This window comes from Zalophus californianus, chromosome 3 (genome assembly GCF_009762305.2).
Source record: "Zalophus californianus isolate mZalCal1 chromosome 3, mZalCal1.pri.v2, whole genome shotgun sequence".
Lineage (NCBI taxonomy): Eukaryota > Metazoa > Chordata > Mammalia > Carnivora > Otariidae > Zalophus > Zalophus californianus.
The window spans coordinates 126399871-127213086 of NC_045597.1; the positions used below are offsets into that span (position 1 = coordinate 126399871).

The following is an 813216-nucleotide window of genomic DNA, read 5'->3' on the forward strand; positions in this document are numbered from 1 at the left end:
CACTGCCTTTACTGTATTATAATGAAATGACCTGTTGTCTTTCTGTCTCTCTTACCCTGCTTTGACGGTGGCAGACATGTTTTATTATTATTTGTATTTCCAGAAACTACAGCAGGGTTGGGTCTGGAGTGAACTCAGCAACGTACCAAAACCATGACCACAGAAACAACTGCTTCTTCCAGCCACTCGACATACCACCCAGAAGGCAGCGAGGAGAAGAGGAAAGAGTGAAGGTTTGAAAGTCAGACAAGCCTGGGTCTGTCATCCAATTATTATATGCCCGTGGGTCTTTTTTTAACCTACTTCACAGAGTTGTGGAGATTTAATGAGATAATAAATGAGTAATTTCAGCTACTCCCAGAAGCTTTACATGTTGATGATTTCTGCACATTTCTCTTTAGCTGGGATCTCTCTGCTGGATCCTGAGCTCTTGGGATGTCCCAGCCCGGCTCACTCGGAAGCCTATCAGAGGCAATGTGGCCAACAGTAAGCTGATCATTCATGATTGCTGGCACCGCCCGTACTCACTCCCCGAGGGCCCCCCAAACACCAAGTTTGCTCCTTCTCCCTCAGGCCTCACCTCCGCGAGAGGTATCACCTGCTACATTGCCCAAGCCAGAAACCCAGGTGTCTACTCATTCCTGACCTTACACAGCAGCTTCTTTAATATCTCTGCTATTTGTCCACACCCCTCTAAGCTCAAGACCCTTGCGTTAGTTCAGGCCTTCCTCTCTTTCCATCGTAGTCGCTGCAGCAGCCTCCTCTGACGGGCTTCTCCTCTTGTGTTTTCACTCCAGTGCAGCCTCCATCACTTTCCTGTTTACAGTTAATGGCTTCTCTTGCTGACGGATAAAGCCGGAGTTCCTTTTCATGATCTGATCTCTGCTTAACCTTCCTTCTTACCACTTCTCCCAACCTCCCCCACCTACGCTAAGTTAGGTGCACTTCTAAGCATTGCTGCTCTCTCCTTTGCTTCCAAATCTTCAAACACGGTGCTTCCTCTGCCCGGTACTGCATTCCCCGTTTTTTTGTTTTGTTTTGTTTTGTTTTGTTTTGTTTTTTCTATCGGGCTAAATCCTACTCAGCCTTCTGGACGGGGGTGCAAGCTCCTCTGAAAAGCTCTGTCCACCACCCCTCCGAGTGAGGTGCTTTGCCTCTCTGTGCTCCTAGAGAGCCTCATGCCTCCCTTCTTTTAACTAAATGCTCTCACTCTGTAATGTAATTATTGTTAATCTTAAAAAAACAAAAACAAAAAACCTGTTGGTTACTTTACCAGCAAAAAATTGGTTTATTTGGGAAAAGCAGAGAATTGCCATTGTACCCAAGCTAGCTATGGCAAAACCATAGGCAAGTCTTCAGAACAAAGGAGAAAAGCACTCTTTTATAGAGGAAAGGGGGGTGTCGCGAGGGGGCTTTTATAAACAAAAAAATCTATTGGAGTAAACTGGGAGTTCGAAGTATAGTGGCCCTTCATTGGCTGAGTTGCACAGTCTCTCATTGGTTGGGCTATTGAGGGGCTGGCCGGAGACTCTCTTCCCGCTGCTGGGATAGTAAAGTGGTATCCGCGTTAAGTGCAAGGTGCTCTAATGTAATAATAGCCATGGACCCCATGTTATGTACTAGAGATTCTTCTAAGTTCTTTACTTGCGTTAGCTCACCTAGTCTTCCCAGCCACCCGATGCAGTAGGTACTGTTATCACCTCTGCTTTACAGATGACACACAGAGAGGCAGACATTCCTCCCAGTATCACACAGCCAGCATTTGGACCCGAGAGGTCCGACTCCAGTTAATCTAATTATCTACTATGCATTTTTATATACAGTAGGCTCCAAGGATTTTGTCTATGTTGTTCACTGATGTACTCTCAGGGCCTAGAATAAATTCTGGCATGTAATAGCTGCTCATAATGTGTTTACAGACTCACTGAATGAATAAATGCTAATTCATTTGTGTCCCTCCCTTCTGAAGGACCAAGGACTGGGTTTTATTCTGTTTATTTCCAGCAGCTGGCCTGGTACCTGGCACATAATAAAATTGTCAAGCTTGTCTTTCTGCGTAGGTTCATTGCCACTCTGAGTTCTAAGAGGCTCTTTTGCCCCTGTGCTTTTTTGAGACCCTGGATCCACCCTACCACTCCATAACACACTTTGCTGCATGTCAGTTTTCAGTGTGTATAAAAAAATCTGGTCAGCTGCCGCTTGACAGCTGGAAAAACAGAGCTGCGCTGGAGCCAAACGATTTTGTGCCTCAGATAAGTAGGGAGGAGAGCCTCCTGCCTCATGCGGGTATGTGGGCAGAGGACTGAATCATCGAGTTCTTTGAGTTCCTTGGAAAAAGATAACTCAAAGGAATATTACACAACATGGAGAAATGAGGAGACTAAGCAGAAACATGGAAATGACTAAAATGGTGGAAAATACAATCCTCGAGGCTAAAAATAGTTGTGAGAGGAAAAAGCGCTGGGTCAATATTCCAGTGCCCCGAAGGTCCGTGCATGAACAGGTTCCAGTTTGAAGGATGTTGAACAGATGTTCGCAGGAAGAAGGGAATATACGTGCAAAATCTTAAGCAGCCCTTTGAGGAGCTGAGACAGAGGGGAGGGGACAACTTTTCTAGGGGAAAGATAGCCTGGGCTTCAGCAAACCCTTATAAAAGGATAACCTCAAGTGGCACGTGACCCAGGAAGAGGGCAAGGGGGTCCAGGGTAGTAGGTATATTCGGCAATTTTCTTTTCCTTAGATTTAAAGTCTCAACAGATTTTTTTAAATGCATTGCAGAATTTCTCTAGAAACTTTGAAAACTTTGGGTAGGGTGGGGGCGGGGGCAGGTCAGAATGTTGTGGTCATGCAAACAAACATTCTTTGTTCCAATCTCTGGGTTATGTGGTAGCTAACACTGAACAGACACACACGTTGGTACAGTAGAGAGTGTGGGCGGGCTGCACACTCAGGTTCTGCCTCATTGGTCTTTTTGGAGCAGCACTTTACAAGCGGTATTTAAAGATTAAAGAGGTATGGGAAATAAGTAAAACATTTCCAAAGAGCACATGGTAGTCTTCCCAAATGGGAGTGGAGTTGTCATTAGAATTATTTTTCATGGGACACCTGGGTGGCTCAGTCGGTTAAGCGTCTGTCTTCGGCTCAGGTCATGATCCCAGGGTCCTGGTAAAGAGCCCCGCATGGGGCTCCTTGCTCAGCAGGGAGCCTGCCGCTCCCCCTGCTTGTGCTCTCTCTCTCTGACAAATAAATAAATCTTTAAAAAAAATTATTTTCGGGCACCTGGGTGGCTCAGTTGGTTAAGCCACTGCCTTCGGCTCAGGTCATGATCCTGGAGTCCCGGGATCGAGTCCCGCATCGGGCTCCCTGCTCAGCAGGGAGTTTGCTTCTCCCTCTGACCCTCCCCCCACTCATGTGCTTTCTCTCTCTCATTCTTTCTCTCAAATAAATAAATAAAATCTTTAAAAAAATTATTTTCACTAGCATTATTTTAATTTTCCCTCTAGGATTTCTGCGGTATTGCCCCACCATGACAAAGTTTAAGGTAGATCCCAAAGCCAGAGGAGCTGATGATTAAAAAGAAAGAAGGGACTGGATTGGTTTCCCAGCCGGAGTCACTGGCTAGGAGGGACTGTGAGGAGTCTCGTATTCAGCAGTTGGTCCCGCAGGCAGTGCTCGGGCTCTTGGAAGGGAGGTGCTACATAAGTGTGTTGTAGTGACGAACGCCCTGCGGCAGGAGGACGGGGGTGTACAGAGATGTAATTTCGAAGTCTTTCTTGTAGGTTCATCTTTTCTGCCCAAGAATGCACACACCTTATGGGCAGGGACCAGATCTTCTCATTCCTATTTATAACCTTTCTTTCTCTTTCTCAGGGTTTTCAGGAACTACGAATGCACACATGGACAAAACCCATGCGAAAATTCAAGATACTTATATGGCTAAACATGTGCAGAATGTTAGACAAATACAATTCATAAAAGGATAAGGGCAAGAGTTTCTTTCTACCCAACGATTTTGTGCAACTCCGGATATGCTAGGTCTAGTGGTAAACTGTGACAGCCCTGGGCCCTGCAGAGACCTCCACCTGACAGCCGTAAGCTCCTTCTTGGATCTCAAAGGCTCAAGAATGTACAGTGTCTGCATCTGTGCCCCCAGAGTCCTGCTGTCTTCTCTAGGCCAGACAGCTGCTTTGAAGGAGGAGTGACCAAGGCATTCTCACTTTTGAGGGGAGTGAAATAAAACCGCCCGGGCAAACCAGGTTTTCCAATTAAAGTCCATGGATCTTCCTGTTTTCCCAAGAAGAGCCTCTGTTTTTTCCTATACTCTATTGAAAGCATTGCTGGTAGACAATTTTCAGTAACTATCCTCCCTATTGTTTTGAAAGGTGATGCTTAGTAAGTAGGTCGTTTATGTTTAGCAATTTCCCTTCTCAGTTTTATTCAAGCAGAATTTACTAAAAACCAAACTACTCTTTTATTATTTTAGTGGAAATCATGAACTTAATTCAAACATATGTAGGATCCGTTTTCTGAACCTCTTTTCTACCCAGTCATCCCTGTAGGAAGTTAATGCTTACGTTTGGGTGAAGTACTTTTAACTAGTGGTTAATGGAATATATGCCATATAGATGTTATTTCTCTTAGGCATTCACTTAATGATTGGGCGACCTTTGCTAATCCTTCCTGATGCTGCAAAGGGATAAGAATACAAGTATGTAAGGTTAGATTCGAGCCATGTGGTATTGCTGATCCTTGACTATTTGTGATGTACAGTACAACCCAATATGTCAGGTTTATCCATAAAGCAGTATGTCCTATACTGTGTCAAATATAAAATTGATATTGGAATGGTAACATTGTGTTAATTAGGAAAAACTTAAGAAGGTAAGTTCAAATATTGTTTCAAATACAGCAGCAAAATAGAAACATAATACCATGTTCCATGCTATAATAAACCAGTACTTGATGAGAGAAGACACTATTTTATTTTGTACCCTCTAACTAAACATCAGTCTAATAATTTATAAAAAATAGATGAACTTACTCTCAACCTTAATGTCAGTAACATTTTATGAAATGACTCTTTACTGCATTCTTTGAGTCAGAGGTGAATTGTGTTGAAGAGATGTAGGAAATCTTCCTTTATCTCACTGAAGACTATGTATTTCAATAAGAAATGCTTTACATTTTTTATTTTTATTTATTTATTTTTTTCATATATATATATATATATTTTAAGATTTTATTTATTTATCAGAGAGAGAGAGACAGAGGTAGGCAGAGGGAGAAGCAGGCTCTTTGGTCACCAAGGAGCCCAATGTGGGACTCGATCCAAGGATCCTGGGATCACGACCTGAGCCGAAGGCAGATGCTTAACTGACTGAGCCACCCAGGTATCCCAAAATGCTTTACATTTTTTAACTACTCTGTATGAATAAATAGTGCTAACACAAAATTAATAAAAACTGATCAGTAAAAATTTTAATTCACTGTTATAATGAGAATTCCAACAAACATATGAAACATTTTGGCATTGAAAAAATTCTGACTTACGTACAAACGTACCCTCCCTCCTTTATATTTTTGTCCCGGTATACAGTAATAATTCACAACTCTAAATTACGCAGAAAAGCTAATGCTCTTTTTCAGTTTGTGTGCATCTAATGGACAGTCAATAAAGAAGCTAATGAGCATCTGATAGCATGGTGCAGCGTAAACCTAAGGAGGAAACTAACAGGCTCATTAATCATGGAGCAAATCTTTTTCTGTGGAAAGCAAGGAAATGCAAAATGAAAGAACGACTGCCTCTTGACTAGAGGGAAAGCATTCCTTCTCTCCTATCAGTTCCAGAAAATTAGGTGAGGACCTCTAATCCCATTAGAGATACATACCTTCAAATACTTGAGTACTTTATTACCAGAGATTTTCCCTCTGGATGCTGCAGTTTAAGATTTTTATTTTTTAATTAATTAATTAATTAATTAATTTTTTTTTTAAAGAGAGTGGGGATTCTTTTTTTTTTTTAAGATTTTTTATTTATTTATTTGAGAGAGAGAGAATGAGAGAGAGAGAAAGCACATGAGGGGGGGGAGGGTCAGAGGGAGAAGCAGACTCCCTGCTGAGCAGGGAGCCCGATGCGGGACTCGATCCAGGGACTCCAGGATCATGACCTGAGCCGAAGGCAGTCGCTTAACCAACTGAGCCACCCAGGCGCCCTGCAGTTTAAGATTTTTAAAGGAAGAGTTATACCTTAGAACTCCTGAGAAGTCCCTACTTTTTTAAATTAATTTATTTCTTATTCAAGTATAATTATAGACAGTGTTATATCAGTTTCAGGTGTGCAATATAATGATTCAACAATTCCATGCATTTCTCAGTGCTCGTCAGGATAAGTGTACTCCTAATCTCCTTAACGTATTATCCCCTACCCACCTCCCCTCTGGCAACCACCAGTTTGTTCTCTACATTTAAGAGACTGTTTTTTTTTTGTCTCTTTTTCCCCCTTTGTTCATTTGTCTTGTTTCGTAAATTCCACATATGGGTGAAATCATGTGGTGTTTGTTCTTTGACTGACTTATTTCACTTAGCATTATATCTTCTAGCTCCAATCATGTTGTTGCAAACGGCAAGATCTCATTATTTTTTTATGACTACATAATATTTCATAGAAGTCTCTGTTTTCTTCCACGGGGTGCATTCAATTATAGTCATTTCCCATGGAGTTCTGTGTGATGGGATTTGACCTGTATTAATTGTTTTAGTGCTTTCTCTCAGTATCCTTAAGAAACTGAATAAACCTTTGTGGACAGTCCACAGTGTGCTCTTCCTACCTCATATCAGTCTCCACACTCAGCCTTCCCACTTCCTGGTCTCCAGAACCACGTGGGAGTGCAGGCCCCCACCACTTCTAGCAGCCTTCCAACCCTTAGTGCCCTCCATCTTCCTTGCCCTCCTCACCCCCACCCCTTGGTTGGGTCTCTATACTCTGCTCAGAGAGACTATCCTCAAATGCAAGGTGGTCTTATTGTTTCCAATCCTTTGACCATTATCTCTAAATTCCTCTGTAACCCCTCCTCCCCTCCCCGCCATCCCTGCCCCTTCTCGGTGTAACCCTGTTCTTCATTCCAGGCCCTTGCTCATTCAGCACCCTCTTCTAGGACCTCTCTTCCCAGCAGCAGCCCTGGTTTCCTGCACCCAAAGAAACCCTGCTTGCTTGTGAAGTCTGTGCTTGGAGGCTGCTTCCTCCAAGTCACATTCCTAGATCCTGAAAATCTAAATTCTCTGAGCACCTCTACCTTCCTCTCCCCGTGGCTCTGATCACACTAGATGACCATAGTCTCTTTGATTTCTGAAGCCCTCTGTGGTTTGTAAGCTCCTCGAGGACAGGGCCTCTTGTTTCTCTTGTTCAGCATTGTATTCTCAGGGCCTAGCACTGAGCCTGGCTCAGGGTAGACCCTGAACATATGCTTGTTGAATGAATGAATACAGACAGACAGGCAGACAGACAGGCGGACATATGCACAATGGCACTTTGGGCAGAGCTCCTATCTTTGAAGAGCTTATAGTCTGCTTTACTTTCTGTACATTGGCAGACTATGTGGGATAATAAGAAAAAAAAAAAACAGACCTTTTAATTAGATCTGGATTTATATCTTTCAATTTCCCAACCCTGTGAATTAGGGTGATTTATCCAACCGTCCTGAGATTTAACATATGAATCAGTATAGGGATAAAAGATGTCTACCTGGTCGGGTTCTTGTAATTTTTAAAATAAGATCCATTAAACATGCTCTAACAAGCATGTGGTAACATTGGCCTCCTTCCTTTACTGACATGCAACTCTGTTTCCACGTAACACAAATCTCTGCTCACCTTTCTGGTGGACTCAAGGAGCTCTCCCCACACATAGGTGATCACAAGCTCACACAATTTTAAAAAATCATATTGGGAAGACATTAAAAGAGTTTATTCACTTATTAAAAATAATAGTTACAGGGCGCCTGGGTGGCTCAGTTGGTTAAGTGACTGCCTTTGGCTCAGGTCATGATCCTGGAGTCCGGGGATGGAGCCCCGCATCAGGCTCCCTGCTCAGCGGGGAGTCTGCTTCTCCCTCTCCCGCTCCCCCTTCTTGTGCTCTCTCTTTCTCACCCTCTCTCTCAAATAAACAAATAAAATCTCTAAAAAAAATAGTCACAAATATAATACATTAAAAACAGATGCATGTATCAAGAATTTATAACTATTTAAAGCATTGTATATCAAATATCCTATCTTATTGTATAGGATAAGTAAATTTTTTTTTAAAGATTTTATTTATTTATTTGTCAGAGAGAGAGAGAGAGAGAGCTCACAAGCAGGGGGAGTGGCAGTCAGAGGGAGAAGGAGAAGCAGGCTCCCTGCTGAGCAGGGAGCCCCATGACAGAATTGATCCCAGGACCCTGGGATCATGACCTGAGCCAAAGGCAGATGCTTAACCATCTGAGCCACCCAGGCTTCCCTAGGATAAGTAAATTTAAAATTAGATTTCAATGGGCAGAACTCTGTTTTATGGTGTGAGGTTCAAATTTAAGGCCACTGTTAAATTTCATTGTGCATTACTGTAAGTATTAATTGTAACGGAGTAAACTTAAAATTTTAAATTTCGAATGTAAATTTTAAAACACTGGAATTATATGTTTATACCTCGTAATAATAATATAAACTCAAGATCAAAATTTTTCTCTAAATAATAATAGTAATTACTCATTTTTCTTGACTCTGTAGTGAGTTAAAAGATAGGCAGAAAAGAGATCCAAGAACTCCTTCATTACTATTATTTTTTCAGTGAAAGCATAAATCCTAAACTAGGACACAACGAAGTGAGCTGAGATAGCCTGATTTCCACAAAATTTGCAACGCAAGGGCTAGTTTTACATGTGTTCTTCACCGGCTGGATTGTGGCTGATCATGGCCAAGTGTTTTGATGCTGTTGGTTTGGCTCTTAAATGAAACTGGATCCTGACAACAAAGTTCAAGAATTATTGTCGGCTTCTCTGCATAACTTAGAAGCATCTCCAAAGGCATATGTACTATTGCCCTGGCAGACATATATACACGAGTACGGTGTAACACCTCCATCCTCCATGCTTGGCAAGTTTATGTGAATGTTCATTTTTATAGCCGCTAACTTATTAGCTGTGGATTACGTTGTCACTTTGTGTGTTACACTTCCAAGCATAAGAAGTGTGAGTGAGTTCTAAGACATGTGAAATGAAGGATCAGCTCGCAAAAGCTGGTCTTGAAGGCATCAGAGAGTAGGGATAAAGACTTCATCATGCGCTTCATACAGCCTGCCAATTCTTTGATTGACAGCTCTCTGTATGGCAAGTCTTGAGGGATTGGGTATTTAAATCTTAATTACAAAAAAGTGTTACAGAATACTAAAAACCATTCAAGGAAACTGGAAGGCTTATAATGTAGAATTCCTCTATTAATCTCTTATACAGAATAAAATTTGATTGACAGGATCCATACAAATAGTGTAAAGAAATTTAGGAAATCAGTACAAAACTGAAGGGAATATTTTAAACGATGTGCCATAAATGTGTCCTCTTTTATAAATTAAATTGCTCTACAATCGTATACACACAAATAAAACAGATTAAAATGAGCTTTATTATAAGATATAATCCTAACTGGCTTGAAGAGCTAAAATCTCAGTAACAAGATTCAAATAAACGAAAATACAATACAAATAGCTGCTTTGCTTAGGGAAAAAAAAAAAACCCAATAACACAAGAACTCCATTACAGAAAAAAAGGGGGAGGGTGTGTCCCAAAAGACAGAAATAAAACAACTGTAGAGAAAGAATTTAAAAATAAAAATTGAAAAACATTCAAGAGCACCAGTTATGCTCTTGCTGTTCTCATCTATGGCATTCCCTTACCAATTCATTAATTCAATAAATACTTACTAAGAGACTCTTCTGTCCACACCCTTTTCCAAGTGCAGAGGCTATGGAGTTAATGATGGCAGGGTCAGAGTCCAGCGGGAAGGCGCTCCCGAAAACAGTTGATTGCAATGGGATGTCTGTCATTCACATATAAATGAAGAGCTTGGATAACTTTTGTTCCCCTCTTACCCCATAGCCACCCTCCTTCTTTCTCCACCTTGCTTTTCCCTGGGGAAGCTGATCTGTACAGACTACTGGTCAGTGGGTTTCTTTGCCCTTTGGCTTCTGGTTGGGTTCAGCCAGCAGGACCCTGGCAGCAGATCAGAGGAAGGGGTGAACATGAGGTCAGGTATTAAATCTCCTGCTCCTTCCACAGTGGGCTGCCTGCATCTGTTGACCCAAAGTCACAGCTTCTTTCAGGTAATGTTTTGAAATTTCAGATTACCCATTTGAATGTGCCACCTGTTTTCCACCAGGCCTGGGAACAGAAACATTGTGGGAACACAGTGGAAGGAATCCTATGAATCCATAAAGACTTCACAGAGGAAGTGGCAGTTGAACTGAGTCTTTAAGGAAGGGTAGGAGTTTCTGAGGAGATGGGGGAGAGGTTCAGGGTGGCTGGAACACAGGGCAAGTGGATGAAGGGAAGGAAGATTTGAGGTGGATTTTGAAGGGCCTTGTGTTTTCTTACGGAGGGGTTTGGACTTAATCCAAAGGCAACAGGCAAAAGGGTATTTTGGTGGGTTTTTAAGCAGAAGGTAGCTGATAACAATATAAAACAGTGTTTCTCAAATCTGATTATTACATGCATCCTTATAACGGAAATGATTTTTGAGGACTTATTCAGAGTTGACCTAAATTACTTTTATTATAGTACGTATCCTATATATCAGCTTCAACTAGTTATATATCAATTTCTTCTGCTGATAGTTTTTTTAAACAACCGGAGAACCAAAATTAATTTATATAATAAATAAAAACAAAACCATAGGAGTTCAAAATACACATTAACATTAATTTTATGTGAAGGATTATGTTTTGCTGACATAAATTCACGAAAAGAATGAATTTCATTAATCATGAAAGAGTTCCATAGGCCTATAATACCTCGTGCTGTCAGATGAATCCATTCTTCACTTCTTTTTGCTGCTCAAAGGGCTGTGCATCTTTCATCTACACAACATGCTGTGAGGTTATTTGACCTTCATTTAATATGTTAAGTCTCCCTCACAACTTAACTGCTTAAACAGCCCCTTTATTATGCTTTCTGGATTTTGTGAGTCAGGAATTCAGACTGAGCCCAGTGGGGAATGGCTTGTCTTCTCTGCGTGAGAGCTGGGGCTCAGCTGGGAAGACTCAAGGGCTGGAGGTAACTCAACATCTTCACTCTGGTAGTGGATGCTGGGTGGCCAACTGGAGCTTCAACATATGTCTTTGCAGGCAGTGTCAGCTTTCTCACAGCTTCGGACCCTCAGGGTAGTCCGGCTGCTGCCATGGCAGCCCAGGGCTCCCGAGTGTCCCGGCTCACACGGTAGAACTTGCTTCACATTTTCTGACCTAGCTTCAGAAGTCACACAAGGTCATTTCCACCGTATTCTATTGGTTACAGTGAGCCACAAGTCCACTCTGATTCAGGGGGAGGGGACATGGACCCCATGTCTTGAGGTCTTGATGAGAAGAATGTCAAAGAGGGTTTTTTTTTTAGCTACTTTTTAAAACTGCCGCGGGCTAGAGTAATTGATCTTATTAAACACAAACGCAGACAATGAACACTAAAAAAAAGCACCTTTTTTTGTTTGTTTGTTTATATGGTGGTCATCTGGGTGATCTAGAATATGCTTATTAATAGAATAATAATTGAGATTTTTTTTTCCCCCCTCAGGCTCTAAAATTGGCAATTAGATTCCAAATCTGAGAACGAATGGGATCGTAAGGATCTCCCATTTTAGAGGTTTCCTGTTAGGTGTTTGGGACTAGGTACACCATTTGGGACTTAGGAAATGGCAAAAAGACCTTGCTTTCTCCTTTCCCATGGAAGGCAGAGTGCCATAAGGTCCCCAGGAAAAAACATATAAAATGTGTTACTCTGCCGCCATATTGCACATTATGAATGGCCAAGGTGGCTCTTTGCCATCTGGGCATGTACTTATCTATTTCCCCAGCCAGTTGCAAACTTCCTATCCTAGACAAAGAGCGAATATGGAACACTACTAGTGGAGCACTCCAAAAACTCTCCATCCACTTATTCGCTGTCTGTTGTGGTGACCCATTTCCACACAGACTTACCAGCTTCCCATAGGTGCAACCCGAGAGCACCTTCCTGGCAACTCTTCAGTGTGCCTCTGACTTACTGCCCCAGGGCTTCTCAGCTGCCATGGCTTTGGGTTCCTGCAAGAATCAGCTTGGTACCTCCACATGCACAACCTGGAGGTGTGGGAAACGAATGCCTATGGAGCAGTCTTTGACCAAGGGGGTGGGAACTGATGGATCAAGCTTGCCATGTTCATCACCTGGCATCATTCTGAATGCATTTGAAAAGGGTCCCCAGAAGGTCCCATGGGATTGAAATTCAGTCGCCCATAATGGTGGCTCTTTTGTACGCCCATCTTTTTATTGATTTTCCCTCATTTTTTGCTTCACTCTTCCAGTCCTTAACCTGGATTCACTCTCCAAATAAACTATCCACAGGCAAGTCTTTGTTTCAGGCTCTGCTTTCAGAGACCCACACTATGACAGGGTCCATGGAGCTGCTGAATAAATTCATATTGCAGGTGTCCAAGGAACACTGCCCCAACCCAAGGCCAGTATTGAGGGGGAAGGAGGGATGTCAGAGAAATCAGGCTATGTCTCCTGTGAGCTAAAGGCCCCAATCTCTGTCTTTACCTATGTTGGTCATCTGGCCATTCCCGGCTGATGTACTCTTTAGTGGCATAGAAACTAGGCAAGGGTGACTGCTCTTTGAAGCCATGTACGTGTTCTCTAACTTAGAGTTTCATCACCATCTAAAATACTCGTGTGTGCTAGCCAGCTTCCAAAGTAGACCCTAAGGACTCTTGCCTTCTCAAATTCATGCCCCACATAGTCCCCTCCCATCTTGGATAGGGCTCACCTGTGTAACCAGTAGGATATTATAGAAATGTTGGAGTGTGATATTTGAGGCTAGATCGTGAAAGCCATCCACTTTGTTCTTTCTTGGATCACTTGCTCTGGGGGGAAACCAGTTACCGTGTCATGAGGGCATTGAAGAAACTCTATGGAGATGGCCCCATGGTGAGAAAATGAGGCCTTCTGCCAGTAGCCAGCAGCAACTTTGAACTGCATTAGTTTCCTATTGCTACTATAACAAGTTATTACAAATGTAGTGGCTTAAAACAATACAGATTTATTATCTTACAGTTACAGAGGTCATAAATCCAAAATCAGTCTCTCTTGACTAAAGTCAAGGTGTTGGCAGGGCTGGCTCCTTCCCGAGGTGCAAAGGGGAAAATCTGTTTCCTTTGGCTTCTCAAGACCACCCACATTCCCTGGCTCATGAGTCCTTTGTTGCATCACTCCAACCTCTTGCTTCTGTCTTCACATCTTCTATTATTTTCTACTACTTATCCTTTTTTTTTTTTTTTGATCATCTCTATGCCCGACATGGGCTCGAACTCACAAACTCACAACCCTGAGATCAAGAACCGTATGCTCTACTGACTGAGTCAACCAGCTGCCCCTCTACTATTCATCCTAATACTTTTACCTCTGTCATATATGGACTCTGTGATTATACTGGGGCCGTGTGGATAATCCAGCATATCTCCCCATTTTAAGATTCTTAACTAAAGCATATCTGCAAAGTCCTTTTCTGCCATGTAAAGTAATATATTCACAAGTCCTGGGTATTAGGACATGGACATCTTTTGGGGGGCTATTTTCCAACCTACCATAACAGCTATATCAGTGAGCCACCTTGGAAGCAGTTCTTCCATCTCCAGTCAAGTCTTCAGATGATTGTAGCCTCTACTCACAACTTGACTACAACCTCATTGAAGACCTGAGGCAGATATGCCCACCCAAGCCATTCCTAAATTCTTGATCTGCAAACATGTGAGATTATACATTTTTATTATTGTTCTAAGCTACCAAATTTCGGGGTAATTTTTTACCAAGCAATAGATAATTAACATAAAATGAAAAAGTTCAATAGTATTAGAAATCCATTCACATTTGCATAGGAAATATTAATAGATTTGTTAAAGGAAAAATGCCTTTTAGATTTTATATAATTTCAGCTGTTGGAAATATTTTATTAGTTGCTAATAAATGATTTTAAATTTCTTATCATCTACTTCAGTGAGGGAAGTTTTTGTTTATGTCAAATTCCAAAAATGTGAAGAGAAAATCATTTAAAAATCTTATTCAGGACTGAAGAGGAATGAGGAAGAATAGAGGGTAATGCTAATTCTTGGTGGGGTGATGAAGATGTTCTAAAATTAGACTGTGGTTATGGTTGCATAATTCATACATATACAGTCTAGAGCAGTACACATTCTGGAAAGAGACATTATCCTTATTATAATGGACAGTAATAAACCTGCCCTTTTCTCTGAACAAACACTTGGAGGGAGACAATGTCTTTAGCTTTCCAAAGTTGTTCACAACACAAACATCTTTGAAAAGGTAGTGATCAAAAGTCGTTGTTGCCTGTGCTGGCCAGGCATGCAGAGACATGAGAGGCTTATGGAGAATTGTCTCCCAACAGTGGAGGGGGGAGCTCTAAAGGTCTCTGAGACGTTTACACGGGGGGGGGGGGGCGTCAATAAAGCCAAAACATTTATAGTTATATTAAGACATTATTTGCCTTTTCCATTCTTATTCTTTCATGAATATACCAGTGGAGATTTCTAGAGGCTACATGAAATGAGATGATGTCATCACTCTAGGAGCTAATAGAATGTATGCTTCTATATTTATGTGTTTTACACATTCTTTCACTTTAATTTCTGAAGCAGTCATTGCAATAGACATAACCCATAAAAAAAGCTCTTTGGGGTCCTCCATATTTTTTAAGAGGGTAAAAGTGTCCTAAGATAAAAAGTTTGAGGACTGCTGCCCCCAGAAAATCATCAGGGAGTGCTGTTTATATGAGATGTTAGTCCTTCCCTCTCTCCAGTGGGAAGGACACTCCAAGAGAACTGCTTCCAGACATTGTGAATGCTCTAAGAATGGAAGATGGATATGTCTTTCCTGAGCTGTATGCCTGCTTAGGCAGTTGCTTACTCAGACTGCTACTATCCTAGTTTGAGCAGAAAGAGCAGAGCTTTGGAGAGAGATGATGAGGAAGAGTGAGTATCCAGGCTTTGCAAATGTTGGCACTCGTACCCTTTAGTGTGGCAAGGGTGCATGATTTTCCTCTGACCGACTTGAACCCCATGCAGCATTAGGCTTCAGCCATTTTGTCAGTCCCCTGCCCAAAAGGACTGGGATGAAGAAGTTCTAGCAGCAAGAGGCTTTGGAGTAGATTACTGGGGAGAGAAGAAAGCTGTGGACATTCTGGTAAATACCAGTAAATGTTTAACAACTGGCTTTTCATAAGAAAAACCTAGAACAGATTTGTAGTTTTCACCAATTTGTGTGAATGCTCCCACCAGAGCTGATTTCAAGCTACCAATGGATTAATAAGCAGCTCACAAAATTTCAGAAAATTTAACGATTAGCCAATGTGAGTTGGCTTGAGAATCTAACTGAATAAAGAGATTGGAATACATTGAGCTGGATCAGAGTTCCTATACCCAGGACTAAATGGTGAGATGAGCCCTCCCTCAAGAACACAGTGTGCCCAGAAGTGAACATACACTGTGCCCCCCAAAAAGGCAATAACTGGACTGCTGCCATGTTGAGGGAGTGGATAATTAATATAGTCAAGTGAAAACCACAACGGCACCCTTTAAGTAGGACCCAATCATATCTTTTCATAACCCAATTCTCCCACCCACCTACTCTCACCCAAGAGGTGGAGATACTCAAAGAAAGGTGAGGACCCCCCACCTCTTGTGCCCTACAGGTTTCAGGCCACGGGTCAAGCGGCATGAGCTGGGGGCAAGGGGAGTAAGGAACTTTATGAGAATGAAGTCTTAACTGGATAGAAATAGACTGGACTGGAAGTAATTTGAAAGTAACTGAAAAGGAGGGTTCATCCTAGCACAAATGTGGCAATTGGAGATCAAAATAAAAATGTCAAGTTTGAACTCCCACCCATTTCAGGCTGATAAGTCAGTTATGCTCATATTAAGTTGAAATATATTGAAATAAAAACAAAAAAATTAATCTTTTGGACAACTCACAGAAAAACTATGAATGGACTGAAATGGGGAGTGGGTTAGGAAACTACAAAATATCTAGAATTCGAAGTTGAAGAGCTGGTCTAAGGAGGTAGGAAATGGGAAACTGGGAGGAGATTGGGGCCAGCTGTAAGAGGCAAAGTTACCTGACCGAGGGATCAGTTTTATATGGTGGGCAAGAAACAAACGTTGTCAAGATTGACTCCTGTTTTCCAACTTGGAAGGCTAAATAGAGTTTTGTATTTGGGGAACTAAGACTGTTTAGAATTGGCATGAATTTAGAAGACATTGTTTTCCATACACGGTGAAGTTGGAAGAGTCCTACCTGAATAGTCAGCTAAGATAAAGATGATGCGTATGGCTTGGGGTAGTAACAGTTCTTAAGATTCATGCTCATAACATTGTTTTGCTTGTTTTAGAGCTTTACATAAATGGTATTCTGTTTGGTCTTCTGGGACTTAATTATTCTACTCATTATGTTTCTAAGATTTATCCATGCTCAGTTGTGTATGACTGTAGTTGATTGATTTCCACTGAGGAGTGTTCTATTGGGTGAATATATCAGAGTTCATTTATCTGTTCTTTGATGGGTATTTGTGTTGTTTTCAGTTTTGTGTTAAAATGATGCGTACTACTACGGACATTCTCCTAGTGCACATATCGAGAATATGACAAGGAAGACAACGGGGTATCTAAAATGTTTTAAATTCTTATGTTGTGGTAAACAACATGGGTATTTATTTATTCTATTAGTGTGACTTGTAATTTACAAATATATATATTCTTTTGTATGCATGATATATTACACTTTAAAAGAATAAAATAGTGCTACCAAGAAAATAAATGGAAAGGGAGAATAGGGGATGTCGGTTTAGAGAGGAAAGCCCTGCACTCTTAGATGGGGGGCAGAGAAAGCTCAATGAGAAGGTGACATTTGGGCAAGACCTGAGGGAGGTGAGGGAGTGGCCATGAGGAAGTTGGGGGAGAGAGTAAAAAATATAGATGTCATGTAAACAAGTGAAAAAGAAGACTTGAACAGCTAGTAAAAGGAATCTGCTGGGAGAGGTGAGGGGCATAGTATCAGTTATAACAGCTGTTCCCATTCTTCCTTCTGAGTCTCCTCCCTCTGTTTGTCCAGTTGGAACAGCTGTTGCCCTCGGGATTTATGGCCCCTAGAAGCAGATCTCTTCCGTCAGCTTCACCAGTGTGAGGAAAAATCCCCTTTCCTCTTAGCTTTTGGGAAACAGGCGTACACACACAAACATACATAGGACTTTCCCAGAATGTTTGTACATAGAAATGGATCCATTTACAAGACATATTTGATTTGTTCTAAAGACAACAAAATACAGCCCTAATTGACCTTGGCATCACTTCTGTACTGTGAGTCAAACCTATCTGGCAAAGTGGATTTGAAAGTTCCTCCTTTGAATCTTTGGGTAATCCCCTGTGCTAATTTCTGTTCCTCCTCATTTTCTCTCAGGCTTCACCCTCCTTCTGAAGTAGGTTTGGGGCAGATAAAATGCTGGGCCTTCTGCTTAGGTGCACAGGTACTTGGTGAGTTTACAAATACCTTTCTGGGGAAGGGATTCTTGTCCACAAAATACATCGGAAATATATCTCCACATTTCCCCACATTTCCTCACATCATCTGCCCTGTGGTAAAGAGATTTTTTTCCACTCAGTTCCTAATAAGCCTTAGAGGAAATGAGATTTTAAAATAAACTTTAAAGATGGTTACTAAAACCATATTGGCTCAAAAAAAAATCTGAAGGATAAGTAATTTTCCTTAAAAAAGGACTATAACCAGTATAGTTTTCCTTGTAGATGTTTAAACGTTCCCCATTGTTCTCTCAAAGCTGCTAACTATGCTACTATTGATCACAAGATATGGGAAAACTCACACAGCTTCAAGTCATCACAAGTCGTTGTACCCATGTATTTGTTGGTGGTGGAAAAATACTTTTGCAAAAAAGCACCTGCTATGAAAAATACAATCAGAGTATGATGCAAATTTCTCAGGCCACACCAGCCTTGAAGAGGATGAGCAAACTGTGTTCCACCCAGTGGATTTCTGGGACACCAAAGTTCCTGTCACATAGTTCCCGGGCTGATTGCTAACCTTGCCGTGGAATCTGGGGAACTCGGGGTTTCCTTGGCAGCCATGGCAGCCACTGTTGGTGTCCTGGTACAGCTCTGGCCTGCCTGTTAGCTTTCTCTGTGATGGTTGCTCCCCTGCTTGGACCTTGACAAGGTAACTGTTATCTCCTTTTTTTTTTTAACGCGGCTGAGCTACAAGTAACCTGTTTCTGGCGGCTTGTTAAAAGCCTTCTGCCTTAGAATTCCAGTGACCACCCCCCCCCCCCACCGCCACTAATTTCAAAGTTTTTTTTTTCTCTTACAAAGCAGAGGGGTTCGAACAGGGAAGAGGGGAAGGAGGGAAGTGTCCGGGAAAATTCTCCTAGCGCGTTTGGCCATCTGTGGAGTCAGAAGCTGGGGCTTGGTAACAGAGTGAGAGTCCACTGGTGGGCAGAAAAGCCACTGCCCCGCTGAGGCCTGCAGCGGCGGGGCCCCAGGGGCACTGGGCACCAGTCAAGAACAGGGCTGTGTGTTGAATTGCACTACAATGGCCAGACGTCAGGCCCTTTGAGAAACATCAATTCGGGCCTAGGATAATAGGTTGCCGGGTTCCAGTATGTTGAAGAAATTCCCACCAGGGGAGAGGGAGGATGCAGTTGGGAGTGGAGAGTTGCCTGCCACTCCCTCAGCTCTTTAGATTGTGCTGAAATGCCGGGGAGTACTAAGCAAACGCTGCCTGGAGTTCCCTGGCTTTCCATTCACTGATTTTGTGCATCAGTCACTTTAGTCTAAATTCTATGACAGGAATAAATAAACACAGTGGTATTTCTTGGTCAGATAAAATGTCCACTAGATAGGTGGCTCAACTCTTCATAGTTTTTCAATGACCCAGCTTCCACCCCGGCAGGCAGGTCTCGTGGCAAGGAAAAGAAGGCAGAAAAATCACCCTGAAAGACTGTATCTGGAATCGACACTGGACCTCTATTCACATTTCATTGGCCCAAGCAAGTCAACATTGCCAAGCCCGCTGTCAAAGATGTGACGGGGTCTAATCCTACCATGGTGTGGGACAGGCAATATTTGAGAACAGTAATACAGTTTGCCATATTATGTGAACTTGAGCAAGGCATTTGGCCTCTCTAAGCCTCAGCTGTCTCCTATGTATGGAGGACGACAACAGTATTTACCCTTCGGGGTTGTTCAGGAGGCAAAATGAAGTGATGCATTTAAATGCCATGTAAGTGTGAGAGCTAAAATAATTAAAATGCTGCCCAAGAATTGCCCTTTCTCAAACATTATACCTCAAAGAGCTGTATAATTTTTCTCTTTTCAATTTTTTTATTCAATATAAGAAAAATAGGCATTTTCTATGAAGCTGTTTGCACATGTGAAAAATTATCTTTTCTTTTTTTTTTTTTTATAAAAGATTTTATTTATTTGACAGAGAGAGACACAGCGAGAGAGGGAACACAAGCAGAGGGAGTGGGAGAGGGAGAAGCAGGCTTCCTGCGGAGCAGGGTGCCCGATGCGGGGCTCGATCCCAGGACCCTGAGATCATGACCTGAGCCAAAGGCAGACGCTTAACGACTGAGCCACCCAGGCGCCCCCAAAAAATTATCTTTTCAACATTGGATTTTTCTCTAATTATTTCACTTCCCCAAAAGTTGAGTGATACAGTAAGAGTTATTGATGTGTGACTTTCCCCACAACTCCCTATCCCCTTCCTCATAAGAAAGATTAGGCTATGATTGCTTATTTTCTTCCCCTCCACTTCCAAAGAGGCCCTGCCATTGCCACCAGTCATGTGGGATGTGGGGTGCAGGATTTGGGAATGAGGGCAGGTAGCTGGAGCCTCAGAGTCAGGGGGATGAATGAACAGATGGAATGATAAGAGCCCAGTCACTGGGGAGGTGAGATGTTCTTCTCTTGGGAAGGGAGAGAAAAGCCTGTTGGGACTGGGATCCTGGAGACTGCAAGTAGGGAGCAGTTGTTCTAGGGCATTTTAGAAAAGGAGAGTTTAGAGATATGAAATCTAAGGGATTTGGCTTTAAGCCAGTTAAGATTACAGTTAGCTGCAAGCAACAGAAAATTCTCTGAAGCTGACCTAGGACAGAAGATTGTTTCTCTTCCTCAATCATTTAAAAAAGTTCAAATGTAGGTAATTCGTCACCGTCATGGAGGTTCCATGAACATCAAGGACTCAGGGTCTTTCTCTCTTCTCGTTCCATTGTCTTTAGCATGCTCTCCCATGGTGCAATACAGGAGATTCAGTTCTGGTCACATCATCTGTATTATTGCCAGCCTAAAGGAGGAAGGAAGAGACAAGCCCTGCTGACACCCTTTGAGGAGATTTCTCAGGAGTTGCATTCAACGCTTGCACTTAAACTCATTGCCCAGAACTTAGTCATGTGGCAGCACCTGGGAGATGTTTTTATTTTATTCGAGGTGCCCAGCCAAATCACAGGATCTACTTCTAAGGAAGAAAAGGAAAATGGACATTGGGGCAGATGACTAGCAAACAACCCACTGAGGGGTAAGAAAATTTTAGGGTGGTGTTATAAATTATGTACTTCAGTATTTTTAAGTCCTTGAGAAATGAAGAACTTAAGTTATTTTTAAATAAAACCTTGGTTTCTGCTCTATATTTCATTGCCTGTGACATAGATTTGAGGCTGAGCCACAGGAGCTATGGCTTAGTGCTCAACCAGCCACTATATCACCACTAAGTTCTCATTCTGCTTCTGACTCGTGGGCTCCTCCCTGTGAAATGTCTTCCTGTTCCTCTCCATATAACTATATAACCTTCCTGTGAGCTAGGAAAGGACTTTCTTCCCACCGTCATTCCAATTTATTGGATTCCCCAAATGGATGGCCTTGGCGGATGGCCTCATACACTGTGGAGACATACATATATATTTAATTATATTTATTCTTCCACTTTTTAAAAAAATTCTTACTCTCTTTTTTGGAAACTTGGAAACTAGGTCAAAGGGCATCACACAAGTATCATGGTCAAAGGCACTTCTCTCTTAAGAACCTCAGTGTTCGAGGACAGAACCCAGGGACCTCAGACTCTTTCCTATGTCAAGATGTGGTTTCTGCTCTTAGGAGATTTAAGAAATGCTCTGTTGCCTGACTCATCTTCTATAAAGTTGTTAATGTTGAAGTTCTGTGAACCTCATCCCAGCCACCCTGAAGTCTTTGCTTCACTTTTATCAAGTATCATATTAAGATTCATTGTTAATTTGCCAACTTCTTTTGGTTATCTTGGGAAGCCCAGGTTCCAGAAATAAGCATAAAGACTAGTTGCTCAGTTTCCTTTCTCTTCAGGATGTTAGTTATAAATATACTATATTATAACTTAGTTTTTGTTTTAGAAGCAATAGATGTTCATTGTGGAAATTTAGAAAAGTATGAAGAAAGAAAAAACAAACACTTATATCCTAATCATCTTAAACATGTTCATGGGAGGGGCCCCTGGATGGCTCAGTGGGTCAAGCATCTGCCTTTGGCTCTGGTCATGAGCCGTGGTGCTGGGATGGAACCCGAAGTCAGGCTCCCTGCTCAGTGGGGAGTCTGCTTCTCCCTCTCCCTCTGCCCCTTCCCCTGCTCACTCACACACATGCATTATCTCTCTCTATATATAAATAAAAATCTTTAAAATAAATAAATAAATAAATAAATAAATAAATAAAATTACGTGATAAACTTCAAAATTAAAAAAATTTTTTTTGAAAGATTTAATTTATTTATTTGACAGAGAGACACACAATGAGAGAGGGAACACAAGCGGGGGGGGGGGGGAGTGGGAGAAGGAGAAGCAGGCTTCCCGAGGAGCAGGGAGCCCGATGCGGGGCTCGATCCCAGCACCCTGGGATCATGACCTGAGTCGAAGGCAGACGCTTAATGACTGAGCCACCCAGGTGCCCCCAAATTAAAAATCTTAAAAACAACCATGTTCATGGGATTCTTTCTAGTCTTGTCTCCGTGAGTTTATATGTGTATGTGTATACATGTGTGTTTTAAGCAAAATTAAGAATAGTCTACAAATATACACTGTTTATATGTTCTGCTTTCCATGTGAGCAATATCCACAAATATTCTTTGAAAGCATGATTTGTTAATTGCTATATAGTACTTAGTTCTATACACCATTAAAAATCCATTTCAGTAGGGGTTGTTTTTTGTTGTTTCATTTTTAAAGATTAAATGACTTTGACAACCACGTGGCAAAGCCAAAACTAATATTCACGGCTTAAAACTCTTAGTTCAGTGTTTATTTAGTTACTATTAGCTTCTTGGGGTTAGGGGCCATGCTTGTTTATCTTGGCTAGTTGCTAAACAGGGGCCCCCACCAAATCACACCTCCCTGCATTCGTGCCTTGGGTAATTTTTACCCACAGTGAATCTAGGCTTTTCTTGTGCAGCCAATAAAATTTAGTGGCAATGAAGCTGATAACTTCTGAAGCTAGGCCATGAGAGGCCTGGCAATGTCTGCCTTGGTCTCTTTGTGCTCTGGAGGAATTCATAAGTGTGACTGCTGTGGGCTGCCTGGCTCTAAGGAAGAGTAATTTGGCTTTGTGCATGGACTACATGGGGAGAGAGACAGAGGGAGCATGAGATTGACAGAGAGGGAGGGAGGGAGGGCCAGCAAGTTCCAGTTGTTCCAGCCATCCCAGTTGTGAAAAAAGCTAACTTGGCTGTCCTGACCAGTCAAGCCTTCAAACGACTCCAGCCCCAACCACCATCTGATTGTAACTACATGAGCGACCCTGAGTGAGAATGGCTCAGCTGGGCCCAGTCAACCCACTGAACTACGAGATGACATAATGAATTACAGTGTTATTTTTTTTACTTTTTATTTTTCTTTACATAACATAAAATTTATTATTTTGACCATTTGTAAGTATACAGTTTGCTGACATTAAGAACATTCACATTATTATGCAGTTGTTACCACTACCTGATTGTAGTGTTAAGGCATTAAGCTTTGGGATGGTTTGTTATACAGTGATAGATACTCAAAGCACTGTTATATTAACTCCTATATCTTCAGCACCTAGCAAGAGCTGACATGCATAGTATTGTAGATGATTGGAAAACATTTGTTAAACAAGTATATACACCTACAAGATTACTCTCACACACACACGTACGTGTGTAATTGTGGAATTTCCTTATAATTACAGTGCTAAAAAAAGAGTTACTTTTAACTTTGTTATTTTGCGTTTTTTTCAGTCTCATTTCTCACTGGACTAGGTCAGTGAAGACCGACTTGGTGTTTGTAAAACAGAGTAAAGCCCAACATCATAAATGGCTGATTGGAAAATTTCCTTTCAAAATCGTTTATTTGGTTTGGGAACCTTGCTTTATTATTATTATTATTTAATTTTATTTTATTATGTTATGTTAATCACCATACGTTACATCATTAGTTTTTGGTGTAGTGTTCCATGATTCATTGTTTGCGTATAACACCCAGTGCTGCATGCAGAACGTGCCCTCCTTTATACCCATCACCAGGCTAACCCATCCCCCCACCCCCTCCCCTCTAGAACCCTCAGTTTGTTTCTCAGAGTCCATAGTCTTTCATTGGGAACCTTGCTTTTTAATAAGTACAATTTGGTTTTGCTCTGAAACTCCAAAACTAAAAAAAAACAATTGAGCCTCCACAAGGCTGTGGAAGAGGTGTTGCGTCATTGCTCGTGTTTCCCTCACACCACAGGGAGGACAGGGGGGAGGTGATGGGGGAGGTGTCGCGGAGCCAGTGCGACAGTGGCAGGCCTCAGGTGTGGACGTTGCATATGGGGAAAAGTATAATTTTACATGGTTTCTGGGACTCGAAATGAGAAGAACTAGAATTGTTTTCAAACACTCTTTGCCTCACCCTCTTCCGGCAAAAGATGGGTCTTAGGAGAGCCAAGAAAATAAGGGTGCTGGGGGCTCAATGTAGAAAGAGGAGGAACAGGGCACTCTCATGCAGTTCATCCTTCCTGCAAGGAAGGGAGAATTACAGCTGTTCCATGAGAAGGAGAGACCTGTTTCCTCTGTTCCTCTTTTCCGCCACTCCGTTGCTCCCTCCGTCACCAAAGTACGAAGTACAAAGTACACTTCATGTGAAGTTTGGCAGGATAAGAAAGCACATTAGCCTTCCCACAAGTTGTAGAAAGAACTGGGATGTTGGTTGAGGGGCAGACGTGTGTTCCTGCTGTGGCCTGAGCCAGGTGCCGGGGTGGGGACAATTCTATAGGCGTGGCAATCAAGGTTTGGGTCCTTCAGAATCTCTGCTAGGATAGGAAAAAGTTAACGTGAAGAGGCCAGCACAGAGTGAACCGTTAGCCCAGCTGCTCTGACTGCAGCATGCAGGAGCCTCGGCACCAACGTCGTCAAGCCGCACAGTGTCCGGGGGGTGACGTGCAAAGGTGAAGTATCAGCCCCGCTAAGGAGCATTCTGTGCAACTGAAAATCAAACCCCTTAAAGCAGAAAGCCCTGAGCTGGGCCCTGTCACGTGGTAGAGGGCATCCCTTTTGCCCTCAACCCGCGCTGTCTTGCCCCAAACACGTTGAACTGCGGCAAGCAGAAACAAACCTCAGAACTCCTACAAAGTATTCCAGGAGTGCAAGTTTCATCCTGAGGGAAAATTGTAGTAGAGATTACCAGCACACATTTGAGACTTCCACAAAAGTGATATGAAACACGCACAAAAAGGTGGGACTACTGAGGTTGTTGCCAAGTTTCTTAAACTCACAAAGGGGCGTGGTTTTCTCAAGGTCATTACTGAGTTCCGGCTGCTTGCTGTGCACAATTGAAGAGGCTCCTTCCCACTTTGAATTTTTTTTCTGGCTAACTTAATTCTGATTTCAACTTTCAACATTGTGCTGCTCGGATTACCCACTTTAAACAGTCAACCTCCTGGCTCTCTTCTCTGTTCTCCTGGGAACTGTGGGTGCTGGCTGACTTGCCGAGGTACACGCTACTTGGTCTCACCCTGGAGCAGAAATATTTTGCCTTGTGCAACTTCAGAAAGCTCCTTTGATAACTTGATTTTGATTTCTTGCCTAAATGTTGAACGATCCAGCTTATCACTTCTAGTTTGTCTTTTAAATGAATTTGTTTTTTATCACACCCACTAAATTCATCCAAAGAAGGTCCAATGTCTTCTTAAGCAAGAAAAGAGTATGAGCAACAGGAAGGCTGAGAATTATGGTATGATGCAATGTTTAACATTTGTCCTCTCTGTTCTGGGGTCTGTGCCTTCACCCTACCAGGTCTGAAGATTCAGCTGTAAGACCACCACTGAGGTCTTGTTGCATGAATGAGCCAGATATGTCAGACTAATTCTGACTGCTCAAACTCAGCAGGCTCATTGGTGAAACAGTGGACCAGCTGAAATTATTTACAGTGAATGAGGTGCTAGGTCAAAGCACAGAACAGTTCTTGCTAACTGGGATATTTAGTCATCCACAGAATATCTGTTGATATTAAGCCAAGTACTAGTGTTCCTTCAAGCACAGTGTGAGAAGTGCTGAGTTAGACAGTGTGCATTAAGACAGTTTCATTAGATCATCTCTACTTTAGGATACTACTAAGTATTACTTCCTCCGGGGAGTCCTGCCTCACTCCCAAAAGTTTACCTCTGTCGCACCACATACTCCATAATGCGATGTCTGAGTCACAGGTCTCTGTTCCCTACTGGGCTGGGTAGTCTTCAAATGTATTAACCACAAATTTGGCTTTGGAGAGTAAATGAACCAACAAATGAGAAGACGAATGACGGACAGTAGCGTCAGATGTGTAGTATTGGAAGAGCCCCGCATGCCGCGAGGAACTGTATACTCCCCAGATGTGCCCTGTGTCACGGAGATGGTCGTGCCCACCTTGCACGGTTGTTGACGAGAGAAAAAAACGAGATCAACTCTATTTTATTTAACAAGCTTATCATTGAGTGTCTACTTGGAGTTAAATACTGTGAAAACATTCCAAAGTGCTTAAAAAATGATATTGTTTCCATTTATTTCAGAACAGAATTTGGTTGGCCGATTGCTCTCACTGTACATACACCGCTAGGCAGGGAAGCTTTCCATTGTTCTCTAACATCCTGTTTTGGATTTTCAGCTAGGAATTCACATTTCCTCCTCGTTTACTGCTATTACAACTTTGTAGTACTATAGCAATATGAATGGTCCCGGAGGAAACCTGAACTGCCTATTTTGATAACCTTTCTTTATGATCTGGCTTGGTTTAATTTGGATGTAATTCAGGAAAAAGAAAAGAAAACAGAAAAAAAAAAACCACTTCACAAATTTGTTTCTTAATAATTAAATGTGATCCCTTAAGGATACAATGCCATTTTATTTTAATTTTTTCTTTAATTTTTGTTATGCTTGGTGAGTTCCAAATAGTCAGAATGCAGTTTGGGTATGGAAAACAAGTTTGATAAATATCTGAATTTAAGTCTGTTTGGTAACTGATAACTAACCAAAAATAAATGTAAGAAATATTTTCAAGATTTGAGAATATTTCGATCTTTAAATTTTTTTCAAATTTTTATTTTAGAAAAAGAGCAAGCAAGCCCTTGAGCATGTGTGTGCACATGGGCAGAGGGGGAGGGAGAGGAAGAGGGAGAGAGAATCTGAAGCAGACTCCATGCTGAGCACGGAGCCCGATATGGGGCTCAGGACCTCAAGATCACAACCTGAGCCGAAACCAAGAGTCGGATGCTCAACTGACTGAGCCACCCAGGTGCCCCAAGAGAATATTTAGATTTTTAAAAAGTGTGTATTATGTAAGTTAATTGTTTACATGGTTTTGAAATGGTACATGCATTCATATATGACTGAAAGGAAGAGTTAGAAAAAAAAAGCATCTTTGCTTAGGAACAGCTAAATTTGGGAACTAACAAGAGTAGAGCAGATAGATAATTTAGTAAGTTGTTGTGTGGAATAAATTTACTATAGTAAAAACCCCATTTACTTTGAGAACATTCCTATATTTTTCAAAATAACTCATAACATCATTTTGTATAATGGATGAGTTGCTTTCAGTGGTCATGGTTTCATAATTTGTAAAACCTAAAAAATGTCTAACCTTCTAGTTAGAGTTTTTGTTTTTGTATTTCTTTTCTAGAATGCTCTGGCATATTAAATTGCTTTGGGTTGAGTGTTTTAAATTCCAAGAGATAATGGCTCCCAAAGGCACTCAAATCAGCAGGCAGAAAGACAGAGCCATCGGCCTCTTGTAGCTATTTCAGGCAAATGGATTGTATGTGATTACAGACTCGATTGTTGTTCTTAACTAATGAAAAGGTCGAGTTTCAAAACTTTGAGGTTTGGGTCTCAGACCCTCATTTTCATAGAAATCCTGATGTAAATGATGCAGAAGTTCTTCCTTTTTTTTTTTTTAAGATTTTATTTATTTATTTGACAGAGAGAGACACAGTGAGAGAGGGAACACAAGCAGGGGGAGTGGGAGAGGGAGAAGCAGACTTCCCAGGGAAGCCCGATGCGGGGCTCGATCCCAGGACCCTGGGATCATGACCTGAGCCGAAGGCAGACACTTCATGACTGAGCCACCCAGGCGCCCCATGATGCAGAAGTTCTGAGGCCCCTCCATCAGATAAATTTAATGTGCAAAGTTGCTGGAAGAGTAATCCTAAATCTGAACTCGGAGTGGGGGAGGGTCTGTCTGATTGGTGAGTGTCCCGAGAGGGTTGCCCATGGTATCAGAGCTACATGATCTCGAAGGTCCTGAGGCGGAAGCCCTGGAGGGAGCCATAGAATCTACTGTGGAGGATGGTTCAGGTTTGACTCTGGCCAGGATACCAAAGGCAGGGGCTGCTTCAGGTAGCACCCGGTGCAGAGGGGGCGCAGATTTGAGCTTCTGTTGTTACGGTGCTATATCAGTTGCTGCCCAGAACATTGGAACTTTTTCAGCCAACACTGGGGAGGACTCTGGTGTCTGAAGGTACAGTGTAGATCAGGTATGACTGTACTTTTCATAAGTTGTGTCTGTAACCCATGCTGTTGTAGTTAAGAGGGCTGTGTAACAAATAACTCCAAAATATAATGGCATAAAGCAACCTTTTATTATGTACATGGACTGTTTGAACAGGGCACAATGATAGCAGCTTATTTCTACAAGGTCTGGGGCCTCATCCAGAAGACTGGAAAGCTTGAGTGCTGGAGTGATCTGAATCCTTGCTCACTCACACGTCTGCTGGTTGATTTGGCTCTTGGCTGGGGGTCTTCCTAGGGCTGTCAACTGGAAGAGTTACATGTGGCTCCTCCATGTAGCCTGGGCTTCCTCTCAATATGGTGGCTGGCATTCAAGGGTAAGCATCTTCAACAGGGTTGGCTTCCTGGGCTTGCGATCTCTGCTGTCACACTAAGCTCCCCCACACTCAAAAGGACCCCACGCTTGGTTTATTGCTCATCACTATCATCTTGAAATTTTAAATTTTGGAATAAAAAGTTGCTCACTTTCATTTTGTACTGGGTCTCACAAATTATATAGCTAATCCTGCTTGAGAGAGAGAACAGAGTAGTGGGGGGCAAGGGGCAGAGAAGGAAAGAGAAAACTAGCTATTAGCTATATTACCCTTTTGGATCTAATCTAGGAAGTCAGACTTTCACTACATTGTATTTGTTAGAAGCAAGTCACTGGAGTGTCCCATATTTGGACAGGAAAGAATAAGTTCCACTGCTTGATGGAAGGATGTCAAGGTTCTGGGAGAGTACGTGGGAATATAAACATTGCTATGGCAATTTTTGGAAAATACAATCTGCTACAAATGCTCTGCATGTATTTCTGTAGGTGCCACCTACTGGGTAGAGGTGGTTTGTGTGTGTGTGTGTGTGTGTGTGTGTGTGTGTTTATAGCCTTGTGCAAAAAAGTGTTAAAATTAAAGTTAGAGATTGAGACACCAAGATATACTTGATCTGATATTATATAGCCAGTTCACAATATGCAACATTTACACTCCATGACACAAATCCCCTCAACCCACTTTCAAGTTCCCAGAGTTGATACGAAGAATTTTATAGTGATACCTTTGGAAAAAGAAGTTGCTGCATCCTAGGGAATGGTGTGGGTATTACCTCCTTTGCTCCAACTTTAGTAAGAGGAGACCTCTGTGGGTTCATTTGGAATGTTTTAAACTATGTTTCTTGCAGTTGGGATTCTCAGAGGATTCGTGCCCAACTTACACCTTAGAAAGCCAAATAGGGGAAGGGGCTTCCAGTTTTGAAATGAATAAATCTTAGGAATAAAAGGCACAGCCTAGGGAATATAGTCAATGGTATTGTAATAGCATTATATGGAGACAGATGGTAGCTACATTTGGGGTGAGCACAGCATAAAGTACAGACTTGTTGAATCACTACGTTGTACACCTCTAACTAATGTAACACTGTGCGTCAACTACAATAAAAAAGAAAGATAAAGGGGCACCTGGGTGGCTCAGTCGTTAAGCGTCTGCCTTCAGCTTGGGTCATGATCCCGGGGTCCTGGGATCGAGCCCTGCATCGGGCTTCCTGCTTTGCAGGAGGCCAGCTTCTCCCTCTCCCACTCCCCCTGCTTGTGTTTTCCCTCTTGCTGTGTCTCTCTCTGTCAAATAAATAAATAAAATCTTAAAAAAGCAAGCAAGCAAGCAAGCAAGCAAGCAAGCAAGCCTAACAGGCCAATGGCAACATAAGCCCTATCTTTATTTTTTAATCTAATTTTATTAAAATTTATTACTTATTACTGTTATTTTATTTCAAGTAAGTTTTATTTTATTATTTTATTAAAATTATTCTTTTTTTTTAAGGTGACTTAATTAACAATGTCTTTATTATTCCACCTCATAGAGTAGACAAGGTAGGTGGCTCCAGGCCGGGGTTATTTATGGGCTCACAATTCACATCATAGGGGTTATAGGCAAACTTGACCACACCCATGAGGAACATGTATCTTTCCAAGGAGAAGCCCAAACTGGACAACCCCTGAGGTCCGTTGGGTGTCACCAAATCCTCTCAGAGATGATGGGAAGGAATCTATTCTAATGGGACCAAGGTACACTTGATTTTCTCCATGAAAGGGGAAGGGAGGTGCAGGGAGCTTCTTCCCCTGTGCTTTGGAGATGATTGCTGCAAATACTTGGATTCAGTCAGGATGTAGAGTTTATAGCTCCAGATTCCAAAGGAGCAAAGGAATATTCTCTGTGGACTAGGCCTGAGGCTCACTTGGGTGAGTCAATGTGCATTTATCATTGGCTTTGTCTAATAGTGTCCTAGAGGGGTGAAGGACCAGAAGCCAGAAGTTGGAGTTGATAACAGATTAAATAAGGGTGATAGAAGCATGAGTAGGGTGATCCACTCTTCTGGTTTACCCAGGAAGGAGGGGTTTCCCAGGACATGGGACTTCTAACGCTAAAGCAGGGATACACCCTGACAAACTGAGATGGTTGGTCACCCAAAACTTGACAACCGATAAGAGGATGCATCTGTCCAGGACAAGGGAACTGCAGGGGAGGGGTCCAGGACAGACCCTGCAGGATACTTCCAGCAATGTTCATAAAAGAAAGACTCATTTGTAAACATTTAAAACATTTAAGCAAAACCAGTTCATGAAGGACATTGCCTATCCACAATTTCTCTTTCTTGTCCTACCTCCACCCTGGAAACTGGCTAGTAAGCTGCAGGGAGAACGTCGGGAAGGAAGAGGAAATGTGGAAGGTGAAGAAATCACGCATGAATAACCATCCACAGAGAAGCAGCCCAAGCAAGGGGGCAGGAGGTTTAGTGTTACATCAGATCCGGTTTCGGATTATATAAGATATTCTAATTAGCGGATTTAAGTATTTTTGCTACTAAAGTGACTGTAGGATACCTTTGTCCTGATGTAGATATCTGAGAGTGTCTACAAAAGTCATGGGATATGCCCGAGTGTTCATCCAAGGGCAAGGGAAGTTTAACTACACAGAACCCATGTGTAGTGGTTGTGGAGCATAAAAACAGGTGCTGTGATTTCATCGTGGGTCACACTTGTTCAATACACTGTTACACTTGAAATTTCAAAACTCCTGCTCTAAGAAGTGACAAATTGCATGCCAGAAAAATAATTTGTCAGTTTTCTCTTATTCCACTTTTTAAGGATTATGCATTTTCCATGAACTGTTGAAAATCCTTTGGATGATGATCTAGTTAAATACAGGGACAAATTCCACCCTTTCTACCCCTTGCTCGGCCCTTAGTAACACCCAATGGCCATCCCACTAGATGCCAAATATTTGCTTCTCCTTAGGCCAGATGCCAAAGGATTCCAGGAAATAAACATGAGATCCACAGAAAACTGGGTTTATTTATTCTCTGGGATGGTTGTCAGAAATGACTCAGCTTTGTACACCTCCACCACACTCTCCTTAGGTAAACACACCTGCTCCTTTTACCTGTGCTCAGCTCAGTTTGTCGGCTTGCACTTGAATTCTGGCACATGAGAAGTGCCCGCTCCTGCTGGCTTGTCAGTATTGCTACTCATTCCCATCCCATCCCTACACCCACCCGTATCTGGCACCCAGTCTTAAGATCTGATGTTGATTCCCAGGTCTTTCTGGACCCCACAATTGGAAGATTGTGACTCTCTTGCCCAGAATTTCTGTGTTTAGGGCACTGGTTGCTGGTGCCTTGGCACCATTTCTCGGTTTTCTTGGATCTGAATTCTAGTCTCAACTCTGTTAATAACTCTCAGTATAATTTTACACAATTGTTTTAACCTGTAGGAAACCTCAGCTTAACCTCAGTTCCTTCATCCCTACAATTGGGGTAAAAAGTAGTTGTACTGCTTGGAGATAACAATAGCCATGAAAGAAACAATGTAGAGAAACAATAGCCATGAAAGCACTTTGTATGAGTTAGGTAGTAAAAGCATGAACAGTATTATTATCAGTACAATCTGGTTACCAGGCTAGAGTTGGGGTTTCCAGTATTATTACCTTATCTCTACCCTTACCTCTCATTACTGCATCCCTTGGCCATTTGCTTGGATCTCTGATGACCTGATGTCCTGAATGCCCATATCTACCTGCCCCCCTGGACCATCCTTCTAGGGTCAGATGTGGAGGAGCTCTTCTGATCGCATTTGTTTTCTTAGTTGCATCATGCAAGGGTCAGTTACTCTTCCTCCTTCAAACCCAGGTGAGGCTCCTGAGCTTTCTCTATTTGACTATTCTCTCTAACCCAATCTCCTAATGACTACAGAGGCTTGTACAATTCAGTTCAAACAACACTCCCTTCTGCCCTTACAGCAGTCCTATGGAGGGAAACCAGATGAGCAAAGTGTTCTGGAAGCCAGGTGAAAAAGTGTTGTAAAAAGGAAGGATTGTACAAGTCTGTCAAATGCTAATACTCAAGAGAGATGAGGCCTGAGAATTGATTATTGGATTTGGCAATGTGTAAGTTACCAATGAGGTTGATAAACAAATTTGGAGAAGTAACGGTAGTAAGGGTTTGATTAGAGTAGGTTCAACAGAGAACAGGAGGAGCTAAATTGAAACGGCAAGTATAGGCGGCTCTTTCAAGGAGTTGGTTGTTGTTAAGGGAAGGACAAGAATGGGAAATAGCTGAAGAGAGATATAGGATGAAGAGTTTTAATCAATGAATACAGAAATGAAAGCATGGTGGTAGGCTGATGGGCTAGACCCAGTAGAGAGGAATAAATTGGACAGGAGGGAGAGGGAAAATTTCTGGAGCAATGGCTTGAGTAGGTTTGAGGTGATGAGATCTAGTGCACCGTTGGAGGAGTTGGTCTTTAGGAATATGGATGACTCAACCTTAGCGCAAGAAGGGAAGCAGAGCATGAGCACACGTGCAGGTGGGCGGGTAGATATGGACGGGCTCTTCTGATCACATTTTCTTAGTTGCATAGGAGTCAGAGTGATCATCTGAGAATGAGGATGGAGGAGGTGTTGGATTTTGAAGAGAAAGAAAGTAAGACACCGTCACTTAGAAGAGTAAATGATCTAGGGAAATACAATGTAATTGCTGGACAGGGTTAATCACCCACATAATGTTGGCGATCATGAATCTACATTGATGTCATCAGTGGATTTTTTTCTAGATATGTTCATCTGTGTGGGTGTAGGCACAGAGTAGGCAGAATGTTGAATTTAACCAGGGTTGGGTTTTATCCAAGGAAGTTTGATGAAGCAAGAGCAAAGCAAAGAAGTTGGGGACAAATTTAAAGGAGTGATTATAATAAGTGACCAAGGAATTTAAGCTGGATAATGGGGGAAGTGTGTGAGGATATCAGGAGAACCAGTGAAAATATAAGATCAGTGTATTGGAGGTGTTTGTGGGATTTGGGGTTGTTGGAATTGGGGTTTAGGAAGTGAGCTGGAAAGAAAGGTAGTTATTGGCCAGAAGGTAGACTGTATAATGCGTAAACAAGTGGTGGGGCTAGTGGTAAGGCAGAGTTAGATGACTTCAACAAATCCAAATCCTGGATTTGTTGGCATACTGGTGTGGCTTACAGTGTTCTCCCAGTTGTTTCATGGAGGCAAGTGGATAATGAGGGACCATTGTTTTATGCTAGCGTTCTTATTCTTGTTATCATTATTTTTCAGTTTCAGTTGAGTACATGAGTATTAAAATAGAGTTAGGAAAGAGTGTGGAGTAATGATAGTTTATGATAATTAGTCATGATAATAGTTTAAGCCAGCTATGTAATTAATCTCATGGTGTGGCTTGGGGGCCCCTGGGGTTCCGCAAGACCTTTTTTCAGGTCACAACTATTTGCATAATAAAAATAAGATGCCATTTTCCCATTTTTGATTTTTGTCTTGTGAACATACAGTGGCTTTTCACAGAGGCTACGTGACATATGATAGCACAACAGATTGAGTGAAGAAGCAGACATGAAAATCCAGCCGTCTTCTATTAAGCTAGAAATTAAGGAAATTTCAAAAAGATGTAAGACAATGCCAAGTTTTTGCTGTTTCTTTTTTCTGTTTTGGAAAATATAAGTTTTTTTCCATAAAAATTGTTATTTATGTTGACTTGTAATGGGTTTGTTTGTTTTTAAATCCACCCATTTATTAAATTTACTGAGTGTCTACTATAATAGATGCTGAAGATTTGGAGATAATTTATACAGTTCATGGATGATGGTGAAAACAGACACAGAAATAAGTAAGATACAAGTTACAATGGTATGATAATATTTTCTGTCTGGGGTAGAGCTACATTTCCCACTTTCTGTTCCTTTTTCCCAGAATGCTCCTCACCTCCATTCCCTATCTTCTCAGAGCTGGTTCCTTCTCTTTTGAGGTCTTCAGCTGAAATACTTCCTCCTCAGGAAGGCTTTTTCTCACTATATCAGACAAATTATCTGAAGTTTTCTGTAGCCAGCCCCTTCCATATACGCATCTGAAGACACTGACCAATAGAATATGGCAAATGTGATGGGATATATGTGATTAGTAATTCTCTTACAGAAGAATGTAGTGCTCCATTTGCTGGAGTTGTTTGCTGTCTCTTTTCCTGGCTCTGAGGAGGTTAAGTAGCCATGTTGGGGAACCCTATGTGGCAAGGAACTACAGGTGGCCTCAAGGAACTGAGGGTGACTTCCAACCCATAGCCAGCAAGAAACCAAATCCCTCAGTCCTACCACTACAAGAAACAGTTCTGCCAACAGCTCGAGTGAGATTGGAAGCACATCCTTCCCCAGAAGAACCTCAAATAAGGCTGAAGTCTCAGACAAAATCTTTCTTTTTCAGCTTTATTGAGCATAATTGACAAAACGGTAAGTCTACAACATGACGATTTGATATCCATATCCATTGTGAAAGGACACCCCCATGAAGTTAATTAACATATATAACTGCACATACGACTTTTGTGTGTGAGAATATTTAAGTTCTCTTCTCCTAGCAAATTTCAGTTATACAATCCATGGTTATCAGCTATAGTCACCATATTATTTATACATTAGATCCTCGGACCTTATTCATCTTATAACTGGAACTCTATTTACCAATCTCTCCCAATTTTGCCCACTCTCCAGCCCCTGGCAACCACTTCTTTACTCCATTTCTAAGAATTTGACCTTTTTTCTTCTTTTTTAATTCCACATAAAAGTGACGGTATGCAGTATTTGTCTTTCTGTGTCTGGCTTATTTCACTTCGCATGATGTCCTCCAGGGTCATCCACATTGCAAATGACAGTAATTTCTTCTTTAAAAGGTTGAATAATATATATATATTATTCAACCTTATAATATATATATTATTCAACCTTTTAAAATATTATTATATGTTATTACATATATGTATATATATGTATGCGCCATAATTTCTTGATTCACTCATCCCTTGATGGACACTTAGATTGTGTCCATAACTTACTTTGCTATTGTGACCAAAGCTTGAATGAGCATGGGACTACAGATATCTCTTTGAGGTATGGTTTTGTTTACTTTGGATAAATAACCAGAAGTGGAATTTGTGGATCATTAAGTGGAAATTCCACTTAAAATTTTTAGGGGAACCTCCGTGGTATTTTCCATGGCAGTTTACGTATCAACGAACAACGTAAAGGGGTTCTTTTTCCTCCACATCCTTGCCAACATTTGTGATCTCTTGTCTGTTTAATAATAGCCTTCCTAACAGGTGTGAGGTGATATCTCATTGTGATTTTGATTTGCATTTCCCTGATGATTAGTGATATTTAGCATCTCTTCATGTACCTGTTGTCCATTTGTACTTCTTCTTTGGAAAAATGTCTATTCAGTTCCTTTGCCCAGTTTTTAACCGGGTTGTTGGTTTTTTTGCTATAGGTTGTATGAGTTAATATAGTTCAGATATTAACCCCTTATTGGATATGTGGTTTGCAAATATTTTTTCCCATTCCATAGACTTTTTTTTTTTTCATTTTGTTGATGGTTTCTCCTACTGATCAGAAGCCTTTTAGTTTGATATAGCCCCACTTTATTTTTGCTTAAGTTACCTTTGCTTGTGGTATCAAATCCAAAAAATCATTGCCAAGACCGAAGTCAAGGAGCATTTTGAGTTTTCTTCTAGGAGTTTCACTGTTACAGGTCCTACATTCAAGTTTTTAATCCATTTTGAGTTGATTTTGGTGTATAGTGCAAGATAAGGGTCCACTTTCACTCTTGGCATGTGACAGTACAATTCTCCCAACACCATTTATTAAAGAGACTATTCTTTCTCCATTTTATATTCTTGACTCCTTTTTCAAAAATTAATTGGCCATATATGCATGGGTTTATTTCTGGGCTCCCTCTTCTCTTCCACTGACCTATGTATCTATTGCTATGTCAATATCATACTGTTTTGATTACAATAGCTTTGTAATACACTTTGAGGTCAGGAAGCATGATGCCTCCAGCTGTGTTCTTTCTCAAGATGGTTTTAGCTACTCAGTGTCTTTTGTGGTTCTGTATGAATTGTAGGATTGCTTTTTAAAAATGTCTGTGGAAAATACCATTGTCATTTTATAGGTATTGCATTAAGTCTGTAGATTGCTTTGGATAGTATAGACATTTTCACAGTATCAATTCTTCCAATCTATAAGCACAAAATATCTTTCCATTTGTTTGTGTTTTCTTCAATGTCTTTTATCATTGTCTTATAGCTTCAGTGTATAGATCTTTTACCTCCTTGATTACATTTATTCCTAAGTATCCTATTCCTTTTGATGCTCTTATAAATGGGATTGTGATCTTAATTTCACTTTCTGATAGTTTGTTGTTAGTGTATAGAAATGTGACAAATTTTCATATATTGATTTCTGTATCTTACAATCTTACTGAATTTCTTTACTAGTTCTAACAGTTTTTTTTTTTTTTTTTGGTGGAGTCTTTAGGATTTTCTATATATAATATCATGTCATCTGCAAATAGAGACAATTTTACTTCTTCCTATCCAATTTGGATGACTTTTATTTCTTTTTCTTGCATAATTGCTCTGGCTAGGACTTCCAGTACTATGTTGAATAAAAGTGAGAGTGGGCATCCTCTGGAGAAGAACACAGTCAGTCCTTAGATGTATGTTAAATTAGAAGACTGATCCACAGCTTTCAAAGTTTACAGATGGACCCATTTAGGGAAGACTGGGAGATGGGCAGTTTTCCTTGCTCCCTCTGTGCTGAGCCCTATGGAGATAGCTGCAGTGAATGCTTGCACTCCTCTTAAGAACTGTTACTTTGTTTGCTGTAGTCTTGAAAGTCTCATGGATGCAAACCTCATTGGCTTTCAGAGCTAGGTGTGTAGAGGCCCATCTCTCAAGTGGGAGTCTTAAAAGTTGGAGCACTCAATGTGGGGTCCAAACCCTTCACTCCTCAGGGAAAAGCTAAGAGTTGCCCTACCTTCCTGATTGTATGCATTGTACCCAGGGTGTATCTCAGACATTTCTACCTGTTCCAGTGTAGGGATTTTCTTGTTCACCTGATGTGTCAGAGTTGCTCAGCTACTTTCTGGATTTCCTTCAGGTGTAATTTCCTTGTAGGTAGCTGTACATTCTTTGTGTCCATGGCAGGAAGGGAGTTCAGAAATCCATTTTGGTCAGCTCCTCCTTGTCCTTTTATTTTAAATGAATTAAATAGATATTTAGAAATGTCTGTTTTAATTTTAAATATTAAGACCAATATTTTAAATACTCGTAAATATTAATGAGTATCACTAAACATTAATAAGTAATATTACTAAATATTAATAAGTATGACCTAAATTAACAAAGGTCTTTGGGGTAGTCAATAAATTTTAAGAGGATAAAAGGCCCCGGAGACCAAAAAGTTTGAGACCCACTGATTTTTATTACTTACCGGAAGATGAAGACTTGGTCTCAGGAAAAATTTGAGAGGGTTGACATGTACAAAAGAAGTGAAGATGGAGAGTCTGAACACAATAAGTTTTCTGGCGACTGTGACTTACAACTTGAGATAGGTCACAGCATCTTTCTGAAGCAATAGCAGGGTACATATGTAGAAAAAGTATCAGAAAGGTACTTTTTGAGCTATGGGAGACTTTTTGATTTTGAATATTACAGAAGTACTTATTTAATAAGTAATTTTTCTAAAAAATTGAGCAATAACTATATGCATAGGTATACCTATATAGAAGACAATGGTTTATCTTTGCAATCTCCATGAAGCTTGTTTGTTTTAAAGGTTTAGAAGTTTGTTTTGTTTTTCTGATTATGAAAGCAATACATGTTCACTGTAGAAAATATAGAAAATTCTAAAAATTGTTAAAACATGAATTAGTGGCAATGCTGCTCCCAGTGAGAATGAATTAGCGTTTGCCTCTTTCCTTCTGTCTCTATTTTTAAACAAAACTGTTATCACGTTGTGTATATATTTACATATACTATATCTACTTGACCTTTTATTATGAGCATTTTCTCATTTGACAACCATTCAAAATCATTATATGTTATGGAGCAGTATTCTGCTATATTGTCATTCGGCTATAGTTGGACATGAGAAGTTCTCCCAATTTTCCTTCTTTTATGAGGAATATTTGACTGTCCCATGCTATGTACTTATTTATTCTCTATATGTGCACACACACGCTCATACAAATGCCAAGAATTCTGCACATGTTCTCGTCCACATCACTGGTTCAAATGCATCCATCCTACTGAAGGAAATGAATATTGCAAAGATGTAACTTTCCCCCAAATTAACTGGTAAATTTATTCCTAAATTTATTGACAATTTCAATGAAAGTGCCAGTGGGTATTTTTAAGATGATAAAATGACCCTAGATTTCATGTGGATAAATAAATTAAGGGGTAAGAAAGATTTTGAAATTGAAGACACAGTTGAGGAGAAATGATGGTGATAGAAGATATTAAAGTGTATCGTAAAACTAAAATAATTAAAACAGCATGGTTTTGTCATAAGGATTGACAGATAAAATGATAAAATTGCCTGGAAACACAGTGTAGCATATATAGAAATTTAGTATATGATTAAAGGTAGTACCACAAACAAGTAGTGACACTGATGACTATTCAATAAATGGTGCAAAAATACCATTAACTCTTTGGAAAACAATAACAAAAAAGCAAATCCCGCGTCTGTAAAAGCGAGTTTGAGATTAAAATAGAAGGAAAGATGTATGGTGCCATCTAGTGGTCAAACAGGTAACTGCATACATATTGCTTAACGTAGCATCTGCTGGCCGGAATTTAAAACGGATGGAGACTCGAGGGAGGTAAATTATTCATTAATTAAAAGGTTTATACCTCACACTTCACAAATTTAAGGAAGATTTTATTAATACTGATAAGATGATTTTATTGTTTCAGAGACTATTATAAACGGTAGCCTATATAATGATCCCAAATTAACATGTAGAAAATTACGGTTGCAGACATTCACATAAACAAGCGTGCCAACCTGTCATACTTTTTTTAGTAACACGATGAAACAAAAGAACAATTTGAGTAAAAGCACGCTGGTTGGAAATTCATATAGGAGAGTAGAACTTGCCAGTAGTTATAGTTTTGAATAAGAACACATTCCCAGAAACCTGTTCTCTGGATTGTGGAGTCTAATGGAGGTCCAGAGCTTGCCCTGGCCACGTGGCTGGTGTGCCTGCGTCGATCTCGGGCTTCATGGCAGCTTCAGCTCTCCTCATTGAGCCCAGGTATAAGCTCCACACATACAACCATCTCCACAGTGGCTCTACCTCCAGGCTTTCCATCAGTTCAAGTTGCAACAAGGACACACCGGCAAACCTGCAAAGCAGCCCTTCCATTTCTGGGAAGGGTCCCTCCTTCCCCGGCCCAGTTGCTGCTCCAAGGCTACCCTGTTGTTATGTACCTCTGCTCCCTGGCATGTCTCTTCAGTCAAGAAATGAGCTCCTAGACTGAAGCAGGACCTGGACATCCCTTCCCCTGGCATTTTGGATTTCGGAATGATAGAACTGGACCAGGTCTGTTTCTGAGTTGTCAGGACTGAGAGCTTAACATTCAGAAGCCTATGGTGACCACGAATGTAACCAGAGAAACAGAAAGAGCGAGGAAGGGGTAAAGCACAAAGGAGTAGCGATGGAAGATAAATGAGGCAACACGATGTTCCTGTGCCTGGCTCAGTAGCTGCCAACACATATCGTGGCCCTTCATTCAGCTTGGACGTTCAGGTCTTACTCTGATTCCTTATATTCTTAATATCCTCCTGATAAACTCCCCCTCTTGCTGAAACAAATGCAAATGTTTTTCTTTCCCTTGCATTCAAGTTTGTACTACTATATCTTTGGAAAGGACAAACCCGATCTCTATCTTTCAGTGGCTTCTCATGATCCTCACACCAAGTCCAAATTCTTCAGCAAGCCTATGAGGCCTCTTGTGATCTCTCAATCCTCATTTCTAACTGTCCCGTGGTCTCTTCTCCCTCCCACCCACCTTACACCCTTCTCTGCCTGCCCCTGCACGCTCCCTCCATTCTCACAGACTGTCACTTCCCATACCATGCATTCCACCAGCCTCTCAACCAGGTTGTTCCCTCTCCACGAATTACTCTTTCTACCACCCTCCTTCCCCTGCGGTGTCCATTCATCCTTGAGACCCGAGCTTGGGCATCACTTCCTCCAGAAATCCTCTTGGGTCCCCTGTAGCTGGGTTGGTTGCTCCTCCAAGTTAGCACCGTGTCCCTCGCTTTGCTGCAGTTTTTACGGCTCTGCATCAAAATGCCCTGTTTATTTGTTGGTCTCCCCCTGTTGACTCTGAGCTCCACGAGGGAAGGGTAGAGTCTGACTCAAGGTTGCATCCCAGTGCTTTGTACATAATCGCGAATGCAGTCAGCACTCAAATATTTGTTCAGTGAACAAATGAATGTACACGGAGAACTGTATCTGTCATCTAAGTGAGAAGCTCGAAGGCCCAAGTGAGCTGTGAATCTTCTCAAAGCAAAATGCCCAATTGGCCTCATTTCTGCTTTGACTAGGGTCTGGAAATTTCTAATGACATTTTTGAGACGTACTCCCTGGGATTTCAAAACCAGACAAATATTTCTAACGCGTGCAACTTTCTCCTATGCTAAATTGAAGCTAAATGCACATGAATCGGGATAAGGATTATCTGTATTTTGTGGACATGGGTGGTCCAGACACCCACGAGGAGATAAATAAATGTTTGAGGTGGGTCCTTCAATGATTTTTACAACCGATGCCAATTTGGCAAGCTTGACCGGGCTCTACCAGTGTGAGGAACCATGATTTTGGTATGATGTTGGGGAATTTGTGGCTTCCATCTGCTGGTTATCTCACAAAATGTGGAGCTGAGAAAAATCACATACTGATTAAATCATAGAATCCCACACTTGGAAGGGACTTCATGAGATGATCTGGGCCCGCCTCCTGAAGGTCAATGCATAAATCATCTTGTGCAGATGGCTGTTTATACTATTTTTAAAGCTCTTTAAGGATGGAGATTACACAGCTTCCCTTGGTAGTCTGATCTTCATGGTCAAGAACTTCCTTTTTTAAAAACCCAGCTTCTCACTGCAGTTTGGCCCATTTCCTCTTTTATAGCTCTCTGTGACTATGGAAAGGACAAGATCAACCTTTCCCGCTAATTATCTCTGGCCCCCATTCCACATCCTTGCAATTCATTATTAAGACTTATGCTATTCCCCTCCCCCACCCCACGCGACACTGTTGCAATTCCTTTATTTCTCAGAAGACTCTTTGTCTTTTCCCCCTCTACAATATTTTTTGTAATTTAAAATGTTTCTCTTTGGAGTCTATTCCACAGCTCACTACATAACACTGGTGACAGCATTTCTGCTCAAGTCCTAATCAGCCGTCAATAAACAGCAACATTTTCTTCTTATCTTACCCAGGTAGCATATTTATTGTTTAAATTAGAGCATTTCATTTTTGTTTCTGGCGTAGATGATGTCCCACAATCAATCTCAAGACTTTTACCGTAAAACTGATATTTTCTCCCTGTTATACCCGTGTGATATGTCTTGGGTTTTGCGTCGGACTAGGTGATGGTGCCTCAGAAACATCCATATCCAGATCCCCAGAGCGTGTGAAGATGTTGCCTTACGTGGAAAAGGGGGGCTTTGTAGATGTGGTTAAGTTCAAGACTTTGAGATGGGCAGATTGTCCTGGGCTAGTCAGGTGGACCCAGTGTTATCGCCAATGTACTTGGAGGGAGATGGGAGGAGAGGGTGAGAGAGAAGCTGGGAGCTGAGACTGGAGAGGCACGCTGGGAAGACAGGGGAAGAGGCCACAAGCCGAGGAATGCAGGCAGCCTCCAAGGAGTCGGAAAATGCAAGAGGACGAATTCTCTCCTAGAGCCCTGGAGAGAGGGTGGCCCTGCCGACACGTTTCATTTCAGCCCATTGAAACTCATTTTGGGTTTCTGACCTGCAGAACGGCAAGGTAATACATTTGTGTTGTTTTAAGCAACTAAGTTGGTGGTGATTTGTCACAGTAGCAATAAGGATCTACTAGAGCCTTATTCATGAAAGCATCTGTGTTCATCTTGAACTTCACGGCTTTTTTTTTTTTTAAAGATTTTATTTATTTATTTGAGAGAGAGAGAATGAGAGATAGAGAACACGAGAGGGAAGAGAGTCAGAGGGAGAAGCAGACTCCCCGCTGAGCAGGGAGCCCGATGTGGGACTCGATCCCGGGACTCCAGGATCATGACCTGAGCCGAAGGCAGTCAGTCGCTTAACCAACTGAGCCACCCAGGCGCCCCGAACATCATGGTTCTATTGAACAGACCGTTTTTGGATTTATAACGATGATCAAGTATTCTGTTCCCATCATCAAAGCCACAACAATACTAGTGTGTATTTACTAAGACTATTGGCGACATTAACTCCTCACCATTGGTTTTAAAATAATTCATGTAATAGAGGATTCCACTTATCGAAAGTGTTCTATGTGCCAGGTACTGCTCCATGAGCCTGGAAGGTGCTCTCTCGCTTACATACCACAACAAAACCATGAGGTAGGGATCATTATCCCTATTTCACTGGGGTTTGGAGAGGCAAACAGTATGGCTGGTCTCTGATAGAGCTGACCTGTCAGCCCCACTCCGCCCGATCTCAGAGACCATCTTCATTCTTCTCTACCACACTGATCCGCCGCTGCTTATGCTCTGTTTCTCTAGCTGGGGTATGGTGTGGTTAAGAATCAGAAGCACCATGAATTTTCAAGGAAGATGTGTTACTCTAAATGTTAAGTTTCTTGGGGGAAAAAAGGAAGCTAGTTTCCTAGAAATACGGCGTATTTGCTCCAGATGTCAGATGGAAATGATTTCAAACATCAAAAATGAAATTATAATTATTGGAAAAGTGAGAGGGATCACTCAAAAACATTGGGGAAAAAGCAGGAACTCTCTCTGTCTTGGCAGGACCTGTAATTTCCCAGGGGGGAGGGGAATATCATTTCTAAAGAGCAAAACTTCAGAATTGCTTTCCAGCAACATTCTGGTTTAAGCTCAGATTCTGCCTTCTGAAGTTTCTGAAACCTTGTTCCTCAGCCATTTTTGTGACCTTGTAACTTGACACGCCTGGTCAGGATGGAGGCCGTCAGTCTTGTCAATCTCGAGGTTTCTTCCTCCTCTAGTTCCCTCCGGGGGACAGAGACGAGAGTGGCAAATCCATCTCAAGGACAGCCTTTCCCCACGCTGCTTTGCATGTGGTCTGCCAAGGCTGGGAGGAGATACCGATTTGTCCTCAAGTCATCTCTTCTTTACAAAGCGACCGACAAATATTCAATCAACTGACAACCACCTCTGGCTCCTAAGAATCAGCTCTCTCCTTTCCCCTTTTTTCCCCACCTGACCAATTAGTAAATCTTCTTAATTTTATCTAAAACATTATGCAAATGTAGAATCAATCCCGTTCCTCTTCCAATCACCCTGCTCCTATGTCCTTCTTCTGCAGAAGCCTTCCAACCCCTCCTATTCATTTTCATTTGGGCAGAACTTGAGAGATCACAGTGGTCTATGCTTGTTAGCTGTATCCCTCATTTTCCTGTCTCTTCTTAATGCACTATAATTTGATCTGCTCCATCCTTCCTTTGCGGGACAAGTTTTAGTGGGTTCTTCTGGAGTAGGGGTGGGTGGAGAAGCCAACTGGATATCTTTCCTATGTCCTAAACCAAATACTATTTTCCCTCCAGCCCTTAAAACCTGCTCCTTATCCAATATTTACTCTTCAGTGGATGATACCATCTAGATGCCAAACCAGAACTCTAGAATGCAAGCTCCATGCCACCTTCTAGCCATGCTACTTCCATCATATGTGGCTTACCTCTTGCTTTCTGTTCACCTTCAGTTTTTCAATTCAAATCTTCAACATTTTTCAACCAAACGTTCTTCCAAACTACAACTTCCCTCCTATCTTTAAAGTTGTTTTATGAGATTAGCAGTTCATTCTAGGTAAAAGGAGAAAAGAGAGGAGAATGCTCAGCTGAAGGGGACATAGATATCCGTGTCCAAAGCAGAAGACATCCAAGCAATAAGATGGCCAAAGGGAGAATTAAAGAGAGTGTTAAGAGAAACTAGAACTAAAAAGAAGAAAGGGACTAAAATGTGAGAGTCACAGTGACTGCTCTAAAACACATGTGGAAGCATCTTCCTAAACACTTTCCATCTCTCAGAACATTCTGGTATAATTCAGCAGGAGTGGATGAACACAGTGAAAGTTGCTGACGTGACAAGGGGAGCTGAGTTGGTAGAAATGTAACCAGAATCACCAGCCATGGCTACAAAATAATGTATTATTATTATTATCACCATTTTTGTCTCCATGGGTATTTTACTGGGAATTTAGAACACACCAGCTTTTCCTTCTCATTCTCTTTTCTTATGATCACTTCATTTGTAATTTATTACGAATAAGTTTAAGACATTTAAGAAATAAAAACGATATAAAGAACAATTAAATAACACCCATTAACTCACCACCTATCTTAAAACAGAAAATTCCAAACACCATAGAAATTGAAATCCTCGTCCAGTGCCCTCTTCTCCTCATCTTGACTCCCAGCCAGAGGTAAGCCACTATTCTGAAGTCGAGGTTCTTTCATTCCCATGTATATTTAATTTTAATGACAAAATTACAACAGCTCTCACTCACCTAACATCGTGTCTCAGTTGCACTGCCCAACTGCTGAAGACAGAAACTTAGCAGTAACGCTCAACTCATCACGTTTCCTCATCCTATGGAATGGTGGTGTGCTGTGCGTTCACATACTGGGGAGAGGCTACAGTGCACATTTCTTCCCAAATCTGTGTTCAATGTGAGACTGGTCAGGGGGGAATGCTCACACCATGAACGTTGGCAATAACTACAAATTGAGTGTCTTCCCTCACTCCCCAACCCAGTCCTCTAGGGAATGGGTCCTCAAACACTTACCGAGATGCTACTGCTCATCTCCCACATTCAATTACTTCTATTAGTTCTCCCTTTAGACGATTTTTCAGATCTGCCAGTGGATCCCAGATCCATTGCTACCTCCCTAGCCAAATCTCTTTTATGTTTCTTCTTCTTTTTATTACAAGAATTTTCAAACACAAGAAAAGTAGAAAGAATGGCATAAGAAACCTGTCACACAACCTCAAGAATTATCAATATTTTGCCAGTGTTGTTGCATCTATCCCCCTCCCTGTTTTTGGTCGTTTGTTTTCAGTGAGGAAAGGCTAGAGTAAATCCCATTATCATTCACTCATAAATTCTCAATATGCATATCTAAAGATGCATATATATATATATATAATCTAGATATACATACATTATCATGCCATTATCACTTCCCCCCACTTAACAACTATTCCTTAATATTATTTAACACCCAAAAATATTTTCAAATTTTCCCAATTTTATCAGAATGTATTTCTATTATTTGAATCAAGATCCAAATGAGAACCACAACTGCATTTGATTGCTATGTCTTGGGGGACACATGTCTTTATTAGGTAGGTCTTGTTAGAATTCTGTAACAGATCCGTTCCTTTCTTTTTTTTTGTAAAACAATTATCTGATAGAGACGCCGAATAATTTGTCCTATAGAATGTTTCACATTTTGCATTTAATGCGCAGCTTCCCCCATATTTCTTAGTAACTGGTATTTAGATTAAGAGATTTCATAGATTCAGGCTCAGTTTTTCGTTAAGACTAATTCAGGGTGGTTCTTTCTACTACATCAGGTGTTGTCAGCCTGATCCGTGCACTACACAGTTCTTCGTCATATTTTCAGTTAATGGTTTTAGTATCTTTTGATGATGATTGTTGTCTGGATCTGCTATTTTATTAAAGACTGCAAAATGGTTAAATTTCCAATTCTGTAATTTCTTTTTTATTTTTTAACTAGAATTCTATAAAAAATATTTCATCAACTATTTAGTTACTCTGAAGAATGACCTGTGCAGGAAAAGTATAACAAATCCCTGCTTCTTTCCTTACATTTATCATTTTTTTTTGAGTAATGGTGATGTCCTAGCAATCTTCACTGATAATAAATATTTCAAAAATCTTTTACATAGAAAAAACATTAAACCTACAAAACAGTTGAAACAATAGCAGTATGATCACTCATACACTCTTCCCTTTCTAGGTACACTGATTGGTAACATTTTGTCACGTTCTTCCTTCAGCCTTTGAGCATTTCCTTATTTTCAGGCACAAGCTCGTCTTGCACATTACATCCCTCAGGGGAACCAAGCATTTCTCCAAGGAGCTCTTGAATTTTTGGTGGGAAATGGTATTTGAAATCCTCTGTGTGTGTGTGTGTGTTGTGGCTTTGTTAAATTAACATTTGTTAAGTAAAACCCTGCGGTGTGGAATGGGGACCCAAGGTTCAAGAAAAGACCCCCACAAGAGAAAGTGAAATAGAGAAGTTTATCACTCACAGGTCCCGGAGGAGGGGTACACACATGCCTTGGGGGGACCACATAGGAAGTCAAGGCAGGGTGCAGGCAGACAGAGAGCATGAGGACCTGGGACACAAACCTTTGTTAGGGTTTGAGGGTGGAGTGCTTCAGGGTTGTTGAATGATCAATTCAAACCAAAAGAGCAGGGTTTTGGTAAGCCCCATGGGGGTCTTATTTCGATGGTGCACAAGGGAAAGCCCTGGGCAGTGGGGAGAATGTTTATCAAGAGAACTTTTAGAGTACACATAGCAGGGATTTATATTTACTTGTAACTCTGCAGCTGCTATCTGGCCTGCACTCCAGGGAGGGTCTAGTGTATTATGTAGTTTGGCCAAACTCTCAGCAAATATATACATACATGTACACTTATATCTCATTCATGCACACACATATACTCATGCACACACACACACACACACACACACACTAATACCTCCAAGTCCTCCTAGTACTTGTTCACCTTTCTGATTCCATATTTGTTTCTCCTTTCTCATGCCTGAAGAACTGGATTCCTAACAGTTTCAGAATTATTACACTAATAATACTAGTAAAGACAAGCCTATCTTTTTTTTTCTAAAGATTTTATTTATTTATTTGAGAGAGAGAGAATGAGAGATAGAGAGCACGAGAGGGAAGAGGGTCAGAGGGAGAAGCAGACTCCCCGCTGAGCAGGGACCCCCCCCCCCCCCGATGTGGGACTCGATCCCGAGACTCCAGGATCATGACCTCAGCCGAAGGCAGTCGCTTAACCAACTGAGCCATCCAGGCACCCAAGACAAGCCTATCTTAATGAACTAAAATTCTTTCTTTTTTAAAATGGCTATATTGTTCCCTACTTCATGGCTGTATCTTGATTCATTCACCCAGTATCCAATAGATGGGTATTCAGATTGTTTCTAAGTTTTTTTTTTACAATGAACAATCAATATCCACAAGGAATAACCTTATTCATATGTAAGTTTTAAAACTTTCGAGTGTGTATCTTTCTAGAGCCAGGGCTGTTTGAGTCAAAGGACAAATGTGTAAGTAGTTTTGGTATACTCTCAAGTTTTCCTTCATAAGGGGTAATAACATTTGCAATAACATTGCAATCTCATCTGCAGTGTTTTGAAGACTCTGTACCCACATCCTTGCCAACAGAATGCATTGTCAAGCTTTTGAAATAGAAATAATATCTCAGTATAGTTTCATTTTGTTTTATTCATATAGATTTTGCATATTTAAATTTATTTATTAAGGCATAATTTATATACAGTGAACTGCACAGATCTACAAATGTATACACCCATGTAACCTCCATCTCATTCAAGAAACGGGACATTTCCATCACTCCAGAAAGCTGTCTTGTGCCCATTTCTACTCAAATTCCCCACCCTCTGCTCCAGAGGCAACCACTAAGCTCATCTACTACCACTGCTTAGTTTGTACTGTTCTTAAAGGTCATATAAATAGGATCATGTAGTACATTCTATTTTGTATCTGGCTTCTTTTGTGCAACATGTTATTTGTGAGATTTACCTGTGTTGCTGCATGTATTAATAAGTTGTCCTTTTATTGCTGTGTAATATTTCATTGTATGAGTACCCCAGTTTTTCTGTCCATTCTTCTGTTGATGGATATTTGGGTTGTTCCTAAATTTTTGATTATTATAAAAGTCACTAAAAACATCCTTGTTCAAATAATACTCATTCATACACATACTTTTATTTTTTTAATGGCTATGTAGTTTTCCATTTTGTCAATGTAATTTGATTCATTCAACCAGTGTCCTATGGATAGATATATGGGTGTTTAGGTTGTTTATAATAATCTGTTCCTTTTAGTTAATATATATGAAGTAGGTGCATGTTTAACTTTATAACAAATTGCTAGTTTTCCTAAGTGGTTGTCCCATGTTATACTACCACCAGAAATGTATGAGAATTCTAGCTGAGAATTCTACATCTCTGCCACCATTTAGCCTCCTGGCTTTTACAAATTTGATATAAATGTATAATGCATTAATTCCATTTTATTGAATTTCTATATAAGGAGTGGGTGTTAATTTTTGTCCAAAGCCTATGTAGGATATGTGAAGATATTTTTTTTCTTCTTAGATCTCTTAATATGCTGTATTATATTAATCAATTTCCTAATATTGAACCACCCTTGGCAATTTTGGGATAAATTACCTTTGGTCACAGTGTATTAATATTTTTAATATGCTGTTGAATTCTATGTGTTGATATATTTTTAGGATTTTAAAATCAATATTCATAAGTGAAATTAGTCCATGACTTTTTTTTTCTATCTTTAGCAAGTCTAGGTTTCAATGTTATACTCACTGTATAGATAAAACTAGGACATTCTCCTCCTTTTTTCCCCCAACATCATAATTCCCCATAATTTAGGAAGCATTGTGATTACCCACTCTTTGAAAATTTGATAGAAGTTCCATGTGAAACCATCTGGACCTGATGCCTTTTTATGAGGTAGTTCTTTGACACTTTTCTTCATTTCTTTTATGGAAATTGGTTCATTTCAGTTTTTCTTTTTATCTCTACTAGTGTCAATTTTTAAAATTATATTTTCTTTAAAATTTTATCCATCTCTTCTAGATTTTCAAATATATTTGTTCAGCATTTTTAATAGTCTCATATTTTTTTTAATTTTATCTGTCTCAATGGTTGTTTCCTAATTCATTTTATTTTGCATATTGTTGTTTTATTTCTTGTTTAGGGTGGCTTGTGGTTTTCTATTTTGTTATTTCTTTTCATGAAATCATAATTTTGATTTAATAATCCTACTGTTTTCTATTTTATTTTCTGTATAATTTCTTACTGTTTTAAACTTTATTATTTCCTTCTGAGAGTTTAAAAAACTGTTAATGTGTTTTGATTCTTATCAAATGTGTTTGCTACATTTACCGAGACCAGCATGTGAATTTTTTCTATTTATTTCTGTTAATGTTGTGAATTATGGTGATTTTGATTTTGCAGATAACAAAGCACCCTGGAATTCCTAGAATATACTTTGTTTCTCTGCACTGAATATTCCTTTTATATATTGCCAGTTTTTTTTTAATATTGCTAGATTTGATCATTGATGTTTTGTACAGGATTTTTCACCTATGTTCACGAATCAGATTAGTCTGTTATTTTCCTTTACTGCAAAATCTTTGTTAGATCTTTGTTTCAAGGTTATCCTTGTCTCATAAAATGAGCTAGGAAATATTACTTATTTTTTCCTTATTTTGGTGAGTTTATGTAATGTTGATATTTTTTCTTCCTTAAATATTTAGAAGAATTCACTTGTTAAGCCATTTGGGCCTGGACTTATTTTCTGGAAAAAAAATTTTTTTTTCTGGGAAAGTTTTTAAATAATAGAATAGATCCAATTTCCAAAATGGAGAACTATTAAGATTTTCCAAATAGTTGTGTCTGTTTTAGTTACATTTTTAGAAGAAATTTGTCCATTTCATCTAATTGTCAAATTTATCAGGCATGTAATTTTACATAATATATTCTTATTACCCTTTTTTGGTCTGTAATATCTTTAGAGATGTCCCCTTTTATTATAGGTAATTTTCCCTCCTTTTCTTCTTGCTTAGTCTTGCTTGTGATTTATCAGTTTTAGTAATCTAGTCAAAGAATTTGTTGGCTTTGTTAATTTTTATTGCCAACTTTATTTATAATTATTTTCTCCCATCTTTTGAATTTTCCTTTATTTTACTTTTTGAGTTTTGGTGTCCTTTTTGAGGTAAAAACTTAGGCTATTGATTTTCAAACTTTGTTCTTTCCTAACAAATCCATTTAAGGCTGTATTTTAACCTTAAACACTGCTTTAGTTGTCTCTTCAGTCTTTATTTTTTGTGTATTCATTATCATAGAGTTCAAAAGTCTTTTTTAATTTCCCTTATGATTACTTCTTTGACCCATGTGTTATTTAGAAGTTATTGCCTAGTTTCAGGCAGTTATGAATTTCTAAGGTATCTTTTGTTTTTGATTTCTATCTTAATTCTACAGTGGTTAGAATCTTCGAAATTTACTAAAGACTTGATCAACATAAAGTTAATTTAGTAAATATTCTATGTGCACTTAGAAAGAATATTCATTCTATTGTTACAAAGTATGATGTTCTATAAATGTTAAAATTATTTTGTGATTTTTCAACTATTGTTCTGTCAACTATTGGCCAAGTTGTTTATATCTTTCACTATGACTGAAATTTTATCTACTTTTAATTCTGTCATTTTAGATCTCATCTATTTTTTAATAGGTGCTTTTTGTTGCATAAAAATTTAGAATTTATATATATTGTATATACATATATATACAATATATAAATGTATATATATACATTTATATACATATATACAATATATAAATGTATATATATACACACATATATATACACAATATATAAATGTGTGTATATATATACACACACACACCCCCAATGGGATATTGATTACCTTATCATATTTAAATGCTCCTCTTTATCTCTAATAATGCTGGTTTCTTTAAAGTCTACTTCCTGTTATTAATATAGCCACACAAGCTTTCTTATGTAAGCATTTGCATGTTGTAAGCTTTTATAGTCTTTTTATTTTAGCTTCTTATGTCTTTATTTATAGAATAGTAATGGTTGGATTTTTTTTATCCAATTGGATAACATAGGCTTCAATATGAATATTTAATTCATTTGCATTTAGTATAAAACTAGTATAATTGGGCTTATATCTGCCATCTTGCTGTGGTTCTATTGCAGTTGGTCCTCATTATTTGCTGATGCCATATTTGCAAATTCACCTACTGACTGAAATTTATTTGTAACCCCAAAATCAATACAGCAATTTCATGGTTATTTATGGACATGCACAGAGTGGTGAAAAATTTGAGTAGCTCTATGCACACATTCCTGAGACCAAAAAAGGCGATATTCTGCCTTTTTGTTTCAGCTCTCATACTGTAAATATGTCTTTTTTGTGGTCTGTTTAGTATCATGTTCTTCACATTTTTTGTACTCTTTTTGGTGACTTCTCTGTTTAAAATGGTCCCCAGTGTAGTCCCAAAGTGTTGCCTAGTGTTCCTAGGTGCAAAAAGTAGCTAAATTTCCGGATTCATGAGATAATGAATGACTTACTAAAAAAAAAAAAAAAAAAAAAAAAAGCGTAGGGGATAGCACTGTTGCGGGACTGAAAACTAAAGAGCTGCATGGTCAAGTTACCCAGGGTCAAGAAAACGTTAAACCTTTCTCAGTTACTGCCAGCTGGCTCCCATGTTTCGGAAGGAGATCTGGTACAGAAAATGGTAAACTTGTAAGTAAACAAGGCAGGTTATAATCAGGGGATTGTAGAAAAATTTTTAAAATACCTGCTAAGTGTTATTAAGGAAAAGAACTATATGGAAGAGGAGCTTTTCAATGCTTATGAGAGAGAGTTGTTTTACAAGGGCATTGGCAAACAAACCTATATAAGGCAAGTGGTGTTTTGGTTGACCAAAATGGAGTCTTGTGGGAACTTAATTCTTTATTTCCCCTAGGAGTTCAGTATCCGTTAATTCAGTGTTCATGGTGATTTTATGTAACATAACCACTATGAATTAACAAGAATTGATGTATTTCTCTTGTTTTTTTTTTTCCTTTCTGAAGGTTATTGATTTTGTATGTTTATTTTATCTTCTAATATACTAAATTACCTTATTGTTTGTAGTTTTATTTCCATTTATTCTTTTGAGTTATTCAGATATAGTTTCAAACATATCATCTTTAAGTAGATATAGTTTTATTATATCCTTTTTTTTGATACATACTTTCTCTTACTTAATTACCTTAACTTTTAAAATTTCTTAGTACCTCCAAGACAATGTTAAACAGTAGCCAAAATAATGGGTAGCTTTTCCTTGTTTCTGAATCTAATGGGAATTTCTCCAATATTTAGCATTAAGTAAACTGCATACTTTTGGGCTAGTATATGTTTTGTCATATTTAAAAAATATCCATCAATTTCTATCTTATCATGGATGAGGATTCAATATTGTTATGTGTGCCTTTCTGGCATCTATGGAGATGATATTATGGTTTCTCATGCTTATTAATATGATGAATTATATTAAGGGGCTTTCTAATATTGAACTGCTTTATAGCCAAAGCATAATTTCCATTGGTCATTATGCACACACACACACAAGCACACGCATGCACATATTTATTGTGTTAAAATACACATAAGTTTAAATTTACCATCTTAACCATTTAGAAGTGTACATACAATGCAGTTAATAAAGATGTTCACGTTGTTTTGCAATCATCACCATCATCCATACCCATAACTCTTTTGAAAAACTGAAATTCTATACTTATTAAACAAGAACTTCCCATTCTCCCCTTCGTCTAGTCCCTGGCAACCACCATTACCATTTTTGTCTTTATGATTTTAACTACTCCAAATACATCAAGCAGAATCATATAGTATTTGTCTTTTTGTGATTGACTTATTTCACTCAACATAATGTCAAGTTTCATCCATGTTGTAGCATACTGCAGAATTTCCTTCATTTTTAAGGCTGAATCATTTTTTTTAGGATTTATTTATTTATGTGAGAGAGAGAGAGAGAGCACACATGAGCAGGGCGTGGGGGGAGGAGCAGAAGAAGAGGGAGAAGTAGACTCCACGCTGAGCAGGGAGCCCGATGAGGGGCTCCATCCCAAGACCCTGAGATCATGACCTGAGCGGAAGGCAGACACTTAACTGACTGAGCCACCCAGGTGCCCCAAGGCTGAATCACTCTCTATTGTATGTATATGACACATTTTGCTTATCCATTCATCAGTCAATAAGCACATGGTTGGTTTCCATGTTTTAGCTATTGTGAATAATGCTGTTATGAATATGCATGAACAAATATCTCTTTGAGATCATGCTTTCAATGGTTGGGGTATGTACACAGAAGTAGAATTGCTGGGTTTTATGATAACTCTATTTTTAACTTTTTTAGGAACTGCCATACTATTTTCCATAGGAGCTATACCATTTTACAATCCCAACAACAGTGCACAAGGGTTCTGATTTCTCCACATTATATTATTTTTAATGAACAGTTGGATTCTTTTTATTACCCATTTTTTTATTATTATGTTATATTAATCACCATACATTACATCATTAGTTTTTGATGTAGTGTTCCATGATTCATGGTTTGCATAACACCCAGTGCTCCAAGCAGAATGTGCCCTCTTTAATACCCATCACCAGGCTAACCCATTCCCCCACCCCCACCCCTCTAGAACCCTCAGTTTGTTTCTCAGAGTCCATAGTCTCTCATGGTTCATCTCCCCCCCCCGATTCCCCCCCTTCATTCTTCCCTGCTATCTTCTTCTTCTTCTTTTTTTTTTTTAACATATAATGTATTATTTGTTTCAGAGGTACAGGTCTGTGTTTCAATAGTCTTGCACAATTCACAGTGCTCACCGTAGCACATACCCTCCCCAATGTCTATCACCCAGCCACCCCATCCCTCCCACCCCCCACCACTCCAGCAACCCTCAGTTTGTTTCCTGAGATTAAGAATTCCTCATATCAGTGAGGTCATATGATACATGTCTTTCTCTGATTGATTTATTTTGCTCAGCATAATACCCTCCAGTTCCATCCACATCGTTGCAAATGGCAAGATTTCATTTCTTTTGATGGCTGCATAATATTCCATTGTGTGTGTGTGTGTGTGTATGTATGTATGTGTATATATATATATATATATATATATATATATATATATATATATATATATATACCACATCTTCTTTATCCATTCATCTGTTGATGGACATCTTGGCTCTTTCCATAATTTGGCTATTGTGGACATTGCTGCTATAAACATTGGGGTGCATGTACCCCTTCAGATCCCTAAATTTGTATCTTTGGGGTAAATCAGTAGTGCAATTGCTGGGTCATATGGCAGCTCTATTTTCAACTTTTTGAGGACCCTCTATACTGTTTTCCAGAGTGGCTGCACCAACTTGCATTCCCACCAACAGTGTAGGAGGGTCCCCGTTTCTCCACATCCCCGCCAACATCTGTAGTTTCCTGACTTGTTAATTTTAGCCATTCTGACTGGTGTGAGGTGGTATCTCATTGAGGTTTTGATTCGGATTTCCCTGATGCCAAGGAATGTTGAGCACTTTTTCATGTGTCTGTTGGCCATTTGGATGTCTTCTTTGGAAAAATGTCTGTTCGTGTCTTCTGCCCATTTCTTGATTGGATCATTTGTTCTTTGGGTGTTGAGTTTAATAAGTTCTTTATAGATTTTGGATACTAGCCCTTTATCTAATATGTCATTTGCAAATATCTTCTCCCATTCTGTCGGTTGTCTTTTGGTTTTGTTGACTGTTTCCTTTGCTGTGCAAAAGCTTTTTATCTTGATGAAGTCCCAATAGTTCATTTTTGCCCTTGCTTCCCTTGCCTTTGGTGATGTCTCTAGGAAGAAGTTGCTGTGGCTGAGGTTGAAGAGGTTGCTGCCTGTGTTCTCCTTCAGGATGTTGATGGACTCCTGTCTCACATTTAGGTGTTTCAACCATTTGGAGTCTATTTTTGTGTATGCTGTAAGGAAATGGTCCAGTTTCATTCTTCTGTATGTGGCTGTCCAATTTTCCCAACACCATTTGTTGAAGACTGTCTTTTTTCCATTGGACCTTCCTTCCTGCTTTGTTGAAGATTAGTTGACCATCGAGCTGAGGATCCATTTCTGGGCTCTCTATTCTGTTCCATTGATCTATGTGTCTGTTTTAGTGCCAGTACCATACTGTCTTGATGATTACAGCTTTGTAATAGAGCTTGAAGTCCAGAATTGAGATGCCACCAGCTTTGCTTTTCTTTTTCAACATTCCTCTGGCTATTCGGGGTCTTTTCTGGTTCCATACAAATTTTAGGACTATTTGCTCCATTTCTTTGAAAAAAGTGGATGGTATTTTGATAGGGATTGCATTGAGTGTGTAGATTGCTCTAGGTAGCATAGACATCTTCACAATATTTGTTCTTCCAATCCATGAGCATGGAACGTTTTTCCATTTCTTTGTGTCTTCCTCAATTTCTTTCATGAGTATTTTATAGTTTTCTGAGTACAGATTCTTTGCCTCTTTGGTTAGATTTATTCCTAGGTATCTTATGGTTTTGGGTGCAATTGTAAATGGGATCGACTCCTTAATTTCTCTTTCTTCTGTCTTGTTGGTGTATAAGAATACCACTGATTTCTGTGCATTAATTTTATATCCTGCCACTTTATGGAATTCCTGTATGAGTTCTAGCAGTTTTGGGGTGGAGTCTTTTGGGTTTTCCACCTAAAGTATTATATCATCTGCAAAGAGAGAGTTTGACTTCTTCTTTGTCGATTTGGATGCCTTTGTTTCTTTTTGTTGTCTGATTGCTGTGGCTAGGACTTCTAGTACTATGTTGAATAGCAGTGGTGATAGTGGACATTCCTGCCATGTCCCTGAACTTATGGGGAAAGCTCTCAGTTTTTCCCCATTGAGAATGATATTCACTGTGGGTTTTTCATAGATGGCTTTTATGATATTGAGGTATGTACCCTCTATCCCTATATTCTGAAGAGTTTTGATCAAGAATGGATGCTGTACTTTGTCAAATGCTTTTTCTATTGAGAGAATCATATGGTTCTTGTTCTTTCTTTTATTAATGTATTGTATTGCATTGATTGATTTGCGGATATTGAACCAATCTTGCAGCCCAAGGATAAATCCCACTTGGTTGTGGTGAATAATCCTTTTAATATACTGTTGGATCCTATTGGCTAGGATTTGGGTGAGAATTTTTGCATCCATGTTCATCAGGGATATTGGTCTGTAATTCTCCTTTTTGATGGGGTCTTTGTCTGGTTTGGGGATCAAGGTAATGGTGGCCTCATAAAACGAGTTTGGAAGTTTTCCTTCCATTTCTATTTTTTGGAACAGTTTCAGAAGAATAGGTATTAATTCTTCTTGAAATGTTTGGTAGAATTCCCCTGGGAAGCCCTCTGGCCCTGGGCTTTTGTTTGTTGGGAGAGTTTTGATGACTGCTTCAATTTCCTTAGTGGTTATAGGTCTGTTCAGGTTTTCTATTTCTTCCTGGTTCAGTTTTTGTAGTTTTTACATCTCTAGGAATGCATCTATTTCTTCCAGATTATCTAATGTGCTGGCATATAGTTGCTCATAATATGTTCTTATAATTGTTTGTATTTCTTTGGTGTTGGTTGTGATCTCTCCTCTTTCATTTATGATTTTTTTTTATTTGGGTCATTTCTCTTTTCTTTTTAATAAGTCTGACCAGGGGTTTATCAATCTTGTTAATTCTTTTGAAGAACCAACTCCTAGTTTCGTTGATCTGTTCTACTGTTCTTTTGGTGTCTATTTCATTGATTTCTGCTCTGAGCTTTATTATTTCTCTTCTCCTGCTGGGTTTAGGCTTTATTTGTTGTTCTCTCTCTGGCTTTTTTAGGTGTAGGGTTAGGTTGTGTATTTGAGAACTTTCTTGTTTCTTAAGAAAGGCTTGTATTGCTATATACTTTCCTCTTAGGGCTGCCTTTGCTGTATCCCAAAGATTTTGAACAGTTGTGTTTTCATTTTCATTTGTTGCCATGAATTTTTTTAATTCTTCTTTAATTTCCTGGTTGACCCATTCATTCTTTAGTAGGATGCTCTTTAGTCTACGTGTATTTGAGTTCTTTCCAACTTTCCTCTTGTGATTGAGTTCTAGTTTCAAAGCGTTGTGGTCTGAAAATATGCAGGGAATGATTCCAATCTTTTGATACCAGTTGAGACCTGATTTGTGACCCAGGATGTGATCTATTCTGGAGAATGTTCCATGGGCACTAGAAAAGAATGTGTATTCTGTTGCTTTGGGATGGAATGTTCTGAATATATCTGTGAAGTCCATTTGGTCCAGTGTGTCATTTAAAGTCTTTATTTCCTTGTTGATCTTTTGCTTAGATGATCTGTCCATTTCAGTGACGGGGGTGGTAAAGTCCCCCACTATTATTGTATTGTTGTCGATCTGTTTCTTTGCTTTTGTTATTAATTGCTTTATATAATTGGCTGCTCCCATGTTAGGGGCATAGATATTTACAATTGTTAGATCTTCTGGTTGGATAGACCCTTTAAGCAGGATATAGTGTCCTTCCTCATCTCTTATCACAGTCTTTGGTTTAAAATCTAATTTGTCTGATATAAGGATTGCCACCCCAGCTTTCTTTTGGTGTCCATTAGCATGGTAAATGGTTTTCCACCCCCTCACTTTCAATCTGGGGGTGTCTTTGGGTTTAAAATGAGTCTCTTGCAGACAGCGTATCGATGGGTCTTGTTTTTTTTTATCCAATCTGATAGCCTGTGTCTTTTGATTGGGGCATTTAGCCCATTTACATTCAGGGTAACTATTGAAAAATATGAATTTAGTGCCATTGTATTGCCTGTAAGGTGACTCTTACTGTATATTGTCTGTGTTCCTTTCTGGTCTATGTTGCTTTTAGGTTCTCTCTTTGCTTAGAGGACACCTTTCAATATTTCTTGTAGGGCTTGTTTCTGTTTGCAAATTCCTTTAGTTTTTGTTTGTCCTGGAAGCTTTTTATCTCTCCTTCTATTTTCAATGACAGCCTAGCTGGATATAGTATTCTTGGCTGCATATTTTTCTCGTTTAGTGCTCTGAAGATATCATGCCAGTCCTTTCTGGTCTGCCAGGTCTCTCTGGATAGGTCTGTTGCCAATCTAATGTTTCTACCATTGTAGGTTACAGATCTCTTCTCCTGAGCTGCTTTCAGGATTTTCTCTTTGTCTCTGAGACTCCTAAGTTTTACTATTAGATGTCAGGGTGTTGACTTATTTTTATTGATTTTGAGAGGGGTTCTCTGTGCCTCCTGGATTTTGATGCCTGTTTCCTTCCCCAGATTAGGGAAGTTCTCTGCTATAATTTGTTCCAATATACCTTCTGCCCCTCTCTCTCTTTCTTCTTCTTCTGGGATCCCAATTATTCTAACATCGTTTCATCTTATGGTATCATTTATCTCTTGAATTCTGCCCTCGTGGTCCAGTAGTTGTTTATCTGTCTTTTTCTCAGCTTCTTTATTTTCCATCATTTGGTCTTCTATATCACTAATTCTCTCTTCTGCCTCATTTGTCCTAGCAGTTAGAGCCTCCATTTTTAATTGCACCTCATTAATAGCCTTTTTGATTTCGACTTGGCTAGATTTTAGTTCTTTTATTTCTCCAGAAAGGGTTTCTCTAATATCTTCCATGCTTTTTTCAAGCCCAGCTAGTATCTTTAAAATCATCATTCTGAACTCTAGTTCTGACATCTTACTAATGTCCATATTGATTAGGTCCCTGGCAGTCGGTACTGCCTCTTGTTCTTTTTTTTGAGGTGATTTTTTTCTGTCTTGTGATTTTGTCCAGAGGAGAATAGATGAATGAGAGAACAAAATGCTAATAGGGTAACAACATCCCCAGAAAAATATACACTAAATCAGAAGAGACCTGAAACCAGGGGAAAAGAAAGGGACAGAAAGAAAAAAAAAAAAAAAGAAAGAAAAAGAAAAATATAAAAACAAACAAACAAACACAGAATATGATCAAATATGATCAGGCTGGTGCATAGATCAGTGCCACACACTAGATTTTGGGCGTATTTTGGTCTGTTAGAAGAAAGTGCCTCCCAAAATTTTAAAGAAAGAAAAACTTACATATGTACAAAAATAAGGGTTGATACGATGAAGGGATGGAATATGACTGTAAAGATGAAAATTATAAAAGGTTTCCTAAAAGGAATTGATAAGATAAGAAGTTGGTCAAAAAAAAAAAAGAAGAGGATTTAAAAAAAAAAAGGGAGAGAATGTGATCAGGCAGGAGACTAGAACAAAGGCATACACTAGAGATTTAGGGTATATATATATATTTTTTATTATTTTTAAAGATTTTTTTAAATTTATTTATTCATGAGAGACAGAGAGAGAGAGAGAGGCAGAGGGAGAGCAGGGAGCCCGATGCGGGACTCGATCCCAGGACTCTGGGATCATGACCTGAGCCGAAGGCAGATGCTCAACCATCTGAGCCATCCAGGCACCCAGATTTAGGGTATATTTTGATATGTTAGAAGAAACTGTATCTTAAAATTTTAAAGAGAGAACAACTTATATATATATATACTCCAAAAATAAGGGTAAGTACTATGAAGGGATAGAATATGACTCTAAAAATGAAAAATAAATTTTTTTTTTAAAAAGGGATTGATAAGATGTTGGTTGAAAAAAGGAAAAAGAAAAATTCAAAAGAATAAAAAAGAAAAAGAAAGTTAAAAAAATTAACTTTGAAAGACTAAAGAATCATGGTAAAAAAGCCATGAATTCTATGTGCAGTATTCCCCTAGCGCTGGAGTTCTGCCGTTCTCATTGATCGATAAACTTGGTCTTGGCTGGCTGTTCTTGCTGATCTTCTCGGGGAGGGGCCTGTTGCCTGGTTCTCAGATGTCTTTGCTGGAGGCCGAGTTGCCCCGTCCTTGCCGGGCCGGGCTAAGTAATCTGCTCGGGTTTGCTCTTGGGAGCTTTTGTTCCCTGCAAGCTTTCCGTACAGCTTTGGAGGACAAGAGTGAAAATGGCAGCCTCCCAATCTCTGCCCTGGAGGAGCCAAGAACTCGGTGCCCTGCTTCTCAGTGCGCCCCCAGAGAAAAGCAGTCAATCACTCCCGTCTCCGCAGTCTCAGGCCGCACTCCGTGCTCACCCGGCCTGTGACCGAGCGTTTCTATCTCTGGCACCCGACCCCGTGTGGAGTCTCCAAACCCAGCAGATCCCTGTGGTGTGCTCCCCGCCGCTCCTTTCGGGGGAGAAAGGGGAGTCTCCCCAGATCTGCCACTTGTTGGGTCCCTGCTGAAAGAGCAGTTGGCCCGACTGTGCCGCGGATCACGGTTTATGGCAACCCCGAGCTGAGAGCCCATGCCTCAGCTCCCTCTCTGCAGCTGGCTTCCCTGCTCTGATACCTGGGAGCTCTGCTGCACTCAGGCACCCCCGGTCTTTCTGTGACCCTGAGGATCCTGAGACCACACTGTCCCACGAGGGTTCCACCCCCCGCTTAGCCACTGGAGTGACGTCCCTCAGTGGAGCCGACTTCTAAAAGTTCCGATTTTGTGCTCCGCGGCTCTATCACTTGCCAGTAGCAGCCGACGGAGGCCCCTTTGCCAGCTGTCTAGTATCACCTCGGATTCACTTCTCCGCACGTCCTACCTTCCAGAAAGTGGTTGCTTTTCTGTTCAGAGAGTTGCTGCTATTCTTTTCTTCGATCTCTTATTGAGTTCATAGGTGTTCAGAATGGTTTGATCCCTATCTAGTTGAATTCCTGGGACCAGACAAAATTTAGGTCTCTTCCTCCTCTGCCATCTTGCTCCTCCCCCCCCAGTTGGATTCTTTTTTTAAGATAATTTGAATCTAGGTTTATAAGTGAAATCCATCTGTAGAATTCTGTGCAATTTGTTTTCATTTTTTATTTTTTAAAAAAAATTTTTTTAAAGATTTATTTGTTTATTTATTTGAGAGAGAGAATGAGATAGAGAGAGAGAACATGAGAGGGGGGAGGGTCAGAGGGAGAAGGAGACTCCCTGCTGAACAGGGAGCCCGATGCAGGACTTGATCCCGGGACTCCAGGATCATGACCTGAGCCGAAGCCAGTTGCTCAACCAACTGAGCCACTCAGGCACCCTAAAAAAAATTTTTAAAGTTATTTATTTATCTTAGAAAGAAAAGAGGGGGAAGGGCAAAAGGACAGAGTCTTAAGCAGACTCCACACTGAATGCAGAGCCTGACACTGCGCTTGACCTCACAACCCTGAGATCATGACCTGAGCCAAAATCAAGAGTCTGACACTTAACCAACTGCACTACCCAGGTGCCCATTGTTTTCATATTTTAATGTCATACTCATTCACTTCAGAAAAAGAATTTACAAGCTTTTTGTGTTTTCAGCATTCTGGGATAGCTTAAATATAATTGATTATTTGATGCTTCAAGGTTAAATAGAAATCCATTGCAAAATCATCTGGTTTTTTTGTGGGGACATCATGCTTTTTGTAGGGACATCTTTAAAAATTTCCTCTATTCTTTAGTGGAAAATGATCTCTCCAGAGTGTCCATCTATATTGGGAACAATTTTGGTAAACTGTATTTTCCTATAATTTTATTTTTAAAATCCATTTTTAAATACATTGACATAGAGTTGTTCAAATTAGTCTCAATTTTTAATTTTTTTTACTTTGATAATTATTTACTGTTATCATTTCTTCTTATGGTATTTATGTTTTCTCTTTTAAAAAATAGGCTTTTCAGTTATTTGTCAATTTTGGTGATTTTTCTTCCAAAGAACCAGTATTTTTATTTCATCATAAGTTCTATTATTTATTTTCTATCTCATTATTTTGCTTTTTTCTTTATTAATTTCTTTCCTTTTTTTCTGTTTACTTTGTGTCTTTTTCTAGCTTTTTGAGTTGCATGTTTAATCTGTCTTCAGTGCATTTTTTTTGGTAATTGATTACAAATATTTAATAGTAAGAATTTCCCTTGCAGCTGTGCTTTAATAATGTTCTTTCAATTCTGATGTGTAACACTGTCACTGTTGTTATTTTCTATAAACTCTGACAATTTTGTATTGTAATTTTTCAATCACCCAAGAATTGCTTAACATTATGTATTTTAATGTCCAGGTGTAAAAAAAGCTTTTAAAAACAATTTTTAAAATTTGTTTCTAGTTGTGTTGCATTGTGGTCAGAGTACAATAATTGTACAAATATTGATGTTTGCCTACTCTGTGGTCAATTTTTGTGAATTTTCCGTTCCATTTTGGAAAACATGTATCCTCTTTCATAGAATTCAAAATTCAATTTAGATTATTGATTATGTTGTTTAGGTCTTTTGTATCCTAATTTTTTTACCTCACTGCCTCTAGCTTGGGTTAAGAGAGGAGGGTTAAGATTTCCCATTATTAGTGTATTTCTGATTATTTCTTCTTTACTCTCATGTAGTTTCTGCTTTGTGAAAGTGGTTGATGTGCCATTGGGTGCATAAATATTAATGTATGGATCTTCATTATGATTCATAACATTTAGGATTTTAAAGTGTTCTTCTTTTCTTTACTTAATATTTTTTGCTTGAGATTTACCTTCTGATCACAAAAGCACAACTTTGCTTTCTTTTATATCTGCTTGGTTCATTCAATCTGAATCCTTGACTCCTTGATTCCCATTATTTAATTTTAGTTTTATAATTAAAGATATAGAATACTTATATGAGTTTTATCTGAATATTCTCCGATAATTTCTTTGTTGGGTATTTTCCTTTTATCACATTGAATTCAGAGGGAGTCCAGGGTTTTGTAAACCTGCTTGGACTTCAGTTAGGCCAACAAAACCCCAAACCAAAAGGTGACACTCACTAAAATAAGGCTTGGGCATCTAACCCTGACTGTGGTAATATGCCTTCTGATTTTAATTCCCTACATAATATTCATTTTTTCCCTTTTCCTAATAAATATAACCCTGATTTTGTATGCTGCTGAAAGATAACATATCCCAGCCTCCCTTCTAGCCAGGATGTGGTCATGGGACACATATCTGGCCAGCAAGACATGATCGAAAAGCTGGGGATTTCTGAGATGTTTCACATTTTCAAAACTGTGCATTCTATTCTTTTTTTTTTTTAAAGATTTTATTTATTTGACAGAGAGACAGAGAGAGAGGGAACACAAGCAGGGGGAGTGGGAGAGGGAGAAGCAGGCTTCCCGCGGAGCAGGGAGCCCGATGCGGGGCTCGATCCCAGGACCCTGGGATCATGACCTGAGCCGAAGGCAGACGCTTAATGACTGAGGCACCCAGGCGCCCCTCCTATATGTCTTATTCTTGTTTTCTTCCTCTTCCTCCTCTTTCGCTTCCTACTCTTTTTTCCTCTTCATCCTCAGCTTCCCTGAAAAATGAACAGGAAACTGGGAGGTGGAACAGTCATCGTTCAATCTTAGGGTGACCATGGGAGGAAAGCCATTTGTTAATGATGGCATAGCAGGAGGATACAGACTATGTGCTATTATTGATATGCTTACTTTTGGACTCCCTGCCTCTGGACTTCTTGTTTTGTAAAAAATATAAACACCTATGTAGCTAACTCTCTGTGACTGGGTTTGTATTACACACAGTTAAACATATACATAACTAATAAATTGAACTTCATTTCTACACTCACATGGCTTCTTCCTTAGCTTTATTTCCCACTGTCATCCCTAAGTTTGCTTCTTGAACTTAAGGGAAAATTAATTTTCTTTGCTTTTGACTTTTGGCATTCCTTTGGGCTTGACTCTCATTCTCTGTCTTATCTTCCCCCTTTCCGTTCATCTCAGCCACATGACAATTTTCTTAGCTGACTACTTCTCTTTCTTTGTGCGAGGACATCCCATGGTTCTGGAGGCTGCTGCTTACCTGGAACATACAGAGATGGTCTCGAGCTTTTGACTCTGATATAATGAGAATACAGTTTCTAAGCCAAATTTCAGTTCCAAATGGAGCCTTTTAAGTCATTCATGGGTACATTGGTTCTGGACTGGTAAAGGCAACAATTTGCATACAAGAAAACATGGTAGACAATCCCCCCCCCATCAGGTCCGCAGGCACTTTCAGTGCCCCAAGTGCTAAATCCACACCTCCCTCAACTCTGCCTGGTTCCTGGTATGTGCTCCCTAGTGCAGTGTGTGGGAGAGCCAGCTCTGGTAAATGGAGTGCACTCAGAAAATGAGACCAGGGTCTGTGAGCAAGGGAGAAATCACAAACTTGAGCTGTAGCGCCACCTTTTGGAAAACAAAAGCTAGGTTTCCAGTAACCAGCCTGGTGAATCTTAAGAACCAAAGGCACAAAAGCTTAAGAATTCTTCCACAAGAGGAACTAAGAAGTGTGGAGGGGGTGTGCCCATAGAAGGTCAGAGAAGCCCCTCATATAATAGGACCAATGAACAATATATCCCACCTGAAGGCAACTAGTAAAAATTTGAGAGTGTGTCTACTACCTCGAATGTGAAAGCAACAATGCAAAACTCTAAAAGCGTGAAGAATCGAGGACACATATCATCACCAAAAGATAATAATCCTCCAGTTGTTGAGAACCCAAAGACACAGAATTTTGCAATCTAAATGATAAATTATTCTGAATTGCTGTTTTGAGGTAACTCAGTGAGCTACAAGAAAACATGAAAAGACAATTCAACAAAAATCAGGAAAGCAATATATGAACAAAATGAGAAATTTAGCAAAGACATAGAAATCATAAAAAGGACGAAACAGAAATTCTAGAGCTGAAGAATTCAGAGAATGAAATGAAAAATGCAATAGAAAGCATGTACAGAAAAGTAGCTACTACAATTTGTTAAAATATAAAAAAAGTAAATTGTGACATCAAAGATATAAAAGGGGAGGAGTAAAAGGGTAGAACTTTTGTGTGCAATTGAAGTTAGGTTGCTATCAAGTTAAAATAGACTGTTTTATCTATGAGATGTTTTTATATGAGCCTTATGGCAACCACAAAGCAAAAACCTAGAGTAGATTCACAAAAGATAAAGAAAGGGGAATCAGAGCAGAAAAAGAGGACAAGCCTTGCCTAATCCAGAATGGCTACTCTGATCTTTGTTGTTAATGAAAATGGTGATCCAGGTACCTGTGTAGCTCCCAAGGATGGGCTGGAATCTGGACTTCAGTCAGAGCCTTAGATGGGAGATTCAGGTTTCAATGCCACATGTTGGCAAAACGTAATCATAGTAGGATACATAATACCCAAATTTCAACAATGGGCAAATTATCCAGACATATAATCAACTAGGAAGGGACTCCTGGGTGGCTCAGGCGGTGAAGTGTCTGCCTTCGGCTCAGGTCATGATCCCAGGGTCCTGGGATAGAGTCCCACATCAGGCTCCCTGCTGAGCAGGGAGCCTGCTCCTCCCTCTCCCTCTGCTTGTGCTCTCTCTGTCAAATAAATAAAATCTTTAAAAAAAAATCAACTAGGAAATGTTGAACTTGAACCATACATTAGACTAAATTGACCTAAGACGTTTCTAGAACATTCTATCCAACAGCAGCAGAATACACATTCTTCTCAAGTGCATATGGAACATTTTCCAGAATAGGTCATATAATAGGCCACAAAACGAATTTCAGCAAATTTAAGAAGACCAAAACCATATAGACTATAAACTATCCTTTCTAGCATGAAACTAGAAATCAATAACAAGAGGAGAGCTGAAAAATTTACAAGCATGTGAAAACTAAACCACACATTCCTGAACAACCAATAGATCAAAGAAGAAATTGAAAAGGAAATTAAAAAATATCATGAAACAAATGAAAATGGAAACACAGCACCCCAAAATGCATGGGATGCTGCAACTGCAAATGCAGTTCTTAGAGGGAAGGATAAAGTGACAAATGTATATATTGAGAAAATCGAAAGATCTCAAATAAACAACCTAACTTTACATCTCAAGATCTACAAAAACAAGAAAAGGGCACCTGGATGGCTCAGTCATTAAGCATCTGCCTTCGGCTCAGGTCATGATCCCAGGGTCCTGGGATCGAGCCCCAGGGGCTCCCTGCTCCGCGGGAAGCCTGCTTCTCCCTCTCCCACTGCCCCCGCTTGTGTTCCCTCTCTCGCTGTGTCTCTCTCTGTCAAATAAATCTTAAAAAAATCTTAAAAAAAAAAACAAGAAAAAAGTAAGCCCAAAGTTGACAGCAGTAAGGAATAACAAAGATCAGAGTGGAAATAAATGAAATAGAGACCAGAAAAACAATAGAAAGATCAACAAAACTAAGAGCTGTTTTGTTTTCTTTTTTAAGATAAACAAAACTAAGAGCATGTGACTCCTCAGAAGGAAGCAGCTGATACTTAGCTCCAAGAAGAGAGTTGTCTTGCAGCTTTAATATTGCCTGATGATCTATTTTTTTTAAAGATAAGCCAGAAGTCAATATATTTATATAAAATACATCAATTTTTCAATGTTGGCCCAAAATGTCAAAGCACTGTGCAGCCATTCAAATCATGAAGCCATGTCTGAGCACTAGGTTTGGCTCATGGGCTATGAGCTTAGGAAGAAGAGGTGTTTGGAAGGAGTGGGGTCACGAAGAGGCGAGAAAACAGACGATGGTAAAGAAGCTTGAAAATTTTATTTATCCACCTTTGATATATTGAAAGCGGAGCACTTTTATGACAAACGTTTTAAGAGGAATGTCTCTTTCCAGTTTTACCACTGTGACTACTAGTCCTCCCTTATCCTACCATTACAATGCAGATATATTGTGATTGAAATAATTTATATGTACAAATTATACCACAGAAAAATAATTTCATTGTTGATGTAAGCAGGTTAGGGTAATTCATCCAAAATAAGAAAATGAGAGAATTCTGCATTTTCATATTTTAAAGTTGGTATTTTAGCAATATTTTGACAATGGTTTATTCCATGTACAATCTTTGGCTACACAACATTAAAAGAAAATTTATTTATTGGCATGCAAAGCAATATGGTTTCAGAATGCATCTCTTAAATTTACAGAACTTAAAATTTCAAATATCCCACGTGGCTGGCAGGTGATGTGAAGATGATCTTGAAGAGTGACATACTTACTTCCTAGAAATTAAAAAAAATGGCAGTGATTTAGCATAGCTCTAATATTGAGATGATATAGTTAATTTATCCAGGAAATATTTCAGTGATATACTTTGATAAAACTTGTTTGTCCATCTTTTCATCTTATAAATCCCTTAGTCTTTTGAACTCTTCAAATATCTGCATTCAGAGATGACTTATCCTAAAGTCCCCTTATCAAAAATATAAAGTTTATGAATAATTATAAAAAGCATTTATACCTTATCAAGATAAGTGGCTAAGGTTTGGTCTTTAGATTTTTACTATGATGCTTATTACATTCAGTATCTAATACCGTGCTTGCTGGTATTTTACTTTGTGCTACAATGTCAACATATATAGATAGCAATTTTTAATGTGACATTGATATGCGAATGACTTAACATCTCCTTGTTTTATTCATATCTGTGTTCCTGATGCCTTGTCCCTTGTTGACACACAGGAAATGTTTTTGGAATAAATGGGTGAATGGAGAAGACTGTAATGGTCAAAAATGAATATAGTGATGTTTTCTTAAACGATTCCTAATTTTGATTATATACCAAGAGACTAAATAAAGACCCTCTCCCCCACATAGGGAACAACCCGTGGCCTGTCTGATAATATTTATGGAAGTTTTGATGGTTTTCAGAATTAACTAAAATACAGTCACCTCTCGGTAATTTTGGTCTGAAGCAGCCAGTTTATAAAGTCCCGGGTGGCAAGATTATCAAGAACTGTGTTCATCTCATCAGAAAAAGAGCCGTCGGCGTGTCGGCGGCGTAATTCTTCAACAATGGCGACTTCTTCCGGGAACCTGAGAAAAAAGGGGTCAAATGAGTACTTGGTTAAATGTTTTAAGTCCTTATTGATTGCCTATCCCTGGTAACTCGCGTGAGGATCACCGAGAAAATAGTTGTTTTTTTTTTAAGATTTTATTTATTTGACAGACAGAGACACAGCGAGAGAGAGAGAACACAAGCTTGGAGAGTGAGAGAGGGAGAAGCAGGCTTCCCGCTGAGCGGGGAGCCCGATATTGGGCTCGAACCCAAGACCCTGGGATCATGACCTGAGCTGAAAGCACACGCTTAACGACTGAGCCACCCAGGCTCCCCGAGGAAATAGTTTCTATTTTCCAGGATCCTACTAGGAAAAAGCCTCACAGAAACCTGCGTGTGGGAAAGGGAATGATTTAGGTCGGACAGAGCAGAGCTGAGCTCTGAAACCAAACCTGTGTAGCTTCACACCCTTTTCAATATTCCAGGCTACTTCGAATGGCAGCACAGATGTTATTACTGAGACTTAGTTTGTCTATAATTCAGAAAAATGTATTATGTCTCGTAAAACTAGTGATTATTTGAACAGCCCTGCAAAGTGCAGTATGAAGGGATTAAAACTTAGTCTATGTAACATTTTCTTTTTGAATGGTTTAGTATAGCAGAATTTTTGGCATTATGTTAAAACACTATAAAATATCCTCAAGTGTAAGCGACTATTTTACCATTAGTTTTATCAGTTTGATCATTCTTGTTTTAAAAGTCAGCGACAATACTAGTTTCCTTTTGTCTTAAGATCTCTTTAAGTCTCAGTTAGTTTGTTTTAAATCTCACTAAAAAAAAAACCAAACCAGAGTCGAACATGAATTCCCTGCCTCTCATATTTCAAGTGTCAATCAAAATGATCAGGAGAAAATGAGATGGTTCAGGAATCTGTTTGGTTGTGGTAAGTTCCAAGAGAGTCCCAAACGGCTTTAGCTTCATTTTCAACTTTGACGATTTAGTGGTTGTCTATATGACAGCCCTATTAAAAAATGGGCATATCGTTAACTCTATGGGTGTTTTCACCTACCCATACTTTGAGTGGCATTTCATTACACATCTTAAGTTTTGTTCCCTTTTGTCTTCATCACGTTTTTACCTGAATCCTGACACACACGTATATGTGATCCTACAGGTAAATATTTACAGTCAGACTTTCAGTTTTCAGTACTATGTCTTCTTTTTCCTTATCTCTAGTTTTCCCAAGACAGTTCCAGTTTAAGCTTGTCGTCCTCGTACAGTTATCAAAAGCATTCTCTTTGTTATCAAGAGTGTCCTGGGTTGACAAATGAATACCCTAATTATAACACAACTATACTAGAGGATGATTATTAATTATAAATATTATTAATACTTGCTATCAAAAATAAAACAAGACTAGACTTTTGTAGACTGTCTCCCACCAATTCGAGTTATTTCCTCACTTTGTGAGACTATACTAATTGCTTCTGTAATCCAGATCCATATATAGATAACTGTAGTCTAAGTTTTCAGCATCATGCAAAAAAAAAAAAATGTTAAATAAGAATGTACAGACTTACTCTCGCCTTCCCCGGCCTTTCACCAGCCAAGCAATGAATTCCTTGGCAGCTTGGCCTTCCAAATAAGAACTTACATCACTGGTAAAGGTCCCTTCAGCATGTCTCTCAAATTCATCATGACGTTTGGCAATGTTATTCCTGAAAGAAATGTGAAAGTTAAGTTGAAGATCTGTCTCTTTAGCAATATGGTTCTCACCTTTAAGCAGTGCAGCTTTGGGTTCGGGATCCTATGTAGAAGGGGCTTAGGGAGATCTGGGAGATGAGGGTGGCCCGGGGATCATTCTGAAGCTACATGAATTACCTGGATCCAAGGTTGACGGGACAGGGCTAATAACAATTGAGGTGGGCCAGAGCCCCTCCACTCTACCCAGCACACCAATTTTCGCCTCCCGGGCTTGTCTGTGCCATTGATTATTAAAGCTGCATTTCCTTCGGTCTCAATACATGTGGGTTCTGCACTGTGCTGTGCTACTTGCAAGCGAGGCAGCTGTTTGTTGTTAGTCCATACGGGGTCAGAGTTAATGGAAATGGTTCAGGGGAAAGCAGAGGACTATTTCAAAATATTGTCAAAAGGACCACATGATAAGGATTAAAGGAAATGGGTGATGGGCCAGCCATGAAGAAAGCTGAGAAGAGGACTCCATTTCACCCTCAAGGGTGTGCAGAGAGCTTTGTGTAGGGGGTGACCAGCTGCCCTCAGTTTCCCCTACATATATTGCCCCAGAAGGTTGATCTTGAACACACAACAGAAAACCGCCTGAGAAAAAAATTGTTAGTTTATCCCGTTAGTTTATCACGTTGTGGCATTCCCTTTCTAGAAATGAGGACAGTTGTTTTCATTTTCTTAAGTTCGTGATTGCCCACATTTTACCAATGGTCTCATCCGTAGTCCTTGACAGGGACTGCTCCCAGTGTCTGCTCTGGCCGTGACCGCCATCTTTCCTGCAGCTCTAACTTCCACTTGAAGAACGTGAGGTCAACCACCCTGTCGTCGCTCCTGTTTCTCCTGCTGGCTCTGTTCAATCTCTTGCTCTCACCTCCTCTCTCCCTTCTCTATTCTCTCCAGACAAATCTATGCCCTTTTCCTGATTTTTAGATTCCTTTAGCTACTTCGTATGCATAACTCCCTTCCCCTTGTGGGCCACCCTCCAAAGAAATTGTGAAATTCCACCATCTCTGTGAAACCCTTGCGGATGATTTCCTCCAGTAGCCTAGATGTAGCAAAAAACCCAACACTGTCAAAGAAAATCCAACATTAAAATGTATGCCTTACGATAGGCTTGTGTTCTTATTTGCCTTCTTCTCTCTTTATGCTGTGCAGCTAGGCTGTGATTTTAAATGTGTATCTTGGATTGTATTCTACAAGAAAAAGACTGCATCTGTTTCCAGTCCTTACCATGGATTAACTTGGCTAGAGGATACTTTGAATGTGATCACAGTCGTGAGTTTGAACCCTACAAGGGAATGTTGAATTTGCTCTATCTTTTGGTCAGAAATTAGATTCCTAAGCTTGCAGGTCCACAGAGGTCAACTTCCGATTTTAAAGGGAAATGGGCCAAGACACAGTTGGGAATATCATTTAAAGTCCATGTCCCATTGGAGGGTGGGTAAGAGGACTGGAGGGGTGGGGGGACATTCAGAGGAATAGTATCAAGGATAGCATCACCAACCTTGAAAATCAGCAAAGTTGGAAGAGTTTATGGGCATGATTTGATGAGCATGATAAAAAAAAAAGGCCGGGGGAAATTTAAGACATATTTATGTAGTACATTTGTGTGCAACTTTTGGACCTGGTTCAGAACCTTACTTGTTCCTCTTGGTGCTCATCAACCACTGCACGAAATCCTGAGCACGCCTAGAGTCCAGATACTTGCTGTAGTCACTGGTGAACGTGCCCTGAGAATGGCGCTTGTCTTCATTCATCTGATCTGGATCATTGAGTGGGTCTGTCTGGGGAGCTGGGAATGATCTGTGAAGAACAGTAATTGGAGCAAGTAAATCTCTCCTCAAGAGTAGAATCACTTGAACAGCATCTTCTCTACAAAATACAGCACTATATGAAGCTGGAAGGCAGGTGCCTTGAGTATTTCAGTGGGTAGTTCAGAGACACCTTTAGCTTGCCATGGGAATTCCACAGTTTTATTGGAATTGAATACACTCTGATTCTGAATTCTAGTAGTAGATTTTTCAACTGGCTTCTTTTTTCTGAAATGGGATTAAAGAAATCTTTTTTTTTCACTAGTGCATCTACTCATGATTATGCTAATAATGACAGAAGAGATCAATGGCTTCAATATTTTAAAAGAGTAAAACTCTCCACCTCATTTGTTGGGCAGCAGCAGATTTATGTCCCTAATTGTGTTTGTGCATATATTAATATAAAGAAGTAGCTCAGTTACCTGGTTATATGGTAGCTAATGGTGGAAGAAAGAAAAACACTCAAAGACAAGAATAAGGGCACTTGGTAATTTGAAACTGTATAGTGGATCATATGCATGCCAGTAATCAACAGTTGGTTGGCATGGCAAATATGGGGAAATACTCAATGTGATTAATATTCAGAAATAGAAATCAGATACTATTTTCACCTGTCCAATTAGCAATGATTAAATACTGGGGAGGATAGTGTGAGAGAAGTATTTCTATACTGCTGATGGGAGTGTGTATGTGTGTGACTTTTCTGGAAAGCAAGTTGGCAAGATAATATAAAAAATTTAGACTCATTCAAAACCTTTGACATAGTAATTTTACTACTAGAAATCTATCCCTAGAAAATAGTAAGAAACATAGGGGGAAATGTTATTTGTAGCATTCTTTGCGGGAAAATTTGAAGAATTCTTAAGTGTTCAATAAAGGAGGAATAGCTAAATAAATATTATACATTTGTGAGATGAAATAGTATGCAGCCATTAAAGGGTCATACATTTAATAGGTATTTTTAATGATATAAGAAAGAACTAACAATATAATGAAAGAGAAAAAACATAGCATCTGGGATATATTTATATAAGTGCACATAAAATACAGGAAAGTAATACACCCAATTTTAGAATTATGAATAGTTTTCTCTGAATAGTGAATCTTGAGTACTTGAAAAAATTTTGCATGGTTTTAAAATATTTTCTATCATGAACACATATGACTTTCCCAATTAGCAAGTAACCGTTACTTTTTAAAAGGAGTAAAAGAGACACAAAATTGGTATGAATAATTAAAAAAAATCTACTCTACAATGTGTAATGAATAGATAGATAGGATCAGCGGAAGATTTCAAAGAGCCGTAATTTCCTGTGTGACGGATTTTCAACATTGCCCACCCCTTTTGTTATGAGATAGCACATACTCTGATCCATACTGCAGAAAAGCCTTATCACAATGATACCTTGAACATTTGGAAAAACGTGCAGAGTATTTTACTGAGACCTAGTCACTATCATGGTTTTTACAGACTCTATTCTAACATTAATGTTATGTTAGTTCAAGTCTAGGGATTGCATACCTGGATTTCTCCTCTGTGTCTTGAAGGGAGCGTTGCCAGCTACCTTGTACCAGCATTACAAACAATCCGGCCACAAAGTAAATGCTTTTCATTTTTGCTGCCTGTGGGAACACAGAGTCAGGGTCCAGGGTTGGGGTCAGGGGGGAGGCCAGCAACCATATTTAAACCTGTCAGATTAAATTAGTTCGATTTTGACTAAGTAAATATTACAGATAGAATAAGCTAGTCATCGATTTTACTCTGACAATTTTTCCAGCTGAATTTCAAATAGTAGAGTATATCTTTCCCCAGATTTTGTTCAGTGACAAAAAGGATACAAAAGATTTGTTCCACCCAATTAAAAAAAAAAAAAGATATGTACCACCAGCTAAGCTTTTTTATTAGTGTAGGACACTTGTGTTAATGATAGAAGGCTCATTTCCAGACTTGAAATTAAAAATGTCCATGATAAACATTTAAAATATCTACTCTAGATGATATGCTACATATGGTTAGCCTGAATGGTACCTTCCATAATGCCACCCCCTTCACTATCAGTCTGGCTTTCAATTAATAGTCCTCCTCTTCCAAGCATTTACATTATACTGCATTTCAACCATCTTAAAGCAGCCTCAGGCTACAACTTGGCATACCAGCTGTCGGTTCAGATGTATTATTCATTTATATTTTAAATAGTGTAACTTGGTCTAGACTTTGTAATTATAAAGCGGCCAACAGATTTGAGGTATTTTAGGGTGCTTTGACCTGTTCTAAATTAAAGGGAAAAATCATTTTAAAGACAAGCAATTTGCAACAAGAACTAATGCTTCTGGCAACTTGAACAATCACAACCAAGAAACTAAAGAGATCACTGTCATAAAGAAAATTAACGCTCGCTTCTGAAGTCTTGGAAGTCCCCAGGTTGTTTTATAGTTGGACTTAGTCCAGGACATGTCATTCACTGCTACTGACACCCTAGGCCTGGGTGTATGATACACCTGATTGCTTGTCTTCATAGCTCAAGCAGATGCCCTGTGAAGCCATTGGATGCCAAGGACATGATGATGAAGCGTGGATGGGGTGGGGATCAATATGAGTGCGGGGCGGCCACATGGCCCACGGGGCAAGCTCCTCTACGCACTGCGTGGAAACTTCGCACCCGGTGTTTGTCATGGACTTCTCTCTGCTACTTTCAAGACCAACCGTGTTTACTTTGAGAAGTGGGGATTTCAATCCAAGTTTGATTATGCTTATCCATAAATAATTTGAACGAGTATTTTTAGCACATGGCATTTGTTTGAAATAAGGATTTTACGAACATTATCATTTTAAACTATCAATCTTTTCTTTTACATCCTCGCCATATTTACTATCTGTCTTTGGCCCTGAAACATGGAGACGGTAGTACCTGCAGTGGAATTTTTTTTTCTTTTTTTGAAACATTGTCTTTGTGGATTCAGTGGTCAATTCGACAAAGCAACACAGTAGGAATTACATATTCGCCCTTCTTCGTTCATCAGTATTAAGTTACTAATTTGGCATTTTGCTCCGTTTCAGCTTATCTAGTTGTCATATTTGCAGATAGTGTCTTCTGATTATAACTCTCAGCTGTAAATTCAGGCTTTGGGGAATTTAAAAAATTAAAACAAGCATTTTTTTTAGGGTTACCTTACTTTTAAAAAGTCATTTTAGTCCTAAATAATTCCTTCTATGCGAAGTTCCAAAAGATTTGACAATATTTTCTAGTATGTTCTACAGAGTCAGATTTAGAACAGGTGGGATCCTGCCACTGTGGGAACTAACTGAAAGAGAAACAACTGTACGGAAGTGAATATTTGAAGTCCTCTACAGGCAATAAAATGAGTTCTACTGCAAAAGGAACTGATTTTTTAAAAATTTCTTTTATTCATTTAGTGGAAGCCTATGGAATTGTGAAAAAATTAAGAATAAGATTAATTGTTTGAAATCCACTACTGAGAAAGCAAATATTTATGTTATTTTAGGTTAAGCTCCTACTCAGTAAGAGAAGAATTTTAGTCCCCCCCACTTTTGGTAGTCTAAGGAGAGAATCTGCAGTTTTTTAAGAACCACACATTTCTACACAAATTTAAAGGAAAATATCATAACAATAGTATTCTTTGTGTAGGAAGTCTTTTAGGAAGATAAACCTTAGACCTCGGCAAGGTGACATTATATTACATCCCAAAATATATTGGTGTTGTAAGCCAAATAAGTACTTCTCAAACTGGTTGGCTCATTTCCTCTCCTAGGTCCTTCATATATGAGGCAGAAACACAGCACTTTATCATTTTTCCATTGAGGATCTTTGTAAAATTGTTCTTTGTCCTTAAGAACTTAAATAGGTACTTTAGAACATCCGTATTTTTCTAAAGAGATTTACTAAAATTTCACTTCAGAATGTGTACATTTTAGATATATTATTTATTATTATTGGTCTTTAATGCATAGTAAGGAGTTATTAATCTGTGGGTTTTACTCAGTTCCATCCAAAGGCTTCCTAATCATTGACTATATTTTTCTCTGCACCAGATATGCTATGTCTCGTTTACAAAGAGCTGATTTCATGGACTTCGATTTTTTTTTTGATAGACTTAGAAATTCGAATATTTGAAAGATGATGTTGATTCTGCTCTTTTAGAAAACCATAAGTTTTCATTGGTAAGGAGCAATTGCTGTTATAGCTTCTCTAATGGACACAATTCTGCTGAATTTAAAAGGCGCCTTCTGTTCAAAGTAGTATACACATTTATCAAACCCAAGGAAAATATTTATTTTTCAAAATGTTACCACTTAAAAATTCAGTTCTCATAACAGTTAAATCTTATAACAAGGGCATTGATTCGAATCTTTGTTTTTCTTTCTATTTTATATCTTTGCATTGAATTATTTATCCAATTCATTTTTCAGCATCACTCTGTTGAAATAAATATATGTAAATGCATTTTTTATCACTTTTTCATTTCCATTCTGCCGCTTGAATTATTAGCAATAAGGTATAAGATGAAAGAACAGGACTTCATTCATCATACTTTGCTCCCTTAAAAATACCTAACTGTACCCCAAACAGGATTTACAGTCTTGCAATCCCTCACTAGGGATCTTACCTTCTGACACCGTGACAGGAACAGAGCAGGTGGAGAGAGAGCAAGCCCGCTTTTCGGACCGCTGGACGTGCTTTGTCCTGAGCTCTGTACTTCTACAGCAGAGCGCACCGCATTTATATACTCTCAGCGCTGTTCAGACTCACAGATATTATGCTGACAATATAAATTTCTCATCTGTAAATAATGAGTTTTTGTTACAAACGATTTCACTCGCCCACTCACTTTGCTCATCCGCATTCTATGCTTATATTGGGTGGGGCCTCTGAGACCAGGAAACTTTTTATTTACTCTCCTGCTTTTTTTTGTTGTTGTTGGGAATGGAAAGGGCAGTTTGGAAATTCACCCTTCACTCTCAGTCAGGCATGAAAATCACTTAAGTACTCTAAAGTGAATTCTGATGCCGAAGACAAAAAAACCTTGAAATTACATAGTTTATGGCTAACCCCACTTTGAGCAGGGCCTCATTTGAGGGTCTTACAAATCCTTCCTTTTGCTGTCTAGTTATGATGCCTTTATCTGAATGCAATAATTAGTTCATGCTATCACCTACCCAAATAATAAATCATTCACTCAACACACACTTAATAAGAATCTTCTCATCCCCACCCTATGTAATTAATTTGTATTATTTTGGAGGGGAATTTTAAAAAATATCAATTAAGACCTAATGTGTCCTGTTGTGGTAAATTGGATTCAGGCAGAAAGGATAAAGTAAAATGAGGATTAAACATCCAAGATAGGTGATGATAATAAGACAGGGACTAGTATTTCTTTTTTCTTCTAATGGATATATAAAGACTAACTGTGTTGATAAGAGACCCAGACACTAATTCACAAAAGAACGAATTTGAGGAAAACTCTTGACATGAGATGCATACTGTCACATTTCCTGAGTTTTGCGATCTGCCACTTAGGACTTTGATGATCTATAGGATTTAGCAGATATGAGTCTGGCCATTTTAGAGAAAGAGAAAAATGCAAAATGACCTGGACACACAGTATGAGAACAGTGTCAGTGTAATTAGATTTTGGTCTGTCTGCTATCAACAAACTGGGTGACCATGGTCAAGTCACACACTCTCCTCGTGCCTCAGCCTCCTCACCTGCAAGACGAGAGGATTGGTTACATGACTCTTGTAAGATGAAACTGTGATTCCATATGACAAAATCATTGAAATATCTCCTAGCTAGATCCCAGTATTTGAATACCATCAACTGCATGACAAAGCTGATGACTTGTATGGAAGTAAATCATGGAAGCAACCGGAGAAACATTCCCAGTGAACTTAAACTCTTCAATTGTGGATTGGACCCACTGTTGGATGTAGAGCCAGTTAAAGGCCATGGAGATCAGTTCTGTGTGCAATTGGGAGACCCCAGGAAGAGGGTTTGTGCTGGTGGTTACTGATGGCGATTCAAAGTGTGGTCCAAAAACCGACATCACCCGGGAGCTTGCTAGGAATGCAGACTCTCGGGCCCAAGTCCAGACCTACCCAATAAGAATCTGCACTTTACCAAGATCCCCAGGCAATTCATATGCATATTTAAGTCTGAAAAGTATGGTTGCATAAAATCTATGCCTCGTTTTCTTCATCTTCTCCCCAATGCTTGCTGGTATTTTCACCTGAGGATTTCTTCTTAGCACTGCCAGCAGGGGGGGAGAAAGAGCAGAGAAAGGTGGCCTTCCTCAGGACAGTATGAATTAACACAAATACAGTAATGGCTTGAAAGTGTGGATAAGTTTACTGTTGAATTGTTCTTCCCTCTTACCTCAATCTTCATGAGTATACTGACTATATTTGTATTAATTGTTTGACATTCAGTTCTATATTTTCTCTTTGCCTATTTGAATAGATGTCTCTTCACCCCTCTGTGTCTGTCTTCTTTTCAGATGTTACCTGTTTGTGGAGCAGTCCTAAGGGGGGGCTCGGTGGACGATGTATATAAAGCCCTTAACACAGCACCTGGCTTTGCTCTCCCCTAATATCTTACTACAAAACTTGTTTCCCTCCACTGCACTTGCTTTCTATTATTTCAGAAGGGACTATTCCAAGTTCTTTGAGGAAATTTCCTCTAGCTTTATCTCCAGCCCACCAACACTGATTCTTGGCAGTCCCCAACACCATTAATAATAAGCATTCTGAAAACGCAGAAGCATTCCAAACCTCATTGTACAGAGCACCGTTCTTGTACGTAGCAGGGGCAGAGCAGGCTCCTGTTATCAGAAATTAAGTCAAACATCAGTGCAGTTGTGGACTTGTGGATCTTCTTCCAAAGACTGTCCCAACACCAGCCTCCACTTGGCCTTCAATTCCCATCATTGTAGATATTTGGTCATTCAGCTGTGAGGCAGAGGAAGTGGGGTCCTTGTATTTAAATGACTAGTGTCAAATAGTTTGTTTGGAAGAAGGGAAATTCTGGGATATGTCATCTAGAGTTCTCCCATCAGACTGTGGGAGGTACCTGGTGGCTGCCAGAGAGCATTGCCACATAATAGCTATGATACATCTTCCTGAAAGATGAATTTGACTTGATATAAATAATATAAAACATAATTATTATATGGAGTAGTACAAAAATGTGCATCAAGTTTTAACGTAAAATAAGGTATTTATTCAAAGATTTCTTGCTTTCTTTATGATGCTTAGGACCAGGGATAACTTTTATGGGCTTAAAATCTATGCTGTTACATGAGGCCACATGTTTAGAAGGGCCCTGTGCTTGGCTTAATACTCTACTCTGATCATCTTGAAATTCTTAGTAACTTTTTTTTCTTAAAGATTTTATTTATTTATTTGACAGAAAGAGACACAGCGAGAGAGGGAACACAAGCAGGGAGAGTCCGAGAGGGAGAAGCAGTCTTCCCGCCGAGCAGGGAGCCCGATGCGGGGCTCCATTCCAGGACCCTGGGACCATGACCCGAGCCGAAGGCAGACACTAAACAACTGAGCCACCCAGGCGCCCCAGAAATTCTTTTTTTTTTTTTTAAAGATTTATTTATTTATTTATTTATTTGAGAGAGAGAATGAGATAGAGAGAGAGCATGAGAGGGGAGAGGGTCAGAGGGAGAAGCAGACTCCCTGCTGAGCAGGGAGCCCGATGTGGGACTCGATCCCAGGACTCCAGGATCATGACCTGAGCCGAAGGCAGTCGCTTAACCAACTGAGCCACCCAGGCGCCCCGCCCCAGAAATTCTTAACAACTTTTGAACAAGGGCTCTGCATTTTTGTTTTGCATTTGACCCCACAAATTATGTAGTGGGTTCTTAGGACTTCACTGATAAAATCATGGAGTATAGGATATTTGCATGTTTATTTTTCTCAGCTGCTCAGAATAGTTGGGTTGAAATGTTTGAGAATGGCAAAGATCACTACACTCTGGTAGCAAGACTATGGACAAAGTGACCTCTCTTGCATTGCTGATGGGAGCACAACATGTTACAGCATGTTCAGGGGCACAATTTGACAATATTGCAAAATTACAAATACCTATAATGCTTGGCCCCATAAGGCTAAAGCACCATTCTGAAAGTTTGTCCCAATTTTATTACTACATATATATGTAATGATGGAGGTACAAGGCTCTTCATTGCAGCATTGTGTATAATAGTAACAAGTTGGAGCTAATCCAAGGAACCACCAATAGAGCAGGGTTTAGAAAAAAACAACGAAGAAGCTTTTCATTCACCAATATAGAAAGACTCTAAGATATGTTGTTAGGTGAAAATAGGGAGGTGATTATGGATATATATATAGTAGGCCACTTTTGTGTTAGGAGAGAGAATGGGACAAATATATGTTTATTTAATCATCACTACATTTAAAATAATTGGAAGAATGCACAAGAAACTAATGAAAGCTCCTACCTGCCAGAGGCAGTATGGAACAGTGAGGTAGAGAGAAACAGGGTGCCAAGAATACTTCTCAATATATACTTGTTATCCTTTGGGGTTTTTTGTCCACTTGATTTAATTATCTATTCAAAATAACAAAGAAATATGATATAAAAAGAAGTGACAGCATAACCACTTTGGGAAGAGGTTAAACTTTAAAGCTAAATGAACAACTACCCTTTGACCTAGTAATTTTACCCAAGAGAAATGAAAACATTTATCTACAAAAAGACTCATACAAAAATGTTCACAGAAGCTTTTGAGCTATCGCTAAAACTGGAAACAACTTAACAGTCAGAAAGTAAAATAGTAGGGAGCCTGGGTGGCTCAGTCGTTAAGCGACTCTGTCTTTGGCTCAGGTCATGATCCCAGGGTCCCGGGATGGAGCCCTGTGTCGGGCTCCCTGCTCAGTGGGGAGTCTGCTTCTCCCTCTCCCACTCCCCCTACTTGTGTTCCTGCTCTCACTGTCTCTCTCTGTCAAATAAATAAATAAAATCTAAAAAGAAAAAGAAAGTAAAATAGTAGACAAATTGTGGTTTGGAATTTATACAGTAGAATACTACTAACCTACGATAACAAAAAAAAGAATGAAAAACGGGTACTGGCAGCAGTGTGGATGAATTTCACAGATATTGTGCTGAGTGAAAGAAGCTGGACACACAAAAACACTGTATGAACCCATTTTTAGAAGTTAAAGAACAGGCAAAACTAAGGTTAAAAAATCAGATTTATATAAATTTGATTTATATAAATTTTAGCTAAAAGAAAAAAATTATATAATTTATAAAGAGGAGTGCCTGGGTGGTGTCGTCGGTTAAGTGTCTGACTCTTGGTTTCAGCTCAGGTCATGATCTCAGGGTCCTAGGCCTGAGCCTTGCATCGGGCTCCCTGCTCAGTGTGGAGGGTGCCTGAGATTCGCTCTCCCCCTCTCTGTCTGCCCCTCCTGCTAAAATAAATAAATAAATAAAATAAATAAATAGGCAAGCAAGTAAATAAATAAATAAATAAATAAAAGAAAATCTTTTAAAAAAATAAAAAGAGCTGTTGGTAGAAGTATAAATCATACTAGCATGGCTGAATATTGATAATTGTTGAGTTGGCTGTTGAGTAAACAGGGTTTATTATGTGATTCTGCTTATACTATATAAGTATGAAACTTTCCAAAACAATAAGTCAGATGAAAACTGTAATAAAGTAAGTTGTGGGGTGGGGCATTAGCACCAATTTATCAGTTACTTTGAAAGCTAAAGAGTTTGACCCTTTACCCTGTAGGACAACATCACATGAAATATCCACATTATAGTCGTTCCAGAAGAAGAAGAAGAGAGAAAGGGTTAGAAAAATTATTTGAAGAAATAATAGCTGAAAATTTCCCTAAACTGGGGAAGGAAACAGACATCCAGTTCCAGAAAGTGCAGAGAGTTCTAAAGAAGATGAACCCAAAGAGAGGTACACCAATAAACGTTATAATGAAACTGTCAAAGTTAAGGAGAGAGATTGAATATTAAAAGCAGTAAGAAAAAAACAAGTTGCTATATACAAGGGAACCCCTGTAAGACGATCAGCTGATATTTCAGCAAAAATTCTGTAGGCCAGAGGGAGTGGCATGATATATTCAAAGTGCTAAAAAGAAATGTTCCATGTGCACTAGAAAAGAATATATATTCTGCTGCTTTTGGATGGAATGTTCTGTATATATATATATTAAGTCCATCTGGTCTAATATGTCTTTTAAGGCCAATGTTTCCTTATTGCTTCTCTGGATGATCTATCCATTGATATAAGTGGGGTATAAAGGCCCCTACTATTATTGCAGAGCTGTCCATTTCACCTTTAAGGCCTGTTGATATTTGCTTTATAGATTTAGGTGCTCCTATATTGGGTGAATAAATATTTACAAATGTATATCCTCTTGTTGGATTGACCCCTTTATCATTATGTAATGCCCTTCTTTGTCTTCAATCATAGTCTTTACTTTAAAATCTATTTTGTCTAATACAAATATAGCTACACCAGTTTTCTTTTTGCTCCCTTTTGCATGGAATACCTTTTTTCAACCCTTCACTTTCAGTCTGTGTGTGTTGTTAGATCTGAAGTGAGTCTTTTGTAGGTAACACATAGATGGGTCTTGTTTGTTTGTTTTGTCCACTCAGCCACTCTATGCCTTTTAATTGGAAAATTTAGTCCATTTACAATTACTGACAGGAATGTATTTATTATCATTTTGTTGATTGTTTTCTGGCTGTTTTTGTAGTTCCTCTCTGTTCCTTTCTTCTTGCCTTGTTTTCTTCTCTTGTGGTTTGGTGATTTTCTTTAGTGTTATGTTTGGATTGCTTTCTCATTGTCATTTGTGTATCTGCTATAGATTTTTGGTTTGTATGTATGTATAGATTTTTATTTTGTTTCTTAACTAACTATTATACTTATAATTTTACTATTTTCTGTCTTTTAACTTTCATATTAGATTTATAAGTGGTTAATCCACTAACTTTATTAAGTATTTGCATTTGCCAGTGAGATCTTTACCTTTATATGTAGTTACTAGTTTGTGCTTTTTCTTTTCAGCTTAAAGAAGTCCCTTTACCATTTCTTGTACGGTCATTTTAGTGATGATAAACTCTTTTATTTTTTTGCAAGATAAATAATATATTAGGTCAGAAAACAAGTCTCAATGAACTTAACAATATTGAAATTATATCAAACATCTTTTCAGACCACAATGGTATAAAACTAAAAATCAATTAAAGGAAGAAAACTGGAAAAATCACAAATATGTGGAGATTAAACAACATGGTACTGAACAACCAATGGTTCAACAAAGAAATCGAAGGAGAAATTAAAAAGTACCTGGAGACAGATAAAAATGGAAATACAACAGTCCAAAATCTGTGGAATACAGCAAAAACAGTTTTAAGAGGGAAGTTTAAATATAAGCCTACTTCAACAAACAAGAAAAATCTCAAATAAACAATCTAGCTCTACACCTCAAAGAATTGGAAAAAAAAAGAATAAACAAAGCACAAAGTTAGCAGAAGGAAGGAAATAATAAAGATTAGAGAAGAAATAGGGGCGCCGGGGTGGCTCAGATGGTTAAGCGTCTGCCTTTGGCTCAGGTCATGATCTCAGGGTCCTGGGATCGAGCCCCGCATCGGGTTCCCTGCTAGGCGGGGAGCCTGCTTCTCTCTCTGCCTCTGCCTCTCTCTGACTCTCATGAATAAATAAATAAAACATTAAAAAAAAGATTGGAGAAGAAATAAATGAAATAGAGACTAAAAAGACAATTAAAAAGATCAATAAAACTAAGAGCTGGTCTTTGAAAAGATAAACAGAGTTGACCAAACTTTAACTAGATTCACCAAGGGAAAAAAATAAGAGGGCTCAAAAAAATAAAATCAGAAATGAAAGAGGAGAAGATGTAAGATACTAAAACAAAAATGAAGACACAAATAAATGGAAAGATATTCTATGCTCATGGACTGGTAGAATTAACATTATTAAAATGTTCATAGTATCCAAAGCAATCTACAGGTTCAATGAAATCCCTATCAAAATTCCGATGGCATTCCAATGGCATTTTTCATAGACCTAGAAGAAATAATTTTAAAATTTGTGTGGAACTGTAAATAATTCTGAATCGCCAAAGAAATCTTGAGAAAGAACAAAGCTGGTGATATCACGCTCCCTAATTTCAAACTATACTATAAGACTATAGTAATCAAACAGTATGGTATTGGCATAAAAAATGATAACAAAGATCAATGAAACAGAATAGAGTCCAGAAATAAAATCACGCATATGCAGTCAATTAATCTATGACAAAGGAGGCAAAAATATACAAATGATGAAAATACAGTCTCTTCAAGAAATGGTGTTGAAAACTCAACAGCCACATGCAAAGAATAAAACTGGACCACTATCTTACACCATACACGAAAATTAACTCAAAATGAACTTAAAACTTGAATGTAAGACCTGAAACCATGAAAATCCTAGAAGAAAACACAAGTGGTAAGCCCCAATATCTTGGCAATGTTTTTTTGGATCTGACTCCAAAGGCAAGGGCAACAAAAGCAAAAATAAACAAATAGGACTACATGGGACTACATCAAACTAAAAAGCTTCTGCACGCTGAAGGAAACCATCAACAAAACAAAAAGGCAACTACTAAATGGGAGAAGATATTTGCAAATCATATATCTGATGGGGGTTATTCAAAATATACAAACAACTCACACAACTGAACGAGTGAACAACTCTATTTAAAAAATGGGCAGAGGATCTGAATAGACATTTTTCCAAAGAAGACATACAGATGTTCAATAGGTACATGGAAACATGTTTAACATCACTAATCACCAGGGAGATGCAAATCAAAACTATAATGAGCTATCACCTCACATCTATCAGACTAGCTATTATCAAAAAGGCAAGAAACAACAAGTGTTGGAGAGGATGTGGAGAAAAGGGAGCCCTTGTACACTGTTGCTGGGAGTGTAAATTAGTGCAGCCACTATGGAAAACAGTATGGAGATTCCTCAAGAAATTAAAAATAGAACCACCATATGATACAGCTATTCCAGTTCTGAGTATTTATTCAAAGAGTATGAACACTAATTTGAAAACATATATGCACCCCTATGCTGACTATTAGTTACAATAACCAAGGTATGGAAACAATCTAAGTGTCCATTGATAAATGAATGGATTCCACACACAGTGGAATACACACACACACACACACACACACACACACACACACTCACACACACAATGGAATACTACTCAGCTATAAAAAGAGAAGAAAATCTTGCCATATGCCACAACATGGATGGACTTTCCGGGTATTATACTAAGTGAAACAAGTCAGGTGGAGAGAGCAAATACCATATGATTTCACTTATAAGTGAAATCCGAAAAACAAAACAAATGAGCAAAGAAAATAAAAACAAATTCACAGATACAGAGATTATATTGGTGATTTTCAGAGGGGGAGGGGCTTGGGTTGGGGCAGGCAGAGGAGTGAAGGGGCTCAGTTGTAAGGTAATAGATGGTAACTAGACTTGTGATCACTGTGTAGTGTATACAAATACTGAATTACACTGTCGTATGCTTGAAACTTATATAATGTTATCTATCAATTTAACCTTAAGAAAAAAAAGAGTTTAACCCCTTAGTTCCTAAGTATGAGCTAGGTAAAATAAATGTGGTTTGGAGACAGATGGTAGCAACAAAACCTGGAGGTAAAATGGTAGCACAGGGCAAGACCTGGATAACAAACACCTGCAGGGAAGGCAGGGCAAGGGAGCCACCATTCACAGGTAAGGGAATGATGATTACAGCTCCCTCCTCCTGTATCTTCTCCCAGGCCTGTCCTGAGGGTATGTATGCCTCTGCTGTGTCATATAAGACTCAGGAGTGACGGGTAAAATTGCCTTGAGTTTGAGGTTCCTTTTTGCTTCTCAGCATATGCCATGTTCTTCCTAGATGAGAACAATCTTTTCCACAACAATGGTCTTCTGAAAATAGGTGTGAGCCTTCAAAAATAAATAGATAGATAGATAGATAGATAGATAAATAAATAAAAAAAGTATACTACATGAGAGAAAAGTTCACATTGAGTTTTTTTTTTTAGCTTTGTAAAGAAAAATGTGGTCATTTGACCATAGCCTTTGAAAACATAAACATTGAGTACATGGAATGTGATAATCAAATGTCTTTACCTGTTTATGAGTGACTTGATGGGCTCGGGCATCCAGGGGCCATAAAGGAAGAACTTCCAGGGGATGTTCTGAGTTTGCCAGAGGATGTGAGAAGTATCCTTCCTGAGGAACAGTGAAGAAACAGTTTGTGACCCATCCATCTGGAAGGACTCAGAGGAAGCCTGCTGGGTCAGGGAATATTCAGTAATAAGATCATCGGACAGTCTTCCTGCCCTGAGGCTCGGAGACCCTGTAGAGAGCCCCTGCTCACAAGTCTGAGCAGAGGACTGTGTCGCATCATGGCTTTGCATACATTGATTTTATCTTTTGCTAGATCCCTGGTATAATGAGATGTTTAAAATTGTTCTAAGTTTCAGTTGTTATTTTTATTCATAAAGGGAACAAGAAAGAGAAAGAAAACAAAATCACATTTGTACAAAATAATCTTATCTCATAATTTATAAGCAGAATATATATTTATATGTATAAATACATATATATCATTGAATACATGTGTTATGCTTCTATTTTTCGCATATTGTAGCTATAAAAAACAAACCATATGTCATTACATTTATCCAACCTCTTGCTCATCTGGAAAGACTTTTTTCTTCAAGCTTCTAAGAGTCTTTAATGTGAACCAATTAAAACACTGCAATTTTTCAAAGGCTTCTGTAAAAGAAAGTAAGTTCAACGATTAGAAAATTAAAATTTGAAATCTGTATCCTAAAAAAATGCATAGAATGCAAAATGGAGTTATAAACACTTTTTTCTAGCCATTATGCCTTATAAGCAGACTTGCCCCCTGCCTGAAACTTGCTCAGTGCTGCCAATTCACATTTTATCTGATATATTGTAAAGATATGCCCTGTTTTTTGGTGATATTAAAATAATAAAATCAAAGTGGAGGACAATTTACAAAGCCCTCTAGGCTATTATCCTATTTTAAAATGAAGTTTTATTTACTTTATTACAATTTGTTGTTTAGCTATTTTATTCTTCAAAAAAGAATTAATATCTATGATTTCTTTTTATAAGAAATTACCAAAAATAATTTGTTTCTGTGCCTAGAAACGGTTCTATGACCCAGAAGTCTTCAGTACTGTGTTCTAATCCTGACTCTTTCTTGGTGAAAAAGAAATCATTTCTTTGTTGGCACATTATCAGAGGAAGTAAAGACTGATTTTTTACTTTTACTTTAATAAAAATCTTTTTCTCTTCATAGAGCCTACCAGAGTATTGATAGTGGATGCTTTCTAATGCTACAGAAAGATGGATTCTCCCCATCTCATAGATCTGGTCCACGATCACTAGTATCCTTCTCCTTAATACTGATCTGTTAAACTCTGGAAGTCAAAGACCCTGGCTCTTACACCTTTTTTGGGCATCTTTCCTCTCAACACTAGGACAATGCATAGCAAAAAAGGGGATTCAATGCTATCTCAAAATTTGGTTTGATTTCTTAAGCACATTAAAAACATCTAATGTTTTTTCTGGGCACTTGTCCTATATAAATGTATCATTTAGGACAGTTGATGTTTATGAAAACAATCAAGTATAAATTAATTTCAGGGCTACATTTGACTGAACACCTGAAAGTGTGACAGCCATTCCTTCCAGTGGTTACTATGTAGCACCAACCGCCTTATTAGGAAATAACTTTTTTTTTCATTTTCCACTTGGAATTCATATAGCGTCTTAGTTGTAGGCAATCAGTTTAGAAAATAACAATAATATGAATGAAATAGAAAAATTTCTATTGTTTAAAGTCAGTATTTTAGACTTCAGAAGTGTGGGGCAAGTCCCTTAATATAACAGAAATAGTTGCCATGTACTGAATGCCTACTATGGGCAAAGCTCTCTGAATATATTATTGTCTAATCTTTACAAGACACAGTAAGTTAAATTTGTTTGACTCTGTTTTACAAATAATGAGATGGGGGCTTAGAATAGGCAACTAAGTTGCTTAAAGCCACATCTGGATCTGACTCCAGACCACACTGCCTTTCTAGAGAAAGACTGAAAAGAAGTGGTAGGGAGTCCAGGCAAAATCTTGTAACCTCAGCAGAATCTGCCTTAACTGCTGTCTGAAACCATTCACAACTACCAGATGGCTAAAATAGCACGACGTCTGAAGATTAAACAATTGGCAATTCCAGGTATTTTATAGTTTAGCTTTTAAAGTGTATGATTCAGTAGTTTTTAGTGCATTCACAATGTTGTATAACTATCATCACTGTCTACTTCTAGAACTTTTTCATCACCCCCAAAAGAAACCCTGTGCCCATTAGCAGTTGCTCCCCATTGTCCCTTTCCCAAATCTTAATGACCACTAATCTATTTTCTATTTATATATTTGCATACACTGTACATTTCATATAAATGAAATCACTCAATATGTGGCCTTTTGCATCTGACTTCTTTTACTGTACTTCAAGATTAATCAACGTTGGGGCGCCTGGGTGGCTCAGTCAGTGAAGCGTCTGCCTTCAGCTTGGGTCATGATCTCAGTGTCCTGGGATCAAGCCCCACATAGGACTCCTTGCTCCGTGGGGAGTCTGCTTCTCCTTCTTCCTCTGCCTCTGTGCTCACTCACACTGTCTCTCTCTCTAAAGAAAAATTAAAAGAAAAGATTAATCAGTGTTGTAGCATGTGTCAGTATTTCATTTCTTTATACGACTGAATAACATTCCATTAAATATCTATACGACATTTTGTTTAACTGTTTGTCAATTGATGGACATTTGAGTTGTTTCCACTTTTAGCTATTATGAATAATGCTGCTGTAAACATTCAAGTACACAATTTTTGTCTGGACTATGTTTTTAATTCTCTTAGGTGAAGCAGAATTCTAGAAGAATTCTAAAGAAGAATTGTAGAAATAAAATTTCTAGGTTATATGATGACTCCATGTTTAATATTTTGAGGGCCTTCCAAATTGCTTTCCAAAAAAGCTGTGGACATTCCACTTTTTTTTAAGAATCAGATCCATAGTTTAGGATATGTCACACAATAGAATTGCACCCTTTCAAGTGCTGCAGATTTCACTTTCTGATGAAGAAGCTGGGAGTATGAAAAGAGCATGGGATTCAGAGCAAGGCATAGGAGTGGGAGGGCAGATCTTGGTAAGGAGAAGAGCCCATTCTTACTGTTTTCCTGAAAATTGATGAGGCAGGAAGGGAGGGACCAAGAAGGTGGCAGCCTGAGGTTAGGTATTTGAAAATGTTTCTTTGGAAGCGCCGCTGTGCCTAGAGCAGTTGAGCAAGAAGTTGGAAGAACAGAATTTAAAAGTCAGACAAGGGAATTTCTGTTATTTGAGAGGTCTAAATGTTTTGATAGCTCATGAGGTGTAAGGTATGGGTTTGTAATGACTGAGGGGGGTAGTGAATCTTACGGGTTTCCTCTCTTCTGTGTCCAGAGGTGTGGTGGTGTGAATGGCAACAGTTTAAAATAGATTTAACAAATTTTAATTTTTGTTTAATTGAGAATGAAAATATTCCTTGCATTAGCAATGGGGATGGACCAAAATAAATATTCATAAAACACCCTAGAGCCTAGTTTCCTGGAATATCCCCTTCTATCAAAAGCTTGAGTCTGCTGATTCTAGAAATGATACCATAATTATAAATTACTTATACTGAAAATTATTACAAATGAAGTTTTTCCAAACAGATTTTTAAAAAAATTATTGAGAGGAAATTCACATAACAAAATCAAATCTTTTATCGTGAATGATTTAGTGGCATTTAGCATATTCACAATGTTGTTCAACCAACCACCTCCATCTAGCACCAAAACTTTTCCATCACTCCAAAATAAAACTCTCTATTATTAAGCAGTTTCTCCTTATTTCCTCCTCTATCCTCTGGCAACCACCAGTCTGCATTTTATCTTTGTGGATTTACCCATTCTGGCTATTTCATATAAATAAAATCATACAATAACCTATTGTGTCTGGCTTCTGTCCCTTAGCATGTTTTTGTGGTTCATTCATGTTTGTAGCATGTATCACTACTTCATTCCTTTTATAACTAAATAGTATTCTATTGTTTATAGCTACCACAATTTGTTCATACATTCACCCACTGATGGACATTTGAGCTGTTTCCCCCTTTGACTGCTGTGAATAGTGCTGCTGTGAATGTGTTTGTACATATATTTGTTTGAGAACCTGTTTTCAGTTCTTTTGGGTATATACCTAAGAGTGGAATTGCTGGGTTGTATGGTAGTTCTATGTTTAACGTTTTGAAGAGCTGCTAAGCTGTTTTCCACAGCAACTGAACCACCAGCAAAGTGCATCCTTGCCAGTGCTTCTTTTCTTTTCTTTCTTTCTTTTTTTTAATAGTCATCTTTGTTGGTGTGACATGGTACTTCATTGTGGTTTTGATTTGTATTTCCCTAATGACTATGGATATTGAACATCTTTTCATGTGCTTGTTGGCCATTTGTGTGTATTTTTTGGAGAAATGTCTATTCAAGTCCTTTGCCCATTTTTAGATTGTTATTGAATTTTAAGAGTTCTTTATATAGTCTAGATACTGGACCTTACAAATTGTTATATATGTATATATTATATTTATATTCAGAGCATATATGTATATATGTATATATTATGTTTATATATACATATATATGCATATGTATATGTAAACATGTATAGAATACATATAAAACATATATAGGCATATAATATATAAAATTCTTTTTCAAAAAACAGTAAAATTCTGATGAAAAAATTTAAACATTTTAATAAATTACACATCTTTTTTTTTAAAGATTTTATTTATTTATTTGACAGAGACAGTGAGAGCAGGAACACAAGCAGGGGGAGTGGGAGAGGGAGAAGCAGGCTTCCCGCTGAGCAGGGAGCCCGATGTGGGACTCGATCCCAGGACCCTGGGATCATGACCCGAGCCGAAGGCAGATGCTTAACGACTGAGCCACCCAGGCGCCCAATAAATTACACATCTTAACAATTGCATTCATGGTTTCCATGACCTATTTTCTGGGAAATATGGCACATGGGTGATGTGAATATTGAGTAGCTATTTATAAGTTTTTCTACAAATTTTTAACACTTTGCTAAGGATAAATTCTTAATATTCATGAGGAGGGAATACCATGCAAAAGAGTCTAAGTCTACATCAAAGAACTGATAGGAGGGTTTCCTATAACTGGTTTCACTGGGCATGGCTTTTTCTCTAGAGATTATGTAAACAATATATTATGGCTCCTGATACTGTATCTTGAAAAAGTAAATAATAAAAGTACTCCAGATATGCTGACAGTGCTTTGGCAACCTGGCGGCACACAGGATTTTTTTTTTTAAAGCATACATTGATAGCTACCAACTCAAAACGGGAGAGATACAAAATACTTATTTTACATGGACTCTTTTAAATTTTACTTTTTGCTTTTCTAAAAATCTAAGCTGGAGGAATAAAGCCTTAGGTTTACACTTTCATTGTTCTTTATTTCTGGAGCCTCTGCTTTGGCAGCCTCAGTACTGTTGGTAAGACACAACTGATGCCAACTTGGAGACCATTCTTGTGTGATATTTTAGAAGCTTCCCCATCATCCTGCCCCCTTCTGTAGCTCCATGGCCATGGTGTGGGAGTTGGTAGGAGAACAGGTGTGGGAAGACACAGAGCAGGGGTAACATTAGAGAAAAGTCATCTAGAGTGGAGACGAGGTGATGGGAAGATTGGAAAGCTAACATCATTCTGAGTCCAGACACGAATTAGATTTACATATTGGATGGCTTGCCTGTACATACACAAAATTTTACTAGGGCCAGAAACAAGATGCAAACCCTGTAGAAGTCACTAAAATATAGAGGGAGGCACAGAACTCCATTTTCAAAGGCACCCTGCAAATATTTACTTAAGCAAGCACTTAATGGCTACTTCATTAACTGCACTTAAATTCTAATAATGACCGGTAAAAGCCGGCTACCAGGGTTGTGTTTATTTATACTCTATATTGAACATTTGATTAATGATGGCAATATTACAAAAGAGAAGGCATTCCACCTCCTCCTTCTGGAATGGCACTGCCTGTATTATATGGAGGTGTGGAAGTGGTAGGAAGACTATGGTTGAATCCACAGAACTTTAGGTAAGTTCCCTCATTCTCCGAAACAGAAATGCACATACTTTAATTTCTAATTTACAGGGTTTGGAGATTTAAATGGAATAATGCGTATGGAGTACTTGGTATATAATTGAAATCCAAAAAAAAGGCAATTAAATTATGACTTAAAATAGAAATTGATATCCATAGGCCAAATCTGGCACACAGATAAGTTTTCTTTACTCATAAATTAGTTGTTAAGGGTTCAAAATTGAGAGGGAGTTTCCATTTAAATATCCTTTTTTTCTGGTTTCTCTTGACAAGAATCAAGCTGGGAAGTAATAGGCCTGTATTTCCACATGGCAACAGTTTGAACCAGTGGTTGTTAGGCCTTCAGATGTACTCACCAGCTCGCCAGAGTCCCACCCTTAGGTTCCCAGAGACCTTGCTAACACCCTCCTTGGTTTGCTTCATTCGTTCTGATGGACTGGTTGGCCTCAGCGGGTGCGTGAGACTGGGGACTCTACTCCAAGGCATCCATTACATTTGTCCAGTACAAGATTCTCAACTATCAATTTAATTCATATAAAATCAGTCTCATCAAAAAAGATGTTGGATAGTGATGGTGATGACAATTCCTTTGAGAATGCTCTCATACCAGCATCAAGCAAGGTACCATGGTGGATCCCTGGTCTCACTTTCACCATCTGAGTCAGGGAGAATGCTTCAGCCACAGTGTTTCTAGGGGATCTAAGATTGTTATTCTACCCCATCTCTAAAAATAGTGCCCAAGAGACCTGTGAGAGAGAACTCTATATTAAGAGGAAACAAATCCTCAGCGTAACCACTATAATCCCAGAAGATGATGAGATACAGAGGAGAAAAGAGTGAATTAAAACGTGGGATTAACTCCTATTATCTGACCTATGGATCTCAGTTTTTGGAAGATGATTTAGGGCTTAGGAATTACTTTGCCTTATTGCCTACTGGGACACAGAGGAATTCTTAGGGCTTGCAAAGCCATGAACCTAGCCCAGTAAGTGCAGCACACAGAGGGAGTAATGGAATCTCAGGAAGATAAAGAGCTTGCCAAAATCACAAGAATTAGAATTCAATTTCCTTGATTCTGTTTGTCAATCTTGCAGATACATAAGGCTACACTTTGTTGTAACAGTGAGATCCTAGAAAGTTCAGTTCATCCATGTTGAGTTGTCCACTAGAAAATATGATCTAAAGTGTTCAACTTTTGGAAGATATATTTCACTGGCTTATTTTTGATGACTGCAAGTTGATATTCTTGATTTAAAAGAATCATCCAACTTCCAGGGTTTGAACTTATGACCTATCTAACCAGGAGATAGAAACAGTATAAAGCATGGGCATCCTTGTTTTATTATGTGAGAGAAACTATTAGTACTTGAAACATATTTAAGATAAGAAATATTTTATTTATTGATTGATTTTAAAGATTTTATTTATTTGACAGAGAGAGACAACAGTGAGAGAGGGAACACAAGCAGGGGGAGTGGGAGAGGGAGAAGGAGACTTCCCGTGGAGGAGGGAGCCCAACATGGGGCTCGATCCCAGGACCCCAGGTTCATGACCTGAGCCAAAGGCAGATGCTTAATGACTGAGCCACCCAGGTGCCCCAGGATAAGACATATTTTAAAAACTACTGTTTTTTTTTTTTTAAATAAAAGCTGCTAGAGTAATTAATAGCATTCCAGAGAATTGTTTGACTTTTTCTGGCTGAACATTTTGTGCCAAATTTCCTCAGTCTGCAGTGTCCTGGTGATTGATCTCAGAGCAGTGATATCAGGGGTAAGGCAGTGCAGTGGACTCTGTTGCATTTCGTGACCCAAATTATTTTTGTTTCATAGACCAGCCTCTTTTAGATCTCTGGCTTAAGGTTCATGTCTTTCCTAACCCCATTCTCCTGACTGTGGGCGGCTTGGTGCTCAGGGATTTTTCTTTCTCTTTACTTTGAGGGGGAGACAGCAAGTTCCTATCACATGCTAAGTTCCAGAAAGGAAATGATCTGTTTCCATTCCATTCCATTCCACACATAAGAGAGCCAGTTTCATGGGCCCTTTTATCCACAGAACATGGGAACACATTCAGCAAATATTTACCAAGCTCTTCCTACCTTATTCCAGGGCTATCTAGGCCCTGGGTGCAAAGAGATAAAAAGACAGACAGAGTCACTACTCAAAGGGAGCTTATATTCAAACGGGAGAAATACATACCAGATGAACACATCCATAAATAAAATAATTTCTGTTGCTTATAAGTGCTATCGAGAAAGCAAATTTAGATAATGTAGTTGGAAGTCTCTGGTTATGGTAGAAACAACATTAGATCCAGTGATGAGAGTTCTTTCTAAGGTGGTGACACCTGAGCTGAGACCAGGATGACAAGCACACAGCCAAGTGAAAATATGAGAAAACCACATTCCAGGCCCTGAAACAGAAATGATATTGGCCCTTACAACAAAACAAAACAAAACAAAACAAAACAAAACAAAACAAAACAAAACAAACAAAACAGAAAGGAGACTCACGGGGCTGGCGTTTGGGGGACAATGGGAGCGTGGTGGAGACAGGACCAGGGAGGAAGGCCTGTGTGGTGCTTTGGAGGCTGTGCATGAAGCTGGGTGAGCAAACCCTTCATGTCCTTCAACTGCATGTTTCCCAAGCTGTATGTCTTCCCCAACAGTGTTTCCATCACTGCTGGCAAATATTTGACTCCTCAGACAGGTATTGAGATATGGGGTTGAACGACTCATTCAAGAGAAAGTACCAAGGTCAATGAGCTTCCTTGGACATTCAGGATTTCTATATTAGTTATTCCTAACAAGCCACATTGTTTCAGAGAACATAGAGATTCCTTTACAAGTGACTAATGATTCTCACATTTATACTAAATTCACTGATATGGAAAAGAAACTACTGGCTTCTGATTTAGACTATTAATTTCTTTATTTTTTAATTTTAATTCCAGTATAGTTAATATACAGTGTTAGTTTCAGGTGTATAATATAGTGATTCAACAATTCTATACATTTCTTGGTGCTTATCAGGATAAGTGTACTCTTAATCCCCATCACCTATTTGACCCATCCCCCTACCACCCCCTACTGGTAACCATCAGTGTGTTCTCTATAGTTAAGAGTCTGTTTTTTGGTTCATCTTTTTTTCCTTTATTCCTTTGTTTTGTTTCTTAAATTCCACATATGAGTGAAATCATATGGTATTTGTCTTTCTCCGACTGACTTACTTCACTTAGGATTATCCCCTTTAGATCCATCCATGTTGTTGCAAATGGCAAAATTTCATTCTTCTTTTATGGATGAGTAATATTCCATTACACATACCACATCTTCTTTATCCATTTATCTATCAGTGAATACTTGGGCTGCTTCTATAATTTGGCTATTATCAATAATGCTGCAATAAACATCAGACTATTAATTCCTTGAAAATGAATAAAAATGCCAAAAAGGGGTTTACCTTATGTATCTAGCAAACTCTTAACAAAATGCTTATTATATGTCAGACACTGTTAGCTCTATGAATAGCAACTAATTTAGAACTCCAAACAACCCTATGGGATAGGGCCTATTATTATTATCCTCAGCTTCGTATATAAGGAAGCTCAAGCAGGAAGAACTTATAATGGCTGAGCAACATTACACAGCTAATATGTTCCTGAGTTGGGATTCAAACCAAGGAGTGTACATTTGGATCTGTGCCCTTACCTATCAAAGCCCACTATCTCCCAAAATGAGTAACAATGAACATATTATATTTAAAAGAATTGACCTATGAACTATCTTGTCTTTTATTCGATAGGAAGGAATTTGTAATATTGCAAAATATTACTTCAGTCTTCAGACAGTAGCATTGTTTCTTTTGTTTATACAACATGCTTGTATATATTAAAGCATCATTACTTTTTATCATTTCTCAAAGCCAGAAATTCAGCTTAGTGCTGGTGTGATATAAACACATTTTATGACATCTTTAATATTTCTATTATGTCCATGAATATTGGAAAGGATGTCTCAATAACAAACAATATGTGTGAATGGATGGTAGTTCTTAACATATGAATGATTTTTCTACCATCTTAAATGTTTCATTAAGACATATATCTCGGGGGTGCCTGGGTGGCTCAGTTGGTTGGGTGACTGCCTTCGGCTCAGGTCATGATCCTGGAGTCCCGGGATCGAGTCCCGCATCGGGCTCCCTGCTCGGCAGGGAGTCTGCTTCTCCCTCTGACCCTCTTCCCTCTCGTGCTCTCTATCTCTCATTCTCTCTCTCTCAAATAAATAAATAAAATCTTTAAAAAAAAAAGACATATATCTCAAAACTTCAGCCCCTGGAACAGTGAGAAAAATTCCTGCCCCCAATAATTAATGGCTAGCAAAGATGCTCCTGTTTTTGCTTGCCAATGGACAGTACTTAAGAAAGAAGGGAGATGAGTTGTCAAACCATGGCGTCATGCCCTTTGGTTCATTTTTGCTCTCTCTTATTCACAGGATATAGATTCTGTATAGCCACAGTGTGAACGATCTAATGCTGTACCAACAAATATTTGTTAAAACACATTCTGTCAAAGTGATTTTTTTAAATAAGTAGAGTAAGTAATGGAATATTAATTAGAGGCCAAGAGAGTGAAATTATACTGTGCTAGCCTGCCAAAGATATTACCTGTGTGTCAAAAAGAAGAGTTTATGACCGGCATGTTAGTATTACATGCCACTATTCTGAGCAGGTGGTCATTAGAGATTTTGCTAGAAGCCAGATCGTTTTCCCCATGAATAGCCTGGTAAGGTCCAAGCACTTATGTTTCCCTGAGTTAGAAATCATTCCACTTCAAATTGCCAAGGTACCTGTCCATAATGCCAAGGGAGTTGTTTTAGCAGTTCTCTCACAAGCTGAGAATGATTCACCAAGTTCAGAATTTTTAAATCTGTTTTATTGGATAAACTCAAAATATCTGCTTTATTGGATAAATTTAAAATATCTGTTAGGTGTCTTCTTTCTTCTTTACAAACAGCATAATTGAAAACATTGTTTTGGTAAAATCTTCTCAGAAGACCACATAATCACCATTTAAATTAGTCCTAATTCATTTTACATTTGCTTATTTTACTGTTAACTTTCCCAGAACTGTAATTTTTTTTTTTTACAATTAGAACATCTGAATTTTAATTACATTACCATCAAGAAGCTCATTAAAGTCACTTAATTGGCAACATTTCCAAAAAAACCTTAGCTGGGTTTAATATATTTTAAAGAGTTACTGTCAAAGTATAATTTCACCATTACAAACAGCTTGGCAACAACATTTGCATAAAGATCTGTCAGTTTCTGAAAAATGCTCAAATGTTGGGAAAATCAGATTCGTTAAGTCGCCTTTACTGAAACAGTCTAGAAATGGAGAAATTGTACATACATTCATCTTTGTAAGACTCTTGTCTCCCGCAGGACCCAGAGTACTGCCAGGCGCAGTATAGGTATTCAGAAAATGTTTCTTGAAGGAAATAATTCATACATTTTAGGCTTTGGGGCAGACTTAAATTTTTTTTTTAAAGCCTCAATACAAGTTCCTTCATTTATGTTAAATTTCACAAAATACCCATTTTCTTACTACTTCTTTCTCATTCACGTTAGGATATAGGAGATGGTCACTTAGAATTTTGAAACCACTTAAAATAGCTCCAAGTTTAGCATTACAGGACTAACATTGGAGATTATTTTGAGATGATAACATTTTTCACGGTTTCCCTCTTACCCATATTAGAATCCCACCCCTATATAACTGGTGTCATTTGAATTTGCATTGTAGTTACATTCATTTTTCACCTATGCAAGACTTCAAGTTTTGCCTGTAGACATGTATTTTGTTTAATATACATGCATTTTGGGGAGGTGGAAGGTCACCTCTAGTACCTAAAACAGTGGCTTACATTTGTCCAATGGACAAATGAAAATCTCAAGTTTGTGATAAATGAAGCATGATTAATTAGGGTGCTGGGACACCCTCCTCCCCAAATCTCATATGCAAGAATAAAATGCAGTTAAAGGATAGTTATTGTTACAATATGCTTCCTACAAATAGAAAAGGTCAGATGTTTTTAGTCATCCCTTTTGGTTTGGCATTTTTCTATTAAATATTTCCCTTTTGTAATTTATGTATCTTTTATCCTCCACGCCAAAAGAAGAATCTAGTAAAGCGATACAAAATGCAAACATTAAAAAAAAAAAAACCAAAACTGCCTCTCAAGTTGCTGCCTTGCTCTTCACTGTATCCTTAAAGTCTTGCACAGTGTCTGCTATACAGACAGACTCAACAAATACTTGTTGAATGAACGAATAAATACATAAACACATGCTGAATGTCTGACGAGCACCTGGATGACTCTGCCTCAGGAGGTCAGGGGAGGCTTTAGCAACAGTAATGTAGAAAAATGAATCTTCCACAAACACAGATGCATTCACTCATTTATCAATCGCTGAGCTTCTACCATATGCCATGTTCCAAGATATGGTCTGTGAAGATTGTTAGGACAGAGCCATCCAGGAGCACTGTCTGTGATGATGGGAATGTTCTACATCTAACATCGACAATATTATTTTGTAGACCGTGGAGAAGACTGGAGGTTTTCACCTGGAATAAGGGAACATTTCGATTTGTCTTTTAGAAGTCGCCTCTGCAGCAGTGGGAACCAGAGGCGTGAGGCTGGAGACCTCTTATTGCATGTTGATATTAAACAACAGCTTTGCAGAATTCCACAAAGGCAGAAAAGACGTTGAAGGAACAAGGTTTTCTTATTATTTGCACTTGCCCTGCTGTACCCCTTGATAGAGGATTAAGAAAGAACTGTTGCTCATTCTCTCCCCAGCTGGAGAGAGTGGATGAGAATATTATGAGGACATCTTCTGGACTTGCTTCTGAGGCTGCTCCAGGCAAAACAAAATGGGAAAGGAATAGCTTCTCTCTGCCCCGCAGGACATCGGCAGTTGCATAGATGTGGGGAGGAGGTGCTATGGCCAGCCCTGAATCTGTGTGGGTGCTGCCCAAACTTCCTGACAGAGCACCCCTTCTTGACAGGTGCGGTGGGGCCATGTGGCGTGAGTGGGAGGCATGAGTTCAGAAAGCGGTAGTGGAGAGAGCATTGGACAGAGAAATGTCTGACAATTCTAGAGGAGGCTGTGGTCTCTGATCTTAGAGGCCCCTTCCTGCTATAACACTGCATGCCTGGATGGGTTCTTCTGGCTGTAGAGCATGAGAGAAGGCACGAGGGTCTTCTAGCTGCAACTAGGAAGGATCAGGCTAGGGATGGGAAGAAATCGTCCAGAGCCACCTGGGGCCAGGAAACACATCAATGAAAAGTCCCCTAGGGAGAGGCTTCATGGATACTTCCAACATTCATTTAAGAAATATCTTCTGGTGACGTGGGTCTTTTTAATTCTGTGGCAGTTACAGAGATGGAAGCTGCCCATAAGTTTCTAATTGATGGGGACCCTTACTGTCAGAGTGTCACCTTCGGGGTTGCAAGCATTATGGCTTTTTTTTTTCTTTTTCAAAATGAGCTCAGTGATGTCAAACTCAAACCCCAGAAAAATCTCATAGATACAACATTTTTCCTTTCTAGCTGTGGATGTCCTTTTTATTTGATTGTTTTGCTTGCTTAGTTTGGTGTGGCTTAGCAAGCTGAAGGCAGTTACCATTGCTAATTCTTTTTTTTTTTTTTTAAGATTTTATTTATTTGAGAGAGAGAGAGAGAGACAGAGAGCACGAGAGGGAAGAGGGTCAGAGGGAGAAGCAGACTCCCCGCTGAGCAGGGAGCCCGATGTGGGACTCGATCCCGGGACTCCAGGATCATGACCTGAGCCGAAGGCAGTCGCTTAACCAACTGAGCCACCCAGGCGCCCACCATTGCTAATTCTTGAAAGAGATACAAAATAGGAATGTTTCTAAATTTGAAGCATTTATTAAAAGGAGCCTGAATTCAAAATTCTGATTTTATCCTTGTTGAATGTTTTTGGCTACATTGAAGAAATATGGGAGAAATTTCATAAACATTTCTTGGAGGCCCAGCATAGAGTGCAAACATCAGGACGCCTCTACGAAATGCATCTCGAACTTGATTTTTGAACAATGCTTTTGCGTACTCTGAGCTATTCATTCCAGCATTTGGAATCCTAATTACAAAAATTCGAACTCTTCTAGATTCTTCTCCTCCATCCCCACCTAACGTGACTCATGTGCTTGCCTAGCACAAGTGTTTATTTTCTGTGATAAAACCGGAAGTTGAAATAAATGCACACAGACAAAATAACAGCACTTTAACTTCTGATTTTATTATTTTCCTCAAATGAACAGGTAATAAAACACTGTCTGTGTCCAAAGCAAAAGGCACGGTTTCCTTTTCTTTCAGAGAGTGACAGAAAATGTAAACAATATTTGGGTTGAACTTCTGAGTCAATCTTCCGCCAGCCTTTAGAACATCATTCATTTGTTTGTTTGTACCGGCATTTAACAGCATAAAGAGTAAAACAAGCAAATGGTCTGAGGCATTTATACGAAGTGTTCCCACTGTGATACAAGCTTGGGTCTGCGTCCTTTTTAGTCGGACAAAGAAAAACACTGCTTTAGGAAGTGGGTCATGTGGGTGTACAGGTGCTTCGTGGACAGGCCGGATATGCCATGGTTCTGGTCCGAGTACCACTGCAAAGCAGAGAGCAGACGCCAGAGTCACTCTCACAGCCGCACAAGGCACCCAGCTTAGACTTTGTAATGCTCGCAGGTCCCGACAATTTTGCTAATATTATGATTGAAATTCTACTTCAGAGCACTTAATAAGATAGCTCACATGCAGACATTTAGAACAGGAAGACAAAAAAGGCCTTTTATTAACCTGGACTATTCTTTCCCATTCTTTAAGCTTACATTTTATTTTATTATTTTATTTTTATTTATTTATATTTTTTAAGCTTATATTTTAGATCTTGGTGGCTGAGCTTTCACAATGGCTAGCATCCTGGCGGGGGGGTGTCAGGAGGCAGGTATGTGCTCCAGAGCTGGTGTGCTGGGTCTATTACTTTGCTCCTCTGGAGCTTGGTTTCCTCATTTGAAAAAATGAGGAGGTTGGATTTGATTTTCTCTAAGGCTCCTGCTAGCTCAAAAATTCTATGAGGCTTGTAGCCTCTGAAATCCAATTCCTCTCTGCTGCAGAAAATCCACAACACATATAACTGTAAACACCTTTCATAGGAGTTAAACATAGTATCATTAAAGTCACCCAGGAAGATGACATTATACATTTAAACTCCATTCTTGGAGAAATGCTGGCGAGATTCTTGTTTTCACTGAATAAAGGTGGATAGTGGTCATGCTGGAATGCTATACACTTGGAAGGTGAATTTACGTTGGGGGGGGGTCACGATAAAAAAAGATCAGAAAAATCTCCCATCCCCTTTTGCAAATTATTTTAAAAAGCCCAATTTCCAAAAATGGGGGTTTCCTTTTCGAGGTTCTCATTCAGGAAAAGCAAGTGAGGGAAAACTTCTGTTCCCTGAGGAGGGGAAACTGCTGTCAGGGGTTGTCTCTCTTGTCGTGGTTTTCACCTTCCTTTTCTTTCTGTTGTCACTTCCGAGTCCTTGTGCCACCCACCTGGACTCTCCGGCTAGCTCATTCATTCATTCGCTTGGGGAACACTCCAGCTTCTGTGCTGGGCCAGGCTTGTGTCAGGCATTGAGAACACACGGATGAAAGGGTTCTCTAACTCTGAGTGGGGCCGCCTGACTTCAGGGAGCCTCTGTGGCCGCTGATAACATTCCCCAATCGCTCCTTACTGAATACACGGGAGCTTTTAGCTGCTTTGGGACTCTCAGCTTTTGTGGGGACGCTAAGCATGCAGCTACATTATATAAGCAGGATCACAGAACTATTGGATGTTCGAGCTAGAAGATCATCAGTCTCATGAATGCCTTTATTTCAGATAGAACTCAACCAGGATCCCCAGAGGTGACATGGCTCGCCTCGTGTCCTTCAGGGAGTTCATGAAAGATCCAAGACCTACTTGCTAATGTTCTGCCTACTCTACCCTACAGCCTGTTTGCCAGGTTTTTGTAAAAAAAAAATAATAATAATAAAAAAATAATAATGAAAAAACCAGATTCCTCCTTTGAGCTTACAGGTCTAAGGCCGTGAACAGGAGTAAAACGAAATTATGTACCATTGCCTGGAAATCCACTTGTGCATTAACCAGAGCTTTAGCAATCTGTGCTGAGTTTTGAAAGTGCACATTATCTGCAACAAAGAGAGAGAGTTAAAGTGCTGCTAAATACCAGAAAGCATCGAGTGACAATGTACTGCCTGCAAATGAACACCGACAATTATCTAGTCATGCGGTTGACATTGTCAGCAGTGAGTCATTGCACTCATTTGTGGAAATGTCCCTGACTCTTAGGTACTGACCCTGAGCACAGGCATAGGAGGATGCTTAATGTTTCTTAAACAAAGTGATGTTGGCTCAGTATTTTTATGTGTAAGAGTCTTGCTTAAACCTCACCATCTGCTGTTCCGTGGATGAGAAGATAGTCTACATTTCTGAAATATTCTGCTCTTGCCATCACAGTTGAATTCTGGAAAAGAGGAAAAATTAACATTTTAGTTGCTGCAAGTTCTAATAGAAAACTAGCTAAATCATTGTGCGATGGACTTAGCACCAATACTGAAATTATGTATTGCTTTGGTTGATAAATATTTAAGAGTCAGAGCAACACATTTTCATCATCATTTGCATTACTTCCATCTGATTCTTCGTTTGAAAAACGGGAAGTTTATGTGTCATATGTTACATATGAGTGAGACCTTAGGCATAAATGATGCCCGCTCAAGCTGTGTAGGGGTTGGGGGTGGGCAAGAGGATGGGGAAAAGGGAGGTGAGGGAAGGGAGGATGGGGAAAGAAAGAAGAGAATCCTAAGAGAGTAAATGTCTTCCTAGTGAGGTGTTTTGCAGCTAACAAAAGATCAGCGTATTTACTTGGGGAGCCAGCAAAAGTATAAACTCTGAATGACTGCTTCAAAATTATTTAGCACGTTTGCAAGAAGTCAATGACCTAAATGAAACAGAAAACGCTTACTTTATAGTGCTTGAGGTTATCGTTCTTTGTTGGGAGGCCCATGAAGCGCTCTGTGTAGATAGATGCTATAAAATATATGAGAATATGTTGTTTACATGTGATATGGGTCATTCCATTAACCAACAAGACTCCCCAGTTTGAGAACTGCTTGTCCCCTTCCCCCGTGGAGCTGCTGAGGAACGTTCCTGCTTGCCTTTACTGTAATGCTCCACCCAAGTCATTTGCTCTGCGATTTGCCTCAACAGGGCTAGAGAAGCAAAGGAGGAGACAGGCACAGCTAACATTAGAAAGGACTGATCTTAAGCTTTTTCTCTTCCACCCTTTGGTGGGGGAAATGTTTAGCTAGGGAAGACCTTATGGAATGACTTCATTGTATTTAAAAAAAAATCACAAATGCAGCCACCTCTTGTACTTTTATTGGTGTCTTAATTAATCTGGGATGGAACTATGTGCCCCTGATCCTCGTCTCCCAACACACACACACACACACACACACACACACACACACACAGACACACACACACATTTTTTTTCTGAATAAAGATTGCCTGAGAGTTATAGTTGTCTCATTTCTACCCTAACACAGGGACGAGGATCTGATGAAGGCTAATTTTTGTGCAATTATTAGAGTTAATTCCAAATAATCATCCTGCATTAATGTGAATCATAAAAATAGTCACCCACGGGAGGTGTACTTCTTAACAAATTTTTCTGTGGCTCTGGTTTCTGGAGCAATGGACCTGGCGGCTGCAAACTGTGACTTGGAGGTGAATAGCTTGGCGCCGCCCGACTTTGTGTAAGATGTATTTACAGGCCACCCGTGTGCCTGCAAAAACACAGTCTCGGCTCTGGTTTTAAAGATTTGGTGTATCAGGAGGCACCAGGTTTCGGGGAAAGGATCACACACATTGGGTTTTGGAAGAGTCCTCCCTCACTCTTAAGATTTCTTTGATTGTTGCAACATGATTACAATGCATCATATAAACCACCTCGCTTCTAGATTATGCTTTCCCCAGTGAAGCTGGGGTGAATTTTACTGTATAATTTGTTTTCCTAGCAACCTCAAATATAGAGTAATTATGTGTTAAATGTTTTCGCAGCCACAGTTATGAAATGTTTCCATACCGTAATATTCCCAGCTGGAGACAGGAGCCACTGCTATCCCACATTTGAAAAGACCGGTTCCTGAAGCAAGGGCCAGGGATGAAACATAGCCTCCGTAGGACTGTGGAGACATCATTACAAGTCAGTCCCAGATTTGCTTTCAGAAAGTCTCCAACATCGTTTTACAGCAACTCTGCTCACCATAAGTACTGATGGGAGCTGGGGATATGCATGGGGCAGATTAAATGTCTATCTTGCACCCTTGGCAGCAAGCTCCACCTGACACAGCATCATTTCACCCCCAGTAAACTAAAAATACTTGGTGTGCTGATTGGAGCATGGTAGGGGCAGTTGAAGAGATATTTATAATTGCAACTTTTCTGCCCAAATTTTTTTTCCTCTCTATTTTTCCAATGAGGACCTTGCCAGAGCAAAACCAGGATTTTACTTGAGGACCTTGCCAGAGCAAAACCAGGATTTTAATTGAAAGAAATGCACAAAGAAAGGAGATTATTTCCCAAATGTAAAAGCGGGATACTTCCCACAGTCTGCAAAAGTCCAGTAAGACAATACTCACATCTGTGTATTTACTTATTGGTTTTCATAATAGAACAACAAGGGTAAGACATAAGAACCTTTTGGATAGTTGAGGACATGGCCAGAGTTTGTGTATAATGTAGTGTTACATATTCTGTTCTGAGGATTTCTGGCATAGCAGCTCAAAGGAGGAAAAGCCACTGGTGTCTTTAAAAGTCTTACATAGCCTCCCACAAATTGAATGGAAAAACAAAGAAATACAAAAGGAGTCAGGAGTAGGGTTAGCTCTCATCAATTTTCTTCCCCAAGGAATCAGGGAGATGATTCAGAAATGTGACCCTGATAACAGGAGCTGTCTGCCCATGTCACTTGGAAATTTGAACCTTGTCCTAAAAGTGAAGAAATGAACACAATAAGGTGGCATCTCCCCTTGGAAGTGAAATTTGGGCTGTGGAAACATGCTTGAGAGAGAGGCTTCTCCTGGGAATGTGGACTAAACAGTGCTCTGGGTCCTGAACCCCCAAAATGTGTGTGCTAGATCAGGAAGTGATTCTCAGTACATATTCTCGCCCCAACACAGGAACGTTCCCCACAAGTCACCAGAGGACAGTGGGACTTTCCAAGTAGGAATGTGCCTTGTATTTAGGACCTTATTACTACAAACCTCTGGGAGCCATTTTCCCTTAGGTCAGCAGAGATCATATCACCCTTTGCCACAGAGAAGTCAGTCTTCAGAGAGGGTGAAAGAGTGAGAGGGAGAGTCCACAGAGTGAGAGACAGATAGGCAGACAGAAGACAGACATGCTAATGAGGGCATATCAGTGGGAGGGGTCTATTCTTAACCCATGAAATACATGGAATGGGGGGATAAGCTAAACAATCTTGCTGAATTCATGAGGTAAAGGAAGAATTTTTTAACTAGTGTACAGTTGTATGTTTCCGGTTCTGGGGAATTTTATTGAGGACCCTTGGTGACAAAACACAGAATAGAAGAAGCAGCTCCAATTATATCATGCCCTCCTTTTATTATACTTAGAGAAGACCTAACACATGTTCTAATAGGGGAAAATATATTTTAAAAACGGAAGGAACAGTGGGTTTGAAAATCATTTTGGTAAGTGAAAATTTTCACTTATAAAAATGATTTGCTTTGATTCGTAGGTTAGCAACGACTATTACTGAAATGGAAGTCCTCTCCTTCTTTCTTTTAGGTTCAACTGAGAGGAAAGTAAGCCTGAGTTGGAAATATTATTGTTTGTGGTTGTATTGGAAAAGGGTGTTCCCTACCAGTAACAATGGTGGGTCCCGCTGAAATAGCATGAAGTGAGATTTGAAATGGAAAGCACTTACACATAGTAAAAAGGGTTTTCAGCACTTCTGTTCGAAATCTTACAAATTATTAACCTGTATCTACTCAGTGATTAGAGAGTAGTGCTATACCTAAATACAATTTCCATGTTTCCAGGATGAATACGAATTGTCTCTAGGAATTTGTAAGGGCAAAACTAGTGTAGCAACAGCACAACAAAAGTAGGTGTTCTTTAAATTCTCAGGCGGCTTAGAAAAGCGATTCCTATTGTAGAAATGAAGAGGAAATAAAATAAACCCGCGTTGACTTTTTTCTGCTCTCCCATGGGTGGGGCTCCAAGGCAGAGTGGGTGGCTGTCGCAAGAAAGGAACCCACGGAGCAGATTGGCCATGAGAATTCTAGAATTTTGTCCTTTGCACTTAGATGCCTTGCCATTTTGTTGAAATGAAAGATATCTTTAAAAACATTCTTAGAAGGGCACAGAATTTTGAGGGGTTTATAGAATGCTCTTATGTGAGCCATTATGCACACTGGAACATTTACCTACAGGCAATAATAATGAATAGCTAACGTTTGTACGGCCAAGGCTCTTGCAACCTTCTTGGAGGACCCACATGCTCTGTTTCCCTTCTCCCTCCTCAGATGTTCCCCTGCTTGTCGGCTCTCCTGAGGTTCTCTGGACTCTCCAGGCATGATCTAGCCCCAGGACTTTCACAAATGCTGCCGCCTTCCGCCTAGAACCCTCTTTCCCCGGGATAGGACCATGGCTCGCTTCCTCCCCATTTCAAGTCTTAACCCGGAGAGAGTCGCACCTGTCCTTCTCATCTACGATGCACCAACCCTACATCATGCTCCTTTCTTGTTGTGTTTTGTTTTTCACCAGAGCACTCGTCATCGTTTAAAATCCTGTTCATTGTACTTATTTGTCCTGCTTATTGTCTTCCTTCCCAACTGTTCCCAACTCCATAAAGGTAAACATTTTCATCTGCCTGGTTAATGAATGTATTCCCAGCACTGACAACATGGCGTAGAACACAGAGGGATATAGAATCAATATTTTTCGGGGCGCCTGGGTGGCTCAGTCGTTAAGCGTCTGCCTTCGGCTCAGGTCATGGTCCCAGGGTCCTGGGCGAGCCCCGCATCGGGCTCCCTGCTCCGCGGGAAGCCTGCTTCTCCCTCTCCCACCCCCCCTGCTTGTGTTCCCTCTCTGGCTGTCTCTTTCTCTGTCAAATGAATAAATAAAATCTTACCAAAAAACAATCAATATTTGTCAAATATATCACTTTCCTGTTAACTCAGCTCATCCTCACGGGGCCCCGGTGAGGAAATCACGGCTGCCTTTCACGATGAGGAAGCCGTGGTTGGAGGGAACTTAGAGGGCTCTGGGAGTCAGGAAGCAGCAGAGCTGGGACTCAAAGCCAGGACACTTGCCTCTACAACCCATGACTTTCCTCTCTGTCCTTGCACTGGGGCAAACCTCTTCGGGGAACTTTAAGTTTGGAGTCTAATGTAGTCTCATTAGAGGTGCATTTGTCCTACTTTTACATCGTTGATCGCACATAGCAATTCAAATTGCTTATAATTAGTCACTGGAAGAGAAAGGAACTAAGATTAAATCATGAACTAATGCTTATTCAACACCACCTGGCTAGGCCTATATTAACAAAGCAAGGCCCACGAATGAGGTTGTTATTCTAATAATTTAGGCAAAACCCCTGCTGCTCTTCAATTGTCAGAATAATTACTCCAATTTTTCTTCACATCAACCAGGGTTTTGCAACCTCAGCATGGTTGACATTTTGGGCTGGGTAATTCTTTTTTGTGGGGACCTGTCCTGTGCATTGTGGGATATTTAACAGCATCTCTGGCCTCGACTCACTAGCTGCCAGTAGCACTCCCCCAGTTGTGACAACCACAAATGACTCCAGACATTGCAAAATGTCCCCTGAGGTGCAAGATGGCCTGGTGAAGAACCGGGTATAGCAGACACATCCTAGGCATGGTCCTGGGGGATTAGTGGATATCTAATAAACAGCCAAGAACAGAGCTCCCGGATTTTGGTTTGTGTGAGCCAGAAATATAAAAGGGTAAGATAAAAATGCTTCCTTTCCCCTTCTTAATCAGGATTATAGAGGCAAACATAAGATTTGCAGCTTATTTGCCAACTGACTACCAAAAATGTATGGGGTCAGCTTTAGCATATGTCTCAGACTGCTAACCTGCCTAACGCTTCGTGGAAACAAATACTTTCTTCCTTGATATGAGACACAATAATGGCTAAGTAACGCTCACGGTCATTCTCAATATCTTCCTCTTCCAGTTTTCCACAGGTCCCTGTTTATTATACTAGAAAACAACACTTGAAGCTCTGACCTCTTCCCACCTCCTACTTCACTGTCTGAATTCAGGCCCTTGGTATTTGTGGCCAATATTACTGCTCCCTAGATCCTTGGCCCACTCCCTCCCCCACCTCAGACCATCCTTTGCCCTGTGGCCAAGAGTATCTTTCTAAGACACCAATTCTATTCCCTATTGACTTCAAGAGCATGTTTCAGAAAAGGATCCATGGAATCAAATACCTTTTGGTAATACTATATTAATCAGAATTTAACAGGATTCTTTACTGTTCTTTCACCAAGCCGTTATACACTGTTATGTAGAATTCACGATTTACCGAATTATTAAACCCAGCGGACCTTTTCCTGAAAAAGTCCTTAGTATTAATAAGATACATTTGGGGGAACACTGACTTATAGGATTAAATTTAGTTTAAATAACATCATTGGTGTATGGTATGGCCAAGTATTATGCTAAACATTTGAGAAAAATAATTTAAAAAAATGCAAAGTCCATTCCCTCAATGAGCTTACATTCTCATGGGAGAAATCAATAGATAGATAAAATAACACATGATAATTCCTAGAATTGCAGTATAAAGAACTACTGGAGAACAAAGAAAGTCATATCTGAGTTGGGTTTTAAAGAGTAAGTAGGAGTTTTCCATTTTGGAAGAAGAGGAGCAGAATGGGAGAAGATGGACACATTTCAGGTTGCAGGGAAAAGTCAAATTATTCATAAAGCGTGGGGGAAAAGTGGAAAGAGATGAGGCCAAGAAAGCAGGTTACAGCCAGATTGTCAAGGGCTTTGCATGCAAGGAAATAAGTTTGGGCACCAGGTCAAGGTCAATATGTGGCCTTAGAAAATATATAAGCATATAAGCAGAAAAGCATCATGGGAGGAATTGTGTTTTGGAATAGCAACTTCATTAGCAACATTGCAGCTTGTGAGGTCAAACCAGGAAGGCTAGTTAAGAGGCAACTGTAATAGTTAAACCGGTACCACCCAATGGTCCATGGACCAAAAGAATCAGCATTACCTGGGATCTTGTCAGAAATGCAAATCCTTGGGGCTCACCCTGGACTACTGAATCAGAATCTCTAGTGGTAGGGCCCTGGAAACTGTTTCAACAAGTTCTCCAGGTGATGCTTATGTAAGCTAAATTTTGAGAAGGTCTGATCTAAATTACATATGAAGAAACTTGAACTAAGGCACTGGCAGTGGGGATGATGAGAACAGATTTAGATGTTTGAAGGTAGAATTGACAGAACTTACTAACCAATGGCATGTTGGAGTCAGGGAACAAGAGAAGTTGAAAATAGCTCTGAATTTACTAACTTGGGTGACTGGGTGTGTGGTGAGGCCCTTTAATAAAGATGAGGACTTGTTTTAAGTAGACTATAACAAGTTTAGCTTGTGTAGGTTAGGCTTAAGTCTCCAGTCAGACATCTGGGATAGATGGTCAGTGAGCATTTGGAACATGGAGCTCAGAAGAGAGATGGGGGCTAGTGACAGGGATCTGAGAGTCAGCACCATCTTTGAAATTACATGGGTTTTCCCAAGGAAGTGAAAAACAATGAGAGCCATGGCCAGACCCTGAAAAACACTGACATTTAAAGAATGAATGGAAAATTTTAAAAATAAATAAATACAAAAATAAAGAATAAATGGAGTGTAATGATCATGGAGACATAGAAAAATAAGAGAAATGTGTCGCAGATCCACAGATAGAGCCTATTTTCCTGTATGCGGTCTAAAAGGCCTCCTGTTAAGCTGGCTGACTCCCTACCCAAATTCCTTTCCTTCACCTTCCTCGCTACATGCCTTATGCGTCTGAAGTTTCCAGCATCCAGACCAACCACACCCTACTCATTGTTACCTCAGGACCCTGTCAAGGCTGTCTTCATTCACTGGAATGCACCATTATTGACCTATCTTCACTACCTCATTTCTGAATCTCCCCTTAGCTCTCAAAGCCAGGATTAACTATTCTGCTCCCTGGTGTTTTCCACCACAAATTGTATCTGTCTTAACACTTGGAACATTGCTGAGCAATTGCTTTTTTGCTGTTTTATCTAATAGAGGGCCAGAGCTATAACTTATTCATCTTTTCATCTTCCAAAGAACCTAATATAAGACCTAGTTGAGATTCAATAAAAATTTACTACATTGGTGTAAGAATGCATGAGTCAGTGATCAGATGGATGGATTAAATAAATCATAAAGAATTGATGAAAAAAAAAGACCAGTATAGTATTAAGGTCTTTTCCCTTCGGGATCTTCTGGGTCCTGCTGATTTAGGGGCTGGTCAAATGTTGCATCCATTGGCAGTTCACTTATTCCTTCTTCTGCGCATGCTCTCAGGATTTACCTCACAATCACTGCCTTGTTGGAAAGTAAGCAATAAAGGGGACCTAATATACTCCGTCTCCTAGAAGCATTTGCATAGACATGGTGAGAATCTCTCATTGAAGAATTTCAGACTGATACGGATGTATTTTGGGGTGCTGAGTGGGTTCTTTAAATCATCCCACATAAATGATTCTCTACCAAACTAATATCAGGATGTTCTAGAAATGAAATTAAAAGTTCCACTTTATGGTTATTTCAAAGCCTGCAATAAAAGCAAAGTAAAACTGTAAGAGAAATGTTAATAATTATATGTAAGTGTTCAGCATGAAATCTGAATCTTTCAAAAATTTACTTTAGGAAATTTCATAAAAATGGATGGTAGAAGAGATCTTATCTGAAATATTTCACTATAAAAATATTTCATTTATTTCCACCCATTTGAATTCCATTCTGTTTAGATATTTAACATTTGATAGTTTTAAGAAGGACCAAATGGCTTGAAGTAACAACTTTCCACAAATTCGTAACAGCTCTTCATCTGGTCACTGAGCTGAGAGCTGAGCCGGAGCCTGCAGACTCCCTTCAATATTGGGTTTCATTCCCTCCATCTTGTGCAGGCCGCTCTCAGAGAAAACAGCCAAGAAAAACAACCCAAGCACAAACGGCTGCAAATTGACTTGCAAATGTACAAATTCAGACCAAAAAGTGAAACAGGAAATCTTCTTTGAAGGGTAATTATCATAATTTATAATGGGCAAATCTAAACTCTTTCCAATATTTCTCTAAACTTTCCAGTGACTTCATTGCCCATGATTGGGAAGTTTTGCCACTTCCTTTTTATGTGTATTTTGAAAAACTGCATAACTCCTCAAATACGGGCAATTATCTCCATGACCTATAACTCAGAAACTAAATTATACTTCTTTCCCATTGGCACAAATTAATATTAGTCCTGGTTAAATAATTTGTTTACAAAAAAAAAGAAAAAAAAAGGAATCAAAACAGCCAAGATATGCCTGGGATAGGTTAGGTACTAGGGAATTTATATTTTGAAAGTTCCTGTGATTTCAAACGTTAGCTTAGCTTTTCATAAAAATGAAATGATGAAATAGAAAAGATATATATTAACTCTAAAATAACAAAAGAAATTACACCTCTCATGAATATAGTTCAGTGCAGTATACTATAACACACAAAAAAAATAAGTAAAAATGTGTCAATTATGAGTTAGTTTGCTATATGAGGAAGAAACTAAATGATTGGAAAAAAGGAACACTTAAAGCCACCACTTTGAAGCCTAGATTATCTAAACTGACTGTTTCCATTGACAGATTAAACGATGTTGCAACATTAACATTTCATGAGAAACCTTATAAGCACACACTTTAGAAAATTATGATTGCTGAACTGAATAACAGGCATAAAACATATAAAACAACTCACCCAGCCCCATATGGCTATTCTTTTTTCATCAATGAAACCCATTTCTATGAATTTTCTAAAGTAAAAGAAACAAATTTTTAGAATTTTAAGTGTGTACACATGACATTTACTTCATTACACAAGCATATTTAATCCAAAGATTTAATAGAAATGCTCCATTTTCTTTGTTTAAACACATGCATAATAACACTGCACTTACAAATAATTAAAAGAATATTATCGTGTTTTCTGCAAAGGATAAAATGTATCCTTTAGACTCTACTGTACATCTGTTGAGTAGTACTTCTAGGGCTGCGGGTCTAGCATCCTGATTGTGTGAGTGAGTTACTTGGGACTCAGAGAGGTCAAGGCCCAGGCTTACAGTAACACAGGAAGTCATAGCACCACAGCTAGGACCAAATTTCCAAATCCCCAGATTTGAGGAAAAAAAGATTTTTGTTGTTGCTGCTTTAAATTTTATCAATCTTTTTAAATGCTTAGATCTTAATGATAATCAGCACCTCATTTTGGCATCCATGGAATAATATCCATCCCTCTCCCATTTCATACTTAGGTATCCTCAATTTATCATGGTATGGATAATTATGCGTGTCTTTTAGGATATGGACATGATTAATTTGAGTTCCATCATAGAAGGGCCTCCCTTTGAAAACTATTTTGAAAATAAATATCTTCTTAGGAGCAAGGGACCATGCTGAAGGGCAACCTTTAAAAAGTCATGGGAAGCCCTCAGAAATGCAACTTTGCAAAGCTGGTACGAGATAGGAATGTTTTAGGCTAATTTATCCCATGCCTCCTTGAGGGTTGGTGTTCTAGAGCAATTGTGATTTATTTTGGGAATGGTTTGATTCCCAAAACTCAGGGAATTCTAAGAAAAACAGAAGCGGTGGAAGAAAAAAAAAAATAAGGGGGATGAGCCATTGCAGAGACCGGGATGCGACAGTAGCAGGAAGGAGGCGAGGAGAACAAAGTAACACACAGGGAGCCAGAAAAATACGATTTTTTTGTTCCCTTTAGTTATGTTAATGCCCCTTCTCACTCTTCTCTGGAAGTAAAATGGAATGGTTTTATTAGTTGAATAATGGAGTTTCTTATAGGGATTTCACAGCAACCATTTTGCTCGTTGCATTGATTCAACATGCACGTTTCCAATGCACAGAGGAGTTGGGCAAATGCCCGGGACCAACAGATGGGAAGAAGCCCCGTCAGTCACAGCTTACCCTACACCGATTCTGAGGGACACTGAGGAGTCTACGGGGAAGAAATGCAGCAGCAAATGGAAAGTTGCTACCTGTGTGGATGCTATTCATGGTAAAACAGAGAAAATGTGCAGCAAACTGTGGCATTTCAGCAATTCTTCCATTAACTTCAAAAGCCAAATAAAAGAGAAAAAGGTTCACTTTCTTTGTTAGAAAAAAAAATCTTTCCACTACCGCTGGAAGACAGTTCTGAGCCATAAAATCAATTTCGATTTTATGATCTCCCAGAAGCTAGCAATCATATTGCCTTGCATCTGGGGTAAAAGCAAATAGCAGGTGATACATGGGAGCAGGAAATTCTTAACAGCTCCCTTCCTCGCTTTATTCTGGAAGGATGACATTTACAAGAAATGATAGTGCAATAGTTAACATGGAAATGAAACATTAACACTTAATGTGGCAGGACTAGGTTAAAGGTTAGCTAGATAATCTGAGCACTTCCAGGCCAAAAAGGCGCCATAAAATTTACCTCCAAATTCTGAAACGCTCTCAGAAGGGTTATCAGAAACACTGTTGATAATGTGGTTAAATAAAGAAAAATGTTAGTAACAAATGAAAAAGCATTTTGGAGGCTGGACTGAACTTTACAACTTCTCTCGCATAAAAACGGCCCTGGACCAAAGGTCAATTTGGAATCCTAGGGATCAATTAGTATTCTATTTTGGAATTGTTCTTATTGATACCATCTATAACAGTATGATACGATATTTTCTCACCACCAACCTTCTAGTTATTGTGGGAAATGTGGGAATGTCAAAAAATGCCAAATATACCCCAAATGAGTAGAACTGACCCTATAACTAACGAAGTTTTATGGGTCCCACTTATGTACCATTTGCAGGGAAGCCTGATGAAAACAGTTCCCAGTTTCACTTACGCTTTGACCTCACAAGCATCTCCTTTGAAGCATTCTCTTTTGTGTAGTCAAAGTTGTGAGGTTGTCTGGCTGCTTCTTCTTCTTCTTCTTCTTCTTCTTCTTCTTCTTCTTCTTCTTCTTCTTCTTCTTTTAACCCTGCTTTGCTTTGTTTAAATCTATTTATTGATCCTGAGTAGTATTTACTGCTATTTCCAAATATGCACACATGATTTCCTTTTGGTATGTAAAAAATTTAGCCAAATTGCATTTTATATGAGATTGAAGGGGACACATTTTATTCTTTTGTGGGAAGGTAATTTGAGGGCGACCATAAAGGGATTACAATCCCAATTCCCATGTCAGACATTCAGTGTCTGATTCCTAAAACATTTCTTGGCAGACATGTGGTTGAATTATTCCCAGGATAATCATTATAAATCTATCCTTTTTAGCTTTTGTTTTCTCAAAGCATTGGGTTCCAAGGCGTCCCTTTCACTTTTGCAGAATGATGCTTTCAAGCAAAGCAAGGCCAGCCCCCAGTGCATCTCCACTGTTGTGTATATGCTTTGCATGGGCCACACAGCCACCCTTGGTTCACTAGGCTGTTTACTAAAAGTTCCATCTAACAGCAATGTCATCCCTTCAGACTGCGGGGTGGGCAGTGGGGGTGTTAACCCTTTTACAAGGATTGTAAGTGCACTGGAAGTAGAAATTGTAAGTTGCACAATTTCATACAGAGTGGATTGCAGTGGCATATATTAATATTTGATCTGTTGTTGTTCAATGGCTGAGCAAATGAGTGAACATATGCCTGCTCTATAGCAGGAAGACTTTCTTCAGATTCCATCCTAAAAATGGCTCAGAGAAGGTAAAGGTAGCCAACTACTGCCTCTGGTCTATCTTCAATTTTAAATGCCAAAGACATTTATATTATTGTGAAAATTGGTACAATTTGTGGCTTCATGTCCTATATATTGAACATCAGAAATAACAATTTTCGTTAAGGCCTCTCCATGGGTTTCAGGTTTAAATTTTCATTCCATCCAAGAAACACGATAAGAAGCTATCTGTTCTGTTTCTTGAGGTATTCTTAAATTCAAATGCTGCAATTTGGGCTGTAAATAAGTGCACTCAAAGTTATGATGATGTATTGTGCTGTCATCAGTAGATTGCGATGTGATGATGATGATAAGTTTGTTTTTCAACCAGTGCCAAAACAAACCACTTTTTAGCTCTACCAACTTTGGAAAAATCCGGTTGAATGACAAATGAGGTGTAATCCACATCTGGCTTTTCTTTTTTTTTTTTTAAATTTTATTTATTTATTTGACAGAGAGACACAGCGAGAGCAGGAACACAAGCAGGGGGAGTGGGAGAGGGAGAAGCAGGCTTCCCGCTGAGCAGGGAGCCCGATGTGGGACTCGATCCCAGGACCCTGGGATCATGACCTGAGCCGAAGGCAGACGCTTAACGACTGAGCCACCCAGGCACCCTCCACATCTGGCTTTTAATGTAGTCCCATGGTTGCATGCCCTTGGTGTTTATTGCATGGTTTAAGTACAAATAGTTGTGACCCACAGTACCAAAAAAAAAAAAAAAAAATTCCTTAAAGAATTAGGTCCAGGGGTGCCTGGGTGGCTTAGTCATTAAGCATCTGCCTTTGGCTCAGGTCATGATCCCAGGGTCCTGGGATCAAGCCCCGCATCAGGCTCCCTGCTCAGCGGGAAGCCTGCTTCTCCCTCTCCCTCTCCCCCTGCTTGTGTTTCCTCTCTTGCTGTGTCTCTCTCTGTCAAATAAACAAATAAAATCTTAAAAAAAAAAAAGAATTAGGTCTATAACACTGACAGCAGTGTTCATATTTCCATCAAGGCACACCATAGTCTTTCTGTGAGAAACTGATCTCTTGGTAGATTTTTCTTTGGGTTATCTCTTCTATGCCTCTCTCTCCATCAGGCAGAAGATTCTCCTAAAGAGGTTAATAGCAGAGAGGCCAAAAATCTGGATCAGCAAGAAAGATGGAGCCTCCTAGAAATTAGGCATGAATAATGGCCGCAGATTGTGCAGTGTTATTTAATAATCTACTTATTTATTTGTCAGATTTTACTCAAATAGACTGGTTTTAATTGAATATTGTATGTAAGTGTGTGTATATTACTGTTCACAGAATGGAAGGAAGATTTGAAAACATATGGGTTATGATTACTTTCCCATTTTTAAAAATAATTACTTGTGAGTCTAAACTCTTTTGCTGTTATTAGAGACAAAAATACAGAAAAGTATTGTCTGGGCCTAGCTCCTAGCTGTCAAATTCAATCTTCATTGTGTGTATTATATTGAAATCAGTAACTATTAATGACATTAAGATGATCAAAGGAATTTACTAATGAATTTTCTAAATTGCTCTTTGCTGTGAAACAGTGTTTGAATGTAGGCCGTTACACACACATATACATCCATGACTAAGTGTGCAACTGGCCTGTGTTAGCTTTTACATTTATAAACTACTGTTCTCTAACTTCACATATGCACAACATAACAACAGAAACCCAACAACTGTAGAGAAATATCCAGAAGAATCCTGCAGAGTACTTGCAAATAAACAACGATTTTGGTGACTATATTCTTTTTGTTTCAGAAAAGATGGTGGAGACACAAATTATGGTTGAGAATGTAGTTGGGAAGAACTCAGATTATGAGTCTGTCTTCCCTATGAATGTTTTCATTATATAATTTGTATTACATAAAATGAATTTTTTTGTCAAATGAAAACAGGAAAACACTTTTATACTAACACAGCCAAAGTTCACATTTAGCTTAATTACAAAAGAATGCCTAGTATCTATAAGGACAGAGTGTTGATGAAATCTTGAGGCATTTCTAAATTTATGAGCTAGAATCCACAACGCTTGAGCAAATTCAGATGTTTGATTGCCTATAGACCATCCCTAGAGTTATACAATTTTTTGTGTGTGAACCATGGGAATAAATGAAAGGGTATCAGAATGACTGAAATATTGAAAGAGAGTTATTTGTCATTTATCACTATAAATCATGTTTCTACACATTTATTAGCTCTTTTCCATCGGTAATTCTTTTCTCATATTGGGCCAAAATATCTCTTTAAGATTAATGGTAACTTTAAATGAAGTGAGGAAAATAGACAAAAAGAATGAAATCATTAAAGATGGAGAAACCCAGCAATGATTGCATGACTTTTGTTGCACACCAATTTCTGTTTGAATGAGAAGAGCTCACCTGACAGCTGTGATCTGGTCCTCAACTTCATAAACACCCAGCTTTCGATATACTGCATACAGGAGTCTGTCACCTTGGAAGGCTGTTCCTCGGCCATCCACCAAGGCAATGACTATCCCCTCCTTACTTGCAAGATAAGAAATCCAACTAATAGCGAATACAGACCTTACGCTCTGACTGCAAGGACCACCATACCTAAAGGAAAAAAAAAAACAAAACACAACAGAAAGAATCTTGGATTCCTTGGTAAAACTCAACTTCACATCATGGCTAAGAATTGCCTTTAGTATTTCCCAGTACATTTGCATGATAAAATTTCAATAACAGTGGCATTAGAACTGGCTCAAAATCAAGAGAGGACCAGGCTTTTCCCAGAGGTTTGCTACAAGGAAGTTGTTTTGGGACACAGCCTCTCCTATTCCCCAAAACGGATACATCTAGGGTTGGCATTTCAAGGAATATGTGTGGGTTTTTCGTCATTTCTGCCACCTGCCACTTGCTAAAAGCAGGCATAAGATATACTAAAAAAAATGCATGGTGTTTTAAGCAAATTGTGTGTAGGTCAGCACTGATTTTGGGTGTGATTCCACTAAATGTATTCCATTCCCTTATTTCATTTCTAACTCACTTACATAAGACATTAAGATGATTTACAATATTTTTTGGCTGCAATTTCTCTATCTCAAAGGTATTCTGACACATTCGGCAATTTGCCATACAAAGGAAATTCAAGACAGCGAATGCAAGCCAGTCCATCTAAAACCCCCAAACTTCCTCAATCTATTTTAAATAGCCATATTTTATTTACTCTGATTAGTTGAGGAATATATAAAAACAGCATCAATAGGAACTGTTACCAAGGAGAATGGTTCATTCTATCTCATAAATGTGTATTTAATTCAACATATTTTCAGTAAATAGTTTTTACACCAAAGAAAATATTACATACACTTGAATTAGCAAGGGATACTTCTTTGATCTGTCAAATTGAGGAGGAAGAATCATCTTGTACCATAAAGCTTGGGGGGGAAAAAAAAAGAAAAATCTTCATTCCACTATATTTATAGCATTATTTATTTTCTTTAATAACAAGATAACATAAAATTAATTCATAACTAGTAAACTAAAAAATCAAGAATATATTTTAAGTTGATTTTTATTACATATTTTTGCCAAATTTATAAATTACTGGCAATCTTGAGTTATTGTTTTTCTAGAAGCACACATTCTAAAATTAAAATTAGATAAACTCTTTTTAAAAAAATATCAGTGTTGAAATGGAGCTACAGCAAAGTATAAGATCACCTCTATTTACAAACATTGAAGATCTTTTGTGAAACTCTATTGTTACAGTAAGATTGTGTTACTTAAGACCTTTAATATTATAGGGTTTGGACTATATTTACCCTATACTTTTTTTTTAAAAAGGAAGATAAGTGTTCAGCTTCATATTTGTAAATGAGAAGTTTTTAAAAGATCTTACTAATGTCATCCACTTCAAGTTTCTTAATTTCCTCTTTAGGCAGCTGGATATTTTTCAAGGCATTTTCCAATTCTTTGTTTTCTTCCAGGATTTTAATTTCTTTAAAAAAACAAAATGTTCATTTTCAATTAATAACATTCCATAAGAAAATTCCTTTCTTAAAATTCTTTTGGATTTAGTATAGATGAAACTGAAACTGTATAAGGAACTGTATAAGAAATTCTATATTGACAAGCATATTTTTAACCCAGCCTTTAAAGCAGGTATGAGTTTATGAGGACATTAATCATTGCCTCCTGAATTGTTCTTTATGACATCAAAACACATTTTGAGCAGAATCACAGAGGCAAAAATGTTTATTCACCATATTTTCCCATCTCCAACTTTTCTAACATGAAGCTATGACCTGAGTAGGTGACTATTTTTTATCATCTACTAAGAAAAAAAAAGTAGTGGAAGTAAAATCTATATTGCTGAAACCTCAAATTAAAATAGGGGTGCCTGGGTGGTTCAGTCAGTTAAGCATCCCACTCTTGATTTTGGCTCAGGTCATGACCTCAGGGCAGGCTCAGCAGGCAGTCTACGTGGATTCCCTCTCTCTCCCTCCTTCTGCCCCCCCACCCCGCCCCTGCTCATGCGTGCACGATCTCTTTTTCTCTTTCAAATAAGTAAATAAATCTTTAAAAAACAATTAGTTATGTAGTCACGAAATTTGTTTTTTTAAATTTTCAATGTGTAAAGTCAAATACTTTTTCTGTGACATACTTTTTCTGTGATATATATATGTATATATATAAGATATATATAACATTTTATAATATATGTTAATATAGGATATATATATATATATTTTAGAGAGAGGGAAGGAGAGAGAAGGGGGGAGGGGTAGAAGCAGAGGGAGAGAGAGAATCTTAAGCAGACTCTATGTCCGGTGTGGAGCCAGACACAGGGCTCCATCTCACAACCCTGAAATCATGACCTGAGCCAAAAGCAAGTCAGACACTGAACTGACTGAGCCACCCAGGCACCCCAACATATATTTCTTTTTAAATCTTTTCCTGCCGTACTTAATTAATATAGGATATTCTTCCTTTTTTTGGTAATTGAATTATTGCACATCATATCCCTTCAGATCATTTTTGTCAAGGTAGTTATACATCTTAGTAAAATAACAATATATGCACGCTCTGATCTCTTTCTGTTTTTCACTTTAAAGGATCTCCAAAAAACCTGCTGCTTATATTTGAGCTTAATTATGTTCACACTTTAATCTTTGAAACTGAACAATCCATTGATCTCCTGATGCTGTAGTTTGGTGGTATATGCAAATGGGTTTCTAGCAATTGAGGGTTTTTTTTTTTTTTGCAAGTTTTATTTTGAACTAGAATTGATACTAGTTATCTTCTAGAGAAAAGTTATAGACTTTCATGTAACATGTAGAGTTTGTCGATTTATTTTTCTTAAAAGAAGGTCTGGATGACTTCTGAGATATGGCAGTTTTTACAAAAGACATCCTGTGATCTTCTTGTTTTTGTGCCTTTTTTAAAAGTGGTCCTTGAAGATAGGGAACTGGAGAAATACTTGTAACTACAGTAAGTTTGCCAAACCATTTCCCTTGTAACTCTCAGTTTTCATATACTCATGGCATTTTGTTCCAACATGTTATATTTAATCTTAGAACAAGTATAGATGTTTTGGTATGAGTTGTATAAGATACATAATAAATTTCATTTTAACTTTGGATAATCCATCAGGAAAGAGATACTTGTGGCATCTTAAAAGTTAAAACAAAACAAAACAAAAAAACCCCAAAAAACAAAACAAAAAAACCCCCACCAAATATACAATTCTGAGTACAATGGAGTCAGCTCTTCATTCTCCTTGTGTGGGTTCTGTGTGTGGAGCTAGTACGGATGAAGGGAATCCTGTGTGGAGCAAGTACACAGAGTGACTGCATTATAATTGCTTATTTATTTATTTTCATATTTTACTTATTATTATATTTATTATTTACTTATTTACTTTTATCATTTTACCACAGGTACCAGAAGTCGGAGACTATACACAAGTGTTGCTAGGTTGGTTAGACTTTGATTCCTCCATTCTTTCCTAGCTATTGAATTTTCCTGATTCATGGCTTACTGAAATGCCAAAGTTAATTTATAAGCTTATTAATGCTCTATAGTCCAGAGAAGCATTAGTAAATTAACTTGGTATTTTTCCCACCCCTTGGAGCAAAATGGGATTTCTTAGGACTGTCGGCAGTGGCGGTGCCGACTGGGCTTCTCTATGTAGCTTTGCATTAAAAGCATATAACTTGGAAGGAGTGCTACCACCCAGAGCACCTTTCATCTTTATCACTCATCATTCTATACTCAGTACCTAGCATACTTAGTACCTAGTACACGATATATATGTAGTATATGCTTTCCATTTATTTGTGGACTCTTCATTATGATGAAATAAAAAAAGAATGATGGATCATGTAAGAATTTTTTTGTTTTAATTATATGAACTACTATATGTTACTCACTAATTATATTATGTGAAGAATCTGTGGAAAAGCTGATAAATGAGGTCATTCGATCAGTTGGGTAATTGTAATGAGCACCTGTTGTGCCTGAAGCAACTAAGCGTCTGTTGGGATGTCTATGTTAAGTGCCTACCCTTCTGGGTTTCTAAAGCACCTGGTTCAGGTCCTATGTTATTTTCAAATGACCTTACCCTACTCTGCGGATAAAATGAAGCCATTGCACTGTTTTCTGCAATGTCTACACACTTTCATACAGTTGCATTAGTAATTTCTCCGTTCTTGCTCAGCACAATGCCAGCGATGAATTTCCACCTGCCCCTGGGCTCCATTTTTTCCCAACTTTTTTGGAGACCTCCCTCCTTTATGTCTTTGACCCCTTCTGGTCTCCTGATTTCTTCCATCAGCATTTAGCCATGCTCAAATGTTTATTATCTTTCAAAAGCAAAATTAAACCTCTATCAACTGCTTCCAGCCATCATCCCACCTCTTTCCTCCACTCCTCAGGCAGACCTATTGAAAATATTCTTTTTACTTACGTCCAATCAAGCCTAAACTTGCTTCCATCTGGCTCCCACCTCCACTGTTTCTCTGAAACTGGTCTGGCCAAGCCAATGGTAATCTCCCTCTTGCTAAATTCATTGATTTAGAGCAGGTCTCACTTCACTCTCTGTAGCACTTGCCACAGATGAGTCCTTCCTCTTTCCTGAGACCCTCTCCTCCCTGAATTCTATGACACCATACTCTCAAGGTTACCCTCCTTCTGTCCCCCTCTCTGTCTCCTTCATAGGTTCATTTTTCTTTGCCCATTTCTCATGTTGGTATTCTGCACAGTTTTATTCCTACTCTGTGTTCCTATCCACTTCCACGGTCTTAGTAACCATGGGTTTCATAAATTAATGAATTTGGGAGTTCTTGCTCCTCATCTTCAATCCAATGTCCAGATCCAAAACTTTGTCACTTCGGATGGCTCCCTTGGATATCCCATTGGCACCTCAAGCTCAACATCAAAAACAAAATTCATCATTTCAAACATTCTTTTGGCTGTGAATCCCTCCTTCAGTAAAAAGCATCAGTATCAATCCACTTGACCAAGCCGGACATCCAAGCAGCATTAATCCCTCCTTTGTATTTGTGAGTTTCCAGTTTGACGTATCTCTCATTAGGAGACATTTCCTAACCCCCAACCCCCAGGTACAGCACCCTGCTTATGTGCTTTCCTGCTCTATTTCCCCCATCCTAATCGTGTCCTCACTGTATTACCACTCACATGTCTGCATTCCCCGTTGATCTATAATCTCCTTGAGGACTTGGACCATATATCTAACCCCGTATCTGTTAATTTTAAGAATCTAGTATCTAGCACAGTGTCTGGCTTAATGTGATAGGTGCTTAATAAGTATCTGTTGAATAAAGATTTCTGGCACCAAATGCAAAGGAAAACGGGTGGAAAAAAACCCCTTACAAATAGAAGACCCAGCATCTGCTCTAAAAAGCAGCTTCTCTGGAAATTTATTAAAGATTCAGATTCTGTAGCCCAATCTCAGATCCACTGAACTGGAATTTCTGGGGAGGACCTGAGCATCTGTATTTATAATAAATATCTCTGGAGAGTTTCATCACGAGGCGAGTTTGCAGAACTGTGTTCTAAAAAAATCGCATTCTATTCGAGGGTTAGAAAACATATAAATACATATGAGAAATGAGAGTGACATGAGCACTGCACCTATTTTGTAAGTATTGGGTGAAGTAAAAACATTTTTGTATGCGGTACCGAAATTGGTATCTGGCAGGGATAAGAGAAGGGTAATAAGAAAGTGGAAATTCATGCTCTGAAAAAAGGGAGGCTGACCTTTAGCAGTCATGATAAAATGGGAATCATACATTTATGGGAATTTCCATTAAAATAAAATCTTTCAGATTTGAATGTAGTATTGCTTTAAAATGTCTCTTACTCAAGGTTGAGATGAGCCATACTGAGAAATACAATCTTTTATTCTTTAAAGGTATTTCATTATTAGACATGAGGTAAAACAAACAAACAAACAAACAAAAAAACAACTTCAAAATGGCACTAAGTTCACAGTCCCTGTATTACAATGCCTGTCCTGCCCAAAGCTTCCGAATTGACTATTTTTTCTCATTACCTTATTTTCACCTATTTTACTTGAGCCATTGAGCTGGCAGTCAAACTAATCCTGGAGCAGTCTCCTGACTTGTCACCAAAGCTGTCTGGGGAGGATCACAGGCACGAGTCCTGAAGTCCCTCATTGTCCCTCATCTCCATCAACTTCAACCCTATAACGTTGTTCAGTAGTAAATCAAAAGACAACGGGGGAACTGCAGGAAGAGTATGGGGGCAATCACACACTCGGATCACTCTGCCGAGAGCAAAGACGGTCATCTTTGATCTGTGAGCTATTTTCAACCAATATCACAGATATGGGATGGAGGAGGACTGTCTTGATAATAGTTGAAAATGGGAAAAGACTCTAAATTTCAGGGATTTCATTTGTAGCAACAGTGTGATGTAGCTGTTAGAACAAAAAAGCCAGCGTGATAGTCAGACACCCTCTGCTTTGAACTGGACTTAGATCTGTATTTTGTCTCTACTTTGGAATGCTGCATCAAAGCAGGAATTCTTATTTGGGAGGGAGGTTGTACTAAATATCCCTAGTTTCCTTCCAATGCTAAGCTTCTGTGTTTTTTATAAGGCTGACTGGGGAAGACAGCATGAATTCCTGTGACATAACTCATCTGTGTTATGCCAGGTTCTTACTGCAAATAATTATTAAATTTCAGAGGATCAGGTTTGACTCAAAGAATATCCAAGTCTATGTGACAATAAGCTCTATGACCACAGGATTCCATCACAGTTCCCCTTGTTGGTGTGGGGAAACTGTCTTGCTGCCTCTAGTATAATGTCACCCAGAGTTCAGGATTTCTTTAGACAACAGCATGCAAGTGAGCATACCTTGATCAGTGTGGCCGTCATGAAGGGTAGAAATGGGGAGGCCTGGGCCTGTGCACAGGATGAAAACAAAAACATGCTTAAGCTTTAAAATAACACTGAGTTCCCAATAAGAAAATGGTCATATTTGTGATGAGTGTCAAGCTCAAGTACATCTTAATTCTACAGCTGTTTTTTTTTCCCCCATGGAGAAGCAAATACCACATTTTAAGTTATATTTAAACAACACATGAGATCAGAACACAATCAAAGAACAGCTGTGAGAGAAGAGTTGCCTGAGCACTTTTCCAGGAGTGATCCCGAATAGTCCAGATCTCATTACACGAATGGCCCCCAGGATCTGCCACGATACATGGCCCTCTGAGAAGACATCATGTTGTATGGGTTAGCGTTAGCTGTGTCTTTATTATCCAATAACCTTCACCGGCACCCAGATGATACTTTCAGTCTGGCTTCTTGGTCCAATGTTCAGTGTATTTTGGTGGGTGGAACCCAGCATCTTTCCCCCCACCCCATGTAATTAATAGAGGCAGAAATAAATTTGTATAGAATCTTGTTACCTGTATGCTGTGGCAGGTGACATGCCCTGGGAAACAGACCCAGAAGTTTTGTGGGCCAGAGATTTTTCTGGGGGTAGTATGAGGATGCTCACTTCCGGAAGAGGAAGGATGAGGTGGTAAGGGAAGGTGGGCTTTAGTGCAGTCAAAACACAAACCTCAGCCGACCCCACAGGGAGCTCTGGATGGCTTGCAGAATGGCCTCCATGTACCAACAGGGCTGGCTTTTATACCCCAGATTGGAGCAGTCATCGGATGTGGCAGGGGATGAGAGTGATTCCCAGGGTGGGAGCTTAGCTGTGAGCTGTTGGCGGCCACCAGCACTCTCAGCAGCTAGCGAAATGAGGGATTCGGCCTGGAAGTGGGGGGTTCTGGGTGACACACCAGTGTCCACTACATATTACAGCATGGAACTCAGGTGCTCTGTGCAGAAACTGGCCATTTTAGCAAGATCTGTACATAATTACACACTAATTATCTCCAACTTACTTGAACCACAGGATAAAATAATACCTGGAAATATATATTTTTAAAATTTTTAATTTTTTTTTAAGTAGGCTCCACACCCAGTGTGGAGCCCAACATGGGGCTTGAACTCACAACCCTGAGATCAAGACCTGAGCTGAGATCAAGAGTGGGACGCTTAACTGCCTGAGCCACCCAGGCGCCCCTGGAAATATGCTTTTAAAGGATAAACTTGCTCTGACAGTCAGTCGATGGGTTAAAAGAAACAACATGGAGGCTGGGAGTAGAGGTTCATTTGCACTCCTGATGCTTCTTTCTTCTTTGTGGAATATCATTAGAGTAGCACCCTAGATCCCAAGCAAGCTGAAGCAGGGGTAACCTTTTTGATGAGTTCTCAGAAGACCTGGATAGATAGAAGTACCTCCTTCTTCTGCTTTGTTCCTGGCATCTTTCTGCCTGTTCTTGAATGGATCCTCATGCTCTAAGTGGGACAATGCTGGGGCCTGCAGGGGCCGCCAGGGGCGTTCTAGTCGTACCCATATTCCTGTAATTGTAATTCTGAGTAACCTTTACAGGTGATAAAGCTAATATTTTAATTTCCTCCCTGACCCTCAGGTGAACTCGAGAGTAAGGAGAAGGGATACTATTTATTAGCCTGTCTCAAAAAATAATTCTCCATTGTGTGGAGTTTCAAAGTCTTATAGAATTTCATTTTCAAAGATTTTCATTTTGACCAGCTTTTCCTCAAAGTTATTAGAAAGGACGAACACATATTATATTTGTGGTCAGAGTGTAAGGAACTGAAACATGAATCTGAATTTCTTGATTTCCGTCAACCAGCATCCACCCCATGGAATTTTCATGGGTATGCAGCTCCAGGAGTGACAACTAGCATATCTGTTTTAGCCAAATTCTGAGACAGACTAATGACTGGCCACCCTGGGTATAAATGGCCTGAGCCTGTGGTCACAGAGGCATCAAAACACCAATTGTCTGGAGTCCCTCCTTTGCATTACTTCCGTTCCGTCAGCATCAGGAAGATAATTTTTACCTATTTGATCCTATTATCTGGGATTTACTCACCATCTCTTGGAGAGTTTGAAGTTACATAATGAGGCTTTACTCTTAGTCCTAAAGGGAAAGATTTCAAGGTTTTTCTTATGATGGCTCAGTGACTCATTTTACTGGAGCTTCAAAAACACCAGACGATGTGATGCTTCCCACACAGTATATTTTTTGCTAAATGGGAAATTACCATACTGCCGAGCAAGAGTGAGTGTGGAAAAGTCAGGCGATTCAAGTTCTAGAAAGGACTCTTCCACCAACTTTTGAGGAGAGCTTAGTCTTCGCTTCCTTATCTTTTCAGTGGGCACTCAGACTCAAGCAAATATAAGAAGACAAAGTGATATAAAAAGTGGCAGCGTGCTTTGAAAAAGGGTTGAAGCATCGTACAAATGCATAATGTGTATAAACATAAATGAATGTATGCAAGTGTAGGGTCACTGAGGTCTCTATGGGTAAATATGTCAGCATAAGAACAGGTTTTTTGTTAGGCTTTGCAAAAGGCAATAGTGCTTTGATCTTCTTTAGCACCGATGTTCATTCAACAATTATGCCTTATGTGTAATTATTGTGCAGTAGCCATTTTTCTTGGCCTTATGAATGTAAAGATGAAAAGAAAGCAGCCTCTGCCTTTAGGAGAGAAAGACAAACAGATGACTCAGTATAGTTAGTTCAATGATACTATATGCCTGGCATGTAAGCTTTCAATATATGTTGCATAAATATATAGCTTGGGTTGAAGAATGTTGCATATAATTTGAGAAGGACATTTAATATATATCTTTAAGTGACATAACCACAATCAGCACGTACAGTCATGAACAACAGGGATGTCACTGACTCAACACACTGTGTTAAAGTAATTGTATCAAACTGACATCTTGTGCCATCTTAAAGGGAGCATTCGGGTTAAAATGTTTATCCCCCTCTGCAGTCAGTTGAGCCTGGGCTCGGGTTCTGGGGCCAGGTGATTGGGGTGAGGAAAGCGGCATGACAGGGCAGCCTTCCTTCTGGGAAGTAAAGGACCTGGGGTCTTCTGCAACTGGTCAGGGATCTCCATCAGCCAAAGATTCCATTTGTTCTCTGAGCTGCTTTCCTCTGGGAGTTGATACTAGAAACAGTAGAGTGGCATGTATTTTGTAATAACATTCTCTGTTTGCTGTTCCTCACCAGGGAGACTCAGGGATTAATTATGGGAGTGGGATAGAGAATGGAAAAGTAGATATTTCTCAAGTCCGTTTTCCAAATCTCCACGATGCTTACCAAGACCCCAATATATTTCACTGATCTACTGACTCGTAACCAATCTGTTTCAGGGCTTGTCGTATGTTCAAGATATAGATAAGATGTTATGCACGAAATAAAATTATTTGGATAGAAATTATTAACTAAATGTACACACGGCCTAAAAAACCAGGAAGTATTTGGTGTATTTTATTCCCTATGACTTTTTACTATTTGAATGAATTACTTATGTTTCCCAAATTTAGAAAGAACATATGAGGTGACAAAAGTTTACTTTCCATCCTCACTGAAACTATCATTGAAAGAAATATTGGCCTCCGAGGGAAGGAGTTCAGGTTTCTAGGACATTATTCTTTCCCCTGGCCGTCAGAGTTTGACATTTCTCCAGGCAAATGGGGCCAAAGTCCAGCAACCGTTTTAACAGAGAATGCTTCTTTCTGTGACCCTGCTCGCGTCTTGCTGTGATAGCGAGTAGATGGTGTTTGCCTATAACGTTAACTTCACGCTGCTGCGGCACACAGTCGGTAAGAGCTTGGGATTTACCGTCAACACATCCCTGCTCCCATCCTGGCTCTGCTGCTTACCAGCAGTGTGGATCCTCTGCGAGTCATTCTATTTCCTCAACTGCAAAATACTGAGATAAAAATGCTCTCCTATCTTCCTTTCACTTTTTTCCCCGTAAGCGTTAGATAAGATAACATAGGTAAGATCCTCATATATAACAAGTGTTCGATGACCTGTAGTTTAGGATTGATCAGGGGAAGATGGTGATGACGACAACATTGGCAGTGTGGTGGTGGAGCTCGGGGTCCGTTACCTACCATAGCAGACAAGCGCATAGTACTTGGCGTAGTCACTGAAACTTGCTGTGTAATATTGGCACCTTTCTTTCCTTAGATGGCAAGTAATGCACTTTTTGCTTGGAGGATAGCTTCCAATGCTAATTCTAGAGGAAAATGAAAATAAAACTAAGCTGAAATTTTGAGATTGTATTTATCAAAATGTACTACTCCATGTAAAATGACTAATTTACATATTGACATCAAACCCACTCTATTTTTCTCTTGCCAATATCATTTAAAGTGAAGGGGAATTACAGTATTTTGATGTAGCCTGATTTTTCAATCATCTTTGCCTAAAGAGGCACAAGCCTTGAGAGAGAAGCCCTTCAGTTCCTCTGAGGTGGGAGAAATATCTAACACCTTGAATGGGAGTGAGGTAACCACTTCCCATAGCCATTCATCCCTTACATCTTACAGAGTGCTTGGCAATGCATAGTTCTTCATCTTCCCATCTCTCTTATTGTACTCCCATGCAAAACAGGCAAGGAAAATCTGGCAGGCTCACCAAGAAAGGGGTCGCTGTTCTTATCATATATCTGGAAGGGGAAATCAGTCATAAGCAAAGTGGAAATAAAAAAAAAAAACATAGTTTTTAAGTGCCTCCTGTGCCTTTCATTCCTTTCTGAAGGAAGGTTAGGGTCAGAGAAGCTCTTCCTGGGAATGCTTGCCCCCCCACCACACTCCTACACAAGCCAACCTGTACCTACCATGTTGGACCCACCCTCTCCCCAGCAGAGCCTTCTGCATGGCTCCTGAATGGGGTGATTGGCTTTAATATACAGACTCCCAGGCCTGACCCCAAACCCTCAGAATCGATTCTCATTTGGGGCAGACTAGATGGTATGATGCCAGGGTAGGGTCAGGGTCAGAGTCTGTTTTGGCTGGTAAAATAATCTGCTGCCGCAGTGCTCCTTCTGCTGCTGCCCCTGACCTGGCCCAGGGCATGGTAGATGGGAACCAGAGAGATCGTTAGCACTACAGAGGGATTCTCTCTAATAGATAAGAATTCACGATCCAGGAGGGAGCAGAGGAATGCAGCAGAGGGAAAATTCCTTATTTCCCTGGTTATAGTTCACATTTTGGTGTAATCTTGCAAATGTTAGGTAGGCAGTTAACAGTAAGGGGGCTAAGTCAGCATGCCCAGGTACAAAATCCTAGCTCTAACAATATCACCTGCCTCCCGAAGTTGTGGGGACTAAATGAAATTACATATGTAAAGTAGATAAAAATGTGCCTGACATATAGCAGACTACCAGCTGATGGTAACTATGACTTTTACTTCTATATCCAGAGAGGGCTGTTGAGGGCACCATTCCAATCACCAAGGGTACAACTGGACCAACTTAAACACTAATTTAGGAACAGAGATGAATGCCTTCCAATAGTAATAGGCTTATGCCAAAGTGAACCATATTAAAAGAAATCACATGATATGGCAATAACCACAATGCCTGGTACACAGTAGGGACTTAATAAGTGGCTGCTACATGGATGAATGTCTGCAATTACCTCTAAATTTAGTTGAAGTATTTAGTATCATGTTTATATCAGCATTAGAATTTCTTGACTTTTTTCCTGAAAACATTTTGAGTTAGCTAATATTTGGGGGGTGTATATATTTTTTAAAGATTCATTTATTTGAGAGAGAGAGAGAAAGTACGTGTGCATGCATGAGCAGGAGGAGGGGCAGAGAGAGAGGGAGAGGGAGAATCTCAAGCAGACTCCCTGCCGAGCATGAAGCCCGAGGCAGGGCTCCATCTCACAACCTGAGTCAAAACCAAGAATTGGATGCTTAACCAACTGAGCCACCCAGGCACCCCAGGGAAGTGTATATTTTTATACTGATGTGGTGTACAGCATTCTCTCAATGTTTTACCTTGATTCATATATAATTTTTGTTACATTTCAGGCTTTAAAAAATATTCTATATATCCACAGGCCTCTGATAGATTTTCATTCATATATTACCATATAAAAATATTAGAATATATTGACATAAATTACCTATAGATATTTCTTCTTCCAGGGTAGCCTTCAAATTCATTGCTAGAATAAAACCTGAAAATATATCCAGAAGTTATTAAATAAGTATTGATAACTAAATGGTGACAGAATTGTTAGTACTAATACTAATAGAATAAACAATATAGTCCAATGTTCATCTAATGAAACTATATTAATTGCACTTAGATAGATAAGTCATTGCTGTTTATAACACTGAATTTTATGTACTTACTCTGACTTTCAAATCATAGGAGAAAGATTAAATTATGCTGAATATTCCTTTTTTTATTATAGGTATATTGATTCATTAGTTATGAGTTACACAAAAGGTAGGATATTGATTATTATCACCCTCTTCCTGACAGTTTACTGGTTCCTCTATGCTATATTAATTTTGTCCATGATTCCAAAGACATTTTGAATTTGTTTTACAGAAGCTCTGACATAGATGAATTTGTTATAAATCCAGAAATGCATCTGCACTATGACACCACACAAAGGGCCATGTTAATTTACCGAGATGCAAAAAAGTCACAAGAGAACATACTTGTTACTTAAGTATCTGGGTCCCAGTTCTAACCTGTCTTAATATAGCTATGAAGTGGGAAATCCAATTTAGTGGCATGATTTTCACTCCTCTGTGAGTTCATCTGAATATCACGAAGTAACTGTCTTTTTTTTTTTTTTTTCCTTTTTGGAAGAGCATAACGGAGTGTAGAAAGTCGGGTTCGGTTACCCATTTTTAATTGTTAGGACTGTTCAGTGGCCCGGGTGGTTTTATGTCTTCACTGTCATAAACACCTCCTTATCCGCAAGTAGAAAGAAAAGGTAAGAGAATGCAAATCACTCCTAGGATTGACTGTGTCTTCTAAACCAGCAGCCTTCCACGTGCCTTGACTAACTTCACGTGACTCCGACCGAGGGGACGGTCACTTGCACTTGTCTTCCTCACATCATCTCAAACTACAAGTGAATAAACTACTCCGTATCTTTTCCAAGTGGCCCCCCGCAGGTTTCCTGTTCTGTCAGAGGCTTCACGGTTGCCTTCATCTAACCCTGGCAACCGAGTCCACTTTGCCTTTCTTTTCCCTTTTCCTTCAGGACCACGAAATCAGCAGTCTTGTTCTGACTCTATCTGTCCTTACGGTCATGTACCCTTCCTCTCATTCATTTAACAAATATTTACTGACTTCCAGCGCTGCATCAGGCACTATGCCAAGCGTTAAGGACGCAAGAAAAAGGAGGCGTAGCTTCTCCGTCCAAGAGTACGTATTTCATTGGCACTGTTATAGTTCAGGTCCTCATCATTGCAGGCTTCGATTAAGACCATCGCTGGGCCTTCCTACCTTTGGGTTTCCCCTACCTCTGTTTCTACTTCACAGTATGTGGTAGGAAGTAATTGCTCAAAAAATGACAGCTGTTACGGATAATGATCTTAAATTCACATAACATTGAATTACCACAAAAAAAAATGTCTGTATCTATGGGCTGCCCTTCATGGACTTCTGAAGCTTGCTCCTTTCTTCAAGTGCTGAAGTGTAAAATTTGTGTTTAGAAGTAGTTGTTATTTTTAAAATTTTATACTTTTAATTTATTATCTACCAGGTATCAGAAGAGACAGGACCACTTACTAAATATTCTTTCCTGAAAGAAATCATGTTAACTAGCTGTTAAAGAATGTGCAATCTTAATGAAACCAGAGCTATCTGCACTAACCTCTAGCGTAAGTAACCAAAAATGCTCTTAACGAAGAGGTGGTACAGTATCATTTGTGTGTCCATCAGTGCTAATTAAAACCTGAATGGTGCATCATGCTTCATGCAATACTTACAGTGAATCCTGTGTTACTCTGAATATATTTATGGCCTCCCACTTGCCACTTGTAATTTGAATAGCATTTTCCTATAAAAAGACAAACATTATGTTGTGTGAAGCTGAGCGTTATTTGAGCAACCTCAAGTGAATGATCTTTGAGGAGATAAATCTTGGAAGGAACATACCACAGTGTCTTTGATATAGTGAATATGTTTATAGCCATCCTTGTCGCTAAATATTTTGTAGTATGAAATGGCATCATAGCTGAAAACTGGTGTTGAAACAAAGAACTGAAAGAAATGAACAGAGGTTATGTTCAAAAGACAAACCAAACTAAAACTAGATTTTTTTTTTTAAAAAGCAGTGGATAGTTATGATTATAGGAACCAGAACGCCTTGCCTCGCCTGCCTTCCATCACTCACATCTGAAATCCCATTCTTTCAGATAGACAGCTTTTCTAGGGATTCCAACAGGCATTTGCACATTCCAACTGCTGCTTAATTGCTACTACATAGCACTGTGTTTGTAATGTTTAATTCCATTGAACGTCTATGCTTGGAGATAGTGTGGTTTGAAAGAGAGTTAAAAGAATCACAAGTGAGTGTTGATATTTAGCCAAGCCAAACTTCAAAATGTGGTATTTGACCAAAATGTGACTCATGAAGGCTGATAGTTCTTCTGATTTTTGATTTGTCTGGTGCCAAGCACCTAATGCCAATGATTCAATGAAGACATTTTAAAGATGAAAATATCATGGCCTGCTAGCCACCATTTTTAACATTGGAAAGAAGCTTCTAGAACTTCTAGACTTGAGAGAAAAATGTTTTCCTGGACAAGCTAGTAGGAGGTTTACTCCTTGAGCTCAGGGAGTGAAACAGGCCTCGTTGCCTGTCTCTGGCCTCTTCCCAGGGCCCACACTGGCCACTTGCTGGGAACTGTTGAATGACCCAAGGAGTCTCTGACACTCAGCTTTCCCGTGCCCTGGAACAGAGCAAGTTACACCTCTATATCTGGAATGGTATAGATAACTAAAATTCTGCAAATATCCTCACACAATTTTTAGCTAGTAGTTTCTCCATTAAAAAAAAAATAGCCATTAACTGAACATAATAATAAAAAGACCCCATTCATTTCAATTGAAAAAAAAAAGACAAAAAAATAGCCTTGTCTTATATTTGTTGGCTTTGTTGTCATTGGGTTGTAAAAGAAAGGCAAAGTGGTAAAATAGCTACTGGAAGAAAGAGCTGCTCTGCATCATGCCCAGTAGAGATTCCCACAAATAATCCCAAACCAGCTGTCTCTGGCCAGAGAAACAAGTTGTCCAACTCCTTCAGACCTGATCAAGGGGACAACAGCCAAACTACCAGTATCTTTTAGTTGCTATAGGCCTTTTTAGTGATAGCTCCGTGTGTGATCTGATAATTGATGCTTTTTGATAAAAATTTATGGTTATGATTACGTGATATTAAAATGTAACTTATTTGGGTATGGTGTCTGTAGTGGTCTGAATAGCATTCTCCAAAATTCATTTGAACCCAGACCTCCGATGGTAACTATGATGGACTGGGATTGTTTCTATCTCCCCCCAAATTCATATTTTGAAACCCTAACCCCCACTAAGATGGTATTAAGAGGTGGGACCTTTGGCAGGTGATTAGGATGAGATGAGGTCACAGGGGTAGAGCCCCATGAATGGGATTAATGCCCTTATAAGAATCACCAGAGAGCTTGCTTCCCTTGCTCTGTTCTCTACCATGTGTGGATCCAAGAATTTGGTGGTCTGCAACCCAGAAGAGAGCTCTCACCAGAACCCAACCAGGCTGGCACCCTGATCTAAGACTTTCCAGCCTCAAGAAGTGTGAGAAATCAACTTCTGTTGTCTCTAAGGCACTTAGGCTATGGCACTTTGTTTTAGCAGCCCAAAGGGAGGAAGATAATGACCCTATTTGCAGATATAATCAAGGTAAGAATTGAGATGTGATCATATTGGATCAGGGTGGGCCCTGAATCCAATCTGGCTGGTGGGTCCTCAACAGAAGAGAGGATACCACTAGACCCAAGGGACATGGGGAAGAAGACATCGTGATGGTGGAAGCAGAGATTGGAGAGATGCAACTGCGAGCCAAGGAAGTCCAAGGACTGCCAAGAGCCCCTAGTAGCTGGAAGAGGTGAGAAAGAATTCTCTGGAGGCTTCAGAGGGAGCAGGACCCTGCTGACATCTTGACTTTGGACTTACAGCCTCCAGGATGGTGACAGAGTGAATTTCAGTTGTTTCAAGCCACCGAGTTTGTGGTAGTTTGTTGCAGTGGTCTCAGGAAACTAATACGTCCTAAGTCTTATCACTCTGGCACAGAATGGATGTCTTTCACCAAATGAAAAACGGAGTAAAGAGAATCTATCTCCTTACACGATCCCTTTGTTAGTTTCATTAATCATAAGACCAGCCTCGGCGGGATTTGGGGTATTGAGACTAATGCCTCTAAATGAAGTTGAAAGTGAACTGAGTGAAAAAGAGGCCCAGGGAAAAGAAATTCTGGCTTGTAATTTTGTGGATGGAATTTCATTAGTATAGGTCATCATAACAAACCATTCTTTCATTTTAGAAGGAAGCTTTGCCTACTTAGGCCAATGATAATACACCTACTTACTAGTAGCCACTTTGCAATGCCTCCCTCTCACTCCTCAGGGTGAAAGACAAAAAACAGCGCTACGTTGTCTTCACTGCTAAAATGGAACCAGGGTCACAAAATATTTTAAGATGCCAGAGTAAAAACATATTCTCCTCAAAACTCGGGTTAGTAAGGAACTGTAAAAAAGGTTTTGTTCTAGATGAAGACTTAAAATTTCATTTTCATTGAAAAAAAAATAAGAGGGCAGGGTGTTATGTTTTAAGATATCAGAATCAGGCGAACAGGAAGAATATCTCTGCTAAGCGAAGACTGTTATCTTCTCCCTTTTATTGCACACGGTGAAGACAGCTGCTTTAGATGAACAGGTAACTTGGGTGAGCTAAAGAGAGTGTGAAATATTTCCGCCTTCATTTTCCCAGAGCTGGGTCCATCATGCATCCTGAGTTAAGTGCTTCTGGCGGCAAGTCACGCCTGGACCCTAGATAAGCACCCATAACTAGGTGGTCCTCAGTTTTAACAAGGCCTTTTCACAGCCCCTTTATCGTGCTTAGATTTTCTGATAAATTACTCACCTCTATGTGCAAAGCCATTTCAAATATTATACTTGGAAGGTAAGATTATTCACCACCTGATAATTTCTTACCATGGTTGGGAAATAACCCTGAGGTCCTACTTAGCAAAGGCTGATGCCTGAAAGGAGTCCGCATTTGGTGAAAAGCACAGACTTCAAGCATTGGGTAGAAAACTCATTTTTCTGGCAACCAAAGTCAGCCAGCTTTATTTGTGAAACAAGGAAATAAAGGCTCACTTAAAAGTTAAAAAAAATTACAAACCCAAAACAACCCTTATTTTTTTGAACAAAGGGATTTTGCCAACGGCTAAGGGAGGTGTAGTGTATTGCTTACTTATTTTTAAAATAATTTAAATGTGGCTTTGCACTCTAAGATGTATGCTTTTAGTTAGTGCTTGTTCTCCAAATTTTACTAACTCAATACTAGATCCTTTGATTAAAGGCTTCTCTTTTTTGGTCTGTTCTCTACAGGGTGAGAAGAAATTTGTTTGAAGTGAACTCGTGGTTGTTATTTTTCTGATCAAATACCAAAGGAGATGTTAGGTTATTTCCCCCAAATTAAGACACTGAATATCTCGTGCTGGAGGACAGAAAATGATAGGTAAAGCTCTATGTGCCAGTGCCATGCCTGCAGCTAACAAGTGCATTGCTTTACACAAGTCATTCAGTCTCATTCCTCTGATTCACAGGTGGTTTCCAAGTGTTTTTCAGTTTAAATTTCCTTTATAAACTCTAAAGGAACAACTTCTCTAAAATTGCTCTCTGATTTTATACTGATATGACTTTCTCTAAAACCTAGATAAATATTACTTGAACAAATGTCTGAAAGACATACATATTTCTAGGTTATTTCTGGGTAGTTTTATTAAGCCATTGGTTTGATTATAGGTCAAAGGAAGCTATTCAGAATATTATGACATAGGAGTTATGAGCTTATAAAGTTATGGCCTGACTTTCAAAAGACATGTCAAAACTTATAAAATCTAATGAATGACCTCTTCAAAGCAGCTGCCTTGGGAGAATGTGAACTTACTCTTGAAAGCTATCACTGCAAAGATTTTTTGATGATACCTCTTCCGGTATTTAGAAAATTTACTGACTATTGGGTACATTTTAAGAGATCGAGATGAGTACATGAAAAAATAATTTTTCCCAATAGAATTCCAAAGCTATAGACATTAAAATGACGTAGCACAAAATCATATGTTGAAGATAAATAACGCATTGTTCACTAGATTTATTTTGGCATGATTTTTTTAAAAATAATTTTTGATTTCATGTAGGGATCTCATCTTCCCTCAAAGGATATGCATGTGGGCGCCTGGGTGGCTCAGTTGGTTAAGCGACTGCCTTCGGCTCAGGTCATGATCCTGGAGTCCCGGGATCGAGTCCCGCATCGGGCTCCCTGCTCAGCAGGGAGTCTGCTTCTCCCTCTGACCCTCTCCCCTCTCATGTGCTCTCTCTCTCTCATTCTTTCTCTCAAATAAATAAAATCTTTAAAAAAAAAAAAAGATATGCATGTGCTTCCACTGAGGGTATTTAAAACAATGTTCTATGGCTTTAGAAGGCAATTAAATTAATTAATTGATCCATTCATCCAGCTCATGTTTGTTGAGGTTACAAGGCTGGTGCTATACAGATTGTAAAAATTGATAAGGTACAAATGACTCTAAGATGCTTATAAATAAGAGATTTCAAAAGATGCATTTTAAAATATTTCGGTGTATTTTGAATGCTGGTAGCATTTTCAGAATAAAAGTGTGTGGATTCCTAAAATCATGTCTTTGAGAAGACTGTTGGTATCATTGTTTATCTATCTGTAAAATCATATCATTCACATCATTCTGTAGTAACTCCCACTATGTTATCATAATGGAGAATACAACCAAAGGAAGTCTTCAAGTATTCTTCTTTGCCTTCATTCTTTACTGGAAATTTTATAATGGGAGTGAACTCACAGATTAACTTCCCCTTTCCTCAAGTTTTCAAATAATGATCTAGGAATTACCTTTTTGGAAGATGAGCTTAGGATTGACCAACATTTCAAAAATTTAGAAAATCCTGTCCTTTCACCAAATACTCCTGATTTTTCTTGCGTTATTTAGTACAGTGGCAAAGAGTGAACTCAAATAGGACTTGGCCATTTTTTTTTCTCAATTACACAACCTATCTTTGTTACCTTGCTATTTTAGAATGTAACTTACACTTAATGTATATAATTAATAAAGTAATAACTATTCTCAAGTTAATGAATAAAACTGAAATATCTTTAACTGAAAGAGTAAATATATGTAAGCTAACATCGCTAAATCCAGAAACGTGTACAAAAAAGAGTTTTTAATATCTGATGATTTTTACTTTGTCATTTACCTTCTTTCTACCCATCTAAACTTTGAATTTTTATGAGTTATCATCTTACAGTTGACTCTGAATTCTTTATTGTCCTTGTATCATGGGTTAGTGTGTTAAACCAGGTACTAAAGAGTTTCCTTTTTCTTTGCATGTGCCACTCAGAGAAACTGTGTGTGTGTGTGTGTGTGTGTGTGTGTGTGTGTGTGTGTTTAAATCCAAATACTAGTTGAATTCAATACGCTTGTAATAAGTGGCAGCATCCACACTACATTCACTTATTCTCTGTCCTATTGTGTATTCTTCATGGGACATTAGACACAACTGATAATTTTGTAAAACATGATCTTTTTACACTAAAAATTCTCACAAATTACTGTATAAACCTATCCCAAAAATTCTACATATAAGTGATCAAAAACCATAACAAAACACACATTTTCCTATTTGATACCACTTAAAGACTGGAAAAATATATAACTCATTTATTCATTTCAGTCTATATAAAATTTATTAAGAGGTAGGTTGTCTTTAAATGACTAAGAATACCAGTGTATTTGGTTCTTCTGGCTTCAAATGGCTAATAATTATTATTTTAAGCTGATCAGGAATTGTGATCCCTTTTGAAAAATAATCTTTATTTTATTTGCTTAATAAGAATGTTAACTATGAATATCAGAAACTCGATTAAAAAGCTAAGGTTGGGACATGAGGAATATGATTTGTTCTCAACAGAATTTTAAATATATAGACATTAAAATTGTCTGGCACAAGTTTGCTGAAAGGATCACTACCTTTGTGTGTGGTATTTTTTTTTTTTTTACCTTGTTATTTTTTCTATGAAACAAGTAGTGTCAGTTTGGATACATTTAAAATAGGTCCTTTGATAGCTGAGAATCTGTGAAGTGACATTAAAATAGAAGGAAAAGATAGCAAAATCATACTCCACCAGCCCATCCAGTTCTGCTTTCTTCTATATGCTCCTGGGTCTAAAAGAAAGAAAGATCACACCAAGCATACTATTAGGAGAACAGTTTTTTCTAGATATGACCTGGGCATTTGAACCAGTTAAGCTATCTACTCAAACTGTACTATTGTAATTGAGTAACTTCACACTTGAGTTTAAAGTGACCATACGCACAATCTTATACACCAGCCCTATGGCATACACATGAGTAATCTAAGAACTGGCTCTTACTGCAAACATTTAAGAATCTTGGTTTAATTTTCCATGAGGCGGTGCCTGGAATTATCACATCTACAGAAGCCTAGCACAACCCCTAAGCACTTGGTGTCATGTAGTTTAAAAAGGCATTTCACAGTGGACTTTAGGTTAATTTTTTTCTTTTCTTCATCTTATTAAGTAGGTAGGAATCTTAAAATGTGCACTGGATCTTATTTTGGTGCCTATTTTTGCATAAGGCAACCAATCACTTATTGAACAAAATTTAGTAAGGCTGAAAGGATGAATAAGCTTTCCTAGACAAACAATTAGAGAAAGAACATTTTAGGTGAAATGAACAACACAGAGACCAGGCCAGCTTAGTAGACTACAGGTGTGGTTCAATATGGCTGAGGGGAGGGTGACTGACTATTGAAAAGAGTTGAAGATGAGGAAAGATGCAAGGGTATCAGAAAGATCCTGGAGAAACTCGAATGCCACCCTCGGAAGTTTGGACTCCCCCTCTGGGTAAATCCTTTGAAGGATTTCAGAATCACAATTTGGAAAATATAATTGCAAACATGATGCAGAGAATGGATTAGAAGTGAGTAAGATAGAAGGAAGCAGAGAGATCAACTGGAAGGCTATTGTAATGTTTGGGAAAAAAAGTGATAAAAGCCTACATCTAGGTATTGATATTAAGGGCAGACCAGAGAAGATGTAGCCAGAGATAACTTAAAAGTTCAAATCCTCAGAATAAATTTGAGGGGCAAATGGTAACCGAAACCTCTGGTATAGATGAAAATCACCTAAAGAGTAAGTTGAGAGTTGTGGCAAAGACTATAAGATTATCAGCAATCTTTTGCTGATGTCTTTTTGCTTGGACTATAGTCAGGCTCCATTTCCCAAGCTTCCTTCCCGATTAGGATGTGGTCATGTGATAAGTTCTAACCAATGATGTGTGAGCAGAAGTGACTCATTCCACTTCTAGGCCTAACCTATAAAAAAAAAAACCTCTTGAGCATGATCCTCCATTCCCTTTTCCATCCCCCAGCTGGATGTTGGTGGTCAGGTTTGAATGACTTTGGACTAGCATTGGAAGTCACTAGATAAGACAGCAGAAATGCCATCAACCTAAGCACCCCATCTCCCACCCCTCACCATTCCCCACTCACCTGGACTCATTAGTAGGTAGTTACATGAATGTGCAAAACATTTCTATTGTCTTAACCCACTGAATTACTGGAAGGGTTTTATTGTTGTTATAGCAGTTAGCCTATCTTGCAAATACATTAATTTGGAGAATGATAAGATTTCTAGAGAACAGAAAAAGAAGAGCTGGAAACAAAAAGAACAGTCAGTGAAGAAGAAAGAGAACCATGAGTGAGGGTACTGTCATAAAAAGCAAGGTAATAATAAATCTTAGGCACAGCTTTGTTACTCAACGCTTTGTTGTTCTTAAATCTGAAAATGTGTTCCATGTACTTATCAAATTATTTTGAAACTGGGGTTGTTTTGAAATCCCAAGTTTAATTAAACCTGGTATTTTAAATTTAATAATGGTTTTGGGCCATTAAACTAAAGCTTATATTCCAAGAAATTCCACATCTCCTTGAATAAGCATCTTATATATTCTGTCAGTTTGGATTAAAGTTGTCCCTGATTTTGATAAATTAGAATTTCAGATTTCAAAGCAATTGCTGTTTTTAAATTCCTTTTTTTTGAGAACTAAAAATTGTGTTTAAATGACCGATCTTATAGTTTTAAACTAATAAAATTAAAGCAATAATTCCTCATACCTAGATTCAATAAAAACAGTCAAGATATATTCCTCCAAAGCTGATTTATCACATGAATGGTTTCTAATTAACTGCCACAATCAAGTTTATTCTTTTCTCCCCTCCCATGCTACTGCATTAAAGCCAAAATCTTTCTGTTTTGTATATCAAAATATAAATAAGATAAAAATAAGCTTCTAGCATATTCCATCAAAATTAGTCAAGCTTCTTAGAGAGTAGTGATTTAAGAAATATTTTTAGCCTGAGTAATGTTGACTATTATAGTCCTGATATATTTCCAAATAGATTCATATGACTCTTTTCTTGCAAAACATAGTGTCCTAATTTTGAGATGGAATTTAGTGATTTACTTTGATTGCTCTGTGTTTTTTTTTTTACTTTATAAAATAGGTTTATTCTATATTTGGTTTAATGAAACATGTCTTCATAATTAGAAGTCTTATGAAATGTATCCATCAAATTTCCTATTTAAAGAAAACATTTTGTATTTCTTAGTCTCTAATATGAGTACTTCTGAACAGGCTCATTTTAAAGCTTTTAGATTGCTAAAGTACTTGTCTAACTCATTAATTAAACAGATTATGTTTGGATTTGAACAATAGAAACAATTAAAACTCAACAATAAATCTGTGCCTAATTTTCAAGTTTTTTTCTCCCTAAAATTAACACAGTATAGGGTACTCTCAAGGTAACAAGAGAGCAGGATAATTTGATCTGATATTTCATGTCATATTCTTGATTATCTACTGTTAATTTTAAAATGGGAATATTTGGCTTTCTTTTGATAATATCCGTTTCCTTTGAAATTTTTATTTTTCAATTTTGACACTGAATAGAATATAGCACTGTTTACATTTTCTCGGTTTTTTTTTAATAAAACACATTTATTTCCATGATAGAACCATCTTATCTTTTCATCCTCCTTATTTTGGTTTTTTTGACTGCCATCCGTAGCATCTCAAAAGGATAGATTTCCATCCTAACTCAAAACCAGATGCCTTATTTTTCCAATGTTACATTGTTTCAGTTAGTCTTTTTCTCTACGCAGTACCGGTGCTGAAGTCATTCAAGAAAACAAGGGTATCTTACTTATTTAATAAAAATAAAGAACTGTGAAGAAAGAGGGTTTTTTTTTGCAAAGCAATCAAGAGTTGAATGTGGTAATTCTGGCCTTATAATACAAAATGTTAGCTACAGGTAAATCTCCCCTCATGTACTTTCATCTTCAGGCATATACCTCTGTGGTTTTAATATAACCTACCTTTGGACAATCCCATGTCTGCCAGCCTTCCCTAAAATCACATATAGACAGAACTGAAACGTTCTGGATTCTTTTTAGCCACTGCAAACATATTCGTTCATCAGTAACCCATGTGAGCCAACTGAAATAATAATCACTGCAAATAAAGCAAAACAGAGTCACAACCATAAACCAGTATCACATCAAATAATTTAAGTTCTGTTTTCTAAAGGATGTATTTTATTATTATGAGATATTTATTCCATAGATAAGGAAGGTAAACTTTCCCTTCCCTACAGAGAAAGAAGGCTTAAATGTACCTGCTGAATTTTATTTTATTATTTATTTATTTATTTATTTATTTATTTATTTATTTATTTATTTTTAAGAGAGAGAGAGTGCAAGTGAGCCCGGGGCAGGGGAAGAGTTAGAGGGAGAAGAAGGGAGAGAATCTTAAGCAGGCTCCACGCCCAGTGCAGAGCTCGATGTGGGGCTCCATATCAAGACCCCGAGATCATGACCTGAGCCAAAATCGAGTCAGATGTATAACTGACTGAACCACCGAGGCACCCCATACTTGCTGACTTTTAACAAATATCTGTAAGAGAACTCATTCATCTAATTGGATTATTTTATGCTTGAGTTTTCTCCTCATTTTGGATTTGTACATCTTAAGAAACATTTTAAGACATGAGGCCAAAGCTATTGGTCAATCTAGAGGGAAAAAGCATTAAACTGGTGATTTTTCACAGGTAAACTCAAGTTTTCAATTTTTAACTAGCTGAGAGAGAGCCAAGTGTGCTAAATGCCCATCTTTCTCTCCAGGCAGGTTTGTGTTGGAAGCCGAGTTTTAACGGTGACCATGATTAGGGGTTGAAATTCAGGCTTACTATAATAATCAGAGATGATGTATACTAAGTAACTCAAATGATGCTTGGCACGTAGTTGGTGTCAATGAATGGCAGCAATTATTACTTGGCTCTGAGGATGAAGCTGCAGAGAGAGAACATCGATGTAAATAAACCACAGAATTTTGGACATTGATGTAAAAGCAATCCCAAAACTGGAAGGGTCTCTGGCTCAGATTCTGGTTTTACCTCCTACTAGTTGTCCTATTTAAGGCTACTTACTTAACATATCTGTGCCTCCGTTTCTATATAAAATGGGAATAATAATATTACCAAATTTAAAGCTTGCTACAAAATTTGTTGAGAGTGCTTAAGGTTCTTGAGAATTCTGTCTGCTCCATGGTAAGTGCCGAGAAAAGGTTAGCTCTTACTCTTAAACTGTTAGTATTTTACAGATGCCCCAACAAGCCTCTTGACTCCTCCTACAGTACCCTTTCTATCATTCCATTTGCCTCCTCAGGAGAATGACACTTCAAAAGAAAAAAATAAAAGATGTATTTAGTCAAGTTTTCATCCACTAGATTGGGGTTGGGGGAGTAATGGATCATCCAAAAAAAAATAAAGCCATTTTAAATTATCCACGAGTGGATTCACCTTGGCAGGGCCCAGCAGAGGCCTCTGCTGTGGTTCTTTTCCCTGGTAGTGATCAATTGCTTGGCCCTGGCTGACTTCCCTTTATGGGGCAGCAGGAGAGAAGCCAAGCAGTGGCCTGCTGGGTTTGGGAAGTGGTAAGGAGGCCCACTACGCAGGGCGTAGGGGACCTCTTAGCTTTATCTGCTTCAACCAGAATACCACAGAGGGCTGATGGAGGGCTGGAGGCTTGCTATTATCAGGGCTAATCAGCCAGTATCTACATAGGGCACCATGCTGGAGAAGTGAGACTGCTTCATGTCCCTGTTTACCTATAGTTAACCCCAAACAGAAATTGGACAACCAGATAACTGTGGATAGACTTCATCCTAGTAAAAAAAAAAAAAAATGCTAATATTTGGAGAGGGTTGGCTTATCTTCTCTTGTTTGTCATACATATGTGATCGAGCATGATGTATAAACCCTGGGTTGGAGAGAAAGTAGACCAGAGTTGAGAGAAACCATGCGGAGAACACATAGGAATTTTATTATTTGCCTACTGACCCCAGGTTTACCTTCACACACCTGAGGGAATTATCACTCAGACCGATCACTATGATCATCTTTATATGTACAAAAGAGGCTACTATTTTAAAAATCGATTTTTTAAGAAATGTATTTGTGATTTTTTAATTTGGTTATGTATTTGGGTTTGCATGTCAATTTTATTTATTTATTTTTGCTTAGAGTATACACATCATAAATTCACTAGAAAGGAAGTGTAAATCCCAATTAAGAAATTTCAGTGTTAGGGGCGCCTGGGTGGCTCAGTCTGTTAAATGTCTGCCTTCGACTCAGGTCATGATCCCAGGGTCTTGGGATTGAGCACCATGTGGGGCCCTCTGCTCAGCAGGGAGCCTGCTTCTCCCTCCTCCTCTGCAGCTCCCCCTGCTTGTGCTCTCTCTCCTCTCTCTCTGTGTCAAATAAATAATTAAAATCTTTGAAAAAAAGGAGAGAAATTTCAGTGTTAAAATTCAGTGGAAGGTAGGAAGCAGCTGAGCTTACTATACCTTGATGCTATCATTGCTGGTACTGGTACTTCTCTGGGACCTACATGCTCAGGAGAAGTGGTATCGATAATAAATAACCGAACAACCGGATTCTTAGCTCCAGCCTGTCAAAAAATTGGAGATATATAAGCTCATAAAATTCTAATGATCATCAACACATTAAAGACACTTTAGGAATTCAGGCATATTTTTATAAGGTAATGATATTAAGTATATTACTATTGAAAACATTCTAATTATAACATGACCAGGAATCTCATTTCAATTTTACTTGCAGAGCAATTACAAGTATTGTGTCAACCAGAGTGAAAAACACATATTTTAAGTGATTAATGAGGGAGCTTTGATTCATAGGGAAAAAAATATTTTGGATATGAAAATGCAGTTCTATAATTGATATTCTCTTTTCTGACTTTCAAAATGGGTATTTCCTATTATTATTATTATGATGATAAGTATAAGAATCATTTCTCCATGTGCTAGAGGGAGTGTAGAGGGGAGGAGAGTGTAAAGAATAAATAATGAAAGAGACTTTTTGCTTTGTACCCTATAATTTGGTCTAGGACAATCATCACTCAATCTCCTAGTTGGTTACATTACTACTGCTATCATCCCCCCCCCAAATTAGGGAAATGTCACCTCCAAATAAAGTGCCCATGGAATTTGCACTTTTCTTGTTTTGTACTTTCTGTGCTATTATACACCCTAAATTTACATGACAGTGTAGTTCACACCCAGACAGCTTCTTAGAGTTCCTGTTATTTTAACACAGAAAAAGAGAGTCTTATAATTGTTAAACAATTTCAGTCCACAAAGTTTAAGTTCACAGCCTTAAATGACTCCATGCTGTTTGGATTTATCTAAAGACCTGTCCAGGCCCTCCTCTGACCTGTTTCCCTATGAGGTTTAGCTGGGACTTTTGGCTTCTTTCTAGTTGTCTCACCTCTCGGTCTGATGTCAGATGTTTCAGCAACTTCGGTCTTCAAGAAAACATGGAAATTTGGGTCCCAACTTCTCAGCCAGTATCAGTTAGTCCTCAGTTATGGGTTCCTCCTCTCTTCTTGCTCCCTTACACCCTCCCAAAGACCCAAGTTCTTTCACATCTTGGGGCCCAAGTACCACACCTCTTGCTTCCAAATATCTCCAGCTTTCAGACTTTATACCCAGCCATTGAAGGGTCTCCTCCCTAAACATGCTTCTCCTATCCACTGCCTTTTCTCATATGACTTCTAACATAAATTTTAGACTCTCTGCTATTTCTATTTCTCTTACCACAACCACTTGGACTTGCATCGAAAGCCACTTGTGTGTATGCACATCTGTCCATCTTTGTCACATATAGGGACCCCCTGGATCTATCCATAACAGTGCTCTCTTTGGAAAGTAAACAGTGTAGTGAATAAAGAACAAAGAACCATTTTCTAAAATCATTTCCACTCCTTGTGAGAGAGGAGGATTTATGATTTGCTCCATTTTCAGATTTTTATCTAAATCAGATCGGGATCTGGTGCTTCTCCACTGTGATCTTGCTATTCTCCCACTACAGACACGGAAGCCCTCTCTTCAGACATGGGACTGAATGAAAAGTGTGTACACTGAGAATTCTAGAATGGTTATACAAGAAACTTTGGGCTCACTCCATGTCTAATTTCCTCAAGGAAGAAACTAGGCTTACAAACTTAACCTACCTTGTATGTCCGGAAAAGATCATAACTCATGCCTGCTTCTACCTGACGGGAACATCAAGTTCAACATTTGTATTTTCCATTCTAGTTTGCATTTACATGAGAATTCAAGAGGGAATTGCAAAACAGAACTTTACCCTGAATTTGGAGCATGAAATATGAAAAATTAAAATTAAGTTAAGCTTGTTTTTCCTCCATAATCTAGACCATATGTTTTTCAAAGATTCTGCGATGGATTTTGCAAAGACTACTTCATCCAGCACAACCAGATGTCCAAAGCAACAGATGTCCACATAAATAATAGAGCACAGTACAATGTTTGCCTTACAATGCACAAGGATAAGAAGCTCTCCAAACTTGTTGATCCCACCTCTATTCATGGTATTGGTTGCTCATTTTGACACAGGAGAAACGGAAGCATCTGCTAAAAGTACTCAACATACCTTTGGGTATGGAATATTTATTGTTCTAGGATATTGTTCATCACCATAATAGGAATATGCAATAACTGGTATCTCTGTATCATTAAATTCTGCATATGCCAAAAATTTTCCATTAGGAGACCACCAGAGAGCATATTTTGTAGCAAGCATTTCCTCTGAAAGATAAATACAAGCATATTAATTACAATTATACTTACTTTTAAGATCATTGTAAATGCTTCAAAATACGTTGTATGGCCATTTATTGACTGAAATAATTTATTTAATGTGGATGTGACATGCCAAAATTTGGTTGTTCAAAAAGACAATCTGAGTTTAAAGAAATAGTTTAACCTTATACCTCATATCAAACATCAACCAGTCTTCTTAGGAATTGATATTAAATCAGAAATGTAATTATTTAAGTAAATTAATTAAACATTTCAACAATAAATAATTTTTCCCTTTGGGGCAGCTTCTGGTTTTTATAGTCATCTAAAGTAGCCCAAACAAGGGGAACTGTAATTATACTATAGAGTGAAATGTTGGAAGTTGATTTTTTCTTAGGAATATTAAAAAAAAAAACAGTTCAGTTATATTATTTTTTAATAAAGGCAAAGACTACAAGACCTTTTAACGTCCAGGTGAGTCCTGGATCCTACATGACCTAGAAAGAGGACGCAATTCACGAAAGCATCAAAAACTAGGAATATTTCCCTGCAAAATTATGTAGACTGCTGTTTCGTTTTGGAAGAAGGCTTATTTCTCAAGAAAAAAGAAACCTGAGGAAATGTACTAACATAGCATCTAAGGACCATATACTACTTGAAATATAAATTATTACTACCACTTTATAATGCTTGTGAAAATAAACTCTCCCAGGCCGATTACTAGATTTTGCTCTTTCAGAACAGGCACACCCTGTTCCTAATCTGATAACAGCTTTCAGAAATGCCACCATTCATCTCAGTAACATACCACTCATCTCCATTTTACTAAATATATGCAATTATTTTCAATTAAAAGCCTAAAACAGCAACAGTAGAAAAAGAATACAGCTTACCTTCATACACCCAGTCTGGGATTCCATTGAATATTTTATTTTCTTTTCCATTATATGTTATTTGAAAAGGTGGGTCTTCTGGTCTTTGTTTCAAATAGACATTGTTTTGATAGACATATGCCTAGACGTGGTGGTAAGTTAATGAGGAGAATTCCATAAGGAATACAATGAAGTCTGTAAATTTGTATTAACTATTTACCTAATACCTGCAAAATGAGTGGTAATCCAGATGCAAAAAAGACTCACAACTAAAGTATCGTTTTAATAGGTCAAAAAACCAACCAACTCACATTAACATCAATTAGGATTTTTAAAGTCTGTATCAAATAAAGCATAAAGTCTACTATTGTATTTGTTGTTTTATTACCCAAATAAATAATTGTGTATATTAACAGAAAGTCAAATAAATCTTTGAATATTAATAGCTAGCCAGATCTAATCTTTATTTAGAGTCCTTAAATAAGAGCTTGGACAAAATTTCATGTTGTCTGAAGCTAGTCTGGGAAACTTGTGAAAACCATATTTTTCCTCAGCTTTCTGGCACAAAGCATTCTGGCTGAGTATGAGGATAAAGTTTTTGACTGCGATATTTAAAGAAGTCTATCCATGAGCTTGAGATTTTGCGGAATTCTCAGATGAGTTTCAATTTATCAAAACTCTTCCCGTTTTTAACCACTAAAATAGTCATGAATTTTTTTTTTCCTTTCAGGCAGGGAAATTTAACAAAGGCCAAAATCAAATGGCTCCTCTTTTATTTAAATGATTAAACACTTCTATAATTTAAACACTTACTAATTTACTCCCAACAGGCGACCAGCATAAATACTGAATTGGACGAGGAAGCTCATTTCTTCTTATAAACTCTCTAGAAGGAAAAAAAAGAAAGAAAAAATAATAATAAACCTTGCTGTTCAATGAAAAAAAATCTTTGTAAACAGAAAAAAGTAAACAACAACAATGAAGAATCATCCTCTGCTTCTTCAAACCTAACAGAAAGAATGCGGTAACAATGGCACTAGACACATTGAGTAGTAGTTAGGGTTCTTTACTAGTTACTTAAGTCACTTAACTTCTCCGCGTCTCAGTTTTCTGACCTTTATAGTGAGGTGAATTAAAGATTTATTAAAGATTTTCAGGCTGTGAAAGTGGGACCATCTCTAAAAATTATCTAATGGAATCCCCTCGTTTTGTAAAAAAGAAACGTGAGGTTAAAGAGATACGACTTTTTAAAATCACATTGCTGGTTCTTGGCAGACCCCTAACCAAACCCAAGTCTCTTAGCCCTCAGGACTGTAAGATTTATACACATCAGGCTGAGATGGTCGATGAAGTGCCTTCCAGCTCTCAAATGCTATAATTGTGCTGAAGTTTAATATGTACTCTTCCACATTCTCATTTACAACCCCCATCTCTGTGAATGCATATGCATTTCAAATTTTTGAAAATAAGATGCCATTTGACAATCTCCCCAGGGATCTGACTTGAAATCAGAAAAGGAAAGGAACATCTGATCTCAAGCTAAACTGAAAAACAGATCATACACTGGGCAGTATGCCTTAAGCTTGCAAAGTTCTCCACCCATGGGGAAATTTCAAATATCTTATTGGGCCAAAATCTCACTTTGATGCCTAGAGTCACCCTGCAAATACTCAATTGACTAACTTGCACTGTGGAGCCTTTGTGGTTCTACAGCAAGAATGTGTTCAGATTTTTATAAGTGCTAAAGAGTCATAGGATGCCATGCTTAAGTTTTGACTATGATCTTCTTAAAGATTGCATCAGTGGTTTTTGTTAAGAATGCTTTTGTAGAGACACAAAACCAGAACTGCCTCCAGTGTATAAATTGGTGAGCCTGAAGAAAGACCCTTTGGCCTTCCCCTTCTGAAAACTAACTTCAGCCTGGATCTAACATATGCCTGACATTTCTACTTTTCTCATTCTTTTAAAGTTTGGACATCTGTGAAGTCTTGTAACCCACATTACTTTGATGTGACTTCTTTGGTCATGCAGCCTGAGGCCCAGCAAACCATGAGGGAACATGGGCAGGTCTGTTTTGACTGGGGAAAGAGTAATGCCCCTGGAAAAGAGAGACTATTGGAGCTGCAATGAGAATCTCGCCTGCCAGAGGGCAGTTTATGAGCAGCAGGCTCCGGGAAGGGCCAGAATATATTAAAAGACAAGAGGGCACAGGCAAAGGAATGATCCAGAAACAAACACATTCTTCACCTGGTTACAGTTCTCTGTCAAGCCAGCGTTCATGCTACCTTTGACATTGTAACACTGTCTTAGGTTTCGATATGCTGTGGAATCGTCTATGCAAGCATGCAGACAGCGCCAAGCTGAAAATCTCAGCACACAGTCTCTTCATGACTGGCAAGTCACTGCAGCTGCCATTTTCTGTTTTCTAAATAACTAACACTATGAGAGAAAGTGGAGGAGGCTGCTTACAAAGGCTGTCATCTCCTCAGTACTCTTTCCCATGCTTGAAACCAGAAGCCTCTTTACTTGCTCTGTGGTAGATTTTTATAGACTCTTCAGAGGCACATAGAAAACTTGGAATTAGTGGTATGTGGTCTTGCCTTGAATCTCAACATATTTGTCATCACTCACTTCCTAAATTATGCTATATTTACCTGACCAACAAAAAAAAAACAATCTGGAAAATTAGATAGTTGTGCAGAAAAGAAAGAAAGAAGGGAAAGAAAGAAAGGAAGGAAGAAAGAAAGAAAGAAAGTAAGCAGTGGTATGACTAAATTCACTGCACAAAAGCTAGATATTTAAAATGATTCTGGTACATAAACTTATACAAGTCATAATTAAAATATTAGTATTGTCATCTTCTTTTGGAATGCTGTTTAATTTGTTGAACCTCAACATAGATAGAACGCGGAGAATTTCAAAATGACTAAGAAAAATAAGGAAATGTTTAAAGCCTAAGAAATTGCGCTGAAAGAGTAAGGTTTTTATTTCACTAGTTTCAAGTTTTCTTGAGAGTAGGGTTAGTGCCTTGAGTTCATGTGTACCTCTCCCATATATGCTTTTCACATAGTAGGTGTTCAATAAATACTTTTTGAATTTGGTGATGATATGGATATAGACAAGAGAAAAACTCAGAGTACATTAGATGAGTTCAGATTCTACTTTATGTAGCAGTTCCTATTTTTTAATTTGACAGTTTAAGATCAGAGTTATTCTTTTCTGAACATTTAAAATAAGTAGATTTTTTTTTGAATTTTTGTGCTCTTGCTGGACAAAAGAGGAAATAGACCATAAAATTTTTCAATACCTCTTCAAGCCATATAATTATTTTTCCCTTTTACATAACAGCAATAGGATATGACATTAAGATGAGTAACTAAACCAATTCATTGTCCATACTTAGAGAGATTTTTCTAAAGTGTAAATCTGATCATGTCATTTCCAATTTAAAACCTTTCGGTGACTCCCTATTGTCATCAGAATGACATTTAAACTCTTCTTAATGGCTTCCTCATTATTATTTGGCCCCTGCTTCCTGGCCCTAGCTCCTTCCCAACCCTACACCACCTCTCACTAGTCAGCATGCCCTTCTCCAATTTTAACTCAACTGACCTACTTTGAGTTTCTGGAACACTCCATGTTCTCCCTTCCCGTTGGGCCTTTACATGTTATTCCTTCTGCCAGGAATTCTTTCACTAGGTCATTTGCCTACCTACTCACTCTTTTTTTTTTTAATTGCAAATATTTTGAACAGTTAAACATTACAAATAAATAAAGAAAATAATATAACAGATGACAATTTATCTATAACCTAAATTTAAGAAATATTTACATTTTGCAATTTTAAAAACAATTAATTTTAAAATAATTAATGGAGTGTGTGTTCAGGTACAACTAATATTGCATCTCCTTCCCTTCTGCTTCCTTCCAATGAGGTAGCTACTCTCCTGAAAGTAGCATTCCCATGTCTGTGTTTGTACTTTTAGTGCATATGTTTACTTTCACAAATGGTATGTTTATAATTTGGTGTTCTAAAGTAGGGAAAATAAAACTGCATTGTGTGTAAAAACACAAAATATTAGTCAAATAAAAAGAGGTAAATATTCCATAACAGGATTTCCTTAAATTTCTTAAGTTTATGGGTACACATACACTGTAAAGAAGTAAGAAACTAGGATCAGTAACGAGATAATGTAGTCTTAACTTCAAATCAGAATTTGGATTGAGAAACTATAATAGACGTAAGTAGTATGAATAAATAGACATGAAATCATGACATCTTACCCATTATTGAGGTTGTAGATGTGATATGTTGCCGTGTAGGAGTATCTCCAAAGCTGTCAGAAAGAAGGGAGACGGAAACAAATTACAATTCTTAAAAAGCTTATGCTAATAATGTATAATCACAAATCATTCAACTCAAGATTCGGAATTATAAAGGGACAATTTTCACAAGGCACTAGGAAGGATATGTTTCAATTCCAAAAGAGTCTTCATTTAAAGAGTTTTACTGTGGACTTTTGTGCTGTTTGTCTAAGTTCCAGAACTAATCTCAGCAGTGATTCAACCCTCACTCCATAAAAAGCATATCCGAAGACATTTCTTAATATAAAAAGCTTTTCTTTGACACACTCTCTCCTAAGAATTTTCCCTTTATGCTTTACCTTGATTGAAGTGAAACCACTATGATCTCTGTGGCTGTAAGGATTACCCTACACCTGTGTTCATTACAATGATACCCTCTAAAATTAGGTAAAGAATTTCATTCAACACAGAGTTTTGTTACAAAATGTTTGCCTTGTTCAAATATGATACTTTTTGAAAATAATAGAAATTGAAAAATAAATAGAAACTATGTAGTTTATAATTCCTCCTGAAAAAAAAAACACAACTGCTCTTTTTCTCATTAAGTATATTTGTTCGGTGGTTAGTGAATTATACAAGTATTATTTTGGATTTTGTTTCTTAAAAGAGTTTTCAAACTCTTGGCAAAGAAACTCCAACTGGCTGAAACATGTCTTCCTAAAGATTGCTAGTGACCAGGACCTGGTCCATTGGAAAATAATCAGCAGACAGAACAGCTGGGGAGAGGAAAGATTAACTATTCATTCTGTATATTAAGAGAGTTTTACATGTCACATAGCATATGAAAAATGACAGTTAAAACGTTGTCTATCTAAAAGTAATTACTAGAAGTTTAATTTGATAATAAATTCTTTTGCCTTCTTGCAAAAAAATAATTATCTTCAAGTTGTATAAGTAGAAAAAATAAGATAATTAACTTCCCTCTACAACTTCAATCAGGAACGGGAAATTAAGTAAGGGTAAATGGTTACGGTTTGGTGGGATATTCCCACTCCAGGCTTCTGAACACATAGATTTAAACCCTGGTCTACCACTGCCTGTATATTATCTTACTTGAACAAGTAAGTAAAATAAGCTACACCTTGATTTTCCCATTTTCAATAATAATAAACTTTCACAAGGTTAAAATGTGTGAGAATTAACTAATGGCTTATGAAGTCAAATAGCTTTAGAAATACAAGTATAGTTCTCCCATTTCCGATAAATATCAGTGTCTCAAAATGCAGCCCCCCCCCCCAAAGGAAAGTAGTCTCTACTACTGGGTGATAACCAGCCAAGTACACCAAATTCTGAATTATTTGTGTATGTTTCAGTTATGTTTTGGGGGCTCATCGAGAACCCACATTAACTTCTTGAATATTTAGATATAAAGATGTACTCTTGCTTCCTCTTACTTTTATAAGCCAAACTGTGGATTAGTAAGAGATATAGACAGATATACCCAGATTAAATAGTCTATACCTTTGAATAATCACTTTCTAGATATGCAAATTGCCGATCAGGTGATAAGCCATAATTTGAAGCATTCACACTTTTCTGAAATTACAAAGAAGTTGATTAGAATACAGAAAAAAAATACCCAGAGCCATGTAAATGTGCAGTTCTAAAAGGGTATCATATAACTGATATACTCCTACATACATATGCTTTCGATGCAATTTTTAAAAATGTTTACATGGTACTTACTGTATACAAAGAAATTTATTAAACACTATGGGAGGAAGATGTGAGAAATAGGACATACTCTGTGATTTCTAGAAGCGTAACATGTTAAACTTGAAAATAAGTAATGTATTGCAAGTTAGAAAGTTCTATTAAAGAGATATAAATACAGCATTGCAAAAGCATTAAGAAAAGAAGTGTTTAAATCCAAATGAGAGGATCATTGATTGCACAGAGGAGGAGAGTATCATCTGAGCTTGATTTAAAACATTAGCCGGCTTTTGAGGGTGGAGAAAGCAGGAGGATTGAGAGCCTGGGAGATAGAACAGCATGCACCTGCATTTCATAGCTCTTGTTTATTGAGCGTGTATTCTGTGTTAGGCGCCGTCCTACCACATTCAAATGTTACATCACTTACCTCTTACGGTAACTCAGAGAGGGATTATTCTTCCTACTCTTTAGAGAGAGAAAATGAGGCACACTATGGCTGGCGTAGTGAGGAAACTTATGTAACTTTCCATAACTAGGGAGTTGACAGAACCCGGAGCCTCAGTTTGCCTCTTGTAAGGACTGAGTTCTTGACTCTTGTTTCTTGCTACACTTTTTCCACAGAGAAAGAAAGATGCTAGGCGATTGAGAGGAGGCAAGGGCAGTTGTCTAATGTGACTAGAAGAGAGAATTTGAGAATTTAGTGGGAGATGGAGCCAAGAAGGCAGATCAGGTCCAGATCAAGTGCTGAGTGTTTGGACTCTGGTCCTTGATCAGTGAAGAGATGGCAAAGTTTTGAGGAAGAAGATGTTGCTGGATACGTACCATGGTGGCATTACTCAAAATGGTATATGATTCTCCTGTTTCAATATTGTAATATACTATATCATTATCTGTAGACTGATGAAGATATTCTTGTCCTTTAAACAAGAAGGAAAACAAACTTGAAATGATCTCCCTTAATACAAAATACATTTATAAGAAAGAGAAACCTCTCTTATTTCACAGAATTACTTTGTTTTTCTTCCTTGTCCAGGACATTGCTTTGACAGATTTAAAATAATAAGTTTGACAATGGAAGGGAGGAAAGGATGCCCTTTTCCACTCTCCACAAAAATGCCAAATTTACTAGTAGCTGCCCTATTATGACCAGTTCAGGGTGCTTGGGAATAAAATTTTCTCTGTATTACAAAGAAGATAAACTAGTTTAAAATGGTATGTTTGATTTGCAATTAAAAAAAATACATTACCTTTAGGCTGTGTTTGATTTAGTTTAAAACCCATTTGATGTGCATTTTATTTTTTAAAGAGAAAAATTAAAATATTCAGATTTGTTTAGTTGTACTCAGATATAAACTATAATGTCATAAACAACTTAGTTGACCTTACTATTTGTTTGATTAGACTTATTTGACAGCATTCTATTTTGGAAACTTATATGAAAATATCAATTTTGTGGCCCAGGAAAGACATTTTATCAGGGTGGGATTTGTCCATTTCTCAGATTATCCAGATTGACAATGGAATTTCTCTTTTGGTAAAATTCTTATGACCTCTCTTAAATAGGTGCATATCTCCCATTCTGAAGAACCATACAACGCGCTCAGATTATTCTAGCAATGTACTCTCAACTTTTACTTTCTTGCTGAAACTCCAACGGGCATCATGACTATTGGGTAAATGCAGTCCAAATGGTTCTGTCAAAGGTGATTTGGTGGCCATTTGACTTGTCTAAATAATTCTCTTTCTTTCCATTTCAATGGATATGGCTTCGGTTACCATAGAGATGTGTTGGCACTAAAAATAAAAACACATATTTTTTTTTTTAAAACCCCAAAAGGTAAAGAAATAGTTCACTTACCTGAAATCCAGTTCGGGAAAAATGTTTTATAGGTAAACGTCCCATTTAAAATATCCTTCAGTGTGAGTGTTTTTGTTGTACTTCCTTCAGAGTCATGAACTTTGGGAGAAATGGAAACATTATTACAAAAAAGATGATTAATAACTTAAATAAATTCTGAGCCTGTCTCTCATCTGTTCTGTCTCATGTCATGAAAAAGACCTGTCCAGGCACCTGGGTGGCTCAGTGGGTTGAGCTACCGACCCTTGGTTTCAGCTCAGGTCATGTTCTCAGGGTTGTGAGATTGAGCTCCAGGTGGGACTCTACGCTGAGTGTGAAGCCTGAGTAAGATTCTGTCTGTCCCTCTCTCTCTGCCCCTCCCCCTTGCATGTGCGTGCTCTTTCTCTCTCTTTCTCAAAACAACAAAGAAAAGAAAAGACTTGCCATTGCTAAACACTTGTTTAATGTCTGTCTTAAGATCTGTGTTATCTCCTTAATAGACAGGCTAATGAAGGCCTAGAGAGGCAGTTTGCTTGCCTGGAAGAACTATGATGGTGTCCAAGGAGCAGCCAGGATGCTATTCAGGCAATGCAGAGTTGTCAGAGAGATGAGATGATGATCCAACAACTCTAGACCTTGCAAAGCTGGCATTGCAGACTAGCCTAAAAACCTAGTCTTTTAAGCAGTTCATTGCATTTTGTCATAGATGCTTGGCTTGGATTACTACTGGTTTATCAATGACATATTTTAGCATCCCCTTTGGTCAGAAGCGATCAGCCCAAATCTTTACCTTCAGACATCTCAAGAGAGGAGACATTAATGAACCTAGATAATTTCCTATCCTGACTGGGATTTTTATAAAGAGAAAGTGGGCCAGAGAAACCCCCCACAAAAGCTCTATCATCTATGCAGATGATCTTAAAAATTCCAGAAGTAGAGGTTTGCCATATAAAGCCTCACCTAAGGTAGCTCACAAACCACAAGCAAATTTCACCTATATTTGAATCTTCCAAAACAATTGTGTTTTTCAAACATGACTCTATTCTCAGAACACATTCATTATAGAGCTCCTAAACAGTCAGATACGCCAGATGGATAGTATGGCAACCAACTTCCAATCCTCCTTCACATCCATATTGCCATTCTCCATCCCTCCCACCCTACCCCTTCTCCAGGCCATCACTTACAGAACCAAAACTTAAAAAAATGTCCTATACCTTGAATAGCATTTGTGAATCTGGTATTTGCCCATGCAAAAATAAAACTGTTGAAGATGAGAGCTATAACTTTATCCTCCTGCTAAACTCTCTCATAGCTTTCCATAACTCTTGGGACAAAGACCAAAAATGTTCGTCCGACCTGTAGGCCCTTAGCTGGTCTGGAATGGCCCTCCTGGCTCTTCTTGCCTCTCTCTCATTACTTTTTAGATTCCAAACATACAGGGTTTTCTGTTATTCAGATGCTCATTTCTTTCTCCAGGGCCTCTCCTCCTTTCTCCATCTTCTCCCCTCTCATTCCTTCTATTCACGCTCTAATGCTTAATATAAAAGACACTCCTCTGGGAAACCCCTTCTGGCCCCCTGGTTTAGATCTGGTTCCTTTATTATACATTACCACAGACCATATTCTTTTTTTAAAAAGAATTTGTCTTGATTTGTAATCTTGTATGTATTTGAGTGATTATTTTATTAATATTTCTCCATCTTCCACTGTATTCTCAAAATAGTCACCGTAAGGCCAGGGACCGTGTCTAGTTTTGCTCACCATCACATCCCTAGTATCTAGAACATAATAGGCATTTAATTACTGCTTGTTGAATGAATGAATACATGAAATGAAGAATGGAGGATGGATGAATGGAGGGTGGTTGGGTGAGATCTATGCCCTCTTTTTTACAGGATCATTCTGCTGCTAATATCCTGCAGGGCTTTAGTAAGTCAATCCTGTCATCACAGCTTGTTCACCTGTGCTATTATAAAGGACTGGACTAGAAAATGGTGATAATACTTCCAGTCCTACCACACTGGCTTTTGAAATTTGAGACTCAACATGCTCTATAAGCTTGTAATTACATAAATGTACAGCCGTGTGATAAGAGTTAATTGACCAACTGGATAATAGCATCTTCAGCTATTTTAACTGATTCATACTGAAGTAATATATGCTCCAGATGCTTGATTAAGACCCTGAATTATTTTCTTCATTTACTAAAAATTATTCTGGTGGCTATAAGAATGCAGTTGGCTGGTGAACCCTTTTGCAACTATAGACTAAATAATAACACTAAGTTATTCTGTTTTTTAAGATATTCATCTTCTCACATTTTCTTTGAATTCTAAGTAAGGTTGTACATGCCATACAGTTATTCATAATAAAAGTTCTTCTATTTAATTAAATGGTCTTTTGTAAAATATTTACCACTGATTTTATAATTGCTATTCAATGAATAAAAGACCATTTTACTACAATAACATTAGAATACTTGTGAAATATTTTAATTAAATTTTACTTAACTCTTCTAAAAGTAAATTGCAATCTGTTTCTAATATAGTTAAGGGGAAATTCTAACACTATTTGCAGTGGAAATTACTTTCCTTTGAGACACATTTATGTCTACACAATCCTGAACATACAGATGAAAAAAATTTTCGATTTAGTGAATACCAAAAAATACCTTCTTAGATAATTTCTTTTTAGAAAACTTTTTTTTATATTAATTCAATAAATAAATATAACCTTGGTGGTTTATTTATTTGCTTTTATTTATTTACTTTTTTGTCTAGCATAAGTTATGCTTTGATTATGGCTAATGAGTTACATAATAGATTTTCCTCTTTAAATATCCTTGCATATAATTTTCCTTACTTGCAATTATGCTTAATTGAGAAATTCATAGTAGTTAATCTTCATTTCTATAGAAGGTTAAATTAAGTGAGCTAATTGAAATGAAACATCAAGCTCTATGCTTGGCACATGGTAATCAGTGAATAAATGTTAGCTTTTGTTATTTTCATAACTTATCAGTATTCTTTCCATATTTTTTCCTTTTTAAAAAATCTGAGTATAGTTGACATACAATGTTATATTAGTTTCAGGTGTACAGCATAGTGATTCAACAAGTGTATACATTCATTATGCTATGTTCACCGTGAGCATAGTTACCATCTGTCCCCATACATCGCTATTACAATATCACTACGTTCCTTATGCTGTGCCTTTTATTCCTGTGACTTATTCATTCTATAACTGGAAGCTTGTATCTCATACTCTCTTTCAGCCATTTTGCCCAACCTCCTACCAAATAAATATTCTTGATCAATGTTTCCCAAACTAATTTGACCACTGGAACTGTTTTTGTTTTTAAATATCTACTCAAATCACAGCAAGGGGGGGCGCCTGGGTGGCTCAGTCGGTTAAGCGCCTGCCTTCGGCTCAGGTCATAGTCCTAGGGCACTGGGATCGAGGCCCGCATCAGTCTCCCTGCTCGGTGGGGAGCCTGCTTCTCCCTCTCCCTCTGCCTGCTGCCCCCTGTGTGTGGGTGCTCTCTCTGTCAAATAAATAAATAAAATCTTTTTAAAAAACAATAAAATAAAATCACAGTAAGGGAAATGCTGTTTCAGATTAGACTATTAGTATATATAATTAATGTTCACTTTCATTTTACTATCATGAAATTCATCAGTTGTGTTTGAACATTTTGGTCATCTTAGAGCTCCATAACTGATCATAAATAGACTTAGTACTAATATCACATATATGGATAAATGAAATTTATAAAAAACAAGAGTTTCAAATTATTTTTAGAATACCTACTCATTTTCTTTTTCATATCATTAAAAATCATGCTAATTCTTGTCAGATTTCTCAAAAAGATTTTAGCGATTTGTTATTTACTCTGTTAGAACTTCTAATTCAGATTATCCAGGAAAGTTACATTAAAGTGTATTTACTATTACTTCCTAGTTAGTCATTTATTTTAAATGGGTGCATAGTAGCTATAAATGCCAATAATCTATGTATAGAACTTAGCATATGTCCTATTATGACTCAAAATATCTGAAAAGCAATTTTAAACATGTATTTATTATACTACTAATTACTATAATGGTAATAAGCCCCACCAGCACCCAAGAAGAGATGAGTGGATGTACAGAAAACATATCCAGAGGAGCCAGCTATATTAATGTGGAAATAAGTAAGGTTCATGGCATAGATTTAGGGTAGGCAATTGCTCTTAACCTCACATGTGGTATAGCCAAGGCTCGGAGGGTGTGATTATACCAGAGCCAGGCTGGGATCAGAGTAATACCAAATCAAATTGGACGAATTTAAATTAGGCATTCTTTTCTTTCTCCTGAAAATGACCAAATGTTCATCAATGCAATGGAGTAATGCATCTGTTCTGAGAAGCTACATTAGGTCACATATTATGAGTTATGAAACATGAAGTTTACTCAGAAATTCCAATCCAAGCTTTGGTTCTTTGACATCTAGAAAGACCATAAACATAATTATGTTTCACTACACTATCAGTGTTAACCCCTATATCAGCTACCAGCAGAAATGACCTTCCACTGGGCTCTATGAAAATGCCATTGGCTTATTACTATCTCAATACTTACCTGAAGTTATTTCTTTTAAAGATTTTATTTATTTATTTGAGAGAGAGAGAGCATGAGGGGGGGAGAGTCAGAGGGAGAAGCAGACTCCCTGCCAAACAGGGAGCCCGATGCGGAACTCGATCCCAGGACTCCAGGATCATGACCTGAGCCTAAGGCAGTAAATTAACCAACTGAGCCACCCAGGCGCCCACCTGAAATTGTTGTACATGAACCGTTTTCATCTCTATATTTATGCAAGTTGTATAAGGCATAGGTCTTTACCAATGACAGTAGTCTGTATTTGGTTTTTCTCACTCTTGTATGCCCAGTAGACAGGATAGTACTTGGCATAGAGTGGGAGCATGATAAATATTTGTTGAATGAAGAAATAAATCAACTGAACAGATTTTATGTTAACTTACTTTCATTAATTCTCCCACAAAAATGTGCCTGCGCTTACTCTTTACCTTCTTGTCCATGTTGTGAATTTCATATATACACTCTTCTACCTGGACAAGTCTTCATTTACAGAATGTATAAAAAATTTAGTCCTTGGAGTCACTTGGAGTGTTTTTTGAAAAACAGATTCCAAGTCTTTATCCCAAACCTATTGGTTTGGAATCTCTAGGCCTTGAGGCCCTGGTAGCTTTTATTTTTACCAAGCCCTCCAGTAGATGATTCTGCAATTTAGTGATTTCATTGAATCTACTTGTTTCAGTGAACTCCTGTGCCTATCAGTGAAATCTCTCCTTGCCTATAAACTCCTGGTACGTGGGTGGGGCTGGCCTGCATACCAATCCATAGATACCCTACAACCAAGTGTCGATCCTGGCTTTCAAAGAATGTTAATGGTCTTCCTTAACATTTATGCCCCTATTCAGTCTTTTTGCTCATTGTTTTGAGGCTATGTCCAAATGGACTCTTCTTTAGGTATGTTCCCTCTGCTGATCCTTAAAGAATGAAGGAAAGGTAAAGAGACTGATTCTGCCCCAGATTAGATTAAAGAAAGATTGCAGGGAAAGCATGGAGGTCATTGTTTTCTAATGGTTTGAGTGTGTGTGTATGTGTGTAAATCAGTATAAAGTGCCACTCCATGACATCAATCACACTATACAAGTTCCAGTCACTTGAAAAATATTCCACTAATAGTTATGGAATGAATAAACAGATTTTCATGCTTTTTTCCAAATAATGTTTTAATTTTAATTTTGAAATATAATCTTCTGATTATTTTGGATGTTTAGTTTTGACATCCATAATTTTAAAACTTTAAATAATTGAGCAGAAGCACAAATGAGTTCTGAAAGCATATCTCCTATACGTAACTGACACTCACTTGATTAACACTGAATTCCTGACAGTGCCCTTAAATTCAATTTGGCCTATCTTTGGCACAAGTTACTCATACACTGCCTAAACACTCTAATTAACTGTACTTTAATTATTTGCATTTTCAACTTACTAAAGCAAAGCTGAAAATTATTTCAATTACAAATCCAAGAAATTACAATTCACAAAAATGATTCATAAGTAGTGATTCACTATTTTCGTAATTCTTTCTTAAAACTTTGTGTATTCATTATTAGGATTCTGTTTCTATTTCTGCCATTTAATTTTCCAGTCCTGAAAAATTGAGAATAAGTGTGAGAGTGGAGACATCTGATGTTAGCTCTAATATTCATCATAAACTAAATGAGAAAATACGGTTTATTAAGTGGGCACACAAATAGGTGGCAGGTCATTTTATTCTAAATCTCGAACTTGATTTGGAAGCGATGTTTATGAGCCACCTCAAGGAAAGTGACCAGAGCTTCCAGGCACACACACCCGTGTTCCTGTGGGCTCTGCAGACTGTCTGGGAGGAGGCATCACCTCCAGACATCACTTCATGTGGAGTGAGAGCCGCAAGGGCAAGTGTAGAAAATACTAGTGTGTGAGATGTACTATTTACAAACTAATATTATATTTCAGCAAAGGCTGACAACTCTGAAAAAAAAATAGACCTGAGGCAGCTTTAGACCAGTAATAATTTACTAAGTTCTTATAAGTAACAAGCACGTTACACGCATTGGTCCCGTTAAATACTCACAGCAACTCTTGGACATAAGTCCTATTATTAACACCATTTTACCGATTAGGAAGTGGAAATCAGAGAAGTAAAGTAGGTTGCCTAATACATAGCAGAGATAGAGTTTAAATCCACTCCATCTGATCTGAGAGGCTGGCGTTTTATTATTATACTGTGATTTAAAGTGAAAGCACACGTCAAAGCAACAACAACAGAACAAAACAAACACAGAAATAAGGCCAAGAACCAAGCAACACACAAGAGGTTAGAATAATTACACCTCAAAATGTAGGTTGAGAGAAAATGAGGCAATTTGAGCTTCGTCAAAGCGAAGAGGTCACTGAAGAATGTAGTAGCTCCCAGTTTCTGAAAGCAATTTTCCATGGTTCCCTCTACAAATAACACTGTACAACATAAGTCAAAGGAATTGTCAGGGTTTTTTTAAGTTCATTTGTGTATTATATGATTGTCGTGCTATGTTATTTTAATTAGGGCATTTTTTCATGATCTCTAAAGCTTTGAAGATCAGAAGATATGATCAACAAAATGTATAAGAACAGGAACAGTAGATGCCATTTGGGTGACCCTGAAGGGGAAAGCAAACCTTGTCTTACATTTTTTTAAATTTTATTATGTTATGTTAATCACCATACATTACATCATTAGTTTTTGATGTAGTGTTCCATGATTCATTGTTTGTGTATGACACCGAGTGCTCCATGCAGAACGTGCCCTCTTTAATACCCATCACCAGGCTTGTCTATTTTTGAAGGCTCACTCCTTCTCCTTTGCCAGCTCAGCTTCCTCTAGTCTCTACTTTCGATTTTGTTGTGGCTCATATTGGTGTTCCTTGGGGTCTGAGGAAGAACCACTTTCCTCAGCCATTTCATTCTCCCAGGATTTCTATTCCACATCCTTGGGCTGACTCACCTCCACTATCACTGCCACATCTGACCCCCAATGGATTTCTTCTCTGGATTCCACACCTGTCTATTAAACCTCCTCCTTAACATCTCTGCTTGCACATCTCTCGGGCATTTCAAAAATCAATATGTTGAAAGCTAAGAATAAAGGAATTCCACCCTGTCCCTCCAGACTTCTCTAAATTAATAGCAGTATCATCCATCGAGTTCCTCAACTCAAATACTTGGGAGATATCCTTGACGCCCCTCTTTCCTTCCTGCCTTTGTCCAACACCCCAGCCTGACAACTCAGTCTCCAAAATCTCTCTCTACTCTGTCTGCTTTTCTCCATTTCTATTGCACCCCCAAGGCCAAGCCATTTCTCAATAGATAGACTATAATGGATGCCAAATTGTTCTGCCTACAACTTCATTCCTGATATTTCATTCAGGCTTTGATTTACATTTTCCTAATGTCTAATGATGTTAAATATCTCTTCATGTGCTTATTGGTCATTTGTATACCTTTTTTTGGGAGGGGGAGATGTTTATCCTTTGTCCATTTTTAAATTGGGTTATTTGCCTTTTTATTATTGATTTTTAAGAGTTCTTCATATATTCTGGATACAAGTTCCTTATCAGATATATGATTTGCAAACATTTTTTCCCACTTTGTGGGTAGTCTTTGCACTTTCTTGATGGTATCCTTTGTAACCCCAAAGCATTAAATTTCAATGAAGTTCAATGTACATACTTTTTCTTTTGTTGCTTGTGCTTTTGATCATATCTAAGAAACCATTGACTAATCCAAGAACATGAAGATTCATTCCTATGTCTTGTTTTAAGACTTTTATAGATTTAGGGGCACTTGGGTGGCTCAGTAGGTTAAGTGTCTGCCTTTGTCATCATCAAATCATGATCCCGGAGTTCCAGGATCAAGCCCCACATTGGGTTCCCTGCTCAGCAGGGAGTCTGCTTCTCCCTTTGCCCCCCACCCCACTCATGCTCTCTCTTTCTCTCTCTCTCTCTCAAATAAATAAATAAAATCTTTAAAAAACACTTTTATAGGTTTAGCTCTTATATTTAAGTCTCTGATCCATTTTGAGTTAATTTTTATGTATTGTGTGAAGAAGGAAGTCCAGCCTGGTTTTTGTTGTTGTTGTTGTTGTTTTTGCATCTTGATATCCAGTTGTCTCCATACCATTTGTTGAAAAAACTTTCCCCATTAAATTGTTACGGCACCCTTACAAAAAAAAAATCAATGAAATATATATATATATATATATATATGACTTAGTTTTGGACTCTAAATTATATTCCATTGATCTGTATGTGTATCCTTATGCAGGCACCACACTATTTTGATTATATAAGTTTTGTAGTAAGTTTTGAAATAAGCAAGTGTGATTCCTCCAACTTTGTTCTTTTTCAAGATAGCTATTCTGGGTCCTTTTCATTTCCATATGAATTTTAGGTTCACCTTGTCAATTTCTGCAAGTTATTTAGGATTTGGATAAGAATTACATTTAAGAATTATACTGTTGAATCACAGATCTGTACTTCTGAAACAAATAACGCAACATATTTTAAGAAAAAAGAAAAAGAAGATAACAGGAGAGGAAGAAAAGGGGAGTATGTCAGAGGGGGAGACGAACCATGAGAGATGATGGACTCTGAAAAACAAACTGAGGGTTCTAGAGGGGAGGGGGGTAGGTGGATGGGTTAGCCTGGTGATGGGTATTGAGGAGGGCACGTTCTGCATGGAGCACTGGGTGTTATGAACAAACAATGAATCATGGAACACTGCATCAAAAACTAATGATGTAATATATGGTGATTAACATAACAATAAAAAAATAAAAAAAAAAAGAATTATACTTAAGCCGTAGATAAACTTAGGGAGTATTGCCATCTTAAAAATATTTAGTTTTCTGATTATTAAGTTCATATAGGATGTCTTACGATTATTTAGATCTTTTTGTATCATTTATCACTAATGTATAGAAATGCAATTGATTTTTATATATTGATCTTGTGTCTTGCAACTTTTCTAAAGTTATTAGTTTGAATAGTTTTGGTGAATTCCTTGAGATTTTCTATAAACCAGATTATGTCATCTGCAAATAGAAATAGATTTACTTCTTCCTTTCCAATCTGAATACTTTTTATTTCTTCTCCTTACCTAATTGCTCTGGTACAACCACCAAAAAATATTGAACAGAAGTGGCTGAGAGCAGAAATGCTGTGTTGTTCTCAATTAGGGGGAAAGCACTGAATCTTTTATCACTGTGATGTTAGCTGCGAGTTTTTTGTAGATGTCCTTTATCAAATAGAGGAAATTCCTCCTATTTTTAGTCTGCTGAGTGTTTTCACAATGAAAGGGCGCTAGATTTCATTAAATCCTTTTTCTGTGTCTATTAAGATAATCATGTGGTTTTTGTCCTATTAATGCAGTTTATTATAGTAATTGATTTTTGGCTGTTAAACCAATCTTGTATTCTTTGGATAAATTCCACGTGGTAATGGTATACAATCCTTTAGATGTTGTTGAATTTGGTTTGCTAGTATTTTGTTGAGGATTTTTTCATTTATATTCATAAGATTTATTGGTCTGTAATTTTTTTCTTGTGACATCTTTGTAGCATAATACCCTCTAGCTCCATCCACTTTGTTACAAATAGCAAGATTTCATTCTTTTTGATGGCTGAGTAATATTCCATTGTGTATCTATCCTGTTCCTTTAAAGAGTTCTATCACATCAGTTTTTCTACCAAGTATAAAATCATAATCTTTATGAAAAAATTTAATTTAGATACTAAGCAATCATATTCTTCTTATGACTAATAGAAATAAAGATTAATAACAGCTGTAAGTTATTCTGTTTTTACTACATAGTTTTTGTTATTTTGCAAGGATACTGAAATGAAAAATAAGTTCTTTCCTCTACATATAAATAGGGAATAAATTTTAAACAAAAGACTGATTAGTATTTAATTATCTTACGGAAAGATCATTTCAATTTGTGCCTACTGTGTTAACTATTACAATATATTTTAAATCTCATTTTGACTGTCTCTGGTTCTTAAAAACTTTTATCCTGGATTACACATCCCTGATTTGAGCTTTAGAACTTTTTTTTTCAAGGTGTGTCTATGGCTAGATGTTCTTGTGTGAGTTGTAACACAATTCGCTTTGGAAATCAGAGACAGGTAAACTCCTCTGCATTATGGGACTCATCCAAAGACGGGGATTATTTTCTATATTATTTAGAATTTGGCAAAACTTGGAGAAAGCTTGCCAAGATTCATCTTCTGTGGTTTTAAAATCCAAGTGCAAATTACAGAAATATAATCTGCAAAGTTGATTTGTTTACACTCAACTCAAAAGCTCCTTTATGTCCATGAACTTTCTGAACCTTTTCTTCAACCCTTCAGACTTCCCCAGATTTCCTCCAAAAGCACAGTGAAAAAATAAGCTTAAAACTCTTAAGATGTTTGAGGGAGTCTGTTTCACAGTTCTGAATGTTGATACTGGGAAAATTTCAAGCCTTAAAAACATATTCACTTCTCCTTTGAGGATGATTTTGTCTCACATGTATCTTATTTAACTGAGGTTATAGTAGTAATAATAATCATAACAACAACAGTAGATTTCTGCCTAACATGCAGACATTCTAAATTCTATTTCTTCTTGCAAAATACTGATTTCTGTCCTATCTAAATTGTCTATGATTTCAGATAGCTCCTGAAAAGGATTGTATAGAGCATTACCTAGCTAAGTAAGCAATCACTATACATTTTTTATATGTGTGTATAATTGTAAATACATATGTATATACATATTTTCCTGTGTTAACTTGTTTATGTAACTCGACCTCACAGCTATCATTCTCTTTTGGGCTCCTTGAATTCACTCTCCTGCCTCAGGGACTTTGTGCCTGCATTTTCCTCTGCATTGAGGATTTATCCCTGCCTTAAGGATTGTGTCCTTCCTGTCCTTAAGGTCTCAGCTCAAATATCACCTCAGAGAAGCCTCATGGACGAACTTCATTACAGACTGAATTGTGTCCCCCAAATTCGAAGACTGAAGCTCTAACCATCAGTGTGACTGTGTTTGGAGACAGTGCCCTTAAGGAGGCACATAATTAAGATTATATAAAATTTAATAGTGGAGCCCTAATCCAGTATAACTGGTGTCCTTATAAGAAGAGGAAGAGACACCAGGAGTATGTGTGCATTAGAGAAAAGGCCATGTGAGGACACAGAGAGAAGGCAGCCATCTACACGCAGAGGAGGGAAGCCTCCGAAGAAACCAAACCTGTCTGCACCCTGATCCTGGACTTCATCCTCCAGAACTGGGAGAAAATAAATGTCAGCTGTCGAAGCCACCCAGTCTGTGGTATTCTGTTCTGGCAGCCCTAGAGGTCTAACACAACCCTCACTCTAGTTGTTCTATGTAACACTTTAAGGAATTTGAAATATCTTACATATTTGTTTACTTGCTTATTACCAGACTGCTCTTTCCTAAGGGTGGAGCCCTTGTCATTCATGCCCTAGACCAGTGGCAATTTTTTGGAAGGTGCTTAACAAATAATTGTTGGACAAATAATCGACATGTCTAGGAGCCACAGTGGACTGGACATTGTGGATATTGGATAACTGTGGGCTGTTCATCTCAGGCTTTTCATATTCAGTAGATTGTTATTTTTAATCCGGGAGGAACCATATACTTCTTCTAGTCCAAGGGTTAAAAATCAAAGTGTTTCAGGGCGCCTGCATGGCTCAGTTGTTAAGCGTCTGCCTTCGGCTCAGGTCATGATCCCAGGGTCCTGGGATCGAGTCCCACATTGGGCTCTCTGCTCAATGGGGAGCCTGCTTCTCCCTCTGCCTCTGCCCCTCCCTCCTGCTTGTGCTCTCTCTTTGTACCTCAAATAAATAAATAAAATCTTTAAAAAAAATCCAACTTTTTCTAGAAACCAAGTCGATACTGTAAATGAATGTGGTAGCTTGAGCACAATAAAATACAAAGTTGTAGGGTCTGTGGCAGACTGGAGAATGCATTGCCCCACTAAAGGTAACACGTACTTCTCAACTAGCCATTACCATGAGCCCAATGCTGCCAGACCTAATATTTAAAGAGGAGTCAAGAATCTAAGATTTTTATGTGAAATCTGCCGATTTTTAAAAACTAGCAACTATACAAATTTGTATAAAATACTGCAAACCCAAAACAACAGTAAAAGGCAAAACGTTTAAAGGTAGACAAAGGATTTCAGGGAGCTCTGAGGCTGGACTTACAGTGGTTCTCCTTTCACTGGGAGGTACTAGAGGCACTGCCCAGGAGAACTTCTGATTTCTCCCCGCCCCCGCATTCCCCCCTCTTCTTTTTTCTTTCCTTCAACTTTATCCTCTACCCCCATCTCCAACTTCCTTTATCTTCTCACTTTTGTCTCTCTTGCTTTTGCGTCAGAGCTGCTAGTGTCCTGTATGAGTGCCTTGCATGCAAAAGTTTCTGAAAAATATTTGTTTTTGAGCCAAGGAGGTGGGGGTTAGGAACAGGAATGATACCCAGGCGTAAAGACTCCCTACTCTCAGAATTGAGAACATTGTTGAAATTGGAATACATTACACAGTAGGGCCTACTTGCCATCTTTGTGTTATGTGTATATTAGGATGAAGACCACAATAAAATTCTAGCTGTCATTATTTCAGCAGCTACTTATGTTAAATTGTAGAAAAATAATAGCTAATATCAATGGAACATCTGCTTATCCTCATGTCGGGAGCTCTACACTCAATAGAAGTCAACGGGAGGGCCGTTCACACCTACCTGTCCCTTCACACACAAATTTCACAAACTCAGGTCCAGGAATTCAGAGACTGTAAATTGTGAGGCAAGGCCATATAGAATTCACTTATGAAATTCTGGAACGTTTATCGCTTTCCAATTCCAATTTTTTGTATGTTTGTGTTTATCTCATGAAATCTCTTGAGATAAGATCTGTGCATTTGTCTTTGGGGTTGGCAAAAATGAGGGGAAGGTGTGGAGGTTAGTTTCTGTTCTTGGCCTGGTTGCATCTTCACAGGGGAAGTGGAGTGATGCTTCGGAAGAAAAGAGGAAGTGAATAGAGGCAGGAGAATAGAAAGGGCAACCATGGAACGGCGGTAGACTGAGGCAAAAGGGGATGGCCTGGGACTAAGGAATAGAAACCCACATGTGTTTCCCATTTGGTGCAAATAAAAATGGGAAATCTTGGAAGTTTCCAAAAAAGTTGTCCCTTATGTTTATTATTATGTGGGTGATCTAAATGGATCTTTTTCATTTCACCACTACATTTTCCTATTTGTTCCCAAAATCCTGCCTAATTCCTCCCCAGCTCTTTTAAGAACTGAGGCTGGCGTTTCTGGGACCTTCTCCCTGTGTGGAAAAGCCCATTTCTCCCCTTCTTTCACTGGGACCTGGTGGGGATGGACCAGCAGAAATCCCCTCTGGTGGTGATGACCATGCCTCCATGAAGGGGGGGGGGTTACCTTGCCTTTCGCAAGGAAACCTAGACCACTGCACCTTTGTTTCCCCGGCAACTGGCACAATGATGGGCAGGTCATTGGTGGGATTTACTTTGATAATAAATAAATAAGTGAACCCAGGTTTCTTAAGCGGGTCTTTAAGTTTCTCAAAGGAAGACTGTTTATACGCTGGCGCAGAGATCCTGGGCTAAGAATATGAGGGCACCTAAGGCCAATGTGAGGTAATGGGATTTCTGAGGAAGTGTGAGAAGGCTAACTGGAAGCTAACTTGGCATTGAATTTTCTGTTCCTCCTTCCCTTCTCCTGCCTTAGTACCTTAGATGCTACTCTCACCAGGCACTGGGCGGAGGTGAGAGGGAAGCTCCAGACCTGGGGTGATTAAGGAGTGGGGTGAGAAGACAGGAGGGGAGGACAGAAGGATGCACTGAGCATCAGGGGCCTGTACACAGACATGTGGGAAGGAGGGCTTTGACCCTGGTCCTGCTCAGGAAATGGGGCAATGAATAGTCCCATGTACAAGTTATTCGAGTGGCATTCTGAGAAGTTCTTCAGCCAATTTAGAATAGACAGAGAATATTATAAATAGAAAAGATACAGTTCTCAGCTTTTTTATGATTTTTCTGTTGCTCAGAGTAATAAAATTTCATCTAAAGTTTAGTTTGATTATTTGACTCTTTCAGGAAATTACTTTGCCCTGAGAATAATCCTGTTGGTTGAAACAGAAAACTATGTTATAAATGACAGGGATTTTATACCATATGTAGTTTATAACATATATTTATGTGTATAAGATACATGTCTAAACTTGGGAAGAAGGTAAGGATTGAGATTGTGCATAATGACACAAATTTCTATGTGTCGTATACTTATATACTTTTTATAAATGTATAACTATAGTATGTTGCTCATGAAAATTAATGGCTTAAATTCCAAAGTGCCATTGCAATCCAATCTTGCCTATGGACATGGGGTAAGCTCACAATAATTTCCATACACTTCTGTTCTCAGAACATTAATTTTTGAGGGAGCAAAATGTGAATTTCAAGTATTGGTGATTTTCTTTCCAAAGAAGGAGTTAATTTTGAATGGATTAGCATCCAATAGGCCAATTGGACTTAATCTGCCATCTGACAGTTACTCATATGCGGCAAATATGGCCCAAAACCACTGAGGTGAGACACTGGCCTGAAGACAATTTTAACCTGAAAAACCATGAAAAATATGGATGCGCACACACATCTCAGCATCCTAAGAGTAATCAAATGCCATCAGATAGCAGAAATAAGGACTAAAGATTAACACTGAAGATATAAGAACACTGTTTTCCTCCTCCATTTTGTAATTCTGTGAAAATCCCACTAGCATGTTGAATTTTTCAAAATATTTTTCTATATTTCATTTTTTAGAACAACAGATCATTTTTTAGCTAAAGCCTTACCATTGGTCTTCCTTTACTGTTAGTTAATCTGTAACCAAAAATATTTCCCATCTTAGCTACCATAAGCTTTTTTTTTTTAACATTTATTAGTACAAACTTTCCCCCTTCCCCTAGACCCCAAGACACAAGATGTGTTCTTGTTGTAACTTTTTCCTGTTTTAGAATTTGAGCTTCTCTTCATCAACCATTTCCTAAGAACCTATTCCCCTAATATCACTGGGTTATTTGCAGACAGAGTCTTAATTTAAATTCAAACTAGCCCCAGTATCAGTTCATAGTATCTTCCATCTGACAGCAAACTGAAATCAATGTTAATCTTCTAAAAGGATCGATTTATCACTTAATGCTTTCTTGGTAATAGTCTTCTAATCTGATTTTTCAGTGCTACTGCATCTAGAGCAACAATTTCACCTTTTCTGTAGCTATTCCTGGGATCTCTATTTGCTGCTGCCTCCCTACATTTTTGGAAAGTCTCATAATACAAAACTCCATGGGTTCTGTTTTGACTTTTCCATTCTTACTTATCTTTACAATAATGAAAAGAAATGTTAGTTAAAAATATTTTCTCTAAAGGCCTGTCCAGACTTGTAATTTAACAGATATTGGGGGTGGGGGTGGGGGTGATACGGAATAATGCTTCGGTTTTTCTATTGCTGAAGTAATCCTTGGAATCTTCCTACTCGTGCCTTAAATTCTTCAGTATTTCTGGTTGCTCAACAACATATCTGTGAGCTTAGAAATAACAGACTTACTTTGGGAAATAAGCACTTAGGAAATGTTCAATCACTTGTGACCATGCATTAGTGCACTTTCCAAGCTATCGTGGGCAGATAGAGCAAATCAGAGAAAATTCTTACCTCTTGAAGGACGTAAGACAATGCACATCACCAATAAAGCAAGCACAGCAGAAGTGGCAACTCCAAATACAATTTTTAACCATGTCTACATAAGATAAAGAAAATTGACATATACACAGTTTCTGCTAAATAGTAGAAATGGCAAGATTTTGTTTACACCTAAATCCTATTTCTCCCTCCCCACAAAGCCTTTGATTGTTTTCCACTGATCTGGCTATAATTGCTGGAATTCTCCCAGCTCTCCAAGGACAAATGTTTCTGCAATATATTTAGAACAATCTCCCAATCCCAACCCACTCCAGGAAGTACATACTTATGTACAAATCCTCACCTTCTAAACAATAGAAAACTGTGATCGAACTCAACTCAGCCAGTCCTCCTTCTTTAGCAACACCTGAGGCTGCATATACTAACCTTCATTTTTCCAGATGTTTTTGAAAGTTAGCTAATTCTGACTTCAGAACGTAGGTCACCAGATCTGTGAAAACCGTTGAAAGAAGCAAGTCTGTCTTCAGAGTTGGAAACTGAAGCTGGGACAAGGTTTTTTTCTTTCCACGGACTTTTGAATACCGGGCCAAATTTCAAAAGATTTCTGTAAAATTAGAAACAGATTTTGGGGGCGTTCTTGGCCTTGAAATGAACTGTGAGTGGCTCAAGGGAGGTTTTATAGCCTTCTCATCCTTGTAAATTCTACACCAACACCAACATCTGCTTACGTTGACAGAGGTTTTAGTTTTTTTTTTTTTTTTTTTTTTTAAACAAGGTTGGGTTTATGTTTCATTTTCTTCTAGAAATCACTTACGGATCACTTTGGCAAGTGATCACATTTTCTGTAACCATTTTATTTGCAACCAGAAGAAGAATTTAAAATAGTACAACCTCCAGGTACACACAATATACATATATCTATTTTTTTAGCAGAGAAAGAAAATTAAAGCCATATAAGATTTTGTGAGACATACACCACATAACTGCACATTTTTATTCCTCTGGGAAATTATGAGGTACTTGCGGACAGAAATGTTTTTCTTTCAGCACAATTTCTTTGTCCATATAGCACCATATGCACTTTCAGTAAATACAGAAGTTTAAAAATTCAACTGTCTAAACCCACGGCTGCTTTACTTTAAAGAAATAAAATGCCATCTGGTGAAATTTAGTATGGGTTAGGTGTGTATGCACAGGCCAGAAAGATGGAAAGATCAGTAAGAATAATTTACCAACAGACCTTTGGAAGAATGGAAATGGCTTTGCAAAAGTGATATTTTTGCTTCCATCTCAGAATATATTCTGAGAGAGAAGACCATTCAGTAATTATAAAGCCTCTAAAACAAATAAAAAAGCATTTGAAAACAGAGTTAAGTCTTAAGTACAATTTCATTTTGGCTAAATCCATATAATTGCAAAGCAATTGGTCAACCTGACAGATCAGAAAAAAAGGTTGACTGAATTTTTTAAAAATACATACACACAACAGTTTCTTGGAGTATTCTGGCTGGTTCAGTGCAAGACACTTGGATAGATTCTGTGGTTCCACATAAACACAATTGCTAACCTACTGTCTTTAGTTTTTCCACTAATGATTTTCTTTTCTGGAAATTTATGGTGTTCTCACAATGACTAAAACTTCATGGTGACATTTCCTGGGTTGTTCATGAAAGGTAATGAGGAAACAATACTGAAATTTGTTGCTGTTTGCTTTAATCAACTGGTCTGGCTACCATAGGAGGCTTTCTCCAGCAAACAGCAGGACAGTGGCTTGCGAACTTCCTTTCAGACATTCTCCAGACATCCCTCCCTGAATTCCAGTCTTATGAAAATTCTGTTGAGGAAAATGAGTCATTAAGCACTTACTGGCAGACAGATGTAGCCACCCGGATTCTAGATGAGCCTCCCTCTTTGGCAGTTGATGGGACCAGCTCTTTACAAACTGAAGCAATGATTAAGAGTAATATCCAGGTTATGCTCTATACTTGCAGACATATCTATTGATTGTGAGATCCTCAAATCCGAGATAGAAGCCACCAGCTAGGTTTCAAATGAACAGCTCCCGTGTGTGTCCTCTCAGATTGATTGCCTCCTTTGGAAAATTCACAGAGCATGTTCTCAGAAGTTCTGTCCCAGCCTGCCAAAGCCCCAGAGTCCACAAGTACTTTTTAGTGTGTTATTTCCAAGACTTCACATTCTGAAGAGTGACTGTAATAAATGATGAGGGTGTAATTAAAATGGATACTATTCGCTTTAGCAATTAAAAATGCACTGACATGTGTCTGGTCTGAGTACCATTTAGGATTGCAGCCAAGTGTGGGCGTCCACAAGAGACTCATTTGATAGGTTCTATAGAGAAATTGGGGTGCTTTAAGAGGAACAAATTTAAGTTGAAACTGTTAGTGAGTGGGGGGAATTTTGAGGCTGAAATATGTTTACTTAGTTTTGTTTATTTTTTTCCTTGGAAAGTTGGTGATTCAAATTCAACTTCTGGAAAATTCTTACTGGTTTAAACTGTTTTTAGAAAAATGAGACTAGCTACAGAAGTAAAGATGTCAAGAGTTTTTCCATGTGATTCCATGGGTTAGGGACATGTTGCTTTAACAGAGCTTCACATGTCCATCCCTCTGAGATACTGTGTAAGTGTTCTAGCTTTCATCCAAACAGAGACTCCCACAAAAATTTGGATGGTTTTAATATTACAACATCTTTACTGGCTTTTTCTTCTTTCAGAGTGAATACAAAAATGCTTATGCTAACATTTTTTTAAAACATTGAGGAAACTGACTACCATTCTTATTTTATACAGTGAATCAACATCCAATCAGCTTCTCTGTCAGGAAAACACATATGAATAAGCCTCAGCCTGTGTCCTCAGGGAGCTTACTTTCTAGTACAAGCAGGACAGGGAAGTTCTTATATGTTTCTTTTCTCTTTCTGGAAGGCTGGTTGAGAATGAGCCTCAGGCTGAGTTCACCCTTAGTAGGAAAAAGACTCGTGATTGGCTGTTGACTTCAGCATGGACCCAGGAGGAGAGTCATGAAATCCACATACCATGTTTGTAAGCCATAGAGTAGGTCTAGTTTTGGTCAGGACTGGGACTTTTTTCAGAAAGTGACTCTGGATCTATTCAAATGCAACAAAAATGGAAAGTATGACTTCTGCTTGTAAAAAACTAAGAGCAAGAATTAGGATAGTAGAGGTTCAACTGAGCTTTTCCCAAAGATGGGCCTTCTAAGGCTTAATTTGGAATATGACTACATTCTGGTAAGCCCACTGGGAAAGTTAACTATAACATAAATCTTTAGCTTACTAAGACAGATTTCTAGAACTATTTAGCAATAGCCATTGTGTGTCTGCCAAAAATGAGTTTGATTTAGATGTTTTCCTAGAAAACACATCCAGTGATATACTCATAGAGAGTGAATGGGGTAAGACCATGCTGAAGGCATAAATAGGGATTCTGTCTTTTTATTTGGAGGTAGGAGAATAAAAAAAGAGATACATTTATGAACCAAAATCTAAGATTAAGATTATTTAAGGACAAGTGATAAGTAAGGGGTATGAGGGCAGGAGTGGAGCCTACGAAAACCTTGATTTTTTTTTTAAAGATTTTATTTATTTATTTGACAGAGAGAGACACAGCGAGAGAGGGAACATGAGCAGGGGGAGTGGGAGAGGGAGAAGCAGGCTTCCCGCGAAGCAGGGAGCCCGATGTGGGGCTCATGTGGGGCTTGATCCCAGGATGCTGGGATCATGACCTGAGCCGAAAGCAGACGTTTAACAGCTGAGCCACCCAGGCGCCCCCAGAAACCTTGATTTTTATAAAATAAGAATTTGCACTTAAGAAGTCCATGCATGCCCATCTGATTCCTTAGATTCAATAAATATTTCCAGTTCAGTGGTATATACAAAGAGCTTTAATACACTATTTCATTTAACTCATAACCAAAACTCATTTTACTGATTAGGAAATGGAGCCCCCAAAAATTAGATAACTCACCCAAGATTCCAACAGAACCCAAAGTTATCATATTACATTGCTTCTTTGTAATACCTCCTGAAGCTGATTCAATAGTAATAAATATTTTTAATTTAATTGACATCTCACTGATTTTCTATTCAGATATATTTTAAAGGTATGATGGTAGAGTCATTATCATTAAAATATGCACAATCCTCCCATCTTCAGAGAACATAGTTATACATGTCTTAAAAGACCACAGTCTCACTCTACAAGGATAGTGTCCAAAATATTAATTCGGTTAGAGTTCTGTTACAATGGGGGTCTAGTAATCAGAACAGTAATCATACATTGCCTGGGGTTAAAATGTCTTCCTCCAAGGACTTATTTAAATTAAGGAATTAAGCAGAATCCCATCATCAAAGAGATTTTGAGATCAAGCTGAAGGATTCCTGAGATCTTCAAAGCTCATAATAACTATCACATAACTATAGATCTGAAAGAAGTGGCATAACAGCATCAACGAGAATTGACAGAGTTTAAATCACTTTTTGAATCTGGTCTTTCCTAAAACCACAATTATGTCAGGGAGAATATGAGGCAACATGCCTCCGAGTTTGTAATTGGTACCTACTACCTTAATAGATGTTATAATTAGATGTCAGTGGTTCTAAATATAATAATTAGGGCAAGTTCTCCTTGGATGTGCAGAGAGTTAACAATCAAAGTTAGATTAGAAAAAAAAATTAGAGAAATAACCCATTTCTTTGGGTGCCTTGATGTACCTAAAATATGTAACTACCAAATCTCCTTAGAAATGCTTAATCAAGAAAGACTGATTAAATGGTATAAATTGAATGTGTAAGCATTTTACGTATTTTATTATAACTTATTAAAGTGCACTGATATTTCATTAATGTTTTTAAATTAGAGAATATTATTACTACTGACTAATGTTTATTGAATACTTTTATTGAGCCTGAGTCTTTTCTAAGCACTTTATATATAACTGTCTCATCTCATCCTCAGAACATTAGTACTATCATTATCGTCATTTTAAAGATGAGGACATGGATGCACAGAAAATTTAAATAACTTCTTCAAAGTCACACAGCTTATGACTCGTGATCATAAGCCATGTGGGTGGTAGAGATGGGACATGAACCCAGAAGGTCTTATTCTATAAGACAATTTGATTCGTTCATGTTTAAGATTCTGACAGGAGAGCATACATAGGTACAGTGATGGGATATGTAATTGAGGCTGAATCTAGGAGGAGGAGGTGAAACAAAGGGAAGAAATTAAATGGGCTAACAAGCTGCATATCTTGACAAGGCGAAAAGCAGGTTTTGTAGTAGTATCTGAGTGATAGAGTGGGAATTAAAAAAAAGTTGTTACCAGAAAGCAGCATGTTTCAATTTAAGATTTGAGTCCAAGGTGCTGACAAGGCCCAGTATCCTTGTGCAGATACAGAGGTGGGTGGCTGAGGTAGATGAAAGGAGTGAAAGTAACTAGAGATGCAGTTGGCAGAAGAGTGAGAGGCTCTGGTGCCATTTGGGATGTCTATCTGGCACTTAATTCACCTCAAATTATGGTAATACTTGGGGAGGGGGGAAGAAACACCCTGAGTCACATTCTAAACATTTTATAAAAAAGTTGAAGAAATTTCCAGTTCAAGATGGTAGACTGAACATATACATCAATTTCTTTGCCTTCTGAAACTCCGTTAAACTGATTATAAAGGCAGGAAAGGATAAGACATGCAACAAAGGAGGAAATGGAGAGTGTCATCAGTGGATGAAGCAGAAAAGAAATAGTGACACTCTGGGACACACCTAGAAAGGAACTTCCGTGGAACAGTTCCAGCACTTACCACTGAGGGTAGGAGAGAGAAAAGAGGTTGTAATGAAGGGTACTAACTAGTTGGACATCCATACATAGACTCTTCACCTTTGGATGCAGAACAATTCTGCAGCTGAACATTTATTCCAGGCAAAAACACAGGAGATTTCATTTTAAGCCACATTAAACTCTTACGGGAGGGTACTAGGGGGCTATCTCAGAGTCAGTGCAACAGAATAAATCCAGTTCTCCAGCTTATTGGCTTCCTGACCTCTTTTCCTTAAACAAAACCCATCAGCCAACAAGCCCTGTCTGCAGAGTAGGGTCTCTCCATTCTTACATCATTCTTACATCTGCTATAAAAACCAAGAAGCAGTAGACAAGAATAATATCTTTTTTTTAAAAAAGAAGAATCAAAACCCTAAAACATGAAAAAAAAGTAAAGACACTAAGAAGAGTAAATAGGGGAAAAAAGTCAAGGAAAATAGAAAAAGTGACCACGGAGATAATTCTGAGAACAAAAAACAACCTTTAAAAAAGCTTGAATTCAGCACTTGCACTTCTGGCTACATATCCAAAGGAAATGAACACAGGATATCAAAGAGATATCTGCACCCCCGTGTTCATTGCAGCATTATTCACAATAGCCAAGATATGGAAACAACCTAAGTGTTCATCCATGGACTGATGGTTAAGGAATTGTGGCATATATGTACAGTGGAATATTATTCATCAATAAGAAAGAAGGAATCCTGCCATTTGCAAAAACATGGACCTGGAAGGCATTATGCTAAGTGAAATAAGCTAGACAGATAAAGACAAATACTTCATATTATCACTTATATGTGAAACTAAAAGAAAAAAAAAGGGGGAAAAAGTCAAACTCCTAGAAACAGAGTAGAAAAGTGGTTGCTGGGGGAGATAGGGAGAGTTTGGTAAAGAATACAAACTTTCAGCTATAAGCTAAATAAGGTCTGAGGATCTATGTAAATCATAGTGACTATAGGTGATCACACTGTGTTGTATAATTGAAATTTGCTAAGAACAGAACTTAAATGTTCTCTCACCCACACAAAAAGATAAATGTGTGAGGTGATGGATGTATTAATTAACTAGATTGGAGGAATCCTTCCACAATGTATACGTATATCAAGTTACCATGATGTACACTTTAATATTCTCACAATTTTACTTGTCAATTATACCTCAATAAAGCTGAAATGAAAAACAAAAAATTTAAAAAGCTTGAATTGGCATCCTTAGTGAGATTCAACTGGATGCCAGTTTATGGAAAAGTAACATTCAAACAAACTCTAACATAATAAAAATATGATTGCCGCATTAGAAAAAAAATCATTATAGGTTTTGGGAAATAAAATGGAGGAAATCTCTCTGAACAGAAATACAAGATGAATAATATGATGTAGAAGATAAGAGACATAGAACATAAACCCAGCCAGTTCAATATGCAATTAGTAGGAGTTTGAGGAAGAAAATCAAAGAAGGCAGAGGAATAGGGGTTATACAGAATAAATACAAGAGAATTTCCCAAAGCTGAAGAAGAAAACATGTCTTTAGGGCCCACAAAAAGCCCAGCACAAACCATGAGAAAAGACTCATACCTAGACACATAACTGTGAAATTTCAGAATATTAATTTCAAAGAGAAAATTCTGAATTCTTCCAGAGAGAAAAACAAGTCGTCTACAAAAGAAGCAAGAATTAAACTGACAACAAACTTAACATCTCCCAACTAGATGCTGCAAAATGACAGAGCCTTGTTTTCAGAGTCCTGAGAGAAAATGTTCATCAAGTTGGAATCTACTTCAGCAAGAAACCAGTCGAACATGAGCATAAAATAAATATATTTTCAAATGAGTGGGAACTCAGAAAGTTTCCACCCCAAATATCCTTTCTTCGGAAGAAGCTTGAGGGTGTATTTCAGCAAAATGAGGGAGTGAAGTACTACAGTCACCATTCAGAGGAGAACAAAGCTGAACCAAGAAATGGTGAATCACGTCATTGGAAACTAGACGCTAACAGTGTGTGAGTGCCTGTCTCTTGCCATTTCTTGAAGTCAGATCTATTCTTTTGAGTAACTATTTTTTTTCTAAGTTGGAGTTGTTTTTCATGCCACTTATAAACAAGAGTCCCGATAGTCACATAACAGATGGAGGCGGTTGATGGAATGTGAAAGTAGAATCTTAAAAACATTCTCTAGTGATCAACATAAAAAGTACTATTGGACCCATAGAGGATGAAACATAATCCGACCAAACTATTTAGGTCAAAAGCAATACCTATATATTCACAATAATTTGAGTGTTTATTGGTTTTAAATTTTTATAATTCACTATGGACAAATCACAAAAGCTTTTTATGTAGTCAGAAATTATCAGTCAAAATTATTTATTATGTGTATATGAATAGAATTGGATTTACATAGAATAGAAGTTGGAAAGTGGAGCAGGGTGAAGAAACACAGAGAGAAGGGCAGGGAAACTTCTGCCCTCATCTTGCAAAGCAAGAGAGATCTCATCTCGGATGAGCAGAGTAAGAATTGTAGTACACATAGCACGTTTTGCCCTGTCACCTCCACATACTATTGAGGACACATTGTAGGAGAAGAATATTTACAGTAGTAGAAATATAGAGCCATATGATTTTTCATATAATTTCAGAAGTTTAAGAAATACATCTGCAAATTCGTATGATGGATATTAGTAGGTCTTCTCCACTAAGTAGTCTGATATAGTAGGTGACATCTATGCTCAGTATCTTCCCCCCCTTTTTTGGAACATTTGTTCTATGGCACAATAGAAAAAATGGCTAAAGGGCAAAAATAAAGTTTATCCAGGCCCATCTACAAATTATAAAAATATAAAACAAATATTATTAGAAATTAATAAAGTAGGGGCGGCTGGGGAGCTCAGCCGGTTAAGACTCTGACTCGTGATTTTGGCTTGGGTCATGATTTTGGGGTCCTAGGATTGAGCCACCTTCAGGCTCCATGCTCAGTGCAGAAGTCTGCTTGTCCCTCTCCCTCTGCTCCTCCTCCTCCTCTCTCTCTCTCTCTCACATAAGTAAGTAAAATCTTAAAAAAAAAAGAAATTTATAAAGTAATGTTAAGAGTTGCTAGACATCAAAGAAATGCAAAATAAAATACAAAAATGTGATATTTTTCATTTCTTGGATTGGCAAGGATTTAAAAATGGCAGCAGGCCCTTTCCCAATCAGCTGATAATAGAGGGAAGTACTATAAACTTTCTGGAGTGCAGTTGAGGAGTAAATATCAAAAATATGCATCCCCTTCGGGATAGTGATTCTACCTCTGGTAATGTACTTTAAGGAGGACGTTAGATAAGTGTACAAAGTTGCAAATACAAGACTATTGTTGAAACTCAGTTTATAATATTGAGAAAGTGAAAACATCTAAAAGCCCGTCCAGAGGGCATTAGACAAAGCCATATGGAACATATCAAAATGAATGATGTAGGTCTACATTTACTGACATGGAAAGCATCCACAATCTATTGTTTAGTTGTATAATCTCATTTTCATGAAGGAGAGGCAGGAAAAGTTTATGTAGATATATACATAATAGAAACTCTGGAAATACGTTCTTCAGAGCATTGGGTTCCCAGGTGGGGTTTGGTGAGCATAGTCTTTCCTGGAAGCAGAAAAGAAAAGGAGATCATTGTCTCTAACATATTTACAAACAGTAATAAAAGCCACTAAAGTCAGTCTGCTTTTTTATTACCACTGTGTCCAGTAATTCTAAACAACTTTAGTGATGATGTACTCCTTCATCCTGAAGCAGACCACTGCACTCCCAGTATGCCCCACACTTGGTATGCCATTCCATCACGAGATCATGACCTGAGCTGAAATCAAGAGTAGGAGGCTTAACCCACTGAGTGCCCAGGCACCCCAAGAAGCAGATTTTAAAATAGTAAAGGAACTGGGAGAGGATATGGAACTTTGGGTAGCACATCTCATGTCACATCATTCAGGAACCTACCTACTGTTATCATGAGTAAGACCAGGTCTCTTAGGTTTTCAAGAGATAAATCCTATGTTATCACAAAAAAATCACTGGCCTTGACCTGAGAGCTATATAGTCTTAAACTTACACATCATTTTTGTTTATGTGTCTAGTAGATGGTATCAGAAAAGATGATAGCAGTGATTTATGGATGAGAAAATAGGAACGACATTACCACCATGGACTGAAGTTCTCAGTCAACTGTTATCTTCTCAATGTGAGTGAATCACTCATTCAAAATTGACCCCTCTCAATGTCAAGGATTTTTTTAGTTAACCTGTCTTTTTTTTCCCATAGATTTTATTACTTCCCAACATCCTATAATCTGGACATATGTATGTATTATTTCTACTGTTTATTCCTCTTTCACTCACATACAGCTCCATTTTGGTTTGTTTCAGTAATTTATCATAAGGGTATAGGAGCAATGCTCTGGATAAAGCTTAATAATATTGCTCTCTGAATGAATGAATGAATGATACAGATGATATGGAACTCACCTGCTGCTCACAGTGGGTCCAAGCTAGATAATGCTCAAGGAGAACACCTCCAGGTGTGACCAATAAAGGGTCAAGCTCATTATTGTTAAACAATCAGATATTAACCATTGTTATTTAACAATGGTCATTTAATCCTTGTGCTACTGCTTAAGTGTGCCTTTCAGTTTTGTTCATTATAACATGGAGAATTAATAATAGGAGACTTTGCTGCAGCAATTCAGTCATTTTTTCCTGAGAACTGAGGAAAGATTACTGGCTTTTTATGAGAAGTGTCTGTTTTATGGATTAGTAAAGTAGAAATTAGTACAATTCCATGTCCACTTCTTTTTGACATTCTAATTGGTGAAATTTCAAAGAACATGTAATCTAATCAACATCGCGTTCCACTCTGATAATTTTTCCAGTAACGTGTAGTTTAAAACACACACACACACACACACACACACACACACACACACACGCATGCATGCCATAATTGTGGACCTATTTTTTGACAAGTGATCTGCCATGCTCTCGGTGAATGGCTTGGCATCACAAAATTTGAATGGCAAAGCTACGCTGATGTAGGCAAGGAGTTGTATGGGTTCCTGTGGGCTCTGTCTGGACCATCAGATGCCTCCTCATCCAGGTTCACACTGATGAACCTTCACAGAGAAGGGAGCTGTAATGAAGGATGAAGGAAGTTGAGGGCAAGAGAAAAGAAGAGCAGATGAGGGTGGATTCGGTAGGACTACAGGAGCTACTCAGGCATTAATTTATTGTCCCACAACGTGATGCCACAAAAACTGGCTACGGTGAAGCATGAGCTCAAACCCACAATTTCTCTCTTGAATACCGAAGGCTAAAGAAAGTTTTTCTGTGATACTGAGGTATGCTCTTTTATTCTTTAGTAACCTCATTCCTACTATCACAGGAAAAAGGAAAAACATCCCTTTCGCCCATCTCCTAATGGAAGGCAAAAGAAAAGACCCTTTGCTGAATGCAAGAGGGGTCATGCTTGAGTGCAAGTCAGCTTGCTCTAGTTTTGCTTTTAATCAACTAAGAGAAATAGCCGATGTGTATTATTACATGCTCTAAGGTATATTTTCAGGGCCTGAAATATTACTTATGCCAGAATCTCCTTATCACTGTGATCCCCACAATTTGTCCTTCACTAAATGTGAGGTCCCTCCTTTGAAAAATCCCTAGTCACTGACCTCTCGGTGCTGTGTATTGAGTATCACCATAATGTCAAAACTAATATTTCATTGAAGCACAGAAACTTCCATGGCTTCAGTATTTCTAACATAGTTATATCTTAGTTATAGACACAATAAAAATACTCGAGAAAAAACATATTTTCTAGGATACTTTAGGAAAATACCCATCTGCTCTACAATTCTTTTCTACCACCCCTCTGAATTTTACCAAGACCAAACAGGCAGCAAGCTTTTTGAAGCAAGGAAACATTGCCTACCTTGTGTGAGATTTTATCCAATCTTCTAACTTGAATGTACAGGCTAGAAAAGTTTTCTGGAACACAAAGCACTTTAATCATTATATTGCTACAGCCTATGTAACAATTAAATAGTAGAATACTTCATATATTAAACCAGCCACAAAAAACTTCAGTAAGAGACCAAATGAGATGGAGAATCAGCATCTCCTAACTCTCAATTCACATCTAAGAACTGACTACCTTACCTTATTTATGGGACTTATGATGTAAGGGAAATAATGGGAATGACAACTTCCTTCCCATCAGCCATCCTGTGCAGAATGAATTGTCATTAATCTGAATGAATGTGTGTGTGTGTGTATGTGTGTGTGTGTGTGTGTGTGTGTGTGTGTGTGTATGTGAGAAAGACAGAGGTATGAAGTCATTGAAAAAGGCTAAAGCAGAAATAGTAAAAGCCAACATCCCCCAGGAGAATAATTTAGGTATTTGAGAGTCAAAGACCTTAATGTGGCAGACAAACCCAAGTTTTAAGATGAGGGAGAATCTAGATTTCTCTCTTCAACAGGATTGATTTTTCCTTCTCAACCCAATGAGGATTAATCCCATTTTTGACCATACCTTTGATTCAGTTGTCACTTTGACCTCTGTGTGAGATGTGATATAGGAAAAGAAAAATAAATGAGAGTGAACAGACTTGAAAGAGAGGGAGGGTCAGAGAGAGCTCTGGCCTTGTTCACTTGTGGGGCAATAGAGTTATAATACACAGAAATGAACCAAACTCTTGCTTTTCCCTCTTCTCCCTTCAAACACTGCCTATAATTTTGCTTTTGCAGAAGAGAGACTACTACTTTATATTCTGTCTTAATGGAAACAGGTTCTGAGGTGGAGAGATGCAAGCAGGGTTTAGTTTGTGGATAGGGTTGGAGGTAGAGAGAGGTTGCTCTCAGGAGACAACACCTGTAGGGAGGGGAAGAAGGCAAGATGGAGCAAAGGGAGACACTGACCGGTGGAACTATTGCAAAGGTAGGCCAGTCTACCCTACAGGGGCCTCAGCAGTTGGGATGGCCCCCCAGAGTTGTCACAAATGGAGTAAAGGGGGACAGGCTTGTGTCTCTTCATCAGTCTGTGATTTGGCTTTAGGCCACTGCCAAGAGGACATAATCCTTGAGAAGGCAGCTCCCCATAGCTTAAGGTAATACCCAGGGAGGGAGGCAGCCATATTCCCAAGCCCAGGGGCATGAGTGCCCTGACCCTGAAGAGGGGATCTGGGCAGAGAACCATGGTGTTTATTATGTATTCTCACAAGTAATTGTTTTCATCAGATAGAAAGGTAGGCATGACTGCAGAGATAAGATGTCAGAGAATTAAGAGAAAATAAGAGAATTCAAAGTTAAGTAGTAACTTGCAAAAACAAATTGGAACTTAATGTTTAAACTGCATTTTCTCTATATCTGTCTTAAAAAGTAATTCAGAATTGCTCTATTCACTACAGTGGCTACTAGCCACATGTGTCTATTGAGCACTTGAAAATGTGGCAAGTCCAAATTGAGATGTGCTAAAAATATAAGACACACACCAAATTTTGGAGGCTTGATAAGAGAAAGATATGAAACATCTTATCAACAATTTTTATATTAGTAACACATCAATGTAATATTTTAGCTATATTGGGTTAAGATATGTTATTAAAATTAATCTCACGCTGTTTCCTTTAACGTTTTTAATGTAACCATTGACAAACATCAAATTAGTGTTGTGTCTCACCTATATTTCATTGCACAGAGCTGGTCTAGACTAATCTTAAAGTCTGACAAAGGGGTCATTATCTCACGCCACAGCCTAAGACAAAGCATTATTGGAAAGGGCCACAGAATGAGGAGTGCAGAAACCTCCACATTCTCAGAAACTCACTTCCTTGGCCTTTCTAGAATGGTCATCCCAAAGCACCTTATTTAGTTCTTGAGAGGCCAAGATAGCACCTGGGTTGTATAACCAGTTTGCGCCCATTGGTGGAGTGAGAATGGATGCAGGAAGTAACCATCCTTCTTGAGAACCAAAGCCTCTGGGAAGTAAAAAAAAAAAAAATGCTTGCTTTACTCACAGATTGGGAGATTCTGACTCATTTTAAACCCTTTCCTCAGGACAAGGGAATTGTACCCACCACAGCTCAGCGATCAGTGTGGGTGGATTAGAAATCAACTGGAGCCCGGGAGCCAGTTCTTGGGTGCAGTAGAATTGTTCCTCTGTATGCCGGGAATATGACCCACATGTGGCACTAGGTGACGACCAAGCAGAGGCATGAGTCAGAATGAAAGCAAAAAGAAGGTAATGTAAAGAAATTACTTGTAATTTGTTTCTATCACCAACTGTGCTGTACTTTTGTATTTATTCTGTTTATTGCCATCAATTCCATACCAGCCACAATTTCCCCAGCTCGTGATTTTATTTCAACATCATCCAGAATCACTCATTGCTTCCACTCTCACTGCCAATAACCAAGTCCAGATGTTCATCACCACAGACTCACTGGCTCCAACTTCCTCCCAGTTTTTCTCTCTTCAATATGATTTAGTCCACTAACCCTTTGTAGATCGTCTTTTCTACAACGTGTTGCTCTACTGCTCAAAAAACTAGAACGGCTTCATATTGGTTACCCAGTCAAGCCCAGATTCGGTTTGGCATTCCAACAGACATGCAAAGCATGTTCATTTTCCTTCTTCCTTCTTCCTTCTTACCTTCACTTACAATACACCTCCTTCTCTTCTTCCCTTTGAAATTACTATGAAATATGAACATCTACTATACCCCCAGCATTATTCAAATTCCTTACTCACTCTAATTCAGAAGCTTTTCTCTGTTGATCCCTGACTTTTCTGAATTCTATCATACCTATAATTTGCATACCACACAATTACTGCATGCTCATATTTTTTTTCTGATTATTTTGTGCGTATCATCGTTGAACTTTCAACCAATTGGTTAGTTCCCCAAGGTCAGAGATTACACCTTATACTTCAAATGGGAAAAAGAAATTAATATTTACTGAATATTTTCTTTGTGTCAGTCGCTGTAAAATGTGTTCAACATTTATTACCTGGAATTCTCTGTAGTCACCTTTCCTTGTGTGTGTGCTTTCCCTTCATTGTTTCTGTGTTGCTCTGCCAGACTGCCTGCCCTGATGCCAAATACTCGAACTGAAGTACGGAAGGTAACAGATTTACTGGTGCTTTGGGACAATGATGGTGGAATTTCCGCTGGTAATTTCTACTTGGACTGTAGCCTCCTGCCTTGCTCCTGGGATTCCCTCTCACATTAACAGTTTCTCCCTTCCTCTCTAGCTCCTTCTAACTGATCCTGTTTTATGCAAAAAAAACAGTTCAGGTATTTCTTTGGTTAATCTGCCAATGGAGCTATAAGGAGGTCCCATTTTCAAAAATAAGCACACACATTAGGGGGCTTCTAAAACAAAGATCGTTCTCTTTCTCTGAGAGGTATTATGAGAGTGTTAAGTCATTAAAAAATCTATCATACAGACATTTTCTCATTTAATCCTCTCAACAATCCATTACATGGTCTTTCATGTAAGATAGGAATTTGTGGTTCAGCTATTGGCATTATAAAACTGATTGTTTGGATTTAGGAAATGAAAGTTTCTAGTTACAAAATATATTGTCTTGTTTCTAAGTTATTTGATTAGAGAATCGGTCAGATGCATTTGAGTCATTTCCTGTATGAAATACAATGTTTATACATAAGAGTAGCTTGATATTTGAAAATTGTAACTTCTTGCAGACGAACTCTCATATTTCTTTAGATATGATTGCATGAGCGAGTCCAGTCTGGTGGGAGAAACCACAGAGTAATTTGAACAGGTAAAATTTAATATAAACAATTATTAACTACAATGGGTTTAGAGTAACAGAAGATTAACTAATAAGTAAAAAGAACTCTAAAGAATACAGAAATAGGGGTGCCTGTGTGTCTTAGTTGGTTAAGCAGCTGCCTTCAGCTCAGGTCATGATCCTGGGGTTCTGGGATGGGGTCCTCCATTGGGCTCTTTGCTTAGCGGGGAGCCTATTTCTCCCTCTCCCTCTGCCTGCCACTCCCCGCTGCCTGTGGTTGTGGGCTCTTTCTCTCTGTCCAATAAATAAATCAAATCTTAAAAAAAAAAAAGAATACAGAAATAACAGAGCTATGAAACAGCCACTTCCCTTGTGCCTGAGATAGACAACCCAAGGCTGAGATTCAGATGTTATTGGAAAGAGCAGCCATAGGTTATTGAAAGCAAAGAATTTGCCAGGGTACCACAGGAACTTGCTGGAAGTCTGTCTTCTGCAGCTTGCTGGAAATGTGCCCTCTGGGTCCCAGGGAAAGCTGTTCATGGGAGTGTTCATGGAGACACTGTACACATAACTGAAGAGATGCAGCGACTGGCCACTGAGTCCTGCTGGCTGCCACGCAAGCCCCTGGTGCTGGAGAAAGCCACGTGTGCCACAGGAACTGGATGCTGGAGAAGCCACCTACACTTGCCCAAGCTCGCCACGCACTCGCACGAGAACCAGGAAGCAAACCCCTTTCTTTCCGCATTATTTCTCCAGCACCCTCTCCAGGCAAAGTTTCATGTCAATGCCAGCTGGCAAAGCAAAAATACTCGAAGGGCCCAGATGCATGTTTAGGGACCATATAAAAAAGTTGAATTTGGAGATGACAGATAATAAATTGATAACAAAAAAATTACATTCACAAAAAATCCCCCACTTTCCAATGTATACTTCTAAGATGGAAAACACCCTTTGTGGTTCAGGCATCTATAAAGCCTAGGATAAATGGACAGAGAGAGGAAAAGAAATGAGCAAGTAAAATCATGTTGATTTACATTATAAAAGGAAGAGTTTGAGAGGAAGAGTGGGGGAGATAAAAAAAGAATACAGGAAGATTTCAGGAAGATAATTTTGAGGAGTTTTGAAGAGATATTGATATTGGGTTTCTTCCAAATACAACCCTGTGCTGAGAGGTCACAGACAGGACCAGCTTTATTTGGGGAACCGTAACATTTTAAAGCTTTTCGAGTCCGTCAGACTTTTAAACATTCTGATTTTTTTTCTTTAACATATCAAAGAATAAATACAACAAAACTTAGTCTAATACCCTGCACATAAGTATTTACTAAATCATCGGTGTTATATTTATTGTTTCTAAACCAACAAGTCCTGATACTGCATGATAATCCTCTTACTTAGTTTCTGATTAGTCATTTTCCATTCATCAAAGCATGTTAAAAATCCTGACTGCTTTCCTTAAGTCCCCATGTCCATCCTGAAATCTAAAGCCCAACTTGGTGGGTAATCTAGTGGTTGATGCCAATAGAAAAACCTCACCAGCCTCCTACTTTTGTGCCTTTCCACTAAACTGTATCTTTTATTCATATTTATTTTTCCTGCTTCAACAGCAGCAGAAGTATCTATCCTTCTATCCAATCTTCATCCTTTCCTTTGCTCTTGATTTCATGCCCTTTCTTCTTCCTATGCCTTTTGTGGCAACAGTTATGCCCTCCTTTCTCCCTTTGAGTCTTGAATCTCTCCCTGTTTCTTGGCTCTTGCTCCTTAGCCTGTCAACAGGCTTAAAACTTTGGACTCCCTTTCAAAATTTTCTCATCTTTTTCTCTCTTTTTCACAATACCCATTTAAAGATCACCTATGCTTATTGCATCCATTTTCTCACCTACCAAAAGTTACTCTTTGTTGAAGACTCTCTGCCAGGCTTGCTTGGGAGACACTTTCCTTAGGCTAATCATGTAATGTAGTCAAATCGAGCCCTCATTATAAAGCATATTTTAAACCTTTTTTAAAAAGTACCCTGATCACTGAATATTGTGAGCAAAGACGGACATGGTACCGACTATCCATCCTTCCATCTGTCCCCGACCAAACAATGATTGTCTAAGCATTCTTTTCCTCAGATGGTTACAAGGTAGTGACCTTCCCTGGGCCAGAGAATGACTTGCTGGGCCAGTTGCTGAGGTGAATGTTGGAACGATAAGATTGAGTCTCAAGACATCTTTTGACCAGGATGGATGTGACCAGAGCATAGGCATCCCACACTCTTTCTCCCACCTCTGGTTCCATCTGGAGAAGTCTTGACCTTTTCTCATGACGATTACATCAGAAGCTGGCATCCTTTTCCACTCGTTTATTTCCATCTCAAACCCTTATAGTGCAGCTGAACCTAGTTTAACTATTTTATAATTATTTGGGTAAATAAAGCTTAGTAATGGTGTGTTTATCTGTGAGATATTTCAAACTTACTATATATTTTAAGCAAAAATACTTTATTCTAAACAGAGTTAAAATGACTTTTCCTTTTCTAACCATATTTGATGGTAAAATTTTCTTTTACGGATTATCAGGTGTTCTCCTTTTTCTTATCTCTAGGTACTATCCATCCTCAACGCCCCCACCCCCAAGATGGGAAAACTCTCAAAAGGACTTTGAAAAATCTCCTGGACATGCCACAATCCAAGGCAATCTTCTGTCTCTCATCCCTGTTGGAAGTAATTCTCTCCTTCCTTTCTCTTACAGCATTGGTCATTGTATCCCCTACTGGTATTTATGAACATGGCTAATCTCTGTATAAGTGAATCCTAAAAGCAAAATCTTTATGTTACTCATTATTGAATAAAAGATCCTCACTATTAGGTAAAAAGTCTTGTGGGCAAGAGCCTTATTTTAATTATTAGCGCCTAAAATACAGTACCTTATAAATAGTAGGACTTAAAAATATTTATGAATTGAAAAGAAATAATTGGTCATTTATTAGATGTGTGAATATCCCTGTTAAATTTGTTTTTCCTTCTTCATTTTTGTTTCTTTATGTATGTGTTATAGTGTTACTGTCTTTTTAATCTCTTTGCTTCTATTTCATTTGGCTTCTATTTATTCCCTTTTTACCTTCATTTTATCTTCTTTTTCCTCTCCTGCATGGAACACAGCATTCTATATGGAATGACATGTTTTGGTTTGTTTCTTGCAGTTATTTGAGTTTTGCATTTTATCCCAAAATAAATGAGTGATAAAAATAAAACACCGAACTCAGTTGTCCACTAAAAAATTCAGGGCCTTAGCTGATCTTTCTTCTCCACGAGGTTAGTAGCTTTCAATAGAAAAAACCATATAGTCTAATTAAACGCAAGAAACATCACTCTTAGAGAAAGATTTGGGATATGCTTGTCAAATGAGATAAATCCCTTGAAAGATGCAATTTTGAGTTCAACAGGTTATCACAATTATTAGCATAAATTGTGTAAAGTACAGTCATGAAATTATAAACCTGGGTAAAATGCTAAGAAAAAATAAATTCGGCAGTGGAAACATTGGTGTGGTATTGAATTGTTATTAATCTCAGGTGGGCAACCCTGTCCAAGATAACATAACACTGTATCAGTCGTTTTGGTCATTTTAGTACTATACAAATCCTTTCAGCTTGATGAATTATCATTTTATGGCCTGTTAAGGATTCAAAATTAAGGAACTAACCATCTAACAGTCCACTCATCCTATGTGTTTATACAATAAAATACAAGCATATTCATAAGAGACAGCAGAAGACAGGGTTTGAAGGAAATATTTAAGTTGAAAAAATGCTCATCTTTGGTTCAGTATTATTTTATATACACAACTGAACTAAACATTTAAATTTCTTTTGTGTCAACATCATGCCCATTTATGAAATTAGTATGTAAAAAAATAATATCCTTCATCAAATATATTCAACTTAAATAGTGGTCCAAACGTATTGTAACAACTGCATGGTTAAAGACTACTTCCTATAAAGTCTGTTTCTCTTCCCATGGTCCCATTTAGGATCTGGCCTTTAATTTGGATTTAAAAATTATGAACAAATAGGGCTCACAGCCAATTTCATCTTCAAATGAGATACTTATGGGATGACTAATTTCATGTAAAGAGGAACTTGGTAATACTCTGTGTGGAAAATATCTAAAAATTACAAAAAACATCTGCAATGCTTTCCATCTGTATTTCCTATTTTATAACCTATGACCTGAGTTAAAGGTTTAAGGATTTAGAAACAAATAAAATCACCACTTGTGTGGGACAAAAATTACTGTTGACATGCTACAGCCCAATCTCACTCTCATTCTTTTTCATTGCTGACCCAATTCAGTACAACAACACTGTCACATTATTCTTGAAGGTAAAGACAGAATCTAATTAAAACTACATAATTGACCTAGTTAAGTCCTATAACCACTCAACAAATAAGTGTTGATCTTCTTATTTACACTGATACCTATTTTTTTCCTCCACCTATAGATCTGGACATTATATCTTCCTTCTGGTGACACTAAATAGCCTATTCAGAGCAATCATGATTCATTCCAGCCATCACTTCTTGGGATAAGCCCTCTAGGCTAAATGTTGGGTGTAGGGGCTCCAATCCTGTATGTATCCTACTTATCATCAAACATAGGTCTAAAGCTGACTATTTTTATGCTATGCTTACAGCTATTCTATTACAATTGCTGTTGCTTTTCTGGGCACTCTTGCTACTAGGTTCTAAACATTAATTCCTACTAAAGTGCCAAATGCCAGGTATGTTCCATGCAATATCCAAATTCTCATGGCAGTCCCTCAAGGCTGGTTTTAATTCCCTATAGTCTCAGAGAGATTAAGTGACTTGCCCGAGGATCCAAATCCAATTATGTCTCAGTCCAGGCTCTCTCCATAAAAACAAAGATGTAAAATTGTATATCTAGTGTGACACATGAAGGAGAAATTCACAAACTGGAGGAGAATGAAAAAGCTTATGTGATATCAAATTAACTTCATAACTTTTTGAAGGAAATAAAATAATTTTCTTGCCTTTTTCTCTATTGCTATGACTAATGTAATCGTTTATCAGGTTTTGGAAATAAGCACTTTGTTATGCTCAGGGTGAGTGAAGTTACTCCCCTTGCATGTTCTCTCCATTCTAGTTCTGAAAATGTGAACTGTGCTAGATTCTGGGAAGTGCCACATGGGTTTCGTCTTTGAGGAACATAAAGGATGTCTGCTGGAGAGATGGCAAAGAAGGGCTTCCAACCATGTGCAAAGACACGCTGTTGAGAAAGGATCAGGGTGCCCAGAAGACTGTGGCAACATCATTTGGCAGGAAATGTCAATAATACAGAAATACTGTATGATATACAAAATAAATACTAATAAGCACTTTACTCTGGGGTTGAATATTGCTACTTTTTTCTCACTCTTTATTGTTCTTTCCCATCAGCACATAAGTGTGGTCAAATGTCTCACATTTGAAAAGCAACAATGACAGGAAACTTCAGATCCTCTTTGGGTTCATATTCAACTGAAATGAAAACACCACCAGAAGCCTTCTTTTCCCTAAGGCCTAACACCCTGATATATTAATTTGTAGACAGAAAAATATTCACCTCTCTTACAGTGTTTTATGTTTTCAACATCTGCTTGTGACATGACCACACGGTCCTTTGGAAAACCACTTCTTACTCATTTAGGTGCTGCCTCAATGCTTTACAGGCAAGATGTTTGTATAAACTGTAAATTATTGTATTTTAATTTCATATGGCCTGAAATGATATCAAACTTTTGGTATAAAACCTTTACAGTCTTCTATCCACAAGGTTGGCCAATGATCTACTGGCTTGGAAATGCCTCTTGTTCTAAAATTTCCTGACACTTCCAGGTTTTTCAAACCTGCCTTGAAACGCATGACTCCAGCCGATGTACCTGTCCTGTGAGACTCCTGCAATGCCCTTTAGCAGATATGAGCTACCTTCAAACGTGTAATGTGCTTGCCAGGTATTTAGTTCACAGCTGATATTACCACAAGTCATTAGACAAGGTCTCCAAATGAAAGCAGCCAGGGAGCCAGAAGCATAGACTAGGGCGATGCCAGAGTTGTAAGGAATCTTTGACACCACTTAATCCTGTTGCTCATTTTCCAGGAGAGGAAACACAGGACCTGTGTAAGATGAGGTTGCCCAAAGTGCCCCAGCCAACTTAAGGTTTTGTGGGGACGAAAACTAGACCTTCCAACTCCAGGCTGATGTCTATAGGTCATGAGCATATTCTGTAAATCATCCCCGAATATTCAAAGTATTAAACTGTTCAGTAACATTTGATCAAAATGCTGCAATTATTACTTGCACCATAGTTTGAGTTTTCAGGTATCATCACATGTTAAGTTTTATACTATTTGAAACACGTATTTTAAAAACTTTGAGGTAGAAGTAACACTTCTTTATTGAAAAAGAAATTACTGGAAAACACAGATGAAAAAACCTGATATTTGTTGACACCTCAAAAGCAGTCTACATATGTTACAGTAGTACATTTAGCTATTTTATGCATTTGGTTTCCTGCATAGTTTCCAAAATGTTCTAGAAGACAGCAATACTTTAAATGGAGTCAGCTGGAGTTTTTAAAAGTATTTTAAGAAAACCACAATCTTCTTTTGTCCTCCTGCATTCCCAAGAGTTCTGATTGGTTGATATTCATCTTTGCTTGGTTCTTATCAACAAAAGCTAATGTTAGACTGAATGTTAATGAATCCATCAAAACCACAGAAGAATTTTCTTTTCACTCCCTCCAACATTTTGTTTCTCCTTAGTCGTAGGAGGTAACACTTTCCATGCAGCAGACCATCCGAATAAGTGTGGGTTAAAATGGTCAGTTGTGGCTCTGTGTCAGTCATGTGGGTCTTCTTGCTAAAAGCGGCTACTTGTCTACTGGGAGAATGTCCTGAAGGCTGGGCCCTGTGTCTGTCTCCAGATGGTCATACTTAGTTTGGAAACACTGAAAATATCACAGTCACAGAGAGGTTACCCTTCTACCTGGGGTTAGGGACAAAAGGAGGTAGACATTTTCTCTTTATTCTCTAATAACATCCAGCATCTACTCCCTGCTAAATCCTGGGTGAGCCCAAAACATCTCCACTGACACAGGTAATCTTCCTTGAGCATAGTGTTATGTTCGTGGAGGGAAAGCTGAAAAATAAGCCTTGAGTTACCTGATGCTGCTTCATAATACCTCACCTTTGATGGTGCTTCATATTTTTCAAAGTGGTTTCATATGTACACATATATCATCACTTACTCACAAAAGCTGAACAAGTGGTGGGAGAGGCAGAATTCTAAGATGGCCTCCAAGATTTCTGCCTGCTGGTGTATATGCCCTCAAAATCCCCTCACTTTGAGTGTGGGCAGAAACTATAAATATAATGAGATAGTCACTCCTGTGATTCCAGTTAAGATTTTCTTAGCACACAAAAGAGAGATTGTCCTGCTGGCTTTGAAGAAGCAAGGAGCTGTGAGCGGGCCACATGGTGAGGGCAGCCCTCGTTGCTCAGAGTGATCCCCAGTGGACAGCTAGCAAGAAAACCGGAATCTTCATCTTCAGCTATAAGGAGATGACAGTCAACAGCCTAAGAGAGTTTGGAAGTCATTCTTGGCCCAGTGCATCCAGATGAAAACATCACCTGCTCCACAACTTGATTTCAGCCTTCTGAGACCCTGTGCAGAGGCCCCTGTCCAGGCCTCTGACCCACAGAACATGTGTAATAATAAAGGGCTGTTGTTTTAAGCCACTAAGTTTGTGGTAATTTGTTGTGTAGCAATAGAAAACTAATGAAAGCCAAGGCAAATAATAATACAACCATTTCACCAATAAGGACACTGGTTCAAAAAGATGAACTGATTTGGTTAATTTTATTTTGAAGATTGGTGACAGGACTGATAGCGATACCTTGGATCCTCATTTATACTCCAGCATTCTTTCCACATACCGTAATGCTCCACACTAATTATTATTGGTGAGTATTCTTTACCCCTGCCCACCAACAAGATAGATTCTTGAAAGCATATTATATTATCTTCCTCCATGCAGCTCAACAGAAAGTAAAGCAATGATTTTATTAATCCTCACATCAGTTCTGGAGTATAGTAAAAATATTAATCAGTATCATATTAAATGTTAAGTTGATAATATTTTTAAAGGTTCTCAAATCAAATGTCAATCCTCATCACTACACAAACAATATTGTGAATAGTCAAGATCAGGAAATGTAATAGGTAATTCTACCCACTTTTTGTATTGTTTCTTTGGCGTATTATTTTTGAAAACCACTACAAAATTCTTTATTTTGAGACAAGGCAAATCTAAGCCTTTGTGCACCATCATCGTCCCCCAAGCCTGAAAAACAAAAGAGAGTGAGAGGAAAAATTAAATGCACATTCAATTAAGAATTCCTTTGGCCAAAGTAAAAATAAGCACAGCAATTTACTCACTTGGCCACATTTTTTGCAGATAATCTCGCCATTTGTTTGATAGTCTGCAAATTTCTTTCGTAGTGCTTTGTTTTCTCTCACAATGTAGAGTTCCCTAAAATTATCAAGAAGTAAAAAAAAAAATCTCTGAGAATTTGCAATGGACAGATATGCGGCCTGTGGGTATATGCTGTTGGATCTGAAGCTCATCCGCAGGCATACCCATCCCAAATCTTATTCCTTCTCTCCTTTCGCCCCTGCAGATCATCAGGCAGATGCCCCTTTTCCACACACACCTCTCAAGGGTCATATTGCCTTTGATGGCTTCTTCTAAGTCTGCCTATTATTTTAATGAGACTTAAGTTGTCCAAAATTCTGAGAACACATATGAGTATACACCAAACTAATGTGCCTTGGATCAAAATGGCTTTGGGTCTTACCCTTCTCCCTCCCTGCCGCAGTGCAATATTTGAAAAAAAAAAAAAATGACATTTGAAATGGGGATATAATGTGGGGGCTAAAGGAGGGGAAGTTCTGAAAAATAATGAGTCTCATTTGTACTATTTTGGAAGAACATTCACAATACAAGCAACTTCACCTCCTATAAAGAAACTTAAAATTGAGTCTTCCTGGACTTACTTGAACACTGGTGTCATGTTGACGTGGTGCATCTTCTCGATAACGTGGATATCTTCTCCAGAGCAGGCTAGCACACTGCAGTTTTTGCAGAGGAAATTTATTAATGATGGGTTTTCCTTGTAGTACTTTGCCATACTTCTCTTGATTTTCATTTTCTTTTCCATTATACTTTGCATCTGTAATTCCAAAATCTGCATTGAGAAAAAAACAATGTTTCTTTTTTTTCTACAGTTTGACTGAAGTAATTCTCCTGGAATTCAGAGATCTTAGATAGTTATGAAAATGTACACTTGGCCATAGTCTAGAAATATATATAATGAGGTGATCACCCCAAAGAATTTAGCATATAATCCTTCCTTAAAAATTAAGGAAAATTAAACCTTGTGATAAGACAATGTGGAACCCTCTGGTGTTCTGAAAACAACCTATTTCATTTTAGACAAGTTCTATTGTGAGAAAGTCCTTAGCAATATTCCACAAAAAACTCACTTCTAAACTCTCTACCTCACCATTAGTTTTAATTCTGTCTCATAAAACAAGTCTAAACCTTCTTTACATGGAATATCTTTGAAGAACAAACAGTGCTATTACATTACCAATCGTCTTCTCTTACCTGTGATAAGCTCCCCAGTTTCTTTAAGTTCTTCTCACACATCATTTCTAGACCTTTCGCTATCTTAGTCAATCTCCTCTTTATACATTTGTGGCAGAAACTACTGGCTTCCCACCCAGTTTCCATTCTTACTGGGAACAGAACTGTAATCGCATCCTGGGTGGGAATATGCTGGCTAAATGACTACATTTCCAAGCCAGTGGTCAATGAAACATAAGAATAGAATTTCCAGAAAGACTCCTTAAGTATCAGATAGCTGCCATATGCACTTTTTGCCTTTTCCATTTTCTTCCTTCTTCCTGCCTGAAATGAGCATGTGACAGTAGAATTTCAAAAAACTATCTTTGATCTGGATAATGAAAACCAAATATTAGAAGGGCAAAGAAGAGAGACAGAGAAGAGTCTTGGCTTCCTCACAACACCATGGAGCTATCATATGGGTCTAAATTGCCCACATTTTTTATGAGAGAATAAGTCCTTAAACCCCTGTATTCCAGGCCCTGTGGTTAGTGTCATAATTTATTTCATAACAAAAACAATGTAGAGGCACAAAACTTGAGATAGGCACTGGCCAGTTCTCACAGCTATACCAATTCACAGTAGGAAAATCTGGTTCTTAAGTAATTTACCTCCAAACCGAACCTCTCTCAGATGGCAAATTTATATTAAATTGTGGAGGAAGTCATTGTTTTCCTGAAGGCTAAGGGGAAGTTTTAGTAAACGTAAACTATCAGTGCTGATGAACAAAGCTGAATGGTCCAACTTTGACTCTCATCTCTGTTTTGGGCTTTGATTCAAGATAGCCATATTTAGTACAAAAAAGAAAATTAAACCTTGTGAGCAACCCATGGGCCATATAATAATTTAATCGGACAAGTACAAAGACTGTCCTGTAAATGATAACAATCAGGTTGTTCTTGCAAGATATTTATAATTCAGTGAGCTGATAAAAGATGATTTGGCATAGGACCACGTACATGGCGGGCAATCAAGGAACACCTGAAGGTTTGACAGGAAAAATAAAAATAAATCTAAGGTTAGTGTATGGGTATGTATCCAGGACACCAGGAACTAAAGGATTAGTTCCAAAATAGTAAAGAATATGAAACAGTTAGGGGGGCAAAAAAGTAAAACAAAGCATAAGAAATATAAGGGAGGCACAGCTGCAGTCAGTCAAAGTCTAAATAAAATGTAATGATGTGGGAAAAGTTGTTGAGTCATTGTTAGGGAAAATGCTTCAAATCTTCACATTGTTTCTAGAAGTTTGATTTAGAGGCTTTCAGTTAGGTACAAATCCTGTATAAAACATGGAAAACAGACCTCACCTTCCATGTCAGTGCTCACCATTTATTAGTGGCTGCCTGAAAATTGTGTTGAAAAGGATTCTTAACTCAGAAGAAGGGAATGCTGGGACCTAGTAGCGATGTCTGCTTTAGAGATGTCTGCCAAGGGAGCCAAACAGAATAGTAGTGGAATGTGCCCCTGCATCATTGCCATCCCTGCTCTGAGTTTGTCAGCCTGGAGTAGCTTTAGGAAGGCAGGTCTCTTAGCCAAAGGAAACCTAAAAAGGTAGTTGGTTCTGGGGCCCCCAAGAGAGACTGTATCTTACTGTAAGCATAATCTGGAAAATTTCGACTCATAAATTCTGGAGATGGCCTAGAGTTTACCCAAAACACCCGGTCTTGAAACATCAATCTTTGAAAATATCCACTGGATTAACTTTCCAGTGACATTATTTGGCCACAGATGTTTGATTTGACATTACCCAATGTTTGGTTTGCCTTACATTTAAAGGGGTTTTAAAATATAAGTTTGTGTAGAAACCTGGCCAGGAAACCTTGGAGTTGGTTATAGCAATGCACACCAATTTAAAAGCATCCCTTTCGTGAAACTCTATTTAGGGTAGAGCCAATTCCAATGTTAAGAAACTAACATTCACACCCATATGCAAGGGTGTGAATTTTCTTCTAAATGGATTGTTTGCTATTATAGTAGTTACAGTCTTTAATTCAGTGGTATGGGGGATTTCCTGAAATATTGTAGAAATGCATTCTTCCTTCACTGCATTCCTCTTGTAGCTCAAATGACTCTACGCTAGTAAATTGAGATGAAGCCGATGACATATTATGTATCTAGCCTCAATGTCGCTCCTTCTAAGAGACCTTCCCCAAATACCCAATCTATAGAGTATTCATCTAATGACTTGTTTTGTATTGTCTTATTCTAATTCTGTAGCATTTATCCTTGTGGAATGCATTTCTTGCTTCATTTCTGTTTCTTGTTTCTCCTCCTCAAATCTCATTATGTATACTCTAGAATATAAGCCTCATGAAGCAGGGATCTGTCTGTGTTATTTGCTACCATGTTCTCTCTTTCTAGAACATTGCCTGGTACACAGTAGGCACTTCATAAAGATTTCTGGAATGAAAAACTTGTGCCTGTACAAACAGATTGAACCAAACCAAAATTACCAGGTTGCCTTGAATGGGTGAGATGTACTAGTCTTTCTGATCAAGGGCAGACTAAATTTATATCATCAGAGTTTATGGTTGGTTTCACTGGAACAGCAGTCTGACAATTTCTGCCCATCATAGATCTTGATTCTTTGTGTATGAATCTGGACTAAGTACAGCGCATTCCAACTGGAACTTAAAATTCAGCACAATTTCTGTCTTGAGACTTAGCCCCTTAGCTATCAATGGCAACCACATGCAGCCACTTTAAAATGAAAAATAAATTCAGAGAGGGCCAGAAACAATACCTTACGAGCATACTCCTCTGGGTTCATATTTTGAACATGGTCTATAGCTTTATACATCATTTTCTCTCGGAAATCATTAACTATCTCACGTTCAATAACTCCTGAGTTACTGTGGGCAACCAGGACATAGGTGCTCTCATCAGCTCTGGCTCGACCACGGGCCTGAGAACATAAAGAAATCAAGTAAAGGAAGGGTTATGCCTTTCTGTGAACTCTCTCATTTTTGGCCTGGAGTAGTATTCATTGCTCCATGTCCCAGCCTTCAAGTAATTTCTCTATTCTCTGTAAAGTTAGTTATTATCCATTTTTTGTAAGTCGGTTATTTGAAATTCAAAATGCACTTTAATGAACAATGTTTGAGAGCAATGATGGTTAGGTTACCACCCCAACCCTCAAGACCCTCAATTACACAAGACCATCCTGTAAACCCTTTTTGTTCCCAGGAACCTGCCCTCAACCCTGGGAACCAGCATCACTGACTTGGACTGGGGAGGCACTCCTCCAGCCTGGTAGGAGGGATGGATGGTAAGAAGGAACATCTCTGACCTTGACACCAGGCTGGTGAGAAGGCAGTTCTGCTCCTGGTAGCAACATTGGATTTTGAGCACATTTCCCCATGAAAACATGCTCAACACGGTGATAAATTTCTATAGTCCCCTTTAGAAATTGATATTTAGGTACATTTTGAGTAACAGAAAAAATGTTGTGACCTGGCCCAGGAACCTAACTACCAACTGTAATATGATCTGTGTAAAAATGCACTCGGTGTTATAAATTGCTAACAGACTAACTCTTGAAATACAATTACTTCTTAATTTGGTGGTTATCTGGTTATCTTGGTCTTCCATGACTTCCATGCAAGGATGCAATTTAATGTATTTAAAAAAGAGATTTAGTTAATATTATAGGAAGAATATTATTTATATTAACCAGCACAACTCCCATACATACTCAATGAAAGGTAACAATTACATCATTAAGATAGTGTGGGTAAGAGATAAAGTGGAATTAAATGGAAATTAGGACATTTCGTTTTTGTTTTGCACGTATAACTCTGCCTCCCCCAACATATTATTATGAAAAATTCCAAACACACAGAAAAATCTCGAGAATAGGGAGGAAAATGCAGAAATAGTAGAGCTCCCTAAGGTGTGGGCATATTACTTTGTCATACATTTTAGGGGCACTGCACTTCAAATTCCTGGCCCAGGTAGGAGCTCACAGACATCCTAGGGATGAGGAGGCCTCTTTTGACTCTTACAGATGGGCCACTGTCCTGTTTCTAAAGAGTTTGTGGACACAGAAATAACAACCAAAGAAGAGTTGTTTAGAAATGCAACAGTTATCTGTTGTCATATGAATTAAGCGACACCATAAAAGGCAGTAGTATGCAGCTCTTCAAGATTTCTTTTTCTTTTAACTGAGGTATAATTGACATATAACATTGTATTAGTTTCAGGTGTGCAATACAATAATTTGATATTTGTATATGGTGCGAAATGATTTCTCTTTTAGAAGGAGAATAGATATATTTTTAAAACTATTTGTGCTGTTTTGCTAAAAGAAAACAAACTGATACCACAAAATCAAAAATTAACATATTAGAGGTATTAAATGTACCTGGACCATGGCTATTTCGTTAGTGACGAGACCATAACGAATAACGATATTACATTCTTTAATATCCAGACCTTCTTCTGCCACTGTGGTAGCGATAAGCAGATTTATTTTTCCTGTGCGGAATTTACTAATGACTTCTTTTTGTTCATTCTGTAGAAACAGTTTAATAAATTAAATTTTGTAAAGCTAAACACATTAAAATCTTCTAATTAGCAGAAGAAATAATAAATTGCAACTGGTCAGTGCAAATCAAAGGATTAGATCATACACGGATTCACTGCCATCTGTTTTTGGCATTGAACAAAGACATGATAGTGAGACAACATTTGATTTCCAATCTGGGATTACCACCAATAGCAAAAATATTGCCATCATCCAGTCTGGAAGTGGGAAGACCATTATTTATGCCAAGGAAATAAACTGATGGGTGACTTGGGAGGGAGGAAGAAGGAGACGCTTTCAGTGGAGAAGAGGATAAGGCAGTGAGAGACTAGAATGGGCTTTGTTTTTCACTGCATTAACTTTAGAATATTTAATATTCAGAAAGTAACAAAGATCCAGTGACACTTTTAAAGATCATTGAATTTTGAGTCACAGAGAAAATAACGCACTCTATGCCACGTCTGGTCACTGTAAGAGTCACTCAAGCAGGAAACCTACGGAATATGTCTGGAAGGACATGTGAGAAACGGAAAACGCTGGGTGCCTCCAGGGAGGGAGCAAGAAGACTGGAGAGCCGTACCCTGAACCTTATTAATTCAGAAAGAGGCAAATATATTATGTGTTCAAAGAGAAGTTTAATAAAAATGAAATGATAAATTATTAAAAACGTAATTTTTAAAACTATAATTAAATGAAAAAACTTTGAAACTTAATATAAGTAAAGAAGTTAAAGAAGCACTCTGGCCCTTGCATAGGAGGAGTGGGTATGCATAAACCTAGCCTGAGAGGGTCAGGGCGGTTTTGTTCTCAGACTCATCCAAGCTGTTGGTCCAGTCGGCCTCTGGTGCACATTTATGCTATCTTTTACCCCCAAACATTAAACAAAAACATTAAACATTAGACAAAAATAAACACGTCAGACCAACAGTGTGTTCTCCCACCCTCTTCTTTTTCTTCTTAGAGGCAGTGTGTGTCTTTTTTTGATTCCTAAAGGCTGGAGAATTGTGCAGAAAAGCCTCTCTCCAGTCTTCTCTGATAATTTCTCCCTCTCACACTCATGTCCACTAATAAAAGCTTACATGTCTTTGGATTTTAGCAGAAGATGTCTGTGCTATTCAAAAGAGTAACTTAAGGGATGCCTGGGTGGCTCAGTCAGTTATGCGTCTGCCTTCAGCTCAGGTCATGATCCCAGGATCCAAGCTCCCTGCTCAGTGGGGAGCCTGCTTCTCCCTCTCCCTCTGCCCCTCCTCCCACTCGTACGTGCTTGCTTCTTCTCTCTCTCAAATAAATAAAATCTTTTTAAAAAAGTAACTTTAATAATGAGAATTTCAGACAGAGTTAGACCCTCAAATCACATCAAATAAATGCTGACTCCCTCTCCCAGTGAGTAAGTCCAACTCTGCTCATAAGGGGAGGGTGTGTGGCGTAAGGAAGGGGTATGTTCTATATTTTGGCATGTAGCCCCCAAATCTGAAACGGCTAAGGAGCAAAAAGTAGCTTGACAACATACTTTCCTTTTGTACGTCACCTCTTTTCAAAAAAGGAGCTGAGGCCACATATAACCAAAGTCAAAATACTAAAGTTAATATAACAGAAACTTAAAAACAGGAGTGGAAGAATACAGATGTACTATTTGTAAGGATTAACATAAAGGCAGTGAGACTGAACTTTAATTTTGCCTGTGAGCTTCCTGAAAGCTAGGGCAAAAAGGAAACAAATTAAGTAAACTAGCTCTCATCACAAAGGAGGAAGTAAGCTCCTTACCCAAGGAAAACAATGCTTTCTTTTTCAGGCATAAATTTTAAAGGCAACTTTAACTGCGTACAGGCGTTAGCATATTGAGCATTATAGTGTAAAATTTCAAGAACTATTATTTTCAGCAAACATTAAAACAGATTTAATTTGCTCCATTGCACTGAATTCTGATGACCATGACAGAATTGAAGTGTCCCCTTGTCCAGCAAGACTCAAGGTCAATATGACTTCAGAAGAACAATTTTATTCGAACAAGCCATGCTTGTAATGTCTACAAGTGCCTTTTCTCTCTCCCATGGGTTTTACTGTGCACACGATAAGTAGTATAATGAAATGAAAACAAAACAAAACAAATCTTAAAAATGAAAAGAAAATCGCTCATAGTCCCAAATCTTTAACACATGAAATGTCTTCATTTTTCCAAGTTGCCTTACAGATCTCATCCTATGCAAACATATTCTACATTTTTTCTAATTGTAGTGTACATATTTTTGTGGGGTTTTGATTTTTCCACTTGATATTATGTTGTAACCATTTTTCCATTTTGTTACTAAGTTTAAATGTCAATCATTTTTGCAAAGGAAACTCAATTTTGAAAGTTCCTCCAAGTATATGAAAAAAGTGACTCCCAACAATGCTTAGCTTATCAGACACCACAGATTAGATTGCTACTCAACTCACATTTTATTTTAAGAACAAGCATTCCACAAAATTATTTGTGGGGTGGCAATAGAATTGATGGAAAAAAAACTACAACTAATTTGGGAACAGTAATAACAGGATAAGGAAAGAAATTTAGAAGGATGTTTTCACCTGTGTCATGGGCTTGAACTCACTGCTGTGTCCAGCTCCAATCAGATGATGGGCTTTGACTCCTACTTCTGCAAATTTTTTATTTTCAGTAATCCACTGGGAAAGGGCATATGCACTCTGTCTTGTTTTTGTGAAAATTATTCCTCGGGCCGATTCCTCAGTCCTTGTATATTGTTCCATTATGGTGTTTCTTAATTTGGTCAGCTTTTCATTTTCATGTTTTGGGTTTGCAGCCAGCTTTTTCAACAGTCTCCTGTTTTCTTTAAGAAAGAATTAGTTTGAATTATAAAACATGTGAATAAATTACACTGGGAGATTTTATGTAATGAGATACCAAGATGTAGTTGAACTACAGTTGATCTTGTGCTATCTAATGATCAGGCTAGCTTAATAAATAAATGTATTGCAATCTTGTTGACAATAAAACCAGATGACCAAATGACTGATTGTGATTATACAATTCATGGCTAATCTGAGCCCATCAATTGGAAAGAGCCCCAATATGAGTGGGATTTCTTCTTTCAAAATGAAAGATGATTTTAAGAGGGACTTTTGGAAGCAGCAGGCTCATGCCAAGAGGCAAATGCATGAGAGTACACAATCAACATAACATTGATTCTTACCAAAAAATAAATCCATGAGAAATCTATCTGTCTTATCCAGGCTCAAAGGTTTCTTTTCATCATCTTCATCTTCATCACCATCACCATCACCATCCTCACCACTCTCATCACTATCATCTTCTTGGACCGCATACTTCTTCTCTTTCTCATCATTATAGAAAGCTTCAAGGTGATTATATGCATCAATTGTTCGAATTGTATCATTAATTTGTAGGGCCTCATTGTACTTCCTCAAATGCTCTGCACAAACACGTTCTTTGCGATTTCCTTCTCGTGCAGCTATGAAAGAATATGTTATATACAGTGAAATCATGGTAGAACACACCCCTTAAAATTGTGCTGTGGACTTGAATATGTCTATATTAGTGACTCCAAAATCGGCTTCACGTTGTTTTTGAGATGGGCAAGGTAAGGATCAAAATGTGCCTTGAGCTCTAAAAGTTTTCCAAACCCTAGACCGGCTACCTGAGCTCTGGATCAGCAAGAACACAGACCTGATTCATGCCGACTCAGAGGAATGGCAGGAAAAACATTTCAGTTGAGTTTGCATTTGGAGACAGAAACATAATATTTATCTTAATATGTTAAACATACAATGAGTGAAAGACTCTGGAAATAAAGAGTAAAATGGATGGATTGGTGCTTCTTTCCTTAGATAAGGGATTAGAACATGTTCATCCTTATACTACTTCGAACACAGAAATTCCATTTGATGGAATTTCTATTTGCTTTCAGTTTGGTTGAGAATATATGACATATCATCTGAAATCTTGGCATAAACATGGAATAAACTAAATGTTGGGTCAAAACCCAAATTACCTTTTTTTTCCATTTGAGTGGTCCATTGTTCATAGGGTTGAGTTCCAAAATCTGACATTGGACTCCTTTGGCAAAAACTTTGAATCTTGTTCATTATTTCTAAAAGTTTATCTTTAAATGGATCCTAAAAATAAATTATACACTTATTCTTACATGCTTATCTTGTTAAAGAAATCACATTATCTTTGTTAAAAATAACTTCCATGTTATAATAAATTTGATTCAGAATCTTTGTCTGGACAAAGTAACAAGTTAATCTCTGACCACCTCTTTGTACATTTATTTTTTATCAGTAATCCACCCTTAAGCCACATACACACCAACACCATGTACTGCTGTTGGAATTTCCATTTTAAAAGCTTTACAAAAATAAAATTAATGGATAATATGCACCTTGAATGCTAATTGTAATTTAAAAATATATGTATTGGGGCACCTGGGTTGGCTCAGTCGTTAAGCTTCTGCCTTCGGCTCAGGTCATGATTCCAGGGTCCTGGGATCGAGCCCCGCATTGGGCTCCCTGCTCAGCGGGAAGCCTGCTTCTCCCTCTCCCATTACCCCCCTGCTTGTGTTCCTGCTCTCACTGTCTCTCTCTCTGTCAAATGAATAAACAAAATCTTAAAAAAAAATTAAAAAAAAATAAAAATATATATGTATTAAAGCAATGCCCCCATTATTTAGAAAGCCTGCAATGTAATTTAAGAAACATTCCCTTTTGAAGAACTGGTTTCAGTATTATTTCTACCAAAATAAAAAGTTAAAAGTTAGACTTGTAATGAGCACGAGGTGATGTATGGAAGTGTTGAATCACTATATTGTACACCTGTATATAATATAACACTGTATGTTAAAAAAAAAAACACCACCACACTGTATGTTAACTAACTGGAACTTAAAAAAAAAAGTTAAGTGGAACTTAAAAAAAAAAGTTAAAAAAAAAAACACCACCACACTGTATGTTAACTAACTGGAACTTAAAAAAAAAAACAAACAAACCCAGACACATAAGAGTGCATACTATATGATTTCATTTATATAAAGGCCAAAGTCAGTTAAAACCCATCTTTGGTATTAGAAGTCAGGATAGTAGTTATCCTTGGGGGATGGGTGACTGGAAGGAGGAATAGGGGTTTTTGGGGTGCTGAAAATGTTCTGTCTCTTAATCTGGATTTTGATTATACAGGTGTGTTCATTTTATAACAGTTTAGCAATCTATACACCTATGAAGTTGCACTTTTCTGCATGTCTGTTATACTTCAATAAAAAGTATATCAAAATTAAGTAAGTTAAAATGTAAGATGGCAACTTCTTTTAAAAATATATCCTGAGGATTTTGTTGGGTTTTTAAAAATGATTATGAGTAGAAATATGCAATTAAATTTATTAAGTGTAACTGAATAAGTAACAAGAAGTGAATGAAAATAAAGTATATTCAAATGTTCTGGTTCAGCTGTAATAGATAGTAGTCATCTTCAGAATTTCCAAAAAATTGAGCTATGGAGATTGGTCAGTAACATTAGGTTAGCACCTACTACATTTCAAATACAATATTGCCAATTATAAATATTTCATGTTATTTAATCCTAATATTCTATGAGGTAGATTTTCAATGATTATAATTATTATCAAGTACATAGAGCTAAAATTTATCATGCTTTTTATATTTTACAAAAGAAAGTATTGACATAATACACTGGTCATAATGTCCAAATAAACACAGTTGGTTTTTATAATCAGTGAAAATATTCATTGCAAAAGCATCATTAAAGTAAGTATTTTACTTCTCTACCATGTCAGTGTTCTCTTAAGAAAGTAAATATGCAAATTAAGTAGGATTCCCATTATCCTTACCAACTGTAATCTGGTAGCAACAAAATGGTTCCACAAAATGTCAGAAAACCAGTGTTGAAATTCACCAAGAAAGTAAAAAGAATAAAATGAACTACAGTAATCCCTCTAGTTTAGCTATACAACCCTTTCTACCCTCACCTCCATGCTCACATGTAGTCAAGCTACTCTTCATATAAACTGGAAAACTAAAAGAAGGCTGGAAGAGAGAATTCGCAGCAGTGCTTTGTTGTCTAACAATTAAAAAAGAATAAAACTGTAACTTATTTTGCTAAAAATTTAAAATAATATTCTTCAGATGGTTGGTATAAAATAATCTTTGCATCTTTCAGTTGGGTATGGTATTATAATGAATTGTTGAACACTACATCAAAAATTAATGATGTACTACATGCTGGATAAATGAACATAATAAAAAAAATAACAAAAAGAAATCTAATAAATATAAAACTTTAAGCACATACTTCTCTGGTGTCATCTGCAATTGCAAACTTTTTGCATGGCTCTTTTATTTGGTCTTTGAGTTGATCAATATTTTCTTTCACAGTTTTAATGGTACATGCATCGAGATTGGCACATATCTGGAAAAGAGATTTTTTCAATATTCAAATATTTACTTTTCCTTTTCAACTGATTCAATGTAGATTTATTTTTCATATAACAAATAAGGACCATGACTAACTAAATATAGCATTTTAGTACTGCTCTACTGTGGATCTGATTAACCAATACATTTATCTCTATGGACTAAAAAGAAGCTTTTAAATCTTGTTGGTGGATAATTCCAGAAAAAGAAGTGTATTTATTTTCATTCCTTAAATTCCATTTGCCAGCTGGAAAAACTGACGTGGAAACAGTGTAGCAAATTACAGAGATCGGCAGAGAATGGTTATGAGATAACCGTATCACATAAGACATTTTAAAAGTCATCTTGACATCCCTGGATTAGATTACCACCCTCTTCTACACATAACGAGGACAATGTAAAGCTAGGAGCAGCCAAAGCCTGGATGTGCCTGGATCTAGACTGGTGTTAGTCCTTAATCCCATAACAAATTATATCTTGGAACAAATAATTGTGCCTCTGTCTGTTCTACATGATTTTTACTAAATTCAACTTAAAGTAAGGGACTTAAAATATAAATGCAATTGCCTTAGTGCCAACATACTTCTTGGGTTACTCTGAATTCACTTAACACTTGAAATCAACAATAGTACTTTATGTGGTGCTACCATTTAGGGTCAGCTGACAAGTAGTACAACCTCAACTAAAGATTCTCATATCTCCATTTTCTCATTTAATTTGAATGACCCAGAATCTGAGAATCACACAGAACAAAAAAGGCACAGAAGAAAATATGCATTTTTGAAACTCATGGAGTATTATGAAAATTAGAAATTGTCATAGTTTGTGCATATTTCTGTATCAAATGGATCATCAGTTTTAACAACAAGAGTAGATATTTAAAATAAGGTATTTCACTTGTCCCAATTTTTCATTGATTCTATCTGTACTCCATAATTTTTGTGATATTTTTCTGTACCATAGTAATTTATTAGGGCATGCTACTGTTTTGTAGAAGATTGAATATGTTTAACTAAAACATACTGATTTCACTTAACCTATATCATAGAATACCTTCTTTTAGGCCCTCCATGGCACTTGGACCTAATCTTACTCAAAAAGCCCAAGAAGCTCTGGCATTTGCTTTTAGGGTTTTTGGTTGTTGTCCTTGTTGTTGTTGCTGCTATTGTTGTTTTACATAAAGTTAATGGCTTACTTTTAAAATGTGTTCCTTGGCTTCAGCTTGCCTTTTGGCTCCTCCAACACCTGGTGAAGCTGTTAGTCCTAGTATCTGAGGTAGAGGAATTACTGGTTTGCACTCTTTCTTGAGTTTATTGTTTTTCAACTTCTGTTTCAAGTAACGCCTCATGATGTTATTATAGACTGCTTCTTTGTTGGTGTGATGGCATTCATCAATGACGATGAGGGAAAAGTCTTAAAAGAAAATCCAAGTGGTTCATTTGTCCATACCAGCAAGGTAGAGTGAAAAAAAGTACCTTAAAGGTAGTAAACTGAGCTGTGACAGGGATATCTTTTCTTGAGCAGAATCCTGGCACAGACCTTTCACTTTTTAAGAGGGCAATGGGACTACGTTAGTCATCTGTACATCCAGAGGTCTAGGTATATTAATTATGAAACTATTATTGTTAGTTATTATCCCTACTTAAGAGATTAATTTCAGAAAGTTTATAAAGGTAAAAGTGTTATGGGATGGAATTCAATCCCTGCCTTACTCCCCCAAATTAATCAGGATTACATTTTTATTCTTTAATAAAACAATTTAATTTTAAGTTGATGAGGGTTTATTTTTATGTCAAATGAGAACCATACCATTTAAACAGAAATCATTTTGCCTTGTTTTAACACTGCATTTAATTATTACAATTATTATAATGATTATTTATACTTCTTTCCCTTTCTCTCACTTTCTCTTCCCTTCCCCCACAAAAGAGAAAGGATTAAATTTCATTCTATGGAAAAGATGGCATATCTAACAGTAGCCATTAGCATATGAAAATATCTTGTTGGTACCTAGAAATAAAAAGTAAATGGAAAGTCCAGTGAGTGCTTGATTTAATACCATATTCTTATGTAAATAAAGTAATCTAATTAAAAATGTATCATAATTTTTGTGTTTCCCCAAGAAAGTAGAAGAGTTTTAATGAAAACTTAAGCAATGAAAGACAATCTAAATCAGAGATAATCTTTTTATTTTTATTTTATTTAAGTAGGCTCCACACACAGAGTGAAGTCCAACACGGGGCTTGAACTCACGACCCTGAGACCAAGACCTGAGCTGAGATCAAGAGTCAGACACTTAACTGACTGAGCCACCCAAGTGCCCCTAAATCAGAGATAATCTTTTTAAATCAGCATTTTAAAAATTATTTAACTAATACAGCCTCTGTGCTATCATCAATATCACTGATTCTTCTTTTTCCCAAAATAAACACTTCAACCAACCTGAAAGCTGGACACCATCATCTCCTTTTTCTGAATTTAAAAGGGAGTTTTCAAGGATTTGAGCTGTACTGATGATAACATCATAGGTTTTGACAACTTCTGGAAATGATATTTTTAATTGGGTATCTCCACTTAATCCAATTGTATGATACCATTTCTTCAAAAATGGTTCAAACTCTTTGCGGAAGAGCTGTTCAACTAGTGGCACCTTGAAAAATGACAAAATTAAAAAGAGAGAGAGAGCATGGTCAAAGAAAAAGGAGTATTGATCAAAGGCCTACTATGTGGTAAGCATTATCAGAGGTGTTTACATTATCAGTTAATTAAGCATAACAACCTATCCATCATTACATTCATTAATTTGTCAATAAGCATTTACTGAATGCCTGTTAGGTGTAGACATTGTATCTGAGACATAAACATGTTTAAGATATGGGTGACAACTTTGAGGAACTCAGTCTAGCTGAGCACATAAACTAAGACTAAGCAACAAAAAACCACAAATTAGTAAAACACAGTGTAATAATTCTCCCATAGAAATACATACAAAGTGACAGCAAAAAGGCAGAAGTAACTGAGTACTCAAAAGAAGGGTTGAAAAAGAATTTTAATCTAGTAAATCATGAGTCAATGACAGGATAAATTAAAACCAAGGCTGGATAAGAAATAAATTCTGAATTCACAGATCAGGGCCAGACTATAAAGGGCTGTGAATAACATGCAGAATATTTTAAATTTAGTATAATAGTTATAGGACCCTTATAAATTGTTGATTTATTCCTGCTGTTTGTTTTGGGATGGGGCCAGAGGCAACATGCCTAAAAAACTGAAAGGAGCAGAGAACCAAAAGTGAGGAAGTAAGACACTGCCTAGGACAGCAGATGTGAGATGAAGGGGTAGACCACTAAAATAGCTTTGGTGGCTGAGAAAGAACAAAAGAGCAAACAGATTGGCAAAATAAGTGGAAATCTTTCAGAGGTGACTGGCATTTGCAAAGGGAGTAGTTGGCATTGAGGTTCCTCGATGTAATTGGCAAGTCACAGTATCTTTGCATTCACTAGCAAGTCAAAATGCAGGTCTTCTGAAGACCCTGACCTGTAAGACCATCACCCTGGAGGTGGAACCCAGTGATACCATGGAGAATGTGAAGGCCAAGACCCAGGATAAAGAAGGCATCCCCCGTGGCCAGCAGAGGCTCATCTTTGCAGGCAAGCAGCTGGAAGATGGCCACATTCTTTCTGACTACAACATCCAGAAAGTGTCAACCCTGTACTTGGTCCTCTGTCTGAAGGATGGTTATTAATTCTTCAGTGTTACATTTATACTCCCCAGTGATGGCATTACTCTGCATTATGGCCATTTGTCCCAATTTAAGTTTAAAAATTAAATTACCTTATTTCTCTTAGCATAAAAAAAAATTAAATTACCACTTTCAGTAATAGCTGAACCTGTTGAAAATTTTAATAAAGATTTTGTTGCACGGTAGCAAAAAGAAAGTCCTTTCAGCTGGCTCTCTGTATGTCACAGTACCTGCTGAAGGTGGTTGGGTTGACCCCTCAATGCTACACATTACCATTTAGAATACCTTCTAGATTAGGGAAAGGAATGACCAGGCCATCTTGAATGTTATATCCTCAGAGAATTTTTCCCACAGGAGCCTAGAGATGTACAGTGTGGCAAACAGAGAGTTGGCAGGAAGAGTTTCAAGGGCCAGCATCAAAGAGTAAGCATTATACTCCTCATAATATAATTACCAGATAATGTGATCAATGGTTATCTTTCCACTGGTCTGCAGAACATGTGTTATTCATCTTTTTACTTGAGGTGGGCCCCACTTATGTGTAAAATGAGGGCTGGCTGACACCCCTGGCTGAAAACAGTGTACAAAGAATAATGCTTTGTATCATTGTTCAGTATAAATAATGAAGTTATCTAAGAGTGAATGTGGAAAAGGAAGGGGTAAAGTGGAATCTATGAATTTCAAGGAAACAGTGCGGACCTAAAATCAATAACCAAGTTTGGTAAGTGGGAGAAAATAATACAAGGTGAGAAAAAAAAAGAAGAGAAACTTTCCATTCGTGTTCTTGTTTTTTGTTTTGTTTGTTTTTTGTCAAAGTAAAGTCTCTGGCCCGTCTGCCACACAATCACTTGAGAGATTTGGAAAATGCAGACTCCTGGGCCCCACGAAAGAGTCACTGAGCCTAGGGACCATCTTTGGGGACACAATTCTATGTGCATAACCTGCACTTATATGAAACCTCTCATGTGACAGTAAGTCTTTAGAATGTGAGAACCGCAGCTCTTCTCTCTCTTTCACAAAGTCATTTCTGACATATTTTTCTAAAACTATTCCTTTCATTCTACTTACACGAGACAGAGGAAATAATCTGAGGAAGAAGTAAGAAAGACTCTGAAGAAGAGAATGAAAATTAAGCTTAGTGGGAGGAGACAGCAAGATCCAGGGGAGAGAAAGTCAGCCCTGAAAACCAGTCCAGCCACTTACTTATTATGTGACCTTGGACAAGTTACTGAATCATTTCAGTCATTTCAATTTCTACATCAATAAAATGAAGATAATGTTAACCTACGGTAGCACTGTTGTGAAAATTAAATGAAAGAGAGGCTGTCATTTTTTTGGTCCTCAGAAAACTTCCCTGATATTTTGCTAATCCTTTTATTCCAGCAGTATAGTGAAAAAAGAAGGCCAGTTAGCTTCAGAAGATAAGGGTTCAAGTTTCAGCTCTGCTGCTTATTGGCAGGATGAGCCCTGACAGACCAATTAAAGCCTCAGAGCCCCAGTTTTCTGATGGGTAAAATGAGGATAATTATGGTTACCTCATAAAGTGCCTGTGTGGATTTAATGAGATACAATAAAAATAATTAATACTGTATCATAAAGTGCAATACAATTATTAATTATCATATTATTAATAAACACCTCTCATTTCTTAGAGTGTAGATTCCTGAGAACAGGATCTGCCTTCGATTTGCCTTTAAATCCCCTCATGCTGCTGAATGATTTAAGAATCTCTATGCCACAGAGTGACATAGCAATCTGGGGTTCTGCCCATAAAGGATGAGTCAAGACCTTCCAAAGAAGCAGTATCTTCTGGTCTATAGAACAAAAATAAGTTTTCACAGGAGGTAGCAAGTGTTGGAAATCCTGATACTCACTCTGGGTGGTGTTGACTTCCTACTGAAGGACACAGAGAAAGCCAGATGCAAGTCTGACATGGCTAATTGGGAGGTGTGTGGTCCTCTTGGAGCCTTTTCCTGAGATGTGACAGAGTGCCTGCCAAGACTAATCAAACCCAACTGCTACCCACTTCTGCTGAATCATATGGGGCTGCATTATAGCATCTGAAGGAACCTGGGATTTATCTCTCGTGATGTTGAAGCCCTAGATAGGAAATAGAAAGTCTGGGAACACAGGTGGTGTTTTCATTTCTCCCTGCATTTGAAGGCGATAACTTTGGAAAGCATGGAGGCAGGGAGATGAAAGTAAACGATGTTAGAGGGGACAGGATTTCTCTCTTCGAGATCAAGGGTTACAATACTATCTGTTAGGCTAAATACAGAACTAAGGTTATGTGACATAAAGGGCCTCAAATGAAGAGAACTGAAGCTCAAGTTACTTTAAAATTGAAAGAAATGGGATGATAAAGTAAACAGTTATGACATATATGGAAGAATTAGTGGAGAGACTTCTAGTAATTCCTAGGGAAAAACAATAGAGAAGCAGATGATGAATTAGACTTATGTCCTTAAGTGTCTACACAACGGTGCAGGGAATACGAATAATTAGTGAGGATAATTTAACATGTAAACATGGTTGCAAATGTGGATTTGTAAGAATTACCCAGATCCAATGAGATGAAAGATTTGTGATGAGCATACAGCACTGAAAGAAGTCATTATAAGAACAAGTTGCATTAGATGCGTACAAAAACCTGAGACCTGCAATGATCAATCAACGTGCATAAGATGAAGAAATGAATGTCTGCATTTGGAAATTAACTGCACAAAGACAACTTAAAAGAATTTTAGTTTAGCAGATTTTCAGACCAAAAAAAAAAAAAAAAACTGAGGCTTTTAGTTTATGGCAAACTCCAGGTGAGTCTGTGGGCGCCAGCACCAGTGAAAAAGGCAAACCTGGTCATGGGCTTAGAGTCACATCTCATCTTTCTTCCAGTCTGCACCAATAAGACTGTATCTATAGTATTTTGCCCAACTCTGGATGCTGTATTTGAAAAAGGTCCTAAATAAATGTCTCAAAAACTATGGGCACTCAAGATGATGAAAAATCTGGAAACCATGTTACATGAAAAATAGCTGAAGGAACTGGGAATATTTATACCAGGGAACAAAAAGAAAAATGACTTAGGAGCCACATTGCTGCCTTCTCTATGTGAAGGGCAGTCGTGAGGCAGGAGAATTAATTCTTACTCTGTATAATCACACTGGAAAGAACTCTAGCTGAGTGTGGATTCCTGAGAAACAGATTTCGGTAGGGCTTTCCATCAGTGCCAGTCATTCAAAGAATGGATCAAGCTATCTTATTAAAAGCAGGACTTCCTGGATATCCCAGCCTATTCTACTCAGCAGAGGAAAGAGATGAGATGAGAGCTGGATGAGAGCTGGATCTTGAAGTCCTCTTTCAGCTCTAAGAGTTTATGACCCTGGGGCCTGATAAAAGAAGGGAAGGAAATAGATGAATTAAAAATATCTCCTAGGTGTTGAGGCTTCATGCTTTGGAGGAGGGGGTGTAACTAACAAAGAGACAGTTAGGGAGGGAAGGAGAGCCTTTAAGGAGGGAGATGAAGGCTCAGTTTGAGGGAACTGCAGAATATTCAAATGGTCTCAAGAACTCCAGCTGAAGTATCTTCAAATCCGGTTAACTTTGTTCTTTTCTGTAAACCTGGCACTTAAGACCCTGTTCACTGGTTAAGGGGTTCCATTTAATTAGTTATGGAGGTGAGGAAGAGGGAGTGGGAGAAAGAACTAAAACTTACTGAGTCATTCCCAGGCTTGAGATAGGTTATTTAATTTAAATTTCAGAGCAACTATATAGGGTAGTATTATTTTGTTCATTTTACAGATGAGGGAACTAAAGCAAGAAGTTAGGACTTTGTCCAAGGTCAAACTACTGCTGGGTAGAAGGTGTATTCAAAGCTAGACTCCTTTGATTCCAAAAGATAATGTTCTTTATAAAGAGAATACTTGAAAGGCTATTCACAAATAAATTCTAATGTATCACTATCGTCACAAGAGAAAAAAAAACTGTTTTAATAGTAGGCATTCAAGTATAAAGAAGAGGTTTTTTGACTCAGCAGATACATACAAAATGCATTTGGAACTACACGATAGAAATTACTCAGATCATAGATTCTGAGTATGTTTCTTTGCTACCAAAAGGCAGGTTGCAACTAAAACCTTTGGCATAATAGAAATCCAAGAATGTAGAAAAGCTGTATAGTCTATTACTATATTTTTGGTAAAGGAAATGATGAAACTCTAGTTATTGTAAGTAATAGAAAAGACTATGACCATGGAAATGTATACTCAATTTTACTCCACAAAAGTAAAGATTAATCTGCCCAATGTACACATTTATAAATTAACAAACTCATTTATCTGAATAAAGCTCAAATAACTAGATTTTGTTTTACAATGAAGAGAAGACTTAAACCTGTTTATGAAGATTGTTCTTTAAATACCCCAAACTGTAAATTATTAGAGGAAAACCTCAGTTGCATTTCAAGTAACATCTATCTATAATTCTTGAAAGTTAGTTAACTATTTTCCTTTTTTAAAAAAGTATTTTATTTATTTATTTGTCAGAGAGAGAGAGCACAAGCAGGGGGAGACGGCAGACAGAGGGAGAAGCAGGCTCCCCGCTGAGCAGGGAGCCCAATGCGGGGCTCTATCCCAGGACCCTGGGATCAAGACCTGAGCCGAAGGCAGACACTTAACCTACTGAGCCACCCAGGCGTCCCTCTATTTTCCTTTTTAACTTGATTTAGATCAGCCAAATAGTCACTTAATTTTTTCTTTGTCTTCAAACAAATGATATATATTCTGGTAAGGAGGGCTTGCCACCTTTGACTAAGGGTCAACAGTTAAAGAGACTCCAAAAGACAATATCTGATACTAGATTCTAGTAATATTTTGAGGTCACTCATGTCCACGGACATGATAACTTAAGCTAGTGCCAGTTAACCTTAAAGAATATCTGGGTAAATGTATTATTCTTTACATATAAGTAACAGCTTTTTGATTTATGCTTTGGTGTTATGAAAAAAATTCATTTTAAAAGCTAATAACTTGAATATTACATACATCTGTAAGAGCAAAGATTTAAAATAAAATAAATTACTTGTTTTGACATTCCTCTTAATTACATGAAGTCTGCGTGATCCATTGTTACATATGTCATTTTACAAATGCGTCAGAAAAATAAAATGAAAATAAACACTGTGGTATTATGTGCTATTTGAATACCTTATTGACAAGGACTATAACTTTTCCAGGTTCAGATGCTTTTTTCTTTTTGTCCAAGTGATCCTTGGCAATGTAAACAGCCACTCTGGTTTTCCCACTTCCTGTAGGGAGGCATATAATGATATTTTTCCCCTCCAAGGCTGGTTGGGCGACTTCCATTTGGTAAGGCCTGACATGCAGTTCTGGCTCAGGAGATGCTCTTTCTGCCACATTCTCTTCATCTGAAGGAAATTTAAAGGTAGAAAAATAAGGGAACGGGCAATAAAATAACTAAGGCTAGTGAGTCTAAAACCCAGCACAGGCTTCTTGTGATTTAAATTGCTTTTCATGTGTGGTCCAAGCCAATCCATTTTTCTATTTTCTGTACCATATGGGTGTCAGCTCTCTGTTGGCATCTCCAGGGTCGACCCAGGCACCCCATTCTGGAAGTAGCCTGGGGGCAGAGGTACAGAGGGAGTGAATTAACAGGATGAAGGACAGGAGGGGAGGCAGCATGGGAGAGTCTTTTCACAGAGTGGGCAAAGCCAGGGGAAACTGCAAGAAGGGTTGCTGTACAGGATTGGCAGGAATGAGTCTTAATCCATCAGGCTTTCCAGTTCTTTGTTGAGCCCTTCCGCCCTACTTGTTTCTCTATAGTCCTGCCACCTACGGATCAAGAGGAACTGGGAAAGACTGAGTCATTGTTCTGTATCACCACTCCCCTTTACTTTTTATTGCAAAGAAGATATTATAGCTAATGGTACTTTCCCTCATTTGAAAAACTTTATCTGACAACCAAATACCCAAAAGCCTGCCTATCTATCTATCTACCTACCTATCTCAAATATCTAAAATGGCAAAACAAAACAAAACAAAAATCCTATTTTTGCCATGTGAGGTAGGTAGATTAAACGAAGCCATATTTAGGGAGAAGGGGAAAAACTCCTCCCATATCAATAACTGATATGTTGTCATTAAAAGATAAAAAATGATTTTGTTGATTTAAACTGACTTGTGACTAATTTTGGCATTTAGTTTTAAATTGTGATCTTTATCACTTCCTTATATGTATTCTCCATGTATTCATATTTTCCTGAAACTCAGAGTGTGATATATTAAAAATATTTCCAATTAACATAGATTTCTAAAGTTAAAATTCTCATAAATACTAACATGTATTAACTTTTTGAACATTAGAATAAAATTGTTACAACACATCTTGGTTTAAACATACTTTGTTTAAAAGTGATCATATTTATCTATATTGGCCAGGGGAAAACGATCTAAAAATGCATAATCTATCATGTGGAATGCAGTAAAATAAATATTATATCAATTTAAAAGCCCATCTTTTGCTTTCTGTAATCATAAGAAAAAATGAAATGACAGCACTTAGTACTTCATTACACATGAAGTGTTCCTTCTCTTATCAATGATTGCAATAAAACTAAACTAACAAAATCCCATTAACTTCACAAAAGTTGCTGATGGTTCCATTTCAACAATTGGATGATTCTATTTAAATGGGTTTTAGCTTGTTGTGATAGGTACTATCTGCACAGGTAGGAAAATTCACACCAAATATCACTTAGTAAGAGTCATCTACTAACCTGGCAGGAAATTTGCCTTCTGTATAGATGAATAAACAAAGAAGCAATGCATTTAAGTTATCTTTGGATCATCTGCTGATTCATTTAATATGATTTTCAGGAAAAACCCATTTAAGATCACCAGCATTTAAAGAAATACATTTACAAGTTTGCTCTACATGCTTGCTTTGAACTCTACAGCAATCATAATCATTCATCGTCTATTATATTTATGTAAGGTTCAAATTTATTTAAGAATATCTTTACTTCTCTGCTAAGTGGCTTTTATAGATGATCAAAACCCTAATATTCCACCTATATTCCCAGCATCGATTACCTAAATTTCCAAAAGAGCAAGAATATTTGCAAAGGAAGATGTACTTTAAATTGTGTTTAATACCAAGATCCAGGAATTTACTTTTGCTAAATTGATATTTAATCTAGGAAATTCCTTAAAAAAGATTAGCAAATTCCCTTTAATTTCACTCTTGGTATATTTTTGCATGGATTTAAAAAAATAATAAAATTCTGCTTCCCTCGCAATAGTTGCAGGTACCTCTTTAAATAATCAGTTTCCCTTTTTGTTTTTCATGCTTACTACTATATCCTTGGGTAACACAAAATAAAAAGGGAAACTTAGAGCAATTTTCTGTCTCTTCCCCAAGTAATCTAAGACGAAGTCAAATGAGTAAAACATCGATACCACTTATGCATGTTAGATATTTATTGTACTAATACATGTAAGATGAGTTAAGATGTTAAAAGGGCATTCATGTTCAAAATTTGATTCTGGAGCCAAACTCATGTTGTTTCTCTGCTACTTAACTCATCATGTACCACTAGTTCATTCTGCAGCAAATATTTACGGGGTGCCTATTACATGCCATGCAGTCCCAGGAATATAGTCCTTGTGTCCAAGGACTTCAGAGTCTAAAGTACTATAATGCTGCCACTGAAAATGTCTGGCTATTAGATAGATAGCTCAATTCGCATCTGTACTTTTGAGTCAAGTCCGGGAAACTTGATAGGTAGCCCCAAGTTTGAAAGGGAAGCACAGAGTGAACATGGAAAAAAAAAATGAGAGTTGGATTCATTGTGAGAACAGCATCCAAAGAAGAGCTGGGTGAGTGCTAAATATTCAGCCTGATTCTTGCCTTATCACATCCTCTGACATAGGGATGGAAGAATTTATCCACATAAGCAACGAGAAGAGAATTTTCTCTTCTCTGTCACCAGAAGGAGAGAACTGAGCTGGTGTCAATGAGCTAGGAGCCAATTTCCTTTATAAAAGAAATGTTTGGGTTTTTGTTTGTTTGTTTTTTTGTTTCTTTTTGGCTTGCTTTGAAAAAGCAAAATCAATTAAATGCAATAATGAATGTGGTATTTAAAATATGCACAAGCTTTGAATAACATTGTGCCCTTCCTCCACAAGAAATATTGATTGAAGACCTGGAAATTATACTATACCATATAAGTGGTCAAAAAATAAAATCAATAGGACTTAAATAATAACATTTTATTGGAACTACACCATGTGGCACATTTCATTCTCACATTGATTTTGACAGCTGAGTTATTCTTGGAGAGAAAAGGTCTGTCACTGCATGTGTTTGAAATCGACAAAGTATTCCTTTACCTATAGTATGTAACTACGGAAAAATACGCCATTCCAGCCGGACAAATATTAATAGGTACTACCTCAAAATAGTAAGGAAACACTTTCTACATATCAGGCCAATGTGTATTGCCAAATATATTGCCACTTTGTGAGATAGAGTATATCTCTCTAAAAATGAGAGACAGAAAAACAAAAAAGCCTTCCATAGCATAATGAGAATTTTTAAACTTTAAGAGCATCATTAATATGTTTTACTATGATGTAACACTTCTACAGAGGAACAGTGTTATGGTAGTGGGTCACATCCATGATCCTTATGTCCCACTATGTAATTGTTGAAGGTGGACAAAGGACATATGGGATAGAGTCCCTTTGATGTCAACTTCAAAAGTTAAAATACTATCCCAAACATTGTAATGCTTTTCAGAAATTCAATATATGTTTACCAATTTGCAATTTATCTAATCCTTTTTTCTGCATTGATTTCTACTTCAGTCTATATCATGCACCTGAGGGAAAAGAATTTCATAATTTTATAAATTTAGAATTTTACTACCCACTATGCAAAGTAATTCTTTGTTTCTAAGCACTGACCCCATCTAGAACATCAGTGGGTGTCCTCTGAAAATGTGTTTGTCTTCAAATGTATTTGCCTTTGAAAATGTATTTGCTTTTTAAAAGTAGGTTGCGTTCAGATTTATCACGTCTTTCATGCCACATTGAGGACTGAAAATCAGCAAATAGTTACATTTGCTAACAGTGCTAAATAGACAAAATGCCCAGCACATAGAGGATACCCATTTAATATTTATTGAATGAATGAATATTGTTGAAAAGCCCTTACTTAGACAAACAAAAATTAGGATGAGGTCCAGAAGCTTAAAACAACCATAAAGACTTTAAATTTAGCTAGAGCATATTTTGAGTTCTAACATCAAAAACATTTAATAGAAATTTTAATTATTAAATCTAACAACTGTATAACAAGTATGGAAAAATCAAATACAACCCACAGAAATAAGCACAGGGCAATAACTTAATAAACACTGAGTGCAGTAAACAGAAAATGAATTAACCCTTTAAAATCCTGGAAAGCTTTTAGGGCAGATCACCTCTTTTATGTAAATGATTTTGTCCCTTAAGGACTCTTCTAGCTAAATTTCTGTAATTCTTCTGACAATGCAGGGGAATCTGACGTACACAATATTTTCCAAGTGTTTTCTACAACTCGATCAGAGAACAAATGAATAATAAAGTAATTTGTGTTTCTTAATTTGCCAGTTTCCTACTGATTCTTAGCTGGCCACATTGCAAAGCATTTTTTGTTTGCTTATAATTTGTTAATTCTAATTATGAAATAGTTCAAACGCACAGACAAATATGGAAAGGTCTACAACAGATACCCAAGGATCTATCACCTCTTCTTAGAAAATGTTAACATTTTAGTTCAGTAGTAATCATTGGAATTGCACATTCAAACAACAGGAAGAAGCAATAGGAAATTGACCAGACTGACAGAATTTAGGCAATCTGAGAACAGGAAGTATTGCTGAAGTGTGGGACTGGGAAGAGGCGCTCTCATTTATTGTTGGTGTGATATCCAACTAATAGAGTAATTTGGGAAACACCTAATAAAGTCCTCATTTAGTGACAAAAATATTTTTTGGAAACTCTACTTCTATGCAAGGGCTATTTAGACAAATTGAAACTCTTTTAACTTCATGTGTAATTTTTAATTTTTCATTTTAAAAGGACTCCTGTTAACTGGGTGATGGGCATTAAGGAGGGCATGTGATGTAATGAGCACTGGGTGTTCTATGCAACTGATGAATCACTAAACTCTACCTCTGAAACTAATAATATGTTCTATGTTAATTAATTGAATTTAATTAAAATAAAACTTAAAAATAAAAAGTAAAAGGACTCTTCTTACCTGCAGTTAATCTAGAGTCACAATCTTCTTACTGACCATGTTAATTTTTTTCATTTAAAATGTATTTTGATTAAAAAAAAAAAGTAGGGTACGGGAACACACGTACCAAACTGCATACATGACTTAAATGCAGTCGACTTAACTGAAACAGAGGGCATAAAGAAAACAGATGACCTGACTCTATGGATTGTGACATATGTATATTCTTATCTACACCAAAAAAGATAAGGACTGGACCAAAAATGAGAGAGCTTGAGTCTAAGACTTTTATAAGTTATACTTTTAAAGAAAGTGAATGGCAAAGTTCCAAAATGACTTCAACTGTAGAAAAGAATTGCTTTAATTGCATAAATCCATTAGGGAGGGTACGAACAGCCCCCATGCTTTCCACTATATGGCGTCTTATTTCACAGTTTTTAAGGTTTACACAACAGTTAGGCAGTACCTGAATCACTTCCCATGGTGCCTGAATCACTGCCCATGTTGCTGTTATGTCCAAGACTTTCATCTAAGCAGCTGACACTTCCTTCTGCCAAACTTGTGTCTGATTCTGCAAAGGAAAACATTTTAAAATATTTTTAAAATATTTCTGAGAATAAACGTATTTTAACTGCACACCTCTACAGCACACAGTACATACAGTTCAATGCAAGTGGAAAAGGCACACCCAGATGATTATGAAGAAAAGGTAAGAGTTTCTGGCAAAAGCAACATTTAAAAACCCCACTATGGATGAGCAGCTGCTGGGTAGTGAATCAAACGCATATACCTACTTTACCGCATGTCCGATATGAGAGTAAATACAAACTTGTAAACACTTATCACTTTTGTTGTCCCCCCACATGGAAATTTTGCCCAAGAAAAGAAAATCTACGCTTGATAATGGCATTGAAACACAAAGTATTATATAGTAACCACTGGGTTATTTTAACATAATCTGGTAGGGAATTAATAAAGTATAAAAAATTAATAAAGTACATGGTTCTGTTAATCAGTTATGAAAATAACAGTTCAGTGATAAACATAACTTTAAAAATCTCAAAAAGAATTTGCTCAAAAAGAATCTCATTAAAGCCTAGCATTGCAGTTGTACTGGAAGCTTATGTGAGGTTGGAAATAAATGTTTTCCTTTGCTACAATTAAACTAAGCTTCCATCAAAAAGTTACAGTTAGGATGAACGTCAAGAGCATTCCCTTAATTTGTTAATCCTGATGTCTGGTTTTCAGTACTCAGTATCAGTTCCTTTTGAAAATCTTTTTTTTTCCCCCTCTAGGGAAGACTTCCCTCTTTACAGTTTATTGCCAAGGACTTATGCAATCTTACCCACAAGGATCAGAACTATTGCTAAACTGGTAAAAGTAAATAAAAGATAGCAACAAACGTCGGCTCTGGAATCAGGACTTAAGAAATTTGCTGTTGAGGTTCTTCTGAGCCTGGCTTGCCATTAGTTAAAGTGGGGCTGTTACAATTCGCCTCCCAGAATTTGATAACCATCAAGTAATCTTAGGTACAATTAGGTCTTAGCACTGTAGCTCAATTGCTCATGATTGGAAAATGAAATAAAAATCAAGGAGTTGGGGTATTATTAGGGCACGAGTTCCATTAAATAATGTTTTTAGAATTAATAACATTTCATATTTATACTTGTTACATAATTATCACTTCATGCTAAAGCTCCCAAACGCACTAAATAAATTGCATTAAAGTAGCCTTTAGCTACTTAAAACTAGTCTGAGTGTCACACATTCAGGGCTAGAAATAGAAATGGTTGAAAAACACACAAAGTATATTTTCAATAAAACTTCTCTGGAGAGAGACAGCGTACAACTCCTCAAAACTACAAGTATCTTCTTTTTCCTTAACCGGTTATTATTATTATTTTTTTAGTTGGTTCATTGAGGTATAATTTATCTTTTTATATATCTTTATAATCACTATTTTTAGGTTGTTCTTTTAGGTAGGTTTAGTTTGATGAGCCTGACAAATGTATACAGTTTGGCAACCAACATCACAAGCAAGATTTTTCTATCACCTCAGAAGTCCCCTCAGGCTCCTTTGCTGTCATTTCTCTCCTGCTGCCCCCTAGTAGTCCCTGATTTAGTTTCTGTCCCTACAGTCTGGCCTTCTCCAGAACATCTCATAACTGGATTCACACAGTATGTAACCTCTGTTTGACTTCTTCAACTTAGCATAAGACATTTGAGATGCATCCACATTGTTTATATCAGCAACTTGCTCCTTTTTATTGCTGACTAGTACTCCCTGAGCATCTGAGACATCTGTGACATCTCCCTTCCAACTTGAATAAACTTAGTCAGCGGGAAATATAATGGCATTACAGCCGATGCCAATCAAATATGTAAGACATCTTTCTTAAAAGTTAAAAGAAAGCTGATAAGAAATTTGTAGAAAAATTCTCAATGGACACACACACACTGTTTAAGTATATTAGCACAAAATAAATATACTAATGTGAAAATACTGTGCCTACCAGTTGTCGTAGATTAGCTCTCAAACTCAGATTTGAGGAATCCCTTATGATCACAAGGGAAAACCTGTATATCTCACTGAGAGATTTTAAATATGGCACTTTGCAATTCCCAGAGGTATGCCTTGTTAGAAGCTTAGAGGCGAGTGTGGGGTAGAACTGTCAAGCAGAAGAGTGTTTTGGGCAGATGTACTGATGAAAAGAGAATATGATTTATAAGGAAAAGGCAAGGTGTAAAATGAGATGGGGAAAATGTCATTGCAAGGATAATTCTAGATCTAGAAATATAGACTAAGATTTCCGAAGCAAAAAAGTAAATTTTGACATGCTTTTCATTTGTTGTTTTAAATATGGTATTAGAACTAAAGGTAATACCAAAAATACTAAAAAATACTAACAAGTATTATCTAAACTCTAACCCTGATTCTTTACGTTTCCCACTAAGTGTAATACAAATGGAAATTATACTTGATTTTCATTTCATTTTCTAATCGCTAGCAGTTAAACAACAATCTTAAAAGTACTTTGTATATATGTAAAGTCAAGGTTTTCCCCAAGCTTTGCTTTAACATATGTAAGTTTGGGGGAGTTGTTTAGTGCAATGTGCATGATTAATTTATAAATATTAAAGAAAGTTGCTACCAAAAATTGGGTATTATTAAGTGTATTACATGGATTATTTTGATCTTACAAACAAATTTGCAATGTGTCAGGAAGACACTGAGCTCGGTGCCTTCACAGATGTAAATTACACTTTAAACCTCAACATCCTATGTGGTAGATCCATTATCATCTTAGTTTTACAGATGACACGGTGGGGCCCAGAGAAGTTAAATGATCTATCCTGATCACACAGCTAGAATGGGGCCGAGCAAGAAGTCACCATTTTCTGAATCCAAGCCTGGTATTCCAGTGTTTTTTGATGATTTGTGCGAAGATTTATAAACAAGCAAACAATCCTATAGCCAAGTGTTAAGTGAAATGAAAGTTGGTTATTGTTGTTGTTGTTTTCAAGCATATGGACATTTTCATTGTAATGTCAAATTTTCTATCAATCTTGAAACGGTTTATCTTCCCAAGGGGGTGGGGGGGGAGTAGAGAGATTGTCTTATTCTGCTAACATTTCTGATTTCATCAATAGACTTTCGTTTACTTTGTATTTAAATATCCACACAAATTTTGAAATTTACTTTTCTGCACGCAGATAAAAGGAGGAACACTTCCATCCTTGTTAAACAAAATTAATTGGAATAATTCTGCTAGAGATAATTATGAAAATGAAAGTGAATATATAGAGGTCTATTTCTTTGTCATTTTGAGGATATATAAAATCTCCACTTTCTCAACACAAAAATAATTTTGTTTCCTAGGCAGCGAATTCTTATGCATTTGATATAATTTTTTTATTTCATAGAAAGAGAAATACTAAAAGAAATAACTTTAATAATAAAAGAAAATATATTGAATCTCCCATAACATTAAGAATGTCTTCCCCAGAGATTTTCTTCCTGCATTCACTTAAAGAAGTCATGTTTTAAAAATCACACAAACACACACACACATAAAGTCAGATCAAGTGATTAGGAGACGCCAAAATTAAACCAGGCTATTGAGTTTATAAGCCAAGAATTCCTGCCACTGATTTATATAGGATTATTTTGTTTTGTTCTTTGCACTTTTCACAGTATGTCAATCTGGACTTATGTCCTGATGAAGAAAGTCATGTCTATGATTTTAAAATAGATCAGATAAAATAGAGTAGTCACTTGGAGGCAGGGTGTTGCCATGAAAAGAACATTGTGCTATGGAGTCAAGCAGATCGGTCTCCAGATCTGAGCTCAGCCACTGCTAACAAATGACTTAACCTTTTTTTTCTTAAAATTTTTTTTAATATAGATAGCAGTTTCTACTTTCTCATTTATCTTGAGAATGATTCCGTTAGATAAAGGAAATGAATCATGAAGAGAAACAAATCTTAAATTCTCATGAAGTTGCTACTTAAATGGTCTTTGAATATTGGAGTTATATTATATAATAAGTTTAGTTAACTTTTATATAGGTGTCATTTCCTCTAGGGAAAATATCAAAGCTGGCTACAAAACAGATTAGAAAATGCTGGTAATTTCTAACTGTTAAAAAAAAAAAGCAGTTATTTATATCAAACTCTTTTGGAATGAAAGAAAATGATACTCATCCAATTAAAAGATAGGATTTTCTGTAATAATTTTGTAAACAGCACCAAAAAAGAACAGCTCTGTGTACAATGATAGTAAGTGTCTAAGACCAGTCCATAAGCCACGGGAAAAAATGCCTCATTTTGCAATCACAACTGAATATTTTACTAATAAGGCAGAAATATTAACTGGAATCTGAGAAATTTCACATTTAACATCTTCTAGACTTTAAATACTTTAGAATATTTTTAAACCATTTAGAAACCAAAAATATTGAAGTTAAAAAAATTCAAATGAAAAAAACCTCTTGGTTGAAGGCCTTTTTAGATCTATTTCAATGTAAAGTATGCCCTCTGCTGGAAGATGCTATTGTAACAATTAGTTGGTAAGTACATCGTTTATTCAACCTAAGGGCTAAGCTTCCTTAAGTAAAATACAAATTGGTTCTTACTTCTATCCCTGCCAGGTAATGTCCCCCCTATTTTCAACCTAGATGTATTTCCCACTCCACAGAATATTTCTCCTTTTTCACCCCTTGCCTCAGGCTGTCATACATTCTCTTTGCTGAAAAGTGGTTTTGCTTTAGAGCAGAAAGCAGTGCAAGGGGCCAGGGCTTCTACACACATTGAGAAAGAAGGGCACCTGCAGATCTCATTCACATGAGAGGTAGTGCTTACAAGGTCTGCAAATAGTCTAATTTCACTTGTCACCGTACTTTCATGTTTATTCTATTTCTGACCTTGTGATGCATTTTAGCTTCACCTATTTAGCTATTACCCTTTGCCTGGCTTCGTAATCCCCGCAGCCTGGAATGCGGGAGACTACCCTAAAGATCCGAGCACAGGTACACTTATGGGCACTCCCACAAAGATTGCACGGGTTTCCTAAGCATGCTTGCTTTCGTACCACTAATAACACCCTTTCTCTCTCTCTCTCTTTCTTTCTTTTTTTTCCTTCTTTCTTTTTTAGGGTCCTTTTTTGATAGCTCTTATTGATACTTAAAAATGAACAACAGTTGGGTATTGTCCATATGGAAAAAGCAGGCTTTTTGTGATGAGTACATTTGGGACTAAGACGCATCTTTATCACCCTCTTTCTTTTTCTTTTCCCTTCCTCCTCTAATGTCTCATTGAGATATAGTAGCCAAGCTCTTCAAGACCACCAATAAAGTTATTTTGGACTCTTCTCCCTCTGTGGGTTCCTTTGAATCTTTCTGTGCTTTTCTGTGGGCTCCTATAATTGGATCAGACACATTGCTAAGACCTCTTGTCTTTTTTTTTTTCTAAAATGCAAAGTATCCTAACACTCAAACACTCCTTTTCTTTTGAAATAACTTATCCTTAATCTTTTTTGAGAGGAAATAGATGACTTTTATTTTCAGCTCTATGTATATGGATTTGTGCGTGTGCGCGCACACACACACACACGCTCACATTTTGGTCTGTCAGATTCTGCTCTCCGTGCCAGGGAACATGTGTTCCCGCAGAATGGAGAGAAGCCACCTCCACCCACCTTGCATATTCTCTCCTGGATCCAAGCTTCTAGGAAATGAGTTCCCCAAAGAGAAAAAACTCTCCTAGAGCCACAGGCCCACATGGCTATCCATGGAGCTCCTTGCTCCTGTTTATAGAATTTATACTGCTGAAATGTTTCAGTCAGAATTAAATTTGAATTGTGTGTAAGTAATAGTGTTGGCTTAAATTGTATCATGTATACCCTTTAGCCTTTGGACTTGGATCTCCATCTATAAAGATAGTTATTAGAATACAGGGTTGTGGGGATAATAACCATACTCACTAGAGTGACCCAGTCAGTAACAGAGACCAAAAGTCTTAGAGTAAATCAGCTATGAGTGAAAAGCCAGATGACCGCATGGGAAGTGAGTCTTGGCGCTAGCAAGGTTTAGTGACGGCAAGATAGAAGACCAACTGGAAACTTCTTTGGCTGGTAAGCACCCCTCAGGAAGAGCTATTCAAGTTAGGCAGGCTTAAGCAAGCCTGAGGAGAGTATGGGAAGAGACACATTTAAGGGCGTCCTGGTAAATACTCAACGGTTGGCTCTTTGAGGTAAAAACAAACAAAAAAAACCCCCATGATTTCAAAGTGTCTACTAATTTCCATGGTGTAAATATTCCTGCCAGGGCTGATTTCAAGCTACCAGCGTGATGTCACAGAGTGGAGCTGGGAAGAAATGGGTGCGTCTGGCTCTGGCAAGCTAGTGGCAGCCAGCTCCAGCTCCCCAGGGTACACAGTCCTCCAATGAAGGACTCTCCTACGAACATCATCTGAAATGATCTGGTGCACATTGTGCTAGTATTTCATAATTGTTAAGAGTATTTTTTTCCTTAGAGAAATCATTTGTAAAAACCATAGAGAAGCCCATTAACTCATCGATCTGAGAAGTCTTCTCTCCTACCACTGACCCCCAAAAATGCTCCCCTCTAATCAAACTGTTCCCCTGCATTTTTGTATCATTTTGCTGTGTTTACTACAGTTGGATTTTGATGTGTTTATTACAGTTGGATTCATCTTGTATAGACTTTATTTTTCAGAGCAGTTTCAGGTTCACAGCAAAATTGAGTGTAAGTACAGAGACTTTCCTTAAAAGCCCTGCTCCCACACATGCAGAGCCCCCCTTATGGACACCCCCCACCCTAAATATATTTTGAATCTTCCTACACCTACACCCTTGCTCATAGTGCCCATGCAGTCTGAAATGCTGCTTACCACCTCTGTGTGTGCACAGATCCAACACAGGACCGGATGAACGGATGTCTCCGATTCCTCCTTAAGGAGGCTCTTTCTAGGTCTTCCTTCCTCCCAAGTCTTCCCTCCTTATCCTGTAACATGGTCTCCTTCACTCTGGATAGATAACTGTTTTTCTCTGGGGGCCTGGAACTTGTTTTCTGGAACTGGGTTATAAACTCCTTGAGGGTGAGGGCAATACTCCAGTACTTGGTTCTCTCAATAATAAGACCTGACCAACTCACTCTCTGGCTTCTAGTCCTCATTCACATGCCAAAATAGAGAAGGTAAGGCTTAAGCATCAAATTAAAATTAAAATTGTTGCCTTTGTTAAAATGGTGCTAAAAAAAAAAAAAGCACTTGAGGTTTGTAGCCATAAAAGGATGTCATGAAAATAAATCCAGCACGTCTTAGCTGCACACCGGGGAGATTCTTTCTGTCGAAATACCTATGTCCTCCAACCCGAGAGATGAACAATAACCCTCAAGGAACTATTAAGCAATTGGAAGTCATATAACTAACCTACATAGCTCCAGGGAGGTTTCAAATAAAATACAAACCTATATTAACTGTTAGCCGACACTGACATCAGCAGGGACAGCAGCTTATCTCTCTCTCTCTCATCGGTTCTCTCTCTCTTTCTCTTTTTCAGCTCAAATTAATATCTGCCTTTTGGATTGACTCAGTAGTATTTTTGATTCCCAATAATTAATGTAACTAAATTTAGCAAAATATAGAAGTGAAGGATGGTTACCTGAAGTCAAACCAATCTTGTAATAGTGTGGGTAATTCTGACACAATCTTATATGCTGCTATATCAATTATCTTTTCCACTAAGGTCTCAAGTACTATATGGTAATTTTTTTTCTAGAGATTCTAAAAATCTCTAAATTTCTAGAGGCTGGTGCTATAAAACATTATTCTGGTCCTCATGTGCAAGGATAAATTTTGTGGCATTTTTACAGAAATTAGTATAGACCAAATCTAAGATTGGACTTTGGTCTATAAAAAGGCAAAACAAAACAACAACAAAAAAAGTGCTATAACAGATTGGGCCAGGGAGAAGGAGGCTGTTTTATAAAGGTCAATTTTTAAACCCCTCCTACAGAACATGATCTATGCAAAATATATCCACAATATATTCCAAAGCATAATGTCACCGGATAAACCTAAGGAGTGGAACATATGGGGGAATATGAAAAAGAAGGTATTAAAGTCTGAAAACAAGCAGGTTGGTAAGCTCATTAGCTGGGGTGGAATTTTAAAATCTTCACGTGAACGAATATATAAATCAAAATATACACATGCGTTCACAGTCATGCGCACTGTATATTCACATATGGCACACTCTACAGTTACATTATAATCTTCCACACTGGAACAGTGAATTCCATTCTCTTTATAATGTAAAAGCGCCCTCTGCTGGCCAACCTCAGGTACTTGCACTTTCTCGTTTCATAATAGGAAGATCCAACATAGAACGATAAAAGAAGTCTGGGAGATTTTATGGGAAACTCTTCATCAAAGTAAGTTCACTGCAAATAAAAATTTTATTTTGTTTTGATTCTCATTTGCTTTGCTTTCATTTTATTCTAAGGCATTAATTCCTAAAATAGTGTAATGTAAAAGTTGGTGTAAAATAACTACTTGTTTTTGAGAAAGCAATAATAGATTATTAAATTAAAAATGACTGTACAATCAATTCTACTGTAAGCATACAGAGTTAAAATGATCCAGATAACCTCGTATTTCCTAAAATTATTTTCAACAGAAGAAAATGAATGTGGCTTTTTTGGTCCCTCTGATGTTTTCTAGGGAGGTGTGGTCTAGAGAAACAGCACAGATTTCCAATATTTTCTTGTTCTAAGAGATGACCAGTGACTTTAGAAAGGAGAACTATAACATCCAGCATTAAAATTCTACTAACTGTCTGAGAACTATTCAAACATCCTTCAGAAATTATTGTGTTAATTTAGAAGAAGGCAAGTCTTAAAAATTGGTGTATCTTCATTATTAACCACTTTTTAATGGGAAGTAGTTGGAAGGAGGAAGGAAGAACAAATATCAGTCCCCCCGTTGGAGGCATGACAAAAGCACTCTCCAGAGCCGCCTCCTAGGGAATCCTGATATATCACCCCAAGAGTGAAGGAGAAATGGGTTTAAAATTGCTTTCAGGGCAGGCGACTGTTACTAGTGGTAGTGTATCTTATCCACCATGTGTGTTAAGGAGTCAAAGGGGCTAAAAAACAATATATAAGGAATCTTTGCATTGAAACTATAAATAATTACCACTTGTATGCACCAAGACTATTATGCACTGAAAAAAATATTTTAGAAACTGGTTCAGAAATAAAAATTAGAGGAGTCAATTTAAAATTAGAAATAATTCGAGTTACATTTTTTTCCTTCTGCATATGAAAATTCATATTTATAGAATGTGTGCAGCTTAAGCAATAAGTTTCTTTCAATGCTACTTTGGTTGCATTGACTATATTTGAGCTGTATATGAAATCTTAACCCTATATATTAGAATTCAAAATAAGGATTATACATTATCAATACCGGTAAGATATGCAAAACAAAATTATGCAAATGATAGTAGAGACTATGGGATACTTGCCCCTTTATTTTGACTGTTAATTCTATGAAAGAATGCCTGTGGGGGCAAAATCCTTCTACGGTAACTTCTGCAATAAAAACTTCAATCAAAAGGACAGCAGTAACTTTCTTAGGCTAATGGTACTTTACAAGTTATTTATATCTGTAATTCTTAGTTCCAGAGAGCAGTAAGGAAATAGACAAACACTTGGAATGACCCATAGCATCTATCAGCAGTGGTGTCTAAGACCTAAAGCAAAGGAACTACATTTTCATAAATAAGTTACCTTTTGTTATTGCTCTGAAAAGGGCCAGAATGGATTGGTCTGTCTGGCTCTCAAGTCCACAGGGAATCATGAGTCCAGACATCATGAGGATCCTACAGACCAGAAGGTCATTCAAGTCTGTGAATTGGGTGGGGTCCTTATCACTGTACAGTGTACTATACTTCCAAATGTTCTCAGACTAGTATATATATTTTAATTGGCTGTCCTTGCATTTACTGTATGAATGTTACCAGCACTTACGGTGACTATGCAGTGACTACTGGTTGACTGACATGCCCATCAGTTGAAAGCTCCACGGGAGCAAGAAGCCACCTCCGTATGTTCCCCCACTGTCTTGGCAGTACTGAACACTGAACAGTACATGTCTGGCATGTAGTAGTTAAACAAATATTTGTTAAATGAAAGAATTGAAAGGAACAGAGGGCAAATGGGAGAGAGGGAACACAAGGGGGAAAAAAACCCTTTCTGTCCTCTAAGCCATTATTAAGATCTAGATTTTTTTTTCACAACATGCAACTTTAAGTTTTACATTAACTCATAGAAAGAACATTTTTAAAGTTTTGCCTTTAATTTTGTTCACTTTAAGACTCAGAATCCTCCATAGAGACATAAGCTATAGGCTGATGAGATGCATTGCTGGCAACATTTGATGAAAAACCCTCATTCAAGATATAGGATCATCTTCCAGCCTCAGTCCTGTCTTCAGTTCTTTCTAGTGTGGATTTAGAAAACAGCCAGTAACCCCACAGAGATGTCAGGTGTCCTACCAAGGAAATTTATTAAAATGTGACAAATCCACATTCAGATAGTGATTTTGGCATTCCTATGAGATCATGATTTCTGAAAGAAAGCGTAGCTGCTCAAATGAAAAAAAATCCTCTGGAATTCAAGTTTTTGCTATTCTATATATTAAACCTCACTCCTTAAAGTGTGGTCCAGGACCAGCAATACAGCATCACCTGGGAGCCCGTGAGAAAGGCAGAATCTCAGCCTCTACACAGGACCTACTGAATCAGAATGCATTTCAGTAAGACCCACTCCTCTCGATGATTCATATACACAGTAAAGCAGCAGAAGCACTGCATAAAACAAACAAACAAACAAACAAAAAATGAGGCACAAGCCTGAATAACTGGCAAACTATAAAACATATTGGGACTATTTATAACAAAGGATTGCTATCCTATATATTTAGATACTTCACATAAATCAGCAGGAAGAATATAAACACCCTAATAGAAAAATAGATAGGGAATTAGTAACAACAACAAACAGAATAAACTTATAAAAGGGTTTTCCACCAGAAATCAAAAAAATAAAATTCAAATAGCAAAATACCAAACTGGCAAGGCTTGAAAATAATGATATTTTGTAGAAATACCTGTTCTTGTGGAAGAGACTTTAGGGCAATAGGCACTCTCTTATACTACTAAAGGACACCTAAATTGGTACAAGTTTCTGGAGTGAAATTTGACATTAAGTATCAAATGTCTTAAGATTGTAAACATCATTGGATCCAGAAGTTCCAATTATGTAATATGTTTTTGAGAATTAAACTGAAACATAGATATGAAGAGAGTTCTTCACAATGTAGAAATTTTTAAACATCCTAAATATTTAACGATTGATTTATTAATTATAAAGCATCCAATGGATGGAACTATTATTAAGTCATTAAAAATCATGCTATAGAAGACTATCTAACAAACACAGGAGATATGCCATTGTGTATAAACATCCACTTATGTAAAAAGAGCAGAAGGATAGATACCCAAATGTTAAGAGTAATACATCTACATTGTGGGAGGATGGGTGACTTTTTCTTTGTATGTTTTCACATTTTCCAAATTTCCTTCAATGCAGCTACACTACTTTTCTGAGTAGAAAATGGTAAACTTTGGAAGCGCCTGGCTGGCTCAGTCAGTGGAGCATGTGACTCTTGATCTCAGGGTTGTGAGTTTGAGGCCCACATTGGAGGTAGAGATGACTTTAAAAAAAAAAGGGGAGAGAAGAAAGTAGTAAACTTTGCAGTGGTGTGATGGAGTCAGCTTCTATCGGCTCACAAAAGCCAATTGTTAGATTTTCAGGAATTTGTGAGCAGGTTAAACACATCCATTTTAAAAATTAAATCATATTGATCTATAGTTAGATAAATTATATGAAAGCATAGGTAATGAATACTCAAACTCATCACTTCCTAATCGTGTTTCTGGATTTTGCTATTATCTCTGTCATTGAGGCTGTTAATGCCCACTGTATCTGCATAGCAGAAATGCTAACACAATGGTGACCTAGTGCTTCTCTCTTTCCAACTCAGGGACATCAGGTTGGAGGTTTGACATCAGCTTCAGTGGGAGCATTTGCATCCTGAAGGTTGGCAAATGCTACAGCTCAGTACCTCCTTTCTTTCCCCTGTAGAGTTACTTCTTAAACATTTACCAGCACAGCACAGATTTTTAAAAAATTGTTTCTTTTAAATGACTATTTCTTGCGAAAATAGAATGTGGCCCTTTGGTGGGGAGAGAAGAAGAGAGGATTTTCCTATCCAGTAAATTAGGGAGGGGAATGTGATTAAATTAGTTTGATCCTTCCAGGAATGTTTTGTATCAAAAAAGGTGGTCATGGTGGTAAATAGTTTGCTCACCACTTAGTTACTGCAAATCAAGCCAACCCCAGTTTAACACCTGTCATCCTCTTTGCTACAGACTTGCTTCTGGTCTCTACAACCCAGCTGAACCTCCCTGAGACATGCCAGTCTATAAAATAAAGAAAAGATAACGAATGGCCTTTTTAATCCTCGGAGCTTGGGATGAATCAAACTAATTCATATATTTGAAGGTACTTTGAAAACTATGAAATATAAGGTATGCTTATAATACTTATCACATCACAAAGACCATGGGTATCTTCTTATAAAGTAAAATTAGAACCAAATGTGTTCCTATTCATAACATATTAGTATTGCATTAGTTTTGAAAAACATTTTTAGCCACAAAGAATTCTTTTAATTTAAACGTTTCTAGAAATATGAATTTTAATAAGAATGCTCACAAAACCCCAAGGCCCAAATTTTCTCCCTGTGTTTCACAGATCCCGACGTCACCAATGCACCAACTGATTTTTCGGGAAGTGGCAATTAGCAAAATATGGAAACTATGTGCAGGTTCCAAATACCTGAAACAGCAGAAGAATCTACCAAAGACGATTCCAGCGAATCACTCTCCTTGTCCCAGCCCTCTCTCTCTGGACTTGGCTGACCTGTGGCTAAAAGAACTGCCTCTTGAATGTCAGGGCCACCTTCTTGGGATAAGTTCTCAGTCTCTGTGAATAAAGCATTAGAAGGTAAGCAGTAGTGCAGTGCAAACTTGTGTAGAGTCTGAATCACTGCAGTTGCTATTCTGAAAATGAAACAGGAGTTCCTAATGGACATTTACCGGAATATATTGAAGTATTTTGAAATCCTAAACAGAATGTAAATCGTTCATGCAAGTTTTTACACAATATCAATAGATAGTATTATTATTTTGAAAACCAAATGGAAGTTCCCAGTAGAAATCTGCCTCAATATACTTTTGTACTTTCACATTTTGAAATGCTAGGAACATAGTTTTTGTTATGATACAGTATTTCTATTTTTTAATATGGACACAGTGAGTAATTCTTTTGTAATGATTACATTTTATCTAAAAAGACGTTATCTAAGTATCATGGTAATCACTTTAGTCTGATGATTTCCTATCTGACCATTACTGGTAGGAAGTAAGGCACTAATTTAGTGACACAAAGTTATATTTAAGGCTGAATTATGAAAATGCAAATTTGGTGGTGGTTTTTCTTTAGCTTGCGCTCTTGCCATTTTGTTCCCTCGCTGTGCGTTCTACATGAGATGTACATATGCTTTAATGTCAGCCTAAATTCATGTATTTTGAATATCTGGAGATTTTTTAGGAATTCCATAAAATATTCTGCATCCTTCCCTTCCCCTTCCGTCCATTTCTCCCATCAGCCTTTCTTCCTTCAACCAAGTATTGAATGTTTTCTTAAGGGACTATGTGGGTTACAAAGAAAAATAAGAGTTTCTGTCCTCCTGAAGCTTTCATCTATCAGAGAAGACTGATTCCCTAAATAAAGTTTCTTAAAGTATCATTGTGGATTAACCCATCCTAAAGAATAAAGGAAAAGTATGTCCTGCATATGGAGAATTTCCCAAAGAAAATTGTGACTTTGGACTCTGTTATTGGGCAAAATGACTTGACAACGTTTGCAGGTACACATTAAGTATGTTTGGGGTTTGTAATCAGAATGGTCCATGATTTTGCGCTTACCATATAAGTGCTATGGAAATGTTGAATCACTTAATTCTCCAAAGAGCCCTAGGTAATAGGTAATATTATTTTCCCCAGTTCACAGAGGAGTAAACTGAGGCACAGAGAGGGCAAGTGCCTGCTCAAAGCTACACATCCAGGGAAGTAAAAGAGCCAGGATTCAATAAGCATCAGGATCCAGAGCCTAGGCTCCTCTATCAGTCAGCTCAGGCCACAGTAACAAAATACCATAGATGGAATAACTCAAGCAAGAGAATTTGATTTTCTCATAGTGCTGGAGATCGGAAGTTCCCGATCAATGTGCCAGCAGGATTGGTGTCTGGTAAGAGCTCTCTTCGAGGGTACAGAAGGCCACCTTCTCATTGTGTCCTCACATGGTGAAGAGAGAGACAGAGACCTCTTCCTCTTCTTATAAAGCCACAGTCCTATCAGATTAGGGCTCACCCTTCCGACCTCATTTCACCTTAATTATCTCCTTGGAGGCCCTATCCCCCAGAAACGGTCACAGTAGATATTAGGGCTTCAACATATGAATTTTGGGTAAACACAACTTAGTCCATAGTAACTCCTAATCACAAGAATAATCATAGCTAACTTTATTCTGGTCATTAAAACCCACCAGAAAAATTCTTAGATTCTCATAAAAAGAGGTATAGTTCAGCCAACAAAATTTAAATCCCAATCCCTCTGGTTAGATTTTCTGAAGAAATGAAAAAATAAGCCCTGCTTTTTGGAATGAGTGGGTCAGGAGCAACCTGCCTGCAGGTAGGGGTGGTGGGGAGTCTACAGATGTTGCCCCAGCCAGGGATTGGAGTTTTTCTTCCAATCCTCAAAGGAAGCTCAGAGATCCCTTTCCACTCTGCTCCTTGCCATCAGAGAAGCCCTCGTATCTGAGTCAATGCCCATGATCACTCCCTTTGGTAGAATGAGGGAGAAGCCCCAACCATGAGAGGACCCTGCTACGGGACAAGAGAGGGGTTTGGACAATTGGTGCCCCTGTTTTTCTTTCCACAAGGCCTTTCCCCCTTTTATAAAGTGCCTGGCCTTGGCCAGCCAGGCTATGTGTGTGGGCTAGGGAAAATGTGGATAAACTAGTCCCTAAGCCATTCAAAAACATAAAGACCTAATAAATTTATGGCATACAGTAAAGAAAGTGAAGAGGAAAGCATGAAAGTACTAGATGTATGTGATGAGTGTGTTACAATGTAGGTATTACCTGGGATTTACTATGCTTACACTACCTACATTGCTCTTGCTCAAAGAATTACAATTTTTAGAATTACATTAAACTTCTAGAGGCAACTGCGTGGCTCAGTCGGCTAAGTGTCCGACTCTTGACCTTGGCTCAGGTCTTGATCTCAGGGTGCTGAGTCGGAGCCCTGCATTGGACTCCTTGCTGGGTATGGAGCCTGCTAAAACAAACAAACAAACAAACAAACAAACAAACAAACAAAACTTCTAGCAAAGCATCTGGTGAAGAAGAATTTAAAAATATTTTAGAAAGAGGGGTGCCTGGGTGGCTCAGTGGGTTGAGCAACTCTTGGTTTCCACTCAGGTCATGATCATGATCTCCGGGTCCTGGGATCCAGCTGCATGGGGCTCTGTGCTCAGCACGGAGTCTGCTTTCCCTCTTCTTCCCCATGCTCCTCACCCCCAATTGCTCTCTCTTTCTCTCTCAAACAAATGAATAAAAATCCTTCAAATATATATACATATAGTAGAAGGAAATATGGCCATACATGTTGTATATGTCAGGAGAATCTAGAAGACACTTTGGAGCAGATCTTCTAGACTCCATCCTAAACAAGTGTGCCACTGTACACAACTATAAAATGGATAGGTACCCTCGAATTTGAGGGATGGATATGACAAGGTCTTGTGACCTGAAAGGTCACCTTTCTAAGATTTCTTATTACACTGAAACCAAAATTTCCCAGGGAACAACAACAACAACAACAAAATCTAGACTGCAGCCATTTTCTCTTTGAAATTTGAGCCCTTGAATGTTTGTCATGGATGGAAATGGTTCCATGAGGTCCTGAAAGGGAACTCGTCATGGGATGTGTGTGTGTGTGTGTGTGTGTGTGTGTGTGTGTGTGTGTGTGTGTGTGTGTCTGTCTGTTTCTGTATATGCATATATATACACAGATATGTGTGTGTGTGTGTGTGTATTTCTAACTACTGGGCAAAATTAACCTATTTCATAAATAACAGAATAAAAAATAATGTGCTATGTATTTTAATAACTTAGTAACTTTTTATTTTGCAAAAGCAACTTAGAAAAGTGTTTACTGGGTATCTTCTTCCATTAGAAAGTGGTATGTGGCAATAGGGACTTTGTGTGTCTCATTTAGTCCATATTTGCAGCATTTGCAACAGTGTGTGTGGCACTCATCACACGTTGTTTGTTGAATGAATGATGGGATGGCTGGATGAATAGAAGTGGAGTAAGCTTGAAGTGACTGTAATGTATTTAAATCATGTTATTACCAATTAACTTTCAATTTGTCTTACATATGAGATTTTGGAAACCACAAGATACACACCCTGAAAAGAAAAATAAGATGGCAGTTTATATTAGATTTACAAATAATACATGTGAAAAGGCTCTAAAATGTTACTTTTATTATTATAATTGAAGGAACAACAACAACAAAAATCTCACAGGAAGTAATATTGAGATATGTTGGTAATTACAGACCTTTTATCAAATGTTTAATAAATTCCTTAAAAATTGATATAGATGGCCAGAAAACTAGCAGCACAGGTGTAATAACCACTAAAATATTTTCTTCCTATTTATTGGTTATCTAATCAATGTATAAATTATTTTGATAAAAATTTTAGATAATCATCTTGTCTTCAGTGTAAGATGAGTAGTGGAAGGAATATTAGATTAGGGGTCAGCTGCCAATATAGCTGAAAGCTGCCAATAAATAAAGCTGCCAATAGTCCAGTTTGCTGAGTTTTATGATCTTTGGTAAGTTAATCTTTTCCCATGCAACAGTTTCCTCATTTGTAAAGGGGAAAAAAAATAGATGATTTCTCAAATTGCTTCCAATTTTGAAATTTTGATTCTCGATATCTTAGTGTTTGGCATTGTGTCTACAGGCTTCATTAAACTTTCAATCACTAGGGAAAATGTACAAACTCTTTTTTAGTAGAATTAGATATACCTGCATTGCTTTCAAAGCAAGGGGTGCCTGTTAGCTCTTGGATAAGGGCGTGGTTTTCCGTTTGATGCAGAACAATCAGAAATGCAGAAAACCAGTTTTCTTTCTGCACAATCCTTTTCAGTAGCTCTCTTACACCTGATTCATTTCCATAGCTTTCTGCAGCAGAAATCTGTTTTAAGAGAAAAGCAGAATTAAAGAGATCACACATCTTCTGAACAATTTTAAACAGGAACTAGCCTTTTTAAAAAATGAGCAATTAAGCATAGTAAGTATTAGTAAAGGCTTATGTCCAACCACCAAAGAAAAGAACAATGTCACTTACAGTAATTCTGGATTGTAGCGGGGACAAATCTCTGAGCCAAGCCCCCTTTTAAATATGAACCATTTTTTAAAGCCACTATGATGTTCAAAACTTACACTTAGGGAATAAAGGTTCTACCTTGGCCATTCTGAATAAGGGGGACAAAAGAAAACGTCTTTCATTTCTAGTTCTGTTAGGTTTATTTGCATCAATTTCTTTCCGTATATCTAGGATTTGCTATTTCTTTTCAAACCATGGAGTCTATAAATAGGAAGCCAATTGTTTCTTACCTGACTCCTCTTTCTTGACTATCACTACTATTAAGTAATTACTATCAAGAGATTTATATTCTTGTTTACTTAGTATTTGCAATATGTATTAATGACTATAATATTTTCCTAAGTTTGTGTTATTTAATATTATGAGACTAATTTACTTAATTTCTACATATATTCCTTAAAGTATGGGGCGGAATTATTTCTGTATCTATTCATTACAACTTTTAGTCTTCCTTTGACTTCTCTTTTAGATTAAACTAACAAATCATTTTAAATGTGGATCATTTGTGTAATCATTATCACAGTGCATTTCCCAGTTCTTAATACAGCACCAAACATTGGGAGAAAAGACCAATACAAGCCACATTTAGACCAGAAAGAAATAAGACAGGGTATCATCAGCCTGCTGTGCCTTTGGGATAGGCTTCATCCCTCTGGGCTTTGACTTCTGCATGTGCAAAATGAGGCAACTGAAAGGAAATTTCAGGGCTTTTCCACTCTACCTGCACATTAGGCACACCTGCGGAGATTTAAAAACACTCATGTCTGGGATCTACCCCCAAGGATTCTGACTTATTTTGTCTGTGTTGGGAAGCCAGAATATTTTTAAGGATCTCAGGATTCCAATCAGCAGTTTAGTTCAGAAATATTGACTTACCTCCTCTCAAAGGCCCTTCTGAACATTCGTCCACTTCCTACATGTATAATCTGGGTTGATTAGCTAGATTAATTGTTTCCTATTAAATTTGTGCATTTTCTAGTCCTATAAATATATCCTATAACTTTTTAGTGTCAGGTATTTGTTTGCATTTTTGGAACAGTGTCTGACACAAATTTAGTGTTAGTCATTATCGTGGATGACTGAAGAAAGCATCTATCTTTATAAACACTGCACCAGTGGACACTACTTAGTACAGAAGTATGCAGCATGATTTCTACCCAGTGGGTATGTTTGTCTTACTAGATAATACTTAATAATGTTATTATAAAGGCTTTGCACCTATTAACCCAGAAACCCTGAAGAAGGAACTAATATTAACCCACTTCGCAGACCAGAAATCCAAGGCACACAGAATTCCAGTTACCTTCCTGAAGCCACAAAGCTCGTAAATGGCAAAGGGAGAATTTCATCCCAGGCAATTGACTTCAGAGGCCAAATACTGCCTTCCTGAGCTATAATTATAGCTACCAATTGTCTACAATTTTAAGCACATTTTCTGACAAGAAGTGGATAAGATGACTACTGGACTTAATAAAATTTAGGTGATTTCAGTCTATCTCCCTCACAGCATTTTCTAAGCAGATTCTTGCTCATTTCTTACCTTTTGTTCAACTTCATTAATCTCCTAATGGAAACTTTTTGTCTTCTCCGGTGTTTGTAGTATCTTTATTATTATCTGCTAACTTAAACCCTAGTTGCTAAAGATGTTTAGTAAGACTGGTTTGAGCACCTTCTTTTAACTCAACCATTTCTATTTTTAATTACCTTACTCTTTAATCACCTTTAAATCCATCTGACAGAAGTAATCAGAAAGCATTTCTCTAAAAAGAATAAGTGATACACTGTAATGAATATTCTCACTAAAAACCTAATTATATTATAGGCATTAAACTTCCGTCCACTCTTAATCAGTTAAGTTGATTTTAACTGTAAAATTACATTTGTCAAGCTTGCTTTGTCCTTACTGTGTTCAGGCATTTGAAGATCATTATGTCATTATTTCCTATGAGTATTTTTATTATTTGAACAGTGGAACTACATAGAACACCACTGCAATTTTAGCAGCTTCATCAAGATTCTGAATTTTTAATAAGTCTTCTGAATTTGAGTGTTAGAAAGTACCTTTGAAACAGCCATATATATGTAGCTATATTATATGTATATATATATACATTTTTTAACTTAATCTGTTCTCCTAAAACATACTAGAGACATTAGATCCCGTTATTAAACTTGATTATGGAAATTCTTGAGAGATGAGTATTTAGACTTGAGATTTCAACAGGACATATAATGATTCTCACTCATGTTCCTCCCTCACTGAATATTTTCTCTAAATATGCAGTTTAAAATAGTTATGAGACATTGTTAACTAATTTATGGAATACAAAATAAATATGAATTTGTGGGTAATACAATTACATGCTTTCACATTCTAAATTCTTTGATCTATGTTTTTCTTTCCAACAGAAATCAGTAGAGAAAGCAATGATATTTCCATTAAGCACTGGTTTGCCAACAAAATTGCTTGATAAAAATGTTTTCATTCCTTCATAAAAACCTTAGATAACTATTTAAATATAATGGTGATTTTTTTTTTTTAACACAGCAGAGCTCAGCTCTCATCCCAGTTAACTCAGGAAGCGAAACTCCTGTTAAAAAGAAAGAATTTTTAAAAACTAGTTCCTCATAGGAAGAGAAGAAAAAATAAAACAAGATGAAATCGGAGAGGGGGACAAACCATAAGAGACTCTTAATCATAGGAAATAAACTGAGGGTTGCTGGAGGAGAGGGGGTGAGGGGATGGGGTAACTGGGTGATGGGCATTAGGGAGGGCACATGATGTAATGAGCACTGGGTGTTACATAAGACTGATGAATTGCTGACCTCTACCTTTGAAACCAATAATATATGTTAATTAATTGACTTTAAATTAAAAAAATAAATTTTTTAGAGAGAGAGGAAAAAAAACTAGTTCCCCATAAAAAGTTAATGTGTTTCTAAATGAATATGTATCAACACACTGACATAACTGATTTCTTACTAGTACTTTTTCTTGCTAATAAAATTCTTATACCTACTAACTTACCTGACAATACAATGAGCTGGGGGAGACTGACTCAGCTTCTCAGCTTCATGTAAGGACAACTGGACTTGGTTTCTAGCTGGACCGAACAAACTATCTCTGGTTCTCCTATGTAAATGAAAGGTATATGGGGTCTTCTTGGACTCTGGATGTTTAATGCTTTGAAGTGGCCAGGACTGAAACAAGAACCTCTCTTCAGCTGTTCAGACTGATATTAAGTAACTATGGAAATGTTTATATGGTCATCTCTTTTCCAGAGTTCATGGCTGTCTTAAGTCAATGGATGCGCCAAGAGGTCACTAAGCGTCCTAAAATATAAGCAGGTCAGTCCAGGGGCAGCCCCTTTCTATTAGGGATCATTATATTATAATGATCTATAACATGATTCTTCTATTTATCGTTCACTCTTCAGGATTTATAATAGTGCCTTGCATACACTAGACATTAACTATTTATTAGAAGAATGAATCGACACTACAACATAAGCTCCATGAAAGCACAGACAGTATTGGCATTATTATCCAGTCTTTTCACCACTGGCATGATGTCTGCCACAAGATGTCACTCCATAAATTTAAACCAAATGAATGAATAGTCAATCCATTAAAGACGTTTTTTTGGGTACTTACTGGACACAAAACTAAATCTAGGATAATTTCTGGAGGCTCTGATGTATGAAGGGCAGGGGTTCCAGGGATGGACATAAGAATAATAAACTAAAATGACAGACCAAGTAGAAAATGTCTACTAGAAAACAGGAAAGGGGCACCTGGGTGGCTCAGTCGTTAAGTGTCTGCCTTCAGGTCATGATCCCAGGGTCCCGGGATCGAGCCCCGCATCGGGCTCCCTGCTCGGCGGGAAGCCTGCTTCTCCCTCTCCCACTCCCCCTGCTTGTGTTCCCTCTCTCGCTGTCTCTCTCTCTGTCAAAATAAATAAATAAAATCTTTTAAAAAAAAGAAAACAGGAAAATAATTAAAATAAAAAAATCTTTGAAGCCCTAACTTCTTATTCAAATATTACTTTAGGCTGTCAAAAAAGCAGATTTGGAGATCTTATGTCCATCATCCATCCATTTCCAAATGCCTGGAAGGGCAATCCATGACATCATGCATTCTTATCCTTTATCCCAGACAACTTTTGGAAGTAAATTCAATCAGGCAGTTAATACTTTTTAAGTACCAGTTCTATACCTAGTCCTGGCTAGGTTTCTAAAGATGAAAGACATAGTTTTTCCTTGGAATCACAGTTTAATCCAGGGGCTTTAAGAAGATCTCAGTTTCAATGTGGTTGATTAACCTAAATTTCTGAAACTTTAAATTCACAAGGAAAGGTAACCAAATGAGTGATGATAAAATTCATCATCATCATCATATCAAAACAGCTCTTTACTATTATTATTCATTAGAAAGCTTTTTCATAAACATGATTTCTCATTTGTATTCACTAAAGTACCATGAGTGAGAGGAGACATTATGTCCATTTTCATGGGTAAATTTAGGATCAAGGAACTTAAATAACTTGACCCAAAGTAACGCATAGAGTAAGAAACAAACACAGATCTCAAATCCAGGTTTTCCCATTCCAAATTCTCATGTTTTCCCCCAGTACGATTTGCTACTTTGAGATAAATATTCATCAATGACCCCCATATCAATATAGATTCTTCTATACCTAGTGCTTCTTTCCAATAGCTTATTTTTCCATTGTCTGATGACACATGTAAAATGACGTGTAGACATGATTCCAGAATCTCACAGAGACACTATTCCTCCTCAGAAAGCTTCAAATGCATAGCTCCTCCATCTTTCAGAGGCTCTTTTGAAATATGAATTTGAGGGAGAGTTTCGGTTGCTTTGGCTTTAACTGCTACCCAGTACATAAATGCCCCTTTACTCTACATCTTCTTTGTGTCAAATCCCTTGCATTACTGCTAGCTGCCTCCAAGCTTGCCAGAATCAAGAACTTGGATAAATTCTAGCTGGCGGAAATTCAATCCAGGCAAGACAAAAGTGATGCTGATAGGCAGAAGTATTTAGAGTAAATAAGGAGAAGTGCTGTTTCGTTGGCAATCGGGACATCATACCCACCAAACATAAACAGCTTTGTGGTGTTACTGGACTCTGTTGCTTCTGGACTTCCTAACAGCTACTGTGGCTGGAAATGCCATCTTCCATCTCCAGCTGGCTTGAAGGCTGCATACTGTCTTCCAAATTAAGATTCTGCCACAGTGATGTACACATTTGTCATATCCAGCTGGACTACTATAATGCGTTCTAGCTGGTTCTCAATACACAAAACTACATAAACGTTACAGACAACAGTGTAAAGTAATTTACTTGTTGGGAAAACCAGCCATCAAAATTAGATGCATGCTTGGGTCTTTGGACAGCCCTATGGCTGTCAAGTCTACAAAGGTCTATTAACTTTACTCACTAAAGACCAAGTTACATCATAGGCTAATGTGAGGCCAGTGTCCAGAACTTTGTAATGAAGATACAAACAACTGGTGAATCCAAAACAAAGGAAGAAAGGAAGAAAGAAAGAAAAGGAAGAAAAAGAAAATGTCAGAATCATAGCATGTTAGACAAAGCCTTGGACTTTTACTCATGGGTTTGTTTATTTGCCTACACGCCTTTCAAAATAAGATTCTTATTTACTTACAAACTTGAATAAGTCATGTTCAAATAGGTCAGCGTTTCTATACTTCACAGTATATCCTTGTTCAATAAAAAACAATGAACTGTACCTCTGAAACAAATAATGCAATATATGTTAAGAAAAAAAAAAGAAGAAGATAGCAGGAGGGGAAAAAATGAAGGGGGGTAAATCGGAGGGGGAGATGAACCATGAGAGACGATGGACTCGTTCTTGAGGGGAGGCGATTGGGAGAATGGGTTAGTCTGTGATGGGTATTAAGGAGGGCACGTTCTGCATGGAGCACTGGGTGTTATGCACAAACAATGAATCATGGAACACTACATCAAAAACTAATGATGTAATGTATGGTGATTAACATAACAATAAAAAATTTTAAAAAACAATGAACAATGAAACATTACATTAAGTGTAAAATGCCTTGTAAAATTCACCCTGTCAAAATGCCACCTAAAAAATCCACTACTCCTTTGCTAATATGAAAAACTACAGTTGGCAACATACTTTTTTTCAATGAATTATCTGCAACTTTTAATTCCCAGAGAATGTCATAACTTTGATTAAAGAAAAAAAAGTGTGTGTGTAATGTAATTTCTGCATTTGGACCAAGATCAAATGGTATAACGTATAATATAGGCCAGAGATTGGCAGTTTTTTCTGTGAAGTCCAGATAATAAATACTGTTAGCTCTGTGGGTTGTATGGTCTCTGTTCAACTGCTCTTAAAGTGCGAAAGCAGTTATATCATGTAAATGAATGAGCATGACTCTGTTCCAATAAAACTTTTATGAGCACTGAAAATTTAAAAATCTAAAAACCATTCTTAGTGTTTGGGCCTGCAAAAACCAGTAATAGGCTGGACTTAGCCCATGGGTCATGGTTTGCTGATACTCGTTCTATCAAACTATATAAAGTAAGGCATAAAATTACACACCACCAGGACCTAAATCCAGGACACCTGGGGCAAGTTACATAACCTACCTCAGTTTTCCCATCTGTAAAACAACGTTAATAACCTTAAAAATCTTAATGCATTATTGGGAGCATGAACTCTGATCATAAGTTTTGCAAATGATACTAAGTATCTATAGTAAGTGCTCAATAAATGTTATCTATTAGTACACATTACTATTTTGGAGGTAACACCTCTTTTGGCTTATTTTAGTGAAAGGATTAGAAAAAGAGCTTTTGTTATATTCCAGTTCTCAAAATTATGTTGTTAAGTGCCTAACTATTCTCTTCTCAAGAAAGGAGAGAACCAAATTTACCCAGAGATGTCAAAGAACATTTGGAGTGGGACAAAGGAAGGAGCAACCCCGAGTTACAAAATCTGTCTCCGTCTGAACTGACACCTACCCGATTTCTGTCTTCGTTTGTCAAGAGTTCCTTCTCCACACACTTATCCAAGATATCTCTAACCAGAAGTTTGTCCACCAGGGTGGGCTGGAGGAGGTTCATTAGTTGGAGACACTCATCATGAACGTTCTCAGAGGATGGAGAGGGCAAGTCGGTGAGCTCTGGGTTCAGGTAGCGGGCGGCTAAAACGCTGCCTGCTCTCTGAAGAGCCACCAGAAATTGTCTGGTCCAGCCAGGGGGCCAGCCTCCCTTCTCCAAAGTGCTCAGAAGTTGATCAGCTGCCTGCATGTTCCCAGCGTTGATGGCCGTCCTCTGAATCTGCTCCTTCACCTCATCGGGCAGAAAGTTCAGGTAGTCCAGTACGGGCTCCACCTGGATGTACGTTTTCAGTCTGGCCCTGAAACACGAGATGAGATAGCAGAAACTCTTGTCTGCAGAGTAGCCATTCGACATCTTTCGTTCGTGCTCAGCAAAGGGAGAGGATTCTCCCTAACAGACCGACAGCTTGCTGTTCTCTGCTCAACAGGTGAGCTGTGTGTCCCGCGGTCGGCTTGGAAGCCCGCAGGGTCCGCAACGCTGTGCCCGACAGAGCGCGTGGTCCGCAGGACCCCCAGGGCGGCGCCTGGGGGCTCAGTGGGTCGCACCTGGGCAGGGGGCGGGTGGTCAGGTGGCGGGGCGCGCCGGCCCGGGGACGAGGCGGCGAGAAGCTGCGGGCGGCGGGCGGACGGGCAGGCGCGACCCCTCCGACTCGGCTGCGCTCGCCCTCGCCGGAGACCAAGACGCCGCCTCTGCCGACTCCGGTGGGAGATCTGAGCCCCGCTTTCCGCAAGGCAGTTCTTGTAGTTTGCCGGACTTGGGTTTCTGTTTCGATTCTTTCCGTCTCCCTCAGGCCTTTCCAGACGTAATCCGCCGGGGCGGGGAGTGTACGTTTCCCAGAGCAGGAGACACCCTTCGGTCGGCTCTGGCAGGGACCGTCTTTCCGTGGCAGGCACTGTGGGAAACGGAAAAGGAAAGCGAATTCGGAAAGCAGCGATCCAACAATACTCCTCCTGCAGGTATTTTGACTTTTTTTTTTTTTTTTTTTTTTTGCGGGATTCTGCCTCACAAATCAGACTTCTTTCCCACAGCCGTCTTGCATTACCTCCGTCAGCGAAAATGTGGAGGGCTTGAAAGCGCGTGACTCGGGACTTCCCGGTCCAGAAGTGAAGAGAAACTGCCACAGACCCTGACGCCAGTAGGAAGGAGTTACCCTTAGCTGGTGACTACAGGTAGGTTCTGCCCCACCGCCAGCCCCCTGTCCGGAGATATGACGGTAAGACTGCAGGGGGCACCTGTAGAAAATAAAGCCAAGAAGACATCTTTCCAGAGAGGTGTGAACTCGGAGCCCCAGGATGAATGACCTTTGCACCCTCTCTAGAATAAACCTGACTTCCTGTAGGTTCCCCCAAACCAGCTTTTTCTTCTGAGAATTTGTGGGTATGAAAAAGAGTGAATAATGATAAACGGTTTATTTGACTGCCTGATGCGTAAATTGTAGTATTTATTTGGCTTTGACCAGGGTCTGGCGACAGACGCAGAGGGACTTTAACCACCAGCTCAGCTTAAGAGGAAGCCAAGAATGAAGGTTTTTCTATCTCCCAGCCTGTAAGTTCCCCATATTCTTTAATATACAACTTTCCTTTAATAAAACAAAACAAAATCCCCAACAACTTATTTTTGATATAGCTGCCATTCTTTTCTTGGATTCAATACAGAAAGTTTTGGCTGAAGCAGTGAGGAACTTAATTAGCAACTAATGTACCAACTTGTAGTAAACATCAACATTTGTCTATGTCATGAGGGAAAAAAAGACACCCACACTGAAAAATGGCAGCTTCCATTCAGTACAGAAGCCACATAAAAGTGAGTCCTTCAGGTTGCTACTCACATTCTGCAGCCAGGGGGAACTGTGGGTGGTAGAGTGTATGCTTCACCCTGAGAACCTCATGGTCTAGAATTATATGGAGGATGGAGGGGTCAGTTAAGCCATTAAAAAGATACATTTAGGAAAAGTAATCTCGTAGCAAAGTGCGTTCGGTGAAGTTTAGATAGGACAGGAACGCCTGGTGCTGCTTTGGACTGGATAAGAGAAATACAGAGTCCTTGTTTTTATCAGAGGCATACAAAATATTCAGTTGAGCTCTTTACAGCATCTCGTCTTATTTTATGCTCTAATTATATTGTGTAGCTAAGTTTTTTTCTTTCCTGTAGGATTGTAAGCTGCTTGAAGAGAGGGCATATTTACACACTAACCAGTCCTAACCAGTAGGTCCTTGCTGATTACCCCCAATGGGAATTTGTTTTGCTTTGACCTTAGCAGTTGGTCTAACATCAAACACATAGTGAAAGTTACTGAAGTGAAATAAAACTTTGGCCCTGCAGGTAGACCTGCTTCATATTATTCTTTTCCGTTTCTTCATAAAATACTACTATGTATTTACTTAACTTTGGGATTTGACCTTGTACCTAAAAAAAAAAAAAAGAGAGCGATTAAGGGGAACCTGGGTGGCTCAGTCAGTTACGTGTCCGACTCTTGATTTCAGCTAAGGTCATGATTTCATGGGTTGTGAGATCAAGCCTCACGTCCAGCTCTGTGCTCAGCAGGGAGTCGGCTTGAGATCCTCTCTCCTCTCCCTCTGCCCATCCCCCCACTCACGCATGCTCTCTCTCTCTCTCAAAATAAATCTTAAAAAAAGAGATTAAATTAGATGTTTCTGCAAAAGTATTCAAATTATCAATTTTACTTATTGGGTCTATGAAGATACCTTTTAGGACTATTCCAAGAAATTCCCTCCGCCCCTGCCCTTCAGGTGCTGGCAAGTTTCATTCAGTACATTAAAACAAAACCAACCAACCAACCAAAAATCATTCTGTCCCCTGATACCCATTCTTCTGTCCTTGACCTTCAAACACTGGAGGATACAAAGGAATTGATGGCTAAATATGGGGAAATAATGTCATCATCTTAACACCATAGAATTGCTGTTTGGATGACAGAGGGTCAAAAGTAGAAGCTTACATGTTTGGTGTTCAGATTATGTCATTCATTCATGCAATCATTTAAAAATATTTATTAAGTAGCTGTGATATGATCAGTGCTGCTCTTGTATAGTTAATAAAACTGAACAAAACTTCTATTTTTATGGAGTTTACATTCTAATGGGAGTGGTAAGACAGATACCAAATAATAACTAGAAAATAGGCAATGTTCCAGTGGAGAACAAATGCTATGAGAACTATGGTAAGATCCATTCCTAAGTATTTTGTTGTGTTTGATAATCCCATCATAAATGGGATTGTTATATTTCCTTTTCAGATAATTTGTTAGTGTATAGAAGTGGTACTGATTTTTGTATATTGATTTCGTATCCTACAACTTAACTGAATTAGCTGATTAGATCTAACAGGTTTTTGATGGAGTCCTTAGGATTTTCTCTGTATGAAATCATGTCATCTACAAATAGAGACATTTTTACTTCTTTTTGTCCAATTCGGATACCTTTTATTTCTTTTTCTTGCCTGATTGCTCTCGCCAGAACCTCCAGTTGAATGTTGAATATGAGTGGTGAAAGTGGGCACTCTTCTCTTGTTCCTGATGTAAGACCTAGATAATAATGTACATTATAGTTTCGCCAGCTGATTTTCCATAGAGACACCCTCTCTAATTCTCACCATTAGCATTCCATAATATCTATCAATAATAATTCATATTTACTCTCCAGTAAGGGTCACTTTGCTGGATGAGGATTGAATGATGAAGACTGAGCGTGAGTGAGAACACCAGAAGGAAAGTAGAAAGGAACTTCTTTTTTAGGACTCTTCCATAATCTTGATATGACCCCTTCTGGAAGAAAGAGATTGAGGGCGGGGGGCGGGGCGGGGGAAGCCAAGCCACAGTCTCTCAAAGTGTGTCTTTTTTATCTATAATTTTGCATTGTGATTTAGTTTATTTTCTGCTTTTTGTTTGAATAGATGTTTTACTCTGTCAAGCTTCCTCTGATAACTTTCATTTTCATTCTCCTTTTTGTTTTCTAAATGTTAAGTTTCTATTTCCTTTCTCCTTTGAGGTATGAAATCTTGTCAATCTATGTCTTTTCCTTTTCTCTAGATCTGCCTTTTCTTTTTAAACCCAAAAGAAACATTTCAGTCCCCATCAATTTTAAAAAAGTCACCTGTAGCATTTTGTTCTCTAGATAGTAATTCAGGAAGATATGAGATAACAAATTCCTGCTGTTATCCAACCTTTCATCTGAGTTTTCTACAGTTGAGAAGTAATAAAAACCATAGCTGCCACTTCTTTGACAAACTAGAACTACAATGTAATGGCAGTATGCTTTTCTTCTCAATTAAATTACAATAAATCTAGTTCAATGAGGAAATCCTTCTAAAATTGTTTTTCTATTCCTTCATTTGTTACCAGCTTGTATCAAGAAAGAGGCTACTCTGTTTCATTTAAAGCTAGGTGTCCTTAACCTAGCAGTATAGTGCTCTGATTAAGCATGGCGACCCTGTGCCAGGATGTCAGGACTCACATCTCAGCACTGCCTCTTAGTTGCTGTCTGGTCTTAGGAAATCACCTAAAATTTCTCACTTATGAAACGAGAATGATACCAGTACCAGACCATAAGGTTGTTCAGAGGCTAGACTGTAAAGCACTTAGCACCAACCCTGGCATTTTAGGTGTCCAAGAAGTGACTACAAGCAATGAGTAAGAGATGGCGTTACCTCTCAAAGAATGCACAATTTATAGTGGAAATAAATTAGTTATGTATATAAACCTATATAATAAGTAGCCAGGTAACTGAGTTTTTAGATAGGATCGCTTTTTTCAAGAAACAGAAGCTGATAGACTGATTGAGCAGAAAAGTTTATTGAAAGGTACTATCATAGCTTTATATTTCAAAAACATAAGTCCAAAACAGAAAAAGAAATTTTAGCTAAGTTTATTAGATCCTAATACTCATTTCTTAATTATTTCCACCATTTCAGTTATAAAATTCTGGTTTTAAGCATGTACATGTAGAAGTGTTTCTATATAACAAACAATGCTGGGAAAAAAATCAGGAATCAGTGAAAATTTTTCCAAACATCTACTTTTCCAAATGCTTCCTCTATAGCTTCATACTTTCAAAAACAGTCACTTGGGCATGTTTTTGTTAAAACCTCAAAGGCAGAGATTGGCTATGTTTCTTTTACTTTATTTTAAAATTAATGTTTAAGAGCAAACTACAGCCAAATGTAATTAGAATGCCATTGTTTTTTCCTTGAAATTATGGTTGACAGTTAGCTGGTAAACACTTGGGGTTAGATGTCTAAGCTTGTGTTCATTCTGATTGAAGGGTTACTGTTCTAATCACTTAATACTCACCCTTATACAATTAATTAAATATTTTTATTTCACCTGCTCATATTATAACTGACAGTGTTTTGAAGTAGAATGAGTTACTGAAATCAAGCATTAAGATTAATTGAATCAATCTTTTTGATTTGCTAAATGACAAAGGGTTAAACTAAGATTTTTTAAAAGTAATAAAGCATTATCAATTACAAAATATCTTTTATTATTAATGCACTGGGTTATATCAATTACACTGAACAATCTTATTTCATCTTCATCTGATGCCTTATTATTTAATTTTTGTTTGTATTTTATGATACATTATTATAGTAGTATGTGTAAAGATTTTCAAAGTACATATACTTTTATTAGGGTTCATGTTCAAATATTTTTACTGATAAGGAATCAGGAACAAAGTACTTAGAGACCCCAGCTCTAGAGAGCCACCCAAGGGCTAGAGGTTGTGATGAATTTGAGGAGCAGGAGTAATAAGAATAGAAGAGGAAGACGTATAGGGGAAGGGAGAGTGAACTCTGGGCAAAGATGGGGAATTCAGCATTTAGACCTTGAAAGTAGAACATTTCAAGTTACTAGCATTGCTTTGTGACAACTGTTAGTATACTAAGTTAACACATGGAAACTGAATATATTTCATATCCTATTGCCAGATATGCAATAGGATATAAAATATATTCTTGAATTGAATTTTTTAATTTTTTAATTTTTTAAAGATTTTATTTATTTATTTGAGAGAGCACAAGCAGGCAAGGGGCAGAGAGAGAGGGAGAAGCAGACTTCCCACTGAGCAAAGAGCCTAATGCGGGACTCGATCCCAGGACCCTGAGATCATGACCTGAGCTGAAGGCAGATGCTTAACTGACTGAGCCACCCAGGCACCCCTTGAATTGAATATTTTAATAAAAGTAAAGTCCTATTTAAGAAACAGTTCGTGTTCACCATAGAAAATTTGGGGGGGGGGGGTGGAAATAACACAAATACTGAAGAAGATTATATTAATTACTTGTAAACCTATCACCCAGAGATAGGCATTATTAATATTTTAAGTGTATTTCCTACCAATATTTTATGGTGTAAATATGGGTATACGCATGTGCGCATTCAATATCCCTTCAACAGAGAGTGAACTGAGATGGTCTCAACTGTGAGGAAGAGATCGCCAAGGAAGAGATCTCCATCGGAGATCATGTTGACATGCCATGGGGAGAAAGAGCCTGTGGAAGATTTCCCTACAGCAGGGATGGCAAGGATATTTGGGCAGCAATGCCTAATATTGAATAACAGGTTCATTTTCTTTTTCTTTTTAAAGACTTTATTTATTTATTTGACAGAGACACAGCGAGAGCAGGAACGCAAGCTGGGGGAGTGGGAGAGGGAGAAGCAGGCTTCCTGCTGAGCAGGGAGCCCGATGCGGGGTTCCATCCCAGGACGCTGGGATCATGACCTGAGCCGAAGGCAGACGCTTAACGACTGAGCCACCCAGGCGCCCAAGAAGTTCATTCCTGTGTTGCACTTGATGTATTGACCCTTCTTGGTCCCAGGTCGTTCTTAAAAGTGCACCACATATAACAGCTTTGTGTGGTGGTGCTTTGGTTAATAAAGGAGAGCTGGTGGCCCCACGTGGTGGAGCGGAGCTGCATAGAAAGTGTCGCTGTTGGAAGTGAGACAGGGAATGTGGTTCGAGAATTCCATCCAAGGGTGACAATGAGAGCATAAGCCCTCTAGGAATCCTCAGACATCTTAGGAATAGCACCAGACTTAACAATGCAGGATGGGCAGGGTCATCTCAGTAGGCATGCTTTCAGCCGCAAGATAAAGAATGCCTGACTAAATGTGGCTCAGCCAGAGGCATTGCTTTTTCTCCCATAACAAGAAGAGTCAGTGTGTTCATTGTGTCAGAACTCTAGGATGTGTCCTGTAATTTTCTTGGCTTTTCTCTCATGGTTGCAAAATGGCTACAATAGCAACAACCATTATTTCTACCTACAGCTTCAGTTAAAACATGTTGTGGAGGTGGGTTTCTCCCATTTGCTTCCTCTGAACAGTGAAGGAAGAAAAGATTCCGGGAGTCCCCCAGCAGAATTTCTCATCTATCTCATTGGCCAGAACTGGGTTGTGTCCTCCTCCCCTAAAATAAAGTGATATCTACTCAAACATTAAACAATTATGACATTTAATGGTAAAGGAGCTTAAACCATTGTTTGTCATAGGAGCTTAAAGCATTTTATTTGAATATGAAAATACAAAGATGACCCAAGGAGGTCTGGAAAAAGATGTTTTCAGGCTGCTCACCGTAAGAGAGCACACACATTGCCCTTGGTAAGCGCCGCCAGTGGGAAGTTCCAAAGCTGACAGCTACAAAAATTGTTCTCAAGCCCAGCTAGCTGTGTATTAGAACCACATGGAAAGATGTATATAATTGTCCATTGCATCCAAATCCATTGCATCCAAATCTCCACGATTGGAACTTAGGATCAGTTATTAGGATCAGTTATTTTCCCTTTCAGTTCCACTTGTGATTCCACTCTCCGGCCAGAGGTGAGAACGAGGGGTTAGGGCCAGCTGAGAGTGCAGCCCAGGTTCATTATTCATGGTAGTTATGTACTATAAAGTTGTACTGAATTAGTGAACCCTGCTCCCGGAGACATAAGGAACGAGATCACGCTCTGGTCACAACATTTCTAAAACTAATCAATATGTAACCTTGTTTTTTGTGTGTTTTTCTGTTTAAAGACACCTAAATTAATATATATTGTTGATTCATTAACATTGAACTCAGAGTTAACAGCACTATAAACTCATACCTGAGTGAAGCTTATCTAACACACATTTTCTCTGTGAGACACATCACGATTTTCCTGTGCTTAGAAACACCACATAACACTTCAGGACTATGCTCGGAGGCATTTTAAACAGTGAAATCACTGACAAAAAGCCCCAAAATGCAAAAAATTGGCACTAAATATACCACAAAAAGGACACTTGTTTACAGTTTGAGAGCTGAGACAAGAAGGCAGAGCTTCACTTTGTTTGACCTCAGCTGGGAACATGCCCATTGGGCAGCTCAAATTTTTCACTGCTCTGCACAGATCCACCAATGACCAAGAAAGCATCAAAAGTAATGATTTGGGGGTTATAAATTTTAGTGAGTAGGTAAATAGTTTCCTGGTCTAACCAGGAGAATATGAAAAACTCATTTTTTTTGTGTTTTGTATACGTATTCCTAAATCATTCATATTCAGTTTAGCTAAAGCCATGATATAAATGAACATATATTTTCAGTAATTTATTATGAGAGATGTTGTAGTTTGTAACACAGCTACCAAATCCATTGACCTGGACATTGTCAGATATTTGCTTAGAACAAATGGAACCTATTATGCATCACAGAAAATGTATTCCTTCATGGCAGTAGTACTATGAACATTTCAGGATGTCAATCTCCAGCAGATATTTGGAAAAAAAGGATCATATATAAATTCAACTAAAAAGGTCATCTTGGGCACCTGGGTGGCACAGTCGGTTAAGCATGTGCCTTCAGCTCAGGTCATGATCCCAGGGTCCCGGGATGGAGTCCCACATCAGGTTCCCTGCTCAGTGGGGAGCCTGCTTCTCCCTCTCCTCCCCACTCATGCTTGCTCTCTCTCTCTCTCACACTATCTCTCTCAAATAAATAAATAAAATCTTCTTAAAAATAAAAAAATTAAAAAAATAAAAAGGTCATCTAATGTCTGTAAACTTGAGAAAGGTAACAAGGGCAGAAAATCTGAATCTGAGTGACTTTAGAAGAATTTTTGCTTATCTTATATCTAACTGTTACCTAGACTTTTGGTAGTTCTCCAACCTGTTGGTTCAGCAAAGAGAATGAGGGACAGATGTAGGAATCCCTATATCATTTGAAAAACTATCTTCCTTGTGATAAGCAACTAGAATTTCTTATACTTTGTTAGGCAGTTAGTTAGACATGAGCAAGGAGGAATAAAGTAGGGGCTGGCCACCCCTGGGAGCCACCCCCAAGGGTTAACAGTGACACCTTCAGAGCAACCTCTAAGGCCTAACAGAACAGAAAAGGCTTAGCCACAGAGCTGACTCAAAAGCCACAAGGGGACGTCTGAGAGCCATGGACACAAGGGTCGCAACTTGCCCTTAAGTACCTCTTCAAGATCACAGCAAAACTCATTACAAGTCCATAAATATGCAATATGTAAATAAATACAGTTATAACCGAATGCATCATGGGTAGGTGCATGCGCAGAGGCCAAAATGTTAAATAACCACCAGCTGTCAAACAAAAATGTCAATCAAAGCTAAATTTACATGTACGCAAAGCAGGCTTAAAAGGATGCAGCCAGAGCTTCTGGGGCCATTGCCACCCTTACTCTGGCAGTGGCCTACTCACTCTTGAATCAAGTGTACTATACTTATCAGTAGATAAGTATAAGGTGTAAGCTCTGTCTCCCCGTTCTGGTCTCAGGTCTTCAGTTCTTCGGTGCGTCTGGGACAAGAAGAGAGCAAGCAGGTAACACTTTTTCCCAGCATGAAGAGGGAAATTAGGAAGATTATCAGGAAATCCAAGTTTCACACGCAATAAAGCTCCATTGGGTAGCCACTTTTATTGCAAGTCTGTCATACCTTTGGTGACCAATATTCAAACTGTAGTTCAAGGAAATTTAATATGACATAGTGATACCTTAGAGGGGGCTGGAGAGAGGCTCAGTGGGCGAGGCTCCGGGCCCCACCCCTACCAAAGAGAGCAGATCAACTTTTCTAAGTTTTATACTTTGGGACTGAGGTGGGAGGTGCACTTGGAGGAGAAAAGCACACTGGTGGTGGCAGGGAGTCTGGTGGTGATGCCTGGAAACAGTACATGAAGATCTGCTTGTACCATCAAGTGGTCCTTACCACAGTAGGGACTTTCCTCTGGCCCAAGGAATCAAGTTTCAGTAGAAGTGTTTTAAGATTTTATTTATTTATTTATTTGAGAGAGTAAGAGAGAGTGAACATGGAGGGAAGAGCAGAGGGAGAGGGACAAGTAGACTGCACGCTGAGCCCGGAGCCCAGTACAGGGCTCCATCTCAGAACCCTGAGGTCATGACCTGAACCAAAACCAAGAGTCGGACATTTAACTGACTGAGCCACCCAGGCACCCAGGAAAAGTATTTTAAATTGACATTACCTCAAGTCTTTCTGGTATCCCTGAGGCAATTTCTTCTGAGGAAGACTAGGAAAATTAACTTTTGCCCTGAATAAATGCATCATTTTGGATATGACAGTGGCTAATCTCTTATCACCCCAGGGCCCTGACTAAATTAAAAAAAAAAATAAATAAAACTGTCATGACAAAAAAATCCATATTTTTTCATATATTTGGAAAAGCATTTGAAAATCTCTGTGCTGAAATATCAGATCATGATGTATAAAGAATTCTTTAAAAATAACAAATATTTTACCAGAGCCTTCTTAAACTGTTTCCCAACAAGCAAAAAATACGAATGCAGGCTGGGCAGCTGCCTTTACCCTAACAATTTTTTGTAGGACCAAATATTAGCAGAGTTAGGCAAGTTCTGGAAACAGTATACCATATTGTTGATGGAGGGAAAGGGACTTCTGTACTCGTTGTAAATGAAAGAATGCTTGCGCAAAGTCAGTAAATGAATAAATGATTTACTCGGGCTGCAAATTATACCACCTTTTAAAAAAGTAAAATGATACTAAAATTTATAATTATATATATAATTTGTAATTATAGTTAAGTTTATTTTTAAAAATATTTTAAAAATCCTTTTGTAAAGTATTTCTTGATTCCTGCTAAAATAATTTAATCTTTTCTCCTCTAAATTCCTAATTAGAATGTGCATTTGCCTGCCTGTAACACATACCTGTGTTGAGGGTACACAGCCTAAGGGGAGCTTACACAGCCCTTCCCAACCTTTAGGACTGATACAAAATTTTAGAACTTATTTAGTGCAGTTGGCTTTCAATGTGTTGATTCGTTCTCCCTCAAATGCAGTAAAAGCTTCAAAAGGGACATATTGTACTATGTGAGAATTGTTTTTTTAAATATAGAGTGGTCCAAATTATTTTATTACTACCAATGATCTACTTAAAAAATATTTTCAAGATGAAGGATTTATTATTTTAGTAGATGGATAAAGGTAAATAAGGCTACAAGCATGGATTGTGAATAATATTTGATTTAATACTTTTTAGAAATGTTTTGTTTCTCAGGAATAGACTGGTTATGTGCACATAAATGTGCCGTATGTTGATTTGGAATTAAGAGTAATATTAACATTTACTATTTGTTGAATACCATGATGAATTGTAGAGAAAACCTGAGCTTCTTCACAAAATGAATTCCAAAAGCTGACCCAGGTTCTCTGGGAACAGTCAAGAACTGTCTGTGGCTCATCATGTTCCCTGGAACTTTGATGACAAAGTGACTCCTGTGAGGAGCCAGCACGCACAAAGCAGCACAGGCTGAGCCCTAGACGTTCAGCCCTATGTCGCCCTTCTCAGGAAGGTACTCAGAAAGGGGAAGCCCTCCCTTGCTCCTTCCTCAGGCTGTTGTGAGCTACCTGCCTATCATTGTGTTGCCTCTGCCGCCCTCTTGTGGGGGTTTTACTATCAAATAGTAAGTAACTGTCAGAACTGATTTGGCTGGTGTCAAGTAAGTACAATTGCAACTATGAACAATGTAGATTTTTGACAGATAACAGAAAAGATAGGTAATCTGTATTTCCCATGGGAAGATAAAACCATAGCTATAATTTAGTAAAAACTTAAAGTATTATATTTTACAAAAGCCGAGAAAAACATCAAGGGCTCATTGACCTTCTAGTAGGGACTATCCCCATTTAACAAAGGAGAAACCAAGATTCATAGAACTATTACATTGCCCAATGTCACACAGCCAGCAGATGAGCTTGGAGTCAATTATAAATCTCCAAAATACTTATTGCACAGTTCCTTCAAGAGTTAGCATAGACAATAATGGCTAGAACCAACTATTTTAACATGTTCATTTTCTTATTTTTCCAGTATGGTGAGGCCAACATATCAGAGATGATTGCCATTGATAAAGTAGTTTATTACAATTTCTAAGAGGAGGGGGCATACCACACCCTGCGGGATCCCATAGATAAACACCAGAAGGCAGCAGGAACAAGGGGAAAGCATGGGCAGAGCCTTTATTGTGGTTTCTATGGGAAAGGCAAGGCAAGGTAGGATAAGCAGAGTTAGAATGGACTAGTTTGAATAATTTTAGAGGGCTCTAGGGCATAGAGGTTATCCCCAGCTGCCTGTACCTGGCCCTGGGGAGATTAGTGTGGAGGAACACTGTCTTTTGGGGTGTAAGAGCCAGAGAGGAGGTAGTTCACAGCAGGAGCTGTGGATTGCCTAGTTTACATATGAAAGGTGAGTCATTTGTTATCTCCGAGAATTGGCTAGTCCTGGGAGGGCCAGTTTCTCTGTAGTCAGAGACGCCCTAGATGACAGAGCATCAGGAAGAGAGAAAATAAGAAACTAAAGTAAATACACCAATTAACACATTCTCTTGAACTCAGAATGTGTGTGTGAATGAATGAAATCAGTAGTAATAAAGATAAATCATCCTAACTCTGACATTGATATTAATTTATTATCTATATGATGTGATCAGCTGATAGTTTTATATATATAAATGTTACCAAATATCAATCAAGAAGAAATGTCAAAATTGATCTAAATATCAGCTGGGTTTTTTTTTTTTTCATTATTGGAAACTATAACACAGTCAGAAGCTTGAAGATAAATGTTTTCCTGAAAGGTTGGGATCATAATTACTTTTTTCAAATTTATACTGGAAAATATCTATTTTAGGCACATGCTTTTCCAGCAGAAATGAGTTTTGTTTCCTTCTAAACAGCTTTTATTTTGTATGCATATTTATTTAAGAAAATGTGCAGAAAGATATTTGTATCAGAATTTGAGTTTAAAGAACCATTTTCTTACCCATCTACCTAGATATTTGCTCTCTGTGTCCCCATTCAGCCCTTTTGGTAACTTCTTTTCATTTAATTATGCTTTCTGATATCACTAACTACCATTTTCAACAATTTATGAGCAAACCATTGTGTAAAGCTTCTGTTGCTAGGTTACATTCTCCTTTACCGGAATCGTGGTGGCTGAAGAAAAACCTAGGTTCCTGTTCTCTCTCTCTCTGCCCCCCACCGTCACCCCCAACACTTCTATATAGCCTATTTGTTTAATCAACTCTTTGGATTTAATTTGCCATTCAATATAATTATTCTATAAATATTTATTGTATGCAGTTTACCTGGATTTTTGTCGTACCTTTAAAAATTAAATGGGTTGAGTCTCTAATTGAAAAGTTGCTGGGGCACCTGGATGGCTCAGTCGGTTAAGCGTCTGCCTTCAGCTCCGGTCATGATCTCAGGGTCCTGGGATGGAGCCCCCGCGTTGGGCTCCCTGCTCAGGGGGGGAGCCTGCTTCTCCCTCTCCTTCTGCCTGCCGCTCCCCCTGCTTGTGCTAGCGCGCACTCTCGCTCTCAAATAAATAAAATCTTTAAAAAAAGAAAAAGAAAAAAGAGTTGTTAAGTTTTGGCAGGATTGTAAGTGTAAATTGTGGGATTTCTTTTTCTTCAATGTATGTGATATTTCCCACTTGCTCCTAAAGATCCATGCTCTCTTCCCCTCTCCTTTCCACTGTGGCCTGGGACGTATCCATGAACGTTCTTTCCCTCTGGCTTCAGACTGAGATCAGCCAGTGGAAGCACTGACAGGAGATCAGAGGCAGGGAAAAGAGTGAGGTTAGAGTATTTGTTCCCTCAGCTCCCTTCTGTGCAGTTCATCATCGTGTATCCCTCTACTAAAGGTCATGTGTCAGATGACCTTCTCCATACGGTTACTGTCTGTAGGTTTCAACACTGTTTCTTTGCCTTGCCCTCTCATCCTAAGGGCAGTAATGGATCCTCCTTGTAGCTTGCACTGAAATGCTATATCACGCTTTATTGCTGCCTGTTAACTACGTTAACACCTTTGTAAATGGTGACTTTTATTAGAGTTCCTCAATTACTATGTTTGAGTGTGCCATCTGCTGTTTTCTGATGGATATGGCAGCAACTGAGTTTTTTGGATAAAGGTTGGAGAGCAAAGCAAGTGTCTGAGGTAGGTTAAATAGAGCAGATCTTGGAGGGGCATTAACTGGGCTCCTTACATTCACCCAGTTTGTGCCTGGCACCAACACCGATCATGGGTCCTCACTGATATTAGTATATATTATAATTCCAATCATCAGGGAACGTACAGGGAGAGTACCAAACTTTTTTCTTTTTATTCAGTTCAGTTTTTAATTTAGGATAGCCCAAGCAATAATAATGTGCTATACAGCTTAATTCTTGCTTTGAGCAACTTCAAAATCTCTAAGCATGGGACTTCATTATTCATTCACTCATTCAAAACTATGTGAACACTGTAGGTTGTCATTTTTCAAACATGAATTAATCAGGTCATGTTTTGTTTTAAAAATATTTTGCAACTGTTTTGATGTGTGTCTACCTCCACAATACAACTTATTATTATCTTAGTTTCCTCTTAAAATATAATTGGGGCTACTAATGTCATAAGATTTGGGGGAAGCTCAAATATGATAATGTGCAAAATAACTCTGAAAAGCATCATGTGCTATATAAATAAATAGATTTTAATTTTTAAAATTTCTATTACCAGGTCTTATTCCTACCAATAGTTTTATACATTGATGAGGGATAGGGGCAATCTTATCTTCATACATATGCAAAACACCTAAGGATTAGTGTAGAAATGGGATGATCTCAGCTTTTAGCCAGTCCATAATCTGTTTAAGCACTGGGCCACTTTTATTTTTATATTTTTTTAAAGTAGGTTTTTAAGCAGAGTCCATGTGTTCCATTCTGCACTTCATTTATCTATTATTTTTTAGAGACGGAGGTGGAGGGAGGGGCAGAGAGAGAGAGAGAGAGAATCTTAAGCAGGTTCTATGCCCAGCATTGAGCACGACCACGGGCTTGATCTTGCAACCCTGGGATCATGACCTGAGCCGAAATCAAGAGTCAATGGTTTAACCAACTGAGCCACCCAGGCACCCCCACTTTTATGTTTTTGATTAAAGTATTTTTGGTTGTAACAGGACCACCGTAGCTTAATTCACGTTGTATGTGAGCAAGTTACTAATGAAAGGGATAGCTAAAGTAAGTATTCAATCAACATTACTTCATTTTTATCTTTCTAGAAAGTTAGTTTTGTGAGTGTATGATCCCATGTTATTAATGTGGAGTCCAATTGATATTCACAAGGATGAAACCTGGATTTAACATTGCCTGAATAACAAATTATTTTATGGGGGCTATTAATCACTGTTGCAGTTTTTACTGAGCATTTGTTGTGGACACATGGTGTGGTCAACATTATATGTATGTATAGAATTTCTGAAGAAGTTTGCGTTGAATCCAAATTGCTTAATAGGACTTAATGATCCAAGTGAGGAAGCATATATTCAGAAACTACCATTCTTCACCTCTCTGAAGAGCCCTGTTGACAATTTTTGTATATGCATTATTTTTTTTTTTTTAAGGTTTTATTTATTTATTCATGAGAGACGGAGAGAGAGAGGGAGAGAGACAGAGAAGCAGAGGGAGAAGCAGGCTCCCAAGGAGCAGGAAGCCCGATGTGGGACTCGATCCCAGGACCCTGGGACCATGACCTGAGCCGAAGGCAGATGCTTAACCATCTGAGCCACCCAGGCGCCCGCATTATTGTTTTTTAAATTGCTTTTGAGTTTGTGCTTCTGCCGAGAGAGTACTTAATATCACCAGAATTAGAAACAAAACAAAAAAAAAACTGTGTTGTTGAAAGCTTAGCTGAATAAGGTCAGTTTGTCAAGTGGCTGGTCTCAGTGATAAATGGCAAATAATATTTACTTCTGTCTTATTTGTGAAGTTTATTACTTTTCTGTGTCCTCACTAGTAGGCATTAACCAACCCTTAGGCAGTTGTAACAGTTTTAGACTTATAATAAAATTATTAATGGATAGCTTCATTTTATACTATCAAGTTTTTATGCCTTATACTAATAACACATATAGAGCCTTCATTATTCCATAAAACACATTATTCCATAAAGACACAATAATTTCTGGAAAAAGTATGATAATTATTGCATGTATATCAGTCAAAACCATGGCATGAAATCTATCTGAATACATTTTAGCATAAAATAGATAAATTCTAGAGCAGATCCAAGGTGACGACACAACAGTGGATGTGATAACTGTCTTCTCTTCTTCACCTTTCAGATTTTGTGTGCTATAGATTGAACTGTGTCCCCCTAAAATGTGTTTGTTGAAGCGCTACCCCCCAGTGTGATGGTATTTGGAGATAGGAGACATTGGATGGTAATTAGGTTTAGGTGAGGTTAGGAAGGTGTGACCCTCATTATGGCATTAATGTCCTTATAAGAAGAGACAACAGAGAACTTGCTTCCTCTGTCTCTCCACCATGTACTCAGAAGACACAGCAAGAATGAGGAGTCATCCTAGGGATACAGCCTTGAGCCATCAAAATGTGCTAGTGTTTGTTCAATTCTTTACAGGCCAGGATTAAGGCCTAGTCAAGAAGAGGGCTCAGAAGAACCTGGCTAGAGTTTGGTCAAGGAGAAAGTATTTGTCACCATGTCATTGAAGGGCAAATCTAAAATATCAGTAAATCTTGAGGGCTATCTCTTAAAAACAGAAAATAATTTCACTATTCTCACCATCTCAACTGTTATACCCTGGTGAACACGACCGTCTCTAAATTACCAACAGATTGCTATCAGGTCTCCTTGCTTCTATGCTAACCCCCTTCAGTCTATTGTCAACACAGATGAAAGAGTGATCTTTTACAAATTAAGTTATATTATGTACGACTAAAGTTCCAAACCCTCAGTGGCTTCTAATCTCACCCAGAGTATAAAGTCTTTACGATGGCCAATAAAGGCCTAGGGTGATCTGCCCCAATGCCCCTGCTTTGTAACCACTCTTGGATTTTCCCTCTGGTTCAATCCATGCCAGACTTACCAGCCTTCTTGCTGTTCTCTTAACAGGTCAGGAGGCTTCTGCCTTCAAATTCTGCCTGGAACATTCTTTCTACATGTCTAACCTACTCATGCCGAGTCTTTGCTTAAACCTCACTTTCTTTTTTTTTTTTTGAGCAGCATAACGCTCCCCTTCTTATTGAGGCTACTTGAGCATCTCATTTCATACTGCAACCTTGCTCTGTCACCATTCCAGGCTTGCAGGGTTCTTGGCTCGTGGAGTCAAAGAATGAAGCTCGTGGACACCAAAGGGTGAAGTGATAGTTTATTAAGTGAAGGTGAGAACAGAAAGAAAGCTCTCTAGGGTGAGAGGAGTCCCCCCGTGGTCACCAAATGATGTAGTTTTGGAATGTTGGTGAGGTCCAGAGCTGACGGCCAAGAAAGAATTCTTGAGACGTCTTTGGTACAAAAAGGTGGTTTTATGAAAGCATGGGGACAGGACCCGTGGGCAGGAAGAGCTGCACTGGGGTCATGAGGAGCGGCCCATGATATACTTTCAAGTTGGGAGGGGGTTAGGGATAGCGTAAATCTCTAAGGAACTTTGGAAACAAGGTTTCTAGGACCTTGAGGCGGCTACCTGTTGTTGGGAAAAAGTCATTTATTACTGTCTAACAAAATCTTAGTCATGAGACCCTTCAGATGTATATCAGTGGGTCATATGATTGGGGATGGCTGCCAACATGTATCTTGGAAGGTAGGGATAAAGGGAGTTTCCAAAGGAATTTTTATATGTTAAAGTAGACTTACAGGGTCCTGGGGGTTGGGGTAAGATTGCCTTTTGCCCTTAGCAAAGTGTCAACATCCAGGCAGTTGAGTCCCTAGAGGAATGTCACTCTGCTTGTTTCAAGGACTTGTCAATGGGCTGTAAATAGTAAGGAAATTTAATAATTTTTCTTCTGCCCTTATGTCCCATATCATCATCTTACTCCCCCACCCTTGCTTTCATTTTCCTTTCATTCTGTAGCATTTTTCATCTCCTAACATACCATCTACTTTATTTATTGTCTTTGCGTATTGTTGTTTGTTCTCCCTGCTAGAATGTGAGTGTCCAGAAGAGCAAAAACATTCCCACAACCTTGGTGTATTTTTTTCCCCCATCTGAACTAGTGCTACATTATAGATGTTCAATAAATTGTCTTTTAATAAATGAATCAGGCTAAGTTTCTTAATGATATAAAATAAGCTCCATGGGGCGCCTGGGTGGCTCAGTGGGTTAAGCATCTGCCTTTGGCTCAGGTCATGATCCCAGGGTCCTGGGATGGAGCCCCACATCGGGCTCCCGGCTCAAAGGGGAGTCTGCTTCTTCTTCTCCCTCTGCTGCTCCCCCTGCTCATGCTCTCTCTCAAGTAAATAAAATCTTATAAAAAATTTTAAAAAATAAAATGAGCTCCATTAATGTTGTTTTTCTTTTTCTTTTCTTAAAGATTGTATCTGTTTATTTGACAGAGAGAGAGAGAGAGAGCACAAGCAGGAGGAGTGGCAGAGGGAGAGGAAAAAAACAGGTGCCCCGCTAAGCAAAGAGCCTGATGTGGGGCTTGATCCCAGGACCCCAGGATCATGACCGGAGCCAAAGGCAGATGCTTAACCAACTGAGCCACCTAGGCACCCCAATGTTGTTTTTCATTAGCTGGTATGTCTTGTTTTAGAATTTAGCATATAAATAATTTCTTTGAGTTAAGTACCCTCTGGCTCTGGAACTGAAGTTTGCTGAGGAGCAGTAAAATTTTACTGACTCCCGTGTCCTTGTCTCCTCCATCCCTCACTCACCCCCAACCCACCTTCTATATAGAGGAAAAGCAAATGGGGTAGCAACAGATAGGAAAGGAAAACATAAATAATTCAGTGTTTATAGTGTACTAGAAAATGTACTGGTTAATTGAATATCTAAATTTATGATAAGACCAAAGGTCACCAAAATATGGAAGAAATACCATAGGTAGACATAATCATGAAAGCTTAACATGCACTAGAAAACATGTCTGTGTAAGAAAAGTAATGTGATTGGCTAATTTTAGTCAAAACAATGCATTTTCTTGTCTATTTGTCTAGTTCTTGGTGTGCCATTTTTTTGCTCTTTAAACAATTTCCTCCTATAGTGTAAATCATTTTTACTATGTTTTGAAATGCTGTGGTTGGGAATGGGCAGGGAGGGGAAAATGCATTGTTAAAGAGACTCATTCCACAGCCAAGCTGCCTGGGTTCTAATCTCAGCTTTGCTACTAACTGCACAACTGGGGATAAGTGATACACAATTCTTCACCTTACTTTTCACATGTATGAAATGGTGATACTAAGAGCATATACCCGATGAGGTTGTTTTGAGGAATGGCCCCTCATAGCACACAGTGCCTTGTTACACAGCGTTCACTCTATAAGTAGCTATTTTTATAGAATAGTGGAGTGTTTTCTGAAACAAAAGTGCATAATTTCAAATTGGTTTTTTATAAAATGCTTTATAAATTTTCATAAAATGATACTGGTCATATAATACTAACAAATTTTCATTACTATTACTTAAAAAAAAGCTCTGGGCTCAAGTAAATTTTTAAATTCCTATATTAGAAAATTTATAATTTGAAATACAAGGTTTAGAGAAAGATGCTGCAGATGGTGGTGTTAAAAGACCTCTTTGTATCTCATGGTACATTGTACACAGTACTGTACAAGAGGTAAAGCAATTCTACCTTTACCTTTCTGAGTTCTTGGCTGAGACCCTTGTAATAAAAAATAGATTAACAAGAGACTAAACCCAGACGTTTATTGACGTATATCCTCATGTATACATGGGAGATATCCAGGGATAAATGAATAACTCTCAGAGGTGCTTCTAACTTAGATACCATCTTCAGCTAAAGAGAAAAGGAAGAAAGGGGAGGGGAGGCTAGTTGTGGGGAGGTACCAGGAAAAGCAGTGTAAACAAGTGTAAGATTTTTTTTTTTTTTTAAGACTTTATTTATTTATTTGACAGAGAAAGACACAGCGAGAGAGGGAACACAAGCAGGGGGAGTGGGAGAGGGAGAAGCAGGTTTCCTGAGGAGCAGGGAGCCCCTTTGCAGGGCTCCATCCCAGGACTCTGGGATCAAGACCTGAGCGGAAGGCAGACGCTTAACGACTGAGCCACCCAGGTGCCCCTAAACAAGAGTAAGATTTGTTATGCAGATTTAAGTCTGTATCTTCTCCATTTTTGAGGGTCTAAAGTTGTCTCAGAGGAATAATCTTGGTCCTTCCTGGTAGGGAGGGAGAAGGACACTTTTGTAAATTTATGTCCTGCTTTTAGACAAATACAGGGAGAACAGAGAGATTTTTCTTTTATCTGCTTCTTCTCAATTGCCTTCAATTCAAAATAATCCTTATGCCAAAGTGGCATATTTTGGAATGGCATCTTCTGCTGCCTTTCACTAGGAATTTCCCTAGGAAGTTCTTTCTCTAAGAAGGAGATACACTGCCAAGAACTGTGAGGGATCTGATATTTTATTCCACTTGTAAGCTAACAGGTAGCCTGCCACAGTTTCATAGAAGTTGACAGATGCATAAGATTCCTCTGTCAGAGACAAAGGGTTTTGTTACTCATAGCACCACAGGCAGCGTGACATTCAGGCTCTCATAGATTCTTCTTGCTCCCAGGTGTCCCCAGGTTGAACTGGAGCTTCAAGGCAGGTGCTGCACAAGCAGCCAGGGTTTGGATCAGAATGGAGAAGTCCAAATTTAGGACTGTCATGCTAACAAACCAACCCAAACTTTGCCTTGGAGGGACAGATTATCTTTGTTATCCTGCAACAAATTTCTCTGCCCTTGAGGGAAATACTATCCCTATCTTTGAAACTATGTGTGTAGAAATGCAAGAGAATCATGGAGACTTGATCCCCAACATACATAAATGCAATACAAATGTAAGACTATTATTATGAAAAAAAAGGAACAAAAATTCTGACCAGAGATTTAGACTAACACTGTAAATATAAAACACTCAATGCTTTCTGAGCATTTCTCAATTAGAATAAAACCTTGTAACAATTTGTTTTGCTTTGTAGTGCATTATCACTTGACGCTTTAACAGTCATATGTCTTTCCTCTTATCAAGTAGGTTTTATCGTTTCCCTCTATTTATTCCAATAATCTAACCTTATTGCCTAAATTATTTCTTATTGTGTTAGAGGAACTAACACACACTTTCTCAAGAGCGGCCTGTACGTTAGCAATCTTCCTTTCTCTCTGCCTCTTCCTGATAAAATTAAGTTTCACAAGGTACATGTTCCTTCTCTATAGTGTAGCTGGGCAATTATTACTCAGCTTTGCAAGGTGGTTTTCCTCTGCTAATAGACAGCTAACGCTTTTTCTCCCCACATCCTTATTTTTAAGAAACATTTTAGCGGTTGTCATATTCTTCAGAGATAATATCATTCTGCTCTTTTTCTTTGTTTTTAAGCTAAAGCTACATCTGCCCTGTTGTTTGGTGTATGTATATGTGCATCCTGTCCTTTTAAAGCCAGAGCTACAAAATTCATCTGAGTTGCAGAGAAAAGCAGAACTGTCAATCGTTATTATTTAAAAAATTAAAGTAACTTTAACTTTTCACCAAGTGATAAAAACCAAGCTGTTCCCATCAGTGGATATAATTAGGAGGCACATCCTAAGAGTGAGTCATTGGTAGAGTTGTCAGAAAATATACAGGCTATCCTGTATGTTAATGTATAAACAGTGAATAATTTTTTTACAGTAAGCGTATGTCTCGTATGGTATTTGGGACATACGTACATTTAAAAAAATCATTGTTTATTTGAAAATGGAATTTACCTGGACATCCTGTATTTTTATTTGCTAACTCTGGCAACTCTATTCGCCATTTATCCACCAAACTACAAATAACCTTTTGGTAAAGTTTCGCATCAAGTGGGTTTTAGCTCAGAAACACTCCCCTTGGGGCAGAGATAAAGGCTTCAAAGTTTTGGTGTTGTGACATCAACACTACGCAAAAATAAATGCGAGTAATTGAAAGTTTTGCAATTCACAGATGTAGATTTGGAAGTCCAGCTCAAAAGAATGGAGGAATAGACTAAAAGAAGTCATGGACTGACGGGTTTGGGGATTCTCGGAAGAGAGCAAACTTCAGCCTGGAGAGCCTAGCCAAAAAAAAGTGAAAGTTCTCGGAGCAAAGCCTTCTGCAGTTTAGTGAGGAGAGAGCGCGAGACCTGAGCGAGCCAATAGGAACCGAACAAAAGGGGGCTGGGTGCGTGAAGCCAATCAGAGATGAGATGGGTGGGACTAGACTCCGGGAAGGAGCCCGCCTGGGCCCCCCGAAGGGCGGAGCTCAACCAATCGGAACCGAGCAGGGCGGGGTTGGACTCCGGGAAGGGGCGGTCTCAGGGAAGTAAACCACACTGCAAGCGCGTCTTTAAGCCTCACCTGCGTCTGCGTCTGCCCTGCACCTGCAGCTTCGGCTTTCCCCAGTAGGGCTGACGCTGAGTAGAAGGGTGACGGGGGACGCCTGCTCGGGTCGTCATGGCCTACCCGGGACACGGAGGAGCAGTGAGTCCGGGCAGTTTCTCCGCCGCCTCCGCCCCCGCGGGCGGTGCCCGCGTGCGGGGTCCGCCCCCTCCCTCCGCTTGGTTTGACCAGGCTCCGGTACTCCGCGGGGCTGAGGCACCGCGCGGTGTCGGAACCTGGGGCCCGGGTTGAGCAGGGAAACACAGGTTTTCCTCGTCCCTGGGGGCGCCTTTAGGCGAGTCCTTGTGAGGCAAGGATGGTGCTGTGATTTTGGAAATTTTCTTCCTGGATTGGAGGAACAAAAGCGCCCTTTTCTTGTTCCAGTAATATTTTGTGGTCGACCCCCACCTTCCTCGGTTTTGCTAGCGTCCTCTTTCTGAATTTTTGGCCACTTCTTGTTTTCTGTCCTTTAAGTTGCTTATGGATAAATTAAGATATGCCAAATGTCTCTTAATTTTTACTGTTCTACCAAGGGCAATCTGTTCTAGACTTTTTTGGGAGGTGGGAAAGATTAGGTTACTCTTTCTTACATAACTGTTTATCCTTAGTCTCCTTTGAGAGTTGGAAGTTTGTAATTTGTGGTTATATACTTTAATTACTGAGGTTGCCTTTTTGGGTCTCTTTTGATGGTCTTTTCTTTTAAAAGAAGCAACTTTAAAAAAAAATCCCATCTTTTTTGGTTTGTTTTTAATCCATTATGTTGTTTTAACATTTACTGTTTACTTGTACTTCATTGCTTCATAATCTAGTTGTGTATTTCCTGGAGTTTGAAGTGCATTTTTTGGAGCTCCAACACTTCCTCCATACGTTTGCCCTATACATCCAGCCGCACACAGCTCTGATACTACTGGTAGTATCCGACCTTTTGACTCCTTGTTCCCCCCTCCCCCCCAATTTAGAATTCTTTTTTTTTTTTCTTTTTGCCTTCTGGCAGAAATCGTCCTTCAAGGATGCAGGTCAAGATTTTTGTTCAATATGGAATAACAAACAATCTTGATACTACTTTCTCTTCCAGACTCATAAAAATGCTCAGTAAAATGCCTTTCTAAGGTATTAAAAATGTATACCAAGTTCCAAAGTGAAAATAGTAGAGAGAAGCCATAGCCATAGTAGGAAACAAACATCAGAATACCTGCATTTGAACCATGGTCTCCTTCTTACTAGTTATTTGACCTTAGCCAATTTAGGAAACCTCGTGAAGTTTTAGGTTCTCAATGACAAAAAGGCCATAGTAGTTTCATACCTCATAAAGTTTTTGGAAAATCAAAGCGCATAATGGAAAGTACTTAGTACCTGGGCTATAAAAAACTCTCAGTAAATATTAGCTGTGTATTATTTTTGTTGGTATTCTTATTGTTTTTCTTACTAGTTTTGAAGACTTGTTGGAATTAATCACTTGATCAGTTTATTGGTGTCTTGCTTTTTTAAAAATAAATATTTTCTGATGGAGAGGATGTTTGCATTCTATACAGTTTCCCATGACTAGTTCACAGTTTCATTGTATTTACCATGTATTCTAAGTATGTATCTGAAGTATACTACTTCTTAGTTTGACTGTAGGTGAAATTTTTTTGCTTTTTGTTTATTTTGGTGATGGTGGTGGTAAACACTTAAAAAGTGTGTTTTATGTTCATCTGTTAGATTAAGTTCTCAGAGGCTAGAAAGTTCTTTTTTCTGTTACACTTCTTTTAATGTTGGATAACGTGTTAACTGAATTATGTCCTAATGCAGGACATCTAGCATTTTGTAGCTAGCAGCATTTGTGAAAGTGAATTCGGTTGCTTTTAGTAATTCTTTTTATTCTTGCTTTTCAGTGGACTCCTCATAAATATTTTCCTTTAAGCCAATTTTGGTGGATAACAGGTAATACTTGTATTAGTAACTTTATCCTTTTTCACTCTTACAGTTTGGAAATTTTTGTGGTCAGATGCCAGGAATGCAGATGCAAATGGGACAGCCAGTGCCAGGAACAGGGCCAAACCTGCTGCGTGGTGGATACCCAGCATATTCTGATAGTTATTCCTCAGCGGGAGACCCCATGTGGACATACTTCACTGCTATTGCTGGACAGGTGAGATGTTAAATATATGGCACAAACATCAGTTTTTGAAAGGATTGCTGTTTAAAAGAAATGTCAACTCTGCTGCCTTTGGCTCAGGTCATGATCCCAGGGTCCTGGGATGGAGCCGCACATCGGGCTCCCTGCTTGGCGGGAAGCCTGCTTCTCCCTCTCTCACACCCCCTGCTTGTGTTCCCTCTCTCGCTGTCTCTCTCTCTGTCAATTAAATAAATAAATAAAATCTTCAAAAAAAAAAAAATAAAAGAAATGTCAACTCTATTACTTAGTGTGTCATTTTAAATGTATATGAAATTTATATTTTAAACTTATCTAGACTAATTTTTCTCTTGAGATCAGAGTTGAGGGTAGTCATCATTATTTTATTTTTTTTAATTTTTAAAAAGATTTATTTACTTATTTTAAAAGATTTTATTTATTTATTTGAGAGAGAGAGAATGCATGAGCAGGGCAAGGGGCGGAGGGAAAAGCAGACTCCCCACTGAGCAGGGAGCCCAACACGGGGCTCTTGATCCTAGGACCCCGAGATCATGACCTGAACTGAAGGCAGACACTTAATCGACTGAGCCACCCAGGCGCCCCAATTATTTCATTTTTAGAAGTCTGTTAGTGTGATGCCTGACACATTGTTCATTTCACTAAGACTGGTAACTGTGGTGCATGACGACTGAGTCAAAGAGGATGGGGGAAAAGAGATCTACGTGATCTACATGTTAGTCTCCTTGAAGAAGCTGGGACAGAGTATCAAAAAGGAGATTTTTAAATTGTGAATGGTTCTGGGAGAGACTTGATGTAAACCAGTCAGGAAAGGGTAAAGAAAACAGATCAGAATGGAGGTTCAAATATCAGACTAGTGAGAAGAGACAGATTCACACTTGAGTCTTAGTCACAGTCTGTATCTCTTTACTTTTAGACTCACCAAGAAAAACTTACGGCATAGTGAGAATTTCACAGAACTTTGATAGCAATTTTCATTTATTATTCACTCATCTGAGTGTTCACTAGATCCCATATGCTTGGCTAGAAATAGAGGATATACACAGAATTATAATATATGGTGGATACTTTATTTTGGTGTCCCCAATTCCATTCACAACCCTTTTTTCCCTTCTGTGGTAGGAGTTGGAAAAACCCTAATACCATCCTGGACACCTTTGAATCTTGTAAAGGTAGCCGTGTGCCACAGGACTGGCCATTGCAATGTAGGTGTAATTTCTTTAGGATGCTTTCCTTTCCTAAATGAGAAAAACCTTCCTGGCAACTGGTGTTGGCCCTTTTTGCTCCTTAATTCTTCCTGTCTGGAAAGGGAACTTGAGGTATGGAAGTGCAGCAGCGATCTTGGTACCTTGAGTCAACAACTTGAGATAAAGGACTTTGGATGGGATACATAGAAAAATGTAAAGAGAGTGATGGCATTGTGAAGTTGCCATACAGTACTGTTCTGCCTACCCTCAGACTTAAAACAATAAACCCTTATTGGTTTAAATCTCTTTGATAGTATTTTCTATTTTTTGCAGCTAAATGCAGGGCTAACTGTTACATGATACCGTTCTTATCTGCAAAGAACTCAAGTAGTGTGATGCTGGGAATAAATCTGTTTTCTATACTGACTATATAATCTATTTTACAAAATTACAACTTAAAACATAGGAACTGGGCATATATATTTAGAGACTTTTATTTGACTTCTGAACTCTTTCAGTCTTACAGTTGTGAACAATAATTTGCATGTTTGTACTACTTGATACTTGCCTTAAATTTTTCATAGTTTTGTGCTTTTGAAGATTTATTTATTTTAGGTGGGGAGGGGGCAGAGGGGGAAGGAGAGAGAGAGAGAATCTCAAGCAGTCTTCGCGTTAAGTGCAGAACCTGATGGGGGTGGGGGCGCTTGATCTAATGACCCTGAGATCATGACATCAGCTGAAACCAACAGTGGCATGCTTAACCGATTGCCCCACCCAGGCACCCCTAGTTTTGTGCTTTTGAATAGCAAAACTCCATGAGGACATGGCCCTTGTCATTTTCTCCCTTATCAAGTAAGCACTAGGAATATATTAATCATTCAGTAAATGTATTAGATGGTAAGTGAAGGGGGGGAAATCGGAGGGGGAGATGAACCATGAGAAACTATGGACCCTGAGAAACAAACTGAGGGTTCTAGAGGGGAGGGGGGTGGGGGGATGGGTTAGCCTGGTGATAGGTATTAAAGAGGGCACCTACTGAATGGAGCACTGGGTGTTATATGCAAACAATGAATCATGAAGCACTACATCAAAAACTAATGATGTATGGTGATTAACATAACATAATAAAATAAAAAAATGTAAAATGAAAAAATGGATGCATAAACTGTCTCATCTTCAATGTTTAGTCTAAATATTTAAGCAATTCTTTTGTATGTTGAATTTTGCCTAGCTTTAAGGAATCAGGTGAGTTTACTGAACTCACCTCTGCATCTGTATTTTTTTTTAGGTCTCATAATTAATGATGTTCTATGAGAAATGTCCAGTTAAAGGTTTCTACAGTGTTCCTTTTTATTGGACAACATTTTTTGAACAGTAATGATTCAATCATCAGTTGATTAGGGGAAATTCTGGTTTGTACCTTTGCAAATACACATACACACGCACGCACACACACACACACATACACACACATGCATGTCAATAATACCAACAAGTTTAACTTGAGTGTGCATACTGCTTCTGCTTTTTCACACAGTAGCTCTCTGAGGTAGGCAGGATGGATGTACCCTTTTATTATAAATGAATAAGTGGAGATTAAGGTTTAATAACTGAACAAAGAGAACTTGAACTTGGGTATCATTTCAAAATCTTGCTGTCTATTAGTTAACCTAACCAATGGCAACTAATTTTTTGTTAGTTATCTAACTAATAACTAAAGCTCTTATTCAATTAGAAAATGTAGTTTTCTACCACTAATGCTCATTTTTTGGTTAGGGTTTATAGAGTTGGTCATTATCATTAGCTCAAACTGCAGTAAGGAGATCCAAAAAGATCACTTGCATTTTCTGCATATAATTTAGGAAGACATTACTTGTTAGTCAGTTAAGGTAACATGTTTTCATAAAATGTATGAAATATGAGTATGAGGTAGTATAGTATACTAAGAGAGTGCTTTCTGGTGGTAATAACTGTAGAAAAGCTGTTCAGGTTGTTTTTCGGACCTGCAGAATACTGAAAAAGCTCATGTAAAATAGAATTTCACTCATTAATTAGATTTTAGATTTTTTAAATTTAATGGACACTTGAATGCGAGGTTGTAATATTTTCAGCCTTTTGAAATAGTAAATGGACCTGGCCACAAACTGTCAGAAATGGCTATAGTTGAACGAAGAACCAGTGGTAATTGTCTTCATTCCACCAGACAACCAACCTGCTTTGTATTATGTACTGTGCTAGGGCTTGGGGATGCAAAGATGAGTGAAACTCAGATCCTGACTTAGAAGAGTTCTGCCTAGTAAGGGAGACAGACACACAGGGAATGATAATGGTACCAGGAAAGAAGTGCTAAAGGTAAACAGACGAAGATTATGGCGACACTGAGAGAGCATTCTCTGATCTTTATGCTTGTTTTCTTTGCCTAGAACAACACTGTCCAAAATAAACATAACAAGAGCCACAAACATAAGCCGCATATGTAGTTTTGAAGCCTCTGTTAGTACATTTTAAAAAGTAAAAACAAAAATGAAATTAATAATATATTTTATTTAACCCAATATATCAGCAATACTAATATAGCAATATGTAATCAATATAAAACTTATTAATAGGGTGTTGTACATTTTTGTTGTTACTAAGTCTTGGAAATCTGGTGTGTATTTTACACTTACAGAACATCTCAGATCAGACTAGCCATGTTTCAGTGCACAGTGGAATATATGGCTAGTGGCCACTGTATTGGACAACTCAGGCCTAGAACACTCTTCCCTTAGATATCTGCATAGCTTGCTCCTTTACTTCCTTCAGATCTTCCTCGAAATTCACTTTATGAATGAATAAGTCAGTTCACCCTATAAGGAAATTCACCTATCCGTGATTCAGTTACAGGTGAATTCACTTTATCAGCCTCAGTGAGGCTTTCCTTAACTGTCTGTACAAAGTAGCATTGGTCATTCTTCCTTATCTAGTGGTTTTGTGATTGTCCCCATCTTGATTGTGTCCAGAATCTGCATGACAGTTCATGAAATACACCACCTACCTGGCAGTGGTATTGCAGATCCCATCAGCAAACAGGGGGGTAGCTTAGCTTAGCATTTTAGTCCTGCTTTCCTAAGCCTTCTACTTCTCAGAAGTGGTATCATCAGGCAACAGTCTGTAGTATATTTTGTTTTGTTTTGCCCCTTGTCCTGAGTAGAATGTCCCATCTCACTTCCTGCTTTCAGGCAGTGAGCCACTCACATTCCCCATGCCTTGTGAAGTCCTCAGAAGCATGCCCCCTGCCCGACTTCACATCTGCCCTCACTCTACTTCCTAGTTTTTCTTCTGTGTGATGTACCCAAACCCAATTTAAGTTTGGAATTTCGTATGTGTAAATTAGCTTCATATAGTTTGAAAAACAGAAACTGTTCAAATAAAGCAATGAGCCTCACATATATTTAGTTAGAGAAATAAAAGTCTTTTTCTCTCACAGTTATTTTCCTTCTCCATTGCCAGGTCCTCTAACTTGCTGTTGTATTGCTAAGTGGCTTAAGGTCCAGCTAGGGTAAGGCAAATGAGAGACTCACCTTTAAATTGAAGGGGGCTTAAAAAATTTAATAATTGTGATAAATAATGTTTTAACCCCATATTAAAAAATTAATGCAAAAAATCTATGATGAATAAATATCCAATTTTTTAAAAAGATTTATTCATTTTTGAGAGACAGGGAGAGTGAGAAAGTGGGGGAGGGACAGAGGGAAAGGGAGAGACTCTCAAGCAGACTCCTAGCTGAGTGTGGAACCGCCCTTGGGGCTCAATCCCAGGATCCCGAGATTATGATCAAAGGGGGAAACAAGAGTCCCATGCTCAATGGACTGAGCCACCCAGGCACCCCTGCATTGGGACCTTTTGATGAATGTAATGGAAAATGTCCTGAGTTTTATAGCATTTAATTCTGAACTTTGGTAAAATAATAATCTTGGTTTTTCATAGGAAGATTACACATTCAGTTCTGAAGTACAAGACACAGACAGACTGCATTCTACCTTGTAGCAGTGCAAAGCAGTGTGGGGAAGGAAGCATGGACCTTGCAGATAAATAAGCATGTAGAAATTTGATGCATGGAGTTTAAAGCTTTTTTTTTATTTTGTGGGAGAGAAAACAGTGAGATGTGTTTCTTCGTTTCACTCATTCAAAAGGGTTAACAAAGACTAAAATACTATTTATATTCCTTAACTCAAATTTATAATGACTTTTTCTGGGTCTTTTGAACCTACTACTTTTCAACTTTGCTTCCTCTATAATCTTTGTTCTTTCTCTACAAAAGAATTTCCATACTCTTCAGGGTCCCTTCTTTGTCTTTGAATATTCAGAATCCAGAGAAAGGTCCTCTATGTGCTAAGTGGACTTTTCTGTGAAATGTTGCAAAAGAAGCTCCTGTTTGAACAGAAATTATCATCGGACCACATAGGATTGATTTGCTTCATTTTAATTGTATTGGTCAAGGGTTTTAGTAAATTCAAATTGCTCTTTTATAGAAAGTTTTAATTTTGAGCCTGTTTGCACAATGTGTTATTTATTTTTATAAATGAGGAAAAAAACTGATGAAGCTTAGTAATTCTCACTAATTTTATTCTCAGGTTTAGTATCATTTTCCCGCTTAAGAAATGTTAAAGAAAGGGACACCTGGGTGGTTCAGTCAGTTAAGCATCTGCCTTCAGCTCAGGGCGTGATTCCCAGAGTCCTGGGATTGAGTCCTGCATTGGGCTCCTTCCTCGGCAGGGAGCCTGCTTCTCCCTCTGCCTGCTGCTCTCCCTGCTTGTGCTCTCTGTCTCTTTCTCTCTCTCTCTCTCTCTGACAAATCCTTGCTCTGTGAGGAGCCTGCTTCTCCCTCTCCTCCCCACTTGTGCTCTCTGTCACTATCTCTGTCTCTTTCTCAAATAAATAAAATCTAAAAAAAAAAATCTTAAAAAAAGTTGAAAGAGGCAATTTATAACCATGTTATATTTAGTGTAGTGAAGATAGGAGACCTTTTTAAATTAAAAATGAGAGAAAAGTCATTTCCTTCTTTTGCTTCTGTTTTACTAATTTGTAAAAGAATGTTTTTCAAAATTTACTCTGCAGTAACTGACAGTGACTTGGCGTCTGTGCCATCATTTCAGTGAGATACACCATTGACAGTGGCAGCTGAGGACTTCATTGATAGTTTTGTTTGTCTTGTTTTGTTTACTGATGATTTCTTAGATCATGTTAGAAGTATGTGCATAGTTTTTCAAAGTCTTGAAATATAATAATGGTTTGATATAATAGGAAGGTAGATAATTGTTTAAGTAAAAATTCCTTGTAAAGTCTTTGTCATTGGAGGAAAGTTGCTAACCTACCTTTAATTCTAAACATATGGCTAATTTTTTTAAAGTATAATTTTCTTAGTCTAGAATTTATTGAAGTTTTGTAATCAAATCCCGGAACTACGCATGGCAGAGAAAGGAACACTTAGATACTCTGTAGGCACATGGATGATCCAATGGAAAGAATGCTTCTTAGTTTTTTAATTCCTGAGAGAACCACTGGAATTTTTGTTATAAGGAATTCCTTGTTAAAGATTCATTAGAATATGAGTATTTATAATACTTCTTGGAAGTTGGTTGTAAAAATTTTCTTTATTTCCTGGGTCTCTTACAAAAATGAACTCATACAAAGTTCCTGTTTTAAATTTGCTTCCCTGATCCTATATCAGAGCTGTTGTTTTGCATTTGTGACAGTGTTTATGATGCTTCCAAGTAAATTACTCTGTATATTTTTGTAGAAAATAGGATGAGGTACTGAAACATAATGAGAATATTCAACCTGTTTCACTTCCATTGCGATTTCTTGTTTGTGTTAAAAATTTTTTATTTCCCATAATAAGTTCAAACAAGAATGTTGGGGAAATAATCAGAAGAATAGCAACAAGATGCAGGATGACTAAAATTTTGCTGGGGGGAGTAGGGAGAAGTTATTCTCTCCTTCCAGTTACAGCTTCATATCCCATGAGAAGGGCATTAGGGGAACATTTTTGAGATTTTTCTGAACGTATTTTGGTCTTTTTTCCATTTTAGGTAGAGGTACAATGATTCTCACAGGATAATATTTTGACCTGTTGTATGTCAGAATGATTATGCTGTTTCTAAGAAGTAGAAAAAATAAATTATACTTGAAGTGCTTAAATATTAATAGAATATAAGTTGATTATGAAAAAATTATTTATTTTGTATGCTGTTTTGTAATATGCCTTTGCTGTCAGTAATTACTTCTATAATTTTGTAGTTGATTATGGAGTAATGTTTTAAAGAATGCATATTTATTGATTGGCCTAAAACAGCCAATTAGCATATTAATATGATTTGATATAATTGTGCATTAAATCTGATTATAATTATTTTTTGACAGGATGGTGAAGTGGATGCTGAGGAACTTCAGAAATGTTTGACACAGTCTGGAATTAATGGAACTTATTCTCGTGAGATCATTCCCCCCCAATATTTAAAAATCTTTCTATCACAGTTGTATGTGCACATAATTTAAAGAGTCAAATAGTTCTGCAAAGCTTATTGTGAAAATAACTGTTCCTTGTGCATAATTATCTCCCTGATATTAACCACTCTTAGAGGAAATCTCATTCAGCTTTTGCAGCTTCTTTCGAAATTTGCCTCCAGATCTCAAAATAGTGTGCTTTTATCACTATGGATTTTCAGTTTTAATGATTAACAGTTGATATCCAGCTATGGAAGATGAGAATTAACTCTCTTGGAACTTGAAACTCACTCTTGTGCCAGTACTCCACACTGGAATGCTTCCCAATCTTCCTCCATCCATTATAGCTGTATAGTAATTTTCGTTAGGTCAGTAATCAGTATTTGCCTTATTGTTATATTCTAAATGTTCTTCTTCTGTCTTGTGATAATGTATGATTAATTTCCCTTTTTATATACTGTTTTGCTTTTTCTGAAATTAATCATCATTCTGGAGCTTTTTATTGTGGTCTACTTTCTATGCATAGCTGCAAACCTATCATTCCTTCACCATCATTCTGGAACTGACTTTCTATGCCCTTTTGAGTTGGATCTCCCTTTTATTTAGTCTCTAGTCATTTTAAAAAATACAATAAAATATAACAGTAATTAGCTTCTCAGTAAGAGAGTGCATGGGAGGAAAGTCTTTTTAGACTTTATCTGAAAATGCTTTCATTCTGTCCACAGAATTAAGTGACCAGGTATGGAACTCTGCATTACAGATCATTTTCATTTAGAATTTTAAAGACATTCCTCCGTTGTTTCTAGCATCCACTGTTACTTTATCTGCCAGTATGTCAGTTTTTTCACTGCGGAAGCTTGTGAGATCTCTTCATGCCGGGTTTGGAATTTTACAATGATGTGCCTGGTTGTGTTGTGTGGGAACTCAGCGGGCATTCCCAGACTGGGAATTCATTTGCTTTAGTTCTGAGACATTTTCTTTAGTGATGTTTTCTCAATTTTTTCCTTTGGAATGTCTGTCATTTAGACTGGGTCACTTTTCTTAATATTTTTTTCTCCTGTCTGTTTTTTTTCTGTGGGGAGATTTCCTCAGCTTTATTTTCTGAATCTTTTATTGAGTTTTTCTTTTTTTTAATATATCTGCTATCATGTTCTTAAAATGCAAGAGCTTCTCTTCTTTTTTCATGTATGTGATATCTTCCCTATCTCTCTGAAACTGTATTTTTGTATTTGTTGTTAATGCATTTTTCAGAGTTTTTTCTTCTTTCACAAACTGTGCTTCCTCCAAATTTTTTTCCAGTTTGTTTTGTTGTCTTTCATGTTAGATGGCTTTTCTCAGGTGTCTGATGATCCTTGGTTGCACATATTGAACTAAAATGCAGGTCATGGTTTGGTATTGACTGTAGACTTCCATGTCTGGTGGTTTGGCGGGGCAGTTTGTTATGCAACAGTATGTTTAGGGATTTCCTTTTGGGCTGGTTGTCTGGTAGGAAAGGAGGAGGGAAGACTCAGCAGGGTTCTCAGTCTTTGGTAAACTGTCACTTAAATGCCTTATTTTTACCAGATAGGCTGGGGTTAGGGTTCCGGTATGTGCCTGGTATCCTGCAGTTCCCAGACCTCTCCAGAGAATAAAACCCCAGATTTCTGGTGGGGTGAGCATTGACATGGCAGCCATCTACCAATTTGAGGCAAGGAGGGTTGGGGGCTCTTAATACTCTTTAAAAAGATATTCAGTTGGTCCTCCTGGTTTTATCTCTATCTTAACACTTGCTTTCTGAAAATACTGCCAATTCTTTTTTTTTTAATCTTTTTTTTAAGATTTTATTTATTTATTCATGAGAGACAGAGAGAGAGAGAGAGAGAGAGAGGCAGAGGGAGAAGCAGTCTCCCCAAAGGTAGACGCTTAACCGTCTGAGCCACCCAGGCGCCCCAATACTGCCAATTCTTAAATGTTTGGGGTCTTCTCTAGGATAAGTAGGCTGGTTCTCCGCTTTTCTTATCATGTGTTTGGGAAGCCAGTTTCTCAGATCTAGGGTTAAGATTAGGTTGAGAGTTGGGGTCAGGGTTAGGGTTAGGTAGGGTATGTGCCTGGTGTTCTACTGTTCAGAGACCTCTTCAGATGGTTAGGGTTAGGGTTAGTGTTAGGGTGAGGGTTTGGGTTCGAGGTTTGGTGTTAGGGGATTGGGTTTAGGGGTTTGGGTATGTCTCTAATATCCTGCAGTTCAGAGACCTCTCCAGAGTATAAATTCCCAGGTTTTGCTGAGGTTAGAATAAATTTTGCAGACATCTATGGATCTAAGGCAAAGAGGGGATTTGGTGCTCTAAATGCTCCCTAAATAGATATTCAGCTGGTCTATTTTTATCTCTACCTCCATACCCATTTTCAGAAATACTACCAATTCTTAAATGTTTGGGATCTTCTCACGGAGAAGTAGGCTGCTTCTCTGCTTTTTTATTGTGTATTCAAAAGCCACTGTCTCAGATCTAGGGTTAGAGTTAGGGTAGGAGTCAGGATTAGTGTTAGTGTTAGGTTTAGGGGTTGTAAATTACTGGTTGGTGGTTAAGATTAGGGTTAGGATTAGGGTTAGTGTTAGGTTATGTGTCTGGTGTCCTGCAGTTCAGAGACCTCTCCAGAGAGTTAGTGTTAGGGTTAATGTTAGGGTGAATGTTAGTATCAGGGTTAAAGGTTAGGGGGGACTGGTTATTGGTTAGTGGTTAGGGCTTTGGATATATGCCTAGTATCCTGAAATTCGAAGAATTCTCCAGACAGTAAATCCCTAGATTTTTGCTGGCGTGAGACTAGACATGGCATCCATCTATGGAGCTGAGGCAAGGAGGGAATTTGGGGCTCTAAATCCTCTTTAAATGGATATTCAGTTGGTCCTTCTATTTTTCTCCCTACCTGCACACCCATTTTCACATATAATACCAATTCTTACATGTTTGGTGTCTTCTCCTGGATAATCAGGCTCCTTTTCAGCTTTTCTTATTGGGTGTTCATCAAGCCACTATCTCAGATCTAGGTTAATTAACTTCCATCCATTCTACTACTTTTCCAAGTTACATAATTCTTTTCTTCTGTTTTCTGTCTCCTCTTTTTTTTTCTAATGGTTTATGACTTTAGAAAATTTAGTTTTTTGCCCATTCTAATGGGGTATTGGGGGAAATGAAAAATCTGTTAACTTTCCTGAAAATTCTTCTCTATTCTTTGTCAAAAATATTTAATCTTATATACATGTATACTCAGTCCTATTTTGTCATTGAAGATATGCTTATTTGAAGACTCAGTGTTTGCCATTTGTTATCATATGTTCAGATTTTCCCATGTAATGGATGTGTGCCACCTTAACTTGAAAGCAAAACATATCATTTGCTTGACAAAATGATGGAATGCCATCCAGAGACCCCTCATGGTAACTTTGCCACCCTCCTTCTTCCCACTTGAGTAGTATTTCTATGAAGGAGCACTGGGCTCCAATCCTGACTCTTCCACTTATTAGCTCTATGAAGTTGGGAAACTTTATTATACTGGGCTTCTGTTTCTTCATTTGTAAAATTGGGACTTATAGTACTTTTGTATGTTTATGTGAAATCACCAAATCATACTACTTGGCTTATAGTGAATGCTCATTGAGTGTCTGTTGAATTGTCAGTCTGAAAATATTGTAACCACCTATTCTAACTTTGACACTGTATTAAAGAAAATCAGCTATTTTAACTTGTAGAATGTTTTATAATTTTTTTAATAGGTTTAAAATTTAGCTGAAATGTTTTTTATTTATAAAAATTTAAAATATGTTATCAAATAGCAAAATTAGATAATTTTAAGCATTTTTATTTATTTATTCATTCATTTTTAGGAGCTACTAACAAGAACTTTGTAAGCTTTAGTAATTGTGCTGACATAGTATCTCTTTTATCAGGACTGATACAATTGGTCTTGAGGTAAATCAGCTTACCAATTCGATGCAATTGTGATGAGGATTAGAAAAATTAAATTCTACCTAGTGAGTCTTCAGTTACAGTTCTATAGATATGAAAGTGTTAATATTTCCTATAAGCTAAGATTTTAATATAGTTTATATATTTTTTCTTCCTGCCTTTTCTCTCCCCCAAGGGAAAATAGCTGCTTCAGATCAGAAGCTCATATTTTTCTTACTTGATTGATTGTAGTAAACTAGCAAATGATTTCCCTATATCTAGGTTCATCCTACTTTACTCTAGTCTGTTCAGTGTAAGTGAATGTTTCTGGACTGGAAATTTTAGAACTCCCCCTCTGCTCCTTAAAATTCTTCAGTGACTTCCACTGGTCTAAAATTTAGGGTGGCATTCAAGACTTTTATGATCTGGCCCTCATCTGCCTTTCAGATGTCATCATAGGCCAGTCCTTCACCCCAAGCTTTAATCAAATCTCTAACTCCTTCAAGTTTTGTGATCTCAGTATATGTCAGACTTCTACTTAAAACCTACTTATCATTTGTGTTAGGAAAACTGAAGCTCTCCTTTCCCCTGTGACAGTAATTTTTTTTTTAAGATTTATTTATTTGTTTTGAGAGAGTGAGAATGAGAGAGAGAGAGAGTACATGAGAGAGGGGAGGGTTAGAGGGAGAAGCAGGCTCCTCGCTGAGCAGGGAGCCTGATGCGGGACTCGATCCCGGGACTCCAGGATCATGACCTGAACCGAAGGCAGTCGCTTAACCAACTGAGCCACCCAGGCGCCCTGTGACAGTAATTTTTAGTTATCCCCAAATCCCCTGACTAGATGTGAGTAGCTTGAAGTAGTAGTGATTTTTATTTTTATTTTTTATTTTTTTCACTATGGATGCCTAACATTTAAAGTTTGTTGATAAGGGGTGATTGTGTATTTTTGGCAATTTCTAAACATTTTGTTTTATGAAATAGAAATTGTCATAATTTTACATAGATAAAATTGGGCAAACTCCAATTCAAATAATAAATATGTTTTATAGCCTTCAGTTTGGAAACCTGCAGAATTATGATCGCCATGTTGGATGTATCCTTGAATAAAAATAGAAAATACTAGAATATGGAATAATTGCTTTCTGAATATAACCAAGCAATTGTTGGCTATAAATGGCCCCATAGTAAATTGGAGACTTTAAAAATACTTTGTAAGATCCTGTTTGAATTCCATTTTTATGCAGGAATCTATTCATATGCTAAATCTGGCTAAATTGCAGAAGCATACTAACAATTTTTTAGTCAGTGATTTACAGTTTTGAGTCAAGTAAATTCTCTTTGGTATCAAACTTATTTTTATTAATAAAACTATCAGAGAGATTACACAGGAAAAATGGGATTTAATGAATTCAAAGAACTTTGGGCAGCTCTCAATGCCTGGAAGCAAAACTTCATAACTATTGATCAAGACCAAAGTGGCACAGTGGAACATCATGAATTGAATCAAGCCATTGCTGCTATGGGTAAGAATATTAAAATTCTTTAGAATCTATCCAGATCGTCTTTGTTCTTTGATGAGATGAATCTCAATTGTTAAAATTTGTTAAGGAATATATTATTTCACCAGTTGTTGCCCAATTTAATTTCAAGATTGTAGATAAATTCTGACTGAAGACCTTTAACAAAATTATTTTATCTATGATTTTTCCAACAAATGATCTTTTATACATTCTGGTTGAGAAAATAATTTCTGAATTTCCTCTTGAGTATATTAAAATGTATTCCCCTAATTGTTGGTACTCACGATTTATATTATATCTTTTGTAACTTGGTATGATCTCTAATATTTATTTAGTTAGTTATTTATCTATTTTTACCAAATATTTTGAAATATAATTAATATGCATTATTATATTAGTTTCAGATGTACAACACTTCTATACATATCCATATCAGGTGTTCAGCCATTCTATATATTACTCAGTGTCCACCACAAATATATTCACCATCTGTCATCATACAGTGTATATTATGATCTTATTGGCTGTATTCCCTATGCTGTATTTTTCATCCCTGTGAGTTAATTTTTTTTAATTTTAATTTTTTAAAAAGATTATTTATTTGAGAGAGAGACAGAGAGCACGAGCAGGGTGGGGAGCAGCAGAGGGAGAGGGAGAAGCAGGCTCCCCGCCGAGCACAGAGCCCGAGATGGGACTTGATCCCAGGACCCTGGGATCATGACCCAAGCTGAAGGCAGATGCTTAACCAACTGAGCCACCCAGGTGCCCTGACTTAATTATTTTTTTTCTTTTTTTTTATTATGTTAATCACCATACATTGACTTAATTACTTTTTAACTGGAAGTTTATACTTCTTAATCTCCCCTCTGGCAACCATCAGTTTGTTCTCTGTATTTAAGAGTCTTTTTTTTGTTTGTCCCTTTTTTCTTTGTTTTGTTTCTTAAATTCCGTATATGAGTGAAATCATATGTCTTTCTCTGACTTATTTCACTTAGCATAATACCTTATATGGGTGCATCCATGTTGTTGCAAATGACAAAATCTCATTTTTTTCATGGCTGAGTAATACTTCATTGTATATATATACACCACATCTTTTTTAGCCATTTATCTGTTGATGGACACTTTGGTTGCTTCCATAATTTGGCTATTGTAAATAGTGCTGTAGTAAACAAAGGACTCCATATATCTTTTTGAATTAGTGTCTTCTTTTCTTTGGGTAAATATCCAGTAATGGAATTACTGGATCATAGGGTAATTCTATTTTTAATTTTTTGAGGAACCTCTCTACTGTTTCCACAGTGTCTGCACCCAGTTTACATTCCTGCCAACACTGCAGGAAGTTTTCTTTTTCTCCACATCCTCACCAATAATTGTTAGTCCTTGTCTTTTTGATTCTAGCCATTCTAACAGATGTAAGGGGGTTTCTCATTGTGGTTTTGATTTGAATTTCCCTGATGGTGAGTGATGTTGAGCATATTTTTGTGTGTCTTTTGGCCATCTGTTTGTCTTCTTTGGAAATATGTCTATTTGGGTCCTCTGCCCATATTTAATTGGAATATTTGGAGTTTTTGGTGTTGAAGATGTTAACTAGATTTATTGTAGTAATCATTTTGCAATATATACAACTATGGAATCATTATACATCTGAAACTAATTTTATATACCAATTATACCTCAATGAAAAATTAAAAAGAAAAAAAGGAAATACAGAATTTGATAGCAAAGATCACTAATAATCTTTGCTTTGATATTCTTTAAAGAACTACAAAATTACAAAAATGAAATATTGAAGAATTAAAATCTACAAAATACTCTAGATATTATTTAAAAATCAAAATATATTTTAAAAACACAAAAAGATCATTATTTGTTTTCTTAGCTTTGACTTTATTACAAAGCTAGAATTGTGATATTTATGTACCACTTAACCACCTTATTACTTTATTAGTAATAAAGCCTTTGATAAATTTCAATGTAAATATATTTTGTTTCTAGCATACAGTTTTATGGAATGAATTTTGGAAATTTATTTTATGATTATTTTTAAAGAAAATGCAATGTTGTGGTGTTCTTATGGTGTTTGGTTTTAGAAGTTTTAAAGTATAAATTCCTTTTTCTAGGTTATAGGTTGAGTCCTCAAACATTAACTGCTATTGTTAAACGGTACAGCAAGAATGGCCGAATCTTCTTTGATGATTATGTTGCTTGCTGTGTGAAGCTTCGAGCATTGACAGGTATTGATCATTTAAAAAAGGGTGCAGTATTATGTAGCTATGTATCCGAATAGTATCTCTCATTTTCTTCAACAAGCTTGTAATATTATGTATTTTTCACCTTTATTCACTGTTAAATCTAATCACTTTTAAGGCTTTAAAAATTTAGTAATATGAATAGTGAAAAATTGTTATAGCTCAGTTTTGGAAAGTTTTCTTCATGTCTCAGTTGCCCAAGTTATGAAATCACTTGATTTAATAGAGAATGAAGAGAGAGGGAAGAAGGCAGTGAAGTAGGAGAACCATACACTTGTCTCTTCCCACGAACACAGCTAGATAACTATCAAATCATCCTAAATACCCCAAAAACTGACCTGGAGATTGACAGAACAAACTCCACAACTAAAGGGAGAGAAGAGCCTCCATTGAAGAAGGTAGGAAGAGCAGAGATGTAGATTAGGGAAGAAATGGATCACGGGTGCTGCAGAGAGGAGGAAGCTGTGGTCATGGAGAAGGGCAAGAGAGAAAGGAACACCCAGGAATGCAAAGAACATTTCCCCAAAGCCACTGGCTTGGAAAATGGGAGGGGCTGAGTTTTGTGAATTCTTGCAATCACTGGGGCTTAAAACCTGGACTTTTAAAGGTTAGGGTGCTTGAGTAGGATAGAGCCCAGAGGACACTGCGCTTCTCCTGGAGAGAAGGCAGGCAAACAGCCAGGGGGCAGATAGCATGGAAATAATGATCTGAGGAATGCTTGGAGCACACGGGAGAGTATTCGCTCTTCTTAGAGCATGTCTCTGAGAGGCAGCCTTCAGGGAGACACCTCTCCAGGAACAAAGGAGCTGGCTGATGTCATTTCCCTCTCCTGCCCCTTAGCATAAACACAGAGCCCCCTGCCAGAAGCAGTGCAACACTGACATTGGCTGTCTAACTTATTTATACCAAACCTTACACCCCGGCACTCTGGCGGGACTGCCTTTCTCAGTCAAGCTTGCCTTAGTCCCAGTGTGGTGGGCTCTTGCCCCAGAAGACCAGCACAAGCCCCTGCCCACACCGTGTCTCCCAGTCAGAGAATTCTGCAGGGCCTCAGTTCTGGTGCAAGTGGTGTTAGGTCTGATTTCAGAAGCAGACCAGAGCACACCTAGTTAAAACTGGCCACAGTCTGGCCAAGGACCAAACACTGCCCACAGCAGATAAGTGGAGCCTCTGCAAACACCTAGCCTGAAGGACAGAGCAGCCAAAAGACAAGAGCAGAGCACATGCAGCACACACCAGAGACACTCCCTGAAGTGCCAGGCCCTGGGCACTACGTGATGACCTCTTCTTCATAAAGCAGTTACTTTCAGGAACAAGTGACATAACTGGCTTTTTGAACACATAGAAGAAAGCAGAGACTTACACAAAATGCCGAGATGGAAGAATTTATCTGCAATGAAAGAACAAGATAAGGCCACAGCCAGAGATCCCAGCAAAACAGATATAGGTAACATGCCTGATGGAGAATTTAAAGCAACAATCGTAAGGATACTCACTGGGCTTGAGAAAAGAATAGAAGACATCAGTGAGACCCTTACCACAGAGGTAAAAAAGCTAAGAAAGAATCAGAGATGAAGAATGCAGTAAATGAGATTGGAAACAGGCTTGATGCAATGAGCAGCAGGCTGGAAGAAGGAATGAATTGGTGACCTAGAAGACAAAATAATGAAGCTCAACAAAAGAGAGAAAGAAAAATTATGGAATATGAGAATAGACTTAGGGAACTCAGTGATTCCATCAAATAATAACATTTGTAATAGAGGCGTTCCAGAAGAAGAAGAGAGACAAAAGGGGGCAGAAAATTTATTTGGGGAAAAAAAAAAAAAAGCTGAAAACTTCCCTAACCTGGGGAAGGAAACAAACATCCAGATCCAGGAGGCACAAAGAACTCCCTTCAAAATCAACAAGAGCAGGCCACACCAAGACATACTGTAATTAAATTTGCAAAATATAAGTGATAGAGGAAAAAAATCTTAAAAAAAAAATGCCCTTAACTTAGAAGAGAAGACCCAAAGATTAGCTGGAGATTTATCAGCAGAAACTTGGCAGGCCAGAAGAGAGTGGCATGATTTATTCAAGGTGCTGAATGGGAAAAATCTGTAGCCAAGAATATTCTATCTAGCAAGGCTATCATTCAGAATAGAAGGAGTTTCCCAGACAAAAAAAAACTAAAGGAGTCTGTGACCACTAAACCAGCCCTGCAAGAATATTAAAGGGGACTCTTTGAGTGCAATGGAGAGACCAAAAGTGACAAAGACAAGAAAGGATCAGAGAAAATCTCCAGAAACAATGACAAAACAAGTAATAAAATGGTACTAAATACATATCTATCAGTAATTATTTTGAATGTAAATGGACTAAATGCTCCAATCAAAAGATATAGGGTGTCAGAATGGATAAAAAAATAAGACCCATCTATATGCTGCTTACAAGAGACTCATTTTAGACCTAAAGACAGCTGCAGATTGAAATTGAGGGGATGGAGAAATATTTATCACACAAATGGATGTCAAAAGAAAGGCAGAGTAGCAATACTTTCTATCAGGCAAACTAGACTTTAAAGCAAAGACTGTAACAAGAGATGAAGAAGGGCACTATATCATAATAAAAGGGACAATTCAATAAGAAGATCTATCAGTTGTAAATATTTATGTACCCAAATGAGAGTACCCAAATATATAAAACAATAACAAACATAAAGGAACTAATTGGTAATAATACAATAATAGCAGGGGACTTTCATGCCCCACTTACATCAATGGACAGCTCATCTAAGCAAAATAAACAAGGAAACAATTTCTTTGAATGACACACTGGACCAGATGACTTAATATATATTCAAAACATTCCATCCTAAAACAGCATTAATACACATTCTTTTCACTTGCCTATGGAACATTCTTCAGAATAGATCACATATTAGGTCACAAATCAGGCCTCAACAAATACCAAAAGATTGAAATCTTACCATACATCTTTTCTGACCACGACACTATGAAACTAGAAGTCAACCACAAGACAAAATTTGGAAAGACCATAAATACATGGAAGTTAAACAACATCGTACTAAACAATGAATGGGTCAACCAGGAAATAAAATAAGAAATGAAAAAATACAGGGACACAAATGAAAATGTAAACACAATGGTCCAAAACTTTGGGATGCAGCAATGTGATCCTAAACAGGAAGTAAATACCAGCCTACCTCAAGAAGCAAGAAAAATCTCAAATAAACAACCTAATCTTATACCTAAAGGAGCTAGAAGGAAAAAACAAAAAGACAACAAAAGGAACCTAAAGCCAGGAGAAGGAAGGAAATAATAAAGATTAGAGCAGAAATAAATGATATATAGAAACTAAAACATCAAATAACAGATCAATGAAGTCAGGAGCTCGTTCTTTGAAAACATTAATAAAATTGATAAGCCTCTAGCCAGACTTAAAAAGAACAGAGAAGGGACCCAAATAAATCACAAATGAGAGAGGAGAAATTTCGACCAACACCACAAAAATACAATTAGAAGATTATGAAAAATTATATGTCAACAAATTAGACAACCTGGAAGAAATGGACAAATTCCTAGACACATATAAGCTACTAAACTGAAACAGGAAGAAATAGAACACTTGAATAGACTGATAACCAGCAAAGAAATTGAATCTGTAATCAAAAAAGGCCCAATATAGCATAAGTCTAGGGTCAGATGGTTCCTAGGCAAATTCCACCAAATTTATTTATGTTGTTTTTTTTAAAGATCTTATTTATTAGAGAGAGAGCACACATGAGATGGGGGAGGGTCAGAGGGGGAAGCAGGGATCCCAATGTGGGACTCTATCCCGGGACTCCAGGGTCATGACCTGAGCCGAAGGCAGTCACTTAACCAACTGAACCACCCAGGCACCCCAGAATTCCACCAAGTTTAAAGAAGTGTTAAAACCTTTTCTTCTCAAACTATTCCAAAAAATAGAAAAGGAAGAAAAACTTTTAAACTTATTTTATGAGGCCAGCAGTACCCTAATACCAAAACCAGATAAAGACTTCTCAAAAAAGAGAACTACAGGTGATATCTCTGATGAACATGGACACAAAAATTCTCCATAAAATATTAGCAAACCGAATCCAATAGCACATTAAAAGAATCATTCACTATGATCAAGTGGGATTTATTCCTGGATTGCAGGGGTAGTTCATTATTTGCAAATCAATCATCATGATACACCACATTAATAAAAGAAAGGATAAGAACCATGTGATCATTTCAATAGATGTAGAAAAAGCATTTGACAAAGGACAATATCCATTTATGATTAAAAAAAACGCTCAACAAAGGAGTTTTAGAGGGAACATACCTCAACATGATAAAGGTCATATATGAATAAGACCCACAGCTAATACCATCCTCAATGAGGAAAAACTGAGAGCTTTTCCTCTATGGTCAGGAACAAGACAGGGATGTCTACTCTCACCACTCTTATTTAACATAGTACTGGAAGTTCTAGCAAGCAGACGACAAAAAGTAATAAAAGGCAACCAGATCAGCAAGGAAGAAGTCAAACTTTCACTATTTGCAGATGACATGATACTTTATATAGAAAACCTGAAAGACCACCAAAAAATTGCTAGAACTGATACACAAATTCAGTGAAGTCATAGGATACAAAAACCAATGTACAGAAATCTGTTGCATTTCTACATACCAATAATGAAGCAGCAGAAAGAGAAATTAAGGAATCAATCCCATTTACAATTGCAGCAAAAACATTCCATGTTCATGGATTGAGAGAACAGATATTGTTAAAATGTCTATACTACCCGAAGCAGTCTGCACATTAAATGCAATCAGTATCAAAATATCAGGAATATTTTTCACAGAGTTAGAACAATCCTAAAATTTGTATGGAACCACAAAAGACTTTGAATAGCCAAAGCAACCTTGAAAAAGCAGAGCAAAGCTGGAGGGATCACAATTCCAGACTTCATGTTATATTACAAAGCTGTAGTAATCAAAACAGTATAGTGCTGGCACAAAAACAGACACATAGATCAGTGGAACAGAATAGAAAACCCAAAAGTGAACCCACAACTATGTGGTCAGTTAATCTTCTGACAAAGCAGGAAAGAATATCCAATGGGAAAAAACAAATGGTGTTGGGAAAACTGGACAGCAACATGCAAAAGAATGAAACTGGACCACTTTTTTACACCATACACAAAATAAATTCAAAATGGATTAAAGACCTAAATGTGAGACATGAAACCATAAAAATCCTAGAGAAGAAGGCAGTAACCTCTTTGACCTCAGCCGTAGCAACTTTTTTCTGGATAGGTCTTCTGAGGCAAGGGAAACAAAAGCAAAAATAAACTGTTGGGACTTCATCAAAATAAAATGCTTCTGCACAGTGATGTAAACAATCAACAAAACTAAAAGGCAGCCTACAGGATGGGAGAAGATATTTGCAAATGACATATTTGATAAAGAGTTCCTATCCAAAATACATAAAGAACTTATAAAATTCAACACCCAAAAAACAAATAATCCAATTAAAAAGTGAGCAGAAGACATGAATAGACATTTTTGCAAAGAAGACGTCCAGATGGCTAACAGACACATGAAAAGATGCTCCACAGCACTGATTATCAGGGAAATACAGATCAAAACTACAATGTGAGAAGCACCTCACACCTGTCAGAATGGCTTAAAAACAACACAAGAAACAAAAGGTGTTGGTGAGGATGTGGAGAAAGGGGAACCTTCTTGCCCTGTTGGTGGGAATGCAAACTGGTACAGCCACTGTAGAAAACAGTATGAAAGTTCCTCAAAAAGTTAAAAATAGAACTACTTTGCCATCCTGCAATTGGACTACTAGGTATTTAGCCAGATACCAAAATACTAACTCAAAGGGATACATACACCCCATGTTTATAACAGCATTATCTATAATAGCCAAATTATGGAAACAGCCCAAGGATCTATCAGTTGACAAATGGATGAAGAAGATGTGAGATATATATATATATATATATATATATATATATATATATATATATATATATCCCCAATGGAATATTACTCAGCCATAAAAAAAGGATGAAATCTTGCCATTTGCAAATACATGGATGGAGCTAGAGAGTATTAAGCTAGTGAAATAAGTCAGAGAAAGACAAATGCCATATGATTTCACTCATGTGAAATTTAAGAAACAAAACAAATGTGCAAAGGGAAAAAGTGAGGGAGAGAACGAGGCAAACCAAGAAACAGACTTTTAACTATAGAGAACAAACTGATGGTTACCAGAGGGGAGGTAGGTGGGGGGAATGGGGGAAATAGGTGGTGGGGGGGATTAAGAAACGCACTTGTTGTGATGAGCACTGGGTGATGTATGGAATTGTTAAATCATGATATTGTACCCCCAAAACTAATATTGCACTATATGTTAACTAATTTAAATAAAAACTTAAACTTCTGAGTATGAAATTAGTCATTTTTTTAGTACTTAGGGACACCAAGTATTTGAAACTATATATTTAAATTTTTAATATTTTTTGTTTGTTTAAAGATTTCTTTAGGAGAAGAGACCACTTGCAACAAGGGGTTGTGAATTTTGTATATGACGATGTGAGTATTCTGATATTTACACTGTGTTCTAGATGTGTTCAGTTGTCAAAAAATTTAAGTGATCTCTGGTATCAGTACTGGGATTAATATGTTTTATAGACCATATTCTTTTTCTGTTTTTTTCAGCTAAATGCAAATATGATTTGGTATTTGTACAAATACCAACTTGACTTTATATTAAACATAAAGATACTTCTAAATTTCATGACATGTTTTTGGCAGTTTATCTTTCAAGTCATTTTTTTTTAAAGATTTTATTTATTTATTTGTCAGAGAGAGAACACAAGCAGGGGGAATGGTGGGCAGAGGGAGAAGCAGGCTCCCCGCTGAGCAGGGAGCCCTCTGCGGGACTCAATCCCAGGAACGTGGGATCATGACCTGAGCTGAAGGCAGACTCCTAACTACTGAGCCACCCAGGCATCCCATCTTTCAAATCATTTTTAAGGGCAAAACTACCACTATTTTTATAAAGAGTAGTTTACTCTTGGTGATATTAAGAGAGGAAATTTTCATATATGACAGATTAGGACACTGTTCATTTCTCATTTCAAATGGTTGCAATTAGCATCATCCCATTTTTTTAATTGAATCTATAGGAAAATTATATTTCACATGTACATCAATGTTTCGGGGTTTTTGTTTTGTTTTTGTTATATGGAAGTTAGAGGGTTAGCATTTCCCTACTGGTACATCCCGGTTTACATTACAAGCCTTGGAAACATTTAAAACTTCCCCTTTTGTGAAAATGCTTTTATGGAGTATAATTAATCAAAAACAAAAACATTTTATTGTTACCAGCTGATAATTTTGCTTATGTATTAGTTTTTGCAGGGTACTATGGCAATTTGAATGTCTAGAATTTGAAAGCTGAAGAAACACTGTGAATTTTTTTACCTGGAAGAAATGAACTGGACTACTTTGAATTTGAAGCTTTGGGGACTTTTCTGTGTTTCTCCCTGTTAAACCTGTTCCCTTTCTATGTGTTTTTACTTTATTGCATAGTTCAAAGCAATAAAAGAAGTGCTTTTGTATTTGGAATATTAATTGCTTTTAGAAAAGTTATCACTTAACAGGTATCTGTATGGTATCATAAAATATTGGTATATGATGAATTGATATAAATACCTTTTAACATTAATTTTTAACATTGTTAACCCAGAAGAATGTACTTACAAGAGAATATATAAGAATCCAAATAATGAAAGTCTAGATAAAGCTAATGTATACTTACCAGAAGGTTACAAGTTATACTTTGAAATTTTGTTTGTAGTCATTGGTTGTGAAGGGGAGCTAGAGGGAGAAGCCTGGATTTTGTGCCATATTTGTAGGAGAGTTTATTCCTTGATCACATAATTCAAGAACATAAACTCACTGGTCTTTGTCTATGAAGAGAGAAAGTTCCTAAAATCTATGTGACATCACCTTAGGTGCACCATAAATTAACCTATAGAAATGAGGCTACAGGAGGCATTTTTTTCCCCTTTGTTTTTGTCAGTGAATATTTTTTTTCAATATGCTTTTTTGTCTTCTGTGGAAAAAAAGTTCTTAATAAACACACCCTTTGTGACTGTACTTTTTTTCATTAGTGACAACATAGCCTAAAATGGCATCTTCCTTTTAAATCTAGACTTTCTGGAAGTGATACATATTTTTAATGAAATGTCAACATTTCAGTGTATTCTGTGAAGCTAAATTGTTTTATATATATAATGCCAGCTGTTTACAAAATTAAAAAATCAAGTAATCTACCACTTTGCTTAAATGTTCAGAAATTTTAAGTTTGACTTTCTCAACATTAGCTGCGGGTTTACCACTGGCATTGGTAAACTGGTAAGTCGTTGAGCGCAGGTGTGTAATGTGGGGGGTACTGACCACAGTAGGCACCATGGCCTGTTTCTGTGGCATTACTGTGGAAAGTTGCAAAGTCGTCATCAAATCCTTAGCATTTAAGATCCCTGGTGTGAGCTGTTGTAATTAATCCAGCCGCTTTCCTGGCAAACGTTCTGTGTTTCTTAGTGAAGATTTAAAAAAACATGTATTTTTCTTATACTTTAACTAAAGGTCTTCCAGCTTAAAATGTGAGTACAAGTTGACATGATTTCAGTATGACTGGTGACCAAATTAATTATGCTTTTTATAAAATTCTGTGTTTCTTAAAGGGTGGAGGGTGAATGGCAGTATCTTGAAAGAAAACTTTTTATAAGCTAAGAGAATTTTAAATCAACTTTTACTTTTAACAGTCCTGGAAAGGAAGTATTGGATAGTCATTTTGACATTATAATTTTATATAATTAGCTGTCATTTGGTCAGCAGTGTAAAATGTGTGATGAAATAATCCATATACTCTTGTCCTCTGGTTGTTTTTTTCCATGAACATATATTTGATAATGTGAGAGGATGTTAACTGAGCCATTAAAAAAAAATACAGGATTCTAATTAGAAGTCTTGTTGGGAAAAACTAAGGTAAACACACTCATATCATTCATGTTGAATAAGGGTGCTAATATGACTCAGCAGCCTGGGATCCTAACAGCCAGTTTACAGGTAATCTAGTCACTGTACTGTTCTGAGGTCTGTTCTAGTTTTTCTTTACTTGGAGGCTACTGGTTGAGGCAAAACTTTAAAAATGACGTATGGTATTCTTCATACAAAGTTCTGCCAGGTGACACTTTGTATTGGAACTCTTCATGTGATTCTCTAGCTCACCCTCTTCCAAAGGCGTTCTTAGGAATTTTGGTCGTGGGAGATCTGTGAAGGGGTTTCGATGAGCAAATGTATTGGGGAAATTTTCACCCTTTTCAGGGAGCTTGAGAAGCCTAAGGTACATAAAATCCTGTTTACTTTTATTTGATCCAGTTTTCCCAAACTTTTTTGACCACAGAACCCCTTTCTCTAGCAAAGCTGATTTTCCATGCCAATCCAACTTACTTGTCAGACAGTTCTTTGGCACTTTCCATTAAACAGATAATCTTACCAGACGTTAGCCATTGAGAATATTTTACTTGGATTTTTATACTGAAATGCAATTCACTTTTTGATAATAATTGATCAAGATAATTGATGTAAGCAGACATCCATTACTAACATAAAAATTAAATAGTGGATGATGAACAATGACTGGAATATGAACAGAATGTGGTAGTTTGTACTGTTAACTCACACCCAGTTTTCTTGTAATGATGTAAATTATTGAATAATGTACACTCTTAACATCTAAGTGCTTTTATTTATACAGTAAACATGTTTCCATGTCATTTTGAGAATTTTTTAATAAACATTCAAATAGCTTGCTGTAAAGTTTTGTATCATACAAAATCTGTTACATATATGAGATGCTTCAGTTCAAATAACAGTGCAGTAATTCACCTCTACCTATTAACACTGCCAAATGATTAAATGTCAGGTATTGCACTTCTATTTTGAGTGGCAGTTTGCACATTTTAAATTACATCAAGGGGAAATCAATACTATATGAATCTTAATTTGGTCCACTTTAAGTGTAATTTCAAGGACTGTGCTCATGTGATCTATTTAAGCATGCATTCAGAAACAAAAAATAATTTAAAAATGTCAAATGATATGTTTATTTCCAGAAAAGGTATTCACCCTGGAAGGAAGTAAAATTTATTAATGTAGTTTAAAGTCTGTGCAATTTAAAAAATGAGAAAAAAATCAGTTTGTGATTATTTAAGTAAAATATACAGATCAAGTTCACTTGTACTGTTATGGCATTACTAAACTGGACAAACTAAATACTATTGTCAGAAATGTGCTTCTCTTTTGTCCTTTTATGTTTGACAGATTCATAGATGATAGTTTTCTCTATTAGTCGCAGTTTTCTGGGAACTTAGTAGGAGTACATTTGTGGAAGTCTGGTAATTATATTTAGTGAGTAAAGATCCAAGATTTCTTTCAGGTTATCTTTTTTTTTTTCTCTTAAACTTTAAAATGCAACCATGGGTGTTTTATTACTTTGAAACTTGTGTTTAAAAACCACATTTTTTTTGGTCTTATAGCACTTTGAAATAAATGTACAATGCTAAGCTGTCATCTAAGAGTATGTCTAGACTTTATAATAAAATCAGATGATACAAAGAGAAAAACCAAATATTGAGAACTTCTGTTATAGTGATGAATGCAGAGAGGATTTTAAACGAATACCGTTTAGGTAATTTGTAGTCTAGAATAAGGTTATAACATCATATATGTCCATATATTAAGTTAAACTTTTTCCTGTAATTTAGAATACTGAGCACAAAACTACTTTCCAGCAAGACACTAGGATACTTATGAAAAATTTCTGTCTGACTCACTATCAACTCATTATTTGGATGCTGGGAAATCTGTGCTTTTAATTGTTTCTTGCCATGTCTTTTTCTGCTTGTTTTAAAAAACGTATTTTACTGGCATATGAAGGAAAGAGACTTATATTACTTAACATTCCTTTTATCCAGGTAGCTTGGTAATATACAGCTTTGTGTATTATTTTGCGAGCATTCAGAACTCAAGTGTGCTTCTGTGTATGTGAATATATAGCAAGTAGACATTGGCAGCACTCCTACATTACTATGATGTGCCATACAGTTGGGGGGGGGAGGAGGATCCTTCCCTATGAGCTACTTGTATTTCCAGGTGTACCCCTTCCACAACATCAGAGATGCTGGCCATCTGGAAAGCTTACAGGCAATGAGAATTGGGCTCTGTCATCCTTCAATAGCTATATTCAGAGACAAATAGGCCAGGAGTTAGTACCTTCTTCTGATACATTGTATGTGTGTGTGTGTGTGGGGGGGGGGTGTCCCAGCCTTTTCCCTTAAGCATGACAATATAAATATATACATGCAGTTATTGGCATTTTTGCTGGCTGTATTTAATCACATTTTATCTTGCTGTGATCACTGAAATTTCAAAGGTAACCTGAACAGGTATGAATGTTCCAGAAACACTAAATAAAGATCCATATTCTTTTGAAAATGATAGGCCATTTTAAAAAAAATTAGGATTAGCCAAACTTTTGGATGCATATGTAATTTCCCAGAGCTATCTAAATACGTCACCCCCAAATTTATCTTATGGCAAGAGATTTTAAGTTTTTAAATAATTAGCTTATTTGTACTTTGATTCTCATTTTCTAATCAGCCTCACTTAAAGATACCAGTACATTGCTTTCTGATTATCTATATTTGATTGGGTTTTTCATTTATTATATAGGGAAATGTTCTCTTGGCTTTTTAAACCTTAAGAAATGGATGGTGAGGAATCTAAGCCACTAAATGGACCAAATAGTCTTTAGCTTAGAAAATGCCATATTGTGACCAACAAATTTTATTGAAAAGATACCCTGAAGATAGTTGGATTTTTTTTTCTTAAATAATAGATAATGATTCTGGGGGGGAAATTAAGTGCATATGAAACTTAGGCAAATGAAAATAATGTAATCTGGATATTTCCATTCTTGATGAAAAAAAAAATGAACCATGAACACATGATACAGAATTCATGTCCCATGTAATTTGAAGCCCGCTTAATTATCAGAAACCATAAGTAATGAAACAATAAATGTTTCAGTAAATTACCATTATGTTCTTGCTAGCCAATAATAAGTGAAGTGTTTTTATGTTTCTTTAATTTTAGATTTAATGCTTTTTACCACTCAGTCCAGTTTACTGGTGTCCCAGTGGAACTCAGTAAAACTGTAGCAGCACTGTTACAATTATGTGATTTCATGAAATACATCAGCACCACCATGCCTGTATCTAGCACTATGCCTAGTAAAATGTTGGAAATAGTTGGCTTCTCTAATAAAAGTATTCTAACTAGCTAATGAGATTTACTTTCTTTTTCCCCAAAATAATTTCTTTTACAAATTCTTGAATTTTCATGTATAAATAGATCAGAAATTATATGCTTCATTCTTAAATTATGTATATATACTATATTTTCAATACAACTTGTACACTTTTAGCTACCAAAAATTTGCAACCATTTTTACATGAAATTTACATTTTTCTTATTTACAGTTATTTGTAGAAGGTTATTGCAAAACTAGTTGTGCAAGTAGATTACACTGTCAATACCACATACCAATCTTTGAAGAAAATATTTGCTAAAAAATAAATATTTCTGCACAGAGTATTTCAAAAGCATCATGATTTCATGCTACATTATGTGCATAAAGACTAGGAAAAAGTATGTGTTTTGTTTAGATTGTTTTTTTACGTTTAAAGCATTCCAAGTTACTTACTACTTAACCAATGTGAGTGAGCTTCTTTGTATCGGATGACCGACATTTTCAAGTGATTACACACATTATTTTTTGAAATGTACTATTTAACTGGCAAACATTCTGATGTACATTTTCCTATCAAAATCATAGAATGCAAATTTTAGCTAAAAAGAGGTAATGTGTCTTTTGTTAAAGTCTGTAGGTGCCTAGGAGATGAGAACTAGGGATTCCTCAGTATTTTTATTATTTTTTTTTAATATTTGGGAAAAAGTGTAGCATATAATTTCAACGCTGTAATTATAGAGGCATTTTGAAGACACTATGGAGGAGGTAATTATAAGATTACTGATCCTTGAATTTTACTCCTAAATAAGGATGATGGAATGGTGTGGAATTTTCTTACATGTATTCAAAATACTTAATACATACTTAATATATGTATATAATGTATATAGTGACAGTACAAAAAAAGATATGGTTTAAATACTAACAGGTTCGATTATTTTCAATTTAAAAGCAATACACACAAGGGAAGTACCAAAAATAAAGGTTAAACATATAGTGCTTTAAAACCATAAGTGTACCAAATTATGTTGTATCTTTTAAATTAACTAATGGAAGTCACAAACGTCATGACTACAATTTAGGAATTCAACTTAGTTTTGACATTAGCTCTTCAAGAGTAACCATGTTAATTTTGCCACTTCTCATAAAAAAAGTATTTTATTGAGAGCATTTCTATAATACTTGCTACTCTCATTTAAAAGTTTGATTATGACTGGTAGAACAATGAAATTGGTCAATTGATTGTATGGTTCTGTGTTCTTAACATTGCATTCCTATCAATGTTTTGTCCGTCTATTCATAATAATAATGTATTAGTTTTAGATGACTTCTTGTTAGTCGTCTCTCTCAACCTCCACTTAATAGTTTATATAAATAAGCTTTGTGATACTTTCTTTTCATGTCATCAATTATTAATAATTCATGTCTTCCTGTGAATTTTCTTTTCTGTATTGCATATTCCTAGAGCAAAGTGTATTTGTACCACAGAACATGTAATGAATTATCCTAAGCTCAGTCACTGATCAACCACAACAAGGAATATTTTATAAAGTATTTTAAAACATCTTCTTAGTTTTTAAAATGTTCACTTCCTTGTAAGTTAAGTGGAAGCCAGAGAATATCGCTTTGAACGAGAACACTTAGGAAGTGAGGAGGGAGGTGAAGCCATTGCCTACGTAGAAGACAACTGCAATGCAAATACATAATGCTATGGGTGTTGGACAAATCCTGGGATGCTACGACAGGACGCTTCCCTCGCACTGGGGATCTACTCTGACTACAGGGATCTTTGAGAGCCCTGTGAGAATCACGGTAGACGTTTTTGTTACAGAGTGGAAATGCTGTCAGTGTTGGGTAGGGGAAAGAACCATGGAAGGTTTTCAGAAGACCTAGGTCGTGCTATAGTGTTTCCACCGGAATGACACTGTATTGTGATGATGCACAAGGCACCTAAGGAGCTTACCAGTTACATGGTGCTTTATGGCTTATGAAGCCCTTCCACATATATACTTCAGAGGCTCCTCAAGACCCCTCAGGATATTTAAGACGGTGCCTCTACAGTTTGGGCTCCTGGGGCTCACTGAGGGTTTGTCTTGAAAGTAAGTGCAGCAGGTAGGATTTTAATTCAGGTTTACCACACCAAGTCTTTGCCTTTTCTACCACTGAACACTGGACTGTGTCTGTTTAACATATCTGTGCATGATGGAGTGGGCCTAGATGCCTGCAAAGAACCACAACTATAAATTCTATTTTCTGAAAAAATAGTGTTATTTCAAAAGCGTATTTCAAAAATGCATTTTCAAATATCCATGTGGGAACTATATTGTGGATCTAAAGAGGGGCTTCCCTGGAGAGCCGGTCTTTACAGCCCATGTTCTACTTGTACCCCATTCAACAGATCACCTTACATACCTGTCATTTAACATTGACTTGGGGTAGATAGGTTTGTAACAATGACATTCATACTCTCACTTTTATTATTATAAATAAGTATTACTTTAAAGCTATAAACCTAATAGTGCAAAACACAATTAGAGAAAACAATAGCTACACTTGCCGTTTCTGAATCAAAAACTTCAGTCTTGGTAACGGCTCTTTAGCTGGAGACATAGCACATTATGTAGAAGCTAAATTGTGGAAAATTGTTTTCCTGATTGTTTTTGATATGTTCTTAGGTGAAAAAAAATCTAGAGTTTTGGGGGCACCTACTATGTGCCAGGCACTTTACTCTACGTTATCTCATTTCTTAAGCTTCTTTGAGGCAGGTACCATTATCTCATTTTTACAAATTCAGGAAAGGACTCAGGGATGTTAATTAAATTGGTCAGGGTCACACAGCTATTAATGAAAGAACTCATCCTGAGGCCCATCTACCTTGATGATTCTCAAAGTTTTAACCATTGAGCCTCTGACATTTCTGCCTAACTAACCACATCTTTATATTGTTCAGGTTCTTGTTAAGCTGATATCCTGTAAGAGGGGACTTTCTTAATCCTGTCCAATTCTCCGAGACTTAGATTATAATATCAAGTGATTTTTTTATGTCAAGGAATTCAAAGGAAGACAGTTTGTGTTATGCTAGAATTTAAACAAGCGGGATGCTGGTACACTATTCCCCATCTTCCCATTCCTTCATGCTCAGTTTTTATAAAGACATATAGAAGCTTTATGTGGAAGGCTGAATTTTACGCATGTCATACCAGTGTTTATAAAGACATATAGAAGCTTTATGTGGAAGGCTGAATTTTACGCATGTCATACCAGTGTTGCAGCTGAAGCATTCACTAACCCAACAGATCTAAATGCCTCACCTGCCAAATCCTCACTCCCTACAAATCATGTACGGTCTCTGGTAAATTCATTCTGAATTTCCCTGAAGCTGAGGCTGGCAATCCTTATGAAATTTGTTGCGGCTGCAAAAATGTGCCTAAATATGGACATAAAATCCCTAAATAGTCCTCTGAATCAAAGTTAGCCATTTCTTCCCCCTGCTAGGCACCCATAAATGTTTGCTGAATGAAGAAAGGACAGCATCATTTAGTCCCGAAATTTGTATCTGCATTAACACCAAATGGTTTGAGAAGCTAGTTGAACTTGTTCGGTTTTTTATTGAATGGACTGGTCATTTTGCCATATGTACTTGTTTTATTTTTTTCAAACACTTAGCAGGGATATGAATTTGCTCATGACTACAGATTGCCTCCCACACATGTAATCATTTAAAAATATATAGGGAGCAACTTAAGGTCACTTTAATCATATTTTAAATAGTGCAATAGCTTTGTAAATTTAAATGAATTGCTTGTATTTGAAACTAATAGTGTCAAAGGTAAGGGTAAGTCAATAGATTACATTTCTATCCTGGAGGGATAGAAATTAATCCATTTAATAATGTGCACGGATATATTATTTCTTTAAAAATACATGTGAGTATAAGAATCATTAAAGAATGAAGAACTTGCAGAAATTTCAAAATTTTGTTCAGAAGGAAAGGGTATAATGGATCAGTCCCTAATAAGTTTAAAATTGTACTCAAATGAATTGAGAAATAAAACGACTAAAAATTAATCAGATTCTTAACTTGCAATTTTTTTCCGTATCCTGATTTTTATGAGAGGCATATGCTCCTCCCTCCAAAAAAATCTAACAGTTAAGGATATTAAAATATATTCCATTGTATGTTCTGATATTCTGGGGTCCATATATATTCGGCCCAATCCATAAATTATACATTTTCATTTAATCTTTGATTAGGAAATGTGTTTGACTAACTGAACGAAACTGAAATGTTACTGCTGGTGTGTTCATTTCCTTTACAGGCAGGTAAAAACACATTGTTTTTCCACAGCTGGGATAAGAAAACCATGGAACAACATATACTTAATGGAAGCTAGTTTTGCCATGCACATCCACTAAGTTGCACATTTTTTAAAAAGAACTCTGTGCGTCCACTCTTTTGATCCAGTTCAGGATTGCCCTAAAATATGAATCAGAGGAAAGCTCTGGATATCAGCTTGTGTCAGTCATGCTTAAGACTCCCTCCTCCCTCAAAAAAAAGAAAGAAAAATGAGAAAAAACTTGTTTCTAAATGTTCAAGGAAATGTGCCAGTGAGAAATATTTTAGGTAGTTTGTAAATGAAGTTAGAGACAGAATTTTAAATAGAAAGGCCTTTTTGTCCTCATTAAAGCTGGCCTATATTCATGTATTTGGAGATGGCTCCCTACACGATCAGAGATTTAGAACTTTTTTAGAACTTTTTTTTTTCCGGTGTGGTGAAATGATTGTAATTAACTATAAACATCTCAATACAGAAGGGTATCTATCTGTTCTCAAAATGACTAAGTTCCCTTTCTCCTCCTGGAACTTCCATGAGTTGAGGATCACCTGATTTGCATCCATGAACAATGTTATTCCTTGGTTTCTTACTTGCTTGGAAGGCATTTTCATAACAAAATACTGGGGTAGTAAAAGTAGTAAGTAGGAGTCTCCATGCAAGAGAAATTGGAGTTTCCTAACATGCACATGATTTAAAAAATAATAATAATAAGATGCCTTGAGATGCTGGCAGTTTTAACATTTGGAACAAAAGAGTTCATATGTATATTTACATCCTAATTGCTCAGTTTTACCTTACAAGCTTCAATTTAGGAAAATATACAGTACTTTTGCATATAATGGTACCTTATGAGCCCCTGAGTCAAGTAGAGAGGATTTAAATACAAAAAAAAGGAAAACAGCCATTAAAAGCACTTACATTGTATGTGGAGTAAATAGTACAAAATGATTATTTCCCCGGAAGACCAGGATCAGAAACATGCCTATGAAGACCCAAGATTCCTACAGTGCTTAGGGATGAATCTGTCAAAGAAGGATGCCTAATTGGATGAAGGTAAGTTTTTCTTTGCCGTGGGTGAAGCTCTAAAGAGAGATCACTGTCTTGTTTTAAAAGTGAAGTCAAGTTGTCTTCGGAAGCTGTGTTCAGATGCACCCCACTTGAGAGGGATTCTTTGGATTTAAGTTTAGATTTTTCAAGGTCTAGAAATTCAGGACACTGAGAGAAAGATAAGAAAACATTTTTTTTATAATTTGGACAGATTTCTAAAATTATACTCATGAAAACTAAATACATTTTATTTCCCCATTAATCTACATTTGATTAGTGATATTAACGAAACTTTCCTTCCCAAAGATGGGTCAAGGCATTGGGGGATGGGCATCAATTTGTCCTAAACAACCATTCTAAGAACTTTAATTTTACTCTGAAGCCAGATCAGAGTCTTCTTAAAAAATAAACACACACACACACACACACACACACACACATACACACACACACATTATTTAACATTGAGTTTTCCAGATGAGTTTTAATTCAAAAATAAATTAATTTTAATTAGAGACAACTGGAATCAGAAACATGAGTCATTTGGTGAGTAAACAGTGTAAAGAGGACAGAAAAAAAAAAAAACCCTGAAGAACTATCACTCATCCTTGGTCAGAAACTATTACCTAAATCCACTGAAAACAAAGTACATGGTTTTGCAAGATCTGAGACACTGGAAATTAGTTAGGGATAAATTAAATTTCTACTTTCATATTTCAGAAAGATTTCAGTGTCTTCCTTCTGCACATTTCCCCGTTATTAATGTTTCATTTCCCAGAACATTTTGCACTAAATTTCCAAACTTCTAAAAAAGTTTACAAGATTGCTCAGGAAATCCTTGCTCTTGGGTCCACTTTTCTTAGGTCCAATTTGGCTACTGGGCTTAAGTAAATAAGAATAATTTCCTAAGTGGAATTCCAAGGGAGTTAGACTTTTCATATTAACATAATTCAAAAGGCCTTAGAAGTCTTCAGAGGCAAGATGAAGGACACCTTAATATTCCTCCTCTTACCATGATGGAGATGAGAAAAGTTTAGAGATCTCTGGTGATGGGTGGGGCACAAATGAGATTACTAGTCTTTTGGCTCTGGAAACTCAGGTCTTTGGACAGCTGATGTTTCTCCTCCACTCCCCCCCCCACCCCCCGCCTTCCAGAGACCCTGCCCAAGAGTGCCTCTTGTCACCAGAGCAAATGACAGACCTTTCTCTGAAGCGCTTTTTGGACCCTGGGCTATCAGTTTTCAAAGCTCTACCATATATAAACTTAAGCAGATTGATTCTTGAAAAGAATGTTTTCTTACAAAAAAAATTGCTAATGTTTTAAAATCATTCTTCTAGGTCCACTGTTCTCGAACTTGAACATAAGAATCAGTGTGTAGCTGGTTTAAATGCAGATTACAGGGGCTATTCCCAGCAATTTTAATTGAGCAGAAACAGATGGGGATGAGAAACTTCATTTCCATAGCACCGCAGACGATTCTGACTCAGATGGTCCCCAGAAACACCCCTAGAGAGATACTCTTTGTTGTACACTATCTACACTCACTTGTGAGGAAGGACTGAAACTTCGGTCTGTCTTGATGGATGCTGCGGGATGGGTGGTTCTCATCAGGCGGATGATGGGCCTCTGATACTCGGCTCCAGCAGTTACCATACTGTAGGCTGGGGGGACCACAGTGGTTTGTTTCTGCAGCAACTGTAGGATGGTCTGGATGTCAGCAGTCATTTGGGATTCAAGTCTGCACGACAGACACAAATGGGGGAAGACAATCCTAAAATAGTCCAGGATTGCAAAGCATTTGAGAAAATTTCAGCACCACCAACCAACAGAATTGTGGCCCTGCTTTAAACAAGAAGGACAGGAGAGGGAGCACAGAGATTCTCTCCTGGCTGATGCTTACTTTCTATGTCCCACTAATGGTTCTGATACACACCATTGCTTTCCTCCTCGTTTCATAAGATGTTCGCAGAAAAGCAGCTAAATCGAAATAGGCTACATTTTTACTAATTTTTATTGATTTCAAATGTAAAGCACATTGAGACTCTATTTTTAATCAGTAATTTGCTTTTCCTTGTGAGCATTTTATTTACTCTTTAAAAATGGATTTGGTAGCACATTTCTTTCATGGCTGCAGCAGTCAAGTAATTTCTTATGTGTTTAAAATTTACGTTACCTTTATTTTACCCTGCCTCTCTCCTATTCACAGTATTGCCTGTTATTCCTTTAGTGCTGTTAGATGCTTTATCATTAAGTGCTCTTGGATGCTAAATGCCTTTTCCATTCCTTTCTCATGTATAATTCCGGGTCTTTGGTATTTAAGAAATAGACCAAATGTACAAGTTCACTTGCTTCTCTGACCCATCTGGCTTGCAAAATGCCAGTCTGATGATTTTTTCCCCCCCAATCTCACAAAGAGCCAACTGGCCTGTCAATTTCATTCTCATTTTAAATTAAAATTCAAAGGAAAATAGCAAGATACAATAGGACTGACTCCCCCCCCCCACTTATTTTTGCATGTGTTAACAGCATTTTCAAAAAGGGAATTTTGTGGGCATAAGAACAGAAAATTAGTACCATATGCTTCTTTAGAAAACCTTAACTCTTCACTTATTTGTGCTATTTTGTTTCTGAATGAAAGATGTAAAGGGAAGGTAAATCTTACCAAAAATGTTAAAATCACAGACCTTAGAATCTGCATTTTTAACAAGATCCCCAGGTGATTCTGATGCACATTAAAGTTTGAGAAGCTCTGTTTTAGGACCAAGTGTTAATGATTTCCCTAAATATGTATAGCTGTAGGCATAATATATAAATATATAAGAACCCTTCTTATGTAAACCTTTACCCATACATATAGTTTAGCTGGTCATTAAAGCCAAAAAACAGCAACAGTGAAATTGACTCAAGATAGAACATTTACTAGCTGTTTTTTTTTTTAAGATTTTATTTATTTGAGAGAGAGAGATAGTGAGAGAGAGCTTGAGTGGGGTTGGAGAGGGAGAAGCCGGCTCCCCGCGGAGCAGGGATCTCAACATGGGACTCGATCCCAGAGCCCTGGGATCATGACCTGAGCCGAAGGCAGACGCTTAACAACTGAGCCACCCAGGCGCCCCTGTTTTTTTTTTTTTTTTTAATTTGACATAGAGCGAGAGTGACAGAGAGGATGAGAGAGAGAGCAGGGTGAGGAGCAGAGGGAGAAGCAGACTTCCCATTGAGCAGGGAGCCCGATGTGGGGCTCGATCCCGGCACTCCGGGATCATGACCTGAGCTGAAGGCAGATGCTTAACTGAGCCACCCAGGTGCCCCTGTTTTTATTGCATTGTGTACTTAATATGAGTTTTTGAATGAGAGAAATGGAGTTGTGATTCATGGTTCTACATTTGAACAGAATGCGGAAACTAAATAGGACAGACGGATATCTAGGAAATGTCCCGGGATTCTCACTCCAGAAAGTCCAAGTTTGAATTGAGTTGTCTTCTTCAAACTTGTTCTCTACGCTTTTGCCTTCTGAAGTGAAGTGGAGGAAAGATGTTTGTTGGAGATATCAATGCTGTAAACATGTAATATAATGGATTTTCAATCCAAAAGACGCTAAGCTGAGTTAGGACATAAAATGTTTGTGATAAAACTGGAGATAAACAGAAGTAAGCCAAAGTGAGAAGTATGTCAAGGCACATACAGATGCTGGGACGATGTCAAAAGAGATGTCAAGAGAGATTAAATAGTACTTTTGAGAGGAAAAGTTTCATATAATAATAAAACTAATCTAATCAAATAGCAATGATAAGTATTATTACGAATGGGCAATTGCAAATCATATAGTCCTAGATATGTGTGCCCTTAAGAGTTTACACTTACAGTCCTCGGACCTATGGAAAACTTATGTTTTCAGTAATCTTTGACTTATCCTGGCAGCAATGATTGGTACCCCTGACAAGGCAACAAAGGGATCCTAAAATCTTAATTTTAGTCTGGAAGAAAGGACTAAAGGAAGTACATGTAAAGTAGGAGGAACACCAATAACAGAAGTAAACTTCATTGCCCGTCAGACTTGACCCAGTTGCTAGGACAGCAGCCTCCATTTTGAGCGTATATCGTTTCCATATATCATATCTTAGTCCTTAAACACCGTTGCAGGTGTGGATGAGTCAAAGATAGAAACTGAGGCTAGAGAAGCTTAAATGACTTGACCCAGTCATCCTGTACATAGCTAAGTAGCAGAGTTATGACTTTAATCTAGGCTACCTGTGAGTATTTTGCTAAAGAATGTCATTCACCCATTCACCCACTCACTTTTATAGCTCCTCAACAAATTGAACACATGCTATGCCCTGACAGTCAAGAAATGGGGAGTTACTTTCTCTAAGTCACAGGAATCAAAGAACTCAAGTTCAGAGATCACACATATCAATTCTTATGTGTGTAGAGTATACAGTTTTATTTTTTTAATTTTAATATTTTTTAGAGAATTTATTTATTTATTTAACAGAGAGAGAGAGAGAGCACAAGCAGGGGGAGTGGCAGGCAGAGGGATGGGGAGAAGCAGGCCCCCCAGGACTTGATCCCAGGACCCCGGGATCCTGACCTGAGCCGAACACAGCCACTTAACTGACTGAGCCACCCGGGCGCCCCAGTATACAGTTTTATATATGTTGTGGCTAAAGGATCAGTGTGACTTGGCATAAGCAGCAGGGAGAGTAAAACAGCAAATGTATCAATTAAGCAACTAACTAGGTTCCTCTGACCAATAGTAAGTATTACAATGGCAAGTTCTTATCCTTGAATTAGGGATTACTGACTCTAAGTAAATGATGGCTGTTTTAATGTTCTCAGGTATGTTTCAATTTGAGAAGACCTGCATTTAAAATTTGGGAATGGGCCTTAGCACCAGGAGATTTTAAATTCAATTAAAATCCATGAAAAGATAAAATACAAAATAAATCTTTAGTTCATGCAATATTTTCCTACTTTTGTTTGACATTAACAAATTTATTTTAATTTACAAATCTGTCGATTTTCTAATTCTATTTGTCTGTTTTAATTCCTAATTAACTTTTCATGGCAATGCATATGTGTGTGTATGCACACTTCGATGTGCTTACTGTATTGTTTGACACTGTTCATTTCTGGCAGAAACATTTAAGAAAACAATAAGAACAATAAGCAGCATGGATAAAGCACATAAGAAACATTAAGCAAATAGTAAGTAAACTAGCAGCTTATGTGGTATAGGCAAAACTCCTGGGATGTGTTAAGTATAGATAATGAGTAAGCAAGTAGCTTGCTAGACATGGACAGAATTCCTAAGATGTCTTCTATACAGACAGCATGCTAGTAACCTGTAAGACATGCCAAAGGTAGAATAGAAATGGGATGTAACAAACCAGAGTGTGGCCTCTACAGATAGAGACAGAAAGAACAAATTATTCTCATGTCATCTCTGGACAGAAAACTGCCCCCTCCCCCAGTTTGGCCATCCAGTGGTGACACACAGCAGAGGCTCATTCTGGCTCTACCTATTTTTTACCTACCAAAAAGCAAATAAAACCTATGGCTGTTCAGCAGAGTAAATGGAGAACCACAGCTGTGACCAGGTGTACCCAGCCTTACATCTCTGTGGAAAAGCAAGTGTGTGCCATTGGGATAGACAGATTTTTTGTCTGTGGACTCCTCTGTGCAAACCTCAACTCTGTCTGGTCCTAGTAACCACACCTCAGGGGAGGATGACGCACCATATACCAACGTTGCATCAATCGGGATTCAGCTGTAGCGGGCTTCTTTTATACTATGCTTGCATTTATTAGAAATGTGTTAATTACCTCTCCTCGCTCTCCTCATCTCTCATCGTATGTTTTACATTGATTTAGTAAACTGTGTGATTTGAGCATTTTAGTTTAATTGGTTAAGTTTTCTGTCTGTGACCACTGCCTTGCCTGCTGGTGTACCCGGAGGCTACCTTTGAATCCAGGTCAGTTCCCACATGGAGCACAACTCACGCAGCTATGTCACACTCATTCGTGGATTTTTTTCCCTGAGTCTTATCGACCAGTTTAATTTTAAGAAATCCACACAGATTTGGGTTAAGGAATTCCATCCTCTCTAAAATAAAAATTTATTCCTCATCTCCAAAGGGTATAGATCAAAGATGGAGGGCAAATGGAGAAGACCTGGGCTTCAACTCTGTGGTATTTCTAATTCAATCACATTTTTGAGAAGCTGACTGAATAAATGTTTAAATAATTTTGTCTATATTTAAAAAAATGCCATAACACGTAACTAAGTTACCAGAAACAACCAAAAAGTGTAAAAGCAGGATTTAAAGAGGGTGTTAGTAAACAAGCTAAATATGAATTATTTTGAGGAAAAAGGAGTTTTCTTCAGCAGCTGGTGTGGGTGATATACTAATTTTATGACAAGTAAGGCAAAAATAGGATTTATGTTGCCAGAAGCATGAAGTTTCTAAATAAATGCTCCTTGCAACACAGATTAATAATTCTGTCAATTTTTAGTCTTATTTTAAATGAGTAAGCATATGTAAAAAAATACGAGATTATGGTAGTAGGAATTTGCAAGTTGCAAGGGGAAAACCTAGACCCAACCAAGGGCCTGGGTGATGCTCTCCCCTTGCCTTGCCATTGCTTATACCTGTTAAGTTGTTCTTGAAGCAAATCTAATCTTTGCTCCACTTCCCCGTAAGTGAGGTCACTTTCGGTTTCAGAGATCCCCCAGGCAGCTCGCTGGAGTGCTGAGGGACTAGACTCATCAGCCTGAGTCTGTGCATTTTCTTGTTCCCAGCTTCTTGCGTCAGCGATATCTGTGGGAAATAGCAAGATGGACGTCAACTTCTTTGGGTGCCCCTTCACATCAATACATGGAGACATCTACAAGATAAGCAGGAAAGGATCTCAGAGTATAACCCCACAGACAGAGAGCCAGGGTGATTCAAGGACCTGTCCAGAGGCCTCCACCAATAGGTAGCTGAGCCCTACCTTCCTCACCCTGCCTGCCACCTCCACTGTCCATTTCCACATGAAAAAGACATAGAGATCGTCGTGAGTTTCGAATACGATTTTGTCTCTGATTAGAGAGCAGTGATTTTGCGCTTTTGTATTTGGGAAGGAATACAAGAAGCATATTTTGCTCCTATAGGCATACCTCATGTTATTGCTCCTGCCTTTGTTGCACCTCACAGATAGCGGTTTTTATACGACCAGTGTTCTGACCCTTGAGCTAGGGAGCCTTCTCCTGATACCGGTTTTTACAGATCAAAAGTTTGTGGCAGTCCAGTGATGAGCAAGTCTATGCGCATCATGTTTCCAACAGCATTTGCTCACTTCACGTGTCTGTGTCACATTTTGGTAATTCTTGCAATATTTCAAACTTCTTCATTATTATATTTGTTACGGTGATCTATGATGAGTGACAACTCCCTGAAAGCTCAGATAATGGTCGGCATGTTTTAGCAATACAGTATTTTTAAATGAAGGTATTGTACATTGCTTTTAAAGACATAATGCTATGGCACATTTAATAGACTACAGTACAATGTCAACACAGAAACAAATTTGACTCATTTTATTGTGATATTAACTTTTTTTGCAGTAGTCTGGAACTGACCCTGCAATACCTCTGAGGCAAGGCTATACAGCTTCGCCTTGGATTGAAGATTTTGGGGGCTCTTCTCCCAGGATAATTAGCATCATTTGTGATTCAGAGTGGGCCCAAGGAGAGAGCCATGGAAAAGTTCAGATCTTCAGGGGCTTCTCTTAGGGCCAACCCAACTCAAAGTAGAGCCATCAAAGATGGCCAGGGTGTTAAAAGTCCTGTAGGCCCATGACACTATTCCGTGTTTTTATCTTTCCTTGTAGCTCCTTCTGCACTATCTTTTAATATATTCGCATCAATTTCCAATAAGCTTTCTTGTGGCTCTTTTACTTAGAATATTTTTATGTCTCTATACTTTAAACATTCTGCTTATCTGTTCAAGTCCACTTTTCAAAGGCTCTGAGTGTCTGTTATGTGCTAGACACTCTGCTGAATGTGGAGGAATTAAAGGCAAAGAAGACCCAGGCCCTACACCTGAAGAATCTGGTAACAAGGTTCTGATCGTTTTTCATACTCCTGACGAATCTCCTTTTAATTTATGGCTTCTCTTACAATCCATATTTGCAAGTTATCAATGTCAGAGGGCAAATATAGTACCTTATATTTTCCTCTCATTTTTGCCATACACCTCGATGGCTTTTGCTCTGCTTTCTTATCCTCCACATTTTACATATTCACATAAGAGCTTAAAATGATTAAAGGTTTGGAAAATAAAACTCTAGAAAAAAAACTAATGGAGTTGGGAGTTTATTTCAGAGATAAAGAAGTGGTATCTTCTCCTCACTGGGAGGGCTGGTAGGAGGAAAAGAGTATCTAAAACTGGTCTTCATTTTCACATGGAAATAGATTTGAATTACAGAAAGTGATTTGGGTTTGATAGAAAAGTTTTTTTTACTTTTTTCTTTTCCTTTCCTTTTCTTTTTCTTTTTCTTTTTTTTTGGACGCTAGCTATGATTAAACACTGACAAAAGTTATGTAAAGTTAAGGAATTTATATCCTCAGCTATTTAAAAAAATTGGGTAGAAAGTAACCGATTTGGGAAGATTAAGTATGATTCTAGAAATAGGGAGCAGCATTTGCAGGCTTTTTGCAGTCCGTTCCCTTCCTGCAGTTTCTCCAAAAGTACAGTCAGAGAGCTCAAAAGCATCCCCTTTCTTCAAGGAGCAGAGAAAATCTCTGTATTTGTCCTTCTATCATTATCTCTTTACCATTGAATACATGGAAATTTCTCTAAGGTGCCTACAATTGCCCCTTCAGTTGGGTGAAGCAGTACCAAAGGAATTAGCATCTCCAAATATGGAAGGTCAGGGTTCCTTGTTCTGCTGAAATGGCTAACAGATCTCATAGGGCTCGTTATGAATTCCAGAATGATTCTTTGTGATTAAGGCTTCCTTAGCCTGTGGGATCCTGGTGTTTTGTTTTGTTTTTTAAAAGGACAGAGTATAATTGCTTTTGATTTTACCAAGCAAAACAAAATGAAAATGAACATAGAAAAATGATATTGCTGAAGGTTTCAGTAATATATCAGCAGATTTTCACTGAAAAGTATGATTTACTATTCATAGACTTGTAACGCTATTTAAAATGAAAAACAATAATATAATGTCTTAGTATTCAATTTTGGAGCAGCAATGCCAAACATTTAGAATACACATACAATGGTTTGGTGATGCCAGTGCTAGTCCGTGTCTAGCCACCTGCTAGCCGGGTACTGTAGGAACCTTTAGAAAAGATAGAACTGATAAGATGGAAGTTACATATTATGCTCAGAAGTTTTGTGCCAAAAAAGGTTACAGAATTTCTGCCTATGCTTAACAGCTCTCCCATTCGCAAATCATATATTATAAATTAATTTTTAAATAACAATGGTGAATCACATGCAATAAACTTTGTAGGATTATATTTTTCTTTTTACCGCTCAAGAAAAAAGCTGATTATCTTCTCAGCAGAAAAGAATAAAATGTAAACTATTAGACAGAAGCTTCCTAGATTATAATTTACCTTTTTTTTATTAAAGTCTGGATATGCATGATTGGCTTGTTTTAACAGCAATATAGAAGAAAAAATTTCAAAGGGGGAAATCCTGGTTGGTGGTCTTAATCAAAATGAACATCCTTGTAGACATTTTCTAAATATAGCTCAGAAGGAATCTGTACTCGGTTGCCTTGGAAAATGTTGCTATAGTTGCAAGACACATTTCTGGAAATGGATGAGCAGAAAGTAAACTTTCACTTTGCTCTGGGTATACATTTTTTCTAGAGTTAACTTTTGACCTCAAACTAAGTCGGATCAGAATCCACTTAATTTGTTCTTTTTTTTTTTTTTCTTTTCAGTTTTGCCAAAAGGGTGCTCTTCTGTTGGATTCAGCATGACAAGTGCAGGACTGTGAGTAAAGGAAATTTCCTATTGACAAAAACTAAAATTTGTGGGGATTTAGTAGTTCACACTACAGTGGCTGGAGCTGCACCCTACACAGTACTCAATTTCTTGGACATCCCATAATACTTCACCTTAAAAAATCAGTAAGGGATAAAATTTGCAGTGAATGAAGTTTTAGAATTCTCCATTAGTTGGTCAGATTAATTAACCAGGTTAACCATGTGTCACACTGGTCAATGCTATATGATATCAATTATTTTATTCAACTGACATGAATCTTTAGCTATGCATTTTCATTCAAGGTAAGGATTTATTATTTGAATAGGGACTCACTTGTACATTTTTTGAAAATTAAAAATTTGTAGATACTAAAATTATTTGTTAGAATACTTTTTTTATCCTGCACATAGGCTAGCTAATTAAAAATAATTGGAAGAAGCGGCCAAGAAAAATACAAGATGAAGGGCACGAGAACTCACTGTCAGCAAGTCATTATAAAGTCAAATAAAGTCCCAAAAATACATCTTTAATGACTTGTCACTGGAGACTCTAAAACTCAAGAAGAAAACAACAAAAATTACTTTTTGAAAAACCAGGTCCACATTCTGCTGACTTTGGGAGAAGTAGAGATGGTTCAGTGAGCTCTTCTGAACTTCTGACTTCGATGATACAACCTTTTCCTATTTTTAGTACTTCCCAGAATCCGATTTCATAAATAACTAAAATGAGACATTTGGTAATCACATCTAATATTCCATTCTTCCATTGTGATAAATGAGGTACTATTTTCATTCACTTCATCAAGATTTTAAATTGTCCAGAGAACATTTGCATATATTCTTAACTTACTTCAACATGGGGTCATGGCAAAAGCTGATTTGATATGATAGGGAAAGTAACTCTGGAAAAATGTGAAGCCCAACCATCCTAGATTCAATAAAACTACTGTTGTCAGATATAGTCACTTCAAATAATGGTGATGATGATAGGTAATATTTATTTACTCTGTGCCATAATTTTGCTATCCTGCCAGGCCAAGACCGTTTTCCCTTTATTTCTGTTATATTCTTTTGATTTTTTTGGCTATGCATTCTTTTTTTTTTTTTTTAAGATTTTTATTTATATATTTAACAGAGATAGAGAGAGAGCACAAGTAGGCAGAGCGGCAGGCAGAGGGAGAGGGAGAAGCAGGCTCTCCACCGAGCAGGGACCCTGACACGGGGCTCAATCCCAGGACTCTGGGATCATGACCTGAGCCGAAGGCAGCCGCTTAACCGACTGAGCCACCCAGGCGCCCCGGCTATGCATTCTTTACCTCTACATTTTTATATATCCATTTGTATATGTGTATTTTATATATACAATCAATGATTAAAAGTTTACAAAATAAAATCTATGAGAAACTACTAAACTGAGTTAGGGATTTTATTTCAGAGAAAGTAATTTATGCATGTTATCTTGTTCAATAATTACAATCATTTAGTTGGTTAGAACATATTATTCTATTTGAAAGACGAGCAAGCTGAGCCTTAGTGGGGTTTGTCAAGTTACTTATTCAAAGACATAAAGGGAGCAAGTGAGCCAAGCAAAGAAATAAATGGAGCTGGGGTTGGAACCCAAGCAGTCTGACCCACACCTGTTCTTGCCCCCACCTACTGGTTAGATTTAACGAGATCTGTAGGTCTGTTATGCTAAGTTAATTGTTCCTCCACGTGATAGTTCTTAACTTTTCCTATTTCCCATCCATTAGACCAAATTTGCATACATTAATCAAACACGATCATCCATCTCATGCATCTTTTCTACAATAAAACCCATATATTTGGATATTCCTTCTCATAGAGATGTTAAACAAGTGTGTTTAAATGAGTTGGATAAAGAGCATAATTTATTTAGGGACATTTCTCCCCATTTGTTCATAATTCCCAGTTAACTGAAATTCTTTTCGGTGTTGATTATAGCGTCACTGCATTGGCCTTTCATGCTAGAAAATGACTGGGTTGGGGGTGACAAGTGAGTACAGAGGGTACATATAAGAAGCAACAGGTTAGCTCTCTTAAAATACGCATTGATCCCTGCTCCCTGTCGGAATCACTACAGTAGGCCTTCCCACAGTGTTCTATGTGGCGTTATGCTAAATCTCACTACCACAAAAACCTCTTATGCTATCAATGTTTAGGAATAATTAACACTATTCCAGATTTGCACAAATGCTTTGTAGATGATCTGAGATCTGAACTCTGCAAATATTTTAGGAAGTTGTAAAAAGATTAAATTAACATGTGTGAATACGGTTCTTCATTTGTGAAAAGTCGCCATTTTACAATTAGCACCAAAGGGAGACCATCTGATTCCTGAGAAACTTGATTACCTTTGCCAGAGTGACTTCTCTTATCTATGTGAATTCTTCCTGAGGTGGGCACTGTTCCTTCAAAATTGAGTCCAGCTGCTTTCCCCATTCCTGCAGGAGAATCTACTATTCCTGAGAAGAGAGGCTTTTGTTCATCATCAATGGAGGAGATGAAAGATGAAGATCTGCTTTTTTTCTCTTCAAAGTGCTTCTTGGAACTCTGATAGTGTCTTATGGTATCTACAGAGTCTTCAGGACCATTTGTACTGTTCCCTTTGTCAAAATCTATCAAAAAAATTATTTTATAGGAGATAATCAAATGTGAGACTCTATGCATATTATACTACCTGACTATATATAAACTACATTTTTAATAGTTGTGTTCTTTAAATAACTGTAACATAGAGTTTTCTTTAGGAGAGCCTGGGTGGCTCAGTTGGTTGAAAGTCTGACTCTTGGTTTTGGCTCAGGTCATGATCTCAGGGTCCTGGGATGGAGCCCCACAGTAGGGATTCTCTTCCTCTCCCTCTGCCCCTGCCCCCCCAAATAAATAAATAAAATCTGTAAAAAAATAATTTTATTTAAAACCACCAGGAAAGTTGTTCATGCTCTTTTTCCCATTGAGAATGTAGCTACTTATGGAGAATTTTTTTTCTTAATTCAAAGGACATTAGATTATCTTAATGAAATACATTGTTGTGTTGTTTACATCTCAGGAAAAAAAAACAACCTGTAACTTATAACCTTATTTATACATGCTCAACAGTCATCTGTATTCTTAAAATCTCTGGTACACTATCTCTTTAAGGAAATGAGAAAAGGGGGAAAAATGTGTCCCAATTCTAAAATATCACGACCATGCCGTCTGTTTGTTTTTAGCCTCATGCCCTCTTGTGTGACAGGCATTCACGTGTTGTGAAGGTCAAAACCAGAAGCCTCCTTGTAGTAAAGGCTGACGGGATGAATTTCAACCTTAGTTCAGTGTATGTCATGGCCTTGACATTCCAGGCGTTTTGGTAGCGTAGCATACTGCAAAGAATATAAAGCTTAAATACAGTAATTAAGGTGGGTTTTCCTAATTACATTAAAGCCAGTAGTGCATATTGGCTGTTTTATACTGAAATGTCAGGATAATTTTAGCCCTTAAAGTTGTGTTAGAACATATTTCAGCAGGAAAAACTCCAAAAGACAAATCCCAGAACTTATTTCCATTAGCGTCCTGGGGAGACAGTATAATTCTCCATCTGGTTACTGCTAATAGCTAACCAACACAACTCCAGAAGGTGTGGTATTTTCTAGAGAAATGGTTGAGATAGTATCCCCATCTACTCTATGCCTGGTTGTGCTTAGTCTATTATTTATAGAAGGCCAAATGAACTGACTTAGGCCACTCCAGAGAAACTTCCAATTATTTTTTAAAATACTTATTTAAAAAATATGTATCATAATTTAAAATATGAGAAGCCAGAAAACAGCCCAAGGCAAAAATGAATAGAGTTTAAAAATCAACTTTATGGGGCGCCTGGGTGTCTCAGTGGGTTAAGGGTCCAACTCTTGATTTTGGCTCAAGTCATGGTCTCAGGGCTGTGAGATCAAGCCCCGCATGGGGCTCCGAGTTCAGTGGGGTTTGCTTCAGATTCTCTCTCTCTCCCCCGCCCCTCCCTCTGCTTGTGCCTGTGCATCCATGCACGTGCTCTCTCTCTCTCAAATAAATAAATAAACCTTTTTAAAAAAAATCAAGCTTATATGAAATTGTTATTAAGGAGTTCGTTTATGTCCTGTCAATTGAAGTTAAATGTAGCAAAAACCAATTGCTTAATTTATTTTCTTTAAGATTCACACTTGCTCAGTGATTTTATCATTGCTGAGAAGATCACAGACTTTTCCAGTTTGTTCGTTCTTTCATTCGTTCGTTCGTTCCTTTTCTTTTTTTGAGAGAGAGAGCATGCACCCGAGGCTGGGCTGGATCACATGACCCTGGGAGATCATGACCTGAGCCGAAACCAAGAGTCAGATGGTTGCTTAACCACCAGAGCCACCCAGGCGCCCCTACCAGTTTCAAGCACTGTGGACACCATTGGTTGCTCAGTCACTAACATTTCCCCACTGCTAATCCAACTGGCTATGAATTTTCAAATCAGCATTTCCTTTTCTCTCCAGTGTCCCTGGCACAGCCCTCCTTAAACTTCTAGAGTTCATTAGTATCATCTCATCCTCCATTTTCTTTGGTTTTAACTTCTTCCCTCTTGAAAATTTGGTCCACATTCCCCATTTTCAAACATATTTCATTCCTCAAAAAATAGTTGTTTCCAATTTTATGCTAGTAAATGTAAAAAAAAAAAAAAAAAAAGCTTCACTTTTCTAACTTGTCCTCACACCCACTTAGAGAATTGCATCAGTTTGCTGCAGTTTGGGCACCAGTGGGATTTGAGTCAGCATAGGCTTCTCACCTTCCTGAGAATGCCTTCCTTTTAACCATTTACATGGAGTCTTTTCCAGTATATTCAAATGTAAACTGAATTAATCATTACTTCTTATGCCTCCAATCTAAGTACGGAGATTACTAACATGAGTCTTTGTAATGAATGCACATCACAAATTACACAACCATTTTGTCTTTTTGGCTTGAGAGGTCTTAGGAGTTCTCTGTAGAGTTTTCAATCCTCACACATAGTAAAATGCTCTGTCCTACCTACTGCCTGGGCCTCGGTCTTTGTTTACTAAGCGTGACTTGATTTTGGATGCCAAGGGACAAATTCATCAGTTAAGAGATATTTTTAAGTTGAATTATCATAACTTGCTGATTTCAACTCAGGACAAATATTCACAAAATGTGGTGAATGAGGGATTATGATTTCATCCTATTGTAAAATGGAACAAATTACTTTATATACATGGTCTCTCAATCTTAGAATAAACACTCCAGGTGAAAGCAGAATCACGAGAGAAGAAGAAAGTTTGATTTCCTTGAACTTTTCCAATTTGTAAGTAGAATTACTCCACATTTACTTCTGTGTTCATTGCCACTGGAGGATGAGCCCACTGCTTCGTGGGACCTAGGCCACATGGACACTTTCTTTAATGCAGCCTCCTTGCAGCCACATTTTTTATTACTTATTAGGTAAATCAAAGCTTCATATTCTATCACAGAAAATGAAAATTGAAATGACCATCGATTTGTGGATTAAAAAGGTAAACTGCTCAGGGTTAGGCTGGAGGTTGGCTGAGGGGATACACGAAATTAGGCTAAAATACATTATAATTAGCCTCCAGGTACCTCTAGATTTTGATGGCCTGTTCCATTTCTGCCTTTTTCTAATTAAACTGAATTATTTGATAGATATTAAATAGTATGAGGTACTGTTTTTTCTTGATATGAATTTTTTTCTTAATGTTATTCTTCTATGTAGAAATAGTATTCTGTGGGTAGTAAGGTCAGGGAGTTTTACATTTTCCCCTCTGCTGGAGGTGAGATTAATTACTCCTCTTACCATCATTTTAGAATGATAACATTCTTCTTTTTCAAACAATCTGGGAGTAAATGCTTGCTCACTCCACCTTTTATGGAGCCTTTATTTCAGATTAATTACCATTTTTATTTATCAGACCCAGCAGATAGACCCAAATTTTGGTGGAAAAGAGGCACTGAATGTGCCCTGACCTGTCAGCATTTGAGTTTTGGATTTCCTACTGGTAACAGTGCTGAAATAAGCTGAGCATTTTTAAAAAAGTTATTTCATTAAAAATTGAGGTCTAAAATAAATTTCTTCAATTGATTTCAAATACCTTAGTTCCTCTCTAGCTTCAAGGAATGTTGAAAGGGGACTAGTGTCATTTTTCTATACAAATGCAAGATAAAAACATTTAAGCTGTCTTAAAAATTAAAATAAAGCAAATTACATTTATGTATCGCTAAAGTGGATATTAAAAGATAAGTATTATTTGTTATTGGAGAAGATGTTCCTAAGAGATGCCAAAGTATAATACCAATATGTTTAAGCCTTAAATTAATAGAATTAAACCACTTTTATTCTATAAAAGTAAGTTTAACAATGTATATATTTATTCCTTACTTCAATAGCCTTCATACTACTATGCTACTTTGATATTGCGTTTTCTGTCCATAGAAAGAGTTGTGTAGAATATTCCAAATATTTGGTCAAAAAACCCTATTGGTTAGAAAATACGTGTGTGTGTGTGTGTGTGTGTGTGTGTGCGTATCTCATGTGTTATTATACATGCTATTATACTAATATATTATGTGTATTATAAACTATACCCAATATAACATCTTAATTATTATTATCACCCAATGAATCATATTGGCATACTCTGAACTAAGCACAGTCCAACTTTGAAGATTATTTAAAGAGAGACAACTTTTTTAGCATGTTTCAAATGAGTATACCTCATTTACTTCTGTTCGGGCCCACCATCTTAACAAGTCCTTAACAAAGGCCACTAAATAGGTCACTGAAGCATCATTTTTGTTCTTCACTTCCTGAAACAATGACTTTACTTCCATCTCAGGAACTGTAAGACCTCTTTCTACAATGACCTTAGTTCAGTTGGGGAGTTCTGGGGCACCTCCAGTAAAGAATTTGAAGAAGGAAAGAGAACTACTTGAAGATTAAAAAGAAAAAAGCAAACAAACAACAAGATGTCCTCAAATTCACAGCTAAACTAACAACTTTCTCTTGTTGAGAAGTAGGTTTATTTCATCAGGAGAAATGAGAAGCTCACGAGGACAAGCCACGTTCATCAACAAATTAATTTTAAGCGATAAGTGATCCAAAATATTAACTTTTATTTTGTTCAAGTCAACTTGCCAGAGATTCTATATACCTTTTCTTTTGAAATATATCTTTTTGGATGTAAGCTTAACAACGTGTAGCTGGCATGATTGGAAGGGGTGGGGGGTGGTAAGGATTGAAGCCTAAAGAGTTCTGGTGCCTTGAGTAGGTAGTGCATGGCAGTGCAGGACTCAGCCTTTGTCTGTCTCCAAAGCCAGTCATGTGTTCTTTCTGGTTCTTGATGCCTCTGTAAAGTGATTCATAGTCATCAGCACTCTTGGTTGTCTGCCTTCAAGGTATTGTTTCACATGAACATTAAACTAACTAAAATAATCAATGCACTGCATGAGCAGCTTTTTGTTTATGTACCCCCATAGCATTTAACATCAATAATTTTCTGAAAGTTCTCTGTTCTTTATACTTAAGTGTGTGTTTTTCTCCTATACATCGATTCTACATCAAGATATGCATAGAGTGAGTGTTCTGCCTTTAGAACATTAAATTGGGGCGATGGGGACTAGATTGTTTTCAGCAAATTTCTATACTTGCTGTAGCACCATGGAGTCCTGAAGACTAGAACAGGTTCTCAAGTTCTGGATGACTGGAGTTAATTGCGTTTTCACATTGCCCAAATCATGCTTACTCACTGACACACCAGGAAACTTCAAAGAGCTGCAGGCAGGCAAATACCTATACTTTATATAAGATAAGACTCATAGACTAAGTCTGTGATTAAAGGAAAAGTTTCCAGACTCAATAGAAATGTCTAGTTGCATGAGCACATTGTGACATGCTCTTAGGGCCTTATCAGGAGATAAAAACATTAGATTATTTAGCTTGAGAATGAGGAAACTAAACAAGATTGAAAGGAGATTTACCTAAAATCCAGCAAACAACTGCTGTCTAAGAAACATGATTTATGTTGAATTTGGTAAAATAGGTTTTTCACTCAAAATAATTAAAAGCATTATTTTCATGAAAAAAAAAAAATCTTCGGGAGCAAGATGGCAGAGGAGTAGGAGACCAGGATTTCGTCTGGTCTCAGGCATTCAGCCGAATAGGGATCAAACCATTCTAAACACCTATGAACTCAACAGGAGATCGAAGAAGAGAGTAGCAACAACTCTCTGAACAGAGAAGCGACCACTTACTGGAAGGTAGGACGTGTGCAGAAGTGAATCCGAGGTGATAGTCGGGAGGATAGACGGCGGGGGAGGGGGCCTCTGCTGCTTCAGGCAAGTGATAGAGCCACGGAGCACAAAATCGGAACTTTTAGAAGCCGGCTCCGCTGAGGGACGTCGCTCCAGTGGCTAAGTGGGCAGTGGAACGCTTGTGGGACAGTGTGGTTTCAGGACCCTCGGGGTCACAGAAAGACCGGGGGTGCCTGAGTGCGGCAGAGCTCCCAGGTATCGGAGCGGGGAAGCCGGCTGCAGAGACGGAGCCGAGGCGTGGGCTCTCAGCTCGGGGTTGCCATTAACTGTGATCCGCGGCCCAGTCGGGCCACTGCTCCTCCAGCAGGGACCCAACAAGCGGCAGAGCCGGGGAGACTCCCCTTCCTCCCCTGGGAGGAGCGGCGCCAAGGGCACCGCAGGGATCTGCTGGGTTTGGAGACCCCACATGGGGTCGGGTGCCAGAGATAGAAACGCTTGGTCACAGGCTGGGTGAGCATGGAGTGTGGCCAGAGACTGGGGAGACGGGAGTGACTGCTTTTCTCTGGGGGCGCACTGAGGAGCGGGGCCCGGGTTCTCGGCTCCTCCGGGTGGAGATTGGGAGGCCACCCTTTTCACCCTGGTCCTCCAAAGCTGTACCGAGAGCTTGCAGGGAACAAAAGCTCCTGAGAGCAAACCCGAGCAGCTTGCTTAGCCTGGACCGACAAGGGCGGGGCAATTCCGCCTCCAGCAAAGACATTTGGGAACCATGGCGACAGGCCCCTCCCCCCGAAAGATCAGCACGAACAGCCAGCAAGCCAAGATCACGTTTACCGATCAAGGAGAACAGGAGAACTCCAGCGCTAGGGGAAAACTGCACATAGAATTCATGGCTTTTTTACCATGATTCATTAGTTTTTCAAAGTTATTTTTTTAACTGTGTTTTTTTTTAAATTTTTCTTTTTCCCTTTTTCAACCAACATCTTATCAATCCCTTTTTTAAAAAAACATTTTTTATTTTTCATTTTTAGAGTCATATTTTATCCCTTCATAGTAGTTACCTTTATTTTTGGCATATATATGTATATAAGTTGTTCTCTCTTTAAAATTTTGAGATACAGTTTCTTCTAACAGATCAAAATATACCCTAAATCACTAGTGTATGGCTTTGTTCTAGTCTCCTGCCTGATCACATTCTCTCCCTTTTTTTCCTTTTTAAAAAAAATCTTTCTTTTTTCAAACAACTTCTTATCTTATCAATTCCTTTTATAAAATCTTTTATAATTTTCATCTTTACAGTCATCTTCCAACCCTTCATTGTATCAACCCTTATTTTGTATATATATGAGTCTTTCTTCCTTTAAAATTTTAGGAAGCACTTTTTTCTAACAGACCAAAACACGCCCAAAATCTAGTGTGTGGCACTGATCTATGCACTAGCCTGATCATATTTGATCATATTATTTTTTTTTGTATTGTTCTGTTTTTGTTTTTATCTTTTACTTTTCTTTTTTTTTCTTTCCCTTTCTTTTCCCCTGGTTTCAGGTCTTTTCTGATTTGTATAGAGTATATTTGCTGGGGACGTTGTTAATCTGTTAGCATTTTGGTCTCTCATTCATCTCTTCTCCTCTGGACAAAATGACAAGACGAAAAAAATCACCTCAGCAAAAAGAACAAGAGGTAGTACCGTCTGCCAGGACCTACTCAATACGGACATTAGTACGATGTTGGACCTAGAGTTCAGAATCATGACTTTAAAGATACTAGCTGGGCTTGAAAAAAGCGTGGAAGTTATTAGAGAAACCCTTTCTGGAGAAATAAAAGAACTAAAATCTAACCAAGTCAAAATCAAAAAGGCTATTAATGAGGTGCAATCAAAAATGGGGGCACTAACTGCTAGGATAAATGAGGCAGAAGAGAGAATCAGCGATATAGAAGACCAAATGATGGAAAATAAAGAGGCTGAGAAAAAGAGAGAGAAACAACTACAGGATCACGAGGGCAGAATTCGAGAGATAAGCGATACGATAAGACAAAACAACATTAGAATAATTGGGATCCCAGAAGAAAAAGAAAGAGAGAGAGGGGCAGAAGGTATATTGGAGCAAACAATAGCAGAGAACTTCCCTAATGTGAGGAAGGAAACAGGCATCAAAATCCAGGAGGCACAGAGAACCCCTCTCAAAAATCAATAAAAATAGGTCAACACCCCGACATCTAATAGTAAAACTTACGAGTCTCAGAGACAAAGAGAAAATCCTGAAAGCAGCTCGGGAGAAGAGATATGTAACCCACAATGGTAGAAATATTAGATTGGCAACAGACCTATCCACAGAGACCTGGCAGGCCAGAAAGGACTGGCATGATATCTTCAGAGCACTAAACGAGAAAAATATGCAGCCAAGAATACTACATCCAGCTAGGCTGTCATTGAAAATAGAAGGAGAGATAAAAAGCTTCCAGGACAAACAAAAACTAAAGGAATTTGCAAACATGAAACCAGTCCTACAAGAAATATTGAAAGGGGTCCTCTAAGCAAAGAGAGAGCCTAAAAGCAGCATAGATCAGAAAGGAACACAGACAATATACAGTAACAGTCACCTTACAGGCAATACAATGGCACTAAATTCATACCTTTCAATAGTTACCCTGAATGTAAATGGGCTAAATGCCCCGATGAAAAGACACAGGCTATCAGATTGGATTAAAAAACAAGACCCATCAATATGCTGTCTGCAAGAGACTCATTTAGACCCAAAGACACCCCCAGATTGAAAGGGAGGGGGTGGAAAACCATTTACCATGCTAATGGACACCAAAAGAAAGCTGGGGTGGCAATCCTTATATCAGACAAATTAGATTTTAAAACAAAGACTGTAATAAGAGATGAAGAAGGACACTATATCCTACTTAAAGGGTCTATCCAGCAAGAAGATCTAACAATTGTAAATATCTATGCCCCTAACATGGGAACAGCCAATTATATAAGGCAATTAATAACAAAAACGAAGAAACACATTGACAACAATACAATAATAGTGGGGGACTTTAACACCCCCCCTCACTGAAATGGACAGATCATCTAAGCAAAAGATCAACAAGGAAATAAAGACTTTAAATGACACACTGGACCAAATGGACTTCACAGACATATTCAGAACATTCCATCCCAAACCAACAGAATACACATTCTTCTCTAGTGCCCATGGAACATTCTCCAGAAGAGATCACATCCTAGGTCACAAATCAGGTCTCAACTGGTACCAAAAGATTGGGATCATTCCCTGCATATTTTCAGACCACAATGTTTTGAAACTAGAACTCAATCACAAGAGGAAAGTTGGAAAGAACTCAAATACATGGAGCCTAAAGAGCATCCTACTAAAGAATGAATGAGTCAACCAGGAAATTAAAGAAGAATTAAAAAAATTCATGGAAACCAATGAAAATGAAAACACAACTGTTCAAAATCTTTGGGATACAGCAAAGGCAGTCCTGAGAGGAAAGTATATAGCAATACAAGCCTTTCTCAAGAAACAAGAAAGGTCACAAATACACAACCTAACCCTACACCTAAAGGAGCTGGAGAGAGAATAGCAAATAAAGCCTAAACCCAGCAGGAGAAGAGAAATAATAAAGATCAGAGCAGAAATCAATGAAATAGAAACCAAAAGAACAGTAGAACAAATCAACGAAACTAGGAGCTGGTTCTTTGAAAGAATTAACAAGATTGATAAACCCCTGGCCAGACTTATCAAAAAGAAAAGAAAAATGACCCAAATCAACAAAATCATGAATGAAAGAGGAGAGATCACAACCAACACCAAAGAAATACAAACAACTATAAGAACATATTATGAGCAACTCTATGCCAGCAAATTAGATAACCTGGAAGAAATGGGGACATTCCTAGAGATGTATCAACTACCAAAATTGAACCAGGAAGAAATAGAAAACCTGAACAGACCTATAACCACTAAGAAAATTGAAGCAGTCATCAAACATCTCCCAACAAACAAAAGCCCATGGCCAGATGGCTTCCCAGGGGAATTCTATCAGACATTTAAAGAAGTATTAATACCTATTCTCCTGAAACTGTTCCAAAAAATAGAAGTGGAAGGAAAAGTTCCAAACTCATTTTATGAGGCCAGCATTACCTTGATCCCAAAACCAGACAAAGACCCCATCAAAGAGGAGAATTACAGACCAATATCCTTGATGAACATGGATGCAAAAATTCTCACCAAAATACTAGCCAATAAGATCCAACAGTACATTAAAAGGATTATTCACCACTACCCAGTGGGATTTATTCCTGGGCTGCAAGGTTGGTTCAACATCCACAAATCAATCAACATGATACAATACATTAACAAAAGAAAGAACAAGAATCATATGATCCTCTCAAAAGATGCAGAAAAAGCATTTGACAAAGTACAGCATCCTTTCTTGATCAAAACTCTTCAGAGTATAGGGATAGAGGGTACATATGTCAATATCATAAAAGCCATCTATGAAAAACCTACAGCGAATATCATTCTCAATGGGGAAAAGAAGAGAGCTTTTCCCCTAAGGTCAGGAATGCGGCAGGGATGTCCACTATCACCACTGCTATTCAACATAGTATTAGAAGTCCTAGCCACAGCAATCAGACAACAAAAAGAAATCAAAGGCATCCAAATAGGCAAGGAGGAAGTCAAACTCTCACTTTTTGCAGATGGTATGATACTGTATGTGGAAAACCCAAAAGACTCCACCCCAAAGCTGCTAGAACTCATACAGGAATTCAGTAAAGTAGCAGGATATAAAATCAATGCACAGAAATCAGTGGCATTCCTATACACCAACAAGACAGAAGAGAGACAAATCAAGGAGTCAATGCCATTTACAATTGCACCCAAAACCATAAGATATCTAGGAATAAATTTAACCAAAGAGGCAAAGGATCTGTACTCAGAAAACTATGAAATACTCATGAAAGAAATTGAAGAAGACACAAAGAAATGGAAAAACATTCCATGCTCATGGATTGGAAGAACAAACATTGTGAAGATGTCAATGCTACCTAGAGCAATCTACACATTCAATGCAATCCCCATCAAAATACCATCCACTTTTTTCAAAGAAATGGAACAAATAATCCTAAAATTTGTATGGAACCAGAAGAGACCCCGAATAGCCAGAGGAATCTTGAAAAAGAAAAGCAAAGCCGGTGGCATCACAATTCCGGACTTCCAGCTCTATTACAAAGCTGTCATCAGCAAGACAGTATGGTACTGGCAGAAAAACAGACATATAGATCAATGGAACAGAATAGAGAGCCCAGAAATGGACCCTCAACTCTATGGTCAACTAATCTTTGACAAAGCAGGAAAGAATGTCCAATGGAAAAAAGACAGTCTCTTCAACAAATTGTGTTGGGAAAATTGGACAGCCACACGCAGAAGAATGAAACTGGACCATTTCCTTACACCACACACAAAAATAGACTCCAAATGGTTGAAAGACCTAAACGTGAGACAGGAGTCCATCAAAATCCTAAAGGAGAACACAGGTAGCAACCTCTTCGACCTCAGCTGCAGCAACTTCTTCCTAGAAACATCGCCAAAGGCAAGGGAAGCAAGGGCAAAAATGAACTATTGGGATTTCATCAAGATAAAAAGCTTTTGCACAGCAAAAGAAACAGTCCACAAAACCAAAAGACAACCGACAGAATGGGAGAAGATATTTGCAAATGACATATCAGATAAAGGGCTAGTATCCAAAATCTATAAAGAACTTATCAAACTCAACACCCAAAGAACAAATAATCCAATCAAGAAATGGGCAGAAGACATGAACAGACATTTTTCCAAAGAAGACATACAAATGGCCAACAGACACATGAAAAAGTGCTCAACAGCGCTAGGCATCAGGGAAATCCAAATCAAAACCTCAGTGAGATACCACCTCACACTAGTCAGAATGGCTAAAATTAACAAGTCAGGAAAGGACAGATGTTGGCAAGGATGCGGAGAAAGGGGAACACTCCTACACTGTTGGTGGGAATGCAAGCTTGTGCAGCCACTCTGGAAAACAGTATGGAGGTTCCTCAAACAGTTGAAAATAGAGCTAGCCTATGATCCAGCAATTGCACTACTGGGTATTTACCCCAAAGATACAAATGTAGGGATCTGAAGGGGTACGTGTACCCCAATGTTTATAGCAGCAGTGTCCACAATAGCCAAACTGTGGAAAGAGCCAAGATGTCCATTGCCAGATGAATGGATAAAGAAGCAGTGGTATATATACAAAATGGAATATTATGCAGCCATAAAACGGAATGACATCTTGCCATTTGCAACGACATGGATGGAACTGGAGGGTGTTATGGTGAGTGAAATAAGTCAATCAGAGAAAGGCATGTATCATATGACCTCACTGATATGAGGAATTCTTAATCTCAGGAAACAAACTAAGTGTTGCTGGAGTGGTGGGGGGTGGGAGGGATGGGGTGGCTGGGTCATAGACATTGGGTAGGGTATGTGCTATGGTGAGTGCTGTGAATTGTGCAAGAGTGTTGAATCACAGATCTGTACTTCTGAAACAAATAATGCAACATATGTTGAGAAAAAAGAAAAAGAAGAAGATAGCGGAGGGGAAGAATGAAGGGGAGTAAGTCGGAGGGGGAGACGAACCATGAGAGACGATGGACTCTGAAAAACAAACTGAGGGTTCTAGAGGGGAGGGGATGGGAGAATGGGTTAGCCTGGTGATGGGTATTAAAGAGGGCACATTCTGCGTAGAGCACTGGGTGTTATGCACAAACAATGAATCATGGAACACTACATCAAAAACTAATGATGTAATATATGGTGATTAACATAACAATAAAAAATTAAAAAGAAATCTTCAAGTGTACCGGGAACATTATTGTATAGACCACACTTTCAAGTTGTTCTTCATATCCAGCCAGAAAAAAATAAGAGATTAACTTCAGGATAAAGGATTTTGATTAAGCCTACCGAAGAACAGCTTGAGAGTAATGGTTCTGATTTTAGAAAAAGTTACCAAGAGAATAATGAAAGATGACACAGAAATAAATTATCACACTATTTGAGTGGTTTATTGTTCTGCAATCAGCCAGAGGACTCAACAATTAGCCCAATTCAACAAATATGTAGCAACCATTCTTTGTTAAAGGAATCTGCAGTTTGATAGAGAAAAAGGACAATAAACATTAACCACTGTGCAGGGCAGATTTTGACAGTATCACCAAAGGAAAGTGACATGGAATTCATAAAAGAAAGAAAATCTACATATTTGGGGAAATCAAGAAAAGAGTTCATATTGAGGAGCATCTCTCTACTTCCTAGATAAGATGCTTCCCAATTCATGAATTGCTTCCAAAGCCAATTTCTTCTTTAAAAAAGAGTTTATGTTGAATATATCCCTGGAGAGTAACCATGACAAGAAAAAGGTAATTTTGGTTGATGAAAAAGTGGTGTGGTGTGGTTGCCTGTGCCTGTGTTTGACTATAAGGAGGTAAATTCTGATTAAAGGAATGATATAAGCAAAGAGACAGAAATGATTTACATGGAATAGAGGGCAGTTTAGTTTACTTGAAGTGTAGAGTAAGCTGAAGCTAGTAGATGAGCTGCCCTCGGGAGAGAATTCAGAGAGAAAGGGGCCAAGGAGAGAATTTGGATGAAGAAGGCAAAAGGAGGAAGAGAATCAAAAGGAAGACGCTCAAATTCTATTTCATTAATTCATTCACTTTTTCAACAAATATTTGCTGAATACTTGCTATGAGACAAGCACTGAAGTTACAGATGACTAAATATTTCCCATCTCCATGGAGTTGAGGGTCTAGGGGCAAACAACATTGATTAAATAATGATGCAAATAGACAGAGAAGTACAACTGGAATTAGTGCTGCAAAACAGAGGAGCTGCTAAGAGAAGGACAGGTTAGGGTTGTTGAGGGAAGGGGAAATTAGAAATTCTAATAACTAATAACTGGTTTAGAAGATAATGATCCTGTAATTCTCTTCAGGGAATTACTGAGCACTAAAGGAAAATCGGAAGAGTGCAGTATCACAGATGCCAAGAGAAGAGTATTCAAGAAAACAAGGGGGCTTGTTCTGCTGAGAGCCAAATTTTAGACTAGAACGCTTGCTTGTTGGATCAGCCTGGGGCAAGAATGGAGACTTCTTCAGGAAAACCTTCTCTCATCTGCCCAAGCATAATTGAATGTACCTTCATCTGGGTTTCCATTGAGGTATGAGGTTATTCTAGTACACATCCACTATTTTTACTCAACATTACAAAGGGTGTGCCATCTCCCTTCCTAGGGAAGCGTGGGGCTGTTTTACACAATTAGTTTTTCAGAAATTGAGTAGTTCGTTAAAAATGTGAAATGTTAAACATTCATTGAATACATGAGTAAAACATAAAGAGTAGTTAGAGGGGCAGAAAAACCCAGAAAGGACAAGGAGTGGCAAGTCCATCAGAGAGTGTGAGGATGAAGAGGTCTAACAAATACTACCTTTATCCACATCATACACGTGAGAAGATGAAGCACTCAGGGTGCAACAAAGGTCCTCCCTCCAGAACACTCTGTTCAGGACTCCGAGTGTAGTATTCGACTGCTATTAATTGGCCTCCTTTTTTCCCCCTCTTTTTCTTTTTTTAACCAACCTACTCTATATCTCTATCTGTGATGTCTCTGTAGATCTCAGATGGCTTTGCTGAATGACATCTTTGAGAGCTATCAAACAGTAACCCTGTCATTAGCTCCTGAAAAAAGCAAAAGATTTGCCTTTCTAAAATCTGAATGAAACTCACCCTTGAAATCAGTGGTAAATGAGTATTTAGTAAGAAGAGCTAATAACCACATGCTGTACATTTAAACTTTAGAAATAAAATGAATTACCTTTGTCTCCCTCACTATCAAATGAGAATTTCCTTCTTCGTAGTTTACAGTTGTCTCCTTCAGAGTCATTCACGGACTGTGATCGTAGTAAGAGATCAGCCTTTGTTAATGGACATGAAGATAAAATGGAAGATTATTCGATTTGAACATAAGGTACTGTCAGTAAATTCTTTACAATTTCACATCATTTCAACCACTTGAGACTTAATTATTAGATTGCAGGCAAACAGCTACAATACTTGGCTTCCTGGTTGTCTCTAAATTATAAAATGGACTGATAGAATAATTCTAGTAGTTTCACCATCTGATGAGGAAATCATAGTTGTAGAAGTTATTTGTCAGAAGTATTTGGGAATAATGTTGTCAACATTTAGAGACAACATATTCTTTTGTGTGGAATGTATTTTCTGTAACTTGGTAAAGTTAAAATAAAAATAATAATTAAAAAATTGCAGAATCTGTATTACTGCAGAGAAAAAAGTAAAAGTTAATTATAACTAGCTGTGCTGTTTAAATACATGGTAATGGTTGCAAAGTTAAACTTCACAACAATAAATATAAGGTTAAATTCAATGAACACTATGCTTTAGACATTTTATTATTTTGAGCTATTGTTGTATTCCCAGTTCCTCTTTCCTCCCCCTCTGGAAAATATGATCATTCTGTAATAAAAATGGAAGCTCCGAAATAAAACCAGTGGAAGCTCCTGTTTTATTTGGTCACTGTCCAAACTTTTTATGTAAAGAAGTTATCTTGTTGTTTTTCAAGGCAAAATCGGAATGAGGTTGGTGACATGAAAATGAGATTTTAATAAGGTATTGAATGCATAAAAAACATATGCTTTTGATAACTTGAACCTCTTATCATCTAGATATTTTTCAACTTCTCAGTATTTTGAAGAGAAGCAATTATCTGAGCTCATCCTTCAGGTTATTAAATGGTACCCTGGTGACCGCACAAGTTTGTCCTCTTTCAGTCTGTCACAGTAGCTTGGAATGACTGTAACTCTGGGAGAATTAAATCTACTACCTTTTACCTAACTATTGACTTGAGGATTTTTTTTCTCCCAGAGAGCATATTAGTTAGCATTAAAAAAGAAAACTTGTAAGTGTCAAAAGCCCAACATTTGGTTTCTGGCAAAAAGCTATTTAGAATCAGAGCTGGGATAATGGGGTTTGGGGAGAAAAGGGGGAGGAATAAACTAACAGGAAAATTGTAGGCTGCAATTCTGTATTCTTAGAATAGTGATAAGTCATAAAGACACATTTTTATAGTAGAAGAGAGTGAGGGATGCAAGGGCTACACTAATTTTGACTCAGGTTGAAGCCTGATTAATTTATACTTCTGTGATTTGGAAATTGTGTGAAATGCAGACCTAAGCTTGAATGAGTTTAATTTTTTTCATTATTATTGAAAAGACCTTGCTAACCAGTGTGTGGTGTAAATAATAGCGGGGAGAATATTTTAACCCTTGTGTAAAATAAGCTCTTCTAGTTGACTTTCAACAGCCTAGGATCACCCATTTCTTACAAAGAACTGGTACATTCAGTATAACCCAAGGCTATTTTAAATCCAGGGTGTCACCTAAGAGTTCCTGAAAGGTCAAATTTAATTGACCTCCTTAAAAGTTATTCAGTATATTTGGAAGTAATTAGACTGAATTCCTTCCCTCTGACTTAGCAGTTCCAACATGAAGTTGGCTTTTCCTTCCAAATATTCAGAATTGGTAAAGTTTTGCTCTATTTGGCTTGATCGTTCAGAAGTATTTTGGCGATCCAAGAATAAAATAAAATGTCATAAGTACAAAAATAAGCAAACCATTAACATATACCTTTGCACTCTCATGTCTTAGGTTAAAAGTCAACTCTAGGTTTGTGAGAAAGTGATCGGAAAACTCGGGATACATATCCAACACTTCTAACAAGTCTTCTCTCTGGATCTTATGCAAGTCACAGTATGTGAGAGCTCTCACATCTGCATTAGACTTTCCAGGTTTAGCATAAAGATGAACCATTTCTCCAAATATATCGTTTTTTCCTAAAAAAAAGAAAGAGGTAAAAGGAGTCTGAACTTAATGTTTTCTTTCTAAAAGTACAAGGGGACCACTGACCAATCCTTGGACTGGATTCCAAAGACTTCAAATGGAAGATCCCATGACCAACAGACACTTGGGCAGCAAAATTCCAGTACCTTCTACCGACTGCTTCAGTCATGTTTGTTTGCTGAGTGGAATTTTACCTCTTAACATACTGGTCCTGGTATAATTCCTATTATTTCCTTGTTTTGATTCTTTGGCTAAGTCTCTAGAAATGCAGCAAACATGACTTTAGTCTGCTCTGCCCTATATGGCTAGCAAAGGGCCTTGCCATATAGTGGGTGTGGTCTAATTTTGTCAATCCAGGAATATGAAAAAGGTGGCAGTGAGTCAGATTCACAAACTTTCTATCTCAGGATGGTCTCGGGGAGGGGGTGGGTGATGCCAAGCCCAGGGGTATAGTGGAACGCTTTCAACACTAAGAGGACTAGCGGTATAATTTGAACATACCTTACTTCCTTTAGTAACCACTTTTGGATTTGCCCTTGATGAATTTTCCAATTGTTTAATAAATCTAGTTTTATTTATAGTCTTGCCTTTTTACCAAATGGCCTTTATTCTAAAAGCGTGTCCTTGCTTTCTTGCCAAACCTGGGATTATTTCAGTATCTGGCTTCTGAGGGGTCCTCCTCATCCCCTCTGCCTAGCCACAGGCCACCTGCCTTTCCAGGCTTTGTTCACTAATGAGGATGATGACAGCAACAAAAAGTGCTTATTGAGATTTAAGTAGGTGCCAGGCGCTGTGTCAAATGCTTAGGTGAATTATCTCATTTAATCCCTAAAATAACCTCATAAAGAAATTACTACTTATTATCTAAATATTTTGACTATTAAAGAGGTAAACTGATTAGGTCAAGGTCACCTACTTAGTTGGGTGAAGGGAGGGAGAGAGTAGCCAGGATTAAATCCCTTGCATTCTGACTCCAGTCAACATCTTTTCACACTTGGTAGGTTTAATCTCCTCCCAGTGTTTTATCTGAATGTCATGGCCACTTAGATTTTTCTGTCTCTGAATGTCAAGGCACCTAAAAATTTCAGAATACGTGCTTAATAATAACTGATAGATTATTGATCATATAACTTTTAAAGATCGTCAACGGTTGTTGTAAAATGGTACTTTCTTACATATATCATGAAGCTTCTTTTCAGATTTAGAAAACAACTTTCTGGATCTGTTAGTTTTTGATAGACAAGTTTATATATACCTGACTATGGAAACTATCAAAGACTTTTAAACAATAAAATTCCAATTGGTCAAAAATATCTGTAATGTTCTTATTTTAAATGTGAATTTAATGGGGAGAAATCAGAGATCATATCTCTATGACAGAAATTGATATGGGAGAGAATACATTAACTTTGTTTTAAATAAATACCTCGCTTCAAACATGGAATGAATAATCATAATTTGTGAGGATTTTAGGTGCAGATTTACATAGAAATGGGGACAGAAAAAAAGAATCTTGAAATTCTTCATAGTTTTAATACTTCGGCATAGATATTATCAAAGAAAAGCTCTCAACTAAATTCAGCATGAGCTTTGCATTTTAATTAGTTTACATCACTGTAAATGAGCAAAAACTAAGCCAGCCAGTGTGTACTGCTTAACTACACTCTAAAATTACTTTTTTATAAGGCGAGAGGGCTTGTTACCTCCCTGTAGAAGCTGGGGCAGGCTGATTCTAAGATCAGGAATGCAATGAAGCATGCTTCTTCCCTGGCAACATACAGAGCAAACTGTTGAGGCCAAACTTGGTGAAAGTCCAAGTTTATTATGTAGCTGCTACCTGATTTATGTTTTTATTCTTTGCCTGATTGTTGAATCGTAAACCAAATTGTGCATCTTGTCAATTTCGGGTTTAAAGAAAACTGTCACTATAACAAAATTATCAAGATATATAGGAATTACTCAAACTTCTTCATCCTGTGCTAGGCCATACTCTGGTTTTACACAGCAGCAAAGAAAACAGACAACATCCTTGTCCTTTTTTGGATGTTAACATCAAGAATCTAGTGGAAGGAAATCATTGAGTTACATGCTCATTATTTAAATGGTCCTGGGTTTAATCCACAGGAAAACAAAGAAGTGCCTATGTTCACAAATATTGGGGGTGGGTGTTCCCATGGGGATGCTGAGGCTTAAATCTCCTGGTGAGGTGTTGGGGAGAAAAACTGATCTTTCTCTCTGCTTCTTTCCTCTCTCCCACTGTTCTAATATTCTGAAGAAATCCTACAAGTTCACACTGACTAAATTTGGTTTTGAACAGACAGATTGGACAGATGGACTTTCTTTTGCACCCAAACCAGTTTAATTTACTAGTAATTTTAATCTCCTCACCACCTTTATCTCTATAAGTTCATAGCTTTTTATATGACTTAGGTAAGGACTCATATAATTCCATTTGATAGGACACAGCAGGTAAAAGTGCAGAGCGAATAGATGAAATTTATCAACACATAAACACAGTTCACGACGGGGCACTGGCGCATGCTTGCAAGTATCTTACAATGTATACATTTTATTTAAGGTGTTAAGGGATCCAGCATGAATCCAAGGTTCTCCAACACGAAAAGCAAAATGCTGACTGTTTTCATATATTTGGCTTCAAACGCTTAAGTAGCTGCCAAGAACTAAAGAGAGTCATGGAAGTGTTTACACATCAGAGAAAAAGTGAGACAGTCATGAAAACATACTTTCTGCAAGGTCAATTTGATTTGGATTGAATTCTAAATAAAGCTTTAAAATGACCTCTCAATACCTCTGAAATAAATAATACATTATATGTTAGAAAAAAAAGAAGAAGATAGCAGGAAGGGAAGAATGAAGGGGGGAAATCGGAGGGGGAGACGAACCATGAGAGATTATGGACTCTGAGAAACAAACAGGGTTCCAGAGGGGAGGGGGGTGGGGGGATGGGTTAGCCTGGTGATGGGTATCAAAGAGGACACATTCTGCATGGAGCACTGGGTGTTACACGCAAACAATGAATCATGGAACACTACATCAAAAACTAATGATGTAATGTATGGTGATTAATATAACATGATAAAAAAATAAAATAAAATGACCTATCAGTCTTGTACTCACAAATAAATGGATCGGTCCTGTTTTCTATTGTTTTAAACTACGTATCGCACCAGCTAATACCTGAATTTGTCACCATCCGGTTCTGAAACACTCACCCAGAATAGCTACCACAATGTCATCTTTGAGGATTTCAATGGAGCCTCTGGATAAGAAATAAAGTGCAGTGAGGACATCCCCACAGTGAACCAGGGTGTCTCCTGGAGGTGCATGGGTCGTCTTGAACTTCATTGCCAAAGCTCTAAGGCAACCTTTACTTGCCCCCCGAAAGGCTTTGCAGTTTTGCAGCAAAGTCTGGTTGAGATGTAGACAAATGTCAGCTTGTAAACATTCTGGGAAACCCTTTAGGACCTGAGGAAAAAAATAAAGAGTTTCATACTACCAGTGCACAGGGTACCTCCACCTGAGAAATAAAGTATATTTCTTGCTCACAGAACTGCGAGTGTAGTCATTGTCACACGAGTTCTTACAATGCTTCTGCCTCGCCTACCTCAATGAATACTTGGTTTGCGAAACATGTCAGAATTTTAACTCAAATACTTGTTCTCTGAATTAACTGCAGGCATTCAGACTCAACACAAATGCTGTCTCATTAAAATGTGATGCCTATGTTTCACACTCCTTTTCATTCCCTGCATTATGTGAGGTAGCATCATACTGTGCACATATAGAATGCAAATGTGACAATTAGTAAGACATAACTAATGAAAGGTGGTACATCTAGAAAGACAACCTTCTGAAGGAATCTCAAGTCCATTTGGAGTGCTGTCTCTGGTATACTTCTTCATTGGAATTAGTAAAAAGAATGATCATGAAATAGCCATGGTATTTGTAAATGTCATAGACCAGAGGGTGCTCTTCGCTAACAGTACGTGGAATATTTATGTTTCATATGCACACTATTAATACTAAATATTTTGATAAGCACTGAAAATAGAGAAAGAGAAGGAGAACAGCAAACATAATTTAAAAGTATAGCTATGTTTTCAGAAATGGAAATTGTGCCAAAGTTTACAATGCAAACATAAAGTTTCTAATAGCATTACTGTTTTGACAACCTATTCAGCAACTGATTTAAATCTGATAGAAGAGATTAAATAATAGCTTGTGACAAGTGCCACTCAATTTAAACTGAATACAATTCTATATTATTTTATAAAATTCCCAGTATATAATGGGCCAGACACTCAATTCCTGCTTCTCTGTGTGTGTCTTAGTTTTTTTGGGTGTCATATGTAGATTTTAATTCTCATGTTGACTTTCCTCTGTCAGTAAAAATAAATCCATTTAAATGCACTTTGAAGTAGAGGGGAGGGGCATTACACAGTGCTTAATAATGTAATTTTAGGATTTCCTAAATTTTGGGTCAACCTTGCTGTTGCTATTCAATATAGCTAAAAGCCATCATGAATTTTTTGTCCAGATAATTGAAATGTAGATGGTTCATGGAGGAACTTCAAATTAGACCACATTTGAGTTAACTTACACTTATGTTTATTTGAAATGTTAAGGCAGCCAGGGCGTACTGCTTCTGTAGGACCCCTGTGTGATGCAGCCAGTCAGATGGGTGTGGTATCATACAAATGGATCAATGAAAGACCGAAAACATGACAGCCACCCCCTCCAAGCTTGTTTCCTCCCTTGCGGAGTCACCCACAGAAATGGGTCAAGGGCGTTTTAGAAGAAAACCCACAGAATATGGGTTCTGGTCATGAATTTGCCACAGGTTGACACTTGCGCAAGTCACTTCATCTATCTGTGTTTCTTTGCCAGAGAATGAGAGTTTTTTTGATTTTAAAATTTGTTGTAAGTTACCAGTAAATAGTGTGCCAATTTTTAGACACCACTTACCCAGCTCCACACAGCTGTAGGAACTCAGACATCTATCCTGAAGTTTCTATATTACCTGGCTCAGACCCAAAAGAAATGAGCCTCCCTCTTCTGAAACTTCTGTCCTTAATTCTATCTTTCAGACTGTCTATGTGACTGGACTCCTACCAGATTTCCTGCTTGGACTGAAGGCCTTGCCAAAAGGATAACTTGCCTAGTCTTTGCCCATTTTTGCTTTTGAGGGCTAGGGGCTCTGTCAGTCCTAAACACCTCAGCTCCTCCCATAGAGCCAGCCCTCTGGTAGGTCACTGACCCTTTCTACTGGTCTAAACTATCACATGGGATTCTTTGGCAAGTGATGCTAGGCTGGAGTTAAGCAAGGTTTGCACACTGTTTTCTGAAATGGGGCCACTTTATTTGGGGGTGCTATAGTAGGAAAAAACCCAGTTTACCGGTCTTCCTGCATATGATTTACTTTTCCTCCCTGAAGCCCACTGTTGTGGTCTCAGTATAATTCTCAGATGTCCCCATACAGATAAAAATGTAAAGAGCATCACACCGAATAACAAGTTAGACATGTCTATTTTTTTCTTAAGATTTGGCTACAAAAGTATACAAAAAGGCATTTTATATTTCACATAAATGGGGAAATTGCACTTTACCTATAATAATTAGAATGAGATTATTGAGCTTGTAGCTGCTATTTCTGGCATTTTCCTGAAGTTCCTCTGTTATACTTTCTGAGTATAGCCTGCTTATAAAAGGAAAAATCGTGCATGTGTGTGTGTGCATGCATGTGCGCAAGGGTGTGTATGCATGTTTTGAATTGGAAGGTACAGATGAGATAGAGGTAGGGGTTACTCATTTTTCTGAGTATGTTAGATGAGCTATGGAATCAGATAGGCATGAACTGAAGTTCTAGTTCTGACACTAACTGGTTGTGACTTTGGTTAATTCAATTAAATTTTCTTGAGATTCAGTTTCTTCAATTGTAAAAATAATTAATAATATCTACTTCACAGGGTTGTGCCCACAATTAAATGTGATAATGTATGTAAATTATCCCATTCACTGTAGCTGTTCCATAGTTTACTTCTTTTTCTTTTCTTTTCTTTTCTTTGTCATACATATTTATTGTTCCTGAAGAACTAGTAAGTTCTCTTCAGCTAGAAATTGAGAGATACAACACCCATTGTATTCTCCTTGATCTTTTTGGTGAATAGAAAATTCACCACCAACTTTTGTGTTCCATTGCCTCCACAGAGTTTAAGATAAATTTAGTTTCCTGTTTCTGACTTGTGTTAAATGTTTTGGCTTACTTGCACTTAGGTTTTCACTGTGAGTTGTCTTAAATTCTTTTTGAAATAGGCAGTTACTAAATCAATATAAACATGTTCTTGGAATGCCAATATTCTTAGAATCGTTCACAAAACCATAAAGGGTACTTGGGAAAGTTTTTCAACGTTATTCTCTTCTCAAATGTCCTTAGGTGTCATTTCCCAGCATTTATCCTATCAGATGTGACACCCATTGGAAAGAATGGCCTCAAGTTGGAGATACCACAGAGTTTCATGGAGAAGTCTTTGCTGGCCCAGGGAGAAGGTACACACATGTTGGCTTGAAGGACTTATCTGGATTAAAGACTTATCCTGTGATGTTAGCCCTTCACTAACTTTCTTAATTTTCTTAAGTTAGTTACATAGATCACTCAAGTAAAAGTCAATAGAAGTTAACATTTAGTAATTGAATCTCTTACTAGCCCAGAAGTTTAAACGTCCTACGTAAATTAGCAGCTTTGGAATCTGGGGTATGCCTAAGTAAAGGTACTTTAAAAGCAGAGTTAAAAGAGAGGGATTATAGAGAAATAGACTAGAAGAACACGGAAAAGAATGAGGAGAATGGGGTAGGTTTAAGTAGTATTCATCCAAGACACCCATTTCTGTTGGTCTCAGCTGTGTTGCCTTCCTTACTTCCTACTCATTGTACTTTTTTTCATCAGGTTTGGTTCCTCTGCTAAACTACCTGACATGGAACTTCCTCATTTAACAGTCAAACATTAGCTTTTTACCAGGCCTGGGAGATCTGGTTGTGAAAAGTAAGTGTGTCAAGTACACAGGTACAAACCAAGACACATCTGGTTTATTGACTGTTGTAATTATTTCCACTACTCTCTACACAACCTTCTTGTCTGTCAAGTTTTGAAGCTCTGAGGGTACACAGCACCTTTCACTGTGTGTCTGAAGTCATTATTTATTGGGTTGATTTGAGTTCAAAGAGCCAGGAGCATCACCCAGAATCAGGGTCATGGCCTGCAGCTTGGAAAAGTAGCTCTCATTCTTTTAGCAAATACATAGTGAGTATCTACTCTATACCAAGCACTATACTTGGCATGGAAGCATAACAATGAAAAAAATATGTTCTGAACATATACCTGGCCCTTAAGCCTTTCTCTAAATGCCCGGATTAAAAAAAATATATATTTAATCAGGTAAAATAAATATAAATATATATATTTAATCAGAATTTTCCACATCTAGTTTTGCCTGGATATTTATAGTACACATTTGGACACTTATAATCCTAATGGTTGTTCAAATGGACCCTCAATATACAGTTAATTAAAGGTGAATGAAAAGCTCATTTTAACTTTTCTAATATTTGCAGTTATGGGGGATTTTTAAAACTTCCTGATGTTCCACAAAATTTTTTCAAGGCTGGTAAAAATCTCATGTCTTTATTATGGTATAAGGTCACTTGAATATTTTATAAATGTAAGGTTAATTTTCCTTTACTTGACTCTATGTGAATAAAACTCTTTGGGACCCTCAACTTATGTAAGGCAAATGAGATATTTAGTCTTTTAAGTGAGTTTGAAATGCTTTCTGTGATTGCTAAAAGCAATCAACCCCATAGCTTAGTACCAAAGGACCCAAAGTTTAAGGACATTCAAACAAGAATAACCTAACAAGTACACAAGATAGCATTATTAAAATCAAAATTTCTTGAAGAAATCATACACAGGGAGAGAAAAGTTGAAATAATTAACTATCCCATAGTAAGCACCTATCAAACATGATCAGATACTAATTCAGAAGTATTTAACTTTATACTAAACTTCCCTCAAATGGGTATCTATTGGCACACACGTAGAGGAATAAATACTACAGTATTGTTAATATTTGCAATTATGCAGAGTGTGAATCCAAATTTTCTTCATACTGAGCAAGGAATACAAAATTTAAAAAAGAATGGAGGTTGAGGTTAATGCAAGCCTGCAATTTCTGATTTGATATGAGTGTGCTCATCAAAATGACACTTGTCTCATTTACTTTTTAATAAGTAGATCCTTAAATTAAACTTACATACTTATGCCAATAAAACAGTTATGGTACCTATTTTATGTATTGGGGTTTCAGTGAAAGTCCATGACAGATTACAATTAGAGAAATGTGTCCTGAGCTTCAGTCAGGGGAGTCTGAGAAGAATTTTAATGAATATTAATTAAGATTATTATTATTTTTGTTTTTTGTATGAAACTATTATATCATCCTTCAAGGTGGGGCCTAATTTTTATTGGATTTTGCTCTGGAATTTGTTCTTTTATAATCAAATTTCAATACAATTTTGTCTTCCAACAGTAACTATGTGTCCTGTGGGTAGGGCAGATGATTTATAGTCTTAAAACCATGACTCTCGTCCCTGCCCAGCAGTTTAAAGTTTCCTTTTATTCTATGAGTCTTCATGCTCCTGGCCCCACCCCATGTGATTAAAGAAAGGCAAAAGTTGCAAGAGAGAAATTTATTTCCTCATTCAATTTTTACCTGGATGCTGATAGATAAGGATTTTCAAATAAAGTTAAATATTCACAATATATTGACAATAAACTCCATTATTCCTTCCTCACATTTAAGACACATGCCTCAATGCTTGCTGTCTCTTAGCCTGGATTGCAAAATGCTCTTTTATGGCAGGTACACTTTCTAGCTTCTGTTGGAAGAGCATCAAGAATGGAATTTTACCACAACTCTCTCCACACACCATCTATGGTTTTGGAAATGCTCTATTTGCTTTAGAAAGAATCAAAATGTATTTTCTTATAGATGCCCCCTATCCAGATAATATTGGAAAGTTGATTTATGTTGTAATGAATGGCTTTTGATTTGTTTTGCTTAGTGTAGCTGCAGAGGGGTACATTCCTAAAGGCAGGCTGAAAAGGGCACCATAAGAAGACAATCTGAGTGTGTTAAATGATTCCCCTAAACAGCAAATTAATCATATGAACAAGTTTGGTAACTATGATAACTGACATTAGGAAATTTTCTGAGGAAATTCTCTGGTTCATTAAATACACTTAGATCTTGAAACATTAGGATTAATCAAAACATAAATTAACACTCCCTATGAAACACTAAACCCCAAGTGTGATTATCAAATAGATGATGCAAGTAATATATTAAATTTTAAGTCTCTGCCCTAAGGTACAGCCTTAATATTTTATAGCATTTTCTGATTTTGATAGAATCAGTGTTTGCCATGTGGGCATTCAGCATTTGGTAAATCTTTGCCACTTATAAGATACCAAACCTTGCTTTTTGTTGTTTCTAGAAGCTAATGTATTCCCTAATTTTGAGGTCATCCCAGATCATATTATTGCTATGCTTATGATTTATCGTTAAGGAATAGGAGGCACACATTTTTCATGTTTCCTTGTGGGTTACATGCTTCATACTTCATGTTTAACCACTAATCATGATAGGTGGGTTCTTTTAGCAGTTTTAAACATTCAAGTATACATAGCCCTAGTCTGAAGCTCAAACTGCTTTGTTATCTGCTTTCTTATTTTACCTCCACATGGCTAATGAGAATAAGGAATTATTTTATTGTATAGGAAGGACATTGTATCTGCCCAGAGTGAAGTATTATGCAATCCAGATGAAGGGCTTGGATGAGCCTTGAGAAAGGATGAGCCTTGGGAAAATCAACTAATTTTCTATGCATAACTTTTCAACATTTATCACATGGTTACATCATTTAGAAGAAAATCATGAATAGAACAGAAACTCGCCACACACAGACATGGCAAACAATGTCATAAATCCTGAACAGAATTTGGTGCAAGTAAAGATTCCCTGAAAAATGAAACAGTCTTTCCTCCTGATTCTTCTCCTTGCCACTCTGGCAGCTCTCACCACTAGTTCACAGCATGATATGTGAGATGTTTCTTTGCTTTCAGAAGGACACTCAAACTTTAAAGTGACCCCAATTAAGTCAGGGCCAAGGATGAGTTGGAGTGTGGGTAATGATGAGTAGGCAGAGAGGATTTACTGCTTTTACATACATGTCCTTGTTACCCAGACTCTGGAGTTCTGCTAATTCAGCAAGAGCCTGACTTAAAAAGCTGCATTTAGGATTTATAGTATAAGGTCCCAAGGGGAAACCATGGAACCTACTGGGGTTTCTAAAGGTAATAGGAGGAATCTGGATACTGACAAACAATTTCAGGACCTTCCCTTCAACCCAATTACTTGAGAGAGGGAGTGAGGGAAGACATTAACAGAGTATAATTATAGTGGGGTCTATTGGATGCTTTGCAAATACTTCTTCCCAAATGGATTGATTGTAAATGACCTGAACTTGCTCACAAAGAAAGGAAAAGGGGGTGCAATCTTCCAGGTAATGAAAAGAATGATTTAAGTACCACTTTGTACTTGATACGCATTCTTGAACTTAAATCTAGTTTTAGGTTTCAGAAACATCTCTCAGGTGATAATATTTTAGAAATAAATATTTTGATTGACTTGTCAACTTTATATAAGGAACAGAGAGTGGTGATTATCCCATTTTTATATGTGAAAGCTGAAACATAAATGCATGAGGGATTTTATTTGTGGAAGAACTAAGACTTCAAACTTAGTCTAGGATTCTATCAACTATTGTGACTTGCCACAGCTGTCCATTAGATTGGATTTCTAAAGTTGCTCCCAATATGTTCCCCATTCATTTAATTGATTGGTTTTATCAATAACTAACAAAGAATAGAAATGTAGCATAAATGTCCTTTTCACTTTGTACCAGTTAGGGTACAAATGTTCCTCAGAAAGGTTGGGGCCAGACAGCAATTCCAATTGTTTTCTAGAGAAAGTGATTACTGTATCAGCAATTATACAATTTTTTACAAAATAGGAGAAGCTCTCAAAATAGTAGAAGTTCTCTTCCTCCTAACAGATTCCTCTTCTGTAAAATGTATTGGTTCTTGCTACCCCAGCACTCTGAATGTTCCAGATATTGTCCCTGCACATTTCTACTTCCACCAATTGAATTTTAAACCAGCTGTGTATGTTCTGAAACCTATTTATGCTGGCTGCACTTGTTAGTGGAATTATATAATTTAATCATATTTTACATAAAAGAGTAAAATATGTGTAAAAAAAAAAGAGAGCAGGTTTCCCCCATCCCCATGACAATACAGCTAAATGCTTTGGAAGATCTTTATAAAAGATGAGTCATTTAAAAAATTGCAACTACAGATTGCTTCTACATTAAGTGTAGATGCTTAAACATTTATAAAAGTAGAAATGTTATATAGTCCATTAACCCTGACTTTAATCAAAAAAATTAGAAAAATATTAAAAAGTGACCAGAAAATCAGAAGTTCATGGAAACTAAGAACCGCGCTCTATGATAACATTTGGATCAAAGAAGAACTAATGTAAAAAGCAATAAAATGAGAATGTGTCATATCAAAACCCATGAAACCACAGAAAAGCTTGCACTGAAAGGAGAATGTATGGTTTTAACACCTTCATTATTACAGAAGAAAGATTCAAACAATGAAAGACTTTAATACAATGTTAAAAATAATAAGACAACCCACAGAAATAAAAAAAGGGGGAATTAATGAAGGCAGATTCTGGAAATAAAAAGAATAGTAGTAAGTCTAAATAATTCATGCAAGTCTAGTTCCTTGAACAAAATCCAGTGGAATTTATAAATCTTTCAAAAGCCTGCTAAAGGAAAGGAGAGAGAACAAAAACACATAAGTTTAGGAATGAGAAGGCAGATGTACCTACTGATACAGAAAATACTAAGTGAGTTAGAAGAGAATCCTACATGCAATTTTACTACTTTGAAAGCCTAGATGAAATGGATGAATTTTTCACAAAACATACATTACCAATATTGACCAAGGAAAAAATAGAATACATAATTACCACAGTAGAGTTGGAATGGTGATTAAAGACTTACTATGAAAAACTCCAGGACCATATGGTTTTACAGATGATTTCTTTCTAACAGTTTAAGAGTATATAATGTATACCAATATCATTAAAAAATAGATGCAAAATTCTAAATAATTTACTAACCAACAAAATCAACAAAGAATCAGAAACTCTATGACCAAGTAGGATTGATTTCAGAAATGCAAAGACATTTTAAAAGTATTAGTCTTAATTGTGAAGTTACTTTTATTGAAGTCAGCTATTACTATTCAAAATTGTTTTGGAGGATCTAGTAAACTAGAAATCATAATATTTGAAAAGAGAGACTGAATCTATTTCTTTTTGATGCCATTGATACAAATGCATATCTAGAACATCCAAGAGTAAATCCTCAAGGAAATCCCTCCAAACCCCAGACTAAACCAAATTATATTAAACTAAGGAAAAAACCTAACAAAACAAGATGGGGAATTTGTTAAGGTGGCTGTAAAGAAGATAGTTTCACTCCTTATTATCTATAAGCTGGTAAAAATGGAAATGTGTAATGTGTTTCATTTGTTCAACTGACTATGCTGTATAAAATTTAAAAATAAATGTAATATTAAATATAAGAATTTCTAAGAAGAAAATTATGACATTTTATTGAAGGAGATTATATTTTTAAAGATCTAAACCAGTGGTTCTCAATCTTGGCTACATATTAGAATAGACTTATAAAAACACTGATGCTTAAACTTCACTCTAAGCAATTCTGATTTAATTGTTGTACAGAGGATCTGAAATTTGTTTAATGCATTTCAGATGATTTTAATGTGCAGCATGGGTGAGCACTTAATATTTGAATTTCAAAGTTATGTAAAAATTAATGTAAAATTCATAGGAAGGAAAGGGATTACAACAGGCTTACAACCATCTATTCTCTTTCCTGAGGAACACCTGGAAAGAAAGGTGACCAGCCAATGACAAAACAGTAGTGACCTGCTCCTGGCAAATACACTAAGGGTGTGGGGTACTTATCTATGGAGTGTTTTTAGCAGGATGTATGTAATCTAAATTACTTATGGTAAACAAACCTTTCACCAATAGATTATAGGACATGACTTCTTGGAAAATGTCATGTAGGCTATGTAACTTCCAGACTATAAAGTGTAGAAGTTTAATGACCAGAAGAGTTTCATTTTGCTTAAGTGTTATGCCATTATATACACTGTTTAAGGACCTCCTATGTTACACTGAGCCAGAACACATACTAATATGATAAGGAAGGATCTCCATGTTTTGCTTATGCCCCACAATTATATACATTCTTGAAATTGTTGGTAAATCTTTATGTTGGTTACAATTTCTGACTCTCGTTAGCCAGAGCTGACAATCTGATCTTTGGGTTATCTCAAAAGCCAACATGGAGTTTGTTGTAATTGAATAAAAATAGTCATATATCTTATCTGGAAGAATAAGTAATCTCAAGTAGCTAGGGAAATAAGAAAGACAAGATTAGTTAGGGTTGACCTACTTTGTCAGATATTAAAGCATGGTATAAAGTCACTAAGTATAAATCATTATTCTGTTGCCATAGGAATGAACTAATAGAGACCATTTGACAGTAAAGGTATGTACACCAATTATATCTGACAATTTAATGTATAAATAAGGTGGTATTTCAGATCAATAGAAAAAGAACAACCTATTTATATTCTACCATTACTACCTTCTATTCATGTAAAGAAAATAATTTACAAGACTAAATTTCAAACAGAACACAGAATTTTCTTTCTAATTACACAACAGAATTTATAAGAAAATCCAGGAAACTACTTGTATAATCCATAGGTTTAGCAGGACCTTTGAAAATCAGGACAAGATCTCTGAACTATATAAGAAAAGTTGACTAACTGGACCATACTAAAACAAAACAAAACAAAACAAAACAAAACAAAACATAACTTTTAAATCCAAAAGATATTTTTAACAAAACCAACACATTGACAAGATATTGGAAACAAACTGCAATATAGATGACAAATAAAACGTTAGTATCTGTAATTCATGAAGATTTCTTATAAAATAAGAAAAAGGCAACCAAAAACTATGCAAAAAGCTACTATATATAGGTAATTTATAGAGGAAACATCCTGATTAACCATACCTGCTTTATTATAATGCTCTGACCTCACTGCTTGGTGTCTGCTATTCAATATTAAGCACTGGTCATAGATAGAGCAGACAAAATTAGAGTTAGATTCTGGGCTAAAGCCCCCATCTTAGAAAACACGACTAATGCCCCAATTTCTGGGCATCCGCACATAGTGATTCACAGTTAGAACAAGTGAGGGCTAGAAATGGAACTCCATGATTCAAATACAATAATTATACTTATGTGGAGTGAGTCTTTGACTTATCTCCCCACTCTGGTAGATGTTTCTAGCTACTGGTATCTTTCAGTTCTGTGTGTGTTATAGAGCATACTGATCTGAGACAATTATCAGTGGAGTGGAAAAAAATGAACTAACATAGCTCCAGAGCATTAAAACATACCATCTGGGTTACTGGGCCCTGAATAAGGAAGATTCTTATCATTCCTAAATTGAGTGTAGACTTCTATGGGGGGTGGCCCACCTGCCCAACAGGAGCCCAAGATGCAAACAAAAAAAGAAGGTTTTTGTTTTGTTTTGTTTTTTGTTTTAGAAATATCTGCTACAAAAGAGGGAATGATTATTTATTTTTTCCATTCACACTCATCCCCATGGGTAGCAAAATGTTTAAACAAAGAAAAACACTTAAGATATATGTAAATACCCTGAATAATGTGGCCTTAAGCCTGTAAGAGCAATTGGCATGGATGAACTTACTTTTGCTTATTTTTCACCCTTAAAAAGTGATTTCAAAACCTCTGACATATTGGGTGGAATATTGACATATCTATTTCGATATAAATATCCAGGCCCCTATAATATCTCAGGTAATTCTTCCATTAAAGAAAATATTGGATTTTTATTTAGGGAGAAACTGTGAATGGCTTGATTTCATTTGGTTTGATAAATGCTGAATTACTCTAATATCTGAATTAAAAGGGACTTAAAGTCATATTTACAAAGAGTATTTTAAAACTGAGTTTTGATGACTCTCTGTATTTTTATTATTGGTTAAACCTGTGTGGAATATTAAGTGCTCTTAAAATAGAATTGAGTTTGAATTACTCCCGCGTTTCTACAACGCCAAAGAAAGTACTTGAAAACACATCACATTCTCCAGCATGAGAAAATGCCCTCTAGAGTCCTGTTTGAATAGTACCATTATTTTAAAGAGTTAAAAAATAATTTGAGACACCATTTCCACTATCCTGTTACTGGAAGAGGAACATTATTAATGAATGGAGAAACTGTAGTATGTTCATTGCCTCATTACACATTTTTCATGTGTAAAGCCTGAGGCCATGCTGTCATTTCTCTTGGCTCAGGACCCACGAGAGATAAAATCCTACTGTTAAGAACTCCCTTCACACAGACACAGCATGGTGCCAGCTGTAAATAAGTCCTTCTTGATAATGGTTGGAGACCAGGATGAAGTCACCATAATCATTTGTGAAACATGACTGAGCACATATCATTTGTGACCCGAAAATACCAGATGCCTGTCTTAAGCTTGATATTGTTCATGTCAGGGGGGCTCCAGATGGCATTTATTGTTCTCTGTGGTATTTTTGAGACTTTAGAGTGAATGGGTTGGTGAAAAATAGGAAGGACATGTGCCTTGTCCTTTCTTAAGCACCTGTTGTTCAGGTACTGTCTACAGTGGGCAAGTATATGTGCTAGCAGATTTCTTGCTAGTGCAAAATTTTATTACCTACATAATTTCTGTAGAACCAGGCAGTTCCTGTTAACTAATCAACATGTCTATGAAAATATCTTTTAAAGTACATTGTAGACGACTATTTTAATTCAACTCCTAAAGGTAAACAGGTATTTCTTTGCAGAAAACCAAAAGATGTCACCAGTCCTACGGATCATTATCATTTAAATGCAGGTTTTTACCAGTCTCCATGCCCTATTTTGAAATGTGTGAATTTATTTTCTAGGCTGTGTAGAGAAGCAGCATGTCTTTCAAAGTTTGGCAGTATTTTCAATGCATTTTGCACATTGACTGCTGATTTTGAACCTATGCTTTTTTGTTAAAATATTACTGGTCAAACAAAAAATAATACAAATTATACAGGCTCACCCATGTAAAAATTTTGTTGTGCTATTGATATCTTTCAATGTAACTGATTTTATTTTCTGAAGAATTCTTAGAAACAGAATCCTTGACACTAGAGGACCAAATATGTGGGCACCATATTTTTAATCATTTTATTAAGCTTTATGACTAACGAATCAAAGGTTTTTCATTGACTCTATTTATCAACCTGACTATATAAAGGATCATTAGGAAAAGTTAAGGAGGGATAAAAACAATATGGTGCAGACAAGCCACGCTATTTTGCATAGTTTGCTTTACATTTCCAATGAGGTTTAATGTCACAATGATTGTTTTTATATGAGTTGCTGACTGAAAGAACTCATCATTGCCTTTCACTATGGTGTATCAAAACAGTCTGTGAGTGGAGGAGATTTGAATATAAAGGTCTGGCATAGATGAAGTCATTTCGGTAAGTGTAGAGACTGGGTACAACAAAATTTTCATTGGCATAGAGTTAGATTGAGAATGCAGATATAATCAATGTTAGTAGTTAGTATTTAAGTAGATAGTAGCTAGTAGTAAGTAGTAGTAGTAGTAGGTAGGTAGTAGCTAGTAGTTAAGGTCAGTAGAGTTAGCAAAGGGTACTCTGATGGGTAGCAGAGGAGCTGTAAAAGAGACTTGGAAGGAAAGGAAATCAGATTTTCACTAAGATGCTTCTTAGACATCACATCAACTCCAAAGCGTAAGAATTTCTATTAAACAATATGCCATTATTTATTAATTTCATTTCCATTTTGATTGGCTTTGTTTGTTGGGGGCATTATAAATGAATGCTTTGTCACTGAGAATCCCACCGTGGTTCTAAGCATTTTTAGCCTATGAGGTTGACTTTTGATTGAAATCTATAAAAATTCTCCCCCTCTTTAACTCTTCTCTTATTTTATACCTCCTCCCTTTTGAGGACTTAATCTACTTTCTGCTTAACTAAGAAGACTGGACCATGTAGTGCTAGTCCATTGAGTTTTCTCCTTTACTCCTCAAAGCCAGTGACTTTACCCTTTCTCTTTTCATTCTTGCCTGTCTTTAAGGAAAACTTGTCTATCTACCCTGCTGAAACATTCATCCCTCTTCCTACGTTCTTATTCCAATTCCTTTCTATGTCTGCTTTTCAAAATTTTCTCCACTAATGCCTCAGGATAAAAAAAAAATGTCAGTTTTCCTTTTCTTCCTAAAATAAATTAAACAAAGTTGTTTCTGGACTACCTGCCTTAATTCTTCCTTGTGCTTCCCCACATATGATCCTCTATTCCTGTTCTAGTTTTTACAGGAAATGATCCCCTTCTGTTCTCTGCCATCAACAATTCATCATCAAAGAAAACTAGATGCCCGCTCAGAAAGCAAAAGAAGAGGCAGCAGATAGGTTAGAGTCTCCATCCTCAAGCGGATAAACTCCCATAATAATTGTTCTATACATTTAGCATATTTGAGTTCTGGTGCTTGAAACACATCTGACAATGACAAGTGTAATGAAATTGCAGAGAGGTTAAGTGACTTGTCCAAGATTAGTGGCAAATTGAAGAGCTAATGTTTAGGTCTTCTGAATTCCTATTCCTAATTTGTTTCATATTATTAGGCATTATTGGTGGGACATTTTTAAGGTAAGAAATAAAATTCTTCACTAGTGTTCATGAAATTTTTTCTTCCATGTCAATATATTTTTAAATTCTGAAGTAGTTTCTGTCATAAATGATTTATCTCTCTCCATCTGAAACGATGTATAGAGCATAGTTATTGGGATTCTTTATTCAAGCCAGGCTCTTGTATGTGATATGAAGAAACTTGCCTCTACACTGACATGGAAGATGATTTTCAGTTCTTGCCCATGTTGTAACTAAAATCAATGTTGGAAAATGTCAGAAAGTTTCAGACTGGGTCAGAAGACAGCTTTGATTGGAGGAAATTTCTTGAGATACCTTCAGTCTTAATCTGAGAAAGTATCTCCTCTTCCCCTAACTAGTCAAATTTGGAGGAGAAGAAGGGAACAATTTACCAGAATTGACCTATAGATATTTTTTAGACAATTTTCGCTATTCTTAAGCCTGACATCAGACACAAAAGAACACTTTCCTTTCTCTAACTTCATTCTCCTGACCCTTTTCCTTTTGTATTCTGAACCATTTCATTCCATTGAAAGGGAGCCCATAAATGTCCCCTGAATGTTTTTGGTTCTGGACCATTCTGGCAATGGCTATTTCAAAAAAAGCAAAAGACCCAGGAAATAAGAAATATGATTGCACATTTTAGGTAGATTCTTTTCTATGTTTTGAGATCTATCAAGGAATCAAATGTTTGGGGTTATGAAAAATAATTTTGAGTCAATTAATACAGTGTGATTGGAAAACTTGTACCCAATTTTGATATGGTTGAAAGTAAAAGAAAAATGACCTGAAATGTTTCATGAGAAATTATATTTAAGGTTATACTTAAACAAAATAATATGAAATGCTGATGTAAAATACAACAGTTTGATGTACTTTTATGTATCACAACAAATAAATTTAAATCACCTTAAATTATTACTAAATTATTATTTAGTTAACAATAAATTAAAAAGACACAGGGATTATAACAATGTGGTTTGGGAGATAAAAAAATCCACTTTGATTTCTTCTTCTTTTTTTTTTTTTAAATCTCTCAATAGTCTAAGAGTACAGTTGCTTTTCTCTTTGTTTCATACATTGTGCTTAATAAACAAGCATCTTCCATTTGCTGAGTTTTCAGTTATCTTGCACTTTGATTTTTTACTCACTTTGTAGTCACAAGATGAGAAATGTAGACACTGTGTACAAACAAGAAGTTCGTGCAAAGTCAAGCTCTCAAAACCACATGCAAGACTCAGTGGCACATGGTTTAGAGCTCACACACTCCAGGATCATGTAATACAGGCATGCAGATGGGAGGAAAGAAAAGCACCTACATCATGAAAATAGAGGATGATGAAAGAGAATGACATTTTCTTTATGACAATTATCTAATGCAAACCGTATACCCATAACCTTTACCAGATTGGAGGAAGGAGCAGATAAGTGCCTTTTTGTGGGGAGGGGGAGACTGTATATAAATATTACTAGAGGTCAAGTTGTTGTTAAAGTTAAGGATTTCTGTTCTGTACTTGGCCTCTTCCAGTTTATCTTCCCCAGTTCCTTGCTTTGTATTTCCTCTGCTACATCATGCAATAAAGATCAGAACTAACATTGGAAATCACTTAACAAGCTCTAAACCTGACAGATAACAAGGGTGTTCTCCACAATTTACACGAGAATTAAATTGGATATAAATACCTCCTGTTCTTACCGGTGGGTGTTGTGATTCCATGTATTAAGGTGTGAAGCAGACAGGAAAGAGATAAATCTTTCATAAGTACATTGTAAATAGGCAAGTGGTATATAAACCATATTCATAGGTAATAGAGTCAAACAATGAAAGGTAAATAGTTGTCAAAAAATAGACTTTATCACAAAAATGGTCACAAAACTAGTTATATGGAGAGGGGATGTACAATAAATAATTGTTGATTAATGTTATTGAAATAATCTGGCAGTATGGAACAACAAAATTGAGTGACACGTGTTTTGATTAAAAATTCTTGACACTGCTTCAGCCAACCCAGCATTAGAGAATCCCCAATAGTTTCTGAATGCTGATATCTTTATTCAACAATAATACAGATGGAAATACATATAATGATTCATTTGTAGGTGCTTTCTTATGAGATTAAAGTGTTATCTTAGTGATAGCAATTTATCAAATGAATTTTCACAATAACTTTGGGATAATTAGAAATAACACATGGAATTCAGTTATGCTTTTATATGAAATGTGCTTTCCAAATTAAAATTTTTATAATGGCATGTCCTTACTTCTCAGTCCAATAAATCACACACAGCTTTGATAAACATCCTTATATGGCTTTCAAATTGGGCAATATTTGCAATGCTTTCTGTCCTTTGACTTCTAATTTTGAACCTTTGCTTTTTTATTAAAATATTATGGGTCAAATATAAAAATGTCAATCTAAATTGCATTGGCTCACTTATGCAAAAATTGTATTATGCTGTTCATGTCATTAAATGTGAGTAGTTTTATGTTCTGAAGAATGCTTAGAAACAGGGCCTTTGCCTGGTGGAGGAGTTGATAGATGGGAGAGCATCATATTTTTAATCTTTCTTAACAGGTCTGTGATATGCCACAGAATTTGGATGTGTCACATAATTTATCTTTAAGAATCAGTCTCTATAGCCAAACAGGTGAAAAGAATATGTGCAATTCACCTAATAATAAAAAGTGCTCTTTAGATCATGGTCATGTTATTAATTAGGTTGATTTTTAAAGAATTGATAGAGGTGGGAAGAATTATTAAAAGTGATTGTTGATGTTGAATTTGCTTAAAAGTTAAGAAGAATTCCACATATCCCCTTTGAAAGGAAAGATGCATTAAACCAGGTACAGTAAAAGGGCACATAGTTAATTGTTGTAAATATAGAAAAATTTGTCCTTAACAGAAACATGAAACTTCCTATGATAGAATGTTTACAGCATGCTTAAGCTCCCTAACCTCTCCTACAAATCTTCAGTGTCCTATTTTTCTATATTTTTTTTTTAAAGGAATGTTAACTTTGGATTTCTGTTTGGGGATATCATAGTGGTTGTTGTTGTTTACTTGTCAAATCTTAATGCACATGGGTCCAACTATTTTTTGGGGTGTTGGCAGCTAGGACATGTGGTGAAAGCCCAAATCCCATGTTAGCAATATTCTCTCTAATTGGAAGTGGGAATTTACTACACACAGTTATATCAGTTTGCATCATGTTATAATGCCTTTGCCACACAATATAACTAGATATAGCATCATGCAATGCCATGAATTGAGAATGAGAGACTATCTCCAGGGGAGAAAATAAACATCTGAGAGGAAAACAAAAGCAAGGGGTTCAAAGCTGGTGAGACTGGTTTTCCCATTGGACTGTAGCTATAATGCCTGAGGTACTTCCATTGTGGAAAACAGGAATACATACCATGTTCATGTCAATGCCATTGGTGTATGTCCATGCGTGCTGGAAATATTCCTCAAGCCGTTGCCTCAGAGGGTTGGGAATTTGGTGAAAGCGGATGAACTCTTTTACTCGAAGCATCTGCATGTGGTACCTGGCAGTTCCCGAGTATAGTCTTTGGATAATTGCAGATACATTCCCAAAAATGCTTGCATACATTAGTGCTGGATTGGATAAAAAACAAAGTTATGGGGGAAGATTGCACTTTGGCTTTATTACATCTTGTGAGAACCTCAAGTATGTAGATGTTTTTATTATCTCAATCCAGTTGTAAGGATTTACCACTGGCCCACAGGGAAAAAAAATAAGCCAATATTGCTGTAAATTTTATAGTTTTGATGACAAATCCGGAGAAGAAAAGTCTCCTAATTCACCATGGATTCTAAATTAAAATATAAACTCAGATTGTTTACACTGTCAGCCTATGATCTGGAGTATCGATTAGAGATAAAAATGCCTCTAGAATAAACGTTTTCTTTGTAATATAATAAGGATGTATGTCATAGGGTTACCACAGATATGTTTTCTGGAACTGGAGTTAAAAGGGCAATTTTTAAATTTTTAAATTGTGACATCTCTGCCTCTCAGCCTCAAACTTAGCCTATTAATATAAAAATCTGTTATAAATCTTAAGATTATTTTGAATACTTTGGTTTTGCTAAAGAATGATAGATTGTTCTAAGGAACTCATAATTTCCTTATTTATTTGTATACAATTTTTTAATCTATTAGAATTCATTTTTACAGTATTTCTACAGTATTTCTAGATGAAAAATAGATACCCCTGACTTAGAATATGAGGATAGAATTTTATTTTTTGTAGAAAAAAACAGGATACACATTTTTCTTTCATCTGTGAGAAGAAAGAAACTGCTCTAATAATCCTTGCTATACATTTCCGTACTTAGGTTGCGTACCCTTTTAAGTGGTTCCTGGCTTAATCTTTATGACTTAACGTAAGTTTTTTGAGTATCTTCTCTTTCCTTTTATATTTGTATTCAGTTTCTAGTAATTCTAAAAAAGTGCTATATTCTGTACAGAAAGTCAAATCATGATACATGGTCTGTATTTTGATCTTTGGGCATGTGTCAAAACCGTAGAGAGAAGGTAGCGAATGTTTAAGACACTGGAACTGCTCTATCCCGAGCAGGTGGTAAAAAATGAACAGTTTAAAGTGTTTGATTCAACTGAATTCAACCAACAAATCCAGCTCCCCCCACTTTACAAACTGTTACTTCTATAAACCACTTAATCATTTTTGAAGTAGATTTTGGCCAGATTCAGGTTCAGCATTTTAAAACAACTTATCTCCTTGGTCATTTGCTTTCTTTTCCATCTTATCTTTGTCTCTTGGTTAGTATGGTCCTTGTTTACCATATATATTCCAAGTAAGAGAATGTCACAGAGAAAGGAGTGGTCCCTTGTTTTTCTCTATTTAGGGGGATGAGAGTTGGGGAGATCTCTAGTGAGCCTGAATTGGGATGTGTGCAAGACAATAATTCTCAGTAAGATAGATAAGCTGTTTTGGTTGGATCTTCCACAGAAAAAAGACTTGAGCCTAATCTGAGTAAATGAATAGTTGATTAAGAAGAGAGTTAGCAATACTTGCCTGAAACCGATTCTTGTGATTCAAGGAAATTCACATGAAAAATGTATTTTACTCTTCCTAATTGTAGGGTTGGAAATATTTATGCATGCTGTTATATCTCCAAAGTATCTATCATTTTTTCAGGAAGTAGTTTAGTTAGTACAGATTAAGTTCACTTGATTTAATCAGAGGGCACATAATCAATGCCAGTTATTTTACCTAAACCACATAATTACTTGGAGGAGAGTAATTATTTATTTTGTTTCATTTCCATATTGTGGTTTTATCTCCATACTGCCATAAAAATGAAACAAAACATTAGTTTGGATCATAAACAGGCATTTCCACTTGTTGACAAGATAGCAAAGTCTAGATTATAAGCATATAGTTGAATACATGAATAACATGTATTTCTCTTAGGTAATTCTATGTGATAGTTTTTTAAATTATAATGAATGCATGAATTATTTTTTCTAATTTTTTAGGAGCAACTGGAGCTAAAAGCTGTAAGCAAGAGAGTAGCACAACATAATCATATTCTTTATATATATCACTTAGTTAATGCCCATCGATTGGCATAAAATATGAGTCAAAAGCAAGATGGCAGACTATATAAGGACATTTCTCTCCTCAACTCAATAGGGAGCTTTCCTCAATAGGGAGTTCTAATTTCATCAAATGGTTTGTTTTAGGTTTAGATATTATTGAAATAAAGCAGGTATATCCTAAAACTTCCTTTAGAACACCACCCCCAAAATCTGATATGCTAACCAAATTAATGAATTTAGTTGGTCATTAGGCATTAGCTGAAATGTACCTACAGAACAAATACACTTGTTTTCTTTTTTTTAAAGATTTTATTTATTTATTTGAGAGAGAGAATGAGATAGAGAGAGCATGAGAGAGGGGAGCGTCAGAGGGAGAAGCAGACTCACTGCTGAGCAGGGAGCCCGATGCGGGACTCGATCCTGGGACTCCAGGATCATGACCTGAGACAAAGGCAGTCACTTAACCAACTGAGCCACCCAGGCGCCCCAATACACTTGTTTTCTACCTATTACACAAACTTTTAAAAAGTCTTAACTTAAAAAATTAGATGTTTTAAGCATGTAATTACAAGTAATAAAATAAATCTGTCTTAATTGTACAGATCAATTAATTTTGACAAACGTATACACTGCTACAAACACAGTCAAGATATGGAACATTTCCATCACCCCAAAAGATTCCCTTGTGTTTGTTGGCTGCCTACACACTCACTTTAGAACCTAGACAACCACTGAGCTCCAATGTATGTCATGACAGAATAATTTGCATTGCCTAGGTTTTCATATAAATGGAATCATAATGTATATATTCATTTGTGTCTGATTCTTTTATTCAACATGGCTTTGAAACTAATTCTGTTGTGTGTATCAATAATTTGTTCTTTTTTTTTCACTCTGGTTTGCATTGCATGGCTCTACCAGCTTATCTCTTCTGTTGACAGAAATCCCACGGTTTCTAGGTTTTGGCTATCATGAATAAAACTGCCATGAACATCTGTGTACAAGTCTTTGTGTGGGCACATATTTCCATTTCCCTTTAAACACCTAGGAGTGGAAATGTGTGGTATGTATGACTTTATAAGAAACTGCTAGACTGTTTCTCAAGCTTGTGTCAATTTATACTCCCTCCAGCAATTATAATAATGTCAATTGTTCCGGACTCAACAGCTGGTATTACCAGTCTTTGATTTTAACCTTGTAGTGGGCATGTAATACATAACTTGAGTTTTCATTTGCATTTCCTGATGACTAATGACATCTTTTCCTGTACTTATTGGCCATTCATATATCTTGAAATGTCTACTTAAATCTTTTGCTCATTTTTTAAATTGAGTTGTCTTTTATTATAGAATTGTAAGAAATTATATATTCTGGATACAAGTCTTTTTTTTTTTAGATCTAAGTATTGAGAATATTTTCTTCTAGTCTGTCACTTGCTTGTTCCTTTTCTTAACAGTGTCCTTTGAAAAGTTAAAGTTACTAATTTTGATGAAATCCAATTTATTAATTTTTATTGTATGGCTCAGGATTTTTTTTTGGTTTCACTTTTGGTAATTTGTATCAAAGAACTTTTCTATCACATCTAAATTGTCATACTTATTATAATAATTTGTAATGTTATTTTACTATTCTTTTAATATCTTTATAATGGGTAGTAATATCTTTCCTTTCATGTAAGACATTGGTAACATGTCTTTTGTCTCATCAGTCTAATTGGAAGACTGGCTCTTTTAAAGAGCCAGAATATACTCCCATTAATTTTCTCTAATGTTTGTATGATTTATATTTTATTGACTTTTGTTCTTATCTCCATTTCTTCTATTTATATGTTTAGTTTGCTTGTCTTAAAATAGAAGCTTAGATCTTTGATTTTAGACCTTTCTTTTTAAATAAAAACACTTAAAGCTACACATTTCTCTCTGAGCACGGTTTTAGCTGTCTCACACATTTTGATACATTTATTTTCATTTTCATTCAGTTAAAATATTTTCTAATTTTCCATGTGATTTTTTCTTTGAACCATAGGTTATTTGGAGGTGTGTTACCTACTTTCTTTCCAAATATCTATGTCTAGCACTTTTTCTTTTCTTTCCTTTTCTTTTCATTTCTTTTCTTTCTTTTCTTTCTCTCTTGCCAATTTCTGGTTTCTCTCATGGTCGGAGATATACTCTGTATGATTCAATAATTTTAAGTTTGTTGAGATTTCTTTTTGGTTCAGAATATGACCTGTGTTGGGGCGCCTGGGTGGCTCAGTTGGATAAGTGTCTGCCTTCAGCTCAGGTCATGATCCCAGGGTCCTAGGATCAAGCCCTGCATCAGGCTCTCTGCTCAGTGGAGAGCCTGATTCTCCCTCTCCTTCTGCTTGTGCTCTCTCTGTCTCTGTCAAATCAATAAATAAAATCTTAAAAAAAAAGAATATTACCTGTCTTGAAGATTTGATCTGTAGTCCAGCATATGGTCTATCTTTGGTGAATATCCCACATACGCTAAAAAGGAATGTGTATCCCGCTGGTATTCTATAATTGCCAGTATGTCAAGTTAATTCATAATATCGTTCAAGTCTTTTTATCTCTACTGATTTTCTGTCTGCTTATTCTATGAAACAGAGGGAGGAGCGTTAATTGCTAACTGTAACTGTAGATTTGTCTTGTGAATTTGTCTTTTTCTCATTTAGGTTTGGTCAGTCTTTGGTTAATGTAATTGCTCTGCAATTGGGTGTCTACACTTAAGACTGTGGTGTCTACTTTGTCTCTGGTAATAGTCCTTGCCTTCAAGTCTTCTTTGAAATCAATAATGCTCCTTACATTTTCTCACAATTAGTGATTGTATGTACATCATTTTCCATTTTTTTACCTGTCTCTTTATATTTTAAGTGTTTTCTTTAGACAAAGTATGGTTGAAACCTTTTTCAAAACAGTCTGACAATTTCTGCAGTTCAATGAGAGTTTAGTTCACTTACATTTAATGGAATTATAAATGTGGCTGTGTTTAAATCTACCATTTTGCTATTTGTTTTCTCTGGGTTCCCATTTCGCTTATTTCCTACCTTTTGGTTTTATTAATCTGATTATTTAATTTCATCTTCCCTATTGGCTTATTAGCTGTGGTGTAAGAGTTACAGTATGCATTTTTAACGTATCACTCTGTATATTAAATAATATAATATTTCTTCATGGATAATGTAGGAATCTTGTAACAATATACTTCCATTCCCCCTTCCCATTTTTATACTATTAATGTCACATTTTTAATTCTACATATGTTATAAAACCTAAAATTCGTTCTCCTGATTTTTGCTTTAAAAACTATTTTTTGAAGATATTTAAAAATGAGAAAAAAATCTTTTAAACATATCTACATATTTACCTTTTTTAGTGTTCTTCATTTGTTTTTCTGGATCCAAATTTTCATCTTAATAACATTTTTTTCACCTGAAAAACTTTATTATTTCTTATACTCTGCTTATGATGAATTATGTCAGGTTTTGTTTGTCTGTCACTTTTGAAGAACAGATTAATTGAACAAATATTTCTGTGTTGACAGATTTTGTTTTTATTTCAGCACTTTAAAGATTTTATTACATTGTCTTCTGGTTTGCATTGTTTCTAATAAGAAATATGTTCTCAACCAGATATTTTTCCTCTGTACATGATGTGTCCTATTTCCCCCCTCTCTGGTTGCTTTAAGACTTTTTATCATTAGTTTTCAGTAATTTGAGTACGATGTGCTTTAGTGTGTGTGTGTGTGTGTGTGTGTGTGTGTGTGTGTGTGTGTGTGTGTGTGTGTGTTTAACCTGTTTAGGATTCACTAAACTTCTTGGATCTGTGGTTTATAGCTTTTATCAATTTTGGAAAAATTTCAGCCATTAAAAAAATTTTTTTTTCTGGTTCTCTTCCCAATTTTCTGGGAGTCCACATACACATTTGTTAAAGTGCCTGGTATTTTCTGCTAGTTTCATCATTTCTGTCAATTCTGGTTCTGGGCTTTTGTTTGCTTTATCAAGATATAATTGACGTACAATGTTATATTAGTTTCACAAGTACAACATAGTGATTTGATATTTGTATACAGTCAGAAATGATCATCACAATAAGTCTAGTTAATATCCATCACTATACATAGTCACAGAATTTTTTTCTTGTGATGAGGACTTTTAAGATTTAAAAAAAAGATTTACTTTTAGCAACTTTAAAATATACAATACAGTATTATTAACTATAATCACCATACTGTGCATTACATCCTTATTTATTTATTTAATAACTGGAAATTTGTACCTTTGATTCGCTTCACCCATTTTACTTACCCCTCACCCCCAGCCTCTGGTAACCACCCGTTTGTTTTCTGGATCTATGAGCTTGGTTATTTTTATTTGTTTGTGTTTTGTTTTGTTTAGATTTTACATATAAGTGAGATTATAGTGCATTTGTTTTTTTCTGTCTGACTTACTTCACTTAGCACATAATGCCCTCAAGGTCCATCCATGTTGTCAAAAATGGCAAGATTTCATTCTTTTTTTCTTTTTATGGTTGAATAATATTCCATTGTATGTATATGTTACATCTTCTTTATTGATTCTGTGTTAAAATTTTTTTCTCTTCATTATTGGTTACATTTTCTTGTTTCTTAACATATCTCTTAATGTTTTAATGGATGATGGACATTGTAAATTTAACATGTTCACTGCTGGATATAAATCTTCGATATTGTTCTTGCACACAGTTAAAATACTTGTGGATCAGCCTGTTCCTTTTGAGGCTTACTTTTTAAGCTTTGTTAGGGATAGACTAGCCCTAGTACTATGGCACCATTTTTCTGAAATTTTTATGAGTACCTTTGATATTCAATGAGGACTTTTCACTCTACTGACAGGGACTTGAATATTTTTAATACATGTGTGAGCTCTGGAAATTGTTCAATTTATGGTATTTCTGGTATTTATTTGACAGGCCTTGAGTTTTCCCTTATGCATTTGTGACTTAGTATTAATCAGTCGATCCAAGGAGATACCTCTGCATATTTCTGGAGCTTTTCTCTGCCATAGCTGCCTCTTCTCTGGTTGTCTGTCTTGCAAATTTTAGCACTTTAGCCACCATGACCTCTGATCCTGTTTTCTTAACTCAGTGGGACCACTGGTGTCTGCTTATGTTGCTTCTCCTTCCTGTGTGGTCCAGAAAGTGACTCCAGGCAGAAGGCTGAAGATATCATGGGGCACATCTTGTTTGTTTTCCTTCTTCAGGGATCAGAATTCCCTACAATCTGTTTTCCAATGTCTGAAAACAAGTGCCTTCTGTATTCTGTTCAGTTTTCTCTTATTTTCAAAAATTTTGTGGGAATATGGTCAATTTTCAGTTATTCCATTATGGCTAAAAGAGAAATTCAGTAACTTTTTTTACATGTTATAAAACAAGAAATTCTCCCAAGATGTTTGTCAAGAGGGTAAGAGATGGAATACATTTACCTTCATTTACTGGTTAATGTATTTTTAAAATTAAATGTATATATTAGAATATTTGAACAAAAATATAAACTTGTGTAACACATAAATATGAATATATGAGCATATATTCACACTTATTTAATGGCTGCTTAAATTTTCCTTTATTTTTTGTCTTGAACTGTGTACACTTTTAAAATGAATTCTCTGGTCATTGTTCTCTTTACACATTCAGCAGTACAACTGGTAACTGTCTTTGCAAACAGCAGCTTTTAAAATGTATCTACAGACATTTGAGTTGTTTGCATTTAGTTAGATGGTATCTTTTAACGTTTAATTTTTAGTTTCTTCGAATTGTATTGTAAGAGAGATGATAGATCGCTTTGTTTTTTACAACTTGGTTTCAAATATTTCTTTTAGAATGAAGATTGGTTTTAAAGAAGCTTAGGGATGATAAGAGAGTTTAACCTGATAACTAGACTATATAAACTATAACTAGTATTAGTACATATACAATATTTTACATTATATTTTTAAATATTGTGTTTTATTTTAGGCTTAAATCGGGCCATTCACAGATCTAAGTAGTATACATTTAGTGTAGAAATATAACTAAACAAAGACAACCAAATCACTTTCTTTTTTTTTTAAAGATTTTATTTATTTGACAGAGAGAGAGGGAACACAAGCAGGGGGAGTGGGAGAGGGAGAAGCAGGCTTCCCGCTGAGCAGGGAGCCCGATGCGGGGCTCGATCCCAGGACCCTGGGATCCTGACCTGAGCCGAAGGCATACGCTTAAGGACTGAGCCACCCAGGCGCCCCGACAACCAAATCATTTTCTAACACAGTTGGATCTGATTGGAAATATCATGTGTAGATGCATGGATATACATGAAATGGCTAAGCAGATTTTGGGGCATTCTTATTATTAAGTTTTGAGTCTTAATTTAACCTTTTTTCTTTATTTGTAGCATAACAGGTGATGATAGAACTCTCTAGGAAGGGGTGCCTGGGTCGCTCAGTCGTTAAACATCTGCCTTCAGCTCAGGTCATGGTCCCAGGGTCCTGGCATCGGGCCCCGCATCGGGCTCCCTGCTTGGCGGGAAGTCTGCTTCTCCCTCTCCCACTCCCCCTGCTTGTGTTTCCTCTCTTGCTGTGTCTCTCTCTGTCAACATAAATAAATAAAATCTTCAACAACAACAACAACAAAAGAACTCTCCAGGAATACTTATAAATTTTTTCCTGTGTGACACTGAGCTCTAAATAATTCCCTTTTGATTAAGGTTTCTAGAACCAAGTCCATTATTCAATAAAGTATATTATGTGGAATGTGGTTCTATCTTACTCTACTTAGTTTTCTACAAAGTAGGTCCCTTTTCCATTTCCTTCTGGGTGCAAGTCTACTTCACTGTTTATAGCCCAGATTTAGCCTGAATCTGTACAATATCTTAAAAGTTATTTCAATATAATGCTATTTGCCTATACAAATCTTACTAAAATAATAATACTAAAACTTATATATGAAAAATAAATTTTAAATATAATGAACAATAAACTGGGTGAATTGATTTGTTTCATAAATAAAACTTATCTTAGTACATTTCATTAGTCAATATGCTGTTTAAAATCAACTCAGTTAACTAGAATGTTTTCTCTTTTTCTAAAAGATGAAAAATACCTGCAGAAAACAAGTATCCTTCTTAAAGAATCAATAGAAATAGCCTTGTGCTATATTTAAGAGGGAAGGAAAGAAGGAAAATAGGAAGGAAGAAAGAAGGAAGGAGAAAAGACTGCCAATTATCCTGATTTAGGGATTAGAGATTGGGTATAGACCAAATAAAGAACTGAGTTTTCCTTAATTTAAAATAATTCATATGATAAACAGTACTATGTATTTAACATAATCCTCACAAGTGATGGGAATTCCCAAGTGGTTAGCAGGTTAGAAAATTCTTTCTAGCAATTTCTAAGTTTCAAGATGCAGGTGTTTAATTAGGAACAAACTTTTAAAAATTTTCTTGGTTTGCTACTTATTTCACTAAAATTTATAATCACTATAAGGTATTTACTAGCAGTTATAATCACAGAGTGGTTGGGACTGTGTTTGTTCTGAGAGATTCAATCTCTCTGGAATGAATTTTTCTGTTTCCTAGTAGGTCCCTTTTCCATTTCCTTCTGGGTGCAAGGTTACTTCAGTGTTTATAGCCCAGACTTAGCCTGAATCTGTACAATATCTTAAAGTTATTTCAATATAATGCTATTTGCCTATACAAATCTTACTAAAATAATAATACTAAAACTTATATATGAAAAATAAATTTTAAATATAATGAACAATAAACTGGGTGAATTGACTTAAGTTTCATAAATAAAACTTATCTAAGTACGTTTCATTAGTCAATATGCTGTTTAAAATCAACTCTGGATCTATTTTCAGATCTCTACACCATCTAGGGATGATGCCCTTTTTTGAGCTTTAAAAATCCATTATAGATTTGTCAATTGCTGCTTGGTAGCACAGCAGTTATCTTTAGTGACTCTGCAGTATGATTTTTAAAAATATTAAAACATCTTTAGTTTAATGCAGAATTTTTTTGTTTCTTATTCCAAAACATGCCTCTTAATGATGTTAATCTCATCACCCCATTACAAGGTAAAGAGCAATCACTTAAGTTTTGGCATAATATCATAGGGAAAAGAATTTTTAGTCAATAAGTGGTGAAAAATACATATACATATTTATCTGTGTATATATCTATCTATAAATACAGATATATAAGATATATATTTCTATTCTATATATTTTATATACAAATATATATTTTCTTTTTAGAAATATATCTATCTATCTAGTAATGTAAACTAATCTTTCCCATTCTAATCTGGCCTCAGCTTAAAATAAAAAATAACCACTACCAATGTTTTTACAGTAGCAGAAATGAACTACAAGTCTCAATTCTGGAATCACAAGATCCATGTCACTCAGTTTTATGTTTGTGGTTTTCTGAGGTGCTGAAAGTCCTTTTGGTATCTCCCCTTCATAGAGAGAATCAGGTTTCATAGAATATATAATACCCATATATATAATTCCATTACATCTACAGTTTCCTATAATTTTTTCTTCGCCTTATTCTGAATTGTCTACAGATACCAATTTTATATTTTATCCTAATAGATAACAAAAGAGAAATCTACTTACAGCCAATCAACATGACACAGATTGAAAATATTTTCTCCGAATTGGTGTTAGGAGACACATTTCCGAATCCTACACTGGTTAAACTGCTGAAGGTAAAATAAAGTGCTGTGACGTATTTGTCTTTAATGGATGGTCCAGAACTTGAGTCACTGTCATTGTATCGTTTCCCAATTTGTTGTCCTAAGGAATCCAACCATCCAATTTTGTCTGTCAGGTAGGGCCTTTCCACATTCCCAATTGCATACCAAATGCAAGCCAGCCAGTGAGCTATCAGGGCAAATATGCACATTAAAAGCATTAGGACAGCAGCGCCATATTCTGAATATCGATCAAGTTTTCGGGCCACTCGCACAAGACGAAGGAGTCGAGCTGTCTTCAAAAGACCAATTAATGTTGTTGTCTGTGGAAATAAATGTGTATGGTCAGAAACAGTTGGCAAACAATTCAGTGTATGTTCCTGTGAAGCAAAGTAGGTAGAAACAGGTTAAAACAATATAGTAGCATTGAGGATAAATGCATATTTGAATTAAGTATTAAGGTTAGTTTTTTTTTTTTAATTTTACATCTGCTTTGAAAAATACTTTGAAAGTCTGTGGTACATTAATTCACTATCTTGACATGCAAGACTCATGGGACAGAGACTCCATCTGTCTAGTTTTATGTTCTAACCAAGTGTCTTGAAGATAATAAATACTCAGTAAATCAATTATTCACCAATTAACATCCCTGTGTGTTGTGTGCCCAGCAAGTGCCACACACTGGGATTATAGTGTTGAGCAGGCAGACATGATCACTTTTGTAACAGAAAGAGACATTTACTTACTAGACAAAATGCCTTTTCTAATGAGGAGTTATTCCAATCTTAAATGTCACTGTCTTTTGGGGAGAGATAGATATTATTTTAAAGAAACAAACAATAAGCTCATTTCAGAGTGAAAAGTGTGATAATGCTAATAAAACAGAGTGGTATGATAAAGGGTGTTGGGGGGGTGACTTTATAAGGAAAGGCCAAAGAAGATCGTGCTGAGGAGCTGACGTTAGAGTTGAGAGAGACCTGCATAATGAGAAGAGCCAGGCAAGGTCATTGGGAGACTTATTGGATGATTGTATGCATGCCTTATGCACTATATTTAAATTCGTCTTTCCTTTCTAAATGTGCTAAGTTGATGAATTGTTTCTTGATGTCCCAGTGATATGATGTATTTTTCTTTGGGGTGTGATATGTGTAACTAATTGCATGATTATTACTGACCAGGTATCTAATGATAAGACACTTCTATATAATAACAGGATACTTAACTGGTTGTTTGGATTTGAAATCTGATAAGTACAAATTATAAGTTCATTTCTTAGTTTTCCTAAATAATGTCAGCTATAAGTACTATATAATTCACAGGGCATATAATTATTCCATAGTTACATGGTGTTTACCAATCAATTGTTGAGTCATTTTATGTGTTCATTGTTGGTGTTTATTTTGCAGAGTATATCCAACTGTATTAAGAACACTTATATTTTAATTAAAAAAATAGCATGTCAGAGTTATCACCCTCTATCTATTCAGATGGGAAAAAAGCACTAAATATTAAGAAAAATAGTTTCATTAATATTCTATAATCAGTGTTGTAGTTTCTTTCTTTCTTCCTTTCTCTTTCTTTCTCTCTCACTCTCTCTCTTTCTTTCTTTCTTCTTTTTCTTGTGCCAGAGTGGTCAAGAGGAGAAAGGGAGATCCTTCGGTCTCCTCTGAATTCTTTTCAGTTTGTATTGCAAACTTCTAGAGGTGAGAGGACATTATGCAGTTAGGATGTGCATATCACATTTGGGCTCTGGTCTTTACTCATTATGGGATGTGTGGAGAAGTGGTTCTTCCTTGTTTCCAATGTTGAGTTACTAATTTTTAAGGTAGAATAAAGAAAATAGTATTTTTTTTTCTTCACAAATGTAAAGAGTGTATCTGTTCTCAGTGAATAAATGGAGAGTTTAAGTTAGTATAAGGTAGTTCTCTGGAAGAAAAGTCAAATTTCCATCATTTGAATTATCAACATTTTAACTGATGAGCTTTTTTTTTTTAATTTAGTTGGTTCTTCTTTTTTGTTTCAAGTTTTTATTTAAATTCTAGTTAGTTAACATATAGTGTAATATTGGTTTCAGGAGTAGAATTTAGTGATTTATCACTTACATATAACACCCTGTGCTCATCACAGCAAGTGCCCTCCTTAATCCCCATCACCCATTGAGCCCATCTCCCACCCACCTCCCCTCCAGAAACCCTCAGTTTTTTCTCTATACTTAACAGTCTCTTATGGTTTGCTTCCCTCTCTCTCTCTTTCTTTTTACTTCCTTTCCCTATGTTAACCAATTTTGCTTCTTAAATTCCACAGATGAGTGAAATCATGTGGTATTTGTCTTTGACTTATTTTGCTTAGCATAATACACTCTAGCTCCACCCACACTGTTGCAAATGGCAAGATTTCACTCTTATTGATGACTGAGTAATATTCCATTGTGTATATGTACCACTTCTTTATCCATTCATCAGTTGATGGATGTTTGGCCTCTTTCCATAATCTGGCTATTGTTGATGGTGCTGCTATAAACATCTTGGTGCATATGCCCTTTCAAATCAGTATTTTTGTGTCCTTTGGGTAAGTACCTAGTATTAAAATTGCTGGGTTGTAGGACAGTTCTATTTTTAACTTTTTGAGGAATCTCCATACTGTTTTCCAGAGTGGCTGCACCAGTTTGCATTCCCACCAACAGTGTAAGGGGCTCTCCTTTCTCTGCATCCTTGTCAACATCTTTTGTTTCCTGTGTTGTTGATTTTAGCCATTTTGACAGGTGTGAGGTGGTACCTTATTGTAGTTTTGATTTGGATTTCCCTGATGATGAGTGCTGTGGAGCATGTTTTCATATGTCTGTTTTAGCTGATCAGTTATATGTTAGGACTTTGGCACGAACAAATGGATGTATGAATTCTGCATCCATACCAGTCTGTCATCTTGGACAAGTTGTTTATTTAATTTCTAAACCTCAAAATTTTCACCTGTAAATGGGTATAATAATGCCTCCTCACAGGGTTGTAAGTAATGCCCTGTAAATACTAGCTTTTTGTGTTATTTAAATATCCCATGTGCTTTAGTTTTCATTAGTAAGCAGGCACATTATATCGTGAAATGGATTGATAGAACTTACACATTTTCCAAATGCATTACTTTGATAGCTAGAATTCCAACTGGAGGCTTTTCAACACTGGCCTTTTGGCCTTCTCAGGAAATGGCAGGAATTTTAAAGACAAGAGCCTTATCTAGATGCACTGGCTGCTTGGATTTCAGTAACAGGAATAGCCCTGGTTCAACGTGTCTCTTTCTACACTTCACAGCTTCAGTTTGTGTGTTTATTTTTTTCTCCTTGCTCTGTTACCTATTTACTTGTGTTGAGAAATCAGAAACATTTGACGATTATTATTCAAAACTTTTTATCTTTGAAAGAAAATTTCTCTCTGAACCTCAAAATAAATGAAATATAATGAAAATTCTCTAGGGTATTTGGTTAATGAAGTGAAATGCTTCAAAACAAATGAGATGTTTTAATAACGTATTGTGATAATAAGTCCTAACGACTCTTCTGGCTGCCAAGATAGTAAAACAAAAATGATGTTATGAAAAAAAGAAAAAGGAATCCAACTGCTGTGTAAGCCACCACTCTCCTTTTTCCCTCCCTTCAAAAAAACACTGGTTGTTTCTTCTAGGATTATATCAAAAAGAGGTAAAACCTAGGTGATAGTAAGTTCTCTAAGCAGATAAATGAATATAATTTATATAATAACACATAAGTAACATCTTTTCTGGAAAAAAAAGGTTTAAGAAATATAGCACATGATGAATTCTCAACCCAGTTGACATTATTCCTACAAAATAATTGCAGTTGTAGAGAGGGAAGGAGAGGAAGAGGAAGAAGGGAAGGCAGAGCGAGGGAAAGGGGGAGAAATTCCTAAACAGTTGTTTTACCTTTCAGTTGCTTCATAAGATTGAGTGAAAAATGATTTCAACAGTCAAAGCCATTCTGTTGTGATTCCATAACATGTACCCAAGCATAACTACATATGTTGTTTGACAATGTAACAAATGACTTGATCTTATTTTTAGTGTTGTCAAGATGCTGCTAACACACCTGGGCATTCATCCTTAGCTACTGTTGCATATGAGACACGCATATCTTGTAGGTGACACTTAAGATTGCAATAACTCTTTTCTTCTTTAAATATCTCTTTAAAGATTTAAAGGGTTTGCCCATATTACACAAAGAGAAAAACGATTGCACCAAAATCTCAGAGAGAGTAACCTAAAGAATGATCAATCTCCTCTTGCTGATTTGTTGGAGACTCTTAGTCCCCATTGTTTAGTTCAATGTACTCTCTCTGTATTATGTGCAAATGAAAAATGGGACCAACACTTACCTTAATTGTGTTAACATCAAAAGTTGGCTAAGTAGAATGTTTTCAGGATACACATTTCTCTCACAGTGTATCTAATTTCATGTAATACTCAGAGATATTATGTAAATCTATTTTTGTGGTTTTTTTCCAAATTTTGAAAATAGAAATAAAACTATCTTTTAACCTACTGCAATAATTTAAAAAATAGTGGAGGTAAGAAATTTTCTTAGATGTTATTTCTTAACTTGTTACTGGTATTCGAAAAAATATTGTCTATTATTACTTTTGGTAGACTAAAAAAGCGTAAGAACTCCCAAGACTTATGTGTAATTATGAATTACAAACACATCATAATAATAAAGTATATGGAGAAAGAGGTGAGCTACTTTGCAGTAGATTGAAGCAAGGTACTTTGTTTTTTTGGTTCTGCTCATAAACGGTAGCAAAGGAGACATAATGAATTCTAAGAAGCCATGGCTCTGCCTTATCAGTACCTATGCCATTTCAGACCTGAACTCCTTTAACTGTGATTGAATGATGCTGCAAACTCTTTTTGCCTGAATGCCACGGTAAAGAAAGAATACTTATTTAAAACTTTTATTTTTAATGTATTTTGTCAGAACTTTTTAAATGTAAAATGACTCTTCCCCTGGCAATTCAAATCATTCAGATTTCTGGGTGGCTGAAGCATATCATCCAATTTCAATTTTTTTAAAAAATGTACCCATATCCATAGTTTATTAAAGCCCTAGATACTTTCAGGGTGCCTGGGTGGCTCAGTCTGTTAAGTGTCTGCCTTCAGCTCAGGTCATGATCCTGGAGTCCTGGGATTGAGTCCCGCGTCGGGCTCCCTGCTCAGCGGGGAGTCTGCTTCTCCCTCTTCCTCTGCCTCTCCCCTGGCATGTGCTTTCTCTCTCTCAAATAAATAAATAAATTTTAAAAAAATAAAGCCTTAGATACTTTCTTATACTGAGGTAGAAGTTAGTTTCCTTTATTAAGTATGACTTTCTTAACTAAACTTTATTTTAATAAAAATATATACTCTAAACAATTGCAATTTTGTAAACACATTAGATACCAGACCAGGACTCAAGAAGACTATGTGATTTTTTTTTTCCCCAGATATTTTACAATAGATGAGGTAATATCCTTTCTTAGTGGAAGTGGAATTCTTTCTAAAGGCCTGAAAGTAGAACAGGGGATTTCTTACTATTATCAAACAATTCTCTTCTCAAGACTATAGCTGGCTATAGTTAAACTAAGAAAGCCTCATCAATAAGAGAAAATATTATGCTCAATAAGTTTTCAAAATAATTTTTCAAAATAATTTTTAAGTAAGCATTTTTAAGATTCTTACATTTAAAATACTTTATTTCAGAGGTTTACTCTCCAAAAGTTTTGCCTGTAGTAAATGGATAGAATTATTCTTTTATAAATGGGGAAATAGAAGTATGTGATCTTCAGTTTTGTCTACAGGATTGAAAGAATGAATCATCACTGAAAATTTCTACTTAATCCATCATTCTGTTCTGTTTGTCAAGAAATATTTGGGTACATGTGGGGAGTTTGGAACACTTAGTAATACATTTCATAACTCTACACTCATGTTTTGCTTTATATTTTATTTCAATTCCCTCTAAGCTCTGGTGCTTGTATATACCATTCCATGAATTACTTACCTAATAAAACTTAATAATATTGAAACTAGTTTTGAGTTCTTTGTTCAGCTTGAGTCACACTTTTTTCAGTATTTCTAAGGACACATTCACTGATACAATAAAAAAATATTTTGATTATGTAAAAAACCTTAAGGAAATCACCTAGCTTATCCTTTCTTTATTCATACCAAACCTCACAAATTCCTCCACAAACAGGCTTTCAAACACAAGATTTTACAACCTCCCTGTGAAACTCACTCCAATATTTAAGAACCTTTACTGTCAAGATGCGACTATTTTTATTTTGTTCATAATTAACATTCTATTTTGCTGCAATTTGAACTCACTTTCCCTTTCTTTAGTTACAATAACATGGAAAACTGGTAATCAAATTATTTTAAATAGTAGGAAGCAAATGTTACAATGAATAAAAAGCTATGGATGTTATATTTTTAAAATGGGAATTTGACTTGTTTTGAGAAATATTTCACCAAAAATTGAACCTTATGTCATCTCTAGCAAATTGTAGACAATAGATCCCATATACATGATGAAAAAATGATCAACTTAAGGCAAAACATATTTTTTTGATGAAATGTTCTTATATTTCCTTGGTTCAAAAATTATTTCATTGGAGATCCTGTGTCTCTCACTTGTCATACCACAGATTTTTTGGAGGCATGACCAACAGCCTCAAATACAAGCCAATGGAGACATCTGTCTTAACTCTCAAGAACTATCAAAATGGACACACAGTCACTCTATGGGTAGAAATATATTATGTATGCAGTTCTTCAAAACGGCATTTTGTCATTTAAATTTGACCATGAATATGTCTAATGTTTTAGCAATTCATTTTTTTAAATTTTATTATGTTACATTAATCACCATACATTACATCATTAGTTTTTTAATCATGTGACTTTATTTTTATTTATTTTTTTATTATGTTATATTAATCTCCATACATTAAATCGTTGGTTTTTGATGTAGTGTTCCATGATTCATTGTTTGTGTATAACACCCAGTGCTCCATGCAATACATGCCCTCCTTAATACCCATCACCAGGCTAACCCATCCCCCCACCCCCTCCCCTCTAGAACCCCCAGTTTGTTTCTCAGAGTCCATAGTCTTTCATGGTTCGTCTCCCCCTCCGATTTCCCCACCTTCATTCTTCCCTTCCTGCTATCTTTTTTTTTTTTTTTAGCAATTCACGTCTAAAAAACTAATGGCAACTGCTGTAGAGATCAGGTTCAGAAAGAATTCTGACAAGGTGACCAGAATTTCTATACAGATGCTTGCTAAGTTTTCCCTTGTATCCATTCTATGATACATCTAACAGACTAATGAAACAAACATATCAATGTGAACAGAAACTCCTCTTTTCTAGTAAAACTTTCCCTCAAAGAGCACTGTATATACCTAGGTTTCAAAGACCTTGCCTGTATTCAGGATTCATGAAAAATAACAGTAAAATGGGACTGGAGAGAGTCCCACAAAGGAAGTAATTAATCAAAAAACCCCACTAATTTTCAGAAGAGGTTAATGAAGTGTGTAGCTAAAGAGAATGCTCTAGATTTTAACAGCTGATATATTTGAAAGTAAGATTTTCCACAGATAAGCAAAATATGGGAAAACTTGAGGCAGATAATGAAAAGTTGACTTTTTGGAGACAGAGTCAATAATGTTGTTCTCTTGCATCAGTGATATTGAGATAATTTGCTATGGATGGCATGATATTTGATGATGCAAAAATTAAGACATAGAGAATCCTTTCCTTCCTTGGTCATTCTGGATGGCATTAACATTAGGAAGATACTAATGACATAGGCAAGCCTAGTTATTGTCAGTATTCCTTTCTTTTTTTTTTAAGGATTTTATTTATTTATTTGAGAGAGAGTGAGAGAGTATGAGTGGGGGGAGGGGCAGAGAGAGAGGGAGAAGCAGACTCCCCTCTGAGCAGAGAGCCCAATGATGCAGGGCTCGATCCCAGGACCCTGAGATCATAATCTGTGTGAAAATCAAGAGTCAGATGCTTAATCGACTGAGCCACTCAGGCACCCCTGTCAGTATTCCTATTTTATTTTTTTTTAACATTTTAGAAGAGTCTCTAGTTATTAGTAGGAGATTTACATTTACTTAAGCTAAAAAGTTAAATGACTGTTTTGAAAATGTGAGCAATTCTGCTCATATATCGGCTTTAGGAAAAAATGTATATGCCAAGCTATACTCAGCATTGTTAGGATATATGTTTTATAGCTAAAATAATATAGATCCAAAATTCGAATAGCTTTCCTTCTTCAGAGTTGAACGTAAATAAAACTGAAATGTTACAGTATCTTACCATTAGAGAAATTTGCAAGGAAGTCATTTGACATTAACAAAATTGTTTTCTCTAAGTCATCTGAGATGCTGTGATGCACAGAAGAAACATTTTTAATAATTCAGTTAGAATTAAGTGATAATGAAATCATGACTGTCCTTATGTTTAGTTTAAAACCACTGCTTCACTTGATTATTTATGTCTTTATTTTGTAGAAATGTTCACCCATAAGCGCATGGACTTCCTCTTTGTTCCAGATAAGGCAACCGGATGTTGGATATTTAAACAGCAGAAATTCCTGCCACTTTAAAAAATGCAGGTTTCAAGGCTTTACTTTAGACCTACCAATTATGAATCTCCAAACTCTTTTATGAGCTCCACACTGAAATCAGTGCATCGTCCTGAGGTAGAAGCACTGATCTAAACCAATCTTTGCCATGATTATATCTAATTTATAATTTAATGGATCTCAGTTCTTTTTCTTATACTCACATATGTATCTTTTTAGTTGCTCATGGAGTCCCTGACTTGCCTATACGCTGTCCCTACTCGGATGACTGATCAGCGTCTCAAACTTCACGTGGCCCAAACAGGAATTTCTCCCCCATAATTTTTTTCCCCAGGTTTTTCCCATCTGGATAAACAAACGGCCACCTACTAAAGTCACTTCAGGACTTCCATCCTCCAAAATATTTCAAACGAGAAGAAAGAAACAACAAAAATCTCTGAACCATCATTTATTCTGCTTTGTTTCTTACTCCTCCAACAATATTTAATCCATCGACAAGCCCTCACAGCTCCCTCTACGGTATTCCAGATATATCTCTATCTCCTCACTTCTATTGCCACCATGTGGTCCAAGCTGTTGCTGTTTTGTTCCTGCTACATTATAGCAAAAGCTCTAAGTCCTTCCCTTGCTTCTACCCTGACTAAATTGTCTGCAGACATCAGCCAGGAGGTCTTTAGAACCGTCCATTAGATCATATTGTTCTGATTCGGAAGGCTCCACCGCAGCCAGAATAAACCCCAAATGTCACTGTTGCGCACAGTTTGGTCCCTGTCTCTGCATCCTCCTATCTTAGCACTCAACTCCCAACTCACTGTGGTTCAGCCTAGCTGCCACTGGTCTTCTTTCCATTCTAACACAGCAAGCTTGTTCCCCACTTGGGCCATTTTCACTAGTGTTTTCTTTTGCTTGAAATGCTTGCATGTATTTTCATGAGGCTAGTTTTTTTCCGGTCAAGTCTCAACTCAAATGGCACTTCCCCCAAAATCGTTCCTAATCTCCTCCTCCAAGTTAGCCACCTGCAGAAGCCATTCTGCACCACATGGCTTTTTCTTGTCAGCTCATGAACTTCTTAAGGGGGAAAAACAGAAACAAAAACAGTAACTCTTTCCTTCACCATGTGTAGCCTTCCAGTACTGCCTTTCCCCCCTCCTTTTATTACCAAGATTCTAGGAAGAAGGGGCCCTACTTGCTTCCTATTAATTTCTGAAGCCACTTCAGTTTGGCTGTGGCCAATACATCTAATTGACAGCAACGCATAGTGAACTGACACACTCAATGATTTATTTCCGGTCTTCATCCTACTTTATGTCTTTACAGTATTTGACACCATCTTCCTGAATTTTCCCTTACTTCCCAGTACAGTGATGCAAGTAGGAAGTCCTATAATGCCTACAGCAGTCTCCAACAGGAAAAAGGTATCTGTGTCCTATATAATTTTTCAGTGTCCCACAGTCATTTGTATTGGCAAAACCCAAACTTATTTATTGAGCTTCAATGCTGGATTTTACATATAAACAGATGTTCAGTTTTGCACGTTTTAGTATTCATTAAAATATCCAGGAATTTAACTACCTTGTAGACTGAGAGATAATTGACTTGTTTAGTTTGGACCTTCACTAAGAATTGTTTACTGTTGCAGAAAATTATATCTTCAGTGGCAGCAAGTCCTGTGGTATTGTATACTTGTGTATACAGCATGGCTATGTCAGTCTGCAGTCATGAGATTTCTAGGTGTGTGTAAATATTAATATATGTGTATGTATACGTATCTACCTGTATGTATGTCTACCTGTATGCATCATACAGATGCATACCCACGTAAGCACATACATATATATTCAATCCTTATATTAAAATGGAAATATAAAATAAACTAATATTCAACTTACTATTGAGTTTATTGCTCAAATATGGACTTCCTCATTATAAAACTAGGTACAAACATCTGATAATTTCATTATATCATTTAACGTAGACATGCCTGGAGCATTTATATATTCAACTAGTATTTTATTATGAACACATTTCTTTTATTTCTTCTTTATATTAAGGGCAAGCATTATATATTATATTTATGAAATTATGTATATAAAAAGGCTATGCTATTTATGACTTTTACTTAACAATAACAAAAGGGGCTTTATAAAATATTTGTTATATTGGGTCCGATAGGACTGGGAACCAACACCTTGTAACTCCATGCTTCTAATGGGCTTCCCCTCTAACTGGTATGACTTTCCTACCCCTTCTACCTGAAAAACATCCACTCATATTCAGGAACCCTCCCTTGCATGCTCACATGTCCCCCTGTACGTGATGCTATTAAAGCATTTATCAGATAGTACTCTCTCTGCTCCTCTGCTCTTCTCCTTTGTAGACTGTGAGTTCCCAGACAGTGGGGTCCTTGTCTTACTCTTTTCTGTAAACGCAGAGTCTAGCATGTTGGCAATAGTTGGTTCTCAATAAATGCTCACAGAATGAATAAACCTATTCAAGTAGAGGTTACCACAGCACTTTCTGGAAATGGCAAAATGAGTTAAGTCAATTCTCATTAAAATTTGTAAAAAAAATTACATGAAACTCCAATTGGTCTAGCAGACACAATCGAGCTAATCCTTTATAGTAGAGGTGGATGGCTCTCTTGAGAGCCAACTGTTGGTGTCCTGATGTCAACTCTTGAGGGCCTCTGAACTCAGGTCAACTCTCTCAGTCACCTCTATGATACCCCAGTTTGAAAAACATTGCACTGGATAATCTCTCATCAGGGTGACCTCTAGCTTAATGATTTTAGGATTTCCCATTTAGTTTCAGGTCAAAAATCCCAAAAAGTTTTCTTTTTTCATATTCTTGTGATGAGACTTCCCAAATTAGTTCCTTTGAATATAAGATCTCTTTTTTTCCAGAAGCATTTTTCTCTCTCTCTCTCTTTTTTTTTTGCCAGAAACAAAAAAGGAAGCTAAATATTTTTAATACTTTTACTACATGACATTATACACTTTTGGAAAAGTATCATTCTGAAATATCACTATGTATTGAAAAACTAACTAAAAGCTTGATTATAGGGGCACCTGGGTAGCTCAGTAAGTTTAGCGTCTGGCTCTTTTTCAGCTCAGATCATGACCTTGGAGTCCTGGGATTGAGCCCCTGGTTGGGCTCTGTGCTCAGCGGGGATTCTGCTTAGGGACTCTCTCCCTCTGCCTCTCCACCACCCCTGCTTGCTCTCTCTTTCAAATAGATAAATAAATCTTTAAAAAAAGCCTGTTCCTGGGGTGGTGGGGGGTGGGAGGGATGGGGTGGCTGAGTGATAGACATTGGGGAGGGTATGTGCTGTGGTGAGCACTGTGAATTGTGTAAGACTGTTGAATCACAAACCTGTACCTCTGAAGCAAATAATACATTATATGTTAAAAAAAAAAAAAAAGAAGAAGAAGATAGCAGGAAGGGAAAAATGAAGGGGGGGAAATCGGAAGGGGAGATGAGCCATGAGACACTATGGACTCTGAGAAACAAACTGAGGGTTCTAGAGGGGAGGGCGGTGGGGGGATGGGTTAGCCTGGTGATGGGTATTAAAGAGGGCATGTACTGCATGGAGCACTGGGTGTTATGCACAAACAATGAATCATGGAACACTACATCAAAAAATAATGATGTAATGTATGGTGATTAACATAACAATAAAAAATAAAAAAAACTAATGATGTAATGTATGGAGATTAACATAATAAAAAAAAGAGAAAAAAGCCTGATTATAGTTATATAATATAGTTTGTATATAAAAGAAATATCTTCATTATTACCCTTGAAAAATGTATAAAGTAGTCCAAGTCATCACTGGTCTTGTTGTTACCTCTCATCACCAACTCAGCCCAATAGTTGACACCCTTATCCCCCTTCCAGACCCAGCCCTCCACTTGCTATCCTTGATGCCTGCATACCTCCCTCTAAAATATGCCTCATGCTCCTTTGCTTTGCAACCTAATAACCATCCTCAAAATATTTCCTTTCTGTCTCCCATTTCTTCAGGATTCCTAACTGCAACTAGCTAGTCTAGTAACTACTATAAGATCACAGACACTCAGTAGGTATTTACTGAATAAAGATTAATTAAGGTATTTATGGATTACTGTGGTAACATGTAAGTTTAAGGGAAGACTTCATTAAGAAACAGACTTTAATCCAAAGGGATGGAAAGGAGAAAAGGAGTAACCTTTGGCAAGTACTTACTATGTACCTGGTACTGAGTTAGTCTCTTCATATAGGCTGCTTTATTTTTAAAATCATAAGAACAGACCTTTCACCATTTTACAGAAACACAAATGAAATCTTAATGAGTTAAGTATCTTGCCAAAATATAGCAAGTAAGTGGCAAAGAGGAGAGTCAGACCGAGGTCTAAGTCCAAAGTCAGAACTCTTTTCATATCATATCACATCTTAAAAGAATTAGGAGTAGCTTTGGGACCATGGGGGAGCCCATGAAAGCACACAGGAGTAGAGACCTGGCATTGCTTTCTTTGAGGCAAACTTCACCTTTTCCTTGATGCTACCTGGAAAACATTGTCCAGACATCATTTTTCCCAGAGATTACTTCATCCTATACTAACGTGAATCACAATTTTTGCTTCAGCTCTCTTGAAGTCCTGTCTGAAATAGCGATCATCGAAATCACATATTTTAATGTTATAATTTTCAAGTGATATAGAAACTAAAAATAAACTAATCAAATGTTGCTTCCTAGAAATTCTACCTTAATGGTTTTAATCAGCATATTCCAATACTGGTTTGATTGTTATTGATGAAATCTTATCAGTAAATCAACTTCCCCTAATGATCCTATTAGCTATTTATTTGTTCATTCATTCTTTTATTTTGTCAAGTTGAAATTTAATCTGCTATTGGTGTACATATTTTAAAATTTGAAAGAATGAGATTTTACTCTAGTGTTTATCAATAAGAACTTATTTGATGTAAATACATGGATCACCCATTGCAAGAAACTCATAAAGATAAGTATCAAGAAGTATTTTGCTTTCTTGTCTCTAAATTAACAACCAAAGTTAGGAGTATCTAACATGAAAAGTTCAACTGGTTTAACAGCCGCTAATTTTTTCTGATTATTTTTCTAAGAGTTTCACAGGTATTATCTTATTAGAGCCTCAAATTAAAAATAAATAAATAAAATAATGGAAGAGGGGAAGTAATATTATTATCCTTACTGATGAGGAGAGTCAGGCTTGAGGCTTTGTGTAAGGTTTGTAGACTCCAGGAAGAACATATTGCTCCATTGCCCTGCTCTTTTTTTTTTAAGATTTTACTTATTTATTTGAGAAAGAGAGAAAGAAAAGAAAAAGCAGGAACTGGGAGAGTGGCAGCAGGGTAGGGAGACAGAGAGAATCTCTCAAGCAGACTCCATGGGCCCGACACAGGGCTCCATCCCAGGACCTTGAGATCACAACCAAAGCTGAAACCAGTCTGATGCTTAACTGACTGAGCCACCCAGGTACCCCTCCACTGCCCTGTTCTTAGCTGCCCAGAGTTCAACAGGCATGATCTATTGGAGAGAATTTACTTCTAAACTAATTGTTCCCCTCGGCAGAGGAAGATTCTTTTATCCTGAAGCCTTAATTGGTCAGGGAGCAAACATCTGCAGAAGGCATTTTGATATTTGATCTCTCGAACAAAAAGAAAAGATGGGGTTCTCAGGTAGAAAAGTACCCTGAGTTTTTAAAACTCAACACATTGAGGTTATCTTTCTCAAGCTACTCCCTGAGAACTACTTTCACATCTTCTGTAAGTCTTTCCATTATAGAATCCAGGAAGATTATTTACAATAAAAATTCATGGCAATTAAATGGAGGGGACTTTAGGAGAACTTAACTGCTTTTGGATCAAAGAACCCCTTGAGAATCTGGTTAAAATTATGGACTCCAACCAGAAAATGCACTGTACTTTTACTTGTCAGATTTCCTTGAAGTTTCTAGCTTCATAAGATACTGGGAACACAAGAAGTCTTTTCCATTCTAGATATTATTTAAGAGAAAGAGTTTTGAACAAGGCATTTTAGAAGATGCCTCTTCCACATAATTTAAACATAAAACAAGTTCCTGCTGTCTCCAACCACAATTACGAGTCGAGAAAGAAAGAGACATCGTCTACTTTGACAGTTTTATACTGATGAAGTTAACATGTAGAGATTTTACAGCCTGGAAATGTGTTATGTGCTATGAAACACTTTTCCAAAGTTTTCTTCCTTGGTTAAAAGATAAATAGTCTTTAATACCTCTTAACAAAAAAAGAGAGAATTGTGAAGTATTTGCAGTGGCAAGATTGTCCCCTTTCATTTTATAGCATTTCCGATGAAATGAATTTCATCTCTGAGATACGGGAAGTTTGTACGGCAACAACTTGCGGGTTTTTTGTTTTTTGTTTTTTTGCAGTTGAAATAGATTCACTTTTGTAATTGCAATCTTTCAGAGAATAAGATTCTTAAGCAGCACTTACCTCATCAGAACCAGATCCAAAAATCAGCAAGTCAAAAGGAATTGCTGCAACCATGTCGATCAGGAACCAGCCTTTGAAGTAGTGTATTGCTATTTTGGCCGGATCACTTACCACTTCTTCATTCTGATTTACATATGTTGTTCTGAAGTTTATGAGAATATCTATGATGAACATAATATCCACAATCAAGTCCACCACATTCAAAGGGCTACAAGAATAGCCACATTCTCGTCTTTTCTGTTCTTCTCTGTCATTGAGGAGAAAGGCTGCAGAATAGGGCGTGAAAATAGCAGTGTATATGACCAAGAGCAGAATAAGCCAATCCCAGACTGCCTTGAAGGGGCTGTAGTGCAATATTGTAAACTTGTTGATGCGTGGGGTCTGCAGTTTATATTCTGGCAGGACATCTGCTCCTAAAGAGAGAACCTGATCAAAAAAAGAAAATCGCACACTACATAAAAATGTCATTATCTGATCTCCTAACCTACAAAAATATTAAGGTAATTATACATCAAAATCTATTAGGCAGGATGCATATAATTGTGAAGGATGCATGAAAAACACATATGTTTAAAGGACCTGATATAAACCCCCTTTCTGCAGTATATTTGACCCCAGAAAACTCCATTGGTATTTCTTGATAAACATGATTTTCACTGAAAAGTAATGAATATTGTCACTGAGAAAGCAAGGAGTGGTTACTGGTTCTTTTGGAACATACTACTACTCAGAAATAAAAATACATGGCTGTTTTTAGAAAATCATAAAATCAGTCTGATACATGAGTAATTCAGTTTTCAAACCTCAGAAAGGATTGTCTGTAATGAATAGAAGCAGCCTACTTGGATCCGTGTTCATATTTAATTTACATATATTTAATTTATAATTAAACCTTGATAAATTAAACCCAACTCATTCAAATCTTTAATTACAATTTTCCCACCTGCAATCTGTTTTTAACATTAGAAAAAAGGCACATGAGACTAAAATAAACACAAAGGAGTCTTTTTCCTAAAAGGTTGAGGGAATATTTTCTATTCTGGGACAAATGTACTTTCACCCAAACTCTTCCATCACATTTAGAGAATCACAAAGAGAGAATGGTGCAAAGAGATGTTCAGAATATCGGTCTGGAAATGTTGCAAGATTATTAGCACCAATGGGCACTTAAGCCCTGAGATTTATTCTACATGATAAGACACTGGTAGACTAAAATAGTTCATCTTGCAGAATCTTAGTTTATCTGAAAAAATTAGAACTTGAATCACATCCCAGTAAAAGTTCATGAATTGGTAACTTTAGACTAAGTTTCAAGGACCAAGTTCAAAGCAAAAAGGTTATCTCATTACCAAAAAATATAATTAGTCTTAATACAGGGGTTTACAAAAACGAAAATTTTTTGATGGCTCCACAAATTGCACCTAGAGACATATTTTAAGGGAGCAGTGGGTTATATATACACTTATATTATGAATATCCCATGTATATGCAATGTTTCTCAAGAGTTAATTTCACTGAATAAATTTTTAGGCTAGATTCTCCTAAATACAGCTAGTATATTATCAGCTTTGCAGCAAGAACCTCAGACAATCCCCTACTGGTTAGTCAAAGAGTATTGTTTCTCTGTTCTTGGTAATTCTATCCTTGTAGGTTTTAACTTGATTATAACAATATCATAGGCAAATTTCAGTTTTAAATCTTATTTTCATTGTCATATCTCATACCTTTTTTCACATATGAGCTACCATTCTTATCTTAAAAAGAACTTGAGAAGTTTAATAACAACCACAAATGAGGTAGAGCAGGATTTTTAAATATAACAGTTCAGGTAAAATAGACAAAGGTGCTTTAAGATAACAGCTAAACTGATTTAATTTGAATTGAAAAAATAATAGTAATACAGAGCCTAGCCTTTTTTTTCAGTCCAGAGTAAATTTGAACAGGAAACATGGCTTTATTTTAAGCTATTATGAGAAAGGACAGGAATTATTAGTAAAAAAAGAAATCTGGAAAATAAAGTGATTTCATTGTTTCTGAAATACTGAAGATTTTCAGAATCCAAGGTCTCAATCTTTATCTCTAACTCTAAAGAGGAATAATGTTTGGAAAGTCTGTCAGTTGATTACTGCAGGCTGTTAGAACTCCAATCTTGTTATGCTCAGCACAGAAAACTAGCCCATAATATTTTGGTCTGGAAAGAATGGATCATCTCTTAAGGTGTTACCATGTAATATCCCTTTCTAAAAACAAAATGAAACAAACAAACAAACAAAAAAAAAAACAGGGAAGATTCAGAGTGTAGAAAGTAAAATCCGAAATCTTATTTTGCCTCTCAAAGTCATCTAAAATATGGACCCATTCTATTTTTCCAGTTCCTTCTCTCAATAGATTCTTTTATGCACTCTGACAAAATTTGGCTAAAATCTTTGAATTACTGAGATATTTCCAAATCCCTAAATTCACAAATTTCTCTCATAAAAAAAGGGTATGTAATTATCCAAAGGGAAAAAACAACAAAAAAGTCATTCTTAAAGAGAGGGATATTTGTCTGAGTTTGCTTCCTGCTTAAAGTGACATGCCCCTGATACCAACTTCCCACATATGGCAGTTTGAATGCCTGTTTTAGCAGAAGTCTAAGTTAGAATGCATTCAGCACCATTGAGCAACACCACAGTGAAAACTGTGGATGGAGACCTTTCCATCCCACATATGCATGCATTCCTGTAACAGAGGACCACTGTGCTAAGAGCTGGAAATCGAAAAATTGGAAAGATACTGTCCCTGACATTGCAGTTTATGGTCTACTGGGAGAAAAAGACATGTAAAGGGAAGTCCTGATGAGGTCCATCCATTCCTGGGTTGGTGGTGCTGATGAAGGGGGTGGTCTCCATAGAGGCTTTTCAGGGAAAGATGTCACTTGAACTGAGACTTTGAGTGAGGGGGGAAGAAAAGAATGCAGCTGGGGGATGAGGAAACTGGAAACGGAAGACTATTACAGGCAGAGGGAACAGAATGAACAAAGGTAGGGAGGCATGAAATAATGTGTCATGTGTTGAGGAATTATAAGTTGCCTTGTGCTGCTGGTGGACAAAATGCATTTGCAGTAATTGGTATGGCACCAAATTATATGGTATATGTTCTTTTGACTTCTGCATGGGTATGCCTATGTTTTATCATTCAATCCTCTCATGAATTTTACTAGCCAGTGATTTCAAAACTTTTATTTATATAGCATACTTTAGCACCATGAGGTCTCATTATCAGTCCAAATGTGGTCATGGGCACCGAAGTCAGGTAGCCCTCTATTATTAAGTGATTATCTTACTGAGTCAGAAGATTATTTTGTTTTGAGTTTTCACCAACGTATACAAGTTTTTAAGATTTTCTGGGAGAACTTATGGTCCTTTGAGCATATTCTTTTCTGTGAATATTGGTTTAAGAATTGTTAAAGGTTACCAGGCAGAGAAGGCAAGGTGACCAAGTTTAGTTTTTGATAAGTGCATCTGGCAATGGAAAGCAGGAGAACCCAGAGGGGGCAGGATCAGAGGCTTAGAGATAAATTAGGACTTTGGTACTAAGAAAGATAGATAAATGAAGAGAGATCAGGAAAGCCTGTATTAAGGGGAGGTGGCAGAGACTAAAAAGAGGGATACATTTGGGGAATAAATGCATCTCAAGATAAGAATGAGCAATAAGGAAATATTTGTTTCTTTGTGGTTTCAATAATGAGTTTTATTAGAGCCAATCATGGTAATAAAAATCTACGAAGGCTCACCCATTTGTAGAATAAGGGAAAGAGCTCTAGACTTTAAATGTGAAGATCTGGGTTTAAATTTCAGATACAATTTTTCTGGTAAGTAATTTAATCTCTCTGGATCTGGGTTTTTGTTTTGTTTTGTTTTGATTTTTCATCTGTGTGATGGAGAGAGAATCTTTGCTCGCATCACCTATCTATACAGAGCAACCATATCACATTAGATAATTTCTATAATAGTGTCTGATAAAATGGGAAATATCTACATAAAGTAATTTCATTATTATTTAGAATTCTAGGGTTACTCATTTAATTCTTGATTTAAACAAACCAACTATAACCAAAACATTTATGAGCCAATTGGAGAAAGCTGAACACTGACTGGACATTGATAATATTACGGAAATGTTCAGTTATCTATTCACTGGAATAAACCAAAACAAGACATTGTGGTTTAAAATAACAGTCATTTTATTATTCGTGATTCTATGGACAGGAAATTTAGGCTGGACCCAGGTGGGCCATTCTTCTGCTCCACACAGTGTAAATTGGGGTCACTCAGATGTTTGGTTGGTGGCTGCACTCGTGTAGAGAATCTGGAAAGTCTTCACTGATATGTCTAGTACCTGGGTGGGGATAGTTTAAGGCTGGATGCAATATGCTGGAACAATTGGGTCTCTCCCTTTCTCTGACTCTAGATAAATATAATCTAAAGATACATATCTATATCTATTTATCTATGTATAGAGAGACTTTTTATATATATAATTTTTATAAAAACTGTATGTATAGAGTTATATATAGAGATATATAATATAAAGACTGTGTATACATAGGTGTGTATATATATATGTATATACAGAGAGAGAGATGGAGGTATATATACATACAGAGATACAGTTTCTATAAAAACTATATATAATTTCTCTATATAGTCCCTTTTTGTGGTACTTTTCTATATGGTCTCTTCAGCAGGATAGTAAGATGTCCATGTGGAAGCTCAGTACTCCTAAGGGAGAAGTAGAAACGTCCAGTCTTCTTAAAGTCAAGGCCTGGGAATGGTAGGGGATCATTTTTTCCATATTTTATTGACCATCTGGGGACAAGCTATCACAGGAATTATTGACAATTGTTTTTAGGTGTGATGCTATTGTGGCTTTTTAAAATAGTATTTACTTTTTAGGGGTACACAGTGAAATATTTATGGATAAAGTGCTATAGCTTTTAGGGTAACTGTGGGGCGTGCATTCCAAGGCCCCTAGTGGATGCCTGAAACCACAAATGATACTGAATCCAATATATATTATATTTTTCCCTATACATACACACCTATGATAAAGTTTAACTGATAAATTAGGCACAGTAAGAGATTAACAACAGTAACAATAAAATAGAACCATTATAATAACCATGTGCTGTAATAAAATTTTTGTAAATGTGGGGTCTCTCTCTCTCTCAAAATATCTTATTGTAATGTACTGACACTTCTTGTAATATGTGAGATCATAAAATGTCTATGTGTTGAGATGAAGTGAGGTGAATGACACAGGTATTATGACATAACGTTAGGCTACCATTGAGCTTTTGATGATAGTCAGACAGATGATCATCTGCTTTCAAACCATGGTTGCCCATGGCTAACTGAAACTGCAGAAAGCAAGGCTGCAGATAATGGGCGACTATTGTAATCCAGGGTGAGAGAATGGAAGGCAGAGAGAAAGTCTGGTTATTTGCAGCAACATTAGTTGTGTGTTGACTTTTACTAAAACTGGGAGATGGGCATATAGTATTTTCTATTTTTAAAACATGTTTGTATTTTTTCACAATAAAAAGCAGTAGTTTTAGAATGTCAGCCAGAAAGGCCTAAGATCAATTGAGGAAGTAATTTCCTAATGGAAAAAAAGAACTGGGTCTACCCACATCACAAGGGCTCACTCCTATCAGAGTTCCTTGTTGGATAAGCTTGGATTACTGTTTCTACAACAGAATGTTTAATTTGCTCTCTGCACATCTCAGTCATATTATGTTGGTCTTCATTCAGCCATACAGACTAAACACAATGCCGACTTTGTCGGCCTTGACGTGTTTGCCTTTAAAGTCCTGTCAAATCGGTGGCTCAGACAAATCATGTTACAAGAAGACAGTCGAATAAGCTAAGTCTGCAAATGCTTATTCCTCAGAGTATACTTGGCTGCATTGCTCATTAAGTTAGATTAAAACACAGCCACTTCTCAGAGACTCATTAGGTTAGATCTCTTATTGAAGTACTTTTGCTTTATTAGAGTTTCATATTCAAACTTCAAGTTTTCATTCTGGATTGACATACGAATGCTTTTTCATTTTTCCTCCATAAAACTACCACTAAATGCAATGTTTATGTTGGTTAATGTCCTTTTAGTAAATATTTGCATTATGTACTCCTTTTATAATCAATTTCCCAGAAATAATTGATCTCTCTTGAGGAATCAAAAGGTTTCATTTATTTTTTATTAAAAAAACAGGACAATAAGAATTATTTCATTAATTGTATTCCCTTTTCGCCTTCTTGCCTAAAACTATGAGTTTAAGGGGCACCTGGGTGGCTCAGTCGGTTAAGCGTCTGCCTTCGGCTCAGGTCATGATCCCAGGGTCCTGGGATCGGGCCCCGCATCGGGCTCCCTGCTGAGCAGGGAGCCTGCTTCTCCCTCTGCCCCTTCCCCCTGCTCATGATCTTGCTTGCTCTCTCTCTCTCTCAAATGAATAAATAAAAAATCTTAAAAAAAAAAACAAAAAAAAACCTATGAGTTTAAAATTTCAGTACAATTATTTCTATTTCCCTTCACGTTGTTTTAGTTGTTCTATTTCCATTTCAATGGTCTAAATGCATGTATCTTTTATACTGTCACTTTATGCTTCTTTGGAAATATGATAAATGTATAAATTATAAGTCCTAAGTAAGTTAATATTAACTATGAAAGTGCTTTAGAGCCGTTGTGGTGGAAATGAAATATCAGACAGGCAAATATTTGTTTTAAAAACGTGAATAGGATTCTGAGGCACCAGTGATGAAAAGGAGAAAGGCTGCTACACAATCCATTACGTTTCCTTAAAAAGCCAACTTCTCCCACACATTTGAGAAATAACATACTTTAGAAAGATAAAACATGATTAATTGAACTATTATAAGGATTTTCTTTTACGAGTGAAAGAAAAAAGAAGGAAAAAACAACAACAACAACAAACCCTCCCTCTATAAAAAAGGGGAACTCCATGGTCTCCAGAAAGACACTTCTATTTTCTCTTTCCTCAAACCACCAATTAAATGTACAGTTTAACACAGACTAAAATATGGTTTTCTTTACCAAATCCAGTTTTTCTTCTTGCTAACACACTGCTATTTGTTTAACCTGTAACAGTTAAGTGTTACATAAAACCAAAATCTTTATATGAAACAGCACTATTTATTCAATGAAGATCTACTGTGAAAATTTTGTGTGAATACCAGGATTAATAACTACTCTTCTCTTTTGAAAAGTGTAATAGGGAACGATTAAGCTTTCCAGACGATTATGCAGTACTTTTGGCAGCCGTTAAACGCCATGCTGAGGTGTTGGTAGAGACTGTTCATCTGTTATTTATCCTTTACTCAGGACTCCCAGTTAACGAATAGGCTAGCTATATTTTTATCTTTAAAGTAGTCAGTAACAAAATGCATCAGATAGGTCATTTAGCATCAGAAAAGATTTAAGTTCCCCTGGCTTTTTAGCAGATGATTTAAGAAGTCCAACAAAATCTGAGTAATTTTCATGAAAACAGGCCGCCCCACTGATAATTACCCAAATATTTAAATTAAAAGATGAAAAAGATTCGCACAACAAATGAGATCTGTCATATAGGAAGGTTTTTTAAGTAAATAAAATATTAAAATTAGGTAGTAGAATCACTGCAGCTGTCCATATTCAAATAATTTTCTTTTTTGATTCAAATAATTTTCTAAGGCTTAGGTTAAAGTAGGCATTGTATCATTTATGCATGTGTGCACGTGTGTGCGTGTGTGTGTTGGACTGAGTCAGACGATAGTACGATTTTGTAAAAATCGGAGTCATATGGGTACAGCTAAGTGTTAGGTTTAGTGTTTTGTTTTGTATGTAGTATATATGTTAATAATACAAAAACTATCTGCTGCTCAAAATAAGTGTGACTCAGAATATGAGAGAACTGGGTTAGATAATATCTTAAACATTTATAATATTCATAAATTACTGTAAACACATGTATATTAAAAATTACAGGTTCTTCCAAGGCCATAAACTCTGAACTCTCATGCCAAAGGCCAACTGGACATGGGCCTCAGTTTTGGCTCTTCACCCCTTGCCAGGCTAATCCAGGAGCTTGTGAGAGCACCTCGCTGCCGATACCAGATGCTCTCTGGCCTACGTTTGCTTCCTTGCCTCCTCTCTCTTCTTTCCTTTCTCATGGAGACTGCACACATGCATTCTTCTCTTCATTTCCTTTATCTTTATTTTTAAATGGATCTAAATTTAAGGCGAAGGAGCATGTAGCACACTAGTTTGTGAGTAAGCCTTTCACAAATGTTTTTCAAAAGCTCAGATAACTAAGAAGCAGGCTTAGAGATGGGAGAGGGGAATAAAGGGTTTAGCTAGGCACTTGGAGGTAGACGTGCCAGGTGCCAATAGCAGAAGATGCCCGGCAGAAAGAAAGTCTGGGATGGCACCCCGGAGGAGGTTGGAGCTCAAAATTTCATCCTGTCCAGGCAGGATAAAATTCTGGAAAGTGGATTCATTTGCCAAGAAAGTATACAAAGAGAGAGAATACACAGGGAATAACTAAAATGTGGGATAGAGAAAAAAGGCATAGCCAGTACATAGTATACCAAAGAGTAGTTGAGGGGGCCTATCTGTAGCAGAAAACAGAAGAAAAAAGAGATGATGGAGATGGCAATATAGAAAATGCATGAGAGAAAGGATTATGATAGAAACAGCTGCTGTGCACCAAAATGTGTTGTTTTCCCTTCCATGGAATAGAGTTGTTGCTGCTAGAATGTGTGTGCTTGACCCAAAACTACATTATCCAGTCTTGTTTGAATCTAGGTATGGCCATGTGTCTGATGAGTAGCACTTCTTGGCCAAAGCTTTGAAGAAGCAGGTATGTCTTTTCCTGCTCTCTCTTTTTCCTTCCTCTTGATAAGCACAGATCCTTCTAAGGCCTCAAGTCCTTAAATCCAGTGGGGGTGGTAGAGCCTTCAAATATAAGAAACTTGTCACCAAATTACCAAGAGAAGGAAAATCCCTCATTGCCTAGGAATACCAGCTTCGGCTCTTGCTTGAACATGAAATATAATATTAGATAACCACAGTAATGTGGGGGTTTATTAGTTCCAGCAGCTAGCATTAGCCTAATGCTTGGTTCTTTTCTTTGGAATATGCTGCATAAGATAACACTGGCTCTGGAGAGAGAATGACTGCTCATTTTATCAATGCTTTGTCTTTGAGAAAGAGGACAGTTAATACCGAATATCTTTTATGTTAGTTACCAACCTCAGTACTGAATTAGAGCATTCAGTTTTCTCAACAGCTCTTTTAGATAAGCATAATTATGTCCATTTTTATAGACTAAGAAACTGACTCAGAGACTGAATAACTTACCTAATTCTCAGAGCCAGCTGAAGTATTATCAACCATAATATTCCCTAACTTTATTGAATGCCTATTATTTACTGAAAATTATATAGGCATTATCCCATTTAAACGTCACAATTATAGGTATTTATTGTGGACTGAATTGTGTCCACCCCATGCTCCCCCCACCAAAGACACTCTCAAGTCCTAACCCCTAGTACCCACGAATGTGACCTTATTTGGAAACTGGTCTTGGCAGATAGAATCAAATTAAGGTGAGGTTACACTGGACTGAGGCAGGCCCTAATCCAATGTGACTTGTATCTTTATAAGTGGAGGGAGTGGATACAGAAACAGATCCACAGGAAGAACATCCTTTGACAATGGAGGTAGAGATTGGAGGGATGTATCTATAAACCAAGGAACGCCAAGACTGCCAACCACACAGAAGCTAAGAGAAAGGCATGGAACAGATTTTTCCCTAGAGTCTTCTGAGAGAGAGAAGACTGGCATCTTGATTTCACTTTGAGCCTTCATAACAGTAAGTGAAGAAATATCTGTTGTTTTCAACTATCTAGTTAGTGGCAATTCGTATGACAGCCTAGAAAATGAACACAGCACTATTGTTTATTTCACTCTACAGATGTAAATTCCGAGGTTAGCTGACTTCCCAACACTGTCTGGTTCCATAGTGCCTGTCTTCTTACCTAAGCAGCATACCAATATTCAGTTTATTTTTTCATGGGAATAAGGCCCATGTTTTCTCACCATAAATACTCTTTCCAGAAGAAGAAATTATTTTATATGGGTCTGCGTGAATGTTTTCATAGTTATCAAATGCTTTTAATAAAATCCTGATCACCTATGGCAAAAGAGTAAATAAAGAGACTTATGTAGAACCACTTCTTGTCAAGAGCCTAAAGCCCACTTGTTTGGATCGACACACATATGTAGGACGTAGAAAAAACAAACGGAAATGTTAAATGGCTATGGTGGGCACCAAAAATAAAAACAAAGACAATTTCCATTAATTAAAAATCCATAATCTGTCAGATATTGTTGAACAGACCAGACTCTGGACTGAAAAAGCCCTGTTACATATCCCAGCTCTGCCATGGCCATTTAAAAAAATCTTCCTAAGTATCAGATTCCTTAGCAGCAAAATAGGACAGCAATACCTTCCTCACAGGCAACTGTGAAATAAGTAAGATCACAAATAATCCCTGTTTCACTCACCATAAACAACAAGTAAGTTATTTTCATTATAATTTTCGGTGTATTTACCTTGAAAAACTCAAAATTTAATTATAGATAGCATTCAATGCCGATTACAGTTATTGACTGAATCCAGTTCTCTGATGTGACCCTTAGAGAAGTCAACTACTCAAAGATAGAGACAGCAGAAGACAGGCAGATAGGCTCCTGATTATGTGTGTTTGCGGGTAAGATAACCATTTTTCTTTGTTTATGAACATCTCAGTTATGCTATATATCAGTAAGATCACCTCTGAAATTCTGCAATTCTGTTATTTTTTTTAAACAGGTTGTTTACCCTGTTACATTAAATCGGTGTGATTTTGCTGTGTATCATCTGTAGGTCAATGTTTAATATATTTTAAGGAAATAAATTGGAAACCCTCTCCACAAAAATTTCAGGATGATGGGGAAATACAAATGTGTGTGTATGTGTGTGATTAAGTGTATGAGTGTCTAGCACTGTGTATTATCCTGATATGTATAGGTGGGCTTTTGTGAACTTCTTGAAATTATTTAAATAACATAAGATGTGTGGTGCTGTTTATTTCTCAGGGAATACGTGTTTATGTCTCTTATCAGATTTTCAAGCATCTAAGACCTACAAGTAGTTAAAACCCTAACTTAAGGCATGAACTTTTATAGGTTTCTGCGTCTCTTAGCACCACAAACCATTTATAATCATCAAGTGAAAGAAGGAGACAGAAAGAGGCAAAAGAGTGAGAACAGGAAATGTTTAGAGAGAAAATGAAGCATAAAGTAATTGTGGTGGCACTAATAGGAAATGTGCTCAAAGTTACAGTGAAGACAAGGATGGCATCTTGACTGAAGCACAGGTGACCTCTTTCTCCATGACTGATAGAGATTTTCTGAGTGTTTACAGGCTGAATGGTCTGTTAATTCTCAGGCCTGGGCTTTGCTTTTAAATAACTTGGCTTCAAGGGCAGTTTCTCATTCCTGCTAAATTTTCAAATGAGTAATGTCTTCCTGTCGAGGACTAAGTACATTCAGTTACTAAGCAGCCTTAGCAAGTGTGACATTCCTACCAAATTTGTAGTTGAGAGTCTTACTTCGATGGGCCATGTCTGAAGATTAAGTGACACTATCCTGCTGCCTTGCTAGAAGAGGCAGGGGCCAGGGATGGGGCACTACCCTGCTGCTTGCTGAAGCCTGGGAGTGAAGGCAGCTGCAGCACTCCCTTGCTCTCTGGCTGGAGCATTCTCCTGCTCCCAGTCTTAAGCCGGCAGGGTCACTCAGACAAAGCATTCACCTGCTGCATTCCTGAAGGCAATGGATCTACACAGTCAAGTTCTCCACTGCTTTTCTGAAGCCTGCAAGCATGCCTTGTCCCCTACACTCTACAGCCCCTTTGTTAAAGCCGGCAGGTATGTGTGATCCACACAGGGGATGGCCCTTGATCTCACCTGGCCCTGGTAGCCAAAGGGGATGGTGTTCTTGAGCTCCACAGGAACGCAACAATTGGAAAGACAATTCTTAGCAGGCCACCATCCCCAGGGCACTGCATAGATATCAGACTGAAAAACAACCCCAATCTTCCTATGAAAAAGGCCTACTTACTTAGGCTGGAACTTCAGCCTGAGAGACAGGCTTCAGGTTTCCCACACAGCTAAAAGTTAAGGAAGTACTCCCAAGGAACACAAATAGGGAGGCCCCACTACCACTTAACATGACCTCCCACAAAGGAGCTAATATACTTGTCTGGAGTCCCAACTTTGGCAACTATCCCCCAGGGGACACCTCCAGATCTCTGGGTCTGGAGGCTAGCAGGGATTATGATTATAGCCCCACAGGACCATATATATTCACATACTTCAAAAGCTGCTGTCTGAGGGTCAGGCTTCTAATCAGCTGAAACTAGGTGCTAAATGAGATTCTTCCCCTTGGATCACAGGTGTTGGAACACCCTCAACAATGGGGACATATCAAGAATAAATTGAGCAGTGTAGACAACTGCAAAGGTTTGAGACGCAAGAGCTAGGGAAAGTTTGAAGAAGTTTCATTACCTGCACAAAGTGACTCCTTCAATACTGAGAAAGGTAGCTGCCTTGCCTAACACATAGAAATAAACCCAGAGAGTACAGCAAAATGAGGAAACAGAGAAATGTGCTTCAAACAAAAGAACAAGATAAAACCTCAGGAAAAGATCTTAATGATATGAAGATAAGTAATCTACCTGATAAAGAATTCAAAGTAGTGGTCATAAAGATGCTCAGCAAACTCAGGAAAAGAATGGATAACACAGTGAGAACTTCAACAAAGAGATAGAAGATACAAGAAAGTATAAAACAGAAGTCACTAGATAAAGAATGCAATGACTGAACAAAAAAATACAATAAAGATGGTTAACAATAGAATGGATGAAGCAGATACACAGTCACATTATAAGGGTCCAAGAAGAAGAGAGAGATAAGACATAAAAATAAACAAATGGGACTACATCAAACTAAAAGCTTCTGCAGAGCAAAGGAAACCATCAACAGAATGAAAGAGCAATCTACTGAAAGGGAGAAGATACTGCAAATCATATATGCAATAAGGGGTTAATATCCAAAATATATAAAGAACTCATACAACTGAATAACAAAAAAATGTGATTGAAAAATGGGCAGAGAATCTGAATAGATATCTTCCCAAGCAAGACACACAGATAGGCAACAGGCACATAAAAGGATGCCTAGCTTCACTAGTCATCAGGGAATGCAAATCAAAACCACAATGAGATATCACCTTATACTTGTTAGAATGGCTAGTATCAAAAGGCAAGAAATAACAAGTGTTGGTGAGTATGTGAAGAAAAGGGAACCTTCATGCACAATTGGTGGGAATGAAAACCGGTGCAGCCACTGTGGAAAACAATATGGAGTGTCCTAAAAAAATTAAGAATAGAACTATGATCTAGCAATTCCACTTCTGGGTATTTAGCAATTCCACTAGTGGCTATTTATTCAAAGAAAATAAAAATACTGATTCCAAAAGATATAGGTACCCCTATAGTCATTGTAGCATTATTTACAAGAGGCAAGCTATGGAAGCAACCTAAATGTCCATTAATGGATGAATAGATAAAGAAGATGTGGTGTATCTATACAGTGGAATATTTCTCAGCTATAGAAAAAAAATATTTCCATTTGTGACAATGGATGAACCTGAGGGTTTACGCTAAGTGAAATAAGTCAAACACAAAGACAAAAAGCACAAGATTTCACTTATATGCAGAATCTAAAAAACAACCAACCAACAAAACAAAACAAAACCCAGACGACATATACGGAGAACAGAATGGGCATTGCCAGTGGGAAAGGGGGTGGGGTGGCAAACTGAGGGAAGGGTATCAAGAAGTATGAACTTGCAGTTATAAAGTAAGTCATGGGGATGTAATACACAACATGGAGAATATAGTCAATAATATTGTATTAACTTTATAAAGTGATTGATGGTGACTGGATTTACTGTGGTGATTATTTTTTCACAATGTATACAAATGTCCAATCACTATGTTGTACATCTGAAATTAATAGAATATTGTATGTTAAATATAATTCAATTGAAAAAAGAAAACACCTTGTCCTCATGAACCTTACCTCCCAAGGAAAGTTTCAAAAATAATAAAATATTAGCCTGGAAAATGGACATTGTAAAAATGCATAACTTGTAGTTTCAACAGAAACATTTAAAAACTAAGACCCCCTTGGGGTGCCTGGGTGGCTCAGTTAGTTAAGCATCAGAAACTTGGTTTTGGCTCAGGCCATGATCTCAGGGCCATGGGATTAAGCCCCATGTCTGGTTCTGTGCTCAGCACAGAGTCTGCTTGAGATTCTCTCCCTCTCCCCCTCTCTCCCCCTTCCCCTGCTCATGCATGGGGGCATTCTCTCTCTTAAATAAATAAATAAATAAATAAATCTTTTAAAAATAAGACCCCTAAGTAGGTCATGTAGGTCTCTTGTGTACAAATATTAAATAATATTGAAAGAAATTTTACTTTTACTGTTAAGAGTACTTCTTGGTATGCTAATCAGGCATATTTTACATAATTACAACTAGTAAATGCACAAATTTACTATGAGTTTACAAAGCTTTGGGTCTGAAAGTATAGAAAAACACACTTTGCTTTAATATCTTCAAGAATAAAAAATTTTAGGCAAATAGCACTTTCCTTTTTACACCAAGAATCAAATCAATTTTTAAAAATATAACTGTTATTAACACTAAGTTATAAGGTTATAAACCATTGTTTTAAAGGTATTTTTTTCAGTAAATATCTGACAAAAAAGGACTACATATGGTAGTCAATCTAATTTGGAATGGTTTGGTGTTAAGAGAGAAAATTTTTTCTAAGTTGGATTATTGTTTAATAGAACATTCTTAAATTCAGATTAAAAATTTTTTTAAAATACAGAAATATGGCCTTCTTGCATATTTAAAAGACTTGATGTAGAAGCGTAATTTTGTAGCAGGGATTCATTATCTTCCTATTTTTGTGCATCTTCTTGCAGGGATAACTTCTCAGGAAATAATTTATCTTGATTCTAAGTGGTCCTGAATTCCATTTTGCTTGATATTATACTTTATATCTCATTAGAGACTCTTTTACTTTTACATAAAAAAAACCCTTATAAGATTTTTGACTTCTAACCATGTCTCCTGGGGGAGGCATGAATCTGATAATGCCTGTCTGAAACAAAAAGTATTATGCATGTGACACAGAACAAATGAAAATCAAGCTGTTATGGCTCCTGATGATAAGTATCACTTTCTCTACCACCTCAATTCTAACAAATGTGTAATAATATGATTATGTTCATCATCATTCTCCTTGATTTCTTTATTCTTGCAGTTTTTACATCTCATTGATAGATAAAATAAATGCCAGTTTTTTTCAAATACAGCTACAACTGTTACATTTATTCTCTTGTTTGAGTCATGCATGAATAGCAAAAGATGCATATTACATCCTTTGAGACCTTTTGTCAAATTTTACACGATACGCAGAATCAATGTTCTTTAACATAACTCATTTCATAAATAACCCTTCTTAGTAATTTTGCCTTATTGATAAACTTAAACCTCTAATATATAGAATAAGCAATGGACTCCATTCTATACTGGAATCTAAATCAGTGCTTCCCCAACTCTTGGATTTTATAGTCTGATAAAATTAAAAAGAATTGGGGCACATAACACGGTTGCCAAGTTTTTATTTAATCAATTACAAATGTGAGGAAAAGCAACTTTCTTTATCACCATTTCAGAAAATTATGTTAATATAAAGGCAAACTTAGATAAAAGGCAATTATTTTAAGCAAGTAAATTCAGCTTTATGAAAACTTTGGTATACTGTTTCATCTTTCTCATTTTGTTGTGGGCAGTACAAAATTCGTATCAGCAAGCACTGCTCTGCAGGCCAGAGTTTAGAAAAATTATCATGCAAATTATCTCAATTAGAAAATACGTGGGTTGAATCAAGTGATCTCTAAAATCCTTTCCAGCCCTAACATATTCTGTTTCTGATTGTTACTGCACTTTTTGTACTGTAAATTACTCTGCTAGTCAAGAGTAGTTACTGTGTTGGTGATATTAAATTCAAACTCCATCATGAAAGGGAAGATTTCCAATATATGAATGCAATTTTTAAGCATAAGCTGTATTCTATACACTTAATAGATAGGCAATTGCTGTGGAAGGGCAGGACTTCATAGAGGCAGGCCACCGAGTGCTAAGTTTTCTGTCCAAGTGTATTTTATGTTAATCCAAATGTCCTAAAGTGAAACCTGCCTCAGATTACTCATTTTTGTCACAAGCTTATTATTTTGTGCAGGGACTATTCAGTTAGTCCTGCTGAGTAATGGTGTGCACTGTATTCCTGTTGAGGGTATAGGCAGGAAGTGACTACCAGTTAACTATGTATATTAATATTATACATTGACCCCCAAATCCACTAAGTACCACATAGGTACACCCTGCTATGCAGTCATGCATCTCTTTCTTTTTCATCTCTTTTTCTATGCATTTTTAAGTAGCTATGGATCAAGAGGACTCATCTATTTTCCTAGATGATAGACTGGCCACCATTCAATTATTTTTCAAATCCATCTTCAATATTTGCTTTTATAGAGTGTTCCTTTAAACTAAACTCAACCTCTGAAGGTAATCAGACTTTACCCAGCACTGCAAGAAATCAAACTTAACATCTCATTAGTGTGCTGTCTTATCTCTCTTTGTTTAATTAAATGCATCTCTTTCCCTGCCACTGTAAGTTCAGTCGTTAGGGGTTAAGCTTATAACTGTGCTGCAAATGAGTGTATAAACATGGCGCACGCGCTTGTGTGTGTGTGTGTGTGTGTGTGTGTATGTTGTTGTTGGTATGTTGGCTAGAGTCTGAAAATAGCAAGAGAGGGACACTACAGGTTCCATGTGGCAGGAAGCTTTTGCCTGGCAATATTGCATCATGACAGAAAACTTAGAATTCATCAAAACCACATTTTTGTGATTTACTATACATGCCATATATAGCCATTTTGAAAAGTATTACCTCATGGTGACTAGTTTGGGTTCCTCATTCAATTTGAGGACTGGAGATGAGCATGAAGTAATTGTTGCTCAGCTAAAATACTCAAAGTTACCTAATTTCCAGAAAATTTGGAACAATTTAACTGGGCATTAATATTATAAATAAGTTGTGGAATGAAGAGAGGTGATTCCAATCTATTAAGTATCTAATAGAGTAACAGTGAATGACTTTAAAGGGAGAAAGAATCATTTACAAATGAAGAGATGTTGTTCTATCAACTTTTGTTCATGTCTGTTCTTGAGGAAAAGAAGTGGATTACCGTGACCAGCATATCATTTCCAGATAATTGTGTATGACTCCAGGATGGATTTCAATTCCTTCCTATGACAGTGGAGGCTTTGTTCTGGAAATTCACAGGATATTAAAAGAAAAACAATATAGCCTAAAGGATCCTGTGCTGACTGAGGACTAGAAAGCTATGTAAATTGCCTGTCTTTAGGGAAGACTAGTCAGCAGAAATCATTGTCACAGAAAAACTGGAAGTGATTCTTTGACTGAAGGTTGTGAAATCAGTATGTCAATCGAACTCTAAATGTAATCTACCATGTTTGATCAACTGGTGGACTTGTACATTTATGTGCCAAGAACTGACTCTGTCAGCTGCTCATGTATATTGCTGCCCACGCCTCTTGGTCCTCCCCATCTTGGAACAGCCACCCTGGTAGTGGTAGGCTCAGGAGTGGCTCCACTTAAATGCATTTGGTTATGGATCTTGGCAACTATTTACCTTAAGTTGGAGGAGTCTGTTTACTGGGCACCTGACACAGTCCAAGTACCAATTAGAGGAGAAAAATTCAGCAGCAATCTCAAAGCATTAAAATAATTGGGACATCAAAATATAAATAAAAATGCCAATATGATCTGATTTTATGCCTTTGTACTAAGGAATATAAAGTTTTATGCCAATACAACTAAAAGTTGTACATTATCTAGTTTGTAGTTAGCTATTGCAAATTATGTAAGATTAACAACAAAATGTTTTGGCAGAAGAATTTAATGTCTTATTTATAAATCTTGGAGAAGCTACATATTCTTTATTATAATGTCTTTGGGAAAAGTTGAGGTGGCATGTTATGGCTAAATACTCTTATGATAATTTATTTCATGTTAAAAAAGTAAACTCTTTATAGACTCAAACAAGAAAACACATTTGAGAGCAAAATAATATTTTAATGTAATAGCTAAAATTTCAGGAAACATTGAGCAATGACTACTTTGATCTTATACCAAAAGTGCTGCTAGAGGTGGTCCCTGCACTTAAATTTTTCTTGAACTGACCTAGAGAATGAACATGCAAACTAATAATATTCATAATACCTGCCAAGAGCCAGGTAAGCAGATTCTACCAACTGTTGTGGGACCATCTAGGAATGCTTGACAAAGGTTCTATTTGAGTAAATCCTAAAGGGCAACTGGGATTTTTTTTTTTTTTCAGTTGGAAATGAGATGCTCTATAGGAAGAGGCCACAACACTAGTAAAGCTTGGAGATATGCTCATCAAGACCATTCAGCAGGACAAGGTTATGGTCTTCAAGCCTTTCTATGTATAAGGACTGCCTAGGAAGCTTGTCAAAAGGCTGATTGCCTCTCCTCTGCATTCTGAGTCTAGGTGAGGTTCAGAAGTCTGAATTTTAACAGGTATCTAGAGTGAATCCAAAGCAGTTCCTGTGTATGTATTTGTGTGTTTGCAGATGTGTGTATTTGTGTGTGGGGGTTATGTTTGTGTGTGTGTTTAGTATATGTGTGTGTGTGTGTGTGTGTGTGTGTGTGTGTGTATGTGTTTGAGAGTAGACAAAGGAAGAAGGGGACGTAGAGAGGGTCTGGATGGAGAGGGATGTGGGGAGTAGATTGTGTGGAGATTCAAATGCCTAGTTGAAGAGTTTGGCTTGTGAAGCAGTGCAGTTATTACAAAGTTGTAGACTTCAAAATCCCAAATAACAGGAAGGCAGTGAAAGAGATACTGGCTTTCATCCAATTGTGTGTTAAGAGCTGCAAGTGAAGAGAAACATGTTCTTTGATCTAAACAAAGAACAGCAGTTCATGCAGCAGTCTCTTCAAAGCCATTGCTGAAATATTCTTATGGAATCAGGACCTGTGGGTGAAGGGATGAATAAGTGAGGGTGAGAAGTAGTATTAAGAAATGGAGAAGAAGGGAGCGCCTGGCTGGCTCAGTCAGTTAAGTGTCTGCCTTTGGCTCAGGTCATGATCCCAGGGTTCTGGGATCGAGCCCCCCAGCAGCTTGTCCCTCTCCTCCCCACTCGTGCTCTCTCTTGATATCTCTGTCTCTCACTCTCAAATAAATAAATAAAATCTTTTTTTAAAAAAAAGAAATGGAGAAGAAGGAAAGAAAGTGCATCAGAAATCTCTCAAATATCTCATTCATTAAATCATTCCACCACATGTATTGGGGATCTACTCTATGCCAGTCACTGACTGAGGCTCTGTGGATGTAGAGATATAAGATTCATTCTCTCTCTTGAGGAGTTCACATTTCCATAGGGCCATAGAGAAATACACAGACAATGACAATACAGTGTGATAAGCACCATAATGAGCTAGGCATGTGAACTGAGGGAATACAAGATGCCACCTAGCCCAGAAGTTGTGTGTTTGTGTGTGTGTGTGTGTGTGTGTGTGTGTGTGTGAAGGTTTCTGGAGAAAAACTGAACTCCTACATTGAGTATTTAAGCATAAATGAAAGTTCTTCAGGTAAAGGAGAATGGGGAAAGGCTTTCCAAGCAAAGAAAACAGCTTTATAAGAGGTCAAAATGGCCTCCTCACTGTAGGTTGGCTTAGTTACTTGCATTGTGAAATGGCCTCAGATAAATGGTGAAGTTATAATAACAACTTATCCTTATTGAGGTCTTACTCTGTGCTAGCCACTGCCAACAGCTACACAAGAATTTTCTTATTTAATCCTCACAATAATCCTATATAGTAGATTTTATTATTGTCTCAGGTTTTGATGACGAAATTGAAGCCCAATGAGGTCAATAAACTTGCCCAAGGGCATAAACTGATAAATTGTGGAACCTGGCTCTATAGCCCATGACCTTAGAGACCGTCTGATATTGCCTCATGCACCATATATGAAGGATCTTGTATGTTACCTTGAGAAGGTTTGACATTCTGTTAAGGACAATTAGCAGTTGTTAGATGACATATTCAGATTTGTAGCTTTTAAAGACCACTCCCCATAACAAGGGTAGTTCGATCGGAAGGGATCAAGATTAGGCTGTGACTCTAATTAGAATGGTTGCTATAATTCCAGAGAGAAATGCTGAGGTCTTGGATTAACACAGTCTGTCAGTGTGGTAAACAGGCTCTGTGATAGCCCCTGATGGTTTCTGCCTTCTGGTAGTCAATGTCCTTGTGTAATCCCTTCAAGAGGAGTGCAGACTGGACTTCCTGACCGGCTTCTAATGAAGAGAAAGTGGCGGATGTAGTGGGATGTCACTCTCCATGTTAGGTTATAAAAAAACTGTGGCTTGGGGGTCCCACTTGCGCTCTCTCAGTCTCTCTTGGCCTGTTGCTCTGGAAGAAGCCAGCTGCCGTGGTGTTGAGGCCCACTGGGAGGCCTACATGAGTGAACTCAGGAGAGGATCTTCTCAAGTCAGTCATTAGCCTCACGAGTGAGCTTGGAAGCAGATCCCTCCCTAGACTAGCCTTGAGATGATTTTATCTGTACTGTCACCCTCCTGCAGTGTTGTGAAGACCCTGAGCAGAGCTACCTAGCTAAGCCTCTCCTTGATTCCTGACCCACAAGAACTGAGATAATAAATGCTGCTTGTTTTCAGTCATGAAGATTTTGTAATTCGTTTCTCAGTAGCAGTTAACTAAAACATCAGGAGTCATCGTATAGACTGCAAGCCCCTGGAGACACTTGGTATAAATGTGGCAAGTTGACACTGTTTAATGATGCCATTTGTGTACAGAATACTATGTAGGAGGATTTTTCTGGGAGGATATTACTACCTCTAATGGACAGTAAAGCCCTGAGGAATTAAAGTTGCTTATAATAATCTGTTTTTGTCTACTTTTTCAACAAAATATATTTTTGGTATTTCTAGCATAATTTTGGAAGATCTGAGAGTGCACCTTCACGCTAGCTCATATGGCATGAGGCCAGAGAGTGAGTGGCCTGAGGCTTGACTTTCCAGCTTCCACTCAGACTGCCCTTTACTCTGGATATTAGGCCAGTTCCTTATTCTCTGTCTGGGTGTGTAGAAGAAACCACTGTGTTCCAATATAGTCGTTGTAACACATAAAGTACACAGCCAAGAAAGTGACCGTTGCGATATACAGCAAATGAATTTTGATAAAGATGAGATTATTATGCACTCTTATAGCTGAATTTCACGACTGTATAGGATATTTATAACCCTTAAATAACTGCCTTTCATTATGTATTCTTCCCCAAATAGTTGACAGACAAGAGGGCAAATTTAAAATGGAGTCCTTGAAGGGCCCCCCACCCACCCATGACGTATACTTTCTCAGCCTTCTGAGTCATGAGCTGTGTGCATACAGTTGGTTCAGATGAGCTGGCACCTTCGAAACTGCAGCAGCTGCACAAACCAATTACCAGGCTCTGACTGAGAAAATTTCCCATGGGGGACAAAGAGCCAGCTGGGCATTGCTGGTGCTTGTCTGGTGGACGTTTGTTAGTTTGTATGAACACTGAAATTCCCAGGGCAGCAATCAATGGGTGAGATAATTCAGCCAAGAATACATTAACCCAGAAAACTGCAACTGGAGAAGACCCTTTTGAGGGGAACTCTGTGCTTTCAGCAAAGCAAATTGGCAAGCCTTGTCCTCCCCATTTAGAACTGGATGAAGCCCCTGGAGCTTGGCATCTCATTAAAGGCGTCTGGCACCCATTAATGAAATTCAATCTATCAATCGTCAGTTTTCTCAATGTAACCTGCTGAAATAATGTCCTTAAACTTTTTGGTCAAAATTACACTGGAATTTTATACACAGAGCGAATGTCTAGTGCTAATCCTCTAAGACGTATTCATTATACCGAAGGCTGTACCAAAATATTAATATTTGCCTGGATTACTGTCAGATAAGAATACCTCAGAGCACCTTAATACATTCGGTGATTCAGAAAAGCTCATTATCTTGAAACTATCATTTACCTTGTTATGAAGACAGAAGGTGAAATGAGGTGATTTTTATGGTAGATTTTATATCTTTAGTGTAATATATATTTAAAATAAAGGTTGTAAATCTTAAACTAATGAAGGATGTTCTTACCAGTTCATTTCAAATTACTTCCATTTTGCTAACTTATATATAATTTACTCTGTATCTTTAAGATTATAGATTCGTTAGTACATTTACGAATATATTTAAAAACGCTTTTAAATACAGCTAAATCTTGAGATAACTGATCAGAGGTTAACCCCTATACTATCTGTAGTAAATGGTAATGGCAGAAAACATTATATGTCATTTAGAAGAAAGAATATCTTTCCAGAGAATATTTGCAAATGTGAAGCCTCAAAAAATAAGATCCCATTGTTACCTCTAGTAGAAACATAACTTCTCAGATGTTAGAAGTGGTTATGCATATAATTTAAGTTCCACATTTGTAATACAAGCTTTGGTCTGGAGCAGAGGATGCATCCTTGAACATCTTTCATGTGTCGTTTACTTCAGGAGTTAGGAAATAGACATCTGAGGCTTAGGCTAGGCACAGAAACTTTGTCATTCACAATCAACAAGAAGAAGAAGAAGAAGAAAGAATGAAAGAGAAGTGTGCTATTTTTGCCATGTAAATGTTAACAATTAAAGGCAGTACCTTGAAAGTTTCGGGGCTGATAACAATTCTTGACACTCCACAGAATTTCCTGCGGCGATATCCCTTCTGGGGTGAGAGCCCTCCCCTCCTAGCTTGGATTTACTCAGCAGGAGACGAAGGCCCCCCGGTGTCACAGGCCTTCAGGACTTAATAGGCCCTTGAGGAGTAAAGGAACAGGACGAGCCGAGCCGAGAGGCAGAGCCAAGCCCCAGGGTCGGGGCAGCACAAAGGAGCCTTACTCCTTTGGCTCTTTTTCCAGTTTTGGTTCTATCTTTCCTGACAAGCAGACTTGGGAAAAAAACAACAACAGGATCTTCCCTCTAAGTTTCAGAGACAAGATAGAGAAGGAAAGATTTTAAATGAAGGAAATTTTCCTTGCTTTTGTTGTTGTTGTAGTGGTGGTGGTTGGTGTGTGTGTGTGTGTGTGTGTGTGTGTGTGTGTGTGTGTGTGGTGTGTGTGTGGTGTGTGTGTGGTGTGTGTGTGGTGTGTATGTGTGTGTGTGGTGTGTGTGTGTGTGTGTGGTGTGGGTGTGGTGTGTGTGTGTGGTGTGTGTGTGTGTGGTGTGTATGTGTGTGTGTGGTGTGTGTGTGTGTGGTGTGTGTGTGGTGTGTGTGTGGTGTGTATGTGTGTGTGTGGTGTGTGTGGTGTGTGTGTGTGGTGTGTGTGTGGTGTGTGTGTGTGGTGTGTGTGGTGTGTGTGTATGTGTGTGTGTGTGGTGTGTGTGGTGTGTGTGTATGTGGTGTGTGTGTGGTGTGTATGTGTGTGTGTGGTGTGTGTGGTGTGTGTGTGTGGTGTGTGTGTGTGTGTGTGGTGTGTGTGTGTGGTCTGTGTGTGTGTGGTGTGTGTGGTGTGTGTGTGGTGTGGTGTGGTGTGTGTGTGTGGTGTGTGTGTGTGTGTGTGTGTGTGTGTGTTTGGCAGGTCCTAGAAAAAACAGCTTGTCACTTCTGTCTTTACAGGAAATAATACTGATGCACAATTAAGCAAAAATATTATGAGATTTACAAGAAAATATTTTGTTCTAATGCTTCCTTATTTTCAATGTCTTTCAATATAAAAATTTTACTGGATGAAATACTGTTCAGCTCTTAAAAACCAAATACCATTATAGATTTAGGAGGGGGCTTGGTAGAAATCTGGCTCCACTTTGCCAGTCTGGTGATGAGACTAGAGACAGGTAGGGCTCACATGCCTGGAATAACTGCCTCGAGGCTTCCAGTCACTCCCTGGACCTAGAAATCTACGCCTTTCCTGTAAGAAGCATTCACCATCTTTTCCCACAAAGTAGCTCTTTATAGCTTTGGGAACTTTGGTGGTCTTCCCATGTGGATGACAGTTTTATAGAATGATAGAGATGGAAGTGGGCCAACAGATTGTCCAGCAAGCAGCTGCGACCTGCTTAAGGTCACAGAGTATCATGTGTTACATCAGTGGTGAACACCTTGTAGATTTAATCTACTTGTTTGCTGTAAAAATCTTAAGTTTAATAAGAATTATTTGTAATAGGCACATTCATTGTGTGACTCTTCTAAAGTAATCCTTGATCAGTTTTTTTTTTTGGTCTCTAGTCTCATAGGCTAAATATTTCCTTAATTCATTTTGCAAATTCTCCCCTCCACCCACCCCCGCCGCCTCAACTTTAGAGAATGCTCAAAACTATTTTGAATCAGGCCATCATCTGAACTAATTCAAATTCAAAACTGTGTAAGTCTGAATGAATAAGGTTTTTAAGACTTTATTAACATTGTAGCTCCCCATCCTCCCAGTCCAATGTGAAGCCATGGAATCATGAGTCATTGCAATTCTGGTGTTAATTTAATTTCAAACTTGCTTGCCTTAGGGCCCTTGGGCAGTTTAAGCTCCTGACCTACTTCAGAGTTTCTTTTATGCTCTGGAATGCAGCACATTTTATAGAGCAGGTTAGACTCTAGAACATGTCATTAATCATTGTATCTCCCTGGGCTTTCCTAGCGCTTTTGAGAAGGAAGCAGAACTGATACAAATAAAACATGTGGGAAATTTTTATTTTGAAAGCTTCAGATCTGTTCACAGAAACAAGGGAGGGGAGAGGTATTGCAGTCTAAATTTAGGTAAGTAGAGATGACTCAATTACTGGAAAATGTTAACTTCCTCTAACAGGAAAGGGGGCTATGAGGATCTAAAAGTCTTCTTTTAAGTTATATGAAAGGTCATTCAATATCTTGAAGTTATTTCTAATATCTATTGATAAATTGAATGTAAATTATTTATCTTTTAAACTAATGGTAATTTTTTTTAAAAGAACTATTTATGTATTTGAGAGAGAGAGAGAGAGTGACCTCACACACACCAGTGGGGGTGGGGTCAAGGGGCAGAGGGAGAGAATCTTCAAGCAGACTTCCTGCTGAGCACAGAGCTCAGTCCCAGGACCTATGAGATCATGACCTGAGCTGAAACCAAGGGTTTAACTTAACTGAGCCACCCAGGCGCCCACTAATGTTAATTTTTTTATTAGCTAAGGATACCCTTACACATTGATCCAAGGTTTTATTTTATGTTTAGGATTGGGCTTGGATTTTTGGTGAAATAGAAGGCTTATGAACTTTATATATTCTTGTGGATTCCAAGCAAGCACATTTATTTATGAGAGCAAATGATTGGTACCCAAAGCACAACGAAAAATTCAACTGAATGAGAAATTAGCTTTCACAATTTAAGCATAAATCCAGTAATCACACATACTTTACTCCTCATTTCAATTCTTACAGATTAGAAATGGAGTTTATATGTATACTCACAGGATAAATAGGCGTTCGGGGGACAATCATCTGAGAAAACTCAGAAAGACCTAAAATAATTAGGTATGGAGAATAAACATTGTGAGGTCATAATAACTTTTCTAAGACCAGGAGTGTGTTCTCAGGCAGTCCTTCTCCCTTTCACAGCTGGGTCTCACCTCAGCTCATCCTCATGTCAGCTGCCCTCTCCACTCTTCCAAATGCTGCTCATTGTTCAAGGCCCTTTCCAATTTTCCATGAAGTTTCTCTGGACCACGCAGATATAACCTTTACCTGAATGCTAATTGCAAATATAGTCTGGCCTATACATGTTACCCTTTAATCATACACAGCTCTGTAGTATATTCTCCTGTTATGTCATATATTATAAATAGTCTTCCGACCAAGACTCATCAGAGGAAGTCACTATGTACACTTCTTCTACATAGAGGGTAGAGTGTGTCTTATATGTCATAGGAACACAATAAATGATGTCTCCAAAGGATAGAGGCAGTGGAATTAAACCTGAGATACAACATTAAAGAAGTGTGTGTGTGTGTGTGTGTGTGTGTGTGTGTGTGTGTGTGTGTGTGTGGTAAAGATTGTTCTTACTTGCATGATGACTGAAATGTAGCTAAAATCAGATTTTAAGAGCCGAAGAAAAATATTTTTACGTACCTGGGAATGTCTTTGGAGGAGCCTAGATAGGATTCCTACTAATGCCCCTTTTTAAGTTCTATTAATTTCTGACTTTTCATCTTGGAATGGAAATAAGTACAGGCTGATCCTCAAGATAGAGGGATAGAATTTGTTTTAATTTCTACTTCATGACAATGTCATCTTAGATTTTATTTGAAGGTATTGCAAATATGACCTGATATTTTGTGAAGAATGATTTTGCCAAGGAGACCATAATTTCTCAAGGGTTTAATGAAGCTATTTCAAGATCTTAGAGAGGCAAGAAAATCTCTAGTTGAAGGCAGGCATTAGATTAAGCCATAAAAAACGGAGTTCTGATTAGTTCATATAAGAATTCCGGGTTTTTTTTTCATCTAGGTTTATGGAAATATTACCATTTTAAATAGACAAGTGTGGTGTAAGTAAGCACTTTTCTTAGTTTTCCTGACCAATTACTACACTGTAAATGGTTCAGTCTACACTCTACATAGGAAGGCCAGCATATTCATAAATTTATTTTGAATAAGAATTAATGCTCCTTCTTCAGGAGAAAATTGTTTTACTGAGCTCCTAACTCCTTCTGAAAAGGAAATGGTAATTGCAGTGGGGTTGAGTGGTGCCTGAGGAAGGTGGCATGGCAGGGAATTTGGTAAGATACAGGCGTAACCAGAGGCTTTTTCTTAAAAATATCTTTTCTTTTGCCTGTCATCCCTTCATCTCCCTCCCTGATACTTCCATCAATAAAAGATTCATTTGAGTTAATGAGTTTCTCCTTCAAGATGCAAATACATCCCAGTGAGAACAAAACTCCCAGTTTTTCATGCAGCTTTTTATATGAAATGCTCCAATCCAATTAGCAAAAAATTCAGAAACCATGGATTTTTATTATAATGAGAAGAACTGGGGGAATTTCCTTTTAAACAAACTCTTTATAATTTTGTATATTACCGCAAAACACTTGCATAGTCTATTGGATAGTCATCCATGATACGGAGGGAGCATTTTGGAGTGGAATACGGACCAGGAAGAATGGTCTACCTTACAGAACAAGAAGTTACTAGGGGCGAGGGGGTCAAGGAAGAGGAGGCAGGAAATAGGAGGGCAGTTCAGAAATGGAAGCTGTCTCACCCTACTCTTTCTATAGTGGTCTCTGGGACTTTGCCTTCCCTATTCATTTGGCTTGAAAGCCTCTGCATGAATGTTTGTGTGTACCGTGCATCCTTACTTCTCATGTCTCCAGCTGCCTCCCAACCTCCACCTTCTCCTTCCTGTTTTAGTGCAGGCACTGCCCCCTTTGACTCCTCCAGATTGGGTCTAGCCCCTTCTCTGCTCACAGATCACTCCTTATGCCACAGTATAATTTTTATCACATTTTTAATGGGTTCTGTTAATCTTTCTTTGTCCACATGACTAGATGGTGGGGATGTGTTACCATTGTAACCAGACTTGCAACACAGTGTCCTGTTCAGAGTAGGCACTGGGTACATACCTGAAGAATTAGAGAACCATTTGCTCTTTTGCCTTGGACCTGAAGAGTGCCTACAACAAGAAAGAGATTATCCCTACTCAGATCCTAATTACAGATTCAAGACAGAAGGATCAAACAATGTCGCCAAGAACATTGGCTGTATTAAGTGATGGGGGCTGAAATTTCAATCCAGGTGATGTTCTCATTCTCCATTTGGAAGCTAATGGTGTCAGAGTCGCACCTCTTACAGATCAGCCCAGGCTGGTCCTCTCCAAATTGTTCTATCCAGCACAATGTCTCCTCATCATTTCCTGCCTCTTCTCATTGATAAAAAGGAGAAAATACAATAATTTTCCTATAATAATTTTCCTGTAATAATTATATATATAATTATATATAATTATACAAAAATATATATACATATATATATATATATATATATATATATATATAAAGGGGGAGTAGAATTAATTTTCATGTGTCTCGTTTGACCTGCCTGGAACTTAGGAGGCACTTAAAAATGTTAAATGAATGGATACATGAGGTCCTTATTCCTTATTACCAAAGTATTATCAGAAGTTAGAATCTTCTCTTATATGTGTCAAGAATATATTATATAAAATGGCATTTTATTGAGCCTGACTACCAATTGATGAGTGAGCCCTGTGGCTAGGTCTTTGGGGGCTTATTTTAAAGGTGTTATAATCTTATTCTTCAAGTCATAGTTAGAAGGTGAAAAAAGTCATTATGAAGGCACACGTACGCACAAATAACTATCATCTATCTATCTATCTATCTATCTATCTATCTATCTATCTATCATCTATCTACCAAGATAAACAAAAGAGCCTGAAAATAAATGGTTTAGTTTTATGAAAATAGACCAAGTGCCTTTAACTTAAGGTTAGGAGAGGTCAACACAGGCTGCGAAGGCTGACAAATTTACCTGGCAATGCTACGGAATTCAGAAATGGGTAGGACTTGATACACAGAGAAGAGGATGACAATATTGCAAGTCTAAGGATCACTGCTAGCAAACCTCCAGGTCTTGTCGCAAGTGGGAAAAGTGGAGACATAAGGAGACTGTTTAGCCCAGGACACGCAGTATGTGCTGGTGAGAAGCACGAATACAAGTGACAAAGATGGAGAAAGTATGCACAGTGTGAGTACTTTGAGGAGAAGAAATATTCAAATGTCTTCTGCAGTGTGTGTGTGTGTGTGTGTGTGTGTGTACTTTCCAGACAGATGAGGGGAGTCAATTCCAAAGGATATACTAAAGTGAGTTCATGTGGGTAATAGTGCAAAAAAGGAATTAACTCGTTAAAATTCCAAAGTTTTCTCTCTAAGACAGTGTTGGGAACAACTGTTTCAAACAATGCCAGTACTTTTAAATAGCTACACTGAACTCACTGGTTGAACAGGAATCAAGGTTGTGCAGTAGGTCACTCAGGTGAAGCATTAGCCAAAGCAAGAGAAGAGAATGTTATTGATGTCTGCTTCTTTCTGCAGCTACAGAAGCTTAGGGGATTGAAAATGTCCCAGAGGCAAGTTATCCTAACCTTTATAGGTTAATCAGGAATCTCTCCTTCCTCTACTGGGTAACTACATCAAAATGAAGGTTTCCCCACAAACTTCAAAATCTATTCTTAATGTTTTCTGGAGCACAAAGTGAACGTCAGGTGCCAACTGAATATAATTATATCCCAGCTATTAGCAGGTTAATTTTCACATGGTGTAACTGAAAATTCTTAGAACTGTTATGCACCAGTAGTTGTGTTTGGGGTTTGTTCTCAAGGGTTGAGGATGGGGAAGTACTTCTATCCCATTAATAAGGCATTAATTCTTCATAAGCTATGGAAATAAAAATAGGATGCAGAACAAATAACGAGGTATATTTCTCATTTTAATATGCTCTCAAATTCCATTCTCGAATTTCATAAATTTTAAAATCGCTAATTTGATATTCTCTATGGGTAGGAAACAGAGAGGCATGTGTTAAAACATGGACTGTATTTTTAAAAGTCTTACTTTAAAACCAATAATTAAAAAATTTTACATTATAACCTCTTCAAATACTGTGGATAAGAAGCCATACTGGTTAATTTAAGTTTTAGGTGATCCCTACCTTGCCCCTCCACGAGGCATGTATTTCTGTATATTGCTATCTAGCTTTTGATATAGATTTCAAGTTTACATATAGTGAAAGAGGGATTCTGCAATGTGGAATTACTGTTCTTGACCACATTTGGGAATCTTATTTTTCAAAGACAAAAACTAATTTCTTAATGAACAGAAGTTCACTATTTTCTTTGTTGCCTTTTTTATGTTCTTGTATGTTGTCTCTTCCTGACAGTATCAATTCTACATTTGAAACTGTTGGCACAAAAGTAGCATCAGATTTTTTTTTTTCTGAGAATATTCTCAGAACAAATGAGTAATAACAGTCTGAATTTTAGTGACTGTGTTAAAAAAAAAAGTTGCTTGCTTTTCCACAAAGTTAATTTTCTGTTTTATTCTTGAGGCAGGTAGTAGAATATTCATCTTCAAAAAAGTAGCCTGTTTGCTTACTTGGTTTTAACTAGTTATGAAGACTCATATTCGGTAGTGACTATTTGTGCTTCTTAAACTTCTTATCTTGTAAAAAAGGGGACTGGAGTTAGAAGGAGTTGGATCAGTTGATGGGATTCTGGGACTCTGCCAGATTAGGTGCAAAGGAGGAAATACAGGAATTAAAATGGTCCTGCTCTCAAACGGGCATGCCAAGTGGAAAAAAATCCCAGACTCCCAAGTCCAGAAATGAAGGTACTAGTCTTGAGTATGCAGTTAACAATTTGTGGGACTCTGGTTAATTCACTTAACTCAGAATTCTCGATAAAAATGAAGTCTTGATTAGAATCAATGAAAAAGTCAAAGTGATTTCGATAAAGGAAAGCACAAAATAAATAGCAGAACAAGAGCAAAGTTTAGTGTCTGACCCTTTCAAGTTCCTCAAAACATACACACATATATGAAACCTTAAGAGAAAGTCAATATATAAAGCCATTTAGAATGAAGTTGATCTTACCAACCTGGTCATACTGTGGCGCTCCAGAGCTCTCTCCCTTTGGGCCCATCCTGCTTATTGGCACCTAGTACTCTAAGGAGCACAAGTTTCAAAACTATTGGAACAATTATATTTTGTAAAGGAGATTTCCTCCAAAATAGCACTAGAGTATTTCTCTGTATTACATCCTTTTTTTCTTTATTGCTATAGCAATAACATGGTGAAGAAATCACAAAGACCACTACTGTCAGGATGTACCCCAATCTAGCCATTCGATGTGTGATAATCCTTTATTAGCGGTTTGATATGCCAGCCAAGATTGCAGCATGGAAACAGGAACAAAGGAAACCATGTCTCTGATGTTTTCCCCAAACTGAAAAAGAAGGGGGGAGGGTTTGAAGATTCAGGATGGAACAGAACTGTCTTGCTGAAGGCAAGATTCCTTCAATTTCCCTGGGCAACAATTTTTTTCCCCTCTGATTCTAAAGGACGAATTTGGTTTCAAAATGCAGATATATTTGAGAGAATCTGTGTAAGAAACATATTCAAAATCTTAAAGTGACTAATCAGAAGTCTAAGCTGAGGGGTTAATTTATCATATAAGTAATACGAAATAATTCTAATATGTAAAACTATGGTAATGATTTCTCTTTTTAATATCCAGAAAGTTAATGCCTTAGTTTTTACTCACTTTCGAGGAAAAGGTTGTACAGAGTGGACAGTAATACTTGTTCTTTGGGAAGTACCTTTTTTTCCCAGTTAAATTTATACTGAAATCTCATGCTTGCAGTTGTCCATTTACTAGAATTAAAGTACTTTGTCCACCAGGATTTATGCATTCATTTCTTTGGAAGGAAATATAGGAAAGGGAGAGAAAGAATCTGTCTTCACCTGAGACACAAAGGATCTGACGATGGCAAAAAAAAAGATGCGAGGGCATGCGAGGTAATTTAACAGTTAGTTTTGGAAGTAATGCAGGTGTCTACAGGTAGGAAAATTTAGGGGCTTGAAATCAGTGTTCTCCAATACCAAGCCATGAATAATGGATATAGCTATGGGCACAATTTACAAATGACAGCTTATCACCTGAAACAGGATGGTACAGCTCAATTGACAGCTGCCAGTCAACCAAGAAATAGTATTAGAATATTTTTCTCCATTACATTCTTCTTTTCTTTTGACTTCCTTCACTCAGTTTCACTTAGCACTGTCGCCATGACCTGAAAATGAAGACTGTGTTCCTAGGAATAGTATGGAGATTTGTCAGCTTGATTCTTCACTTCAAATGTAAGAAGGACCAACAGCACCAGGAACTAGCTGCTGACCATTTTTTAAATATTTTTTTTTGCTACATCTGGAAAGGAAAACTGAGAGACCAAAATGACATAGAGGAGCCAAGGAAGTTTAGAAAACAGCATGTGGGTGTGACCTGATTCACCTCCTATCACAGGACACCTCATCTCTGTCCCCACGATTTAAAGTGATATCCTTAGTACCACCAACCTCTGGATACTGGACAAGGGGCAGAAAAAGCACGTTCTCCATTCTCAACAATACGGCCACTACAATACAGCAGGTCAGCCTTAACTATGGTAGTCTCAGAAGAAAGAATGAGACACTTTTTAAGGCTCTTCTTCATGATCCTGCATTTCACATTTTTCCATTTCTACCCAGGTGATTCTAAAGAAGTAAGGCTTCAAAATACAGGTGTATTTGCAAATGTATTTAAAACAGAAAAAGGAATATAGTTGGTATTTTCTCCAGCGCCTCTAAGCTGAGTTCTATATTTGGGACATGGTTGGAAAAGAAACCTAAGTTGACTTCATTAAAACAAGGGAGAAAAATGTACTTGTTATATACCACCACCTTCCCACCACTATTCTTTCATGCCTCTCCCAGCCTTGTTTCTTTTAGGAGTTTTAAGATTTCTAACACATCCATGTTTGAGTTGAACTACAGTGCTCATAGTTATCCATGAAAAAGCCTCTTGTCTAGGCTGGTATTTCTTATAGAATTTCCCCTCAAATATGAATTCCTCAGAATATCAGTAAGTATTATATACAAACAGACAATTAAAAGTGGGTTCTGACAGGGTGCCTGGAGGGTTCAGCCAGTCAAGCATGCGACTCTTGATGTCAGGGGTTGTAAGTTTGAGTCCCATGTTGGGTGTAGAGATCACCTAAAAATAAAACAAACAAACAAACAAACAAAAAAACCCCAAAACCAAAACCAACGCAGGTTCTGTCATCAAAATATATGAAATACTGGGTCAAGTAAATATCCATCAAGTAAATACTCATCAGAAAAATACTGGGTAAAGCAAAGTTGTACAGATTTCTTTAATTTAGGACTTCTGAAAATTTCTAATGGGCTAATTTGCCAGGTTAATATGGGGTTGGGGATAGGTGGCAGTGGTATTTGAATAAGAAAACTTTTCTTCTGGGAAATACTTCTGAGACCAGTATTCTGAAGACACTTTGGAGGACTCCAGCATAGGCAAACAAATTTACATGGAGATTGTTTCTTAGAGGGTTTGCACAGTAAGTGAAAATGGCAGTAGGTTCTCCTGGAATGGGTAGTTTCCCTATGAAAGGAAGTCTGTTTCTCCAATATGAATTGCAAGTAAATAAGGGGGGGCAGATTGTGCTGGAGCCAAGGAAGGTGGACATTGCTGGCCGTGCTTACAGGCTGCTCAGGAAGGTCACATCCCACGGCAGTCTGGCTGTCACCTGTACCCATTGGTGTGGTTTGATGATTTGGGAAAGCCGAATTTTTGTTTTTCAGAAACATTGTGGGCTCTCGCACCACAGCTATTATCAGAAATTATGTAAACTCACAAATAAATTATATTTAAAAACAGAGGTAATATTTACATAAAATAAAATTAAAAAAACGGGTAATATTCAAAATGCATTACTTCCTGATTATTTTTTTCTGCTTCTTTTTTTAGTTTGTAGGAATTTTATTTTTATTGAGTACAGTTGACACACAATGTTCCATTAGTTTCAGGTTCCTGACTATTTTCTACATTTTACTATTATGTGCCCTCGAGCTTATTTACATTTATTTTATCTGTATAGTGGAAGTGCTATGTAAGGACTGGCTACTACTTGTGTTTCTCTTCCCAACTCATATAGATATCAAGTTGGTATTTTGAATTTGGGCTTGGTAGGGGTATTTATACCACAGAAATTGGCAAATGCTGCATATCAGGCTTTGTTGATTGTCTAGATTTAAGATGATGGAGAAAATGTTAATAACGCAGATTAAATTTAAAAAGGTCACGTCTGTTACATTGTGAATAGCACACAAAATGGAGGAAATATCCCCCCAGATGTTGAAAACTATTGTCAGATTCAGCGAAGAAGTTTGTCAAGTCATTGAGAAACGAGTGAAGTCTCAACATAACCTCAATGTTTCATTTTTGTCTTACTCAAAAATGTAAATAAAAATACCAACCAACATTCATATTGGAGATACCCCTGGAGTTGGGACACAACTCCATCTATGAAGTCATGAATACAAGAGTGGAATTTACAATAAGGAATATCGTATGTTTAAAAAAAAAGAATTAACATGTTATCTTATTCAGAAATCTACAGAAAGAGACAGATGTACAATAACAATGAAGAAATATAAAGCCTAACTCTGTACTTGGGTTCTCTTCTCAGTTTCTTTAGTGGCATAATGAAAGGATTGGGCTACATCCATATTTTCCAAATTTGCCTGATCTTAAAAATGTTGGAATAGAGGTTGCAAATGGAATGGAGATTGTTAAAAATTCAGAATCCTCAGACTCCACTGAAATTTACTGAATTTCCAGACAGTGTGCCCTGGGGGAGGAGGGGAGAAAGAGAGAGAGAGAGAGAGAGAGAAATGTTCTAGATGACTCCATTGATCAGGGAGCTTTGAAAAAAAAACCTAGGGAAAATGTTATCTAAGGTTCCTTTGAATATTAAAATTCTATGAAGATTAACTGTTTTTTAATGAACTCTTTTAAAGCAATTGAGTTTTAGAGGGTTTATTATCTAACTACATAGTTTCCATTATAAATGTGATTTCCACAATACAGAGAAATAGAGCTAGAGGGGAAAATATATTACCCACAATTTCATCACCCAGAAAACCAATGAGACTTTATTTTATTTTATTTTTTATTTTATTCTTACTGTCTTATTTGGGATTTCCTTTTAAATAAGATTCTATGGCTGAATTCATTTCCTGAGTCTAGGGACAGTTCACAGCTACCTAACATTACAAAACCTTGGGCTGGCTGGGTATGTGAAAATGCCATGTCTGCTCTGGAATTTCCATAGCTGATAAAAATCCTTTGCCTGATTCTCATCCTGTGAAACATAAAAAATTTACTCTTTCTGCCTACTCTCATTAGGCAGCCCACCTTGAAATGTGTTTGTCCCAACCCCTAGGCCTTGAGGGCAAATGCGCAAAGAAACTCTCCCTCCAAAACTTCCTTTCTGTCTCTGGATCTGAGTTTAGCCCAAGGCTCACACTAACTGAGGGGAATAAAAACGAAACATTTTGGCAACAGATATCCACAATCTTCCTGTGTCTCTGTTGCCATAGCAACCAGGCTATCACTATGTATGCTGAGCCAAATTATTTTTACCTGTTTTTTCTGACCACTGGTATTTTACTTCTTTTCTTCAAGCATCTATTTTCAACCTGATTTCTTTGGCTGACAAAACTTTTAAAGGAGGCAATATTTTCTCCTTCCTTCATTTAAAAATATGTGATGAATGTACAAAACCGAACAGGTTTTTTTTTTTTTTTTTTTTTTTTTTTTAAGCAATTATACGTAAATGCTTGCCCTACAAGCTATGGCTCTTAGTTGCTACTAGGGTTTCATAAGGATGCTATTCTTTCATCATCTAGAGTACAGAGAAGTATGACTTTTGAGCTAATTAAGGTGTTTTAAACTGAAATAAAACTGTACTTTAATTTAGAATACGTCAGCAAATATTAATCAATTTTGATATGCATATAGTATTTAGTGAAAATAGACAAAAATTAACTTGTTTCTTTTTAAAAAATCACATATTTCCTTTTTCAAAATAATGAATATTTTTATTTTAGATTCAATAGCAAACAACATGCTTGTAGTAGTCAACTGCTACTTAAATGTCTTTTTATCTTTTCCTCACGGTAACTTACAATCTTAGAATATATTTATTTGCCCAGAGAAAACTAGATAACATAATCCAGGATCTCAGATCACAGCTTTGTAGTCAATAAAAGGCCCTTGACTTACACATTTTTGCATTACTATTGTACATAAAGCTTTGACTTACAGTTGGTAAGCACTCACAAATATTGGCTCCATAATTATCTTGATGAATGTGCTTTATTCCTACATCCACATATATTTTTCATTTCAATTTGCACGTATAGACATAGATCAAACCCAACATATGGGGAAAACACTAGATGGGGATTTCTGTTTTGCTGTGCCGGGTTTGATGGTATTCTATAAATAATAATAAGACAATGAATGCAAAACTAACATCATATTTAATTGGAAGTGTTCAGAGGCAATTTTGGACTCCTGAATTACATTTCAAATTTAATTTGGAATTTTGTGATTATTACTACTTCTGGCAGTTCAAGATGCTCCATACAGTTTTATTGAGGTTTGCATGATTTTATATTAGTTTAAGCAAGAAATGAAGTTTAGGAAAACATTTAAAACATACTGTAGAAGTATTGTGAATTTTGTTTTTTGTAATTTCATGAGTGAAGCATCAGTGAGGCTTTATAAAAATAACCAATGAATATAGACTTTTAAGTTAAATGTAATTTTTAATTCATGACTGTGATATTATGGTTTATAATAAACATATATTTGGTCTTCATGTTCCCGACACAGAGCTCTTAAACCCTTGATTGTTCTAAGTGAAGAGAGTGACAAACGTCTTTGTTGTTAATGGGGTAACTCTGGAAAGCCCCTAAGTCACCTCAGGTCACCTGTGGTTGGGGGCTGATCATCAGTGGAACGAACCACGTGACTAGATTGTTGGAACTTTCAGTCCCAGCCCCTACCTCTGATGGGGAAAGGGGTTGAAGGTTGAATCTATAGCCAGTAGCCAGTGAGTTAATCAATTATACCTATGTAATGGAGCTCCATAAAACCCAAAAGGATGGGGCCAGGAGAGGGCCTGAACGCTCTCCACCCCCTTCTCCATACCTTGCCCTATGCAATTCTTCCATCTGGCTGTTCCTGAGTTATATCCTTCTAAAATAAACTGGTAAACATAAGTAAATGTTTCTCTAAGTTCTGTAACTGCTCTAACAAATTAGTCAAGTCCAAGGAACAGGTCATGGGAACCTCCAGTCTGTAGCCAGCCAGTCAGTCAGAGGCACAGGGGACTTGTGGTTGGTGTGCAAAGTGAGGGGGGAGTTTTGTGGGACTGAGCTCTTAACTTGTGAAATCTGGTGCTATCTCCCAGGTAGGTAGTGTCTGAATTGAATTGAATTGAAGGACATCCAGCTGGTGTCAGAATCTGAACTGGAGTTAGAATTACAATGGCGTTATTAATGAAACTGTTGCTATATATAAAACTACTTTTAATTTGTAGTTGGGTCAGAAAGATATTTTTTAACATTGTCATTGAAGAAAGTTTAGGATTAAATTGATCCAATATGAGAGAAACCACAGAAAGTGTTAAGAAATTTTGTACTATTAAGCCTGAAATGATAAATTATTATTTTTGGTTTTTATTGAGGCTGATTGATATACAAAAATTGTACACATTTATAATTTTAAACATTAGCTAATAAAATCAATACTCTCTCTCCATTATAAGTCAATCTCCATTTCTAAACAAGTCCTGAATTATAAGCATTGTTTTGGGTTTCTGTCAAAAGTAAATATTAAGTTTAGAGCCATTGAAAAATATGACGAGATAACGAGCATATTTGTAATGGACAAAATTCAGTGGAAAATAAAAAGCCATAATCTTTGAGCTCTTCTTTATGTCAGTATATCAGTGTGATTTTGCTTTTCCTGCAGCTGAGTGGCATGCCACCAACAAAAACCAAAATGTTTTATCCTAATCTAAAATTAGCATAAGAAAAACAGGATATAAACTTACACAAAAGATAATGCTGAAATGAAGCTCCCCTGTTAAAGATTGTTTTCTTCTGCCTTTTGAGGAGTTTGAGGAGTTCTGGAGAAAATCTACCATATCTTCTTTCCTATTTTTGTGGACTCACTTTTCTGGTAAATTGCTACTAAACTTTCAGACTAAGATTTTGACTAAACATCCCAATGTTACAGGTATGTCTAAATGCCATCCTAACTTCTGACTAGACCTAGTGGGCATAGAGGGAAACAGTACAGACTCATAGAGAGGGTATACTTTAGAGATAAAGAACTTCAAGTTTGAGGTCATATGGTCTGAGTTTGAAGGCTACTTCCACCACTTCCTTATGTGACCTGGGCAAGTTATTTCCTCTCTCTAAGCTTGATTCCTCCTCTATGAGATGGAAATGTTAATAATAGTACCAACACACAGGAAGGACTGTTATGTGGATTCAAACTGATAATCCATTAAACCACTTAGCATAGAGCCTGGCACATAGTGAATGCTCAATCAATGTCAGCTCTTATTAAATCTATCATAAGTCTATTTTCATGTCAATAATACACTTAAATGAATCCTAAATAATGGGAATCTATTCTGGCTTTAGAGTTCTATGCGGATCTCAGGATTATATGGCCTTTTAAACATTCAGAGTTTTCTTTCTTGTGACCTAAGTCTCTGATTTCTCCTAAAACTTGTTTTCTTAATAGTGAAGCTATGGAAAAATTATACTGTGGACTAGCAGTAGTAATTCTTTTCCCCATCATCTTTTCACCAAATTAAAGTTTCCTGGTTCATTTAGGACTCTTCATATGTGTTCTTTTCTGATGATCACAATACAGATTTCTAGTAAACTCATCAGACATTCATTCTTCTTAAGTACTCATGCAATAAGTTGTAGAATTATTTGATCGTAATCCGACCAGTACTGAGTCTAAAAGAAATGTGAGCTTTTAGTTTCACAATCTTGTAGCATTTATTACATTAGTACTTATAAATGCTATTATCATACATTGTTATATAGTGTTTCTCCAACTAGTTTATTACCCCTTGAGTATTGGTACTAGTTTTTATACCTTTGTGTTTCTAGTGCCTATCCAGCACATAATGCATAATGCATAGTAGGGTGTGTGTGTGTGTGTGTGTGTGTGTGTGTGTGTGTGTGTGTGTGTGTGTGTTTGAGAGAGAGAGAGAGAGAGACTGATGTTTAGCCTGAATTCTTATCTTCATCTTTGCAATGGGCCACTTATTTTGTTTTCCTTCTTTAGAGGCTCCCCTCCCCCACTGCATTTTTCTGATAGGGTCATTGGCCAAGGGGCTATGCTTCTTAGACCACAAGGATGAGCACAGGGCTATGTTAGAAAGTAGAATCCTCAGGAAGGTAATGGACACCAGAGGAGAGAAAGCCTTTCTCATTGGATTACCAACTGTTAACATTATGTGAGTTGAGACTGAGATCCTTGCTTCTGTAAGATGTGGAGTAAAGTTAATATAGAAGAAAGCATGGCTGAGATGGCAAGAATGTCATCACCTGTTCAAACAATGAACACAGCAGCCAAGGCCCACAGCAGATCTGTCCTTGCACTTTTTGGTTATGTGACCCAATAAGTCCCCCCCCTTTCATATTTTGCTTAAATGGCTCCAGTTGGGCTTCTGTTACATTCTGTTATGGCATTGACTGATTGATACAGTCTCATGTGACTGGACAATAAATATTTGGAACCCATGGTGCCTTCTTAAATCTCCCTGGTACTCTTATGCATATGCAGGGAGAGTGATCTAATACCAAATTTGTAAAAGCTGAACATGACAACAAATAATACATTTTATCCTAAAAATTAATATAACATTTGAACTAGTAGAATTGGCCTCAGGAATAATGAAATCAGACAAGAGTGCAAAAGTTCAGTTTACTTTTATTTAGAAGGGGGTAGATATAGCCAAGCATTTGATTCTCAAATGAGAACCACAAATGCATGGTAAAAGCAGATCTTTATTCTCCACCCACCCAACTTTTCTTCCAATTCATTGTTCTCTCTTCACCACTCCACTGGAATTTGGTAGGAATTAGCCAATGAAGGCCCTGCCTTCCAAGGAGGGACCCTACCACACATCAGCCTGTACCAGCTAGATTGTAGTTTAAAAAAAATCCACACCTTCTGAGAGTTATTTTCTATTTTCTCCAATTAATAGAGAAGGTCATATGGAATATGACATAAACGGCTGATGCATTCCAGAAGTCTGGCCTATAAGACCAGCCAATGAAAAGAGTCTCTGGACCTGAAACAACAGCCAGAATCAGAATCTTGCCTATGGGGAGAATTTGGAAGCATCTACTTTGGGGATTTCTGACCAACAGACTTACTCTTGCTTAATTCTCTTCAATGTCTTCAGTGGTCCGTTTCCAAACCTTTTAAGATTCTTCTTATGCATTGTGTATTATGGTAGGCTCTAGTGATACAAACACCTTACGTTTCATTCCTTCTCTGGTACTCACAGTTCTCCAAATGTGCCCCATTCCAGATTCTAATTCCTAACCTTGAAACTTCTCAAGCTTCAAAACTTTTCAAAGAGTTTGTATTCCCCAACCACCATCCCAAACTCCCAATATAGGTAAGGTTTCTTCTTCCAGTAGCCCCTGTACTCTGTCTACCTGTAGTATAATCCTTCACACTGCATCCTAATGCCTATGGACTGTGCTTGTCTGTCTCTCTCACTTCTCAAAAGCACAGTATTTGCCTTTTCATATGAATTCCCAGAACTTATCACTGTACATACTAGCTCTTTATAAATGCTTGTTGAGTGAATAAACAAATACATGAATGCATGAACGAACGAACGAATGAATGACTAACAACATGACCCCTACTTTACAGAAGCACACTCTAGCTGGGAAAGAAATAACAATTTGGCTAATTAGCAATTAACCAATGTATAATAGAGATAAGATCCAAATACTGATAGAGCATAACATGAACAGAAATTAATTGTTCCTTTCATTTTATGCCTTTTTTCTTGATGTCTGCTCTATTGTGCTCAGAGGAGTGTTTAAAATTCACTGTTGAATGATCTATGAACAAAACCCTGATTTCTTTTGAAGAATAGGTTACCATACAAATCTATTAGGGAAATAAAACAAGAACATTAGATAAAGAAAATACTGCTGGCTGCCTACAGAAATGCAGTAAGAATATCTCAACAAGGAGAATTTCCATACAAGCCTAACAAAGGGAATAGCAAAATCTTTGGGTTACTACCAAGTTTTTTTAGTGATTAGAGGACACTGATGTTATATGTTGTGAATACTGAAATTCCAGACATAGTTATGATGAGGAAACTTCACAAACATTAAGTGAGGTTAGTCCTGCTTTCACGTGTTTAAACAAAATTTCCAGAGGCAATGTCTGCAAGAGGAATTTCTCAATATTCAATCTCTAACTTGTTTGGTTTTACATGTAGGCAGTTTGCAGGTTTGTTACTAAGAGCTACAGATGGCACTAACAAGAAGATGAAGCATTCCTACCACTTCTTCTTTCCAGTTTTTGGTCCCAGCTTTTTTTCAGTCCCTCATCATTTTTGGCCAGAACCATAGCCACTTAAGTGTTCTGTCACCAGGATGTCCTTCTTATCACTGGATTTTTCACATTGTTAAAAAAAAGACTGATCTTTTATAAGACAGGATCCAATTCAAATCTTCCAACATCTTTAGGGTGCATTGTTTTTCAATTAGGGTCCTTTGGAGTCTGTGGGAGGGGCACTATACTATTAGGGTAAAGTATGAAAAGCTGTAGGAAAGCGATGGGGTTTTCTTGAGGGCTTGGGATTACCTCAGTGGTAAGTAATTTAAAACATTTTTTAAAAATGTTAAAACAAATACTGTGATATTATGGAAGTAAATATAAAAGAGGGCTTTTTATTTTATTTATTGAGAGAGAATGAGAGAGAGAGAGAGAACATGAGTGGGGGCAGGGGCAGAGGAAAAAGTAGACTCCCTGATGAGCAGGAAGCCTGACATGGGGTTCAGTCCCAGGACCTTGGGATCAATGACCTGAGCTGAAGGCAGACGCTTAACTGAACTAGCCACCCAGGTGCCCTTAAAAGAGGAATTTAAAAAGAAAGCATGAGACCTTAAAAGAATGCCAAGTGTTTGAGGGTAGCTGTCACATTTTACTTAGACTCCCAAGGCACTTTTGTGAAAAGGTAGTGAAGAACCATCTAGAGGGGAAAGTTGCACCTTTCACAAGTCCCTTCCCAGCCTAGCTTCTCCCTGGGCCAGGAAAATACCTGTTCTCAGAAGACATATGGACTTTTGTGCCTCCACAACTTTCTTCTTGCTGTTTTCTCTGCCTGGGATTCTCACGCCTTCCTTTTTCACCAACTTCCCCTCCCTCCCTCCTTTCCTTCCTTCCTTCCTTCCTTCCTTCCTTCCTTCCTTCCTTCCTTCCTTCCTTCCTTCCTTCTTCCCTTCCACCTTTCCACCCTTCCTTTCTCCCTTCTTTTAGTAAACATTTCATGAACTCCACTCTGCCAGGTGTTCTACTAGGTTCTGGTGATGTAGGGATAAAATGCAGAGATGGTGAGGAGGGCAGAGAGAAGTTATACAAAAACATTACTAAACAGAAAAATGACTAACGTTGCATGTTAAATATTTAGCACTGTGATGAACATTTCCATACATCACTCTACTTAATTTTTACATCAACACTGAGAAAAAAGTTTTGTCACTAAAACTTGCCTGGATGTCACACAATAAACGACACTCATCTCCATGGCATACCATCAATGACCTAGCCAAAGTTAAATCACAAGTGCATGTGACTCTAACTTGTGCTCTTAAACATCATTTACTACTCAATGTGATACGTAACCTTCTGGATCTAGACGAAATGCCCCATCATATCTCTCTTTCTTCTCTGAAAATTCTCCTTTTAAAGCATAATCACTTTCTTTCCCCCTAAGTATGTTCCTGTATTCATTATTAGCATAATTTCATTATGGCTATTTGCAATCTTCCTCTCTCACCAGGCTTAGAAAGTAGAAAGTCCCCAGAGCAGGCGCCACCTCTGGTCCACGTGTGTGTCACCCTATCCCAGCGCGGTGGAGCTGCTAAAGGTGGCAGGATAGGGTCGACCCTGTGGTAAACCAAGCGCAGGAAAGCTTTGCAGAGATGACATTTGGCTGCCCACAGACTTTAAGGTGTGCCTTGTTTGGCTTAAAAAAGCATTTTGAATTAGTTTGCCAACATTTGGAAAGTAAGTGCTTATCTTAAATCCTGGATTTCCAGTTTCTTTTTTAGATTGGAAGATTTGGAAAGCTTCATCAAAGATTCTTACATGACCACAACTGGCTCGAGCTGAATGGTGACCGTCTGCTGTCGAGGGGCCCTGCACCCTACACTTCACTATATTCTCCACTACTGTTGTGCTGTCCTGGCGACTTCGCTCACTTAGGCTACTGACAGGGTCCTGACCCCAATATTTGCAATCAGTCCTCTGTGCAATTTCTGAAATCTCTTAATTTCTGTGTTATGGGATTATTATAAATAATCCTTATAAATTATAATATTAATATAATATAATTATTATAAATTATTTTTCATTTCTAGTTTACTAAGTTAAGAAAAGTGAAATGCTAAGGGTAGAAAACCTCACTACTACATAAATATTAAAATATAGACTAGAGATGCTCTCAAGTATGGCATGGTAGAAAGCCTCATTACTGCATACACATAAAACTGGGTGATAGACATTGGGGAGGGTATGTGTGGTAATGAGCACTGGGTGTTATATAAGATGGATGAACCACTGATCTGTAACTCTGAAACCAATAGTACATTATATGTTAATTAATTGAATTTAAATTAAAAAATAAAACATAAATATATATATATATATAGTAGGGCTATATATATATATATATATATATATAGGGCTCAGGTCTATTTATAAGTGACTCACAGTCTTCACATAGTTATTTCAGCTCACACATAATGGGTTATTTACAGACCAACTCTAGTACTGCTGGTAGTGATTATAATTACAGAAAAAACTTTATCAATTCAAAATCTTCAAGGCTTGGGACAGAGATTGGGGCCAAGTTTACCTTTATATTGTGACAGTTCTTGAAAAGATTTGTTAAGCAAATATACCAAGTAAAGTGTTTGTAAAAGAACTGTTTACTTGACACAAATTTTAAAGTCATAAATTCCCAACAATGTAAGTGCATTGTAAGCAAAAGCTAGATATTGCTTAGGTTGGTATTTTGATATAATAAGTACAAATTATTTTTATCTATTCTTTAAAGTAGGGCTCCTGCTAGACAGTACATTTTTACCCTAGTTCACATTGCAATATTTATTTGAAAACAATAAAATATTGCTCCTGTGAAATGTATTATTTACTCTGACTTTTAATCATTTCAGCTCTTTTCCTCAAGCCAACTGACTTATATCTGAGTCTACTTAGTAGAGTAAGTGCAAAAAAGGAGGCCATAGTTTAGAGTAAATCCCAATTAGTCACCTAAAGTTTCAATAGTCACATCCATTATATTAAGAAACCATGCTTTAATAATGCAGTCATTGGCAGCAAAACAATAAATGTCCAAACATGATGAATAGCAGGTTAACCACCTCTGCAACAAAGAGAACAACAATACCAAGTTAGCCCATTTTCGCTTAGTCTTGTAACAGATAAAATCACAGTCTATAGCTTTATTTATCTGTTGCATTAGAGGGTTACCCAACATCTCAAGATAAATTGGAGTGCAAATAAATAACTTACCTCTTTTGATAGTCATTTATAGGAAAAATCATGTGTTTTATAGTGCAGAGAAGAACCTTAGAAATAGTCAAAATTGAGAGTAAGATCATATCCTACCTGGGTGACTTTCTCTGTCACATTGTGTGTTCGATCTTTAACCTTGGGTGCAATAATGGTTTTATCTGAAGAAGGAGGGGATGCATTCTTTTTTTCAGTTTTGACATCCGAAAAATTCAGGGTGAGCTGTGGAATCTTGTTAATGGTGCTGTATTTATTGAGATTAGAATCTGACGTGGATCCCAGGAGGCTTGACTTGATATGATTAAAGGGCCCTAAAAAAATTGGAAAATATTTGTAAAAGCAGTGTCAGGAGAAATAGAAGAAAGAGATGGTCCTGAATGACCCGCTAATGATCCACAGCCAGTGTGACCCTGCTTTGGGAAGGACTAAATGCAGCCAGCTGATACCTGAACACAAGGTTTAGGGTCAGTGTCTGCCAAATGGAACGACACGTGAGTATCCGAGGGTAAGATGGGATCCAAGGTGTGTACCCAGAAAGCAGATGGCATCTTTAGCTGTTACTTAACTTCTTTCATTAGGGGCTGGAATAAAAGAAAAAAAAAAAAAACTCGACTCCTTATTATTGGCCTATTATTGGCCAAATTGGTTTCTCAAGAATGTGTTTTCACAATCCAGGGTTTATTCAAGGAAGGACTTGCCTATGGTTAAAATCCTGTTGGCCATGAAATTTCTGAACGGGCCATCTACCCAGCTCCAATATGGATTACTCTCCTCTCTGGGCCACGACAAGTGACAAGCCAGCTGAGTTTTTTATATGCTTCTATTACCTGTATGAGATGTTTTATCGAGCTTCTAGAAGAGTCAAGCCCAGATGGAGGAATTTCAGGTAAAATCAAGAAAGGCCAATGTCTTTGTGTGTATGTGTGTGTATTCTACTGAAAACTCTAGAATCCTATGTGAAGTTTTAAAAATCTTTCCTTTTTTCCCCTTTCTTTTAAATTTAAGACATTTTTGGGGGGTGGGGGGGAGGGAACCTCTATAAAAACCATTCCAGAAGAATGTTTTGACAAACATAATTTACAATTGAAATGACATAGTTAGGTAATGGGCTGGAGTTGGTAGTATCTGGTTACTTTTTTTTTTTTTTAATCATGCTACACCTTGGATCCCCAGAAATTTTTCATCTTATAGCTGGAAGTTAATACTGTTTGTCCAAACCTGGTCACTTCTCACATTTCATTTCTTCCCTATGAAGACAATTGGTCAAGATTTTAGGACTCCTGCCCCCCTTGTCCAGGACGAATACACTGACCAGCTACATCTTGAGATGAACTTACTGTCTGTTGCTTATGGAAAGTCAGGAAATTCTCCGAAGAGTTTCTTGTATAATGGGTTTTGCAACTTTTACCATTATATAGCTCTTAAAAATTGGCATCAGGAAGAATTATATAGAAATCCTGAGCCCACGAGTGTTACCCAGCTGTTATCTTGCTGCCTCAGAGAGTGCTTAAAACATGGAAACTGCATGACTGAACTTGCTAGTCAGCAAATTTTGCCTTATGCTATTTTTTGTTGTTGTTGTTCAGAATAAAACGAATATATTTTAGGGACCAAAAAGCACTTTATGCACCAAACAAGGTCTAAACACCTGAAAATTAGATTTATAGGTTGTGTATTTTGAACCACAATAATAAATCAACTCACTCAAACAGAACTCTAATAAAAAATATCCATCACTTAGTTCATAGTTAACTTGGAGAAAATTCATACTATATTCATTTATAAAAGTTCATGTTAGGTTATTATAAAAGTTTGAAATGATTTTAAGAGAATTTTCACCTATGTGGCAGATACTGTGTTCCCTGAGGCACATTTCTATTCATCCCCTGAGTTTATCCATGATCTTGATCAAGTCCATCTAGGTGAAAAATGTCATTGAGCTCTTTGGGCATTTATTGTCCAATATGCTCTCATTTGCATATAGATTCATATTCTCTTTTCTATTTATATGACAAAGAGAGAAATATGAGCCAAAAGTGGCACCATATTAATCTAGAGTCCAGACAGGTCTGACAGAAACTCCATCCTCTAGGTCTCTTTATAAGTCTCCACCACAAACCACTGATTTATTATTGTAACATATCCTACATAGTGTTTCCTTTTTTTGTATCATTCTATGGCTATATTCCAGGCCTATATCTTAAAATTTATAATTTGTAAAACATTCTAGGACTTCAAACTTCTTAGATAATGGCTTTTCCTCAATTCTAATGTCATATTTTCACTCATTAGGTATTTTTATTACACACAGGGATACTGAGAAGAGATTAGAGAAAGCTGAGCTCAGATACATAGTTGTGTTTAAAACCCTTATGCCCATCTTTGAATTCTCTTTATCATCCTTCTATGTGGTGGATTTCTGTAGCGGATTGTCTACAGAGTTATTTAAAAAATCGGGCAAAAACATGGATGATCTATGACGTTAAGGGAGACAAACACTGTTAAATATACTTTGATTGTCCTTGTGGTTGGTTCCAATAAACTCCCCTGAATTGGCTAAACCAATGAACAAGAGGTCTCAACTATGACAGTACTTCATCCTAGGGACATTTGTGGGGACATTTTTGTTTCTCATAATGATGGGAGGTGGCTATTCTTTCACCTTGAAAAAACTGGCCCATATCTCTCAGTGGGCATTCATGTAGGTGAAAGAAAGCCTGTTTATAATGATCTGAGCCTTGAACCTGTGTCACATATAAAGAGCACAATTTACTTTTAACACGATTTTAATATACATTGAGCTTTCCAGAGCTACAACTACCATGAAGGGGAAAGAGTTTTACATTGTTTTGTTTGGAACTTTACCAAAAGTTGTTCACCATTTTGGAAAATCGTTATCACTTGGAGCTATGCTACTTGTGACATTTGAATTACCAAAATGAAATTTCAGACTTCAGGTTGTAAGGTTATAGTTTGTGTTTGCATGTTATGAATAAATATGTAAGCAAAGAGATTTGAGTCTTTTTTTTTTCCAGTGTTGGAACCAAAGATTAAATTTTCAGAGAATTATAAGAATCACAGTGAAAATAATTAATAAAATTTCTTTTAAAAATATTTCATATTATTGTTCTCTATATATGTAAAATGATGCATGATGCAATTAAAGGAAACTATGTATAAGAGCTAAACACTTGAAATTATTTGTCTTGACATTGCCTGTTGGTTTCTAATCTCACTTTAGTAACTCCCTAGAGATCTGCCACGACTTCACCTAAATGTCTTGATTGCCATTTCTTGCTCCAATACATCTTCTAGTCCCATTGTTTAGGAAGACATATGGTCTGTAAGGGCTTTTTGAAATATTGGAAGAAGAATATATGTTCTGACATTTGGTGGGATTTCTTTCTTCAGTGCAAGTCATTATCACATGTTATCACATAGGGAATCATGTTGACATTACACTGAGCTGGTAAGGCCTGGCTCATTTGTGTGAATATTATACTTCCTCATTTTCTCCCCAGTTTATCTTGGTGTAGTTTTCATAATTCAATTTGGTTATTTCTTATTTTTAAAATTCATATATAAATAATTCTGATCTGTTATTATTTATTCCAATAGTGGTTTTTATTTTGTTATCTACCCATACTCCCGCTCTTATCTGGACAATTTAATGCTCTTAAAACCATTTTTTTTTAAATGTCTGATCACTGCATTGTATCTTCTAGTGTAGTTATATCTGAACATCAACATATTGAGAAAAATACCATTTTATTATAAACAGCTTTTCTTGTATTCCTCCTTTACATTATGGTTAAAGAATCATATTGATCTTTTAGAAATAGGTTAAATTATCTTTAAATGTTGTTACAGGATAGTAAAATGAGTATAACAAAATACTGTAGAAACAAGGGGACATTGTAATGTCATTGAGTCCATATTTTAGCTTCTCATATTTACTTGTGGATAAACTTTCTGAACTGTTACTCTCTTCTGTGTTATTTTTTTTTTAAGTTCTTAATATTAGAGATTTAATCTAGGCTTTCTTTTAAATCTATACATTTAAAGAATTCAGCAAAACCTTAAAATAATCCATGCATGCTACTTAGATAAGACATTTACAATCTATTTCATCCTGCATAACCAAGATAATTATGCTTTTTTCCACTGATTTTGAAGTAGATGTTTATATGCAGGAGTCTGAGACTGCAAGATGATCAGCATTAGCTTAGGTTCCTCTAAAACCTATCTAAATTCTAGTGAAATATTTTCCAACACTTCAATTAAGATAGGTATCCACAATATTCTCATTTTACTAATTGTAAACCTAAGCAGACAGACTATGAGGCCAAAGGGGAATAAGCATCAAGGACTAGAAATCAGAATACAGGGTTTCCTACCTCCTAGGTCTATATTCAGAGAGGCCTTGGTTGAGGATTTAAAGGTGAAAGGCAGCCTCCCTGAGAGTGATCATGAACTGATGGGATTTAGGACTCTAATGAAAGAAAGGAGAATAACCTGAAAAACAAAGTAAATGAATTTAAATAAAATAAATGGGCAGAAATAAAGGGAAATAGTAGATTCAATAGAAGGGAATGTAAAACTCAAAAGTACATAGGGGGACTTGATGTTCTTTAGAGAAACATTTGCGAAATGGATGACCAGTTTAAACATTCCAGTGTATGAGAAGGAGATGAAAAACAGGTGACCAAGTAGAGTAACCAACAGCTAGATAAAGCTCTAATATATTACAAGTGTCTGATTAAATATAAAGTAGGCCAGTTCCAGCTACAAAGAAATATCCTGAATTTAGAGATCAAGCCAGAGGTTAAAGCAACACCTGGGAAGGATTTTAGATTAAAGATATTTAAAATTTTTATGATGAGGCTATTTGAATTTATCATGAGTTACAAGAAGCTGAACGAGAATATATTTTCTTTTAGATGGTGCTGGAAAACTAACCATGGACATCTGATAATTAAAAAAAAAATAATGCTATTTTCTTTTTTAAAGATCACTGCTCTTGAGGATCAAATGGGACACAAGAGAAGGAAAGCAAAAACATTAAGGTTGTTATCAAATCATCAGGTCTTTACACAGTATTTCTTACGGCACTGAGTTTATTAGGCTAAAATTTAATAAAATATAAATTGCTGAAGTGACTTAACATTAAAAAATGCAAATGAAATGTCTAATAATTGGATTCAGTAAAAGAACACTGGCAACCAATTTAACACTTAGAAAGATGATAAATAATCACATTATTTGTAGTCAATATTCATATTGTCTCCTTCAGTGCATGACGTACGATTTTCACAAGAAAGCTATCACCACTGAAAATCAGTTTGCAAATTCATGTAAGACCACCAAACCTTGGTAATGGCCAGTGTAGCTTAGGAGAAACAAGCTGATTTCCTTTGTGAGTCTGGTAGGTTTTGTGGCTTGAGGAGGTGAAGGCTGTAACAGATCTTGCAAATAGTTTTGTTTCTGATTCATATGTTAGATTCATAGACAAGACGGAAACTGAACATACCATTGTCAGTGGGATGCAGAGTCACTTGAAATAATAAGGAGGTGGAAGCAATAGAGGGGTAAAGTTATATTAATGACCTATTTACTAAGTAGGGTAAGTGGGGTTAATTTTTGTGGTTGACTTGAAACGAAGAATAGGCAGAGAAACCACTAAATTTGAGGTGAAAATCAGTTTATGCATAGTTGAGATAGGATTAGGTTCACCTCTCACAATATTAAAGAAATTGTTAAAAAATTTCATGTACATACACACATATAAACAGCATACACAATTTATTTGAATTCACTTTTATAATCCTTGATAAGGGGTTACACTTAGATCTCTGGAGTCTCATTTCAAAGAGTCAGAGTGCCAAGGAAATTTATTCAAGGGAAACAAAATTAATACTAAGAAAGAAGGTTAAATGGAAATGATTCCATTTTAGAAGAAAAGACCGAGAACCAATTTGCAGTTTTTATACTGTGATATTACATCAAGATTAAAAGTAACCAGCTGGTATCTCTTTCCACTCAGGATAGATAAAGGGGGCAAGAAAATTGCGTTTCAGCGAGAAGGGTTTCAATTAGCTCTTTGTGTAACAGGCAGTAAAACAGATTTCCCAAGAAAGTTAAAGAATGGGATCCTCAGGAGATAAAGATTCCTCTACCACCTGTGTCAGGGATTTAGCCAACACCCTCGCCTGGGGGGAATAAACCAGATGCTCTTGAAGTCCTTCCAAATGCCTGCCAAAATCACTTATTTTATTTTGGTAAAGAAATTATTTTGGGGTGATTTAGATATTGAAAAAAACCTTTAATTATGCATTTATATGCAAAGAAGTATAGAACTTTGTCATTTATTTTTTAAACCTTTTACTTAAATGTGGTTTAGAAACAACACCAAAAAATTTTTAAAAGCACGCTTAATGTATTGTTCTATATCTAATTAGTATATTAACTGTTCTGTGAAAATCTTAAAGAGCCAGACATTTAAATATTTTTTGATAGTTTCAAAACCAGTCTGAACAAAGAATGAAAACTTTGGAGGGTACATTTACATTAATTTTAAAATTAAACTTGCACATTTTTTTAAAAATTTAATTTGGGAGTTTAACTTCATAATATTAACATGTGAAAACTTTCTACAATGGTTTAGAGTTTCCTAACCCTAAATTCTGACTTTGATAATTCGTTTTTATTCAGACTATTGATGTTAAAAAATGGCGGGTGGAGGGAAAAGAGTTGGAGATTATATGGATTCATTTATGAGAGAAAAGTAAGATTAATGTAGTTTGAATGGCAACTGTGTGAACTGCTAGTTTGGAAGATAAACAAGCTCAATTTTCTATTTGTTGAGAAAAATTAGATTCCTTTCTCACTGCATTTAAAAGATCACTGGAAAATTAATGTTTAATAATTAATTGCTAATTGTTAAATGCTAAAGCCCTCATATTTCATACAGGCGAGTTGGCAAGAGGTGTCTGTATTCTGTTTCTTGACATTATATCTTGGATTATATCAATGCAAATCACCATCACAGCTGACACTGATTTGCTCCCTTTTAGAAATTACAGTAGAAAGGCCAAGGATAGAATAATCATTAGATGAATTACCATCCCGCTATTGGAGGTCACCTGCATAGACCCTTTTTGAAGTGCTTGCAAAATAAAATTGGTGTGGGGAGAAGCTGCCCAATTTCCCTTCTTTTCAAATCACCCTGGACAGCTGACCAGAAAATAGCTTTAGTGTCTAGTGCTATTAATTCATAACCGTCACCAGCTCTGACTTAATTAAGGAAGCAATTGAGGAATCAATATACAAAACTTCATCATGATCAGAGTAGCAGTGACATACAGAAGAGGCCCAAACAGTGAATTTTAAGTAGTGATGGTTACTGGTAGAGACATGTCCATGCAACACACATGCACAAAATGAGTCATTGTCACCATAGGCACACTGACAGCAGCATGCATGGCCTATGTTAAAAGACTAAACCCCAAAGTCTTCAACTTGATGAGAATAATATGATTACTGTATTTTGTGATTCCTTATATCTACTATGATACAGTAGAAAAAAACCAGAGGTGAATTTCAAGTTTTTAGTCAAATCCAGATTTATCCAGAAGTACTGCCCACTTAAACATTACCCTACAGTAGCTACAGGTCATGCCAGTGATTTCAGACTAAGATAGGACACAATTAAAAATGACTGAAATGTAATATAGAGAAATAGAAAATGACTGTCATGCATGTACAGTTTACTACTACAGTAAGCTTAAAACCATACCCCCTGCCATCCAGGAACGTGAAACTAGTTTTAAGGAAACAAAAGAGGAACAAGTGAAGTGATACTGTCATGTAGCACTTTGATTACTTTATTCAATCTTACACTCAAAAAAATTTTTTTTTGGCTGAAATAGGCTTATGTGCCTCTTTCACACTGGAATATATTTAGCTCGGTATTTGTTTCTTTCCAAATGGTTTAAATGTCCAGGAGGTGTTCATTGTCAACCTACCCTCATACTTCTTGCAGGAAAAAGGAGTTCCTAGTCATTTTGGTGTCACAGCTGAGAAAGTAACAATGTCTCCAACAAAATCAAGCCATGATGTCTCCACCAGGCACCTGGACTAGCTAAGGGCAGCATGATGTTGCATTGAACAGGGCATACAGCAGGCAAGTTAACATGCCAAGTAAAGGGGCACTTTGAGCATCGGATGATGAGTTCGTACATTACCTTTGACATTGCGACCATTGTCTGTGTTGAGCACAGAAGGATAAAAAAAAAGAAAGAAATATAAAAAAGAAGACTAAAATTATGTTATATACACTGAATTACCTCTGTAAAAACAATCAGAGTAAACAGGATGTAATGACTGAAAATGTATCTTTGAAATTAGCATTTTGTACTATTCATCCAAGTGAAATGCATAAACCAAAACTGATATCTGCCATAAGCATGCATTTTCAAATATGTGAAATATTTATCTCACTTAATTTAACTGGGTTCCAAGATTCAGATTTTATAATTATGACAGTTTGGAGAAAGGCATCTCCAGGTGCTTGCAGCTGTGATAAAAACTTTCAGTCATGTCAGAAGCCAATTTTAGTGGCAGTTCAACCATCATTTACAAAGAAAGTCTGTGCAACACTTAGTAGGTAATCTTTTTTTCATATGATTTAACCTAGTAAATTAATAAGGAAAAATATGCTAAGACAACAGCTTACCTTAATAAACCAACTTGTGTTATTAATCAGAATTCTCTTAACTGCCCCTCCCACAAATGTTCTTCAATGTATATTTTGAAAATACTAAATGGTGCTCAAAGAGTCATTCTTAGGCAAAAATAATTGTAAGAAATCAGGGAAAGATTTGACTGTTAAAAGTAATTTGCGATTTTTAAGTTTATGTTGTCACAGGGGACTTAGTGTAATAACTAAAATATTTAAGAAATTCATTTATATTAACGTGGGCTGTTTTCAAGTCTCAGAGTGGAGTGTTTTCAGATTTATTTTGAGATTAGCAATCTGACTCTTTGATGCATATTTGCTACTAACAAAATATGCATTACTAGTTTTGAAACAAACAAACTTAAAATAAATGAAGTCATGTCAAAACCATTCAAATATATCCAAGATTTGAAAAATCTGTTCAACATTTGTTGACATCTATGCTAATGCTGTGCATATTTAAAATCTTGGGATATATCATAATTGTTTCAAAGCTTACAATTGAAGCAATTTCAATAATGTGGTATATTGAATTGCTAGTGTAGACATTGCCTTCGACAGAGATACACAAAGTTGTGACAACTCTGCCCTCTTTGAGAGACCATAAAAAAGCAAAAAGGGATTATATAGAATTAATTATCTCCATCAGAAGCTGGGCCCCCAAAATCACTAGTAAAGTAACAAGCTCTTGCAAGTAGTTAAAAATTGCAACATTACTTATCAAACCTCAAATATACTAAGATTTGCAAATTCCCAAAAAAACCTGATTAGAAGTTGCATCATATGGCTAATGCTGTTTTAACATTCTAAGAGCATTCAGTCTGTGTCCTGGTGCTAGTTGAGACCTTGTTATTTGTCCATGACAATGTAAGTGCAGAAATTAGAGTAAGTATTTAGTGTCTCGTAGCAATTTGACAGAGCAATCTTATGTCCGGTCAATCTAATAATAAAACAATTGGGGTTTATATTTTCTATGACTATTTTTTTAATTTCATTTTTCTAATAGTGTATTTTTTTATATTTACAAATGTATTTGTTTGTGATGGATTAGAAAAAATTCTGGTCCTTCACCATAAATGGTTTGAGAAGTAGAGCTCTAAGATACTTGATAATGTAGATTAAATAAAAGGACAGTGTAAAATATTATGCACTACTATATTTGCAAAGTATTTAAAGTTCTATAAAAATAGCATTTATAGAAGGAAATTTCTCTTCTTGAATGAGGAGGCAATAATTTGAATTCAAAATCTGCTGCATGTGGGATTTAACCTGTTAACCAGTCACATGAATTCATGAAACTAAAATCAGTTTAAAAAATTTTTCATCTTCGTGTGGCACTGTGTGTCAACTATACTCAAATAAAAATAATAAGACATTTTTTTAAAAGTTTTCCAGCTTCCTTTGTCAGCGGCTCAGTTTCTAAAATATACCAAATTATGCACCCTTAGGAGGTATAGTTTCTTTTATGCTAATCAGTGATTTTGTAGCTAAAATTGTTCTAAAGCTGAACTACAAAATACCCTCTGAACATATCAATTGGTAGCCAGATGACCAGAGCATCTGCCAGAAAGTGATATTTTTTTTTGGAAATAACACAGCTTGGGTGGGGGAAGAAAATTGAGGATGACCTCACTACTGAGGGTCCTGAATAGTTCTATATCCAGAAATGTTAAATCATTCTTTCCCATAATTGTACCAGCAATTATGTACTAAATAAAGACGATATAGAAATGAAGAAAATAAAGTGAAATCGTGAAATCTGATCTAACCTACTCAGCACCACTATCAAACCAGAGGCTGTCTTTACCATGCACCCATTGCATATCATTTAATACGTAAGAATGTTATTATACTGTAACTCAGGCAATAAAGCCAATTTCTGAAGTCAGTATGATTCCTAAAGATGCTTACACTAACTGCACTAACTAACTAAAATATATGTGGGTCATCTGAATCACCCTATTGGATTTATTGCTGTTCAGTCATGGGATTCATTGCTCAAAGATCAAATTTCAGAGGTTTCCTTCAGTCAGAGATATTGAGCATGCCATTACTACACAGTAGGGGGGCCTTAGATGATTATTCGGTTTGGGAATTGTCCTTGATTTTATTTTCTTTTTAACCTTCTTTAGACCACAGATTAAAATGGATGTGTTAATTGCTTTTGTACCAGATACAGTTTCTCAAACCTATCTATGGAAAACTCTTCCTTCTGTTTTTGTGATATTGACTTAATCTCTTTGAATTCTTCCTGCCAATTCATTTTCTTTCATCATTTCTGCCTTTTCATCTTCACTGTGCCCTTTACATAAAGCTCCCCCACATGATTCAAGTAGTATGGGGTACAATCATTTCCTGCTGTGTGTGGTTTTGAAACATACTTCACGAGCACGGTCCTCTCAGTTTCACACCAACATTTATTGAGTTCCTGCCATGAAAAAGGCAATTGTGATACTAAGGCTGCAGAGCTAACTGTGCCCAAGCTCCCGCACTGGGGGAACTCACAGAAACCTAGCTTGTGCTTTGCATATCCAACGGAAATGACAGACTTAAAATATGGAATAAAGGTAAAATGTAATAAATGCTATAATATGTGCAAACACTGCTTTGCACACCCAGGTGTGAAATCATTTAATTCTTTTGGTTTGGGAAGGGGAAATGGGTCCTTATGCCTGTGAGAGGCAGAACGAGGAGAGACAAAGTGGAGAAGAGTTATTCGTGGCAGAACAAACTAATGAAGCAAGAAAATGTGTGATACATTTTTGGGAAAAAGCAATTATCTTTGTGCAGGTTTTGAGGGGAATATATAATAGGGGAAGGAGTCCTGCAGGAGCAGGAAGTAAGGCCTGAAAAATAACTGTGGCCTGCTGGCCTTGTGCCCTACACTATGAGCCCAGTGATCTGGTGAGGCCTGGTGTATTGTGGACTCTGGAGACGGGTGGTCCTGGGTGTGAAAGCTGACCCTGGCGTTCTGTAACCTTGGACGAGTTATTTATGTAACATAAATAAGCCTCAGTTTCCTCATCTATAAAATGGGGTTTAATAATAATTCCTAACTCACAGAGTTGTTGTAAGAATTAAATGAGAGTTAATGTGTGTCAAGCATTTACATTGTCTCACACGTAGCAAATACTCAGTAAATGTTGGCCATTGTCATGTTAATGATGAATTCTTTTCGCCAGTGTCTATTAAGCATTGCTGCTTTCACTACTGGCTAATGTAAGTGTGAACACCAAGAGGCCAGGGAAAAATAAATGAATTCTGACTTGCTCTGACTTCGGTTTTCAAGTTTGTTCTTTCAGTACTCTCAGGGTTTGTTTTGGTTGTTTTTCCCCTAAACCTTTCCCCTTCTTCCTTCCTATCTCCACCCCACCCAATCATTTATAGCTTTCTGATGGCTCAGTACACCACATTTTATACACGTCTTCCTTTGGAAAGACTTGGTTAATAGTCCTGTGAAGGCATACCACTCATTCTGCCCAAGGCTTGACTATTTGTGAAATGAAGCAAAATTAATTATGCTTGAGATGATAGTGTCATCACCTAAGCATAACTTATATAAAGCATTAATTAACATTCCATAAGGTAGGCAGATAATGGTTATCATACCATTTCAGAAACACAGAAAAGAAGCCAGAAGAAACCAAATTATTCACTATGGTTCAAAGAGGAAATCAGTAACAACTCTGAATGTAGGACTCCTAATTTTTAACTGCCATAATTTATTTGCATTTCTTACCCCAAGGCATAGGGATTAATGTCAAAATTAAAAACAATATGGAAATTACCTTTCATTACCCATTAATATTCATTTCCATATTTAAAAAAACAAACATACCTTCACTGGCATGTCGGTCTCTAAATATGTTCTTGGGGTGGACACTGAATCCTTCTATATCGTGAACTGAAGAAGCCCTCCGTATACTACAGATGCTTTCCTTCGATCTGGAATGAGTCAGCTGGGTACTTGACTGCAGCATGTCAGGGTAGAGTCGGTCCCATTGCCTTTTGGGAGAGGAATGGTCAAGAGGTCCAGATATATTCACCAAGGGGGAACATTTGCTGGGCTGTATCAAAGCTTTTGTATCATCTGCTTCGGAGGGGCTGCAGCTCTCTTTTGTAGGAGACTTGAAGTGCTTCATGGCTACTGAATCATCACTATGTTTAGATGAATCAATTACTACCACATCAGGGTCTTCTTGGGGTAAAGACTGCTTTCTGTAAGTGAGAACTCTCAGACCAGGGAATTTAAACCCAAAAAGTTTCCCTACAAATGGAGACAGGAAAAAACATTATTACAAGACAAATACACACACACACACACATTATACATATATAAGACATATCCCTTAAGACAAACAAACAAATGAACAAGTATCGTTGACTCAAATTTAAATACCATGTAAAAAGAGTTATTAATCAATAATTAACTCATTTATAGCCGGAATGAGGGATATTGTAGAAAGCTTCTGAGACTAATATGAATTGCCACATAAGCAGTAAGAAAACAGTAAAATAATCTTATCATGTTTCTGATGGTTAAATATACTCCAGTGACATGCAAGCATTATTTGGAAGACACGAGGTTTCTTATTTCAATAAATTAAAGACATATTACATATTATTACGTACTACATAGTGTTAAATACACTATACAGCCATTTTTAAGGAAATGGGAAGGGTGGAATACAGTTTAGCAAGGAAAAGAAGGGATAGGGCATCATATGTAAAAGGGACAGACACAGGAGAGATTATAGTGCATATGTGTGTTTGGGGGACTAGGGGGTCTATTGTACTTCAAGTAAGAGGGAAGAGAATGAGGTGGGCATAAGAAGTTGGCCTGACCTATCTAGAAGGTTTGTATTAGATAATACCATGAGTCATGTGTGGATTAGAAAAGTGGGGTCAACAGTGTATAAAAACATTCCTCATTCCATTTGAAATTTTTGGAAGGCTTTTGGTTTCAGATAGAGATGTATAGATAAGAATTTCTTTTTCCTGTCATTTTGTGTTCCAAAATCTGAGAATATGGCATGAAATGTTATACATATCTCAATGAATGATGCTTAGAAGGACAACTAAATCTAACATTAAAAGGTGGGTATTAAAATTAAAATATTAACTAATAAATATATAAACTCACTGGCAGTAAAAACGAAAATCAAAACAAGAGCATATCATTTTCCACTCTTCAATTTAGCAGTAAATAAAAAAAAAGCACATAACATGGAGTGATGGCAAAAAATGCTGGTGAGCATTCTGGCACTTTGCTGATGGGATAGCAAATTGCTACAAATTCTTTGGAAAGTCATCGTACAATATCTATTAAAATGAAAATAGGTACTTATCAACCTCATTTGTAGGGTAGTACAAACACAAAAACAAGACACGGTCTGAATATCATCAGAAGGAGAATGGTTAAATAAATCATGGCATTTTTATACTTAGGAAACTTCTTTTAAAAAAAGTATACATATATTTATGTTTTTTTTAAAGATTTATTTATTTATTTATTTGATAGACAGAGACACAGCGAGAGAGGGAACACAAGCAGGGGGAGTGGGAGAGGGAGAAGCACGCTCCCCGCGGAGCAGGGAGCCCGATGCGGGGCTCGATCCCAGGACCCTGGGACCATGACCTGAGCCAAAGGCAGACACTTAACGACTGAGCCACCCAGGCGCCCCATATATATTTATGTTTTGATTAGAATTAGAAGTTTATTAAAAAATAGTGTTAAGTGAAAAAGCAAGCTTCAGTTTAATATTCATGACATTTCATTAAAAATCATAAAAGGTTATATTTTGTCGATGTAAGTTTTACAGCAGTAGAGAAAGATGTGGAAGAACACACACCAAACTCATAATGTTAACTGGCTAAGTGAGTTTGGAAGTGGGGGAAGGCAATGTATTGCATTCTTCTTTATATATCTTTATTGTTTGTTACATCAAGCATGCATTCCTTATATATATTTTTTAAAAACTAATAACTACTAAAAGAAATGAAGAGATAAAACATCCAAAAAAGATTGCGTGATTCAAAGCTTTTCTAAGTATCATCTACAAGAAAATGCAGAGTTTCTAAAACCCTATTGCCAGTGCAGTAGTCTATGTCCACATGGCCCCATGGCTTGACAATTACACATTGCCCTTCTAGTCAGTCAGTCGGAGTCTTTGGGCTACAATATTATCTACCTTCTTATATTCTTTAAGTGTCATGGGTACCCTTATCTTTAATATATTTACTATGAACTTTTCCTCAGTGCTTTGAGGATGGTTTTGAAACATGGAAGATCGCTCTCAAAACTCATGGACTTTTCTGCATTTAAATACACTCTTCTAGTAAATGCACACATAGTTTTAATTTCATATTTAATCCAATAACTCATAAATCTGCATCTCTAGCTCAGACCTCTTCTCTTAGTTCCAAACCTGCATATCTATTGGCCTCATTGACATCTTCACTTAAAACTCTTAAAGATACCACAAAATCCTATAGCAAATCCAATCTCTTGATCTATCTCTCTGATTCTAGCCCTTTTCCTGATTAACATTTCTGTCCCTCAGTGGACCATAGGCCTCATGAGGGCAGGGCACCCAACTATTTTGCTTACCAAATCCCATCTCTTGACAGAATGCCTGAGCATGATAAATGAATATCTATAAGCAGATCTTAAACTGAAAATATGCTTCAATTCTGACTGTGGAAAACTAGGATATTTAATTGTTCTGCCCAACTTAATTAGATAATCTTAGCCTTCTGGAATTGCATTGACCCATGTTTACCAAAAATGATTGATTGAGTAGAACTCAGAAGCTCATGGAAATGGTGAACTCTCTACCATGCCCTTCGTACCTGATGCAACTCTTACTGTTAATTTCACCTTTTTCAGAGGTTATTAATTGCTACATTCTGGTTTTAGAACATACACAGAAATGTTTTAAACTTCTCATTTTATGTAAATTACCCATTACAGAAAATTTGATAATTAAGCAGGCTAAATTATTATTGTAAGCTTTCATTTGTGAGCTAGTAGTTAACAGTATTCAATACAGTTGTAATTGATTTATCTTTCTGATAAAAGACATGACACAATGTGCAAACTCCAAATATGTTCACCTTTAAGTTCTAGATTAATAAACTGTAGATGAGAGTAACCAATCTGTGCAAATAAGATTAAACAACAGTGTATCACAGTTAACTGTTTTGCAAGCATTCTTACATAATTCTAACAATTCTTATATGCTCAAGTAAATTGCCAAGTTAAAAATCAGTGAACTGCATCAAAGTCACTTGATTAGTTTTTAATGCACATGGAATTGACTTATAAAGCAGTTTACAAATCAATTCTGCAAGCTTATTACAGTGCACTGAAGGTCAATGCCTACTTTTATTCATTCTTCATCAGTTACATTACCCTCCTCCTTTAAAAACAATTCACTGCCTTTCTTAAGTTAATGACCGCACAAGGCATTTAGTTTGCCCCTGTAGTTTGGTCATATCCAAGGTGGTACAGATCGTCTTTTCTGCATCACTAGGTTCATATGACCATGTTATATTGCATTACAGATTTAGTTGTCTAACTGCACTTCATCCGGAAAGAATACACATTGAGAATTTTGTTCAGTGCTAGAATTTTCAGGCATGAAATATAAAACATAGATGAGTATAATCCTGTCGTGGTTCTCACCACCGAAAAATATCCTTATAAATTAAGTCTCCATATTGTACTGTATTTGCTTTCTAACTTAAACAACCAAAATACTATTTAGCCTTTTGTTTACTAAAACGTTTGACAAATTTGAAATAAGAACAACAGAATAAGAGTTTTTACCCATTTTTTACACTCTCCCAAGTAATTATAAGTACTGATAAACTGCTTACACGAACATGATTTTCTTCTAAGATGTACCTAGTTTCTCACACTCATGAATGAACTACTGCTACGTCTTTCTCAGAACATGTCACTTTTAAGAAGCTGCTTAAGTATGGAAGCTTCATCTTCGTGTATCCTGTGTCATATTTAACTGAGAGCTTTTTACTTCTCACCCATGTAAGCACACAGACAGTCCATCATTGTTGTCTTTAAAAAGCCTGGAATTATGACTCTAATCTATATACACAAATATGTTAAATATGTGGCTCAAGGCCAAACAGGAAATCAGGATAAAGTGAGAATAAAACAGCAGCTTATTTTATTAAATTTCAGTTTTATCCAAGAGTTGGTGTTTTCTTGGGCCATAAATATCCATATTGAGGATTTAATGAGAATCTTAACTCTCTTCTAAATAAATGTAGATAAATGCATACACACAATTTTATTTTTGATATCAGAGGATGAAGAAGAAGATCTCTCTCCCCCAAGGTAAACCTTTCTATTAACCTCCCCTAGGGTTCCCTGGGATTAATATTAAGGACTCTTAACATTCCCTCCAGTTTTGAGTTTCTTTATATATTTATGCTAATCATAGTTTTCACAAAATTATAATGATCACAGCTACATTTCTACCTGATCTCCTGTGGTAATGGGACTTAGAATATAGTTTTACTAAACTTTCCAGAATGGAGAGCACCTTATCCATCTGAACTGTTATTTTTCTCTCTGTCTTTCTTATCCTCTCCTCTGGGAGCCAGTTCTTATCTACTCAAATTTGGAAGAAAACAATTTTTCTAATTTAAGAATCAATTTGGGAATATTAGAAATAATAATATTTCTTGCAGAAAAACAAATATTTCCAAAAAGTCCTCCATATATTTCTAATCATTGAATTTCCTCACAATTACAAACTCCCAATCATTCCCTTCGTTCAACTTCTCTTAATTTCTGCAAAATCTTAGAACTTTGATTATCTAATAATTTTACTATGAAAACCCAGTTAAATATAAATCAGAAAGAATTTAGTCTTGCTTGGTTCTGATTCGTTGAATTATGGACTAAAAAGTAGAGAGAAACTTTAGTTCAAGCATTCCTGCACCCTAAAGGATACAGTGGGGTAAGGGAGAGGACACGCATAGCAGGGGCAGGAAACGGTGTATTGTGAAGACCCTGAGCAGAGATATTTCCTCCCCCAAAGGAGTAGAGGTGGTGGGAGGTTGGATCCTGAGAAAGGTCTGTTCAAAAGGTCTTATGAGGAGTGTTCTCAGGAGATATGCTTGAGGAAAAGGAGGAAGGCAGGATTGGGCAGAAGAAGTTAAACTCTTATGCAAATGCAATGGGAGCTTCAGCCCCCTCTCCTGGGAGCTCTGGAGCTGGAAAGACCCTTCAGAGTGATGTCAAATTCAGGTCAGCGTATCTGGTCTTTGTCTTCCTGCATCAGCTAGTCACGTGCTACAGCCACCTTGTGAGAAGTTCCATAACCTACGTAAGGCAGTTCCCTGTCTTTGACTACCATTCTCAATGAGGAGCAGAGCTGTGGGCACTCAGTAGTCAATATTCCCAGCAGCAGAGCTGTCCCAGTCCTGAGGAAGGTGTCTGGCTGAGTAGCACAGTGTCCACAGTGCAGAGCAGGTACAATGGCCAGATTTGGGTCTGGAAAAAAACCTATCATCTAAATTAAGTCTACTATCAGCTATTATCACACAAAATAAGGATTTGTGAATTACTGTCTATGTACCTTTTTAAAATCATGGTATTCACACATCTGACACATACACTGGAAGCCTTAAAAATCACTGTGAGATTTTCTCCGGCCAAATAGCTCTGGATATGCAGAGAAATATAACTTCAATCTCTGAGTCAGAGAGAGCAACAGATCAAATTTGATGGGAGAAACAGGAAAGATAATTGACATATCTGCCTTGTCTTTTTAGGGAGAAATTTCCATAGAGGCACCCCAAAAGGAGATGAATCTTTCTTACTCCTAAGTGTGTAGTGAGTATACGATACTGCCCACAGGCTGCTAGAACAACCCATAATATTGTCAAAGAAGGCAGGAGTTGGCAGTTAGACTGGGAAAATGGATCACTCAGTGTGAACTCAGTACTGACCTGGTTAACCTGATTAGTGGGTGACAAATGGGCAGTACAGCCAGTGTGGTCTTAATGTTAGTGACCAGAAAAGATCACCAGGGAGTCCATCCATCTAGTAAATCTGAAGGTAAATTTGGGACCCTTTAAAAGAGCAGATGTGGTCAGTAATGCCTTGAAAGACTAGGACCCCTGGGAGATTTCCTAGGGTGAGAGATACCAAAGAAAAAGGCAGTAAGAGTAAGACCAGATTAGAATCTTGAAGCAATGTGAGTCCTGACCCAGGAAAGCATGGCACACATGGGTGGAGGTGGGGGAGGTTAGTGCTGCAGTAGCAGTGACAGCAATTACGGGAGCTGCAATAGCAGCAGAGAACTTCTGGAACAGGTTCAGAAATGCTGATGATGTCTGAGAGACACCGCGGCCAACCTGGTCACGTCATCATTAAAGGAAAGAAGCAGAAAAGACAGGTTTGGGATAAGGGAGATCAGGCAGAAAACAGGATAGGGTTGTGGGCTGCTTTTAGCTACCCAAGGTTAAAATATCTCAGTGAAGAGGGACTGGAAATGAAAGCAAATGCCATCAGTAGTATATATACCTAATAAGGTGTCTATATGACAACTACTTAATATATCTATGTTTCATTTATTAATACTGTTATTGTGTTTCTCTTCAATAGATTTCTTCCTTTTCCAAATGCCAAGTTAAAGAAGCCATTCAAATTATGTGAACGTAATAACACCTTACCCTACAATAACATCTTTACGTTTATGTGAACGTAAAAACACACCTGACCTGGGATGACCATATAGTCATCACATTGACAGAGACTCTCTTGATGAAGCATTCCAAACACAAATGGTACAGACACCAGTTGCCCAAATGCAGTATGAAGAGGGACTGTCCCTGATTTGGGTGTTGTCATGAAACAAATGTTTCCAAATGATATGCACATGAGGACTTTCTGGCATGGATATGCTGATTTAGATGGTCATTAGCATTCATTGTTAATAAAAGATAAAACATAATTTTTTCAACTACCAGCAATTTTCCTGATCTTAGAAATATGTATTTTGCCTAAATTCTAGAGGGGAAACATAAGATAAAGTTGATTGCAACCTGTGACTGAACTTTTCCCAGATTTCTTTTAGCAATCATGTCATAATTCCCTTTCTAGATCAAATTTAATCTTTAAAAAGAGGAAACTTCCAAACCTATGATAATAGTAAATATTAGTTACATTGTAAAACCTTTAATTAAATTCATCTGAATAATAGATTGTTTCTATAATAATGCTCACTGAGGGGGAAACTCTATATTACTACAGCAGTTCTTCATCTTTGAATTAAAGAATAACTTTCAGCTCCAATGGAGAATAGTGAAAATACCGTGAACGCCCTTTTATAAGGCAGGATATAGAAAATTTCTTTGTTCCTTAGCTTGAGGTCTGAAAACTGAGATGAAAATTTGAGGGAGTAATGTAGCTATTCAGGCAAATATATATCTTATGTGTCAATTATTCAGAATATTGAGTCCAAAGCATATGAATACATTTTTAGTGGTTTAAATTAGATAATTGTCTAAATTACTAGCTGCATTTTCTGCGTATAGACTTAGCTTTGGTCGAAGCTTTTAGAGTAATTCAAACTTTTATTTTAATAAGCATAAAAATAGAAATTCTCTTTTGATTTGGAGAGTATAATTTTAATCATTTCAAAGATAATGGAATCTCCTTTGTCATACCTTAATAGATTAGATTAGATTAGATTAAAAAGTTCATTTTTGAAAAGAACTGTAAGAATAAGAGACTATAAAAATTTAACGTTATTATATTTTTATATTTAGCTTCATTTAAAATTTATCTTTATAGTTTTATGTAAACATTAACTTATACCAATAGTTCTCAAACTTTAGTGGCTATCAAAAAACATTTCTGTGTTTCTGAATCAGTTGTTCTGGTGTAAGGCCCAAGAACTTGCATTTCAAACATGTTGCAAGGTGATGCTGATGGTCCCACACTTGGAGAATCATTGGCTAATGCTCATTCCGTAGGAAAATTAAAAAAAAAAAAAACACCTAATTACTCAATAAAAATAACTTATTCATTTGCTTTCATATCCCACAAAAATGTTTTGGATATTTATTATTTGCAAAAGGTTGGGTATGCATGGAAGAAAATACATCCCTGCTATGAACTAGAACTGAAGGGTTCTTGGCCACTTTAAATAAGGTAGGTTTTTTTTTCCAGTTTTCCACAGACTTCACTCTTCTATTTTTATTCATGGCCTTCTTCAGTCATTTATGTAACTTGTCCACTAGGCAAACATATATGATCAATGTTGTAGTAAAGACAGGTATGAGGTACCATGATGTCACAAAGGCAGGAACAGGTAAATTTTGGGGGGCAAGTTAGGAATTCTTCACAGATGAAGAGTTCTTTAGAGAAAGCATCCTAGAAGGATGAAAACACTCTAACAGAGGGGATGTCATGTTATACAAACAAGGTGATATAAAGCATGTGGTGGTTTCAGGGAACCAACACTGAAATATGGGATGTGATGGGGTGAATTGATGGGATATAAGGCTAGAGAAGTATCAGAGGTCATGCCACAGGTATTTTATATAATGCACAGGGCTTTGGAGTTTTATCTTGTTAGTAACAAAGAACCATTTAAAGGATATAAAAAGCTGAACATTATAATTTGATGTACAGCAGTGTGACACTTGGTCCTGAGCAAAAGATGCTGATAACAGGGATATCGGTTATGAGACCGTTGCATCAGCCCAGGAAAGATGTGTTGGGGACCTACTAGGCAGTTACAGTGGGCTGTGTGAGAGAGATACCCACACAGTGTCCTTGATAGAATTTGATCACTCTTTGTTTGGGAGAAGAGAGGATTAGAGAGAAGGAGAAGTTTAGCATTACCCTATGTTTGCAGCTGTGGTGGCTTGGATGACACTATTCAGGATGTATAAAGAGCAAGATTTTTTGATGGAATGGGTGGATGGCAGTTGGAGATGGAAAGATAAGTCTTAGCCTGAAATGCTAAGTTTTCCAGAAATTTAAAAATCTTCCAAAGGAGATGTCCAGTGGGCAGATGAATACATGAAGTTCTAAGTAATAAGGAAAGTCTAGAGAAAGGTATGGGCTGGAGATACTGATCTGTGAATGGATATTTACCCTGTAGGTCATGGATGAGTTTGCCCAACCAGGGTGTATAGAGAAGATGCCTAAGGAGAAGAATAAAAAAAGCTGCTACTGGGGTAGAAACAAATAGCGTTTAAGAGTAGAGTAAGAGGAATAGGAAAATGGTACCAAATTAGCTGCCACAGAGATCAAAAGAAACAAAGGAGTATGGTGTCGTGGTACATAAAAGAACGGAGAGAAGAGAATCAGATTTAACAAGGTACACTCAACCTAGAGGGCAACATACAGAGCAAAACAGAGTTCAGTTCTAGTGGACAGAGAAATGAAGGAAATAAGGAAAATAAGTGAGTAGATATGGAAAATCCAAATGCCTATAGGAAGAGACAAGTAACATAAATGATGAAAGCCAGCTAGAAACAGACAATAAGGACAGGTGAAGACTGTGGCCAACAGGAGAGTCCACACCCCATTGAAAGGTGTGGCCAGTATTCTGTTTCAGCTTATTGCCAACATGTAGTCAGATACTCATATTTTTTCAAATAAGCCAGACTTTCATTTTATGTGTAATCTTCCAATTTTTAAATGATGGCAACAAACTTGACTAATTAAAACTTTGAGAAAAATATGTGATATAAACAATGTGTCTGTTGAAGTACAGCAGCATGGGTGTGAGCAAAGGGAAAAGAGTCATTAGAAAATATTGGGGGCAGGGGCTGGGATTGGTGAGGACAGGCTTTGAAGGGATGGAGGAGAGAATGGGTTGCAAGTAGAATCTGAGCCTTGGTTAACATTGTTGGGACATTTTCGTTGAGGGTGGGCTTGTTAAAGGAGTTTCCACCTGCACCTTCCCCCTTGCTCTGAGGTGTGGGGACAAATGAGTGAATTTGAGGTTAAGAGTCACAAGGAACCTGAGGTTAAGAGTCATATTTGAAATACTTGCTAAGGGAAAAAGTTGAAAGATCCTGAAAAAAAAATTAAGATCTCATATACAGTTTTGATTTGTAGTATAATCATTTATAAATTAATAAACAATAAAGTTCACAATTTTTCTGTAAATAAAAGAAACAATGTGGGCCTGTTTTTTTGTTGAGAAATATTTCAAGTTTAGTAAAATGAGAATATTTCATAGATGTTTGACAGTGATGGCAAGAGTACATTAACTAGACTTAAATTTAAACAAAAACTATCTTAAACTGATCTGAGGAGTAAAAATGTTATTAATTAAAGTTTACTTGGGGATATGAGCTTAAGATCAACTTTTATAGTGACTCAAACTGACTCTTGGATTTTAAAATAAAAATGTACAATGCATTCGTTTTCTGTTTGGATGTATAATGTTAAATCAAGAAATTTTTGTTTAATTGAAGTCCCCATAAATACCATGAAAAATTTTTAACAAGCCAAATGTGTGTGTGTGTGTGTGTGTGTGTGTGTGCATACGTGTGCATGCATGTGAGAGTCAGACTGGTGATCCTAGACCCCTGCCATAAAATAGAAGATATATAAAACTCAAATATACTTGTAAATAACTTAAAATGAAACTTAAATATATTTTATTTAAAATAATAAAGTCTCTTAAACTTGATTAGCAAAAACACATAATTTGGTTATCTTCCACACTGTGCAAATATTTCATAGCAACAGATATTAGAGCAGAAAAAAAAAGAGAACACATTTTCCCCATTCTATTAGTTCTTTTAGATGTGGCCCCCATTTAGTCGGTAGGAAAAGTGTAATTTTGTCTTCCATTTGATATCATTTCCATTCTTCAGAGGTTAGGGTTTTTAAAGAAACCATCAATGAGAGAAAGCTTAATTACATATTTTATTTGGCATTTATATTTTTATGTGGCAATTAATTGACTCTATGCATTATTTATCGATTTGATACACTTATTAATATAATACTCTCTCCTGTACTTGCTTCATCCCAGGGGACATAAGACATCTATTTGTGGCTGGTTCTATATCTTCAACAGAGAGTAAGTTTGTGAGAAATTAGTTTTTCCCAGAGAAAGCTGATCAGTTTAGTTGTGTGGGGTTCCTGACCCAGAAATTAGATATTTGTACTGAGAAATGATTCACCACTTTATTCGTTGCAAAACAAGTCTCTAGAATTTTCTCAGCCCAATTAATCACAGTCCCTTTTTATGATACATCTTTTCTATTGTGCATAACTTCTTTTCTATTAATTCTCAATTTAATATTTCACCTTCTCATCTGTAGTTCTTGTGTTGTCACTTCACATTTTCCCCTCTATTCTGTCTTCATTTCAGGAGAGCCAGTTATATTTACAGAAACCCACATCTTCTCAAACAAATGGTAGCCTTTTCTCCATTACTCTACTTAAATCCTGACACTTGGGGGCTTGTACACCCACCCCCACACACTTACATATTTCTTAATTAGATAAGAAATTAGGCATTTTGAAGGTTAAGATGTTTCGGCAAAAAAAAGAGGTGTATCAAGATTTGATTTTCTCTTATTTCTTTTTTTGTTTGTTTTGGTGGTCACCACTGGAACTACAGTGTTTGAAATAGCTAATACCATTATTTTACACAGGTAGTAAAATTGTACTTAAAGAAAAAAAATCAGCAGGATTTTTCCCCAAATCACAAATAATACAAAATAGAATTTGGATAGTATCAGAAGGTACCAAGTGTAATTTGTCTCTAAATTTTCTGTTCAATTTAACAATCAACATTTCAAAAATTGACATCAAGTCAATTTAAGTATAAAATGACGGAAGGGTATAATCAAATCTAATATACTGGTTGTAAACAATAGTCCTTTGTAATTCTCTGGAAACAATTTTTTGCATATTTATACTTTCCCCAATGACTCTGTATAGGAGTGACAGCTGCAGTGTAGGGAAACCACTCATATTCACAAAATAAAAAGCAATCCTACTGAATTTGCTAAGGCTTACACATGAGATGTTATTTTAATCACAGTGTAAAATTGCATAGATTATGTTTTACATCCTGGGAAGCTACTATATAGATTATCTTCCATTAAAGGAATCAAAGTTTCAATTCTCCATTTGTATTTCAGTTTGAAATGAATACTTTTTTAAAAAAAAATCCCCCCCTTTTTTTTTTGCTGTGCTGCTGATGCACAACTCCCTTTTTCACTACCATCCAATTTGATGGACCATGCAAGGTAACTATTCTATGGGAAAATGAAGAATTTGTGAAGACAATGAAGAAATAAAATCAGGCATTCCCCCAGAACAAAAGATCTTACTGGCACTCATGACCAAGATACAAGCTGACATTACCTAAAGTATACTCCCAGGAATCATTCAATAATGACTGAATTGGTTAGTGGGAAATATAAAGAAATAAAAACAGTTATCAATTTAAAGGAACAAGACTTTGGTATTACAATAATTTTTTTAAGTACTTCAATTTTGTTTTTAAATATGTCACCTGGGAGACTGACACATTGGTGATTTTGATAAAGAGTTTTCCCCCAAGTGTGATATTGTTCAGAATAAGATATTCAGTATACTGGTATCATATTACATTAATATAGTTCTCCCAATATTGCTTTAACAGAATATCGTACTGTCATTTGGACATACCTAAAGAAGTAACTGATACTATGAAAAATTCTCAGCTGATATGCAACTGAGTATTAGTATTAGTATTAGTATGCAACTTAGTATTCAACTTAGGTTTAATGATGTAGTTTGCTATCTGAATTTATATACAGGATAACAATTTCTTTTTTCAAATATTAAAGTTTTGTGACAAGGCTTCCAGCTCCCCACAGACAATAACAGATACCTAAATTCCAATTTCCTCATGGATCTTCCTAAAAACCATAGAGATCAATAAATGAGACAAGTAAAAATATCCATAAACTATGCCTAAAGAGTAATTAGAGACAGAGACATTACACACTTTAATTTACATATAGGCAGGGAAATAAATTCCTAAGACCAGCAGAATTAGTTCAGGAAAGCACACTGCAATAGAGTTGGGCCAAAACTTAGTGAAGAAAAGGGGAGTACAAAGGTCTCCTCAGAGGCATGGAACACATGTCAAATACGATTTATCCACAGATGAAGAGGACTCCACACTATGTAAGAAATACTGAGAGCAGATGTGTGACCTACATGGTCAGAGCACTGGTTACTAAAGAGACTACAGAAAGTGACTTGAAAGTGTACAAGACCTCAGTTAGCAGCCTTGGAAAAACATGACTTCTTTGGAGGGGGGTGGAGACTAGTGCTGAGGATTGATTATATTTCACTAGAAATTTAAGATCAAAACAAAAGTGTGATGTATGTGAATATCACAGCCTCTGACAAGCTAGAAATAGTGCAACGAAACAAAATGAGAGGAGAAGGAAATATAGAATAAGCTCATCAAGTACCTTGTTGGTAAAAATTAGGAATCAAGTAATATAATTTAAATTGACAAACGGAATGATAGAGGACTATTCTTAGGAGTGCAAAGATAAGAATTAGAACAGATATTATTAACTAAAATTGCATGGTGGAAAGGGGAGGAAAAGAATTATAGGCTAATTTTATTGTTGTTCATAGTAAGAAATCAAAATACAGTGTCTGAGGAAAAAGAGGAAAGATTAAGGACATTATATAAAATTTTCTTATAAAGACTGCTACTAGAAAAAAATACAAATATTTTCAAATACCAAAATAAAAGCAAAAACAGGATAAAACAAACCCCAAACCACACAGTTAAACTTTTTAAAAAAAGCAAAGAGAACATAACATAATGACATGTTTTAAGAGAGTATATTTAACATAGAATATGTTAGTACTAAGAAAAACCATAGTAGTTATATCAGTAAATATAAGTACCTATTACAATTATAAATTAAAAGAGAAGTATTATTTTTTCTTATAAGAAACAAAGGAAAACCTAACTCCAGAATATACAAAAAAAGCACAACCAAAACAAAGACTAAAAAGTGGTTTAAATATATAACAAGGAAATAGAACTGAGAAAATCTTAAAAAAATCATAAAAGACTACTTTACATAATACTATTAAAATAAATTTTTAAAATCTACATAAAATTCTTGAGAAAAAACACTTGCAAAACTGATACTAGTTGAGATGGACAACTTGAATAGTCCAATCTCAGGAGAAAAAAGAAAGAAATTTGTCAAAAAGCTACTCCGCAAATAAGTATCAGACCTGGATGATTTCACAGGAAAATCATACTTAACTTTTAAAGTTCAGATAATCCCCGAACTATTTGATAGTTCTTTAGCATAGAAAATAGAAAAGAATTTCCAAATTATTTTCTGAAGGAATTATAACACTGGTATTAATAGCTGATGAAATTGCACATATACACACACACGCACACAAATTACAGGTCAGTCTCCCTAATGAATACTGCTGTAAAAATCCTAAATTAATTTTAGATAAAGAGAATCCAACAGCATAATACAAAGTGGAATACATCATAATCATATGTGAACTCCTTTCAGAGATGTTAGTAACCCCATTAATAAAATGTATCATAAAAATAAACGGAATAGAACACTCATTTCCACAGGTGCTGAAAAGGCAATTTACGAATTTTAACACCATTCTTAATAAATATAAGTTAATGAAAAGCCTTAAAAGTATAAAAGACATACAACTCAACCCAAATGCTATCATTTGAATTAATGAAAAACACTTGCCATCCATACAAAAACCAGGAACAAGGCATGCTGTTTAACATCAATTTCTTTTGAATAATATGTTGGAGGTAATAGCTAGCACAATAAAACAAGAGAAAACTATTAGATATATCAGAATTGGAAAGGAAAATGTAAAACAGTCTCTACTTGAAAAATTCATGAGAGTCAACTGGAAACTAAAGTAACTCACTAAGATAGTAGGATATAAAATTAACATATTCAGAAAAAAATCACTAGCCTTAAAAATGATCAGAAGATATAATGAAAGAGATGATCCTATTTATAATCTCAGCAATAACAAAAAGTTAAATGCTAAGTAGCAAACTAAAGAGTAAGAAAAAATTGTGAACACTCCTGAAAGACACAAAAACTAGACTTAAAAGTGAAAATACATATAATATTCTTGTATAGAATGACTCAACATCATAAAGATGTTAATATTCCTCAAACTAATTTATAAAATTAATGCAAATTCAGTAAAAAAACAAAAGAATTTTTTCCTTATCTTAACAAGTTGTTTCTAGAGTTCATATAGAATGTTTAGCAAGAAATAACCTCAAACCCCTGAAAATTAATGTCAAAGGGAGCATGTCATATCAGAGATTAATTGTATATTTAAAACAGTGTGATTCTGAATGATAAATAAGCCAATGAAACAGAACAGAAAGTCCAGAAATGTAGTCAAGCACATAAGGAAGTTTGGTATGTGATAATGGTGGCATCCCAAATTATTGCTGAAAAGATAGACTTTCTAATAAATGATGTTAGAACAACTGGAGAGCCATTGATAAAATGATAAATTAAATATATACCTTGCTAAGCCAAGGTGTTTACACACACACACACACACACACACACACACACACACACATAAACCAATATAAACAAAGCTAAACTTAAAATGTATCAGAGATTCTAAAGCTGTACAAGTTCTAAGAAAAGAATTTTTACAACCTTGGAATGGTAAAAGCTTTGCTAATAGTGACTCAAAAATTCAAACTCAACAAAGAAAAGCTTGATAAATTTAGCTGCACTATAAACAAATCAACAACAACAACAACAAAATCTTTGCATGACAAAAATCAGGAAAAAGACAAAAAATATTTGCTGGGAAGAGATGTGCCACTTATTTTACCATTTGAAAAAAAAAGACAAAAAAATGTATACAAGAAATGGACAGTTGACAGAAAAAGAAATATCCTAATGCTTAAGTATCTGAACCAACATTCATAATGTAAACCTCATTACAAAAGAAATGTAAACTAAAACTGATTGAGGTACTACTTCTCACCAATCATAATGATAAATACCGAGAAGACTGACTCATTCTGTTAGCATGGCTTTGGGGAAAAGATCTAATACCTTACTGGTGGTAGTGTAAAATGGTTCAAACCCTAGGGAGGGGAGTTTAGTAGTATCTAAAAAAATTGCATATGCATTTACCCTTTGACCCAGGAATCCCACTTATAAACTCTTACCCTGAAAATAATTTTCCAAAAATATACATACATATACTCAATTCATTCTGGCATTGTTTGTAATGGCCAAAATTTGGAAATAACCTAAATGTCCATTAGTAGGGGACTGGTTGAATTAACAATGGTATAACCAAGTCAAATGGCTGCAAAAGCAACTGATCAATTCTGTAAGGCACCAAAGGGTAAAGGCAGCTATGGCTTAATGCAAACATATTTTGAAAACTCACTCAAATGAAGAATGTATTAAAATTACTAGTAGCAGTAATATCAGTAGCAGAATTATGTACATGTTGCCTTTTACTTACGGTTTACAGTTTTGACTGGTAATATTGGGTTTACCCTCTCTGGGGAGGCAGCGTTTTCCTCATCTGTCACATATTCAAAATTAATGATGAACATCATAGCCACGCCCTCTTGGTTTTTCACTGGAATTATGTGAGTGTTACAAATGAAAGTGGACCCTAAGGAGATGAAAAATGAGTGTTAGGTCAAAAATATGCCTTCATTTTGAAGTGTTAGTAGTATTAAAATTCTAAAAAACCTTTAGAATTTTCTATCATAAATGATTTAAAATTTAACAAAAATAATTTGACTTTTATTTCATATTTCATTGCACATATATTTACATGAAAATGTACAAATTTTGCCATAAAGACCTTACAGGCAAATTCAGGTACAACCTTATGGAAAAACAGAGTATCAAAATCTCATTTGTCTTCACACCTACCACCATAATAGTTAATATAGGGAAAAAAGCATATTCTTTAACTTTGTAGAAAAACCCAGGTTTCTTGTATATATTTTGATTAATTCTGAATCTATATGAAATATAGCTGTATAAATAGTAAAGATAACTTTGTGTCATCTTGATTTTAGTGCTAAGTAAATTATTTCCTTTTTCTCTTTTAATTTCCTAGATGTAAAATGATAAGTTATTGACTCTGTATATGTTCCAATAATTCTTTTCTTTTTTCCTGCAAAATTCACAATGCCCAAATTATAATGATTTTATTTGGTTTGTAATCTGTTAGAAAACAAGAACAAGAATTTGTCTGTATTATTGTGTTAATTTGATTCCTTAACCAAAAAGATGATATTCTTTTTAAAGCACAATTATGAGGCTAATAAGATATATTTTATTAGAATCTTCTGGAAATGAGATGAACAAAAGGATTGACTCAGTTTACAATTAACTACTGCCATCCATCCTCTAACAGAAAATCCAAGATCCAAGATTTAGAGAATTTTGTCAAGATGTTGATTTCTTTTGAATCAATTGACTTTTGACTGACTTCTTGAACCTGACTTCTAGAACTAAGTATTTCCTTAAAGCAGCTTACTCACATCTTTACCCTCTGGATATTTCTTTTTTGAGTCATGGTGATGGAAACCTCAGGTTAGGGATTTGTTTGGGTTCAAAAGTATTATATTTTAAAAATGTAAACCTTCAGGAAAAGTTCTGAAGTAGTCAGACAAATAGAGCATTTTTTGACTTTTTTTTTAACTAGCTGGAACCATCTTGAGTCCTGAGGAGAATGATGGTTCAGTGCAGAGGGAGGAGCAGGTTGGGAGCAAGCTGGACCTGGGTACAGAGGGAGATGTGAGAAAGTGAGAGACCAAGAGTTGGAGGCCAGGGGCACTGGCAAATAACAGAAGAACGTAGTTGGAAGCCCAACATCCCTAAGACGAGTGGATACTAGTATTCCAAAATGGTGTCCTCTGCATGCCATAACTATTAAAAACAAAATAAATGTGAGAAAATTCTTTCCTCTTTTCTCATCCCTGAAACATGGCTCCTATTGCCAGAGCTGAGAACAAAGACTATTGCTAATATTGCTATAGATTGGGACATCACAGGTGCAAGAGCTTTTGAGGGTGGGCCTAGAGATCTACTTATTTATGAAATTGTTTCTATGGGTGAACATGTTCTAATTTCCAAGGAACTGATTTGCAAAAACACTTTTAGAACTTGGACTCATTTATGTTGGGGATGGCTTTGTGCTAGTCATGATTCAGATTTTTAAATGTCAATAGCTTCCCAGATTTGAAATGGAGAAGACTTTATTTATAATTAATCTCATATTTTCTATAAAATCGGCCATGGTTTTACAGATGTTATGAAAAATATGTCTTAAGAATGACATGCTGCACCTTCACAGTCTTCAGCTCTATCTTCAACTCATTTAATAAAATAGTTAGTTAGAGCACTTGTCATAGTTTCCATGGTAACAAACGGGATGATTTTAGTAAACAGAAAATAAGCAATTTAAGACTGTTCTATTAGAACTAAAAATAGAATTGCTTCAGGCCAGGCATCACAATACAAACTGGCTAAACAGAGAGACTGAGAAAATGCTAGAAATAGCCATTGTGTATTCTGTTAGTGAACCAAAATACATACTGATATTTCCGCTTAAAATGACATTTCTTGGATCATTTAGGGTATCATTGTGAATTCACAGATTTGTTACTTAGCAGTTTCAAATCTTCCAACAATTGAAGTGTATTGCTGATTGTACCACAAGACATAAAGCACAGATTTTTAAGAAATCAATAAATAAAAGATGTGGGAATAGAGATCTAATAGGCTGGTAATAGAGCACAGTAATTTCACTTCCAGTAATAGGGGCAAAATCACATATTGCCATACTAATGCTTGTAAATTTATTGGCTAGTGTTAAAAATCATAAAACTATAGTGCTTTGTAAAAAAGTTCAGTTACACGCATTGGTTCCATAGCATATTGAATATGTGTAATTAATCTGGGATTTACTGCCCACTAGCATTGTTTCCTGCATGTTTCTCTTAAGCAATATATCTCCTCTAAAGTCAACTGAAAATTCACATTTACATTTTTTTCTCTTTTAGTTTTTGGATTCAATGTCTCTATCAATCTTGCAAAGCATCCTGGAAAGCATAAATTGAAAGGAGATACATGGAATTTAGAAGAGAAGGAGAATCAAATACGTTTTATGGAGCAAAAACATTTTAGCTTGCATCATTTTGCAAACTCCAAGTTCTGTCAAGGTATTACATTAGTAAAGTAACATTATTTTAAGAATGCATTACTGTGTGCTCTTAAGTACTGTTTTTGAATGCAACATTGGGAGAAAGAAAAATGGAAAGATGATCCAGCAAACACTAATCTAGCAATGAAGAAAAAACTAGACAGACTCAATAATATGTAAATTAGAGAACGAAACCAATCTAGAAATAAAAAGTTCAGACCTTGTTAAAATGAATTAGTATTCAAATGGAATTAATAATGTTTAAGAAGCTTATTTACAATAAGATTATCCAATAATTTTACAATTATACATGCAATTATACAAATATTAGTTAAACCCAGGTTCATTTCAATTTCCATGTTTTGTCTCCTGAGTAAAAACATTCTCAAAACCAGGAAAAGCTGTTTAGGTGAATAATACTCATTATAATATTATTTACAATAAGATTATCCAATAATTTTACAATTATACATGCAATTATACAAATATTAGTTAAACCCAGGTTCATTTCAATTTCCATGTTTTGTCTCCTGAGTAAAAACATTCTCAAAACCAGGAAAAGCTGTTTAGGTGAATAATACTCATTATAATAAAATGTCTAGAATGTTAATTTTTAACTGTAGCTACACAGCAAGCAAACTCAGGTAATCTGAATAATTTTTCTTTTATTAATAAATTGGTGGCAAAAAAATAAATAAATTGGTGGCATCCTCTTAGCTTTCAGATTTTAAAATAATAGACCGGGACTCCTCCCTTTGAGCTACTTTAAAAATGTCTGTTTTATTCTACTGTTTTTTTTTTTTTTTAAGATTTTATTTATTTATTTGACAGAGAGAGGGAGAGCACATGCAGGGGGAGCTGCAGGCAGAGGGAGAGGGAGAAGCAGGCTCCCCGTGGAGCAGGGAGCCCAAAGGGGGGCTTGATCCCAGGAACCTGAGATTGTGACCTGAGTCGAAGGCAGACGCTTACTCGACAGAGCCACCCAGCACCCCATTGTACTGTTTGTATTCGCAGGGTATACATATGTCCCCTAAAAACAGTAACTGTTTATTGAGCACCTAATATTGGGTCAAACACTGTTCTGGGTTCTCGGATGGTGATGAGAAAAACAGCAATAAAAAAACAAAGTTTCTGCTCTTATGGAATTTATATTGACATCATAAATAAATGAATAGATATCTAATATATGAAGTAAAAATAAGTACAATGAAGGGCGAGCAGAATAGATCGTAACAGTAGTAAGGGAATGCATTTCCTATGAAATGGCATGTAAGCAAAGACATAAAAGAAGTAATGGAGTTAGCTGTGAGGCTCCATGGATAGAAAGCAGCTGGCAGAGAAAATAGCAAGTACAAAAGTCTTCAGGGCTGTAAGCTCCAGGAACAACGTGGAAGCCAATGTGGCTAGTGCAGTATGTTGGTTGTGGGGTAGGATGGTGTTGAAAGTAGGTAAGGCTGAAGAAGGAGTAGGGAACCACAGCATGTAGAAGGCATGGAGAAGGCTAATGCGTGGATTTGGAACTTTCCTTTCAGTTAGACAAGAAGGGTTTTGTGCAGAGGCTGACATGACTTGACTTAAAACTACTCCTCTGACTTCTATGTGAAGAATAGCTTGGGATGCCAGCAAGAAAACAGGGAAGCCAGTAGGAAAATATCATACTAATACTGGCAAGCAGTAAGAGTGTCTGGACTAGGGTGGTGTTGCTGAAGTTGGTGAGAAGGCATCTGTTTGAGATGTTTTCAAGGTAGGGATTATAGGACTTGCTGGTATAATAGATGGCATGTGAGGGAATGAGAGGGGTCACAGACAAGTCCAAACTTGGAGGTTGAGAAAATGGAAGAATGGAGATGCTCATTTATTAAAATGGGGAGGACTGTGGGAGGGTTCTGGGGTTTGTGTAAATCCATAGGTTTGGGGTATGTTAACACTGTGGTTGCTTATTAGATATCTAAATGCAGATGTCTAGAGCAGTTGGACATAGGATACTGCAGTTTGGTTCAGGGATTGATCCAAGCCAGATATATGAATTTGAGAGTCATTAGGGAATGGATTATATTTAAAGACAGTATGAGGTCATCTAGGGAACAAATAGAGAGTTGGGTTTTTGAGCCAAACATTAAGGGACTGCAGCATCAAAGAAGGGAAGATGAAAGATCAGAGAACATTGTGGAGGAGTAGACAGGGAAGTGGGAAGAAAATCCAGAGTCTAGTGCACCAGGGGCTAAGGGAAGGAAGTACTGCAAGAGGAGGGCAGGATCAACTACACAAAACTTGCTGATAGGCTCAGTGAGAGCTAAGAAAAGATCAAGTCATGGGTAATTTCTTTTAGAGAAATTTTGATAGATTAGTGGCTAGGAAACTGTTGGAATGCATGTAAGAATGAATAAGAATAGAAGTGTACAGGGGGTGCCTGGCTAGCTCAGTTGGTAGAGCATGTGACTCTTGATCTCAGGGTTGTGAGTTCAAGCCCCACATTGGGTATAGAGATTACTTAAAAATAAAATCTTTAAAAAAAACCAGACATGTACACAATTATAGGAAAGTCTTTTGAGGTGCTTTACTAAAGAGGTGATCAGAAACCTGGGCGGGTAACTAGAAAAGATTTTGAAGTGATCAGACCTTGGATTTTTTAGGTTTAGAGACACTACAGCATATTTATATACAAATGGCACTAATTTGTTTATTGATTACATTTCAAATTTTTGTTGCATAAAGTCCCACCATTTGGTAAGGTCAGTAAAAGTCTAACATAGTAATTTACAAGACAGCAATTTTCTGATTTTTTTCCTTCATCAAGTGCAACTCACTTCAGTGTTAATTAATTTTCCATGTATATAGAACCATAGATAATAGTTTGTAATCTATTGCTTGAGAGCAGCACTCTCCAATTAGACTGTCTGAATCTGAATCCTAGCTCCATCCTTTATCTGCTGAGTAAACCCTGGGTGATTTAGAAATGCCACAGCAATTCAGTTCATTCTTCTGTACAATGAGGATAATCCTTACTTCATAGAATTGTTTTGGGGACCAAATGAATTAATACCTGTATACTATGATATTAGAATAGAATTGTCCCTTTCTCAATTTTCACTCATGTGATATGTTTAATATAATAGCTATCAGGGAACTAAAGTGAGAACGACTTCCTTCCACTCCACACATGCAGATTATGAAGGAAATAGCTATGGAATCTTTATATCCAAGACGTAGAACAGATGGGGAGAGAAGAATGGTGAGAGAATTGGGGAAAAGATCTCTTTGGAGAGGACAGGCCCATTGCCGTGAGCTTCCCTCCTTCCACCCTCAAGAGCTGCCATCTTCCAAGGCCAGGCCTAATGAGGGGATTTTAAGGACCCACTCCAGGACCTTTGAAATGTGTTCTCTGCAGAGAAGAGGAGACAGGGAGAATGGGTATTTGAAAGCTATGTGGATGAATGGTAGGCCATAATGGGGCCTCAACCTTGGGGGTATAGAGGGCCAAGAATGAACAAGCTCTCAATTTCTGTGGCAGAGACAGTGGCCATAATTATTGGGACAGGCAGGTGCACCCAAGAATTGGTAGATAGGCCTCATGGTCAAGTATTCTGGACCAGGAGTGGGCGCAGGGTTCTCCAAGGATGGGATGAAGGGACTGCAGAGGAAGAGACAGATAGCAAACTACCAGATGCTGGAGGCCAAGGAGGAAATAGGCAAGAAACTCCAGGGTGCAGGGATAGGACCAGCAGGGGAAGGAACCTGAAGGGAGACAGAGTCCCGCAAGAGTTCTGAAGAGCCTACCCAGGAAAAACAGTGTCAGCTTTGCCCACTGGCCAGATCCAGAGAAGGCAAATACACCAGCCAAGTAGGAACTGTCCTGTTCCATAATCTTTCTGCCTTTTCATCTTCTACTTGGAGGGAAGCAAATAGCAATCAGAGTGTGGGAAGAGGGTAATGGTAAGAAGTTGAAGATGGCTTTCCATTGCATTCTGACCTGAGGCCGGTTGGGAGTTGTAATTTTAAAGCCAAATCACCATCCGAAGACAGGGGTCAATTACTCCAGTGAATAAAATTAAATAGGATGATGAAAAACAAAAGCTGCATTTTGTTCACAGTCCAAGCTTCACACTGATCAGTAGAACTCATATACATGTAAAGTTCTTAGAATAGTACCTGGCATGGAGCAAAACTCAATAAGGTGAGCAATTATTTTCATCTCTTATTAGAGGATCTCCAGAGAGATCTTCAGTTAATTTTCAAGGCTCTCTGTGTAATTTCCTCCAGCCTTTTGCCATTCTTGAAACTGAAAGCTACACTCTTTGTATTTTGGGGCACCAAGTGGAGATTATTCTTCTCTGAGCTGATTGGTTTAGGGAATGCCTGAAAGTTTGTGATTTCCTACTTTCTAGTAGACTAGGGGACCCTTTGAAGATTAAAAAATACCATTAGAGATCTGCCTTAGAAGAAAAACAAAAGATAGCAGCCTCAGGATACAAAGGTCTCATCAAAGAGGCAGCACTGTTCATCTTGAGTTGAAAAGCGTTTTAGAAAAGCAAAGGGGACCACTGCACCTCCTAGAAGGAGACAGCTACCCAGTCACAAATGACTTACGGTGGAATCAAGGGGAGGCAAAAAATAGGAAACAAGCGAAATTTGTACTTGGCTTTTCTGAATCTAATGTTTCCTTTTATTTCTTTCTTTCAGCACTTCCTACATCTTCCTCTGTTCTCTCCAGGCCTCCAAGGTGAAATATTATGAACTTCCTCTTATCAAGGAGGAGCATCATGAAATATATTAATTTCTCATAAGATTGTTAAGGACATAATGGATTACTATTCTCAGGAAATTTTTTTTGAAGGAGAATAGTGAAAAACAACACTTAACTCAGGATGAACTCTGGCGTAGCCTCTATGTAAAAGAAATATTTTGGTGGTATAGATAAGACCTTCCAGATATCTCTCAGCTCACGCCATGTAAGTAATTGCCTGCTGATATCACTATCACTGTTGGTCAGGTTGTGACTTAGAGAACAGAAGACCATGATGGAGTCCTGAAACAGAACTAGAAGAAATTTCTATGATTGGAGAGTTAATGTGCCATTGTTTAGCCATTTGATTATTTTTAACAGATGTTTTCCCACTCTTGATAAGAAAAGTAAACACACAGAGATTTCATTTGTACTCATAATCCACTTCCAGAATTCATCCCAAAGTTTGCAGAATAATTTAGCAGTGAAAATATTCCATTTATAGCACATTTATAACCAGACTGTAAGCTTCCCAAAATCAAGATATTATTAATACATGTACACAAGCCTCCCTCAACACATAATGGGATCTCAGTGAATATTTCCTGGCTACTTTTACTTCTTCCTGACAGTGAGATGTTCGTGAAAAGCTGCCCACTGGAAATGACCCTTGAGCTAGGTCAGAGCAGCATTTGTGACTGTGGGTAGTAGCCTACAGTCTTAAGAAGATGGTTTTCAGTTATAGAGAGAGACCTGGGTTCTAAACTTGATGAGTCATTTAGCTTCTCTCTGTCTTGGCTTTTTCTCTGTAGATTCAGAGCACTCATACTTATCTTTTAAAGTTGGTGCACTAAATGAGAGGATGCATTTAGAGTATGGTGCCTGATATACAGTAGATACAAACGGTAGCTCATGGGAATGTAATCTTTTAATATATATTACTAGGTGTAGAAACTGAATATACCCAAAGTGTTACTCTTGTAAGAGGCCAGGTTATGTTGGGTTTGAGCTTTTCAGGCTGAGTAGGAGTAAACACGGAGAAGAAACATATGCCCAATTCAAACCAATTTCACTTTAAAAACTAATTATTCAGAAACCACTATGTGCCAGGCACAGTTCTAGGTGCTAGAGTTTGGCAGGGAACAAAAATGAGCCAAATTCTGCCATCATGTAGCTTATAATCTAGTGGAGTTTGGGGAGACAGAAATAAATAAGTAAAACACATAATAGATTAAATGGTGATAGTATCATTGAACACCACAGAGAAAATAAAGAAAGGGGATAGTGAGTGCCAGGAGCAGGGAAAAGTCTATAACTTTTAGTAGAGTGGGAAAGGCCTCCCTGAGAAGATTACATCTGAATAAAGAACTGAAGATGTTGAAAAGTGAATCATGAGGGTATCTGGGAAAAGAGGTAACAACACATGTGAAGGCCCTGCCTGGTGTGGGGCTGAATTATATCCCCTAAAATTCATACATTGAAGCCCTAACTCCAGTGTGACTGTATTTGGAGACAGGACCTACAAGGAGATAATTAAGGTTAAATGAGGTCCTAACGGTGGGGCCGTAATTCAACAGGACATTGTCCTTGTAAGAAGAGGAAGAGACACCAAGAGTGTGTGTACAGAGAGGAAACGCCATGTGAGCAGACAGCCATCTGTAAGCCAATTAGAGAGTTTTCACCAGGGACTAACACTGCCAGCACCTTGATCTTGGACTTTGAGCCTCAAGAACTGTGAGAAAATATATTTCTATGTTTCAAGCCACCCAGTCTGTAGTACTTTGTTACGGCGGCCTGAGCTGACTAGGATAGGCCCTGAGGCTGAAGAGCAGACAGTCAGTGTGGCTGACACAGACTAAGCTGAGGGGAAAGTGGTGAGAGATCCAGGGCCCAGTGGTAACAGAGCAAGGGAGAGGGAGAGTGGCCGAAGAACAAGCCCCTTGTGGGCATTGTAATGCCTTCGACTGACAAAGGGAAGCCATTGAAAGGATTGAAAAAGGGAAGTGATAGTCTCTGGTTGCTGTAAAGACATGGACACACGAAACAGTTTGCTAGGCAACTTTGTCTGAACAGACTAATAGTATACCAGAACACATCATGTGGAACGGGAAGTGATGGATGAGGCTTTGAGGGGTAGAAGGTCATGTTGTGAATGTCTTCTATGTTCCTGGAATTCAGTCTTTTGAGGTTGAGGATACATTGAATTGATTTAACCCTTAGAGTATCTTCAAAAGTAGTATTTTAGTACACACTTTGGACACAGGCTGTCTCAGGTACTAGTGATGCCTCGGGGAAGAGAAATAAGTTCAAAAGATCTAGGTGTTATTTATTTGAAGAGACAGAAGGTACACTTAGAAAAACTATTTATTAACAAGAATAATAGAATAGCCTATGGTTTATTTGGCCTTATGGATTGGGTCAAATGGGACTGCTTATTGGGAGGTAAATATTCCATTACTTGCCTATTTTTCTTATTTCCCCAGTCACATGGTTAAATCTAAAGGAAGCTAACTAAGTGAAAGCAAATTGGAGAAAGTCATGTGAGCTAAGAAAAACATTTTACACAGAAGCATTATTAACAAAAAGACTGAGTTGGCAAAAATTTGGCTGTGCACCTAACAATACGTTAGGTCTAAAAAAAGAAACTTAACATGATAATTACCAACACATACAGATTTAGCATCACAATCACAGACATAATGAAATCATAACAATTATGAATATATTTAGATAGCTGATAGAGTAACATGGCACTAGAAGTACCCCTTCAGAATTTCCAGGAGAGATTATATAGATGCCTTTCATTTGAAAAAATGAAGAACTAACCTAATTTACACAAAGCTGCGTGTCACATTCATGTTCTGGGTGGTAGTATTAGCACTGTCTGAGATGTCAACAGCATGAATAATTTATTTTTAATTCCTTCTTACTTAAAACAATTTTAAACATTCAGAAAATGCTGAGGCAGTGCCAATGAGTAGTAAATTTCTTGGGTAAGTAGCACTGTGGAACCCCTGGAACTGGACTGACCTAGCTCTGCTGTTAGTCCTGGAGTGGCCTTGGGCAGGTTACTTAATCTCCCCAAGACTCAGCTTCCTCATCTGTAAAATGAGGAAAAGAAGGGAAAGTGCCTCACCTCATAGTGTTGTTGGGAAGGTGAAATCAGAGAATACTTGTAAAATAGGTACCATGGAACCTGGTGGACAAAAATTGAGCAATAAATGAAAGGTATTATTATTAACTGGGGTGGGAAAAATAAATTTCTCAACTTGAAATGGTGGTTAAACTTCCCTCAAAGGTTCGATGATAAAACTAAGTCATTCGACTCTTTTTGGAGCTTCAGTGATGAACTCACTAGCTTGATCCCCTTGTCTTCAGGTGAGAAAATGCATCAAATGGCCATTGGAATAGGGTAGGGGCTTAGAAAAGACCCTTTAATTATCTACTATCTTAAAATAGGTCTCCTTAACTTTGCAGTGACAAGGCCCTTGGTTTATTTCCTATGTTTCTCCTGTCCCTATAAACTGTTTTACTGCCTCTAAAAAGAAAACTACAGACCAGGTAATTTTAATGAAAGCAGAGCTCAGCCCATTTGGTCAGGTCCCATACTCAGTGGAATTTGGTATATAGCAGAAATGTGTGAAACAATCTTTAATTCTGGGTTTGCTCTAGGACTACCATAATTAGTATTTGAAAGCACACGTTAGGAAGAAGGGTAATAATAACAGCTAACATTTATTGGATGCCAGCCACCATTCTAATGGCCTTATATGCATTAATATCACTTGCATTTTTGCAAATGATGATGGCACCATTATCATCCCTATTATGTAGATGAAAAGTAAGCCATACATAGTTCTCCTTTCCCTTGATCTTGGGGCACTCCTTCCCCTTACCGTGATTGGGGAGGAATACTCAGGTTCTAATTCCTTCATCAGACTAAGACTCTGAATTCCATGATTTTTAAATCAGGTATGTTCTAAGAGATTTTTTATCTTTTATAAGTAATGGCCTGAGCTAAAACTCTTCCTTCCTTCTTCCCCGGTCTTGCACATTTCTGCAGCATTCCCAGATTAGGCAGAGTTCCTTTCTCCTGCCACCTGAGAGGCAGAAAGTCACCATGCACTTGCTGGGACTGCCCCAGCCCCGCACTTCATTTACTCCATTCAGTCCTATACTGCCTCATGCCCTTTCCACCTCTCCTCCTTTTTTATCAGCTCTAGGCTTTCTAGGAATAAAGGTGTTCTACTCTGCTTCCTCAGTCTTTCTATATTATCTTACTACTGCTGTTAACAACTACATAATTAAGTCATGGCTACTATTTTCTGAATGTTTTCTATGTGCCACATGTTCCTCATGAGAAAACTTTATCTTAGAGAAGTTTCTGAGGTAGGTAGTAGACCAGGTTGGAACTCTGAACTTTCCAGCTTTTACTCTTTCTCCTACATCAGTGTTTCCCAAACAGTGAGATGTTAATAGGTATTATCAGAAAGTGCTGTCTATAATTAATCCAGTTTGGGACGTGTCCTCTTCGAAGAGATGCTAGGGCACATTATTGCATTAGAAGTTTTGAGAAGTTCTGCAAAAGCAAGTATGTCTACTTTGTTCAATCCAGCACATCTCAAATTTATTTGACTCTGAAATACTACTTTAGAGAAATTTTCAATAATATGTAGCTCCTTGCAAAGCCTTTGAAAAATACTGAATTGTGTCATACTCCCTCTCTGTTTCAAAAACCCTTCTGAGAGGGAGGAAAGTGTATACCACAGGTTGCCTAGATGCTTCCAGGAGAGGAAGAAACTGCAGAAAACACAGGGTTGAGGCAGGAGGGGAAAGAGAACTGCAAAGGCCAGTGTCACCTACTTAATATATTTTGCTTGGTATTGGTCCTGATCCGAGCATTCAGAAGCCCAGGTAAAATAGCATTGTCATATTCGATCACATATCCTGCAGTGATGATTTCCCCATAACCTAGCTCTAACTTGAAAGGTTATCACTAAATATGAGAGACTGTTTCACAACCTAGGTCGTACTATTTAACAGAGATCAGGTTTTAGAACGTAAAAGCCCTAATTCAATAATTCATTAGTATTCTGCACCATAAATCGCCTGAGATAACTCTGGTATCTGCAAGAAAATATTTTCCCTGTGTTTCCTTAGGAGTCATTCCTCTTCATCTTCAAAATATGGGGATAGGTAACATATAATTATTTGTTTACTCTCACTCCTTCTTATTGACACATTTTCTGTTAACATTTATGCTCAGGTGTTAGGTTGTTTTCATACTTATAAACTTGATTACTGAAAAAGAACAAGTTCAGCTATTTTTCTATTTTCTTTATGAACCACCAATAAATTATTTTGGGGATTGAAATTGGGAAGAAAAACTCCTACATCTTGTTTAGCTAGTAAATCAGACTGTCTCTTAAGATGTACTATTATGATTATCCACTGCCCAGTCTTGGTTCCTGTTTAATTTTTGGGGTTGTTTGGATTGAATTAGTGTATTGGAACTAATAAGTGTTAGAACAAGCTGAGGCTGACTTACGGTGCTGTACTCAATGTCCTGGCAAGCCAACTCTGTATTTGTAATGAGGAATTTGGGGGCACATGTGTGACAATTTTTAATACTTTGTGGTTTTTACACTCAAGTAAATATTTGGTTATTTGGTTCAAATTTTTTCATAACACATATTCATGTTACCAAGCTGCAAATGTACCTACAGCAAGCCCACCCCACTAAACTGCTACCTTTTTTTCCCAGTAAAATTGCATTAACGCTTAATGGACTAGATGGACTCAGAATATGAGCAAGTTTGCACATCTCCAGAGTATGTACACACTACTGTCAAGGTCAAACGTAATTAGAATCCTGAGGCCAGCACCACAGTGTGGATATCATTGCTAACTAAGGCTGCCCATGCCACATGTGTGGTATGCTCCATTCATGGTGTGCTTGTGATTGCTGAAAAGAATTATGCATTTTCTGCCCACACTAAGTTTGCAACTTTGGAGCAAGAACAAAAGCTACAAATAATGCGAGTTTATTTCTTATCTTAGAATGAATAAAAATATATTTTAAATCAATAAAATTTTAGAAGATTGTGTTAGGTACCTACCGTGTACAAGGTACTGCACCAGAAATTGTAGGAGTTACAAACACAAATAAAAAAGGAACCTTTCATCCAAAAAAAAAAAAAAAAAAAGAAGAATCCACTCATGAGAGTGTGCTATACCCAAGAAGAGAACAAGCCATTCATGGAAAAACGCATTCTTTCACCTGGGCCTTAAATGATTGTGATGGGTAGAAAGTGGGAGTGGAGGGAAAAGTGCTAGAAATGAAGAAACATGGTGAATCTGGGGCAAAGTGAGTGGTGTGTGACCCCCCTCCAGGGCAACCAATTCAATACTCTTGCCTAGTATTTCTGACTTTAACAACAACAAGAAATAGGTACCTGTTATTAAACAATTGCCATTGACCAATTATCATGGTGAGTCCTGTACATGCTCTTATTTAATCTTCATGAGAGTTCTAATGAAGTACCTACAGCAAATATCTCCATTTCATAGAAGAAGACCTTGAGTCATGGAAAGAAGTAACCTCCCCCAAGTCACACGGCCAGTCGGCTGGAGAGTCAGGGTAATGATCTCGATGGTGCAACACATGCCACCATCTTCACACAACACAACGAGGCCTTTTTTCCTGCTTCTCTATAGGTGATACGCAGAGCTCTGGATTCTTCCAGGGTTGGACTTCAGCACACAGCTTCAGGATGCTGAAAGATACCCTCCACTTCATTCAACACAGGAAAAAGGAACATTTTAAAACACGAAACAAGGGGCGCCTGGGTGGCTCAGTCGGTTGGGCAACTGCCTTCAGCTCAGGTGGTGATCCTGGAGTCCCAGGATCGAGTCCCGCATCGGGCTCCCTGCTCAGCGGGGAGTCTGCTTCTCCCTCTGACCCTCCCCCATCTCATGTGCTCTCTCTCTCTCTCTCTCTCATTCTGTCTCAAATAAATAAATAAATAAAATCTTTAAAAAAAATAAAATAAAACACGGAACAAATCATGGAAAGTGGTTCAGGCCTCTTCTGAGAGTGCTCTACAGTGAGTACGGGCCTTGATGGGGTTAAAAGTAGGCTCCGTAGGCCTGTCTGGGCCAAAAGCGATAGAAGCAGAAAAGAGTGAAATTGAAGTTATTTCTCCAGGTAAACTTAGCCCTCTCTTCTTCTCATAAAATTTTCTATCCTGTTTGACCATTATAACTTGGGATTTTCATTTTTATTTTTTAAATGCCTAGACTAATTTTTATAGAATAGCAGATGGAGCAGAAGAGATGTCCTGGAAACTAGTGACAACATGGGTTTTTGTTCCCACTGGCAGTGTTGGGGGGAACACCCTCTTCTAGGCTTTGACACCAGGCTTGGGGGCAAGTGACTACTACAGATGTTCCCTGCTCCCCAAGGTTGCCAGAAGCGTGGGCCTACAGCAGATGCCTGGTGGCAGGGCTTGCTTTGCAGTGGCTCATATTGCTCTGGATATATATTTCCAAATACAGTTGCACAGCAAGAGAGAGGTTTTATTTCAACTTCACAATGACTACATTTATTGTTGCTTCTGTGTTTCACTCACATCAGGATTCATGACCTAGTCTATGTTTTTTAAGGTAGCAAAGGAGCAACTGCTATGGTCCATCTGTACACTGAGTCCAAGAGAAAAATGTGGCTGGGGACAATCGGATTTGTCACACAGCAACATATGTTTATCTGAGGGACAGGAGGTACTTTCTGTGTCCATGAGAGGCTGTGTAGAGTAGTAGATAAGCAAAAAGCTTCTGCATCAGATTGTCAGAGGTTAATTCTTAGATCTGCCACTTTCCAGCTTTTGATCTTGGAATGTTACTTAACTGCTCTGAGACTCAGTTTTCTCATCTGATAAACAGGGATGATGTTATCCACTTCATAGTGTTATTATGAGGATTAAGTAAGCCAATATCTGCAAAAAGCTTAAAATATTGCCTTATACACTAAAAAAATTAGCTATTATTACCATAAAAGAATTACCAAAGAATAATTTTGAATTCTGTAACTAACAAGTCATTAACTGAAAGATAGAGTTAAACATTTTCTTCAAGTTGAGGGGAGGGGACAAAATGTGCTTATGGTATACTCACTTCCCTTGTGAGCATCTAACTGCTTGACACACCCCTATTTCTGGTTCTGTTGGCCTCTAACTGTATGTTTCCCTGCTCAGACCTTGCCTCTAGTTCTAAACTTCTCCTAGGTTTTATCTCTTAGGGAAATTTACTAGTCCATATATTTATCTAAAGGTCTTGACTAGCACTTGTTGACGGAAATACATGGGGCTTAATTTTCATATAAGAGAATAAATCTCAGCTCTGGTGCCTAAAAATTTTTGGCAGATAAGCCCTATGCTCATTTGGTTTAACCCAGGACTAGAAATATGTTGGATGTAAAAGCTGGGTTAATTCCATAAGCTGAAGGTTAAGCTTTTAGCTTCTCCAAACAGAAACCTCCATCTAAATACCAATGACTCCTTTTTACCTGATGACTTTGTAGCTGATTAGTGACTGTCTCTTAATCTATGTCCACCTGATAGGAACTTCACGGAGATAAAATCCTGTATTAGAGAAGATTCTCTAAAGAAGAAAATTTCAGTTACTATGGTAAACCAGTGGGGCAGACATTTTTATGGCAATGGAAACTTATCACCCTTCAAATGGTAAACAACTGAAAAAAAATTAAATTGAACACACTGGTAAGATTTCGACAGACATTATAAAACCAATGGCAAGGTTGATTTATCATGTATTACATTTGAGAAGAAAAAGATTAAAACTTTTAAGATGAAAAGAATTAATTTACTAAATTCTTTTCTCTGACTGTCACAGTAAATGGCTAGGGATGAAAAGAGCAGGCAATATTATATACCATTGATGCTAATAAGAACAAGGAAGGAGCCAACATTTGGTCACCTACTAACATCACTAGAAAAACATAATAGGAAGACTCTGTACCCAAATTTCGATTCACAAGAAGAAAATTGATTGATTTTGTCGATATTTTTAAAAATGCCGCTCCTTCTAAGAACTGCACCTGAGAAGCAATCAGTATTTCAGTGTCTACATGCGGATTTTATGGAAAACCTCCAAGAGAGGTGATATCAAGTTGCATCTTAATGGAGAATGCATAAATATTTCAAAACCCATCTCAGAAGCTAAGGTGTAGAATGCTTGGCAAAATATATAGACAGTGAATGGTAATTCAGAACTGAGCTAGAGGGAAAATAATTGAACAATGGCATATGCTCCTCCTAAGCCATGCCCTCTTTAGAAAGACATTGAGATGGGGGTGTCATTGCTGGTATTTCTGTTGAATTTATGCAGCTTGCCCTCCAGGCTCATTCTCTATCTTATTCTCCTCCTGTTCAGAATGGAGAGAAGATGCTAACAGGACTGCCTCATCCTCTGGCTTCTAGTTGGGTTTTAGCCAGTGGTGATTACCAGCAAGAGATTGAAGGTTCATATTTACCACTATCACAAATGTAATGTGAGTGACCATTGGGCAATTTTGTCTTATGTATTTATATACATAAGGTCTTTCTTAAATTTTTTATTTAAATATTGTGTAATTTGCTTTAGAGTCTGGGTCCATGGTGGGCAATTTTTCTAATATTCATGATGATGTTTTTCTAGCTATAAATTTTTAATTATAAACATTAAAAAAAAAAGATTGAAGGGAAGGAAGAGAGAGATGGAGTATTTTTCCCCAGACTCTAGCTTTACTTGGTTGCAGTTTGGGATGCACTCCTCACTAAATTCATAGTTCCTGTCAGCCCTGAGCATATAGATCTGTCTCAGGATTCCAATAATTATCATTCCCTCTGCTTGCCCCTTCTAATGACCCTCCAACGTTACTAAGCCTGGGACACTGCATTGTTTCTTGTTGCTTCTCATAAACTCTACCCTCATTTTTGTAAATGGCTTTTTCATTAACTCTCCTCAAATTACCCGATTTGAGTGTTCTAAAAATATTTGGATACTGATTCATACAGGATAAAAATATTACTAGACAAGGAACGTAAGTGAAATCAGACGTTCCATACTTAAACAATAAAGATGTAACAAAATATGGGGATGATGAGAATCAGTTGGATATGTTAGACAAAAAGAACCTAAAAAAATCAGGCCAGATAATAATAATAATAACAATAATAATAATAACAACAAGGCACTACATTTATCCCCATATCAATTGGCAAAAATCTTTATCAGGGCAAAATATGAGTGTCAGGTATCTGGAGGAGGTAAATGAATTTTCAAGATTAAATTCCTTTAAAACTTCAACGGAGATGAAATATAAGAGATTTAGTTCTGGGTGGTGGTCAGAGGATGGCAAAGTAGTGAGCAATACCAACCTAATCAAATTCAACATTTTAGTGAAAGTGAGAGGAACTAAAAATAACCATCAGGAGAGTGCTTAATGATGGAAAACAAACAAACAGAAAAACCTGACAGAAGATTTTAAGCAGTTTTTTATAAAGTACTCATTAATATCCCAGGGGAATCCTTTAGATCACGTAAAAGCACCACAATGTGTTTCCAAGAAAATAACTTGACCACAAGCCCTGCATGACCAAGTGGCAAAACTATATACTTGAATGAAGAAAACAAACAAAAAGTTGAGACATTTTTTTCCAAAATGAAATTGTGAAAGAAAATTAAGGAACCTAGTAAAAGTCAAAGGTGAAGGGTAAAAAAGTTAAGCCAAAAATAATTTTAGAGGCGCTTGCAAAGAATTTTTAGGCACTTAATTAAGTTAAATGAGTTATTAGGAGGTTTAAAAGACAACCAAAGGAGATAAACTGGGGGAACAAAGGTGATCACTGAAGGCACATTCAGTGTAGAAAAGGAAACTCAGTTAAAGATCATTCTATAAGACACGAAGGAGTTATAGAACCACGCATGTGTAAATTGAGCTCATTAAATGTATTGTACAAAAATAATATAAATAAGTCGCCTTCCATGACCAAAATTTAAAGTACTCAAGGTAGGGTACTGGTGGCCAAAGTATGTAACTTATTACTTTAATGATCACTCCGCTGGTCAATGTGATTCCTATGCTAAGCATTTAAGAAGGATCAACAGATTAGAGCAGTGTTTCTATGCCAGGCAAGCTGTTGGCAATGGTTATAAATTGTAGGATACTAACGCCCTATTGAGAATAAGCGTTGGTGGAAAGGTAACATTTTTCTGTAAGGCAAAATCTGGTCTGTTTCATCTGTTGGGCATTTTTTAGCTTAAGGAAATATCAAGCAGGACCAAAATGAAAAGAAAAGAGAAATAAAACAATGGAATAGGAATTGTTAGCTGGCCACTCTGGACCTAGCACTGTGGTAGGGATTTTAACACACCCATTAAATACTAACAATGTTCTGGGGGTGAGAATTATTGTCTCCATTTTACAGAAGGGGGCTCCAAAACCACAGCACTAACCAGCTCAGTTTGAATTGCCATGGAGAAGTAGAATCCAGACTCCTGCCCAGGTCTGTCTGGTTCTAAGTATCCTGTTTGTTTCAGTAAATTCATTTAGAATTTTTAACAGATATTTATCAGAGATTTAAAAAATTGAATGGCAGTCTTATTTGGACAGTGTTTTGCAAAGATAAGGAGCTGATTCAAAAATAAGAAAGAAAAAGGATAGGAATAGTCAGGCATTTCTATGCCTAGGAATCATCAACAGTGTTTGCTAGGCAGAATTCTAAGATGGTTCAGGATCTCCTGCCTCTCGTGTGCATACCCTGAATAATCCTAGTGACACTGAATGTGATCAATCGGACCCTTACAAGTAGTTTATGTCACATGGTACAGTTGACGTTAAGAAAGGGAGATTACCCAGGTAATCCTAACATAATCTCTTGGAACCTTGGAAAGCAGAGAAACAATCAACAAAACCAAAAGACAACTGACAGAATGGGAAAAGATATTTGCAAATGACATATCAGATAAAGGGCTAGTATCCAAAATCTATAAAGAACTTATTAAACTCAACACCCAAAGAACAAATGATCCAATCAAGAAATGGGCAGAAGACATGAACAGACATTTTTCCAAAGAAGACATCCAAATGGCCAACAGACACATGAAAAAGTGCTCAACATCACTCAGCATCAGGGAAATCCAAATCAAAACCTCAGTGAGATACCATCTCACGCCAGTCAGAATGGCTAAAATGAACAAGTCAGGAAACGGCAGATGTTGGCAGGAATGCGGAGAAAGGGGAACGCTCCTACACTGTTGGTGGGAATGAAGCTGGTGCAGCCACTCTGGAAAACAGTATGGAGGTTCCTCAAAAAGTTGAAAATAGAGCTACCTTACGATCCAGCAATTGCACTACTGGCTATTTGCCCCAAAGATACAAATGTAGGGAACCGAAGGAGTACATGTACCCCGATGTTTATAGCAGCAATGTCCACAATAGCCAAACTACAGAAAGAGCCAAGATGTCCATCGATGGATGAATGGATAAAGAAGACGTGGTATACACACACACACACACACACACACACACACACACACACACACACACACACTGGAATATTATGCAGCCATCAAAAGGAATGAAATCTTGCCATTTGCAATGACGTGGATGGAACTGGAGGGTATTATGCTGAGTGAAATAAGTCAATCAGAGAAAGACATGTATCATATGACCTCACTGATATGAGGAATTCTTAATCTCAGGAAACAAAGTGAGGGTTGCTGGAGTGGTGGGGGTTGGGAAGGATGGGGTGGCTGGGTGATAGACATTGGGGAGGGTATGTGCTATGGTGAGCGCTGTGAATTGTGCAAGACTGTTGAATCACAGACCTGTACCTCTGAAACAAATAATACATTAGATGTTAAAAAAGAGGAAGAAGAAGAAGAAGATAGCAGGAAGGGAAAAATGAAGGGAGGGAAATCAGAGAGGGAGATGAACCATGAGAGACTATGGACTCTAAGAAACAAACTGAAGGTTCTAGAGGGGAGGCGGGTGGGGAGATGGGTTAGCCCGGTGATGGGTATTAAAGAGGGCATGTACTACATGGAGCACTGGGTGTTATGCGCAAACAATGAATCATGGGACACTACATCAGAAACTAATGATGTAATGCATGGTGATTAACATAATAAAAAAATAGAAAAAACAAAACAAAACAGAGCTTTCTCTCTGGCTGGTCACAAGAGGGAGAGCCTTCTTTGACTTCTGGCCTGGAAGAAAAGAAACACTCGTGTTTGAGCTGCTGAGAGGGGAAGCCCCTAGAAGCTGAATGGGTGCCAAACTGACAGCTAGCAGGAAATGGATTCTGCCATCAACCCTTGCGCTTGAAGAGAACCTCAACTCAGATGAGAACTACAGCCCTGGGATGATAGCTTGATTTCAGCCTCGTAAGATCCCCAGAAAGAACCCAGTCACACTGTGCCAGGACGTCTGACCCATAGAACCATGTGCTAATCAATTGTTCAAAGCTGCTAATTTGTGGTATTTTATCACACAGCTTTAGGAAGCTAATGCACAACAAAAACTATTTCTGGAATTTGTCTTATCTGACATTTTTACCAAAATTCAGGTGATTGAACAGTAAAATTATAGGAAGATTTTGCATATAGCAAAAGTTTGATCTGTGGGGAATACACTGAATGGAGATTGAGTTATGTGGACTGTGTGAAATGGCAGAAGTTTCAGTTGGGGATTCACGCAAGGCATTTCAGGAACGAGTAATCTCGATGATATTTTATTCTGCGGCTTAGTATGAGGAAGTCTAAACCTCCCCAAAATATAAGCCATAAACTCTACCCTAGCCTTTTTTGGAGTCATAAAGGTGAAGTATTTTTTGTATTATTTTTCCAGTGGTTTAATTTACTGTGTGGTAGGGAAAGAGTACTTTTATTAGGTGTCCTCAAAGACCCTGACAATGAGCACAAGGTAGCTCTTTCAAATATTACAAAGAGTAATTATAAAACTGGAAGCTTAAAACAGTATTTTTTTTTCTTAGTAGTTGGTAGTATATTTAAGAAATTTGTTACTTTAAGAAGTGTACAGGATGAACTTACAAAGGACTCAAAGTAGTGTTTAATAAATCTAATTATTATAAATTTAAAAAGAATTAAAGTCATGAATACATCCCCACATTTTTGAGGTCGTAAAATGGGGTTCTTATATCACTTTGCATAGTATCCCTGGTATATTTTAATTCATTTGTTCATTGTTCATGAAGTAGTCAAACCCATGTGGCATTTTTAATATTTGAAGAAATTTCCAGCATTGGATATATTTCTAATGTCAATATATAAAGCATAAAAATCACCTGTAAGCCTCAACAAGGAAGATTTGTTATCCTCGTTCTTTTGTGTATTTTTCTTTATTCACTACTAACTTTATAACATCAAGTTTTTAGTTACTAAATTCTTGATACAGAATGTGAATTTTACTTTTAATGATTCTTCTAGGAGTTGTTATGAGCACTTTAACCTGTGGAAATGCATGACAAACAGTAATTAAACTTTTAAACACAAATCTCCCTAACAAGACAGTGACAAAAGATCTAAAATGAAGACCTTGATTAATTTGCCATGTTAGACATCTCATTGTCATAGTTCCCTGGACTCAGGAGTGAAAAAGAATCATGTTGCTTTCATCTAAAAAATATAATTTAAAAACTGTAACTTTTCCCTTTGCAGGAATTTAAGGAGTCAAAGGCAATGTATTGGACAATTCCAAAGGACTATTACCCTTTTATCTGGATCTCTTCAGCATTTTTGAAAGGATTCTGCAATTTATTATAACATTTACATTAAAGGTCTATTTCATGGGATTCTATTGTATTATTTGTATAATAACTTCCCAATTTGAATATAAGATGAAGATATACCATTTCTTTTGTTTATGTTTATTGAAATATAACCCCTTTGTGCACAAATGTTTTGTTCAAGTTTAATGAATAAATAAAGTTCACAGAGTAGGTCCCACCAGAAACTACATGGCTATGATTCAAACTGGAGTCAGACCTGTAGTATCTATGGTGGTTGCATTTGCCTACATACCCCTGGGATACTTTATGATGTTTAGGGAATACTGTGTTATCCATTGACTTGGGGATCCTAGCTTTAAGAAACAAGTCACTTTATCCTTGGCGTAGCTACAGCAATAACATAAAATCGTTATTAGAAAAAGCAATAAAAGGAAGATATAGTTTACTCTGTACCCTTCACGTGGTTTTAGAAGGATACAACTGGAAGAAAAGCTTGTGCAAGAAAACTGAGGGAAACTAGTGAAGTTGAGGATTGCAAAGACAGGTAGAAAATACAGTCACATTTGTGCTCTAATCAGAACATAATCCGTTGTGAATGTTTGTAAAACGAGTGTTTCTAGCCCGTCACACTCTTCTTTGTATCAAAGCTACTTTACTGTGAAGAAATGAGTGATGGAATTCTTTGTAACAATGTTTCATTGGTCGTATGGTAGTTTCCTGTTGCTCCTATAGAAAATTACCACAAATTTAGTAGGTTAAAACAACTAAATTTATTATTTTACAGTTTTGGATGTCAGAAATCCAAAATGGGTTGGCAAGGGGTGGCAACTTGGTTGGAAAGTGAAGTCTAGGAAACTTACTTTGGAGCTGCCTTGTCAGAGCAAGCTTGATATTTTTACATGAATTTTATGTTTATATATGCCGGCAGACTGAAGACAAGACCTAACAACTCAGGAAACAACAGATGTTGGAGAGCATGCAGAGAAAGGGGAACCCTCATACACTGTTGGTAGGAATGGAAACTGGTACAGCCACTCTGGAAAACAGTATGGAGTTTCCTCTACAGGTCAAAAATAGAGTTACCCTATGGCCCAGCAATTGCACTACTAGGTATTTACCCAAAAGATACAAACCTAGTGATTCAAGAAGGCACATGCACCCCAATGTTTATAGCAGCAATGTCCACAAGAGCCAAACTGTGGAAAGAGGCCAGATGTCCACTGACGGATGGATAAAGAATATGTGGTATATGTACACAATGGAATATTACTCTGCCATTAAAAAATGCATTATGCTAAGTGAAATAAGTCAGTCAGAAAGACAAATACCATATCATTTCACTCATGTGTGGAATTTAAGAAACAAAAGAGAGGAACATAGGGGAAGTGAAGGAAAAATAAAATAAGATGAAAACAGAGACTAGAGTTAAGAGACTAGAGTTAAACTAGAGTTAAGAGACTCTTAACTCTAGGAAACAAACTGAAGGTTGCAGGAGGGGAGGTGGGGGGGAGGGGTAACTGGGTGATGGGCATTAAGGAGGGCATGTGATTGAATGAGCACTGGGTGTTATATGCTACTGATGAATCACTAACCTCTACCTCTGAAACTATTAATACAGTATGTTAACTAAATTGAATTTAAATCAACTTAAAAAGACTTTTGAAGTCAAATTGTTCCCTTTTTCTCCCCCCTCAAGCCAAACCCTTGGTTCTAACATTGCTAGTGTTAGAAAATTCTGCTTAAAGGAATGGAAAAGAGGAGACAAGGCAGGCAAGTTGGTTCCGCTGCGTGGAATTGACTTGGTGTTAACACTGACTGATTAAACCAGTTCTCTCTTGGACATTTTATTTTATCCATTAGGTCAATTCAATGTCAGTATGCTAATATAACTCAGTTTCACTCAATTTCTCAATATCTAAGATTTGATACCCTTTACCCAAATTCTGTCTTCAGAAACTCATGTATATTTGGAACTTAGTCTTTGATTAGAATTTCACACGCAAAGTAAGAGTTCTCTTTGTGACATACTAAACTTAATTTTAATGTCAGACCCCGAACTTTGAAATAAACTTGATTATTTAGGAGACTAATCTTGATAATATTATGGGAATTTTAGGTTTCAGGTTTCTCTAGTTCTTGTAGTCTGCATATATGGGTTTCATCAGTATCTATTTTCCTCATGTAGATTAGCAGCCTCCTGGTGTCTATAAAGATTTAGAGTTAATAAAGCACTTGCCTTGTGATCATAAAATGGTCTAATATATTTGAGTAAAAATTTCCATATATTTAGGGCAATTATTTTTTCAGTTTCCTTGTATATAGGATCCTATGTGTTAGATAGATGTTAATAAAGATGTTCATTACAGTGTTTTATATGCTGGCTCAAATTGTTAAAACAAAGCAAAACAAAACATTCAAATAGAACCCTGGGAAATTTTCACATATGTTGTTGATAAATTGGAATACAATGTGGTTGTAAAAAGGAACTAGGCACATTTATGTGTATTGGTATAAAACTATATTCACGTGATATAATAATTAAAAAATCAGCTTTAAAACTAAGCATTTGTGATTCCACAAATTTTGCTAAAATGTATGCAGATAATTATGCATGCTTAGAATAGAATCTGGAAGGAAATACACTTGTACATTGAACTGTTACTAACTAAAAATAACCCAGAATACTTATTATATGTCAAGCTCTGTTCTAAATGTTTTATATGTATCATTTTATGTAATTCCACAAGAAGCCTATGAAATATTATTATCTTGATTTTATAGATGAAACCAAATCTCAGAGAGATGAAATAACTTGGCAAAGACAATTGGTTATCTAACACTATCTTTGGGAAGTGAATGTTCAGAGGACTCTTACCTCTACTTTGTTCATAGCCTATGCTGGAATTTTCATAATGAGTGTGTATGTATTTCTCACATAATTATGAAAAAAAAGAAAGTATTTTTCATTTGGGAAAAAAAAGGATCCCTATAAAGGAGGAAATCAGTTGTGAACATCTGGCTGCAATTTACCTGACATGATACATTATTTAAAATGTAAGAAAACTGATACTTGAAAACCTATCTTACTGTGTTTTCAGAATCCATTACTTTTGGAAAATAAATTCAAATTCAATTTCAAAATTCCCACACAAATAATTGAATAAAAATTCAATGATTGTTTTTAGTGTTTACATGTAAATTCCATCTTTTCCTAAATATTAATTTTCACACGAAGCTGCAAAACATGTGAAATAGTATCTTCATTTTAAAATTAGTCTAGGGGCGCTTGTTGGTAGAGCATGTGACTTTTGATCTCAGGGTCACGAGTTCACACCCCACACTGGGCATAAAGCTTACTTAAAAAAAATAAAGTAAAATATAATTAGTCTATAAAATTTTAAAAGTAACATAATATCAATATGGTATAATAGCTAAAGGGTTTTGCTTAAAAATCACTTGGTTTTAGTTGAATTGTTTTAACAGATTCACAGAAAGAAACAAAGGACAAATTATACACATCAGTTGGTGTTCTAGCTAGTTATCTGTTGCAAACCACCCCAGTAATTAGTACTTAAAAATCACTATTTCGTATTATTTTGCACAGTTCTCTAGATTAAGTTCTGATCTGAGTGATTGTAGCTCAGTTTCCTTCATGTTGTTGCAGTTAGAGTGTGATTATGGTGGCAGTCATCTGAAGCCTGGCCTGGACTGACCTGGACTGGATATCCAAGATAGTGCACTTTACCTGGCTGGTAGTTGAAGGTGGCTGGTGGTTGGGAGTTTATATATACTATATACTAGAATGCTTACATACGCCTTCTCCAAGGGGCTTGGGTTTCTCAGAAAAAGGTGTTTTAGTTTCTAGGGGAAACATCCCAAAAATGAGTGTTGTGAGCTTTACAAGAAGCAGAACGTGGAAGTTGCTAGGCCAATGAATCGCTAACCCCAGTACCAGTACAGCATCATGTCTTTCATATTCTACTGGCCAAAATGTCACAGCGCCCACCTATACTCAAGAGAGCAGAGAAATGCTCCCCATTGTGATGGAACAGTGGTAAGAAGCAGGAGACAGAGGAAATCTGCGTGAAGCTGTCTTTGGAAAGGCAACCTGCTGCAGCTGACTAAGAAGCAAACTTCACCCAGTCTTTGCAAAATATATTTGATGTAAAAAAATTATTATGTCATTGACAAGAAATGGCTAAATTCCTGGATACATGAGCCTGATTACCACAGGTATTATCTTTCCCATTGATAGTGATTATTTTAAATGATGCTGTATATGCCAGTTTACATTTCTGACTATTTTTCTGTATCAGTTGCTTTTTTTTTTTTTTTAATCACAGGTGAATGGAGACGTGTAGAGTGGGAGAGTGGGAATAAAGACTAGCAGTAAAGAGTAAATCCACAAACAGAAACCATAAAACCATAAAATAAATTTGAGGATAAATGCTGTTAATCTGCAAAGTTAATTTTTAAAAGAAGGGAGATCATTCTTTCTATATTTGCAATAATACATATCTTTGTTCCCTGTAATTTATATAGACTTTTCATACATATTTCCTGTTTTGAGTGTGCATAAAATTTTTTACAGATCAGGAACCTGAGAGATAAGTAAGTTAAGTGATGTCCTTAAAGTCACATAGCTAATAATGGAGATGGAAGCACCGGTCTTCTGTCTCTAGGACCCCTATACTTTGGATCGTAGTACCTTTTAGTCTTTTCTTTCTGAAAAGCACATGAGGAAACAAGAATGAGCAAAGACAGCCATGTAATTTTGGGCTAGCTACATGACCTTTTTAATCTGGAGAAGAAATAAAATGGGGATGACAGAAACAGTGTCTACCTTGTATAACTGTTGGGAAAATTAAGTGGGAAAGTGTAATAAAGTCAAAGAGAATGTTTGCTGGATGTACTCTCATACTCTTATTATGACAGTTATTATTAACATTACATTAAAAAGACAATATGATACAGCAGAGCAAACATGGAGTCAGGTGGATCTAATTTTTATTGGTAAAAATCGCTACAATTTTTTAAGGCAAAAAAAAAAAACCCAACACTTGGTGAAAATACCTTTCTGACATTAAAATAGCCTGGGAAACTTCTGTTGAACTTGTCCATGTACTAGTCACTTTGGGAAGACTACACTATGGAAAAAGCAAATTCTTAAATCTCAGTAGTCTACTCCAAAAATGGCTATCTTCTGCTCCTGTTAAACATAGACTTAGCTGTGGGTTGTCTGTGGCTCTGCTTCTAGATCCTTCTTTATTCCAGGATCCAGGCTGACAGGGCTGTCACTATTTGGGACACACTGTTCTTATGGCAGAGGGAAAACGCAATGACTGAACAATATAGTAGCTCTTAAAACTTTTGTTCAAATGTGATATATGTCACTTACACTCACATCTCATTAGCCCAAGACATATTGTATGGTTAAGCTCAACATCAACATGATAAGGATGCTAATTCTCTCACAGGAAGATGATTAAATAATTAGAAACAATAAAATCATCGTTGTAGTCTGAGATAAGAAACATGTGACTGAAAGTTCCTGGAGGCCAAAAAAAAATCTGAAATACTTTAAAATATTTGTTTCTCACTACCTGGCGCACAACTTCATACACTGTAGGTGCTCATTAAATATTAACTGGTGAATTCATGATATAGACAAAGATTAACATGCTGCAGCAGACCTTTCCACTGTGACCTTTTATCTCCCCTTGCTCCAAATGGAAGAAGCAATGACTAATATTTAAATTTCTGTTGCTAACCTAGATGTGTATCTAAACATACTCAGAAAACGAATAAAGTGCTCTTTATATGACTGCAATCATAATGAAGGAGAGCAAGCTATTACAGACAATTAGGTCAAGTTAAAGTAGTTAATTAATTCATTCAACAAATACGCTATTAGAGGTTTCCATGTGCCAGGCAATGAACAAGTTTTTAAAGATGAATAAGAATCAGATCCTTGCCCTTAGTGAGGTATAGGAACACCTAATCAGGTCCATAGTTAAGCTTTATAGTGAAAAGTTTTGTGGGTTAATCTGTTTTAATTTTTTTTAAAAAAATTTTTATCTATTCATTTGAGAGAGAGAGAGAGAAAGAGAGAATGAGTGGGGGGGGGTGCAGAGGGAGAGGGAGAAGCAGACTCCCCGCTGAGCAGGAAGCCCAACACAGGGCTTGATCCCAGGACCTGGAGATCATGATCTGAGCCAAAGGCAGATGCTTAACCATCTGAGCCACCCAGGTGTCTCTGTTGTTTTAATTTTAATGTCCCACTCTAGAGTGGGGAGGTATGTATGTGTGAAGGTATATAATTATTTTAGTAAAACTACTTTCTTTGAAAGTAAAGACAATAGTATTTTTTTTCTAATGTCCTTAAAAATAGAAGATAGCATTGCACACAGAGATATTTTGAAGAGGCCTCCTAAATTACGAGCAAAATTATCTTTATACATTATGGGAAATAACTATTTAAAAGTGAATTTGTATACAAGAGTTAGAGTTCAAACTTCAAACTTTATATCATCTTGTGATGAGAATTTTAAATGCTAAATTACTTTGATAAGACTTATGTATGTACAGAAAAAGTAACCTGTAGTGCTTTAGTTAGCACTTTCTTCTACAAAGAGACCATATTCAAGAACTTTCCATTTCCTTCCTTTTTCTTAACATAACAAGATATAAGTCAGCTATATACCCAAAAAGATATCTAGAGACTAATGAGAATGTATGAGCACTAGTGGAAGTAATAGGAACATTTCCAAAGTTGACTTAAGCATTAAGCAAATACTGAATATAAGTTAATAAATAAAATTAGAGTTTCTAAAATCTCTTCCTAATTAACAACCTGTTACATAAAACTGGTGGGGTTTTTGATATCACAGTTTTTAATGAGTTATTTAAAATCAGAAAAGACATATTAAGTCCCTGGCAAAACATTTAAAAGCATTCTTAAAAATGGCTTATTGCTTTAACTGTAGGAACTGTGTCTGTGGTAAACTGACACACTTGATTTTTACTGATAGAAAATAACACACACAACGCTTTTATAGAATTATCATAAGTTGAAGTTATTTACTTACATTGGTGTAGATGTCATTTGGGGAAGTTTATCAGAAGAGCCTTTAAAATAAATGTTTCCCCCTTCATATACTGCATATATATATATATATACACACACACAATGGAATATTACTCAGCCATCAGAAAAAGAAATCTTACCATTTGCAATGACATGGATGGAACTAGAGGGTATTATGCTAAGCGAAATAAGTCAATCAGAGAAGGACAATTATCATATGATTTCACTCATATGTGGAATTTATGAAATAAAACAGAGGAACATAGGGAAAGGGAGGGAAAAATAAAATAAGATGAAATCCAAGAGGGAAACAAACTATAAGAGACTCTTAACTCTGGGAAACAAAATGAAGGTTGCTGGAAGGGAGGGGGGAGGGGGGAGGGGTAATTGGATGATGGGCATTAAGGAGGGCACGTGATGTAATGAGCACTGGGTGTTATATGCAACTGATGAATCACTAAACTCTACCTTGAAACTAAAAAAGAAAAAAAAAGCAAAAACAAAAAGCAAAAAGCAAAAAAAAAATTAAAAATAAAGAAGATGGAAGTGATCTGAATAAAGTGTATGATGTTCTGATACAAAATAGTTTTTTTTCTTAAAAGGGTTGTACCCATCTAAAGGAATAAATAGATGGTTTACAGGGGGCAAATATGTAAAAGTCTTTTGATATCAAATGATTTAGAAATCAGAGAACCATAGCATTTCAGAATTCATCAATTTTAGGCTCCTCAATTAACAGTTGAGGAACCTAAGCCAGAGAATTTAAGGAACCAGACTCCAAAGTAATAGATAATTTCTATAGAACTCAATTACAGGACCTTGTTTAAAGAGCTCTATATCAAAGAATCCCAATGAATTATTTGGAGAAAAATCAATGTGAGAATTAGTTGTGATCAGTAGCAGCAGAATGAGTAATAAAGGTGCTGACTTATGCCAGAAACTACATAAAATGCTCTCAATATTTGCTATTAACCTTAGTACCAATATCACTATTTGCAAAGCTATTTTATTTTAGAATGTTTAAAAGCAAGGATAAAAAAAACAAAAGCTAATGTCTCTCCTAGTTTACCATTTCTATGACTTCACACTATGCAGCCAGCCAATATTATAATATTTTATAATATTATTTCCAAGTTAGCCAATTGGTTCTTTGTAGTCATTGTCATTATTAGTCTTTGTTGCAACCACTTTAAAATTAAAGCTTTATGTTTGAACATAGAATGCCACAAGAAAACATGTGGGATCCAAGCAATGATGATGATATCTATATTGATGAGGAAAGGTAGCCCCTATAAGTGTGTCTGCATGAACCGTGTAGCTGAGCTACGGCTGTGTCTATGTGGACAGTGGGCAGGTGGACTGTGTGGATGTGTGCCTGAAGTGCGTTTGTCACTCATGATATTTAACTGATGGAGTTCTGTCTGAATCATGGGAACACAATTTACAATGTAGAGTTGTCTCACAGAAATATATTAGTTAATAAAACAGGGTAGAAGCTATTCTCATCTTTAGAAATGGACACCCACCTGGACATTAGTTCTAGCTTTTTAAAATATTTGTTTTCTGACAGATCAACTTGACCTATATGTTTGTCTGTGATGAAATCAATTCTCTTTGGGGGTAAACTCCAAAAAGTAGTGAAGATACTAACTGTAAGAATAATTCTTGTGTGGCAACTAGCCAGGAGCATCATGTTCTCAAAATGCAAAAAAGTAACTGCCAAATTGCACTGCTACAAAATTTATGAATAAGGAACCAACTTTTTCCTCTGTGATTGGACGTTTACATTTCTGAAGCATTTCTGTACTATTTCATAATTTCTTGTGAATATAAGCCTGTGGTCTTAGAGATACTTGTGCTGACAAGCTCTTTTTACCTCTCAGGAAGTAGCTAACTTATACCCCCACATGAGAACAGGAGCAAAAGCAACACTTCCCTGGCTTCAAGAAGAAATCAGGGAGAGGAGAGGCCAGAAGCTAAAAGGTAAGAGCCCACATAGCCAGGCTGGGGACAGCCAGGAGTCTGCATGTAGCTGGGTGGCTAGCAACCGAATTAAAAAGGGGACACAGGGGCAGAAAAGAATGTGTCACGCCCCAGCTTGGATTGTTTAACCTTTACGTATAAAAAGATACCTGCTGAATTCAAGGTTAAAAGTGTTATACCTTTGCCAACTAGTGAAACTGGTCAAGCATGAAAAAGAATTTGATTGTTTTTGGAACCTACAGTTTTAATGTCTTAGATCGTACTTCCAACACCAAAACTGAAGAAAAACCAGATAAAACTAATATGTTCTCTTGAGCTGTTTGTTCAAAATAAAAATAATTTTATTTCTACAAATACTTGTGATTTAAATATATTGCAGAGCTACAGAAGATTAAAGGGGTTGTAATCAGATTCTTTAAAAGGTGACTCTAGACAATGGCTCATTCCATGATTCACCCTCTTGAAATAACTAAGTATGAGGGCATTTTTTTCCAGGGTGTTAGTCTCTGCAAGGGTGTTAGTTGTTGAAATGGAATGATTCTTATACAGAACCAGGGTAGTCAGCTAGTTTCATACTTAAAATATAGAATTGAAATAGCTTTTTTTGTTTTATAATCTGGAAAAATTCTTTCCATTGTCTGTTGGATTTTATAGCATCAAAATTTTTGCTCCATAGTGGGTTTCTCTCAGATCTGTAATTTTTATTTATATTCTAGAAACACCACAATTAGACATCTAATTTATATTGAAAATTCATGACATATAATGTGTATGCTTCCGTTTTCTTTTAAGCATTTTATTTTCATCTATTCATATTTTTGCTGTGACTGTTGCTTATGCTATGAAGTAACAGTGATAGTTGTTATTTTTGCTGAAAAGGATGAACACCTCTTTCTTTAAAGCAATTTTTTAAAGATTTCTTTTAGATTTTACTTATTTGAGAGAGAGAATGGGGGTGGGGAGGGTCAGAGGGAGAAGCAGACTCCCCCCTGAGCAGGGAGCCCGATATGGGACTCGATTCCTGGACTCCAGGATCATGACTTGAGCCAAAGGCAGTCGCTTAACCTACTGAGCCACCCAGGCGCCCCAGCAATTTTTTATTCTTAAGTATAAATAAAAACTTTGGCTTTGCCATGCAATATACAAAATTTTAAATCAAAACCTTAAAACTTATTATTGATTTATAATGTGGAACATTGTATTAAAATATTGCTTGTATATAATTAAAAAGCTGGGAAACTGAGACAGGCTTTAGTTGTAAGGATATGGGTTTGGCAGTGTAACACATAGGTCCCTCCCTGTGTACATTTTCTGCCTTATGAACACTGTGCATATTTCTTATACTGAGATCGGGCGTCTGGTGTAGTGTTCTGCATCGGTTGAGCAGAGGCTTTGGGATGAGTTCAGGCAATTCCAATGTAGACAAAGGATAAGCGAGTGGAGTTTTAGCTACCCAAGGAAAAAAGGTCAGTCCTTAGCTCAGGTGTTGGAACATGGGAGGCACACTTGTCTCTCTCTGGGCCCTGCTCACTTAGGTTAGGCTTTGAGGAAGTTCAGAATGTTGCCAGGTGGTCAGAGAAGGGTAACCTCTACCAAAGAGAAGCAGCTGCTTAGGAATCCCAAACATATTGGGATCTTGCAAACTGTCTTTTTAATGTCTACGTTCCTTTCTTTGTCTTGTCCATGTTGCTGTTCATGGCCCCTTGGCAAAGTCTGATTTAAATGTTCTAGCATGAACTCAGCTCTTCTAGAATCTATCTTCAACTTGGGTATTCACACTTAATGCCAAATAGCCTGGTATAACCATGGCAGTAGGGAATAATGCTTGCCCTTGTGGAGATCCTACTGCTATTGTTAACAGTTGAGGATAAGAGTAGGTTTTGGTCCTTCTTCAAACTGTCACTTATTTAAGAAACACAAGGTCACTTTCCATAGGCTAACTATTTTTGACACTTGTAATTTGAGTGACCGCCACTAAATGAAAGATGGCATATTCACTGAGTTTAAATGCGCAGTAACAAGCATTTTCCAGGCAGGGACACCAGCCAAGGGTTTGAGTTTGATCTTTGCCGCATATTATCTGAGGAACCTTGCTTTCTTCGTCTAAGAACTCAGCTAATACTAAGTCCTTGGTGGATGGTGTTCAGCATGGAATCATATAATGACTAACATGAAAGTGCTGAATATATAAACTGTACTATTAAGTAAGCAACAATTGACTAGAGTTCTAAGGTATGTGAGCATTTACATGTGAATTACTCCATTTTGTACCCTATGTCTTGATTAACACAATATGTAAATTTGTGTGTGCATGCACACATGCACAAACATGCGCGTATGCGCGTGTGCACACACACACACACCCCTACTTCAGTGGTGGTTTTATTTGCATGGCCTAGAACACCATTATGCTTTTCATAGCCGATAATACATCTAGGATGAAATCTATCAAAGAATGCCCTTGCAACAATTCAATGACTTCTTGTGTTATGTCCTTGAATTTCCAGATTTAACTATCTACTATTCTTTAAAATAATGAAGTGGAAATTGAGTTCAAAGTTTATAAAGTGCAGACTGAAAAAACTAACCCAACATGTTGACTGTTGGACGAAAGCATATAAATTAAGAGTTTTGCCAGTAAGATCCTTTTCAATAGTAAGAAGTGACTTCATGGTATTGTCTCCTTATGGTTATAGACAGTGTCTGAATCTAATAATCTGTCAATTTACAAAATAGTTCCTTTTTCCCTTAACATTCTCTTGTGCCTGATTTATTGTGGGATTATTTAAGACATATTTTTCCAATAAAACTCACAGCTATTCTTTATAAGAGGCTTAAAATGTATCTAAAATAAAGCTTTCATTGGGCACTCATTCTCTAATAACAATAAACTAGTGAAATTCAAAATTATTCTTCCAAAACTTAAAACATATTTTTCTCTTCTATATCCCCCCACATATAATTCATTCAAAAACAAATATACACGCATATATGTTGCTTCCTTGATCCTGTTTTCCATCCACATTTCTATCTTTCCTTTTTTTCTAATCTCTCGTTACAGAATCTCTGTGTAACATGGTAAAGACCTGCATTTTTTCTACCTAATTTACAGATATGAACTAGAGAGTTTAAATGACATGGCCAAGGTTGAGGAATAAGGCAGAAATTTCACAGGTACTGAGTCCCAGTTAAAAGCGTTAGCACAGACCTTGAGAGTGTTATATTTGCAGAATTCTTCTCAATGAATTTTCTTAACTCTGCCAACATAAAGCAAGCCATGTACTCCCGAGGAAATTGAGGTCCAGAGAGGTGAAGAGAATTCACCAACCCCTAAAATTGCTATACGATTGATCTGTTCTGCTTTTCTTTCTTAGAAAACCTTGGGAAGACCTCCTGTGGTAAATTTAAAGAGACATCTATACAGGTTATTTCCCTTATTATTTTTATGAGTGACCTTGACCACTAATTCTTTGTAACATTAAGGATGAGAAGGATTATTGGTTTAGGATTAAGGAAGTACAACACAATATTTTTGCATCTATAAAATTACAACATGATCCTACTTCTGAGATTTATTAAAGGGTAGATCCTCATTCTGTTCATTTTTAGCTCCCTTAGATCAATATATCTTTTGCGTCAAACTTTTTGTCCCATATTTCATAAGCTTAGAAAATTCATAATAGCTTTCTATAGTTTCTCCAAACCCCACCTGGTTAAAATAAGTTTAGCATTAAGTTAAACATGTGATTCGGAGCCATTTTTTGTTTCTGAAGGCTAATTCAGCTCAGCGATGGATTAGTGATGGCATATCCCCTTAACCTCCAAAGTAATTTGTTTTTATGTTCTCAGCCTGGAATCATGCCCTCACTATTAATATTTCATACCAATAAGTAAGGGCTTCAATATGCCCATCTGCTAGGCTGGCATAATTCCTACTGCCCATATCTAAATATTGCCCCTAGGAATGAGCAATGATTTTCAGCCTCCTTCGGTTGCCATGGTATTTTTTTTCCTACACAATGCTTAGACTAGAGTAACATATTTCTTTCCTGATCATCAGTTGTTTAAGTAACATGTGCAAATAAATTACTTTGTTTGAAAAAGACCAAAAACTCACTAGCCCTAGGAAATGTTTCCATTTCCATAAGTTAGACAACATAGGTTATTTCAATAGATTTTCATTATTTAGTATATCCCCCTGCTAAGGTATAATAACGCTTTACATATAAATGTTAGGAAAAATTAGTAGCGTACAGAATGATCTTGATAAGCACCAAAGGCTGACAATTTTTACTGAATGGCAAAATAAGGTGGGAAAGGAAAAAGTCAGTGTTATGTTGCTGTATGAGATCTCAACCGGTCCCATTAAATACACTTGTGATGTACAATGATGGTGTAGAGTGGAGACGTATGTCCATTTCCATGACTTTAAACATATTAGGACATTGGAAATCGGAAGTCTCCCAACATAATTACAAGGGATGTGAAACTCTATTTATAAAATTTCATCATCTGAAGAGTTTTCCTGTTATCTTTTAGGTTTGGGACCAGGAGAGTGGTTTGGAATGTCCTGACATCTGATTCAAATATGAGCTTCTTCATTCTGAGGCATGTGACGTTGGCCAAATTACTGAGCCTTTTGTACCTTTGTTTCCTCATTTATAAAGCATGGGATAATAAAGGGTTTTTGTGGGGAAAAATAAAATAATGTTTATAAAAGTGCTGGGTATTAAATAATTAAATATTAGCTTATCATTTATTGCTTTAAGACATTTACAAGTCATTTTAATTTTTCTGGGAACCTTGCACTGCCATGTTAATGCTCAGAATGGAGAGCTGAAAGTGTTTGAAAGAATTCAATCCAAGAGGTCACTGCCTTCTGGGGAGTCTACTAGCACCAAAACTTTCCTCTGAAACAAGCACCTTGTGTTTGTCATTCTGTGTTTTTCTTTTACATCATATTTCATGGAGTTTGCCAGCCTCATAGCTAGGACACTTACCTGGGTTTAATGTCTTTTCTAAATCTGTTTTTGTATAAAGCATGGTTACTTTGTTCTAGTCCAATTTTATTTAGGCAGATCATAATATTTGGGGACTTGCAGGTGCTCAATAAAGGATTCATCATCATTTGCAGTTTATTTATTTATAACAAGATTAGAATGAGGCTTCCTTGCAAACTCAGTTCATATGGCCTACCCTATTGACATAAACTACCTGCCTAAATTGAACTGGTTGGCTTAAAAATATGATCATTAAGTACAAGGAAGGAAGAATAATTTACCACATTATGTAAACAACATTAATTCATTATTCATTTAAGCAGACACTTGTTAAGTATCTAATAAAGACCAGATACTTTGCTTGAAGCTGCAAAGACAAATAAGACACAGTAATTGCCTTTGTGGGGCATTCATTCTGATGAGCAAAGCTGAGGGTCATGGAGAGATCAAATCTGTATACACCAAAGTGTAATATTTTTGTTTCAGCAACTCTAAGAGAATTATGCACTGAACACAAGGTACCCAAAGGGAAAGTGAGACAATTCTACCAGGTAGGTAAGTATCAGAAGTGCCATTATTTTTCAAATAGCTTTTGAGAAGCCTTGTTCCAAAAGATGAGCAGGATTTATCAGCTGGACGAGGATGCTGCAAGGGTTCAGGCATTCGAAAGGTATAGTTTATTGATGACATGTCAATGTCATTGACATTGATGACATCAATCAATGACATGTCAATCTTTTTTTAAAGATTTCATTTTTTTTATTTGAGAGAGACAGAGATAGAGAGAGTGCACAATCGAGGAGGAGAGGGAGAAGCAGGCTTCCTGCTCAACAGGAAGCCAGACGTGGGGCTTGATCCCAGTCCCTGGGGTCATGACCTGAGCCAGAGGCAGACATTTAACTGACTGAGCCACCCAGGCACCCCTACTTATTTCTATTTCATTAAAAATTTTTTTCCGCTATTTTTTCCTTTTATTTGTCTCCAAACCCATTATTATTTTTTTATTAACATATAATATATTATTTGTTTCAGGGGTACAGGTGTGTGATTCACCAGTCTTACACGAGTCACAGCGCTCACCATAGCACATACCCTCCCCAGTGTCCATCACCAGCCACCCCATCCCTCCCACCCCCCTGCACTCCAGCAACCCTCAGTTTGTTTCCTGAGATTAAGAGTCTCTTATGGTTTGTCTCCCTCTCTTTAAAATTTTATTTATTCTTTTTACCACTATCCATTATCTATTTGCTTATTTGCTCAATCCCAGTATACATGTATAGTTGTATAAGAATTGTTAACCTGTACTTCCACGGGAAACAACTTTTTAAAGTAGTTAGCACAGTGCTTATGTATCATTCCTTTACTCCCTATTCTTAGAGTTTCCACTAATTTCTTAAGTTACTTAGGTAAATTTTACCCCCATTGCCTTCAATGAAGTTATGTCATACATCTGTAATATAAATTCTTTTTATTTATTTTTGTATTTTTATTTTTTAGTATCTGTGAGCCTTTTTTTTTCAGATTCCACATATAAGAGAGATCAGACAGTATTTGACTTTCTTTGTCTGACTTATTTTACTTAGAATAATGCCCTTGAAGGTCCATCAATGTCATAAGTGGAAAGATTTCATTCTTTTTATGGCTAAATAATATTCCATTGTGTATATATTCCACAATTTCTTTATTCATTCATTCATCAATAGACACTTAGCTTGTTTCCATGTTCCATATTGTAAATAATGCTGCTGAACATGAGGTACACATATCTTTTCATGTTATTGTTTTAATTTTCTTTGGATAAATGCACAGAAGTGGAATTACTAGATTATAGGGTAGCTCTATTTTTAAGTTTTTGAGGAATTTCCCTGGCTTTCCATAGTGGCTGCACCAACCAGCATTCTCACCAACAGAAGAGTTCACTTTTCTCCACATCCCATCAACATTTGTCATTTCCTGTCTTTTTGATAATAGCCATTCTGACATGTGCAGGTGACATCTCATTGTGGTTTTTGATTTGCATCTCTGATGATTAATGATGTGGAGCATCTTTTTATGTACCTGTTAGTAATATGTATGTCTTCTTTGGAACAATTTCTATTCAGATCTTCTGCTTAATTGGATTGTTTCTTCATTGTTGAGTTGTAGGAGTTTTTTATATATTTTGGATATTAGCCCCTTATTGGATATATGATTTGCAAATATTGTCTCCCATTCATAGATTGACTTTTCATTTTGTTGATGGTTTCCTTTGCTGTGCAAAAGCTTTTTAGTATGATGTAACCCCACTTACTTATTTTTACTGCTGTTACTTTTGCTTTTGGTATCAGATTTAAAAATCATCATCAAGATCTATGCCAAGGAATCCACTGCCTGTTTTCTTCTAGGAGTTTTATGGTTTCAGGTCTTACATTCAAGTCTTTAATCCATTTTGAGTTAATTTTTGTGTCTGGTGTAAGATAGTGGTTGAGTCTCATTATTTGGCATGTGGGTCTCCAGGTTTCCCTCTACCATTTAGTGAAGAGACTGTCCTTTCCCCATTGTATGTTCTTGGCTCCTCTGTTGTAAATTAATTGACCATAAATGCATGGGTTTGTTCCTGAGCCCCTTATTCTGTTCCATTGATCTCTGTATCTGTTCTTACTCCATTATCATTCTGTTTTAACTACTACAGCTTTGTAAAATAGTTTGACATTAGAGACTATAACGCCTCAACTTTGTTCTTTCTCAAGATGGTTTTGGCCATTCAGGGTATTTTGTGGTTCCATACAGAGTTTAGGGTTTGCCCTATGTCTTTGAAAAATGCTGTTGAAATTCTAATAGGGATTGCATTGAATCTGTAGATTGCTTTGCATAATAAGGACATTTTAACAATACTGGATCTTTCAATCCATGAGCATGGAATATCTTTCCATTTGTTTGTGTCTTCAATTTCTTTCATGAATGTCTTCTAGTTTGCAATATACATATCTTTCACCTTCTTAGTTAAATTTATTCCTGGTATTTTATTCTTTTTGATGCAATTATAAATGAGATGGTTTTCTTTATTTCTATTTCTGATAGTTTGTTATTAGTGTATATGCAACATATCTTTGTGTATTGATTTTGTACACTGCAACTTGATTGAACTTGTCTCAATAGTTTTTTGATGGAGTTTTTAGGATTTTATATATATATAAAATGTCATCCGCAAATAGTGACAGTTTTATTTCTTCATTTCCAATTTAGATGCCTTTATTTCTTTTTCTTGACAAATTGCTCTGGCTAGGACTTCCAATACTATGTTGAATAGGAGACATGAGAGTGGACATCGTTATCTTGTTTCGGATCTTAGAGTAAAGGTTTTCAGCTTTTCACCATTAAGTATGATGGTAGCTATGGGTTTGTCAAATATGGCCTTTATTATGTTGAGGTACTTACCATCTATACCACTTTGTTGAAGACTTTTTATCAAAAATGGGTGTTGGATTTTGTCAAATGCCTTTTTCTGTGTCTATTGAGATGATCATATGAATTTTACTCTTCATTTTGTTAATGTGGTATATCACGTTGACTGGTTTGTGGATGCTGAGCCAACCTCTTGTTCCTAAAATCATGGTCTATGATAGTTTTAATGTGTTGTTGAATTCTGTTTACTAATATTTTCTAAGGGTTGTTGCACCTATGTTCATTAGAGATATTGGCCTAATTTTCTTGCCTGTGGTATTCTTATATGGTTTTGGTGTCAAGATAGTGCTGGCCTCATAAAGTGAATTTGGAAGAGTTCCCTCTTCAAATTTTTTGGAAGAGTTCCCTCTTCAAATTTTTTGGAAGAGTTTGAGGATCGGTATTACTTCTCTCTTTTGAATGTTTGGTAGAATTCACTAGTGAAACCATCTGGTCCTGGATTTTGTTGTTGTTGTTGTTGTTTTGGGGAGGTTTTTGATTACTGATTCAATCCCCTTACTAGTAATTGTTCTGCTCAGATTTTCTATTTCTTCCTGATTCAGTCTTGGAATATCTTATGTCTCTTGGAATTTGTCCATTTCTTTCAGGTTGTCCAATTTGTTGGTATATAATTGTTCATAGTAGTGTCTTTGATTCTTTGTATTTCTGTGGTATCAGCTGTAACACCTGGTCTTTCATTTCTGATTTCATTTATTTGAGCCTTCTCTTTTTTCTTGGTGAGTCTAGCTAAAAGTTTGTTAATTCTGTTTATTTTTTCAAAGGACCAGCTCTTAGTTTCATCAATCTTCTCTATTATCTTTTTAGTCTCTATTTCATTTACTTCTGCTCTAATCTTTGTTATTTCTTTCCTTCTACTAACTTTGGGCTTTAATTGTTCTTTTTCTAGCTCCTTGAGGTGTAAAGATAGGTCATTTCTTTGAGACTTTTCTTGTTTCTTGAGATCAGCATTTATTGCTATGAATTTCCTTCTCAGAATTGCTTTTGCTGCATCCCACAAATTTTGCCATGTTATATTTCCATTTTTGTTTTCTCAAGGTATTTTTTAATTTTTCTTTTGATTTCTTCTTTGACTCTTTGGTTTTGTTTGTTTGTTTGTTTGTTTGTTTTAGTAGCATGTTGTTTATCTTCTGCATATTTGTGAATTTTCTAGTTTTCTTCAGGTAATTATTTTCTAGGCTTGTGGTGAGAAAAGCTACTTGATATTTCAATCTTCTTAAATTTACTAAGGTTGATTTTATGACTTAACATAGGCTCTATCCTAGAAAATGTTCCATGTGCACTTGAGAGAATGTGTATTCTGTTGCTTTTGGATGGAATGTTCTGTACATATCTGTTAAATCCAGCTGACCTAATGTGTCATTTAAGGCCAATGTTTCCTCATTGATTTTCTGTCTTGATGATCTATCCATTGATATAAGTGATATAAGTGGGGTATTAAAATCCTCTAGTATTATTGTATTGCTATTTCTCCCTTTAGGTCTATTAATATTTTCTTATATACTTAGGTGCTTCTATGTTGGATGCATAAATATTTACAAATGTTATATACTTTTGTTGGCATGACCCCTTTATCATTATGTAACAGGCATGACCCCTTTATCATTATACCTACTTTCATCTCTTATTACAACCTTTGTTTTAAAGTCTATTTTGTCTGATATTAATATAGCTAATCCAGCGTTCTTTGGTTTCCATTTGCATGGAATGGAATATCTTTTTCTGTCCTTCATTTTCAGACTGTATATGTCTTTATATCTAAAGTGTGTCTTTTGTGGGCAGCATATAGATAGGTCTTGTTTTTTATCTATTCAGCTACTTTGCCTTTTGATTGGAAAATTTAGTCCTTTTACTTTTTAAGTAAATATTGATAGGTGTGTACTTATTGCTATTTTGTTAAATGCTTACTGGCTGTTTTTGAAGTTCCTATCTATTCATTTCTTTTTCTCCTGCTCTTTTGCTTTGTGGTTTGGTGACTTTCTTTAGTGGTATATTTATATTCTTTTCTCTTTATCTTGTGTGTATTTGCTATAGATTTTTGTTTAGTGGTAGCCATAAGGTTTACATGTAACAACTTATATCTATAACAGTCTATTTTAAGTTGGTAACACCTTAAGTTTGATCCCATTCTAAGGCTCAACATTTTTATTCTCAGCCCATTTTAAGTTTTTGATGTTATATTTTATTTTATGTTCCATAACTAATATTGTAATCATAGTTCTTTTTTAAAAAAAGATTTTATTTATTTATTTGGGAGAGAGAGTGAGAGACCAGGAGCAGGGGTGGGGAGAGTAAAGGGAGAGGGACAAGCAGACTCCCCACTGAGCAGGGAGCCCTACATCGGGCTTGACCCAGGACCCTGAGATCAGGAACTGAGCTGAAGGCAGATGCTTAACTGACTGAGCCACCCACGTGCCCCTGTAATCATAGTTCTTTTACTACTTATGTGTTTTAACCTTCACACTAACATTTTAAGTGATTAATTCACTACGTTTACTATATATTTACCTTTCCAGTGAGGTTTATTCTTTTATATGTTTTCTTAATACCAATTAGCACCCTCTCTTTTCAGTTTTAGAAAGTCCCTTTAACATTTCTTGTAAGGCTGGTTTAATGGCAATGAAATCCTTATTTATTTATTGCTTATTTATTGTTATTGCTGATCTCTTTTCTCTAGAATAAAAGCTTTATAGGATATTTTTTACTATTTTAATCACTGGCTACGATAGGGCCTGAACTATCTCAAATAATTTTCAAATTAAAAAAAAGAATGATTTGGATAACACAAATACATGTATGAAAAATGAGTCATTATTCTAAAACTTTTAAGATGTTAAGTTAAATACTTTGTATAATTTCTATTTCTAGTTAGGTAAATAACAGAACAAAAATAATGAAGCAAAGGTAAGTGGCATTTTAATAAGCATTTTTCTTGGTTCAAAATTTATTATTGGGTTGCATGATGAGCACATTCAATGTTTTACAGATTCTGTGGATCAAAGAATGAAGTTAGAGCTTAGGTAGAGTAGAAATAAGAAGAAAATCTAAAGATATATGAGAAATATATAAAAGAAAGAATTCTAGTGAGAAAGTAGTGAGAGAAATATAATTTTTTAGGGACTTTAATGAAAATTATTGTAAAGGGAATCAAATGTAAATGGAGCTCAAATAGCATAGAAAATGCTTATCTTTTTTAAGAAAATATCTTTTTTGGCTTCTTAAAGTATCATTATAGTTTTTCTCAGATATTGTACATATGGAATAAATACAGCTATAAGTTAAAAATGGGCCATCACTTAATGTTCTGAAAATAATTGTCAAGAAAAAACAAATATAGCCTCAAAATTTTCAGATTAGATCTCAATATACACTGAAACTAATCCCTTTAAGAAATGCTGTGAAATGGTAGGGGGAAAATTACATAAATTAAGTATAATGGTATCATATACAGAAAGGTCAAAGGTCTACTGCGATGGAGGATAGTGGAATTCTGACAATCAGCCATGACCAGGTGAGAGACCCTCATGGGTAGGAATAGGTCTTTATTGGGTCAATATGTAGTCCCCCGTCCTTGAAAAAGGGGACCTAAATAAACATTTCCTGAGGAAATACATACCAGAATGAATGAAAACTTCAGTTTCATGAAGGCACTGTTAATAATGTAGTTAAATACAGGAAAAACTCGGTGCAGACATTTCAGTTGAATACCTTAGAATGTAGCAAAGCTCTACAATTACGTTGCTTGGGAATTTACCAAAATTTCATTTACTGACTATATGGTCCCAGAAATGTCGTAAAATGTTTATCACTTTAATATATGTGTAAATGAGATTATTTACTTCAGCCCACTAGATAAATAAAATATGTTCTGTTACTTTTTATTTTTTTGGTTTGCATTGTGTAAATCTAAATTAAGATTAGCAAAATTATTCTGGGTCCCACTTGGAAGAACTATTCAACATGTGATCATGCTCAATAGGATTACTTAACTGTTTTATAGAAATATTGCTATCTATTTAATTGGCAGGCAACTTCTATGTTTCAACTTTTTAAGGAAAATGTAGAGAGATATTTGTATCCTAGTTTAATACATATGCAAAGACATTGCTCTATATATTCATTGGAACAAATGCCTGTGAAGATGGGTTGTTATATAAATTATGAATATGGTATAAAAAGAGCAGAATAAGCATATTTGTGAATCATAATTTTTCACTTACTCAAATTATCATAAACTTCTCACTCTTAAAGCAGGTAAATGCTTTTAAGAATTTGAAGGTATTCTTAAATATTGGTATTTAATTATCTTTAATCACATAATTTACTGACTATCCATTGAACAAGTCTCAAAAGACAGGTGTATTTTTTTTATCTCTGTGGCATGGATATTTATATTTTTATTGGATATTACAAACTACATACACTAAAGATTAATAAAAGTGAATGTTTAATACAATAAAAATGTGGCTGCTTGAGAGAGCATGGGCCATAGTTCCGAATTTTCATTAGTCCTTCTTCAAGTTGACAGAAGAGCCTGTCTCAACTCATTATTTCAGAGCTTTCATGGTCTTTTTTTAACTGTAGCATAGTTCTTTTGTTTTGTTTTGTTTTTTGTTTGTTTTTAAGTCTTAATTTCTTCTCCTTGTAAAACAAAAGTAGAGGAACAAAAACTCAATCATATATGTGTTAGAGAATTGGCTTAATAGAACTGTAATGTTCCTTTATTATGGTCTCTTAATACAGTTGTATGAATGTACCTGAAATGTAAGCTATTTGCTTATTAGATTGTAATGACTTTCAGAAGTCATTACTACATTACTCTGAAGGCAGAGTAGTTTGTTTCTCCTTTAAGCTCTTATGTTCAGTGTATGAATGCCATGTGAACTGTCTAGAAGAAAAACCCCTGGATACTTTAGTGGTGCTTATCCCTTAGAGTGTTGGAAAAAAACTATGGAAAGCTAGAGCTGAAATGAACCTGCAAACTCATCCTGCCAGCGTGCACATGACGAAAACCAATCTGGGCGGTAGTTGTGAAACTGTAGCCAGGGCCGGCAGGTCCGTGACCTGAAGCCTGCCCTCTGGAGACTAAGTTCCATGTTCTTTCCTCTAGACGGTATTCCAAGGCTTGGTTTACAAAAGTAAAATATTAAGTCTTGTCTCTTCTCATGATCAAGTATTTTTTTCAGGTAGAATGTTAAATGCTCAGGTAGGTAAGAATGGTAAATAACATATGAGCCATCCTTGGCACGTGAGATCGAACACCAGTGGAAGTGTTGGGCATTTGAGGCTTTCACTTCCTTGATTTTTCAATTATTGGCAAAATATAGTGCTCATACCAGGCACTGCCTCTGCACAGTCCAGCCCAGCCTCCTCCTCTCCAGCTAAGTCACTTGGCAGGGCAGGCTTAGTTCAGGATCCAGAGCACAGGAATCTGACTGTGCGTGGGAGGCTTCAGATCGTGTAAAGCCTTCTATTTGGGGACACGGGATCAAATCACACCTGCTGCTAATTTGCTCCTGACCTTGAAGATAAGTAGAATAACTGGCTTTCTGCCTTATTTCTCAACCCAGGCTCCCTTCCATATTTACTCTACTCTTGCTTTCTTGTCTTTGTAGCTTGCTTTGGTCTCTACTCTGCTAGATAGTCTCCTATGGCGCAATTCTACCTCTGTCTGTTGTCTGGATCTCTGCTATTTGTAGACACATTTTCCTGGGACCGAATGCCCACTTACTTGCCTGGAATTCCAGACACGGTTCTGTGCTGCCTGTGGAGTGACCCTCGTGCTCAGTGACATTCTGGACAGGCAGCTCTTGCCTAGAGCCACGCTTCCTGCACGTCATAGTCATTTTGGGCCAGACTTTGCCCCAGCGCCAGCAGCTACAAGAGACTGACTTTCCCAGGGAATAAAATTTCAGGTTCTGGCCACTAGTATCTGTCCTTTTTCTTCTGCATGTAATGCCACTAACTACATCCCAGGGGCCTTTCCAAATGCTTTCTTTTGTCTTTTTGTCTTTTTTAAAATTTTTAAAGATTTTATTTAGTTATTTGACAGAGAGAGAGGGAACACAAGCAGGGGGAGTAGGGGAGAGAGAAGCAGGCTTCCTGCTGAACAGGGAGCCCGATGTGGGTCTCGATCCCAGGACCCGGGGATCATGACCTGAGCCGAAGGCAGACGCTTAACCACTGAGCCACCCAGGCACCCCTCTTTTGTCTTTTTTAAACAATAGAATTTATTTGTGAAATAATTGAGAATATAATATTTTACCTTGGAACGAAGGAGATTATGCTTATGTGAGTTGAACCATGAGAAATAATTATACAAAAATAAATAAATACACATAACACACACACACAAACTTTAAACAAACCAAATCACTACTTTAGTTAAAAAAATTCCAAACCTAGCTCACTGAGATATTTTTACAATGGACTTTCTCAGTTAACCATAGAACTGTAAAATTAATTTAAACCAAACAACTATGTTTGCAGTGCTTGAAGCATTATGAACAATCTTTCAGAAGCTGACTCACTTGCAGGAAATGGGGTTTTGCCATGCATAAACAACTTTGAGAACCACATAATTTGGGTTTGATTTTAAAATTCAACCCATCAGTTTTGAAGGAGGTCTGCATTTGGCAAAAGTGCATTTTTCTAATAGCAACATTTTTTTTTTTTTTTTTGCATAAAGAGAGATCATGGCTGCACACCAAGTAACTTTTTTTAAATTTATTTAATTGACGTGAAGAATTTAAATTCTCTCATGGAATTTTCCCTGTGACTTTACTAACAGTTTGTTAAACTTTTTACTCTAACGGTATTTGAGGTTAAGGATTAGGAGTTCTTGAAGTGAAAGACAAGAAAAATTGCTGCGCCGTTAACTTCTTTGCAACTTTACCTGAGTTACGTAATCGCTCTGGCTTTCATTTTCTCATTCTGTGAAATTGTGGGCTTGGGGATAGTGAGAAGGAAGGAGATGAACTGTCTCCCAATTCTAACTTACCAAGATTTAGGGAGTCAGGGAGCTACTTGGAATGGAACCTATTCTTTAATAGAATCTGTTTCTTAGAGAAGCAAATATCCACTCTTCTATTTTATCTTTACCTGTTATTTCTGCAATTTCTGTCTTCATGCTCCCTCACTTAAGGGAGGCCACATAAAATTATATTAATATCTTTAATTCCACAGGTAGGGAAGAGAGCAGGGGGAGTCATATTTTAAGGAAACTGAAGAAGTTGCAAAGTTTGCTGCTCTGGAAACTTCTCTGGAAGCCTGCCTCGAATAGCAAAAAGAATGGTGGATCTTGGGTCAAAAGCCTGGAGCTTTGGGTTTTAGACCTACCTTCCCCATTCATACAAGTTTTTTCTGAAATTTTGGCCAAAGCACTTAACTTAATTTTAATTACTTCTGTAAAACTGAGATAATATAATTTGTTCCTTTCCTCACGGGGTTATATTAACTTATGAGAAAGGGCTCTAGGAAGAGTATTTTATAAACTGCAAAAGCCCATTATCAACATAAAATATTTCATTTTCTTCTTCACAGAGTGGAATTGTCTAATCCTTATTAAGGTAGCACAATTTTATTATTATTTTAAAAGATTTTATTTATTTGACAGAGAGAAAGACAGCCAGAGAGGGAACACAAACAGAAGGAGTGGGCAGAGGGAGAAAGAGGCTTCCTGCGAAGCAGGGAGCCCGACGGGCGGCTTGATCTCAGGACTCTGGGATCATGACCTGAGCCGAAGGCAGACACTCAACGACTGAGACACCCAGGTGCCCCAGCACAATTTTATCTAAAAGACTTGTTTTCTATAATTTTCTGCAAGTTCCCCATTAAATAAATGAAAAAACAAAACCCCTTTATGTATTTATATTACCAGGGTCAGGTTCTTTCCACATAGGCATTGTTATTTCCATTTTGCAATTAGAGAGACAGAGCCTAACCATATTAATGACCTGCCCACATAGCTCCTAAGTGGCTGAGCTATGATTCCAAGTCTGCCTAATCTATGATTTTCCCACTAGGATGCCATGCCCTTTTGTTCCAGAGAATATTGAGACAAGTCCCTATGCTGTAATACGTACCCAAGGCAAATGTGCCTGCAGTGATTCAGGTCATTTTCCACAAAAAAGTGTTCTGATAGCATCTCTAAATCATGCCACTCATTGGATAGTCTCTTCTCCAGTTCTTTTCATTGATTTATTTGGTGCTGACTCAGATTATTCACCAGCACTAAGTGGAATGAAGATTGAGAGCAGACCACAACAAAAGGCAGAAACATTTTTTAGAAGAGTGGGCTAGATTTTCACAAAATTATCAAAAAGGGGAGCATGGTTTTTACTCTCTTGCCTGGGGCCTAGTCTGCACCCCTTCTCCCTGTAAGGCCTTTCTTTCTTTTGAGAACTGATCCTCATAAGGCATCTGTTTTTAATTATTTATATCTTAGAAGGAAGAAATTCAGTTGTTAAGCAACCCTGCCCTGGGAATATTCATTATCTCTAAGTTGGGCTGCAGTAATTTGTCTCTGGATAGAAGAGTATCACAAATCAAAGAAACAAGAGAAACCTTTCTAGTGATGTCTGTGTGTGTGCATGAGCATGTGTGTGATTTTTTGGAAAACAGGGAGCCCCTCAACAATAGCTGGCAGTAGCCAAGGGGGAAAGAGGAACGTAACATGCATTGAAAAATAACTTTTTTAATAAAGGCGTATCTGTTGAGTCAGCCATTTAACATGTTATTTCAAGGTATTCAAATATTTATATTTATTTTGTACTTGAAGCTTTCAAGTGTGTTTCCACGTGTATATTGTAAGTCTCTGTCATGCCCCTGTAAAGTAGGTATTATTATTCCCAATTCACAAAGGTTAAGGACATGCCTAATATATGACAAAGCAGTTAGTGACACAACCAAATCTTCTGATCCTCAGGTTTGGGTTCCTGCCAAAGTCAATTCGGTAACCCAAGTATGACAGACAAGGTAGGGCACTGCACCTAGGACCTTAGGAAGCCAGGGCTGAAGCCTGGTTCACTGACAATGAAAGGAGAAACTGAAGTATTTTGCCTGCTTCAGGCATTTGTTGTGGGCTGACTCTGAACGTAGCACCTGGAGATCATGCTGTTTCATTTATGGCATAGGAACTGAGGGTCAGAATACACCCATTTACAAATGGAAAAGAGAAGAACGATTTCAGGATGTGAAAGTGGGACCGACTTCCCTTGAGAAGCATCCACTGGGGGAAACAGACTTTCTATGAGTATGATCTTACCAAATTATTATTTTCAGTTCTACTAAAATCAAGATTAAGTTTTCATTCAGGTTTATGAGATTTTTATGTGTAGCAAGGTAATGAATTTTATGTTCTGCCTGCTCATGTACTGAAACACCTACACTTGGACTGGTTGGGGAAAGAACAATTCTATTTATTATTGAAATCTAGCCATAGCATGAAGAAAAAAAATGTATGTCAGATTTTTCCTGGGGTCATTTATGAGGCTTACGAGGCCTATGTGAATCCTCAAGAATCATATAAATTATTCAAGCAGAGAGCCAAGGTGTTTCTTACTTGTGCTGACTGAGAGGGAATTGGGCCAGAAGGGGAACTTCACTGCTCCCCTAGCAGGAAGCTCACCACTTAAGTGAACTAGGCTCACACCCAACTGGTCACTTGGCTCCTTTGTGGGCTTCTGCCACTCTTTGCCCCCAACTGGGAAATAGAGAGCTTCAGTGGAAGTGTGGGCTCCTTCAACTTTACTTCCTGTAGAGGAAGATGCAGCATTTCTTGGCGGATGGAAGCGTGTGGAAAGAACTAGTGTAGTCACATTTCCAAGGCAGTGATGCCCTTCCTGTTCCTCTGCTGTGTCAACATGAAAGTCCTGTTTTCCTCTGTTGCAGTGAGCAGCTTGTAGATGCTTTCATCTCCCTAGTGTCTGATATTATCAGTGGTGGTGCAGAAACTGTTAGGGCTTCTTGTACTTGGTGCGGTAAAACAGCTGGGGAGCAGGTTCAGGGATGCTGGCAGATAAGCTGCCCCTGCTCAGCTCACCCCGCACACAGTGGACACATATGAGACACGTGTACGCCTTCCCCAAAGTCCACGTGTCTTACAATGGCAACAGAGGTTGTCGTCTAATGAGGAACCCTAGCCAAGACAGGTACAGGGTGGATAGGGGATTTAATCATAGAGAGAAAACACTTTTTCTCCAGAAAGGTTAGCAAACAGAGCTGTGAAAAAGGAAAGATTTACATACAGACAATGATTTCTTATTTATGAAATATAGTGATAATTATTTTTAAATAATTCATTATGAAAAAGTTAAAGATGCTCTCTGTGGATAAAAAAAATATATATATATATATATAAGAACCTCATGAAGAACTGCTATCATTTCATGTAGTAGTTCCCTACCTTCATTCAAAGCAGGCTTGGCTAGAGTTGAGGTCACATATACTCCAGGCTATTCTCTTGGAAGTATTCAGATAATGCAACTCTGTGACCTTTCCCGGCTTGTGTTATAGACATCATAGCTCAAAGCCAGGAAGGTCTTTCTAAGTTAAAGCTGAACTCTTGGCCTCTGACCGTGCTAACTTGTTTATGCTATTCCTTGTTCACTGTCAATGTCCATCACTTAGAAACAGCATAAGTTGGTTTTCAGACACACACACACACGCACACACACACACACATTTACCAAATGCCTACAAGGAATGATTAAGATTCAGTTCCCATTCTTCAGGAAGATATAATATTTCATAAGAGTGATTTTTTAAATAAAAATGGGTATCAGTAAGTCCAAAACATGGAAGGAGCTATCACCGCCAAAAAACAAACTTGGGCTCACTGTAAGAGTCTAAGCAGGAAAGGCTTCAAAGAGGAGGGGTCTGGCACCAAGGTATGCATCTTATTCCAGTCCTGCCATCATAGGTCAATCCATTGCATTCAAGTCAATTTAATTCACTTAAGTTTTATTTATGCAACTCAATTCAAAAATTTTTAATTACAAGAACTTCATGTGTTGCTGTAGAAAGGAGGTCCCCTCTTGAATATCATGGGTCCTGGAAGAGCAATAAATGACTTGGATGAGAGAAAGAGGTCGTGCTAGGAGAAGAGACAACCAGGTCACCATCAGAGGTGACACTGGAGAACCTCTTTTAAAAGAATGGCACCAGAGAGTGAGAAGAATGCTTGGTTTGGGGTAGAAAGCAGAGAGCACAGCCTCATGCAGAGTACTCCTGTGGGCACTGAGGAGCAGGTGGAGAAATCTCTAAGATCCCTAAATAAAAATGATCTCAGGATTTCAAGAGGCCTGGGCGATATTCTTATAGAGAAAGAAAAGGGTGAGACTAGCAGAGATTTTTGAAAAATTATAGAATTATTTTTATTGGCTGTGCACAATGAGAGTCATGGAATGTTTCCGATATTGCTTCACTACAATTAAAATCAGGGGACAAATTAAAAATTGTAAAGAATTTGGAGTGACCATGATGGGTAATGGTGGCAGACTTCAGACAACTGAAATTTGGTAAGTTCTTGGATATGTTCCTAATCTACAAACAGGAGAACTTCCATTTTGATTTCAAATAATAGGGTTCTTTATTTATGACAGATTGAAGTCAATACACAAAATGAACCTAAACTTTAAAACCTATTTTGTTCTGTTTTTTTAAATTCCCAACCAAACATAGAATACTGGACAACTTACTTTGCTAATTGCTTTTTTTGTACCCATAAGTATGGAAGAGACTTTAATAAATCAACAATGGTTAGCTATTTTCAGAAAGGCATGAAATATGTGAATGACTGAACAATACAATGATCACTACTATAACAGCTTAGCAAAAATACAATCATTGTTTTATTATATCCATTACCACGGTATTTGGGGCACATTCTTTCGGAGGTGAGTGCTTTTTCTCTGCCTCATTACAAGAAGAGGCATTGCAGGTCATATCCCTTGCTTGTCCTTTCTAACCATGGAAAATTACCTTTTGTTTTACTGCAACTCTTTTAGGTTTTTTTTTTAAAGTATATTCGAATACAGATTTTTTTTTTCCCCTCAAGATGCAAACTTAATTTTACATGTTGGTATCTTGTTAGGTCACTAGACTGATTAAAAGTTAATATTTGAGTCATATTTACAATTACTGGGGAAAATATAATACCAAATGCCAGGAGTAATGTCATGTATCCTAACTGACTAGAATTTGGTTTGATTTCCAATTAAGAAAAGTGCAGTAATCCAAAGAGATGTCTCAAATGTTTGTATTACAAAGGGACTGACCTGACCGAGAAATGAAAAGCAGTGATGAGAAGCTCATTGTGTAAGAATAATCTGCTGAGTTGGAATCTCTCTTGCTTCCCTTCATGCTTCTCATTTGAAGATGATAAGCACAGCATCTGGTGGGATGACTGGGGAGGTCTCTATGTACAAGCTGGCTTGCAAAGCAAAATGTGTTTGATAAACCGAAGGGCTGTTTAAACAGGGCTGGAGAAGCATGGCTGCACAATCACACCCGTTGCAGTTAGAGATTTATGAGAAAGGTGATTCTGAAAGGTCAAAATAATCTCTGCCTGGATAGGATGTAAGACTCTATTTGGCCTCGCAAGTAGTTAGCTGCCCATGTGGTTTGGTTCGGGAGGATGTTAGGCTGACATTTGCTGCCCTAAACAACCTGCCATTCTTTTTTAAAGACTGGGGAAGGTCTTCTGGAGTCCCTTATTAAAATAATGAACCTGAGAAGCATTACCTCAAACTCTACTATATAGTATGACATTTTAGCATTTAACTCTTTAGTAAGGATTAGCAGGGATAAAACATAAAATAATTACACTTTAAGACTGACAGGAAGCCTCCTTAGAGAAGCTTCCCTATTTCAATTTGGTTGAGGCTTCATGACCTTTCCCAGTTGGGACAAAGCCATGGACACACAGCACCCTGCCATCTAATTTTCAGTGACTCAGCTTTGAAGTCAGGCCTGCCGAAGGGGGTCTGGCTGAGTCACACTCTTTGTCCCCAAGCCCCACAATGGCCTTGGTGCTCTTGAGACCATTGATGTGCATGCTCTAGGGGCAGATACTATCTCTTCCTCCTTAGCTTTAGAGTAGAGCATTCCAAATGATAACAAAACTGTGACCCAGAATGAGGGGGCCCGGCTTGGACACTACTCTGCCAGGTGATCATGCACAACCTCACACGTGAGGCCTCTCAAAACCTCATATTCTTCCTCAGATCAAAGAGAGTGAATGACATTGTTCTATGATCATTGTCTTGGATGATAATAGGTGACACCTGCACTGAGAAACTCTCAATGAGATTTTGCTATAATTACTTGCTCATAAATCTTCCCACACTGAGGAGCATTTTAAATATAACATTTTAGTTGCTTAAGAGTGAGATATTTATTATCTATTTTTGGCATGGACAATGGAGACAACTTCTGTGGTAAATGCTAAATCTCAAAATTGCATCCCTAATTGTAGTTTTGAAGTTTTAAAGCAAACTAACTATTTAGATAAGTCTGGACTAATAGCTATAAATCATTAATAATTAGTTTCTATATATTTAGAGAAATTTTCATTTCCCAGAATCTATACAGATGCTTCAGGTAGGTGACCGGATGGTTAGTAGCAAAGATAGGCCAGATATTTGCTTGATACAAAAAGAATAGATTTCTTATAGTAAAGTGGCTGGGATTTTCATCATGCTTTCCGTGAAGAAAGAAATTTAGATATACTTTCATAGCACGTTACAAGTAGTAAAAACGGTTTTCTCTGAACATAGCAAAATATCACAGTCATATTTTAGGACATAGCTACATTTTCTTCAGAGTAATTTTGTTAGTATATAAAGCTTAAAAAGGTTAAAAGTCACTCTAAACTATCATCTTGTTATACTTGCTCTAGTTAGTAAGTATAATGTTAAACAAAGTTTCTCAACTATGACTAATATACTTGTTTTTAAATAAGCAAAGAAAAAAATCTTTGAACCTTCCAGTAGACCTAAAACAATTTTATTATAACAGAATGGAAGACATATAAAGACATAAAATTCAAAATTAATTTCAAATGTTCACAGCTCTTAGCACATTTACAACTAAAATGTATTTAAAAAGAATACAAACAAAACAACAAAAACAATGCAATCGAAACAAATAGCAGTAAAGTAATATGATGGCCAGTGTTGTTTTGCTGGAACAAACACCAGCAATAAGAATAGGGCACTAATGAGTCAATAAAGCTGTCATTAAAATAAAAAAATAGCACCCTGGCCATGTGATACGGATCCTTTGTAGTATCGTAGCTGTATGGGTCTGCAATCTGTCCTTTGAAACCACTGGAGCAAGGTCCATTTCAGAATCCAAAATCTTTCAGATTTTAGAAAGGGACAAGTACCCAATCATCAAGCATATTAGTATCTTTTCATCGTAATATATAAATGCATACGAGTTCACAGTAAAAGATATAAAAACTATAAACAGCTTCATGCCCCATATAGGTCAAGTTGGCTACCAAATGAGTCAAAAGCATTTGCATTACTTTTTCTTTCAGAACTTACTGTATTTAGAATTGTGGATACAAGTCGAATGGCCTCTACTACAGGATGTTGTGTGATGATTTATTTTACATTCTGTAAAACCTCTCACACAGCACAGTGTGAAATCTTTTAGTTTTCATAGAAATATTACATATGTATTAAGTCCATCTCCATTGGCTTTTTTTTTTATTAGCGATTTCAGTATGGTTAAAATAATTCTTGAACATTTGCTAATCCCCAAGAATATGCCCTTGAACTTCCTTTTATTTTTAAGATATTATTTATGTATTTATTTATTTGAGAGAGAGAGAGAGAGAAAGAGAACACAAGCAGAGGCAGCGGCAGAGGGAGAGGGAGAAGCAGGCTCCCTGCCTAGCAGGGAGCCCAATGCAGAGCTTGATCCCAGGACCCAAAGATCAGACCTGAGCTGAAGGCAGACGGCAGATGTTTAACCAACTGAGCCACCCAGGCGCCCCACCCTTCAGCTTTCAAGAGCCTCAGGCCCTAGTTTGAGAAATGAACGAAGATCTAATATATTTGAAAGCCAGTTACCACCTAAAGTGGTTTAGCCAAAAGGAGCTTGTTACAAAGCTGTGAGTCTTGTGTTCTAAATCCTGGAGCTATCGAAAAGTGGGGGTGGAGGTATTTGAGAAGTTCGAACTTGTCCTTTGGTCTTTACATACATTGCCTCACGGGAAACCTACATAAATGAGGAATCTAGATCTCAAGGTCACATAGTGTTATATCAGAGCCTCTGCATTTTGCAGTGTTCATGAACTGACTAGTAGATGTTACTGCAACATTAAGCTTTTGCCCACCAATTATGTTTCCAATTTGGTCCATATAAAAAGAAAGAAGCAATAAGATGATCAGAAGGCTGAGGTTTTGCCCTAATGCTATCCCATTTTAATTTTTTGCTTAGCTCTGGGCAGCTCCCTTTCCCTAACTCATCACCTGTTGTTTGATCGGTTAAACAAGGACTCTAGCTGTCTCACTGAGCATTGTAAGATTTACTGAGAACATGGATATTTGTGAAAGTGTTTTGAAGAAAGAGATGTGCTATGACCTTCATCATTATATCTCTTCAGTCTCACTCCTGCCCCATGGTTAGTGAATTTCTTTGCATAAAACATCAGTTAAGTAATTGTCTTTGATTAATAAAATAGAGTAAACCAAAACATATACAACCTTTAAAAATGTAATATATCTAAAAACCCACTTTTTGCAAAGTTGTAATCATGTATAGATTTTTATTCTAGTAATTCTTAGTTTTTGGAAGAAAATTAAAATTAATCTTTTGATAATGATTAATAAAGCATTTCTAAAATATCCTCTAACATATAACTGCATAATAGTCTCTATGTAATATAAATGGACACAACTGGATAAATGATTAAATAAAAAGACAGAACTGGATGAAAGATTAAATAACGAACAATTTTCTGTGCCATGTCTCACTGACCCAAACTTAGAGCAAGACTTTCAAAACCCTGTTCGATTACTATAAAGCAAGTTAGAATTGTGCTTGTATTGACTATGTTGACAAGTCTTATTTATACTTCTTTCAAAGGAAGGAATTACATGTATTATGGCAAAATGTAACAAATGTGTGATTTCATGAAGTCTCAGAATGTTATTCCAGAGTCTTGGAATAGTTCAAAAAGTTGATCAGAAATAAAATAGATTTTTACACAATAAAAGCTTTTGTTTTCAAATAAAATTTTAAGTTTTCAACATTTCCTTCCTAGGTATTCATGATTGGATTACTATAATTTCGTCAAAGTATTATTCCTCTTTTAATCTGATGATTGTGGGGGATTGCAAAATATGGCCATAAATTCCTGCTGTCCTTATTTGTGTGCCCATTTACAAGATGACTTCCCTGCTCTGCCCATCAAGGGGTAGAGTATCTTTCTTTCCTCACCCCTCAAAGCTGGCCTGGGCTTGCAACTTGCCTCTAAAAGGCCTTCTAGCTTCTGTTTTTCCCTTTTGGAATTTTGAGAGCACCAGCCCAGAAGGTGGCATGGGGGGCCACAAGAAGCATGGGGGCCCACAAGAAGGGAAAGGCCCAGCCATCCCAACTGAGGCTTCCGGCCTCTTGGGTCTCAGACTTGGAGCCATCCCATCCAAGACGTCCTGTCTTGTCAATTGATTTGATGACTGTAACTCTGTGAGGGATGCGGGGTGAGTCCAGTTATGAGTGAATAAATGGTGTTTAATTTGATGATTAGTAGTCTCTATTGATGTTCACCATAATAGGTGCTCAATAATATATTTTAGTGAACTAACAATTGAATGAACAAACTGTCACGACTTTCTCTCTTCTAATCTCAGGTAGGGTGTGTACCGGTAGCATTGAAAGTAGTCTAAAGAAAGGACACCAGATATCCTTGGCTTCACATTTGTTTTTCTCAGTTTGGATACCTAATGCTTCAAAATTGATGTCAACTTTTTTGTTAAGTGAAATGCATATGTACGTATCGCCCAGAAATTCTACTCCTAAATATTTACCCAAGATAAATGAATATATATGTTCATAAAAAAAAAACTTGTACAAGAATGTTCATTCCAGTTTTTGTGCAAGAATGTTCATAGTAACTTTATTTAAAATAGCCAAAGCTGAAAACAAGACAAATGTTCATCAGCAGGTGAATGGATAAACGTATGGTGGTATGTTGATGCAAAGAAATACTACTCAGAAATCAAAAGGAACACACACCTGCTATAGGCAACATGATATCTTGAATTTCATCTAGATGGGATAATACAGTGTAGACTCTGGCTTCTTTTGCTCGACATGATGATTTTGAGATCTCTCCAGAGATTGCTAAGGAGATTGCCATTGTGAGTGAACAAATGATGTTTCCTTTAAGCCACTAATTTTGAGATAGTTTGAAATGCCTAAATATCTGGTGAATAACAGATATAATCATAGTGACTTCTTTACTGTTTTCTTTTTCCCCCTAGAAATAGAAATGGGGTTTTGAAATCAATATGAAAGTTGAAAGCTAATTTGAAATTAGAAATAGAGTGATATATATATGCGTGTGTGTGTGTGTATTTCTCGGTATAAGTAATTGTTACCATGGCATTAAATAAAAATAAGAAGCATTTGTATCAACTTCATTTCTCAAGTCATCTCTACATCTCTACTCTATGTATTCAGCATACTTCCATCATCATCACAACCACATTTAGTCAGATTGCTTGTCTAATGTAAACACTGATTCATAAAGCATACACACATTTTGTCCCCCATGGAAGGAATAACTTCATGCTCTTCCATCTCAAATTACTGCTTAAATGTTACTTGTGAGCAAAGTTTACAGTTGGCAAGAAATGAATTCATATACATGAATACTGTCATGCTGTAGCTGTAATTTTTTGCCTGTAATTCACATATTTAATTTTCTGCTTCTTTATTATGCTTTTTACTTCATATTTATAAGGGATATGCCAGTCCCATGAGGGAAATTTGTATGGGTTTTATCCAAAACTTTGACTATGTCAATATTTTAGTTGAGAGATATTTAAGGTTCAGATACAGTTTTTCTGGGAAACTGTCACTGAGATGGAAAACCCAAACAAAACTTTTAGAATACTGGCTACTGAGGTTTCCTTGACTTATACTTATTTCACTCCTCCCATCTATATGACATACACTCACAACTTCCTGAAGGATCACAAGCTTCACATGAAAGAAGTAATACAGAGTCCATGTAAAAAATTGCTGAGATTGTTTTCTTATACTTAAATTTTTTTTTAATTTAAACTCAATTAGCCAAGAGATTGTTTTTAATGCCAACTTTATTGTGAAACCTTTGTCCTTGAGCATTTAGAATTCTTTTAAATAACAGAAGCAGCCACAAAAAACACTTATTTTTAGTTATATAGACATGTACTCTATTTCATCCATACCCTCTCTGTGTTCTTATGAGTCTATTTTGGTTTATATAGTTCCCTTGTCCCAGCTTTGTCTAGAGAAAATATTAGCATGTATGATGATAAATAGAAATAAAAAGGGATGTCTCTTTTTGCACTGTAGTGAATGTATTTATGGAGTACTCAAACATTCGCTTCTTACCACAATATAGGTTACCTTTTATTTACCCTGCCTTTGTATCCATTAGATGCAAACTCATCTAAATATGCTTTATGTTTTTTTACACCCTGAGAACACAAGATAAGCCAGTATGTAAAACAATACAAGATAGCACAACCGAAGTACATAGAACTTCCGCTGATATACTAAAGACCATTGCCCAGGAAGCAGCTCTACCTCTGTAATTGCTGCCAAGATAAGAAAACCAGCCATACTACTGAATAGCAACAGTGGTGCCATTGCCAAACTGTCCCTTTTTCCTCCCACTGTTCCTGAACTGTATGAGCTATTCAAAGACCACAGAGTGTAGACAACTACACACTGGAGCATATGCAAAGAAGAGTTAGTAATAATGACTCAATTCCTAACCTTACCTCTGAATGTTGCCCAAGTTATGACAAATGCCTTTTGAAAGAAAAATTAAGAGAAAAATTAAGAAATAGCACAAATCTAAATTTAGTTATTTTTTTCTTAAAAAAAAAAGGACTATATTTTTATGGTTTATTCACCTAATAAGTAACTTGTTTAATAGAGATCCTGGTAGCTTCATTATCATATTGAATCTGAAGCAGATCTAATGTTTATGAATTTGTCACTATTAACTTATCAATTAACTAATTAATATATTACTATTACTATGGTCTTTTCCATACACCCCCCAAAAATAGAAATTGGGTGTTTATCAGATTAGGATATGTGTAATAAGTTTAGGAACCTCTTGTTTAAGTCAAATTTGCTCTCTTAATCCACTATTTGTTCTAGTCTAGATTCATTTCTCCTATAATTATGTTGCATTGTCAGTTAACCTGTTTATTCTCCTGCCTCTTACTCCATGTGGTCAATGGCAGGTGTAATCCCAAACCTGGATTACTATAGTCAGGGAGTGAAGCTTACATAGCAGGATGCATGTGATAAACCATGTGATTTTTCTGACATCCTGTGTGACCCTAGTCACAATCTCATGAGTAGATCCTCTGCCGAGTTAATTTGGCTCACTAAATGTGGTCTAAGTTCTTCATGTTTCAACCTGTACTAAAGATTTCATCTCTGTTTACCTCACAAAACTGATAAAGTAGTAAATGAAACAAGAATTCTGGGTGAATGGTGATGTGGCCATGGCACCCAACAACTTTCTGGACCAAATTATTCCCAGGGGAAGCCATAAACTGCATGAATCATGAAAGTGGTAGGAATGGTCCAGAAATCTGGCCTCATTAGTTGTTAAGTAAGACTCTACTTCTGAAGAAGCCGATCTCTTCAATGTTTATCACAAAGCAGAGAAAAGAATATTCTTCTTGGTAGCTTAGATACAATACCATAATGCTAGGATTAAGAGGTGTGTGTGTGTGTACAGCATTCATCAGCAGCACTAGTGAATTATGGTCACAACAAGTAGAACATGTAGGAAAGGTCCCAAATATGATATGTTAAAGAAAGAGATCCAAAATAATTTTTTTAGCACTGAGGTTTCAGACTGCATTTTGCAGAGCAAACGATTTCATATGGAGAAACGTCTCAAGCATAATCACAGGGCACATAGAAGAGGCAGAAAGGGTGGCTTGTCTTCCTCTTATGGCAGAGCAGCTCTCCTCTTGTCTAGTTTACATAGTGGGGGTTGGGGCTCCACAAAGGATTCTACCTCAGGAACAATTCCACTGATAAAATAAGTTTTAAAACCATGAGTTTAACATAGAAGAAAGTAAGGTTTCAGATTTCATATTAGGGTGGCTTTTGAAACAAAAGATAACAGGTAAGGATAATGCATAAAGTATCATTACTGCTATTACCTTTATTATTGAGCTGTGGCACGTCCATGGGCACACACAATAATCCATTAAACGTGTGTTATGTTATTGTTAAAGTATTCGTACATTAAATCAAGAACTAATACATCGAGGAATGAATGTTGGGAAATAAAATGCAAAGTAAAGAGGAAAAACCCGCACGTATGTGGAAAGCTAGATTAGCTTATTCAATGCAGAAGGCATTAGTTAAGTGGTAAAACCCCAGATGGGCATTAACTAGGTAGCTCTGAATAGGAGTTGGGAGTAGAAGAGGGAAAAGAGATCTTCAACTATGGAACATGGGGGGCAACTGGAGAGAAACTGACTTTTAGACTCTTTCATGTAGAAATACACTTGAAGATCATTTTGTCCCATCTAAATCAAAGAGATTTCAAAAGTTCCCAACCACAGCATGGCAGGAAAAAAGAGATCTTGTTCTAGGCATTTACCCTGGTGCACTGGAGTAGCGGAGCGCTGCACCTCCGGTCATTCCGGCATGTGCTGCCGCTGAGCAAAGGAAAGAGCTAGGGTAAATATTTTAAAAACTGCAACTGGATTGACAAACACAAAAAAATGCCTTTGAGCTTAACCTCACTCAGACCCTCAGGTGACAGAGAAGCAGATCCCAGGACTTGTATGCAGAAAAATAGCAAAGGAAGACAGAGGAAAAGCTGTAGTCTCTAGTCTTCCTTGTGCTCAAGGCAAACACTAACAGAATCCGTTTTTATTCTTTCCCTAGCACCCAAATTATCAGCACAAAGTTATCTTTCTAATCCATCAATAACCCATCTTCTAGGTTATATTTAAATATATATATATAAATACTGAATCCATCCATTGATCCCCATTTCCATTACTATTACTCTGTAGCTTGGATGACTGTAACAGTCCTACTTCTGCTCTTCCTCTCCCTAAAACCTACTTTCTTCACACATCTGCCAGAGGAATTTTTAAAATATGTAAACCATTCCACATTTTTAAACCCCTCCAATGGCATCCCAGTAAACCAATAACCAAATCAAACTCCCGACCCCAGCCTATAAGGGCCACTGTCTGGTCCTTGCCTACCATTCGACCTCATCTCCGCTACCCCCATCCCCATTCATTATTTCAGTCTCAATAAATTTTCTGTTGCTAGAGCATGTCCAGTCCCAACTCCCACCACGGCATGTGCTGGTCTCTCTCCTTTAATGAATACAATTCCCTCGGCTCGCCCACCAATGGCTGGCTCCATTTCCACCTTCAGGGCTCAGACTGTCATCTTCTCAGGAAGATCTTCCTCGAACAACCAATCTACCTTCCCAAAGGGTCATTTTCTTCATACAGCACCGAATTCATTAGTTTTATCACCTTATCTGAAATCATACATTTTTACCGAGGCAGGGAGGATATTTGCGTTGTTATTTTCTGGTTTGTTTTCTCATACCAGGATACGATTTCAACAGGGCAAGGATTTTCCATCACATGTATCTCTACAGGCCTTATAACTTTATCCAGCATGCACTAGTGAATTATGGTCATAACAAGTAGAGCTCAATAATTATTTTTTAAAACAAATGAATAACCTCGGTCACTTTTAACTTCCTATTTCAGAATTCGACCTTTACAAAACAGATTTCCCCCCCTGCAACTAAACAGCTGCATATATTTTGTGGAAGACAAAAAGCGAAGAGAAACCATGTATGGCATAAAAAAAAAAAAAAAATGGCCAGTCTATAATGCTGCCACTAACTAACCCTCATGCAGCTGCTGGTAAGTGGCTGAACAACTAACTGTCAGTGAGTCACTAAGGTCTCATAGTTTTGTCATGTCTCTGTGTATTTGTCACATAAAATCTGTAAGTTTTTTACCCTAAATTGTGGCTTAACCATTTTTTCATATTATAGAAGTAGCGAAGAATTTTAACTTCTGAAATGTAAACCCTCATTGTTAATAGTTTCTTTTCCATTTAATTAAGAATCAACACACCTGTTATTCCTGTTAACATCCTTTCTCTTCCTCTCACAGACTACACTCCCAGTTCCAGGATTCTAAGGCAGCCAGTTACATATAACCTGTAAATTTTCTGAGAAACTCGTTCAAAGACTTGTAAATGTTAAGGTAATGGTGAAAGTCCCATGCAAAATCAATGGATTTCGGTACACTTTGTTTTTTCTTTACTAGATTAACAGGGAGAAGAATTGAGAGAGAGAGGCTGAGAAAGAGAGAGAGAGAGGGAAGGATTGAGAGAGAGACCGAGAGAAAAAGAAAGACTTAGAGAGAAAGAACAGTCTTATCCTTTTCCATTTGATGAAAACACTGACAAAGAAACAGTTAAGAATAGTGTGCAAGGTTGGTAGGGTGATTCAAGTTTCCCACAGCTGAAAGGTTACCTAATTCAGAGTTGTGCTGAGTTTCCTGATCTATTCCTAGTATCCTGATAGACAAAGGTTTCACCCACCATCTGCAATCAGCACTAGAGTTATATTAAGGCAAGGAGGCTGATGCATTTCTAAGTACATCAGCAAGGAAAGAGGTGGAAGCCATCAGAGGCAGAGAGGACACTGTTAAGTATCAGGGAGTCCAGCCTGGTAAATTACAGTCCCCAGGCATGTGGGGGCTGGGGTGGGGTGGAGGGCAATGGAAAAACTGTGAGCATACTAGTTTTGTTTTGTTTTTTTTAAAGATTTATTTATTTATTTATTTGACAGAGAGAGACACAGCGAGAGAGGCAACACAAGAAGGGCGAGTGGGAGAGGGAGAAGCAGGCTCCCCACCGAGCAGGGAGCCCAATGCGGGGCTCGGTCCCAGGACCCTGGGATCATGACCTGAGCCGAAGGCAGAAGCTTAATGACTGAGCCACCCAGGTGACCCGAGCATACTAGTTTTATTAGACCTTCTCCATGACTCTTCTTCCCACAAAACCTGGAGTGCTTTGCGAAAATGGACTCTTGGTTGAGGGCTACGGGCAGGCTTAGAAATTTAACAGGAGGAAAAGTGTCAAGACTTAGGTGATCTGGCTCAATAGGGCCAGATGAAACCTGCAAAAACTGGCTACAGCTAATGCCAACAATCTTTCCCTGCAGTGACCCTCAGAGTCTACTTACTTGAGAATTTAACACTACTCTATTTGTCTATCGGTGTTACTATAATGGTGTTTATTTTATCTATATCTATATCTATATAGAGATATATATATATATATATATATGGCTTTTATTTTATGACTCTTATTTATTGACTGTACTGGCAAAGGTTTGCCTTATCAATTTATTTATCTTCTTTAGAGCTGACCAAGTTTACAAATAGCTTCTTTCTTCTTGATATCAAAATATTGATGTATTTTTGACATCTCATCAACTAATTCTACATTAGAAGCATATTATAGCATTTTGCAAATGAAATGAGTGTCTGCATCCTATTTCTATTTTCTAGGTTTAAATAGAAACATTCCATTTTTATCCAAATCATTTAATTTGCTAAAAATCCACCACTTAAGTTACATTTAAAGGAAACAGGCATGCTGCAGAGATATAGTGGGTTCAGTTCCAGACCACTACGATAAAGAGAATACCACAGTAAGTGAGTCAAGTGAGCTTTTTGGTTTTCCAGTGTATATAAAAGTTATGTTTACATGATACTATAAAAAACGATGTGCATACCTTAATTTAAAAATACTGTATTGCTAAAATACTAACCATCATCTGACACTTTCAGTGAATCATAACCTTTTTGCTGGTGGACTTTCATGCCTTGGTGTTGATGGCTGCAGACTGATCAGGGTGGTGGTTGCTGAGGTTTGGGGTGGCTGTGGCAATTTCTTAAACTAAGACAACAAGGAGTTACTTGCATTGATTGACTCTTCCTTTCACAAATGATTTCTCTGCTGGCATGTGATGCTGTTTGATAGCATTTTACCCATAATAGAACTTCTTTCAAAATTGGAGTTAATCCTCTCAAACCCTGCTGCTGTTTTATCAATTAAGTTGATGTCGTATTCTAAATTATTTGTGGTCATTTCAACAATCTTCTCAGTACTTTCACCAGGAGTAGGAATCACTTTCTCTGCTCAGTGTTAAGAAACAACTCCTCGTCCATTGAAGTTTAATCATGACATTGCAGCAATTCAGTCACATCTTCAGGCTCCACTTCTAGTTCAAGTTCTCTTGCTATTTCCACCCCATCTGCAGTTACTTCCTCCACTGAAGTCTTGAACCCTCCAAGTCATCTATAAGGGTTGGAATCAACTTCTTCCAAACTCCTGTTCATGTTGATATGTTGGTCTCTTCCCCTGAATCACGAATGTTCTTAATGGTATCTAGAATGATGAATCCTTTCCAGAAGGTTTTCAATTTACTTTGCCCAGATCCATCAGAGGAATCACTATCTGCAGCAGCTATAGCCTTACAAAATGTATTTTTTTTAAAGATTTTATTTATTTGTTTGTCAGAGAGAAAAAAAGCACAAGCTGGGAGAGCGGCAGGCAGAGTGAGAGGGAGAAGCAGGCTACCCACTGAGCAGGGAGCCCGTTGGAGGGCTCGATCTCAGGACCCTGGGATCATGATCAGAGCCGAAGGCAGATGCTTAACCAACTGAGTCACCCAAACATCCCACAAAAGGTATTTCTTAAATAATAAGACTTGAAAGTTGAAATAACTGTTCGATCCTTGGGCAGAATGAATGTTATGTTAGGAGGCATGAAAACAACATTAATCTCATTGTATATCATCAGAGCTCTTGGGTGACCAAATGCACTGTCAATGACCAGTAATATTTTGAAAGGAATCTTTTTTTCCTGAACAGTAGTTCTCGACAATGAGCTTAAAATATTCAGTAAATCATGGTGTAAACAGATATGTTGTAATCAGGCTTTGTTGCTCCATTGATAGAGCACAGGCAGAAGAGATTTAGTGTAATTCTTAAGGGTGCTAGGATTTTCAGAATGGTACATGAGCACTGGATTCAACTGAAAGTCACCAGCTGCATTAACCCCTAACAACAGAGTGAGCCTGTCCTTTGAAGCTTTGAAGCCAGGTCTTGACTTCTCCTCTCTAGCTATGAAAGTCCTAGATGGCATCTTCTTCCCATAGAAGGCTGATCTGTCCACATTGAAAAATCTGTTGTTTAGCGTAGCCACCTTCTTTAATTATTTCAGCTATATCTCCTGGATAACTTGCTCCAGCCTTTCTATCAGCACTTGCTGCTTCACCTTGCACTTTCATGTTATAGAGATGGTTTCTTCACTTTTTAAACCTCAAGAACCAGCCTCTGCTAGCTTTGAACTTCTTTCGGCAGCTTCCTCTCCTCTCTCGGCCTTTAGAGAAGTGAATGGAGTTAGGGCCTTACTCTGCATTAGGCTTTGGCCTAGAAGAATGTTGTAGTTGGTCTGATCTTCTATCCACACCACTAAAAGTTTCTCCATATCAGCAATAACACTCTTTCACTTTTCATCATTTATGTGTTCATTGGAAGTAGCACTTTTAATTTCCTTCAAAAATTTTTCTTTTGCATCCACATCTTGGCTGTTTGGTGCAAGAGTTCTCGCTGGCAGCCTATCGTAGTTTTTAACATGCCTTCCTAACTAAACTTAACACTTCTAGCTTTTGATTTAAAGTGAGAGACATGCGACTCTTCCTTTCATTTGAACAATTAGAGGTCATTTTAGGGTTATTAATTGGCTTAATTTCAATATTGTTGTATCTCAAGGAATATGGAAGACTGAGGAGAGGGAATTGCTGGTCAGTAGAGCAGCCAGAAGACAGACATTTATCGATGAAGTTTGGCATCTTATATGGCTATGGCTCGTGGTGCCACCAAACACTTACCATAGTAACATCAAAGAACACTGATCACGGATCACCATAACAAATACAATAATAATGAAAAAGTTTAAAATATTGCAAGAATTATCAAAAGGTGACACAGAGACAGGAAAGGGAAAATGCCATTGAAAAAGAAATGACACTGACAGACTTACTCAGTGCAGGGTTCAGTGTGTAAAAAACCGTGATATCCATAAAGCACAATAAAATGAGGTGTGCCTATATATTATTAATGGCCTTGTAAAGGGCCAAATAGAAAATATTTTAGGTTTTGTGGGTCACATAAACTCTCTGTCACTGAGATTTTTTTAAAATAATCCTTTAAATATGTAAAACTCATTCTTTGTTCTAGGGCCATATAAAAAATAGGCTGCAGGCTGAACTTGGCCCGTGGACCTTAATTTGCTGATCCTTGGCATAAGTAATGGAAACCGTATTTAAGAATTTGCTTTGTTTCAACCAAATAGCTTCATTTTTCCTTTTCAGTATAATGGGGAAAATAATGTAAGCAGACAGAATTGACAGGTATTCTGTACTGTAGGAGAGATGGCTCACTTTGAGAGTAGCGATATTAAACATTTCTGAATGCCCACTGTAGTGTAGTCAATCTTAGTCTAGTCTAGTCTAAAATCAAAAAATCTGATCCCATATAACATTGGTAGCAAAGTTTTTTTTGGTTCCAGAAAAGGCACCCTATATAATTCTAAAATGCCACCTTCAATATTATTCTTTGGTTATTTAAGTTGGAGAAGGTTGGGCAGGGATAAGAATTGCCACTTTTCATCTGTGATAATATGATTTTCCATCTCTTTTCTTGCTTTCAGGTCAAATCTTCAGTCTTGATAACTAATAACAACAACAATAGGGCTGTGTGTCTCTTTGACATTTCTCAAATTGCAGAGTTTTTATTTCTAAATGAGAATGAAGATGATTTCTCTACAATTTTGTTTCTAATAATACTTGTCAAAGATTCAATCTCACAAGCAAGGACAGATAGTTGAATCAAATTATCTTCAAAACAGACCAATTTATGTATTTATTGAGTCAACATATCCATGAACAAGCACTCAGATGCTGCACACTTTCATTCAAATGTTGCATATGATCATTCTAGTGCTACCTTTCCTGTCTTGCACTTGCACTTGATTGGCTAATCTTATGTATAAAGAATGAAGGGAGGACTATGGCCTTAGTAGCATCATTCTGAGCATGGAGTCCTGTCTTCCATGACCTTTTGGGACCAGGTCTTCTTTCATCTAATGACAGTTTTCTCTGGTTGCAAAGCATATATCTAGTTCATCATATTCCAAATTAGACTTGTAATTGAGCAAAGTCCTTGAGAATTTGGGGTGGGAGGGAGCATATCCCTATTGCTGTCTTTTAGAACATTCCTAGCTTATCTAATAGACATGCTAGTTTATAACCAGTGAATATTCCTCTTGGAACCACAGGCTTCATGAAATTGCCTCACCCACTTTTAGTCTTTGTCAACTTCTGTCTGTCTTTCTGTCTCTGTCTCTGTCTCTCTTTCTTCTCTGCCACTCTTCATCAACCAAAGGAACGTTTCTTATTGGGGGTGGGTACAGAGATGAGGACAAAGGAAAGAGAAGGTAGTCATACCAAAGGAACACTTGGGAAAATCCACCTTTTTCCTCCTATCAGAAATAGGAACATGCTTGGATATTCATTGAATCAGATATGTAAATTGCAAAATTTAAGTTAGAACTCTTGTTTGTGCACTATTTCCCAGAGAACATTCCTACCCCTAAGTCTCAGTATTTCTAGCCAATCTTTGTTTGTTTACCGTGTACCCGTGCTCATTCTTTAACGCTCTCTCTTCTTACTCCCATGGTTTGCACACAACTGATGTTACCGATACCAACATTTCTCTCATGGTAAAGAAGAAGCTGCTGGAATCGACACTGCACACACAAATTCAACTGTGTAGAATCTAATTGTGTAGTTAAACTGTGAAGATACTTTGGAGAATTCCTTTAGAACACCTGTGAGGTTCTCTTGGAAGTTGCCATACAGGTTTCTTTTTGTTTATAAGCTAAGGATATAACAACAGAGGTGGAATGTTGCAAAAAAAGTGACATCTTGCCACAAATTAAGAACACAGTGAGAAAAATCACTTCAATTATACAAAAACTCATCTGGATGTTAAATGCCAATATAAGTGATAGACATCCTTTTTTTAAATTTTTTTTTTATTTTTTATTTTTTTGTTATGTTATGTTAATCACCATACATTACCAACTGCATAAATAGTCTTTTAAAACTGCTAAAATTCTTTCAGTGTTCCAGGTGGTAAAAAAAGAAAAGAAACAAAGAAACAAACAAAAAGTTTCCCTAGGTATTTAAGAAATGCAGTATTTTAAAGCCACAGTAGCAACTATAAATCAACTGCATATTTTTTTTATAATGTATTATTTGTTTCAGGGGTACAGGTCTGTGATTCATCAGTCTTACACAATTCATAGCGCTCACCATAGCACATACCCTCCCTAATGCTCGACTGCATATTTTATGTGCACTTAAACCAATTTAAAAGTTCCTTCTGTGAGTGCTTTGGTTAACTAAAAAAAATGTCACTGCACACTGAAGAGTACTGTGTGGCTATCACCTCAAGTGTTTATAATTATTAAAGGTGTTGTTACATCAAATTTGCCAAATGAAATGATTAATGGTTAATAACTCTAGCCTAAGAGCTTCATAAATGACAGATCTCACACCAGTTTTTTTCCTGCTTTACACAATAGAGATATTATGTGGTATCAGCATTGCTAAGAAATGTTACATACTCTTTGTGATGTTCTATATGAAATAATATTAAAGATTTTATAAAAAGGTTTTGAGGGAATTTCATGATTTCTCAATAGCTGAAACAATAACTTTGTAATCACTTATCACAAAAGGTTATATGACTTAAACAGTTATCATAAATTAGCATTTCTTCAAGAAAAGCAATCAATACTCCACATAAATATTTTACCCTTGCAAGATCACAGAATCCTAATTCTTTTGCATTGTTGGATCCAGGCAAAGCTGTTTACAGCCTATATCAACACTATCTCTACGAAATAATGTTCCCAAATCAAATCAGAGTTTTTAACATTTAAGATATCTTTTGTCTTTATTTGTGGTCTAAATTCTTTATGATGTTATTTAACATAGTTTCTCTTCATTTCTCTTTAAACATTGACCAGCCTTGTACTCTTAACTTTTCTAAATCCTTTTATTAACATATCCTAACTTTTCCTACTTTCCTTGTAATTATTTCCATCCTAGGCTTCTGGTTCTTTTCCAGGGTTTCCAAGAGTTTCTTCATTTATATACCACATAAATTAATCTTAAAGTGATACTTAATGATTAATCGACATTTTCATTAGTTCATTAACGAAAGTATATACTACATTTAATTAAATAGTAGATTATACATTATATGAGGTACATATTACTCTGCTTTTTAAATTATACAATCTGGAATTAGGCTACATTTCTAATTCAGCAAAACAATGCTGACCAAAGAACAGCTCAGGGAGCAACAACTAGTATCTGCTCAACTTGTCCATTTCAAACTTGAATTTGTGCAGTGTGTGGTCTCTTTAGTAAGTATGTTGCTACACAGTTGATTCTAGGAAACTCAATTTCATATGCTTGTAATCATTTTTCTAACTGTCAAGGTCATTTTTAATTCTAATCCTGTCTTCCAAGGTGCTCACCCGTCCTGATGATATGATGTACTTGACAATTTTAATGACTACTCTCCAGCTTGCAATCAATCACACACAGAGATGTTAAATGCACCCAGGGCTGCTCTCTGCAGAATATCACCTGTTCTGGGCTTAGAGGCAATGGTTCTACATTGTGTTATTTTTAAATTCTAGTGATTGCATTATTCTCCACACTGAGCCTCAGAGAAATACAAATAGAAGTCTCGCTGAGTTAAATAAGACAAAGCAGATTACAGGAAGGTGATCATCCTTAGGTGGCATCTTCCTCCAGGGTACCTTACAAATTAAGGCACCCTGCTTTGACAGTATTTGATGAACAAACCAGATAATTCAAGGGTGGAAGACTTTGCCTTTGCTAGATATACTATGTTTGTTTGTTTTATTGCAAGACAAGCAGCATGTTGCCCAGTATTTAGGAAAATTTTACTTGGTTCATATGAAAAGAACTGGCTTCAGTGACAACTCCCTAAATGCTCTATTACTTTTGTATAGAGTAGAAATGGTAAAGAAGTGAGCCTTTCCAATGGTCAGCTCAGTACTGAGTAGTTTTATGTATATGTTTTGGTTTAGAAACTTTGAATATAGGGCAAAGCAGATTAAAGTCCTACTTCTCATATGGATCAATTTATTTTCTTTTTTTAAATTTTATTGTATTATGTTATGTTAATCACCATACATTACATCATTAGTTTTTGATGTAGTGTTCTATGATTCATTGTTCGCATATAACACCCAATGCTCCATGCAGAATGTGCCCTCTTTAATACCCATCACCAGGCTAACTTATCCCCCCACCCCCTTCCCTCTAGAACCTTCAGTTTGTTTCTCAGAGTCCATCGTCTCTCATGGTTCGTCTCGCCCTCCGATTCCCCCCCTTCATTTTTCCCTTCCTGCTATCTTCTTCTTCTTCTTTTAACATATAATGTATTATTTGTTTCAGAGGTACAGGTCTGTGATTCAACAGTCTTGCACAATTCACAGAGCTCACCATAGCACATACCCACCCCAAAGTTTATCACCCAGCCACCCCATCCCTCCCACCCCCCACCACTCCAGCAACCCTCAGTTTGTTCCTGAGATTAAGAATTCCTTATCTGACAGAGAGAGAGACAGCAAGAGCAGGAACACAAGCAGGGGGAGAGGGAGAGGGAGAAGCAGGCTTCCCGCGGAGCAGGGAGCCCGATGTGGGGCTCCATCCCAGGACCCTGGGATTATGACCTGAGCTGAAGGCAGACGCTTAATGACTGAGCCAACCAGGCACCCCTGGATCAAATTATTTTCAATTGGAAAAAGCTCCATTTCAAGATTGTAGTCTGAATCTCTAACTTAGTTGTGAAGGAGTTCTGGGTCCCTGCTTCCTTACCTATGAAATGGAAATCTGGACTAGATCAGGTGTGGCAGGTGATTTTTACCTGGAATACCAATAGCCTGGAACTGGCTGTCTTAAGTGTTCTCCTGGAAATTGTGAGGTGGATTCTATGTTTCATGGGAAGGAACATTCCATTGAGTAGTGATATCTCTCATGGAGACAGAAAAAGAGAAAATAGGCGTCATGTATGCTATTTATGATCCCTGAGCTAGATGATTTTAAATCCCTTTTGGCTTTAAGATTCAATGAGAACATAGCCAACCAGAAAGAAACTAAAGGGTAAGCCATTGTTCACATCAATACTCGTGGGAGAATAATACCTTGTTGGGAGTTCTGCTCTCCCAGGTAGTTGAAGAGTACCTGTGTTCAACATAATCCAGTAAAAGTGTGTGACCTACAGGTAGCCAGTGGTTCACAGATGATATCTGTGCAAATTATATCAATTGACCTTCCTTCAAGATGAGTCTATGAGTCCATCAGTCCAGATTCTGGGCATTCCACTCTAATATCTTTCGCCAACAATTATTTGAGTATCTTGCATTTGTTACGAATTCTCAATTTAAAAAATGACAACAACTTGTTTTATGTGTGTGTATGTGTGTGTGTGTGTGTGTGTGTGTGTGTGTGTTACCATTTCTCAGGCTAAACTTCTAAATCAGAGCACAAGTGACTTTTAATGATCATGCCATTATTCAATTTGTACTTAAATGTCACATTCCCTAACAAACTATACTATTAATGTCATCGATTTCTTTTTGGACCATCAGTGGTAAAGTTTATTCTAACTTGTCTTCCTGGAAGGTTAATAAGTCACACAATTATCTGTGCAATGAAGGATGTACTCAGTAATAACCGGTCACTTTAAGGATTTCAGAAGACTTTATCTTATCAAGTTATATTGAATACTGTAAATACTTGGGGATGTTGGTTGTTCCTTTTCATGTGTTAAACATGCTCTGTGCTTTATTTTTCCTAAGAGCCTTTTCATGGAATGCACCTTTTTAAAAAAAGAATGAACAGTCTGTAGCATTTTTTTAAATTCATGTTCTCTTGACAAATAGATTAATGTCAAATTTAAGAAGAAAAGTGAGAATAGTTTCATTGTGAGTTTAAAAAGCAACATTATATTCCAAAGTATTATAACCCAGACATGAAAAATTAAATGTTCTTTAGTCCAACTGGAAAAAGAACTAGAAGCGTCCACGAAGATGTGAGGGTTGTTGCAGAGGGGCAGACTGGGGTGGCAGTGGGGGGTAAGGCACACGTGGGAGAATCTATTACAATAATTTGGAATAAAATGCAATTTCATTTTACTTTACTACCTACTTCCAAGGGGGTGAGGAACACGGTCTAGTAAGTTTAATTAGAGGTAATGAGTAGGAGGCCTAGAAAGATATTTGCAGACGAGGTCTCCTGCGTGAGAGCCAAAGCCTGGTGGGCCAGCAGGCAGAAAGGGGAGAGTTCCAGGGCCCAGCTTTGCCCAAGGAAACCCAAGACAAAGTAGTTAGCTAGTGGCGAAACCCAAGCATGTTTGATTGAAACTGCACCAAGCTAACACATTTGAGGAAGATGCTAAATATCAAATTCTCTATAAAACCCTACATGACCTGGCCTCTGGCTACTTTTTGAACCTTATTTTCTGCTCTCCTCTTCTTCATTCACTGAAATCCATCCTTCTTTCTTTGCCTCAACATTCAAACACATTGCTGCAATCACAGGACCTTTGCACTTCTATATTCCCTCTGCCTCGATATTTACTTGGACCATCCGTTCACTTTATTCAGGCTTTGCTCAAATTCCATTTTCAGAAAGACCTTCCCTGACCACTTTATCTAAAATATTCCAATATTAGTTGTCCTATCACTCTGAATTGTTTTTCTTTATGACTCTTATCATCCTTTGGTGTTATATTACATTACTGTTTTGTATGAATGAATGAACAAAGAGGCCAGAAAAGTTGAAATAAACAATGAGGGGGAAAGCTGAGAGTGTCAAAAGTCCAAAGAAAGCCATAAAGTGAAGGGGTTAAGTCATTCTTTCAGAAGAAAGGCACCAAAGTGGGAGGAGAAGCTGGGGTTCCCTTTTTGTTACATTCCTTTGGACCAGCACGGGGTTCAACTTGGAACCACAGTGAGAACCCCTGGGGTTGGACTGATGCATCATACATGCAGGAGTTATTCTGCAAACCAGGCAGGCAGAGTTTAAGAGTGTGAGATTGAATTTTGCTGTCAATTCTGTGATTTTTGAGGTGTAGAGTCTAATTTTTCATTTCTGCTGAGTTCCAGCTCTCAAGAATACAAATAAAGTAGACTATTGACATTGCCAGCACGGAACATATGCCAAATTATCATTTGACTTTACTATGTTTTCAGGATATATGGATTGCAAGAAGATAAATTATGGCCCAGTAAAATAGAACATTGTAGTTTTTACTATTTAATTTTTCAAAAATCTATACTCTGTGGGGGCATTCATAATGCTCCCAAATTCTCATTTTGCTTTTAGATTTGTTCTATATCTGGAAGATTGGGTTTTGTTTCTATATAAATGCTACGCTTTTATTATTATTCATATGGCCAAGCATTTCTTTCTACTGCATATTTTCAAAGATTTAATGAAAGATGCAGAAGTAACTTTGAAAACACTATTCTCACTGTCTCAAGAACGATAACAGAATCACAGAGTTGTGATATCTGGAGATATTTTTCCACATACTTCCATTTAAGAAACAAGTAAACTACCAGCCTTAAGAAAATGTCCTATATATTACAAATCACTTTTCCCCCTATTCTCTACGTGGTATATGTTTGAACCCTTTCCTCAGTCTACTGTTCTAGAATGGAAAGATACAGTTCCAAAATTCATAAACTAATTTATTAACCCTTAATAATCTATTTTAATACTGTGTTTACAAAATATAAAATAATTTTGCAGTATTGCTTCCATTTATCATTGATAGTAATAAAATATTAACAGTGTTAAAATATATACCTTAATAATAAAATCTCAATTCATAAAGTAGGGTAATTTAAATTGTTAAGGAAGCTCGGCCTGTTGACTCTTTTTTCACTGACATGAAAAAGTGTGAGTGGCAAACACATAAGGGCAAATTTACTTACTTAGCTAGAGAAAGTTCTATTTTATACTAGAGCTTCTATTCCAAATTTGATTACTTTATTTTCCCTAATGAGGCTGTCAACCTCATGATCTCTTTTAAGAATTTAATAAATTTTTGTTGGTTATGCATGGTCATAACTTATGAACAAAAAAGAGAGTAAAGAACAAATACAACCATTCTAGAAAATCTACTCTTTGGTTCAATATTGGATTGTTCATTGTTCCTAAAATTAATAATAATAATAATAATAATTTTCCATTGAGAGAATTGGAATTGATTTGTAGACTATTGTCATTCTACTTAGCTGATGCCATTCAACTCCATGGAGTCGATGACTCTAGGTGTTAAGGATTCCCAAATTTATTTCTTTTTCTCAAGCTCCCATCTTCATATAAGACTGTTTATTCCACACATATTTCATAAAGAATATACCCAAAGCTGAACTGTTTGTTCTCATCTACAAATCTCTTCCTCTTTCTGCGTCTCTTATCCTTGTTAAAGGTGCCATTAGCTCCCCAGTGACTAAATCTAGAAATAAGAGAGTTATTCTGGAAGTATTCCTCTTCCTCACCTTGGCCTCTTCTCAAATCTTCTTGACCTTTTGATTTTATTTTCTCTAACTCTTTCATATCTATCCCCCTTTTTTCAAGCTAAGGTATTAGTTGAGATTTTCTTGCCTTTGAAAAAAAGAAAATAAGTTACCTTGACATGCGAAGCAAGCAAAAACTATGTTCAAAACAAGAAAGGAGTCTCTAGCCCTAATATTTTATATGAAAAGCAGGAGTGGTACATAAGAATTGAGTACCACTGAATAGCTGAAAGTATTGTTTTTATCTATCTGTGTTAGTACATAGGGAAAATAACCAAAAATGCTTAGTATTTCATTAATCAGTCTTAAAATACCATCAACTTATTATCCATATTTTTACAAGCTATCATAGAGGTTCCCGATCAATTCTCTTTTCCTCTCTAGAAAATAGAAAAGATTCTAATATTACATAAGAATTGCAAAGAGGAAATGGATATCAAAAACTTCTCTTTTGGGAGGGATTGAAAGTGTGCAAACATGCCAATCTCTCCTCATCCTGTTTGGCTGAAATGAATGGAGCTCAACATAGGTTTTCTACAAACCTAAACTATCACCAGGGTTCTTAGGCTGAGCATAGAAAGAAAGTAAAGCAGCATTAATTACCATCACAGACTACATGAAAGACTTATTCACCTTTATAGAGTCAGATTAATTTTGCTTTTCAATTTAGGCTGCTCCAGAGCTATGACAACATATATCATTTCTGAGAAGACTTGTTAAAACCTATTAGGGTTCTTGTTTTAGCAACTCTCAAACATAATGGTCCAGTGGCAAGCAATAAACAGACATCTAAGGAGTTATAACTAGAAATCTCTGGAAAAGGAATATAGAATGCATTTTTATTTTTCAAATCTCTAGGAAAAAATAAAACTTCCAATCTTTTGAAAGATTTCCCTTGTTGTGATTTCTAGATGCCTAGAAGGTGATAGATGTGAGCACTAAAATTCTGCTTTAGTTCGAATTCTGCAAGTGTCATTTCTCTTATAGAAAGTACTCTACAAGTAAGAAGACATTATATTTGTGGAAAGTTTTCAGCTTTAATCCTGTCCCCTTGAAAGCTTGCACCATCCCTGTTACTTAGCTTGATAATTTGGTTTTCTTGGTATTAAAATAGACCCCTGACAGGTACAATGAGAAAAATTCTGTAACTTACACAAGCAGAAAAATCTGGAGTTCCACTTTAGCTTAGACACAACTCGGATTCAGGATAATTATTTAAAGTTTATTCCAATTCACCAAGCCCTTTTGTATTTTTCCATTAACACATACTGCATGCCTTCTTAGCGAATTTCATGCATACTATTTTTTTCCACTTTATTTTAGTTGTATTAGAAAGATTAATATTCTGTTCAGGAGAGATTTTATAAGCAATGGCTGACTACATATTAGAAGATCCCTTTGTGTGTAAATAAATCTCCCTCACTACCTTTAAATTCTATTATTAAAGATTTATTTCTCTGGCCCATATATATATATATTTTTTACATCCTTTTCAGCTGCTACTAGGTAATCAGCTTGAGTGTGTGGCATGAGATATGTGGCCTGGGAGAAATGAAAGGAAACTGCGACAAAGTACGAGCCTTTGGTGAGAAACCTGATTTAGGAATTCAAAAGTTAATTTTTTAAAGCCAAGCTTAAAAAAAAAAAACCTGAATGGAGTTAAAAATTATTGTGTTAATTAAAATTCTCATTGAACCAACTGACAGTAAATTAAAAGTTGATTAATTTTTAAGTATTCATTTAATTACAAGGTGACATTTACTGTTATCATTTTTTAAATTATTTTTTTCTACTCAGTGTCTTAAATCCTAAATTCTCTTCAGTTAATAGGAAAGAAATGGAAATGTAATAGAGGATATGAACAGTTAATAGAGGCAGTATAAATGGCTTATAAATGTGAAAAATGTTCCACCTCACTATTAATCATATTAATGTACATTTGAACAGATGACCATTTTCTGCCAATCATGGTAACCAAGATAAACACACAGTGCTGTTGAGGATTTCAGGCTTACATACCTGAGTATAGATAAAATGAAAAAAATAAAATAAAATAAAATAAATTCTTGAGTAGAAATGTGGCAAGTTAATTTTTATAGTTCATACATTTTGATTCAGTAATTCTTTTAGAAATCTTATTAAAATAATCAGAATCATAAATAAAGGATGTAAACAAAGACACCCATTAAAATGTTATTTTTAACAGGAAAAAGATGAAAACAGCCTAAATGTATGGCAACCAGAGAAGACTAAATAATACTACATTCATAGTTTGGAATATTATAATACTACCAAAACTGGTGCTTTCCAAGAGTACATATTGACTTGGAGTAATGTTCAAAAAAGCTGATACAAGAAAAGATGATACAACATGTATATCTAAGATCCCAACTTTTAAAACACTACACAGATTTTAAAAAAGACTAGGAAATAAATATGTCAAACCAAGAATAGTGATTATAATAGGTGGTAAGATTACAAATTCTGTTTTATTCATGTCTTTATTTGCCTATGAACATGTATTCATTTTCCAATTAAGAAAATAAATGTTTTTCGAAAATTAGTAAAAACGTGGCTTGTATATTAACAGAAAGCAAGTTGACTGAATAGTTGCTAAATTTTCAGAGAATGAACACTTGTTTGGAATAAAGAAAAATGTCTTGAATTATTACCTCATTTTTAATTTGTATCAAATGGGCATTAATGCATAATAATGTAAGCTGTGTGAAAGTATTCTTTTTACTAATAATATTTCAACATCCTTCATTATATATTTATGTAAGTTGAATGAAAATTCTAAACACGTTATAGTTTATACAAATTATTTTCTGAACATGTAAGAGTTAATATTTTACATTTTGCATACCTTTGAATGAAAATATAAAATTTTTAAGTATTAGATTTAAAAAAAACACAAAACACCTTTGATCTCTTCCAAACCTAACAAATTCAGTCATCTGGAGATACGAATATAATTACAATGTTCTGAAAATATGACTTCGTTGACTTAGAAATTTTCTTAATTTACAAAATCTGATCTACTCCTTTAGCTGTTTTTAAACCTAGTAAACATTTCATTTCTGTATTTCTTAGGCAGGTTTGTTCTATTATGTTCAGTTCCAAATCTAGTTAGTATCTGGGGTGGTACTTGGGCTGAGTGTTTACAAAGGGGCTGCAATTTGAAGATGGAATTTGACTTCCATGTGTCAACCATATCTATATACGCAAACACAAGTAGCTCAGCCAGCGAACCACTACACCGCCCGAGTGCATTGGGATTCTGTGTGAGAGGTTGATGGCATGAATAGCTGACAAAAAACATGCGGCTGCCATAAATAGGTATTTTGAACTCCAAACAAAAAGATTTGTTTTCAATAGTATTAAATAGTTCATGCTACAGGCACTGGATGATGCCAAACTCTGAGCTCAACCAGGGCACCTCTACTATAGAGTGTTCTGGGCATAACATGGCTACAGTTCTGCACCCACAAGGCATTTCCCTCTGACTTTCTATGTTAGTGAAATTTCCCACCCCTCCCAGTGCATAAGGGAGGGACTCTGTAGGGCTACCAAAATTGTTCTCTGTATTCAGCAATAGGAAGAAAGTATATTCGGAAGTGGCAAATTTTGCCCAGTGAATTCCTACTCATCACCTAACTTTAGTCAAACGGGCCTATCTACAGACCACTGAAAATTTCATGCATTCTTCTGATTCTGCCTTTGATCACACTGTTAATTCTACTAGGAATTACTCATCATCATTTCTGTTAACCAACCTCTGGAGTTAGAGCATTCTGTTCACCTCATGTAACTGGCAATTCACTTGTGTTTTTCCATGGCATCTTCTGAACTGTGCATTATTGTATGATTCTATATTGATGTTTAAATGTTCTTTAGGCAGACAAAATTACTATGACAGTTTCCTGAAAAGGAGGTACCCTTACTCTAACTTTCGAATCTTTACAAGTGCTATTGCCTTTGATCAGGTCATTTTCTCCTCTCTGATTCCTTTTAATCATGGTTCCAACACACACACACACAAACACACGCACACATTCACACACACACACACACATTCTTCAAATATCAGCCAAGACATTATTTTTCCCAAGAAGATATTTCTATCTTCCCACCTAAGAGGTGGTTGGGTACTCTCCCTACATGAACCCCAAGCATCCTCTATTTTCACTATTGTGGCCCCTCATCACCTGTAAGTAAAGCCCCAGAAGACTGTGAGTTTCTGTGTCATTTATGAATGAATGAATGAATGAATAAATGAATGGACTCCTTGAATATTATTTAACTTTTCTTGCATATAGATCTTCGATACTTAACAATGAGGCTATAGGGTTGTTGAGGATAGAAACATGTTTTTTTTTTTTTTTGAGTCTGCCACCACTTTCCATCTCACAGTTAATGGATTTTCAATACTTACAGGATTTTTTTAAGGACTGGATTAGATTTTTCCTTTGCATTTTTGTCCTCATATGAAATCATAGATGGGCCCTTAGAGATCACTTAGTCCAACCTTTTTATTGATATTTCCTTTGGATTTCACTGTGAAGGTATTTTAGGTATTTTGGCCCAGAGGCAAGATGAGTTAGTTAAGGGAGAAAGCGCAAAGTGTGCATAAATGAAGTTAGGGCAAACTTTTGCTGCTTTTTCCTCCTTTTGAAGGGATATTTGGCAGAAAGTAGAAGAGAGGGAGGGGAGGATTGGGGAGTGGAGTTGCAGCTCCCAAAAAAGATCGACACTAAATGTGACTCTGGAAGGGCCAAGGAATCGAATGAGTGGCGGGTCAGTGGGAGAGTGTCACAGTGTTATAAGACCTAGGCACTGGCCTGGGCCTCAGATAAAGTGGTCAGGAGGCTATGGTCTGGAAGACTCTGTATCCAAATCTAATTCCATCTAATTCAAGCTCAAAACAGGTCATCCTTAGGAGCATTTTGCTTCCAAGCTATCCTTAGGAGAATAGGGAGCTCAGGCATGATTACACTCACTGTGTGTCCCCTTCTCTCACCAGCACTTTTATATAACAAAGATATGCTAAACTGAACAGGATGAGCTTGGAAGGGGAAACAGGAACACAAAACCCAAAATTTGGAAATAAGGTCAAGAGACAGGGCATATCCTTTCGATGTCATATGGGAGCATTGTTCTTAACTTTTTGAAAAGTACATTATAGCAATATAACTTGAGAGGTTAGGGAGCCTAGGCAAGCAGGGAAGGCACTTATGTTTTTATTTTAGGTACCACAGTTCCTTTAGGGAATAGCTAATGAGTTCTTTTTCCCACATGGGTCTGGCTACCCACATCATTTTCAAGAAACATTACCTCCATGGAGTGCTGTTTTCCCAAAGCCTAGGACAAAGGGAGATTGAACCAGAAAATAAGAGTAGTTAGAGAACTGTTTTTATATGTGTATTTCTGGAGACAACAAAACTCCACAATTTATTAAAATATCTTCCACTTTTCTGGTCTCCGTTTTCTGCCAATATTATGCAAATAAAGTATAGGGCTGGTGATTTAGCTATTTTCATTGTCATTTATCTTGTCTCTTATAAGTTACTGAAATAATAACTGGGTTAATATCCTGAAAATTAGTAATGTGTTTTCTCTTTTGCCTTTCTGAGTACTAGACTTTCACTTTGCAGGGAGTGAGCAATGTGATGAGAATTAGGATTCGTAAGTACTGAATGACATACAAAAGAAAAAAGATGGTTCTGTGACACAACAGATTTGAAGGCTGGGTTCAGTGAAAAGACATTATCAGTCAAAATTAAAAGGTATGTCAGATAAAAATGAGGGGAAGGAAGACTCCTAATCCTACTCCCTGTGGGAACCCTGAGAAGAAACCACACTATCCTTCATCAATTTTACATAAGAAAATAAACTTGGCAGCCCTGAGGTTTAACTTTTCCAAACATCTTTAGTCACACTTGGCATGGGTACAAATTTGAGGGGCAGGAGGTCCACCTTGGGGCTTACTGTGGTGACACTGAAGTGGATAGCCAGTAGAGGGACAAATGGAAGTTGTGGCAATGATGCAGAGGTCCCCTACCAGAGGCAAAAGACATGAGATTTTGAGTTACACAGGTCTTACTCATTATCTAAGAGTTCTAGCAGGGTAAGCTGCAATCAAGTGAATAAGAGATCTTGTCCTGTGTCATGAGTAGCCAGATAGCATCACACTTCTAGACTTTGACTTTTGCTCTTGGATAAGGTTGTATCTGGGATAAGGTCTTATACAAGGTTGTATAAGACACACTGCTCTCCAATACTCTGATGCTATTCTAGGGAGGAACTGAGAAAAGGATAATGAACTAAGAAATACGAGATAATAAGAGATGTTGTTTTCCTAGACAGTGAACATTATTTAAAGGCACTTAAAGCAGCAGATCTGAAAAAGAATTGAATGGATTAGCCATTAAGTTAATGTTCTAAGACTAAGATATACTTAAAGTTAAGGGGAAAGCATTAGTAATGGGAGGAAAAAAAAGAGTTATATTTCTTAGGTACATTTGAACATAGTGTGAATTAAGCCTACAGTTTGAACTCACAATAATGTACTGGATATATACCAAGAAAGAGTAGTACCCATCTCCTCTCCTGAGACACTTAAAATTGAGTAGCAATCTAGATATCACTATTGTTTCACTATGTCTGACTCTTATCCCATGCTGTGAGGTTCACTTGGAAGTGGGATTGTTAAGGAATGTTTCATAAAGGAGGCAGAAATTGAGTTGAATCTTAATTTATGCATAGAGCTAAGGAAAATGGAGAAAATCATTGCAGGAAGAGTGGATGTTTGGAATAGAGCTGTGGAGTCAAGAGGTCATACAGTAGCTAATAAGAAACATAGAATTTCATTTCCATTTTCAGCATTATAACATATTGGATAATTTGAAAAACCCTATGAATACAAAATACCTAGAAATGTTGGGATAAAATATAGCAAACATTCATTTTAGACTCAGAATTGAACTTCTAAGAGAGGAAGAGAAACAACCAAGAGTCAAAAGTGAAAATTAAGCTAAAATCCAAAGTAGAAGCTGATTAGACATCATGGCTGCCTCAGAAGGGTTTCCCAATCATGGTGACTAAGAGAACTGAGCATTAGTGGTCATGTAAGTATACAGCAGAAAGCATCACACAAAGCCAGGATCCATAGTGTAAGGTGGACATGAGAAAAACAAGTAAATTCATCTATTTTGACCTGAGCTTGAGTGAGAAAAAGGACTTCGCCTACATTCACATGGATTTAAAGGTCAGATATGCAAACTGCAGGTACTCTCAGAGACCCCAAATAGAAAATTACCATAAATAATTGGTATTGATGATATTATGCCAGGATTTCTGTCGAAAGGAAATGAAATTTCTCAAGATTCCCAGAGAACAAAGCCTTACCAAACATGAACTCAAGATGCACAATTACAATTAAAAAAGCACATGGGGGAGGATCAGTAAAGGGCTTAATTAAAATTAGATCCACAAGAACACCAAATAGTTTACTTACTGAATATAAAATGTAAATGCATATGTTTAAAAATGCTTAGAGAAAAATAGGTTGAAACGTGAAAGAAGAACACATATTTGAAAGATAGTTCATAGTTTTAAAAAGCACTTATAGAAATAAAAAATAAAATTTAAAATCCAAGGGAAAACTTAAATAATTGGCTACTCCAGACGTCAGCTAAAGGGATGCTTAATAAATAAGTTATATGTATTAAAAGAATTATGAAAAATTAGCACAGAGACACAAGAAGAAAATTATGACAGGGTCTTGGAGGACTGAATGAGAAGTCTTTATATATATCCAATTGCACTTCTGATAAAAAGACTCTATATAATGAGAGAAAGGTAGGAGAAGAAAAATCACAGATGTTCTCCAGAATTGAAAAGCATGGATCCTCAGATCAAAGGAGGGTGACAAATCTTAAGCAAATAATAATAATAATAAAGAATCCATAGCTAGATATACCATATCATAGTGAAACTTCAGAACACTAAATATAATAAAAATATTTCAAAAGCAGTCTGAGATAAAAGCAGATTTTCTCCAAAGGGCTATAATTAGAGTGACTATAAACATCTGAATAGTATCATTAGAAGTCGGAAGACAGTAGAACAATTATTCCATGTACCAAGAGAAAATACTGTCACATAGAGCTTTATTCAAGTGAAGAATATGTATTTTAGTCAAAACAGCACTAAAAAATTGCCATCAACAGACCGTCAGTGAATGAAAAAACTTCTAAAGCATTAAAACTTCTTAGTTACTAAGAGTAAAATTATTCCAGAAAACAGATAAGAAGCTCAAAAGCGCTGTGAATTGTGTAAGACTGTTGAATCACAGACCTGTACTTCTGAAACAAATAATACATAATATGTTAAAAAAAAAAAAAGAAGATAGCAGGAAGGGAAAAATGAAGGGGGGAAAATTGGAGGGGGAGATGAACCATGAGAGACTATGGATTCTGAGAAACAAACTGAAGGTTCTTAGAGGGGAGGGGGTGGGGAGATGGGTTAGCCTGGTGATGGGTATTAAAGAGGGCACGTACTGCATGGAGCACTGGGTGTTATATGCAAACAATGAATCATGGAACTCTACATCAAACACTAACGATGTAATATATGGTGATTAACATAACATAATAAAAAATAAATAAATAAAATTTAAAACAATGTACTAAAGCAAAAAACTGTTAAAATTTAGATGACTCCAACAACTACTGATGGATAAAACAAAGTAACTATTAACTCAAATGGCAAAAAAACAAGATGGAAGAATATACTATATATAAATAATATGTGATAGGAGAGAAAATGAATGTTGGTAAGTATACATGTTTAGTTTTCGAAGGGTCATCACTAAAAGAGTGGAAATAAAGCATTTAAATTCTGTAGTGAGGGGAAATCAAATAGAAATGGAATAATCCCTCTCCCAAAAGAAATGTCTAAAAGTAAGCATAGGAAAAGAAGAGTAAATAGAACACAAAGGAACAAAGGCTTCCTCATTTATAGTGTGAATCTAAATTCAGAAGAATAATTGGCAGTATAGTAAAATTAAGTCATATATACCCCATGACAAAACAATTCTATCCCAAGGTATATAGACTGGTGCAATACTTCTTCTTCTTCTTCTTTTTTTAAAAGATTATTTATTTATTTATTTATTTATTTATTTATTTATTTATTTCAGTGAGAGAAAGAGAGAGAGTGCAGGGTGAGGGGCAGAGGGAGAGGGAGAGAATCTCAAGCAAACTGCCCTGAGCAGGAGCCCGATGAGGGGCTTGATCTCATTACCCTGAGATCAGACCTGAGCTGAAACCAAGAGTCAGACGCCTAACCAACTGTGCTACTCAGGTGCTCCTGGAGGAATACTTCTTAAACTATCTATGGTTAAAACAACTTTTAAAATGTGTAATCCACTGCAGAACAATAATGTTGCAAAATACAAAATCGTATGTCAAATTGCCCTAAAGGTTTTCAACTGCTTACTCTTGGTGGTTGTACTTAACTCATCATAGACAACTAGTAATTCATTGATTGACACTGATCCACACCACTCTTTGAGTACACTGTTTTATAGGAAGTCTAAAACACATACGTAAGGAGAAATACATCAGAGTAATCCCAGTAGCACTGCTTGTAATAAATAGCAAAAACAAACCAAACAAAACCAACTAGCTACATGTTCCCCAAAGAACAGCTAAATAAATTGTGGAATATCCATACATGTAATAATACTTAATGATGTGAATGAATGAGCTGGAAGTAAATGAATCAAATGGATAAATACTTTAGGAAAACATAATATTGAGTGGAAAAAGCAATTTGCAGAACACATCACATGTGATAGTATTTTAAAATACAAAATGATGCTATTTTTGGGAGGAATTCACGTATTTGTAGTGTATTATAAAAACATGCACGGGAGTGATAAGCACCTAATTCAGGATAGTTCCTAGTACTGGGTGGTGGAAAGAGAAGAAAATGCTATCGTTCTTGAACTTTGTATTGTTATACTTTTTCAGTTGAGTAGCAGTCTCAAGTGTGTTCATTATACTTATTATATCTTTTTTTCTCTATATCTTTTTGTATGTTTAATAATTTAAAGAGGAAAAATATAGAATGAACAAAATCTCTTAGAGAGTTAAAAATTAAAGCAATCTGGTTTATTGTCAGCAACCATTCAGATCTGCCATTCTCGAACATACTTAAAGAATTTTGTTTTTCACAGTTTACAGAACTTCAAGTTATGTGCTGTTAATATTTCAAGCCAGCAGAAGTATAACATCTGTGGCTTCTGGTCACTTAAACTGCCCTTGTCGAGTCCTACTCCTATACAACGCGAGTGTTTTCTAGGAATCAATGTGCCTAGAGCCCAACAGAGTTTTTACAGGAAGGTTCTAATAAGCTCAGAAAAACACTGTGCCTGCAACATTTGAATCCAAACTTAACTGCTATACACTTTTCATTTTCTTATTCAGCACTTCAAACATTGTCTACAAATATGTTAGTTGTAAATAAACAGACAATTGCCTTACTCAGCTGACTGTTTACATAAAAGAAAGAGCATTAAAAATATATCATTCAAGGGACTCAATTAACAACTTAAAAGTAGCGAGAATTTGATCAGTGGTCAGGGCGGCTTGTGCATTCTTTCTTAGCTTCTCCTGAGGCTTAAAAAATTCATTAAGGTTCTCAAATGTTAGGTAACAAGGCAAAGTCATAATCCTACTTTAAGCATCATATTACCTCTCTGCACACACAGAAAGTATTATCTATCAATTGTTACTTTTAATTATAATTGCTTATCATTTAGCATCATCATGAAGCACTCTTTTAATACAGAGTAATTTAGAGCCATTTTATTTATTGTTAAGGTAATGAAACAATGAGCTTATTAAACCATCCCATTGCTTTATTGTCTTTTTTTTTATTTTTAAAAGATTGTGATCAGCAAATTGTTTTAGCTCTGGGACAATGTTTATGAACGCAATTACAGTTGTGAATGCACATGCAAAAATGTACAAATGACCCACACTAAATATACTGGCAAAAAAAAGTACAACTTGTTTCCTGAATTGCTTGTAAGTTAGTTTTCAAGTAATTAACAAAATGATTTTCTATTCACACTAAGAAGTCACCAAATTTGAGATAGGAAAATTGCTGAGATGAGTTTCTAATACTGTGGTTTCTAAACTACCTTCAAATCCAAAGTGTTGCTGGAATGGAATCAGGCATAGTTCTTTAAAAATGCCAAAGATTCTGATTGTGTACTGATTCTGATAGGCATGGCCCATCACCCCAAATTTGTCCACATTAGTCTCATCTCTACTTCTGAAGTTCAGTTTATGATTCATGGGGTAAAAGAGTGAAATCTAATTCCACTCGATTCAATTCTAACTCATATATTTTAATTAAACCTTATGTTCTCTATATGCTAGCCTATATGGAGGCTGAAAATGGGGCAGGAGACAGCCTATCCTTATCAGGACTCTTGGAGATACTTGGGGGAGATAAGACTTGGGAATGCTAAATCTTTTAAGTGAAAAAATGATATGTCATATCTGGTGGAGAACACAAGTAACCTGGGCTTTAGAAAAGTTGTATTACTAGGGTACCTCTGTGCTCAGTGGGGAGTCTGCTTGTCTCTCTCTCTCCCTCTCCCTCTGCCCTTACCACTGTACTCGCTAGTAAATAAATAAATAAATAAATCTTAAAGAAAAAAAAGACCAGGGAGAAAAGCATGGAGTTTGCTTGCGATTCTCTCTCTTCCTCTCCCTCCACCCTTCCCTTCCCCCTGCTCTTGCACTCTAAATAAATAAATAAATAATAAACAAATAAAATCTTAAAAACAAACAAACTTGTATTATTGTCCTCATGTGTCACCAACAAGTTGTATAACTTTGGTTAATTATCCCTTTCAACCTACTGGATCTCAGTTTCCTCATCTGTAAAATGAACAAATCAGATGGTATGATGTTTAAATTCCCTTCCAGTCTTCTTACTATACCATCAATTTTCATGGCTTCCTTGTCCTTACATAGGATTTGTTGATGGCCTCAGCCTCACCTTCTCTATTCCAAAAAAAAAAAAAAAAGGGTGGGTGGCAGGATGAAAAGGGAGCCACACAGAAATGCAAATTCTGGGAAGTCTCCAGAGAGGACATCTGTCCTGGGGTTTCTCTTTGACATGAGGAAAATGTATAGTGATAGAAAATATTTGTACAATTTGTATTACAAGAAAAAATGATTTCAAATTTAAAAAATGAACATTTTTTTCTCCCAAAATGCCACTTACTTTTCTGCTTAAAAGTATAGAGATTCATTCTAAAGAGGAAAATTCAGTAATCATCTGTGCCTGCAGTGTGGTTTCAGTTTACATAAACATGGTTGTGTTCTCTTCATTTTTGTAAATGTGCTTCACAGGCTCTGCACAGAAGTCATAGTCTTGGAAGGTGAAGTTTAAGGTAAGGGAAGCAGTGGATTTGTGAGCCAATGAGTCAGTTAACAGTGTGACTGGCAATGCCCGGGTAGGAAGGAAGCATAGCAGAGACTGATGTCTTGTCTTTCAGGAACTTATAAAAACCAAAGCACCCAGCCTTCAACAGCCATTCAAATGGATCTAATGATAGAGGAAGGAAGCACAGGACTGAGAAACATGCAAAACCAAAATCATACACGTGAAGCTGAGCTGGAGTTAGGATTCTCATGAGTGTTAATGCTGGTCTCAAATTAGACATATGGAAATTGTTGGGAGAACACTTGAGTGGCAAACAAAATTAGTCTAACATTTCTGATGGATTAAAAGGGTTATTCATGGGGGGGGAGTGGTAGGGGGCTCAGTCGGGAGAGCATGTGACTCTTAATCTCAGAGTTGTAAATTGGAGTGCCACATTGGGTGTAGAGATTATTTTAAAATAAAATCTTAATTTTTTTTCTTTAAATGGGTTATTTATGTATAAAGTCAAAATTTTATGAAATTTGATGTGAATTAGTTCTAAATAAAGCCTATAAAATAACTATAAAATCCAATTCATAAATAAGGAGAAAAATCTTCTGCATTTATTAAAATGATATCCATTTAGAATATTTTTTCTAATTTTTTTCTCTTTGAAGTTCTTATATAAATCTTAATTCTGATAATCACAAGTATAAAATTTAGGGAGTTTTTAAAATATTTATGTTTATCTTTACAATTAACAGAAAAAGAAAGAAAAAATATAATATTTCCAGTTAAACCAAGCTTTAGTAAAGGAGATGAACGTTATTAATTTATCCTATCAAGCAGGATAATGAAGGAAAAAATTGATTATATTTTTCTAAGTAAATGCTGCATAATAGCAAAGCGATTATAAAGTCACATACTCATAAATTATTGCAGCTACAAGAGATTTATCTACCTCTTTCCCCAATTATGTAGTCTCAAGCTGCTGCATTTTATAAATGAGAGTTGTTCAGTTGCTTTGGAAACAGTATGACTGTAAAGATAAAACCAAGGTGTTCTCCTAATCCCTGATGGGGCTCAGGGCACCCTACCCCAAAATATGGGACCTTCAAGCCAAAAGAATTTGAGAAATGGCACATGCAGGAAGAACTTTCTGAACTTTCCCTGAAGTGAGTCATAAAACCCTCATGTGAGAGGTGCCCCCTCTCTCTACCTGGGAGAAAGGAGCATCCTCATCTCTGAAAACAAAAGGGACACAGAAAGGAATCTGAACAAACAGGCCTTGGGAAGTCTCCTCCAGTTTACTATACTTATACCTTTGTTCTAGCACACCTTTACCCTCTTCATTAAACTTAGCATAAACACTCAGATTTAACTCTTTCTTCTGGTCTTCATTTCCTTATGATGGCTCTCATGTCATGTAAAACTTATATTAAATACATTTGTATACTTTGCTCCTGTTCATCTTTGTCACTCTAGTTTTCAGCACCCAAAAGGGCCAAGGGAAACTGTATCCCCCCTTACATCCCTAATACTGAATTTTATAACACAGATCCTACAACATCATTAAATAAGCTAATTATTATAAAATCTATATCCTGCAGATCATTTTAGAGGACAGACGTGTGCCCGTGCTCACACACACAAATACACACATGCACAGGCTTACGCAGAATTTTAGTTTAAACGTATACAAAGATATCATTAGATAAAAAAACTCAAGAACAGATTTGGAAATAAAACTACATTATCCAATTTTACTTTGGGAAGATGAAATAATTGATCTAACTTTTCAAACCGTAGTCTTTTACAAACTGCCACATTTGTTTTAGAAATTCTTTTGTGATTTCATTTTCATGACTTGTGATCTCTAAGAATCTATGAGTTCATGGTTTCAGATGTTAATGGGTTGATGTATCAATTGAATATTCTCTTTAACTAAAGGAGATTAATAAAAGTCTAAGAATCTCCTCTATAGGCACCACACGAGGTGTGGAAAGTTGTCCAAGACAACAAACTGATTTTGTCACATTATCATATAGGTTAATTAGATAGGGATGCAAAAGAGTAGAGTAGCCAGCTTAGGAGACATTAGACCAGGCAGTTTGCTCTCATTCTTTAGCATGTTCACTCACACAGGATTTGATTCATTCTTTCAGTAAACATTTGTTAAAATTCTGGCATGGGTAAATCTCTCTTTTAGGCACTGTTATGTATACAGAGGTGAAAAAGAAAAAAGTTTCTGTCCTTAAGGATATTATAATCTTGGCCAGTTTTTGCTGAATGTACACCTCATCTGTCTACCTATTCATTTATTCATTCCTTTAATTATTCTTCACCAATTATTGTATGTTCAGAGCTTCTGTGGTAGTCTATTCAGTCACTAACCTTGGAAAGTAAAAAGTTATTATTTAAGAAAAAAAAGTATCTTCCTTAATACATATGATATACTCTATTAAAGTATGTCCCAAACAGATAACAAGGACTGAAAAGATATTGCTAAGAGAATAAGGACAAAATGAGAAAATATCAGAATTTTGTAACCAATGGGCAGTCAGGACAAAAGACCACATGTAATACTGAAAAGTTCTTTGGAGGAAATTAATTATGTGTTAATTAATTATAATTCTGCCTAAGATGGAACAAAAAACAGAATTAGACTTTGCTCTAAGATACTCAATTCTTCCAAACAAACAAAAAAACACAAATCCCTAGTCTCCCTCTAAAAAACCCTCCAAAATCAATGCCAGATGACAGCTGACCTATTAATGTTTTGCTCCGTGAAGGCACAACCTGAAAACAAAATGGAAGACAATTATGTCCTCCTCCCAAAGGGATCCTTTTTATAGATAAGCCAATATACATCCCTATCACTGATGAGATAATTCTCTTTTTCTCTTAAGTATTTGCTGACAACTAAAGACTTTGTTGACAATTGCAAATTAATCTCCAGATCCTGGAAGATGCTTCACAGTAATTAAACTCACCTTGTCTCAAAAATCTGTTGCAGAGCATACAGCTTGGCAGTCTACTTTGTTATTATCTATTATTCAATTTTTATTTATCTTTATACCCTATTTTTAAGATAAGGAATTTACAGAAAAATATCTAAATTAAGTATAATACCTATTAACTTTTAAGCTTTGGGGATTTTACCACAACTAGTTCTATGGAGTGCTGAGTACAAAGTACTGGGAGACCTGGGGTCAGTCCCCAGATCTACTGCTTTATAGTTTGTTGATCTTGCATTGAAACGTTATATGTCCACTCTCTGTGTCCCTCCCAGAGACAGAGAGAAAGAGAGATAGATGTAGATATTAGACACTATCAGTGAAGATGTATATTCCAAGATCTCTAAGTCCCTTCTATAAATTAAATGTCAGCTTGGTCCAGAAATTTTAAGATCCATGCCAAATCACCTAAATGCTGAGGCTTTCAAATGTGCATTTCCTGTTTCTACGATTATTATGAGATGACACAACTTTCTTGGCTTGCCTTTTTGACCCCTGAATATGGCATTTTTAGATAGTAGGCTCCTGTTTCCTCTTTAAAATATTTTTCTTCCGATTTTTCTTCCCTGTTATTGACAATGCCATTTCCCAAGTTCTCTAGATTTACAACTTGTGTCTACTTTTGAGATCCTTTTTCCATCATATTTTATTTTAAATCATTTAAAAATTCATCAAGTACCCCTCTTTGAGGTCTTATGGATCCCCCTCATTCTTTGTGTCCTACTCACTAAATAATAGTCACCTCATGTTTATATAAATAGCAAAGCCTCTCACGGTTTTTCCTGCCTCCCTTCACTCCAGATGCCAGGAAATCACAATATAATCTTCCTGTCACAGACCCTCTGTCACGTAATTCCTTTGCTCAGTATTATACAAGAAATCCCTAGTACTTAGCGTAGTATAATGTATTATTCAAACTGGATATCACGCTGGAATAAAAGGCATAAACTGGAATGCCCCGTCATTTAAGACATACGGTTACTTTAAAACAGAAATGACCCAAACCTCCTTCCCTGACTTCCAAATGCCTCCACCAATTAACTTATCCCATCCTGTCTTCCATTTCATACATATTTGTGTGTGTGTGTGTGTGTTGTTCTGGTTAAGCATTTTTTTTTTAACTTACCCACATAGGATATTGCTAATTTTGAAACTTGTAGTTTCTGCAAAGGCAATTCTATAATTGTATTTTGTGATTTCTTGTTTTTCCTCTGCTTCAAATCCTGGGTAAAAATCATCATTAAAGTCAGAGAATACGCAAGGATGATCCATAGAATGGGGGAAATTAGACGCATGCCCCTGCTGGCCATGATCTTCTAGTTCATGAAGAGCCAGAGCACACAGACATTCCTCTCAACTGAAACTGCTCCTTTTGCTCCGCCACACGTAGGAACTTAAGAATTTCTCTCATTTTGTGTTCCAAAGTGGGGAAGAAGGCCAAAACCTTTGGTAGTTACTGTCCTCCTATTTATGCTTTTCTAGGACTGTGAAAATAATTTGTGCTTAATTTGTCTTGACAATCGATTACACACTTTTAATTGTGTGGCTCTATAAAACCACACAGAATTAACATCTACAAAACAAAACAAAACACCTGGGTGGCTCAGACGGTTGGGCGTCTGCCTTCGGCTCAGGTCATGATCCCAGGGTCCTGGGATGGAGCCCCGCATCGGGCTCCCTGCTCCTTGGGAGCCTGCTTCTCCCTCTGCTTCTCTCTCTCTCTCTCCCCCTCCATCTCTCATGAATAAATAAATAAAATAAAATAAAAAACAAATGCAAAATATATTTAAATTACAGATTTCATATCAGTAAGTACATATTCAGTACCTACTCAGTGCCAGTGGGAATATACATAGAAAAAAAAACTTTAAAGTTTATTTAAATTTAAGTTTTAAATTTTATTAGCTGGTTAAATTTCTCCAGAGGCTGAAATCTTATGGAAAACCTCCTTTTACGTAAGAGGTTGTTGAGTATACAAAGTAGCCATTAACTTTTGTTTTAGCAAAATGGAAGTCGGTTGTTTAGTTACATTGTTGAAGAATCAGTTTGCATTATCCTCTCTATCATCACCAGTGACATACATAGCAAAAATATTTCTTTTATGAGAAGACACACCAAAATACCAAAAGATAAAATTGCTATTAAAGGGTATTTTCCTCTTGCCACTTCTCATGTGAGGCTTTTTAAAGAATATTCAGTCTAATTTCTGTCTTGATATATAGTTTGCTATGCTATTTCTGCAAAATGAGAACATTCTGTTCTATCCATTCTCCCACTTACTTTTAGAAACTGCAGAAAGGCTTAAATTAAACTCCTAAAGAAATTAACTGCCATTCTCATGCGCAGTTATCAAATATACAACACCCCTGTGTCGGCTGCTCACAGGAGTTGTGCCACGCTGATGAGAGCGATCAGCTCTGCATTCACAGAAAACAATCAACAGTGGGGCAGTAGCATCCTTTGATATGAAGATACTCAGGTTCCTGATCACAATGGAGCGTACAGAATGGAATTTGGTTTGTTTGGTTCTAAGGTAGCTGTGTTGGTGATTCTTTTATTGCCAATCAATTGTAAATATCATCGAACAGGTCCTTCAAAGCTGGAGGATGTCAAATGAGGTTAAATTAGTTTAATCTTCATACAGAATACTTATTATTAAATACCTAAGTGCCAAAGGAACCTTTGGTACTTCCTTTGGTTTCAATTTCATTCTTTATTGGGCATGGAGTGAAAGACAGGACTGATCTCTTAGTTTTCTTCTGGGTCTAAAATTTTGTCTTTTAATGCCTAGACTTCTGGGATGGGATAGTAAATTCTCCATTTATATTTATGTATGTGCCACTAAAAGCCCAGGTGTAATGGGTGGCAAAACTTGGTCATAGATCTCTTAAGAATAAAAAGTTCTGATTACAGATGTCCAGAGAATCAAAAGTTATCAGGCATGTGATTAGCAAACAAGGAAAGAGAGCTGATACAGAATTTGTGCACTGAATCTTGGCTTTGTCTCTCACACATTTTATTTCATGGATACTTCTTGTTCCAGGGATTTCTATTCTGCAACAGGAAAGGAAATCATTTCACATTTTTATCCTATGATTCTAATCATTAGTGAAAAATACTAGTCCAAAGATGGAAAAGAGCAAGCAAACTTCTTCAGAGAAATTCCTGCATTATTTATGGCTGAGATAGGTGGAATGTATAATATGGTTAGATAGAGTTTTTATGCTCAAAAACTTTCTTCACATTGTAAATCGTAAGACAGTTTGTGAAAACTTCATGGATTATCTCACTTTGTATTCTGTATTTGATGAGGTGATTGTACGAGGGCATGTTGATTTTTCCATAACAATAAACTAAAAGAGTTGAAGATGTCTTCTTATATCTAGTTTTTTTAAGCAAAGATTTGTTGATCTTTTACAGCTTACTACATTGAGTTTTCTAAAATGTTTGTATTTTGCTAAATAATTTTCTTAGAGATATTGTATATTATAACCTGTCTCTTGTTGCCATTTTTGTTAGTCCATTTTTTTAATATTAGCAATTTCATATAGTTTAAAATAATGATGAAAATTTATACTCAAGTAAGATTTACATTATATATTTTCTTGTTAAAGGATCTGATATGTTGACAAAAATGAACTAATTTGACTCCAGAGCCGTTTTTTTATACGTGGCCTATTAATACTGTAGGCAAACACTGAAAAACATTGATCTAATTAAAATGCTTCTTACTCTGGTTTATCATAGAGGTTAAGAACATGGATTCTGGAAGGCTAAAATTAACAAGTCAGGAACCAACAGATGTTGGCGGGGATGCAGAGAAAGGGGAACCCTCCTACACTGTTGGTGGGAATGCAAGCTGGTGCAGCCACTCTGGAAAACAGTATGGAGGTTCCTCAAAAAGTTGAAAATAGAGCTACTATATGACCTAGCAATTCCACTACTGGGTATTTACCCCAAAGATACAAATGTAGGGATCTGAAGGAGTATGTGCACCCCAATGTTTATAGCAGCAATGTCCACAATAGCCAAACTATGGAAAGAGCCAAGATGTCCATTGACAGATGAATGGATAAAGAAGATGTGGTATATATACACAATGGAATATTATGCAGCCATCAAAAGGAATGAAATCTTGCCATTTGCAATGATGTGGATGGAATTGGAGGGTATTATGCTGAGCGAAATAAGTCAATCAGAGAAAGACATGTATCATATGACCTCACTGATATGAGGAATTCTTAATCTCAGGAAACAAACTGAGGGTTGCTGGAGTAGTGGGGGTTGGGAAAATGGGGTGGCTGGGTGATAGACATTGGGGAGGGTATATGCTATGGTGAGCACTGTGAATTGTGCAAGACTGTTGAATCACAGATCTGTACCTTTGAAACAAATAATACATTATATGTTAAAAAAAAAGAAGAAGATAGCAGGAAGGGAAAAATGAAGGGGGGAAATCAGAGGGGGGAGACGAACCATGAGAGACTATGGACTCTGAGGAACAAACTGAAGGTTCTAGAGGGCAGGGGGGGTGGGGAGATGGGTTAGCCTCGTGATGGGTATTAAAGAGGGCATGTACTACATGGAGCACTGGGTGTTATATGCAAACAATGAATCATGGAACACTATATCAAAAACTAATGATGTAATGTATGGTGATTAACATAACATAATAATAAAAAAATTTCAATATAAGTCTAAAAAAAAAAGAACATGGATTCTGGAGCAAGACTAATTGGTTTCAAAACCCAGATTTATGAAGCAGTCATAGCACCTTGAGCAAATAAGCAAATTATATAACCTCTGTGCCTCCGTTTCCTGTAAAAGAGATAATACTACCTATGAGATTGTGATAAATATTAAATGATCTAACATTTACAAAATTATTTCAATAGTGAATACACCTACTTTACATTCTGAATGTGTTTGTTAATATCATCAAATTTTGACCCAATAATTTGGGGAGTCTTTGAGAGGCAGGATAACACATAGATTAGGAGTAATGACTGTAGGAACACAGAAATCAGGATCTGAATCCTTAACCCATATAAATCTGTTTCACCATTTGAAAAATGCCTATAAATGCATAGTGTAAAACCTGACCTATTATTTGTTACTGTGCAATGCCCTCTTATTTACACACTCTTACCTCTCTGAATTTCCAGGCGCGTGTTCAAATTCTGATATTCCAAAATTAATTAGAGAAGTCCTTATTTATTTAACCATATTATCTGTGATTTTTTCTTTTTGCTATCACACACATATTCCCAGAATGAAGAATTGTAATCATTTTCAGTAACTCCTTATACAACAACCTTGCCAACTCCATTACCAGTTTCTAAACTTCTTTCCAAACCTCTGTAATTCCAACATGAGTTGTGTAATGATTCACTACATTGTATCAAAGTGAGTTTCAGAGAGTTTTTAAGCAGCATGGTGGTTAAATATGTAACTCTTAAATGTAACTCCTTGGGTTCAAACCCTGACTCTGTTACTTATTAGTCCTATGACCTTGGGTAATTTACTTCATTCCTTGTGGTATCCATGTTCTCCTCTATAAAAGAAGGAAAAAAAGAGTTCCTGTCTCATAGCATTGTTGTGAAGATTAAAGGAGTAAATGCAGGCAAAGCACTTTGAACAATACCTGGCACCAGGTAAATCTTCAACAAAGGTTGGCCACTACTATTTTCTCACCTTCTGTAAGTAGAGCCAGCAGGGGGTGAAACAACTAGTGGGGATTCAGAGTTTTAGAGGTACAACTGCTTTAGGGAGAAACAAGGCAGAGGCAACAAAAGCCCCTTTTAAAGAAAAAGGTGCTCTCTAGTTATTACATGATTAAAAACAATAGAATTGGGTAACCAGAAAAAAAGTAATATGGGCATTCACCACCCCCTCCACATACACAAGGTTTTTTGTTTAGCTTTCTAGTATTCTGGTATGCATTAAGATAATAAGTAGAAAGAACTGCAAGATCTGAGACTACTTTGGATAGTTTACATTGGAAAGAGGAAAAGCTCTAACAGAAGGGAAGAATTTATCAGGAAAAGTAGGTGTAGGAGCTGAAATAAAAAGGGATAAACTGATTGTGTGTAAAGTGAGAGAGAAAGAGAGAGAAGGAGAGTCTTTGCTCTCCTTCTCTCTCTTTAGAAAGATGTTTCTAAAAGTCTTGCTGTGGGAATATTAGTACATACCTGAAATTAAAAAAAAAAAGTTTTTGGTGATCCAGTGGAATTCCTTTGAATGTGATTCTGCCATAGAGCTGGGACTTTGGGGGCAGTCTAGTTATATCCTGGTTAAACTTTTGGTGTAGTTGTGGAGTGGAGTTCTATGGATATGGGGGAATTTTATTTATATTAATATATGGTTGTTTAACTCAATTTCCAGGAGAAAATATACTATTCATATAGTATGCAGTTCACTTACACTTTCACATATAAAATGTTAATTGTGGGAAAAATGGCTGAACAAAAATGTTGCAAACACAAGCCATTTGTTAATTAAGAGAATAAGTATTTAGAGACACAGAGTACCTACAGAAAGCTTTCATATGTTTGAATAAAGGCCCTGTATAAACACTTTGTTTTATAGTCTTTGAAATACATGTCCAATGTCTCATAAAATAATTATAATATTAATATTAATCATAAAACATGTTAGAAATGAAAGATGTTATTTGGTAGAAAAGAGGAGTAGTTAACATAAAGAGAGAACACTGGAATTCTGAACATCAAGAAGTATTCTAATAGGTTTGATGTTATTAAAGAGCCAAAATTTCCTTTACCTGCAGAAATGAATGATTGGCATGTATGATATATGGTAATCTAAATACAGTTTGATGAGTAGTGGATGATAAGATATAACAAATTCAGTCTTAATAGCTGAGCTGAAATTAATTTACTGATTTTTCTGAATTGTAGGTTGGCAGCACCGTCATTAGGAATAGGTGCTATCTATCACTGCATAGACAAGTTCATTCCATACTCATTATGGGTCATTATTAAAGATTCATGTAATTACAGAATTTTTTTAAAAAAGAGAAATACTAACTTAGCCTGTATAACAATACCAGTTGTAGACATAAAGACAAGTAATTGAAAAGTCGATTATCAATATGGAAAATACAGGAGAAATAAGCTGGTAGAACTTCAGTATTTATGCTGGATTATTTTTCCAAAACCTCAAAAGTGAGCTGCCTTTCTTACTCTCTGTGGTACCAATCAAAGAAAATAATTTTTAAAATATATTGCCATTGAGTACCTACATTGTGGCAACTTGAAAGAAAATGCTCATAGAATGCACTCAAATAAAAGTATCTGTTGAATTAGTGAGTCAATTCCCTTGTAGTCCTGAAAGAGGCTTCTCAATCCTATGTACTGTTTGACATCTACGGGGAAATTAAACTCTATCCTCTCATGTTTTGCCAGAGACATGCAGCCTGGGGAACTTGATTTTTCTGGCATCTAATAATATTGAGAGTGCACTGCAATCTAGATTTGCTCAGGGCTTCAGATTTAAGTAATTGCAGTTATTAGAGGCAGTTCATGATTGGTGGCTTGATTTGTCCATCGTACGGTAATCGGTGTCATAGACAGGGTGAGATGCTGAATAAAAGAGCATGTCTGACCCAGGTGAACATTACTTACCAATGTCATAGTTAATAATGAAAAATATAAAATTCAGGCACAGTGAAACTAAATTAACATGCATACAGTATTAAATAAACTGTATTCCTAAACATGCATTCCAACCAAAAAAACTGAGATAATAAAAATCTTTATTTGTGTATGAGTAATAAATACTTGGATAATACATAGTGTATCAAAATAATTTAAATACATGGCTAAATTTTTTTTAAAGATCTTATTTATTTATTCATGAGAAGCAGAGGGAGAAGCAGGCTCCCCGCCGAGCAGGGAGCCCGATGCGGGGCTCGATCCCAGGACTCTGGGATCATGACCTGAGCCGAAGGCAGATGCTTAATGACTGAGCCACCCAGGCACCCCTCTTCCTCTTTATTCTTTAGCATAATAGTGACTTGTACATAATAGATATTCAGAAATTTTAATCACAAGAATGACTGATTTATTGACTATAAAATTTAGGTTAGTCACATATTATATGTATACGATCTTTGTAGTTTTTATTGAAAACATCAAATTGCATACAAATAAAGAATGATGAATTAGAGTTTTTATAAATTCAAGACCCAAATGTGTACACATATATTCTTCTAAATACTTCTAAAGTTTAGATGATACAGAGAGAGAAAGAGAGAGAGAGAATCTCTTTAGTCTCTTCATGAGAATATTGGCATTAAGGGGAAAATATACTTATTTTCCTTTAATTGGTGCTTGCCTTGTAACATAATGGTTTTCTAAGAAATGTGGTACTGGAGAAAGAAAAGAAAACTTTCCTCTGTTTTTTTGTTTGTTTTTTGAGAGAGAGAGAGAGGAGGGAGGAGGTGGCAGAGGCAAAGGGAGAATCTTAAGCAGGCTCCATGCCCAGTGTGTGAGCCAGATGTGGGGCTTGATCTCACAGACCTGAGATCATGACCTGAGCTGAAATCAAGAGTCAGACACTTAACCAACTGAGCCACCCAGGCACTCTACTTTTCTCTGTTTTTGAAACATGCCCTACCAGGAATCACATGGAACAGGAAAAAATAGGTTACTGATGCTATAAAAGAATAGATTGTTCATCCTTCCCTATTCTAGGCAGAGATGTAATATTAGCCAGAAATAGAGAGAGGGTCTTTAAGCCAAAGAGTTTTTGTGATTCTGTAGTTTCTGGTGCCTTATTTCAAGCCTTATTTCCATATGCCCTCCTTCCTCTGTGTGAGGTGGGGAACACTCATTCCTCTTTCCTTACAAGGAAGCTTTATTCCCAGAGAGATTTGCTCACAACAGTTTGTAGGTATTTCTGAACATGGGACAGGTATACATTTCGGACCTCAAGTTTAATGAATGGCATAACACATAAGGTTATCATCTCTCTTAGGGTGTGGGATAAGGTCAGTAGTCAAAAGCATTATGGCATGAGGAGCTGAAACAAAGTAAAAATCAATAAATGCAACTCCCTCCCTGCCCACACCCCCACCACATGTGAGTTTTCTGTAAAGCCAGGGACTGAATGGTGGTGTGGTGATGTGATGGGAATATAAATTTCCCCCATGGTCCTACAGAGGATAGCTGGACCATGGCTAACTTGCCTGTCTCACCAATGGACTGCTGAGTATGGAAAATACCCTCATGCAAGGGTTCTGGTGACTTTTCCTAAGTCTTTCACTAGATCACTGACACAAGAGACTATGATTAAGATGTGCAGTAGAAAAAAGAGAGTTACACAACAGAGCCAGTGGCAGAGATTGGACTGGCTAAGGACATCAGCAGAGAAGTAACCAACTTGCAATTTCTGTGTGCTCATTTGTCGGTGGATTACACTTCCACCCCACTGTCCTTGTTGTCAGATGAAGTATTAGCACAGGGCCTGGTGGGGTTTAGAATCTGGCATGAGCCAGGAGGGAGAGTAATGCAAGCTTAGAGCCAGTGAGTGGGGTGCTGGAACCACCATGGCTCTTTCAAGCTCTCAAGACCTGATTATGCACAGCTTTTCCCAACACAGCATTCAGTGACATTGTGTTGATGGCTTGGTGGGAATATTTGCAGAAATTAGAAAGCTACAGAAATCAGAAAATGTTATATGAAGAGGTTTTATTTTTCACAGAGCTAGTTATTAAACATTTACCAGCACACTACTGTTCAGAGTGAATTCTTAAAAGACAGGGTGTTGAATTACAAATAATGATAGAGATAAAAATACTAGAATTTGAATTTACCCAAGAAAGACTAAATTATAACCTGGAAGAATTTTGGATTGGACTATTTTTACTGACTGGGATAACATAAGTTGTTATTTTGGGTTCCAGAGTCAGAAAACACCCAGGTGATGACAATATCCAAGCTTGGTCATGGGGTGAATTACCAAAGCGGAATGGATCTGAAGGTCAATTGAATTGAGGCAATCAAGGAACTATAAGGCTTAGGGCCTGGAAAAGTCACTCAAAACAACGGTAAGAATTCAGATATGTGTAAAACTGAGTTGAGTTTCCAGACAGAGAATTTGAAGTCCCTATGGGGAACCGTCTGTTAATGGATAAGTAAGTAGTAGCCATAGGATGTGTGGATCTAGAATCTGAAGGAACATAAAATCTCAAGATACAGTTCTGGGATTTAGATTCATTGCTATGACAATGAATGACAATGACAGTACCTAGAAAAGATTACCTGGGAAAGATATGTAGTTAAGAGAAAGAGAGAAGTGTGCTAAGGACAACATCTGTAGGAACATCTATAACTAAGAGATGGAAGGAGGTTGAGAAATCAAAACATGGGAAAACAAAGATGCCACAAAATAATTTAAAAAATACAACATCATAGCCAAAGGTGAAGACATTGGCTTTAGCAATTAGACGTTGTTGTTGTTTTCCTTAGAATATACAGTTGTTTCAGGCAGTGGAATTAGAAGATTAGACAATAAAAACACTGAATACAGATCATCTTTTTTTAAAACCCAATTAAGGAAGGCATGTTCTGCATGGAGCACTGGGCGTTATACGCAAACAATGAATCATGGAACACTACACCAAAACAAATTATGTAATATACGGTGATTAACATAACAATAAAAAAATAAAAAAAAAACTAATGATGTAATGTATTGTGATTAACATAACATAATAATAAAAAGTAAATAAATAAAATGTAATGGGTGTTGTCAAAATAAATGAAATGATTAAACACAGATTGACAATATTGGTGTAGTATCAGATTCTAGGCAGGTTTAAAGGGGTTAATAGCACCCATGGGAAAATGGTCTTTAAAAACTGAAGTCTCCCATCAGGGAAGGAGCTGGATGAAAGTTTCAATCTTCTCAAAGGGAAAAGGTTCAGAATTAAGTGAGAAACCTACAAGCAATTCTGCCAGCCTAAATTCCCAGATTAGGTTCCTGCTAACGGGAGACTCCTGGCATGGGTGTGGTGATTCTGGACATCCTGCCTGCCGTAGGACCTAGAGTTATCCCCATCCATATTGGGAAAGCACACTACTAGTTGATGCCAACGGCAGTTGGACCACACTGACTGAGGTTTCATAGCTGGGCCTCAAGAACACCAGATTGACAACCTGAATAGGTTTGTCCTGGTATTTCACTTATCTCCAACAAGTGAATTTTAGGCAATTGAATTTTGTGGGCTGCCACTTAACTGTGTTCTGACATGGTTTTACTCTACTTTCATATGGTAGGGACCTGTAGACTGGGAAGCTTGCCCCCACCACCTCACTTAGGGTGCCACTATGTTCCTAGCTCTGTGCTTTACATTTTTTTCTCTGCAAGTTGAAGGAACTTGCATTTTTTTTCTGTGTCTTCTGCATTATTTTTCTATCAAACCACATCTCCCTGTGATAATTATATGTGATGGAAATTAAAAAATGATGTACTCCTTTTAGAAGCTGTTCTAACAAAAGTCCAAAAAACTAAGGAAAAAATAAATAGCCTCTCATATTTCTCCATAATAAGGAGAAAAATTTGATCTGAACTGTTTCTTATAATGGATAGATTCAGTATCTAGCTCCTAAGAGTGAAGCTGAAATAAATTTGTAAAATATTATTCCTTAATTTTAACTTGTAAGATTTTTAAAAACTGTTGAATTCTTTACAGTAAAATGTGTAAAGGAAAAAAAACAGCTTATATCTATCTATCTATCAATCTATCTAGCTAGCTAGCCATTTATTTATTTAGGACTGGGGTGATTGCACTAACACTTTATTTATTTATTTTTAAAGGTTTTATTTATTTTATATTTTAGAGAGAGAGAGGGAGCAGGAGTGGGTGGAAGGTCAGAGGGAAAGGGAGAAGGAAAGAATCCCAAGGAGACTGTGCTCAGCGCAGAGCCTGACATGGGGCTCAATCTCTATGATCGTGAGATCATGACCTGAGCCAAAACCAAGAGTTGGACACTCAACTTACTGAGCCACTCAGGCACCCCCCAAATAGTTTGTTTTTAAAATCATAGAATAGCATGAATTCATTTCAGTGTCATATGAATTGGGAAATATAGTTATAACACCCCAAAATTACCTGAAACATTAGAAAAAAAGGAGGAACTAAAAGAAAAAAAAAAACTCTAGATTACAATGAATCATAGACAGAATAAAATTAATAGTCCACTAGCAGGAAAATAATTGACATCACAGAAAATGAAAAAACTAACAGGATTTAAGAAGAATGTAAATATATTATAGTTCATTTTATGAAATATAAAATGAAAGCATTGCAAGGAATTGTTTCAAAATGTTATTAATTAATTAAAATAATTAAAACAACAGGGTGCTCCTTTAAATACTCTTTTTTTGTAAAAATATTGAGCAGAATTTTTCTATTTCCACCACCTGCTCCACCCATTTTTCAGGCATTTATCTCCCAGGCAAGAATTTTAATATCCTTTTCTCTGATTGAATGGTCCCAGCATGGGGAGTGGTTTTGAAAGGGGAAAGGTCTCCCTAATCCCAATGAAAATTACCTATTAGAAACAAAAAAACAGGGGCACCTCGGTGGCACAGCTGGTTAAGCCTCTGACTCTTGGTTTCAGCTGAGGTTGTGATCTCAGTGTCCTGAGATCAATTCCCCCTTCGGGCTCCATGCTCAGCTCAGTGTGGAGTCTGCTTAAAGACTCTCCCTCTGCCCTTCCACCCCTCAAATAAATAAATAAATCTTTTTTAAAAAAAGAAACATAAAAACAAAATCATATTTAGTGGTTAAATATTACAAACCTTCCCATTAATAAACACTTGGGACAAAACTATTCAATATCATACACAGAAAATTTCATTCATTCATTCAAAAAAAGGTAAGTAAATGAAGGTATAAATATTGGAGAGGAGGGGAAAAAGCTTTTAATATTTGCAGATGATAAAATTATCTAAGAGGAAAACACATATGACTTAAGTGAAATAGGTAGCAATACAATTATTCACCAAACTCAATAGCTTTTCTATAGAGCAGGAATATCCAATTAGAAAATTTAATGGGAAAAGAATATCATTTGTAATAGAAACAACAACAAAATAAAATGCTTGAGAATAAACTGAAAAAGGAATGCGTGATGACAATGTGAAGAAAACTACAAGTTTATTGAATGTGTGGTGCTAAAAAGTGTTTAAGAATTAGAGAAGTATATCAAGTCCCAGGCTTTAAGAACTCAGTTTTTTAGGATGTCAATTTTCCTCATATTACTTTATAAACTTAAAACAATTCCAATAAAATTCTCAACATAGAGAACTTGATGAGTTATTTTAAAATTCATAAAAAAGAATCCAGAAAAGCACTTTAATAAAGAATATTATCCTAAAAGAGATCAAAAATAAGAAACAAATCTATAATAATTAAAACAGGGAGGTTGTCTGAAGAGTAAATAGGTCAATGGAAAAGAACAGAGTTCAGAAAAAGACCTATGAATAAATATTAACATACCTTTAATAAATGACATTTAAAACTTTTTAGAAAGGATTAATTATTCAATAAGTAGTGTTGGGATAATCAGCTAATTATTTAAAATAAAATAAAATAAAATTAGATCATCTACCATGTTCTATGCTAACAAACTTTTTATGAATTAAAAATCCAAATGCTAGATAAAAATACAAGAGAATATTTTTATAATTATGTGAAGAAAATTGAAAGAAGGGAAGACTTTCTAAATAAAATGAAACCCCAGAGCCAAGAAGGAAAAATCTAGTAGATCTGAGTAAAAATGAAAATTTTCTCTTACAAAAGACAAAAAAAAAAATCAAAGCAAGTTAAGTATCTTGAAAAAAATATTTGCAAGATTCATATCAGAAAAAGAGTAATATTAAAATTTATGATCTGTAAAACTACATAACAAGGATGTTATCCTTTATCATTTTTAGCTTACCATTTATTTTACTCTGTTTTAGGCAATGCACTAATGTCTTACACATTTTTGAATTTGTCACGTTAACACCATGACATTTATTTTTTCAGAGTTTCATTTTAAAGATAAGAAAACATAAATTTGGGTTAAATAATCAGCCTGAAGTTTGCATAGTTATATATGCCCCAGCCAACATTTAAACCAAAGTCTTTTAGTTGAAAAATCCCTAATTCTATGAACTTATCTTTGTGCTGATAAAACTTCTTTTACTTATAATTTAATTTTTTCATATGTTTATGATGGTAAAAGCTAAAAGACTCTATAAACATACAACTACTCATTAATATTCATGCAATTACTTTATTTGATGTGTAGCATACCCTCCCTGCAACAGATAAATAATATTTTCTTCTTGTTTCTTGGTGTCATTTCATATAACCCTCTACTCCATGTGGCATTTAGTTTTGGTATACAGTATGAGGCTAAATGCTAAACTGATTTTTTTCCAATGCAAGTGACCGTTTTCCTATGTTAAACTCTTATTTTTACTAGGGGCCATTTTGAATTCATATATTTTATTCTACTTTTTTATGTGTCTATTCTTGTACCTATATTACATTGGTTTACTTATTGCAGCTCTATAATTTGTTTTAATATTTGATGGGGCAAGCTCAATATTCTTATTTTTCAAAGATTTCCAGAAAATTTTGTGCAAACCTTTGATTTTAAAAAAAGATTATGCTTTTCTACAATGTTTATTCTTCCCATCCAGGAACAAGGTACGCCTTTGCATTAATTCAAGTTTTCCTTATATACATTTATATAAATTTGATAATTGTCCTCCCATAGACCCTTCACACGTCCTGTTAACCATTTTCCTAGATTACTTATTTACCTGTGTTTGTGTGATGAAGGAGTTGTGTGTGAGATCAATATTACTATAGTTAATGGGATGTTTTCTGTTTTATCATATCTTGTATTTGTTGCTCTTGCTGGTTGCTGTATAACTACCTTGTTTTCCATTAGCAGCAGCAGTGAAGACTGTATTTTTGTATCATTCAAATTCAGTAATCATTTTAACACTAAATACCAGCTTCTGTTCTAAGAGTATGAAGACATAAGTAAGACAGGAATCTCTTCCTCAAAAACGTGCAGAGCCTAGTAGAAGGGCCTTTATATGAAGGGACTAAGATTAATGACATATTGATAAGGGACAGAAAAATTATTGGTACCTATATGGAATAAATGGAAATTTTTAGGAAATCACTCTAAAAAGCCGGTGACTATACTAATCCTTCAATATCCTCACAGCACTCAGCACATTATTTTACCCTTAACAACTACAGTAGTAACAGCTATCATTTACTATCTCTTATGTATCAGTCATTGCCATAGAGACTAAGCATTTTGTCTTTAATCCTCCCAACAACCTATCAGATGGGAATTACAATTCCCCTTTCACTGATGAGGCAACAACAGGTCTGCGCGCTTAGTCTTCTCTTATGCTCTACTATAAACACAGAGTCAATGATTATGAGATTGATAAGTGATATTTGGTCATTGCAAGTCAACAAGGAAGACTGGTCACTTTTAACTAACCTGAAATATGAGACTATTTTGAGACTATTGAGAGAGGAGACAGATGGTAGTCAAAATAGTATTAAAAGAGTAAATTACAAAACCAACACCTTCTATTCTCTTTACTCTTTTGCAAAATGTAGCACCACACTGCCCAACATGGGGCTAACTTAATTTTACATTTAAATTATTTAAAATTAAGTAAAATTAATAATACAGTTCCTCAGTTCCACTAGCCATATTTCAAGGGCTTAGTAGTCCCCTGTGGCTAGCAGCTACCAAATTGGGCAGTGCCAAATATTTCCACCATAGAAATCTCTGTAAAGCAGTGTTGATTAAGCACATCCAACCCAGAAATCATATTCTGAAGTTGCTCTATAATTTCATTTCCTCAGTGAATATTTAACATGCACTATGTACCATGACATCAGCTAGGCACTGGTTTACAAAAACCAGTAAGACATGGTCTCTTTCCTTAAGTTTCTTAAAGTCCAGTGGGAGATAAAAGTAATAAAATAGTCATTCTTGGGAATAATAATTAAAAATAATAGTGATAAAAATAATAGGTCTGAAAGAGACTACTTTTTGTGATCTCTTTCCCTGCACAGACGTATAATTGTTAATTATATCAGATTGATCTGGGGTGCTCTAGATTATCTACTGCCTTAAGATTCTACAAGTTCAGTCCTGATTCTTGACCTTAAAGTTTTGTAAATCTTGGTGCTGATTTTACACTCACCTACCCAGGCCCAGAACTGCTGCGTTGGCAGCATACATCTGAATCACAATTTCTATTAATTCTTCTTAGATAATAACTTTGTAGAGAATGATCTATTCATATCTTCTTTGTCTTTGTTACCTAATGAAAAATAGAAAATCTTGATCTAAAATTCTCCCGTTTATTTTGTATGAAATAACCACTGATAAAATTATCAGCAAAACAGTCTGATTCTTTACTATTAGGTATTTGAAGTTTTATCACTTGTGAGACACTTCTGGAGAACACTAATTCTTTCACCATGTAAAAGAAAGCTTGACTTCCCTATCAGTTTTCATCCACATGCCAGAAGGGATTTGGGGGAACATCTTGCTGCCACAAAAAACTATCTCTTTGCCCACAGTTAGAGTAATTTCCTTCCTCACTTTAAAAAATACAACAAAAACTCACTTCACTTTTGCTGGAAGAGCCATGTCCATTTCATTAGAGCTTCCCTTTTGCACCTGCTTTGATTTTGGGCAATTTAGAATTCATGCTTAAAATGTCTCCTTTCCAAAGTGATGTTTAGTTGTATTTATTTAGCACATTTTCCTATTTGGCAGCAAGAACATTTTATCGGGTGGCATTATTTCATGGAGATAACCTAAAATTAGCTCTATCAAATGAGGGGTAAATCAGAATCTTAGCCAAAGATGGAAACACAGAAGAAAAGATTAAATGTATCCAAAACATTGATCTTCTTTTGAAGAAAGATTTGTCACTGAATGTTGTCCAGCTTTTACCTGAATCATTATGTCTGTTTGTAGAACGTTAATTATAGATGCTGCCAAGTACTGTCAACCAAAGAGCCAATGTCATGTTGATTGCTGTCTCCTGCTAGTTGTTGGACCCTCACTGTGTTTCCTAGTCCATGCAAAATCAGCTTTCGCTGGCTTCTCACATTCTCTTTTTCTCACTGTCTAGATAAATTTTTCTATTTTGTTTCCAGGTCTGGATGATTTAGGGCTCCAATACTTTAATGACAAAGAAACGAAAGAACGTGAAAATTCTGTGACGTGACACAACCATCACATATTACATATGTCACAACACACAGTGAATTTTTTTAATACCCTGACTATAGTTAGTTGCTTTTTAGATATTTTTTTCTTTATGTAAAATGGAAGCAATATAAATCCCATTGACATGAATGGAACCAAATAATCCCACTAGATTAGCGTATAAATTACTTGAGGACAAGAAACAAAGCTGCTCATTCTACTTTCCTCCAAAGGCCCAAGTTTTGTACTGTGCTTGGCAAAGCCGGCCAGATACATGCTGCTGAGTAACAGAGCTTGTCTTTGTCATTTGCGATCTAACTTTCAAACTCTACCTTTCCCCAAGCTATTCCTCTACCTAACCTAGGACAGCACCCAGCTGTCCTCCACCTCTTCTTCATCCATTCTTGCTAATTATAGAATCTTACAGAAGGGGTCTCTCTTTAGGGGATTCATTAGGGCCTCAATCAGGAAGAATCAACAATCCTCTATCACTTTGCCTATATCAAAATGCACTTCCTCTGTGTCTTCTGGTTTGGTCTCTTGCCACTCGATAGTGCTGTTTTCCCTGTTAATGGTTAGGAGGACTCCTATTCTTATGTTCTAATCTGGAGACTCCCACATTTATGGCCTCTCTCTTCACCACTTAATCCTTCTTTTATGGGACTTGGCCCCCTTGTCCCCTTGGGCAGGGCCTGTGGGTTGAGCACTGATTCCCCTTGCAGCCAGCTAGGTAAGGATCTGCTTTGTGGGCTATCCTTTGGAGCACCTTGCATTAGTGGAAGAAACGTATCAGATAGTTCTAAGTGACCAAAAATGTAAACTTTATTCTTTAATCCATTTGACTCATTATAAAGCTGATGTGTTAATCTCCATCTCATCCTGGAGGAGAAGAATGGTTGTAATTTATTGGCCCCTGTACACCCAAATATTAATATTGTTAGTTTGCATGCAAGTTGATGAAAAGTTCTAGTCTGTAATCTCTCTCAGTGCTCATATTTGCATTATGTTTCGATAGTTCCACGTGAGAAACACAATGTTTTAATTCAAGGTGGACACTATGATGGAGGGAACTCAAACTCAATGGCGAGCCTGTGGGAGAGCATTTTTGTGACAGGATGCAGCTTCAAATCTTATCATTCAAAGGGAACCATACTCCAGCTATAGGTAGGATACTTGAGGATAAAGTTCTTGGCTACTTTATTTTTGTCACTGAGGCGGTAGTACCATCTGAAGGTAGACTCTGAACATTTCTAGGTCCACTTTCAAAGACCAGGAGTTATGCTGTAAAAGTGCTTCTGATCATTGGAAAAACCTCACAGGGGGCCAAAACAGTCACTAGGGGCATATAAATTTAGATTCGGCTTCTGACTAGTACACCTGGGAAAAGATTTGTGCTCAATCATCAGTAGATTTTTTTCTACTAATTTTGAGTCCATTTTTCAAATGCTGATTTGAATGTCAAATGAGGTCATTCTTATATACATTGCTATTTGGGGTACTTCTAACAATATAGTAATGACTGGAGCATATAGCAAAATAGGTTTTTGCATTTTGAAAGCAGAAGAGCAATTTTCTAGCACTCTCACTGAATCTTATTGGTAGACAAGGTGTCATATCATTTACTCTGAGAAGTTGCTGAAATAGGCATGAATAAAAGCATGCATTTAAAAAGTAACCAGAATTTAAGACCAAAAAAGCAAAGCCAAGGAAGAGTTACTGAACATTATTTGGTGACTATCAGCAATATGTTCTGGAAAAGTGGAGTTATTCCCAAGGAATATGTAGTCTTTGCATGTAAACATTCACTTTCTGGCTGGTGACCCAATTGATATCTAGGAGTATAAATTAATATATTATTGAAAGGGTGCCAGACTAAGTGTTCTTCTGAATTTGAGGCAGCCAGACAAAGAAAGGGCCCTGAAGAAAGTGAGCTTAGGTTAGGGTTAAAGACAGGATAGGAATTTACTGGTAACCTATAAGCTATTTTTAGCATATTCCCACCTATACATCTATTATCCATCTAAATCAAGTTTTCCCAACCTTGACACTATAACCTTTTGGGCCAGATAATTATTTGTTATGGGGGGCTGTCCTATGAATTATAGAAAGTTCAGCAGAATAAAACCCACTACTCCAGTTGAAGCAAACTTTTGTCCCCGCACATTGCCAAATGTCCCTTGGGGTGGGGATGAGATCATTCCCTTCAATCCCATTAAGGTTCATTGATCTAACCACATTATTATAGGAGAATCTTTCATTTGATACTCATGGTCTAATAGTAACAATGATAACAGCTAAAATTCAAATTTTTGCTGTTGTAGTAATGTGCTAAGTATTTCACCAGTATCCTTTCAGTCATTTCTCACAAGTTTGTGAGATAGGCAGGTACTTTTAGTATCAAGTTTTTAAAATATTGAATTTAAATTTATGGAATGAAAGAATGCATTGTACCATTTTGCAGATAAATAAACTGAGGCTTAGAGGAGTTATGAAACTTGTCCAGGGTAACACTACTAGGAAGGGATAGAGCATGGAATCACACATAGTTTTGACTACCTCAAAGCCCATGCATGCAAGCACTACATTACAAGATTTTACAATACAACTTTTACTTTAGCTGTAATAAAAACAAACAAAAAACTGACATAAATGTTAGCCATATGCTGAGATTAAAATATCAGGAAGTCTGAAAGGCTGAATGTTTTCCCCCTAAGATCACGAAAAAGGTCAAAATGTCCACTCACAGAACTGTTATTTAATATACTGCTAAAAATTCTAACCAGTGCAATAATGCAAGATAAGGAAATAAAAGGCATCCAGATTGGAAAGAAAAAAAAACTGTCTTTATAGATGACATGACTGTCTACATAGAAAATCCCAAAAAATCTGCCAAAAATCCTCCTGAACTAGTAAGTGTGTTCAATAAGGTCATAGGATACAAGATAAACATATAAAAATCAATTCTATTTTTACATACTAGCAATGAGCCAAAATTAAAATAACAATGTCATTTCTAATCAACAAATATATGTATTATATTTAGTTTTTCATTAATTAATATTTTATTATAAATAAATACTTAAAAGGGAAGAGGGAAGCAAGATGGCAGAAGTGTAGGGAACCTCGCTTCACCTGGTCCCTTGAATTTAGCTAGCTATCTATCAAATCATTCTGAACACCTATGAATTCCACCTGAGATGTAGGAAAAGAATTGCTGGAATTCTACAAATAGAAAAGTGACCACTTTTTGCAAGGTAGGTAGGAGATGGGAGAAGTGATATATTGGAAGATAAATGGTGGGGGAAGGAAGCCTCTGTAAGCTGGCCTCAGAAAGTGATATAGTCCCCGAGTGCAGAATCAGAACTAACAGAAGTCTGCTCCTGTAAATTGGGGCAGAATCCTGGGTGGGACAGTGTGGTCTCAGGATCTTTGGGGTCACAGAAAGAACGGGGGGGGTGTTGGTGCCTGAGCTGGCAGAGTTCCCAAGCATTAGAGTGGGGAAATGGCTACAGTCAGCAAGCCTGTCAGGGGAGAGTTAGAGAGGGAAGTGGGTAGAGGGATGGGGTAACTGGGTGATGGGTTTTAAGGAGGGCATGTTATGTAATGAGCACTGGGTGTCATATGCAACTGATGAATTATTGAACACTTTATCTGAAACTAATAATGTACTATATGTTGACTAATTGAATCTAAATAAAATAAATAAATTAAATAAAATAAATACTTGAAGGTAAATATAACAAATAGGTATAGAACTTGTATGGGGAAGCCACACTATGCTAAAGAAAGAAAATGAAGATTTATAACTATAACTATAATATATACATATATATAAATATTTATACAAATTTATAAATAAATGGAGAGACCTCTATGTTCAAGGGTTGAAAGAATCAATAGTAAAAATTTCAGTTCTCTCCAAATTGGTATGTGGTTTTAACACAATTCTTATCAAAATCTCAGCAAGATTTTTAAAAGAAGACAGAGATAAAATTATTAAAAACTTTATATGGACAGGCAAAGTAAGTAGAACAGTTAGAACAATTTTGAAAAAGAATGAAGTGGGAAACATCAGCCTATATGATTTCAATATAGTTATGAAGACTTTGTAATATTAGTAGAGCATAGATGTACAAAACAATGGAACAGAACAGGGAATCCAGAATAAACCCACACAAAAATACCCTACTGATATTTTACAAAGGTGCAGAAGCAATTCAGTTGAGGAAAGATAACATTTTCAACAGTAACAACAATAACAAAAAGTAATCTCAACCTAAGTCTCAAATCTTATATAAAAATTAATTAAAATGTATCACAAGCTTAAATGTAAAGTGTACATCAACAAAAAATTTAGAAAAAACATAGGAGAAAATCTTTAAGATCTAGACTAGGTGAAGAATTCTTAGACTTGACACCAAAATCACAGTCCATAAAATTAAAAGATAATTTGGGCTTCATCAGAACTAACAACTTTGATAAAAATGACAAGCCACAGAATGGGAGAAAATATCTGCAAACCACATATTCAAAAAAGGACTAGTACCTACTATATATAACGAACTCTCAAAACTCAACAGTAAAAGAAACAAACAACTCAATTAGAAAATGGACAAAAGGCATGAAGAAATGTTCTACTAAAGAGGATTTATAGGTAGCAAATAATCACATGAAAAGATGTTCAGTTTTTTTGACCATTAGGAAAATGCAAGTTAAAAACACAATGAAATACTACTGTACATCTATCAAATAGTTAAAATAAAAAATACTGACAAAAATCAAATGCTAGTGAGAATTTAGAGAAACTGGATCACTCATATATTGCTTGTGAGAATGTAAAATGGTAGAGCCACTCTGCAAAAACAATTTGATAGTTTCTTAAAAAAAAATACACATGTAACTACCACGTGATAAAGCAATTGCATTCCTGAGCATTTATCCCTAAGAAGTGAAGACTTGTGTTTATATAAAACTTGTATATGAATGTTTATAGCAGTTTTATTTGTAACAGCCAAATTCCAGAAATAACACAGATGCCTTTCCACAGATGAATGGTTAAACCAAACTGTAGTACATCTATACCATGGAATACTACTCAACAATAAAATGAACTGATGATATATGGATAAACCTGGATGAATACCCAGGGAATTATGCCGATGAAAAAAGCTATATACTATATACTTTAGGGATGTTTATAGCAGAAATGAGAGTTATATATTGTATTATATACTGTATTATATACCAAAAGCTTATATACTGTATTATTCTATTTTATAACATCCTGGAAATGACAGAATTGTAGAAATGGAGAGAAGATCAGCGGTTGCTAGGGGTTAGGGAAGGTGTTGGTAGAGGAGAAGAGTAACAGTGATCACTGAAGGATCCTAGTTGTGATAGAAATGTTTTGTATCTTGAGTATATCAATGATAATATCCTGGTTGCTATCTTATAGTATAGTTTTTCAAGATGTTACCAGAAACTAAGTAAAACGTACCTCTGTACTATTTCTCATAACTGTATTTCTTACAATTATCTCAGAGTTAAAAAAAAATGATGAAAAAATATCATCTGGAGAAAATATCAAAGAGTCTGGGATATTTGGATAAGTTTAATAATTGACAAGCCTTAACCATATTTTTTAACCATTTCAGTTTCAACGAAGCCCATGCAGTCATATTATTTGCTCATTAAGAAAAAGGACAATAATGGGACCATGCTGAGTATATCTTTCAAGTGGAACTAAAGACTCCTGAACTCAATAAATTCTACTAGGTAGGTATAAAGTATGGGAGATTTTGCCTTGAATAAATTCTGTCTTCAGCCCTGCCCAATCTTACTACAACAAATCTGTTCAGGTTTTCTGAATACTCCGCAGGGCTGGCTCCTGTCTAGACTCTTTAAGCACTCATTGGTATGCATAATTCAGCAAGTATAGTAATCATAGCAGCAAATACATATCGACTAGTCCCTATATGTAAGGCAATTTGTTAGAACACAGTACCTTTTGCATTATCATCTTGTCTTTTAATTTTTATGCTAATTTTTAATTACACATGCTTTTTTTTAAATTAAACAAATGAGTAGCAAGGTCCTTAAGGTGAATTCTTGTCTCTGAGTCTTGTCTGTGTATCCATTATGACTCTATTACAATGTCTTGTGTGCAGTAGGAATACAGCATATATTTTTTGGAAATAGGTGATTATAAGATTCTCAATTTAGCTATCTACAGTGCCTTCTCAGGAAAGGCACAGAATCATTTTGGGGTATTCTTGAAGGGGCGCATTGTCGTCAATATTTGAATGATTCTGGAAAGATCATATCTGCTGCCAAAATGCTTCTTTCACTTGTATCACACTTTGCTGCCTCCTGGGAACAGGAGAGTAGTGGACAGCAGAAGTACCTGCATGCATCTGCTGGAAGCCACAGAGAAGCCTTGGGGCTGCAGTAACACTTGCTTCACTTAAAATTCACATCAGCATGCAGTTGTCTTCTTGCTGTTCTAGAATGGGGAGTAGGGAACCAGAAAGCTGATAACCAGGAGGTTACTTAGCACTAAGTAGCCGGAAAAGCACTAAGTAATATAATGTACCAGAGATCTTAGAATGTGTTTACTGTTATACTGAAACAATTTAACGAGGAAAAGCCTAGCAGCCAAATTATGAGCATTTGGGGAAGTATAAGATGAGAGAATCCTATGGTTGGAGAATTTTAAAAATACTTTATGGAGTGAAATGGAGAGAAGATAGAAATATTTGGGCAATTGAAACCATACACGGCTCAAGCTATTAACTGAGAGGAACCCCTGAGTTAATGGGATTTCTTCCTTTGAAATATTTTAATGACTCTAAGAACTGCCCTCCCAGTGTTTTTATGGTGATTTTTGTCAAATAATGCTAAACCAGCTTGCTTTCTAACCTTATTGTATCAATCAGAGCATCCCTAACTGATGATCGTTCAAACTATTGATTTTGTTTCAGACACCACTCTGAGCAATTTATCAGAACCTATTTGCAAAAAGTCTCCCAGAATATGCTGCTTCACTCTAATTACACAGTAAGTACAGGTATAAATTTCAGAGAAGCTGTATGTAAAAGTTTATAGCTGAAATGAAACTGCATTTACATTATGGAAAACAAAGAAATGCATTTAATTCTTTAAAGAAAAATGCTTAATGAAGCAAATTGATATACTATGCAATGATATGTGTCTGCACCTGTAAAAATAATGGTTCTGACTCAGCGGATTAGTGGGATTTTGTAAGAGAAAGTTCAAACTTGTTCTTCAGTGGACCGACTGTGTGGTTTCTGTTTATGAGCTTGGAGTCACCACCATACTACTCTTTTTCTACTTCCTACCTTGTCTACTGTCTGCATCTTCCTCTCCTCCACCATCTGTCCAGGGTTTAAGGAAGTTTTCTGGGGGGTAACTACAGGAATATTAGGCTTGAGAAAAGGCATGGCATCTGTGCTATTTACAGTTAAATTAGGCATCCCCAGTCTTTGGCTCTGAAAGGAAGTCTTAGCAAGCAAAAAGTCATCTGTATGAGAGAAAATTGTTGATGGTGCATCCTTTTAGTGTGTCAAGGTATTTTTCTAAGTAAAGTTGTTTGTGTAAATAAAATAGTTAACAACTAATGATTCCAAAACAATATCCTATAGCTTTATGCATTGGAACTAATTGTTTTTATCAGCCAGAAAGTTCCCTTGGTTTCTATGACACTATATTTACAATTTTTTTTCTCAACAAATGGTAAGTTAAGCCATCCTGTCCTGAGTATAATCAAAAAGGCAGCTCAGTGATTTGAAATCTGACCAATATTAGGGTTTATCCAAAGAACAAATGTAAGATTTTAGCTATTAATATCTCTATAGTGAAAAATAATATTCATTTTAATAATTAATTACATGTAAGCCAAGTCATAACTCAAAATAAGTTATTTTTTTGCTACTTTTGTGTCATATACTTAGGAGGAAGGAATCACTTTGCTTTTGCTTTTCTAAATAAACTGACACAAGTTGCTTTCCTCAGATGTCCTATTTCTTCAATTATTTTAATTTTTCTTCTCTGAAAAACTTTGAACATCCTTATGATAAACACAGACCACACTCAACATATTACTTTATTAAAGGTAGAGAATATCTATTGACTGAGGTTTCTTGACCCCAGAAAATAACGAGCTTATGAATACAACTTAGTCTTTCTCTCTTTCTCTCTGTATAAATATATACATATTTATTTAATTTCTAAAAATCATTACCACTTTGATTCATATTTAATTTGTGGCACTTCACAATTAGTAAAACTTTTCTACTCTGTTTTAGCAAAACAATCTATGGGAAGAGTTGTTGTGTTTTGTTTTTTAATTAAATTTTTTTATTATGTTATGTTAATCACCATACATTACATCATTAGTTTTTCAGGTAGTGTTCCATGATTCATTGTTTGCATATAACACCCAGTGCTCCCTTCAATACGTGCCCTCTTTAACACCCATCACCAGGCTAACCCATCCCCCCCACCGAACCCTCAGTTTGTTTCTCAGAGTCCATAGTCTCTCATGGTTCATCTCTCCCTCCGATGTCCCCCCCTTCATTTATCCCTTCCTACTATCTTCTTTTGTTTTTTATTATGTTATGTTAATCACCATACATTACATCGTTAGTTTTTGATGTAGTGTTCCATGATTCATTGTTTGTGCATAACACCCATTGCTCCATGCAATACGTGCCCTCTTTAATACCCATCACCAGGCTAACCCATCCCCCCACCCCTTCCCCTCTAGAACCCTCAGGTTGTTTCTCAGAGTCCATAGTCTCTCACGGTTCGTCTCCCCCTCCGGTTTCCCCCCCCTTCATTCTTCCCCTCCTGCTATCTTCTTCTTCTTCTTTTTTTTTTCCTTGACATATATCGCATTATTTGTTTCAGAGGTACAGGTCTGTGATTCATCGGTCTTAACACAATTCACGGTGCTCACCATAGCACATACCCTCGCCAATGTCCATCACCCAGCCACCCCATCCCTCCCATCCCCCACCACTCCAGTTTGTTTTGTTTTTAAAGACTACCTACGGTATTATTGTGCATTGCTTCTATTTGAGTTCATATTTACTGAAGCATTTTTATGATCTGTAAGTTTTTTATTACTTTTTAAAATTTCACCATGTAACTGGGAAACAACTCTCTGTGGCTGAGCTCATTTGCAATTTTAATGAGCATATACTGTATATTACCAGCTCTATGACTATTAAAAATGGACATTGCTCTTTTTAGGTATGGAAAATACTAGAAAAAAATGTATCTAGATTTTCTGACGCTATAGCCATGCAAATTTCTCACCTTCTGTCCTGGAGCTTTGCAAAAGAGGCGAAGTCAATTTGTAAATTTTCACTATGCCTTTGGCATTGGAAGAATGTGCAACAGTATTCCTTTACTTCAAGCATTCTGTTCTTTCTCTCACAAGAGATCACTCAGAGTTTCTGGTAACATCCAGAGAAAGGATACTTCCCTGGGAAAGTTTCTATGCTGATGCTCTGTGAGACTATTTATAAACTCTGTGTATGACACATCTCCCAATTCACATAAATCATCTCTTTTTCCTAGGTTGATAAGCCAATGACAGTTATTTGTCCATCTACTCCTAGAAAGACATAAATGAGTAATTTCTAAACACTCTGAGTACTCCAGGGGTTTAAGAAAAAGATATGCATTCAGTGTGATCAAAGTGGACAAAGACTAGTTTTGTCAACGCAATGTGTACAGTAAAACATGCAGCAATAAATATAGAGGGCTTTCAATTGTGGCTTCCCAGAGTCAAAAGGATGCTGGTCCCTGGTCCCAAGTAAAAATGATGGGAGAACCTTAGTCTATGTGTTTACCTGAGGGCACAGGGGGCCATGTGAATTAGTTAAGTAGCTCCTGGCCCAACCTGCTGAGAGAATTGCCATTCTCTTTGTTCCAGACTCCTGCACTCCCTTCTCAAGCAGGACTCTGCCCTGCGTGTGTGTGTATTTGTGTGTGTTTTGGAGGGATAGTAATATGTAATGCATATAGTAAAACACTGTAACTCTTAAAACATGAGACTTTCACAGTATGTTTGATGATTTTCTTTTTAAACCTATGAGAGGTCATTCCTAAAGTTGTGTTGCCACAATTTACAAATTCTTCATATTAATATTCTTTCGCATAGTTTATAGTACATAAGACTATAAACTCCTAAGGAATAAGAACTAAGTTATATGTATTAGCACATCCTTAGTTAGCCTGCCGTGGGCATCAACCAAACAAGTAATGAATCAATAATGTTCATAAGCAGCAGTGAATCACAGAGGTCACAATACAGGATCTGGAGTCAAACTCCAGACAGTATAAATTATTGGCCCATACCGTGTTCAATAAATGCAATAATAAATTACCTATTGTATACCTGAAGTGTTTGCCACGAACTAAACTTTACCCATTGTGCTAAGCCCTCCACGATCTAGTCTCTGATATATTTCCAGCTGTATTTTTCTCTAGTTTCTTCTATGCCTGTTCACATTCACAGAACTCTAATTGCTTTTGCTTATGCTCTTCTCAGCCCAGAACATTCTTTCCACATAATTCATGTCTTAAAATCCACCATACTGTACATCAGGTCAACAAACTGGCCTGCAGCCAAATCCGGCCCTTCACCCATTTTCTGTCTAGCCCACAAGCTGGATATTACATTTTTAAGTAGTTGCATTTTAGGTGGTCATATAAGTGCCTACTTAATATCTTCGGTTTTGCCTGTTGGCCTGTAAAACCTTAAATATTTACTACCTGGCCCTTTATAAGAAAGGGCCATCTATGCTTTAAGTCCAGATTAAATGCAACCTTCCTCATGGAAACTATCTAAATTCTTCCAGGCAGGGGAAAATGTCTTCTTTTAAGTCTCTTCAATAGATTATTAAGCAGCTAATTAACACTGCTTTGCTTTTCTCTACACATAGAATGCTCAGACATGTTTCTCCAGGTTTTAGCTGAATATGCTTTTCACATGTCATTCTTATCAATGAACAATTAAGCCTACAGGAACCATTTGAATATCATAACTATTAATTCATAAATATTATTGGTAGGTGACAGGAGGGAGTGAGTGTTTATAAACTCTCTATGTACATCTGACATTTATTTACACAGTATTGCTAAAACTAGGCCTGGAATTCAGTACATGTTATTAATATGTTTTAAATATTTTTATTTTTTGAATTTTTTTAAGATTTTATTTATTTATTTGACAGAGAAAGAGAGAGCACAAGCGGGGGGGGGGGGGGAATGGGAGAGGGAGAGCAGGCTCCCCACTGAACAGGGAGCCCCTTACAGATGATCCCAGCCTCAGGATCATGACCTGTGCCGAAGGCAGCTGCTTAACCCACTGAGCCACCCAGGTGTCCCTGTTTTACATATTTTTAGTGTAATAGTGTAACATTGTAAGAAATATTAGTATTTATGAGTGTTTATTGGATGATTTTGGGTGCCTTTCAGAATACATAAATCTTCAGTTTTAAAACTCTAAAGGTGTAAAAACAGTTGAACCTTTTAAAAAGAACTTGGGAAACCACATAAGGAATGTTAACAATATATAGCAATAACAATATTAAAAGAATCCAAATCTACAGTGACCCTAAAATCCCATGATAGGGTTGGAAAGATGAACAAGAGCACTAAAAAATAGGTAAGCTATTTGAATATTAGAAGAACAAGGAAATTCCTTAATGTTGATCAAACAGAAATATTGGATGTCAATAATCAACAAATTGCAATCATCATGGAAGGCCTTAATATGGAAAATAATGTTACAACTAAGAGATGTTGAACACATCAAATTAATATACGAAATCCTATAATTACAAAAGAAGTTTTATTTAGCCTGCTGTCTCAGACATCTACTTTCCTATACAAAGGTGCTTATAGGAGATACACGCAAAGCAAAAGCCCAGAGAATCTAAATAAGAGAGCAATTGAGAAATGGCATTTGTATTTGTGGCATCAATATCCATTCATTGCCTGCAAATGGCCCATATGAGTTTCAAATACAAAGTTAGAAAAAAGAGAATGTGTTAATATTTTATTAATAACTATTAAGACTTACTGAGGCAGCTTTTATTACTAGAGAGTAAGTACTAGAATTATTTGCTAGGCTTTTTCCCCGGCTATGATTTTGAGGTTTTCATGGGCAGATAGTATCTATTATTTATTTATTTTTATATTGTGTCTGTATCATTTTTGCATAAAGTAGATACTGAATAAGTTTTTTTAAATAAATGAAAGTATGAAAAATGAATTGATGAATTTTGAATGAACCTCTTACCACCCTTATACTCAAATTAAAATATGGGTGTCCTACAGATAACATGAAAGTAGCAAGGTTTAAAAAGTCACATGGTGCTTCTTTCCAAAGTTTTAATTTTGTTAAAAAATTTTTGGTTAAAAAACATAAATAAAACAATTATGTATTATGCAGTAAAGTATAAAACTTGCATTAGTTTTTAAGTTAAAAAACAAAACTTCCAAGATCGATATGGTTTGCACAAAGGACTTTTTTTTGTTATTACTTGCAGAGATACATTTCATTATCCTCTGCCATCAGGAGCATTTCAGTGGAAAACTTTGGGATGTTTTAAGTTATAAGGGAGAAAGAAAAATAGAGAGAGATCAAACTATATGTTGGTTTTCTGAATTTCAAAATACGAAGTCCAAATAGAGCAAAATGTAATATGTAGTTTAGAACTGTGGCATGTCAGCTTTGCCAGAACAGTACCTAGAGAGACAGAGGTTGGTCCTGGGGTCAGAAGTTCAGAGCCCTTGAATGTTGATTAAGATCCAGCACTTAGTGGTTATATTAACATCTATCTCTGAGCCTTGTCAACATTAAGGCCAACTTTATTTTAATTAATTAAGTAACCAAATAATGGATGGATAATGGCAAAGTAATTAAGTCCGTGGGTGTCAGACATACCTAGTTCAAGTCCTATCTTTGTCACTAACTAGAATTATGACTTTTGGCAAATTATTTTCAATAAACCTTATTTTTTCTTCATTGGTAAAATGGCTTAATAATTGTATATATAAATCAAAACAATGTAAGAAATAGAAGATATAACAGGTAGAAGACAGCACTGTACCTGGCTAAAGTAAGCATTCCATTAATTTTATTTATTAGCATTAAAAAAAATCCCCGATGAAGAGAGAGTAATCATTCCTAAATAATCTGCTAATAAATACTGGTATCTTCTTTAGAAATGTATGGTTTCCTTACAGCAGCAGTTTTTTCACATAAAGTTAATGAATGCTTAACAGCCTTTGCGATGCCTCCAGCTAATGTCTGACCTACTTATTAGGAAGGAAGAGCCAATAATCTGGCCCTTATAAAGGCTGTTTTCCTGGACTGAGAAAATTGCATAATTGCTACTTTATATATTGCTATAGAATGATTTCAATTATATGAGAGTACTACAATTCTTAAAGTAGTTAATTGGTTACTTTTCCTAAATTTATTCTTTCTAAATCATTATCTTAAATCCCCAGAAAAAATACAATAAATAAATTTTATAAATGTGCTTATAATGTGGATATTAATCATTAATAATCACACTTTAGAGTATCTAAGTTCAGTTTTTTTAAAGTTACAAAGACAATACTAAAATAAAGTAATATAATTTTATATTAATTATATAATATAATGCAATTGTGATAATATAAATCTTAGTGGCCATATAGCCTCTCAACTCTATAGTGTCCAATTAGATTATAATCAGATTTTTATAGTCTTCTATTCTTGATATCACATTTTAGAAGGGAAATTGATAGAATAAAATCCTCAGAGGAAGCGGCAACAGAAGATATAAAGTTTGAAGGAAAGTTCATGTGAAGAATGAGTGAAAAATATCAAGACTGGGTAAAAGAGAAGGTTTTCCAAAAGCCGCGAGAGCTGCAATCAGAGTTGAAAGACAGTTGTGGAAGACGGAAAGATTACTCTGATCCCAGAAGGCAGAATAGAGACTAATAAATAAAAATTACAAGCACCATTGTTCATAAATGGGATAGACAATTTGGGAATAGTTTGGGGCTTCCTGTCCTTGGCAGAATTCCAGCAGAAACCAGATAATGACTTTCCTGTCATGTTAGATTGTGACTTCATTGGGATGATGGGCTGCTAAGAACGCTGCTCATTTTTTAGTCTCTGATTTAGTGGTTCTAGAACATCAGGCAACTGAAGTCCATTTATTTCTGGGCTTGAATATCTTCAGATTTGTAAAATAAAAAGTGTTGGAGTGGGAGTGGCCCTCATGTTGGAAGATTCTTTCCAAATGTTATGATTCTAAGAATGATTTTTTTCTGAATTTTATTTATTAAAAGTGTAAATTTAACCACTTTCAATCTTAAATTTCAATGAATCTACAGAAAGAATATCTTTTTTTCTCAATTCAAACAAGCTATTTTTGTTTATTTTTTATTAACATATAATGTGTGATTTGTTTCAGGGGCACAGGTCTGTGATTCAACAGTCTTATACAATTCACAGCGCTCACCATAGCACATACCCACCCTAATGTTCATCACCCAGCCACCCCATCCCTCCCACCCCCCTCCACTCCAGCAACCCTCAGTTTGTTTCCTGACAGAAATATCTGTTTCAGTGAAATAATATTACCATTACCGGTGTCCAGTCTCTGAAACTGAAACCAAATACTCATTTAAATTAAAATGTGTTGAGCAAGAACATGTTTCTGTCATGACAATTTTCTCTTCACCACTGCCTATATGGTTTTATTTGAGATTAATGAAGAGAGATTAGTGCTTGAAAAATTTCCAACACAGATACTTTATATTGTTAACAGGAGTCGTAGCCAGGCTGTCAGGTAAATGCACACCAGTATTAGATAATAATAAAAAGTTATAAATACAGAGTTCATGCTTCAGGAAGATAGAAATTTCATTAAGACTCTATTTCCATTATCAATTATTAAATAAATTCACCTGAGTGGTTTCTTCTTCTAACTATTCAAGACAAAACCTTCTCAGAGGCAGAACATCTTTGTTATGCATGAATGGATTTTGAAATAAAGCACCGAAGTCGTTTTTTGTATGCTGAAGATTTCTTAGAGATTATATCTGAATAATTACGTCACAAAGCTTTTTGTTTCAAGAAAAGCTCAAGTCTACACACATAGTAAATTTTTAGAGAACAAAAGTATGCCAGAAAAACTTGAAAATGATTTTTACTTTTAGGTTTGTAATAACAACCATCTAGGACTATTTTGCATTCAATGGATTTTTAAAATATCCACTTATTATTTTGAAGTCATTTAAATATTAATTCTCTCCTGAGAAGTCACATTGCCTTGCATAGTAGAGCAGCATGCATTTTCTTGTTTTGGGCACTGGTACACTAGGAGATTGCTTATGAGAACTCAATGAGACAATGGTAGAACCTGAGAACAATTCCTGGGTCTTAATTTTTCCAGTTCCGCATTTAACTGAAAGTCTTCTTTGACAAGTTGCCATTGAATACTTGTATTCCCCCCGCAAAAAGTGGAATTTTCAGATGTTGTTTGCAACTCAAAAATATTTACTTCAAATTAAAATGGATTCTGTTCTCCTTCTGTTGGATCATTTACAGAACGTAATTAAACATAGCTGCATTTGCATTCAACTATACAATTATACAACAATAATAATATATTCTGTGTTGATGACACAGGATTATTTGATTGCATGTTTACTTATATAAAGTAATGAATATATTCCTAATATATTCCTAGGCCAAACAATGCAGTAAGGAGTAAAAGATAAAAAGAGAGTAATTGTTCCCTCTCACTTTTATGTTCTTTTTTTTTCTTTTCTTTTTAAAGATTTTATTTATTTATTTGAGAGAGAGAGAATGAGAGATAGAGAGCACGAGAGGGAAGAGGGTCAGAGGGAGAAGCAGACTCCCCGCTGAGCAGGGAGCCTGATGTGGGACTCGATCCCCGGACTCCAGGATCATGACCTGAGCCGAAGGCAGTCGCTTAACCAACTGAGCCACCCAGGCGCCCTCACTTTTATGTTCTTATAGCACTTTCATAAGCTAAAGAGTCTGACCTTCAGTATAGTTAAATGATATTCTGTTCATTGCTCATATGGATCTTTGGTTTGATTATGGGATCTCAGAGCATGGGGACATTATCTTACATTTCTTTGAGTCTCAAGACTAGCACAATTTCTGGCCCATTGTGGTAATTTGTGAATTTTTAATGAGTTTCACATGGCTAAAGCTTCTGCACATTTCTTCACATCCATAAAGCATATAGTATAGTTAGCTCATATATCAATGGAAACGCTTCATAATTGTTTCTATGATAGTATGTTTAAAAAACCCTTTTTTTGTGTATAAAGATATGTATGAAATGAGGACTTTTTTATGACTTGTGTACTTCATTTATAATTCTTAAGTGGGTCTTTTTCACAATTCAGAACCCAGGTGTTCAGTTATGCTCTTGAGGGCTATGCTTTAAGATTTTTTTTTTTTAAGTAATCTCTACACCCAATGTGGGGCTCGAACTTATGACCTTGAGATCAAGAGTCACATGCTCCACTGACTGAGCCAGCCAGGTGCCCTGAGGGCTACGCTTCAATATATAATATCTATTCAGTATGAAAGAAGCTAACAAGAAGTCTTGGCATATGCTGCTACCATGAAGGAAACTTTTTTTCTTTCCTTGTCACTTAGCCAACTGCTATTCTTTCCTCAGATCTAGTTTCAAATGTCACTTCTTCAGCAAAGCCTTCTCCAATCTTCCTGACAAGGTTCAATTCTCCTGTGTACTCTCATAGCACTATGGATCTCTGCCTCATAAAACTTACCTCAAATACCAATTTTCATCTTTTAGTGTGTTTACTCATGTGATGCCTGTGTCCCCTCCTAGGCTCTCAACTGCACTAAAATAGGGGCCAATGTATGGTTTTGGAGTCACTCTCTTAGCATAAGACCTGGTATGGAGGAGGCCCTCCATCAATACCCACAGAATGAGTGAACAAACAGAGGAGCCTGTGAAGACCCAACTGAGACTCATTTACCAGGTAGGTACATATAACAAAGGCCATAACTTCCCCCGACACATTCTAAAAAGAACCGCACCATGAACAGCATTCAAGACAGCATATTAAAAAAAAAACACCATAAATAATTCCTTATGGAAAAAATGCATTGCTTTTATACTGAAGAAGGACTGCTTAGTTCTGGAAACATTTTTTTTTTTTTGAAGGAATGACATTATCCAAATGCATTTTGACTGTTTTTTATTTATTAAAACTTTATTTATTAAACTATGGCATTTTTTCCTATATGCTCATGATCAATTCTGAAATATGAATACCTAAAAAATGTAGGAGAGAAATAGCTTAGTGTTTTGTTTTGTTTTGTTTTACAAATTCTTAAGCAAAAGAAAATGTTTTGTCTCCTAAGCGTTTCATAGTTATCTTCAGTTTTAATTAGGAAAACTCATAAGCAGTGAACTTCAAGGTTCTGATGTAGTGGAAAGAGCTGAGACTTTACAATCTATCACACTAGCTTGGAAAAAGCTCATAAATTTCATAGTCTTTAATTTATTCTAAAAAATGGAGATAATAATAATACCAGTTAGCAGGAGTGTTATGCTTAAAAGACCTATTTCGAATAAAATACTTTATACTGTTGCTACTTTATAAATACTAGCTCCGATTTCAGTACTTTCATAACAATAAACATTTACTAAAAGTTGTTTTTCTCTATACAGCAAAGACTATGTAGACTATTTGAAGAAAGATGTCAAGGAATCTGGGTAGCACCTTTCACTGTCTTTGGGATTAATGTAGCTGCCGATATTACTGAGTGATTCCTGTTTGTCAAGAGTTTTACTTTATTTCACCTAATTCGCACAAAAAACCTGGAGTTATAATTGCATCTCATCTGAAAGAAAATGAGGCTTCCAGGGCAAACCTGACTCAAACATCACAGACTTTAACCTTGTATTAGTGGATTTCAGGCAACTGTAATATCTAAAGCTCTGGGTTTAGAATGTGAGGTGTTGATCCTAGTAAAACTATGTGTGTGCTATTTATATGTTTACACAGATATTCTGTTGAAATCAACAGAAGTTATTGACGCAATTTTAATATTTTTAAAGCACCGAAGTTTGAGGTCTTAAAGGCCCAGTATAGTAGGTTATATTCCTAGCTCTATTTGTTATGAAACATTGGATAATCTAAAGCTACATCTGTAAAATAACATGCAATTCGCAGGGTCATTGTGGTTATTATTGAGATATTATATGTAAATTCTTAGCATATAGATAGTTCCTGGTCAAGTATTTGGCATAAATAAGAATATAGCACAGAGAAAAAGATATAACTATGCCTATTTACAATCATTTAAAGTAACTTCAAGTGGCAAGCCCTTCAAAAAAGATTCTATTATACTATAGATATATAGTTCTTAAAATATGAGATTTTAATGTATTTTAATATTCCTTCTTGGAATTTAGTTTTGTAAACACTCTAGGAAGTCTAAATTGATGCCTGTTTTGTTCTTGACAAATTTCTCCGGAGAAACAGGAGCAAACGCTAAACCCAGCGTCTCAAGTTTCTATGCAACTCTAGTGTCAATTTTTTAATAAAAATTCTATATAAAGTTGATACCTACTAGACCATAAAATAGTCTATACAGAATATAACATAGTCTATATGTACATATTTGAAACACCCAGCATATGAGTGAACATATAGAGGTGAGTCTCTTGAATCCAGTTCTTTTGTTGCTCTTCCTGCTTGGTTTTCCCCTTGCCTTCTTATCCATCCTTTTTATGAGAAAAGAAATCATAGACTAAAAGCATACAGGGCATTGTAGAAGGGTGAAAAGGTATTACTCTACTTAATGATGATGAGGAGGAAGGAAAGATGAGCATGAGGGCTAGAAATCATCTCTTTTCCTTTTCATTTCTCTGACTATAGCCAGGCCTGTTAGTAGGACATTGCATCTTTGTTGGCATGTTTGGTGACATGGCAGAAAATCAATAAATGAACAGATTGCATCAATGGCGAAGCATGTGGATGTTTATTACAAAGCATCAAAAGAGAGGGAAGAAAAATATACAGGAAAAATCCAGTGATTTGTTCATCTAGATCCAGCTTAAAAGAAACGCTGAATGTTAGAGATGATTAATCAACAAGCTCAAGGGTTACAAATTCACGTGACCACAGCTAAGAAAAATGAGAAATAAGCTGGGAGGACTGTGGCAATTTGGAGGTCATGTGTCCTCTCTAAAGATGCTAGACAGCTCTAGCCGATTGCTACTACACAAAGGGATGCTTGTGTACAACTTCAAACTCTTTAAAATACACTTTATGTTTTTGGAGCAGCTTTCGGTTCATAATGAAATTGAGCAAAAAGTACAGAGTTCTCATATTCCCCTGTCCCTACATAAACAGAGCCTCTCCTATTACAAACACCTAACACCAGACTAGCACATTTGTTACAATCTACGAACTTAAACATTGATTGATTGATACCTTATTATCATCCAAAGTCCATAGTTTCTATTAGGGTTCACTCTTAGCATTGTACATTTTCTGGGTTGTGACAAATGTATAATGACTTATACCTACCATTATAGTATACAGAAAAGTTTTATTGCTCTAAAAACCCTCTGTGCTCTGACTACTCATCCCTCTCTCCCCCTGAACCTCTGGCAACCACGACCTTTCTACTTTCTCCATGGCGCTTTTCCAAAATGAAACATAGAGGGAATCACGCAGTACATAAACTTTTTAGTCTACCTTTTCTCACTTAGTAATATGCATTTAGCCTTCTTCCATGCCTTTTCATGGTTTGATAGCTCATTTCTTTTTAGCACTGAATAATATTCCACTGCATAGATATACTACAGTTTATCCATTCACCTACTGAAGGACATCTTGGCTGCTTCCAAGTCTTGGCAAATATGAATAAAGTTGCTATAAACATCCATGTGTTGGTTTCTGTGTGGACATAAATTTTGAACTCATTTGGATAAATATCAAGGAATGTGGCTGCTGCATCATATGGTAATAGTATGTTTAGTTTAGTAAGAAAATTCCAAACTGTCTTCTATGAGACATTCTGTGACTGTGCCATTTTGCATTCCCTCCAGCAATAAATAAAAGTTCTTATTGCTCCATATCCTCACCAGCATTTATTGTTATCAGTATTTTGGATTTTCACCATTTGAATAGGTGTGTACTTATATTTCTTTGTTGTTTAAATTTGCAATTATTTAATGTCATATGATGTGGAGAATCTTTCATTTGTTCATTTGCCATTTCTATATCTCTATCTTCTTAGGTGAGGTCTCCATTCAGATCTTTTGCCCTCTTTCTTATTGGATTATTTTTTTTATTGTTGAGTTTTAAGACTTCCTACATATTTTGGATAATAGCCCTTTACTATATTTCTTCTGCAAATATTTTCTATCAATCTGTAGTTTCTCTACTCATTCTCTTGGCAATGTCTTTCACTGAGCAGATTTTAGTTTTAGTGAAGTCCAACTAAGCAATTATTTCCTTCATGGATCATGCCCTTGGTTTTGTATTTTAAAAGTCATAAACAAACCCAAGGTTTGGATTTTCTCTTATGATATATTGTAGGAATTCTACAATTTTTTTTTTTTTTTTTACATTTTGGTCTGTGATCTATTTTGGTGAAGAAGGTAAGTTCTGTGACTAGATTCAGTTTTTTGTGTGTGTTGATGTCCAGTTGTTTTAGCACCATTTGTTGAAAACAGTCTTTTCTTTATTGAATTGTATCTGCTCCTTTGTCAAAGATGAGTTGATTCTATTTGTAGATGTCTAATTTTTGGCTCTCTCATTCTGTTCCATTGATCTATTTGTCTATTCTTTTACTAGCACCACATTTTCTCATCTACAGCAAGCAAGTCCTGAAGTTGGGTAGTATCAGTCTTCGGATTTTGTTCTTCTTCAATATTATGTCATCTATCCTGGGTCTTTTGTCTCTCCTTATAAACTTTAGAATCATTGTGTTAATATCCACAAAATAACTTTGTAGATTTTATTGGGATTGTGCTGACTCTATAGATGTAGTTGGAAAATCTGCCTATCTATAACATTGAAATAACTCTGTTCTTTTATGTCCTTCATGAGAGTTTTATAGTTTTCCTGATATTAATCTTCTACATATTTTGTTGGACTTATACCTAAATAGTTCATTGTTGGGGGTGCCAATGTATATGGCATTGAAAAGTTCAAATTCCTGTTGTTTATTGCTGGTATATAGGAGAAAGACTGACTTTTGTATGTCAATTTCATATCTTATAACCTTGCTGTATTAGCTTATTAGTTACAGGAGGTGTTTTGTCAACTCTTGTACTTTCTACATAGACAATCATGTCATCTGCAAACAAAGACAGTTTTATTTCTTCCTTCCCTATCTGTATACCTTTTGTTTCCCATTCTTCTCTTACTTCAGTAGTAAGGACTTCCCATATGACACTGAAAAGAAGTATTGGGAAGGGACATGCCTGTTCTGATCTTGGCAAGAAAGCTTTGAGTTTCTCACCACTCAGTATAATGTTATCTGTGGGGTTTCTTTCTTTTTTTCTTTCTTTCTTTCTTTTTTTGGAAATATATTTTATCAAATTGAGGAAGTTATCTTCTAATTCCTACTTAAATAAGAACATTCTATCATGAATAGGTATTGTGTTTTGTCAAAGGCTTTCTCTATAACTATTGATATGGTCATGTGATTTTTCTTCTTTAGTCTGTTAATGTGATGGATTCCATTAATCAGTTTTCAGATTTTGAACTAGCCCCTGCATATTTGGAATAAATCCCAATTGGTTGGTGTGTAATTCTTTTTATATATCGTCCAATGCAGTATGCTAGTATTTTGTTGAGGATTTTCTATGCTCATGAAAGATATTGGTCTTTGGTTTTCTTATGCTATCTTTGTCTGGTTTGGTATAAAGATAATGTTGGCCTCACAAAATAAGTTAGAGGTATTCCCTCTGCTTCAATCTTTTGGAAGAGATATAAAGAATTGATATAACTTCTTCAAGCACGTAGTGCTTTCTGCTTTAGAAGGTTATTAATTACTGATTTAATTCTTTTAACAGATATAGACTACTGTCCATTTCTTCTTATGTGAGTTTTTGTAGATTGTCTCTTTCAAGGAATAGGTCGATTTCATCTAGATTATCACATTTGTGGGCATACAGTTGCTCATAATGTTCTTTTATTATCCTTTTAATGTCCATAGGATCTGTAGTGATGTCTCCTCTTCCTTTCTGTTATTAGTAATTTGTGTCTTCTCTCTCTTTCTTTTTTTTTTCTTGGTTAACTTGACTAAAGGTTTATTAGTTTTATTGATCTTTTTGAAGAACCAGCTTTTGGTTTTGTTGATTTTCTCTGATTACTTTTTTTTTTTCAATTCCATTGATGTCTGCTTTAATTTTTATTATTTTCTTCTGTTTACTTTAGATTTGGTTCCTCTTTTTTTTCTAGTTTCCTAAGATGGAAGCTTAGATTATTGATTTTAGATCTTTCTTTTTTAATATATGCATTCAATGGGATACATTTCCCTCTCAGCACTGTTTTCCTGAATCCTACAAATTTTGAGGAGGTATATTTTCATTTAATTCAAACAATTTTTTTATTTCTCTTAGAATTCATCCTTGACCCATGATATTTATTTAATCTCCAAGTAAATTGAAATTTTCAGCTATCTTTCTGCTATTGATTTCTACCTTAATTCCATTAAGACATTGTATGGTTCCTATTCTTTTAAAACATTTAAGATGTATTTTATGATCTAGAATGTGGTCTTTGTGAATGTTTTATGCAAGCTTAAAAAGAATGTATATTCTGCTATTGCTGGATATAATGTTCTTTAGCTGTCGATTACATTCAATTGATTGATAGTGCTGTTGAGTTCCAACTAAATTTTTTGTAATTTTCTGCCTGCTACATCTATCCAAGAACTCCCAATTTTCACTTTAAAAACTATTTTTTATACAATGGCAAGCCAAAAAAAATGCTGTGAGAGATTGCAGTGTGGATTTAAATTTAACACAGTCTTTCAAATTGTTTATGTAGAAATTAAGACCAAGAGAAGGTAAAAATCTATATGTCCTATAGTTATTTAACAGAGAGATAAAGACTTAGTTTTCTCAACACCAGTAGTCTTGTCTCCACTATGACTAGCTTCCTGATGATTCTTTTTTTTTTGAGTCTTTTTTAAAAAATTTTATTTTATTATGTTAATCACCATATATTACATCATTAGTTTTTGATGTAGTGTTCCATGATTCATTGTTTGCATATAACACCCAGTGCTCCATGCAGAACATGCCCTTGTTAATACCCATCACCAGGCTAACTAATTCCCCCACCCCTCTCCTCTCTAGAACCCTCAGTTTGTTTCTCAGAGTCCATAGTCTCTCATGGTTCATCTCCCCTTCCGATTTCCCCCCTTCATTTTTCCCTTCCTATTATCTTTTTTTTTTAACATACAATGTATTATTTGTTTCAGAGTTAAAGGTCTGTGACTCAACAGTCTTACACAATTCACAGTGCTCACCATAGCACATACCCTCCCCAATATCTATCACCCAGCCACCCCATCCCTCCCATCCCCCACCACTCCAGCAACCATCAGTTTGTTTCTTGAGATTAAGAATTCCTCATATCAGTGAGATCATATGATACATGTCTTTCTCTGATTGACTTATTTTGTTTACATAATACCCTCTAGTTCCATCCACTTTGTTGCAAATGGCAAAATTTCATTTTTATGAAGGCTGCATAATATTCCATTGTATATATATATACCACATCTTCCTTATCCATTCATCTGTTGATGGACATCTTGGCTCTTCCCATAGTTTGGCTATTGTGGATATTGCTGCTATAAACATTGAGGTACATGTACCCCTTCAGATCCCTACATTTGTATCTTTGGGGTAATTACCCAGTGGTGCAATTGCACAAAAAATTTCTGTATAATAATATAGTACTTTTCTTTGGTAAAAGGATCTATCTTAGAAAATTAAAAAAAATAATTTGACTTAATAATATTTTGAAGAAACTATGACAACCTAAAATTATTCTCAACATGCTCCAAAGAAAGACAATTTCCACAGGTAAGAATGAATGTGACAATACTATGATCCTGATGCAACAAACATACAGTGTTACAGTCCAGTCTCTACCTTCTGCCTGCACCAGGTCACAGAAAGAAGTGCTTCATCAATAGAAACACTGTGAATCTTTACCTGTTAGCAAAAGCAAAATAAATTATAATCCCTTACACTTGCAGAAGGTTACTAGAATGCCTAAAAGTTGCTGTTTGAGACAAGAACTTGGAAAAGTAGGGAATTCAGAGTTGAAGGAAAGATAGTAAAGAAAAAAAGTCTGTAAAAGATGAACTAGATGTTAAACAGAACCTGGAGTATGGTATCTTTAACAAAATTCAATGCAGAAATAAATACACTTGGGAACCTTTAACTTTTTTTCGGATAATATTATTTGTATTTAAGAACATAAAAGGTCATTGTATATAATGTAGATTATTTGAGAATCTAAACATCTCTTCTCATTCAAATCATGAAATTCTGCGTAAGCTACGGGTATTGATTTTTGATATCATGGAGGCTCAATCTCTGGTAAGAACAGGGAACTAAGGATTGTAATAAAAATGGTCCTGTAAGAAGTTATTTTAGGTAATGCAAATCTCATAAATTTTATGGGATAAAGGTTGTGTACAACTGAGAAGGAGATACTCCAGATTTAGCAAGGAAATGAGAAGCAAGAGTGATCTAGTGATACTAAAAGATGTTTCAAAAAGTTATTGATTGCAGCATCTCTCCTTTGTTGCCTGCAAATACTGCAAATAATAGGTCCTGATATTAAGTGGTTTTGGTTGTAGGTAAGTAAAAATTTCAAAAATTTTATATTATAGTTGTATAATTTTTAAAAAAAAACAATTTTAAAGAAAATTGGTTGTAGTAAAATTCAGATTTTTCTATGGAAAACTTGATAACTGAGTTAAAATGTATTCATTGTATACTTTCACACCCATTCACTAGGGAATATATATATTCCACATTCCTATATTCCTAATACATATATTCTATATTACTATTCTCAAATAAGCCTGTTTGTTTTTGGGTAAATTAAATTGATGGTAGATACTTGATACATCAGTAAATCAATTTAATGTGATCCCTTTAATAAGTACATTTCATCCTGTGTGCAAAAAAAAAGTCTTTGATCTTTGTGTTCATTTGGAGTTAATAAATCCAGTCTCTTTCCTATCTCAGAGCCTTTACACATGCTCTGTCATCTGGCTGGAATATTTTTTCTCTCTTCGTAGTTGACTCTTACAGAGATCTTCTCTGATCATCTCCTTAATTTACTCTCAGTAAACTGTTCTCTTTTCTTTATAGTCTTTGTTTGCTTGGCTGTTTAAAATCTGTTTCCCATTGTAGTCTATAAATTCCATTAGAACAAGGACCACAACTGTTTTGTTCACCATGATTGTAGGAACAGCATGTAACAAAATATCTGGCAAATATTAAGTACACAATTAATATTTGTTCTGAGAATAAATAAATGAATAAATAGGACATAGTAGAAAGATTACCGAATTGGAGGTCAAGAGATATAGATTCTTGTATAACACCTTTTATCTATGTAGGCAAGTTATTTAACTTGTGTAGGCCTTAACTGTCATTTATCAATAGAAATAATAACAATAAGACTTCTTTTACATGTGTTTTTGAGAATTAAAGACAGTGAATTGAAAGTACTGGCACATGTTAAGCACTTGGTAAATAGTCGTTGTGGCTGAATAGCCTTGGATATGTCATAACCTTCAGAGCTGCCATTTACTTATCTGTAAAACCAGTAAATGTTATTGTGAAGTTAAAATATGATTCCTATAAGCCCCATTCTTAGCATAGGGTAGACATGCAGGGGATATTTGTTGAATATATATTTTCAGGAAGTATATTCTCTAATATTGACTCCAGGACTCCTCATATAACTTCATTTTATATTTTTGGGAAAAAGCGTTATACTTGTAGAAATTTTGCTTGTTACTGTTTCATCAACATTTCTGTTTTTTTTCCCCATATTTAGTCTTATCTTAAGACGTGTTTTGATGATGGGCGCCTGGGTGGCTCAGTTGGTTGAGCGACTGCCTTCGGCTCAGGTCATGATCCTGGAGTCCCGGGATCGAGTCCCACATTGGACTCCCCGCTCAGCAGGGAGTCTGCTTCTCCCTCTGACCCTCTTCCTTCTCGTGCTCTGTATCTCTCATTCTCTCTCTCTCTCAAATAAATAAATAAAATCTTAAAAAAAAGACGTGTTTTGATGACAACTTCTGATGATTTACTGAGACAATAAATTCAAGTAGAATTTTTCTTATGTTACTTTCCTCTCAGAGTAACACATAATTTTGATTATCACTAAATTCTCCTTTTTAATAGAGAACTGATTAGATTGCTCTTGCAGAAAACCCATCATTTAACTTTTTGCATACTCTGAAAATGTTCAAGAGAATCAAATAATCAACTGTCAGAGAGAATAGAAATTGAAATGCAAATCTAAACGTTTAACCTGTGTAGGAAAGAGCTCACTGAATAGACTTCATCAAACCAGTTACTGAGAATATCAGTTATTGAAAATAAGTAACACCAGACAATATGACAAAATAACAGTGATGAGATGGCTTAAATGTCACAAAATTGGGTGGAAATATCATGTGAAATATCTAATACAGTAAACTGAACTATGTAAATGGTTTTTAGTATCAAGGAAAGATAAAACAGAAGCAATTTGGAAAATAATATCTTCCCAGGAATCTGTTAAGAATCCTTGCCCTTACTGCGGACCCCATTACAAAGCTTCCATGTTTCCTACCTGGCTTTATTAATTCTATCTGAACTTATCTACTCCTTTTACCAACTCTACTTTCTTTCCAAGACCATACCGATGCTATGGTTTCCTTTCTCTGAAAACTCTTCATATTAGTTTCCCTGTTTAAAGTTATGAGTCCTTGTTCAGCTGCTGTCCTTACTCCTTGTTCTTCAACTTTTTTTCTCTTTTCATGCCATTCCTTTTCCTTTTTCTGCCAACTTTTCTTCAATCACTTTTTCTTCTTAACTGTTTTAAATTTAAAACTCAAATACTATAGACTCTTTCCTCAGAGGAGTATATATTACATATAACCTGTTTTACTTGCAATTTTAGGGACTTCTTGAACATTATAAGGCCCAACAATGGATAAACTCTAGGTGAAGAACACCTGTGTTAGCAATCTTCTTCCAATTCTTAAGCAGTAGCAATAGTTACCATTTATTGAATAACTGCCATGTGCCAGATGCTATGCTGTATTTCTTCTGTTCTTTGTCTCTAAACTTCATGAACCCCATTTCACAGAAGATAAAGTTGAATGAGAAAGAGGTTAAATGATTTCTCCAAAATTATAGTTAGTTTGTAGTGGAATTGGGATGTGAATCCAAGTCTAATTCTGATTACATACTTTTTCTCTTTTTTTAAAGATTTTATTTATTTATTTTAACAGAGAGAGAGAGACAGCGAGAGAGGGAACACAAGCAAGGGGAGTGGGAGATGGAGAAGCAAGCTTCCCGCCGAGCAGGGAGCCCGATGCAGGGCTCAATGCGAGGCTCATCCCAGGACCCTGGGATCATGACCGGAGCTGAAGGCAGATGCTTAACAACTGAGCCACCCAGGCGCCCCCAATTACATACTTTTTCCACTGCACCTCACTGCCTTGTGACATTTGGTGAGAAGAATGAGACACAGAGAAGAAAAACAACTGAAATTCCACAAACTTACAGGTAAGTAAGTGGAGTTTGTATAGGGTATTGCTTATTCCATATCCATATAACTATCCAGATAACTTTTCCATATAACTAGAGAATATGGATAGTTATTCCATATACAGAGCATAGCACCGTTTTATATAAAGATGTTTGGTGGTGATAAGACAATACTTTTGTGGCTAGTACGCAGTAGAATATACGTTAAATATTGAAAAGAATACTTAACAGTCAGAAAAATATTCAGCTTTAAGTTCCCTAAATGTTTTTCTGGATTATTTGGCTTCCCAGCCCCTCTCAAAGGACACTGAGAAATTAGAGGTTAAAGTTTGTCATAGCATGGCCCCAGAATGACTGGTTCAGATTTGCAGAAGCTAAATATTTTGAATTCTCTTGGTTATGGACAGAACATAAAATAAGTTGCCCAATTTCTCCTCCTAATCTTTCACCACTCTTTTTCTTTCAGTTATATTCAACTCATATTTTTCATCACCACTACTTACCTTTGAAAGTATATTCTGTTTCCAGAAATGCAATATGAAAAATGGGAAAAGGCCTGTGGGTTTTGCTCACAATTTTGATATCGCTTCTAATCTAAATTCTTCCTTTCTTTCCTTAAATTCTGTAAGAACGTAATTGATTTGAAATAGTCTTGGGAAAACATTTTCAAAATTATCTCAAATTATAATTGTGTTGTTTCATCTTCTTATCACTACTGAATGTAAAAATCAAACAAACAAAATCCTACTTTTTGTATAGGTGTATTGAATAAATCCAAAATTACAATAAAGTTTTTGGCTTATGTACAAATTAGAGTTCATTTACAATTGAGAATTTTAAAATTCATTTAAACTTTATATAAGGACACAAAATTTTAAATACAAATTACTAATGTATTTATTAGTCATGTCTTTCTCTGAAAAATTATGTTTGGCTCTAAATAAAGAGAAATTATGGGAGAAACTGAATTAGTGATTTTTAGAAATAGAGATCATTTTCTAATATCTGTCTAAAAATGATAATGATGAAAGAAAAATATTCCAATGTTCACTGAAATTGTTGCAAGGTAAAAAAGCAAACAAACAAACAAACAAAAAACAAACATAGAGCTATTTCAAACCTGGTATTTTATCTAAAAGCAACTCATTTTTGAGTTGTTACTAAAAATCTTTGATCTGTTTCCCTCTCTACTTTCTCTTATCCAATGATTCAAGAATCAAGTGTTTCACTACTTGACTCTTATCTCCTGATTAAGTTTCTTCTATTCTGATGGAATTAAAATGTAACATGCAGGCTTCACTTTACATACTTTTCTCTCTGTTATTAACTGGCCTCTTTACTCTCCCTTGACCTCATGGAATTTGCTGCCCAAAAACTTGACGAACATGACAGGGTATATGGAAGTCAGTATTTCTCAAAGTATGGTACATGTTTAACACCAACGGTATATAAAAGGTGAGGGAAAGAACATTTTTCATTTTGCAGTTTTATCTTTATTTCAGTGTACATTTAAACAAACAAACAAAAAAACATAAAATAAGAACTATCACCTCAAGCATTTTCTTCCACAGAAATTATTGCTTACAATGAGCTTAGGATGACCAGCCACCCCAAGATCCTCCATTGCCTTGTGCTCCAGGGCCCTAGACTTAAGCCAAATAGGGAAGCAAGCTATGTGCTGGTTTTCAATCACTGTTGTGAGCTGCAACTTCAGTGCTTATGTTATGCTTCATACTTCTGTTCATCTCCAACAGCATCACAAGACCAACCTTCTCAGATTCTCTCACATCTTATTGATAATCAGCTTCCAAATCTTCAGAATGCTCTGTACAATCCCTAATAATTCTTGCCCTTCACCTCTCCCTACTGCTACCTTCTTTAACCACTCCATAGCGTCTTTTAGAATTCTCATAGAATTCTCACATGACACTTTCTTCCTTCTTCAAGCTCTTTTATGTTTTCCTTTGCATCCTTCCCTTAGTGAAACCTCACTCTTTCCTAAGGATATTGTTTTCCTGTGAAGTTCATACAGACTCTAATTCTTCCCTCACCCCTTTCTTCCCACACTTCATGTGCCTTAGGACCTGGAGTTACTGTGGGTGTCTTATTTGCTCTCTACAGCTGCTTTTTGTCTTTACTCCTTCCCTGTTAGAAAACCTCAACTCCCTTAAAGCACATATTTGACTTTACCATTTATTACGTCCCCTCTTTATTGTCATCTACCAACTTCCGAGTCATTTTATATCATTTATTGTTGGTGTTAGCAACTAGTTCCTGACTTCTTCTCCCATGTTCTTGGAGATTTCTAGTGTCATTAAGATCCACCCCAAACTAGGCCTCTTGGTTCCTCTAGTTCTTGAAAACAATGATCTTTTCTCTGCTTTGGTCTTTAGTCACTGCCATGTCCTCTGACTTTCAGGTCCATCATGTCTCACTTATGCATTCACCTCCAGTACCCCAGCTATGGTATTCTTTTGTTAGAACCATACCCTAGATCTTGCTATCACTCCAATGTCTGCACCTCCTTCAATAAATGCGTTTTGACATCCCTCTCACTGAAACTCCTCTTCTCTCCTTCCAACCATTCTTATCTAGTACATCCAATCCAACAATTCTCTGAGCATAGTAAATCTTCTATTTTGTGACCATACCTTAGGCAAATGCTTCCCTATCTAGACTAGTTTCCATGATCCAATACTATAATTACTCTCCTTAAACATCATAACTATTTAACCTCTTTCTTCCACTGTCAAAAATGCCTAATAAAATCTTAACTCTGATTAATTCAATTACCTGCTTACAAAAGACCTACAGGTGTACCACTACAGCTAAAAGTTGCTAGAGAAATTATGCAACTGGATTGACAAGAGTCACTTTAATTTTATGTACACTTAGCTGAAAAGTATACTCCCTAGCTGGTTTTCTTCCTCATTTCCATTCACTGATCTCTTCTTCGTTACCAGATCAATAATTGTTTAATTACCCCTGCTCTTTGTCCTTAGTTTTCTTCCCTCTCCTATACTCAATCTCTTTGTAAGAAATCTCATTCAATTCAATGGCTTAAAACACTACAAAACTTTGATGACTCTCAAATTTATCTCCATCTTAGACTTCTCTCTATTCCAAAATATGCAATTGCCTTCTTAATATGTCTCCTTGGATTTCTAATAGGCATTTCAAACTTAAAACATTAACAAAATAATTATTATGTTTCAAAGAAAATGCTTGCCTATAAATTTTTCCTATTTCAGTAAATACCATCCTTAGAGTAAGCCTTTATTTTTTTCTTTCTCATACACTCAATATATTACAGTCCCATATGTATCTCAAGCCAATCCTTCTAATCACCACCTCTTCTCCAACCCTACACTTTTTCTATAACTCACGTGGATGACAAAATCATTCTTACCAGTTTACCGTTGTTCTTGCACTGTCCAGTCCATTCTTTATACAATAGTCAGAAGGCTACTTCAGAAGTGTAAATCAGTCATTCCCATGCATAAAGCCTTCCAATGGTTCCATATTCCACTTATTAAAATATCCTAATCCCTCACCATGGCTTACATATTTTATCATTTGTCATGTACCTTTATCTTTAAATTTATATCTCTCTACTCGTCTCCTCACCTTCTGTACTTACACTGATCATCTTCCTTTCCTCAAACACTCAGGCTAATTTGCATCTTCAGAACTTTGCAACTGTTTTCTTCTGATTGGAATGTCATTCACCTTTGAATGAGTATCTAATTCTCATCATTCAGGCTTCAACTATATTTTACTTCCTCTAAGCAACTGGTCCAATCTCTAGATAAATCAGGTCCCTCATCCCATATAACTCTATTATATTGTCCTACTTAATTTTACCTTCTACACTCATTGGTGTCCAAAATTATTCTTTTTATGTATTTGTTTTGTGCTTATTATATTTTTCTTCCCATTAGAATGCAATAATTTATTTGAAGGGATGGATTCTGCCTTATTTAAATTACACCTTTAATGCTTAAAACAATGATTAGAACAATGTAGATATTCAATAAATGTTTATTGGATGAATCAAGTTGGTAGCATTCTTAGACTTGAGTTTGTTTATATAAGCATGGTTTATTTATAAACTAGTATTTTAAAATAAAATAAAAATTAACTTCCATATACAGTATACATTAGAAAAACTCTCTGATTAATGTTTACTCTTCAAAACAACTAAAAATCTTCATTAAGTTATTGAAAAATGTATTTAATTTTATTGCTGAGCTGTCAAGAAAGTAAGAAAAATACCAAAAGGATAATGTATCATAAACATTGACTATACAAACACACAATAATTCATAGGGTAAAATAATAAAACTAAATTACTGGAAAGAATAGCATATAAATTGGGGTTTAATTAGCTTTTGAGTGTCCTAATGACTGTAATATTTCACAAATTCTATCAGAGATAGAAATACTTGTTTTCTAAGCTACAGTAATGTTGATACCAAAATGAGACAAGGATAGTAGCAGAAAGAAACATTATAGACCAATTTCACTCAGGGATAGATATGTGATGATTCTATATAAAATATAGCAAATCACATTGAACAAGCTATGAAAAAAGATGAAACAATGTTATCAATTAGGCTTATCCTAAAAATGCAAAGTTAGTTTAACATTAAAAAATCAATATAACTGGGGCGCCTGGGTGGCTCAGATGGTTGGGCGTCTGCCTTCGGCTCAGGTCATGATCCCAGGGTCCTGGGATGGAGTCCCGCATTGGGCTCCCTGCTCCTTGGGAGCCTGCTTCTCCCTCTGCTTCTCTCTCTCTCCCCCTCTGTCGCTCATGAATAAATAAAATCTTTAAAAAAAAAATCAATATAACCCACCACATTAACAGATTGTATTAGATTGTATTATCTATTCACAATTATTTATTCCTTCCCTACCCTGCCATACTTCTTCATCCCAGGGTCTAGGATTTGGCCATATGATAGAATGTGAAGAGATGTGACATACCACATCCAAGAAGAAGACTAATATAAGAAGAAGGTTTAAATGCACTTGCATGATTTGGCTTTCTCCTCTCTTGCAGTTTTGCTGATTACCATGAAAACAGTATATCCCGGAGAGCAGTTGCTCATTCAGTGTGATCCTGGGAAAATGACACTACTTGGAACTCATTTGATATGCATTTGACCCACAACAGTCATGTAACATAAAAAAGGAATGAATGTTTTTGTTGTATGCCACATGTTGTTTATTTTGAATAAAGAAGCAAAGCTCTGTGTTAATTTACAATAAACAAAGAAAAGTAATTTAAGAAAATATAAGATCTACTTATATTTTTAAAAAATCTTAAATTAGAATTTGAAAAAATTCCTTTATCTGCAAAAAAATTGCATATGATACTTAACATATTTTTTAATGTTAAATATCACATACTTTAAGATTGGGCACAAGAAAACAATGCTTACTATTACCATTTCCAGTAAACATTATGAAGAGTTACCTCACAGTAAGGCAAGGAAAATGCATTGAACATAAAAAGACTGGAAAGGAAGAATTTTCAGATGATATACTTGTATACAAAGAAAATCCAAGAATATGCTGATAAATTTTTAGAATTAATAAAAGAGTTTAGCAGGTTTGTTAGATACAAATTAATAAAAATTAATAAAAATCAACTGCATTTATATATAATAGGAAAAAAGTGTTAGGAAATATGGCAAAACTAAGAGGAACAAAAATATCAAGTATTTAGCTATAAATCTAATGAGATTTGTGTGAGATATTTATGGAGACAATTTTTTTTTTTAATGAATGAGGTTAGATTTTTTTTTAAGATTTTATTTATTTATTTGACAGAGAGAGACACAGCGAGAGAGGGAACACAAGCAGGAGGAGTGGGAGAGGGAGAAGCAGGCTTCCCGCCGAGCACAGCAGGGAGCCCGATGCGGGGCTCCATCCCAGGACCCTGGGATCATGACCTGAGCCGAAGGCAGATGCTTAACGACTGAGTCACCCAGGCGCCCCGACACTTTTTAAACTTTAAAGAAAGATATTTAAGAAGAAGTGAATAAATGGGGTAATATGCCATATTTTGGGATAGAAAGAATCAATATCTTTGGGATGCTTATTCTCCTTAAATTTAACCATAGAATCCATGTAAGTGCAATAGACATATTAACATATATTTTTTTGTGGAATTTAAAATACTGATTCTATTTATAGAAATGCAGAAGTTTAAGAATGACCTAGGCACTGATAAAGAATAATAAATTTGGAGATATCAAGATTCATTTTAGAGTTATACTGATGAAAAGATGTGATATCAGAAAGGGGACAGACAAATAGAGCAATTCCACAAAATAGAAACTGCAGAATCATTTTCATACATCAGGGAAATTCCTCTAGAACAGAACAAGCATGGCAGACTGCATTAAAAAGCAGCTCATTTTACTAGAAAAATGTGTATATCTATTCCAACATATAATCAAACATCAGTTCTAGGTGGATTAAAAGTCACATATGAAAAGCAAACAGTAAAACCTTTAAAAGATAATTTGTGAAAAAAAACTTTGTGAATTTGCAATAAGAAAAGATTTATTTCCCAAGACCCCAAGGCATTAATCATAAGGAAAATATTGATCGATCTGATTACATTATAATATAGATCTTCTATTCTTAAAAAAGACAACACAAAGAAATTAAAAAGGCAAACTAAAAATTGGGAAAAGATATTTACTACAAACATCTACGAAAAGGTTAGATAGCAGAATATGTACCGAACTCCTACTAATCAGTAAGACTACAATAAATATTCTAATTTCAAAAAATAGGCAAAATGAACAGATATTTTACAGAACAGGATACTTGATATGTTAAGAAATATTATGTATAAAATATATTAGGATATTAAGAGATGATTAGCACAGCTAGTAATAAAGAGATCAAACCAAATCTACAAGTAAACATTTTATATTCATTTTAAAATTCACAAAAGTTAAGAAATCTGGTAGTGTCAAATATTATCTATTTAGATAGTATGTGGACTTATAGAAAGTCCTTAGAGTCTTGAAGGGAGTATAAATTGATACAACTCAGAAAAATAATTTTGAATTATCTGTTAAAATTAAAATATGCAAGATTGTTTCCAACAGCAAAAAAAAAGTAGAAAAGAATAAATGTATGTTAAATCAATGTTGGATGAATAAGTCAGTATATTCATTCAAAGCATACCATTTAATGGTGAAAATGAATGAAGTGTGATACATGCATCAATACAAGACAAATATCACATCATAATTTTGAGTGAAAAACATGCAGGTAAAAAGTAACATGCAGTATATTTCCACTAATAAGAAAATATTTGGAAAATATTTTTCAAAATATATTTGAAAAATAACCATGTAGTTTATTGGTTTCTTTTAAACTTTAGAGAAAATAAAAAGAATAATAAACATAATAATATTATGGTAAGGAGGAGAGGATATATTTAAGTGGATTCAAAAGTTCTATTTTTTAAGCTCAATAGTGGAGACTTGGTTGTTATTATTATTGTTGATAATATATACTTTTAAAATTATTTTATATTTGTTAATCATTTAATTAAGTAATAAAACAAAAAGTTAAGCAAAATTTTATATGACAGACATTATGAAGGTAGTATCCGAAGTTTTAGAGTCAATGGTATATATCAGTCAATTCTTTGAAATTATCACACTTGTTCACTACCAGGATTCCATTAATATATTAAGTATATTTTCAATAGCTCTCCACAATGGGAAATATGAAGGACGGCATAAAGAGGTACAGATAAGAAATCAGTATTTAATCTTCTTGTATTTAATTCCAGTGTCCTTTTCTAAACACTCCCTTTCCAAATTTTAAATTAACTTGAGGGCTTAAAAAGAGACACATGTCAGCTTGAATATCTTTTAAGAATGATGCTACTAAAATTTATCTTCCGTTCAGGCAGGAAGATTTGTCACTGAGACTCTTTTCCACTTATAGGAAAGCATGTTAATATTTAGGAAAAGTTCTTAAGGTTTTGAAGATAACGGTGGAGCCTATTAAGTAATCCAGTAAGAGATCTCATTGAAGGCACTTCCAAATCTCTGTTAGACTTAAATAGAAAGCAATCTTAGGGTAAAAATGGGTATATTTCATGTTCTTATCCATTTATGAAATGATTATCAATTTCTGAGCATTGAAGATAAGACCTGGGAAACTAACCAAGAGAAATGCCAAATGTCTCAGTCTCTCTGTTCTCATTGACATAACTGCATAATAGACTGTCTACCAAAAAAAAAGAGATAATGCAGGAAGAACGAAATTGAACTTTCACTAGCAAGAAAGTCACTCCCAATTTTTACTTCCATGTATAAGAAATATGTAACTGCCACAGCTGACATCCCCTAGAGCTTCTGAAGTAATTTTATAAGAAATCCAGAACTAAATGGTGCAAACAGAAGTATCTTTGGAAGCTCCAGTAGTTACTATTGTCATGGGTTTTAAATTTGAAATAAAAATGAAGTCTTCCAAAGTAACTTCACAGAAAACTTTCCTTATTCTGTACTATCACATATGGCTTCATTTTGTGATAGACTACTCCCTTTCTTATTTCATGTATATGATGTTTCCCTGAGAAAAATCACCTATGCTTAGAGAGTTTATAGAGATATCATTTATGAAAGAACAAAAACAAACAAAAAAGTCCTTTGGCACCATTGCTTGAAGATAGGAAAAAATATATATAAATGTAGACATTTTTCTAAAATATTACTTTAAAATTATTATTTTAATATCTCTTAACTTGTTTAATTCTGCCAAACAACTTGGTTAACTGAACATAATATTAGTAAAAATGACTCAAATCATTGCATTCCGTTTCTTTTAAATTTTGACAGATTATATAGCAGAAAGTGTAGAGATCCGGGAATACACACTCTGAAAATGTCTAATTGTTTGGTCATTAATTAATTAATATTCATTTTGGCAATGTCATCATGTTGTTTTTTAACATTATTTGGAAATGTATAACATGGAAGAGTAAGTAGATTATAAGTACACCACCTAATGAATTTTCACAAACTGAACATATCCATTTACCAACACCCAGATTAGGAAATGATGTTACCAGTACTGCAGAAGCATACCCATTCAAGATACCTTCCCCTAGACACCATTTTGCCTGGCCTCCTTCCCTCAGTATTACATCTGTGGGAGCCATCCATGTTGTTGCAGGGATTCTTACTGCCCTGTAATATTGCACAGTATACCACATTATGTTTATCCATTCTATTCTTGAGGAACATATGTGCAGTGTTCAACTCAGAATTATTATGAATAGTACTGGAGTGGGCATTTTTTTAAAGATTTTATTTATTTATTTGAAAGAAAGAGACAGGGAGAGCACAAGCAGGGGGAGGGGCAGAGCGAGAGGGAGAAACAGACTCCCTGCTGAGCAGGTAGCCCAGTGCAGGGCTTGATCCCAGGACTCTGGGATCATGACCTGAGCCAAAGGCAGATGTTTAACCAACTGAGCCACCCAGGTGCCCATTGTGAGGATATTCTTGTACATTTCTTTTGACAAACATATTCTGCATTTCAGTGAAATTACTGAGTCATAAGGTACACATGTGGTTAGCTTAGTAGTACTGCCAGTTTTCCAAGCTGCTTTTACCAAGTTATAGTCACACTACTCATTTGTGGGAGTTCTACTTGCTCCACATTCTCACCAATACTTGGTATTTTCTGTCTTAATTTTAGCCATTCTGGTGGGTGAGTAGTAGTATCACTTTATGGTTTCAATTTCCTTGTTCTGGTGAGTATCTCTTCATTTACTGACCATTTGGATATACTCTTTTTAAAGTGCCTGCTTAAGTTTTCTTGTTCAATTATTTATTGAGTTATCATCAAGTTATTGTGAGGGTAAAATAAAATACTACAAATGAAAGATCTTTATACATTTGTAAGTACTGAACAAATGTAAAGCATTTTTATTATTAATTTTATTATTAGTGTTGGAAGACTGGTGTTTTCTAGGTCAAATGAAGGCTGTGGGTTTTCCTAAAGTATTGTTTTCCTAACATTTTTTTTTGAAGATACGAGTCTCTGTGTGTGTGTGTGTATTCCTCAGAAGAGGATATGGCCTTTTGTACTAAATAAGTAATTGAGCTAAATAAGTAAAAACTTCTGTCAATTATAATTACATTATTTAACTTGAGTTTGAAGTATTGAGAACATTTTTAAGGAATGATGATACTCCTGAACAAGATGGAACCTCAATATCCAACCAATGCTAGAAAAAAACTGTAATTGATGGAAGATTTTCATCAACAATGAAAAGCTATTTCCAATAAAAATCTCTTCATGGTAACTGCACACAGTGGGGGTAAGTGGGAAAGTCTAAAGTCTACCAAAAACCCTGGAATGTTCTGGGAAGACTGGCAGTCTGAGGATTATGGCTTCATTGACATCATTACACAACATATCAAAATCAAATGAGTATATTCTGGGGGCTTTGTGTGAATTTTACTTTAGAGCCTCAGAGAGTAAGAAACTTCTTTAACCTTAGTGTTAACAGACTTTGGACACGTATGTTTGGATTGAATGACTTAATTTCCTATTGAGCACAGCCAAGAAATTCTTTCAAAGTTCTTGGAGTAGGGCCTATTTTCCTAGCAGGTAGTGGGCATATTAAGGATGGGGGTGATGTGAGGCCTGTGTAAAATATTTATCCAAATGTATAGTGAAAAAAGTCTGGAGCTTTGAGATTGAATGAAGAAGACGATGATTACACGCTCACTTGACAGCTGACCGGAGTTTGAAGTGACTACAATAGGTACTGGATGCCTTTGCAGGATATTTTAGTCCAAGAGTTATATATTTCAACATAGACTTTAGGACTGTAAATACATGCTGAGTCAGCATTTGAAATGACAGGTCACAGGTGTGAAGTTGGAGACAACAGCAGCATACAGACTATCCTAGAGTGCAAGTTTTCAGAAACAAAGTGGTTCTTTTGTGTTGAAAAGAAGCTGTTGAGATGTAAAAGGAAGGGAAGGGCCACACATAATAGGATTGGCAAACAGTTGTTTCCCAGAACAGTAGTTTCCCTTGTATGGTTCTCAGAGTGGAAAGAATTATCACGTAACCAAATCATTAGTCATCTCAAAGAAATGTTCAACAAGGAATACTGCAATGTTTTCAGGTTTGCATATGAAAGCTAATGTGTTTGTATATTTAATATATTAGAGTGCATTGGTAGATGATTGAGATATATTGTTTTAATTTAAATTATTTGCACGTTATACTTTGGGGAAGGGGGATTACTAAGGCTTAAAAAGCCCAGAATTAAGACCATTACTCTATATTAATGCATCCCTGATGTGCTAATTACTGAAACATTCTGAGCAGTTGTTTAAAATATAGGAGCAATTTAGAGAGTTAAATACAGAACAATGACATCAAACTATGCATTTTCTCGCTTTTATGTTATGAGTCTCACATACGACTTTTTTTTATATCATTATCTTTATTTTGTAACCATTCAGTAGCCCAGGAGTCATATGAAAAATACTTCACAGTGTTTTTAATTATAGTTCTTTCAGGGTGAAAACCAAGGCAGGGTTAGGTTTGTGTTAATTAATGTATTATGCCATATTTATGTCTGCACCCCATATTTCTCAATTTTAATGACCTTCTGAAATATTTCTAACTTTGACCTAATTTGCTCTTGAAAACTCATTTCAAAAACTTATCTTGTCTTTCAAATTTACATAATTTAAGATATAGAAATTAAAGTTTTATTTACAGAAGTAGAAAACATGCCATATTTAAACCTATTGCAGAAACAAAATCAATAAAGAACATAGCATCTTTTTTAGATAAAGAATGGCAATATGTAGCTAATTGAGTACATTAACGGCTTATGGTATTTGACATTACAGTCTTGGTATTTTGTGCTGAATCACTTTTAAGGATCAAAACTGAAAAGGAAGCAATATTCATTAGAATCTAGAACTGTACTGCAATTATCCCCAGAGTGGAGTGGACAGCAGAGTGGTGGTCACACAGTGGGCCACCCTCTCTCTAATGATATTTCATTCATGTAACAGCAGTCTGGGGGTTTTGAGGGGGAAGAGAAGGAAGGGAGGTCATGGTAAAAAGATCAGCCTACAATCCGAGAAATATGAGACAACAGAAATAGAAGATGCAGTTGCTGGACAGGCTACTCACTGGTGGAGTGAGTAGGACGGGAGGAATATAAAAGAAGTTGGATTTCCATAGTGTATATATGCCATATAGGAGGAACTCAAGTCTTTTTAATTTTTCCATAGCGCCAACTAGACAGCTATGAAATTTGTAACCATATACATAATCAGCCCGCAGTCCATCTACCCATCCATTCATTAGATACCGACTGAGCTGCAGTAACAGGATGATGAAAAAGATACATCTGTGTTGTACCTTCAGGGGGCTTACCAAATAGTGGGAGTTGATTTGTATACCATTATGCCAACTGATATGCAAATAATTATGTAATTGTAGTCATGATCCTACCATGAAAGTAAATTTCTAAATGCCGTGATTAGCATTTATCAGGATCTCAAATCTGGTATTAGAGTCCACAAAAAAGTATAGAATAGTGGTTAAGAGCCTGAGTTCTAAAATCTGAGAATCTTGGGTTTGGTTCCCCTACTGGCTATGTGGTTCTAGGTTTTCAAACTTTAACTAAGCCTTTGTGTACTTACTTTTAAATGACTATAATACTAGTCTCTATATAATCTCTGTAAAAAGCAAAAGACACAGTACTGTGAAGAAGGGGAGTTGGGAGACAAAAATCAGAAAAAAAGCCCATAGGACTTTTATATTAAGAATATGACTTTTCCCAGGTTGCACAGTGGATTATGACTAATGTTTATCATGCTGATATTTATCACATATGTTTTTTGGTATTTATCAGATTCTTTATACATAATCTTTAAAAATAATTCCTAGAAAATTTTAAGAAAGTAAGCTATTCAAAGACTTTTATAGTCATCTCTGTGGTATAGTATTATGGGGGAATAATACTTTATTATACATTTCACTTTATTATACATTTCTGAATGGTTTTAATTTCTGAAGATGAACATATGGTATCTATTTTTAAAAAAAATACAGAGATGAGGGGTGCCTGGGTGGCTCAGTCAGTTAAGCTCCAACTCTTGATTTTGGATCAGGTCATGATCTCAGGGTCATGAGTTCGTGCCCTGTGTCAGGCTCCACATCCATGTGTCGGGCTCCATGCTGGTGGTGGAGTCTGCTTAAGATTCTCTCCATCCCTCTCCCTTTGCCCCATTCCCCATTCTCTCTGTCCCTCTCTTAAAAAAAAAAAAGACACTGAGATGAAAGAATGATAAATAAAGAAGATAGTAAACATAAAAGCCTCTGTCCAGAGTATTCCAGTGAAGGGCCTAAGCAAGAGGGCTTGGACCTTTCAGGGAACTTGAAAGACCAGGATATGGCTGAAGCTTAGGAACATGAGAGAGAGTGGCCAATGGGAAGGTTGCAAAGTAAAGAGAGGGCAGATCATGAAGACCTTGTTGGCCAAGTCAAGTTCAAATGAGATAGAGTTTCAAGAAGAGAACAGATAGTTGTAAATAAGTGCTAAATTGATTAGAATGAACTGGCTGATAAGTGCTGTCCAGAGAAGAGGTTCGAGTCCATAAAAATTGTTCATAAACTCAATGGTTTTCTAAGTTTTTCTAATGGAAGAACTCACTCAAAGTCACTGTTTTGTTGTTTTTTTTTAAACACCATTGCTTTTTGAGTAAACTATGAAGTCTTCATGTATTTAATATCAGCAAACTCTAGGGATAATTTTGCCAAGGGGAGAAAAAAAATCCACATTTTAAATCAATATAGAAAGTTAAAAACAAAAGGGAACTCTGAGTGCCATTTTGTGGGGTGACCCTGGCACCATCACATCAGCTTCCCAGGCACCCATCATTTCACCTCTGAAGTCATGCATGAGAACCACTGCTGTAAGTCGAAGGACAGAGCTTAAAATTGATTCAGAGAGATGGGGTTATCACAACCCAACTGAAGATACAAAACAAGACAGAGGTGGTGGAGACTGGATGAGTTAATAATTTTCATTAAAAAGAGGAGCAGACTGTCTTTCTCAAGACACCCTATTGACATCTACTTTGCATTTCTCAGTGACTTTCTAAGGTCACTCATCTGAAGTTTTGCTCATGTATAACATATTCCAGTAGTAGCCCTTCTAAATCATAGATCATGTTTGACAAAAGAAATAGTAAGACCTGTAACTCATTTTTGTGTCCAGTAGGTGCAGCACATCTAATATCATCCAACAACTATAAAATGATATTCAATGATAAAAGGCAGTACCTGTCTTTAGTTAATCATTTGTTTTATTGATATTGTGAATTGAGGGCAAGCTGTAGGGGTCATTATTCTATGTGCTTATGCTCTAGCCAATTGGCATTTATAAGGAAAAGATAATTTGTTTCCCATTCTTTATACTCCATTTTCCTCAAACAGGTATCACAGACATATTTGTATATAGGGGAGAGAGAGCTTCCAAATTTCTATTTGCAAATGTTATCTAAAATTAACTCTGAATTTCAATGATAATCTAAAAAATTAGAACAGATCTATGCTTGTTCATGTGGATTACCTACTTTATAACTGGTACTGCTAGGGGATGTGTTTGCTTCATTTTATGTTGGAGTTTTGATGAAGTTGGTACCACATGGTACTTTTGAAAATCTTTAAATTAAAAAATTTTTTTAAATAGTATAGCAGATTAGGCAATTAAGGGCAGGAACACTGGGGCCCAGCTATTTGGGTTTGAATCCTAGAACCATAAATTACATGCTATATGACCTTAGGCAGATTATTTACTCTCTGTGTGCCTTAGTTTCCTCATTTATAAAAATATAGTAAAAGAATAATAAATAATATAAAGAAATAAAAAAATAATAGTAAACCTGTTTTGTAGTCTTATTTGAAGAGTAAATAAATTCGTTTCAATTTAAGTACTAAGAAGAGTGTGCAGCATATAGTAAACACATTTAATAAATGTTAGCTATCATCAATAGGGAAATGTGGACTTAACACATAAATAATAAATTTGTGTCAAAACAAAAAGCCAAATGTTATCATAAAGTCCTATAAAAACAAAGGTTTCACAGTACAGCTATCCCCTACTATTTGAATATTTGTTAAAAAGACCTACATTAGTAACCTCTTTTCCCTAACTGAAAGAAATCTAAGAAGGATTTTCACTTTTATGAAAAAAGGCAAAAGGCAATAATAGCATTCAGCATTTGTTTTGCAGTGAGCTGTTACACAGGCAGCCTGCACCCGGAGCAGCCAGACTGGTCCTTCCAAACTCCTTCCCTGAGACATACACTCAGCAGCATCTCAGCATTAAGCCACCACAGCTTTGAACTGTGTCTGTGAATATCTCTGCATTAGTTCAATTTATTTTCTGCATCCGTTGGCAAGATGTGTTCTAAGGTATCAGAAAAGCCTAAGAGAGGTTATTTTTGTGTCTTGGAACAGTCAAAAATTTTCCATATAAATTAATGGTAATTGCTTCTTCACTTAAGGTCATTGTGGTTTATGAAAGGTTTCATAGGAATGCTCTACTTTCGGATACTGGGGGATACCTATACTTCAAAAATAAAGGATAGAAATTGAGGAGTCATGGGGAATGCAGTAGTATAAACATGTCACCCACGCAAACTAGTGCTGGGTGGTCTTTAAGAAAAAGGATGGGCATAGAGGCTGGGTTGGGGCACAAAGAAGGTGTCTCGGTTGATGGCGATTCTCTCTTGATCTGGGTGATGGTTAGGTGGGTATGTTTATTGTTTGATAATTCAGAAAGCTGTACAATTACGATTTGTGCACTTTTTTCTATGTGTATTTTAATAAATAATTTAAGTGGAAATAAAGAGGTGCAGAATTCTTCCTTAGGTCTTTCCCCAAAGCACATGCCTTAGCACTAAGCATCATCTTAATGCTTTTCATGCTATGAAAGTGGTTAATTTTGGGACAAAAAAAAATCACCCTATTAGTGTTGCTGACTGAAATGTTACTAGTTTTGTATTTTGTTTGGAGTCAATGTAAATTTCGTTTTTATAATTTTATAATTAAAAGCCAGAATTTGCAGCTAGTTTTAAGTGTATACAAGTTAAATAACATAAAGATAGTTCAACTCAAAACTGTGATTTTTTTCCATTTAAAAAGAGTCCTTATTTATTTAATTTGCTTTGATGCATTTGTGATAAAAGGGATTTTCAAGGGGCGCCTGGCTGGCTCACTTGGTTAAGTGTCTGCCTTTGACTCAGGTCTTGATCTCAGGGTCCTGGGATTGAGCCCCCTGGGGAGTCTGCTCCTCCCTATTCCTTTGCCCCTCCCCACTGTTTGTGCTCTCTCTTGCTCTCTCTCTCCTTCTCAAATAAATACAATCTTAATAAAATAAAAAATAAAATAAAATAAAATAAAATATAAGGTACAAGAGATAAAGACAGGTCTGAAAATCTTAACTTTTTAGCATTTGTCACGTGTTTCCTAATACTGAAAATTAATATTTCTTCTGTTTTCAAAATTAATTTTCTTCTTCTAAAGATTGGTTGAAATGAATTTATTGCCATAATTTATTTAAAAAGGTAAAGTCATAAAGCTATATTTTTGACCCAGTGAAGCGATGGGTCAGATCTTAGAATACAGTGCCAACGGCAATGCACAGAGATTCCATGAGGCAGAATGGAATAGCCAGACCTCCCTTTCATGCAATAGAGGATGTACCCAATCATTGAGCAAATATTTATATAAGTGCCCTTATTGTTGCTACTACCCATTTCTTGCCAATTTTAAGACCTCATTTATTAAGAAGGCTATAGTAGTCCTGAGAGAGAGAGAAAATATATCAGAATTTGAGAAATTTTGTTACAAAATACTTAGGTCTAATCTATCACAGTCATGGTTTAGTCAGTCTGTACTTCAGGGCTTGTGACAACAGCTATGGGTTGATGAGGTGACATTTATTTGTTTTTCAAATGATATAGATATTATCACAAAAATACTAGAAGAATGTTCAACAAAATGTTATCCATGGTTATGTGTGTGGTAGGGTCATATATGATTTTACTTTCTTCTTTGTGCTTTCTGTAATTTACCATTTTAAATAAAGAGACATTAATTGTTTTTGCAGAGAGAAACATTGAATTGTAACTTATAGACCTTGAAACTAAATTTAAAAATATACTATTAGACCTGCTTATTTCTGCACTGACCAATACCACAAAGCTTAGATAGAACCACAGAGAACAATCACTTCCTGAATGTTCATTCAGGAAAAACCCAGACGGTAAATGATTTGCCAATCAATACATTTCAGCTTAAACAAGACTTTCTTACATAGTGTCTTGCACTGAATTTGGCTTGCTTAATATATGAAAATATAGATTTTTTTTTGCCTTCCTCTTTTCAAGGGCATGGATCAAAAAATAGGCGTAGAAGAAAGATGATATTGAAATACCAAGTGTTGAAGTACATGGTTAAACTTTAAGCATTGTGGTAAGAGAAAATGTAATACAGAAATGGTTTTCCTGCCGAATAAACCAGAACTCTATTGCAGGGCATGACAAGGTGATGATGTCTTTTTATGTACTGGGAGATGCACTGAATTTTATTTTTTTTAAAGATTTTATTTATTTTTTTGACAGAGACATGGAGAGAGAGGGAACACAAGCAAGGGGAGTGGGAGAGGGAGAAGCTGGCCTCCCGTGGAGCAGGGAGCCCGATGCGGGGCTCGATCCCAGGACCCTGGAATCATGACCTGAGCCGAAGGCAGACACCCAAACTGGCTGAGCCACCCAGGTGCCCCGATGCACTGAATTTTGGTATGTAGAGATTTACACCATCTCTGTAAAACAAACTGGAACATCAAGTTTCTTAAAAGTATATATACCATTTGATATTCAAACAAAGCATACAATTTTCTATTCAGATAGTGCAGATACTGAAAATTTAATTTAATATTTTTTTGATCCCAAAGTAAAAAATTCCTCAATTAGAAAAATTTGTCACTTAGAAATTACAGCATTGTAGAGCGAAAAATAGCCTTTGGATTCATCAACTATGATTTACTCATTTTTGAAATGAAGGCATTCACAATAGAGAAATTAGGTGGCTCATTCAAAGTCACCTAAATGGTAAAAAGCAAAGTTCACTCTGTACCTGTTCTTCTATTCCTAGCCTGGTATCTTTTTTTTAAAATTTTTCTATTGTTATGTTAATCACCATACATTACATCATTAGTTTTTGATGTAGCATTCCATGATTCATTGTTTGTGCATAACACCCAGTGCTCCATGCAGAATGTGCCCTCTTTCTTTTTCTTTTTTTTTTCAGATCCTTTGCTTATTTTTATTTTAAATTTTTTATTGTTATGTTAATCATCATATATTACATCATTAGTTTTTGATGTAGTGTTCCATGATTCATTGTGCATAACACCCAGTGTTCCATGCAGAATGTGCCCTCTTTAATACCCATCACCAGGCTAACCCATCCCCCTACCCTCCTCCCCTCTAGAACCCTCAGTTTGTTTTTCAGAGTCCATAGTCTCTCATGGTTCATCTCCCCTTCCAACTTACTCCCCTTCATCCTTCCCCTCCTGCTATCTTCTTCTTTTTTTTTTTCTTAACATATATTGCATTATTTGTTTCAGAAGTACAGATCTGTGATTCAACAGTCTTGCACAATTCACAGTGCTCACCATAGCACATACCCTCCTCAATGTCTATCACCCAGCCACCCCATCCCTCCCACCCCCCACCACTCCAGCAACCCTCAGTTTGTTTCCTGAGATTAAGAATTCCTTATATCAGTGAGGTCATATGATACATGTCTTTCTCTGATTGACTTATTTCACTCAGCATAACACCCTCCAGTTCCATCCACGTCGTTGCAAATGGCAAGATCTCATTCCTTTTGATGCCTAGCCTGGTATCTTTCTGCTAATCTTGTCGAAAATGATTTTTAAACATTCAACCAACCTCTTCTAATATACCATTTTGACAACTTACTCTTTGCAAGTATTTTTCCCTTTAGATTTTATTTTTTATTTAAACACTTAAATTCATCCTTAATCTCACTTCCTGTGGCTCATTGAAAGCATCTCAAGCTTTTAAATAGACTATTTCGGTCAGAATTCACAAATGTGAGACACAGTGAAAACATTTCTAATAAGAGACATGAAGTCACATCAGGAAACAGATGTCTAATTCTCTAGTATAAAAGGACCTTTCCTGCATGTCTAAATTCATTTAGACATAATATTTCTCTAATTCAATCATCATACTACAAGTAAGTTTTATGGTAATTGCTGAAGTCTTAGAAAATTGTTAGGCACTAAAATCAATATAAAAAAATTAGGGGACTGTAACTTCAGGGATGCTGGCACTTCTTTTAGGAGATAAAATGCACAATTGGAAAATGGGCATAAGATAACACATAATAGAAGGCCAACTGAATATATTCTGACAAGAGAACATATAGTAAGATGGTTGGTTACAGGTGGCCAGAGGAAACGCTGGAATTATTGGGAATGGCTCAGCAATGCATCTGGAACTGAACTGGTGCTGGGAGACTGGTAGAGTTTCAAGGTTGAAACATTGTATTCGCAAGAAAATAGAAGCAAATATTAGGGGGCATGGTGGAAGGGTCTGTTTCAGGTATATTAGAACAAGCAAGGTGAGGCCAGATGGAAAGTTAGAGGTGCCATGAGACACTATTGAGGTCATTCAGGGGGGATTGTGTCAGCACGTGGCCCACAGACAGAAAGAAAAGGACAAACAAAAAATCAGGGAAGGGAAATTAGATAGGACATGAAAACATACTGATTTACTCAAACCTTCATAATGACTCACTGTAACTCATCCAGTCGGGGAAGATAAAGCAGTGCAGAACAAAACAATAAAACAGATATCCCATTCTAAAATGAGAAGTCAGTTTACTGAATTTTGGCCTTTTCTTTCCCTAATCAGGCGATTGATAATCTGACTCGGGTGGAACATAAACACCTCAGTTTAACCGTCGTTCTCTGATGTTACTGCCTAGTCATAAGCTAGTTTTAATGGAAGAAGCCAACCAGGTCAAGGAGACTGAGGCATAAAGCAGGAAAGTGCATTCATCAGAATATTGAAAAATGTTTAGTGTATGGTGGGGCAATGGCTTTACCTTCTGATGGGCATAAAAATGATCTAATAGGATTATGCGGTCACTCTATACACTCTTCTTCTATAGAAGAGGAGTTAAGCACTAAAACACTTAAAAGCAATCTCGCAATTCTAAAACCCAAACTTAAAAACATGTTTGTTTCTTTCTTCAGCCAGGGATTAAAAAAACAAATTATCCAAGGTGGTTAACTTCTCTGTCAACCAGAGGAGGGATGATACCAGTTGTTTCTAATCCTGAGTTTTTGTTAATATCATCTCCCAAACAAACAAACAAACAAACAAAAAACCCAGTAATTTTTATTAGTTATGGTAAGTGAGCGCAAACTATTTCATTGCCAGAAATAATATTACCAACCTTGGCTAGTCATGCTGTAAATGTTTGTCATGGTTTTGTCTTAAAAGGTACCCAGGGAGACAATGTGGGTCACATTTTGCAAATCTCACTCTACAAAACATGAAAATCAGCCCAGGCCTTAGGAAAGGTCTGGAAGAAGTTCATCTACAAATCAGGACAAAGTTGCATGCCATGAAATAATAATCTCTACTTTTCTCCTTTGAAATATTTTCTGATAGCCCTCCTGTAATTCCTTATTTTCTTTCATATCTTCCCTTTTTAAAATGTGACTATGCCTTGTAAGTCCAAGACAGTTTCACAGACAAACCTGCCTAGGCCAGTACAAATTCTTGAGGGTCATCACCCTGTCCGGCATGCAGGCAGCCTCACACGAGGTTTCAACAACTGCCTCATTAGAGATGAACAATTTTATATTCACTGGAATCCTCCAGATCCCCTGGGAAGCCCATGTTCAGTATGGGAAAGTTGTTTGTGTCGGTTTGTTTATTTGTTTGTTTTGCAAGAAAGAATTTTTATCAGAGTAGTTGTGGCTATTAGCTGTCCCCAGGATTCCTTGTCTAGATTTATCAAGGTCGTCGTGAGTGGGAAGAAACCAGAAATGTAGTGTCCAGCTACCTTTCCCCAACAATGAAAATGTCCATTAGGAACAAGATGGCTGGTAACAACCTCAGCCGCGAAACTGACCCTAATTAATGCTGGACCAGTTTCCAGACAGTACTATCTTCATTCTCCATTTCCTCATTTTCCGAACCTTGATGCTTTGCATTGCTATGTATTTATGGAGGAAATTATGTGCCTAGTATAAGTGGTCTTCTGGGGCTAGTTAATACTGCTTCACAGTTCATAATGACTCTCAAGAAGTGATTGTTATATTTTCAGGACTTTTGTGACACAGCAGTTGAACATGATTATTAGAAATTAAATTATATAAATTAACAAATTATATTAAAAATAAAGGTAACACATATACAAAATTCTCAGTTTTTGATTATTTTATAACATTTTACTATTATTTGTGCTCTCGAAGTGATTTATGCTGTTGTATCTATCTGTATGGTAGAAATAACTTTATAAGGTGTATTAATGCACATTTCTTCACAACTCCACATTCATTGATGTCACATTGATAACTTGAGATCAGCCACGTTGAAGTGTTTACTACAAAAATTGGCAAAAAGTACAAATCAGAGCTCCCTTCCCCTATTAAACATTTATTAGCACACCCCTAGTAAGGACCCACCATTTTGAAAGTTGAGCCATGGGGCAGAATAAAGATATGTTAATTTAAACTTCAAGTTTTTTTGTGCATGCTAATCACCAGACTGATTTTCTATTAGAAGAGTGCATTCAGAAGATGGGTTTCTAATGAAAATGGTCCAAAACCTTCCTGGTAAATAAAAACTACTTGTGTTCATAATCCGAGTTACTTTTATCAAGCATTTCATCAAAAAATTTTAATTAAAGCATATTTCATTGCATAGGGGAACAATTTTTTTAAAAAATTACTAGTGATAATTTATAATATGTAGGACAAATATTCCAGTTTTGAGAATGAAATAAAAACTCATTAAGCAATGTAATGTATGGTGATTAACATAACATAATAAAAAAATGAAAAAAACAACAACTCATTAAGCAATTAGGAGACTTATAGTTCCTACCAAGCTACTACATTGTATTATTAGATAGAAATATAGGGCTAACTCTATTTAGGACACTCCATTTAATGTGAATTCACAGTTTTCCAGTGATGGAATAATGGTGTATCAGGTAATCCAATGCAACTCATCCTTTTGCTGTTATGAATTTAAAACACAGTATAGATATTTTTCCTGTTTTTCTTTTTTTGTGTGTGTCTGCTATCTACATTGCCATCTGATGGCATGCTGTGTTCATTATCATTCACAGGTGGGTGTAGGTGTCTTATGTCCTTATGTCCTAGAGTTTTATAAGCTGCTATAATGTGAAGAGCACAGATGGAGTCAGAAAGATCTGGAATGAATCCCTTCTCTGCCAGTTATTAGCTGTATAACTTTTGAGCCTCTGCCTTCTTACCTATAAAATGGGTAAATCACCGGCCATCTTTCTAGATTTGTTGTAAACCTGAGCAATGCAGTATGCAATAATGCTCTCCAAATTCCCAAGTCAGTGTCTGGCACATACTTCATTTTACATAAACATTATTTATTATTATATTCTTGTGATAGTAAATTATGGTATTAAATTATTATGGTTATTTGGCCTCTCTTACTTAGTAACACAGAAATTTTAACTTTTTTCTGAAAAGACAAACATGTTGCCTAGTATAAGAGAATTGAATTCAAGAACTATGATATGCAAGGTTCAATTAAATCTGCTTGTATTGTTTTCTATTAAGATGTAGTGTTGTTTAGGGCCTTAATGACTCAAGTAAAGGAAACAATGGTGTTTACCTATTGGACTGTGGCATGCACTATTTAATCTAAAATTAACTGGTTTCTAGAGGCTCTGTTGTATAGAGGAAATGCATAAATATTTCAACATACCTTTCCGATACAATTACCTGGGAGGTTGAGGAAGCTAAAGTGTATGAGGAGGATAAGCACTACTACCTTATTTATAAGGAGTAGCTCTATGAATGATCTACCTTCTGGGACCTTTTTTTACACAATCCAACAAGAAGGAAGAAGAAGGAAGCAATGTCTATCTTTAAATAGTAGAATTCTGTCAATATTATCTTCTCAAATAATTGGCATTTAACCACACTTTCTTTAAGGAGAGGAAACTTTTGCAGGCAAACTCATGTTCTGTCTCTACCGAGGAAGCCTATTGCCTACTCCATCCCCAAAACTACCCATTTGCTGGAATTTCCTGGTTGGTTTTCTGGACTCCTCAGTTAGGTAGATCTATCAGGTCACTTTCAATTACTGTTGCTCTTGCTTCTGATTATTAATGGAGATATAGAGCAATTAGCTTGCTTCCTGGCCACAAACTTTACTCAGTAGTGTTATTTCCACCCATGAATGAGAAAGATGGATTACTAAATCAAACAACAATAAAACAACAAATTTAAAATCTCTTTAAATATCAAATTTGAGATTAAATTAAAATACTATCTTAACTATCATAAAAAGTATGTTGTATGTTGATATGCCCAAATTCATAGAGAAGATGATGTGGAGGTTTCCTCTGGATTATTTTAAATTATTTTATTTTTCTAGGACCATTGTTAGTAATATACTTCCTGGACCATTACTCTTTATTTTTAAGTTGTATATGCTATTTGTTGATGCTCTAGGCCAGTAGTTATTTTTTTCTAACCTGTGGAGACCTTATTTTGAGTGAATATTTACCTCTAAGATCAATTTGAAGCAGATCAAGAGGCACTGGTAGCAGGTAGGGTAAGAGTCCTGGCCCCGTCTCTGAGGTTTGAATGCATGATTCTCACTAACTCATTTTCCCATAAAACTTTTTACAGTAGCAAACTCTTAAAAATGATGAATTATGCAGAAAATAATAAATATTTTATATGTAAATCTTTATAGGTAGTCAGTCCACTCTAGCAAGTTCAGGAGTAATATGATTGGTAGGTCATAGCTGCATGGGGAGACAACAGACAAGAAGGTTGTATTTTCCACATTTGTGCGGGGTCCATTTTAAAAAGCCTTTGCAATAAGGCTAAAAACTGCGCCTTGGTCCTACAGTTTCTTCACCCAATCTTTAATGGAATAGCAAACGGAGACTACTTGTATAGTTTGACAACTGCCTCCAAAAATATCTTTCATTTTAACAGATAATCTCATATTTTTTCAAGTCAAATACTGCTATTCTGTGATTTTTTAAATTAATTAATTAAAATACAATATCCACCATTTGAAAATATATGAAACAATTCTGGCCTTTGAGGAAGATGTCAAACACCAATGTCCCTGAGGTTGTTAACATTGCATAATATTCTCTTATAGCTTCAAAGAAAAACCTCACTGTTTTCCCCTTATGATTTCTATTACTGCTGATCTATTGGAATCATGACACAACTAATTGTATTTAGTTCTGCAAATATGACAGTTCACATCTACTTATCATTAAAACCATGCCATTGGCACTATCTAAGGGAAATTAATGCTGATGTGAACAGCATTAGATTTCATAATCAAAGTTACCCCGTAGCTACATTGAATTGTGGGTCTTAGAATCTATGTCAAGCTCCTTTAAACAAAATCCCCGAATGTATACCTACTCATTCACATGCACCTCTCACACATACATACATACAGTTCTGTATCTAAAATATTGGTTAATGGGTTTGAGGACTTTAATAAAAATATAGTTTTCCAAATTTTGAAAAGACTGTGTGACAGCAAGGAACAGATTGTTTAATGCTTCATTTTTCTATTAACAAATCCAGTAAGTACAAGGGAGTCTCTAGATAATTTGATTTTTCTCTCTGTTGATATTTTAGAGTATATGCCATATAACACCATTAAGGACAAAAGCAGTATTTGAGGTCAGGTGATAAGGGTTGAGAAAAGTTCACATTTGTACTTTATTTTCAACCTTTGGGAAAGAAGACAGGTGTTGCTGTTCAAGAATTAGGGGCCATATGGGAGGATTTAGAAGCCACTTCAAAAATAAATGTAATCCAGTTTAAACCCATAGTCTGTATTGGTCCCTCTGGTTTCCACAGAGATCATACTACCTCCAAGTTTTAAAGGAGACTTACATGGCAAAAAAAAAAAAAGAAGAAAAAAAAGAAAAGAAACATTGTAAAGTAGCCACCACACTGCAAGTAATCTAGCAAAAAAAAAGTGTGAAAGAGAAAGATGGATATTGATTAAGAAACCTTGCGCTAGAGTTCCAAAGAAAACTTTATTTTTCTAAGATTTATTTACTGGGGCACCTGGGTGGCTCAGTCAGTTAAGTATCTGCTTTCAACTCAGGTCATGATCCTGAAGTCCTGGGCTGGAGCCCCATATCAGGCTCCCTGCTCACTGGGGAGTCTGCTTCTCCCTCTACCCCCACCCCCCGATAGCTCATGCTCTCTCTTTCTTTCAAATAAATAAATAAAATATTTTTAAAAAATCAAGATTTATTTATTTATTTTAGAGAAGGAGGGAGGGAGGGAGGGAGGGAGGGAGGGAGACGCAGGGGTAGGGGCAGAGGGAGAGGGAGAAAGAGAAGCAGACTCCCGCCTGAGTGCGGAGCCCAACGGAGGGCTCCATCTCACAACCCTGAGATCAGCACCTGAGCCGAAACCAAGAGTTGGAAGCTTAACTGACTGAGCCACCTAAGCGCTCCCCAAAAGAAAACTTTTAAATAATCCAGAGGAAAAAATCAAAATAAGTAAATGAAAGAGAATTTGTGATCATTTATTTTACTTAATTTGTAAATGATCAGATTTAGATTATATCTACATAGGTATGAATGACAAATAGTCCACAGACACATATGCTAAACAAGTGAGAAAAAGATGTTTTGGAGGAAGGGACTCTAAATAGTTTACATGGACCATCTGATCATTTACTTGTTAAAATTGCTCATTGAAAAACACATTCCAGAGCCCATTAGTTTAATTCTTCATTTTAAAGGCGCTCTTGAGTAAAATGACCACCAAAAATATCCACATTCAGCACACATGCACACGTAACACCTAAAAGGAGCTTAAATATTAAAAAAAAAAAAATAGAAAAGAAGTGCTAAATTTTTTTGAAGGGGATATGGGTGAGTATGGTTAAATCGGTAATTTTCAACTCTAGCATGCGATTTGTGTTTCCTTCCAATCAGTTCTAGTCACACATCAGAAGAATGTCATATCTGGGGAAGTATTAAAAATAAGTAAGGTGAGACTGAAGAATTATTCCATGTTTAAGCAGCATCAGGTCAGTGGAAGGTCACTTTCAGTGTGCAACGTACTATGCCATGAACACATACATCCAATTGCAAATCAGAACAGTTAAGGACAAGAATCACCACGGAGGGCAGGGAGTAGAAGGCTGCACGGTGCTTGGGGGTACTGGCAATGCATCTCTTAGGAGAAAAGTTAGCTGAAGGGCAGGAGACTGTTGAGCACGTGGGTAAGAAAATATGGCATAAGACCTTATAAAGGAAGATGACATTTCTGATGTAATGAGTGAAAAGAAAAAGAAAAAGACAATTTCCAAATCTCTGAACTATATGTGGCAATAGGCTGAACACAAATATTAAACCTTTTACATGCTAATAAATATAGAAAAAGAAAGGCTGGTTGTTATCTCAGAGGATAATACAAATAGTAAGGAGTCAATTAAGATATTATAGGTAGAAGAAACACTATTCCATTAGCGCTAATTCTGAATCGTGCACCAATTTCATAATTTAATTTAAAAACAGCCCATGAGGATTAATAAGACAGTATTTTCAAGGTCCCTTAGAGAAAGGTGCGATACAAGTATAAAGTCTAGCCACTAACAACTATCTACATATTTTAATGATAAATACTCTCACTCTGAAAACATAGATGAGGAACTATAATTAATCACTTCCATTTTAATTCTCTTATCTTTCAGTAATTTACATAGTGCATTATAGAAAACTCATTAGTATGTCAGAACTTGGGAAATAGTGAACTGGAGGCTGGGCTTTTTATTAAAATGATACAGAAAAGGTATCTGATGTCATTGAGAAAGATATCTATGATAAGTCATTGATACATCGGATTTCTTTCTTTATCCTGAGAGTTCAGGTTTTCCATAGGGGCATCTCCCCCCAGCAGACAGGCAGTGGGCATTCACAGATCTTTGGAGTTCGGGCCACTCAGAGGACTATATGGGATGTGTGTGTGTGTGCGCGTGTGTGTGTGTATTTCTATATATACTTGATACAAACATAAAGAGTCAGATATTTTCTGATTCTTAAGCCCCTCACTTGGGAATCTGACAATATAATCTGGGAATGAGTTTGCATAATCAGAGGCTATGTTATGGGTTCTTGCTCTTTCCTAGAATTTCCTTCCCAGGAATGGAGGACAGGTCATGACAAAATGACTAAGAGGAAGTGGGGAAGTAGAAGCATTCCTTAAAGCCAAGAGATTCCTGGACACAACTCCCAGAGAGCTCAGAGTAAAAAAAGAAAAATATATATGTATATATTTTTCTTAAACAGTGGAGATTTTTACCAAGTCTAGGTATCCTTACTTTAGTGTTTTTGGAAAATAATGATATTTGAAGGAATAAAGTTTCATGTTTTTTCTAACTAAAAAAAAAACAACTTGTGATCCCATTGCCTGTGTTATTTATGTAAGCCTGTTAATTTTCTTTGGCTATTAACAGCAGTACTTTTATGTCTCTGTTAAATAATAACCAATTATTGGATTTGGGAGGATGGTTGTGCTAGCATCGATTTGTTTGAATCCCAAACAAAGAGAGACAGATTTAAAAAATAGCAGAACCAAGAACCTGTGGACAACATTTATAACAAAATTAGCTGATAAGATATTCCCATGAGCCCTCAAGGACAAGCTTCTGAGATTAAACCGCTGCCAGACACCAGCAATGGGTTATTTGAATCTTTATGGAATAAGCAGAGGGAAGTAATAGGACATAGGTTGATCCTGAGAACTTAGAAGTAGTCAGGAGGTTTTAACTGGAAAGCACAGTGGGCCACCTTGAAAACAGCAGATAAAACTGAAAGTGGTTTTGCTCAGCCCAAGAGTCAGCGTAAGAGATGTAAGCTGGGTGTGTCTTCAGAGCACATGGGGGCCACCACGGTCTAGGCTCTATATCTCTCGAAACTGACATCGCAGAGCCCCACTCTAGGGGGAAACAACTGGAGAAGAGTCAAAACTAGACCAGCCATTGACAAAAGGAAATTAAACAGAAAGAAGGTCCACATAAAAGCAGGCGAGGGGAACAGCTCCAGGAGATACTGGAAAACAAGCCACCAAACTTTTTGGATCACTCACAAGAAAACAACACAAAAGGGGCTCTGTGTATTTAGAAATGATATCTTGACCCCACCTCTTCCTAAAAGTTCAGAAAGACAAATTTTCATATAAAGGAATAAGCTCTTCTTGAGGAATCTCCCAGAGAATGATTTTCAAACAAGTCAAGTGACTAAAGGAGGCAAAGCGATGAGGACTAAGGAGATAATTAGGCATATGGTTACTTGTAGAACTAAGACTAAATTAGAGTTAAAAAGGCGAGCAAAGGCTACTCTTTAGGTAGTACCAATATGATACTAGTGAAAAAATGACAGGAGAAATAATATGTTAAACCATTTTATAAATGTTCATCATTTTAAAATTATACTGACATATGTATTTAGAAATTATATATATATATGTAATATTGTTATTCTGAGTCAATTACATGTATAATATGGTATCAACTAAATAAGTAATTATAGCCTATTTTAATTCTATTATCCCCTGAGTCTTTACTACTAGAATTGTTGATGTGGAATATACAGAAAAGGTTAAATAATAAATAATAATAAATCCTAGAGTCTTGATATGAATGGGAAGTGTCCATAGAAATTCATAAGGCATTTTATTTAAAAAAATATTTTTTTCTAGTGCTGTCTACTGAAAAGGTCTGGAAAACAGTCATCAATGCATCAGCAACAAGCGTTCCTTTGACCAAGATGTGGCTTTAAAATACCCTTCCCCACAGAAAGAAACCAGGACTTGAACTTCAAGAAAAGGCTGATTCTATGTCTATGGCAAAAAGAGTACAAATGAGCCTTAGAAATTTTGTCACATCAGATATTGAAGAAGCAAGCAGCAGCTGCTAGGATCTTGTCAGAAAGACTCAGGAACCAAAGCAAAAATACTTCATTTCCCCAAAATGGGAATATTTGAGCTTCAAAAAGAATAAGAATTGCAGCTAACTGAAACACTTCAAATATGTTCAAATTCATAAGCTTATAACTATAGTAAAAAATCTAATCAGCTTTTGGAAGATGACAGGAAACTGATGTATTTTATGTTGGAAAACTGGTAAATAAATGGACAGAATCAAGCTGTGGTCTTGGTTCTTTCCATTTAACTAGTCTTTTCTACATGAACTGTACCACTGGTTAACTAAAGAGAACATGGGGGAAGCGTCTCTCATGGGGGAAGACTATTTCAATTAATAAATGAAAAATAAATGCCAGAAGAAGCTTGTAATTGCCAATGAATTAATGGATCTAGGCATTGAGCATCCACAGCTGTTCATATCCCAAAAAGAGAGGCAACCAGACTTTACATGCCTCCTGAGAAAAGAATACACCAGCACTCATAGTCTTGCCAAAGGGATGGAGCAGAGTCTAATTGAGTCTCTGAATCTATCTGCTAACTTGCAGGAAATGCAGAGGACAAAGAGTCATGTTGCAAGATGTCATGAGTATGCAATCAGCAAAATGCAGACTGCAGGAATGCTACAGGTTGGATGCCCTGGGAATGAACATAAATAAACTATAAGAAGATACTGGGACTAGAGGAAAAATCTATAGACTGAAACACACTTGGAACTGAAAAAGGATGAGCAAACCAAAAAAAAACTATGTGTTCTAGGGAATTAAGGTCAGGGTGATGGTTACTCAGGGGACAGAGAAGGGAGGGTGTTGGTATTGGTACAAGATATGGAAAGGACTTCTGGGATAGGAGATATAGTTATATTTCTTATCTTAGGTGGGAAAGAAAATATCTGTCTTATAATAACTCATAATGCTATATATTTGTGTAGTTTTCTGCATCCGTGCTTTGTTTTATAATAAAATGTTAAAAATAAAAATAATAATAACCAGTTGTCAATCTATTGCCAGAAAGATTTAATGAGTGGACAACTGGCTTTGGTTTACCTCAGCTGCCTCATTTTATAGTCCTGTGCTTCTACTTTTAATCTCTTATCTCTGACTTTCTATCTATGAAAAATAACTTCATATTCCTTGTGTCTCAATCTCTGGGCATGAAAAATACAAATATTAATTTTCCCAAGGTTGTCTGTTAACAGCTTGGTGTAGGATTTCTAGGTTCCTAAAATTAATGTCACCTTGTTACTCGCATAGCGTTCATAGCACTTAAAAATGTAATACAAAGCTCACAAACTTGGGACAGGTGGACTGAAAATCACAGTTTCTCTCTCAGTTTTTCTCTAATTTCTCCTCCTCAACTCTTGAGCCTACTACTCTTCTGCTTTTACTTAAGACCCATAAAACATTTAACTCCTACAAGATGACATTTTACACATGTGAGTGGAATACTACAGATATCAACGAGAGAGTATTTTATCTTGTTAAATTAATGCCTCTGTCTGAAAATGATACATACACTCTAGCACTTAAGATTATGGATAGAAAGCCATAACAACTTGTAAGCAGTAAATCTCCCTTATAATTATTTGTTCTGCCTTTTCTTTGGGTAAGGGAGTGTAAGTTTGCATAGGATAACTGTAATCTACCTCTTTTTTACTATCATTGCATGATTTAATCTTTTCAAGCCTTATTAATATGCCATATTTTCTCCAAAAAAAAGCTTTGTACTTCACTTGACTCCCATTTCTTTTTATAGTAGCTCAAAATTAGAGTCCCTTACAAATCAATTGCATTTGATCAAAGCTCAAAGAACTGGATTTTAGAACGAGAACAAGCTTCAAGTCAGACAGACCTGCATTTCATTTCCAGGTTCTGTATTTGCTTAGAGGAAAATTACTTTATCTCCATGGGCTTTAATTTCTTCATCTATAAAATGAAGACCATAAGACCAGTATCACAGGGTTGTCGTAAAGGTTAAAGGAGATAATGCATCTAAAATATTTGATGCATTTCAGATACCCTTTAAATGATAGTTACTCTCCCTCACCTGTTAAGTATTATATTCTCAAGTTTATATTTTATGCTAGAGTGGATTTATTTCTGAAATAGTTACTGGGCAAGAAAATATTTTATTTGGCCAGGCATATTTGCAGTTTTTGGTTTTGTTATTGTTTTTTGAGTACAGTTGACACACAATGTTACATTAGTTTCAGGTGTACAACATAGTGATTCAACATCTCTATAAGTCATACTATCTTCACCACAAGTGTAGCTGCCATCTGTCACCATGCAATGTTATTACAATACCATTGACTATATTCCCTGTGCTGTGCCTTTTATTCCCGTAACTTATTCATTCCATATCTGGAAGCCTGTATCTCCCACTCGCCTTCACCCATTTTGCGCCTCCCCCCACCTCCCTCCCCTCTGGCTATAAATACAGAGAACAAACTGATGGTTGCCATGTTTGCAGTTTTAAATGACTTTAAACTTCTTCTTATCCTTATTTTCCCTCAAATTTATTTTGGTAAAAACACAGTGGGACTGTATCAAATATGCATTCAGGAATCTGCACCCTATATTCCTAAGTGATGGATTCTTGTCCTTATTTTAGATTGTCTCTTTTCAGACATTTATATGTTTAAATCTGCTATATTTGTGATCTGCTTGAGATTTGATAGCCTCTTTCTTTATTTGCTTTTAACTTAGTAAGTGCTGACAAATGGATAGCAAATAATCACATCTAAAAAAATGGTCTTTCCTGTTCCTGATGATCACAACTTCCTCTCATAATGTTGAAAATAGTGAGTCTTCACTTTGAACAGCACAGAAAAAGCCATTTTAAGTTCTACATCTCTAAGCATTGTGGACCGCCCCCCACCCTCTGCCCACTACTGTCCCCCACTGCCCATTTTTCTGAAGTATGTAAGTCACAAGGGAAAGAAAAGAAGGCAAATAACATGATCTAGGAAACTAAGGAAGGATAGATTTTTTTTTTTTTTTCAGTAAAAGTAACTGTGATACCTTTTAGCTATGGCCACATTTTCAACTTGGCATTGCCTCTGTAGTATGATTCCAGGGGTGGTAGAAAGAACCCTAAGCTCAATAACTCATCACATGTTTCCTTTCCTTTTCCAAAAAATTTTTTTGAGAGTTCTCGATGAATGTGAGAATCTATCCAAAGTTGAAGCTGACTCCCCCTGGCTGGAGTAAGTGTTTTGATATTAGAAGTGGGATGTGATGAGTTTGGGGGGTCAGAGGCATGATGGGGTACACCACCTCCAAGGCCCCAGACCAAAGGAAAAGGAAGACATTTCAAATATTACTGAAAGGAAAAGACCAAAAGCCAACACTTTTCATCCATTTACAATCCTGTTGCGGACCATTAGGTGCTATTCTGAATCCCTGTTCATCCCACAAGTTGATGACCTTGTGAAGACATCAGGGAGATCCCTGTTGGCCAGCTTCTCTGCTTTCCTTTCAGTAGGAAAGTTTCTACTCTGTAACGATCATGATTTGAAATACTTATTTTTGGTGTGCATGAGAAAGGAAAGAGGGCTGAATTAAATATGACAAAATTGCCATCCTTGCTCTAGTAGACAACTACTCCAGAATTCTACATGTAAAAATGTAAATGTTTGCAAGGAGTCTCTTATTTTAAAAAATCCATTACTTTATGACTGTCAGCATATTTGAAAAATAAAGATCCTTTCCAATTTCTTTGAAGCTAACAGAATCTGTTTCTTAGTGATTGTGTCAGAGGTTTAAAAGCTGTTGCTCTCAGTTTTTTCCTTAACATTTAAGAATCTGTTCCTTTTTTGAGTCTGTCAAAGGCTTTTAACAAATTGGAATTTGTTGCTCATTCAGTTAGATTTCTTTTCCCTTGGATGAACACGATACAACAAATCTGTTTTGGTGTCTTTAAAATCTGAGTTTTGGCTTATTAAAATAGTTAAATATTGGTTGCTCTCTTTAAGGCTTTGGGATTGTTCTTTCAAAATAGAATTATTCTTGTGTTTGCCTTATGTGCCAGAGCATTGGTTTCATAACCAACTGGACCAACAGTTTCACATAATCAGATGCTTGGTTAATAAGGAATGACAAGCATATTGCACTCCTGGCACCCTCAGAACTATTATAATACAGTCAATCAATTGTTACTAAGGACACTGTCAAAATCTAATGGTTCTAAAGGAGGCTTTGGGGAACAAGAAAAAGAAAGCTATTTTGTTTATTGTCAAATATAAATAATTAGGACATTCTCATTTCCGTGGTTTGGATTTTATTTATAGTTTATCTAGTGTAAACATCGAAATTTTTTTCTGTAGGATATGCATAATAAAAATGTTGCTAGTTGTATATCATCGATGAGTTACCTGAAGAATTATTATATTTAGCAAATACATATATAAATATAAATATAAATATAAATATAAAAAAAGAATTATTATATTTAGCAAATACATATATATATATAATTGTCTACTTGGAAATGTTCAAAAGTGCTTACAGACCATTACAAAAATCATCCTGGTTGAAATCCATTTACATAGTATTCATCTTTTAAAAATTATTTTACCTATTACTATTTTCAGCACTAAGTGCCTAGAAAAAATGATACTGACAGAAGAGTTCAGACAGGCTAGATTCTGCTAGAAACAGCTATTTTGCACATACAAAATGTTGTCTTCAAAATATAATCTTATAACCCTCCAAAACACCTCTAAAAGCCAGTAACTACACAATCTGAAATTAGGTTTAAGGGTTGGAGTTTAACCTCATAAACATTTAAGATAAAATTAAAGATTCTATCCTGTTACTCATCGGCATTTTATAGTTCAACCAATTTCAATTTCTAAAGGGCATTACAAAGTGATAAAATATTGTTTTCCACGTTAGATTCTTTTAAAGAAAGAACAGAGAAATATCAGCCTGCATGAATCATAAACAAATTCAATACATTACTATCATTGCCACTGTTATTACTGATGATGATAAGCACAATATTCTCTTTGGAAATCAGAAAAAGCTAGATCTCTATTCAGTATCTCCCTCCTTCCTGCCAGAGTACTGAAATTCTGAGGCTATTATACTATATTATGCATAGATTAGCCATGGTAGTAAAATAAGTTGTATAATATCAATTTGTTTTGTCAAATAAATGACATGCCATCAGGTAGAGACATCTGGTTCCCACCTTGAATATAATGTGTTATCACTTTAGTGCAATCAATTGAAATACTGTGCCTCAAATGATACTACTCATCATTTGCTTGAATTGCTTAAAAATATTCTAAAAATAATTGCAACAATTACCTCATAATCATCTGTCAAATAGTTAGTGCACTGTAGATGTGATAAGAAAGAATTCAAGACATGTGTTCCAATATTTGAAGGAAAAAAAGTCAAATTCCCAGTTAAATTATTATTCATGAATTTAAAGCACTGCGATCTCTAATTCTTCTTTCTGTCTTAACACTCTGGCCCCTAAAACAAGCTGATCTCTGTGTCTGGAGTACCTTCTCTCAACTGTTACTATTACCAGGTTAGGTTTTTTGGTTTTTGTTTTTTTTCTCTTTTTTTCTTTTGATTTTCTTTAGTCATATTAATTGTAAATCTTTGCCTATTTTCTTTTTTCCTCATTAGCCCAAATGTTTCTTGAGGGATAGCATTTAATTCATCTTTGGAAATCCAGGGTTCCCAAAATATACTAGATCTTTGTAGGAACTTAATAAATGCTTGTGCAAAGAGTATTATGTAGCACTAATTGAGGAAAGCAGCAAGCATGTGAGACATCGTCAGGGTAGGGTATGAAGGATGAAAAAAAAAGTGCTGAATAGGATAGATATTCAAAAGAAAGAGCAGTTTTCATAGCAAATTATGTATAGTAGTAGGAGGTAAATAATAACAATAGCTAATCATAGTTGGCAGTAGCTATTACTGTACACCATGCATTATGTGATATCCCATTTGACCCCCACAACAAGCCACGAACTGCCTACCATTATTATCTCTACTTTATATATGAGACACCTAAATCACAGAGAGTGTAAGCAAAGTTCAAGGATTTAAGCATGTATACTTGAGAGAACACAATTGGCCCAAATATGAAATATCAGAGGAGGAAATAATTTGGATCAATATCTTAACTATTTCATTATTTCATAGAGAGTTTTTGCATTAAAACAACCAATTTCAAAGGACTCATCTATATTTAAACACAAATGATGTTAAACCTTGTATATAATGTTTATGCAATAACAATCTCTTTTTAAAGAGTAGGTATTTTAAAACGGATATAAGAAATAAAGAAGCATAAAATTTAAATTTAACTACTTCACAATTTGGCCTAGGACTAACATTGACTTCTACTAGACAGGAATGACCTATTACCATAGCCACCACAGTACTTGGAGGATAACAGAAGTCATTTGAAACAGTGACTCAATTATCTTGTGGCCAGAACTTCTAGCACTTCTGAGGCACCATATATATTCTTAAAAAAATGGCAGAAATGGGAGAAACGGTGCTTTAATCAAGTAATCAACCTGCCAAATGTTCAAAATTATATGTGAGTTTCTTAGAAAAGGGCAGGGAAAAATAATAGAAAGGTTTTTTAACTAATTATTTATTTTTTATTATGTTATGGAAACATGCAAAGGTGTGAAATATCAATTTATGATAACACTGTGACTCCTGCCATTCAAATGTATTTTAAAGGGTTACAGTGAAAACTATAAGATTAGCAAATAACAATATATGTGAACTTTCTGAAAAAATATTAGGATAGTATTTTCCAGAGTAAAAATATAGTTTTGGATATCCTGTTATGCCTCCCTAACCCTGAAATTATGTTTGGCCTTGACTAAATCATATAATATTTTCTGTAGTTTAGTTCCCCTAGAGAAATGTACCTATTTTTCGGGGAGGCAGGTGAGTATAGATTTAAGAATTAAAAGGTAAAAAAGTACTGGCAAAGCATTATTCTTACTTTAATGTGTTCAACCAAAAAAAAAAAAAGTCAATTAGAAAAGCAATCAAGTTATTGAAATCTCAGGGAAAGACATTATGGACATTATTTTTTCTCCCATGAGTTTAAGCTGAATTGAAATGGAACATTTGGTTGTACAGAAATTATAGCCTGTTCTTTATGAGTTGTATGCTTTGATTCAGAGTGAAAGTCAGGGTCAACATTTCAGATGCTGTGTTTTTTGGAAGAATTATTACTTTTAAATACCGGATTAAAAAAAAAAAAAAAGACAAATCCCCAGCCTCATCCAGTCAGACTTTCTCTTTCTGGCTGCATAAGACAGAACAAGAACCCAGGCAATGGGAGAAAATAATTTTTTTTCAGTCCCCCTTCCCAGGTTCCCTGATGTTTTGAGACTGAGTGTTAGTCAGCTGTCTCTAAAATCATGACCCCCATTTGGGCTCTGTAGGTGACTGAAGGCAAAATGGCTTTCTGGCTAGGCAGAGTATACAAAGATACCAAAAGCCTACACAAATTTTTTGTTGTTGTTCTCTGCCCTCTTAACCAAAGGGCTGGAGTTAATCAAACTGATTTGAAGTAGGGTTGGAGAGGTTCTCATATTTTTGAAAACCTGGGCTTTGACAAAATTAACATGGATAAGACCTAAAATAAATGAGTTAAATTTCTTAGCACCTTTAAATCATTTGTCAAAATGGATTTTTTAAAAAATCATTTGTAAATCACAATTCATTTCTATCATCATACCTTGTACTTACAAATTGAAGACATATGGAAATAATTAAATAATATTAGAATCAAAAGAAAAACTGATGTAAACATTTCATAACATTTAGGGAATTTATCCCAAAGCAATCTAATAACTAAAAATTGATGTATTTTGGAATTTACATGTAGATCACATGGCTTATTCAGTAAGAGTTGTACTAGAACCATGGGCACATTCTCTAGGCTTGTTTATCTAGAAACTAAAATTAATACCTGTTTAAAAGAAAGCAGGTGTGAGATGGTACATTTAAAAAAATTTTTTTAAAGATTTTATTTATTTATTTCAGAGAGAGAATGAGAGATAGAAAGCACGAGAGGGAAGACGGTCAGAGGGAGAAGCAGACTCCCTGCTGAGCAGGAAGCCCGATGTGGGACTCGATCCCGGGACTCCAGGATCATGATCTGAGCCGAAGGCAGTGGCTTAACCAACTGAGCCCCCCAGGCGCCCTTAAAAATATTTTTAAAAATAGCGAATTTGAATAACTAAAGGGTTTAATGGCAATTTTATTATCACTAGGGTCCTACTCAAACAGATTAAGATTTATAAATCTTGAGCTATCCTGCTCACTTGTGGGAAGGCTGTAAAATTACACAACATTTGCCTTTTCAGATCACTGAAACAGTGAAGTGGATTCAAGTTGTCTGCCTCATGCCTCAAGGGGAAATTATGTCTGAACATAATTCTTTTGTGTCTCGTCTGGTGTAAATTTGTTATAGTACAAATTGTGAAGATGTACTAAAGTGGTGTTCAGGGATTTGTCCAATTAATGATTCCCATTATTATCCTTGGGCTAATAAAATGGACTCTGTTGTATTATGAGTGACTAGCAAGACCCAAGTCAGGTAATTTTAGATTTTAAGTTAGCCTTCACCCATCTAAAACCTTGCTAAGAGCATCCAGCCAAAAGCTGGTATCTAGTATTGAACTCAGTCCCGAATCTTTCTCTTATCAATGAATTTTGGGTACTGAATTGGAAAAGTCCTAAAAATGCATTAAAAATTAAGTTAACACACTCTCAACCAACTGTCAGCCAGTGCTTCCAGCTGGAGCGTTTATGATGCAATAAAATTAGAACGTTGGGAAGAAAGCACACTCGACACAAATGTACAGGATTTGAAAGTCAGACTTTACATTTCAAAGTTTTTGATATTTCAGTTGAGCTTCTGCTGTGTATGCCCACAAAAGGACACTTTCGAGTCACAGAGGAATGTTCTGCTAGATGTAAAATCTTTTGTGCTCCGTCTCCCAGAGACAGGAGAACTTAGGGAGCTTTGCTGGAGACCATGGTGCTCTGACGCACTTAGGACGACTTAGCAAACATAGCAAACCTTGGAAATTGTTTAAAATCCACCTTTTCATCTATAGAAACAGTAAGAAACAGAAAACTTTTTCAAAAATGATATACTGGGGGAAAATCCGGTACTCTCCTTAAAAATGGCTTTAGTAATTCTATAGATGGTCCTGATGCTAGCATGAATGATGATATTGTTGATGATGATGGGAGCAGTTCTTACATACTCAGTGAACTTCGGCTATGTACTTCACATGCATTACTCAGTCCTCATAAAAACTCTACAGTAGCCACCCTTGTTACCTTGGGCGCCTACAGAAAAGAACCCTGAAGTTCAGAGGTGGTAGATAAACAGACAAGGTCACAGCAGGCATAGGGCTGAGCCCAGTTAGGAGCTCAGGTATGCCTTACTACAGTTTTTATCCTTTTTCTTTCCCCCTCAGTTTTTACCCTTAATCATCCTACCATCTTATATAATAGAAGATGTTCAAACTCCTCCAAAAAAATATACGATCTGGTATCTCTGTAAAATGTTTTTATTCCTACAGCCTTCAGAGGTCTTAATAAACTCTCTGCCTCTAATTGCTTTCACCCACAGAGAAGTCATGTCAGCCACCATCAAAATGCAGCTGCCTGTAGGAATGAAGAGGCTGGGAATAACGCTTGTCCACATAGGAAATAAAAACTGCTTAAAATCGCCTCTCATACTTAAGAAGGTAATAACCCCAGTTAGAGGTTGTTCTGGTCATTTAAACCAGCATTTTATTTTTTACATTGTGTGTTACTGAGACCTTTAATGAGCACAGTTGGAGTGGGGAAGCTTTCTATTTCTGAAAGCCAAGGAACATCTCCAGTTTCATGGTGTTCCCTCACAGTACATGAGCATGTGCATTCACTTAAGCCCAAGGACACAACTTATTAACACATCTCTTGACAGTCCATATTTTTCCCTTAAGAGGTTTTGCATTTACAGAACGTTTTCTCCTTGCATTTGGAACTCAAAGGAAGAGTATCCAAATCTATGTGACTATAAAACATCTAATTGATTTTATGTTTGTTTAAGAATTTTTAATCTTGGCTGTGAATTTCGGGTTACATTTGGTACTCCTTTAGATTTAAAAGAGCAAGCAGAGAATGCATAAATTCAAAAAAGGTAAAAAGAACTAAGATTATTAACCTTTAATGGAGAAGGCTTTGACATCCGTTGGTAACAGCCAAATTTAGATATCATTCTGCTTAAAACAGAAGGACACGAATTAGTCTTGACCAGTAAACTATGTAGCTTGCACCCAACCGTCGTAAAAACATAATTTAAAGAATTTAAAAATGTATAAAGAAATGCTTCACTTTTAAAGTCATCACTTACTTCATTTAATTCCATTAAAGAAACATTGATCAAGCACATCTATCGTATCGAAGGAACAAAAGTCAGCTCTGTGAGGGTCCAAAGGTGAACAAGCTTAAACTTTATGTAAAGAAGGTGATGTTCAAAGAGAGGAGATGGGGCTTGGGTATAAATAGGTTTGACATAAAAAAAATATGTAATACGTATTCAAAAGAGGTAAAAGATAAGATGGGATACAGTAGAAGTAGATAAGTGATATGATCTGAAACATCTGACCTCACCTCCTCTCCCACTCTCCCCTTCACTTGTTCTGCTCTGGCCAGACTAACCTCCTTCTGGTTTCTTGAATCAACAGATACTCTTCAGTCTTGGGGTTTTTGCACTTGCTTTCTTCCTTGCCCAGATATATCAAGTCTTGCTCTCTCATTTTCATCTGAACTTTCCTCAAATGTTTCTCAGTGACACCTTCCCTCATTGCCCTATTTAAAGTGACAACCTCCCTCTCCACTTCCCGTTGTCCTTGCCTACCTCATTTTTCTTCTTAGCTCTTACTTTCAAACGTAGAATAATATTTTCTAACTTACCTATTATCTGTCTCCTTCCTACCATCTATGAGCCACAGTAATTTGTTTACTGTTAATTTATTAGAGCTTGGAATAGTTCTTAGCATATAGTAGGCACTCAACAGTTATTTGTTAAATAAATACGAGCATTGACTAGTTTAGGGTGAGGATCTTTAAGACAAAATAATTTAAAAATTTAGGATAGTAACTACAGTGGTATCAGGGTCCAGAGAAAGTCTTGGTTTACTAAAACCAAGGTAGGTTTTAACATATTTGAAGGCCAAGGAATATGGAGGAACCAGAGAAAGGAAACCAGAGAAAGAAAAAAAGAACTAAGAAAAAAAAAATTGATGATAGGGCACCTGGGCGGCTCAGCTGGTTAAGCGACTGCCTTCGGCTCAGGTCACGATCCTGGAGTCCCGGGATCGAGTCCCACGTCGGGCTCCCTGCTCAGCGGGGAGTCTGCTTCTCCCTCTGACCCTCCCCTCTCTCATCTGCTCTCTCTCTCATTCTCGCTCTCTCGAATAAATAAATAAAATCTTTCAAAAAAAAAAAGAAAAAAAATTGAAGATCAAAGTCTTGAAAGAATTGCCGGACACAGGCTTAGAGGCATAATTAGAGCAATTAGCTTCCAACAGGGGAACACCTCATCCTTTAAGACAAGATCAAAGGAAAGCGGAGAGCTCGGTGAGAATAAAAAAGGAACTTGTAAATGTGAGCAGAGTGGAACTGAGGAAACTGACTTTTTCCAGGGCTATTGGCTGAGAACGAAGCATGCAGGGGCAGAAACTGAGGGCTTCTGGGATGGTAAAAGGTTAGAAGAGCTGTTCAATAGAGTGCAAAAGAGAATTACTGGCGATAAGTAGAATGTCTTTGATGAGTCGTGAGTATTTGACTGCCAGTACATAATATGCACTATAGAGCAGATAATCAGCCACCTGATGTGTAGCCCCTACCATCCTTGAGAAAGTCCAGACAAAGAATACGGTCAGTGTCATCCAGGCCGAGGGACAGGAAGATCAGAGTGGCAGAATGTCAGCTGGGACAGCCATGAAGTAAAAACAAGTGAGTATATGTTTAGAATCACCTAATATTTAGCACATAGTGTGGAAAGGCATGGTAGGCACCCAATATAGGATGTTCTTATGTTGTTGCTACACTTTAAGTAATCATGAAGATGAAAGAATCAAGGCTAGATTCAGTGACAGAGAGTAGTGGGGCACTAATATGCTGAAACTTGTCATTAAAGTTCCGTGTAGCCCTAATAATCCATAAGGTTCCAAATATGCCTTAATTTCATCATCTACAAAATACAGATATTAGTACCTATCACACATATTTATTGTGGTGATTAAATAAAATGCACATATTTTATTTAAAATATTTTATTTACTTATTTGAGACAGAGATAGCGAGAGAGAGACAGCAGGAGCGGGAAGGAGGGGGAGAAGCAGACTCCCCGCTGAGCAGGGAGCCAGATGCTGGGCTCCATCCCAGGGCCCTGAGATCATGACCTGAGCCGAAGGCAGATGCTTAACAGACTGAGCCACCCAGGGGCCCCAATGATTAAATAAAATTCATTTTGATCCCAGGGACAAAAAAAAAATTATTTGAAGAGGGATTAAAAACTGATATAAATTTAAGATAAAGTATCTAAAATAACATCTAGCTTAGAATAAGCACAGTATAAGTGTTGGCTTTAAGGAGTAATAATGTGATGGTGAAGTGCTGAGAATCTTTTCACCTAAAAGGTATTGGTTCCTTGTTGGTGGTGATTGAGCAAAATCCTGAAAACCAAACCTCCTGATCCAGCAGTTATTAGCACGTTCTCCACCTCGTAAAATAACTGATAGATAAGATGGTAACTCTCTGTAACAGTGGTTCACTAAGGCAGAAATTCTTAACTGCTTATGTAGAAGGTGAAGTGATGGTCACAACACTAGTATGAATGGAGACAAGGGAATATGGGCATGTGTGTGTGTACGCGCACGTCTGCACGCGCTTATGTGTGTCTGTAATGGAGACATGTTATTTTCCTTAACTCACAATGGGGTTGTGTCCCAATAAACCCATCACAAGTTGAAAGTATTGTAAGCTGAAAATGCATCTAATACACCTAACCTACCAAACAACATAGCTTAGCTTAGCCTACCTTAAATGTGCTCCGAACACTTCTATTACCCTACATTTGGGCAAAATCATCTAATGCAAAGCCTATTTTACAGTAAAGTGTTGAATAGCTAGTGTAATTTATTGAACACTGTACTGAAAGTGAAAAAAAGAAAGAATAGCTGCATGGGTACAGAGTGGTTGTAAGTGTATTAGTTGTCTACCCCTGTGATCACATGGCTGACTGGAATCCCCAGCTCACTGTGCCACTGCCCAGCATCACGAGAGTATGGCACACATATCACTAGCCAGGGAAGAGATCACAATTCAAAATTTGAAGTACGGTTTCTACTGAATGTGTATTGCTTTTGCACTACTGTAAAGTCAAACCATTTTAAGTTGGGAACCGTCTGTATAAGTAGCAGCTTTGCATATTATAATAGTATCTTAGCTAGTCTTCTTGTGTTTTTCTTGTTTCTTCTAAGATTGATTCTCTATTTTCATCTCTATTCATGCTTATATTTTTAGCACCCAAACGAGTGTATTTTTATTACTGTGTGTATATACATGTGTGCACATTTAAATGCATAACATATACTTAATAAATATTTATTATGTGAATAAATGGTTTCTCAAATTAGCTGCCTAAAAGCTATGGCATCATTCTGCAGTCTGAATTTTCTGTGGCTATTTCTTATCTATACAGAATACACTTTGAGCTCCTAACCCTGGAATTCAAGGCCCACCACATTCTGCCCCTAACTTTTCTTGCAGACTTTACTCCAGCCAACGGACCTATTTATAATTTTCCCAACATGTCAAGGCATACCCTATCTCTGAGCTTTTGTTTTTCTCATTGTCTGTGTTTAGGATACATTTTTGCCTGGTTTATTTACTTACTGCTGACTCTATTCAATCCCTTCCTTCCTTCTCTATTTGCCCCAACCTTAGATAACCTCCCTCTGAATGTTTGTTGAACTTAAAATCTGTATCCTCTCTGACTGCCCAATACATAACAGATGCCCCAAAGTGCATATTACTACTAAAATTATGAGGGCATATAGTTTGGTCATTCAACATAGATGTTGAAGGGATGTAGCGGGGTCATTTGAGAATGAATTTTGGAGACAATTCACCCTTCTGCACATGCATGACCATCAAGCAAAAAAGATAATGAGACAAAAAAAGAATGAATAGGTACACCCTTGAAAGCCAGTTGCTCAGAATTAATTCAATAAATCCTTTACAGACTCTATAGCACTAAAATGACTATGGGGACCACCACAGTCATTTGAAACATAAACAATGTTTACCTGTAAAATAACACCCACGTAGATGATAAAATCAGACTAGTTTACTTCTAGATTTTTTGACCAAAATTCTGGTAAGTTCAGAATTGTCTATTTTTCTTCCTTTTGATTTGTTGATGACCCGTGCCTACTGTCCATCCTTTGGTACTGATATTATGGAGAAGCTTGCAATAGAACTGCATGAAGTGTCATCATAAACCAGTATTTCCATATACATAACTCAGAAAGTACAAGCATGTTAGCACTGTTATCCATTAATATTTGGAAAAAGACACACTTTGATTTGGATTTTTTTTTTAGAATGAAGATCACATACTTAGAAGCCTTCCAAGCAGGTAATGTGACAATATGGAGCGAGGAGAGCAGGTAGAGAACACATACATTGTGGAAAGCTATGGACTGGTGTCAGGGATTCTGGCAAACACTGGCCAGAACTGCTCTTTTAGAGCTACTGTTACTTAGCTCCAGCCAATTTGGTCATTTGAGAATGCAGGCCTAGTATAGCAACATCTTCCTAGTTACTGGGAGAAGTTGGGACCTTGACTTTTTAATCTGACAATTGAAGATTTTAAAAGTTGACATGAATTCATCTAAAATATTATGGCTCAAACCAAACACATCTCTGGCCCTTGTAAGGCTTGTACACCACCATTTTGCAATTTTTGCTTTTGATCCCTATGATGATCTTCTTCGGTGTCACTTCAATTCAATAACCATATAAAAAACTTACCTGTAAGATGTTAAAAATAACCATTATGCTTTTCATAATACATTTTCACATGGTTGGAAAAAACCCTTATCTAAAAATAACAGGAAAAGCTTGAAAACCAAGAGGCAAGGAGCAGGAGTTTTTAAAGGGAAATGTAGATTGTGTGTGATATTCTTGCCCCTATTTCATTCAGTGTATGCCCTCTGGGTTGAATATTTTCCTAAAGCAATAATCCAGATGTCAGCTCTGGGTCTTCTGTATCAGCAGAGATTTTGAGAGGTATTATATTTTTAGAACTCTTGCACTAGGGCTGCTATTGCTACCATTAATCTGTTAGTCTCTGCCTTTCCCAGGAAGGTACTATGAAAATAATCTCTGAACGGCAATACCTTGATAGAGTATAAACGGGAGAAACAGGGAAACGCGTTATACAATGCAAAAGCTTCTGCAACGCGCGTTGCTCAGCAAAAGTCACAAAATATTGCCCCACTTCCACCTACATCCTGCATTTTCAGTAACAGATTTCAAGGGGAATTCAGTTCACATTATTTTCATTAGAAAATTGACTTTGGAGCTATTGTGTGCCCATGCAACCTCGAAAGAACTTTTCCTAATGACCAAAAGTCATGTTTCTCTTCAGTAGTTACCATAACTCAAAAATTGGAAAGGGTAAAACATGCTCTTAGTTTATAAGTCAAATGGCCAGAGTAAGTTCTGAACGCTTCACACAGTAAATGTTTTTTTGTTCCCTCAAAGAAAGAGCACACAGCAGAAGCCTCAGTTCCTGCAGCGAAGCAGGTTTGCAATAGCTATTACCTTCAAAAGGAGAGGGAGAGGGAAAAGAAAGCCAAGGAACCAAAACAAATACACAAACCCCAGCTAAAGGCGATAAATATGAAAGGCTCAATATGGAAAATAAACAGTTTGTAAATATGAAAGCCTCAAGAGCCCCGAGATGACAAAAGGAGAGCAGTTCCCTCACCCCCTTTACCCATGGGCCATTGTCCCTTTTTCACTGTTGTGCATTTAGGATGTTGCCTTTTCTCTGCAAAGTTTCACAGCAGGACCTGAGTACTTTGATCAAAGGGTATTTGTCCTCCTGTACAAGACTTATCACTCAGCACTTTAACTGGCTCAACTTTTTACTCTATTAGGGCTTTTCCCATCGTAATTTTAGCCTTTGGCTTGTTTGGCATCTTGAGAATTAAAAATCAAAGTGAACCATTTCAATGCTAGCTGAACAAAAGCGGATTTGGAGAATCACAGAAAAATGCTTCTGTGCCACACACTCTTTGCCCTCAGTCCTAAGTGTACAAGTTGGTGTTCTTCGTGAGAATGCCTCCTATTTCATTTCATGAGCAGTCTCCACATGCCACCTCCGCCCCGCTCAGGACAGCCATTCTTTTGCACTGGCAAAGGGCTCTGCAAACGTCCTTCTCTGCAGGGCTCTCCACTAACTCTCCTCTTGCTTTTGATGAGCTAGGAACTGTCTTTTCGCTGCATACGGGAATAGTGGTTGTGACAAAATTACTCGACTGCACTCAGAATGGTTTAAAATAATAAAAATTTGAAATAGACAACTGTCAGAGTGATTTTAAAACAAAGGAGAATGGTTAAATGAACAAATCATTCTCGAAAGGTTTTTTGAAATAGATTATACTTTCTAAGACATCTGTATTGGTATTTTATTCTGCACAGACACTTTAATATTGCTGTTCTACTAATTTGCTTGCTATCAGTTTTCAACACGTATGATTTAAAGGACCATTTAAAAAGTAGTAGAAGCTGACTTAGGTTTTTACATTTCAAGCTTCACTTATCAGAACAATTCACTGAACTGTTCTAGGCAGAAGGAAGATCTTTCCTACTTTATTTAAAGTAAAGGGGAGGGCACCTGGGTGGCTCAGTCGCTGGGCGCCTGCCTTCAGCTTGGGTCATGGTCCCAGGGTTCTGGGATCGAGTCCCACATCCAGCTCCCTGCTCAGCAGGAAGCCTGCTTCTCCCTTTCTCACTCCCCCTGCTTGTGTTCCTGCTCTCGCACTCTCTCTCTCTCTGTCAAATAAATAAATAAAATGTTAAAAAGAAAAAAAAAATAAAGTAAAGGGGAAAATATACACTTACATTTGATGGTGAAATGCCAGTTGAATGCTGCTGTTGCAACATGTAGCTACCTGGCTATAATCTCTCTCTTTTTTCAGCATTTGGAAGGAAAGATGTGTATAGAGTTCAAGTAACTGAGGGGGTTGGAATGACAATTCCTTATGACTGGATAAAGTAGTCATAGATAAGACATTCACTGTCAAGAGAAGAAATAAGATGGAAATTTCCGATTTTACCAGTTGAAAGAGAATGACTGGGAAGGCAAATCTGGTTACAAAGAAGTGCAAAGCTAACTGCTGCCTGAGCCAGCAAGTCTCTGAAGGCAGAAGACATGCCTTGTGGCTGGTAGCTCTGGGCAAAATTGATGGCATTTTGATCCCCAAATGCACCGAGCACTTAAAACCTTATGTTAGCATTGAAAGTGAGCTCATTCCCAAGTAGAAATGGAGGTGAGTTAGAAAGGAGCTTTATAATCCAGCATGAGGTTAAAAGCAGAATTATATAAAATTATTCATACTTGTTTAGTGACTATTCATAAAATCAAATACATCAGTTAGTGAACATAACTAAAAATGGAAAGAATATATATAAGCATTACGTTATGCTTGAATGTGGCGTTTTAATTCTGACGTGGCATTATTGAACAACAACATTATATATTTAATTTCTTAAGTACGGATTAAAGTAGAAAATGTAAATGTGAGCCAAACATCTAATGAACCATGACTATAGCATGACATAGCACTCTTCTAATATTTAGAGTCAGAGTATTTGAATTCTGTATCAGGCTATTCCTTTTACTAAGTATCCACTTATGTCTGAGGAGTTCTACCTTATTGGAGCCTAAAATGTTAAGTCAGAGCCAGCAGGCTCCCAGCTGGGGGTGAGGGGGTTCTAGTTCTTGCTGCCTCTGACAGATGGGAGTATGGCAGGGTGCTTCCAGAACAGGACTTCTCCTTGAGATGAACTTTGCAGGGAACAACTGGTCACTGACACTCATATCAGTTAATTGTCCAAACTTAAGTTGCAAGGACACTGCAGAGGGATAGCCAGCTAGTGTGAAGATGAAAGACTAAATAAAGCAAAAGAGCAGTGAGGGAAGAAAAAAAGGTAGGCATTAAGCTGACATAGAAGGTACATTAGTACTGCCAGTCAAAATCATATAATATCACTCCTGACCCTTCTAAATTTTCACTGAAGGATCTTGGAGGAGTGACCCACATCACCATGCTAGACTTCTTTAGAAATTTCTGTTTAAAAATTTAAGATCCATATAAGTACTCTACAACAGGGGGTCAGAAAACTTTTTTCCTATAAAGAGCCAGATAGCAAATATTTTACCTGCTGGGGTCCACATGTTTTCTGTTTCAGCTGCTGAACTCTGCCATTGTAGTGCAAACACAGCAATAGATGATATATAAGATAAATGAGCCTAGCTGTATTCCAATAAAACTTTCTTTAGAGACACTGAAATGTGAACGTTATATAATTCTACATTATATAAAATATTATTCTTAAAATTGTCTTTTTTTCAACCATTTAAAAATATAAATGCATTCTTAGTCTTTGGGTTATATAAAAAAGAGGCCATAAGACAAATATGGCCCATGAGCCAAAGTTTGCTGACCCGTGTTTTAAAGTTATGTCAGTCAAGACAGCTTTATTTTAAATGTCATGATAATAATGACAATGTCTATAACAACAGGATGTGCAAAATGTATTACAATTTACTGTGGGCTTTCAATTACATCATTTCATCTTTACAAAGGTTTTATGAAATCAGTTGGTGTGGTAGATTGATCACATATGGTCCCATACAGGTTACATGAGAATTCTTCAGTTCTCCCTGTATCCATGCCCATTGCCATGGCTTTGAAGCTCCTTACAGTAAGAATTTGAAGTACATTCCACTGACCCTTATTCTGAGTTCAGCCATGTGACCTACTTTGGCCAATGGTATGTTATCAATTGTAACACAAACAGAAACTTGTTTATACTTGGTGCTTATCCTTAGTGTTACTATGAGAACATGCTGGAGGTAACCCGTTGAAAAATAAAAAGCATAAAGCTGATAACAAATCAAAAAAGAACTAAAGAAATAGATATACCATGTTCACGGATAGAAAGATTCAGTATTGTCAAGACGCCAGTTCTTTCAAATTTGACCTATAGATTAAATGTAATCCCAATCAAAATACCAGCAAATAATTTTGTGGATTTAACAAATGGATTATAAAGTTTACATGGAGAAGCAAGACACCCAGAATAGCCAACATAATATTAAAGGAAAAGAACAAAGCTGAAGGACTGACACTACTTGACTTCAAGACCTACTATAAAGCTACAGTAATTCAAACCAATATGTATTGGTGGAAAAAAAAAAGATGAATAGATCAATGGAACAGAATAGAGAGCCCAGAAATAGACCCACATAAATATGGTCAACTCATCTTTGATAAAAGCATAAAGACAATGCAATGGAACAAAGACAGTCTTTTCTTTTCTTTTTTTAAATTTTTTTAAAGATTTTATTTACTTATTTGAGAGAGAGAGAATGAGAGACAGAGAGCATGAGAGGGAAGAGGGTCGGGGGAGAAGCAGACCCCCCCGCTGAGCAGGGAGCCCAATGTGGGACTCGATCTCGGGACTCCAGGATCATGACCTGAGCCGAAGGCAGTCGCTCAACCAACTGAGCCACCCAGGCGCCCAAAGACAGTCTTTTCAACAAATGATGCTGGAACAACTGGACATCCATATGCAAAAAAGTAAATCTAGACACAGACCTTAAACCTTTCACAAAGATTAACTCAAAATTGACCACAGACCTAAACGTAAAATGCAAAACTATAACACTCTTAGAAAATAACATAGGAGAAAATCTATCTGCGAAAAAGTTGATAAACTAGACTTTATTTAAACAAAAAATTCTGCTCTGTGAAAGGCAATATTAAGAGAATGAAAAGAGAAGTCACAGACTGGGACAAAATATTTGCAGAAGACACATATGATACAGGATTGTTACCCAAAATATACAAAGAACTCTTAAAATTAATTAATTAATTAATTAATTAATTAATGTATTTATTTATTTTTAAGTAATCTCTACACCTAATGTAGGGCTCGAACTCACGACCCCAGGGTCAAGAAATGGAGTTCTTAAAAGTCAACAATAAGAAAACTCCAAGATCAAGAGTTGAAACTCTTAAAAGTCAACAATAAGAAAACAAATTAGAAAAATGGGCCAGAGACCTTAACGGACACCTCAAAGAAGGTATACAGATGGCAAATAAGTATATGGAAAGATGCTCTACATCATATGTCATTAGGGAAATGCAGAATAAAACAACAATGAGATACCACTACATACCTATTAGAATGGCCACAGTTTGGAATACTGGTAACACCGAATGCTGGTGAGGATGTGGAGCAACAGGAACTCTTGTTCATTGTTGGTGAGAATACAAAATGGTACAGCCACTTTAGAAGACAGTTTAGCGGCTTCATATATATACATAAGTACATGTATATATATATTTAAAGATTTATTTATTTTAGAGAGAGAGACAGTGAGCAGGGGGAGGGGCAGAGGAAGGGAATCTTCTGGCAGACTCCCTGCTGAGCACAGAGCCTAATGCAGGGCTCAATCCCATGACCCTGAGATCATGACCTGAGCCAAAACCAAGAGTCGGACATTTAACTGACTGAGCCACCGGGCAACTAAACATAATCTTACATATGACCCAGCAATTGTGCTTCTTGGTATTTACCCAAAGGTTGTGAAAACTTATCTCCACAAAAAACCTTGACACAGATATTTATAGCAGCTTTATTCTTAATTGCCAAAACTTGGAAGCAATCAAGTTTTCTCTCAGTAGGTGAATGAATAAATAAATGTTATTACATCTAGATATGGAATATTATTCAGCACTAAAAAGAAATAATCTCTCAAGCCATGAAAAGACATGGAGGAAACTTAAATGCATATTACTAAGTGAAAGAAGCCAATCCAAGAGGTTACATAGTGTATGATTCCAACTATACAACATTCTGGAGAAGGCAAAGCTATGGAGACAATAAAAAGATCAGTGGTTACCAGGATGGGAGTGGGGGTAAAGATGAATAGGCAGAGCACAGAGGATTTTTAGGGCAGTGGCAATACTCTGTATGATATTATAATAATGGATATATGTCATTATACATTTGTTGTCCAAACTCATAGCATATATAACACCAAGAGTGAATTCTTAGGCAAAGTACAGTCTATGAATGATTATGATGTATCAGTGTAGGTCCATCCATCATTGGTAAAAAATGTACTATTTTGGTGAGTGGTATTGATAATGGGGAGGCTGTGCATGTGTGGGGGGTAGGGGAGGATATATGGGAAATCTCTGTGCTTTCCTTTCAATGTTGCTGTGAACATAAAACTGCTCTAACAATATAAAGTTCTAAAACACACACACGCTCTGTCTCTGTCTCTGTCTCTGTCTCTCTCTCTCTCTCACACACACACACACACACAGCAGAGTTAATACTCCCATAGCCCCACCCAAGGCCATCCAAATCAGTCAATAGCCAGGCAACAATAGATATGAGAGAATACCCAGCCAAGGTCAGCAGAATCATCTTGCTAACTCATAACTCATCTCAGATGCATGAGTAAGCTCAGCCAAGATCAGCTGGCCCTTGCTTATTTGTGAACTGTTCATAATTGTATGCAATTTAAATTTTGTGGCTGTTTATTACATGACATTACTGTGGCAATACATAACTGATGTAATGGGATGGTAATTTTGTCTGTTTTACAAAGGATAAAATTTAGCTGGGTTTTAAGTAGGATTTGTGAAAAATTCTAAAATTCTGTAATTAAGAATAATCTCTGAGAATTCTGTCAGAGCTTATAATTCTGAATTTCCCAGAGGCATGAAGTTAGTAATTGGCACAGCTAGAATCAGAACTTAGGTTCTTTTATTGAAATCTAAATTCAAAGAAATACAAAAACTAATATGATGCAAGAGACAAGCATGTTGACTAGAAGAATATACAATGAGGCAATTTAAGAGATCTAAAATTATTTCATAAATAAAGATCTATGCATTTAATGGATTTATAAATTTTTTTTCAAAGAAACTGTACAGTCTTATTTACCTATACATACTCTAGTATAAGAGATAAAAATCTAATTCAATTATTCCCCTAAGGAGTAAATGGAAATGTGTGCAGAGACTCAGAAATTAGTCTTAATCTTAAATACTGTGAAATCAGATCTTCTTCAAGCCTTTTGGTTTTTCAAATAAATTATGTTCAGATTGCAGAAATTTCAATTTTATAATCAGTTCTATTATATCTTCTGTGTCCAAAAGTGATATATTATAAAATGTTACCTCAAAAATTGTTTTAGGTAAACTCTTTTTGCAAATTGCATTATGTAAGGAATCAAAGCCTACAAATAGTATTGAACAAGATCTGGACATCTACTTTTTCTTATTTTTTTATTTATTTTTTATTATGTTATGTTAATCACCATACATTACATCATTAGTTTTTGATGTAGTAGTCCATGATTCATTGTTTGCATATAACACCCAGTGCTCCATTCAGTACATGCCCTCTTGAATACCCATCACCAGGCTAACCCATTCCCCACCCCCAGAAGCCTCAGTTTGTTTCTCAGAGTCCATTGTCTTTCATGGTTCGTCTCCCCCTCCGATTTCGCCCCCTTCATTTTTCCCTTCCTGCTATCTTCTTCTTTTTTTTTTTTTTAACATATAATGGACATCTACCTTTTTAAACTGAACATTGTCTCTCACCAAAGGATTGATAATAGCTTTTAAAGTGGTCTAGGGTATAAAAGGTTATCTGAAACAACTTGGATTACTTTTATATATATATATATCAAGTGGTGATTTTTGTTTTGTTTGGTTTTTAAAGATTTATTTATTTATTTAGAGCTAGCAGGTGGGGAGGGGAAGAGAGAGAGAGAGAGAGAGAATGCTGTACAGGCTCCACGCTCAGTGCAGAGCCCAGCATGGGGCTTGATCCCAGGACCCTGAGATCATGACCTGAGCCAAAATCAAGAGTCGGACGCTTAACTGACTGAGCCACCCAGGCACCCCTATGGACTTATTTTGAATATGAAATTGGAAACAGTGTTATTACTGCCTGTGAGATCACATAGGTATTTTAGAAAGCAACAGGGGCATAGACTCTATTAGGGGTCTACAAGGAAATGACATAAAACTTGTCTTTCTTTTGGGACAATAACTAATTTGCCATGAAGAATAAATGTTACCGTTACCAACTAGAAATTAAAATTTTATGAAGACCTGTCATTTGTCAGACAGACAGATGTATCTGTAACCTTCAACTACCCTTTTTTAGATGAGGAACCTGAGGCTTAACAAAAGTTCAATGACTTTTGAAGAGTTGTATTCTGCTGGTAAATGGTGGAGCCATAGTTTCAATCATACTGATCTCTTCCCAAACTTGTGCCCCTTCTTCTATATGAGGTTACAGCATACAGTGTCCTGAATATTAAAATGTCAAAGAGCTTTTGAAGAGGTTTAATAGCCAATGACTTCTTCACTTATTGAAAACCCGCATAATAAAAGATATTTTACTATAACACATAGTTATAGTACTACATTAAATGGTTAGAGTTTTATTATAAGACTATAAAAATGTAAAACATCCAACAATCTAGGAAACCCAGGGATGAAAGAACACATAGAAATTATCTTCCATTTTACAGGCAAGAAAACTGGAATAGAAAAGGTGTCATCTGTTAAAAAGTTGCAGAACACAAACAAATTTAAAAAATTGAAACCCAATCCAGTGCACCCTTTCCATTTTTGAGGAAAAATACAGTGTTTAACAAAATAGATAAAATCACTTGATTGGACTTTACATTGGCAGTTAATTTTTGGCTGAGATTTACTTTGTGTGCTGACCAGGAGTTGTGGACTACCAAAACTTGTTTCAGTAAGGCTGTGGCCAATCAGAACTTTAAGGAGATGATTCATTTTTGACACTAGATTAGATAACATTGTGACAAAAAAAGACTGAGCATATGAGATTTCAGCTTTTTTTAGACTTCTTTTATCTAGGTCAATAGTCTACTTTGAAACTTTTAGGATAAGAAAGACAAAAATGGAGAGAAAAGTTAAATTTTAATAAATTGCTTTTAATTTGTTTTAAACATTTTTAAGATTTGTTAAAGGAACACAAACACACACAGAGAAAAAGAGACAGAGAGAGAGAGAGAGAGAGAGGGAGAGAGAGACATGCCCCTAGATGAAAAGATTTATACTGCAAAAATGTTAGATAACTCCAAATTTATTTACAAATTTAACAAAGCTCCAATCAAAGTTAATTGTAAGAATACATTTTTAAAATTTCTATTCAGACATTTATTTTTACTTTTAATTAAACTTTCTGAGATGATTATAGTTTCATATGTAGTAGTAAAAAATAATACAGTAGTAAAAAATATACAGATCCTGTGTAGCTTAATTAACTAATTCCCCTCACAACCAGGATATTGAAAGTGATAAAGTCAAGACACAGAACATTTTCATCACCATATCATGTTGTCCTTTTTAGCCACATCTACTTGACCTCACCCACACCCCGTCCTTAATCCCTGGCAGACATTAATCTGTTCTCTATTTCTATAATTTTGTCATTTCAAGAATCTTACATAAATGGAATTATGTGGTGTGTAACCTTTTGGGAGTGACTTTTTTTCACTCAACATATTTCCCTCAAGCTTCATCAAAGCTGTTACATGTATCGATAGATACTTCATTCCTTTTTATTGCTGAGTAGTATTCCATGTTCTAGATGAACCTCAATCTGTTAACCATCCATCTGTTGACAAACAATGGAGCTTTTTCCAGATTTTAGCTATTATGAGTAAAACTACTATAAAATTCCTATACAGGTTTTTGTGTGAGCATGAGTTTTCATTTCTCTGGGATAAATGCCCAGGAATGCAGCTACTAGGTCATATGGTGGTTTCATGTTTAGTTTTTTAAAGAAACTAGTAAACTGTTTTCTGGAGTGGCTGTACCATTTTACATTCACACCAACAATGTATGAGTGATCCAGTTTCTCTACATCCTTGCCAACCTTACATAGTGTTACTTTTTTTTTTTTTTTAAATTAGCCTTTCTGGTATGGGTATAGTAACAACTCATTGTGGTTTTCATTTGCATTCCCCTAACAGCTAATGACACTGAAGTGGAGGAAAAAAGGTGAGGAATAAAAAATTCCCTTTAAATCTGAGTTTTGGTAAAAGAACACACACACACACACATGCGCACGAACAGGCAGAGTGACATCACATATTCTCAGATGAGAAGAATTACAATGTAAAAACATCATATCTTCCAAATGCATCTATAAATTTAACACAATTGCAATAAAACCCCCAAATTTTTTTAGCTTGATAAATAATACAAACTTTATCTGGAAGTGTAATAGACTAAGAATAGACAATAAAATTATGTTAAAAAGCAGTGATGCCTAATAAATTTGCTACAAGATGGTTAAAGTTTATATTATTATATATTTGATGTAATAATTTTAATGTAACATTATTAAAATAATGTCATATTGGCTCTGGAAAAGACAGCTCAAAGAATGAATGAAAGTCCAAAAACAGACCCAAGTAATTTTTATACATTCAGTGTTTGAGAGAGATTGTATTTCAAATTAGTAATGAGATAAGTTTTGCTTTTAGAAGAAATAATAAAGTTAGGTCTCCATTGTGCCACACAGCAAAATAGTGACAAAATAGAAAATCCAATGCAAAAATCAACTTATAACATATGATTAAATCTTTGCTACAATACTGAGTCACTGGAACTGGTTCAAGGTACTAATATGTAATCACATGGAAAGATACTCTCTGATTACAGCCACGATGTATACAATTTTCCTATATTTATATTTCTGTGCTTTAAATTTTTTTCCCTCTTAACAACCATGTCATACTTTTGTGACTATGAAAAAAGGCATAAAAACATTATTTCAGTTGTGTTTTTATAAAGATCTTGAACAGACTGGGTGCCACTTTGAAGGAGCTAACCCTAAAAGTAAATAAATGGCAGCTGTTAGAAGGAGGTGTTGAAAGAAAGGACTGCATGGAAACCCTTAACTTTTCACTGGAGCTAAAAAGTTAAAATTTTTTTAAGGTTTCCCCTTTTAATATGTGAGCAGATATTTAACTCTTTCCTTTTTTTGAAAGATACAACTTCATGTCTCCTCTCTCTCTTCCTCTGGCTAATTCTTGACTGCTGAAAGCACTTTGTCAAGTGCAGCCCATGTGTCATCTTGTTTAATCGCCACCTATAAGGGATGGTGCCACTGTTATTCCCATTTGGCTGTTGGGGATCCAAACAGGGAGAGGTTAAGAAAACACATAATAATGGATGAAGCTAATAGACAAGTCCCAGACATTAATTGCTTTTCTATATGCCTTTCAGAGGAAGTGTGTACCTCTCTTACCACCAGCCCCTGCCTATGTCTCTTCTGCCTCAGTGGCACCTTGTCGTTCCTCAAAGTTCTCAGCACTGTGCTTCCGGTAAGAAAACATTCCAACCAAATGCCTTCAGATGTGATCATTTGTGAACCTCTCAAAGAGGCCTTTTTGATCACACTGACTAAAATGGTGTCCTCCAGAGCATTTCTCCCCTGCTTAATTTTTCCTCATAGCTCTTCTCACCACCTGATCTTGTATTATTCATTCAGGTGTTTACTGGCAGTTTCCTCTACTAGAAGATAAGTGCCTGTTTTATTCACAACATATATTCCCAACACTTGAATGAATAGATGATCAAGACACTAGCTACTTACAGAAAATAAATTCAGTAGTATAAAAATTATCCCTAAAGAGTGAAATTCCTTAGATAACATTTAGGAAAAAAATCTCTAGAAACTCTGGACACCAATATTTGATTTTAAAACCCCAGGCCACATTTAAGGAAATCCACCATGTGCCTAAGAAGCAAGGTGCCTTGTTAAATGAAACATACCAGAGTGTAAAATTTTAAGTAGTGCTTTCACCTCAAAATCAATCCGTTGGCAGGCAGTGTACTGACTCCAATTACTCTAGCATTGTTCAAATATGTTTCTTTCAACAACTCTTTGGCTGTGCCTCAGAACTTGTGAAAACTGAACTGTAATATATTCAAAAATGACTATTTTTTATCTATTAAGAGTAGACTTGGTCTTGGATATAGCCTGAAGTCATTTAAAGCCCACTGTGGGGAACATGGTATGAACAAAGCAGACCTCATGAATTTTTCATCAAAAAAGTGATGTGACTAAAACATAATGAGATTCTCCTTTTCACTGATTGCTCATAAAGTGGCTCTGAAAGAACTTTCAAAATTGGATTGTGAAACTTGTTTTGAATGTCATTGTATAACAGGAACCCTGGTATTGACATCCCCAAACTACTACTTTGGATGGAACAACACTCATTTTGATGTTTAAATTATGACATGTTCGATTTATGTTTAAAAAATGTGACCCATTTTATAGTTAATATATACAGAGTTTAGAATAAAACATATTCTCTCCAGTATCTACGTGAACTTTAATTCAAATGTCTCTGAACCTACATATGGATATCTTTTTAGTTGTCCTCTATAAAATCATATTAACTAGCTAGGTGGATAAAACTTCATTTTGCCCAGTGGATATATTTCTGACATGTTGTATAACAACCCAGTTTTAAGAGTCAGAGAGGTATAAAATTTTAAATACAGATAAGAAATTTGTTCTGGAAAAGGCAAGTTTATGGAGACAGTAGACAGATCAGTACAGACGGTCCCTGGTTTACAATGGTTCAATTTAAACTTTTTTGACTTTATGATGGTGTGAAAGCGATATGCATTTGGTAGAAACCATATTTCAAATTTTGAATTTGGATCTTTTCCAAGGCTAGGGATATGTGGTATGATACTCTCTTATGATACTGCACAGAGGCAAGCACAGCTCCCAGTCAGCCACATGATCACAAGGGTAAACGACCAATAATAGACTTAATGGTTATTCCATACCCATCCAACCATTCTGGTTTTCATTTTCAGTACAGTAGTCAACAAATTACATGAAATATTTAACACTTTATTATAAAATAGGTTTTATGCGAAATGATTTTCCCCAACTGTAGGCTAATATAAATGTTCTGGGCATGTTTAGAGCTAAGCTATGAAGTTCATTTGGTAAGTTAGATGTATTAAACGCATTTTTGACTTACAATATTTTCAACATAATGATTTTTTTTTCAGGATGTAACCTTATCTTGAGTCACGGAAGATTTGTATTTGCCAGGCTTGGGGGGGTGGTGGTGGGATGAACAGATGGAGCATAAATTTTGGAGGCAGTGAAACTACTCTTCATCATACTATAATGTTGGATACATGGCATTATGTGTTTGTCCAAACTCAGAGAACACCCACCACACCAAGAGTGAGCCCTAATGTAAACTATGAACTTTGAGTGTTATGAAATGTCAATGTAGGTTCTACGATTGTAATGAATGTGCCATTCTGGTGGGGTATGCTGATTACTTTCATTTATTCTTTTTCCTACTGTTCAAATTGTATGTCCATGTTTTCTCTTATATAAGATTTCTAGGGAATGTCATGCACTTGGTAAGGTTCAGTCTAATTTCCTGCAAATTTTGCATATGACAAATTTAAAAAATTATAAATTACATTTATAATAATGCTAGTTATGGGCACCTGGGTGGCTCAGTTGGTTAAGAGACTCCTTCAGCTCAGGTCATGATCCCAGAGTCCCTGGATCGAGTCCCACATCTGGCTCCTTGCTCAGCAGGGAGTCTGCTTCTCCCTCTGACCCTCTCTCCCCTCATGCTCTCTCTCACTCTCTCTCTCTCTCTCTCAAATAAATAAATAAAATCTTAAAAAATAATAATAATAATGCTAGTTACTTAAGTGTTTTCTAAATCATTAAAGATTAAATTAGTTCATATAGTCTTATATATATTTATACATAATATATATTCATATATATTATATATTCATATATAATATATATGAATATATATATTTATATATATAATAGCTGGTAACACTCAAGTAACCTGAACACTATTTTCCCCACACATTTAGAATAATTCAAAAATTTTTAAAAAGAAAGTAGAATTTGGATCAATCTGTCTGTCTTCCAATTCAGTGATAATATCACTCTCTCTGAATGAAGGTATGTCAGGAGACATGAGCTATTATTCCATATTGGGTAATATGTTAGCCGTAGATCTCAGACAAGATACCTAACTGTTCCAGGCCTCAGTTTCTATTGTGTGGATGTGAATTTGGAACTAATCACTACTAATCCCTTCCAGTCTTTGCTACTCTTTTATTCAGTGCATTAGTGGGAGCTTGCTATTTCCAAGGACCTTATTGTAAAATATCTTGTAAAGTTAATATTTATCCTTACTTAATCCTTTTTAGGAAACGGAATAAGTGCATGAGACATGGTAAAGTAACATAGTTTATTTTTAGTACTGACATGTTAAATATGTAAGCTGCAGAATTTTTTTTCTTTGTTTGCTCTTAATGAATGATATATTGTAAATCCAAACTTGTGTTCTAAAAGGTTGAAATGTCAAACTGCTAAGTAACAAAGTATAATTTGAGAATTGTACTTGAGAGGATTTGTTCTAAGGGAACTGACTTGCATTCTTTTCTAATATCCACAAAATATCTCAATTTTGTTAAGAATAAAGGTGTCCTCATGTTTTAGCAAGAAACATTTTATTATATTAAAAAAGAATACCCTGACTATGCAAATAACAGATTTAAACAGATGGAGTGAAAACCCTAATTTTTGCAACCTCGTTTTTAAATAGGAATATGTGGGCTAGATACTAAATACAAAACCATGACTTCAACCTACTCACTATTCCAAATTGCTTGCTATTTTTAATCAACATCCTTAGGTTCAAGAAAAAACAAACAAACAAAAAACTCCCAAGACAGATAAAATTTACCTGATTTTGCCATTTGGACAGTACCACACCCCTGCCTTTGAGTTAACAATCTTTTAATGGTTCCTTGCAGGTTTATTTATAACACAGTTTTTATCCATGGACATGTTTAAAATACTAGGAGCTGTTAGCTATGACTAAAAATAAAAAAAAAAAAATAACAAAAAACCCACACAAATCCTGTCAGTCCAAATTTCCATTGATTTGCAAGTATAAAGGTAATGGTCACAAAGGTATGGCTTTCGCTGATACCTTGAGACTGTTCTATCAGGAAGCTGAAGAATCGGGTATTTTCCTTGTACATTTGTGGAGATAGATTTGCATCTCTACAAAACTGTTTGGTGAAATGCTAGTCTTCATAAAGCCCCAGGGAAGATTTGTAGGGCAGAATTTTTTTTCAGTCAAGTACAGAAGATCAACTAAATCACAGATTCTCTACAAGTCTTTATTCCTTCCCGCTACTTAAAAAAAAACGGTGATGTTTGATTAGAAAAGAAAAAAAGAAAGAGTGAACCATGGTGCGGAGAAATCAAATCTTACAGAGTTATCTGAGACCAAACCTATTTGGCAGTGGTGTGCTATAGACAACTCACAACTAGCTTTCCCCCTCCCTGCCTTACAAAAAAAAAAAAAGTGTGCATCATTATACATAAATGAGTTGCCTATAGTTTTTACTGATACAAAGGTTATATAACACATAATTTTAAGATAATAACAAAATAAGCAATACTCTATTGTAAATTTCATATAGCCAATGGTTTCTCACATACTACTTGAGTTTTGCTGAATTCTGGTATCCACAGCCAAAATATGATTGCATTTGATGAATGAGTATAGTTCCAACTTGAATGTTGGTTAACATTTTCATAGAAGTTAATGAGTAAGATGAAAGTGAAGCTGGGGCACCTGGGTGGCTCAGTCGTTAGGCGTGTCTGCCTTTCGCTCGGGTCGTGGTCCCAGGGTCCTGGGATTGAGCCCCGTTTTGGGCTCCCTGCTCAGCAGGAGGCCTGTTTCTCCCTCTTCCACTCCCCCTGCTTGTGTTCCCTCTCTCCCTGTGTCTCTGTCAAGAAAATAAATAAAATCTTTAAAAATAAATAAATAAATAAATAATAAATAAATAAAATTCTTTCAGTTAAAAAAAAAAGAAAGTGAAGCAACTATGATATGTGTTGGAACTTCACCTGTTTGTCCTGCTGTAACTCTATCTAACTGGATAAAAGTTTGGGAATGCTGGAAGAACATTCCCTCAATTTCTTTTTATGTGATAATCACAATATAATGGCTACAGGCATTACACAATTTTACCTTATAATCTGCATCATTAGCATTTTCGCTATCACTTTTTAAAACATAAACAACCAATAAAACAATATATCAAGTGCAGATTTGTAGTGTTTGCTGAATTCCAAGGTGTAAATACTGACACCATGACCAGTTCCAAGCTACCAGCATGATGCCAGGAAAATGTGAATGGGCGAAGAGATGCACAGCAGCACAACGGTCTATATGGTATTTCCACCATTCAGACAATAGATGTAAATAAGCTCAAGGGCAGAGGTAATGGTAAGATGAAATAAAATAATTAGGGAATGATGAGTTTTGAGGATTTATTACCTTTGTTTTTAATACATTTTTAAATTGTAGGTTTGTGTGCGTTAGTTTTTAATAATGGCTGGAATTTTAAAATGGCTTTACTTTTAATAAATTTTTAAAATGATTTTTAACAACGGGCTCACAAAATTCCTGAAAATTTCAATATCAGTTCTTGTAAGTTGGTCAAGCTGGCACCAGCACCCCACTACATGTGGGCAGACATCTGAAATCTAAGCAACAAGGCACCACCTTCTCCTACTTACCCTAATATCTACATAAGCTCATGACACTAAAAGATACAGACTCTAAGATTTTTCTCAGTCCCACCACAATATTTCCTCTCTCTCAGGTCACTCTCTTTCATTAGCTGATCTGTACTACTTGATCTCACAACCCAGTAGGGAAGTGAGAAAAACAGAATGAAATCACGCCCAATTCTGATTGAATTAGCCTTTTGGTTGCTGTAGAAGTTCTTTCTTACTGGCTAAATTTCATAATATGTAGTTAATATGCTTTAATTTTTTTGTACTTCAAATGCTCTGAGAAGTAAAAATTTTCACACTGAATCTGAAAATACCAGAAGGTCTACAGTATCGTTTATGAAAATTTTTAAAATTCAAGTATTATAAAGAGAACTAATTAAGGATTTTCAAGTATTTGATTACATTTATTTGAAAAACAAAATCATCCCAATGTTCAATGTTTCAATGAAAGAAAATTGATGGCTGAATAATTTTATATCCTACCAAGTAATTCTACGTAATTAAAATCTAAGAAAAAGTAAAGTTGATTGCACTAAATCTTTACAGAAAAAATTAATACCAATATTTGACACTTTCTTTTATTTTTGCCATGTATCTATTCCTACCGATGACATTTCTCCTTTATGAAGACTCTGGAGTCCAGCATTCAACCTCTCACTGGTACATATCACTGTTGTAACAGCTGATGCCCAGGGGAACATTAGCACATAGGCCAAAATAGCACAAAAATTCTATTTACTAAATGAAGAAGAATTATTGGAAAGGAGAAACTAAGGCTGTAAAATAATCATAGTAGATATACTCAAATAGTTTAAAGGAGATAAAACAAGGAAGCAAGAACAAAAAGTCATTTAAAAGAAGTCAAGAATAATTTTAGGAATAAAAAAATATGTAACAGTTGAAAAGCATACTCAAGTGGGCCAGGACTAAATAAATAAATAAATAAATAAATAAATAAATAAATAAAGTGGACCAGAAAAGTTCAGGACAGATAAAGCCAAAGAATAAAAAGATCAACTTGAGATGCCATAACAGAAAACATAAGGAGATCATAAGGAAATAAATTCAAAAGAAAAGCTAAGAGAAATGGAGGATAGGATGGGAAATGTTGTATCCAGACAATAAAAATCCCAAAGGAGACTAAAAAATAATAATTATTGTTTCCAAGAATTAAAAACAAATGAACTGTTTCTGATTGAAAACATTCATAGAGTATCCATCAAACGGAAGTCATCATACATTCATACATGAGTGAAAAAATACAATGAAAAATTCTAAAAATATTTAGAATAAAAGAACAGATTAACTACAGAGCCAGGAATCAGACTAATGAGATGTTTTTTAACAGTAACATTATAATATACAAGAAAAAAACTGAATAATAATTTCATGGCTTCAAAGTGGAAAAAAAAACAGACCTGGTTTTATATCCAGTCAAATTACCATTTAAATAAGAGGGCATAACACAGATATTCTCATATTAAAGAATTTCCAAAAGTTTATCCCATGAAGATTAATTCTAAAACTCTCTTGGATTAAGAATCTAATGAGAATAAAAGTAAATATAAGAGGACACTAAAAATGGAGAAAGTAAAAAAGTTTACTATTTTCTAAAGTAGAAAGCAGCAAAGAAGTGACATACCAAAAGTACATTAATAAAACCCCAAAACTTTAATTCTAGGTAATATAAACATTGCTTCATTTTAGGATGGGGAGAGGAGGCTATGGATAGTGATCAAGTTTTTAAAAATCTACAGGGCTAAATACCTGTATGGGTCTTAAGGATATCCACCATATAAACAAAAGCAGAATAATTTACTTTTATATGAGTTAAAGAAAACTTGACTAACCAGCTGAAAACAGAAAAGAGAGATAGGTAACCAAAAGGAGGTAAAGTAAATGAAATATGTGAAAAAGAAATAGCAGAAATAAGAGTAATTAAGATAAATGTAAATGGATTTAACTCTCCAACTAAAAGATATTTTCAGACTGGATAAGAAATATTTAAAAATATGTCAGGTAAAAGAGACACACTTAAAATATTGGGATATAGAAAGGTTAAAATAATTGAAAAAGATAAACCAGGCAAAAATGAATCAAATTAGAGTTGAAATAGTAATTTGAATCTGACAAATTTAAATCAAATTTAAAGCAGAATCTAAAGCAAAATGACATAATAAAGGACAAAAAGAAATTAACAAATATATAACTGCTACAAATGTGTGTAAAATTAAAATATATAATGCAATAAGAATACTGCAAGAAAAATAAAGCTCCAATCATATTTTAAAAATTTAACAAATTCTTTAACAACAAACACAAATGAATAAAAATATAAGTAACCTGAAAATACAATTAATAAGTTTAAATTACTAGATAAATATAGAACACTTCATTAAAAACAGAGGTGGGAAGAGAGAATGCACAGTACTTAAGTAAAGTTCTAAGTATGTTGATCATGAAAAAATATGGGTTGAAATTAAAATTAGTTAAGTATTCAAATCAAATAATTATAAAGAAAGTGACTGAGCAACACCAAAGAAACAAGAAAAAAAACCATTATAAAGAAGAGGGCAAAAATCATTAAAATAAACAAAAGGCAGTAAAACAAAACCAATCACTATTCTTAAATATATTAATAAAACAAACCTCTGGCAAATTTGGCAAAGAGAAAAAGAATAGATGCACATAGCAACATTCATAAGGAATTACAAAAATAAGCACTACAGACCTAATAAAAAAGTTTTTTAAAAGGTATAATGAATATACCAACTCTAATAAACTTTAAAACTTATAAGAAATTATTCTGTATCTAAAAATATTTAAAATGCACAAAGTAGTACAACAAGAAATAGAAAACCTAAACAGATAAATCATTATTAAAAATTGAAATGGTAGACTTCCTTTAGTACAATCTAGGATCATATAAGGAAGTTAATAAAATTTAGTGTTAATCCTTATTTTTACTAGCTCTAAAACACAGGAAAAGAATGAAAGCTATCTAATTTCATGATGTTCATGTAATCTCAACTGCAAAACTGGATAACAATAAAATGGAATACCATAAGTCATTCCATTCATTAGTGTACATGTTCTAGAACTAGAAGTGAACCTCCTTAGTTTGGTTAAAAAAAAAAAAAACAGCAAAAAATATCCTGTTTAATGTGTGGGAAGTTATAAGAAAGAAAAAGAAAATGAAGGTACCAAGATTAAAAATTAGAATTTATAAGTAGTATGATCATGTAGAAAGAACCACGTTCTTAACAATTCCAGTTTGTAAGAAAGGTTAGCAAAGTTGCTAAATTAAGTTAAATTGAACAAAAATAGTATATCTTTTACCAGAAGTATGCGCTAAAAAAGATGGCATTCAAAACTGGTTAAAAAAAATTTTTAGAACATATGTAGGAACTAGTTTAACAAAGAACACTCAAGACCTATTTAGAGAGAATGTTAAAACTCTATTAAAGGACATAAAAGAAATTCTGAAAGATGGAGATGGAGAAACATTCCATGCTTTTGACTGGGGCATATCTAATAAAAGAATGATGTAAATCCTAGCCAAATGAATCTATACATTCAACACAACCCCAAATCCCAATCTAAAATTCCAAGTGGATTTTTTAAAGAATGTGATAAACATAGTTTAAAATTTATACAGAAGAATAGAAGTCCATGAATAGCTATGTTAATTCTGAAAAAAGAATTCAAAAGGGGACTTGCTTTACTAGATTGTAAAAGATGCTCCAAAACCATATAATAAAAACAGTGTGATAATGACACGTGACTAAGGAAACAGACCAATGACTACAACAGAGATTATAGAGACAGACACATGTACAAAGGAGAACTTAATTTGTAATGTTTCCACAAATCAACAAGGGAAAATCAGATGCTTTGTAGATGGTCTTATTAAAACCAGCTCACTGTATGGAGAAAACAAAATTCCTGCTTACTACCTCTGCAGAAGGGGACTTCATGTAGATTTAAAAACCCAAATGTAAAACTTAAAAGTATACTTATGGAAAGATGGTATAGGAGAGTAACATGTGATCCAAGTCCTTTAAAGAAGGACTTCTTTAAAAAAGCTTAGAGCTCATAAAAGCCCTTTAGTATCTTAATTCTGGGGCTAGAATCATGAAGGCTACAATGATAACTAAGGACCAATTTACACAGTTTCAAACTCAGGTTCTTAGCAAGTTTTACTGGAAAGATGGGTCTGATAAAGATTCAGTTGAAAAAGAATGAAATGTTTTCTAATAACTCCAGAGTAAGTTATGGACTTGAAAAATGAGATAAAGCAAATCAACAACTTTGGAGTAATAGGTAACAATGAAGCATAGTAAATTCTGCCTACTATCTTTCTAACAGAAAAACAGTTGTTTGCTAGACCTGTTAACACGCTTAAATCTATTGTGTGTGTGCATGGGCATGTATGTGTCTACTACGTAGCAGTAAAAATGAATATTAGTCAAATAGATATAATGGCAATTGACTGCATCAAAGGAAAGAGTTACTTCTCTTAAATTCCCTACAACAGCCCTGGAAAATACTTTTTTTTTCCCATGACTCACTGAAATTGTGTTTTATTTTTGGAATGTCTTCCGCAAAGCTAAGGTCATATCAGCCAACAGCTTGCTGATGAACATTTCTGTAATATGAAAAAGAAAGTCCATAAACCTAATTTTAGCCTTATTGTGGTTTCTCAATTCAATTGTATTTAAATGAGATTCTCTCAAATGTTTTTGATAATATGATGAGATTTAGTAATTGTTAATGCAAATACAATTTTGTTATTGGTAATATTTCCTTATATATGTTATGGTCACATTGATTATTGCTTCCTACTACAATAGTTTAGTATATAGTATGAGTGGGATCATATTGATATAAAAGTCTTCCTTAACATTTTTTAAAAATTATGTCCTAAATTTAGAGAAGAAACATTTATTATCATCTTTCCTTACACTTTTATAATGAATATTTGCTAGGGTAGGATTTCTCTTTAGAAAAATAATTGTAAATAAAAATTTTTAATCATACAGTAACCACAAGAACTCTGGAAGATATATTCAAAATATATTCATGCAACTTTCATGCAATCTTTTGACAAAAGTTACCCAATATTAAATGAAGCTTAATTACCTTGTCCTACGTCATCTCATGTCAGTATACTAGAATAATAAAAGCACTCAGAGGTTATACAGGAAGAAGACCACCAAAAGGAAGAAGGCAAGCTTTTCCTGGTTTCTCTCTCTCTCTTTTTTTAAAATCACTTTTAGGTCTTGCCCGGTTTCTTTCACACTGTGTATATAGTGCATAAGTGATTTTTGTTCAGGTGGACATTCCAAAATTTTTCTTTTTATTATTATAGAAAATTTCTAATACATTCACAATTAGACATAATAGAGTACAAATATCTGATACACTCAATACTCAACTTATATAATTATTAGCTCATGGGTAATGTTGGTTCATGTTACTGACTGTCTCATATCCCCCATGCATCAGATATCATATCATCTGCACATATTTCAAATCCTATTTCTAAAAAAAAAATTTTCTTTAAAAAAAACCACAATGCTATTATGTTTTTAAAAATTAGTAATATTTCTTAATGTTGTTAAATATCCAATCAATATACAACTTTTCCTGATTTTTAAAAATTTGTTTGAATTGGAATACAATAAAGATAAATTAAAATAAAATTTAAATAAATAAAAATTAATTTTCAAATTTAAATTTTAAATTTTAATTAATTTAAAAATTTAAAAATAAATCTTAAAAATAAAATTAAAAATAAATTTAACAGGTACATATTTCATCTCTTTTGATCTATAGGTTTTAACCTGTAAATTTTAATCTATACAATTAGCCTCACTCTATTTTTATCTTGTTTTATAATAAAAAAAAAACTGGGTCATTTATTCTGTACTTTTCCACAGTTTGGGTTTTGTAGATTGTATCCTCATGATGCTGTTTTTTTATGACCTTTTGTCACATGATGATTAGATTGTGAGGTTCAAAGCTGGACTGGTTTCAAGTTCAGTTTTTTATACTTCTACCTCATAGGTAGTGCTGTGTGTTTTTTTCAGGAGATACATAATATCTGGTCATTCCTCTTTTTGTGATGATGTAAGTAACAGTTGATAACTATTGAATGGATCCCTTGTTTCAGTGGAAGTTGCAAAGACGTGATTTTATTTCTATCATTCATTCTTTATGTATTATCTGGAGTATTTCTTTAAAAAAAAAATCCTTCATCAATTACTTGTTACCGAAGGTATAATGTATATAGCAAAACAGGGTAAATGCTTGAGTATTTCCTTGTATTTTCCAGTCTTCAAAATAATAAGTTGATTACCTTGAATGGTGACCAGTGAGGTTTTTTTTAAGGTATTATTCTAAACTCATATTTTAACATTTCAATCTATGGGGTTATTATTATTTTTCAAGTTCAAATTGCCCCATCTATGGCTAGTAAAAATGTCTTTAATTGACTCCAGTGTCTTCTTGGTATGTTCATAATGGTTTTAATAGTTATTTTCTGGTATGACATTCTGGGCTCATATGTACATTTCCCACCCTATACCTGAATGAAATCAGCCATTTCCCTTAAGAAATGCTTATTCTTTTCACTTTAGTGGGAAATGGTAGTCAGGAATTATAAACTAAATATTGGGGGAAGAAGCTTATCATTGCTACTGGGTCAGTCTGTATTTTTAAGGTTTGCTTTTTAGTGGCAGGGCTAGTTTTTTTTTTTTTTTTTTTTTTTTTAAGATAAAAACACCATGAATCCACAGAGATACCTTCAATTCAAATTTAGTTAAACGTGTATGTCTTGTCTGTTTCTCCCTTTACTTGCACCAAGAATCTTGGTTCTCAAAGATAACAACATAATTATTTATATACTTTACAGTGCATCTGTAAAATTCTTAGAATAACATCACTAACATTACCAACAAAAATATAAATACTTTTTAAAGAATTGAAGATTTGGGGGCACCTGGGTGGCTCAGTCTTTAAGCATCTGTCTTCAGCTCAGGTCATGATCCCGCTCTCCTGGGATGAGCCCCGCATCTGGCTGGAGACCTGCTTCTCCCTCTCCCTCTCCCCCTCCCCCTGCTTTAAGTTTTACTTTTGTCTTAGGGTATAGCCTACTAGGGATGAATAGCAAATAGATTTGTGTTTTTAAAATCTTCTTTAGTAAAGTACAATTGTTTTGCAATAATACTGACCATTTTAAGTATATAGTTTTGGTATAGACTCCACTATAATTAAGATAAAGACAAGTTCCATTATCCCAAAATTTCTCCTATTATCCCTTTAGAGTCAATCTCCACCTTGCCCATTTATGGCCCCAGAATCCACCGATGTAGTTTCTGTTACCATAATTTTACCTTTTTAAGAATTTGATAGCCATGGGATAATATTGCATGTATTCTTTTTGTCTGGATTCTTGCTCTCAATATAATGTTTTGAGATTCCATCCACATTGTTAATATCTTCTTTTAGTTGCTGAATATTACTCAGTTGCATGGAAATCAGCATTTTTTGTTTATCCACACTCTTGGTGATGGGCACCTGAGTACTTTCAGGTTTTTGGCTATTATTTATAAATCTACAATTAACGTTCATGTACAAATTTTTATGAGTACATATGCTTTTGTTTCTCTTGGAAAAATACCCAAGAGGGTTGTTTCTGGATCATATGGCTAAGTGAATGCTTAATTTTATTTTAAAAACTGTTAAAGTTGTTTTCTATTCACATCAGCAATATATGAAATGTCTGGATGATACATTTTCCAACAGTTGGACTTAATAGAATTTTTTGGTTTTTGTTTTTTTAAAGATATTTAGAAGGTACATAGTGATATCTCACTGTGGTTTTAAATTGTATTTCCATAATAACTAATGATCTTGATAAATTTTTCGTGTGCTGTTTTTTCATTTGCCTATCTTTTTTTGGGAAATGTTTATACAAAGATTTTGCCTATTTTCAAGTGAATCTGTTGAATTGCAAGTGTTCTTTATATTTTGGGGGTTCAAATATTTTATCAGAAATATATTTCCTTAAATATTTTCTCTCAGTGGGTGGCTTGCTTTTTAAAATTTTCTTAACAGTGTCTTTCAAAGAATAAAATTTTAACATTTTGGTGAAGCCCAACTGATCACAATTTATTTTGTAGTTCATGCTTTTTATGGTTCTGTCTTAAAAATCTTTGTTTAATCCAATATTATGATGATTTTCTCCTAAGATCTCTTCCAAAATTTTATGATTTTACCTCTTATATTTAGGTCAATGATCTATTCTGAATTTAGTTTTATATGCTGTGGAGTAAGTTTCAAGGTTTACTTTGTTTTGCTTTCTTCTCATATGGAGATTTAAACATTATAGCACCATTTGTTTAAAAGACTATCCTCCTTTGAGTTACCTACATCCTTGACCATATATATGTAAAATATATATATTGACCACACACACACATAGATCTATATGATCTATATGACTATTATATATCCCTATGTCAATATTTCCTATCATGATTATAATGTTTTGAAGTCCTCTGATTTTTTTTTCTTTTTTCAGTTTTTTGGCTGTGCTAGGTGCTTTGCCTTTCCATATGTATCTGATAATCAGCTTGTCAATTTCTTTGAAATTGCCTATTGGGATTTTGATTAGGATTGTATAGACTCTACACCTCAATTTGTGAATAGACATTCTAACGATATTGCATTTTTCAAACTTCTGTAGTTTTCAGTGACCAGTTCTTACACAGTCAGCTAAAGTTTTCCTAAAATATTTCATGTTTTTGATGCTAATTGTCTATAAATAGACAATTATTTGTATAGACAAATATTTATAGACAATTTTATTCATAGACAATTTTATTTTCCAATCTGCATACTTTTTATTTCTTTCCTATGCTTTTTAAACTAGATAACACCTTCAGTACAATGTTGAATATAAGTAATGAGAGAGGGCATATTGCCTTTTTTTTTATTTCAGGGAAAGCATTCAGTCTTTTATCATTAAATATGATGTTATTCATAAGATTTTGTGGGTTTCTTTAGATGCTCTAAACTTTGAGAAGATACTATTCTGTTGGTAGTTTCCTGTTGGTTTTTATCCTGGGTAGATGTTGAATTATTTTATTCCGAGTTTTTCTGCATTTACTGAGATGATCATATGGTTTTACTTCTTAGCAATAAAACCAAGTCTATAATATAAGTAGATTTATATGTGTTAGATGTAGAACAAGGAATTGTAATAGAAGAAAAGAACAAGACAATTTGAACATGAAAAAGTTGATTTAAAAATATACATAACCAAAAAATATATAAAGAATAACTTAAAATTGTATTACAGTTCCTAAAATAAGAAACTAAAAGTATGATTAAAATATCTTACTAAACACAGCCATATTAGGAAATTGGAAGATTTTGAATGAAAAGAGATGAAAAATATTAAAGAGAAATTAAGAATCATGGATCCAAATGATTTTAATATTTCTAGAAGGAAAGAATGGAGAATAAGTCAATATTGAAAATGACAATAGTTGAGAGTTTTCTAGATTTTGTGACAAACACAAATCTTTAGTTTATAAGTACAGTAAGTTTGAAGCAATATTAATAAAAATACATACTTTGATACTTTGTTATGAAATTTTATTGATCTTAACTGGTAATTAAAGAGTATGATCCACTCAAAATAGAAAGTTGGAAAGTGGATATAAAGAAACAAAGAGAAAGAAAACTCAAAATAAGATAGTTGAAATTAATCCAAATATGTGAGAAATTATAATACATATATACGAAAAAGCTTACTTATTTAAAAAACACAACAAACTTATTGTATATTCACAAAACTATATAACTGACTTGTATGTTATTTACAAAAGACAGAAAAAACTTAAGAATATACAAAAATGAAAAGTAAATGAATGGAAAAGTCTATGTCAGACATATACTAATAAAAAAAAAAACCCTTGTAGTTATAGCAATAGTAACATCAGACAAAATTTGTTTTAAGGCAAAAGAGAATATGTATTCTTTTAGAGGGTCAATACATAATGACAAGAAGAAAACTGACAAAACTGTAAGTCAAAACTTCAATGCAACTAGTATTAAAGCTTCAAAATGTATAAAGCAAATACTGCAGAAAAAAAATAGAAATTGACAAATATCCACAGTTTTTAAAAAATTATTAATATATCAAGAAATTAATTATTTGCCAAAAAGTATTATAACAACTTATTTCTAGAAAAAAATACTGACTATAAGAAAAACCTCAGGGCTAGAGAACTGGTGTTAATACAAGTTGCATTCATTAAGCACATGGAATTAAATTGAAAATAATAATGAAAAATTAAGGGACAAATACATTTGGAAATTTTACAAAATAAAACTGTTTCTAAATAACTCATAAGTGAAACAGAAGTCGCACCAAAAATAAGAAAATTAGAAATAAATTTAAATATATTTAAATCTTTAAAAAAATCAAATGCTATAGGGGCACCTGCTTGGCTCAGTCAATAGAGAATGTGACTCTTGTTCTTGGGGTTGGGAGTTTGAGCCCCCCATTGGATGTAGAGATTACTTAAAAAAAAATCTGAAGAAAAATTAAATACTACATATTAAATTTGTGGAATTAAACTTGGAATTAAATGTTACTAAGAGAAAAATTTATAACTATAACTTCTTGCATTAGAAAATCAGAAACTATAAATTAACTATGCTTACAACCAAAAATTAGGACAAGAATTAGAGAAAAGCTAATGAAATTTCTAAAAATGAATTAAGCAATTAAAGTGGAGAGAAGAGAAAAATGAACTAGAATATCAAGGAACAATAAAAACCTTTGCTGATTCTTTGAAAAAAGTAATAAATTAGAACCCTGGTCATCTGATCAAGAAAACTAGAAAATGCAAAAATACACAATATTAGAAAAAAAGGCTCAAAACTAAAGACATAGTGATTTAATAAATCATAAGAGAATACTTTAGTAAATTTCTACATTTACATTTAATATGACTAATATGAGAATAAAATAAAAACCTGAATTAGTAGTAACAGTTAAGACAACTGAATCAATAGGTTAAAAACTGTCCATTTGTCCCCAGATATCCTCCCCTCCAAATTTGCCAACAATGTGATATATTTTTTATAGGCAATCTCTACCATCTTATATTAAGTATGACAAAAGCTAGAAATAAAGAGAGAAATTCACTAATTCATTTAATCAGTTCAGTATAAAACTGATACCAGAACTTGACAAAGACAGTAGAAGAAAGGAAAATATGTTCCAATATCACTTATGAGCACAAATAAAAAGATTCTAAACAAAATTAAAGGTGTTGAACAATGGGTTATCAAAGGAAGGAAAGAAGGGAGGAAGGGAGTGAGGGAAGGAGGGAGGGAGAAGGAAGGAAGAAAGGAAGGAAAGAAGGAAGAAAGACTAAACAAAAATTGGATCTAACCTTACACTACAGACATAATTAACAATAGTGAATTATTGACTTAATGAGGTATTTAAAATGTATAATAACAAATAAGAGAAAAATTTTTATTACCTCAGAGCAAAAAGGATATCTAAGATAAAATGCAAAATAGAAAATAAATACTGGTAAAATTGGCAACAGAATTAGAAATCTCTCTCAGAAAAAGAAAAAAAAAGTCTACCATAAACAATGTGAGAAAAAAAAAAGCCAAAGCCTGAGAAGACTATTGATATAATGCATATTAACTCTTACTTTATGTCCTACATTTATATAAAGACCTCTTAGAAATCAATAATCTAGATAATCTTCCCCCAATTTGGGCAAAGATATGAATAAACAATTCACAAAACAGAAAACCTAAATGACAAACAGAAAAAGATGTTCAAACTCACTAAAGAAATACAATTGAGCATCCATCATATTGAACAAAATAAAGTCTGATGGTATTAAATATTGCTGACGCTGTGAAGCAATGTGTTATGTCATACTCTGTTGAAAAAAAGGTAAATCTGTTGCACCCATTTGGAGAAGTATTTAGCAATATTCAATAAAGTTGAAGTTGTGTATATTTTTTAATACAACTCTATGTTTAATTTATATACATTTTTAAATTCTTACACATATGCACAAAAAGTTGCTCCTGTAAGTTGTTTTGAAATAATAATCTAAAAGAAAGAAAACAAAAAGGAAAGGAAAAGTAAAAGGAAAGGAAAGGAAAGGAAGACAAAACAAAAACCTAAATGCTACCTGAAACCTACTGGGAGAAAAAAAGATGGCAGAGGAGTTAGGGGACCCTTTTCCAGCTGGTCCCTCGAATTGAGCTGGATATCTACCAGACCACTCTGAACACCCACGAAATCAGCCTGAGATGTAAGAAGATATATCTGAATCTCTACAAAAAGAATATCACAGGCGGTTGGTTTCAAGGTATGAAGCGAGGAGCCGTGATTCTGCGGGCACATATCTGAAGATAAACAGAAGGGGGCGGGAGCCGAGGCGATCCTACACCACCGGTGAGTGATAGCCTCCCACGCTGGGGATGGGGCACAAACTTGCAGACTGGTAGTGGCGGGGAAAAGACTTTAGGGCAGCTCCCCGGACTGAAACCTGGAGTGGTGGGGCCGTACATGTGAACTGGGGGTGGCTAGTGGTTTTAGAAGCACAAAGGACAGAGACGTGCCCCCGAGCCCTGACCTGGAGGTGAGGACTGGGAGCCCTGCTGAGGGGCGCACAACCCAGGACGCTGCAGTTTATAGCAGCACAAATAGAAACAGAGATAGTGTGGCCTGGGGAGTTCACTGAAGAACAGACTGCGATCTCTCTGTTCTGAGGCAGAGGGTTGGAAACGGTCTCTTCTGCTCTGACTCTTGGAAGAGATGCGGAGAGCTGCCAGGGAAAGCTGCCAGAGAAGAAAAGGCCCCAAAAAGCGGTTTTCACTGAGGCCATCCACCCCAGGGGGCAGGGCAACTCTGCCCAAACAGGGTTGCCTGAGTAACAGCATGGCAGGCCCCTCCCCCAGAAGACAGTCTGGGAGAACAAGAGGCCAACAAGGTCCCTAACAAAACAGGTGCATCTTGTTTGGGTTGTGGTCAATAATTTGGACTCTGTACATTCCCTCAACCACCTCTCAATGGAATGACTAGGAGGAGGAACCTCCAAAATAGGAAGGACTCAGAGACTGTGACTTCTGCCACAGATTTACAAATGGATACAGATATAATGAAGACGTTGGAAATGGAATTCAGGGTAGCAATTGTGAAAACAATAGTTAGAATGAAGGAATCGATTAATGGCAACATAGAGTCTCTATTGGCAGAAATGAAAGCTGAAGTGGCAGAACTTAAAAATGTTATCAATGAGATCCAATCTAATCTAGATAATCGAACAGCTCGGGTAAGCGAGGCAAGAAAGAATTAGTGATCTAGAAGACCAATTGATAGAAGAGAAGGAGAAAGAGGAGGCCAGGGGGAAAAACAACTCAAAATCCATGAAAATAGTATCAGAAAATTAGTGACACCATGAAACGTTCCAATGTCAGAATTATTGGGATCCCTGAGGGGGTGGAGAGAGAGAGGACTAGAAGACATATTTGAGCAAATCGTAGCTGAGAACTTCCCTAATCTGGGGAATGAAACAACCATTCGTGTCCTAGAGGCAGAGAGGACCCCTCCCAAGATCAAGGAAAATGGGCCAACACCCTGGCATGTAATAGTAAAACTCGCAAATCTTAGAACCAAGAAAACCATCTTAAGGGCAGTTAGGGGGAAGAGATTCCTTACCTACAGAGGGAAGAACATCAGAATAACGTCAGACCTATCCACAGAGACCTGGCAAGCCAGAAAGGGCTGGCAAGACATACTTAGGGTACTAAATGAGAAGAACATACAGCCAAGAATACTTTATCTGGCAAGGCTGTCATTTAGAATGGATGGAGAGATGAAGAGCTTCCAAGACTGGCAGAAACTGAAAGAATATGTGACCACTAAGCCGGTCCTGCAAGAAATATTAAGGGGGTTCTATAAAAGGAGAAAGACCCCAAGAGCAATATAGAGCAGAAATTTACAGAGACAGTCTATAGAATCAAGGACTTCACAGACAACATGATGACAATAAATTCATATCTTCATTATAATCACTCTCAACACGAACAGCCTAAATGTTCCCATAAAACAGCACAGGATTGCAGATTGGATAAAAAGACAGGACTCATCCATATGCTGTCTACAACAGACTCATTTTGAACCTAAAGATACATCCAGACTGAAAGTGAAGGGATAGAGATCCATCTTCCATGCCAACGGACCTCAAAAGAAAGCTGGGGTAACAATTCTTATATCAGACAAATTAGATTTTAAGCTAAAGACTGTAGTTAGAGACATAGAAGGACACTCTATCATTCTTAAAGGGGCTATCCAAGAAGAAGATCTAACAATTGTAAATATCTAGGTCCCCAACATGGGGGCAGCCAACTACATAAGCCAACTCCTAACCAAAGTAAAGAGTTATATTGACAATAATAAGTTAATTGTAGGAGACCTCAACACTCCACTCTCAGCAATAGACTGATCATCTAAGCAGAAAATCAACAAAGAAACAGCTTTGAATGACACACTGGATGAGATGAACCTCATAGATATATACAGAACATTCCACCCTAAAACAAAAGAATACTCATTCTTCGTGAGCACACATGGAACTTTCTCCAGAATAGACCACATACTGGGTCACAAATCAGCTCTCAACCGATATCAAAAGATTGAGATTATTCCCTGCATATTCTCAGACCATAATGCTTAACAACTGGAACTCAATCACAAGAAAAAATTTGGAAGAAATTCAAACACTTGGAAGCTAAAGACCACTCTGCTCAAGAATGTTTGGGGCAACCAGGAAATCAAAGAAGAACTTAAACAATTCATAGAAACCAATGAGAACGAAAACAGATTGGTCCAAAACCTATGGGACACTGCAAAGGTGGTCCTAAGGGAGAAATACATAGCCATCCAAGCCTCATTCAAAAAAATAGAAAAATCCCGAATTCTCTAACTAACTTTACACCTTAAAGAACTGGACAAAAAGCAACAAACAATGCCTAAGCCACACATTAGAAAAGAAATAATCAAGATTACAGCAGAGATCAATGAATTAGAAACCAGAAACACAGTAGATCAGATCAATGAAACTAGAAGCTGGTTCTTTGAAAGAATTAATAAGATCGATAAACCACTAGCCAGACTTATTCAAAAGAAAAGATAAAGGACACAAATTAATAAAATTATGAATGAAAGGGGAGAGATCACGACTAACACCAAGGAAACAGAAACAATTATTAGAAAATATTATCAACGACTATATGCCAATAAATTAAGCAACGTGGAAGAAATGGATGTCTTCCTGGAAACCTATAAACTGCCAAGACTGAAACAGGAAGAAACTGACCACCTGAATAGGCCAATAACCAGTAATGAGATTGAAGCGGTGATCAAAAATCTCCCAAAAAACAAGAGTCCAGGGCCTGATGGATTCCCTGGGGAATTCTACCAAACATTCAAAGAAGAAATAATACCTATTTTCCTGAAGCTGCTTCAAAAAATAGAAACAGAAGGAAAGCTTCCAGACTCATTCTATGAGGCCAGCATTACATTAATCCTCAAACCAGGCAAAGACACCATCAAAAAGGAGAAATTCAGACTGGTATCCCCGGTGAATATGGATTCCAAAATTCTCAACAAAATCCTAGCTAATAAGATCCAACAATACATTAAAAGGATCATCCACCACAACCAAGTGGGATTTATCCCCTGGATGCAAGGGTGGTTCCACATTTGCAAATCAATGTGATAGAACACATTAATAAGAGGGGAGAGAACAACCGTACAGTCCTCTCGATTGATGCAGACAAAGCATTTGACAAAATACAGCACCCTTTCCCAATTAAAATTCTTCAAATATAGGGATAGAGGGAACATTCTTCAATTTCATTAAATCCATCTATGAAAAACCCACAGCAAATACCATCCTCAGTGGGGAAAAGCTGAGAGCATTTCCCTTAATATCAGGAACTCATCAAGGATGCCCACTCTTGCCACTATTATTCAACATAATACTAGAAGTCCTAGCAACAGCAATTAGACAACAAAAAGAAATAAAAGGTATTCAGATTGGCAAAGAAGAAGTCAAACTCTCTCTCTTTGCAGATGACATGATACTTTTTTTTTTAAAGTTTTATTTATTTATTTGAGAGAGAGAATGAGAGACAGAGAGTACAAGAGGGAAGAGGGTCAGAGGGAGAAGCAGACTCCCTGCTGAGCAGGGAGCCCGATGTGGGACTCGATCCCGGGACTCCAGGATCATGACCTGAGCCGAAGGCAGTCGCTTAACCAACTGAGCCACCCAGGTGCCCCGGATGACATGATACTTTATGTGGACAATCCAAAAGACTCCAACCCCAAATTACTAGAACTCATACAGCAATTCAGTAATGTGGCAGGATACAAAATCAATGCACAGAAATCAGTTGCTTTGTTATATACTAACAATGCAAATGTAGAAAGAGCAATTACAGAATCGATTCCATTTAAAATAGCACCAAAAACCATAAGATACCTTGGAATAAACCTAACCAAAGAAGTAAAGGATCTATACTCTAGGAACTCCAGAACACTCATGAAAGAAACCGAAGACACAAAAAGATGGACAAACATTCCATGCTCATGGATCGGAAGAATAAACATTGTTAAAATGTCTATGTTGCCCAGAGCAATCTATACCTTCAACGCCATCCCGATCAAAATGCCAATGACATTTTTCAAAGTGCTGGAACAAACAATCCTAAAATTTGTATGGAATCAGAAAAGACTCCGAATCGCTAAGGAAATGTTGAAAAAGAAAAACAAAGCTGAGGGCATCACTCTGCCTGATTTCAAGCTATATTACAAAACCGTGATCACCAAGACAGCATGGTACTGGCACAAAAACAGACATATAGACCAATGGAACAGAATAGAGAGCCCAGATATGGACCCTCAACTCTATGGTCAAATAATTTTCGACAAAGCAGGAAAAAAATATGTAATGGAAAAAAGAGTCTCTTCAATAAATGGGAAAATTGGACAGCTATATACAGAAGAATGAAACTCGCCCCTTCTCTAACACCATACACAAAGATAAACTCAAAATGGATGAAAGACCTCAGTGTGAGACAGGAATCCATCAAAATCCTAGAGGAGAACATAGGTAGTAACCTCTTCGACATCGACCACAGCGACTTCTTTCAAGATACATCTCCAAAGGCAGGCAAGTGAAACAAAAGGGAAAATGAACTTTGGGGACTTCATCAAGATAAAAAGTTTCTGCACAGCAAAGGAAACAGTCAACAAAACAAAGAGGCAACCCATGGAATGGGAGAAGATTTTTGCAAATGACACTACAGACAAAGGGCTGATAGCCAAGATCTATAAAGCACTTCTCAAACTCAACACCCAAAAAACCAAATAATCAAGTCAAAAAATGGGCAGAAGACATGAACACACACTTCTCAAAAAAAGACATACAAATGGCTAACAAACTCATGAAAAAATTTTCATCATCATTAGCCATCAGGGGAATTCAAATCAAAACCACATTGAGATACCACCTTACACCAGTTAGAATGGCAAAAATTGACAAGGCAAGAAACAACAAATGTTGGAGAAGTTATGGAGAAAGGGGAACCCTCTTACACTGTTGGTGGAAATGCAAGTTGGTACAGCCACTTTGGAAAACAGTGTGGAGTTTCCTCAAGAAATTAAAAATAGAGCTACCCTATGCAGTCAAATGCTCTACCACTGAGCTATACCCCCATAGAGCTACCCTATGACTCAGCAATTGCACTACTGGATGTTTACCCCAAAGACACAGATGTAGTGAGAAGAAGAGCCATATGCACCCCAATGTTCATAGCAGCAATGTCTGCCATAGCCAAACTGTGGAAAGAGCCAAGATGCCCTTCAAGAGACGAATGGAAAAAGATGTGGTCCATATATACAAAGGAATATTACTCAGCCATCAGAAAGCATGAAGACCCAACTTTTACATCAACATGGATGGGACTGGTGGAGATTATGCTAAGTGAAATAAGTCAAGCAGAGAAAGTCAATTATCATACGGTTTCACTTATTTGTGGACCATAAGGAATAGCATGGAGGACATTAGGAGAAGGAAGGGAAAAATGAAGGGGGGAATTGGAGGGGGAGACGAACCATGAAAGACTATGGACTCTGAGAAACAAACTGAGGGTTCTAGAGGGGAGGGCGGGTGGGGGGGATGGGTTAGCCCAGTGATGGGTATTAAGGAGGGGACATATTGCATGGAGCACTGGGTGTTATATGCAAACAATGAATCATGGAACACTACATCAAGAACTAATGATGTACTGTATGGTGACTAACATAACATAATAGAATAAAATTAAATAAAAAAAAAACTAAATGCTCATAAACAGAATATCAGCCAAAAGATCTTTGTATATGTATTCTATTGAACTTACACAGTGATTAAAATAAATGAACTTATGCTACATGTATCAGTATGAATAAATAAACATAATATTGAACAAAAAGTGTACAGTGCAGAAGGTAGAAGCATTTTATCATATCTTATAAAACACTCAAAGCAATGCCTTACTATTTTTATGACTATCTGCTATGAATAAAAATACATAAATATTTATAGAAATGATCTATACCAAACTCAGGATAGTAGATTACCTCTGGGAATATTCTGGAGATAAAGAAAATAAAATTTGAGAATTTTCTTATATTTTTTACTGAAATAGTTGTAGCAAAAGTTAAATTTGTAAAGCTGGATTGTGGGTATAGGGATGTCAGGTATATCATTTTTATTCTGTTTATATTTGAAATATTTCATAATTACAAAAATAGGAATATAAAAATAAGCCTGTTGGCTTAGAAAGCTGAACTGCTGACAGCTGGCAGATAAAGTTGGCAGAATTAGGGTGGTTGAATTTCCTGCTAAATGACAGAGTAAGCTACAGACACTGGTAGATGCTGAGGGGGGTGACCAGACATCCCTGCTCTCCTCTGCAACTGTAGGAACATCACTGCCACCATGGTGATGTTGCAGACAAGATGTCTTGGGACTGGGCAGATTCTATGGCCATTGAGAGGGACTGTGTGTGAGAGCAGGAAGATTTTATTTTCTTGTTTCTGTAGCAAGCTGTTCTCCTGAGTTGATATTGGAAGTTAAAGTGACATTTGATTGGTTATCTGACAGTCTCGGATGCAAGTTGTAGCAGGGAATGCCATCAATGATTCAGGGCATTTAAAACTGGTAAGTTCTATATAGAAAAAATGAAACCAGAAGTAAATAAAGCAGACATCTGATATATATTTATATATATTTATATATATATATACACACAGATATTACATATATATATTATGTATTATATATACGCATATTATATATGTTTATATTATATATGTAATATATGCATATATATTACATATATTATATATGTAATATATAATATATATTATAGCAGCAATGTTATAATGTTATAATATATGTAATATATATGTATATATATTACATATATATAATATCTGTGTGTGTGTGTGTATATATATATCAGATGTCTGTTTGACTTACTTTTGGTTTCCTTTTTTCTATATAGAAGTTTAGATAGGTAATAGATGATAGATATTTTTTTCTTTTATATTTTTCTTCAAATGATATATTCCCTTACGGTTTATATGTATATGTGGATAAGTAGTGCTCCACATTTATTCAGTCATTGGTTAAAGAACTGACATTTAAAATCATGTGTTAGGGATCCTGTAGGTAGAACTAAACTTAATGCAAAGTATAATGGAAAGAAACAGAATTGGAGATCCAACAGTTTCATTTCCAGTTATAAGGTGGGCTCACCTCAGCAAGTGACTTTCTTCTTTTAACCATCTTATCTCATTTGTAACAGTAAAATTACAATTGTTAATATCCACCTCAAAGGATTACTGTGAGGCTTGGAAAAGGTGATAAGAAAAAAAAAAACTCTGTATAGGTATTTGGTACATTTTATGTCTAAGAAAGAAAGAGAAGGAAAGAGGGAAGGAAGGAAGGAAGGAGGAAAAAAGGAAGGAAGGAAGGAAGGGAGGGAGGGAAGCAAGGAAGGCAGGGAAGAAGGAAGAGAGAGAAAGAGAGGGAAACGGAAGGGAAAAAGGAAGGGGAAAAAAAGCATCTGGATCTGGAATTCTGGAATTGTAGTTAAAATCCTTCTCTCTAGGTAATCCAGTAATTCACTCAGGTCAGGTGACTCAAATGTAATTATAGCAAAGTAAAATAAACTTGTATTCTTGGTTTCAAGTACATATGTTGTTTAACTAGAATATTAAATGGGGGGTTCAATTATTTTGATAGAAAATCTATATCATCTTGAATATGAATTAATTTAACGGGATACTGAATATATAGTTTGGTATCATCCACTGTCCTAGGTGATGAAGATACAGAGATAGATAAAATGCCATATCTTCCCTTTAGCTACATGTTTTACACTTCAAAATGTAGCTTTTGTGGTCCTAATTCTAGACCACAGCAAGGGTTAGGATGTTAAACAAATAGATGGAGGGTAAGGGAGTGTCTTTACCTCCATGTTCTGAAAAGAGTGCAAAGTCTTTTTAGATATAAAAAGAAAAGTTCAATTATCTCATTTTAATTTACTGTGAGTGACTTCTTAATATGGCTATGAGGTTCTGTTTAACTTTAATTGTTCTATAGCCTGAGTTTTACATCCAGTTAATATACCTTTCTGCTATGATGCTTATGGTGCATTAAATATAAAACTACATTCCTAACAATGTCAGCCATCTTTTTAATTTCAAAATTTTAAAGATTTCCATTGCATTGTAGTTTTATGAACATTTACAAATGCAAATTTAGAAAAGACTTAAAATACCATTTGGTCGTTATTCACTTTTATTATAAAATATCTAATTCTATCACTGTAAATGTTTCATGTGATAGAAAAAATCCTTCACTTTCCACCTAGATATTCTAGACATATTAGTCACACAGAAATGAAGTCCCTAGAACCTGGCCATTCCCCAACAATGGAAAAAGAAAATGATCTATTTATTTACTATGTAGCAATCTGACAACTTGCTTGATTACTCCCTCTTAGAAACTGCCAATTCAGGAAAGTGGAGGGATCTCTAGCCACACCACTATCATTATTCAGAAACTGGTCAGTGAGCCAGATTTTGCTCAAACCATGTTTCATCAGCCTGGCATTGTGTTATTAAAATACTTGAATTCACTGATGATTTTAGGAAATATAAATATATTTCATAAAATTCCAGATTCCCAGCCTTTCTTGAAAATCTGGCATGTATAGCAATAGTGGGTGCCCATTTCTTCCAGCCCTGCTATAATCTTATGTCATACCTGGTAATAGAGCTCGAGAGAGCCGGGATCTGTCCAGGAGCTGGACCTGGCTCACAGCCAGCTATGAACTATGAATGGACACAGTCACCAATCCTTATCTTCTTTTGAAAATATAGATCTAGCAACTCTGGGTCCACAATCTTTCATGACAGCAAATAACCTGGAGCTGAGTAGTTAGCTGCCATAGTACCCGCTATTCTCTGTTGTTTATGGCATCTTCTTTATACTCTTTTACTTTTACCCACTTTGTTAGATTGTATTATTGTTCAAAATATTTGTTATTTTTCCCTATTACTGGAATAGTCTTTCCTTAACCCGTTAACATTGGACTTGGCTACGTAACTTACTTTGGCCTATGAATTGGGACATATGCCAGTTCCAAGCAGAAGTTCTAAGAGACCTCATGTGGCTCTGCCTTCTGCAACATCAGGATTTCCCCAGATGAGGGTTGCTCCTCTAGTCTAATCCCAGAATGAAGATGATAAGGAGCAGAGCTAAAGCAGGCTCATGATGCACACATAGCCTGAACAAAAATAAGTGATGCCTGTGAGATTTCATTGTCATTTTCTATCACAGCAGATCTTAGCCTAAACTAACCCATACAATCTTCCTAGCTCTGCCAGCCATTTTATTCTGTTGAATATCAGCAGCAATCTCTTGTCTGCCTAAAAAGAAGAGGCATTTGATCCAACGATCTAAATTTAAATTTTTTGTGAAAGGGGAATGTATACAGCATGATAGAAGTATCTGGTTTTGTATAAAATAGCATAAACGATTCCTTCTTAGTTTTACAGTTTAGAATGAAATGGATATAAATTAGTATTAACTGAAGCCCCACCATGGGCTAGATGTTTTCCATACTTTAGCCCATTTTAAATGACCAGCATTACTTAAATGTAAATGTGAAGCTATAGATTAAAAAGGAGCTGCCTATCGTTAGTTACTCAGAAGGAAAGTGATCCATTTGTGGCTAAGAGATATTTAAACAGCTTTCCCATCACAGATGATGTGCTGTTCTCCAAAAAACACAATTTGCTGTCATTTCTAAGGTAACCAAAAATACACAGAAGAAGAAATGGGTGTGTTGGACAGTGGTCATTAATCAAAGAAAGGTCGTAAGCATCAACAAGTACCCTCAGAATTTAAAGAATGACAGCAAGAGGCATTAGACCTTCCTAAAAAAAGAGCATAGGATAAGGGCCATTGCTAGAAGACTCTGTAGGAGTTCTATTACTTCCCCTTGTCTTAATTATCTTTATTGTATTTCCTCATAGTGATTGGCTACTAAACACTTTTTTAGAAAGACTCATGCTTTCATGATTTCAGCAACTAAAGCAGCTTTGCTAGGGAGCTAAAGCTTTTTCACAATCCAATTACCTCACAGATCCAGACATCTAAAAAAACCCCAAAACAAAAAAACAGTACTATGGTTCTGGAAAGAAGGTGTGGCAAACTCTGTAGCTTAGCAGAAAGCCTCCCAGAAAGCAAGCTGTGGCCTCAGAATGTGATTTTCCACCCAACAGTAACACGACCACGTGTACAGTTCCCAGTGAAGGATGAAGCACATTTCTACATTCCTATAGATTTTGGGAGTGCCCAGAGAGATGAAACTGAAGTCTTTTGAAAGAAAACTGCCTTCACATTTTCTAGCAAGCAAAATGCAGTCATTTGGAGAACATGATTTTTATTTGGGACCACCAAAAACTGAACACCTATTAACCCTGCATTATTTGTGAGCATGTAGTGTTTGGTGAGGTGAGCCAAAACACTCACAGGACCCTATGTCTTCTGTGAGTCCATCAAAGGCATCTAGGAAAGAAAAGGAAATCAATCATAAGTTTTGTTAGGTTAGAGATTGTCTGCTTAGTCTGTAGGACTTGGGTCCTCTAAGTGATGTGAGGACCCAGAGCAGTAGTTGAAGGCTTGTGAGCCCCAAGAGGAGCAGCTGCTAATAGATTTGGAAAGGACCCTGTTTACGCTCGTGGATCAGAACAGTGGGAATGTAGCCTTGTGACTAGCACAAGGCAAGGTGAGATCACCGAGCAGGAAGAAGGAAATGAGACACAGCCCCAAGGACATTGTGAAAATGTGAGTACTCCAAGGATTCTCAGAAATATTTAAGGAAGGTGTCAAGGTTCTGCCGTCTTTCAGGTGAGAGATAAAATATAAACATTTGGGCTACATATATTAAATTATATAAGATCCCTCCTGGGAAAAACATGTAAGAAGACTGAAGAAAGTTACATTTGAAGATAATCACATGCTGTATTGAAAGAAAATAATATTAATGACTGCAAGAAACTATAACATCAAAGACAATAATACTCAAAATTAATCATAAACACACTCTGGAACTTTACTAACAGAATCTAAAATATTTTGCTCCCTATACCATTAACTGCATTCTCCTGCTATAAGTTCAAGAGGGTCGAACACTGGATGATATTGCTTGGCTTTTGAAAATAGTTGTAAAGAAAGAACAGCATTATTTTGTTCTTGCTACAGTGAGACAGAATATTTCTATGATAAGTTCCTTTTAAAAATTCTAACCTTGAATGTTAGTAGCCAAGCCATTAGTCAGTTCTGGTGGTATGGGGTCTGTGCGTATGTATGTGTGTCTCTATACACATATACACATACGTTTGCTGTTAGTCCTCATTTGCAAAGACCTTACTCCTTCTGTGTATAACCGCTAATTGAGAGAGGTTGAGTGATGACACTACCTTGCTGATGACCAAGTGTTCGGCCCGCTAAGTATTCTTCAGCACAGAGAAGCACAGCCCTTCTATATTAAAATGATCAGTGCCCTGGGGCGCCTGGGTGGCTCAGTTGGTTAAGTGTCTGCCTTCAGCTCAGGTCATGATCTCAGGTCCTGGGATCAAGTCCTGCATTGGGTTCCCTGCTCAGCGGGGATCCTGTTTCTCCCTCTCCTCCACTCTCGTGCTCTCTCTCACTCTCTCTCTCAAATAAATAAACAAAAATCTCTAAAAAATAATAAAATACAATAAAATGATCAGTGCCCTAATTCAACATTTTTCAAAGGATTTGTTCACCTTGAATGTTTCATTTAATCAGGGTTCTGTAGAACTTGCTGACAAAGGCTTTCTGAGTCAGGAGGTCTCTGGACTCTGTAGCTTCCTGCTGAATACTGCCTAATCTGACCCAGTTCTTCCCCATGAACAAGAATCCTAAAGGAAACACCAGAACTGAGTCAATGCCAACAGAGCACAAATATTCAAAAACAAAGCTCCGAGCCCTGCGTGCCCTGTTTTCTGATATTTTTCTGCCTGTTCAGCAGTTTTTTTTACCCTTACTGAGACTAAGCCAGAAAATATGGGTAACATCCTCATGCAGGCTCCTAGGAGGATAAAATAAATAATAAATACAAAGTAGCATCTAATGCATCTTAATTTGGCATTCCCCTCTTGTTGAGACCTAGATAACCAAGTTGTCTAACTGCCTTCATCCTGCTGATGCTGAACTCCATCACAACATAAATTTGGTAAAAGCAGAACACCACTCTCAGTGGGTCTATGTCAGGCCCAGCCTAATTCCTAGTCCATAATTCCTCCCCATGAGATGCCATGTTGAGAGATATAGCTCTGCCTCTGCTTCTGGATACTGACCCACACCTGCACACGACCACAACTTTCCCCAAGCTCCTCGTGCCTGCTGGCATTTAGGCCCTATAGGAATACAGATGCTTGGCTTCTTTGGGAGTCTTAAACACACTTGACCCCTGTGGCTCCAGCTCTTACAAACTCACTTCTACTCTGATTCCTGTTTTTCAATTCTTCTTCTCAAAGCCCTCTGTACATCAGCCCTGCTCTTGGCTCTCTTTCCTTTTCAACTACATTCACCCCAGCTTCCTGTCTAAAAAGCCATGAACCATGCTTCAAATTCCTGCTAAATGGCTCAGGTCCACTTCTCAGCTGATTCATCCCCATGTCAACTGTCTACCACCATTTCTGAGTGTTGTCACCCTAGATCTTTAGATGTCTCATCACCATATTCTGACACAATTTTACTTCATCCTAAACTTTTTGATTGCCAGCCACATGCACCTGGATGTTCTCTATGTTTGCCTTACTACCTGGGACTCCATGTTTTTTTCTAGCTGATAATTTAAATTTCTCCTCACTGCTTAGGCCACTGTACCAGTAGAGACCATCCTGGACTATTTCAAGAGACTGAGACATTGTGCTCCAGCCCCTGCATGAGGCCCCATCATCAGGTAAGCATCCCTAAAATTTTTCTAAGTCTCCCACTGGAGACTGGGAATGGCACTGAGGACACTTCAGACCTGGCCATGGTCCTGTGTGAGGCCTGGTCACTAGGGACACTTCCCCAATATTTTTCCATGTAGCTTGGTTTGGCTTCAAGGAGTGATCAGAATGTCAGATCCCAGGCTATTCCTTCTTGCCTCATTCTACTACAAGTAATCTAAAGTCAGTAGCCACCTCTAAAGATATATGATCACTAAGACATAATGAGAATAGACACAGCTATGAGGAATGGCGTGTTCATGGGTGAGGAAGGCTGGGATTGAGTTGAGTCCCAGAAGTATGTATGCATTCAAGCACCACACATGGGGACGATTAACTTAACAGCAAAAACTGATTTAGACAAAGGGAGCCAAGCAGTCGATGGCCAGTATCCCAAGGGGCCACTATGTCAGGAGTGGCTTAATAAGTTTTATCATATCAGTACCTGGGGTGAATGGTGGGTGATTCTATTCAGTGGATGGTCCACAAAAGCAGGGATAATTCAATGACAAATGGTAATGTCAAGTCATCATCACTTAGAGAGATCTATCCCTTTGTGTCAGGACCCCAGCTAGGAGCTGGACAACAGATGTATGTGAGTTGAAGGAGAGAAAAAGGAGAAAGTTGGATCCAAGTAATCAGAAGAAGCAAAGACTTCACTAGAAAATGGATTTGGAGCAATGTCCCAGTCTTAGGTAAACCTGAGACCTTAGGCAGCTAACAAGGCAGACAAACAGAATTTAGGAAGCCTTGTGATTGAAAGGCCGAAAGATCCCAGGGTTCCTCCCAAGCATATCAGGCGCTTGACAAGGTTGGTAACATAGCCAGACTTCAACCAACACCAGATGGTAAGAATGGAGATACTGACCTTCCTCCCAGATGACAGGGAAGTGAATCTGGGTCTGCAGGTGAAGTTCAAGAGTACAGCCAATTAAAGAGAAAGGTACAGGACACAGGAAATATGATTACAGTCACACCCTTGCTCAATGACTTGTTCAATGATGCCTAACTAGGGATCATATTTGAATCTTTAAACTGGCATCACCAGCCTGTCAAGCATATGGCAGATCCCAGGGTTCCAGCCTTTTTCATTCCTGGACATATTTTAGTAGTGACCTTCCAATTCTACATCATGACATCCAGTACAGACCCTCAAAATTTCTGCTGTTTCTGCCTCCATCACTTTACTCTAGACTCTCATTGACAATTTCTTTTTCCCTTTCTGTTAGCTTTCCAACCCTGCCAAGTTATCAGAAATGCAGTAGTTGTTATGGTCAGTGTGTACCTGTAAAGCACTCTTTTGTGTTTTCTGGAATTGTCAGTTTGCTATACACACTACACACACAGTAGGTTGAAACAATCTCAAGGGCATGAAATTTTCTGTTATTATTTCTTTGGAATTCTCTCTGAATCTTAACTCAAAACTTTGCTCATGATATAGACTTCAGAAATATTTGATGATTGCCTGATCAGTTATGCATATCAGGACATAAGTTAACTTCATCTTCTCAAGGTAAAATTCAATCATTGTTTCAGGGGAGAGGTAGTTGGCATTACACAATGGTATACTGTTATGCTAGCCCTATACATATCAGCATATGTCATTTTTATGTTAAGTTTTCAAAAACATAAAAAGCAAACATATTTTTGTAATAAAGTTGTTACATATTTTTATGTTGCTATATATTAAATAGGGTTGTTATATAGATCTTATATTATTATATGTTGCAATTATTATAAAATATTATATGACATATTCTCTGTTATATGTTAGATAGTAGATGTTGTATATTATGTATTTTATCCATCTATCACCATTGTTTTACCAACATAAATAACTGTAACTCCATGTTACTCAATGGTCTGAATTGATTTCAGCTCTTAAATTTCAAGTTTTAAGTATGAAAATCTCAACTTTCATAATCTCTGTTGTGCTCCTCTTAAGAAATATGGATAGCTAGCTGTTCATAATATAAAAATAATGTTTACATTTCAGCTTATAAAACATGTTAGAAATATCTCAAGGAATTTTCATACAATAGCTCCCCCTAAAATATATACTCCCATTTTCATGAAGGAATGTGAAATATGTATAAGATAGTAAAACTCAGTTTAAAGGTGAAAAAGTCTTGTTTTCTTGAAGTTAAGATTATTTCCTTTGAAGCAATAGTGTTGCTTGTGAATAGATTCAGGGACACAGAGAATGGTTGGATTTATCTTCATCTTTGTTTTGAAAATATACTTATTTTCTCACTTGTGATATGATAACCAATGTTCAAAATGATTGCAAGGAGAAGTCCAAATGTCTTTAAGACCAGAAGGTAACTTCAAGTCCAAATTATGACAGGAGTTTTAAGCCTAAAATGTCACATCTCCTGATATTTGTGTGGCAGAGACGCAGTTTCAAAGAATAAAAGAACACAGAACTACAAGTGGCATAAATAATCAAGATCAAGGTGACTTGAAGAGTAATATGTATGATAAGAGTGACAGAAGGAATTGGTTTAATCTATGTTTTAACTTTGACCTTGTATTTGTTAGTGGAATGGTTGTAAAATGGGTTTCCTCGCACTTCATTTCTATAATTTTCATAATTACTTAAGTTTTTCCTCTTGTTCTTTATTGACTATAAAACAGTAAAATATTTTTCTAATATAATATAATCTATTGATTATATCAATACACTTTGCATGTTTAATACATTTTTACTATGTAGCTACTATTTTACACACTATACTTTTCATATTTCATTCTTGGTAAGAATGGAATCTTTCACTTTTTTTCCTTTTTTCTTTTACCTTATTTCTCTTGAGAACTAAAGGTTTTAAAACATTTCTTTAAGAGAACAGAATAACATTGTAGATATATTATCTCCAATTCCACTAAGTCAATGATTTTAACAATACAGAAGTTTTCCTGTTAGGCTCCATTCCTTTCATCACACTGCACTCTAGTATTAACTTGCTACCATGCAAGAGAATAACAGAGATTGAGAGACCTCCCTATGGTGGGTGGAAGACTTGAAATTTAGCAAAGACACATTTTTTGTCTATGACATATGTTAATGGCTCTTGTAATAAGAATAAGGATATGCGCCAATTACCTCAGATAGTGAAAACTCTACTGTCAGATTACAATATACAGGAGTAAGTAATGTCTCAGAAGTAGTACATTCAGGTTTTAGGTGAATTGGAATGTTATTCTTCTTGGTAATCTGCCACAGGCTCTTATGGCCCAGCAGAAACTCTAGTTGTCTGCCATATTTGGGATCCAACTTTTCCTTCTGTGATTCTCTCACTAGTTGCTACTTCTTCCTACTTCATTGATTATTCTTGTCAACTTGACCCATGTCTCTTGGTCAGTTTACTACGCCGTTATATATGACAGAGTCTATCTTCTACACTGGTGGTAACTTCTGGCAAGTGGAACTGGCTTGCTAGTGGTCAAGGATGAGAGCCTTTTTTAATATACTAGTTTTCACATTTTGAATTTTATGTCTTGTGCATTTATTTTAAAAATAAATAAATCAATAACTTAAAAGAAGCTCTGCAGAGAGCAATTTCAAACTCATAACATTATGAGAAGGAAAAAGGAGGGAAGAAAAAACATGAGTATATCAAAAATTTAAAAAGGAAAACAAAAGGGAAAATATTTTCAAAATTAAAATAATATCACATAATATAAAATGTTAGCAAAAGAATAACAGAAATGACAGAACACTAACTTACTAACATAGGTAAAACATAGGTAAGAACTGGAATCAGGATTCTGACTCAAACACTGGAATACCAGACTCATCATATTTCTGGTATTAAAAATTAAAAATATGCAAAATGTTTTAATGCACTGATACTCTATACCAATGGACATTGCTAGGGGCCAGAATTTCAGTAGTCTGGAGCAAATTGACAACAATGACAACAAAAATATATATAAGAGAGACTGAGTTTCTTAGAATTTACATTATGCCACTCTAGAATGCCAATGTCTGAGTCCTTCATACAAACCGTAATCATAGAACAAGAATTAAGACATTAGCACAAAGTATATCTCAAGGGTAATAATATAGTTTATAACATTTCTTCACACATTGTACTAGTGTGTAAGAGGGATGATCCTCTACCACAAATTATATAATAAACATCACGTTCATCTAAGTTCTGGTGAAACTGATTTATTTCAAGATACTTTACAGGCACAAGAAGTCTTTTTCTGTTTCAAATTCCACATAATTCTTGGGCTTACCATATCCCCCAAATGTTGCTGATCTAGAAGTCATTAGGGAGGTAGGGCAATTAATAAAGAAATAGGAAAGAAATCATCCTTACAAATATATCCATTTGTCAGGTTATAAAAAAACTTACAGATACATCTGACTACTCATATCCCAAATCACAGAGGATTTAAAATGCCATAAAGGTCTACCTTAGTAAATGCATTATAAGTAGTCCTAAAATTCAAATTGCCAAGGAAAATGTGACATCATTTTATTGTATGAAACAACTGCTCATTTTTGGTAGTTCCTCTAAGATATATAACTGCTGCCAATACAACCTTTTTTTAAAATTAAGCACCAGCCTTTTTCTCCCGCAAGTGATTCCGGTATTTTTCCTTGTATTCACTGTAATTAAGTTCTCCCCAGACAAACAAGCTTCCCTACTGGGCAGGTATTCCCAATTCCTCCTGGCTCTAATCACAGCATTCTCACTAGCTTTGTCCTGACAATTTCAATTCTACACATACAGTTTCATCCTAATTTACAGAACTTTTAATTACCACAATAACCTGTGATTATTCTGGAAACAGGACTGGTGTGGCAGACCCCACTTAACCTTGATCGGTTCCACGAGTAACCAAATGCTTTGCAAAGATAGTCGAAGATACTGCTCATTGATTTTTATGTATTTACTTTTTGATATTCAAGTAGCCAAAATACTCAAAGATGCTTTGTTCCTGGGACACATTAAAACGCTGAAATTTGGAAGTACCCTTGTCAGACAACTTGACTTGATGTGAACCTAACTAGTAGAGTTTCTAAGGCTTTTAAAGACAGAGATGATTCATAGGGGTCTTGTCAACAGTCAACAATCATAAAACAAGGAACTTGACACTGTCATTTGTCAGTTCAATCCCAATTCTGTTTAAAGCTTCATTTACCGTAAGGAGGCTTACTTACCTCTACTCAACCACTATATTCAACTTTCGTCTTATAGCTGCTACTTGACAAAATATGAGCATCAATGCTTAAAAGCTTTTTTTTTTTTTAACTAAAGAGCAGAATATTTAGAGTGAATTATTGACCAAGACTATTACATGGGATATTTAAGAAGTGGTGTGGGCTAATTCCCCTAATTGAGACTTTCCTTTTGTTTGAAAATAAGAGTATTATCAGGCAATTTCAATAAAAACTCTTTAAATAAAAAATAGTAAGTATGATTTCTATTGCTTTAACACAATAGTCCTTGAAAAAGCAATATTCCCCACAGAAGGTTTTTTCCAAAGGGACTAACTAGATTTTAAATAGAATAGAATGATATATAATAGTATACTATTTTGTATTTCTGAAGTGTTTGTTTAATTATAATTCATGAAGACCAAAATTAAAAAAAAATTTAGAATAGGTAATAAGTATGCTTTTTATTCTAAGCATGCATTAGATAAAACATTTTTACAATGTCTTTTTCTTGGTGTTTTTCTCTTTAAAAGAAAAAAGCTTTCTGCTTTTATCTCAGTTTTTTACATATATAAAAGGTATTAAAGAGCAGTTAAGTGTGTTGTAGCTTTTTCTTATAAGCCAGAATAAGCCAAAAATCTGCTGCCTCTCAGCTCAGTTAACACATTAATGCTTAGAGATAATGTAACTTTATAAAGACTGTTGGTTTTACATATGTAAAATTTGCAAAATGATATTCATAAACTTGCTGTTTTCAAAGGTAAGGGATTACTGTTTTAATTCCTATACCTCTATATTTTTTAAAACAGATACTGTATAACAGTCATTTCTTTTCAACCTCCCTTTCCCAATACTTAGGTTTTCAGATTTTCAAGTTAAAACTATAGTATAAATATGGTAATTAATATTGCTGGAAAATGAGTTTAATAATTTCAAACTCACTGGCTTTGCATTTCAGCTGAATCATTCTTAATAATATTGCAATAAATATATGGTCTTCAAATAGTAATTTGTCATCTTAGCCTGTAAAAAGATGACTGATTTGGACAGTAATGCTCTAGGTGTTAATATATAAAAAGGAATTTGAGTTAGAGGTCAGAAAGTACTTTTATCTTGAAAATATTTATAGTGAATTCGGCTTCAGTTCCTGCATTCTTATCCCTTGAGGATTGCTTTGAGATCCAGGTTTACATGAACCAGAAAACTTAAACTCAAAACTGGTCTCACACTGCCAAACTTTACATGGTTTCTGCCTGAAATAAGAAATCAAACTTGAAATTCAGCACAGATTTGTTGAGAACTCCAATTTCATGAAATCATCAAGGTCCTGAAACTTTAATAAAACTTTCTATAAATCTAAAGCAAGTATGTAAATCAGAAATAAGGTAAAATGCCATAAATCCACACACTAAAAATGGATTCAATCTATTATGCAGGATTTTTGCTTATCATGATTTCTGCAGACAACCTAAGGGAACAGCATAGATAATTTAGATAATTAGCATAGGAAATTTAAAAGATAACATTTTTAACATTAAAAACTTGAAGTTACTCATAGAACTTATCAAAATAGTCATGTCAGAATAAAAGAACTAGGAAAAAAAGCAAAGACTCTCTTTATCTTTATTGAATTACCATGAACTTCCAAATGATCTTGCCATCAGCCATTAATAATTAACAATTTGGGTTTTTCTCCCCATATAGAAATAATAATGGAGCCAAAGTAGCAAAGTAGGGAAAAAAAAGTATGAGAAATCTTACTCATTTTGTTGGATAAAGATCTAAAATACTGCCTAAAAAATATTCTGAATGCATTTATTTTCAGTTTTAAACAACTCCAGAGTATACCTGACTGAGTATTCCATTTGATGGAGAAGGAGCTGGACTGCATGATAAGAAAAAAAAGTTTAACTAAAAAAGGTAGGAAAAAGCCATCTGGTGTGAACAGCAGTTGAATGTGTAAGAAAACTGTGACTCTTAAAAAGAAACTTTATCTAAATGGAGTTAGGTTCTGAGGATTTAACATCGATGAAAGTTAAAAATAATAAAAGAAACCATCAAGAACTTTGATCTGTTAGCACTGAAAAGGACTGGAGCCAATATTTTAGTTCCAGGGAATTATTTCCAAGAGAGTTCAAAAGCAAGTACATACTCTCTAATTTTTTGTAGATGAGAATGAAGTGCCTAGCTTTTTACTGCTTTTTGTTGATGTATTTTAAAAGTATTGTTGGTACATTCTAGTTGAGTGTGGGTTGACCAGTTAGGATTTTGTGGAATGACAGCAAATGTGTGGGTTGAACTGAACTCAATATCCCACCCAATAACCCAGTTCAAGACGATGGAATGGCTTGCTAATGGAAGTTGTCTTACTGGTTGAACTGAATCTAAAGACTTATCAGAAAATGGAACACACTGGGATGATGAAAACCTGTCAACGTTAACCAGGTAGTTTGATGTTTTATAACTTCTAGGGTAGAATTGGATTCCTAATATTCAAATGCCCTCATTATTTAAATAATTCATTTTTTGAAAAGGTTGATGTGTAAATCATGACCCAGTGACTCTTAAGAACTACTTACAGTACTTTCTACAGTAGCCCAGAAAAAAGATGTACTGATTTATATCATGTATCTACCTTCCCTATGAACAAACACTCATTCTGAGCTTTCATTCTTACCTTTTTTGACAGCTATCCTGTAGTTTGGAGATTTGTGGTTGGTTGAAGTGGTTGCCTGGGAGTCAAAGCAAATAATGAATCTTGAAATAATAATCTTTGGATATTAATAAAAAAGACATTTTACTCTGAAAAGTCTTCAAAAGACACTAAACTGGTCTGTGTAGACTTGCACAAAGGAAATGCAAATGCCTTTGTGGCCTCATTATTTCATAGCCCTCAGGGAAATCCTATGGGACACCATGGCTTCGAACACATTATAGAATTCCTTACACCATAAAGTTTTGTTATGTCTTCTGTGAAATCTGTCTTAAGTGTCATCACTGGAGTTTTAAAATTTCATGTTACCCATTGATATCTGATTGGATTTTTAATGCTTCACATATTTCCTTCAGGTAGACAATAGTTCTTTTGCTGAAATGAGATACACTAGATTTTTATGCCCTTCCCAAGAGTCATTAAACTCCTTATTTTTCAGCCTAGTCAAGCTGTTTAATGAACAATCATAGTGCAGATATATGAAATATTGAATACCTAAGCCAAGGCATTGGTGATGAAAGGAAAACAGAAGGCTCTTTGTGAATGAGCGTTATCTAAATGTGATAGTCTCAGTGATTTTGCTGATCTGGCTAGCTAGACAGGCACCCTCCTCCTTCCTCATAATTCTGTGTTTTTCTCTCCAAATTTAATCTTGCCAGAGTAGAATGACCCTCTGGTATTAGTATACAGGGGGCTATATTCTTTTGGCAATAAGCCAACAGGCATCTATTTAATCTTCCTTCCTTCCTTCCTTTCTCTTTTTCTTTCTTTCTCCCTTCCTTCCTTCCTTCCTTCCTTCCTTTCTTCTTTCTTTCTTTTTTCTTTCTTTCTCCCTTCCCCCCATTTTTTAAATTGGGACTCTACCCAATGTGGATTTTGATCACCTTTTCTTGAAACATGCTGCACTGAGTCCTAAGGAGCATGGGAATAGGACACAATGAAGGAGACTGATAGACCCATTCATTCAACAATTATTTCCAGAACACATATTATATATCAGATACTCTTTTAGGTTCGTAGGATATATTAGTGAACAAAACGAACAAAAATCTCTGTCCTCGTGGGACTTAACTGCTAGTAATAAAGGCAGACTGTAAGCAACACCATAAAAATAGTATATAAGTAAATTTTGTATTTGTTGTGAAATGTGACAAGTAATGTGTTAAACATTTAGCAGACTAGGGGTTTCAGGATTGTGGGTATGGATGACCATATGAGGAGAGGGGTGAGTAGCAAACAGTAATTTTATACAGTAAGCCTTCTTAAGAAGCTAACATTTGAGCAAAGATTTAAAGGGACTAGACAGTCCTCAAGTTAGATTATGTTCAAGACCCTTGAACTATATAGTTGTGCAGAAAGTACACAGACTTGTTAAAAACCAAAATCCAACCAATTAAATGTGAAGATCTAAATGGGTTTCATGAATCAGTAAGCATTCCATCTAGCTTCCATCCCAAGTGGAGGGGAGCTCCCAGGAGTTGTATAAAATGGAAGGCTTTTATAGGAAGGAGGGTGGGTGAAGGAAGTTATTAGCAAAAGAAAAGAATTGCTCCTGTAAGGTCACCTTCCCTTAAGGGTAAGGGCAGGGTGTCTTGTCATAAAGATTACCTTGTCTTCCTTTGGGGGGGAGGGCAGAATGGAGAGGGCCCACGTGACAGATTACTTCAGTGGTGCTGATCAGGAAATTTCCAATTGATCGGCTTAAAATTCCACTCCTGGAGAAGTTGAAACTGTAATTAAGTCTTGGTTTGTTATCCTGGGGGCAAGTGACTCCAGCTTGGCTTGTAGTTTTCTTTTTAACTCACTAAACATGACAGAAAATACCAAAAAGCAATATATCTCAAAGAACAAGTTGGTAGAATATAGTGGTCTCTATGAGCACTGGAGGAATGCATAGCACAGAAGTATTTAAGATGATAATAAGGATTAATGAAGGAAAGACAACATTCTCTCTGAGAGTTGGTAAACTTTAAGGTAGAACAAAATAAATGCTGTGATAAGAATGAGTACATCTTTTTAATGAGTAAACTTAATTTCATCCTATTGATGACCTGGAAAGACCTTCAAAATGGGTTTTCTCTTTTTTCAAACATGAAACTTACACTGGGGATTTATGTGAGCCTAGGAAGGTTAATCAGATTAATTAAAAGAAATGACAAATCTGAATTCAACCCATTAACACAGAGGAGATAGGATGAAAACTTTAAAATCATTAGTGACATCAAATCAGCCTTCGCAAATCCAGGGAGTCAACAGAACACACTGGAGGCACTGGCTTCAAGGTAATGTCACAGAAAAAAGTGGCAATAGGATGAGTTACAAAGAAAGAAAACCACAAGCGTTGCTGCATTCTGGGTGGAAATACAGAGATACTACAGAAAATGTCTTGGAACTTAGTTTTTAATCTCACAAAGGAAAGAAAAAAAATCATGTGAGCAAACAAAAGTTGAGGCCAATAGCAGGCCCTCCCAAGATGGGCCACTTTGGCAAGAACATTATTTTGAGTTAAAAACAATCAAAACCCAGTAGATTCAGGAAAAGCTCCCTACCTCCCTCTCAACTGCCTACTTGTATCATGAGAGTTATTAACAGAGATTCCTCTTTAACTAAGAAACTTATCTATAATAGAGCAGTCTTTGTTTTCCAAAAATCCTGAGAATGGTCTTTCTCCCCTTCATACCCTCAGACTCTTACCCCTCTCCCCAGTTCATATAAGTATCCCGCTGCCTCACAGTCTTTGGAATTTCCATGTCTGTGTGAATTCCTCTACCTATGCTATTAAATTTGTTTTTTTCCTATAAATCTGTTTCATGTCAGTTTGATTCTTAGTCCAGCTAGAAGGACTGAGAAACTGAAGGCAGAGAAAATTCTTCCCAACACAAACAAAAAATACTGGATAAGCTTTAGCTTATGCTGTAAAATAAATATAAGACTTAGCAATTCTAGATAGGCTTAAAAAAGAATAAGATGTTATTTACATTTGATAAACTTCATGCTAAAATGAATAAAACAGTTATAGAATTTAGAAAATTAATATAACCCATAAAGTGTATACAAGGGAATTAATATAATTAATAAAATATTTTCCAAGTTAAGTTTATATTAAATGAATGAACTTGTATACCATATACATACTAGAGATAATTAAGAGGTACAAGAAGTACATTAAGACATTTATAAAGTTAAAAGGCAGGTTGGTAGATATATTTAACATTGTAGAGCAGCTTGATTTATATAATTTTCATCAGGATTTAAATTTTGTTTGACTTAGGTTTTGTGGTTGTATAAAAGAATGTGTCACTTTGAAATTGTTTTTGCTCATGTTCTCACATACAGAAACAAAAAGGAAAAATGCTTCCTAATATTTTAATAGAAAACATGACTAATCTGAAAGAGTCTCATTGAAAATCTATACCTCTTTCTTTTATACTATAATAAATACATATTTTTAAATCTTTAAAAATATTAACTGGCTTCTTCCTTCCTTCCTTCCTTCCTTCCTTCCTCTCTTCCTTCCTTCCCTCCCTCCCTTTCTTTTCTTTTCTTTCTTTCTTTCTTTCTTTCTTTCTTTCTTTCTTTCTTTCTTTCTTTCTTTCTTTCTTTCTTTCTTTTCTTTCTTTCTTTCTTTCTTTCTTTCTTTCTTTCTCTTTCTTTCTTTCTTTTCTTTCTTCTTCTTCTTTCTTCTTTCTTTTTCTTTCTTTCTTCTTTCTCTCTCTCTCTCTTTGTCTTTTCATTCTCCCTTCCTCCATCCCTTCCTTCCTTTCTCTCTCTCTCTCTCTCTCTTTTTTTCTTCTATTTGCCAAGAGTTAGTTACCTTATGTACAACTTCTAGGCCAAGTTAAAACAAACAAACAGAAAAACAAGATAACATCCTCAACAATAATTTTCATGAACACATGATTCATCTCCAGGACTCTTTCACTACATGTATAATATGGTCACAGAGTCCATTACTATGATACTCTGGTCCTCTTGATTTCTAGATGTCTTGGATTTCTTCACCTATGCAACATTGTATTTAACTTTTGTCTTAAGAAGAAGTCATTCATACTTCCCAAAGAATGAATTAAAATGGAAATAGAAATTCATGATACCCTTTATAATAGCTAAACTACTTTCCACCAAAGTATTGAATCATCATTTAATGTTCTACAAGAATGATGTATAAAAGATAAGCAAAATAGAGAAGTAATTTCCTTTTTTCCTGTTTTTATTGGTTAAAAAGAGAAGAACTGTAGACCAAAATGGAGCCATTCAGACCAAGTCACCAAACCAGGGCTTAATACCTAACCTAGTTACAGTTTCAATCTCCCCCCAAAATGCAGTCTTATTAACCAGTCAGTCAGGTATCTTCTGGTCAAACCCATGAAGTAATCTGTCACATGGGTCCTATCCATATCTCAAAGGAAGATGAGGTAATACACCAAATAAGACCCATTGCCCTTCCCCTAAGGGACAGTGACTTGCCTGGAACAATCCTTTATTTTCTTCTGCTAATAACTTCCTTGCCCAGCCCTCCTTTCTATAAAAACCTTGTTTTTGTACAACTTCCAGGAGGTCCTCTCTACTTGATAGATGGGATGCTTCTTGATTCATGAATCACTTAATAAAGCTGTTTAGATCTGCAAATGTATCCAGCTGACTTTTTAAAGAGATTAAGTCTCACATTAGCTTTTCTTCTGCTGTGTCTTTACTGCCGTAATTTGTATTTTCTACATGTCACTAAGACTTATTGCTCTATTTAATGGACAGTTATGTTTACCTAAGATGGAGGCTGATTGTACAAATAATCCATCATTTAAAATATCACATCAAAATTATTAAAAGAAAAGAACTTTTATAACCAAATGAATTTTTTGCAGAAACAACATTTTTGTTTTACTTTTATGCTAAAGTTAAACCAAAAACCTCTAAAAACTAACCAACCAATGTCTAACTAACCAGGATCATAAAGAACACAAGAGAAGGATTTTCAAGAAGAAAATACAACTTTGTTTTTTCAGGTATTTTCTTGCTTTCCAATATACACCTGGCATTTCTTAAAAAACAAGTCAGCTAATGTTCTCTCTAATTCTGTCTAATGATTTTCTCTTACAGATTTTCAAATAAGTCACTTTTCAGCTGAAAACAGGCTTAAAATAATTAAGCAGAAGCTAGTAAATAATTTATCTGTGCTCAGTCAGGATCATACTCTGAAATTATCCTAGGCCAAGAATTTATACCTGTGATTCAGGGAGTCCATTAAGATGGAGGAGAAAAATTCTACCACAATGGCAGAAATTAAAGAAATTAAAAATTTCTTTGACTTTGTTACTGATAGTAAGTAGAGTTTCATATCAACTACATTGTTGTAAATATCTCAAACTATCATTTATACTCATCACTTTTGTTCTTCTTATTTAATAATGTTATTGAAGACATTCATATGTCATGAAATTTTAGATTTTTAAAACCATTTAAATTTCTATAGTTTCAGATAGATAGATAGATAGATAGATAGATAGATAGATAGATAGCTAGCTAGAGATACATTTTGGATTTGGAACATTATTCCAGGTTGGGCTTCACTGACTTTACCAGAATGTCAAAGGGACACAAAGCAAAATGGAAGATCAAGAAATTTTTATTAATAATAGTCTTAATTTTAATTAATTTCTAAAGAATTTCTTTAAACTCAGTCAAGAATATATTTAACCAGGGCGCTTGGGTGGCTCAGTTGGTTGAGCGACTGCCTTCGGCTCAGGTCATGATCCTGGGGTCCCGGGATCGAGTCCCACATCGGGCTCCCTGCTCGGCGGGGAGTCTGCTTCTCCCTCTGACCCTCTTCCCTCTCATGGTCTCTATCTCTCATTGTCTCTCTCTCGAATAAATAAATAAAATCTTTAAAAAAAAAGAATATATTTAACCATTAAAGAGCCACCCAGAATTTTAGAAATACTTATAATTTTGCTCTGATCTTTGTTTCCCTCTGCCTTCTTTGCTCATTATGAAGATAAGTAACAGATGTTGGTGGGGGGAGTGGGATTCTAACATATTCTTTTTGTTATATCACATATTCCCAATGTTATTAATATTATTTTTGGTCTGTTTGCTTAATTTGACCAGCTTAGATATGGAAAATGTGCACATACAATTTCAATTTCTTTTAACACAGTTTTCTGCTATAGTTATTTTCTATATTTGAAATGTACATTGTAATTTCACCAATACTTGTAAAAAGATTAGAAATTATGACTCAAACCAGGCCATTAAGATGCTCCTTCCCTAGACTCTGACTCATGAGCAGAAGGGCAAAGAAACTGGAAACATGGATGTTCTATGCTATCAAACAGTGGTGTTAAATTTAGTGAATTCAACCCGTGGTTGAGCTGGCAAAACCTTAATATTCTTTCAGTAAATTTCTTACCATTTATGTTAGTTGGAGTCAGCTCTGTTAAAACAAAAAACTAATTCTATAATCTCTCAGTTGGCATCCTAGAGGAATTGCTGCAGATGGGACTATTCCATTTTGTAATTTTTAAATTAGTTTGGAAGAAGCTGCTTAACCTTCTTTGCTAATAAGATTTCCTAGATGAATGACTTCGGGTTTAAGAATTATTTCTCCTTCCTGTTAGTTTCTCTGTTTACTTTCTCTTCCCCTCTAAAAACTTAACAAACTCATACAGTTGATACATAGTCAAGTTGTAAAAGTTCTATTTGCAGATTGAAGGGTAGCAGAATTTGCCACCCCAAAATTGCCTTTTGGCATAAGAATTATCTTGAGCTGGTTATTTTTGAGAAACTACACAATAGGAAAACCTTTGAAAATAATAGAAGTTGCCCTTTTGTAAAAGAAATTTACATTATTTATTTATTTATTAAAGATTTTATTTATCCACTTGAGAGACAGAGAGACAGAGAGAGAGAGAGAAGAAGCAGGGAGGAAAGGTAGAGGCAGAGGGAGAAGCAGGCTCCCCGCTGAGCAGGGAGCCTGATGCAGGACTCAATCCCAGGGCCCTGGGATCATGACCAGAGCTGAAGGCAGATGCTCAACAGACTGAGCCACCCAGGCAGCCCAAGAAATTTACATTTATAATGAGTATCTCCATTTTTAAGGGTTTCTCCCATTGTGTACCATGAAAAGGAAGATGACTAAATCTCTAGAAACATCAATGGAGAAGACAGGGACTTAAATGTGTGTAACAACCATGCCCTGGTTTTCTCTGTTTTGTCTGAAAACTACTATAACTTGCTCACTCAACCCGCAAAGTCTTTATTTGTCTTTAGCTAGATGTGGTATTTAAGGTGATGGCTTGGACCATGTTGGGGAGTTACTCAGATTCCCTGGATATCTGTCCCATGTATAGAGTAGGTATACCTGTAATTAAATTTCTGTTTGTTTTCCTTTTGTTAATCTGTCTTTTATTATAGAAAGGTCTCACCCAAGAATATATAAAGTTATAGGGAGAATTATTTTCCTCCCCTACAAAATAATAGCTTACATGTCTTATGAGTTAATCATTTATATTTTCCCCATTAATTTCAACTAAGATTGAATATTATATTAAACATTACTTGCTTTTAATCTTGAGTATAATATATATAGATCATGTATATAAATACATTTTCAGGGGCACCTGGGTTGCTCAGTTGGTTAAGCGTCTGCCTTTGTGTCAGGTCATGATCTCAGGGTCCTGGGATGGAGCAAGGAACCTGCTTCTCCCTCTCCCTCTGCCACTCTCCCTACTGGTGCTCTCTTGCTCTCTCTCTCTCAAATAAATAAATAAAATCTTTAAAAATAAATAAATAAATAAATAAATAAATAAATAAATAAATGCCTTTTCAACAGGATAAGACACTAATACAAGGGAATGATATTATTTATTAAATGATAATATTTATTATTTATACTATAATAGCCTTAGAAATTGCCTTTCATTTCCCAGAGTGCATAGCTGAAACCAACACAATGATTGTCATATTAATAAAGGATACATTTAAGAATGTAGAAATTGAAAACCAGGAGAGGAGAAACGAATAGACCAAGTGACAATTCTTAAGCTGTATACAAGTAGTAGAAATGAGAAAAGACAAAGAGGAAAAAGATATTTGCAGAGTGAATCAACAAGTTTGGCAACTGATTGCATAAGAAGGGGATGGTAGGATATGGGAAAGGTAAAAATATAAATAAAATTTCTAGCAAAAATAAAATTAATGGATAGACCAGAAAAGAGGTTTGGGAGAAAAAGGTTAAAATGATTACTGCAGATTTCAATATGAAGAGAGACTGAAATATTAGTAACCTTTCCATGTGGAGATATCTAAGCAACAGGTGAGAGATCAGGGCTGGGTCTATAAATTTATAAATTATATAACAAATGTAATTGTTGAAATAATAAGACCAGAAGGGTGAGTCCAGGCACAGAATCTTGGGGGATTTATACTTACTTTTAAGAGATTAGGAGATTTAAGAGATGGATAAAGGAAGGGCAGCTGGAACAAGGAGACTGGGAAGAGATATTCAGAACAGTCAAATCAAGAGATTTAATTCCATTAAATCCAAATGAATACAATACAAAGAAAAAAAATGAAGCTATGAAGAAGCCATTGGGTTCAGCACTTAGGAAACCGTGTATCTACCCTAAGATGTAATGAGAGAAATTTCAATTACTTACGGACACATCCAAACGTTGTTTCATTACTGACTTATGAAAACCTTTACCATATTGCTTATATTATGACATGAAATACTAATCCTGAGCTGTAATCAACTTGGACTTTGGGAATGAAAATCATCAGACTATTCTTGGTAAATCTAAAAGACAATCTTAAAGAAATCTAGAAGTGATGCATACTACAACCAGAGTAATAATTCTATTTACATCTGCTTTATTGTTACTGAATTACATAAATTGAGATCCTACTATTAACAAAATACTAAGATAACAAAAGCAAGTGACATTTGTAGATTCAGTGTTTCACATTTTATTTTAAGGGATATGTTCTAATTATGATGACTAAATAAAGAATTCTATTTTGAGTTTTCATAAGTTGATCATCATAAATGAGTTGTTACAAAATAAACATAAAAGGAAATATTAGTGGGGTGGCTCAGTTGGTTAAGTGTCCGGCCGACTCTTGATTTTGGCTCAGGTCATCATCTCAGGGTGGTGAGATTGAGTCCTGCCTTGGGCTCTGCATTGAGCATTGGTGCTCACTTAAGATTCTCTCTCTTTCTCCCTCTGCCTCTCCCCACCCCCCATTCTCGCATGCACTCTCTCTCAAGAAAGAAAGAAAGAAAGAAAGAAAGAAAGAAAGAAAGAAAGAAAGAAAGAAAGAAAGAAAGAAAGAAGGGAAAAAAGAAATATTAGCTTTTTTATTCAGTAGACTTCAAGAGATGATAAAATTTTATACATCTTCCTCTCAACGTATATCAAAACTTCAACAGGATAAACTGAAGAGGAGGTTAATCTTATTTAGAAAAACAACCAAAAAGGTAAAGTGACTTACAAAGATTTCAATTTTGCTCTGTCATAGGTTGAATGTAAACTATGTGAGAGCAATGTCCTTGCCCATTTGTTTACTGCTGTACCCAGAGTTTAGGACAAGTCCTGAAATATATTAAAGGCTTAATAAATGCCTATTGTTGAGGTGACACTTCTCTGGCTTCAGTCTCCTTTTACATCCAAGGAAAATGTCATCTTTGTTGCTTTCATTTGAAACTACAGACTAAACTAAATCAAAACATTTAGAGGACTTGTTTTAAAGAGCAATTTAATTTATAAAGTGAGTGTGTTTAAATCAGATTTGTTCTTAGATAATGCAAATTAAAAAACAAACACCAACTAATCCTTTAGCTAGATAATCACAAAATTTAAAGTAGTAGGACCTGAATCTATCATTATTTTTATTTTTATTTTTTTTTTAAAGATTTTATTTGTTTATTTGAGAGAGAGAGAATGAGAGACAGAGAGCACGAGAGGGAAGAGAGTCAGAGGGAGAAGCAGACTCCCTGCTGAGCAGGGAGCCCGATGCGGGACTCGATCCTGGGACTCCAGGATCATGACCTGAGCCGAAGGCAGTCGCTTAACCAACTGAGCCACCCAGGCGCCCAATCTATCATTATTTTTAAAAGTCCAAGTTAGTCATCAAAACATAGGCAGTGGTAAAATTAGGTCCTATTTACATTTTACTGTCATATTTTCTTTCCACTATTTGGGAGAGTATGAGGGGGAAAAATCTACTCATTTAAGAATATTTTTCTATGTTTCATTTTAGTTGTGGCTTTTTTATTTTTAGATTATTATTTTTTATTTGAATCTGTCAAGCTGTTAGAAAATATGGAATGAATTACTCAGGTAATCATCTGCTGTTTTACCATTTCCTTCTGGTGCCAGCGAAAATCAAAATGGGAATATCAGTGTTTAGAGATTTAAATGTTAGGGATGATTGAAAGAAAGACTTCCAAACAAATCTCTCAACAAGTATTGAAGAAGCAGCTGATTTTAATGACTAGCCTTCAGGTTCCCCAATTAGTCTATTTAATGTATTTTTCCCTCTAAAAGTGCAGTCTTGATTGGACTACTGATGATATAGTTTTATTGCTAGAATTTAAATCTGTCAAGAAATAAAAAAAATAAAATAAAATCTCCCTAAAATAACTATATACTTAGTTAGCCCATCATCCCCAAAATATTCCAGGAAGCTTCTGATCACAAAAGTATCTAAGTTACCAAAATTTCTAAATAAAGGAACTGCAGTGCAGAGATGATTATTTCTTCAGAGCTCACAAACATGCTACAAAGGATGGTGTGAAAGTATTCACCCCCCATCATGTTCTGGGAGCACATGGTATCAGACCCTGGGTTTCTCACAAGGTAGTAAGGACAGCACACATTTCTACTACAAGTAAAAAGCAGCGAAAGACCCTGTTTCTTGGGACAATTGTCAAATTACACAGTTTCTCCAAAATTTAACACCTATCAGACACACTGCCATTGAGTGCTAGGTTTTCATACACTCAACCATCCAATCCACATCAGTTTATACCATGCACTTCTCAGATGACTCTAATCTCAATGAGCTCACTGTCCCTGAGCAGAACCAGAGCTAAAAAGTCAGTACAATGAATAAGACTAGAGATTATATATGCAGATCTAGTCTGTTAACACCAGGGGGGAAAAGGGACAATAATCTATCCTTTCTCTGTTGTTTCCATGAGACCAATTGTGCCTGGGACATATAGTAAGAGCTGAGTAAATATTTGTTGAATTAAACAAATGGATATTTAATCAGTTTGTTCTAGGAGATATGAGATACGGGAAACTTGAGATCAGGGAAAGTCAGGACAATCAGGCATATTATTGTCAGGTTTAAATTCTAGCAATAGAGCTATATCATCTCATCAGTAATCTGCATGACTGTACTTTTATACCTGGAAAGGACAATCTTCTGAGTTCCTGGGCAGGCATTAAAGATTGGTGAGAATCCAGTATAAGCAGCAAGGTTATATTGGTATGGAGAATATATTATGTTTAATCAAAGAGAAAAAAAAGTTATACAAATATCAGGCCAGAAATGTTGAAAAAAACTCTTTAGCTTTAGGTAGTAACTTGATTTCTGGAATTGTGTTAATGCTATAGACATCAAAATATATGTGAGCAGCTGTGATAAAGCATTAAATTTAGAAGGAATTGTTCCTTATGAGAAAGGCTTTATTATTGAATTATCTTATAGATTAATCCTCTATACTTAAAATGTGAGTCAATTTATAGAAATTTCAATAAAACTGAGAGCAAACAAGCAATAAAAATTCTATTGCTCTTAAAACAAACTTTGAACTCTCATGATATGCTATGCACAGGAGGAAATTTAAGGGTATCATTATGAACTGATTTTGAGACCAAGGAAATATAAAGGGAAAACAGTGGATTATTTAAGGAAGAAAAGTATGACACAAAGAATATGTAAGTATATTGTCATAGACTGATCCAATAAAAATTCCTTGTTGACTGCCCAGAGAAGTTTTTGCCTCTTCAAGAAAAGAGACATACTTTCTCATCCTTTCCCAGATAGGTACATAAGGATTGGGTCTCTGTTTCTTTACCTCCAGGAGCAACAGTCCTTTGTTTTAGAAAATTTAGATCTCTGAAGGGATTATTAAAATGCATTTACCTACATAACAAACTGGATAGAGACCTTGGGACTCCTGGATACAAAGGGAAGTTGCCTAGCCAGATAAGTGAATTGGATTGCGTTTTCTATTAATGGTGGTGATCTACAACCTAGCTTCACACACAGGTCCTAGAAAGTGGCACAGCCCGTGAGGAGGAGTAGCTGCATGAATGTTGTTGGAATCTGGGGAGAACTGCCCAGCGTATCACTGAGGGACTGAATGTGGTAAGAGAAATGCCATCTTTTAAGTAGATCTCTAAGATAAGTCAAAGTACATCTTCAGTGGTGACTATAATGAATTGATCAGTCAAGTCTTCTCAACTCGTTGGACTAAGTAAGCCCTAGACCTAAGCCCTAGACCCTCCACAAACCAGGAAGAATAAGGGTGCATTAAAATGATTGCTTTTGTACTTATCACTGACATGGGTTGGAAAGAAATTGCAACCAGGTTTAATTGAATTAAGGACCAAATATAAGGAAGAAAGAAGGAAAGAAGGAAAAGAGGAAGGGAGGGGGGAGAGAGAAGGAAGGAAGGAGAAAGGAGAGAGGAAGAAGAGAAGAGAGAACAAGGGAAGAAAAGAAAAGAAAAAAAGAAAGAAACAGAGAAAGGAAAACTTTTAGAATTTTTAAAACCAGAGACTCAAACAATTTAAACCTGTTACAAATGTATCAGTATTTTCTAGATGATAATGGCTATTTGTTTCCATTAATCATTTCCAACATTGTTACTAAAATTGTCAAATTAGGCTTCAGAGTCCCACCTATTAAAACATACAAAAGATACAAAGCCCTGAAGAATCAATATGTGGTAACTTTGTGTGTAATGTGTTTACTAAAAAATGGGTCATAATAAAGTACAGGCATACTGTATGTTTGATCCAGACCACTGCAAGTGAGCACATACTGCAATAAAGCAAGTCACATAAATTTTTTGGTTTCCCAGTGCCTACAAGAGTTATATTTACACTATCCTGTAGTCTATTAAGTGTACAATAATAGCAGTGTGTCTAAAAAAGCAAAGCACATACCTTAATTAAAAAATACTTATTGCTAAAAAATGCCAACCACATCTTGGCTTTCAGCAAATCCTCATTTTTTACTGGTGGAGAGTCGATGTCAGTGGCTGCTGACTGATCAGCGTGGTAGTTGCTGAGGTTTAGGTGATCCTGGCAATTTCCTATAACAAAACAACAGTGAAGTCTGCCACATTGATTCTTTCACAAATGATTTCTCTGGTAGCATGAGATGGTGTTTGATAGCATTTTAGCCATAGTAGAACTTTCAAATTGGAATCAATTTTCTCAAACACTGCCAGTGCTTTATCAACTAAGTTTTGTAATATTTTAAATTATTTGTTGCAGCTTCAACAATCTTCACCAGAGTAGATTCCTTTTCAAGAAACCACTTTCATTGCTCATTGATAAGGAACAACTCTTCATCCATTCAAGTTGGATCATGACATTGAAGCAATTCAGTCCCATCTTCAGGATCCACTTCTAATTTGAGTTCTCTTGCTATTTCTACCACATCTGCAGTTACTTCCTCCACTATAGTTTTGAACCCCTCAAAAGTCATCCATGAGGACTGGAATCAACTTCTTCCAAACTCCGCTTAATGTTGATATCTTGGCATCTTGCAATGAATCATGAATGTTCTTTGCCTTGATTCATCAGAGGAATCACTATTTAAGGCAGCTATAGCCTTACAAAATGTATTTCTTAAATAATAATGCTTGAAAGTCAAAATTACCCCTTGATTCTTGGGCTGCAGAATGAATATTGTGTAGTAGGCATGAAAACATTAATCTCGTACATCTCTGCCAGAGCTCTTGAGTGACCCGGTGCACTGTCAATGCGCAGTAATAATTTGAAAGGAATTTTTTTTTTTCTGAGAAGTAGTTTACAACAGTGGGCTTAAAATATTTAGCAAACCATGTTATAAACAGACGTGCTGTCATCCAAGCTTTGTTGCTCCATTTATAGAGCATAGGCAGAATACATTTAGGATATTTCTAAAGGCCCTAGGATTTTCAAAATAGTAAATGATCATTGGCTTCAACTGAAAGTCACCAGCTGTATTACCCCCTAACAAGTGAATCAGTCTGTCCTTTCAACCTCTGAATCCACGCATTGACTTCTCTCCAGCTATGAGAGTCCTAGATGGCATCTTCTTCCCATAGAAGGCTAATTGTCTACATTGAAAATCTGTTGTTTAGTTACCTTCTTTAATTTCCTTAACTAGATCTTCTGGAGAACTTGCTGCAGCTCCTAAATCAGCACTTGCTGCTTCCCCTTGCACTTTTATGTTATGGAGATGGCTTCTTTTCTTAAACCTCATGAAACAGCCTCTGCTAGCATCAAACTTCTTTCTGTAGCTTCCCATCTCTCTTAGCCCTCAGAGAATTAAAGCAAGTTAGAGTCTTGCTCTGAATTAGACTTTGGCCTGAGAGAATGTGATGGCTAGTGTGATCTATCCAGACCACTAAAATTTTCTCCGAATCAGCAATAAGAATATTTTGCTTTCTTATCACTCGTTTCCTAGAGTAGCACTTTTGATTTCCTTTAAGACCTTTTCCTTTGCATTTACAAGTTTGTTAACTGTTTAAACAGGCTCAAGAGGTCTGGCTTTCAGCGTTTTCCTCACTAAGCTTAATCATTTCTAGCTTTTGATTTAAAGTGAGAAATGTGTGACTTTTCCTTTTATTTGAACACTTACAGGCCATTGTAGGGTTATTAATTGGCCTAATTATGGTACTGTTTTGTCTCAGGGAATAGTAAGGGCCAAGGAAAGAAGTGGGGGGGGGGCGGGGAATGGCCAATCAGTGGAGCAGTCAGAACATACACAACAAAGGGCGCCTGGGTGGCTCAGTCGGTTAAGCGACTGCCTTTGGCTCAGGTCATGATCCTGGAGTCCCAGGATCGAGTCCCACATCAGGCTCCCTGCTCAGCAGGGAGTCTGCTTCTCCCTCTGACCTTCCCCCCTCTCCTGCTCTCTCTCTCATTCTCTCTTTCAAATAAATAAATAAAATCTTAAAAAAGAAAAAGAACATACACAACATTTATCATTTAAGTTTGCCATCTTATATGAGTATGTTTCATGGTCCCTCAAAACAATTATAATAGCAACAACAATGATCACTGATCACAGATCACCATAACAAATACAATAATAATTTAAAAGTTTGAAATATTGTGAGAATTACCAAAATATGACAGAGATACACAAAAGGAGCAAATGCTATTGGATAAATAGTACTGACAGACTTGTTCTATGTGGGGTGGCCACAAACATTCAATTTGTAAAAAATGCAACATCAGCAAAGTGCAATAAAGCTAAGTACAATAAAATGAGGTATGCCTATAGCTTATGTGGGAAGTGTCTTAATATTTTCACACTGTTATGTAATAGTGTGGCATGCAGCAGGTAATTTCTTAATGCTATAAATTAATATAGCTTACGATGATATATAGAGCCTTTATTTTCAACAATTCATTGACACAGTTTAGAAATACGATGCATTTCAGTGAGAATCTAAACTGGAGGCTTCAAACTTTTTTCAGTTTAAGAACAACTTTACATAATTTTAAACACGTCTCAAATTTGCACCTAATACTTTGTTCTGACATATATTGATTAAAGAGATAATTAGTGCCCTGAACCCTTATTCAGTAAATTACATTTGTATCGATCTCAACAACTTCTCCTTACATTAGAAAGAATTACATGTGTGTAAGACATATTTTTTTAATGGAATCTTCAGATAATGCTTATTTCTTCTATGGATTTGTAATAATAATTCTACATTCTCTTAAGGTTTGTGATCCATAGGTTGGAAAGGTATAACCACTTAGTTACCTTTAAAAGTGAATAATATTATAAATTTTGCTTTGGGGCTAAGTGTTATTAATTTAAGATCCCTTCATCAGTGCCTAAATGTTATCTTCTGAGTCAAATACTAGCATTCTTAATGTGATCAAAAGTAGTGAATCACTTATCTTTAAAACCTAATTATACTAGAAATGCTAAGTGTCTGGTATGCATACAAATATGCTCAGCTTCAATATTTTATTTCTCTGCATTTATTTCATCGTAGCATCTGCTGAACAAGGATTTCCCTTTTAGATATATACTCTATTGAATGCATAGTCTTTTTGAACAGCACACTTAAATGTCTCTAGATGTGCATGCTAATAAAACGTCCTTAGAGAGATAAGCACAGAGTATTATTTTTCAATTACGAACAAAACATTATTTACATGTAGAATAGTGGCTAATTATAATTTAGATATCATTCTAGTTGCTTGGCAGTGATTTCTAAGTATGAATGTTTTTTAAATTTTCCTATATAAGAATCAGGTTGATACATTACAGCAAACCTAAGCTTTTCTTATTCTATAAAACTGACAAATCAATTATCTTTTGGCCACACGGTACTTATGTAATCTATCTATGCCTATATTTTCTTCATCTACTTTTGTACCTATATTTACATTAATATCTACATCAGGGATTCAGTTAGAGACCTACTCAAGCAAGCTTAAAGGAAGGGAGATTTAGCATAGGCATAAGATAGATACTGCAGACATCTCTATGTGGTAAACATCTATTACTTTATCTGCTCGGCATCCCTTCCATCTTTTCCACTGGACATGTCCCTCCCCTACTGACTTCGAACTTGTAGTTCCAAAGTCCCTGTATTCTTACAGTCTGAACATATGACCATAACTAGGATAATTAGGAACAGTCCCAAGCTGTTTTCAAGCCAGAACCTACAGAACAGAGACTGTTTCTCTTAGGCAACAGTTCTTTGAGAAGTGAGTCCCCAAAGCCAAAATATCTGTTGCAACAACAATAACAACAGTTGGTATTTGTTGAGTTCAGATACTGTAAGTACCAAGCACTTTAAATGTTTTACAGCCCCATCTTGAGTCACCACATTACAGGTGAGGAATTGTCCAAGTCTTAGTGCAAAAGAGTGATGGTATGGTATCTGAAGTCAAGCAGTCTGATCTTCATCTGGTGAGTTTTAACAGTACATTCCCCTCCCGCCAGTGGAGGACAACTGTGTGAGAATGTGATATACATCACAGGAATTAGACAAGAGTATCTGGTGGTCTTTAAATCTGTGGCTCCAGTTGCTTCCGACTTACAGCAATGTTAGGGGTCCAGCCTCTGCCCTTTATACTGTTTGTTTAAATATGCCTTTAGGGGAGGAGGGCGGGGGGATGGGTCAGCCTGGTGATGGGAACTAAAGAGGGCACGTATTGAATGGAGCACTGGGTGTTACACTCAAACAATGAATCATGGAACACTACATCAAAAACTAATGATGTGATGTATGTTGATTAACATAACAATAAAATAAAATTTTTAAAAATTAATTAAATAAATAAATACACCTTTACTTCTGACAGAAACTCTCATTCTGCCAGTAAGTCTCAGCTTCCCCCCCGCCACCCAACTTAACCTAGTGTGAATCGGTTGCTGATACTCCAAGGAAAGGAAAGGAAACATAGTAAAGGTGAGTCCCTCAGAGATGGATAGAGGATTTGGGAAACCAAGATTCAGTGTTGTTCTTTCTCTTCCTCAAGGACAATAAGGTTTCCTTTCTTTCTGCAACCCTCTGTATTCTTTACTCTGTTGGTCTCTCACACTGGTTTCCCTCATCTATACATTTTGCTTTCAGTGGTCAAGACTTTTACTTTCTCTTGTTTTTTATTTTTCTTTTTTCCCCTACACACTATACAATTCCTTCTAAATGGACCATGAAAGAACATATACATGAATGAGCAGCAAATAGTTTAAGCTAAAGAAGCTCTTGTTGGAGGGCAAGAAAGCCTAGGACAGGGGTAAGAGTAGGAGGTGTGGGGAGAAAGTTTATGTCTTCCGGAGAAATGGGGAGAAAAGGGTGGTTTTTAGATTCACCCTGGTCTACTCAGCAGAAGAGGAATCAACAAAGGCCATCCCATGGTACAGACTGAGAGGCCTCCTCTCCATCTTAGCAGCATTGTGCACATCCTTCATTTAGAACTCATTCTCATGTGTCAAGTGTGTTTTGACACCTTGTTAAAGTTTGGGCTCCTTTAAGGGAGTCTGAAGAAAGTTTGCAGGAGTCATGAGAATTGGATTTTAGTGACACTGTCTCTGTGCCTCAAACTCATTGTTTATACAGTAAGTATATTAACTCCTGGCCTGTCTACTTTATAAAATTTGTGAGACATGAAATTATATAATTAATATGAATATGTGTAGAAAACCATAAAGATATAGTTAAACACGGGACATATGATTCTTAAGCTGTGTTTTATTCAGACTCAGCAGTCAATATATTCTATATATTTAAGAAACTATTATTTCAGCAGTTCTTTCAACGTGACTGAAAGAAGAACATTCAGTCACTAAGATAACAGATTCGTTATGACATCTTGAAAGCATTTTATGATATGATGGACGGAATAGAGATGATAAGATCTATCATGGCTACTATAGTTCTTCTGTCCAATTTTTTATCCACCTTTCTAAAGTGTAGTTCAGGAACAGTGTCACAGGATCCCCTCCAATTGATACATTTCTTTTGACTTCTATAACTTTGTGTGAATTATACAAATTGACTTTCTTTTTTTTTAAATTTTTTATTGTTATGTTAATCACCATATATTACATCATTAGTTTTTGATGCAGTGTTCCATGATTCATTGTTTGTTCATAACACCCAGTGCTCCATGCAGAACGTGCCCTCCTCAATACCCATCACCAGGCTAACCCATCCCCCCACCCCCCTCCCCTCTAGAACCCTCAGTTTGTTTTTCAGAGTCCATCATCTCTCATGGTTCGTCTCCCCCTCTGACATACTCCCCTTTTCTTCCTCTCCTGTTATCTTCTTTTTCTTTTTTCTTAAAATATGTTGCGTTATTTGTTTCAGAAGTACAGATCTATGATTCAACAGTCTTGCACAATTCACAGCGCTCACTGTAGCACATACCCTCCCCAATGTCTATCACCCAACCACCCCATCCCGCCCACCCCCAACGACTCCAGTAACACTCAGTTTGTTTCCTGTGATTAAGAATTCCTCGTATCAGTGAGGTCATGTGATACATGTCTTTCTCTGACTTTCATAAAGGAATGTATACTCTTTTAGGGCGGCAACCATAATTCAGTGAGCACCATTCTGAGTCCTTAATAAACACTAAAAATATTATTTCTGAGTCATTTCCAATCACTGAACCAGTCAGCATCTTTAAGAAAAAGTCTTGCATCTACATTCTCTTTTCCATCAATTGCCACTGTGCCATTTTGCATCCCATTCATGATAAGCCAAGTAGATACAATTTGTTCAATGCAAAGAGCATCTGCTCAGCATCCCTTCAACATTACTGATTTTTATTATCTAAAACTGAAAATTATTCACGGCAAGTTACATAGTATGTTTCTTTCTAGTTTCTATCACCCTGCTGATACTTAAAATGATCAGAAAAAATTCCAAAATTGGTGGAGAATAAGGCGGTCAGAGCTTGATGCCTCGGCAAATAATAAATGTTTGACTGAACTGGACAGGGAAAAGAAAGGAGGGACTAGGGATTGGGTTAATAGAGATGAATGACCATGGGTCATCAGAGTGCTAGCAATTTTGTCTGAGTTCCGTTGATCATCTGGTGGAAAATTAACTTGAAGGAAAGCATTTGCAGCAGAAGCATTTTATACTGCTCGTGCGTATTGGTTTCTTCATTCATTACATATTTACTCAGTACCTACTAGGTGACAACTACTACAGTAGCCTCTGTGGATAAAAGTTAGTGTTTTTTTCCTTTAATTAGACAGATGTGTAAATAATGCAGCAAGTATTATAATGGATCAAGGAGAGCATAATAAAGATGCTTTAGGGCTTAGGTGTGAGTGGAAGGAGGGGGGCAGTTCTTTACCTGAAGGAAAGATTTTATACCAGTAGACAGTGTTTGTAAACTTCTTTCTTTTAGTATTTTTCTTTCCAAATTCTTACCTTTTCCATTGCTTATATTTTCCATATCAGAAGTGGGTAAATATTTTTCAACAATCTATTACTATGACTATAAATTTCCCTAAGGTTTCATGTAAATCTCAAGTCAGAGAAGTGTAAGTCAGGAACTGGAAAATCTATAGTCAGTATGCGATCTTGGAAAGTTGCATATTATAAAAGAAAAATATCAATATCTACAATAACCATTGATGCTTTGATTTTATGGCTGGTATGATAATAAAAATTCAAGGCACAAGGTAGCAATATTTTATATAAATATTAAGAAGAAAATCTTTTATAAGGGAATATTTTTCTCTGTGTAGCCTGTTTTATAACATAACTAGACAGTATATTGTATTTTCTTCTCCAATTATCTAAATATTGGTAAAGTTGATAAAATCTAGTATAAACCAGCAAGATAATTCTAAGGTATCATTAGAAACTGATAAAACTTGAAAATGATACATAAATGCTTTAAAAATAGATAAAATAAACTGATTGATCTACTTAAATTACACCCAGGCATAAATAAGCACCCCTTTACAAACTGCCACAAGAACAATGGCTAGAACAGAATTGACAGAGGATAAACAATGTGGGCTTGGATATTAGATACCTAAAAAATCTACTTATAAATCATTTTTCAAAAACTAAAGGCATGTACCCAATGCAAACATAAAAATCTCTAAGCAGATGCAGTTTCAACTTTAATTTTCTCAAATTCATGATATTTTAGTATGTTATGAAGCATCATGTATAAGTTTACTCCAGCCAAAATAAATTCATGTTAAATAGGCAAAGAGAACCTAGCCAATATATTTTGGTTAGCTAACATAATTTTTAAAAGCTGTTATATATTTAAATTATTAGACATATATAACCATGTAAACATCAAATAGAGCCATAAAAGGAAATTCAAAAAATATTAAAATGTCATGATGCTAACATGAATATTTACATGGACTTTATTTTGGTTGATGTGACTAGGAAAAGGATATGAAAGGAGGAAAAATAATACAGGGGAGCAGAAAATAGAAGACCAGTCTGCTACTAATGCCAACATTCAACAGTAAACTTACTCTTCAGAAGGCAAGATGGAGGAAAAGAAAGACACCTGAACAGGACTGAATTCAAGGTATAGGAAGAAGAACATTAATAGGAACTAATTTGGGAGTACACACAATTGGTAAATTGAAGGTAGACTATCAAAAGAGATATAAAAGTAAATGAAAAATACTGTTGATAGATTAATCAAAGTAAAATTTTGCAGTACATTAAAATTGAGGTAAAATGACTGGAATTTTAATTATTTGGGACAGGTTTTCTGAAGCTGGGTCTAATTTTTATAAACCATTCCTGTATTTTCTTCCATACGGGGAAACACAACAACAATCTTGAGCAACCAGTACCACCCATCTACTTCTAAAGTCAAAAATCCTATTTTTCTTCTATTTCAGTAACAGCTGTGGAATCAGATTCCACTCAGATTCTGTTCAGCCACACCAGGTTTGGCTCCTGGGTATGAATGTGCGATGGGGAGGAAAACTGAAGAGATGAAAGAGACATTATTACTTTATCAAGTAGAAAATGAGAGAGGCCAGTAGTATTTTTTAAAGAAGAATAAAAAGGAACCAAGTACTTCATAAGTGTCCCTTTCTGCAGTCTTTTCATAAGCTTCATTGGCCAGGAAGAGCAAGTCTTCCAGCTCTTGCAAAGTGTAAATGCAAGCTGCAACTTTCCCTCTGCCTGCCCCTCACCCCGGGCCCACGTGTAGTCAAATTACCAATCACCATTTCTGCCCAAGGGCAGTTTGTACTAGTGCACAAAAGGAAAACAGGGAGGGATGAAGAGGAGGGATTGGCTAATGTTAAGGAGAGAGCTTTTCCAGAGTTCTATGGTTGCTATAGTAACAGCTTCTTTTGTTTGTACATATTCAGAACAGCTGCTTCCTTTGGGTTTCTGGTGGCAGGGATATTATAAAGGTAACTGAGAGGGGAAGAAGCACCACTTTGACCATGGAATAGTTTCCATAGTGAGCTTGTTCTTGTTTAACTGGGTTTAACTTCATGCTAGGGTTAAATGGGGGTTTTGAATGTTGGCAGCCAGCTCTTTTAAAAGATGAATTCCACCAAGGAAAGACCTAGGTGTGCTAGGATCTGTAAAATGTCTTATGCTAATTTGAACAAGACATCTCCTTTCTGTGCCCTTAAGATTCAAAGCCCTCCATTCCCCTTTTACCTGATGTACATGCAAACTGTATTGTAAATTCTCTGGGAGGTATTTCTGTATAGGAGAAAAATACCCCTTCCAAATACCCACAAGTCTGTTCACCTTTCCAAGTCCTAATTAATTCCTCTAATTAGAGCTTTTTCTGGGTGCAACCATTTACAAAGGTGAAATTCTGCTTCAACACAAATTTAATGAATATTCATAAACTAACAATATTCACTGAATTAACAGTTCCGTTGTCCACATACTGCTATTACAACCAGCCTATTTTAAGGCCTTCTATAGATCTTGTGATATGGACAAATATGGTTTTATTTTAAGGAACAGAAGCCCTAACAACATATGTATGTATGTATATGTTTATATGTACATGTGTATATATATGCACATATATACATACATATATGTATATATATTTGGTATCTATCTATCTATCTATCTATCTATCATCTATCCGTGAATCTGTAAGTGCATGGCATAAAGGAGAAACCCAATGGGTTAAAAAATATTGAGCCAAACATTAAAAATGACATCTGCTAGTTGAGTAGTCAAATTTTGTAAATACACAAACTTAAGATGCAAATAAGCAAAACAGAAGGAACAGATGTCCTTATAAACAAATTAATATATTGTACATAGGTGTACTATCGTGTTTCTAACCCTTTGGGATTTTAGAAAAGTGCAATATGAAAGCAAAGTGATGCTCCTGTTTTTTAATTAAAATTTATTCATCATTTGCCTAATAATAAAACCCATGAAATTTTTGGTTGGTTTTATTTGCCAATTGTAGGTATTCAGAGGTGCTACATCTTAAGCCTCAGTTCATGCAATTTGATTACATATTTGCCTGAGAATTCTTATCACAACCCACTCGTTTTATCTCTATACAGGATAAAATCTTAATGAACAGACTTTGATTCAAAATGGGAAGAAAGAACCCTAAAGATGTTTAGATTATGTAATTAAAATACAGAATTCCTGAATAGTGCTACTGGATCTCATATGTATATTTATTTTACTTATTTAATAATGATATTTTAGAATCCAAAGACTCTGTACTAATTTCAGTTCATTATAAATGACTAAAGGTGAGGTTTCAGTTCAAAGACAAGCTCAAGGATTTCAGTTTCTCTGCTTTCTGACTGCTTCATTTGGAGCAACCTGTCTAAACCTTTTCAGTATTAGTCTCACAAACTACAAAACAATGATACTAATACCTGTCAGACATGCTTCTGAGAGAATCATTTAGACAAGACATAAATTCGTGCACTTTGAAACTGTAAATATCATATGATACCACTATAGTAATAAGCATCATTATGAGAAAATAACCTGTTTTTATTATTTTTCATCTCCATGAATTGTTTTATTGTGACTTTTACCCTCTTAAGTTTTGTATATTATCAATATGGTGATGACATTCAAATCCCTTAATTCAGTCGAATTTTCTTCCAAACTCTAGACCCAAATTTCCCCAAGGTTAGGTCAAATGCCACTTCTTATTGAAGTTTTCCTCAATTCCTTCCTATATATTAAGAGACACCTATGTAGTCCTTTGACGTTTACATTTGGCTTTATGTCATTTTTTATGTGTGTATATTTCTGATTGCCTTGAGAGATTTCTAGATATACTATTTACTCAATTTAGTGTTCACTCTAGCAACTATTATAAAAGGTTTAATATGGAAGGTATTTTAAATGATTACAATTTCTACAAATTTAAACAGTTTACACGTGACTATGTATAATTTCTGGTCTATCCATAAAGTAAGCCTAGAAGTGAAACTTAAGATTTCTTTTTAACCTTTCATCTGATTTCATACCTTTGCATCTTCAGAATGTTTCTATTTGAGTATTTCATGAATAGCTTTAAAATTATTGGTATAATGCTATGTAGTTTACAAAGAAAATCATTGCTGGAATATACCCAATGAGTAGTCTTGGCTCTTAAAAACAAATATGCAAGAAAAAACAGCCCTTTTTCTTCTTGAGGACCTGATGTTTGAGGCTAAGGTATCTGGGGACCCTGTAAGTGGCAGTTGAAGAGGACAAGCCTATAGGCAGAAGTAAAGTATAAAGAGAAGAACCTGGGTCCACAATGACATAGTTGAGCTGTTGAATTGTCAACTCTGAATTTATTCTACCTTCAAACTTTGTGTTACAAAAGATAATGAATCCCTTGATGTATAAGCCCCTTATAATCAAGTTTCCTGTTACTCTTAGCCAAAGACATCATAAAGAATGGCACAGGAATTCAGAAAAATGAGTTTGATAATAGACCATGAGATCCCAGGGAAAGAGAGAGGAGGTAAAGGGAATAGAGTCACAGTGACTTTCAACTTCTTATGAGCTAGGTTGTACTTCTTTTGATTGGTCAGTAATTTCCTTTTAGTATTTAAAACTCATCCCTATTTTGTTTGTTAGTAAATGGATTTCAGGTCCTTGAATCCAAAAAATCCCTAAAAAACCCCATATTTTATCATATTCAATCAATATGACAAATAACTCTATAAGTAAAATATTAATATTCCTCCATTTTAGAAATGAGGAAACTGAGAATTACAAAGTTCATAGCCAGTAACCAGAGGAGAGTCTGAACTTGAACCCAGGCTGTTCTTTTTCATCATACTATGTCCTTCCCATTGCATTCATTTTATGCCTCATTATTGTCTTTTATTTACAACTTCTCCAGTGACATCAATATATTGCATTTTTGGTTTCATAAAAATGAAATCTTTTTTTAGCCTTATAACTTTTTCAGTCTCAATTCAGTCAATGTAGTACAGTTTCTCCTCTTCAAGTATTTATTATATCTATCTTCCTTTTTCCCCACTTTCCATTGGCCTCAAAAGCTTGTTAAAGTGAGTACCACAGCAGCCAGCTCAGATACAGCTGGAGACACATCAATCTATTTCAACCTTGAGATCCTCAAAGCTCTATTTCAATAGCATAGAATCAATAGTGAAGGCCAATTAGGGCTATAATTAGACTAAATATGACCTTAACGTTTATATCTCCAGCATTTTGCCTCCCATTTCTTTCTCCTAATTCAACAAATTCAAGGCATTAAATATTCATTGTGTGTGTGTCAACGTGAAAGATACTGTCCTTGTCTTTGAGCAGCGTATACATTGGAGGAGAAAGACATATATACAGCTCAGAGAAGAAAAGCAGAGCACCAGTTTCCACTTTTTCCATACACAGGACAAATGGATCCTACACATGGCTAGCCTAATCACCTCTCTGAAGGTTTGCATCTATCTTTTTTCCTGGTAACCAACTGTCATCAAGTTTTACCTCAAATGGATCAGTTTACCTCAATCATTATAACGACATTTTACATACATTTATATACAACTGTACTTGGCAAATTTTCCTACCATATCAGAATTCTTCCTAGAGCAAAGAAAAATAGCTGTATTTTCTTAAATTAAATGATAACTTGTAACAGTCAAAGAATAAAGACTGTTTATCCTCCAGTATTAAAGGAAAAGAGTCTCTGAAAGGAGATAAATAACAGGTCTTGTTAATAATAAAAATAAACACATGTCAAATCAGTATTTTTTAAACTAGGAATTTCTGAATCTATAATACTCACAAAATTTGACAAAAATTCATTAATGTACTCAACATACATTTATTACATAGGTATTTTAGATATAAAAACAAGAAATGAGTTCTAGGCTTCCAGAACAAATAACATGCAGAACAAATAATTCCTCTCATACCAAGGGAAGATTTCTAAATAAATTCTTGGTGGACACTAGCTACTGTTTTCTCTGGGTCCCATTATCTAGTAACTGACAAGAGCAAGTTTAATCTGACAGCTCTCAATATTCAAGAAATTATATATAATAAAGAAGATTACAGATTATATAGTTCAGTCAATATAAAACTAAAAGCCCTTTGAACATTGCAGTCACAAAAAAGTATCATTCTAAATCCAATATGTCTTTATAAGGAGCAGCAACACTCTTAGGAGCTGTGTCCTACCAACATGAACTAAAGGCGTTGGCAAATGACAGGGAAAAAAGGGGGGGTGTGAATTGTGTTAACTTATGACTCAGAAATAAAACGAAACAGAAAGCACACTGAGAAACAAACATAAATAAAAACCTCCTAAAACAAAACCAAAAACCCAAAGGATAGAAATGAATCTTTTTATACCTAGGAATTAATCCTTCATTTTTTTCAAAGATTTATTTATTTATTTTGAGAGAGTGAGAATGAGAGAGAGAGAGAGAGAGTACATGAGAGGGGGGAGGGTCAGAGGGAGAAGCAGGCTCCCCGTTGAGCAGGGAGCCCGATGCGGGACTCGATCCCGGGACTCCAAGATCATGACCTGAGCCGAAGGCCGTCGCTTAACCGACTGAGCTACCCAGGCGCCCTTAATCCTTCATTTTGTAGCTAGAATTAAACTTTATCAGAATCAGTGTCATCACAAAACAATACTTAAGATATATCAATTCTGATTATCAGTATTTTGTAAGTGTTTAAAACTCATTATCCATGCTGTTTTTAACAATGCTAAAAGTATTTGATTAGCAGTGAAATGCCTTTCTTTAAAAACATACTAGGAAAGAACTGTTTAATTTTCCTACTTAGAAAGGAAAAAGCTGAAGTTTACCCTAAATGGTTGCCTCCTCAAAGAATTTCATCTTGGGAAAGGGCTTATCTGAATGGTGGTATTTGCAGCTGTTTTGCAACACTTATCCTACATGTAAGGTGGGCAACCTCAGGTTTCTTTTAACTTAGAGCCATAAGATTTAGGGCCTCATGTACCACGAGCAAGCCTATACCCAAGATGGATTGGCAAGTGGAGGCTCTAGGCTTGTCTGTAATGAGAAGTCAGGTAGTAGATGCCTTTAAACACAAACCTAATAGAAGAATGTTGCCTTCATACCAACCTGCTTATGGGAGAAAACATGGGAGTACCAAAATATATTTTAAAAACTTATGTATAATTCTACCAGCCTGAGATGAATGCTACAAATATTTTGGTGTCTCTCCGAGTCTCCTTGCTTGTGACTATGTATATATCTGCGTTTACATAAAGCTTTAGAATCATTTTTGTAAACATTACTTCAATGGCATTTAACAATAATATTGATTTTTTGTAAAACATCATTTTAACAGTAGCATATTTTATACGTATGATCTCTAGCTTAACGTTTTCTCATTTTTGAACATTTAAATTTTCACCAGGCTTGATTTGTATAAATATAACAGTGATGGGCAGCATTGTACACAAATTTATGCCACCCTTGAAATAATTTTCTTAGCATATAATTTTTGAAAGAGAAATTAATGAGTATTTTTTTAAGATTTTATTTATTTCCTTGAGAGAGAGAGCGAGAGAGCATGCACAAGCAAGGGGAGGGGCAGAGGAAGAGGGAGAAGCAAACTCCCTGCTCAGCTGAGCGGGGAGCCCTCTGACACAGACACAGGGCTTGAACCCAGGAGGCTGGATCGCACGACCCTGGGATAATGACCTGAGCCCTGGTATCATGACCTGAGCCAAAGGCAGATGCTTAACTGACCGAGCCACCCAGGTGCCCCAAATATTTTAAAGACTTCAAAGACATATCACCATATTCTTTACTAGAAATACACTGCTCTCCTACTTTATGTGTCCTCTACATCAGTGAGTATTACCATTTTTAAAAATGTACTAGTTTAGTTAAAAAAAGAACATCTGTGTTAGTTTTTCTGAGATTAATAGTAAGTCTAATATCAATTTGAACTATCTTGTACTTTTCATTTCATTGTCTTTGTATTTTACATAATGTTTTGAGTTTTTGAGATTAAATTGTTATTAGGACTTGCTCTTTGTTGCACAAGAGACTTTCCTCTTATTGTCTACTATGCTTTCCTTTCCACTCACATATTATCCTTTGAGAAGGCAGTGAAAATTTGTGGTTCTGGGCGACAGAACAGAAATTGAGTAAAAATGGTTTCTACAACAAGAGGAGCTGTCACACTGAGTAGTAAAATGGATATAAATAAAATGGCTAGTAAAAGGAAAAAGACAGATAAAGAAAAAGAAAAAAAGAAGAGAATATAGAGATGTAGAACCAGGGAGAGGAAAAGCAGAAAATAAAACATTTTTAGGAACAAAATGCTAAACTTTTTTAGCCACCCATTTGCATTGTATGCCAGTCAACTCTGATCTTCTTGGTATCTATTAATTTACTGCTATACAACTCCGTGCTCTTATTATTTTTTAACTACTACTGGAAAGTGCTAAAATATCAATAGTGGTATAAGTTAAAATACATTTGCTTTATATTGTAAGAAATAAAGCGCAGAGTTGGAGATGGTTTCGAATGGAGTTCAAGAAGGCTAGAGCCAAAGTGCTTGGGCATAGGCTTGGCATAGGCTTGGCTTTTCTCTCTACTAGCTCTGGATCCTTGGACAAGTTATTCAACCTTTCCATGCCTGATTTTCCCATAGGACTGTTTTGAAGATTACAGACTGAACACATGGAATGTACATCAAACAATGCCTGGCTAATGATAAAGACTTGACACATACTGGCTGCCAATTATTAGCAAAGCTGAGAATCTTAGCAAAATAAGCTATGAACTCAATGTTACCATTTATTAATTCAGCAGACATTTATTGAGCACACACTGCTTTCCAGATCCTGTGAGAAGTGCTAGGAAAATAACTGCTACTTTCCTAATGAACCTGCTCATATGGCCTCTGGAGGGGAGTCTTACTATAGGTACCACATGAGTGCAACCCAAGTGCTCACCCTCATATCTATGGAGGCCAATCCACTGATTAACACAAATGATCTGAGCCAAACCAGCTCCTCTCTGGAAAGTGTAATTAAAATAGTGAAAAACTAAGCCAATTATCTTTGAGTGATGAGTTGAAAGGATATACTGATTTAAAGACTGCATTTGGGACCAAGTACAAGTGAAAAATGCTGGTAGGAGGGGTGGGGAGAGAGGGGGGAAAGAGTCAAGAGGGAAAGGCAGAGGAGAGAGAGGAAGAGAGAAAAGAAAGGCAGTCGGGTTGCAGAGGGTGGATCGGGAGAGAGAAGAGAAAAACGAGAGGACAGGAGACCACACAGCCTCTGAAGGAGAAAGTCCTGGACTTAGCAATTCCTCATTTCCTTTCTATGGGATATGATTGTACTTCACTTCGTGATCTTGGATAGCAATGAGATTGGCTCTCATCTCCTTATCATATCTGCCACCATTCCACTCCCATTTCTACTTGAGATATCAAGGTGTGGTTTTGTTTTTCATTCCTCAAAGAGCTTTAACTAAAAGCAATGCCCAGGGATGCCTGTGTGGCTGTCGGTGGCTCGGTCTGCCTTTGGCTCAGGTCATGATCTCAGGGTCGTGGGTCAAGCCCCCACCCACGTCGTCAGGGCTCCCTGATCAGAAGATAGCCCACTTCTCCCTCTACCCCCCGCTTGGCTTGTGCTCTCTCTCTCTCTCAAATAAATAAATAAATAAAATCTTAAAAAAAATCAATGCATAGTAGAGAAACATGAAGTAACTTCTTGACTTGGGGAAAGTATGGACACAGGATGAACTATTCTACAAGAAGTTTTCTCTATGAACCCACCCCCTCCAACAATTATTATTTTCTTTCTCTCTCTCCCTGTTCTCAATGCTCTGTCATTGGAGTTGGAGTTGGTATTTGGAGCCTGGTGTCCACTCACCATCCCAGGCTCCATACATATTGGCTGAGTGAGTTATCATATAAGGGGGTTCTGGAATCTTTAACATTATTCTGTTGTTTACTAAACAAGTATCACCAACAGACTACTGTCTTCCAGGGGCATGAAAAGTGGGAGAGTAAATGTTGAAGCTGAGACTAATCTATGTTGAATATGTTTTACATAAATTAAGCATTATGCTAAGTACTTTATATATACTAACTATTATCTCATTTTAAAAAAATTTTTATTGTTATGTTAATCACCATACATTACCTATATCATCTCATTTTATTCTTCAGCAATCTTGTGAGGTTTGTATCATCATTTTGCAAAAAAGTAAACTGACACTTAAGAAATTGAAGCAATTTTTCAATGACCTTAAGACCAGTAGCAGAGCCAAGATTTTAACCAGAGCTAAGACACATGGCTCTGAGTAAATTCACAATAGGATGTCATAAAGAAAATGTTTACTGGGTACTTTATTTTGGTCTCTCATGTGAAACAAGATAGACTAGTGACATAAATTGAATTAACATTAATTGTATTATCCTGCTGAATGTAATACTGAGTTGAAGCAAATTTTAAAAACTTGATTTTTCTAAGACTGGTTATTGTGTTATTTGTTAAAATTCTTAAAAGGACTAGCTTTGGCCTATATAATGATCCTTCTTGGTATGTATCAGGTAAATGAATCATTACATATAAACCCAATGTGTGCATTAAGGAAGATTGGAAATAAAGAGTTTGGTAGTAACTACTACAAATTGCTTCAAAGGATAAACCAAAATGCATGAAAGACAGCAGTGGACATGTACACCAAGACCGAATGCTCAGTGAGCCACCAGAGTAGTACTCATCGAGGTGAAATCATACTGCAAGTTAAATCATGTTTGCATGAGAGATAAAAGATTAGCAATCAAATAAATACCAACGTCAGTGGTATGGGAAAACATCAGAATGCAGAACAACTGAAAATACATGAAACATAAGAGGATACATGTTAAAAGAGACACAATAAAAGATTAACAAAAAATAAGATTTTTGAGGGAAATTTGATATCAAAATGGATGGGGATAAACACTGCATTGCTTTGCTTCAGAATAATCTCAGGCATTTAATGTTCTTCTACTCACATATGTTTAACTGTAAGAAAGAGTTTTAAGAACAAACTAATGTTGGGCACCTGGGTGGCTCAGTTGGTTAAGCGACTGCCTTTGGCTTAGGTCATGATCCTGGAGTCCCAGGATCGAGTCCCACATCGGGCTTCCTGCTCAGCAGGGAGTCTGCTTCGCCCTCTGACCCTCTTCCCTCTTGTGCTCTCTCTCTCTCATTCTCTTCCTCTCAAATAAATAAATAAAATCTTTTAAGAAAAAAAAGAACAAACTAATGTTATGAGTAAACATTTACTCCCTACTCTTAATGTTTCCATGCAGAGAACTTCTGCTAGCTTGACACTCTTGCCCTTTCACCCCTCTCTTAAGAAGCAATGCTTAAGGTTCAATTTAACAAAAAGTATTATAAGGTTTGTTTACTTGCCAGCTAAGCCAAACTCACCAAACCTAGTTTTCACTGGTAATAAAACTGACCCAGCTATTTGGACCCTGCATCTGAGTCTCAATTAGTTTCTAAATCAGGTAGAAAGGAAAAAATATTCTTTTTTAAAAGTTCAGTAGCTAAGACAGATTATATGGGTGTGTATGTGTATGTTGTGGGTATAATAGCTTACAAATCTTTTATCTGTACATCATGACCACTCATGTATGCATAAGGCCTATTCATTGATAATTACTATAAAAAAAGTTCTTTCGCTTTACTTAATTTCGATTTTGGTATTTGAATCATGGTTAGTATATAAAAATTATATAATGATCAGTAAGGATTAGAAAGGCAAAGAGAGGAAAAAAAAAAGATCAACTGTAAGAATTCTTGGGTGAGGGGCCCCTGGGTGGCTCAGTTGGTTAAGCGACTGCCTTCGGCTTGGGTCATGATCCTGGAGTCCCGGGATCGAGTCCCACATCGGGCTCCCTGCTCAGCAGGAAGTCTGCTTCTCCCTCTGACCCTCTTCCCTCTCGTGCTCTCTATCTCTCATTCTCTCTCTCTCAAATAAATAAATAAAATCTTTAAAAAAAAAAAAGAATTCTTGGGTGACTAGGTAGGTGGCCATGCCAATTTCATTATGCCCTGGAATAGCTGTAGAAAGACAAATGGTTGAGGTTGAAACATTTATTAAAAATAAAAATAAATATAAATGCAAAGTCAAAGTACTAAGTTTTCAGAAGAGAATAATCTGATCATATCCTCTAATTCCATTAAAAACATACCAATTTCAACAAATAATTCTGTAATGCTAATGAATCATTTAAATTTATTCTTCAATGCCAAGGAAATTGATGTTATATTAGAAAGCTTCCTACTTGGGCACGTACATGACAAATTGTCTGTCTATTAAGGAGGTATAAAAAAAGATGATTGAATAATAAGAAGAAATAGGCCAAAGTCAAGCGAAGGGTTCACTTTTGACACAAATGAAAATGAAATCTACTTTAATGTAATGCAATACTTGTTATGATGGCCTAATTTCCATATATAACATATATTTTTTCATATATATGCAAATATATATATGGAAATATAATAACTTTATAGATAATAATAAAAATAACCTAATATTCCTACAATTATCTAATATGTCCCAAACACAATGCTAAGTGCAAGACATCTCATTATGACCTCATCAAAAACCATCATTTTTCTCATTTTGCAGATAAGGAAACAGGCTGAGAAAGGTCATTTTCTCAATGTCACACGTGTAGAGTTGGGAGAGCTGGGACTCAGACCCAGGTCCCTCAGATCTCAGGTCTATGTTCTTTGAACTATGCCACATTTAATGCATTGCACACTTCTTTTTTTTTTTAAGATTTATTTATTTATTTGAGAGAGAGATAGCGGTGGGGAAGGAAACAGAGAGAGTGAGTCTTAAGCAGCCTCTGCACTGAGTGCAGAGCCCCACGTAGGACTTGAGACAGGGCTCAATCTCATGACCTTGAGATCATGACCCTGAGATCATGACCTGAGCCAAAGCCAAGAGTCGGACGCTCAACGAACTGTGCCACCCAGGAGCCCCAGTGCATTGCGCACTTCTAAAATAAATTTCTCCATCTTCCCCTCTACTGTTTGCCTTTTGACTTCCCTATTTCTGCACTCGTTCACCTGGCTCCTTTGGATCAGCCCTGATGTTGTCCCGCAACTGCACTCCATCAACCCCTAAGTCCACATCTATCCGCTCCTGCGCCTGTCCCATCTTGGGAGGTTCCCAACACTTCTCTCCTGCAACAGGAGCAGAACTGCTTATACGTCCGTCCCACATGAACAGCCACGTTAATCTTGTTTCTACATATACCATTATTATGTTCCACAGAATCCATTTCATTTTGCTAGCAACATTCAACTTTTTTTTTCCCCTATAAAGAAAGGCAAACTATATGGGATAGGCAGAATTTTTCCTGTAAAGGGCCAGCTAGGAAATATTTTAGGTTGTATGAATCATGTGCTCTTGTGACTGCTCAATGCAGTCAATATAGTTCAAAGGCAGCCAGAGCCAGACTCATGCAAGTGAGTGTGGTCCTATTCCAATAAAATTATACTTAGGAAAACAGAGAGTGGGCCAGATTTGGCTCACAGACCATATAGTTTATCAACCCCTGGTATAGAATAAAATAAAAATAGGAACTTTCACTTGTTCTTCAGGGCCTTTATAAATTACTAAACAGCATAAAATAAATATTGTTATTGAAACATATAATTCAGCAAGTCAAAGAGCTCATTGCCCCTACTCCATAGCTTTTCTTTCAGGGTCAAATGTCATGAAAGAACCATGTACACAAAATATTCACTTTCTCCCTGTTTTATCTACTCCCGACCCCAGCACATTCTGCAGTCTTGTTTCTTTCACCCCCACTAATGTTGGCAACACTAAGAGGTTTGTAATTAGAACTGAGTTCGTATACCACCTTATTAGCTGTTTGACCTTGGGTAACAGATTTAACATCTTTGATTCTAGGTCTTTTCATCTGTAAAATGAATATAGTAATATTACTGCTATAGCGAAGACTGAAATAAAATCACATAAAATGTAAAATAAAATAGCTACATTGCAGATGATAATGAATGTCACCCTTCCTTTTTGTAACACTCACGAAAGTCACCATTAACAAACCTAATCAACAGTTTATGGGCTTTTTTTTTAAACTTGATTTTTCTGATTCGATAATGTTAATTACTCTTCCTTTGAAGGCTCTCCTCCCTCATCTTGGACAGCAGTACCAAACTCCTTCACCTGCTATCACTCTGACTGCTCTTTTTCAGTCTTTTTGGTCAGCTCTCTTTTCTCGGCTTTAACTATCAATAGATCCTTCTGCCCAAAGCGGACTTTCTCTTGATTTTCTTAGGCCTGGCTCCTTCCTGCCATATGGACCTTAGCCATCACCTTCCAGAGAGGTTTCTGTGATCACCTGATCCACATTAGCCCTACGTTACTCTCTCTCACATCAACCTCTTTTACTCTCTGCATAACCCTTGTCACTAACTGATATTGCCTTCTGGGTTTTGTTTGTCTATTATCTCCCTCCACCACAATGTAAACTTCAAGTGCCCATTCATCACTATTTCTCAAGCACTTAGAACAGTACCTGGTACACAGCAGGTGCTCAATAAGCATTTATATAATTGAATTGTATTGACACTGTATTCCCCTGGGGTCTGCCCTTAGCCCACATCTCCTCTATACAAGATCTCCCTGAGCTAAATGATCTACTACCAGAACTCTGAGTACAAATACTATTCCAAACATGAACCATTTCCTCCCTCCCGCCCCCCCAAGCCCCACTTCCTTGGCTACCTTCTTTTCTCCCTTGACTTTAACTGCTGGCATAGTTATCTTTCTGTTATAAATCTGAACTCCGAACATCTTGGATTAAAATCCTTCAGTGGTTCCTCACTGCTTGCAGAACAGAATTTAGATTCCTAAATTTATCAGAAAAGATCTGTCCCTTGCCTCACTTTCCAGTGTTATTTCTCACCACTTCTCCAAATAAAAATATTAACAGTTTGATAAACTTTGAGTTCCTATTGTAAATACAAATACAGGAAAAAACAGATACCCTTCTTTCCCACAAAAAAAGAGGCTTTGTAGGAAAAAATATCTAATCCCAATAAATTAAAGGGGAAGAGAGTTTCTCTTTATTGGGAACCTATTTGTTTCCTAGTACTGACTCAATACCCACATGTGTACTTTTTTCATTCAATGTTTATTGCAAGGAGATGATTATTATTATGTTATATATCTGATGAAGAAACTGATATGTAAGTTCTTCAGGGTCAAAGATTATTATCTGTTTTATTCACTTCTGTTTGCCCAGCACCTTAAACTGTAGTGGGTACATGAGAGATTCTCCATAAATATTTTTTTAATAAATGGAGAATTAGAGAAACTAATTAATTTGTCAGTATTACATGATCAACAAGCAACATGTTTGGATAACAGTCAGGTTTATTTCAGACCCTTTACTTTCTCATAATCATACACCATGAGGGTTCGGACTGTATGTTTTCATCATCTTGTTGTCAGGGCATTCATAGAACTTGGCACAGGGCAAGTAACCAGAAAATATTCTTGAATAAATAAACTCACAAGATTCTTCCCTACGTAAACTAGATATCAAAGAATTATTTTATAACATGATCTAAAATACTTATTTCAAAAGTATTAAATTTTGTAAATGGATCGATAGAGAATAAATGGATACGATAAATGGATACATTTATTTATGTCATGTAAAACTGATATTTTAGATATTCACATTTCAAAATAATATATATGTTTTAGACAACACTGCCCAATGTGACATTCTGAGATAGGCATGACCCTTATATCTATTATAGAAGATTTATCCATGGGGTTATGTGCATTTACTACTCTGCCAATTTTGACTCCATTATCCTGACACCTTATCAGAGAGAAGCCCACTATTTTTCTGTTTCTGGAGGATTCAGCTTCCTCAGTAATTCAACTCAAATTTTAGTGCAACTCAGAAATTACTGCTGTCTCCATGACTTATGTCAACTCTGTTTTAACTTACAATTCATTGTGTTTTATTTTGCTGACAAATTCAAACGTCATTTCATTTCTAGCTTCCCTCTACTATAATCACTAACCCATCCCAACCCATACTAACCTATAGCATCCTAACTGTTTTGGGTTCATGATGCCACCTGGTGGCAGAAAACTGTCTGAATCAACCATGTTCCTACAAGGTCTCTTCATTCTTAGAGAAATTCTGCATAATCCAGTGTCACCGTTTCCCTCTTTTCTTCTTTCTATATCTTACTTGCACCATAAATAATTTCTTTCTCATATATCCTTTGGAACACTCTCCCTCTTCCCCTCTCAATTGCCTCCATTTCCTCACAGTATTTGTCTGTTTTCTCCTTCCCTCTGTTGCAGTTGAGCCTTTAAACATAATCCTTCTGGCCAATGACTGTTTAGCATATCAAGAGTGTGGGTGGTATAAATGTATCTAAGGAGATGGAGAATATGAAGTCAAACTATGTGCTTATAAATTCATTCTGATTAGAAACAGTAAAAAAAGTCTCTCTCTCTCATTTCATTCCCTGTTCCCAGAAAAGTAATTCTTTTCCCTAGAGGTATTAACAGTCAGTGGAATACATAGCAATATTATTGTCCTCCACAAAAATCATAGCTTATTATTCAGACCTTTCTAGGTCTTGTTTCATTTCCACAATAAATATTTTAGTGATGTTTTCAAAGAAGTACATAAAGAGCTGCCACACTCCTTTTAAGTGCTGCATAGTATTCCACTGTGTGGTTGTGCCTCATGTATGTGCCAAGTTCTCCAACAAAGGATTTTTAGTTTAGTGGTTTTTTTCCTAATCTTTTGCTACTACAAAAATTGATGCATTGTGCCAGTGCTAAGATAGTTCGAGGAACACTTAGAAAGAGTCACTGAGTCCTAAGAGGAGGGGCAGAAAATATTAAAATTTTGAGATGAAATAAAGATAAAAAACTGGTACCCTTGCCAGTTTTGTGGCATAACCCATAAGTTTTGTGATAGTGTCCAGATACAACTTTCAGACTCTGCAAAACCATTCTTGTCTATACCCTTATCCTAATTGAACTAACTTTTCTCAAACATAAAGAAATGTGGTCTCCATTTCTAACCTTAAATCTCTGTAAAAGGTTTTGGAGTTCCAAACAATTGACTTACAATTCTGGGGAGAGAATGTATTTGTAAGGATAAGATTTCCTTCAGAAGACATTATTTCAACTAATTATTAAACTAAAAATCTTATAAATTCACAATTTGAAAAATGTACTGCCCCACATTAATAGGGTTTGTTTTCTTTTCAGAAGAAGTAGCTGTTAGAATAGGTACCAGTCATGTATAAGGACTGTAATAAACTTGGTATGATGATGTTATATATTCTACTACCTTCATTGTTTAATCAATTTAAGGGATAATTCAATAGAGATTATATCATATGTTTAAACATTTAAACACATACATTTACACTTTTAATCTGCATATTGTAGACTCAGAATTTTATAGCTGAAAAGGAGGTTAAAGATATTCTATACCTGAAGAAATGGACAACAAGAGAGATGAAATATTATATACAAAGTATATATCCACTTTTAAAAATAGTAATATCAATAATAACACGGATTCAATGTGTGTTGTCTTTGGAATTGTGCTAAATGTTTTATGTGTATTCACTCATCTTGCCCCATAAAGATAGAATCTATTATTATCTATTATTGTTTAAATAGGTGGAAGCTTAGGGAAATAAAAAAATTTCACAAAGTGAGGCTGCAGTAAGTGGTAAGGCAAGAGACAGAATTTGGGTTGCTTATTAATCCTAATTTGCATATTTATTAAGTCCCTATGTTTATTAACTACATCCACGTGTTTATGAACACTCAACATTATTTGTGCATACTCTCCTGACCTAGGAGAATGGAAACAAACACGGCAGGAGAGAATTAGGAAGATAAAAATTGGATTGAAAGTAGGAAAAATGAAAATAGTGGAAGGGAGGCGAGCAGTAGGGTAATAAGTAAAGATGTTTTAGGATTTAACTATATATAATTTTCTGTCAAAAGCACTTTTTGAGCATGAGGTCCTTAAAGATCAGTGGCTACACAGTCAAACATAAGAAATCAACAGGTAAATCTAGATAGCTGGTTTTGAACTGTTCTTCCCCTAAGTCTTGAAGCTCAAGCTTTTAAAATTTCAGAGGGATCAGTTGGAAAAGTGACTAATTCAGGGCTTTAGAGGACAGCAAATTTCTTATCATGACTTTGAAAATTTTCACTGATGACTAGGCTGTTTCAAAACCCTGCAAAGGGGGAAATTTAGATAGCTTAGTAAATTCAACAAATAATCCTTCATGTTGAAAGTATCATCTCCGTGAGACGAAAGTCAGAACAAAAAACTAGCTGGAATTTAGATTTTTCTAGCATTATTAACTTTGAAACATGGCATCTAAATTTACTCTTTGCATTCATAACCCAAAACCCCTGCACAATCCTTATGAATAGGCCAAATAATTTTGTGACTCCGATTATTTCACTAAACAGATTCAACAAATAGTTATGGGGCTACTACTGGCTTGTATGTTGATCACGTGCCAGGCACAGTAGTAAATGAAACAGACACTTTCTGCCTTCATGAAGCTTACATTCTAACGTGGGAGAAAAGAAAGCACACAAAATTCATATATATATATATATATATATATATATATATATCTAACAAACTAGTTTGTTAGTTAACAATAAGTGGGAAAAATAAATCAGGAAAGATAAACAGGGAGTCAGGGGTACAGTTTTCAATAAAATAATCAGGAAAAGCTTTTCTGAGTAGTTGACATTTGAAGAAAGACCAGAAAGAGGTGATGGTATGAGTCACGTGGATTAATTTGGAAAAAAGCATTTTAGGAACAGCAAAGTGCAGGCATTAAGGCAGGAGCATGGCAAATACACACACACACACACACACACACACAATTTTTTAAAAGATTTCATCCATTCATTTGACAGAGAGAGAGGGAACACAAGTAAGGGGAGCGGGAGAGAGAGAAGCAGGCTCCCCACCCAGCAGGGAGCCCGACGCAGGGCTCGATGTCAGGACGCTGGGATCATGACCAGAGCCGAAGGCAGACGCTTAACCAAATGAGCCACCCAGGCGCCCCGAGCATGTCAAATATTTTCAAGGAAACCTGAGGGAGCCAGCCAAGGTAGCTGGAGCTGAAGATGGGGAAGAGGGAAGGATAGAGGTAAGATCAGACAGGACTTGAGGAGTTCATCTTCAAAACCTTTTAGGTCACTAGGACTTTGGCTTTCCCATAGAGGATAAAACAAAGCCACTGGAGAGATTTAATGAAGAAAGCATCCAAGTAGTAAGAACAGCAATGATTCCAAGTGTTTCTGTTACCTTATTCTGAGAAGCGAATAAAGTCAAGTAGCTTCGGTAGGAGACTAAACAGTCCTCACCATGGCCAGCAATGGAATGGGCATCCATAGCATATAGTATGGAACATATGATGGTTTAAACAGTATGTCTGGTTAGGCTGGAAACTATGTTTCCAAACTCCCCTTCCCTGTATGATTGCCAAATGTGGTTGACCAGAAGGGGAGCTTCTGTGAGATTTGGAAACTGAAAGTAGAGTAGTCCAGTAGTCATTACTGTGAGGGTCGCCATCATCAAATGCTGTGATAGACAGGTACAGAGGTACTTTGCAGGTTACAGCCTGTCCTAACTCGCCTCCACTCTACGTCTAGCATCTTCTAGCTCTTGACCCTGTTGCCCAACAATGGCCAGGGCCACGCCACAACTAGACAATTCACTGCGGAAATACAGAGGTGGCCACTTATCAGAGGCAACATTTGCCTAAAGACTCACAGGCAAGCTTCCCCTTGGTAGTCCAATCTGGCAGGGGTATGGTTTCTCAGACTGATAACTTCTCTGCTGATGGAGCTATCGTTTCTGAACTTCACTTCCACGGCTCCTCCCACAATTGTACAAGGTCCAATTTCTTTGAGAAATTCCTTATCCCTTAACACTCATTAGTGACCACTCATTAGTAGACATCCCTGATCCAGTCCATTTACAGGAAACTGTCCATTTGCTTCAACATTTGATAAACTTAGCAATTATCGGCAAGTTTTGGAAAATTGTAAAATAAACGTAAGTCCTTTGGGCTTACACCAATGATGTTCTGAGGTATTTTCAAGAAGGCTTTATTGTAGCAGACAGAATATTGATTTTATTGCCTGATTCAAGGTTTAAGAATGACATCTAATCGCAACTTCTGCTTCTGAATACTGTCAATTTGGAAAATGAGAGCAGATGTTGACAGAGATGTATTTGCCAGTCTGATGCCTCAGCAAACACGCTTAAGGAAAGACAGTGTGAGGCTAGACTGAATAAATATCCTCTTTTAAATTTGTTTTACCAATCCTTTTAGCTGTATCCCCCAAAAGTGACATCTCTAAGATGATGAATACAAAAAGGTGTTGCCGTTAAAACTCAGCAGAGTCTATACTTTAATACCACAGATTCGAACATAAGATACCCACATTAAAGAGAATTTTTCTACCTGTTTTAGTTTGAAATGTAAATGAATGTCTGACTTATTCAACAGGATTTCCAGACTTCAGATTTTCTCCTTTCTAAATTTATTAAGAGCATTCTAGTTGCAGCTCAAAGTGCTAATAACTGTCTGAGTAAAACATACGTTGATATCCTTTGAAAAGAAACTGAGTTAGAGAAGTTCATTTGATTTTTATTCAAGCAAAACCCCCATTTAATCTGAATTTATACTGTTTCTATCATTTGGATTTGGTGAAATGCAGACTGCTTGTAGAGAGCAGTGAAGTCTTCAGCAAATTAAGATTAAAAAAAAAGACTCAGGTGTTACTCAGTACTATTGATACAAAGTCAACAAGAATTGATTGAGCTAATATATATTATAGATTCTTTATTCTTTATTACAGATTCTCTAATATATATTATAGATTCTCTATCATAGGTTCTCTATTCATTTTATTCATTGCTGATGAGTAAATCAGACATTCATTTACATTTCAAACTGAAATATGCAGAAAAATTATAGATTCTCTATTCCATTGTTTTATTTAATCCTCCTGACTATTCTGTGGTCTGGTTTTACTGAATGTGGAGGTTCTGAGAGATTAAATAGTTTGCCCATATTCTTAGCACCCATCTAAAATACTGTCATCTATACATATATTTCACTTTTGAAAGAAAATATTAGCTTGTCGTGAAACAGCATAAACCAAGAAACATCAGTGTTTTTAAGTGCTCTGAATCACATTTAGCCTGAGACAAATACACCAGCTGGCAACATTTGTTCCTAAGATTGATGCACTTAAATGTAACACTTTAATAAAATCCATACTTTCCTCTTAACTTCTTACCCTACCATTATAGCTCTTGTTTCCTATGATAATTTTTAGTATATCACCACCACTTCTTATTTTACATGAAAATTTTTCAACATTTCACAGTTTTATTGATTTATGATAATTTGCTGTTGGTTAGTTATCCTGACTTCCTTCCCTGGAGTTTTTGCAGTCACTTAAATCTGACTTTCTAGACATTTAAGTAAGTTAAAAAGGAAGGCTTTCAGTATTTTGGATTTTCTATTTCTCTGGCTTCCAGTGCTACTTCCCATTCAGGGTGCATGTGGAGTTTTTGCTTGTTTGTTTTGTGGGGGAAGCAGGAGTGGGAGGGATTCTTGTTTTAGTTCCTGCTTTTGTTTATTGGTTGTTGAGTTGTTTGGTTCTTTTGGATAACCTTCTCAGGAAAGAGTCTGAGACCAGTGCTGCTTAGAATTTCGAACCCCTTGAATACAGACATTGATTTGTGACTGCGCCACTTTAACTGGGTTATTAATTTTCTAATAATTTAATGAGCTCCCCTTTTTAATGGTTCTGAAAACCTCCACTAAAACTAGCAAGATGAGCCAATATTCACAGAATACTTACTATGTGCTGGGTACTATTGTATGAGCTTGATATCTATCAGCTCCTCCTTAACAACAGTCCCAGCTGATAGGCACTATTACCTCCATTTAGTAGACAAAAGAACAGGCTTAAAGCTAAGTCACTTATGCAAGGGCACACAAGGATGTAAAATCCAAAGTGATCCCAGAGCCAGGATTTGGCTCCTGAAAGTGTGGCTTCAGAACTATCATACTTCTATTAGAAGCAAAACAAGTTTAAAAACCCATGCAGTTTTATAGATTGAGTAAAAGTTGGCCTAATGTCTTTGAAAGTTCTTTAAAAATTAAGTATGTTTAAAATAAAGTATTTTTGTATTATGTTTTTATGTTAAGCAAGAATTCTGAATATAAGCTACTGTCCAACACAAGTGCATCTGAATTTACCAAGCATGAAGTATGTTAATTTTGAGAATTACTAGATGTTCAACTTTTCAATCTGAATGATTAAAAAAATTTTGTTTCTCATCTCAGAACTTCACAGGAATATTTTTAGAAATTAAAAAAAATTAATGTTTATCCTGGATGGAAATTTTATGGTAAAATAAGGAAAAAAGATGGATGGCTAGCTAGCTGACTAGCAAGGAAGGAAGGAAAGAAGGAAGGAAGGAAGGAAGGAAGAAAGGAAGGAAGGAAGGAAAGAAGGAAGGAAGGAAGGAAAGAAGGAAGGAAGGAAGAAAGGAAGGAAGGAAGGAAAGAAGGAAGGAAGGGACAGACCAGGATAGGGGAGGAAGGAATTTGATCATTTATGTGTCAGGGACTAACTCAGAAGTATCATATACCTAATGTCTGGTGTATGTGTATGCAAAATAACTCCCTGTTCTTTGCCTATAAGCAACAAGTAACTGCAGATAGTATCACCTCTCCCATCCTCAAACACAACTCCACTCATTGCTGCTCTAGAAAGACTGTGAGAAAAAAACAGAAAACGTTAACACGTGTGGCTTCTGTATATCCGCTGTGGCACTCATACATTAATCACCAGAGTAATTTCCACAAGTATATAATAACCACTGTCCTTATAATGTTTTCTTTCTTTTTCTCTCACACATATGCTCTTCCATACATTTATACTCTTAAGTCTACTTCTATTGCCCGTATGAGAAAAGAGTCTCAGAGAGCTTTTTATTTGAATAAATTGCCTAAAGTTGCTGTACTAATGAGACTTACCAAACCAATTTTTATTGTATCATTTATGTGTTCCTATTATTAATACATGATAGTGCCTTTTGAAAAACCTAACTTCGAACTATAGTATGATTTAAGTCTTAGAAGAATTTGACATAGAAAAATGACCTTATTAATATGTATAGAAATGCATTAATTTTATTTCTTGATATCCTGTGGTTTTAACAGTTTTAAAAGTTGATTCATGACCTTGAATAAAATACATATCAGAGGTAGTGAAATTACACTTTGTACTTTTTCCTTTTTCAGTTACTCATTGCACTTTTAGCTATTTTGCCCAGTCAGTAATTAAGAACATGCTTTAGTTTTTAAATCATTAAAATGAATAAGTAACCACAAAATCTATATTCTTGGGCAGTGAACTCATTTCATAGATAAAAAAGGACTATTAATTAGCTTCAGATTAAGGTTTGGTTGTATAGTATCAATAATTTAATATTATATGATCAGTTATTAGATAATACAATTACTTTCTATTAAGATCTTTTTTATCATTACAAAATTTAGTGGATAAATTGGAATGAAATTGTTTAAAACTTTATACTTTCAGGAGTTTGGTGATGAAGGAAGAGAAGAGAGAGAAGAGTAGAGAAAGAGGAAGCAGAAACAATTACAAGGAATTTGGAACACTGGTGTGTTTCAAATTTCTTGTTTTGGTTCCAAGGACACCTTTTATTTCCCCCCCAAAGGATATCCCACTCAGATGGTTAAAGTAGGGTGAAGTCAGTCCTGAGGGCAATGCCCCACACTGGCTCCTACCAGTTCTTGAGTCCTATCTTCAGGACCCATGCTTTGTATTAACTGAGTATTAACTCTGCAAATCTACAATTCTAAATCTAGCAAATGAGGAGAATGTCAGAGAAGCTGTACATTCAGACTGTGACATGGAAGGTTCCTCTGGTCATACTGAGATGTGTTGCAAAACCTCTGTAGAACAGAGCTTATTTCTCATCATTTAATCTTGAGATGTGCCCAAAATGAGAGTTTATGTCTATGGGATTCATAAACATATTTAAGATAATTGTGAACACCTTGTTCTCACTGTTTCCACTTCTCCAGTGAGAGAGGAAAGCATCCTAGGTCCTACCTGTGAACAAATCTAAGAGCACAGGATCATGCACGTACTCTACGCACTGAATCACAGACAGATGCTAGCTATTTTACTTCTGTGAAGTGCAAGAGAGAAGAGTAAAAAGAAAAACAAAAAAGAGTAAAAATACTGCCTCAAAAAATAAAAAATAAATCCTAAGACAAGCATAATCAGGCCCAAGGAACAAACAAACAGGATATTTTAAATTCTATAATAGGTTAGCTTTTTAAAAAGTTGTTTATATATACCATGAATAACAATAAAAAAAGAGTCTGAATCTCATATTTACTGCTAATCAGTGTCACGACACTGGGTAAGTCATTTAATTTTTCTTAGTGCTCCTGTCTGTAAAATGGACATCACAATCTGCAAGTGTTCTTGAAAGGACTGAATGTGTTAATGAACGTAAGGTGCCAAGCCAAAGCACAGCACATATTAGGCAGCAAGCCCAACACTGTTTGACAAGTAGAACTTCCCACTGACAATGAGTGAATGGGAGTCCATTGGGATTGCAATATTTTGTCCAGTGAGATACTTAACCATCTGCCTCAGGTGAGCTTAGTGGGCTCAGGCACCTCCTTAATGATAGCAAATTCAGAGGTTTTCTTCCTACATAATCCAGGTAATATAGCTGACCTGTGGTCATACATTACCCAGCTTGTCTTAGACCATATAACATACAGGATGGTAAAAATAAATAAATAAATAAATAAATAAATAAATAAATAAATAAATAAATAAATAAAATACATGATCGTATTTCCTATCTCTTCTTCTTCTTCTTCTTTTTTAAAAGATTTTATTTATTTGACACAGAGAGAGAGAGTGAAGTAGCAGAGGGAGAGGGAAAGCACACTTCTCATCAAGCAGGGAGCCAGATGTGGGGCTTGATCCCAGGATCCTGGGATCACGACCTGAGCTGAAGGCAGATGTTTAACAGACTGAGCCACCCAGGCACCCCTCCCATCTCTTCTTAATCAGAAAAATATTTCCGAGGACAGGTACTACCTGTGGCTCCTTAGCAGTAGTAGCTATGTAGAATATACTCTATATTACGCTTAGCATGGCACATACGTGAACATTTGACAAGCCATAGTTTCTATGTACTAGCAACGGCAGGGGATCTATAAGAGAGCTGTAGTTTCAATAAAATAAGCTGTGTTCATGTTTGTTTGACAGTCATCACTCACGACTTTAAAGAAAACCTGTTTTTATGTGATCACGTTTTATTTCAAAATTTTTATCTCTTTGTATGTAAAGTTGCAGCAGGAGATAGGAGATCAGAAAATACCTCCTCCTCTGACATGGCTTAATCTCATTTCAATCATAGAAGGTAGCCTTCCATGTGTAAAGCTCTGAGATACATGCCACAAGGATACATAGATATTTAGGATGCACACTCACCTGGTTGGATTACAATCTAGTTGAAGGATGGCAGGACAATATGGCAAGTACATAATTATAAGGCATAATATGGCAAAGTCTCATCTTTTGGAACCACAGAAGGTTGATAAATAGAATTCTAATCTCTCACAGCCTATGGCCACCAATAACTGTAGTCTTTTGCTATGAACTTAGATTTGTTCTCAAAAATTCCCAACATGGGGCACCTGGGTGGCTCAGTCATTAAGCATCTGCCTTCAGCTCAGGTCATGATCCCAGGGTCCTGGGATCGAGCCCCGCATCGGGGTCCCTGTTCAGCGGGAAGCCTGCTTCTCCCTCTCCCACTCCCCCGCATGTGTTCCCTCTCTCACTGTCTCTCTCTCTCTGTCAAATATAAATAAAATTTAAAAAAAAATTCCCAACAATGTTTCATCAGAAACAACTATCTATTTAGGGTCCTTACATTATGATGTTGGTGATTCTCTCTGGAAAACCATAAGACACCTAAGAGAACTGATCCATTCATTAGTAGTTATTAGGACATCAACATACTTTATTTGAACCAAGAAGTCTAACGTTACTCAGCAGAAAACAAGAGCTATCATAGGGATCAAGAACTAACATATCTTCAGGGGCCAAATGATTATTATTAATGAGTGTAATGGGCTGGAAGTGAAAACAAGACTGGTTGGACTGGGGTTATAGCAGAACAGACACACAGGGGCATTCAAATGAAACATTGTTAAGAGCAAAATGAAAGCAAATTGAAGGAATCTTTGGACTATTTCTAGCCTGTGGGCCACTGTTGCAAACCCCTGATCTGTAACATAAATCTTACTGGTATGGGAATGAGGTTGTCAATGTCGATCTTTAAATGTGATAGTACAGTAGGCAGCACGGACCCACAGGCAGCTGTGAGCTCCAGAAGCAAGTGCACCATTTTGCTTAAGGCAGGGCCTGTTGGCACTAAGGCTGCTAACTAGATGTACAGGCCACGTTCTATGTCTGGAAATTCAGCTAAGGTTAGAGAGAGATGTTATGGGGTGACGCAAATTAATCAGGTGTATAACATGGATCTGGAAATTTGAATTATTGTATTAGCTGTCTATGGTGGCCCATTTCTGAATTAAAAGGGAGACTAATTCTGATTTTTTTCCTACTTGTTAGATTAAAGTATGATAATGACAAGAATAATATTGCTTATAATATAAATTCAAGCACTCTTTAAAGAAATACAAATGTATCTGCTTTCAGTAAATGAAAAAACAAAGGTTGAGAAGCTTTGTCCCCTTGTGCCCTATATCCACTATATATAGATATAGTTTCTAGCACTTTCTTATTTTCCATAATAGAAACTTTCTTTCTAGAAGCAAAGTAATTTATTTATTTTAATTTTTTTTCTTTTGTAAATGTTTATTGAACTCCTTTACACCACCAAAGAATTGTGCTTTTAAATCAGAACTTTACAACATGTAGATAAAAGCTTGTTTGTACAATACCATTTTTCTGGCTCATCAGTGGAACACACTTACTGAGAAAATTGACCTTGTTGTGTCCAGTATTAAATTATCTATCATTTTAAGTTCATTGCTTCCGGTGGCCTTATGAATTCCTTAAATCTCCTCGGATACCTAAGACCTTGGGGGTAAATGGTGTCTTCCATTTTTGCTTAAGTCATTAAAGATAATACCCTCTTCCCTAGGTCTCACTGGAGCTGGGATAGAAATGAGAATTATTTTAGAAACAAAGTAATTCAACAAGAAAATAAAAGCAGTTGGTCCTAAGGCTTTTTAAAATTTACATTATTTTTTGCCTGTGAATTTACTCTCCCAGAGAATTTCTTTTCTTTTCTTTCTTTCTTTTTTTTTTCCCTCCTGGAAAATTTCTGAAGGAAGTGCGGTAGAGCTAACACTTTTGGAAAGAATTTCACACAAGATAACAAGATGAATTTTGTCAAAGCTTTCATTTGCATTATAATTGGGATAAATATAGTCAGATTCTTAAAGAGACACTCATGAATTTTAGAATATTACACATAGCCATTTCAAAGTCTTCATTGCACCTATTATGTAGTGTGTGATACAATCTTAACCTTCTAGGATTCTTTTTCTGTGAATGCTTTGTTTCCCTAGTTTAAAAATATAATGACATATCTAATCTGAATACACAATAGTTGAAATTTTGGCTCAAACCAAAATAGTTAACAATATATATTGAACCCTTTATGTCTCTCTTTGATTCTGTCACCTCGTAAAAAAGTAGGCAGTCTGAATAAATCTTTTATTCAAATGTTTTTTTAAAAAATATTGTCTTAAAACAAAATCATTTTTAAGATTAAAAAATAGGTGCTCGCTTCAGCAGCACATATACTAAGATTAAAAAATAGAAGTGTCCTATAGAACGTGTTAATGGAAGAGCTAGAACAATCTTTATAATATCTTGTTTTTCCTTATCAAGTGCTTAATATGTACCAGGTACTACACTGTAAATGAAAAGTGTAGGACTCATAAGGGGACCTCACAATTCAATAATGAAGATGGAAATTCAAATAATAAACAATAATTATGAAGTTGCTATGGGAGACCAGACACCCTGTTTCACCCATGCGTATAGATATCTATCTATCTACCTATCTATCATCTATATACACATTAACATATATATACGTATTTCATTGTAAGAACATTTAAAATGAGATCTATTCTCAAAAAAATTAAGTCTACAAAACAGTACGGTTACCTATAGGCATGATGTTGTATGGCTGATCTCTAGAACTTATTTATCTTGCATAACTGAAACCTTACTCCTGTTGATTAGAAACTCCCTATTTCTGTCTCCCCTGTCTCCCCCTTTCACAACCCCAGCCCCTGGCAACCACAATTCTACTCTTTGTTTCTATGAGTTTGACTAATGTAGCTATCTCATAGAAGTAGGATCATGCAGTATTTGTCCTTTGTCCTTCTGTGACTGGTTTATTTCACTTAGTATAATTTCCTCAAAGTCAGTTCATATTGTCACATGTTGCAGGATTTCCTTCTTTTTAAATGCTGAATAATATTCCATTGTATGTATATAACACATTTTCTTTACCCATTCATGTGGTGATGAACATTTAGGTTTTTCCACATCTTGGCCATTAAATGCAATGAGCATGGGAATGCAAATATCTCTTTGAGATCCCAATTTTAATTTTTTGGATAAATATCTAGAATTTGAATGGCTGAATCTTATGTAATTCTGTCTTCAGTTTTTTGAGGAACCTCCATACTGTTTTCAACAGTGTCTGTGCCAATTTATATTCCCACCAACAGTGCACAATGGTTCCAATTTCTTCACATCTTCACCAACAACTGTTACCTTTTGGATTTTTGATAATGGCCAATATTATTCTTGGTTTCCTTTTCTTATTTAAAAAAAAAGTTTGGTTCCCAATTAATGACAGAGGATTTCTGTATCTCAAATTCTGGACAGATAAAAGAATTTTCAACTGTCTCCAATCAAGACAACTGAAAGAAATGGGAATAACAGAAGATTTTTTTGAAAGACATTCTTGCTAGAAATTCTCAGTTTTGTCTTTGAAATAGAACAATGAGTTGACTTTTAATGCTTATGATGATTTTTATTGATGAACGCTGTAAAAAATGAACTCTCTCACCAGGTTTGCTGTTGGGTTATATTTGAGCAGAGTTAGTTATATATTTATCACCAAAGACCCTCTGAGTGAAGAATCATTGAAGAAATGTCTTTTATTTTTTCAGTACCAGGGAGAGCTTTGCTTCCCCAGAGAAACAGATGTTTTCTCCTTTTAACTGGCCCTTTCTACATTTTCCTTAAGCTGTCAAGAAATTCAGTGCCAAATTCAATGCTCAAATATAGCAATTGTGGGGTCTGAATGGTGTATATATTGTGTTTTTTCTCCATAAATATTCCTTTTTAACTTTTGTAAAAAATTAAAATTCTGTTTTAATTTCAGGAAAAAATATTTTATTATTGAGTTGCATAGATCTTTGATAGGGCAGTTACATGTTTCTTGTGAAATGACATGAAGCATAGGGAATAATCAATGAATTAATATTTTTTAAAGATTAGGTAAACATTGATATCATCAATCGTTATAACCTAGATCTTAAATTTTTAGAAGACTTGTTTTGTATGTCATAAATATTTATAAGTAGTTTTTCCTATTTTATCAGATAGTTCTATTTTAAAAATTATCTTGTATTTATAAAACTAAAATTTATCTAAAATCAGATGAGTATACAAATGCTCAAGTTCCCCTTTCTTTTCATCCCTAGAATACATTTTGAGGCTCAAAGGATACCAAATGCCAAATTTCAGCCAATTTGTGTATCATAGCAAAGCACAGGCGCAACTGAAACAAACTGTTGTCACACAAAAGAACATCTTCATTTTTGGTAAAACAATTTGCGTCCCCGGTTTTCATTTCAGAGCCTTAGGAAATCCAGGGACCATCAATTATACATTTGTCTTTTCTGTATTTCTGTATCTACCAGTGTTTATCTAAGTGTAAGAGAGTGGCTTTGTATTATAAATATAAACTACTTCATTTCATATACACACACACACACACACACACACACACACACACACACACACACACATATCTCTGTCTATACAGACACTGTGAATAGCTTCAGAATGGGGAGAACCAACTCAAAACCTTCAAATGTAAGAAACAGAAATATACATATTCTATCTTTTACCAGAGAAGTAGAGCTCTTATCAACACATCATCACAACAAACTGGAAGGAGCCTAGGGCGTACACTGAACCTCTAAAAAGAAGAAAAAAGGATGGCTGGCAAACAACTTTCCCAGTTTAGGAAGGTGAGCTGCCCAGGTGCAGCACTGTAGAAAAGGAAAGTAAATAGCTTGCCAAGGGCTTTTGCCAGATCATTTTAAGACAAGTTCTGATCAACATTAGTATTTCCAATTTGTATTGTATGTGCTATTATTACCTATGTTAATTAGTTTGTATCTTCACCCATCATGTCTAACTTAAAAACTCTGATTAAAGCAGTTGAATTTCAGGATGCTTCAAGCCCTAATTCCAAATACTCCACCAAGTGCCCTTTGAAGCATTTAGCCCACTTGTCAGAGTAAAGAATATTATTTCTTTATTATCCACCCATAATGGAATAGAGTATTATTGGGTCAAATTACTATGTTTTAAGAAGGCATTAGTCATGTAGATGAACAAGAATAGCGCTTGTTAACACTAACCACAGCAACAAAAAGCTGCAATGGCTTCTATTATTCCTGTGTTTTAGAATATAAAATATAATAATCATCAATGTTGACATGAATGTTACATGTCAAAGTGCTAGGCCTTTGATACCTTCATGATGTTTAAAGCTCTTTGAAGAACTCTTAGCTTCAGAGTAGTACAAGTTCAAGTTATCTTGAGTTCTTGGATGCCTGTCCTGTTTATTTAAAAATTGTGTCTTGTGTGTCAGGGGGTTAGTGTTTGGAAAGGCATTTTTTAAGGTGGCAGTAGTTAACAGATTTTTCTTGCTGGCTTGTCTCTCCTGGTAAGAATGGGAAAATATACTCAAATAGTACATGCATATATTGACTTTTTATTTCACATTTTAATGTAAAATTCATGTTTTATTTCTTTTAAATCTATATTTAGGTTTATGCAAGGATACAGACAAGGGTTGTTCATCTTTAAAAGAAGGAAAAATTCATTTTGATGTATTTGGAACTAACTCGAAAAGGGGTAAATATGTTTATAAAACAAATGCACAATATTTTGTAGACTTAAATAAAACCATCCCCCAAATTAAATGAATAATAAAGTAGAAATTTATTATTTGGAATTTAAAATACAAAAAAGCTTTCATTTCTTAACTTAAATATTTGAAGTTAACTTAAATATTGAGGGCACTAAAATTAATAGCAGAGATAATAATTCTGAACAAAGTAATTTTTACTTACTAGTTAAAAAGAACAATTTTTAATTTACAGGAGCAAACTCGAATAAAAAATTAGTAAGATTCTCAAGTAATTTCTTAAAGCACCCTTTTTTCCTTACCAAGAATGTCATATTCAAAATAATTTAGCACCATAAAAGTTACATAATCATTCTGACATTCTTAAAAGGCAACACAATTATTTTTCATCAAAATGGATGAAGCATAGTGAGATGCCTTAAAACTCACATATTATCTCATTCAGCAATTCTATTAACATTATGAAAAGTAAAAGCATTGTGGTGCATTAGACATCCTTGCATCACAATAAACCAGGAGTTGTTTGAGAACGCTAAGCAGTGAACTCCATTAAGACAATTAATAATAATAATCAAACACTAAACTGGGAAAACCCGTATCTAGAGGTCTTTCTGAAACTTAATGATTTAATAACAAGTAGTTGGAAGAAGGAACCATGATTGTGCTTTAATGAGTTCCTTAAAACCTTAGGACTTAATCACGGCCTTATAGTTAGCTATCCACTAATACCTGTTGACTTACACTGTTTTCTCAGTCTATTAGTAAATTTTATTCATCAGCACAATTATATTCCAGTACAAGAATATTGTATTTCAGAGGTTTGCAAACTTTAGTGTGCATCAGAATCATCTAAGGGGCTTAACTTAGAGATTTCTGGATCTCATCCCCAAACTTTCTGATTCAGTGGATCTGGGGAGAGGGAGAAGAATTTGCATTTTTACAATAAGATTACTAGGTGATGCTGATGCTGATGATTCTAGGACACTCTTCTGGTTTAATGATCTTCTAGTTTCTTTTCCAAAGAATAAGAGATACAGTATGATCGAAAGTTTACTAATACCCAAGTGCTTTGGGAAAATCTAAGCAATTACAGATTCGGTAAAGACATCAGTAGCACTCTAGCTAAAGGACAGATTTATGTGCTAGTTACTGAGACTAAACACTCTAGCAGTTTCTGAATGAGAATCTTTAAGAGCAAATTTTCTTCTTTCTGCCATAAACTACCCTGCCTCTCCCAAGTCACCTTAGAGGCCTGATTTGACTTATCTGAGGCCAACATTTAATTCTCAATGGGGGTATTTTGACTTCAGCCATCTCTCTATATCAGCATTGTCCAATAGAAATAAAATCAATGTCACAAGTGACATTTTAACTTTTCTATTAGCTACATAAAATGAAAACTAAAAAGAAAAAGATGAGTAAATTTTAAAAATATATTTAATTTAACCCAACATATCAAAAATAATAACATTACAACATGTAGTAATATACAAAACTTGTTAATGGGATATTTAAAAAATTTTTTTTAAGATTTATTTATTTATTTGACACACAGAGAGAGACAACAAGAGAGGGAACACAAGCAGGGGAAGTGGGAGAGGGAGAAGCAGGCTTCCTGCTGAGCAGGGAGCCCGATGTGGGGCTCGATCCCAGGACCCTGGGATCATGACCTGAGCTGAAGGCAGATGCTTAGTGAACGACCAACCAGGGGCCCTGGGATATTTTTAAATTTTTATGTCAGATCTTTAAAATTTGGTGTCCATTTTATACTTTTAGCACATCTCGATTCAGATGCTAAATTTTCAGTGGTTTAACTGAAAATGTAGTTTAAAAAACAATTTTGGGGCGCGAGTGGCTCAGTTGGTTAAGTGACTGCCTTCGGCTCAGGTCATGATCCCGGAGTCCTGGGATCGAGTCCCGCATCGGGCTCCCTGCTCAGCAGGGAGTCTGCTTCTCCCTCTGACCCTCCCCCCTCTCATCTCTCACTCTCTCTCATTCTCTCTCTCAAATAAATAAATAAATAAAATCTTTAAAAAAAGTAAAAAACTATTTAAACTATTTTGTTTAACAGAAAAGTATTTTTTAATTTAAATTTAATTTAATTTAAACACACCACACACACACACACACACACACACACACACACACACACACACACAAATCAGCTTCTCAGTCTTACTAGTCTGATAGTCGTTTCAAGTTCCTGATAGCTAGCTACATGTGGGTAAATGACTACCATAAAAGACAGTACAGTTCTATATATTTAACAAAAGCATGGATCCATTTCTTTTGGCAGGAGACCTGGGAAGACCTAGGGACAGGTGACTATATCAGGGAAATTCCTGAGCCTCCAAAATAGCCCTTACGTTTTACTGAATGTGGCAGAGTAAGAACTACACATCTTGAAGAGGGGCAAAACTCAATGATGTGATGTCACCAAGCCAGAAGAGGAAGGACTGCATCATCTTTGGAAATGCCTTTTGGTCAAATAATATAGCATAGCTGAAAGCAGAATTTTCAATGATCCGTAACAATTACCATTCTATTTATTATTCTTAATTTCCCAAAGATTTCTACCTTGAGAACTAAATGGTATTCTAACCTTAATATGAATAATTTTGACACTCCAATCCTTTGTGAAATAGGCAATTTATTTACAAATAAAGTTATTCTAAACTTTTTTACAGACCCCTTCTGAAGGAATAACTAAATTACTTAAAATGTATTTCAATTTTAGATCATTTTTCCATAAATGAGAAATTTATTTTGATTAAACTAATTTTAAAAATGTAAAAAAAGGAGAGTAGGAATTTAAAAATAATTCTAGAATAGCTTTCATTGATAAACTAATATGTTAAAAATAAATTTAAGGCATTTTTATTGACTTACCTCTCTGAGATATTTTAATTATAACATTGGATTTAACTCTTTACTCATAGATGGTTAACAACCTTGTTTTATAGATGGGGAAAATAACACAGAATGTGTACTTTTATCAAGGTCACATAGCTAGTAAATGACCTTTTCTGACTGTGGAGAAACCTATGCTCTTTCTACAGTAAAATTCTGGTACCATGAAATAATACGGAATTTCACTTTGCCAAGACCATTATTCATAGGCCAATAATCTGGTAACCAACATTATTTATATATGTTTCATTCTAATCAGAGACCCATCTCTGGAACTTTAGTGACTGAAGAGAACAATTTTTACCTTGGTATATAATTCACAGAGCAACACTTAGAACAATAAAGGAACAAGGGAATTTACTGGAACTTAGACCTAAGCTGAAGCTGCACTTCAAATCGCTGGTGCTCTCTTTCCTTGTCTTCATTACTTAGTTATAGAACCTGTGGGCAAGGACACATTTGATAACATGCCAAGATGTCTCCAATCATCTCCAAAAAATCAAGGAATTTTCCTCCAAAAATATTTTAAAACCAAAGCAACTTCATTTTATTTTCACTCTCTCACCCTCAATTATACTCTTTCTGTGAAAATGAGAATGGGAATACCTAAGTTCCCAGACATTAAATTTCCTCATCTCACTGCCTCAAAGAATTATGCAGATTTATAATATCAGTCTAAACTAACTCGAAGTTTAGGTAACTCAGTTTTAGGAAAAACAGCTGTCTGTCCACACACAGTCTTCAATACAGGGGCTTTTAGATGAAGATAATAAAATGTTATTTGTAATGCACAATTTTTTGAGTTTTTATTATGTGCTCTGTTTTGTAATACCAGAAAATAGTAGATGCCTCTGAATTGTAACTGACTCAAATTGTTACTGCAGTTTATAGATTTCCTTATCTCAGTAATTCATGAATAGCGAGCAGGCAATTACCAATAGTTATCATGACTCTCCTCAAATTCTAGTTGGTGTCACAATTTGCGCTGTGCTTTAGAGATTCTCTTAAAGTCATCAATTGAAGAAATATTAGTAGTCTCAGACAATATAAGTTGTCCTAATAAAGAAATGATACTTTGTATTCCATTAGGCATTCACACCACTGGCAATACTAGATGTCTGAATGGAATGTGTGGTTTCAGTAAAACTACAGTTGTGGGAATAAGGGATATTATTTTTTAATGAAGTTAAAGCCATAAAAATGATAATTAGCAACTAGATTAACTTTTAAAACAAACTAAAAGTACTACCTAAGCTAGCCGCTATTGGCCATATTATAGATCACTGTATTTTAATGATTTTCTGTATGATATTTTTTTTTAAACACATAGATTTTATAGTGATCAAATTATAGGAAGTCGATTTCTGAAAACAAGGCTTATGGTTTATTTGCATTTGTAAAACCCAAAGTTTAACATTCCTTTGCAAGTTGAAAATAAAGAAGGCATAATGTGGAAAACTGATTTCTAAATAATTTATATAACATGGGCCTTGAAACCATTTACTACTTATATTCTTTGTACTCATTCACCCATTATTTTTCCCTCCCTCTCTCCTTTTTTTCCTTCTCTTCTTCCTTCCTTCTTTCTCCCTTTTGTTCCCTCCTTCCCTTCCCCTTTCTTTTCTTTCTTTCTTCTTTTTTTCAAGAGACTTTTTTTATTTTTATTTTTTTTAAGATTTTATTTATTTATTTGAGAGAGAGAGAATGAGAGAGAGAGCATGAGAGGGGGGAGGGTCAGAGGGAGAAGGAGACTTCCCGCCGAGCAGGGAGCCCGATGCGGAACTCGATCCCGGGACTCCAGGATCATGACCTGAGCCGAAGGCAGTCACCCAACCAACTGAGCCACCCAGGTGCCCCGAGACTTTATTTTTTAAAGCAATTTTAGGTTCACAGCAAAGCTGAGTGGTAGATACAGCAATTTCCCTTATATCCCGACCCCACACATGCATAGTCCCCTCCCCATTATCAACTTCTCCCACCAAAGTAATACATTTGCTATAATCGATAAACCAACATGAATACATCATTATCACTCAGAGTACATAGTTTATATTAGGTTTCACTCTTAGCGCTGCATACTTTATGGATTCAGACAAATGTATAATGATGTATACCCACTATTATAGTATCATACAGAGCATTTTCACTGCCCTAAAAATCCTCTGCGCCCTGCTTATTCATCTTTCCTTCCACCTTAACCACAAGCAACTACTGATATTTTTATTGTCTTCATGTATAGTTTTGCCTTTTCCAGAAAGTCATATAATTGGAATCATATAGTATGTAACCTTCTCAGATTGGTTTCTTTCATTTAGTAATATACATCTATGATTCTTTCATGTCTTTTCATGGCTTGATAGCTCATTTCAACACTGAATAATATTCCATTGTCTGGATGAACACAATTTATTTATCCATTAACCTACTGAAAGACATCTTGTCAGCTTCCAATTTTTGATAATTATGAATAAAGCTGCCCTAAATATCCACATGCAGATATTTATGGACATAAGTTTTCAGCTCCTTTGGGCAAATATCAAGGAGTACTACTGATGGATCATGTGTAAGAGTCCTTAATTTTGTAAGAAACTACCAAACTGTCTTTCAAAAGCAGTTGTACCATTTTGTTGCCTATCAGCAATGAATGAAAGTTCTTGTTCCACCAGCATTTAGTGCTGTCAGTGTACCAGAATTTGGCCATTCTAATAGGCATATAGTGATATCTATTTGTTATTTTAGTTTGCGTTTCCCTTATTTGCCATCTATAATCTTCTTTAGCAAGGTATCTGTTAAGTGCCTTGGGCGATTTTTTAATTGATTTGTTTATGTCCTTATTGTTGAGTTTTAAGTTCTTTGTATGTGTTGGAAAACCACCCATTATCAGATATGTTTTTTGCAAATATTTTCTCCCAGTCTGTGGCCTGTATGTGCATTCTCTTGACTGTTTCTTTTGTAGAGCAGAAATATAATGAAGTCTAGTTTATGAATATATCTTTATTGGATTGTGATTTTGGTGTTACATATGAAAAGTCAATGCTAACCCTAAAGTCATCTAGATTTTCTCCTATAATATCATCAAAGAGTTTTACAGTTTTTCATTCCACATTTAGGCTTAGAATCAATTTGAGATAGTTTTTGTGAAGGGTGTAAGGTTTGTGTCTAGATTTTTTTTTTTTTTGCATGCGTATATCCAGTTGTTCCAATGCCACTTGTGGAAAAGACTATTATTTTTTCTCCATTGAACTGTCTTTGCTCCTTTGTCAAGGATCCATTAAGTGTGTGTGTGTGTGTGTGTGTGTGTGTGTGTGTGTGTGTGTGTGTGTATGTTTATTTCTGAGTTTTTTGTTCTGTGTCATTGATCTATGCGTCTATTCATTTACCAATACTACACTCTCTTGATTATTGTACCTTTTTTTTTAAAGATTTTATTTATTTATTTGACAGAGAGACACAGCCAGAGAGGGAACACAAGCAGGGGAAGTGGGAAAGGGAGATGCAGGCTTCCCGCTGAGCAGGGAGCCCGATGCGGGGCCCGATCCCAGGACCCCGGACTCATGACCTGAGCCGAAGGCAGACACTTAACAACTGAGCCACCCAGGCACCCACTGATTATTGTAACTTTATAGCCAAGTCATGAAGAAGGGTAGTGTTAGTCCTCCAATTTTGTTCTTTCAATATTGTTTTAGCTATTCTGCTTTATTTTTTTCTTCCTTTTTTTTTTTTCTTTTTTTGACTCTCCATATAAACTTTAGATCAGTTTGCTGATATCCACAAAATAACTTGCTGGGACTTTGGGATTACATTAAGTATACAGACCAACACTGGGAGAACTGACATATTGACAATATTGATTGAGTCTTTCTATCCATGAACATGGAATATCTCTTCATTTTTTTAGTTCTTTGATATTCACTCTTTTTTTATTTTTCCAATAAATATTCAGTGAAGACCTGATCTGTGCCAAACATTGTGTAAGGCTTTGGATCTGTGGTGATAGTCTTTACCTCATAAAATCTTTAGTATGGAAGGAATTCAGAAGGAATTGATTAAATGAGTTAATCTCTGAGAAGTAAGGCTGGGTTTTAAAGGGACATAAGAAAAACTCTTATTTTTTTCTCTACATTACATAATCAGTTTAGACCTTTCTTAAACTACATTTTTATTATTTTTAAAATACAATTTTTTAACTTAGAAACTGCCAATTTTCATATGAAGACCAGGGCAAGAAAAATTGTAACAGTAGAGTACAAATTTTAACAGATTTTTAAAATAAGGCCCACTATCTTTACTTCAATTTTGCAATGTGCCATACATACACATGCTTACACACATATGTACATGCATGCATGTGCATATTTATGTGTGTATGTATGGATGTACATATACATGCATCCATATAAATTAAAGAATCCGAATTATATTTTTCATAAGGTAATTTTGGAATTAGTTTCTCATCCCTACGGACAAGCAGCTGAACAACAGAAAATAACAGGGAGAAATGTTCCAGGTTGGTGAAATAAAGGCAACTGGTGGTTGAAGTTTGTCTGAGATAAGACATCATGCTAGTCCTAACTTGGGTAGTCCAATGTTTGCTCTGCAAGTCTCAGTACTTGGAGGGTGAGGGATGTTTTGGTTAGCAAGTATTTCCTGATAGATTTTTCTAATGCACTAACAGTTGAATTTTACAGACAAATCTGAGTCAAGATTTAGATAGAATCATTTTTGGGATCCATCAACTGAGAATTAGTTTCACTTAAAGACAATTATTATCATTCATTAAGTAGTGACACAAAACTAAATCATTATTAAGCTTTATGTTACAAAAGAGAAAAAGTTCAAAGAAAAAAACATTTATCTGTCCCCACTCTTTTCTTGAGGCAATCTGAATAAGAAGTTAAAAAATTTATATCAGCTTAAGTCATAGATCCTTTGACATTCTTTAGCTTCTTGTTTTTAGTGATTTGAATTTAGCAAAAACTAGATCTTTAATAATATGCTATCCCTTTAACTTGCAACACTGAGAGATACTGGAATGACATTTTAGAAATTTTTGTTTTCCCATTTCCCAGAAGAGCTGAGTTCAATAAAAAGCTTTATTGAAATGTGACTTAACCTCATTGAAGGTAAAGCATTACTCAGTACTTATGATAACTATCAGGAAGATAGTTCAAGCTCATTTTCCTAAGAAACAAATATTGCACTTGTATATTAGAAGCATATTTTGCTGGAGATATTTTGGGGAACACAATAAGATTAGTGGATCTTATAAGAATTAAAGCTTTATAAAATACCTTTTTTTTTTTTTTTTTAGGATACCCAAGATGATCCAGGTCTAAGTCTTTCATTTCATGTTAGCAGTTTTAGATATTTTTAGGGTAGTAAATATATATAAGCAACAGATAATTTTCAAATTTTCCATATTAATTGAGAGGAACAGAGGTAATCTGGAACTAGAATAATATTAACTAATTTATTTGATTCTATAAAAGTTTTTATAATCGGGTGCCTGGGTGGCTCAGTTGGTTAAGCGACTGCCTTTGGCTCAGGTCATGATCCTGGAGTCCTGGGATCGAGTCCCACATCGGGCTCCCTGCTCAGCAGGGAGTCTGCTTCTCCCTCTGACCCTCCCCCCTCTCATGCTCTGTCTCTCATTCTCTCTCTCTCAAATAAATAAACAAAATCTTTTAAAAAATTTTTTATAATCTTTTGATAGAGATTGACAGATTTCAAAATTCTTTTGTAAACTATGCATTCTCACCTATTCTTAATATACGTTTGTAATTTAATAACATCTATAATATGCATGTGTAAAGTCCACATACTATAATACATCTATATACTCTGATATTCATATTATAGTTGTATAAACTGAACCCAACAAAGGTTACACCTTTAACCGATTGATGACACAAAATAACTTTATTATTCTAGGAACGCATCTCTGAAATTGGAGAAATGTGGGTAAGGAAATCAAGATATGAAGTAGGTGTCAACAAAATCTGTCAGGACTCTGTCATCATATCAGACGTTACATATTTACCATACATCATAAAAACCAAATGAACTCAGAAAAAGAAATGTTTTATACTGAATTTAACTTGAGGTGGAGGTAAACTAACATTGATGGGAAAGTCATATCTATGATCGTATTTGCTTATCTCATCCATCTTTATATAGCTTTTATATATATATATAAAATATATATATCTTTATTTATATATTTATAAATATAGCCTTTATAACTGCTATCGGCTTCTCTTACCTAATGCCATCTAACTGATGCTAGATAATTTATGCCAGTAGGTTCCACTGTTGGGATATTGGTGAGTAAAAGAACTATTCTTTTTAAATTTAAAACACTTAACAGACATGATTTAATGTGTGTCACTTTTCTTTTAATCTGCATATATCATAGCATGGAAAGTTGAAAATGTATTTAAATTTAGTTCTAAAATCTGATGCAATATGTGCCTCTAAAACTTAGTGTCCTAGTTTATCTTAAAATACAAAACCTTCCTTTCACAAATTAAAAAAAATAGCATCTCATAATTTGTCAAATAACTAGTTATGTTGAAGGCCAAACCAACACCCACCCTTCCAAAATGAAGAATTAGCTCAAAATATTTCTTTTTTCATTTCAGAAGCTTTTTAAATGTTTAAATAAAACATTTGAAATCAATTTAATTTGGTATAATGAACCTTTAAAGTTGGTAGAAACAAATCTTATGATGAAAAACTCTTCTACAAAGAAAATATAATATAGAAGCTGGTTTTATCTCTTTGTTCTCTAGAACATTAGAGAGTCATGTACTGATTACTACAAGGGGCGACAAGAATTTGAAGGCATGCATAATTTGCATTTATTGTTTGTTAGACTTTGTCTCAAGGAGTATAAAATTTAGGGGCGCTTGAGTGGCTCAGTCGTTAAGCGTCTACCTTCAGTTCAGGTCATGATCCTAGGGTTCTGGGATCAAGCCCCGCATTGGGCTCCCTGTTCCCCAGTTCGGTGGGAAGCCTGTTCTCCCTCTCACACTCCCCCTGCTTGTGTTCCTTCTCTTGCTGTCTCTCTCTCTCTCTCTGTCAAATAAATAAATAAATAAATAAATAAATAAATAAATAAATATCTTTAATTAAAAAAAAAGTATTTAGAAAAATGTGTCTAGTAGGTAATCAGCATAGTCAGAAAAGTGCAACAAGGAAGACTGGAGAAAAGACTGCATTTGAAAATATTTTAAACAAACAGAAAAAAAAAAAAAAAACAAGCAAGAAAAGTGATAAAATGGTCATGAGCCAGGACAGTGTGTTTAACAACAAACATTCAGTGGGAGAGGTGGGGAGGGGAATGGTATACGCCAGGAGTTTTTGCAAATATTCTCATTTCATCCTTTTGGCAATTTTCTGAGGCAGGTTCTAGTGTTCCTGTCTTACCATTGACAAGGAGATATTAAGGCTTTTGCCCAAGATCACATAGCTTATAAATAGTAGAGCTAAGATCTACCTAGCCCTCAGAAACCAAGTTCTTTTCATGTGATCATATAAATCCAGCAGTTTGAAAAATAGATTAATTGCAATCTTATTGTTCTATAAATTAAAAAATAACTTTTTAGCAGCTTTGTTTTGACTACTTAAAATAAGTGCTATAGGGGATATAGTGTTATTCTTAATGAGTTTGCAAGCTAAATAGGAAAGAAAATTTATTATTATAAAACCATTATAAAATCAGCAGAGGATTATGGGTCATCCTGTGTAGGAAAGTTTAGAAATGTCCTAGACAAACCATGAGAGACCCTTGATTCTGGGAAACAAACTGAGGGTTGCAGATAGGGAGGTGAGTGGGGGATTAATGAGGGTACATGATGAGCACTGGGCGTTATATGCAACTAATGAATCATTGAACATTCTATCAAAAACTAATGATGTACTATATGTTGGCTAATTGAATTTAAATAAAAAAAACAGTAATAAAGGTTTGTTTTTCAAGAGGAAAAAAGAAAAGAAATGTCATCCTTCAGAGGAACTGGGATTTTCAGGAGCTCTAGCTGGCAGAAATGTCTTCAAAATTAGAAGACACTTGAACTGGAAAAACATGAATGAAAACTGAGAAACCTGAGTGCTTGTACTTGTAGGGCAGGGATAGACTCTTCCGGAGAGAGTAGACAGGGTAGAGTGTGAAGAAATGAAAGATAAAAGAAGCTGAACTATTTCAAACTGTGTGATCACGATGGGAAATCAAGTGAGGGGCTCATAAACTTCATATTTTAAACACAACAGGAAAATGAAAATAAATTGTATGTGGCATGTGTAAATATTGTTTCGGCAAACTTCTTTTCAAATATGTGAGTGTATACCACACTGTGTGTGTGCATGCCCACACACCAGTGCACATGCCAGGTTACAATGTAAAATATATTTTTTTTTCTGGTAATAGTTAAAAATGTTTGAAAAACATCAGCCTGCAGAAAGGAGTTAGTTTATGAGAGACCTTGAAAGTTAACACATCAACAGAGACCTTATGGGAAGCAGAAAGAAATAGGAGTTCCTCCAATATTTTTTTTTTAAATGACAGAAATTGAGACCAGACTGTCAGTCAAATACAGGATAATTGGAGTGAAGTTGAAATAAGCATTAGGCATTAGGAAATGGTACTTGACTATGGTAAAGTAATAGTTCCATAGGTAAGGAGAAGTGAAAGTACAAATGAAAGGTCAACGATGATAATAAATAATTAAGATCCAAAGACAGTAGAAGATGAGAAACAATCAGAGGGAAGAACATTGCAACATCAAGAAAGATGAGAAAGGAGAGTGGCCTGGAGTATATTCTGAAGAAGGGCAGGCTGACCTTGCAGTGAAAATATCCTTAATGACCTCTGAGAGTACAGTTTCACTAGAATATCTGGGATTCAAAGATTTCTGGAACTCAAAGATGGAGTGAGTGATGAGGAAATGCAGAGAGAGGGTAGGCAGAAAAAAAAATCTAAGAATTCTTATGTGGAAAAGGGGGACCAAAAAACAGAGAATAACCAATGAGAAAATAATAGATATCCTCTCTACCTCCCTCTGAAACTTAGGCAATATCTTTGCATGTTCAAAGTCAGAGAGGACAACGACTATGGAGACAGGGGACTGGAAATGTTGAAGGTGAAATTGGAAAATATGGCAACGTCGTGTACTTCACGTTAGGTTGCTTTTCTCCCAGAATCCAAGGAGGGACAGGGATAATTGACAGATGCCAACCTTCAGTTCAAAGAAAGGTAAGATAATCATGGATGAAAATTAAAGCCAATTGGCCCTCTTCTACTCTGCCAGAAGTCTTCCTCATCAGGTGCATCCCTCTACTTCTGTATACACAATAGTATCTCTGAACAGTAGGGAAGAAAACTTTATTAGATGGGCTGTAAAATATCAGGTTGCCATCAGGGTGATTGGTGAGGCTTATTAAAATGTGGCAAAACTTTGAAAACCTTTAGATCAGTACTTTATGTCCATCATTCACTCTCTCCCAATTGTTGCTGGGAAAAGCCATAAAGGAACTAAGAGACTTAATTATTTCCCATCCACCATGAACCACTGCTCACACAGCTTTACAAATTTAACAATTCATTCAAATTTCTCTTAAGTCTGTCATTAGAAAAATTTTATTTTCATATCTGTATTCTCTTTTACATTTTATACACCAAATATGACAGAAGTATTTAATAAACCATGCCCTAGCATTATTTAGAGCTTCGGAAGAAATCGGAGTTGCCGTGAATTGTCTTATCAGTAATATTGTCTATCTCTTTCAAGACTGTTGCAATAACTTCCAAATTCCATTTACTAAGAAACCTCTAAACAGACATGCTAGTGTGGTTCACAAAAATTCCTAACCTTTTTTTCATTGAATAGCTGATATGGAGACAAACTCATATGTGCTGCAATAACTCAGCTGTAGTAAAAGAATTTGTGAATCATCCCATCAATACATTCTTGATAGAAAAATTCAAAATACAAAAACCTATTATTTCAGGTGTGGGTGGTATTGTCTTCTTACATTTCCTCCCAATAAGTAACTCCTCTCACCCACCTAACTATTCTAATAAATTTTCTATGGGAATAGACAAAGAATTTACCACACCAAGCTTTGCTCCTCCATTAGGAGGCTTGCATTCAAGAAAGAAAATCACTAAACACTAGTTGTCTCCATTTCAAGAAATTTTGAGAACCCTGGTGTAACACCAGAATTCTAATGACTATTAGGAAATAATGTTGAACCTAGCTAATAAGTAATAGTTTCCCCTCATTCTAGATTTAAACCAATTAGGCATCCTAGTTATATACTGTTCATACTGAGAGAAAAATCCATATGTGTAAAAAATAGTATAAAATAATGAGGCAAAATGTGATATTTGTATATGATATATATATATGTATATAATAATTTGGTAATTACAGCCAGTATAGCCATTCCTGTTAATAAAATTCCAAAATATTTCTGGGTACTTTGGTAAACAGCCACTAATCATGGCTCTTTTGATGTTGCCCACCCTACCTTGGTGCATCAGACCCCATACACTACCACATGATCCAGCTACTACAAGATTATTCCTGGCAGATGGGGGCCTCCAGGAATGCGCTCCAGCATATGCTTGGCTAGCTCCCTACTTTTCTGGAAATAGTCTTTTCTGACTGGTGGTCTGTTTGGTCTAAGTCCATGTCTTACAGATCGATTAATATTTCATCTCTCTTCTCATATAAGGAAAAAAAAAAACCCAGCCAGATCATTGTTATGACTCCCAACCTTAGAATCCTTTATCTTCTTAAATTCTAGACATGAATTTTAGTGGCAGTTATACTGAGTTTTAATTAGTTTCTAATAAAAATGAGTAATAAGATTTGTATTGGAAGTTACTTCAATAATGATCCCCTCTTAAGTTTAGATTTCTCAAACACCTTGTACTACAACATAATGTAGTTAATGAGGGAAACTAGATCATCGAAATATAATAATTTCCTCCCCTAATTATCATTTAGGAATTAACGGAAACAATGATTTGGAAAAAAGTAAGCCACAGAACCTAAATCTTTGAATAAAATAGATAACATGACTCTCAGTGCTATTATTTTTTTGAGGCAGCAAAACTCAACAGAACATATACACAATTACAAAGTTAAAGTAACAAAGACATTATCTACCAAATGAAGGTAGCAGCAAATGGAATTGTGTATTTTAAAACTCTCACCAAACACTTATCCTCTCAAGAGATGGAGTTTAAAAAAAAATGAATGTTTCATTATTTTCCACAATTGGGCAAATTAAGAGTGCAATCAGCAGGGCAGATCATGCAGGAAGAAATTATCATTAACTGGGGTTTCTTTAATTGTCCCACCACCAGTGTCCTCTTAGGCACAACTGGGAGCTAAAAGGGCACAGGATGATCATAGTTTGCACCATGGTGGTGCTTCAGATGGAGAGGAATCTCTAAGGATTGTATTCAATTTCTGAAACTGTACTCAGAAAAACATACAAACTCAGAAGTCTAGCTGTAACTAGAATGTACTGTCCTCATTTAATTTTTTTTTTCTCCACAGTGAACATGAATTGTTTTCATGGCACAGCTAAGCCTGAATGATGTTAACATTTCGTACAGACACAAATACAAACATTCCCCAAAACTATCTGCAACAGCTCATTACCCAAAACTACCTGCAAGAGCTCATAAAGCCAAATAAGTCAGACTCACCAACTTAAACAGATTTACATTCTGTTTCATTTCTAATGTCCCTGTAGATGCTCTGTGAGATGTGAGGTCCTTTCTTAGAATATTGCAGTATCATTTTATGGCAAATAGTGATGCCTTACTATTTTAATATAGAGTGCAAGTAGCACTATCCCTTCTCAAGGGGCTTAAATCAATTTATAGATTCATACACATCATATATTATATTGGAAAAAGAAAGTATCATGAAAGGTTGTTTAAAAAGCACCAAAAGAGCAAATGAAAGAGCATGAGCAAGAAGACAGTGCTTTCACTATACAATAATGGGAAATCAGCCTGATTTTAGAAATTGGAACCTATGGGCCCTGGTCTTGACGCCAAGTGAGCTTGGGCAAGTTGCTTAGCATTGGCTTCTACATTTGTAAAGTAAGGGTTGTTAAAAGAAAGAAGGAGGAGATGGGAGGGAGGGAGGAAAAGAGGCGGGCAGGAAGGAAGCTGGTTAGTTAGCATTTGGGGGGGCTGCTACTCTGGGCCAGGAACCATTCACCCACTTCCTAGAAAGTATAACACAGGATCCCAGTTCCTTACTATCTTAAAATTTTGTGATTTTCCAGCATCTCATGTTTAGATAATTTTTTTTAATTGACTCAAGGGTGGCAATGCCATTATCATCTTGATCTTGTTTTCCATGAGGTTTAATGTAGTTACTTCACCAAAGAGGTGAGGTGTGGAAGGCAAAAATAGGCCCTAATTATTAGCTTCTACTTTTGAAAAAGTAAATCTGTTATTTGGAACAAAGACCTGTTATCTATAGAGGGTAAGTTCTTTCATCTGTGTAACTGTCAATATATGGACTCACACAATAAGATATAATGAATTCCAGTGCTGCTGCCTTTGTTACAGAGACAATTAGGGTGTCCTGTTATCCATTATTCATCACTCTTGCCTTAGCTCCAAATAGAACAGCAAACAGATCTAAGGAATAAATATTCTTCACACTGAAGAATTCATCCTTCTAGGATCCTGGTGTCTAGTTTCAGATAACCCTCTTGAACTTGTGCTTGTCGAGATTTCATGGGCATGTTTTCTTTTGAGGGCAGGAAGCAGCAGTCTCTCTCTCTCTCTCTCTCTCTCTTTTTGTGTATATTCTTCTTTCTATTATTCCCTCATTGCCTTGAAGCATATTTCCTACCCTACTCACTTTCCACTACAGACCAATGTACTTGTTTTCTGGGTACCTCACAGTTTTGTTTTCCTACATATTTTCCCCCACTCTCCATTTCTGGTTTTTGGTTTTTGTTTGTTTGTTTGTTTGTTTTTTGCCTTTTCCAATAACTGATCAGCAAATATGAACTGTTTTTTATACTCTGAAAATTATATTTTTTTCACAAGAAGTAATCTCCCCAAATATTTCAAATGTAAAGATCAGAGATCCTAATCTAATGTTTACTACAATTAAAGGAGAGGATATATCTCATCCGCTAACTTATTCTAAACATGTTGGTTCAGGTTATAATTAAAGGAACAGAATTACCAAAATGAAGCTTCTGTTTAAAGTAGTGAAGTTTTAAAGATTCCAAACCAATAAAAGAAATAAGAAGGATAATATTAAAAAATGAGAACATGAAACTTTTCTCAATAAAGGTATTCAATAATCTTTAGTGGTTTATCACATAACAAAATAATTAGGATGTAGTTCAATTCTTATTATGATTAATGTGAGCAAACATTCTGTCATTAGAAAAATTTTGTAAAGTAATGCAATTGTATATGCACTAGGTTTTAGGTGTGGTTTTGAACTGATCTTAATCGATCAAACATAATGAGGAATAAAAGAAAGTAAGGAACACAAAAATTGGGTCAGAATGCCCTGATGGATTATGTACCCTTGAAAGCAAGGGGGCGGCACCAAGGGATGGCCACTTAGGAAAACTGATTGTCCTTTGTGTCAGTCTTAAATGAGTCAATAAAACGTTAAGTTTGCATCACAAACACATCTGTTTCAGCTCTAGCAGCCACAGATAAACTTTTCTTTAAAGATATTTATCAATTTAATCAACACCATCTCTTGGGGACAGGTATATTCATCTCAATATAACCATACATTTAAACCTGCTCTCTTTCAAAGAAAGTTGGGTCATTCTAGATTTCAGTATTTTGGTGAAGAAAAGATGTATCTGACCACACGAGCAACATGTATGTATCTTTTGGATTACACAATTGATTTCCTCATAACTTTTATTTTCTAGATTTAAAAAATTCTAGTTAGAAATCTGTCCTACCAAAGAAACCTTTTCTACCATTCCATTTTCCTCTTTCCTCTCACTTATTTTATTTTAGTAGAACTTTTTGGATCTGCATCTAACAAAAAAAAAAAAATGACTCTCATTAAAATTGTCTTTTCTGCCTTACCCATAATACAATCTTGAAAACTACAAGCAGAAATCAATAGAGAGTACCCTACCCTGAAGGGCTCACAGATTACTGAAGATCCATTTGCCACTTAAAAATAAAAATATGGACTCTGAAAAACAAACTGAGGGTTCTAGAGGGGAGGGGGGTGGGGGGACGGGTTAGCCTGGTGATGGGTATTAAAGAGGGCACGTTCTGCGTGGAGCACTGGGTGTTATGCACAAACAATGAATCATGGAACACTACATCAAAAACTAATGATGTAATGTATGGTGATTAACATAACAATAAAAAATTTAAAAAAATAAAAATAATGCCCTTAAACAAAAGTGAGATATCATTTACTAATGTAGGAAAGAATTAAATGCAATTGGTTTAGATATAGTTTTAAGAGGATGAAATATTGGATTTAAAATTATGAATCACCCCTGTTACCAGGGGTGAAAGTCGATAGAAAATAGACCAGCAAAACAATAGATTTAGTGCCTTTGAGGCATTGCTAAAATCTGAGAGACCATTGGGGAAAATAAACAAAATTAGTTGCTAATCAAATGTGTAACTCTTATTTCCTAATCATGAAAATAAATCCTGGTTGGTATTTCAGGATATTACTAATGTCTTTCAACTTTAAAAAAAAAAGACAGAAAATGAGTTATTAGTTGTGATTTTTACTGCTCTGATGAAAATCCAATCAGTAGAATATTACATACAATGCTAATTCCCCATACATGAAAGTAAATGCCCAGAATTTAAAGGACGTATTTCCTTTGATGCATTTGTTTAAGTCATATTAAAGTCTGTAACAATCGTATGGTTACAGAAAAAACTATCTGACTCTGAATGTAAATAATGACTTTATTACATTCAGGGAAAATGTATATACAGTGAAATGCAAATCAAAGTATACAGTCTGTTAAGTTTGGACCAATATAGAGAATCATATAATCAACACACCAATCAAGATCTAGAGTATGTCCATCATTCGCAAATGTTTCCATTTGCTCCCTTCCAGGCAATTCCTACTCCTCACCCCCGTAGGCAACTACAGTTTTGATTTTTATCACTATAGATTAGCTTATTTTCCTAATCTTGAGCTTTATATAAGTAAAATTATGCACTATTTATTCTGTTATTTACTGCTTTTTTTTTGCTCAACATATTTTTGAGAATTATTTATGATGTTTCTCTTTCATATTTATAGTTTGTTATTGTTTATTGTTGATTGGTATAACATTGACAGCTATACCACAATTTATTTAACTCTTCACCTGTTGATGAACATTTGGGTTGTTTGGATTGTGTTGAGTTGTTATAAATAATGCTACTGGAAACATTTTGTACAAAACATTTTGTGGACATATATTCTCGTTTGTCTTGGATAAAGACATACCTAGAAGAGGAACAGCTGGATCTTAAGGTAGGTGCATGTTTAATTTTGTAAACAGTTTTCCAAAGTACTTATACCATCTTATAATCCCACTGGCAATGTATGAAAATTTCAGTTGCTCCATATTCTCACCAATACTTGATGTTGTCAGTTTTCTCATTTTATATATTCTGGTGGGTATGAAATAACATCTTACTTTGGTTTTAAATCCTATTTCCCTTTTCATGTGCTTTTAAGGCCATTGTGTATTTTTCTTTTGTGAAGTATCTATATGAATCTTTTGCTCATAATTTTTATTTGGGTTGTTTCTCTTTTCATTACTGATTTGTAGACATATACATATATGGTATGTGGTATATATACACATGTACTTAAAATATAATTCTTTAGTCAAATAAATGTATTGGTGACATTTTCCTCTCAGTCTATGTCAATTTTCATGTTCTTAATGAAAGTTTTAGAAGTACATAAGTTTTTAATTTTGATGATGTCCAGTTCATCATTTTTCGTTCTTATGGATAAGGCTTTTGCATACTTTCTTAGAAATTTTTGCCCACTCGAAGTTACAAACTTTTTCTTGTAGTTTATTTCTAGATATTTTGTAAATTTAGCCTTTATGTTTAGGTCTAGAAGCCATATCAAATTAGTCTTTGTGCATAGTATAATGTAAGGGTCAAGATCTACTTTTTTTTCCATGCATTTTTCCAGTTAACCTAGCTCATTTATTGAAAAGACTGGCATTTCCCCCCTCCCCATTGAATTACTTTGGTGTTTAACAAAAATCAATTAACTATATATGTGAGGATCTATTTATGGACTATTCTGTTCCATTGATCTATTTAATTGTACTATATGCCAGTATTCTACCATCATGATTACTGTAGCTTTATAGTAATTCTTAAAATCAGGTGGTTAGAGTTCAACTTTGTTCTTTTCTGTAATTGTTTTGACTATTACATACCCTTGGCATTTTCATATACATTTTTGAGTTAGCTTGTTATTTTATATTAAAAAACTGCCATAATTTTGGTCAAGATTGCAGATTGCTTTGGGAAGACTACATGTCTTTACAGTATTGAGACCTCCAATTCATGAACATGTAGTATCTCTGTATTTACTTATTTGCTCCTTAGCTTCTCTTGATAGTATTTGTAATTATTTTAATGTAGATGTTTTGAATGTCTTTATTAAATTTATATTGATGCTGATTTTAAGAGTATTTTAAAATTTCATTTTCTAATTTTTTTTTCAAACCACGTAAAAAAATGGCAAGACAAGTGATGAAAGTTAACACCAAAAATGGGCAAACTAACATTGGGTGCTTCTGCTAATGCTCTGAAAAGGATACAACATCATTTATACTTCATACATAACACAATCCATAATTTGTATTAAGTTATGATGATTTGCCAACCAAATTCAAACTGAACATTCTAAAAAACAATGAGTCCATATCGTTAAGGAATGTCAATGTCAGGAAAGACAAGAAAGGCTGAGGAAGTCACTCAGTCATCCATTTAAAGGAGACTAAAGAGACAGGACAACAAACTGCAATGTACGATACTGGTTTAAATCCTGAATTGTTAAAAACTAACTAGCTAAAGAGCAATATAGTGACAATTGTCAAAATTTGAAGGGTTTATTAGATAACAGTATTGTATCAATGTAAAACTTTCTGAATTTGATAATTAAGCTGTGGTTACATGAGTGGATTTTCTCATCACTCGTGGATCAAACATTGAAGTATTTAAGGATGAAGGGTCATGATCTGTGCATATAATTTTCAAGTGTCTCAGCAAAATAAGTAAATAGACATAAAAGAGCAATGTATATATGTCACACAGAAAATGTAGACAGAGATAAAGCCAATGTGGCAACTTGCAAACAATAGCTGAGTCTATATTATGGTAATATGAGAGTTCATTGTAATATTTTTGCAACTTCTCTGTAGGTCTGAATATTTTCCAAAATAAAAATTTTTATTAAAAGTGATCATATGATCCCTTTAGAGTCAGACATATGGATCTTTCCTGTAATTTTAAAAGAATAATGTTAATCTGGGTGCCATGTGAAAGACAGTCATACATTTTGCTTTCCAGCTGCCAAAGCTTTCTGCCATGTCCAGCTAAAATTTTGCTTTGTTTGGAGAACACTTTCCTTGGAATAAGAAGTTGAGAAAGAATGCAGGGTAAGGGACAAAGAGAAATCACTCCTAAACCAAGAATATATGCTGCTCTTTTCTGTGAATACATTAAGGTTAAATTGAAAATAATGCTGATTTGAAAGCCTGTGTGTGTTTGTTCCCTCCTAGTTCATTAAGAGGGGGGGATGTTCCATTTCCACATACAAATAAATGCATTTATTCAGGTGTTTCTTTATTCCATGAACTTTCATTTAGCAAATATAAAAGTGAATGAGACTCCACAGATGGACAGGAAAATAAAGTGCGGAAGGTATAATTCCCTATACTTCCATTTATTGTGCTCACATTCTCTGGGTAATGTTTCATCATGGGCAATGACCTCAACAACCAACAGTATTTTTAAAAAGACAGTTAGTTGAATCTGGAAGGAAAGAAGGACTTTTATAATTACTGTTATTCATAGTTGGTTTTTGTTGTTATTGTTGTTTTTCCTTTATGGATTGTGGCACTGCAAAAGCTAAATTTGTTTACAAACCCAATTTTCCCACTAAAAATGACTTCCTTTATGTTTGTATTGGAACTGGAAAAATACCAACAATATGAGAATACCAGTTGTATCAGTTTTGCTTAACTTTCCTCTGAAAAACAATGTCTTACTCCTTAATTTTGATTTTTTTGATAACTACATCTTTCCCTTTAAATTTGGAAATATCAACTTCCACTTAAACTCATGAGAACTAATAAGTTTAGTGTGTACTGCAAATCTGAATGAATTAATTATTTTTTAAATTGTTTTTATTAGAATGTTAATATCTCTCTCTTTTAATGCTATCTGTCCCAACTTCTCTGGGGTTGTTCCTCCTACTTAATACATATCCTTTGGGCAACAAATTGTACACACAAAGGAAGGCTAATTTTATCACAGGATTACAAACAGACTAACACATATGACTAAGGCCTGACAGAGAAGCTGGAAAAAAGATGGTTGGTCACACACCCTGTACACACCTACGCTTTAACAGATTCCAAGATAAAGATCCTTCATAGGACCTCTGAGAGTCAGAGGTACCTTATAAAGGACTGTTGGCATTCAACAATGAACTCAGTCTCTTTACTTTTAGTCCATTCTGCTCTCATGACTCACTGTGGTTCACAAAGTGGCTGATGTTAAATCCTTTACTAAGAACCTTCAACATGGTATTTATAGAAAGATTCATTTGTAGCCTTATTTCAAAGAGGTCAGCAGGTGCAATATATTCTTTGGAGGAATTCTGACTCATTTCTCCAGATCGCAAGATACTGTCTTTGTCTACACAGTAAGCATTTTAGGCATCACAAGAATGAGTTGCTACACTTTTAAACTCACTACTTTCAGACAGCTACAAAATGTTCATGAAAAGTCTGCATTATAAAATGGCATATAGTTTGAAAACCTGATACACAGAGCCAGATACAGGTTGTATCTAGAGTGTTCATACATCATCCAGTTTGTCTGGACAGTTCTGGATTTTTCATGTTCCCCTGGTATAATTATTGATAACTTCCCCTTTTATTTTAAAAAGAATCCTGCTTTGGGTAATAAATTATATGGTCACCTTAGCTATACTTGGGCATTTATATCCATATATTTTATTCAAAACAATAGGTTTCAATTAATTCTACATCTTTGTGCTAAATATTTCTTGCTTCCCACTAAGTCCTAAGGGGAGGAGGGGTGGACTGAGCTTATACCTCACTGTGACCTGAACTTTCTCTTTCAAAACACACAGGTTTCTGGAATACCATTACTGGAATTGGTTGCGGTATAGCTGAAAGACATCTGGGCACAGAGTCCAAGTTGCCTAGACTGCTGACATTTTCAGGGCAACTACACCTAAAACGAGTTTCAGCATTTCAAATAGGTCTAAGAATAAATTATGCAGATTTGAGACCATAATCTCCAAGATAAAATCTCTGGGATTTCACATTTTTAAATTTTTAAGAAATACTGCTGATTTCTTCTTTTACCTACTGACATCAAAATTCGGTTCACATTTTTTATTCAGCCACCCATGCAGCTCTAATTTTCTTTTTGAGCACAAGAGTATATCAACTTAATACGTATTTTTAACCCAATTCCTTTTCACACTTTTTTTTGTCCTGTTCATATTATTTTATTTGTTAACAATCATATTATACTAACTGGCTACCACCAGGAGCAGTTGTAATTGCTTTTACAAATACGGACACATTTAGTCTTTGCAAAACCTGTAAGATAGATTCTGTTATTACCAGAGTCTCCACTCACTAATGATGAATCTGAGGAGAGGACAGTTAGGTAACCTGCAGAAGATCATACAATGTATACATTCACTATTTAGACCTAGGCAACCTGACTCCAGAATCCATGATCTTAGCCACTATACTGTGTTCCCTCTTTATCATCCTTTTCAAATAAGCAAGAGGTGACTTCTACTTTATTGAAGAAGTAATTGGCAGATCAAATGGTTAAGAGAGTTTGTCTCATGTTTTAATGGATTGATTTATTTAAAGAGATTATTTGTTGAGTAGCTACTTTTTGCAAGGCACTGAATTAGGCAGTGGGGAAAGAGGTGAATTTATTTCTAAAACACCAGAGGCAGGCGCTTGTGTAACTGCATTTAAGAAAAGAAGATCAGAAGCCTCCAAATTTAAAACATTTACATGCCTCAAATCAAAAAACAATTCATACTTTTCTGTCAAGATAGATCTTGACTCTACAGATGTGTACACTGTGGGTGTCAGGGCCAACACATGGACAGAAGGCATGCCCAGAGGTGTCCTGGAGTTCTGAGGACATAGGCTCTGAAAGAAGACAACCTGCACTGAAACTGCAGCTGTGTTATATACTATTTGTGCAGCCTTGGGAAGTTTATGGACTTTATCTTTTCAATCTGTAAAATGGGAACACCTACTTCATAGGAAATTATGAGGATTAGAGAAAAATGAAATTTTTAGAAGAGTACTAGCACATTTGGAAATGTTCAATAAATGATAGTTAATATTATTTAAAGTGCTCCAATCACACGGCATTATTCAGCATTGCCACAGACGGATAATTTCACAAGGCCAGTCTTAACTCACTAGCAAGATATTAGTGTGCATGTATGTAAACAGTCTAAAATCAACAAAAAGAGCACCAATCCAGGATCTAATTTTTCACTGAAGTTATGCTTAAACTAGTTGTGAAGATGGGCAAAGGGTAATTATTTCAATTCTGGAATAATGGGATTAGTAGGAAGGAGGCCTGGTTAAAATATTATAATGTCATTACTTAAAACATTTTTTCCTAATTTTGTTAGTGTATGTTTCTTGGAATTTTTAACATAAGTTAGCACATATAACTTCTGCTGGAATGAAAATGAAATCTCTGGAATTTCTTTTGTTTGTCTTCTCCGGGTAAATCAACATGCAGCTAATGTAGTTAAAAGGTATGGCTTCATCTTTGTTTTTTATATTTTAATTTTTAAATTCTATAACCTCAGATATTCTAACTCAAATCTCTAAGCCTTCTCTTCTGGAAAAAGTTTAACAATTTTTTTAAATGCCATATGAGAAGTATTTATGAAAATACTCTTGCCTATTCTTTTACACTCCAGATTAAGTGTCATTACCTGAGCTGTAGCTCAACCAAATATTTATCTTTATTTTCTTTTATTGAAGAAATTAAGAATGATAGTATAAAACTTACTTGGAAAAGATTTAGAGAACATAATCAGGATCCATTACACTTTAAAAAAATTAGATTAATAACATAAAGTATTAACTCTTTTACATGAGCTATTCTCCGGAGGGAAACTGATCATTGAAGTTATTGGCATCCTCGAAGGAGTGAATAATTAAAACAAAATGTTGTGCAACTCACACTGTCCTCACATTGTTGTGAATATATTTAAAATAAAGAATGTTGGTGGGTATGAAATTTCAGTAGGCCACCCTCTACTCACTCTGGAAACACGAACTGCAAAGAAACAAGTCCTGCAATTGTAGAGTGAGAACTGAGTAGAAGCCAGCTAACAGGACAGTCAAGGCTGTGCATAATTAGTGGCATTTTTGTGTAGTCCTTCATTCAGGGGGCAAATTCAGAGAAGAGCAATCTGGGATCCATAAATCCTACTGAGCTTTGGTTAAGTGACATTCATTATAAAGAACACCTAGAGGGAAGACCCAAGAATTGAGTCACAGCTAGAAAGATCAGATTACCTGAGCTCTGCATATCTTGGTTAAGTAAGGCAGCCTAGGAAGAAAATGCTCTTTGTCTGCAGTCATTTTGGTAGTGTTATATTGGATAAAATTACAGGCTCATCCTCTACTATGTTGAGTTTCTGTCGTTTGTATATTTCTCACATATTAGTGTGTATTTTGAGCATTTAATGTCATTTATGGTTTATAAGTACATTTCATTTCTGTTACATGGTATCTCTACTGAATGTTTATCATTATGAGTTCACTACCTTTCATATCTCTCACTTTGAATCTAACCAAACTGTAAATATTTAAATATGTGTAGCTATATGTGTATATATTCGATGCAAACTACCAAATAAAAACTCTTTTCAATAATCAAGATTTTCATTGTTGTTTACATAGATAATACAAAATACCGAAAATAACTTCAAATGCAATTATTCCAAATAGAAAGGACAAAATATTCACAGAATGCTGCTAAGTAGTCAATTAATTAGTACTAATTTCTGAATCTGAGGCTTGGAAAGCAGTTGGCAAGTTACTGAAATGAAAATGTCAATGTGAAGAGCCATTTTTGGAAAAGTGACCGTGGTGTGGGATGAGGGGTCTAGTCTGCACAACCAGCTACTCGGAGAGAATTCTATCACTCCCTAGGTTTGGCAAAACCGAGGACTATTTTCTTTAAAATAAGAAAATAATTTGCCTCAAATATTTTCTACATGTGTTTTTTAATGAAGATTGCAGGTTAAATTCAGTGATGAAACAATAAGATACACTTTTTATTGGGTCAACAAAAATTTAAAAGAATGCTCATCTTTACTATGCACAGTAAATGTGCAATTAGGTGCATCATCTTTGAAGAATTTGACAAGAGGTACCAAAAGTCTTTAAGATACACATACTGTTTTACCCAGCACTTATACACTGAGGAAAATAATAGCACAAGTGTGCAAGAGAGCCTCTTTGTATGTGTTTACAATTGTGAAGTCGATAATAATAAAGTATTGTTGGTAATACTTTACTTCCTTTAATAGAATACTTTGTAAATATTCAAGTAATTTATGGACTGTTCATGTGTTAAATGTTATACAATCATTAATTTCTGAGTGAAGAAAACAGGCTACAGTTTGGTATAGATACTGCTGTCCTGGCCTTATCAAAGAAAACAAAAAGAGTGTGTGTGTGTGTGTGTGTGTGTGTGTGTGTGTGTGTGTAGAAGATACACTTATTTCTTAGGTGCAAGATTATAGGTCTTTTTTTTTCTATTTGTTCTCCATATTTTCTAATTTTTTGACAGTAGAGTTAAATCACTGTAAGAGAGAGCAGAGATATGAAGTCCTTGTTGAGGTGGTGAAATCCTGTTTCGGGGACGTGACTGATGAAGTGTCTGCTGATACCAAACAGGCCTTACCATCTCAACTTATGACTCTGGGTTTGGGGAAAAGAATGAAATGTGTTGGGAAACCAATGTAAGTATGAGGCTGTTTTCAGTGTTCAGAGAAAGACTGAAGAAAAAGACATCAGAACAATGGCAAAGATTTGTAAGTATTTTACTCTGCATCTTCAACTAAGGACATCCAGGGAGGGCTGGGATTGTTTCAAATGGTCATATATTGTTATAAGAACATGTAGACATATTCTTTCTTTTATTGACCTGAAGATGCCCCTATCAGAATCAGCTGACTAGGTAGGCATTAAAGATCTATCCGGACTGTCCTGACCCTTTACCTCTCTGCTTCTAGGCGAACTAGCTAGAAGGGTGATTAGTTGTTATGTCTTTTTAGGAAGAGTTACAGATTAAGTATTAGAATAAGTTGCTTCATAATATATAAACCACATGGCAGCAAGTTATTAAGTTAGCTAATAAACAATGTAGTTTTGTCAATTTTTACAATTCTCACATCTAGTAAGATGACTGGCACAGGATGTTGAATGAATGAGACTTCTCTAAAATGTGCCACCTGACCTTTTCATTGGTAAATGGGTGTATCCCTGGGTTCTTTTAAATTTATTTTTTGCACTCCATTTCCTCTTTTTTTTTTTTAAATAAGTGCCTTAACGAAAAAGCTCTTCAAATAGTTCAACACTGAGTGGAAGAGATAGACATAGAAACAAATTATTACAAGATAATTTCATAAGAGTTCTAATGGAGATAAGGAAAAAAATGTTAGAAAATGTGGACAAGGTTGCCTGAAGGATTTAGAGAAGACCAGGCACAGGAGAGGATGGTGGCCTCTGGGCAGAGCTCAGAAGCACAAGATAGTAGGGTGTGTAGCAGAAACGGAGACTGACATTTGGAACCAAGATGAAGAAAATTAAAGGTGTTTTAAATAAACCAGAGACTCTCCACACCAGTAAATGTATGATTTCCCTTTTAAATACTAGTGGTGAATTTTGCCAAATCACATAATTTTGCCAGGAAACAAAACTTTGTTGTGGGAAGAAGATGATAAGAACACAATAGAGCTTCCACAATTGAATCACACTACCATATGAATTTTCTTAGAAGCTTCTTAGATAAGAACTAGATAAATAGTAGTTGAGGATCCCTTAACTAAAAATGTCCCCCAAATCTAAGTTGACCATATAATTTACAGTCCCAAGTGAGGACACTTTTAAGAGGAAAAAAAGAGTACCATTAATAATTATGCAAAGATTATAGGCATATACAGCTATCCTCATTCTTCTGCAACTGACCATCCTACCAGACAGAGACCCCTTTTGAATGATACAGTCCTGTTTAAAACACAAAACACCTAGGATAAAGCTTGCTTCATTCACCTTTTGGTGTGAATTAAATCAATCAGATTCACACCTCAGATAATCAGTTAGAAACCATAATTAAGAAGCACAATTAGGACATATAATATGGAGTAAGTTAAGGTTTAAAAAGTGTAGCATTTAGAGGCAATAAAGTAGAGGCAAGCATAGACAACTTTAGATTTTAAACTGATTTCCATTCTGGTCTGTGATCATCAGTACTTAATTGCTCTGAATGTCAATTTAACCTGTAAAATGGGGTAATATCCTTTCCCCAAAGCTGTCATGAAAATCAGAAAAAGTAATGTATATAAAAAGCCAGTCACAAGACTGGAACTCAATTAACATTAGTCCTTTGGGAGAAGAGGAATAGGGTGGGGGGCTATGGTCTATGAACTACAACCACGGGACTTAAAACCTGGAGAGCACATCTGTGTGTACAAAGGACCTAAATAAATAATGTAGTTCAAGATTAGCTGATTAACACTATTAAAGAAAATGGATGGTGCATATAATCAGAAGACATTTCAACTAATTTAGCCAAGGGAAGTACGTGGGAACCTGATGAAAAATTATTTATATAACATATAATGTTGCATAGCTCTAATATTGATTTTATTGAATTGATGTGATCTTAGTAGATTAAAAATCCTAAGGCTTATGATTTCAATATATGATCTAACACAAGTGGATTTTTATTTTTTTAATATAAATCCTTATTTAGTTTGTCTTAGATTTTATTCTTTACTTGATCTTTGAGATATTGGTTATGAAACCACCATTAATTTTATACTTTAATTTTTGTCATCACACCAGTCAGCTTGGGTCATGAGTACAGATTTCACTGATTAGAATTAAGAATGGTGTTTTTGAACATAAAGGTCAAAAGTCAGCCTGAGAAGTAACAGCCATTCTGAGTTGTCTTGAACCCATGTTGTTATTACATGTTTCTCAAAACCAATATTTCAAACAACATGAAAGAATCAACGTCCTATCAAAACAAATAAACCGACAAATAGAAGCACTCCCAACGATCCTTAGGAAAGAAGACAAAACGGAACAGAACAGGAAGAAAAAAAACCTCAATAAAGTCAGCCATGGTGACAGTCCACCTTCTATCACAACGTCATCTGACTGGTCACCCAGAGGAAAAAGCAGGTAAACAAGAGCAGCCTCGCCGGGGCAGCCTCGCCAGACGCCGCCTGGAACAATCTATAGTTTCGGGGAGCTCACGGACAGAGCTGACCCAGGGTGAACTGCATGAGTCGTTCTCTCTCACTCCTCTCCAGTCCTCACACATCAAGCACCAGCCCAGGTTGTCTGACCCATTTTCAAAATAAAAAGTAGCGTGAGACCATCTGTGAAACAGTGGAAACCACGAAAAGGAGAGTTTGTTCACACGCAGACCTACTTTAAGGGAGGGAAGGGCACAGGGGATAGTCTCGATCACCACTTTGGACTGCCCACAGAAAGACTACTTTGGGTTTTTGTTTTTGTTTTTGTCCTTAAGACTTCATCTATTTGAGAGAGAGAGAGCGTGCACGAGAGAGAGTGAAAAAGAGAGAGTATGAGCGGACAGGGGAGGCGGAGAGAGAAGCAGACTCCGCACCTACCAGGGAGCCCGATGCGGGGCTCGGTCCCAGGACCCCAAGATCATGACCTGAGCCGAAGGCAGAAGCTTAACCAACTGAACCACCCAGGCTCCCCTACTTTGGTTTTTTTAACTAGATATTTCATATAAATTAAAGGACTAAGAGAAAGATATGGAATGTTCAGTCGTAGCTATAGGAGCCTAGTACTTGGATTTCTCTTAACCCACCTGTGACAAGTGGCAATTTCACCTTAACTGTTCAGTAATGGGACAAATTTCCTCACTATGGTGATTAATGTCTTACTGCTGCCTGACTCTATTGTTTCTCAGTAGTTTAGCACTTTTGCTAAATGCATATAGTGCAGTAAAGAGAAAGAAGACATTCATTTGATGATCATAATTAATACTAATTTTATTATTATTAATAAACTAACTTTATTATTTTTGATTTAACACTCTCATTATTGAGTGGCCCTGAGAGCAAGCTTCACCGTCAATTAAGAATTTTCAAGAAAACACTGAGAAATAAAATGTTATACTAGATATAAAATGCCAACACTGTGCAACTTATGTCGTCAGTAGAGTGTGTCAAAAGCAGTGATAAATTCAAGTCAGAAAAGAACAGGAGAGAACTTTGGGTTTGGCTATTACAAAGAGATTGTCAGCGACACTAGCGAGAATCATTCTGATGCAGTGGTGAGCGAGTGACACTCGGGTAACTGGTTAATAATTTCTGGTTAATAGCTTCTCTCTAATGCTTTATTAAATATTTTCTAGCTATTTGCATAGTCATAGGCTATGAAGATGATTTAGTCCTTAGCTTCTAAGCAAAGAAATACAGTCATTGATAAAATTCAGGTGAAAACTGTTTTTTTTTTTTAAGATTTTATTTATTTATTTGACAGAGAGAGAGACAGCAAGAGAGGGAACACAAGCAGGGGGAGTGGGAGAGGGAGAAGCAGGCCTCCCACCGAGCAGGGAGCCCGATGTGGGGCTCGATCCCAGGACCCTGGGACCATGACCTGAGCCGAAGGCAGACGCTTAACAACTGAGCCACCCAGGTGCTCTTGAAAACTGTTCCTAAGAACATTTTAGAAAGTAAGAAAAATCAAAACATCACATACTCCCTATAGCTCATTTTTGTCAAGATCTCCTAATCTCAATCTTTTTGTTTCCCCAGAGCTATGGTGCCATTTCTCATCTTCTCTTCATTCTGTGTGAATGCTACTTAAGCACATACTTCATACCAGGTACTCTTCCGTATATTCTGGACACAGAAATTAATAAGACTTGGGGCGCCTGGATGGCTCAGTCGTTAAGCAGCTGCCTTCGGCTCAGGTCATGATCCCAGGGTCCTGGGATCGAGCCCCACATCAGGCTCCCTGCTCAGCCGGGAGCCTGTTTCTCCCTCTCCCTCTGCCTGACGCTCTGACTACTTGTGCTTTCTCTCTCTCAATGTCAAATAAATAAAATCTTTAAAAAAAAGAAATTAATAAGACTCAATATTTTCTTTGAATGAACTTTAAAAAACAGATAAAGTTAACTACAATAATGTGTAATGATATGTAGCACATTTCAGGTGCTACACTGGAGGTTAGAACCAAGTGTTGTTACGACACAGAGGAATGTTAAGTTAATATTCTGGAGCAGGCGGTGGCAGCATCAGGAAAGACTTCACAGAGAAGTCTTTTGAGTCTTTTGATCTGTCTTTGGAAGGATGATAATGGTTTCTTTAGGGTGAGAAGCTGAGGGAAAGGCAATCCATTCAATGAGGCTTTCCACTGTTTATTACAGATGAAAGAAAATTTCTGAAGGTTGAGCAAAGCCTCAGTAACATAAAAGAGCAGGGCTTATTTGAGAAACTCAGAGCAGTCAAATATTATTGAAACATAAGATACGTAAGAGAAATGGAGTTGGCAAGATATTCAACTAATTGATATTTATTGAGTATATATTATGGGCAAGAGACCAAGTTAGAAAAAATGCTATGTATTTTGTTGTATACAACACATCCAATCAGGCTAACAAAGTGGATGTTATTCTCCAAGGATCTTTCAAGAAAGTAACTGAGGGGCAAGGAAGGTAAACTTGGTCAGACCTGTGAATTCAGCTGGCTCCTCTAAACATATCCTACTTAAAAACCCAAGCAAATTCAACTCTGAAGGGGATGAAGCATCCTATTAAAGAGTCTAGAACTATATCCTGAGAGTCTTAATGAGTTAAGATAGGGTTTTTAAGTCAATGTATATCACAAGTGCACTGAGCAGCAAATATGGCAAAGTTGTTAAGGGCTCAGGCGTCACCACTTACAAGCTATGTGATTCGGTGAATTCACTTCTCAGGGTCTCAATGCTTTTTCTCATAAAATGGTGTACTCATTATTTAATATATGAAACTCATTTACGGTGATGCTTGGCTCCAGTAAGTCACCAGTGTATGTGATTCTTGTTTCAGAAATAGCTCTCTGATGGCATTGTAGAGAATGGACTGCAAAGGGAGGAAAACTTCAATCCTCAATATTCTCAAAGAAGAATGAAAAGGGCTTCGACTAGGGCACTTGGTAGTGATGGAAAAGTAAAGGTCACATTGGGAGATATTTCAGATGTAAATATTGAAAGGAATTGGTGACCAGTTGGGTTTAGGGAGGAGAGGGAGGAAAAAACAAAACAGAAAATGACCCGACCCCGAGGTTTCTAGTTTATATGGCCAGATGAATATTGATGTCTTAACATTTCATACTTCAACGGCTCCTTTCCTGTGAATTAATTATCTTAGGACTCTTCTAGCTGCTGACTGCCAGTAATTGATTTAGTGACTATTTGTAGTGAAAAAATAAAAATAAAAACAATGTTGAAAGCCATCAGAAGCCAGAGAAGTCAGTTCCTCCCACGAGGCCTAGCCTATCCCTATCGCCCTAAACTGACCCTGCTCTCAAGTCCCTTGGGTGTGAAAATAACCGAGCAGTTATCTCTGAAGCCTACAGACAACATGGCTTCTTTTTAGCACCAGAGCTGCAAGAGGTATGGTGCTGGCGGGTGGTAAACAGGGGACGGATGAGCATAGCCCAACTACAGTTTTGGGACGTTTTGTTTTCATTTGGGATAATAGTAAAATAAAGTTTTCAAATTGTGAAGAAAATGTTTCTAGAGAATTCTTAGTTTCTCAATAAACACAGTGATCAAATTTAAGAGTATATAATATCCAGAGTCCCTGAGATGTTACAAAGTTTAGGTATATGAAAGACAATATTTTAAGATTACTGTTACTGTACTCTGGTGGATGAAACATGAGAATGTATAAACAAAAAGTTAAAATGAACACCAAAATAAATTCTAGGCAAGATACTCCCTGAAAATTTTTCTTATTGCTTGAATTACACATACATATAATATATTTCCATTCTTCTCTAAAAACCAGCATCTGTATCTCTACTACACATTTCAGAAATTATGAAGGTCAAATATTTTACATGTCATATAACTTATATAGAACTATTATAAGATTTATTTTTGAACTATAAAGTTTTAAGTAAACTACATTGCTTCTTTAATAAGTTAGTTATTACATATAAATGATAAAAGGAGACAGGAAATACACAAACATAAGTTTATTTTACAGTGGGAAGATAGAGTGGTCATTAATCCTAAATTCTGTTCTCTGTTTATATAAAAGCTTCTTCATTTCATAGTCTATTTTTTTCCTTTAAAAACAATTTCATGAAAACATCTTGGGGTTTAGAAGATAGAAGTAAACCTCAGTCACTCCATAATACAAATATTCTGAAAGCAGAAATGAGTTTGTGTCCTCTTCTGCATCTCCTCCAATAGGATGTTCCTCTAGTGCCTAAAACATTACCTTAAAGAGAGGTGGTGGCACTCGGTATACACCTTCACCTCTACTTCCAACAATGCAACACTTTCTATCAGTTCTTTCCCCAAAACTCTCAGAGATGGTAGATTTAATGTTATCAAACCAAAACCTCTTTTGAGTTTAGCTGACTCAAACACTGCCTCTGGAACTTTGTCCCAGCATGACTGGTGCCCTGTCTGGATCTGGGCCCTGTCTGGATCAAGAAAGGACTTCCCTCGGCCTCCTCTCATCCTTTAGTTCTTTGAAAGCAAGGCAAAGATAGGGACATTCCTGATTTGTTAACGAAATTGCCACTGTACCATGTCTGAGAGCATAATGGCAAAAATATAGGAATGCTCCTACCTCTAAAAATAAAGCATTGTATATGTCCTGTTTTCCTACTGAGTTAAGACCTTTATTTCTTTTGGGGAAACTTACTTTGATTTTCCAAATGTTTAGAGTTGCTTGGTAATTTAAGATAAAAATCACATTGTCTACATATGCCTGAAGTGGATAAGCACTTCACCAGCTAGCTCTATTCCAGTGACACACTCCAAACCTGACAAGCAATAAACTGAAAGATGACCAACTTCTCTGTTTCCTTAGTATTAGCATCACCTTCAAACTACGATCTAGTTTAATAACTGAAGTGTTTGTTATTCCTCAATCCAATCGAAAGCTAAAAAAAAAAAAAAAAAAGGTTATTTTCTCAGTAAGCTCTATGCCCAATATGGGGCTTGAACTCACAACCCCAAGACCAAGAGCCACATGCTCTACTGACTGAGCCAGCCAGGCATCCCTAAAAAGTTGTGCTTAAAGTGAATGTATTATATTATTAAAATACATACCCATCCTTGTATAAAGCTCAGTGTAATTATAGTTTTGTATAATTAGAGCTTTATGTCAAAAGATTTACAGCTTTATCACCTCAAGCAATATTTCACAGCTGCCAAGAATGATTTATGAAATAATGACTTAAACTGTAAAATAGAATCCTCAAAGGAAGGGCTGTCAAATATTCCTACTGCAAATAACTAGGTTTTTAAAAATTGATATTCTGGTAAACAGCAAGTTCAACTGTACCTGGTAAAATCACATAAAGTAGGATGGTAGGAAGTGTTGCCTCCTAAGAGTGATCATGTAGCTCATCTATGTGAACTCATTACATAAATCATGGGTTTAAACATAAAGCCTCTGGCCATAATACCATGCTCATGTATTTGCTACACCAGTATGAGTGAATGGAAAAAGTGGAAACAATATCTCAACTTCTTGTTAAGTTGCTCATTGTGCTTATTACATTCTTATCTGTACTCCTATAAAGTGCTAAATAGAGAAATAAATAAAGGAAGCATTTACTGTACATACTTAAGAAACCAAGAAACTCCCAAAAGTAAATGACCCCAATAATAAAGAATTAAGGAAACTGAGAAACAAACCAATACAAAATGTTGGCGATTTTATCCCTTCCTGCTTTTATAAATAGAGAGTGGTTGGCAGGTCTCTAAGAGGCAAGACTATCAAAGCATTTGAACTTCACAAGCTCTGACTGAATTTGCAGTTGCCATGTGAATAAAACCAATGCACTTTGAAGATTCTATTCAAGGCATCTGAACTAGTCTCAAAAACACAGGTTGATTACATTCAAAGCAAATAAGTCTGACTGTGTCTTTGCAATCTAAAAAGGTCATAAAATAAATCTCTCTCTTTGGAAAAAGAGAAAAAAAAGCTTGGCCCATCACCCCATCATCTCATGTATCCCATATTAATAAAAGTGAAATAGGCAGCATTTGTCGTTAGCTCTAAAGATTACCAAGTCCTTGTGGACTGAGTCAAATCTGAAAATAAAGCCAACAGAATCAAAACCATCACCAAAGGCTGATATTTATATACCTAAACAAGTTTTCAAGTAAATCCTCGTCTAAAACAAGAAGGTTTTAATTCATATAACCAAGTGCATCCCTCAGGTAGAAAGATTTGCATTAATCAATGTACCAGCATCTTCACTGTAGAAACTTTTACATTCACGTTTGTGATTCCACATTTACCTGCCTTTCTTAGGTGTTTTGAGATCACTTTACACACTCACATTGCACAAGTCACACAAGGTTTTGAAATAACATCACTCCACTTGCAGTATAATAAATAACAACTTTCATTTCAGAATATTGTCTGAAAAATATGGTGAGTATCTAAGGGATCCTAACAGTCCAGATTCATTTTAAACTTAAATTCTGTAAGTTAAAAAAAAAATCTTTAAATGTCCCAAGAAACATAATGACCAAATGTGGACCATTATGCCCTGTATAACCACAATGTAAACTGTGTCAACATCGTGATAAGTATTCAGATGGGGAAAAAATGTCAGACATTCAAATTATTCCAAAGCCCGAATTGTTGGCATCAGATACACACACAAAAAAGATGAGTTGCATTTGGGTAGTGAGAGCCTTAGTCCAAGAAATGCTTTCAAGACAACAGAGCAATTAGGCTATTTCTAGCAAGCCAACACTACTGATTGAAAAGTGGTGTGTGGGGGGTGGGGGGGGCAGGATAAGAAAAACTTTAAAAACAATCTCTATGTTGGCTGATAATGATATAATTGTTTTTATTCCAGATTACTCCAAAGTTATACAAACCTGTTTTTCTAATCACAGTTTGCCACATATACTCATTCAAGTCGATGTTAAGGAAAATCTAGTAATTAAGAATTACATTTTCTATCATAAAATATTTAATTGTAAGAAAATAAGAGGAAGAGTTAAACCTTTTCTGTGCTAGAATTTCTGCCGTATATTTTATCAAATGATGAATCAGTATATGATATAAGCTATAACACATCACTCATTTTCTCATTTGCAAGACTTAAGGTTTCCTGAAAAGCTGACTAGATATCCCTCTGCCTCACTGATTGGCCAATGGCAAAAAAATGACCAGGCAACATCGATAAAACTAACTGCAACATGCGTTTTTAACTGATGTATCTTTAAGCACTAAATTGTCAAATATCAGTAAGTGTGCACATTTGAGAATATGTATTCTTTTAAATGGGTACATGTGAATATTCATACATGTGAGTTAATATACAACAATGGTATATTTAATGAGTGTATGTCTATTAAATGAGTATTTTTTGAGAACTATCAGAAGTCTAACATATTATGTTCCCATAGTAAGCCTGAAAGAAGGAGGAGTGCCCTTGAAGTCGAAGCATGACCTCAGGTTTGAGACGCCAGTTGTGTTGCAGCTGAAAAATGAGTACAAACAACTCCCCAGAATCATAGTTCCTTTTGTCCGTTTCTTATTTTAGGACAATTCTTAAATACATGAACAGCTTTTATTATCTGAATATACATAAGCTTACCAGACCAATTTTTGAAGTTCTTCTATATCACCCTTAATATTGTATAAAAAGGAGCAAAAGAAACAAGAGGTGTTGCAAATAAAGCTTTTAAAGCTTTTATCAAATAAAGCTGCAAAGCCAAGAAACATTTATAACCGCAGGAGTTTCAGTTGCAGATACACAGTTTTCAACAAGAGTTTCTCTGTGAAATATTTTCAAGTTCAAGCAAATAAAACTCTATATTTCTCTCCTACCAAATCCATATCAATGCAATCAGTAAATCACTGGCCTTTATATTATTCCCTAGAAAGGGAGGAGAGTAGACTGATTTGTGGCACTTTGTCCTCAGTGATAGTAAGTTACGACACTTTTGAAGAGTACAGAGTACCCTTATTCAAAGAAGAAATTGTTCCTACTAGTCCACTAATGATACTATCCATATTTCTGGAATCCTAAAATATATAAAATATATAAGCAAAAATATCTACAACTGAATAGTCAGAGCTTCTCTGCATATGAACTTTTAGTAATCGGTTGTCAAAATTTCAACTCAATGGAATCAAATAAAAGGAATTCTAAATAGATGAACTTTACCATTTTTGTGATAGTAGGTGACCTCCACTTTCCTCTCCTCTGACCCCAGCAATGCCTGGGCAATTTGGGCAATATCATGCCTCTTGGTCTCAGGCCCATGGAGAAAGTCACAGGTGCACGGCTTTTGCATGACATCTGGCCTGGAGAAACCAGTCATCTCACAGAACCCATCATTGCAGTAGATGATGGCACAGTTTTGCACTCTGGCATTTGCAATGATAAATTTTTTATCTGTAATAAAAAGATAGTAAGGCATCTTTTAGAGAGCTTCCACAAGATTTTCATAAACACTGGAGCAAATTGTTGCATAATAGGATATCTGAAATGCAGGTGCTTCCCAAATTGCTAACTGCCCAGGGTTTTATTTTTATTATTATTATTTTTTAAAGATTTTATTTATTTGTTTGACAGAGAGAGAAAGACAGCAAGAAAGGGAACACAAGCAGGGGGAGTGGGAGAGGGAGAAGCAGGCTCCCTGCTGAGCAGGGAGCCTGATGCAATGCGGGACTCGATCCCAGAACCCTGGGATCATGCATGACCTGAGCCGAAGGCAGACACTTAGTGACTGAGCCACCCAGGCACCCCTGCCCAGGGTTTTAAAAGGAAAAAAACCAAAAACCTTAAATATGAAATTAATGGTCCTAGGCAGTTTTAACAGAAAAGTATTAAGGAACTACTCTTCAAATTTTGAGAATGTAATTTCCCAAATAGTCTAGTTCTCAAGCCTTGTGACTCCCAAGGGTCCTAAGGCACACTCAAACAAGCAGCTGTCCCATTGATATTTCCAGAATGCCATTTAATTGTAAGATAAATATTTTCAAAGCCAAACAATGAAACATCCTGTAGCTGACAGATTTCTCACCTCAACCTTGGCCCTTAAAAGTACAACTTTCTCAAAGTGGCTATTATTTTTGGATTTGGCTTTTCTCTATCCCTCTAAGGCATACTACACACTCATCATGTTAAAAAACAAAACAAAACATGAAACTATTAGCAATAAAACTATCTCACGTTAATTAACAGTTCAATAATTCGAAGATTCACCTTTCATAAGACATATTTTCCAGAAGATAAAAATATTTACACATACACAATAAATATCAGGTTAACACCTTTTCACTTTTACTTTGGGAGAACCTTGAATTCTTGTGTAGTAGTAAGTATTTTAATACAAAGGGCTTATTAAGTTTTAATCATAAATTATATTTACTATTTCCGTATAGAATGTGAGCAGGATATAGTAGTTTATTTTGTACACAAGGTACTATATCCTCATGTCACTAAATGCAGTGAATACAGCCAATAACTGCAAAATGTACAACATAACTTTGTGTTAATGTAGTTTTAAGGAAATGTTGAATATAACGTAAGGATTTAAAATTAATATATTTATATAACAATAATTCATTCCTTACAGTTAGTCCACATGAGAATGTTAAATTTCTCTGCATTCAGTTGTGGGATTTACTTACTACATTTCAATTTTCAAATTTCTTGATGGAAATTTAAGGAAATGATAAAGAGGCAGAAATATTGCTTTGAATAACGAACCATTGCATTGGGAACTAGTACGGATCAGATATTGCTTTTTCCAAATTATCCTTCTTGGGATATATTTGCATTGATTCAATGCAAAGTTTAGCTTCTATGAATTAACAGCAAGCAAGCAACCCTGTCATACCACAGCTTTGCAATTTAACCAAGGTAAAAATATAGTTTGCATAGCCGTTTACATTACTGCTACCATTTACGTTCCCTTGTTCCAGTGGTATGCTCGGCTCTACTCCTGACTTTCAAAAAGTGTACAATTAAACAGCCTCAAAATACAAACCCATGTTATACTAGTACGTTCCCTTTAAGATAGTAGAAGAGTAGGACATTAAGTAGCAAGGCAGATAATGGAGCAGTGGGAGAGGAGGATCAGATTGCCTCCTATAATGGAGACCATAATCTAAAATGTAAATCAGAATTAATATCTGGGGGAGAACACTCCTGCTGCCTTCGAGCCTCCTGGCTTGGTTTCAGAGCTTGTTAACTTGCAAGAGCCCGGAGTTGCCGGCTCCTCAGCCTGTACGCGGCGAACGCCAAGTGCACCGTCAAAGCAGAAAGCGAGGGAGAGAGAAGAGAACAAATGAACTTACTTTGCCCTTCAAATTTCCGTATGATGGTCCCCAAAAATGTGTTTTGTGGTGCCACATGCCCCCTGCGAACAGGCATGTTGACCCCGGTCTTCCGAGGAGCGCTCCCCGCGAGCTCTGGAGTTCTCCCGGGATCTCTCCTCGGCTAGAGCCCAGGCCAGCGCGCAAGCCGCTCTTTGTGGCAGAGCATCCTCTTTTGAAACCAGAAATCTCTTCCCATTAGCACCACTTCGAGACACCCGCTTTCCCCAGCGGAGTCCAATCCATCCCCTTCACCTTCCGGAGGGGGCCCCCGCACCGGACTGCCGCGGGTGAGAGGGTTTGGGGGTGGGGAGAGGGAAGGAGGCGGGGTGAGGGGGGTGGCGGGGGAGGGAGGGAGGGAGCGATGGGGGTAGGGTGGGGTGGGAGGGGGGCGGGGAGTCACAAGGGCAATCGATCTGTTTCTCTTCTCCCAAACAGCGCCAATTTCCCAGAGCAAATGGGCTTAACCTGGCGGTTGCCCAGAGCTGTGAGGATGGCCGAGGGGGGATGGAAGACTCGTGCGGCTTTTGCAGGAAGGCGAGAAAGAAAAGGAGGCTGGGGGGTTGGGGGGAGTTGACGTTTCTTTCCCCGCCCTCTCCCTTACACACACACACACACACACACACACACACACACACACACAGGCGCGCGCGCGCGCGCGCGCGCACACACACACACACACACACACACACACACACACACCCTTTATCCCGAGAGCTTGGGCGCCGCCACAGCTCGGATTACTCAAGCGTGCTTTAGCGGAAGCCAGCCAAGAAAATCTCCAAAACTCAGTGACAAACAGCTACTCTGGGAAGGTGATCTCCACGGCCACCAGCCACAGGGCTCCATCCCTGAGCTCCTCACGCCGCAGTAGCTAAAACACCCTTAGCTGCAAAGAAAAGACAGGTGGGAAAACAGTCCTTCAGTGAGGACTATTTATATGCTCTGGTGGCGTTCGGGAGTTTGAAGATTGAGGATGAGCCACTTAAGGGTGCAGGTTTAGCCTGAGGGTGCAGCTCGGATCCCCCGGACTCCGCGGAGGTGGGCGCCGAAGCCCTAGCTGAATTGGCACTCCAGTCCCTGCCCGGAACTGAGCCAAATCTCCCAAAGACTAAAGGCTGCTGGCGCCGCCGCTGGGCATGCCCGGTTTTATTGCTTGAAACCCTGAGGAGTGGCAACGTTGGGGGTTGATTGGGTCTCTAGGTGCTGGAGGTTGCGAGAAAGATGGGAAGGCCAGAGACTGTGGGAGCAACTGGTACAAAACAAGGAAAATGTTTGAAATAGGCGAGGCTGGGCGCATGGGGGAAGGAACAAAAGGTGGGTGGGGCTAAGAGTTACCAGCCTTGGTGTGACCTCCAATGCCACTTATCTCCTGAACACACTAGGAACACCATTCTACTTACTCTCTTCCACTATTTCTAAGAAATTATCTCGTTTGGGATGGGGAAGCGTTCAAGGAGCAGTATACAGTCCTCTTCGTTCTTGTTTCTCAGAGCCTGCCAAGGCGGGAATCCCATGTATACATACACTTCTGTCTAAATAGTCCTCCTGGAGACTTAGGAAATAAAATGTGAGAAGTCATGCCAAAAGACGGTGTTTTCTAAGTTGTTTTTTTCTAGTTTTTCTTGCTTCGTTTTCCTTCATTTATGTTATCTCCTTTAACCTTTAATAGTCTCTCTCCACGTCCCTTTCTCTAAATGGAATTTGCTACTGCTACCAACCTACAGAACTACTAGAACACGGACAAACCTCTTGTTTCCAGCTGCCGCTAAAAGTCCTAAGTCCTCTATTAAAACATGTAGCTGCACCAAAGAGTTGGGGGTTCTTGCAACTACTTAGCCTATTTTGCCTATGCCCTGAATTAGTCGGGTTCATATTTTCTGAGTTACAAACTCAAATCTGAAGTAAAAAAAAAAAAATGAAGATGGAACTGAAAAGGGCTGAGAGAGAGGTTTAGTTTAGGAAGGTGAATCATGTGGATTGAAATAAATAACGAGGAAATAAACATGACTTTATGTTGCAGAAAGCACAGCCAAGAAAAAAATATCCCCCCTAAACAAACTAAAAAAAAAAAGAACAAAACAAACAAAAAAACCCGCAAATAACCCCCAACAACCAAAGCAATTCTTACTCTTTCATGTCAGAGTAATGAAAATGAGTTAGAAATGTGAGACATTGCCTGGGAATGTTGACTTTTCAGGTTAATTAGCTTTACTTAAAAAAAAGAAGCAATCTATGACAACCCGTAGGCTCTTATGGTAGCTTGGGCTTTCTTGAATCTGTACAGTTCCCTCTCTCGGAACATAAAAAGGCACTCTCTTCCAATGTACAGCTTTATTTTCTTCCCTTTTGCAGTGTAAGTTGATCACTATCATTCTGTTTCCTAGCTGCAGCTGGGCTTGTGGAAAAGCTGGAGTTCCTCTCCCAGGTGTTAAACGTGCGGAGCTATCCGTGGTTCTGACTCTGACTCAGCCGTTAGGAATTGCTCGCTGCCTACATCCAGCCACACACAATAGCACAGCAAATTCAGGCAAGTGGCCCTGATATATTCACATACACTACTTGTCTTCACTAGATACCCACAGTGCTATTTGCACCTCATATATAAAACACCTTCTTTTTCTACTTAGCCTGTTAGCTAAATCCAAGCTCAAATGCATTCTTCTCAAATACATCAAGAACTCCAGAGGAAACAGGGTGCCTAGGTGGCTCAGTGAGCTGAGTGTCCAACTCTTGATCTCAGCTCAGGATCTCATGGTTGTCAGTTTAAGCTCTGCATTGGAGCTACTTAAAAAAGGAATAACTCCATTGAAAACTAAACAAACTTCATATTGTGCAGATTGTAATTAAGGTCTCAGGTACAGTATAAAGGCATACTCAAATAACATAGTAGGTTATGGCAAGGTGACATGGCAAATTATTTCTTTATTCAAATCACAAGTAAATTCAGTGAGTGAATATTGCTTTAAAGGGAAAGAGGCATTTCCAAATGCAGTCTGAAACAGATTTATCTGCCATATGACAAGATGTATTGACATGCAAAAGGTAACAGTGCAAACTGTTTCTAGTATGAGTTTGATACTTTCACAGTTTATTGAGTCTCAAAACCTTTGAATTCCTCCTTAAAGATGGAAAAGTGGCGCTTCAAGAGAAAAAGTGGCTTTTTTGTTCCCTGATATATTATTTCTTTCTTTACAACCTTCAAAGTGGCCTCTGTTTGTTCTGAGTAATTAAACACAGGATAGTTGAAATTCCATTGTCTGTGTTCATATTAGCAATCTCTGTGGGCTTCACATTTTTCCCCACCTCATTTAGCTCTAAGATTAGTTCTATTAAGGATTAAGTGTAAGATCATAGGACATTCTATAACCTATATATTGTAATTGATTGATCTGAGCAGAAGATTAAAGGCATCCTGTTTCTAAATTACCCCAGTAATCATGTTCATGCATTATACATTGGTACAGTGGAGACAAGTACATCAATCTATATTGAGCCAATAATAGAATCAAACCAGAGGATGGTAATCATTGCTGCTTGCTAGCTGGAAAATTACCCCTCCCCTCATCCCCACCATCTATAAAAGCACCTTTCAGATACTGTGTTGAAGCCAGATTTTATAAGTTTTTAGTATTTGGGAATCTTTTTTGGGAGTCCAAATATTGAACAAAGCACATGAAGTCAATATTAAAATCCTATCAAATGTACAAGTTAACACTCAACACAATCTACTCACGGGCAAAGATACAGAATAGATTTCAATATATTCCTAAAACTACTTAATTGTCCCTGTTACTGTAAGATTAAGTAGTTTAGTATTTATAGTAGGTTAGAAACTTTTTAAAAGTGTTTACCACATAGTAAGTACTCCATAAATTTCATACACACAAAATTCTGTATACAGGTCCACAGAATTAATGAAGCGCTGCTTAAGAACTCTGCATTTGCAATTATTTAAGTATCATACATTAATGCTTGAATCTTTAAAGAAATAGTAGCAACCATTATGGGTTATGTAAGTGGCATTCTTATATTGACAAAGAATGAAAGTTTTTGAAATCAAATAAGCAATGTAATTTTTTCATACTTTTGGAATAATGTGGACTGTAAATCAATTAAATTAAAGTGAAGTCTTAATTTGGCAAAATTAGTTTAATAATCTCATGAGCATAATGCAACATTACAGAGGGTATTTTAATGTGGCCTCCTATGGGGGGTCCTAGGTATTATTCTAGTAACTGGGTCACATTTAACCTTAGAAACTTCTGGCTTTACAGTTACAAGTTAGGCAAATTTTGACTTGTATTATTATACATAGCTCTAAAATATCATAAGAGGCAGAAATTTTGAGGTCATCCATTAAAACAATGTTTCTGTGCAGCATGGGATAGTAAAGGGCAGAAAAAAAACTGGGTTGTAACTTGAAATTGCCATTATAGCTGAAACCAATGAAAATAGTTCAGCTCTCTTATTCATAACTCCTTTCTAAAATCAGTATAACAATCCCTATCTTTCTTTTTATTTTGTACAGAATAACTAGGAAAATGGATATAAAGTGCTTAGTGCAAACGTCAGCAAGTAGTGAACATTTAAATAACAGCTGTCCTATAATCTAAGCACTATATTTTTTAAATTAGTAAATTAATAATATTAATATTAACATATAGGACTTAATTGCTTTAGATTAAGGTGGTGCTGGTGGTGTGTGTTTGGGGCATGAAAATTAAGATAGAGTATGGAGTAGGTAAGTCATACTGTATTCATTAGTCTGAGTGATCTGGACTAATACCAGTGACTATTTCTAATACATTAACATAAGCATGCATAGTTAAAAAATAGAACATTCCGTCAGAAAATTTAGATCCTTTCCTGATAACATAATCTATTTATATGTTACTTTTAATCCAAATGGTTATTACTTTACCTGAGATACTTTTGTAATAAGATACTTTGCATTATAGTTTTTATGCAAATGGTTAATATTTGCCTCATCTCAATGAGTATATGTAAATCTTACTGTAAGACTAAGGTCTTCTCTGTGAGGAATAGGTGTATTTTTTTTAAATTTTGTTTTGTTTTCTTAGAGAGAGAGAGGAGGGGGAAGGGGCAGAGGGAGAGGGAGAGAGAATCCCAAGCAGGCTCCACACCCAGTGCAGAGCCCCACATGGGGCGCAGTCTCACAACACTGCGATCATACCTGAGACAAAATCAAGAGTCAGATGCTTATGCTTAACTGACTGAGCCACCTAGGAGCCCCAGGAGTAAGGTGTCAATAGACACTTCCTTAAAACATGCCACCTATTCTTGCAGAAGATAATATGTTCATATGTGGATTGTTAATACATTTGTCAGTAATTGATATATGACAATAATGACCTAGTAACTCTTATAATTTATGAAATCTAAGTGTGTTAAAAAATTATATAGGCATTCTAGGTGAGTGTTTGATTAAGTGTAGTTATAAGGTTGTTTTAGAGATGATTCTTTTACTCAGTTTATAAGTAATTTATCACATGGGACCAAAAATGAGTCAGTTTTTAACAAATTACAGCTTTTTTGAAGACTGAGGTAGTGTATGAAATTTATTTTGTATCTGTAAACCTTAAAATTGTTTCTTAGTTAACAAGTGCACTCTTCATTATCCAGATTATCTGTTTTATTCATTAAATCTAACTTGACTGGTCTTTGCACATTGTAAAAATACATAGCTTTTCCTAGAATTACACTAAATTGCATTGCTTCTTTTCTAGAATAAATAGTCTTCAGTTATTTTTTAAAATGTCCTTATATCTTTAGACAGATTTATTGCACTATAAAAGTTCTATAATTTTGAGCAAATGTGTACACCTGGAACCAGATTTGTCCTAAACAAATAATTTTAAAACTATCATTTGGGCTTCCAGATCTGTTCATAATGGATGGAGTAATGGAGTCAGAATTTAACTTCTTACTTTTAACAACTGTATAATTGGACAAAAATAGAAAACAACAGTGTTTAGACATTGAACAATAAGAAACACAGGAGACCGCTTCCTGAAGGAAGGGAAAAAACAAGGTGAGCCCTATGGTTGCCCCAGCTTACAAGCTAAATAGAATTTCCAGACCAGAGTACATGAAGTGGGAAGCCAAACAGAGCTCAATGGACTGAATTGAGGAGACAAAGTTTGGAGTTCAGGGAAATCAAGGCAGCTTGACTTTTCAGAGCAGAATGATGGAGAGAAGGAAGTTGCACAGAAGGAGAGGTCCAGATATCTTCATAGATGTCAACTCAAGTCTCATCTGCTTTGCACAAGTGTGTGAGGAAACTACCCAAGACTAGAGGGAAAAACTAAGGAAAGCATTTGGCATAACAATTACCAAAGCTTACACAGGACTGGAAATAGTTGCTTATGCCACTATCTAAAGTGAAAAACCTACTAATGCTTGGGGCACTGGTGACACTCTTCAGAAAGTTACTGCATTAAGAGGTGAAATGAAACCTTAAGTAGAGACTGAGCTACCACGCTCAGAGGCAAGTCTCAAAATTATTAGAATGATATGTTAATAATGTCTCAGTACAAAGACCAGTATATTTAAAGGAATACAATAAGATCCAGCATATATGACACAAAATTAGTAATGTGCAGCATCTAACCAAACACTATCAGGCATGCAAAAAATAAATAAATAAATACAGAGAAAAATCAATCAGTAGAAACAACCAGAAAGAATATGGATGATTGAATTAGAAAATAAGGACATTACACAGTTATTATAAATACACTATCAACGTCCAAAATCTAGAAAAAAAACATGAATCTGATGAAAATAGAAATGGAAGATATAAAAAAGATCCAAATCAAACTCTAGACATGTATGTATAACATTTTTAAAAATTTTTAAAAAGTACTAGGGATGACATTAAGAGCAATTCAACACTACCCCCCCCAAAGAAAGTGAAATTGAGGACAAAATAATACAAATTTTCCAAAATGAAACATGGTTGTCAGATGCAACTAAAGCAGAATTGCAAGGGAAATTCATAGAATTGCTCATTTTTTTAAAAAAAGAAATGTATCAAATCAATAATCTAAGATCCCCACTTAGAAAATGAAAAACAAACAAACAAAAACACACCAAAACAAACAAAAAGAACCCTACAAATCGTGCATGAGGAGGAAAAAAATAAAGAGCCGAAGTAATAAAATAGAAAGCAGAAAACTATAGATAAAATCAATGAAAATAATAATTGGTTCATTGAAAGGATCAATAAAATTAAACTTCTACCCAGATGGATCAGAAAAAAAGAAAGAAAGAAAGAAAGGAAACATAAACTACCAATATCAGGAATAAAAAAGGAATCAATGCTTCAAATCCTACAGATACAGAAAAAATAAATTTTAAAATTATGAAAAACTTTACCCCTATACATTTGTCAAATTATATGAAATACACACAAACTTGAATGATATAAATTAAGAAAACCCACTCAAAAAGAAATTGAGAACCTGAATAGTTCAATAATTATTTTTTTAAAAGTAAATTTGCAGTTAAAACTTTCCTAAAAAGAAATTCCAGTTTCAGTGGCTTCACTGGTGAATTCTATGAAACATTGATGGGAAGAATAATACCATTCTAAATAAATTTTTACAGAAAGGAGAAGAGGGAAAATTTCCAGATCATAAGAGAAATGATATACTGCAACCACATAAAGAAATTACAAGAGACCTCAGAGCACTCACCCTCATAGAACACAGATGTGAACCTCCCTCACCTAAATTTTAGAAAACTGAGTGGTTTCTCTCAAAAATCTAAAGTTGGCTTGATATTTAAAAATCACCATATTGACATAAAAAGAAAAAAGTGATCTTGTTAACAGATGTAGAAAAAAACCCTGACAATAATAAAATTCAATTTATCATTCGAAAAAAACAAAACCTAAGTTAGGAATACCAGAGAATTTCCTCAACATGATAAAAGGCATCTTTAAAAGCCTCTTTCAAATATGATCCCTGGTGGTGACAAACAAAACTATTTTCCTCCTAAGATCAGGAACAAGAAAAGATGTCCACTCACAGCTTTTATTCAACATTCCACTGAAGACTGTGGTCACTGAGAAAAGGCAGAAAAAATAAATAAAAATTACACAGACTGAAAAAGAAGGCGTGAAATGATATTTATTCACAGACTAAATAATTGGGCAGAAAATCCTAATTAACCCACAATAAGCCTTAGAAATAACAATTGGGTTTACCAAGCTTGTAATATACATGCAGAAATGTAAAAATCAGTTGCATGTTTTATATATTACCAATGAATATTTGGAGATTCAAATTAAAATACACGACAACTTAAAATAGCTTAGAGATTATAGGCTACATAGAGAGATATATTTAAAAATATAAACAAATCTTATACACCAAAAATTACTAAATGTTGTTGAAAAAATTTAAAGGAGGCATAAATAAAATGGAAAGATACACAATGTTCATAGATCAGAATACTTTATGTTGTTTAAATATCAATTCTCCTTAAACTGATCTGTAGATTCAGTACAATCATAATAAAAATTCCAATAGTTTTAATAGAAACCAAAAAGTCAATTCTAAAATTTATATGAAGCCCCTCCCACTTAAAATAGCCAAAATAATTTTAAAAGTGAAGAACTAAGTGGGAGGACTTAAATTATCTGATTTCAATGCTCACTACAATGTTACATTACTAAAAGGCAATGTGGTGTTGCATAAAAATAGATACATAGATCAATGGAACCAAAGGGAAAGAACAGAAATAAACCCAAATGTATATGACTATTAGATTTTCAACAAATGAGCCTAGGATAATTAAATGGAGAAAGGGTAATCTTTTCAATAATTGGTGCTAGAACTATTAAAAGCTATATGGAAAAAAAAATCACACTTAGTGTCACACTACAAACACAAATTAAATCAAAATAGATCCTATATCTAAACATGAAAGCTAAATCTATAAAATTTCTAGAAGAAAACAGTAAAAAGTCTTAATGATTTTGATGTAGGCAAAGATTTTTTAAATAGAACACACAGGAAAAAAGCCCACATTATAAAGAAAAAAATGATAAGTTGGAATTCAACAAAATTAAAAATATTTGAGAGAATAAAAAGCAAGCCAAAGATTGGGGAAAACTGTAATGCATATATATCCAATAAAGTGCTTCTATCTGGAATGTATAAAGTTTCCTTGAAGTCAATAATAAGACAAAAAAATCAATAAAAATGTGTAGTATATTTGAGCAAACACCATGCTAAAGAAGATACAATGATGTCAATAAGCAATTGAAAATATGTCCAACATTGTGTAAGACTGTTGAATCACAAACCTGTACCTCTGAAACAAATAATACATTATATGTTAAAAAAAAAAAAGAAGAAGAAGATAGCAGGAAGGGAAAAATGAAGGGGGGGGGAATCGGAGAGGGAGACGAATCATGAGAGACTATGGACTCTGAGAAACAAACTGAGGGTTCTAGAAGGGTGGGGGGTAGCGAGATGGGTTAGCCTGGTGATGGGCATTAAAGAGGGCATGTACTGAATGGAGTACTGGGTGTTATACGCAAACAATGAATCATGGAACACTACATCAAAAACTAATGATGGAATGTATGGTGATTAACATAACATAATAAAAAAAGAAAGGAAGTTAAGATTATTGAGGTCAGTTTTTAAAAATACAATATGTCCGGGGCACCTGGGTGGCTCAGTTGGTTGAGCGACTGCCTTCGGCTCGGGTCATGATCCTGGAGTCCCGGGATCGAGTCCCGCATCGGGCTCCCTGCTCGGCGGGGAGTCTGCTTCTCCCTCTGACCCTCCCCCCTCTCATGTGCTCTCTCTCTCTCTCTCTCATTCTCGATCTCTCAAATGAATAAATAAATAAAATCTTTAAAAAAAATAAATAAAAATACAATATGTCCAACATTATTAATCATTAGCAAAACAAAGATCAAACCAAAATTAGCTTCCACTTCATCCCCAATAGAATGGCTAAAATTTAAAAAGAAATGTTTGACCATGCCAAGTTTTGATGAAGGTGTGGGACAGGTGAAACTCTCATACATTGCTGGTAGCAATAAAGCACGGTATAGCCACTACTGAGATAAGTTTCCTACAAAAGTTATAAAGTTTCTTATAAAGACTTTCACAAAAAATTAAGCGTATATTTTACCACATGCCCCAGCAGAAGTCCAAACAGAGTCTTGTATATAAATGTTCATAGTAGCTTTATTCATAACAGCCCCCAAAGGTCCAAAAACTAGTGAATGGATGAAAGAATTGTGGTTTATTTACACAACTGAATACTACTGAGGAATAAAATGGAACAATCTACACTCAACAATATGCATGAATCTCTAAAACATTGAACTAAATGCAAGAAGTCAGTCATAAAAGCATACCAACTACGTGACTCCATTAAAATAAAATTCCTCTTAAAAAGGCAAAACTATACTAATAGAAATAGATAAGTCGCCGTCAGAGGGTAGAGAATGGAGAAAAGGATTGAATATAGAGGCCTCAGAGGGAAATTTGGGGGATGATGGAAGTGTTTTATATTAGTATTGCAGTGTTTATATTTATCTAGTTGTAAAAATGAAAGCGAAAATAGGAGAAATTCAAGGCCTCACAATCCTAAAATATTATCTTATAAATAAAAGATCATATATTAACCATACCTAATATAGTATGTAGTATATATTCTCAATTATTTGCTGAATGATTAGTCTGAAGATCGTTGTGTAACAAATTCAGTAAATAACTCACAGTGTATATTTGATATATTGTTAGTAATAATGAGTCATTCATTCATATGCTGAGAAGAAAACAATAAATTCCCATTGAAAAGAAATAATGACATGTATAATAATTACAGACCATTAGTGAACCATTAAATCAACATATATTCTCTTTAATAAAGAAGAAAAAGCACATAGATCTTATTATTACCATTTAATAATGTATTAGGCCAAAGAGACACATTGATCAATGGAACAGAATAGAGAGACCACAAATAAACTCACTCTTACGGTCAATTAATCTATGACAAAGAAGGTAAGAATACACAATTGGGAAAAAGTCTATTCAACAAATGGTGCTGGGAGAACTGGACAGCTACATACAAATGAATGAAACTGGACTCCTTTCTTACACCACATACAAAAATAAACTCAAAATGGATTAAAGACCTAAATGTGAGACCTGAAATCATAAAAATCCTAGAAGAAAACATAGGCGGTAATTTCTTTGATATTGGCCATAGAAATTTTTTCTAGATATGTCTCCTCAGGCAAGGGAAACAAAAACAAAATTAAACTATTGGGACTACACCAAAATAAAAAGCTTTTGCACAGTGAAGGAAATCATCAACAAAACAACAAGGCAACCTACTGAATGGGAGAAGACATTTACAAGTGATGTATCTGACAAGGGGTTAATATCCAAAATATATAAAGAACTTCTAAAGCAACCCCCCCAAAACAAATAATCCAATTAAAAGTGGGTAGAGGACCCAAACAAACATTTTTCCAAAGAAGACATACAAATGGCTGAACAACGATGTTCAGCATTGTTAATCATCAGGAAAACACAAATCAAAACCACAATGAGATATCACCTCCCACCCAACAGAATGGCTAAAACCAAGAAAGACAAGAAATAGCAAGTGTTGGTAAGTATGTGGAGAACACGAAACTCTTGTGGCACTGTTGTAGAAATGCAAATTGGTGCAGCCACTGTGGAAAACAGTATGGAGGTTCCTCAGAAAATTAAAAATAGAATTACCATATGATTCAGTAATTCCACTCCTGGGTATTTACCTAAAGAAAACAAAACACTAATTTGAAAAGATATATGCATGCTTATGTTTATTGCAGCATTATTTACAATAGCTAAATTATGGAAGCATCTCAAATGTTCATTGGTAGGTGAATGGATACAGAAGGTGTAGTATATATACACAATAGAATATTACCATTATAATATACCAGCCATAAAAAGAATGAGATCTTGCCATTTGTGACAACATGAATGAACCTAGAGGGTATAATGCTAAGTGAAATAAGTCAAAGAAAGAAACACAATATGATTTTACTTATATGTGGAATTTAAGAAACAAAACAAGTGAACAAAGAAAAAAAAGAGACAAACAAACAAAAAACCCAAACTCTTAAATATAGAGAACAAACTGGAGGTTCCCAGAGGAGAGGTGCGTGTGGGGGAAATGGGTGAATTAGATAAAGGGGGACAAAAGTACCCTTATCGTGATAAGCACTGAGTAATATATAAAATTGTTTAATCATTATACTGTATGCCTAAAACTAAACATAACACTGTATGTTAATTATACTTCAATAAAAATAATGTATTAGGTTAAAGTATTTTTTTTTTTGAGAGGGAGGAAGTGGTAGAGAGAGAGGGAGAGAGAATCTTAAGCAGGTTCCATGCCCAGTGCAGAGCCTGATGCAGGACTCAATCTCGCAACACTGAGATCATGACCTGAGCAGAAATCAAGAGTTGGGCATTTAACTGAGCCACCCAGGCACCCATAGGTTAAACTATTAATTTACTATAATAATTTAGTTTAATTGCTTTCATTCAACTTCTTGGGTCCAAACTTCAAGATTTCAGACTTGTCTCACTTCATATCTGTTTTTTTAATTTTAATTTTAGTTATTATTTAAATTTATTTAAATATTTATTTAACAATAATTATTTTATTTAAATATTTAATTTAAAAAGTTTTATTTAAATATTTGCTTATTTATTTAATAATTATTTAATAATAATTTATTTAAATATTTAGTTATATAAATGTGGTTATTATGAACATACAGCACAATACTGGTTTCAGGAGTAGAATTCAGTGATTCATCACTTACATATAACATCCAGTTCTCATCACAACAAGTGCCCTCCTTAATACCCATCACTCATCTAGCCATCCCCCACCCACCCTCCTCCATCAGTGCTGTTTCTTCTTTATCATTAAGAGTCTCTTACGGTATGTTTCCCCTGCCTCTGGCAACGAATCACTTCGTATCTGGATCATCAAAGTAGTCTCCTATATTTTCCCCCTGTTTTCAAACTATGTAACTCTAAACTGTCTTACTGATTAATATCATATTCATATTCTTTGAAATACCAACTTTTTATTGTGCCCATATTAGAAATTTTAGTAGCTTTTTATTACTTCTTGGACAAAATATCTAAACTTTATTTATTATGAAAAGCTCTCTATAATTGTCTCTTTATCTATATATCCTCATGTCCCACCATAACACTGTAAATTCACTATCATTTCTAACCCAATGCCAAACATCCTCCCTTGTTATTAGTGTTTTATATTCCTCTACCTCCACCTAATTTCTCCACAGGTTACTCATGTCCCACAATCTTTAAAATTCCCTGACTAATCATTGTTTTTCTCTGCACTTCTGAAGCCCATGGTGTATGTACACTCTTTTCCACACACTAGGCTACTTTCTTTGTATTATTATGTAACGCTTTGAAACGTATTTAATCCTCACAACTTATAAGGTAAATACTCTTATTTTCACTATTCTATATTCAAGAGAATTAAGGTTCAAAGAAGCTAAGAAAATTAACTAGGATCACACAGCTAGCAAACAGCAGAGCTACAATAATGCTCCTGAAGGCATGGATCATGTTTTATATAATTTAGTAACTTCTGAAATGCCTGGTAAAACATTATCATTAAATAAGCACTTAGTTAATATATTTTGAGTTGATTTAGTAGGGTTATTAAATTTGTCTTTACTTTGAAGGAGGAATTCCAGTTTGTGTCTAACTGGTTTTACAGTGTGTTTGAGTACTTCTGGTAGAAAGATGAAGCTGCCCTACAAAAGCTTATTTGTGGGGAGGGATTAGGGAACCTCTGGAGGACACATTAAACCTAAGTAGAAAAGCATGAAAAGTTGATTTACTAATAAACACCAAAATCAAGAGAATGCATAAATGTTTCTGGCTACTACAGGTAGGGCAAGGACCAGGATCTTGTAATAAAGTAATTTAGAACTTTTTCCAATCTCTGTTATTGATAGTAGTGGCATGTTCTACAAGTTCTTAGAATATTTGTGTCAGAATCCAGAAATTTTAAAATCAACTTTTGGGGGGTATAATTGACATTAAAAAAGCACCAAGTTTAAGGGTACAGCTCAAAGAGTGTACAAAAAAGTTTTATTTTGAGATCTTGAGATGTATTTTATTGTACATGTGGATCCACATGTGGTTGTAAGAAACAAAACATAGTGATTCCATACACTTTCACCTAATTGTGCTCAATGGTATCATACTTACATAACGGTAGTATTATGTGTGGTCTGTAGAAAGTGTAGTAAATGAAATAGTTAACTCTTGGTGTCTTAAGGCTCCCCAAGACCACCTTCAGGCTTCATGATTTACTAGAAGGACTCAAAAAACTCATAAAGTTGTTATTATACTCCTTGTTATAGTTATCACAGCGAAAGGGTACACATTAAAATCAGCAAAGGGAAAAGACACATGGATGAAGTTCAGGAGAACCAAGCACAAACTTCCACGTGTCCCATCCCAGCAGAGCCACATGGAGACAGGCTTAATTTTCCCCAAAAACATGTGACCACATGTGAACTGCTGCCAACCAGGCAAGTTCACCTGGGACTTGGTGTCCAGGGTTTTTATTGTAGATCAGTCACATATGTAATGCTCATATAACTGACCTCAGCAACTCAGTCTCCAGGCCTCTAAGATATCAGATCGACAGAATGGCCCAAGACCTCAGGGAAACAAAAACATTTTTATCAGGCAGGATATTCCAAGGATTCAGGTCAGTTCCTTAGAGCTGAACTGAGGGCCAGGCATGAAGACAGGCCTTTCTTAAGAATACGCAGGGTTTGAGAAGCCCAAGTAAATCTCTGGTGTTTGACTAATTCAAGGTCTCTTCAGAACGAACTTTCTTAGGACAATATGATGAGCTATCAAAAGAAAGAACTGAGATCTGCAGAGAGAAAGTCATAACAGTTGTGATAAGATCTAACACAGTGTATCACAGCAGGGGGGATGCTCATTGGCAGCAACTACATATCTATAAGTGGTTTCTGAAAGTAGAAATGGAGGCTAGAAGTGGAGTATTGTTCACAGGCCTCATTTTTCTAACCCATACTTCTTTCCTCTATATGTTCTTACTAATAAGTTTTACATTTTTCTTTCCTCCTTGTAAACATTCAGTTCCTTGGAGATCATGTATTATTTATTTCAGGGTGCCTAATATTGGGCATGCCATCTGGCATGTAGTAAGTATCCAGTAAATATTTATAAGAAAGAAGTAAGGAAAGCCTGGAGGATAAACACATGAATATAGGGATGGAAAGGAGGCAGGACCCATGAAAGGAAGAAAAAGAAGCAAGGGGGATGGATGGTTGGAACTGAATCAGGACAGTAAGAAAGAGAAGAGATGGGAGGGTATGGGGAAGGGAAGGAGAGAAGATGAAAAGGTGACAGGAGAGAAGAAAGAGCAGGGTGGGATGGAGGAAGACAGGTGGGGACAGAGACAAGGAGCAAGAGAAGGAGAAAGGAAAAGTGAAGCAAGAGCGAAGGGAAAGAAGGGGGGGTAGAAAGGAAAGAAGGGATAGTGGAAAGAAGGAAAGAGGGAAAGAAAGAAGGAAGGTAATCATGAGTTCACCATCACCTTTCTGCAAGACGGCCATCCCTACTGTTTTAAATGATCCAATAATCATTTAAAACAGTACCACCAAAATTCACACACCACCCACACATAAAAGAAATACCTTATTTCCAAGTATTGATAATAAGATTCTATTTCTAAAGAAACACAGATGTGTTTTATTCAGATTGATATACAGTTATATGCTTGGTACTATAAAGGTATCTAGAAATAATTTACTACAAATTGCCATCTATTTTAATGACATTATAAAGAAGAATAAGCATGTGCATAAGTAAAATACTTATTGACAATATAAAATCAGTTCTGCTTTGAAACCACTAAATGAAAATATGTATTTGCAATTAAATAGCTGTGCTTGACTATAAATCAAATGTGATCATAGTTGCAAGTTGTCATTATTATAACAGTAAAGTCTAGGGCTTATACATACACCTGCATGTGCTATGTTTGTTTTTAGTGCCCTCTTCTCTTCAACCTTCTCTGCACTGACTTTCAAGGGAACTTCCTGCCCACGGAGTAAGGCAGGTTAAGGAAACAAGAACCACTGATCTCTATCAGCTCAGTTTTACAGCTAAGGAAATCAAGATGGAGAAGATGCTTTCGGTCACAAAATGAGTTCAGTTCAGTTTATTTCCCAACCTTGTAACTAATACATGAATTCCATACCCTTACTAACTGCTAAAACAGACTCCCTCTTCCAAATCTGTTAAATTTCTAAATTTGATAACTAATTTGAATGTTTCTTTTTAACCAACACTGCATATGTAAGCCATACTGCATATTCAAGTACATTTTGGTAATGTTTTACAGCACTTTGGATTTTGAAATTCTTTGAGATGCTTTTACCCAATGTGGACATATTTAATCTTTTCAAAGATAAATTTCCATTTCGCTTGCTCTAATTTGTCTTGACTGAATATTCTGTCTCTTGCTGGACAAAATATAATTACGAAACTCTTCATGCTAATATTTTATTTCAAGACTTCTGCATCAAATTCTTCTGCCGAATACTGTTAATGTATTTTACACAGAAAGTTAATCTAAATAACACAACTGTAGTTCCATTAAATTAGTCATTAACATTGTTAATCTTGGATAGAATTAAGTACTGGAAATAATTCTCACCTGCTAAATACGTTCTTCTTACTATATTTTTAAAGATTTAATTTCTTACCTTTTAAAAAATCTAAATTATGATTTCATAGCATAATGCTACATTGCAGAAAATACTGGATCATTTTCCCTGACAGATCATTTTTTACTGTCATCTCTCATTATGCTGTTAACCATAATCTAAAGAATAAATTCAGGTCAAGAAAATTCCTTTCAATTCTTTTTACTTTTGTTTCATGATATTTTGTCATGCACCATTATGGGCCAAAATAGGGTTTTTTCTACCTTACTCTGGCAGACACTACATTATGAAACCTGCTAAAAATAAGCCTAGGAAAAAAAAAGATATACAGATGGGAATTCTTTGCTCTAAATGATTGTTTAAATAGTCCATGAAAAAAAACATCTTGGGCATTATGTTGTTCATGTGTGGCATTTTTTATGTTGAATAAATTTCCATAATAAACAGTCAGGGTAGTTTTAGAATGCTTCACCTTTACAAAAGGTAACATTGGTATCAGTATTAAACAGTATTAAGCAATGTGACACTGGCATTCTCCTGGGATATCCAAGTGGCTTTGGCATTGCAACAAGATTAGTAAGTGATGGAGGAGGCCATCCCCTGCATGGGGAGATTGAATGTGTATCTCTTAGAATTTCACTTGGCTACACACAACAGAAAACTCTATATTAATGTACTTGACTCAGATAGAAGTCTATTAGTCTCAAGCCATAAGAAGTCCTTGTTAGGAAGTCCTGGGTAGTACAGCTCAAGCATATGCCATTAGAGGCAGAGTTGTCCCATCTTATGCTTTAATATTTTTTTCATATTTGTTTCTTCATGACTACAACATAGCCTCTAATCAGCATTCCAAGCAAGATGAGTTAGGGTAAGAAGAAAAAAGCAGACAAAAAAGGCATAAAAGGGTATACCAGCTGAATCTGCCCTCCTTTTTTTTTTTTTTTTTTAATTAAAAAAGCCTTCATTGTCTCAGAAATCCCACCTAGCAAACTATCGCCTATGACTCTTTGAGCAGAACTATGTACTCTGGCCACCCTCAAGAGGTTAGAAAGATTCTTTAACAGGTTGTGTTTGATATCTGAAATTTCTACCACAGAATTTTATCCCTCTCTGTCAAATGCAAAGGTCCTGAGACACTATATAAATGCTCAAGTTATACAACACCCTCATTCTATACCCTCATATAATTCCCCAAAGAAAACATTCTGACAAACACATTTTTAGATGTTTAGTGACCCAATACATTTCAGAAGCACTTAGATTTCCAATATTTAAATCAAAAACACAATTGCTAATAGCAAAATTTAAAGGATATAATAGGAAATTATTTGGAGGAAATTCTTTCAAATGCCCACAAATCCTGTTACCTTAAGGTAACACAACAGCAAATCACATTAACAGAACCACAAATACACACAGAACTACCTTTTACCTAGATTATGATTTCCAAACAGTTTCACCTTCTTTCATTCTGTTATATCAGATGAGCATAATGATTTCCTACTATTCTCACCAAAACTTGAATCACCATGTGGTGATTCAACTGATATGATCAGTATTTTTGCTGCCTTGTCAATTATGTCACGAACTGAACATGATTGTACATAATCTATGATTTGCTAATCAGAAAACTGTAACTTTGGAAATGGAGAATACAGTAGATCTGCAGGTACAAATATTTTCACCATCTGTAACTGTACATAACTCTTTGGTTGTTAAGCCGTGTAGCTTTAAGAGCCATTATTTTTGCAGTGAGTAAAAATTCAATTAGAGTTATAAAACATACTTGCCAATTCCTACAGTGCATTGTTGGGTGAGATTAACTGGGCAGTATGTCACCATAATTTTAGTTAAGTTATAATTTTTACAAAGCTTTATGTTTTAACAAATAGTTTTCTCTTTTTGCACCTCTTTGTTTTTATATTTTATTTAGTAGAATCATGACTCTCTAAAAGCTCTTAACTATATTACTTGAGAAAGAATAGTTCATAAATGTGCAAAAATTATTCATGGAGACATTCTTGTACTAGGGACATTTGATATGAACCCCAGTACTTTTCAAAAATAAAAATAAAATTTTAAGCAATTTATTATTTATGTCTTTGCCAGTATTTGAGAAAGACTACACTAAAAAGAAAGTAATAGTTTTGGGCGCCTGGGTGGCTCAGTTGGTTAAGCGACTGCCTTCGGCTCAGGTCATGATCCTGGAGTCCCGGGATCGAGTCCCACATTGGGCTCCCTGCTCAGCGGGGAGTCTGCTTCTCCCTCTGACCCTCTTCCCTCTCGTGCTCTCTATCTCTCATTCTCTCTCTCTCAAATAAATAAATAAAAAATCATTAAAAAAAGAAAGTAATAGTTTTAAAATATACTCTACATGTGAATACATATCCTAACATCTTTACAGTTTACAAATATACATTTAAGTGAAAGGAGAACCAAATACACTGATTATTTAGCTTAGTGTAAATCCTATGATTGAGAATCAAAGTTAGCTTTATGCTTTTGAGAACTTAAAGGGAAAAGACAAATATGACCTGTTACATAATGTTTATTGTTTGATAGATAATTCAGTATTTGAAGATAAACCAATATTAACTTGGTGTGAATTCTAAAAGCAATATATCATGTGGTTATTTGTCAGGAAACACATACAAATGGCTATAGAAACACAAAAAAAAAAAAATAGAGAGGGAAATTCTGGTCTGAAGATGAAGAAATAAGTCCTTAAAGAATTAATAGAATTTTTGATGAATAGAGAAGGGGAAAGGTTTTATAATTGATTAAAGAGCTAACATTTCACATTTCATAAGATTTTTTTATCTCTTACATTTAATTGTTTCACACTATTGATCTTATAGACAATTATCTGCTTTTACAAAGAAGCAAGTGAATATAATTATTCTGGCTATGAATAATATAAATATTTTCAGATACAATGGAAGGAAAATGGTCTTGGAAATTTTCAACCTAAAGGGGGCTATGTTCAGCGTTAAAATTAAAGAACTTCATGCCGAATTTTCATAGCAAAACGATCTTCATCAAAGAGGTAATGCATGGGGCCAAACTCAGCTGAAGCTTGGCTGGAGTTTAGTTGAAAGCTGGAGTATTGTGCATCTGTGGAATTTATTTGTATCAAAGTACACTCACATTCACTTGAGCTTTAGGGTTGAGGGCTCTAATTTATGTATCAACTCTGTACATGTTCATCTATTATTAAGCAAATACAATGGGGAATTTATACAAACAATGACATTTTAAAACAATTTACTGCAATTTTTAGCATTATTTTTTAAAAAAGTTCACAGATAACTTTTAAAGAGATTCATCTATTTTGTCTCATAACTTTTATAAATCACTAAACTACTTGGAGGACGGTTTTGATTACGAGAGTTGGAATCTATTTGAGCACATCTCTGGCATATAACAAAGTATTTTATAGCTCTATCATATATTCTTGCTACATGACATGTGCAATCTCTATGAAGCAGTTTTTTTTTTTCTTTCTGTTGTGTTTACCACTATATCCTCAGGACTTAAAGAAGAGTGTTTATCACACGGTAAGTAATTAACATTTATTTAATTAACACAATCACATAGCTTCTTTTCCTTGTATTACATTAGATATAATTAATGAGTATTTATAAAGTGTATGTTTATACATTATTCCTATAGTCCTGCCACGACCTCTGAATGGTTTGAATGATACTAAAGCGCTTATTCTGTTGCCTCTATTAATCCATTCTCCAATATTTTCCACACTGTTTTTTCCCCCAGGAGGCAGAACCATATGAACTATGTTAACAGGACTCCTTTGCCTTATGATTTTAATTGGGTTTGTCAATGAAAGCACCAACCAGAGTAAGACCAAGGTATTTATTCCTTTCCCAGGTCCCATGCAAGACTATCAGCTCCTGAACCAGTGGTCACTATTCCTCTCAAGGCAGCTGATTATAATTTACTGTTTCTCCTTCTGAGTTCTGGTATCTAGTCCTTCCCTCTTATGCCTTCTTGCCTAGGGATGGTATTAACTTGCTGATACTCTATCTGGGTTATTCCACAACCCCCTGCACCTCACCTCACCAACTTCTTTATAAACAGTCCCTTTGTAAATAAACCCTCCTCAAATTATCTTACTTTGTGTGTGCCATTGCCATCTGTTTCTGCTTGGGACTTTGACTGATATTGCTTGAAACTTATTTGGGAAGATAAGCTTAGCATATATTAGTCAGTAGGATATAAGACAAAAATATATGAATGTATTAGATTATGTGATAGAGATTATTAATATTATAGAAAATTGGAGAAGGGGATATTTGGTTAGGACTAAAGTGACCAGAAAGTGCCTTTCTGGAGGAGGATGGACTTGAATTATGTTTGAAGAATGGATAAAATTTGGACAGGTGAAACTGTCCAAGCCCCATGCAAAAAGACCAAGAGGAGCAAAAGTACAAGAAGGGATTTAAATATACAATTACTTTTCATGGGACAATAAGGAAATTCACTGGGCTAAGAGAAAAGCATTGGCAAGACTGACTTCCTTCCTGAAACTTTAGAGAAGTATCTACTTTCTTGCCTTTTCCATCTTCTAGAGACCATGGCTCACGGTCTCATTCCTCTATCATCAAAGCCATCATAGGCAGGCAGATTCCTTCTCATGCTGCCATCTCCCTGCTTCTCTCTCTTCTGCCACCCCTTTCACGTTTAAGGATCTGAATGATGACACTGGGCCCACTTGAATTATCCGGGATAATCTCCATCTCAAGGTTAGCTGAGTAGCAACTTTATTTCTATTTATAACCTTAATTTCTCTTTGCTATATTAATTTTCTAGAGCTGCTCTAATAAATTACCACAAACAGGGTGGCTTAAAACCACAGAAGTTTATTTTCTTACAGTTTAGGAATCCGAACAACCAAAATCAAGGTATCCATAGGGTTGAGTTCTTCTAGAACCTCTGAGGGAAAAATCATTCTGTGTTTTTCTCCTAGTTTCTGGTGGCTACTGGCCATCCTTGGTATGGGGCTTATAGATGCATTACTACAATTTCTGCCTTTATCTTTACAACACCTTCTCTATATTACTGTGTGTCTTTTCTGTTTCTTATAAGGACACTTTCGTTGGATTTAGAGTCCACACTAAACCATTATTATCTCATTTTGATCCTTGCCTTAATAATATATGTAAGGATTTTTTTTTCCATACAAGGTCATATTTTGAGGTTCCTGGTGGACATGAATTGTTTTAGGGGACACTATGCAACCCACTATACCACATAACCTAGCATATTCACAGTTTCTGAAGATTGGGATGTGGATATCTTTGGGGGTCCATTATTCTGCTTTACATGCTCACCATCTCTCCCCTGTTAGAGACCATATAGTGAGCCAAGGGAGAGGTTTAGGTGCAACAGTGGGATATATGGCACCAGGCCTAGTTTGCCTGGCCTTGTGGTTCATATTCTTTGCCCTTCTTCTATCTGATTCAAAATGACTTTCATCTCGTGATGAATTGGTGCAGATTCCACCTGATGTTATCACTTGGTGGGTCTGATGGAACTCAGCTCAAGATGAGCTACATGGTTGCTTAATAGCCCTTAACAGGCTCCTAGTCCATTTTTACTAGGGCCCAGTATCATACCAGGGGATGTTTTACAATTGGTACACAATATTCTGCCTTTTCTAGAACCCCAGGAGTAGTATGTGTTGGAATTCTACTGGACATCGCTATAAACTCTACACAGTACATTTTCTCATCACAGGTACCTCTCACATTAGACGGTCTGCTAGGTCATGTGTCCCAAGCAGCAAAATTTCATGTGTTGTATCATAGCCTCCAGGGATTTGTCTCTTTTTATTCATTTGGTCTGATTAATTGATGTCATTAATATGATGAAATGTGGAATTCATATGAAATGTGCAAGTGGTTGGGGTCCCTTTAGACTCTATTACAATGGAGATTGAAGAAATTAACATAGCCCATGTGCAAGATAATAAATATTTACTTTACCCATCTCATGTGAATGTGAACTATTTCTGGTTCCCCTTCCCAAAGACGTGAAAAAGCATGCATTTTTTAGATCATTTGCTGTACACCTGAGACTACGTTAATGTAGTCTAGCTAATCTATTATCTAGCTAAGATACTACATGAGGCACCACAGTTGTAAATAGGCTATTAATTGCTCAGGTTTGAGGTAATCTACTATATCATCCTGGATATGTCTGACCCATGTAGGAGTCAGACTGGAAAATTAAATGGGTATAAAATGAGGATATTATTCTCACATCCTTTAGATCTTTAAAAGTGATAATAATCTCAGTCATTATCTCTGGGAGGAGTATCATTTTTATTTATTATTTTGGCAGAGGAGGGTGTCAACAGTTTCAGCAGCTGCCACTCTGAATTCCCCACTTATTATAGCTCTTACCCCACAGACCAAGGAACCAGTGCTACGGTTCTGCCAACTACCATTTGTTGTGCCTTACAATTATATATTCAGGAACACAGAAATGATCACCAATTCAGTCTGTGGACCCAGCTGACCCACTATGAGCTGGGGCTGGGTCAGGACACAATTTATTACCTGCCCCCACATAATCTCTATCTTGATCAGCAGACCATGATGATGCATCAGGCTTGTTGGTATCAATATCACCTTCAAACCTGTGTCCAAAAGTCCTCAAAACATTTGGACATGCTTTTTTTTTTTTGCCAGTGGATGGTAACCTGAGTAAATTTATATATGTTGCCCTGAGAAAGGACTCAGAAAATCATTACTGCATTCATTTGCCATGGTGTTACTGTGTTCTGCCTCCTGAGGATCCAGCTTTTCCTCCAGTCAGTGGATTTGGGGTCTAAGAACTAGCTCAGGTGCAAAACTGGGTAAGGAATATTTCTTGCTGAAGTGATAGGGCTCTTCTCAGTCTACTCGACATTTATCTTTGTATGAATTAAGTAATATTCTTTTTTCAGGATTTATTTGAGAGAGAGAGAGAGTGTGTGTATGCACTCGAGGGAGAGGGAGAGAGAGAATCTCAAGCAGATTTCCTGCTGAGCACAGAGCTGGATGCGGAACTCCATCTCACAGCCCTGAGATAATGACCTGAGCTGAAATAAGGAGTTGGACATTTAACCGACTGAGCCACCCAGGTGCCCTGAATTAAATAATATTATAATTTGCTGCCCATCTTTTAATCATCTCCATAGTTCCCTGCATGTCAGGGTCTTTATCACACCAACCTTTGTTGGATGCTCTAAAAGACATGTACAAGAATATTCATGAGTCTTATCTGCCATATCCTCAAACTGAATACAATCAAGTTTTTCTGAAGGGTAATGAATAAATTGTGGTATATTAACACAATGAAATAATGTGTAGCATAAATTTAGTTAAATACAATTATAGGAAATTATATGAGTGAATCTCACAAGCATAGCATGGATTGAAAGAGGACAGACCCAAAAGGGTTTCATTTATATAAAATTTACAGACATTTACATAAATTATAAATATATGTACATATTTTATAAATCAGACATAACTAATTCTAATGTTTACAGATACATGCTTAATTAATAAATCTATAAAGAAAAGTAAATAAATATTTACTATAAAAGTCAGGGTGTTGATTACCTTTTGCAGGAGGGAAGAGTGGGATTAAGAAGTAACATCTAGAGGGTGCTCTAGATGCTGACAATATTTTATTTTCTTGACGTGTAGAGATGTTAACATGGATGGTTCCTTGTTATAACAACCTTGTTAATGTATTTTGTATGAGAGTTTCCCCTCAAAAAGTTAAAAATGTATTTACAACCAACTTAAAGGAATACACTTTTGCCCTTTTCAAATAAAACTGTTTGTGTTCAATTTTCAAATTTCATTTTCTTTTTTTTTTATAAAGATTTTTATTTATTTATTGAGAGAGAGAGAATGGTAGAGAGAGAGCATGAGAGGGAAGAAGGTCAGAGGGAGAAGCAGACTCCCTGCTGAGCAGGAAGCCCGATGCGGGACTCGATCCTGGGACTCCAGGATCATGACCTGAGCCGAAGGCAGTCGCTTAACCAACTGAGCCACTCAGGCACCCTCAAATTTCATTTTCTATCGTTAAAGCTGAGCCACTTTAAAACCTGTTTGACATCAACAATTGGGTATATATAATGTTTTCTTTTAAATCCTAGATTATAAGATCCACTTAGGACAAGCAATAATATACTTTCTGTGTATTTTAAAACCAACCTCCAGGTATAAAAATTAGATTGTTATAAGCTATAATTTTTCAGCACGTTGAGCTTTGAAGGAGGTGGAACAATGGTGTGATGAATTATTTTTCATAGAAAATGGATATTAAAATATTGAGTGGTTTAAAAAAACAGAATATCACTCCCTCATTTTATATTGCTTTATTTCATCTTGGAATTTGTTATAAAACAGTTTCCAAGGTGCAGAAAGAGGTAATTTATTTTTTTTTTTCCTTTTTTTCCTAACTGCCCTTCAGTTTAGTCTGAAAAGACAGTGGTAGTAGTGACAAAGGTCAATACTAAGAAGTAAAAAAAGCAATGGGTTGTGGCTAAAAATGCCAGAGGAATCCATTCTGATGCCAACCCACTCTGATGATCTCTTCTCAACTGCTACTCTAAGGGTACATATATAGTTTTTAAAAAATTAAATGGTAAATTCCTTCCTATTTTAGAATGGCCAATGACTGACAGGGAGAAAAGAGTATCAGAAGAGGAGAATATGATGAAAAAAATAAGCAAATCTTATAATTACATTGATTAGCACTCTGGCAACCTGGAGAGCCAACATTTGCTCACTCCTTTCAGGTGCCAGGCTCTTGATCTCTGACAACTGTAACAAACAGTAGGAAAATTACCTGTCCTGACTATTGTGTAAAGCAGTGTTTTTCAAACTTTGCTATGGGTTTTAACCAACTGGAGAGCTCTAAAAGCGTTCCAATGTTTAGGTTGAATCCAAGAATCAAATCAGATTCTCTAGAAGTGGTACCCAGGCATCGATAAGTTTTAAAAAATGACTGGTGATGCCAGATGTCAGATCTAGAGTTACAGGAAATAACTGCATTTTAATTTAAAAGAGTATATATCATAATATTTTGGTGCCCCAAATACCATTTTTAAAATATTAATTTGTGTATTTAATATTATACTTACATATAACACAAAAGAAAACAAGTCATATATGTAAGTTTCACTCAGCCACGTATCCTAGCCACCCAAAAAAGACACTGTAAAGACCAGCAGAATAATTTCCCTAGATCATAGGAATTCTAAAGGAAGATATTCTCAGATCTAATAATAATTAAAATGGTAATAATCACCCTCATGGTTGATTATAGCAACATATCTATCATGCAGGCAGTGTGTTAGGTTCTTTATATACATTATCTCTGATTGGAAACATAAGATATATATTATTATTGCCATATTACAAAACACACTTTGATATTTTTTAACTTTAAAGACAGCTATGTGTGAACCAATATTGAAATAATACAGATTATCATCAAATAAACTTTGGGAGAATTTCTTAGAATTGGGATGGGATATTTGTTAACTACAAGTAGGCTGTATTCCATGTGGTAGGAAACCTGAAATAAGAGTGATGTCAACAAGATAAAATTTTATTTTTCTCTTCTGAATTGAAGTTCTAAGGGAGGCAGTCCTGAAATGATATGGCAACTGCTCTGTTTCAGGGACCCAGACTTCTGATTTGTTTTTCCTCTATTTTTAGTGCATTGCCTCAGGATGGCTGCCAGAGACCCAAACATTACATTAAAATTCCAGGCAGCAGAAAGCAAAAAAGAAATAATAAGAGTAAGCCCTTTCTTTAATGGCACTTTCTGAAAGTTCCATGTAGCACACCCATTTGGATCTCATTGGCCAACATCTACATCTATTTACATATTTTGATTAGCCACACTCAGCTAGGGAGTGAAGTTTTCTATCTGCATGGCAGTGTGCCCAAATAAATGTCAGTGTTCTTATTAAGGCAGAATAGCCAAAGGGATATTGGGAAACAGCTAACACTTTTTGTCACAGACTAAAAGAAGAAAATTTTTAGGGCTAGATGTCCGGACAGTGACAAGACAAAAGTGTGCATTATTTTCTGAGAGGCATTTGTTATGCTGAAACATTTGTTATAGTGTGCTACTGTGTTTATTTATTTTTATGAGACTAGATGTGAAAAATAGCCTAGGACAGTGGTTCTCAGTGAGGCAGATTTGTCATTCTGCTCCCACCTCTTCCCTCACTTTCCACCTCCACCTCTCTCTGCCTCCGTAATATTTAACAATGTCTGGAGTCATTTTTGGCTGTCGCAACTATGGGGATGCCTCTGGCATCTAGTGAGTAGAAGCTTGGGATACCAATAAATATCTTACAGGGCACAGAACTACCCCTAAAACAAAGAATTATCCAGCACAAAATATCAATATCTGGGGAAAGACCTGGATATTTCTCTTTCTTTCCTTTTTTTCTTTCTTTTTGTCAAGATAAAGCCTATATCCAAAATGTAAACAACTACATCAAAAACAGCAGCAGCAGCAATAACAAAATGATATTTTTGATAGTTGTGTTAAAGAAAATACACAACTTGAAATAAAAATGAATCAATTAACATACAAAGATATCACAAATTCAAAGCCTTATGAGGACAAAAGGCATCATGCAAACTGGGGAAACTGACTGAGTATAAGATGGCAGATGGCACTGACACTTAGCCTTTATGACACAGAAACCATAGGAGAGGACAGGGTTTATCCTTAACTCCTGGAACCGAAGATCATAAGCCCCATCTAAAGGGAGCAGCCTTTGTTAATTTCTTGCCCATTGTTACTGTATTACTGTCTTAGGCTGCATAACAAAATACCATAAATTGGGTGGCTTAAAACAATAGAAAATTCTTGTCTCACAGTTCTGGAGATTAGAAGTTCTAAATATAAGTGTTGGCAAAGTCATGTGCTTCTTAAAGCCTTATGGGAGGATCCTTCCTTGCCCCTTCATAGACTACTATCCTAAATGTTCCGTATCTGTAGATGCATCACTCTAATCTCTGCCACAATGGTGTTGTCCCTATGTCTGTGTATATTCATACAGTGTTCTCTTCCATCTATGTCTCTGTCCAAATTTCCCTCTTCTTAAAAGGACACCAGTCATTAAATTGAGGCCCACCTTGATTCAGTTTTACCTCACCTTACCTTGATTACGTCTACAAATAAGATGGCATTCATAAGTACCAGCAGTTAGGACTTCAGTGCATCTTTTAGGGGGGACACAATTCAATTCACAATAGTTACCATGCAAGAACGTGGGCTTTAGATTTGTTGGAACTTATTTTCAAGGTAAGCTGGAAATTTAACTTTTATGTGAAATCCTCAAATTATTATAATTTGGGCTTTGAAAAATACTTCTCTGGGTTGGATACAGTTTTTGTCTTTGTCACCTTGCTACTTCTGTAGGTGTTGGTGGAAGAGAGTGTGGAGAGGTGAAGTATGCCTTTTTTTTCTCCAGGGACTGGTACCACAGAGAACTAAGAAAGGTGATGGCAGAATAAGAAGTTTGGAGATGGAAAGGAAATGTGGAACTGCCAGGACATCTCAGAGGAAGGATTGTATGACTGATTAAAAAGAAGAAGAGTCAAGAGTCGAAAATAGCTGTTCTGCCATAAACGCCAAAAGAATATCAACATATAGAATATGCATAAGGATCTTCTAGGCAAAAGTTCAAGTAAGTTTTCACAAATAGTATGTAAACTTGCATCCAAGGACTCATTTGCATGGGTAGCTGATTTTATTCATCTCTGAAAGTAATGAGGTCATTCATAGATTAGACTTTTGGGATATAATACTTGCTGAATATTTAATAGACATCTTAGCTTTGTTGATACATATGATAAATGAGTATACAATTTCACTTCCAATAGATGTATTTCTAGAAACCATACACCACACTTTTTCTATTTCTGAAATATTTGAGTTTTCAATGCTTCTACATTCAGAATTGGCAGAAAAATTTATACTTGTATTTTCAAAATCCATATGTCCACCCAGAGAGACATAGATGGAAGAGAACATTTAATTCCAAGTGTGGAATTAATTCCACCTGAACCACACAAACTAAGAGTAGAAGAGGGTGGTTCCTAAGGAGTCCACTACAAGAAAGATGGATGAACGGATGGATGATTTCTGGGCTAGCACCATATCTCCTCCTTTCCTCCCTTCCTCTCTTCCTTTCTTAATTCCCTACATTCTTCTAAGTATTGAGTGACTAATGTCAAGCTCTATTCTAAATAGTAGGAAAATATCAATAAAAAAACAGTCCATTGTTAGAAAAAGATGAGTCTAGTGACAGGATACAGACCATTGCAAGACAATATAAGTGGCTATAGAGCCAAGCACAGAGTGCAACGAAAGCAATGCAGAGGGAAATTGGGCTGTCTGCATATGGTGTCTGGGGTGATTTTTCAGGGAGATAAGATTTGAAATATGTCATGAAATATGGGTAGGAAAAAGGGGAATAAAGGCTTTACTAGAAGATGGGATAATATATTTAAGGTATGATGAAGAGAATGCAGCAGTCAGGTAACTTGCAAATAATTTGGTATGGCTTCATGTCTGTGGGTGAGGGTGAGAAGCAGTCACCAAGACACATGCAGGACATGGTAAGAAGTTTGAGTTCTATCTTAACGACCACTGCAAAATTTTAATAAGGCAAGGGAGAAGAAATGAGTGTCGTTACAAAACTATAGGAGAGGCAACAAGAAGAAAGAAAGATTGGAAGTTCAGTAAGCCAGTAGAAGGATACTCATCAGGAGGATTTTGAAATAATAAAGACAAAAAAGAATAGTGTCTTGCACAAAGATCACAACAGTGCAGAGAAGAAAAGGGATGGGCTTGATGCAGTAAGAGAAGACCAGAGGTCGAAGGAAAACTAAGAAAGGATATTAATGAGGCAGTGGATATGGCTAGAATTTAAAAGAGAAAAAAAAAGTAGTAAAATATTTCTGGGTCAAAAAGTTAAGAGTGGGATGACTAAAACCTGCGCCTTGAATTGGGGATGTCCCAGTTTAGTGGGATGCTAAGGAAAGTTGTGGTGAACTCAAACACTGATGGGAAGTGAGCAAGTGAGGTTTTCAAAATCATAATAATGAAGATGAAGAAAAAGAAAAAGAAAAAGACCTGATAACATTTTTTTTAAGATGAAAGGAATTATTCCATGTAAATAGACAAAGGGAAAAGAGGCAATGTACTGGGAGAGGTTAAAGAAAAATAAGCCAAATAAATAGCAACAATCAAGAGGTAAGTCTTGATTTTAAGCACCTTCCCAATTTACACACTTCCTATTGCTCCTCTCCTTACTGTGCTATAAACCACAGCCTTATAGTTAACAAAGAAATGTTCTGAGTCTTTTCAGTGCTATTAAGAAAAACTATTGCTTCCCATTTTTATCCACAGCACCAACTCTGGGTTCAGAAAGGAGATATTTGTGATAAGAGCTCCAACTTGAATGTGTTTTCTTGTCTTTCTCTTTCCTTTCTTAAAAACAGTCTCCTTCTGCACTCCAGAATGAGGAAAAATGGTTCACTGAAACTGAACCTATGGTCAGCCCCCTGTTCCTAAGGTAACTGATAAGATGTTAACGTAAGGGGTGCCTGGGCGGCTCAGTCGGTTAAGCGTCTGCCTTTGGCTTATATCATGATCCCAGGGTCCTGGGATCGAGCCCCACATCGGGCTCCCTGCTCAGCTGGAAGCCTGCTTCTCCCTCTCCCACTCCCCCTGCTTGTGTTCCCTCTCTGGCTGTGTCTCTCTCTGTCAAATAAGTAAATAAAATCTTTTTTAAAAAAAAGATGTTAACATAATATGTGAAGGTGGCATTACTGGCATAAAGCCATATTTTAACAGTAGAATCATCCACCTTTAATTTAGTAGTAGAGCAGGTCACAAGGATCCTTTCTCCTAACAGTCACTATGGCAAAGGCAAATGTAGATAACACCGGGGAGCTGGATCTACATATGGTGCAGGATTAGATTTTTCTTTAATTTCTTTATGGGAAATGTAATTTGAGAGCAACTGGCGCTAGGAAGGTGCAGATGGGGAGTGTCAGCCAGATCTTATTACCTGCAAAGACCAAGTCCAGCTTGCCTTCGACAGCTGTAATTGGTCTCCTCTGCCTCTTTGTAGCTGGGCTAAGAACATTAAGTCAGAGTCCTTGGTGTTTCTGCAAGAAAGATGGAATGGTTTATTTTTCACTTACTCCTTGTGACAGGGTACTCTAAGAGGACGAGCTGGCCTGAGTTCAAGAGAGACAGCAATTCTGGATGAAAGCCTCACCTCCCAGGAGAACAAACAGCCATAAAGGTGCGCATAATTCAAAAATCATTTTGTAGTTATGTCAAATGTTTGGCAGGAGACAAATGATAAAATTCTTTTAATTGGTCAGTTAAATGTCCACACCAGCTGCAATTATTTCAAATGGTTCCATGAATGTAGAGCAACTCTGTGAACACATGGCACTCCCAAAGCTTGCTTTCCCCCAAAGCTCTCTCTCCTGGCATGGGGACTTAATTAAAATTGAATGTGCTGGCCCATTCATTGCGTTGAGGCTTGTGGCCAGTCCTTGCTATCAGATCCAAGAGTTCTGACAGCTTTTCACTGATGATGCTGGATGCTCAAATAAGGTCTGCACAAGTAAAAATGGTTTAGATTATTTTTCCCCCTCCACTCACCTTTCTAAGCCCTGAAAGAGTCATTTTTATGCAAATATAAAAGGTTGAGTTGTTTCATTTTCAGGCTCCTTCCTCCAGCCAGATTCTAAGGAAGAAGATATGGAAAGCAGTGGTTCACGACAGGGAGATTTTTCTCTTTCCGTTTGTGTCTGGTTGGAGAGAATCTCTCTCTGATAGCTCTTAACAGGACACAAAATTCGGCATTTAAATCCCAAGAGTTAGTGCACCTTTCCGTGGGGAAACATTTGTGTTCTTACATCAGAGACTTTACTACAACTTTTTCTCTCCCAAAGTTAAAAGCTCTCATTGCCCAGAGTCTTTCCTGTAATTGTATATATACACTTTAAAGTACAAAACCTCAACACCAAATGATGACTTTGCTTATTTTAATTTTCTGGAATCAGTTTAAGGTTTAATTCCATTAATATCCACTTAATATTTAATGAAGGACTCAGTAGGATACATGGCACTTTTGTAAACCTCCCATCCCAGTGCATACACACATCACAAGAAAATAGATCCCAGCAGAAGATACAAAACAGAATTGTCATTTATCTAAATAAGGCCTTCTTCCATCAGGATGCACTCATTGGGTAATCCAGCGCCAGTAACAGGTCTGGAAGTAAAAGGTTTAAGCCTGTGAAAGAAAAAGAAGCCTACAATGACAAATCCTTTGGTAACTGAGATTGGCATTCAGTTTGGTTCACTTCAATTAAACAAAGTTATTCAATATCTATTACACGCTAGGTGGGAAGTGTACTAGGAACAGTGGATATAAATGTTAGCAGGTATGTTCAACTGAGACATGTGCTAAACACACCTCTTTGAAAGGCAAATTAACCTACTGCAACCCAACTTTGTACTAAGTATTAGCCAGCCAACCACCTTCCAAAGCTTTAGAATTATGATGTCCAAGCAAAGAATACTGCACATGTACCAACTTAAAATTCTCTTGTACAGCTGCTATAAAATTCCTATCTGAAGAGCTGCTAAAGACAAATGGGAACATATACTGAGAGTCATAGGGACATCAGTATTCACAGCTACATTCTAGGCATAAGAGCAAGAATATTCTAGAAATGAATTCCCCAAGGGCACGGGTCATGGGCAAGCGCATGTCCATTTATCTATAGTATTTCTAAATTTTAATACATAATAGGCACTCAACACATAAATGGTGAATAAATGAATGTTCAAAAAAAATTGGATAAATTTGTAGATTTTACAATAGAAGTGCATTGTAAGTTCCAGAAATCAGATAATCCTTTTTTCCCTCCTTTCTAATCCCTATACTTACTTCAGGGAGTTACCTAACCTCTCTAAAGCATCAGTTTTCCCTTTTGTAACTAGGAATAAAATCATACCAACTCCATAGTGTAATGAGGACTAATGAGAGAATGTGAGTTAAGTGCCCAGCACGTACAGACTGAATTAGTGTTAATTATTGTTGATGTTGGTCACTCTTATTAACCATGGCTGCACCATGTTGTCATCTGGAGAATGTTTTAAAAATGCCTAGATTTCACCTCCAGATTGGATTTAATTACTTTAGAGTGAGGCACAAGACTCTCGCTTTTAAAAGCTTCCCGGGTGATCCAGGTGATATAATGTGAAGCCAGGGTAGAAAATCACAGTTGTAGGAGAAATACACATCGCACTTAGACACTCACACCCCATATATTTTCTTCTTGAAAAAATCAACCAATCATTAAAGCCAGACAACTGTTTTATGAGTTAATTTGTACTTGTACGTCCCTCCATTTTCCATGTACTTCTGGACTGAGTACAATTAGGTATCTTTTTCTCTCACAAATTTGTTCACTTCTTGTTCATTTTTTGTTCACTATAACTAGACTACGGAAATCACTATTCAACCTCTGGTAGTTTATTTTTCTCTAAAAATCAATTTTGAGTAAGAACTGAGTACCCCTGTCTCTGTATTATGGAATCAGAGAGGAATCATAGTTCAACAATTTAACATTTGATGACTCATGTTCCTAAAGACTGGATCTTTTCAATTTTTTCATTTTTCTATCAGCCTAGAGATATATTATATTCTCTTTTTAGTAAGGCAATTTCCTTGTCTAACTTGTAGACCATCTATTATAATGCTTGAATTTCTGTGACACTGAAAACCATGATCTGAGTGTGCAGTTTTATTTTATTATACTTCTCATGCCTGACTGTGGCAGACCTTTCATTGTATGCCATAACCACAGCTATTTCTAAATTACCATCTTTTGAACATTAAACTTAAATGCACAAGTGGAACTTACTTTGTAAAGGAAATGCTCAGTGATTTATTTTATGAAGAAAATAGTTATCTACAAATTTATTTTTTGTAATTTCTACATTATATATTTGCTTCAACATAATTTTATCTGTTTATGAGAGTTAAAAATAAATATACTGAGGGGCTCTTGGCTGGCTCAGTTGGTGGAGCATGTGACTCTTGATCTCAGGGTCATGAGTTTGAGCCCTGCATTGGGTAGAGAGATTGCTTAAAAAATAAAATCTTCAAAAAAATATACTGAGATGTGCATCACTTCAGTATTTGCATAGAAATACGAAATTTGTTTTCATTATATTAACCACTTCCTGGACTTTCAAAAATAACTTTACTCATTTATCAGATTGTTTTATGTCTATCTACATAAATGTTTCTTCTTGGCTCTGAATCCCCTCTTCTGAAACATTAGCCCCCTGCTTAGCAATGTCTTTTTCCAACAGGTCTCTTCTCTATATTTTTGCATTAAGCAAGTATTTTGGCCTAAGCCTGCTACTGTAAAGTGGTTACTAGGTGACACTTCCTGTTTTTCTCTCCAGACCATTTATTGCCCTCTCTAAAAGGGTGATAAGTTCTTTTCTTAGATACTGAATTGGTTAGAATCTCTTGGCACCTGGCAGTGTCTCCTCAGGTCTGAGTCCTGGCCAAAACCCACTCACTCATTTTTCTTGCCTACAAGCAATGTGTTACATAGATTGATTTTAATTATGTGATCAGGGCATGTATGCTCTTTCATTAATACATACACACATGCATGGACATGCATGTACTTGTGCACATTCACACACAAACATACACACTATATCCAGGAATGATCATATAATTATAAGGTTGAGTTTTTATTTATTCTACAATTTCTTGTCTCCTATGTTAGCTACATATATTGAATTTGGTACAGTTCTGAGTTTTATATGTTTGC

At 36.5% G+C, this 813216-nt stretch overlaps 5 protein-coding genes and 1 long non-coding RNA gene across 17 annotated transcripts; 2 read left to right on the plus strand and 4 right to left on the minus strand.

The window, feature by feature from the left end:
- Window positions 1–67402: 67402 nt before the first annotated feature.
- On the minus strand, window positions 67403–76961 carry GCG (glucagon). 2 transcript variants are annotated; one of them, XM_027591180.1, is made up of 6 exons: window positions 76839–76961; window positions 73735–73835; window positions 72043–72204; window positions 70236–70373; window positions 68550–68693; window positions 67403–67879 (listed from the first exon to the last, which is right to left on the minus strand). In XM_027591180.1, the coding sequence occupies exons 2-6, from the start codon at window positions 73824–73826 to the stop codon at window positions 67873–67875; spliced, it is 543 nt and encodes a 180-aa protein (XP_027446981.1). In that variant the 5' UTR covers window positions 73827–73835; window positions 76839–76961; the 3' UTR covers window positions 67403–67872. The 2 variants fall into 2 exon arrangements, with proteins under 2 accessions (XP_027446981.1, XP_027446983.1); XM_027591182.1 differs by lacking the exon at window positions 67403–67879 and having other exon boundaries at window positions 68546–68693.
- Window positions 76962–100859: 23898 nt separating this feature from the next.
- Window positions 100860–174881, minus strand: LOC113920824 (fibroblast activation protein alpha). 3 transcript variants are annotated; one of them, XM_027591177.1, is made up of 27 exons: window positions 174637–174868; window positions 173197–173374; window positions 172783–172867; window positions 156412–156510; window positions 155376–155470; window positions 154362–154436; window positions 152820–152872; window positions 149349–149421; window positions 148557–148677; window positions 147515–147669; window positions 145387–145490; window positions 142860–142995; window positions 139582–139626; window positions 133272–133376; window positions 133103–133173; window positions 131272–131325; window positions 129247–129371; window positions 125100–125147; window positions 119596–119694; window positions 119062–119131; window positions 118113–118307; window positions 112743–112797; window positions 104786–104885; window positions 103661–103725; window positions 103087–103159; window positions 102751–102824; window positions 100860–101240 (listed from the first exon to the last, which is right to left on the minus strand). In XM_027591177.1, exons 2-27 carry the CDS (start codon window positions 173200–173202, stop codon window positions 101139–101141), a joined length of 2283 nt encoding a protein of 760 aa, XP_027446978.1. In that variant the 5' UTR covers window positions 173203–173374; window positions 174637–174868; the 3' UTR covers window positions 100860–101138. The 3 variants fall into 3 exon arrangements, with proteins under 3 accessions (XP_027446978.1, XP_027446979.1, XP_027446980.1); XM_027591178.1 differs by lacking the exon at window positions 172783–172867 and having other exon boundaries at window positions 174637–174867; XM_027591179.1 differs by lacking the exons at window positions 100860–101240; window positions 102751–102824; window positions 103087–103159; ... (1 more) ...; window positions 104786–104885; window positions 112743–112797 and adding an exon at window positions 116654–116823 and having other exon boundaries at window positions 174637–174881.
- Window positions 174882–196285: 21404 nt separating this feature from the next.
- On the minus strand, window positions 196286–249148 carry IFIH1 (interferon induced with helicase C domain 1). Of its 4 annotated transcripts, none has more exons than XM_027591041.2 (16): window positions 248353–249148; window positions 240957–241125; window positions 236630–236776; window positions 223609–223713; window positions 218045–218265; window positions 211544–211751; window positions 210297–210514; window positions 208980–209096; window positions 206668–206791; window positions 205849–206127; window positions 205226–205485; window positions 202496–202645; window positions 200876–201037; window positions 197502–197677; window positions 196884–196977; window positions 196286–196788 (listed from the first exon to the last, which is right to left on the minus strand). In XM_027591041.2, the coding sequence occupies exons 1-16, from the start codon at window positions 248803–248805 to the stop codon at window positions 196609–196611; spliced, it is 3063 nt and encodes a 1020-aa protein (XP_027446842.2). In that variant the 5' UTR covers window positions 248806–249148; the 3' UTR covers window positions 196286–196608. The 4 variants fall into 4 exon arrangements, with proteins under 4 accessions (XP_027446842.2, XP_027446841.2, XP_027446843.2 ...); XM_027591040.2 differs by having other exon boundaries at window positions 197502–197692; window positions 248353–249146; XM_027591042.2 differs by lacking the exon at window positions 236630–236776 and having other exon boundaries at window positions 197502–197692.
- Window positions 249149–249263: 115 nt separating this feature from the next.
- Window positions 249264–296972, plus strand: GCA (grancalcin). 5 transcript variants are annotated; one of them, XM_027591045.2, is made up of 10 exons: window positions 249264–249407; window positions 249480–249620; window positions 249911–249996; window positions 273248–273412; window positions 281008–281077; window positions 286061–286104; window positions 286387–286534; window positions 288655–288768; window positions 295342–295400; window positions 296223–296972. In XM_027591045.2, the coding sequence occupies exons 4-10, from the start codon at window positions 273269–273271 to the stop codon at window positions 296247–296249; spliced, it is 606 nt and encodes a 201-aa protein (XP_027446846.1). In that variant the 5' UTR covers window positions 249264–249407; window positions 249480–249620; window positions 249911–249996; window positions 273248–273268; the 3' UTR covers window positions 296250–296972. The 5 variants fall into 5 exon arrangements, with proteins under 5 accessions (XP_027446846.1, XP_027446847.1, XP_027446848.1 ...); XM_027591046.2 differs by lacking the exon at window positions 249911–249996; XM_027591047.2 differs by lacking the exons at window positions 249480–249620; window positions 249911–249996 and having other exon boundaries at window positions 249287–249407.
- Window positions 296973–297112: 140 nt separating this feature from the next.
- KCNH7 (potassium voltage-gated channel subfamily H member 7) lies at window positions 297113–778718 on the minus strand. 2 transcript variants are annotated; one of them, XM_027591037.2, is made up of 16 exons: window positions 778426–778718; window positions 776285–776515; window positions 457403–457558; window positions 440678–441106; window positions 436346–436366; window positions 428199–428413; window positions 383257–383682; window positions 368053–368452; window positions 357245–357444; window positions 339042–339294; window positions 335596–335801; window positions 333765–333864; window positions 318932–319195; window positions 313222–313390; window positions 308122–308314; window positions 297113–306743 (listed from the first exon to the last, which is right to left on the minus strand). In XM_027591037.2, exons 1-16 carry the CDS (start codon window positions 778499–778501, stop codon window positions 306477–306479), a joined length of 3606 nt encoding a protein of 1201 aa, XP_027446838.1. In that variant the 5' UTR covers window positions 778502–778718; the 3' UTR covers window positions 297113–306476. The 2 variants fall into 2 exon arrangements, with proteins under 2 accessions (XP_027446838.1, XP_027446839.1); XM_027591038.2 differs by lacking the exon at window positions 436346–436366.
- Window positions 751376–761845, plus strand: LOC113920747. Its single transcript, XR_003519361.1, has 3 exons — window positions 751376–751554; window positions 759898–759986; window positions 761711–761845. It is a non-coding gene; the product is annotated as an uncharacterized LOC113920747 (long non-coding RNA).
- Window positions 778719–813216: the final 34498 nt, after the last annotated feature.

Coding starts and splice junctions, on each gene's coding strand:
- GCG (XM_027591180.1), bottom strand. CDS start 73,826: ATGAAAAGCATTTACTTTGTGGCCGGATTGTTTGTAATGCTGGTACAA. Junction 72,205..73,734: donor GACACAGAGGAGAAATCCAG/GTATGCAATCCC, acceptor TGTTCTTCACAG/ATCATTCCCAGCTCCCCAGA. Junction 68,694..70,235: donor AAAGGCCGGGGAAGGCGAGA/GTAAGTCTGTAC, acceptor CTTTTTTCTCAG/GTTCCCGGAAGAAGTCGCCA.
- LOC113920824 (XM_027591177.1), bottom strand. Junction 119,132..119,595: donor ACTTGAAGTGGATGACATTA/GTAAGATCTTTT, acceptor TTCCCCCCCAAG/CTTTATGGTACAAGATGATT. Junction 102,825..103,086: donor CATCCACGGAACAGCAGATG/GTGAGGTTTAAG, acceptor TCTTTGTTGCAG/ATAATGTGCACTTTCAAAAC.
- IFIH1 (XM_027591040.2), bottom strand. CDS start 248,805: ATGTCGAATGGCTACTCTGCAGACAAGAGTTTCTGCTATCTCATCTCG. Junction 211,752..218,044: donor TTATAGTCCTTGTCAATAAG/GTATTCAAATAG, acceptor TCATTTTTCAAG/GTGCCACTAGTTGAACAGCT. Junction 196,789..196,883: donor TCTGCAAAAAATGTGGCCAA/GTGAGTAAATTG, acceptor TTTGTTTTTCAG/GCTTGGGGGACGATGATGGT.
- GCA (XM_027591044.1), top strand. CDS start 271,357: ATGGCCTACCCGGGACACGGAGGAGCA. Junction 271,384..273,247: donor ACCCGGGACACGGAGGAGCA/GTGAGTCCGGGC, acceptor TCACTCTTACAG/TTTGGAAATTTTTGTGGTCA. Junction 281,078..286,060: donor AATTAATGGAACTTATTCTC/GTGAGATCATTC, acceptor TATGTTTTATAG/CCTTCAGTTTGGAAACCTGC.
- KCNH7 (XM_027591037.2), bottom strand. CDS start 778,501: ATGCCTGTTCGCAGGGGGCATGTGGCACCACAAAACACATTTTTGGGG. Junction 441,107..457,402: donor ACCAGTCAAAACTGTAAACC/GTAAGTAAAAGG, acceptor CTCCATTTGTAG/GGAAACTTTTTGGGTTTAAA. Junction 335,802..339,041: donor CATTGTGGTAGCTATTCTGG/GTGAGTGTTTCA, acceptor TCTTTTTTTTAG/GAAAAAACGATATATTTGGA.